Raw genomic sequence first — 1,153,433 nt, 5'->3', positions numbered from 1 at the left:
TTGCCATGCTAAAGCTGCGACGCTTATTGTTAAATTCTTTGGATGCTCTTACAGCACAATAAACACCGAGATATTTGCAACATGTGGGAAATATCCTTCTATATCTGCAAAGTAAGATATATACTCATAGCATCAAATAATTTTTCTGTACCATCTAAACCAAGTAATATTTATATAGTACTGATTTATATAAGAAAATTCCACTTACTTCTTTCATACTTTAAAGAGATGTAGTCTAGGTTTAAAGGATGCAATAATGTTTGATTTAGGCAGAGCATGTCCTGTTCCTTGGATATCCTGGCATTACAGATCAGTGTTATTGCTAATAAAGGTTAGTCTTAAAAAACTTGAAAGCAGCCATAAAAACTTTAACATAAGTTCAGGAAGTTCAGCTCAGGAATAACCTCCACTATTGCAACACTAAGAAATATAGAGGGAATGGCGAGCTCAGATCAGAAATTAGAGATTTCATCTGTTTTATAATTTGCTGCTGACATCAGTTGGCAGGGAGGTAATCATTAACATGATTAATGTGGTAAAGATTATACCATCTATGTGACTTTTTTTTTTATTCTTTCCCTAGCGTGACAACCTTTAACCAACTTTCCCTGATGAAGACCAATTTAGATAAAGAGCGGTATTGCAGGATGTATTCTGAGGCAAGGGTCTATTTCCTTCTCAATCCACTTTCTTCTTCCTGACCTCTGATTTTGCAGTCTAAGGGTTTGCACAAGCTGCACTCACCTCACTCATGGTATACAGCCACTTCCTTGTGGTAATGGCCTGGTGCAGCAGCAAGGCTTCTTATCATCAGTTGTGGGTTAATCTAAAAAGCTGGAATCCTGATCATAGTAATTTGAAAGGGTCAGAGAACAAACTACAGATAAGTATTCTCGTTGTGTTTTCAGGGACCTCAGTGAAAAACATTCTCCTTATCTTCAAAGGGGTTATTAGTGGCTACACAGCTTCCACATCTTTAGTAGGTATCTCAGACATAATGGACTCATAGTGGGATCTCATTGAAATAAGCTGCACTGTGACCTTACTAGGAAAGAACCAGGTCATCTAAACATTGAAGAGGAGCCAACAACTAATGACGTATTGTCACTGATTTTTTTCCCCAAGATTGCCAAAAATTCAGTGACAACAGTCACATTGACTTTAAGAGAAAGTCAAGAAACCCTTTTCAGAGAGGTCTGTATCACAACTACTAAAGCTACTTTGGGTGAGCCTTGTGTGTCTGAAACTTGCATGTTTCTCCTACAAAGAGGAATTTTAACACCTTTTAAAGACTTAGTTCTTTTCCTAATGTCACTAGTCTTAAATTCAGATGCAATGTCAGGCATTTTCTTCTTGTCATGTGTGTGGAAAGAGGTGCTGGGAAGCAAGATCTAATATTGCCTTAACATCTCCTCACAGGACTAGAACAAAGAAGGATCTGGATAACAAATGATGTTTTATCTTTAAGGCTCTGTAAAGTCTCCCCAAACTGGGATGAAAGGACTATTTAACCTCATCCCTCCTTTTTTTACCTTGTTTCTTCTTCTATGATTCCAATGAATTTTATCTTAGTGAGATCTTTTCCTTATTATATCTCTTAACCTCTGACCCATAAACTGGAAGATTATATTAAAGTCTAATGAGACTTTTAAAAGATTCAAAGGTTTGAATAATTATCAAAACATTCCATTCTTGCAACAAATTTTACAAAAGGCCTTTTCTAATACACTCCTAATCAGAAAACTTCAGTGGGCATTAGTCATAGGCCAGCTAACTTTGGTGTATTCCTAACGAGTTTTCTTAGCCTTCAGGCTGGGGGTAGGATCCATAATTCTTCTCATTCTTGCTAATAATGATGATCTGGTTCAGTTATTTGAGAAGAAAGGGGTTCATTGCTACCTCAGAGCACCATTTCAGGATAGTGGAGATGTCTCTGTTTGTGTGTTTGATGTCTTGCTGTGACATGGAGAATACTTTACTACTTGGAGACGGGCCTTCCTCAATACAGAAAATGTGACCAGTCCATAAGCTATTTTTTTATTGTTGAAATGCCAGGAATCCTTCATTCTGCCAAAAGTCCCTTGTCATGAGGGACTGAGCAGAGTTCTTGTGTATCCCCAGATATTGCCAGTTGAAGATGGTCTGACGTTGGGTTTCCCAACAGAGCAGAGGCAGAAGTGGTTAATGCTGTGCCCAATACTGATCTGCACCTGATGGTGACCGTCCAAAAGGTCTATTATTACAATAACAGAAATGTTACATTTCTAACACTCAGACTGTGTGGAGTTCATCACCCTCCATAGTGAACCAGTCTTTAGATAGGAAATTCCCTTGAAGACAGTAAGTGTTGTTAATCTGCAGCCACACAAATGACATGAGATTTTTCCCGAGAACTCTGAAAGGCCCAGAAAAAGCAAGATGCTTTTTCACAGATAATGTGTTTTCCTTCATATTATGACAGCAAGCATGTCCTCAAGCAACCCTGTATGGCATATAGTGGTGATGACATCATGACATATTCTGGCAGTCTACATGGCAGTACATACTTAGCTGTTGGAGCTCTTGTGGATGGACTACACAGCCATACTGCTGGAGGCAGATTAATAAGAATGATTTGTAATAATTATTGTGTCCACAATTATGAAGAATGGCACTGAATTTTCCTTTACTGTTCATGCAGAATAGAGCTGTCAGACATTTTATGGTCAGTACACTTTGAATCTTATGTATCTTGCTATAATAATTGTAACATAAATATTCCCACATTAATATTTAAGAAACTACTTTCCTGTGGTATTGTATGGCATTTGCATAATTATCACTGAAATTTGTGGCAAATTCAAACTGTCAAGTCTGTTTACATTGCAGTGGAAAAGTATTTACTGATCCGTACAAATGTTATATTTGCATCTGTAACAGAAAACGCATACTTCTTCAGTTTGCTAATGAGAAAAATTGTACATCTGGTTAAGGAAATTTTGTCAGAGGCAGAGCTGGCATTTCCTACATCCCATTAATGTATGGATACACTTCTTCCCCCCCTGGAATTTCAGTCAACTGTGAGAACATGTTGTTGAGGAAATTGAGTGGTGCCAGAATTTATATGAAGTATTAAACCCCAGGCTTCTGAGCTATTGACTTATAATAGTCACAGTCTCATTTGGCTGGCCAAGTAACAAGTACAGCATTAATATAGGATTTAAAACTAGAAGAACAAAATAAATGGGACATTTATTTCTTTAAAGGGCTGAACATTTGGGGCCTCAAAAACAGTGTCTGAGAGAGAAGGTGCTGAGTACCTGGCAGGATTTAGCACCAGGGCACTCAGCTCTCCATTGCAGCTGTTAAACCCCTGACTGATAAACTAAATGCAAACCTGCAATCAAACTATGCAAAGCAGCTCAGGTCCAGTTAGGTTTATTAGCTTAGCCTCAATAGAGATCAAATGAAGCAGCACTGGTCCAAAGCTGGCTTTGAGGGACCATAATCTCAAACCTGGGGGAACCTGATGGAGCTATACCCAAAGGGCTCTTCATAAATCAGAACAAGTCCAGATGGATTTGGTACATCTGGGTTGGAGCTGGCCATGCTAGCTCTCACTTGGTTTTATGCAGAGCGATTCAGCATCTTTGGCCTGTACTTTTGTGTTAACTGCACAGGAGAAGAAATCAGAGGGCTTGGTTCCCTGTCAGTCCAGAGTGGAACGCTGGCTTTGACTCAGTCTTCTTGTCCTGCGGGATGCAGAAAGAAAATGATGCACTCTGTAAGTCTTCTGCATTGCAAAAAGAAATTGAATTACAAGAATTAGCCTGAAGAGGCACTTTCAAATATCAGGGTTCAGGTTCCAACAAACACGGGTCTGGCTTAGAAGACACTAGTGTTTTGAGATTTGTTAGGTTCTCTTTGTCTTTGGAAACCTACAGGTATACTCGATAAAATTCCAGACCAGTCCCTTGAATTAGAAAGGCTACAGGTTTTCTTGTCAAACAACTGAACTTGACATTCCTGTTAGCAGGAGCTGGGGCGCTAAGTAATGTATCAGTATCTATGAGACCTGAAATAAAACCAGCACCACATCCTTCTGAACTGATGACCCTGTATAGTCCCAGACTTCTTGCTCTGCTGATTGCCATAAAGCATTTATATGAGATCTTTAACTGGATAGGTCAAAGATAGTTATCAAAATGCCTTGCTTTATTAATACAGGAGGTGTGATAGAATCAGAAATGCTTCTTTGGCATTAAGCTACTTAAGAAAAACTTTCTTGTTTAGATTTAGGGTTTTATTTTGTACCAATGTCTATGCTAAACTGAGATGCTTGATCATTTCACTTTAACTCTCCATCATTTAAAATTATACTTTTAAGTATTTTTCCCCATTCATAATAGTGTCCTTCAAAGTAACAGTTAACTTGAAATGTCCAACAAGTGAATAACTGAACTGTGAAAAATGTCTTTGTATTAAATACATAGAAAGATGAAGTTGCTTCTTGGCCCCAAACAAGTTCCTGCCTTCCATGATTCTTTCTTCTAATAAATGCAGCTACCTCATTCTAGCCATTAAAAGTCTAAGTGATTCATTAGTTCTTTTCTATACAAGAGTATGTTATGTTTATCTCATGCTATTCTTTCTGTTACCTGTGGAAAATCCCAAAATTTGTTTCTTCATCTCTTGGGTAACAGGGCTTTTAAGTGCTCCTGTCACTTGCACACTGCACCACTGTATTTTTATCTTTAAATGGTGCCCATGAAATTGTGTATCATTCATAAGAATTGCCTCTGAAACATTTTTCCAGGGTTAAGGCATTTCTCATTTGTGGACATATTCACACTAGGAGCCTGTTTTATTGATGTTTTTAAATCTTCCTTTGGAACTGAATTTGTTTTCTTAATACAGGTCCTGTTTGCATCTGTATTTGCTGGTGGCCTAGGTTTTATGTAATTTGGACATGTGTTTAAGCTGGAAAATTGACATAACCTTTAAAATCAGTAAGAGTTTAAGAAATTTTTGAATAGGGATATGGTATTTTGGTTTGTACCCTCTGTAGTTCAAACTGAAACTTCATGGTGTTAGGTCTCCTCTGCATGTCTTTTTTTTTTTTTTTAATTTCAACTTTTTACTCGTCTGTGTAATAAACTGGAATGTTGTCTCAGTCCTGTGCTGGGGCCAGAGACAATCCCCAGTGGAGAAGAAAAGATAATGATGGTAGAAATTGGACACCTGAAAGCATGGGGAGGGCCTCCAGCAACACGGTTAGTGCAATACAGTGGGAATTTTTTCTGTTCTTTCTGCAAAGTGTCCAACTTTCAACTTGAAATTCCTACTTTGCTGTAAGCCCTCTGACGCTTCTACAAAACCTTCTCCTCCTGAGATGTGATTGACAGCTCCAAGCTTTCCCTGCAATGGAGGAATCCAAAGTCCATGTTGTCATCTCTTTCACATTGCAGACAAGTATCTTGATCAGCTGGAGCTTTACATCAGTATTTCCATAACCCTCCAAAGGAGGCTATGTGACAGCTGAGACTTGGACATGGGTGAAAAAATATCAAAATTTATTTCTGGGGACTCAGCTTATTTTTACAGCAGTGTGTCTTACAGCTTCAGGAAAGACTTCTGCCAAAATCCGCCCAATAAATAAATTACTTTGTGCTGAGCACGTTTACTTCACATTCTCTAGACAGTAGCAGGCTCTTCACCCGAGGCACACAAATCCTGTGAAATTTAACCTCACAAAAAGAAACTCTGACTTCTCTGGCTCACAGGGTATTGGGCCACTGAGGCAGAATATATACATATATAATTTTATGTGCAGCATATGAAGCTAGAGATGAAGAATGAATGGCATGAAAGGAGAAGAAAGTGTGATGATGAGCTCTGCACAGCGGACCCTGACGTGTTCGTGAAGGTTAACAATCAACTCTTTGTTGGGATGGGGAGCTGAGAGTGTGAGCTGAGCACAGACGAAATGGGACAGGGCCCAGACTTAGATGCACACAGTACATTTTTCAAAAACACGTGGCAACTGCTGTCTGAAACCTTAGAATTAAGCCTTCTCTGATTTGGTTGTGTTTGATTTATACGAGCAACCTAAGGACCTGACAGAAGAATTCCAGGTGTTCAGGGCTTTCCTTATTATCCTGAAATTTCTTTAATAGCATTTCATTGTAGGGGTCAAAATCCTTGATTTTTTTTTTTTTTTAACTTGGAAAGTTTTTCTTTTGGTTCATTTGTAGGGTCAATAGTAATGTCATCTGATATATAGACCCCAAAACAGAAGATATGGGAAGGAGCTAAATTATAAGATGAGGAAAGTGGAAAGCAATTTCAGCAAATCTAGGTTCTAGAGAATTAAATTGCTCAGCCATGCTCCAGGAAGCAAATTTATGCTCAGATTACAGAGCAAGGTTTGGTTTAATTGACCATGTTGTAATTTTCCCACACCCTTTGGTCATGGAAATCGGATGCAGTTCTCTGATGCCTGAGGCATCAAACCAGACATGGTCTGAGGTATCTGAGAGCAAAGAAAGCTCACTAATGGAGCCTTGTGGTGTGCAGAACAAATGTGTTTACATTATAGAATCACAGAATGGTTTGGGTTGGAAGGGACCTTAAAGATCATCTAGTTCCAACCCCCCTGCCATGGGCAGGGACACCCTCCACTAGACCACGTTGCCCAAAGCCCCATCCAACCTGGCCTTGAACACTTCCAGGGATGGGGCCTCCACAACCTCTCTGGGCAACCTGTTCCAGTGCCTCACCACCCTCACAGTAACGAATTTCTTTCTAACATCTAATCTACATCGACCTTCCTTCAGCTTAAACCCATTACCCCTTGTCCTGTCACTACACTCCCTCATAAACAGCCCCTCTCCATCTTTCCTGTAGGCCCCTTCAGGTACTGATAAGCCACAATTAGATCTCCCTGGAGCCGCCTTTTCTCCAGGCTGAACAATCCCAACTCTCTCAGCCTGTCCTCACAGGAGAGGTGCTCCAGCCCTCTGATCAGCTTCGTGGCCCTCCTCTGGACTCTCTCCAACAGCTCCATGTCTCTCCTGTACTGGGGCCCCCAGAGCTGGACGCAGTACTCCAGGTGGGGTCTCACCAGAGCGGAGTAGAGGGGCAGGATCACCTCCCTCGACCTGCTGGTCATGCCTCTTTTGATGCAGCCCAGGACACGGTTGGCTTTCTGGGCTGCAAGCGCACACTGCCGGCTCATGTTGAGCTTCCCATCAGTCAATACCCCCAAGTCCTTCTCCTCGGGGCTGCTTTCAATCCATTCCTATTTCAATCCATTCCTATTCATATTGCTTGTGTCCCTCTTAACCTTCGTCTCTTCTCTTAACCAGTGAGTCACAAACAGCCAGGCTACATACAGCACTTCTTGGGAAAGACGGTGAGGGTGCTCTTGTCTCTCCATTAGTTGCTGCAGTGACAGGTGTCTATATCTTTGAGGAGTTGACTGACACAGAAATATAAGTAAGGTCTGGCTTGAAAATGTACAGACTTTTAAATTCAAATATCCTTTTCATCTGCTCTTGAAAGACTTTTTAAAAACCAATTTAATACATTTATTCCAAGAAGAGATCAAGTTTATATTTTTTCTAGAAAGGTTAAAAATAAAAAAGATGAAGAGCCCAAATTTAGAATATGACTACACTGTTATTTTGCCTAAGATGTTGTTGTAGTTGTGCTAATAAAGAGTTGCCAAAATACTTAGAAATATAAATACTATACTACAGTCATAATAAACAACAGCAACAAAAATATTGGAGATACACAATGCTTTGAGTTCCTAAGTTAAAGTTGTATGCACATACATGTAGCACATTTGCTTTTTAAAATAATTTAAGTTCAGTTCTTTTCAGCAGGATTCTAACCCATGGTACAAATTAGCAAATTTCTACAGAAATTTGTCAGGGAGAATCCTATACAAATGTAAACAATTTATAACTGTTCTAGGATGCTTAAGAGAAAATCCCTAATTACAAAAATTGCAAGAATGAAAGGATCTGAAAATAATGAGTAATGACTTTGAGTTTAAGTTCAATGATTATTATCTCTTTGTCAATGAGTGAAATGTGTATAATCTACTACTGAAATGGAGCAATTAAGTTTTGCATAAAGGAGCATGTTCAGTTACCATTACCAATTAATTCCACAGCATTTTTCTCACTTCTGCTTAATTCAGTGAACACCATTATCTAAGCTTTCTAGCTTGTCAGCTATTCAAAATACTTCATGGAAACAGTAGACAGAGCTATTCCTTCCCTGTAGTGCAATAAGCTGGCCTTGCACCCAAAAACCAAAGACAAGAAGGTTCAGTCACCCTTTCAACAGGATCAAAAATTATCTTTCCCACTTGTCTGAGTGGGTCAGAGTACAGCAGTGTATAAGTCAGAGCACAGATCCTGGGTTGTCTTCCCTTGCTGAAGGGGTACAGAGCATGGTCACCCCTACTGATTGGAAAGTAATTCATATTTGCATAATTTCACACTTACTACCACTTTTATTTTTCACATTACCCCAAATTATGGCTAGGATTTTATTGATGAAATCATGCATTTACGGTTTAATTCAGGCTCCGCTGAGTTATTAAGTTAAAATGTCAGCAGGAATGCATCCCTGCTGCAGGATGAGGGCTCCCTCTTACATAGTGTTAAACTCGGTTTTGTCTCTCCCTGACTCCTCCAAACACAGCAGAAAGTCTGTGAATTCCCTTCAAATATACATTGCGATGGAGGCCCAGAGGCCAACATTGCTGTAGTTTGTTTCTGAAGCCCAGGAGAGCACAGGAGCCCCGCGTGGCTGCTGAAATGCAGCCGGCAGCTTCAAAGTGCTGCCTGAGGCAAAACTCTGCTGGACCTCAGCCTGGGGAGCGCGCCAAATGGGACACGCTGAACTAGCGTCACCCTGGCTCTGCCACCTCCGGGCCCTTCTGCCTGATTCTGAGGCTCCAGGCATCGTGGCGGGCTGGTAATGGCAGTTCTACTGATCTCCTTCCCCTCCTGACCGCTGGTCCTCCCTTGCTTCCTCTGCATGCAGTGCCTGCAGGAAATTTCCACAGCCTGAACTGCTGCTTTTCCTCCAGACAAGGGGTAGCCTCACAGCCACCTCTTTTAAAGAAAAGTAGCTTAAACCTACAATGGCCAAATCTACGAGGGCTTCTCCATCAGCAGAGGGGAGGAATGAGGTACAAGCAGAGCACCCTCATCAAACACCCTCCTTCGGGGGGCAGCTTCCCACAGGAAACGTTGCTCTCAGCGCAGCGTAGACTTGTCCTGAGGCAGCATGGACTGGCACCAAGAGCCAGAGAGGCCCTGAGGAGAGATCGAGATGGCTTAAAAGCATGTGTGCCTCTGTCATCAGTTGTTTCTGTCATCTAAGAGCATTTTCTCAACATCCTGATGTTTCCGTGCACTCACGTCTGCGTTGTGAAAACTGGGGGTTCCTGCTGTGCCGCCAGTCACCTGAACACGCAACCCCAGTTACTCTAAGAGCTGTGCTTGCTGCTAAGCGCTTCCTCCTTGACAGCAAAGCTAGCTTTATTCAAACTTGCTCTTTCTAGAGGATGTCAAATAAATTCTTCCAGAGTGCATCTACCAAATCTCTCACTGAAGCCCTGCGTTACATGTCTATGGATTTGTCTGCTTCTATCCTTGCCTTATGCAGCTGACATGGACTTAGTTTGACCTGCGAGTGGCAGTATATGGCTTAAAATGCTTCCTTCTTCCATAGCTCTTTCTCATCCAGCTCGATGATACTCAGAGCGAAGGATAATTGGAGGGCTGACTGAATTCCCCTGACTAGGGGCTTACTTAAACAGTCTTCTTGTCTGAATGGTGTCGTGCAGCTCCCTATTATTCCTAATACTGCTCAAGCATAGGAAAGATTTTGGATTGCTTTCTTTTCTCAAGTTGTTTTAAAGCTGATTTTTATAGTACTCAAAAATTCCTTTCCCCTGCATATTTTGAAGGCTTTCATTTTCTTTGTGAATTTTGAAATAGCGCTGCGTAGCTAATTTCTACATAATGCTTGGGTGTCATCATAAATATACATAGAGAAATAAGTACATTCAGTCAGCAAAAGAAACTTAACTTGTGCACAAGATTTCCTTTGCAAAGCTGGTGTTAAAATTCTTTTTTTTTGGTAGCAAGAAAAACTTTTTGCATTGCTGCAACACTTTCCAAGCCTTTCTGCTGACCCAACATGACAGTGTTAAGGTTTAGTTAGATCTCATGGCAATGCACTGAGCATAAACAGATGACATTGGTCCCTGATTTTTAAATCTTATCAACCATGATCTGTGGACAATCTTCCATAAGGAATTACTGAAGTAGCTCCCAGGTGAGACTGACATCTTGTACCCCTGAGATGAGGCATGGAGAGAATTGGATCGATCCAAGCACCACATAGGTTTTGTCAGTTGGAGAAGGCAGGGACACCAAGACTGCTTATTCCCCACAGGGGCAGCCCCACCCTCAGGTAGGGCAGAAGTAGGCAATTGCCCAAATTACCAGCAGGGATTAATATTTGTGTGATAGATTCTGCTAAAGATTTCCTGGGTTTTATGGCAACAAAGTGGTTCAAGTTTACCTGTGAAAGGTCAAGAACAGAATAAGTGTTCTCTGCTTTCTTCTGAGAGACTTCAGACTAGTTTCTTTATTTGTTGGTTTGAAAAATAGCCTGAGTGACACACTACAAACCTCTGTTTTGTAAGAAGGCAGAGTTTATACAGACTGGATGTTGTTCTGCTGTCTCACCCATGAGTCAATCCTCCCTAGGACAATCATAAGCAATCCTCTTCTCTCTGCTTCCCATCCTCCCTCTGCTTTACATGTAAAGGTGCTATGCTGCAGCCTTGTCAGCCGCAACTCTGGTGCTTTTTCACTGGCTTTAAAAATAAATCTTAAAAGAAACTATTCTGTTCTGTTTGGCTATAAAGGACACTGAAAGTTTCATATATAGCATATCATGCATAAAAATAATCGCTGCAACTGCAATGTACAAGTACTTATTGTTCTGAGGTAAAATCAAGAAGTGTCACAAGTGAAAAATATTACTCTGAAAAAAAAAAACAAACCTCCTTGCTTTAAGAAGTAGAGAAAAACAGCTATATCAGTGGAAAACCAGAACACAGAGAGGGTTTTATTTGAAAGTCAGCCTTTTTATGGTACTCATCAGAATCCCTTTAGTACCTCATAAATATGAATTAATTTATTCTCATAACTCTTCTATGAAGTATGGAAATATTATTTTCTTCAGTTTAGAGAAGGGAAAAAGGACCAAGGAAAGATCAAATGAATTGCCCAACACCACAAAGATCACCTGTAGTACAGCAGAATAGAAATGCAGATTTCCAGAGTCCTGGGCCACACTTTTAACCACAAAGCAATCTTTCTCTCAAAGATAATTGTTGGTATCTATCACACAGGGGAAAAAAAAAAATCAACCCGACTTTCAGGAAAATAGAAACATGGTGACAAAGATGAAGTGCTTTCTGAAATTTGAAAGCATTTAGATGCTAGTAAAGTTTCCAAAGGTTAACTTCAGATCTAGCTATGTTCATAAGGTAGCAAGATTTTAAAAAAATAAATAAATTAAAATACTCCGTAAACAATAGGAATTACAGATGAAGAAGAAAATCATGAGCTTAGGGGCTTTTTAGGCTTTTCAAATGTACATCTGAACTCTTCAAAGCACCCATGAATATCCTATTTTTAACACCATGGGTCTCCATCTCCTGTCAGTTTTATGATCCTCAATTTCAGAGATGGTGTAAAACATATTCTTCAGTCAGTATGCTGATGGTTTCATTCCGTGCTAGGTCTGCCCTGAAGTCTGGAGATTTTTAGAATTATAAGTATTTCTGTTTCAATTTTCTCCAGGAATACCAGGAGACCTGAAGTAAGAGAAGGCCTACATTGTGCTAGATAGAAAGCAGCTGATGTGAGACAAAGTCCTGGATCATCCTTTTCCACAGTGCTCTCTGCCTGCAATTAGACAATCGTGGGGACAGGGAGGACGTTGCAAAGGGCGCAGTGACGTTTCAGGGGTAACACTGTGACAACTGCAAAGCCAGCAGAACAGACCAGAACCCTACCTCATTTAATCCATCATGACTGCATTGCATTAAAAATACCATCCATGTATTTTGTTTATCTTTAATGACAAGTAACCAGCTAGCAACAGGATACCAACACAGCCTGGAAGGAGTTAGGTGTGCATCCAGCTGCGTGACACTATATTAAGTAATGTATTTCAGTTTGCCTAAGATGGGAATGTCCTGTGCCCTGAGCTTTTTTTCCAATTTAATTTTTCCCGTCTATTTCCCATCACAATAATGTTGTTAAATCCTGGTCCTTTGCACAGTTTCCTACTAACCTGAAAGTTTGGTTCGATCTGCTACATAGGACTTTTGGACTGGTTACTTTTATCTCAGCCTCATCTCTTCAGTGTCCTAATCTCGGACACAACAATGTTTTAGCTTTAAGACTTCTTCTGAACCCTGAATATATGTCCCTATGAAAAGGAAGTCCCCAGGGTGATATTAGTGGGAAAATTAAGTAGAAGGCAAGGTGGGAGAGAATGTGTACGTCTATGTAAAGCAGCCAATGATGTCTGTGATCCAAGCAGATGGGGAGAATGTCATAACCAAAGAGTGTCATTGTTGCCATAACAAAATGCTTCTTGCTATACATTGCACTAGATGTGGTGCCTGTCCCTCAGTGAGAAGTGCCACAGGAGTTTGCCCGACTGGCCAGTCACAGGGATCACAAGCAATCTCTGTGCAGCTACATCCAATGGCTCTGCTGATCTCACTGCTCTGCCACTTCAACTGAAACAAGTCTCAATTGCAAAATGTTTCTTGCTCTGAACTCTTCTCTCAGGCATTGTATGTAGTGTCACGTTGCCTAACACACGCTGTTCAACAGTTGATGCATAAATGCATTTGCCTCGTGGTACTAGGAGTGATGTTAGCCTACAGGTATTTGTGATGTGTGTCCGTGTGTGGCAAGAGAGATTGATAGATTAGAAAGTCTAAAAGAGCCGTCTGTTGTTCCACAATAGTGCAGTACAGAGCTACTCAGCGTCTGCTTGTTTCTGCACCTACCTCTGCAAAACACTGTTACCTGAGAGTCTAGGAGGCAAAAGGTAGATTTTTAAAGTACTTTTATTCCACTAAAACCTGACAATTTGAACTCCTGCTTGAAGATGAGGTGGTTGTGCTCAGCACCCAAGTGGAAACTCTTTTGGAAAGCAACAGGCAAGGGGTCATGTGGCTGATTTCTTGCAGCACCAACTGCTCAAATCTTAAAATAATTAAATAAGAAGCAGTAGTTCTAATCCCACTGTGGTTTGTGGTTTTTTCTCTGACCATCTGTGAAGAGAAGTGTCTCCTCCCTCAGCACTGAAGTAAGGGAAGATTTACCGGGCAGTGGAGACCACAAGAGAAATGACAAAATGACTGAAGGACTTGGGACCTGCTGGGATGCTCATCACAGGGGGAGAAGCAGTGGTATCTGAAGAAACACAAGCAGTACCTGTTATCTCTCTCTCTCCATCTGTCTCAAAAAAAAAAAAAAAAGCCCTGTCTTGCTCCTTCTCTGAAGGGGAATAAGAAAAGACCCACTATGGTCTGTATCCATGGGGAAGTTGGGAGTATAGGAAAAGAAAACCCATCTTCTCCCAGAGAAGGATGATTGCAGGCACATTGAACTGTCAGGTCTACCATTTCAGGGTGTGAGCAGACTGGAAGAATAAAGCTTCAAGGAGTCTTATGAACATTTAAAAATGCAAGGACAAAGTGGAAATAAAAGAAGAAAAACTAGGTGAATAAAAAGGGGAAAGAAATAATATGGAGCAGACAATTAGATGACAGAGAGAGGAAATTACTGAGAGAAAGACATGCAAACAAACAAGAAAGTAAAGATTCATAATAAGCCTTTAAAGAAGAGTAGGAACAGAAAGTCAGTGTCTCCCGCAAATATTTTTGGAAGCTTTTTTTTTTCTTAATTCAGTTCCATATGTTTAGAGCTGATCCCATCTTCAGAGTTGATGACTTATGCCTTTCTATCAAGCATTTTTTCTCAGCTGTGCTAACAAGTTTTTTGGGCAGGAATGCAGTGCTGTATTTAACATGGAAAATAGAAAAGCCTGCTTTAAAGACTTTCAAGTTTCCTGAAACCCCTGCTTTTTGAAATGCCATTTGTTCCAAGATACACTCTATTAAAGAACAATAAACTAAGGCCAACTGCTTGCTGTTCATGGCTGTTTTTATAGCCAAGAGTGGTGTATGGGCCTATTTGCTGAGAAGTGGTAACTGTTGCTCAGGCTCTTTTTTGACAAAAATAGGATTCCTTACAGTTTGTGCCATAGCACTTCCATGCAAAAAGCATAAAGAAAACCTAGGCAGTAACAAATAAACTCTCAATGTTTTAAAGTAATAGTCTTAGATTCTGCTTTAAAGCACCTCTGAGAGCCCGTTATGGAAAGCAGATTTCTCCAAATTGGTACCTCTCCCACCATAGGTAATATTATTTAATAAGGTCTTCAGCGAGGTATTCACAGTGCACTTGCAACAGAGAATTTGCAGTTCACTTCAACTGCTGTTCAGAGACCTTTTAGGGCATGCGGTGCACAGGGATGATAAGCAGCATTAGCTGTCACCAGAAAACCGACTAAAAGAAACCCAAGACTTCTGCTTTATCACGGATATAGATATGAGTATTTTTGCAAGCGATGGGATGGATATTGCATCATTGCGACGAGCTCTGCTCCCAGTTAGCAGGTGCTGAAGCTGACAGCGTGTGCCTTGCTCGCTCGCATGCTCAGGGAGCAGGAGCTCTGCCAGCTGCAGTATCCTGCCAGCTCCCCAGATCACAGCCTGCAGGGGCTGGAGGGTTGGCACAACACAGAAACTCATTTACAAGTGCCTGAATTTCCACATTTCGGCTGCCCAGGTGAGGAATTGAGAATTTCTCATCTCAAGATATTTCAGGGTCTTTTCTGAACTGGAGACTTAGAGAACCTTTCCAAATACAAGGGGAGCATTTTAAATCAGCAGACTAAAGTGATCTGCAACTAGGAGTGACATCAGATTGCCAGGAAGTCAAGGAAGATATGAGTTTGCTGTCTGCTCATATCTGCTGTTAATTTTGCATGTGCTGACGTCATTTTTCTCTGACTTTTCCTTTCTTCTTACAAGCTCACAGCAATTTCTCCCCCACATTGCAAGTGACAAATTAAACAAACACTGCGCTCCTCAGCAAGCAAAGGCCTGTTTGTATTTCTGTATCATTGCTAAGTTCAGTGGGATATATTTCAGAAGAAGATAGCTCTCCAGCTGCAGCCTGCAATCTGACTCCATGAAAACCTTTTGCATCAAACTTGATCTCAGTGAACTATGAGCCACCTGAGTGCCTAACCTAGTAGCTTCAGCTGTCCAAGTGCAGGGTGGGATTATTGGCTGGTTGGATATAAGCATGTGAGTTTTCACAGAAGCAGATGGAAATGTGATGTAAAGGGGGAAAACAGTTTGAACACTCAGCTATTTTGCAGTGTTTAGGGTCAAATCCTCCTGTTCTTACCTCTACTAAATAGCACTAATTAGCTTCCCTGATGCACCCCCAGGAGTATTTAGGCAGAAGGAGAAAATGAGGATGTCAAAATCACTCTTCTGCCTTGTTTTGCACCAGGACTGCTGGTTCAGCATTGAAGGTGACAGCAAGTTACAAAATCTTGTGTCTGTTCTGACGCTGGGAGCCCCGAGATTGATGCAGCATCAGACTGACGTACGGTCAGGGCACAGCACACTGCGCAGACTTCCCATCATTGGCGAGGTTTGCTGGCATCGTGGTCGTCAAATTTTTATAGGACTTTCTTAGAAGTAAAATATGCTGCTTCCTTTCAAGATAAAGACAAAGAAATGCTGATGGTGTCATCACTGGTGCCAGGTGAGAGTGATCTCCTGGTTTTTCCATTACAATTAACCGGTTAAGTTTAGGTTTAAGGGATACGTACAGCACAGCACGGTCCTGAAGGCCAAGCAATACATGCAGCACACTACGGCACGGCACAGCACAGCGCGTGCCTGCGCCTGCTCAGGGCAACTGGTGCATGGATCACAAGCTCCTCGATGTGCAATAGCCTGGTTAGTACAACGATGTATGTTCTGCAGTCCTAAGTGGGTGCGAGACATCCCAGGAGGAAAACACATCCCATTCTGGACAAAACTTGTAAATGGCTTAGCTTTCATGGCTGACTTTTCACAGGGAATGTTCTGGGTAATACCAGCTTTTCCAGTGTTTTCTGCGTAGAAATGCTTGTATCACAGTGATTAAAAGAGCCGTAATCGCACAGGGAGGAGTATTTCCACATAATTTACACAAGCTGTGTGTTGGTGAGAAGTCACGAATAGGCATGAGACTCAGTCAGCTGTGTTGGTAATCCCCAGAAGAAAGCACACGGGATCCAGCTTCTCTGCATTGCTTAACCCTAGCACTGCAGAGATTGCTTTCAGGGAGGAGAGGACAGCTTCTTCTGCCTGTTCGCTTCAGTGATCTTAATCAGTACGGACACTGCCAAGGAACAACACTCAGTTGGTGCCAAATCTGGGCTGTGAGAAGTGGGCCTCGGTCAGCTTGGAAAGCACCACAGCCTGCCACCTCCTGGCCTGCAGATGCCCGGCGTGAAGGGTCCAGGCTGGCAATGGCTCCTTTCTCTCTCTTTTGGTAGCACACGCTGAGCTCTTCCTAGCCTGAAGGAGGCCTTGCAGCAGCTGCTCCCAGGAGGCCGATGTTTTTCCCGTGCCACTGGAGCTTCCCTTGGCTGCAGAGGATCTCCCTCCACAGCCACAGCCGCAGGATACCAAATTAGACCTCCTGACCAAATTTAAAAATTAGCAGTGTCTAAAAAGAGTCTCCCTCTCCAAACTCTGACCGTTGCAGCCAAGAGTATGAAACTAAAAAAACCCCTATTGATCTCTTTTTTGTCTCTTTCCCTCTGCTGTGCAAGCATACATCATAAGGCTAAAATCTGGGCCATGCTGAAGCAGGTGGTAAAACGCCTATCGACTTCAGCAGAGCCTGGGTTTTACTTCAGAAATAAACTGCAGAGCTGTGCAATAAATGAATTCAACATCCCAGATGCAAACTCATACATTTTACTGGTTTAAATTGCATTACTCTGGGTTTATAGTAGTGCTATGGGAGTGTAAATTATTCCAGTGTTTCCTATATATTATTGAAAATCAGATGCCAAACTTAATCTGCCTAAAGTCCAAAACTAGTGACACACAATTCAATTATAAATTGTGTGCAAAATGTGCAAGCTGCCAAAAGTAGCTTCAGTCGAATATATGCCCAGGGGCTCAGTAATGGATACAATGTTATGCTTGCTAGTTTATTGCTGTCTATACTTTCCTCACGCATACATCCTTGACTTATATTTTTACCTAACTGTAGGCTCATTTCTTTCTTCCTAAAATACTTAGAAGGGAACTGAAATGAAAAATTAAAATCATTGTCTAATTTTGTACGAGCAGAAGGTTCTTTGGCATGGATGTACAGTGAAACAGGCATTATTGACAGCTTTGTCAAGTTTCCCATATGGACAGTTTATGCTGATTTCCAGGCAGTTACAAATAATTGAAGCTAAAGATCTCTGTAGCTTGTCTGACAAGGCTGAAACAAGAAACAAGTATATGTCTGACTTTGGAGAGCTTATCGTTTATGGTGCTGCTGGTTTGCTTCTCCAAGGAACTGACAGGTTGTCTTCCAGCACAAAACAGCAGAGGCTAATTTGGGACTTCCAGAAATGATCACAAAGTGACTTTCATAAATGATCACATGACACAGCCTGAGGAAAGCTGGTAATGTCAGGAAAGATGGAGCAAACATTTATGTTTAGTAGGTGTTCCGCAAGAGCCCATTTCACCTGGTTTTGCTGTCCTACAATCTCACTTTCAATACGCAGTAAAAACAGTTCTAAGGAAGGGGAAGCTTGCCAGCCCAACTAGACATCTTTTTTATGGTGAAGATGGCTGTGGCAGTAAAAATGTGTTTATTAAAATCTCTGAGTATGTGTAATTATAGGGTACTGTGTGATGAATAAAGATGAAGTTGGGCATGAAATAAATGGTCTTTCAGACACTTTGGGATTGCAGTAACTGTTAAATACCTTGAAAGCTTCCTAGCTCATGTTGATAATGTATGAACAAAACAGACTTCCCTTGATGACAAAAATTTGCAAAACTACACATGATCAAATCCAACAAGCAGAATCACCACAGTAATGATTCCTAATTTTTTTTTTTTTTTTTTTGGTGTGACAGGGTTTGCATCGTGTATTTTATATGTTTGCACTTCTAAGAAAGTCAATAGGGGCAGGGCCAAGAATCTGCTGATAACTGATCTGTGTTGTAATTATGTTGGGTCTGGTTTATGTCTAATGATAAGATTCCTGTGTTTATGTAATTTAGACACCTGAAAAGAAAAATGGGAGTTTGGAGCCTCAAGAACTGAGATTTGTACAAGAAGGGAGTTTCTCTTTCTGCTGATTCATAGAAAATAATAGGGCTGAGGGCTGAGAGGTTATCTAGTCCATCCTCCTAAATCAGTGTAAGCTCAGTGTGTTTTGTGCAGCCGCTGTGGAATGGGAGCAGATGAAGTGCATTTACATACTTGGAGGCTACTATCATGCCCATTCTTCAGTGCTCTTTTTTTAGACTACTGCAGTAGTCTCTTCTACACCAGTGCTCCTAACATTTTCTTCTTCCTCCATAAGGTTTATTAGGGGAGAAAAAAAGTCCAGAAGCACCTACTGTTCTTGAACAAAAGAATCCGCAGATGATCTTTTCAGTGTAAATGCAAGCACCTTCCAGTCAATAGATTTACCCCTGCACGTTGGACTGGGCCATTTATGGAATGTCACAACTTATTGCCCTTGTTAGAGGCCTTTAATGTTAGCTGGTTTTCTGCAAGAAATAGGTATTTTTTATCTTCATTGACATATAAGCACTCAGTGAAGCTCAGGCTCATACCTCTCTGGTAAGTTTTAATGGGAGACCATACTAGAAAGTCCAGCTTCCAGTGATAACAATATGGTGCATTTGCTGATTGTTGGGAATGTTCTGTCTGAAAGAAAAGCTCTGAAGTATCCATGTTTGCTGCTTAACTTTAGAAAGATGTAACACAGTATGTAGGTCAGATATAGACAAACATGAGATATTCTCCTGCATTTCTGTCTGGGTAGGGACACTTTGCCTTTTGTTTGTTGTGATAGAAATGTTGAAAATCATGAAACTGAGAAAAATATTATCTCATTTACCGGGTCACTGTTTCCCTTCTAGAGCCGTTACAATTGTATTGACTGAATTGAGGTGATGTAATTAAGAATCTGAAATTACCTCTGACCTGTGATACTGCTCAGTTCTTTGCTTCATCTCGCAGATAGTCTCATGTTGGAGTTATACATCTTACAAATGTATGACACCTTTGGTAGAAATTGCTTCAACCAGCGCTCCATATGATTTATTTTGAACGGGAAATTCTGGGGGATTCTGTAAGATCTAAGACTAGGTATAGTAACTAATAGTAGTATTTCCTTTTATACTCATAGTCAGGGTCTCCTCTTCCTCCTTGCAAACCTTGTCCTGGAACATATCTTCCAGTAAATCTTGATCAAAACCTACTGAAACCTGTGAGAATTATTTTCATTGAAACACAAAGGAGGTGCTACAGTTCTCTTTGGACTACTCTGGTTTTATGTCTCTTCATTGTTGTGCTTAACTTAAGTGTCACCTCTTAAGGCTTAGCTGGAGTTTTCTGCTGGCAATAAAAGTGCTGGCTTCTGCTAGACTTCCCAGGGACGAATTTGGCCCATAACCTCGGAGTGCGCTCTGAAGCATATGACTTCTTTCTGAAGTCACTTTAATTGTCATAAAAATCTCATTCAAATATCTAAAAGCCTACTTGCCAGACTCTTAAAAGGCAAGCAGTGATGTAGATCTCCAGAGTTCATCCACTAGTTGCTGCCAGGGTTCAACACCCAAATATTCTGTATCTGTACCTAAACGATGTTTGTAGATAGAACTAGTGAACCTTTATAGCACCAGCACATAAAAAAGTCACACTGCATCTCTTCCTCACAAGTACAAATAGCTTAGAATTGTAAACCATATTTTAAAAGTAATTAAAGATACAGAGAATTAACCAACCTAGTTTTTAATTTAAAAAATAATGTTCTTTTTAAAAAAAATCCTCTTTGCAAATCTGTTGGAGAAAATCCATCAGTCTCATGCTTCTGCACTGCAACATTTCACCTTAGTGTCTTATCACTTTCCACATCAATAGCAACCACCAAGTGTGTAATCCTTAGTGGTTATGAGGAATTTCTCCCTTTCTGAGTCCAAACTTTATTTGCAAGGAACTGGAATGAAATTCTCATCCACTAAGTGTTCTGTCTTTTAGAATAACTAAGTTTTCATTTAGCCTAAGATTAACTTCTAAAGCATATCATCTTCAGGACAGATAAGGCTTTGATGTCAAAGCAGTAAATCATGAATCTCTCTTGCAAAGTCAGTGTGCATTTCCCAAACTCTTTGGGTTTTCCTTAATTGCTATCAATTAATGTGTGCATTCTACATTTAATGTGTGCTCTTTTTCTCTCTTCCCTAAAATTTTATATATCTTTGCTGATGGTAATTTCTTTCTTGTCTTTTCTTTACTTTTTGCTTCTTTGAGGAAATCAATTCTCAAGTTTCTAATTAATTCTCCTAGCACTGTCATTATAATTGGCATGACCTTTGAGATTTTACAGTTTTGGCTGATCTAATTGGCCAAGTGACACCCTCCTCATGTTTACTGAATTCCTCTCCTGACTGTAAAACCCCATTTGTTTTGTCTGGGTGACAGAGTTCTCTCAGCTGCAATCTTTGAAATTGTTTCAGAAGAGCTTTTTCTTTCTTATCACTCTCTTTCTTTCCTTCAAAATAAATTGTATTAATTAGTTTTTAAATCAGAAGTTTAAGGATCTCTGTGTAGTCTCATTCTTATCTTTCAGTTTTTTACACTGAGGCTGCCCTCAATTAGGTTGCGATGGCTATTTATATCACTCCTGAATGTTCGTCTCCAATTATAAATCTGTACAAAAGGCCAAGTCTGAATTTACATGAAACATACTTCAGCAGTTCTCATAATATAAATGACTGAAACGTGATTAAAGAAACTAAGAGATACTTGTGAAGGCAATCTAAGTTTGTGTTGAAGTCATTTAAGATACTTAAGTTCTATTAAAGTGGTGAAATCAGAATTTGATGCCAGAATGGGGATTTTATATTACGTTTGGAATCCTAACTGTTGGGCTGTGGATTTCTTTTCTATCATATGGAAAAGAAATAAGAACAGATCTCTTAACATCATTGCACTTAGTTTATGAAAATGTTTTTGTTCATACATGCAAATATAAATTTTAAGATTTGGCTTGGGAATTGATTTTCTGCAGCTACCTAAGCTGGAAGAAAACCCCACCTGTCTCTTTTCTCCCAGCTGAGTACCTATTAACCTCAGGTGACCTTCATATAGTCAGTGTTTTTGTCATAAAGCATTTTTTTATTTGAAAAGCTTGTTTCTAAGTACAGTATAAATGAATGGCATGATACATTTCATGTAATAAACCTCTAGATAGAAGGCATATGCAATCAGTAGATTGAACACAAGTGAAATCAAGGTAAATATGCAAATGTGAATGGAGGGCAGTAAATTGATCGTTGGATTTAATTCTTGTTTTGTATAAGTTATTTATATGGTATCCCTTATTTGGATTCTAGAAATAACACACATTTACGTGTTGGTGTGAATCCCAAAAATGGCTCTACACAGCAGTATTTTCTCTCCTCCATAAATAATCTGAAGATTGTCCATAGGTGTTCAAACCCTATCATTCATCCATATGATTAACCCACACTGACTTTTGCAAGACATCCTGAAATCAGCCTCCACAACAGAATCAGTTTTAATGGTATGAAATATATATGCATTCTTCAGTCAGATTCTGTTGTGGTGACTGATTTCAGGTTTTCTATAGCAATCTTCAAATATCTACTGCACTGAGGTCTGCAGAGCATTTTAACCAGAAAACTGCTTATTTCTGGGCCCTGATTTTACTTGGGCACTGTCTAGAGCTGTGTTGCTCAGCTATGTCAAGACTAGGGGAACAGTGAAATATCTACAGATAAAACGTACCTCTAGCATTAGTATCTAATTGCAAATTCAGGGCTTTAATTTTGGGTGTAGGCATCTAAATGGCACTTCACTCCTCACTCAACTTTATCTGAATTTTTCCCTCTTTGAGACCCGGGTCTGTGTGCTTCCTTGATTAGGCTCAGGGTGAGGAAATTAGTCTAGCTGAAGTTGTAGTAATTGGATAGCCCTAACCAATGGTTGCATTCCCATGCCTAATGTCATTGGGATTACACCAGTGATGAATTTAAGGCAAGTTTAACAAACATAGCCCAACTATAAAAATGTCTTGTATAAAGCCGAAAATCCCTTCACCCAGTTCATTAAACAACCTCCATATTGAAGAGTAGTTCAGTGACGCTTTTTTCCCCATTTGTAAACATTTGCTTCTTGCTTTAAAAATTCTTGTTTATAATGTATTCACTTGTAGATCTAATCTACGGTCTAGGGTGAACTATACAGTACCGCTCTTTAAACACTGCAGTGTCTTCCCTCTACACACTACTGCTCTGGATTGGTTCTCTTGTGCAAGCTTCTGCAAGGACTAAGACTCTTTAGTACTTTTCACTAGGTGACAGAATCTGTCTCCTGCTTTCCTGCTAAACAGGGCCATATCTGGGTCTACCATTTTTAGTGAAGATAATTGTTGTCTGCTAATAAGGTGCCACAAATTCTCATAGAATTCTTCAAAGAGCAGAACTGTCTGGGAGTTCGGGTTTGTTCATAGTTCTCCCAGAAATAGTGGACTTTCTGGAGGGTTATAGTTATGATTTAAATCTTCTTTATAGCTATCTCAAAACGATGGACTTCATGTGGACAATGTTGTTCTATGAATAGCAGAAAAAACCAGCAGCTGGCCAAATAACCCTCTTATTTCTTATTTCTACTCCCAGTCCCTGTGTCTCAGACAGTGTGTTTTGGTCACTGGGTATCAACAAGGAGGAGCCTGGGATCTTTACAATTGAGGCTAATATCCATCTTGGTGTGACTGATGTCCTGTCAGCAGTTAAAAGCGGCTTTTCTACTGGCTTGTGTAAACACTTAGAAAGGAAGACACTGCTAAAGGAGATGCATCTGCAAAAGGTTTAAGGAATACTGCTTTAGAGTTTGTATAGAAAATGACACTCAGTTTCCTGAAAACTGGGGAAGTGTACGCAGTCTAAACTTGAAGTCTCAGAATAGACTCATACAGATGAAGAATCTGATGTTAACTGTGAATTTATTGAAGGAGGCTAAAAAATAAATCCTTGGGGTCTATCTGAAATATCCTGATTTTAAATGTCTATTTTGAAGGCGCTACTTGTATATTTTCCCTTTCTCTGTGATGATCTATGCTTGTTTTGATTTCGTACGGTTGACTAGACCAACACACTCTGAATTCTCTTGCAAGCTTTTCATGACTTTTCATCCTTTTCCTAGTTTACAAATCAAGCAGGAAACTTTTGTTACTAGTTGCCAGCATTTTTCTTCTGATTCCCACATCAAAACTAATCAATCCCCTTTATCAATCTACTCTCCACCCTCTGTTTTCCTGCAGTCAGATATCACAACAGAGCTGAGGGAAAGAAATTCAGTGCAGGTGATTATTACGTCTTTCTTTCCATTATCCTTGTTTCTGTCTTTAGCATGAAAAAGAGAAAGGATTGTGAGACTGAGAGGAACTGAGAAGAAAAGCTGTCCCTTTTTGCTTTGTGAAGGAAAGAGAAGCAGGTGAGAAGCAATGTGCATCTAGTCCACTGTTAACAGTTCCCATTTAGCAGCACCCTTTAGCTTGGAAGCCACTGTTTTCATTTTGTACTTACATCTGCAATTGATACACAACTCCTATAGAGTACTGTCTTGAGAAAATAAATCCTCTTCTATTCCTCTAATGGTGCATTCGATTTCTTCTCCTTTCTTTGGGCTCAGTTTATTTAAAGCTTTCTGAGCATTGAATCTCTAGTATGTGAATAACCTCAGGCAGTCCAATCTATCAGGAAGAACACCTCCAGTTATTTATTGTGTTTCTAAAATGGCATATATGCAAAAGCAGGCTGTGAAAAATATCACTGCATAATAACATTATATAATTGTGTTTATCTTAAAGAGGGCAATGTGCTATCTACTCTTCATTGCCACTTCCACTATAGTATCTTGGGGCACAGATCTCTTTCTTTCAGCAGTATTACTTGTTTGCTAAAATGGTAACTCCCAGCCAGATAAATGGTGCTGTCACCATTATTACAACTTCATAGTAATTTTGTACATGCAGTATTGGGGCAGGATTTCAAACTACTTCATTTAGCCACGTGTGTTTCCCTTGTTGTGAATAGCTGTGTTTCTGGGAATGGTTAATGCATAATGATTGGCTGTATTTTGCTGCTTTTTTGCATTAACCTCTCCTCAGTTTTGTGGGGGTCTGCCTACGGGTGGCTGACTGCAAAGCAAAAGGTTAGACTTTGCCAAGTATGTTGCAGATAAAAGCTGTGTGTAGGTGTTAACTATTACTTATTCTGTGTTTTCTGTAGTATCTGCATAGTGTGATCACTCCTCTGGCTCTAGTCATCTGCCTGGAGCAGTCAAAAAAAAAAAAGGAATTCCAAGAAAAAGTAAGCTGAGAGCAAACCGTGCCACATGGGAGGCCATTTCAAACCATTTTCCTTTAAAAACAAATGCAGCAAAATTCCTGTCTTTGTATTTGCCTTTAACAGGAGGTTTCGCTGCACAGTGCTGAGCTTTCAGCTCTTTCACATCCAACTCCCTAGTGGCAAATGTAGTTTAAGTGCTCGGTGCAGTGGGCTAAGCTCTATCAATGCCTCTTAATAGAGCCAACTTCCACTGTCCCAAAGGCAACAACCTTCAAACACATCTAGAGCTTCAAGTAGTTCCAGGGAGTGCTGATCCTCTGTTGTCTTCCCTCCATAGACATTGCCTTTGCAGGGAAGTTTGGCTATCTTTACCTACTTATTGTAGGTAGGGCTACAAAGATGATTAGGGGACTGGAGCATCTCTCGTATGAGGAAAGGCTGAGGGTCGGGAGAAGAGAAGACTGAGAGGGGAATCTCATCAATGCTTATAAATATCTAAAGGGTGGATGTCAAAAGGATGGGGCCAGACTCTTTTCAATGGTGCCCAGTGACAGGACAAGGGGCAAGGGGTGCAAATTGGAACACAGGAAGTTCCATCTGAAGATGAGGAAAAACTTCTTCACTTTGAGGGTGACCGAGCACTGGAACAGGCTGTCCAGTGAGGTTGTGCAGTCTCCTTCTCTGGAGATATTCAAAACCTGGCTGCAAGCGATCCTGTGCAACCTGCTTTAGGTGATCCTGCTCTAGCAGGGGGGTTGGACTAGATGATCTCCAGAGGTCCCTTCCAACCCCTACCAGTCTGTGATTTTGTGATTCCCTGTGATTATTTCCTTTGGGGCACCTACTGCAATGTATTGGGAGGCCCAAACAAGACCCCAGAAACAAAACATTTCGTTAGCTGATCTTCCTAGGTCTGTTGAAGAGGTAAAGGTACTTTGAGTGAAGTTTTCATACATGAAACAGGTCAGAAGCAGAGACACATGGTCCCACCAAATTAGCGGGAGCTACCCCTGCCATGTCTTTGTGCTTAAGAGCAGTGACTTCCTTCCTCTCTCGGTTGTCCCCATGGCTAAGAACAGCTAAGACCTCAGGAATCCCTCAAAACCTCTCTAAATGGAATACAAGTCAGCCAAAACTAAGATGTCACTGTTCAGGACTATAGCTGCCCATTCTGCAGATCCTATCTGCATTGCTTTCTTTGGGACGTGTTGGTTGAGATAGTACCATGGGGTAGGCAAATCCTGCAGTGTCCTGGAGTCTGAACTTGGGACCTTATGAGACATGCTGTGACTCCCCCCTGCAAGGAACTTGGGTTTCTTCCAATAAGAAGGACTCTTTCAGCCTCATTGGTGGACCAGATCCTGCCCTTGCCTGGGAAGGGATCACTGAAGACAGGTGGCCTTTCTAAGTGAAGACGTTCCTGGTGGCTTTGAATCTGTAGCTGAATCAACATTGTCCTCTGTTGTAACTTCACAAATTAAGCTATTAAACCTTAAGGTTTACTTTATGAGTGATCAAAAATGTGGCTACATGACTGCTGCTGCAGCTATTGTGCTTATTCAGTTGACTCTCTTTCCTACAACTTCCTTGAGATTTATTCTCTTCTCGGCACAATTAAATGGGAAAGCCTGAGATACATTGTTGGTTTTTTAACTTGATAGCAGGTAGAAAAGGATTATATTAACACTTGGATATTTAAACCCATTTCTTAAATTTCTAACTTTCAAGAAAGGAAAAAAATTCCATTCCTCACACTCAGAATCATAGAATCATAGAATGGTTGGGTTGGAAGGGACCTTTAAAGGTCATCTAGTCCAAACCTCCTGCAATGAGCAGGGACGTCTTCAACTAGATCAGGTTGCTCAGAGCTCCGTCCAGCCTGACATTGAATGTTTCCAGGGATGGGGCATCTACTGCCTCTCTGGGCATCCTGTTCCAGGGTTTCACCACACTCATTGTAAAATATTTCTTCCTTATATCTAGTCTGAATCTACTTTCTTTTAGTTTAAAACCATTACTCCTTGTCCTATCACAACAGGCCCTGCTGAAAAGTCTGTCCACATCTTTCTTATAAGCCCACTTCAAGTACTGAAAGGTTGCTATAAGGTCTCCCTGGAGCCTTCTCTTCTCCAGGCTGAACAACCCCAACCCTCTCAGCCTGTATTCACAGGAGAGGTGCTCCAGCCTTCTGATCATCTTTGTGGCCCTCCTCTGGACTCACTCCAACAAGCCCATGTCCTTCTTATGTTGGGGGCCCCAGAGCTGGATGCAGTACTCCAGGTGGGGTCTCACAAGAGCGGAGTAGAGGGGCAGGATCACCTCTCTCGACCTGCTGGTCATGCCTCTTTTGATGCAGCCCAGGATACGGCTGGTTTTCTGGGCTGTGAGCACACACTGCCGGCTCATGTTGAGCTTTTCATCCACCAGTACCCTCAAGTCCTTCTCCTCAGGGGTGCTCCCAAACCCTTCATTCCCCAGCCTGTGTTGATACCGGGGGGTTGCCCTGCCCCATGTGCAGGACCTTGCACTCGGCCTTGTTGAACCTCATGAGGTTCACATGGACACACTTCTCGAGCTTGTTCAGGTCCCTCTGGATGGCATCCTGTCCCTCAGGCGTGTCAACCACACCACTCAGCTTGGTGTAGTGAATCTTAATTTAATTTTATCTCTTGAATCTTAATTTATTCAGCTGGGACTAGATCTCATTAAAGTACCCCAAAGATATTGACTGTGCTTTTGTCCATAAAGAACAGTTCTCTTTCTCTTAAAATATGCTAGTATAGTGCATATTTGCAAAAGGAACTGAAGCTGTATTCTAAACTGGATTCGTTTGGACAAACATAGAGATTTGGGATTTCTGCAAATGGAATAAAACTGTACCTGAAAATATAGTTTAGTGTGAGAACACAAGCTGAGTTAGAAAAATATTATTTTTTACAACTAGTGGGAATTAAATTTTAATTAAATAAAACAGAGAATGAATTGATAACTGTATCACACAACGTTAAATTAGCAACACATCTGACAAGGATTCGTAATATTCTGGCCTATCTTTGCCATTTACAACTATCTAAATTGTCATTTCATTATTAAGAGGGCTCAGCAAGGTAAAGACAAGTGACATAGGAGCAGAAAGCTGAAGGAAAAAAGAGTAAAGGTGAAAAGAGAGAGAAGAGAAAAGTGAGTTAGGAAACAGCAAAAGGAGGGAAGGAGGCCTCCACCAATTCAGCTGACTGCGTAGCAGATTGAAAAAAATATGTTCAAGCTGTGAAAGGCAGCATGCTATTGGCATCATCGCTGGCCTTTAAAGACACAAGGGAGAAAGCAGAAAAGCTGTCGTGCATCATCCCTTGCCGTACCGATTCCTACCTGCTGCCGGGGACAGCCCAGCTGGCAGCGGCAGCTGCCTCGGTGGCAGAGAGCTACTGCTGTGCTTTGTGCCTCTGCCCCTCGAGGCTGGCAAAAGGAGCCGTACAATGGCGAGCACCTGACCCTGGGTGCACCAGACCGAGGGGCTTCTCTTTCACTGAGTGCAAAGTTTCTTTCTCCTAAGTTTCACCAGGCTCATGCAGGTGTGGGGGTTTTTGTTGGTGTGGGGTTTTTTTTAAGCTTACAGTGAAAATAGGTCATTGCAGGAAACAGCTATTATGTCAACTCCTGAGACATTATTTTTGGATACCAAAACTCTCAGAGTTTTCAAAAAGCAGCTGAGAGAAGAGCTGGTGCTGCAGTATGTGATCAACTTTGTCATCGTCAGAGCTTTCTTCTTATCAACATCTTTGATAATGTTATTTACGAAGTAGTAGTAAAAGTTAATGTTCAGCATATGGTTTGAATTTCAGCACTGTCAAAACATTACTTTTTTTAGCAGACTTGCAGCTACTTTTCAAGTGTTAGCATCAAAGATTCATGGCAAGTGCCAGAAAGCAGATAATCAAAACACATATCGGGGTCTTTTGTAGGCTCCGCAAAGGCAGGCGTAGCAGTGTCAGACACTGGTGGATGTGGAGGTGACCAAAGCAGCTCCCACTGCCCCGCTCTGGTGCCTTCCTCCAGCAGGTCAGCCAGCTCCTCCTCCCACCCACCCTGTCCTGCCTGCTTTGGGGCAGCGGCTGTCCCTCATCATGTGCTTCTGGTGTCCCACACCGTGGGACTGCTAGGGACGTAACTGTGCTACGGATGTCTGGAGTTCTGGAGGGAGTCAGGGCAGGTAAGCAAACTTCAGCTACAGCGCTTTCATTTAGGTGCATTATCACCTCTTATCTCTAAGCTATATTAAATCTAAGGGCCTCTCTGCCTTATCTACTGCCAAATAAAGAGGGAGTCCAGATATTCTGGCAAGGTTTATAGGCAGGCTATAGGATAAAATCTAAAGAAATACAGGCAAAAAAGGCTAGAGACAGCATATTACTAGCCCCTTTTTGATTAAGTTGCTTTATTAGAGAAAATGGTTTATTTTAAGCCATTCTATCTTTTCTCTGTCTCTTGGATGGCAGAGTTGCAGGCAGGCAGTGGTAGTCGTAAATGCCATCCTCCTCCTTCCACTGAATTAACAGAAAGGTAGCATGTCTGTCAGGCGAGTACAATAGAAGAAATTGCTAAGATGGTTTTGAAATGTTCAGTGAGATTGCAGAGCCTGGAATGGCAATGCTTCCACAGGTCCCTTAGCGCTATCTTCCTGCTTCCCTCAAATAAATTCCTACATTTTAGTCTGCTCCTGCATATTGTGCCCGGTGATTGTACCAGAAGGTCTTTGCTACCTGTCTACATCCATTTTTAGCAGCTGAGCAGTACTCTTCTGTTTTGAGTTGGGTTTTCAAGGGGGATACAATCTCATGAGAAGCTTCAGCAATCTGAAAGAGCAGCAAGTTAGTTAGTAGTCAGAGGCTGCTGTGAAGAAATGTAATCCCCACAATTTAAATATTCAAAACACAGCCCTGCAGTTTTGATCAGGAAACACTCTTTCAATTTAGATTGTGCTTCCATCCAGGCAGTGGCACAATTTTGGTCACAAGGGAGGGCTGCAGAGATGCAAGCAAGGCAGAAAGAAACAAAGCCAAATATTTTACCATGCTCTTTCCCATCGCTTTTTTAATAGGTCTCCATAGATTTGATATAGTGCGGGTGCTGGAATCACCCATGCATTTAGCCAGTCCTATAAACCTGTTCAAGGAAACAGAGTAGACCAGATGTAACTCTTCATACCTTTCGCACTTAGTTGTCTGATAGTAAGTAGAATTTGCCACCTATTGTTATCTGATTATATAAAACAAGCTTGCTAGTACTGCTAGGCACTGATTTAAAGCTGAGATATTCAAGGTCACAAATCCACCATTTACTTATGCGGTCTGTCAAGTGTTGAGGCATATTTATGGGAAAGTGTGGGGGGAAGTTTGTGTGTTTCCAGTGACTCTCAGACTCTCGGTCAAGGAGCTCTGAACGCAAAATTAATTTGGTTTTATTTTTAATCCCATTCATTTCTGCCACTGCAGAAGTGTTTGTTTCTCAGATAAACTTTTGAAACAACCATTCATGCGGTGGGGGGGGGAAGACATGAGGAGCTTGTGTTTGTTTGAGGCCACTGACCTCCCAGGCTCCCTGTCATTCACACCGATGGAAGTGTGCAAGGAATTAGCCCTGGTACAAATTTCCATCATACTTTGCAGACATTTTTTCTTAATGAAACCTGGAAGTTGCTTAACCACAAATATATTTATGTCCTGGAAAAAGCAAACCACCTTGTTACTGATTATGGATAAAATGTTATGATAAGCATCTCTGGAGGTTTTTTTTAAAGAAGAAGAAGATTGATAGTCAACTTTTAAATGGAAAGAGCTTGCTGAGTCAGACCAGTTTTGATGCCAAGTTCTGTAATGGAAGTAGGAGATACTATCATTTCCAAAGTATCACTACTTTATTCCTTTACACTACCACATACATGGGTGAAATCCACCTTCCCTGCTGGCATTATATAATAAGAGTCAGGACATGATTTTGTCAGGACAGTGGAGTAGGACTTATGGCAGCAAAAGGGCTCTTTGCATACTTGAATCAAGATGTAAATATCCAACTGACCTAAAGCAAAGAAGGTACTCACTCGTACTGCATAGCATGTTCACTCTGGGAAAAGAAGAAATGCGTAATTGATTTAATTTCAACTAAAAATATTTAACTAGCCAATAGTTAATAGTTAATTGCATTCCACTTAAAACACTGTAGGAGACATTGGAATGAAACAGCATTTAGCTGTATCTAGTATACAGTGATCTAATATAGCATCCTTCAGCTGTATACAGTATCCAGCTGTATATTGGGCTTTTTTTAATTTCAGTGTGCAATTTGGGAGGAGAAAAGTGGGCGACAATTCCAGCAATGTAATTTCCCTTTCATTACTCAATCTTTTCATATATTTTTTCTTCAGTTAGTATTCTAATTCATCTTAAACATACAAGCATTTGGATCAGCTCCAAAATGCCTATCTGTAATTAGCAGCAATGTTGAGTTCCAGCCACCATTTATTTGGGATCACCCAGGGATAATCAGTATGAGCACAGGGACAGCTATGGGCTCTGTCCTGCAAAAGCAGCCCCAGTTCTGATTGTTAAATTCAGCTGTCTGCTTTAACTGTGAAAAAACCCTTATTTTCGAGTACAAGTTGGAGCAGAATATCTACCCTGTGATATTCATTTTACTTTTTTTCCTGGAAATGGGAATGGAGCTGTGCCAACAGCAGCAAAAATCAGCTTTTTGTTTAAGAAGCTGCTGGTGCGAAGTGCTGGGCATATACATTTCTAAATAGCTAATGAAGTGTGCTTGCTAGATACTACCTCAAGAACAGGTAAGAAAGGGCTGGGGTCTCTCTTGGCATGCTGCTCTTGGCAAGGCACAGACGGGGCTCCATGACAGCTTCCTTGCTCCACTGGAAAGATGGGACAAGTCCTTGGTAGATCCAAAGTGTTATTCTTCCTGTGCTTAGATGACAAATTCAGTTTGGTGGTACATGCAGGCTTCTGCCCAGACCATGGTCCTCTCTCCCTACTTACTTACACAGGAGATGGAGTAATGTCAGTATTATGTTGTATAACTGGCACCACGTTTTTCCCATACAGCTACTGCCAAGGCAAAATCACTACTTATTCATAGACTAAAACTGTAACTCAGGGGTCTTGTGGCCCTTAGACTGCTTAAACTGCTTGCTGAAAATGAAATATGTAGTCTATATGGACACAGGCTTTTATGACTGATTGGTGATACCAAGTCTTCAGAGAGAAACATTATGCAAGCAGATGGTAGCTGCTTTCAGTTGCCTTTAACCAGGAGATGAAGGGACCAGCTGGAGTCTTACTAGTGCTCAAAAAGCAAAGGCAGCCACTCATTGACATTTCCCTGAGCCACCCAGTTTCCAGCAAAATGCTTTGTAATGTCTGTTCTGGGGTGCACTGTTCCAGCCAGGAGCTACAACCCAGCGTGCAGAAAGGGAAGAAGAGGTTTTATCGGCAGGGACTGATACTGATGTTATGACTGGCCATGAGCAGAGAAGTTGATTGCCATATAGTTAGGCATATGAGGGAGAACTGTCTAGTTCAGGAATTAATTCTTAGCCAGGCATCTCACTGAAAACTGTAAAGTGCTGATGGGGCTTCTACACTGAAATGTGCAGTAGTTCAAAAGTAGCCAGCACGTGCCTCATGCAATCCAAATTCCCCTAGTGTAGGGTGGCTTGCTGTTTTTTTCAGACTGAAAACTGAGCAGTAGCCTGATTTTTTTATACATTACTCAGGAGTCTCAAAATTTCTGTGATAGTTCAGTGCTGCTTGCAAATTGTTATGCTACATATGAATGGCTGGTTGCAATAGGGAGAAAATTGCATGGAAACTGGGATTGCTTGGAATTCACGCACACAGGTTACTTCAATTATATTATATAAAAAAAGGAGGTTTTCTCCTTTTAATTTGGACAGCCCCCTCTCTTCACCAAGCATCATGTATGCCAGGGTTAGCCTAGGAGCAAATCTCAGTCCCTTCTCTTTCTGCTCCCAGTCATCCTAATGACTGCAGGCAGTATTTTGGCCTCCATTGACGTACAGATTTTTAAAGTAATAGACCGGATAATTTTGGAAAATGGCTGGCAGAAGTTCACATGTATGTGTGCAAGGGCACTAAGCGGATATTGCCGGTTTGGAAATACTGCCAGCATCCACTTGACTACTGTCTGGAGAGCAGACTTCTGCTCCACTCTTTTGGAAGCTGTGAAGCAGGGGCTGAAGGAGCTCTGCTGTAGTGCTGTGCTCTTCCGTGAAGCCTCTCTGTAGTGTGTGCGCATCATCACTTGCATAACCAATGCCCAATTGACCACCAGATGGCCTTTGCAGAAGCAAGAAGATAAGGTCAAGATTTTTATTTCCGATTTGTGGACAGACACTGTTTCCAGTCCTGCGTAATCAGATTCTCTGTGCACCAGATGATTTCCTAAGGCGTAATGTAATTGATGAGTAGAAAATTGCTTACGTTATTATCCACAAAGCACTACAAAGGTAAGCAACAATCCTGAGCATCCTCCTTGTACAGAGCCAGAATAGAGGCATGAATTCTTAATCACAGAGGTTCTCCATTCAATTCCAACAGGCACTGAAGGGTAGTGGTGTCTCCATCTGGCTCAGGAGGGCTCAGTTTGCAACAGAGCGGATAACATCTGTGTGTTGTACCCACAACATCATGGAGTGCAGAATGTGCTGCAAAACAGGATTGAGAAACTGAATGAGTAGCAGAGTGGTTACTTCAACGCTGAGGCTTACGCTGCAGTGGTAAAACTGCTGCAGCAGTAGCCAACCTAAGGAGTTTCTAACTTAGGTATGTCTGCACTATTCTGTTGTTGTGGCAGTGGTGCCTGCCCAAGTGGCAGGGGCAGGAATAAAACCCAGCTCATCCGAGTCACTGTCAGGAAACTGATCACTGAGTTGTGCAACTTTCAGCATTGGTAATGATACTGATGCTACACTTCAACATTTACCCTGTTGTACGTGGAAAATAGGAGTGTATACAGGACTGCTCTGGAAGGAGCTGTGTTTTGTTTCAGGGAACCGGATGCTGAAAAGCATTTCCAGGTAGTTCCAGCCCCAGTTAGAAGTTGCCCTTCCAGTGCCAGAGTGGCACAAGGCTTTCAGTCCTCCTCCCACTGATTCCCTCATGTCTAGAGAATCCCAAATCCTTCTCTGCTCCCATCTCACTTTTGCCTCTGCTGCAGCTGAGGGACATCAGTTTGTGTGTGCACATGTGTATGTGAGTGCGCAGTACTACCTCCCACAGCAGCGCCAGGTACCCCGGATGAATAGGTGTGCTATTTCATCATTCAGTTTGCTCAAGGGCTATTTCTTTGTTCCTCACTCCAGGTAAGGCAAAGGATGCTTGTGAGCCCATGTGTGTGTCACGTGGTGTGCTGCTGGGAGAGAGACATAGCATTTCTTGGTTGTGCGCATTCAGCAGATGTGCTGAAAGGAGGAGGATGCTTGAGGTACCCGGAGCTATCCTTGTCTGTCTTTTTCCTCAATGCTGACAGATTAGCAGTTACCTTAAAGCCTTCAGAGATTCACAGCAAAGGGCAGAGTTGAAAACACACTAAGAAATTTGATGGAATCGTTGGCTTCAAATTAGATGGCACGAATAGTCTTCAGCTTCTCTTCCAGGTTCAAGGAAAAGTCAGACCAAAATACTGATGGATTTTGCCTTTCACCATCAATAGAGACTTGTGAAATGCTCTTGTATGTCCTGTAACTGTGGGTCACATCTTTCATTGAAGTAAATCACCACCCGTTTTTTGCCATTGCCAGAAATATGCCACTTTACACAAAGCATGAATGAGTAGCACTAGTTCTGAACAGATACATATGCACATATTCACATCAATGCATGTCGATTACTGTGTTGTCATACACTCCTGTGCCTTTTCAGTCCTCCATTTTCAATCTCTACAGAATGTGATAATGCTATTTTCTAAGTTAAACACTGCTTTACTCAATTCCTTAATACATTTTAGAAAATGAATAACAAAAGCATTAAATGCTTCGTTCAGAATAGCTGGCATTTGTGATAGCTGTGGGAACTGCTCAAGATTCAGAAAAATAAAAGCATCAAGCCGTAGGGACCAAGCTGAAGCAGAGCTGTTTCTCACAGCATCCTGGCTGGGGGAGGTCTGCCATTCCATGGGAATGAGGAGTTTCTATTTCACAGGTGCAGGAGTAGGTTAAAGTATTGTACCTTTGTCACAGGACATCAGAGAGTTGTAGACCCAGTCAGCAATGACATTTACATGTATGCAGAAAGCTACAGGTCAGGCTTTAGCAAGGCAGTCATGGGTGGTGGTCTCATTGAACATATCCCCCAAAGAAATTGAGGCAGAGGGCTGTGGAAGAGCCGCCAGTGTTCTCCTGCAGAACCAGGAAGAGAGTAAGAGATCTGTGCATCCCACTGCCAGAATATCACCATCACAGCAAAGGAGAGGGACATGGTGCATCTCATTAGAAAAGGTGTTTTTACAGTGTTCCTCACCACACGGGTTGAGATGTCAAACCCAAATCATGACTATTAAATAAATAAAAGTGGGAGCCCTGAGCAGGAGCTATTGGAATGGCTGGATTTACAAGTCAAATCTGCTTAATTCTGTGCCATCATTAACTGTTGCCTCACAGGGTGCAATCAAGCTTTGGGTGAATAAAGCCAAGAACAGGATCTTTACTTGTATAAAACAATCATGTGCTTTTTGCGAGGTGACAGACCAAAACCATGGTAGGTATTTCTGGTTTTTTCCAGCTCAACTTAGAGCCCTGTTTTGGCACAAAATCAGGACATACCTCATTCAGATATTTGGAAATTTCCAGGAAATTTCACCTTTGGTTTCTGACCCAGGCACAGTTCTCCTAATTTCTTTTCCTTCCCCAAGCCAAGTTTCAGTTAGCGCATCATGGTCCGAGACTCGGGCGCCACATACGGCATTCAGCTCAGTGTGGAAACCGCGAGGGATTGCTGGGTGACCAGGACTGCTAAACACTCCTCGGGAACCAGTGCAGAAAGAAGAACTGAGGAGCAAATGCGGAGTTTGTGTGGCTCGTGTTCACGCAGGCATACACAAGCCTGTCCTCAGTTGCAGTAGCTGCAGTTATTCCTGCTGACAAGTCTCAGCTGAAACCGTCTGGTTTTACAGTTGACAAAGGCTGTTTGTGCAATGTCAAATAGTTGAAACGTAACATGTTTGGGTAATTTTTTTCCTCATTTTTAGTGTACTATACGTTTTGTGAAAGCAATCCCTTATAAATCTCCATTATGTAAGACTGTTTTAAAACACTCTTAAGCTCCACGAAAAAAAATCTCTTTTAATTACATGATCAATTTCTTCCTTTAGTGTGTTTTTGTTTTTGCACACTACATACCTTTCTTTCTACCACATTATCTTCATGGGAGGGTAAAGAATAGCACTATTTACTGTTCTAGGATTACAGTTCCATAAATAAAACATATAGTGAGAATTTCCACATCTAAATAGGATTAGTATTACTTTTCCACTTAGTTTTTTAGGTGGATTATTTATTCTCACCCACCCTTTCTGTAGGAGCAAAACATCTTTAAGCTCCTTACCTTCTTCGCCCCTTCCCCTGCCTGCTGAACATTTTCTTAACACAGAAGTCACTGAATAAAGTCAGAGGCCAGGCCATGTATGAAACAGGATCTGAACCTTTGATTATTTTTTTTAATCTGGAGCCATAAACTTAAAAGTCTATGTCTCTCTTTCATCCTTTGCTTGCGCTTCCCACCAGGAAACATGCATTAAATGGGGCAGTTCAGGTGAGGAAACATGCCCTCCCCTGGCTGAATTCCCAGAAGGGGTCCTAGGGGCTGTGCCTGGAGCACGCTGACGGCGGGGCTGCGTGCATCCTTGGCCGCACGGAGAGCTGGGCCGTAAGCAGCGGGAAGGGGGTCATTGCTAGGCCTTGGCCCCAGCTGTGGAGACGGATGCTTTAGGGAGTGCGCCTCAGAGAGTTCACCTCATTTTAAATCCAGGCTGGTGGGAATCCCTTTGGGACACTCCAAGCAGGAACATCCCGTGGAGATAAGGACCACAGCTAGCTCCCATCTCACCAAATCAAACTGAAAAGCCTTTGTCTTTCACACCACAGGTCACCTCCCTGGAAAGGGTGTATGGGGGGCTCAGACCCCCGCTGAAGTTCGTGCAAGGCCCAGACTAAAGGGACCATTGGGAGATGCCTGGTGTGTGCACTCAGAGGACACCTGCGAGAGCTGGTTTTGCAAGTACGAGACACGTGCAAAAGTACCAGTTTGATTGTTCAGAGGGGATTAGTCCCAGAAAGAGAAATACAGATACAATGGGGATACTACTGCTTCCAGGGGTAGGTGGCAGCCCAGATAAATCTTGAGGGCACCTATCTGAAACATGGAGCCATCAGGGATAATTTTGTTAGACAGTCTCACTGTGTTCCCAGACAAATCTGAAACACCTTAGACAAAAACTTTGTTAAAAATCGCCATTAAAATGAGAGAAAGAAACTATTTTGCTCTCTCGACACCCAGGAGTTTTAAATGAGCTGCTTGAGGACATCGGTATTTCTAGAATGAATTTAAAATAACTCTTTAGACAAAGAGGAATCTCCAGCAGTATGCCAATGTTTACAATCAGAAGTTGGCATGACCCAGTTGCTTTCAACAGCTTTTTCTCATTCTGACATTCATTCTGGGTGAAATATTTTAAATGGGATACAATATGAAAATAGAGGGGAGAATTAATGGGTTTATAATTATTACGATTTATTAAAGAGCTTAAATGAATACTTTCATATTTGAAATAGATTGTTAGATAAAGATAGGATAAATTTGGATAGCATTTGGGATATGATGTACTTAGACATCTGGTAAGAATTTGACTAGATCTTACATAATTTTTTTGATAATAAATAGGGATGCCATGAAATTACCATAGCAGGTCTTAAAAGCAAGATGGATGACAGATCTGCAGTCATGGCTACAAGCAGATAACCATCAGCAAGGACATGTTCTTCTAGAGTGGTCAGCTGATAACTGCTTCTTGGCCATTGACTAACTGCCAGAAACCAATAAGGTTTACAACGTCAGCAATGCTGGGCTTGAAAGCTGTACAGAACAATGTGATTCTCTGGATAAACTGAGAATAAGCTCAACAATGTAGGTCTTAACCTGAAGTTTATTACACAAATAGATGATCTGGGTGCAATTTAGAATAAAAATGAGGGGAGGAAAGCTTCCTGCATCCCAGAAAGCAGCATCTCTGTAAAGGATGGGAAGGTTAATTTGAGCTGCTTGAGTAATAAGCTTCCCCTTGACAGGGTAGTGTCTAATCCAGTCCTTGGATGTATAAACAGAGGCAGCTCAAATAGCAATGGAGTGATGATACTTGTGTTTGGCACTGGAGAGAGCACTAATGGAATACGGTGTCCAGTGCTGTCATCCACAATTCAAGAAAGATATTGGCAAACTGAAATGAGTTCAGAGAAGAGTTATGAGAACAATTAAGAAGCTGGAAAATATTTATTATGGGCAGAAAATCCTGGATCTAAGAGCTAGCATCTATTTTATAAAATGAAAGTTAAAAGGTGACTTATTTTCAGCCCATAAGAGCTTACAAGGGAGGAAAGTTTTGATGATGGCTCTCTGCAGTCTTGAAGCCAGCAAAATGGGATTAGAAATAAGACACAGGATTTAACAGTGAGGCTCTCATTAGAATTTATGGTAGCAATTTGTAAAACTATTTTTTTGTTGTTTATATTTTTTTTTTCTTACAGCTACACTTAAGTGAGAGTAAACATCAGGGAGTGCTGCTCGAGAGTCATCCCTGTTGGCCTCGGGAGCTATGAATCTGAGAAAACTACTGAGAGTATCTCAAACAATACGTGAGTTAACTGCATGATCGTTCTCACACTCATAAATACAAGCATGGGGTCAGGGTCTGACCTAAAATCAATTCTTTACACTGCTTTGAAAGTTGACAAAATTGTTCTAGACTGCTCACATGTACATAGAAAACAGGCACCTTGCAGCACACCGGCTGTCATCAGAGACAGAAGAAGGTTCCAGTGTTTGAAGCTAAAATGAAAAAGTAATCCAATATTGGAAGGGAAAAGGGTTGGTTTGGCAAGTAGCAAGGGTAAGGCGTAAGAGTAGCAGAGAAGCCAAGTAACTTTCTGCCATGCAAGGAGGTCTGGGAAGAGCGGGGTTTTGCACAAACCCATGAGGGTGAAATGAATCCTAAAAGGAAAATGGATGAGGTAGGGATTTGTGTTAGGCTCGCTTTTTATGCAGGTGTCCTCATTAATGTGAGAGTAAGGGAAACTGCAGATGATGTGAAAGTATAAGTAACTGCCCTGGAGGAAATAGAAAAGAAGAGACAAAAAAAAGCTGTAGAGGATAACAACATGGGCATAGAATAACAGTGTGAGATTTGGGGTGAAAAATATGTAAATTAACTCATTGAGGCAGAGAAAAAGATGGAAATAATCCAAAGGAAGGAAAAATCGTACAGAGCAGCTATGCTGAAAGATAAGAAACACACAAAGGTGGGAGCATAGTGGCAGTGCAATGAGTCTGCAGTGTGATATGGTGGCATAAAAGATGGCATTAGTTCTGGATTTCAGATGTAAAAACACAAACTTGGAGTCTAGGCTCTACCTGTAGGAAGGTCTGCTGCCAGTTCCCAGGCACAGCATCAGGTAAACTTGCCCTGCTAACGTTTTGCTTTCCTGGGAACAGAAATACCCCTCCGCAAGTTGAAATATCAGTAATACAAGGCAATTTTGGAGTCATTGAAATGAGTTTGAGCAGGACTTAGATGTGGGTGAAAGTACATTTGGATCAGAATTTAGCTGGGGTATTTTGATATTTGACTGGCTTTAGCCAAACTCCCCTTTGCACATTGAAAAGTGACACAGATTGGATTGAGGCACATTGCTGGAAGTTGTGGGCTGAAACTGGGGGAAAATGAGGCTGAAACTGATCTGGAAATCTGGGCCTTCCTTGGTTGTCAGATGGGGATTTCCCTAGAAAACTTCTAATGACGTTTTCGCCAGCTTATATACAGCACTAGCAAAATTGTGCAATAAAGAAAAACCTTTCAGAGGCAGGGAGATAGATTAGATGACCCACTAGACTTTTTCCATCTTTAACTTGCGATGACTTTATGAAAGCACTTTGTCAGCTCTTCACTAACTACTGTGTACTTAGCTCTGATCAGTCCTGTCAGACTATGGTTTGGGAAGTTAGATTTAGCTATAAATTCCTATCTGAGTCTCTCTGAAATCTAAAAATAGAATAGTTGAGAATGTATGGGCTGAATTATGGATCAAATGTGTCACTGCAGGAACCAAGGACAAAATGTGTGACATTAAACTGATGTCAAAGAAAAATTCTCTACTTGACTATTTCTCTACTCACAGAGGACATTTTTTATGCACAGAGCTCGCTCAAGACGTTAGCTAATTAATCCTCACAGGACGTCAGTGGATCATTACTTACACCTCCATTTTTCAGACAGAAAAGCAAGTTTAGAGAATCTTTCCATGTTACAACTGGAATCAGGAATACGAATATCATCCCCATTGCCCCATGCTGAAGTGTCCAGTCCATACTGCCACCTATTGCCTGTCTAACATATGTGAGAAAATGCAGCAAGTGCTTTGAAAAGCAAACGAAGTAGGTATTTTCAAACTGTCCATAATGATTAGTAGTTAAAAGAAGTATATGATACATAAATTGATTTCCGGGAGGGAAAAGCAGGAGAACGTGTGATCTGAGGTTGACGGTAATTGCACAGAGAAGCATTGTTTCCTCCTGCAAGAGGGTGCAGACAGCCTTCCTGTGCTGGTTTGGTATGAACGTGACCCCTAGCAGCACAGTGCACAGCCCAGGCTCTTCCTCGCCTTTTTAAACATCACTAATGTATCACCCCGATACCTCCTGGTTGGGGTGAGTAGTGACCGGGAGGAGTTTCCTCATCACTTGGGAGGCTTCAGGGTTGATATTCCCGACAGTTGCTGAGGCAAGCGTTGGTGTATGAGCTCCTCCTTTCTGGTAGAGGGGGAAACTAGGCCAGCCTGTGAATTGCAAGTCTTCTCGGAGACCTCAGGAGCTGAGGAACCCCAAGCCATCATTTGCGATTACAGCAACTGCTTTGCCCTACATACTGACGAGGCCACAAACTTGTCATGGGACCACAATGCCGAATTGCTGCTCCCTCCATAGCAGTAACTTCAATCGCATCATCAGTCACAATTTCATCAGTTTTCAGATCTGCCACAAACAGTTACGGTATCTATTATTCACAGATTCAGCCATTGCACGGTAATATTCACAGCTACACAGGTCTCTGCGCTGCCTCTCGATTGTTTGCAGCTGCTGCAGCAGACGGACGCATCCACACCGGCACTGGACAGTTTATGCAGCCATCGACTGGACACCTGCAAGATGCAAGTGTCCTTGAAATAAAAAGATGTGGCATACTTGTTGCACAGAGTTAACATTACAGTTCAGTCTCATTATGTACCTACTCTCTAGACTAGCTAAGGAAGCATCCTTATAACTACAGCGTGCAGTTAGCAATTGCCCAGAGGCTGTGTAAAACAATCGTATGTCTTTTTTCTCAAATTCTATAGCAACTAGAATATCCCATTAATGGTAATATTTACATGGTCTTACTATTAATTCAGCAATTTGCCTGTAACTATTAGGTTTTGTTAGTATTAGTTTAATAAATCCTGGTATTTATTTTCCAGGCAGTGCTAACAGCTTTGCCACTAGAAGAAAATAACAAGGGAAAATAAAATGATGTTGTCATCTTGTTGCCATTGTTATGGAAGTGAAATTTTGTTTTGCTATGGCTGATTAACCTTTAAATGGGGGAAAAAATCAGACCTATACAAGCACTCTATGTTTTTAAATACAAAATGCCGCATGCAGGGGTTTGCTGACAAGCAGGCGAGCCTTTCATTGTGAAAACCAAGCTTTTACCATTGGAGAATATTTCTAATTGCCTTTCTGACCATCATTCAGAAATTCCTTATTAATGTAATTAGCGACTTGTCCAAAACTAGAAATCTATGCAGAGAAATGTAATTCTATGCCTTTTGAGGATTTTGAGATTTTTGGTTTTGCCCTAATTCGGGTAGAAAACCAAAACATTTTGAGTCCCCCATGTCAGCACGGAAGGCATCCTTACCCTTGAGTAATGTCATCTGCATAGCAGACTCTGCTAGAGCCTTCAGTCCTGGAAGTCTCCAAAATTTTTGCCTGCCAGAGATCTGTATGCCAGGCAGACTAGCTTCCCTGGCTTCTTTTCCCCAGGGAAGAGAGCTGCCAAGTGACTGGGAAGTGGGACAGGCAAGAAACCTGACGAAGAGTCTTGCTTGCTTTCTTTCTAAATTTTGCTAGCATGGGCACACATTTGCAAAGTATTTCAGGTTCAGTTAATTCAGCAACTTGTAGCAAAAAGAGAGTTTTCTCTGTTCTGCCCTCCTCCCAGTGTTTCTAAGCTTACCAGAAGATGGCTAAAATTACTGATTATGAACTTTCATTAGAAAATGTCAAAGAGAAAAATTCATAGCCTAATTTTTAAAAGGTAATGACTGCAAACTTTCCTACTGGAATGCTCATACTCCAGGAAATTAGGTTATTTTCCTGTTTCAGTATCTTCCAAAATAGACCAAATTCAGCTCTGGAGGAAGTAACTGTATTTATTGCGGGAGAACTCAGGTTCATGGGAGGTCAATGTTTTTTTCCAGGACAGCCTTGTGTCATTATTATTATGATTATGATTATGATTATTATTATTATTTCTCTTAAGTCTATATGGCAGTTCCACTGTGCTAGATAATATAAGAGCACCTAAGAAAAAATACCCCCAACCTCAAAGAAGGTACATCCTGAGCAGAGAAAGGAGAGGAAGGGAAATTGAAGTTCTTGCATAGGATCATGTGCATAGGCCTTATCGGTTCTTACAGTCATCTTCCAGCTTTACGCCCACTGCCACTTGACTTTAAAAAACAAATGTTTTTGATGGCATCCATCCGTGCCCCAGAGCGCCACAGTGGAGGAGACAGCGTGTCAGTGCTCTGCTGTCAGGTTTCCAAGTGCATTCCCAAGCAGCCAATTAAAGCAGACAAGATAGGTACCAAAGGAAAAGAATAAATATTCGTCAGCCTCTGCCTCGTTACAGAATCCAAGCGCCTGTCTCCTGTCAGAACCACTGAAAGGTTTTTGCAAATGCATAAGTGCATAAATTGTGTCTGTGCAATTACAGCTACCATTGCTCCTGGAGAAGCACCGTACGTCTTGCTAGCTTGCTTTTTAAGTGTAATAATTAAAGGCGTTAAGTGAGGATTGTGCAAAATTCAGAGATACTGAAACTAGAATACAGACTTTTACGATCTTAATAGTGCTGCTGTCCTCCACATTTCTTGACGGAAATCCTCCTTTGCCAATCATTTCCATTCAGCTGTTTACTAGACCTGGGACTGACGGAATTCAGGAAGAAGCAAAATCCTGGTTTTGCCTAAGAGTGCAGACCCAATTTCTTGCTTGCACAGTCAGGTAGGTGCAGTAGTCCCTCTAATGTTGAGACTTAGGTATGTGAAAAAATACAAATTTCTCCTTCAGAAGAATAATATCCTATACCTATGAGGCAGGAGACTTCAACTTAGATTATTTATCAGGGATCAGCCATAGTCACCATAAAGGGTATTTGCTAGTCTTGATCATTTTATCGCCAAAGTTATGTGGATGCTGTATTTGTATAATAGGATTACTATGCTTTTTGTTTTGTTGCTGTTGCTAAAATCAGTATGTAATAGTGTGATTTGTACTGAAATAGCAACTGTGGTGTGTAGACCTCCGCTCTCCCCACTGAGCAGAAGGTGGGACAGAGTGTATTTCAGACTGTGCTTTCTACCAAGGCCTTTAATTGCTACTATTTTGTGCTTAGAGGTAGGTTAGAAAGAATATGTATTTCTGAGCCTGATAAAAGAAACTGAGATCAAATGGTTGATCTTTTTCTTCTCAGTGACATTGCTGAAACTAACTATATTACCTGGGAATGCAAAGATAACAGATAGAGAAAATGGATTGGAAGTGTTCCCAGAATACCTTAATGAAATTATAAACAAAATAAGCATTTTGGCAATGCACTGATCCCCCCCTACAAAGTCACGCACAACAGTTAGTGCACAGTGCAAAGTACAGGAGGAGGGAGGACCTAGGACAGTGACCAGCTTTCATTAAAGAATGAATAACTAATGATTGAAGGTTTTTGCCTCAACTTCACCATTGATGAACCTTGATAGTGTCAGTGAAGTTTCTCATGAAACTTCAGGTTTCTCAAGTCATTTTAGGGGACAGCAGAAGGGAAAATCTTTCCATTATAGGTCGTTGGTTTAAATATAATCCTAGTCACTAGTGACCAGAACACATCACTGATGACAGCTGCCTGCTGGCACACACGGCCAATGCTGGCAGACCAGCTCTGATGAGATGAACGTCCAGATCCTGCAGATCGCCGTGACTAGCTTTACTTGTGCTTGCAAGGAAGGGTTGTAGCTGGAAACTGATTTGCCTTTCCCCTTCTAGAGGCCAGTATGATCGTGCACACTGCTTTTGCTGTTTCTCTTCTGCAGACAGATGATTGGCCTTTGGTCCTGAAGTCCAAGGCTCTAAAGGACACCTTACTGCCTCGCTGAAGAGGAATTGCCGGTGGAATAGGAGTGAGAGGAAGGAGTCCACTTCATGTGCAAGGATGCCAGAAATCTGGCTATAAAAAATAATAACCACAGACCTTTAAAGAGTGAGTTAAAACACACTTCCTGTGCCAGAATTCAAATACCACTTAGCGTTTTGGCCTTAAAGTTGAAATTCAGGAAATACTGACCAATTCCAACAGGGTCCAACTATTATTAAATGAAATGGAAAATATGTTTGCTTCCTTCAGCACTTAAGAGGAATTTAGGTGCCCATTAAAGCTATTGCTTGCTTCAGCTCCTACATTCAGTGGAGAAAAACATGGTTTCCCCCATGACCTTTTAACTCTACGGCTCCTTATAACCATAACCCTTACAGACTGAGTACCCCATAATAATGCAGTAGGAATATAACAGTACCTCAACTCCGCCAGTTCCCAGGTGCTTTCATGTAGCTCTTAAAAGCCCGGCACGTTCGGCAGCAAACCCCCGCTTTGTAAAATCTGGGTTGCTGTTTTTCTGGCAGAGCTGAGAAAGTTGTCAGCAGCCAAGCTGTACCTTATTGTTCTGCTTGTCAAATACGATGCCGGGATCATTGCCTGCACGCTTCAGTGCACACCTCACAAATTATAGCTGTACCTGCACGCGGGTTTAATTAGGTACATTCGTGTACATGGGAACTCAAACATCTCAGTGCTGGCTCTGCCAGTACCTATTCCCAGCACTCTGACGTGGAAAGAAAGAGTAAAAGGACTCCTTTTTATAAAAAAGAACAGAAGAACGAGAAAGGAAACCTATGGTTAAAGCTGGTCGGTGCTTCCCATTATAATATCTACAGTGCAGGCTGAAAGATCCGGGGTAATAGCAGGGGCTGAGACGTGCACAGGAGATGGGGAAGGCAGGAGAGGGGTGCTGGTGGCACCACGGGGAGCTCAGGGCAGGCAAGCAGGACCTGAGAGAGGTTGGGAGCAGAAGCAATGAGCTTGAAGCTGGTCTACAATGGTCCTTCTTCTTTTTTTCTTTTTTTTTTTTTTCTCTCCAAAACAAAAGAATGGAACCACAAATGAATATTTCTCTGGTTTTCTGGTAACTGAAGCCTTTAATTTTACTCTCGAGCTGAAAAGCGAAAAGAAAAACCTTTTCAGAATGAAAATTTGAACCTTTAGGTTTCAAAGGTGCTGAGACAAAATTATGGATTATCCTAAAATATGTTATTGGAGGCAGAGAGGAGCACAGGATCCAACCTCATTCAGCTGAATTCATGTGTTATCACCCGAGACTGAATTCTCTATTACACTTAAATGCATTTGCTAACAAAATCTCATCCAGCCTTGCTCTTTTTTTGTTTGTTTAATAATTAAAGCTTATGGTACAGCTGTGCTCATGCTGTAGTCTAGATAGACCCCACATGTCTATGCCTGGCTCTAACATTACTCTCATAAATTTGCACTCCTTTTTATTTTTTATATCTTTCTATTTAAATGAAAATGATTTCTGATCTGAAATAGTTTTAGATGTTGAAGAAAAGGTGTTATAAAAATGACATATTGCATGTTTGGAGATTTGATTTTGGTAAAGACAGATGGGTTTCAAAAGAGTTAGCACTTGCTTTGGTCAAATTAGACAAATCTTACCAGAATATCTATGAAATACTTCTACCCAGGGGGTGAGGGATGCTTATAATCTATACAGCAGAGTTTGACCTTGAAGTGTCTTCTGCAGTTAAGGTCCTTATGCCACTTCTATTCATGAATTATTTGAATAAATGAGATATCAACCAACAGGTGATGCCTTCAGTTCCTTACTATCTGACTGAGGTCTCCATTTGTCAGCCAGGCTCTGAAAATGCGAAGAGAGTGAAGAAACAGATGCTGGAGCAAGGTGGTGATTGTTACGCCAGCAGGAGGACAGGGGCTACAGAGACGCTATAAAAGTCCGAAACCTGTGTTTCCGTCATCATACTGTACTTTGACTCAGTCTTCCCTGCAGTTTGAGCCACCGCACAGCTTTTTGTAGAGAGGGTTTGTCCTATTAGAAAAAGAGAGTGGTGACCATCCAAGCTGAAATTGCAGATGAATGCCTTTTGAAAGGCAGTATGAAAACTCTTCTTAGCTTCAGCTGTCAAAAATAAAAGGCGCGTCTCTGTCAGTCATGATATATGTGGGTATATACAGCACTCAATCCATCTCTGGTCCTACTTCATCTCAGTGTTACAAACAGGTTACGATATACGAAATACTATTATTGCGTGTTACATTGTATTTTACAAAATACCTAGGAGATATTTTATATTCAAAGTAAATGTTGTTCACCTTCAATAAGGTGTATGGTAAAGTAAGGGGCATGGTTGTTTAAAGCACAAGCATAGAAAAGAAAATAAATTTACTTCTTCATTAAGTATTTCTATACTCAAAATCAGTGGTCACAAAGTTGAATGAGTATGGTTGTTTAACACTCTCCCAAGAATAATTCCGCTTTTCCTTCGCTTTCTTTTCTCTCCTCTCTTCATGGATGCTCAGTAGTTTTTGTCTCTGGTCTTTGTCTTCTACTTCAGAGCATAGGCTCCCCTGTGGAGAAAACATGGATGAGAAGAATTTTGCCATTGATTTCAAAAGGGGCTTGATTTGACTCCAGATCATCTCCCTGATCATCACAACACAAAAGTAAGGGCTGAAAGACAAAGTCTAGGAGCTTTTATGGAAATTCAGGCCTTTATTCTGAATGCAGTCGGGTGCAGCATTTCACAGGAAATTTCCAAGGGTCCAGCCAGGCGATACAAATCAAAAGTACAGTCCCAGAGCCAGTCCGAGACTGAAAGCGATGAGGCTTTCCTTCGAGCAGTGCTGATCCCAACAAGTGCATCAGGCCTTTGAGGTTAAATGTAGCCCTTGTGAAAGCCCGTCATTAATGTCACTGGAGTTACAGCAGGGATGTATTTAGGCCAATGTGCTTAGAAAAATTTGTGGTGTAGAAGTACAAAATGCCAAGTGCGGTTGAAAGGTTCTGGGGCATGTGTGTGCAGATGGGTAGAAAGATGTGATTGCTTTCTGCTCTGTTTGGTATTTGGTTGGGGTTTTTTTATTATTTTATTAGATTTTTGAAGTAATAATTTATTCTATACAGTGTGTAGTGCTGTTTGTCATCTTTATTCCCTCAACTATTCCAAGATCAAGGCTTCCTAATTTTGGGCAAATTGAGAGGTGACACATTTCAGGCCACTAAATCAGGAAATGAAATGAATCAGGAAAGTCTGTAGAAGAAAACCACCAAGAAAAAAAAATCCTAAAAGACTGCTATTATCAGAGGACTGAAGAACAAATATGGAAAAAATATGTCTGTACTTCTTATTTACCTGAGTGAAACAGCGACTGTGACCTACATAAGCTGTGGGCCTGATAAGCTACAAGGTCTGTTTATCTAGGTATGGGCACATATAGCACCTCCTTCGGGGCTCCTGAGGGGACACTTTAGACTGTCCATGGCAAGTCAGTCTGGAGGCTTTCGTTTATAAATGCCAGAATGCTATTCATATGGGAGGATTTTCCAGTATCAGTCTGCAAGTGGATCAAAAGCTCTCCCATCACTATGCGTAGACCATAGTAATTGTGTGTGTGCATGAATATTAACTTTTATGGAACACAATTTCCCTACTGAGGGAAATTGAAAATACTTGAAAATACTAAACTATTCTAAGGTAAATTCAAGGTGATCCCACACCCTTTCTTGCAAGTGAGAGCAGAAACCATCCCCAAAATGCAGATCACATGCGTCAATAAAGGGATCTCTGAGAGAAGCAGCCAGTAACGCGTTTTATTATTCATTTTAGTCTCTAGGAGGTCTTTGCAAAACCATTTAACGAAAACATGATTTGGGATGTTTGCATGGGATGTGAAGGTGAAATAGAGTTCTTCCCTACATTGCTGGCAGCAGAGGAAAAAACGGTGATGGAGTTCGTAGCAGACCTGGACCAGCCGTCCACTAACTTCCACACAGCTAAAGTGGTTACCTCTCAGTAAAAATCTACCCCAGTAATTCTGACTCTTACCCAAATCTGTCTCTTATTAGCAAATGAGTTTCATGAAGTACCTTTATCCATCTTGCACCACCTCTTCCGACATAACATAGTAGGACATTCTTCAGTAGGATACATTTCACCGGGTTCATTCCCCTAAGGTTTATAAATAATCCCCATGGGCAGAGCACCATATTTTCTGTACCTACTTCTTTTAACTCGTATGAGCTGTGTTTCTCTGCACAGAAGGAAATAGCTTGCAAGTACCTAACAATACTCAGGATGGTACAAAAGATGGTACTGAGTAACGAACTCAGCATGGCTTAAACATCCAGTGAAGCCTTGACAAAAGCCTCCCACAGTCTGCATCTTACGGAGCCAAACTCCAAAATACCTCCCGGTGCAACAGTCTTGATTGTCCCTGCCAAATCAAGGAGGAAGCAACACTACGAGCTAGCTCAGCAGCAGGACCCACTTACTGGGGTTTCCCAGTCCCAAGACTGGTGCTTACCTTCCCTCTGTTCGGCGCACGAGAGAGATGGAGTGGGCACAGAGGAAGAAAGTGCGCTAGCAGGCTGGAAATTGCTGTGCAGACTGCAGGAATTAATTAAACCCTCAGTCGAGTGTTTCTGTACTCTGTGCCTAAAACTCACCTGGGAGCAGGGCATTGGAGCTCGGGTGCCTGCCCCAGGGTTTATCCAGTGACCATTCCACATCCAACAGAGACACCATTGCAACCGACGGGGACTTTAAAGCCCGCGTGGCAGAGCCGCCACCGGCCCCATCCCTGAAGCAGCAGCCTGGGGAAGCACAGCCTAGCCAGCCCTAAGGGGCAGACACTGGTGGGAGCAGGGCGGGGGGGAAGCTGTGGATGGCTGACTTGGACTTTAGCACTGACTGGCACCTTTGCCCAAGCCTGGTTTGGGGTCTGGTCCTTACCCTGAAATGTCCAAAACGCAGGTTCCACCAGAGGGCACAGCCACCCAGCAGAAGTGGGGAGCTGGGGCAGCAGCAGCAGGAGGATGCTCCTGGGAGCAGAGGACCCCCAGCAACTAGCAGGGCTGGCTCCTGCTGACCCCAGCTGCACCCTAAAAGGAGCTGGGGTTCTCCTTTAAAAACACACTGGTCCCTGCCACTTTCAAAAGAGGGGCAGCATCTGCTTTTGGCACCTGAGCCTGGTCTAGGCAGGTGAAAGGAAGCTAGCACAGCCAGAACGGTGCTTTTTGGCAGCGCTACATTTGACCTTATGTTGGATATGTGCGTCAAGCAGGTTTCCTTGAGGTAACAAGCGAGGCTTACCATTTCTTCCCACTTATATGATACCCTTGTTCTTTATTTATAAAACACTTCCACTAATTTGGGAGCTGCCTGGTGACCAGGCAGCTCTAACTTGTAAGACGATAATTTTTTGTAGTTGTTGTGCCTAGCCCACCTGTGAGCTGTGGGACTGAGAGGGAGGGCACAGAGATCTTTCCTCTCTAACCTGGGACTGCTCTGCCCCCTTCCCCTCCATTAGACTGTACAGCATTTCAAAGGAGTCAAAGCAGAGGAAGAGCATCGCCCCTTTTGAGCCAGCGTGTGCAGGGGAACTGATGTATGCTCTTCGGGGAGGTACAAATCAGTAGATGTGCCCTCCTTGTACGACAGAGAGCTCAGGGAGCCCTTCTTCCTACAAAACCTCCCATTGCTCATTTTAGCTCTGCATTTTCCCCAGTCAGGGCTCTCCCTCTGCGGCGTAATTAAAAGCACACTTGAGTTTTCTCTATTTGTCTCAGCAGATCATTACGGCAAGTGCAATCCTCCTATTATACAACATGACAGTGATCAACACCTAGCTTACAGCACTATGGCATCTAGATCTTTCTTCACTGATGACCACAAATCACAGACAGGTGTTTATATACTATTAACAGTATTAATATGACACATTTTAATTTTATGGACAACGTATGTAGCAGATAAGCAACGTAATAATTATGTTTTGTACGTAAAATAAAACTTTCCTTCTAAGGCTCTCCAAACTTTTAACAATAATGAATTTAGTCTCACTGTATCTGCTGTGATGGGAGAGTTGTTAGTTTTGCTCTTCAGAGAAAAACTGAAGCAAAGAAGTGACTTGTCAGAAGCATCTTGGAAATTCTGCCATGGACCCATTTAGGCTCAATGAATAAAAATCTTTTAAGTTCACAGTTTTGTGGTATAACCATAAATTGTGTTTGTGCGTGTCTGTGTCTGGAGCCTGACTGAAGTCCAACAAATATTCTGTTGATTTCTGTTGAGATTAGGCACTTGACCTTTGGAACTGAAGCCATGAGTTTCTGGTGACACAAATTATACACATATGAAGCAGGTGATGAAATTTCCTGTCTCCTGGGCATTGGTTTGAACAGATGAGGTGCTCAGATAAGAAATGCATTGATTCACCATCCTTCCTAAGGAAGCTAGCAAAGAGCCCTGGATGGAAATGCAAAGAATCTTCCTTTGGTCAGGTCCTCGTGGTGATCAGTGATCATATCTGACCTCTGCGTATTCAAACCTTCCTTCAATAATCATATGAGTGTGCCAGAAAACTCATCTCTCTTCTTTGGATTGTCCTGGAAGAGGGAGAGGGAAATGACAGGGAAAAGGAGTATGGGATCAAAGACAGTGGTATATTTCTCTATCTTCCTATGTGAAGGCAATTCTTAACCCTGGAAAGATCTTTCCCAATATCTGCACCTTTAAAAAATGCTGACAAAATAATACTTCCAGATTTTATCACCCTTTTTTTCATATTCAATAATACTCAAACAGATATGTTCACATCCTACCTTATGTCCATGTGACAACTTATGGCTTAACCCCTAGCACCAGAACTCTGAAACCCGTAATTTCCAAACTGAGATCACTTCAAACGGAGCCCTCTCCCACATCAAGTGCAAGTCAACCAGGCAAACCTGAACTTGCCTCTTTCTGATCAGAATAGCTGGCCTAGGGTTAACCTGTTTCAAGCACTCTGCTCCTATTAGTAAGAAGTTGCTTCTGCTGTAAGCTTGCACTGCTGCTGGCTTATCCTTGGACAGCACCTGGCTGTAGCAATATGCATTTCCCAATTTACAGATTGGTAGATAGATGACCACTGAAGCAGTAAAACAAGATCAAAACAAGCAGATAGCTGAAGCTGAGAAACAACCTGTCTGTGCAGGGATATCTAAACCCCAAAGAGAATCAACACTTCACGTTTTAGCACCCTTGCCGTACGTAGCAGGTGGTCTTTCTTCCCCTGCCCATCCCGCAGCCCCTGGGCCAAGCTCACTGTTGCAAGAGTTGGTCACTGCAGCCTGCTGACTCGGCCCTTTCAAGAGAATCTGCAAAGGGGCTTCCCAGCTCCAGCTCCGCCACCAGCCGCCCTACTCGCCCCCTCCATGAGCCTGACCTGACCCTCCAGGGAGCCAATGCAGTTCACTACATGAGCTATTGACCTTTTTTTTTTTTTTTTTAGGTGACTTACCCACCCACTGTAGTGAGCTGAGTCAGCTGACGGAGGGGTCAGGGGAGTGCCAGGGGTGGGGAAGCAGGGGCAGTGCAGGACCAACAGGAGAGCAGGCAGCAGAAACTCCCCTTCTGTGGCAACCAGGCTGGCTCAGCCCTTCCACCCAGGCAGTCGCTGCCTGCTAATGTGGCAATGAGTTGGAGCATGGAGAGCAGAATGTCCTGTTCTTTTGGAATACTCCCCAAATAGCATTCATCGTCCAAATGATCAGCAGCCTCCAGAAAAGTCATGCCTGTGGCTCCTCTTTTGGAATGCAGCTTGTGGCACACAGGCTTGGTCATGTACCCAACTTCAGGGGTCTTCTTCCATGGGTAGGTGGGCTAGGGTATCCAGCACATCCCTGGGGCTGGCAGACAGGACACACAGTTTAGGCTGCTGGCTTCTGGAGGCCAGGAGGGATACTGGAGGACATCTCAAGTGGCACTATCAGCCAGCCGTCTCTGAAAATGGGTTGAGACCAAAGTGACTAATGTCAGAGTCCTCAGCTCCAGCCACACTGATAAAACCACCTGGGAGATGGGGTACTACTAGGACTGGGTATCAGTGGCAGAACCTACCCACAGACTTCCCCGTACCTCTGAAACAGTAACAGCAGATTGAATCTACAGCTGGGTACAAAAGTTTCCCCTTGACCCTACTGACTTCCTACAAAAATCCTGATAGTTTTATTATCTTAATTTGTTCTTATTTCTTCATGTATTTGATCTAATGCTAACATAGAGCTTTTTTTTTATGCCAACAAAAAACACTTCTGAGGTCAAAACATACCTGTGTTGTCCAGAAGATGTTCAAAGATGTGTTTAAAAATTAAAGGCAGCCCTTTAAAAACAGATTCTTTGTGCAACTACTTTTCTGTACAACTTTTCTTTCTTGTACTCTGAAGCACATGCAACTCTAAATTGCAAACTAAAGTTCTTTTATAGACTATTTCTGCACAGATTCCAGATGGCATGGAGCAAGTGACTTTGCTATGAAAAGCTAAAGGTTTTAAAGCAGGTGACTGTAAAGATTTACTCAGCTTTTGTACCCCCTTCATCACTGACTGCAGGATTAGTCCAACTGATGAAGCAAAAGAACAAGAGAAAAGCTCAGCAATCATTTCCCATTTTCAGTTTTGCAGATGCAGCCTAGGCATCTTTTTTTTTTTTTTTTGGTAAATCCCTAAAATAGAATACAATCAATATTTTTATGGGTAAATGTTACATTGTTACAGGGAAGAGCAAGACCTTCTTTTTTCCCTTTCCAATCAGTGAGCCTTTGTGCGTACCTGTATGATCTCGTCAGCAGCAGGGAGATTGTGCAGCATAACTGATGACTGAGTCCTGTCCTTCATTTAAATAATCTATGCATGGGATTTGTGTAGCACATTCACATTTGATTTAATAACAGTGGTAAGTAATAGTAATCTTAACCGTAATAGTTAAGTGACAATTAACAGGAAACAATCTTGTTATTGCCTTCCTGCTGAAGGAGCCCAAGTGATGGCTTTCATCTTCGAATGGGCAGCAGGTGGACTGAGCACTATCTCCAAACGCCATCCCTGGCTCCATTGCCTCAGACTGCAAGTGTGCCATCACATCTCATCCCTGCTGAGGTCAGTAGGAATTTCCAGGGCCACTGCAAGATACAGCACAAAACCCTGCAGCAGAATCACGATCTGTATGTACTGCGAGCTGTGACAGCTGGGGTAGAGCCTATGAGCCATTTGGCAATACCACTGTTGCATATCAGTTCTTTTTAAGGAAGGGAGTGAACTGATTTCTTCAGGAGAGATAGCAGTATCAGTTATACTGGCTCTGGAAGCAGCTAAACCTGCACAGAGAAGAAGCAGGGGAAGAGTCCAAGCCTGCTTGATGACACTTTCCTAATTGCAGTTGGCAAGCAAGCTCCATGCTAGAGGCTGAAACCGTGAAGAGAAAAACCCAACCACAAGATTTTCAGGGTGCCCAGTATTTCGCTCTGCAGCCACTTAATCAAAGGGCCTGTCAGCTTTTTGCTTGCTTTCCGAGATCGTGAAATACATAGAAACAGGCTTTCAAGAAATTCAAAGTATTAAAAAACATGGGAAGTTAAGGTTGAAGTACACACACTTGTGGTTATCTTTGTATCTCTCCACTCATCACTCAAAATATGCGCATAACCACGCATAAATCAAAATCTGTAATAACAGCACTAATCACTTAAAGCAGTGGCTTTTTTGTACTGCAACGTAAAATTAAGTTGGCCTTTAGAACGTGATTGCACAGACACCATTGTTTCAACCACCTTTCCCATTTTAACCTAATTCAATTAAAAAGTAATATGTAGGAATGTGAGGGAAATACATGGATCACCATCAAACACCATAAAACCTGATTCTTATTCCAACTTCTACCATAGACTTTTAGTGTGACCTCAGCATGCAAACTTAGGTGGTTCAGTGTAGGCATCCAGCTCCAAACTCACGTGCCCATCTTTGAACTTTTTGCCTTTTGCTTCTCTGTCTCGCCTCCTTCCCTTAAAAAACAGATTATTTTTATTGACCTCTCAGCAATGAAAGTCAATGTATTTTCTCTCAGATTTACTGATATCGTCCAAGCCAATGTTGTAGGGAAGGAAGTACACTGTCAATGTCATGCTCTCCCCGGCTTTTAGTCATGAAGCACTCCACAGGTCTGCAGATGTACTGGCAGATAATGTAGGAAAATAATCCTGCCTTTTGCCTATGAATGAATACCATCTGGGATATGCTTAGAACTGCTACTAGTGTACTGAAAGATAGGAAATTCAAATTCTGTGATGTGTATGGAAATGGCTATCATGAGGGAGGTCTTGCTGTTGGATTGCATTTTATGCACAAGACTTCGTGAGCTTCAAAACCACAGAGATTTTCCACTTCTTGCCACAAACCATGGCTTAGAGCTTCAGCACGAATCGCAAAACGCTTCTGCTTCTTATGTCTGTGAAGAAAATACCGAGAGACGGTGAGGAGATGAACTGTGTGAAGACAAAGATACAGTTACCCCGCTTACAACCACAGCTTTTATCGAGCCAATCTAAGCCATAGTCCCGACAACGAGGAGAGGCAGATTTCCGTCTGAGCTACCCACAAAGGCTGCACCCTGGAGCTGCTCCCTGGCCCCTGCGGTGCACTCTGCAGCTTGCTACTGCCCATTGTCATTTCTGTTGAAACTGGCCTGAGCTGCATTAAAAATATCGCAGAAGAGCTTAGATCTAGGTGGTTTCAGAGCACACGGGTGACTTTTATGTGCGTGATCAAGCTGAAGCCCCTGGGTACTCTAGCACAACGGAATGAGAGTACGTTGAGACATAGTTTATTTTATAGACCTGAAAGGTGACACAATAATTCTGCTTTAAATTCCCTTATAGCATTTTAATTCTGATTAGTGCTTGCTGTTGATTTATTATGAACTGACACTTCCTGAGTACAACAATTTATTTGTAGGGTTTGCTCACCGCGGCATCTGTCCAAGCAGCTTCCCAGCTGTCTGTGGTTGAGTCCAGGCGTAACGCAGTGGCACACACTAACCTGATTTGCAGGCCTGACTCGCCAGGTAGACTTGGGCTGCCCATAAACATCCCTTGGTCATTTTTTTCTTTATTCTCTGGCACTTGATGAAACCTTTCTTTTTGTTAGGACCGGTCAGAATGAGCTAGTAGTCCTAGGGAGGTCCCTTATTCATTCTTCATTCCACCTCCCATTATCTTATCCAAGGGCACCACTTAATTGTTTCTAGATTATGGGGTATACAGGAGAACCCAGTTTTCCATGGCTTCCATTATTTGTATGTCGCTTTGCTTTCAAGAATGGCAAAATCACAGTCAGAGAGATTAAATCCTTTAATGCATTAATTGATACAGCTGGAAAAAAAAGCTTTCAAGCACACAGGCCTCCTTCAAGTTTTTGTTTTAGTAATTGATGTTATGTTTAAATCACAATGTCAACTCTCATTGCCACTTACTATACCTTATGTTGACTTGTCAGCAATATAGCATCTCATTTCCCAGCAGCTGCTAAGAGTTTAGTTGAGACTTAGTTACACATCAGTTCGACAAACTATTCAAAATTAGTCCTTACAGCAATAGAAGCCTAATGGTTTTTGCAATAAATTAACACTGTGACAGGGAGGAAAAAGTATTTGCTTAGTAACAGGAATTATAATGGTAAAGTGCTCGACTTTATTAGACAGTTCTTTGTAAATCCTGAATGAACCTGCTTGCATTATTCAACCAAAGGGTCTTGGGTAAAATGGAGATGGCCTTAATGTCTATCTGGTATAAAATGCAGCATTTAGCTGCTGTGCCTTCTATACAGCCTTAGGAGACATGCTATATAAGGGGAATAAAAAGTGACGCTCAATAACTACCCACTTACTGAACAAGATGGGCACCCCATAGAAAAAAAAAATAATAAAGGCATGCACATGAATGTGCGCAGAGGGACTAAGGTTGTGTTCTCTAACTCTTCAAACTTTATCATTCTCCCCATATCCTTCTTCCTGAAAGGTATTTACAACTTTCACTTCAAGTTCCTGCTTTTATGTGAGAATTAATTAAATTACTTCAAAAATGGTTACATAAAAGTTATTTCCCCTTAAAATAGACTATATGTTTTTGTTTACTGTTCTTGACTGCAATTGATATAAGCAACGAGAAGCAGGGCTTACAAAAGCCTCAAGGCCAAGAAGATTTTATACATTGTTCCATTGTCCACACAGATTTTGTAAGTGACCCCGAGCTTTGACATTAACTTGCAGATAGTCAGGTGCTAGGGGGGAATTTTCAGGTAGCCTCCATGAGACCGGGACAGGAAGGGAAGAAGGATTCATGGCAGATTGTGTAGCCTGTGTAGACGTCCTGTGAGCTATAGACAGCATGGAGAAATCCCTGGTGAGCTCTTGAGACTCCTATGAATCCTAGTAGGGTTTAGTGGTTCAAGGCTGTTACTGTATTTCCTGAAACTGTTACAGCTGATTTTTAAGCATTGCTGGGACCTAACTTCTGCCTCATGATGCCTTGCGCAGTCAGCACTCCTGAGCGAGCGCTGAACGCCACGCGGATGCTTTGCAAGTCCGGACAGCAGCAGGGCTCCCAGGGTAGATATTTCTAGACAGAAACCCTGGGGCCAATAGTCAACCTCATCTGAAGCCCCGTGGCTGTCCTAACCCTAGAGCAGACCTTGCCATAGCATATTATAACCTTCAGCTTCATCCTGTGCACCTCACCAGCTCTCGCACCGACTTTAGGAAGCCGCCAGTGTAAGGGAGCAGATCTCAGACCTTCTGGCTAATCTGCCGCTTCAAGGTTTCTAAAGTCCATCCATGCACTCTGGAAACTTTGCATTTGGGGGAGTTCTGTTCTGAACAACTGTTGTCTGGGGGAAAGAAACTCCCAGACCATAAATTTCAACCCACCAGATGATAGTCATGAAATAATTAGATGGGATAAGCCATTAAGCCACCCAAGTTTCTAATCCAAAATAGTTCAGAGATGCAAAAAAAGGGATATTGATATTTCCCCTCCCTGCCCCCCCCCCAAAAAAAAAATCAAATTCTGGTAACTGTCTCTCTGCAACAACTCCACAGACAGAAAAAATATTTTGCCACTCATAGGAGTAAATACTTTTTACACACAAATACTCTCTCAAGATTGGTGTCTAGATTTCCTTGTTTATTTCCTAGCCATTTTCAACCAAAGAGCGTTGACATACACCAGCATTTGTTGTATCACACATTAATTTGTCCCCATCTCTGTGTTAAAGATACTGTTCAGATGGATGAGCAATATCACCTGAAGCCTTTAAAGGAGCAAGTGCGGATGCATGATGAGGTGAGGGCACCACCAGGAGATATTTCAGCTGGGGGTGGCACATCTGTGTATAATCCGACAGGAAACGTGTCTGGCAGAGGAGCAGGGGACACAGGCAGATACCTGCTGTGGGGCAGTATTTATCCTCCGGCACGATGGCAAGGAGCAGTCCCGTGGCTCAGAGCCCAAGCACTGCAGCTGCAAGGAGCCCTTCACCCCGTGCATCATCCAGCCACACAATGTTGTCTGTGGCTGCGCTGGAGACTTCTCCATCCATTTTCCCCCATCTGCCTTTGGGTCCTCATCCACTGAAACTGCTCACCGGTGCAGATTTGGAAGACTAACACGCACCTTTAGGGCCAGATCTTTTGGAGCAGGAGTGCAAACAAAGTCAGCTTTGCCCAGACACCACTTCATCAGCCAGTTCAGTGGCCATAGAAAGCTGATGCGAAGCAGTTTTGAAAACCCCTGCAGCTCTCCGAGCTTCTCCATCTGGAAAGCTAGACTTGGACAGTTTCTCTTCCCCTTCGTCTTGTCTATACAGACAGTAACCTCTTGGAGAAAAGGACTACGGGACCTTGACCTGTTGAGGGCCTCTGGGTGCAATAGTAATAAATAATGATTTAGCACCGCCTTGCAGTGTGCACTGTGAGCAATGTGGTGTTTGGCGTTGTGCTTAAAACTGCCGGTCAGATGACAATGTGAGAAACTCAGCCCTCATTAGGAAAAAAAGTTCTAATTGTCAAGAAAAAGAAGAAAAAAGCTGAAAAACATGACTCTGAAGAGCACAATAGTCAAAATGCAAGCAGGAACATCAGACTGGTTAGCTGCTGATGTCCCACAACTTGAGGGCTCACTTTTTTTTTTTCCCCCATGTCAATGAGAACTGAAGTCCATGAGAGTCAAGAGCCCGCTGACCTGTGCCCGATCTGCTCATTTATGGCTGGCTTTCGTGACATGAAAGCTGTGCTCTTCCTGCCTTCAGACTGCAAGCTGGGACCGCTATTTTAGCCCAGCTCGTACTGTAAAGCACGTCCAGGGTGCTGCCGGAGTCGGAGGAACTCAGCAGGAGACATCAGCATGTGGCAGATGAGACGGGAAGGCAAAATTAAGCGCCGTGTGCCCTACTGCGAGAGGAGCTGCGCAGGTGACAGTTACACTCGGGGTCTCTGCCCCGTGCTGCACCAGCCCCATCCATAGGATAACATCCAGCAGCGTGTGTGTGCACAGCGGGGAGCCTGGGGCTGCCTGTCTGCAGGGCAGTGCTCCCCGCGTGGGGATGCCCAGCTGCAGCCCCGGGGCCTGGCCGGGCAGTGGGGACACAGCCTCCACGCACGATGGGGGTCGGCAGTCACAGCAGGTGCATATTGAATTTAAATGCAAAAAGGAAATGCGGGGGCGAGGGTGTGTGTGTGTTAGGTTTTTCGGGGGTCTGTATGCGTTTGCTTTTCTGGCTAAACCTCAGCTTGTGCTTTATTTCCCGAGTGGCCGGGGAGGGCGGCAAGGCGCTGCGGTAGCAATTCAACACAGGGGTGGGGGCTTCCTATTTTTGTAGTTATTTCTGACGGCCTGGGGAGGGTTTCCTCCGTGCCAGGCCGGAGCGCAGCTCCGGTGCGGAGCGGCCCCGTCCTCCTCCGGGGAGCGGCGCGGGATGTGCGAGGTGCGGCGGAGGGGGGGCGGCGGGGGGCGGGCGTCCCGGGCGGTGGCGGCGGGCGGGCACTAAGACCGCGCCGCCCCCGGGCGCTGCGCGGCGGCCGCAGAAGAGGAGGAGACCGGCGGGCCCGGGAGGAGAGGCGCGGAGGGGAGCGGAGCTATGCTAAACCCGGGGTACCGCTGAGGCGGGGCGGGCCAGGCCAGAGGCGGGGGCTCTCTGGCGGCGGGCGCGCAGGGGCCCGGCTCCCGAGGCGGCGGCAGGCAGCATTTCGGCGCGGGGAGCGGCTCCGCAGCCACCGGGCCAATGAACATGTCAGTGTTGACTTTGCAGGAATACGAATTCGAGAAGCAGTTCAACGAGCATGCGGCCATCCAGTGGATGCAGGAGAACTGGTGAGTGCCGCCCCCGGGCCCCGCCGCCCGCCCGCCCGGATCGGCGGGGAGGCGCTGAGCCCATCCGGGTGCGCGCTGTGGGCGCCCGGCCGGCGCGGTGCGGTGCGGTGCGGCGCGGCTCTGCGCCGCCGTGCGCGGGCACACGGGCGCTGCCGCCGGCGCTACCTGCGCGCCCTGGCGGGGGCCGCCCCGCCGGGTTACGCAAAGCCGGGGCACCCCGCCGGCTGCAAGGTGCGGTGCGGTGCGGGCCCCGAGCCCCGCCACCGCCCCCTCCCGCCGTGCCCCGGCCCTCCGCTGGCCCGGCGGCGCAGAGCCGCACACGTGCCCCCGTCTGCCCTCGGCCTGCCTCCATCCCGGCAAAACAAGTTGCGCGTGTGCCTGCGCTCCCCGCGGAGCCCCTTTTCCTTCCCTCTCCCCTCCCCCAGCTCCTAATTAAACTTCATTTGCAGCCGTGCGGCTATTAACTTTCCCGGCGTGTGCGTGCGGCCGGGGTGCCGGGGCGAGCCGAGCCGCGGCGGGACCCGTCGTGCCGGGGGGCTGCGCAGAGACCCGTGGGGGCTTCCCGGGCCGCGGCGAGACGGAGCCTCGCGGACACGCACACGGACACACGCACGCACCCTGCCTTGCCCGCCGAAGGGCAGCGCTGTGCCGGGAGCCTCTTCGCTGCCTCGCACTGCCCCGGGGGCATCCCCGGTCCCGGGCGCGTGGAAGCGGGGGTGGAAGGAGCACCCCAGCTGCCCCAGCCCCTTCCCACGGGTACCCTGAGCTGCCCTCGGGGCCGGGATCCCGCTCTCCATCACGCCTGCCCACACCTTCTGCCCAGTCCTCGCCCTGGCTTTGTCCGCCTGCACGGGCCTTGTGTTCGTGCCTTGCCCGCACTCACCTGTGCCTCTCTGCTGCACCGTCCCCGGCCACCCTTGCCCGATGCCCAGTCTTGCCCTTTCTGCTGCTCCCATGTTCTTTCTCCTTAGCTTACCCCTGACTTTCCCATTGCTTGCGTGCCCTCCTTCCCTCAGCACTGCCGTCTGCCCTCTCAGAGTCCCTCATCCCCGTACCTCCCGAGTGAGGACCTTCCCCATGCCACCCTCACATGATGATGGCAGGATAGGACTGTCTCTGTGTCCAAGCTTTGGTCCTTACATTTGCAAGGTAGAATGGTCCCAGATCGTAGGTGGATCTCAGACAGGGACTTGCTAGAATCCTCCAGTGACTCGTCTGGGGACTTTTAAGTGCAATATAATTCAAATGACCATTTAAATATGTGTATGTCTCCCTCTGTTCTCCTGCAGGTAAGCTCATTAGCTCTTGAGGGGTGCCTAGTGTCACTCATGTTTCAGGAGAAAGGAGACCACATAGATATTCGTGGGCTGGGAGTGTTGGATGCTTCCCATTTTGTCCATGTTCTGGAAGAAAATTGTCATCAGAATAGGACAAACTGGTAAAAGAGGATGGAGGTGGTGATACCTGAGTGTATACGATAGCCAAATAACGCAGGAGAGATGCAGTTTAGATTAAAGAACATGGCTAGGAATCAGGACTCCTGTGTCGTCTTCTCAGCTTTCCTGCTCTTCATGACATGACCTTGGGAACATTACATAACCTCTCCTAGGCCTCAGTTTCCCCAGTAGGGAAGGACCGGGGGGGTGGGGGATAGTAATGCTAAAATGCTCTCATGAGGCGCTTTGATGACTTAGGTAATGTTTGCCTTCCTCAAAGATGTCGGGTACTATATAAATGCTGAGCAGTGTTATTAAAATCTCCCTGGCAGTCTCATGTGCTGCAGAGGTCGCCAGCTGGGACTCCCGTAACGCCAGGCTCCCACTTCCCAGGCTCAAAGAAGGAGACTGTCAGTTTTACGCTGCTGCTGTACAGCTAAAGAGACACGATGATCCGTGTGCACACACTTTTCAGTCTAGTTTTGCCCTCTCTAAGGGAACTAATGAATTAATACCTTTGATTCACATGGAAGTAGAGGAGGAGAGTGATCTGCTTGTGGCCCAGGAACATTTCTGGAAACACAACGGAGCCGTGCCCACTGAGGTCTCTATTGTGGCAGGCTTTTCCTGAAAATGTTGCTGAAGACAGTTCTGAGTTTCAGGTTAAACTGTGTGTTTTTATCTTCAGGAAATTCACTCGCTTAACGAAACAGATCCTGTGCCAGCACTTGAATTTTGCGGGGGAGCGTAACTGGTAAAATGCAGCAGCTAAGGGCCATAAAAGAAGGCTTTTCTACTTTATATCAGGATGACATGATAGGTTTACTTACGCACACATCAGTCACAGTATGTGGTTTCTTGACTTTGTAGGCGTAGCCTTGATGTATACATCATTAACGCAAGAGCATCCTAAGATGAGGTTGTTAAGTAGTAGTTTGTAGGGATAAACACGGTTGTTCGTTCTTTGGGCAGGAAGGTGGACTAAGTGAACTTGCTTCAGGAAGGACCGTGGCAGGATTTTATACTGTAATTGCCATTTAAATTAGGTTGCAATACTATTACAATGCCTAACATGGAGGTAAACACATTCTGTAGGTGTGGCATTAGTTATTTTACTTCCATCTCAGAAATGCTTATTGATACCTTATAAGGCAAAAAAAAAAAAGGCTGTAGGGTTTTATGGGGGATTAAGTGGCTCTAAGGAGTTGACCCTGTCTTTTGGATTTTGAGAAGCATCTTTGGAGTCTGACCAGGTTGCATATGAAGACGTAGCCCAGTTTGAGGCAGGACATGAATCCCTTTACATATCCTCTGGGTTCTGAGCTGGTTAAAGCACTGACAAGCCCTTTTAATTATAACTGTGTAAGCCCAAAGCTGGAAAAGCTTGAACACAAAGCCTAGGGGTAGCGGCATACCCGTAGATCCCGGTGTGGTTGGTCTGGATGGATCATGGTGCAAGGAATGAAGTGGCTGGTTCTGTTCAGCCAAGGCTCGCCCCTCCTTTGCCTCTGTCCTCCCAGCCTGCTCCAAGCTCCATCGCTCCCTGCGGCAAGTGCGTGTCCTCTGCACTCACCGATCGCTGGCACCCAGGCTTTTCTTCAGCACACCCCCATCCTAGGGTTCGTTTCCTCAGTCCCATCTGCCCCTGGAAATCTTCCCTCTGAGTCTGGCATGAGTGGAGCCTGTCTGACAGTGAAGAGGTGTAACGGCAGTGAATGAGGTCCTCCTTGCTTTGTGCCAGATGTTCCTGCTTCACTTTAGAGAGGCCCCCATCCTGCAGTGTGCATCCTGCTGGGACCTCTTTAGAGCCTGGGCCTAGATTAGCAGCGCTGGAAAGAGGCTACTGTTTTGACATAGAGGAAAAACGAATAGTCTGTTCCCTGATACTTAGAAGCTGATGGGTTCCATGCCTCCCCGAATGCTTGGCTTTATGTGTATGCATGCCCTTATGGTATAGCCCCGGACTGCCTGGTCCTCTCGCAGGGAGGCACAAATGGCAGAGCGAGGTTGCAGGCTGCAGAGACAGACCTGCAGCTTGCTGGTCTCTGAGGGCGAGAGCTGCCGATTAGTTGTCTTCCCTAAACAAGCAATGACAGCTTTTGAGGAGGTTAAAGAACTAACTAGTCCATTCAGTCTCATGAAACTCCTTACGCTTTACGTTGCGGGAAAGCTGTTGTTGATGTGCGTTTATGTATAGTGCCATCAGGTAGGTAGCTTTTGATGCAAGATACAGTGTTGCTGTGATCTTACCATCCTCAGACCATGGGAGGTTTGATTTCAGTAAGATAAGGCTTAAGTCAAATGTTTTTGAAACAATTACTTAAATTTTTTTCTCAAATCAAATCCCAGCACCTCCTCCCAAACTTCTTCAGAGGGAACAGGGATTAAGTAAATAATCTGCAGAGGATTTTTTGTTTTCCTTAAACTGCTGCATGAGAATTAATGCAGCTCTAGTCCTTTATTTTTTGTGAATAAATACCTTACTATTTTTGCAGAAAATTCACAGGTCAGTCAGACATACCGCAAAAAAGGTTGCAGCGCTGAGATCCTGATTCCCAGCTGCAGCCAGTGAGGTAGCAAAAACCAGCCGGTGCTTATGAAAGCAAAAGTGACAGAAATGCACGGACGGAGCGGTGACCGCCGGAGTCCTTCTCCATCATGCTGCAGAGCACCAGGTTCGGGCATCAGCACGAAGTGACAGTTGTTCCTGTTATAATTGTCTGGCCAATAATAATTATCTTCAGATGTCTGCTGACGAGGGGCTCGCCAATGGGGAGGCAGGAGGCCTGTGCTGACTGCGCCGAGATTATCTGGGCGAGATGACGTCACGCGAGGGCTTGCCTAAAATCACAGAAACTTTTCCTCTGCTGCTCCGCTGGCTGCTGCAGAGCTCCGGCCATCCCTACCCCTAGCGCCGCTGCCCTCGGGCAGGCTCCCCTCGCTCCCCTCTCTTCTGCCTCTCCTTGCTTTTTCCTCTCCTGTTTTTCTCCCTGAAAAGCCAAGGTTTAACCCATGGCAGCTGGCAGCGCACTCGCAGGTAGTAGCGGGAGCCGAGTCGGAGCGGAGGAGGACGGGCAGGATGAAAGCAGAGCTGGTTATTCCCCAAAGGTGCTGAGGGGCTCTGCCGCAGAAAGCGGCCGTTTTCGTTAATAAGCTTTCAGTAGAGAGAGAAGTACTGCGTAAGGGCAGCTTGGCATTTTTTGGCTTTAAAGGGCATTGGCAACTCAAACTGGACTCTGAAATTAACTTTGTAAACCTCAGATAAGTATAAATTTTTGTGTATTTGAAAAAGCATCCTGCCGCAGGAAGTTATTTTTAACCTTTTGTTACCTGAAACTTTTATGTGGTGAGAGGCAGAAAGTGCAGCCACTGCTGGGAGAAATTTATTCTTTGCTGTGATTCTCTTTCTGATCAAAACTGGAAGTAGATGTGGAAGAGCAGAGGTCAGCTAATTTGGATTTGAAAATGCGCTTGCCTTTTAATAATTCACACAAGCACCATCGTCCTAGACAGGTTTGTTTCCTAAATGCAGAACAAGATTCCCTCATCCACTTAAGCTACTCTTACCTCATGCAGAAATCAAGAGTGAGAGGCTGTGCGTGTATCTCTCCAGGCATACGTGCGTGGCAGCCAAAAACTGATGTAAATTACTTCTTTCCTCTTCTTTTTTTTTTTTTTTTTTTCCCCCCCGAGCTCTTGCTAAATGCCAGTGAAGGATGTGGAAGGGATGCTGCAGTCACCCTGTCCTTCTCTCTGTGCTGCAGCAAGGACTCAAAGGGAAGATGTATGAGTTGCTTTTTACCACAGAGAGACTGTTTTACTTAAGCAAAATTCAGTCAGCCCAAGAATTTAGCCTACCTCCACATTTCATCCCCCAGAGGGGCTTTTTGCTGCTCTCTTGTGCAAACCGGCCATAAAGCTAACAGGGCCACCGGTGCGCGGCAGCTTTGGTGCTGCAGAGATTAGAGGATATCCGCTCCTTTGCCTTTTCTCCATCCTGCAGGCTTTTCTGAGCAAAAGGCCGATGGATTGGAGTGTCCTGGAGCTTTGGCTCCTTGAAAATACAAGGACAGAGTGTATGGTGAATAACAGAACATGTCCTTTCAGAGCTCGGGTATTTTCTGTCTGTGTGTGTGCTTGGGGGGGAAAAAAAAAGAAAAGAAAAAGGTAGTGTGACAGAAATGTCATCCTGAAGATAAATACATTGGTGTCTTCTGGATTCAGCCCACCACTGAAGCATAGACATTGGCCTTTTGCTCAACCTGTCCCTAGGGTATGAACACATCTCTCGTCATGTTGCTTCATTAATTTTTAAGCCTCTCAGAGTGAAGGCATCTTTTCTACTTTGTGAAACACCATGTGCTTGTGGGAGTAATAAACTTGTAAGAACGGAGCAAGAAGTCATTTAGGAATTTGCCATAATTTTCAAAAGTGAACATGGACATTTAGGAGCATTTTGGTTTGGGATGAGATGTAGGATCCTGAATTATTTTGGCACTTTTGAAAAAGTAGCTCATACCCTCAGCAAGGCATACATTTTGAAAGCAGAGGGGTGTTTGTACAGGCACGGGCTGACTAGCAAGTGGTGGCATGAACCCCCGGAGTCAGGGTGCTTTTTGTGGGTGCTCACTGGAGCGACGGGAAGAAGCTGATTTCCCCTGGGGTTGGGGTGCAGAGTGCCCAGCTATCTCCTTCCTCCTCTAAACTCCCTGGCCCTCTTGAATCGCAGGGAATTTTCTCCCTTGGAAGACAGTGTTTTCACCTCTGTGGCTATTTCTGCTAGCTTGCGGATACAGGCACCCATGCAGAGACAGACAGACAGACCTTTGTCCTTCTCTGGTTAAATCCATGCAGAGTCAGTGGGAGGAGGGGCCCCGTGCGCTGGTCCAGCTTTCCCATCTGCCAAGCCGTAGTGGCACAAGGATGTGGTGTTAGGGCTGTTGGGGCAGCACCAGGCGAATAGCACAAGGTGGATGGCCTTGCGGTTACATGGTAGCATCTCTACTCGATCAACCCTGGCAAAAGCGCAACCTGAGATCAACTTCCACGGGCTCTTTCGCACCCCTGGTGAAGGCAGTCTGAGCACAAAGCGCATCTTTGGCCGAGGTCATTGCCCCATGTCAAGAAGACAGCAGTTTGTATGACGGCACATGAGTTGCTGCTTGCTGTTTTGCTGTCAGGTTGCACATGCTCCTGGGCTCTTCCTAGGCACCGCAGTGGCATTCCTTTCCGGATTGCCAATTTTTAATCATACTTTTGTGACGAGCCACTGTTGTTTAGGTTGGTGGATTTTTTTTTTCCTTTTAGTTTTTCTGAGGCAGACACTACGTGTGTGTGTCCCTTGCAACCTAGAAATCTTTAAAAAAAGTCTTTAAAAGCAGTGAACAAAATTTATGTGGGGACAGCTTCCATATTCTCTTTCTCCCTCAACCAGGTGCAGTCTGGCTGTCCATAATCTGATAAGAGAAGCACTGTAGACAGGCTACAGATCTTTTAGTGAACTCCGTGCTGGTAGATGTTGCCTTTTAATGGGGCTCAGGGTAAGCAGGAGATCGCTGCATGTAACTCATTGCGTGATTAGAGGTCTCGATTACTCCATTTTCTGCAATGCCTAACATAACTGGCCTTTTCCCTGACCCCCCTGCTGAAAACACAGTGAGCGCTCATGTCCAGTATATCTACTGCTCCTTAAAAAGTCAAACGTGGTCACGTTCCCATTGGTCTCAGCAGAGAAAGGTCTGACTGAGTATTTAACTCTCAAATTTATGCGCTGTTTGCCATCGGTCTCTTCTCCACAGCCATCTATAGTGGTACTGGGAATAAAAGGATGTTTTGTACTTTTTTCTTCCTTTATGTCATTGCGCAATCTCTGCCCCTTGCTCAAGAGTCTATCCCAAGCCCTTTTCAGCTGCCTTTCATCTGCTCTTAGCAATAAATATAGAGATGAAAAGGGGGAAAAATTTGTAAGGGAAAGGGAGTAGTATTTCTGTCTTCATGACTGTGTTAGGACTGGCAGGCTGGTACCCCTGGTGTGTTGGGGGTCCTGGGAGGGGGCACAGACTGATGGGGAATGCAGAGACCCTTCTCTTCAAAGGTGTTGTCAGTACAGAGCTGGGGACCTTGGAGGGTACAGAGCTGGGGTTTCTTTTTTGGCTTTGAGGGTAAACTTTTATTAGTGTTTATGGAGCTTTCTGCAGCTTTGAGAATGATTTTGTAGTACAGGGCTCACAGGGACTGCACAAGGCAAGATGATGTAAAACACTTTTGGGAAAGTTTAATCAAGAGAGTTTAGATGCATTTTCTTTTAATGGAAATGGGCAGAGATTAAAACATATTATTATTTTTAAATGTAAATTAGCATTGGATAAAATATAAAATAAAGTTTTCACTGACTCAAACTATATCAACATGTGAGCTATTTATGTTACCAACCACGTTCCCTGTGTACTGCTACCCAATACTTCTTTTTCTTGCCAACCGTTTTGTCAGCCCATTTGAGCCTCGTCCCAAGTTGGAGTAGATAGGTTTTGTGTTTACTCTGTGTCTACACAGTGTGTAGCACAGTGGTGCCCCATCCCTGACCAAAGTGTCCCAGAACACCTACTACAAGCCATGCTGGTCCTGTTCATGTCACAGCGTTGCATCCCCTGGCGCTGGGTTTGCCTGTGATTGCACCCAGGCTAATTCAAGGAGAAAATTGCATCACTTCAATGTGCAGCGTTTGCCAATGTGGTTATTACTGCTTTCAGATCCAAAGTAGCAACAGTACCTGATACTGCCTTTCACCAGGTGCCTTGTATTATGTGCTCTATTGCAAACCTTCAATTGCAAGTCTTGTTGACTTTTGTGAGGACATCTTACCCTTTGATTGCCACGAGTCTTACTTATGGACCACAAGCAAGGTGGAAGGACTCCAAAACCAACACAACCTTGGTTTGCTAGAGAATGGATCCAGATCCTGCAGAACAGACATGCCATGAAATGATGAAATGATGGGCAGATCTTGCATCTGCTGAGCGGTCCTTGGCCTCCTGTGGGAAGAGCTGGTATTCAGAGTGGGGAAGAAGAAGGGGTGATGCAAGTCAATGGTTTACGTGATGCCAGGGGACTTTGGGCTTTGCAGAGTACCTGTGGTGGTTTATGCACTACATGGCATGCAAGGGAATGATGATCAATACATTTCTGAGGACGTGAGGAGCCTCACTTCAAACCGAATGCAGCCATAGCCACCTTGTACGAGTCAGGCATCAGTCAGGCGTAGCTCTTCGGAAAGTGCCTGAGTCCCACGATTTCAATGGAAATCAGGGACCTGTGTCATCTCTGAAAATTGCTCTATGTGCATCCGTTCCTCAGCTGTAAAATGGGGAACAATTCTTTTAGGGGATATTCAGAGTTGGTTTTTACCATGTCACAGAGATGATCCTGAGGTGGTAAGACCCATATAAGTACATTAAAACAGTATGGAAAACATAATGGTACTACAATATTACTATGCAGCTTTACACTTGTACTAGCACTGGAGAATACTTCATTCTTGCCAAGGATGTGGGGTAAAGTTTGTCTCTTTAATTGTGGTAACGGAGAAGTAAGAAGAGCTCCTGTAATATATCATGGGATTAAACTGCAGAAGTCCAGACCATTCTTAATTGCAAATTTATGGAAGGAGCTGCCCTTCAAATAGTCAAATAAAATGTCACACTATTCACCATCTTCTGATGATAACTTTTAAATAGAATTTTTAAAATTTGTTGGCAATTAGTTTCAGCATATGAAGTCTGCAAACAGTGAAAAATTAATTGGACATCATCCATGATTATGAGCTCCTCAAATTGAATGGCTTGGTTTTGATATCTGATGGTCTCAGTTACCCCTGTACATAAAACTTAATGTTGGTCAAGAGCATTATTAAGGACAAATATCTGCCCTGAATGTCTTGAGCCATCAATAGTATAAATACACTGGGAAAGAGCAATCCCAGGGGGTGCCAATTAATGTTTTAAGGGGAAGAAATAATGGGCCAAGTTCATCTCAGTAGAAACACTGGAATTGTATTATTGAGGAGTCTGATCTTCTGGCTAATAAAATTGTCTGGTTTTCTTTTTCTTGTTTTTTTTTTCTCCTTTTATTTTTTGTTTAGAACCATTAAGAGGTACTTAAGATGATAGTAAAATCCCCTAAGTATAAACAAAAGCAGGATGCCAAAGTTGTTGCACTGTCCCATTCAGATAGTGGGTTTATTAACAAACCTTTACAAAGTCTGGCTTTTTCCTTATGTAATTTTCCTTTTAGCTTTAAATGGGAATTTTCCCTCTTAAGTCTCCTGTTGCGCATCTGCTGAATGCAGGTCCTCTGTAAACGTTAATGTGAATTTTGTGGTTTCCAACATATGAAATCTCCAGGCAGGTAAAAGTCCTGGGTTTTTTTCCTGTTTGTTCTCCCTGGGGGGGCTGGTTATCCAGCTCCTTTCCCATGTCTTTGCAGGTCACAACCAAGAGAGGCGTTGGTTATTAGCAGGAAATTCTGTGGATACCTTGCATTTCAATTGACAGTCAAACAGAAAACTCCAAGCTATTTTGTACACCACGACGATGTCTAGATCCTCTTCATTAGCTACCTTCACTTTCACGAAGACTTTTGCTCCGCTGATGCTGTAGCTCTGGGGCTGATGGCTGCCCTGGCCTCAAGGTCTCTTCATCAGGCGCCTCGCTGTGTCCCCAGTCCCGGGTGTGGATGGGGACCCGGCCCTTGTGCGCGGGCATCTCCACGCTCATGGGCGACTGACCCAAACCCAGCAAAACCCGCTGGTTTCCTAGGCAAAAGCTGAAGCTGTGAGGATGTGCTAAGTGGAACTGCTGATGAGAGTGCACAGCATTGATTGCAGACCCCTGATGAAAGAGATTGTTTAACATGTATAAATATTTCTAAATGCGTAATGTTGTCTTTACATTGTTTTGTGAGGGCATTTCCCCATTACATTTTTTCATAAGATATTGCTGTTGGCCACTGTCTGAAACAAGATACTGACCTAGTTTAACCTTTGATCTGACCTGATCGCTCCTGTGTGCTTAAATACTGTTTTTTGATCACATGCCCGATAAAGAAAATATACTATTTTTGGTACCAGTCATGCCAGAACTGTCTGGGAGTGACGTTCCCTTTTGCAATGGCTCTGTGTACACAGACTGTCAGTTTATTTTGTTAAATCATTATTTGTTGTCTGAGAACTCTGTAAATACTGTGGAGTTAAATCCATTATTTTTAAATCTTACTTGGATTGGCAGTTCATGCTGAAAATGCCCAGCAATGCTACATACTGCGGCATTTCTGGGGATCTGATGCTAGGCGAGACTCCCCCTGTGCAAAGCACTGCCCGTGGACACTATGAAAAACTCTGTCTTGCCCCTAACAGCTTGTGGGTTTAGTTTAAGACTATTACTAACCCAGACAGACAAAACTCATTCTTATTTTTGGAAAGGTTTAGTTAAATTATTGCTTGGATGATGAGAGCCAGATCTGTGCAGCTACATTGCCACCATCTCTGTGACCCAGGGGAGAGTTTTGCATCTGTCCCAGCAGAGGGAGGATGGCTCCAGACAGCCCAACACCATGGGTAAAAATAATGTTATAGCACTGAAAGGAATCCTCAGTTAGTTAATGTGTCCTTGTTCACTGGGTTCTGATATCACAGGTGAAATGTATTGTTTTCATTTTTAACAATTTCCCATAAGCTTTCCAGCATTTTCCAATAGCTCCCCTCCTGCATCAGTGCTTACATCATGGACAAGTTTCAAAAGAGAGTTTGAAAGATGGGATCGATACCAGGTGTTCCTATTGCAACACTTGGAGCCAGACTGTCACAAGGCTGTTGTACCCAGGATGCTCACATTTGTTAGGAAATGAAAGAAGATGTTTTTCTGAAAGAAACCTTTTGAAATCCTGTTCCCAGATGTTCATGAGAGGCGGTCTCTGTGTAATGGTACCCCTGTATAAAGATGGTGGTTACAGTGCATGCCTTTCCCGGATTCCTCCACATATGTCTTTTGACGCTGGCTCGGGAGGTTTGCATGTCTGGGATCCTGGTATTTGGTGATTACAGATAGCTTATATTACTGTTCACTCATTCAGTCCTTTGAGCGACCTGCAGGCACTGGTGATGGTATTTGTCTGACCACACATAGATGCCTGCTACGTAAGGTGTCTGAGTCATCTCATCCTGAGATAGGGAGCTGAGAGAGAGAAGTTGCATCCTAAAACCACTCCCTTCTCTGCACCGAACGCAGAGGGACTCCAGGGAGCTAATTGGACCATAGTTATTTCCAACCATCTTTCTTCCTTTCTCCCCCCACCATGCATTTTCTTCTTTTTGCAGATACCTATTTGATTTTTCCTTTTTATCACCCTTTCCCCCTCTCTCTTTCATTGTCCATATATCTTTTTCCCATTTAGGAACTGTCAAGCTGGCAGCAGGGGTGGCTGGGGAAGCCCTGTGTACTTGCATAAAACAGCCTGCGCAGTGGGAAAGAGCTGGCGTGTGTTTCAGTGCTGGGCTGATGGAGCTGGGCAGCCTGGTCCTCAGCTGTCTCCAGAAGAAGAACTGCACTGGGGTAGTCCCGCTGCCGCCTTCTGATGGAGGCGCTCGGTCCTTGATTTCTGGAATAGGGCAATAACAAAAGGAGTGCTCGATTATAGCTTTCCTCAGCCCCATCACATCCTGGTATAAAAGGGGCCTCTCTTTTTAAACGTCACTTTCCAGTCATTAGCTGGAAAAATCCTAAATAAAATCTACAGGAAAACTTCTGTTGGCTTCAATGTAAGAGATTTAGTTCCTAAACTTGAATGTGTTGGCTAAATGTAATGTGGCATCTGGTATGTAAAATGATTATGACAATTCACATATTTTGAAATGGTCATTATTGTAAATGGAATAATTGGAAAAGATGCTAGAAGAATATGAAGAGAAAAGAGATTGTGTCTACATTTAGGAAAAAATACACACCAGGATGGTAATATGGGCAATCCAGAGATTAGGGACAAATAGTAATTGTAAGAGCTATCACAGCTTTTTACTGTGTGGTGAACAAGCAGAGCTCCTCCCTGTGCTTTCTATAGTAGCATGCCCTTGATCAAGAAGAAAAATGGACTAGGCTAACAAAGAAGGATCTGTTAGCGTCTGTTGTGTGTCGGCGTTAAGGCTGGGAATGCAGATTTTGACCTCAGGCTTTCCAAATGCTCTTCTTGTCTTAGCAGTCCCTGTGACTTCAGCTGTTGTGGTGTCATGGAGCATCTTCCCTCATGAAATGCTGGTGGCTTCTGGGTAGGCATGCAAAGTGTGTAAGATATGGAGAGTGGTCCTTTGGTTTATCTCGATGAACTCTTCCAAGTACAGTGAGCAGTTTTGAATTGCATCAATTAAAATGGCATATACAATTGAGGGAGGCTTTTGACAGACCAGAAGTATCTCACCCACACTTTACTTTTATGATTATGTTCCAGGATTTTGTCTTTATAGGCTGTGTCCTGATGACCTTAGTTATGATCCATATTTATTGCTGGCAGAGAGTAGGCCCCTTTTCATTAAACTAGATCATGTTGTATCTGTTTACAGGGGACGTGAGTTTGGCTTCAGACGCCTTTAACCTATTTGCCTGTTTGAATTTTCAAGAATGAGTCTTGACTTGGTGGAATTTCAAGTAGCTGATGGGTTGTTAAAATAGCTGTGTATCTCAAAAGAGGGACAGTTCTGTTCGCTGTATTACCATGGAAAGTCATGGTATTTCAGTATCTTTTTGCCCTTTGCTAAGGTCTATAATGAATACCATGGTCACATTCTTGGTGAGTTAGATGCTTCAATGACAGAAAGCTCTGTACTTTAACATTCCTAACAAAAGGAGGGATGCCTTGAAAGTGGTGGATCTGCACAGCTACCAGGGCTGCTCTGAGAGCTGCCCAAAGCCATTGCAACTGGAAGTCTTGCCAGATTAGAATGACCAATTCCACTGGCTTTCAGCTGAAGTCTCTCTTCTTAGCTCCCAAGTCCTATATGACATTAAAAGAAAGCAAGACTTTGATTCCCAGCACTTTTGAGAGCCTCCCATTGCTTAACAGTAAGCCAAAGCACCAAGGCATAAACTTGGTACCACCAATGTGTTTTCCCTGGCTGCTGGATGAAATTCTGCCCCTTGAACGTCAGCCAGCCTGTGAGGCAAGAGGGACAGCCTCCCTGTCAGCCAGGTTGCACAAGGGGGTGATGTCAACGTGGGTTAACCTTGGGTTTGCTGGTGCTGGAGTAGCTTCCCCGGGCTGAACTTTTGCCCCATGCCAGGCCGATGCAGCCACCCCTACAGTGAGGTGAAGCGGCCACCTGTGCCAGGGCTGCTTGTCATGACTTCTCCTGGGGCCATGACCTGCTGCGGCGTAGTGGAAGGGACTGATGGAGGCAGTGAATCGTCAGACTGCTCTAGCTGCCTTGCCCGGAGGTTGCCTGCGTGGCCTTCCTGAAAGCAGTCCCGGAGACGGCACGGTGCGGAGATGATGTGTCCTTTGGTATTTATACCCATGAGAGCATGTATGCTGAGGTGCTCATGGCTCGTGTGCCCAAAATTTTGCACCCATGCGGTCTGAGCAGTTGCCTCCTAGCTGCATGAGCAGGGACAAATACTCTTTAGGTTGTGAATCAGACAAACATACCTCTCTAACTGCGTCTCGCAGTCTGCTATGATAACGCCCCGTGGTCTGGTCCCTAGACTGTCCTGCTCAACCTGCTTCATTCAAAGAGTGGGGAAGGCACCCATCTGGAGAACTACAGACTTTCAAGGACCTTCACTATTAAAATTGGTGTCTGGGATTTGTCCCAAGTCAGTGGGAGACATGCCTGTGACTTGAATGGGAAGAGGATGTAAATTTTTGTGCATGAGTACATGAGGTGGCTCTAGCGTTAGCCATAGCTTTGATTCAGAGAGAGATGCATGCTGCTGAAGGCAGAATAAGCCGCCATCCCATGGGCTTCCTCCAGGAATACCGATGAAAAGGATGTAAATGCAGGATGTGGCTATGGAGTAAATGGTAACATGTGAGGGATCACTAGAAGGCATGAAGATTAAACTGAAAAGGATTCATTTCCCAGAGATTGGCTTACATGCAGTCCTCCCTGTGCAAGTGCTTCTCTTCCAGAGTAAAACTACCTGTCTCCAGCGTTGAACCAGTTAGTGTGGGCAGGGGTTAGGCTGCCTTCTGCTGTGCTCTGGGGTAGTGGCCATATGCGGGAGAAAGCCTTACAGAACAGAAAGAGGAAAGAAATGTCAGTTCGAGTCAGGCTGTGTTGACTCACAGGAGACATTTTGAAGGTTATGGATATATGTTAAGCAGGTATTAAATAGCTCTTGCTTTTTAAATATCATTTACAAAAGCAAGTATCCTCTTCAGGGTGCCAGAGTGTATAAGAATATGAGTTAATTAGAGCTGGCATTTTCACAGCGGCAGAAAAGCAGGATTTAGATGAGAAAAACTGCAAATGAGTTTGCTGGTGACTTGAAATCCAGTGAGTTCTGTACAAAACTTCCTGGCCTCGTATCTTGCTTTTTGTTCCTACTCACCGCTTTCTGCAGCTGAGTGCATTGACCTTGGTGCAGTCGTTTGTGGTTTGTGTGACCTGAGAGAGGAGTGGTTCGGAGCTGCTGACCGATGGCCGTTTGCAGAGGGGCAGGTCTGCCCGCCGACGGGGACACGTTGCGGTGGTACTTGGAGGCACCAAGTCACTCGTTTTGCAGAGGAACACAGGCTGGCAGGAGGATGAGCCAAACCACAGGCTCATTTGTAAAAACAGGCTCGGTGGAGCGTTTCACGGCCTGCAAAGTGACCGGGCTAATCCTGGAAACCTGCGGCCTTCATCACGACACCTGGCACGGCAGCACGGCTGGCCTCCTCTGCTTTACCGGATTTCCATGCTCATGTCTCTGTCTTTCTAAACATGGCACAGATTTTTTTGCTTTCCCGGACTTAAGGCAGGGGGCAATGGAAGAAATCTGCAGTAAAGCCTTCCCCAAAACAGTAGGAAAATGCAGAGGCCCCCTTGTAAGAGGGAGGGGGCCCTCACGGCGGGGTGGTGCGTCGGCCGGGTTGTTGGGGATGTGACTTTGTCTGCAGTGCGAACAACCTCGCAGTGCATTCAGAAAAGCTCGCCTGACTAACATATTGCTTACATTTGCTGACTCACTCTTGCACTGCCTTTTTCTTTCTTGTTTCCTGGCTGTGTTGATTTTTATCTCTGTTACTAGGACTGTGCCCCAGACACAGTATAATCAGCGTGTTTGTGTTTGGCTCTTGTGGGGGTGGGAGGTATCTACATTTGGATACAAACCTTAATATAATTCACCCGCAAGTGAATAATAGCAACGAAAGACAGGGGCCTGACCCCCCCCAACGTGGGGCAGAGCCATCCCCAGCATCACTGCCTGGGACTTACCGCCACCAGCTGCATTTGGTCTTACTGTCTCTTCGTGTCCTGCTCCCCAACGCTATTTTGACTGATTCAGCCTCGTGCTTTCACCTGTAGAAGACACCAACACAGGCAGGCTGTGTCTGAAAGCGCTTTGAGGGTGGGAGACGTGCAGGAGCACGGCCAAGAACCACGGCGGAGCTGCTGGGTCCCCGCCGTCCTGCTTTTCCAGGAGGTGTGGGGGTGATCAAAGGCCCTGCTCACCGCCCGCCCTGCTCGTAGGGTGCTCCTGGAAGGGCTTCATCCAGCTCCTCCTCTCCGGGTGAGCGGCAGCAGTCCTGCACCCTTGCAGCCCTGCCTGCTTTCCCACTTTGATCTGTCACCTGGAGCCAGTAAGTGTCCGTGTCTCTTGCCACTTCAAAGGGTGTCTGTTCTTGATGTGCGATGCTTGTGTACTTCTGGAGGTACGGGTCATCTCCTGTATGCCTTCCCAAATATCTGTTGGTACTCTGGTCTTAAGTGACGCTCCTAAAATCTTTGAGGATCCAGGTTAGTATGGAAGGACAATTATGTCTTCAGGTTTTTTCCCTTTACAGCCCAGGCTCCCAAATTTTGTCTATGAGTATCCCAGATAGCTGTGACTATCTTGTCTTCTCAAACTCTTCTGAACAGGTCACGATTTATTTTTCTTATCCAGCTTGCTTAGGGCTCATTTGAAGCCCATCTCATTAAGTTGCCATCACGTAACGCTCTGTTCTCTTTTTTTAATCAGATGATGTCCAATGTTTTCCCAGCAATCCTAATGCAAGGAATGACATTGCATGGCCAATTACCAGGGAACTAATTGGCAGACGACTTCTTCCCTCATGGTTCAGAGAACGTTACATACTCATTCCCAGGAGATCGTACCACACAGCATTGCCTTGCAGCAGCATTGCTGCAAAAGAAGCGTGCTTTTTGCCTCCACGCCTTCTCCTGCTCATCAATTTTGTGTCAGACTGGGAGCACTCCCCAGTGCACTCCCCAACGTCACCAAGCAGAATCCAGCACCGACAGTGCCTTCGAAACTCTGCCTGCGTTGAAACTACAGCCCCTGTGTGCCGGCAGCTGAACAGAGGCACCCTTCTGAGTGCCCGGGCATGGTAGCTTTGCTTTAAAGGAACTTCAGCCTGGAAAGGGCTGCCTTTTTGGTTCTTTATAGGCACGATCACTTTTTTCAAGCTAAGCAGTATCTATGGCATTTCTTACTGCAGGTTTCAGTATTCCAGGTTCAGTGAGATCAGTGATATTTAGCATTTGCAAACAGAAATTCTAGGTTTAAAAATCTTGGCATTTTTGATGGTGACACTTGTAAGTGCTGGAGGGGATTAAACATGCAGCTTCTCTGGTGTCTTCTCCTGTTAGCTGTTTCTTCATAGTGGAAATGACTGTCAGCATCTTGAACCAAGCTCTGAAAGCCCTCCATGCATTTCAGTAGCAATGCTGAGGACTTGTGACCAGCTTTACTCACTTTTGGATTTACATTTTTGCCATTGATTCTGAATACATATTGGACCAAATATATATGCAAACAATATCAGGTGGCTGTGAGCTCGTACTGTCCCCACTTATTTTTATTGATTCTCAGAAGCAGTGCCTGGCACCTTGGACCCATGCAGGGAGGACTAAATGATGAGCAGAGCTGTTGGTTTACATTAAATTAGTCCATCTTCTCTATCCCTGCTTCCTCTGAATTTGTGTTGTATTTACTGGCAAAGAGCATTTGGCATCACCTATTTGTAAATCATAAATTTAGATTTATTTTACCCAAGTAAACAGAAACCAGTCCCAGTGCAGACAATAATATGAGAGCTTTAAAAAAGATGCCTTATCTTTATCAGTAAGTGGTAGCGTGTACTCTGTTGAGATCTGCTCTACTAAAATATTTCTTCATTTCTGTCGCCTAAGGTGAGCAATAAGCTTTTTCTTCAGTGTGGCACTCAGTCGCAGGATGGGGTGAGCAGTGCTACCGGAGCAGATGAACTCTCCTCCACCTCCAGACTGCGGCACCCGCTCCCAGTAACATTTTCATGTCCCCTTGTGCAGCTGCATGATGAATTTCTGGTATGAATAGTGGCTTCAGTGCAGAGTTTAAGATGGAAAGCAGGACTTTGCCACCCAGCTTTCAAATCTGCTGTTTTAGAGAGTTGAGGAGGAGGCTTCGTTGCCTTACCAGAGTACCCTTGCAGGCTGGAAACCCTAAGCCGGCTCCCACCCTGGCTGGCCCTTGAACTGCTGGCCCTGCACCTTTGTGCCATATCCCCTCCCTGGCCCAAAGCTGGCCACTTGGCTTTTTGTTTAAGGTAAGGGAAGAGATTTGTACGTCTGGAAGATGCTTTGGGCTGTGGGCAGAGTCAAGGAAATATCCATGTATTAGTTATATGGATAGTTAAGCCAGATTTTCCAGCTGTTTATTTTACAAGCATGTTGAGACATCTTAATGCAGTTAGAGGTTATTAAGTCTAAGTTGTTAAGTTAATTTTAATGACTCTAATAGACCTTTAGCATTCATGTTTAATCCAGTGCTACTTATTGGCCTACATGGTGTGGTGATACTTTTTAAAGCTTCAGACTTGGCAGCTTTCTGAAAGAGTACTTATATTTCCTAGATACTTGGATGATTTTTTTTCTGCTGTTGTTAACCAACGTAGACTTCAGCTCCGCATTTGGACTAAAATTTAAAACCATCTGCGGAAGGGAGCCTGATGCTGTAGTTGTAAGCAGCATCACTGGCTGCCTGTGAAAAAGGTGCCTCTATGTGTCTGCCAGGCAGAGGCATTGGGTGGAAGGCTGATGGGGAGAGAGAGAAACCGACTTGGGTTGGTTCAAATGAGGCATAAAACATTGTACCAGCCAAGGAAGTCTGAGAAGCTGCCCAGCAGACCGTACGACCTCGTTCACTGAAATGAAACCTAGCTCAGGATGCTTCCATCCCTCTTCAGATTCCTGGGGAGAAACGTCCTGCTGGTTACAGCACAACAGAATGAGTATCAGTCGCCACTTTTTTCTGTGTTGTTTGAACATCTTTTGGCGTAAGAGTGCTTCTCCAGTAATTGAATTTTAAGTTTCAAAGTTTCTGGGCTACATTAACATTTAATCTGTCCTCCACTAGCTGGCAATTTCTATCCTGATTTACAGTGATTAATGATTAATCTAGCTAGGATTTGGTGGTACTCCAGGATTCAGGCATTTTGATCTTGTAAGTCAGGTTTTAAACTAAATGCACGTTACAAGTACATCTGCTTTATTTAAAAAATAGAGTCGGTGTTTCATCTTTAAAGATTATTCATGATTTCCTGGTTTATTCAGAATTGCAGGTGTATCACTGCAGCTAAACAATCAGAGAGCATCTCCCAGTTGGCTGTTCATCTCTTTGGAGGGATACCTTTTGTGGCTGGTATCAGAAACACATACAAAAGGAGCTTTGATGTCTCTACCCCTGGCTGCTGCGTTTTTGCTGTTGTGTTGCAGGAAGCACACCCAGCCCTGCCATGCTTTGCTGAGGCAAAGCTTCCACTAATGCCATCGGACAAGTTTTCTTCTTTACCATGAGCAGCCATAAAAGAATGCTAACTTAAAAAGAGAAGAGATTCAAAGCCATATAAAGACTTGATTCTCTTACCGAGGTAATCCTTATGCGATTTTCCTAAATATTTTGTCGGGTTTTTCTGTCTCTTGTTTTCTTTAGTGTACGTTGGCACTAAATGCCTGCTGACCTTCCTTGGATCAGCTTTCGTCATCTAATAACTTGAGGTAATGTGCAGAAATCCTGGGATTTACATATTTGACTGATTTATGAGTAAATACCTCTCAGTCTCTGTTTAAATCTGCTTGAGTCTAAAGAGATGCTGATGTGGGTACCTCTCAGATGTATTGCAGTCATGTTGCAGGTACTTGCACATGTTGGATTTTGTTCGTTAACTCTTCCCCAACTATGGCAAAATACTTTTGCACCAAGTGGAAGCACCAGTTCAGGTGTTTTCCATCCAATCTGTGCAGTTTTTGTGGAAGTTGTACTAGACCTGTTCTTCTGCAAATATTAACACAATTTCGGTTTTTTACAAGTATACCGTAATTAGTATGCCTCTAAATTTTTCCTGGCAGTTTATTACTTCATGAAGGGCTACAGCATTTTCACTGGTTAAATTCAGTGGTTAAGGCGTGTATCATGAAACCTGACTAATCAAAGCTGGAGTCTTTGGTTCCTGGTGTTGGTGCTCTCTCCATACGAATTTCTTGGCTTGCTCCTCGCCTTTTTCAGCTTATGGTCTATTTAGATTAAAACGTCTTTTCATCTTTGGCTTGTAAACAAAAGCAATAAACACTTCTGTAAGTGTCAAGGGCTTTGTGGACAGAGGTGTCCAGTGGCACCATTAGGTAACTGTTTTGTGAAATGGCTTATCCCAGTAGACACTGAAATGTCTTTAAATGGTAGTCCTATTTCTAACCCAAGTTAGGTAAATAACTCTGTATTTAGACTCCTCACCAAAGGTTACCGCATTACCCAGTAGGCTGCAGTCACACTAATGACAAATGTTGTTTTATCACCCTTGAGTAGAAAATAGTACCATCCTTGAGCTGGACCGTGCTGTGTCTCAATTTTATGCCCCAAAAGCAGATGTAACAAGCAGTGTAACAAGCATAGCTTTGTAGAGGCTTACTGCACCCACAGTCACTGACACATGGGGATAAACCCTCCTTTCCCCTTTGCTGTGCGTTGTGTTTACTCTGTGTTTTACAGTGTCACATTTTACTTGATACAAGCCTGCACTGTGGTCCTGCGTGAGGTCATACCCTTTCGCTGACTGCTGGGACCTGCTTCCAGTTCACCTCAGGAGGAAGATCCAGCAAATCTGCATGCACAAATTGAAAGATTCAGGCCCAGGTTTCAATTATATTAGAGTATTTGAATACTGAAAATCTTTGATTTTGATTCTTACTCATCTCCTACAGTGGATGTGAACTAGATCTAAAATCCCAACAGGCTGTGTATTTTAAAGTGCAGATAAGTTCATTTCACTGAATTCAGAGGTTTCAAACCTTTCAGGGTTACTTTTTCCAAGTGAAATGTAGAACAACCACTGTTACTGTTCTTTTCTATATAATTTTATTCTGTACCTTCTCCAGCAACACAGTACATTTTTGGTGTCACTTGGATAACCATCCTAAGTCTGATAAGACGTTAATTAAAACAATTCTTAAACCAGTGCCATTTTAGCAATGTGAGCTGGAATATAGTAGCAAATTTTTCAGCATTTCACTTTGATGCTTTTCTGCAGGTAGGTTCATAAGTCGGGACCAAGTTTTAAGTCAAATAAGTAGGAAGTGAAGCATAAAGTACAGACTTCCAGAAGCAAAAAGCACAAGACCGTTTCAGGTTTTAATGAGATGTGAAATGTTCTCACCTTGCAGAAAAAGCTCTCCAAAGAAAGATCACCATTGTCTTTGGGTTAATCTGTGGGCAGAGTCGTACTTTCTCTACTAACAGCTAATCTCTAATGCAATTACTGTTCAGTCATAAAATAATCACTTTATTTGAGACACCCCAAGGCTTTCTTCTCTTATTTAGTACTTCTTTTTGCTTTCCATGGATGGGACCGTAATAGCGGTCCTAACCCTACAACAGACATAGCAGACCAAATATTGGTGCAGTAGTCTTTTCCCAAAGCAAAGGTTTTCCTACAGATCAAATAAAGTGAAATCAGATAGCCAAGTCCCTGAGAGTGTTGAAACTTCAACACGTGACATGTGGGAATCTGGATACTCTGCGTGCGACTTTGCATGAGAATTAAGTGTAGAGATAGACTTAGCTCTGTATTTTAATGGCAACCTTTTAGAAAGTGATAAAATCATATCTTAGCTTTTACATAAGCTATTCCTCAGTAACAACAGGCAATGCAGTAACCTGCACAGGTTGGTGTGACCAGACTGGAGTACCCAGTACAGAATTACAGTAATGCTGTTCTTTACTATCTGTCGGTAGAAGAACGATAGACAACCCCAGCTGCAAACTGATGTAGACACTGGGTGCTCTTTCCCCAGTCCCATGCCTGCAGAACTGCGCATAGATCCATCTGTTCGTCTCTGCACTTCAGTGTCTATGTGGGGAGAGAAAAATCACAAGTTTGGGATGTTTTTAGGGTCAGTCACAGTTTTCACAAAAGGCAAATTTTGAAGTCATCTTCGAAGATTATAATGAATGAATTGGCTGGCTCTGTACTTTTTAATTGCTAGGATGATTACGTATTTCTATATTAGATTTAGTTCAATTCAGTATAGTTTAGGTAGTTAAAATAGCTGGGAAATAAGCAGGAAGACTGGAGAATGAGTCCAGGAAAAAAAAAAAACAAACACCAAAACCTCCTGGCCAACATCTCAAAGGCTTAGAAAATTAACTTCTTTGCAAGGGACTTCAAGCTGCCATTTCCTGCAAGGCCAGGAGGAACTTGTTATATTCTGTCTAATCTTTTTGGATCACTCCTCATGGCTCCCAGGTGTAAAGATGGCTAAATCTAAATGTGCTTAATGGTCAGTAGAAAAGGGCCTTGTATATTGAATCCTCTTCCTCTGACTCCAGGACAGAGAGAATTTGAAAGAAGAAGAGGACAATGTTTGAGGCATAGTCTGGACGTCTCTTTGCAGACCTGATTAACCTGGGCAGCACTTGGCAATTATGGTGTTTGCCTTTATAGGGTCCCTTCAATGCTGGGTTTCATGTAAACAGGAAACAATTAGAGAAGAAATGTGGTGCTCTATTTCCATTGCATTTCCTGTGCAAAACTGTGGGCTAACCCATTTGGGAATTTTCACCTTAATCGTACCTTTGGTTGTGTGAGGTGTGTTGATTGACTTTCTGTGATGCCCCCCCCCACACCTGCTTGGAACCGATTCACGCAACCCACCTCATGTAATGAAAGGTATTTCAGCTGAGTTTGCCCTCTAAAAATACTGAGGGCTGGATTCAGTCCTTAGTTGTGCAAGAGGAGTTGCAAAGAGATTGTGTCCATCTTGCTAGACACAGGAAGGAGGCGGGATGGTACGGGCTTGGCACAATCCTCCTTGCAGGCATTCCCAGAAGAGGATCGGTGTGATTACAGCTTGTGCTGGCTCCAGGTAGTCACACTGCGTGGTTGGGGAACCTGAGCTGCCCGCCCCAGCCCTTTGGTCACACAGGATGTTGTGTGTGTTGCACAAATAAACATTACCATGTATAATCCTCTGCGCTCTGTGGGATGAGCTGCTCTGCTTGCCTCAGGGCTCCCTGTTTGTGGCCGTGTCGCAGTAGCAATGATGTAGGTCCAAATCAGAAGAAGAAAAGACCACCTGAGGCAGGCAAGTCCTTTGAAAGTTTAATAAGAGCCAGCAAAATGAAACTAGGTCATCAAGATATCCGTAAACCCTTGAAAGTTCAAGGAACTTGTGCATAATTAATAGCAATAACCAAAGCAGAGCAGCAGGTAAACATTGATCTCGGCTTTCTTTTGGCAACTGCTTGGTATGTCCATTTTCTTGACTGAGAAGAAGCGAGACCAGAGGCAGGTTTAAATGCTATTAAACCCTACTCAAGATGCCACTGCTAAGTTTTATCACTGGTGAAGATCTCAAAATTGTATCGTACTTTCATTTGGCCTCAGAGATGCATTAGCTCAGAGGCATCCGATAGAAGAATTTGACTGCATATACATGAGCCAGAAAGCTTCTGGAATTGCCCAAGAGGATTAAAATCTTTCCAGAACTGTGTAGTGCTAATTCAGAGCAAGACACAGGAAGTGGTTCTCTAAGTCCCCTGTAAGTCTACAATTAAAAACTATAGGTTTTTGTAATACTTACTGGATTATTCATGTGGATTATTCGGCATACATAGCTGTGACATACATGTGGATGGATGTGTACGTGCAAACTGCTGAAAGGAAATTTTTATGGAGAAACAATGAAATAACACAGTAGGGAGATTACTGCCAAAAAATGCTTTGTAAGTCACAGAGGGGAAAGAACAAGTAAATACCATGTTCTAACTCAAAATCAATTTTTTTTCTTTTTGTTTGGCTGGTGATTTGGGCACCTTGGGCAAGGTGATTCTTCTCTGTATTATTGAGATATATGTGTGAAGGTATTGTGATTGGGCTTAGAAGTTTCTATGTGATGTGCCACTTTGCTGCTACCCCATAAATTTTCATTAAAAAGAGTTTTATGATCATCCAACATGAAACATGAGATTGGATTGGTAATATATCCAAAGTTACAGGAAAATATGTCTTTTGAATCTGTGTACGTGGTGCAGAATTCATCTTTTTACATAGTTGTATTGGAGGGATGGTATTTAAATTACAGCCTAGAATAATTACAGGAAAGCAATTACATTTATGCATCTAACATTTTAGAAGTTCAGTTTCTTACATAGATTTGCTGAATAAATGTTGCCTTGCTGGAACTTGCACAACCAGGTGATGTGTTCACTTGCACAATCAAGAGCAATTCAAACATGCAAGAGGGCAAAGATAAAATTGATTTTGTAATGATAAAGCCAAAGGCCTTTATTTTTGTGCAATTAAAATTTCACCTCAAAATTGCGTAGTGAGTTGTTTGCACAGCATTTCCTTTGATTCTTCACCCATCTCACCCTGAGAAGGATACGTAAAAGATGTGTTAAGCAGGTGCTGAGGTGCAGTTTGTTTGGAGCCCTTCTGGGCCTTGCTGCTTACTTCTGATGAGGCAGTGGTTAAGGTCTTAAATGTGCTTTTAGTTGTAGCCATCCTAAGTTTTTCTTCTTTGATATTTCTTCCCAAGGACTGAGAATGACCTCCAGTCAAACATTTGTGGGTAGCTTAACCATTTTTCAGTTTGTCTTGTGCCGCGCAGCCGGTGAGTGCTTTGGTATTTGTTTTTTATAGCCAAGAAGGAAGAAATGCCAGCTTTTCTTTATGTTTTTAATCTTTGGTAAAGTGCATTCTAGAGAAAACTAGCACACACAGCCAGTGTTTATGGGCTTGAATGGTATATACAGGCGTGCTTGGAGGTTCCATGATTTCAAACACCTTTTTTGGAGGCTGTGCCTGTTCATCAGCTGTTACTATTTTAGGTGGGTCAGGTTTTTCCTTCCACAGAACATGCTTGAGTCAATGTCCAGAGAGACAAACATGGAAGAAAAGCAAAAGATTGTTTTGGATATTGGAAAAAATATTATGCATATTTCCAGAATTAACAATGTTATTGGGAAGATTGGAGAAGTTGTGAAAGAGCTCGCAGATGATTCAATGGCCACTGAAGGTGGCCCTCTGAGGAAAAAATCAAGTCTTATCTAGTGATTTTATCCAAAATCAGCATGTTAGTACCCAAAAGGAAAGAAAATACTGAACACTAAAGAGTTCTTCCATCTTGAAAAGGGAGGCTGAACGAGAGTCCGAGTCTGAGAGGTGAAGTCCTATGCACAGCAATTGTGACTAGTTATGCCTGATTATGCATTGGAGCAAATTAGTAAGGGGATTGGGGCATTCGTATCACTGGATTTCTTCCTCTCAAGAGCAGATGTCTCCCTGAAAGATATGCCTTAGCCAAACCCAGCTTCTTGAGCTCAGTATAGGAGCTCCTAGATCTAATGTGAGGACTTGAGATACTCAGAATGTCGGATTAGATGATGGTCCCTTCTGGCCTTTAAGCTGTGAATAAATGACTGATTTTGAACCCGAAGTGTTGTCTTGATCACTGTAATATAAACACACACCAATCAGTTTAGTAAACACGTGCAAAGCTATGTAATGAGAGCACTGTAAAAAGGTTTGGCACCTTGGAAGATTTTGCCCTTCTCAGAAGTGTTTCCTGTCAGTTCTTCTTGAGATGGTCAGATCTTTAAAAAAAGCATGTATTGTCATAAGTCCCTACTTAGAAGCCTTTAATACTGAGTTTCTGGAATTTCTTGAGTGAAAGAAGGTAAAAAAATCTTATTCATCTAACTGCCGTATGCAATTTTTCATTTGTAGCATTCCATATGATATCAGCATTGATGGTGGCATCTCTGTGAGATAAGGCTTATTGACACATAAACAGCTGCTGGAGATAAGCTGCATCTCTTTCTTTGCTCTTGCTCACTGTCGTTCACGGGATCAGCTTAAGTGCACGCTTAATCTGTTACCTACATATTTTTATTACATGCTATGGATGTAGCAATACTTAAGGATACCATTGCCTTGCGTGTCCCACTGGATTGTCATGTTCATTTACTTACACCTTTGCCCAAATTAATCAGCCAGAAGGTGAAGCTATGAAAATGAGGAATCAAAAACTACTGTGGCCACTGAGCTTTGGCTACGGGTAGCAAACCGTTTTTTTTTCTGAAAGCAAAAAGTGTTGGCAGTGGATACAGGCAAAGGATGACGTGTTTTTGATCAAATACTGCTCCTCAGAGCTGCCGTTGGGGCTTCAGAAAGCAAATTTTCAGATATGATAGAACTAAATCTTTGAAAAGAAAATGATTAAACCCTTGTGAAGTAAGTTTGCATCAACATGCAATTTTCTGCCTGATAGCTTGAACTGAATTGAGTGCTGCCTAGCTTCTTTTCCATAAGGCACCAGTTCTGAAGTTTAATGATAGCAATTTAAAGGCAACTTTGCTGATTCCTTCGTGGGCAAACACAAAAGAAGTAGGCTGGGGGCATCACATCTCAATGCTGTCTGCCATCACAGGAGTGACGAGCTGAGGCTGAGAAGATAGTTTTGTTGTTTTTTCCGATTAAACACCCTCTCCTCCCAGTACTTCCCAACATCAGTATATATACAGTGTGTATATACAGTGTATGTATCCCTTTCGCACAGTGCAAGCGACATAGATGGTCCAGATAGTAAATTCCATGAGGTTATCTTTCCTAAATATGCCTGTTAATAAAAAGCCCATTATTGGCCTCTTCTGGAGCAAAGGCAGAGGACCCTGCCTCTTATGTAAAAGATGTTGCCACAGTCTGGCTCAGCTCCGGGCCATCCCCGCTGGTGCTCTGATCTAGCAGCAAGTGACCTCATGCTCTCTGCAGGGACGCAGTGACTCAGTAGCAGACAGATCCCATATAAACACCGTAGTGCTGATTGGCGAGCGGTCAAACGCAGCAGCCAGCAGGGATTTGAACGCAATGTCTGCTCTTGAGAAAATGAATCAAAGGCAAAGAAAAAAAAACCCAACCACCCACTAAATTGCTGGAAATTAAAAAAAAAACCCACCCCACACAACAACCTTAGCACAACATTGATTTGTGTATTGAGATGATGCCTGTGTCTGTCTTTTTAGTAATCTCATCCACTGCTATTTGTTATATCTAATTTTTGAAAGACTAGGATTTTCTTCTAATAAACTAACAAAATTGCTATGTTAATTAGTCAATTGTTGTGGAAGCAGGCTGCTTATTTTAGTTTATTGTAGGAGTAAAATATGCAGTTAGGTCAGCAGAGACTAGCTAAGCCTTGTAAAGCTGCTTACGTTGTATTAGAGAACCTGTAAAGTAAGGGGAGGCTCATTATTTCTTCTTCAAAGTTATTTCAGGAACATCACGGTGAAATGCAGAAGATCCCACTTTAGAAGAATCCCACATACTAAAAAAAAAAAAAATTATCACTGCAAACAGTAAGAAGATCTGTCAATAGGAAAACAGTGCCATAGCTTGCTGTTTGAGAAAACATATAAATACAGAATAAAATGCCCCATTTCTAGAGACTCAAAGCGTAGTATTCAAGCAGTGCTATGAACAGTGCACTTTTTTCCTCTCAAGTCTCTGAATTCAGACAGATTCAGCTTTGCTACATTGAGGTAATCCTTCTGTCACCTTTGCCTTGTACTACCAATATGTTTTGGAAGCTGACATCCAAATCCATTTGGATTAAGTATTAAAGTTGATAAACAAATAATTCAAATACGGTTGTACTTCAGATGACAACGCTGACTGGCAGCGTGGCTTCCCAGGTAAAAGTACTAACCACTCATCAAGATGCAGTAGTTACTCAAAGGTTTTTTGGTTTGAACCTCTTTTAGCATTGAGGGTTTTACCGGGAGCGGGTGTCCCAGCCTGGGTGCAATCACGGATTTGCTCAAGGACCGCAGGGGTGACTCCGTACCCCAGTTGGAGACGGTCAAGTGAGAGCATGGAACAGCTGGGTTGTTACTGAAGGGTGCACACATGACATGGGGAAAACCACATTTGTTTAGGTTGGTGTGGGGTTTGGAGGGTTCTTAACTCGTTAATGAATTGTTTGTTTGGATGTTATGTGCGACATTCGTTACTCTGCTGCGTGTATTTGTGTGAAAGCTGGAAACGGAGGAAAAAGACTGCTTTGGAGTGGGCAAATAACTGTGGTGTTAAGGCTACAGGATGTAATGTGAAAGTTTCCCTTTGAAACGTGCACGAAGCGAGATGCTGAACCTTGCGTACCTACTGCTGTCTCAAGGTTTCCAAAGTGACTAATGGTTATAATACCTCCCCAGTAGGTTCCTAGTCAGACACACCTTACGAGAGTCTGGTTTGCAGAAGGTACTGAGCAGCTCCACTCTAAAAACCAGACTCGCTGCAAAGATCTTGGCATCTGAAGAACGCGGGTACATACAGTCACCCTCCCCTCAGAAATCTAAGACAGTGATGCTCAATAAATTGTTCTTGGCTGTTTCATGTATTGTCAATTGCTGATGCAAGCCCAGTCATATATATATATGTATGTATATATGTATGTATATGTAAATATATGACAGCTGCCCAGTTAGATGAGTGACTGATTTTTATCCAAGCTGTGTCCCTTTTTTTAAAAAAAAGATTAAGCTAAAATTACTATCCTATATGATGTGACTTTCAAAAATATGAGTGCAAAACTGAAATCCATGTCTTGATCATTATTTTAAAAAAATCATGGAATACTAGCTCCCTACAAGCGTTTCATTTATCGTACATCTGTGCATCATTTTCCATGGCCAAGAAGAATGGTGAGGGTTTGTGAGATCTCTCACCGCTGATCTCTTGCAGAAGATAATCTAGTCCAAATAAAACTATATTATTAGGAGACTAAAGAAGGGGAAAGCTAAGGTAAGCTAGGGAATTGCATTTATTGCACATATTGCCTATATTTATTGCATTTATTGCATATATTGCCTGCTTGTCTCAAATCAGTTCTTCAGGAGGTGGCTTGTTCAGGATTGGTTATGTGGCTGTGTTGCGACTCAACGTAAAGGCAGGAGTTAGATGGCAATGCGAAGGAATATGGTGCTGGAAGTATCATCCTGTTAGTGAGACCTGTAACCTTGGTCGAGACGTGTACAGTCATAAGAGAAGGGTTGCCAGCTTGAGTGCAGTGTTTGAATTTCTGTTTGAGTAATAATGTTGTGCCTATCCTTCCTAAGGTTCCCCATGAAAACTTACTCGGTCCCAGTTCCTCTAAGTCCTTGAGCAAATAATTTTCTTGCACGTCTCATTTTACTGTCTGTGAAGAGGTAGCAATAAGGCTCACACTGGTGTGCTGTCAGGGGGAATTTATTAATTTTGGGATGTGCTTATGTATGGGCTGAATTATATCACTACCCAAAGAGATGAGCATCATTTTTTAAAAGAGTGGATGCGGTATGTGTTGGCTACTATTGAATGTCATGTTTAACCTTTTGGTTTGCTGGAGTGGCGATAGTGAACAATATACCAGGAATAACATGTTCATCTCTGAAATGCTTTTCTGAACCTGATGAGTGACTGGCTAAGACTTAGAAACACCAACTATGATCTTTTATGGGGTTTAGTATTTATTTATTTTTCCAGTTCTCTTTAGGAGTGTGCTAAAAGCAAACAATCTGTGGCAGTGAGTCAGAAGGGCTAATTGTATCTCGCACAAAAAAATCCGCAAGCTTTTTTCAACTCAATTTATTTCTCTTCTGCCTTCATTGAATTCATTGCTGGTGAAAGGTGCTGGGTGAACAGTCCTAACGACTGAAAGGTTCTGACCGCAGCTATGTAAAAGTAGCACGCTGCAGTGACCTTTCCCCGCTTTGCTTTTCTGCTGAGAGGAAATAGTAAGGCTGTTTCTTGCTAAGCATGGCGTTAATGCTACCAGCTCGTCTCACAGAGATTATCAAATAGTCTTCAGGTGGTAATGACCTTTGGTCATGGTGGACATGGGCCAGATCTGAACTAACAAACTGTAAAAGGATCTATATCCCATTACCAAACCACTATCCGGTCTTACTCATTAACATTTTAGTGGCAAAAGTTCAAATGAGTTATTTCATTAATAGTCATGAAACTAATTACACTGAAGTGCATCTCTCAGTAGTAAAGGCAACTGACTTCTGTGCTTCTGAATAAATTCAGTCTGTGTTAGGAAATGTTATGCTGCCTCTAAATGAGAGAAATACATTGCAAATCATGAAGAGGTATTAAAAAGGAGAATGGAGATGTGTCCTAAATGTGATGTGCTTGATGTTGCGGTTCCCTAATGCAATTAATGAAATGAATAATCAGAAGTGTGTTTGAGTAGAGAAAGGGTCTTGGGCAATACTTTGTGCCTTACTTCCTCCCTCAAACACTGAAAAGTCTGCAAGATAAGAAAGGTTGGGGGGCAGGAGAGTTGTCATTGACTTGGATAAAATCAAACTCGACCGAGTATCAAGATTAGTTTGGATATGTAGACATGAGTATACTGAGGAGAGCTGACCAGAATCAACAAGTGGTTTCCATGAGAATTTGGCACCTGATTATGACTAAGAACATGGTCAAATTTTCTTTGCTCAAGATCACAGGAAAATTTGTGATGGAGCAGCTCTAGTTTCCTGAGCACTGATCTGGCAGCCCAACAGTACAATGACTCCAGTTTGCTGAAAGTGTGTGAATTTGTTCACCACATCACTCCCATGCCCATTATAAGCATGTCAGGTCAGGTCTGGTCCCACTGCCGCCACGAGGACTGTTATTTGCCGTTGCTGTCATCCCTCTTTTCCCATGTCTTCCTGAACCTGCATGTGCTCCACAAGGTGCCGTGTTGTCATTTATCGTCCAACAGGTCTTTTTTAGGGCCAGTGAAACAGCCTGTCCCTCTACTTGTGTGCAGGTAGATGGGGGAGCAGCTCCATGCGAGACCCAGGAATAGGTGTAAGCTAAAAGTGGTTTGTAGACAAGTCTCAAGGGTTTCCAAACAATGAAGCTGTTACCCTACAGTCACAGACTGAGAGTTGGCTGGACTGACCGCAAGGAGAGACTTCTTTGCTAAGGATCATCCGAGAGCACTGTATTTATAATCCTAGACCCGATGAGAAATTGCTCTAGAGTCTAAGACACATTTCTCTCTTTCCTGGGGTGAATGAGTGGAGGAGGAGAGAGAAAGGGGAAGAAGTCATAAATCAGTTTGTGCTAATTCTTGCCATTGGACAGCATTCCCCCACAGCATGGACTCAAAAGCAGAGATGGGAATGTGGCCAAGTCTATTTTTTGTACCACGGCCTCCCATCTGTAAAATGGCACTGTCCTTTTTCTGGAGAGAAGTAAAAACATTAAAGAGTGTGAGCAGTAACAAGGTTACGCAGGTATTTAAGGTAGATGAACCAGTTTGCATAGTAATTATGGCCTGAAGTCAGCTGCATTTACAAACAGCCCACTGTTAGGAAAAGTACTGTATATGAGTATATAGTAAAAGTAACTGCTAGTTATGACTGAATCTGTCCACACTAACATGTCTTTATGTGTCTCAAAACTGTGGCATTCTGCACAGGTATGGGAAGTTAGGGAAGAAGATAGTTTTCCCTCCTGGCTTTGCTATTTAATATTTTTGTGTGATTAACAGGCTCTAGCAAACACAGTTGTGTTACAGACACATTGCAAGAGACGGTGCCTCCAAAGTTTAAGAAGACAAGGCGGACATTGAAAACATCATTATATATTTGTTTTACATCTGGACAACTAAACCGAGATACTTCAAGTGACCTACAATGAAGTTAATGAAGTGGTACTTACGTATGTAACATACGTGCTGTATCCAACAAGCTGCTGTTGTAAACCAAAGATGAAGTTAGTTACTTGTGCTCCTAGTAAGTTCTGGTTTTATTTCTGTTCTTCAGACGTACTGTAGAGTCTTGTCGCACGAAAAACCTGCACTAGGGTAACTATAATGAAGGAGTTACTCAATGCATGTTCACAGTGCAGCCAGCCTGGCACCAGTGCAAAGACGGTCTCGTACTACTGCCATGAATGCCAATGGAATGAACTGTAATGGGCTCAGATATGTTGGACAGGCCAAAAATTAATAGAAAGAGACAAATTGGTTTTTGTCTTTAGTAGAGACTGCCTTGCTTTTACTTCATGTGGAATGTTCCTCAGCAGCCCAGGGGCTTCTCAGCTTGTTTCGAGAGGAAGCTAAGCCGTAGCAGGACCAGGGGTGACACCACCCACGTGCAGCAAGTGGGACTCACGCGAGCCTGATCTGCAGGAAGCAGAAGGCAAGCCTGCAGCGATACCTGTCCCCTTCTCACTCCCTCCTAATGACTGCTGTCATACGAATGCAGGTTGTAAATGGCTTGAATTGACTTCTGCGGTTGACCAAAGCAGGAACATGGTCAGATGCGTAGTTCCCCTCTTCAGATACCTTTGTTTAACTCACTCTTGGAAGCAGGGCCCTGTGAGTTTTTTAAATGAGGAATAGCTTTTTCAAATGTTTCTTTTTCACTTAGTAAGCAATATAGATAGAGTGAACACACCCACAGAAGGAGTGGCAGTTGTGCCAACCAAGTCAGCCAAGAACAGTATTGAACGCTTTGGAGACACTTCAGGGAGCCCCAGGGGAGCGGAACAGACTTGTTCAAGCCACCTCTGCCTGTGAAGAGGTCACACAGAAGGAGAGATCGCTGAAAGCAGATCTGTCCCGTAAGAAAGGTTGCTTCATCAAGAAAAAATACTGGGAGAGGGACTTGGAGGAGTAAGAACTAAAAGAAGGTTGTTAAAGCTGTTGAGTTTTGCTGAGTTAGGGATAGCAAATGACAAAAGCAATATGCACCAACTAATATGCAACTTCTCCAAAGTGCTCTGAAATGACAGGGAATTTTCCATTAATACCCCTGAGCTCTGGGCCAGACCTAAGCACTTCTCTGGCAGTAAGAGAGGTGCAATATCTCCTAGCTTCTGTGCACTTTCACCACGTATTTTGGCAGTGTTTGGCCACCTCACTCTGTTATTTCCCACTGGGCCTGTGCAGATAAAGAGGACAAATACAAATATGTTTGTTATTTGACAGGCAGTAGAACAGCTTTGCCTGCAGCATTTATGTTTGGCTTGGAGTTGCTGAGCTGTATTTCCCAGCTGCAGAAATACATGCTTTCTGCCCGGTTTATGCCCTAAGCAAGGCTCGTTCCCTCCCCTCCCTGCCCAGTAAGTTGCAGTAACCTACGTTATTGCTATTTTTTCTTGATACGTGTACGGTCACAGATAGACTTATGTGGAAAAGCACAGAAGGTAGTACTCCTATGTGTGAATTTGCAACTGGGAGCAAACACCAGCTTGGCAGCCCTGTTGGCTTCCCTTGCATGCCCGGGTTGATCAGTGCAGGTCTCTGCACCACCTCAGGCATGACCTGGGCTGACCTGACCTGGAGTGAGAGAGTGACTCAGTTAATTCCCCTTCAGCCCTTTTGACGGCCACTGCAGCGATGGCTGAGGCTGCCAAGTGCCATCAGTGCAGTGCTCTCCTTTAGGAGGTACCTTGGGAAGGGGCTTGAGACTACCAAAGACTTGTGAGCATCAGCTGGTAAAAACTTTTAGTTACCAAGACTTCCAGCTCGGACAAATACTTGTTATCTCTAGGAGCCAGGATCCCTTCCTCTCTCCTTTCTGCATGCACAGCATAGGAGCAAACCCTGAAATCTTCACTTTCTTCTGTGGTGATGCATAATGAATGCCACTGATGCAAACCAAGCCGAACAAAAATGTGCTCTTATTACAAGTGACATATTTACTAGAAAAGGGCTAGCAAATGGTTTATTAGTTAATTCCCAGAAATACACTGTTGTCAGCCAAATCAATGCACTGATGCAGCAAAGCATTTCAGCAAAATAAATGAAAAGAAAGAAGAGGAATCCGTGCACGGGCACAGCTCGGTGAGGTTTTCCAAGTGAGCTGTTTCAACATTTTGCTCTGAGTTGCCTTCCAAAACGGACGCCTTTAAACTGTTTGTGTAGCTACAAGGATGCAGAGTGCTGAGCAAAGCCATGCTTGGCTTGGGGTGGTGCAGGAGCCTGGTCTCTGGTAAACTGCAGTGCTTCATCCTTCTGCCTGTGAGGGAGAGGAGCACATGGGGGAAGGGGAGCACAGGCCAGTAAGAAGGCTACGCTCCTGCTATGAGTCATCCCCAAAGGAATGTTAATTTTAATTTATTTGTTTTGGGTTGAGCTGGCAGTGTTTATTGGTGCAGCCAAAACCCCTGGGTCTATAGAGCGCTGTGCCAGAGACAGGCTCAGTACCTTGCCAGGGCCCACTTTGGGATCCCTGCTGCCCCCCCTGCCAGAGCAGCTGCAGCCGTTCCAGCCCATCAGGGTCCAGAATAATGATCCATGTCCCAGGCCTTCTCCCCGCTCCTGGGCACTTGGTTGGAGTGGTGTAGCCAGCCCTGGTCTTCAGGGACCCTGGGGACAGAGGACCCCCTTTGCCGCTGGGGCTACAGGGATGCAGAAGGGATGCAGAAGAGGATGTAGCGACTGGGCTGGTTTGACAGTGACTGTATGTCCGTGCAAGGGCAGATGTAATCTCTCTGTCCCTTAATGCTAGCAAACTTACTTTTCATTTCCTTCTTTACTTCTCTGAATTTCTCTTCCTTGCTGATAACTGTGCAGCTTTCCTCAGGATACGGTTTGTAGGAAGGTGCCTGCACAGAGGACAGGTGTATATTGTTTTTACGCTATCGTGCTGCGCAGGAGTCTCAGGTGGAGTTTCACTGTGTGCATCTTGCTCAACAAGTCCCTGCCTTGCAGCCTGCGGGGGGGTTGCATTGGCACTGCAAGTGCCAGAAAGCAAGGGAGAAGCTTTTCCAAATTAAAGGTGCTGGGTTTGCATGCTTGCTCTACTCTGTGGCAGGGTAGGGGTGAGACTTCTCTGCCACCTTTGTGCATCGCACCCAGCCGTACCAAGCACCATCAAGCCTTGCCTGTCCTGGGTCTGTGTTCCCAGTGACCGCTTTCAGTACAGTCATCCTGGAAGTGATGGGGTGCAGGCAGAAGTGCCCGAGCCCAGGTTTATTTTGTAAAAGGGACCTGCAGGGTCATGCAGCCCCTCACCTGGTCTTTTTTTTTTTTTTTTTTTTCCCAAACTTGCCAAGCTTCATCTTTGAAGCAGGCAAACCTTTTTGCACTTGGAAAGCAGAGTCGCCCAGAGTTTGGATGTCCTAATGGTTGGGAGCCATCTTCCTGCCTACGCGTAGCCGTGGCTGGCGTCTGTGGGTTTGTTCTGGTGCCAAGAAAAGTGAAGAGATTATATACCTTCCTCACCTTCCCCCTTGTGTGAGAGCGAACTCAACCTGCCAGGTTTTTTTAATAGATGTATAGCAGGGAAGAGTTGTGCGAGCCTATGTAAGGCATCCAGAGATTTTTTTTTTTTTTTTTTTTAAATTTAAAGCATATGTGGTTAGCACACGCTGCGGATCAAGATAGTCTTTCAGACCTTGCGAGATCAGCCACCCGCTGTGTTTGTTGGGATAGATTTGCCCCAGCCTGTGTGCCAGCGACTGTTTCTCACTGTTATTTTGTTAGTGTTTAGCATTTAATACAAATGCAGAAATCCTCAATCATTTAAGACTCTCACTTGTTCCCCCTCTACCTCCCAAATAAAACAAGGCTGAAAAGTAAGACTGTATTTAAGCAGAGGCGGCAAAGACTTTTCCCACTCTTAAAAATGGAAATGGCTTGCGTAAGGCAGCTGCGCTGTTTTTTTTTTTAAAATGCAGAGGAGCTTGTTTCCTTTTCATTCATTAATTATAAAAGAAAATTCACCAAGGAGAGTCTCGTTAAACAAGTCTGGCATTGAAGGAAAGAAGGAAAAGAAAAGGACCTGCCTTCACTCTGTAGCTGGTTGACCTGACTCACAGCCATGACCTGAATTTAGTTTCCTTCAGATTTTTGTTTCCATGTTTTTCTGCCATTTTTTTTAGTCCAGTCCTGACAGCTTCAGGAAGGACGGCAGAGCCCTGTGTTTTGTCCCCAGACACACGATGAAAATGACTATTTAGAAACTTAATCGTCAGGTATGGACTTATTTTGTGTGACACATGCTTGCAGCCCAGGGAGCCCCAGAAGCAGCGGTGGGTGCCCCTCGCTGGCAGGAGGCTGCGGGGACTTTGATTTCCCAGCCTTCTCGCTGCCTGTCTGCCACCCTCTTCCTTAGTAGGTCTGTCACAGCCAAGTATTTCCCCAGCCCAGTTTAGCTCTTTGTAAAAGGTTTAATTTGGGGGATGCAGAGATATTTGGTTTTTTCCAGGTGCACTGAGAGGCAATGGGGGTTGGAGCATTCAAGCAGTGCTGGATGAGCTGCCCTCGCAGGAGGCTGTCCTCCTGAAGTCGCTGAAATGTCTCATGCAGAGCTTTGACTTGCGTGAGGAACTAACTGTGGCTCCTGGCCGAAAATTGTGCCCTTAGAGAGGCTGCTCAGTGACTTCATGGGTTTTGCTGGGGAACCAACAAGACGGTGAAGGAGCCCTCTTCGCGTGAAGGAGCCCTGGTCCTCTTGGGCTGGGGGAGCCCTGGATGTGGAGAGTTTTGCAGGACTGTTCATGCTCTCCAAAATGGCCAGCACATAAAAATAAGCTGCGCCAGCATCTCTCAGCCTGTATTCTGTCACTTTTCAGTTACATGAGCTGCAGGATGATTAAGTTTCATACCAGGACTTTCACATGTTCATTCTGGCTGCAGGATGTATGCCAGAAGGCTGCTTAATATACCACCCCTGTGGTTTAAACCACCCTGTGGTTTAAAATGTTTCGGTATACCACGGTGGGAAAGACAAACAGCTACTTGAGAATGTTTCTCCATTGCTCTATTGGATAACTGCAGCCACTAAATTCAGACAGGCCCATCACTGGCAGCTTTTTTTATTATTAAAGTAGAAATTTCTTGGTCCCGAGGAGCTCCCAAACTCCCGTTCAATGACGCCTCAAGTCATCCATAGGTTTTAGGAGTTCTAATGGAACCAATTCATTTTCTTGAGCCTTCTGAGAAAAGTGTCAGCCTCGCACAGGCTGTGAGAACCAAATTTAGCCAAATGACTTGAATGTAGTTTTACTCAAAGTTTACAGTCTTTCTGTGAATGCAGTTGTAGCAGCTCTGCCAGGTTAAGGTTTGATTACATGAGGCCACATTCTCGCATGCTTACTTGTTTGGTGACTGAACCTATTTTCTTTAATTATTATTTAACAGGATCATTTAGTGTGTTACCAGAAGTGGTACTATCAGTATTAGTTGGTTTTTTTCGGTACTGTTGGCATTACTGAACAGGAGCGAGTGGGAAGTAGGAGTGGGATTTATTCTTCCTGCTCTCCAAGCAAACAAGAGCACTTCTCAGACACGAATAAAATGTGTTACAGTGCTGCAGGGAGTTTGGCGTATATCAGCACAATATTTAAATACACAAGAAAGAAACGCAAGCCGATTTAAGTTATAAGGACTGGTAGTGTTGTGACTGAGGTCTAGTTTGTAGCCATGTAACACCCTTGTTTTATTTAGGGCAAAAGCTGCCAGAGGTGGGGCAGGATGGGCGGAGTGGAGGCCACAGTATGGATCCAGCATTTTTCAGAAATGTAGTTGCGAAGCTCAAAGCTGTATTTATAAGAATTCAACACCCAAAAGCACAAAATTCTGTAACTGTAGGTCTGATACATCTTTGAACAATGTCATGCGAGATCACTAAATATCTAAGGCAGGGAGATGTTGATTCTTTTTGCTGATACGCTTGGTAGCTAGAGGGACTAGAACATAAACCATAGGCTGAAAACAAATAATTTGCAATGAATCACAAAACTGAATGTGTTTTTCCTTGCTAGCCTGTGCTCGGGTGAGGCATGCAGGAGCTTTGCTGGGATTGCAGGTCGGGGCGCTGGAGCGGCACGCTGGACGCTGCCCACTCGGGGGGGCTCTGCGCCGGCTGGACATTGTGTTGCCAGCGGGGCTGAAACTGCTGAATGGAAAGGCACTTTGAACACGGACTTTGCGCCTTCTCGGTAAAAGACAGGGGACTCGAATGTTTTTCATCAGAGACCTTTCCGTGCCACTCCTCCCTCTGCATGTGCAGTCACCTCAGTGACGCAAGCTAGTGAGAAGGAGCAAAATGAAGGGTCGTGCTGGAGATTTCCACGTGAGCTGGTGCACCCCTGCACCGTGCTGACCGTGTGCAGATAGCAGCAGGGAGCCCCAGAGCAGCAAAGCGGAGGTTGTGCCCAAGACCATTACCGCTGGCTCCGGCGCAGGTACGGGCTGGCCCAGCACAGCAGTACCGTGGCCAGGATGCAGGCGAGCGCAGGGACACGTGTCTGTGTTTGTAAGTCATTGCTGGTACAGGTCAAAGTCTCCAAAATATTTTTGTTTTCAGTGGGCCGGAGTCCCAGTGAGCCAAAGAAATTAAAATAAAGTAGAGAAACCCTTGGAATGGGGAGGGAGGGGAATCACTGGCATGGGTCCCTAAGCCATGAGTAAACTCTTTCTCCTTGGCGTTTTGAATTCAGGACTGGCTGCATTTTGGAAAACATGCTGGAGTGAAATCTTGGTCCAGACGCAGAGTAATTATGAAACTCGGATCGGCATTTATAGTGTGCTTACACTCATGAATCTCAAAGCAGGCTACAGCTAAAGGAAAAAAACAAAACCAACCGAAAGCAATAAACATTAGGAAACTGCCATTTGCTCTAGGGCATCATGAAAGTGGAAAAACTTGTTGAATACAGTGTTACAACTTTTTTTCTGAGCGCTTAGGTTAGCTGGGTAGCAAATATGCAGTTGTGTTGATCATTACCAACCTCAAAGAGATAGCATTTACCTTTCCCAAGGAGAGAGGCTTGTAAAAGCAAGCTATTGTTAATGTATACTTAATGCACAGAAACTGGAGTGCCAGCCCGTGGAGACTGCGGTAGGCGCTTGGATCCTGCTGGTTTGAGCAAGAGGGCGTCGAGATGCCCAGTCACAGCATGTGTGAGTTGTGTGATGGGGCTGCTGGGTGCTGGGGCAGCCAGGGTGACCGGTGCTCGGGTGGCTTTTTGGTTCAACTGCTGGCACAGGCTGCGGGGGGAGCGCTGCAAAGCGCTGGAGCACTGCAGGGCATCCTCTGGGGAAACAGTAGCTTTGGAAAGATCACTTTCTTCCCCTTCTCTGTTGCCCACTAGATCCTGTGTACAGGTGCCAAGGGTCTCTTACGTTCCCTTTGCAAATGAAAGAAGAAACAGACCACAGAGCACCCTTGAATGAGATACTGATGTAAAAGGGTTTGTGTGTAGTTACGACATCAGCTCATAACGTGACAGAGACAGCGGGCAGATGCAAGAGGCAGATTTATTGGTGCTTTTGCAAAGCCACATGAAAGAAAGTGGTAAGAATAGGTGATGAGTATAGAGAGTATTTTGCTATACTAGCTGTGTGATATGGAAATGAATTTAGGAGTAGCCTGGCTTTTTACTCGAGCAGACTTTTTTTACCTCTTCATAGACCAGCCCTAAGTTAGCAAACCTGCCATGGAGAGAAGTTTGAGGAAAATCCGCAAGTTATGGAGTTAATCAGCGGTGGACAGTCCAATTAAGAAAAACAATAGCAAAAGGAATATGTTTGGAGACAAAAAAATTTTTGGTTTTGTGACCTTTGCAAAAAAACAAAGGTCAGGTCTTTGATTTAATTTCTGTACCTTTATGGGAGGCTACCTTCTCTTTAAAAAAAACCCTGAAACACTGCCACTGACATATTAACAGGCTTTCCTGTTCATTTGTAGTAAGCTGGTTCTCCCTTCTGCCCCTTAACGACCACAGTCATTACATTCTGACTGTTGTATTTGAATTGCTTAAAAACATATTTATTTCCTTCCTTTGCTCCGTTTGTCTGCCTGGCCAGAAGAGCCGAATGTCAATTAGTGCTTGCTGCTGGTAATGCTCCTTTTCCCTCTCACAGTGTCATGTCTGCAGCCGCTTCCACCGTAGCCCAGATTCATCGCCTTGTTTGTCTGTGGTTTCTTTCCTTTTGGCATCTCATATCGTTTAACAGGTCCCCGTGACCAAGATTTAGCAGAGACTAGGACAGGCAACTCTCTGTGTATATATAACACTTTAATGTTATACTTGCTAATCCTTTAGTAACCTGGGCTCTTTATACTGCGATGGAAAGTGAAATACTGCTAAGCAGTTTAGTATCCCATCTAATTAGGTGAGGGGGTGCCTAAGGGCAGGATGCAATCAGTCAAGTCCTCGCGGCTGGAAGTGAAAAGAAAGACCCAGAGTCTTTAGTTCGGGAGAGCTCGTGGGTCCTGCCACCTCTCGTGGGAGACGAGGGTGCCCATGCCAAGCGTGAAGCTGTAGGCAGCGGTGGAAAGCCAGAACAAGCTGTCACAAACATATTGCTGATAGGATAGACATAAGCTACGTTAATGCCGTGTACTTTGTACTGCCTTGTGCCACTCCTGCTGGTTTATTCCTGTTGTTTTGGGCTGGTTCAGGATGTCTACAGAAAATACTCGAAAAACAGCCGGGCTGTGATATTTAATTGAGGAATTGGTGCTGGTGATTGTACAGTTCCTCTGTCCCATCTTCATTTCCATTGCAGGTTTAGGAATGTCATCCTAACTTAAATTTTGTCTGCATCAGATCCTTAAAACTCTGACCGTAATTAGAAAATCTGTTCTACTAGTTTATCGCTTGCAGTATTTCTCACGGTGTTTTACTTTCTCTCCTCAAATAATTTTAGTTGGATTCAGGCCAGTTTGCCTCTGTATTTTTGAAAGAGTCTGCTTTAAAGGTACTGCCTTGACTGACTTCAAATAGAGCAATTCTGGATTTAACGAAGAAGCTATAGGTCATGGTCAATGACATGGGAATTGTGAGGGATTGAAAGTACTGGGAAATTTATTATCAGATTAGTCTGGGGACTGAAGCCTCCGCTGGGAATGAAAAGCATAAAATTCTTACGTAAGTAGTGGCGAGGTTTAGTTCATGAAAATGCCATTTGATAGTGATAACGTAGCCAGCTACCACACAGGGCTATCTTCTCTGGTGGTGGGCGCGTTGGGCAAGCTGCAAAGCATCATGTTGTAAGGAAGCAGCACCATGTAAACCTGCCTCCTAGCTACTCCGAACTGCTCCCTATTGCAAGTTTCAAGCACTTCTGAAACACTTTTGTATTTGTCCTGACCTGCTGCCCAGGTGATGAAGAAGGAAAATGGCTGTTTGGCAGGGCCCTTTGTTTTAGGGAGGTGGTTGAAAAGATTATGGCAAGATTGTCCCATTTTTTTTCTGGATTTTGCTAGTTTCCTACCAGTCAAGAGTTAGGTCCAGGTTCGCTGCAGCATTTCCATTAGCATCCTTTGTTACTTGATCTCTCAGCACTAGACAAAGGTCAGATGTCCTTGAAGATTTTATTAGATATATCAAGCAGTCCTTGACATCATGTATCAAAAAGTACTGAGGGACCAGTCAGAGCAGGCAGTTGTTCTCCAGATGACCTGATTTTTCTTCACTAAGGGATGCTGGAAAATATTCTGCCGTTTGCTTCTCTACCAAAATGTCCTTTTTCATGAGCTCCACTCGCTCCCTTCTCTTCCACAGGGCATGTGAGCATTTACAGGGTTTGAAAGCAAGACGTTTTATTCCGCAGTTCCATTACTGGAATGTCCCTGTTACCAGTACCCCCTTTTAATCAGACCTAGTCCACAGAATGGCATTGCTGGCCTGCTCTGATCTGTCTGTATGGTTTTGTGTCTTTAGATGGGGAGGAGAAGGGTGGTAAGTGTATACTCTGATTTAGTACATTTTTCAGGCATCCCCTCAGTTTGGTTTCCTCCAGGATACTTTAACGTTTTCCGGCACTGAAGGAGTTGCGAAGAGATACTTTCCGTAAGGTGGTCACCAAGCCTTAGCTCTGAGGGCTTATTTGTACATGACTTTTGGCTGTCCTGTTTCTAAGGTTGCACTCTGCTTCCTGGGAGAATCTTGCATGTCTTTTTTGGCTGGGAACGCTCTCAGGAAAATCAGAACGGTTTTTGTTTGTTTGTGTTTTGCAATCCACTGGCAGTTGTAGTAACATCATTTTCTGAGGTCGTATTGCAGAAGGCTGGAAGGGAGCAATGTCTGCTGGAATGTCTTTTCGGGGTGGATAGACACAAAAACAACGCACTGCTTCCTTGCAATCCCTGAATTTTCCATGTTTCATTTTGAGTGACTGCTTTTTTTCTACTTAAATATTTTTTGAGATCGAACAGACATTATTTCCAAGACTGTTTACAAGTTGCATTTGCAGTGGTAGAGAGACCTGACCATGCCACTGTGGTGTATAAGCTTTCCTGCAGACGCAGGGACAAAGGTGACTTTAGTAAAGTATTCTTCTTGATGTGTTACTTGTGGTGTTGTGTTGTGTCCTCTTAAATGAATAAATATCTATCCCCAAAGCAGTGAAAAAAGCAGGACTTGTCTATATAAATAACATTTGTGAGTTGCTTCAGGGATCTTCCTGGATCTGATGGCCTTACATCGATTGATGTACTCCTTTAAGTGTAAACTTATTAAATGTCATAACCATTGATTGATTTGATCAGATAAAGCAGATCGAATGAGTAAGGCAGTATGGTGATCTATTTATTTTCACGCTATGTCTATATGACGTAGCTCCACTAGCACCTTCATTAACCCCCTTCAGGTGAGACGTGGGTACAAACAGAATGACTTCGACTGGGAGAGATGTAGGTTAGTAGTCCCCAAGTTCAGTTGCAGTTGTGTTTCCTAGCTCCAGGTTTTTACTGTGGAGGCCAGAGGTTTAAACTTACATTGATGAAATTAAAAGTGAAAGTACTGTAGCTTTTCACCAGAACTGCAGTGCCCGTGACCTACATTAGCTTCCCTGCTCTCTGCCATTGAAAGCTCCAGCAAAGCCTAGAGAAACCCATGGTGGGTCCAAGGGGACACCGGGACACCCTATTTTGTAACCTGTTGTAACCTCAAGGCTTTGTATTAAGAACTATGTATGTCATCAGAGTGATACAGATGGATTTAGCAGAGGCTCCCAGCAGAGAAGGAGTTTCTCTGACTACACGGACCCGCTATGAAGACTATTAACAGGGACAGGGATGGTCATCATTTTGCCGGTAGGCTCCTACGACTCTTCTGGGGCTAGATTCAATTCTTAGATCTGGTGACATAAACTTGGGGGGATTGTGCAAAAGTGGTTGTTACTTATGACCAGTGTCAGTAACAGTGAGGTCAGATGGTGGCCCATCCATGGGGAGGAGCAGAGGCATTGGAGTGACGCAGGCTTCGGCGCAGACTGGGTGGGAGGGTACGACAAGGCTCACCCCGGCAATCCGGCTGACCAGGCTGCAGCTTGCACCACTGTCCATGCAAGGTGGAAACTCAGGGATGACTGTCGTCACTGGGCGCACACCATCACCTGCCATCTCCACTGCGTGGGTCCCCATTCAAAGTATAATTTAAAAGTGGAGGAAATGTAGGGCAGAGCCAGAGATGAAGCTGATTTGCCTTCAGTGATAACAAAATTTTGGCAAGCTGGTTTCAAAACCCAAAGTTTTGGAGGTCGATTTTTTTTTTCTGAAGTGCTTTCCATTTGAGGGGTAATTTTCTCTTGTGATGTTGCTTATATTTGGGATTGTAGCTTATGGGTTTTTAATGGTTTATGGTTTGTTCCATTAAGCCTCTATGAGGCTTATAAAGAGCAAGGGACTTCATATACTTCAGAGCTGAGTTTGCCTCTTCTATCTGGAAAAAAAAAAAATCCCTAACTTTTGACTTAATTTTCTCACCCTTATGTTTCTCTTACATTTTCCCACTACAAACGGAAAGCAAGAAAAATTTGCTGCTGCTGTTTTCATCCCTGGCTGCACACATTTTTGTTTATGGCTAATACTCTGTAACACGTATATTCTACAAGCATGAGTGTGACAAACTGCTGGCAAACACATTTCAACAAAACAAATGCAACCATCAGGGAGGTGGAGGACACGAGCCACCTTCCCCCGTGCCTCCACACTGCCGTGCCCTTGTTTCTCCTCTGTGTAATTTTAGGGCTGTGTCCTGCCCTGCCAATGGCATGAATGACCTGGGAATGCTTTCCTGCTCCTGCGTCTGATGGAATGCGATGTGGGGGGAGACTCAGGTGGACACAGCCCCTTCCTCCCCAGGGAGGATGCCCGTGCATGTTGGCTGGTGGGGAACTGGGGCTATCTCCAGCTGGACCGCAGCGGGCACAAAAAAATAGCTATTATGTGCTTTACTCTTCAGAGGTAGCTGGCCCTGCAGCTCTCACTGTTTCCACCCTGACCTGGGCAATGGGGGACCCAGGCTTCAGGCTGTGCCGTGGCTCAGTTGTTACCACTCCAGGAGCAAGGAGTGCTCATGCAGGTCCCTCTCCTCCATCCTTTTTGGCCGAGTCGAGCTTGGGACAGTTCCCGCAGCCTCCCAGAGCTGTGTTTCCTTCCTTTCCATGGGTTAAGGAGTTGGGCCAATGATAGAGGTACTGCCTGTCAGTGGTGACATGAATTGGGTGATGGGGACAGGACCCCAGAGGCAGATGGGGGCAATAGCAGTCCCTGGCTGGGGTTTGTTCCTGGGGCACTGAATGCTCTTCCCTTGCTCCCAGCAGGGACAGAGGTCCCTGGGAGCTGCCCCGGGGCCGGGGGGGAGCACGGACCTGTGTATCCGACAGCACCTCTCACAAAGAGCCTGAAATGGTCTTTTGAGAGGCAGGCTTTAGAAATCAAGGGATCAGATGATCGGTATGAGATACATCCCTGTTTACTCTCTGATAGCCTGTTACGTCAAAGACCATCATCAGTGAGTCACCTACCCGTGTGTGTGACTGTTGTCGTTGCTGCTCTAAATATAAATGTCAAAGGCTATTGAGCTGTAGGAATAAATCAGACTCTGTTGGCATGTGTGTATCAGGCAGATCTTCCTCTTCTGCATGTCCTTCTCTTGCCGTTATTAAGGCTGGTACGGTCAACGGGAAACAGCTGCAGAAACCCAGATCAAAGCCAGGAGTACAGGTTATATTTTCATATGCAGATCTGGCGTATCCACACATTGGATCTTGTCTTGCTGTTTCTGTCAAGATTATATCTGAGAAGAGAGAGAGAAAGGTTTGCTTTGACAGTATTTCTGAGGTAGAAACACTGAGAGACTGAGAAGCGTTTTCACACCCTTTTTTAGGCATGCAGAATGTGTGAATTTTAAATAAGCACCAGAGAGAAAGTAACTTTGCTGAGGCTACCAGCCACTGCTTGTGAGCCATGGACACAGGTATGCGTGTCATTTGCACTGGTTCAGGTTAAAGCACTTTAATTAGACCCTCAAGTTAGGAGTTTCAATTATAAACACAAGTGGTTGTTGTTTTCTGTTGAATGCTGGGAGAAACCAGTAAGAAAAGTGCCTTATCTTTCATCTTACCGAGCATCCTAGTTTCCTTTTCTTTTTTCTTTTCTTTTCTTTTCTTTTCTTTTCTTTTCTTTTCTTTTCTTTTCTTTTCTTTTCTTTTCTTTTCTTTTCTTTTCTTTTCTTTTCTTTTCTTTTCTTTTCTTTTCTTTTCTTTTCTTTTCTTTTCTTTTCTTTTCTTTTCTTTTCTTTTCTCTTCTCTTCTCTTCTCTTCTCTTCTTTTTCTTTTTTCTTTTTTCTTTTTTCTTTTTTTTTCTTTTTTCTTTTTTTTCTTCTCTTCTCTTCTCTTCTCTTCTCTTCTCTTCTCTTCTCTTCTCTTCTCTTCTCTTCTCTTTTCTCTTCTCTTCTCTCTTCTCTCTTCTTTTCTCTTCTCTTTTCTCTTTTCTCTTTTCTCTTTTCTTTTCAATAAAGTCTGTTTTTTAAAGTCAATAAAATCGTGATGAAGGCAGCCAGAAGAAAAACACTGGGAGCCTGAAATTGCCTATTTACTTGCCAGAAGCACTCCATTCTGGCAACTGCAGCGTTTTGGGGGTTTTTTTTAACCTGTTGCGCTCCCTTTACAGCATGTGCAGAAGTAGTAATCAATTTAAGAATGAGCTCTGCCTGTGCAAAGTAAATACATTTTGATAAATAAAGTTTTTAAAACTCTACAGAATGTACATAGAGGGGGATAACCCTGCCTCACTTTGCTATTCCCCTGCTGAATACTGTTATGGGGAGAATCCTCTATTATACAATAGAGGATAGTTAAAAGATCTATGATAAGGTTGTCCTTCATGCCTTTCTATAAAGATTCTAAAGAAAATCCTATGGAAATATTAAATTTTGCAGCATATATCTGTATCTGTTTCAGTTTACTCATTAACATCAGAGAAGTCTACAATAATGACTCAGACTGCTATTTTCAGGGGAAAAAATGACAACAGTGCATCTGGGCTGAAACCACCTCCATCAGCAGCACTGCAATATTCAGGGCTATTTCACTTTGCATCACAGACGCCGGGATGTCTCGCGCTGCTGCACGTGAGGCTCACCCTCAGGCTTTGGCCCCTTATTTTAGATTGCTGTGGTAATTTCTATACTTTCAGTATTTTATAAATAATGTACTTCTGGGGGAGTCAGGATTTCTTACTCCTTAGCCATCTGTTTACCGTCGCTTTCCTCTTTGGTTTATTTGCCGCCCCTTTCGGCGCTGTGTTTTCCTGCCTGTGCTGGATGACTAATCTCTCCCTGCCGCCCCTTGGTGCCTGAGTGGGCTTTCCTGGGTGGGACTCCCTGGCTGTGAATGAGGAGCAGCTTCGTTCCCGGTGGGGTGGATTTCCTCTGTCTTCCTTTATCAGCCCCAGTTTCTGCCTCCCTCTTCTCAGTTATGCTTCTTGTCCTTTTCTTCTTTCCTGTCTCCATTCCTCTGCCCTAAGGCAGACCTAATAAAGGATTTCAGCTTCTAAAAAGCACATCAGTGCACAAACCTTCATCCATCCACAATAAAACACATCACCTCTCATGGGTTTACACAGTGCAGAGGGACGAGCAGAACCCGTGGGCTGTGGACCAGGGGATGACAACACGGCCTGTCCTTGCTGTAGGATTTTTGCAGGAGACTGACCAAAGCTGTGTGTTGAGCGTGGGTAGCCTGAGCCCGCTGGTGTGCCCGTGGGTGCAAGAAGCTTCCCTCCATGGGCTTAAGCAGAGAAAGGACTTCAGGCCTCCTTCCCTTCCATGCTGTCCCAGCTTCACGTCCATCTCTTGGCTGCCAGCTCCCCTCATTTGCTGCCATGCTTATCATTCATCCTTTCTCTTCCGCTTTTCTCTCTCTCCCATCGTGCCAGCTGCTTCTGCTGGTGCCCTTGCCTCGTGATACGGCCACCTCTGTGCTAGCGTCCTGGAAGATCTGCCTCACATCTTCAGCCTGTAGCCCCAAACTCTTCCCTCCATTTCTCGTAGTAACCCCCAGCCCGAGCAGAGCATTTATAGGTTCTCCAGAAAATTCCCCTGCCTCCCTTCTGGGGGAAAGAGCTGGCAACTTTCAACAGGGAAACATGGAGTTGTATTCAGTAGAGACAGTACTTAGTCCCTGAAGTCTGAAAATGTAGGAAGGTGGGAGACAACTGTGAGAAACAGAAATGCCAGAAAAATGTGGAGGATTTGGCAGCCCTGTCTTTATGTCTACTGTGTTACCCTGCAGAACAGAATTGAAGACAAACATATGAATGTGCTAACGTTGAAGTTATTGGATGCGAGTCTGCTACTGAATTACTTTGGGGGATTTTTTAATTTTTTTTCAGTTTCAAGGTTATTTTTTTTGTCACCATTCTGCTCTATTTAGATTCTCTTCAGATAATAGTAATGAAAAGTTATGGCGCTCCAGAACAACTCCAAAACCCTGTCTTTAAAAATGCTCATTTGATATTAGCCTCCTTTGGCTAAAACCATATCAGATATAATTGAATGCTGTCAGATTGCCATTGCTTTGTGTCACCAGCCCAGGAACCAGACTGCAGTCATGAACCTTTCAGGAAAATCCATCATAAAAACACTGGTAGGAAGCTGGTTAATACCAGTCTAATGCAGTTAAACAGATTATCTTAAGAGTACATACCTCTGCAACCCCTTTATAACTGTATCACCAGGACTACCCGGTCATTTTAACCATTATTATGCTGCAAAGAAGGGAAAATTCAAAGTCCTTTGGATGCAAAAAGCAAAAGTTATCAAAAATTGTCAGAAGGTGTCAAAACAGAGAGATGATTTCAAAACCAGCCTAATCGTTATTCAGTATGGTGCTTACCTCTGATAGGAGATAATACTACTGCGTTCCTCCTTGTCTGAAACTGCTTACAGCTGCTCTCTGCAGTTCACATCATGCGTGCAGTCAAATCTTCTCATGTCTGCCACCGCCAATACAAAGCTGCATACTGCGGGAACACTGGTTACCATCATTGCAAGTAATGCTGACCTCATTACAAAGCTGTTAAAAGTGACCTAAAATTTATCTGTTCTCATCAGTATAATGTAACTCTTGACCTCATTTGACTGGCTGAACTAACGAAAAAATAGTTGCAGTAATAAGAAGCAAAATGAAATGTTACTTGGTGTAAATACATAGAGTGTCTCGCCCAGGAGGAGAGGAGTCAAAGAGAGCACAGACCTGAGCTGCTAACTCATTCAGACAGGTCTTTATTTCTTGAACGGGACCTGGAGTCAAACCATTACTTTGAAGCCTCGGCTGTATTTGATCCAGAACTGAACTGCTTCCTGCCTGCCTGCCTTCCCACAAGCTATCTCTAGCTACTACTCTTAAATCCTGACCGTCTGCCATGCCAGCCCGCGTAGCCCATGTCCTGTTGGTGGCTGCGTGGCAGCACGGCGTTGCAGTCATTTCCCCTGCACTGAGATGTTGTCCTGCACTGCTGGAGATGTCATCCTGTGCCTCTCAGTTGCTTTGAGCTCCGTGCATGGAGCAGTGCAAGACAGACCTTCCCTGCCCGTGGTGTGAGGGGCTCCCGCTGCAGTGCCGTTTGCGGGAGGTGGGGGGCTTGCGCCTTCCTCACGTCGCGGGGCTGCAGGGTCCCTCCTGTGGGACCGCTGCACGTGACCTGGCTTGCGAGACTGTACGCGTGTCTGCACATCTCCGTACCTCGTTGTGCGCATTGCTGTCTGCGCCGAGCACTGTAAGCCCAGACTTTTGTGGGATTGAAGGGGCAGGAGCATGCAGAGCAGGCGTCTCTCCTGATGCCCTGGGGCAGTCAGGAGAGCACAGCTGACTGCGGTACAGCCCATCACAGTCCCCCTGCCTGCCCTCACCCACGCCCACGCTGGCGATGGGCTGCTCTGCGTGCCGCTGCTGAAGAGGCTGCAGCAGGTAGGAGATGGGAACTCAGTCCAACCTCACACTGAGAGTCCGCTCCTGTCCCATAACGCATAAATCTTCTCTTAACAGTTAGACGGTTTGGTATGAGCAAGTTTGAGGTGGTTCATCACTACCCAAACTGGTTAACAAATATTTACTGGCCTCCAGCCAAGCTGAACTGCAATCATGCTATCAAATATGGTAATTCTGCCCCTTCTCTGACTGCAAAATTCGAAGCCATAGAAGTGAAAAGGAATGCTTTTTGCTTTATTATGAGATGAATAAGGGCTGAGGCTTTGTGGTTTTCAAAATGCGGTTGTGATAAACATCGCCATGGCAATGAGACCATCTCAATGTGCATGGTGAGAGGGTGCTGGCTGCGTGGTCATCCTGGTCTTCCTGGGGCTTGTTGCCAAGCGTGGATGCTAAAGCTCACCCAGGGGACCGCCGGCACTGGGTCCTCCCTTCCTCATTGCAGAGCACCAGCTGGATATTCATGCAGTTACCCATGTTTTGCAACACAGAGCTATAAACATGTCACTAGAAACAGAGGAGTTTCTAAGTGGGAGGAAAATGGTGTGCTGCTGCACGCATACTGATACGCCTCTGTTTCTTTGGGCTCCGCTTTTACTTAGCTTTCAAACTCGTATAAAATTCATTTATCTCCAGTGAAGGCTGTATGTGCTTTCTTCATATTTCCTATCAGATGTGCTGCTACAGCTTTTCTTGGTTGTCGTGGACCTCACAGGAACATACATAGTTGTCCTAACCAGACTATTGTACATGGAGGAGCTCGAGATCCGCGTACCTGTTGCCTTGAGCAGGCGCAGGCACACGCTGTGCCTGCCGTACTGTGCTGCATGTATTGCGTGGCCTTCAGGACCGTGCTGTGCTGCCCACATTCCTTGCCGTGGGGTACCCTCAGCCAGCTAATTGTAACAGAAGAGCCTGGAGGTGGCACCTACTTGGCACCAGTAGTGACACCATGAGCACCGTCTTTATCTTGAGGTGAAGCAACATACTTTCGTATAAACATCCAATTGAAAATCCTATAAAAACTCTAAATACCACGGTGCCGGTGAACCTTGCCCCCGATGGGAAGTCTGGGCAGCGTGCCGTGCACTGATCGCAGGTCTGTCTGATGCTGCATCATCTTGGGGTCCCAGTGTCAGAAGGAATGTCAGATCTTGTAGCTTGCTGCCGCCTTTTCTGGGGTATTAATGAAGTAGTTACCTTTCTTGAGAGTGTTTGTCTTTCTGTTTTGGGGTCCATAAAGAGCCAGCATCTCTTGGTGCAAAGCCAAGTCCACTGATATTTGTGAATATAATGTTGGATTTTGTAGAGAAAAATCTGTTCCTAAATACACGCCCGTCCAGTTAGGCCATCATTAGTGCTGTACATCATTAAGTCTTAGTCAGTGTAATATTGTGCTGTGTGGGAAGGAATCCCAGGCTGAATCTATTTTTGACCTCTAATGGTTGATTTACAATGAATATAGTAGCAGAGTTCAAATGTTTGCTGATTATTGCTGAGCTGGACTACTATCAGGCAGTTTTAAAAATAAAACAATTCTAAGAGTATCACTGAAGTTCCTTAACAGAGACCTTTCAGCAAATTCACTGGATTTCCTGAACCGGTGCTCACAGGCAGGGCAATGCCACCCGGATTGGTCACTGCTTAATGGGGCTATTGACCTCTCCTTGCTGGTTCTCCACTTTTCATGAGGCTCTTCATGTTGTGTTGCAGTGCTCAAGATCTTTAAGTGTCTTCTTGGAGGAAACAATGGGAAACTAAATTGCCAGGTAGCAAGGAGCCTGCAGGAAACAAAAAAATGAGATGAAAAAGATAAATGAGCCACCAAACGTGATCAGCTGGTTCAAGTATCAACCGTGTTGTGCTTGCAGAAGTGTGTCTGGGCTCTGCAGTATCTATTCTCTTCCTCAGAGAAGTTCAGTCTTCAGGAACTGGGGAAGAATGGGAGCCAAATTTGGCTGTCCTTTTTCAGAAATTCCCCAGGGTCAGTTTTGCCTACACCTGGCCGTGGCCCTGTGCGCAGGTACGTAGGTTCATACACTAACGATAATCCCAGCAGGGGCACAGGAGTGTCTTCAGAAGAGTTTCCTTTCAAGGAAACGCACAAGCCCTCGGCAGTTGTGGCCAGATGTGACTCTGCTGTGTATCTAATACTGGTGAAATACTTGACAGGTGTTTTTTCGGTTTTGTTTTGCAGGAAGAAATCATTCCTGTTTTCAGCTCTGTATGCTGCCTTTATATTTGGTGGTCGGCACCTAATGAACAAACGAGCAAAATTTGAACTGAGGAAGCCACTAGTGCTCTGGTCCCTGAGCCTTGCCGTCTTCAGGTAGGCATTTCTTCACACCAACTGCCTTTGACAGTAGTCCATGAAGAGGGTTTGGGGTTTCTTCACATGCAACAGCACTGCTAACGCGACAACAAGCTCACCCAGAAATGGCATGTCTTTAGTTGTGCCATTCAGGGTTATGTCCTGATCCACTCCTCACCGTTGAAATGATCACCTTTGACTTGCCAGATCATACGGCGTTTGAAGAGGAGAGAAATCAATAACCTTCTTGGAGAACAAAGGTGAAAATAAAGTGAGGACACGAGAAAAAGCGCTTATCATTGCAATAAATTTACCATGCAAGCGACAAATGAAATAAACACATTAAGATGTTAAGTCTTGTTCTCACTTACTAGGTAGTATTGTGTTTATATGGGTGCATACATGGAATATTTAGTCAAGAATCTGATCTCCATTACAGTGAGGTAAACCTGAAGTCACTGCTTTGATGACAGGTAAAGTAGGCCACTGTAATTGAAATCAGAATCTGGCTTCCGGTTATTCCATTGCAAAGAGCTTGTGGATGTAGCAAAAGGGTGGCTCCACATGGACAGGCTGGTTTTTAGTGATGCACTTCTCTCTAGCTGTGTGTTGACTCCGTATCATCGAGCATGGGGAAAGTCAGGTTCAGATTCTTGATAGTTGCTGAAGTCAGGAGTAAAACTGACCAACCTGAATTCCACTTTATCTGCTTAATATGCAAATTTTTAATGAGGCTGAAGATAAATGAATGAATGAACAAATGCTTATAAAAATAGCCCTTACAAGCACACAAACTTTTGGTACAATTTACTAATAACAGTACAGTATCCTTCATTTCAGTACCTAAATTATAGTTCACTCAACAGCATAGAAACCATTTGCAAACCTTTATTAAACACTGATACCTCTACCTTTTTCTAATATCAATATAATAATTACTAATTATATTAATTCACAAGTACATAAAACAGGTTTGCTTACTAAGCAGCTGTGAATGGTGCCTGATTTTTCACAGGATGGGAATAGTTTGCGCTGAGAGTTTCTATAGAGTAAAATAAAGCAGAAACAGAGAAGTTTGCTTTCTTTTGTGGCTTTTTCCTTTTTTCCTCCAAAATTGGTCTATCACATTGACACTTTCTAAAACTCTAGCAGGGGAAAATAAATTGTATTTCTAAGTTGTCTCATCCAGCTAGGACATGCTAACAAAAGAACTTTATGTTGGCTTGGTTTTGATAGTTCATCGATACCTTTAAAAATATCCTAGTGCAGACAAAACTTTGAGCAGTCTGGATAACTTTGAGAGCAAGTTCTAACCCTGTGAAAGTTTATAATTTTCATCTGGTTGGATTTGGCGCTCTACTTCTGGCTGTGTGTCTAACATAGTTTTGCTGTTAGAGTCCTGTAAGCAAGTTGTCATCATTTGTTCCAGAAATGGCTGAATTTCAGCAGCTGTTGAATTGGTTCCTAGATGGCATGTCATTTGTAGATCAATTTGTAAAGTGATTTGTAACCAGCAGGATCCCAAAATGCATATTCCAATTATACTTTCTTATTGAATGTGGCCACTAGAAACTAGCTGACTTACGCAAAGCGTTTGTAGTTTAATTCCCAGTCCAAGGGGGGAACCATGATTTCAGAACCTTCCTTTGCAGCAGGTATCCAGGATGAATTTTAAAATCTCATTATTTTTAGATGGGTCTGTGGCTAACATTCACAGTGTGGGGATTTTAAGCAATTTCACTAATTAATTTTCCCCCAAAATCATAAGTAATCAATGAATAACAAGAATATGTGCTACACTGTGAAAGTGCTGTCTAGATGAACTTTGAAATCAGCATGCTCGTTACTTGCTAATTGGAGTTTCCCATCATAATCATATGAAATAGCTAACGCATGGCCAGCATGAGCTGCTGAGCGATGCTGGGTAAAATCTAAAGCATGGACTTCATGGTTTTGAAGCTACAAGTTGCCACAGCGGCCACCTCTCGCTGTGCCTCGTAGTGCTCTACTTGTGCAGATGAGGAGTAGCGGAGAAAGGTGCAGTTTGAGAAGGATTCACCGCTGCAGGGTTTGCTTTCTCCATCAGCTCAACCAGCACTGTTCAGGGACAAGCGGTCCCCAAGCACTGCACAACTCGCCCTTTCCTCTGCACGGCGGGAAATGGGACAGCAGGGTGGAGGGGAGGGATGAACAGGAGTGTGAGATGTTTGGATTACACAGAAGCAAGGAGCATTTAAGCTGCTGGATTTGCTAGTGGGGACCAGTTGATTATGAAAATTATATAGCTATGCTTAGGAAACTTTGCTCTACTGAGGCGCTGAGTAGTATGCGGAAGAGTGAAGTAGGGAAGGGGAAAAACAACCCAAAATGCTTGCAGTAAGACAGAGCATGAAACCTCTGTAGCTTCCATAGTAACACGCAATCTCATAAAAAAGCCCAACTGAAACCCTTTGACTTCTTGCCTGGAAAACAAGGAAGTGCAGAATATTCATTAAAACCTGAGATTAAAACTTCTTATAAAAAGTGTTAATTGGAACATCCATTTCGTGGTGTTTCACCACCACTGTCCTTTCTAGGGCCATCAGTCACTCCCAGCCTTATTGACTCTCTTAGCAATCTGCACTAGACTTTGAATGCTGTAAACTTTCTAAGTAACTTAGATCTTTTTTTTTTTTTTCTGGCTCCTTGCATAACTGGGTGTTTCATTTACATACGCTTAGCCTGAAAGACATTTCTTCTTCCTCTGAAGGTCAATTCAGATAGATTTAGATGCCAGTGTTCTGCCTGTAGACTTACTATGGATCCAGGAGAATGCTTCTTAACTTTAAAAAGACTTCCTCTTTGGCTTTCTGGGATGCTAAAATACTATGACTTTATGATACCTTGTAGAAATTCTAAGTAATGTATTTGTCTGCCATGAGTGGTAGTGCTGGGGAAGAAAAACATGGCTGGAAAGCCTTCAGTATTCTGCCTCAAGGTTAGTGTGAGGGTTTTTTCCAGAGTCCTTGTTTATCTCCCTTCTAGCATTCCTACCATTTTACCTGCTTCAAATATCCTCAGAAATAATGACTCTTAACAGAGGCTGGAAGGATGTGTTTCGGACTTACAAAAAAAAAAAAAAAAAAGGAAATTGCCTGCCTGCCAGGCAATGACATGGTCCTTCTTCAGAATGCATCCCGTACGCCTCGCTCTTGCCAAAATCATTTAAATGTGGTAGCAGCTACAGTAGGAAACTTGCCACGCTTATAAATAAATAAAACAACTACACCACCCTACTGAGCTTGCTGAGCATTCAGGAGCTCGGTCAAGAGGGAGTTTTGTGTCAACACTGGCAGCCAGCAGGATTTCTGAGGCAAAAAACCAGCTTTATTTCCCTTTGGAAGCATCGACTAGTTTAGAACATTTTGTCTCTGGAATAAGGTCACCACTTCTCAGTGAAAACTTCTGTAGTACCAATGGCAGTAGATCTTGCTTTGCACTTGGAATCCACTGTGAAAACAGGATCTTCTGAAATCTTTTGCTGAGAAATTAGTTTGGGATGTTTTTCTTGGGTTGTTGGGTTGTTGGTCTTTTTTCCTCCCTAGCAGGTTTGTTGACTTGTTTCAAGCATTGAAGATTTATTGTTTTCTGAAATGTTTTCAGTCTTTTGTTTTGTTTTCTACACTTTAATTGCTCTCGCCCAGCCTGGTTATGTACTGAAGTCCTGGGGGAGCAGCTCTGTGCTGCTCCGTGTCAACAGGAACCTGCTGTTAGGAAGCTGACACAAAAGTTCATTTTTCAGTCTTGTAAGACCCCAAGGAAACTTGCTGATTCACCCACACATCAAAGTGACAGTCAGCCCTGTGTTTCTGAATATTTCCTGGGGTTAAAGATCTGCAAAAACACATCGAATCTGAGTTGCCAGTTTTATATTCATGCCACTTTGAACATAAAGTTAGGGTGATTCATTGAATTTTTTACTTGGAGTCTATCAAAAGTGTCTTGCTGGCATCTCTAGGAATCAGCAAAGCTGAGACCGGGACTCTCACAGAAGGATACGTAGTCATTAATTCATGTTTTCTTTACATCTCAGCTGGATTTTTGTATTTCCTTTTATAGGCTGTAGAATCTATGTATGGGTAGGATTGCTATCGAGGAGCTTAAACATGTATTTGATCTCCTCGTCTTCACACAAGACAGCAGCGTGGCACCATGCTCACTTGCTCTCCACCCTTAAGGGGCTGCCAACAGAAGCCTCAGGGTCAAGGCACTAACTAATAATAGGAAAAGGTTGTCTTCCCTAGGGAATACTGTCACGTCAGTACGGGAGATGAAGAAGCTAAAACATCCAACGTGATGCAGTCATTTGTAGGCAGAGGCTAAGCCTGACCATGACTGGTACAGAGAGAGGAGGGATTTCTCTTTGTCTAGCCAAACCACACAACCATAATGCAATTATCATCACCTGAGATCACTTAGATTCCAATCCAAATTCAGCTATGCTTTGTGGCAGTGGTCGAAATCAGTTGATGTCAATACAGGGTTTCCAAATGTCCGAAACACGTCTTTATGTGAGGAACTCAGTCCTGAGCTGAGCTGAATGGAAAAGACTAAACATAAGTTTAAAGAAAGGATTTCAATTGCTTGGATTTGTGACTCTGAAATACGTGCTAGTTATCATGATTATACGTAGGAAAACTGATGAAAAATGGTTCAAATTTACGTCCTATCTCAAGACCTGCCATTCACAGATACTTGCCATGGAGATTAAAACACAACTTAATTTCATATGTTGCTGAGCAACCCATCAAAATCTTAAAATACTCTGAAATTTGATAAAGGTCCTGACAGTACATTCAAAGAGAAAATTAATTACTGAAAAGAGCAACATTTGCCAAATAACATTAAAATTAATAAGCAGCATTTAAAGTGAATTAATAATCTTCCTTGTTATAAACTTAAAAGCAATCAAATTCCATGTGAAACATTCTCTATATTTGTAAATCATTAATGTATATTCTCAGTAGAACATTTCTCAGAACCCAAATTAGTAAAATGCTTAATATCTACCTGCTTAACAATTTCTTTCTATAAGACCATGTTCATCTTTACATACTTACCTGATTTTCTTACATAACAGATATCGGAAACATCTTTTTAATTATCATTTTGGAGCAACAGTTGAAAGTTGGGTGAACAATAGGAATTCAAAATGATTGGAGAGAAAACAAAAATCCCTTGGATGAGACTTTGACAGTTTAAGAAGAAAAATTTCTTTTCTGTAAACTGAACTGTAATCCAATAGGAAAATACACACAGTGCTACGTAGGGTGAATTTATACATTGCAAAACAAATGCTAGCTGGCATTAAAAAGAAGTGTAAAAGTGATAAAAATATATAGACTAAGAGCAATAAAGTACTATCAAGACGATGTATCTCCAATATGTATCTTACTTATTCTAAGTAGGAAGAGCATCCCATGACAAGTATCTTTATTCCCAGAATTGTAATTGATGCCATGTGACAAAATGCTGTGCCCACCCTTTTCTGAAATCTCTCTCTTCTTCATTCACTCTGCTGTTACTCCTGTGGGCTCTGTTGTGTCCATCAAAGTAATTTTGAATGTAAACTGGCTTTGCTGTTTTTACCTAATCAGACCTGATTAAAAGTAAAACAAGGGTTCACTGTGAGACCAGGAGATATGGATAGGAGTGGCTAAAAATTCCTATGAAAATCTCCTTTTTTTCAGTGCTAAGCTGGCCCTCCTTTCTTTAAAAGCTTCTCCTTTTTTTCTCTGCTTGCTTGCTTGCTTGTCTTTATTGCTGGAAAACCGAACATCTTGAACATCTTAGCAAAGTGAATTGAATACATTATTTGGAAAGCAGCTGTGGCGCTGGTTTTGCCCCTGTTCCCTCCCCACTCTCAAAATCAGTGAGGGCGTTGACACTCAGTTTGTCACCTTGAATTACACTTTTCTCATGAGGTCACCCTGTCCCAGCCCATGGGAGCCCTCGCGGGGCAGCGCTCAGCATGAATGTCATATTTAAAGCAGAGTGCCCCGGGAGTGAGACTTTTCCTCTCCATTTTAAGTGGGGAGCAGACTGAAAAGTGTCTCTGAGGAATAAAGAACATCTGTCTGGTGGCTTAAGAAGGGAACTGTGCTAGAGAGAAAGTAGATAATTCATTCAAAAGAAATCAAACCTCCCATCTGTCCTCCTGTGGCGGCACTTCTGCATTTTGCTCAGCCTCGGTATTTGATTGGTGTGCCTGGTGAAACGTCCTCCCACCTGCAGAAATCCCTGGGGAAGAGAAATCTCCATGTGTTTTCTTCTGAGTAAGTCCTCAGCAGCTTGTGCTTATTGGAGGCAGTGGGACTCAAGCACTGAGAGGTGTTAACTTGCATGACCTCTCAAACCCAACGTTGCCTCTGTGGGGAGCGTGTTAATAAACACCGCCAACCCCAGCAGCGTTCGCACGCTGGGTCACGTACGGGTGTCGAGCTGTGGCTTAGCAAAGTCACAGCTGTGTGAGAGTTTAACGTCTTCTAAACAAATACGCATCCTCGTGCCTCTATCATTCAGCGTCTTTCTTAGGTTGCTGAATAAATAAAATGTATTTATTATTCGCCAACTGCAGGCGAATCCCTGAGACCTGAGCTTCTCTAGATGCTTGCAGGAGTACTGCCCTGGGGAGGACAGAGGGGAAAGGGAAGATCAATGGCTCCGAGCCTGTAACTGCCATTAAATTTATGGATCGGAGCAGCTCATTACAGCTGTATTAGAACTTTTAGCTTCTTTAAGCCTTCTTTATTCTGTCAAATGCTAGTCTTTTCCTGTAACTTAGATTTTGCTTACTTTGTTATCTGCCTGTTGTACAGCTTTAGTGATGGCTAGCTCCATTGGCTACCTTGATTCTCTGCTAATTCTTTTACTTTATTACTTTTTGGCTTTATTTGCCTAGGATAATTTCAAACTCCTGATACACATATTTCAATGCTATACGTGATAGTTACCCCATGAACTGGATACATTTGATCCTGTAAGTGTCTTTAACTTAGCCTGCAGAAATAGATATGCCACTTTTTTTTGGATTATCATTTAAATCACTGCAATATTACCGTTATTCTAAAATTTTCTTGAGGTAACGTTGGATGCTGAGAATAATTTCAGGAATGACACAGGAACAAATGCAAATTCTCCTGAAAGCATTCATTAAGGATTACTTAAGAATTACACTGTGCTTATGAATCCTCATGGGCTACTTTAGAAATCCTAAAATGGATTCCTTAATTCTTATGAGATTTTGCACCAAATACAGGGCTTAAGTTGCAAATTGTTTTGTGGGTTTGGGGTTTTTTTTTAGTAATTTAGCCACAGTCCAAACTTACTGAGATAAATATCTAAGAACTAGGAAATATTTCTTTACGGAAAAATATCTCACCAAGTATACAGCCTTCACAGGATGTCAGGGATCTTCACCTGTAAGAAAAGTCCAATTATTATTTAGTGATGGAAGAGTGAGTTATTGCTCAAAAAATAACAACTTTCATCAAGAAATATTGTTCCTGCAAGTTCCTACTCTCTATGTGCCAGATAATCAGGGAGCAGCATCAGGTAACAGCACATTGAGGAGGGCAAGACCAGATAATAGGTAATTACTATTGACTAGCTTGTAACTGACTCTTTGGAAGTCAGATGAAACTCAGGGACGTGTGGGTAGAGCTGAAAAATTATTTTTCGTTCGCTGAAAGGAAACCGTTACATGTTTTTCAGCAGCGTATGGTTGCACGGATGCCCCCATAAGCAACTTACGCTATTCTCTCACGTTCCCAGGGAAATGATTGAGTGCGACTGCCCTCCAGACTGACCACTGCTCCTTCTTTATCTCTACCAAAACCCAGTGGGCCTTGTATAGCCACCGCCTGCTCTGTGTAAGACTCTCCATGCGAGTACAACCCTTTTTCACCTCCACCAGTTACCGTCTCCTCTGTTGCAGAGGCTGCTTGCAGGAATCCAGCCCTGACATCTGTGTTCCTGCTATGCTTTATAAGTGGTGCAGGTTCTTCCACCGGCTCGCGGAGCTTCGCTTTATCGATTATTTTTGTACTCTGCTCCTCAGGATTGTCTGAATATAGCTAATCCCAATCATAAAGAAGGCAGGTCTGGGGGATCAAATTGCATTTCCTGGAGAGGGAATTCAGGCTCCGTGAGGGGGGACTGGAGGACGGTAGCTGCGATAGATTGATTTTTATCCACCCATATAAATAAGCCTTCCGAGTAGTAGTTGCAGCAATTGGCAGAAGTGTTGAGCTTGCCACTTCAGCAAGGGAGAATCAGATGGATTTTACTCTGCTGTGGTGTTAATGTGATTAAAATCTCCAGACGACAGTGTCCATTGATCTGGAGCCCTGCAGAGATGTCACTGTTTGGGTATGCTTAATGAGGTCCCTGGAGAGGGAGGGAAATAAGTTAAGCCTGGTTTTCTTTCCAGTTTTTGTCAATAAAAAGGACAAAGAAATGGTTTTGGGAGCCAGGTGAGTTGTGACTAGGAAATCTGCCGACGAGAGGGAAGGGCTGAAGGGAGCGGCCCCACGTCGAGGGATTTATTGCCGAGGAGAAAAAAAAGACTGATGCAAGAGGCACAGTATCTGCCCTCACTTGAAAACCACAGAGCGAGCTGTCACTTTAATACACCTCATTTCCCTCCCCAAAATTTATCACACGGGAAAGTAATAACCACCCAGGCATGTATGCATATGCTTATGGGTATATAAACCTGCACAAACGATATATTATTTCTTAGAGCCATATAAAATATTTGCACAATTTTTAAATCACTCTGAGCTGGCCTGAGTTCAGGTTTTGGTCCCAACTGAAAACTCAAATGATTTGCATTGAAAAGCTTGCTAGAGAGACATCTGGATTAGATACAGTAGAAAGGTCTGAAAAGCGGGGCTTGCGTGTTTGGTTCAGTGATGGGAGTTTTTTTAAGAGATGGAAGGGGAATTCTCTCAAATTTTTCTTTGGGATTTTGATAGGACTGAACCCAAACCTCAAAGTACGCGTGAACTTACGCAAAGAAAAGTCTTCTGCCAAAGAGAGTGATAAAAACTGCAAAGATCAGCACAACTTTTGCTCGCACAGATGGTACTGAGACCTAGAGCACCCCATTATAAAACACTTCCAGTACTGCTGACCACCAGGTTTTAGGGTAAGCGAGCACCACACTGAGCAAAACATATGTTACTCCTCATCTTTTCTTACCTTTTTCTTAACAATACCGGGGCTTGGACTCCACCCTGAATGGGACTCCATCACCTTCAGGGAGGGCAAGGGAGGACTCTGCATGTGAGCTGCAAGACCCATCTGTTCTCCTTCCCGGTCAGGAGGTGGGCAGGGAGAGAGGCTGAGGAGCAGCTGGACAGCAAGGCATTAGGAGGAAGGTTTTGCTGTTGGGGCTTGTTAAATCCCTGGTGTTCTCATGCCCTTGCAGAGATGGTGACTATTTGAGTAAGTGTGTTTTGGAGGCCTCCAATTCTCATATTCAGAGCAGCGGATTATATAGAGAGAATATGTAACGAGCATATATAATGGGAATGGTACTTAATACAGCATTGGTACGGCTCCTGCTCCATTCTCAACCATGTCCTAAGTGTATTTCCAAGCTTTGAGTCAGTCCTGGGATTTTCTGTTGCCCTCTATATTTGAAACAAGATCCAGCAGAGAGGTGCAAACCAGTGTATCAAATGCCTTTTCAGTGGTTTCCCAGAGCAGAGTAGCTGTTCAGAGCACGGTGCCACATTTTGAACTCTGTAGTGCCAAGGCTGGCTGGAAAGACTCCTGCCTTCCCTGGTCTTCATTTTCTGCGCTTTGACTGAAAGCAACAAAATCGTGGTGGGGAAAAAAAAAAAAAAAAGGTGGAGGAGAGACTATTTTAGCTGCATCCTTCACCGGTCCGGTTAATCAGCACGGCCGTGCAACCCGTCAAATCAGCACAAGTGGGCAGGCAGCAGGGAAGCGGAGGCAAGCAGCCTGCGGGGCGAGCGGTGGAGGAGCTCCAGCACGGGAGGACCAGCGGAGCTCACTGTGGGATGCGCAGATCCGGGAGCTCAAAGCAGAGGAGCCACGGAGAGTGCCCATCGCTAGTTATTGCATACACCTCCTCAAAGAAAACGTTTTCAAATAACGCATGCCCTCAGCTGGAGAGGTAGAATTGCAAGTGGGAACAAAAGCGTTAGGCATTTCAGGGAGTTTGGGAGGCTGAAAAAATTTCTTAGTCGAAAACATTTGTGAAAATTGTGCTCTTAATTACAATAGTTTAGTCATTATGAAGAATATAGATACCTTACGGCTTTTCAGACACACGGGCTGAAGCAGATGAGTTCCGTGTTCTTTTTAAAGAATGAGGTTAACATAAGTGCTCTTAAATGACTGTTTTGTTAATTTTTGAAAACATGCATTTAAAAGGTGTTCAGTTACCATAGGAAAAAGGTACATCATGGGACCAAGGCACTTTTTCCATCATTTTTTCTTGTTCTTACCCATTGCAGAATAAAAAAATGGTCCTAAATAATTTTATCCATAGGCTAGGCCTTGGAAGACACAGGTGCACAAGGGAGTTCCCGTGCTTTCAGTTATCTGCTAGCAACTGAATTGTGGTAACTGAGCACGTAGTTGTAGAAAGGGGTAAAATACCCTTCTCTGATATTACAGTTTTACACTAAAATATAGTTTTACACTAAAATTGCCATAGACAATAATCATATAAACAATTACCATAGTTCATTAGCACCAGGGAAGACTTGGTAACATGTTTTCCTATCTGTGCCCAAAGTTAGTTTTGTTAAAGGAAAATAAGGGGAAATGATAGCCAGTGTGTGATTGATTTTTTTTCCCCAGTGAAATGCAAATGATATAGAGCAGAAAGGAGTTCAACTCAGGTGCACAGTAACGTCATGATAGTCCTCCATCCCAAACATACAAAACCCAAGCTTTGCAGTCCTCTGCAAAACTGACTTTGAAATAATGAGATTTTTTCTTTTTACAGTGAGAGTTTAGGTTTCTGGTTTTGTCCGTGGTTGACTCACTGGTTATGTCTTCAGGCTTTTTCTTCATAGGCTTGGCTAGATAGAAGAAGCCTTTTAAAATGAACTTCCCACGGAATCAGTTGCTGCTGAATGGGATTAAATACCTGCATTTTTGTAGTTTTATCAACTGAGGACATTAGTAAAGGAAAATAGGAGATTTTTAGGAATATTGGCCCTGAATTTTCCACTTCACTAGTGTGGTTTTTTTGTACTTGCCCATGTTGCGAGGAGTTAGGCGTTTAAAGCCACCTCCACCCCCACCCTCCCCCGTGGATTCTGATCCATACCTGATTTTCTTCTGCAGTTGGCTTGTGTAAGGAAGGGGATCCGAAGGGAGCATTAATACGAACCAGCCACAATAGTTAGAACTGCAAAAATTCCACGAGGGAGAAGAATCCAAATATTTTCTCCTATGGCAGGCTCGGCTTCTGGGGTCTGGTCCCATGCAAATTCAGGGGGTGGGACAGTGAGCTAGAAGCAGGGATGCTCTTAAAACTCACTCTGTAGGTTCACATTCTCTATGGCTTCTGTCCATCTGTGTCAGGCCAAATCCACACTGGTATTTGCCTAATATGTCAGGGGAAAACGGAGGGAAAGCAAAAGTCCGACTGAGTCTGTGGAAGGCATGTCCTCTGCTCTCCTGGCTAGGTCAGGAAGTTTTCAGCTATTCATGTTTCTAGGACAGCACAGCTCTGTAAACTTGCGCTGTATCTCTCTGCGCATAACTCTATTTTTAGGTCTTGAAAGCGTGCTGCCAAAGTATCAGATGTGCAGACAATGAAAATGTGATGTTAAGAGGTGTAATAACAGCTTTTATGTCTATATACTATTTATCTTTAAAGATATAGGTGTACCTTGGGTAATTAAGATGGAGGGTTTGAGACTTGAAGGTTTAGAAAGTAACTTTAAAAAGTGAGAAGAAAATCTATAGTAGGTCAAAAGACTCTCTGAAGGGAATTCCTCCTACTGGAGTGTGTTTACTCTTAATTCAATAATACTGTTTTCACTGATACAAAGTGAGGCCAGACTTTCTGCTTAGATCAAATGGACCTCATGGTAGGGCACTAAACCACAACTCAGGATTTTGCACATCATTTCTCATCCTGGCTCAGACACAGATTTTTGACAGGACACTTAAATTTCAGTTTGCCTCACCTCTCTGTCTTTGAACTGGGTCTTATGCTTAGATTCCTTACAAGGCTGTCACAAGAGTAAAGGCCATTAAGAACTTAAATATTCACAAAGACAATGCTGAGGGCCTCGGAGATGCCAGCGCGGGCAGAAAAAGTCTGAAGGAAGTTAGGTCTGAACCTGAAGAGACCTCACCTTAGGAACAGCTTTGTACTTGGCAGTTCTTCGCGCAGGGACGTCTGACCTAAAGCAGCTGCTGGCCTGAATATTGTTGAGGTGTTCATAATTCTGGGACAGCCCAAGCTGGAGGTAGTAGGTTGCTTGGCTGTTGGAAAGCAGACAAGACCAAAATTTTGGTACGGCAACGGGAAGGTGTGCTCTGTGGAGAGAATGGAAATGTCCTTTTCGTCACAAGTAGATTCAATGAGGAGACAGGGTCTTTCAGGGAGGTACCTGGATCAGCTCTGGGAGGTAAAACAGAGAAGTGCTTTGCAAGTGTTTTATAAGAACAGTCTTTCTGCAGGATCTGGTCTCCCTCTCTCCATCACTAACCTTGGCGTTGCTTGAAAGCACTTCAGAAGTGTTGAATGATGATGAAGCAACAGCCTAATTACATTAATTTATTAATTTTCTGTGCCATTTCTTATAAAAATAACAGTTGGGCTAAGTTCATCAGCTGTAATTTGAACACGTGTCTCTTTAGGATTTCAAGGTAATTCACTATTAAGAAGTCCTCTCTTTTACATGCTTGTAAAATGCCTCATAAATGTTACATTTAGAGTTAAGAGAGACCAAATCCATAGTCAGTACTATTCTTTTTCAAACTTTTGTATCACTTAGATGAATACCATATCACTCTGTGTCCTTCACTGACCAAGAGACTGATTAATTTAATTTGGAAAATGTAACCCTCCGTTCCACAAACCTAGCAAAATATTTTTAATAACCAGGTGCAGACTTACAAAGCTGGTTCTTCTAGTCAGTTGTTAATACATACAAATATTTCATATAGGCTGTCCTTGTGTCACATTGACCATTTAGGATGTTGGGTGCCAGATCCTTTTCTAGGCTGCTTTTCTATGAGATTAGAGGACATGTCATATTGCACTGACTTAGTCACAGCTCTCATTAACTCCTTGAGATCAAAATAAGAGCCATTAATTCCATGTAGGTGACTGAACAACAGCCAAATGATAGCTTGCAGTCATTGCCCACATTTCATTTGTACTTAATGATCAGTTCCTTAGTGTATGGTTTTTCACTGTACAATAAAAATATCATGATTTTGCAATCAAAGGTAAGCCTAAGGCAACTTTATAGTTTCTACATCTTTTTAGATACAAGAAGATGCAGGATTTTACAGAACTGCGTTTGAATACTATCAAGGCAAACTGACAGGAGTCACATCTGAGATAACATTTAGGTAGTCTGACAACCTTTTAGTGAAACTATATATTACAGTTGTCATAGGCTTAATTAATTCCTCCTCTCTTTTGGAGAATTTATTCCATCTGGAAACTCAATTTTTTTTAAAAATATTGCACCATAACGTATTGCATATTGCCCAGTGAAGGTAGCACTGCTCCTCCCTTCCTCCTGCAAAGCTGGCCAGATGTGGATGCATGTGCACATCACTGGAAAAAAAGCACAAAAAGAGTTAAGATGTGATTCATTTTTTAAAAAAAAAGGAAGGGGAGGAACAGCTGCAACAAAATCTAGCCGGTCCACAAACACCCCAGAGCAGCTTGGGTGTCAGAAAGCAGAGCAAAGCAATTGCGAGTTCTGGTGGGTTGTGCTGCTCCTTTGCCACGTTGCTGCATGTGCCCACCCCCAGAAAGGGGGGCCCGCAGGACCCACGGTCGCTCTCTGTGATACCCTGTGAACATGTGCTCATGGACTCTAAGTTTAGGGAAACTTAATTAGCCAGGAAACATATTTCTCACTCGCCCTTTGCTTCCGTACGCTGGGAGGTTGGTGTGTGACGGCAGGTCTCACCAGTCCCCTCCCTGCCGTGGAATGAATGCCGTCTCTGTTAGGCTGGCTGCTCTCGTGGTTTTAATTCTTCTCCCACCCTCGAAACAGTCTGGCATGTCTACCCACAAAACGATTTTGGAACAATAGGCCATAAATAAGCACCCAGGCACCAGTAAAAGTCAGTAGGCTGTTGGTGCGTAGTTCTGGTCAGCACAAACCAGACCCTAATAATTCTTTCCTCATTTGACACCAGCACTCAGATAACTGCTTTAACCTCGACATTCCCGTTCACTTTTGGCTCAACTTTAAAAAGAAGTTACCCTCACTACAGTTGTATCTTGGGAGAACTGAAAAAAATGCAGTTTCAATTTCTTTTTACAGACTATGAGGGCAGACTCCCATAAACCTCCTGATTTAGCTACTAAAACTTTGTTTGATGGTCTGTTCTTTTTCACACAACCGTTAGCAATTTCCCAGAGTACTCTGCTCCTGCGGGACCTGAAGCCACCACAAAATGTAAGCGCAGATTTTAGGTTGGGAACAGGCCAATGGTTCGTGAAAGCTGCCATCTTTCCCGCTGGTTTGGTAGTGTAATCACTGCAGCAATAGCAAAGCAGCAAGCACACTGTGATCTGACCTTCCTCACCTGTCTACACAGATAATAATTTAGGTATAGTTTCTTATAATACAGCTGTATATATAGTGTGCGGTCGCCATACAGACGCATGTTCCCAGAACGCCTGCCCTGTTTGCTAGGCAGGACCTAGCCTCGTGTGCTTCCTCCCTGAACGGGCATTTCCCAACGCTGGTCTGCCAACTTTATCCGAAGTCACCTAGGAAAAAATAATTCAGTGGCAAGCTTGGAAAAACCCTTCCCTCTGTTGGTTTGCAAGGCAAGTGGCCCCTTCAACCCTTGCATCCTCCGGAGGTGCCTCTGTGTCTTCCGAGTCAGCCAAAACTACTCTTCCTTCTCACACGACCAAAGCAGGGTTTTGTGGGAGACAGATAGAAGGCTTCTACAAGGTTTCGTTTCCAGCAACAAAATCCCATCAGTTTCTTAAGAAAGTTGTCACCTAGCCCTGCCCCCGCTGTGTCACCCGCTTGGTGCGTATCGTTGATGGACTGGTGCTCTGGGACCACCTTCCATGAAACTGCAGAAGGTAAGAGTGATTTGAAAGCAGCTGGCCCTTACCTGGTGGAGAAGAAAAGCTCTGTACATACTTCCAAAGAACTACAAAACAAACCGAAGGGTCGTGTTGCAACATTGCTTTGTTACAAACTTAGTTTTAGGAATTAATCAAAGAGCATAGGGAGCAAATGGCAGACCTGTGGCAGAAGATAGTCCGACCCCTCGGAGACTGGGCGCCTGTGGTTTGAGCCAGGGTTGAGCAGCCTGTGGGCCTGGGTGAGGAGGGCTCTGCTTGCAGTCCCTTCCAGATGGTAGCTTTGCACAGCACAGCCGAGCCTTGCTGTCTGTGGGCTCCCTGCTGCTCTCTGCTGGTGCTGGGTAAGTAGGATGGCATGCTTTAGAAAATGAAGATACTCCACTTTTGACATGTAGCTTGTAGCTAACAAATTTTACATTCACCTCAGCCATAGTTAAGACCGTTATCCCCTTCAATGCCATCCTTACCTAGTTCTAGAGATGCAGTTTGCATGGTGTGTTTGGTTAGTTTGGGGGGTTTTTTAAGATGCAAACCAGAGCAGACAATTTCCTCTCTCTGATTATCACAGCACTAAAATCCTTTAGGAAATGCTGCTATATTTTGTGCTGAACTTTTGATTTTAATTGGTTTTTATGTGGAAGTCACACTCCCTGCTCAATTCTGCAGTGCTAGTCCTGGACCGGGATGTCCAGCGGTGTCAGTAGCCCAGTGCAGTGATGGGTCTGCCTGGAAAGCAGCCCTAGCAAACGTGGGCTCCTTGCTCCAAGGAGGAGCTGAGCCTGCTACAATGGCAGCTGGCCTTGAACTGAAGGCTTTTGAGAAACCAGTGCTTCACTCCCTCCTGATAATTAGGATGGAGGGAACAGAAGGAACAGAAGAACAGGCTGCTAATGCCTGCTTTGTCTTCCTCTGTACCATCAGCGGGCTCCCCAACCCTCAGTTTCCCTTCTTCTTAAGTGCTGCTCTTAACCCATGCACGGGATGCGTTTTGAGGTCTTCATCTGAAAACAAGTTTGTGAGGGAAAAGTATCAGTTTTTGTTTTACTCCTGGATACGTTTTGATCATATTATGGACAGTAAAATATCAATTGGGAGTTTGTTAATCTACCAGAGAAGTCACTGCCTGGAGGGAGGAGAATGTAGGACATTTTGTGTCTGCATAGCTGCGAAAGCTGCGTTAGCCGGTGCAGTTTGTTTCTGATCAGTCTCTCTGTACTGTAATTGTACAGTAATTCACTGGTACCTTATTTCTAAAATCCCTGCAGAGGATTCCCACCAAACAGACTGCTTTGGTAAGCAGTTTGTTTCAATACCTCACAAAAGCTACAGCAGAGAGCAGGGCGAGGACAAAATGAAGCAGCAGTGATTTACTGAGCAAGCAATGTCATCACTCTGCTGCGCATCATGTCTTTGCAAGATAGAAATTTGTTGGTTGAGCTTACCTTACAGAACAAACAAGATTAAGTGGCAGAGGCACAAAAAGCAGTCCTGGCTCTCTGGGTCCAAGGCACATTTGCAAGCATGCATTAGATCTTTTTGTGTCTCCGGCGGTGTGTGCTTGTTGGCAAGGTAGTGTTTTGGCGTGCAGCACATCTCATAAACAGCTACCCGCTCATGGTGTCTATTTAGGTAATTGAATTGGTTACTTCCAGTTTGCCATCCTCCTTATTTATAAAGCCTTCCCTTGTGAATTATGCAAAAATGTAAATTGGTTTTTACTGATTAAAAAAACAGGTTAGGCTGACTCACACCATGTAGAGCAGTAGCTGGAGTCACTTCTTCTAGAGTTGTGGAACTAGAGGAAGCCACCATGCTGCAAAGTTGTAGAAAAGTAAGTGTGAGTGTGAGTGTGTGCACTTGCGAATGCGTGTGTGCTCCAAGGAGAGCTCTGCAGTAGTTGCTAAATAGAAAGACAGGCAGAATTGCATCGTTACAGTCTCAAGGGCAGCACAATGAAACTGTGTAATCCCCACGGGGCAAAGACTCTTTGGCTCTGGTACCAGTCCGGTTGAAACACCTGGGTGTCCATACTCATCCCTTCCAGTTTAGTCAGCACTTGCCTGTTGCTCGAGCCAGTGCTCTTCTCATCTGAGTTTGTGTGCATGGCACAGAATTCTCTTTGGCTTTTAAACTTTAATAATACATGATATTTTAGAAAAGCAATACAGCTTCTGTACAAGGAAAGGCATATTGCTTGCAGCTATTTGATTTCATAATTTAAAATTTCCTTTCCCCCCCCATTTTAATGTCAGCACTGAGGTGTTTGCTAATGGGAGAACCAGCGTATCATTAGATATTCTGCCTGATCTTCCTCCACCCAGTTTTGCCACCACCCAAAACAGAGGAGCAAGCAGCAGCATGCCCTGGCCAGCTTGAGGAGTTCACTGCCTCAGGAAATAATCAGATCACATCTCTGTCAGGATCTCCTGTCTTCTCGGGAATGAGAAATGCAACTCCTGAGAAAAAAAAAAAAAAAGGCATGTGTTAAACACCAGAGAGAAGACACGGAACAAGTTGCACCTCATTTCAAAACTCCTCCTGCAGGCTTGGGCACTCTCTGCCGAGTTAAAAGGACCAACCCCCAAAAGACATGAGAAAAGCATGCTGTGAGAGCATTTCTGGGAGGGAACGACCCGAGACAGAGAGGATGCACTACGGGCTGCGTAGATGCTAAGAATACTGCACTTTCTCTTCTGCATGCAGGGGTGGATGAATGTGAGAGACTGCAGCTGCTGTCTTGCCTAAGCCTGGGAATGTGTGCATTGCTTCGGGCAGCGCTAATGGGAAACCCAGACTCAGCCCAATTCCTTCAGCAAACCTGTATTGCAGCAGGATGGTTTTCTGTTTGCATATACCACAAGAGGACTTATCTGGCAGTAGAGCCCATGAGCAAATACCACCATACAAATAGCAGATAATGATAGTAGCTTCTTAAGTGCTCACCGTTGTCTGAATTTCCTGATGGCACAGTGAAACCTGAGGCGTCAAAATGTAATGGTGCGGGAGCCAGGATGTAACACTTCTCCGCGGGCGTGACCTGGCTGTAGAGCCCCCTCTGTGATGCCACCGAGAGAGCCCAAAGAGCACCGGCAGCGTGGTGCAGAGTGCCTGCAGTGGGCGGGGGAGAGCAAGGTGCATTGCTCCTTAGCAGCAGGCAGGTTTGACTGAGCATATCAGTGCTGCAGATTTGGAAATCTAAGCACGTGCAAAAAATATAAAAACTTAGGTCAACAGATTTTAAGGGGTAAGGAGGGCTTACTTGAGCCATTTAGTGTGACCAAGTGCCATAAGAACTGCCATAGATCTAAACTTTTGAGGCTACCTTGATGATTTTAAAACACATTTTTTTTAAAGACAAGGACAAGTAAGAGAGAATCTATAGCTTCAGAGGAACTGTTCCTTACTTCAGGCACTTTGCATAAATGGTAGCTTGCATTGCCCACACGTGTCTACACATCAATTCTAGGTGGCTTGGTTTGCTTGCTGCCATGCGATGGTCATGAAAGTCATCAAGGCAGAGCAGGAACCAGAGGATTCATGAGTAGGACAGGGGCACAAAGAAGTTAGAGGAGTTAGAGAAGTTAGAAGCTCAGATTGAGCTGGGTAGAGGCACAGGGACATATGATGTAGGCATAAGGTAAGATATACTCAACCCCGAAGGAGGTTGGGTCCATTTTTCTGAAAGCTGCTTGTTTCACCCACTATTGATCACAGCTTTTGAAGGGCTACAATGATAGACAACGGGCAAGCATGTTCTTGTCATAAAAACAGTGAGACAATTCCTTCTGCAGAGCGCCTCACTGCTGAGACAGAAGCCTTTGTTCCTTACATCAGCTGGATGTCTTTTGTTATCTGAACCTATCCTCTCTGTAATTGCACTAATTAATACCATTGCAAATCTCTTGATGTTTCTCCTTTACAGAACACTGTTACCTTGCATCTCACTTTGATGAAGTGAGGGTGAATCTGCTGTTTACAACTCGATTCAACTAGGCGATTCCTCTGTTGGCAATGACCTGTTAAGAGATGAAGTCAGCAGGTGCACCAAAACACCAGCCCTGACTGAGACCCCCCACCAAAATGTGTGTGCCCTACCTGGGTTTCTCTCTGCTCAGAGCTCCTGTGGATGTAACAAGCACAGGGAGAGACAAGAGAAAACTGAGGAAATCAGAAGGGAGAATTGGTCCTGATTATGTTGATGACAACTCTTTATCAACTCATTTCTTGTAGTCTTCCAGCCATCAGCATCAAAACTCTGCATGTTGTTTCCAGCCTAAGTAGATGTCTCCCTCTGCTCCTGAAAACTGAAGGATCATTCCTGTAGTAATGAAATAAAACCCATTGACGCTACCATTCCAGACTTTTACCAGGGGATATGGCTGCAGTCCAGTTTAAAAATCTGATTTCAGAATGACTTCCTAGAAGCCAGCGGAGTTGTTCCAGCTTTTAGGCTGTCTCAAACTTACTATTTCAGCACATTTATGACCTTTTTCTCATGATGAAGTGATGACATGTAGATTTCAAGTGTCCACTCAACTTTCTTCATTTTCTCTTTTTGTTTTAAAGTATATTCGGTGCTGTTCGAACTGGTGCTTATATGCTGTACATTTTGATGACCAAAGGCCTGAAGCAGTCAGTGTGTGACCAGAGTTTTTACATTGGACCTGTCAGCAAATTCTGGGCATATGCATTTGTGCTAAGCAAAGCACCCGAACTAGGTGAGTACCCTCTCTCCCTTTCTCTCACTATGCATATTTAGAGCAGAAACGTCTGTGCAGGAAGCACAAGAAGGGTCCCAGTGCTGTCGAAACTTCGCTTTAGTCTTAGAAAAACTGAGTAAACAAAACCAATCCCAAACTCTGTGTGTTTTTTTAGTCTCTGGAGATTTAAGTCCAGCTTGGCTGAAGTTAGAGCAATGTGCAGTTGAATAAGACCATTCCCAGCTCAGGAATAAACTGCAGTGATTATACACAGCAGGGCAGTCAAGAGGTAAGAGCACTCTGGTCCATACCTCTTCCTTAGCTACTTGTAGGCAAATACGAGTAGCGTAATCAGCAGCCGCTCACCCCGTGGGTACGGGAGTGAAGGATGGGCTACAGCAGCTGTGTCAGCAAGAAGCTTTGAGTCAGGTTCTGCCTCCATTCTGCAGCATTCGTCCTTAAATACACATGTAGGCGTACAATTATGAACATTAACGTGTTTCCTCCCTAAACATTGAAAGCTGTGGCTGTCTGCTTCCTCCAAATAGAAACCAATTTCCCATAATATCTCTAGATTTCCAGTCCTGATTCTTATAAACTCCTGTCTCTCCAGCAATTTTTTTTGGCAAGTGTAACTATGATATACATGCCAAAGCCAACTTAATAGCCAGTCTGCATGTGTTCTCATCCCATGGCTTATTAGTGTAAGAAAGGCTTGTTTTAATGGGAAGGAGGAGGCAGCGATTTAGCAGCCCTCCAGCTTTCATTTCAGAGGATGCCCTTTCTAAACCTCAAAGGGCTGCAGCAAAAATAAGTCTTTACCTTTCAGCAGAGAATTTGATTCAGCAAATTACAGGACAACAATTCATCAGCATAAAACCTGGAAAGAGACATTAGTTGCCTTGCTGTCGGAATCCCTTGGTTTCCTGCTGCTTAAATTACTGCAAACCCATGGAAATTTAGTTGTTAAAACTGGAAAACATCAGCTAGAACTGCACAACAACAATAAATTGAACATATGATTACTTATTAAAATGTGAGTCAACATCTTGCAGCTAAGGAAGTAAACAGTAGCATTACGGCTTGTTACAGACCTTGTGCAGACAGTGCCATTTTGGTTCCACCCATCACTAATATTCATGATTTGGATTTCCTGGGATACACATATGTAGAAATAAGTCTCCAGATTCAAATCTCAGGGATCTTTTTGGAAACACTGTGTCTATAACAATAGAAAACAAGTAGCGTACAGATACACATAGATGCTCAGTGCAATCATGAGAAGCAGGAAAAAGAAAAAAGCAGGAAAGAGGAATAAAATTTACTTTTCTACAATAGCAACATGAATTTGCAGAAAAGGATGTGGATTTCAACATGAACCAAATTTCCTTCTGGAAGCATTTTCTTCTGGCAGTTACATACCTTTCAGTATTGTAGGTTGCATATGCAATAGCTTTTTGCATAGTAGCTCAGACGGCTCCACTGAGTTTAACTAGGTTCAATTTGCAGGTAGGCATTTGAATTGGAGGACACTGTGCTGCTTCCTCCTCAGGTTTTCTGCTCTCTGTCGAGCTGCATTTCTCTTCTAGTCCCAGTATATAATGGACAACCTCAGCTCAGACTTTCATGGATTATGTTTGCAGCAAGGGGCTACCAAGTAAACCTATGGGGTTTTCAAACGGGTTACCCACACAGGAAAACGTGGATACATGGTTTTCTGAAGATTGCGTAGAGATTAGGAACCAAGCTGGCTCTCAGATGAGACAGGCTCTCAGATCTAGAGCTGAGGTGGTTTTTTGTGCTCCAAAATAACGTATACTCCAGCAACAGCAAAGGGAAGAGAGCACTGCAGTAATTATGGAATTGTTCAATATGTTTCTCATTTCCTCCCCTCCTTTTTTTTTTTTTGTTGTTGTTGTTACAGGTGATACAATATTCATTATTCTTAGGAAACAGAAGCTCATCTTCTTACACTGGTACCATCACATTACTGTGTTACTTTATTCTTGGTATTCCTACAAGGACATGGTGGCTGGCGGTGGCTGGTTCATGACCATGAACTATGGAGTACACGCCGTTATGTACTCTTACTATGCCTTGCGGGCTGCTGGCTTCAGAGTCTCACGCAAGTTTGCCATGTTCATCACCTTGTCGCAGATCACTCAGATGTTGATCGGTTGCGTGATCAATTACCTGGTCTTCTCCTGGATGCAGCAGGGCCAGTGCCATTCCCACGTGCAGAACATCATCTGGTCCTCTCTCATGTACCTCAGCTACTTTGTGCTCTTCTGCCATTTTTTCTTTGAGGCCTATATCGGCAAAACCAGAAAAGAAAGGAAGGTCGACTAGTGGTAGAAACGAGACAGAAGCCATAGCTCAGGGTCATCAAGAAAAACAAAATTATAAGAAAAGAAAATGGCACAAGGAAATACATACATGTATGGCGCAGCTAAAACTTGGCAGCTTAGGGAAAGTTAGCTTGGTTTAACCCAGTAAGTTTATGATCCTATCATGGTGAGGACTCACTGAATTCTACTCTATCTCAAAGGACTGCTGATGAAAGACAACTTCCTTCTTGTACCTGTCTGCTCTAGAAAAAAAAAAAAAGGAGAAAAGAAAGAAGAGAAAAAAGAAAAGAAAAAAGGAAGGAAAAAAGGAAAGAAAAAAGAAGAAAAGAGAAAAGGAATAATGTTGAGGGGGAGAAAAGTACATTGAAGAAGCAGTGTGTTTCCCCAGGGTGGAGGAGAGACTTTTATTAAAAAGGAAGTTTCTAAATCCTTTCTGATAATTTATCAGCATTAAACTTGAACAAAACAAAGCAGAGAGGTGACAAAAAAAATAAATATCTGTCTGTCTATGATAACAGTAAGATTATAAAATTAAAATCTTTTCCATAGAAGGTTGATACCTTTAGCCAAAATGAAACCCAAAGGGATGTTTCCTGCATGGAAAGTGTCTGAAGTCCACACTGTGGTCATGAACGGAAGAGAGAAGAGATTGATTTCTCCGCTACGTACTCTGCCGGAGGAGCAGATCTGGGATGCAGAGTCACCTCCCTCAGACGGCGGAAAGGAGCAGTACTTTTACAAGAGTTTAATGTGAAAAGATGCACTGTTGCAATACATATCTCAGAGAGTGCATTTTCCAAGTGCATTTTTCAGTTAAAGGCAAGGAATTTCTGCAGCAGGATAAGTCATAGAGGGTTAAATCAATCAATATTTGCTAAATTACCAGGGGCTAATAGCAGAGGGATGTTCAGGAAGGAGAGGGAGACAACTCCCCTCAGGTGATTTTTAGGAATTAGCCGTTAATCTCAATTTAACCCGCAGCAACACTGAATTGAATGGGGGAAATCAGAAGAAATCCTAGTTAGCGAGAAGAGAGTGATATATCTGCCCACAGTTTTCAGAACAGAGCCCTGTGGTACAATACGGATTCTGTATTTTTGTGGACACAAGGCTACCTGCCTGGGCGGGGAGAGGTGGCAGGACCACGCGACATTGGGTAACACTGTGCTTCTGCATCTGCCTCCCGGGCAGTGCAAAGATGTTCAAAGTGCCCTCCTCTGGTCATGTGGAGATACTACTACAAAACATACTTGGAATAGGTTTTTCTTGAGATTTGTATAGAAAAAACTAGTCTAAACGGAGTAATTTTGCTGCAACAGCTTAACTCTAAAGTCCAGAGAGAATTCTGCTTCATTAAATACATATCTCTCTCTGCAGAATCTGTACTGTAACATCAGACTGGCCACTGAAGAAGACACTCTTTCTTCTCTGAAGTCAGCTACAGATAGAAGGAGAAATGTATTTCACTCTGAACCTTAGAGAGTTAGTTGAGAACAGCCATATTCTTTCAAAGACAAGTAGATTGCATTCTCTGTGATATTCCAGTCCTTACAAAGCCAAATAAAATGTGTAAAAGTTCCTAGTATTTCAAAGACGCAAGTATGTAAACTTGATGTTAAATGTGTTAATGTAGTATTCTAAATTGTATCAGTTAGGTAGTTTAACTAAACGATTAGAAGAACTAGATCAACAAAATAGGGACTGCTGTTCTGCATAGGATATACACACACCTATAACTACACCCATATACACATCCTGTGAATTGTCAACAAGAAAAAAAAGCCCAGTGGCAGAGAATCACGTTTCCTGGCTAATGCAAAAGATTGTCATTATCTTTCTTGCTTTAATTTGAGATTGTGCAGTACAAAGGGTTTGGTTTTTTTTAATTTATGATTTTTAGCTTTAATTGTGCTGTCGTTCATGAAACAGAGCTGCTTTAGTATCCTGTTAAGAGATGACAAGGGCTTTCGGTGTCTCATTATATACAAAAGAAAAACAAATAAAGTTACATTCCATGTTATGTGAATGGTCTTACAAATCAAAAAGCCTTTGCAGGCTAAAATCATAATTATAACAAGCAGAAAATGAGTTTACATTTGTGTTATTTAAGTTATTGATGTGCTGACGTTATTTTATGGTACACAACAAATAGCAAAATGTGATATGCAGTAATGAAGCTATGATATTCATTAATAGGACTACTGTATACGTGGAAATATTAGACAAAACCAATTAAATGTGTAAACCATTTTGTTCTACAGCTTGGGAGTAGATAATTATAATGCTGAATAAGCCTTCTTCCTCATGCTTAATTTTGCCCTGGCTAAGAAGCAGGTTGAGAAGACCGGTTAAGAGCGGAAGAGGCAAAAATTGAAGGCGACCGCAATTAGGTGAGAAGCGTTAATAGAAGCCCACCATCGTGCCATTTAGACCCTCAGGCCTGTGTGTCTTAGGTCTCTCAGATAAAGCAAGAGGGGGTGGAAGTGGTCCGGCATCTGGAGCCGAAGCTGGAGCAGAAATCTTGGACCCTGTGAAGTCAGTGGAGGCTTTGCTGTGCTTTGAACAGAGCTGGTGTGTCCTTTCATCTGAGCGGAGGGGAAGGAACCGCACACTTCTGCTAATTTGAGGCTTACGGTTAATGACTTAAAAGCCCAATAAAGTTTATAAATAAGAAGCGACACCACAGCAAGGCAAGGACTTGCATCCTAAATTTAACATAGGCAGAAAACAGGGTGGGTTTTAAGAAATGTACCTTGTTTCACACACTATTTTCCTTAATTGTGTAAGAGAAGAAAACCACCGCTGTGCATGCTGTATGGCAATGCTGGCAACGCCGACACTGACTTCAGCGGAGCAAGAATTTCACCCGCTCTTACCCCATCCTCCCAAAGCCCTCGCGGGAACCTCTGCGCCTGCTCCCGACGTGCCCACCGCCCCGCTATTCGGGGCTGGGCTGGCGAGGGCCACCTTCCGTCACTGCCGTGCAGAAACCAGCGCGAGCGACCTCCTCAGAATGCAGCACGGGTGTACCCCCGGCGCGCAGGGGAAACTCGGCGCTGAATATTCAGTGGGCGTCCTGGCGGGTGACTAGGCTGCAGGCAAGCGTATGCGTAGGGAGGGGGAAGCAAGGTCAGGCACGTAAGGGACAGCGGCCAATTAGGGTGCATTTATCGTCACACTGGAAATTGGCTGTCACGCTGCCATTTGCTTCAGGAGATGACGCATCACACATGCGTTTACACAGGTCCTGTAGCCCTCTCCTATGGTATTGTTGGGCCTTTCCTCTGAGGTTTTCTACAGGAGTCAAATGTGGTAATTGGCATTAAAGAAATTGAGGATAAGACCAAAACCAACATACACTGTTTTGCTTACTTTTTTTTTTCCTAAAAAGTGCACGCATGATACTTAGACATCGCATTTAACCCACTCACATGTATTTAAACACTGAGCCAGTCAACCCTAACGTAATGACACCTCAACAATACTCCAGCTGTTCCAACCTATGAGCCACAACGTATAAACACAGCTAATTGGGTCCTATTTATTTCCCCTGGTTTGAGCCTTGGGGTCACACTTTCAAATTTTTCTGTTCACTACCAGAACCCTTTTTTTTCCTAATTACTTTAAATAAAGCTGTAATTCCGTTGCATTCACACACACCATGGGGAACTCAAACTTTATATAAATTACCAGGCATTATGGGACCTGTGACACCCACCACGGATGCTGGAAATGCCGTTACGGGATTCACTATTAAAGTCAGGAAAGTTACACTGGTGATAAGGTCAGTCTGCCAGGGTCGAAGTTTTGTGTTTTGATATATTAATGGAATGTACTGAAATAAAACCAGAAAAGTTGGTGTGGATTTATGCTTAGGCAGCTGTGAGCAGAATTGGACTCTTCCTGAACACTACTTCTGTGTAGTGAACGCTTTTAAGGAAAATACTTTCAACTAGTTAGTGGAAGAACAAAAACGTGGGTAGTTCTGCAGCCTCTTTAAATTGTGCCTGTGATGAGACCGACACCCCTCGTGGTTACAGACCTTCTGTGACTCGGAGTCAGAAGTGATTTATGCCTGGGCTCACTGATAACAGCCAACTAAGGGCAGCCGGCTCCAAAAGAGACCTCTCACCAGAATCTCACAGTAAACAAATACAAGCTTTTGCTTACAAGATAAGGGCCAAAGCGTGCAAAAGGAATCACTTGGAAGAGCCAGGCTGGGTAGTAGGAATAAAGTATTGAGCACAAGTTGCATATCCCAGGAGAAAGTATTTCCAGGCTGAATGCTCGCTCCTTCCCAAGATGAGGAAAGGCAAAGCGGGAGGAGGGTGGGCTGCGTAGTGCCAGGCGCCCAGGACGGGGTGGCTGGTGGAATAAGGGGTCCCCCCTGCAGAAGTTAATTACGCAGCGGCTCCCTGAGTGCAAGCGTGGGACTGTGCATTTGTTTGGAGGAACATGCGTGGTCTAACAACTTGTCAAGTCCTGGGTGTATTTTGTTTTTCTCTCCCGAAAGTAAAAAACCTGGGACAGTGCTTTAGTTGGGAGCAATGGTACCTCAGGGATCAATATTCAGGTCATTTTCAGGCAACGAAGAGCATAAGACACCAATTATTGTGACCGTGAAACAGCAGCTTTTGTAAGCGGTGCCAGGTATAACATGCTAGTGCAGTGATATCTCTAGTAGTTCTACTCCATCCTGTACTTCAGAACCAGTAACAGAAGTATAAAGTGATTATATACAAACCATAAATACAGACATAATTTAAGTAATAAAAATGGCTTTGATCAAGGAAGAGATCAGAGCAAATTGCAGGCCATACTGCCTAAGTTTGGGATTTGGACCAATGCCTACTGAAAGTGAGATTCTTGGTGGGATGTCCAGCGCGTTCAGTGAGCTTTGCATCAGCCCGCTGCAGCCCAGTCACCGAGGGTGATGCCAGACCTAAATCGGCTTGTGTTTACTTAGTGGTGACATGAACCACTCGGGGCACCACTCAGGCCCTGTCTTTAGTCATGTTTTCCAGCCTAGCGTCAGTGAGCCCTCTAAAAGGGAAGAATTACAACTCAGAATTGTCGGTGGGTTCCTACTGTTTTATTTCAATACATTTTCCATTCCATTTATTTTATTAAAAGCAAGCTATAGGACAAGTCCCTGATCCTGCTGTCATAAACGCCCCGTTGCGGTCAGCACAGCTATACGTGGGCACAGGAGCCTTTTGCTTACAGGGGTAAAGGCAGGATCAGCGCCTTGTTACAGACTTAATTTCTAGCAGAGCAAACACCACAGGGCAGGATTTGATTTCTTAAATTAAACCAACTGCACCAACACAAGTAGGATTGGATGTGCACAAGAACTTGACAGCTAAGGGGAACCAGGGCCCTCCCCAGTGCATCATATAGCTCAATAAAATGCTGCATGAAGTGGGGTTAGAGTGTATTTCCCAATGGGTATAAAATAATACTCCCCTGAAACAGTGACCTTCCTGGGAAGTCTCACTTCTGTCCAGTCCTGGACAGCTTCAAACAGGCCTGTCTGCTGAAAAAACACAGCTCTGATTGACTTATCTGCTTTCTCAAAAGAGCCACTACATGCTTTAGGCTTTTTGGAGCCTTAAAGCTCAAGCTAGATTTATATTCAGAAAAAAACAACCTTAAATATGTGTACAATAACTAGGAGAGAATAGTATGAGAAATATCTTTATTTTATCATTTTCAAATGGCTATTTCACTACATAAAATGAAGTTTTTATTTTTATTTTTTGGGGTATATTGATATTCCAAATAAAATTTTAACTTTTGGTTCAAAATAAAATCTGTCTCTGTGTTTTATTAATCTGTAACGCCCATTTCATTTGCTATACTGCCACCAAGTCCAGCTATTGAAAAGGAGAAGCTGTTCTCCAGCTATGAGACTACAGTGTGGTTACTCTTTCACTTCCCAGCAAATCTCTTACCAAGTTTGTATTTTTCTGTTACACATAAAAGCACTACCTGTTTTTTCCTTTGTGTGTATGTGTGCACATGCATCTGTATGATGTGAGTGCATATCACACAGATAATCAGTGCTTGAATGTCCTGTTTCTACACACACTTTGGAAATCCTAATCTCTGCATATCTGGTAAGAAACAAAATCCAGGGGGACCGTGCAAACACAGCAGCCCTCGCCAGCGAGCCTGGCCAGCGCTGTCTTCCTGCTCCCGATGGCACTGTCTGCCCTGTAACGCTTCTGCACCAGCCTTTTCTTTGTGGACCATCGTGTGTCCTTTGTTCCCAGAACATCACTTTTACCCACGCCTCTGCCTGCGGCACAACTCGGGCAGATGGGCACCCGGGCTAAATGATGGGCACAGCCATCCCCGCTGTGCACAGCAAGAGCATTTCATGGCTTGTTTTGATTGTAATATTTTATATTTAAACCAAAGCAGTCTGTAAAGACAAATAAAAGCTTTTCTGTCCCATATACACAAATCAGTAAAGTGACAGGCATCTATTGCAGGACCAACCAAAGGCTAAGGCAGGACCTAAAGCGTAAATGTTTGGGCTGCAGCGTATCCCTACTGAAACCCCACCGCTCTCCTCCTGGAAAGGTTTTCAGCTCCACAACAAATTTGTGAGCGGAGACAGCATGAGCTGGAGGTGGAGGGAGGACAGTAAAGCAGAGGGGGAAGCCCACGCCAGGCGTGCATGGGGCTGAGAGACCCTGGTGAGCCAAGGAGCAGACTGGAAGTGGAGGCGGAGGAAGAGGGGATTGGATATACAGATCGGGAAGTGCTGCCCACCGTCTTCCATATTATCACAGGGAGAGTGGAAGAGCGAAGGCAGCAAAGCAAAGGAGGATTTCCAAGGTAGGTGCAGCTCTGCTGTTGGGAAGATCTCTAACAATAACTGGGGAGAAAAAAATGGGACATGAGCAGCGAAGGATTGTTTCAGGCTGATGGCAGAAACGACGTTTCCTTGGTTCCACTACCCACCTCTCTAGACTTCTGACAGCTACCCGTGACCCAGGCTGGATTACAGCTGTATTTGAGGTAGGAGCGGAGATGAAGCATGTAAATCTTCCTTTTATCAAGATTCTGTGGAAAGCAAAGGGGTACAGCTCTTGTGGACGTACTACACCTACACACTCTGCCAGTACCTTTGGCAAGTCAATGGGTAGGGAGGGTCAGCCTTCATATCCCACGCTGAAATGAGCTCTCCTTTCTGGCTTCCTCTGTCAAACTGCCATGACTTGCAATGGCTTTGTGCTTGAAAGTCCCCAGCAGAAGTGGTCATCCTGACATCCCACCAAATGCAGGTTGACCCAGGCTGGAGGCCAGGTGCCCCTGCAAAGCCGCTCTATCACTGCCCTCCTCAGCTGGACAGGGGAGAGAAAATATAACGAAAGGCTCCTGGGTGGAGATAAGGACAGGGCGAGATCCCTCACCAATTACTGTCACAGGCAAAACAGACTCAACTTGGGGAAATCAGACTAGGATAATGAGAAATAAAACAAAATTTTAAAACCACCTTCCTCCCACCCCTCCCTTCTTCCCAGGCTCAACTTCACTCCCGATTTCTCTCCCTCCTCCCCCCACAGCAGCACAGGGGGACGGGAATGGGGGTTGTGGTCAGTTCATCACACATTGTCTCTGCTGCTCCTTCCTCTTCAGGGGGAGGACTCCTCACACTCTTCCCCAGCTCCAGCTTGGTGTCCCTCCCACGGGAGACAGTCCTCCACCAACTTCTCCAACATGAGTCCTTCCCACGGGCTGCAGTTCTTCACGAACTGCTCCAGCATGGGTCCCTTCCACGGGGTGCAGTCCTTCAGGATCAGACTGCTCCAGCGTGGGGTCCCCCACGAGGTCACAAGTCCTGCCAGCAAACCTGCTCTGGTGTGGGCTCCTCTCTCTCCACGGGGCCACAGGTCGTGCCAGGAGCTTGCTCCAGTGCAGGCTTCCTGTGGGGTCACAGCCTCCTTCAGGTGCCTCCACCTGCTCCGGCGGGGGGTCCTCCATGGGCTACAGGTGGATGTCTGCTCCACCATCATCCTCCATGGGCTGCAGGGGGACAGCCTGCCTCACCATGGTCTCCTCCATGGGCTGCAGGGGAATCTCTGCTCTGGCACCTGGAGCACCTCCTCCCCGTCCTCCTTCACTGACCTGGGAGTCTGCAGAGTTTCTCACATCTTCTCACTCTTCTCTCTGGCTACAATTGCTGTTGCACAGGTGGGGTTTTTTTTTTCCCCCACCCTTAACTCTGCTATCCCAGAAGCACTACCACCATCGCTGATGGGCTCAGCCTTGGCCAGCGGCGGGCCCGTCTTGGAGCTGGCTGGCATTGGCTCTATCAGACACAGGGGAAGCTTCTAGAAGCTTCTCACAGAAGCCACCCCGGTAGCCCCCCCGCCACCAAAACCTGGCCATGCAAATCCAATATCCAGAAAGATGATATTAGTACAAGAGAAATTTTCCTTTAGCATGGCATGGCCAGGCAGGTGTCCATCACCATGCGGCTCTAGCAGCACTCTGTTTGTTGCCATCCTGGCACAAAGAAACGTTTTCTGGCCGGGAGCAGATGCCAGGCACAAGTGACTGAAGCTGAGCCTGTGCAGGAACCCAGCCACAGCGGAGGAGAGCCACAGGGCCGTAGCTGCTGCTCTCCTGCCTGCTTGTCCGGGAGCACGGCACAGCCTCTCACCTTCAGCTGCACTTTGTCCCTCGCGCGTAGCAACTGCCTCAAAGACAAAGCTGAACCATTTCACAAAGCTGCCAGTAAGTCCGTGCAAGCAAACAGATTTCACAGTGATGCTGGGCTTGGCCAAGGTGTTTCTTGAAGGCTTTGCCACACCATTTAATGTGAAAATGCAGCATAAACATTCTTCGTCTGCTCTCCTCCAAGCAGCTTGGTGCCCTCTGTGCTCCCTCAGAGTGATGTGCCCACAAAAACCTTTCTGGAAAAACCCACATAAATGCCTTCAGCTGCACCTGCTCTGCCACCTTCCAGCCCCTCCGAGGCCTGAGGGCTTGGCAGGGAGCAAACCCTTGCTGCTGCTCTGTCACAACCTCACCAGAGAAGGCTTGACAGGAGTTATAAATAACATCTTTCACAGTAAAGGAGTAGGCTGTGTTGCCTAAATTACTGATCTGGGGAAGACAGGTGAAGCCAGATGAACTCTGCTAGGGCACGGTGCTGTTTTGCCTCTCTTGTCTACACTGCTCTTCAGCTTTCCTCTCTGCTGTACGCGATGAGCCTAAAGACAGCCCTGGGCTCTGCTGCTTCCAGGATTTTGACGGTCTGCTTGTTCAGCCCGGGCAGAGCTCCACTGCTTTGCTCAACAGATTTGTTCTTGTTCCTGAGCTGCCCCAGGCTAGCCACAAAGGAGGACTTCTCCATCCACCTGTGAGAGCAGTCCCCATCCCGCTATCACCAGCTAGTCGCTTGAATTGTATTTGCAATTAATTGCTTGGATCCTTTCTGCCGCAGTGTTCACTCTAATTCTTCATACCCCACCAACGCACCTCAGCTGCTGCCACCCAGCGCCACCGGCACCTCCACCAACCCACAGGGCAGGTTATGAAGAAAATTGCACTAAGCCTCTCCGCAACCTATTTTGCACCTTCGATGATACGAATGAAATTGCAGACTGTGGCGTCACCTGTTCAGATCATGCTGGTTTAGGGATGTTAATGCAATTCACCATTAATAGAAATACTGTATTTCCTGGCCAAAATGTTCATGAATTACCAACACCAACTGCATCAGCCATCGTGTCAAATGAAACAGAAATTTAGTTTTACCTGTTAAAAATGAGCCATGTGGCTTCTTGTGTATTTTACACAACTCCTTTAACCACAGATATGGTAGTAGGTGAAGTTATAATAAAGGAAACTAATATAAAATATCAGTTTTGGAATGTGTTATATTGGATGATTTATTTTTGCCAGAAGAACCTTAAAGGTCACACATAAAGGATTGGTTTTGGTCAGTACTTTTTCCTTTTAAATTTCACTAAAAATACCAGGGATCCTAGGTTTGGTCAGTACAATGCTGGCACTTACACCCAAATGGCAGCACTGGAACTGCCAAGGGCGTTTCAGTCCTTTTTCCAAAGTATTCATTAGACAGATGGCTAAACATAGTTAACAAAGACTTTGCTGTTCACCTCTTCTGCTTTCTTGCTAAAGCTTTTCTTTCGACATGGCTTTATCTGTATAAGATAAACTGAGCACACGTAGGCTCATGACCATTCAGGGTACCTATCTGTACAATAGGTAAGGTCACAGCTTTTCGGGGGGGAGTGCTGTTTGCTTGGGAACATTTTTCCCATGGTGTAAGAGAGGCCAAGTCTAGGGAGATAAAAGCAGTTCAGGCCTGTTATCACTTAAGAGCATTATGCATTTCACAAATGCAACTCTGTGCTGTTTTGGAGTTTAATTCATGACTACTGATGCCCATAGAGTTTTTAGGCTGGAAAGATGTTACATCACTTCAAACATAGCTCATATAACTGTTGCTTCAGGTAGAGTTTTTGCAAGCCCCAAGGAAACATCGCCTCGCTTGCCCCACATCTGGCAACCAGCGTGATGTAAGCATGGGGCCTGGAGCTGCAAGCAAAAGCTAGAGAGATCTTGTCTGCAGGAGATGTGCTGGGCCCAGCATCCTGCAGGTGTGAGAAATACCTGTCCTGGGGGGTCCCTAACCCCATCTGTGGGCAGCGACTCCCCCACAGAGGGGGACGCGGGTGGTCCCAGGGGGCCTGGAGAAGACCTAGCCAGCCTCGGCCAGTGGGCCGGCCGTGAGGGGTGGTTTGGGGGCTGCTCTTGGTGGGACTTCGGTGCCCTTGGCACAGCTATTTCTTCAGGCTGGCAGAACAAGACCTTGTTGACTCACACATGCAGAGTGACTGAAGCTATAAGATGCAATGTGTGGGTTAAACGTTTTTAAGTATGACTACACCCAGGGAACAAACTTCCAGAATATCTGCTCCTATGCAATATATATGTCTCTTCAAGACAACACCTTTGAGCTGATATTTTCTCTGCTTGATCCTAGACTTGTTTGAATTAAATCAGGAAACACCTGTTTCTTCAAGCAAAAGAAGAATACATGAAACGAGATGTGGCAGCCGGCCAGGATCATAACGTTGGTGGCTTGTAAGGATGCGCATACAGAGGCTGGGAAAACCTGGCTTGCTCAGTGTGAGCGGATCAGATAGAAATCCCTGGTAGACAACTACTGAGGACTCACACAGCCTTGGCACTGGGTTGCTTTCTTCCCTGCAGCTGTAAGCAGCTGTGACCTTCCTTTGCTATATTGCTCATCCCTGCTGTTGTAGGAGGTGGTGGGCAACATGAGGTAGCACTCTGGCACCCAGGGGCTTCTCGCCTCTTCTGCTGCCTTGACAAAATATTACTTGTTCCCTGCTGTGCAACCTCAGGGTGTGGTGTCTCTCCGTGTATCGGTGTGTGAGGCGAAGGGCTTTGCTCTGAGCAGAAGAAATGATTGATTTGTAGCAATGGAGGAGGTGGCTGCTGCGTCAAAGCTGTGTACTGTCCCGGAGAGTAGCAGGAGTGCCAGTGGCAGGTCCTGTTTGACAGCCAGAGGCTTTAGGACACATACATGAAACAGCACAGCTCAGAGAAAGAAAGCGTGGCGACGAAATGCTGCAAAGGAGCCTCAGAAACAGACATCTCTGTCTCCTAGTGTCATACAACACCGTGGGGACGATCTAGTGAAGGAGCCATCAAAACTGGGCATGAAAAAGGCTCCTTTCCCTTCCACCCCCATCAGCAGAGCAATGTTAACGAGCTTGAGGGTCTCACTCTGGGAAATAAAAACACTAAATTACAGAAAAAATTAAACAACTTCAGGTGTAAAAAAGAAAAAAAAAAATTGCTGGTGTTTGAAAGAGGGCAAATAATTTGTTGTCATAACCAAGACAGTCTTTCCTAAGCCTGCCTTTTTATAACTGCACATACAGCAAATCTGACCAAAAGTCTCAGCTTGGCAATCCAGCACATGCCGCAGCATCTCCGGTACCGTACGTCGGTACAGCCAGAGCTGCCCGCCCGCCCGGGAGAGGCTGAGCAGTGCCTGTGCCGGGCTCTCCGGCGGCCCGGGGCTGCTGCCCGCCAGGGACTGCCGGCACGCATCGCTCCTCGACGGCGGGAGGTTTCCCGTCTTTTAAAAGAGTGAACTTCAAAGGGGCAGAGCTTCAGTAAGTCCAAGCTGTACAAGGGGGTCTCTAGGAGATGCTCTTATTTGCGCTGAATGCATTTTTTTTTCTAATTTTTCTTTTTTTGTTAACTTCTCGTCCTCCTCTGTGTAAGACAGTACGAGGCACCAGGAGCTAACTTTACTGCTCAAATTCTGTAGAAATCTAGAAAAAGTATGTGTTCATTCATGTATAAAAATACCTATATTTTAACTACAAAGGTCTCATGTGAATATTTGACGTATAGAAGTTTTTGGAGCTATTTTATTTAAAGGTAGCAACTGAGTTTGCGCTTAAAATCAGAAGATTTTTAAAGGAACATAAAACTCATTTTGAATGACCACTCGCTGCTTGAAAGTATCCTGTGCAAAATTTGAATCTGTAGTACTGCAAGCAGAGCTGTGAAATGGCAACCAAAGTATAAAGTAAGTTTACAGAGTAAGGTTTTGGTCTCGAGGCCTTCAAAAAGGGCTTGTATAACTCTGCATGGGGCATGCACTTGCCACCCCTCTGTGAATGCACTCTCCCAGTGGGAAAGGTCTCACTAGCTAAAAACCCATGGTGCTGGTCAGCTGCCTGCAGAGTGAAGCGTGTTCATCAGACATGAACAACTCGGGGGTTTTGCAGCTGTCACTTTTTCTTTTTTAAAATTAAATGGTAATGGCAGTCGAAAAGAAAAAGTCCTGACTATTGCTTCAAGTAAACTGTTCTTTGCTCCTACTGGTAAGCTTAATGCTGCAGTATGGCAGACGGTCCAGTTTTAAAGGATCTGCATTGTATTTATGTAGACCTTTCTTTGTAAACTCTTATTCAGTGTAATCCTAGACACGGCCTCCTGTTCCTGAGCCATCCTCTGCTGAAGATGAGTGAAGGACACAGGTTACATCTGGCTTTGTGTCTATCGCTTTGAGCAAATGCTTCTCCCAGTCTAGTTCTTCTATAACGTACTGGCAAGGTCTAAAAAAAGGGAGAAGAGTGGAGAGGAAATAAGCTGTTATTCAGAACTTATTGCTGCTTGATGGAATAGTAGAAGGGTCACCTGAAGTTGCTTCACGTGTCCAAGGAGATGTAGGTGCAGAGGCTGCTCATGGTCACTTCGTCATCTCCAGGGGTTCTGAAACAGGGCATCTGCATCTTCAAAGCAGGTGCTCGGGCTCCCGAAGGCCCGGGCTGGCAGGGCGCTTGTATCCTCTCTGCTCCAAGGAATTAGAAAAAGTGAGTCTGAGGCATGTCCCCAAACAAAACACAGAAATAAAAGTACTAAGGATAACAAGCAGAGGCTTTGCAGGTGCAGTAGCCTACAGAGCTGTGACAGTGGCACTGCAATGTACTGAACTAGTTCACTTCCCAAACTCTGGATGTGAGATTATTTATATCCATGGCTTTATGACTCCAACTGCTTGGTGAGACGCTTATAAGCACTGGTAGCTGGTCAGTTGGGAACCTGCTGTTAGCCACAATATGTTCGTTAACAGATTATTTTTTCTTTTTTTGTCCTCCTGATAATACTGGGCTCAAGTGCAGTTACTGATGAGCTCTCAACGCTGATGGCCACATTTATATCAGTGTACCAAACCCAGTTATCTTTACCCTCATAATCAGTGTTAATTAGGTTAAACTTTTCAGGCTTCCTAGTTTTTAATGAAATTGTCTAGATAAGATAGACACCATCTGGGTAAGGGAATGGCTGTAATTCTATGGGTCTTCAGAGGTTAAACTATTTATTTAACTTTTCCCTCAAAGTTCTGCTCAGGTATCTACAAGCTACCTCTTTATTTGCTACTCCTTTTGGTGGTATGCTCCATTTAGATGTCTTTTATTGGTTCCAAAAAGTAAGATAATATTATCCACTGACTTTTGTAATTCTTTACAAGAGCTGCAAGCGTGAAACTTCCAACCCTGCTTGCTGTTTGGTTGAGCCATTCCAAGTCATACTTGCCTGTACCTACTGACGCCCATGGCAGTAGTCATAAATTGTGCAAGAGTAGTGCAAATAGTCCTTTCTGAATTCAGAGACTGTTTATACTGTTAAGTAATACATGCCTTACAGGGATTATAACTCTGTAGAGGGAGGAGTAGTTAGAATAACAAAGTCAAGCTAAAGTATAAAACTTTAACTTCGGAAAGTAGCATTCATTAAAGAGTGGCTCATCGGTTCTTTCTTTAAACGTCTTCCTCAGTTGCAGCTTTAGCCAGGTACTGTTATAACTATAAACTGGAAAACCTCCAAAGCAAATATACAGAAAGACCCAGAAGAAAATATTTCAGTATTTCAACTAAAGCTAATCTCTTTATTGTCATGGAAATGGTAGAATGGGAGCCAATCTTTTCCTTAAAAAAAGGCATTTCACCAGCAGGACTTACTTACAGATCCTAAATTTTGTAGTAACTTTTGCATTCTTTAACTTGTTTTCAAAGACACAGAATGAAAATTTTGATGTCATAACTAGAGGGTGGTACATAATGACAGGATTTGTGTATCTACGCTAAGCATGAACCCTCTTCTAACAAAGTTCTTGCCACTCATTGCTTAATTCATGTTTCACTTGAACATGGCCATCCTCACTTAGCCTGACAGCTCTCCATTTGGAGGTCACGTAGAAGACATGCATGAGAAATGACTCGAAGAACATCTCCTGGTTTGTGACAGACCGTACTGGTATTACCAGTCTCTGCCTTGCCCTGCAAAATTACTGCAGATGCACAGTTCACGTGCAGGCTTTCTACTGACCTGCCTTTCTCTATCGCTTCCAGTCCTTCAAAAAATGGGATTTGAGAGGCAGAGGCACTGGATGTGTTGCAATCTGCACGGTCATGTGCTGAGCAAAAGGGAGAGTGGGCTCTGCAATGGCCTGCAAACCTACATCTGGATTGTACCTGGCTGACCGGTGACTGTTGCTCTTCCCAAGTTCCTTCTCTCCAGAGGTGGTATTTTGGGGAACAAGGGGGTATTTAACTTCCTTCTGCCAGCTGGACCTGGAAACTGTAAGAACATTTTTTTTTCCACTTAAAACATTCTGGGATCTGCCATTTTAGGAAAAAATACTTCACAGCTTTCCTTGCACGTTTGGATCTTAAGCTACTAGGTTTTCAACTTTTGGGGCTTGAACTTTAAGGGAAGCTTAGTTTTGTTCTTGTGCTAACACCTCTTCTCATTCTTCCAGCACCAGGATTTAAAGGAAACTTTGAAAAAATTATCTTTGTTTAAGATTGAAGGGAAAACAATTTCTATTCCTGCTGGGGACAAGCTTTATTCTCATGGAGAAAGTGATCAGGGAGCTGCTAGGATTTCCTTGCCAAAAGAGAGCATGACTGGGTGAGAAGCTAGCAAGCGGGGTGACAGACCTGTCGACAAAGGCGTTTACTTCAGACACAAAGTGCGTGGAAGAAGTTGGACTCCAAAATTCTTTTTCTGAGACGCTTTCCAACTGAGCGATACCATGGCCTTCCCAGCGCCAGCGTCCCTTTTACCACGCAGCGTGAAGGTGAAGCCTCAGTGCCAGCCTGCCACCTCCTGCCAGCAGCGCGGGTCAACACAAATCCCTGCCTGGGCGTTTGAAAAGCCTCGCTTTTTGCTGCCAAGGCAATGCGTGCTGGGGGACTGTCCGTCTCCCACAAGCAGCGCCTGTGTCGCTGAGTCCCTGAGCAAAGAGCAGCAGCAGCAGCCGCAGCAGCTCGGGGCAGCGAGGACTGCTGCGGGGTCGTAAAAGCAACTCTCGGTTTCGGCAGCCAGTACTTTTTTCTTCCTAGAAATACATTTCCTCATTAAACTCTTGGCTAAAAGCAGGGCGCTGATCCTAAAATCACAGTGTGCCCAGGGTTCTGCTGTCGCAGCTCAGGAGGAGAGGAAGCGCGCGCTCCAGCCAGGCTCCCGAGGCAGTTATTTTGGGGGAGCCGGCAGGCCCGGGGCTGCTACTGCAGGGGGAAATTAATAGCTTGGGCAGGCCAGCCTGCAAGAGGAGAACAACGAGCCAGCGCACAAGCCTCTGAAATAGGTATCGAAACGGCTTTAATTTGCCTGCCCTGATGTCATTTCACACTCTGTCTCGTGATACTCAGTTACAGCACAGAGGAAGAAATACTTCCTCGGGCTCTGGAAAGGGATTGTCGTATGTTTGCATTAGTATGAGCTTTCGAGTGTGTAAAGGGATATTCGTGCAGGGAGTTAGCACTGATGGAAGGAAACACACGGCTACCCAGTGGGGACATGGCAGAGAGGAAGGAGCGTTTTCTCATATATTCCTTTTCTTCCTTCACACGTCAGCCTATTTGAGGTTTTCTAGACAGAATTTGAAAGAAAAAAAGAAGCAAGTTCCTAACAGGAGCACTCTTACAATGAGCTTGTACAGTGGAGAGTGTGGATGAGATGAAGCTCTGAACATGTTTCCACCACGCAGCTTAGCACTCCGTGACCCATGAGCGAAGCCCACAGTTAGGTAATGTGCAAAAACTGGGAGAGCAAATGACTGGGAGAGTACCCGACTCCTAAAATCTGCATAGCTTCCAGAGGAAAAAATACCTGTTTGACAACCCTCTCAGGCAGTCTAATAAGGGGAAAAACCTCCCATTCCCAAAAAATTCCCCAAAAAAGAGAGCTGAAATCAGGTGGGAGCTAGGAAGTGGCTGCAAATGTGCAAATAAAAAATATACGTGCTGACACATGTGTCATTGGAAGAAAGTAAACGTCTCTGTGCCTTTCTTTAATCCTCCAGGTTATGTAGCCCATAAGAGGAAGACATCAGAGATTTTGAGAGGGGAGGAATCCTTATTTTATCTTGCTCTGGAAATTAAAAATGAAAACCAATGGATGCCGTGTGCTGCAGTTCTGCACTCCTCCCTTACGTTGCCTGCCGGGCAGCGCAGAGCAGGCAGCTGCGGGCTGCAAAGCACGGGGAGCGGGCATGGCTTAAAGTACGTACCTGTGTACTTGCGCGAGTAAAAGCCCATGGGCTTCCTCGCTTTCCTATTATCCCTGGAAATAAGGGTTAGGCAAGCGTTGATGGAGAGAATTGCTTTGGGGACCTGAAGGCTTCCCCCTTCAGAAGGCAGGCGGGAGGTTGCAGGGCACAGCGCCCACCTCCGTACCGACACAGGCTCTTGCAAGCGGCGCAGCCGCAGCCCTGCATCAGAACCGTGAGCTGCCATGGAGCCAGCCTGCGCAGCGTGCCCGGCACCCACCCAGCCGATTGCTGGATGAAACTGGGCTGTGGCCCTGCTCTTTCACAGCAGCGTGGTCGGTCATGCCGTGTAATACTGAGAAATGCAAAAGAAATCTCAACAGTAATTTGGATGCTCTGTGGGACGCCAACCTGAGTGCAGAGACCCTGCTAAAAGCAAGTGACAGCTGCCCTGTTTTTCTTTTGCATGAGTGAAGACAAGACTCCTGAATTTGCTAATCACCCTACTTCGCTAGCTAGTAAAATGTCAGTCCCTTGAATAAAAATTTTAAAAAGTCATGTTTTTCTTCCTGCCTGCAGACTTTTCTCAATGGAGTGCTCAGAAATTCTGCTGGAAAAAAGGTTAACTAAACTGATTTTCCTCTCTAAATCCTCATGCAGCAGGACAAGGTGACAGGCACTAAACGTGACAAATCCAGAGAAAGGGAACTGAGTAAGTGCTGGCTCAGTGCCGCTGGCCCCATGGCTTCCCTAAGCACTTTTCAGTTCCATTTTTTTACACGCATTAAGTAGCTGCTTCCTGCTGGATAGTTAAAATTTGTTACTTGGAAGACCAGAGAGAGTTTGCAATGCAGTGGTTAACTTGATGGCCTGGTGGATCTGGTTTTCGTGTGTAAATAGGATATTATAGTTCATATTCCTGCTCCCATAAATATATTTTGTATATGAAAGGGAAAGCCTGTGCATGCAGAAGCTGTGAAGAAAACCTGCTCTGCTCACTCTCTCTTCAATTAGTAGCCTGGAGATTTGTCGGAGTAACACCTTTTCTTACCAAGTCTGATATGAATCAAGCAGAGCGGGGTCTGGCAGCAGCATTTCCCACACCTCTGGGAAAGCCCCGCCTGACAGCCGTGCTGTCTTGCTCCTGCTCTCACCCTGCTCCTTCTCACCTAGCGTTGCCTTTGGCAGGCGGAGCAGACAGGCGGGAGTACCGGGAATTTCTCCCCGCCGGTGCCTCGGAGAGGCCGGATTACCCAGCAGGGCTATGGTGGTGGGAAGTGTTCCTGGTGCCCCCCACCAGCATCCTTCCCCATTAAGGAAAAGGGCAGTAGGATACGGCTGCTTGCACGTAAGGGCATGGACAAAAACCATTCTCCAGAGACAATCATGGCTCTGCAGTTTCTTTGGCAGCGTTCGGAGCACCACAGGGAAAACTGCAAGCCAGGGAAACTTGCATCAGCTTAGAGCTGGCAGCGTGGTGGAAACGTTCTCAGCTGATATGCTGGAGTGTGAGGGTCAGGTCGCTCTATGACTTCTACTAAGACCATGTGTTTCAGGTGCACATCCTCACTCCCTCCTGTCGTCCCTTTCATCCGAGCTCCCTTCTCACCTCTCCAGTCTGTTATCCCAGGCAAGCAGGTGAGGAGGAGATGTGGGTCAACTCTTCTCTCATTTCAGGTCCTAGAAATCAGTTATGCTTTTGGGTTGGTCCTCAATGCCTACGAAGTACGAACAAATATGAGCTAGCCCCAGGGCTTTCTCTACATTAAATGTGGTGTTTATGCAATTTGGGGGAGTCTATAACTGAGTAGGAGGTGCTCACCTAAGCTTGTAGTTTAGCAAGTCAGTGCAACTGGCTAACAGCATCCAAGCAAGAGACTCGATCCCCATAGCTGGGGCCAGCTGCTAAGCCAAAAGAGAGAAGGCAAGGCTGACAATTTTTTCCCTCATGCTGCATAAGTACAGGTCACCAGCAGGTCAGTGGGGAACTACACATCCAATGCAAATTGGCAAAGATGACAGCATCCCCTTGAGACGATTCAGAAAATTACATTGATGCAAAAAAAAGGTTCCTAGACCAGTTTCTTCTCATTCACTAGGGATTAAAAGTGCTCCAGTGTCACTTTTCATCTTAAAAGTTTTTTTCCAAGCAAAACTTCTGATATTTCATGGATTAATATTACATACAGCTATTCATAATGTCTTGTGAAACTTTGTCCTTGAAGGAGGTTCCCAGAAAGCCAGCAGCCCCAAGGGACAGCCCAGCCCTTAGGAAATGGTAGAGACAGAAGTGGGGCTAATCCTCTAAGAGTCTAACCCTGCTCACCCAGAGTCAAGAGAGATGCACTGAGACTGGAATAAATGTGGAAAAGGGTGGTTAAGAGTAAACACAGGCTCTAACTAGAACTTGGCCTTCAAGTGAGCGTGAGTTCATCTCACAGCATGGGACCAGCTACCACAAATTGATATCCAGCGCTTCACATCCCTTTCCATATCACCTCTCTGCTGTCTTCTTGCTTTTATCATTCTGCAGTGGTGGGAAATTGCTAGCAGGGCTTCCCAGGAGAGGAGGAAGGGGGGTTTGGGTTGGGGTTTTTTTATAGACATAGTGGGGAAAAAAAACCCCAACAACAATTGTAAATGTGTTTGAAAATGATGAGAATGAGAAACTCTTTGGAGAAATTAGTCTGCAGAGGTTTTTATGGGAACTTGACTCATATGCTGTGAAATTGTGCTATTTGCCAATCCTTTTGTTCAGAACTTGTCTATTGCAGGCTAATGGATTTGTAAGTTTTTTCATTCTGCCTAAGAGATAAAGCAAGCAGGTTGCTGTAATACCTGCACTGTCTGTAGATGCTATTTTTTTTTTTTTGAGTTACAGCGTAGGAGGACAAACTCCCGTCACAAGACTAGCAGTTAGAGTTTGATTCAGGAGTTAAAGTCACTGAGAAAATAAATTACTATGCTAACGTAAGATGTGGTAAGGAAGAACAAAAATTAATATATGATTGTAAGTGATTAATAAAAAAAAAAAAAGGAAGGAAAAGAGAAAATTGTTTCCTTCAATTTAGTAAGAGCCCATACAATGTGCTACTGGCAGAGGTGAGCAGTTATGCAATGATGTAAGGAATTTCAGTAGGATTAAGTAATTTTTTTCTGAATCAAGGGAGTAATCTTTGATCCTTCCCTCCCCAGAAAGGACCAGTACAAGTATGGTAAAGTGTCTGCAGAATAGCATGAATGGCATGCGTTGCTGTTAGGCAATGCGTCAGCCAAGAGACCAACCTCCTGAGAAGTTAAACACTTCGTTTCTGCAGGTCTATGCTTTGCCACTAGAAGAAATGTCATAATCAAATTTCTTTGCTTGAACTCACAGTGCCAGGAGACCTTCCAGCATTTTATTTCCTTCTCATTTTCCTTTTTCTCCTTTCTGAGGAGTCTTTGTTTGTATTGCACAGCTTGCAAAGTTGTTAGGGCCAGAACAAAGTAGAGCAAATCAATCATTTCTCCATCTTTAATGAAGTGATCAAAGAAAGAATGAACATACACACTCAAAGTGAAGTGGATGCACAAGAGGTTTCAACAAGACAGACTCTTGTTTGGGAATAGACACCGCTATTTTTCTTTCTTATGACGCAGTTATTTATTTTCCGGGAATCTGACATAAAGTGTACTGAAGCAAATATATCTTTCCTAATAGCTTGACTGCCACATGGAATTTCAACAGTTATATTTAGAAAAAATAAAGAAAAAATAGAAAAAAAAAGAAAAAGAAAAAAGAAAAAAGAAAAAAAGAGCTATATTATTGATCAGAAAATAGTTTAAAATGATAATGCTAAAAAATGGCAAAAGAATCTTATTCTAAGACATCACTCAGTTACTGTTAAGACTGTAAAGATCTTGCAAATGGATCAAGGTCATAGAATCATAGAATGGTTTGGGTTGGAAGGGACCTTAAAGATCATCTAGTTCCAACCCCCTGCCATGGGCAGGGACACCCTCCACTAGACCACGTTGCCCAAAGCCTCATCCAACCTGGCCTTGACTACTTCCAGGGATGGGGCATCCACAACCTCTCTGGGCAACCTGTTCCAGTGCCTCACCACCCTCACAGTAAAGAATTTCTTTCTAACATCTAATCTAAATCGACCCTCCTTCAGCTTAAACCCATTACCCCTTGTCCTGTCACTACACTCCCTGATAAACAGTCCCTCACCAGCTTTCCTGTAGGCCCCTTCAGGTACTGGTAAGCCACAATTAGATCTCCCTGGAGCCTTCTCTTCTCCAGGCTGAACAACCCCAACTCTCTCAGCCTGTCCTCACAGGAGAGGTGCTCCAGCCCTCTGATCAGCTTCGTGGCCCTCCTCTGGACTCGCTCCAACAGCTCCATGTCTCTCCTGTACTGGGGCCCCCAGAGCTGGACGCAGTACTCCAGGTGGGGTCTCACCAGAGCGGAGTAGAGGGGCAGGATCACCTCCCTCGACCTGCTGGTCACACCTCTTTTGATGCAGCCCAGGACACGGTTGGCTTTCTGGGCTGCAAGCGCACACTGCCGTCTCATGTTGAGCTTCTCATCAGTCAATACCCCCAAGTCCTTCTCCTCAGGGCTGCTTTCAATCCATTCCTCGCCCAGCCTATAGTCGTGCTTGGGATTGCACTGACCCACATGCACGACCTTGCACTTGGTCTTGTTGAACTTCATGAGGTTCGCACGGGCCCACCTCTCCAGCCTGTCAAGGTCCCTCTGGATGGCATCCCTTCCCTCCGGCGTGTCGACCACACCACACAGCTTGGTGTTGTCAGCAAACTTGCTGAGGGTGCACTCGATCCCACTGTCCATGTCGCCGACAAAGATGTTGAACAGTGCCGGTCCATCACTAGAACTAAGTTCATAGCATTAACTACGACATCTGGGTATAAACCACAGCAAATTAGATGTGGTTTGTTTCCCCATGCCCCAAAACCCTTCTTCAGGAATAAACAAGCATTCCTTATCATTCTATTTTTAATCCAGAGAAAAAGAGCGAGGAAGAGGAGGAGATCTGGCTCCCAGGCCTATTTACTAACCTGCTAATACTCCTAGCATGCGGGGTATTGCAGCATACTGGTGTAGGAGCTTAGTGGGTCATCTGGGACAGTGGTAGCAAGGGCTTCTCCTTGGTTTTAATCCAGCCAGGCAGTACAACTGCAGCAATGGTACACAGCAGGACTGCATCGGCTCAGCCAGGCTCCGAGCAAGTTTTTGGCAGCTGAAGTTCTTCCTCCTCCAGTTTCCTTGCTCTCAGTGTCAGGCTGGTGGGGTTTCAGTCAGTAGGGTCTTTCTGGCCCTCAGCACGCTCTGCCCAGGAAACCCTGAGGTGCTGAAGATGCTTCTCGCGTGCCTGCATAGTAAACCTCTGGGTTGAATTGGCATTTGCAGGGCCAGTTCAGCTTTGCCATGAGACAGACAGGTCTTTAGCTGCCCACTGCCCAAAGCAGGCTGTCTGGTTTTATGTCAAATTTTGATGGTAGTCATAGAGCAGGTATGCTTTGAACATTTTTTTCCCCCTTATCAGTGTACCAAGCCATAATGCAGGCTGAGCTCTTCTGTTAATTCACTGCAGTATAATTTTTCCCTTAGAGTATCAAACCACAAAAGCAGCTTATAGGAAATCTTGGCAAAGTTACTTCCATTTATGCAAACACAGAAACTATTCAGCGTGACAAAGAATAAACAAGGATCAGTGGTTTGCTGCTATTCCTAAGTTACAGGTAGCAACTCAATCATTACCTGTTTATCTATCAGATGAGATTCAATTTTTTTTTTCCTAGTGATCTCCTTCCTTTACCTTAATTCTTTCTAAACACATCCTGGGGATAGGTGAAACTTCTGCAGAGGCAGTGATAGTTTTTAATATATTAAAGTGGCTTTCAGCTGAAATGATTGAACACTGTGGGACATTTTGTTCTGGGCTGTTTAGTCATTTCAAAACTTTGTGAAATGTCACTCATGTAGTTTCTTCTGAATCGTGCAAACCACAGAGCATCTCCTTCTCTGGAGATGAATAGGAAACTAATCCTGTTTTCAAACACAGACATGCACATATATACGAGTTGCAATGTAATTTTTCATTTCCTGGGCTTTTCTTTTGGGGACATTTTTCACTACTCGCAGTCATGTCATCATTGGCTAAAAAGAAATCATATTTCTTGATCTTCATCCTGATTATTCATTAAACAGGAAGCCCCGACAATTTTGGTGATGCTGGTTTTGCAAAACTGCCGTTTTGAGGAAGGTCATTCAGAAAGTTTTGTTCTTAAACAGACAAGTGGTTTGACCTTTTCGGGCTCATCTATTATATTTCAAAGCATTCACGCAATGAGTGAAGGATTTATAGCACACGCTGTTTCAAGGTTAGGCATAGGGTAGTGGTAAGAGGAGAGAAGTACTGCAGTGTACTGCAAGGCAAGGCTGTGGTGTTTCCATCATTGGAAGTATTGAAGAACATATTAGGAAGATATAATATGATAATAGAATACAATATTATTACAAAGGTAATTGGCCTTATCCTAGAGTAGAAAGAACCAGGCAAACTATTGGATTGCCTTTTAGCCCGGCGCTGCTTCTATGATTTTTTTATTGCAACCCTCAGCGGGTTTTCCTGGCATTTTTTTCCAAGCTAGAGCTATAGAAAGCATTTGCTAAGAAACATAAAACTCAAGATTACCGAGTTGTATGCTTGGAAATAAAGCTGCAAAAGTTCACTTTATAAAAATGAACAGATGGGTTTTATTCCAGAGGATCAGATATGAACAAGAAAGTGTACTTAACTTGCAGAAAATGGCCAAGAGAAACCCTCAAGCAGCTACTAGGCAAAATGGTATTAACAGCATAATCAATCCATATGTCATATGTGAAATCAATAGCAAATTATAGTAGGAAAACAGTAACTCCCTAAAAAGCAACTGGTATTTCTCCAGTAGTCACCCTGGGCCAGTGATGGTGGCAGAATTTGTATGGATTTTTCAATAGCAAGTGTTAAAGTATTCTGTGCTAGGTATAAGATTAGGTGTCAATTTTTATTTGTATTTTTTAACGTAATGGGGTATCTTGTGTCTTCCTACTGAGATTCAGCGTGGAGACATAGGATTAAATCACTACCACAACTTAGACTGCGCAGGACTACACCTGAAAAATAAGCTCCAATATTAAATTACAATGTGTGGTCTTTGTGCACCACTGAAAACTTACTGTATTAAAATAGCATGTTTAATAAGTAAAGCTTGTTTACTTGCTTACTTGCACAGGAAGTTTTGGAGTTTTGCTACTTGCTGTTGGACGTGCCTGAGTAGGAAGAAAAAATTTGAGTCAGAAAAAAGCAGCTGAGACAAACACTGTCAGATTTGGCTTACTTGAACAAACTATGCTGTGCTAACTTGTTATTCTTTGTGGCTGTGCTATAATTCATACAAATACAGATTTCACTCTGTCACAGGGAGTTAAACACTTAAAAGGGAGAAAGGGGTGCCAAAAAATTCAAATTGCTCAAGCATTTTTTGCAAGCAAGCACATTGCATCTCGGTTCGGACATCCTTTTTCCACTGTGGAAGCAGCTCACAAACTTAACCTATTTCACCTGCATTCCCTCGTATAAATCCCCCTGCCTTGCAGAATCCTGAGTCCAAAGTCTCAGATAATCTGTTTCCTGGGTTCTTCCATCAGTATATGGACTTCCCAATTAAAATTTTTGCCAAACTGCTAATAAATACAATGCACAGAAATGTTCGGGAAAAAATTATCACTGTGAAAGTGAGTTGCAGTGAGAGGTTCTCCTGAAATGCAGATTTCACCCTCCTATCAACTCTGCCATTGCAACAGCCACAGCCTTCCTACAATGCTCTCAGTAAGGCTTTAAGGATGTCCCGCACCTTTTTCCTTCTTTCCCCCCCACTTTTTTGCTGAAATACCTTTTGCTTCACACTCATCTTTTAAATCATACTTTCTTCTTGTTGAATGTTATTTGACAATAACCTATCTGAGGAGGAAGTGCAAGAAATGTGCAGGTTGCAAACCAGTTCAAATGAAAAGGTTGCATATACAGCAAGAAAAAAACCCCCAACCCATGCAAACCAGCAAGTACAAAAAAATTCACACAATTAAGACATTAAGATGTCTGCCCAGAATGCTTACCACTGTATACGCACCAGTGTACAGAAATCTTAGAAGACGAATGGCTTGCAAGCAGCAGCAGATTAAAATACACGTTGCACGCGGACATACAAAGCCAGCGGGAGTCACGTCTGGATTTCAATAGCCAGAGTCGCTCCACAGTAGAAGCCACCTTAGCTGAACTGTCATTTCTCACTCTGCATCTAAAATGATCTATACCAAACCTTTGATCATGCTGGGAATATCTGAAAATATATTAATTTTTTTGTTCATAACTCAGATCTGCCCCTGCATGAAATAAAATAGCCAACTTTTTTTTCTTTTGATTTATTCATCAATGGGTGAATTTCTAAAGCCCAAGGAAGAACTTGCCCGTGGCTCTGCACAGAGACTGGCTGACTAGAGGGGGAGCCAGGAGCTGCTGTAAAGCTTGTGCATGGCTATTTGCAGGTCTGGCACATCATTTTGGGATGTATACATGAAATTGGAAGAAGGCGACGTACCCACAGTGGGGCTGGCTGCAAGGAACAGGGTTTAGCAGTCAAAAACAAGGTCATAAGCTTCTCTTATCCACCAAGGCCTTGCTTGCACAAATGACCAATTTTCATTTCAGGGAGTTTTAGTCTTCCATGTGCAGGTAACTAACTAAAAAAATCAAACAAGACATTTCAGAGCAATAAATAAAGCTTATTCTATGTTATAGAGGGTCAATTCTAGGTGTTGCATAAATTTAATTCTAAAACCTTTTGAATTTTTACTTCGTCCAAGATCCTATCACTGCTGCTACATTTCAGCATGAGCATATTTTATAGCAGCTATTGAAACATCCTACGATTGGGAAGGTAGAGTGACAACGGGGGAACATTTTGTTATCATCAGACACAACAACACTGTATCAGTCATCTTGAGATGACTGGTCCAGGCACAAATAAGAAATGCCAAATGTCTCCTGCGTCACAGATTTAATCTAATAAACCCATCGCTGTGTTTACATACTAAGTGCTGTGAGTGAATTCTGGTCAGACTGCTGTTTCCTGCCGCGGCGGCACTTGCACCTGGGTGTCAGGAACTGCACACGCACGCACACAACCATCACTCCTCTGTGTAAAAGCCCCTTCTGCTGGACCAGCCCAACGCGTAAGCAATACGTAAAACTACCGGATCGTCCACCTTCACCCCCAAAAATGGACAGAAGTCGGTGAAGCAATTCTCCACCAGCTGCCCCTTCTGTAGGGAGCCCTCTTCCTGACCGATGCAATACGAGTCACAGGAGTGGCTGAGTTTTCTAAAACACAGCATGTTTTGGACAACACATGCCTTATCTATCCCACACATGAGGCCTTTTCTCCAAATTTTGGAGGACTTCCAAGTTTCAGGCTCTTTCCTGATGTCCCGCTGCATGCCAAGGAGGTTCTGATCTAGTCAAGGGAGATGCCAATACAAGAAGACATCTTGTGTTACCAACCCTTTCGTCTTTGTGGAGATGATCCTCCAAATACTGAGGAATGTCTAAACTGGGCGAGATGTTAGGAAGTTGGAGAATAAACCCACTGTTTCCCAGTGAATTGAGTGCGCTGCTCTGCCACCTTGAAATCACTCAGCTTCAAAGACCTAGAGTAAAAGTAAAAATGATTACTTTCCTAAACATGAGATTAAAGAATCATTTACTCTGTTCAGAGAGAGATACTGAGAAATATATCTGTAGCACTACAGCCTCCTTGTTCTGGTTTTGCTCAGTGTTGTGTGTTTCCCCTTCACCCAAGAACCTCTGAAGCCAAACCACCTCCCCAGTTACGTTTGATAGGTCCCCATGGCTATCCATGGGCTTTAGACAAGCCCCGTCATTATGGGTCGCCTTCTTTCAGCTGGATCTTGACTCCAAGGAAAGTTTCCGAATTGCCCCTTCTCCTTGCTGGGGCCCCCACCCGGTATCCAAGCTGCATCCAGGGACAAGTCCTGTCCAGATGCTCAATAATGCATGAGGACATCAGTTAATACAGCTCTTTTCAATGAGCTGCTGTCTACAACAGGGGTAGCTTTTAACATGCAAGAAGTGGAAGACCTGTGGGTGCTTGCTGGACAAAACTGGACGCTGTTACCACCTGATTTCATAGTAGACCAAGTTATGCTCTACTGTCAGAGTGAGTTTTCCTGTCAGGCACTTCTGCTTAAGCAGTTAATGATGGTACAAATCTATGAATTCAGCATCTAGCCTGGCCATAACAAAGTCATTTATACAACGTATGTGAGGTTCTTCCAGATGGCTGGTGAGAGGAGTTTCATGTTTCACAACTAACAAAATGGATTATCTTCACCACGCAATGTTTTATAACACATGCTGAAAATGACATTTAGCACAAGCCTGTAAGAGTCAGTGATGCAGCCACTCAGTCTGACTTGATAGAGACTAAACATGACAGCAACTCACATAAACATGGGGACTATCATTAGTTTGCAATAAATCTCTCCTACATGTGGCTTGCTGGAATTGTGTGACAGCTTCTCACAAAGACAACAGAGGAAGCATACCCAGCGAGCAAAGGGAAGAATTGGAGAGGAAAGGTCCACAAACCATTGGAAGGTGAGAGTGAAAAGCAGCTGAAACATATGATTGAGGAGAGAGGAGCCCCGTAATTTTGTGAGGACTTGAGTGAAAAGAATATGAGCCAAGGTACTCAAGGAAAGTCTTACAACTATAGTTTTGCATGTGGAGTTATTAGTAGAGGAAGAAATTTAACCAATATTTTCAGCATAGGTAAAAATGGCAGAGGGGCACCAAGATGTGGGAGAAGAGAGACTGATCAGTGTAGAAGAGGTAGTACGGTTTCACAGACGAGCATTGCGGGGTTGGAGGAGGAGTGGTCCATACAGCTGTCCAAACTATTTGCTGTGAACCATCACACCTGGAAAGCAATGAAAATAAATAATGTCCTTTTCCTTTGGCAAACACGTTGTAAATCAGTATATTAATCTAAGCCCTCAAAAGACTTATTTTCTGGAACGTGTCTTCCACATGGGCAAACTCAATGACACTCAACTTTCCACCTCAAACAGGCTTCTGTCACAGTGGGGAAAAGTTACTTACTGCTTCTCTTCCTGACTTCACCACCTGTAAAATGAGAACAATAGTACTGTCGTGCTTTATCAGACCTTCGCAAGGATAAATACTCTGAGATTGCAAGGGCTCAGGTACAGTGGTATCCTGAAAGGGGTGAATACAGAGCACTCTTACCGGGCCTTCTGCTCAAAAAATTAACACCCTACCCCTCTGAGACAAAAGAAGATATGCTGTTTTCCACTTTGCTGTTGTAGTCGTTGTCTCTCCTTGCCAGCCTATCTCAGAACCCAGGTGGAAATCAAACAGATCAGTAAAACCCACTTCAAAGTGTACTTTTAAAGCTCACTGACGTTTGGACCAAAAAAACCCTCACAAGTCTTGGTCAGCAGCGTTAGCTAACACGACATTTCCCAAGTTCCTCCTTTAAATTTCTTGAAACGGGAGGCAAAAAAAAAGTCAGGCAGAAGAGGGTACGACCAAAGCTTTCACAACTCAGCTCCTTGACCTCCAAAGCATTCACTGAAGTCTGAAACAGTGCAGCTAACTTTACCCTTTTGTCTCCTCCTTCTCCCTGTGCACTCTACAAATTTGGCTCTTTCATTCCCCCTAAGCAATTTCATGCTCAGACCAAGACCATGTCAAAGGAATCTCATCCCAAGTCGTTATCTCAATTCAGCCATGTGGAAATAGCTCTTTTTCACTTCTGAGCTTTCACCTACATGAATTTTAAACCTCATAGTTATGGCTCTGTGTAATTTTTGATCGGTTTAAATTCTGTCTTTCATCCACAACTGGAGCTGAAACAACTCATTCTCAATAAATAACGCATCCCGTGACATAATAGTCTCTCTCCATGTGCAGAATTGTAATTTCCTCAAATGTGTTTCTTGATCTACCACTGCCGAAAGAATTATTTGGTCTGTGAAGTTTCAGTTTTAAACACCATCCTGCAAACATCTATGCAACTGTTTAATTTACCAATTATTTCAATAAGTACATGTATAATTATCTACTAAGTTAGCTTGTAAACAAATACTTAATATTCCAGACTGAGGCTTGCTCAGCTATTACTGGCCATGCTTGGGCCTGGTTCCAGCCCTTGGCTGAGAGAGCAAAAACAATTGTGTAGCTTATATACATTTCTGTTTCACCGAATACTTTTGTGTTAGAGTTTGAATTTAACTCTTCTCGGATATTTTCCCGATCAAGTTTTTTTACCAGAGAACAGACAAAACCAGACATAAAACTAGCTGCCAAAATTCACTCAAATGTTTGATTCATGGCAAACATATTTTTGCAGTACCCACTTTCGAGCATATGGCTATACACCCTCAGCCAGCAACAAGGCCTCTCATTGATAGTGCTAAGGTCAAAATCTTTATGATTAAATTACAGTGTTTATACCAGCCTCCTTCAGAGAGAATAGGAAGGCTTGTTAACAGGTTCATAAATCCAGGTGAAAAGATTAACCCAGTCGTCCAGGCATATATGTATTACCGAATAGATATGTTTTTAAAACATGTTAAATAACCAGGTCTGTGTTTAATGTTATGTGCCGAATGCAGGTTGGATCGCTGTTTCCCTACATATTAGGGGATATATATCAGATCCTGAATACCTATCAGCATTACGCTTCAATATAGCTTTTACTCTACTGGGTCAGGTTAAACAGCTCCTGGATTCCTGACTGGACCAAGTAGCGAGCAAAACTAACACATGAAGAAACCAGCTCTCCACATTAGCAAGCTACAGAACTTGCCTTCGCACTTATCCGAAGCGACAGCCCCTCTGGGTATACGCTCGTTGCTCTCTATTTAAATGCTACAGCGTCTCTTCTTTAAATGTACTTACTTTTGAATGGAAGACTAAACAACGGTTAGTTGTTTATATCCTAATTTAATCTGCGTAAAACCTCACATCTAAAGGGTTTAGTCAATAAAATGGAAGGAGATGTTAGCACTGAGTACAAATGCTCAAAACCAAACCCCAGCACACAATTCTCTCACGAGTAAAAACCACATGACATGCCTCCAACGGAGTTCAGAGCCCAATTTCCTGGCCTCTCTGCAAGATACTCACCCTGAAACCCTGAGAGGCACTGAACCCCTGGGCAAACTAAACAGCTAGTTTTATCGGAGTTACGGTTAACTCCTGGTTGTCCATGGACATGGATTATCCAGGTTGCAGCTCGGTGGGGTCCTGCTTTCCCAGAAAAGCCTTTGGCTTTTGCATCAGTTGCCATGCTGCCTCTTGCAGTTTATAGAGGTGCTTGATATCTCCCAAAAATCTCTTGACAAGCTTTTTAAAGGTGTATGTAACTTGTGGCTGGCTCAATTTGACATGGTATGTATTATCTGGTTTCACTCTACCCAATTTATTTCCTGTTAGCTCATAGGATTAAGAACTGGCTGTGGCCAATCACTTTTTAAATGTTTTGAACATGGATCTTCAAATTTTCGTGTAGGAAAAAGAACTTCTTTCTAAACCAAGCCTCCCAAATCCTCTCTTTTTTTTTTTTCCCCTCCCTCAAGTTACACATTTCCATATAGAAATTAAATCAGTTCTTTATCTCTTCACCTTCATACCTGCCACATTAAAACAATAACCCTAGGTTCTATTCTTCTTGCGCACATTTCATCAACTTTAATCCCAATTGATAGTTTGGGGAGAATGTAATGCAAAAAAATTGCTGTAGATACCTCTTTTCCTGAAAAGGAAAAAAAATCTGCATAAATTTTCAAATATATTCAAGGCTGTTGCTGTGTATTTTCTCAAATATATGTCAAATTGTCAAATTCTCCTGACACATACCCAAAAGATTTGATGTGAGTTTTGGGAGAAACACTGCATAGATTTTTTTAAGTTACAGGAATTAGTTCACATCTCTTTGTTTAATGGCAGTGTCTGGCAGTAGTACAGGCTGGGCTTTTAATAATGCCTTCTTTTACAGCTTCAAAAGAAAAGTAAGTTCCCTGGTTTTGTAACGTGAATTTGTGCATTTTGACATGCTAGCTGTCAATACCAGGAATACTTATTGCTTGGGAAAAATGAAAGAGAAAACAAGGGAGGAAACAGTGTGGAGTGTAAAGCCAACGGGAAACTCACCTGAGATGCCACTACCTTTACAGTGATCCAGCTGGCTGCTGCCTCAGAGCAATGTTTCTCATGCTCGAGCTGCGTTCCAGATGCAAAAATTAGAGCAGTAACCCAGGAACCAGAGACAGGATTTGGAAAAGAAATAGACACCTTCTCGATAACACCGGTTTACAAATCATTTCCCTTCTGGTTGACCGAGACGGTGGAGAACCACATGCTGGAAGAGAGCCTGTACAATTCCCTGGTTGAACAGTCACGTGCAGGCTGTGATCCTGCCATAACTTCCTTACCAGCTCCCTTGAGCTTCCTCAGATATGCTTCAAGGAGACGAAAAAAAGTTGGAGGCCTGGAGGACCGTGCTCAGATTCAGCAAGTTGCTGCTGAACCGCTCTCTGACTATGACCAAACTCTCTGGCACGTGTGCTGCTTGCACGGCCTGCGGTAGTATTCCCCTGATGATCCATGCAGGACCTGGTGGAGGCTGCCACAGCTCCTTTCTCTCCTGTGCACGTAGGTTTCCATCACTCAGAAACAAGGGTGCCAGCAGTACGGATGTGCGCAGATCTCATTGAGAGATGGCGACAGGTTTGGCTGAGGCAAGCAGGAGACCTAGTTGCTGGGAAGTGATCCCGGTTTAGACACAAATCCTGGTATCATGAGTGACTTTTTTTCTACTGTGTCTATTTGTGGAAGTTCCAGCCCAACCAGAAACCACTGAAAGCAATGTAAACGCACCATGAAATCTGCAGAAGCAGCAAGATCTTTGAAAGTGTTTGGCATTTTTACTTTGGGTGTGAGCACTGAGGACAAGGAGAGGACAGAGAAGGGTTAATGCTGATACGATCCATGAGGGTGCTGTTGAGCCACAGGCATGTTTTAGAAGCCACCCAGCTTTAATCAATGCAGCCACAAAGAACAGTATGTCGTGTGGGTGGATGTTAGTGCCTTTCTGCACTCACCAAAAATAACTCACTCTCTCCATGCCTCAGGTGCCCTATTCATAAATACAAATAATGTTTCTCTCCAGCCAGGATTCATTAACATCAGTAAAGCACTTAAGAGTTCGGATGGAAATGTTTTCTCTATAAATATAAATATAGGCCAATAATATTGCACACCATTCCTTTAAGAAACATAACTGAAATACATTTAGTGAAGCAGAAAGGTTTCTGCGGGATCTGTATGCTTCCAGAAATTTCAAAAGGGCTCAGAGAGCAAAGGCTATGAGCTGGCTCTGCTCCATTAATGTAAGCCTTGCTCCATTAATTTTGGTCTCACTTTAATCAGGCAAGTTATCAGATATAATTTTTCCAAGACTGCACTGGACATGTAACCTAAAATTTTCCTTTCTGAATGCTAACAATAACAGTCCCTTTTGCCAGAAACCCTTTATAAATGCTCACTAAAGAAAACAGCACCAGTAAATTAAAAAAGGTATATTAGACACCTCATAATATTAATTTGCATTTTATATCTCTTCATGTGTTTAAAGCAACATGCACAAATTACCCAATTAATCCCAGCTGCTCAGGATTCTCCTGCTCCCTTCCACTGGCCAACTCCATGCCCGCTCGCGTGGCCCAGGACCCCGTGCCAGAAGGAAGATGGATGGTACGCCCTTGCGTATGCTGGCCAGCAGCCTTGAGCACACCCAGCCACCCGTGACATTCCATCAAGCCAAAGACCACATTTTCTAGCAAGCTTTTCCATGCACAGCCACTTACCAGAAGCTGCCCCTTCCCCAGGCTGCAAAGGCCATTGCAAGCCCACGAGAGGTGGCCCCAGAGAAAGGGCAAACCCTTGTCTGAGCCTCAGTCTCAGCAAGTCAGGAAGGTTGGGGTTGTCTCCCCCCACCGGTACCCTATCCCCAGATTACAGGTGAGGATGCCCCTGAGAGCCAAAACTGCAAGGTGCCCCCATGTGCTCAAAGCACTGGAGGAGCCCCTGGTTCCCTCCAAGTTGCCCAGGGCATTGCTGCGGGATGGGAGACCCCTGAACCTGCAGCAAAGTGCAATTCGAAATTCAGACCCTCTGAGACCACACACAGCCTCCCCAAAGCTTTGCTGCTCTTACCTACCACTAGACATGAAGTTTCTTTTCCTAATGCAAAATACAATTATAAACAGGCTAAGCCAAACAAAGTTCAAGTGTCCTCTCCTCTCCTCTGGGGAGAAAGAGCAAGGGTTTCTCCCTGCTCTCAACAAACAGACATGTTTGGGCAGCCAAATGGGTTAATGCACATGGCTGAACCACAGGGACTGTCCACATGGGAAAAGTGAAGCAAAAGCTTTTAGCCTAAACCTCCGCAAAGGAGATTTGTCCTGTCAATGAAAACTTTGACAAATGTGTCCTACTGTCTCTCCACGGCCCCCCATTTCACTCCCAACGGGGCCTCATTTTGAATCATTACAGAAAATATCGGTACAATTTACTGGTCTCTGGCTGGGTCTCTGCATTGAATACACACATAGAACTATAGATAATTCTTTTTTAAAAAATAGAAATTATTTAAATAACCAAAATGATAGCCCATCAAGATCAAGGGCCAAATTGCCTTTAACAGGATCAGGCCTTCATGACGTCCTATGTATTAATCCATGATAAACACATGTGTATTAATGATGGAGAATAGCTAAAGTAGGAACAACTTATCTCAGCTCTCTAAAGATTCCTTAAATATGGGTCCCCAGATCCCTATTTTGTGGGTTCTCACATTAGAGCGTTGTGATATTTCACCTGCTTCTGCTTTAATCTTATGACAGTCGGCGGTAGTGCAGAACTGTGGGGTTGTGGGGTGGTGGGGGTTGTCAGTGTTTGGTTTTTTTAATTAAATCTAAACAAACTTTAACTGTAGTGCAATCTAGGAACGTCTAGCAAAGGCATTTAAATATCATTATTCATAAACAATTCAAGCTGCACCAAATTCAGACCTTCTGATTGAGCCCTGGAAGATTCCAGGGTCACTTTCACGTATGACTCCGGCTCCATGACGCAGGCTGCAGAGCAGGTTCCAAACTCAAAGGTACATTTCTGTGTACCAGCGCACACCACTTGCTAACAGCTCCCCAAATGCCCTGCATGCATGATTTCAGAAGCAAGCCCAAATCCTCATGCAGGTTTGGTGACACGGTACCCCAATCACAGAAGGATCAAATTGTGTCCCTTGGTCCATCTCCAGAAGTAACGACATTAGGTGAGTTGCACAAACCCCTCTTGAATGGGTAGACTGAAGAAGATAAATGTGCACATAACTGAAGTACTTTAGCTGTTTTTTATGCTTTTACTGGTTAAAAAAAATAATATCTGTGCTTATGCAAGCAGTTTAACATCCCCTACTGTTACCTTTTTTCCCAAACCAGCAGGACAGAATTTGATATAAAATTCAAGAAAGAAGTCTCATTTAGTCTTGCTTATGGCAGAGCTACATCTTTGCACTCTTGTTCCAATTCACTCTTTGTATTTTCTTTTCCTGACAGTGACTTTTTCTGAAGGTACAAACGCGTAGGCTAGCTGTTTAGAAAAGCAAAATTAAATACTCAGTTTTTTTTGTTTTCTCTCTCTTTTTCCTATTCTGTCTTTTCAATAAACCAACCAAAACCCCTCAGCTCAAGACTCTGATCCTGCCTGCAGCATTACCCAAGAAACTTCTGGCAGTGCACAGAGTAGTTCAAGACCTACATAAACCTCTCCAAGGCTGGGGACTGAGCCCTCTCCAGCTCCTGGTCTTCTACGGTTCAGCATGGCATTGGCGGTAGGAGGCGGGGCAGGTGACAGACAGGGGTTGACAGGAGCTCCACTCGGTCGCTCCGCTGGGGGCTGCGCGCTGGTTTCAGCCGTGCTGAGGGCCCTAGGAGAGCTGCTCCTGCCGGCAAGGAGTCTTCCTGCTGAGCCACGCTCGGTTCTTAATGGGGCCTCACATGTAATACTAGACAGTGCTTGACAGCCCTTGCCTTGCTCAAAGCGTTTCATGCCTCACGCTTTCCCCCACTCCTTACTCCTTGTCACTGGTGGGAGGTGCAGCCCCATCACTTCAGGAGGCTGTTTACCAGACACCATGGGGCAGTCTAGAGGAAAGTAATGAAAAATGGATTTTTGTAGCTCAAAAGCAGGTCTGTCCAACTAAAGCCTGACAGTAGATCTGCCTACTAGAGAGTGCAAGAGCTCTTAGTTGCAAATGTATATGCAATGTGACACCATGCTCACCTGTGTTTTTCCTCCAACACACTCTTTTCAGTTGCCACAGATCTTTACAAAGCAGAAAGGAGGCAGGGGTCAGACCTGCAGGTACCATCCTGGTGTAATGGGTCCAAATCTGGTCAACAGGACTTACCCATTTACAGCAGGTCTGAACCAACACAAGGAAACTCAGCCTGCCTCTGGCTGCACTTCATATGATCTATAGACACACATTATATGCAGTTAATCATGCTTACAAGAGCTTCATATTCATTATTCAGTGAAATATAAAATATTTTGTTATCTATAAAATCTTCACTATCTGCAATTATTCCCCAGGGCACAATAGATAGTGAGTCAGCAGGCACAGATTTAATTATCAGTTTTTACTGTAAGATGATGATGTTTATTGATATCACTATCAGACAGACACTGAAATGAAGCAGATGTTAATCTGAGGTTAAGCTCCAGGAGGCGCCTAGCAGTCTGACCAAAGGGACTGATGTTCATCAGATAATAAAAGAGGAGACCTCCCTCCCTTTCTCCCTCCCTCTGGAGGCCTGCACAGAGCTCACAGAAGTACCGCCTTGTTTTGCAAATTCCTCCTCACACCATTTCCAATCCGCCTGACAAGCGGCTTGCCCCTTAATGCAGAGCTTTCAGTCAGTTCTAGCAGACTGTTTAACCTAACATCCTATTTTGCTTACATAGCAACTTTAGGGTTGGGTTTGGTTTATTTTTCCCCAACACATCCTAAAGGGTGATGCCAGAGAAGTCAAAAACAGAAATGAAGTGGTCACAAAGTTGCTGTGGCCTCACAGTTGTGAGCAGAAAGCCTGACACTGATTGCCATCACACCAACGTCTGCCTTAAGCAAATTCACAGCAAGGCTAAACACTGCTCTCCAGTTCAAATGATACAACTTAAAGGAAAGGAACCTTCAGTGGCAAAGGAGAGGATGACGAAGTAACAGCAGCTTTCTATGTTTCTGACTCTGCCATCACTTTCTAGTGTTGAGAGCAATGATGTGACACCCTATATACTAATAAAAAATATGCTGGCAGCTGATACTTACTGAAATATATTAACGTTTAACATTAGAACTTGCAACAGGACTAGTGAGCTGGTGCAAATGATCATTCAGATGATGGGTAATTTTCATAGCTATTTCAGTGGAACACTTTTTTCCTAACAAGAACATATCTGCTAGTTTCAGTGGAAGATGAAAAAAAACCCCTTGTGTTCAATTTTCTAGATAAACACTAGTGCTGCATCCTACAGCAACGCTGTACATTTTATTTTTATTATTACCATTTGTGGCTCAGCTAGGGCATTTTTAAGCTGTACCAGACTCTTCTGGTCGGCTCCCAACCCAGCAATGGCGTGGCCCAGCCCCATGCCCAGCCTGTCGCACCAACAGCATGATCTTGCTCTGGCCCTGGCTCAGGCAAACCTGGGCAAGTCTCTGGGCACAGCACTGCAGAGCATGGCCTAAGTAGGCTTTGCACGGGATGGGAGCCTCGTGGCCCCAAAGAGCTGGCTGTCTCAAGAGGTACAGACAAAGCGGAGAAGAGAGGCACAGATAAAGCACTGCATCGTCCATCATCAAAGAGCAGTTAAGTGGCAAACGTGGGACCAGAACAGAAAGTTGCTGGATTACGTAGATTCGTGCAGTCCCTTCGGCCACATTTTCTCTGTTAAGGTCAAAGTCAGAAAGAGTTTGACAGAACATGAAGACCCCCTCCTTGAGGTCCTGCTCTTACCACCACACCTAGCTTGACACCTGGACACAGGACCCTCAACAAGCTGATGTTGGTATATGTTTAAAATGATGTAAAAGCATTGCTTTAAACTACTAGGAAGAGAATTTAATACCACTGGAGACTGACAGTGTTAATGAGGTGAGGGAACAATGATCCTTTTTTCAATTAAAAAGAGAAAAAAGAAGGAAAGAGACCAACCTTTGGAATTTCAACATGTGAGAGCAGATCATTTGCAAAAGAGCCACGCTCAATCTCTGTGCCTAGCTGAAGGGAATTTGTGGTTTCATTTTGGGCCCGTTTGCACTGTTTTTCATGTCAAAATTACATATTCGCTATAATTTGTCTCTCTTCCAAGATTTACTGAAACAAAGGAAACATTTGAATGAGATTTGAGACAACTTCTTTCTCACCCGTCAGTAAGGTAATCCCCAACCTTCAGATAAATGTGGGCATGTGGTTTCCAGTATTCTCACTCCATATGTCTTCACAAACACCAAATAGATCTAATGTAAGAGGACAGGGTTTTTTCCCCATAGATCAAAAGGTTACAGTGATGGACCTTGCCCAGGATGATCCAGACTTTCATCTATGTAATGCCTTCATTTTCACTCCTGACAGAAATACAGACTCCCTGGCACAGAAATCAAGAGACAGGTTGAAGGTACCAACCCATTCCAGCACATTCAGTCTCAGCCATATCAAATGTAAAGTGGAAGAAAAGCATAATTCCCAATTTAAGAATTGAACTTTACAGGTGAACAACTGCAACATTTTGACCGCTGTAATTCTGAAATGAGGAAGAGAGTTCATGGTGATATTTTGTTCTGACTCTCAGTCCTAAAGAAAAATGGTGTTTGATGCTTTGTGTCAGCCCTCTTCCTCCAATATTTTGGAGTAAACACTATAGAGTAAACACTATAGCTCTTAAATCTGCTGCTTACATGGTACCCTGCTTGTGGGTTTGAAATCTGCCTTCAGATGCTCATGTTCATACTGGGTTTAGGGAAACGTCAATGAAAGCAGAGGGAGCAGCCCCTGCAAAAGAGCAAAAAGGAAAGGCAGACCTAGAAAGCCAGGTTTACACTGCACCTCACCATCAGCCCCAATTAAGGGAAAGGTTAATCTGTGTGTACTCACCCATTCAGATGAGGAATTTTTGCCCGTATGGCTGTTTCAGTCACAACTGACCCCTGTTTGTAGAGTAGGTCCAGCCCTTGCCTTACCCCAGAGGCAACAGTTTCCTCTTCTATAAAATGCAATGTAGGGTGAAGACTTGAGGCACCAAGCTCAAGCAGCCTTGATGCAACTAAAGCCTCCTTATTTCATATATGAGCCACTGGGTCTGGCACTGGCAGGAACAGTTTCAGGCAGGGGAAACAGCAGCTGGGCTGACAGCTGCCCGGGCAGCCCCACCACTTCGTGGCTGGGAGCACATCTCAGTGCTTTTGTTTGTCTTCCTACATGGCTGGATGGCTTCCCAGAGCAGGGAGACAGGGGGGAAAAAAAGAATTTTTTTTTTTTTTAAAAAGTGCTTTACATGGGATTTTCCCATTGGAGAAGGATGTGGATGTGCAATTAATTCTTTCCAAGAAAGCAAATATTGAGATAGCCAAGATTTTCTTCGAAATCCCATTGACGCACCGATGTAACATTCAGCAAGTAATGTAGAAAAGTCTGTATGACAAACTGTGGTGTTTCTTTCTGCCATAAATGGACAGAATTTATACATAATGCAAAGCCATAAATGCTGACAGACTTTTGCAAGAATGTTTACATTTATTTTTCATAACCTTGAGGAATCGATCTGTAAAGACATCTCATAAGAGACTGCATTTGGGCCTGAAATATTGTCCTGGGAGACTCTGTTTCTCTCTTCCATCTGACACATTTTACAGAGTGTATCAGCATGTGGATTTGCACCTCAGCTGTGTCATGAGCAAAGAATTGCTATTGCTTTAATATGCTACGCTGGGACATTTAAACATTGATATTGTCAGGTACTACTTTACAATTCCCACTAGATTTGTTGTAAAGCACACATTTATGAAATAAAATATTGCTGTATTCATCCATAAAAATCTATGTTAAAACAGTACCGAGCATCTGGTTTTAATCTGAAGTCAGGAAATTCACAGTTCAAGCTGGAACTCCATTCTTTCCTAAATTCATTGTACTTAACTTCTGCAACTCAGATGTGAGCAGGTTCTACACAAGTCTCATTGCCCTTACTGAAAGCTAAGCACAACAGGCATATAGGTTTGGAGTTAGGTGATGTTAGCGAGGCAATTCCACTTTTTGAGGCTTCCTGATGGAGCAACTTGAACAGTGGTAGTAAAGCAGGACAAAGAGACAACACAGAACATCATTGCTAATAGTTTACACAATGGTGTTAGTGTTGGGAAGCAGACACATTTGAACTCAACTTTCAAATCCAAGCTCTATCCAAAAAATGGTTTTATACTTTCTGTGAATCTGTTTAAATGAATTTAACACTTCCTTTCTTTAAAGTCACTGTAGGGATTTTGCTGGTTAAATACAATCATGATTAAGCACCAAAATAATTTTTTGGTGTAAATCTATTCTAAATAATTTTGTTAATGAGTGAAACAAAAATCCATTGGAGCAAAGAAAATAAATGAACGTAACGCACATAAACAAAGTGGTTGAATTAATGTTGGACAGACAGTTTTGAACACAAAATCTTACATACATTTACCCGGCCTCTCAGGTTTCACAACACTGATTGTATATGGTGAGCGAGAGGGAGATGCTACCACAAACTTACTGTCACTTCTATATCCAGCAGCCAAGAAGACAAATCATACACTCACAACTTGTTTCCTCTGAACACTACATTTAGGTTCATGATATTTCTTGGATATATCCATTGTCCATTAGTATAATAACATAATCCGTCCTATCAAATCCTTAAACTAATTCACTATGTGCTAATGTAAGGACAGAAACACACAAACGTGCATACAAAAGAACCTCAAAACATTGCACCAGAAATGGTACTTTCACACACTGAAATAATGGAAGGAGAGATCTATAAAGAAGAGTTTACATTAATTTATGTCATGTGAGAGAATATCTAGATTTGTCTTCAGGAAGGCCTGTTCTGATGAACCATTGCCTTTAACGACTGTTTCTTCATTCCCTCTCCCTCTTCTAGACCATTTGCAGAAAAAATAAACTCCCTATTTCATTCTTATTTTTATGATGAGGAGATTTGAGACCTGCCAGACTTTGTCATTTAAGATGTTTCCTGTCCTTCTGGGCATTTGTTTGGCTTTTATGTTTTTGAAGAATGCTTGTTATCTATGCACAGCATGGAGGATAAATGCAAATGCTTAGTAGTGTACTAAATATGACCCTTTGATTTTGCAGATGGGAAACAGAGGGATACTATCTGGATTACAGGGCCATCTGAATGTAAGGCTGAATGACCTGTAATAGAACAATGGATGGTGAAAAAAAGTAGCAAAAAATCAAACCAGAAGAAAAAATACACATTAAACTGGAAAAAGGTGAAACGTGAAATCTACCCCTTTTCTATAAACACACGTGGAAAGAATAACACCTAGCCTTTTTATTCTTGGCTTCTTCCCCCCACCCCCCCACCCCCCTTTACATTCCAAGAGAAGATCTGCCAACTTTTGGCCATATCCGTTTCTCTTCTGTTGTTTGCCAGTATTAGTGCACTCTAGCACACATTCTTTCCTAAGACTTCAAAACGAGTCATTTGTTAGGTCTAACTGTTTAAAGAACCCAGCCACCCTTCCCTGCTTTGCTCATAGCAAGCTGGGTGGTATACAGCACATTCGCATACCCCAGCTTACACACTACGGGTTTGGCTGAAATCTTTAATTGAAAAGACTCTTGAACCAGACTTCACACTGCATGCCTTGTGTTATTGTAGATCAGAAGACCTCGCACCAATACATTTGAATGCTTCTAATGCTCCCTTCATCCTAAAATATACACTGAGGCAAACATACCTGTGTTTTGCTTATTGAAGTCTCCTGATGCAGAGCTTCAGTACTTCTGTTCTGTAAAGCATTTCTAAAATCTTAGATCTGCTTATCATTACACATATAAACAGAGGGGGAATTCACCTCTACACAAAAGGTTAGCACAGTTCAACTCTTTTAGGATTTAAGTTGTACTCTATGGTGAATAGACTCTAGGCAAAGGGCTGAGTTTACCAAGAAAGATTAGTTAACAGCATTCAGAAATAAAATATTGACCGAGTTAGAGTGTATAGTACCCACTCTTTGTGTATAATAATGTGAGAATGGGGTTAGATTCAGATCTGGTTTAAAATGAGCGTGCTAAAGATGCATCCACTTCAAGCAGGTCTTAGTCTGTCTCTGGAGCAGCAAGAAATGGAAATCCCAGTCAGCTTGATTCCAAGTCCACCAACTTTAATGTTAGCTTTTTTTATAAGAACAGCCCTTCCGTGGGAATTTCTTTCAAAGATCAAAAAACACACTACACTGAGAGCTATTAGAATATAGGTAAGAATTCTTGCGTCCTTCTCTTTCTCTCCTTCTTTCCATCTCTTTTTTTAATTTGAGTGAGGAGGAAGCTCGCAAGGACCTGCTAAGTTATTTGCCTGATGCCACCCCATGAGTGAGGAACAGAACCAAGAGCTCTTGATTGCTCACCACTGCTCTCTAAAGTAGCGGCATCCTCAGCCACAAAGCTCTGAATGTGCATTTTGAGGGAATGTTATACGGGATGCAGAAGAAGAGTAGGGAACCGCTGGCTGGATGAAGGCTTTAGGTTTGGTTTATTGTTACATCCAGCCACGAGGTAGATCAGATCCAGATCCAACTGCCTCAGCATTTGGTAGTGTTCAGCTCTGGGTCATGGTTCACTCGCTATTACAAAAATGGGCACATAGTGTGTTTTGATGTACTTCCTACAATTGATACAGATTATTAGGTATGAGAAAGGAGAAAAGAACTATTACAATTACAACATATAATAACCAGTAGGGGGTGCCTTTATATCAGTCTCCTGGAGGTGATGTTTTGCATATTTCTGCATTTAGGCAAACAAAACTCTCTTAGAGGTCAAAAATCATTTTATAGTGATTGCGGACGCTGACAAAGCCAAAAAATGGACAGTTAATACCATGCTTAGGCTCTCATTTAGGAGATTTTGCAGAGAAGAGTGTTACCTAAAACTAACTGCTGTTGATCATTGGAGAAATGAGGAAAGATACTATAATCTCATGCAATCCCAGTTTTGGTCTGTTCCCTTGACCTGGATTAACCTTTTTCCTTTTATCTATATTTTAATTCCAAACACCTCGCTTGAATGCGACTGTATCCAGGTCTCTGCTAAAACCTTTAATGTGCAACACTAAGGTCAGCGGAAATAAGTTTGAACCCTAGTATTATTTCATACAAATACCGTAGGCATCCTTGAATCTCCCATAATTACTAGTTTGGTCTCCAGTGAGATGTTCAGCATCTGGCTATATTTAGTTTATTGATTTCTTTTTCAAATGGTTACCTTTCAAGAGCCATTTAAAAATACATGTTTCTTCTTCTTAACTTACTATTTACAGGCACACACACTGCATTCAGGCTGCACAGAACTGGTCCCAACTTTCTTTTGCAAGCAAGAAGTAAACAGCAAAATGGCCATTAAAATCTTAGTCTAAATATTTCAGTTTCTTTCTTGAGTGAAAAAAGGATAAATTTATATATAGCACACTTTCTCTACTCTTACATTATGACTAACTACTGTTAACAGATTAATGAAATATCAACTGTGCATTCTCTCAATTTATTACATCACACTCAAATGTATTGTTTTGTGCAATCAATATTAACAAAGATCATGTCCATTAAAATGTGCACACTGTTCTGCAGACTGAATACAGCACATAATACTTGTTGGCTTTAATCAATGAAAAGCCCAGAGCTGCACAAAAATTGCTGGGTCATGAAACTACAAAGCTATTAAACTGTGGGGTTTTTTAATAAATCTCTTTTTATATGGGCATGAGTAGCTAATTCTTTTATAAATTATTAAGTATCCTTTTCTTTGTTTGCATCATATTAATACCTAAGGGACTTATTAATGGACCAGGACTCCAGCTGCAATGTTTCCAGTAGCTGCTCATATAAAAGTGAGAAGTTCCTTTACATAGTGCCTTTGACTTACTTTTAAAAACCATTCCAAATTGGTTTGCATAGAGGCTACGTGGGTAAGGCCAATATTGCTACGTGGGCTGAAAACTGGCTGGCAGACAGGACCCCATAACCCGTAACGAGCATACAGTGATGGTCAGACTAATGGGGCCAGAGTGGGGGTAACATGGACAAGTCTATCAGTGAACTGAAGATCCTGGAAGGCATGTGGAATTAAGCTGGATGCTTGGAAAGGTACCGGTGTCATGCAGCAGTGGGTGCAAGCAAAACCAATGGTCTAGGACTCAGATGTTCTTAAAATTAATCTTGGAGACATATCCTAACTTCTTACCCGGAAAAGAGGCAGCTGTCAGACTACGGGCTCTTGATCTACGATGTGTAGAAATTCCTTCTAGGCTTTGGTTTAGCTTCTGCTGCGTCTAATAGAACAGAAGAGTCAGAACTCATCCCTTCCAGAAAGAAAGTAGGCAGGGAGAAGACATTTTGGTTGTAAAATCTAGGCTTGAGGAGAAAGACATAATAGTGGCCAGGGTCCCAATAGAGAAAGTCTTCTGCATCTTTATAGATGATTATTGCTGCAGTTGCCTCAAAAGACAAGTTCCAAAGTCTTGAAATCGCAGGATATTGAGGGTCCCTAAGGCTGGTTAGAAGTGACTACAGCTTTTCACTAGTCTGAATCTAGTCCACCTCAGTACTGAGGAGTGCCTGAAAGTTAATCTCATGATGAATAGTCTTCACAAAGTTGGCTGTTCCTGGTCCACATCAAAACTGGCATTAAACAGCAGTCTCAATAAAAGATCAGAGGAACGTGAGCCAACTTAGGCTATCACCCTTGCAGATTGTGTTTGGGGTGCATTCCTGGGGCTCTGGAGGAGGCTTCTAATGCCACTAACATCTTTCCTTTTCACATGCACAGAGATAAAGATGGCAAGTTATCAGGGTGTGAAGCAATAACACCAAGTGTGTCCTGAAGACTAACTGAACAGCGTAGGCATCACCCTGAAATAACACAAGATAAAATGACTCCCAATAAGACAAAAAAATCAATATATGTTAACAAGGCAGAGGATTCCCCTAAGCCCATTCTGAACAATTTTTTACTTTTTCCCTAGATTTTTTTTTTTTTTAATATTTTCATCCTGAAAGAGATTACCAGGATGGAAAATTTTTGTCTGAACAGATAAACCTCTGCAAAGCTGCGAGTGACTACAAAAGGGACATAAAATGAGATGTGTCATGCATTTCTGTGACTAGGAACCATTGCATTGCCTATGTCTATTATGAATGAGCATGGATCATTCCTCACTTATTTACGATGAAAATATGGCTTTAGAGAATTGAAATGTCAATTTCAATAAAGTCAGGATTTACTGAACTAAACAAACACATTTTCTCCCTTGCTCTTTAGAATTACCAGTTTTCTCACTTTGGACTTGTCAAGATTTCCCCCTCTATGTTTCTAAATTCCTCTTTTGCAGCTTAATATAACACGTTGATTTCATTTTTAGAAGTCAGAGCATACCAATAGGATTTGAGGTCAACACTAAGTTAGCTACATACCCAGAAAGTCTAATAATTTTAAAAGTTTTGGGGGTTTTTTGCACACCAGAAAAACTAGCCAAAACACCTGAGGAAATCCAGGATTCAACCATTTGATTTCAACTGATCTGCACATAAAGCCTGATAATAACATCTTGGAGATCAGTTTGAAAACATATTGTGAAGCCGTGGATAATATTTCTAGACAAACAAGTAGCAACATTCATAACAGTCATTTAAATGTGCACAAAAAGGAGTATATAGCTACTACTGGTTTATAGGAATGTATAACTAAAATAATAAATAAAAACGTACTGTATTCAAGCTGGGATCTACCCGTGAGCTGCAGAAGATAATCCTCATTAGTATAGATTCTCTGAGCGGTGAACAAAAACCCCCTGATATCTGCACGTGCCGCACCAACACATTACACACTGCAGCTGTATGAAACCAATGTAACTATCAACAAATATGACATGGGTTAACAGAAACCAGAATTTTCCATTCTCTTCTTCTAAAACAAGAGGGACACCAGGTGGGTTTTTTTAATTTATTTTATAAATCAATAGCTTTATAAGCATACAAATAAACCAAATATATTATATTTGTATTGAAGTATCATTTCAAGGTTTTACACTAAAGATTATTTTAAGTTCAGAGCTGAGTTTAGGAAACATTTTAAACTCAAAACACCCAATTACAAAAACATATCAGCTTGATTTTCATATCTTATTCTGTAAAGAACACTGTCAAATTTAAAATTAGATCCTTAGACTGGAGGAAAGCAAAGTAAACAAAACATAGGATAGAATATGAAACTAATTTGTAAGGAGTCTGAAACACTTTTGTTTAGACAAGATTCAAAGTTACAAATCTTTATTTACTTTGATCGGGGAAATTTCCAACTAAATGTTGACTGTCATTCAACACAGCACTTTGATTTTAAGCACACAAACATATTTCACCAGAGATAACCAAAGTGCAGTGATCAAAGTCATTTTACTCTCTAGTTCTCGTGGAAATAAAATGCTTTAGTGAATTGGGGCCTTTATAGCTGGACTCTCCTCCCATCAAAATACACAAGATCAGTGATTAACTGTGAAAGACCAGGGAATCCAAACTAGATGCCTTTAACAATGTCAATGAAATTAAGCTATACTGAACTTAAAATCAAATCTACCAAATACTAATGGTTCAACCCAGTGGTTCTTCTCTCTTGAACACAGTTTAGTATGCCAACTCTCCTCAACCACTTCTTTTTCCATGGAAATACCCTTGTTGCCATTCACACAAGAGAATGCATCTTCATTGCTACTAGTTCCAACTAACCTCTGGAAATGCCTAATTTACAAATTTATTCTGAGTTCAGAACTGATGTGATTACGAAACAGACTCAATAATTCAAAACCACCATCAAAAATCACTTTAGAAGATAAACAACTAAGTGAAAACTCTCTACACAACAGAGCTTTATAATTTTTGTAATTCAGACACCTTGGGCTCAATGTTCTTACTGTTTACGCCAACATAAATCAGAACTGACTCCGCAAAGCTACTCAAGTGTGTAACTGTTTTGGACAAGAGGTAAGAGACATTCAATACTCTTTCCCATCATTGGCCTACGAAGCTGGTAACCAAATGATGTCCCATACCTTCCCGGCAGGATTCTAAAAAACCAAAAAGCAGGATGGTAAACACACATATTAATAACATTTGGCACTATTATCCAGCTAATTAATTACAAGAAACACTAGTGGTGGACACTGTAGTGGAGTTTAAAGTAGGCGTTTGATAGTTACAGTAGTAGGCTTCAAAGATAGAGGATTGAGAGACCCCCCCCACAATGAAAACATTATTAGTAATCTAGCTGATTTCCAGATATCTTCCAAAACGTTCTGAAAACAGCCTTAGGAAGTCAAGATCAGTGGTGAAAATCACTTGATATGATAAAAAACTAAGCTACAACTCTGTATACAACAGACCTTTATAAGCGAGTTAGTTCTTAGTAAATACTGGAAGGGAACTGTAGCTGTTAGAAAGTCAGTTACAACAAAAATTGGTGTTGTTTTCCAATTGTTCCCATGGCAGCACAAATCAGTTACATGGAAGTCAGTCTAAACTGAAGTAGGTTTTTTGTTTGTTTGTCCCACTCCTCCTGTTCTGTTGGAGCAGCAACCGGCTGGACATCTTTCCCCACACTAAGTCCTATAAAATGGACCAGGTTTTGCTGCCAGACACATTTCTGTGAGGCAAGGACAGAAAGCTTCCTCACAGGGCTGAAAGCAGACTCAGCCACCCTGCCTCAGTCCGGAAACAATCCTGCAATGCTCTGAAGTACCAGTGTAGACTGGAAAATTTAATGGAAGAATCACCTTTCATCTCAGGTGTTACTTCTGACTTCATAGATGTGACCATCATTAATACCATATGCTCATAAACAATACTCCAGCCCACCAAACCTGAGAAGTGCAAGATCCCATTTAGTGCTCGCTTACATGAGCAGATACGAGAATATCTCTGGTGAAGTCCAAGAAGTTACAGTGACCTGACAGCAGTGCTGGGGAGAGGCTTAAAGTGTCCATGAACAGTATTATAATAAAAAGATTCATTATTAGATCATTTTCCTTCTTCAACTTCCATTCCAGTTCCTCTGCAGTTGTCCTTGTGGCCCATTTTCTAGGCAGTTTCTGGACTCTGTGGAAGACCACTATTTGCAACAAACTCCATTAGAAAATACTTATCACTGACAAATCACCCGCTCGTCTGTTTTCCCTTCAGTATCCTTTTAGCAGGCAGTTAATGAAGTTAGCAGCAGTGGCCCTTAAAGTGATACTTATAGAGTACTCATTGCTAATACATTGCTCACGGTAATTCTTCCAAGCAGAGATGACAGGGAAGGAGTGGCAAGGATTTCTCTGTTCTGTTTTGATTTGTGGTTGGTTTTTATTTTCCTAGACCAGATTTTAATGAAAAAATGAGGGTTACATCAGTGTTTCATGAGTTCCCATTCTCTACAGACTTCATCCTTCTGCTTTTTCCCACTCAAACCCAGGCTGCTTCTAGTCTGGCTGCATCAGCTGGCTGGCTGGGGCAAGCTCGCAGGGCTCCCTTTCCACCAGGGGCTGAGAGTGGATGCTCCAAGGAGGGCCCTTCGCCATTCCCACGGGCTGACGCAATTTCTCACCAACAGGAATGTCTTGTCGACAGGCTTGTTCTTTTGCCAAAGTCTCTGCTCCTTTGTTGTATGTTACGGTCTGTTCTTCCACTGGAGAAAACGGATACGTATTACTGAAAGCCATTTGAAAAGCTTAACAACTAAGCTAAAAGAAAGCTAAGAGCAGCTTTGGGAGAGGAAAGCTATGAAAGGAAGCACAGAACAGGGTTCAGAAAATTACAAACCCAACCCATGTCAAAAGAACAAAACAAGGCAAAGTCAAGAACTTGCTACAGATTTTGCCGAGGACAAGTCATTTCTTAAATTTCATGGTTTTCTGCTTTAATACATAAGAACAGGATAAAGCATGTCCATGACAGGAAGACTACCTGCCTGGCAAAATTAAAGCCCCTGCTCCAAAGTCAAAAGATCCTAGAATTATTAACTCACATGGTAAAGAAGAACTTTCTTAAACATGTTAGAAAAGACATTGGATTATTTACTAGTCTTGTTGTCTAAAATGTTTGAACCTCTTTTGCTAAAATTTTCAACTAGGAAAAAAATCAGACACCTGTCATGGGAAATTTCTGTTCCAATAGCTGCATCTAATAAAACTATAAATGAAAACAGACCCTCCTAATGGGAAACATCAGGATTCCTTTCCTGGACAATAGAGTTCTACACATGTTCACAATATTAGTCCAACCAAGTAAATGTGAGGCATATTTTCTACTGATGAATAAAGTGACTTCCCATCATATGTCTAAGGACAGGATGGGCAATTTTGAAAATAATGCAAGGTGCCTGCCCATTCGAGTATCCTCAAACTTTTGTCTTTGCATATTTCTAAATGACTGATGCAAACCGGGTTCTCTAGTAACTTCTGTAATTAGAAGATATATATGGTAACTAAGACAAATGGTTAAGGATATCAGTCTTTCTCCTCCATCAGTTCTCACCACCTGAGCAATTACGAGCTTCAGTTGCCATCTATAAGGCAGCATATCCTAAAACTCAGAGTGGTCCAGCTGGTAACCTGAGGGCCATGGAAGCTTGTTGTGTGCTTCTGTGCTGCCTGCTGCCTTTGCACCAGGGATGGGAGGCACATCTTCATTCATTGCATCTGTGTTTAAGCACCAAACACTCCCCAAGCAAACACCTTGTTTAACACAAAAAGCAGAACTGCAGTTGCTGCTGCAGGGCAAAAGTTTTCTGGGGAGACCTGGACTCCTCACACCAGTTATGCTGCCTGAATGAATAAGGACCGTCAAAGTATATTGTTTCACAGATATACATTCCTCATTGGTATGAGGGGCATAACTTCACTCGTTATGAAGCAAACCTGTGAAGTTCTCTATAAATATAAAAATATGGTATTATTACGATCACGAGAAGCATCTGGCTTCTTACGAGTGTGAAGGCACGGTTGTAGTGTAATTTCTCATGAATAATCTGCAAAGTGAAGGACTGAATGGTCTCTTCACAGCAATAAAAACATGTTTCTGCTGTGCACAACAGCTTTAAACAGGCTGGAAATATAATTTTGATTTCCCTGTCTCCTCTATCAGCCACTGCTTCTGCTGGTACAAAGGTGAGGAGAGTTCTAATAAGGAAGGAAACCCTACTCACCATATTCTGAAGGACAGGCAGGATGAGGATCTGTTGTCTCACACTCAATTAGATCAACCGCTTTAGTCTCCAGAGAACTGTTACACTCCTTAACAACCGCAAGCTGCAAATACATGCAATATGCACAAAATATACAGAGCCCAAATTAATATAAAATGAACTGGTTTTCTGAAACCCAAGGGGAAAACTAGAAGGGCCACACACTCCAACCACAGCAGGGGGAAGAAGGTCATCCTGGCTTCTGGGATGACCCTTCCCCTGCAGATAATTAAACATTAGAGTTGATGACGGCCCTGGTCTTCCTTTGGAAAGTGTGCAGTCCCAGTCTAGTAAAGAACTACCCTGTTCTCCTGCCTTGCAAATCAACCTTTCCAGGTTCAAGAACAAAAGTTCATGAAAATCAACCGTCTCCATAGCACTGAGAGCCACTTTAAAAGTATTAAAGAGACCCGCAACCAGACAGCAGGAAATCCTGTCAGACAGGGAAAGAAGCGAGCCTCCCTTTCTGGGGAATGCAGTTCCATCATCCCACAGATAGACATCCACTTCCCAGTGGAAGCGACACCTTGGAAGCAGAAGATGGAACCCTCTGGGGGAACATGCTGAAAAGACCAGGGGGGAAATAGAAAAAACAGGGGTAGAGGAAAGCAATGTGAAGCACTGCACTGAAGTAGTATAGAGGGAAAGAGGGAAACCCAGTAAAGGGGGGAGATGTTTAAAGGGCAGATACAGGGAAGAAGAGAAAATGCCTGTAAATAAGATGTTCCAACAGCAGGACTGACAGATTCAGTGGTGCAGGTGGATAATTGGTGGATTTATGTGGATAGATCACAGATGGAGCAGGTGTGACTACTTAGGCATCAGTTCATTTACATAAAATCTGTAGGCTTACAGCTGCTAACCCACATGTGACAGACCCCTGAGGAGATTCAGCTACACACAATTCTGCAAAATATCTTTGAATGTGCAAAGCAGAACACTTGCTGGATGAAAAGTCTCAGAATAAACATCAAAATCCAGGCATGTGCAGAAGTTTACCAAGGCTTACATATCCCTAGGACAAACCTAGCCTGGCTTATGGTACTCTAATACAAATGTGAAAAAATACCTAAGCGTACCCTCAGCTAAATGTGGCCTCACCTGGCAGAATAGAAGTAAGAGGTAAAGTGAATGGCACTTGGGCAATTTATAGGTACAGTTTCAGTATCATGATACCTAGCATTTGATACGTGTGATAGCATAAAAAGCTTGTTATCCTCTACATTAACCTAGATGGGCAAGAACAAGAAAGTATTTGCACTCCCTCTCCCCAGCCTCGCAAATGAGCAGTAACACTGTGGGCTACAAAAGAAGTGAATTTCATGAGCTCTTTAGTTACTGCATACATATCATCCGGTCCCAATACAATTAGGATTATTAATGCTGTGTAAATCAGTAGCATCCAAAAAGCTATTCCAGTACCTTAAGAGGTGAGGAACTATAGAGTTTTCTGTCCCTGAGGTAGTATAATCTCTTTTTTTACATAAAGCTCCCAAATAATCCACTTTAAGTGAACAGTAGAAATGGATAACCTCCTGCTGCTTTTTGGGAATGCTACAGTTTCTCACCTGAGTGCATGCATGCATGAAGCCCCAGTGAACCTAACACTCAATGGCTACATCAGCACAGAGAGAATCACACGCATGAAACCACAGGAATCCATTACTGCGTAAGCAGCAATAATTAGCAAAGGGTCAGTGATTTCTTCTTCCAACCTGCAACAAGCCATTTGCAATAAATTATTAATGCATTTGATGTCTCCCAGTGCAAGAATGCATGGTGAAATTTAACATGAGTGTGCAATAGATGAGTAGGTTGGATTTGTTTTTGTTGATTCAGTCCATTGCTTAGCTGTCTAATTCTATATTCAGCAAAAATGTCATTGACCACTAGCATTAACTATGGGGACAATGGCAGGTGGGGACAGAGCTGATGAGCTGCAGGCCTCCTAGAGTACTGCTCGCAGGCAACGAGCTCTTCTCAGTCCCAGCTAATGTTTCTGATTTTCTCAGCCTCAGATATTTTGCAAACTGTGGTTTTTGTCCCTGCTGTGAACAAATGATGGCATCACCATGATTCAGCATATTTGCTGTCCAGTACCTGGAGGAACAAAGTGCTGGTAATGAAAGGTCCACAAGAGTATGCAGTTGACCAGCTAAGGAACAGTATGTTGTAACCAGGGTCAAGTCAATTCAGTACTGCCAACATATGTTTGACAGTGTGTTTCAATGGCTACCCGCTCACAAATCCTGCCAGACACTCAATCTAAACCATTTGTCGAGTCCTTCTTCGGGTTGATTTAAAATCCTTGGATTTCCACTGTAAATATTTAATGATATTTAACCCCTCCAAGAGAGTCCCAAGTAGAACAAACTCATCTCTTTCTGGACTCAAAGATTTGGAGCAGAGTCAAACTCCAGGCCATTTAATGTAAAATTCTTTTGTGACCATGAGTACTACACGCACGGTTCTTGTACCTTTCCAGTTATAGTTGGGTGTGGAAGGCTTTAAAACCTTGCAGTAATACCTATACTGGAAAAACATGTGTGCAGTTACCCCAGTCAAAAGGTATGTGATTCACTAGAGTTCATCGCCAATCCTGTACAAGTCTAAACTCTTCCAGTAGCCTTTTCCACTGCAATAACTCTGCTTGTTTTGAAGAGTGTATGCTGCTTAGCTAATGTGATGCTACCTGGACAAGTATTGTGATACCTGTATTACAGCGACTTATTCAGAGCTGAATGATATGTGTGTGCAGACAAGCTCTCAGGGTAAGTCATGCCATTCTGAGAAAGGAGTCTCAGACTGGGCACAGAAGTAGCCACAGATGTCAAATATGTCACTTTCACCAACTTCAGGTTTCAATAGCAATCACCCAGCAGTGTAATGTCCTTTTAACGGCAGTAAGAATCAGGTCCTTAGATCAGATCTTACGGGGTCAAATTCTCTGACGCAACTTCAAAAACAACAGAAACAGGCCAGTACAACCAGATCATGACAGCATTTCTACCTACACCAGTGCAAAATTGGTATTTTATATTCCCTCCCAAACTGCCCGATAACATCCTAGTTGTTTTTCTTTACAAGGCAGCAGCCTCTAATATAAAGACATGTAATTTCATCAACCCCCAAAACAAAGTTCAACAAGGCTTCCAAGAAGCCTTTTTTACAGAGGGCATACTTTCCTGTGAAAATAACTCCGTGATATGCCATGTCATCACATTGCCATTTCCTTAATTTAGAACACAGTTCCCCAACTGTTGTGTTCAAAGCTAACAATAACACTGGCTAATGGTTGCAATACATCCAGGCAGCTGTGAACTTTGAGGGATAACAATGAGGTAAGATGAACTAGGGTTCACAGCAAAGCACTTGATGACTGTAGCAGTTATTTAATATATTTAAGATGTGAATTATTTGATGGATAATCTCAAGTGGATCCCTAACACTCTTTGATCCTTCCTGCTTCCCTTTCCACTCCACATTAATATAATTACCTGAGACTTGTTGCTGGTAGGTGTCACGTTCTCATTGTCAGCGGGGCTGCTGGCATCTCCTATCGCTTCTGCATAGAGATTCTTCTTATACAAGTTTTGACTTCTGCAACAAAGCAAAAGTGGAAACAAATTATTTTGCTTTGGGAGGAACAGAAGCTGCTTTCTTTCACACATTATTCTGTTGGTATTTACAGAAGGGACATATATTTTGGTTTTTTTCATTGGTTTGAAAGGGTGGTTTACTGTCAATTACTGCACAATAGTTAAACAGCTCGTCAGAAACAGTCGTCAGTAAGAAGTGAACAAATGATTGTTCTACTGTGCCATCTGTAAAGGGTCATTCATTAGAAAAAACAATAGGCCTCATAATTTCAACTACCCCTTTCCATTTTCTTATATTATTCTATTTATAATACATTCCTCTAATAAAGATTTATCTTTCAGTCAATACAATGAACAGCATTTGTGAGTGAAGCTCAGAAATAAAAATCTGACTGTATTCTCTACACCAGTGATAGTTACAATTATGAAAGTCGCTTCTGCGTTCATCTGCATCATTTATGAAAAACAACAATTTCAGAAATTACTGTGAAATAAACAAATTGAAAGCCTCAAAAAGCTCGGAACTAAGACATTTCCAGGAAAAAGCATGACCAACGGAATTAGCTCAAGGGTAAAAAAGCCAAGAGTACAACCTGGAGTTGGAAAAGGAAACGAATAATCAGCTCTAAGTGGCTAGCTCCATAAATTCAAAAATCGTTATTTTTGTAGTTAAACAGCAATCACTTATAAGGCAGTATTAAAAGCCCGTATATGCTCCAACATAGAAAACATGGTCATAAGAAAAAGAGCTCATTTACACTGCTTGAGATCCAAACCAGTACATCTTTACTGACTTTACATACACATATTTTCTCCTCCCAGACATCAGCTAACAAAATTACTGTTACACTCTTCAAATTCCGGAAGTCTCAAATTATAACATCCTTTTACTTGATCTATTTTAAATGAAATTTAATAGACTTGTACCAAAGAAAATATGGATTTTCCTTTTATTTCTACATCACATTCATATACTAACTGGGAATGCGCATTTGTCGTAATTAATATATGTTGCTCCCTTCATGAAAATACAATGTAAATAAAATTTTCTTTTTGCTAGAAACAAAAAAGACCTGTCTCCACCATGGATTTTCTCCTCAGATTCTCTATAACATGTTCCTCTGTATTCAAACATTTTAAAAAAAAATTACTGTCTCCAGTAGAGGATAAGACTAGGTCTGCTAATATGAAATCAAACAGGTGTCGGATCTGAGGGTATATCCACAGAGCAGAATGATGAGAAATAAGGTAAATTAGTCCATTTTAACTTTTCCTGATTGTGTTGGGTTTGCGTGGCAAGGTTTTGGTAGCGGGGGGGCTACAGGGGTGGCTTCTGTGAGAAGCTGCTGGAAGCTCCTCCTGTGTCTGACAGAGCCAATGCCAGCCGGCTCCAAGACGGACCCACCGCTGGCCAAGGCCAAGCCAATCAGCGCCTCTGTGATAACATATTTAAGAAGAAGAAAAACACTTAGAGAGAGAGAGCTTTTGCAGCCGGAGAGAGGAGTGAGAAGATGTAAGAAACTCTGCAGACACCAAGGTCAGTGCAGATGGAGGGAGAGGAGGAGCTCCAGGCGCCGGAGCAGAGATCCCCCTGCAGCCTGTGGTGAAGACCATGGTGAAGCAGGCTGTCCCCCTGCAGCCCATGGAGGAAGGATGAGGGGGTGTAGAGATTCCACCTGCAGCCCGTGGAGGACCCCACGCCAGAGCAGGTGGAGGCACCTGAAGGAGGCTGCGGCCCGTGGGAAGCCCACGCTGGAGCAAGTTCCTGGCCGGACCGGTGGACCCGTGAAGAGGGGAGCCCACGCCAGGGCAGGTTTGCTGGCAGGACTTGTGGCCCCGTGGGGGACCCCACGCTGGAGCAGTTTGCTCCTGAAGGTCTGCACCCCGTGAGAGGGACTCCATGCTGGAGCAGGGGAACGATGAGAGGAGTCCTCCCCCTGAGGATGAAGAAGCGGCAGAAACACCGTGTGATGAACTGACCGTAACCCCCATTCCCCATCCCCCTGTGCCGCTGAGGGGGGGGAAGGTTGAAGCCGGGAGTGAAGTTGAGCCCGGGAAGATGGGAGGGGTGGGGGGAGGTGTTTTAAGAGTTGATTTTATTTTCTCATTCCTCTACTCTGTTTTGCTTGGTAATAAATCAGATGAATTCCCTCTCCAAGTTCGGTCTGTTTTGCTCGTGACAACAATTAGAGAGTGATCTCTCCCTGTCCTTATCTTGACCTACAAACGCTTCGTTATACCTTTTCTCCCCTGTCTAGTAAATGAGGGGAGTGAGAGAGCGGCTCTGGTGGGCACCTGGCCTCCAGCCACGGTCAACCCACCACACTGATGCTGTAGAAGGCTGTTGTTCATGTTTTGTCACCTGGATGTGCCCGTTCTGCATTACAGCTCATAGTGCTGACAAAACGCGAATCCATTACTCAAGAGTCACAAAATCCATTGCACAGAGCTCACACACAGGCACGGTCCTCAGCGGGATGCCCTGCTCACGAGGATCACTAATTCTACATCTTACTTTACAGCATGCAGAGTAACAGATGCCAGACAGACTTGGCGGGCATGGGAGTCTTCGTATGCGACTGAGCACAAGCAGACAAGGCAGTGAAATCTAGTGGACCGAGCAAGAAGCCAAGAATTTCTCAATCCTAATACCAGCCCTACTCAATCCTAATACCAGCCCTACTGTCAATTTTTGCACAGCCTTGGTCAATTGAGGTGGAGGGATTGTGGGTGTTAAATCTGTGATTCAGGTTTTTTTTTTTTTTTTTTTTTTTCTTGGAAAAGAGTTGTTTCCTTGCTTCCCAAGGAAGCTAGGAAACTTGGCATACTATACAGTCAGACTACATAAACCTAACATTAAGAATAACACAATGCTCTTCAGTAGGCTACAGTCATCGAACAAACCAACACAATAATTTGGTATCCTTGGCCTCCAGTTCACACATTTTTTCAAATTGGCAGGTGTAGATCTCCAACTTCATTTCCTCCAATTAAAAGGAGATAGGTATCTCTATTTTACAGGGGAGGGAACAGGACTATTACAGACTTAATTGATACATTTCAAAATACAGTAGATTACGTGAAAAAGCAATATATAGCAATTCCAACCCAAATACTGGTTTCCAGACTCCAGTTAAATAGATATTTTAGGTCAGTGGTTTCATTTTGATCTAGTTATGCTAGTAATACCTGCAGTACAAATTCAGTCAAGCATGTGATTGAAAATTTGTTGTCAAGGTAAATAGTTATATTGATCAAAAGCATTTGGCAAGAAAGAAAGGTAAATCAGGGAGAAATTACAAAAGAGGGAGGAAGGAAAGAGAATGAGTATCTTCACACCTTACAACCAGCCATATTCTGGCTTTTTTCATGACAGTTTATATGACATATATGGAAAATATAAGAATCTCCGAGTTTGTCTATTCTGCATGTATCATTCCACTGATTAGCTTCTGAATTCTAGGTCATGAGAATTCCAGGCTGTGCTTAGCTTTAATTCTGGACCTCCACCATTAGTTAGTTAATAGAAAATAAGAAACGTGACAGCTTCTCTACTATTATGGACTAAATATGCTAGGAATCACTAAATAAGAATGCAAAATATTAGCTTCCATAGTTAACTTCTTTTGCAGCTTAACTTTTCATGCCCAGGAGAGTCTAATTTTAAAATTAACCTAAACCACAAACAAACCCCCTGCACACAGAGGGTAGGTCAGCATGCAGCAGGAAACTCTTGATTTGGCTGCTGTCTGGCTTTTTGTTTGTTTATTTTTAAATATAAATTTGCATTTAAACAAGAGCCTCAGAGAACAGTTTTCTGCCAAGGTCATGGCCAAAACACTCTAACTTATTAAATGATGAGTACTTTCTAGTCCAAGGGACATCGATAACATTTAATTTCACATCAAACTGTGTTCTTAAATAGTGGCTGTAGGGATTCTTTTGCCATAAGAATCCCAAACCTGCACAATTCATTACAGCCACGGAAAATGCCAGGGAGTACTTTTACAACAGATGTGCCTTAGGCTCAAATCCCTGATTTTACTCTTTCTACTGCCAGGAAAACTGCTTTCACATTCATTGCTGGAGGCATCACTGTGGAAGTTTGCTATTGGAAGGTTAGTACATTGCTTTTCTCAATGGCAAGGAAACTTTCAAGTGCCACTCTACACTGAAAGGGAAGCAAACCCAAACTAATGGGATAGATAGCAGAGAAGAGCCAAGCCCTACCATGACAGTTTTGGACATGTAGAGCTCTTGAGGGAAACCAATGAGGAAGTAAATAGCATGCTCCTGAACTCTCTCATCAATACAAATTATGGCTCCTCTTCAAACCTAATAAAGTCGTCTTCTTCCCCCCAGACACACATCACTCGCTAACACCAATGCGAGTACTGCAAGCAAGGGACACGCCAGAACTTTCTGAACTATTCACAGATCCAATTACTGAAAAGTAACAAGGATTATATGGTGATTTCCACTAGATGAGGAACAGCTCATGTTCTTTGCCATGAGCCCTCTGTGAAAGTCAGCAGCACCTCGGTCCCTTTGCCACACGTTCTCGGCGCGTGTTTGGAAGCGCTACCTGTGGCAGTAGGCAGCCAGGGACCCCAGCAGTAGCAGGAGGACCAGCAGCGCTACGCACACTGTGATGGTGATATTCCGCATCTTCACCCGCTCGGCGTGCTGCTGCTCCCACCACTCCAGATCGCTGAACTGGCACCGCTCCCCGACGTAGCCCGTCACACAGCTGCCAAAAGGAAGTGAGCATACTTTGTAACTGACGGCGCAGGAAAAAACCTCAGATCATCACTTTAGTCACCTTGTGTATTGATTTACCATTGGCAACCACTACAGAAATATCTGGTTGAATTTAGCAGTGGTGAAGACAAAATAACTTTAAAGGAATGGCTGTCAAAACCTGTAGAATTCAATATTAAAAGACTTTTTTTACTGTAAAGTTATTGAATCACCTACAGAATTATACAGAGAGATTATAATTTCCAGATTCCAATGGATAAAGAATAGAAAAAATTAATTTTCTCTTAAATCCTGATGTTTGATTAGTATTTCCCTAAGATTTCCCATTTAACTGTGCCCAGCAGCAAGTTTTCCTTTCTTTGAAATAGGCAATATAGGACTTACTTATATTTTCAGAGTGATTTGGTTACGGGAATCAAATTTTAATCTGAATGCTAACTTTAAAATAAAAAACAAATGAAAGTGTTTAAAAAAATTGTATGGGTTAGAAATACCTTCATAATTTAGTTTTAATACAAGCTTCTTCTGTAGGCAGTTTTTGTTTATTTGTTTGTTTTTACCGCTCTAAAACCCAACATAGAAATATCTTATCAGTGCATAAAACCCTCAAATCAAAATTACTAGAAAGTGAAAAATACATCAAAAAGAATCTCAGCCTAGTTTTACTGTCCATGGTGTGAGACATAAAAAAGGAAATAATAAACATGAAAAATGAAAAGTCTACCCAATTCATAACAATTTCTCAGCAACGTAGGCTCAAATCCTTCTCACAATTCTTATCAGTCTAACTTTATTCAAGTCAAAACAGCTAGTCAAATGAGCAAAAGAAGAATGATTAAACCTGCAGCATCTCTTACCTAATGTCATGAAAAAATTATATCAGCATTCATTATTAAATCAGGCACAAGCACTCTCATTCTGTCACAAATTAGAATGCATATATGTTGGAAGACAGAAAAATACTATTTTTTTTAATGTGAGATCACGATAAATTCCGAACAAGCTAGAAGATCTACTTTCTAGTGTAAGAGCTTTTATTAATTAAAATACAAATCACATTTGGTATGTGATTTTTGCTAGATAACATTTTTACATGACTTCGTTTTGGTATTTAATATGTTACAGCCTACATGAATGAATGCTGCCATCTAGCGAGAATTCAGCAAGGTCCACACACAAACCCCGACTCCAAAGAACATGGCTAAGCACGGTTGCTCCTTAATTTTTTAAACGGCTTCCACTTCTAGAACTGAAGAATACATACATTTGGATTCTTATTATGCACTAATACCTAACAAATAAAAGAAAAAAAGATCCAATTTGAAAGTTCTGCAGTTGTCGACTCTTCAGTTTCAACAGGAGAAACTCAATGAGATGAAAAAAAAGATAGTTTTCAATGCCTCTAAAAATTTACACTAAAAATTCATAACAAATACTGGAGATGACCATGAGTCCATCTCCTGCAATGGTTTTGCTGAGCTTAGGAAATCCACGGCACAAAGCATCCATTTCGTTCCCATGTATATACACGAGAGAGATTCTTTTCATACTCCTGCAGGTACAGAGGTCTGCAGGCAGGGGAGACCACTCATATTTACAAATAGGAAAGCCTAGCATTTGACAGTGCTTGCAGGAATGGCCTAGTGCAGAGGTTCCTGCCATTCAGTACAGGGAAGATCTGGGGGAATGGTGCGTCAAAGAAACGCTTCAGCACAAAGCTCGCTCTCCTCACTCCAGGATCGTACCAGGGCCACCCGAGTTACTGAGACACAGAGGGAGATTTGCCCACTATGGCACAGCACCCATCCCCTGCGCTGGTCCTCATCTACCAGGCGAGACCCCAGGGGAGGAGGCAGGCATTGGATTTGTCCCACTCTAAACACTTTTATGCTTGATTTTGAAGAAAGATTCACAGATTCAAATATAATCAACTTACACAATTAAGCTTTAGCATTAATGGTTTTGAAGAAATTATTATCCCATGGGACTAGGCCGTCACATTGACCAGGCCAAGGCTGACTTTTGGTCAGAGATATGAGATTCTCTTTGCTTTTATCAGTAACTGCATTTGGGGAAGCAGGAATTAAGCTGCACAGAAATATTGACAGGAGGAAGGTGGTCTCGTTTTTGAGGTCTCATTGCTACTCTGTTTTTAAGAGGACCATCATGTTGTACCCTTTCTGCCAGGGACCAAGACTCTTCAAACTGTAAGGGGAGATGCTGACACCAGACTTCTCCTCCCTGGTCCCAGTCAGAGAAGACAAGGCAGAGGTGTTCTTTTCCATTCCAGTGAGTGCTACACATGAACAGCAAGGCCAACAAGGAGGCACAAGTCAGCACAATACCTACAGGAGAGACAGCAAGCACCTCTTTCATAAAGCCATGAGAACCAAGTCATTTAACAACTTGTCTCACATTTCCAAAGCAAAGCATCAAGTGCTTAGGGAACAAATCCAATCCTACTATTAATTGTAATGGGTGTGAATGGAGTGACCACTTACAGAAACTTACAGTGATCCCTTACAGAAAAGAACAGAGTCTAATGATACTTGCTAACATGAGTGATGAACAGATAATTTATGGACAAACACTTCGCAGTCTGCACTCAACTGAGCCCTAAGGATACCATTCATCAGCACAGACAATACAAATTTCTGTACTTACTTGCAGGCATAGTCTTGTAGATCAGAAACATAATTGCACACTCCACCATGAAGGCAGTATGACTCGTAGGAAGGAGGGCATCCTACAACATCACCTTGCGCAGAGTGTGTAGAGTATTCATTGCTGACAACAGGGGGGGACACAGTAGATTCTGCAATACAGGATTTCACAAGGACATCTCTAAACTTTTGGCTGCATTGGCAACATGATCTTACAAAACAGTTCCAGAATTTTAAGATAGGAAAGTAGGTAAAAATCTCAACTAATTAGTTGTGTTTTACCTATTTGCTTATGTTGCTTATCAAATTTAGGCACACAGAACTTTAGATCAAAATACTAAATATGCTTGATTCTAGATTTGCAAAGAAAGACCCACAGAGGTTGGCTGCATTCTGTGTATTTAGATGTGTGAGTACAGCTCTGAAGAGAAACTGCACTGGCAATCCAGTTGATCACATACGCATGTGACTGCAGATCACATTTTTTATTGTTTCCAGCTACCTCAGGTACAGATAACAGCATCAATGGGGAAGCAAGGAACTCTATTGACCCAGTTCTTCAAAGGGTTCTGTAGCCTGCTCTGAATTGCACACACTGTCACCTACACAGATATCCAAACCAGCTAGTTTTAAAGGTAGCTCTAATATCTCTGCACAGCGTGACCTACAATGCAGACATGCCCTTACAGAAAAGGAGCGCTTTCTTGCCCACTTTGATGCTACAGCAAATCCATAGGTCAGAACCAAACATCTACATGGCAAAGAATTTCTAGTAGTATGGCTTAGCAGAAATGTGCCTAATCGCTCTCATACGTTTATGGGATCAGTTTTATGACTCACACCAGTTTTATTGCAACATGACCTTCAATGACATTTGTTTTTTAAAATTTCATTTGCAGGAGAACTGCCATGGCAAAGAGCCTAAAGGGAAAGGGATGAGTGTTTTTAGTGAACCCCAGGTGTGACTGCATTCTGCAAAGAAAATTTCAGCTTGCTAAAAGAACTTATTAGGCAAAGAACTAAAACAGTATGTTAACACCCACGAAGACAAGAGATAAGAGTTACAGCTGAGGGACCTAGAAGGCATTACTTCCAAGTCATGCATCATTTAAAATCATCATTTCCTGAGTAACACCTGAAACTACTGAAAGCTTAAGTAACTGAAAGGGGGGTGGGGATCCTGATAGGTGTTCTACTCTAAAAAGCCATATTTTCCTTCTGTTTTTCTGCAGAAACAGATCTGTGACAATCACACAGTGTCCCTCCATCATCAGACAGTCACTTGATCTGGAGTAAAACTCACTCCGATGAAGAGGGCTGACATAGAGTAAGAAAATGAGTCACTCGGGTCCGCATTTTCAGAGAATACTGCTGTCACATTGAAGCACTGAAATAAGGATCAGATAGTCACTAGTGCTGAACCTTCATGAGCTCCCTTCATTAAATAGGTAACCAGATTTTCTAAACAGTTTCAGAGCCCTTTTGAAAAATTAGCCACTGGATCTGAAAGACTAGCTTATTCTGAAGAAATAAATGGGACTTAAATTATGTGCAGTGCTTGTGCTAGCCTTCTGCAGAGGGAAAGAAGGCACAGGGAGTTTGAAAAATGACACAGACTGAAATCACCTCCAAAAATGTTACCTCCAAGGAGTTGATTGCAAAGGCTATTAGATAGATGTGTCATTACAGTTGAATAGTAAAAATAAGCATTGAACCTTAATGTAGATTTTTCCAAACTAAACTCAAATCTGGTCGCCTTAGCGCACCTCAAAACAGCCTCCCTCAGGCAATGCTAAATGGATTCACAAGCTGCCCAGTATGTCACTATACAGGGTTTCCCTAATTTCCAGGTATAACAATTTATCCAAGAACACAGTTCTCAGTTAAGGGATACTTCATTTTAATTGCTCGCTCCATTTACTCACTGCAACCAATGCCAGTTCCAGAAGCATCATCAGCACATGAGCAAGTGAAGTTTCCTTCTGTATTTATGCAGGTTATGTTCTCTCCACAGGTGTGGGACCCCATCTTGCACTCATCAATATCTGTCACCCAAACAGTCTGCAGTTAGAAGAACGAAATTCCTCAGAGCATCGGTTAAAAGGGCAGCAGTTGCAGCATTTGCAGTCTCCTGGCAGTGGGGAAAAACACCGAAGACCTTCCCTCTGCAAATATGCCTTCATGGAAAACGTAACAGAAAGGCAACCAGTATACTTTCAATGCCAAGTAATCACGGCCTCCCCAGCCTCTCAGAGCATGCTATGCTGCTACAGAAGCTCTCCACAGAGAGAAGGAAGGAAAGGCTTCCCCATGAAACAAGACAAGTACAGTAGAGTTGAAGAGAAGACTTATTTGTAAGAATTGGGTCAAATTTAATGGGCTTTGAATTAGGCTATAAAGGAGAAAGGAAAAAGAAAAGGACAAAAAAGAAGACAAGACTCAAAGCTCTGAACAAACTGTGTGCCAGTCAAATACTGGGGGGGGAAAAAGCTTCCTGTTCCTTCATATTTGCTGGTAAAAAGGATTTAAAAAATTAAGAAATGTAAGGAATGAACTTAAGACCTGGCATTAGAGCTGGATGGGAAAATCTGTGGATCTGATTATTAACAAGACTCTAAATGTACTCAAGTTGTCAGTGTCAACACCTTGAACCTCATGCCTATTAAACCAACCTGGAATTATTTGACGAGTATTATGACACACTCAATACCTGCTTTCGTTTATATTCATGGCAACGATTTCCAATAAAGCTCTACTGGTTTCACCTCCGTTTCCCCCCTCCCCTTCACTCTTCCTCGCTCTCCTGCTGTAGCTACTAAAAAGAGTGCAAACACTGAGAGCAGGTATCCACTGACAACTACAGGCTTTGCATATTGATCAGTTGCTGAGGTTGCCACACTTCAAAAAGGAAGCAAAGGATCAAAAAGGAAGAAATTATAAATGTCAACTGTCTGGGGGAGCCACTGTTAGGATCCATATCCCTTCCAGATTTTTCAAAAAAGAAGCAGAATAGCTCATTTGACAGCTTCACAGCTTGGTGCAAGGCTAGCCCAAATCATAAGACACGTCTCTTGCTCATTTGTCCTGCCCCAGCCTTCCAGACACAGCACAGCCCTCACATGTGCCCGTACCGTAGCAATGGACTCCATCTCCAGTGTAGCCTTCCAGGCATTTACAGACGTAGCCCCCTTCCGTATTGATACAGCTCGAAACGTTTCGATTACAGTGATCCATATTTACAGCACACTCATCAACATCTGTGAGACAAAACAAGGAGACGGGACACACAGGTCATGAAACCATCAGGTAAATCAATAAAAAGAGATGTCTACATCATGGATCTCCCTCAGACGGTGCTGTCACCTGTCATCTGTACATCTGAAGCAAATGGCAAGAGAAGGGCTTTGTGGTCTTTTCTTGGCATGAAATTTGATGGGGATGTTCTAAAGAGCCTAAGATAGTCAACCAGCTACTTTCAACTGGAGATGTAGAAGTTCCACAAATACCACTTTCTTCAAAAAAATCCCATTTGAAGGGAATGATCCTATTAAAAACTAGCCTTATATTCTTAAGCCCTACTCAGAGAGAAACTTTATTTTGAGAAAGAACACATAAGCTTAAAAAAAAAAAAGTACTACAATTAAAAAAAAATTTACACCCATTTCACCTTCCATTTTTTTTGTTCCTTTCCATAGCAACACAGACTCCTGTGAGTCTTCATGCTTAGCCACCAAATGGTAAATTGTTCTGTTTCTAATGCCTTCCTGTCTTGGTCTTTATGAGACAACAAAGTGCTCCCGTTTATGTTGTATGCAAGTCCAAAAACTTAAAGATTACTCTGAGCGCTGTGTTATCTGATTTGTAGAATTCCTTTCTAGTGCTAGAAAGAAACAACAGCAGCATTTTTGTATAAACATTATACCAGGAATACTAATTTTTAACAGATTCCTTAATACCTACTTCTAAATTATACATCAACTATCATGCCTATGGACTGAGATTTTATAATTAGGCAATTTTTACAAATAAATACATTATGCTTTTATTCCTATTATCCCTGTTATTGCTTGTTAATATTAATAGGATTAACACTCATAACTCAGGGGAAAATAAGGCATGTGATAATTAGCCATTTCATCTCACATGCTCTCTGCTCATCGTCCCTTTCAAAACAAGGAATACCATTGACCTTTCTGTGATGGCTCACGCAGCAGATCTACCAATGTGAGAAAAGATAGATTTTCTTCCTCTCCCCCAATCTACAGTTTTCCACAAGGTTGTACTAATGTCTTTTATTACCATAGCATGATTTCCCCTTCCTGGTAAATCCTTTCAAACACTGGCACATAGCACCATCCTCCAGCAAAACACACTCTGCGTTGACATCGCATTCTAGTGCAGTACAGTCATCTTGATCTATAGCATAAACAAGACCAAAAAAGCCACTAGATGTGTTTGGACAGATCAAAGGAGGTACTATAAATAAAAAACCCCCACCAACCAACCAACCAAGAAGAAAACCAGAACATACAGTCAAAGTTTGAAACACAGCTCTCTATTACAGCCAATACAATCATCACAGCTGTTGTCTTTGTCTAGATAGACTCGAAGTCTCATTTAGTATCAGGATTTCTGAATATTGTATGCAAAACCTATTGTACAATTTAATGATCTAGTGTCATGGAAAATACGTAGAATTCAATGGGTTTTACTGCAATTTTGGTCAGAGGAACTTATTATACTTATAAAATCTAAGGGAGAGACTTTCACAAGTGTTCCAAATTAGAAATGTTTGTTCTCTAGGCCTGCATAGCATGATCAAGTTTTGTTGACATAGAGAAGGAACATGGAGACAAACAAACAAAAAAGCACTCCTCCCTGGCATAATTGCATAGACTTAACTTCTTGTTAGAGGGTTAAGAGCATGAATGTCACTAGTCTTGACATTGAGCCTTTCTTCCTTTAAGGCCTATGATTTCTTTCCATTCTATAAACCTGTTTAGAGCTTCACAGTAAATAGAAGGGAGACAATCATCAGACTCTACCTGATACCATGATTTCAGCCGTCAACAAAATGCTGGTTTTCTGCTTTTCCACACTGTCTGTATCCTTGAACATCCCACTGCTTTGTGTACTCCAGAGCAAGGTCTCTGGTGTTGGCATCGGCACTGCTGCCTTGCGCACAGAGACGCTTCCTGAAAAAGACAAGAAAGAAGTGACACAGACTATTTAAATCTACTGAACTAACTTTCTGACTTTCTATCATTTGTCTACTTTCCAATAATCATGGTGGTTTCCTTCTAAAAAAACCATCTGTATCCCCTCAGGCTAGCCTGTTTCTGGCCTCAAATTATTCCTAAAACCATTCACTGGTGGGTTTTCTCAAATACAAAAGACAAGAAACGCAACTCATTGCTCACAATACTTGTCAGCACTGCACACATCTCTCTCACTGCTAATATGCCAAGAGAAAAATTACAATGGTGAAACAACATGTTATTGTCCTAGGACAACACCCCAGTGGTTGCATTCTTCAGAGAAACCATAACTCATTATGTAGAGTGAATATTTTCCAATGCTGTCAGGATCCTCAAGGGTATGGGGATGGGCTTTTTTGGAACTGGAGGATCGTACCTGCTGTTGTGTTGGAAGCATCCAGAGCATGACAGGTTTTTCCATCCTGAGTTTTCCCAAATCCTGGGTGGCACATGCAATGGGCAACTCCAAAATTGTTTTCACAGATCTGATCACAGCCTCCATTCTCATAAAGGCAAGGATTTGCCCCTAATGCAGAAAAATAAGCAACTTAACAAGCTGCTTCTTCAGTCAACATCTCCTTTTAGCTGTGCAGAGTTGAAGCAGTTGGAAAAAGAATAAGAACTGACAAAAACTAGAACATCTTTTTTTTTTTTAATTAAAAACAGATGCATACAGTAAAGCATCGATCACCTAGCCTCTGGCAGGAAAGCAGATTTGCATACTCTCTATCTAATAAATGTATCACTTTTTTTTTTTAATTTCCTTTATTATTTCTCATTTAATATTTAGAGTCCTAACATTCCCTAAAAGAACATTACAAGGGCACAGGGAACCTGTGATTACCTTCTCTCAATCCCAGTCTATTGAATTACTTTTTCCTGTTTACAGGGAGACTGTTCCCAACAGAAAACAAATTATTTGATCCAAAATTAATAAATCTTACAAAATCTTTCTCCATGTCATTTGTTATTATTTGTATGCATGAAGGGTGATAATAAGCTAGGATAAATAGGAATTAGAAGACTATAGTGGCCTTGTGGCAACTGATCAGCATCTATTCTTGGGCATGATCATAAATACACAAAATCTATTAGCATTCCTGGGACACATGCCCAGATGATGCTTTCAGTAAATGCCAGTCTGACTATGCAAGGCCTTTTAAAGAGCCTATTTCTGAGAAGATAATCCTCTCCCCAAGGACATCTATTCTATTGATATCACTGAACAAGAGGAGGCTGGAAGGGAATGACTGCTTAATTTTTGCAGTATACCTGGTTTCGCCAAAGGATGAACTACAACCATTGATGAGGGTCTCAGCATGCTGCCTCGAAGACGTACCCTGTTTTGGCCGGTCTTCTTGTCCACCCTCATTAGTGATGGCCTAGCCCAGTCAGAAAACCAAAGGTGATCCTCAAACACCGCTACATCAAAAGGGTGACCTACAAAGAAATTAGATTTCTCATTTCCACCTCTGTAGAACATACACAAGAAACCACGTAAACAAAAGCAGTATCTGCATATAGGTCTGCTTCTAAGTGGCATAGCCATAGCCACTTCTCCACTTTGATGTCTCATGGGGAGGGATAAGTGTCCGTGGATGGTGGACCACAGGCACGTTACTTATGCTCTTAGCAGAGGAGGCTATAACACTTGCCTGGCTCAGTACAGTAACTATACTGCTGGTTATCTCCAACCAGATCAAGTCCACAAGATGCTTCTACATCAGACATCATCATTTATTAAAGTAGCATTGGGATCAGCCTTTCAGAAGAGGAGTCCCTCCCTCCTCTGCCAGTAAGTGGCCCAGCACAGAACTGCTGAGGTACACAGCTCCTTTTGCAGTCTTCACATAACAGGGAGGAGAGGAGCTCATGGCATGTGTCATCCTGCATAAGTGTACGAGCACTGGGAGCTACAGACACTGTAGCCACTGACTCCTGGTAGGACTCCAAAGCCAGTGTGTGGTCTCTGCAAGTGCCAAAAGTACACACAAGTGCAACACAGTGGCCCAGATGTACGTATAAACATGCACAGACATTCACTAGCCAATTCATCACAGTGCAAAATTGAAGAGAGGAATTCATTTTCCTCACTTCAGCCAACTAGCAGCATTAGGCTGTGACCAGTTAGTCACTGTCTGTTAGCCAGCTAACAGTAACAGCTAACACAAACCATAGGATGCAACAGATCATCCAGGCAGCTTCCTTACTTTTTGCTAATTACAACAGGAACCTAGACACCAGCTTAGACCAGGCGCCTCACACTTACATGGCTAACAGTAGGTGAGAGAAATCTCACCCCAAATTCAGAGTTCAGCAAGTTTTCCTTGGTACCACAACATTATCTGCACTAGAAAAACCTCAGATCGCTAGTTTGATTTCCAGAGAGAAGCTCAGCCATTCAGCATCCAAAGGACACTTTCATATATATAAGGGCAGACATACTTACAAAGATCTTTGCAAAATGATTCTCACTCTTTTTAATATGTCTGTCACGATAGAAAATTGTCATTAGTCCATATGGGACTATGCATTCTTTCTATAAATTTAGAAATCTCCTGCTTTCAAGATACCCTTTGGGTAACTGGTTTTAATGGAAGGTAAGAACACATATTCCATGGATATCCACCTGGTTTCAGAGTGGGTGCTTACTGGCTGAAGCAGGTTTTCTTTGTTCTGGTCTTTACTTAGAGTCTGAATATGCACCTCACCTTGTACCACTGCAGTCTGAGCCTCTCTGAGAAATACGTTTTGCAGGCACATGATTTTATGATCTGTGGTTTTGGTTTTTGATGTAGGCCTCAACTAGGTAATGAAATTGGGAACCCAAAAGTTATTAGTTTAAAAAATAAAAAAATTTTAAAAATAAAAATCAAAGCCAAGCGAACAACACAACAGATAAATTAGAACCTTGGAGAAGGAGTACGTGTTGGTATATCTTAAATACATGTCACAAATAAACTGAAAAAACAATCCACTCCTACATAAAAATTCTAAGACATTGTTTAAGTGTTCTTGAGGGTTAAGTTGAAGAGCATATTTTTATCCCGTTAGCACTTCACTACCTCCACTGAACCATGCTTAATTGCTGGGCATGTTTCTTAGTTTTTCTTTCCATGAAATTTGAGCAACTAGCCCAAGATCTAGATACTGTCCCCATCCAGACATTTATTCACAATTTTAGGGTCTATAGCTTCCACTATCAACAAAAAACACCCCACTTTGACCAGCAATTACTCAACCTCTTAACTTATAAATACATTAAGGATTAAAAAAATAAGTGTAGTGTCATCAATGAAGATAGGAAGAAGAGTTAATAATCACAGGAACTCCTTCCGCAACAGTGCAAACCCAACCCATTGCATAAACAAAAAGAAAGGTTGTGTTGTTCACTGCCTTGAGGCTGTTTTACTTACGGCTGAAAACGGGGTTAGCAGAAGAGCAGAAATAATTTACTTATTTTGCATGCAGCTATACTGAATGAATTCTCAGTACAGGGGCACTAGAGGGAGCTGCTGTAATAAAAATCCATGTTACAGCAGGACGTCTATCAACGAGAAGATGCCACCTTCCTGCCCTCCAGCATACAGCTGTCCTGGAACAGAAGCTGAATTCTGGTCTCACTAACAGCATTAGCAAAACATCAGGATATCAAGTCTCGTTGCCTCTCTAAATTCACACCCCTACAGGTCTGCACTTCATCTCTTTCACTTTTTTCCATCAGGGGTTGATGTCCTTTCCTCTCACCTCCAAACATCTGTATCACTGCTCTAAGCCTACCTCCTTTCCCACACCCTGTGTTTCTCCAGTGTTTCTAGCTCTCCTTCTCTGTTTTTTCCCTGTAAGACACTGTCTTGTTCCTTGTGGAGAAATAAAGTGAAACTTCCAACAGGCTTCAAGGTCCTCCTTTGCAGATCAGTTGCAAGGTGGAGTGTAAAGCAGAGTATGTGCAGGAGGGGAAAAGAGGAATGCTGGCAAGTCACTCTGCTCAGGGCTTTTGATGTCTTATGAACTGGGAACATCACTTCCTCCAAGACCTCATTCTGCTCACCTCCAAACAAGTGGGAGGGCATCTGGCTTAGGAGATGAACACAAGCCTTCCCAGAGCAGAGACTAGAACAGCAGCTGCCTAACAGAGTAACCGTAGTCTCTACCCATCGCAGTCGTGGTAGCCAAGAGACCTGCCCATGTTTTGTATGCACACCTGTGAAATGGTCCCCAGAGAGATATGCACAAAAGGAATTGTCCTCTCCAAAAACAAATTTGTCATGTACGAGATTCTTAAACACATGGTTTACTTTAGATGTGGTACAACATCAGTTCCTCATTGCTAATACTTCTCCTCTCTTGCTCCGGAACAACACAGTTATGTGTCAAACAATAGAAATCTCAGACATAGAAACTACCAGCATATCACATAAAAAATTTTTCCATCCAGTGTCTATTGTGTATTTAGAATCATCACAGTGTTTAACACTGTGCAGATGCAGGTTCTTGGCTCAAGGACCTTAGTGGCCAAGATTAACTCTCCTCCAGCTTATGTCAATATAACTCACTGGTGCAATATACATAGCAAAACCTGAATTACACTAAGCAGCCATGCATGGAACAAGCAAACCACATTTTCAACTTTTTCCTTCTTTTCACTTTTCTATGAAGGCAGAGGAGTTCTCTGTACAATGCAAAAGGGCTGATTAGTAAAAGCAGAGAATGTCAGAAAAGTGTTCTCTTCCTAAAACAAATAAATAAAAGTCATCTGGGTGACAGAATGAAGAACTAAATGATGCCATTAACCTCAACACAGAGTTGCATGGGATATACAGCACAGCCGCTGGCCAGTAATTTGCATGCACAGTCACATATGCAGATACACGTGCACACTGACAAGCAGTAGTAGGTAATTATCAAGCCCAAAGCCTCACCTACATCATTCTGTGCAAGAATTCGACGACCAGAACCATCCAGGTTTGCGCTCTCAACCACTGACTGCTTAGCATCGCACCAGTACAACTTGTCAGCTAAGTAGTCAAGAGCTATTCCGCTGGGCCACACCAGACCAGTGCTGGCTATAACCTGGCGATCGATGCCTTCTAACGAAGAGCTGTCAATCCGGGGATTGACCCCCATGTCAGTCCAGAATAATCTCCTTTAAAAAACAAAATGCATACAGGGATTCAGTAAGTAAATATTTGTCCTCCTCTCCATGGAGTTCTTTCAAAGCAGAAAGATCAGATCAGGGCAACAGAGGCCTGAGGCATGTGAGAAAAAGCGCACACTTCAAGCAAATATATTGGCTGCTGATCTTTTAACACTTGCCATAAGACTCCAGGTGATTACACTGGGACTTACACAGAATCCCCACTCTGTTCGTTGCCACAAAACCTTTGAAAAACAATTCCTCCCACCTATGCTAACTGCTAACCCTTCATATCTGCTTTCTGCGTTTTCCACGTGACTGGTGATAGCAGTTTAGCAAACCCAGACAACAGAAGACGATGCATTAGCCAGCCCCTTGTCTAAACAAAGATGTAACAATGTACAAATGGAACCAAAATTACCCACCACTTGTGGGAAGCAAGCAAGAGTCCTCAGGTTATTGTGTTTTCAAAAATAAACCCGTATCAGGCCCAGCCTCTTTTCCTCTTTTAATAAAATCACGATTCTCAGGGTCTCCCTCTTGATTCCTGAGTGTTACTCACTGAGTGCTTACTGTTTTTCGAAGAACAGGCAGTGTAAGATGGCCACTTAAAATGGAAATAGCCAAACCATTTACTTATTACCATTTACAGGAACCAATTACTTCTGAAGTGTGAACTCCAGTTGTCATAGGCATTAGCTGCCTTTGTCAGGTTTACTGAGATAACTCACAGATTCACCTAGTTTTATTTACATGAGCAGTTTTGCTAGAGCCAATGCAGGGATCAGTATTCTTAATAGTCTTAATTGTGTCTCAGATCTCTCTTTAATACTGACTTTACAATTATAGACATTGCTATAATGTTTGTTCCTCCTTTCACCATTAACTTTCTCACAAGAAAGGTTTTAGTTATCTTTCCTCCTCCCTTTCCCCTTGTAGTCCTTGCCTCTACCAAAATTCTGAAAAACAATCTCCCTGAACCTACCTGTTCTTAGAAGTTTACTTGCAAAATGTCTCTATCACGTTCAGTCTCTACTAAGAGTTTCTTTCAGGTCTTTTATGTACAGAGTGAAGCTAACAAAACACCCTCCCCAACTCAGCTTCATTCATCAGTTCTTAGTTACAGCAGGATACGAGCATTAAAAAATACTAAAAAAATCAACAGATTTAAAACCATCCTACTACAGGCATATTGACGGAAATCCACAGGGCTTTGCCATTGATTAAAATGGCCAGAATTTCATCAAGAGTTTAAACATTCAAAAACTCCTGTGATCATCTCAGCATTGGATGTATTAGATATTAGAAGATATAAGGTGCATTTAAATCAACACATCTCCACAACTGGATTTAGTTTATCTTCCTCAGAAACTGAAACATGGCCAAAAAAATCCTTTATAAGCACCACTGGTTAAAAGTGACTACCTTCTTCACACTAATAGATGTGGAACCATCGAAGTTTGTAGTGTGGTGCTTACAAATGTCAGGGTAAATTCAGCTGCTCATGCTTCTCTTTAGCTTAAACTGCATGCAATATACTTAATGCTGCTGGTATTTTTTTTAAATCTATATGAGAAATGAACCTGTCTCAACTCACAAAAGAAACCCAGCAATAAAACATTGCAGTTCACAGAGCTCTGCAAGGCAATGACTCTCCTAACATGAGACTAATGCACTTTTTGACTACCAGAAGGGCAAGGCTGGTGTGCTCATTTTTAAGAAGCCTCCCCAAGTATTACGCAATTAACCGGGTTTATCACTCCTTACTTAGCAAATGGGTGAACGGCAATCCCTCGCGGCTGGGAGATATCCTCCCAGATGATCATTTTTCTTTGCATTCCATTCAGGTTGCTCCTTTCGATGCATGCCTTCCTGCAACACACAGGGCACTGTTAGGTCCTCCCGGCTATCTTTTTAATTACCTTCTCAGGCAGAACATACTAAGTTTTTGCATTGCTTTAGTTTAGCACAAAGCTGTAATAAATAACTTTACAGTGACAGGAAATAATCCTGCTGATGTGGTATGTATAGTTGTTTTATCAAGTAATTCATGCTACATCCTCATTATCTAGTCCAGGGCATGCTGATAAAATACCTGCTGCTCTGCAGAAGACATGAAGTTCTCCTTTTTTGGGCAAATAATGAGGTGGAAGTTTGATCACTAATAGATGAATGTTAGTTTTCAAGGGAGTCAGGAGGAAAATAAGCTCCAACTGAATGACATTATCAAATGTATGAAGACTTTTTTGAAGTAGTACTTTTATATAGCATTTTTCATCCAGAAATCACCAAGCATTTTACACATTATATCTATTTTACGGGAAAGAATGAAGCTAAGGTCCTCACGATCACTCATAAAATCTATGGGAGAGTCAAGTATAGAATCTACATTGCCAGTCTCACAACCCAACATTTTTCCAGAAAACTGTACTTATTGCTACAAACTTCACCTTGCCAAATAAGTATCAGCCTCTACCTGAAAGCAAGTCTACAGCCTTCCATGCCCACCTAAACCTGCCTAGGAAGGCCACACAGAGATGGAAGGAGAAATATATTTGTGCAAATGTGCAATACAGGCAGGTAAATGCAGTGAGTGAGAAGGACGTGGCAGATACCAATTCATGGCTTCACCCTTGACTCTTGTCTTACAGAGACGAGCACCACAATTTCCCATTTCACAAGAAATGCTGGCATATTTATACAGGAGCACAATCATCTAGACAAGATTGTACTTAATAGCAAGGAAGTGGACTAGCAGCATATTTAAAAGGACGGAGGAGGGTGATCCGGATGTTCAAAACCACTTTTTACTGACTAATAAAACATGGGTCACACTGCAACATCATGACCGCTCTTCAAGGAGTCTTCATTATGTGTTCTGATCTGACACTGCCTTTTCACCAAAGGTGGATTTTGTTTCTCTCTGCATTTAAGATTGGGTATCATCTGAAATGTGAAGTCATAATGTGTGCCAGTGGCCATTCCTCTTTTCTCAGAGATAATTGACAAAGCCTGACATTAGCTTAAAGGGGCATGATTCTAGCTGTCAACAATGCTGACTTCTGTCCAAGATGTACTCAGTGCAGTGATAGTTGTTATTTATATCTATGTAAAGATTTATACACACATGCAGTGTATGTATATAAATATGAGTGTATACATATATATATTCACACGTGCATGTGGACATACATATATGTATACGTGCAGCACATGCTTTAGATTCCTTGCAACTGTGTCCAAACCCTCGCTTCTTGGAAAGACAAAGATAAAAATACAATAGCAGACTCAAAGTGAACCTCCAGCATTTCAGTTTTAAAGAACCTTCCAACTGTATATACTTGAGATTACAGCTACCCAATCAGAATGTGAAGCGTTACTGAATTTAGAGCGATATCTCAGCTATTTCTGTATCACCAGTCATTTATTCCAAATATTTTATGGCATGCTTCAACATAAATGCACTGTGGAGCATGTACCCTCTGTCTGTCCAATACAATTTACGGTTAATCCAGTCCACAGCAAGGCCTTCGGGTATATCTATAGCTTCATGAATAACTTTTTCCCGATTTGAGCCATCCAGATTAGCTCGTTCTATCCATTTCAAGGCAGTGTGGGCAAAGTAAATCTGTGAAGAAATAATAAATGAGGTGTTATTAGTTCCCATCTCACTTTCTGCTCCATTTCCCTTGTCTAATAGTTCCATTTCTAAAATAACTTTTTCATCTTGAAAGTTCCCTGAACTGCTTATTCACAAGAAGCTGCACAGGTAACCTGTGATCCCTGATCAAATAAAAAGGCACTTATCCTTCAACCAGGATGACTTCTACAGGCAGCTTGTGCTTAGCTGTAAATCCTGGTTGCCCTATATACAGCCCTCTGAATATCCTGTGAGTTTGTTTCAGCTACCTCACGTGAAGCACAGCTGAGGAAGCAAAAGTAGGAGCAGGCAAAAAGCAGCATGTTATTATTTCACTGGCTGCTCATTTTAAAATGGGGGGAGTGGGAAGAAGAGGTTGGTAGCACATGAGCGTCAAGGAGCTGGGAAGGGAAAAGGAGTTATATAATTTCCTCTCTCTTTTTTTTTTTTTTTTTCCCCTAAGGCTGTAAAATTTCCAGAAGAGGTTCTCTGCCGGTGGGGACACTAGGTTTGTGTTTTCCAAGGATGAGGAAAAAAATTTTGCCTTGTATTTGATACCCAGAGGGAGCCAAACACTGTGTGGCAGAACCATGTACAAAGCACTGCTGAGACTTTCTTTGCAAATGGTAACAACAAAACAAATAACTTTGGTTTGATGCTAACAATGAGGCCAAACAAAGCAGGAGAGAGGCCTCTAGCATTAAACCAGCTAACGCAATGACCATGGGAGTACAGAGTGATGCGGAGCTAATTTACCTTGCACTTACTCGGTTCTGTGCCACCAGCACCAGACTGCTGCAGCCTGGCCAGCCCATGGCGCATCACCTCCACGCCGCCAACCCCAGCGCCGTGAGGAGCTCCTTATGGAGCAGAACAAGAGCGCGCACCCAGCGTCACCGGTGCGGCTGATTTATATCTGGCACAGCACAGAACAACTGCTAGTTCCCCAGCAGGGCCCTATTTCAGGAGCAAGTGGCGATGTTCCAGCAGCGCCTGAAACGATTCTCCTGTAAGGCAGATCTGGCAACATTTTTGTTTGTTTAGTTGTGTCCGTCCAGGCCTTGAGATGTTTCCAGCAACTTAACTGAGCTCCTCATCAGCTTTCACTGTACCATCCAGTATCTTTTTGTAACACTTTTACAGTGTAAGTCTCACCATGGGAAAAAAAACAAACTCTCTGCCACAGAAGGTTTAGCAAAGCGCAGCTGAACTCCTTCCCACCTCTGCAGGCAAGGAGTAGGGCACTGGGATGCGGCCACACATACATACAGCTCTTTATTGCAGAGAAAACTCCCGTTTCCAACAGCAATATCTTGTAATATGAGGAATACATTTCATAAGAACAATAAACCCAGTGAGCGTTCAGCAGTTTTGTTCAATAATGTCAGGACATAGGAAGTCATTCTTGTTAAGATTACTCCTACATTTAGTAGGGATTGTGGGACATAGGTGTACAGAAGAAAGATACTGTTGTTTGATACAAAATCAATAAACAAACTACAATTTATTTCGAGAAAAGAGTACTGAAATCTTAAGGGAGAAAACTACCAATCACACAAAAGTTATTTGAAATTGAAATCATGCCTGAAGTGAATTTAAAAATCCAAATTCTCTGTAAATTAGCCATGTCAATGTACAAAGCCCATTAAATTGGTAAGTAAAGGATGAAACTCTTCAACTAATGTTTGGCATCCTGTACCCATTGTGCTCCTGGACAGGCAACAGCACAACGAGCAGCACAATGTGTTATCTGGATCACTGACAGCAGAAAGGTTAAGGCACATGAAAGCACAATCCATTTGTCCTTGCAACACTTGAAAATCCTCTCATTTTTAATGCCTTACCTTATTTTCCACTGGGTCAGAGTCCAGTGCTAAGACTATTCCCATCTGCCAGTCAAGTAAACTTGCATAATCTGTTCCATCAAAACTGATCTGGCGGATATCTTGGCCATTTGCAAATAACAAAAATGGCTTAGGACCTGTAGATGAGAATTTGCAGATCTGTTAATCCCAATAGGTTCAAAGTGATCTCTAGCCTGTATCACTACCCAGCACTTAGCGTAAGTAAGTAACGGCAGAAGACAAAATGAGGAACATACGCACAAAGAAATGAAGGCCCTTGTCCTACATTCCACTTGCCTCAGAAACCAAAGATAAACATGAATATAGGTTTTCAGCATCAGTGCCTTGACCAAGAACAGCCTCAAAATTTGTGATAAAGGCAGTCTCTAGCCCCACTGCACTTCACACTGAGTGACTTAGCATCAAGACAATCTTCCCTCTGCATTTCACAGCATCACCATAAATGCCAAAAGACTTGACTTTTGCACGTGAGAATCCTTTCACGGTAAAAGCAAGAAAAATGCTGTCCTCCAAAAAAAATTAAAGCTTTTCCCTTATTCCTGAAACGAATCACAAACTTCTCTTTCCTCCTCTCTCTCATGCAATTGCTTATACCTTGCTGCTCACCAGGGTCTGCCCTTTTCTCAGAAGAAATGGAAGGGTCTGGAATCCAAACATCACATCAAATACCTGGGTTTCCTGTGGCCAGTGGAGGAGAAATATCCTTGTAGGGAAAGTCCTTCAACAGACTATTCCCTACCCTGTTCTCCAAATGTAGACACCTCACCCCCCCAATTCTGTAACACTGGGCAGAAACTACACCCACGTTTACATGAAGGCACAAAACCCTGAATACTGCAGATAGACCTCCACAGTACAGAAGCCCAGAGTGAAATGCACACTGTTGGATAATAGACTGAATCTTCTCTGAAGGTGACTGAACCATATACTGGTGCTTGTTCTGGTATATTTCCATAATAGGTTACTTTTCCAAACAAATAATACTTCCCAAGTTTCACAATGTAACCCAGAACCAGTACAAAAACGGATCCCAGTCATGCAATCCACTTTAAAGTACTGTAAAATGGTTTTGCTCTTATTGGCAGAAATATGCAGGCATACCAAGATACCAACCTATAGCAGTGCAGTGCTTTCTGTCTCGCTGAAGCTTATATCCAGGAAAACAAGCACACTTCCAGGAGGATGGGCTTAAAGAAGAACATATGTGACTACAGCCGCCATTATCTGGAGATGTACAACCTTAAACAGAGCATTTGAAGAAATTAATTTTGACATTCTAAGAAAAAAATACAACAAAATCAGAAGTATAAGCAAGAGCAGGATTCACTCTGCTTAGGATTTCTACACTGCAAAGCATCTCAGTGACTGACAGATTTACTGAAAGGTCTTCTGCTAAAAGCAAAAGTCTAGTGAAATGAAATCAAATTAGTAGTAACTTCTTCCAGAGTTTTTCCTGAAAATTCACAACACAAGATGGGGGGGTGAGGGAGTGGGGTATATGAAGGGGGCTTCCATGTGTTCATTATTTCAGAGAACTCTTTCTCCCATGCAAACCTCATCCTATCTACAACAGAATAACAGATTTTATCAGACTTTACACTCCATGCGAAGAAACAGCAAATTAATGCTATTCTCTCCCCAGAAGTTAATTAGGCTAGGATGGTGAATTGATGAAATACACTGACTTTCTAATACAACAAACGAACATTTCATATAAAAAGAAAATATTCTTTCTTCTTGGGGCTGTACAATGGTTATATCCACAATGCCAATCTGAGTTTACTCCATGGAGTGTCCCTACCAAAACAGCAACACTACTGAATCCATGGATATAGTACAGTCCACAGTACGTAAGGGAAAAACGGGAAGGGGATTTTTCAAGGTGCAAGGCTGGCATTAATGCAGCTCTCTTGACCTCTAAGACTGAAAACATACAGTTGAAAAGCTACAGTCCCCTGAATTTGGAAAGCTTGCTGGAATCAGGAATGACAGATTAGCGGGTGTAGCCCCTTCAAATACTCTGACTGCAAAAATTCCATCTGTGGGTAATTAGATAAAATTGCTGTAAGTTAGAGTGACTCTGAAACTGGGTTGCACGATGTCAATAAAGGCATCTTGAGATTTCAAGCCCTAGTTTTGTACCTATATTTCCCCTCAGATATAAATTTTAGATGTCTCCTGCAACTAACATCTGGAAGGTGCATTGATCTGTGCTGACAACAAAAGAATTTCACCTGCAAATCTTGGATGTTGCTGCTAAGACACATCTATCAAAAAATGAAGATGAATATTGCTCATCTCAGTGCTCAAAGAGCCTGACATTCCATTGCCTCCTACCATGTACAATCATTTACAGCTGTCCAAAATGAGTGTAAAATGCCATCATTCACTTCTGGCTCTCAGTGCCAAGAACAGAGTTTGGCAGTCACTACAGGTAGAAAAATGTTACTTACCCGTGCATGCTTTGCCATCCACTTTGAGTACAGATCCTTCAGGACAAAAGCACACAGGCCCTTTAGATGTTTGAAGGCAACCATGGCTACATTCAGTGTCGTTACTTGTGCAGGAAATTAGCTCTACAGTAATTTAGAGAGGAAAAAAAAATCTTAAATTATGATAAAAATTTTTACTAATGCCCCCAAAAAATATGTTAACACTTTCTTAAATAGAGGGAAGGAAGGAAGGAAGAAAGGAAGGGAAGGAAGAGAAGGAAAAAATGAAATTATGATGTTGAGAGTACACCACTTCTGTGGTCTTTTGGGGGTTTGTTTCTGTTTGTTTTGTTTTTTTCCAAAATTTCCAAAATCCTTCTCCTAACTATAGCAAAGGAGAAAGCCAACATTGCTGGGTCCTAAAGCCATTATACTGATCAGCTTTAAATTTTTAACAATTGTATGAAGTGTTACTGAAATAAAAATAATTTAGAAAGCTGTCTTTTTTACATAGATCAGGTTTTGAAAATGACAAAGAAGTTATGCTGAAAGAATAAGTATAAAACACAAAGTGAATGAAGAAAAAGTACTATCCTATTACTCCAAGGGTAACAGAGCTAGAACCAATGAAAACAGCAGATGAACCTTCCAGAAATACAACTATGTTCCTCACCGGTAATTTTTGAAGTTGTAGGGGCAAAACCATCTGAGGACCTGGCAATAGCTTTCCTGTATTTTCCATTATAATTGTTGGAGTGCCAACATTTTTTTGAGTATTTCTTTAATGCAATTTCACCAGATATCCTCCTTCCACCCTCTGTATGGCAGGGCTGCATCTCTTTATGCCAATACTAGTGCCATATGGCAACACCCGCTGGGAGACTGGAACTAATGCAGGTTTCCCACAGCTGCATATTAAATGATGCATAGCTGTTGCAAATTTTGCTTCACCAGGGCAACTGTGCTTCAGACCGTATTGTTCTAACTCCTTAAGCACAGTGAAGGGGGGCAAGAAACTGATCTTGTTTCTTTCTCACTAGAGCTTGTGGCTTTAGATGAAGAGCTTTGCACAGGACTTGGAGGAGAAAGCATCAAAATGTCTGGTCAGCATGTGGACTTCTCACCTTGCGTCTCTCTCAGGTTGCATAGATGGTGACACATCTGCCTTGTGCTGCAGTAGTTAAGGAGTTATACTGTCCATGCTGCATCCCTAGCCCGTGTTAAAAAAACATTACTTTCTATTTAATTTGAGCCACCTAAAATGTAGGCATATAGTTCAAGCTAGTCATCCAGAGTAGGACTGAGTTGCACAGCGTCTAAGTGTTGTTTTGCATAGAAAAGGATATCCCGCGTCCCAACAGCCTCTGTCACATCTGGCTGCCTTCTGTAGCTGTCACACGCACCCTGGACCCCCACGTTTGGGTCACTGAATCCTACTCCTGGCTCCCTCTTAATAGAGAGGGGGAAGCGACTCTTGGAGGTCTAAAATAGATTGACTGCTGGAGTTTATTAGACTCTGTTACTCTCTAGTAGCAATATTTAATATCAGGACCTTAGGTCCTGATCCTGACATGATCCAGACTGAACTCATTGGTGCGCACTGGCACTTCTACTGGGGGCGTATAATGAGGTTTTATTTCCATGGAACCAAGGTAGAAGGATCCTTTGCTTATGCCTAAGTTCCACTTCATTATGAAATAGAAAAGTGACTGGGAATATCCCAAGACCTCAAAACTTGGATGTGTTTCACATTTTATGTTCTAGACTTACTTTAGAAAGGCTTAATTCATTTGTAGGCTGAATATACACAATGCTACATAAAGGAAGAACAAAAACTTTCCCTCTGACTTTTACTGTGACTAAAATATGGTCCTTGAAGTTTACTGACAGACAGATCTTTGTTTTTTTCCCCTCCACTTCTCTGTTCTCTGCATTTGGTTTATTCACATTTATCCAGCTTCAGAGAGCTTCCTCATTTACATACCTATATTACATGGATAAGTTCTCTCAGGCATACCTCTTATACACAATTTCATTGATGAAAGGAAAAAAAACCCACCAAAAATGCAGCAGTCCCCCAGAACAAACAACGTTATGAGTACTTCCATGTGTCTTATTCATTGTCAACAGATGCACATACATTTAATTTCATTAATTTCATGCAAATTAGCAATGCTATCAGCCCTGATCTGAAGAGAAAAAAGATGATGCTATAAGCTGCTCATTCAGAGACTGTGCAAATTGTTACGCAGGTTAGAGAGAGTGAGCCAAATTCAGAGACAGCATTTAAAAAGATATAACTGCCTATCCACCTGGAATGTGCCACAGAGCCTAATCTGAGCTAAGAGGTCTCTCTGGAGACCTGTCTTTTTTTTTTTTTTTTTCCCCCTCCTGAAGAGGCTCACACTTGATTACTCACGTGTAACTTACACTTCCTTAAACATGACATCTGAATTTGGTTCACTCAGTTTAAGCTGATCCTACTTACATAATAAGGGATTGGAAGCAAGCAACGCAACACACAAAACTTTCGGCGGTTGCAGTGTTACATGAGGACTCCCTCTGATATCATACGGCAGGCGTTCATGTATTACCGCTACTTACCATGACATGTTTTCCTATCAGGCAGCAGAACAAAACCTCTTGGGCAGGTGCAGTAATAGGAACCAGGGACGTTCACACAGCCCAAAGTACAGCCGTGATTCCAGAAGCCACATTCATTGATATCTGCCAAAAGAAACACTCGCTGTGTCAGAATGACATCGTCAGTCAGTGCCTGGTAACTAGATTAATGAAACACCTAAGAGTCTTCAAGAAATATCTCTTTTTCCCATTAAGTTTACAAAAATATGTTGGTCCTAATAAGTGATTAAAAAGCAAATTTGCAGACATTAATCAAATAGGTTTTAAAAACCTTCTAGCAAAACCTACACAGGTTGCATGTGTCTGGCACAGGTGCCTAGAGGACTTTCAAAAGTATGCCTTCCCATACACGTTCCAGTGCCAGTTAAATCCTCTGTGCACCCAAAAAATTTACATTAGACACTTTCTTCAGACAAAAATTCTTTTAAAAAATTTGGCTCCAACTTGACTTAAGTAAAATTCTCAAAAAATTGAAGTGGTTTAGAAGTTGAAATTCAGAAAGCAATTCTGATGAATTTCCTGAGAACTGGATGGCTGCTGCTCAGGCAGGTCTGTAAATCCTGTAAGCTAGGAACTTTGATGCAATTATCTCTTTTCAAATCTGGTCGTGTAGTGAAAAAGATGCTTCTAAAAGTGATATGTTAACTATTATTAATAGTAAGGTTAGATTTTTATTAAAACAATCCAGATTAAAACATTTAGAAGCATGTTAAGAACTTGTGTCTTTTTTGAAAGTGGGACTTAAGACAGCCATCTTGTTGCAGGATTTTTCAGTGTTTCACCTTTAGCAATATATCTGTTTTAATTTTTATTTAAAAAATAAATAAGTACCCATAAGCATGTCTACTTATCAGAAGCTCCTTTAACTACTTAGGCTAAGACCAAAGTTTCTCACAAGAAGAGCACTTATGACATGTTCATACATCTCCTTTTAGACTATTTCAGAACCTGGAAGAGCACGAAACTGAAATGGTCCACCTGGAAGTTTTAAGACCTCAGAGTGTTTTTTCATACTCAAGATATGAGTAAAGTAAAAGAATAGAAGAATTTTTTCATCTGACTGGAATAAAGCTTACAGGAGATTCATGTATTACCTTCACAAAACTGTTTATTTCGACTTAAAATAAAGCCACTAGAACATTTACACCGATGAGTCCTTGAGTCTGGCCTGCAGATTCTTCTTCTGCACTTTTCTTTGTTCAAATCACAAGTTCCTTTTTCTGGAAGAACAAATATAGTGTAAATGTAATAGAGTTCTTACCATATTAACCTTCAAGGAGAAACTATTTTGAGCAAAGATGCTCAGTGATGTGTCTTCTCAATAGCTACTTGCTCAAACCAAGGAACTTCTTATTAATAGAAAATAACTTCTATTATTTTCTATTGGTAAAATTAGGCCAAAAAGCCACTATAAAAATGAAAGTACTTGGAGGACTAAGAGTAGGTCTATGCAAACGATCATTTCTAGCTCCCATGTCAGCACAAGCAGATCTAGAGAGAACCTGAAGTAGGGAGTGGTAGGACTTGCAGAGCCTCATGTCTGTGCTCAGCTATCTTTTAGAGCTGGTGCTTTCACAGATATGCAACACTCATGGTTTTATTTTTGTCTCCCAAACTATTATTTTTGTTTTAATCTTCCTAATCTTCTGGGGTTGCTTGCCCCTTTCCCAAGCTAAGAATAGCTGAACTGCTGGTACTGAATGTGGGTGTGCAGCCACCCACACACAACATTGGCTTTGCCCTGGGCTATCTGTGCAACATACAAGAAATCATGAGCTCACACAGGCAAAGAAATTTGTATGTGAACAATTTTCTTGTGCTATTTCCAATTCACCCTCCAAATTCCAATAGACGGAAAGCAGCATAGTATTTAAGTTCGACATTTAGTCTTCTGCTAGCCACCACAGAGAAAATGCTCGCCATTTGGTGGAATGACAGATCAAATCTATAAAAGACTGAAATAATTTCCCAAACTGACACTTCAGCTCAGCCGAAATCCTCAACATTGCAATTATTTACATCAACCTGTTTAATTCTTCTCTAACAAAAGTTGTATCACTAAATGAAAAATGATGAATGGATGACTAGATGGATATTATCTATGTAATTAAGAATGCTAGTTTTTGAGAGACTTGAATTTTACTTATTTTTAGCTGAGCCTCTCTTTTCGTAGAACTAGTTTTGAATTGGACCCTTAATCTTTGTCCCTACTGCAACTAAATCAGGAACATACGGTAGCGGAGTGTCTCATCTTCAAATACAGAACTCATTAGAATGACAAAAGTGCAAGTACATGCAATCACAAAACGATACAAAACAGAAACAAGACTGCATTCAAGGCTGCATCTTATGCTTATCACTGGTGCTGGTTTTTTGCCCCTTGCTTGTACCATTATTGGTTTAATGAGACCTAAGACACCCAGGACTTACAGGAGAAATAACAGAAGCAATAATTTTGCCATCTGGGCAATCTCAAGAAGATATTCTTTTTTAACTGAATAATTATTATAACTTGATATTGCCAAATCAATATGTAAAAAAATAACCACATTTCAAAGCTTAAAGTGAACAGTGACTAAATTATGAATCGCAAAGTTTTTAAGGTAACCTTTTCTGGAAGGACAACCATTATGAACCATACTTTCTAGCTTGTTTGGGTTTTGTGGGTTTTTTCCCCTCCCATCACCTCTCTTATATGGAAATGGGCGTTCTCAAATAATAGCCTGATGCTGGTATCTCAGACTGGAAAGAAACACAACATTATTCCAAAAAAAAAAAAAAAAAAAAAAATCCTGATTGTACTGAATATCATTAATCTGTCAGAGAAGATGCTTGAAAAAAATTCCAGAGGCAGTCTTTGAAATTTTAAGGTAATTAAGATATTTTATAAACCATTAATAAAAATGCCAGCAGGCATTTATAAATATATATACTGTCATCAAATCTAAGGTTAGCTGTCAAAGAGAGTTGAGGTAAATTAGAGGATATCTTTCAGACACTGCCATAGCACAGTTGTTGTGTGGGGTTATGGCGAACCCGCAGCTGAATTAATGCTCCTCTGTACTTATCAGCCCTGACCAATCCAGGAAAGTCTTTTGAAAGAGAAAGGGAAGAGGGGACATGAGGAATTTAAGAAGTAAATAATCCAAATTCCAGTTCAAAAAAAAAAATTAAAAATCAAATCATGTCAGTTGAGCACTTGTTGCCAGTTCCCTTTTTTCTGAAGGAACTCACTTGCTATCTGCTTTAAAGAAGGTCTGATAATTCACAGCTGACACTACATTGCAACATACACTTTCTTAGCTTGTACAGAGTGTCTAATTAGTCTAGGTATGCTTTTATGTCCAGGTTTCTCTGTTGTAAGATCAGCTATAAATCTTATTTGCACTCCAGGCTCATTAGTCCTCCTTTCATCCCAGTTCTTGCACTGGATAAGCCAAGCAACGTACATACAAAGTCCAAAAGGTTCATCTGGATTCAGCCCGTTAAGCTTCTTTCTACTCCGTCACTTCCTAGACGTTTTTACAACAAGGTATTTGGAATAAAAAAAAGCCTACTGCTGACAACAATTACTACCATACAAAAATGTACTAAAAGTGTGAGAAATATAAGGGTATATACTGCAAGGCATTTAAAAACACTGGTAGTTTATTTATTAATAAAGGTAGGGAAACTCTCTTTCCAGTCAAAAGAGAAACACCAGAAAGCAGCATGTTCTGTTGGAAGGAGTGGAGTTAATCTTCCAAGAGAATAAAAGCTAAGTGCCAACAGTCAATGAAATTATGCTACACACTCTTGTGGAGAGGACATATGTAACACAACCAATAGCCCCCTGGTTCAAGAGACCACTGTCATGAACTACCCTTCTTGGTCATTGTTTCTTCCTCTCCATATTCATGCATATGTAGACATGGTGACAGACACCCAAAGAGGCCTCATGAGACTTTCCAAATCTCATTGTAACAATCCTGAGATGTGTGGACATGTCACTGCACCACAAATGTTTCCTTCCCTAGTTACTCTGTGCGTAAGCACCAAACATGACGGTTGAAAAAAGAGCTTCCATTTGCCAAGATGAATGTTTTCCTCGAAGGAAGCACAGAACAAGTATTGTCTCTGAATGGACGGTCCCTGTATTAAGTACAAGTTTGATTTCCATCTCAACAGCTCTTCTGCATCTCAACAGCTCTCTGCACTGCAAACAAAGCATTTGAAGGGGAAAGTTCCCTTGAAAATTGTGATTTTCCCACTCAGACCAGGCTTCAGGAAGGAGAGAGAGAATAGTACCATGTAATGCTGTTGGTTAGCATGAAGAAAGACAGAGCCTATTTTATAGTAGATATTTAGAAGTGGTTCAAGAGAGATATTTGCAGTTTCGTTTTTGCTCATATGAACAAACATTACTTTCTCCTCCTGACTTTATACCACCTATACCTCCAGGAATCCATGGCCATCTTCCCTTGGGAGTTCTGCAACCATTGCTCAACACACAAATGCCTCTCTGCTGTTTGCATAGTTGTTTATATCCAAGCAAAACTGATAACCAAAACTATTCCATTAAAGCAAGGATACTTTATGTCTGCTTTCCAGATATCAGAGGACAAGACCTTATTTCCCCTGGACACCGTCCACTTCCTACTGCCTCAGCAGGAATCCTCAAGGAGGATGAGCTATCCATAGTCAACTACCTTCATTTTCTGATCCACAGTGAAAGACAGTGACATGACCACCTCATACTGTAGGCTGCAACTGACATCAAAGAGACCCAAGGCTTTTATTCCACAGTTGTTATGGCAACTTCAAGTCTGTCTGAAACAGGCTGACTCTTAATCCAGTCATTTCACAGCAAAAGTTGAGACATCCACAGTATCACTTGTAGGACATACTATGCACTTAAAATCCTTCAGTGCCATAATAATCAGAGGTTTTTACATGTACATTAGAATAAGAAGGGAACAGACATTTGATGAAGATAATCTACATGGCAGATTAAAAAGCTGTATGCTTTGTGCATTTAGCAGGAAAATATAAAACCATCTTCGTGTAAGTAATGGGAAGAGAAGGAAAAAAACACATTTATCTGCATGTGTATTCAGATTAATGAAATGAGCAGTTCATGCTCAGCACACTACCAGCCTGATAGTCCACCCAGAGTTACACACACTAAGTGGAACCGTGGATCACTGAAGTGAAAGGAAACTTCATCCTTGACTTCACTGAGGCCAGGAATTTTGCCGAACGAAATTATTACTGTGAAAAATCAGATTGTATGAATTATGGGCTGCCTCAAAAGAAGTGTGACCAGCAGGTTGAGGGAGGGGATTCTCCCACTCTACTCTGCTCTCATGAGACCCCCATCTGGAGTACTGCGTCCAGCTCTGGGGGCCCCAACATAAGAAGGGCATGGACCTGTTGGAGCAGGTCCAGAGGAGAGCCATGAAGATGATCAGAGGGATGGAGCACCTCTCCTATGAAGGCAGGCTGAGAGAGTTGGGGTTGTTCAGCCTGGAGAAGAGAAGGCTCCAGGGAGACCTTATAGCAGCCTTCAAGTGCCTAAAAGGGGCCTACAGGAAAGCTGGAGAGGGACTGGTTACAAGGGCATGGAGAAATAGGACAAGGGGTAATGGCCTTAAGCTAAAGAAGGATAGATTTAGATTAGATGTAAGGAAAAAGTTCTTTACTATGAGGGTGGTGAGGCACCAGAACAGGTTGCCCAGAGAGGTTGTGGATGCCCCATCCCTGGAAGTGTTCAAGGCCAAGTTGGATGAGGCTTTAGGCAACCTGGTCTAGTGGAGGGTGTCCCTGCCCATGGCAGGGGGGTTGGAACTAGATGATCTTTGAGGTCCCTTCCAACCCAAACCATTCTATGATTCAATACAATTGTTCTCACACATCAACTGTATCATTACAGTTTACTTACCGAAATCCTGAGAATCTGTTCTTGCACCTGGCTGTTTAAATGGATGCACCACTTTTATCTCCACTGGTGGAAAAAATGATGGCTTCAGGCTAATTGTGACTAAAACTTTTCCAGTATACTTGTTGGCTCTCCAAATCATACCAGATTTCAACTCTGAATAGTACAGGTGCTCAGCAAAGAGAGACATACCAAGCAATTGATGTCTACAACAAAGAGAAGATAACACAAAGCGGCACATTACCCAATCGCTATACATTTACTCACTCATACATTTTCTGAGCATCTAGTTCAGTCAAGTTCACTGTAAATAACCTTTTTTGTATTCTTTTATATATATATGTATATATATCTATCTTATCTTATATATATGAGAATCAGATGTGGTGCCACAGACATTCCCAAATAATCCAGCACCCAGAATCCTGCAGATTTGCAAGAAATAGATGCAAAATAGATAACCTGCATTTCTCACAGGTTATATGAGTTGTTGTTCAGGACTGACTCAATTGACAGAGAAAGCCTAGGTATCACCCTGCTTCTGGTGAACTCAGCAACTGAAATGGATACTTACTTTGTTCAAGGCTGTAGGCCAGATAAATTCCCCCATTTCCCAATTTCCAGTGCCTGCTCTGACATTTTTGACTGTCCCAGGAAATAAGAGTGGAGATAGAGGGGTAGGAGTAGGGCGTTCTTAAAATCCATCTTGCTGCTTCTCCTATTGCTCTAGCAGAGGGGGTGGGACTAGATGATCTCTAGAGGTCCCTTCCAACCCCTACCAATCTGTGAATCTAGTTTTCATTTGCCGGTCTGTTACAGCAGCCAGCAAAACCCAAAAAAGGGCCCAGTTTTAAATAAGAGGGAAAGCAGAAAAAATACTGAAAGAGGGATTTTTGGCCTCCACCTTCCAGTACAGATTCCAGGTGGAAGAAGGAGAATCCATATCATCCAGGCTCAAAGGGAAAGTTTTGATGCCCTAGTGAACACCAGCCAACTGGAGGGAGAAAGGGGAAAAGGGTAAGGCAAAATCCAGTGTGACAGCTGGCAATGTACCTTGTGTTCATCATGTGCAAATGGTGTGCTGCATATTTAAATCAGCAGGCCAGCAAAACCATGTATTTTTTTCATTTTGCAGTTGGCAATCCGTATTACGCATATGCCGATCCAGCCATACTGACAGAAACTGCAGTAGTACAGGGTAACCTTTTCCTGAGTACCTCACCAAAAACATGCCCACCATGGAGCATCTGTACCACTGCAAAGCATGAAGGCCAAATATTAAAGGCACCCAGAAGCATATGGGTCTAACAGCCCCCTTAGCTGTGCTTAGCCCCAGCACCAGGGAGCAGAGGGGAACAAGTCCATTGTGTAGGACGGTTTTCACCACATCTGCTGATGCTTGCTGGAGATCTGAGCACAGGGGGTTATCCAAGTCTCCCCACCTGGCAGCTAAGGAGGACAACAGGCTTAGAGGAGGATAGGAAAGACCTGATCTAGCTCAGTCTCTTGAGCACAGCTCAGACACCTGAGTTCACCCACTGTGACCTTGGACAAATCATTTAATCTCTTGCTTTTAGCTTCTCTATCTGTAGAAAAAGGCCACTGATAAACACTCAGAGAGGATTTCTAAGGATTAAGTAGTTATCATTCGCTAAAAGCTTGGAAGATGGAGAGTACTGAGTGGCAGTGTTATCCTTACAACAGTGACTTTTTTTCCATTTTCCTATCAGTAGTTTTAGATTTACAGTTACAGGCCATTTTCGCTACACTTTATACTCCTTATTGTGTTATGAACTGACAAAATAAAAAGGAGAATGAGGAAGAGAGCTTAACTGCATCCCCAGGAAATGAGTGTTTTATTTCTGACAAGCTCAGGAAAACTCACCGAATAGAATTTTTGAGCAAACGAACAGCTCTGCCATCGTAGTCGCATGATCCAATATGGGAGATCTCTTTCCTGTGGTCATGTTGGATCCAGTAGAGCCTTGTGTCAACCAAATCTAGTGAGATGGCCTTTATTTTTTCTGTGGTTCTTAAAACATTTCTCACGTCGCTTCCACCAAGGGACATTCGGTGTATGCTGGAAACTGTACCATCTGAAGACCAAAATAATAGCCTGCAGGCAAGAGAGGCATGTTTTGGAAAAAAACCAAACAACAAACCCCAAAAAAACCCACAAACCCCACATTTGCAAGATCATATCACTGCTACACACTCCTTGTTTAGTTACTCCTGTATACAGAATTTTTCAGTCTTACCACAGTGCTTTGAGAGCCAAAATTGATAACAAAGCAAGGGACTTCCTTAATACGTACTCCCCTTTTTCAGGAAAGCCCCATAGACACCTCCTCTTAACATAGCTCTATTAAGACTGGAAATAATTTTCGACAACAAAGCACTGTCCGTTTAACAGAAGCAATGTTACCACTGAACTTTTGTTACAGTTGTTTTCTTTTTTTAATAAATATGTTTTTTCAGAGACTCTGTTTAGGAGGCAGTTAGATACTAGAAATTTCTCTCATGTAGGTCAAGCAGGAATCAGCCCAACTGAAGCACGAAGCACTATTGTCTGTCTCTGCTTTGTTCAGCCATGCAGTCAGAGAAGGAAACTGGAATAATCTCTCAAATCTATGGGGAACTCCTGCAAACTTGGGGAAAGGCACGTCTTTGAGGCAGATACACATTGCCCTCTGCCTCTGGGGAGGAATCTATCTCCAGAAACTCTAGTTGAACACATCAGTTAAGTGCTTAAATTAAAAATACCATTTCTATTATTGTTCTCATTTCTTTCTACCTTCCTGCTGGTTATAGTAGCCAGACTATGCTATTACTAAATTAAGACACAGTCAAAATATAGCTCCAATACTCAAAAGAGTTATGCACTAAAGCTTGTCAAGTTATTCATGGATCAGAACCCAGATTTATTGATGTGACTAAGGTTAACAACAGTTCTTCCAAAATAGCAAGTTACCCCTTGTTCCTGTATATATTTTATTTTTTAATGTTTGGGTTTAGATTCTTTGCTTGGGTTTCTTACGCACAAAAATTCCAAGAGGCATCATCATTTTGCCTTATTTTCACAAAATTGCAGAATTTATATGTACAAAACAATGTAGCATAAAGCCAACTTTACAATGTTTATGTTAATCACTTGTTAAAGGCCCCAAAATTGATTAGATCTCACTGGCAAGGGACTGTACTAAAGCTTGCATTTCTATAGCACCTGTTATTTAAGAAACTTCCACTACTCTGGAGGTTTGGACAAATGCTAGGATTCACTTTTTACACATAAGGAAACTAAGCGCTTATAGTCTTTATGCACAACTTTTGCAAATCAGTGTAGGGACAGGATATGATATGAACAAACAGAAAAACAGAAGAAGAATGAAGACTAGAAACTGGCTTGAGTAATTGCCAGCCTTTACTGTATTTGCCCTCTATTTTTCTTTAGCCTTAATCCTTATTTCTTGGCATTTCTAAACACCATAAAAAATTAAATCAATCTTACAGCAATAGTTATATTATTACTACTAAAATAATCTTATCACTACTAATATGCAGACACAGCTTTTGAGAAAAACTTTAATAATAGAGTATCACATTGACCTTCATTACTTAAGACTTGCACACATTTGAAGGAAGACATTGTTAATATCAGATTTAGTTCATGTTTATGCCTGTGCATGTAAACATACTGTGGGGTTTAATTCACTTCACAACCTTAAAAATAAAGCCCTCAGAGTTTTCATACAAGCAAATTACCATAGGGCATAAAAATGATGTTAGACTTCTTGGAGTCTACTTTCTTTACAGTTTGTTACTGGCTTGCTGGCCTCCCTGCAAGCACGTGAGTACAGCTTTTATGCGCAGTGAATCACACCTAGGTGAATATACGCACTTGAGTCTCCCTAAACTTTCGCATAAGTTCAGCAAATATATCCCTATAATGCCATTTGTAACATGTGTTTCGATGGCATGTGACAGTGGGTTTGAGAACTTGTGAATATTTCCAAGACTGGTAAATACCACATTTAAAAGAAAAAAAAAATATATATATATAGTCTGATGTTCAGATCTTTAAATCCTACCCAAATGACAAGACTCCAAAGAATACCAGTAATGCTACAAGCATCAGAAGATTGGTTTATGTATAAAGGTACTAGGAAAGGACACATAAGCCTTAATATTAAAATAGTTTCACACGCTGCTGAGCAACTTTACTGCAAATCAAAAGCGGCAACAAAAACATGGTTTGGTGTGCAAAACAGAAGCATCCCAAAGTCTCCTCAAGCTTTTAGTTTTGCAGCTTTGATGGAAGAGGTTTATGCATAAAGAGAAATTAGCATGGAGAGACCACTGTGACAATTCATATTGATGACTCTTGAGAGGACCAAATCTCTTACGTGAGCATGGTTCTCAGTGTAAATGGCATGAAGCTGAAAAAAGTGTCTTTATGAAGAGCAAATTACTACTGACACAAAGTAGCAACAGTAGAGTCAGAACCAATATTCAGAGCAACTGACAGAGACAAGAGAAACAGGAGAAAAACTAAGTTTAGACCTTTTATTCAGAAAACATACCAATTCATATTCTGAGTGTGCCAGATTTGGAGCACAAGGGACTCCCTGCATTTGCAGGCATCATTCCCTTTGCTGTTCCAATCCTGCTTTCTCCTGCCCTGAAACTTTGCTGTCTTTGAGAAAGGACCAGCAATGCCTCTTTTTCCCTCAGCTCTCCTTGCCAGCAAAATTTTCCCTAATGACCAAGAGGTATAGATTCTGCATTAGACTTTGGTGGGCTTTTCTCACTCACTTCTCTATCTCTTATATGCTTATAAATCTTTTATCCTCTTTTGTCAAAGTTCAAGTAGGTATTGGACTATAGATAATGCAGTGTGCACAGACTAGCCCAGCAGCCTATAAATCACAATCATAGCTCTTTGTGTATTTTGAGTCCATTTCAATGAAATTACTAACCTAGTTAAAATTACCTTTGCTCAGCATCAATGGTAATCTTTGTGGGACGACCAACATCTCTTAGAAGAACTCGGCGTTTCTTCCCATTCATGTCTGTCGCTTCTACAGTTGCTTTCTGTCTATTGGCCCAGAGAATGTCTTGATTTATCCAGTCAATAGCAAATCCTGAAATGCCTTTGTCTATGTAACATAGTCTCTGTAAACAAAACAAAAAAAGCTGACAAGAAGCATTCTAATCATTACCCTAAACTTGACTTTCAATACAGGGAATGGAGTGCCAGACTGAAGCTTTCCATTTCATTCTTTTGCCTGCTTCATTTTCTTTCAGACTTGTAGATATTTCTCTTTCTTATTCTTTAACCATCACTTTCATTTGGTCTTTGTACTTGCACATACCCCTTCTGAACTGAATAACCCCCTGCAAAAGGGGAAAATGTTCTCCACGAGAAATACACTGGACTAATCTTTTAGCTTAGCTACAACTTCTTGCATTTGGCACACTGTGAAGCACCCAGACCTGTACTGTTACAGATGGAAGACTTCCTAACACACTGTTGCTGGACACTGATCCTTAAAAATCAGCGTAAAATACATCAGTGAAGACTCCACATGGGTACAGGAACACCGGCAATCTCTCTCAAACAAAAGAAGGCACTTGCAGCATTAAAGTTCAGCCATAACAGCCTGCCTGCCCTTCTTAATGAGCCAGATGCAATGAACTGCACATCTTTTTCTGAACAAAGGATGAAGTGCTAAAAGGAGCATTTATGCAACCCTAGAAACCAATAAGAGGTTTGAGAAAAAATGAGCAGGAATTCAAGCACATTCTTCTCATACCATTTGTGCTACTTTGAGTTACAATAATCTGGAAGACAAATTTCCATAATGCCAGGGATTAATTTAAAACTGATAGAAACAGTATTGTCTTCAAAGCTTTAGTTCGGCTGAATTTCCTCTCCTTCATTTTTAACTCCCCTTCACTTGATCCACAAAAATACTAAATGTACCGTGAATGCCAGTAAAACAGACTAGACTCAGGAACATAACTATTACAACAGCAAAAAGTATTTAATAAGTCTGAAGTGCTAATCAATGAACAGGAACAGCAGAATTGTACCTAAAGATCATTCCGCAGAGAATGTTATGCCCATTAACTTGGAGAATTCTAGAGAACTGATTACTTTACCTCTCTTTTTGTGCCATTCAGGTGAATTCTTTGAAGTAGCTGCCTTTCAGAGTCTACCCAATACACTTTCTCTTCTGTATAATGAAAATCCATAAGCGTTGACTGACCAGTATCAGCCACCAATCTTTCATGATTGGTCCCTTCAGTGTCAATTCTAAAGATGGCATTTCCATGGCTAAAAAGTAGAAATGGCGCCGGGTCTGGTATGGAGAAAACAAAAAGAGACCAATTAATAGATAAGTATTGCACTTTTGCTGCATTAAGTTCTCATCAGTATTACACTAGCCAAAGAGATAGTTCAAGACCTAACCATCTCTCTCATATTTTAATGGTAACTTTCTAGGCATATCACGGAAAACCAATAAGACATAAATGTAATGGTTCTTTCACATTTAATGCTGAAAGTTAAGTCAAAAATCTGACTCATGAAACCAAGATTGCAGTGGTCGTTACCACTAGTCCCAAATCCTACAGCCTAGTCAGAGTTCAGAAGAACCATTGCATGTGTGCCAACAGAGGTTGGAAGAATTATGCCATGGATGCATTTCCAAGTTGAAGACTGCTCCCAAGTATTATGATAAATTCTTGATATAGCACAGAGAGGTGGTCTGGAGTCTCACTTTACCTATCCAAACACGGAAACTGAAGATCCCAAGTAAGGGCAAAGGAAGAAGCTAGAGACTGTGGAGACTTTCTTGTGATGCAGAGGGCTGAAGGAAACTAAAAAAGACCTGTACTTAAAACTTCTACAGCTCAACAACTACTTCCAGACCAAAACTGTATTCTTACTGAGTGAAGGGTAAGACTGTATCATTAATTTAACACAAAATATGTTGAAATGAAAGGCGTTTCAATTATGCCCCAAACTCTAGAAATCCTACTAAGGGTGAAGGTGATGAGCAACTAGGATGGTCCAAATTGCCTTAATGCAGCCTTAAAATCAGGTGATAAGTATGGAAATACAATTAGTAGGACATAATGTTTGGGACTGCAGATTACACTAACCTAGTTTTATCAAGTCCTCTCTGTTATTTTTAGGGTATCACCATAGGGCAGGGTTAAGATTGGAACCTTAACTGCATTTCCAAACCACAATGGTTTTTGTTTAGGCAATTTGAATATTGCGGATGTCTACCAAGTTTGTAGCAGAGCAAATGAGTTTTTATGTAACCAGTCACATTTTAGCCCTCATTTTAAAAGAAAGGTCGTTTTTTTATTAAAAAAAAAAAAAAAAGAAAGAAAAATTGGGGGTATACAGCCTAGTCTTTAATTTACCACTAAAACAACATTCAAAGAAGGAAGCCCACTGTGGTGGTAATGGTGGGGATTTATAACATGGTTGCCTGAAACAACAGATCATGGCATAGAAGTAATGCTCTAATCAAGTTACTTTGAAATGCAATTAGAGATATAGATCCAACAGAATGACAGCTTTCCAGCCTGTCTAATCACTCATTGAATTAATCTTCCTGCAATGCAGAAGCAACTATCCATTTATAAGGGATGGATGTCATCAAAGATGCCCTATCATCAGTTTTCTTGCACATATACTTTTGAAAATTAAACTGGTTTTATTGACCAGTTTAGCAACCTTTTAACTGAATATCTTAATATTAGCATGTAACCTGAGGCTTTAAACTCAACAGACATCACTTCTACGAATGCTCCACCTTCATCATGGTTGTGAGATTGTTTGATTCAATCCCTTTCACAGCAGAGGAATGAGACCAGTTTTGATTTCTCCAAGTGAAGAGCAAGTTAGGCAGAAGGTTCTGACAAGCACCCAAGATGTAATCTTCTTCTGTTCTGAAGGAAGATGATCAGCACTCTGTTTCTATAATAACAGACTGTTTTGTATCTTAAGTTTTCAAACTATCATGCAGTTATAACAGCTGCTTCTAGGATTTTAGTGACTCCCTTTTTCTGCTGCTATTTGCACTGAGCAACCCCACGTGAGAATATTTAAACTATGAAGACTTGCTTTACGCAAATGGTAAATGAACGGTGAAGTGTAGCAAGGTTGATTTATCTCAGGAATTTGACAGCTGTGCTGCCTGCATTTTTACCAATTAGTTGACCAAGAGCATTCATATACTTTGGTTTTGTCCTTTCCACTCACTGAATTTTCTGTCAGCCATCTGTGAATGGAACAGGGCTGTAAATGGAATAGGGACTGAACAAATCTAACTTTGATTGCAGAGGAAGAAGTCAGATTTGGGACTTAATTTTATCAGGGGTTTAATGAACAGGTAAAGAACATCTGCAAAGAGCTTCCTGTCTAAAGACATGAGGGTGTTTCACTTGGTGTACCCCCTACAGAATGGTTTATACCTAGCACAAGGGTTCCTTATACATTACAGTAGCTCCTGAACCATCACTCACTTTCTACTGGTGCTATAAATGTTAGTAATAATGTTAAAAAAAGTTGAAGTCCTCCAATACTAAGGTAGAATTGTTCTTTGAAAGATACCTGTGCACAAATAATGCTGTGAGATAATGTGCTTGTTTTCACTTCTCTTCAGTTCAGAAGTGAAAAGATTAAAAAATTTTTTATTAAAAATCTAAAAATTCTATTTAAGAGGCTAGAGATGTTTAGGCATGACTACAAAAAAATCCAGCTTGGGTCTTTGTGAGTCACGTGTTGCTGTCAGTAACGATGATTCTAGGAGGTGACTGAAGTAATTGTGTTGATACCAATTTGGGAGCTGCACAGAATATTTTTGGTTATGTTCATGGTCCCAAAGGCTACATACATAGGAACTCAAGTACATCTCCTACTTCTTGGGTCAGAAACATGCCCTGTCGCACCCCACCTCTGCATTAGAGTCCCAGGGAAACATTAGTCAGAAAAAGAAAACCTGAGCTCCTGGATCAGAAGGCAGCTGTAGCATATCCCAGACAGGAACCAACGCCAGACATTCAGGAAACCAAGGTGGATAGGTGAGAAGTGAACTTCAGAGCACTCACACCTCATACTCTAGATCCAATATCGGGTTAAACCAATCAATAAAATCCAACTAGATTTTTTTCCCTGAGCAGCATCAGTTGAGCACAAAATGAAAGTTATTCAAAGGCTGTAACTGTGAATATTTTCATCTTAGAAGGGCTAAAACCTTTTAAAGTTTAAATGGATCTTACACATTCAGAAATAAATTTATACACTCAGAACAGAGCAAGGGAGAGAAAGAACTCACAGTAGCACTCCTATTTATTCAGAAACCGCCAATGGACCAAACCAAAAATAAGGGCTTCCTGCTTATGATTTCACAGCACTGTCCCTAGAACCTAAACACACTGGAAAGACATCAATTCCAACAGACTGAAAGAGGCAAAGGTAGCAAAATCTCATGTACTGACATGTTTTCCTTATAGTAGTAAGGGCGGGATAAGAGAGTTTATGGTTCCGAGCACACAGAGAGAGTATATCTACTAAACAGGAAGCCATTGTTTAGTTTTATTTGTCTGTTTTCATATGTTCATTCATCTTCCCACCACCATACTTTCCATTCTTCACCATCACTCTCCTGTGGCACACACTTTTGGCCTTGCCACTTACCTACACAGCAGAAGAGGCAGTTTTTCCATCAGCAAACCAAAGCACCCCAGTCGCTGTCCAGTAGAGAACAGCTGGGCATGGTTCACTTTGAACAATAATGCTAACTAAATCTCTAAAGCTCTTTTTCAGTCATCAAAAAAAAAATGACCTTACCGTTCACATAGCAAGACCGTTTGTCAACATCCAAAGTGTAGCCAGGCAAACAGGAGCAGATGTAGGACCCCGGAACATTGATACAGGTTTGGCCACAGGTTCCCAAACCACCTTCAAGGCATTCATCAATATCTGAAACATGTTTTTGAACAGATCAGGAAAATTCAGCTAGCAAAAGCAGAAAAGAGCAAAGAAAGAATACCCTTGACATAGATACCTAATGATAAATTGGTCATAAAATTTAATATCCCATCATTAAAAAAGGAGAGGAGGATGGCTGTATTGCTTCATGCATTGGTTTCAGAATTACTGTTTTGTCCATTGTCACATGCATGGTGATTTTTTTTTTTTTTAATACTGTGCAGGGAAATTACCATTCCCCCTAGTGTCTGGACACTCTGGTCTCTGATTGTCCAAACACAGAGAACAGACTTGTCTTGTACTCCATTTCTGTGATTTGCATTATCATTTGCTACGCAAATGCTGCCTGCAGCTGCTTCCCTCTATCTTTATCCTTCTTTCCACAGTAATAATTCTGCCAACAAATTAATAAACTTTTCAAAACAGCAAAGCAACAGACTGCCACAGCACCGAGTTCCACATTGAGCTCATTTCGGTTTGAGTCAAATCTCAAAAACACATACAAAACACTAAACCTCCACTGTATTCTGATAGCAACAAGTCCATACCAAGGCAACAAGCAAACTAATTAGAAACTGGGCTTTTAACTGGTAGATTAGGCTGTAGCCTTTAGGAATTAAAAGATATTTGATGTATTTATGGTGTTTTATCAGGGCTTGAGGCAGTAACTATTAATAAAGTCCTAAATTAAGGACTTATTTTTCAAAACCAAGGTCACCACTGAGGAGCATATTTTACACTAAGTGGAAAAGAAATTCACCCCTTTGACAGTACCATGGGTGATTGTCCCAGAAAATTTAGATAAACTTCAGTCCCTACTGAAAACAAATGCATCTGATAGTAATTTCCTGAGGTGCTTCACATCTGGCAGCACCATGTCCTGGTATATTTCTTGTATAACCACTGTCAGGGTTGCTCTAAGGAGCAGCTTTTTCCCTGCCCAAGATCTATTTGATGTCAGTGGCTTTTGTTCTGTGACTTTGCACATGCAGGAGAAAAGGAATCAACACAAATTATTTTAACGCAACACATTTGATTAAGTCACTAAAAGACATCGATTTGTAACCAAAACTACATATATGAATTGAGTTATTCCAAGTATAGCTCACAACAATTTCAGTATTCCTGATCAAGAATTTAGGCAATGGAAGAAGAGTTTCTCCTTGGATAACTTACCTGAGATGATCATTTGAATCAAGTGCAAGATACCACAGTGCTTCACGAGGTCTGTGAGTGTTAGGTGAGGATTCCTCTAGTTCAAAGGCGCTCAGAAATGGCACCTCATGGTAACTACAAGGAACTGCAATTTAACCAACTCATACTAGCACATTGAAAAAAACTTTCTCAATAACCTAGGGAAAGCTAAACAACCAGATCTCTGATATCCCACGGGTCTGGGAACCTCTCTCCTTTAACTGCTTTAAAAAAAACCCCATAAAACTATGTGCAGCAGAAGTGTTTAGGGGTTTCTTTTGTGTCAGGTATCAAAGCTGTTGAAAAAGAATGTCAATGCTTTATAGCCACCTAACGTGCCTATACAGACCAGGGAATGTGTCCATATTGTTTTCAGAGTTTTCCCACAACGTCATGTTCCACATAGCAGATGAACTGATTTGACAATGTATGAAGAGTAATTGGAGCACATGCGACTGATTTTTGCTGAACAGATTATGAAAGTAAAGAAGCAGCATTTTCAGCATCTTAATTCCATAAAGCACTCTAACTCTAACCCACAATCTTCTTCAAACAATCAGCTTTCAGGAGCATATTTTCCCACACGTACTAAGGACGTACATGCCATTCTCCACAGCATTAAAGGAGTAACTCCTTCAAATCCCCTCCAGAAAGGTTTGACTGGCTTAGAAGTTTGTTAATGGGCTACAGAAACCGTGGGATCCAGGTTGCCAGTTTAAAACTAGCCACTCCTGGCTAACATTGCCTGGATGTCATTAAAACTAAAGGGCTCTTTGACAGTCCATACAGGAGGGCTTCAGTGACCTCAGCTCGTTGTCACAGCTGCTGTCAGTGTCAGCAGAGACATGAAGGGTCTGCAGGCATGAACAGTTTGTATTTCTCCCTGATGCACTGGTTTTCAAATGGAGTAACTGGCTGGCTGAGCTGGACAGTTGATCTGATCTAGTCACCAGTACAAAAGCAGGTGTAAGACTTTGTTGATAAAGCTGTAATCTAGTTCGTGTTAGTCAATATGCTTTTATGACAATAGCGGCTTGTTAAATAAACCTGATGTTATTTCTCTGAGGAAATCACAAGTATGGGTAATAAAGGCAACTGTGTAGATGTAAGATTGCTAAAGACAGAGGTCATTTGACTAAGCAATGTGAAACACTGATGAAAGAACTATTATTCAATCACAATAAAGAGCACATTAAATAAGAATAAAAAAGACAGGCCTCACCTACAGATTGTATCTGGAAAACTGCTTACTCTGAAAAGGATTTGTATTCATACTGGACAGAAAGCTGATCTCTTAGCATGTTACTGGGCAAGAAAATTCAAATCACAACACATATAAACACAGGGAAAATGAATGACAGAGGGGAAATAATTTTACTTCTGTATATGGCAGTGATCAGACTATATAGGCATGCTGTTTGTATTTCTCAGATATAAGTGGTTAAAGGATCCTGAAAAATTAGAAAGTGTATACAAGGATAAAAAGCCTGATTTGAGGGTAAGGAAAAGTGTCTTTCTGTGAGACACTTAAAGAGCTAAGTCTGGTTAGATTATCAGAAAGGAGCTTGGGAGAAGGATTGATCATGGTATATAAATACCTTCACATAGAAAAAGTACCAGATTTTTTCAGGAAAGATTTAACAAGGACTGATGGCTGAAAACTGAAGCCAGAGAGATCAAATTTAGACATTAAACTCACATTTTAACAGGAAGTGTGATTGACTAAGGGAACTAGCTACCAAGAAAAACTGTGAATGTGTGAAACACATCAGTGGATGTTCTTGAGTCAGACTGGGAAGACATGCTCAGCCAGGTTAACTGAGCTATGTACCAAGGTAACCGGACAATGATCTGTTATTTACAGGATGGATTTTCCAGCTTTATATGAGTGTACAAAACTGACTCTTCAAGAAAGAGCATGCTGGTTGATCAGGCTGCAAGAATTTACACTGCCTCCCCAGTAATTGCACTTGAAGAGAGGATTTCAGGGTTATCAATCTGCCCATTTTCATCATCATCAAGGTTCACATAATAAAGCAAATCCCACACACACTGAAAAGCGAGCAATCGCCCTGATGAAGAAAGGCTATAGTGGAAGAATAACCACCCAGTAAAAGACAAGGGGCACAGTGGCTTCAGGCGGCTCGGCCACCAGAGAATGCCCCTTCCACTGGTAAACAGGAAGCGCCAACAGACACCGCACTATTGTGAAACACGCCGTGAACATTCAGCTTTTATTGCACTAACAATGGAAGAGGGTCCTATGCCTAACATGCTCTCTTCTTTGCTTAAAGCACCAAAAAAACCCCAAAACCCCCCCCCAACAAAACCACCACCCCGCCCCAAAAAAAAAAAGAAAACAAAACCAACCAACCAACCAACGAAAAAAAAAGCTGTTTCTCAAGGTTTAGGAGAACTCGATCATAAAACCATCCATCAGATGTAACTAGCAGTGCCTTCACCTGCACTCTTAGTGCCAAAGCAAAGCGCAGAGTTGCATCCTGCTGTAGCTGTTTTACGTCTCCAGGCAACCACTTCCCCCAGTGGGAACTTTACCCTGTGAAAGAAATCGGCTTAGTGAACACAAAAGCTGTCTGCAGTGCCCTGACAGCCAGCCCTGAAAGGAAGAATGAGGTTCTGCTCAGTTCTCAAAGGCTTCTTTATGCAAAAAATGCCTTGAGAATCAGCAAAAACGATGAATCATGTCATCATGATGTTGGCAGCTCTCAATGACTTTGCATACAAATATGCTACTTTATTGAGAGTCCTGAGAAATGCTCTGATTGCAGAAGGTGAAGCATTAGTATTCCTGGCAGGGATACAGAGAAACCACAGTGAGTCAGAACTTGTGTTTCATTATGGTCCCAAGTACATACATTATATACATAAAATATACATGTGCAGATACACACACTCAAATAATCTCACTCAAATTTGGTTCCTGTGGAGTTGGACGGGGGATGAATTTAATCTGCTATATCTAGCCACCACCATAATCTTTTCAACAAGGCTGAACATGAAATTTCATCTGGGTTACAAAGCAAGCAGCCCATCCCTTTTAACTATTTTTTTAAAAGCATACAGAAGATAGCCAGAAAGGGAAAAAGATGCTCCATCTGGTCACAATAAAGTAGATTAGTATCTTCTCTCTCTCTAATTTTAAATGAGGTTTAAAGTACAAGTGGGTGATCACCCACAACTTTTCAGAGGATAGAGATTGCAAAGTGCTTAAATACTATCGTTAGAAATGCAATGTGAATACAATAAAGTGCTTATCAAATCCTGGACTCTTCCAGTCCAGAGCTACAGAGGTGATCACATCACAGATATGACAGCAAAAGCAATCATAGGATTTAATCAAATATAAAGTAGAATCAAATTTAGAATTGAAATAAAATTCAGAAACCACTTGTAGACATCTTGAAGAGAAATGGCAAAAAAGATCTCAAGGGACTACAATATCTTTAGTTTTCTACCTTTTTGGACTCAGATTTCAAGGGTTTGGGAATGGAAAAAAATATATTCTGATTTTCTCTTTGAAATAAATTTTATCTGTAAATTAGTAACTACAAAATAAACCTCTACTTCCCACATCACACAACTTTCAACATTGGCTTGCCTTTCAAAGATGAAGTTCATGAGGCTATCATCTGGCTCTCTTCGAAAGGCATCAGCAAATACTGTCATCCATCTCCCTTTAAAATCAGGTTTCAAATTAGATACTAGAAAGTAGTCAGTTTAGTTTAAAACAGAATGCAAAATTAATATCTGCTATTTTCCACCGAGCAAAACAATGATGAGTCTTGCTGTATTAGCCATTGGTCCTAGAGTCTGCCCCTTAGCCCTGTTCAGGATTAAGCCTCATGTGATGTGCGATGCCATTTCTGTCATTTCTTGTAACATATTCGTCTCCTTCCTATTTTGATCTAAGTTTTTACAGCTAAAGATAGTATTTGTCCACATTCAGCTGGATCCAATTTCCAGAGAATTCAATGTGAATCTTCTCATGAATTGGTCTGTGGGTTCAGACCCATGTTCAAGAATTCCTGACTACTATTTGGTAACAATATTTTCAAGCATCTTTCCCCAAGGCAGTATAATACGAAGCGAGGTAGCTGGAAGACAGCTACTTAAAATACACAAACAAGCATGCCTTGACTGTAGCTCTTCTGAAATAGAGAGGGATACAGTGGGGTCTCAACAGGCTTATCCCTATGGCATGACATGGGTAGACAACACAGTTCCCCATTTCATTGGCTCTTACTGCTCCTTATGCGATGTTTGCAAAGAAAGGATAGCTGTGAATTAGCAAGATTTTGGCATTTCGTGTTTCTCGGAATACAACATAAGAAGTTTTAATAGTGTGTCTTCAGAAGCCTGTACGGAGCAAACTGAAACCAGGATTTAGCTAATTAAGGTGAATTTAAAGATGTAATACAAAGAGGAATAACTTAATAGTCTGTATCACCAGTGCTCCATGACAGGAGAGTGGTAAACAGTAAGAAAGGAGGAAAGCTTAAGACACAGAAAGAAGCATCTGACCAAACGAGCTGACCTAGATAGCTGCAGTTGTCACCTTCTATTGCAGGCTGTAGCTCTGTAGGAATGCACAGCATGTTAGCTAGCCCTGAAGAAGTGACAAGGTCTGATCACTTAATGTCAGTAGAGATGTGCAGAATTTAAGAACCTATGATTAGGTAAAACTTCAATAATGTGAATTTGCCTTCTTCAAAAGCTTTTTTACAATATTGTTGAGTTTTTTTAAATAACTATCTTCCTTCACTTTTAAAACTTGCAAAGTGAGTATTCAAAGTCAGCCAAAGTACACTTCCAGTCTTGCAGTATCCAGAACATAATATATTTACCTAGAGTAGCCCAAGACTAATGGGCATTAGTATCTAGTTTAAAACTGCAAGGGGCTGCTATAGGGGCTTCTTTAGATAAACAGTGCCACATAGGACACTTTGTGGTCTGAAGTGGGGAAAGCATCTATACACCATGAGACCATAAAAAGCTGTGTTGTTAAAGTGGTACTTCAGGAGGGCACAGGCAACTTATTCCAACAGGCATAAGGCCCATCCCCTGGTGTACCATGTATGCTTACATGGTCAAATATGTTCGAAATCAAAGCTCTCCCAGGACCAACTATGCATATGTTTTTATCTTGTAGGAGTAATAACTCCTGTGTAGCCCAGACCATTTTCTTCAGAGACAGAAGGTTCTATGTTTTCACTGTGGTCTAAGAATGATGAGTTATTTAAAGGTAACTGAGTCCCCAGTCCTGACATCAGCTTAAAATGAATGATTAAATGAAGATGGCAATGTCAAAAATTGCAGAAATGCTTCCAATTCTACCATAATTTGCCGATAAACTGATACGTTCATTCACCAGACTAGTCTTGTTCTGACCTCATGATCTGTTCCCCTACACTTTCTCTCTTACAAACCTTGCTGTTGTGGGACACACGGCCCCTCTGAAAGGCCTCTCCTCTCTTGGCATACCAAGTCAGGATTCAAATAATCTCTCTTAAAATAACTGTATAAAATTATGTGAGATATTTAGGGTTAGATTTCATTATCCTTCCACAGGATGAGAAGGTCTTTGATCTTTGAATATCCCTAGAAATAAAAGGAACTAATTGAGAAGTGAGTTATTTAGCAGTGCAAGAAGAGCACGACCTAGGCCTTCATCTCTAGCAGCAGCATGGAAAACAAATCTAGAAAAGCCCACACACTTTCAAGTAAGTACCGCTTGTAACAGTTCACTAACAGAGAGCAGACACCTTCTCAATTCAGGGAAGTCCTTATGGCTGGCAGGATGCCACCACCGTCAGAGACGATAAAGGACATTTTACAGTTTGTATATTTATTACAGCTCACCAAGAATGGTCGCCAAGCCACAGTTCAGCTCGCTGTCATTGTTCACAGTTCAGTGGTATGAGTCACGTCTCCCACTCATCGCTTTTATCCCCACTATTACCTTCAAAGCCTGCCTCCAGCTTCCTACCACTTGCTTCCACTGTACCCTCTATCTCACGTAATTAATGAGCTAGAATATCATACATCTGGTCTTCTGGTCAGAACACAACTTATGTATCCAGCACGCAGAGGAAAGAACAGGGGAAATCCATTCCACCAAAGCATCCTTCAGTCTTACATTTCATGTCAAAATTTCATCTTTGCTTAATCCCCTGTAATCCAGTGGTCTCTAATTGAAAAGATTCCCTAGCACATCTCATTTTTAATGTATTCTATATTATACCAAATTGCTCAGAGTATTTATAGCAACGTTGGCTCTTACACAAAAGACTTCTTCTATTACTATTTCTTGCAGAGTTTGCTGAGCTACCAGCCATTCTGTTTTGGTGCTTTACCTAGCTTCATACAGCAGCAGAATGTATTTAATTTTCAACAGAAAAGACATAATGTAGGGTAGGTTATGTCGCTATTAATAGAAGCGTGATATACATCAATAAGCAAAATCTGTCAATTGAAATAAAAAAATACATCTTTGCAGCCTTTTGAATGTCTATATTTAGAGTGCATTTTGACTCATTGAACAATAGCCAAGCAATTAACTCCCTTCATGTCAGTAGGATTCTCCTGTTAGAAGTGAGCTCTTAACTGGGCAACCCAGTAATGTAGAAATCATAAATAATGTACATCCTAATTAGCTTGTGGAAGCTACATACATATTAGCAAATAGTGTGGACCTATAGGAGAGACTGTGTAAAGCACAACAGTTGCTGAGGATACGACATACACACTGCATGTGTTTCAGGCTGAGGTTACGGGGAACCAGGTCTAGTCTGGTCCCACAGACCAAATGGCCATCAACAGCAGAGAGGATAGATGCTCTGCTACGGGAACATCTTCTGGTTTAGGTTGGCCTAAAGGGAATCCAGTTTGTGCACTTTGAGAGCGCTTCGCAATGTGAAGACAAGCATGATAAGAGGTGGCAGTATGGAGATTCATTTCAGAAGTATGCTTCTCATTTGAATTCAGGCATCAGTGTGGAAGCACCCTAGGTGTGTTTGGCTCTTGGACAAATCTTTGGTCAGGTTTATCACTTGTACACAAAAAATGCCTAGTGCCTCCTTTCTCCATATGACAGCATTTAACATGCATACTTCTATTTTCTGCTTACAAGATGGTTTCTCTTGGCAGAACGCACAGAGGAGGCACCTGTTATTAAATCACTGGAATCATGTCAAGAACTGAGTCAGAGCCTCTGAAGCCCAGGCAATCTAATGCAAAAGCATTAATAATTCCAAGTATTAGGTCTGTTTGCTTGAATCTTTACAGAGTGTTTCCTCATCTCCTTACTGCAAAGCCCCTGACTTTCTAAAAAAAAAAAAAAAAAAAAAAAAAAAAAAAAGACAAGACTTCAACGTAGCAGGGTAGGGAGAAGGGTTCTGTCATTCTTTGTCTTACACTTTGTACAGAATAGGAAACGGCATTTTCCATGTTCCAAATCACTGGAGGTGATTATACTAATGTTAGTGTCATACATTTCACCCAGACTTTAGTACTACAGTATCAAACACACCTGCGATTCATGTATTGTATGAGACGTATTATTAAATATAAGCACATGTATCTACATGCACCAATAAACACAGAAAGAGTAGTTTTTAAAGTCATCTAGCCCAAATCTAGGTATATACTAATATATAATCATTAAAATACTTTTTCTATATGCATAGGGAAATACAAAAATACACCTATACACAAATTTTACATATATAAGAAGCAAGAACAGATGCGTTCACATGTATTGAAAATACAGAAACAGTAAGGCTATGGTAAGGAATAGTTCAGATCTCTTAATGACCATATAAAAGTTTATCCTGTTTACTGATAGTTAAACTGACAGACAAGTGACTGATTTCTGAAAAACAAACCAAATAAAATGATTCATCATGAGAAGTAAAAGATATCAAGAAGCTGACTTATCAATTCTGCCAGTACAACACACAAGCAATCTGTAAAAAACCTCTTTGAAAATTATAAAGCTCAATTAAGAGAATACAAATGCAGTTTTCTTAATCTGTGAATGGTTAGCAACTTACCTATACAGGCAGAGTTTTCAGTCTTTAATCTGTATCCATTAGGACAGTTCCAGTGCTGCAGAGCTGAGAGGCTGACAAAACCAATTTTAAAAACCACTGGCAAAAAAGCAACAAAGAAGAGAAACATAATCTTGAGGGTTTTTTGAACTGCCACTACAGAAAAACTAGCTTGTGTTCAGTCATATCCAGGACAAGATGAGCACGTGTAATCCCAAAAGGTTTCTGCAATCTCCCACTTTACACTCAGACATCTTATCACGATACCAAGTTTTATCTTTGCCTTGCTTTTCTTGTCACTTTAGCCCTTACTGTGTCTGACTACAACCTTGAAGAAATTCCTGGGAGATTTCTTCCCCACACACATCGGTTTTTCTCTCTCTCTCTTTTTTTTTTTTCTTTTTTGGAAGCCAAGTATGAAATGCCTGACACTCTTGCCACAGATTTAACACAGCTTAAAAGCAATGCTTGCAAGGATCACTGCAGATTTCCCTGCAACAAGCAAAGCTGCTGTTTAAATCTTAAAAGCCGCAAATTTGGAAAACTGTTCACCACAGCCCTCAGTGGAGTACAGGGAGTGAGATCTCCAGGTACTGTCCTTCCGCAAAACACAGCTGCTAACTGTGTTACATACTAACTTGGACGGACTCCTCTTTTCTTTTTAAAGCTCTGCTTGCCCCACCTCTTCTCTTTTTAGTACCACTTGAGTGAACCCTGTGTTTGCAAATAGTAATGTGGTCAGTTCCTTACTACAGGGAACTGAGCCAGAATGCAGATACCCAGCCACCCATAATAAATACAGTCTATTTAGAAAAGCAGAGCCTCCTGCTTGAGAAGTACCTGCGGCATGCCAGCTAAGTTTTATTTCTCAGAGATTGTGGGCAGGTTTATACCATGCCTGTTCAATCATGATTGGTTGCATTTATTTTAATATCATCATCCAATTTACCACCAGAAACAAACCTTATCATCAGAACATTCCATGCAAAAAGGGGCAAAAAATCCCTCTGGTTTCTCCGTTATTGGAAATAGAAATTGGCTTAAGGTCAAGTTCAGATCTAGGGTATGTGTAATTCTGATTTCAAAGAAGTTGCAACCATCTCTCTCAGGTCTGAATTTGGCCTTTCTGCACTTCCAGGAAAATACCCGCTGTCAGATCAAGGCAACATGTTCTGAGTTTGCATTTCTCACACCCATTGCAGTCATTTATATGCACACGTGCTATAAGAGGCTACTGTCACGATGCGGTGCTCTTTTACACCTGTTTTGCTGAGGCATATAAACTAGAGGAATTCCAGGTGCATCAAGCTCATAATTCTTCCAGTACTGAAAAAAATCTCCTTTTTCCCAGTCCTTTGGCCAGACGAGCAAAGGTATAGAGCACAAGCATAAGTGATTTGTTGAATTTTGAATGTGCCGAGATTTAAGCAGGTGTTTAAATGGTTGACTGCGCCAGGCTTTGTTGAGCTAACTACTGTAAGGCATTCTGATTCTGTCACTTTTTTCTTTCCCTTTTATTTTTTTAAATTTCTGCAGTGTTGTGCTAGAATAAATACTAATACAACAGCTGGATACAGCAGCAGCAGCAGACAGTAACCTACAGCTGTACAAGTTCCATCTCTGGGAATTCCACCTCCCCTCCCCATATTTGTCTGAATCGATAAGAGTCCAGGCTTGCACTGTCAGAACATAAGCATAAAACCTGATTATAAATTGGGCCACTCTCCGTTAAATGCAACTGTTTCTTAATGTTTCTGCCTGTGTGTAGGCACATTCTGCTTGCTCAATCTTCACTGCTACAGCTAATGCAACTAATTAAATCCGGATTGACAAATGGCAGCCACATTTCCATATACTCTGTTCAGAACCAAGTCTCTATTCTGCATGCTATAAAATACAATAAGAGCAATGTAAATTATGCAGGGCCGGACTCACACCAAACAGCATGTGCTTCTCCAAATAGTCCCCTGGAATACAAAAGGGCAACCAATGTGAAAGCACAGTATAATGCCATCCCATCTAGGATTACAGGATCCTGCCCAGGAACTGTGGTATGTTCCACGTGAACCTCTTTTACTAATTCTGCAGCCATCGGTTCCTCCTCACACAATTTCCTTCAGTGTTCAAGCTGGGAGCACACAACCTAAACAGCTCAAAAGGAATGTGTCACTTCTTTGTCAGCAACCACCAGCAGAGTGTTTGCTAGACCGTGAGGGTGGCCGTCCCAGCACAGCCCTGACCTCTTCCAGGGCAGACTCAAAGAAACTCACTGAAGGAGACAAAATGAATAAGTTCTGCCTTTCCTATTAAAACCCAGAAGCAATTTCTGTCTTACATTCTTTTAGTCTCTCATTTACACACATTGTTTTTTCTGAACATCTCCCTCCGTCTTGCTCTTTTTGCCTTTAGTCAAAACACAGTCAAAGGCATGCCCCGGAATTTCTCTTTTTTCTCTAAAGTAAAAGTGAAGACAGAACTGCCTGACACGCCAATACCACAATGATCTTTTCTGGAAGAGGAGATCTCTTCACTGCAGTCAGGTAAAGAGTGGTTAATAAAGTCATTAATTTTACCATCCTAGAAGTATAGGAATGTTTTAAAAACAGGAAGAAAAATCTCCTAATAGTGGGATTACCTTTTTTTTTTTTTAACCTTCAAAAACCAAATACGGCTCAGACCAGAACTAACCCCCAGACCAACAATATGATACGATATGATCTAGGTCTAAGGATGTAAATAAGTTACTTGAAAGTGGACAGAACCAATCATCTCATCTTAGACCAAACCAGAAAATTCTCAAAGTATTGTCATGATGCAGCTGAGCACCACGCAGCCACTCACCCACTGTCCCCCGCACCGTCCCAACCAGTGGGATGGTGGAAAGAATCAGAAGAGTAAAAGCGAGAAAACTCGTGGGTTGAGACAAAGACAGTTTAATAGGTAAAGCAAAAGTCGTGCACGCAAGCAAAGCAAAACAAGGAATTCATTCACCACTTCCCATGGGCAGGCAGGTGTTCAGCCATCTCCAGGAAAGCAGGGCTCCGTCACGTATAACAGTTACTTGGGAAGACAAACACCTCACTCCAAATGTCCTCTCCTACCTCCTTCTTCCCCCAGCTTTATATGCTGAGCATGACGTCATATGGTATGGGATATCCCTTTGGTCAGTTGGGGTCAGCTGTCCGGGCTGTGTCCCCTCCCAACTCCTTGTGCACCCCCAGCCTCTCGCTGGTGGGGTGGTGTGAGGAGCAGCAAAGGCCTTGGCTCTGTGTGAGCACTGCTCAGCAATAATGAAAACATCCCTGGGTTATCAATGCCGTTCTCAGCACAAATCCAAAACATAGCCCCACACTAGCTACTGTGAAGAAAATTAACTCTATGCCAGACAGAACCAACACAAGTACAAAACGCATCAGGCTGTACCACACAAACTTTTCAAACATACCATTTTTCACCAAGTGGTTCAGCATACAGCACACAGTAATTCCTTCACACCTAAAGTCATTTAGCATTTCAGAAGCTATTCAAACCTGTTTCTACAAAATAAACTATCGTGCTCACCTACAGGTATTAAGTACAGCAATTTAGTCTAGCACTCATACGATAAATTAGATAAATTAGATTAAAATAGCACAGTAGTCTCATTTGTAAAGCTCACTACAGAATCAGTCCAAACAATCTTAAAACTATCTGTCCCCGTATGTCAAATGCAAAGAATTGACTTAATTTAATTTGACCTGCTGACTTAAGAGACTGATGAACTAACAAGAAATAAACATTCTATTCCTTTCTTTTGGACTTCCCGCTAGTTTTGGAAGGCTTGCTTTGCCAGAGTTGGTAAAGACCACCTAGCAATTCAAATGGAGAGTCTTCTCCCTTACCTTAGCAAAGAGTTGCTGTTATCTAGTTCAAGGACAGTATGTTCTGGCTGGTTCTAAACCGCGAAGGTAATAGAGCCCTCCCTCAGTTTCCCAGGGCTTTCAGTATCTATATTGTATTAATTAGCACATTGTTTAAATCATATATTGGTTTTTATTCTTGCTTACTACACATTACACTAGCTAGTCAGCACTTCGACTTCTTTTCCTGTCAGCCTCTGGAAGTTTGATTCCGGCTTTAGGCATATTCTAATCTGGTGAAAATTATATTTTATAGTCATCACAATCCAAATTACCGCCAACATAGGTCAATGATTAAATGCAAGAGTTCACTGAAAGAGTGTAGGAAGGTATGGTAGCTATCTGTAGCACAAATAGCACAGAGCAGTGAAGAACACTTGGATCCCACAAAACAGCTTCCAGATCCTCCCCGATTGCCCCAGGGAATCTGCCAGCCCCTGGGTCAACATGCTCATGTACACGTTACTCTGTCAGAAAAGGTATTGTCACCAGAGCAGTAGCTAATTGACACAAGCAACTTTTATGATGATACGGAGGATTTCCGATAGCCTTCAGGGAAAGTACACAACATTTTGGTAAGCCGTGCCTTACGCCTACTTACTGAAGCCCGATCTCAGGGTCAGCGTGGGGACGGCTGACTCTGATCACCACGCTTTCTCTGACATATCAGCGCGTGATTCAGTACTGCTAACGTCATTTCAGCAGGTTGAGTCTGCATCGTGTATAATTCTGACAAAAGGGACATTATGCGATATTAAATTGCCTGTCAGACAGAGCAGGGGGAGGCACAGCGTGAGAGAGTGGCATATTCCAGTGATCTCTAAAAGCCAGGAATGCCTGAAATCTCCTCCCGAAGTACGATGGCCATTCTGGTTTTGTCCTCAAGCATGTCACTCATTGTTCTCTTCAACAATTTGAAGATGATACTTGGCTGGTAGGATATTGTAATTTAATTTAATTAGTAAAATTAATTAAAGAGCAGGGCTTTAAATCATGAAAGCTTTATGAAAACCAAGTGCTGTTGTAGGTAATCTCTTTCCAGTTGTCTCAATTTGTTGCACAGCAGCAATTACGACAAATACCCACTGGATTTTTTTTGGCAGTTTGACTCCCATGTCTTTTCTGCTAGGGTTACAATTTTTCCTACTGCAATTTGATCTTAAAGAAAAAGACAAAAAAAAAAAAAATCCATGTTAAAACCATACTGTTAATTATAACCAATATTATCTTTTTAAAGCAGTTTTACGTTTAGCGTTTTGACTGGCACCCTTCACCAGTTGCTGTACAGTGAATACTTATTTAATCAGCTAGACCACACTGGAATCCACAGAAGGATCCAGAAAGAAAGTTAAATATGCTCTCTCTTGTATCCAGTCAGAACAAGAGCGAAACATTCTGGGGAAGCCACATAGCACATTACTGACTTATGACATTTATCAATGTTAGATGACTACATTAGGCCTCTATGTTAGCAGACATAAAGGAGTCATTAAAATAGCATGTTGAAACAGTCATTTGGCTCTCTGAAGTGGAGATAAAACTGAAGATAAAGCAAGTAATTTGTTACCGTGAATAAGGTTTATGCAGCTTGCTACATGAGAACATTTAAGAAAGGATCTTAGTAACAGGTATGGCATTACTTCACTATCAAGGTCAAAAAAAAATGTATCCTCCCCATGGTTGTTTGCTGTGTTTCCATCCCAGGGATAACTCTGTTTCATCCACGGCAAAATGACTTCTAGTGCACAGCCACTCTAACAGATATCTCAGAACAAAGACACTGGCTGAAATCTGATTTCAGAGTTGCTGAGCACTCACCTTTTCCACTGATACCAGTAAGAGATCAGGATTTTAAATATTGCCCTGTCGGTTCTTATTTGGAGTCCACTTATCACAGGTATTGATACTTTTACTATTTTTATCCCATGAGTTCTGGTTTGGGAAGATGAAGAATTAAAATTACTTTTTTGGTCAACTTTTTTCTCTGCATTACAGATCTTTTCAGATGTTTCATTCTTCTTCTGACCATGATGCTCTTTAGAAGAGAAACACCAGGGAACATTTTATGGTTTTGTTTTACAGCTGCTTCATCGGCTATGTGGAACAGAATCACTGCATTTATCAATCTAATTTACTTTGTCAGATTAACCCCATTTCACCTGGTGCATCTATTACAGCAGTTTGGCATACCTACACAAACACACACCTGCATAATCTTACATCTGTGTATCACACCACAAAGGCAGAACCAAACAAGATGGACAATAAATAGCGGTAGAAGTAGAAACAGGCATTGTTATAGTCAGCTTTCCACAGCAAAAGCACCTGAGATAAACTCAAAAGACCGGAATTACTAGAGATGTTGTCAATGCCTGGCACTGAGCTCCTGCGAGCAGACTGCAGGATGCTCCCAGCGTTGCCAGACTCCAACGCTCTGAAGGAGGACCCTACCTGCAGTGGCCATAAGAGTCCTGCATGTGGATTTCTTATACCATATCAGGAAGCAGCTGGCACAGAAAGTGGCAAGTGATTAGCAGGGGGCTCTGCCATGGAGGAGGCAGCTTGACCTGACACCACCTCAGAGAGAGCCTCACAGCTGCAGGCAGCACGATGCCAGACCCTATCACAGACCTAAATGCCGCTGTGAGAATGATATCCCAGAACTTGGCATCCAAATCCTGCAGCTACCAAACACACCCTGCTTGAGGCCACAGCTGTCAATTCTCCATCTAGACAGGGACGAGAGAAGAGCAGAGGGGGAAAAGGCAGGCGTACTAAGCACAAGCAATAGCCCACGTTATATTTAAGCTTTAGATAGTGGTTCTGCTTACTCCAAATCTTCAGACAGATCCTGTATTGCTGGTAGGAGTGTGAATACGGAGGCTCCAGTTCAGACTCAAGTGATGGTGATTTCAGAAAGGGGAGAAACAGTTCTTCGCAGTAGTCCCTTTGCCTCTGGAGCCCTATAAAACACTACTGTGCTACAGGAATCCCCTGAGATCACCTGTAGTAGTCAGAAATAGTATTATTCCCATGGTGTTTTTGAAGAAAATGAAACAATCTGACAAAGGCATGGTCTCAGGGACTGACCAAGCAAGTACTACTGGGTTAAGCATTAAGGACCAGGGAAAATAATTTTGTAACAGAGCAGCATACAAGTGATTGCATAACCAACAAACAAACAGCAAGCCAAGTAGTCATTAACAGTCACATATGTTCTTACAAAATGTCTACTGGGCTGCACGGCAACAAGCAATGCCTGCCTAGCTGAAGAGTGAACAGATTCCCAAAAGATATGCAAACGCACATAGCATGGGGAATAAGCAAGAGGAGTTAGAGATGTGCACACACCTGCAGGGCTATGATCTCATTGGCATCACAGAGATGTGATAGGATGGCTCCTGTGACTGCAGTGTTGGGATGGAAGGATACAGGCTCTTTAGGAAGAGCAGGCAGGGGAGATGAGGCAGGGGTGTCACCCTCTATGTCAATGACCAGCTGGAGTGCACGGAGATCTGCCTGGGGATGGATGAGGAGCTGACTGAGAACTTATGGGTCAGGATTAAAGGGAGGGCAGGGACAGGGGACATTATAGTGGGGGTCTGCTACAGGCCACCTAACCAGGAAGGCCAAGCGGATGAGGTCCTCTATAGACAGATAGGAGCAGCCTCACGTTCATAAGCCCTGGTCCTCATGGGGGACTTCAACCACCCTGATATCTGTGGAGGGATAGCACAGCAGGGCATAAGCAATCCAGGAGGTTCCTGGAATGTGTTGATGATAACTTCTTTCTCCAAGAGAGAGAGGAGCCAATGAGAAGAGGTGCCATGCTGGACCTTGTTCTCACCAACAAGGAGGGGCCGGTGGGGAATGTGAATCTCAAGGGCAGCCTTGGCTGCAGCAACCATGATGAAATGGTGGAATTCAAGATCCTTAAGGCAGCGAGGAGGGCACACAGCAAGCTCACTACCCCGTGCTTCATGAGAGCAGACTTTGGCCTCTTCAGCGATCTGCTTGGTAGAGTGCCATGGGACAAAGCCCTGGAGGCAAGAGGGACCCAAGAAAGCTTGTTAGTATTCAAGGATCACCTCCTCCAAGCTCAGGAGTGATGCATCCCAACAAAGAGGAAGTCAGGCAAAAACACCAAGAGGCCTGCGTGGATGAACAAGGAGCTCTTGGACAAACTCAAACACAAAAAGGAAGCCTACAGAGGGGGGCAGCAATGTCAGGTAGCCTGGGAGGAAGACAGAGAAATTGTCTGAGCAGCCAGGGATAAGGTTAGGAAAGCTAAAGCCCTGATAGAATTAAATCTGGCCAGGGACGTCAAGGGGAACAAGAAAAGCTTCTATAGGCACGTCAATGATAAAAGGAAGATGAGGGAAAATGGGGCCCCTCTCCAGAAGGTAATGGGACATCTAGTCTTCAACAGCAAGAGCTCTAGCCACACCACCCAAGTTGCAGAAGGCAAAGGCAGGGACTGGGAGAATTAAGAACCACTCACTGTAGGAGAAGATCAGGTTCGAGACCATCTAAGGAATCTGAAGGTGCACAAGTCCATGGGACCTGACGAGATGCATCCGTGGGTCTTGAAGGAACTGGTGGATGAAGTTGCTAAGCCACTCTCCATCATATCTGAAAAGTCCTGGCAGTCCGGTGAAGTTCTCACTGACTGGAAAAGGGGAAACATAACCCCCATTTTTAAAAAGGGAAAAAAAGGAAGACCTGGGGAACTATAGGCTAGTCAGTCTCACCTCTGTGCCCAACAAGATCATGGAGCAGATCCTCCTGGAAACTATGCTAGGGCACATGGAAAATAAGGAGGTGATTGGCGTCACTAAGGGCAAATCATGTTTGGCAAACTTTGTGGTTTTCTATGACGGGGTTACAGCATTGGTGGATAAGAGAAGAACAACTGATGTCATTTACCTGGACTTTTGCAAAGCATTCGACACTGTCCCACACAACACCCTTGTCTCTAAATTGGAGAGACACAGATTTGATGGATGGACCACTCAATGGATAAGGAATCAGCTGGATGGTCACACTCAAAGAGTTGTGATCAATGGTTCGATGTCCAAGTGGAGACCAGTGACGAAAGGTGTTTCGCAGCGGTTGGTATTAGGACCAGTGCCATTTAACATCTTTGTTGGCAACACGGACAATGGGATCGAGTGCACCCTCAGCAACTCTGCCGATGACACCAAGCTGTGTGGTGCAGTCAACGCACTGGAGGGAAGGGACGCCATCCAGAGGGACCTTGACAGGCTGGAGAGGTGGGCCCATGTGAACCTCATGAAATTCAACAAAGCCAAGTGCAAGGTCCTGCATATAGGACAGGGCAATCCCAAGCACAGGCTGGGTGGAGAATGGATTCAGAGTAGCCCTGAGGAGAAGGACTTGGGGGTGTTGGTTGATGAGAAGCTCAACATGAGCCAGCAATGTGCACTTACAGCCCAGAAAGCCAACCGTATCCTGGGCTGCATCAAAAGAAGTGTGACCAGCAGGTTGAGGGAGGGGATTCTCCCACTCTACTCCGCTCTCATGAGACCCCCATCTGGAGTACTGCGTCCAGCTCTGGAGGCCCCAACATAAAAAGGGCATGGACCTGTTGGAGCAGGTCCAGAGGAGAGCCATGAAGATGATCAGAGGGATGGAGCACCTCTCCTATGAAGGCAGGCTGAGAGAGTTGGGGTTGTTCAGCCTGGAGAAGAGAAGGCTCCAGGGAGACCTTATAGCAGCCTTCAAGTGCCTAAAAGGGGCCTACAGGAAAGCTGGAGAGGGAATGGTTACAAGGGCATGGAGTAATAGGACAAGGGGTAATGGCCTTAAGCTGAAGACGGGTAGATTTAGATTAGATATAAAGAAGAAATTCTTTACTATGAGGGTGGTGAGGCACTGGAACAGGTTGCCCAGAGAAGCCGTGGATGCCCCATCCCTGGAAGTGTTCAAGGCCAGGCTGGATGGGGTTTTGGGCAACCTGGTCTAGTGGAGGGTGTCCCTGCCCATGGCAGGGGGGTTGGAACTAGATGATCTTTGAGGTCCCTTCCAACCCAAACCATTCTATGATTCTATGATAACATACCTACCTGCATTATAGTTGCCAGTATGTATTGGTTGGCATAGCCTTTGCCTGACACTAGGCTGTCAACTGACAAACCAGAAAAAGTAACAGTGAAATCAGGCACAGTTAGACTTTGTAAATTAAAATGTCTATGGATGCATAGACAAACTCTGTGGCTGCTATAACCATATGCACAGCATATTGAAAGATTCCTTCATTCCATCTACCTCCCTGCCACACGCTTCCTGAGTGATCTCGGCATACTGTGCAAGATCTCTGCACCTCACTATTCACCTTTTTGTAATAAAAAGGACCAAAACTTCACTTTTGCATGAAGGAAGGTTACTTAATCTAACAGCTGTTAAAAAGTGCACTAAGATCTTTGTATGTAAGGTAGTATTCAAAATCACAAAGTAATTGCTAATTTATTACTGCTAAGATCACATAGAACAAATTAGGCCACAAAACAGAAGGAAAAAGAGAAAAATAATTTGGGTTTGTACATTAGTTGCATCAGAAATAAAAAATAATCTTCTTTCCAAATGGTGCTGCAAAACACTGAAAACTCTTAAATATCATGTTACTCTCAGAATGCAGTATAAGTTTACTTCTATATAGAAAAGCACAGTAAAAGTACATTTCCTTCAAAGGAGATATGTTAATGTTTATACTTCATTTCTACCGAAAATCATTACACTATACTGTAGAAACTTTTATTTCTAGAAGTGCAAACTAAGTTTATTATAATAAAATTCCTATTAGTGCTATGAGATAAAATATACAGAAGCTTTCTGTGACTTTACTAGAACTAACACATCAGTAGGAATACACCAGCCAGCTTAAAGCAATGAGCATTTCTGAGCCTCGCTGCCTTGTACACTATATAAAGACGTGCTTCACGTTCTCAAGTCACTTCACAAGATACCAAATTAAAACTACAATAATAAGAAACACAGTAGCTAATCCAAAATCACCATCTATAAGATACATCCCAACCTATTATAACATCTTTATTAAAAACCAGAGCACTTCAGGGCCGTTCTGTGTAATATTACAATCCTATTGCAGTTAAGGTCAACTGGGCATTAGGATAAAATTGTAAAAGGGAGTACCCACCCAAATCCTTCTCAGCAATGCCCATGGGAGAGGGTTTGATGTACCTCTTGGGCACTGCTTTGAAAATTAGCCATAGGTGCCCAGTTTTCCAAAATGAAACAAGACTCTCGTAAGGGGAGAGGGGCACGGGAAATCTATTCTGAGAGTTTGCATGTGTTTCCCAACGCTAAAGAAACCTCTCCATTTGCGCGTTTGCATTTGACTGCCTTATTTAGAACTGGGCTGACAGGCAAGGCAGAACGTGTCATACGAAGAAACCTAAATACCTAAAATACCTGGACCAAACAGTAAAACTCTAATATCATCTATATATCTCTAGAAAGACTTACAGAAGGACCTACCTTATCTATGTTGGCACAGAAGTCAAAGACACTGATTCCTGCATACATTCTCAATGCTCATGGCCGCTTATTGCTGCAAAACATGCAGCCCAAGGGCGGGGACTCTCCTTGAATGTTGCTGGATCACAGGCTCATCTTCACGTTCCAGGATTAAATACCCAGAGTGACAGCTCTCTGCTTCCAGACATGAAGGAGAAACTGATCCTGAGCTCAATGAAGTCAGTATCAAACTCCCATTGACTGCATTAAAAACATTGGACTAGGCCTATCTAAGATTCTTGTCTTAAGCGTCAACAAAGCTCTAAGTAAGTACTTTTCTTTTTTCTCTCACAGAAATCACAAGAGATAAGGTCCTTGGGTAAGAGAATATATCTGTCATATGCTCTCCAGGGGCTACTTAAGTATTTTTTTTTAAAACTGTATGATTTAACTTGGGCCTGATGCTCAGAAATATTTAAAAATATTTCTAGTATTTTAGAAAATATTAGTAAAAGTAAAGGCAAAATAAGAGGACAATCTGATTAAGGCTTCAGGATATGGTTTTCATGCTTTGCACTTTTACACCTGTCCAAAACACAAGTTGCCATTGCGTGAGCATGTGAAATGCACATTTCTTTTCTCATTCTTAAGTCTATGAGAGGTTCCAGCAGCAAACGTTAAGTAGCAATTGACATCAACGTTCCTTTTCCTCTACCGCCAATAACAGGCCCCAGTTTACTACTAAGCAGCAAAGCAATTGTACCTTCAGAATTTATCAGCTATTAAAAATTCTTCAAGTTCTAGTGTTCTGTGGATCAAGTATTCAGCTACTACTAATGCTTTTGTCATAAAATGAAGCACAATCTTTTAAGTGCAGAACAATTCAAAAGAGGAAAGCATTATAAGTATTTAAGGCTGAATGGTTTGCCTGTACTGCTGCATGGCTGTTGAGAACTCTTGCTACAGCTCCATCCATGATATTCATATTTCACATCACTGTTTTTACCAGGACCCATCAGATTAAGCATATTGTTTAATTCAGACAAACATACAGACAGAAAAAGACTGCCATATCTTAGCCTCACGTGTTTAATATAGATTGATTTATGATGAAAATTTACCTCCAAAGCTGTCAGGATTTCTCCTGTCTAACCAACTGGACTATTCCTGGAAGTAATGTGGTCACTATTCAGTAGATTAGAAGAAAAAAAACACCAACCAAACAAGTCTATTTGATGCAGGCAAATTTCTCAGGCAAAGCGGTTAGGGCTTGAAGTAGTACTCTTGAGATTGGAGTGCTGAACCCAATGCAATTGCTTTTCTGTGACCACCTGAATCGCAGAGTTACTGAGAGGCAGCATTTCCAGAAAATAGAAAAAGTAGCCAGCCAACACCAAAGAAGGAAATGGTATGCTACATTCTGAATGGCAGTCGCTTTACCTTTCTGCAGCCTCATTACTTCGGCAGTGGTTATGTTAAGCTCTGTGAGTGGCAACTTTATGGGAGCTGGCAGGGCTGTTTCTCATAAACTGCTGACCTTTGAGGATGGTGGAACTGCTATGAAACTGCTGCACATAAGTGAAAAGCTCCCCCCTCTTGTACAAAAAGGCCAGGCAGAACACAGGTCCCCAATGGCTACTGAGGCCAACTCAAAAAAAAACATGGACAGTTTTTGTTTGTTGGTGGTCATCAGTGGTTACTTAGACACACCAGGTTTCTACAGCAATGAAAGGAGGCCATTCAGTTGCATCTCACAGGCTCCTTTGTCATGCTGAAAATTTCAGTCATCTGCGGTCTCCTTAATTGATGGTCAGCCATTCTTAGAGACTTTGCTGGTATAGTAATTTCTTGAGATAGGTTTGAAACACATTCGTAAGGGGCACTTTGTCTGACTATTGCTATTTTATCAATACCGCAAGTGGCTTACAATCTACCTGTCACTTTGCTGAAAACTATCAAGATGTGGAAACATCTTCTGAATCTCTCCCATGGCCCAACCTCTCGCCAGACACTCTCGCTATTTGTGCATACTTATTCTTGGCATCTGAAAACTGCCTGAAACGTGTGACAGGATTCGTCTCACTGTAACTGGAGTACCGCTCCACTAAGTCTTGAGCTACTGGCATCTGCTGAAATGGCTGTGGGCTTAGAAACATCATCAAATGCCAGTTCCCAGGATGTGGTCAATAAATTATTTAGAGCATCTTTTCAGAACCCATTCCTATGTCTTATCCCCAGCCCACGCAAGGTTGGCATCACACAGTTCATAAAGAGCACAGCCTTTTGTGGAATTTACTCCAAATATTCATCAAAGGAAGAAACTTCATCATTTCAGATTTATTTTTAGGTGGCGACATTTGACTTCAACTTCCTCCAGGCCTGTCCCCGTGCCCTTTTGATGAATCACAAGTTATTTGTTCTGTAATGAGCTTCCTATAGTTACAAGTTTTGTCAATTCACTCTGCCCAGAACTTCCTATAACAGTGAAGGATCAGAAAGATATGCAAGGTTATGTTTTGACTATAACGGATCCTATAAAAGCACATGATCTTGATAGTTTATTTCTCTCTTCTGTTTCAGTAGTATTCTCAGTAAGACTGAATATCGTTCAGGCAATGCTGTCCCAGTTCACTCCAGCAATCTTTCTAGCTAGCAGTTGCCATCAAATACTGTCCTAGCTTTTCCCTCAACATGTGGCTCATCTCATTTTTACAGGTTGGTTAGACTCGTTTGATGGTAAAGGTGTCAATCACATGCCTCCTTGCCTATGTTGCCTCATCAGACTCAGAAAGCCAATCTTATTCTTTCCTTCAGCCTAAGCCTAGGGTTTCCCTGTCTACAAGCCTTGTTACAAGCAGTTGCCTCAACTCCTGAATTGATATTAAAAATAATGAACAAAACACGTACAAGAATATGGTCTTTTGTTCCCTAGACCAGTCTTCTCTTAACTCTACTAAAGATCTTCCCAGGATCTATTTATTGGAAATGGTGAATTCTCACTATTCTTCCTCCTTCCAGTTCTTACCTGTGAATTTATAAGCTGAAAGATTGGTGAATGAGGTCTTTCCACACAGGGAACTGAGTACTCTTCAGCAGGGTGGTTTAACTGTCTACTACATCTTATTTCTGTGTTTCCTGTAGGAATTTCTTCTTTCCTACTCATGCGTTCCCCTTCACCACAGCCTTTTTGCTTGTTTAGAATCTATGTTTGATCAGGTTGCCAATTTAATGCTCTCTTCCAAGGCAGACTTGCACATAAATAGTTATACTAAAAATTCTTGTTTCATGTCCCAGCCACCAAACTATCATTTATGTGTTCTGCTTGTACTGAGCGCCTTTCCAAATGTCTTTCTGCTGATGCTGGGTCTTTCCAGTCATTTAAAAACAAACAAACAAACAAACAAACAAAAAAAACCCAAAACCAAAACACCCCCCCCCAAAAAAAAACACCCACAAAAAACCCAACAACACCAAACAAAAAAACCCTACAATTGTGTAACCATTATTCCTTTTTTTTGGCATCATTTTTGGCTGATCAATCCTTAAAAGAATTTTCATGAACATTTTTGTAATCTTTTTATGAAGGTCAATGAGCTTTAAAAATCAGCATTTTTTCTCTCATATCATTTGATCCAGACTTCATTTCTACGTGAATCTTCAGTAGTAAGAAACTGAAAACAGTCATCGTGTGACAGGCTGAACTTTTGTCTGTACCAATTCACATTCAGGCAATCTCTAGAGCCAAGTCATTGTTAAAGACACAAGAAAATGTCACTTTTTTTTCCTATCAATAGACAAGGAACCTCTCCTTATGAAGTCTGTTACAGTTTCAAAGAAATAGTTCATATAGCTATTGGACATAATGTCTATTCAATCACTGTGCCTGACCAGAACAAAGACCGTTATTTTTCTGGCTTGTGAAAAACGTGGCTTGCATTGTTTCTGCTGCTGATTACCCTATCCAAAGGGAATGTCTGCTCCTCTGTCAAAGAGTAAAGAATGCTCAGGCAAGCTAAGGAACAAATAAGCAGCACATTTGTGCATGAAAATGTGCCTCTGCCATTATAGAGAGATTCTCCCCTAATGTTGAGAAATAATTTGGGGCAATCTTCTACTAAAAAAAAAAATTATGCTCAGATTTTAGGCCAAACTCAGAATGATTGGCACAGAACTCCAGGAATGGAGTGTTTTGTGGATATTGATACAATGCAGATATAACAGCAAACACTACCATCACAAGGTGTAAGTGATCCTCAGCTGTGAAGTCTGGGTCCCAGAACAAGCAGGAGTGTTATGATTCCTTTTTCAGCAGGAAGGAAATGACTCCACCATGTCACTTCTATGCTAGAGAACAAGAAATATCAAGTATTTTTCTTTTTTAAACCAATCAGTGAGAAATCAGAACAGGTCGCTTAAGACCTGAGAGCACGCCCTGGAAAAATACCCATAGATAATGTCATTCATGTGTAATCTGAAGCTGGGAGCACACTGCAGGATTAGTCTAACATAGAACATGGCTCTATCCAAAGTCAAGTATGGATAAGGCTTTGGGCAACGTGGTCTAGTTGAGGGTGTCCCTGCCCATGGCAGGGGGGTTGGAACTAGATGATCTTTGAGGTCCCTTCCAACCCAAACCATTCTATGATTCTGTGATAAAATTTAAAAAACAAAGAAAAGAGAAAAGTAATATTAAAAGAGAAAGTAATATTATTCTGAATGCAATTTGCCATGGTCTATAGCTGGCTGCTTACCATACTCTCATATTGTCCTCTTTCTCCCTCTGTGGTTTAACTTCCACATGATCTCAAACACAAGGGACTAGGCTATGAAACAAACAAAAAAAAAATTGGTACGAGTTCTTTTTGGAGGCTCAAACGTTTGGCCAAATCTTAGCAGCATAAAATTCAAGACACGTGACTCAGAAGTCCATCCGATCAGCCCATGGCATTAGACTTCAGCGTCATTAGTTAAACCAGGTTCTTACAAAAAAGGTACTTATGGGTAATGGACTTAATTTCCTTTTTCTCTGACAAAGATGTAATTGTTTCAGAGGCTGGAAAATATTACAAAGCAGGCTATACATATTGTTTTGTTCCTGTTTTCCAAAACAATATTAAACTGGAAAGAATAAGTGAGAAAGAGTTAAGCAAGAACATGATCTGGAGATTTGTTTATTAATTTACTTTGTGAAGGATTAGAGAAACAGCTGTTTGAGGACTCTAAAGGTTTCCTTCAACAGTATGTCTAAATGAATGAAAAGACTAAAAATATATCAACAAAGCACTTGTTTAGTTGAATGAACAAGCAACTCAGTGAATTCAAATTACAGTTGCACTGAATCTACTAGTAATTGTCACTTTGGATTGTTCTTACTTTCCATCTAGTCCGGTAGCATTTCTCAAGTATCAGCAGCCCGGTACCAGAGCCCTCAGAAGAAACTACTTGAACTCTGTCCAATGCAACACTGGAATACTCTCTTCCTGCTCTCAATACACACATACATAAAGCTCCTTTCTCCTATACTAAGAGAGAAGAAGAAAACACATTCCATTTTAGCCTTCCCTGGACATGAAGTATTCCACCGAGTCCTCTCTTGGTCACCTTAGTTCCATTAAAAAAACAAAACAAAACCCCCACACTGCTACCAAATTCCTTTGACTCCTCCTTAAAAAGATGTGCCAAACATTTGATTACTCATTGCATTTTAGAATAAAGTATCTTCTTGTCAGAGTATCTTCTCGAAAATGTAGTAATTCACACATTGTCAGTGAAGTGGTATTCGACTATTATGAGAGGTTAAAGTTATAGTGGTTTGTAAAGTCAACTCCTTTCATAACACTCTTAAATCAAGTGTCTTTAAAAAATACCAGACCTTAAGTTAGAGCACATATATTTAAAATACATACCTGACAGCTGCTACTGAACTTGCTGCAATAATTTGAGCAATTTCACATTATTTTCTAAACTCAAGGTTAGGATGGTACTGCATAAAAAAACAGAAACTTGGAAAAAAAGTGCATCTTTTTTACTTAGGTCTTGGGAAAGACAATATCCTTCTGTTCATAGTTGCTTTCTACCTTATTGATTGAAAAGATTCCCATCCTGAACACTGATGACCAATGTACACAGCTTTGTAAAAATAATTCTCTCCTTGCTATATGCTGTTCCAGGCTGATATTTCAGCTTGGATTTGCCACTGTTTAGCAAGGGAGACTTTCAGATTTATAAAAAATAGTTTATAAGAATGACACATTAATCGTGCCTCCAGTCTGATGTGACTTTTGATCTTCAGCAATTCAGAAGAAATTTTTTTCAGTGATTTAAAAAGAAAAGAGAAAGCACCTATTCTATTGAAAACTTCTCATTTTCAACAAAGGGAAGTGACAGCGCTAGCCTGGAGCTTCTGTGGCTGACTATAACACCTAGAACAATGCAATGAATTCTGTGAGAGAAGGCATCCAGGTCAGTATGTTTCCAGCTGACACCCAGTTAGATAATTAAAAAAAGGTTCATTTTGAAATGTCATCTGTGCTCATGAAGTAAATTCGAATTGGTCTACCTCCCAGCCACAAATCTAACAGATTGGTTGTTTTTAAAAGACAATCATAGATCACAATAGACCATTGTAGTACGTTATATCTAGGGTTCACACCCTAGCCAGAATTGCTACTGATGCATACCCATCTTCCTTGCAATAAATGCATAAACTACTCACTCTCCCCTCTTCAGTTCATAAGCAATGTTCTTCAAAAAGCTCTCACAACTTTCACTGGGACACAGGCAGGCTTTAAGACCAACTTCAAGTACATTCTTCAAACTCCCCTAGCACCTTTGTTCCACACTCCAATTTTATAGCTGCCTCTACCTTGTCGAAACCGGGCACATATAGATCTCCACTCATTGCTATAAGCTGGCAGTGTCTTCATCCATCCTTTTTTAGTTACCTGTCTGCAGACAGCCCAGCACCCTTGCAATGTACATAGCAGAATTGGAAGCAAAAGACTTTATGGCATGCAGCATTGTCCAGGATATTACCCTTCCATTGTTTCTCAGCCTTCTTTATGTATTATCTCTCATTTCTTCTCAGATTTCCTCGTCCCCACAGCTACGCTCATCACATATTGTCTAAAGCTATAAACAAAGACGAAAGGGTCAGGCAAACACACTGTCACGTATAAAAACAATCTTTTATTTTAACATCAAAACAACTTCTATTTTAATTGCTTCTTTTGAAAAGGTAATGAGTTTAAAATGTTCTTTGTTTAGCCGCTTCGATATAGCCCAAGTCTGAATGTTTTTGCTATTACAGACATTTTCATAGTACACATGAAAGAGTTTTCTCTCTCAGTCCCCTGCCTGAGAAAAGCATGACAATCTGATGATAGTGCAAGGAATACAAAGTCCACTGTGAGCAGTGGCAAGGACTAAAATAGATGCATGGATGCCTAAAGTTTGGCGTAGTAAGTGCACACTGAAGCGAGGATTGTGGTTAACTATGACAAGTGCTGAGGGTCACTAAAGCTTTAAGTAAAAATGAGGTCTATTTGGAATTCAGCTCACATTACTCAGTTATTTCATTAACCATCCAATTCTGACACACCCATTGTAGGTAATATATAAAAAGAGGTCTAACCTTTTTGGTGAAATGCAGGATGAATTGAGCTTACAAAGTGCAAAATATATGAAAAGCGATGCATAAACATTGGTTAAATCCTCTCCAAATTCTCCTACCAGGCAAGAATAGATTAGTCATCACTGTTTATAGTGATGAATGAATCACTATTGCATTTCAGAAGATATTATACAAATTGATTATGAGATAATTATCTCATAATGATTCCATCATTAACAATTTACAGTATAAAAATTTGCATCTGTTACCAGAAGTATTTCTTCAGTTCTTTAATTAAGAACTAAGTGAATTAAGTGTCTTTAATGTGTGATTTTGTCTTTGTATCAAATTTCTATTAAAATTCCCCAGCAAATTTGCTGTTTTGACATGACGTACAGAAGTACGTCTGGGTTATATAACTCTGCTGTCTCAAGAACTGCAGGAAAAAGATAACGTATCTCATGTTTTCTTGAAAGATCATGCCCTTTATAATACATTCCATCTTTGATATACTGATAGCACACGTGGTCATAGAGATTAATTTCTAACTTTAGGACATGCTAATTCCACAAGGATTAGTCAAACCAAAAGGTTTCACATTTGCAAGTGAGCTCTCTCAAACGAGTTTTGCACCACCTCAGTCCAATATATTGATGTATCATCTACAAGTCAGGTGATAGCATTTTTGAACTCCAGAATTAAATTTAAGTTTCTCACAAAGCTTTGAAACCTGAAATCAAATGTTCTCCAGGAATTAAAAAATAAATGTTAAAATAATTGCTCTCATTAACGACAAACATGGTGTTTTTAATTGGAAACACCTTCAGCAACAACTACTGGCTACAATACCTATATGGAAAATAGAAGGCAAATATTACAACACTTTAGATCCTGTTAAAAATTTAGTTTGCCATAAATTGCTTGTCAGATGTACCTTGGTTTTGGTAGAAAAAGAATCTGCTTTCCCTAAAAATTCCCAAATTTCAAAAAAAACCTGCCAAAGTAAAAACTTTCCACTCAGAAAACTAAAACCATTTTTACTACAATCAAGATTATCCATGGAGAAAGAAGAAAGATCACTTTTTAACCACGCATACTAGTAATACAGAAAGGAATACCAAGGTTAATTCTAAAAGCACAGGCAGGAAAGCTAATTTTGCAGTTTTGAACATCTCACCTGCTTCCTTACTCCCATGGTCTCAAATACTCATTCTGTTATCCCTGACCATTGAGCATCATGCTGTAGATGCTATGGAGATTTTTCAATGTGTTCTTTTTCTGCCATGATTTTATGTTGGAGGTTTTTTGACAAAGTGTTTTCCTCTTGTCAGACTATGCCTTACAAGATAAGCTCTCCAGCATTCCAGCAGGCAAAATTTAGTCCTACACTAGTGACACCAAGAAATGTCACTATTTTAAAGTTAATTAACTAAGCTTTGGTTTGTAGCTTTGAGTAATATTTCTCCCTCTGGAAAGAGAGGATTCCTAATTTCCTAGCAAAACAAACAGTTCTCCTAGGCATAGAAAGGTCCAAGAAAACAATGCAGTTGTAATTTTTAGGAAAAATTGGTTCTCAATTCACACATACTCCTAACCATAATATCTGAACCTAAACTAATAAAAGCTTTGTTACTTACTTCAGACAATAAAAAAGCAGCCTCAGAACAGACAATTCATTATTATCATTAATAGGCAATTCTGCATTCATCATTACTATTAATATTAATACCTGATTTTTTAAAAACTGGGAAGCATGCTCACAATTAACTTTCACTATGCTCACTGAACTTCATTACACATCCAACATGACCTGAGAACAAGACCTCCTCTTACTGTATCTCAAAATGTATATTACTACAGTGTAATACATAATATTGTGCAATATCTATGTAATATGTAGGTATATAAGAGTGTGTGTTGCATTACACAGTACCACAACATTTTCTGTACAGAGACTTCTGAAATTGAGGTATATAGACATATGCATCCCAGTAAATTCTAAGGCTGAGATTTTGCAATAAGATCATTTGATGCATATCAACATTATTAATATCTAGTATCTCTCACAGAGTTATTCATAATGATATCCTACCTGAGCTTCAGAACACTAAAGAAGCTCCTTTGCTGTAGCATCTGCAAAATGACCATATGATGTGTATTGTACCTCTCCAGAGTCCATAAGCTGTGGCTACCTAGCTTCAATCTTGATTGGCCTGAGATCACTTCCAGTCCAAGATACTGTACAGAGCTGTACGACGTCTCAAAGCACAAGCTGGTGTCAGAAGAAAACTTGTATTTTCAAATAGAGTTTTGACCTCAATCAAGTAGTTTAAACTGTTTTCCTATTATGTTTAAGTACATATTTTTTATGAAGGTTGTGATTAATGTTTGATACATGCAACTAGCACATCATACAGTAAAACGAGAGAAGAGAAAACACAATGATGTTTTAATGAAAACGAAAAAATAGAAGATCTTTAACCAGGCAACCATTTCATGCTGTATTCATCTTTTGAAGAATATCATTCCTTCACATCCAAAGTCACAAACATAAAAAAAGAAAATAAACAGGCAACATTTTTCTTCTCTTTCCTACCCACCACCCTACCCATCCAGTACATTACATCAGTTAATATATTCTGACCACCACCTGGCACCAACCTGCTTCCAGATGCAGTATTATAATTTTGGATTCATTTTACCTAGTGTATATTCCATCTCCTCCACCCTCACCCATGTTCAACACAGATACTCAGATCTAGAGCCCTCACTTTTGAAGGTCATTTGAGAATCCATGCTTGACCTAGAACAAAGGAGAAGTCTTTCCGACTCATCTGTGTACCTTCGTGCCCAGAGCTGCTCTCCTGCATTCACTGTTCGAGGCTTCAGAGATAGCGTTTCAAATTTCACATAGGTCTCTTTCGCAAGGTCAGCTTCCTTTGCAGTTTTTGGTTTCACACGAAGTTTTAAAACTTTGTAGAGTAAGAAAAATATCAAAGGTAAAGCAACCACACATGCTGCACTGCTGGCCAATATCAGAATAGAAAACTGAGAGCTGCTTTCATCATTTAACCGATCAGTGGAGAAAATAACGCACTGCTCTTTTGTAGGTGGCACTCCTTTGGGTGAGACACATGCCATATATTGAGTACTAGGTTGCAAACCATCAATTGTGACTTTGTTTTTGCTAGAATCAGTGCTCAGGGGCAACATATCTTTCTCACCATACTTTGAGTATAACACAGTCACTGCAGAGTTGCTTGTGGCATTGACAGTTTTCCAAGTTAAGGTCACTCTTTCATCAGTTTCACTGATCACTCTTAGGTTCTTTACAGTAACATTTTCCTCAGTCAAACCTGCTGTATTCAATGAAGCCTCCTCACCTTGGTTGCTTATCTCCTCAGTCTGCTTTGTCTCCTCACCTTTCTTGTTTATCTCCCCAGTCTGCTTTTTGTTTCCATTTGCCACTCCCTTTGAATTTTTCTTTCCATTGAACATGGGCCTGGATTCCTTCTTGTCAGTAAACCTGATGCTTGTTGATCTTTCAGTGCTAACCAGTGCTCTGGTGGTTGGTGTGGTGGGAAGAGGTGTGGTTGTCCTCTCAGGTTCTGGTTTGGATTTCTGCTGAGTGGTATTCTGTCTCTCTGCCTCTTCCTTCCTTCCATACTTCTGTGGTGACACAGTTGTAGTAACTACACCAACTACTGTGACAGTAACAGCAGCTTCTGACATTCCGGCTAAGTTCTTGGCTTTACATCTGTATTCTCCTGCGTCCTTGTATGAAATCCCTGTCAAGCTTATTATGGACCATCTGACACCCTCTCCAGGTGTTTCTTGAATTACTACAGGAAAATGCAAAGAGTAAAACATTATAAAAGGGACGTGAAGAGAAAGTAAATATTATTAGACTACTTCTTCCCTTAAGTTATTTCTGCCAGAAGGAATCACAAGTATTAAACTTTTAAAAAAAAAAAAAAAAAAAAGCCAAACCCAACCAACCAACCAAAACCCCAAACACACAAACTATGAAACTTCCTGCCATATTCTATTATTGCAGAAAAGTGCTCAGCTTTGGGCAAAATGGAATTGAATGTCTGGAGGAATTACAATATAATTTGCAGTTTCCCTAAGTTAAACAAAACCACATAAAGAGAAATCAAATGTCTTAAAGCTGCTAAGTGACTAGGAAATAGAAGTCTCACTGATTTCAAGTGACACTGAACACACTAGCCATTTAAAACATTTCTGGAAATTACCTTTAAGATATTTAAGTACTTTGGACTATTACCTTCTTCAGACCTATGATTTAAGATAACTGCTAACTACTTGGCATTAGCAAGAAACACTTTTTATATTTGTGTTACAACCTAAGTATCTATCATAGTAGCTAGAATGGTATCAGATAATCACAGCCTCCTTAGCATTCAAGATGGGTGTTGCAAATAAACAATAAACATTTGCAAATAACACAGAAAACATGATTTTGGAATATCCTGTGTTTACAATGATGAGTTTTAAGGGGCTCAGTTACGGCCTCACTAACTTTTTTAACATGAACACTTTGAACCAAAATGGAGATTCCAGTAACAAATTCTCCTTTCTGCTTTTTCAGCTTCTGAGTTAGGGCCCAACTATCCCAACCTCCGTTTTCCTTTATCCTTCCCCCGCTTCATCCATTTCCCTCTTCCATGCGCATTGTTCTTATTACAGACCACATCCAGAATCAAAACAGTCTGTTGGACCTGTTCAGACCAAGACCTACACAAAGAATTTCATAAAAGCTGTTGCATAGATACAATTGCCAGCTTGGTGTGATCCCTGGTCCATTGTTACTGATAATGATCTCAAGGCACAAGCAACCCAACAATTTCAGGCTCTCCCATTTCCTATAAAAGAGTAATTATACCTGTATAGTTCACTGGTATATTGTCTGACCTAGTCCAAGTAAGCTGTGGTGTTGGGTACCCAGTCGCATCACAGCGTAGCAGAACGTTGCTTCCCAGTGGGGAAGTGATCTTTGTCGCCGACGTCATCACAGATGGTTTAAGACACTGCTCTAACTCAGCTCTCTGGAACAAGATTCCTGCCAGGCTCTCAGGTCCACTACATGAAACCAATGGATCAAGAAGTACAACTGAGTTGTCCACAATTTTGGAAAATTCAATTAGCTTTGAAATGCGACAGTCACAAAACCATGGGTTGTCCTGCAAACCTGAAGCAGAGAGGGAAGGGGGAGGGGAAAAATTGTCAGGCAGCATATGGATATTGTGATTACAGTATGATGCATGACTACCACCATGTACAATCAAGGAGAACTGTGGACCTATTCTGAGTTAAACTTTTCTCTTTCAGTTTGTCTTTTTTTTGTTTGGTTGACTGGTGGAAGGAGGTTTTGCAAAGGTGAGAAAGAACGGTATGAATGTTTATTAAGCTAAACTTTTTCTTCACAGAAGTTTACTGGAGCACAGTAATATACTGGCACTACCTTTGCTTAGCTTTGCTGTTTAACTAGGAAAAACACTTTGAAAAGATGTCTTAAGACTGATGATACATTTTCACCTGCCTATGCCTTCTGGAAAGATAGCTTCTCAGGGCTACTGCATTTTGTCACTCTCTGCTCTTAGTCCTTCTTTGGACACTTACAGTTTGATCCTGTCAGACCCTTTTTTCAATGTTTGCAGAGACCATGATGATTTAAGAGTTTAGAGCTTACACCCACATTTCTGCCCCTTGAAAAAAGGATAAAGGCTAAGGAGAAAAAGCTTTAGGCCAATAAAATTCTTATCTGGCTCTGAACTATACCAATATTCTTATAAATCTGGCTTGAATTTAGGACAGCCTCCGAAATACATTCATAAAGAATAACAGAAGAGTAGAAAATGGGAAGGACCCTGGAAAAAGCTGATGACTACAATATTTTTATGATGGCACACAAGAACATTATCCCTCATCTTCTGTTAGGGGCTATAACATTTGTTTCTTGATTCCAAAGTCTTTGAATGAGAGGCTTCTCCCTCTTGGTGAACTTATTATGGTGAAAGAGAGTAGCCATTTCTGAGGAATATAAGTCTAAATCCTCAGCTGGTATTGATTACTCCACTACGTTGACCTTCATAGAGCAACAGCGGCTTCACCAGGTAAAACACCACACAGCATGTCACTCATGAGTTCAAATATTTTTTCATTCAACTTATAATTTTGGGCATACCTTTTTCATTTTTTTCAAGTTTTAACAATAAACAGAACTTACAGTCTGAAACAAGGGATGGTATGCAAGAGCCCCTCACTATTGAATTTACCGATTAGTGCAACGGACAAGTTGAATTATTTAAAATAAAATTTAAAAAAATATATTGTTCAATGTGCATTTTTAGGAATTATCAAAAGAGCTAATGGAAGAATTCTGCTTTTTGTTCTGGAAGAAACCTGCAGATGAAAGAACACATGAATAATTAACTACTGCTTCCTTTTATCGCAGGACCAAGGTTAGGTTATTTTAAGCACAATGGCAGTGATTGGTTAAAACTGTGGTAAACCTCAATTAATCCCCGCTCTTTAAAACAAGACTTGACCTGAAGAGATTCCATGACTTTGACATCACAATCCAATTTCACTCCTTCCAGACATAAGAGATTTTACATTTATTCAGTACTTATTGCCTGTTAGAATGAAGAAGGAGAAATCAAGGAAAGTTTTATCAGCAACTGCTTTTCTTCAAAAAATAAAATGAAAAATAGTCTCCAAAATATAAAAATTTTTCCTGTGAACTTCACACATATATTCACAAGCAAAAGAGAAAAAGAGATACCATCCAAATGTTTTCCATGTGTCTAGGTACATCAACTGTTTGTGCTCATAAAAATTCTGCCCAATCAAGCACATGTACATAACTATTTGTGCTCATCTTTTAAATTAGGCAAGCTTTAGTTTGTAGTTAGAGACAATATGCCTGTAATTTTTTTTCTTTTTTCACTCTCACTTGTATATGAGGAGACAATTTTCCTCACTATGTTAAGAAGGGCATTTGAAAATTAAATTTGAAATTACATTCCCCTAAAGTATAAGAGGGAAGATGGAATCCCCTTGAGACAAGGCCTCAACTGCCAGAGACTCTCCATAACAAACACTGCTAAAATGCAGGTGAACTCCCAGCATGGCCTCTGTGCTATCGAGAGGACAGAAGCACGGGGCAGCTGTGCTACAAAAGCAGGCAGCAGGGCAGGAACTCGGGGTCCACAGCGTTAATCAGGACAGATTTGCAGCACCAATAGGGCTCCCATCCCACAGACCAGGCAGCAGATTCTCCTTTACTTTGAACACTACTGAAAATATTTCTTCTGTGACCTTCCTGCATCCTACAAGCTTTTCTGCAGTAAAGGATGGGGTTTATTATTGTTTCTAATACAACTACCAGCGCTCAAAGGCCTTTCAAACAGAATCATAGAATCATGTAAGTTGGAAAAGACCTTTAAGATCATCGACTCCAACCGTAAACCAAACATTACTACCAAGTCCACCGCCAGACCATGTCCCTAAGCACCACATCTACATATCTTTTAAATACCTCCAGGGATGGTGACTCAACCACTTCCCTGGGCAGCCTGTTCCAATGCTTGGCAGCCATTTTGGTGAAGAATTTTTTCCTAATATATATAAATACATGGCTTTCATATTCTCCCAGTGTCCTAAAGAAGACCCAAAGTTGTTACAATAGGTATCAGAAACTGACAAAATAGAAGGAATGAGGAAGGAAAGACGGATAGTCCTTAGATTGAAAGGTTGTTTAATCCAGTCTGGGACACAGGTTTGACTATGTCAAATCATTCTGAAGGCCTGGTTTCAGCTTCAGAAGAAAGCTCTAGTCCCAGAAGGCTCTGTACTTCTGGGCGTTAGTGCAAAGAGAGAGTTATTCCAGTTAGTCACCTCATCTCCCCCATTCATCATGCTTCACAGTGGAACTGGCTAAAGAAGCAGGACTTTATATACAAATACATATAATATATACAGCTGCAGGAGTTCCTTTCTTGCCCCCATGGCTCATTCCTTCTATTTATCTGTGTCTTGCCAATATCTGGCAGTATTCACATTATTTTTAGTAAACTTGCACAGCCATTGTATGTCATCAAGCCATGTGAATTCACAGAATAAAAAGATGAAAGTACTATTGAGTTGGAAGCAAGGATAAAACACTGACTTTGATTATACTTCAGTTAGCTATGGAAGAGAACAGAAACGGGAATGTAAACCTAGTTTCCAAACTACAAAGAGCATTCTGAAATTTAACAGCTTGTGTTTACAAGATGGTAAAAGTGAGAACACACACATTAAAGAACAAAGAAAAGGTTAAAAAAAAGGAAAAAATTAAGAAACTGGAAAAAAATGGAGAGCTTTAATAAAGGAATGAGATGGAATCCCCTCAGGAAAATAATTTCCTAAGAAGAGAAAATAGAAATAATGATAAGTCTCCAATGGCATGTGTATCTGATGGAACACCAAGTCTTTATAAACCCTGGATTCTTTTGTAGAAATACTAAGGCAGCTTGTTGACCTGAGAAAGAAATACTAATCAAGGCGAAACAAACATTGATAAATATTTATGCATTGTAATATACCAATGCAGTGTATTTTAACTTTAAATATGGATTATAAATTGCTCTAAAAACCTTTCTTTATTCTAGATTAACGTATTTTACTCTCACACATTGATATGTATGCTTGCATATACAATGGTAAATATATGTATATGTGTGTCTGTGCATGCACATTTTTGCAGCCTTCTCAGTAAGCAGGGTTTCCTCAGTGTGTGTCAATATGGACTTTAGCATTTGAAATAGCTATGAGCGAAATTTTCCTGGTAAATCAGTAACCAGTCTCAGACCAGAACTTGTATAATATACTGCTTTTCAGGTGCTGTAAAATGGCAGTATGTGACATACGGGCTGATGGAAATATTCACCACAGCTTGGGTCAACCTACCCAAGGCTCTCTTCCAACTGAAGCTACAAGACTTTTGATCCAGGGTTCTAAACAATAAAGCCCACTTCCCACACCGTGTCCCAGTGTTTCCTACACATAGTAATTGCTAGGGAGTAGTTTCAGCATCTACCCAACGGCCCAGCATAACAGCTGGGAGCCTGATGGACCTGCAGCATTTCAAATTTTTGGCACCTCTACATGCAACAGAGGCAAGATCTCATCTAACTGCCACTCTATCAAACCCTGGATTCCTCTGTTTCTCTCAGTGACTCACTAGGTGTAATTTTCCATACGGAAAATGCTTCTGCCATCGTTCATGCCAGAAATTTCAATCTCTGTACAGCAGCCAATGCCAAAACTTAGCTGTGATTTGGATCAAAGTATTAGGCTATAGCTCCAGACGTAATCAAGAGAGGGCCAGATGAACTCACACACTGGTCCCTTGATCATTTCCACTGCTCAATTGTCAGCTCACTCCACAGCTTTGTTTTGAACTGTTCCAAAGGGCACTCTCCAAGACAAAGTCAGATGTGGCTCCAGGGACAGTTCACACTTCAGGGACTGCTCCCTGAACAGCTTATGGATAAGACTACACCAAGGACAGCTCTTCCCATCCTGTTCTTTCCCCACAACATAAGCGCAACAGGCTTTGCACCTCCAAACTATCCTGCATGCCTATCAGCCCATCAGGCATACAATATACCCTTGCTATTTTATATTACAAAAGCACAATTCTATGGGTTGCAATGCAATTCTCACATTACTTCAGGCAGTTTGAACTGAAGAAAAAACATCCTCACCCACACAGTTACATTTCAGAGTCACTGCAGCATCCCATAGAGTCCACAGAAAACCAAGGGCTAAATCTTACAAAGCATGAAACAGCTAATCAGCTTTAAAGAGACCTGGCCCTAAACTGTGTGGATGAGAGCCAGAGTGAGCCACTCTTTCATCTGGCATAGTATCCACACAGAGGAACTTCATACAGTGTGAGGTAATAAAAAATCCCAAACCTCTAAGTACAGAGATTACAAATTGGAATAACAAGATGCTAAGCTGCCAGTCCCCTGGCAAAAGTAGCCTGTGGATGCTCCAAGAGTCCTTGAAGTAAACACGGGGAACCTGAACTTTCTCTTACATGCAACCCTCTTGATGCTCAGTCAAGACACTGAAGATAAAATTGCCCCCTGGTGTTAAAAAATACATACGCACAAACATTTGAGTTTGCGGCTTTGCTGTTGTTGATCTTGTTACTTAAATACAAGTGACATTCTTGTTTTGCCAGAACTAGGAGAGAAGCTAGCTCAAGCCATAACTGCTGACATTATGTAGAACCTGACTGCTGCTTTCCTGACTGGACAAAACAGCATTTATTTGCTCTGGGTTCCAGCTTCTAGCAGAGCTCTGGCTACAGCTACCATTCCATGTGGGCACATGGGGCTGAATGCTGCCACAGAGAACAGCTGGAAGCACACAGGACACTCCTGAGCATCAAAGCAAGCGTTGTGTGCAATTGTGGGCATCACATTTATTATTTTTTTTTCAAACCTAAACGAGTCCAAAGGGGAACCAGTAACTACGGCAGAAAATGGGGGGGAGGGGAAAAACCCCAAGACCCACAGTCTATAAGAAACTGGTGAAAGACACGGTGCAATTGGTTAAGGCAGCAAACAGTAAAGGAAAATGTATGAAAGGTTACTATAAGAGATGGTAATTAGTTTTTCTTTATGTCCACCTCATGTAGGACAAGAGGTAATCAGCTTAGTTTGCAGTAAGGGAGATTGAGGTTAGATATTAAGAGAAACTTTCTCACTATCCTGATAGATAAGCACTGGAAGAGGTTACCAGAGAAGGCTCTGGAACAGTCTGGCTGCAGGCTTTAAGAACAGCACTGACTTCACCAGAACCGTTCAGTTCATCTGGATCTGCATCCCAGTAGGCTAGAGGCCTTTTCAAAATCCTTTCTGATTACATACCTCTGTGATTATTATTTCCACCGAGGAGGAGGAGGAGAGTATCTATGGGATATGCTTCTCATTTCTCAGGCTCCAGCAATCCCGGTAGAGACAGGACGGGTGTCAGAGAGAAAGCAATGCCACAGAGCACACCTTGCTCCTGTCATTCTTAGCCGACATCCATGGTTGGAGCATTATAGAGCCATCTCTACTCCTAGGTCATCTTTCTAGCCTGATAGTTTCTCTCAATCATTCATTGCTGAAAAACAACTGCTTTGTAACAGTCCATCAACAGCAACCTAAGGATTAGCCTCTGGCAGCGAGTGTGAGTGCCATAACTACAGCTTTGCAAGCTCTAGTAATATAGATAATAAAACTAACACTTAGTGGAGACTAAGCTTGTCATAATAATCCGTGACGTAGAGAGGACTGCACTTTCTAATCTCCAGAGGAAGGGGATGTTTTCTTATTCACTATAGAGTTTCTTATATAGCAGGTACCATCTGCATTGGGATATACTCATCAGAAGGCTATGATGTCAGTGCAAGAAAATTCCGCTAATTATTCACAGCTTCCCTAAGGCAGATTTGCTCAACACAACACAATGAAAGTACTACCTGGCATTTTGCATTCTCAGATCCAAATCTCTAATGACTGCACAGAGCCTCCCTCAGCACATAACGTTAAAAAAAAAAAGAGAAGCAAGGTGCTGTTTGAACCCAGCGCGTGTTCCCCTCTGTAGATCTGTGTTCAAACTGAGTTGTAGTTCATAAATGAAAATGATCCAAAGGTCACATCCCAAGTCTCTAGAGAACTTAATGCTGGCACCAGAGGGTGTGCCAGGACTAGAGGAGGCTGGCGAAGTGCCTGTACCAACAAAGCCTGCAGATGGCTGCCAGAGGGAAAGGGAGGAGAGAAGAGGCTGTGGGTTTGGGTTTTTTGGGTGGGTTTTTGGGGGGTTGTTTTTTGTTTGTTTGTTTGTTCCCTTTGGTTTGTTTTCTTTAAGTGGTCAGGGCTATGTAAGACAAGGAAACCAAATAACCTCTGGGACTCCCACATGAGATCGTCAAGAGGATTAGATCTAGCACAGTCAGCTCCTACTTTACTGCCTCCTGCAGCCTTCAGTGCAGGGACAGGGAAAGAGGTACTGAGCTGGGCTTACTTTAACCTCTTTTTCTTTTTTTTTTTTAATCCTGAATAAACCAAGATCCAATTAATGCTGCAAACCTACAGTTATCACGCATGTGAGGAACTCGTTCAGCCTACTTGCTTCTATTATTTATATACAATCTTATCTGAATGAGAGTTTCAAATTGCAGCTTCTGCTGTGAAACAAAGCAGCTGAACAAATGAACACTGAATAGCAGGGGTTTAGATCAAGAAATTGGAAATACTGGGCAGTACAATGCAGGGCAGATCTATACCAACGAGTATAGAACAACTACAGCTAGTTTATGGAGAGTCAGGTGGTTTTCCTCCCTTCCACCTGCTACACTACAAAAACATGAAAACATGCACTTTTACGTAAACAGCAACAGAAAAGAACACGTTTGATAGAGCTGTTCCAGCCATGTTCAGAAACTGCAGAAGGGGTTACCTGCAAGACTAGGAAGTGGAGAGGAAGTCTAAGATAAAACACAAGAGTCACAAACAGAACTGATGTGATGGCGTACTAGAGAGATGGAATAAAATTATGAAAAAAAACCCAAGAGCCTGGCCAAACTACTCTTAAATACTTACCTTAAATACTATAAAAAGTACTGTGAAGCTGTAGGGATCAGATTCCTATGCTCGCTCTCATATTCAACATGTAAATTGGGAAAAACTTGAGGATAATCAGTCAGTTTTAGAGCAACGCCAGGTCAACAGAAGTCCCAGAGAGAGCAGAGTTGCCCTCTTTTGAGCCACCAACACTATCTGCAGCACTGTGTCTCAGGACAGGCTTCATACAAGCATCAGCTCCAGCTACTTTGGCTTGTGAGCCACTGGAAAAAAACATTGCAAATGGATACGCTTACAGTTGCAATCACATACAGTGATGAGGGAAATATCATCAGAAACACATTTTTTGGAAGCCCTGCATTTATATGGATACTGAATACTACATATGGCCTATATTCTTGTAGACAGGAATCCTGTAGATTTTACTTCAGTTTTATAACCTTGAGGTAACAACATACATGGAGGTCACTATCTTCATTTTATAGTTTTCTGTCACCAACAGAAAATAAATAAATAAACAAGCAAATAATCATAGACCAAACCAGAAGACTGACTTGGATAAAACCCACTCTCCTGAATCCCAGTCTGGTCCCCCACCTGCTCTGACTTGCAACTTAACATTTAGCTACATTTTAATAAGGAATGAGACATGCTGTTTAAACGTACCCAAAATAACTCTCTGGGTCACCAGAATGTCCATGTTCTTAGACAGGACAGCTTCTGAGAAGGGGGGCCAAATGTCCATCAAGTCTGATGGCAATGTGGTTAGCTTGTTGCTGGATATGTCCAGGTAGGTGAGGTTTCTCAGGTACCGGCCAGCATCGGTGGGAATGCTGGTCACTTTGTTGTTGTGTAAATCAAGAGTCCGTAGGTTGGGCATCTCTGCCAGCGATTCCCAAGGGAAAGTTGAGAGCAGATTACCATCCAGCCGTAGCTCATGCAGTTGTTTCAAGTTATAGAAACTGCTGATATCGATGTTGGCTACACAGTTGTAAGTTACCCACAGGTATTTGAGATCTACTAGGTAGTAAAAGGCTTCAGTTGGAATCCTTCGTATGACAGTTTTCTCTATACGAAGTTTTACAGTATCCACAGGAACATTCACAGGGATCTCGTACATGTCAGGATCATTACAGAGCACAGACCTAGCATCAAAAGAAAAAAAAGAAGGAAATTAAAAAAAAAAAAAAAAAAGAGATTGGCATTTCTTTATCATAAATTTGTATTTCAGATTTAAATGCAAATGCTATTACTTTCTGCAACACTACTAGCAGAACAAAGAATGTCAAATCAAGAACAGTCCTCTGCATTTAAAAACTGAAGAGACAAACATGGATTTTCTAATGAGCAAAAGCATACGAAGTAGCAATGACAATTTCACATGAAATCTAGATTTGCTTTATCCTAAAGCATGTGAAGACCATCATTCTACTGACAACTGAAAATCAGAAGCCATTGTACAAGGAATAACACATGCATGTATCTCAAGTGGGAACTGCATGCCACTTATTTTACTAAAATTCAGAATATTGGATTATTAATTTCTAATTTTTCTGCATGATGTGTCTATATTTACTTTTCAGAATAGACTGAAAATAGAAAATATTGACGTAATTCTCTATAGGAGAGCTTTGTAGCCCTATTTCTGGTGTGCACGTAGAAATTACCTGCTTCTTAGATGTGCTAAGAACTTTCTGCTCCTGTTGATTTTAGTGAAACAGGATTTCAGCATTTTCAAGAATCAGTATGTTTCCATTTCTTTCAGGTGCATTGTTTGCACATATTAGCTCGAAGATTCCCTTCTCCTCAATAAGCCTATCTTTCATTTTCTCCCTTTTCTCTATATTCTCCCTCCATTTTACTTTCTCCTCATGCAGCGTTATACTAGATATGTTGTAACAAAAAGTAGCAATGACAAACAGTATGTCCCAAAATTGACATGTCAATACCCAGATCATCAAATTTCAAATCAACCTCTTTATTACCAAAAGTTATATGATTTTCCTGCAGATTAAAAAAGAATAAACTACTGTATTTATTTAAACCAGAATCGCCTTACAGTAGACAACTAGTTTGTAGAAATAGAAAGGACATTACCATAGTAGGAAAATCATGGAGCAGAATGAAATCGCCTTCTGCAAAAACTGAAGATTTAGAGTAGCTATTTGCTAAGTACAAAGCCATAATCACCATCTGCTCCTGTTCAGGAATGCTGCTAGCCATATAACACCAGTGTAAGATACACCTTTATTTCAACTATGCTAGAACTAATTTGCAATGTATGAGAACGTTATTTCCAATTTCTTCAAACCTTTTCCTTATAAATTGCCTTGAAAAACAAATAATAAAATATTTACCTTGTTCCAGTGCCATCACTTCTGCCATGGTAAACGCAAGTGCATTGTGAAGGACAAAACCCATGTGCTTCTTCAAAAAAGCTCATTAGGAGGTAGAAGTAAATAAACAGATACATGGCTTCCTCCCAGCAGAACTGGTATGAAAAAATTTGAAAACTTTATTCCTAGGTACTCATGTGCAGTGTGCTACAAATGTGAATGTAGACATCCATTTAGTAACAGCAGATTACATCAGATTAGCCGAGATCTGTTGTTGCTTAACCTTCAAATGTATCCTAAAAGGGATCAGTTAAACCAGCTGATTCTTTATTCTGTCAGAAGAACACACTCTGTTTCAAACATATCCACAGCATGTTTCAAGGCTATTTTAATACATAGAGCTTGTCGGGTTAGTATGTAATAAAATATCTCTTTGCTCCTTCTAAGAGGCAATGCATTAGTTACTGTACAGCATGAGGATACTGCATGGCATTTTCTTTAATACTAAAAATTATAAATTAATAGGAAGCCAAGATTCCAGAGCTTTTAAAAAAATCCTGTAAAAGCAAGTTTTTACCAAAAAACCCATGTGTATTTTAAATAAGTTACACATTGCAAAGCCAAACTTCATTCATGCATACATAATAATAGAAGATATTTATTCTCAAAATCTGAGAACCAAGAGTGCATATACTATCATTCATAAATAGATCTACACATAGTCATCTCTTCCATCCTGAATAAATCCATTGCTCACATCGTCAAAGGTATTTTTTGAAAATTACACAACAGTCCTATATGACCATAAGATTGTCTTTGAAATTACCATTTTTACTCAGTTTTATGTGCCTCCCAAGCGTCAAGCTTTAGGGTGCATTTTGTCTCATTTTCAGGATTTGCTGTGCAGTCACAAGTACTAGAAACGTACTATTACTAAAACAAAAGCCATCTTTCCTACAAATTCATTTGGTTGTGTGAGCCAAAACTTTAAAAATACATTAAATATCCTGAAACTCCTTCAAATTCCTAACAGCTGATAACAGGTTCTATAGAGTTTGGCTAGATATTTTGATATCTTAATGCAGAAACAGAACTTTAGAAGGCACATCAACATGGACACTTGGTATAGAAATACACTCACACAGGGAGAATCCAGAGTATTTCAAGTCTGGAAAACTTTCAAGGGAAGTTGAGGGAAAGTAACTAATTAAAGGAATTAGAGGTGCAAAATCTATGTTACTGAACTTAAGCACTTCCTGCTTCAGCCTCTCCCTGCCCCTGTGTCACCTTGTTCAACCCTGTAAGAGTCACAGTGAACACTTCACTAGCCTTTTTTGTTTGGGACAGACATATTGGGCCAATAAACCTCACTCTCAAAAACTACAGTCTTAGTGGTTTTTGTCTTTTTTTTTTCTTTTTAACCTAACTAAAAAGATTATTGTGATTAATAGAAAATAGCTGGCTGGGGCAGATTATTATTCCAAAAGATTAATCTTCCAAAAGATTAATTAACTTTAACCCAGATTTCACTCCTTTCCATGTAACTTATGCAGGCAAATGACATGAGTTTTATGATGTCAGTGCACTTTGAGATACACTCATGGGCAAGGCATTGTTAATAGTTATCTCTTGTCTTGTCTGACATCGCACCATTGCCAGGATTGCCCTCCGAAACCTGTGAAGGACAAGAAAGGAAAAGCAGAAAGATTGTCAGCTGGAGAGCCAAATACAAAAGAAAAACTGAATAAGCTGGCCATAAGTATTACAACAGTTTTCAATTTTAGTAAAACTTGCTTAATAAAAAATGTGTACTTGGAATTCAGAAGGACCCGAGTCTTTTTCACTTCCATGTACAGGAATAACTCAGTTAAGCTCTGTATCTCTTCTACAACAGAGGTCGCAGCAGCTTTTGCTTATGCCAGGACAGTGTATAGCCACGACAAAGATGAACTTACAGAACAGGGTAAAAAGGAGATAGTTTTTCATTGACTCAGCAGGATCAGATAAGGTCGCCTAAGCTCTGCTTCCAGGTTGGTAGTAGAAAAAGGAAGGATGCCTCTTTGCAAAACCCAGTTCCCAGTCAGAGGCGCTGGCTTGGTTAGAGCATTTGATATGCTTGCTTAAAACAGAAGAACAGACTTCACTGATTCACTTTAATGAAAAGTGTCAATCCGTCCTAATCAGTCAGAATATGACACATCCCAAATCAAGCAAGGAAATCCACAGAAGTTATATGTCACTAAGCCGACAGACATTTTGGTCACAGTCATTAAAACCAGTCTACTGCTGATACAACCCAAATTCCATGAGTGCCTTTGAGAAACCACAAAGGGACTTTCAAAACTGTCTTACAAAAGCTTCACTAATGTCTTCTCAAAAATCTTTATCAATTCACTATGTTCTGATGATGATCAAAACAATTTCTTTCAGACTTTCCTGTTCAAAAGGTCATCTTTGGTAAATCAACAGTGGCTTACCCTTTGATCCCTTCACTAATCAGTTTGTCATATGCTACAGATGATCATTCCATAGTTATATGATATGCTAAAATCATGAAGTGGACTGGTACTAAATTAGGAGCACTTACTTTTTGTTTGCAATTACATAAATGCAGGGATTATAGAATGTGGAAGATTTTGCAAACAGAGGAGCTATGATGGCCATTGCAGGAGAAATTGTCTTTGGATCTCCAAAGGAAGACCATAAACACACAACAGAATACGGAGACCACGCCACCAAGAACATTACAATCATCACAACAGACATCTGTAAAACAAGAGGAACATAGCCCATATTACCTGAAGATTACGACCTCACAACCTAACCTCAAAAGCACATGCACCTGTGTGAAAATAGAGCTGTCCAGAACCAAATAACAACACATAAACAAGCACACCTGACAAATTCTGACAGGTTATACCAGAATTTCACTTAGGGGATTTAATAGCTCATCACACTGCCATTTATTTTGGCATGCTGTTATTTCATTATATACAATCTTCCCTCACAGTCAGCACTACTGATTATGTTAAATCTGGCCATCAAAAGTTTACATGGCCAGAGAGGACTCCAGAGAGGATTTCACACATGAATTATGACCACCACTTCAGAGCTGGAAATGCACTGCAAGCTATCAACAAATCCCCTCCTTCAAACTGCAGGTTACCTTAGCTGTATTATTGTTTTTATTATCATACATATCTGAAGAGCTGCAGTCTGATATCCACCAGAGGATGGCTATCCAGCCCTAAGAAAAGAAAATGCTACATTTAAAAATGATCAGGTAATCGACACCATGTGAGCCATAGGAGACATCAACTTTGAAACAAATCACCTTAGTTTAACTACTTCCTAGCTCCTTCCTCTGTTTTCTGTTCGGGTGTAAACAACCTGAAATCAATTTTCTGACCTTGCTAGTGAAAAGATGATAAACTGCTTCCTGAAGACAAAATGCTCTATCAGAATGACAGATTCTCTTTCAAAATAGACTTGACAAACACATCAACAAAAAGAAGTTCCAATGTAACCTCTTTTTGCCATTCTGAAGAGCCCAAGTAGAAGGAATCCAGCAAAACACAGGTCACTCTGGGATGTTATTACAAACAATACATATGAACAGAGAGAAAAATCTAAGCCAAACAACCAACCTAATAAAAATGTTTCATAAGGCTTAACTATGGTACAGTTAAATAACAGAAAGTAAATTTTCCAGGACACAAAGGTTCAGTTCCGTATACTTAAGGAACCCAGAAGTGTCTGCCTGGTTTAATGAAGCATGATAGCCACATTCAAGCATCATACTGAGGAGAGATCTGAGCAGTCATCTGTCATGTTTGACTGCCTGCCAGAGAGACTAATCTGGGCACATTGGGGCTGACACCCCAGAACACACCATGCCACAGCTAGAACTGAACAGCAACAAACTGGGGGTACTGGCAGAGCAGGAGAGGAATCAACCAGGACGGACTTTTCTGGCTTTTGTCAGGAACATGAATCAGTAATGGAAATCTCAAATTAATCAAGAGGACAAAACAAATCACTAGAAAACAAAACAAAACCGCAGGGCTCTCTGTATGTACAGGATTCCCTAGTGTAGTTTACCTATACCCTAATTCACTCTTTCCATGATGAACAAAATGAGAAACAAGAAGTAAACAGCTACTTTGTATGAGCTGTCCTAGAGCATAACCAATAAATGAGCAGTGACTCTCTCCACAGAAGATTCCTATTTAAATACAAATGCAATACCTACTGATAATAATATAAAGAAAGAACGCTTTTGTCCAAAAGTTTGGTGCATAGAAAGCTCAGAAGATGCTAATTTGTGAAAAAGCAAGCAGTCCAGTTCTAAAGAAGGATCCTGCTTAATTCCAAAGTGTCAATCTTTTTTTCTCTTTTTTTAAAAAGTTAAAGCTCTCTTCAACCACAAAAACAGGAAAAATGCATTTTCTTCACAAATGCGAGTCTGAATTTATAACTGAATCCTCTGAAGAACTTTCAGAATGCTTGAAACTGAGGAGCAAAATGCTCAAATTGTTATTTTTAGGTAAAAATACCATTTTTCAAAGTTTAGCAATGAGAAAGTTTTCCCAGGAATGTTACGTTTGCATTGATAAGTAATTCAAAAGCATAGGTACACACTCTTCTGTCCAATTCTCTCCTACTTTTTTTATCATGCCTAACCATAAATCATATCTTTACACAAAATCAAAGGAGCTCGTGAACTTCAAGGTTCCTCAAGGACTTTTATACATTAAAAGAATGTCAACCTTCCAAGGCAGGATGTATCATTTTATGCCATAACTCACACTTACTACTGTTTACGTAAGAAAGAGGTAAGTTCAACAGACTAAAAAGAACAAGGGGTCAGAATCACACAGCTCAGGAGCTTAGAAATGCACTTTAATTTCTAGGCCATTAGTTCAAGCCAGAGCTGACCAAACCATTTCAGACCAGAACACCCATGGATCTAGCAGAAAGCCTAAGGACTCCGCAGACACAGAGAGTAAAAGTCCTTCTAGGACATCTCTGAGGTACATTTCTATGTAATGATAGAGGGCAGAGCCAAGGAAAATTCATGTTGTTCTCAGACTTCAAAGTAACTATTCATCTGGAAAGACTATTATGCCAAAAGTAAAGATTCTAGTGCTATAAGTCAAGCCAAGAGTTCTCACCAAGGCTAAATTTCAGTTAATATTTAGTATGAAAGGAAAAAGGGGAATGTAGGAAACAGAAGTGCTTAAAAGGTTCCTTTGCCTCCAAGACTTTAACACAAAAGAACATGCTTAAAACAAAATATGCCCTCATTTACCATACCTTCGTCACATCTACTTGGTCAGACCAATCTACGTTGATGCTCTCCAGGCAGTTACTGCTGGCATATTGTTTCATTGTCCGGGAAACATTGTAATAACAGTAAAACATGACTGTTAAGGGTACAACAAAATTAACAGCAATTACACTCATTGTGTAGGAAACAAAGGACCTGATAAGACAGAAAAACAAAACACAGTAACTTACAAATAGCCATCCAGGAAAAGTTACTACAGAATTTGATATTTTGATTTGATTATGAAATTTTAAAACAAGCTTTTAAAGAATTAGGAAAATTTTCTTCATCCTTATTTTTTCTATTAGCAACTACAAGCCTTGCAGTTTTCAAGCATGGCTCAATTCCTATGTTTTTTCTAGACTCAGTCTATATTATTTCCATTGTTTTAAAATTATTTTTATAAATTAGGCTTCATACTTCAGAAAAAAGTAGTTATGCTCATATAGTGGTGAATTAAATGATCTTAACCTCCATTGAGACAGCAAACTTAAAAGAAAGGGTGAAGGGGAATCTTACACATCATTTTTCCTCCAATTTACTGTGCAAGTTGCTCCAGTCGGATCCGGAGTGTAGCTAGCCCAGCCTACAGTAGGCATGGAAGCCCAAAAGACTGCATTTATCCAAGCAGCAAGGATTAGAGTGGCATAGCTACGGGCAGTCATTCTTCTTCCTGTGGCCAAGCACATACAATCACAAACCATTGTCATCTTTTGCTGCTTTCCAGTGTTATATCTGAACAATAAGTGGCTTTCAGCAAGCACATACCAGGTTAATAATGATCCTTTCAAAGGCCTACACTCCCAAACACTGTAGCATACCTTTTTCGTGCTGATGAATGATATCTCAAGCTTTCCAGCCTTAAACACCATTTAAATACTATCACCCATTCCAACTCGCAGCATTGAGGCAATACCTGATCCTAACCTCATGCCAAGAAGTTTATTACGCAGCACTGCATTCATGTACATCTTTGCATACTTGCGGGGGAGGAATTAACTGTTACAATACAGCTGTAACAGAGAGGAGAGAAAAACATCCCATACAGTGTTAACACAAGACTAGAGGCACACACCAGCTTGACAGTGGTCAAAACCTCCCACAGCTAGAGGCTTTTCATGTGCTTCTCTAAATGGATGTGTTTAAAGACTGGAAACAGTGATGAAAATGCAACTTATAAACAGAGTAACAGCCTAATTGTGAAATTTTTCACTTTCACAAGCAGTACCATCCATGCCAACCAGATAACTTATTTAACTAAGTACTGTAGGATCATGCCCTAAATTCAAATTATGCCCAGCACTGTAATTCTGGAGTTATTAATGAGAAAACAATACAATTAGACACTTATTTCATAGAAGCCCAACAGTGAACCATTTTTGACCATAAGTACAGTACCTATATCAGGCCTGCAGATTGTCAGATAACGGTCAACTGCAACAACAGTGAGTAAACCAATACTTGCCATCCCAAAAAAGATATTTAAGGCAGCATAGATCTGAAATTAAAACAAACAAACAAAAAAATCCTTTCTGAGAAATCTTTCAAAGGTACAAGTACAAACTTGTGGACTGAATCGAAGGCGCTATGATACATGACATTCAGCCAGTGTTCTCTTCCATAAGCAAGGTACTGAATGAACTAATTCAAAATAGGCAATTTGGAGCTGGCTTATTTAAAATTAGACATTTCAAAAGCAACCTGCTTGTGTGCACATCAGAAATCCTAAAGACAGTAGTCTAAAAAGCAAACAAACACCATACTTCAATAAGTAAATTTTGAGATTCAGAGATAAAGAGTTTGGAGGTTGGGGGGAGGGGAGTTCAATTAATGTTTTCAACATATGTTAAAGAAACCTGAAGAGCATTTGACTCATTCAAAAAGTTATGGCTTTAGTAAATGTGAGGTTCTGAATTGCCACTCTCTCCTCTGTTGTATAACTACACTTAATTCACAGATATGGTACGTGGATTTTCCCCATTGGCCTCCATTTTTACATGTGTCAGATCTACTACACTGACATATGCTGCAATCCCAACGTGCTCTGAATGTGTCTGCCCAGTCATCCCATGGACAGCCTGACCACGAAGGATGACTGGGAAGGCTGTGGTACCACTGGCACCCCCAAAATAGAGCCCTGTGCCAGACCACATGCTACCAGACGTTATAATGGAACTACATGACATTTAGCCATCTCAGTTCACGTGATTCATTTGGTTTAGGTTGACAGGAGTTGTACTTCAAGGGATCTTTACTCCCAAAGCATTGGTAGTGAGATTTCACATCAACTTCAACCCACTACAAGTCAGTTTAGATCAAAAGATGTTAAAAGTGAGGCTTCCTGTCAAACAGTGACTGAATTTTGAGCTTGAAATAACTGTGTTTTCAGGCAAGTGATGTCAGATTGTTATAAACATCCATTATGTAAAGGTCCAAAATGTATAGTGTTGCAAATATTTTCCTTGAGTCACATTTTCAGCATACACCTTCACATTACTATTAATTTTCCTGGGCACTTAAGCCCAACAGTCTTAAAAAAAGTAGATTTAAATCACTGTACACAGTGAGCAAAGGGCACTATCTCTCTGCTATCAAAGTATGATTTTTCAGTCAGTCTATTTTTAAAAGCAAATAGCTATTAAAATTAGCCTAAATCTTAAATGGAGACCAATAGCTTTGCAGGCCTTCATATTGGATATCCGGATAGTCCCATCCAAAAGAACATGTATTTGCCAAGCAGAACTCTGTCAAGCTTATCATCAAAACGGTAGCCACATCCAAAGTCTTTTAACTACCAAGTCGTCAAATGTGTATGTGCTACTATAAACTTTTTCATTTGGGGATTCAGTTTCCTGAACTTGCTTACAGCTATTTCAAAATATTTAGTTGATAAATATAAGGTTACATTTTAATGTTTTCAGATTATAAATATAAGTTTGGAATCAAATTCACATCAAATCCTACACCCAGAAATTACTGACATTACAGAACATCAGCTTCAGGTCTAGAGTCAAATTTTGCATCTCTAGCTTATCTCTTAAAAGAACTAATAACAGGTAGAGCTACTACTTATTTCTCAGCTTGCTTTTAAGAGCTCAAAACTTTCTCTCTGACTGAATTGCAATACCTGGCATCCAGTATATCCAAATTTCCAGCTTCCGTGAAGGTCTGAGGCAGCAGACATGGGGTAACCAATGCCACTAACACCAATGTCAGTAAAAGCCAAGTTGATAATAATTGCGTTGGTTGCTGTCCGAAGCTCTTTGTACTTAACAAAGATGCCTAACACAACAATGTTACTGAAAATGCTTATCACTCCTGTAGAAACAGAAAAAGGGAACTTTACAAAAGATGCACACCAGCCAGTAATATACATGTAGAAGAAAATGCAGCCCATTGATATCTGAGTCCTAAACAAGTTTTATTTTCAATCAAGCACAATTTTGCAAAGAGGACAGACACCTGAAAAGGAGAGAAAAACCTCTTCCAATTAGATAACTTGCACTTGGATTTAGTAAGGGACAAAAGTGAGTATTTTTCTGAACCTGGGACTTCTGATGAAATGACAACAAGCATAGCAGAAATTCAAAAGCATCTAGGCTTACAATTCAAACACTTCAACCACCAAGTACAGTGCTGTGTTCCATAGCAAAAAAGAGTGCAGGTTGGTGACTGGCAAAAAAAAGTGGGCCTTATGATTCACCTGATCTAGCAAAAGGCCCCGCCACCACCTGAGATCTTCCTTTCTCAGTGGAGAACGCATTCAGACAATAATCCTGGGCAAAAGGAATATAGAAGCTTTGACTTTGCTACCATTATCCTAGCCAGACTAACTCCCCTCTCTGCTCATGAGGTCCCAGTTCTTTGCAAGCATCAGAGTTGACTCAGGTTGCTGCAAATGGTGTTTTCTAAGGCTTGTCAAACAGTCTGAAGATCTGCACAGCCTGCCACAGTGGCAGCTCTTCCCTCCACCTGACAAGCTCTGGGGCTGTGTCATGGCCACGGTACAAGTCCAGCTGTGCACTGAACTTGCTCCTGCCTCGCTAACCTGTGTATTTTTAAACCTCTTTGACCTGGCTTGACTCAAACTGTGCCTGAAGTCTATTATTAGGCAAGCCAAGAAAAGGCCAGTAGACAAAGAGTTGTAATAAAGAAACACAGTACTAAAGCTAAAATGTACATTCTCTGCTCTTCGTGTCCAGTCCCTCTGGAATTTACTTTGGACTTAACAATGCTCTCCAAGGCATCCAGGACACTCTTCATGACCCTGTGCATCAGCAAGCTTTTTCTGATCCTGGTGACCTGTTTTAAAACCTCCAGATCCTGCTTTTCTCCTGCTATTCCTCTTTCCTAGCCAAATCTTACTGCATGGCTCTTGCAGTGAGTTTACATGGCACTCCCACAGAATGGGAGGGTTTTGCTGCGGTTTTATTCTCTTCAGACTCTAGTCTGTTGCAGAGATATCCAGAGCAAACTCCCATCTTCTAGACTTTTACTAACCTACCATTAATAAACAGCTATTAAGGTTAAAAACTCCCCCTTGCACCTCAGCAGAGAAAGACACGCAGCCCTTACCAATAGAGAATTGCAACATGTTCTAGCAAACACAGCCATTAAAAAAAATAGCTTGCAAATAATAACAGGAATTTGCAAGAGTTATCCATAGATCCCTTAGTCTGGCACAGCTGTTACAGTATCACTGAACCAAATCCTAAACTTACAAACACTTGTATAGCCTGGGCACCTTAAATTACAAGTGCATAGTGGAATCTTATTTTGGTAAAAGCCTAACACCACATTATCCATGGAAATGCCCCTCAGAATTCTTTTTTTTTTTTTTTTTTTTTTACTTTAAAAGTTTGACCTATGAATCAAAACACTGTACTTTTCATCATCACAGATCTGAGGGATAGTTCTGCAAGGAGTTTGAGTGAATGGCTGTCATACTGAATGTGGACTTCTAAAAACAGACCCATCTTCTTTCACAGTCACTGCCCATCCTGCTGTAGTCCCCTGGCAGCCCATCGCCCTCACTGATGGGATTTCTGCTCCTCTATTGGCTCCACCAAACACCTGACACACACAGCTTACTTTTTGCTGACGCGCCTCTATGGAAAGGGCAATAAGGTTTTTAAGTATTATACGATGTTCTTCCACCTGTCACTGTCAATGCTGCAGCCCAGTTAAAAATCTCTAACATCAGTTTTAGTCTGACTACAAACACGCTGCAGTTCAAACAATAACCTCAAATCAGCAGGATTAGAAAACCTGAGGGCAATAATCAGTTTCAAGCACTTCTACTCTACAGTTGAATTTTGAAGACTTTAACTGGTATTAATATGCAAATTCCTTCAAATCATGGAAAGTCCTGTGGACTTCATCACTGGCAGTCCACAGGAACACAATCCATAGGTGTATAAATATCAGCACACACCCCGGTGCATCAAACTGAGGCAGATATTTCTAGGGTCAAATACACATCAGAAGTATGATCTGAACCACTACGCTCAGCAAGAGCTACTTTAATACCACGACAGATATGAAAAAGGGCAGAAGGAAAGCCAGTGCAATCATAACAACATCCATAAAAATATAACAAAGATGATACTTGGGATAATGGACACTAGGGACAACACCAATTCTTCAGCTCTTAAAGGGAGTTTCTCCATTTCAAATATGTAAATTGGTACCTTTTTATTATACCTATAACTCATAGAAGAAGTTGCACTGCAACATTTTACTAATCAGTACCAACCTCCTAGATAACAGAAGCTCTCTTAACAGATTCAGTAATTTTAAAATCAAATGATAATTAATCCTTGCCTATCTCTCTTTCCATTCTCTTTTTAAAACCACCAAGCATGTCTGTTCTCAGGTGCAAGTCTCTTGCTTAGTACATGAAAACCACCTTAAAGATTACGTTGGAGGTGCATAGCCACATAGATGCCACCAGCTATCATATTCATATATTCACACATTTCAAGAATGATACTGCAATGCCATGAGCCCCTGAAATGAACAAAAGGGGGGAGCTGGGGATCCAATCTGAAACCAAGACCATATTAAAAGCACTCTCAGCGCCGGTTCAGTCGGCTCTCCCGTTGACAGGTAGTATGTCATCTCTTGGGAAAAAGGAAGCAAAATAGAATTACATGTTTATAAAACAGTACAGCCTTCTTATGAGGCATGCTTAAACAGATATTACAGCTACCAAGAATGAAATCAGAAATACAACAGGACTGTAAACTCATATCCTCAGGGTGAAGGATGGATCCTGTCAGACACACCTAAATTTAGTGCTTCAGAGCCCAATCTTAAAATGAAGCTGGGGGGGGGGGACATGACACACCAAACCAGGGAAGAGAAAGTGGAAATTGCTAAACCTATATTCATTAAAAATTTCAGCACCACTAAAACAAATTAATAGAGCCAAAATTAAAAAAAATAATGCTCTGGGGAGCAAAATGTAAGAAAGAAGATGGATTCCATCCTGATCAAAGTGAGAAAAAACATGTCGATTCAAGACATGCTCTCTTCCCTGTTTCTGAGAATCAGGTCAAGTAGAAGAACAAAGTTTCTGCATTTCTTGGAGGGTAGGGAGTGCAGACCAAGCCAAGACTTTCAGCAACCTGAAACTGGCAGCTGGGACAAATTCACGTGATTCAGAAAAAAGCACACGGATGCTGCCAGTTGGCCTATGAAACACTGTAGGGTTAGACAGCTATTCCCATATTTCTTCAATTAAACCTTGTAGTTTTGTCAAGATGCAGATAAAAATGTCACAACCTGATCAAGAGCAGAAGAATTTCTTATTTTCCTCCTTCTCAAGGAAGCAACAAAAACTAAAGACAGATCAAATGCAAATTCAAGCCTTAACAGAGTTAAGCAATACACATAGTAGCATGAAAACAATGTATAACATGGAATTTACTTTTCCAGTTAGCATTTTAAAATGATACCAGAGCATTTCACCATTATAAACTGAAGGATATCCATGAGGCAGTACTACTTCCTGCAGCCTGAGTATCCCTGTTGTCATCACTAAAATTAATACAGACCACTGTAGACTGCAATACTTATCAATGACTTCCTTCTCAGAAAACAAAGCAATGACTTGTAAAAAGCATTCAAACCTTTTAAAAAGCAGCATAATGATGAACACTGTACCTGTACTTCATTCTTATTCTTAGACATCTGCTTACTAATACAGCTTAAATTTTCCAGATGTGAGATTTGCCATGGTAAAGCATTTGCAAAGCAATCAATCATACTTTCAAAGATGGTATAGACCCGACTCTCAAAAACATTCCTCATTAAAAAAGCAAAGTCCAAGCTACAGGTGAAAGATTTACTAGACTCCCCCAATTATAATAAGAAAAAAACCCAACCAACAACCAACAAATAAACCACAAAGTATTAAAAAAAAAAAAAAAAAAAAAACAAAAAACCAAACCCAAACATTTAATTTCCATGCAAGATTAAGAAAGAAGAGCTGGGCTGATTCTGCTTAATCCCATTGATCAGATGATAGCTTTGATCCCTAACACCAGGTGGTCAAACTATCTGAAAAGACCACCTTTTACATACAATGTAATCAATTTTAATTAAAAAATATAACAAGTATCATACATATTTGCAGCACCTAATAGATCCAGTTACCTGCAAATAATGTAGCAGTACTGCAGTACTGCATCTAGTCTTCCAATACTTGACCATCATCCATCTCTACAGCTTCTTAACAAGTCTACTGATCCGTGTAGCTGTTCTACCGATTTCTCTAAAAAGCTGAAATAAATTACTGCCTTTGCATTCAAAAATACCCTTTTTACCAGAACAGCAATTTGATACTTACTACTTCAGATGATAAGTACCAGATACGCTAAATAAAATGTGGCCATCAGCAATACTATTTCATATAACCTTAAAGTACATTAATATTTTAAAGTAGTTTAAAATCTAATGATAACATAGAAAATATATGGTACAGTCTATGAATAAAGTATTTATAAACGGATTTAATTTTCCATAATAAAGGTATAAAAGGCCTATTTTTCAACACAGTAGGTTTCAGTATTTGGTCAGTGCTATAGCACTCTGCTTCAGAAAAACATTACTGAAGCAGCTGTGGTTATAACAATGAGAAAGTTTTCAAGGAAGAAAAAAAAAAAAGAATTCCATAATCATTCAAGTTTAGCCAAAGGCCATTGCAGTCACAGGCAACAAACACGATGTCAAGCCTTCCAGCATGCTTTTTCTAACATGTGTCATCAGTGAAAAATACAGCTGCAACTGGAGTCTGCTCTGCTCTGATTAATGACCAGCTCCCTCCCTCCAAGTCACATTCCAACCCTTCCCCTTACATCCCCCTAACAGACACCCGCTCACATGCTCAGACTACACATATATTACTACAAACATGTGGCCCAAGAGAAATCTCAAGATAGCTTCGAGCACATCACAGAAAAATGCAAGATGTGACAGCTATGCCCTATTTTTATCTCTTCTGCAAGCTGGCAGAAATTAATTCTCACTCTCTTCTATAATTACATATCAACAAAATATATTTTTCGAGACACAATGCTGCCTTCAAATATAGAGCAGAAAACTTAGATGTTTCTGCACACTTCAGTCAGCCTGCTGATTGCTAACTTGTCAGTAAACTATGGAGAAAAAGCGATCAGACATTTGTGTAATACAAAATGAAATACCATCGGTGGTACTACACAAAAAGAGCATTCAGATCTACGGTTCTATTTTAAAAAGTTATGCAACAATTTGCCAATGCCCATACCTGCTGTTATTAAGTAAGCTGCAACTATGTTGTGCTCAGTCTGTGTAAAGGCTGAATGAGCTTCATTGTCACTTTCTGAGGAATTGGATGAATCATTCCAATGCATTTTGGACAAAAGAGACTGGTGCCTATCCTCTGCAATAATTCATCAAGACGATGAAACACTACAAAACCCTGCCAGGCAAATTCTTTCATTATTCAACAGACTTGCTGAACAATTGAAAAAAGGGGGGTAGAGGGGAGTTGCCCACACCATTGACAGCCTCCAAGCATGATTTAATTGGTCTAAAGTGCAAAGAAGTTTACGCTCCCAATCTATGCAGGAGATTGTTAATTAAAACAAAGAGCAGCACAGAGCTGCGTACATTTCCAACAGTATGCTTAAACTTCATTCTTACTGCTAAAGAGATTAACTGTCACATGCCCCCAAACTTTTTCCTTCAAACCTCTTGTGCAATGCTTTGGAAACCTTAACAAAAGTTGGCTCAGGTCAGCTGGTCATCAGCCTGGCTTGGAATTAATTCCCATCATCACAGCGAACACACAAAACTGCAGCACAACATAAAGACACAAATGTAAATTTCTTTAAAAAGCAGGATACACTTACACTAAAGTCCATCCAGTCAAATCCTTAAAGACCTACTTCTTCAAGATTCTTAGTTTGATTTAAACTCTTAAGCTGACGTAGACACAAGAACACAGTCCAGTATTTTTCTAAAGCGAAGCAGGACTTTCAGAAAACCCAATTGCTACATTTCTAAAATAGCCTGATCTGCAGAAAATGGTTTTGAATCTGCCTTACAAGTCTGAACACCCTCCCTCTCCTGAACACATACATGTAAGGTTACTTTTGGCAAATTTACCTAAGCATGTAACTGGGCAGAAAATTTTTAGGCATTTTCCAAAGCCTTGTGCAGCAGAAGCTCATGTTTTCTTCTCTGCAATGATGAAGCAGCAGCACACCAAAGTAAAGACCTTTTACAAAATCCTGCATAAATATTAGCTGCAGTAAACCCTTGCCCAAAGAGCTCATATGCAGTATCAGTGTAAGTAATCAAAGGTGTTTCCTACCAGTTCCCCCTCATACAGTTTTTGTCTCATTTTGTACTCAGACTGGGTATAAAAGTGACAAGGATGAGCAACCAGTGGTTCTTCAGTTGTCTGTGGCTGACCGGCAGCTCAAGCAGGCTCCCTGGCTAGGGCCGTGTCTTCTGAGCAGCAGTAAGGGTGTAGGGACACAGGCAGTACTGAGGCATAAAGCCATCCCATAGAAAGGAGGCATACCTGAAGAATGCTCTCTTCTCTAACCCATGAAACACTCACAGAGCATTCCCTCCCACTCCTCAGCTTTCTGGAACAGACATCCTGCATCTTTCACCCATTTGAATCTAAAGGTAAGAAAATTTTGATATAAAACTTGTGCAGTCACAACATTTAGTCATCATTACTACAGATGATCATGTGTTACAGTTCTACCAGCAACCATTTTCTTTAATGCCACAGATCTAGACTCACAGTTCTCAGAGTACTTGTTTTATTACGGTATTTTTCCTGTCAGAAGAGGATTAGGCAGGAAAAGGGAGGGAGGGTTCCGAAAGGAAAGATGATCTGTTTGGCAATGAAGCCACTTCCCAAGTGCCCCATAGTCCTGCCTCGAAAGATAAAAGCATAGTGATAATTTGATATCTTTGCTTTCCTCCCCTGAAACTTTGGCAACATTTTCAAAAGCATCTTGGATCTTGCAGCTTCCACAGAAGTCAGAGCTTGCAATGTCAATTGTCTCAGAGAAGCAAAGCATTACTATTTTTATTCAGATAGGATTCCAGACTTAGACTAGCAGTTAATGGGACCATACAGATTTTATACTTGTCGGTTCAAATGCAAGCTTCTAATATACACAGTCCATCCTATAAACTATCTCATTGTCTCCATCTCCTCTTCTCATAAATTTGGCTAATTTTACAGCAACAGGAATTGAGAGAAAAAAGTCAAAATTAAAGGCAGACCTTACTTATCATTAACCTAAAGTAATTTTTTCTAGAACACTGCAGTTCATAAAACAAGCCAAAAAGATAAAGCAAGGAATTAAATATTAAAGTATACAAGTAATCCAGGAAGTTGGAACAACAGTTCCTAAGCCACATAAAATATGGTTTACCACATTGCTTTTTGATGCTGGCATAAGAAAAAAAATAATATCCAAAACCTCAGGCTGTTTTTAATCCCCCAATAGCAGACAGAATTACTAGTGTCAGGGGGGCATTTATAACCTCAAATGATGCTTTTACTTCCTGCTTGTCACAGATCAGTAGCAACAAAATGCAATTTCTATTTAATTCCATTCTTCAATTTGTAGGTATCTCTATAGATATGGGGCAATGCAAGACTCATTACAGGGTTTAGCAAGTTGTTTTCAGTTATGTGGAAAGTATATGTCAATCCACAAGCGACAAGAGTAGAGTAACTTACCGTTTGCATTAAAAAAATTAAAAACCAAAACCAAACCAAAACCTTTCCTATTTTCAGTGGTAACTGCACTAGAACACCAGAACAAAACCCTCCCACGTTTATTAAGCACATCACCACAAGAGGGCTCTAGAAGGCAGAACTTCCCTTCAATCTTATTTTCACAAATGCAAATAGTTCAAACCCAATAGAAATCAAATTAACAAATTACTTTTCTTCACCACAGAGACTTTTACTAGATTTAAACTGTTGATTAGAGAAGTTTGACTCCAAAGAGATTTTTCAGCTGACTGAAGAAAACACCCTAAAAAATATAAGTGATTCCACAAAGCTTTTTACTTGCCATACTTCCTGCAGTAGCTATGCTTTTTTTTTTAAAGACAACACTGTTTCTTGCCAAGACAATACTTTGCACAACCGCAAATAACCTTGCACCAGTATGTATGTGACCATCCAGCATTGCTTCAGGCAAACATCCACAATTTCGTGTCAGTGCTAGAGAGAATCCTTTCTGTTCTGCAACTGCCAGTGCTGCAGACATAAATTAAAATATCCCAATTATTTTCTGCACTTCATCAGATTTCTCTCTCAAAGTAACATAGCAAATCTATGAACCGTACTGAACCATCCTTTCCTAGCAACTCCAGAAAACACAAGGAGAAAAAACATCCCTCCAAGAAGGAACACAGGGACGCTAAAGCCCTTCTCAATGGGTAACAATTTAAGCTTTGCAATACACCTCCATGTTTACAAGGATTTAGATTTTAGATAGAAAAAATAAAACCCCAGAATTTTAGTGTGGCAAGGAGAAAAGGCTCAAGGTCTTCTAAATACCTTTAAGCAACTTGATCCTACTGATTTACCAGCTGTCATTTTCAAAATCAGCTGAAAGTCAGACCCTGCGTCTGGGTGAAATATTGCGTTGGCTAACACATTCACCTGCAACCTTATTTTGGAAACGGGACTTGGTCATCGAATGCTCTGCCTCGGCCAGCAGTGAGCACACGCAAACACTGGTAAGTGGACAAGGAGACAGGTAGGTGACACCACTACTGCTGTGTCCTGGGTGGGAAGCCAAGCCCCATGGGGCGCACTGCAGCCTACCTTCTTCCTGAGCTTCAGAGGAGTACTGCAGGACAGCCACCCCTTTCTGCTGCTGGAGCGGGTAGCAGGTGAGTTCTTTAGGTGGCCAAGTCATTTGCCCGAAAAGCTGCCAGTGAGGAGAAATCCAGGGAAAACCAGACTGTCACTGAGAGCCTGCACTGCCACTAATACCTTCCCCCCATCCCCCTCGCTTCAAACTGCACTGTGACTTTTTTTTTCCCCAGACACTACAGTTACTTGAAACTTCCCATTTCTGCCAACGTACTTATTTCTGTCAGGGTGCTGGTGAGCCCACCTTTCCAATCTCTGCAGAAAAAGCCTAGGACATCTGTAAGCACATATATAAAAGTCAAGACTTCACTTACTAGGATCAGGAGCACAGGGACAGAATCACAGATAGGATTTGAATAAAAAGTTCAACACAGTGAGGAAGACATCATATAAAATTAGAAAACCTGTATTTTAGCTCATTGCAGCATTACACTGCAGACAAATGTTGTCTTAATTTTTTTAAGACATTGAATTTTCATCCATTACGGTTAGCAACTACTTGGATTCGGAGGGCAGGCTTATGCCATGGTGCAGAGAAGACAAGGCAGAACAGTGACTGGATGGACCTTGCCACAACCAAACACCATCCTTCCCCAAAACAGGGAAGGGGAGGGAAAAAAAAAAAAAAAAAAGGCATCACCACATCGCAGACATGTCCAGACACTGCTTCCTCATATCATCTCATTTCACACCAAATCACTGACGTTCTTCCATCAGCATCTGAACATCCTACAACCTCCACAAAGATCTAAGATTTTAAGTTTTCTCTGGCTATTTGTGTTAATCCCATCCAATACCATTTATATGCACGAGGCGTGCCATCATGCTCCTCATGAACTTCTCGGCTGGGACTGCAATCCAGTTCCTTATAATCAAGAGGCCAATCTTCCCTCTAAAGCTGCAACGGATATCTCTTTAACCCCTCCGCACACAGACGTAAAAGTCTTTGCTTTGGCCTTGCAACAGCTTCAGGCTGACTCACCGCTCCATCTGCTGTGAGATTCAAAGCATACACTTCGTGTCCTAGTCTGCAAGATGGTACTTCATGCAATTGAAACATCAGCTGTCACATCATGCAACTTAAAGGTGATGGCAGCACACTCTTCTGCTGTCCTGGGAAAAACTATGTCCCTAAAGCATGCAGTGAGAATAGCAAAGCAGAGTATGAATTTCGGTGTAAGAGCGAGGACTCTGTTGTTTTAGTCTTCCAAAGCCGGAAGAATAAAGAAAGATGTAAGTCAGCTACACACAACTAGCTACACTGAAGCATCAGTGAGAAAGTACAGCACAGCAGAGGATGCAATTACAAATGTGACAAAAGTAATGACAATTCCAGCTTCACTGCAGGTTGGTATTGTTCAACTGCAGCGTGGCATGCCAGAGATGCAACGACTTGCATAGGATCTTGTCCAGATACAGGGCAATTCCACAATGCCTCAAGTCAGAGCCCTAAGTCACTTAGGCCTAGCCATACACAGCAACTAAAGTCTAAACATTTTCAGAGGACTGGATTTAACTGACCTTGTTAAAGTTCAGTCTGTAGAAATACCAGGAAAATAATCAGTATCCCTCAATTCCTGATTGTGCTGTGGCTGAACAGCAGACTCAGGTTCTTCTCACAAAAGCAGAAATTCCAATGTTTTGTGGGGTTTTTTTTTTAAGCTGAAGAACATTTTTAATCTATTATCCTATACAGCATCTGTTCAGACTTAATTGAATTCTTGAACATTTGTTTTGCTACCTTGTTTCAAGTTTTGTTCCAGAGATTATTCAACCTAAGAGTCAGGTTTGTTAAAATGATGAGTAACTGTCCAATCCTGGTGTTGACAAAATTACCTCTTTCTTTTTGTTAAGCAGAAGGCTAATATTTTCCTGTTACTACAGTCATTAATTAAAAAGAGTAACAGTACGATCAGTTCTGAAATGTACTTCTTTCCACACTGAACAAGATGTTCAAAATACTTTCATGTAGATTCTACAGATCCTCAAAGTGCTTGGTATTAGAGTCTGTGAACGGACTCCTGTCTCCAGATGAAATCCAGGGAGATTCTTTTACATTCTATTTCCGAAGTTAAAGAGTTGAGAGGTACCCTGTTCTCCTCTATCCTTCAGAAGAGAGAGCTACTAGCTTTTCAACAATCCTCATAATGCATCCAATTAAAGAGAAAAAAAGACTCCTGCAGATTTTTTTCCTGCCTTTTTTAAGTAATACGTAACTGAAAGCACTGTGTGCAGAGGAACCCTATAATGGCCTACTTAATCTTAGCCCTAGGCAAGCTCAGAGCACCACAGAGCTGCGGTGCCAGGACATCAAAACCTCAAGAGAAACAGGCTAAAGGGGAGGTGCGGGCAGTTATAAAACCTGCGCAATTCTAATTAACCTTGTCTTATTCATTAGATAGCAGAAGAACGTATCTTAATGCCTTTGGCTTTCATTGTGATTTATACAGAAAAATTGACAAAACATCCTTTGCTATCTTCCTTTCCTTTATACACTATTATGTATAAAAAAATTCTATCAACACAAAATTTTGAAGTTTAGTTTCTAAAAAAAGGTTCACAAAGGTTGTTTAAACAGCATGTCCACTTTAGAGCAACCCAGAAGATTCAATATAAAAAGAGGATGAGAACTAGGGATCAGTCACACATGGGTAACAGGTTCATACTGACGAATGTGCATGCAGTGAACCCATAGGGTTTTTTGAAAACACATTTCAATTGATTGTTCACTCCAAACTCCAACATGAAGTCAACGATTGACTACGTCACTTGTCAGAAAAAAACGGTTTAAGAAAAACATTGAATGCTGGCTTAGTTAAAAAAGTTCAAGTATATTCAGAACAGTTTTCAGTTCTTCGCCTGGGGCTACGCTCTCCTGTGTTGATCAACAGTCATTAAGTATAAAAATAATTGTCATTTTACAGCTTCAAGTTCTTTTTATAAAGAACTTTTTCAGGGTCCTTTTCCTTGTTCTTCACTTCTGCAGGTGACACGGTAAGACAGCGGGGAGATACTCGTGGCTCCATTTTTAATATCCTCTTCCTATTTTAAGAGGGAAGAAAAATACACTTAACAATTCACATCTTAGATGCATTTAAAGCTAGTAAGTTATATACATAACACTAAATGAGTTGATAGAGTAAAATAATTTATCATCATTACGTGTTCCCACAGATGAAAGCAAAAAAAACTAGCATGGTCTTACACAAGCATCAAAAAATGCAGATACTCTGGCTTCAGTTTAAGCTAGCTACTGTGATGCACAGAAACTTTTTGCATAAAACTATAAACATCTATAAGAGATTAAAAAATACAACATTCTGTTTAATATTTAAAAGATTGAGAAATTGGGAACCATTCTTATTACTGAAATGTACAAACAGCACGTCACCTCGAAAGCCTCCTCCACCACCTCTTCCTCCTCTGAATCCTCCTCCTCCTCCTCCACCTCTTCCTCCTCTGAATCCTCCTCCTCTTCCTCCACCTCTTCCTCCTCCGAATCCTCCTAAACACAGGAAAGAAATTACACTTTGAGGAGCATATTAATTCTTTGTTATGCATAACAACTTACTTCACTGACAGCTTCTGAAAGGAAAAGAACAACAAAAAAACCAGAACCTGTCAATTCCTGGACAGTTACTAGGTCAATCACTAGTACCTTGTCTCTTCTAAGGACCATCTACAGCATTTTAGGTATTGTTTAATAGCTGATATACAATGCCCAAAACACTAAAGACACTAACAAAACTGCACAATAAACTTCTTTCATGGAGCAAAAAATTAATTACAACTATTAATTAATAATTATTACTTACAACTCAACAGAACATTAAAACATACCAACCAAAAAAAAAAAAAAATTGAAACATGTGCCTCACTGCAAAGGGGCAGGGTAGGGAGAAGAGGCAAGAAAGCATGATGTAAGAAAAAATTAAACTTCAGCTTTAATTGAGGAGTACATCATAGATATGTTCAAAAAAAGAAGGATGAGATCTACCAGGTCATTCACCCCTCTTTCAAACACTGCATTTCAAGTATTTTGTCCAAACTAGATTTTTAGAACATACTAAAAATACAGTTTTCACTGAGTTTTGAGTGTGTATTATCTACAACCTTTTACCATGAAGTTTCTTAGCAGTCACGCTTTCTGTCTTGGTTCTAAATCAGCGTACTCTCCTCCCTATGCTTTGGAGCTATTATTTAGCTAGCTACAGAAGCCCAGGTCCTGCCATTGTGAAGATATCACTGGCTCCTTCATTGAGTTATCGAACAGAAATATGTGTAACATTTTCCTTTGCAATACAACTGTTGATATTCAACTACTCAACCGCAGCTTTACCACAACCCCCCCACCCCCAAAAAAACAAAACGAAACAAAACAAAGCCACCCAAAAGCACATCCCACCCCAAAAACACTGCAACATTATGCAGCTTCCATTCTTGGGATCTTACCTCTACCACCACCTCTTCCTCCTCCACGTCCACCACCACGTCCTCCTCTACCACCTCCTCTGGGAGGACCTTTTTCTCCAGGTGGCCTTGGCAAAAATCTCTGAAGGGGTAGCAGCTTTGCTGGATCAATGTAAAACTGCAGGAAGAGAGTTCCATCAGGTTTTGAAAATACCAAGGCTAGAGAGCATGTTAATATCTCCCTTTACAAATACCCACAATTTGGTCTTAGCCCTTCACGTCAAATTGTCCTCTGCAAATAGCCAAATGAAGAAAGCATGCAAGAAATAAATCACAGTGTTATAAAGTTATTAAAATATAGATGATATTTGCATAAGTTTTTTACATCTTTTTTTGCAGGGCAGGGAGAAGGAAGAATGTGGCAGACACATGAGTGAAAAGAAAGAGGAAATGAATACCTATGTTTACAAAGGAAAATTAGCTTTTAAAGTTAATAAAAGCTTTATTAAGTTTTTATTATCTGACAACATAGAGTAGATTTACCTAACTAATGACATACAGTAGAATTCTGTTATTGAGATTGCCTAACCTTTTGCATTTTTTTAAATGAAGAGGCTTTCATGTTCTCAGACAGTTTCACTGAAAAATACTGTTAGTTTCTTTAAGGAACATAGCAGGAATAAAACATTAGAAATAGTGGATTTTATTATTATACGAAAAGCACATTCAGACATTTTCTACATTAGTATTTTATCAATGAAGCTAAACATCATCACTGCAAATGAAAAATTACAATTAAAAGATCAAAAAAACTATTTTCAATTTTTCTCAGGGTTTTTTCATAGTTACAAATATGGTATTTTGTGGTAAAATCATTTTTTCTTTCCATGTATTAGGGCATAAGGAAGAACATACCAGTGGCAAGAGTACATAAAACCATAACTGTAAAGAAACAAATTTGTATAGCAAGCGACTATCCCCTTAGCCCCGGAGTGACATCAAGGCATGTCTAGAACACTTTAGACACTGCAAAGGCTCTGCTAGCGCTGCTGCTGCCAGGTGGTAGAACTGCCTGGCTGTGGAATGGTAAGAGCCAACAGGGACAGCTGGGCCAACCACACGTCCAGCCTCACTCTACAGTGAGGTGACAGACACTCTCTGTAACCCCACAGGCCTCTCCAGTACACGACGACTTTGGTATGCGGTTCCTAAGATCCAAAAGAGCTGCTGACCAGCTCTGCTTAATTAAAACTCTAGTTTAAAAGGGGAAGCAAGGACTGGCCAAATCCCTACTTTCTTAATGTGTTACTGTAGGAAGAAAATAAGTTTCTGAAATTCAAATAATTCTGATACAAAAGGTAAATCTGCAAGTTAATACATTCAAAGCGCGAGAGTGATTTAAACCTGTGCATTTGACTTCACGTTTAAATGTGGGAGAGGAAAATGCATGCAGCTAGGTACTGATGCTCAAGCAACCAACAATGCAGGCTAAGTCTCACTGCAATGTTACAGGTTACTCCCCTAGTTGTCCGGCTTTTGTCATGGATTCTGCCAATCTGGCTATGACAACAAAATGGACCCAGTGCCTCTGTCTCAACAAGCTTGCTTTGCAGAAGCATGTCCTAGCACAACCCACTTTTACTGGCAGTTTAAGTAATAAGCTGGACAATGGGCAATACAAAATCCTAGCACAAACTCACCTTTATAATTAAGTAATAAGCTGGAGCATGAGCAAGGTCCCCCTAACGCACAAAAATACCCTGTTCCCTTGATCAACTCAATAGGTGAGTAACCTATAACAGAAAATATGGTCAAGTAGCTCGAAAAAGTAACATCTCAAACCACCATGAATCCCAAAGACATCTGCCAGTACTGGTACTGACTGAAAACCTCTGCCTGACATAAGGTACTGTCATATTGAAAGAGCTTTAAGATAAGGCACTTAATGTGAACGATGCACCTACTGACACCAACAGTTGTAGCTAGACTTGCGACTGTTCACATCTAACTGGTAGCCAAGCCTTAACTATTTTATAATCCTAGAGAAATTCCATTTAATAATCAATCAGCCCTTAAAAAAAAATTATATTGCACGTCACACATTTTTGAAGGATACAAAATCTCTCAGCTGTCCGAAGATTTCATCCACTTTGCCAATCTGTTCCTTATTATCCAAGTACACTGGGGCGTTAAAATAAGGCACCTTGTTTTCTTCTGTTTTACATTTACAAACAATGTCATCTTCACACGGATGCATGAACTCTCCCAATACTGAAATAAAGAACAAATAAGCTAAAGAGCTGGAGCAGTCATTCCAAATGAAATAAATATAATCCCTTCATGTAACTTACAAACTACCCTTTCTGGAGGGCCTTGGTCATATCCGCCTCTGTTGAAGCCTCCTCGTCCACCTCCCCGTCCAAAGCCACCTCGTCCACCACGATTAAAGCCACCTCGGTCACCGCCACCTCCTCCACGATTGAAGCCGCCTCCTCTTCCACGAAAAGACATCCTCTACTACCTCCTAAATTGTGGACAAAAATCAATTGTTTAAGATTAAAAACATATTTCATGTTTGATTTGCTGTACAAACTAAAGTCTCCTGACAGCCCTGTTTGTTAATATAATGGTTAGCTGTTTCAGTCCTCGCATGTAGGCACATCAAAAAACGCAGTTTACACCTGAGACGTCATCCATTGCAACGCCCACCTGTAAAACGTGATCAGCAGTGATGTCGGCGTGTTTTTCATTCATATGTATGAGGGTTGAACGCGACACTCCCGAGCCCCAGGAAAAGACCGTGCGACTCGCACAAAGCGAGCACATACCCGGCGCGCATCCGCAGCGCCTTTCCCAGGCACCTCAGAGGGCCCACGGGGCACGGCCTGCAGCCGGGCTGTGGGGATCCCCGCGAAGGGCGCCCTCCCCCGCGCCCCCGGACGCCCGCCCGCAGCGCAGCGCGGCCCTCCCTCAGGGCTGCCATCGGTCCTCAGGGCTGCGGGGCAGGAGGGCCGGCGGCAGCCCCGCCGCGGCCCGTACCCGGGCGCTGAGGAATCACCAACGGCCGCTAACGGCTCCGTCCCCCTTCCCGCCTGCCCCCACACGCGGCTCGAGACCGACCTCCTCGCACGTGGCGGACCTCCACGTGCGCGCCGTCCCGGCCGCCGCCGCTGCCGCCAAATGCGTGCGTCAGCAGCACGCACCGCCACCAGGAAACCGCCCACACCGCCGGAAACGAGGCTGCCTGCCGTAAATGAAACGGCACCTCCGCGCGGCACGGTCGCAAAAGGAGCTCAAAGCAAGTCTCACCTGAGCGGCGGCCGCCACCGGGGCAGGCGGCTGGCTCGGCCGGCCGGGCGCGACCCGCACCGCTCGCGAGTACGGCTTTCCCGTGTAAAACAGCGGGCTGCCGGAGGGAGCCGTGGCGCTCAGAGCTGCCCTCGGCACGGCGTGCGTCTGAGCCGGCGGCGCGCCCCGGTCCCGCCTGTGCGGCTGTAGGCCTCAGGGCGTGCGGCCTCTCGTAGCTGCGGGTGGCGGCGCGGTTCTGCCCTGCCGATGGACGGGCCTCCGCAGCCGTGGTGCGGGGAGCCTTGCGCTCGGTGTGACGGGCTGGGCCCCGGCTCGCCCCGCCACGGGGAAGGAGCCAGCGCCTCTCTCTGCCAGCCCCTGTCCGGGAGGGAGAGCAGTGCTGCTGGCGGGCATTTGGGGACGGGGTGGGTTGGCTCTGCTGCCTTTACGTGTTCCTGGAAGCCGACTTTCAGCAGAGCACTTAAAGCATTTGTCAAACACTTGAAAATTCTCTATACAGGTTGTGTAATATGAGCTGGCAGTCCAGCTGAGTATGTAATGGACATTACATGGATATGAGCGTTTCTCTCTCCCTCTCTCTCCATATATATGAAGACATATATATCTCTTACATAAAAACACATGTATCTTTTACAATAATCTGGGAATGATGAATGTGTACAATCAGGAGAACCAGCATGATGATTTGATCAGTCTCTGGCAAAAGAAAGGGAATGTGTATCCTTAATAAGTGCTTCCTTTTAATCATTTACTTTAAGGGCTTTACTTTCGTTATCTCGTCTTGCGCTTACAGTAAAACCAGTTAAATCGAGGCAGGATCCTTTTGGAGAGATCAGATTTATCAGCTAATAGTTGAGGCTCCTGTACTTTATTTCTAAAGACACTTTATTTTACCAATGGTTAAAAATTAAACACAAACCTAACAACTGACATTCAAAAGAATCCCAGCCAGCGGAATTTATCTACAAAGAGAGATAAAATTTCATCATGCGAGTAGTCCCAGTTTTCTTGTTTTTCTTGTCTCTCTTTTGGTTTTGTGGATCAAAGGTAAGAATTTATTTTATTGTGGTAGCAGTAATTTATTAAAAAAAAAGTAGTTTATTGTTATAAAAACAAAATCTGTTTATTATTTTAAGCTTCTTTTCATAGCATTTGTGTTTCATACATTTGTTTTAGCCCAGTATGAATGTTTGAAGCTTGCTATTTCTCTTTCATGTGTTGATTCTATCTGGGGTTTATGCTAACAGGCTTCTGGAAAAGATTTTAATCCTATCCTAAACCCAATTTGCAAGCATGGTTGACCACAGAAAGGTGCTGCAATTTTCCCTGCCCCCCTCCTTCCTTTTTTCACAAATGAGATTACAGTCTTCTAACATGTTTCGTACTGCCTGAAGGTTTGCTGCAGAACGACTTCTGGCAGAAGTGTCCCAGAAAGTCCACCTGGGCTCAGTGTTCAGCATGCCCCAAGAGTCTTTTAGAGAAAACCTTAGATAAAAATCAGCAGCTTCTGTTCCTATTCAAGAGGACCGCCTAGTACAATGTGGGAGTTATGCCAAGCCGGATCTGGCTCATGGTTTGGATTCTACTGACCTGAGAACAGCAGGGAGAATTTAGTAAGATTATACAACTGTTAAAAGGGGTTTTGTTGGATTAAATTCTGCCCCAACAACATCCCTACTGACTTTACTATGGCCAGGATTTCTTCACGAGAACTTTAAACTTCAGCTGTATTGATTCACTTGACACACTCAAAGCTGATAAATCACATTTGAGGACTAATTTTTCTTTCCCATTTTTATGCAAAGTCCATCCATACATATTTTTCATGTTTCAACATTCTTCCTACCCATAGATCTTAATAAGGAAAAGCACTCAGCCAGCAGCAAAGTCACCAGAGAGCTGCACAAACACAGGTGCAGAGTCACTCACCTAGAGGCAGTCAAACGGAGGGTCAGAATCTGTCCTTGCAGTCCAGCAATGACCAGGACCCACACTGCAAATCCACTGCTCTGCAAGATACAGGAAAAGAGCCGATAAGGAAGGGCACTTAATTTTTAAATTTCTTTAAGATACTTGCTACTTCAGCAGTCACATGCTGAAACAAAACATTAATTTTAGATTTCTTTATTTGCTTCTAAGACATTAATAAATACAGGTGATATTTAAACCCAAAGCCAACCAGGCCAATAAAACAAGTCTCAGAAAAAAACAAGTTGCTATTTTTTTTATTTTTCTGGTGTTTTAAGTCCCCTTATGTTTTGATTTGCTTGTAAGATAGGAAAAGGCTTAGGAATGAACACTTTGTGGAGGTCAGTAAAGGGATCTGCAGAACTCTTGGTGCAATTCCTAGTCTTACTCCCCCTTTTTTTATTATTTTGTGCCTTGCAGAATGCAGCATCTAATGCTGAAGAAAACCAGTTTCAGCAGGTTGAGCCTGCCCAGCCGGCTGAGCAAGACACATACCTCATAGGAGAATGCTTAAGCAACCAATACACACACAGGTCCTGCAAGAAAGTTTTTTGTCACCCATGGGAAAGATGTGTGGAGGGAAAATGCCTTTGTAAGCTTCCCTACCAGTGCCCAAAGAATGGCTCTTCAGTTTGTTCTACCAATGGAAAGTACTTCCATACTTACTGTCACCTAAAGAGCTACGAGTGTCAACGCCCCGAAGCAAAGTTTCTGCACAAGGGAAAATGCATGTCTGCAGGTATTGACACCTCCTTTTCCAAAATGTATCAGTCAGTCATTTGTGGGCAAGGAGATGCTTACTATTGACAGCTAAGAAAGTCTGGTCATTTCCTTGCGCTAGTAAGGACATGAAATGGAAAATGAGAAGTCATTGAAAGTGGGCAGTATCTGTTGATTTTCATAAAAATAAAGTGACTGACAGGCCCAGGTCACCCTGCTGCTGGTAAGTTGCTCAAATCAGCAGGTAGAAAGGGAAGAAACAGGCACAGGGAAGAGCTCTATGGTTTCTAGGCAGGGTGTTGACTGGTGGGAGGCACAGCAGGACAGGGCCTGCACATTACTCCCATTAGCAGTGAGAGTAGTATCTTTGGGAGAGGGACACATCTCACAGGAGCAAGAGTCCAAGGAACAGAGTCAAGCTGCTGAGGTGCGTGCGGGAGTGCGTGGGGAGAAGGTAAGCCATGTTCACCTCAATCATCTTCACACTGTGGATTTCATGAACGTGGAAAGCTGTTCCACTGAAAAGGGTTGGAGAGCCTCTGTGTGTTCCTGGTGCGCTCCCCATACTCCATCACTAAAATAAGCTGAGGACCTTGGCTCCACTGTAAACAGCGGAAGTTTTGCTACACAGGTAGTGGAAGCAGGATCTGGCCATCTCACTTGAAGTGTTACTGGTTGGCTATCAAAAGTCCTCTAATGGAAGTCATTATACTAACATGCAACCTTTCCTCGGTAGACCTCCAGGTACTCGTATGTACTCGTACCATTACCCTCATTTGTCCTGAAACTGGTATATTTTGAAAAAGTGGCAGGCTCAAAGCCACAAAGTCAATCCTCAGAAAAATCAGGAATAATACCTGAAGCTTCTGATTCCCAATCTACTGTTCTTTCCATATGAACTTTGGCTGTCAATACAAAATCAGTCCTGATTTGTTTCTGTGCTCTTTCCACTAGATACACCTATATGATTTTATTTGGGGATTTTTTTATTTCTCTTTTTTTTTTTAGAAACATTTTCAATCTCTGTGGGCCATGGAGATTCAAGTTTGCTTCGAGTAAAACCTGTGAGTCAAAAAACTGATGTTTTTGTATGTGATAGTGAGTGGACTATGAATGAAGCAAACGTGGCTTGCAAGCACCTTGGCTTTGAATTGTAAGTCTGGGGAATTTGTCTCTGGATAACTGCAAGGGATCTGAAAAAGTAGAGATGCTTATGTAAGTGTCAGTCACAGTCAGCCAACGCTTAAGACAGAAAGCTCATGAACATGTATTGGCTACAATATTCTGATAAAGCTTCTTAAACTGACACCTGAGAGTGAAAGCCAAAACAGAGACTTGTGTGTTCTATTACAGATTACAACTATACAAAGCGTAATTGTTTTACTTTTAAAATAAAGCTGAAGACCAAGCCAGAGGTTTTTCTCTCAGGTCTGTGTAAGGGAAAGTGCACAGATGGACCATCCCCAGGTAGCTCTGAGCAATGACCTGTGTGCAGAGAAAAGTTCCTTACGCTAGCTGACAACAGGGTACAGCTCTGTTTTGCCACTTGCACCAGCCAGGCTAACACGAACCAGAACATGGTTTTTTTGGTCACCCCTTCCCCCGCTGCCATTGCTTGCTTTGGCCACAGGGATGGCTGAAGCCACGCAGAGCTTGTTCTTTTTCCTGCCACCACACTGATGACCTGAGTTGCACATTCGGCTCCTCATAGAGAGTCAACTCTATATCTTGTTCATAATAATTTTACACATATACAACTAATTTAACTTAGGTAGGGCTGCCTCCCCAACCCTACCTGAAGACTAAAAATGCTATTGCAGTGCCCTAAATTGTCCCCTCTAGGTGGGAAGCAAGTATTTCCCAGTCCTGATCAGTATCTCTTTAGATAGCAGAGAAGGGTTTCTGCTGGGACAGAGCATCCAGCCCTGGAGTCCCATTGTAAGCCCCTCTAGTTACTTATTTACTTGTTCCATATGACTTTAAGGTAGGGGACACATACACTGTTAGGAGGACATGGCTCAGGTAAAACCAAGGGAGATAAAATGTATTAATCCCAGCCTTGCAGGGGCCTGATCTCCCTAAATATGCATTAATTTTGATGACATCAAGGATATTTGACCACATGCAGGATGGTTTCCAAATTATGGCTCACCTATGCCTACACAGGGATAGAGAGCTGGGCTTACAAGTTTTGCTACAGAAGGAGACTTTTCTATCCATCATGATACACAGTGACTATCATAGAGCTACATACGGATTTAGGGACAGTCCTATGCAGCAACCTGCAAAAATTAGCACTTTGTTTTACTTTTTCTTCAAAGTAAACATCTCCTACTTACTCCTAGACAATTCCATGGGAAGTCTGCTCTTTTTTAAGCCATGATCAAAATTTTTTAACGCTGAGGAAAATCATATACATTCTAAACAATAAAAGCAGTGGAGACTCCATTGTGAAACAATGTAATTTGTTATTATTATTTGTATCTTCACAGAGGTGCTGAATATCATCAAGCCAATTCCAGCATCACAGAATCTGCTTTAAATTCACTGCAGTGTCTGCAAATAACTTGCAGGGGCCTAGAGACAAGTCTTGCTGAATGTCACATAGAGATGAAATCAAGAGATAGTAATGAGGGATTTGTTAGCCTCCAGTGCCATGAAAATATCAGAGGTTAGTAGGTTTTTTACTTTTATATCTATTTGGGGTTCTTACATTTCAAGTTGATTTTAAATAATTAGGACCTAGTTTGTTGAAACCTTTTGCAGGCTTCAAGACAATTGAGGCAGTCTTAAGTCAAGAGAGTCTTGAGTTTTTGAGTTTGGAAAATCACTGCTGCTCCTAAAGTATTTTTACAGATATTTCCCAAAAGTAAATATATTTCACCCATGGTTCTGTTTGTTCCCCCATCCCTTCCAAGGGTACCCAGGTACATGGTATCCCACAAGTCTTGTCTCTCCCGGGTTAACTGGTGAGGAGACAGGTGAAAACCCCCTACTCACTGCTTTGTCTGTGAGGGAGATCAATTAGGACGCTAGTAGCACTGTAGCCAGACAAGCACGACTATAGCAGAACTGCTCATGTCTTCTGGGGGGTTTTGGGACTCCTGTTTTTCACTGATATAAGGGGAAATCAAGTTCTCATTTTGACTTCTGAACAGCTTTCTGTTCTCTGCAGTGGGCTTTCTTTGGCACTGATAAGCATCAGCCTGAGATGCTGCTGGTTAGGAGAGCTATGAATTGTCTCAGGTTTTTCTTACGCCACAGAAGTAGGAGTTCACAGACTCCTGATGACTTCTAGAGTGGAACATTCATCATCTTAATCACTTGGATCTCTTACAGTGGGTTTGAACCAACCATTTCTAGCCCTTCTCTAGAAGAAATGATGTTCCCTTTTGCCAGGCTACTGCAAGTTGGAGGAGGATAATAAGTGGTCACATTGAAAGCTTGATGAGAAGGTGATTAAAACAATAAAAAAGATTCCTATTCACATTACTGGGCCCCAGAATGCCTACTGTTGATAGGCCAAACTGCTGATAGAATAAAATATGCAAGCAGAATATATGAATATTTCCGTGGGCAGCTGTAAACCTATAGACATTTCCACACTAATTTCACTTTCATCGTGCTTCACAGCTTGTTCAGATGCTGAGTTTCATTGTGTCAACAAGAAGTGCATTTCTCTGGATAAAACCTGTGATGGAATCAATGACTGTGGAGACCTAAGTGATGAACTGTGCTGTAGAGGTAATAATTTCCTTTCTCAGCTATTTCAAAATCATTTCAGCAGAAAACCACCCCCAAAGAATTTTTACAGTGATGTTACAGCTACAGTGTCTTTCCCAGTAAGTCACTACATTAAAGCAATCAAACCATAGTTATTGTATACACAAGTGCAAGAAAAGTAGGCATAATATAATTCTTTGAAGCAGGCAAGTGATCTCTGAGAATGTGGATTTCCTCGGAGGATGAGGAAATACAATGAGATCATTTAGGAGGCTGTTAAACATTGATATAAAAAATGAGCTGTATTAGAATGAAAATGTATTTTTAGTTGGGAAAATCAATAGTAATTAAACAAAGACACTGTTTTTCCAATGAACTATCTTTGAACCAAACTAAGATCTCTCTTAAATTTATTACTAATACAAGATTATCCATAGAATATCTGTGAACAGTTCCTGTCACATTACTTCTTCATGAGCAGTCAGTCTTTCAGCATCTGCAATTCCAGCTGTAACAATTTTGATTAGAAACAAGGAATGGATCTAGCATGACCCGAATGCAGAATACTTTCACAAGTTGGGTTTCAGGTGCCAAATGGTAATGTGGGTTACAAATCCCATCACTATCCCTAAATAACCTTATTTTTGTAGTTTTACAGTTGTCAATAAGTTTAATCTGATAATCATGGAAACAGAGTCACGGGCCTTTTAGAAAAAAAAAAATCTGTGGCTTCATATATTTAGAGGACATTTCTTCAGATTCCACATGACCAAAACAGTGCTGTTTCAGCTGTATGGGCTGAAAACAATGCTTTCTGGAGTCAGAAGAAGTATTTCAACTGAGTTCAGTGGTCTTAGGATCATGTTGTGATATCTGGATACTTTTAGAGAACTATCTTATTTTCTATTAAAGACATATATCCTTAAATAGTGGAGTCACATAAAATTATAAAATAGCTCAAAAAAACCTGCCATAAATTCAAGCACTGCTTTGCTTTTGATAACATACAAAGTGATCACAAGAATTAAAAGGAAGGGGGTTCTCAGGTTTATAATAACATTTCATATAATCAAGAGTTTTAGAATAAATAACTTATTAAATCCAGTATCTTCAAAACAGGACTCTTGATTCCTAACCCTCCATTTAGGCATTTAGGTCATTCAACCAAAAGGCAGCTTGGACTCTGATTTCAGGGCGGAAATGTAATCCAAGCATCATAAATTCCTCATTTGAGGTGATCAGTAATGCTGGCAAAACTGGAAATCCTTTGGCTGAGGTTAAGTGTGAGCGTGTATTGTAGATGAGACTGGTAAGGAGTGATACCAAGTCTAGAAGTACAGTACTGAACTGGTAACAGAGATCCACATTTTTTTAAGTCCTAAAACTTCAAGATTGTAAATGAGGATAGTCAAGTATTCATTTTGTTTTACACTTACAAAGCCTGCTTTTGTCATCTGTTTATGAACAGCCAAGTCCCATAACATGGATACTATATTGTGTTTATATTTTTAAAAGCTCTCTAACTATGTGAGGTTGCTGAATCATATGATCCTGTGATTTACGTTTGTAATTCTGCTGTGTTACAGAGTGCAGAGACAACAGTTTCCACTGTCGGTCAAATATCTGCATTCCAAATAAGAACGTCTGCAACAAAGAAATTGACTGCCTCACAGGAGAGGATGAAGCTCAAGTTCTCTGTGCAGGTTTCCCTCTGAAAGATGTTTTTCTTTCTTTTCATTCTGCTCAATTATAACTACAGACTACACAATACATATTATTAAATTATTTAACAAATTAGCAAAACCAAAATGCATGCAAGAATTAGTCTTCCCAATACTATGTTATGCATAGTAGGAAGAAAAGTTTACGTAATTTTGCTCCCTTTCCTTCTAGAAAAGAATGGCAAGAAAACTAAAGGAAGGAAGAAACAGATGATGGTTTAGGAGGCTTAAGGCAGATTATGTCTTTTGCCTACGTGGCCATCTATCAAACTGATATCCCCTATTTGTGAACAAAGCATAGACAGGGTGGGCAGGAACTTTTTCCTCACAGATGAGGAATTCAACTAGTTTGTCAGTATAATAATTCTTCTGTGCTGTTCCCCTCACTGTTGAAAAGATTTTGGTTTGTTTTGAAATTAGAATGTTTTTCCTTACGCTGATAAGAGACAAAGTCTAAAGCCAAAAAGTAAATATTGTTGGTAAATGGTAAAAGATAATTGGTAAAGGTAAACTGAACTCTAAATGTAAACATTACTGTTAGTAACATGAGAACAGACCCAATCCTCAACCTCCTTTTAGGCACTGAATTCAATGGGCATTTTGTTTGAATAAAAGCTGACAAACCAGATTCAGGAAGCATTTAATTTACCTCTCATGTTGAATACCCTCTCTTACCCTGTTAAAGGAGGCACACAGTACACAACAGCACCATCTAAACTGGAAAAAAAATATCCTGTTACCTAATGCTCCTTTGGGCTTTGGAAAGCTCCAAAAGGTTGATGGGCAGGAGGAGGAATTTGTGTTGTTTCCTGATGGAGGAGAATGGGGTATCACTTTAGAGATCAAAAACCAGTAAAAAAGGCCACTTCTCAGGGTTCCTTTCCAGAAGGGCTCCCTAGGCATGGGAAGTAGAGTAGATGTCATGTATTTACAAATGAGTATCTGCTGGATGTAGGTCATTTGTAGGCTGAGGCAGCCAAAGAGTGTCTAGTAGAAAAGGAAACAGCAGGCACCAGGCTGAGAGTATTGCTGTCCATGTGAAAATGGTGCGCCCTTATGCATTTTAAATGTGTATCACTATTTTGGCACACAAACATAGATTCAAGTGATAGAACAAATGTAAATGTTTACCAATATTTTCAGTATTGTGTTATTCTACTACAGGCAAAGACAAAGGTGCTGAAAGTCACAGTATGGATGAAGGTAAGTGTAACTAACCCTCCCAAAAGAACAGCATACCCTCCTGTTAGCGGCTTTCTACCTACCAGCCAGCTGGTCAGATTCAGAATACTCAGATTTAGTAATATACACTCTGGAGTTTACCATTTGTCTTGCTTTCCACTGATTTCAAGAATGCCATAATAATTCATCCTGGCTGAGGACACATCTGCATGTTTTAGCAACTAGTGGAGGTAAACTCTCAGCAAATCTAGGGGAACTGCTTTAAAATTGTTTGCCTGCACATAAGCAGCAGTGGAAAATGAAAAGAAGTAATGTGAAGCTAACATACAAGCAATTTTCAAAGCAAAAACAGATGCTAAAATATTTGGTCTTTGTTTTCCTGCTAATTCAGCTCCTGGCATATTCACAGCACTCAAATTTTCAAGATAAAGAGAAACTTGTTTCCAAATAGAGAAAATAGATACCTGAATTCTGAGACACATTTTTCCTTTTTGTTAAAGAAAGAAAAATGATAAAGACACTTCTTCCCCAAATACACTGCGGTCGTACAAATCACACATTAACTCGACGGAAAAGAATCGTAGGTGGAGAGATTGCAAGAAAGGTAAAAAACCCCAGCCTTACCAGATATGAGTTCATTCAGCATCCATTTAAGTGGGCATTATTGTCCTTCTGTTACAATGTACAGAAATAACAAAATCAGCTACAACACTAATTTCATGTTTTGCAGCAGCAGTGGCATTGCACTGAAAGAAAGAGAAGCACAATTTATAAAGTAAAATATGAAGTTGCAAAATTGAGCATTACAGTACAAGTACATTGAAAATTATTCTGAAAAATACTTAATACTATAGCTAGAAATAACAATTCTGACAAAATGGAATGTAATACTCGAGCATAGCAGGTCAGATTCTACATCTGTTTCTCTGGCTGCAAGGGGTTTCATGACAGAAAGCTGGAGGGCATCACACAAAGTCAGAAGATGTAATAAAATTACTGCATTTTAGAATATATATCCTTTGTATCAGATGGAGCCCTAGTCACAATTTCTGGATAGCAGATTTTTTATTTACAATCAGATATAGTCAAGGAGATGAGGTGATACCAAGAAGTGTCTTTCCATTTATGTGCTAAAAATAGTACACATAGTATTCTGATTTCACATTATTTGGGTGTTTGTTGTTTGAATAGGGTGAATTCCCTTGGCAAGTGGCAATTAAAGAAACTGGCAGTGAAGGTGCAACAGTGTACTGTGGAGGGGTTTATATTGGTGGCTGTTGGGTTCTGACTGCTGCACACTGTGTCAGGTAAAAACAACAAACTGGAAAATTATTTTCTTCTTGGATATTATTGCCCTTCTTAGCTACCTGTTTGCTAATTCCTTTTTGCCTATTGAATGAAACAATTTAAAACACAGGCTCACCACATTAACGATTGGGAAGATTCAGAGAAAGTAGAATATTTTGGTAGTGAACAGGAAGATGAAAAAGTAATGATGAGTTTGAAGAGAGACACGGCATTCTTCAGTCAAATAGTAGGCAGGCAGGAAAGGTTCACTGTAACCACTTTGCCTGAAAGGTGGATAGACACAAGGGACCTCCTCTCTTCCTCATCTCTGCTTTGGGGATCTGTTCCCTGAGAATGTCCCTGGGGTCATATATTCCCCAGAACAAGCAAGAGCAGACAGGGAAGATTTGCCAGTCCCAGCATCCCATCCACATCTGCTCACTCTTCTTTCACTTGAAATCAGAGGGGCATAAATGCCTACTTTCTCTTTGTCACAGCACTAAACACAGAGGCTGGCCTTTAATATTTCCTTCTGTATTAGTTGCAGCACTCAGCAGTAAGTGTCATCTGCCTTGCATTTGCTACACTTCAGAAAAACCTGGACATCAAGTCCAGAAAGAACCTACATGTATATAATATGGATTTTTATTCTAGAGAAACTTTAGAATGGAATCATAGAATTGTTTTGGTTGGAAAAGACCTTTAAGATCATCAAGCCCAACCATTAACCTAGCACTAGCAAAGTCCAACCACTAAACCATGTCCCTAAGCACCACATCTACATGGCTTTTAAATACCTCCAGGGATGGTGACTCAACCACTTCCCTGGGCAGCCTGTTCCAATGACTGACAACCCTTTCGGTGAAGAAATTTCTCCTAATATCCAATCTAAACTTCCCCTGGAGCAACTTGAGGCCATTTCCTCTTGTCCTATCGCTTGTTACTTGGGAGAAGAGACCAACACCCACCTGGCTACAACCTCCTTTCAGGGAGTTGTAGAGAGCAGTAAGGTCCCCCCTCAGCCTCCTCTTCTCCAGACTAAACCACCCCAGTTCCCTCAGCCGCTCCTCATCAGACCTGTGCTCTAGACCCTTCACCAGCTTCATTGCCCTTCTCTGGACACGCTCCAGCACCTCCATGTCCTTCTTGTAATGAGGGGCCCAAAACTGAACACAGCACTCAAGGTGCGGCCTCACCAGAGCCGAGTACAGGGGGACAATCATATCCCTAGTCCTGCCGGCCACACCATTTCTGATACAAGCCAGGATGCTGTTGGCCTTCTTGGCCACCTGGGCACACTGCTGGCTCATATTCAGCTGGCTGTCGACCAGCACCCCCAGGTCCTTTTCCACCAGGCAGCTTTCCAGCCACTCTGCCCCAAGCCTGAAGCGTTGCCTGGGGTTGTTGTGACCCAAGTGCAGGACCCAGCACTGAGCCTTGTTGAACCTCATACAGTTGGCCTCGGCCCATTGATCCAGCTTGTCCACATCCCTTTGTAGAGCCTTCCTACCCTCCAGCAGATCAATACTCCCTCCCAACTTGGTGTCATCTGCAAACTTATTGAGGATGCACTCAATTTAATAAAATGCAAAAGTTTACAGCTAGTTGAAATGTACAGTGCTTAAGTACCAAAACATATTTTATTTCACTGTTTTTTTCCAGGGCAAATCGAGTTCATCTGTACCGTGTCTGGATTGGACTATTGGATATAATATTGTATGACAAAGAGACAGATACTTTCAGAGTAAACAAAGTGATAATCCATGAAAATTATAATGCGTCAACTTACGAAAATGACATTGCTTTGCTGGAGCTGAAAGGTTCTGGGAAAGGAGAATGCACCCTGACATACAGCACACCCGCCTGTATCCCCTGGTCAGAGTATATGTTCAAGGCTGGTGACAAATGCAAGGTTTCTGGATGGGGACTAGAGAAAGGTAATTGCTGTAGTGCTTACTACAAGAATGTATTATTTCTATCACTCATTTTCTAACTGTGGTGAGCTTTCATTTTGAAAAGGCTGAAGAGTAGTTGTGCACAAAAAAGTTGTGGATTCAGAAGAGGCTGCGTACAGAAAACGTAGGCTGTGGTTCGGCATTCGCCTATCACTGTTGGTTCTCTTTTCTGTACTGCTTATTCTGCTGTGTCAACCACATAGTAAATTCATCTGGAGGACACCCCTGGTTGAAAACTACCCTGACAATAAGAAATGTTCCTTTTGCCAATGTAAGTTATATCACCTGTGGAGACCTGGTAACGATATTTAGCAAGTGGTGGTCAGTAGCTCACAGTGCCCATAGTCACAGCCCAAGAGGATCTGAGCTGCAGCCAACTGTTATGAAACTCAGCACATCTCGTCTCAGCTGTGTTTAAGTTTAGCCCAGAGAAAGTTGCACAGGGCCAGATAAGCCAAATGTAATCACACTGTCAAAGATCTGGGAAGCATTTGTTCTGTATCACAGTGATTAACAGCCTGGCATTGGAGCTACCGCATACTGGTTGTGAGGCTTCTCCTGCCTATACTCAGTAGCGGTCCGTAAAGCAAATGCCAATTTGGGAATTACTAGCAAACGGACCAAGAACAAAACAGAGCATCTCCTTAACCTAGTTCACCTGTATCTTCAATATCTGGTCCACTCATCCCGAAAAGACAGAGTAGAATTGGAAAAAAAGGTAACAAGGATGATCAGAGCCACATCTCCATTTCAGAGAAAATATACCAGTTTCCCAGTGTCTGGAAACCTTGGTATGGAAAACACAGAAAAAACCCGAGGAAGACAAGGAAAGGGAAAGGGTGAAAATGCCACGAAATGAAAGTACTGTATTTAACACTGCAATTAAACCACTCTGTTTTATTTTGAAATATATGGCCAATGTACTGCAATTCATATGGGTAAGTGTTAGTGGCAGTTTAGGGTATCTGGTTATAATATTGAAGATTATATTCTATAGATAAGCAAGTATGTAACTTTCAAGTTATATTAAAAGTGTCTAATATGTACTTACCATTTTTAATTCAGAAAAGTTTATTCTTTTCTTTTATTTTCTAGGTTACACCAAACAATTTATCCTCAAGTGGGGCAATGTTAATTTATTTCAGAATTGTTCTAAACTATATCCAGGACGATTTTTTAAACAGATGGCATGTGCAGGCAAGCATCAATTTTCTTACTATAATTTCTCTACCATCAAACCCACTGTTTATAAGGTCAGACATACTGGCTGGGAATCTTTTAGACTTGGAAAAGACAATAAACTGACTGCCACAGTATCACCATTAGCAAAATGCTAGCCACAGGAGCCTAGCTGCATCCACAATCATGTATCTATTTATAAACAGAGTTAAGATGACAGTGTGCCAAGTTTCTATGATTATGTGGGCAAATTTCAACATGCAATTTGAGTTATGTTTTCTAAATAAACAAGCACTTTACAGCCCCCTGAACTTCCTACCTTTACTATATTTGATTCTGATTCAGCAACATACTTAAGCAAATACTTGTCTTAGAGCACATAAGTAGTCCCGTTGACTAGAATGTGACTATTCATCTGCTCAGACATTTGCTACTACCACACTGCACCCCAGGAAAAATACGATTAACTTTTCAAACTAAGGTTAGTCTGGCCATGAAACTTGTTGTCACTCCTAGGACTAAACTAAGGATTTTGAATACACATTTTTTGCTTCTCAAGTAACAAAAGGTATTGCCAAATACATGACTAAAAGAGCCATGAGTATTCAACTTATAGGGCAGATAGTTTCAACTGTTCTTTAAATCAAAAAGTAAAGACAATATTTAGACAAACTAGTTAACGAGAAAATTAAAAAACAGATATAAAAGCCAAATAATTTGTGATAAATTCAGCATAATATCTGTAAGATATTGGGTTTGTTTACTGTGCAAGTTCCGTAACTCACCTCCTTGATCTTCAAGGTATTTCAAGTGATCACACTTTACCAGGAGGGAACAAAGACAGTATCACATGGGACAACATCAGAAAAGGGGTATCTGGGGTTAGCTTCCCCTCCCTGATGCAAATACAAACTTTGGAATTAAGGGCTAGTATCCACGGGAGTTAGTTATACAAGAAAATATTAATTAAACTGAGTAAAGGCAGTAAAATCTTGTTTTATAGGATTAGTAATCCAACTCTGAAAAGTTCACAAAACTCTTTCTCAGTAATGTAGAGATTCCAGAAATAGGTTACATTTCTAAAAACTTGGAGACTCATGCTTAGTATGGGTTCCTTCAAACTAGGTCAATCAACCAGAAAAGTGTAGTAAGGGTGTAAAAATTAATAAACTTTTACTGAGTATATAGGACAAAGCATAAATCATATTCTAGCTCTGTAGTGGTGTTTCTGTTTATCTCACATCCTTCACTCCTAATTCATTTTTTCACAAGCACTATATTTGCTGAATTGCCAACAAGTAGTTCCGTGAGCACTGAAACTTATAAAGAGCACTGGATCCTACACACTTGTGCCTCAGGGCCGCTATCTGGTGTTGCAAAAGGTCCACCCTGTGACCGAGGCCTTGCAGCAAGGGCACTTCAAGAGAGTTGCTCCCCCTCCCACCCCAGCATTTACATGCTCTCCTTCTTGTACCTGCCCACTTGTTTTCATAAAGCTGGTAGAGAATATAATTTTGAGGCCTCTGCCTCTCCGCACAGCTCTATACAGGTGAAACTAGCCAATGAATTATTGGGTAGAGAGGACACCAAAGGCAGACACGTAGGCATACACATATTACAACAAACAGCTTCGTTTCCATAGGAAACAGCCTACAAATCTTTTTACCTTTTGATTCCCGCTTTTGTATACTTTTTATGAGCTACTTCTAATGATATAACAGGCAATATGGCTGAATCCTTCTCTATCGCAGAGTAAAACAAGACTCACATCAGTGATATCCAAGCAAATGAGGAGAATTTGGGCCAGCCACAAATGTAAAGAGAGGCTCCGCACTTAAAAAGAAATGAGAAGTAACAGACTGAAGAGGTTAGGAACCTCCTTTGCTGGTGACCAGGAGGCAAACATCTGTCAGGAAGCGACATGGGCCTGAAAAACTTCCTGAGCTCTGTTTTGTGTGTTAGCTTGTATGTGAACTTGTTTTTGCTTTTTATTTCTTCTTTCGCTTCAGGTACTTATGATGGCTCCATAGACAGCTGCAAAGGTGATTCAGGAGGACCCTTGGTCTGTTTTGATGCAGAAAATGTGGCGTATGTCTGGGGTATTGTGAGTTGGGGCGAGAACTGCGGGGAGGCTGGTCACCCTGGCGTGTATACAAAAGTTGCCAGCTATTATGACTGGATTAGCCATCATGTGACAAGGAATCTCATTTCACGGTATAATATCTGAAACCTGGAAAATTAAATACTTCCTTCTTATCACCACCCATGCAAAAATGAATGCTAGTCCTTTTTTACAATCAGCAACCATATAACTTAGCAACAATTAGTAGAAATCTTTAAAGAATATATTTTGAAAATTCTTAATGCTCTATGAATATCACAATTTTGCAGAAGCCTGTAGGAAGAGAATTTTAGTCACATGAGTCCGCAACAAAAGTCTCTAATAAAAGCAGGGAAAATAAAATATCTTTTTGTTGTTGTTATTTGGGTTTTTTCCACATTTCACCTAGCATTTCATTTGCGGTTGTTTGTTTATTTAAAATGGACAACCATACTGAAAGCAGTGGTTGGAAAATGACTGCACTGGCAATATGTGAACTTCACAGAAAGGACAGCAACCAGAGTACTTTAAAAAACTTCCATCACCCCAAGGTCACTAGAAACCCTCAGGATTGCTTGGCAGTTGATTCTTTAGGCTTACTGTGAAAGTAGACTTCAGACCACCTATTAATTGACAGATTGATTACGATCATGAGATTTGTTGTAATGCAACAATTACCCAAATAACAACTCTGCTTCATGGTAGATTTTTCAGCTATAAACTCAGACTCAGACAATTTTTATCTAGTTAATACGCCTCATCTGATCATCTAGATTGGGGTAATTTTTGTAGCTCTAAGATTTATTAATTTAACTGCAGCTGGTCACAAACAACAAAGGAATTTTAAAACTTGACTCTTCACCTTAAATAAAAAGCATCTTTACTATCTTAAGTTCTCTGTGTATGTGTGTATATATATATTTCTAGTATCCAACAAACTCCTAACATCAAGTAGGGGTTTACTGCATGTGTATATATATACATTATATTTATACACACACATATACACAAAATTTGTATAATATAAATATATTAAAAGTCTATATATTATACATATAGGCTTACTTCTACAAAACCAAGTTACAGATCTAAAGTTAAAAAATTAATACTCTCAGTCATAACACCACCTCACCAGATTCTCTAATGAGCACAAGCATCCCACCCAACATACAGAAGCGTGAAACAGTGACGCCAAGAAAGAACATCCAGGGCCTGATCCTGCAATGTGCAGTCAGGGGGGAGTTTTGCAACTGCCTTAACTGACCCAGAACTGGACCAAGACAAGGGGCCATCCACAAAACTGGAACGATTAGGCAGAAAATCCTTCTGCTTTCACTAATCCTTGTGAGGAAGTTCTGCACACATGATAATCAGGAAGCACAGCTCAAAGGACCGCTGCGTAAGCTACACATTTTTAGACACCAGTAATGGTGTCTGCTATAAGAAAATGTCAGTTTATACATAACAGTCTTGCACTCAGCAAGTTATGCACAGAAGGCATGCACAAAATTTTTTAGAAGTACTAGAATTTGGTTTGTGGATGGTACCCTCGACACAAAACTGTCAAATAGCTTCAGCACCATCTCGATCAGATTTATCAAACTGCTCAATAGTTTTAGAACATATTTCACTGTATTCTGATTTACAAAGGTTTTTAATATCTGTTTTACTTCATTCCTCTCAATTAATTATCTGTTTAATAAATGGCATATGTTCACACAACACTGTTCTTGTGGTGATGTTTTTTTCTATAATTCACCATAGTCTGCTTCAGACAACATTTTTACATTTGCACTGACTTTTCTTCATCTTCCAGTTTGTAAAAAACACACATCAGCATGAATTTGTCATGCAAAGACACTGTCAATCACCAGTAACTAAAGGGTATGAATTGCTTCTCTTAACACACACCCCCCTCAAGGCTTGCTATTTAGGAAAGCATTTAAGTATATTCCTACACAGAAATTATTTTGCTGAATCAGGGTCTTTGTAAAGTAATCATAGGGAAAAGCTGGCCAGGTGCAGGAAGAGCTCCCTCTTTTGTTTGACTTAATTAACTTCTGTAAAGAACTTTTTCCACCTATTTTTTCAGTTAACTACAAATAATACTAAATGCTGACGCTGAAAGGAAGAAAAAACCACAGTAGAATATGTACCTGTATTTTTTCCGCTCTGCCTGTTGATCTGGAATTCTCTCGGTTTTCTTTCCATTTCCTGTTCTTCTTTACAGTTAACTTTGTCCTGAAGTCCAATATTGCTGTTTTTAGGGATTCCACAGGTCTTAAAACAGAGCTTTCATTACAAAAACAATTTCCACATGGTTCCACTTTAGCTCATCTGTGAAGCATCTAGAATTTAAATATTAAATTAATAAGCATCTAATAATAATAATAATAATAAAAAAAAACCCAAACAGGATGTTTAGCAAGCTAGTCCATTTTGGTCTGATTTTTCTTTTCAGCAAATCAAGACCAGGCTTTTAATATTTAATATATTCTTTCATTTTGTCCTCTTTTACAACCCAGTCTTGCACATTCAATGATGTCACCTGAAACTGAATCACTCACATGTGTAAAGGTCACTGGATCAGTTTCCTTCACATTGAACATCATCATAAAAATAGGTTAAAATTTTAACACTTCAAGTACATATTCCCTACTGCTTTTTTTTTTTTTTGGCTTCTAAACAAGCGTGCTTTCTAAAAGGTCGTTTTTCTAGTTGTGTTAATACAGGTTCTCCCCGACTGCCCTGAAGAAGAGCAGTACGTGGTTTGGGCATGCCACCAGGCTAACCAAGCCCCGACACGGCTGGCACTAACCCTGCCCTTCCTTCCATTCAGCCCCACGGCCACCATATCTCGACAGCTGGCTAGAAAATCAGCCTTCGTCTTCCTCCAAAACGCTATTGCTGTCTCTTTCACATTAAGCAATGCCAAGTTTACCACTTCTAACAAAGTCATCAAATAAAGGTTTTCCAAATAAACAAGGCTTGGGGTTTCATATTGTCTGATAGCACTGGTTCCTCCCAGGGCCCTGCTCAGCCAGCACCACCCTGCCATACAAAGTGGCTGCCAGCTGCTCTCCTGGTTTGTATCCGGACAGGTTTGGAAAAGGTCCCCCCCATGGAACAAGGGGCACGGTGACCCACTGGAGACGGCGGCGCTTCTCCTGTCGAAACAGCCCGTGCTGTAACGGCGTGGGCGCTGGGCCGCGTTTTGCAACGCCTCCTTCTGCCATCGCTAGGCGGGGTGAAGGCCCTGCCCCACCTTCCCCCTCAGAGCCATCACCGATTTTCTCTGGCTAGCCCACCCCAGGCCCTCTCTCTGACAGGTGACTGTCGGCAGCAGCCCGTAAGTCACTCAAGGCCCACTCTACCCGTACTTTCACACAAGCCTATCCCCTCCTCTGGCGCAGGCACTGGAAGGCAGTCAGTCAGGACCCCTTTTCTCTCAGGGCCGTCGGAGAGGGACGCCCGGAGGCGCGGCGGCAGAAGGCCCCTCCCCGCCGGGCGGGCAGGGGCGGTGCCCGCGGGGACGATGGCGGCGGCGGGCTGGGCCGGGCCGGTGGGGCGCTGCGGGAGCGGGCAGGCGGTGGGGGCTTAGCGGTCGCCCGGTGGGGCGCCGCTCGGCATGGTCCGCGCCCTGCTGCTGCTGCTGGCCTGCGCCTGGCTGGGCCCGCGGCCGGCGCGGTGCCAGGAGGCGCCGCAGACCCCCGACTGGCGGATGACGCTGAAGACCATCCGCAACGGGGTGCACAAGATCGACGTGTACCTCAACGCGGCCCTCGACCTCCTGGGCGGCGAGGACGGCCTCTGCCAGTACAAGTGCAGCGACGGTGAGGCGGGCGGTGGGGAGGGGGGCTGGCGGCGCGGCCGAGACTCCGCCGGCCCGCGGCGACCCTTGCCCTCCCGGCGGCCGGCTCGCTTCAGGCGGCCCGGCCCGATCAGACCGGCCGGGGCTACGAGGGCGGGCGGCTGGCGGCAGCGCTCCCGCCGGTCCCGGGAGCCGCTCCCAGGGAAACGGGGCACAGCCGCAGAGGAAACCTCAGTACCTGACTGGAGTCGGCTGCCCTGTGTCGTCCCCGGCTGCCGCGGAGGGGTGCCAGGCGGGCGATGCTCCAGAAAAGGGGAGAAAAGGGGTTTCTTGCTCTGCTTTTCACCGGCGCTTCAGCAGCGCCTTGAACCGGGAGGTGCACGTAGATCCTCTTGGTCTGCCTCGGCTGAATCGCCTTTCCCCCAGGTTACCGGGCTGGGTTATCTGCTAAGGGAGGAAATGAGTTTGGTGGTGGCACCCTGACTGGCTCCACCAGAGTGACCAGGACACCGTGACATTTCCTCTCTGTACTAAAATATGCACTTTTCAAATCCTTTTTTTTCTTCTCCATTACTTTTAATTGTGGCCTCAATTTGTTTCCAATACTGAAACAAGGTAAAGGGTCAGTTTTCAAATTAACTCCACAGCCTTCCTTAACTTGGGATGCAGAATTCCCTGTCTTGCTGCAGTGGTCAGTGTTCAGGGAGATGTGACTTTAGCAGGCTCTGCTAATTTAAATTTTATTAATGTTACAACTGTAGAAATAAAAAGGATAGTTCATTCCAGTTAATTTTAGAGGTTAAGCTAAAAAATCAGAGCACTACTGTTGCTTGCATATAAAGCATAGCAGTATTAGTGAACTTAGTCTAAAGTACTCTGTTCTTTAATGTAATCCTACATACTGCACACTCAACTGACACATCAATTTTTTAGTAACTCAAGCTCTTTTTAATTCGGGAAGCTAACATTAACATTTCCTCAGGTGTCTTGTCCCCCTTTTTTAAAAAAATGCTTAGTACCCCTAAGTTGTAATTTGGTAATAATTGTTGATATTCAGGTGCCTGAATATATGTTTAAGTTAAAAATCTAAGTGATACTGTCTTAAGCCCAACAAATAAATACCTGTGGTGAGTTTTGACAGTACTAAAATTCTGTGCAAAAAATCTATTTGAGGCATGATAAATTACCTTTTTCAGGATCAAAGCCCTTTCCTCGCTATGGATATAAACCTTCACCACCAAATGGTTGTGGATCTCCTTTATTTGGAGTTCAGGTAAGTATTTCCATTTTGGGGCTTCTTTGTGTGTCTTTCATACCTCAGCTTTCCTCAATGTGGGTTGTTTTTTCCCTACCCCATTCTGAGACAGCATCCATGTACAGTGTCCCTGCTTTTATCAGCTCCAGCACATGCTTTGGTAAAAACACATGGAAAATGTTAGTATTATAAGTGAACATACCATAAACATTTTCATCATTGACATCAAATAGAATGATGATGGTGATTAATTTCTAATTTTTTAACTGTGTTTTGTTCTGACGATCTTGAAAACAGTGAATAACCCCAAGTGTAGCCCTGTGAGAGTGGAGGGTTTGACTCTGACTCTTGCCGTCCTTACTGATGCTAACCCATTTTCCTTAATGCTAGAAAGAAAATTTGGGTTAGCTTATGTACTGGCTCTGGCTAGGATGGAGTTAACTTTCTTCGTAGCAAGCTGCATGGCTCTATATTTGGGATTTTTGGCTAAAAGTGTTGATGGTTTTGGCTATTGCTGAACAGTGATCGCACAGCTTTGCGACTTTCTTTTTTTTTCCCCACTCTGCCTATCTGCCACCCCAGATCATAGGCTGGTGCTGGGCAAGAGGCTGGGAGGGGACACAGCTGGGGCAGCTGACCTGAACTGGCCAGAGGGATATTCCGTATTACACAGTCATGCTCAGCAATAATAACTGGAGTAGTGGAAGGGAAGCAGGTGGTAGCGGTGGGGTGTGCATTTGGCTTCTGAGGTGGCTGTTGTTCAGGAACTGGCTGGGCATCTGCTTTGTGGGACGTGGTGAATGATTGCTTTTGCACTGCTTATTTTGGGGCATTTTTTCCCTCTTTCATTCACCTATTAAACTGTCTTTATCTCAACACAAAAGTTTTCTTGCTGTGGCTCTTCCTAGTCTCCCCTCCATTCCCTGGAGGGGGGCAGGGGTGAGCAAGCAACTCTGTGGGTGCTTGGCTGCTGGCCAGGGTCAAACCACCACAGCTTACTAGAGGTGAACAGCAAAATGCAGAGATAAGTGAATGACAGCTGGGCTGACTGCATTAGGTGTTAATTTCTAACTGTTATAGTATATTCATAGGCTATATCTTTCTTAACCGGAATACCAATGGAGTATGTCGGGGGGGTTCTTCACAGTTTGACATCGGTATCCCTTCGATGACAAAGTGCTGCAATCACCATGACAGATGCTACGATACTTGTGGCAATAAAAAAAATGATTGTGATGAGCAGTTTCAGTCCTGCCTCTCCAAAATTTGCAGAGATGTGCAGAAAACACTTGGAATCTCAGAGAGTGTCCAGGGTAAGTCTGAAAAAGCCTTTCTTTTTTCAAGTTTAACCGAGCTTATTTTGCAAAGAATCTTTGTGCAGCACAGTAATGCCACATTTTCCTAAGCTGATGCTATGTTCTGTCCTTCTGTCATGCAGCCCAGACACTTGTACAGCAGAGCAATGACACAGCGTAGGAAAATGATCAAGGTTAAAACTAACCTTGAGGGGAAAAAATAATGCTTCCCATTTAGGAGTATGAATATGGAAATACAAGTTGATCAAAATGCATGTATAATTCTTGCATTTACTGTAGTATTGTTGAATATTCACCATTCTGCTGAGTGAGTTCTAAATGTCTACTACATGTGATTGCTAGTAAACTAGGAAAATACTGAATTGTTTCCTTTTATAAAGTAAGATATTAGAATAATACATTGTTACAGTGGAAGTAGTTAATGCTATCCCTTAGTGAATAAATTGTAGGTTTGTCAGTAACAGGACATATGATACTACTGGATGTTGGCCTGCGTCTGATCAGTACATGACATAACCACACTTTTTAACTTGGACAATGTCACTCTTACAGTATGTAGTCCCACTGAGAGCAGACAGTTTTTTGAACAAGCCTATGCTTGCTCAAATTCATTTAACTGCAAAGAAGTCATCATGTTAGTGTGTAGCAACGCTGGTCAATATTTGCTCAGTTCTGTTGAGCTGCTGTTAAAGATCACAACCTCTGCATAAATTGAGATGCAAAAAGTGAGGGGGTAAAACAGCTCTTTCATCTTTCCAAGACTAAGTGATATTTTTAACACTGATAACATTGCACAGGCAATGAATTTTCTTTTTTCATATGCTAACCAAAAGGAACGTCTTTACTCACAACTAAAATCATTCTGTATTGGTTTAGTCTTTCATTTGACAATCTATTTGTTATGCCCAGAGAAGATTGCTTCTTTCTTAAAATCATTCTCAGTTTGCCCGAGTAATTTCTGTTAGTTTCATGTTCCATTCAAAGAGTACTTTTAACTGAATTCCTCTTTGCTTGCAGCTTGTGAATCAACTGTTCAGCTGTTGTTTGATGCGGTTATACATTTAGGATGTAAACCATACCTGGATAGCCAGAGAGCTGCATGTATGTGTCGTTACGAGGATAAGACAGATCTCTGAAAGAAGATACTGAGATCACACGGTGTAAAATAAAGTCAAAGACTCAGCTGGAATAAAGCAACTGTTTGGTTACAAAGCTTTACGCTTTTCAGACAGTAATATATTAAACACTGACATGAGTATGCTGATTTGAAAGTCACCATGATATTCTTCCTGTAAAAAGGAAACAAGTCTTCCTTCTCTTCCCCCTTACGCCAGAAGCTTGGAAACTGAAATCAGTTTCCTTTGGTGTATGTCTGCTCAGGGTATGCTATTGTAAAACACTAGTGCCATTTTAAAGTTTTTTTAAGAAAACTCCACAATGGGGAAATCAGAGGCACAGAAGAGTTGTATTGAATTCTCAGATGATTTTTAATATAGGTCAAATTTTATGTTTACTAGCAGTCAATACATCTGATAGATTCAACAGGAAAGAGTGTTTTGTGTGTGTTAATATGGCATCTTACATAGCCTATACTTTCCTGCTTTTGGTACAATTGCCTTCAGTTCTCTCCAATGTATGCTCTCCCATGGGTTTCTTCAAAAAAACAAAAAACAAAACCAAACAAAAATCCCCAAACTCTTAGCAAGGGTATACATCTGCACTACATATTTCTACCTGATTCTATATCAACCTTACTTCTGCAGCACTTTTCAGATCAAATATGTTGATACTTTTAAGGCTTGACCACTAAAATGAACAGTTTGCAACCAAAGGAGACTTTTGATTTGACAAAAAGGTGTAATGTAGTTGCTATGTTATTTTAAAAACAAATCAAATGTTTATTTTTCAAATAAAACATTTTGTTTTGTGTATTATAGGCATAGAAAGGATATATTGTTCAAAGAATTTGATTTATATTTGTCTTGTGGCCCAACTTGGTTACTGTATTCATCTTTGCTTTCATTTAGTCCATTCTGATGAAAAGTAAAAGAAAGTTTCACAGATAGGGTCAGTATGTCCAACAAACCTTTATTTAAAATGCCCTCTCTGAGGCTGACAGATATTTGAACTTGTATTTCTGTCATCTGTTCCCATGACCTCTGTGAGGCTGAGAAACATCTGAGCCTGCACTTCTATCATCTGTTCTGTGACTTCTCTAGCTGTGATCACCTGATGTCCAATTATTTGGGGTTTGTTCTCTGTACTGATCTTTCATTGCTTATCTCCAGCTGTCAGACCTTAGTTAACTTTTGCATTAGGTCCTCTGTCAAAAATTTTGATTTGCTTTCCTGGTGACCTGATTCTGCCTTAGAAATCCACAGGAGAAGAGGACTGAACATTAAAATATTGCATCTGTGAACAGGGAGTGGAAACCATGCTAAAAGCCTAAAATTTACCAGACTTATGGACTATAATGTGATTTCTCCTCTGGAAGTACTTTTATATGTTTTTCTTTACCAGTTGTTTGTGGTATTTGTGTTTTGTTTTTCACCAGAGCTTACTGTACATGACACTGAATGTAAGTTCAATAAAGTTCCTGCTAAAGTTCTTTGGCCATGCTTCATAGTTTCTTTTCATATATGTGAACATGAAGTAGCACTGCAAGAGGGGTATTACCATAGAGTTTTACAAAACCGTGTTTGAAGAACTTGTGGTTCCTCTCAATTTGGTGAAATTTATTTTCTGTCCTAGAATTGAAAGGACTGTAAATTACCCTGGAATTCCATGGTTGGAACCCTAAAAGTCTTTTAGCACCAAAGCAGGGAATGGCCATGGCATTGCTAGTTTAAAATTAAAAAAGTACCACAAGTCCAAAACATTATAATTCAGTGAGATGGCTGTTGAATTGCATAGAAACAAGCTTAAAATAGATGCATAAATGAACACAGAAAACTTTCACTGTTAGAAAGAGTTGGGGTTTATTCCCTTCTCTATTGACCTGTAATTATACCGTGAAAGCCTTCAGGAGTTTCCTTTAAACCATTCATAACAGTACAAAGAGCTTTAACACAGCTAGATAGCAAAACTGAGGTGTTGATAGTTCTGCTTGCAAACCAGAGGAAGCATTTGACTTCTTCCAGGGAGTCTTTACTTTGTGTAAACTTTTCCTGTAGCAGGAGTCTTTGATTACAGTTACCTGCAAACTATACAAAATACATTTTACAAGTCACAGCCCCAAAATGAAGGCTAGCTATTGTCCCAGGATTAATCATACCATTTAACAACTTAGATATAAAAAAAAATCTATATATAGCAGCTCTTGGCATTTGACTTATGACTGCATGCTTTTATGTAGTCAGCAATACTCTTTAAATATTGCAGTGATTTTTTTTTTGTGTGTGTGTGTGTACAGGTTATAGTCTTTATACTCCCTCAGGCTATTTTGTTTTTCTGGATGATGTGAATAACAGCCATGTGTCCATAATCAAACTCCCTTCTTTGAACTGCAGTTCTCATATACCCATAATGCTTTTTCCAAAAATACCCTTTTAGGGTGGAGCTACTGCAACAATTTGAAACTGTTTCAGAACATGTACTTGCATGTATAACGAAAACTTTAATTTATTAAAATATGTAGAAATGCACACAAATGGTACATTAGGCTTCATACATGTGATCAAGTTACTGGTGGCTCATCTGAACACAGTGGTTGTCTGAGTAATGCCCTTAGCCTCCAATAAAACAAAGTGGAAAAGATGTTTGTTGTCTTACTAGGATCTACACTAACTGTTGGTCTGAGGGATGTAGGATACAAATTCAAACTCTGCTGAACAGAAAGCTGTTACAGAGTCCTAGATGTAGGTTCTACAGCTGCTACTTCACACAGGATTCTTGCAGCCAGTGGGTTTAGGTGCAGCTCTAGCTTGAGCTGAGAGATCTGGGGTTTGCCGTTTGCAAAAAATGAATCTGCTGGATAAAAGTCTAAATGTTTCACAGTGGAAGATGCTAAACTCTTATAATAGTATCATGTTCTAACTAAAAAATACGCAAAGACAATTTAAACAAGTTTTATCTTGAACTAGCTGCCTACTGGCAGTCTGAGGAAAACGAGTGCAAGTAAGGGGAGAACAAGCAAAAGAAAAATAGAAATACCAATAGCTCCTTTAACCAAAAAGGAGACATCCTGTCTAAAAGATTTAGTCATGCAAGAAGCCTGTGTAAAAACAGGACAAACAGACTGGGTAAAAATACCTAAAATCCCACTCTAAATCTGCCTCCTTTTGTGCTTGTAGCAGCAATCTCTAAGAGCATGTTTGCACTTGAGTTTATCCTAGAACCTACCTAGAAATAGGTCAGATAGGAAATTCAGATCCATCCATGGTACAAGTCTGCAAAGCTCTTATACAGAAGGAATTTTTTTTTGTCATTGGCTTTGGTTTAGAATCTGTTGTTTCTTATGCAATCAGTGAACAGTAAGTGCCATATAATGAAAAGGTTGGGAATATCAGCATTTGTGAAGACACCTCAGCACTCTCTTCAATACCTTGGTGCTCTCCTCACAGTTCTAAGATCATCACAGAGAATTGATGCTCTCAAGGGTTTATACGTGGCTGTCCGAATGAAAATACATTTTGAGTGACCGTTTACAGCAAAGGAAACAGTATGTGCCTTTAAGGGGACTTCTAATACAGTTTTGAAAAATCACTAGTAAACACAGTAGCTTCTCACCATATTTCAGTATGATGTCTTTGTATATGACAGTGCAGTTAATGAACCATGGCCACTAAAGCACCCATCACAGGAATACGTATAAACTTATAAAAGTAATAGGAGACACTTTAACACATCCCCCTTCAATTTTCCCGGCTGAGTTTCGACCTACGGCAGCCGGCTCTTGCAATCTCCCGAGGAGGGACTCGCCACACCACGCCACTGCCATTATAGATTTACCTTCCGAACGCGGCCGTCTGCCCGCAGCCGCGGGAGGGCCCGAAGCCCCCGCAGCGGGCCGACCCCCCGGCTAGAATCGGCCGCCTCTCCGCTGGGCGCTGCTGCTGCTGCCGCCTGCCTCCCGCCCCAGAGGCTTTCCTCCTCTCCCACTCAGTTTCTTAGGGAGGCGGCGGCCGCCGACGGATTAAAGGGCGATAAACGCCCTACCCCCGAAGGGGTGCCTGGGCCGGGCCCAGAAGGCGGGCCGGCCGGCTCCGGGAAGGCACGGCACAGCACGGCACAGCACGGCACAGCACAGTGCCGGGGTACCTCTGTTCGCAGTCATGTCGGGCTCGGAGCAGCGGCCGCCGGCAGGTAGGTGGGCGCGGGGGAGAACGGAGAGGGGAGGCGGGGAATGGCGGCCACCGGCTCTGTTGCGGGGGGGGGGGGGGCGTCGGTTGTTCGGCGCGTGCCGGAGCCAACAGCGCAGCCCCCGCCTCGCGCGCCTCCTGTTAACGTGCGGAGCCGTTAAACGGTCTCGGCGGTCTCCAGGCCGCCCCCGTGCTCTGGCGCCAGGGGTAGGCACGGGGCCGATCGCCCACCGCGGGGCAAGAGCGGGAGGGGGCTGTCTTTGCGAGGGTGGTGCGGGGAGAGGGGCCTCTCCCCTCGGCTGACCCGAAGCCACAGAGCGGGGGCTATGCCCGAGGAGCGCTGCCCGGAGGACGCTGCCGACGTCTGGGGGGAGCGTGGCCTTTGCTTCTCTTCAGAGAAGGAAGGGGAGCAGGGAAAGGTGGCAGGCGAGCAGGACGGCACGGCAGTGGAGGCAGCCAACAAGGAAGTAGATTTGCGCTGAGGGCAAAGTCCCACGTCCTCCCTCCGCCAAAGTTGCAGGAAATGAAAGGGGGGGAGGAATCATCTAGTTCCAACCCCCCTGCTGCAGGCAGGGACACCCTCCACTAGTCCACGTTGCCCAAAGCCTCATCCAACCTGGTCTAAAACACTTCCAGGGATGGGGCATCCACAACTGCTCTGGGCAGCCTGTTCCAGTGCCTCACCACTCTCACAGTAAAGAATTTCTTTCTAACATCTAATCTAAATTGACCCTCCTTCAGCTTAAACCCATTACCCCTTGTGCTGTCACTACACTCCCTGATAAACAGTCCCTCTCCAGCTTTCCTGTAGGCCCCTTCAGATACTGGAAAGCCACAATTAGATCTCCCTGGAGCCGCCTTTTCTCCAGGCTGAACAACCCCAACTCTCTCAGCCTGTCCTCATAGGAGAGGTGCTCCAGCCCTCTGATCAGCTTCATGGCCCTCCTCTGGACTCTCTCCAACAGCTCCATGTCTCTCCTGTACTGGGGCCCCCAGAGCTGGACGCAGTACTCCAGGTGGGGTCTCACCAGAGCGGAGTAGAGGGGCAGGATCACCTCCCTCGACCTGCTGGTCATGCCTCTCTTGATGCAGCCCAGGACACAGTTGGCTTTCTGGGCTGCAAGCGCACACTGCCAGCTCATGTTGAGCTTCTCATCAGTCAATACCCCCAAGTCCTCCTCCTCGGGGCTGCTTTCAATCCATTCCTCGCCCAGCCTATAGTTGTGCTTGGGATTGCGCTGACCCACGTGCAGGACCTTGCGCTTGGCCTTGTTGAACTTCATGCGGTTTGCACAGGCCCACCTCTCCAGCCTGTCAAGGTCCCTCTGGATGGCATCCCTTCCCTCCAGCGTGTCGACCACACCACACAGCTTGGTGTTGTCAGCAAATTTGCTGAGGGTGCACTCGATCCCATTGTCCATGTCGCCGACAAAGATGTTGAACAGTGCCGGTCCCAGTACCAACCCCTGAGGAAGGCCACTTGTCACCGTTCTCCACTTGGACATTGAGCCATTGACCACAACTCTTTGAGTGTGACTGTCCAGCCAATGAAAAGCTAAAGACTGGGAATTGACTAAACAAGATTACAAGAACAGAAAAACCGTCTTTACCTAGTTTTCTTTGGCCTGGGAGTCCTGTTCTTCCTGTGTCTACGTGACATCATTTTCTGTCAAAAAGTTTGATGACTGTAACATTTCTATGGTCAGTTCATTTTTCTGGGGGGTGGATTACCCCCTCCCCCCCCTTAAGTTGAGGCAAAAGCATCAGCCAGATCTCAGGTACACAAGCAAAAATACAGTGTAAATTTAAACATACAGATGGACTCTTGAAGATCTCTGACTTCATATTATCAACAGAGCCACAGGCATAGGTATTGTTGCTATGTTCTATCTACACTCATTTTTCAGCACTCATCATTAATCTGGCCCATATGTTATGTTTCAAGGAAATTGCAACAGCTTTTTTTGTGCAGTCAGGTTACTAGTGATAATTGTAAGATCCAACACCTGCAAGCAGGATCGGTATTGCCAGTGGGAAGTTTACATGTAAATAGTAACACTTAGTGACTTTCTTCGAGCCACCCCCCTCCTGTGCTATAGTGTTCAACATAAAAGCTTCCACAACCAATTCTAGATTTCTGTAAGTTTATTCTAATGTCTTTATGAACTTTTCTACTTTATCACTACATAGTTTTGTTAGTTTGTTTTGCAAAAGGCTTTAATCAGATGTGAAAAGGTAATATCACATATACAAAATAGTTTGTAAAATACATGAATATGTGACCCATCTCCTCTTCTCATTGCAGGCCATGTCCAGTTGGATAGCAGACCTACATTAACCACCACAGGTATAGTACAGAACATAGTTTTCATAATGTGGTAGCTAGTCTCCACCAGTAGTAGTAGTAGGAGGAGCTGTGATTTTACAGCCCATTGAGATGTTTAAGCAAAAGGAATAAATATTTTGGCCTAACCATCTGCAAGTCTTTGGTTCTGCATGCTCTCAAGATATGTATGTTCCCTGTTCCCGCAATGTTACCTTTATGTGTGTTCTGTTACTGGCGATACTTCTGACTATATAGTTTAGCAGAAGAAAAGGTATAAATCTTGCATTTCCCAGCTGTGATTAGCTACACATACTGTTACACTACCTGCTATGACTCATATACTGCATCCAACCTCAAAGAGAATGCTCAGCTTTGCATTAGCAGCATTACTGAAATAAAAGAAACACCAGTGTATTTTTAGATTATGTAAAATCGTAACTATTGAGTTAGAGACTCTGTTTAAATAAGTACAGTCAGCTAGTTATATAAAATCATGATCTCTGAATATGTCTATATAGATTCAGATACACAGACAGATATAAAATATGCATGTCTTGACCACCTAAGATTCAGACTATTTGAGTCAGGACTTTAAGAACAGCCTCAAAAAACTGTGGGTACAAATGCTAATGAAGCTGTTTAACTGCATGCCTACGTACCTGATGTGTGAATGAGCTTTTGGTTCACATTAAGAGCTAAACTTTAAGGCTGGGTGCACAAGTTCTAATTGTTTCTTTTTAATGAATGATTTAGTGGCTAAATCGCTTTTTGATCTCTCTAACAGATGGAAATCGAAACATCACAGAAGTAGATGCACTTGATATAAGGTAAAGTTCTGATGGCAGTGACAGAGAGATGGCCCGTGGCACTGAGGTCAGTGCAGGGTTTGATGATTTTTGTTAAGAGTGTGACTGGATTATTCAACTCAACTCCACCCACTTACAGAATACATTTCTAGTTTTAGCTACACCAGACATAGAACCACCCTTCTTATCATGAAGGCACGCAGAAGGGACTCTTGGGAGCGGACTCCTTTTATGTTAGGCAATGTGCAGAGACTGTGGCAAAAATACCTTCAGAATCTAAGGAACAATTGGGCAGGTGAAGTGATAGTGTGTTGCACAGGAATATATTCCTCTAGAAGGAGGGTAAAGGGACCACGGGATAGTGATTCCATGAATTTTTCCTACTCTACCTTACAACATCATCTAGCCCTGGGAAAGGTAAAGTACCTGCCTGATAACTTCCTTTGCCTCGCCCACTCAGTGAATACAGCTGAGCAGAGGAAGAACTATTTAGGGAACCATCCTTTGATGGTCATTCACAGGATCCAGGGACCTAACTGTCCAAAATACCTTCTAGCCCTACGTCTAGCCAAATCCTAAGGAAGGTAAATTGTCCAAATCTGAATAAACTCTCTTACAGAAATATTAATAATTACAGAGGAGTTTATCATCTGCATTTTATATTAAATACTTAAATTGGAGTGAGTGTGATAAAGCACCCCACTTAACTTTTCTCATTGGTTATCTGGCCAACACTGTAGGAACCCCCAGACTTTGAACAGTCATCCAGAATTCCTGTTCCCTGTTTGAATTCTTATGCAGACATTACAAAAAGATGTTTTACTAAGGGGCTGCTTATAATAAAGTGGAGAAGCAGCAATAGTTTATTGATAACGTTGGTCATTTTGTAGTGAAACAAAAGCATTTTGCTGATGAAACTGGGATCTTTAAGTAACATCTGCAGGCAAATATTCTAAGCAACTTCTTCCACCAATGGCATGAAAACTGAATATTCCATAGCAGGAAAAAAAAATACCATGCCAAAAATGACAGCTCTGACTAGAGCCAGTCCTAGGGCAGCATGACTTGGACTGTCATTCTGTACATCTATGGCACTGTCCTTGTCTATTGCCAGGGCTATTGCCAGAACTGTTTTAGCTTCTGTTCCCTGCACTGATACCTCTCTGTCTACAAAAGCAGTAAGCTTGTCTGGTTTGTCTCTCAAAAATACAGCCATGCCAAGACTTGGGAACAACCTTTTGGGTCCAAGTGTACAGTCCATAGCATGCCAGCACAGACTTCTGTGTTGCGTTTTGCTCATAAACCAATAAAATTGCTGAATACTACTCCAAACACACAGGTACTCCATACGTTTGTTGCCATAATAGTTTAAATTCCTCTACTTAGAAGCTGTGTTGGTCATTTGTTCTGTTCTTCAGAACACTGTCCTTCAGCTTTAGGATTTTTTTGGCTGGTTGCTAAAAACTTAGATGAACAGTTGTATTGTCATAGCTTTCATTTTGTTAGAGTAAGTAATACAAATTTGTTCTCCTTTTGCAAGATACACTATGCATACCAACTCATCACCAGTTTATAGTCTGTTGGTTACGATGCAGCACTCTGTTTAGTTAGTTGAACTTGAAGCAAATCTCAGACAGCTACAATTCAAAATAAGTATATATGCACTATCCAATTATGTTAACATAATATTTAGCTAAACACATAGAGAATTGGAGCCAAGTCTAAAGTCCAGTTATATGCCTTACTGCATTACCAATGAGACAGCTTCCTAACAAGAGAAAATAGAAATACATTGTAGAGAAACTGTTCAACCTACCTGACAGAGCCTGGTACGCCCCCAACACTTGTTTTTACTGAATTGCTTAACATGCCCAAGCTTTTCAAAAAGACCTAGTGATTCAGACTTTTCTTAAAATATTGCACCTTTTGAGGTCTTGTCTTCTGAAATTGGATCCTCAAAGTCTCTAGTCAACTACAAAAATCTCAGCTAGCAGGAATACAGGAAGGGAATTCAATTAGCCATTAACTTATTTATCAAGAATGCTTTCTGTCTCTGGCAACAGACAAACACTTGATCCTGCAGTGCAATACAAAATGAACCATCAAAGAAGAGGAGTTGCGTTAATCTTCAATCACGAGCACTTTTTTTGGCACTTGAAGCTGCCAGACAGACGTGGGACTATTGCAGACAGAAACAATCTGAAACACAGGTAAGAAACTTCGTTTCTCTGCTCAAGCTTAAAAAGCTAAACTTCAGAAATCATGGTTAAATAAGCAGTTACCTAAATCTTAAATTTAAGTATAGAACAAAAGATTTTGTAGACATCAGCACTTACGCAACCATAATAAAAAAGCTTCAAGGCACAGTCCTTTGAGTCACAGAAACTGCTGGCACAAGTCCCATGATTCCAGTGTGTCCAGACCTCTCTTAGGGCAAACTCTCTGAAGTAACTTTAGGTATTAGACCTGCACTTGACACCAGTTTGAGTACAAATTCAAGTTTAGTAGGTTTTTTTCATAAATAATGCATAAACAAAAATATTCATTCTCTCACAGGGAACACAATTGAGTTGGTAGCAACTTTGAGTAAGATTTTTACTGATACTGATGTGTTTTAACAATAGTTTGACAGACCTTGGATTTGAAGTCAGACAGTTTGATGATCTGAAAGCAGAAGATGTGCTGCAGAAACTTTGGGAAGGTAGGAAACTATATATTGGTTACATCTAACTATTTGTAGCAGGATTTCCAGGTGCCTTTTCTTCCATTCTCTGTTCATCTAACTTAAAGTAACTTTTGTGCACAAGGGAGTTGTTTAACATTAGAAGGACTTAAGGGTTAGACTTCAGATTATTTCTGTCTCTCTCGGTAGAGAGAAATAATGAAGTCGCTAAGAGCTGAAAGAAACTACCTGCAGCTGGGAGAAGTTAATAACATTCTTCTTTTTACTTGTAGTGGCTCTTACCTTCAGCCACGTTGAATCACTGCACCTTCAAATCTCTGCAGTGTTACACTATGTGAAAAGAGCGTTCATTTGAAAAAGGACTGATAGGAGATTAAGTTATGTGATACAACTGTACAATGTTTTTTAAACCTGAAGATTGCTGTTTAGTCATCTAAACACCGCTTGACTATTTCAGCTTCTAAGGATGACCACAGCAATGCTGACTGCTTTGTTTGTGTGTTTCTGAGTCACGGTGAGAACGATCATGTTTACGCATATGATGACCACATTAAAATTGAGACAATCACAGACATGTTCAGAGGAGACCAGTGCCAGAGTCTGGTAGGAAAACCAAAGATATTTATCATTCAGGTAAGATGTTTGTTTCTGAATTCAGTGGAGTCAACACTGACCTATGTCTTCTTGTAATACAGAAGTCAGTTTTCCCCATACAGTCTTTCCACAAGGGAAGGTTTTTGCATCTTTAGGAAAGAAGGTATGGAAAACTGTTCCTTAAAGGCAAGGATTCTTCTCTTTTTTTTAAAAAAACCTTTATATATACAGGTGTTGATATTATGATTCTAGCTGTATTTAATAAGCAATTTTATGAAGAGCAACCCAAATTAAGCCCATGTCGGATTGGCTGTCAGTGTATATTTAATGTATTTAATGGCAGAGAAGACAGTAACATTTTTTTGAGAAAGTTGTGTACAGCCTCAGTGCAGTTCCTACTGTTCATGCCTCTCAGCCCTAGGCTAGGCTGTAGAAGGCTATCAAAGCTCCTTACCTTCACTGTTTTCTTCCAGGCAAGTCCCTTTACCTGATCCTTACATAAGTTGTTTTTTGTGGGGGTTTTTGGTGGGTTGGTTTTGGTGGTGGTGGTGATGTTTCTTCTCGTTTTCTTTTTTTCCATTTTGTTTTGTTTCTTTTCTTTTCTGTCCATAAGCAATACCTAGCATCTCTGTAGAATTTAAAGAATCAATCTAAGGTTTTATTGTCTCAGAAATACTGCTTGTGCTAAGTTGTCATATAAAGCCCATATGTAACCTCCTGTTTCACTCCCTGGTTCACAGGATAATGTGAGTTGGAAGGGACCTCAGGAGGTCTCTGGTCCAGCCTCCTGTTCAAGGCAGAGTCAGTTATGGGGTCAAACCAGGTTGCACAGGGCTTTATCCCATCTTTATCCAGATTAGAATTAGCAAACTCAAATGAGAACCTGGCCTTCAGCAGACTGTAATTGTAGTAGTTTGTAGAGTAATTCTAAGAATTACCTTTTTTTTTTTTCAAATGAAAGCTTCCTTAAGCACAAGGCCGCTGCAAGAATCAGCACATTGTTAGTTCATCTTTCATTAAGACTCATTCATCTTTGATTTATTTCTTTTTAACCAGGTGCAAAAGATGGAAAAATATTTACATATTTCAATTTTAAGTTATAAGTAATACTTGGAAACATTTATAATACATACTTATCAAAAAGCTTAGGTCAGTTCATCAACTGAGTTCTTCTACAGCACAATTGGGATAACATTTACCTTTGGAAATCAGAGGAAGCAGCAAGGATGAAACTTCACTGTAAATGAAAGAAGATTTTCATGTTTCTGTCTTTAGTGATAGTTCTTAAGTAATGTTCCTCACCTACTTTAGACCTTCTGAATGTGTTCTTACCTTCTTATCCTCCATGTATAGCCTTTCTGACAATACTGGGCTCACTTACTGGTTTCTCACAAAAAAAACCCTCCCTCAACTAACACATTTGAGACTGAACTAAGAGCAGAAGTGTAACAGCATATAATGATGGCTGTGCTTCAGAGCAGTTATTCAACGCTGCCTTGCCAACAGGTCTGAGGGAGGTGATTCTTCCTCTCTACTCAGTGAGGCTGCATCTGAAGTACTGTGTCCAGTTCTGGGTTCCCTAGTACAAGAAAGATATGGACTTACTGGAGTGAGTCCTGCAAAGGGCCACAAAGATGATTAAGGGACTGGAGCATCTCTCGTATGAGGAGAGGCTGAGAGAACTGGGACTGTTCAGCTTGGAGGAGACGGCTCAGGGGAATCTTATCAATGTTACAAACACCTGGTGGGAGGGAATAAAGAAGAGGGAGCCAGGCTTTTTCAAGTGGTGCCCAGTGACCGGACAAGAGGCAACTGGCACAAATTAAAACACATGAAATTCCATCTCAACACAGGAAAACACATTTTTACTGTGAGAATGATTAAACACTGAAAAGAAGTCACCCAGAGAGGTTATGGAGTCTCCATCTATGAAGATACTCAAAAGCTGACTGGACACAGTCCTGGACAATCTGCTCTAGCTAACCCTGCCTGAGCCAGGGGCGTTGGACTAGGTGATCTCAAGAGGTCCCTTCCAGTCTCAGCAATTCTGTGATCATCTCAGAGCTTTCACAGGACTTCCGTCACCAATATTTTAATAGATAGAGAAGTGCATGGGTCTTTATGAATCCAGACTCATGCTAATGTGGAACACCTAACTGAACAGAAGTCCTCTCTGGTCAGTGTCAGAAGTATCATATTAACATAGGTGAGGTTGGCAGAGGTGAAAGCATAATACTACTTCTCACCAACAGGCATGTCGAGGCGATAAACACGATGATCCAGTTATTGCTCAGGATTCAATAGACAGTAGCGATGAATCTATCATCAATGAGACTGAAGTGGATGCAGCTGGTGTCTATACCCTGCCTGCTGGTGCAGACTTTCTCATGTGCTACTCTGTGGCGCAAGGTAAGTTCTAGTATTTTACGTCTGCTGTCTGATACCTCACTGTAACAAGCTTGAATGCTTCTTCATTTTGCAGTCAAAATAATGAGTACAGTTACAGGTCATCTGTTTTGCATGTCTGGTAAGTGACATATCATCTGGGAAAAAGCCTCACATGTTAAGGAAAAAGTGAAAATAAACCATCAAGATTGCAGTTAATTTCCAAGTAGAAACATTATCGTCATAATCTTGCTACTGAGCTGTCTGCTGACAGAAAGCATTGCCCTCTTTTCCAGGGTTCTAGGATTCTGGTGGCTTACAAATTTCCTTGCATTATGTGGCTGTCTTCCAGTCCTCCATCCATCTTGTCCTCAGTCCCATCTGCTCTCTTGTAACGTGCAGATACAGTCCTGTAAGCTACCAGTCCCTGAACCACGGTCCTCTTGGCTGAACACTATAAGTCATCTCAAAGCCACTTCCCATCTACAATTTCCAGTGAAATTACATAATTGGCGAAGTGAGATTTGCACCCATTAGCAATCTCTTACGGATACAGCTAGCAAGCAGTAACTCTCATGAATATTTTTCAAGTGGCGTCACTACTTACATTTGCATATAATTTTATGTTCCTGTTCTACAATAGGGTACTTTTCTCATCGTGACACTTTAAACGGTTCCTGGTACATTCAAGACTTGTGTGAGGCACTTAGGAAGCATGGCTCTTCCTTGGAGTTCACGGAACTGCTTACCATCGTTAACAGGAAAGTATCTCATCGCAGAGTGGATAGGTGCAGAGATAGTAATGCTATAGGAAAAAAACAGATTCCCTGTTTTGCCTCAATGTTAACTAAAAAATTGTATTTTCATCCAAAATCGAAGTAGATTGTTATGCTAATATTCACTGCTGTGAAAAACACACCACTTTCTTTCAGGGGACCAATCTTCTACAAGATTGTTTGTTTGGAAAAACACTGGAATCAAACATTATTGTTTGTATATATAATGGTTCTGAAATCTTAAAGCAATTTTAAAGCTTGTATTACAGCTCTCTCCATCTAGGGGAAAAGTTGGCTGGTGCAAAACTATTGAGAGGTGCTTAGATTTTATTGAAATTGGTGCTCTAGATTACTTTTTTCTTAAAAGATTTTTGCTTGATTGCTGCCTACCTATGGCACACTTTACTATTTCCAGAACATTTCGAATGTTGCATTAGATTAGCTTCTCCTGCTCCATGAGCACAGTTTCAGGGAATATGTTAGTAGGGCATATTTTTAAATCTGTAGACAGCATTCCAATTTTTATGGATTTATAGCTTTTTAGACATTTTTTAATTTTCTCCCAACGCTAAAAAGGAACTTAATTCCTTGAGTACAGTTGTAGCATTAACATAGGTAAAGCGCTTCTTTTTGCTTGTGCATCATTTACATTTGGGGCATAATTAAAGCTTGCTGGTGCTTTGCATCCTCAGGAGAAAAGCAGTAGTGAAATGAGACCATGTACAGCTTGTACACATCTCTAAAGCTAAAGCAAATAATTTCAAGGTTCCAGGCTCACTTACAACTGGTGGACATCTCTAGGCAGCTCTGCAGAATACAGCATCTGCAAACCTTCATGCTTCGAGGCCTTGCTGTTGGATCAGCCTCTTCCTCCCCTTGGCCTGGAGATCAGCCCTACGCTGTCATGGTGTATATAAAAGTGATGGTGCGTTCATCACCACAGGATGTATCACTGTAGGATTGCTACTACTGCAGCATCAGTACTTTCAATACTTACTAGAAGCAAATATTTCTTTTATTATTTTTTACATTATCGGTACATATGCTTAACTCTGGGGGACAGTGGAGAACTCAAGCTGAGAAAAGTGTCTTAATCCACTTTCCTAGGTCTAAAAGAATTGATTTACTGGCTCCGCTTTAGTTAAATCTTTCCATATACTGTGTTCTGAGTCACAGATGTTAAATCTTACTATGGCTACTTTTAAGCTTTGTATAAATCATGAATGTATAAAGGTCAATGTTTTGATAATTTTTTCAATAAAATGCAACAGTGAAACATGAATGATTTTATAGTAAATGAGTTTGATATATCTTACTTTCCCAGCAATATTTACTAAAAAAGCAGACTTGTAACACAAGTCTAACCTCCAGCAATGGTGTTATATCAAAGCACAGAGCTAAGGAAAAGAAAACAATAACTTCAGGGGGAAAAAAATCCATAATACTTAATGCAGAAAAAAATCCTTAATACTTAATGCAGAAAATTATTCTATGAGCTACTGCTGTGCTATAGTAAATAGTCCTAAAAGGACAGCCCTTGTTCCATAAAACATCCCTGTCATTTTACCAGCAAAGCAGAATGCCTCCATTTTACTGAGCTTCGACAAATATCTTGAAGAACTTTGCTTCAGCACCTTCCTTATAGTATTAAAAAAACCCCCGAAAAACAGCACAAAACCAAACCCAAACTGTCAAGTGATCAAAGTTTTATAGATATTTATTGCAACTTTCAAAACTATAGTGGTCAAAAATATCCAGTTTCTATACAGTAACTAAATGTTCGTATCAGCTTTGAAAGGGCAATTCTAATGTATACAAAACCAAAGTCAGTCCTTGTCATGGATTTCCTGGATCGGCAGCCTCAGGTGCAGAGGTTGGCGCAGTCGCCTCAGGGATTCTTCTGCCTGCCAGTGCAAGAAAGAGTGAGAGTTCATCCTTGGGCAGCCCTCCATCTTCTCCTCCTCTTCCACACACCCAGTATCTTTCCTTTCTCAGAAGCATTGGTCTTATGCAAGAAACCAAACTAATCAAATGGAGGACACTGAACATTTACAGACCTGCTCAGGTCATTCAGCCAGGCTCCAGAGTGAAGCACGTGCTCTGCCCGTCCACCCACTCCCCCACGCCCCAAAGTATTATTTTCCTGAAATTACAATTAGAAAATTCATACTCAAAGGCTACTGAAAAAGCATCAAACTCCAGCCTTATGCCAATTGTGGCTCATAAAATGATAACCCTGAACTAAAATTGGGGGTAGTTTCAATTTTCCTCTACGAGACATTGAACACAGGGCTGGGGAGATGGAATGGGGGAGTAAGAACTGAGGAGTGGGATCTGCTACATTCTGGCACAAAGATTACAGAGTTTCTCCCAGGCACAAGCACAACCACCTTTTACAGAATACAGTGACTGGATGGAAATCTAAGGCTTTTCCCTGAGGAATAGGATTAAGTGGTCAAATGTTGAACTCTGCAAGACAATTTCCTTCCAAGGAAGGGAGAAGATTGTGCTACCACAGCAGTGCAGCAAACACACCGTCTCTGAAAGTAATACAGCTATTCTATTAAAATGGCCAAAAATGCAACATATTCAAATATGCAAAAATGGATGTGATGGGCTGATAAAACTGACTTATTTGTTTTAAATTAAATTCATGAAGGTCTCCCTTTCTGATGACTTACTGAAATAACCAACCATTGTATGGTTATTTAAACAGCTCAAACTGGCTGATAAGCAATACACTGTTTGTTTTGAATGTAACAAACTTCGAGGTCAATTTTTCAATTTTAGCTGAGAGTTTACTGAAAAAGTCTTAACCCAGAGGCTACCTCATTATTTAAGGACTGCATTTAAATACCTCTGCTAGGTCTTCTTTGAGCTTATTGTATCGTTCCACATTAAAATGCTGTTTTTTGGATTTCCGATAGAAGTAGTGGAGGAACTGCCTGTCTTTAGCGTCAGGGTAAATGTAGTCCTGGTGAAGAAAGCAGGGCACATATGGGGGGTTAGCAAGAAAACTGGGTAGAGGTCAGAAGATTATCTGCACAAATGAGTTTTTCATAGAAATTCAGCCTGTTTCAGGAAGATTTATCTAGTTCAACACACACACATGTTCTGTTAAGAGGCTACATATGAAGACATGCCCTTATAGGTCATGAGGGACTTCTAGACACGTGGTAGGAATAATTTCTATCGTGTCTAAAGGAATTTTCAATCATAACAAAGCCCCATAGCGTGATCTTCATGACTCGAGCTGCCTGAGTCAACGGACACTACTTCCAAGAAGTCAGAGGAAGTTCAACTACTATTTCTCAAAGACTTTCCTGAAAGTCTCAAGCAATGGCGCCAGCAGCTGTTAAAAACGCCAAGTAGTAATCTCTTTATCTACTGATATACGAAAAGTAGGAATGCCTTAGCCCTTCTTAAAAATCAGTGAGAATGACTAAAACTCGCATTCAGAGCTTTTTCCGTAAAGGAACCTGGCATCTCACGAGGTCTATAGATCCATTGGTATTATGGAAGGAAGTGCTGGCTACTCTTCCACATACCTCCATAACAAAGAGTTTTGCATCACAGAAAGTTCGACATTGAGATGTCCACTTTGGGAGTAAAATACAGAGTTAAAACAGGAAAAAGAAATGTTCCTCAAAGTCTGACAGGATTTCAGGGCACGTCTGTATTGTACAGCTCAGTTAAGATCTGGGTTTTTGTTATTCATCAAAATTTTTTCTTCTAAACAAAGCCTGTTTCTTGCCTCATTTCAGCTGCCCTAGATTTATCTCTATTCATTCAAAGTCAAGAAAAAGCAGTCAGATTGGGAAGAACAAAGCAATAACATTTTTTCAGGCACTAAATTAGGTATATTTCAACAATGCAACTGCCAGATTTCCAAACTGTTTGGCACCCTGCACCATATATATGTAAACTCCAGCAAATAAAAGCTATTCTTCAGTGATTTGCTTCCTGACCTGCTGTAAGGCAGCGTTCCCAAACTGGCACAGCACTACTAGTTGCTTTCCCTTTACAGCAACAAGCAAGGTGCCATTTATTATTCAAAGTGATCTATAACAATTTAAAATAAAAGGAGAGACTGCTTTCATCACTTTTCATTCCCTAGGTTATGAAATCTTACAGATAGTAGTTCCGCTCAGCCCCTGGTCTGTAGTTCCGCTCAGCCCCTGGTCTGCAGTTTATGTGTAACAGTACCTGGCTTGACTTTGCATGATGTATCCAGCCCCATTAAGGATCAAACAAGTCCCTATCTGATGGCAAGGCTACTTACTGAATAATGTTTTCATCAGAGCCCAAACATTGTGATTCTCAGAGTCAGTCTTCCTCCTTTACAATACTCCAGGCATTTACAAATTGAGGACTTACCTGTTTAGTAAGAACAAAGTAGGCATAGAAAGCCATGGCACTCCCGTAAGTGATGAAGTATGTGACTGGCTCCATGATGTCCCACGAATAGACCCACCATGTGAGCCACGCCAACGCTCCCCCTTGTGTTGACATCAGAGCTAAGCCAACCCACAGAAGCCTGGAGGTCTTCGCATTGGCACTGTCCATGATTCTGGCTTTCATCTAAGGAAAAGAAATATAGAAACCTGTTCAAGCAAACGTGAGTGCAACTGATGAGCAGCTCCTCAACTATGTTTTCTTCTTGTTGGGCTAGATCCTTTTTCAGGATCTTTTACTGACTCCTCTTACCGACTTCCCCTGCTGAGAAAGAAAAGGACTGAAATCCAAGGGCAACCAGATCTCCTGGCTGTAGTGCACCAAGAAATACTGCTTTCATCTCCCCTTCCCACTACGGGGGATTTATGTCTACTGGATTTCCATTTACCATTCAAGGCAGCCCTGGTTAACGCTGAGGCTGGTTCTCACAAAGCAGGTCTGAAGTCAAGGAAAAGTTTGTCCACTTTGTCAGGCTCTTGCTGGCTTCCCCCCATCATGCTGGGTTAGCTTAGCGTGCCCTAGATCAACATTCATACCTTCCCTTCTTGGATTATCGCAACCATTAGTCCACACAATTTGCCTTGCTACCTTGGCAATATAGAAAACCCTAGCCTAAGCCACAAACAACTTCTACCTCACTATTGTTTTTTCTGTAATGGGTATTCAGAACTTGTAGAGCAACAGATGACTAAGAGGACTTTCAATCCCAATACTAGCCATGCTGAGGCTTGTTCATGACAGCTTTTTCCAGGTGTTATGGTTTCTACCCAGGGCACGTGCATAACAGCAGGGAAAATAACTGAATTGAAAATAAGTTGAATTATATTTTAATTGACTCTTGTTTGCATAACAAACAAATTAGACATACCCTAGCCATTCATGCGCATTTTTTTCTGTTGAAGGACTTACTCTTGATGAAAGGAAATGCTTTTGAGTTTTTTAAAATAGAAAGCAATCCCACTTTCCAACCTGTTCAAGAGGCAGCAGCTCTTCTTTCAGATGGTCCAGTTTCTGTAGCAATTCTCTCTCTTTCCTGATCTGGTGATCTTCTAAATGTAGAGCCACAAACAGTCTGTGGACCAAGGATTTGATATCTTCCATTTCAGTAGCATGCTCACTACTCAGCTTATCTGAGAAGAAAATGTTTGTCATATAAAACATTTCAAGAACCTACCTGTCTTCATTCTCTCCCCACCTCCAACCCTAAAAAGCAGGACCATCCAATGGTAAAAAAAAGAGAAATTCTTTTCTCCAGACAGATTCCAGTTTTCTGAGACTTCCTGTGTGTCGTGGTTTTACCCCAGCTGGCAGCTAAGCACCACGCAGCCGCTCACTCGCTCCCCCCCGCATCGGGATGGGGGAGAGAATTGGAAAAGTGAAAGTGAGAAAACTCGTGGGTTGAGATAAAGACATTTTAATAGGTAAAGCAAAAGCCGCGCGCACAAGCAAAGCAAAGCAAGGAATTCATTCACCACTTCCCATGGGCAGGCAGGTGTTCAGCCATCTCCAGGGAAGCAGGGCCCTGTCACGCATAACGGTTACTTGGGAAGACAAACGCCATCACTCCGAACGCTGCCGCCCCCCCTTCTTTTCCCCCCAAGCTCCTTATAAACTGAGCATGACGTCATATGGTATGGAATATCCCTTTGGTCAGTTTGGGTCACCTGTCCTGTCTGTCTCCTCCCAACTTCTTGTGCACTCCCAGCCATCCCGCTGGCAGGGCAGTGCAAGAAGCAGAAAAGGCCTTGGCCCTGTGTAAACACTGCTCAACAATAAGTCCATAGAACAAAAACATCTCTATATTATCAACACTGTCTCCAGCACAAATCCAAAACATATCCTCACACTAGCTACTATGAAGAAAATCAACCCTCTCAGCTAAAACCAGGACACTGTGCCTTTCACTAGATGAAGTGAGATAATCAGAGTTATTAAGCATCACTCTTACCTTTTACAGGAGGTGACACACTGTATGATGTATTGTTGATAACAAGTTTAAAGTCATTCATCAGTAAGACCTCCATCAAGGTTGCATCAGAGACCTTGCTACCATCTGTAGAAGAAAGATTTAAGTTCTACATCATTTGTCATAAGGAATCTTAAACATTAGCTGATATCCCTTTGGAAAAGTGCTGGAGTTCTTTATTAAGAATGTTTGGAAGGGAACTGTACTTCTAACAAATATGGTAGCTGATACTTAAAAAGAAAGGAGGAACACATCAACGCAGAGTGTGTGCCTGAATGCTTTCTCTAGCAGTGTCATTCGGACTTCGCATTCCTATGAGCAGACTTACATTTTCTTGTGTTACAAATAACTAGTATTGACCCATCGGGAAGGGGAGGGCAGAAGAAAAAGAAGCCTTACGTAAACCAGCAACAAATTGGAACATAAAGATCTGCATTTTTGTTTCTCCATACACACACGAGTTTGCATCTTCACTAGGACAAAGGGTCTTGGGAAATTAAAAGACCTTCAAAGACCTCATCTTCAGTTACAGATTTATGTCTTTCTTTAAACAAGCTCTTCTAGGCAAAAGGAGCAATTCCTGTCAGTAGTGGTGTTCCAATTTTTATTAAGGGTACTTGCAATCACTCTGTTTCACTATCAGTTGTGACTGGGAGTTAAGAAGTAGATAGCTAGACTGTCCAGTACAAGGCAGACCCAGAGCCAGAGAGGCATTAGTCTAAAAAGCTCTGGAGAACCCTTTTCGACTTTTCTTTTTTATGCAAAAATTTACATGAATGCTACCCCATCAGCAACACAGAGAACAGACTGAGGAAAAAAACCAGACAAACCATCATATCTGTTTTCCATGACTTAAAATCAGAGACAAGGGGACAACTGTGACATTCAATCAGGAAAGCTGGTTGTTGAAGGTTTTAACCTGCTTTTATATTTGTTCCTTCTTTTCATTCCCTCTCTACCATTTTTCTTTGCCAAAGGCTCTTTCACCCAAAAGGCAGTATCTGTGTCTGCCTAGGGCTTCGAAAAGATTTGCCACTGGTAGATGGACCACAACTTCAGTATATGAAACAGCTCTCATCCAACAGCTTGGACATGCTGCAGCCCTTCCCAGGGCATGCTCGACGCAGCAGATCTTGCAAGATTAGTACTCTGGCAACATTTCTGATTTCTTGAACAACAGGAAAAATAGCTACATCCCAATGAGAAATGGATCCCTTCCTATTTTACATTCAATACACAAAGGCAGATGTAATGCAAAACCTCTGCTGAAATATAAAAGATCTGTTTTGTCCCATCTCTGCTTTTTGTTTCCCTGTTTAAAGGGGCCTGAAGTTTGTAAATAACCTCTTTTCTTTAGTATACTACTACTCCTCCTGCCTGATGGCTTTCATATCTCCTCTTCATTTCACCATCCGCTGCACCTCACCGCAGCCAAGACGCAAAGGAACACATCACATCCCAAAGCTGAAGACACCAAAAAGGAGCTCCCGGAGTCATTAGCAACAACACGTAATGGTGGATCCCCAGAGCCCTCACTGGCCCAAGTCCAGCAGATCTCAGAGCTGCCCAGTAAAACCAGCCCCTGCAGGGGGTTCGGGTGGCCCAAGAATCCCTGGAGCTGCACACCATTGCTGCTGGACACACTGCTGCAGCATTGGGGGGGGTTCAAAAGCCATGCAGCAGCTGCTCCACGGTAGCTGTTTGACCTGGTTTTCATTTCTTGTACATAAAAACGGCATCTTCCCCTGCCCCTGCCGAGGGGTGGGCAGTGGCAGAAGACAGAGATGAAAAATGATCAGGCTACAAAATATGAAGATTTTTGTATGTAAATATTTGTCACAGAGCTACTGCCCCAGCTCCTCCATCTGTCCCCACCTGCCCACTATGAAAGGTACCATAGATAACCCCACACCTGCAATTATTTATTCCCTGGAACTCTGCTCTCAGGCCCCATCTGCTGAGGCCGAGACTACTGAACGCCCTGAGCTAACACACCAGCTGGCTCCCCGACCCACTCTGTGTGGGTAGCAAAGCAAACCTGGAAGGCTATCACTTTCAATCCACAATCTGAAATTTTAATGTGCCCATCCACTCATATCTTTTTTCTTTTTTTTTCACAGTGTAATAGAACATCAAGGCTCATTTGCATGTAAATTATTAAGGTGACATTTATAAAGTGACATTTAAGCAAAAAATGCTTTTCAAAAGAAGTGCCAGACAGGCTCTTTGTTCTGGATGTGATACAACACCGATTTATTAACCTGTCCAACCTTTCATTAACTGAAAAGCAGAAAAGTTTGGGGGGAAGGGAGGTGTTTTATTTTAGAAAATTCCTTACAGGCTTTCAGCAAAAGGCTACTTTCCTTCCTACACCTAAGCACAAGTGTTCAAATATGGACCAATGGCCATTTTTTGCCTACAGAAGTTTTGCAGGACCAAAATCGAATCCACAGAAAATGAAAATGAGTCATCATATGGAGCACTAATGCTTTCAATTAAGGTTGGGTTTCGTTTAATGGCTAAATGACACAGAAGAAGTGTCTGTGTCTGCACTAAATCAAGGCTTCATAATTTTTCTTTAATAATAAATGTTTAAATTCAACTCTCGGTACTTGACCAATAGTTTCTCTTTACAGTATCAGTTTCCTAATAAATTAAACATCTAAGCTGTTCTCTAACATTACAATTGCCCAGCACTTGAAAAATACAGAGCAGATAACTGTTTAACAGTCATCGTTTTAATCAAACTGGACAATGTCTCTAGTTCAAAGTTGGGGGGGGGGGGCGAGGAGGCGGCAGTGTTAAACAAGTGAAAACAGCCCAAATTCCTTTCCACTTTGGAACCTGCTGCCCCTCCATGCCAAAAATGCCAGACTTGTAGGCTGCTTACAGAAATTATGCTCCACAAGTGACGGATATTTGCAGTGAAGCAGAATAAGTAGTTAGATTTTGCTGACATATACCACAGAAGAATAGGATCCAGCAGTGAATCACAACTACCTCTGCCACAGATGTCTCTGCAGAGATAGCAGTACTCAGAGGCTAACTGTTTGCAGACACATGTTCTTGGCTAGCCCAGCCTCACCCCTGTAAGAAAACCTTTTTAGTGAAAACTTCCATGTTAAGGAGAAGGCAAGCTGCTGGCAATGACCATTTGTTACAGTTGCTTCTCAAGATACAAGAGTCTCTTACAAAATTATCTTTTTCAAGAGAATTTTCTACCTTTGCTGCCTAGCAGACATAGCATTAAAAAAACCTCCACAACCAACAATCCCAAAGTTCCTGTGTACGTGAAGCTCACGCACACACTGGGATCCACACAGATCACATCTCCATTGCTCTGCGGGGTATCTTCCTGTTTTACTAAACATGCTCTCAAAGGCAACTAAAGCAGCTTCTCCTAGATCTGTGGCTTCCTGATCTTCTAGGAGCATCAATCTAGTTTCAGTTCCTTTAAAAGTCCCTGCAGCCCTCTGCAATATCAACCCAGAAGAAAGGGAACATTACAAATGGGATATAGAGAAGGTTAATGTGTCCAATTTTGCATTTTTAATCATCCTGTCCAAGAGGACTCAGATATTTAATCTGAAACACCAATAAACCCCAGAAACATTCAAGAACTACCCCAAGAACAACAGTGCTAAACTGATAGAGGACTGAACTCGTGCTTCAGGAGAGACATACAGTCCATTGGAAAGGGAATGTATTCACTTTGAGGAATGACAGAAATGTAAGATACCTGTTGCAAAGACTTCCGCCCTCTCAATTCCTTTATCTTCTCTCTGCACATCCTGCAGGAATGCCCCTACGGTGGTCACCATTGGCTTCACAGTGAACCGACAGCGCTCGCTTCTTGTGGGCAGAGTAAGAGTTACCACAGGCAGACCATGTCTGTAATTAATCGTTACTTCTGGGGTGGGGGGGAAAAGAAAAGTAAGTGAAGAAGTCATGCTGGAACTTGTAGTTTAATTTAAAAGCTGTTTTTAAAACACAGGATGAATAAACAAAACCACACAAAACATTCCAGATTTCTTTAATGAATATAGTACTTCTATTGCTGGGAGATATATAGATATACAAAAAAATAACATTGTTGTTGCAGCGAGTCCAGAGGAGGGCCACAAAAATGATTCAAAGGCTGGAGCACCTCTCCTATGAAGACAGGCTGAGAGAGTTGGGGTTGTTCAGCCTGGAGAAGAGAAGGTTCCGGGGAGACCTTATAGCAGCCTTCCAGCACCTGAAGGGGCCTACAGGAAAGATGGTGAGGGACTGGTTATCAGGGAGTGTAGTGATAGGACAAGGGGCAATGGCTTTAAACTGAAGAGGGGTAGATTTAGACTAGATATAAGGAAGAAATTTTTCATGATGAGGGTGGTGAGGCACTGGAACAGGTTGCCCAGAGAGGTTGTGGAGGCCCCATCCCTGGAAGCGTTCAAGGCCAGGTTGGATGGGGCTTTGGGCAACGTGGTCTAGTGGAGGGTGTCCCTGCCCATAGCAGGGGGGTTGGAACTAGATGATCTTTAAGGTCCCTTCCAACCCAAACCATTCTATGATTCTATGATAACATGCAACTAACGTCATCTCACCCCACTCCCACAAAATAAATGAAAAGCTTACTGACATTGATGGGAAGGGGAAAACCTGCTGGGCAAGCTTACCGTCAGATGGCACCAGCGTGTTGTAAGGTGCTCCTTCCTGGCCCCTCCAAGCTCTGGTGTGCTTCCACAGCCACACCTGCAGCACGGACACAGGGAGCTTGCTTTAGAAATGTTAGCATGTAAGATTTATCTGGTCAAAGGCAGTACCCAGCCTGTCATGGTGATCTGCTTCTGTGTGATCTGACAGCAGAGGTTTCTGAAGAAAACCCCCTCTCTTACCTATTTCTATTTGAAAGACAGAGCCATCCTTACAGAAGCATAAATGTTGCCAAGGTATTGCCCATAGTTCAACTTAGCATGGTGTAAATAACTCAAGGAAAAAGGGGAAGGAAAGAAAGGGAAAAAAATTGCAGTGTTTTTGAAGTGCTTCATGCAACTCTTACAATAAGCCCTCTCCTCTACCCCAAAAATAGCCGCTTGAAAGATCTCTACATCATGGTGCCTGAAGGCAGAAGTGTTCTGCAGCCATTCAGAGTCGGCAGTGTAACTTAAAACAGCGTGCATGGTTTCAGTGAAGTCTTTTATTGCTGAATCATAAACAGAATGGCACTCTTCATAATCTCAAATATAATAAAGCCAATGCAGACTGAGGTCACTCCTCCTTGCTTTGTAATTATATATCATATACCAAAAGTTAACCATTGACATTCATGGTGTTAAAAGGCAGTAACAATGTAGCTTGCCAAAGTATGAAAAATATTTTATTTTTATTTTTTAAATGTGAATGGCTGTTTCAGCTGCAGCTGAGATGTTGCTGCAACTAACAGCACCACCAGCCTCTGGTACCACACTGAAGGAGGCACACCCAGATGTGGGAAGTATCCTGACAGCAGGATTTTGAACCTGTGTGGTGACGCTCCCAAGCCCATCTCTTCCGGGGACATTGGTGGGAAACATCAAGATGGGTCCTGGTTTTTGGCTGGGATAGAGTTAACATTCACAAGAAGCTGGGAGGGGACACAGCCAGGACAGCTGACTCAAACTAGCCAAAGGGATATTCCATACCAGATGATGTCATGCTCTGTATGTGAGGGGGGGCTGGCCAGAGAAGCGGAGTTGCTGCTTGGGGACAGGCTGGGCATCAGGTTCCAGGTGATGAGCAAATTGCTTTGGGTATCACCCCCTTTGTATATTCTTTTATTAGTACTGTTGTTGTTATCTTCCTCTTCCTTTGCTGTCCCAGTAAACTGCCCTTATCCCAGCCCAGGAGTTTTACCTTTTTCTCCCAATTCTCCTCCCCATCCCATCGTGGGCGAAGGAGTGGGTGAATGGCCGCGTGGTGCTCAGCTGCCAGCTGGGGCTAAACCACAAGACACTTCAACACGGCCATTTCAAAACAGAGAAGACAAACTGCTCTGATTAGACCCATGTAGTTAAAGCAGTCCAGCCACACTGTGGAAGATGCAACTACTCCAACACAAAAGTCCTCTGCTTCTACAGCTAGTCCCCCTGGACAAGGAGAGGAACAATTTTAATGCAGTAACTCCCAGAAAGCAGGCGTTACGGCTATCAACTAAGTGTCAGAGGCAGAAGTAGGAAAGGAAATCACATCCCTAAGCTGGTTACAAAAATTGTGCGTGGGCTGGACCAAGGCACGGGGATGGAAATATGATAGCTGAGGAAAGTGGAAAACATCGTGGGGAGAGATGACAAGGACTGATTCTCCCTCCGGTGAGCTTTGTAGCTCATCTTCCTGAAGACCAGAACATTTCATAGTCTGCAAGCTAACCTGCTTCAATGAGGCAGGAAAGGAAAGCGACAAATGCAAGAGGCCTCTGCCCATTCAGTATGCCAAGCACTGCTCACCACGTTAGTGTGATTTATTTGTTTTTAAAGAATGACAAGCTCAACTGTCTGGATAGGAATATCCAGTTAGGTTAAATAAAGAATTCAGGCATGGAACTGCTTCATGCTTGTATTGGAAAGTTCCTCGATTTATTTATTTTTTTAATCATAGAATCACAGAATGGTTTGGGTTGGAAGGGACCTCAAAGATCATCTAGTTCCAACCCCCCTGCTGCGGGCAGGGACACCCTCCACTAGACCAGGCTGCCCAAAGCCCCATTTTGGTGAATTTGGGTATATCTACTTCACTTATGGAGGAAACAATGCATTAAACAATTAATACATATTAATATATTAAAATATTTAGATATATTAAATATGTTAGGTTTAAAATATTTATTATATCAAATTCCATTTATTGAAATAAGATCTTTAAGCTATTTTATTCTATTATTCTTTTGACTTTGACATTTACCATTCATGATCTATTGAAAGAATCTCTATATACTGAAGCTTTTTTTTTCTTTTTTAGAATGTCCGTTAATGCAGCCTACCCATTAAAATCACCTGCAAAGAATACGTGAAGTATAAGAAAAGCAAAAGCAGAAGGAACATATCCTGAATTAACTGCATCATGACTTTAACTTTGAGATATTGTCAGGAGGACAGCATACTACTAACTCTTTTATATGCCAGTACACACACCCCTTGGCTAATTCACCTAACCACACAAAAGCTAAACAAAGCTATTCTACATCTTTCTGCAACTCGAACGCGCACATGGCAGGACATCTGGCTAAAACACCTCTAATGCAATCACAACCACATTCTGGAATCGGGCCAAAGGCTTTTGAACAGCATTTGGCTGTGAAACATCCTTTCTCCCCCAGCTGTATTTGCTTCCCAACACAAACCAGCTGGGAGCAGCACTCAGCCACCCTGACCTGCGTCTCTTGACTCAGTTCAAGGCATGGACTCCAGGAGTGAAAACTCATGAGAGTTTCAGGCACAGAATGATCATTATGGTAAAAATAATCCAACATATTCGGTTAAAAAGTAGCAGTTAGTGTAAAAAAGCAAATATACATCCAGTTTAAAGAAGTACTTCCTCTCTTTAGGGTACCTCCTGTCTCCAGTAGCAGAGAAGTTGCTGCTGTTAAAGTCAGAGTGGAAATGTCAATGATCTGGTTTGCAGCACAGCTTCAGGGACTAATGTAGCAGCGTAACTGAGCTGGAAAACTAAGCAGCCGGACATGGCGGGGGGAAAGACAGGAACAGCAATACTGCATTTTTCACTTTGAGAGTGGCAAACCACTGAACCTACCTACATTGCATTTTCTGGAGTTAGCTGTTCCAAATAAGCAATCTCTTAGGATGCTGAGTAACTGTTGCTGCAAACTTAAGCTCAAATTTATGTGTGACCAGTTATGTGTAAGAAATTGGTATCATCAGCATATGAGGTGGCATGAAAGCCTCTGATCTTCCTCAGCACTGCATATGCAAATAGAAACCTCATCAGGAACTGTAACTTCTGCTCTGTGGAAAATTGCAATGTGGGTGGGAAGGGAGAGAGTAAGAAGTAAAAATATTTTTCTCCTGAAAAAGCGACCTTGAAAAAGGAATTCTACAAAAAGATGTCATTAGGAGACTTCCTGAGAGCACAGAATTATCTTTGACACTTAGTTGATTTATTTCATTTTGACTTGCCATACCAAAATGTTGTAAAAAATCTGAATCAGAACTCAGCTAGTCAACAATCACATATTTGAAACTGTTTTGACTTCGCTTATATAAATCTCAGAAGATTCATTAGTTTTGGTTTGTTATTTCAACAGCAAAAATAATGTAATGCTCCTTCAACACTCAGGTCTCCATTAATTTGCATTTATTCGTGGAAAGCTGTTCATTCCAACCAAAATACATAGAGTCAGCTCAACTCCACCTGCACCCTTCCTGAAGTGCCAGGCAGTACTACAACTGAAGTATTATATGCCTCTAGCGTGAGATGCTGTTGATAATGCCTCAAGTCAAACTCATAAGCAGCCCTCGCAAAAAATTATGACCGCAGACTGTTACTATGAATGCTATGGTCTCTCATATTCTCATTTCCTTCTCTCTAAGGCAATGATAAGAATCTGAAATAGAGAAGCACAGTGATGAAACACACTACTCCACTGAGCGTAAGCTTTTTATCCCTTTTTTAATTACACTGCAGCAAAACATACTCTAATTAACATGGATCTTGCAGCCTGCTTTTCAACATTAACGTTACAGCGCAGGAGAGAAGAGCTCAGTTACCTCCTGGAATCCTCCTCCAAGACCTGGTACAGCTCCCTTCACTGGAGGAAGGGAACAGAAGGGAGAAAAAATCATGGGGGAAACTAGTAGTTGCAATGCCTAAAAATGAATTTTGAGGCCTCTCTTTGTAAGTGTCACTAGATGAGCCAACATCCCCGGTATGCATCATTCTCCCCACGCACTGATCTTGCCCAGCCTGTGAAGGAGAGGGCAAGACAAGTCACCTCTCTAGGTGCTGCTTGCTTGTCTCGAGCAGGAGGAAAATGAGGGCAGGAACATGTTAGCCACCGTTCATTGAGTGCATGTACTGTAAATAGCTATTTATAATTCCCATATTGACTTATATGTTTTTCTATCTCTAATAAACACATCTAGAAGTTCTCTGTGTATGAAGGAAACAAAGGGAAACAAACCAAGCAATTAATTATGGAGTAACAATCTGCAATTTCAGAATAAACTATCCACAGATGTGGCAGAAAGATTTAAATCAAGGGAAAGGAGGAAAAAAAGCAGGTGCTGTCACAGTCTACTGAGTTTGCAGATCTTGCGCAACCAAGATTACCAAAAAGGAATCAGTTTCAGACCAAGTTTATAATAACTACACATAAGGTATTTCCCTTTTTAAAATGAGTCATGAAGGTCATTTTGGAGATAATCTGCTGTTAAATTTCTGTGCTGTTTTTACAAGCAATCCCACATGAGAAGGAAAATAAGACACCAGGAGCCCTAACAACCATCTACAATCATCTTGCAAGTGCCCATCTGAGTTACAGAAACACTTTCTCTCTCATTTACTTTTCTGTAATTTGTCTTTGCTTACACTGAAAGGATTTTCGTTGTTTCTCCACTAGTCCTAGAACCTATTTAGATGATCATGCAACAACAGCCTCAATACAAACAGCAGCTTCAAGGCACACTGCTAAGATTTAGCAACATCCTTTGGAAGCCCAGCTTAAATTAAACAAATATAACCCCCACAACAGACACATCACTCATTCTGCCATAATACCCCTACACCTACTAACAGTTTCAGCCAGGGAAGATAATTCTGACACTTGGGAGCATTCAGGAAATATTTCTCTTCCCTAGAGAAAAAAAAAAAAAAAAAAGATGACAGATTTTCTTATTTTCCTGAGACATGGCTTTTCTGCCTCAATACAGACCATGGTGAATACCTTCTCCCAGCTGCTCCATAGGGCACTACAAGAACTGCACTGCAACATTTGCATTTCAACCCTGTAGCTTATTCAAAATCTACAGTATTTTTAACCCCTTCTTCGGTGCAAATCAAAGTTTAAAAAGGTAACCAAGAGGTGTCTTGCAGCAAAGCAGAAGTTTCAACATGACTATGCATGTTCCAGTGATCTTGAAGAAGCAAAAGCAATACAGCATTCATGTGGCTTTTCTTCGAAATTCACTTGTCTTACAGTACTGGGGGGAAAAAAAAAATAGTTCAGTTTCATGTGCCTGCTGTTCTTTGTGCCATTATCATCCCTGATGATCTTTCATTTCCTGCCTCTGCTCAGGTTGCAAGAACAGTTGACACTAGATTTAAGCAGCCAAACACAACCAATGACCAAAGTGATAGCTGATGAGAAGCGCATCGAGATGACCAGCCACCAAGACCCCTTTTATGAAGGTCCGGCTGGTCAAACCCACCACTGCAGCAGGGCTTTGCCGGGGAGACCTTCCACCCAGCCTCCGCTGAGCAAGTGCTCATCCTCCACTTGACTTCTGCTCACGATTCCTTTGTGCTCTCTCACCTGCTCCCTGCTCAAACTCTTCCTCCACTCACCCACGCTCCCCACTCCACTCAGCACGTGCAAGCAGGGGAGAGAAGCTGTTGTGCAGCCCCTGCAAGTCACGGGTGATCACAGGGGGCGAAGTCCCTCTTCTCACATTGTATGTCACCGAGGTCATCTGACTCTCCATGGGGCAGCTGAGGATGCAGAGCTCTGGGTATCAAGGGAAGCACCTGGATTTGCATCCGTATCGGTTTTACGAGCCATAAAAATTATTGCTGAAAATACTGAAAACAGGCTGAATTTAAGCCGCTCCCTCCTCTGTCCAAAAGCATGATTTCAGTAACAGTGACCCCTCACTGCAAAGAAGCAACACCAGAAAGTGCTGAGGAGATGAACACCAGTTGACATCTTCTGCCTGCAGTGTCTTCTGGGCACTACTCTGAAGATAATCCTCGCCTTTCAAAGCAAGCACACTTTCAAGCAGGCAAAAGGACAGGCCTAAAAAACAAGACCAAGGCCAAGTACATTGTTAGGAGGAACACCAAGAATTGTGTCGAATTATGTCATCAAACCTTCTTCCCTTCCTACAAAGAGAAGCAGATCTAAAATCTCCTCTGAGTCTAAGGTTTTACGGTACTGGAAATCTTGCATCTTCATCCGCTTTCAATAAACCTACTCATGTGAAAGTTGCTGTTCTTCCCAACCTACTTTATTTTCAGAATGGAAGATGGGATGCAACACTTAGAAGGAAGTTTGCAAATCAAAGAGGGGTAAGACTTTGAGAGGGAGGGATTATAGCGTGAAACTATGTTTGTGCTTTACCAAAAGCAAAAGCAAGCTGCATTTGAGAACTGTGCCATCTGTTCCCCACCAACAGTCTTGGTCAAAAGATTAATTTGTCAGCACAGACAGGATTTTTATTTGTCCCACAGAATGGATCTTTGCTCTTGTGCCGTGCCTTCTTGGACAGGCATCCTGACCTGGGAAATGTTGCAAAATTTTACTTTAAGGGTAACAAGAGTGACTTTGCTTTCAAAAATACGATTATAGTACATCTCATTAGATAAGAAAATGGGCTTGCTGCATCTTTTCCTACAAAGGTCTTAGAAGAGCATACCTTAATGCATGAAGCTGCTTTTGCATCTCTCTCAAAAAAACCCCTCTCAAATGCATCTCTAGGAATAACATTAATTCTCCAAATTGCCAGCCAAGAAAAGGCTTGTTTAAATTTCAGCTGACATGAGATAACGGAAGAGAGATAAGGATGCAAAGTCAAATTAATGCACTTGCAGGTTTACAAAAGTTACAGCCAACTCTCACTTTTCTCTTACAGAGCTTTTCAGATTGAAAGCACCGGGCACACAGGAAAAAGATGATATAACTCGGAAAACAGAACCACTTGTCAACGTTTTCATTTAGAATGGACACTTCTATTTATAATATAAATAACCCTACCCCCCAACACAAAAAAAAGCCCAGTTTTTTTATACACCTACAAGGATGCATTTTCGCTAATTTTTATGAGTATTGTTTTCCCAGGCTTTTCTTTACTCAACTATGCAGATTTACAGCTTGGCTAATAAAGAAGAGCATGCTCACGGTTTGGAATTAGTATCTGACAGATGCATGCAAAAAGGTCAGAGTTAGCAGCAGTGGAGAAATTCCCAGCGACAGCTCTCACCTGGCTTTTCAGCAAGCTTTTTAGCAGGCAACACGCTGCAGATGCGCTCCATCGAACGGACCTTGGCAAGGGACCCAGCTGCACAGCTGCTGAAACGCGCCGGGCAGGGAAAGCTGGCTCTCCTCCGCAGCATCCCCTCCCTTCCACACTTAGCCACCTCTCCAGCAAATCCCTTCCATCTCTTCCCCGCTGGGTGCATTTCCCACCTTGTCCCCTCTCAGCCCTCCCTAGGGTCTGACCACAAGCCATGAGGTACCTCAATACCCTGCAAAATCAAAGCAACTATCTCCACTACTCCATTGCATCACCTTCCCCCCCACCAAAAAAACCCCTTAACTGCACTAGTCTTATACAGTAGTAGTGAAATTTTGTTACCTCTTGAAGACCACTTCCCCACAGCTAGCAGTTTCTGCTACCCAAGCACCATCATCCCAAAAGCAGAACATTTCTTGGCAGTGCAGACTGTTAGCTGCAGATCCAGAGCCACCTGCGCCAGCGCAGCTTTCAGACGGGCAGAGCTGCGGGCAGAGCCCTTCTCTTCTCGGTCGCTCACAAACACTCCCCCAGTCACCTCAGCGCAGAGGATGCCGTCCCAGCAAGAAAACACAGACTAAGAAATCCTGCCCTTGACTTCAGCCGGCCATGGTGGATTCATTCCATTTGGCCACCCATACTGAGCAAACAGGCTTTTTTAATTAGATAATTAATTATTATTTGGAGGGGCAGGAAAATGTTAGGGATCAAATCTAAGGCAACAGAGGACAGTAATAGAGAATAGGTACTTAGTCTTATGTCCGTGTCTGGCTTAGTCCCAGCGTAACTTAGAGCAAATCTAGGTGCATGTATCTGAATGTTGCACTGTTAGAGAGGTTTCTCCTTTCTCCCCTGCCACAACATTTCTAGGAATGATTTGTCTATGTAATTATTTTAACATGGCAGACCATAAAAACATGTTTTTATAAGCATCTCCACATCACCATTCCTTCATTTTTTATTTTTGAAAGGTCTGCAGTTAGACAAACCCAAACAGCTAGGAACCAGCGTTTGCTTAAAAGGTAGGAACAGAAGAACTGACAGATTAGATAAAAATCAAAAGTCTTTCTCTGTTAGCGGTTGGTATTAGTATGTAGATACAATGATTTATATCCCTTATAACAGATAGTTATAGAGTAATTCCCAAAAGGAACTTAGTAGTTAGTTTATATTCCAGCTTTATATGCATCCCCTGGATGCTCAAATTACTTGTTAGCAAGTAACCAAAGAAAACAAAGGCATAAACAGACAAGTAAACAGAGAGGGCTAATCCTTTCCCCTTCCATAGTTTCTGCTGAATAACATTTAAAAAATTCTAGGGCAGATACTATAAGAACATCTGTAGCCATTAACCAACAGCGAACTTAAGATCACAGTTTAATAGAAACTTCAACAGGTTTTGTCAGCAACTGTACAGCTGCCATTTAATAGACCCTGGCAGCAGGAAAATATAAAGTAAATTAAAAACAAAATAATTAGAGAAAAGCAAAGAAAGTAAACAGTTCTAAGCAACAAGATCAAAGGGACCACTACAAACACATCAGTACCCATGTGTTTAAGATCTTCCAGCCTTCACGCACACTTGACAGAAAAGTTGGAATAAGCTGGGTTTAGCAACACTGTCGTAGCAACAGCAACATTTTACTTTAGAAGACAACTTTGTTCAAAGTCCCTTATCGGAGGTCTACATAAATATTTCTAAAACCACAAAACTCATCTAAGTAGGCAAAGCTTACAACCACCTATTTGTTTTCTTGGAAAAGAGCTTTGCTGGGAGAAGAGCTTCAACAGTGTTCCTGCTAAATGGGTAGCCACAGCAGAGATGCCTAGAAAATCCCACCGCTGTTCTGGCATGAAACAAAACACGGCTGTGCCGCTGAGCGCGCAGAGGTCTCGTTAACCCAAGAGTTCAGCAAAGGTCCTGAGGAGCGTGTCCTGGCACTTTAAGAGTTTTGTCCAAGGAAACTATCACACTCAAATACTTGTGGACAGGAGGCCTCAAACATTGCTATTGCCCAATGAGATACACCAAAGTGTTGCCAGATGTCAAGAAAAAAACATCTTTGCTTTAATTTCTATTTTTTCTTTTGGAAGTCTATCTTCTCCCATTGCTGTTCAAGAAGCTATTTTAATCTAAAAACATCAAATGGCTGTAGCTTTACTGATGCTGCCCACATCCGTGTTTCAGCTGTTGACACCAGTGTTTTAACAACATACCTTTGATTTTCACCTTCTTCCTACAGGAGTAAAAGTAGAAAACATACAGACAGCAGCGATATGTGGAAATCAACAACCAATACTGGCTGTGCTACACTGCGTTATCACTCTGCCCTTCAGTCTTTACTCTGTACAAGTCTGTACATTTATATCTTTCTACAGAGCAGGTAAAGCACACAGAGAAACTAAAGATTTCCTGTAGAGGTTTCCAATGGTTTTTTCTAAAGCTTACTATCATGAGAAAAACAATTAAAACCAGTACATACAAGAAGATGAAAGGCTCTGTATGCCCCGGATGGTCCAGCACCTGCGTTCTGATGCGCCCAGCGTGCCTCCCAGGGGGCTGGCAAATCTGCGTGTTAGCTGCTCACTTTTGACCCCAAAGCCTTTGAACTCCAGGCAATTAAGAGTCGTTCTATTTCCCCTTCCTCTATTAATTCACTTAGGACATGTATTTCAAAGACCGATGCAACAAGAACCTGCATTCTGTAAATGCAGGGTTTACCATGTGTTGTTAGGAACGCCTTTTAATGCTAAAGCAAACGAGAATTTAATGCCACGCAGAACAAGCAGACAATACTCAAAAGCTGCTGCTCTTCCCCCCAGGCCATCAATGTATATCAGATGTAGTCATCTGGTCCTCCAACACAAGCAGATTGCTATAATGCAATGATTATAAAGTAGAACCTTCTATCCAGCTCCGTACTTTGGGTCACATTTAAATGAAGCTGTCACCGATGAACCAGACCCCTGCGGACAGCAGAATCTCTAGCCTGCAATGCCAATGAAAGTCTGGTTAACGGCGGCAAGTTTTCTCTACGCTCTCTCCAACAAATCCTCTCACCGCGTTAATTAATCAAGTGAAGTTTGCAGTTAAAGCCCTGTTTTGTCCTCAGACTTGCTCCTAACTGAATGAAAGCGTATCATTTGGGGAAAGCATTACTGAAAGAAAACTCTAAAATAAGGTAAATAAATCCTGCAGAGTGCTCGATGTCAGGTTGCCGTGTTTATAGCCTGTACTCCAGAACAAGCCACCACACCACGCCGAAAATGAATGGTCTGTAGCCATTCTATTCACTCCACCCCCAACATGCACCCAAATGAGTACAAGAATTCTATGTAAAGGCAAATTTCAAATAACTTTGATAATTATTATGGGTTTGACATACTCGTTGTTAATGCTTTACTATCAGAGCAAGCAGTGGAACACAGAAACTTCTCACGTTCAAAGGATTTGAAAACTGTTTAGTTCTTAATCTTGGAATTTTAACACAGGATCACTGGAAAATTAAAGTTACTCCTTCTCTGTTATGTAAATGTGCATATGCATAGAGATTTCCTACCAGGAAAATATTCTGCCACTATGTTTTGATATTAAGAATCAAAGAACATCGAGTTTGTCTTATTTTGTAGAGCATTATGTATATGAAGTTCATGCAGAAAAAAACCCCAAAAAACAGGCCGGGGGTGGTGGGTGGGGTGGTGGGAGGGGGAAGCCAACAGGTATTCTAGCATGTTGCATTCAATTTCTCTTCAAAACAGCCAAGAAATTCATCCTGAAAACACTAACACAGAGGGACAGTCTCTATTTTTGATACACCAATTAAACCATGTACTGGAAAGCTATTAATTGTAAAGTGAAAAAATATAAATTTGATGTCAAAATTACACTTAGCCCTTAAAAATTATGGATCCTGTTTCTCCCTTTTATCAACTTTGATCTGAAGGAAGATGTAGACACAGGTTATATCAGCAGCTACAAAAACTCCGAATCTAAAGTGTCTTCACTGCACTTTTATCTTCGTAAACTGATTAGCCAGGCAGCTCCATATTATATATCTCATTAATTAGTACTTTTGACTTTCCAAGTGAGCTAGTATTTTCCAAGTGAAGTTTCTCGGTTTATCAGGGGCAATTCAAAACCTTACTAACTCTGCCAAGAGAAGAAGAGGGGAAACCCCCTATCATTAACATCTCACTTCAGGTTAGGACACTTGTGCAGAGTTATGGATGATCTGGATTTGTTCTTTGCTTCGGTAGTGTGATTTCCTATAGGAACAAGGCAAATAATCACACTGCATATCTGTTTGCCAGTTTCCACTAAGATTTAAGATTATTTAATTACACAGCTACCAGCCACTCACAGTCAGAAACAGTTAACAAGCGCTCAAAGATCCAACAGCCTACACTCCCTCTACTAGGATGCATAAAACATTAGTGATATTACTTTTAAATTAAATATAATTACAGAGAGGTTACTCAAAATTGATATCTAACATCTGCTTATTCCTAGCAGCAAGCTTGCCACTCCGTACCACCAAAACGACTATTAAGGAGCAAGGGTGAGCTGTTCCACCTCAGCGTGTTTACTCAGCACCCTTCTAACAACAATCAATTTGTATTTAGAATAGCTTTAACATGTCCTTCCGCGCGTACGGACAAAAGCATCCAAACCAACAAAAAACCCCACTTTCCACCTCTTTATCCCTAACAATGTGGAAAGACTGTCATCTTCCATAAAGGTCACCAGTAGCTTTACCTCCAGAACGAGCACTGGAGCGTTGCAAATATCGCTGTTCAGGGGCTGGGGTCCCCCACGAAGCCTGGATGGTGGCGAGGTAAGGGCACTGCGGGCACCATATTCAGACAGGTTATTTAGTGCCTGTCTCAGAACAATCAAGTTATAACAAAGGTGTTTAGAAGCATGGAAAAGATGTGCAATCTATGGTGAAAACCCACCGTTCTGTAGGAAACTGGCTTTATAAACTACTTAATGTATACGCAGGTACTTCATCTTTGATGCACTTTTCAGTCATTTTTCTTGCAGTCCTACTGCAAGCTCTTCCCAACCCAGTCTGCCTCAGCCAGGGACAGCACAGACTGTTCCCGGAATCTATTATAGGAGCATAGCTTTCTTATCTTAGTAAAAGCACCAATTTTAACATCCATAAAAGCAAAAGAAACACACTAATATATTCTCTGCTATTTTACAGTGCGGCAATTTTCTTCCTGCTGGCAATGCGAGCAGGTGACCTGGAAGTCAGACCAGGTGGTAATTCTGGTTCTGACTCACCGTGCAGACTTGGCCAAGTCACTCACATCCAGGTCTTCAGACAGGGCACTAACCTCAAGGTGTTTCACACTTGAGTATTTAAGCCTGGCATCGAGCACCCAAAAGTTGCCTCGGTTACAACCTGCCTTCCAACCAAGCACCCCAAATCCACGTACATGTCCTAAAACATAGGGTTATTCAGTCTCTAAACTTCAGCTTTGAAACGGAAATACACTCTTAGGACTTTCAGCAGACCATGGAGCCAACCATACCTCACCATAATCTAGACCCCTAGAGGTTAACACAGATCCACTTCCACATGAGGATGAGATTTAAGGAGACCTGGCTCATGGATCTCTCTATCTAGCAGAGAGCAAGCTGTAGTAATCAGAACTGGAGATTTCCATATGGACACTTACAGGGATTTGTAATACATTCATCACTTACAATGTTTATTGTAAGTGGGATGAAGAGATTCAGCTGAAAGCATACATTTGTGCATCATGTTTTTATATTCGTGAGACATAACAGTGTAATATCTTCCTAAGGTTGGAGTGATGTCCTCTTCTCCAAACTTTCCTTTAATCTCAAAATGCACATATATGGAAAAAATACCAACCTCAGTGTTACTCTAAGATATTTTAAGAATTTTCTCCAGAAAACAAAACCAATCTGATTTTGTGCTACAGGTCATTGCAGTTGTTCAGATTTACATCTCCATTAATGGATACCCTCACTGATAATATGCTATATATTCAGCTTTGCAGGACAGTATAACTGGTTTGTGTGTATGTGAGAAAGTGTATGGAAAACAGGCAAGACAACATTCCTGGGTTTTTTATAAGAAGTGTTCAGCCATCTTCACATTTTTGGTAATAATATTCTCCAAACTACAAATACTAATGTTGAAGAATTACTTTTTCAAAAGGATAAAGCAGATAATGTACTCAATACATGAACGGCTAGCTGAGGGGAACCGCAGGATACAAAACAATGAAAAGTCTAGTCATAAATTCCTATCAATCACAAACAAAATGGTGAATTTAGAGGAGAAACCAGAGCGCAGGGGAGAAACGGCATACAGATTCACTGGTATCCCTCAGGGTGGCTCAGAGTGATAGAACACTACTAACAGTATCTGAATTAATTCTTTTTTTTTCTCCCCATATTTAAAATGCCATGAATAAAACTTACTTTTTTAGTTAAGGTTGAAAGCTCAACAGCCAACAGGTACACAAATTAATTTGTTCAGGTAGTGCCCAAATATGATATCCTATATATAAGTAAATTAAATTCATGTAAACAACCACACAAAACCCAATCCACGTCTTTGCAGTAAAACAACCTGAATATAATCAAATATCTACTATGATCAGATAAACAACACATGAGGATAGCAAATAACCGGTTGTTGTTAGCTTTTGCCTTCCCACATTTTTATTAGAAAGAGAATTGCATAAGAAATGTCACAATATATTAGCGCTGTTTATATATTTCCAATATACACGCAGCCAGGAGCGCAACCTTATTTAAATTGCCTCAATGCTATTTCAGCTCAGGGACGTTACAAGCAATCAAACAGAGCACAGCAAGGCAGGGATTCTTATTTCCACAAAAACGTACCTGTTTGGGGGAGGCAGAACAGAGAAACGTGTAACGCCGCGCGTCAGAAAGGAGCTGAGCAGCGCCCGACCAGCAGAACTAGCGCTGGGTTCCCAGGTCTCTGCAGCACGCGCTGGGACGTCATGTTGCAGGGTCCACGTCTTCTGCACAGGTAAACAACCTGCTGGTCTCACCAGAAAATACACCTCTACCATCTAAACACAAGCCTACGTTCCAGGGAGAAGTTTTCTTAGTGCTGGCTGTCAAACGAGACAAACTCCCTAAATTCTTGCTCTGTTTAGCCCTTTATATATTTTGACACAGAGCATTTCCACACATCACTGTTTATCGGACCTTTACATTGGTACCTGCATCACATGGAAAGAAGAGTAAGAGCCTTAGGGGCTTTTTGTTTGGTTTGTTGTTGTTTGGGTTTGTTGGGGGTTTTTTTGCTCTCCAGTTCAGTTACTAAAAATAGCTAGGGAATCAGACCAGCACCATACAGATCAGAAAACACACCCAGAGATATTAAGAAGGGAATGGACCAGCGAGATCAATCCTATCTGACATGCTGTATAATACAGCACGGCAATTTCTGCACAAAGCTAAGCCTAAGCTGAAACAGATTTTTTCAGAAAACATCTTTGCCTTGATTTAAAAGATTTTAAATGGATTAAAAAAGGATGTTGTAGAATTTCCATAAATTAGAGATGACAATTACAAACTAGCATAGTAAAACAAAAAACCAACCAGGTACTATGTTTCACTGTAATGGATTGAGCAAGTTAATCTCTGTAGAGTTTAACCTGCTCATATTAACAGCTGATGAGCCTCAGAAATGTCTCTCCTTTGTAGGTACCCATAGTTATTTAGATTGAAAGTCTTCAGGTTTTTGTTCTAGAATATTTTTCCACTCTGAACACAATTCTTGTAACTTTCTTAAAGGAAACTCAAACTTTCCAGCTTTCCAGCATTCAGAATTCCAGACTCACGTATGTTATATGGGAGAATAATACTCCCACCTTACGGTTCCCTCCCCATATTCATCTGCCCAAAAATCTTTTGACTACAACCTCACAATGGGATTTCAATCCAACCATCACAACCTCTATGCCCCTTTCAGAACGGCTGCTTTACAGGACATAGTCTGCCATTTACATTCTTTCTTCCAGATGGAGGACCTCGTTTTTTACGTCCTATAATTTTGGGGTTTTTGTTAACATATTCAAATGACACCACTGGGTGAAAGCAAGATACACAAGATACTGGAAAAACCTTGGACCTGTTACTGTGCCTCAATTCCCCATATCTTGAAATAGGGATATCTTAAGATAGAAATAATGACACTTACCCTAACTTCTACCAGCCTTTACATGTTACAAGGGATGAAAAGGGATCAACCTCAGCAAGCGCCCAGAGTTAGCCACCACTGACCTCTCCATTAATCAGCCAAACAACCGGTAAACCACATTGTTTAGGTAATCTGTACATTTTACCAGTAATTGTATTTCGCTCTAGATGCTTAGGATACTCAAACAGCAGCAGGTAAGAGCTCTTACGCAGCCACCCCAAACATATGGCATCACTGCATTCACAGTTAATTTTGTGCTCTCGCTTTATTGACATCTTATTTATGAATCAAAGACAAGTATATTTTAGTAGGTATTACTAATCGGCATGTTCGTAGCTCAGTTAGGTCTTACTGGTTCCTACCTCTGGTTTGTCAAACTAAGATTTAAACTGGGTCACTGTACCTTTCACAGTGCCAGACTGACTCCTTGTACAAAAAGGAGAAAGACAAGTTTTCAGGTGAATTTTACAAGAACTGGCTTCAAGAATATAAATTAAAGATGAAATGCAATAGAGACAACAGCAAAAGGTTTCATACAGCACAAGCATAATCAGTGCTTAAGGATTCCCTGCAATCAGAAGACACTGCCTATTTTTTTCTCCTTATGGTCAAGCTAGCCTGCCTGCCATCTCGTACCTCTATTACATTACATGTGATTACCTATTTCCTTACCAAATTGTGTACCAGCCAGAGCCCAGCCTTTGTCAAATGGTGAGTAGCTGAATTCCTTTCCTTTCTGTTTTGAAATTCTAAGCTGTCAGCAGCAGGCAATTTTGAGGAATCAGTACGAAGTCTCTAGCATCATCATTTTAAAAAATTACTCACTTTTGTTTCATAATTAATGTCCTACAAGTAAGATCACAGCATTCGCGTGTAAGTGAAATGGAGTCAGAAGTTTCTAAGAAAACCATTTATGCTCTTTAAGGGGCTTAGAGACTCAATTTTTTTCCCAAGAAAAGGGAGGCAATGTCAAATGCTAAGTGTTGCCTCTCGAAGATTAAAGCAACAAATCAAGGAATACTTATTAGCTAGAGTTTCATGTTAACTGGCAAAGGTAAATGACAGGTCACTCCATAGAGACTCATACTCCTATTCTGCCTAGAGCAGACAAGTATCTCAAGCCCTGAGCTATGGGAAAATGACATCAGAGGCAGCATCATGAAATACAACTAGCTATTTGGTAGATATATCCTTCCTGTCCTTGGCCTAAATTAGAAAAGCCTGAAAACCAGGTGGATGTGGTCAGTGAACTGCCCAGTTCATTTAAAAATTCTCTTCTGGTAAGAAACAGCAATATTATTTTGGGTTGATCCAACTTGATTCTATTTCTGTTTTGCCACCTAACAGCGCTCATTTACTTGCGGAACCTTAAAATTTGCATTCCAGCCTCACTACCTGGAATCATCCTGCAGCCCGCAGCAAGGACAAAAACCCGTGTGTTGTTTCAGGTCCGCTGAGAGGGAGGGAACCAGGGCAGAGCCCCCCACACGGCCACACGGGGCTGCTGATCCTCGCCAGCCAAAAAGAGCAGCTGCCTCCCAAGAAAGTCTTCTGGAATTTCCAGTAGCTTTCCACAGGAGTTTGTTAGATGAGAATAAAATTGAGCAGTATCAAGAGAGGACTTGTAAACAAGATAAGAGTGTAGGAGTGTGGGGATTTGTTTTTAACCAGCTGAACACCTATTTTGGTAGTGATGGTAAGCAGTTCTCCCCAGGTTTCCAAGGTGGTCCTCCTGCGCCTGTCACGCCTGCAGAAGATCCTCACTTGCCTATCACTGTGTTATCTCCACAACGTACTGAACCATATAGCTTTTTCTTTGGTCTTGATAAATTGTATATTACACTGTATTTTCATTAAACTTTCTGTAACACATGGCACCCAGTTCTCAAAAACTAGGGCAGGATTTATTCATACCAAGCAGGAATACAAACGCAGGCACTGAGACCACGTTCGTGGAGCTCACAAAGCGCTTTTGTAGTCTAAAGAGAATTTTTCTTCTTTAAAAGGAATCTCTTAGACTCTTACCAGCATGCTCAACAGCTGCATATGGGCAGAGATTCATCACGTATCCCAGCACTCACCCAAATCCACCTGACCAAAGTGGTCAAAATAGTAACAAATAAGTTAACAAAAGGAAGAAAATAATCTAAACATAGAATTACAAAGATTTCCATTTGCCATCTGTTCTGTTTCTCCAGCATGCTCCTCCACTGAGCAAAACAGATCGTCCTCCTCGCTGCCTATGAGATTAAAAACAAACAAAAAAACCTCTGGCTAATGAACTTTTCTTCTAAAATCAACACCACAATTTTACCGCCGTGTAAAGAGACACTGGAAGATAGGCCTGAACCCATGGTTTTAAGGGCACAGAATTGCCTGTGCCTAGCCAGAAATGAGCATTTGAAGCACGCACACACGCTGAGACATCACTCTTCCTCCCCCCATCAGAGACCACCGAGTGTCAAATCCCCTCCAGTAGTATTTCTTAAGATAAATTATTCCATTTTTTCCACTCATTGCACTGTACCTGTGCACCATGATGACAGCACAGGTTTGTAAGGAAGCCATGCTTCTGTGAGACAGTTGCCTGTTCTCCTTATCCGAAGAGCTTCTGAACCTGCCAGCAAATTTCAGTTTTCATCTTGAGAGATGGTAGAGGTCTCAAGGTTATTACGTTCTTGCACGTTGCACGGAAGAAAACGGAGACTGAATGGAAGAGAGAGATGCAAATTAACACCCCCAGAGAGGGAGAGGCAATGGCTCACCCGCTCCCAGAGGCAGGCACGCAGACAGCCCTTGCGTTACCAGCCGGGGACCTGCCGACACTGCCCACTCCCTGCCCGACAACCCAAGTCCTGTGGGCGAGGACAAGGATGACCGGGGGAATATTTGGCACACGTGCAGAAAAACAGGCTCCTTAGGTCTACGAGCCATCTAACCATGACAGCTTTTCCTACACAACCTATTAATCACATCACTACAGGCTACCTGAATATAAACGTCAAGAAAAGCTGTTACGGGATCTTTAACTCTGCATCAATTTTGCACATACCTCAAATTTACACAGAACAGAGAGTTCCCACCAGGCAACACTCACGTTTCCTGCTGTTCCAGAGCAATTCAGCCCAAAACTAATATTTCAGAGAAAGCATGATAACCAACCACCTCTCCCATATTAATTTAAATAAGGAAGATCCCGTTTCCTCATATTCCAAAGAACGAATCCAAACCACTTGTAGGTTTGACAAAACATTCTGCAAAACCAAGTAGACAGAGGAGGGAAGGGGGTTGCTGCAACTATAAAAGCTTTCACAGTATGTTGCAGGCCTAAAGGTATAAAATTGAAGCACATTAGCTGTTTTCAGCAATGATGTTTGTATTTTCTGTACTGTTTAATTCTAGCAGAGAGGAGCTCAGCAGGGCAGGCGTGATCGGCATCACAACACCAAGCTATCAGAGACTCGCTGCTTTTCTATCTGCAACTCCTTACCCACCTCGATCTTGCACCCTGCGCCAGTGCCACTATTCCTACGTGACACCTCCCTCTGACTCTCAATTTGCATTTTAATCACCCCTAATATCTCACCTATATTGTGCTATTACCATCTCAATTTTACTGGTATTAGATACAGCCTGCGTTTTCTCTAAGAGAGCCTGAGACGTCAATAAAAACAAACTGCAAATTAAGGGTGTAGTTTCTTTGTATCTAGACCTGTTTGACTACTGAGAGCAATCCAGGGTGGACAGACCCCCCATAATAAGGACAGGGCAGGAAGGACAGACCCCCGGGAGAGGAAGAGAAAGGCTCCAAGGAACCTCTGCTGGGAGCACTGCTCTCAACCTCCAATACTCCTGGCAACTCCCTCAGCTAGCCTGAAGGTGCTTGCAAACATATTTCCTTGGCTGAGCGTTCAGAAACATCAGGAGAATTTTACGATCACCTTAAGGAGGTACGGAGTGCAGGTCACAGCAAAATGGCTTGTCCGAGCTTCATCACTACAACCAACTGATCAACCAGAACAGGAAACTGAGCCAAGTGAAAACTAGCCCAGAAAGAGATGAAAAACAATAAAAGGATAGAGGAGGGAGAGGAGAGGCAGGAGAGATTTCAAGTGGATTCACTCTGTAATCTGAGCACAAAAGGCAGGAAAAAAGGAACCAGGGAAGGAGCGTCTTAGCCTAAATTAATCTTGAAGGCGGCACCTACGGGAAACTGTTTAGCTTGAACTGGATCAGAAGACAAACCAACCAAAACAATCAAGTAGGATGTCAGTTGTCCTCTGAATGGAAAAAACAATCTGTGTCCTAAAAGGAAAGTCACAAGAACAGGTGAATTTTGCTGCACTGATAACTATGTTGTATTCTAAATATATTATACGGAAAGCATTAACCTTTACCTGAGGCACTGATGCACAGAGCAATTTAACGGTTACTAGCAATGTAAGAGCAAAGCTGAGGAACAGGAGCTCACCTAAGGAGGGACTGAGATGCCCACACAGCGCACGCAGACAGCACCAGAAGGCCGGGGACCGGCAAGGTGCGCAGCCTGTACTCCAAGCTCTGCTTCATCCTTCGCTGCCTAAAATCTTCCTCTGCCACTGCACAAGATGTCCCCAGTGACAATAACCCTGTCTGGTGACCGTGGGCAGGTCACCAGCTGACTAGATATCAGCTCCCCACACAGTCAGGCCAAATATCAGAGTGGCCCAAATGAAGATTTGCAGACATGGATTTAGAGGGCTGGGACACGCACAAACTGGAACTTGAGCAAAATCCCAGAGCAGCGGAGCCGACCGCAATCTGTGTGCTGCAGGGAACACAGACTGCGTGCTGCTTTCTCACCCGATGCATCTACTTCCTTAGAAGCTGGGCTTTCTCCCTAGTGTCTTTGCCCCTTGCTTCTCTCATCTTTATGGCTTTCATTTGAAGTTATAGAGAAAAAGAACAGCATGGAAGGGCAAAGGAAATTAAAACTACTGCAATGGGACAAAAAAAGCAGTCGGTCAGCAGCTATTTTTGAGGTGGACACTGCATGGTGGCAAAGACACAATATCGTCATCCCTCCTACAGAGAAGGGTGATGTTCTGTTTGCAGCTTTGCCATATTTCTCTAAGTTGCTCTCTTTTTCAGTCTGCACTTGCTTTCATAATATATCCTCGCTTGGATCCCAGATGAGACCATTTCCACATCCCATTCTTATTTCCCTTAGGTCGTGAAAGGAAGAGCTTCCACACAGAGCCAAACAACCCAGTACCATCGCACAGTTTCCTTTTGTTTCCTCCATCTGAAAAGTAGACCTGTGTTTAAGAAATCAGATGGCAAATAGCTGACCTCAGCTGCTGCGTTTCTAATTGTGGGTACTGAACCCACACTACTATGACATTAATATGACAGTCTCTTCTGAAAACTTTAAAACAATAAGCTTCAACCACTGGCCTGCAGACAATGTGGTCAGGCAGCTCAGCTGTATAAATTCATCCATCACTCTGTATTTTTTTTTACAACCTGTGTAGTAAGTAATTCATCTATTTCCCCTTTCTTTCTTCCTTTGCAAGGAAAAATAGTCAAAACTCACTAAAAACAATAGCCAGATGACAAGTTTGGACATTTCAAAATCCTTAAGAAAACCCCACAAACGAGAAAGAATTTTTATTTATGCATTTCTCAGAAATGATACAAAAAGCAAATCGTGCTGAAATTTCTGAAGCGGAACACTTCAGCCTGGAAGCTGCCTGCCACTTCTCTGATAGCTATTTCTTTATCACTATCAGGCAGGTTGTTTTGACAGCTTCACTTCCAATCTGACTATAAATTTGTGAATATTTCACTGACGATTGAACTGGAACAACTACTGACAATATCCATCGGCTCGGAGCGTGAAGATTTAGCCAGGCTCCAGTAGCCCAAACATACCTGTATGAGAGTCAAAGTGCTGAAAACCTGTATTTACTTTGCACTGCATAATTCATTGGGATTTTATAAAGTAATTGTTAACTATCTGACTAAATTAACAATATGCTTCCTGAGTTCAACCCTTCAAGGGACAACTGCTTTTAAACAGTAACAAAACAGCTCAAATTTAGGAAAGAACAAGTCCTTTCCAAAAATTGAACTGGCAACAACAGCAAAAATTTTTATAGGGCTGCAGGATTCCTAGGTCTCTGCCGGATGCTGCCTCTTTACACCACATCGTTAGCTTTAGTTCACGTTACTGTTTAGCCCCTGTTGTGGAAAGAAAGTCACGCTCCTGTCTCACTGCAATCAATGCCCAAGAAGAAGCTGCTCCGATATCTCCTTTCAGGCACTTCCAGCCTGTGACAGTCAGGAGCTGATGACACCCACCAAGAAAGGAGGAGTGGGTGCTCGTAGATGGCCCTTCGCAGCTCCTCGCTTCACCTTCTCTGAATGATGCCTCCACTTCAACAGCCCGACCCTACGTGGTTGGTATCCTAATCACAGCTGGCTTCCTAAACGTGAAACAGAATGAACACTTGGCATCTTAATCCTTTCCAGTGCTTTATTTTCAACCGTTAAGGCACAGAGAGTAAAGAGCACCTCGTCCCAGAACATAACAGCTGTCAGTATTCGCCACTCAACAACAAAGCGGTGAGCCTGCCAAAAGATTTTTTGGAAAAAATTGCTTTGGAAAAGAGTGAAAGGTTGGAGGCAGGAAACATGTTCTTATCTTTTAGAGCGCTTAGAGCTAATTTGATTGTAAGTCTCTTCTTCACACTATAATTGAGCATCTCTGTCTCTCATCCTCAGACAACTGCTGCAGACAGGGAAGTGCAATTACTTCTTTATCCAGATTGAAAAAACATGGCTTAAGTGACTTGCCAAAGGTAACACACAAAGCTTATGGTGGAGCAAAGAACAAAACCTGAGCATCAAAGTATCATCTCTGCATCACATGAAAGAGTGCCACGTGCTTCCCTGGTCTAGGACTCAGCAGGAAAAAACCCTACCAAGTTGAACATTACATTGTAAACTATCCACCTACAACTTTTTAATTTTAAATCTATGTCTAAATCCTACTTTTTTTATAAGTGCATATTTTTGTTGATTTAACTATTTTTTGATCAAAGGACCTTGGGTTTTTTTGGAGTGCTGTCCCAACTGCTGCATGTATTTTGGGGACATAGCAGACCAGGTGTCAAGAAGAACGAACCACGCTGAAACCCAGAACTGGTCTCAGACTCTATGAATGGCCATCATGGTCCAGACAAGAGTCCAGCTAGCTCAATATCCCCCTCACCCAACTGTGGGTGGGCAGATCCCTTAGGGATGCCCCGGGAGGAATGAGAACAGGGCAATAATGTTTTCATTCCCTTCCACAGCACACCTCCTCTTTGAAAAAGCAAAATACAAGTGCGTTTAGTGGGAGTTTCACAAAGTATGGCAGCTTGATGTCCTTGTCATGCTATAATTCTGCTTTGTCTCACAACTATCACTGCAAAGACAACATATATTAAAGACACTCAGCAACTCGGTTTTAGAAGACCCAATTTCATAGCCTTCAGCCTTTTTGCTAAATGTAGAAAATAGCTGCAACAAGTGGAAGCAACAAGTGCAGCACCGAGCAGGTGTACAGCAGCCAAGTCCACTTCAGACTCTGGCCCATTCAGGTAGACTTCTGTCATGCCTGCATACTTCAGTGACTGTAAGCAGCAGAAAATGCAACTGGGGAATCCCAAGGAAGAGCAGCAAAGGTCTAAGAACGAGTCCCTGGCAAAGGAGGAGGAGTTGTTACCACTTAGCTTCAGCCTGACCATCAGATGGAGAGGCAGGTCTGAGAAGGTCTCTCTGTGCCTGTTCACTCAGCTCCTGCTCAGGTTTTGGCTAACACGCAGCCCATCCCAAGGCCTGACGTATGCCGGGAGCAGCGCCATTAGGTCAAAGCGAGAGCAATGCACTGGCAGGACACAAAGGGCAGGAAGGGCTAAAGGTCATTAGTCAGCTGCTATCACCTGCAGCTTGCTGCCTCCTGCAGCCATCATCCTTGCATTTCAATTGCTTGGCATTTTTTTTTTCCAGAATCCACTGACCTACAGAAATTGTATAGACTCAACTTCCTCAGCTTACCCAAAAAGCTTCTGAAGCAGATCGAGCAGCAGCAGAACTGCTGAGGCTTCCGTGCTTCCTGGTGTGACACAGGGGATGCCCGCGCCGTGTGGGAGGAAGAAGGAGTACTCCCCACCCTCAGCGAGGTAACCGCTTTGCTCTTACGAATCCGTGAACTTGGGAGTCAGAACCCTCATGAATTAAGTGAAGAATCAGTGAATTCACGTGTTAGAGCAGTCTGTACAAAGGGGACTGAGCTCTTGTTTGACATGGTCCTTTGTTTTCTTTCCTAATGAGCTCATTAAATAAAATTTAATTTACAGAGTACCTTGTCCTGTAAATTTGAGAGATCCAAAAGGACTATGACACTCTCCTCCCCCCAACCTGGCATTCAAGGATGAGACGAGAGTGAGGAGTTTGTCAGGTTTATAAACCCACATTTGTCTGCAGGACGCAAGACAGCACGGTTAACTCTTGTTGCGTAGCGTGTCCTTCACACTAGATTCAAATAACGCTGACAGCTAACGTGACTAATGTCACAGGATGAAGACAGACTCAATACATACATCTAACCATCCTAAAAGGACAGGAATTTTCTTACTACATATTTATTAGATTTCTGTCTAGCTTAGCTCTGTGTATGTCAAGTAATGGATTCCTGTCCTCTCCCAAAGCAGGGTATTTAATAGCTCAGACCATTTCACTCTCAGAAAGTCACGTGTAGGACACTCAAAGTTTCTATTTCAGCCTATCCCCGACTATACACATAGTTCTTTTTTCTGTGCTTGCACCTCTCATGCTTGTTAGATTTATGAACCCCTGTAGTCACTGCTTAGGCAAGTTATACATATTTAATTCTTAATTTTTTCCTCATAAATGAATCTCTACAGCTTCTACCCATTTACACTGCTTTGAGTTCCCTTCAATGATCAATATCTTTATGGTAATAGGAACACTGAAGCCTAACAGAATATTTCAGGTACTGTCATACCAGCGCTCTTATTCTCTTGTCCCCTGAAACAATTCCTCCCACACATGCAACACAAAATTACACTGGTCTTTCCTACCACCCTAGCATATTCACACGGTTTCCTCATCATTAAAACCTTTTTTTTTCAGGAATGCCAAAATTCAGTGGGTTTCCTCCCAGGGAGACGGGGAGGAGCATGACAAAGGTAGTAAATTTGCTTTTTTCCTTTTGTCTAACAATTTTTTGTCTAGCACTGAGGTAGTGCCTAGTAAAATGCAGTATCAAGTGACTTCAAGTTTACTTTCTTACAACACAAATTACAAAATAACTACTATGTCAATCCCCCTAAAGCCTGTCACTTTCACGTTGCTCTTCAGATGCCTCTCGGACTCTCTCTCAACATCTGTGCCATTGGATTTCACTGGGACACAAGAGGGTTTTATAGTTATTCATCTCTTTTCAAATGGCTCTATATTTTCAGCACCAGTGAGACAGCAAGGTCCGGGAAAAAAAAATAACACCATCCACTTCAGAACTTCATCTTGTATTCTGCATGTGCGAAACATAAGGTACAGGTCAGCAGGGTCTCTCTATTCGGTAGCAGCAGCTGCAGGGTGATGTTGGGAGCTGCGTTAAGACACAGCAGGCGCTGCCGTACTGCTGCTGCTCTTCCCCTTCCAGGTAACCTCTGCAGGAGCATTAAGGATTTCAGTCCAGAGGGAGAAACCAGGGGGAGAAACCAGGGTGAGCATGTAAGGGGCTGTGGAGGAGGACAATGCCAAATCAAGCTGGTAAACTCATGATCATGCCTGCAAAAGTGATTTATGATAAGGAGAGAGGCCTTGCATAATCGCTGCACCCACTGACCCAACACTAACGCAAATTACCATCGGGACCGCAGGCTCAAAAACTCCTTTACAGACAGCAGGCTAAAGAGAGACAAGATTGGGTACTGAACTTGCAGCTGATAAACAGCAAAATCCAACCCCATCAAATCACTAAATTCACATCCACTTTAACAGCTACCCTATTACAGCCAGCACCCGTCCTGATACTCGCAGAAGTGAACTCAGAGGCAGAGTATTCCCTCACATTGGTGTTATACCAACTCTACAGCTCATGCAGAAACTTTTGTTTTCCAGTGACTCTTAACAAATATTCAATATATTCTAGTTTCTTTTTTTAAAGTAACTAGACATTAATTGTCCTTGCTCAAGAAGCAGGACCCTTTGCAGCCATTTCCCTGGAGAACTATGATCTATGCATGGTTTATTACCTTATACCAATGGTTGAAGAAAAATGAGACTCTAAGAACAGCCTGCTTCTGGTAAATATTTAACTACTAGAATCATGCCAACATACTTCTCAGCTTGATTCTCCTTAACTTTACTTCAGCATTATGCTTTCATCTTCCCCCATGGTCTGAAGCTGATAGCATATCATATTTAGCAATGTACGTGTTCTCCTCATCCAGGATGTGAATGGATCCTACTAATAGATTACAACAGCATTTAATCTGAGATGAACTTCAGTCACTCCTCTTACCTGTTCAGATAAGAAATCATCTGAATGTTTGTTCTAGACATTGCTTTATGAGCTCCAGCTTCACAGATTAGGAAAACTTGCCCTTTTCTCAAGTGGTAGCAGAGGGGGAGAATGATTCTTAGTCTTTAGAATTATTGGGAGGAGACAGAGGGGTGGCATTTCACAGCTATGGACCAACTGTTCTCCAGTTGGGTATAGACTGGGGTGGGGAAGGGCAGGCATGGAAGAAATCATCAGCCGATTCCAGGCCCCGGCAGCTACAGGGAAAGGTCAGTAGCAAGTGTAGAGCAGCCCCAATTTCTTGCAGCCTTCTGAGGGTGGAAGACGAGTCCTGGCCACTGTCTGTTCGAGGCATCTCCTTCCCTGCGGACTTTGAAGGAGGGAGTGGCTGGAGTTACAAACATCACTTCTCCCTCTTCTTTTCCTCTTTCCTTATGCCTTGAGCCTGTTAAAGTTATGCTGACAGTATCCAGAATGTTCAGTTCTCCCTAGGAAAAAGTCTCAACTGAATCCTCTAAAGCCGTGCTCCTGTCAGCATTCAAAACTGAAAGGATCACTGGAGCAGCTTGCAGAAAAGAATATGCACTACCTAAAACTCCAAGAACAGGAGTTACAGGCTCCTAATCTGTAAATCTATTTGCTAAGAAAATCAAGTACATTCATATTGATTAAAATGCTACAAAAGGCATCAAATCCAAAGGGCCAATCTGCGGTTCTGGACACATCTGTGGGTCTAAGCAACATCACAATTTCTTTTTACATCTTTTAGGTGCCACTGCAAAGATATGACAAAGCAGCTTTCATTCGTATCTCTGATTTGCAGCACAACCCTCTAGTTAGAGTATTTTCAACAGAAGAAATGTTTTTTTTTTAATGAGAATGTAGAACATCACTTATTTCTGTATCTCCAGCTCAACTGTCACCAGCACCATTAGAAAACTGATGCCAGGACTGCACTCCCAAACACACCTTTGGATCCATAGCAAGCCGCAGATCTCATTATTACACCAGCTGTTTCACTTCTGTATTCCACTAAAAACGCAGGAGACTCTCTGCAAGCATTTTATTAGCATGAGTTAAATTTACTTCAGCATTAGTAGCAACAAAACAGACGATTATTTTGTATTTGCCAGCGGGTGAGAAAAAACAGCTTCCAGTTTGGCCTCTGTCCTTTCTACAAAGGAGAGCTCAGCATCCCTTGGTGCTGGTGCCAAAAGATGCACTGTGGCTAATGCTGGAGACCACGCTGGCAGGCTGGCACAGGGCCGGCGTCCCAGTGCATTGAGAGTCACCAGCTCCCTGCTCTGGACTCCCACAGAGCTCTACACTGAACAGAATCTGAGAGTTGCTGCCTCACTTAGAGGCAAGATATTGCCAATTAACTGGCTGGCAGCATCTCGCTTCTTTGAGAGACAGCACCTCTGGCTTCCACTGAGTACCTATCAGCACGCTTAACCTCTGCTTTAGCAAAGAAAAAGACAATTTGACGTGTTATTCTTGAGAAGCTGCTCACCTTGATTCATGGCATCACTGGATAGATGTGATTAGTGTCCAGCTGGCTCAACACTGGATTTAGTTCTTGCCTCGCTGTAATTAAGATCTAAAAGATGGCGTTACATGTTTTTAAATTTTTTTTCACATTAGCTCTGCTAAGGCGTTATCAACATTAGAAAGAGCTTATCGATATAGCTATCATCAGGAAACATCTCAACTAAGACACAGGATATCTATCTATCTATCTATGCGAGTCCTTTAGCTACTACTACTGGCTCTGAAGCATCTAATAAAAAAAATAAATCCACCCCACTTTTCTTCCCCATTAACTATCAAAGCTATCAGCTACAATATAGAATATCATCAATCAATAGTAAAATCTAGAAGCAATTACACAGCTAGATATTGAGACTTCCCTGTACGTTTATCAGAGCATCACTCATATTCTTTCATGTTTCTTATTATTTTAAATATCCTATCCTAAATTAAATGTGTAAGTATATTAATATTAATGATAGCATGCTATTCTAAGTATTTTAAGCTTAGAACTTTCAAAGTAAACAGAAAACAGCTGACTAGTAAATGCTGTAAATTAAACTCGAAAACCATGCTTATAAATATTATGTCTCCTGTTTGTCAGTGTTCACAAAAAAGATTCGTAATATACCAACAAAGCCTGTCCATGTAGAAACATCTCACGTATGCAAAACAGGTAAATAATTACACCGATTCTTCTTCCTTCAAAGATCTTAAACTAGGATTAACACCAGTTCCTTGGCTTCCACCAACTCTAGGACTTTGGCTGGAAAAATCTCTGTTCATTACAGGTTTCAAAAGGCAGAATTCCTACTGCAGATGGAGCTGTACCAGCACAAGTAGTGCTTTGACTGGTACATCTTTCTTAATTTGAGCAGTTTGTAAATTCTACTAGCAAAACAATATCTGCTCAAGCTACTTTGTGTTAAATCACGCTAGAACAGATGAACTGACTCTTTCACTATGTAGGAGAGGCTGAACACTAAAATTGAAAGTGTTTTTAGTTTTTGAATGAGATCAAAAAATACTTCGAGGGAAAATAGCTGAAACATTATCAAGGCAATAATCAGACTTCCTTTGTTTGGAAAATCAATTTGATGCTGAAACCCATTCCCTTCTGAAACGACACCCTTCACATTCAATCAAGCTTTACCTTAGGTCAATACTGCTGACCAAGTTAAAAAAACAAATTAAAAAAGTCCAATCCCAGCCAGCAAAACATATCCATCAGCTACTCACAGATATGCACATGCTCCAAATCCTTGTGCTATTTTTTTTCAGATCTTTTATAATTGCTTGTCTACAGGATAAGAATCTCAGTTTTTATAAAAGAATGTATTAGTCTCTTAACTATGAAAGAGCTTGAAAAAAACCCGCTATTCAAATCTGTCTCAAAAGCTCAAATCCTAATGGAAGGCAAGTACACAGAACCATAATATTTTGTTTAGAAAATAAGTGCCTAATGTTTCTGAGAAGCTATGACATTAAAAAAAAAATACACACACACAAAATATTCAAGGACTGCTTGCTGTCAAGTGACTGAAGTGGACACAGAATATATTCACTGCTAGAAATACAGAGGGGAAAAAGTCTTTTGTACCCTATAATCTACTTTCGTTAAGGAATATTTTTGGTTTCTGTTTGTGAATTTGACACTTGACAAAAAGCTGCATCCTGAAGCAGCTCTGACACCACTGCTACCTCTTCTGTAGGTGCATGCTACATACACACCGTGCAATACAGAAGGGCTTTCTGGTCCAGGTGCACCAACACACTGAGCAGCTACGCGCTGCTTCCAGGATCCCAGCTAGTCTCTCCATATGGACAGTGTTTTCTGGATATAGCAGCCCACTCAGAACGAGCCACAGTGGAAAGCATAATCGTGCCCACAGAGCCCAGTCTGCATCCAATACCATCTGCAACATGAAATGCAGATACCCAGGACTATCAACTCACCATCGTCCCTACCGAAATGGAGAAAACGGGATCGGCCATGCTCACAGACTGTCTGTTGCTTTGTGGTGAGGAAGAAAGACAGTGGGAGTTGAGCTGAGCTCCCCACAAATACACAGCAAAAGGATTCTTGTACATCTTTCTCACATTGTAAAACTCGCATCTTCTTGAGAAAGCTGCAGTTTGGAGAAGCTGCAGTACCTTGTAACAAACACCTTTAGGACTCAATAAGAGTTTTCCTGGAGTGTAAAATAGTGTCTGAATTTTTTCAGTGATAGCTTATTAAAAGTCTAGCAAATTAGAAAAAATACCTGAATAACAACAAGTGAGCAACAGACTCATAACCACGCTTGCAACCTATCATCCTGGAAGAAAGTACGAGGGAAAATACAGTCACAATCTCTTTGACACCACCATATTTTGCTGCAATATGCTTTTTCAGTGCGCCAGTTCCAAGAGCGAGGATTTGTATGGATTAATAAACATACTGAAAAACCTCTTTCCTCACTTGTTTTATGGATACACAGAGTATAAAGAGACAGGGACAGAGCGTGAAAGCCGGGAACAAAACAAAACAAGTTCCTCCAACTACAGCTTCCCGCTGAAGCGGATCCCCCGAGAACAGGGAAAACCACGACCCAAGCGCGGCTGAGAAAGCAGCACTGCAGCTGCGCGACCCTCACTGCTCCGCAGGGCTCTGGGCTGCACCGTACAGCGAGCTCCCAAGCGAAAGAGCAGAGAGGCACCTGGAGCAGGAGATACACACAGACTGAGGGCCAACTGGATTGCGCTGGGCTACGTGGGGTGTCAGCAACACTACGAGAGAGAAACTGGTTTGCCTTTTTTTTTTTTTTTCCATTTTAAATGACACACGCCAGTGAATTTCTAACAGCACTAAGGGAGCCTTTCTGACACCAGCAACCACCTGATTTAAATGTAATGTGTGACCTGCCATCCCAGGTTTGAGTTTGGCTACAAATGAAATAAAAAAAACAGCAGAGAAGATGGTCCCTGTCAGCTCCAGACCTAGGAATAGCTGCTGCTGACTATTTTTTTATGATGGCCACTTCCAGAACTTTGTATTGCTCGTGCATACGGCGTATTTCAAATTTTGTGTCATGGAAATACATTATTTCTCTCTTGCACGCTTGCAGATAAGATCAGCCTGTACCACAAGAGCATGCACTGACCTGTGGACCAGCGCATTGCTGCTGGCTGCTTCTGGTGGACCTCGCTGGTCCGACTGCTGCCACGAGGTGCTGTGTATTTTTCTTAAAGCTCAAATCCTTGAGTCATTGAATTACACAACAGGCTGATCCACCGCTGCAGAGCCTCATCCAAAATCTGGAAAACTATTAGGAACGCCACAAAGGCCAACAGTAGTATCAAAGGGTTTGAATTCTAAATGTTATATGACATTCAAAATTATTAGCAACATACGGATAATCAACATCAGCATTTTTGTTTAAGCCTGTTAATAACTTCTGATAGCATCGACCTTATTATGTAACTTTATGCAGTTACTTCTTACATTAGTTATAAATCTTCATAACTTGCACAAAAGCTTTTACAATATGTCAAGAAAACCATTAACTACCGATAGTTAATGCCAAGTAAGACAAGATGTGCTATAATCGTTAGTGGTAAAGTGCACAGTTATAAGGTCTTACTTCCCAACAACCCAAAACTATATTTATATTTGAATGCCAACGAGAGTAGAGCTTTCATCTGCTGGCTCAGGGGAGTCCCCCAAGACAGTTACAGCCCTGTTCTCGAGAAAGGTAACACGGCCATTGCAGAAGGAACAGTAACCAATTCTCAAGAAAACAAGCAACAGCACGTGCAGCATTATGAAATGCTGAAGAGCAGCACCACTATGATGGTTTGCCCAGATTAAAGTCATATCAGGATCTGCTCTATAGCAAAATATACTCACTTAACACTTCCACTGCCATGAACGGCTTGGTGCCAGTACTCCAAGGACCACGCATGGTTTAACAGCTATAATTCAGTTTTAGGGCCTGGGCTATTTGATGCCTTCAGCACGGTCTCCCACAGCATTCTCCTAGAGAAGCTGGCAGCTCATGGCCTAGACAGGTGCACTCTTTGCTGCGTAAAAAACTGGCTGGAAGGCCAAGCCCAGAGAGTTGCGGTGAACAGAGTTAAATCCAGTTGGCAGCCGGTAACAAGCAGGGCTCCCCAGGGCTCAGTCTTGGGGCAGGTCTTGTTTAATATCTTTATCAATGATCTGGATGAGAGGATGGAGTGCACCCTCAGTAAGTTTGCAGATGACACCAAGTTGGGAGGGAGTATTGATCTGCTGGAGGGTAGGAAGGCTCTACAAAGGGATGTGGACAGGCTGGATCAATGGGCCGAGGCCAACTCTATGAGGTTCAACAAGGCTCAGTGCTGGGTCCTGCACTTGGGTCACAACAACCCCAGGCAACACTACAGGCTTGGGGCAGAGTGGCTGGAAAGCTGCCTGGAGGAAAAGGACCTAGGAGTGCTGGTCGACAGCTGGCTGAATATGAGCGAGCAGTGTGCCCAGGTGGCCAAGAAGGCCAACAGCATCCTGGCTTGTATCAGAAATGGTGTGGCCAGCAGGACTAGGGATATGATTGTCCCCCCGTACTCGGCTCTGGTGAGGCCGCACCTTGAGTGCTGTGTTCAGTTTTGGGCCCCGCACTACAGGAAGGACATGGAGGTGCTGGAGCCTGTCCAGAGAAGGGCAATGAAGCTGGTGAAGGGTCTAGAGCACAGGTCTGATGAGGATCAGCTGAGGGAACTGGGGTTGTTTAGTCTGGAGAAGAGGAGGCTGAGGGGAGACCTTACTGCTCTCTACAACTCCCTGAAAGGAGGTTGTAGCCAGGTGGGTGTTGGTCTCTTCTCCCAAGTAACAAGTGATAGGACAAGAGGAAACGGCCTCAAATTGCTCCAGGGGAGGTTTAGATTGGATATTAGGAGAAATTTCTTCACTGAAAGGGTGGTCAGACATTGGAACAGGCTCCCCAGAGAGGTGGTGGAGTCACTGTCCCTGGAGGTGTTCAAAAAGCGTGTAGACATGGCACTTTGGGACATGGTCTAGTAGACATGGTGGTGTTGGGTTCATGGTTGGACTTGATGATCTCAAAGGTCTTTTCCAACCTTAAAGATTCTATGATTCTATGTCTCTCTAAATTACTCCAGCTCAGTCACATTTCCAGCTTGCTTACAGTTACAGGGCACTGCAAGACCAAGCCTTCAAACTGCAGTCGTCTGAGCACGCCTGATTACACCAGAAAGGCTACAAACACTGAATGCACACCTTTGGTTTCTGACTAAAGCACACAGACCTAAATATGAACTACAGTTTCGTATCCTACAGCACATCAAACTTTATGGCTTCAGATAATGTTATTTAAAATTAGTACAATAAACAACCAACAAATTAAAATGAGAAAAAAGTGGTAGAAAACTTAGTGCAGAAATTTCAGTGTCTGCACATTGAATTGGGACTAGCTCGAGCTCTGCAAAAGATAGTGTTACGTGCCTTACAAGAAACTGGTTTTGACTGAAAGCCATTGCAGTTAGCTGAGAAACTGTACCAGTCAAAACTGACTGCAAGATAAAAGATACTGCTGTGGTGCTGATGACTGGGAATACAGTCTGGCAGGAATCTTGTCTCAAGATTTTTATTAGACTTTTCTTGGTTTAAATGTGTTGCAACTCATCCTGCAGCGGGTCATCGCCCAAGCCAACTAACTGAGGGCAAATCTCCCAGGGACCTCCCCATTCCAAACCTTCACAGTCTCCTTGTGTTACACCTTTAGCAAGGCTCACGTTTTGGGATACTACAAGGAACACACTATGGCTTCAAAAACCAACAAGCAAACTGCCACAAGATGTGCCACAAACACAAGTAACACGGTGCCTGAATAGTTAAGGGCTCATTGAAAAGCAGCCTTTGGGAAGGCGCTAATAAGAATCCAGGATACCACCAGCAGCACGTAAGATTAAAAGGGAACGTGTAAACTAAAAGCAAAGTCCCATCTAACACAGATAGAGTTGAATCATGGCATTTGGTTACTGAGCACAAAAGCTCCTCACAAAAGAGCCCCACGGACTTGATTCCATTTTCCTGTTTAAACATATTTTGGGGCTATGCAGCAGTCAAATCAAACCAGTGGAAGGCAGAAGAGACAGACTCACCCTCTTGCCTCTGGCAGCAGCAGCAAACATTGCTCAAGATCACTAATTGCTGTGTCGCCATTCCCTCCCTCCCCAAATTTAAGAGACTTCCTACCTTTAGTTAAAAATATTAGCATGAGTAGTGCTCTAAAAACCAGTTTTATTTACAGAGCTGAGGAATTCATCTGCCTAGGTTCTGAATTCATGAGCTCAGTGTAAACTTTAAAGAAGTTAAAGAAGCTGCTGAGTTGTTAACAACTTCCTGGTAGCTTTCTCCGGAATTCTAAAATTCTCAAAAGCTGCAAGGAGGGGGAGGGGGGAAGGAAGGGGCCAGTAAATTGAAGCTGATCCACGGAGAAGCAAAGATAAACTCCTAACCTTGCCATTTCACAGGTATCTGTTCTACTTAAAACATGTAAGATATGCAAATCAGATACACAGCTCTTATGATATAGCTGTGGAAGATGACTGCCTGTAAGTTTCAACTATTTTATATATGTTAACAGCATCAAGTATTTACCTGAGCCACTGATTAAGATCCTTGACTTCCAACACTCAGCTGATTCAGAATTGCTAGCCTTGGGTACAGCATTCAGGACAGCAGGACCATTAACTTAAAATAAAGACTATGTGAGAAGTTTATTACAGATTTATTTCTTCCACTGGGCTTATATTTTCGTAATCATTTTCATTTCACTGTTTGCAAACATTTTTTTCAGCTTCTTTCCTTCCCTAGGGCAAGGCAGAGATAGCATCTGCAGAAGAGGAAGCCAAACTACCTTATGGTTATGCAGTGGGTTTGCCATCTTCTCTAACACTTTTAGACAGTTTAATCCACCTTAATTTATTGCAATTAACTTAAAACTTGATTATTTGCCAACACACTTATTCAACCGCATATCCTGGGCTAGCCAAACTCTCTGCTCCACTCCCAGCTGAACCATCCCTCCAGCACCCAGCCTCTGCCTAGCTCAGCCTGGCCACGAGCCCACCGCTACACCAACCCTCCCTCCGCCCCTGTCACTGGGAACCCCCATTTGCGCTAGGTTTGCTCCTTGGACCAGGAACCCTGCCGTGACCACGTTTCACATGAGGGACTCCAGCCTAGAGGGGCCGGACAAGGAGCAGCCGGGGCCACAGAGGTCCCTAGGAGCATAGATGCTGCTGCATCTCAGGGGCCTGGCACCTTCATACTTCTATTTAGAACAAACACTTAAAGATGAGGGATATGTTTTATGAAAAAAAATAGGTCTTTCTTCCACAGATAGCACCATGGAATATGGTCACAGGTGGGCTGTCACAGGCAGAGAGAGGCTGGTTCAAAAAGCAAGTACAGAATATCAAATAATGAATAGTTTGCACGAGAAGGTACAGAGGAGGTCAGGTCAGGCCCTCAAAAAAAGAAACTTCAAACGAAACTGCAGGAACATTGTTCTGTGAACAGTACGGCAGAAGCGCTTCAGATAAAACAGGCGACTGCACTGTACGTGGACAGCACTCGTTTCCCCATCGCGGCACTCTGACCAAAGTGATGTCCTCATGATATATATTAAGCTTGATTTGCCAGGAAGAGCAGCAATGTAATTTTTCCTCCACTCTGGCAAACATACAAAGCATTTAAAGATGCTTTTGTGATCTCTAAATCAACTTCGTGGTCTCTTTCTGTATGTTTAAGTAGCAACGGGGAAATACTGGGAAGATGAAATTGCTGCCTACTTGGCAGATAAACAAAACATTTCTTAAAAGAAGGCAATTTTTTTCTCTCCATCTGACTAGACTGTAAAGACTGAAGTAACTTTGATCTAAAATGACCAGACAGTAAATGTGAAGATAATTACTTCAAAATTGTTTATTTGAAGTAAAAAAAAAAAAAGAGTAAATTATATCTTGCCTGTGTATAATGTATTCAGTTTTTCTCTCCTTTTGAAGATGCACTGCCTGTGCTCATCATGATAAATGCAGCTTTTAAAAGGTATAAATTTCCCATTTTTACAGTAAGCATCTTTTTTCCATTTCAGCCTGAGTACAGAACGTTTCCTCACCAGTAAGGGGAGGTTGTGCTTGCCAGTCACCATCAAACACAAAGCCTGTTTTATTTGTTCATCCATGCAACGACTGCTGACACCTGACTCCTCCACACAGAGTAGCAGGTCACTTACCCCAGCCAGCCCCCCCTTGGAGAATTAGTTCATGGGCCACAAAAGTTACCATCTTTAGTAGGCAGGCAGCCAAACAATGTTCATTTTTAACTTCTATTCCCTTCTTCAGCTGTTGTGTTACAGTAAATAGTCGTTCTAACACAAGGGATTTATTTTACTAGTGACGGACCTGACCTTCAGAGTCTAGATCCGTGCTCTCCCAGCACTTGGGGATCATGGACTTTGGGTCAAGCATTCCCCGTAAGCCCTTTATCCTCACCATGGTCACGTCGCAGATTCCTCATACGCTGTGTCAGTTACAAAGGAGTGTACAGCAACACTTTGATAGACCAAGCCACTCTCCACGTATCGCAGGAATTAAAGAGCAGCCTGCCTGGCAAACGCAAAGTGTAGTGGGGACAGCACGTAAGAATACCTGCACTGGATGCAATTTCAAGATGATCCAGGACTCATGGGTCAGCTGGGGATGGAAAAAGTCACAGCAAATAACTTGCGGGCCTGAAAACTGTCCTCCTAGCCTCCCTACGTGAGCTCACAGGACAAATAGCTTAATTGCATTGTTCATTGGGCTCCTCAGATGAGCTTGGGATACCAGAGACGACGCAGTGAGAAGTCACGAGTCGCAGAAGTGACCTTATAAAAAGCCACCTCTTCCCCACGTAAACCTAATCACCAAGTTATTACTCAATATCGTGACACCAAGACAGAGGACAAGGCAGCAACACAGAGAACCTGTCTCTCCCTTTCATCTTTCTGGAAAAGAGCACAAAAGAGAAACCAACCCAGAGCAAGAGCTTGTGTTACATGCCCTTAGCAGACACCTAATTAACATCACTATTAACAAGGCCCAGAAGTGACTGTGAAACACCTCCAGGCTCAGAAGAGCTTATTGCCTTCTCACCTGGCTGTAGGAAACCCCCGGCAATGAGCAACCCAAAGAGAAACTAACCTTTGCTGCTGACTTGCAAGTGTGCGTCAGGGTGAAGATGGTCCTAGAGAAAGCAAGCCCAGCTATTCCATTCCTTTTCCTTCAGCTCATTTCCCCTCAAGGGGAAGGGGGAAAAAATCAAGATTTTTCATGTTTTAACTAGATGTTGAGAACAAGCATACTGTTTGCTGCCTCTCCGATGTCAGAAATCTTTCTGTGTAAGAAGGATTTCAGAAGGTAAGGAAAACCCCAAAAACCAAAAAACCAATCAAACAAAAAAAATCTGTGTTTTCCTCTCTTTCCTCTTCCACTTCGTCAGAAATTAGGATATTATAAGCTCTGGAATAGGGTCTACATTTTTGCCCTGTAAGCTTTAAAACATGATTTTAAAACATAAAAATGTAAAAAGAAAAAAAAACCCAAACCACATAATCAGAAGAGACTTATATTCTTAAAACATGCACTAGGTTTGTAAACAGCATTAAGTACTCAGCACTTCAGTGATTTGTGGTAAATCTTCAGAGCACCCAAGGCATTTGCAAAGCAATTTTCTCAGACATCCTCTAGAGGTTTAGTATTAGCCTCTTTACAGGTACACAAAAACTGAGAGTAAGGGCCTTGCGCAGAGTGCTAGAAGGAACAGTGCCAGACTTAGATGTTCCTCATCCCATGAGCAACAAAAAAAAATTACTCACATTTACAGCAATGTTTGGATGACCACAGCATCCACTTCAAATGAAATCACAGCATCATTTTCTGTCATCTACTTTATGACCCATAGAGCACCCGATACAGTTAGCACTTCATGGTATGACTATTCCTATCCCCATTCTAAATTAAAAAAATTTATGAAATGAATAAACAATGTCACTACGGTTATCAACAGGAAGTTATGTAAATTTTTATTTTCCATTATCATGAGCCTGTTGCATATATTTGGAGTCATTTATTTTCTGACCTTTGGGAAGCACAGCCTATTACTCCCATATCACATAGGAGAAAGCTCTTCAGGAAGTTTGCTAAAATATTATACATAGTATAATAGTACATAGATAAGTCATGTTAGACCAGCATTTCAGTTTTAGGGTTTCATTACATTTTCTGCAGTACCACGCAGCCTCTACTTAGCACACGAAAGCTCCAACTTCTTTAAGCCTGTGATCCTGAAGAGCACGACTGCACCCTTTCCAACTTTGCAGGAGCCGGTTTTCATTTCCTTTCTTAGGAATTGCCATAGTCACACAAACACCAAAGACACGCATCTATTAATCAGAATATGCAAAAAACCATTCTAATATTCTATGCAGAGAGAGCTGATTTGATCTACACATCCCAATTTTTCTCTTTTCTGTCATTTGCCCTGTTGGAAAAAAACCACCAACAATTTTGGGAAGTCACACTGTTGATGCCAGTTTCAAACACTGAGTGAAGCTGGTTATTAGAAATTTCCTAAACCTCCAAAATAAATGGTGTTTTGCAGGTAATTATATATGCACATACAAGAATATCACACAACCCACTGAGTTATTGTACAGAAACTGTACTGGAAAGAAAAGACACAGAAAAGCAGTATAAGAGACTACCTGTAGAAGTACAAAGGATTGTGAATTTCTGTGCTATACATCACATCTCTCCCTAGAAGTGTATTTCTCGGAGCAAATGTAGCCACCTCCCAGCTGCCAGATGAGAAGAGACAACAGCAAATGGCTAGCAGCCATTGCCAATGCCGTCCTGTTATTCTGGCACAGACCCAGTATCAAAGGCAAATAAACGAACTTGCTGAGACAGGCACATTGCCTACAGCAAGTGCCGGAAATCTCCCAAATGGCCTTTTTAGGGCATTTATAAATTAGTATTTGTAAGAGTGAAGAGGACTTCCATAAACAAACAGTTTAGTGGGTTGTGTGTTTTTGTTGATATACACCAGTATAAAGGCAAGGTTTCTGTTTAGAAAACAAGACTTGGATCAACAAGCTCACTTTTGTTGTGCAAGGCTTTCAACGGGAAGGAAAGACAGGAAAACAGGCCCGGCCGCCGCAAATTACTCCCAGTTCTTGACCCCAGTTAGATCTCAATTTCCAAAGGACCTGAGTAGGCTGAAAATACAAAGCAGGAAATTTAACCACATTTATGTGAAATATTCAGCTGCACAAGACACTCAATGATAATTCACTTCTCTGTAGCTGCCTGGGACATCCTGGGGTTGCTGCTGTGACAGAGTAACTTAGAAATCCCAACAGCAGAGTATGTGCGAAAGAGAACAGGGCAAAATTAAAAATCCAAATCATAATAAAAAACCCCACCAAACCCACATTTCAAATTATTCTGTGGCTATCTGGAAACATTTAGATCTTCACTGATACAACTGGAGGACAAAGTGGATAGGTATAATGCTGGGAGTAAGAAGAATAACTATAAAAACTAACAGGAAGGACAGGAAAAAAGCCAGTCTGAGGAACTCGGTAGTCAACAACTTATCAGCTGAAAGCATTAAAAGAAACATTGACAGATATGGAAGACACTGGGAACTGACAAAAAACCCAAAACAAAACACCAAAAAACCAAAACAAAAATAAACCCCTCTCTGCTTTCTGCAGATAAACAAAACCTATGACTCTTCTACTGGCTGCAGTTTGCAACTAGGAAGAAAATTCCCCTCAGCAACAAGCATACGTGATATCCTAATCAAGGAAGAAACAAATCCGTAATGTTTTTCACAGAAGCCTTTGCAATTTGATCTTGCCAGCTTACACACAATCTTTCCCCTCACCAATGTATTCCAGAGGCACAATTTTGAGAGAGCTTTGCACACAAAAATGGAATGCATTCTGAATTAATGATGTTTATTTTTTTTTTAAATGTGAATTTATTTAAGTTTTTCCATTGTAGTTCCCTCACTCATACCTCTTCAAAGCAAACCTTGCAATGTCACCACTCCCGCATCTTCATACAGGACAGATAACAGTTTTAGCTAGAACGGGGCTGCACGACTGCAAAGAAACCTGGTTTTAAGCTAAGAGAAACTGCATAACCCAGGCTTCATTTTCCACAGTTGCCGCTCATCCCCAGTGATGCAGGCATGCTGGTGCAGATCTCCATAGTATGGACTGAACTGGGAATCTCACATATATGAATGGCCATAAAAAGCAACACAGTTGGAGATCAGTCGGATTCAGCACTACAGAGAAACTAAGATCATCTAAAAAAAGAAATTAAATCCAGCCCCTTCAACGTTTCCTGGCTTAGAAGGTTTATGAATATACCAAAACACCCCCCCAAAAAACCACCCAGCAATTTTAAGCTTTGACTCTGTGTTAACACATCTGTTCTCCACTGCGATGCAGGGAGGGAAGCTTTTCCTCCCGGAGCGCAGTGCAAGCAGAGTGTTTCTCTCAGTAAGAGCTGCGGGAGTTAAAATGTGCAAGAGAAGAGGAAGCGAAAGCGCTGGCAACCTTTAGGTTTTACCACATGCAAAATAACTGCAGCATTACTAATCCAGGACTCCAGCAAAATGAACTGCACCCTTTTGGGAACAAAATGATGGGTAATAAGCAAGTCTGTCCAAAGAACACAATAGAACATGCTTCACTTAGTTTGAAAATCTAAGTGTCTGCCTAAGCACCAGCCACTTAAAAAAGAAAAAAAGAAAAACCTTCACATAACAAAAAGCTGAACTTTACAAAACTAAGAGGAATTTGTGTAAGCATTGCTACAAAGGCAAAGCAGCTAATCAAAGCTATCAGAAGAGTTGTGATTTTGTCTAAAAGTGGAGCTAAGAAGCTAACAATTAAGGATAAAACTCTTAGGACAGCAATCCCTGCTTTTACAGGAAATTACAGTAAATTAACCATTGCAAAATAGTTTGTCTGCTCCCACGGCAGTGTATTTATTAGTCTAAAACACAGCACACAAATACTTACTTACACATCTGCTTGTCAATACTTGAGTATCTCACAGTACGTGATTAAGAACACGTACTACAACCCTGCGTGGCCACTGAAGCATCACCTCTGGTTTTCCAAATGGAAACCTACAGTCAATGCCCCAAAACGTATTTGGGCAAACCAACTCCCATCGCCAAACACAGCACGAAAGAAGCCGGACAACACGGCCTGCGATGGCACCCGACCACCCCAAGCACAAAGGCAACAAGCTACCAAGCCCTGTTTTCCTCAGCCCCGCGCAAGCACTCCAACCTTTCCTTCCAGAGCAAATATTTGGTCACCCAAATGGCAAGCAGCAGAGCTAGCAACACACAACAGCAACGATTGAAAAAAAAAATAAAAATCTAAACTGAAAAATACTGCTGAAAAAAAATCAAATAACCACAACAGTTTGCACTGGACAAGATGTGCACAGTCTGACGTTCTGCATTACATCGAAATCTCAAGAGCTAAGCAACTGCAATAACAATTGGGACATTTTTTATTTTCACTAGCTTGAAATTACAGCTGCAGACTATTCATTTAATATTTACGAGAACAAATATTTCAACTGCCTGAACTGTTCTGCAGACACATAGTCAAAAAATTGAAAGGTATCCAAAGATGGAAACAGACGGGGGAAATCAGTAAACGTGTTCCGTTATCTGGCATGCTAGAAACTCTGTAGAAAAACTGGAACTATGGAATGCATATATAAAAAGCATTTTATATTAATTTATTCCAAAAATTTCCACTCAAGAAATAAACAAAATTTTGCATTAAACACTTTTCCCAATTAGAATTTTCCTTCACCTATTTGATGCAAGATTTTAATTCCTGAGTCACGTCACCGTCGTGTTCCATCCCACGAAGTAACAGGGCTGATCATTTTTCCTACTCTTTCTTATAAACGGCAGCGCTGGCAAAGCAAGAGCTTTTCCTCCTCCTCCTCCTCCTCTCCTTTTTGGTGTCTCTTCCTGAAGCTTTATCAGCCTTTGGTCTCATTTTAGAGCCTTAGAAAAGCATGAAGCTTGTCTGCAAAGCAGTACCCTGGAGAAGTTAGAGGTGACAAACTGAATATGTAATATCACTGTGTGCTGAATGACAGTGTAAATGCTCTCAGTGAGGTGCAAGATGTTTTTAAGCACACTGTTTGAACCTTAGAAGATTAAGGAGGCTAAGTCAATATTTATCTTAAATTCCCTTCTTAATTGTCCTCATATATGCACGTGACAAAGCAATGAAGGGCCATTCACATTAACAGAAGTGGGGCAAATTAATACCAGGTCGTTGAATAGCTTGCACAAAAAATTCTTAGCAAGAAGTACAGAGTCCATTCTGCACAACTTCTCCGCTCCAACTGCCACGGTGGGGTTTGAGACCCCAGTTGTGGAAGCCGCTCAGTAACGCGCCCCAGAGCGCCCTGCGCTTCCTTCTCTGGATGGCACCACCCGCCCCAGAGACGCCCTTGCTGTGGACGGGCTCCGGACGCAGGGACCGGGTTTTGCTGTGTTCCATCTCAGCAGGCACATATATCATCTCTATTCTTAAAAAACAATAATCACGGATTACACTGTCTCCTCTCCCAGCAGGCTGTCGTCCAGGACTCTACAAACGCGTTGTCCTACGTCCCAGCAGATATTTACTTTTTAAAGTCACTGTGCCTTCTTGTTTTCCATCATCCTTCCTACTCACAGGATCTCTGAGACTTCTTAAAGCCAAGAGCTCAGAGGCAGATGGACTTCGTTACTTTTATACGTACGAGGCAGTTCCACGAGAGCACATAAGGAAAACTTCTTTTTTTGCGCTCCCATTTTATTTCTCGCACTTTACAACAGCAGCCCGTGATTCACCTATTACTCTCCAACCAACTCAGAGCGGGAAAAGCAACGCAACACCTGAAAACTCCCGAAGCCGCGAGGACGGAGGCCTGGCGAGGCCCCGGCCCCCCCGCCGCCCACCCCGGCTGTGCCCACACCGCCGCCGTTACAGCGGCTCACCCGGCCGTGACTCACCGCGCCTCTCGCCCCGGGGGCCCCTCCCGCAACCTCCTCCCTCCCCGGGCCGCAGGGAAGCGAGGCAGCAGCGGGCCGGGAGGGCCCCGCAGCGAGCCCCTGGAGCCCCTCCGGCTCCAGCCCAGCCGGGGCAACGCCGCGCCGACGCTGAACTTCCCCCAAGTTTTGTCCCTCCGCGCCTCAGGGCGGCCCCGGGGGCGGCCGGGGAGCTTCGCCGCCGGGGGGAAGGCAGGCGAGGCGCCAGCAGCCGCGAGGGGGAGTTCCGCCTCTCCCCGACGCCGTCCCGCGGTGAACCTCGCCCGCTGCCCGGCTTACCTGAGGCGCCGAGGGCGGCAGGCAGTCATCCCGACTGCCCCGCGCTGCCCGGCCGCCCAGCAGCGCCGGGGGCTGCCGCTTGCCCGGCGCCCAGCCGCTCCGCACCGCCCGCCCCAGCCCTGCTAGCATCGTCCTGGATCTCCTCCGGCGGCAGCGGAGACCGGGCCGCCTCCGGGCGCGCTCGGCTCGGGGCGGGCGGCGCTGGCTGCCACGCCGGGCGTGGGCGAGCCCGAGCGGAGGGCGTCTCCTCCGGCGGCCGGGTGGATATTCCTCTTGTCCTTCCCGCCAGCCGCCGAGGAGGGGCCGGACCGGGCCGGGCAGCTCCCTCCGTCCCGCTTGGCGGGGCGATCCCCAGGGCGGGCGGGGGCAGCAGCGGATGCGCGGGTGGGTGGGTGGGCGGGGGTGTCCGTCCACTCGGTGCCTCGGCTGGGCGCAACCCACCGCCCTTCACGTACAGGTGCTGTCCCCCGTCTTCTGCACCTTTCTTCTTCGTGCAATTGAAAACGGATTTCAGTAAGTGTATTTATAAATGAGATTAAGGGAAGCATAAATTTCTGTCTTACCTGAACACCTGCCTTTTATGTAGCTGGGTATTGGATAGTTACTTTCCAACGGGCCTGCTTTTGAGGAACAGGACTATTGCCACCCGCCATGTTTCAGTGGAATAAACACATCCTGGTAGCACAGAAATGAACGGCAAAGCACAGAAGGAAAGCACTCGGAGTTTGTTATTCTACAAGAAAGTTCAGCTTACAGCAGTAGAGCGATCAGCAAGGCTTCACCCTTTTCTAGTTGGTCATTTGTTTGGTATCACTTTATCCTACAGCATCTCCTTGCTCACAAATGTAGGTTTTTGTGTTCGGTACAAACCACTGAAGCACACCAGACCCATGGCAATACATCAGGGAAACGGAGGAAAGTGGCGTATTCCTCAGCTTTCGCTGCCCTTTATGGTGTTCCTCCAAAGCAACGCTGCACTAACCAAAACCAACTTCACCTGATGATGACAAAAGGATCTTAGAAACTGGGCTGTTCCAGATCTGAAAGACCGTCACAGAAAACCTCCACAACTGATTGCAGACTTGATGGCTCTGGAGGACTAAATAAGACCCCACTTGTGTCCATCCTCCGAGCGCTGGAAGGGAAAGCTTATGCAGCTGAGCTCATGGAGCCACTCATTCCCATCGCAGGGTCACTGCAATCTATTCAGGTGACAGCAGAAGAAGAGAAGTTGCACTGTTAACAGGCACTGACTCCCAAAGGCATTAAGGTGTGATACAATCCCAATTAATATTTATCATAGAAAAAATTCCCAAGTTTTATTGAAGTAATTTTCCTTTAGCTAAAGTAAGAGTTAATTTCTGGACTCATGTAACATTATTAAGCAAATTATATTAATATCCATGAAGTTGCTGAAGGTGAAATAAAGGATTAAAGGGTTAAGTATATTAATTCAAGATGGAATATTTATGTTGTCATCAAGCAGAGGTAACCAGGTCATGGTAACCAGCTTTTTTTTTTTTTTTTTACTCCTACCACATAGTAATGTTTTTATCAAAATTATCTTCTTTAGGGAGGAAAAAATCAGTATCAGGACTAGAAAAGAGATCATTTAGAATCATAGAAGTTTAGCTTGGAAAAGACCCTTAAGATCATCAAGTCCAGCTGTTAACCTACCACTGTCAACCCCACCACTAAACCACATCCCTAAGCACCCCATCTACGCAGCTTTTAAATACCTCCAGGGATGGTGACTCAACCACTTCCCTGGGCAGCCTGTTCCAATGATTGACAACCCTTTTGGAGCAGAATTTTTTCCTAATATCCAATCTAAACCTCCCCTGGCACAACATGAGGCCATTTCCTCTTGTCCTATCACTTGTTACTTGGGAGAAGAGACCAACACCCACCTGGCTACAACCTCCTTTCTGGTAGTTGTAAAGTCTTGATTAGTTTTGGTCATTGTACAGTGCTACACTTTCTGTACTCTGCTTTAAAAGTTCTTTGAGTGTTTGAAAAACCTACCCTACATTTACCTTTCACACCTTTCAAATTGCCTTATGAGGCAACTCCTGCTTTGTTCATTAAGCAACATGTTTTGTGTCTTACAATTTCCACTGTAAGTACTCACTGTTCACTGTAACTTCGGGTTTTTTCCAAGTCGTACCTCAAAATGTACCTATAATGTACTTCACTTCTAAACTAACATTATACATAATTAACACTTGACAGAAAAGTCTACATAAAACTATCATTGTGTTTATCTGTTCATACCCATCGAATACAGTAAATATAAAACCATCCTGTGAAACATCACTACGGTCACAGACACCATTAAAATAGCTATAAAACAGAGTGAACAGCAACATTTCTTGAGTGCAACCACTAAAATAAGGTCTGGACCTGAAGGCTGTTCAAGGGGACAGCTTTTAGGATGACTTGCTAGTTTCCAAACTTTTGCCTTTTTTCCCCGCCTTGTGCTTATAATGTAGTTGGTAACAAGGAGTTAGATTACGTTAACTTGAAACGAGCTTGGAATGAGCTTGCTTCTCTGAGATGCAAATTAATCTCTCCTGGTATCTGTGTGCTCTGCCAATAGGAAATGGCACTTCAAGGGGAGTGATTTGTGCATGCACAGCATCAGGGGTCTTGTCGTCGTATTATACATACATGACTGGCCTCAGTTCCAGTAAGAAAATGGATTAAGATTTAATGTTTCAAGTCATATTCTCAGGGACATTTTTTAAAGAGGAAACTATTTACTAAAATAAAACCAGATGGAGTTCTAGGGAAGCGCAAAGCTAAGGGGGAATAAGAGGGACCCTGGCCACATTGCTCCCAAGTGGCAAAGGGTCTGTCTCATAAATCTCACGGCATTGGTTTCAAATTTTTGTTGAGGTAAAAAAACCAAACAAACTTTAAGGTAGGACAGAAGGACAAAGATGATCTTCTGAATTAAGAACTTTTTCCCTGGGCAAAATATCAAGCCCCAGGAGAGCACCCCAACTCCAGACATGTCCCACCAACTCAATTGTCAGAGGCACAAAACTGCAAAAGCAGAGATCTCTCACCACAGGGAGGAACGCAACCAAAGGTGCCGTGCATCATATTCCAAATACGTTCAGAAGGGGAAGGCACACAGCCTAACTACAGGGTAATCATCTTCATTAGCCAGCTATAGGAGTCCGGTGACAAAATGAATCAGGATCCCAATTATAGGATGATGTTGCCATCACTCAAGGGAACAAATATGCTTACTGCAGTTATGATTACATGGAAACCAGAGCCCTTTTCCTCATCCTCTGTCTTGCTTGCTTCATCACAGTTCTTTTAATGCTTCCTTGTTTGTTCACAGGTACCTTTCCAGAGTTGGGGGGTAAGAGAGAGAGAGAGAGTAGGAAAAACCTGACGACAAAACTCACAGTCCCCATCTGTACCATACCAAACCCATGGCAGATAGCTTGAAGCTCTCCCCTCAAGGCAGTTCTATGCTGTCCTCCTGCAGTAAGGAGGATTTCCTCCTCCCACTTCCAGCATCCCCCTGGAACAAAACTTCCCAATGTATCTTACTTGAAAACCAACAGGTAGAGGTTTAACTATTGCATACTACAGCTCAAACCAGAAAATATAATGGAATGGAATAAAATTACGTGATACGTGTTCCAAAATCAATGTGTCTACTGAGAGATTTATTAATGAGAAGCTGCTGCAAAATCTCTCCTCTTCAGCAGCAAATACAAGCTAAGATCTCAAGCCTTGCTTGCAGAATTCCAAGTAAGGCCATTACAAGTCAAACAGCCTGAATCTTCCCAGAAGTCACAAGGATGAAACCCAAACTCATATGTTTTTGTGAAGCGAGGAGCATACAAAGTTGTCTCGCTCCTTCTGGAAATAGTAACAGCACTGTGGCTCTTCAATGTAAAGACAAACTTTTTCAGCAGGGAAAACTATGATCCCTCCCAGTGCACAGAGAGCAAAAAACTCTCTTCAAAATATAGAAGAAGAGCTCATTGCAAAATGTTAGCTCTGCCAGTACTAATATACCAATCCTTCTGCTTTTGTAAAGGAAGAGTCGGTTCAGACCTATCACCGAAGCGCACAGAACCTAAAGAAAAGCTCTGTATTTTCTATAGAGCTGTGGATCATGCCCATAAGATTTTCTAAATAAAGTGCTGGAAGGTGTAATGCCACATGGGAAAAGACCTGGACTCCAATTACAGAGATAAATTGTTACTCAAGGAATGAAGTGCTTAGACTAGGCGAGGATTGTAAATTACACTCTTATTACAGAGTTGCCAGGCTGTCTAAATTGCACTGGAGCATGAAGTCAGCAGAGCAGAGACCTGACTCGTGATTATAGGGAGGTTGCATCATCCACAGTTGTCTTTTCTTCCTCCCTCTTCTGAGACTTTTTACTGTGTTTCCTTGTTTGCTTCGACTTTCCTCTACGCTTTCTCTTGCTTGTAAATTTATCTTAGATGCATAGTAAGCAAAAATTTTTACAAAAATAATTATCACATTTAGGAACTTAACACAGGACTGACACACAGGATCACTTGATATGCACAAAAATCTCAAAAAGCTATCACAGCTAAGCAGTAAGCTATTATTCAGGTCAGGATTGCACACACAAAGATGGCTTGCACCAGGCAGGAAATCAGCACATGGAATATGGTCCAGAGCCCATCTCCCAAAAAAAGTTCAGGTTAAGAAAGAACTTGTCCAAGAGGGAAAGGCTGCAGTTGACATTTAAATTGATCCCAGTGTGATAACACAGGCCAGATCATTAGGAATTTGCCCAGAATAGCATCTACAACACAAATTGTTGTTTGAGTACGTTAATATTAAAAGTCACTGGTTCAATGTCAAGTTTGTTCTAGTTGTGGAAGGAGCATATCAGGTTTTAATTTCATGTTCCCAGTACAATTTTAGCAGCCCGTTAGGCCGTTGCGCAGCAGATCCCAACACCAGCGCACCTCTTCAGCAATGAGCCTTCCTTACAACCCCAAAGAGAAGAGCCCTGCACGTTTCCAGGTCCCTGTCACTAACATCTTTTCTGGTGGATAAAATTAAGTTTATATTCCCTGTCCCTCAAGGTGCTGAGCAGTCAAGACCTTGCAGGAACAGCCAGCTGAAACCGATAGGAATGGCTTGTATAGGGTGGCATGAATGCCGTAGGCATTCTTTGAATCTGTGCTGAGAGCTTACTTGGCTGCCCGGTTGTGAATGCCCCTGTCTCAGGACAAGTAGTCACCCAACTGTTGCCACTGACACAAAGGAGGTGGCGGGAGCACGTGGGGACAGGAAAGAGATTCCCCTTTTGGCACCATTGCACAGGGAAATCGGCCACAGCTCCAGGGAGAAATACACAACCAATGCACCCGAAAAATAAGGGCGGAGATCTCCCGTTTAGGGTTTCCTCATTCTGGAGCCATTCCAGGCCCAGCTCCTGCTGAAGGCCGGACAATCTGTCATCAGAGAGCAGTAGCACGATGGAAAAGTTCAGCTGTTCCCTCTTGCCTTGATACACCACCCGCATCGGGCAGAGCTTCGGCCGGTTTCAGGCTCTGGTTCCTTTTGCCCCAGTTTGCCACAGCGATAGAGCTCGAGTCTTGAGCTCGGCACCTGCAGCATCAGAGAGGTTAGAAACCCTGTGTTTATGTACATGGTTTTCCTCACTCAGGCAGTATTTATGACCTACACTACACCTTTGAGTGACTCATGGCTTAAAACGTGAGAACATATAAATTGAATGTCATCATTGTGGGACAGGAAGCAATGAGTGCTCAGAGCAGAGCACAGCGCAATCCTTGCGGTCAGGGGTCCTCAGCGAAACCTCTGCCCAAGTACTCAGTGCTGGTAACTGAGAGTCAGTAACAGCTACGCACACCTCGGCACACTATTCACCCAAATATGCGGAAGAGACCGTGGAATCAAGGTGAAAGAGTGGAACTGAAATAAATAAAGAAATACCTTACAGTCCAAAAACTGCCAACAGCAATAACAAAGGACTCCTCAAACAAGCATAAACACCCGTTATGCCACAGGAAGCCATGCACGCCTAGATACGCAGGTTCTGTTTGGTTTTGTTACATCATTTCACATCAGTCATTACAAACGAACACCAGAGCTGAGCCCGAACTCTGAGTCACAATCTTCTTCATTCTAAAAATTCTGACATCCCATTTTATGGAAATATTTAGGGCCCTGAGCATCCATTCCAACCCCACTCATTTCCCAAGAAAATATACTGCCACTGGTTTGTGGTAATATTCTTGGTCTGGGTAGTAGTTCTCCCTCCCTTTGAGGTGATATGTTGTCCACTCTGTTATTGTTTTAGGTTAAGGAAGAAAGACTGCGAGGGGCATGACAATTTGTTGGAGAAAAGGCTGGCTTCTAAGCCATTTTACATTTGATTGACGTAAAATTCACAAGTTAAAGCTGAAGGACATTTCTAGAGGTCCTAACTCTTGCTTCAGTAAACCCTGCAGTCCTGCCTAGATCTTTTCCATAATGTGCACAGTTTCTGTAAGACTTTGGTTGCTTCTAGTTATTTTAGAAGGCGAGTCCTAAACTCTGAAGTAAGGAGCTGAGTCTTCCTGCTACCTTACAAAACTGCCATTGAGGAGGGAAGGTAGTTCACAGGTTTGTTTTGCCTTTTTGCTTTTTAAACTTCTCCAGGAAGCCGTAACAGAACTTAATTTTTGTACCACACTTATTTAAAGAACCAGGTATTACTGTTAACAAAGTTCACTGTAACAAGAAATTAGGATGAAAAAGAGTAGAAAAGGGTGGTGATATCCCACCTTTATGTAAATCGGTTCATGCAACACCATTTGCGATACCTTGCATAGTACCAGGCACTCTATCTCAAGTATAGTCCTGGCAGGTGGTGCGAGAACAGATGGAACACTGTTAAAAATTTAAACACACCAAGAAACTGAAAGCCTTAGAAAGCAAATTAAGGAGAGGACATGGTAACAGTGTATCAAAGAAAGAAGGGTACAAAGCAGTTTGGTATTTCCTTTTCTCCCCAGCACAGGAAGCAACGATGTTCAGCAACTCTCAGAAATAAGAAAAAAGTTATACTTTTCTTCACAGGTGATTAGATTGCAAAGCTTTTCATTAGAAGAAATTATTCATTCTAAGGTCAACAATACTCAGTTATTCAGATTAGCAAAAACACCAACAGGGTTTCACATGTCAAGTTGATCCCTAAATACATCAGGCAGAGATGCAAGTCAGGGTAGGACAACCTGCGCGCTAGGGATTTCTCGCGTTTCACCCCAGACCATCGGACAGCAGTCACTCTCAAAGGAGGCAGGATGCGGGAGCAGGTGGATGGCACTGCCGCTCGACGATCTAGCTGCGGTTTGGCAGCGATGGAGCAGCTGACAGACCCCTCGTGCGCTGCTTTTCTCAACGGCTGCGATCCTCCTGCAGAACCAACGCACCCCATCCGCACTGCTAGAGGTGCCACAGTCACGGGTGCAGAGGCACTTGCCACTCTTAAATTTTCCAAATACGTGTTTGGAAGGCTGAAAGATTTCGTGCTTGGTTCCCAAGAATAAATTATGCTTTTGTGTAAACAAAGTACTTCTGGAAATTGGATGGGGGAAAGGGGAGAGCTTGGAAACTCAAATTGCCTTTTACTTTGAACAAAAATAGAAGGCACTTAGAAACAGTCACATCACAAGAAATTGCTAAACTCCAACATCTGGATAGACAGCCAAAGCACCAGTCTTTCAGAAGCTAGGCACGTTCTCAGCAAGCTGGCTGAAGACACCCAGCACACACACCAGTGGTTCCAGTTCTACTCTTACTCCTGGCTTTCCCTAAGCTCCACCCCAGACAACGAAGGCAGCGTATTCAGCCACCAAAGAAAAGCAGAAAAAATTCCTTAGCTACAGATGATTGCTACACATTTTGGGGTTTTTTTACTTTTCTTGGCTTTATCATTAGGGAAGCATCAGGGAATTTTTAGTAACATTTTGTATTCAGAAAAGCTGGGATTTACAGCCTGTAGAATTTGTTTGAAGCATCCTATCTACAGCAGTTATTAACAAAAGACAGTATTTTCCTTAATTATTTACTAACATTAAAATAAAATCTTCTGTTAATTTTTTAAACACTTTTTCCAAACAGTTTATGAGAATAACATTTCCTATGGCTATCAGATTACCAAGAGGGTTAATTATCACCAACTCTTCCTCATGGCTGAAGATTCTTATGCCAGTAAACGCTTCACTCAAGAATCCCACAAAGCCTCAGTGTCTCACAAGCAGAGACTTTCTACTTGTGTTGATAAACAGAAGGAAAGAAATATTATATTACTTGCTAGCCAAACAGTACTTCCTTCCAACACTCTTGACCTTTTTTAAAACTGTCATTTTTCTTTTAATGGTAACATGATTAAGGGTGTAATTGGAGATCGGTATTTGCTGATGCCTCTAGTGTGGTGGCTTTAAGAAAATACCAACCAGCAATTCATAAAGGTGGACAGGTGTAAGAAAAACAAGATTAAAAACTTCATTCTCCTTTTTTTTTCTAAAACAGGTTCTGAAATATTTCCAGGAGTTCTGTCATCTCTATTTATCTTCTGTAAAAGTGTGCATGATTGGTATTCTGAATTAGGCAGCCTCATCACTTTTGCTAAGGACTTTCAGAGGAAAGTAAGAAATTCTGTGAAGTATTCGACATTTTCTAGTTATCAAAATTGTAAAGGAAAAGACAAAGGCCCTGCAAGTGGAAATCAGTAAGAATTCAGGATTGAAGCACAAATTGACGAAGCACCTATAGTGTGGTTATTTGGTTTTTCATTGCTCTCGTAATAATCGCTTTTACATGGCACTAATCGTGTGAGAATTCTCTTGCTATGCTCAAACCATCAGGATGCCTTTGGATTTTTCACAAAAAGGCAAACCAAAGTGTTCTCAAGAGAGACTTCAAATCCCAGTTATTCGCAATAGTTGTAACCACCCTTTGCACATTCCTGCATCTGAACATAACGTCACGTCAGTTTAAGTAAAGGCATGCAAGGCTGCATTTTTAATTTAATTTGCTAGAATTTTTAATTCTAGGAACTGACAGGTAAAGAAAGATACATCAGTAAGTCAGCTCACCTTTACAGTTCCCAACACAACTGTACCAAAACCCCCTGTTACGCTAAGTCTCAGAATTACGTGGGTCCAACAGGCATTCCTATTACAGTCTTCTAGTTAGAACTTCACCTTTGTGATTCTGAAAGAATTATATTCTACATCATTTATGAAAAAACTGAGAAGCAACAGTGTATGTAGACACCCCTCCACCCTTTTTTAGAACAGAGGAAACTACCAGAAAGAATTACATAACAGATTTAATATTATTAAAATCTGACAAACTGCTTTTAAACAAAAAGTCACTAAAGTAATTTTTGACATAGTAACTGACATGTATTTGGGGTATTCCATAAATTCATCACCAGTTAGACCCTCAGACCTCCAAACTTGCTATTGCTGAAACTGGCTGCTAAGCTTTTGTGGGGTTACATCCTGCCCACCATCAGAATACAGCACTGAAACAAAATATACTTTAAAACTGAAATAAAAATGAGATCTTTCAGGACTCTTCTCCATGAGTTAATACTACTAACTACAGAAATCAGCAACTAAGGTTGTAATCATTCCCTCATAAACTCACTTCTGGCCCATACCTTGAAAATTTTGCATAAAATTCTTAAAATGTATTTGGCCTGAAAAAAATTAAGACTCCACATTTAAAATTATTGGAGAGCCCTTGATTCTCAGGATCACTAACAACTGATTGTGGCTTTTTAAAAACAACAATAATGGCAAAACCGTCTTTTCAGTATCTGACAAAATGTACAGAAAATCAAACAAAATCACCCACACCCAGGCATCTTTCCTCCATTGCCATGAAGCTCTACATCAAGATTAATGAATAGGCTTATTCTTAATGAGCTCAAGAACATAATACAGAATCAAGCTTAGTGAGAATTCTCTGGGAGCTGCATCATGTGTCCTACCATTGTAAGAGCTTCCTGGACTGTAATTTTTCCAACAGGAACTTCCATACTACTTGGCAGAAGAGATACAAGATGTTGCTTTTAGAACTAAGATGTGGAAAGGGATGCCCACTGTCAGTATTTAAAATGCATTTGAACTGATTCCCCAAAGACTTACTTAGCTGGGACTGGGAAATATTTTCCCCAGCAAATCTTGAATTTCTCATGAAATAGGCATGATTTATATTATGCAGTGTTGAAGGCATTTTGGGAAGAATTCAGTCCCTAAAATGACTAGGCATCCTCTTTGGACAATTCAGCACTTTAAATAAGTCCCTTATCTCTCCTCCAAAATATTTCTCAGGCAAAAAGCTTGTTGAGCTTCACAGCGCATCCCTTGGTAAGGGCTCATCTTTTGGCATGCATCTTCTGGTACAGTGGTGTGATCCAGTCATAAGTAAAACTGTCTTTTAGATACTTTTGCCATACTTACAGATACTCTATAGTTCAAAACACTAAAACCTAAGATGTTTCAAATTCAAGATACTTCTATGAGATTGTTGTCTTACGATTTAAACTAATGATCAGTCAGAATGGAGATGTGCTCTGTAATTAGTAAAAAATAACTAGATTCTCTGGGCTGTGTAATAATTTTACTGAACAAATAGCTCTCAAGATGTACTTTTCATAATTTTTATATACAAAACCCATAGAAGAATAAAGCTTTAAGTAATGGTTTATACAGAATACGTTGCAATTAATCATGGCATAGTATGTTCCCAGATATTCAATACCAAGCTCACAAGTCAGAAGCATCTGTCATGGGGCATTTTAAAAATTGTAACATGCCTTTCTCGTCTTTACAATTACAAATTATTTTTAAGATGCACCACTGTTCAGCGTCTTCACTTCGCTTTCACCCAATGCAAATTAATCTACAAACAAGTACTGAAATCCTGGAGGTCTGATTTAGGGACAACATTCAGCATCGCCTCAGACATTTATTACATGATAAATCGATTTACTAGATGGAAAGTTTCTCTTAAGTAATCTTTGGGTAACTTGAACACATTTAGTTAAGGACAACACACAAATTTAACTTATAAGGTGTCTTCTCCAAACAATGAGTTTGTGCTAACATGCAGAATAACACCACTTGCAGAAATTCATTAGTGCAGCTTTTAAAGCATTTGCAAACCATAACTAGTACTTTTTTCCTTGACTATTTGATTCAGGGGCTATGGCAGTTAAAATGCAACATTAGCATTTTCAAGGCTTCTTTAAAATAAAATGTAATCATACTAATCATCATTTACTTTTTTGTACTTAACTATTTCATTGTAGTCACATTTCATTAAACCAAAGTTCAAAATAATAAGTATGAGTGGTTGTGCTCTATGGATTATTTCTAATATGCCTCTAAAAAAAAAAAAACCAAAAACAACCAACCACCCAAAACCATCCCAACTTAACAACTAAATTTAAAAATCCGGGATAAGTCTACAAAAAAGCCCAAACCACTGAGTTACGAAAACACTAACAAGGACAAGGTTTGAGAAAGATGCAACAGTGTGATCACATTTTGAAGTTGGACATTTTAAAGCCTTTACTTTCACTGATACAAGGTAATTAATTTTTACCTCTCCTCATCCTTTTTTTTTTTCCACAGCAGAAATCAAATCATCAAGTGAGAGTGAGTGATTACCCATGCTTACTCTAAATGGCAGACAACACAAGTTACAGAAACCTGGACCAAGACTACAGTAGTTTACAAAATGTAAACCAAGGTTAACAGATATACCTTCTTTAGGATAATACATAGGAAGAGTTTTAGGAACTTTATATCAATAGCTCATTTCAGATTATGCATTATTTTCCCCTCCCTTCCAGAAGTCTGTGAAATAAGGTGGTAAACATGTTCTCACCAATATTCAGTTCAGTAAGAGTTTAGTTGCAAAAGGATTATACTTGCATCAATATAAAAACACATGATAAAGCAAAATATTTTTAATTAGTAACCCAATCATAAATAAATTCACCTAAAATTAACAGAAGAAGCAGCTGTGTTCTTTCTACATGGATACATTTTTTAGCATGTTTTAATAGTCAACTTCATTGTCTAGCCTGGGACAAAACAATTCATCATTGAGCACTCAACAATTCTGCACACTGAGCTAAGTCTTTTTTTTTAGTTACATTTTTTACATTTTCTTTACAAATGTAATACTTATGTACATTATATATCTTATTTCTACAGTTGATGTACTTTACTGAAACTCTACAACTTTCACAGGGAATTTGCTGAAGTCTTTAGCAATCATTCCTTTTAAAAAGAAATTCATATAAACAACCAACATACAGCACTGCCCTTTGACATCTCTGTTAAGAATTTGGATCTGGAAGGGCTACTATAATAAATGTAAGAAAAAAGGCTTTACCTAATTGTACATTTTGTTAAGAAATATCATCCCACATAGCTACATAAATTCACCAGCTTGCAATAAACAGAGCACCATACCGCTGCACAACTGGAAACACGTATAAATCAATTTAAAGTTTACTAGTGAAACAGCTTCATCATTCCTAGCACTTTTAGACTGAAGTAAATCTGCAAAATTCTTTTGGAAATGTATACTTCATTAACTGTAAAGCTTCCAAAACAGTGCTGGTCACTGTATATTGTGAAGAACAAGCATCCACTTTTGTAACTTCCCATATGCTTCTCTCGGCCCATGCTTCCACCTGAAGTCAGGATTTTTCTTCTATTTATTCCTTGTTCACTTACAAATCTGCTGTTGTATATTAAGTAAGAATTCATAATATGAGAAAGCTGCTTCTGTCCGATCCTCAATTAAATGCTGAAAAAAATCTGTTTTGGCAGGGTTCTCATCTCTGAAAGGAGAGAGGAAGGCATTTTAGTCCAAACATTGAGCAAAAAATCCACTGTAAATTCAAGTAGAAACATAAGTTGTAATGAATTGCTTATTGTCCTTTGGAGTCTAGATTCAGTCCATAGATACTACAATTGCAAATAATCCAAAGTTTAGAATAAAACCCCTGAAGTTTCTAATACACCATTAAATAGCAGCATCTTTTTAAGAAGTATAAAATAGTAGAAAAGTGAGTGAAATAGCATTTAAAATATTTTGTAGAAACACAAAAATGAAAACAAAGATTTTGTTTTAGAAGTTAACAAATATGCGGTGGCAATAAATTCAAGAGGGTTAAATTAAATCCTGATAAAGATTAAAAAAACCTGGAAAATCTACATCTCTGGTTACATGTAATCTCAATCCCCTCCCCAGTTTTTCTTATTTAGCAACAGAACAGAGAAGGTAAACATGTCAAAGACCTAGTATCCAAAATTATTGCCCCAATAAAAATTTGCTGGGACACAGCAAATATTTGCTGGAACACAGTCCTCTACTGGTATAGTACAGTGTGCAGTAAAGTTCTTGCTATTTACTCCAGTCTCTCAGCACTACTTGTAATTCAAGCAGCAGCCACAACGCCAACCATTGAAGAGCTTCAGTCCTATGTTTAAATATTATTTATCTGAGTAAGAAAGTCATCATACTCCCTAAAATGGGATCTCTCATCAGGCTCAGTAAACTGAGTACTCTAGAGAAGACAAACATAAACTCAGGTATAAACATTTTATAGAATTTAAACTTCTTTCAGCAGGCCATGGCTTGAAAAGGCTTCAGAACTTGCCTCATATGTCATAAATCAGCTGCTGTTCTATAGAGCTTAGTAATAAATATATATAATTATTAAACCATCTACAGATTATTAACCTTACTTGAATTTTTTTTATATATGTATGTATCGAAATTATAAAAGCTATACCAGAAGTTAACCTGGTTAACCCCACTGATCATAAGGATATCCAATGCTTTAGTATATTCTTAACAATATAAAAATATGCAACTAATTCCTACCAATAAAACTATTAGTAACTGAATTTGCACTAGATGACCTCTGTTGCTGAGGGATTTTAGATATACTAGTACTATATCAATGGGAAAGAAGATGCTACTCAGTTTCTTACAGGCCAGATATTCACACTTTTCATCAGTGTCAATTAGAAATTGTAAATACAAGTTGCCAATAATTATTCAGTATCTACAGAAATACTTACTTTATTACTTGAAGAACTGGACTTAAAGGTCTACTGTCTCTAAGCCAAGATATAAAAGATCGTGTCCTTTCTGAAGACAGTGCATCTACTTCAGGAAGCTGTGTCTGGTTGAAGGTAATTGAAAGAAGTCATCATCTTTTATTATCAAAACTATTCTAAAAAAAAAATAGATCCTGATAGTTGTAACATGACCCAAGCCACAACTTCTATTAAGAAATTACTGACCATGGATTACATATACACATTTTTCCTTCAGCTTAAAGTACAAAAATTCAGTAATTCTGTTCTGTAGGAAGCAGTATATCTTTAACTTAAACTGCCTGTTAAGTGCAAAAGATTTTTAGAAAGCAAGCTTATTTATAAAGTCATCTTTTCAAAATGCTGCTTTCACAGTTTTCTTGCCTTATCTTCCCCTGTCAATCAAGTTCCTACACATTGCATTTTGCATCACTGAAGAGTTCAACAAAACATGAAGAAGTGAAATCTAAATTGTAAGCAAATTTCAACGCAAAGATTATACTGGACTATTTAGTTCAGGAATGAGCTGAAAAAAAAGAATTCTAAAAATCTGAGCCATTCATCAAGCTAAGTATACCAACTCTTAGGTTAATGTAACCTTTTATGACAATTAAAATGACATAGAAGAATTGATTACAGATTTAAAAGTAGTTCCATTGCTACCTTTGTAGTAAATGAACTGAGGACATAATTTAAAAGCAAAGATAACAACTTTTGTTTATATTAGTTTTTTCAACTCATTTTCATTATAATAAATGTTATATAACCACTGAAAAAGTTATCATCCTTCCTTTATCCAAATTCTTCCTGAAAACTCTGTCAACTAATACTTACCACCAGCAGATCGGAGGGGACAGTTTTAAATTTCTAATACAAGCAAAATGCAACACCCTGAACAAGCAGTCCAATTTTACAGTAGCCTTAAAGCTCACCACTCTTAACCTGTTCTTAGAATTAGCACTTGTCACTTCCTTTTCCCCTTCATGCTACACAAGCTTTAGAAGCAGGAAATATCTTCGTATGTGTTTCTGCAATGACTGACACATTTTTGGTACTATCTGAATATAACCATTTGATTTTGAACTTTTCTAGAGTGTCTTAAAAGGGTCCATCCTTACCCGCCACTTGTTGACATTTTGGAATCACTACCCACAGAAGAGGGGTCTTCTCTTTAATTGCTGCTCTGTTTCACACACAAGACTATAGGTACAGGTTATAACAAAAACCCCTCCACCAAAACACACGTCCAAGGGTCTTTGATGTTCTAATAGCTAAAAGTGTTTCTTTTATTCACTGACTCCAGGCTTGGAAGCCGAGCGAAATTTAACTTACTTACATGCCTATCACCTCATACCATAGACTTGGTATCTATCATCAGGTTTGGAAAACACAAGGCTTCTGAAAACCATGATATCAATAAAATAACCCTAATCTTAACAATTAACATGTCTGAATAAATAAGCTTTGTATTCATTCTATGAAATTCCATCCTATTCTTGTGAGCCCATATGTATTTCCATAGAAATAATAAAAGCACTAATGTCACAGAACAAATTTTTGGCAGTCCATGAATGCCAAAATTTATACGTTTTTGTTCTTTCCTTGAAAGCATTTGACAACTTCTGTCTCCTATGAAGTTGGCAAGATGTTAGAAGGTACCTAATTAAAAAAAACCCTACTTCATGGTTACATAATTAAAAACTGAAAATGTAGGAAAAATCCCAGATTAAATATAGATTCCAAATGCAAGCAGTATACAGCTCAGCTCATTAAAACGCCTACCATTTTCTGTGGTACTGACGCATAGTTTGGGTATCCAAGGACATCTTTTATGAAGTTGTTATCACAGTTTTTTCCAATCCAAATGTAAAAAATCTGTAAGATGTCAGAATTAGTAAAGGCCTTGTATACATTTTAGAGAGACAAGTGGTGACACAATTAGAATAGTACCAGAATAATACCTTTCATGCAAATGAATCACTTGAGGGCTCCAGTTGCAATTCATACATACATCTCTATATTCATTATTTGTAGATTTACTTGTTAATACATTGGTAGAATTTGGAATAATATCATTAAAAGTAAAAAAATAGATAGAATGCAAATATTGAAAGAATGAGGACACAGGACCCATGTATATTGTATATTGTTAATGCACTAGCTTCCCATGTTACCTCCTAAAATGAAACACCAAAATTTTATAAAGTCACACAGTGGTGTCAGTTACTGCACACTGATTTTCCAATCTAAACAAGTCATAGTAAAGCATCAATTATTAAAACACAATATAGTAATTATGTCAAACATCTGGAGACAGAACCTAGTTTGACATTCAGACTCAGCCCCTCAACTCATAAAAGGTTTAAAGCACTTTCCAGAATGCCATGAGAACCGCATAACGTTTTATCACACTATTTGAGTAGCATAATGCTTTATCCCATTGTGTTTCAGTGTCATCTCTACGAATACCTTAAGCTGTACCTACAGATTTTGTTCACTCCCCACAATTCCCTCACTCTTGCAACTCTTACGTCACACAAGCCACAAATCATAAAACCACTTATAACCCTCTATGTCAATGACCAGCTGGAGTGCATGGAGCTCCACCTGGGGATGGATGAGGAGCTGACTGAGAGCCTGTGGGTCAGGATTAAAGGGAGCGCTGGGGCAGGGGGACATCATAGCAGGGGTCTGCTACAGGCCACCTGACCAGGGGGACCGAGCAGATGAAGCCCTCCATAGGCAGATAGGAGCAGCCTCATGCTCACAAGCCCTGGTCCTTATGGGGGACTTCAACCACCCTGATATCTGTTGGAGGGACAACACAGCTGAGTGTAAGTAATCCAGGAAGTTCCTGGAATGTGTCAATGACAACTTTCTCCTCCAAGTGACAGAGGAGCCCATGAGGACAGGTGCCATGCTGGACCTTATTCTCACCAATAAGGAGGGCCTGGTAGGGGATGTCAAGCTCAAGGGCAGCCTTGGCTGCAGTGACCACGAAATGGTGGAATTCAGGATCCTCAGGGCAGTGAGAAGGGCACACAGCAAGCTCACTACCCTGGGCTTCAGGAGAGCAGACTTTGGCCTCTTCAGAGATCTGCTTGGTAGAATACCATGGGACAAAGCCCTGGAAGGAAGAGGGGCTCAAGACAGCTGGCTAATCTTCAAGGGTCACCTCCTCCAAGCTCAGGAGCGATGCATCCCAACAAAGAGGAAGTCAAGCAAAAACACCAAGAGGCCCCCATGGATGAACAAGGAGCTCCTGGGCAAAGTCAAACAAAAAAAGGAAGCCTATAAAGGGTGGAAGCAAGGGCAGGTAGCCTGGGAGGAATACAGAGAAATTGTCTGAGCAGCCAGGGATCAGGTTAGGAATGCCAAAGCCCTGACAGAAATTAGTCTGGCCAGGGATGTCAAGGACAACAAGAAAAACTTCTATAGGTATGTTAGTGATAAAGGGAGGACGAGGGAAAATGTGGGTCCCCTCCAGAATGAAACCGGTGACCTGGTTACCCAGGATATGGAGAAGGCTGAGGTGCTCAATGACTTCTTTGCCTCAGTCTTCACTGGCAAATGCTTGATCCACACTGCCCAGGTCACAGAAGGCAGGGACTGGGAGAATGCAGAACTGCCCACTGCAGGAGAAGCTCAGGTTCGAGAATATCTAAGGAACCTGAAGGTGCACAAGTCCATGGGACCTGATGAGTTGCATCCACGGGTCTTGAGGGAACTGGTGGATGAAGTGGCCAGGCCACTTGCCATTGTATTTGAGAAGTCCTGGCAGGCGGCGAAGTTCCCGCCGACTGGAAGAGGGGGAACATAAGCCCCATTTTTAAGAAGGGTAAAAAGGAAGACCCAGGGGACTACAGGCCAGTCAGTCTCATCTCCGTGCCTGGCAAGATTATGGAGCAGGCCCTCCTGGAGACTATGCTCAGGCACATGGAAGATAAGGAGGTGACTGGTGACAGCCAACACAGCTTCACTAGGGGCAAATCATGCCTGACAAACTTGGTGGCCTTCTATGATGGGGTTACAGCGTTGGTGGATAAGGGAAGGGCAACTGATGTCATCTACCTGGACTCGTGCAAGCCATTTGACTCTGTCCCGCATGACATCCTTGTCTCTAAACTGGAGAGACATGGATTCGATGGATGGACCACGTGGTGGGTAAGGAATTGGCTGGATGGTTGCACTCAAAGAGTTGTGGTCAACGGTTCAATGTCCAAGTGGAGAACGGTGATGAGTGGCCTTCCTCAGGGGTTGGTACTGGGACCGGCACTGTTCAACATCTTTGTCGGCGACATGGACAGTGGGATCGAGTGCACCCTCAGCAAGTTTGCGGACGACACCAAGCTGTGTGGTGTGGTTGACACGCTGGAGGGAAGGGATGCCATCCAGAGGGACCCTGACAGGCTGGAGAGGTGGGCCCGTGCGAAACGCATGAAGTTCAACAAGGCCAAGTGCAAGGTCCTGCACGTGGGTCCACGCAATCCCAAGCACGACTATAGGCTGGGCGAGGAATGGATTGAAAGCGGCCCCGAGGAGAAGGACTTGGAGGTACTGATGGATGAGAAGCTCAACATGAGACGGCAGTGTGCGCTTGCAGCCCAGAAAGCCAACCGTGTCCTGGGCTGCATCAAAAGAGGCATGACCAGCAGGTCGAGGGAGGTGATCCCGCCCCTCTACTCCGCTCTGGTGAGACCCCACCTGGAGTACTGCGTCCAGCTCTGGGGGCCCCAGTACAGGAGAGACATGGAGCTGTTGGAGATTCCAGAGGAGGGCCATGAAGCTGATCAGAGGGCTGGAGCACCTCTCCTATGAGAACAGGCTGAGAGAGTTGGGGTTGTTCAGCCTGGAGAAGAGAAGGTTCCGGGGAGATCTAATTGCTGCTTACCAGTACCTGAAGGGGGCCTACAGGAAAGATGGTGAGGGACTGTTTATCAGGGAGTGTAGTGACAGGACAAGGGGTAATGGGTTTAAGCTGAAGGAGGGTCGATTTAGATTAGATGTTAGAAAGAAATTCTTTACTGTGAGGGTGGTGAAGCACTGGAACAGGTTGCCCAGAGAGGTTGTGGATGCCCCATCCCTGGAAGTGTTCAAGGCCAGGTTGGATGGGGCTTTGGGCAACGTGGTCTAGTGAAGGGTGTCCCTGCCTGCAGCAGGGGGGTTGGACCTAGATGATCTTTAAGGTCCCTTCCAACCCAAACCATTCTATGATTCTATATTCGTGTGTAATTGAGAAGGTTCCTGCATCAATGAGAAGTGCTTTGTTAGAGGGACTGTAGTACATATAATTTAATAACCATTAAGAGAAATTTTGGAAAATGGAAATCCATTATTTCCAGAAAACAACACAAACAAACTTGATGTGAACTCTTGGTATATTCTGATCAATCTAGCCTTAAAAAAAAATTAACCTCTGAAGCCTTAATATGCAACCTCAAAGATACTGCTCTGATCAAAATATGAAAGCCTTTCACTGGAACACAGATTACTGCCAGGTGACCTGATTCACTACACTGTTATTGTTGAGAGTTGACCACTTGTAATAATTCAGCATGCATTTTGTTTTGGGGTTTTTTTGTCTGTTTTTGTTTTAAAAGAAGAATGTTTAAAAACAGTAACTTACTGAACCACAATCCATCAGAAAAGCTCCTTCTCTTGTCAACTTCTCTGCAGACAGCTTCTGAAGAGGTGGCTGAGGAACAACTCTGTCATTTACATGTATTGTACTCTGTAACAAAAAAACCAATACTCAATAACACTAGAATATAAATAAATCCTATTTATCGTAACCAGGTAAAATAAAACAGGAAAAAACACTGTTAATCTCCAGCAAAATTAAGGATTCTCATGTAACAAAAATGCCCTGTTAAGCCTAAAATGATTATGTACATCAAACAATTCTAAAATGTTACTTAATCTAAAGGCTACTTTGTTACCTAAAAAAAAATAATGCAAGTTCATTTAAGTTGTGTGGGTAGTATTTCTCATGCTGCAGATGCCAAACTTTCAAAAGAATTCTGGTGTTTACACTTAAATCTTCTACAAACAATTTCCATAATTTTTTTCATTGCATTCGACTTCACTAGGAAAGTTGCAAGAGCAGAAAAACATAGAATTCTACTCCTTATAAGGGTTCACTATTTTACTGCATTCAAATAAAGTTCTTTAACATCCTGCCCAAAGCAATATATGGGTTTGTCCACAGAGCACTATGACTGATCTGATTAAACAATCTGGCTGTTAGCAATGACATTATTAAAAAATAACCTCTCCTTCTTCCCCAGCAATAAAACCAGACACAATAAAACCCCTCAACCCCCAGTATATCCAGATTAAAGCTGCTTCACCCTCCAATACAAAAATAGGCTGAATATCTATTAAAATCTGTGAAGCATTCTCAAATAATGTAGGGAAAAAATAGTCTAGAGGCTAAGTACATCTCCACACGGTAAAAGATTATTAAAAACCAGTCACTATATAAAGAATTCCACATTATAATGCAATAGATTAGAAGCTTTTTCAGATTTATGCACAATGATGAAAATCAAGCTACTAAATTCCACTTGGAAAAGTTCCAGGCTTCAGGTAATGCTCTCAAGAATTAAGTGTTAAGAGAAAAGAAAACGAGCAAAAACCATTTTTTTAAAAAAATGTGTAATATATATCATAGAATTTTCTAAAGAAACAAATTTAAAAACTACCTCTGTCACAAATACGTTAAACCGAAGTAGTACTAAATAGCAGATTAGCACTCTGTTATATGATTTAAAGTATGGTTTGTCAGTTTCAGTAGGTCAAATAAGCCCTATTTTCTGTTATTATTCTTCTAGAAATAACTGATCTGAAATCCTTTGCCAACAAAACTGGATCTCCCAAAACGAGTCCTGGTTCTTTACAGCACTCGCACACTGAATATACTGTTTCAACGTAAGTTCCACAAAAAACTTAACAAGATTAGTTGAAGAAGTTGGCTTCTCAAATAGTGGGGGGTGTGTGTATAATAAAAAATTAACTAATCGATTCCACTGAAGAACACTGAGTTTCATAGACTCACATATGTGAGTCTATGAAATACCTTAAAAGAAACATTGAGACTATAAATAGCTCAGAGTTTGTGCTGAACAATACCAACTGCCAGAGAAACTCAAGTTACCATATAATCTTGTATGACACAAACTCCTACATATGCTTTCCCAAAGCTAGTAACTAACAAGCTTATGAAAACTTAAACAACTTATTTTTGCAATTACAACTAACTTTGACCTTAAATAAAATCCCATCTTACTTCTTACTCTTAAAAAATGCATCCATTTCCTAGGCTACCTCTGTAAAAGGCAAACTAATAAAACCTGGTTTTGTACATCAAGTACTTCCTCAGTCTGATTGTGACCATCTAAAAGTAAAATTCTGTTTCATTCACATCAGTCTGAGAAACCACTGGAAGTTTGTTATTGCAGCAACTTCATCTGGTTTCAGTATACAAAACCTAGAATCCTCCACCAAATCTACTTCATCCACTTCCCCCAGATAGTTCTAACACACAAAACCACATGAGATGTTTCCAGTGCATACAATCTTCTCTGCTTTCTTTGTATAATAGAAAAACATAGAATTATTGCAGTCACTGAAACAAGGTGAAGTAAAACCACAGTTCTGCTTATAATACACTACTGTACTTGCAACCCAAAACTTGAAAATAAATGTTTTTCTTGATTTTTTAATAACTTGTGGAAAAAGCTCAGTTTACATTACAGTAACAACTTCAATTACATTATCGCAGCACAACATCAGGTCTAACAGATCATTAAAACCAGGAAATGTTCTAAAACAGGCTTCATACATTACCTCATCAATCAACTTGTCTATTCTGTACAAGTTGGGATGTATCATTTTCATCAAATGAACAAGAGGCTGGCTCTTCATCTGGCACATTGCATATACGCGATCATCCAAGCGTGTACTCATGCCTGTTCTAAATGCTTTCTGTAAGAGAACAGTGGTGTTACTCAAATAAATCCTGCATTTTGTGTCACATCTAAACAGTGTATTTCAGATTTTTTTAAAGTGTCAAGCAAAGACAGCAAAGATAGCAAAGCTCTTGTAAAGTAATGTATCTTCAAATACAACTTGGAATACAACACCTTTTAAAGCTTAATCTGTTCTCCCTCCTTATTGATGAAGGAGAATAAAAAAACGTCCCCCCACTTTGTGTAAAATTTCTATGTGATTGGGCTAGTGTTTTTCCTTTTTATTCTTGACAAATGTTACTGGCCTATGAAACTCATGATGCAAAATACCACAGGAAGATACGAGCCTAGCAGAGTTTGAAAAAGATCCTTCTTGTGGATAAGATTAACTCTGATTTTATATTAGTAAGAAATAACTGTTAAGGAAAAGCTTTGGAAGTGAAATATACTTTCATGTTTCAGTACAGAAATAGGGTGTCTGAGGATAAAATTTTGTAACTGTCTTTCCTACTGAATTTTTCAGATCTCCTTTAGAAGCCATCAGTAAACGATCACTGTTAGAAGCAACACAATGGAATAAGCACCATCCTCTGATTCAGTGGAGAATATTTCCATAACAAGAGTTCATATTCACTTCTACAACAAAGTTAAGTAAATCAAGCCCTCTTCTCCTCGGCTGCCACAAGCATTTTGGTTTCTCTGTATCCCAGGCTTTTTTATTATTGTTAACAAAGATGATACAAAATACCCTAAACAACTTATTTTCTCACCCACTCTTCTGTCTTTTACACAGATCCTCTTGATAATCCATGGTCTGTTTTTTCCCCACCATTAACTGCATTACTTATGCAAGTATCAATGAAGTCCTAATCAGTATATTAGAAACTGAAGTAATCACTAAGCCAAACAAAGTAAGTTATAATGATTGGATTTCTTACCAAACTTACATAAAGGTCTATTCATGATAAGAAAACAAAGAACTGTCAGACACAAAAATCTTTAAGCTATGAGATATATTCCTAACAAAACCCTCCAGTAAGTTCTCTTCTTATTTTTAAGTGTGATGATTGGTAATACAAAGATATTAAAAAAAACCCAAAACAAATAAAAAAGTAATTCTACGTGAACTTTAAACTATATCACTTTAGTTTCTGTAATCGATTTCATTGTATCTCCATGGAAACTCATTTTCCTTCTTGGTACTTTAAAGTAAGAAGTATATGCATTGAAAAAATATTTGACTACTATTTTTCTTCACAAAATAAAACTGAAGTAGTACTAATAAGCATCTTCCAACAATCGTTGTGTGCAGTACCAATTAGCTGCCAAAATCTGAGAAATGCTAAATGTTACAATATATATGTTTGTATTTTCATCATAAAATAAGACAAAATAGAAAAAATTCACAATCGAGTAAACCAATAAACTGTTCAGGCACTAATCATTTAAAATAAGCTAACAGTCATCTTTTATGTGAAAGTCCTGTAAGCTGGAAGAGAATAACCCAATTTTCATAATTTTAGAAGAGTGCAGACTTTGCTTGACCTAAAGCTGAAGAATTCCTCACATGGAACAACGAATTGAATATCAAACATTAATCCACTAGATTATACATACCTGTTTGAGAAGGGCCAAAATATACAGTGGAAACAGCTTGAGGGAATTTGGTGCCATCAGCATGGACTGCTGCAGATTTGAGGCAGTTGACATGTATGCCGCCAAGGAGTCCACCACGGCATTAACTAAGGCATCTCTTGCATCTGAAAGGCTAGATGAAACTGAGCGATCCACAGCTGTTGGGTTAGAAGGATACAAGAAGTTACTGCAGTTGGCCTCATGCATTCCCTTGAATTTTGAAAATATTAGTTGTGCTTTTGGGTGACATTTAAAACAAACAAAAACCCCACAACACACCTGTGGTCTTCACTTTTTTTAGGAGTAAACAAGACAACTGCCCATACAGATACTCACTTTCATGATGTTTAAAAAATACAGTGTGGCTGATCTCCACTCCCTAGTTCCCACTCTTGGAGAATTTAAAAAATTGTTTAAAGCTGTGGTAGATAGTCAAGACTAAATATAAATCCTGTTTTACACCTTATACAAATTACTTAGCTATTGATGAAACTCTCTGCTGTCCCACCTCCAAGATAAGGTTTGCAGCAATTATTCCCCCCCCCCCCCCCAAGAAATTTCTCCCATTATTTCAGTGGCATATTTATGATTAGTGTAAACGAAGCTTCATCTTTCTCTGCTGAGAAAGGGCTGCAAATCCTTTGGTCAGAGGAAGCCACCTGCTGGACTGAATGCACACGTAAAACGAGATCTAGAAGTACTATTTATTTCTTCTAATTTATTTGACTATTAATATACAACATAGCACATATATTAAAATGCTGCATAGAGCCATACATGTTCAATGGTGGAGATCAGTCTGAGACAGCTACTCATAAGCCCCATAAGTAAGGATAACTAAGGATTCTCAACCCAGCAATGACAGCATAGAAGCACAGAAAACTAATGCATCTCTCGGATATACTGTTGTCAGAAGTTTCCTTTTAGTCTCCAGCAACTCACTAAACTGAATCACTCTTTCTTAACTAATCCTAGAATGCTAAAGTTTGAGATGACAACCATGATGATGATACAAAAATGAGTTTTGATCCAAGGGTTCAATCCAAAGTGATTCTTTTTCCTTTAATAAACTGTAGAGAAAAAAGTAAGAAGGATCCTTCTAAAAGATTAAAGTCAACTAAATATTCAGACTGAGGAATATTTCAGTTATTAGTTTTGGTCTAACTTTGATTTTGTCATCTTTCGTATTCTCAGGTTTCAGTGCAATCCATTCCAATCTTTTTCTACAATATGCAAGCTTCATTCACTACTGCATTTAAATGGCTGGCAAAATTAAGAGCACACAAAAAGACACTTGAATCTTCCTGGTCTGTACTCACCCATGTTTGCTAAGAGGCATACAACTGCTTGTACATCCGCTCCTGCATATACATCAGCCAGTGAACTTACTACAGGCAAGCAAAGTGTGTGCACTCGAATTCGACGTTCACCTAATAAAAAATAAGTAGAAATCATTATGCAAGATCTCCTGATAGAGGTATACAAATTCAGTCATTACAGCATATCTTCTCTCATCTGAGGTGCATTTGTTTTGTAAAAACACACCAGTCAGGAAAGGGCTGTAACACTATATCCCGTTCCTGCCTCTCAACCTGTTCAAATTCTGCAACGCTCTAAAGCATGCAACTTGTGAATCAGCACAAGCTCATACACAAACTAGCTTATAACACCCAAAATAAGTGTCTTGAGTCTACAAATGAAGTATATTGATTTCCATCCGAAAATTTGGTGGCATGTTCCACAATAGAAAGTAGCTACTATTCTTTATGTCCACCCAATACACTAGCAACTCACTCCAATCCCTCATAGGTCTGTGATTTTGGACAAAGTGTGTGCCAAACGTGTTATTGCTTATAACAACAGCATGCCTTGTAAGTAAAGGAATCTTGCAGAATCAACTCTATGTAAGATGGGAGATAAATGACATTTTCCCATCAAAACAGAATTTATAAATATTTACATTATGTGATTAACTTCCAAGTAGGCTCACTAGCTTTGACAAGACTCTCTTAGGATAGAGAGAGCAAAAAAGGGCTGTGGAACTAACTATACAAACATTATATTAGAAAAAGAAACAAAAAGCCCAGTGGCCAAGTGATTTGAATTCATTTACCTTTGCTGGAAGTATACAAAAGAGCTGTTTGAAAACAAACCAAAGATGTGTCAGTCAGACTTTCCTCGATGGACATTTGTACTGCAAATCCAGCATCAGGATTGACATTGGCAAGGGACAATAAATCAGTAGATCGTACAAAAAAGTTCCCATGAAAAGTGTGTATTGAAAGACCTAGAAGCAGATTAATTCAGAGTGAGGTTAAAACAGCATGAAAAACTCCTATCAACAATTAAAACCCACAGCACTCCAGCTATGTTTCAGAAAACTGTAAAAATACTTATTCTAACTATCACATGGAATCTATTACATGAATCATTAGGCATTTCAGCGTGATCCTGTAGAGTTCATGTTCAATTCTGAACACTCCGAGCTCAATAATGCCTTTACACTACACGTGTCCATTTAGCTGAAGTGAGATGGTGTCATCTTAAGTAAAAAACAAAACACCCAGATACATTAGCTTTTGCCATTTTGGTAAGTTACTTGAAAGAAGGCGACTATCTTACTCTTCAGTGAAAGAGAAATAACCTGAAGTCTAATGTTGCTAAAGACTAAGCACATACAAAATGATAGTTAACATGTTTACATCAACTTTTCCATATGAATCAGTACTTAAAAACATACCTTTTGTACATCTTATGCGCATGACTGCTTCAAATCCAATCTTTCTTGTAAGGTATCTTTTAAGGTCTTTTTGAAACTTTTCGGCCTGAGCAGGATTATGGCTACAATGGAAAGATGGATAGTAATAGATGCATCCAGCAGAATACTTCGACATGCAAGCTGTGAAGGAGGAAAAGATACAGTTAAGAGGTAAAACTGTAACATGAAGTCAGGACATAAAAATTGTGCCTAACCTTTTGCAAGTCACATTTATGTTAATCTTTTTCCTGATATGACCCACATCTGTAAGTCAAGAACTGGCTCAGACTCAGGTCACTGAAAACAGTGATGAGTCACCCAAACACACAATTATCTAGTTATACACTTACTTCACAAAGCATGCTACCTTTAGCAGCTAAGGCAGGAATGCATGCAGAATTATTTAATGGTGTAGAGCAAAATTAAGTGTGTGGGCAGAGACAAATCTTGGTTTAATACTGAAAGATGAGAACTCTGTTCTACCCCTATGATTAAGCTTTATTCATTCCTTGCCATCTTACTGTTCCCTGTTCTTGAGTAGGATAGTACCTTCTCATTTAAAACACTGAAATTCCAGAATAGTCTGATACCACCAATCCAATACTACTGTTCTTTACTCCATTAACTTCAAAGTCAATTCTTTTGCAGCATCAGCTGCATTTACAGAAGTGCAAAAAAATTTACATGATTTAAGAATTCCTGAAGTAGCCCATGCTTTTGAAGACAGAAAGCAGTGTGGAAAGAATGAATGCATACATTAGGTACTCCTTACCAAGAGAAGCTAGATCAGAATACTGTGAACTTAAGAGAAATAAATCCACAGCAGTCTGCTGGCCTGAGCAGTCCAGTGCCAACTTCTTATAAAAATCTGTTGCTGGACCAAGATGCTGGACGACCTGTGGTGAATAAATTATACAGGAAAGAGTTAAGACAACGATTGTGCTCTCTTAAGACTTCATGGAACAGAAGACATAATATTCAGTAGCGAAGTATCATAAGGCAATTTCCTTTGAGCAATGATTTATAGGCATTTTCACCTGCAGAAATTATATTCTTTATGCTCCATATTCTTTTAGTTTGTATTTACGAGCAGTTATGATCCTACTTTCAAGGAATTTACATTCTCATACAAATAAACATTCATGTAACTATGTAACACTTGCTGGACGCTGTAAACTACAAGGCCATAAAAATAATAAGAAATCATGTTTTAGATCTACAATTTAATATATTCACGCTTTGGTTCAAAACCCAGGTTGATATTAACAGAGTCAGAGATATTTGCAGTTGCTTTTGCTTGCCAAGAAAAGCTATGGACCAAAGGCCCAAAAGACAGCTCACGCACTTTGAAACAAGTAATACCACATATATGTGTATAAACTTGTGATCTTAAATGCATAAACACAGACAATGAGTAAAGTTTAGTGAATTGCTATAAATAAAACCCAAGAGTTGATCTGCAGAACTATGCAAGTCAGAAAGACATGGCTAGTCCCTAGTCTCATGAGATGAATATGAAAGGAAGTGTTGGTACCTTTGTGCTTGACCTTTGATTGGGATCTTCTCTGGAATGCAAAAGACCTGCTCCCAAAGATGGTAACTGAGTCTGAAACACAGATATCCGACCACCCGTTGGAGACATCAGTTTAAATGCAGCCTGAAGAGCAGGGCCCAACGCGCTGTGCGTTTCTCTTGTATTGGTGAACATATTTGGTAACGCATTCAATAGATCTTTTATCAGCTGCAGAACAGATTGAGAAGTGTTCTATGAGATTTTGCAAGGTTGACATTTTCTGCTATTTCTAAAAAGCTGTATTGCCGTAACTGAAGTGGAACAATCAGCACCAAATATTTCTGCTTATTTTCAACACACTAAGGAAAACAATGTAATAATTTTAAAAACTCTGATGTATGAACCAACCAACATGTAATACTTCTATAATTAAAAAGTAACATTAGATTTACATATTATGAAGATAGAAGTTCCTTTTAAACTTTGAATTCAAGCCTATTTTTAATATTCAACTCTTTAAAGGTAATGATATATTTTGAGCAATCATACCTCTTTGCTTTCATGGAGATTTACAAGTAAACTATCTGGTGTAGGTAGGAAGATATCTGTAGGGAGAACAGAAAAAATCCATATTTTATTAAAGAAAAAAATATTAAAATAGAACAAAACATTTCACTGCCCACTGCTATATGTACTATGAAACAGTCTACTTTTCTGATATACATATTAGAGAGAATACTACAGTCTATACAAAGCTTGTTTTATTCAAAGCAAAATTAACATTCAAATTTCACTTTTTAAACACCACCTACTCTGTAGTTAGTGTAAGTTTATTTTTTAAAAATATATTTCCTATACCTTAAATAAAATTGGCCTAATACCAGAATATTTGAGAGACTCTAATCTTTCTTCTGGGAAAAAAGTAGCTTCTCAAAGATTTAGTTTCCATTTTCTTTTTACTTACCATCGATATCTGAGACAATCAGCATCTGAGGCTGAGATAAACCTTCTTGTAAGTTGTAAAACTGAACAGTGCTGTCAAACGTTATGAACCCTATTCTTGTTCTCGAGTCCCCAGGCAGCCTGAAGCATTAAAAAATAAACTATTAAGCCCTAAATTTCTCTCTCAAGACACATACATACACACAGCTCCTGCTGATGTTAGCAGAAACTCAGCTCACATACACAGGGGTGAAGGGAGAACAAAAGAAAGGAGATCTGAAACATAACAAGTAAAATTTCTTCAGCGTTCTCTGAAAAGCTGGGATAATGATACAGTTTACAAGACTAAGTGTTACAGGTTAGCACTCACTAATATATTAATGTTTTGTTCTGAGAGAGAACTTAGTTCATTTAAACATTACACTGATACATGAAAGAAAGTAGCCTTCTCAGTTCTTCAACAGAAGATTGCCTCATGTGGACCATATTCCTATGTATTTCATTAAAAATACAAAAAGAAAAACTAAATGGGATTTCTCAAATATAAAAAAAAAAATCAGCAAGTGCTGAAAACCATGATGGTCAACAAAAGCAAGAGAGGCAAATATTGTTTTTACCATCTGAGTATACAAATTAACTAGGTATATTGATTTTCCTATAGACTTTGCATGGTATTTTATGAATTTCCCTAAAATAATTTAGCATGTTTCTGGGAAGTTGTTGATAAAATATCTGTAAAGATCTGGATAAAGAAAGACTAAACCAATAAATGTATGTAGAGGAATTCTATTGTACTTGCTGGTGTCTTTATCAGAAATTAAAATCAAGTTTCCTAAGAAAAACTTGGAGAAAACAATTTTCAGAGTGAGGCCTCCACAGGATACAAATCATTCAAAAGACATGAACATAGTGAAGTTTATCAGCCCTCCCTCAGAAAGCACCACCACCAATCCCATACATCCTGTTCCAGTGCAAAAAATGAGAACAGATAGAAAATGGCACAGGTAGATCTAGGTAACTGTGATGTAAAAAACCCAAACTGACAACACAATTCACCTAGGCAGTCTCACATGTTACAACATTCCAGTATGCAGCACCTCAGCCACTTCAGCACAAGAACCAGCCAATTTAATGTCTGTAATTTAGTTATGCTTGTTTGTCTTGGCAGGGGGAAGAGCACACTTTATAGATGTTTGTTCGATCAACACGTTGTTAGAAGCTAAATACTCTTTGCACATAAATAAGTAAATTATTTGCAGATCCACCTTTAATCACATGCAGGGAACATAGCTCTCATGTAAATTGCTTCAACAGCTGGGGTTTTTTTGGGGGGGTGGGGGGTTGGTTTTTTTGCTTGGTCGATGGTTTGGTTTTTCTTGTTTTTTTTCAGACACATAAGCTGCATTTCAGAATCTCAAGCAACAGAACTTCTGTCCTTTTGGGACAGAACATTTAAACACTATATGCAAGTTTTCTGCAAAACTGTAGGTTAGCATTGTTCGTAACACATTAGCTAATTTGAAAAGGTTATTTATATTCTTACTTGTCTAGGTTTTCCAGCAATGACTGGCAGACTATTGTCAAATATCCAGCCTCCACTGCATTATGAGACACATCTAAAACAAATAAATATACCGCAGGCTGAGGAGGACGAAGCTACAAAGTAAAAAATAAAAATAAAAAAATGTTCAAAAATCATATTTAAAGAAATGTTAAAAATAATTACTCATTAGAAAGGGAAGTGGGAAAAGGGAATACTCAGAAAAACTCAATGTATACATCATGCAACAAAACTGATTTACTAAGATTCATGCAGATAGACTTAACCACAATTCCCAGTGGTTAATAATTCCCATTTGCAATAAGCTTACAATGTGATGCTTCAGAACAGAAATTCAGTATTTTAGTCTCTCCTTCCAACAATCAACTCAAACATTACTCTCAGATGTCAGATATAGAATTCACTCTTCAAAACTCCACTGTTCCTTCAGGATGTGGACAATGCAATCCATTAAATGGGTTTACAATATTCTACCTACACCCTTTTCCCAACCATACAGCAAGTTGTATTTATTCCTTGCCAAATGCCTTGGCCACAGTGTTTCAATTCAAAGACAAGAAAACAATTTATTTTTGCTGTTGTTAAAAAGGTCATTATGAACAGGGTCTTTTCCCAGGTCTTGTTTATCTTTCTTGCAGACAAGACTACTATCACAGCAACTGTAGGTTGACTCCTAGTTAGAATTGTTTCTGTCACAATTACTAATTAAAAATTTGAACCCAACTGAATTATCTCGTTATTCCATTACTCATCTTTCAAAACCTCTTCAAAATGAGGGAGAAACTCAGAAACCACATTGCATCAGACTATGCCACATTAAACTACACTGGATGATTACACACATTGCAATTGCCTTTGTTTGACAAGCCTCTGAATATCTACATTTGCCAAAATTCAAAATAAATAAGAATTTTAACTATTCTTTGGTGTTAAGAGGACCTTCACAAGAAAATTAACAGACACCACTGAAGCAATATGCAACAATTATTTCAAACACATTTACATAAACATGCAATTGTTGTTGAAGTTCCCATGAAAACTTTTTTTACCATATAGTCTGAAGAAGCAATGAATTCCACTGTAGAATTTTGGACCTCTGGCCGTTTGTGAGGCTCTCCGTAAGATCGCGTCAGAGGATTATACATAAATTCTTCAGGAACTATATAAAAAAAAAATTTCCCCACAAAAAAATGTTTATATATTTGTCAGCAAATAAAAACCATTATGGCAGCTACAAGAAAACTAATGCAGATATATTTTACTACTAACAACAGAAAAAAATTCACATTAAGGATACGTAAACCAGAGTCACATTTCAAGTATCCCAAGCAATATCAAAGTTAAATAACTGGAAACAAAACCTGGTTTATTTTAAACAACAATATTTCCCCAATTTTAAAACACCAGTGCAAACAGAGCATTTGACAACAAACAAGCTTCAATCTGTATTCTCATAACCTCTGGCCTGGACTGCTGACAGTATTAGCTGTCATCATGTTTCCATTTGTGTATTGCAATAGCAGTCAATGGAGTAAGCTCATTTCATTATACAAGTAATCAGGATAACATGATTACATTTTCTTAGTGTCCTAGAAAACTGTGAAACAACCTTTGGCTTCTGATAATGCGCAGCACATCTGTGATCCACAGATTTTAAAAAAAAATAAATCTTAAGAACATCGTCATTTTAATCTGCATTTTAATTGAAAGTATCCTGTGGACTGGTATGATGCAAATACATTAAAGAGATTCTATAAATGCCAGCATCTCCTGCTACAAAAAACTTACCATCATTAACTCTATAGCACAGATTGCATTTCCACCTCCTTTGATCAATGAAAGAAACAAAAGGGTTGATATATGTCCTGCAGGATCTGCACCTCACTATTGTGCTTGATGTTATTACTGGTAATTGCTAAAAAGAAACAATGGAAAGCTGTAACAAAGGTACATAATATGTTTTATGGAAAACAATACTCTGCAGTAATGTATAAGCTTCATAAGACTAGAGATTCTATCATCTTTCCTTTTATCTTTTTAGCTCATTTTCAGAGTAATAATGATGCCTACTAAAAATATCTTCCCCTTTAAAATCAGAAGAAATAATAATTATTGTCTTAATCCAATCTCACAAATCAAAGATGTAGTAATTTTTTTAATGAAATTACTTTAAATTACACAGTTACAATAACAGAGCTACTATGGCAAGAGGAATTATGACATACGGGACAAATCTGGATGACTAAATGTGATAAACAGCAAATCTTACACAAAGAACACATATTATATGAAAAAAGTCATACCAGACAGTTATTCACCTTTTTAAATAAATACAAATAAATTAGATGGAGAGGAATTGCTTAACAGTTATGAACACAGTTTCAATCTTACATTGTGCTTACTTTCTACTGACAGCATTTATCATGCCAGTAATACATTCAATGCGAGCACCTCTCTTCCCTTATGAATTTCAAAAAGTAGCAATTTCAAGGCTTTTTTCCCCTCTGAGGGGAAAAATTTTTGTGCTACTTCTGTTAAATTTAAGACTTATAGTTCAGTATATTTTATTGTTTGCATGAAAATAAGGCAAATGCACATATTAAATACATATACTAAAAAAAAGTAAGCTAGTTTACCGTTAAGTCCCTGAAGGGATGTAGCAACAAACCCAAAGGAAGCTTAGCTTTGTTTAATAAAGCCTGTGTCTGTGGAATATTTGTCAGTGTACATCGAAATGAGCTGAAAGGAAATAAACACATTAATGGAAAATGAAATTTTAAAAGATGTTAAAAACATTGTGTTAACACTTGATTTTAAAAAATTTTGAAATTTAAAAAATTCTGTTTTCCAAAGCTGATTTAATAAACAAAATTAAAGCAAAGAGATTAAAAAAAGCCTCCTAAAGAAACAAACTAACATAATACTCCCTCGCTCCCCAATTTAGTAGTTCAGCAACGCAAGTATACCAAAACAAACTTACAATAAAGAGACAGGTACAACCCTCTGTGATGTATTTTTTATTCATTATAAAGGTTTTTTGGGTGAAGGAACACAGTATTTAAATAGTTCTCAGAAAGCAATACTTATATAAGAAAACAGTAGAAAGATCTCAAATACTGAGTCAAAATCTTTTGTTTTGTGTAAAGTGGAGGATGGACTTAAAGCTAAATAAACGCCACTAAAAAAACCCCAATGCACGAACAGTGTTGTCCAAAGTGTTCCACACTTAAGAATGCTTTTGAGACCCCCTCAGTATTCTGATTTCGGGTTTCTGGTGGGACCATGCATTGCCACTAGGGCAGTAAGCAGAATTAATTTGCGGCAATGAATAAAATTTCTTTTGGAATTAGAATGAAGATCTTTGGTGGAGAGCAATTTCCATTGTACCTAGCTGCACTTGTCTTGGGTAGTAGATAATACTAATTAATGTTGATTAGAGGTAAAAGAATACATCACGGCTGCAAGATTATCACAGTAAAATATACTCACAGTTTATTCACTGTATTTAGGCATGTTCATCATAATTTTCTGGAAAAAATCCTATGTAATATTACAAAATATTCTATGAAATGTACTGCATAACATTAAGGTGTTTATTAATAAATTTTTTTTTTTAATATGGATAAAACAATGCAAAGATTAAAACATTAAGAAACCTGCTTAAGTGAGCTACACTCACACTGCATATAATGTATTCTGATGGCAGGACAGTTTCAATATGTGTGTAAGGATGCAGAGGATAAACTTATTTTCAAGCGAGTATTAGTTCGTCACAAAGATTTAAAGTCAGGAGTCAGTTTAGACTTTTTTTGACACTTGAAATAATGATTAGTCACTGAAAAATCTAAGATGCTGTTCTAGACACAGTACACTTACTCTGGACTGCAGTTTAACTTCCTAAGATCAGAATTCAAGTTAGGCACAGGTGCTGGAACTGAAGATACAGGCAAAATATTTCTATCTTGTGTAAGGTTTACTGGTCTCAAGCTTTCTGGCTGCTGAGAATGCTGTAGACTTAACCCTCCTAAGGAAGAGGACAGCTGGTTCACACCTGGATATTGCTGAAAAAAGTAAGAGCATTGCAAATAGGTAAACACAGTCACGTTTAAATAACAATCTTAAATCTTTTTGTAATCCCAATTCTTCCAGACATGTATTAAAAAAAGATACAAGTAGTTAGCAACAGACCCAAACAAACAAGGAAAGAGTTGTATGAAATTTAGAAAGGCTAAGACAAATGTAACATAACTTCCAAATATGTATCATTGGACAGAATTCAAGTTCATGACACAGATCAACATTGGAAGTGACACAGAATCCTTCAAACTTTCCAGGCATAAGAAAACAAGTTACTAGAAAGGCCAATTTCCTCTCCCCACACTGAAACTGGTTTTTATATTTTATTTTTAAATGAAAACAAAACACCAGAGAAGAGGAGAAAACGTTAGGTTGGAAGGCATCTCTGAGGTCTGGTAGTCCAAGCCCCTCCTCAAGCAAGGCTAACTTCAAAGTTAGACCAGGTTGCTCATAGCCTTGTCTGGCTGAGTTTTGAAAATATCTAAGAATAAACACCATGAACTTGGTGGCCTTCTATGATGGGGTTACAGCGTTGGTGGATAAGGGAAGGGCAACTGATGTCATCTACCTGGACTCGTGCAAGGCATTTGACTCTGTCCCGCATGACATCCTTGTCTCTAAACTGGAGAGACATGGATTCGATGGATGGACCACGTGGTGGGTAAGGAATTGGCTGGATGGTCGCACTCAAAGAGTTGTGGTCAACGGCTCAATGTCCAAGTGGAGAACGGTGACAAGTGGCCTTCCTCAGGGGTTGGTACTGGGACCGGCACTGTTCAACATCTTTGTCGGCGACATGGACAATGGGATCGAGTGCACCCTCAGCAAGTTTGCGGACGACACCAAGCTGTGTGGTATGGTTGACACGCTGGAGGGAAGGGATGCCATCCAGAGGGACCTTGACAGGCTGGAGAGGTGGGCCCGTGCGAAACGCATGAAGTTCAACAAGGCCAAGTGCAAGGTCCTGCACGTGGGTCCACGCAATCCCAAGCACGACTATAGGCTGGGCGAGGAATGGATTGAAAGCGGCCCCGAGGAGAAGGACTTGGAGGTACTGATGGATGAGAAGCTCAACATGAGACGGCAGTGTGCGCTTGCAGCCCAGAAAGCCAACCGTGTCCTGGGCTGCATCAAAAGAGGCATGACCAGTAGGTCAAGGGAGGTGATCCTGCCCCTCTACTCCGCTCTGGTGAGACCCCACCTGGAGTACTGCGTCCAGCTCTGGGGGCCCCAGTACAGGAGAGACATGGAGCTGTTGGAGCGAGTCCAGAGGAGGGCCACGAAGCTGATCAGAGGGCTGGAGCACCTCTCCTATGAGGACAGGCTGAGAGAGTTGGGGTTGTTCAGCCTGGAGAAGAGAAGGCTCCGGGGAGATCTAATTGTGGCTTACCAGTACCTGAAGGGGGCCTACAGGAAAGATGGTGAGGGACTGTTTATCAGGGAGTGTAGTGACAGGACAAGGGGTAATGGCCTTAAGCGGAAGGAGGGTCAATTTAGATTAGATGTTAGAAAGAAATTCTTTACTGTGAGGGTGGTGAGGCACTGGAACAGGTTGCCCAGAGAGGTTGTGGATGCCCCATCCCTGGAAGTGTTCAAGACCAGGTTGGATGGGGCTCTGGGCAACGTGGTCTAGTGGAGGGTGTCCCTGCCTGCAGCAGGGGGGTTGGAAGTAGATGATCTTTAAAGTCCCTTCCAATCCAAACCATTCTATGATTCTATGACTAATTGAAGATTGCACAGCACAATCTGTTCTAGTGCTTCCCCACCCTCATTCTGAAGAATTTTCTCCTTATACGTCCAATTGGAATTTCACTTGCTGCAACTTGTAATTGTTGGGTTTTGTCCTTTTACTGTGTACTACTGAAAAGAGCCTAACTGCATCTTGCATTACAGTGAAGATGAAGCTAAGTGTTTCAACTTCAAACAAACATGCATTTCCTCCAGGTCACATTTTACATTACGTCCATAACAACGAAAGCATTCCTGGATATTATATCTTATGTTACTACACTCAGATCAGCAACGAATTTTGATCACCTACAACAGCAGCTTTGATATATATATATATTTGCCAGCTGGGCCTTATTTCAGAGAGTGGGGTTTGTAAATCAGCAGGTTTCACTTTCTATACCCCTTCACACATACACAAATGCTGAAGCAGTGCAGAGAAGTATTTTGCCTTGAGGTCTACCTCTTCTTCAGATTTCACTGCTCCTGGGCGACTCACATGCACAACGGGAGCCAGGTGATTGTACGCAACTTCTTGGATGTTCTCTTTTCCAGGAAAAGAGCAGATGCAGGCAGCCTGCTCCACCACACACAGAGCACATGCTCTACAGAGCTCTTTCATCTGGACTCTAGGCCATGCCTTGCTCGTTAGGTGATTTAATGCTACAGACCATAGCCCATAGTAGTGCTCTGATCAAATGTATATGGGCTGATGAAGTACTTCATCATGCTTCTTTATGGTTTCCAATCAATAAAGTACAGCTATTTGAAACACCAAACCTTAAAACTGTGGATGCTGCTAATAACTGGCGAAGCAAAATTGTTAAATCCAGCTATTTGGAGATACACTTAAAATTTTAATTCAAAAGCCTTCTAATAAAAAGTTAAGATCCAGAGTCACAACATTAATATTATACTTAAAATGTATTGGCTCAGAAATTATAAAAATAAAATATGAAAATATGTAAAAAAAGAAATATATCATGCAGAAAGGACTTTTCCCATGAAGTTACTTCATTAAGTAACTTTTTAATTAAAAATACAAACCTGTGGATAGTGCTGAAACCCAGGATGGTGTCCTGGATTACTGGGCTGCACAGGAGTAGGTGGCGCTGCATTTTGGTAGCCAGGCTGCAGTGTTGGATATCCATAACCAAAGGGCTTAGAAGCTTTTGATGTCTGGGGGACTGATGGACTAGGAACTGGGCTGCTGGTCACAGAACGTGTCTCTAGAAGGACAAAAGAAATCCCACAGGCATTGAATATACTATTTCTTTCTTAATTTAAATGTAAACTTCTAAATGCTTAACAAACAACACTTTTCCCATTTCTAAGTTTTTGCATTATCCATCAAGTTGTTTATCTGCGTTGACCAAATAGGTTAGCAAGTAAGATTACTGCAAGCATGCTGATAAAGGGGGTATACACGGGAAGATGGCCATAGACTTGTTCAACTACTAACAAAATAGTATTTTACAAAAAAATGCAACTTAAAAAGTATTTCCACTGAACAAAAAAATAAATAAAACTCCCTTAGAACCACATTTTATTCCAAGATTTACACTTCATATAAATGGCAAAAGAGACCATTCATGCTTCCTCTCTCCTCTACCACTTATAACTACTTTCAAAACATAAGACTAAGGCAACATAACTATTCTCTAAATGCAGACACAGAGCTTTTCTTGAAGTAATGCAAGTCCCTCCTGTAGATCTGTGCAGCATAGTTTGGTCCCACTATTTTTAAAGGCCAAATTCAAAGTAACACATAGACCTGAATTCATAGAAAACAGCTGTAAAGAGATGAAACTACTCTTTAGAAATGTCTACAAATGTGAGCTAAGTTTCAGAAGAATTTAAGCTTGGTAAAAATCCACCAGAAAGAGTGTGGCATGCAGAGAAATCAACCACTCAAGAAAAACTGCCAAGAAACTATGTTTGGCATGAGGACTCCAGGAAGGGGGGTGGGGGGGGAAGGAAGAGGAAAAAAATAAAGGCAACCCATCACAGAAATTTAAATTCAATCCTGTTACTCTAAGCAAAACAAAAGGAACAAATTATTTTTAGACTATACCTTCTGCAGAACCAAAATGGTTATTAGCCGAGAAATCAGAATTTGTAATCTTGCAGCCATACCTCTTGCTACCCTTACTGCATGAACTAGACTCTGTAGAGTGATGTTGTCTTTTTACTTGACAAAGATTTCACCTTCCACAGGAACCCATCAAACTAAGTAAGCTACTGTGACATCCTCAGAGACCAGAGCAATGCAAAAGAACCAGAGGTGGAAACCCCCCAAATTAATCCAATTATCATTTGAAATACTGGCTAACATACTTACATTGAACAGCATCTTTTCCACCTGCTCTCAACATGAAAGCTCTACAGATTTCAAGACTAAGGTAGTCTCCTAGTAGGCTCATTTAGAACAAACCTGACACTCCTGATATTTTTAGAGATAAAAATAAGCAAAATACTAACCATTTTCAAATGAAGAAAAATAGAAGAAAATAACCTGATCCAAGCATCTCTGCAAACCGATACTATTGGTCTCTTAAAACTTCAGGGGCACATCAACTATTATCAGCTACTAATGTCAACACCATCAGGCATACAGTATAGAGAAAGATGCCTGCTTCATACAGAGCATATTTTCAGCACTACCCTCAATATTACAATAGAAAGTATGACTTATGATACAGGGAAGTTTTGTTAAATTGTTACTCCAACTTTAGTGCTAAAACTGTGAAAAGTTATTAAAAAAGCGAAGAATGTTCTCTCTGATGATTTCCCCCACTCCTTTCATAGGCATTTCCTTTCACCTGCTTGTTAACTAACAATAAACAACACCAGAAATAGAAAAAAAATCATAAACAGTAAACATTTAAATCTTTTAAACAGTTTAGAATTAACATATAATAAACTGCTTACCTGGATAGCCACCTCCTTCCAGGGCATCATAATTGTTCAGAACAGGAGAGGCACTGCTTGTAGTAGAGGAACTATCAATTGCTGGGGGAGGAAAATATTTTAAAGTTAGGTGTTTCAGAAATGGCAAATTTTTGAGAAATAAGAGATAGAGATTTTTTTCTAAAAATTAGGTAAGAAACTGTCAATAAAGATCCTGGGGAAAAAAGAACACTTCAGCCCTAGGACTTGAAAGCTATTAGTGCTGCAAAGAGGACAGGAAGGGATAAACAATCAACATGATATTAAAAACAAACAAGCACATGCCCAACAAACAGCAAGAGAGATCAATGGGAAAAGGACAAAAACAACAACAAAAGTTGTTTCTTGAAATAAATATTTTTCTATTAAACTAGAAGTTCTTTCTAGACCACATCAACTGATACAACGTACAACATTTTTAAAATAAGTCTCTATGGTGACTTCCTTCGCAACCACAAACAACATAAGATTCCCATCATCTTCAAAGTGATTATGTATCATTCCCACCTTCATGCAAAACTGACAAGTATTTCATTCTTTCCTCCTTTCTGTGCTATTGTAATTCAGAGCTTGTTTTGCTTCCAATATAAAGCTTATATTTTCCACTGAACCTTTGCAAGAGGTCTCAGCTTCAGTCAGAATAAACAGTTACTTTTGGCTTTACCACAAGTAACTACGTAAAACATTGCAAACAAAGATATATTTAAAAACATTTCTTCCAGTGCAATTTCACATACGTTTCCAAAGAAAAAGAGCCAAGGAGGTTAAACGTATCTGCTCCTTAGAACACCCCAAATCATAAAGTACAACAGAACAGTACATTTAAGAAATCAAGAGACAATTTTATATACAAATTCTGTGGCAGAACAGACGCAGAAGAGATTCCCTGATGCTGTTCTACTCAGGAGGATCAATCATGACCACACATAGTTGTGAAGCTGAAAGTATTTCAAAGGAAAACTTCAATGGTGGAATGTTTGAGATTCCATCCCCCATCAACTGAGATTTCCAAGTAAGGAGACTCCTGCACATGGGAGCATATCATCACTGAAATTTGGGACACATTAATACCATGGAAACATCATGACTATATAGATTATTTTTAAGCATTTTGCCTTTAAAGCATTCAGCTAAGAAATAGAAAAACTATTAAAAAACCCCCGTAACACTAACAACAGATTTTCTTTTAAATAATATATTAACACTGTGAAACTCCTACAACTTTAGTTTTCAGACTGTTTCTCACTGTAGATTTACCTTTGTTCTTCTGAAGTTTATAGAAGAACGTAACTGCAAGATTTCTTTTACTACCAAATTTTATCTGCCTTTCTACTCTAGAAACTGAAGGAAATAGGATTCATTATTTTGTTTCCTGAGCAGGAACACAGCTTTTAAAGATCTGTAAGTCCTACTACAGAAAAGCCAAAATATACTTTTACTAGGTCAACAAGATCAAGATTTAAGATTTTTCAAGAAGTTTTATTGCTTGACCAGAAGTTAGTTCTGCATTTCAAAAAAAAACACCAAGAGGATATAAGCACAGTTGTGAACATGTAAGACACCACTTCAAGCTTTCTGATTTAACCACTATGTCACTCTTTATAGAGTTTTTTTTCCCCACAGTAAATTGCATTCATAAAATTATATCAATCTATAATATAATACCATATAAAATGAGTTTGCTCTTTCCACTAGGAAAATATTAATGATACAGTGAGTTGCAAAGAAGAAATACTGTGTACTTCCCATGCTCTGCTGGAAAAGGTAAGAGAAACCAATTGGATAAATATATGAAAGAATATATTTTAAAAGCATGCTGTAAGTAAAAATAATGCAACTTAGTCGTATTTCTACTACTAGTACAAAAAAAAAGATATATGCATCAGTTCTGACATACAGAAAAGTTCTAGTCAGAAAGTATAATCTCAGATATTTTGAAACACAAACAAGGTCTGCCTAACTTAAAATAAGAAAGTGAATCCTATTACTGAGTATCCCGTATTCTTACCAAAGACATTTCACTTAAGGGCTTTGCTTCTAAAGAACTTTCAAATTTTGTAGCATATTTTTGAGAACTGTGAGAGTCCCAATGCCTACAAGAACTACAATGTGCCCTGTTCTACTCTTCATTGGAAAACAGTTGACTAAAAACCAGTAAGTTGTACAGTTTCCTGCAGACCAAAAGTAGCTTCAAGCTCTAAGCTGGTCACACGTATCATGGAAATCTCACAGATTGTCCATCAATAGAAAGCACAAGAACTTCCACAAAATTACACAACAGTTTTCCTATGTTTAAGTTAAGCTACAACAGCTGTCAAAGTTTACTTCAGCATAAGCACCAGAACAGAGAACCTATTAGGAAGACAAATAAATGTTTTATAAAGAAAAAAAAAAAAGAAAACACCGCTTCGACAGAAATATTACTTATAGCATGCTTTTACAGGTAAGTAATTATTTTACCAATATAACTTTTGCTTTCAGAGTTTTCAAGAACTCTTTTGCAACATAGTTAAAGATCTAACTGATAAGAGAACAAAAAAATTTGAGAAGCTACACAAACACAAGTAACCAGATGTCCCAACACCATTTTTTCATAAAACTGCTGGCATAGCCTAAGCTAGAAACTTGTCTACAGGATGTGTTTGGGATTTACATTAACCCCTGGTGACAGGGCATAAACCAGGATGCTTATTAATCAGGTAGCCTATGTGTTGAACCTGGGTGCCCTTTCGCTCTTTTGCATAAGATAAATTTAAATACAATGATAACTCAAAGGCTACAGGCTTTACCAAAGCACAGAACTCGAGAGAAAAGGGTGGTAGAGAGTATGAAAACTCTGGTAGGTTTAGGTAAGTAAGGACAGAAAGGTTGCAGTTGATAAAAACAAAATAGATATCTGATACACCCTTTGACAGAAAGCTTGGCATGGGATTAAGCAAAGAATTATCTGCAGAAAATTCAGTAGGTAGCCCTGCAATAAAAAAACCAAAGTGCTCTCCTGGCTCTTTTAGCCTACTCTTCAGAAAGCAGAGTTCAAAAAGCAGCTGCATCACAACAACCAAAGCAAACTTTATATCCCAAAGTGGAATTATTTTCTAGCTGGTAAAGTCTAATTAGACTCATAGCATTAGAAAAAACCCTGGTATCTAAAATTACCAAGTATCCTTAGATTTAAAAGGAGAGTCATTCAAGAGTTACTGTGCGTAACTTAATACTAATACTCAAGCCTGTTGAAAGATTGAACACGTTATCACAAAGGGTAAGAAAGTAAGGAAACTGAACCAATATTCTGAAATAGCAAGAATTACAGAGGATATGCAAAGTATCCTAATACTTGTGTGCCACTAGAGGTGGGGTTAATAATATTGCTTATATTGATACTATTGCACCCTCCAAATATTGTCCTTCTCAGGCTGGAACAATGACAAGTATCTTTGGCTGAAAATGCCTCCCTCCTTGCAAGAAGAACAACAGCAACTATTTTCTTCTAATATTTTACTAATAATTCAACATAACAGTTGAATCAATATTATTCAAATTGCTAACATGAACCCATCACACTGTTCTTAATTATGACCATTGTTTTGCTCCGTTATATGGCACCATTTTTTTTCTGCTGAATTACAATATTAATTATAAGCTTAAAAGAAAAAAGTTACAAAAGTTTGCTATTCCAAATTCATAGTCAAAGCCAGCTCACACAGAGGGGAGTAGTGTATCAGCACAAGGTATGTACTATTACTTCCTTCTATCAACAAGGGTAGAAGGAAGTCATGTTTCATGTCAAAGTTTTTTATACTGTTACCACTCACATATAGCTTGTAAGGACTTTAAGTTAGAAGAAAAATAGTTACCATCCAAGAAACTAAGGTGGTGAGAAATATCAAACAAAACCAGGCCATTCTGAGAAAATACAGGCAGAATCCTTGCAACCAAGAAGCTAACATTTCAATCAATCAGGACAAACTGCGTCTTGGGGGTGAAAAAAAAAGAGTAAATAAACTTTTCAGTTCCCTACAAAGCAAATAGATTAAAACTGAACATACATGCCTGACCATAGAGACATACCTTTGAAGGAGAAAAAGGAGCACACATTAATTTACTGTCTTAAAAAGCACACGTTACCATTCAATATTTACTTCACTACCTTAATTGTTGGAGTTCCCTGTACATAAAATGGGAAACAAGGTAAGTATTTAATACAATGATAAAAATGGCATCTAGTTACTTAACATATGCAATTATCAGTTTAAGTTCTAGAGCTAGTTATCTTCAGTTAAGAGTTTAAAACCTACAACAAATCAAAATATTAAAAATATTGGACTCTTCCAAGTTGTGAATATTGATTTTTAGATACATAAACCATCTGATATTAATATGACAAAAAAAGAAAAAAAAGACTGTTTGCTGACCACTACCATTTGCTGACCACTACTGAAATCCTTGTTGTTTACTATACTAATAACAGCTGGGAAATTTCTAGTTAACTTGATACATGATGAATCAGAGTGACTTTTTGTCTTAGAGGAAAAAGACTTTCAGGGGATGGAAATATGGAACAAAACTCGAGCAGGAAAAGAACAAGATACTGGTGTAAAGCTAAAGCCAACCTGCTTCCTCATCCTCCTCATCCTCTTCCTCATCATCTGAACTTGATGACAAGGGAGCTGGTGCAGAGCTAGCTTGATTATTAACATATCCACCATACTGCATGCCTGTGAAGTGGAAAGCACAAACATCAGAGTCAGACAGACAGGAAAGATGAGAAACAAAAGTCACAAATCGTTGCATTAAAAGTGAGAAAAATTAGCTGTCCTAGAAAAAAATCCCAGCATGCAAAAAGTTAAATCTACAACCCTAGACTATAGAACTATAGTTCATATATGACCTATATGAGCAGTACAGCAGAGGCAGTTTTTAGTGGGCTAGTTTAGCAAAGTATTAGTAGCACATGGAAGTTAGTGGGAAATCGTGTGTGTGCACGCATGTACATCAGGAAGTTAAACACACACACACAGACTTTCTATACATGTATTTACCATCAGTTTGTCCACTGGAATACTTTCATAAATTAATGTAGAGAAATAAATGAGTTCCTTCCCAGATAAATTCAAACTGTGTTACGAAAACATTAATATTAAACTTCAGCTTGGCACACCTGCCCCTTTTAAGACAAGAATAATTCATGCTGGAATTCTGAACACTGTCAGAAATTAATGAAATATAGTGCCGCTGCAACATGTGAGAGCACAATCATATACCTCATCAACACAGTCAGTAAAATTTAAGCTAGGTAAACCTGAAAACTTGGTTAGCCTTATTTTTAAATTAGTGCCTAAATTCAGGCTCATAGACGCATATCTAAGCACCTAAATATACTATCCACTTTTAAGATCTGGTGACAACTCAACAACTGTTACCACTGTCACCTCCAAACCATAATCTATAAGGTTTTTTAGTAGTGGGTTCTTTGGCAGTGTTTTTTTTTTTGTTGGTTGTTTTTTTACGATGTCTACTTGGAACACGCGAATAAAAGCAGCACATACATATAGCATTTTAAAGAGTAAAGCATGCAGCAACGGCTTATGATTAGTTTCCTACATTAGTCATTATTGATGCAATTTCAGCACCTCCAAGAAATCTTAAGCTTTTCTTGTCACAGGGCAGGGGTAGAAAGGATTTTAAATATGCTTGTAGTCAGGCAGAGACATTCTAAATAAATTCAAGTAACTACTATTTCTCTCTTAGCAATCCAGTGGATTGCTATAGCAAGAAAATACCGTAATTCTTCCAAACTCTTCAAAATTTTTCAGACTCTTGAGAGTTTGGGATTTTTTTTTCCCCTGTAGAAGCACTTTCTCATCATTAGTATTCTTTATTTTAACACTATAAAGCACTACAGAACTGTTGTACTTTATGCATAATCTCTAATCATCATGGTAATTAATAATCCTTCCATCCAGAACTTAAATCAACTGTATCACCTTTTATTTTATTTAAACTATGGGCCACAAATGCTGCTGGTTTCATAGCTTTTTTAAAAAAAGGTTAGCAAATGAACCCAAGAGGACCACTTCAATTTCACTTAAGAAAAACCAACAGAATCAAGGTGAAGATTATCTAATTCAAATATGTAAAAAGAAAACACAGCAAAACCATATCACAACATTCTTGAGTAGCTGAATTTTCATACAGAGGCTAGTGCAAGAAGAAACTGTCATTATTTCACTTTATCTAGTGTATTAATACTCCTACAATTCCAATCAAGTTTCTCCACAATGCAAGTAGTCACAATGATGAAGGCAAAAATCAATCCAAGTGTAACTGAGGAGGCACAATGCTTCAGTTTCTCTATACTGCTACAACACAGGACTAACTCAAGTGATTTGTAGTCCCATCTTTTATGAAGGCTACTGGATGCATTTCATGAAAACAATTCTCTGTGCAAAACCAGACTACAGCCAAGGAGACTATGTCTTTTCTCAGGCCTGGGAGAGCTACCGAGGAATAAGACAGAACAACTGCATTATTGTGAAGGAGAAACAACAACTTAAAATAATTAACGTGCAAGTAAAAGGGAAAAAAAAAAGTCAGGATGACAAGAAGAGATGAGCTGTAACAGACAGCCAAAGTAAAATAAGATGGGCACAGTGTGAGTGCAAAGACAGACCTCTAACAAATACAATGTACACATACGGGAGAAGAAAGAAAGAAAATTTACCTGGAAAGGGCATACCAATGCAAAAATTCCAAGCATGAGCAGATGAGAGAAAAAGACTGAATTAGTCATTCTACTAATGCTACTTGGGAGTCTTTTGAATGTTTTTTTGAAAACAAGTAAGACTTCTACTGCTAAAACTCCCCCTTTTCCAGTAACTGGTCACATACATAAAGAATGCATGTGTTCAGAAAGAATACAGAAAAAGAGATTAAAAAATATGCTGGTGACACAGAAGTTTAGGAATCATGAACTGTATCACTATGAATTCTCTGGAGGCAGGGCTGGTCTGACTCTTACCAGCCTTACAAGTTTGCATAGATTTTTTTTATTTTCATTGCCAGCAGTACTAAAAATTTCTGCCTTTAAAATACTCCTGTGCTGTGCTAGCACAACTGTCCAGCCACAAAAACAATCCAAGAACTGATCTGGCTGAAAAATAACGTAGTTTAAAAAGTCAGGTGGAGAAGCCCCCAGTTCTGGTTCACTGCCCAGCAATGCCACCAGTAGGGCAGAACAGGGGAGAAAGCAATGAGGGGCAGAAATGGGTGGCTGAAGACAGCGGTTCCAAGTGCCACCACGTGCCTAACCATGATTTCTCTTGCAACAACTCAGTTCTGCTCAGTATTTTTTACAGAGTTGCTAGTAACGTTAAAGTCTCCCACTCTTAAAACTGCAAAAGCTTATTTTGAAGTCATGAATATATTTTGATTGATATTACTTCATAGGTCTGGCTTAAAATGCAACCACATAATTTAAATTGTCACAAATTTCTTGGACAGGAAATTTCTAAACCCTGTTACCAGTGTTCCTGTAATATAATAACATCGCACTCTAAGGCTTTATCCCACTATATTTTACAGACACCTAGAAATGGAGGTGGGAGGACACAAAAGAATAAACTGGGCTAAGAATTCATTTGCCTATGAAATAAACCAACTATTTAGCTGTTTTAAGTACAATCACCCATACCATGAAAGACTTTAAAATGTAAAGCATAGATTTTATGTGGCTTAAGTTTCATAATGGAGACCTCGCCAAAAATGAAAATGAAATAACCACATGCAAAAATAAACTACAGACTGAAGTTCTTTAACTGGCTTTCTACCCACAACCGTCATATTTTCAACAAATTTACTACGGCACTAAGATCTTAATATTAAAAATAGTAGTTCTCACAAAATGAACCCCCCTCTTCTCCACTCAAACTCTTTGCTTTAAATTATTTTCATTTACTCATCAGCTCCTCTCATCAACATAAAACCTACGGAAGTCTACAAATACCACTCAGACAGGACACACATACTCAAAGTTCATCTCTAGAATGCCATTTTCAAGTAAATTACTTTATCTGCATTAAATTTGTACAGATATTTATGTAACATTAAATAGGTTTTATAAATTTTTTTTTGTCCTGTTACAACTTAGCCAAGTAAACAATTAGAATATTTTAAATCTCTATATGCATGCCCACACAGGACCTTAAAACAATGAAATCCACTTTAAAAATTAATTCAAACTGGTTTTCCAGAATGCTTTCATGTAGAAAACACGACTCTATAAGAAAAGTCAGTCCATCTAATCTCTGCATGAGAAGCACACTTGTAATTCTAACAACTCAGACAAATATTCAGTAGACATGTTGTATTTTTTCAGTAGGTTATTTTCTACAAATAAAGTTATCACACTTCATTGTTGATAAAAAGGTATTGCAAGAGTACATTATGTATTTCAGACTCCTCAAATGAAACTAAATGAAGAGTATGAAGTCTTCTAACATTCATAAAAATACCACCTAAACATAGAAACGTGTGTGATGACATGTACATGGATTTATTATTGATTATATTAATGTAAAGACAACTAGAACAATGCAAACTCCTGATGACTTATCTATATATTCCTGACATAGGTATATTGTTGGTTTCAAAGTGTGCTCATTCAGCTGCATATTGCATTAACCTTCACTTACATGGAACTATTTGAATTTAGTGAAAAGTTCAGCAGCAACTGCAGTGATTTGTATTTAATTTATCAAGTGTTCCCACATTATACAGGAATCACTGCAAGAACATATATTAACTGTGCTTGCCTTGATGTGTAAACAGCTAAAATCCTTTTTCTCATTAGAAACACGGTTATGTGCTTTCTTTGGAAGATGAAGCAAGATTTTTCTAGCAAGCACATCTACAGTACAAATTCTACCCAGTATCAAAATCAACCATAAAACTGCAAGAATCAAGCACAGTTCCAAAAACTAATTTATCATTTTCCTTAAAATGGTACACTGTATATAGGACTTCATAGCAATGATGAATTTATCTTTTTGCCTGTAAGATATATAGAGCTGATTCACAGATACGTTATTTCTTTACATTCTCCACTTCACCAAAAAGGTGAGGAAATGGAGGATAAGTGGAAATTTAGACATTTATGTCGACCTTGAAACTTAAGAATAAAAAACATGCTGTGACAGTCACACACCATGCTTTTGAGATTTTGAACACTAGACATATCGTATTGTTCTGAACAAAATTAATGCCTACTTCTACCTCATACGCCGAGTTCTTTTTCCATAATAATTTAAAATTCTGAAATTGCCAAGAAAAAACAACCAAAAAAAAATCAGCACAATAAATTAGATTTGTAATACTAGATAACAGAAACACATAATAGTCAAGAAGCAAGTCAAAACATCAGGGTAGAATGAGCATGGCTGAAGAAGGCTCAAGACCCAACTGATTCTTTGTCAAGAGGCTACCAAACATCAGAATAGGAAGGAGCTTATACAAGAACTCTTGCAGCAGCTTTCCATGGGAGCTTACAGCTAGGGAATAAGAAAATGATTCTATCAATTTGCATTTAATACTCAAGCTTGCCCTGTTTCCCCATGCTAGCAAATTGCTTGTTTACACTTGATTTTTCAATACAGACTGATTACAAAAGTTACTTTTAAGACCTTCTTCCCAGAAGTTAAAATAGTGAGCGGATTTTTAGAAGAATAAGGTAACTAAAAGAAGGGCTTTTTGAGGAAGAGACATCTAACACTGTCAACAAGACAAACAAGCCAAACATGACATATGGTCAAAGGAAATCAAACAGAAGAACTAAGAGAAGCTAGAACCAAGGTGGTACAAAACAAGAACACTAAGGGAGCCTGATGAGATGCAAGAGATGTACTCCAGTCAGACAAAGCAGAAGAGCAGCAATAAAGCTTCCAGCATTCACGTGAGCATGTGGAACAGGGCAGAAGTCTGTACTGTAACTTCCCATTCCCTTTTAGTACCTTCCTGAAGGTCTGACTCTGGTGAATGTGTAAGAGATGGTGAAGATCGCGGCGGTGAAGAAAGGCTTGGAGCAGGTGTCCTTATTGACGAGATCACATCAGAGGAAGCAGATGTTCCAGCCCCAGGCTTGGTAAACGGAACGCTCTGGCTCAGAGAGTGCATGGGCTGTGAAGAATCAACGCCACCTGAAAGCAACAGCAGAAAGCAGGAACACTTTGTTTGTATTTGCACAGACAATTACACAATGCAAGCAATCACATTTGATTTCACAATAACTACAAAAACAGTACTCCAAAGAGAGATGCCTTCAAAAAAAGTATACATGGAAAAGCTGTGTGTGGTTTTTTTATATAAATTAAATACCTATAATATTATAAACTCCATTGAAATGAAAAAATTGCTCTGACAGCTAACAGCAAAAAGGAAAGCTTGATGTATTAAGATCAAGATTAAGCAGATGCTAAATTAATTCATTTTTGATCCATCTCCACAAGTCCATGCTTTCACAGGTTCCTCTTCCCAGATAAAAAGAACGCAGTTCATGCGGGATAGCTCCCTCTCAATATTCCTCCCACAGGCAGGAAACGTGAAAAGTCAGCTGTGTAGTAGACTGGTATTCTGTCTCCCTTACAGGACTTGCACTTTGCAATTTTGGTACTCAATTATGAGACCCATATTCAAAGCAATCTGTTTCAATCAACCCCGAGTATTCCACAGAACTTCTGGTGTGTTTTAAACATCTGGACTAGATATAATCTGCTTAAAAAGTCAGATTAGTGCTTTGAGAGATTTAACACAGTCCAGTTGAAATTCCTATCAGATAAGGACAATATAACTTCAATTAAGTTAGCTTTTAAGAGGGTCACTGTTTATAAACTGAAAAAACCCACCATATTATGATTCTTTCTAAAACAAAAATGACAAACTGTTAAAAATAAGAATAGAAAGGACATGGTTTGACCAATACTAGTCAGTAAACAAATACAGAAATTAAGCAAGACCAAAAGTCACTGTTTGCATTTGTAGAGTAAGTTACAGAATTCACTAGAGGATGCACATGTAATATTAACTTTGCTTCCTCTGCATATATAGCAGTGTAGTTCATACAGTCCCTGACTTTTCCTTAAATAATGGAGTTGATATCTGATAGGACTTTATGGGAAAGTTGAGGCTTCCCTTAGAGGGGGAAGAAGGAGAGGCAGCTTAAAACAATCCTTCTGTTTTTCTAATCTATCATCAAAATTAGCAGCATACATTTTTGCCATGTTAACTGAACTTTTATTATGCAGTTTTAAAATATAATGTTGAGCATAAATGCTGCTTTTTTTGCAAGTATTATCAAAATCTGAATTAAAATATATATTTGTCCAAAGTACATACAGCGTTTTCTAGTGAAATGTACTTGCTATAACCCCTGCTTCTACAAATTATGTTTTGTAGACTCCCCATGGAAGCATCGGCACCTGTCAGCAGAAACATTCTTGTTAGGGTAGCTACAGCTTCCTCAAGCAAGGTATGCAAGATGACGAGGGAAGTTCCTTACAACATCAGTGTGCTTACCCAGGTTTTGTAGCAGAGAGACTTGTTTATGGGGTTATGGTGTTTTCCACACTTTGAGTCAATACAGCAATGCTTGCAGCATCAAGCACGGTTGTAGAGCATGCTAAATTCTATAATGTCACATGTTGAAAGCCAAAACCAATTTACACCTAAATTAGCTTGGCTTCCTGCCAAGTACAAGTATTTAATCTTAAGCAAAAGGTATCCAAAACATCCTCAAAATTATACAGATCCTTTACATGTAGTGTAAGAAAATGTTTTTAAATTCTGAGCAAAAAAAAAAATGTAATTTTTTCTTTGTACAAAAATCCAACCTGCAAGATTACATGTTAAACTTTATTTGGCGATTCTGGCACATTTTCGAAAGCTTTAAGTAACTAAAACCAAAGGAAATACTTGGACCAAGTTAATCTTTAAAAATGCATCGTTAGTAACTATCATCACATAGACATTCTATGGTTATGGTAATTATCTTTTTTTTTTCCTCCTCTGGCCAGTAAGAAGATTGCATTGTGATACAAGTACTGATCAATTTAGGATGGTGTATTTCAGCTCAAGACAAAGCTGGACTGAACATCAGTTTTAGAGTACAAGTTTTCCATCAGCTTATCCAGAACAAGCCCAGTCAGGCCATACAACATTCCCACCAATCAATGTCGTGAGAAGCCAAGAGCTTTGTCGGACTGCAATAAATATAAAATCTAATCTCAGTGACATAGTATTTTTTGTTTTTCACCTTCTGCTCCTCCTACATTTAACGTGCACTGAAGTCTTCCCTCGTGCCTTTCAACCATGAATGTCTCTTGCACTAAAAATGACCAAGCATACCACTTGGTTACAGAAGCCATGTACCTACAGCTAAAAGGTATGTTACAGAAAGAATCTGGAGAGCTGTTCAAATTAGCTGTGTAATTCCTCATTTTTCCTATATCACTTAAAGGTTTTATTTACTTTCCAACTTGAGACCTACAGGTTTATAAGTGGTTTATAAGTGCATCACCACAGTAGTATCTTCTCAAGTTTTCAGGAGAGAGACAAGAACAATCCCTTTTGAGTTGCTACAGCTGCAATTTGGATTCCTTCCCCCCCCAGCCCCGCCAACATAGCATGCTATTTCTACAGAGAGATTTACCACCTCCTTGCAGCTTGGTTTTCAACAGCATCCTATCTCACTGACTTTCTGTATCCTGGCTGCAGTCCTTCCCCTTTTCCAACCACACCTATATTAGCAGATTTACAGGATTATAGCCTACATTCCTATGGAACTGGGGCAGCAAGGACTTTAGATATAAGGCAAAGTATGTGCATGAGATAATGAAATTAAAGTGTCTCCTGCTCAAGCAGACTGCCTACGATTACAGGACAGCAGACAAGATCCAGGAAGCAAAGAAACCCATACCATATACCCGCAGAAGAACTTCTCTATCTCCCTCTCCTCAGGGAGGCAGGGGGGAGTCCAGTAAAATTTGGGCATCCTGGCTGATATCCATATTGACTGGAAAGCACCAAGAAAAATCAGAGTATACCAACTGCAGTTGAAATAAGCTGGAAAAATATTAAGGAAAGCTACTGACCTAGAAAGATAAAAAAGCCCAAATAATACAGAGTGTGTTATTTACACAGCACAACACTGTCTCAGGACAGATTTGTATCAACATTGTTCTGCTGAAATAGAGAATTTAAAACTGAAGAGGGCATTTTTGCTAGATGAAAATGAATTTAAACCAGCAAGCAGAAATATCTCAAATTGAATATCTGCATTCTGCTTCATTTATACTTCCTAAAGCAAAGAAAAATATTTTCTCTGGCTGCTATTCATCAAAACAGGTCAACTTCCAGCAAAAGATGCCTCTGAAAATAAATTTCTTCTTTTCTTCTAGTGAAATTTCAGCAGGCTTCACTGAAAATACTTCAGTGCTTCCAGACAGTGGCTGGCAAAGTTTTAGAAAAAGATTTTGTTGCAGTTTATGTCCTCAATACATGACCTACAGCAGCTTAAGGGTTTGATCTTAATAGATTCAGCATTTTGGGGGCTTTCCAAGGCCCTACACAAATTAGTTTATTTAAAAATACAGTACTAAGTCCAACACTTAGAATTCTTCTGATTCAAGTAGAAACCAATTCAGAAATCACCAAACTTTTCATAAGCTCATGCCAGCCTGTTTCATAAGCCCTGTTTAAACACACACATTTTATTAAAAACATGGCATTTTTCTATACTTTCTTATTCTATAAGAATGTTTCATTTTCATCACAGACAGCTCTGTGTTCACTGACTGCACAAAATTGCTATTGAAAAATACATTGAGACAGTACTATCCTGAGTGACAGTTTCTACGATTTGCTTATTTAGAATTTAAGGATTGCGAGGGGTCCTTCACAGCACAGCAGCAATGACAGCAAACTGTCTTATTGGCACTCTAATCGTAGGATAGTATATCAAAATTTCTTTATATGAACCGTCATAGAAAGCACACTTAGGAATTTCAGTATATCTTAAATTTTTTTCAAGCAAATTTGCTAAAAACTATGCACAGAACGGACTGCAACTGTTTTCCATCATCGTTTCCTTCCCAGAGAACAGAGGGGAGGATGAAATATTCAGAAACATTTATTCTTACAAATCATTCATCATTTCCTTAAATTCCTTGTGTGTTGTACTCAAACACTTTCCAAGGATGTACAAGAAATGGCAAATAATTTTAAAGATCCAACTCCTTTTTTTAAAGGCTGCAAACAATTAGAATACTATACACAAAATTACTCTAGGAACAGTAAGATTGCACTGGAAAACTTAGACAGCACATCAGTGTTCCAAAAAGTAGCTCAGTTGTGCCAGGACCAAACAATTGTTTGCCATCTTTTATTAGCCAGATGTTGTGGCAATTGAATTTTTGATATATTTTAGCCAAAGATGTTGAATGCTAGATTAAAAAAAAAAAGGCGGATACTTTAGGAAGCAGTCTGTTCAGTCCTGGACTTCAAAAATGGTGTAACTCTTTACAATTTAGTAATAAAACAGCCCCGCTCTTCCTTCAGCCTAGCTGCTGTTTGCTACCTTTATTTGCCCTCTCCCAGTCAGTAAATACAGAATCATTTGGGTGCTGAGGTTGAACCAGGAATCAGAGCGAAGAGAAAAACATTATTCTCCAGATAAATCAGTGCCACCATCCAGTCTACTGTGCAATGAAGCACACAGCATGCTTATCTCAGCAGCTTTAAAAGCTCAGAAAGAGTTTGAGTGTGGTTTAAGTAATTATGCCTACAGTCCAGCAAACAACCAAGTACTGCAATACTACAGTGTAACAGACAGTGGATCAGTATTTATTTTCGTAACTGCAAAGCGTGTACCTATTACACACCACTACTACAGCCAGTTCTATCATTAGCTCTTTGAAATTCAAGCGTAATACTACTACTTTTTCTTGAGGCCATGTATTAACTCAATCACTCCCTTACAAAGAGCACTGAATGGTTCAGAAATAAGACTATCCATTGCTCATATTGTTCTTCATGGTCTGGTCAGCTCCACTGTTTCACCTTTAAAACAGCTGTTCCTTACAGAAAATACTGTTATGAACAAATCAAAATCATAGATTTCAAGACATGTCCAAAGGAAATAAAATTGACAGGCATTTAAATTAAAAACGTCTGTAAATACAACACTAACAGTCTGAACAAACAATAAGTCATTTTCATATGACTACTGCAAATCTTACTATTCTGCAATGAGACCTGCATTCTGTCAAGTCCAGCTATAGATTCTGCACTCAACAGAATCAATTTTTTTTAGCCAGAGTTTTAAACCTTTAGTCCTTGAAAGAATTCATTTTTATGCTTGACCACGAAATGCCATTAAGTCCAGAAGCTATTTAAGGGGCTCCCTATTCTTCTTTTTCAAACAGTATTTTGTTCCATGTTTTTGAAATATTCCATAAAATCACACAGATCACCTCACAGAGACAGAGTTCAAATCTACTAATGCTCAAACTGCTGAAACTGAGCTGAAGGATGACACTCTACATCCTAGTCTTGGGGGGAAAAAAGCAATATTGAAACTAAATTCAACTTTGGTATGGATCAGATGAGCTTGATTTAAGCTTAGCTGGTTTTCCCAGGTGAAACATCAAAACTATGTTCTTTCATAAGTCCTTGGTCTTAGAAAACCTCAGTTACAAGCACTCCTAAAACAATTCCAATGTTAAACTATAATCTGAAATATATGGCATAAAAAGGAAACATTCTACAGTTCTCTAATATCTGTCTCAGCAGAAAAAGAAAACCATTAGTCTTGCACAGGTTACAAGTCGAAACTGCATGAAGTCAGAAAATTACGAGTATAGAAAGAAAACCACAGTTTTCCTGCACAGGCTATTGCTCTCTCAGAGAGAAACAGAGATGTTTCAATGTGGACGCATCTCCACATCTCTGAACTGTCATTCTTCCTACCAAGTACTGCTTACCCTATGAACTTGTGTTCAGTTTTCCCAAAAAGCGGAAGCTGCAGCCACTATTGAGAACTGAGCGTACTCGCCCTCAACTGACACCTTCACAATGTCATTCTGTATAGCCACATCCATACTAAAAACACCAAGCTGTTGCTTACAAAAACCAGCTAAAACCACCGAAATTGCTGCCTTGTTCAAATGCTCATCAAAAATACTAATTAAAAACAACCTCACAATTGCCTCCAAACCCACGTAGGCTTCCACTTTTTCTGAACTTTCTGAAGAAAAGAGTGCGTGCATGTTCACTTACATTAAATTTAAAGAATCCATTTAGATCATGACTTAAAAAAATTCTCTAGCCACAAAAAGAGAAAAGTATCTTTGTGATTAACAGACATTTCAGAAATTACACATTCCTTCAAAACTGGATGAAAAAATTCCCTTCCAAGGCCACTTACATGAAAAAACCCCAAACAATAAACTAAAAATAGTATCTTTTTCTGTATCTCTCAATAGAAACATGCCAGTGATATGATTAGCTGCTATTGTGAGGAGTGGGATAAGCAAATGAGAAAAGCGTCAAGAATGACTAAGGACAGAATTCAAAATTACGATACACAATTTCACATAGCAAACAAGTACAAACCAACAGAAGCACACGATTACTGATGTCTCCCAGACACATCTGGAAGTTCACTAACCTTCAAATAGTACCATACCTGTATTTATTTGGTTCTTTACTTTAGCAACCGATCCAGCAAGATTCCTGCTGAGGTTGTCTTGAACGGACTGAGCAGATGAAGCAGATGATAATGTTGAATTATATCCCACAGGAACATGCTGTTGAAGTGAATGAGGTACTGATGTACTCTGGCTAGAAAACGTATTTGTCTCTTTGAACTGTCCAACAGCAGGTAGGCTCTGAGAGGTAAATGCCTGCCCATACATGCTGCCAGCAGCCGCAGGATAGGAAACATTAGGATACATGGCACTAGAAGCCACGGGCATGGTGTAGTGATCAGAATTAAGGGGAAATCCCTGAGATGCAACTGAAGAGCTGAAAGAAGTGCTGTAGTGATTACCAAATGCTGAATATGACTGCTGAGCACTCGTATGCAAGTAGGATGCAGATGATATTGCTCCTTGAATAGGTCCTTCAGCTGACACCACTGCATGGGGAGGAGTTTTATTGTACAACTGCTGCAATTCCTGTGTATTCAACGCATTGGTACCCACGGAAGGTGTCATAACATTTTGTGCTGGTGCGGAATAGTAAGTTGGGTAGTAACTGGCTCTATACTGATTATCCAAATGTGAAGCAGCAGCTTTATTGGGCACTTGGGAATAGTGTCCTGAGGGCGCACTATAGTTTGGAGGATGCGAGCCATAGCCAGAAGGGAATTGCATCCGACTCTGCACAGGACCTGAAACAAAGAGAAAATGTCACATGTATTAAAGGTGCATCTGCTAGTAGTGCCAATGGACTCTGTGCTTTGTTAATAACAAACAATTGGTTTCTTCTTGTTTACTATCACTATTTGAGGTCAATTTCCATCAGCAGAAAGAGAACAAACCAAGTATAATGCATGCAAAATACAATATTTGAAGTAATTTGCAAAATACACACATAAGTAAGAGGAAAAATTGATTGTTTCCATTATTGAAAGAGGTTTCCAAGCTAAGATTGCAGGCCTCACATTTGTACTTTTAATATTTTTAAGTTTTTAAAAGGTTAATATTTAAACAAATAGTGAGCAGCAGTAAGCACCAACCTGATGTTTCTAAGTGTCTGAATACAACAGTATACCTTAAAGAAACTGACTGAATATGGAAAATGAAAAGTTGCAAATCAATATGTCAATATCTAAAAATGTAGGTACTCTTCTTCACAAATCCTCAATATGGTGACCAAGATAAACTGCAGCAGGACCATTATTTTTGCGTTCTATGTTCTTTCATATTATGCTTTTATGAAAACTCACATTTTCATGAAACTACAGAGTATCTGACAATGCACTTCATTACTTTTACTGCCTGATAGTTACATCAGGTATAGGAGACGTTGATATCAGAGAAAATGACCTCTGCTGCCACTGCAACTGGCTCTGCAACATCAGAAGTTAATTACATACTGGTCCAGCAAGGGTCAAACAAGTACTTGTTTGCTGGAGACCGAATGTTAACTACGTCCAAACTGTTTTTTCAATGCTAACTGATCAACGGTAAATCTGAAAATTCTTCCTCAAGTTCTTTTCCTGAACCCTATTTTTATTTTCTAGTGAACAACAAATACATTTCCCTGGATAACTTCCTTTCTTAAAATTACCACACCCTACTGCTTATGTCACACTGGATGACTACGGTTTTGTTTCCCAGCCCTCAGTGAGTAGAAACACAAACACAGCACTGGGCCACATGCAAATTTAAAAAGCCAGTTTGATGATAATAAATTGCTGATTTCCCCCTTATATTTACAATGATTACAAAATATAAGTATTATTTCTCACCTTGAAATTCTGAAAAGTCACGGTTCTTAAAGTAACAACCAGATGGTCTATGATTAACTTGCAAGGCAATTTTAATAATGAATTTGTTAACAGAATCCTGTAAGCAAGGAACATACTCTCCAAAATTGTTTTCTGACAAAACTAAAAGTAGCTTTTCATAAAATTGACAACCCAGAAAGTTGAGTAGAAAAGAAAGGAGCTAAAATATGAACAACTGTAACTTGGACTGCTGGGTCAAAAAGACAGAAAGGCACTTTGGGAGAAAGTATAAGGAGATTAAAAAAAATTACTCTCCTCAAAACTCTGTATGTATGTAACTGCTTCTGATTCATTATTTTCTTGAAAAAGTGGGAGCTGCTTTGTAAAGCTCTGTAGTTTATTCTCCTTTAAAGGAAAACAATTTTGAGTTAGCAAGTCATTAACATGCTACATGAACTTTGGCAGACTGTAGACTGCTTTTTTAAAGTCTGAAAGAGCAAATTCAAATACACACCAATAACTTATGTTTCTCAAGGCTTATTGCTTTAAGCAGTTATGTCACTTAAGATGGCAAGAAAATATGTTTTCTCTGAAGAGTCTGTGCATTTGTTCTGCTAAAACATGTGAAATAAACTAATTAAGTAGGTATAATTTAGAAGCTCATTTAGGAGCACCTGACTTTTAAATAAAAGGTTGCATATCAAATCATCACTGCAAAGTCCTGCAGTATCTAGGTCTGGTTTAAAAACACACACCATAAAAAGAGACAGATTAAATTACCAATACAAGATACCAATTTCTACATTACAGAATGCCTGAGTCATCTTTATTCACATTTTTAATTAGAAACATCTATAAGTTTAAAACTATACATGAGTACCCAAGAGTATAAATTCCATGAAGACCTCATTAAGACGGACACATCCAACATTTGAAAAATTATATTTCTGATTTCAAACTCATGGTCCTTTAAAAGCAAGTTTTACAATAACAGATGAAAGATTATTCCCATTATCTTAAGTGAGTTTTTTGTCCATTTGATTATAAAGAATGTGAGTCGAATGTAATTTTTGTACTGCAGTTGATAGTTGAAGCTACAAATGATGACTAGATAATTGGACAGTTTTCAACATGGAAATCTAGGTACACCAGTGTCATTTTGAAACCTGGTTAATTGCACAATCTGTCCTGATGTCTCAGGTACTCTACTTTCCTCCCAAAACATCTGACAAATCTCTTTCAAAAACCTCCACGAGAGGAGCTGAAAACCTTATTTGCACACAGAATGCGTACTGCTAAAATGCCATCTTTATAACAAAAGCAGTGAACCTCTCCTTCTACAGACAAGTTAATAATTTATAATGTTATAATGTATAACTACACAGACAGGTTAACAGGTGAACCCCAAAAGCCTTATCACTTTTTAAGGCGGGGGGGGGGGAGCACCACAAAAAAAAAAAGCAGTGCTGTGGCTATACCACTATGTGAATTAGTAAAGCTCTGCTTACTAATGTTATGTTTGGTTTTTTTTATGTCCTTGCATTCTCTCACCTGAATAATTTAGCTACCTGCCACGTACGCTACCTACATGTAGTCTACATACCCTACCATCCCCTTACCCACCACAGCTCCCTCAGGTATCCCTTACGAGCTGGACAGGGGACAACACTACTGTGCCTTGTTAAGCTCTGTGTCCCCTTAATTGCCGGCAAAAAAGACAGCTGAGCTCTTGCAACAGCTCAGTCATGGAATTAATGTCCAGCTCCTTCATTCACCCAGCTTCCCATTTCTGCAAAATATTCAGGGATTTCGTACCTTTCAGACCTCTATCCTCTTTACCAAATTTCATGTGACTATCCAAAAGATCTTAAGTCTGAGGATGGATGAAAAACAAGGCTAAATAACATCATAATGACAGTTATGGTCCCAAAATGCTAGTAGAGATACTAACGGTAATCTTACAAACCAGTTATAGACAACACTAGACAAAAATGTTCTGGAGAAACATGGGGATTCAATACAATTATCCTCCCAGTGTTACATTTCAACACATTAAATTGTTAGCACTCAAGTCCTCCATTGCTACTGGAAAAATACATCATCTTTTAGTACTGATTAAACAAGCAACATTATATTATGCTGAAATTAGGAAACAAGTCATCTTCCACTTAGATACAAAGCAACCTGTAAGACTACTACAATAAAAGCTTCTCGAACTTGCAACATTTTATTCAGAAGAATTGTATTTTCAATCCCCAGCTTGGCCCAAACAAGGGCTTTTTAAAAAACCACCCCACTTAAATTCAGTATAGGATCAAAATGAGAGCAATGTAAGAGAGAAGGAAAAAAAAAATCAAATACAAACAACTAGGGTTTTTTGTGGGGCTGTTTTTGTTTTTGGTTTGTTTTTTTTTTTTTTTAAAAACCCAACCCTAAGTTATACTACAATTGAAGTCTCCAAGGGTCTCAAAAGGCCTTGGTCATCGGAGTCGGCAAAACTTCTTAAAAAGCATGTTCAGCTTTGTTTTTAGTATCACTGTATGTGCAACAGGTTGCTTGCTTTCTGCAAAAAATAGCCCCTCTTTCATCAGATCTCAGTAACTAACAGAACAGAAATAGCTGTATTCACTTAAATATCTTACATTTAAACTCCATTTAATGACAGAAAATTAAATTTCAAAAGCAATGAAAATCTTCATTGTGAAATTTAGTTTCTATTGGACAGAATGGAAATTTCCAGTACAGTCTTTTTGTGTTACTATTCCCCTCTACTCACCTTCCTATTACAATCTAATTTTTAAAAAAAAAAGAAGCCTCAAATCCTGTTTTATATTAGTACTTATGTAAGACAGATACACTAAACTAAAAATTCTGGAATGCTACTGCTAAATCACACACACACAAAAAATATCAGAGTTCTTGCTGCAAATCATCAAATACACATAACTAAGATATCTCAGGGAACACAGAAGCCAAAGTTAAGTTGAGTAGTTAGCAAGTTATACAATAAGAAGTCAAGACTATTACTGAACAGTGTATACATTTCTCAGAATCAGAGAAAAAGTGTTTCATAGAAAATAGTCTGCTACAAGGTTTTAAAGAAGCTGGTTTTAAGAACATTAGTAGCAACATGGAGTTAATTAATTAAAGTAACAAACAGTAATGATGGCTCTTTAAAATTACCATTTCATTCAGTTAAAAACACCACTAAAGTGTATGATATCCGTTTCTGTTAGTTTCTGTGAAACACATGTCCAGGTTATTGATGCTGTAGTAGCTATGTCCTGATAATGACATGGTATTTATTAAAAGCCATCTAAGTTGGCATTTTGAGTAATTTTAACAACACTCAGCACTGTAATACTTAAGTTTGGAGAACACATCTCAGGCATTAGCATCTCCCTAAAATCTACCATTTAATTATCTTCCTCTTCATTCACCTTAGGGAGTTTTGCATTATCTGCAAACTGACTCAAAACCTACTTTATAGGCATGTAAGTGCTCATCCCCTAACTACTGCTTTGGACATGAGAAATATAAGTAAAAAAACCTGTAGGTCGTTACCTTGCTTACTGATCTGTGCAGAAAAAATGCCTGTGCACAAAATAGCCTGACTACAAAATAAAAGGTTTACCAATAGAAGCTAAACCTCTGTGGAAGCAAGAGGCCCAATTTAGATACCAAACCATCATTAGGTGGGGACAAAGATCATACAGACATTCTGAAAAGTTAACAAGGTGCAGAACTGATTTTATAGAACACTAATTATTTTAATTCACAGTACAGTTAGTCTCAATACCTCACAGTCTGAAAAGCAAGTCAGTATTTTGTGACTTTGAACTATTTCAACTTTGTTTTTCAGTGACCCACATTTGACTGGTGCAGTCTTATTTATTCAACTCAAAACCCAAGACCCAGTTCTGTGAACGCCTACCCACCTACTACTTTTAAGTTCACAAACAGTTATGAAGTACTCTCATCCACAGTACGTGGTTTTCGGCCCATACTCACGCCCGACTGCCAGAGCCAAGGCCTGGAGATGCCTTGGCCTCCGGAGCATTCCCGAGACGCCACAAAGCCAAGGCCACAACACCGAGCAGATCCAAACTCGGGAGGACAGCAAGAAGCGGATGCCCTCTCCCTCGCTCCTTTAGCGAGGCCGGGAGAGCCTGCGCCTTCTTAAAAGTTAACTCCGCACGTAGCGGCGGGGGCCCGGGGCGGGACGCGCGTTTCCCAGGCGGCTCCTGATGCCTTTTAGAGAAAGGGCTTCGTTACGTGCCGGATCCGCCGCGGCCCACCGGACCCTCCGCCGGACCCGCGCCGCCCCCCACAGCGGCCGCCTCGACGCCCCGCACGTCCCGCCACCCCCAGAAGAGGGACAAGCGAGCAGCCCCCTGGCATCTCCCGCCCCCAGCAGCCGCAGGGCCCCTAGTGAGGGAGCAGCGCAGTTCGCCCCGGGGACCCCGCGGGCGGCCTCTCCCCGCGGCCGCCAGGGCTAGGCGCCGCACAGGCCGCCGGCTCCTCACCGTTCTGGTAGCAAGGCGCGCCGCTCTGAGGGGCCGCGGCCTCCCGGGAGGCGCCGGGCCCGCCCGGGTAAACGGCAGCGGCGGGCCGCGGCGGTAGCCCGGCGGGCGCAGACATGGCTTCTCACAGCGCTTCCTCACTCCGCCCCACTACTCTTCCTCCTTCTCCTCCGCCCCGACCGCAGCCGGGCGCCGGGGGTCGCCCCACGGGAGCAGGGAGGGCAGGAGCGCGCAGGCGGGCCCGAGCGCCACTCCTGCCGCCGCGGCCCTGCGGCCGTTAACGCCGCCGCCGCCCACAGCGCCCCCTGGCGGCGCCTCCGCGGCACCGCCCTGCCCGGCGTGAGGGTGGCCGGGGCGCCCCGCCTCCCGCCGCCCTTCCAGGCATCGGTTCCCGCCGGGGACGGCTGCAGCAGCCTGGCTGGGCCCCGCGCAACCTGTGGAGGTGCTGTCCTGTCCCGCTCCCTGCGGGAACGGCCTGTATGGCGGGGAGAAGCGGCGTGGTGGGGCCCGGCCTGCTCCGTCGGTGGGTGACGGGGGCCGCATGCCCCATCTGTAACCCTGTGGGTGCGGGCGGACAGGCCGCGGCGGGAGGGAAGTTATACATACACCTCCCATCATTTGGCCTAGTTGTGGCTTTTCTGTCTGTATAGATAATATATGCTATCTGTGTCCTAGGAATATACGTACCGTGGAACATGTAGAGGTAATGTGTGTGCTCTGCATGGGAGGAAAAGGCCTCACAAGGTGAGGTGGGGTGAAGTGACAACTTTCCCTTGGTAGTTATTCTATATACAGACAGAAAAGCCTCAGTGAGGCAGGGTGAGCTGAGGCAAGGCTTTTCTTTCTGTATTAGGAGTGCACACTGTGTATTCTCTCTATGTATAGTGTGTATATACTATATAGACAGAAAGGCCTTGCTTGACAAGGAAGAGTAAGGTGAGATAAGGCAAGGCTTTTCAGTCTTTGTACAGAGTATATACCATATATTCTCTAAACAGAAAGGAAAATGTTGGTCAGCCTCTCCTCTTGACTACTGTTGGCAAAGGATCTCCATTCAATTTAGCACTTTCCCCAGGCAAACACACAAAACCATATTAATTTTGTCTGTTTGTGTGTCTGTCTCCATCACCTATCATCTGTCATTCACTCAGATGCTATTCAAGACTGAATTCATTGCTCAGGTTCTTTTACTAATTGTGTACAGAAGTCGAAAGCACGTTAATATATACTGGTGATTGTATTGTCAAGACCAAGTCCAAGGACACTGAGTCACCTTACTTGTTAGGTATATTTGACCAGTTCCTTCCCTGTTTCTTTGCTGTTTTTCCTACTGGTTATTATGCATGTCTGTCATTAAATACTTTAATACTTTTTTAATTAGTTTGTATGTTAAGCATATTGTCCAGCTCTGACTGTTATTTGTTCAAAGTATGTGAGACATCTTTAAATATTGGAGGAACTGACAGTATTTTAAAGTTTCTCAGCCTTCACACTCTATTAAACTATGTAGACATGTCTTGCACAGGCCTCCATTAGTCCTTTGATAGACTGCAGATCCACATCTGAAAGAAATAATTTCTTCTCCATGTCCTAATAAGCTAGGGAAGGAAATAATAGGCTCAAAATGCAGTGAAGTTCAGATGAACTATTAACAAAAAAAATTACCTTAGTATAGTAAAGGACTAGGTGACATGGGAATGGTGTGATGTTGCTGTAACAGAGGTTTCACAAACATTTTGAGAGTCAGATTGTCATCCAGCTTTGGTGCAAGTGATCTCCTAAATTCCCTCCCAGGGCTATATTGTTGTCATAGGGTTAAAAAATTCCACTGTTAAAGCTGTTCTTTCTTCTTTCTAATCCATCCTCCATCCCGCACAAAGTGCTTGTGTGAAATGAATGCATGACAGCAAAATAATTCAGAAATATGGACAACCAGTTGGTTTGTCTTTTCATTCTTAGTGCAGTTCTAGAAGGTGTGTAACTGCTTCCTTGTACTACGACTATCTTTTGTCAGAGCTTGCAACACATGTGAATCTGTGTTTTGGCAAAGGTTTCCCTTTCCAAAGCCTTGTTTCTTTAAATCCTTGTACTATGAGATCATAAATATATCCTATATCACAATCTGTGAAAATTACACATCAATTTAAGATCAAGCACAAGGGGATATATATCATTGTGCTAAAAGAAAGAAGAGGCAACTGGGAATTTTCCCATTGTTTTGAATGCTTTTACAAAACCTTTTATATGGCTTAATTAATTATTTTATACAAACAACAATTACACTGTGGTTAAACCCATTAATTCCTAGGAAATTCAGATGTGTTGGCAGCTAGAACACAAGCCTCTAATGGAAATCCACCATAAACTCAAATCCATTTTTTTTTCCCTCATTTATAATGAATCTGAAAGCATTAGCAAGAAATTAGTATTAATGTCTGCTGTTTATGCTATCATGCAACAATTAACATGTGAGCTGGCTCACTTAGGCCGTTGCTACCACTTAGTCTAGCAACAAGCTTACAGGAGCTTTCTTTGGCCAGTTGGTGAGGCTTAATTACTAACAATTAATTACTAATAATTCCTGACCTTTGGTGCAGGAAGTTTTGCAATGACACAAAAAGGTCTCTCTGTCATTTGGGTTTGGGGGAGCAAAACATGAAAGTGTATCTTGTTACCTGTAATATGATAAAAGGGACATTAAATGTCCAAACCTAGAGAGCAAAAGTTATTTTTGCAAATAGGAAAATCTGGGAACAAAAATCATAAACTGAGAAATAACTTTGACCTTTAGCATAACTAAGTCAAGTCTTTCCCACTTTGCTAGACATTTCAGAAAGAGAATGCCAAAATTAGGTGCTTTTATAATCTCCATCAACAAAATATACCTGTGGGTCACCCTAGCTCACTAATTTCTAATTATTCTCCTGCTTTTCTTACAGGAAGTGGGCCACTTCAGTGCAAAGTAATAAAGCTTCATGTTTTCACAATCACCAGTCCCAAACTGTGTCAACATCATTATATTTGGGTAAGTTGCCTGTAGTCACTGTAGTGTGATTGCCTTCCAGAATGAGAAAGGCAAATCAAGACTCTTGCCACTGTAAAGTGTGCCTTTGCTTGGGTGACCTCTGCATCTGACTGAAGGATAAATCCCTGCATCCGCTGGGCGAGATCTGTGCTATACTTCGTTTGTAGCCGGCTAATTAGTAGAAGAGGCCCCAGGGTAGTCATGCTCCATTTTAAATACAAATCTTTTAAAGATCTAAAGCCTAACAGAGAAAGAGAAATCAGTTGTAATGCAGCTCGGCTTTCTTACACATGTGCAGGTTTACTTTCTGTGGGAGTTTATTTTCTTTATTATCCAGGTAACTCCATAGGAGTTCTTTGTCTCAGCAATGAGCAGGGCTTCTGTTTGTCCACCTGGAGCACTTGGCACATTTTCCAGTTGGGTACACAAGACTAACTGTGCTTGATTTTTGTGTTTTGGGGTTTTTTTCCTCCTTTTTTTCTGGGATATTTATACCTGTAATGGAAAAGGCTCAGAAAGCAGCAGGATCTCCCTGGCTGTGGTTTCACCAGTTCTAAGGAAAACCTTCCACATGCACATTCTAGACAGCCATCATCTTTACCAGTCCTTATGCAGATTATAGGATACAGGAGACTGTCACTGCCATTGCCAGCCTAATGGTGGCATCAACAACAATCTAATTGTCATCATCCTAGGGTAGCTGTGAATGATGTAAGAGAATGATTTAGCTCTTCTCTGGACCAAGGCAATGAGCTCTGCTAACTGGTACAGCTGATAGTTGCTGGATGTAGCTAATCATTATGGCCTCTGTGTCTGAGACTGAAAGTCAGAGTAGTTGTTCCATCTTGTGACCCCTAATGAAGAGTCTCATCCCTGTTCATAGGCTAGTCTATAATTTCTGTGATACCTCTTAAAATCTGGAAATATGACATAAATTCTTACTTAAATTGATACTCCTCATTGGCAATTATGCCTGGTAAGTCCCTTGAGTACGCAGTCTAGATAAACATATATATCTATATCTAGACTTGTAATACTCTCGGGTGGTTTCATCAGGTGCAAACTTCAGTCTAGGGCATTAGTACTTAGAAATCACCAGGCAAGCTATGACTAAGGAAGAACCTCAGCAGTATCCAGAGATCTAAATATTTTCATGAAATTGTGTTCAAAGGGAAACTCTAGCCGCAAGCTTTCGTGTGACCTTGGAAGACAGCTAAACAAAAGCGAGAGTCTAGGGAATTTTTGCAGCTGGTGTGCCACATCCCAGCTGTAGAAGCATAGCGATGTTGTGATCCAAACAGGCCGAGCTTAAGCTCATGAAACCTTTTCAGTTTTCAGCTATTAAAATTTTATGTTTTTCCAGTAATTTTTGTAAGACTTGTTGTGGTGGGTTGACCCTGGTTGGAGGCCAGGTGCCCACCAGAGCCGTTCTATCACTCCCCCTCCTTAACTAGACAGGGAAGAAAAAGTATAATGAAAACTTTGTGAGTTGAGATAAGGACAGGGAAAGATCACTCACTTATTATCGTCACGAGCAAAACAGACTGAACTTAGAGAGGGAATTCATCTAATTTATTACCAAGCAAAACAGAGTAGAGTAATGAGAAACAAAATCAAATCTTAAAACACCTCCCCCCACCCCTCCCATTTTCCCAGGCTCAACTTCACTCCCAGCTTCAACCTCCACTGCCCCTCAGCAGCACAGGGGGACGGGGAATGGGGGTTACGTTGAGTTCATCACACATTGTTTCTGCCGCTTCTTCATCCTCAGGGGGAGGACTCCTCTCATCGTTCCCCTGCTCCAGCATGGAGTCCCTCTCACGGGGTGCAGATCTTCAGGAGCAAACTGCTCCAGTGTGGGGTCCCCCACGGGGTCACAAGTCCTGCCAGCAAACCTGCCCTGGCGTGGGCTCCTCTCTCCACAGGTCCACGGGTCCTGCCAGGAACTTGCTCCAGCGTGGGCTTCCCACGGGCCACAGCCTCCTTCAGGTGCCTCCACCTGCTCCGGCGTGGGGTCCTCCACGGGCTGCAGGTGGAATCTCTACACCCCCTCATCCTTCCTCCATGGGCTGCAGGGGGACAGCCTGCTTCACCATGGTCTTTGCCACGGGCTGCAGGAGGATCTCTGCTCCAGCACCTGGAGCACCTTCTCCCCCTCCTTCTTCACTGACCTTGGTGTCTGCAGAGTTTCTTTCTTACATCTTCTCACTCCTCTCTCCGGCTGCAAAAGCTCTCTCTAAGTGTTTTTCCCTTCTTAAATATGTTATCACAGAGGCGCTGATGGGCTTGGCCTTGGCCAGCGGTGGGTCCGTCTTGGAGCCGGCTGGCATTGGCTCTATCAGACACAGGGGGAGCTTCCAGCAGCTTCTCACAGAAGCCACCCCTGTAGCCCCCCCACTACCAAAACCTTGCCATGCAAACCCAACACACCTGTAAAACTAATAAACCCCTGAAAGATCTATTAGTCTCTGGTTTGAGATTTTATAGGTTTTCCATTAAGATGGAACAATGACTCATCTGAACCACTGGAGCTCCCATCTTCCTCCTGTGGCTCCAGATATGCCGTTGCCCCCCAAACAAAGCTTGCTGTTACTTCTGAAAGAGAAATGTGCTGCAAACATGGGAACCTGTGTCTAAAAATAGTTTCTCAATTTTTCTCAATGTGTACATCACTGGTCCCCACTGTATCTTCACATAGGCAGTAAGAAACCCACAGACTCAAACCAAAACACACTTCCTCCCCTACGTTGTATGACTGTGTAGGCTCCACTATTTATGTACACTGTAGGTCCTGAGGAGCTCAGTCACATGGTAATACCCTTGGCTTCAAAGGATTTCTCATGTGAACGATGGCAATGAGATAGGCTCACGTGGACTACAGATCAAACCACCCAAAACTAAAATAGAAGATAATTAAAACATTGAAGCACAATTAAAACTTAAAGGTGCCATGCTGTGGATTAGCAGCTGAATGCCATAAACCTCAAGGACTTTGCAGTAACACTTTGGAAACCCTGATTTTCTGTGTACATTTGAAACAACATAAGAAGCTTACGTTGCGTCTATCCTTATCTGAAGAGACCGCTGCCCTCTGAAACTAATTGAAAAATTCCTCTCACAAGATGTTTTGGCAATATTTGGGAAGCTTGTCATGCCAATTAAATATTATGGACTCAGGCTGACCAGGACCAGATTCTGTGATGACTGCCTTGTCCTCTTCAGTGAGACTAACTCTAGAGAAGGTACATGAAGCTCCGCGATGGTAGGAAAAACTTCACTCAAAAGCATCATATAAAGTGACACATTCTCCCTTTACAGCCATATAGTTGTAGTACCCCATCAAGTACTACTTATTTAAGGTCAGATTTTTTAATGAGTAGCAATGCATTGTTTTCAGCAGAGGGAACCTGGAGAGTACTTTTCACTGTGTGGAAGAATAAATAAATGTAATTAAAAAAAAAAAGCTTACAGATCGTGAGAGCAGAAGGTGATTCATATAACCTTATATGCATGAAAAAAATTAAACAGTAATGCTCAGTTTCATTTCCAAGCACAAGTTAAGTAGTAGCATTCATGGAGAATGACGTGTTTATTTTAAATATTTTCAGATGTGTAAACCGCCCATCTAAAAAATCCTTTTGTACTTATAGTTCTCCTGACAGCCTTACCAGTCTCAATCTTACTTTGAGCTTTTAAAACTATGTCTTTTTACCTATCTGTAGTCTCTTCCCAGCAGTTGCCTCCTAATTTAATTTCATTTTTCATAGTGGGTGAATTCACCTTTTGTTTTTACACCACTGACTTCTGTTGAAATAAGTGGTGGCACTATCATTTTAAATTCACCTAAACAGAAAGCACCTCTGTTTAGCACCTCTTTTGCTAAGACTGCAACATTTACTATCCCACAACATAACATTATAAAAATAACAATAAAAGTCAGTGACTTCCTTTCAGTAATAAAGTGCCTACATCTAAATATTTCTCTAACATAGAAAGTAAATTTTCATACGCAAAGATCAACTTAGTTTTGCTGTGATGCTTTTGGTTTAAAAAGAAGTGAAAATAGGTCTCTGCCATCTTATCTTTTAAGAGCAGCTTGTGCTTTGTGGTTTCACATGGTACTGGAAGTAGTGCAGATGCAGATCACACCTGCAAGGACAAAGGGGAAGCGTTTTGTTTACAAAAGAACAAGTAGCACAATCTGTGGCATTATTTTATGAGGTGAACTATTTTTCTGTAGATGGTTGCTATGACTTGGGACAAACAGACATCGCTGCTTCTTAGCCTATAGTGAGAGGCATCTCTGGGTTTTCCTCCTTCTTTGACCTCTACCTAATTGCTTTCATTGTAACTGAGATCCCAGTTTGGGGTTGGTTCTAGAAGTAGATGAACATTTGCTGACAAATTATTTACTACCTGCAAAGAAAGCAGCTCTGGCCTGACACAATTTGGAAATGTGATTGAATATTTTCAATTTCAACAGTACTTTCTTTAGCACTTTTGACTGCTATAGAATGCAAAATAAGGAAAGGAGATGAAAGGACTGGTAGCACCTGAAATGCAACTAAATAATTCATATTGGGTTCAGGTCCCATCACCCTTCTTTTTTTCCTTGATATCAAAAAGCCTTTTGTTTTCATATCAGGCTGACCCAAAATATCTGTTTACTTTCATTTTGGCCAGAAGATCAAAACAGCCATTTTCTTGTATTCCTTTTAGTATTTAAACAAGTCTTCTGCTTCAGAAATATGTGCCCAAAGTTAATTATGTGTTTAAGTGCCTTCTAGATTAAGGATGTTAAGCATATGTGTGAGTGTGTTCCTGTGTAGTTTCAGAGGGCAAAATACTGCCAGAAAAATGAACTGGACAGGCCCTATTCCCCCAGTTAGCTTGTTCCTAGGAGTGGGGATTATGTTTATAGGAGATAAATTAACCTGATGTGATCTGAGGTCTCTGAAACTGGGAGCACTCGCACGTTCACACCTGAGAGTCCAGAGCTGTTCAGGAAGCAGCAAACACCATCATGCAACAGTGTTTTTTCTTTCCAGCTGTTTTCTTTCCAGCTCTAGGCTAGATTTGAACAGGCCAATTGGGGTTAAACTTAGCCTTCCTGTTCAAAATTTCATGCTGTTAACTTCCTATAGCTGTGATAACTTCTGTTGCTCTTGTTGCACAGTGTTTGCTTTTTTATACACTGGGGTCGTGTCACAGGACCAAAACCTTTATGTACATGCGGGGTGGAGAAAGCAGAGAAACGAGGGACCTCTTTTCCCATCTCCTTGGAGACCTGTGAGCAGCTGAGGAGCCTGTGCTCAAAGATTTTATTTTACTATTCCCCAAGTAAACACATTCATGAAGAGAGTTGGTCAAGCCCAGGGGGGACCATAAATAAATTGTCCCTTGAGAATAGCTGCAGGCATTCGCATTTCTCAGCTGCAGGAGCCGTAACCAAGAAGCATTCTGCTAGCTTTGGACGTGAATCTGTCCCCCGGATTCGCATTTAATGTGCTGACATCATTTGTTCTTAAGGATTTCAATTAGAAAAAGCACTGATTTTCAACAAATGGCAGGGAATAATACAAATTTTTTAAAAAAATCATTAATTTTTTAATGTTGGTAATTTCAGAATTTAAAAAATAATGTGGGATTTACTGAATTTTTAATTTTTTTTCTTCCATTAGCATATAGCATGTCAGAAGCACTGTACAATATGGCAGCAATACTGGCAATCAACAGGAGAATCAGTAGGATGTCCCATTTTTTAAATAATATTTGAGCTGAAGCGACATCGCTGGTGATCCTGGTTACTAATAGTATATAGGGGCTTTTACTTGCCTAGTTTGACAGGTTGCACAATAGCTCAGAGAAAACTGATTGCTCTGCAACCTCTGCAGTAGCTTCCTCCCACTTCATAAAGCCCCCAGAGTTAATCCTGCTCCCTTTTGTGCTGCAGTACCTTCTTTGGGCTATGAGGAAAAAGAAGAGAATCAGTTTAGATTTAGATGGGATTTTCCTACCTGTGAAAATACAATACCGATTAACAGAGGAGTTTTGGTGGGGAGAGAGGAGGAGAGGATGAAGAGGAGGGTGCTGCGAGTCCTAGACTTCAAGATCACATCAACACATTTCTAATACTTACTTCAGACTGAAGAGATAGGAAGTGATTTTCAGGACTTTTTTTGAATTCTGCCCATTAAAGAGCACCAGCATCCAGTCCTCTTGAAGATTTGATCCCCTGGTTCTTCAAGTGTACTTAGTTTTTCTGGGTACAACGAAAATAGCACTTTCTCTGCCTTTTCTACTTTGCAGTGGAGACAGTCTACATTTTTTCCCCCAAATACTGTTCATCTGCTAAGCCTTTCTATATTAATCCAGCAAAAAAAGCAACATTTACATGTAAATGGTGAATTGTCTGAGGTTCACATATTTGGCTCTGATTGTCTGGCCAATGATTCTAAACCGTGTTGTTTTTCCAGGCTGCGAGACCCTTGAGACAGGACCTGTGTCTCCCTCTGGGTATTGTAAATGTCAGTCACACAGAGAGCCCAATAAATAAATAATGCTGGGTTTGTTACTGCCGTATGATGTTTCCCTTGCCAGAGAAATTAGAGTGGAGCAGAGATCAAAACCCATATGAAACAAAAAAAGAAGTACTCTGATTTATCTATGGAAATGGGAAAAAAACCAACAAACCATGGACAGGAAACCGTGTGAGAGTACACTCCTGTTCAGTGTTGCTCCATTACTTCTTTTTTTACCACTGGAGATTGAATCCTTGGTCTGTTCTAGCATTCTTCAGCAGTCTTTGGAGAAAACAATTCTGAAGCTCCAAATAGTTGTGGATTGGGGTAATGCAAGCATGGATATAATGACCAGGATTAGGAGTGAATTCAGTAGGCAAGTTCCCTTCCAAATAATGGACTTGACTTGATTCAGGAAAGTCCCAGAACATGTGCCTGACATTTAATCTCGACTTCAAGACAAGCTAGGCGGGTGCTTAAGCTGCCCTGAATAGCGACCTCCTGAATGCGGGCTTTTCGTGCTGTGTCCAGCAGTGGTAATGGCCAAAGGGAATGCAGTGGGTGTCCAGCGGCTCAGAGGATTACGCCAATCCTGTGAGTGTTGAAAACATTGCACTTGGTTCTGCTCACACTGATGAACCAAGCTCCAGCCTGCTAGCTACACTTTAGAGCTGAATTGTTATCAGTGTCTATAATATCTCTGCTGCATTTAGCATACTGAAATCCTGTGCATCTCTCTAACCTTTCTGCGGAAAGTACTGAATTCCCCCAATTCTTTGTAAATTGTTGCCTCTCTGGAAACTATCCACAGTACTTCTATAACTTCTTGCAAGCACTTTTCTTTTTCCAGATAATGCAGAGAATAAATTCTTCATTATGAGCTGCTTAGAAAGTAAGTAGACACCTTTTTCATTTAAGCTGATAAAAGTCAGGAATTCAGTAGTGTTAACACTGCTAGAAATTAGTGCAAAATTAGACCTGATATCTGATTCAAGCCTTGGAGAAACTCTTCCCACAAAGACCCTTGGACAGGGCCATTTGGCAAAGCCCACCCTGCCTCTTTCGACGGCTGGTGGGAAGGATTCTGACCCTCACGTTGCCAGATCCTTCTGTAACTCAGGGGCCAGCCCTCATTTCAACAGAGGTAAATACTGCTGTGCAGCATTAGTACCGATACCTGGTCCTACCTGATTCCTTTTATTGCGCAAGCATGTGGAAATGTAGTGAAACAGTGGGAAGCAGCAATTCCACTGTTCACTGCCTTTCCCACTAGGAGATGCTGCTGCACGCGGAATACATGGAGCGCCATGGAAGACAAAAAGGAAGGAAGAAATACTTCAAACCAGGCTGAGCCATGGCACATTTTTTTTTTGTAGGCATTTAGAGGAGAAATTTGAGACAGAAACATGTACAAGACTAGTGCTGAGTGAAACAGTAACTCACAGTTTGCAGTAATTTGGGAGGACTACTTTAGCACTTAAAGAAAGGCATTGCCTTTTAGTTTGATATAAATTACTAACCCAGGAATTTACTTCTCTAATCTATAATATTGACTGCTGGGATTTGGGTAACAAAAAGATTTGTGTTTCTATACTTGGAAGGGTTTAGCCTGCTCGATAATATGACTTAAACATATATTGAAAAAAAACTTCCAGGATAAATTGAATTTAAAATTCAGGGATATAATTAAACAGAGAAATTAGAAATACACCTGGGAATTCAAGTAAGGGGATTTTCTATGTCTGGACAGAAACCTGATAGGTTTAATGGTGATTCCAGTTTGAAACTAAGGTGTTGGAAAAGCTTTTGCTGGAGCTGTGTTGAAGGACTTCCAAAAATATGAAGATTAACTGTAAACTCCATTTATGTGTTTATATTTGCTTGTCGCTGTAGCAAAACTCCAGATGCTGTGTAGCTTTATCACCGTCCACAGTGGCTGGGGATGCCATGAGTGCTTGCGTTGTTCATTTGCCATTAGATAGTATTGTCTTCTGATGGCTTATGATGATTGCTGCCATAAAATGAAAAATGTGAAAATTAGTAAAACAATGTCAAATTTGTATTGTCCTTTGGCAACATAAATGCCTATTCATCCACAGGGAGCCCACTTATCACTAGCAATCTTTTCTCTGTGCCTTTCTTGACATGTTCACTCAACTCTTGGAATTTTTGTGAAGGTTTTTTGGTTTTGTTTTGTTCAGGGCTCTTTGAGGGCTGGGTGGGAGAAGGGATACTTTTAAGAAGTATTTTGGACATATAAGTTGCTGCAGTTGTCTTGCCCCCATTTTATAGAATAAGGCTAACATCTTCATACTTGTGTGTTTATTTTTAGATACCCTATTTCCATATTTAGTAAATGCAGTTCTCAGCCTTTCAGAAAAAGAGGCCATTTATTTGGGTATCTAAATACATAGAATTAAAAGTCCAGAATAGTGTACATATAAGTAGCTCGATTCCCAGTCAGACTGAACTATCTGTGCATTTATGGCCCCACCTTATGGTTATACTATATTGCGCACCTAAAGCAAATGTGTATTCTTTAAGGTGCCATTTTAGGGAAAATATACTCCTCAACTACTGCCTCCATGCAGCTTCCATCACTACTGCTGCCATTTTTGTGACCAGATCCCACTTGTTGCCACTGTTGAACGCTGGCAAGGCAGCCACCATCTGGCAAGGCATCGGCCCGTGGCAAAACCAGCAGCATGAGAGGTAGGAGTGGGATGTGGGGTCCTGAGGTCCCAAGGAAGATGGAAATCGATGTGGTGAAGGGGACACATATGCTTCATGGTACATTTGATATTTTTGTGGTGGTCCGTGGTAATCAGGTGTTACAGCACAATTCCAGGTCAGCCTTGCCAATAAGCCAACTGTAATTCTGTGGGGCTTTGCAGGGAGAAGACAGGGAGATAAATATACACTGAAAGGATAAAGTAACTGTTTAAATTTAATTGGGTAAGCTGAAAAACTTGTTCTTGATCAGAAAGCCTACTCTGATAAGCCCTAAGCTTCCAGGAAAAGTATGTCTTGTAGAACAGGGAGCATAATGAGAAATTGTTTAATTTTTGCTATTTCTATTCTACAAGGTTTGCAAATATTCCTTGTGTGAGAAGTGTACTTACGAGGCTTCCAAGTATTCCTAGTGCAATAGAATTATTTCCTTTTTTCCTTTCTCTAAGAAACTGGTTGGAAGATTGTGCTGTTTTCTTCAGCCATTCTACTGGCAGGACCCAGCCAGAGGGTCTGCCATCGAAACTTGATCCTGGGTTATATCAGTTTCTGGTTGCTTTTTGGGGGGAAGGAAGGGGATGATCTTAAGATACATATACACTTTGCAAACAGATGGAAGATTAGGCCCCGCTACAGGCAGCAGAAAGTCTACTTTCGGCACAAGTCACTGATATTATTTTACCATAAAGTGGGTGCAGATGTTATTGGTGAGCAGAGGAACATTGGAAGCCTTTCAAAGGAAATGTATTTAAGAAGGGATTTGAAGGAGGAAGTGGCGGGAGCTTTGCACGTGAGAGGTTATGATGAAATGTTTAGACTTGATCCATAAGTGACGTGACAACATTCAGAACAGTCTCACCAACCAAATCATAGGACATTTGATCTGCAAGTGTCAAGCCTGAAAAGTCCCTTGGCTGCTTGTGAGCATTTCACAGTGAATTCTTATAAAAGTTAATCTTAAATGTGTGCCCTCCTTTGGAAGGAGGATTAACAGTGCTCCTAGGAGTATCAAAATGAGAGACATACTCAGTTGGACAAGAATCTTGATTAACCAGTCTACAGTCACAGAGGGTGAGAAAGAAACTAAAGATAGTGGTTGATGCCAGTGCTGCTCTTCTTGCAGACATGCCCACTGTTATATGAAGCTTTTTGTATGAAATTATTTCAAAGCTAGCACTGGGGAAGTGGAAACCCCTTTATTGTGAAGATGCTGGTGTTTTCAGTGCTCATCAGAGCAATCGGGAGCTTCTTGGAGCTGAGTTTGGACACTTTTCCTTTGCCTGGTAGGAGAATGGCAGCACTGCTTTAACCTTTCTAAAAAATACATCCTTCCCTAGTGATTAATTTGCAGAAGAAAAATACACAGACTGATTGAAGGAATGAAATAAAAAGTAAGAGGAAGGAAGGAAGGAATTAGAACAGTTAACTGGAGGCTCTGGTCAAATCCATTCTTCCCGGCTCTCCCATTCTTCACTGTTTACTTTAACTGCAGGCCACCACAAAGTTCAGCTCAGTGTGTATGAATTTATAGGGGGTCTCTTTTCTATTTTTAATACACAGATGTATCTGAACACATTTTCACATGAAAATGGGGAATCTGGTCTTACAAATGTTTTTAACATTAATGGAAGCCCTGCTTCTCTGTCCTTTAATTACCTTGAGACTCTCCAGATGGGGGTCAGATCCTTGTCTCCTATCAGTTTTCTCCTTTCCACTCACCCAAGTGAGTTACTGCAGGCTTATGCAAACAGGAGAACTGCAGAATTGGACCTTTTGGTTTTCTGCATGTACCCTGCTGTGTTGACGATTAGTCTTTTTAAAATCAAGTGAGATGAGATAAGAGCAGTAAGCTCTGCTAACAAAGCCAAGCCGTGTATGGAGTTTGGGTGATCCACTGCTCTTAAATCACTGCCTGATTCCTTCAATTACTCAAAAGCCAAACCCAGAAACTAATCTATCTATGGCCAAAGTATTTCTGTTCCTAAAAAAGTCAGACAGTGAGCTCCATATGCAGATTTGGGGTGCTTTTTGCTGTTGTTATTTTAAGGTGATGTCTTCTGAGAAGCTGCCATTTCTCATTGCTGTCAGAGCAGACTAGTAGTTCAGACTGTTGCTGCTGGCACTGTGCCTTGTTGCAGAAATAGTTTATTTGTATAGGTTTCTGATTCTTCATATGCAAGAGACCTAAAGCATTTTATTCATTCTTCTTCTGCCTGAAGGTGGCTGGTTCTCATTCTCCTTTTATAGTCTGCATGTAGTTAACAGCTACCAACTGCTCTCGTGGAATGAGGATGAGGGTTTGTAGTAATTCTCTCCTCTATTACTGCAAACAGCTCGCTGGGTCTGCGCCAGCTTCTTCAGTGCTACCCCACTGTGATCCCACCACTTGAGTTTCAGATCCCTCGGTCTCTCCTTCGCTATCTAATTCCATGCACTTGCTTCCTGGCAAGGTCCCTCAACAACACGATACCGCAGAGCGAAGCTAACATCCTCCAGGCTAGGGTTTTTTAGGAAGGGTTGAAAGAGGCTCTCCTGTCTTGGCAGGCCGGCATCTAAAAAGTGGGAATGTTGGCAGCTTGCACTTGGATTGGCCATTCTGGGGAAACTCACTTCATCTTGCTCTTCATTTTTATGCCTTTTACAGTCTCGCATGTAAAGGGTTTTACTTCTTTTCTTGGTGGAATAGATGAAGAACTGTTGATTAGACAGAGACTGCATTGCAGTTGGTTGAAAATCAAAGGTCAAGATTTTCAAAATGTTTAGGAAGATGAATAATCAGCATGCTTATTTCATAATTAAACCAGCGGCTGAGCTGCTGGAGCACAGAATGTATGTAATTTGGGCCATTTATCCGCCTTCCCAAGTATGACCTTTTGAGCTAACTTTAGGTACTTCTGAAAAAAATCTTGGCCAACCATCAACAACATAATCAACAAGCAGGGAAGTTAGTTCTAAGTAGACCACCCTGAAATAGTTCTGCTTTTGCTGGCAATTTATACCATTCCCCCCTGGATCTCTCCCTCGAGTGGAATATCCTGTTGGATTTATTGTGGCTTCACCACAAATATGGTAGCAAAGTCCCCTCTAAATTTTCTCATGAGGAAGGATTCAGCTGCAAATGAGGAAATAAGGTGTTACAGATGGCATACAGCTTGTTTATAACCATTTTCTTGAAAGTAAATATCTTCTACCATCTTTGAGCCCTACTTCTTGGATTCTTTATCCTGCAGAATGGGCAAAGCTGTTCGTAATGAATCATTAACATATATTTTGGACCTGCACAGAGAAGTGGGAAGGCAGCGTATCTGAGTTGCAATGGAAAGGAAAATATGCTTTTAGAGAGTATGTAGAGTCCCATGTTACAGCTGGGAGCTGCTCACCTTCTTTTATGGAAGACAGAGGAGCGCTGAACTCACCTAGCAAACCCACAGGGTGGCTTTTCATATAGATGGGTACAGGGGTACTCAAGTGGGGCACTACAGCGTGGGTGAGGATTTTAAGCACAGTTTGCCCAGACCTCACCGTGGTCTCAGACTGACATGTGGGAAATCTGTATTTATTGCCAGACCCTACAGGTCTCCCGGGGGGAGCTGCAGTTCACTGCCTCAGTCCCCAGCTGTGGAGGTGACGTGTGCTACTTTTCCAGGAACCAAACCTCAGTAAAACTAACCAGCTGGCCTTGAGCTCCTCTGTTTTGGGACTCTTCTTGTGTGTCAGTGTTGGGAATGTACCAATATTAGTTTCCCAGAGGCCAGGAAGAGCTTTACCATTTTGTTAAATGGTGCTAGTTTTAGTAGATTATATCCTGAAATGCAAATATAAACTTGGCCTTCCACCAGGTTTAAACCAGTGGTGGACTATTTGCTTTTTGATGAGTATCATGCAGAGGCATCAGTATTAAGTGTTGGGGAGACTACGTGGCCTTTCCTTTATTGTTGGATGGGAAGTCTATATTAAAGGGATCCTGTGACGGAAAGGTTGAGAGTCAGAAAACTGGCATTTGGTGCTGACACTAAAGTCATAACTAATGAGAACAAGCAGGTATACAAAGAAACCTATAATAAGCCCCATAATAATGGAGTTTAGCACCATTATGGTGCATATTCATACCTTAGACCCCACGAGGCTCTAGTGCTGACATAACCACTCACAGCCAGAAAAAAATTCACTAGTAGGATGTGAGGAATTAGTTTCAGTACTGATAGAAATTGCACCTCAGGTGCAAAATGCTTAAAAAGTAGATGTATGTGGGAAAGCAATGTTATTTGCACTAAATATTTTTACAGTAATACATGTGAAAAAATAATAACATTGTGCTGTAAAGATATAGGTGAGTTTAACAAGAAAATCATATAAGATACTGCCTTCAAATAAATTAGTCTTCCAGACCCATGTACAACTTCTTTTGTTAGTTGCTTTTTTTCCTTTCTTCTAGCCTCTGATTAAGTAAGAATCCATGTTGGTGTCTTTTGCATCCACAAAGTATCAAATCTGAATTTACTTCACCATTTTCATCTTTGTTTTTCTACTGATTTACACCTTAGTTATAAGTAGCAAACCCATTTTTGTCACTGTTTATTTCAGTTCAGATATTGTGCTGCATGTTCCGGGTTCCCACCACTCTTGCCTCTCCACATGCAGAAAACAGACATTTCTGCTAATGTGACTTAGGTGCATACATCCGTAAGACAGCAGTGTAAGAGGAAGGCAAGGCATTCTGCTGGCTTTTTGCTGGCTTGGTAAGCCTGTGGTGGTCTCCCACTTTGTTGAATTGCTAGCTGGTGTTTGAGCAGAACGCAAACTCATCATTCCACAGGTTATGGGAGAACAAGAAGAAGTTGTATTAGCTCATAATGAAGAGCGCTGCAAGCAGCAGGGTGAACTATCAAGGCACAAACTCACGTCAAGACAGCAGTCACGTTGGGCTAAGGCAGCATTTTAAATTCACAGTTGGCTACAGCTTATTGGAGAGCCTTGCTCTAAAGACTGAAAATAGCAAAAGGCCCCTGAACAACATGCACCCAGAGAAGAAGTATTCAGAAGACTAGTCACTGCTGGGTTCAAGGACACATTAGCAGATTGTTGCTTCATTTTCTGGTATAGGCAGTTGGGTTTTTTGAGGTATTTCTATTCATATTCCCTCTAGGACCGCAATTTCCCCTTAAAGTAGGGTTACTGACTGCACAGTTTTAAATTTAAGCAAGAGCAAAATACATTGAAATTGTAGACCTGTTAGAAGGAGTTACCTATTTCTTATTTTCAGGGAGATGGGCTCTCTTAGGGCAGGTCTACATTTTTTTTTTGCAGCTAGGAAAGTGATGGGTTTAGAGATACTGTGTTTTGATTCATTTCTTTCTAAATGATGAATTTTACCATCTTTAGATGTGAATTTGGATGGAATAAATTTAATTCCTGCCAAAATTAATTTAGGTTTCAATTTGTTAGCTCATTCTTGCAGTGAGAGTAAATCAGAGAAATACATTAATCAGTATTAATTTTCTGTTTCCCAACACTGTAGGTAGCTGTAACACAATAGTGGGACAATGACTGGTTATTTCCCTGAAGTTTCTTGAAATCCCAGGGCTGCACTGTAATCTTCTCAAGGTTTAACATGCATTTACTAACAGCATAAGTTCTAGCCACAAAGCATATGATTAAAAAGTGCTGAAAGAAATGTTGATATTTAATTTCCTTTACATTAGCAGTGGCATTCCAAAAAGAAATAAAACTTAAGAGTTCAGAAACTGAACAAGTAAAAGGGAGACTTAGGGGAAGGCTTCAGTTTTCTACTGTGCACTGGAGTTTACTTAAGGAAATGTGATTTACTTATGCATGTGGAGCAGGGAGGCAGCAGTACTTCTCTCTGCAGGATCCTGGGCTAATTGTGCCCGGTTCCTGGGTATGTCATTGCCGGAACAGTTAGTGACAAACTCATTGCGTTGCTTTTCTCTGAATTTTCTCCAGTTGCAGTCTGAAGCAAGCTTGGCTAAGCAATAGGCAATATGATATCCACATATGTTAGCCCAAGCAGTAAAAACCAATAGGAATGAGTTAATACAGCATGAGTGAATAATGTAGGTGAAATTGAGGGCTCTGGTTTGTGATCCCTGTCAGATTTGGCAGTGGCTGCTAAATCCTAGCTGCCCTAGCTGGCTGTCCTGCCCATTTTTTAGAGTTACTGCTTCTGTAGTAGAAGTGACGGAGTGGGAGATGTACCTGCTCCTCAGCAGCAATGTCCTGCTCAGTATTTTAACATCAACTAGAAACGGTGGTGCTTTAAGTTGATATATTGGGTTGTGCACTGTGGCATCACTGTCTCTGCCACCAGGGCAGCAACTTTTGACAAAGGGACAGAGAAGATTTGACGGGCAGCAAACTTTTTGGATGGCATTGCGATACATGCTGGGAACTGTGGACCATATTACTAAACTGGAAAACTGCAGACTGGTGGGAAGAGGAGGAATATGATTGCACAAACTCCCTATTAGTGATGTATTAGAGTATTATAGCAGTCTTATGTTTTCAGTAGGTTTTCTACTGTCTTCATCAGCTTTGAAAGTATTGTAACAGGTCACAATCCAATAGTGGAATTCTACTTGAATTCCCTTGAATTTTGGTTTCCAAAGACAATTGGCAAGGCTATTAATTTATCACACTCTTTGCCGTTTGCCTAACTTCATCACAAATGTTCACGGCATTTTGCAAGGAAACGAAAAGTATGTCCTAGCTCTGAAGGGTTTGTAATCCAACAGTCAGATTGTAACACAGAATTAATTCAAGGGAGGGATGCAAGTCTTTTTCAATACTATGGTAGACAGCTTGCCACAACCACATTATCTGAAAGAGAAATTCTATGGCTGCAGAGAAGCTCAGGCATGCTCAGAAGAGAGTGAGTTGGCCCTTCCACACTTCAGACATTCAGTAATGGATTAAGCATTTTGAGATATCCATTTGAAGACACGTTGTCTGAGAGCTGCAGCAGAAAGAGAGGGCCCCAGAGCCAGAGCAGAGATAAAGGCATCCAAAAATATGGCTCGCATTTCTTGTACCCAGGTTTCACAAAGCTTTAGGGATCCTGGAAGCTGAAGACATTCTTCCACAAGAGAATGAGCACTGTTCTTCCTTCACCCTTGGTAATTAGGACAGAAAGTGCCTCCTCCTTGCAATCCTTCCCATGAGAGTAAGTAAGTCTCCACTTTTGCCCAGTGGAGACATAGATGAGCAAGCAAATATAGTTAGGTAGCAGAGGGAGGGTGAAACTCACAATTGTAAATAATCATAATGCTCTGAACTACCGTCTAAGCATGACATTTATTTTACATTTCTTGGAGGTGTACAGAGGTTTTAGCCAGGCTTTTTTCTGCCTTTGAAATTGAGCAAAACTAAACTAAATGAAGAATCTGCAAGATCAAGTCCAACATGCAGATTGAATGGGGTTAGTGTGGGAAAGCTAAATATAGACACCGTCTCTAATAAGAGTTGGAAGGCCAGGAATGGAGCAGCATGGCACACAAGATGCAGAAAGATATTCAATTAACCTTAATTCAAGTTCCATGTTTCAGTCTGTGCTGCTCTGTTTGCTGAGAGTGTGCGTCAAAGTACCCATGGTATTTTGGTGAGGGCATTGCGATCTGTTGAGATTTTCACAGCCCACATCTAAAAACTATTTTTAGACTTCAGCTCTTAAAGGGGGGAAAAAAAAAAGCAAGCTAAGCCAATTTTCTAACAAAGTCTTAGAATAATATTCGTTGCTGGGCTGACAACCTTAATGGCCAGTTACGGATGAGCTACAAACCCCGGAAAATGAAGCTTATAATGGAAACCGCAATTCAACCATGTAACGATAGGATTGTGGATGGGATATGGTAACACTGAGCCATTCCCTGCCTGAGTGAACTGGCTGCCTTGAAGTTCTGAGGAATTCACCCGCTCTGTACCCAGCTTCTCTGAGCTGGAAAGGAAACAGCAGACATCTCCTTAGATGCTAAGCATCAGAAATGTTAGCATATCGAGTAGTATCATGGCTAATTTCAGGCCTGGAAATAAGAGTCTATTTGAAATAGACTGTAAATAGTTGGCAAACTGTAGAATAGGCCAGTAGGAGAGAGGGGAGAGGAAAGCGTAAAGAATCAGCTATTCAGTGGCTTAAACCATGCCCGTAAATAAGGGACAGATGTTTTCTGTTGGAGCATCCCCTTATAAAACAGCTTCATCCCTGCAAAGCAGCCCACTGCAGCTTCTTTATATAATTGCAGTGTAACACAACATAGCTGAGTGTTTATGGAAGCTTGTTTATTTGTAAAACATTAAGGGTACAATCAGATAGAGTTAAGAGCAGGTGGGATGTCTGTTGTTAAGTACCCAATATCTCCACGTACAGCAGCACACTTTTTTGTCTGCCTTCACAGAAGATGCTGTTACATTCCTGTAGCCAGTGCTGGTTGTCAGTTCTGAATTCTACTTTTTGCATTTATGCAAGACATGAAAGCATCCAGAAGGTTGAGATTTAGGCCATCCAAGGCCAGATAATTCAGGGCTAACGTACTCTCTGTATCCTTAAGTCTGTTTCCACGTACAAGTGCATTATGGTGTTTCATTACCAGATCATATAACAGTGTGCTGTGACAATGTGACATACTATTCAGCAAAACAGGAAATGTTGAGAAACCTTTCTGTGTTATTCACATCAGCAGCTTTCAATAATAAAAGTGACGTGCCCTCCGTGAGGGAATGAGTACGGATGCATTAGTATTCTTCATAGAGCATCACTCTCATCATTATGGTAATGACAGACTTTGCGTGCTTAACCTATCACTTGTAAAAAGAGTATGTTTGTTTCTATAGAACCAGATTGTTCTCCCCCCACGTGTACTCAAGTAAGCGAGACAATTCCAGGATTAAGGGTCTCGGCAACATCACTGGGATTAAAGGGAACATTTTTTCAGAAGTGGCTGGGATTTGTTAAAAGCCTCTTTCTTTAAAGTGTTATTTTTGATGCATTCCAGCAAGCACGATTTTTACTAGGTTCATCATATACTGCAGTGCCTCATCTACAAAATCTGGATCCGGATCCATAACTGGGCCAAAGTCTTGGCTCTTTCTTCCCTTCACAGAGACAAAAAACTGTGGTTTATGACAGCCAGACTCCCTAAGAGCAGCGCTTAGTATCAGGAGATTAGGGGTCCCTTTCCAGATGTGATCTCAGGTACATAATTTCACATGTCTTTCAGTTTCACAATTTCCAACGAAGACAGAAATAAACTTTTGTAGCTGGTGAAAGGGAATCATATCTATAGGATACATAAAGCATATTAGCATGCATATATTCAAAGAGTAATTTAATAATATAAAATAGTTCTGGGACACTTCAGAAAAAACCCTTTTCCTCAGGGACACCCTCCCAACCTTATCAAAAAGTCCAAACCTATTTGTTTCACCTCAAACTTTGTTAACGATTTCTGTCCATGATGTTGCCCAGGCAGCCCTGCCCCAATATGACATCAGCATTTGGAAATGCTTTCCCTGACTGTACGTTGCTTGAAGTGCCCCTTGTTTGAAAAGCGCGCCTGTGTAATCAGCAGGGGCAGGCAGGATGGTGTTCGCCCAGGTGTGAATTTGCAGCGCATTAGCTGCTGCTGTACATTAACTCCTGTAGTAAATGTGTCATTGTGCTCACAAAAGCATTCTTAGTACAGATTAAGGCTATCCACACAGGAAGCTAGTGCAGAGTAGCTAGGGCTGTATAAATTCACACCTTAGCTTAGTCAGTACTGAATTTCCCCTGTAGACAAGCACACCATCTATCCATCTACTTAGCTCGTGTGTCTTGGAATGCTGCTTTTCCTCAAGTGCCTAATTTCTGAATATGTTCGCCGATGCATATTCATTTTTGCTTGTGAGAGTCATTCGTTACATACTACTCTCCGGGCAAAACCTCTTGCAGCTGCTCTCACGTGCAGTACCAATGGCCTCTGAGCTCTCAGCACTAGGTTTGGCTGCTGGAAATCGTGGATGCCGTAGGCCAATACCTCACGTTTCACCCACTGCCATATTTCCAGCTTCTGCTGGCATTCCGTCTATGACCATCCTCCTCCGTCCTCCACAACCAACTTTATCTTCCCCTGCCTCCTCTGCAGTTCTTTGTAGCTGGCTTGGATTAGAGTTGTGTGAGAAAAGTGAAGTCTTAATGCAACCTAAGCATGAACTCAGTGACTTACCCCATATTCAGAGATCAGCATGTGCATGAGACCACGTGGAACTGTGCCTGAGCAGAGCTCTTATCATGTAATTACTAATTTTACAATAAGCTCAACACTTCTAAATTGTTTGGACACCTTTGGCTGGGTATAAAGCCAGCTATTGTAACCCCAAAATGCTATAAACTTCCCTTTAGCGCCTCCTCCGCCTCACTGCTTGCTTTTATGTTGCTCAGGGTTGTTGCCTGTTGGTTGGATGGTAAGCTGTTCGGGACAGGATCGATGTCTTTTATACTTCATCGAGGTCTAGCAGAATGGGGGACCCCTATCCTATTACATGGGGGGTATAGCCGCAGCACAAGTGATGGTGATCATGGTTACACCTGACAACTGAAATAAATGGCACTCTGCAAACCTCTTCCAATTCAGCTGCATTAACATGAAGGGCAGAGAATACAACCATGATCCCAATGTTGAAAACTAGGACCAAGCTGGTAGTGTTACAGTTGTATTTTCCCTCCCCTTTTCACGACCGGATTACACACCTTATTAAGAATATTTTCCTGCATGCTTTGTGTTCCTCCTTTGCCCTCAACACTGAAGGAATGCAAGAGCAAGCCTAGCTTTTCTATGCTTTCTCTCTTTTTCCCTTGCTAAAGTATGTGGGATTTGATGTCTAATCCATACGGTTTCTAGGGCAGGCTACTCAAAGAGAATACACTATTATTAATAGAGGACATCACTGAGATGCTTGAACAATGCCCCATTGTGAGAATGGAGAGAGGTTGTTGATGGTTCAGCTCCAAGCCTTGAATTCCCTCTGCTAACCCCACAGCTGACCCACAGGAACCTTTTCTCCTTGCCTGCTACCCCTCTCTTTTCCTGAAGAGTCTTTGTTGCCTTTCTATTAATAAGGGTCCTCAGTGTACTCATTTGCATGGCAATTTGCACTTCCAGCTCACAGATAATCCATAGCCAAGATGCTGTTTGAGTTCTAGAAGTAAACAGAAAGGGTCCAGAGGCCTTAAATATTCTATGCAAGGATGTGCTTCACAGGGGAGAAAGATGACCGTTCCCCCTCCGCGCTCAGCTTCTGCACTGTACCTCTTTCAAACACAAGGCTATTAATGCAGTAAGTGGGAAATTCTTTCCAAAATCCTCTCTGAAAGCTTGATGAGGTGTATGCCCACTTGTCTGTAACTCAGACAGGATACTAACTTTTTATCACAAGGCCATAATAAATAACGGATTTTAGGGGAAGTTGGAACCATCGCTAGGAAGTCTTACTGCTCCATGACCACAGATGGAAAGCTCTTTAGGATGGACACCTTGTACTTATTTCCTTGCTGAAAATCTTTGCAAATGCAGATTTTGGCTTCCTACCCAGAGCTTTGAAGAAATTGCTCTAATAAAATCTCTTGTCCTCTCCCCAAGAGGTTTTTTTCTTCCCCTAGAGCTACCAGTGTCTCGATGGAAGTGAGTGTAGCCAGGGTATTTAGCAGAGCAGGTATTTGGAAGAGAGTGCACCTAATTCTCACTTTTGACCCCATAGGGCTGCACTCAGGCACTAAAAGTCCAAGCTGCCTTTGTCAAACACAGCTTTTAAACAGCCAAGTGCAAAGTGCGTGTGTGATGATGATTCCTAGTTTCTGGTTAGGTCCAAGTAGGTAAGATTTATGATGATCTTAACTTTTAATTTCCATGTTCCAAGTAAGCACTTGTTACTAGTTTTGTAAATTATGTGACAAATAAGTATGTTTCTGAGCTTCAGCAACATTAAGTTCTTCGATAATCTTGGCTTTTTTTGAAACAAGTATAAGCAGATTAACTACTGCCAATATGAATGTTTGGATTTATTGATTTGACAGATTAATATTGACCTCTTGTCTTAGTCAATAATTTCCTAGGGGGTTATTAAATCTTTGTGTCTGTTACAGAAGTCAGTACGTATATTGTAACTGGAACAGAAGAAAATTGTAATGCTAGAAGTTTTATTAACCAATAATGAAAGTTTAGTAGAACTAATTATTTTCAGGTTAAAATCAAATTAATCAAACCATTGGGCTGCTTTTTTCAAGAGTGGTCAAGCACCTTGACCTGCAAGTTGAAGATGCTTAGTTTCAATTTATCCAAGTTTAATAAAGGAAAGGGGGATGGGAGCAGCCATGATTTATAGTTAAATAAAGCATTTTGTTTAACCAGAGATTAATATAGAACAATATATTTGTTTTCATGTGGGAAAAAAGCCCACCAAAGGAACAAACAGAAAACCAGAATCCTTTTCCTCTCAGTTCAGCTAACAAATAGAAAAAGTGATGCTTTGAGAAGTGCTTGTTATTCCATTTGTTATACATGTTTTCACTGGAAGCATCAGGAAATTTCTCTGCATTATGGCAGTCTAATTTAGAATTTAAGGAAACAGGGGAAAAAAAAGACAGACAAACATTTATCTCCAGGGAGGAAACAACCGATTCAGCTGCAGCCAGCTGTTTCCATACATTTGCCAGAGTACATTCTTCCAGGGCTCCCACACTGCTGACCTATAAAAGGTGAGCGCTAGGAGCTTCCTGACACATTATCTTTCCAGGCTAGACGCAAGACTGTTAACAACATGAAAAAGGGAAATAGTTTCCCCTGTTCTCATTGCTGGAGGAGCCATTTTCCTCCTTCTAACGGGTTTCTCACAACTCTGCCACTTAATAAAAAAGAAGATGACACTGATCCACATCACACATTCTTCCCATTTCTCTGGGCATAGGTATTTAATAAAAAGGAATGTTCCTCTAAAGTTTTGCCTAACTCTTCTCTGAATTACAGTGGGATGGCTCATGCCATTCCACAGCTGTTGTCTTGTTTACATAGCATGGTTTAAATGGACATTCCCATCATGGGACATATGGAGCATGGATGTTACATATTGCATTCTAGAATAAGGCTAGTTAAATCCCACTTTTATGGCTTAAGTTTTTAAGTCCCTGCGAGACTTTGCTGCAGGAGACTGACAGGAGGGACAGGTGTATCAGGGCTTCAGCCTGGTGACAAGTTTTCGCATTCAGCTGCATTCTTCCAGCAGCAAAGGGCAGAGCAGCTGGCAGCCCCCGAGCCTCCCTGCCTCTGTGGGAATGCCTGCGGCAGGGAGAAGAATGTGCTGCATCCCTCGCCCCGCCACGCAGCCGCATTGCCACGCAGGCATGGCTGCCGCTCTCGCTCATCAGGTGAGGTCTCCCTCCGACGCAGCCTCAGCCACCCTTATTTACCCTGAATGTGGTCCCGAGGTCCTCACCCTGAGAGATGCTGAGTGCTTTTGGGCAGTGAGCAGATCTCATAGCCAAGAATATGCAAAGAATAGGGCTTGCTGAATTCAGGTCTCTTTTTGCGAACAGAAAAAATTTCCAATTTTGAAATTGTGTGGAAACTAGACATAGCTTATTATACTCCCTTGCTTGCTTAAACATAAATTTTAACAGGAATAAAAATTGCACCAGTTTTTGCAGGATACAGTTTCAAAAGGGTCCTTCTGAAGCTCATTCAGCCTGTGAGCAAGGTAACATTATTGAGTGCTCCTAGATGCAGACACTCTTTGTGTGCCTATTTTAGGAAGCTCTTTTGCAGAATCTAACATAACAGAAATCTGAAAAGCAAGTAAAGACTAGGCTTCTTTTGGCTGCATTGCAGCTAAGGGCAATGAGATATGAAACAAAGGGCTAAGGTATGATTTGTCCTATGTGGATGTATTAGGGAGTACATCCTCCCCACTCCCTCTCTTTCCCCTTGTGTCGCATCCTTCATGGGCTGCAGAAATGCTTCTTCAAAGCTCAAGGGGAGGAGTTGGTACTGCTGGCCAGGACTAGGCATTTCTGTAGAAGCGTAAAGTAGGGATCAGCAGGCTGGGTATACATACTGGCTATACACGCAGAGCGGGCGTAGCGAGGGCCCCCTGCACTGCACTTCCACCAGCTTTCACCTGGGCAGTCCCTCTTCTTTCTCTTGTGCATATTTGCAGTGCTGTAGCAGTGAGCAGGATGAAGTGCTGCACCAAATTCCTATCTTAACTATTCAGGCTACAAATCCAGCCGTAGGAAAAACAGCTAAGAAAAAGCAGAAACCAGTCACCTTCTTTGGTTGTAAAAGAGGAATGGTGTGAGAATCCAGGGTGAAGTCCCAGCCCCCACCCCCTCACATACGGCATAGCCAGCAGGCAAGCAATCTTCAGAGCATTTTCTTGCAAGATGTGTTACAGGTATTTCTGAATGAGCTATTTCCTCTTTTTTCTTTTTTTTTCCTTTGAAGGTCACTGTAAGGGTGAGCTGCATCATTACACAACTCAGCAAAGGCAGGTGCTACAATTACCTAGTCTAAAAAAATCATGCAAGAGCATTTGCTCTTTTGCAAGGAGAGCAAGCATCTGGGATCTTTCCTCTTTTACAGTAATCTCATTTGCTGTGAAATGAATGAATTCAAAACCCTGAATTTTCCTCAAAGACTAAGTGTGAGCCAGCTGATCTGCAGCAATCTAGAGGGTGGGGGGTATATAAATTTCCTTCATTTATGGCTACCTGCCTCCCACCCTCCCCCAAAATCATATTCTTTCCCTCCCAATAGCAGTAACTGTGAGTGATGCATCCATCCAGCGGCAGGGAGGACAACGTGGTCTGAAGCAGCATCGTTGCTGGGTAACCACCTGCCGAAAGCACCAAAGAGCAAGGTGATGGAGCCCGCAGCATTGCATCTCAGACAAATGGGTGCTTCACGGTCAGCCCGAGGATCAGCTCAACGTGGACCCCTCCTGTGCAGCAGCCGCAACATCACGCGCTCGGCCCTCTGGTTGTACCGTCTGAGAAGTTTGACTCTTTCTCATCATGGCAATTGATGTTGTGCTCTTCACACGTGGTTTTGGAGCACTCTGAGTCCATCAGCAAGATGCAAACCTATTCTGGCCAAGTGAACAAGGACCTGACCCTGTATCCTCAACACTGTGGCAGAAGAACTCAATGGCGCAAGAACTCATTTATTTATGAAAGCATTCCTATTTGGATATATTTATCATGTAACTTTTTATGATGTTCTGGGACTCTGTCATGTGGTATACTTAAAATACATCTTGGGATTCTGACATATTTGGAGCTGGGTCAGATGTGGAGCTTGGCTCCAGATCAGAATCTCACTTAAGTCTAGTTGTGGTATGAAACCCTAGACTAGGGTTTGTATTCAAATTAAACAATACTAGAATCCCGCAAGCTGTTCTTGTAAGAGCTCAGCTATATTTGGTGGCTACCTGAGCAGCTGAGGCTTTAAATAAAGTCAGTAACGCTTGCTCGACTTTTACCAGCATGACCAGAAGTCTTGTTAAAAAGAAAAAAAATCAGGCTTTTTTTTTAAACCTAACTGAAATACAGGCTTTTCCTTAAAAATAAAATTAAAAATTGGCCACAGGTTTGGGTTCATATCAGGGAATTAAATGAATTTTTCTTTCTAAGACTTCCCATTCTCTGTATTTTTCTTAGCAATGAATGAGCCAATAACTTAATGAAGGGAAAAAAAAGATGACCAAAGCAACACAACCATAAAGTATCATATATCTGATGGTGTTGAACACTGATATCAAATTTGTCATTGTGCACATTACTGGCTTAAAACGCAGAAGCAAAATCCAAACCAGAATCAGAATATAGCAGAACATTTATTTTGGCACATTAAACATGGAGGCACATACTTAGAACAGCTTGCGGAGGAAGAGTCACACCTTTAAAAACAAAATGAAGCCTGTGTTTGCACCTCACGTGTGAAAACCGGACCTAAAAATAACATAATGGTTTCACTATGTTAAGCATACGCTGGCACATGGAGCCATCAAGAACTTCCTTAGTTCCTGGGACCTCCGACCCATTTAATACCTGTTCCTTGCTGTGATCCCTGCCTTGTCATTTTCCCATTGCATCAATATACATTGTCCCATCTTAAGCTTACCAAGAAGTGCGCAGAGACCATGGCCGCCCGGCAAGCAGCGCAGACAAGAGGAGCAAAGCTGCAGAGCAGAACCACGGGTGCTCCTGACCCAGCACCGACGCCGCACAGGCTTCAGGGGCTTCGTCCCCAACCACATCATCCTGTTTTGTTCCAGCGGGGAGGCATCCAGCCTCATGCGCCCAGACTGCCAACCTGAACATGGTAATGGGGGGTAATCAGGCAATTCACTTGAAAAGCATGCTCCTGGTCTGAGCTAGAGCATTAATGTATGCCCAGCCTGATGCGGCAGCAGCTGCTAAGCACCTCTTATTGTTGCTGTAGGCAGCGGCGTTGCCCGAAGGTGCCCCTCTCCCTTTCTGCCTCTCTGTTGGTGATCTGGTAACACAGAAAAACCTTAATTTATTCACGCCTTCCCTCCGTATGCCGTGCTCTCAATGCCACCGTACATACTGACAGCGTGTTAGTGAAGCTCTGTGCGTGCTTATGAAGCACAGCGGGCAGTACAGAAATGCTCCGTGCTATTTTTGACAATTACGCCATTTTAATAGTGCACTGACTAAAGACTCTCCTGGATGCTGTAGATAATCCCCCCATATTGCAGCCTGGTAAATGAGGACGAGTCATCTTGTTTCCTTCCAGCACTGCTCCCCTGGGAGTGCCGCTGCCTGTGCAGATGCACAGAAGAAATGGTCTGCGTGTTCTCCCCTCAGTGCTGCTGCGAGGGGCCCTGTGCCTGCCGGGCCGGGCCGGGGAGTCTCTTCCCCGTGCTGAGCTCCTCACACCGGCTGACAGGTCAGCAATGACATGGGTCTGCATAACTTTTAGACAAACCCAACCCCTCTGCCTTCTGACGTGCAAGAGGAGTCTGCCTGCGTTAGTACATGTGTTAGAGGTAGCAGCAGCAATGAGAACACACCAAAAGGTAAATCACCCGTTCCACTAACGGGAAAGACTCAAAAAGCTTGAATCCTGCAGGTCTTCATAAAAAAGACATGAGACTAGCTGTGAATCTTCAAAGTACACAAAATCAATTTCTTTTCAAGTTCACTTAGGTCTGAACCTTTAGTATTTGCATTTTCAAACTCTTCTGAGATCTGGAAGGCAAAAACTTACCTCGCTCTCTTTCTTTTTTGTGTTTAAAAAGGTTCTCATGTAATCCTGAGGCTGCAAAGGAGCAGTCTCTCCCTGCCACACCGCTGCAGGAGCTGCCACCTGTGGAGCTGTCTTGCAGAGAAGGACGGGGGAACATTTTTCACTCTGAGACATCCCCAGATCGCTGGCTACACAGCTCTGCTCAACAGCTGAAGAAAACACTAGTGACCCAGAAAGAAAGTAAAAACACAAAGCCCAGAGAGGAAGACCGTGGCATTGATGTCTGGGGTATCTTTGACTTCCGGAGGAATTAGCAGAGGCCAGGGACAAGCCAACGTGTTGGTGTGCCGGTGATGGCTCAGAAAGCTATTTCCATCATCAGTTTTCTGTGGGCTGCCATGCTGCACATGTGAGCGGCTGAGGTGCACGGGTGCTGCTGAGCCCTGTTTGCTGCGGAGGAGCCGCCTGCGGCAGAGCAACCAGCCAGGGGCAGCCCTGCAGCAAACAGCTGTGGCGGTTTCAAAGCAAACGCAAGCCAAAGCTCTTACTTCATGGTGCTCACAAGGCCACTGTCAACAGGAGGAGGGCGAAAAAAAAAAAGAGTAAAAAGGAAACAGTAATGTGGCAACTTTTCCCTTAACACAGGAGCTATTACTGGAGTCCCTGTGTGTGGCTCACACAGCCCCTTTATTATGCACACCTTTTAAGAGCTACCTTGGATGATAGGGTCCTTGTTCTTTCTCACCCTCTCCTGATGTAAGTTTTCCAGATGGAATGATAACTTTCTTTAAGCGCTCCTTCATTACACTATCAGCTACCTCTCTCACCTGGGAAATAAAGGCTAATTGGCCCTGTGCAATTACACATTCATATCACAGGCACTTGACATAGGCAAGATTAACTAACAATCATTGCAAAAATGGTACTGACTAAGCTACAGACAGCTTGAGATCATCACCCAAAGCTAAAAATTGCGACCAGCGTACTACCCAGGTAAACTGTAAACTATGAAGGCATACAGACATCTTTGGAAGCTATTTACAGGCAATTAAAGTAGAAGTCATACATGATAAATTGCAACATCCTCAAAATCTCAAGTGTTAAGTGCCTTCGTTCTAAGATTTCTAAGCTATGGCTAATATATCCCCAGATAATTTTTTAAAAACTAAATTGCATGCAAGTGGCCCTTCTATCCTCCTCTGTCTTGATATTCTGTTTCACTTTGTTAGCAATTAGTACTACAGAAAAGACATCTTTAGCTCAGAACAGATTTTCAACTCATTTAACAGTTCATTGTCAGACGATGGAAAAACAGTTGAGATGGAGCTAAATGGTTCACCTGAGTACAGAAATGCTGTTTATTATTTCAGAGATGTGTAGAAATGGCATTTGCTATCTCAGACCATAATTTCAAGAAGGAAACGGGACATGAAGCTGGACATTAACTCCTTATTCTGTCTGCCGTAATGGTTGCCACAAGTCAGCATCACAGCCTATGGGACTGAGACTGAACTTCATGTGAACTTTGGGTGCATTAAGAAGAGCGTGGCCAGCAGGTCGAGGGAGGTTATCCTCCCCCTCTACTCTGCCCTGGTGAGGCCACATCTGGAGTTCTGGGCTCCCCAGTTCAAGAAAGACAGGGAACTAATGGAGAAAGTCCAGCGGAGGGCTACGAGGATGATTAGGGGACTGGAGCATCTCTCTTATGAGGAAAGGCTGAGGGAGCTGGGTCTGTTTGGTCAGGAGAAGAGAAGACTGAGAGGGGATCTCATCAACACTTACAAATATCTAAAGAGTGGGTGTCAAGAGGATGGGGCCAGACTCTTCTCAATGGTGCCCAGTGACAGGACAAGGAGCAACGGGTACAAAGTGGAACACACAAGTTCCACCTGAATATGAGGAAAAACTTCTTCACTTTGAGGGTGACCAAGCAGTGGAACAGGCTGCCCAGAGAGGTCGCGCAGTCTCCTTCTCTGGAGATATTCAAAACCCGCCTGGACACGATCCTGTGCAACATGCTCTAGGTGATCCTGCTTTAGCAGGGGGGGTTGGACTAGACGATCTCCAGAGGTCCCTTCCAACCCGTGTCATTCTATGATTCTGTGAAAGCACTTCCTTTCCAAAACAGACCCACATTAAGCCATCTACTACAGCCGGGCTGCCCAACCCTACAATCCACAGCACTTCTCGGTCAGCGCTAGTAATAACTTGTGAAGTAGTTAAGGATACTGTAAAAAAAAAAGTTTTGTATTTTTAGAGCTCAAAGAAGGCTAATAAATAAATGAGTCTTTATGTTAGTCTTAGAACATCGCATGGCTTCAGGCAAGTACACGCTCCTTTTCAGGGCAAAACAGAGGAGAAGTAGTTTTGGTCTCGGAATGGAAAAGGGTTTAGAGAGGAAGCAAACTGTGTCTCTTAAATGGAAGTGAAAAAGAAAATAGTGCAAAGAGCTGTGTGCCTGGCTTCATCGAGAGTCCTCAACAGTGAAGGGAGGGATTCTTGTTAGAAGGGCAAGATGTGGTCTATTCTTGTATAGACAAGGAAATAAGAAAATAGCTTCAAGAGGTGAGAAATGCCAAAGAAATAAAATAAGTATGGTAAAAGAGGTGTTTAAGAGGCTTATTCTCCATCAATGTATTCCCTGAAATCCTATTTAATATTAATGGGACTTGAATACACAGCTCATGGGGAAAGAACAGTGACCTTTGTGGGCTTAAAAGGGATCCTACAAAATTCAGAGCAGCACAAGAGGTAGCCAAAACAAGTTGTTTAAATTCTAAAAAAATGCAGAATACAGATGTACAGAATGAGTCACTGGGAAAACAAAATAACACCAGTAAAACAGAGGAAATAAAGAGATAGTTGATGTGAGAGCCATACCTCAAACTCAGGTAGCTTCCTCGCTTCTAGTAGATCTCATTGACCTGTAGTAATGGTATTAGATATGTAGCCCGTAATAAAGAGCTACTGCTCACTCCAGCCAGCAGGTAACTGCAAAGATATACACATTTTTGGCAGCACATTACTGTAAAGAGTGTTCCTTCCCCTTTTTGCTATGCCATGTGATAAACCGTATCATGAAATACACCTCCTTGCATGAATTTTCGTATAGCCACAAATAAAACTACTCAAGAGACAGCATTACAAACATTTGTACTGAGCTACAGTTCTGCTGGAAGCATTTAGGAAGATGTATCGGGTCAGTCTTCAGTGGGTGTTTGGCAGTAGAGCTCTGCAGAAACCTACAGAGCTCAGATGGGGTGACAGTGCAGCCGCAGTTGGAAAGGGGATAAACTCTGCCGGAAAGAAGGATGCTGTCTCTGAACTAAGGGGAAGATGAGACAGGCCTTTGACTGGGGGGGATCACAGAAGCCACAGGAAGAAACACGAAGGTGGGGCGTAAAGACAGAATGTGATTAATTTTGATGGGTCCCATCTCCTGACTGCAATAAATCAATACACGTCAGCCTCAAATCTGGAAGAAGTGACGTTCTGGCAGGAGCCTCCAAAAAGCTGATTGCTCCAGCACACCCTGCTTCACAAGGGTATGAGTGGCAGCAACGGGAGGGCTACAGCAGTAAACCTGCCTGCGGCTTATCTGCGTTTCTTTGTCAAGATATCTTTTCAAATCAGCATCTAGTGCAAAAAAACCCCAAAACCCAACCAAACCAGCCTCCAGATGAAATCGCTAAGGCAGCATGCAGCTCCCCTAAGAAACCGAGCAGGAGTTTGGTTATGGTGAGCGCTGAGGAGCGACTAGCCTGCAGCACAGTGACCTAACCGAGAGGCTGCAAAGACCCTCAGACTCTCACATCAGTCCAGGAAGCTTTACATCATGGTCATAGTTCATGAAGTTTTACAGTTGATTTATGGTATTGGTTTCAGAACTCTTCACTCTTTTATAAGTGTATGGGACTTTTCCTATAAACACGGATTGAGGAGAAGGCTTTGGAGTATTTTTTACACATTGTAATCATATACAGGCATGCTATCACTCGCAAAAAAAAAAAATATATATATATATATTCTCTCTTTCTACATATATGTATCTCCCCCATTTTATTTTAAGCATATGGGCTGGTATTCCTGTGGGTGAACCACCTAAAAATTAGTTCCAGAACAGACACGTTAATGGAGACTCAAATAACTAAAATGTAAAGTACAGCTGATGAAACCTTGGCAGCAAAATATTTGAGGGTTGCCAGAAAAGAGTAGATTCCCACCTAACAGCTAAATTTCATTACCTTTTTGATGACCAGTACTACTACTTTGCTTTGGTCTTGGTAAATTTTAAGTATTTCTTATGTTCTGGATATTAATGTATTGTTGCCTGCAGTCATAACACCTAGGACTGTGACGCTGTCACATTTCTTGGGTTAAGCCGGGTCAGCCGAGCTGGCGGCCGGGACGGGGCATTTCCCGGGCACCCGCGGGTGGCTGTGATGAGCCCCGTCCCGAGCAGCGCAGCCCGCCAGCCTGGCAGCACTGTTTCTGAGCGCGCTGCCGGTACCATCTTTTCCCATGTGGCAGAAAGCTGACAGGCGCTTGCTCACACCCATTAGGGATTCCAGGAGGCATTTTATAGATGAGTGAGTTATAGATGCCCATTTGCTGGCTTTCTGAGGGGAGCTGCTCCTACGCCGGATTTTATATTCATCACGAAGTTCATTGGAAAAGGTATCTTCACTTCCTTTCGGATCTGTTTTGCGAAGCATCTGCTATGTTTCATGCAGGCTAAGGCTGATTTCTGTGGAAGGGAGCGATTCCTATGTAGGATTTATACACGACAGCAGCAGGCAGAGCGTTGAGGGGCAGGCTTAATCCTCAGCTGTGCTCCAGCTGATATCAAAGAGCTTTTGTATTTAATAAGTCTCAAACACTTACAATCACAGAGGACAGAAAAGTACAGAAAAATACAGTGGAACCAAACTATCCTCCAGGGCAAGATGAAACAGAAAATTAAGAGCACAAGATTTCTTTAATGGGTAGAAGTCCACATTCAATAATAGTGAAGAATTAGACACAAATCATCCTGCTGTTTCAGGAGGATAGTTTATCTAAATATGCTGTCGGGCAAAACCCACTGGAGCGCTGATGTTGGGTGGGTATGTGTCAGAAAGCAGAATATGAGTATGTACCCTGGGAGAGGACTTCTCCCCAAACCTTTTCTCCTCTCTTTGTTTCATCCAGGAGAGCAAACTCCGCATCTCTGCTCACCCACCTGGCCTTCCACATCAAGCAGAAAATGCTTCAGCTGCAGTGATCAAACACATTCCCTTTCCTGCCCCACCGCGGGAATGCTGCTCCCAAAGCCCACTGGGGTCTGTTTCTGTCCCTCTAACACGGGGACTGTTTTAATTTTAGACCCGAGCTGTCCTTAACATTAGAAAGACACGTTTTTAGAGGTTTTAACTAACCCAGAACAAAACTCTCAGCTCAAAAACAGTCTTCCTTAAGTCCTTTGCACACTTTCTTGCTACGAGACGTTCCCAGCCTCTCCACCTGCAAGAGGCCACCTTCTTGATCTTGAGATTTGCCGAGGCCAGATAAGATGGCTTCATCCTGTCCCCCAGCTAGCTGGCAAAACAAGGGCTTGAAAGCTCCTGTATCTCCTCCCAGTCTCTGTGTAATAAATACAAAGTGTTTCGTGTCACTGTGATAGATCTTTTCTGCCCTGCTGCTTTTTCATCCATAGTGCTATTACCCGCCCCCCAACCAAAGCCTGCCCATTCTGTTCTCTCAGTCCTACTTCTGCTCCATCAAGAAAGAGCCTTTAGGAGCATCACCCTCAATTATAAAAGGTCATAATAAATTCCCTTTCCTTGTATTTCCCACCAAACGTTACTGATTTCGGCAATGTTAACACAGGGTCACCCTTCTGCCCCAGCTTCCTCGTCTGTCAGCGCCCCCATCACTGACGCTGTCGATGCTGTGTGACTGGTTGCCGATATATTCCTGCTCACCTATAAAGACACTGTCTCTCCCAACTCCCTGAGAGATGGAGACAGAGATAGCATTTAACACACGTGTAACTTTCAGTTGACTGTTTTTGACAGTGTAATTTTGGAAAGATAAAGGATCAGGAAAGCCTGTCTTGACTTCTAAGCAGCCATCTATAATGCAGCAGTGCAAGTTTCTGGGAAGCGTACATGCAGAGGGCTCTGGCAGAGGAAGAAGCATAGCAGGGCCATGGAAAATGGAAGCCCTGCAGAAGAGATCCAGGACTAAGAAGCATGACTGATAAGTGTAGTAAATTAAGAGGTAACTTAGTGGTCCCTTTCCCCTTAAGTTGCTACTCACTGGGTTAGACTTCCATAGCCAGCGTTATCATCAAAGATTTATATTTTCTTACAGGCATGGCAAATACAGAAAACAAACCAGCTTGACTTTACCTTTGGCATTAAAATAATACAAGTAGTGTAAAGAATATGACAGCTACAAGAAGTCTATGACAGTAATTTGAAGAATCCGTGCCCCTGAAAGATGCAGTAAAGTCTCTGGCAGCTGGAGGCCTGACGGAGTTGAGATGATGCAGACACAAGGCTGGGACCTGTAATCCCAAGCAGCCGGGCTATTTTATTATGCTTATTCACGTGAATACTTGTGAAATCTACAGGAGATCTATGGATTCTTTAGCTGATAAGATCTCCTGACTGGCCTCCTTTATCTCGCTTCTAGTGGCAAGGAAAAATGTCCTAAATGTTCGCGATCGGGTTTCAGACATTTTTCTGACTGCCAGCTTACTTTTTTAGCTCTACGACTCTCCAGGAGCTGTGGTCAGTGACACCTTAGTTCCGTAATTTTCAAGATAACATCTTAATTTTTGCCCAGATATCACGGGTATCTTACTCCATTCTCCTTCCTGAGAATTTCACACAGAAGAGGTTACAGTGCTGTTCATAGATGGAGAGACATGTGAAAGAGACCTTTAACATCGATTTTTGGAATCAGCCTCAGTGACTGACCTCCCCGTGCCCTATAAAACACCCTTTCAAAGCTTTTACAATTGTGCAGCCTTCAAGGAATTGGGCTTTTTTTCCTCCTTTCCCTCTGTAGGGCAAGAAAGAGAAGCCTAGAGAGTCACAAAGCCCGGAGCCCCGGGAAGCCTGCGGGCCCTCTTCACGTGCTCCCGCTCTGCAGCACGCACAGCAGCTCCAAGCCCGTTGCAAGGAGAAGGAAAGCGAGTGATGTGACAGCTGGAAGTTTGGTGAGGATAGAAGGTCTGAGAAAACCGGTGTGTCTTCTCAAAGTATGTGAGAAAGAAGTTAAATCCATAGTACGCACTTCTCTTGCACCTGATGGTAACCCCGTTGGGTAGGTTTTGTCATGTACATCCAGGCAGCTTAAAATTTACTTGGTTCTGATCCAGAGAAACTAACCATTTATTTTGCAGATGCAGGTAAGCCTTTTAGAGTAAAGTTTTCTGTTTGGTTTCATTTTTGGTTTGTTTGTTTGTTTGTTTGTTTGTTTGTTTTTTCCCCTGCCTGGGGTGTGATATAGTTGGACATTTTTATCTTCCCAGTAAAGGAATTGCTATGCATACCTGGTATGAACATGATCAGAAAGGAATGATTTTTCTGTGGAAAATTTGTATGAACAAGCAGCAATTTCCCTGAAACCTTTGTTCGTGACCTTCAATAGTGGCTTGAACTCTTCGGCTGCTAATGGCATGGCATTTTGAAACTGTGCTTGAATAACTGGGGAAGGGACCAACATTGATAGAGGTCGTCAAATTAGGGTTTAGTGCAGAAAAAAATACAAGTAATAAAATCAGGATTTCTGTTGAATCCAAGTTTGATTTGTTCAAAGTTTTGTATTTTATCCTGAATCTATCTTCAGCAGTGGCTGAATTCTGTCTTCAGAAGAGAAGGATAAATTTGCCTGAGATCAGTCATCCTTTATTTTAAAAAAAAAAGATAGATTTAATTTATATCAACATGTCATTGAATTCTATGACACAGGAAACTAAATCTGAAATTAAATTAGTTCTCAGATTTTCCTTTCAAGATGCAACAGCTTTGAGAGTTATGACAGAGCACTCATGCTGGGACTACTGACTTTTTCCCAATTTGCTGAACGATGCAACACTTTTTTCCTGTGATGTGACTGACTGGGGAAGGTGGTGGTGAGCACGTAGACATCTGCGCCCAGACCTCACTGAAGTAACGAGAGATTCAACAACTGATTGGAAAAGACAAATCTTCAGAGCCCACCACTGCCTTCCTCAGACCTAGCAACAAAAAATAGAAACCTCGAGAGGACCAAGGAATCAGCATCAAGAAGGGAAGCTGAAGAGAACTGAGGGTACTGGACGTCCTGCTAAGGATTTTTACATGATATCATCATAGTAATTCGGTTAAACAGCGAGAAGAACATGGCCCTGAGCAGAGTTGTGGAGGCCAGTTTAAGATGAAGCACTGATACTCAAATATACAGTGATTGTAAAGTGATATTTTATTCCAGATAAATGACTTGTAATATACTCATCCCAAACTGGGGAAAAAAAAAAAAAACCCACCAGATTTTATCTGTCTTTAAGTCACTTGGAGGACACCATCCACTGGACCAAGGGAAGAATTCCTGCTGCAACTAACTCACTCCCTCAGCCTCTTAAAATCCATACGGCTATTTTTCTTCTGCTTGCTTCCTGGATCCTTCCTTTTAATTTGGTAATCAAATAATCTTCCTTCCTTCTGCTGCCTTTTCTGATTCCTAATTGTTTGTCCCACGATAATCTTTTCCATCTTTTACCCACAACGTCTGTAGGTTTCAGAAGGTTCAGCCCGTTTTAAGGATGAAAATAATTGACAGTGCTTATAGAAATGTCAGTTTATCTGCATTATAACGATTCTATGATTCTACGATTGCCAATGTCCTCTGCTCTTCACCTTTACATTTCTGGTAACCTTAGTCTTTGTGTTGGAGCATAAAAATATCTTCAGAGTTACTGTTGCCTTTTTCAGAGGTGGTTTCCACTATGCTCTCTCAGGAGTATACTCTTTATTGTAATAATTTCTCTGACAAATAAAATCACTTCCTAAAAGTAACTGCTTCTGCATACAGAAATCATTTAGTAATGACCTCAAGTGAAAAAGATAGGAAAAAAAGCAACTGAAATTTGGAATTAACAAGATGTAGAAAATTTCCCTGCTGTATAATTAGCTTTTTGTGCTGGATCCTACATCTTGACCCTCATCTTGGCATGTTTATATCCTCCAAATACTCCAGCACACATGAAAGTTTACTTCCATGACTAATCCTATTGATTTGGATCAGACTACTCATGTGAGTAAAGTTATGTGTTAATATAGGACTTTGCAGGCTCTCAAACTCTTCGTCCAAACCTCGTCCTCCCAGCCTTTTGCCACGACCCACGAATTCCAGTGGTGTTCATTCATATACAAATAAACAAACCAGGGAACCAAGGGATATTAACTGGCCTGGAGCCAGGGCAAGGATGTCTTTTTTTTTTCTTTTTTCAGTCTGAGGTTCTCAGATCTGGTCTCCTCGTCCCATTATGGTTCTCCATTCAGTAAAATTCTTGCCAGGGCTTCCCAAGCGTCAGCTGCATTTTAAAGCAAGTATTTGAAGCTATGACAAATGTAAGATAGTTGGTTTATCTGTTATGAAGTGTTTCGTAATACATTCACATGAGAAATGCTCATGAATTTTAGTAAAGAATAACATACAGGGTCTGAATTTTGTCTTGAATCAGTCAGTTTGTAGGTCTAGGAGAGCTGGTTTCATCATGTTGAAAAAGGAAATCCTGTGAAATATATTAAAATCCAGATGCAAGGGGTTTTTTTATTTTTTTTTTTATTATCAGGTTTGCCAAAGTAGCAGTAAGGTTATGGAACTAATAAACTAAATCCTATGCTCATGTGACTCAATTGCCTCTAGTCTGAAGATAAGTCTGACTTAAAGATTCAAATATATGAAGTGTTTGTACAGTAGATGTGAAATGAGTATATCTAAGTATTAAATCACGAGCAAGTGTTACCCATCTGCTAAGTATATTAATGTACTGCATCATGTATACTGTGCTTTAATGTGCTTATATTAAATTTAAAGTGGCAGAAGGCAATCAATTTGGATATTTGAAAGTGAAAGGCTTTTCCAGCTTTTTTTCCCAAAACAGTGAAGTAAGTTGTTTTCTGGGGTTTTTTTGGTGATTCTGTGCTATCTTGGCAGATATTATGAGCAGCTCAGTGAGAAATACCATACTACCTGACCTGACAGAGAGCTGAGAAGTGAGGCTGAGGCAAGTCACGGAAGTGCCGGATTCTGGTTCTACCTTGCATTTTACCCATATAAGTATAAAAAAGTTGAGTAAAGTCTCATTTAGGGTGCAAGATGCACTCCAATTCAAAGGCTGAACGGAGCAGAAGTGAGAGGAATGGAGGAAGCGGTAGAATGCAGACACAATTCAAGTCCACATATAATGAATAATATATAAGCTGCATTTGAAAGCAGGAACATTTGGAATAGAAGGTTTTAACTCTATCTTGAAGCATGCATGACTATTATTAACCTTTTATCCTTGTGTGTGTCACCTCAGTTCCAACACAGAGTCCCAGACTCCAATTTCTACTTACATTATTCTTTGCCTTCTGCCCTTCTTGACAATGTATGTAAAATATTTTACAAACTGAACGCGGCTTGTTCTTTCAGCAGATTTCAGCTTATTTTTCACTGATCTGTTTTTGCGTAATTCTAATCACAAATTTATGATGTCGTATCTGGTAAAGAAATCCAGTAGTGGATTGTGGGTTGGTCAGCCAGAATACGGCATGCCGTAGACATAAAAATATGGAAAGAACTCCAGACACTGGTCTTGTCTGGTGGAAAATTGTTATCTGCAAACACCATCCACATCTTCAAACACAGACCCATGAAATGCAAACAGTAGCATCTTGTGTCAATACCTTTGGCCTGGTCATGCACAAGATCTGCTGAAACGTGGCGTTTAGAGATTTGAATCTTCAAAGTGAGAGCACTCCCCTCCTGGTGGGAAGCGTGGCCGCCTCGGCTCTGTGTGCACGAGCACTTCAGCAGACCGTATTGAAAATTCTCCTCCTGTTTTGCTACCGTTTGAGTTGGAGTGCTGCAGATCTGCCATTTCTTATACTCCACCTGCACGTGTTAATGACCAGCTCAATATATCCGGGGTACAGTTCTTATTTCAAGCTGCTTTATTCTAGCTACCAGATACAAAACAGGCTTTTTAAGCATTTTAGGTGTTTTGTAACCTGAACTTGCATGGTATATCACCTTAAGTGTGACCAGCAACGTCTGAGGTACAGTTCCTGCTTGCAAGCAGTTAAATTACTGTTTGCCCATGCGAACAGCCATCTGTTTTACTCCTGGAGTAGGAGTTTGACTCTTTAGACCAAGTTACTTGCTCTAATTCAAAACCTATAAATCTTCACCAATAAAAAATGTAAAAAATAGTGGCTTTTTTTAAGAGAGAGGAAAAAAAAAAGAAAAGCCGTTTTTTTCATTGCATGGATAGCATTCTCAAAAGTGCTACAGCAATCTGGTTTCAATTTTAGCTATGATCCTAAGTAGATGCCTTCTTGACTCTGGCATCATCATGGCTGCAAAATAAGAAGCAGGCTCACTGGCACTGAACATACGCATGTCCTGGATTCGCTCTGCCTCCTGCTTACGGAAAGCCAGCAAAAGCAGCAAGGCTGAGTCTGACATGTTTTTTCTCCACTTTATTGTGTTTAGATGGGGTAAGCGTACTGCAAAGCTGCCGGTCGTCCACTTGATGGTATCAAGTAACTGAACACAGAAGAGTACAGCTGCTTAACGCTCTCTATTCGGGCAGACATGACCAGATAATTTCGTAACAGGTAAACCAGCTCTGTTATATTCTTCACCTGCACTAACAATTTCTGGGCTAGACTTAATCAGACTGTGTTTAATTTAGCTTGCTGCTCAGATTCTGTAGTCCAGTCTAGTCTATTCTGGACCAGCCCTGCCGTGAGGTGGATAAATATGCCTTCATCAGGAAGATCACCATGGTTTTTCTGTAAGAAGAGCATGCTGCTAATTTGCATCTTCAAAGACTCTCTGGTATCTATTTCTATGTGAAAACACATTAGAAAAAAAAGCTATTGGAAGTCATTTATTCGTAAATTCTGTCCTTATCAAGTAATTTCTAAGCATTTTAACAAACTTTTAAATGACATCTTGCCAAGCTTTGGCAAAAAGAAAAATGTAACTTTAAGCTGGAGCAAGAAGGAAGACTTGGCACTGGTCTTTCACTCTTCTTCATCATGTTTCCCTTTGTCTGAGGATACGCGTGAGCAGCCACATGCACGAGGAATGAATGAGCCTTGTCTCTTTCCAGAGGTGAGACCAGGCAGGGCTAACATTTCTCCCAGGTGTGTAGAGGTATAGCTACCCCTTGCAAAAAAACCAAAAAAACATGAAAACAAGTTCTTGCATATTTTAAAGTTGTTCTCGTGTTTGTTTGGGCATTGATTCTAGTATGGCAGAGTTTTTTATTCGTCCCAGACAGAAAAATAAAGGATTCCCATCACACCTCTTCAGAATAAAAAACATTCAGCGTGAAATTTGCTATCCAGTAGGAAAGCAGCTTTGCATCGTGTCCCACAGAAACATGGTGATCTGGCTCATTTGGCGATTTTTACGATGGTAAGTACGTGTAAATCTAATGCAACAAGGGACTTTCTGTCTCAGGCTATTTCATTTCTGATGTGGAGTGTGCCTTGTCCAAAACAAACAGACAGCATGATGCTGGGACAGAAAGATGCTTGGACAGACAGACCGCATCTTTCGGCCAAGCAAAACATTGAGCCAGGTCACATTGATATATGGGTGCACGGTTGTATGGGGCACTGAAGCAGCCAGAGGACGCCCGTATCTGCACTGAAATAAAAAGAGCTGATCTCAGGAGGAAATTTCACCCTGGCCTAGACGAGGCAGCACCCACTTGGGTACGGCACCAGCAGCAGCGGGGTGCGGGCAGCCGTCCTGCCCCCAGCGGCGCCTCAGTAACCCCCTGCGTAAACCGGAGAGGAGGATGATCGTATCCTGAGGGTTTGCAGCTTTCCTTTGCTGGATGTCACCACGGGCAGGGCTGAGTAATGGCGCTGGCTACTAACAGCAGGGGGTAATGTTAAGCGCTGGAGCTGGCGCCGATGGCTCCCAGCGCCTCGCTGGCCCACCAGCCGCTCCGAGGCAGCCTGGGTCCTGCTCGTAGCACGCTCAGGGAGCCCGTGCTATGCACCAAATAAGAGCATGTGGGTATTATTTGTTTTCTTCTGTCAGATTATTCATTCCAAATACCATTTCGTCGTCTTATTGCCAAGAGATAGTCTGTGAGCAAGTCCTTGTTTTGAAAAGAGCAGTTGTTATTCACAAGTCCTGATCATAAGGTATGTGCCGCTTGGGGGAATTTGTTTGCAAACTCTCCATTGCAGCTATTAACTGTTTATCGTGAAGAAATTATCACCTTGGGCTACGTCGTCGTGATTTCTTTTCCCCGATTAGAGTCCGTGAAACTTTGTTTTAGAAAGGAGAAAGACAAATTACGAAGAATAAATGACTAGTTATGAACTTCTGGTACGCTTTATTCAAAGTCTAAGTAATTATACTGAAACCCACAAAGCTTTTTGGATCCATGTTTTCATGGCAGCTGTGATTGCTTGAATATTTGGGAAACAATAGGTAATAAAACTGCACAAATATGACTCCGTAAGGAAACTTGACTTGCAGTACACACCAGCACTCTCAGTCTTATCTGAGAAGCGCCATAGTTGGACAAGCCTCTTTTTCATCCCACGAGTCTTTATATCTTGTAAGAAGTCAGTATTCATGTGAGTAAATGCCACCCAGGGTGATCTACGTGTTCCTTCAGAGTCTGGTCCTGGTTCCTCTGGTTCGGGAAGTTTGCCGGACGCAAGAAATGCCACACCAAACGCTACGTAGGAGATGCTCTGTGGTAATGCCAAGATGAGAACCAAACTACACCAGGTGAATGCGGCATTTGGAGGGTCAGAGGCAGAGGGGAAGGGATCAGAAGCCGACAAGCTCTCTCCAGGCCATCAGCGCAGTTCTTTGCATGTTGATGCTTCTTTTCCTGTCGTACAAACCAGGGGCAATGAAAACGGGCTGGCGTGCACCACACAGCGAAGAAGCGACTGGTAAATAAACAAACAGAAAGAAAATCAGCTAAAATTAAACCGACTCCATGCAATAGGGAGTTAGTGCACGCTGCTCCATTGGACGCGAGCCCTCATGTCGCGTGCACGCGCTCGCCGGGCAGCCGGCTGCTGAGTTATACGCGTTTATCCTCCGCATTCTAAAAAAAAGCACGGGACGACAGAGCGCTCCCCCGTGTTTTATGCCCGCACCGTGGGCATGACAGCCCGCTCATAAACCGCCGTAAATTAGCGCGGTTTTCCAGAAGTTTCCCTGGCGGGGCAGGCCACCTCTCGCCGTCCCTTCCCCGGCACCCCCCGGCCGCGGGCGCTTCCCCCCTCCCCTCCGCACCCGCCTCATTTGCAAGTCTAATACCCCGCGCGCCGCGCGTACATTATGCAAAGCGGGCTCCCAGCCCGCTCCTCCGCCTAGGTGAATAAATTATGCTAACGAGGGCGGGGAGATGGGCCGGCGGGCGGGAGCGGCGGTAGCTCCGCGGCGCGGCTGACAGTGGGGCAGCGCGGGGGCTCCCTGCCGGCGGGGCGACGCGGCTCCCGGCCGCCTGCGGGCTTCCCCGCCTGGCGCGGCTGCTGGGCGCCGGCAGGCAGGCAGGCAGGTGCCGGGGGGAGCAACAAGTCCGCCGGCGGCTGGGAGGAGAGCGGGAGGCGGAGTGTGGGGGGGGGCGCTTCCCGCCCCGCGCCTGCAAACCTCTCTGACAAGTGGCAAACCGTTAGCAGAGCACGCTGCTCCCTCCGAAGGGCGGGTGGAAGCCGCGGGGGCTCGCCCCGCACCCAGCCCTGCTGCCGGATTTTGGCTCCTCACCCCCCCTCCCCACCTCCCGCCCCTGCTGCGGGGCTTAGTCGCGACCCGCTGCCGGGCGGCGTGCGGTGCGGTGCGGGCTGCGGTGCGCGCCGCCGCTCCGCCTTGAAAGTGTGAGCGCCGGTTGCGGGCTTTTCTTCTACTTATCGCGTTTTGGGGTTTGGTTTTTTTTCAATTATTTCGCCTTTTTGTTATTTATTTTCTGGTACTTTATTGTTATTATTTTTGTTGCCGCTGTTTGTAAACTAATTGCCTCCATGGGGGGCGGAGGAAAGGAAATCAAAGCTGCCGCAGCTGAAGGGTGTAAAAGCACGTTAGGGAAGAGCCGAGGAGCCGCAGGACGGGATGGCAGCGGGAAGCCCGGCTGCGGCGGGGACCGCTGCCCGCGGCGGGCCGGGCCGTGCGGCTCTGCGCTGGCGGCTCTCCTCTCGGCGCTGGCGGCGGCCTCCTGCGTCTACCTGGGGGTGCGGACCAGCGACCTCCAGGCCAGGGTCGCGGCCATCGAGGGCGCCCGAGGGGGCTTCTCTGCCGCCGCCCCGCTCCCGCCGCTGCCCGGCTATTCCCTGGAGCAGCTGAACGCGATGATGCAGGAGAAAGTGGAGCGACTTCTCGCCCAGGTGTGCGGGACGGGGGTGGCCGCTCTCAGCCTGCGTGTGTGCCGGGGGTGGGGGATGATGTGTGCGGGGCGACGGGAGGCCGGCTGAGGCGATGAGCGGGGCGACCGGAGCGGCTCCGCGGGCGGGAGGTGGGGGAGAAGCGGCGAGAGTGAGCCCGCATCCCCGGGTGGGGACGGGGGCGGGAAGCGGGCCTGAGGCGAGCGGCGGGCGGGACGGCACCGAGGCTTTCCTCATCCGTAAGGAAAGGGGAAGGAAAAAAAAAAAGAATAAAGCCAGGGGGGCACTTGCGGCAGAGGTGGGAGAGAGCCGGTGGCGTCGGGCTTGTGTTTGTTGTTGTGGGGGCGGAGAAGTCAGTGAGACACCTTGGGTCGAGTCCAAGTGAAGAAGCGACCGCTGGCTGCGCACCCTGTGGAACAGTGGTGAATCCCAGTTTGTGGCCATGCGTGTCGGGAACGCTGCCGTGGCAGAGTGAGCTCACCCAGTGCCCTCCCGTTGCTTCTCTCGCCCACAGAAATCGTACGAACACTTGGCAAAAATCCGAGTAGCGAGAGAAGTGCCTCCAGAGTGCAACTGCCCACCAGGTAACAGACACAACACGGAAATCTCTCTGGGGCTTGTAACTCCGGGGTTTTGCTATGCCGTGCTTTTCCCGTGCACGTAAGTCAGATCTAGGGGATGCCTCTTCAATCAACAGCTGTACCTCGGGGGGAAAAGGTGTAAAGCCCAGATTCATTTGTTTCCACTGTGGCACTGGATTGGAACTAACACTGGTTAAAAAACTCCCAGTTAGGCTGGGTAATGCCAAACAATTACACTTATGAGCAAGTTAATGATCTACTCTAGCAAGAAAAAAATATATTCTGTCTTAAATGGGGTAGTACTGAATCAAGGCATTCTTGGGAAGTAGACACAAAAGTTCTTAGCAAAAATCTTAAGCAACCTATAACATGGATTGAAATAGGTGGAGAGTCTGTTGCAAGTTACCAGTAATATATTCAAGAGCTTTTCAGTCTCTTTTTTTCTGTAGTTATGGATGAAAGCAGTTCCCCTAGGAAGGGGTTGCAGGTTTCATACTGGGGATTCAAAACTGTGTGTTTATGCAACCAGTGATGTTGCTTGACTTTGGAAATGGGGCCCCCTAATACTGGGATCAGTTGTTCATACACACACACTGCAATGTTTTCTGTGTTTTTCATGCTGCTTTTTGACAGTCTGATAGCTGTCAATATTGTCTTAGCTTTATACCCGAGTTCAAATCTTAAAAAGTTAAGAAAATAATGCCAGTGTTTCACAGGGTGATGTAGGAATTTCAAAATCCTGTGTGATGAAGTGCACTAGACAGTACGCTTTCCATATCCTGCCACTCTGTTTTTAAAAAAAACATCTTTACGTGTGGAATATTGACTGTAAACAAGACTTAAGCTGATGATGTTTGCCAGTAGGATGTGTGATAGTTCTGTGGATGTAACGAAGGAGCTCTTCTAGTTTAGGTTTTAATTCCTGCCAAGCTCATCAGCCTGAAGGGACTGCTGAACCTCGGTGTTTAAACTGACCTCAATGGTTGGTACGGTATTTTGCTGATGATACAAGAGCCGAGTATTTACTGGCTAGTATAGGAGTTACCATGGCTAGCATGAAAGGGACAATATATATGACTAGGACTTTGAAAGACTGCACAGAATTATACTCGATTCCCAGCTAGTTTTGGTAAGGAACGTTGGTTTCCTGCTGTACTATATATAACTTTTTCCTTTAAGGCTAACATGAGCATACAGTGTTGTTCTTATTTTTTTCTGTTGCTTAACTGCAATAAATTGTAAGATTCAAGTCTGTGCACTAAAAATGAGGGTTGCTCATCATATTGTATGCAAAGATGTACTCTATGAGCCTGAAACATGGTTGAATTTGATGCCAAGCTCTCTCCCTTTGCCTTCTCCTTGTTTAAATTAGTCTGTTACAATATTTTTGCTTACTGTCTTCATACTAAAGGTCAGTATCTACTGTTTCACAGTTGGTGTTACGCATTGCTTTACTTCCCCACTACCACTAGAGCTCCACATTATACCAATTTTTACCTGACCTTTTTTTCTTAAGAAGTATGCTTTATCAAATAGATAATGAGTAACAGAATATTCCTCACATGCATTGTAAAAATCCTTGCTAGATGAAAGCTAGAATAAAGTGATCTGGGAAACATTTTCAAGGGAGCGAGATCCATAAGATCGGAAAAACTTACATGAATTGTTATAAAATAAAAAAAATAATAAATTGCAGCGAGGACTAGCTGGTATGGGGATTAGAAACGTGATACGGAGCTTTTCACCTCTGGGTAGCTATTTCAGTTTGGAAGCAAGTTTTGTAGCGACTGAAAGATGTTGCCATGTGATAGCCTCATTTTGGACAGCTTAAAATGAATTGATGCTCTCATGCTTGTTGCCAGTGGACAGGTGTCTACCTCAAAATGGCATTGTCTTGGGAGCCTTGTCTGAGAGAACAAGGGCTGAGCAGCGCCGCCGCGCGAGTACCGTGCCTTCTAACAGCGGGCATTAGCCAGAGCAGGAGGGGGTAGAGCAAATAAATCGCTGTTTCTTCATTTCATTTGCTTTGTTAGGATTCCTTTTCGACTGGACAGGAGGGGCTTTTATTTTTATCCTTGATGCTGCTATTACAAATTTGGACTACTGTGTTCAGGAAGACGTTTGGTTTAATAGGAAAAGTATCACGGAAATGCAGTGGTTTTTCTGTTGCCCGCTATTAGTGAAGCCAAAGAGTAAATTGCCTTTTTGCTTCCCCATGTGATTCCATTTTGCTGCTTTATTCTGCTTGGCTTCTGCATTTCTTCCCTGCGTTTCTGTAATAATAAAGTACATGTCTGTTAGAGATGACTTTGGAATGCCTTCATGGTACAGAGGTGATTGTCTGAAACATCCCTATGCTGTGAGCAGAGCCTGCTGCCAAATGGCCACCAAGGCAGTTTCCATCATCCTGCTCTTTAAAGAGAGAAATAAAGATTATTTAAAAATAGGTTACATTGTTCTCTACAGAAAGAAGAGAGGGAAAGTCAATCTGCAGACAAGAGGGTGAGAAAGTTGCCTCTGATTTAGGATTAAAGTTATGCAACTGGTGTAGAGCTCATTAGCTTGAGATGTTCATCCCCTCGTGGCCCTCCATGGCAGGAACTTGCATGTTCAAAGGAAACTGGGTTTGAATAGCTTGGATACCAAAGGCAGCCAGGTTCACAACTGCTCGTAGCTTGCAGAGCTGTCCACGTGTAGCTCCTTTTAATTCAACAGTAGCCTTGAACTTTGTCTAGAGCGAAGAGTGGTCACATTTCTCTTGAAAAACTTTGTTTTCACTAAATGTGAGTTTTCTAATTATTATTTTCTTATGAAAGAAACACGATGTGAGGAGAGATTAGAGCTTTGATTTTAATTCTGCAGGACTAAAACCAGATACCAAAGATTTTGTAAATATTTTTAAAATTACAATAGCAGGCATTCTTTCTCCCCTTAAAGCAGAGTAATAAAGTTTGAGAAGTAAATGCATGATGACATTCCTCTTAAATTACCTCAGTTCTACCAAGAGTGCCAGCTTAAATCCCATGCTTGCAACTAGTGCTGCAGTCGTTGCTGGCAGTTAGCCTTCTGCACATAGGACTGGGGGGCAAATTGAGTGGCTAAAATTATTTTAAGCATAATAAATTAATTTTCCTTTGCCAGATTTATTATTTATTGTAAAGTTTATCTACTGTAAAAGATCAACAACAACAAAAAAGGTGTGTAGGTAGTTATTTCATGTTTGAATGTTCCTTTAAATGGCTGTTGGAGCATAATCAGCTTTATGAGGAACAGTCAGGCACAGTGCTGGATACATCTTACCAAGTGCCAAGAGTTACACTGCGGTGGAAAGAGTAACGCATGGAGAAAGCACAGGGATACTCCCAATTCAATAGTTTGAAGAATCTACAAAAACCTAAGAATTTCTTAAGACTTTCCTCTTCCAGAAAGCATTCACGTGTATACCTGGGACCCGTAGACTTAGCAGAAATGAACATATGCTTGCATGTTTTAGGGAATTGATCCTTTATATATTGTAAGGGTCAAGTTCTGACACTTGTAGTCATGTGCCATGATGTCCCCTTCTGTAAGTGGTCCTCAGAGCCCACTACTGGAGTCAGGTGCTGTTGGTAGGAGTAGGAGTCAAGTCTATTAGTACAGAAAGTTCAGACTTGGTCGGCAGGAAGGCTAGCAGGTGATTATGTATGGTTCTGTATGTCCTCTTTGGCCAGGTGTGGGGTTTTTTTCCTTCTCTTTTGAGGAAGACCTTTATAATGCATTTATTCCTTTAAAAAAAAATAAAGCAAAGAGTATTATATAAGCAGGAATGCCTATATGCCATACATTTCTTTAATTCTGCATTGACAAAGGATAGGTTGCATAACATAAGAATTTTTTTTTAATCTCTAACTTCTATGACATGCTCTGTATGTATGTTCACTATAGCCTTCATGCACAATGATAGGGTTTGCGAGTTTGGGTGGGGTGTTTTTTTTGGTTGGTTGTGGGTTTCTTGTTGTTTTTGTTGTCTGGTGTGGGTTTATTTTTTTTTTTCCCATTCTTTTTGTCCCCAGAACATTAGCTAAACTTCACTGATGGGTACCTGGCAAAGTTGACAAAATAATTTTACTTTTGTTTTTCTTTTGTGCCACAGACAGTGTTTCCTCCTTTGCTCTTTCTCTTGTATTTTTCTCATCAAGAAACCTGCATTTTTCTCCCTGTTGTGTTCAGATACCTGTGGCTTCAAACCGTTTCCAAGCACGGACATTGCCATCATTCTTCTTTCTTAGCCAACTATTTTATGCTCTTTTTGTAATCTGGTCATCTTGATTCTCTGTTCCAGTCTTAAAGAGTTTTATGGTTTGGCATTTGAAGTACCTCCTATTTTGCTATGCAATTTGTTGTGATCAGATTATAAAGCTTGTTTCAGTGTAGTTGTGTGTATATAAACCTGTTCATTCAGGAGATGAAATGCCATAAGGAAGGGGTTTGGGGGGGGGTGTGGGGTGGAGAATACCAGTCAGTCTTATTCTGGTAATTCTAGTGGGAAAACTGTGTTCTACAGCTACAGTTCTTCAGTAAGGCGATGAGTCTGCTGTAGGTATTTTGGTAGCAGCGTGGATGGGAAAAATCTATGTATTTTCTTAGCATCCCGGTACAGTTTTTGTCGTCTTAAGCACATAATGTTTGTTTTGACATGCAGTGGAAGTATGATTTAGGCGCTCTTTCTTATTTCCACGTGTTCCATCAGGACTGTTTCCTGGAGCATTTTGATTAGTGAGACTGACAGAATGAAGGATAAATCAACTTTGGGGATTTAAAGAATCCCCAAATACGTGTCAGCAGGGTATTACTTTTTTTTTTTAATTATGATTACAGTGAAGCAGCTCTGTAAAGACTGAAGAGGTAAAGAAAAGAGGAGCTGACTTAAGTGTTTACCAGTAGAGAGACCCAAAAGAAAATATGGATAGATACAGAAAACATCCAAAGTGTTTTTCCCTGTTACTTAAAATTCCAGAGTATGCTATCTGAACCTAGCTCCCAGCACTACTTATTTCTGCCATGTCTGTATCATCTATTTGCTGAATGCAGTGCTCAGCTCTAATTTTGTAATTTTTCTGACAGGGCTTTGAGTTCCCCTTTCATACCTTCACTGGTTTGATATTTTTCATTTCAGTTCCTAGATAAAGATGTTTATTGATGTGCAGCAGCATGCAACCTTCTGGGTAGTCTGTTGTCTTGTTTGGATGACTGATTAGAGATACTGTTTTCTCCCCACAGAATAGCTAAATATATTTTATTGGCTAAGATGTGACCTTTTAATTCCCTTCCCTCTGGGTAAGGAGGTAGGGTGTGCAGCATGATGAACGAAACATAATGTGGCTCAAAGGAGAATTGATTGACAGCAAACTGTACCAGATTTCTGTCTTTTGTAATATCGTTGATGTCGGTGGTGTAACAAAGGTTGATTTGACTGCAAAAGTGTTATTAACAAAAGGTTTTTCTATGACTTGAATTAAAATTTATTGAACTTGCAGAGTTTTGTCAAACAAGACATATTAAAAGGAAGGTTTGATTATCTGCATTAGCTGTTCTTATATTATGTGAGATTAATATTAAACATAAGAACATATCATATATGTTCTTAGATATCCTTCCATGTGGCAGCTGTCCATCTCAAACTGCTGAAGTGTCAAAGCAGTTCAAGTACAGTGAGTCTTGCAGCATGAGAAGTGGCTGTTAACCCTACTTCTGGAACAAAGCTTTTAGTGTCTGTGTAGGGTTTTTTTTTTTAATTTATTTTTCTTTCTTATATCTTTAAATATATGCATCTATTTCCTTAAAGAGTCCTTAAAGCTTAGAAAACTGAGTTCTGTTGGGCAATACTCACCTTCCCCATTCCTTTCCTTAAAGGTTAGTGGCTTCTTGGGAATGTGTTGCCAGAAGAACAGCACTGCTGCACCTGCATTACAGCACTCATCCTCCTTCTCACTCCCTTCTAAATTTACTGCCTGAGGCTTACCTGTCTATTTTTTGTATACTTAGTGCAGTAAAAATCAGCTAGCTTTGCAAACAGCATGACTGACAGAAGCTGTCTTTATAGGGCCTTCTAGGTTACCAGATAGAATCGTTTAATTAACATCTTCAAGCTACCAACCCTGTGAAACCATTCATCTTTCTTTAACGCACACAGAACTTGAGTCATGTTGCTAACTACAGGCTCTTCAGGAAGGCTTGTCTATGCAGAGCACTTTCCCCCTTCATTGTTTCAGTCGATTTCGTAAGTCAGCTGCAAAAAGGAAATCTGACTGCTTACTTAGAACTATTAAGAAGACATAAGAAGGCAAAGATTAATACACGCTGGAAGAAACACTTTTCACTCTATACGATTAAAGCTGCAGCTTGCAGTTAGATAATACACGCAATAGTGAACGTGATGCTGCAGGCTTGCTTTTTGGAAGCTTGCAGACTGTCATGTTTTTACTGGTTAGACTTACAGTAGAGCAGTGCCTGCTTAAATTCATCTGCTTGGGTATTTTCATGAGATTACATTAAGCAGAAGAAGCTGTTTGTGAGAGCTTAATAAAAATGTCAGGACAAATTTTCAGAACTGAGTGCCAAATTTGAAAGTGCAAGATTCGTATGTACAGCTCTTTTTTCCTCTACGTAGACTTGAACAACTTTAGAAATACAAGTTGGGTTGATACCCCAGGAGATCATCTTATTCATGCTTCTGGGCTCTGGCCATCGTTGTCAGGTATTTCCTTCCATGTGGTTCACAGCCGCAGTGTCTAGTCAGTCATGGCTCAACAAGTTGTTGGATCTGCCTTAATTCTGGGATTAAGTGCAGCAGCCTCCTGTAAATAGTCTCCTCAGTTAAAAATGTGCTGCTCTGTAAATAAGTAAACATTTAGTGCAAGAAATTGTTAATGCATAGAAGTGCCTAAGCTAAAATAATCTATTTAAATATTTCCATAGGTTTCCTAGTTCTTAGCAGGCAAGCTATGATTTCCTTATTTGTGAAGTAAACCACTTGTCCCATCCTTCATGTTCATGAAGAAAACCTGATCAGCATGCTCTCCTTAAAACAGCTTTTTCAATATGTTGGAAAACAGTCTTGTTTGTGATGCACACTGTAAAACTTATCCTTTCTGCTCCTCCTCTGCTCTTCTGTATCTTTTTTTTTGGCGGGGGGGAGCGGCAGCAGTGTGGGTGTTGTATTAAAATTGATTGCATTTATATGTGCAGAGGTATGTTTATATAGGAGCAGGTATTTACACACAGTTGTAAATATTGCATGCATGTTTAGGGAGAACTGTTTGTTCTTGTGCTTGGAAAGCTTTGAAACAGATGATGATTCCTGAGGAGCTTTTTGAAGAAATATGAAATTGTTATATATCCATGTAAATCTTTTTACTAGAAATATATGTTCTTATAACTATATCAAAGATATGATGACAGCCCTTTGTAGGGCAAAGAAACAATAAATGGAGTGAAGAAAATGTGTAATAACAGAATAACAGAGGTGATAAAACTGGGATGTTACTTTTTCTTTTAGAATGTTCTGAAAATTAATACAATGATTTCAGAGACTTCTGCTTAGATACACTCAACCAAGAAGCAATGTAGCTTTTAAGCAACAATAACTTGTCCTATGCTGTCTTAAAAATTGAGCAGGAAGTTGTCAAATATAAAGAAAATATACTTTTCTTTAGAATGTGTACAGGTGAATTACATGAGGAAATAGATGGAGGTCTATTAAAACCAGAATTTTTAGTTTATTCTGTGTTAAGCATTAGAATTATCACCTTAGTTTTGGCTGTGCATGAATCTCATCTTGCAATTATTGTGTGTTGGGCAAGTATAATAGTAAATTTCTTTAATGATGTGTGTGTGGGTGGTTTTTTTTTTTTTAAGTACTTAGGAATTTAAATTTGGGTTTTTAGGAATATGACTTACAGATTTTTTTTTATAGATGTTTATCTTTGCTAATATGTCTTGTTTGGGCTCACGATGGAGAGCGGATCACAGATTCTTGGGGAGGTTGAAAAGGAGGTTGTACAGGGAATAATGATGGATGTGAGTCCCTCTAGGTAGCTTCCCCTACCCGTCTGTGGCTCTTCTACCAGCTCAGCTGAAGAAGTGTTGAGGAGAAGGAGGGTATCAAATAATCTTTGATCTTTTAGGTCCTCTTTTTAACGCAGTACACTGTACAACATAGCAGTATGATGGTTTTGGTGGTATTTCACACTATGCTGTAACTTGGACACACAGTAGGCTGCCTGCCGAGTCATGGTGACATAATGTAGAATATAGCTCGCTGTATCAGGGAAAAACCTGCATAAAGGCAGGTGGCTGATCCACTGCTTTCCGCTGACTGAAATAGCTGGCTCGTGCCATTTCTTGTTACTACTTCAGTCTGTTGGTACCTGGGAGGTGCTTCCTCTGAGCAGCAAAGACTTGTGGGAAGGAAGTGTTTTATTTTCTCTTCTTTTTCTGAAAAAGAAGCAGAATCAATTAGCTCATGAACTTGGCTCTTCCTATCCTTTTGAAGATTTTAGTACTCTTAGGAGTAAGGGGCTGTGGAGTAAGAGCTGTAAATATCAGGGGAGGAAGACTGTAGAAATAAGTGGTTTTAAGGCCTTTGCTGTTCTGCCACTTGCAGTTTATGCTGTCTTAAGAAAAACTCATTTATTTTACCTTCCACTTGAGTATTTTCAATATCCCTTCTCTGTAATATAATAGCACAGAAAAAAATCATACTGCAAGTATATGTTAAAGGTTTAGCTTATGAAGGAGGTTCTTTTGATAAGTATAAACTCGTTCTTTGCACACTGTGCTTAAGATTATGGTGAGAAACTGCTATTTAAAAGATCTTTTCTAAAATTGGCGGGGGTGGGGGGGAGGAAGGAACATAAAAGATTTTGGTCTCCAATATTCAACACATTTTCCTGGTTTCAAAACTCCTTTATCAGAGGTGTGGCTACCACTGCAGTGACAGATTTGCGTATGCATATCTGAACGCAGAACAGCACCCTGTAACTTGAAGAACACTAAATAAACTCTCTAAAAAGATATTTCTGTGATTAAGATCATGTGCAGTTTGTAAGAGCAAGAGCATAGCTGGCTACAGACTAAGGCCTAGCTTCTGGTGGTAGTACTAGTTGTGTTGCTAGGAAGTGACGTAAGGTTTCTTAACATATTGGTGTTTCAGCTGGATGATAGTAGGGTTTTCATGGAGAACCACAGTGTTCAAAGTCAAAGTGTATATATCTTAACTCGAGGAGGTATTTCCTTTAGCTGGCATCTCTAATAATCTCTTAAGAATATGGGAACAGCTGCTTGAAGGCCTCTTCCTCCCCACCCTGAGCCCGTACCTTCTGAGTAAGCTCCTGTTCTGATTCCCTTAATGTTCTTAGGGGAAGCCTTGATACCTGAGCATAGGGGTATGGCTGCAGGGGATTAAAAGGATAAACTCCATATTCCTCTCCAGTCACAGAGTTTGCATCTAGATAATGGCATCACTATGAAATATACTGTTAAGTGTTGGCTGGAGAGTCCCTGTACTGCCAACTCTGCTGCTGCTTTTTTATCAAATGTTCCTTTAATGCTTGTACCTCCACTGCTGGTTATTGCCGGTTGAAGGATGACAAATGTTGAAAACTGTCACTTCAGCTTGACAGAGGTGCTTAATATACTACTGATTTTACACCTTTCATCTCTCAGACAGGGTAGCTGTCTTGAAACTTTAGTAAAAATACTTCCTGACTCTGTGTAGACCAAAAGTGGGTGTTAAGGTGGTCTTTATGGCAGTGCTGAGCTTGAACTCTGCTCTTCTTTATTCTCTGTCCTGATGGATGCTTGATAGTTGTTTGTGTCAGTTAATATTATGCGGCTTGGGGAATGGCTTTAGTTGGCACATACAAATGCGGTGGTATCACAGAAACGGATCGTGGTGTTTGCTGTAGCTATCTCTGTGTGTTTATGAAGAAGTCACAGTTCAGTAAGGATTATCTTGCATATGTTTCCCGAGTGGCTCCTGAGAGTAGGCATACAGAATACTGATGAACCAGAGAGGCTGAAAGACACAGTGGCATGGCATCCGTTTAAAATGAACCAGTGCTTAGACAGCCATTGTCAATACTTACTTAGAGTTGGTGTCTTTGTAATGATGACAGCCATGTTTGTAGAAGGCTGGAAATGTTTCTCTATGTGAGGATGAAGTGTTTTTCCAATGCAGCAAGCATGTAAGTGCACTGTATTTCTTTAGTGTAGGGAGACTAATCTTAGTGAAGAGAGATTAGTATTTAAGTCTGACAGTTGTGGATTTCACTTTAGGACAGCTTTGCATAATTCCTTAGTTTGAATTCCAGGCTGAGCCACATCCTGACATGCGGTAGGAGGACTTTCTTTTAGCACGTTCAATTAAGAGGCAGCACATAAGCCCTTAGACTGGCCGGTTAAAAAGAAGCATGAGCCTTAAACTGAACCACCAGTCAGCAAGACTGAAATCCTCGCTTTTTTCCCTCTCTCTTAAAATTGATTTGCTGCTACAAGGTGGTCTTCTGATGTATTCCAAACAATTTCAGTCCATTTTAGGATAATAAGGAGAACTGAATCTGTTTTCAGTGTGTATTATAACAACTGGAACACTCTGGGAAAAGCACTCTCATAGTAAGTTTAAAGGAATGCAGCTTAGAGGAAACATTGTGCTTAATGAATTACAGCAGGAACAACTAAGTAACAGCTCTGTATTGTGATTGTATTCATTTCAGGACTGTAAAGGTGAGGTAGAACATCCTCATATTTGAGTTCTCCTGTCTGTAAAATAGGACGGATGTAAAGACGTTAACCAAAGTGTGCCAAAGACTTACGAGTACAAAGTATTTACAATTTTGAATGAAGTTACTGTCTTGGGGAGCAGAAACTTCTTTCTCTCCAATGCATTAATCTCTTCTCCTTTTTAATTTTGGTAATCACCCCTCCATGCTCCAGTTTAATCAATAGTCCAGGATATAATCAGATGGAATCTGCCAAGTATCATTGCTGGCAGTTGCATGACCATTTTCTGAGGATACTAAGATGGGATCTTGTATAGTGCTCTTTCTTCTTTCCTTAGATTGCTGAATCATCATGTGTGAAAGTAGTTGCAAAACCATCAATTTGCAACTGAAGTAACCTTTTGGGAATGCTTTGGGATGTTTTTGTTTTAACAACAACCCAACCTTGAAGAATCTTCATAATTGAACAGGTGGGCAATGCCAGCTCAGATCACTTATTCAGGGTTAGAAGTAGCTGCTTCTGCTACCACAGTTTCTGATATCCAAACATTATCCTTCTTTTCACTGAAGGTAGGTGAAAGTAGCCTTTAACTGGAAGTCTGACTGGCAATAATCAGACCTGATATGTGCATATACATCAGGCACATTAATGATCCCACAGATTTTAAGTGAAATCAGTAGATATGCTGAAGGCTGAGTGTGGCCTTGAGGTTTTTTGTTTGCTTTTTATCCCCTTTGGATCCTTGTGCATACCTGTTTCTATGTGCAGCCATCATCATCAACTTTAGCTTTGATGTATAGTTTGTTTCCATCCTACAAATACTATTCTGTATTTACCATTCAGTTGATCATTTGTTCTTTCCAATCTCTGAGCAAGAACATTATGTCTGTATCTATTTCTACGAATACAGAATTAGTTTTGTAATATTGTAAGAGTTCTGGCTGCACTTGGAGACAGTCTGAACAGTAAAAATTATTATATGTATTTATCTTTATGGGAAAGTTATATTCTCACATCTTGATTCATAGTTGCAGACCCAGTGAGTATTGTTCTGAGGATTGTTGATTGTTTAGAAATCATTAGATAAAGCTACCAGAAATCTTACAGAAGTGTTAGAAACATCAGTTCTGAAGGACAGAAAAAATAGACCCGTATATATAGCTGGACCCTCATCTTAATTTCCTTACCAACATGACTGAATTCTGCATGTGCATATGTCTTTCTACTCAAATAGATTTTCATACTTGTGCAAGAGGTGATCCTTCTGTTCAACTTCGACTGTTCTTTTAACTCTGAAGTAGCTCTCCCATTCCACACTTTCCTGGTGCTACACTCGAAAAGTCACTATTTGCTTAATCCAAATGTTCCCTTCCTTTCTTTATGGAAGCATTAATTAACATTTTTCGTACCACCGCACTTTGTAAGTTTCTTTGCTTGCAATGGTATGAAAAAGTTGAAGATCCCTGTTTGGGCTGTCAAACCCCACTTGCTTGACTTCCAACACTTTGAAATTGTCTGCTCCTGCGCTCTTAAGAGATGGCTCTTTTAAAAAGTGACCAGCATTCATGGATCCCAGTGTATTCAAAAGCACATTGCCAGGGGACCTCACAGACTAGCTCCTTCAACAGCCTGAATTCTGGTCTCCCCGTACCTGGGGTTGAAGTTTTGCTGGCAGTTTTTCTATGATCGCCAAAGACTTTAAACTCAACTTCTTCATGGTCACTGTGTCCAAGATAGCCACCAAACAGCTCTTCGCCCACATGTCCCCCTCTGTTTACAAACAACATATTAGGAGGGCCCCCTTCCTAGTTGCTCCCTTTTCTACCTGCACCAAGAAGTTATCTTCAGTGTGCTTCAGGAGTGTGCTAGCCGAAAGGAGAATACCTGTCTATGTTGTTGAGACATCCGTACTCAGAAGACAATTCAGTTATCAAAGACTGAGATAAGTGAGGAGGAATACACCATAGCAGAGACAAGGTTCCTAGTTTGTTCATAGTCTCCCAAGATAGTCTCCCATGATAGCCTAATGAAGAAGAATTAAGGATTGACACAGTCTTAAGAGGAAAAATACTAAAATATTCTCTTTTAACATTTTTTCCATACAGCTTTTCTCTGCAGCATCTGGGAAAGGTTAGTTCAGGCTGGGTTTTGGTATTCTAGAGGTTATCTCAGCTCTTTCTGCTTATGCATTCTGAGCAGTGAGTGACAGTGGGATATGTTGACATGTAAACTGGTGAAAGGGCTTCTCAAAGCTTAGGAAATGCAGTGATGTCAAGAGGAAAAAAGGGTGACATATCTGTGGGATGTTGTCTTCTGAAGGACATTTTGTAGACATTGTGTACTCATCTAAGATGTCCAGATTTAATGGCTTAAGGGACAGATCGGCTGGCGACTGGAACAATGGCACAAGGTGGGATAAGTGCCCGTTATTTCTGGGCTGTCTCCTAGATGATGTGCATAGGCAAGTAGTTATTGCACATGCTCAGCTTCTCCTGAAAAATGGTGAGCAGGGAGAATGCATAGCCTGAATGTTGCCCTCCTGACAGAGGGTGTTACCCTGCTGTGTGAAGCTAACAAGGAAGGAATTTATAGGAAGATGGAGGCTAGTGTGAACTAGAAGTTATTGCCTAAGCAAGGGAGTGATCATAGCTCTTTCTAATTCTACATTGCTCTGTTCTGGTCTGGTAGTAACACTACACAAGCAGAAGCGTGAAAATAGTGCGTGTGCTGGCTTCCTCTGTGCTGCAGCACAGAGTAGTGTTCCTCAAAGCCCATAGGAGCTATCAGACTCTGCATGTTATTTATCTCTATTGAAATGTATTAAAGTGTCAAGACCAATGGTCTGTGGTAGAAGTTGAGGTTGAAGACCTAAAGGCACAGGGACAGACTTCATTTATTCCAAAAGCTGTTCTCATCCCTCCTTGCTTGATCGTGTTGCTGTTAGTCCTTTATCTGTCTTTGATTTCCTGCTTTGTGTGGAGTAGGAAGGACAACAGCTAAGGCCTGAACTCTGATCCCTCCTATGGACTGGTATTTTGCTGGAACTGGACTTCAATTATGGTCCTAGATTTCTTTTTTTTTTTTTTTTTCCCTGAGGCATGTTGTTTATATGTTTGGCTTAGTAGCCTAGTGACCACATATTCCCATCACGTGTGTGTTTGTCTTGTAAAGTGTGGGACTTTACAGAAAAAAGATTGGTGGGGCACAATATTATTATGTTGCTATTAATCACACTTTGAGATGAACTGTAATTGTTTAACTTAGTCAGTTACTAATAATAGCACTCAGAAAGGGACTAATGCAGCCAAAATTTTTCTGACTCTTTGGGAAAATTCCTGCTGGTTCTAAAGAACACTTGTTTTCAAATGAAGACAGATATCTCCTCAAATTGTCGTCTGTCTTTCAGATGCCCGAGCATTCTCTCTCTTTGACTGCCTTCAGTGTTCTTTAAACTGCGTTGCTGGAGATGGCAAAGAGGGTTACTCACATCTCTGTATTGCTTTGTGTTCAGACACACTAATCTTTTTGTTAGGCCGTGATTGGTCACCTCAGTCTAAACCCCATGAAGCTGCTGACTAAAAGTGGCTTGAAGAGGACTTTTTGTGACAGATAGCCATCAGTTTAAAGTCTGGGAGGAATCTATAGTAACCTGTGAGGAGAAGGTTCGTGGGGGTCCTTTTCACAGCAAATGGACAGATAGTTTTCTCCAGAATATACAACAGCACCAGCACTTGCATCCACACCAAGAGAGATTGTATGGCCGCTTCATGACGGGAGCGTATGCTTTTCATAGACACAGCAAGGGGACATTTACTTGTTGCTACTTTCCTTTCAGCTGCTTTGTTGAGAGCATAAGACTGGCCTTTCGTGAAGTGAAATAGGGTTCTTAGTAAAATGACAGCTTCACAGAGGATGTCATTGTATACATACGTACCTTCTATATAACTGGCCCCCATTTTCTTTCTGAAATGTGATCAAAAGGAAGGCTAGAACCAGTAGTTCCAAACACCTGTTGTTTGTGTTTCAGTTTTTTAACTGTGCTGTCAAATGATTGAGCTGAATAAAATGACAATTTTTTTCCATAAAGTTAATTACATGCACTTTGATTAGCAAAGAAGGTACATAACAAATTAATTTTCCTAAACATGCTACAAAATATAACTACTGATGTATTGACCAGCAGCAGACGGCTCATGTTCATTTGCATTCATTAAATATGATGCATTTTACCATTCAATTAATTTTCTTTTTCAGTTGTGTACAAAATATGATCTTATGACATTTCCCTTTGTAGAGTCTAAAAATGCCTCTTGGTTTAACTATGGGGAGAAAGAATTGATTTCTGATTTGTTCTCAGCTAAGAACAGTTATAAAATAATGAGATGTAAGTCAGGAGTCTTTTCATACCTAAAGTTAACATGTTGGGTTCCCCCCCACCCCGAGTGGAACAGCTCCTGTTGTGGTCAATGACAATATCTTTTAGTGATAATATGTTAATATCGCTTTTATTTGCCCATTCACTGTATGCATCAGGAGTAAGAGTAAATTCAAATCTTGCTGGTTTATTTGGTGGCCAACAGCTGAATAAACTTCCAGGAAGCAGTGGTTCAAAAATGTTTTCCCAAAAGCTGAACTGTAGGGTCAAAATGTACTTAGTAGCGTTGTTGGCAATAAGTTCCCTTTCTAACTTGTTCTCACGTGTAGTGTGTTTTTCAGTAATTACTGTTCAAAAACTTGGAATTTGAGCTAGGATATATGGTTATGTATTATAGATAAACCAAATTTTTTGCTCAAAAAAAAAATCACTTAACAGACTTAAAAGTGGAAATTTTCTTAAACAAAAGGAGAAATAGCAAAAAATCTTCTACCCTTGGAAGTTATAGTATTCTTATAAAAGCTTGGAACTTGAAAAATTTTGGAGCCTTATTTGCTAAGAAAGGTGATGGAAAACTGCAGAAAATTTGCCTGCAAACAAATACAGCTTTTGATTTTTCTGAGTTGAAACTTTAAAAGAAAAACCCAAACAAATGAAATCCAAAAAAGCCCCCATTTTTACAAGAAAGTTTTTCTTTGAAAGTTTGATAAATGACTGAGTGAAACAGGAGATTGTCTAATGAAAAAGCATCCCTCAGTACTCTATGACATCACTAGATGCTTGTGTTCTTACAGGATATCAAGGGAGTGGAGGAATAGAATGTGCAGAATTTTATTACTGCTTTCTTCTAGTCTTTTTATAGAAGTCATTGCCCATTTTGTCCAAGTGTGTCCCCTTAAGTAGAGAAGAAAAACAGCTCCTTGCAGCTATTGTTGTGAAATTTTATCTTATTTCCATTGATATGGAATCAAAAGTGATTTTTCTCTGGAGACTTGATCTCATATTACTTGATTTGGTAGAAATATTTTCATTTGACTTGAATGAGAACTAGATAAAGTTGTAGTACTTTATATGATGAAGTACTTCACAGGATTCTTGAAATACACCACAGGTTATTGAAAAATGTTGGCCTTTATTCATTGGTGTCATTTGCTTTTTGTTGTTGGATGGGCACGAACTAGATACACAGGAAGAATCTAGCTGATGAATCCAGCATTAAGGTTTTACATATTTAATGGTTGTTGGTAGAGTGCTACTCATACTGAAATACTTTATTTTCACGGGTTATGAATCTGTTTTGCACAGTATACAAGATCTGGGTTGTTACTAGGCTTGATTTCCAGTGCATTGCACTTATTCTAAACACCTTACACTACTACATCAAACAGCTTAAAATAGCTCAGTGTGTTCTTCCTGATGGACCTGGGGTACTCTACCACCACTACACTTGTTAGGCTAACCTTGATTCTAAACTAGAAACTGTTTCTGTTTAAGCCAATTATAGTTACAATATGTGGAAAAAAGTGACTTTTACAAAGTGAACTCTGTCTTCCATACATGTGTTTTGTTTGCAGATGAGAGAGGGTTTTCTCTTCCTATTTGGCAGCATTGCAACTCATGCTAACAAGTGAAAAACAAAGCTGTATTCAGTGTAAAGTTCCCTTCTCCCTGCCTCCCACCAGGAAAGGCTGTCAATAATAAAGCTTTTGAGGTAGTGCTTCTGGTGGATCAGGAGGCAGAACATGCCATTTGCACTACTGTTGTTTATTTGGTTTCTAGGGAGATTCTTTTTTGCATGTAGAGATGGCTGTTGAGATGTAAGGATATATAGGGCGGAAAGAAAGCCTTGGTTAATAAGGTGAGACATTTCTAAGTTACTTTCTTCTTGCCCATTAAAATAATGATTAGACTGCAGTTTCTAGAAAGAAGGTGCAAGTTCCCTAAACAGATGTATATTGCTGTTGGCTGGATGTGTTAATAGGGTAGGTATTACATATATATGAGGTGTTAGGCCCTTAGCTACTTATTTGCATGTGTGGCTATACAAATATATTGGTGCACTCCTATCCATGCATATATGCTTATAGCATTTCTTTTTTTCTGAATTTTTTGTCTTTAAGAATTTAGATTAGCACTTAAATCTCCAGTTGTCACATCCAAATTTACAGATTTTTTTCCTCCCTTCCATTAGCCTTGAAGCATGAAAAAAGTCTTATTCATGTAGCAAATGTAGCCTGGATCATATCTCATTTATTGCTGATGTCTATCAAAGTTTTTTTTTTCCTCTTTCCGCTTAAGTAAATCAAAATTTAGCGGGTCGTGTTTGCATGATCCCTCATTGTCCCCCTGGATTTCTTAACATTTTCCAAATACCTAGGCTTGTAACTTTATATGGTATCAAAATTTCTAATGTACTTTTTCTGGAGGTCTGATGGGTTCTCATAAGCAAATGATGACAAGTGAATAGCTTTTTATTTTATGGTAATATTTTAGATATTTACAGTTACTTAGAAGTTAATAAAAGAAGCTACTTTAGGATAAAATTTGTTCTCTTTAAAAGTCCACAGTACTCTTAAAACTGTGTTTTTCCTGCATGTTGCATGTTTTCATGAATGCTCGTTTGCCCTGATATAGTATCAACAATAAAAGAGCACAATCTGTTCTTTATAGAGAAAAAAAAGTCTTTTTTTCTTCCCTCTTTATGTACCATATTCTCACCAGAATAATTGATGCCATGATTTGCATATTTTAACTCAAATACACATTCTTTTTAGCTGTCTAGTACTGCTTTGATTGTTGCTTTAACAGGTGAGCTAGTGAGAAGTGTTTTAATTGCACAGTTAAGGACTGAAATTGAAAGGTGTTTTGTCTTTTAGTCTTCCTTCTGCTGTTGCTTTCTGGGTGTCTTAGTTTCTGGAACAACAGCCTGGGAGAATCTGCAAATATATTTGAGGACAGAACTAGAATTCAGGTGTCTCATAATGGAAAGGTTTACAAGAATCCTGGAGTGGAGAAATAATGTGGAAAAAAAAATAGGGTACAGCTGAGTAAGGCTGAGTACTAAATACTTGGATGTAAATAAGCTTGCTTTACAGATGTTGATAAAGTAGCTATTCTGAAGAAGTTTCTTGGTTTTATAGTCAATCACAAGCCGAGCATAAGTTAAGTATCATGCTCTCTTGAGAAGTGACAAACAGCATGCAGGCATATCGAAACAGGCTGTCGGTATGAAATACCTTACCAATTCAGAGTGGAAGAGTTATCACTTGCCGATTTTTGTCCAGTTCTGGGAAGCATTTGAACACAAGCATGGCTCAGATAAGGAGAGTCCAGAGCACAGCTACAACAGCCATCAGAACACAGCCTGAAAATACAAGGGAGTTTGAGAACTGGAGTGGTTTAGGTTAGAACAGATACAACTGAGGGGAGGGGTAAGTTTTTAAAGACCTAAAAGTCAGCTGGGGCGGGGGGGAGAAAAGAAGGAAAAGTAAGCAACGTAACCATGTTGCAGCAACGGAACCAGTGGAACCAATTTATTTGATGGTTATAGCATCTCCATCACAAGATGTTTTTAAGAACAGACTTGTAAATATCTGTCAGCAGTGATATCGATAACTTTTGCCCTTACTTTATGGAAGTAGTCTAGATGATCTTTGGAAATTACTTCAGTGTTTCTTCTCAGTTGCTCAAGTGTTAAACACCCTGCAAGTTAAATATCGATTAATTGCTTGTGGCAGATGTCATTACTTCATCAATTCCTTTCATAGATACTGCTTTTTAGAACCCTGGGATTTGTTTGCTGTCATCTTTACACTTGATTTCAATTTAAAAGATAGACTGCCTGTATGTATAGGTGTAACATTGATACCAGGAATGTATAATTTTATTCTCCAAAGATCCAAAAGGAGAAACGTAGCTTAAAAGTGAGGGCTAAGTATTACTGCTGGTGTGTGAGAGAAAGGTCTTAAGGAGGTAAGAGATTGACTGTACTCTCTTTTTTAGTTTTCTGTTGTTGCATAGAACAGTAGTACTGAAATACTGCAGTCAGATGATTTTATTTCAAGAAATTCATAGCTTTTAAACGTGAAAGGTAATTTTCTAAATTGCCAAGATATAACTTAAAAATTAAACTCTGCTGCTAATGCAATTTTCGGGAGAGGGGAGTACTTTTTGTATGTGTGTTTGTTTTAGCAGCACAGTGACTAAATTTTTGTAGACCTGCTTGCCAGTGTTTGGTTTCTTTCTATTTGGCATGTATGTGGGGGTTGTTTTGGTAAGAATTTTTGCTTTGGTTTCAGTGAGACTGTATGTTTGGTGGTATTTTTACATGCAAGTCAAGCAAGTATGGCTCTAGTAAGTACTTGGTTGGTAGACTGTTAAGTAAAAACAACTAACACGCCACAGGAGATGTGAGTGAATTAAGTTTCACAGTGCTTTTTTTTTTTTCTTGTGTGCTGTTGCTGACTTGATATATTATGGTAGTGTTTGGAGAAACCGTGTGAAGTTGGATGGTTTTTCTTTTTTGGCACAGTGTATACTGAAATTGATTGCTGATGCAGTAGATGCACTTTTGTTTCTAAAATAAACAGTAAGACATATTAATAAGAGTTAGGATAGACTATACCTCTCTAAATCCTCAGTACTTCTGAAATTGTTAGGAAATCTGTTAGGGGAACGCTTGGAAAAGCCGTCTTTTTATGTATGTATAGAACCTGGAATGGATCCACTTGCTGTATTTCTTTATTCCTCTTTCCCCACAAACCTGTTTGTTCTTCACAAATTAATTTACTTTAGTGGGAAGTCTCCTGCAATGTTTAACAGAATCTGAGTCTGATGTGTTTTTCCTCCTTTCTCCTCATGTCTTCCTCAAACCTTTGAGAAGCTGGCATGGCTAGCTAAATGCCGGCATGGTGGATGAATGCTCCTTAGGCTCAGAAAAACCGAGGGCCTCGCAGTAAGGGGAACCTCTATTTGGTTTGAGTCACAGTTTGATCAAGCTTGGCGCTTTCTTTGTGTTTCATGAAAAAAGGTTGCAGTCAAAAACCATAGTACTGTTGGCATCATTTCCGTATATATGAGGTGGCAGCAGTGATTAAACAAACATGACTTTAAAGTGTGGCTGAATTCTAAAAACTGAATTGTAAAATTAACACCTTCCCTGACTTTTCCGTATGTGTATGAAGAAGTGAAGTATAATTGACTTAAGTGACAAAAAATATGATTATTCCTAGTCCTGTCAACAGCAGGGTAGGCTGGCTACTACTTCTCCTTAGGCATCATCAGAATTCTTGCACGAGTTACGAGGCTAATCATTCTCACCCATGCTAACCTCATAAGCTCATGTTGCAGAGGTCTTTGCCAGTGAAATGACTGATATGTTTTGACTTACACAAGCTTTATGGCAATAGTGTGCATGAAAATAAGAATGATCTTGTTCGGTGGTGTGGATTTTCTTTTTAAATAGGTTACAGACTGATTTTTTTCTTTTTCTTTTTTTTCCCTTTCTTTAAGAACATCTGTACTCTTACTGCTATATCTTTTGGCCAGTAGCAGATCTGCAGAAAAACATAGACTGGATACAAATATATCTATGTGTAAATCAGAAACACAAAACTGAAAATATCACTGTCAGCTGTGAACACACAGTAATTTTTGACCAAAACACACTCGTAACCTCCAGTAATTTACTTCCTGGAGTGGTGTTCAGGTAGAGATGATATCTTTTGTGGTGGGCGCTTACAGCTTACCATCTAAACTGCTATCCAAAATTATGCTTTAAAATTACTTTCACCTGAAATAAGCTGTTGAGAGGCAGTTGCTGACTGCTAAAACTTGCTATTTGTCAATCAGCCAGCACATAGGACAATATTTTTGAGAAATTGTACTTATATTGCTGCTGCAAACTCTAGGAATCAGGATATCCCTATAAACCAAATAAGCGCCATTATGTGCACATATGAAATAAAGCACTCGAACCAGTGTCTTAGCGACAGTCATGTTTCAGACCTGGGAAATGTATTTAGGGATCTCACTGACAATCTGCAATTTGAAAGCTAGATGCCGATTTGTAGATTAGCCTTTCTATTTTGAGAGTCGTTATCAGAATGACAGCAAGTTCTTGATGAAGTTTGAGCTTTGTTGCTGCTAATGACCATGCCACTGAAATTTATGCCTGTAAATGAAAGGTTTAAACATGAAAAGAAGCGAAGCTTCAGAGGCAGCTTCTGGGACTCTGTCCTCAGAGGAGTAAATCCAAGATGGTGGGCGGGTCCTTGCAGGACCTTGCTGTTCTTCTCATGGGTTTGGTTTGCTTTTCAAAGGAAACAACTGTATATATTACACTAATTAATAAATTTTAATAAGAGGAACTGTATTCCCACTAGTTCCTCTCAATTAAAGGCCTTCATGATAACCTTGGACAAAAGAAATGCTTTAAGTGTTTTTACTACAAATGATTTTGTATACTTCCAGATTTTATGGGGTTCTCTTTTTTACCTCACAGTTTCTCTTAAGAGTAAGATTAACACTTCTGCAAGAGAAGGCCTCCGTTTGGCCTCATTAAGTTTGCTTTTTGGCCTTTGCACCCCTGTGGTGATGGGAAACTTGTCTGTAGTCTTTGGGGGATTTGTTAGTGTGAAGTGGGAAAAGAGGAAATGTCTTTGTAATCTAGATTGATTCAAATGGGGGGGGATGGCTATTTTTCTTTTATGAAAGTGCAAAGGCGCATAAAAATTGTGTGAATATGTCAGTTAGGGGGCTGTTTCTTGTAACCAGTGGATTATAGTCTATTCTTAAGATATAAGCAATTTAACTTTTTAAATGAGTGACATAAAGACATATCTTAGAACAGTATTTGCTATTTTATTTTAGACTCGCATTTCTAAGATCATATAACAAACGTCTTAATTATGTTGTAACAGTATTGAAAAGGTAAGTAATGATTTTCATGAAATTAGTTTGAGAGGGTTTTGTAACCGTCAGCAGTTTTGGTGTGTTTTGGGGGTTGGTTGGTTTGTTTGTTTCTTATTTTTCTTTTTATACAGAGCGGAATGTTGATGATATTTAGTGAATTTTAAAGATTGCAGCAGCTACTTGATCACTTAAAAATGAAGTGGTTTGCCACATAGTACTTGTGTACTGCCAAGGAAACTTTCACGTCATAAGTAACTTTTTGGGTTAGGAAATCTTGGTTAGTTTAACAGCGTGGAATTGTCCACATCTTGGGAAATTGTAAAGATGTTAAAGAACCCTAAAAATGTTGTAGTAATATTGTGGAGCAGTTGACAGTTGTTGACTGGAAAGTTTGCTCATTTTGCTGTATATTGTCAGAAAAACCCCACCAAACAACAAACCAACCCCAAAACCAAAACCCACACCAAAAAATCTGCCCCATGCAAAAAGCACCATTACAAAACTCAATTAATTTGTGAGTATATCATTATAACACTAAATAATTTTCTAATCCTGGCAAGTATAATTGGCAATAAGCTACTCGGAGGAGGAGTTTTGAAAGAGCAGTCCTAACTGCTTGCGAAGGTAGGAATATAGTCTTAGTAGAGAGATGGTGTATTTCCACGTACAGTCCTGAAGTGCGTTACCATTCCAAATTCAGTCTGCATTACTAGGCAGTTCTTAAGGTGATTATTTCCTATATAGGACAAATTACAATAGTGATTAACAAGTGATGATATGTGTGTGTGTGTGTGTGTATAGTCTTATGTATAATGTGTTTATTCCTTTCATTATCGCCCCAGTGCTTAGGAACTCTGCTGGGACCAAGATTTTGTTGCCACAAGTATTGTATAAACAAAATGGGGAGGGTGGAGGAAGGGAGGAGAGGCCATCTCTGCTGACAGTTTACAATTTAAGTGTGAGGCAACAGGAAAAGGTAAGTTAACACAGGCTAGTGGGGAGGATACGTAGACAGTGTGGCAGTATCGTTTAATATAGTAAGCAATCGTTTGATCAAATTAGCACCATAAGTGCTATGAAGTTGTTTTATTTGATTACCTTGTCTTGTAGCAGGAAAGTAGAGGGTTTGTCTTTTCAAGTGAGCCTTTAAGATAATAAGGAAGCTTTGAACGTCTTTGAAAATGTCCTACAAAATGGGAAGGGCAGCATGGGGAAAGCTATTTTGAAAGGTACTGCCTTGAAAACTAGAGAAAACAGAAGTGGGCAGACACTGCTGTTTGCTGTTTAGGCATTGAGATTGATGGTTTGCAGATGAGGTTGTTGGGAATGTGGAAGAACTTGAAGGTAAGCATTGATCCATTAGAGAAAGAAGTGTCAACAGAGGGATGGAGAGACAAGAGATTTAGGCATAAAATTCCGTGCAGGTCCTCACATCCGACTTGAATCCAAGATGATGTGCAAACTATGTTTCTGAGTGACCAGGAATTTATTCATTGCTCTTGAGTTGGGAGGCATGGAGAGAAGTCTTGTGATGGAAGGATCAGGATGTCTGTTTTCATGTTGAACATAACATTGAGTTATTAGAGTAACTTGGTGTTGAGTTGAGAAACAAGAGGTGGCTAGGCAGATGCTAAATGTTGTCACTGGACTCTGAAATGACTTCAGTATGGACTTCTCTGTCTTGGTAATACTATTGCACTGGGAAAGTTGGAGACTCCATACATTTTCTCTAGGTAGGTAGAAATAGTAAGAAAGAAAGAAAGCAGAGGCTCCCTCAGCCAGCCTGGCTTGATGCGATACAAATATTTCAGCATCCTTTGAATTGAACCTTGTTTTCTAGCATTGTCTGCCCGTAACGGGTAGGTGCTTTACTTTATCCAATTTCATGGCTTTGGTTTGTACAAGTTTTATATTTTCATAATACTCATTTATTTTAACTGAATAAGATAAAGTTACTACTTTCTGTATAGTTCCTAATTCTTCTGAAGTGTTATATGGCCAATAATTTTAATGCAAGTTGGAGACCTGGAATTTTAAATAGCAAGAGAGGGTGGGATTTCTGAAGCTGTTCTGGAACCTGCTCCTCTCTGACTTAATTGAAATGGGCAGTAGGTGCTGAAATCAATCTAAGTGTAAGCCCTTACTGTGATGCGTGTCATACGTCTTGCCTTATGAACACAAACACACTTAAATGCTTTGTTAAACTAGGGCCAACATGTAATACAGTAAGAGCCAAGTATCTGTTTTTTCATAAAATATATGAAGAATACGCTCACAGTTACCCTCGGCAGTCTCATGCATGATTGAAAATTGCTGTTTCATTGGCAATGATGCTGTGCCTGTAGTGCAGCCCAGTTGTATCAGACTTAATGACAGAAGCATCAAGCCAAGAGCATTTAGTCTAGACTCTGAGCACTTTGGACTCTTTCACTTCCAAAATATTAGAACTGGTCAATGGTCTGTGAAGATAAACAAAAAATAGCTGCACAGATAGAGCATGGTTAGGCCTTAAAAATTCTAGTTATTTAAAGTGGGTACTGGCATGTAACAGGGCTCTTCTGAAATGAGTAAATCTCAGACCTCTCCATCTTAGTGACATTGCTCAAATTGAAAATGTCAGAAATGTCACCATCTGAGCATGATGCATGAATGTGAAACTTTAATTATATTTCTTAAAAAATGATTTTTAGAAATGATCAGATTTGCTTGGAATTATGATGAAGTCCTGTTGCTGTTCAAGACCATAATGCATCATTAGTTTGTTTGCTGAATATTCACACATCCTTCATGGAACAGAGACAACATGATTTGCACTGAAACAATAAAAGACATTTATTATTTGAAGATAGAATGCGTTTCAGAGGCTGAGGCACAGTAATGCATGCGCATATGACTTCAAACTAGTATTTCAAGGCCTGATTCTATAACACAGTTGCAGAAGAAGAAAGATTTGAGTTTGGGGTTTGGTTTTGGGGTTTTGGGTTTTTTTTTTTTTGGGGGGGGGGTGTGCAAATATGGCTGAGCTTTGCAGTGGAACTGCAGTACACTTACTCATTAAACTTGGCCTGTAGAATTCTCAGAGTGGGTGGAATAAGAGGATTTGAGAAAACTATAAAGAGTTATCCACCCCCTGCAGACCTCGGATCCTGTGTTTATTGCAAGTGGTATTAAAAGCCTCTGAAAAGCACTTTTTGTAGGAAGATGAGGTTGCTGTAAGACCTTTTGTGAGGATGCACGTCAGCATGTTGGTTTTTTCCTGGCTAGGAAACAGTCTGACAGTTTAAACTACCCAATCTCAGTCTAAATCTGAGTTTAACAAACCTTCTTTGATGAAGAACGTGATTTCATTTCTGAGGTCAGTTTTGTAAGAATCTGTGCAAATGTATGTTTTCAGCACAACGTGCTAGTTGCAGCTGAGATTTTTTTGTTTGTTTGTTTTAAGCTGAAATTTGAATCCTAACTCTAGGATGGGACCCTGGCAAATTAACTCACCCCAATCTCAAACAAACTGGCACAATTTTAAGAAACTGACATGATTATTAAAGAAAAAGAAAAAACAACCCTAAGTGCACGCAGAATTTCTAGGAAGTGCTACTAGCATTTCATTACACCTAAAGTGTGTGGTAGCTTCTGATGTGATGTTGGGAGAATTTTTCTGAAGTTGCTTTACAAGAGTATTTCCATCTGCCAAAGTAAAATGTCTCGAAGTTATTTTCATCCAATGAAATGAGTTGATGTTGGCAGCAGGGATAGTAGGAAAGATGGTTGTGAAAACAGTCTAACAAATGAAGAGAAGCTAAAGGGGAAAGATTGTGACAAAGACTTCCTGTGATCTATGAATGTTCAACTTCATTCTGCTTCTTAGTGAAAGGCACTTAAAAATCAATCATGATAGTGAGAAAGCTTAAGATGCTGTTTGTTCTGAATTTTTACTTCCCCCCCCCCATGTGTAATGGCAATTCCAGTGCTAGGGTCATCCCAGATTTCTCATACCTCCTGAAATGTCTCAGCATAACCAGATGTGTTTGAGTATGTTCCTCCACAACTTTTGGGTTTGCTTTAAAGCAACTAAAGGTATTGCAGGAAAACTGTTTGCCTTTTTATTTCACTCTCAAGAAACTGATGAAAGGTACTGTAAAAGTACATGCCTGCAAAGAAACAAAACCTCCCTCGGCTAATAGACTTATCTTAAAACAGACGGATGCACTTGGAGTAGTGCTGCAGTGAACCAGTCATGTTCCGTGTAGGACTATTTCATTGATCCCAGTTCTGGAACCATATGATCTTTTTCAAAAGTTGGATGTGTTAATATAAGTCCCTGTGTGTGTTTGATATGGTTGCTAAATTTGAGATTGTTTATAGAGAAAAGTGCTACTTGTGAAGATAAAAAGAAAAACTTGTATTACTGGCTGCAATTCCACATAAATCTCACAGGTTGTAAAACATGTCAACATGCAGGTGTTCTGCACACTTAATCTGGTGTCATCACTACCTGATGCACTACTTTGTACCTCTTAGAATATTAATTACAATAATTACTCAGGTGCATGGAATTTACAAGCATATATTGCCTTTTCAAGTCTCGGTTGTTTTTCTGAGAGATGATAAAAAGCAGGTAAGCATGCCTCTGTTCAGCAAAGTTTATTCGTAGTAGTCTTTTGGCTGGAAAGGAAAAATAGTTGAAGTTGAACCTTGTATATAACTGTGGGTATGATCGGGTGTAAAATGGGGACCCTCAGAGTTAAGAGGGGAGGATACAATCACAATACCTGCTCAAAGGTAAAAAGAAAATAAAAAACCAAACTAAATAAAACTGTTTTTTCCCCTTCTGCATAACTCCTCCTGAGCATTGGCCACAGTACTGCTACTGACTGATGTGATTGCAGAAGGGGTCACTAAGTCATCTGATTTTACAGAAATGCCCAATATACAAGAGGTGTTATATTTTTTTGTCTGTGTATATATGTTTCTGTATTGCCTGTTGGTGAAGAATACTTCTGTTGTTCCTCAGAAGCTATGTGAACTTTGGAGGGGGGAAAAAAGTCTATTACTGGCAGTATTTTTTTTCGAACAGCATGTTTGTACTGTAAGTGGATTTGCTGTTATTCTTATTGCCCACACTAATACTATAGCTTTTCTACTGGTTCCAGATGTGTAAAATACAATATGGAGTGGGAGAAGGGAAAAGTATAATGAAAAACTTCTGGGTATCCATATCATAGACAATTGCTGTAATTTTGCAAAAAAAGTTTGCAGAAGTGCATATGATATTTAATGGAAATACAGTTATTTGATTAGATCCCTTCAAGGAATATAGAATAAAAAAAATCCTGGACCCTCTGTATGGACCATATGAGCACTACTAGACAGTTTGCCCATAAAATCAGCTTGCTTTGTATATAAAAAGGAAGAGATAGACTGTAGGTCAGAAATTGTTGTATTGTAGCGGGAAATGCACCTGAAAGGATTCCTGAACTATGAAAACACAGAGAAAGCTGATGACAGTTATTCTCCTTCCCTCCACCCCCAGTTCTCTTTGAAACTGGAGTTCTCTGGATGTGCTGTCTGTTTGTATCCAAAGGCTTTGATCTTGGATATTTGTTGGAGATGTCTTTAAGTTCAGCGGGGGCTGATAGAATCTGCTGAATCTTTTGGCCTGTCACTGATGAATTTAAACTTCCAAGCAATTTGAAAGATACCTTAACGTCCTTGTATCGGATGCTGAACACATCCACCTAATCTGTTTAAATGTGCAAGTTTTTTTTGAGAACATGATGTTTCAAGCTTATTACGTTGTATTCAAAGACCGTGAAAGGTAGGTTGTCAATCTAAAAAAATAAAAGCAACCCTCCACCCCCCAAAAAAAAATAAAAGCAGCCTACAACACCCAACAATCAATCACCGCCAAGAAAACCAAACAGCCCTCCTGTGAGCAGCCTCAAATTCAGAGGGGTACTTGCTGGATGGAGGTTATCTTCAGAGCAGCAGACTCAAAGCATGTCGGTCGTGCTGGCAGAGCAAACTGCTCAGGCACTGAGGGCGTGTTCGATATGTAGCACTCAGTTTATTTTCTTGCTTTTATGCTTATTTTTGAGAGAAAGATAGTTTCTTTATACTAGGGTAGATTGAGAATAACCTCCTGAAGTCAGAGTTCTATCTGATCTAACACAGAGATGATTAGCTTAATTCTTGTCTGATTGCAGGTAACTGCTAATTGTCCCCGATGCACAGAAAGGTGCAACCATTTCTGCTGTCGTTTCTACATCTGTAACTTTGGAATATTGCCACGTGTGTCGACAGCATTAGTCTGTTAATTTACCAGAGACGAGAAATGAGCCAAATATACACACTTCAGGAATGCTGCTGATCAGTAGTTTAAATATTTAGATTAACCTGGGCCTGCTTGTAAAACAAGACCAACCCATTAGTTTCCACACTAGTCAGGCTCAGCATTAAGCAAGTTCAAATGTACATTTCACTAAAGAAAAGCTAAAGTGAATTGTAGAAGCAGCTATAGCATCACATCAAATGTATGGAGAGTTGGGGAAAAAACAGGTTTGGTTTTTTTTTAATCTTATGATCCCTGAGAACTATGTACTTTCTTCTGTAGACTTTGAAGATAGATCCACTTAGGTTTTGGGTTAAGTTTTAATAATAGATGTAGATAGACTAAATATCTTGTATGAAGTCCTCAGCTTGTTTATTCATGTAAACCCATAACAGTATAATCCAGTTAGCCACCGCATGTGTGTTTTACATCATGGATTAATGTTTTGTAGTATTGACAGGGCAGGGGGAGAAGCTGTCTTTGCTTTGTATAACTGCAGAGTATGATAATGGCTTTAAAATGTTAAAATAGACCTTGAAAGTGTTCTTAATGGTTAGCTGATTTAGTTTTTAATTGCATTTCAGACAGGGGGCAAAAGTTTGTCTTTGAATTCAACTGAGACAGCTTTCAAGTTAAGCTAAAAAAAAAAAAAAGGTGTCACTTTTTGAAATGACAGACTACAGGACTCTTCAGGCAAATGACATTGGCTTAGGTTACACAACTCTATACTGGATTTAAAGGGGATAACACAAAATAGGTGATGCTGTGAAAAAAAGATAGTAAATGTATAAAACTGCAAAAGTTATTTGCTTAGAAAATGATTTGCTTGTAAATGGGATGCTTTTTTCTTGAAATATCTCTGTCCTGAGATGTTTCAATAGTCAAACAGACTTTCAAAATACTTTATCCTAGCAAATGAAGGAGCTGGATATAGGGTGCCTTTCAGATCAGTTTAGGTGAGATGTTTCCTACCTTTTACTTTGACAAAAAGAGGGGCCTGTAGGAGGTAATGCTTTTACCACTTCAAACACAGATTATTATTCTAAGCATCTCAGGTGGTCTGTGTGCTCTTAAAACTGAGTCTTTGGAAATAATACATAGGTTTAATACTTATTTAATGATGTAGCATACAGTAAAATAACCATAGTTTGTCTTCATTAGCATTCTGTGTGTTAAGCATGAATTTCACTGTATTGACTAATGTGACTCCAGGGAATTTCCTTTATACTTCTTGTTTTTACACTTCAAAAGTGATTGGAGTCCAAAAACACTTCAGAAAGCAAATTGGTTGTCAGCATTCTCCCTGGAGAGGAGAAATGGAGCTCCTTGTTGTAAGAGGTGGTGTGGGATGCAGAGGACGGGAGACAAAAATAAAAAATGTAAAAATCTCTTAATATCATGGGTTGAACGCTATGTTTGAATGCTTTGGGTACTGCCATGCAGTCACTTTAACACTTTTTTTGATGATGATATGCGTTATAATAGATTTTGAGATGTATGAATTTTCTCTCTGAGTGCGTGCAAAAATATCTCCTGTCTGAGTAGAGGGCACCTGAAATGCGGTGCTTGTGACTGGGGAGGCGGCTGTGGCTAACGCTCGCGTTGGCAAAGGAGCCAGCGGAGGAGGTAGGACCTTCCTGCCGCTGCTGCGTAACTCAGCCAGCAGTGATGAATTGTTGTTCTGGTGTTTGGCCCAGGTGGGAGGCAGAGTAACTGTTTATCGAGCTTCAAGCAGTTGTGACCTACCAAAGGCCAGTGAGAATGCTCTCGTGAAACTACTGGAATTGTGTTCATGTAAGGTTTTGTAGGACATAGCTTTAGGGATGCCGTAAAGGATACTGAGATATGTTGGTATGGTCAGTGACTTTGCAAATATAAAATTTTAACTCTGATAATGAAAAGAATATCTATCAAAAAAAAGACAATACAATAATTAACAAACACGTGCTTAGCTTTTAACACTTTTAGGTCCGCTTTCTTAATTGTCTCTTGTTTTCTTTCTATATGCTTTGTGGAAGTTTGGAAAGAAGGGTTACTTCTGTAGCTTGTTGCATAACCTTTTCATGAAAAAGAATTTTCCCAGCAAGTTCCTTGCCCTTATAGAAAAATCTGCTAGAGAGAAAAACAGAGGCTTCAGCTCTTGAAAGGAAATGGGCAGTCTGAACCATGAAGGAATGAAAGTGTTCAAGTCATCAAAGGGTACTTAAAGGCACTCTCTAAATCACCAGCAAAACAAAGTCATTCTTTGGATCTTGGGGTTGTGGGAGTCTGAATTTCAGGTGCCACTGTTCAGGGTCTTGAATGTGAAAGTTGTCTGCTTTTAAGGAAGGAGGAAAAAAAATTATATATTAAAGGTTATGCTGTAGTTAGGCATCAAAGATTGCACTGAATTACTTTCCTAAAAGATCATGATGTTGTTTCCAAGAAAAATCAGTGGCTAATTTGGTGATTGCAGAGGCTTAAATATCTTTTGTGTTTTATTATGAATAAATTCATTCGCATCAGTTAAAAGTGCAGTGATCAGAGAAATCTAGACACCAGTAAATCATATTTATTCTGACATCAGTTAAGAGCACTGAACTGTAATTTTTTTAATGGGAAGGAGGATTGAGGAGAAAATAATTAAGCAGGACAATCATTCTCCAGGCTATCATCTAAAAAATAATGCTGAATTATCAGGCATGTTAATATTTGAGATCATGTCTCCACTTTTACTTACTAAAAACATTCAAAAACCCAGTAAGTCAGTAGCGTAAATGAGGAGAAACTGTTCATCTTGGTTTTTTTACTTGGAAATTTTTAGTGGGGGTAATTGCTTACCAGAATATCAGAAAGAGCTTGAATACTGATTTAAGAAAAGATGGACTGAAAACTTAAGTAATAGTTTCCATGCAAATGCATGTGGGGAGGCAGTTTGTTGTTGAGCACTTCAGGAGTTTTATTGATGAAGATGAAGAGCCTGAAGAACTTTCAGGGTATTGGGTATGTTTGCAAGTTATATGTGTGCTTATTTCCATGCTCCAAAAGTGCCATAATTAGTGTGGTTGTGAGTAGTCCTTTCCTGGCTTCTGTAGCAGGAAGGAATTTGGGATTTTTCTTAACTCTACATGTCTTCTCATAGCAGTCTCTCACCTTGCTTTCCCTTCTCTTCAGGTTTTTCCCTTTCAACTTTTGCTTTCTAATCTGCTTGTACACCCATTTTTAAGTAATGGAGTTGCAGAAAAAATTGCTACAGAGGTGTATTACTTCATGTACTTTTTTTAGTGATGCTAAAATAAAATTCTGATAAAGCAGAGGTCAGCTTCTGACTGATGGACCTTTTTTGGCTAAGGTAGAATTACACAGCAGGGAAACAAGTTAGGAGAAAAGAGTTTGAGAGAGGGATAACACACTACAGATTTGTGTGTAAACATGGTATTTTCCATTCAAGTCCTTTTTGATGGAGGTTTTTCTCCTGTTCTTTCCAAGGATCCAGGCAAATCAGGGCCTGGATCCTGTCGTATTAGATGTTGTGTAAACCCAAAAGAAGACATAGTCCTTTTCTAAAGAACTATGTTCCAAATAAAGGGTATAAACAGAACATAGGATGGGAAACAGGACCACTGAAACATGTAAAAGAAGAGTGATCCTTGGGGGGCATCACGTTGCCTTGTTCTCATATAAAAATATCTCAAATAAAAAGGTATGAAGGGAAAGTTGCTGGGGACTGAGCAAACGTAGTAGGAGACACTGACAGGCACTTGGGAGTGGAAAGTGGAGGAAGTCTAGGAGTAGAAATGTGGGAGGGAGGGGGCAGGAAAATGGCAAAGAAGGTGACAATTAGAAGAGACTGGCTGAGAAGGAGGGAAGATAATAAACAGCAGAGAAGGGAAGAAAGATTAAGATACAAAAAAGCCACATGTTAGCGGTAGCTTTACGCATATATTTTTCATACGTAATCCTTAGTTCTGAGTAGCCATTGGGAACAGCTTGTGGTCACTCATTTTGACAAATCAGGTGCCTTACTGAGATGTTGAAATGAGGATGCGCACCATTGATTAAACTGCATTGGATTAAATTAACCCATGTGTACAGTTTTATCACTGAAACAGTGCACAGTTGAGGGGAGTTGACTTTTCTGAAACATACTTTTGCTTGATGTGATTCTCTCAAAGATCAATACTGACCTGGAGGTTGAGGTATGGCAGAACTGCCAGTGCTAGTCAATTTAACTTGAAAACTAAAATTTTTATTTCATCAAGTTTAAAAAGAAAGTAGGAGCAATATATGTTCTCTGCCAAGGATTTAGAATTAATTCTGTGAGGAGAAAAAAATAGGTTCTTAAAGAAAATTCTACATTCAAGAAAATACATATTGACCTCTTCCAAACTTTCCTGTATGGTAAACAACCAATTCTCCTTCTTACTGTACGATACTCATTGTGTATGTTTATGTAGCATGTTAATAACATTGTCACTCTGGTATTCTTCTAGGTAAGTATGTATATTTTGGTGTAAGGGGGAAATATCGCACATGCCATAAATGAAATCCAATTCCAATGATATTCTGTTTCCAATTAATGCATAATGTTATGAAACATCTCCTGTTGTTTTTTGGTTTGGTTGTAAGCTATTAATAAATTTCTGCCTCTGTGTGTGTAATAGTAAAGAACTACCTGTTGTAAAAACCTAGCTAGAAATGAGACCGAAAATCTGCATTCAGCCCTAGAGGGTTTATCAGCTGATTACGCTTTGAGTTACTGAGCTGTACACATGGCACTCCTCTTTGGCTGCTTACAAGAAAAGCAGGCTGATGGGATGCATGAGAAGTGTGTTGCAAAGATGTATGGTATCCCACTTAAGTGCTGTGGAGCAGTGAGGTTGCTTTTGCAAAATGCGATGTGCTTGAGAGAAAAAGCAAGACTGCTAGTAGTATTCCAGACAGAAAGGCTGTTGTCTATATGCATTAGTCTCTATTTGCAGAGCTGAAACAGCTCAAAGGAGGGGATGCAAGAATGGAAAGGAATAAATACTTCTTTATGTGATGATGCATATTTTATGTGAAACTTCTCATTTATTTTTGGGGGGTTAAGGTGCTATGGAAGCACAGTACAATTGTTACAGTAAAGAAGACTTATGAGCACAACAGGAACTTCAGTAGATAAATTAAAGATATTGATGTACCTGTCTGGGGGTAAGATCTGGGTCATTGGAGTTTCACTAACACTACTTCAACAACAGTTTCAAAATGTCTCCTGTGCTGTAAATTAGAAACTACTCTATTTTAATTAAGACCATCTGGGAGCTCAAAGGGGACTCAAGGTCAGGGAAAACGCCAAGGTGCAAGCAGTATTTGTAGCTGCTTGTCTTCAAGGAAAGAACCTTTCTCTTCAAAGCAGCGTGCTGAATAGAGTGAAATCATTAAATGTTATTTTGCAGTCACTGTTTTTTTACAGTGTATAGTATTGAAAAAGATGAATAGCCAATTTGACTTGGCTGTATTGGGAATGATGTTGCATATGTGTGCATATTCCCTTTAGATGGTAATTGAAATTTAGATTTCATCCTAAGCAGTACTAAATAAACTGTACAAGACAGTGCAAAAGGCTGTAGAGATTTTCAACACCTGCACTTCAAAAAGCATAAAATCACAAAATGAAGTTGATTCAGATTGAACCAAAGAGAGTGTTTCATTTTTGTGTGTTTCAAGATGACAAGGTAAAAGTGATGCTTCATTTGATGTGAAACAGTTTGACTAGAGACAGAATACTTCATTTTGGACATTCTGTGGAGAAGTGAATAAGAAGGGAGACTTACCCTGCTGAGAAGATGTCTCCTTTCATCTGATAGCTTGAGCTTTGCCCTGGATGTGCAAGGTGGAGCCCAGATTTCCCACGTGTCCACTGTGCTCTGACTGAGCTATTGGGTAAAGAGGGAACATCCAGCCTCCGAGGGAGGTTTTATGACACTAGCTCTTAGTTTGTTTTTCCCCCAGATGAAATTAGTCAGTGAGTTTGACCTGGATTCATTAATCCTTTCAAGTTGGCTGAAACCACACGTTTACTGAAGAAGACCCTGCCTGCTCAACCCAAATGCCCTTGATTGCAAATGGAGACTGCAAAGAGAGAGAATAACCCTATGAAATAGTCACAGTTGTGTAAGATCAGGTCCAGCACTACTGCCGCCCATGTAGGAGGGGGAATTGGATTGAACAACCTCTTATCTAAATTTCTCACGCAAATTCTCTAGTGTAGCTCAAAGTGTATCTAATGCTGAAAGCACTGTACTGTTGAGAGCTAATTTTGTTTATTTAGGTTCAGTAGTTTGCTTATCCTGCTGGAGCTGATAACTTCACACAGAAACTTGAGCCTTGATAAGTAGAACAGGAAGTATTTTAAATCCTCTGGCTATGAAGGATGATAGTGTTGCTCTGTTTCATGTTTAATAATGGAGAATTTATTTTGTTTTTAAAGTAAATACTTATAACACATTGAGTTTGCAGTTGTATTCCATGGGGTTGTGTCTGTATGTGCACATATGTCTGACTTAAAGATTCCCCCCCCCCTTTTTTATAGATTGTATGCTAGGATCAGATTCTCAGCTATGAGGAATTGAGATACATCCAACTTGAATGGCGCTATACTGATTTGAATCAGATGACCTTTTGCCTTTTAAAGGCTATTTAGCTTACATTCCCCTAATATGTAGTCTAAGCTTATTTGATTAATGTTGTCACAAAATTTGCAGGTGCACCTGGGTGTTTGCATGTGTGTCAGTTCAATGGGTAGGTACAAGGTTACGAGAACTGATGTGCGGATATATGGGTTTTTTATGAATGCATACAGCATGTATGTATGTGTCCCTGGAGCCATATAGAAAATGAGCCTTTCTGTGATAGGGGAAAAAAAAAGGTAGAGGCTGACCTCCTCATTACATCACGTAACCAGACGCATTCATGATGTAATGCCCTGTTCCTTCTAGCACTATGAAGATCACACATATTTCTATTCTTCTCCCTTCATCTGAAATTAATTTATGGATTTTTCAAAGCCTTTTATATGTAGTCTAGTGCATTTTTTCCTCTGCTAGATCAACGAGAGTCCAAGCTAACTCCACGGAAGTCTGTGGCACAATTAGGAGCAGAGAACGAATCTTTATGAACTGTTTTTCTCTGGAACTGCAGTATACCATCACCTGCCTTACAAATTGGAGCAGGTACAGATGTTGCAATTTTTGAGACAACCCTAGAGGAAGAGAAAGGTGGAGCCCCAGAAAAATCCCATAGCTGTCAGTAGACAGGAGACAGAATTCCCACTGCCTTTCAGTAGGAGCAGAATAGCTTTGTTCTTGTGGCAGTGCCTGGCTGCATTTCTAGGTGGAAAATCCTGCACTGTTTACACTTTGTCACAGAGCACTTATGCCAGTAGTGATGTGTGCAGGTTCTGTTACAATAGTAAGGATGTAGATAAACTTTTCACCTTGAGTAACTAACACGAGGCATACCACTCTGTATTTGGACACTTACGTAAGCAGTTGATTTCAAAGTGTTCCTACTGACTTGAAAGGGAAAATGTATCTTTTGATGTATGCTTAGATGCCTAACGTTTGGCATCCAAAGTTTTTTAAAGAACGACATTGTCATTGACATCTATAGCATATATTTATACATACGCAGGAACAAAGGTCCTACCTTCCGGAACCTGCTTAAATAGATGCAAGGTAGGAGTCAGAGTAGTTGAGTGTAGAAAGATAAAGCTCCAGATTCTTTTACCAGCAGCGTAATGTTTTATGAGGACATGAGTTTTTTAGAAAGGTCTTTTTCAGGGGAGGAGTCAAAAGAGAAAGCATGCATTCTTGATGTTGAAAGCCTGCTTGTGCTTTTTATGTTGACCTTCTTCAGGATCAGTCTATCCATACATAAAGGAATGCAATGCTGGCAAGTTTAGTAGAGTTTGGCTGAACTGCTCTGAAAGAGGTGGTTGGGGGGTTGTGTGGAAATTAAGATGTGGGGACTATTTTTTCCTCACAAATAATTTAGAAAATCTTTCTGATGTTTTGGTTTTTTATCTGCCGCTCAATGTAACTCAAGGTGATCTCCCCGCCCCCCCAATTTTATTTCATTTGACTATATAGCACTTGTGCAATACACTCTGCTGCAGTGAATTCCATTTGACCCAGCCCTGCAAATGCTTGTATGATGCATGCTCCGGAAGGTAGCCCGATGTAAATTAATAAATTGGTTCCTCTGCTGTAGCTAAGGTGTACGGAAACTAAGACATGTATGGAGAATGATGGCCAAAAGGTCCTTTTGTTTTTGCAGTCTGATTTGATATGGCAGTACGATGTTATTGAAGCTTTTCTCATCTGTTGTACTGGATGTATTTTTATCTGATATCTCTTGTCTGGCCAGAAAGCCAAATTACCATTGAATGGAAATGTAAGTTTTTAAGAAAAAAGTGCAATTGTCGCATAGAAGTCTACCACAAAATGCATGTTCCATAAAACTTAGGTGTAATCATGGAGATACAGCTGAATACTTTTGTTTCAACATTCTTGAACTGCTTTTAATGCTTAATTATGGTAAAGCATTCAGTACTACTAATAATTCAAGATTACTACTACACTTTGCAATTTGACATGAGCTGAAACTACTTTGGAAAAATATTCTGATACATTACATATGTATGTGCTTGTGCACTTGTCTTCATTCCTGATATGAAATGTGAAAATGGAGTTCAATTCACACATAATAAAACCATGATTAGGTATAGCAATATGTCTGTAAAATTTTGATATAGAATAGACTATTTCAGTTGGAAGGGACCTACAATGATCATCTAGTCCAACTGCCTGACCTACTCAGGGCTGACCAAACATTAAAGCATGTTATTAAGAGCATTGTCCAAATGTCTCTTAAACACTGACAGACATGGGGCATCGACCACCTCTCTAGAAAGCCTGTTCCAGTGTTTGACTGCCCTCTTGGTGAAGAAATGCTTCTTCATGTCCAGTCTGAACCTCCCCTGGTGCAGCTCTGAGCCATTCCCAGGTGTCCTATCCAGGGAGAAGAGCTCAGCACCTCCCTCTCCACATCCCTTCCTCAGGAAGCTGTAGAGAGCCATGAAGTTGCTCTCAGCCTCCTTTTCTCCAAACTAGACAAGCCCAAAGTCCTCAGCTGCTCCTCACAGGACATGCCTTCCAGCCCTTTCACCAGCTGTTTTGCCCTCCTCTGGACACATTCAAGGACCTTCACATCTTTAAACTGTGGGGCCCAGAACTGCGCACGGCACTCGAGGTGAGGCCGTACCAACGCTGAATGCAGTGGGATAATCCCCTTTTTTGACGGGCTGGCGATGCTGTGTTTGATGCCCCCCAGGAGGGGGTTTGCCCTCTTGGCTGCCGGGGCACACTGCTGGCTCATGCTGAGCCTGCTGCCGACCAGCACCCCCAGACCCCTTCCTGCAGGGCTGCTCTCCAGCCACTCCTCTCCCAATTTATATTTGTGCCCAGCGTCAATCCATCCTAGGTGCGGAATCTGGCATTTGGACTTGTTAAATTTCATCCCATTAATCATTCCCCAACGCTCCAAACTAGCTAAATGCCTCTGCAAGGCCTCTCATCCTTCAAGAGAGTCAGCAGCACCTCCCAGTTTGGTATCTTCAGCAAACTTGCTAATGATGCATTTAACTCCTACGTCCAGATCATTGATAAAAATATTGAAGAGAATTGGCCCTAGAATTGAGTCCTGAGGAACATTGCTGGTGACTGGTCACCATCCAGATACAGCTTCAAATATCAGTTATTGATGTAACCACATGTTTAATGAAAAATTTGGTGTCAAAATATTTTTGATCTATGCAGCTAAATACTTATGGTCATCTGTCCAGTCAGATAAACTCTGTATTGTTTGCTGGGAGAGTTTTATAATCTCTTTAGTGCATCTGTTCTAATTTGCACAACTTTACAAGGGCTAGCATTGGCCAGAAGCAGCACTGCACAAAGGTTGTCTGGCAAGTCCTTCTCCTGCTGCTCTTGCATTTTCTTTCCTGTGCTAGAAACAGTTAGATCGTGATGGAGGCTAGCTGTTACAATGGGGTGACCCTCCTGGGCTTGGTAGAAAGGGCACTTGCCTTATATTGTGGATGATGGAGCATAGGAGGAGCGTCAGGAAAGATGAGGGGGAGCAATTGGTTTGAGTCTGTTTTCAGAGAAGGGAGGGAAGTATTTTTCCTGATTTTTAACTAAAATTGAATTTATTCAGCATGTATAGCTATTGTGGTAGCAGTAATAGCAATGATAATGATAGTAGTAAATATCAGAAGTCTGAATCACAACATGTTCCAGAACGCTTTATAAAATATATGTTATTTCTTAACTTAATAAGCCAACTTTTTTCTGTGCTCTTACTGATGTGTACAGATAGCTAAGCTGACATGTCCCAGAACTAATTCAGGGCTTCTCAGGTGATGATCTTCTCATGGTGGTGCAGATTGGGCTGTGGGAGAAGTGCAGTGGCTGGCTGGAGGAGTTGGGCGGTAGGTGAGATGGCATGGGAAAGGCAGAGGGAGTTTTGAGTGGTACAGAGTATGGGAGCTGGACCGGGAGTTACGCGCTGGGCTTTATGGAGCGATGGGTATGGGCGTGGGGCTCATACCTATAAGAGCTCTGCCTCTTCATGCCGTTCCTACAGGCAGCTGTTTTGCTGTACTCGTGCCTTAAGTCAGCTCTGATACCTGCTGGGGGTGGTGGGAGAATGAAGAACTTAGCCTTGCAGCTTTATAAAAAGGTTTTCAAATCTATAGCTGTGCAGAGTTTAAATTGCACCTAAATTCCTACCTGACAAATGGCAACCTTACCACCTGCACAGTTTGCCTGCAGGCCATGCTGCAGAATGGCTTTAGTATGAACTGTGAATCATCAGGGTTAGCACTTGCAGCTCTCTGGATACTCTGAAGAAATAATAACCCAGAGGAACTGTTTGTGAGGTCTGAGGAAATCATAGCATCGCTATCTACAGCCTAGTTCTTTCATGTAAGGAAAGATTTTTTTATTTCCCCGCTGTTACACTGTTAAGATGATGCATCTTCTTTTCTAAGATAATTGACTATAGTAATCAAAGGATTACCTGAAACCTTGAAATAAAGAACTCAAGAAAATTTTTTCAACAGGTTGTTTTCATAAGCTAACATAAGAAGTGACTTGATCTACTGTTCATCCTTAATTCAGAAATGATTTACGATGTGTCCCTCCAGTTTTTATGCTGTAGTGATGTTCATCTGAATAGTCACCTCCTGCAAACCAGAGTTCTTATTCTCTCTAAGAAATATATCACATTTAAAATATTTTTATGTGCAACTATCTGGTTACCTATTCAAGAAACAGAGGTATTGTTATCATACTCCCAGGACTGTGATAAGGGTTGTGAGTAAAACAGAACACAGTGTAAGTTGTTCTCTTTTCATGACTGCTTTGGATCATACTGATCCAAGTTTAAGGCAGATGTGTTTTCCAGAATGACAAGAGTAGGTCATATGGTAGTGCTTTACATGGTTTCATTTATCTGGACCTCAATTTACAAGGATCTGAAATGATGTCAAGTTGCTCTTCTGTCTAGTGAAAATGCCTAACTGTAACGGCATGCAACGGTCTTAGCATTCATTCATTCACCTCACTGCTGTCTGATAGTTGAATTGGAAAGACAGAAATGAACTAAGTGTTTTTAATTCTTTCCTGAGGCTGAGGATATTAAACAGGAAGGATACTAAATGTCGTGAGTCAGCTTATCATTTAGCACAAATTGGAGTAATGTCACTGAAGTCAAAGTGCTGACTTACACCTGCTGAATGTGTTTCCACAGCCTCAGTACTGTGCATAAGGGCACCAATTCCTCCAATGCATCGCTTCTTGTTCTTATGGTTTTGATTTGCAGGTAACAGCAATGGGAATTTCTACTTGGCAATAAGCTAATTCTCATGAGCATCAACTTATTTTGAACAATCTTGCCATTGTCAGGAAAATTGTGATAGTTTAGGACTAACAACATCTAGAGGCTTTCCATAGTCCAGTTTTGAAGTAAACTGGTTCATTTGGTGAAGAGTTTCATCGAATATGTACAACTTGGTATCCTCTAACTTTCTGAATTTATGAAGTGTACAGGTCCAGCGGGCAGGGATGACTGTTGACAGAGGTTTTTAAAAACATCTGGGAAGTTACAGCTATACTGGGAGTTTTAAATCTCAGTTGAAAGTGCCCTGCCAGCCTCAGTTTTTTGGCAGTCAGGGGACTACAGATCCCTTTTTGAAAGAAAATCGGTTTTAGATGTCTCTTATGTAACTTATTCAAGCATTGCACTAAAGCGTTTTTTTTTTTGTCAACAACAAAAAATGTAGGTGGTTATATATAGGCATCAAGTAGCACTCTGACAAGATGAAAAGCGGGTGCCATGCCAAAAGTTTCATTTCTTTGAAAAGACTAATCCCATTTTGAGTGCACATTCAAAGCAGTTACAGGCAATTTTTAATGTATTATTCTACAATGACACCCTTTCTTTTGAAATGTAAACTGTTTGAGAACTTAAATGGAGAGTAGAGTAATAGTTTTTAGATGACTGAAAAATACCAACTTCTGTCAAATGGAATACCTTCACTTTTTATTTAGAATTTAAACTCTGGCTGTGGGCTCGAACGTGTTTTTTGCTGTGTGGCTGGGTTGAGGGGGCAGTGCGCAGGGGAAGCTCCAGAGACACAATGATGTCCCAGAGGCATAATCTGTCTTTGGTGCTACTGCTGCTCTGAGAAATGCCTTAAAAAGGTGCAGAGTACTTCTATAAGTTCAGCTTCAGAGAATCATTATAGAATGGTTTGGGTTGGAAGGGACCCTAAAGATCATCTAGTTCCAACCCCCCTGCCATGGGCAGGGACACCCCCCACTAGACCAGGTTGCCCAAAGCCTCATCCAACCTGTCCTTGAACACTTCCAGGGATGGGGCATCCACAGCTTCTCTGGGCAACCTGTTCCAGTGTCTTACCACCCTCATCATGAAGAATTTCTTCCTTACATCTAATCTAAATCTACCCTTCTCCAGTTTAAGGCCATTTTCCCTTGTCCTCTCACTACACTGCCTGATAAACAGTCCCGCACCATGTTTTCTGTAGGCCCCTTCAGGTACTGGAAGGCCGCAATTAGATCTCCCCGGAGCCTTCTCTTCTCCAGGCTGAACAATCCCAACTCTCTCAGCCTGTCCTCATAGGAGAGGTGCTCCGGCCCTCTTATCTTTGTGGCCCTCCTCTGGAATCCCTCCAACAGGTCCATGTCGGGTTTTTTTTTTTTTTTATTGGGGCCCCCAGAGCTGGACGCAGTACTCCAGATGGGATCTCACAAGAGCGGGGTAGAGGGGGAGAATCTCCTCCCTTGACCTGCTGGTTACACCTCTTTTGATACAGCCCAGGATGTGGTTAGCTTTCTGTGCTTGATATGGGTGCCTGTGCTGCAGTTATGCAAAGTAATAGGTTCTCTCTCCACATAGAGACACACACACTATTTTGCAGCAGCAAGATCTGGAGGGAGGCCCTGCTACAAAATCTTATGTTCAGGTACGTCAGGAAGGTTGACAAGGCACAAAAAGAAGGGGTGAAGCAATATTCTGCTTTCACAGAATAACCAAAAGACCAGGTTGGTTTCACAGCTGGAATACGACATACTTTCCAAGAGGTTACTAAACCCAAGGCTAATTCAGGTACTGGTATATATTGTCTAGGTTCTAGTATATGTTGTATATGAGATCCTATATCTCCTGAACGAGCTCAATGTTTTACTTTGTGCTTATGTAGTACGTAGGCTCAATCCTGCTCTCACACTGGTGTAGCAAAGGATGGATCTACAACGTACTTTGAAACAGTGATTGCAATTGCATAAAATACCCTGGCTATCTGGTCTATACTTGGAGGTACTCTTGAGTTGTTACTTGTCATATAACTACTGCAGAGTCAAATGAGTGTCCAGAGTTGTGAAGAATGTAAGATTCTACCTGAGAGGCATTTATTACCTAAACTGACAGATAATGTGTGCTGGAGAGTTTCTGTTAGTAACTCCTCTTTTTCTGTTTTATGGAAAGTCATAAACTTACCCATATTTTTAGTGAGTATAACCCTCCAAAAAAACTTGCTTTCTACATTGATGTTGAACAGTCTACTGTACGTACCTGATGCACGCACGTGTTCTGTTCAGACTTCACGCAATTCTGGGCATGGTGCATGTTAGATACCTTAAGCTCTCCCGTGGGGTAAGCAGTAAGCCCTGAGAAACCAGTTCCCAAAGGCAATTGCACGTTTGGAAAGAGCTGCAAATAAGTAAGGGTGTGTTGAGAGAGGAAAAAGCCCTCATTTGGAGAGACTGAAACAACTGATCCCTGCTTCAGCACATCATCTTAATTAGTTACCTGAAGCTAGAAGCCTAAACCCAAAGATTTGAACGTCTCCCTGTTGTGTATACTATTTCCACCCCTTTTATCTTTGTGCTGAGCTTTTAATTCCAAACAGGTATTCTGGATAGCCCCGAGGGAGCTGAGGGTAGGGAGTAGTGTCTCGGGGGCCGCAGGACTGAAGGCTAGCTCTGCACCTGGAGGCTCTAGTAAAGCCTGAGAAGAGCTGTGAGCCTTCGGGTTCCTTCTTTCTCTCGCTGGACCTCCATTAACTGTTAGCAAATCCATGACAGTGGCAGTGTCTGGGAAGCAGAAGGCATGGCTGTCTACATTTGGATGGCCCCACATCCTCTCTCATTCCAGCAGTCTACTACTTCCTCTTTCTCACTTAAGACTGCAATTAGCACTTTTTTATGACTTTGAAATATTAGAAGGGGGAACCATGATGGATCGTAATGTAGATGCTTGAACTTTTGGGGAACATTCTTGTCGCATAGTGGTGGTGCCAGCTGCTTCTTTGGCTCGGTCTGGTTAATACTTTTTCTCTTGATGGTTTTTAAAAATGGATGCACGCTGAAACCAAGACATCAAGGTTATTTTAAGCGTAACCAGCAGTAGAATACGTGTCTTTAATTGAAGTGCTTTGTTCTTCAGTAAGGGGCAGAAGTTTTAAGGCTTGCCTTTTGGTAGTCATTACCCAACAGGATAACTAAATACCCTATCAAATATAATATGTTACAATATTTCATATTTTGTGGCTATTGACTCTTGCATCTAAAATGATTCTAAATGTGAGCAATTAAGAGGATCTCCTGTATGTTTTTTTCATGAGAGATGTGATTCCCCCAGCTCTGACTTTTTCAGTTTGTCAACCTAGCATTTCTTGACGGTGTCTTTAATTGCGTGCCTGCCACCTTGGTTCACAATACATAATATACTATCTATACATGTTCTAATACCAACGTCAGACTCTGTAAAATTATATTTTTCTCCCAGGTAAAATTGCCAGTTTCATTCTAATATGTTTAATAAATGTGACCTTTCTGTAAGATAATTTCTTTTTTTAATAACTTGGATTTTAAAATCAGGTTCATGTGTAACAAATACTAGCTCAAGATACTGGCAATGTGATCAGCTGTAGATGTCAAACTTGAGAAGCTTAAGACTGTGATTACATAGTTTTTTTTAGAGCTGAAAATTGTACTGTCAGTGCTTGTACTGCAGAGGTGCTTTTGGCGTTTGAGGAACAAAACTTAGACAATGAGAAGCTGATGTAGAAATAATATGAAACTATTTTTCATGAGAAGCGGAACAGAGAGACATTACAGAGGCTCAGGGTGAGGGTGGCGATGAGAAAACTAGCTGGCAGTGTGGGTTATGGATGCTGATAATATTGAAAGGCACAAAAAGATATCAGATTAATTTTATTGTACATTAAAAATAAGCAAATATTATACATTCATCTTTTGTTAATTTCATTGTGAATTTCATGTCTAATTTTTGTAGTATTACCTCAAACCACTTTAAAGTGCATTACAATGTGAAATGTTGTTTTGGTGTGGGAGGTGTGAAAATAAGTGTGTGGGTTGGGATTTTTTTTTTTTTTTGGTGAAACAACACTCCGTAAGGTTACTGCAATATTGTGTCGAGTGCAATGACACTGTAGTGTAATAATGAATGGATGCCAGGTAAAGTTGGGCCAGGTTAATTCTACTGATCTGTGGAAATAACAGCCCTAGCTGCAGAAAAGTGCAGTCCTTCAGTCCAATTCCCATTAGCTATGTGGAAATATTCCTATAAAGTAATAATGCTTAGGTTAACAATGGGCTAGCTATGTAGAAAAAGGAGCTGCTATAAATTTTACTGGGCTTAGATATCAATGAGATCTGATTACTGTCCTTATAGTGATGCTTGTTGGTGTAATGGTTGAAGAAAGAGGATCCCAAGGTACCAAGACAGTAGATCTCCATAGCCTGATATTGATTACATCAGTTATTAAGATCCAGGATTGACAATGTCAGTTATTAAGATCCAAGTTCAGGATAAAACCAAACCCATGGCCCAGTCTTCTTGGTGGAATTGAATCATTTTACTCTCTAAGTCATCGCTCTTGGCAGATCCAAATATAAGCTACATTATTTGAAAAGTGCCTGATGGGTAAACAGCAATAATAATTACAAAAAGATAAATGCATTGTTTGAAGGGGATAAATGTGGTTTGTTTTTTTTTCCTTCAGCAAAAGCTGTGTTGATAAGGAATCAGTCTAATTATTGGGTTTTTTAAAGCTCAGTAAGAGTAACTGTTAGGCAAGGTAAATATTTTATTAATACGGCCTCTGCTGTGGCTTCTCTTATTAGCTCTTTCTAATTCTGGCTAATAACATGCAACACTTTTTTTTTTTTTTTTTTTTAAAGAAGAAAATGTCTAAACTATGTCTTAGCACAAAAAAAAAAAAAGTGTTCTTACATTCCAGGATGCTCAAGAAAAGATACCAAATTTTAATTCTTCAGGCCCACTCTGTCTGTCTCTTCCCCCCCATATGGGGACACAGTGTTTTGCCCACTGGCTCTGTGTCCACAGAGGGTATAAATGACCCTTTTACTAGCAGGCCATTAATTTCCACGCTACAACTCCCCCCCCCACCTCCATATTTATCAACTTCCATATTGATGTAATAACATTGAGGAATTGTGTGGAAAAACAGAGAAAAGAACCTCGTGGTATCATGGCATAATTCCTTAGTGCATATGCAGTGCTGGTCTCCTGTCTCAAAAAGGATGTGGTAGAACCAGAAGAGTCAGAGAGAGGGGCGAAAGGCTGACCGAAGCTGTAGAGCTTGTTCCATGTGAGGAATGACTAAGAGTCTCCATATTGAAAGAGGTACGTATATTTCTGTGCGTGAAATCTCAGTGAATCCAGAGAAGGTGAGTAGATAACGACAGTTCACTTTTCTCTTTAGTGCAAGGTCAAGCTACCATCACACCAACCCAGCTTGCCTACAGTAAGCAGTTAAATGACTTTTGTGCAACGTACAGTGAGTCTGTGGAAGTCCTTGCCGCAGAAGATGGATGCTGATGGTGTGCGTGGCTTCGGAAAGGATCTTTATGAATTTATGAAAGAAATATTTCTATGTCCGTTGCTTCACAAAATGCCTGAGCTGCAGTGTCGCTGGGACAGTTTTCTGAGAAAATATCATTATGTGCTACTGCCCCGTAATGACTATCCCCAAACATTCACCTTTAGTCTGATAAATTCTTGTAGTGGCTTGAAACTAGTTAAGTAACTTCAGAATTGGGACATGTTTAAATTTGCTCAAAAAACTTTAGAACAGGCGTCTATACCACTGAAAAAGCTTCAGAGTCAAATTTGAAAAGCTGTATTCTACAAATAAATTGATTATTTTACACTTTGTGGTGCTTTTTTTACTTAGTGTTTGAAGAGCATTACAGAAATGGGTGAGGAATGTTAACACAGGTTGCAGATGGAGCTCCTAAAGAGCAAAGGATCAAACTTTCAGTTTCTGCCCTCCCATGTATTGACACAAATTACATAAGGTTTACACTATAAACAGAGAGGTTAAAAAAGATACCCTAGTTTTAGCTGTGTAGGTGTCTTTCTCTGCTAGGGGCTGGTTTGGTCAGAAACAACACATTAGTGATATGAGTTGTTGAAGGGGAAAAAAAACCCCAAACAAACCATCATTCCTATTTATGCCTCTAATTTTGTATTTATAAAAGTGGTTGTCTCTGAGGAATGGGCCAGGAATCCTATTTCTCTCCCATGTGGAGAAACTACCTAGGTACCTGTTCTAGACTTTAAATGTAGTCAATCATCTGCATAAGAGTTGCATATCTGAATAATTTTGTATATTTAGAAATAAGTCTCTTGACAGGAGTCACACCCAGGAATCTGTGGTGAACTAGAGAAGTGTTGGATTTGCAAGCTTCACATTTAGACTTAATCTTGGAAACTGTGTGAATCAAAATCTTTTGAAAAATCTTGGTCTTTGAGATCTTAAAACACAATGGAAAGTGAGATAGGAGTTTTTTAATAAAATAAGAATTATCAATCATCAAAAGCCAGAAAGCAGTAAATCCACAAATGTTTCTCTTATTCCTGTACGGCAACATGTACTGTTAAGGAGTTGCATGACTCTCAAGTTATTAATTTTTAATTTGGATACCTGTTAGGTGTTAAATTTGAAAACTACATGGTGCATGACTGTTTCTGCTGGTTACTACCGTCAGAATGTCATTAAGCAAAATTATTTAGCTTTCTTCCCACCCTCTTCTAAAGCTTGATGGATTTTAAAATCTTGGTTATGCATTTTTGTTTTAAGAAGGAAAACCCAATTTGAGCTGTTCTATCACTTTGATTCTTTTCTTCCTTAGAAACAACACCATATGTTCAGAATTTTTGCTTGTCTGCATTTCCTAATGTTTTGTAAATCATTGGGTTTTCTCCTGCTGAATGAAAGTTTTAATAGAAAATAATAGTAATTAAACACTGGAACTTATCTTTTGATTCAGTGGATTTTCCAGCACTTGAAGCACTTCAATCAAGATCAAAAGACTTTCTAAAAGATATGTTTTATCTCCAGTAGAAATTATGGGGCTGTTGAAAGCATCAGTGGGTGAAATTCAAGAGGTCCAATGAGTTGGATAATCATAACACTTTTTTCCAGGTTTCAGTATCTGAATTTATTGAAATTACTGGGTTGTTTGTCAGTCAGTTTGGTCAGATTTCTTGAAAAAGTTCATAGAATAGACAAAAAGCCATCATAACAGCCATAGAAACATAGTCCTGGGACAGAACTCCCACTGATGCCCCGATTACAGCCTGAATAAGGGTTTGCTTTCTGGAATAAGACCTAACAAAGTGTGAATTGTGCTGCCCAAATGCATTTCCAGTGTGGGGTTAGGCAGCAGGTCAAAGGATGAGTGCCATTCACATAAATATGAGTGTGAAGTAAAAGAATTAATTTCGGTTAACTGTGCACAAAGGAATCAATGGAATTATTAATCCCAGTAAGCCATTCATTGCTATTTGCTCTTGTAATAGCTATAAACTTTTTTTTTTATCTGAAAGGAGAAATAATTCTAACTAGTGAAATTCTCAAAATTATCTTTTGAGTATTTTTTTCTGTACATTTTTGGATCATATTTTCAGAAGTGTTCAACTTTGATAACAAAGTAAGGTTTCTAGTGTCCCATGTTCAGAAAGTAAATGCGGGAGATCTTGAAAATAGAGTGGTTTTAGCTGAATAGGTGAAGAGGTGCTGTTAGGCATAGGGGAGCTCTGGGAACCTGCTTCACTCTCAGCACCCGCTGCAAAGTTGATGTACAATTTGAACTTGTACTGGTGATTCTTTTCATAACAGCCTAGTGTAAACTTAATGAGTCTTGAAGGGCAGCTATATGACATACCTATAGACAGACCTCTACTTTTCTGTCACATTTCAGTCGATAGTCAGATCTCCTATTACAACTGACCTATGTGCAGTTTTCTGAAGCACAAGTCTGCCCTTAAGCAGGCTGTTACGGTGAATTTAAAGTTTAGGGGGTTTGTCTTTTAGAATGGTGCCTGGACTTAAGAACAGATCACTTAATTTAACCCCAGTATGCTAGGGCGCCTGAACGAGAGTGCGTTAATGTTGTATATTGATGGGTACGCGCATGTCTTGTCTAGCAGTAACAGACAGCATAAACAGTTTGGCATTGCAGCTGACGTACAGCTGAAAATAATTGTTTGGAAATGTATAGCAACTTGCTGTGTTAGCTGGGGCAACTTGGTCCACAAGGAACTGAATTGTAGGTGCGTAATTTTACCTTGAAGATACTATTATTTCATTATGTGTAGCTTGCTGGACTTCACTGTTTTGCAGATCATGGCGATGCCTTGTACTGAAACCCAATGCAATCGGGCCAAGAAAGTGTTGAAGCAACTCAGGGTTAAAGAATGCTGTGTGCTTGCCCTACAAAAGGCAAAATTGGTTCCATCTGCTCAAATTAAATGTTGATTTAGACCTCATTTTCTGAAATGTAAACCATGCTTTTGAAAGAACTGCTTGGTAAATACTTTGGGTTTTGTTATATGGATTTAGAAATAAATTGGAGAACTTCAGGCCTATCTTGTCTTCCTTCCTTGGGAAAAGGTTTCATTCAATTGAGCACTGTATTTCAGTGTTAGTATATACAATACAGCCCCTTTTGCCACGCTCAGCACTTTGTATACCTGATTGAGGGCTATTAAACTCAAATTTGATGCACTGGCAGAGTTAGCTGAGTCTTGTTTAACATAATTAAAATTCTGTGGTCAACTTTTTTTTTTCCCCCTGCATTCCGCAGCCAAAAAAGCCAATGCGTGCTTCGTGAATGGCCTTTGTAGACAATCTGTTTGTCTCTACTGAACTGCTTTTGTTTTTAATAGATGTCTTCTGTATGGTCATTTCTGAATGTCTCTTCAGTGTGAGTTAAACTGCTAATACAAGTACCTAGAGTGATCTGGAGGTCTGTTCAATTTCAAGGAGCCTTAAGGTTCAAATAAGGGTCTACTGAAGAGCAAATCAGTTAATGGTTAAGACAAAATGTAATGAGCCAAATAAAGAAACCACAGTTCACATAGCTGACATCATCCTATAATATCTCCCAGACAACACTGTGCTTTATAATGTGTTTGATGCCTTTTTTTTTTTTCCTCCCCTTCTGTAGCCACAAAGATTTCAATTGACTTGAGTGCTCCAGAGGCCAAATTCTCAAAGGTATTTGGGTACTTAAAGGTACGCATAGAAATTTCTTGGGATTAGGAAAGAATGCCTAGGCACTTCATTCCTGTTTGTGATTTTAGGGACATCTATTTGCATTCCTAGGTACTGAAGTCCAATAAGCAAGAAGGTCTTTCATTTTCTGTGAGGTCTGTCAGGCACCCTTTTGCCTGCTACACAAAACATCAGCATGGAAAGAGGTGAGAAAAGAAGGTGAAGAGCTGATGGTACTGAGCTTGTTTACCACACTGAGCAATGCGTTTGACACGTTTGGTGCTTGTTTATGGTGAAATGACGTACGGGATGAAAAACTGCGATTGTCTGATGTTTAAAACGTGACTGAATGCTTGATCTCTGACACTCTTAGTGTTGATGTTGACAGCCAGTGTATAGAGAGGGGTCTCAGACATTCCCTTCTAGCACAGCCTCCTCTCAGATACCAGAATCACTTATGAGGCTTTTACCAGCTCTTTTCTTGGAAGGCAGAGATGACAATTGGCTGCCACTTTTGCAGAAGTACCCTGTTCCCTCAAATGGTGGGGAGGTAGCTTTCTATCAGTGTGCTTCCTGCTGTTTTTTTTTTTTTTTTTTTGTAGGCTAGATTGCACCCTTTGAAGACAAAATTTTCTGAAAAGGCTGTAGGAAGGAAAAAAAATGTGGGAAAGTTTCTTTCCCAGTAGCCTGAATATTAAAATAAATAAATATCAACATCTGTGTTAAGGTATAAAAAACCCACCTGTTTGTCTAGCTACATTCTCTGTGTTTCCCAGGCTGGGTGTTAGTGTTTGCACTTGCAATGGCTGGTTTTCAAACAGCTGCTGGAGAAGTTCTGCTGCACAGAATTGTACGTCAGCCTGGGAGAAACCCAGGGTTTGGGGACAATCCTGCCTGCGTGCCTGTGGAGTACTCGTGTGGCCGCAGATCACCTCAATTTGTATAAGACAAGAATCCTTATATAGGCAGTAGGTAGTAAAGACTCTGATCAGCTTTTACATTAGCTTTATTGTGATTTATCATGATGTAGCCTGTCATTTAACTCCCATCATTGTAAGTGGAATGTGATTTTTATGCTGGTTGCTTGGGCTAATACTGCACCATTGTGATGGTAATGATTAACTCCATGTCTAGGGAGTGCAAAATAAAGTCTTACAGCAGTGATGAGTTATACTGCATAGAGCTATCTGGAAAATAGTTTAGCTATTTGCCCTAAATGTTGTAATGGTATTAATATATTTAGAACTGAATTTATACTGATAGCTATTGTTTAGCAATCCATTTTGTTACAACCTCTTTATGACATGGGTCAGATTTTGTATCTTTAATGTATTTTTAGAGCCCTATAAACTTTTTTCCTTACTTAAGTAATTAATAGCCATGATAATAACTAACATGTAAGATTTCTGGGTATAACAGAACCCCTGTCAGAAAGTACAGAGTCTTAAGGAGACAGGAAAAAACATCCACTGGGAACCTGTCTTCAGAATTGTCTTGCCTCTCCAGAAATGAGGATTTTAATGCTGGTTTGAAATTGTGCTTGGTGTTGAAAAGAAAGTGCATTTAGGGAAATATGGCTTTTATTACAAAGGGCTTTGCATATGGGAAACTGGAAAATGTTGTTTTCAGTGATTTCTCATAGTAAATCTAAATGCGGGGAGGGGGGGAGGGAAACAGCTGACCTATCAGTTTGGTATTCCTGTAGGAAGTCTGAAGGGAAAGCTCAAGTCGCCAACGCAACTGTGGAGCTTACCAAAGCCCAAAGGGTGATTAAAGCATTTCAGCAGTATTTTGCTCTTAGTCCCACCATGCTTAGGTATGTCTTCCAGCTAGCTATGCTGATCACACTCAGCGGGGGCGGGGGAGAGAATCTAGGGAGAAGCAGAAGGATATATCAAGATATTTAATCAACTTACATGACTCATTTAGGACTTCTTTAATAACAATAATTATAACAAAGTTAATAAATTCAGTCTTTTTATCCTAATGAGTAATATAATAATAAATTTCAGGGACTAGCTCTTACTTTGGGCAATGCAGAGAATATAGGGTTTTGCCTAAATCAGGACTGAGATTCTGTGGTAACCACTAAGTCCTGTCCAGCAAGAGACAAGTTGCTCCTTCTTTGAAAATGTGACTCTTGCTGTGACTATATATGCTGTACATTGCTGCTTTTCTGTTGCCTTGCTGGCCGTGCCCAAATTGCTAAACTCAGTCTGTTTCTTACCTTGCAATTGTTACAGACAGCCAAGTCTCTCTTCATCTGTGGGTGAAGATAAAAAGTACAAGGTGTAGATGTACATAGAAACTGTCTTCTCGAGATTAGCTCATGTCCACAGCCATTACTAACTTGGATAAAGCGCTGTTGTAGAAGCAGCATAGCAGCATTATGGAGCTCGGTCATTGGGATGTGTATATTACATTCTTAAAATGGAAATTCTGGCAAGTACAGCTTAGACTCACCAGTAGATGTGATGGTGTGTGAACATCAGCACACGTATGGAGAGTTCCCACCCAGTGAATGTGTTGATGTATTGAATCCGTTGGAGGAAAATGTTCATGGATGTAGTTTTAAATACTTATAAGTAGTATTCTGTTTACTTAAGCGGCACAGCATGGACAATTCCAAATTTAGGATAGAGCCAGATAGCGAGAACCTCGAGCTTTGCGAAGCCTAGCTTTTACCTATTCCCTGTATTGCTGCAGAGTATTGCAGGGGAAACTATGGAAATGTCTGCTCTTTCCTTCATTAACTGTTTTCAAATTATAGCAGCTGTGAAATGAGAAGGGTAGGTAGGATTCTGGTTGAACAGCCCTGGATTATTTCCCTTAATACTACTGAAAGCTGTAAGGTCCAGCTCTGAGATTAGGGAAATGCAAAGATAGTATTTGATGATCAGGTCCCTGTTTTTTGGCATCAGCCTCATCTGGAAGATAGTAACATCAAACCTGCAGGCCTCCTCCTGAGGATATCATACTAAATATACAAATTTACCCCATGATAATGGGGCCTTTCTAAGGCCTTCACTAGCTAGAAAACTCCAGCATGTCCTAAATATGACAAGCAGAAACATGAAACTACTCTACAGCCTGTGCATACAGAACTGAACTTAGGCGAATTCCTGCATAAATGGTTCTGTATATACCTTCACCTAAATTACGCCAGCATGCTGCTTTTCCAATTTTGTTCCCCTTTGAAACTGTTCCTTATATTTTCCTAACTATTCAGCAGTCAGAAACAATAATAATAACAATGGTGACTAACTGTGGAAAAGGACACAAGAATAATGGTGCTACAAGGCCAATTAGAATACCCTGAAGGTTAAAGTTTGGCTTGTAATTATAGTGATGTCCTCATTGTAGAAGGCTGCCTTTTTTTGCTTATGGGAAGGACATAAATTTGAGCTTGTTTCTTATTTGAGCTCATTTCTCTTTCACATTTTCTTTCCCTGTGAAGGGAGGCAGAATCAGAATTCAGAAATTATTTTTTAAAAATGTATTAATTGGTAACATCTCAGCCTTTGAGAGGAGGCATATGGTAATTTTATGTTAAATTGGGAAGGAATGGAAGGATATACGGTCCAATTGGGCAACTGAGAGGGAGACGCAGTACTTGAGTTGACAGAGCCTTAGAAGCTTTTTACAGATGCTGTAGTAGAGCTCAAACATGAACATGTGTAAGAAAGGGAGTAGTGACTGTTTAATAGTAAGACCTTGAATGTCGCTTTTGCTATTCATGCAGGCACTGATATTATTTACATCTCTATATCCATACTTTAGGGCTGTGCCAAGATTTTTAAGTCTTCTCCCTCCAGCTAATTGATTATCTGATGTGGGCTGCTTTGACTTGGCAGTATCATATATACACAGAATGAGGTACAGGGGCAGCTGGCATGCTCATTTCTAATTTCAATGTTTGGCAGCTTCCGAAATCAGCACGGGGCATACTGAAACACTTGGCACTTAACCCAAAAGTAATGAAGTCTTTCACTTAACCCAGTGTGAGGGTAAACAGGATGTTAGCCAGAGTTGCTTTGGTGTCAGATATCAGATTAAGGATAAAATGCACAATAATTTATGGACTGAACGAAAAGTTCCTCTTTTGGAAAAGTTCCTCTACAATTCCATTTTTTGTTTATTAATAATCCATTTATATGTTTTCTTTGTAATTAGGTTGTAAATTGTTATCTGTATAGGATATAAAACAATAATTGAAGTATTTCTTTAATATAAAGCTAATTTCTTCTTCCACTTGACAGATCGAGGAGATGATAAATAATTTCCCTGGTAGTACATATGCTGTGGCTCCAGCATTTTTGCCTAACCTTGTGCTTCTCAACCTTTGCTTCTGTAGACCCTTGCAAAATTTATTCTACATGAAACACCAATATGAGACTAAATTCTCAGAGAAAAAATTTTGAAATACATGGATGCATGTAATGGCATAGAACAGAATATGGGTTTATCAACTAATGCAGTATTTACCAATACTAATAAAGTGATTAATAGAGTACCGGGAGAGATGATACTGAATATTGCTCTGTAATGTAATTGCCTTGTTGAAGACAGAAGGTATAATTGGTCTAATGTGGACTTCTAAACATTGGGTAAGGACTTGAGATGATCCTAATTTAGCTATAGAAGATGGGGTTAGTTCTGGAAGTGTATGTAACTAAGTGCCCAGGGAGACAACAAAATTTTACAAGGATGTGTAATGTAAACAAAATTTTACAATTCTGTCCTCAACATAATTTTATTTGATATTTTCATGAAAAAACTTAGCATGGAAATGCAGAATTCTACCTATGAGGAAAAAAAATTAAAAAAAAGTCATCAAACCAAAGATAATCAGAAAAAATGTGTATAGAAGAATGACCTTGAGGACTAGAAAAATAAAATAGAGATTAAACAGTCTAATTCAAAGTGAAAAGTCATGCGTTTGGGGAGTAACAGTAGTCATAATTTCCACTGTAGGACTGGGAGCCAGCAGGTAGAATCTCTGGAAAAGCAGAAAGACTTGAGTTTTATTCAGTCGGTGAAGGACTGAGCCTTCAATGTGGCATATCTGCATTTAAAAAAAACCCATACAAACAACACTGTCCCCTCCCAAAGAAATAATAACAAATATCAGAAGAGAATACTAATGCCACTGTGCAGGGTATTGCTAAAGTCTTACCTGGAGTACTGCATCACCATGTTCAAAAAGGTGAGTTCATGCTGGAGCAGGGGCACACAAATCACTGTAGGGAAGAGAGCTTGTCTTATGAGACTCTAAAGTAGCTGGCTTCTTTCGCCTTGCAGAGTGAAGATGAAGAAAAATGCTTCCTGTCTATAAATTAATTGAACAGGGTTAATCATCAGGGAAGAAGATATTTAAGCTCAGGGATGATGTTGGCATGGGAACAAAGGGGTGTAAGCTGTCTATGAATGAAATAAAACAAGGAACCAGGAATCTATCTGTTGAAAGTATGAGTTTCTGCATGTTCCTTCAGCAGAAGTAGGAAATATAGACTAGCTGGACTAGATAGGTAGATCGGCTCATGACAAGGTTCCTTGGAGCCCTGAGAAATTGTATTTGTTTGTCAAGAAGGCACACTGAGCCACCAGAGTTCTTCTGAGTCCCATATTTTTACTGTGAAAATTCAAGTGTCTGTAATCAAGCAGAGTTTGATTCCTGTGATAAATCTAAATGGATGAATCCCAGTCCTTCTGTGTCTAGGATAATCTCTGATAAACAAAGCAAACAAACAAAGACCTCTTAGGTTTCCATCTGTTTCCAATGTCAAATGCTTTCTTCAGCTCTGGCCTCTGTACAGTGTCTACTTTTATGTGGCCTGCAGCCAGATCTCCTTAATCTGTGATTTTGTGATCTTGCAAAGTTAGCCTGGTTGTCATGCTGGCACGTTTCCAGGAAAAAAATAGTTTTCAGTAGGGTATATTGGCACTTCAGTAGGTGGCACTCTTCACTTTAGGTCTTGCCCTAAAACCTATTTTTTCCTCAGGAATGAGGAGGCTGCAATTTTTCCTCCGGCCTTAACTAACTTCTCTTTTGGCAAATGTTTTTCGATCTCCCTGAATTCCTCTCACTGTGTTGTTCCCATGGTGTGAATTTTACTTCACTGAAATATTTGGAGTAAAATCACCCTAACACTAGAGTTAGATCAGAAAAGGACCCAATAAGTGGGACATAATCTGCTTCCTCTTCCATAAATGTTAATCTTGTAATAACTCAATGGTTTCCATTAAATTGTTCCAGATGGATTTGGGTAGAGCTGAACCGTAATTGTCGTTACTCCTTTCAATATTTTGTATGCTGTCCGGGCTACCATGGTTGGTGCCACATTATTCAGCCTGTGGTACACCTAAATCTTCCTGTTGGTGGTCTGTAAAGGAGCCAGCCCCATTTGTCTGACATTCCCCTTAGGCACAGGGTCTTGGTCAAATGCACCTTCACAGGAAGGAGAGTTTGCAGTTAAGCTGCCTTTAGAGCTCCCTCAACGCACTGGCTCAGCTACACCACTTCCTAAAGCTCTAATGTGCTGGACCATGGTTTTTCAGTTCACCTTTTCAGGAAATGTAGTAACTGAAAAATATGACTTTCAGAACAACCCAGAGAAATCCAACAGACTTTTGCTTAAATCTGTACAAATCTTGTCCTACCAAAAGAAAATTGACATGTACCTCAGTTTCCTCACTCTGTATTTCTTGGGGTTTGGTCTTAGAGGAAGTTCATGATCCCTTTGCTTGATTCTCACCCAAATAATTATGTTTATCTTAATCATTGGTGATCTCCCTCTGTAGTTGGTCCTCTATTAAAAGTGCTTTCCTCGAAAAAAAGGAGAGGAGAGGAAGATTAAAAAAAAAAAGCTGCTTCTTTTGACTCTTTTTGCCTGTGACTTTAAAAAAAAAAAAAAAAACCAAACCAAAACAACCATTAATGTCTTAACTGTGTTACCTTCTCTTATGTTTTGATGATATTCTAAATCTCTCTGCCTGCCAATATATATAATAAGATTTTAGTTTGGGGGCACTTAGTCCCTTTTCTGCCTGTTTTCAGTACAGTCAAGAAGGTAAATGGTTTCTTTTGTTTGTCTAATCTCTGCTCTTCTGTTTACAGACACTGGTATAGGATCTCCTCAAGCCTTGCAATGCATATTCAACCCCAAGGCATACAGTAACTAATGTAATAAGTTGGTGTTGATGAAATAGCTGTATTTATTCTCCAAAATGCTCAATCTTTATTTTCTCTTCTACACTGCTGTTTGGTGGGTTTTTGTGCGTTGCCAAGCAGTTTTCGTACAGGTGATAGCATGAACTGAGCTGCGTTCTGTGAAAGAGAAGGCACTGTACTGATGACAGCTGCTCTTACAGTAATATTTCCATTGCTCTGTAATCTCTCAAAAGCAGTGTTTAGCTTGTTTGGAAGTTCTTACTTCTGTCCACTACAAGAGGCGAGTTGAAGGAGAATATATGACTCAAAATAGTTGTACTTGCTGACATGGTTCTAACTAAAGATTTTTGGAGGTGTGTGCCTTGAAAAACGTCTGTCGTTGTGTGAGACTTTGTTTGTAAAGCCTTCGTGTTCATTCTTATTGGCTTTGCCCGCATCCAACCAGCTATACTGTTGCTTTTTTCATCTCTGTATCGTTCATGGTATGACAGTGAGGATTAGGCTGATGACATGAGAGATCGAGATTCTCTAATCTTCCTCCCTTCCCCCCCAAGCTTTGACTTTATTTTTAGAAAAGTTTCTCTGATATCTCAACACTGTCACTATTGATAAAAGCAACACACAACATGTTGCTCTGCTATGGCGATGTGAGTACAAATTTTGCTGTGCGATGGAAGTTTCTCCTTGGTGTATCTTTTGCCGTAACACGGTGACAGCGGAGTTTGGACTGTATCCTTGTAGCTATCAACTTCTGTATGGAGATTTTTGCAGCTCTCTTGTGACTGATAGCTTTTGTGGCGTACGCTGAAAACATGCTGACCTTTAGCAATTCCCCCTCTATCAGAACAAAGATGTCTGTTAATTCCAGCCTGCATAAATTCTGCATTTGCTTTTAAACTGTTTCTGTATAGACGTGTAGATTTAAAACCTTTAGAACACATTTTTAAAAAACTGACCAAAAAAATTGAGTTTCCAGGACAAGACTATCTGCAGAACAGTACCAAAACAACCAAGTCATCTTTCATCTGCATTTTTTAACCCTTCTGTGGTAGCATTCATGTAATAGTATTGTTACAGGAGCAACTCCTTCTTTACTGCTGTCAAAATATTTTGACTCTAGTCACTCTGACCTGTGGATTGAAAAGATATGCTTGCTGGAAAAGTGTACTTACGCGGTGCCCCTTGCAAATGTTTGGCCAGATCCTTTTGCAGTAAGCAGACAACTCCCCACAAGTACAATGTCAGCTCTGTGGCCATCTTAATTTCATCTACAGATGAGAATTGTATAATCCTTGCATTTCAAAATCCCTCTTAGACCTTATAGAAGATGCTTCTGTCTTTACTGGAAGTTTTGATCAAGCAGGTCTGAATAGAACACTAGTCTGGTTTGCTTTAAAATGACAAATAAGTGAAGATTGAATGAAGTAAATCCTTTTTGAAAGGAGTGGTTTTAGTTTTGAGCGTTTCTTATGCTGATTAAAATGGTTAGGCCTGCTGGCAGGGGAAAAAAAGCCAGTGATTTTGTGTCTTCTCTCTGTGGTGTAACCTTCTGGAACACTGTATTATAGCTTGCATTTCCTTTAAACCCTGCAGAATCTCACAGGAAACTCTTTTGCTGGAATGTACTTTTCAGTAGATAGACGTGTAACCAGGTAGGTCTGAGGTTTTTAAAACCTATTTTCTTGCAGAGCTAAATGTCTCTCCATAATTGCAGTTCACTTGGAAGAGAAGTTAAAAATAAGTCATTTTTTCCTCACTTGTCTTTTAGATTTATCTGGTTACAATCTCAGTTTTCAGATGGAATTGTGCTTTCATTTAGGGTTATAGATATCTGAGATAGCTTGGGTTGCTTCAAAATCGGCTTTAACTGGACATGAATAAGTTCTGGCTGCAAATTAGAAAAAAACCCTCCCTCATCATTAAACCAAAGGTCTGCACCAGTCTTCTAATTAGTAGGTGTTTCAGTCAAAAATCCCAAACTAATTTGAAATGGAGTTTGTTAGGTTCTGTATGATAACGGTACGGCACCGAACTTGATGACCCGAGAGGGCTCTCGTGTTCTTGCGTTCCTAAAGGTATCCTGTTGTAGCTGAAAGCACAACTTGACCTAGTTATTAAAGTAAACTGTTAACTGGAAAGGATGGAGTAATTCTGTTTCCCAAGATCTAATTGTGTTTCTGAGGCGTGGGGAGCTATGCTGGCTTGTTTACTTAAGACCCCTGCTGGGTGGTTTGTAAGTGACAGGGAGATTGTACATACCTTCACAGCTGGAATAAAATAACGGCAAGCGAACCTAGAAAGGAAGTAGAACTCAACATATGAAAATATGGAAAATTCTTTTGAGAAGCCTGGATACTTCCAAGTAGCAGAATGTTCTTGCATTAATCTCACGTGGAAACAAAATGTAATTGGAGTTAATAACTAAATATTGCTGAATATAGCTACATGTATAGCAGTAATAAATATGCTGTTCCCTGGAGGATTTTCAACGTTCGGGGAAGAAGTCTGACAGTAGTGCTTTACAGTTTCTCAGATCCAGAGATGGGAAACAGTAGAAGTTTCCTTTGCCAAGGGCTATATATCTGCATTGTAGCCTTACAGGCATGTTAGTTCCCTGGAGGCAAAGTGGCTCTTTGAGCACCTTCTGTATCATGGGTTTTGGGTAGAAATAGTGCTTTCTAAAAATTTCATCCCAAGACTGGTTGGGTCTCCTTAGCTGATTTAGCTGTCTTGAAATTATGTCCTGGAATATTGGCAAGAAACAGGTTTTCAGTAGGTACCAAGTTGCGTGCATCTATTGCAGATCTATTTTCAAACATGGGTCTGTTCCTGCACAACTGAAGATTTTTTTTTTAAGCTGCATTAGAAACAGTTTCTACACGTAACTTGCGTGTGCAGATGTGTACACAGTTGTGTTGACATACTCATTTAGTCTACTTTTAGATTCATAAGAACTTCGCAGTTAATACACTTAATCTTTAAATTGTATGTGAATAATGAATATAAACGTGCTAGGCAATAATTGCATGTCAGCGGTGGTCAGCTATTAGATTTGTAGCACAAAGCATGATTGTTTACTAAATAGGAGTGTGAATAATCAGGTGGTATTTAATGAAGGAATTAGATGAGCGATTTATTGTGCTAACAACACAGAAATAGCCTGGCAATTTTTATGTTAGTAACTTGTTGACATTTTGAGTAGCAGCTCGTATACTGGAGAAAGAAATCAAATCTAGTATCAAAATCTGTCTTCAAACTTCAGCAATGAAGTGTAGGCTTTGAAAATTGATTTGGATTAATAAGATTTGTGCCTAAAGTGTCCTTGGCTTAGTACTAAAAATAAAAACCTCACAATTTTATTAATCTCTAGTGTTTATACTATTATTCTGAGCATGCTTAGATATACGGTTCAGTGGAAGGAATGTACTGTACAGAATAGATCATTTCACCTGTAGGTTCCCCTCTTTGTCCTTCAACCTGTTCCTGTGCTTTGTATGGGAGAGCTGTCTCATGGTTCTGTTTTATACAGGCGCTTCATAGAATAAGGTATATGCAGCGACTTCCACTTTTGTGCAAGTGGAGTGCTCTGGTGCAATAAATAACAGTTGTATAAAGGGGTCCCCCGTAACTCACTGAAGGAACAGCTTAACTTGCTGGAGTTATCTGTTGTGTTTTCCTAGATGGCACTTCAGCCAGTGGCATATAATATGTAAATGTGGGTGTGTATATATCCTTCCAGATGATATGTACTTACTGTACATATGGTATCCATCCAGCACATAATTTTGGGTAAATCAAATTTCTTTTTTCAGAGTAAACTTTTGGGTGACAGCCAAGCTGTACAGTCATCTTTATGTTGCCATTTTAACCTCATTAAGGGCAAAGGGAAAGCTGCCTGGCTCTGCTTGCTGTCAGTTTTCCTCTACTACCGTGTGTGCATACCAGGTCTCTAAGTCCAGCTTCCTGTCTTGTTGATCCAGCTTAGTATTTCTACAATATATGTACAACATGTGTTCCATTTACAGGACGCGTGAACTTATCTCCCTGTGTGTACGTCACTGCCGGAGCAGTACCCTCATGGAGATTTGAATAGGTGACTACCGTGTGCTGTCCGCTGTGAGTGGGAGCGAGTACACACCAAGAACGAAGAAAAATCAGGGTTGCAAAGATGGGCACTAGCCCTCCTGCCCCCCAAGCTTAATAATAACAAGAATATGGACAGAAGCCAAGTATATTATGTACCAAATTCACTTCCTCTGCAGAATACAGTTAAATGAAAAACACATGGAGTAGCTTGTTGAGTTGATTTTGTTCTGTGCTCTGTCCTGGTAATGGATTTGTTTTCAGGATTGAGCGTTCTGCATGTTTCTTGGTGGATGCTAGTAGGCTTGGAAATATCGCAGCATGTGGGACCCAGTAAAACATGAATTTCATTTGTTTTCCTTGGCTTCTGTGTGTCATGATGTGTTCAAGATGATAGGGTCTGGAAAACTGTAAATTTTAGTTAGGTCTCAAGTATGAATCCTGAGCCTTGTCTTCATGTTGCAGAGGAAGTCTGGTAGCAGGAGGAAGGCTGTTGTTCAGCAGTGTTCCTGAGGGTGTACTGTGCAGCCTATGTTTTGTTTACATTAAAGGTATGCTGACAAAGCTGCTGGCTCTAATATTGGCCTTAATCGTTTTGTTTGGGTTTGCAGCTGTGTCTCACTGTCCTTTCACTCTGCCTGCCTGCAGTTCTTCACAGAATTATATACTGCAGCAGCAAATCCCACTCCAGTAACACTGCTGAGGCCAGGATTCTGGTATGTTTCTGTATTGTCCTCAGAGTTTGCCAGGCAGGTTGGAAAGATGGAGATAAGTGGATGGGCATCTGTGTGCTCTCGTTCTTTTGTGACCATTTAAGGAGCTGTGAGCTGAAATGAGCCATATGACTATTTGTTTTTCCTTCAGCCTTGTTCTTCAAAAAAGTAGGGTTGGGGAGGGTTCCCCTACCTTATCCAGCAAAGATACGTGGTTCAGAAAAGCAAAAATAAATAATAATTAAAAAAAATCAAAATTAAATTTTAAGAGCTTGGAAGGTGAGCTTTTCATAAGGAATTTAAACTCCCCGCTGAAATACTGTGACTTCTTAAAAAATACATTAAAGATTCAAACACTAGTTGCTTAATATGCATATTTTAAGAACCGCTGCAATTGTTAGGGACTGTGGTCCTGTTGTACTAGCTACCGTGGAACCAAAACTATGCCCTGCCCAGCGCAGAGTGCTGCTCTTTAGGACCTTGATTGTGCAAGGCATGGCATCTGTGGGGAATTCTTTGTAAGGCAAGGTCTTGAAATGATAGACTATGGTTGGAGAGATGACAAAAATTGCTAGAGAGAAGGGAGCTCTGGCTTTCTAGTTACTGAAATACATATTGACTTCCCCCAAATTTTATTTGGACAAAGGATGGTTCATGGGGGAATTCTGTCACTTTTCTATTTAGTGGCATTTTATTTAGCAAAGTACTTTTAAGTAGGATGTAAATGTTGGTCCATCAGCCTCTTATGTGACACATTTGATCCTAAACAAATATGAATATTTTATGGTCTAGTCAGCAGGTGCGATTAAAGCACAAATTTTCTCATCCATCTACATGGACCTCAGTGCAAAGCTGACTAAGGTCACAAGTGAAAGCCAGTTTGCAAGTCCGCGTCCTTAACTGATGGCTGCAAGTCACTACTTCCCTTGAAATATGGTTCCCTGTTCTGGAGTGTATAGGATTTCCCAACATCTCAAATAGACAGGAATTTGATATTATAGGGAAAGGCAGTGGTGTTGCCAGAGAAATTACACTATGAGTAGCTTTCATTTGATCAGCTCTTAGCTTCTATCTATCACTATAATTCCTGGAACTTTGAGTAAGGTATTTTGTCAAGCTCATCCTGACAGATTGGCTGTTTTGTGTCTGGGATAGTGTTTTTATGTTGGTTATAAAGTAAAAAACAGATTCAGTCTGGGCACTGGAGGACCATCAGAGTCTGCTTGCTAGATTGTGAGTACTTGGCCTCTTCAGAACAGCTGCTTAAGTTCATTTCACTTCTCTCTGTTTCTGGTGGGTGATGAGTAAAATCTCTCTGGGGGAGAGAGGCAGAGGGAGAATGAAGAGACATGGGGGTTCATGGCCTCAGCTGTTGAAGTTCATCACCCAAATCAGATAACTAGGATTCTCTACTGAGTTTCCCACAGGGTGTTCTTCCTGCCAGCCTACAAGGTCATATGTATAATTGGGTATTGCAGTGAACTTCGGTTTAAATCTGCTCTGGTCATGTGAATAGTAATCTGAAAAGTGACTTCTGTTCAGCCTGGTAAGTCTGCCGACCTACAGTGAGACTGAGCTCTTCAACACTTCTCCATTTTTCATTGCCAGGAGTTGTTACACCACTACAAAATACATGCAAGGTAGTTGACAATTGGATTTCCTCTGTGATGGCTGCTGTCTCTGCAGATAGTTAAATAAGCCCAATACCACAGATCTGCAGCTGTATGTTGCAGACAAAATGGTTTGACTGGCTGATTATAACAGTAGATGGTAGGACAATGACACTAGTCCTCCTTCTTCGGCACAAGTGACAGTGGTTCGGGCCTTGTGTACCACAAGGACTCTACCTGCCCTCAACATTGTCACCTTCTCCTACGCACCTGTATGGGCACAACCTGCATTCTTCATTGCCTAGCTTCACAGGTTTTACTGAAGAGTACTGAAGATGGGCTGTACAAACACAGGGTCTGCAGTCCCATAATGCCTTCTAGATTTAATTTTCTATCCTGCTATAATAGCTTATCTGCAGTTATCACTTATAGATTATTGTGATGCAAAGATGTCACTATGTTTTAATGGCTCCTCAGCTGGCATTACTTGGAAAAAAACCCCAGTGGTGAAGTGGGATGACACCGATTTGTATCAAGTGTGTCTTTGACCACTATGCTCATCGTTCTGGCTTTGAGCTGGAAGCTGTATGAAGTATGATCTTTCCAGATTGCAAAGTGTGGCATTTCTCCGTATCATTAAGTGTAGTAGGTCTACTGGGTAGAGCTCTGTTTACAATAGCTGGAAATTTGTGGAGAGCATAGGTTCAAAAGCTCTGGAATATCAGAGCAGAACTGGACTAATGGCCCCTTGTGGTTTTCCTGTGCAATGGCACCATGTTTTTACAGGCGTTTAAACTATGGGGAAAAAACAGAAATCAGGCTTGTGTTTAGATAACTTTTAAAAATTTCTTTCAAGCAATAAGTTTGAGTTTGTTCAGCAAAAATCAGTTATCTTTCAGAAGCTTAGGTTTTGGAGAAGACACGAGTAAGATACGCTGTAGAAATCTAGAAAAAGTAGTTTCAAAATTCAGTAATAATAAAGTATACCTTATTTCTTAAACGTACATAAGTGTTTATCTAATCTTTCTTGAGTTTTCTACTAGCTTTTTGTTCCACAAGGAGCCTCTTTTAAAGTGACTGTGGTATCAAACTTTGGAAGTTACCTGCTTTGACACCTAATTCAGCAGCTCGCTCCAGTTTAGATGGGTGCTTAATCACACTTATAAATGTAAGCCCATAGTAAATCCCACTGCTATTACTGGGGATTTTACCACCTGAGAGCATTACTTTGGATTATTTTGAGTTATGAAGTTCTCGTACTTCTGGATATGTTTTTCAGAGATCAATTATTGCCTCTTCAGACGGCAATATTACTGTTTGGGCTTGGGGAGTTTTGTAAAGGCACGAGATAATGAGGACGAGATCAATATTCTGAAGGAGGAAGATTTTTGCTTCCCTTATAGTACAGTAATGTTTACCATAATGAATCTTCTTACCTGGCTGCTAAACAAATGAAATGTGCTACGACTTATGTTTGGCACAGGCACAGCATGGTTAGGGGCACTAGGCACACTCTGACACGTGAGTTGGCATTCTGGCACCTTTTGGCTGTTTTTGCAGCTGCAGCGAGACCCACACTTTATCCCAGAAGGGGCAGTTATACCCACTGGATTTGCACAGGAGTCCTGTTGTCTGTTCACAGGTAGATTGCAGGTTCCCTCCTCCATGTTCCTTCAAAGCAGGAGCAACAGACAGGAGCGCAAGCCTTTACAGCCGTAGCACGTGTTGTGCCTGCTTAAGGTTCAGTAACGCTGTCCGATGCTAACTCTGGCTTTAGTATCATGGGGGAGCTGACGGAACAACGGCCCTTCCAAAAGCTCAGAGCCCTAAATGGCTGTGGCACTCCCCCTATGGCTATCTAGATAAGGTAGTCAACCTTAAGCTCTCAAAGTACTTGCTCCCAAGAGTATACAGATTTCAGTATCACAGGAGGGCAGAATTTTGCCCTCTAGCTTGAGGGTTAGGGGTGACTAACATCTCATTCTGGTTAAAAGGCGGGGGCGGGGGGGAAGCCCATGTCCAGCACTGACTTTGTGCAGTTCAGTTACTATATAGTTCAATGTCTTTAACAGATTCTTGCTTGCAAAATGTAGAAATCTGTCTCTCGTACTTGGAGGATAACATTGTAAGCATGTGCCTAGTTGGAGCCTGTGGTGAAAGGGTCTCTTTACCCAGAAATCATACCCAGAAGTAGACCTGTTCTCTTTTCTTATTGCTTTGGGAAGTCACCTTTTACTAAATGTGGAATCTGCATTTGACATGGTCAAGTACGACCCTGAAATTGCTATATCCTCATCCTACTGAGCTTTCCAAGTAACTGTAGTTTTTTCCCAAAACTATGACATCGAAGCCTGTTCAGTCTGTGCTTTAAGTAGTCATGACTGGTTCTAGTTATAAAAATACCAGTATTACACTTGTATACTAGACACTAAGGGCCTGTGCAGAAGAATTATTTTCTGTTCAGTCCTGTAACGCCTCATTAGAACGGGGATGTGGTCCTCAGACTACGTGCCAGTACACCTATTCTATTCTGGTGCCAAAAAAGAAGAGGGGGGGAAAAAACCCCCCCAAAACCGAGGCTGTCTTATTGAGAAACTTCCGGAAGCACCACCTGACTTGCACAAAAGAAATATGTCAACAGGCATTCTGGATCTGTTAGTGCAATTTCCAAATAAAACCAGACATTCCTAAACTAATAAAATGCATTATCTGCTTAATATTTAGTTCACTGTGATCCTACAAGCAATATTCCTTGAAGTCTTAAATCTGGAACTGAGCCGATTGCTTGGTCACAGGACCCCAAAAGCCAAGAAAACCACAACGTGCCCTTTCTGAGGTGTGTTTGAAAAGGCTGGGACAGGGCAAACGTTGTACCCTGGCTGCTGCAGGGATGACTTGCTTAATCCTTCCAGTTTTGCTATGGTTTGGGTATGTTCCCTCTGGAAGAGGTCATTGCAGGTCACCTTTAGAACAGTTTGATTATTTTGCCACTTTTAGTCTTAGAAAGCTAATTTCCTATACACATAAAGAGCTGGAGAACCGGTTTCAGCAGCGTCTTTCCTTGGTGCAAAAAACACGTGGAGCAACTGTCTCGTATGTAGTCTCTACCCTGCATCATTTTAAAGGAAGGTATCATCGCTGGAGCACAATCCAGGCAGCAAACTCAGCATGGTATACTGATGTTGATGCAGAGTTTGTTAGGGTCAGACCGTCCATTTCTCTCTCTCTTGTTCCTCCGATGACATAATGGTGAGGGCACAGCAAGGTTGGCAGCTGAGAAAATAGAGGTCTCGTACAGGGCCTCCCACGTGTCTACTAGACGTGAGGTCGCTGGGCAGGTGAACTCTGAAGTGGGAATAGGACGCAAGGAAGCAAATGGAGTGATAGGAAAACCTGGTGAGTTGGGAACTGAGAACTCAGACCTCGGGGGAAGAGCCCACAAATTCCTTCCCAATGTTTTACAGGAATGTAGGAACGCTGGTGATGCTGGGCTTTCTTGGCATCTTGTTATCAGCAGTCGGCATCTGTTGTCCCTTAGTACAACAGAAAACTGGCTTGGTATTTAGCCTAAAATGCTTAATTTGTGAGCACCCACTAATTAGCCAGAAAGTCTGTCAGCTTTTTTATTTGCTCTTAAATAGCCCATGCATTTCCTAATCTCTGCAATAGAACTGTCATGCCGAAATAGCCAGATGCACAAATTGAGTCAGAAAATGAAGTGGAGCCTACTTTTGCAATTTTTTTCTTTTTTTCATAAAAAGGATGTGCTTTTAGTATAGAACATAGCCAACCCCGTGTAAGTATAGAAAGGGCAAGGAGAGGTACAGCCTTTGTAATTAGCTCAGAACTGCTGGTAGACTTCCCAAGGGTGGTGGATGGAGCAGAGGCTAGCACCTAACATGCAAGATAAGATTCTGAATTCTTGAAGTACCAGTAACAGCAACAACCCCTCAGCCATTACTTGCACCTTACATAAGGAGATGCAAGAGATGGAAGGAGAAATAAATCTAATCTTTAGGATTTATCCTTTAAGTTATTGTTAGGTTTTCAGCAGATGTGACACCTAAATATATTGCAGCTCAAGTCTTACATAATAGAGTATCAGTGATATTAAAAGGGGAAAAAAGTTCTAGTATGAAGGTGTTGTGTGGAAGTTTGAATCAGGATTTAGTTTCTGAAGTCCAAAGGAGATGTAGCAAATGTTTGGGATCGCGACAACATATCAGAGGTCTCGGATGACCATGGTATAACCAGGATGAGACCAGCATGCATAGTTTAACCGTACAGGGCTTTGAAATCAGCAGCTCTGGCTGGAGCTGCCCAAACAGTTGTTGTGTCAGGTGCAGCTGGGGCCCGTCACGGCAGGTTGCGTGGAAAGCAGCCTGTGACGTGGTGGAGGATGTGTTTTTGCCAGTTTGGAGGAATTCCAAAATCAGCTGCCCAGCCCATGAAGCTGCTAGGGTACAGATGGTGACTGTCGCCTTTGGTGGTCATAGCGTAGCGCATGCTAACTTGCAATGAACGGAAAGTGCTAACAAGGTATGAGGAAATGACAAGAACATGCTTGTATGAGGGTGGCAGAACGTGCTCTTGGGTTGTCAGACACAAAATTTTCTCTTGTAGATGAAGTAAATCTGTAAAGGAAGCAATAAGTTAATCATGCTGCAACATACTTAAAAAAAAAAAAAAAAAGGCCAAAGGCTTGTCAAAATGAAGACAGAAAGATTCCTGGAAAAAAGGCCAGTTCATCATTTGTGGAGCTATGAACATGCAGCCAGTTGTCAAAGCATAACATATAGGAGAAGAGAAAAACAAACACCCCCACCCCCACCTTTATGGGGGGTGTGTTTCTTCTTTTAATAGAGTGTCAATTCAACGACCATTCTTGCTACTACAACTGAGCTTTTATTACACTACCTATTCTAGCACTGTGCCAATCTTCTAAGGCATGTGGAAAGGTTGGAGTGGTTACAAAAATTCTCACAGTCGCCTGTCTGTGTCTATTAAAGTATCTAACAAAATTGCAAAGCTTGCTGTGCCTGAGTAATTCATGGAAATATGTCAGACTGATTCTATTCCAACAAGTAGTATTGAGATGCTCAGTGTGCCTATGTCCCCGACTTAATGTTGAACCAAGGATTTGCATTGACACCAAAGCATCTAAATAACAGTGGGCTGCTCTTCAGAGTTGCTGAGTATTTACGCTGGTTTTGAATTTAGCAATTCTTCTGTTGGTGCTAACTGGTTTGAAGAATCAGGCTGGCAAGGTTTACTTAATTAAAAATTGCTGCAAGTTCAGTATATTAAATATTCAAAACCAAAACCAAAAATCCCCCAAACTTGCCCTTGGGTTAAAAACTCATTTTTAAGCTGAAAAAAATGCGATTTCATGACTGGATTTTCAACAGTATTTGGGATCACCAGACTTCAACTCCTGCAGTTAAGGATGGATTTGTCAAAATACTCCTGTGTAGGAAGGCAGTTAATGGCAGGATTTTCCAAGTTAGACTACCTTAACTAGTTTGAGGGGCTTGCAGTAATGGCATAGTGTGGCATTATGTGACCTATGACAAAAGCCAGTGTCCTAGATATCTCTTTTTCTTTGCTTGTTTTGAAGCACCTCTTTGATTTACTTCTGCCTTCCCAAATGGATGATGTTGGTGATACTTATCCTTTTTTTTTCCTTTTAGCTTCCTTGTGGAAGTGTATTTCCTTTGAAAAATTTCAGGACACAAAACTTTTGTTTTCATCTGCATCAGCAAGACTGATGGCACTAGCTATAATGCGTTAAGTACATTTCATAAATTCTTGATTTTGAGGCTTAATGTATTTCTGTGAATGCTTAGCTTTCTTTCAAAGATAAAGGGCATTGCTGACTAAGTTTAAGTTGGCTTTGTGGAATCTTGCTTCTTTTTCCTTTTGCATTATTTATAAAGTTAGGTCTGATGACGATTTTGCAGTCAACACTGTTTGTAGTAGATGCATGTAGATTCTGCTGGCACCATAATTAAACAATGAATTGTATTACCAGGCAGACCAAGCTCTGAAGTTTTAAATTATTCAAAAATGTTTTTGTTGTGAGGTGGCGTGTTCTCATTAGCATGGATCTGGTCAGCCAGGCTGAATCAGTCATGCAGGGAAAATTTGCGAACTGCCAGGCTTGTCACCTCCTGTTAACTCGGAAGAGAAACTTGGCCTGAAACAAGTCTCGACTGGGGAGCGCGTGGACAATATTGATAGCAGATGGTACCCACTCTGTGAGCCCTGAAGGAACTTGGCTATGCATTGATGGGTTAGGCTGAAGAGTGAGGACATGGTTAGAAGAAGGTTTTGTTACTCATATATGAAGAGATAAAAAGGAGAACTTGCTGCCTTATATTGCTGAAGAATAACAGGCCAGACTTTAAAGATATTAGGCACCTGTTGCTGATTGACTGCATACGGTGCTATAGTGGAAAAAGTCATGAGCTCAACTGTGCTCCATGTGCCTAATTCTTCCTTAAAATAATTTTCTAGAATGGAAGAGAACATTTAACCTTTTTTAGAAGGGGACTGCTTAGTGGTTTTTTTGCTTTAAATTTGAAAGACCCTTTTATTCTCGTAACTTCTATCTAAAGCGAACATTTTCTTGTTTATTTTTGGCAAGGAAACGAGCTCAGTAGCCAAGTCTAACTTTCATTTGCATGAAAATTAGAGGCATTGCAACTAGGAAACAAACAGCAAGGCTCCTTTGCTTTGGTGATGCATAGGGATATTGATACATTTGGTATATAGCATGACATTTTGGTCATCTTGAAGTCAAGAGGGTTTTGACAATGATTTAAGGATAAGGGGGGAAAAAAAATCATGATTTCATCCCAGAGATTGAATGAGTCATAAGGATGACTAGAGAATGGTGTATGTGTAAGATGTGTAATACTATAGGGTAGAATTATGCTTTTCCATGGTATTTTGGTCTGCTTTGAAGGAAATGGTGAAGACCAGAATTTTTTTAATACCCCATCCTCTTTTTTTCGGCTTCAGATTTCATTTGGTAAAGCTACACCTGCAAATAGCCCTGAGACTTAATGTAAGTTTGATGGCTGACTCTGACAGAGCTTGATGTTTTATCAGCAAATTCAAGCATGAAATTTAATCTTTGTTTTCCTTCAACAAATAATATTTCTGTGTTGCAGAGTTATGGTAGTTGCCCACAAATGAATCTTTGGTCTATCATCTAGACTTTGCTTAAGCCTTTTTCAAGTTACACAGGGAGTAATTAAATGCTTTTTTTTCTACCAGTAGTATCAGAAGCTATAGAAATATTTTTCAGGTCCTTCATCAGGATCACAGGAGAGAGTGGAAGATATGTCAAATAGGCCAAGGAGTTTTTTAGGAGTGGTCTAAATAAGTAGGAGCCAGGTCATGGGTTCAAAGGTGATAGAAAGCCCACGGAAGGCAAAACAAAAGGACTAAAGTAAGGCAACAGCTTGGCTGTGTATCCATGAAAGGGTTTGGCTTTTAAATTTGCAAAGGATGGAAACTAGGCTTGAATTTCACACCCATAAAACTTTTTTCTGTTGCTTACATTTCATTGGTTTATAATACTGTAAATAAACAGAACAGTACCAAAGAAACAGCCAACTTAGTAGTCGTATACTTCTCTTTACATCTGGTATAGCCCAACAATATCCTAGACTTTGACTAGTTTCTTGTGCCAATGAGCAACGGTATACATATTACTATTTCAAAAAAAGAAAAAGTTAGTATTCAGATTATTTTGCTGATCAGTAATACCTCAGATGCTTCTTTTGCTGCACCCAGAATAGAGAATAGTCGTCACTTCTCAGACACTGCAAGTGGTTGCTAGAGAGTATTTCAAATGGCAATCTTCCTGAGTTGAAAAAAAGAATAAAATTCCATAATGGTGATTTGGCAGTCTGAGGTAACCTCAAATCTGAGCTGCCAAACCAAAGTGGGATTTTAATAGGAAAAGCAAAATTCAAAGCAAAAAATCAGCAGAAAGCTTGTATCAGGTGTCCACACCAGAAAATGTGGTATTGCTGATCATAACTGAATTTGAAAGTAGTAAACTATCGCTATCCTGAAAGACAATACTCATAAATAGGATAGCATCAATATTGATTCAGTCAGTCCAGCTTAATGTGATGGCTCATGCGTTTATAGCCATAGATTTGTGTTACATGCACTGTTAAATATCTGACTGACGTGGTCGGTCTGTCTCATAGTGATTCTTATACAGAACCCCTGAGCAACTGATCACCTATTACAGCTTCATTGCCATGAAATTAAATTAACGCTGCCAGATGAACAAGCAAACAACTTCAGGGAAAAAATCTCATATGGCCTTGGGTTTTTTATCATCCCACTTTTTGTCCTACTTCTAAGGTCTAGGAGGAGAATCACTAGGTCAAGGCAGCGAACAACTGTTGAGCCAGTGGGTGGAGTGAGTAGTGTTCTTGATGTGATTCAGGGGAGCATTTTTAAAATGTTTTTCTGGAACATCTCAGTAACTTCATGTGCAGTAAACACTGATAGCTGTTCTGCAACTCTGTAAAATGCTTCCGTAGTAGAAGAGCATAACTCTGCTGAACAGGACATGAATTGTATGCTCTTTGGAAGACTTTTTTCTTTTGTTTTTGTTTTTGCACATATGGATTTTGAAGAGACCTGATAGCACGCACTTATCTATAATGATGAGTGACCAGTTTCCGAGGTCTAAAAAGCCACGTTCAGGATTGATTCCAAGGGGTTTTAAATCAAATCCTGTAAGACATTAGAGTTCAATGGGTGCATTTGTCTTACTGTACATATGGTTATTGGTAATGTCTGGTGATGTTTCTTTCAGAGAAACATGAAGTTTATGAAATAGGTTTGTGAGTATTCATACAGGAGGATTAGGCTCAAAATCAATATTGTGGTTGAACTACAAGTACTTAGCAAAGGAGGTATGTTATCGTTATGAAAATGTCATGGATGGCTAAATCTTTATTGGATATGTAACTACATAATTCAGAATGCTCCTCTGACCCTTAGTTTGGTGGTAGACCCTTTTGTTATATTAAGCATAAATATATTGGAGATATGGAGAGAATAAAGAAGAGAGAACACTTTTTGCTACATAAAACAACATGACTTTTTCATTTAAGCATCAATCATTCTCAGTGCATTAACTACATTTTATCAGATTGTTTGACCTTTGCTGTCAAGGGAGTAAACGTAATTTTACTTCTCCATAATGAAAATAACATCAGGAAATATATGCAAGAATGCTTGTTTAATTTCCTCCTCCCTGCATTCTTTCTCTGGAAAATTATGAACTGTTGTCTCAGTCGTATGAAACATATTTTGCTTGGTCTTGACTTTAAAATATGAACACATTTGGTTTTACTTCAGAATAAAACAAATTAAGTTGGTATTAAATGAGGCAATCAAATTTGTATCTTTCACTATTCAGTGAGTGGAGTTAAACTACTGCTTAATCTTACATGTTTAGTATTTATAAATTTAGATGAATGTGTGTGCCTGTATCTGCATTTTGTCTTGAACACATTAATATGAACAAGATAAACTAATATTAAGCAACGGTAAGTTAAATGAAGTGATGATTCTGTGTTCTAGCACTAAGTTTCTGTTCCTGCACAGTAAATATGTCTGAATGATTCAGAGAGCAATCTGAGAGAATATGAGCTCATCCATCTTGACTTGGGGCAATTGAGAGAATCCTAAAATAAAGATATAATTAAAATGAAAGGGGAGAATCCTAAAACATATGAGTTTCAGGCTGTTGGGACAGGTGAAGGCAGAAAATCTGGAAGAGGAGATACTTTTTGGAAGACACACACAGAAATACTAAAAATAGCTTGTGATAATGAGAGGCAAACGTGTTATGAAGTCCTGATATTGTATGGTTCATCAAGAGTGGAAACAATTAAAATGAGCCTCCCCACCCCTCATCCCAAAGGAACTTCTTGGACACTGGCTCTTGCAGTACCAGGCAATTACCACGGAAGGCAAAATGTTTATTCACTAAACATGTAATAGATGTATACTGGGCAACTTCTGGTGCTAGCCCATAAATGAGAAGTGCAAGAAGAACAATTTAGATGTTGAGAGAAAGTTTTGCTCTGAAGTAAAAAGAACATGTTGTAAATACGACATGTTCGACGTGGTGATTTAGTGTTAGTTGGCAAAATATATGATCTAGAGAAGACTAACAGCTGCCTAATGGACAAATGTAAGATATCCAACAGAGCATACAACTAAGAACAACATAAGAAAATGGAAAATGTAGGATGAACAATTAATATTCTGTCAAATGCATCAAGCGATTGAATAATCTCAAGGAAAATCATAGAAGATGTATTCCTAATTGTGGTGGGTTAGCCTTAGCTAGCAGCGAAATGCCCACCTAGCCACTCCTTCCTACACCCCTCAGTGGGACAGGGGAAAAATAGAAAAAAAAAACACCAGATATGAGAACTTGTGGGTCAAGAAAAAGGCAAGGAGATTGCTTATAAATTACTGTTGCAGGCAAAACAGGACTTGACTTAGGGGAAACTAACTGGCTGCCTGTTAAAGCTGATTTGAGTAATAAGAAACAAGTAAGAATTAACTTTCCCCTCCTGTCCCACTCCACACTCCTCTACCTGCCCCAGGTGGCACAGGTGGGATTTGGGAGGGGATATAGTCAGTAGTTCCTCTCTCCTGCTCCCTCCCTCATGCTCCAGCACAGGACCTCTCCATGGGCCACCATTCTTTCAGGAAGTACCCACCTGCTCTGGCATGGGGTCCTCCAGGGGCTGCAGTGTGGATATCTGCTCCGATGCCTGGAGCACCTCCTCCTCTTACTTTGCACTTGGTGTTGCCCCTGCTGTTTTTCACTTTTGTTTTTTTTCTCATTTTCTGCCCTTTCTCAGAGGTGCCACCAGCTTGGCCGGGGGGCTCAGATGTGCCCTGTGGTGGGTCCATTGGTGTTCACGAGCCCCAGCTGTGTCTGGCATGGGGCAGCCCCTGGCCTTTTCTCATAGAGGCCACCCCTGCAGCCTCCCACTGCCCACTCCATGGGCACCTGCACTCGATTCTACAAAATTCACTTAGAAATTATCTTCTGAAAACCTGGAAGGAAATATGCAGTAGGCAATAAAGCTCTTTGTCTTTTGCACTTTTTTTGTTAGTGTACACTTATTTTGTGGATAAGTCATAGAGGGGGAAAGAAGTGTGTTTTGTGTCAGTGTGGAGAGAGTTTTTGTTGTTGTAGATATACAGTAAATGGATTTGGCATTGTGTTACTCTTAGCTTTACTGTTTTACAACTGAGAGAAGAACTCACAACTCAAGAGGAGTGTTTCACCTTAAGCAAGTTACGTGATCTTATAGTCCCTCTTGAATGAACTGACAAGACTGAAAACATTGACTTGCAGGCACTCACCATTTTATTCTGCTTGTTTATTTTGTGGTACTTCTTCAAGATAATTTTTAACACTCGAGATGCTCTGTGCAAGGTTTAAGAAATATTAATGCCATTTTGAGGATCTCTCAGCTTCTGTTTAAGCTGCACTTTGTAGACAAGTCTTCAGTGTACAACGATTGCTCAGGTGGCAGCAGGTTTCTGAAAAAGCTCTGTTTTATGGACTTCATTTTTACCTTTCTGTATATACCAAGCAAGAGGCAATGTGTAGCTGGTCTGCTTTTGGAAGATACAGGAAGTGGTTATTTTTGTCCTGGTCTCCTCTTACTCTAGTAGTGTAAATAACCTTTATGGACCGGGAACCTGCCAGGTAGGAACGTCCCCAGGCAGGGTGGTGAACTTCCTACTACTCATTCTTGCTTCTTTTGTGTCAAGAAACTAAAAGGTCACAACATAATATGATCTCAGGCATCTTTCCTGAGCCACATCACACTATAGCCCTGCATGTCCTCTGTCTACATCTGTACAGTTGTATATCTCCATGGAAAAAGAGAATGAGAAGAATTATGTGGTGGTAGAGCTATAAAAAGCTTTATTTACAAGAGCATCAGAGATTATTTAATTGTTTATAACTTGTTGTGGTTTAATTCACAATGGGTGAATCATGTTTGTAGTTCTAGATGAGTCTCTGTTAAACCTTTATATGATATCATGGCATTAAATGTAGGTCATAGATGTTACAAAAGCTCCCGGCATTTCATGGATGTTTTGTGGAGACTGTAAACACTGTAATAGGACTTTCTTGTGTCTGGCTACAATTTCTAAATGAATTCAAGAAGAGGGCAAAGAAGTCTAGGCTTACTTCTCTGAGCTAAGGATTCCTCAGGTCTCGGGAGTCTTGGTCTTTCTATACAGATTCAAATTCTGAACAGTTTATGGTCTGTGAGCTGTGGTCCACATCCCAAGAAGCTACAGTTTGTAACCATCCCCCTCTTCTGCTGTGGGGGCAGATGTGTCAGGCAGAGAAAACATTGCTTTTCTTGTAATCCCGTGGAAGCAGTTACTGTAGACTCTATCTGTGAAACGTGGATGTAGCTGAGGGCAGCATTCTACCAGGAGAGTATCTGTGCGCGGCTGGGGTGGGGCTTTATGCTCCCTGTTTTCAGGATTCATTGAGATCTAAAGGTTTTTCCCACAGACGTAGAACGGGTTCAGTAAATTGAGTCTTTGATGTTTGTCTCTGCCTAGATGAGCTTCCTAGTAGATGGTACATGGTATGTACTCCTTAGTCAACGTAGGGTTGGTAGCTCCAAGGGCCAAGTGGTGAGCTAATAATAAATCTGTGCAGTCTGTTGTCAGATGTACTTTGAGAAGGGATTACTGGATGGGAAAGATGACCATACCATTTTCCCCTCCCCCTTCCCTTGCATTTTCCTCTCTGATTAGAGCGCTGCTTCTGTCCCTGCTGTGGTACACACAACCCAAATAAATTCAAGAGGACAAACATATTGGTAAAATAGAGCTTAATAATTTGAGAGCCAGAAACAGAAAGGGTAACAGAGTTACCTTGACCCTACTTCTGACACTCTAATTTTAGCGGTTTTAGAGTGAAAACCAAGGCATGAAAATGGTGCTACTATTCAGTGAGAAAAGGGTGTGTGTGTGTGTGGGAGGAACTGAAGTAGTGCATTGCAATTAGATTGGCAAAAAGAAGATAATGAGTTACAGCTGTATTTAAAAGAAAATCTTTCAGGTTTTGAAAGTTAGCTAGTGATGGATGGATGGAGGCTGTGGCAATTGATATAGCAGTGGTGCCAAGTGAAACACATTTGTTACCAACAGGGAATAAAATATATGCTACTGAAACCCTTTAGCACAGCTTGGAACTTAATATAAATAAAGTATATTTTAAAATTATGCCAACAGTCGTTCCCAAGAAACAATTTTACTCTCTTTGATTCTTTTTTTTTCCCCCCTCCCTTCTGCATCAGTTTATGCATACACACATGTTTCTGTATTATGTTTTAATAAAGAATTATGGTCAAATTTAATAACGCTTACAACAAAGCTGAGGAGGCACTGCATTCAGGGATATGCATTAGATATTCATTGAGCGTTCAGACACACAAGCTCTCTCAAAGTGTTGAAGAGTTACCATCCACTTGGTTGTGGATTATCAATAATAGTCCTAATATTTTTAATTTTTTTTGTGTGTGTACTGTAGAAGTACCTAGAAACTCTAGTCGTAGGCTGCTAGGAGCACTCTTGTCAGGCAGGGTGTGGACATGGCCCCAAGAAGATGGTAGTTGTCCCAGAGAGTTCACAATATAAGCTTCAACCTTGTTGTGTTCTTTTCTTAGACTTTGCTTTATTAAAAAAGGGACTTCTTTTGCTGCATTGTGCAGAAGTCTTCTCCCCACCCTCCACCCCCCCATTCAGGACAGGATTAAAAGAGACTAAATAATCTAGTGCTGTCAGATCTTGTATTTCATCACTGTTGCACCTAAATTTGAATTTAACTCCTGTGATTTGAAAAGATGGATATAGCAGGCTGAAACCAATTAAGGAACATGCTCAATCTCCAGGGTTTTGGAGAGGGAGGAATAGGAGACAGGAAGAAAGAGAAAGTCTTTTTTGTCCTATACTACTTGCTTGTTCTTTTCATAGACAAAATATATACCTAATGGAAGCAGTAAAATAACTTAAGTCTGACTTCAGCTCTTTAATAATAGATTGAATTTTTAAAGTGCTAGGACACATGCAGTTTATGTCCAGTATTTCTAGTGAGAATGGAAAAATCCAGACCAAAACAATAGCAATGATTACGGCAGTTTCAGAAGCTTTTAAAATCTTAGTCCACAGTTGGATTCTGTGTGCCCAGCAGCTGTGGATTCTGTCTGCTGGTAAACTTATGTTGAATTTGAATGGATCGATAAAGCCTATGATTAAGTGCTGCACATCTCTATCATCCAGCAAGTAAAGTTTCATGTGGAATGCTGTCAATATCTGTCTACCGAAGGCTATTAAAATGGTACCAAGGTATTTTCTCAAACAAATCCCTCAGCAATATGAATGGGTCTTATGCCCAGCAGATATTTAAAACAAATCACTAATAGATAGATTGAAACCTTTCAAGAGGTATGACTGAGCCTAGTCTGCAATAAAGCTTTATATTACTTAGGCTTTATTTTTACTTTGAATTGGCTTATTTTTTGATTAGGGCTTTGGATTGCTCATTTATGTCTGTGAAAGGAATAAATATGGTATGGATTGCTATAATAATAAAAATGATCTCATTTTTTCTGGAATTTACTTAGCAAGAAAATATAAGGTAATACCTTTTTTTTTTGAACAAAAGGAACATGTCAAATTACCATGTGAACGTAGAACTGGATATTGTGTTGGCTCCAGATCATGGGAAGGCTGCAGGCCTGACACATTGAGCATTATTCGAGCTGTCTAATGGAAGTGAGTTTGAAACAATTACATACAAAATTAAAAACAAGGTCTCAGTTATTGGAGGGGGATACAGAGAACTGTATCACTAGTGTGATTAAACGAATGTCTCTTTCTTAGGGTTCATATGAACTTACGGAGCTGTAAGAATCTAGATGGACGTGACTGAGAACACTCTTGGGAGGACAGAAGTATCTAAGAACTTGGAGAAGTCCCATTTGAGATGTTATTTCTATTAGTCTAACAGTAAAAAAAAAAAAAAAGGGTGGGAGGGTGCTTTCAGCCAGATATGAGTTTAGAAGGTTGCAAGCTCTTAATAGTGTCCGCATGTCAGCAGTTCTTTGAACACTTTATACCTTAATCTTGGTGGGGGGTGTGATACCGGGAAGTACAGATGTATAGCCGTGTTCTGCCAGCGTTCATCCTTCATGGTAATAGTTAAATGTGTCTGCTCCCATATTGATAGAACTGAGCCAATTCACCAAATGAACAATAGATGCTTCACTTGGAAAAGTTAGAGGGGAAAGAGGAATAAACCATCATATAATTCAATGTTTTAAGAAAAACGGAGACTATTTATGGTGCTAGGGAAAGCAGAATAAGATGTGTTTTCTACTGCCTCCTAGTCCTGCTGTGGCCTTTTTGTGGAGGAGAGAATTTTAGAAGCTTTCAGTACTTTGGAACAGGGAGTAGGAACTCAATCCACCAAAGATAAGAAACCAGGTAATTGAAAGAATACTACTGAGTAATGACTCATAGCACCAGAAACCAATTCTGACATTCTTTTTTACTCTGAAGCCACTTTTTATAGAGCAGTTCTAATCCAGTATATGAACCAATTCATACAGACAGGTTTGGAACTAGAGATGCAGAAAAGCAGCAGAAAATGTCAGGAGTTTAAACTTTTATAAAGGTTGACAAGACAGAGAAGAGAGAGCAGTTGATAAGGGCAGCAATCTTGAAAGGGAACCTTTTAAGCAAAGATTTCCTGAAGACAGTCCAGAGATGAAAAAGCTGACTTTTAGGAGGAAAAAAACACCCAAACAATCATATAACAAATAAATCTTTCTAAAAAGAAAGAAACTTCTGTTTTTACCTGCATGTAAGAGCAAGTAAACATTTGCACTTTAATATTTTCATGTTCAGTTTGAGTGATTATGCATAAAGACACTACAATTGCATTAGCATTTCAAGGGTTCAGATTTCTAAATGTCATTTTCCTTTCCAAGGCAAGGAAGTACGTACAAGGACTTCTTTTGTTATTTGCTGTTTTCAGTTAGAAGACTCTAAGATATATCTATCTCCTTATGTTACCTGTAAGTACCATTCAAGATTAAATACAACTAAAAAAAAAAAAGAATGGATAAACTACTTTATATAGTACATATCACTGTCCACTTTTGTCCCAACCAGGTCTGAGTGGTCAGTTAACCTTTACTTTTGTAGACTGCTTAGCATTTTTCTGTGAGAACTTAATCACTGACCTCATAGGAAATGAAATACTGAACTCTGAATGCAGTATTTCATGATTCTGTGTTCTCACTTTTGCAGTGTATGGATTCTCCATTAAACTCTCCAGGTAACCTTGTTTTAATCGTAAGTTGTGGAATTCCAAACTCAGAGCTGTTATCTGCATGGATGTAGGCAGAAGGGTATTACTGGTGGCCTCTCTTACTTTATTGGGGGGGAAAAAAAAAAGGTAGAATATAAATATTTGTGAGTGTTAGGTAAGCGAATAGCAGGTGCCCAATCATAGTAATTTCTCCCACAGTTGCAGAGATTTTCTGCCCAGTACTTCTGGAATTCTAACAGATTTTTACTTTTTTTGTGTATTTTGTTTTCCAGGGATATATTCCTTTTGATGAACTGCTAATAATGGAAAGCTATTTTTGAGACACTTGCATATGGTCATTAGGTTGGCTTTGGGACCCTTGTGATAGGATATTCTTTCTGACAACAGTTACAGTGTTTTGTAAATGGCAGAGACCCTGACCCTGTCCTGGGCCATGAATCCTTGTAGTGTCCAATCATCCTGAGACCTAGAGCTCCCTTAAGGCTAACAGCTGCTCTGCTCACCCTCTACACTGAAAAAGATGCTTAATAAGTAATTGTGAACAAAAATTTATCAGGCCTGATCCTGAAGTCCGTTGCACTGAAATACAGTGGAGGTGAAGTACAGCCCCCCCATGCGAATTTAGTGCCCGGTGATGTCAGATCTCAGAACTGAGTGTCCTCCTGTTCACCAACACATGACATGAATTCTACGGTTAATTGCACAGTTATCTGTCAATTATATGTTAACTTTTGGTGGCTAGGAAAAGTCAGCGCTTTACGAGGATATTCAGGGCTTTATCTCTGAAGTTTGCTGTTCCTTTGCAGATTAGAGAGGTTATGAAAGCGAATAGGGGTGATCTTGCAAGCAATGTTTCACTTAATGATAAACATTAGCAATGCCCTGTCAAGAAGTTACTGACAGCTGTCTCATCTTGTGAACTTCTGAGCAACAACATATATAACTTTGCCTGTGTTGTGTTAGAATAGAGGTTGGTAATGCATAATGCTGAATTGTTCAATTTTTGGCATGGCAAATGTTTTTGGGCTGACAGAGCAGATTGCTAAGGCGCTCAAAACAATAAGAGACAATTGTCTCACTCAGGAAGAACTTGAAAAAGCATGCTTAATTTTCTAACAATTTCGTCTTGTTAATTGTCTCTTCTTCTGAAACATCTTCCTTGGAAATCAAGATTTTGCAAGTGATACTGGGATGCTACAAGCAAAGCTGACTAGCTGGGACCCAAAGTTCAGTGTAACAGGGAGTTATGAAAGATATCTTTGCTTTGCAGGTGGAATGTGTTTTAGTTACGCATACTTTTATTCCGAGAAGCTTAATTTTAGTTCCTATAGTACAAATAAAAAAAAGTTCCATGTAATTCCCAGTTACAGCAAAGAGGATTAGAAGTTGAAAAGATATCAGATATCTGAAGGTAATAAAGCTAACTATTTGGGGCCTGAGGGTTTTTTTGTTTGAGCAATTACTCATTTGTCCTAGCCTGGGAAAACCATTAATCATAATGACCATTTTAAAGTGCTCCTTTTCCTTTACAGGCTGGACCACAGAGGTCATCACCTAGTCCTTCAGGTCAACAGAAAGGTCGCATGTCGCCTCTTGCTTGACTACTGGCCCAGTCTCTAAATTGACATTGGGTTAACAAATGGCCACTTTTCTCCTAATTATAGGAAACGTGGCAAGCTTGTACCCATGGGCACAGTTCAGGCTTAAAGGAGCATAGAGGTGGTGGCTGGGCCTGCAGTTAAAAGCTGAAACAACAGTGTAAGCCAAATGAGTTTCGCTCTCACCTGAATGGACCTAGAGTTTTCTAAATGACGTGTTGCTTGGCAGTTGCTTCGTCTTTGGAATAACCGTGGTACAGAGAGAAAATTCCCATAGCAATTTAGATTGCATAGTTTTGTGTTCTAGTTTGTTTTGAGACTCTGGCCCCTTGAAAATTTAATTATAATAATTTAAAAACTTTGCTGAATCGTGCCATTAACAATACTTGGCTTTACACATACATCATACTATCTATACGATCAAGTGTGTTGTACTCATCTTAATATCTTTATAGCAGTGTTTGATTTCAGTAATAGACCTTAAAAGAGGATATTAGTCATACAGTATTGATGAATATGCAAAGAGTAAATAATATAAGTGCGATTTTAAAGAAAAAGATCTCAATACCATTTGTTTATGAACTCGTATTTGACATGCATAACTTCAGGTTCGTTTGTTTAAGCTCCTGACTGATAGAAACATATGGTTGGAGGAAAAAGAAGCTCAAGCTTTTGAGTCATCTTCCCAAGGTTGATTAGATGATCTCTAATTCCCTGTATCATGTCCATGTTTATCATCATATTCTAGGAATGTAGCTTTCCAACAAATATTCACAGTTTGTAGGGTCAAATCCTGAGCAAAGCCATGTGGGAGCGTGAAACAGCAGCGCAGGGAATGTGTTCTAAACCGTCTCTTACCGCCTTGCGCAAAGCATGCTGCGGTGGCCGCGTAGAGGAGGTTTAACGTGTAAGTAGAAGTGCTGTCTGTGTGGGTGCACAGCACAAATTCTGGCACCGGTTGCCTGTCTCCAGTCACATGGTCAGTCTCAGACTTGACTCGCTTAGAACGCGAAGCGAGAGCTGGCTGCGTGCTCTCAGCGCTAGGGCACCATATGCTGCTGACTCTCATCCCACAACTCCGCTGTTGCGCGCGGTTTCATTTTTTGCTTGGCTTGTCCTTTTATTCTCTTTACGGTAGCTGGCCGATAGTTAAGACTGAATTGTGCTTTAACTTATTATACTCATTGGGGAGCTAATACAGTATCTTGTCACCTGTAAATTGCCTCAGCATGATACAAGTTGTCATTTCAAATGTGACTTTTCCTATCAGAAAGGAGCTGTGTGGATTAAGCTTTCTTTCATTACCTTGAGAAACTTAAAGCCTTTTTTTCTATAGTCTGCTTTGTCAGCCTCTGCAAGGCCAAAATAGATTTTGCAGGAAAACAGGCTGCAGACAATGTGTGGTATTGGGTGCTTTGAAGCATAAAAATATATTTGCCAAGATGTATGTATGCATATGTATATTTGCGTGTCAATACACATTTGTGCTTTTCAACCAGTTGGCGTATTCTCATCTTTTAATAACCTTGCAAGCTTGCTTTTGAATTATAATCTACCTCTTCTTTCTGATATAACCATTTAAAGATATTCATGTAATTCAGTGAGTTTACTAGCTAGCCTGATTGGCTTTCACTTCACATCTGTTGGTGGCTCTGATGAGAACAAATTAGTACTATTTTTACTCCAGTGAAACCTGCGCAAGTCAGAAGGACAGTGTAATGAGTGTGCGAAAGTGATTTCTGCATAGTCTTGTGATGCGAGTTTTATGCAAATAAGTTAGACCCAGGCTCCTATCCAATACCTAGCAATTTTTAATCTGTGTTTTACAGAAAAGCTAATGATTTTGCGCAATGAATAGGAGTTTCTCCCACCACAGAAGAATAAACTCTGGAAAGGTTGGAGATTATCTGAAAGAGGCAATAATCTGACTCAAGATATAGAACAGGCTTTGGAGCTATGTTCAGATAGGACAGAATACACATCGATAACGGGATTTTTTTTTCGATCCGAGTATAAATCTTGTGATTTAGGGCAGTCATTAGCATTCACGGGTTGCTGTAAATATAACGGGTGTTTAAAGAATCGAGGCAGATGAGCCTTCAATTTTTTCACAGACTAATTCATTGCTTCGTGGTTAATAGCTAGCTGAAGGCTTTCCCTCTGAGCATTCCCATACCTTACTTTCGCAGGTATGTAACTCAGTTAAAATTCCAAATCTACTTAGATCTGAGTTGCTGCTATTTTTGTGTTTTCCATAAGAAGTCTTGAAGTAGTTCTGGTAGTACTTTTCCATCCCCAAAATATCCAAATTCAATGACTACTACTTCTTCCTGTTTATAAGACATTGTGCATTATGTAGCATATATAAAAAAATTTTATAACAAGTGAATTTGGCTTATTCCTTGAGCACTGGGGTGCATGAGCTGCTCTCTGCATGCAGAAGGTCTGCGTTTTTGTTTTTTGCTTTGGGCTTTATTTTGTGATCTTTAGTTGTACAGCTTTCTCTCCTAATGGTCTGCTGCTTGTAGAATCTCTTCTGCTGCTGTTTTTCTTGCAGACTGTTCTCGGGCCTACCTGACCACATTCGCTTCAGTTGGCTCCTGTAGTACTTTAATGTCTGTTCTGAAGTTTCCCACTTGCAAAGACCCTAAATTCATTAAAGCTGTAATTCTACAGCCTAAGATTCTGTGTGTAGTTTTCTTACTCCTGAATAGTTCTGTGTTTACAAAAGTGTGTTCACTTCTCCATTCTTACGGACTCAAAATCAGACTTGAAGTCTCCTGTCTTTACTTTTTTTTTTTTTTCCTGGCAGTGGAACTGCCTAAGTCAGAGTGCTATCAGAACATTTTGCATAAGGCTTAGATTATAGCTAGGCTGCACGAAAGGTGTCCAAGCTAGTTTAAAGTCTAGGAAGCTGAGTACGGCGATCTGTGCTGGGCCTCTGTGCCACTTCAGTCATAAATAAATAAATATACCCTCGCTATTTAGTTCTTCACCACGAGTGCAAAGCTGTTTGTATTTCCTTCTCGTCTCTCTATTATCTTCTCATTTTCCTCCTCTCCCTCCTCCTCCAGCAGAGAGGGGCATCCTGCGCGCTGCAGCTGCCGTGCTGCTTTTACTGCAGAAACAGTGGGAATGGGACCGCCGCTCCAGGACTTGTTAGATGTTACCATCTCTTCCCATCTCTCAAGGTGTTTCTCTGCTCTCCAAGTCAACTTGTTCCTAGCTCTTAAGAGTAGTAGTCTTTTTTTTTTTTTTTGTTTCTGCATATTTAATGTAACTATCTGCTAATACTTACTGTCAGATCCCCTGCCCTCCAGCTGCTCAGAACTGCTGAACGTACCTCAGTTGTACTTAAATACCTTCTTCTGTAGCATAACTCATATGCTGCAAAGAAATTGTAAACCCCATTCTGTTTTAGGCACAGAGTTTTTAAGACTTGTACATTCTTATTACATGTACGGTGAGAGACAGCTAGGAAGTCAAGATAATAGCTAGTTACCCATACACTCTTATAATATAATGCAATCAAGTGTGCGTGCAATTAAATCCACAATTTAAAAAGAACAAAGTTCCTAGATATGCCTGCATTTCATTGAAATGAGGGGCATTTGTTAAAATGGAGATCTTTGAGATCAGAATGCAATTAAAAAGTGCAAGTTAAGTTTTTTAAATGTGGATTCGTAATTGGATATACAGTCTTCCACTCCTGGGTCACCAGTTCAAATCTATCCCAGGTCAGTAGTCACTGAATCCTGGTACCATCTAACAGCTGGTGGTTTATGTGAAATGAGTAGCCTGTCTTACTTCAGTTTGTAGCGAACAGGTGTCCACACTGCAAAAAAGCTACTACTACAATTGTTAGCTGGCAGTCTTTGTATGGGAGCAAAAATCTGGGTTGCTGTAGAATTAAACTGCCCTGCAGAACTTAAAAAGGTTTTTTTTCCAAACTGGCACTGAAGTTTATTTGTGGGCAAAATGGTAAGGTTTGTAATTCTTATATTCTCTTCTTAAACTGCAAATAAGGGGAGCTAGAACGCTTAGTATGGAGGCCAAGATGGCTGTGTCAGAAACTTTGTAAATTATCTTTGTAAAAAGGAAACAGTAAGAAGATGGCCTTATCTAAGTATCTAAAGATCAGAAGGAACCCATTATCAACATATGGATTTTCTTATGCTCTAGAACATTACTATTAAAACTTTAAAAAACCAATGAAGTAAAAAAAAAAAAGACAAACAACCAAGGAAGCTCCTTGAAATTGTCTCCTGTTCTGCGCTGTAGTTCTCATCTGATCTCCCAGATCACTTTTCACAATCCTAGTCTTCCATGAGAGCAATGCCACAGTGGTATTTGAATATACCGAAAGCAAGTACAGAACTTTTAAAAACTGACACTTTCGACAGATATACACCCTGCCTGAAAAATTAAAAATGAAAATCCTTAGTCATAGAGATGGATTGTGAAATAGTTTGGTCTCAGCCACCCCCCACCCTCCCCACCTCTGCCCCCCAACTCAGTAATGTGATGTATGGTCTATGACTTTTTGAGAAGCTTCTTTTCCCATGGAGCTCCAATTAAAGTAAGGAACCACTTCTCCTTCTGCCCCCATCGTTTCGTCCCGTCGCAACAAAAGCGAGGTTTGGCGCTCGTGGGAGAGTGCACGGCGCAGCTCGAAGGGGTGGCAGGAGGGGCGTGTTCCCAGGGAGCGTGGCCCGGCTGAGCGAGGCAACGTGCCCCTCGAGCCAGGGCCGCCGCAGGGCTCCAGCAGGCATCGCCCGACTCTGCCCTGGCCAGGGCGACTCACGCAGCCGGGCTGGTGCGCTGGGGAAAAGGAAAAATGTCATGAGGACATGCAGTAAAAGGTGGCCTCACAAGGGCACAATGTTACACGGTTTTTCTTCAGCCTAACAGGTGGCTTGTCAACAAAACTGTAATTTTATATAGAGGTATTCAGAAGCTTTAGAGACATAGACTATGGCATTTCAATTATGTCCATGCCTTTGATACTGGCGCTACAGTGTTGGGAATGGTATGGCACTATTTAAACTCGGTGTATGTCAGTGTTGGCCACACGGTTGTGTGCCTGGTGCCAGCTCAAGACTTTCTTGTATCAATGACTCCTCGTGCTGTGCATGTAAAAGGCAGCTGGAGTAGTAAAGCTTGGGTTTCGCAGATTTGTTGATAATATGGATGAACAACCGTGTTACAAACATCACAGTAAAAAAGCCTCTTGCTAATGCATGACGTTCTCTCGGCTGAACATATGAGTTCAGTAAGTGGAGAGATAATCGCATGTGGTTTAAAGCGTCACCTTTGTTAATGGTTCTGGTCCACGCAGGCTATATGCGTGTGTGTTCTATTTTTCTTGTCTCTCAAGAGGAGCTATGTTACATTCTCTGTAGCCTTTACAAAGAAACAAGGACACTTTTTTGATGTGAAGACTGGCTTAAGGAGTATTTTAAGCCCCTGTATTAAAATAAACCTACAAATCTGAAATCCTTAAGACTTCTTCAAATTTGTAAAGCATATTCACTTGTTTGTTTGTTTTGTATTCTGACAGATGGTTTCTTTCTCATCTCATTTAGACTGAGTAGCTCTACTGACTTTCTTGATTTGTATTAGTATACGTGAAGGAAGAGCACGATCACAGATGTGTACTTTTAATTCTGTCACGTTTTTCATTCCTGTGATAACACCATTGATGCATTTAAAGTCTGCTTATGTCTCTGTAAAAGGAATTTATTAGCCTGATGTTGCTTCCTTTAAGCTGAATAGAGGTTTTGCTGTATCAAGAGACACTTGATACAGGCTGCGATGCTGTCCCTTTTTTAAGAAGAAGAAACTGAAATTTATATTCATGATGCTCTCTACCCATCAACCTGAAATATAATCATGTTCATTCCTGATTTCTGCCAGTAGGTCAAAATGGAAGAGAAACAAGCTCTGACAACTGATCATAGAGATTTCTATGGCAAAAATAGTTACTTGTCTCTTTTAGGCTGATAATTTTCCTTTTAATTTTAACTGTGAATTGTCTTGTTTGGGTGAAGCTCCCCCAATGACATTAATTTCCCTTAAATTTTTGTCCGCTCTCTAAGAGGTCTTGTATGGATCTTGTACCCTTAAAATCACATTGCAGAGGAGATAACCTTCTATAGTAACATCTAACTGTAATAGATTGTTAGTCACACTGAAATAATAAGTAATCAATTCTAATGCTTCGTCTTTATTTCATTTGCTCTCAAATTTTGCTTAGTGGGTTGCTGATGGTCTGTTGCGTACTGTGTAGTTGCTTATTCCCTTTTCACTTGCAGCTGCTTCTTTTGGTGCCTTGGCAGCTGTAAGAAAAAGAAAGAGGAGTGGTTGCTTAGGTCTTCTCTAGTGTTGCTTCCAGCCCTAAGAGCAGAAACACCACCACTTTGAAATGGAATAAACCCCAAACACCTACTTGTTATCAAGTCTGGAGTTTCAGAGAGGAGGAAGAGACTGGGCTTTCTTTGGATATACTAAAAGCAGAACAGATGCAGGGAAAAGAACCGTGTGAGGGTGTATGAATATAGGCAGAAAAGTGAATCATCCCCGCTGATTAGGACACCAGGAACAACACGATGTTTCTTCCTGCCTGTTTAAAGCACCCTATTAAGGAGCAAGAAGATAAGTGAGCACTTTAAGCCTGTGCAGTGGAGCAGTGCTCAGTGCTGTCGTCTTCCCCTCGTTGTTATGCAGCTGCTCAGCAGGGCAAAGAGGAGGATGCTGACGTCGCACCCCTGACAGCAGATATTTTCTTCCCACAGTGCGGAGTGGCCTCAGTGCCCAAAGACAAGAACCAGAACTGCTGAGCAGGAGAACTTGTCACCAAAATTCGGGAATGAAAGAAAACTCCTTAACACCAATTTAGCATTAAGAAGCAGGCATTTCCTTTATTGCAGCGCTGGGTGTCAGGAGGATAGTTCCTCTGATCAGGCACACCTAATGTTAGTTCTCTTGTCATATTTACACACAAATGTTACAAAGATTACAAAGTGGTACACTCCCCGTTACAATAATTGGTTCATATTTCTTTGCCTAGCATGCAAACTAGAACGCATGCTCAGTTCCTTTCTCCGCCTCTATCTTTTGAGTAGGTGGGATAACTTGGGTAGGGGGCTTATGAGTCGGTGGTCGTGGGGACCCTGGCCCAAATTACCTTTCCCCTAGTTTCTCAATATTTCGATGTTGGTAATTGTTTGCTATACACCTCAGCAAGATAAGGATGCTACAGGAGGCAATTAATGTCCTCCCTTTCTGAAAAGTATGTACATAAGGACCCTGAAGTGTCTTGTAGCTCCTCCTTTTTCTCATGATGTGTAGCAGGTGCTCATTCTAGGAATCGTTAGCCTTCTACCTAAAGTAATAATGAAGAGTTTCTTATCACCTATAATACAAGTAGGCCTTCATTACAGGCCTTTCTTCTTGGCTACGTTTTCTTATTATGTATAATATAAGCAGGCCTTCATTACAGGCCTTTCTTTTTGGCTACAAACTGAGACATAAAGGCTAGAAGACAGATACTCATGTTGACCCTTATGATGCATGCCAGGGTGGTGATAAGTTCTAGGTAACCCATTTACCTTTCACATGGGGGGATGTTGGAGACCTTGTCTAGTGTTTGCAGTGTGTTGTGGTTTAGCCCCAGCAGCGAAGCCCCATGCAGCCACTTTCTCACTCCATGCCCCCCCCCAGCAGGATGGGGGAGAGAATTGGAAGGGTAAAAGTGAGAAAACTTGTGGGTTGAGATAAAGACAGTTTAATAAGTAAAGCAAAAGCTGTGCACACAAGCAAAGCAAGACAAGGAATTCATTCACCACTTCCCATGGGCAGGCAGGTGTTCAGCCATCTCCAGGAAAGCAGGGCTCTGCCATGTGTAACAGGTACTTCAGAAGACAAATGCCATCACTCCAAACATCCCCTCCTTCCATCTTCTTCCCCACCTTTATATGCTGAGCATGATGTCCAGCATGTCCCGGCTGTGTCCCCTCCCAGCCTCTTGTGCACCCCCAGCCTCTCGCTGGTGGGGTGGTGTGAGGAGCAGCAAAGGCCTTGGCTCTGTGTGAGCACTGCTCAGCAATAATGAAAACATCCCTGGGTTATCAATGCCGTTCTCAGCACAAATCGAAAACATAGTCCTGTACTAGTTACTGTGAAGAAAATTGACTCTATCCCAGCAAAAACCAGCACACAGTACAATGAGCAGGATTGGTCATTGCTATGCCGATTGGACTTTTTTTCATCAGTGGTCTCGGGCTGTCCTTTCCCACCACAGCCACTAGATTCTATATCTTTTCAGTCAGCAGAAATCAGTGACAATATAAGAGGTTAAACAATATATCTGTTGACTAATTTGGATATCACAGGAGCAGAATCATAATTTCATAACTTGGTGCATATAATAGCAGCCCTTTAAGTGGAGTAGATTATGATTGTGATAGATGGTCACATCTGGAATTAGTGATGATGTTCAAGAATAAAAAGCTAGAGAAATACCAGTCTTTCAGGTAAGAGTGTAGAATGTATGATCTATTGTAGTTTGTTTGCTGACTAATCAAACTGATACTTTCTTCCATAAAAGAGAAAATTGGCTAGCACAATATGAACATCCAGACACAGAGGTATATTTGAAGGCTGCTTCAGCTTTAGTGAAAGCAAAAATCTGCCATAGTAAAGAGCCGTGAATTTTGGAATAAAATCCCCTGAATTGTTGACATTCCAGTACAGCAGCTTCTGGAGAAAAAGGCGCTGGTCAACACTTAAGAACAGATGGATTACAGGATAGGAGGATTACAGATTCCTGATTTATCTGGGAATTGATAGAAGTTTTAATTCTTTGAATATTACTGCAGTGTGTGCCACTCCTATAGGAAATTATTTACTATTGTTAGAGCAATCAGGAAAAGTTGAAAAAGGAAAAAATGCAATCCATAAGATTCGTCAGAGTTCATCAGAATCTCAGTGGTTGCCTGACACTGTGATACAATAGGACCCTTGTTTTCAGACTTAACCTTTTCACTGCACTATTTAAGAACACTTAAATAATATATTCACCTCACAAGGTAAACATGTCTTAAAGGAGGTATTTTATATATTTTGTTGACAGTTTATATGTTTCTGTTGTAAAGCCAAGAAAAGATATGGGTAGGGCTTTATTGTTTGCTGAAAGTGTTCCTAAATAATGGCTGATGATGCAGAAGGTTACCTACCTTATTTCAGACCCTTTAGAAAAACCTGTAGGGGCTGTTTGTCTCATGACAGATTTCTGAAGACACCTTCCGAAATAATGGCTTAGTGTGCTTACAGTCATTAGCGATGCCTTTTGTTCAATCAAAAGCGTCTCCCTTTATGCATCAAATTTAACGTACCAAGGATTATCACAAAAGAGCTTGATTCCTATGTTACCATAGCAGAATAATAAACAGCAAGCTAAGTAGTAACTCTGTATTTCCACTGGTTCTCTGCTCAGCAGATATTGAGGAGGACCTGTGTAACACTTCCATAATGGTTAAACAGATAGTAACATCAAATATGTATGTATGCCATTCAACCACCACCCCCCAAAAAATAGTTCTTTAATCTTATGCATCTTCTTAATGAAGGTAGGAGAGGGAGTTTACTCTTATTTGTCTATTTTGTGTGTTGAGTTCATTATCCATGCCTCAAAAATTAAAACTGGAAAAAAAACCCCAAACAGTATTGGGCAAATCCTCACCTTTTCTGTGAAAATTACGTATTTGGCATTCCATATAGACTGTCTTACTTAATACCGTACCTCAAACTATATTAATCACATAGGCTGTTCTTAGTTGGGGTCATTATTGGATTACATTGCCATAAAACTGCTATAGAAAGTGTTTCATGTATAATCACTGGAAGCAAGTATATCCTGTACAACCATTGAAGAAAAAGCCGTGTCTTATTGCCATAATCAATTTAGCAGAAAAGGATACTATTAAGATTTTTTAATTGTAGTATTTTTGACATAGTCTTTAAAATGTGGATTTTGTATTTTTCAATGTAAACTTTTGTCTTCTATAAGATCACTGTGCTAATTGGTTAGAAGCTATTTCATATTCTTAGAAGATTCCTTGTTGAACTGTATCATTTCATCTCATTTTAAAGGTGAAGAAAACACTAGGGAAATGACAGCTTTTTTTTCTTTACCTGAGTGAAAACAGTGACTCACAATTGCGTGTGTAATTGGTTAATAAACACTACCGTGTATTGAATATTATATGGGTGAAAAATCACAGTGTGGAGGGTCAGAACAGAGGACGGTTGTCATCACCACTCCTAGTGTCTGGTGGATTTGGCTTTTAATGCATTGTCTCCAGATCCATGTGCTTAAGGATTCATTGAGAACGGGGAGAACCTGAGTGGGTCACTAACTCCCACTCCATCCCAGGAGGCCATTGAAATTTAATTTATTTTCTGATATTGGTGGCCTAGCTACTAAAATTTTGGAGCTGCGTGACTACATAATTTTCACAGACTTCTTGGTCTTGCTCGTATCTGAAATACTAGGAAGTTTTGATGTTAGATTTATCAGTGTTAGCCTTTAACAAAGAGGATTTTGTAAACAAAGCTGTGCTTAAATCCCTGTGGCAAACATGAATGAATGCTTGAAGTGAGGATTTGACTGGAAGGTCATGAAGATGTTTTTTGACTGCTGAACTGCATCAAGTAATCCTTGTAGGTTTTTGAAAGGTGTCATCTGTGCAGTGCTTTCATCTGATAGCCATGTTAATGGTAGTAAGATTATTGTTGGAAATAATTCAAAAAGGTGAACTGAAAATACTTCGGAAAAAAGAAATTAGGGCTAGGAATGATTATTCTAACTTCTTAAACATGTGTGTCTGCAATGTAATGTAATGTGTATTATCTCTTGCTTGAAGAGCTGTGCCCATTTTCTGGTAATGTCATACCAAATTTCTCTCACTGCAACAGTATTTCCTGGTCTGTCAGGATGCAGATAAAAGGGTGTATAACTGAAATTTTATACAATTGGGGTTTTTTTGTTTTTTACTTGTTTACAATGTAGACTCTACAGTTATATGGATACTATGCAAAATTCTGTCTTGTCTTTTGTAAGCCAACTTCACGCGTCTGTACGGTTTGGTTATTGGTGTGACATTGCTGGCAAAGATGCTGTTTCAGAAAATTGAGTTGAACCGATGCACGTGTCTAAAGCTATCTGTGAAGCTGTGATACTTCATGTTAGAATGTGAATGTGATAAAGTGCAACTTCAAGGTGCTTTGGAGGTGGATCACAGATGCATGAAGATGCCTTACTGTGGTGTTCCTCAGTTGATTGCTCTTTAAATACTTACAGGTCATGTTTCTATTTTCTAGAGGTTTTGGTGTTCCCTTGGAGGAAAGGGGGTGGAAGGAGTGGGGTGGGAGGTGAAATGTCAGTGGAAATGAAGATATGTTTTACTCTTGTCCATGTTTTAGTCCTGGGAAGCCCACTTCAAAAGCTTGGTCTTTAGAGGTCGTTGCTTTTATCTGGAACACACAACCCCCTTCAGAAAGTTTCTTTATCTCTTTGTTTTACTTGACACCTACACACTAGGTTAGTGAGTATGCCGAACAGCAATGTCTAAATGCTTCCTTTTATGCTTTTCTGATTGCTTTTTTTTTTCCAGAAGGGTCAAATTAGAGCTTGCACGCTCTGAGCTGTGGCAATGACAGCTGACAGGGACCAGCTCAGTTCTGCATCTTCAGGCAGACACTTGGAAATGTAAAATTTGTTACTCTGCAAGTGCATCTGCTAGACGTGTTTGTGTTTGCTTTCCCATGGGCTGTTTTCTTACCTTAAATATAAAGGATTTTTTGTCCATTTGGTGAGACCATAGAAAATATGTTTGGTTTTTTTAATAAAATTTTGGGAGGTGAGTATGGGGTGTGTGTGAGAGAGAAATAAACAGAGAATGGAAGAGGTGGCAAGTGGATAGTTCCCTGAAACTTGTAAATGCTTTCATTTGGTCTCATATGGAAGAATACTACTTGCACTTTTTTTCTTGTATTACTATTATGCTACCTTTCTAAGCAGAATTTCTTCAGGATATTATGAATGCATTTTGTGAACAAAACTAATAGTATGCTGTAAAACATTAAACCAATGTGTCTTAGTTGAATAGATCCAGAATTAGCACTCTAATCATTATGCAGTTCCAAGATCACAATAGAAAACCAGTAGAGTTACTCTGGCTATGGAAAGGGAGAGCTAAGAGTATAATTTAAATATGGAATTTATATATACAGTCTTTTTGTACCTCGGCATATGTTTGAAAATATGTTAAGAATATGCAAGAATAACAGCATGAAATCACTGGGTCCAGAAGAGCAGGCAGGGTCAATGGAACGCTTTGTTTAGCTGTGTTCTGTTAGTCCTTACGACATTGTTCACGGAGGATCAAACTTTGCTACCAAATGCTGCTTTGCTTTTCTCTGCAGCAAGGGCACCGCACTTATGAATTACAGCTGTTGAAACCAGCTCTTACGATAAGCAAATTTGGTGGGGTGGTAGGGTGTTTAAAATTGATACCTAAGCCTGAATAAACTTTCTGGAGTTCTAATATTTTACTGGATTGTAACCCGTTGTTTTATAGCACTGAAAGTAATTTATGACAGTTAAAATAAGTGATAAATGGGGGTTTGGAATGTGCTGCTTTTTCCCAGTAGGCTAAGGGTTAGTTGTGGAGGTCAAACATGCTGTACAGGCAACCTCGCCTGTTCTTTAGAATGCCTCTGTGCTTCTAGTTTGAAACAAAACAAAAATAGCAAACAGGCCAGTTGTCTCAGAACAACTTAAGAAATTGCTTCAAGGGTCTCTTATATTTTTCTAGTGAAAATTTTGATTAGGTTTTTTGGGGTTTTTTTAGTGTTTGGTGTTTGTTTTTTTTTTTTCCTTTCAGTGAAAATTTTTGTTGTCATCAAAACTGCAAACTGTGGTCTTAGGTTTTTATTAAATGTTATCATAGTATATTAGTTTCTCTTTAGGGATTGTAGGAATGAAAGCCAGAAAAGTCTCAGAAGTTTATCCTGTGTGCTGTCTTTCTCAGGCAGGATGGTTCTCTAAATACATGTTGTCCAATCTTGTTTAAATTATTGTAGTGCTAGGGTTTGGGGGTTTTTTTTTCCCATTTTCATTGGTAATGAAAATCTGTTCTGTGTCTCTTTCCTTGTTTAGCTGTATCCAGTAATCTTTGCAGATTCAGTCCTGAATGACAGGTGTTAGATAAGAGGCACAGATGAGACAAGCGACTAGAGCGGCTCCTCATTTTGATGGAGGAGAAGTGCGTCAGCCTGCAGCGGAGGGTGGGTAGCCAGCCTGGCATCCTGCCCTTCCGCAATGGAACGAGCTATCAGGCAGCGGGGGCAGGCTACACGCTCTTGGAAGCGAAGGTCTGTGCCTTGCAGGGTATCGCATCCAGTGGTACCATCGCCAAACTGCTGAAGGATTGCTTCAAGCCTTGCTCTAGCAGCAGTGGCAGAGTCAATTTTCAGATCCTGATGAGGTGTGTTGAATAGTCCTTCAAATGCAAACATTTCTGCTTCAAAAAATAATTCTTGATGGAAGCTGCATTTTTCTGAGTGACCTTTCATTTTTCGTAGGCCCAGTGGGCATAAATACATCATTCTCAGTGCATAGATTCTGCAGAGAGAAGCCATTGATAAATACCTAGATACATACATGTTTTACGGCATTAAAACCAGTATTTCAGGTGAAGTTGCAGTTGCAAATGACTCAGTTTTATTTATGTTGAGTTTTGAGGCAATCATGTAATTTAGTTTCTTTATTGTGACTAAATGTTTCCAATTCTAACAACTGCGTTACTTAAAATACTGGTACTGGGAAGTACAGCAGGAGGTGGAAATACTTAATCTGAGAATTAAATTATTTACTAAATTACAGAGTTTAAAACTGGTTGCTTCAGCATTTTAATAGTAACATTGGTGGGATGTCAATTATTTCAAAATGGTATTTGATTTCCTCTCCTATGTATTTGGTACAATTATTAATTCATGTATTACTGAAGCTAGTGGGATTCTTTGTTCTGCTTTTAAGTGTATAACGTGAAGTCTGAAGTTCAAGGAGTCCCAACTAATTTAACTTTTATCCCAGTGGAACATCATCTCTAGGTTATTAACAAAAATAAATAACTGTGAGGCTAAATATTTTCCTCTAAGTTCATTATTAAAATTATTTCTTAATTACAAGTCATTATTATGCAGCCAGTTTTACATATAAGGTAATTATGCTTTATTATAAAATCTATATTATAAAATAAACATGCTTCAAAGCATGGACCATTATCTTGAAATGCTAAATGGAGAGAAGCATTATATATGGAAGAAAATAGCTTACTGTATAAAATATTTCCTAATTAAATGCTGAATAACCAAATGATTTAAAAATGGGGGCTGAATATGACTTAGTACTAAGTTAAGATTATTCTTCAAATAAAGACGACTGCAGACTGTGGTCTTGAGTTATAGATGCTCCAATATTGTACTTGGCTGTGGTGCCGGGTGCCCCCCAAAGCCGCTCTATCACTGCCCTCCTCAGCTGCACAGGGGAGAGAAAATATAATGAAAGGCTCCTGGGTGGAGATAAGGACAGGGCGAGATCCCTCACCAGTTACTGTCACAGGCAAAACAGACTCAACTTAGAAAAAATTCATCTAATTTATTACCAAGCAAAACAGAGTAGAGTAATGAGAAATACAACCAAATTTTAAAACCACCTTCCTCCCACCCCTCCCTTCTTCCCAGGCTCAACTTCACTCCTGAATTCTCTCCCTCCTCCCCCTGCAGCAGCACGGGGGGGGGACAGGGAATGGGGGTTGTGGTCAGTTCATCACACATTGTCTCTGCTGCTCCTTCCTCTTCAGGGGGAGGACTCCTCACACTCTTCCCCAGCTCCAGCGTGGGGTCCCTCCCATGGGAGACAGTCCTCCACCAACTTCTCCAACATGAGTCCTTCCCACGGGCTGCAGTTCTTCACGAACTGCTCCAGCATGGGTCCCTTCCACGGGGTGCAGTCCTTCAGGATCAGACTGCTCCAGCGTGGGGTCCCCCACGGGGTCACAAGTCCTGCCAGCAAACCTGCTCTGGCGTGGGCTCCTCTCTCTCCATGGGGCCACAGGTCCTGCCAGGAGCTTGCTCCAGCACGGGCTTCCCACAGGGTCACAGCCTTCTTTGGGCATCCACCTGCTCCGGCGGGGGGTCCTCCATGGGCTACAGGTGGATGTCTGCTCCACCATCATCCTCCATGGGCTGCAGGGGGACAGCCTGCCTCACCATGGTCTTCTCCATGGGCTGCAGGGGAATCTCTGCCCTGGCACCTGGAGCACCTCCTCCCCGTCCTCCTTCACTGACCTGGGTGTCTGCAGAGAGCTGTTCCTCTCACATCTTCTCACTCCTCTCTCTGGCTGCAAATGCTGCTCCTAGGTTTTTTCTTCCTTCTTAACTATCCCAGAAGTGCTGCCACTGTTGCTGATGGCAGCAGGTCTGTCTTGGAGCCGGCTGGCATTGGCTCTATTGGACATGGGGGAAGCTTCTAGCAGCTTCTCGCAGAAGCCACCCCGGTAGCCCCCCCGCTACCAAAACCTTGCCATGCAAACTAAATACACTGGCAATATTTATATTGGAATGGTTGCAGTAACAGCAAAACATCTTCTGCTTTCCATGGCTCCTAAAATAAATATCCTGAAGATCCCATCTCATTGGCTTGTCATGTCTTTGTACCAAACAAAGTGAATTGATGAAGATGTGGGAGCTGCGTGCAGCGTCAGGAGCCAGTGACAGTTCTAGTTTTGCTGTGCAAAATGGCAGAGACAGTAGGACTGAACAGGTTGTGGTTTCTCTGAGCAGATGTGAATATCACAGGTGGGTGCCCTCTGAGAACATCTGTTCACAGCGTATGTCTTTGACTTTACTGAATTTGAAAGAAAGAGATTATTATAGGACCTGGACACATGTGCTGAAGTCAGCAGCCATTTACCGTGTGCTTGTGTGATTCCATATTTGCTTAATCGCTTTTACTGAATAGGAATGGTTATTGGCAGCACAGGTTTAACGCGGGCAGCTCCTGCTGATCCACCTCAGCCACGTTGCAGAACGACCCTCTCCAGGCCTCTGAGGGCAATTCATTCCTCACGCCAGTCGTTGGCCACCCTGCTCGGGCTGCCAGTAAACTGCCGGTTACGCTGGTGGGTTTTGCGAGACTAACAGGTGTTCTTCAGGAACGGGACCACCAAATGGTTTGACGCAGTAAGGGACAGCAAAGACTGAGTATCACTGTATGTGTAAATGTATTGCTATATAGTTTTAGTGTTTATACATCGTATTATGAGTTTTCCAGAGAATGTTTTTAATTGATACAATAAAATGTTACAGTTGGCTATATATTCTGTGTAAAAACTAAAAGGCTGAACTAACGTGACGGAGCCTTCCTGTTTGTGAGCAATTTTCCCCGTGCAGCACACTGCAGACGTAGCTTTGATACCAGGAGTGCACAACAGTCACGAAAGGCCATTTTCCCGTTTCCTCTCATGTGTTTTCCTGGTGCACACCGACCCCAGAAACGAAGACATACAGGCCACCCAAACAGAGGTTTCTATGAGGTTTCAGCAAAGGGAGGCAGTGCATTGGTGGCCATGTTCTTCCTCGGAGTCCTCCGTTTTGCCCAAGTGTGGGGTGAGGGACAGCCTGGCTCGTGGTTTAGGACAGAATTTGAAATACATGGCCTTGCCCCTTGGCGCTGTAAACCAGTTTACATCTGATAGCATGGTGCTCTAGTGCGTGTTTAACGTATAACTTCATTGCCGTGGTTTTTTGAATGTGCTCTTAATTGGTCTCCCAGCCCTACTGTGGACCCAGATTATCACTATGTATTTACACCAGCCAAATGGACTGCAAGCATAAGTCAGAAAAATAGTGCTTTGAGCATTCTCGTCACGCTTGCGGTAGGGTTGGGAGAGATGGAGGAGTCCTGATTTGGGTTGCAGATACCTGTACGTTTTGTGTCTAAGTCATGGTTGACCATATGAAGTATGTTGTACAAGTGGAAGACTAAAAGGTGTTTGCTTTTTCAAAAACTTCCCTGTGTTTACGTAGGTAAGAAAGATTTCACGGCCTGACAGAATTCTATTCAAAAACTGAATTAGTTGATGACTACATTGCTATGAACAGCTTTGGGTTCTATCTCATTAATCCTTAGTTGTCTGACAGGAAAATGACAAAGTATTTTGAATGATGCTGGATTATGTGACAGTGAAGTCATTTAAAAGTGAGACTAATGATACCTGCTAAGAAGCTGAACAGTGTATAGCTTAGAAAACAGCCGTTACTGAGTTTGTTCTTTGGTGTTTCCAGAACTAGTAATCTGGTTCGAGGGACTTTGCCCACCGCTGTCCTACATATGCCACTCAGCAAACACTTGTTTTCGGAACATGAGGCCATAGTGAATTACTTTTCTTTAGAAAGGAAACAGAAAAACCGGGTGGTTCTTCATTTTACCTACCCTGAAAATTAGTGTAGGAACAAAATGCCTATGTCACATGGAACTGGGCTATCACCGTGGTTGATAATGTGCTTTGAGATCTCTGGGTGTAATATATACACTGTATTAATGGTATATTGTTTCTAGTGAATATTAATATAAGCATTTATATATGTGTTCATGACTTCTGCATACTGTGAAGGTCGCTCCTTGGAGTTTTAGTGTAGACTTACAAAAGTTATTTCTTTTTTCAGCTTTTAATTCAATTTCTCCTGCTTATTGTCTTTTTGAACTAAATTACTTCTGATGCATGCTGTTAAAATAAATTGGAAAGTTGCAAAGATGTTTCTTCAAGTACATATATTTATATTTTTGTCAAACAAAGCACTGTTTCATAGATTGACTCCTGGGTCTTACCCCACGCATAAAGACTGGGTCATAATTCCTTGAGTACTATGAAAATGGGATTTTTAGTTGTCTCAGAAGAACCCTTAGGAGGTATAACTTGATTAACTGAGTTGAGGAGAACTGCCAAAGTCTTTTGAAATTCAAGAAGCCTATCAATTTTTTTATTTTTTATTTTTAGAACTGTACTGGGGTAAGCCAATTTTCAGAGTATCCACAGCAAGATTGATCTTGAAGTATATAGTTATGTTTTCTTGATGGTCTATGAATGAACCTTTGTTTTTCACAGCTTTTCATATCGGGCTCTAGTTTGAGGTGACCAGAGGCTATATTTCATCTTTCCCACCAGAATTCATCTATAAATGAGATTGCAACTTATATTCTGATATATATGGATGTGATTTAATGATATTTTATCATCTTGTAGACCAGTTAAATACTTTGCCTTTTTTTACTTTGTCTTCCTTTTCTGGTTTTGCCTCTTGCCATTAGACTGAATGTACACTTTGACTGACAGAGATGCGATTTTTTTTAAAGTGTTGTAGTGCTTTATTACAAAGCTTTTATCTAGTGGTTCACAGTATCTTTATTTCAGACTTCATTATATATAGCAAAGACATATACATTAGGTGTGATTGTTAGGCAGTATTTTGTTATCCACATACCTGCTATACTCTGTGAGGGTTAATGAGGGAAGGAATGCTTTGACTCGACTATGCAGCAAAAAACATTGACCTTTATGGTCAGTGTTAAAAACCAGAAAATCTGTTCAGTCAGACAAGCTGCATGTACCTAGAAAACAGCAGGGTTCCATACTGGAGAAGACTTTAATGGTGAAATGATCAAGGCGTAGGGCTATTAAGGCACCTTCTTGGACTTTAAGTCCACCCTGGGTTAGTGATGTTAAGTGTAACACTATATGGAGGTGTTTATTATCTCTCACGTCTTCCCCTTGTCTTTTGCAATTTGGGTGGACTAGGAAAGCTTCTCAAATAGCAGTCTGCTGGTACTTCAGCATGAGAAGGATGTATTCTGCTTACCTGAGTCAAATATAAAGTCTTTTTACTCCAAGATAGTCAGGTGCAAATTTTCCATGAAGATCTTTTGCCCAGGATGAGCAATCAGTACCTCAGTGCTGTCTGATTTAAATCCGCCTTAGATAAATCAATATAAGTTGCAATCACTGCTGTGTACTCAGGTTTGCATGGGTCCCTTAGGTTTGCATTTTTCTTATTATTTCTTGTAGACATTTTTAACCGGTAAACATACCACCTACGTGTATGTCCTATTGTATTTTTTTCTGCATCACTTATAACAAGAAATACTATCTGTTACTGTCTCTTTCAAACCCAGTTCAGCTACTCAGGGTGTATGGCAAACCCAGTTCAGCTACTCAGGGTGCATGGCATAAGTTAGATGAGGTTTGACTGATTTCTGTGTGTTGCAGCCTTCCTCAAATCTTGGCTTCCACTTATGCCACAAAATAGCTGCACAGACAGCATCAGAAAGACCCAAAAGAGACTTGTTCTGAACAAGCTGTCCCATGTTTCTCACACAGTAGGTATGAGGTAAGCCTATCCTTGTGGTTTTAGATTTTGAAAATTTTCCCCTTAAAAAGGGGGAGTTTATCCAGAAACAGTTGAACAAGAGAAAAAATGTTTAAATAGTCATTGTAATGGATATGGCAATTGCAGAAGAGCGTTAAGAGCTTACAGTTCTGTTTAAACCCCACAAATTTACAAAGTTCAAAATTTTTTATTGCTTTCAAAATAACACACTTTGTTTCCCCGTCCCCCCACCCCCAGGATCTGTTGTGGCAATGTGATGTTCTGACCGCAGAGTCCTGCTTCCTCAAAAGACACTTTAATCTGTATACTATTAAATCATTCTTTTCGTTCTTCTCCTATAGAAGACTGTTGCAGGAAATATTGGACTCTCTTTAAATCAAGCTGCTGATCTGAAAGGTCAATGGAAAACCTTCTGTAAATAAATAAAAGGAAAACGCTAAATACCTTTCTTAAAGCAAATAATCACACTGATTTTTTTATTAAGAGGGCATATATATAGCGACAAAAGTATTCTAAAAATGTTTTTGGTTTGTTTTTGTTTGTTTTTTTTGGTTTTGGTTTTTTTTTTTTTTTTAGAATCTGGCATTTATGTTACCATAAGCATATAAAAAACTGCAGAGACATCCTTGCTCTAGATTGACTGTTCTCTTATAATACTTCTATAGCATCTTAAAATGTATCTGTGCAAATATATGGCAGACTTTCATAGCAATACAGTATTTTCAGTTACCTAAGAAAACGTGGTTTTTCGATTGCCTCAAATTCCTTTTCAAACAGTCCATCAATTTATGCTCACTTTAATTTGAATGCAATTTCAGTAAACTGAAAAGCATAGATTCAATTTATAGTGGTTCATTACGATCTGCTAGTATGAACTGGTGTATAAACAGGTCTGTGGAATTCACCAAACTAGTTCTTCCTTTAAGAAAACACTCAGCTGGATTTTACATGTCATCAGTGATACCCCATCATGACCCTGGGTAAATTTGAGTTGTTAATGTCATTTTACGTATGTTTTTTTTAATCATAACTCTGAATTTTGGCCAGCTTTTGATTTCCTGCTATGGACTGGAAGTTGAAATGGTGCTAGACATGGATTAAAATGGAACTTTCCTAATTTCTCAATCGTGAAGCAGTTCCAGCCTATTATACTTACTGACCTCAAAAATAATTGTGGCTGTTAAATGTTTCCCAAGGTTTAGAGTTTTGCTGCATGGCACAATGCAGTATGGCACAGACGTGGCAGCGTACTATCACAGAGCTTGCTTACCTACTGAAAGGACTGTAGTTATGTTAACAGGGTGCTTAACCAATGAGTTCCTCCCGCTACCTGCCATCATGACAAGACAGCTGTGATACCTGAGCTAGCACTGTGTGTGATAGAGTTTCCAGCTTAAGTTTGTTAAACCATTTTTCATTTCCATCCATTTCCTCTTGCCTCCTTTAAAATTAAGGCATGAGCTCACTGACCATTTCAGTCAGGAAAAAGCCAACCAAACAAAAAATCCCAATTTGAAAGGCTTGCAGGAATGCCAAAGCCCTGTGTGACAGGACACTAACGTACTCAAAGTCCTAGTCGCAGATCTGAGCATCACTGCTATACCATACCGTGTACATACACCTGCACTTGGCCTTGCACGTACGCACGTCAAATGAGCTTCTGCAAACTAAACCGATTTCATTATTTTTGGTCAGGATTTGAATTCTCAGGATGGTGTATATAGTAGAATTCATACGTGGTCTTGGTTTTGAAGCTGTAAATCTCTCTGGAATGATCTGGGCTCTGTGGCTTTCACCGGCTGAATGGAACCTTGTTTCTTCTGAGCACTCTTTTGTGTTGGTTTTATCATGAAGTGCCTCTTACTTTCTAAAAGCTTCTCAAACACAAAAGACAAATTTTGTCAGTGGGATGTTTCCATATGTCAGAAATCCTGGATGAGAAGTCTTTAAGTTTGGAAAAATGTGTGTGTATATTGTAAGGGAAGAAAAATGAAGGAAATGAGAAGAAGAAACCCTAGGCAGAGCAAGTACATGGAGAACTCGCTGTGTATTTAAGGGCAACCGTTGTGTCAGGACATGGTATGCATCACTGCTGCCTCTTGACAGGCTCACTGTGGAGAGACACAAATTAAATTCTTTCAGTTGCAGTTTTGAAGCTAAAAGTGTTTGACTGGTTCAGCCCCTGAATGGTGTTTAAGGAATAAAGGGAAAAAGAGCAGGAAGTTCTAATTGGCAAATTACTTCTTGTTATTTAGTTTGGCTTCCAAATTGGAAATTACGATAATGAGGAGCTTTGTGGGACTTGCCCTTGAAGAGGGCCAGGCAGCTTTTTGTTCAATTACCATTTAATGTGAAGATATTCAAGGAACATATTGTAGCATTTAAGCCATCACTTTCTATTAAACAAGGATTCTAAGGTAATGATTTTTAAATCTCTCTCTGTGGATGGCTTTTGTGATTTTAAGATGTCTAAGTGAAGTGTAGATTGCAAACAAGGGCTAAAAGGATTTTCTTGTTATGTAATATTTAGCAAAGCGACTTGAAATCTATTTCTCAGGATGTAATAAAGAACGCTGTTGTATGCAATGATATGAGGACTTCACATTAACATTAATCTCAGTAACTGTCAGGGTGAAGTATATACATTTTATACGTAACTTTCATTAATTCTATTGTGTTATTGCTTTTACGATTTCTTAACAACAAGTGTCATTGTTGACTGAAAGCAAGATACTGGGAAGGATCTGATCCTGGAAATACATTTGTAAAAAGTGCCCTTAACTCGTGAATTTTATCTGGCAGATCAAGGCCTGAAACTTGAAATGTATGGTGTTATATATATTCATAAATACATGGATTTTTTTTTTAAACATGCTACTAGTAATAGGCTTGTGGATATTTAGAGTGCAGAGAAAATCAATTTATGGTTTCACAGACAACGGACTGAGATCGTATTCTGTGACCTGTTTTCATTCTCCCTCTTTTGCGCTTTCTTAGCGCAAGTGACTCATTCCCTTTCTTTGTCTTTGAAAGATCTATCTTAGCAATCTTGTCTACTTTTTATTCTGTAGAGCAGCCTGCACACAAGCTTGGTAAGAATCTAGAGGTTTTTACCTCCTGAGCAAGGAAATAGCGTAGACAAATCAGTTACCAAGTTTCTTTCAAAATTTAAAGGCATAAAGTATTCAGCGATGATGCTTTGAATGGACCACTTCAAAACAGTAGTTTAAAGCTATTAAGAACCATTTCACACATGCACATATTTTCTTGCTTATGGTTCTGTAATTGACCCTTCCCGTTAAGTTGCAAGCTCAGAATAAACAATCTTAACTAGCTGACTTTTCACTTATCAATGTTCACATTAATTAAAACGGTTAAGTAGAATACTGGAAGAGAGTTAATTTGTTCAGTATGTTTCCTTCTGAATTGGTTCCTTTCAACCCCAAATTTGGCCTAAAGCAAGTGCACTTAATGCCATTTTTTTTAAACCTCTTAAAACAGAGGCATGTAATAGGAACACGGTTCCTGAACTCCAGGAATGATGCTGGACGCTGTTCTCAGACTGTCTATTATTCTTTCGGTATGAGTGGATGACCAGTGGATGATTCATAGTCTCACCCTCCTGTCCAGCACAGAGAGCTGTTTGAGAGCAAACCCACAGGCAATTTACTTCATGTTTTTCCTTTGGGTTAAGCTGGTCCAGGAACAAGAAAACCAATTCATTAAAAAAACCCCCAAACAAACAGTTTGTTGTGTATGCTGTTTAGTTACATTTACATGTTAATACATGTGAGCATTCAACTGTATATCAATGTATATACAGATCCATGTGTACGTACATAGATATGTGCACATACATGGTACTAATAAAGGAAGCATCAGCAGATTATAATAGTGAAGTACTTCATTTTCTGCAATGGTAGCCAAAAATATTCTTTGGAATCAACACCTTAAAATATGATAGTTCATACGAAAGTCTCATAGTAAGGCCAGGAAGGGATCTCCAGACAACCTACGCTGACCTCCTCCTGTATACCACAGGCTATACATTTTACCCAGACACCATAATGAAAATATTTTATTCCTCAGAGGACTGCATGCCATAAGCAGTAAGCAAGAGAGACAAATGTGTTGGTCAATATCTGAGCCTTCAGTATTGTCCAGGTTGTATAAAATATACCCCAGTGGCCCCAGGGAAAGCCTGTGTTCTGTGCTGGAGGAGGGAATAAGGAAACCAACCAAAGGCCCTTGCTCATCTCACACAGGGGAAGTCTTTTCATATTTGAATGGTCTGGTGATCGAGATAATGCCTTGAGCATGTGAACCGGTCACATATCAGTCAGGTATCTCAAAGGCGGATTCCTATTTTGCAGTTTTTGAACAGTGGGTCACTTCATCTCGTGCCTGCTTTGAACCTGTGGCTCGTCTCTGATGGTCCATGGGAAGGCCTGCCCTGGTACAGTGAACTGCAGAGCAGTGTTTGCTCCTGACCTCTCCAACATCTGGCTGGAGCCCTGAAGCATGAGATTCAGTCACGCCGAGCGTTGCAAAGTGTTATGAGCATTTGGAGGTCAATACAGGCAATCTTATTCTCCCCTTTTGGCCTTTGCTAGACAAAGATAAGCAGGGGGTGTCATAGATCATCAAGTATCAAAGCTCAGAAGGACAGCAGCATCCCTGCAGTAGGGCCCTTCACAAATAGGCAATTGTTTGTTTATTATTTTTTTTTCTTCCAGGAAGTAGAGGATAAAAATGCCTTAGATACTGTCTCTTTCTTAGAAGATTCTTGGTAAGATCTTAAAAAGTTTAAAATGTATGCAGATAAAAGTAAAGGTGAGTTTAAGTAGACCTTGCTTTAACATTCATAAGGTACCTAGATGACAGCACGTGGGTAGTTGACAACTTATCCTGGCAGTTCCCTCCACCAAATCTTAGTTCAGAGTTGAGGATGAATATGCTCTGCTAGTGGAGCACAGTCATGGTTAACCTGAATGACTCTAAGGACAGAGCGTGAAAGTACTACTCAGTTCTTCCATCGGAGATGGTATTGAATCAATAGGGAAAAGATTTAGCTTATCAAAAAAGAAAAGTTTATAACTTAATTATTATCTTTTTTGAAGAAAATATGTTGTGTACTGGATGCTTTTTTTTTTTGTAGACCTGAAAGGAAGAACAAGAGCCAATGATGGTTAAAATCACAGAAAGCTAAAAATAAAGCATAAAAAAAGATGATTAAACATCGGATCTTAACACTTTTAAGAAAAATGGTACATCTCCATTTCAAGTGTCATCTTTTTATGACTGGATGCCTGTCAGGAAAATGTGTTATGGTGGAACATGGTGCCCAGTGCCGAGGTAGATCATGCAAAGGGAATTATCCGAAGATGAATAATATGAAATAACTCTCTAGCTTTAGCACTCCATAAACACAGTATACATGATTATTTTTATCACTAATTGTGCTGTTTTCCATTGTAACTTCCTTTCAACCCAAGACACAATTGTAACATGTCTTCACAGTAAAATAGAAAGGACAGGAAATTGAGATTTTTAATCTTCTATTTAATAGTCACTTATATCACATGTAACTTTGGTTCTCAGTTTCTGTTCAGAACTAATGCATGAGGAGGATGGAATATTTCATATATCGGCTGAAACAAAGGTGAAGCAGTTAGATCATTGTCATCCCGATGGAAGATTTCATGTCTCTCTTGCATAAATCTGAGATCTGATTGCAAAATGCAGTAAGCAAATCATCACCTGTCATCATGATGCTATCTTCGAGAAGCGCATAAAAAAGTTAGTACACTTTATTCATTTATATATCTTTCTTCTGCGACTGTTATAAATGAAGATGGTTAATCATACTATCGGTAATCCTATGGCAACTCCAAAAGCAGCAGCAACGCGAACATTATAAACTTAAACTCAATTTCACAGGAGCAGCAAAGCTACAGCACACTGTCTCACGCAACAGGCCTGTTAGTACAGTGAAAGACCTGTCACCTGTAATTTACTGAATGAGGCACACCACAATTTTGGAGCCAAGAGAGTATTTTTTTAATACACCTTTAATGATGCTGTGTCATCCTCCATAAAATCCTACTGTCTGAACTGCAATGTGCTACATCACCTTCTGGCAGGTGCGAAGGGAAGAACGTAAGAGACCCATGCGCATTTTGTGGCTCCTGAGTAGCGCACGTGCAGGCACAAGCTGCTAAACAGCTAGACGAGAACAGCAGGGGAACTGAAATCATATAATAAAGGGAATTCAGTGAAACAATTCCTTCTTTAGGGTGAATGAGGTCAGAGGGGCAAACATATACTATGAACTTCATTGCTGTAGCAAGAATTGTCTTTCAGACAGCTTCGGAAGTACTTACTGTCCACTCAAATCTCAATCCTTCTTCCATTTTTTTTTTTTTGTCTTGCACAGCTGAAAGTGAAATAACAGGCATTGAGGGATTTTTAGACCCACTTGCAATTATTGTTCTGAAGTTAATGCTAACTCTTACTTAAAATCATGATGAAAGTTCTGTCTCACTTGTGCTTTCATAGGGATGATGCTCCCTTGGATGATAACAAGGGATGTCTCTGGCATATATGGAGACATGCATTAAAACAACCATTTTGACCTGCCTAATTTCTCCCTTCTCTGGAGGCTACTGTTCCCACCATAGGATCAGCAGGAGGGGACTGTATGAGTCTACTTCTGCTACTTAACTGTCTGCCTTAAACTGTTGTTTGTGCAAAGATCTTGTCCACATCATTACTTCATGTTGAGTTGTTGGTTTTTTCTTCTTTTAGTATTTATTATTTTGTTATGCATCTTATATTGTCATATAATTATATTCTATTATCTTATTTATTTGTTTTTATTAATTTTGTTTTATTTTATTATTATTATATTTTATTGTCTCTTTTGATTTGCTGTGTCACTGAGAGTAAATTCCCCTTTCTTTTTGTCACACCTCTTCATCGAGTTTATACATCTAGCAATAACACCTGTGTACAGCCACACATTATGGAAAATGTTTTTCTTGGTAATGAAGTGGCTAAAGTTTAGTCTGCCTTCCTACCTATGGTGGTTACACTCTGAGTAGATATATTACATGGAAAGATATACTAACCACATTCCAGCTACTCAATATCAGGAAGAAAGTTTTAAAAATACCCAAGTTTTCTATCATAAGTCCTAAAAAGGCGTTGTGGCTTGGTGAGATAGTATGGTAGATGGAAGGAGGAAAAAGGTATAATTTCACCTTCAAAACAGGAAAATCCCTTTGAGCCACCTCCTCTATACCTTTTTGGGATATTATTATATGTCTATGTAAAAGAAGAGGAGAACAGCAGAGAGAACTTCTGCAAGAACCAGAAATCGGATTGGGAACGTACTGTCACTGGCTTGTCCATATTTCCCGTAGGCACGTGGCAACCGAGACAGTGATGAAGCTGAGGCAGAGCTATACTTTCGGGAGATGCAGGAGCCAAGAACAAAACAAAACCCCAAACCAACGCGGTATAGCCTGTGGAAGGGTTTAATTACAGGCACATTCCACCTGTGTAGACAAAAAGATGTCATAGATGTAGAATGCCTCCCTGTGTTTTCACCGTGTAAGTTCTCATCAGCTTCTGCTGACCTCTGTGTCACTGACATTGCCTAGTGCTTCATGAACACCACATTCCTCCTGCTCATTGTATTTTTCTCATGAACCGTGATTAGCGAAGGAGTAAATACCATACAATATGATAGTCCTTTGATTCTTCTCGCTCCTGAAGGTCCCAGCTCAGTTCTGTATTGTGTGTATCTATGAGCATAAAGACACAATAAAACATTAGTTCTCTTACGCTTTCCTACTATCTTTTAAAATTTCTTACTCTTGAAGAGATGTAAATTGTGCCATACTTATTCCCTGGATTGAATTCTTGTATCCTTGAAGAACCGAGCATTTTATTCCATCATTTTCTTGCCAGCAGATTCTCTTCCTCCCTTTCAACTTCCTAACAAAACTCAATTTTTTTCAGTTGCAATCTAATGCTCTCTTGAATTTATATTGTTTTGCAAATGAAAAAAAGTAAAGGAAATACTGATTGCTGTACGGTGATACAAAAATATTTTACCAAACATGATTAAGAATATTAGTTCTATGCAGTAAAATCTCATCATCATTTTTATAGTGTCCTGTGTAAATAACAAAAAAGCATGTATTCTAAGGAGCCAAAGAGGGCCGAGCAGGATCTCACGTTGCAGAACACGTTTACAGCATTTCCTCAGACTCCTCAGTGTATTTTTATCATAAGAATCAGATCAAAAGCAATTACACTAGCTTTATTCTTTTAATGCATTATGCTATTTATTGCTGTCTGATCTCCTCTTTAGCAGTTGTTCTGAGTAGGGAATGGGAGTTCAATGGAAGATAGAGCTATTTTGTCAAAGCAGATCTTAGTGATGCAGAAGAGCTCAAGAGCGAAAAAGGTTTTTTTGCTGCTGCTCTAACAGAGGCATACAGAGAAGCTGTAACGTGCAGCATCCTGAAATGTCACACTGCTTTGTGTTACCTTATGATTATTGTGCCAAATTGATATTGCTGAGAAAAAGGAAAGAAAAGGTGCCAGGGCCTTTAAGTGTTAGGGATCTTGCTGTTCACATTTTACATCTCTGTTCTTTAGGCCAGGGAGTTTCATTGCAAGCAAAGTTTATTGTAAAAATATTTCAAGACTGGAAAAAAAAATTTTTTTTTGAGGTTGTGTGTGTGTGTCCCCCTCTGTGTGTGTGTATGTACAGGCAGGTTTGCATATCCACATCTGTGTGTCAGTGCTTCAAAGTGGAATTGATTTTAGACAGAATATAGATGAGATAATGTAGTTGCCTTCTTTCTTTGACAGCTCCTTACTGCTGTGTAATTGCCCAGTAGCTTGTGTTGATCGATTTGCAACCTGAAGTGAAAATGCCACCTTAATGTGAAGGCTGTGTATGTCCTTAGGTGGTAAGAACAGTTTTTTTCTTCTGAAAACAGGCCGTATAATTTCATCTCATAAATACCTATTGAGACAACGCTTTATGACTAAATGTACCAGACACACCAAAAAAATCCATTTGTCTTACCCTTTCTTAGGTCATCATAATGGTTAATTCATCTCACTTAAAAATTTATACCTTCACCTTGTTCCCAGCTCTTGGATCTAGCCATGTATTTCTCTTCTAGAGTAAATGGCTGTCTAATCTGAGGAGTCTGTTCATGTGTAGCTACTTATAAACCATAATCAGGTCACATCTTAACCTTCTCTTTGATAAAATAAATAGATTAAGTGCTTAAGCTTTTCACTCTAAGGCAGATTTCCAAGCCCTGAATAATACTATTAAGCTGTTCTCTGAACTGTTTCCAAATTGTCAGATTCACATTTTAAAATTGATACTAGTACTGACCGCTTAATTTCAGTAATGATCTCGCTAATGTTATATGAAGTACAAGCATTATGTCACTATATATATAAGCTCGAGCTGCTTCAACTGCAGCATCTGCAGGTGCTCCTCTTTGCTTGGTTAGTAACCACAGCCATGGAGGCCTCTTCGAACTCGTAGCTATCTGTGACAAGGTTCCCACATCATAACGCTGGCCCTCGCGCTTTGTTCTCGAAGACGTGACTTTGCATTTGGCAGTAGTCCAGATTTTTCTCAGGAAAATTTTGTCTGTATGCAGTTGTTGATCCAACCCGTTTTCACTCAGTAACTGAGAGCTAAAACCATGTCATAACAGTTGTACTCTCCCCACCGAGTAACACCAACAAAGTGATTCCATTAACTCCAGAGGGCTGGAAAGAAGGTGAGTCCTGTATGTGATCTAAGCAAGTAGGGTCCAAGAGGAACCCTGCTAATGATCAGGCTTGGGACGTAGCTGAAGCCTTTGCTATATTTGAAGCAAACTGAAACATAAGGCTACTCCCCACAACGATGAGTTCTCGTTCCTAATTGAAAGGGCTTTGTAGTTGTTAAGCAGCAATTCTGCATGAAGTTCAGCAACAGCAAAAGAAGTTTCCAGGTGCCTGATACCAGCTATTCAGAAGCTTTAGCATTGATCTGATTCTGTTTGCTCTGAGTTTGTGCTCAGCTTTAGAGAAGCTCGTTGTAGTCAAAGGCAAAGGCAGTTCCGCAGCTTCAATACGGAGCTCCACGCGTGATTATTTACTCTGCTGAGAGGCGCAGAGCTCCATGCCAACAGGGCTATATTGAGTCCTACACCTGCTATGGGTTCACTTAGAGCTAGCTCCCGTATCTATACCACGTACATTAGATCGTTAGGCTCTTTTGAAGATCCAACCTGTGCTGTAATTTGAGAATAAGAAGTTTCTCCTGGCATTTTTGCAATGTTAAGTCCTTTAAAATCTATTTAAAAATGTTCAGTGATTATTAAAATTAATCTCTTTGAAGACTTAATATTGATGCAGGGTGGGCAAATACACATCTGTGCAGATGTACACGTGCAAACACAGGCATGAGCACAGAGCACACTTCTGCAAAACCCACTACTTTATGTAGCCAGTAGCGTGCGAGGTTTCATGGAGCCATTATAATACTTAGTAGGTCCCACAGGCAGCCTTCTGTGGAACTGTTATTGTCATAGCACTGTGATTATACAGTATTTGATATTCTCAGTGTGGGCAGAGGTGGTAATGACACTGAAGCAAACACTTATGGTGTTTAGTCAGCTGTGTATTAAATGTTATGTATCAGCATACCTTATTGTTTGAAGATTTACATTCTTGCTGGTGCTAACATGCAGGGGCCTGGCTTTAAACCGAGATACGTGTACGCAAAGCATATACATAGACAAAAAGTAAAATATGTGTGTGAAATATTTCTGTGCTTTTTTGTTGGAATAGGAGAAAGTCTAACAATTACAGTAGATTCACATTATTAGGTCATAGCAGCGTCCAACAGGAAGCTGTTGGAAGGTGAAACTGAAATACATAAAGCTGAATTTATTGGTTTGTTCAAATTTGATCATTATGCAGGATTGAGGTACGGGACTCTGTCTCCCTGTTTATTGGGCCAAAACCAGAGCCAGCAGAGTCTGTCTGCTTTTCCCCTGGTTCATTTTCTCATCATCTTTATTGAAGGATTTGTTTATGTTGTAATGGAATTTCCCTAGTTTTCCCTGAACAACTGGAGTGAAAGATACGTTTTTGGCTACGTAGCTAGGGAAATACCGGCATCAAGAGTATCAACAAATTTTGGATATAGATGCAGTGATATATGCATCACCTTAATTTGGATGGGGTTTTTTTGTGTGTGTGTGGGGGGTTTATTTGTGAGTGTATTAAATCTCTTGCGTATAAAACTGAGTCTCTGAACTATGACTACCTTTTACGGTATCTCTTTATTGAAAACTAATACTCTCTTAGGGAATCAAGTGAGATGTGGCTATGTGGAAAAATTGTTTTGATGAAGCAGAACTGTTTTCTGTGTTGATTAGCTGAAAGCATGAAATTTTTTCAATTTACACCATTCAACCCTAAAAAGATTTGAAGCGGTTGTGCATCGAGTTCTGTACTTTCCTTCCCGCGGAGTGAGCTGGGGAAACAGGGGTGTCAGAGGCCCTTTGAATGGCCTGCTGTGATGAAGAGGTTGAGGTGCCCAGGTGCTGCTGGGGGTGTGAGAGGACCAGCTGTAAGCAGTATGGTGAGGAGCTGGGGGTGCATCCCTACACCTGGGACGGGGCCGTGACCTTCCTCCTGGCTTTAGAAAATGGGGGATGGCTGCTTTTAGAAGCACGTTTTGGACCAGACCAAACTGCATGTCGATAGAGAAGGGCTAGATGAATCTGAAAGTGGTATTTCCTACAGTCTTTTGGAAGAGCATGTGGATGTGTTTTGTATGTGTTTTTGGAGCTATAATAACTTGGGTTTAATTTTGCTAGACCAGAAATAATTTGGATTTAAAAAATATGTGTGTCTTGCATCTGGAGGAGTTGATCTGTTTCAGCAGAAGAGCGTGACTTGTTCCCCTTTGTTACAACGCCAGCTTCTATCATTTGGGGCTCGTTCCCTCAAAGTGATACCAGTGAGGGGAGAACTGCTGCGGAGTTCAGAGATGTAAGTAGTGGCTGAAGCTGTTGACTTGGCTTTATTGCACTTGGAGTTTTGGTTGATGAACCGAGTCTTTCCTCAAGAAGATTTGGTATCTTGCACTTCTGAGATGTGCAGGCTTTGTCCTTTTGGAGCAAAAGGTTAAGATGGCCAAAGACTGTCTGTGCCCATCCTGCACCCACCCCACATTAGGTTGTACATGAGTGAGAGAGGCAATACTACCTTTTGCACACAGCTAAATTTGCACAACCAGGAAAATAAAAAAAATAAAATGCTTCTAATTGGCAAACTAAGCTAGTTATAATGAAATTGAATATAGTTAGTGAACAGCTTCTGAATAATGTGTCTGAGTAAAATATGTTTCAAAATAATTTTAAAAGTCCTGCAAACCACCTTTTCCCTAAAAACATTTAGTTTTATGTGGCAGCATAGATGTATGTTCAGTAAAACATGTCCTGGGAATAAACACTTTTTTCTGATCCTTGGCTATGTACCACACTTCTTCTGACAGAGGTTTCCACTATAGTGTTACGTCCTGAAGGACTGTGCTCCTTTCCACTGAGGATAACGTATGTGTTAAATAGATTATAAAGTTTACAGAAATAGATTTATATCAGCATGTTCATTAGTCATGCAGATGCATCAAAGTCTTTCCTCTAATGGATAGCTGTCTGCTTTCTTTTCCTTCTCACTGCCTAGGAGTAAGCAAGAAAAACTTGTTTACAAACCCCTTGGATATACCTTATGGAAAATAAAAACTATTTCCATCAACAACTGTACTTAAGCTCTTCTCAGAAAGCATGGCCATCTCTTTTTTTTTTTTTTCCCATTCCTTCTTGTTCTCTTTTCCTTATTTTATCCTAAATATAGTCTGAACTGTAATCATTGAACTATTTGCTTTCAGCAGCAGTAGTGGAGAGAATAATACGGCTGATTTGCACAAGGATTTCTTACTCTTTTGTATAGTTCTGATGATTTGCTACATGAACTGTATGAAATGTAAGCTTTTATAGGGGTCCTTTATGAACCACCTGAACCTCTGGGTTTGCACTAAATCTTCAAAACTACTGCTATTCCATGGAAAATTATTTTCTTCCTCTGCTCAATGGTAAACAAGTATATATGAAACACTTGAAATACTCTATTGTACCAATGCAAATGGTATACAATAATCCCTTACATAAATATTTTTTCTGGAAGAAAAGGGGCATTTTGAAGTGGAGAATGAGGGAAGTATAGGAGTAATTCACTAACTCTGCTAGCTTTTGGTAAGGGTGGCTTGGTTGATGAAGGTATTTCTGCTAAGAACCTTTCCCTTTTGGCAGTCGTGCCCATCATATTGATAGCTTTTTACTCTATATATAAAAGGGATGGGACTATTCTTTTTTTTTTAATGTGGAATCCAAGGCTGATGTCCGTGGACTGCTGCATGCCAAAATAGTAGTAGTAGTAGTAGTTTAAGTGATAATGCTTACTCTAAAGGTTTGGCACTTCAATATGGAGAAGAAATAGCCAACCATCTCTTTTCCTTTGTGCTTTGTTATGTTACTGTCAACTTTTACCACACTGTTCCTAAATATTGTTTTCATTGTTATCTTTAAAATGCAAGATCTATAGAGCCAAATAAGTGTAGTAACGCTGAGTAAGAATATTTGGAAAATTTTATTCAGATTTTAATTGGCAATTGGCACAAGGCAAAGTCTTCATGCTTCAGTATGAAAGTTGTTCTCGTGTTCTTATTGAACATAAAATACTTTGCATCACTCAAGGGACATCAGAGCACATAGTGTACAATGATATGGGTCTTACTCCCTTACTTCTCTATAGAATTATTTAGGGCTTTTTTCCGCACGCTCTCTCTAATAAATCACATAGGTAGTGTACTGCCATGGGATTAATCCCTTATCCAAACCACAGATGCTGCTGTTCTCCTATCACCAAAGGGAGACAAGGCACTGGACCTGTTGTAGAGAGCTGCAGTTGAGGCTTCCTGTCATGTCTACTTAATGGTGTTGGTTATTCATGTAGAGAAATGGAGCCACAGTGCTGCCATGGTCTGTCTGGCTGTACATACTGGCATGCAGGGCAGGTAGGACCACATCATGCTCACCTACTTGCTTCTCATGCTGCAAATAGCCAAGTCAGAACTGTTACGTTGCACCTTGAGTTACAGCTGTGGTCTTGTCTTGTCCCTTCAACCTTCTCTTCTCCCCTATCTTTTCTTCTGAGGTAATTTTGATTATTCTTAGGTAAGTCTAACACTGAAGCTGAAGAGTGAAGTACCACTAATTTTATTTGGTGTTATACCAGCATATCTTCGTTAGCATTGAGAGTTAGGTTTTCATACTCTTTGCTGTCCGTAGACGTATGGTGGGAAAGATGAAGAACAACATCTTCCCAGGTACGCAATAGTGTTTGTGAGAGAGAGGTGCTTTTAAGATGTGGTGAAAGTTGAGAAATGCTGAGAAAACATTGCTTCCTGAAAGAAAAAGTGTCACTTCAACATTTGACAGCAGTGGGTTGATAATCATCCATTTCTTTATTAATCAGAAGATCAGCAGTTAGATCAACCCTCTAAGAGCAGGCATAGAAGAGTATAAGTTTGAATTTGAATTTATCAATATCTGGAGCTCCACAGTGAGGGTTAATATAAATTACATTTTCATTACAATTTGCTAGAGTCAAATACTACTGAAATATGAAAGCAACTATCACAATCTGTTTTACTGTAGTGCTTCAATGAAACATGGAAATCCACGCAACCTGTGAGTATCCTTCCAAGGACAGAATATGGTCCTAAGACTATGTATGCATCTTGGGTTTAGATATCACAAACTATTTGAGTTTCTAATTACACTGGGTGTAATCAGACCCTCTTGATGTGTGTGCATGTGGACATACAGCTTATATATGGTTATGCTCTCCTTGCTGCAGGCATTTGGTTGTTGGTATGTTAATGGAAGCCTTTGTATAAATCGAGTGGAAAATGTGAGTCATAGTTTCCTTTCTTTCTGTCTATATACCCTGTTCAATACTAAGGAAAGGATATTAATATTTAATATAGTGTGCTTTTTAGAATGGAGATTCCTTAGCATATAGCTTCTTCCTGTCCTTGCTGTAGTGTTAAAATATTTTATCAGATTATCAGAGGGAGGATGGAGGAAGTAAATTAGAAATGAAACAATTAAGTGATGATTTCTGAAGTTATTCTCTTACTGTATTTGTAAAATGCAGGAAGTTATATTCCCTATTCCATAGCGTCATATCCAATAACATTTTGTTGGAGCTCTAATTTTGCCTACAAAAGCGTGAAGAAAAGCTCTCTGCCCTTCAGGCTTGTGCATTGCTTTATTATTTTGTCTCAGCTGACTTTTATTCCACAGATGGTGATCTTGTAGGTGTCAAGGCATGTTTCAGGCACATATAGATATTAGCACTTGTACTGGTGACCTAGAGACTCTTCCTTCTTTATCAGTGATGACCACTTTCTACCCCACCCCCACCCCCCCGCATCATGTGGATTTTTATCCTACTTGACCACCTCCTCAAAAATCATCTCAGTTAGTCTTGTCTTTCCCGTGAAAGAGCATCAGATTCACACACTGTATTTTTCTTAAGCTCTCTCATCTGTCATAATTTTGTGCCACACTTCTTCATTTTTGGACCTGTAAGAAGAGGTAATTATCCTTCACATTTCAGAATCAACTGCGAGGCGTTACTACAACACATACAAGTCACCATAATGAATATACCATGGTGCCCGCTGATATATGCAAGAGCAAAGAACAAAAAGTATCCCTGTAAAAACAATAACACACACGCCCCAAAACCCCAACAACTCCACCACCAAAACAAAACACCTCAAATTACCCCCATCAGGACTAAAGCAGGTTCTTCTTCCAGCTCTGTGCGTCAGGATGAATTGCGATCTATGTGGAAAACCATATGCAGCAGTTGAGAGGAGCCTGAAGAGAGCTGTCGCTCAGACTCATTGTGTTTGATGCACAACTTCTGGCAAAACAAATCAGTGAAAAATACTACTTTGTATGCTGATAAAAATATTTTACAATACATCTGAAGATAGATCCATCAGAGGCTTTTTAAGCTATCCTCAGCTTGTTACTTAAAGATGAAATCACCATTAACATTGTAATAAACGTATGTTATTTTTACCGAGGAAAAAAATAAAGGTACTGCAAATCATAGAATGGTTTGGGTTGGAAGGGACCTTAAAGATCATCTAGTTCCAACCCCCCTGCTGCGGGCAGGGACACCCTCCACTAGACCACGTTGCCCAAAGCCTCATCCAACCTGGTCTTAAACACTTCCAGGGATGGGGCCTCCACAACCTCTCTGGGCAGCCTGTTCCAGTGCCTCACCACCCTCGCAGTAAAGAATTTCTTTCTAACATCTAATCTAAATCGACCCTCCTTCAGCTTAAACCCATTACCCCTTGTCCTGTCACTACACTCCCTGATAAACAGTCCCTCACCAGCTTTCCTGTAGGCCCCTTCAGGTACTGGAAAGCCGCAATTAGATCTCCCTGGAGCCGCCTTTTCTCCAGGCTGAACAATCGCAACTCTCTCAGCCTGTCCTCATAGGAGAGGTGCTCCAGCCCTCTGATCAGCTTCATGGCCCTCCTCTGGACTCTCTCCAACAGCTCCATGTCTCTCCTGTACTGGGGCCCCCAGAGCTGGACGCAGTACTCCAGGTGGGGTCTCACCAGAGTGGAGTAGAGGGGCAAGATCACCTCCCTCGACCTGCTGGTCATGCCTCTTTTGATGCAGCCCAGGACACGGTTGGCTTTCTGGGCTGCAAGCGCACACTGCCGTCTCATGTTGAGCTTCTCATCAGTCAATACCCCCAAGTCCTTCTCCTGAGGGCTGCTTTCAATCCATTCCTCTCCCAGCCTGTAGTCGTGCTTGGGATTGTGACGACCCACGTGCAGGACCTTGCACTTGGCCTTGTTGAACTTCATGCGGTTTGCACGGGCCCACCTCTCCAGCCTGTCAAGGTCCCTCTGGATGGCATCCCTTCCCTCCAGCGTGTCGACCACACCACACATCTTGGTGTCGTCAGCAAACTTGCTGAGGGTGCACTCGATCCCACTGTCCATGTCGCCGACAAAGATGTTGAACAGTGCCGGTCCCAGTACCCACCCCTGAGGAAGGCCACTCGTCACCGTTCTCCACTTGGACATTGAGCCATTGACCACAACTCTTTGAGTGCAACCATCCAGCCAATTCCTTACCCACCACGTGGTCCATCCATCGAATCCATGTCTCTCCAGTTCAGAGACAAGGATGTCATGCGGGACAGTGTCAAATACGGATACTTAGTCTTATCTATCCAGGTGGGTTTTCACATGCAAGAAAGTTAAAGATGGGGCCAAAGTAATAATTTCCACTACAAACTTTCCATGAAGGAAGAGATTTCCTGTTTCCATGTTTTCATTCCAAGTTTTCATTCCATATTTTCATTTAGAACACTAACATGTATCAAATCACAAGAGAATGTGACTGATAGCTTGATACTTTCATATTTCTGTGTGAATCAATGAGCTGGTTTAAGGCCAGTATCTACTGGACAAAGATTTCTGTGATGGAGTTTGCTGTCATAAACAGTAATTTTTTTTTTTGTTATGTTAAGAGAAAGGCCGTAGCCGGAGCAAAAAACATGATGGACTTGTTATCTTTCCACTTTCTGTGCTTTGCTGGTCACTTGGATAAGTGCAGCTTTCAGGTGTAATTGGTATTCTTGTGAATACTAAAGTTGTTCTAATTCTCCCTCTCACTTCCATCTTGAAACATGCTTACTGAAGCAGAAATAAGAACCCAAACGAGAAAAACCTATATGGATTTATGCAGAACACAAACATAATAAATACATAATGTAAGGAAACATGTGATTTGGGGTTTTTTTTTTGATGATAAAGCTTATGTATGTATAATTGTAAAAGCCTAATTGTAGCTGTAACTGCTACAACTGGAAATGCTTTTTAGACTTCAATAATTTTAAGCCAGATTATAGGCTCTTTATTCCTAGTTTTGTGTAGGAAATCATTCGACTGATTTCAGTGAATGTGCTTTTGAGAAGTTTAGATTTGGAAACGGACTTGAGAAAATAGTAACAGACATAAGTAATAATCTTAATTGTGTACTATCGATGGCTTCCAACGGAGTTTGTTTAACATCAGAACACATTGTTTTAAAAAAAGCGGGGTTTGGTTTTGGTTTTTTGTTTGGTTAAAGAATTAAAATGAAAACCAGACAGATAATATTTAGAGGTTGGGTGGGTTTTTTGCCAACAGAAGAAGGACAGTTCAATAATTAGATATTTTTTATAAGGTAAAAAACCTTCATATCACCAAGGAGCATGCCAAGGAGAATGAAAATTGTGATCCCTGAAACTGCAGTGCTGTAGCTCTGTACAATATCAAAGGGGAGAGATCTGTTTTGCACATTCGTGGCAAATCTCTCCCCATAGCTACAAAACGATTTGCTTCTGTCATCAGGGGGTTAAAGAAGCAGTTGTCTTCCTGTTCTGTTAAGGGAACTTTTATCCACCCTTAGTTGTTCAGGGAAATACATCATAAGAAAGAGATTATTCACAGTTGTCCAATACTGCTATTACATTTCTTTTAAAAAAATTGTCTCTTTCTTTACTCTGTTCATCCAGTGTTAAGAAAATATGGAACCTCAGATGTCATCTTGTCAACTCATTTATTTCTCCTGTCTTGCTGAGTAGTTTTTTATTCATAGGTAAACGTATGAAATCATTTGACTGAAAGAAATGGGGCATTTTGTAGATTAATGTAATCATCAACCTAGAGACAAAGCTCTTGTATGTCTTGACTAAATGCTGCAGCCTTCAGAATTTTGACTCATTTTAGATGTGTGGTTGCCTTAATGCAGAGCCTGACTAAAGGATATTTGTGGAGAGTGCTGTCTGGCATTTTGGATTTGCCTTCAGCCCCGGTAGTTGAGATGTAATGATTCACCATAGAGAAGACTGTTCTCGGCAACTGTGTTTGACAGTTGGTACCACTGCAGAACTTTAGGAGAAGAAATGTTTAGTAATTTACAGATGTCTTTTGCTACATTGGTTGCCATTTCCATTAAAAAAAATAGGACTAAAAAGATTAATTTTTTCATCTATAGGGCTCCAGACTCTTAGGACTAATTTCTTATAGGAAGGAGGAGTAATTTCTTACTGGAAGATAAGATTCAAGGTCAATTATACCTACCTAGTAAGTTAAAGAACGTGATTACAGTGTTGTAATGAGCTGATAATTGAGATAAATAGCTTCAAGTATTTATTTTTTTTTTAAAGTGCTGTTATTACTTTGGTACTAGAACTAACTGAGGCAAGGGATGTGGGAGAGGTGTGAGAGTGGATACTGATAGCTGAATGGGGCCATCAACTATTGGACTTGCTGAACTAGAGCTATGAAGGACATTTTTTTGCCACCAATCTTTTATTTTAGAAAAATGTTTCTGGCCTAGCTGTTGGCATGAGGGCTGTACAGCTTTCTGTACACATAGCCTTTGATGGAATAGAGAAAATGGGCACTCATACCTTAGAAGAGACTTTCAGAATCATCATGAAAAACTCTGATTTAAAAGGTTCTCTATTATAAGAATTTTTATTATTGTCTGTTTCTTCTCATAAGACCTGAAGCGAACTTAAGTATATTTTACGCTAATATACTTACTTTATGAATTTTAATAGATAAGATTGGATTTTACCACCCTTTTATTTTTAGTTAGAAATATTAAACATGCAGCTATATAGCTACCAGAAAAATAACTGCCTTAAAAGCTTGACGCGAAGGCTGATTTGAGAGCATATGTAATTCTTCATTCCCTTTTGTTTTGTTTCTTGCACTGACTGAACTGGCCTGCTATGTGGATTCAAGTTAACTTTTCTTGTTGTGATAGCTCGAATATGGTTTTAGTGACGCAAGGCAAATAGTGATGCTGCTCCCCACAAAAAAAACCCCAAAACAAACCACAAACAAACCAAACCAATAACCACTGGAGGGGGGGGGGGGGGAAGGTTCCTGGGGTATCCCTAGGCATTAAGCTGAGCTTTCCTCTGTGGGACAGGCCTGCTGGGAGTGAGCAGGATGCCCGCCTTTCCGCTGGCGGCCAGTGGCAGCGGAGCCCTCCTTCCTGGCTGGTAGGAGGGTTTGTCTTTGCAGTCCCTATCCCGTGCTGGTAGTTTTTGATGTCCACAAGAGGAAGAGGAGGCCGTACAATCCATGTTTTTCTGAAGATGAGTCTCATTTTTCTTGCTTCTCTCTTTTTGCCAATCCAGAGTTTAATGAGCTGTAATGGGAAGGAGCTGCTTAGTCTGGGTTTTTCCTTTCCCCAGCCCTTTGAAATGTTTACTTGGGAAACGATCTCCTCTGACAAAGTCCTTCAGAGCAGCAAGTGTCAACAGACAACTGTTGAGGCCAGCCTGTCCTGGAGCCTCGTGGGGATCCTCTCTGGCTGCCTTGCTTCTCTTTATCCCGACCATAGAAAACTTCTGAGAAATTAACACCTTGTTTAAAGAAAAACATTGTCAGCACATTACTGCTCAGTGGCAATCGTGTCCGAAGGCCTGTGCTTTGCTGCAATCATCCAGACTTGCACAGCGTCAGATAATTTCTCTAATGTAACTTCTAGCTTTTGAGGCAACAGGTTGATTATTTCCAGAACCCAGGTGACAGATGATCTCAGCCATAGGCTCTTTTTCACTACATTCACTTTGCGGTGGATAAACAGTACAAAAAGAAATTACAATAATCACGAAACCTTCTCTGAAGAGAAGGCTTGGAGGAATTCTATTTGGGAAAAGTACAGGGAAGTTAAAGGCGATGGGAGATTAAAACCAAGAAATGTGGAACAAAGTTCTGTTAATGCACGCCTGTCAGGGCTTTTAGGGTGGGCGGAAGGCAATGAGTGTAAAGTTACTTTCCTGCAATTTAATTTGTGACAAAGCTAGCGGAAAATAATTGGAAACCTGCGGCTTGTTCCTTATATTAGTTTTGAAGGTATAGTTAACAGTCATACCCAGTGCTGTGACAACGTCAGATACTGAAGTAGCACATCTGGCAAAAGAGTGGAGTTGGATGGCAGTCTGCAGGTATGAATGTAAGGAAGGACTGGAATAAAAGATATCTGCGGTTTGAGAGATCTCTTCTTGCCGGAGAAATATTCTATGCCTCTTTTAAAATTGCATTCATAGCATATTCACTGCATTTGCTTACTCAATGTCAATTTAGCCTCCTTAAAATCTTATTTTTAAATTAATCTCTTTCAACCTATAATCTTAGTCTTTTACTGGATACGTGAACCTTTCAGTGCCCAGTCACTGTAGTATACAAGAAAATGTAAAAATAAATGGAAATCTTAAAGATAGCACCCATCTGGAAAACAGCAGAAAACTGTCATGTACTGCATCTGGGACGACCTGTTCCTTCAAATTTTTTCATGTGAAATGGAGTATAAATCAAAGCTATTCAGAATTTTCCACCACAACCAAACCAAACAACCCATAACAGCCAAGCTATCTGAATTCATTATGAGGTGTTAAAATGAAAGGAAGGGTTTATGGAACAATACTGTGGGATAACAAATCAAGAATTATGTATCAAAAAGTTGCAAAACCTTGAATGTTTGCTTCAGCCTACTTTTGCTTGCGGTTTCAGTGACTGACCTATCATGTCTTGGTTAATGAAATGATATAAGAAAGGAAGAGAATTATGAATACAAGTCAAAAATCTCTTTTCATTAAAGATATTGCCTTGTGAAGCAGTAACAGTGTATTTATTATGCTTTCTCCTTAGAAATACTATGTGGGTGCTGAAAGGTGCTGACTTAAAATTTTGCAGAAAGAGACTTGACTAGCATTCCAATTAGAAAGGCTGAGTTGTGGCTGTTTTTGTGAATAGGGAAAATTGCTAACAACACATTTCCGACTGGCAGTTTGTTTTTTGAAACGTATCAGTATTTCTTAGATGGTTGTTTTTAGTTTGTAGAGAAACAACTTGTTGATATAACATTTGCCATTTCTTTTTGTTGACTTGTCAGCAATTGTACCATGTGAATGTGGCATGGTATTTGTGGTTATTCTTTATTTATGTTCTTCAAAAAACAGGCAAGGAAAGACACGCAGATGGGTTTTGCTTTTTTTGCTCTGTGTCACGGGAGCAAATTTTCATTGGCTAATGGAATAATTTTGAGCATTTTCTTTTTTTAATGGTAGTCTAGTAAACATTTAGTGTTCTCATCTCATTAGAAAGTGAAAGACAATAATGAAATGTAATGTGACAGCTTAATGAGGCAGTATCTACTTAACTTCACCTGCTAATCATTCCTTTCCCCATAAAAACATCTGTAAGTCTCAGACTTAATTTGTATTTTGACAGCAAGCTTTATCCATGTGTTCATTCAGCTGATAACAATTGCTTCAAAATATCGGAGAAAGGAAACAATTAAGTATTATTTATGCTATGTGCTAACAAAGGTTTTTAGGAAAACTGCTTGGCAGAAGGCTTTGTTTATTTTTTAAGCTCTTCACTAACAGAGTTTGAGCATCAGAAAGAGAAGCTTTTTTGTGTGCTTCATGCCAAGACTGTAACAGGAATTAATTCCTGACTTTTATTACCTTTGAGGGGGACTTCTGTTGATATTGATCATGCATTCAGATTATTAATTTTTTAAGTGGGTGATGTAGTCAAAAGTCTGTAAAATAGAATTTGTGGTTTCTGAATTGGTTTCTGAATTACATAATTAATTTATTCACTCTGCAAAAGAAAAATAATTAATTCTCAAGTATGTTCAGTAATATTATCAATCTTGGGACTCTAGCTATCGATAAAGCATGAGGTTTGTGTTTGGTTCCCAAACAGATACTTAATTCTTACTTGGAATGTAACACACACTATAGGCAGCAAACAAAGCATATGTTACTATATACCTTTCTTACACAATATGACTTCTACAATGTCTGGAGGTGATTAAGAATATGGAAAACAAGCTTTCATGAATATGACCACATCTGTCTTTCTAACCAAATTCTCCTATGGGGTTTGAAATTCCAGTGCTCTGAGCTCCTTAGAAACCCTTTCAGTAACTGAAGGATTTTTCAGAACAGTACTTAATGGGATGTGTTTAAAGAAAATGTCATGTATTGTGGCAAAATAGAAGGGAAATTGTTTCTCAGTCATCAGCTACAGGAACATTTCTTGCCTTCTCCCTCAATAAAATCACTGGCGATGCAGTTTTCCGATGCAGATATATCCGATTGATCTTTTTTTCTTTTTCTTTTCCTTTTCTTTTTTTAAAGGGCTAATTTCTTAAGTCCAAGTTCTCTTCATTTGTCCAGTGTAATTTAATTTGTGACATTTAGGTCAAGTGGAAGGTTAACTTCTGCCGTGGAGTTGACTACACTATGAGACAGTGTTACAGTGATTAAATAGTACCGTGGGTTCCTTCCATTTCTGCTCTGAAGTATGTGTGCAAAATAAAGAAGTCAAGTTCTGATTTAATTTAGGATTTTTATTTCCTTGTAGTCATAAGAGCTCCTATATGGATGGATGTGCTGCAAATACAAGGAATTTGTATTTCATCTATTCGGCGTGGTCAGATACTCTTTTGGTGTAATAGCTGTTCATAGAGAGCAGCCCTTGCTCTTCACGAGTCTACGCGCACTGATGGCTCTGCCATCTGCAGTGTTCTGCAGCATCACAAAATTGGCAGCCGAGTTCCAACATGGGATTCTACTGTTCTCCATCAGTTTTCTGCTATTGATATTATCTAGATTTCTTTTGAGGTTTCAGTGAAAATAAATGAGCTTACATCAGAAAGTGCGATGAAAGAATGGCCCTTTGAGGTACTGTGGATTTTCTCTGTGGATGCAGCTCTAGCGTTTCTCCGAGTGGAAAAGCAGGTGTCATAGAACACCTTGCAGGTGGAGTGGGCAAGAGATGAATGTACAACTTCTATGATTCTTCTGAATGCCAAGGTACTGGGGTAAATTCAAGACTGAACTCATTTTGGGGGGGCGGAGTTTTATGCTATTAACATTAAATGAATTATTTTGAATTAATTTTGTTGTACTGGCATATAAAGAAGAGTCATGTGGAGCTACGTGTCTGGCAAACTTTATTACAAGGGGCAGGGTGTGCCCTGTTTACACTCTTCTTCAATGTAAGTGAGACTTGAGCTTCTGAGACTGTGTTATTGGTCTTGGACAACAGTGCTTCTAAAGTGTTTAATTATTGAAGGAAATAATACATATTTTAATAGTATAAAAGGGATAGGTTTCATGTCATCTATTAAAAAAAATTCTTGCAACTTGAGCACAGTTTTGTTTAATAAGGTGAGGCACAGAGGGCTGCTGGTTGTGAATTTCTCACTGGGGAGAAAAAAGAAAACTCCATCAGTAGCTCGGCTGGCTTACTGCCTATGCAGGGAAGGCCCAGGAGGAGCAGAAAGAGACAGCCGGATGTCAGCTTGATGGGGAAACTTTTGCCCATTTCTGTTTGGGCTATGGGGTGTTTCATGAGAGGATGATGAACATGTGGAGTAAATTATGGGAAAGGTTTTTTTTGAAGCTAAAAGCATAAATGAATTCAAGAGACACCTAGATTTCTTTCTAGAGAAAGGCAGTATTGAGGAATATTGTGAGAAAACAGGATGGCTGCGTTAACGTCATTCTAAAGTAAGGAGGAGATATTCAGGGCCAGGTGATCTTTTATTCCTAATGTTTCTGTGTGTTTTAACTTTTTTTTAATATTTGTGTTCTGAAATGTCCATCTCCAGCCTGGTGCTAGGCAAATGAAGTTACACTATATTGTAAAAATATTGTAGTGTTGTTGGTTTGGTAACAACTGTATTGCTATGGACAATAGAGTAGAGAACATTTCACTGCTAGTTGGCATTTTTGAGGTCTGTTGGAACGTCATGAGCTGTGATATTGGGCTGATTCCCAGTTGAAATATGAGTTTCAAAACTGGCAAGTTAATTGAGGCTGAGGTTATTGTCCTTAGGTGACTGAAAGGAATTGCCCTTCACAAACAGAGTTATCATTCCACATTACTCTGAGTGGTATGGGGAAGATTGTCCTGTATGGATGGATAACAGGAATGCTAAATATGGTGATTAATGTTTTACTCAAGGAGACAGTAGGGGAACATTTTAAAAAGCTGTACTTCTGGACTCTGTGTTATTTTGGTCCATTTCTAAGGCTACCCATTTACATATTCCCTATCTATCTTTGACATCTTTGTGTCACAAAGCTATTTTGGTCTATCCCTACTCTGTTGAATGTAATTAAAAATAAATTGTTCCATAAAAGTAATTTACTCCTGTGTCTAAGATCTTCCAAGACTTATGCCCTAATTGCACATTCTTATAAATGTGATGTGGTACAAGTGGGACAAAACAAAATATTCTCCTTTCCTGCTTACAGCACCATGGAAGGATGGTCCCTATGTTTCCTGCCTTAACTTTAAATAAAATTGTAGGCTACTTAGTTTGGAATCAGGCCCTCACAGTTCTGTGCTCGTTGTAGAAACAAAGAATTGATTTAGTAGCAGCTTAGAGAAAAAGCTTCTTCGTGTTGAGTGTTTTAAATATACAGCAGATGAAATTTAAACATTTTATACTGTGGTTCTCAGATAAAAATTTTAGAAAACCAATACTCATTTGAACTAGCACAAGGGTAATTAAAATCTGAACAGTTCATTATTGTTCAGATGTCTCCAGCTCTATTTTGTTTTCTACCAGAAGCTCTGCTTGACTTGCAGTATTTGTAGTCAGAGCCTTTGCTCAGAAATGAAATTGCTCCATGGTAGGTGATCATATACTTGTCTGATTGTGCTTTCACAATGAAAAGTGTGAAATAAAAGCCTTAGTACAAATACATACACTTAGTATGCATTGTAAAATCAGGAAATTTATCTTTGTGCTTAAGTATAAGCAGGTACTAATACATGTCACTGTATAATTGTTTTGAAACAGTGAAGAAAACTTTATGTTCACGTGGACTACTGTACCTGGCCTCTTCTCTTGTCTGTTTCTTTCTTCTATCTCGTGCCCTCCAAGGGCTTCCCACAGTTGCTTTCCTTGCATTTAATCTGGCCCTTGAGCTTTATTATTTTAAATTATTCTTCCCTTACACAAGTCAAAATCTGGAATTCCACTTCCATCTGTTTTAGATCAAGAATAAGAGATAGAAATAACTTCCTACAATTCAATGGTGATTGTGTGAGATCTGAAAATAGAGCTTGGTGGTAGTGGAAAAAAGCCAGCATCTTACTGCTTTGTGAGCTCAAGCATCTAATTGTAACTAGAGGGAGAAAATAAGTTAGGTATCAGAATGTGTTTAATATTTCTTTTGTTGGTGCTAAGGCAGCAATAAAATATATAGTCTCACACAATGATAGGAGAATCAGGAATAGTCTTTGGTGTTTTCTAAGAGAAGTAAAGAAGATTTGGGCCATAAAATGTCCCTAGGAGGAGGCACTAATTATGTGGCTGCTCGGAAAAGGAGTTCAGAAAAGCTTTGTTAATTGTTTGGGTGCTGTTCATGCTGGATCTGAATGTATCGGAATTTTAAGCTATTATTACCTTTCCGCTGATAAAGCACTCCAGATCTCCCAATGAAATAACTCATTCACCACAGGTGCTTATAGACTGCCTGTAGCCTGCTGAGATCATTTATCCAGCCTATGGTGGCATTGTCTTTGGGGATGCTGAAATGCACGTGATCTGTTAATGGGCAGTAGGACAGCCAGATTCCCTCTTTTCCCTCCTCCCTGGAGGAGGTGGCGGCTGGGAGAAGGTTGCCGCAGGTTGATTCAATTCTCACCCAACTGCAGTGTTAGCCTGAGGTGCCTGTGGGAAGGTGAGTCTGTAGGAGAGAGCAGGTGGAGAGCAAGAGCAGCCCATTGCTACCATGCCCGCTCAGCGAGTGGGGCTGGGGTCTGCTGCTCCGACACAGTGTGGTTTTGGAGTGTGCACACACGAGGCAGCAGCAGAGGGGAGCACAGACATGGCAGCCCCTGAAAGATGGCAGTGCTGCATGGCTCTGCCCAGTAGAAAGACTGGGCACCGGTCAACTGTAGTGTCTCCAAAGTGTGAAGACCTTGTGGTAGGCCACTCAATGGCAGTGCTCTACAGATTCACAAACTTCCATGGATTAATAAACACCAGACTATTATTGCAGACTTTTATCCTGTGGCATGGTAAATGAGATCAAAGTAGGCAAATTCTAGAAACTTTTGTTCTAGAACTCTGTTTGAATGAGATTTCTAGAAGCAATTACGATTTTTCAGTATCCAATTTGTTCACGGGTGGTTTGAAACAAGCAGGTTTTTTATTTAGGTTGTTTGATTTTTCACATTGATGGATCAGAATCCATGGAATGGGTCAGATTTTACCATAGCACACATCTACATGGCTTTTAAATACCTCCAGGGATGGTGACTCAACCACTTCCCTGGGCAGCCTGTTCCAATGATTGACAACCCTTTCAGTGAAGAAATTTCTCCTAATATCCAATCTAAACTTCCCCTGGCACAACTTGAGGCCGTTTCCTCTTGTCCTATCACTTGTTACTTGGGAGAAGAGACCAACACCCACCTGGCTACAACCTCCTTTCAGGGAGTTGTAGAGAGCAGTAAGGTCTCCCCTCAGCCTCCTCTTCTCCAGGCTAAACCACCCCAGTTCCCTCAGCCGCTCCTCATTGCACTTGTGCTCTAGACCCTTTACCAGCTTCATTGCCCTTCTCTGGACAGGCTCCAGCACCTCCATGTCCTTCTTGTAGTGAGGGGCCCAAAACTGAACACAGTACTCGAGGTGCAGCCTCACCAGTGCTGAGTACAGGGGGACAATCTCTCCCCTAGTCCTGCTGGCCACACCATTTCTGATACAAGCCAGGATGCTGTTGGCCACCTGGGCACACTGCTGGCTCATATTCAGCCAGCTGTCGACCAGCACCCCCAGGTCCTTTTCTGCTGGGCAGCTTTCCAGCCCCTCTCCCCCAAGCCTGTAGCATTGCATGGGGTTGTTGTGACCCAAGTGCAGGACCTGGCACTTGGCTTTTTTGAACCCATTGATCCAGCCTGTCCAGTTCCCTCTGTAGAGCCTTCCTACCCTCCAGCAGATCAACACTCCCACACAAGTTGGTTTCATTTGCAAACTTACCGAGGGTGCACTCCATCCCCTTGTCCAGATCACTGATAGAGATATTAAACAGAACTGGCCCCAGTACTGAGCCCTGGGGAACACCACTTGTGACCAGCTGCCAACTGGATTTAACTCTATCGACCATCTTTATCAAAACCTACTCTATCTGCTGCTTATTTGTAGTCACAATTTGCACATGCGAGGAATTTACAGCATTTTATGAAGGCTGAAAATGCAAAATAGAGGACTTGAGGAGGCAAAGGTCTAGATGTGTGTGCGCTGTGGTGCTGCGCGCAGAGGAGAGCATCACACCTAATAGCAGTCAGGCAGGTGCCACTCCAAAGGAAGATGTAGGTCTCCGTTAGCATTTCTGCTTCGCTCAGAGCTAGAGGCAAGTTAGCCACCCTCCAGGGGAACTTGTTTCCTCATCTTCCCTCTTACCTTTGTAATGGTTTAAGTACAAAATATCAGCAATAGACATGCTTGGCCTTGGGAGAAGGCAGAAGTTGAGATTGTGCCCAGTTATTAGTGTCGCTGCAGAAGTGCAAAGCCCTTGTGAGCTCCTATTCTGTTAAGCACCTGAGCAAGTAACGGTCCCAACCTATCCTTAATCAATTAATCCATTTTATAATATTTTTTTTTCTGTAAAATAAGCCAGGTGGCTCAATTCCCAGTCCCTTGGCTTTGATCATTAAACAATATGCTTTTTCTGACATATGAGTCTGAATACGCAGTGGTAGATAAGCCAGGTGGATCAATGGAGATGTGTGTTTTCTTAAAGCCTCTGTTGAGTTGTGGAATAAAACACAGCTTATTTTGAATTGAGGGAGGAAATATATTTCTCCTTCACAGAGATGAATGGAGTTGGTTGAGCACTGATTTCGCTTCTGAAACCACTTCTGCTATACTTCATACATTTGCCAGTTTTGCATGGAACTTCCTCTCACTATACGTAAAATGTAATATATATGCGCGGTATTGAAATGTGGCTAGAGTGTTATCTTTACTGAAGACTAGCATGACTGCCTTCGTGAAATGATTGTGATGCACTAGCTTTGCTTGTTCTTGTTCCATTATTTAATGGGTATATATACAGCACTAAAATATTGCATTCCTCTGTCTAGACATCAAAATATTGGATTTGGACAACTTATGCTAACACTGAGGTTTTAGAATGAGCTCAACGTTGTCCATCCAATAAGTTGGTAATCTCTTTTTCTGTTAGATTTACCTTTCCCAACCAGGGAATAAGATTCTTTGAGCTAAAAGTGAAACCGCTTTCTACTGCCTACCTATCTTCCCCCAGAAAGGGAAAGTATTGTCAGTAGAGCAGCTGTTACATAATACCCTGCAGACAAAATACTGGGGGCAGCACATTGCTCAGTAATCTGACTTGTTCATTTGCCAAATAGTGATTTCCATGAAAAACCTTGTTGGCATAAGGAGCTTGATGCATCATGTCACTTTATCTCCGTCTCTCCCTCCCCGTACGTATTAAATTTCTTATAAACAGGTGAAGCGATCTGAGTGAGATTAGCCTGTGTTCCAAGTTTGTTAAACAAAGAACTGGAAACGACAGGAGTGCTTTCAAGTGGTGGTGATGATGGCTGGTGTAAATTTGGGATCAAAGCTAGTCTCATACTAAAAAATGCTTAATTATTATTCTGAGAGAAAGAGAAATGGAAAAGGATACCTCTTCTGGCATACCCAAGATAATTAAATTAGATTGAAGCATACTTTCTTGTGCATTAGAAAACATGTCACTAGCTTAGAGCACAGCAGGTGGTTACCCATGTATTCTAAGTTACTACCTTTGGATATGCGGGCTTTGACAATAGATTTTGAGAGACCAGCACTGGCAAAAGCTAATACATTTCAGCAGCTAGGTCTCTCAAAATTGTGGACAACCAAATGCCCCTTTTATTTCCTGTGTTAAACAGTCTCATTTTTCTTCAACTACCGTGTACCCCTTTCCCTGCGAACAGAGACATTCTTGATTGCTTGTGTCTTGCAAAGCAAGCGTCAGCTTTAAGCAATGTAGCAGCAGTGCATCTGCTTAAATAAAAGCAGCACGCTGTAAATCCAGGAAGTTTTTCAGGAAGCATGTGATTTTGATGAAGGGCTATAAATTACTGTCCGAAGCAATGAAGGCCTTTGCATACGCTCTGCCACAGAGTGATGTAGTAGGACTGCAGAGAGGAGATCTTTGGAAAATCGATAGACCGTCTGTCCCTCTGCAGATGTTGTTTCCTCATTGTTTCAAATGAACTACATTTACTGCTTTAAGAATGGCATTTCTTATTTACTTAGGATAACTTAATATCGATTTAGGAAGTTCACATGTCAGCAGCCATCCTGTGATCTGAAATAGCTCCGTGCTGTGAAATATTGTTGCTGTTGTGGTGAATTCCTGTGCAGAACTGTGAATAATATTAATAGTAATGAATATCTTATATAAAGCCTAAGAACACCTAGAAAGGAAGTGACAACATAACTCATCAATGTTATTTTTGCTACGTATTTTTTAATGTAAAATGAGAGAATTTCTGATTGAAGTCACTAGATCTGGAGAACAAGCAATGTCTCCAGGAAACAAACCAGCTGAGGGACTTCTGAAGCGAAACGTAAACCTTGTTTGTACCTTGGCCTCTTCCCTTATCGCGCAACCACCTATGTCCATCATATTTACCCATCAGCTACTCTAACCTTTTTGTCATCAAAATCTGACACATTTTTTTATATTTTCCTTCGCGGTGTTGAGCCCTTATCGGGCATGAGTTGATTTCTCCTTCTTAGGCAATACTTTGGCTTCCTCCAGCGGAGAGTCATCCACCATTAGGGTGCTGGATGCCCTTTCTCAGGCTTTAGCTGTGAGAACAGTGCCGAGTCCCACATTTCCACCTTGGTCTGCTCAGTGCTTTGTCATGCTCAAAAACCTCTGCTTGATGTAGGTATTTACCTTGCGCCCAGACTCTTCTTAACCAGGTCAAAGGATTTTAGTAGTGTTAACCTTAAAGAAAGTAATACTTACAATATTTTTCTTTCTAGAGATTGTTTTGTGGGAGTGGCTTTGTTATTTTTCCATGCTTGATGCAACCTGGGTTTTCTCATGGGACTTCAAAAGAAAATTGCTTCAGAAGTTCTCTCCAAGTCATGAATAGGCAAAATCTGCAGAGCCTATACTTAAAATATTATCAGAAGTTTTACCATTTTACCTGGTTCTCTACATATGGCCAATATAAACCAAGCTGAGAAGGATTTATTTTTTATTTCTTTCCTCAAAAGGCTTGAACTGTAAAAGGTCTCTTGACAGTTTCAAGTAAATTCTTGGTTTTGTCTAGTTTGTTCACCTGACCCTGTAGATGATCTGCCAAATTATTTTTGTTTATTTTTTGTGAAGTGAATTAATAGTTCAAAGCTTACTTTCCCTTGTGGCTTACTGGCAAATGAAGTATCACAATATGCAAACCGAGTCAGAATGAATATTTCTGTTTGACTAATCTCTGAGCTCTCAAAACTTTTCAAACAGATGGCATGAGATGTATTGCCAAAGCCCATGTATTAATGCTGTGTGATGTAAATTATTTAAATGAACTCTGACAACCTGCTAACCAAACTGTGAACCTTACATCATGCACTAGGTACATATATGGTTTAAGATAAACTCTCCTGTAAGTAGTAAGAAATGAAAAGGGATGCCCATACATGTAGAAGGAAAATTGTAAAAACATACTGCTAAAATAGTTTAGAAACCAGGCAATCAATGGCTATTAGCGTACCATGTAAACATCATGGAAATGCAGCTTATTGAATGTAAGTGGTCTAATCTCAGGTGACCTACTTAGTGGATGAGGGAAAGGTTGTGGATGTTGTCTACCTGGACTTTAGTAAAGCCCTTGACACAGTTTCCCACAGCATTCTCCTGGAGAAAGTGGCTGCTCATGGCTTGGATGGGCGTACTCTGCTGGGTAAGAAACTGGCTGGACGGCCGGGCCCAAAGAGTTGTGGTGAACAGAGTTAAATCCAGTTGGTGGCTGGTCACAAGTGGTGTTCCCCAGGGCTCAGTACTGGGGCCAGTTCTCTTTAATATCTTTATCAATTATCTGAATGAGGGGATCGAGTTTGCAGATGACACCAACTTGAGCAGGAGTGTTGATCTGCTTGAAGGTAGAAAAGCTCTAAGGAGGGATCTGGACAGGCTGATGGGCTGAGCCAACAAGGCTCAGGGCCGGGTCCTGCACTTTGGTCACACCAACCCCATGCGATGCTACAGGCTTGGGGGAGAGTGGCTGGAAAGCTGCCCAACAGAAAAGGAGCTGGGGGTGTTGGCCACCTGGGCATGCTGCTGGCTCAACCAAGGCGGCCAACAACATCCTGACTTGTATCAGAAATGGTGTGGCCAGCAGGACTAGGGACGTGATTGTCCCCCCACCCCCCCCGGTGAGGCCGCACCTTGAGTGCTGTGTTCAGTTTTGAGCCCCTCACTACAACAAAGACATTGAGGTGCTGGAGCGTGTCCAGAGAAGGGCAACGAAGCTGGTGAAGGGTCTAGAGCACAAGTGTGATGAGGATCAGCTGAGGGAACTGAGGTTGTTTAACCTGGAGAAGAGGAGGCTGAGGGGAGACCTTATGGCTCTCTACAACTCCCTGGAAGGAGGTTGTAGCCAGGTGGGTGTTGGTCTCTTCTCCCAAGTAACAAGCGATAGGACAAGAGGAAATGGCCTCAAGTTGTGCCAGGGGAGGTTTAGATTGGATATTAGGAGAAATTTCTTCACTGAAAGGGTTGTCAATCATTGGAACAGGCTGCCCAGGGAAGTGGTTGAGTCACCATCCCTGGAGGTATTTAAAAGCCATGTAGATGTGGTGCTTAGGGACATGCTTTATTGGTGGACTTGGCAGTGCTAGATTAACAGTTGGACTTGATCCTACAGTCCTTTTCCAGCCTAAATGATTCTATGATTCTAAGTTGACACGATCTCAATAAGGACCTCTTTTTTTCTAATGGTCTTTAAATGAGGTATGGTATTGTCTGTCACTTATGTAGTCTCATTGGTTTATGCTTATGTATTAAACAGTCATTGGTACAATAAGATTATATTCCCGTAAAGCGGGGGAGGGGGGTGGGATAGCTGTGTTAGCTTGTTACATAACTGAAGCTGCAGTAACTACAATGAACTACAGAAGAAGTCGTGAATATAACTTATGGGGTGCCTCTGTGCACGGCAAGCTACAGTTTTCATGCATTGAGCGAACAGTTGCTGGACATACAGACTCGAACTTGTTAACTGAACAGTTTGGTTAAAATACCTGTTTCTTCTTAACAGGTAAGATAATAAAATCTGAGAACACGATACATGAATCCCACTATGAATTATAAATAAAAGGAGAATTGGAGGTGAACTTTTTCTAACCTTTCGATAATTGCTTGCAAAACCAGTAAAGCTTTTAATTCATATTACTCGGTGAACTCTAACGTAGCAAACATCTATCCTTTATTGGGGTACAGCATTGAATGCTGCAAACTGTCTTTACACAGAGCTGTAATTTGTTCTGAAAATTTTTGTCTTTCTGTAGCTACAGTGCTTTGACTCTAGACGTGCTGTCGTGCCTTCTTTTCTTCCAGCAATGCAACCTAATAATGTTTTCAGCTCAATACCTGATTTCAGCTATGCTAGCAGTTAACTTGAAGCCAGCAGTTGATAAAGGAGAAAAGTAATAGCAATCAGAGTGTCGACACAAAATAAATGAAGGGCACAGTCTTCTAGAAAATGGAGTCAAGTAATAGCAAGAGGATTAGAAAGCAGTGGGACATCCAGCCTGCAGAGCTACCCTGAGAGGGTTTTTTTCGTGAAACTACTTGGAGAGATGAGTACTTGCTTCCAGCCACATTCATGAGGTTTGGGTTTTTTTGAATGCCTAAAATGACATTATGGAAGAAATTAAGCTGCAAACATAAGTAATCTGTGTAATAAAAATAAAAGAACAAAATGCAGATTCAAAAAGGAACTCGCTAGAATCACTCAGACACAAGTCAAGCTATATCCAAAGCTATATGAAATTTTCTTTAAGGTGAGAAATAACATCTTTTCTTCTGTAGTCCTTGACTGAAGGATATTGATATCTCACAAAGTATTTAAAAGACAAACAGATGATGAACAAATGCAAGAATTTTTTTTTTTTTTTAAATTCATCTGTAACGGATTCCTGTGCTATGGGATGAAAGAGGATAAAATGTAGGTTCCACCAGACTTTTTGACCATGCAGCTTTGTGTTAGACCAGCAGAAGAGTGTTAGGTACAGCTATTTCAAAGCATAAGATATGGTCCTTAGCCTTTTTATTCAAACTCCTCTTTAGCTAGTGGGCCAACAAGCCTGTTACAGAGATTCTAAGAATTTAGTATTAAAATACAAATATTTAATTTTTTAAAAAATTATTTTTAATTACTCAGTGTTTCTCTGTAATATTGCTTCCAGGAAATGGTGAATCCATTTCCAGCATCATATTTGACGCCTTGGAGAATCTGATGTATTTTTATACAGCGCAGAAGTTAAACTGAGTTTCATGGAGAAATGAGTCTGATGCCTTAGTAAGTCTCCAAGTTCAGAACATATGCACGGCTACAAGTGGATGCTGTCACAAAACAGCTACAAAGGTCTGTTGTCCTTGGACCAGAAAGCGACCTGAAATAGAGTCCACTTTGTTGCTTAGCATGAATTGCCTTCTTCCCAAGTTTTCATTTTGGTTTTTTTCTTTAATTTAGTCTCTCCTACTGTATCACTGTAAGTAAATAGTTCCTTACAGAGGAAGAGGAGAGAGAAAGGATGTTGCCTGAGGCCAGAATCAGTTCCTGTTAAATGCAAAATAAAGCAGTGTCTCTGGAGAAATTTCATACGCTATTGTGAAGCTTCTAGAACTCATCGTCGTTCTCAAAATAGCCCTACTGTGAGACTGCAAGGTATCTGTTTTGTGGGCTAGGTGCCAGGCTATTTCCACATAGAAACACATTTGAAGAACAGCTTCTCAGGCTTTCTTAGCCCTCACAGGACATTCTGTGTAAGAGTGCAGTCTGCTCTCTCTCCATGTTCATTAAAAATGCTTTTGATTGACAGTGAATTTGTTTGCAGAATTCAGTGGAAATAATTTCCTTTTCATAAAAAGAAATGATCATACACTCTTCAAAAAGGACAAGCCTATCTAAGTACAGACTGAGCTGCCACTTCCCACAACTTGGATTGCCATCTTTTTCCCAGTAATGACAGTTGAGGACTTCTGCCCACGCCATGGTGGGGAGACTTGCTAATATGCTGTTGTACAGGTGCTCCATTGCACCTCATCAAAGCTTTGGTTTGGCTCTTTAGCTGGGAGGTTGTAGGTAGCCTGTCTGCTGAGTCGTTTTCAAGTTGTGTAAGAAAAATAAGTTCAGATTTGCTAGTTGGGTTGATTGGCAGTTGTCTGTGGGACTGTCTGAGCATCAAGATGGATGGATGTCACTCACCAGCAAAGAGTTGGGTGGCACTTAGGTTTTACTTGGCGGGGGAGCCTAATCTGGCTTTGGTCTGGCTTTTAGTTTTGAGGAGAGACTGCTGAGTAACAAATGGAAAGTTGTGTATTATGCAGTTTTTGAATTAGACTGTAATGTAATGCTGATTTCAATTACTTTGCATTTTTCAGTACTAGTCATTTCTCACACATCTTTAGAGATTTTAATACAAATTTTTTAATACAAATTATATCTGTAATGACTACAGTGCACTCTGGAAAGAGTAAAATTGCCTATTCTAAGCACCTTTTGTCTGAATTGATGGTTCCCTGTTCTGGTAGCAGTGCACTTTGTCAGCTGTTTGTTTTTGTTTTTTTTTAATCAGATGGAGAAATCGTGTTAGTACTAAAGAAATGTTTATAATAAATAGAAAAATCTGAAAAGAGTGTGGAAACTTGTTTCTCAGGAGGGCATAGCATTTCTCACCAAGGAACTGCTGTTTGGTGGATCCCTTGCTGACTGTGGAATCATTTCTGAAAGCTTCTCTCCTTCTGGGAACTGTCAGCAAAGCGTTGTAAGGGAAACCTTTCGAAGCAAGGCGGCCGCAAAAGGTGGTGGAATAAGTTCTGTTTAGTTGCCCCAGGGCAAGTAAGGAGAAGATTAAGCCCTTTATGAGGTCCCTATGCATTCGTGTTTGCAATAGAAGTACCTTTTGTGCAGTGGCCTCTGTCCATGCTGTACTTATAATAGTGACCTGCAATGGGTGTAGATGTAGAAAGATTCATACAGTCATGGTTGTCAAAGCTCAAAAAGTTCCACCTGGGGTTTGTAGACCCTGCTTCAGCTGTAAAACAGCCAGTGAATAACATGGCAGGAGTTGTCAAAGATATATCTGCCATGTGAATGGGGAGGTTTTTATCACAAATCCACCATGTGCTATTTTCTTGTGCTTCATGTGGAGTCGAAGAACCTCAGTATCTTGTGGCTTTGCTTGTGTTCATTGAGCAGGCTGCTGCTTTTTGCACATTTCATAACATTAGTTTCTAGGAGATGTCTCAGCTGTGTCTGTAAAAGGTTTCCTGTAATGATGTAATGAAAGAAGAAATCAGTCAAGTGATGAGATGACATCAAAATAGGTTTTTTTTTAAGTAGTGAAAGAAACAGTGAGCTCCGATACAACAAACGGAATGCAGTGACAGTTTACCACCTACACTGGGAAGGTCCAATCTTGGTTTTAAAAATTTAGCTAGTTCTCCTAGATAACGAAGTTCATCTTTCCATAGGTGTTTGTGTTGAGCTATAATTATGTGTAATTGATGACTGCATGGAATAAGGTCAAATTCTTTCATTCCAGCAAATTCTGTGAATCCCCTGCCCTCAGAGGAAAATGAGAATATATAGATACCATTAGTATTACGAGCTTTTAATCACCACATTTGCTTCTTGTCTGGAATGGGAAAAAAATTGACGTCCAGACTATGGGGCTCGGCAATGAAAATTTCCTAATGGAATGTTATTCATAACATGAAAATCTCTGAAAACAACTTGGATAGCTGGATTGTCTTATCACTAAAAAAATAAAAAGAAGTCTTTAGAACTCAGTATATAGTAATAGGTAAGAGGAGATTTTCATCATAAAATGAAAAAATCTGCTTTCATAAAATGTAGTATTTTGTTCTATGTTTTTTAAAAAATTTCTATGTATAGCAGTTTTGGGTTTTGTGTTTTTATCCTAGAATAAGTCACCTTCTTATCACCTAGTTTCCCAACTATGTTTCTATAACATTCCAAATGCGTGCCTAATCTCCTCTTCACATTTGACTCCTGATTTTTACAGAGACTGACAAACAAGAGGTGTTTTTGAAGTACAGGAATGTAACTGATATCCAAATTTCCTCTTTATATGCTGTTAATGTCCAGGTGAAGGGTATATTTCAGTAAGTAATAATCCAAGACATTACGTTCTTTAGTCTTTTTTTGGTCACCAAGAAAAATACCGTGGCTTTCAGTACCACTGGGGGTTCATTAGCTTTCAGTGATTCTGTTAGCAAGTGTTCAGGTTTGGGGCTCATTTTTGATCTAAGATATTCAACAGCAGACCGTTGCCCTTGGAAAATCTTTTAGTCCACTTGCACATGCACGCCCAGCAGCAGACTATTCAAGATAAGTGTTGAAATTTGTCAGCCTGTTTCAGATTGGAATGAATTCAACTGCATCAATTTCTAAAGAAAGAAATTGTTTAAATGACTGTTTTAGCGAAAGAATTGCCATTTTTTACAAAAGGTGAATGGGGAGTACTCTGCTACACATTATACTGAGGCTGTGAAAAGTTGGTATAGTGGACCTTAAAATAATTTCTTGACCTCAGAAGAGATGGTAGCTGCTTTTGAAAACTCTTCATGTCCTTCTAAGTCTTTTATAAACAACCACTGCAATTGACTGATTTTTTTTTTCCTTTTTCACAATATTGAAAAATTAGGAAATGAGTCTACATGCTGGTCAGTGCATTTATAGAGGGTATTTATAGTCCTTTTTTTTTTTTTTGGCTAATGTGTTTGTTTATCTTTATAAACAATTCTTCAAGAAACACTGGCGCAAGCATTGTCTTTCATGAGCTCGAGAAGTCCTGTTCTCTGTCCGTCTGTGGTGTTCTGCCTTCATCACTCAGTACCTCATACCTCAAAATAAGTACTTCACTCAGTAGAGTGCTCGTATTTTTTATAAGCTCAGATGATGTTGGTTGAGAAAATAAACTTTTAAGTGTAATTTCAATCTAGTATATTCTTCTGGACGTTCAAACTGAAGTGTTAGTATTTGAAATGAAAGTGACAAGGAAAGGATTTTTTTCATAACACTTATGAATAAATTACCATTGCAGTAACACTTGGAGCAAACTAGAGATGAAGGAAAGTGTTCATTTACATTTCAGTACTTGAAAGGACCGATATTTTAGTGGTGGCCTCATATGCCAGAAATGTACCTTTTAATTTACTCTAAGTAAACAACGTGAGCGGGGGTTGTTTTTTTTACCACTAGTTTTCACTAATTCATGATAAGCATAGTTAAATTTGGATGATGGACATGTTCCTTGCTGGGCTAATCGATACAGAAAATCACTTGCAAAACTAAAAACTAATTATGTGAGGGCAAAATATGGAAGGGAAATAAAGCAAATCTGTTAGTTAGGAAGCTGTTTGAAGATTAAAGCCCCAGATTAAACATTCATGAATAAATTATCAAAGGGTTTATCAAATGGCTAAACCTTGGAAAAATCTTGACAACACTCCTATGTCTCTTTCCTTGTCTGTCTAGAATGCTTGCTTTATATAAATGAAAAAAAAACTTCCTTGTTCAAGAGAAACCATTTAGTTTAAAAACGTTTTGACTTTCTCCACAAGTGATTTCCGTCATTTAAATGTAATTTTTGTTTGTAAGAGCAAACGCCTGGCATATTTTCAGATATGAGGCACAGGGCTTGGGATTTTCTTTTAAGATGTTTTGTTATTAACCTTTCCAAAAGAGAGTGTGACATTTGTGCGTTACATTGCAAACTTCATCTGCTTCATTTTTTTATCAGGTCATTGAAATACTATTTTTATTTTCTTCCTTTTTTTTTTTTCCTCCCAGTATCTTAATTCTTCTAAGAATTTTCCTGAAGGAGTTACGAGTCTTTGTATTACTATAGTTAGCAGCAACTCAGTGCATTACTAGCAGTCAGAAGTAGTCGTGGGAGATGGGGTGAGGTTGCCACTGGAAGAGAACCGCACCCCGTGTTGCCATATATTTATTTGGCAAGACAGGCACCGTGAGTCAATAGCGATTCCTGTTCTACAAACGCGCACATACCACGCACAAATCAGAGCTTCAGTCCTACAGTCCAGACCGGTCCGGTGCTGGGGGAATGGGATACTCACTCAACCAGGCAACATGCAAGGCGCGTGGATGACAACTTGGCTGCTACGCATAGCAGTTATTCTCATCAGGCTGCAGCTTCTACGAGGTACCCGACATCCATGTATCGCACTTCTCCCCCCTCCCCGCCTGCCCTGGGACTGTTGTCTTCACTATTCATTGCTCTCTACGTTAGATCGTTGGCATAGCCGCATGACCCCAGGCCAGTCTCTCTCACTTCCTCCTTCCCTGAGGCTAATTAGTGGTTGCTGCTGTGGTTTCTATCACCCTCTGGCCTCCCACCTGTATGCCTTATGAGAAACGTTACCTTTGGTATCTGGCTGGATTAATCTAAACATGCTGGATTAATCTGGGCAGTTTGAGCTGGACAGATTTAGTGAAGTCTCATTTATGTAGGCAGTGCCTTGTGTAGGTTACATCTGGTGTTGTGTATCGTGAAAATGAGAATTCTAAGCAGAATATTAACTGGACAGGTTAACGGCAGCCCCATAGTAAGGTGTGGTTTGCGGCCACGTATTTGTGATACAGGAACCCTGTAGTTATGTATATGGTAGTAAACAGAGTACTCTGCCCATCTGTGGTTCGGATCTCCCCTTCTCCTCCACACCAAACTTTCTGTCCTCGTGTGGAAGGGAGCCACAGAGCTCAAGTAATTGAATAATTAGAAATTGGATTTTCAGAGGCATTTCATAGAAGCTTTTTTCTTCTCAAATATCTTTCCCTGAAATACAGTACTTCCCCAGTGACTGCGTTCTGACAAGGTGAAAGGGTGCCTAAAAAGATATTCTTATACTTTGAGGCTAACACTGAAAGCTGTTTTTGTGTTTTCCAGTGACTTGGATAAATTCAGAGGGTTTTTTAATGATTTTAAGTTTGTTCTGTGTAGGTATGCAGCAACTCCAAATTGACTGAAGAACCTACAGAACATCAGAGAAGAGCAGTAGCTATTGATTCAGTGCCACGCTTCTGAAATCCTTTCTAGAAAGCAAAATATTGTCTTTCAGAGCTGACTACCACTGTGCTACCAGCTTATAAAGTCGGTTTCTTAGGGAACTTCTTGCTCATAGGCAGAGACTTCTTTAGTTCTAAGTGTATAATAATGATTTGAACACCACAGCATACATATCCTAAGTGTATAATAATGATTTGAACACCACAGCATACATATCCTTTTCCTAACCCAATATAAACAGTATAAATATGGAATATATTCTATGATAAATAAGCATTTTTGCATATTTCTACTGATTCTCAGGTTTTTGAGACCTATGATGATTTAGGAAACAGTTATAGAGTTATTTGACCTTTTTGCAGCATGTACTGCTGCAATAGGTACCAAAAATCCTGCAAGAAAACATGTCTTTAAAATTGGCGGAAGCTTTCCTAGAGTAAAAATGACTTTAGAAAGAGCCAGAACTGCTGATTCAGACTGAGGGAAACTCTCAGAGTCACGACTATAAATTCTTTTTCTTCTGCACAGTGATGTAGTAAGGGAAGACAGAAAATTCAACCCTGTTGATTTCAGTGGGCTCAGGATCCAGCTCCTGTAATCCTTGTCTGTAGGCGTGTATAGATGTTTCCCTTTACTTCCTTTGAGATGCTGAGGAGGCAAAGTACAGAGGAAGACCTCTAGGTCTTAACCGCACACCCTGAGCACGACAAATGAGCAGCACCTATGTTGTTTCTGTTTATTCTGGAGTCCTGTCCCGCACCCGTGCGAGCGATAGCTCGGGCGGTGGATCCAGAGCAGTGCACTGGGTTAGCGCGTGGCAGTGGGTCACACCGGCATCAGTGACAGCATGTCTGGATGCTTCGCGGCACTTTTGCCTGCCCTCATCCTTCAATTTAGAGATAGCAGTTCAAATTCTTTTCGATGCTGAAAAGCTTTAGAAGCGAGGAAGGTTTTGAGTAGTCCTGAGGGGCCACGTTGACTCCATGTATGTGACTCTCACGTACAATGAAAGGTTTCATAGAATTTAAGAATAATACCCACAGCGTGACTCACTAATGCCATTGCTGAGTGACTGGGATCCAGCCATGATTCCTGCATTTCTTGAATGTTGCTACTACATCAGCTTCTCAGGACATTTTGTCCAAACGCCGGGAGGTTGACAGACAGGCCCGTGTTTGGCCTGCAGCATTACTCACGCTCTGATGCTGTCAGTGATGAAACCGTATAGCGTGGATTCAGAGCAGACTATAGGTGACAGCAGGTGTTCCATTACTCACTGTCTGATAACCCTTTTCTTGCCTCGACGCCTGCTGCCCACCACAATGCAACATACTGTGCCGCTGGACCTGTTATTGAACCTGTTTGTGGCACTCAGATAATGCTCTGTAGGCGCCCGAGAAATTCTGATGGGACTTTTAACAAGCTCCTTAAAAGGTTCACGAAGCTGATGTGATTTTTCTGTACAATCTGGCTATGCTAAAACTGGATTCCCAAGCATGGAGCAGCAGATGATGAAGAACTAGCCATAGTTTGCTCTTTTGCAGTATGTTGGTCAACGATCTCAGGCTGCTTTGCACACATCCCATTTATCAGCGTCATCCAGAGTTTGGGGTGGTTGTACCCGTTTCATTCAGAGAAACCCTGAGGCCCGGAGACGTTCTATGACCTGCCCAGAATCACATAGCACAAATGAATTAGGAATCTGGAAATGTCTCCGTCCAGGATATTCTGGCCTCGCTGTGTCCTGACAGCGCATTTCACTGGTGGTGAAGGCAGCCCACTTACCGTTTTTAGGGCTTGTTGGTGCTATGCTCTGCAGGCCTTTGGAAAGGTGGAGGAAGCAGCCTGTTGTCTCATTGTGAACCTCTTTCGGGTGATTTTAATGCCTGACAGTGTATCCCTGTGAGCAGAGTCTGTAGTGGGAAGTTATCCCTTTATGGCTTTTCAAAATATTGGCATTTCCTGTCTGCTTACCTTTGGAATCACTGTTTCAAAGATGTTTGTAGTTAATCATATTTGTGGAAACCCATATATTTATTTCTAAAACTTATTTATATAAAGTAGTTTCAGTTGATTTTTTTTTTTTTAATATGACTGCACCTGTTGTTTTTTTTTTTTTTTACAAGAATTGGTGTTTCTGTCTTCATGAGGGCAAATTTGCATGTACGGTAGCCAGTGTATTACGTACATCTGGTATGGTTCTCAATATTTATGAAGTGTCCCATAGTGAATCATATTTAAGCAGTAACTTTTTAGTTGTGGTGGGTGGGAGTGAGACGCAAGAGTAGATCCTTTTTTGCTCGTTATCCAGCACTGATTTCTAGACAGCTCTGTAGTGGTTTTCCTGTTTTGTGAACCAGGCAAGATGCTGTACATTTCAGCCAAATACTTAATATTCACAGTCTTTTTTTCTGTTGTACGGAATATTACAAACCTTTATTCAAAGACTGTAAGTTCAAATATGTAAATGGGCAGTTATATTTTATTCACGGTACCGAAGGTATTGTATTTTATTAGCATTGAATTAACAAGAGTAAGCCTTGGGAAAACATCTTGGATCACACTGCGTTCTGCGGTGGCTGAGTAACAAGAAGATATTCGGAAGCCAAAAGGCTTGTGAATACAACTGGAAACTATTGCTGAGGATGAGTTTTTGTTGTTTCAAAGTTTAAAGCTCTTTTGCCCATGACAATGTGACACGTGATCCTCGAGCTTATAAATGGGGTGGGATCCTATTGAGGGGCCTGTTAAACTTAATGTGCCAGTCTACTTGCATGCTACCGTTGCTGTTTTGTCAAGAGGATTGGCTGTTCGTATCTTGATTTTCTCAAATACATTGCACTGTAATAGTCTGGAAGTTTGCTGAGCACCTGTTCGGGATAAAGTGCTGGCAGGGTACACAATAGAAACTGCTATATAATGTTACCTATGAAAAAGGCTGTAGAAACACATTACAGTACTTTAAATTTGGCACAGTCCTATGCTGTTCCAGCTTGCTTCCAAGAAAAAAATACCATTGACTCCAGCAAGATAACGTGCCCAGATATGAAATACATCACCTCAAACAATGAGAAGCTGACATAGCATTGTAATTGTACCAGTGTGGGCGTTGTGCCCAGCTGCAGATGTCTTTAGAGTTCATTGCTTTAGGCAGGAATAAAATCCCAGTCTGCAAGTTTGCACGTGGCCGTTGCAGAATTGGCATGAACTCCTGAAGAAGATAGCTTACTATTAAGAAAACATTTAGGCCTCCTGTAGTGATAATGTTAAGTCACTGATGTGAAAACGTGCCATAGCTATCTGGGCTGATACAAACTACTGCGCTGGAGTACGTGATGTTTATATGTGGCCTTTTAAAGATCTTGCAGTGCTTGGGAACTGTTTCCTCTTATTAGCAGTAGTGAGTTTTGAAAAGTAAGTCTTGACCTTGAAATAATTGAAAAATGTCTTTAAAGAGATTGTAATTTTGAAAAAAAGAAAACCAATGATCCTGCACAGACTGCTTTTTGGTTTTGTTAGCTTTGAGGTTTTTTTGTTTAGATCTATTAAATACAGGTTCTTACGAGTATATTTCTTAATTCCATCATTGCAAGGTTGGACTTAAAACACTGAGTAGAGACTCTGCTGTATTGGCTGCTGGGATAGAATAGAAATCATACGTTTTAATTTGCGGAAGTACTCTCAATAGATGCATACGTATTGACCTTGCACTGCCAGCAACAGTAATAAACATAATAATGTAATATTCTTCTGATACATAATAATCCTATTAAATAAACGGTTCAGAGTCAGCTTATGATCTGTGAATACAGAATATTTCTTCTCTTGCCTAATGTAATAGCTTGGATATTAGAGGAAGTAGAGTCAGTCCGCATTGGAAAATAGAAAGGAGATTAGATCCTTTTAATGTTACTTGACCAAGATTTTACAGTAGAGGGCTACTCTAAGAACTGATAATAAATAAACTATCTTCCTGTGCAAAGTATAACAACTGTAAATACTGATTCCAGTTTTAGTTTTTAGTTTCTGGTTTTCTATAGTTCAGATGGTGATGATGTGATCCTGAGAGCCTAAGTTAAGAGAAACCAAACCGAGCCACTCCTGATAGGAGGAAAATAGCAAATTAGTGCAAAGATATTAGAGTTACTGAAAAGTCTCAGAATATTTACACATACAGCAGGATTCTGAATTAAGTACCATTTTTATTCATGTTCTTTTTTGGGTTTGAAACTTTGTGTGTTGTCTGAGAAGGAAGTTTAAACTCAGAGCTCTAAGAGTTTTGGTGTAGTCCTGAGAATTGTTTCTCATGTTGATGCAAAGGCGACAAAAGAATAGTTGTGTGCTTGTCAGATTTTTTTTGGCACAGTCCTATGCTGTTCCAGCTTGCTTCCATTTTAAAAACTACTTTAGTAGTTTTTATTATTTTTTTTAATAATTCCCAACACTACACATTATGTCCTTTCATCAAAAATTCTCATTCTTTGAGCAGGTATTAACTGAAGGAAGTTTTCAACATATGGTTTGGCAATTAAGAAGGTAAATTGATGCTTACTTGTGATGTCCTACAGAATGTGAACACAGGTTAAGACGACTGCAAGTCTCAATCTGATTTTTTTTGTTACTTTTTGTGTGTGACAGCATCCTGAGCTTGAAAAGTTAATTATGAAAAAAGGAGTGATGCCTGTGCACTTTACTGCTATGGAAGGTGTTGAGAATCTCATAATGAGGGGAAAAAAATTGAGATGCTTTAGAAGATCAGCTAGCATTTTCGTTCTTTGTGAAAGTGCACTCTGAAAACTACTCGTGTTGTATGTCTAGATATATACAAATACCTTTAGGTCTTCTGGAAAGCAAAGAAATATCTGGAAGATGCTTCTATACTAGATAGCAAACAAGAATGAGGTAGTTCAAAAAAATGAGAGTGATCCTGAGTATCAGGAGTTTGTGCTGGATGTAGGAGGCTGTGAGGATTATTTAGACTCCAGGAGGAGGGAGTAACAGAAAAATACTTCCACCTTTACTGTAATGAATGAGCACTTTGGACTAGTATTTTCTAGCCTGTTCTGTCCATACGGCGCAACATTTTTTTAGTGGGGCAAAGAGTCTTTCATAGTCATGACTGAAGTTTTCAGCTAAGATGTACAAAAAACTCGCTGAACAAAATTTTAGATTGTATGCTGGGCAGATGACTTGGGTACCATTGATAATTCAGTACTTCTTTATTTTCCGTATGATTCACTGTTTAGGACAACTGCAAGACAGCATTGAACAAAATCTTAGAACTGTTTATGCAATTTAGAAGACTTTGGAAGGTAATTTCGTTAATCCCCTGCTGGTCCTGCGGTGAAAAATCTGTATTAACCACAGATTATAAATATATGAAGATTTCTAAAAGCTCCATGGTAGCAAACACCTGCAATTTTACTCCTGCTAGCAAATTGTTTTCCATATTCAATCTGTTTCCTCAAGCAGAAGTAATAACCTGATTTCACATAGCCTCACCACCGTGCGCTGTTCTTCCTCAAGTATTACAAACATTACACACACTTGCATACTTTAACATAAAAACTTTTTGATGCACACTTCTTGATTAATTTTATGAAGAAATAAATGAATAAATAACCATAATATCTATAGCCAGAGTCTTCAGAGGAATTCAGAAGCTTTTACTATGCATGACAATCTGACAAATGAGGCAGCACTTATTATGAATTTATTGTGACAGTATGTCTTGTTTATATCCAAGGTATGTATTTTTACCTCCCATGACTTTGTTATGTGTTGAATGGTGAAAGTAACGTTGTACTGTGGAATATTAACTCAGTGTTATTTAAGATGGACGGTGTACCAGTGGCACTCATAGTAATGATGCTACTAACAATAGCTGGCTCTTACTTCAGCATTTTCTTCCATAGATCCCAAGTGCTTTACAGAGGAAATTATAATAACCTGGGTACTAAATGCATCATATTTGTAACATGGTGCTAGAAAGTTTGTGGCTTGGGAAGAGAGACTAAAACTTTGTGAATCTCACTGAAGAAAAAAAAAAAAAAGCCTTTATTGAATAGACTGGAAGGGAGTAGATGTTACATGGCAGGTCCTAACCAACCCCGTGTATTCATTACCTTATCCATGTTTTAAAACCAGGGGAGCTGAGGCTCGGTGGAGAGCGTGCCTTGTCTGTAGGTCATTTTAGACAGGCTTTAGGCAAGGCCAAGGAGTGTACCAGGCTTATGAATCGGGAAGAGATTTGGTTCAGGAGCCTTCTGAACCAACCAGCAACACCTTTTGTTTTCTGGATTTTGTCTTTGTTGGTTTTTATTTCTAGAGGAAAGATTACTTATACCTTAGAGGAGGGAAAACAGTAGCATTTTTGTGAACGTATGAATAATCAAGCTCAGGGTTCGATCATAGAGTGCTGGTTGCATTTATTGATTGTTCCATAAGCGAAGGAACAATCTTTTTCTTTGACTATTGTGATAACGAGAAGAGGGAAATCTGCTGAACATGTTAACACTAATGACATTAAGGACCACGAAGAGGAAGCAGCTGAAATCTGGACTTTTTCTGGCAGTGATGACATTACTGCAGGCAATTGAGACCCAAAAGGCAGAAAGCTTCTCTCCCTCCTCCATTTTCCTACCAAATGGTTCTTTTAACAGGCAGTAGCTACATGACTCAGTATCTGGCTGTCAAAGTACTCTTTTCATGGTGAATTGAGCAAGAGTTTTAAGAGCGTAAAAGTGAACGGTCTGCCCCTGTTGAACGCTAGTGAGCCTCTAGGTGTGACCCTGTTGCAGATTTCTGTCTTCCCATCTATCCTTGTCCAAAAGTGCCTAATCCTAGTAGTGCTTTCAACACCGTTATTTTTGACATAACCTTAAATTCTTACGGTGTTCTTCCTTTGTGTCCCATTCCTCTATAATGTGATTTCAATGGTACATGTCTGATGTCATACCAGTATCTGAGTGGATGTTCTTTTGCACAGGAATTAATATAATCTTTCAAAAAGATAGATGGATAGTTAAAAGTCTGTCTTATTTAATATGTGAATGTTGGCCTAATTTTAAATTGTTCATACATTTGTTATCTTTCAGTTTTCTCATGACACGATCTGAATCTGTCTGTCATCTAATTTAATTAAACTCGTTCAGGCCCACTTGTCTCTGGTAGAGGCTAGAGACTCATACTCACTATTAATGGCATTTATGGGTGTTTTTCCTGATTACTTTTAAGTGTTTACTTGGGCGGCTTGAATGGTTTGCTCTCGCCAACAGTTTGTGTAAGTATATAAATGAGGAGTTACAAATAGCAACAATAAAAATCTTTTTCTTCTCTGAAATTCTTACTGTGTTCTAGTGAAATCACTGAACTTTGTAATGACACGGTTAGTATTTGCTCTGCGGTCCGTTCTTTGGGTGTGACGTATCTGAGGAGCTAGTAGACTTTCGGATTTGGCATTGTGTGGCCCACAGAAAGGAGCAGCCCCTCCTAGGTCTGCTGGAGCTTGTTTTTCCTTCTCTGCGTGTGCTTGCCTGCGCTCAGGCGTGTGCGCTCTAGCACTTTCTGGCTTACGACTCCATTCGAAAGGCCACGGTAAACAGGTGGGCTTGCAGCGTCTGTTCAGTTTGGATAGGCTTTCGCTGATTGCATTTACTATCCCGTTAATTAGGGTTGATGTTGTAGTCTTAGTTCAGAAGTGCTGTTTGGGCTTTGATGTTCAGCAGGTGATCATGACGCTGTATTAACGTCTGAGAAATCTTGCCAGACCCTAGCGTGCTTGTTCATGTCTGACACCGAGGAGTTAGTCTATGCCTTTATCCAAGAGAAATTATTCCAATACCCTGCCGTCTGGCTTGCCAAGGAGGTTTATCAGCAAACTATAACTTGCTCCAAACATTGTTGCCAAGTTAGTATTTTGTTCAGGAACGTATGAGTTCATATCACTGATTTTGGGATCTAAGAAAAGCTGTAGACCTTTTTTCTGCCCAGGAGCTCTGCACACACGTTGTTGTTTTCACGAGAACGCTGGACGCTTTCAGCAGGTCTGTGGCCATTGCTGGGACACTGACGTAACTCTAAGTGGGTAGGAGGATGATCAGAGTTCTTAGCCTTAATTTAATCTTCTCACTTCAGACTCAGACCATCCTTGAAGTTTAGATTAAACTTTAAAAGAAGATTCTTTTATTAATGCTTAACTTTGATGGGGATTATGAATATAACTTCCTGTTATATTATGAATATAACTTTCCCCTGCTTCTAGTAAAATGCAACACTTAGTCATAGCAAAGTGCTAATGTTTAACTTCCTGTAAATTCTGCTTTCAGGATATTTAAGTACAGCACCATATAAATTTCTTAACTCTGGACAGCATTTTAGGTGTAATACAGAGCCTAGTGCTTTTCAACATCCCATTCTTTTGAGGCAGTGTTAAGTCATGCTGTCCGGTTTCACTAAGAAAGATGTTTGTAAAAAGTGGCTTATTCCATTTGGGACACCTTGAATATGTCACATCTGGGCAGGTTAAGAATGTAACTCCCGCTCAAACATCTGTGCAAGTGTGGTGGGTTGACCCTGGCTGGGGGCCAGGTGCCCACCAGAGCCACTCTCTCACTCCCCTCATTCACCAAACAGGGGAGAAAAAGCATCACGAAATGCTTGCAGGTTGAGATAAGGACAGGGAGAGATCACTCTCTAATTGTTGTCACGAGCAAAACAGACCAAACTTAGAGAGGGAATTCATCTAATTTATTACTAGGCAAAACAGAGTAGAGGAATGAGAAAATAAAATCAACTCTTAAAACACTTGCCCCCACCCCTCCCATCTTCCCGGGCTCAACTTCACTCCCGGCTTCAACCTTCCCCCCCTCAGCGGCACAGGGGGACGGGGAGTGGGGGTTACGGTCAGTTCATCTCACGGTGTTTCTGCCACTTCTTCATCCTCAGGGGGAGGACTCCTCTCATCGTTCCCCTGCTCCAGCATGGAGTCCCTCTCACGGGGTGCAGACCTTCAGGAGCAAACTGCTCCAGCATGGGGTCCCCCACGGGGCCACAAGTCCTGCCAGCAAACCTGCCCTGGCGTGGGCTCCCCTCTTCACGGGTCCACCGGTCCGGCCTGGAACTTGCTCCAGCGTGGGCTTCCCACGGGCCGCAGCCTCCTTCAGGTGCCTCCACCTGCTCCGGCGTGGGGTCCTCCACGGGCTGCAGGTGGAATCGCTACACCCCCTCATCCTTCCTCCATGGGCTGCAGGGGGACAGCCTGCTTCACCATGGCCTTCACCAGGGGCTGCAGGGGGATCTCTGCTCCGGCGCCTGGAGCTCCTCCTCCCCCTCCATCTGCACTGACCTTGGTGTCTGCAGAGTTTCTTACATCTTCTCACTCCTCTCTCCGGCTGCAAAAGCTCTCTCTCCCAGTGTTTTTCTACTTCTTAAATATGTTATCACAGAGGCGCTGATTGGCTTGGCCTTGGCCAGCGGCGGGCCCGTCTTAGAGCCGGCTGGCATTGGCTCTATCAGACACAGGGGGAGCTTCTAGCAGCTTCTCACAGAAGCCACCCCTGTAGCCCCCCCGCTGCCAAAACCCTGCCACGCAAACCCAACACATTCCACCCCTCGCCTCTGTGAATCACATATTTAAGAATTATTAAAACATACATTCAACACAAAAACTACACACACACTAATCACATCAACAAGGAAAAAGAAAAAGAATTCCCCCCACCAGAATCAAAGCAACACTATCACAACACTAAACAAGAGTAGACAATACACACAGAATCCACCTCTCGTCCCTTCACCGCTATTTCACTCTCAATCTACGTTCAGTCAATGTTTTGCCCGTTACCTCCTCCAATTACTATCCTTATCTCGATTTTCTCACGCCCCACGTTGGGCACCAAAAAGACTGTGGTGGGTTGACCCTGGCTGGGGGCCAGGTGCCCACCAGAGCCACTCTCTCACTCCCCTCATTCACCAAACAGGGGAGAAAAAGCATCACGAAATGCTTGCAGGTCGAGATAAGGACAGGGAGAGATCACTCACTAATTGTTGTCACGAGCAAAACAGACCAAACTTAGAGAGGGAATTCATCTAATTTATTACTAGGCAAAACAGAGTAGAGGAATGAGAAAATAAAATCAACTCTTAAAACACTTGCCCCCACCCCTCCCATCTTCCCGGGCTCAACTTCACTCCCGGCTTCAACCTTCCCCCCCTCAGCGGCACAGGGGGACGGGGAATGGGGGTTATGGTCAGTTCATCTCACGGTGTTTCTGCCGCCTCTTCATCCTCAGGGGGAGGACTCCTCTCATCGTTCCCCTGCTCCAGCATGGAGTCCCTCTCACGGGGTGCAGACCTTCAGGAGCAAACTGCTCCAGCATGGGGTCCCCCACGGGGCCACAAGTCCTGCCAGCAAACCTGCCCTGGCGTGGGCTCCCCTCTTCACGGGTCCACCGGTCCGGCCTGGAACTTGCTCCAGCGTGGGCTTCCCACGGGCCGCAGCCTCCTTCAGGTGCCTCCACCTGCTCCGGCATGGGGTCCTCCACGGGCTGCAGGTGGAATCTCTACACCCCCTCATCCTTCCTCCATGGGCTGCAGGGGGACAGCCTGCTTCACCATGGTCTTCACCACGGGCTGCAGGGGGATCTCTGCTCCGGCGCCTGGAGCTCCTCCTCCCCCTCCATCTGCACTGACCTTGGTGTCGGCAGAGTTTCTTACATCTTCTCACTCCTCTCTCCGGCTGCAAAAGCTCTCTCTCTCTAAGTGTTTTTCTACTTCTTAAATATGTTATCACAGAGGCGCTGATTGGCTTGGCCTTGGCCAGTGGCGGGCCCGTCTTAGAGCCGGCTGGCATTGGCTCTATCAGACACAGGGGGAGCTTCTAGCAGCTTCTCACAGAAGCCACCCCTGTAGCCCCCCCGCTGCCAAAACCCTGCCACACAAACCCAACACAGCAAGGAATAGCCCTCTGTTACGGGCAGCTCCCTGAAGGTTATATCGTGATGCTCAGAGCCAGATTTTCGATAGCTCTTCACGTGGAACACGCCAAGCTCCTTGCAGCTTGACTTGCAGGGTAAAAAGCCAAGAGCTCAGTGTTCTCCACTATTGTCATTCCACTCCAAATGTTACTGCCACTTACTGACTGTGGAAAGCTACGGCTGCGTTTTGCAGATGGAAGGCTAAAGCAGGTTGCCCTGTTAGTAGTGAGGTCTGTTTCCTTTGTAACTGGCTTACACACATACACACTCATGCAGGGACACAAGTAGAAAAGTATGCTGCTATGTAGGAATTTGATTGATTGACTTAAATACCAGTCTAATTAGCTTTGATTCTTTGCTTTTGTAGTAGGTATATAAAAAAATTGTTAATGTCTCTCACTATCTGAAAATACCGTAAGTAAAGTTTGCAGCTAATCTTCAAGAATAAACAGTAGCAGGTTATAAGTAACCCACGTGTAATTTTGGTGTATAAGGATCTTTAACTCTTATTTACACATTAGCATGTGCAAACTATCGTATGTTAGAGGGCAGCTACCTTTGCAATAGATTGTGAAGAATATCCATTGCTTTGTTTTTTTCTTTGAGACTGAGCCAAATCTCAAGATGCTTTTTTTTTTTTTTTAATTCAGCACTTACCCACGTAGAAGCCCCATAGCTTCAGGGGAAGATTTGCCTCAGTCAAAGCTGATAAGGCCCCTCTGGAGTTGCCTTAAAGTAGAAAGCTCTTTTGTGTGTGTACTTGACTCTGCATGTATGTTTGTGTGTCTGGCAGTCTAAAATGATAGATCGACTCCATGTGCTTTGCTAGAGATGGAATTTTTTTACTTATTTTTACTGCTAGTCCATTGTCTTTGTATGGGTAAAGGATGATCTATACAAATTAATATGAACAGTCATTAGATTTTTGGAGTCTCTATTATGTCACGAGAAAGACCTTGATAAAAGAAAAGGGCACAGGTTCCACCTGTGAAAAGGCAATAATAGAGTGGATTAAGTTCTTTAGGTTCAACATGGGGTTACAGTTGGCTGACAAAGTTACAGCATTGGATGGTTTCCAAGCTACTGGAGATACAGCTGGCCGCAGAGGAGCAGCTGAGAGCATCCATTCTCCTGTGCTGCTTTCTGCAAGCTCTCTATACGTGGGATGTGTACTGAGCTTTACGTTTGTATTGGACAATTTTTGACACTTTTAAAATAATTGGAAACATAGAGTGAAATAAGTCGCTATAGTGGTATAATAAACTTTCATCCATTAATTCTTTAATCTTAACTCCGAGCCTGACCTAGTACAACTTCTTTTGGTTGTGCACTTAAAGTCTGAAGGAGATTTGTATAGTAAGAACAATCCAAGTCCTGGTTACTTTGGCATCTGCCAAAGTCTTGTTTCGTTGTGATTATCCAGTGCACTCACATCTCAACCTACCGTAATGTCCAGTGGATCAAAGATACGCCGCTGTGTTTCATGAGCGTCATCTCACAAGAGTGTTTAAAGCATGGGAGATGTTGAATGCAGATTGTACTTTCTTTGAAGACTTTTTTTTCAGGCAAGTATGCTGTTTGAAATAATCGAGACCAAGGAGCAGAATGTAGCCCAGGATAATAAAAATATTTTACTGCTGCCTGTCAGGTTGCATATGCATCTCCTTAGGAACCAGAGCCGGTATCACTGCAAAAGTTCACAGGCAGCTGTAAGATGTAAACCAAAGCAAACAAGTGACTTCCTTTTCATTATTTTTGGTCTTTTGCAGTTGCTTACCTCCTGTGTTAATTCAGACAAAATATTGTGAAGCATTTGTGTTCAGTGTGGGGTTTTTTCCCTTTCTGTAGGTGAACGGTGCATCAACAGAGGGGATGCTTTTATAGATTATCCAGAAGAAACTGACATTTGGGGTTTGGGAGCAAGGCAGTCCTGGCACTCTTTATTTATTTACTTTTGCTTGTAAGCAATAAGTGTGCTGCTTTGGTGCTGTTATGCAATAGAGACTTATTGAACCTTTTAAAGCCACTTATTATTTTTTGTAATTAGAACTAACTTGTGCAGCTGTCACTAAGCTCCTCGTCAGATGATATATTTATTATGTCAGAAATGAGAGGAGGCACGTGAGTGAGACTTTGAAAGGAATATTCTCTGCTCAGGGTAGGGTTTTATGTTTAAATGGGTGATCAGCATGTGTGGGTTAGACCAAGATGATTGCGGTACCAGTGCCTGACTAGTTATGTGCTGCCTTTAATCCTGTGGTATTGTATTTCATTGTCTCCCAGTACACTACTGTCACAACTGAAATAAAAACCCTCTAAATTCAATGAACACTTTAATCTGTCATCATAATCACGAAAGTCTTGTCAATCATGGCTTTAAAAGTTAAGCATGCGGATCAAATCTGTAGTAAGAGGAGACACCTGGACTCCACAATGTAAGTGGAGCTAGTCCAGGATATTAAACATTTGTTTCATTTGTGTTGTACAGTTTTAACTGAATATGGTGTTGATGTTGTTGTTCCACACCTTTAAAAATCTAGAAAGGCTATTCAGTGGCTTTGCAGGAGAAAATTTTTAGAATAAAATGAAACTGATGTGACAAATGATATGATGGAAATTCTACTTGTTTGTGACAGTACTTTGGATTCTAGGCTTGCTCTTGAGCTGAGAAGAAAAACCAGAAAATGTGGAAAAGTTGAGTAGCTTATGGATAGGTTAAGGTAGATCACTGCAGGTTTATAGCAGACACTAAAACTGAAAGAGCCTGTAGCCACTTAAACGCGTATTTGGTTCAGCTACAGCTTTGTATACAGATATATAGGGTAAGCCATTTGCTTTTACAGGTTCATTTCAACTGCAGATTAAAAAATGTCTTGCTCTTTGGTAATATAGCAGCTACCTCAATATCATACCTGAAGTACGTAAAATGATAAATTTTACACCCACTCAGTAAAGTCTAAGGCAATATTGCTAGTATTGTCAGATTAAAATAGTTGGCTACCAACTATTTTAAAAGTTGGTACTCTTTTCAATATATGACTAGTTCTGTAGGTGCTGTAACAGAACAGTGTAAAAATTGAAATCGAAGTGTCATGCTTTGTCTTCAGAGTGCTTTGTGGTATTTACAGTGAAAAATCTCTTTGAGAGCACTTTAAGTGAGATTTTCAAAAGCACTTGTATTAATCTCAATCAATACGCATTGAAAATTGTAGCAAAACTCCCAACCTGTGATGAGCAGTCAGAGTAATCTGAATCATTGATCCTTAGGTACTTTGACTTTCATTACTGCCAGTGAAAATGACATGAGTGACCGTGATAGGGATTGTGAGTAGGTGACGTATTGTTATTAGCATTGTGAGACTCGGTTTTCAGTGGCCTATGTTTTTGCCAAAAATTAACCGCAGTCTGTTGGTGTTGGGCCAGCTGTTTAAGAATGAAAGTTAAAGGAAATATATTCTGGCTTTGCATGTTCTTTGTTAATAAAACCTCATGTAGCTGTAATTTGGAGTGAAAGATTGAGATTTAACCTTGGCTGGCATTTTTATCAGGTTTATATGACCTTCTGCTATTGCCATGTGGGGGGAAAAGATGACACTCTAATTTCACAAAGTGATAAGCCTTGGAAAAACCATCACTTGCATATGCTTAACCCAGCCCATGTTTGCATTGAGGTGAGCTATCCCAACTGCTCCAAAGCAAAACCCGCAGCCTGTGTTATTACATCTCCCAAGTGTACTGAGGGGGGTGTCTAATCAGCACGTGGGTGCTTGCATAGGACTTTTCTCCAGCTATTGCACCTAGTTGCCGTTGTACTGGGCTTGGCAGCTGAGGGCCAGCCATATGGCCAGCAAGGAAAAAAAAAAAAGATGCATTTTAAAAAGAAAACCACAAAAAAATCAGATTGATGAAACACAAAGGGAGAAGAACATGAGGAACTTGGCAGGAAGTTATAGCAGAAGGAATAAATGGATGTAGGACTTGGGAGGAAATATAAAAGGTCGTTTTGATTCTAACATGCTGCGGAGGTTTCAGCCCTGGTGTGGCCCATGCATCTAAGCCTGTGTTCATCCCACTGCAACATGGGACAACAGTCCTCTTTTCCTCAGGAGAGAAGAGTTGGACACCTTTTGTTGCTTGAGGAAGCTTTGAGGTCATGGGTTTCCCTCAGGGCAGAGTGAACCTTCAGAGAAAGTAATGACCAAAGTCTCCCACGGGCATGCAAGACCATGTGCTTATTGCAAAAATTCTCAAACTGGGCGTAACTCAACACAAGTGACGTGATAGCCACAGCCAGGATGGATGTCTGCACGCTGCTTGCTGCATGGAAGGGTACCTGCCATTTACTGGGGTGGGGAAGGGCATTGACTGACACGGAAATGTCCCTATTTCTTAACAGCACTACCTGAAATGCTGCAGTTCTGCTCCGTCCTGACCTATAGGTTGTGTCATTGTGTAGATACTAAAGAAAGGTTGACTTGTGATAGACTCTCTACTTGAGAGTTAGCCTGTCCAAAGCACTGCATTTGAGAAAGATGATGTGCTTTCCACTGTTGCTCTGTTGTTCTTGTTTGCCATTTGCCGGATGGCAGACCTTTGACACTGAGATATAACATGACTTCCTAAAGGTGGATGCAGGACTACGTTTTAAGGACTTTTAATTCTGAAGCTTTTGCTTTTATACAACTACAGTTGTACTGTGTACTTGTTTAACTCGTATGGTTGCATGTCCTCAAAAAGTGTCTAAATCTGTTTCTAAAAGTAATTTAAATTCTATTGAGGACAAAGAAGAATTAAATTCTGTTACGTTATTTCTTATTTCATCTACGTTAGTATCTGAAAAAGTTAAATAAAGCTTAAATAGTATTTCTCAATATGACATATGCTTTTTGCATCATAAGGCCAACTATTGATATGGCATGATAATAATACAATGGAATGGCAAGTTGAAATGATGAGAAGACTTTCATGCCTTGCTAGTATAGAATAGCTATCCCTACATACTTCAGCTGTCCCTCAGCAATATTTGTCAGCCAGGTGATAGCAGCTATTTCTGTGTTTGCAAAGATGACCATGTGCGCTTGGAGTCTTATATGTTCATTAAAATAGTTTAGTGGCCTCATCACTAAAATGTAGTCTGTAAGAATCAGTGAACTGTTCCAGCCCAGGCTACTGGGATCTATTTCAGACTGCTTTAGCAAGATAGATCGTAATTCTAGCTTGTAGCTGGACACAAAAGCTGTGATCTGAGGTGAATCATTTCGTTGGTTGCCTTACAAATGTGAACCTTCACCTCTGACAGCATTTTAAATATCATCAGTTACACATGTTTTGCCACAGCACTTTGGTGATGCAGCAACCTGTGAAAAAGGCAAAGTTCAAGAACCTATTTGTTCTGCATTGCTAAGTGTTCCTAAAATGAGGTCACATACGCAGCAGTGTTTCCTATCCCAGTCCTCATCCTACTGAACAGAAAAGAAAGAGAGCAAATGTCAGTATGATTAAACTTTGGGACTGCAGTGCATCACAAGACTCCTGTCATTTGGTAAAGATTAACATAAAACTCATATATGTATCAATTGATCGGTGAAGGCACTCTTAGAACTACGGCTGTGGCAAAGGACATGGCCAAAAGGGTTAGCATACATAAGGATGAAGAATAACGCAAAATAAGCTGTGGGTCTGTTAGGTAAATCAGTGGTGCCATTTTTGCTACAACACTGGTCACTCATATAGAACATGAAAACAACAATAAAGAAACAAACAGAAAAAAATGGAAACTAGTGGGAGGGAGGATCTGTAGACAGAACAGCTTGCTCTCACACCTATTACCTCTGTTAATGAAGTCATGTGTCGTATTTGTAGAAAGTAGATAACCCATGTTATATCGTGGCATTAAGAGAAGATATGTGTAACCTATGTTTCATGTAATGTTTCATGAGCCCAGTGCTCAGTTTGGGCCGGGAGCTGGGAGCCAGCAGAGCCATTAAAAGACGGGAATATCCCTTAAGCACTCAAGCATCCAGCCCTAGGGAGCAGCACCAGCAGCATTCCCAAAGCTTTCAGGCAGCTTCAACCCACCGAACTATCTCTGGGCTGGGCAAGGAAAGTCCAACTTCAAACACTACCAGTGCCTGCATCTGAATTAGGACCAAATGGGTAAAGTATATTTGTGCCAGAAAACAAAATCTGTGAGGAGTGCAGGTGGGAAGGAGAGAAGTGGAAGTTATATGGTGTTTAGGGAGTGCTGAAACCCCAGGGCTGCTGTGAACCCTGTACTGTAGCTGTTACAGAAGGGAAGTATCTTTGGACTTGCAGGTTAGATGGAAAACAAGAAAGGGTGTCCAGTGGTCACCCATAGCCAAGAATTGAATTTGAAGTAAATCTTGCTTGTTGAGGCTTATCTTCTACTTTACAGTTGAAGACGTTGTCTTGCTTAAGAAATTTTTGCCTTTGATTTCATTTTGAGCCTGTGTATTGTTAGGGGGAAAGATGAAAGTAAGTTTTTAGTACAGACAGTTCTTGGAAAGAGGACCTGCTCTTGGGAAGGTGCTTGAAAACCCAAGGGCGGAGAGATGCTTCTGGCCAGGCTCTGCCAGAAAGGCTGTGTGAGGCTGTTCCTGGCCAGCCGCTGGCGCCTGGTGTAGATAGAGCCGCTCTGCTGGACGTGCCTTAGTGCTCCTACTGCAGGAGTCATGCGGGGGTAAAGAGCGCGGGACTGTGGACAAAGCATGAGATGTTTCGGCCTTATAATGCAAAAAGACTCACTGCAGAATCAGAGAAAGCTTAGGAAAAGGCAAGAATTATTATGATTTATGATATGGAGAAAATTCAGATGGAAAGATTGAAAAAACAGGGTATGTTCACCTTACAAAGGAGACAGGCAAGAGAAGATCTTAAAAATGCGTGTGCTATTTAGCACAACGGTATCGAGAAGGTGCGTAAGGAATGTAAGTTTCTCGGTCTCACAACAATGTAGTAGGAGACATCTGGGGTTTTATGAGACAGTAAACTTACCACTGACAAGAAGAAACAAATACTTCTTGAAGTATGTGTTACAACAGCGAGGCTTATTGTCGCACATGGTTTCTTAGGCCAACAATTTTACAAGGTCGAGGGGAAAAAAGGAGTAGACACTGATACAGTTATAGAATTAGTTCAGAAAGATAATACTGAATGATGTTAGAATTTTTGGAAGGGATGTTACCTTTCATGCTTCAAGCATGTTTGCCACAGAAGAAAAAGAGAAAGTATATATGTGTATGCACAGTTCTGGCCATCTTACAAGTGATGATCACGGGATTCTTTGAGCACCCCCACTAGTGTCTGGAACTAGTGAAATGATGCTAGGCTAGATGCCTCTAATCAGATGGCATTTAGCATGCACAGAAGTGATACAAATCATCTGACTTAGGGAGGTCAGATTTCTTTGCTGTGGATCAGTTAGACCGATTTTGATATTTCCTCAGCCAAGTTGCATAATAGCCTCTGATGTATCCAAGCCCTGCAACGCAATGATATTTCATGGTGAGCCAAAAAGATGAGGTACTGTGTGTGAAACAATGAATGTTATTTATCCAGTTGAGGCTTGAAATGAGGTAGATAATTTTATGAGGTAGGAAGTTCAGGCAGGCTGTCCCAGACAGACTGAGCTACAAAGCAGAAGACTGACACGCCAGGTGGGATGATTATTCAGTGTGGGAGGAAAGAAGAGTCTGAGTGTTATGTGAGCTAAAAAAGCTGAGAAAAGAGGGGAGAGCAAAAAGGCTGAAGAAGTAGGCTGGAAGAGATCCATGCAGTGTTTGTAAGAACGTGCTCAGCTTCGGAGATAGCAATGTTCCCATTCTTCCCTGCTTGGGACGCATTTGATGGCAGTGCTATGAGAAAGGACCGTGGATGCGTCTGTCGAATCTCGCATTGCCCGGACATCCATCGGGTGAAAGCCCAGCCTGTTGGGATGTTTCAGTACTGCTTGCTGAGGTCGGTGACCGTTGCGGCAGGAGGAGGCTAGCAGGATGGGGCAGTGAATCACGCAGCATGAGCTGGAGTCGCCATGCTGCTCGCGGCATGCGTATTCCGCAGGAAGAGGTGTTAGGCTCAGCGGCTGCTGCTCTGCTCCGCTGCTGCCCGCGTCGCTGGCCTGCACCGTCGCTTGGCGCTCCTACTACGGCTGCAAAACACCGAGGTGCCCGTTTGCTGGGGAAGAGGTCCTCTCCCTGTGAGCAGCGAGCGGTTGGCTCTGTTCAGCACGGTTCTGCGAGCCCTTTCTGAGTTTGGCAGGGAGAATATGGAATGGGATTAACTGATGGCAGCTGGGTTGCACTCCAGAAGCAGAAAGGAGAGAGTTGCATCCATTGACAAATGAGGGCGATGGAGCTTGAGATGCAGCCCACAGCAGTTATTTTGCCAGTGTAACAGTCGAATCAGAAAGGATAGTTTGGGTGGCTTGGTTCGTTTGGTTCAGCTGTCTTCTAGGTATTTTAATCCCATGGTTTCAGCAAGCTTAGCAGTTTTATGCCTGATGATATTTAAGTAATTCTACTAACTTCAGCAAAATTGCTCAGGATGTAAATGGGCCAATTCATTTTTCTGACTTGATGGGCAAAATCTTATGTTGCTGTAAACTACAGGTGAAATTATGTCCTTCGAAATGGCCAGGAAAATATTCTTCTTTTCACGTATACATGGAATACTCATTACCTTTAGCAGTAGCTACGTGTGTGTGTGTGTGTCAGGTGACATGTGAGGAAGGTCCTGTGCATCAGTAAAACAGGGAACAGGATTCTGAACTCTTCTGTTATCCTTAGGTTGGTGCACCGGTTTGGTGTTGGAGCTTTTACAGGGACAGTGAGTACCTGTCAGAGTTCGGTATAACCCAAGACGGGTAAATCCTTTCCCTTTTACTTGATAATGCCACTGTACTTCCCAAAATCAGGACAAACTTCACTTTCTAGATCAGTTGATGACCAAATGGCAAAGCATGGTGGAGGAGCTCTAGGTCTCATTCATCCCCCCAATGTTTTTTTCTTTCATCTTTTTTTCTTTTTTTTCTTTTTTTTCTTTTTTTTCTTTTTTCTTTTTTCTTTTTTCTTTTTTCTTTTTTCTTTTTTCTTTTTTCTTTTTTCTTTTTTCTTTTTTCTTTTTTCTTTTTTCTTTTTTCTTTTTTCTTTTTTCTTTTTTTTCTGCTGCTTTGAAAATTAGAAATTGTTTGCTGTAAATATATCAATAAATGAAAAAAATACAGGTGGTGCCCATGTAACAGTGTGCTAGTACCAACCTTAGTTCTGAAGATGACTATGTGGATTTTTTTTTGAAAGTCCTGACTCTTATGGCATAGCTTCCTCTCCCAGTTTGGGCCACTTAATTATTGAATCTAGCTCCTTAACACCATAGGATTAGTCTTTAGAAGATTAAGAGGAAGTTACAGAGCCAAAGCTTGATGTAGGCAAACTGCACGTTGTCTGTCCCTCTGTTTTCAAAGTTCTTAGCTGGTGTGAAGCAATGTAACTTAGTCATCATCGCTGGTTCATATCAATTACAAACCTGAGCCCAGTTTTTCCAGTGCCTCATAAATATCCATTATTACAGTGTAAATTATTTCTTCTATAGCTAAAAATGCATCTTGGGGAAGGAAAACGCTATTCTTGTTTTTTCTTTGATTTTTTTTTTCTCCATAGGCCAGTTCCTTTTTCCCTTTGAGTAAAGACAATTTGTTGATGCTTTTGGAATATTCCTTTTTAGAAAGTAGATGGAGAACCAAACTGAAGAAAATCCTGCTTTTGCTGTCTAATGTGTGAACAAATATACACCATCTTTACATTTTTGTGTCTTTAGTAAATTCATGATGCCATCGTTTAACTCACAATTCAAGCCCAAGCACTGGAAAAATGCAATAAGTAAATTTTAAGAGTGTATATTTTCTATCCGTTTTATCTGATTTAAAAAATATACAGAGATCTAAAATTAAGATTTATAGTGTTCTTGACTATCGGATTAAGATAGATTCTCTTGTCTGTTAGAGCTTAAGTGCCTAGCTGAGTCCTTCTGCAGTGTGAAGATGGCATGTTGGCTCCCACCCCTTAAGGTGTGCGGCTGATTTCTGTGACCCTTTTTGATATATGGCAAGGCACATAGGGGAGTACATGCAACTGTAATCTGCTTTCCCCTAGTAAAAACTGTCTCCCATATAGCAGGCTAAAAGTAGTAGATCCGCCGCAGACCTCTAGCACTGCACATAGAGGACAAGTTATTAAATTATTAAAAAGAAATAAGACACATTGAGGTAACCTCTTCAGGACCGCAGCAATGATCTGACCATTGTCTGTCGGTGTGAATTATTTCTGGTTTGCGTCACTATAATCTGAGATTTCTGCCTGCAAAGATTAGAATACCCATTGCTAGGAGGTGAACGTCACCAAAGTTGTGCTCAATATTTTTGGAAATATCTTGGAAAACCTAAGTTACATTCTTGTTCCTACATGGTCTCTACAACGGTACTACATTGAGAAGAATTTTGGAGTTTAATTGGAAGAATTTGAGGGAGGGGGAGGAATTCTTTGTTACAGCCTTATTATTGACTTGTTACTTTTTATTGCTTATATTTCCATTAAAATATCAAGTGTTAAAGTCTAAAGCTGTTATCTGGCTGAAGTTGGTTATGTGTGGGATGTGAGGATTTTTTCTGTATGTTTGTGGGGTTTTTGTTTGTTTGCCAGTTATTTACGATACATAAGAAGGGCAAAACTTTTTGATATGTAGTCCTTGAGAAGATAAATTGACTCTGTTTTTTTGAACTATAACACTCCCCCCCCCCCCCATTTCTTTAATTTTCAAAATTCCCTCAGTACATGTGGAATAGCAGTGGCATTAGGGTTTTTTTGACATTTGAATGAAAAAAAAAAATTTCTTTCTAAACTTTCTGTTCATAAAAATTAGATTCATGAATGTTTTTAGAAGAATAAAATAATTTCAAATATTTTGAAGCTAAACTAAGTTAAAAATTAAAACCAGCTGATCTTCTGGCATTTTACTCTGACTCCCTACCTGTGAGTGAACTTAGGAAAACAATGTATTGGCAAACTTGGCTACTATAAAAACTAGCTTTTGCTTATTGCTCAGTATCGCTAATCTTTATTAAGCCAGCTCACTCCACTTAGATTCAAACTTTGGTTTTTCTTTCTAAGTTTTATATTTTTAATATAAAAAGATGTTCAAAACAAACTACTTTTTAAATACTCTGGATTAAATTTGATTCGGCATGGACATTTCGGATACTATTCTAGAGAGATTTTTACCCCGGGGCAAGAAAGTTCGGAATAGTTGTGTCATATATTGTGTATCTTGTGCAAGCTGTAAAAATCCGTGGAGTACTTCTAAGCTGGCATTGTGCTTAGGATAACTTTACTCACTGCTTCTTCTGCTGCAATGAGTCTCCACCAAATCCGCCAATTAGTGCAAAGTTCCAAAGCTATAGACAGATGGAAAATTAATATTTATAGCAAAATGCCCAGGGTTTTGATAACTGGAAACTCTTGGAGCAACAGATGATGTTAGTGGTTAAGATTTAGAGAAAGCAGCCCGGTCAGGAAAACATGAAAGCTTGTGTACTTTCTGAAGTAGGGGGTCATCTAGTGATGACCTTAAATGTCAGTGTCAGCGTTTCTGTGACCTGGAACCGTCTGTGATTAGCTGCTTAAAATGAATTGTTTAGCGCTGGTAAAAAAATCAATGAATAGATAAATATATAGAAAACATTTCCTCAAATGGTCCCCAAAACCCAGTAGAAGTTTGCGAGATCCACCTGTCATCTCACGATTTCTAAGAGCTTTGCAAATGGCACCGCTTTGACAGAGGCCTGAGTGGTGCAGAAATCAAAATAAAGCTTTTAATGAGAGGGAGAAGTGATTCGCATCACTCCGTGGCCCTTAAACACTGCTGGCCTGATGAGCCAAAGGTCAGGGACGGTGGTATGGCTTCATTAACTCTGGAGTAAGTCCAGAGTAATTTTCCTACCTTCAGTGGTGTGCTTACTTTGGAAACAGAATAATCATAATAAGCATTTTTCCGGTGATTGACACTTACATCTGAACCTGGTAATCTCAGAATAACGGCTTAGAAGCGATCAGTGCTTGCTGTCAGAGGAAAGACCTGAACTGGGGACTCTTCTTCACCGTCACTGGACACAGCTACTAAACTGGCAATTTAATGCTCTATGGAAATACGGTTTGCTGGGCAAAATTCATTTCTTCCTAAAAATTCATAGCTTGAAGTTACCTTCAGGGTTTTCTGTTAGTGGCTTTAATGCCTTTTGCTGGTCTGCAGCCAGAGTTTTTTAGTTTCAAAGTTCTGTTGTTTTCTCAAAAGGAAGCTTGGTTGTAGATTTGTTTTTGTGTGTGTGCATGTGCGCACCTACAGTGCAGTTAAAGTTTAATAAAATAATCTGCAAACAGGATGAGAATATTTTGTTGTTATATGCTGAAAGACAGGTCGTTACCTGCTGAAGACCCTTACAAATTTCCCCTGCACGTCCGTGTTTGGGATCAGCCCAAATTGCTGCACGGCTGTGTTGTGAGCTTGGGGATAGCCCAGGAAATCTCCACCGAGGGCTCCTGAACAGCTATATACATGCACAAGGACACTAATAATAATAGTAGGGGAAAAGAAAAAAAAAAAAAAAAAGTAGTATGTGTGTTTAGAAGCTTATTATGTGTTGCAACATTCCTATGTAAGACTTTTCCGAGGATATCTCTTGCAGAGGCTGGAGTGTTTCAGGAGGAAGTTGCAAGATCCTCGACAATGAAGTGACACTCGCTATTTTTCAGCATATAATAACAGAATATTCTTGTCTTTTAAGTATGCTGTTGATAATGAATAGCCTATACCATTCTTGCTTTGTATGATATTGGTGTCTTAAACTTGTGTTGCATTATGCCACTGCTGTAATTATTAAAACAGAACAAGAAAGAAGGATTTTAGTGAGATTTATAATGTTCTGATAGGAATAAACCTCTCTACCTTCTGAGCAAGAGCTGCTGCTCTTTTTTTTTTTTTTTTTAATTTAATAATCAATATTCCTTTATTTCCCTGGCAAACAAATGCTATTGCACATATATATTGAAATTGTATCACTAATGTTTCTTTTCAGCATCTTATTCTTTGAAGCCAGATTGCCACAAATATATAATGCAAAGTAAGATTTGGCATTTAAAAGCTATAGGATGTTAGTTCGGATGACTTGTAAAATCTTGTAGCTGTTTAACGTAGCAGACAGTTGCTTAACTATTTGCACAAAACCACCTGTGCACCTAATATCTGTTACGAACGGTGAGATACCACCACAGTAGAGGTACTTGTGCTCCTGCACGCTTTGCTGCTTTTGGAAATCCCACCCGTGCGCTTGCCTTTCTTCAGCAGCTTTGAGAGTCCCACCTGTGGTTCTCCCTTCAGCGCAGCTGCTGCTTCTCCTCCTAGCTGCACTAGGAGAAGTCCAAGTGTACTTTCCTTGCATCCTCGGGAACAATATGTGAAGGTTACCAAGAAAAGGAGAAGAATGTTGGACTGATGTCTGCAGTCTAGAAAGGATGTTGAAGGTTGGAGTGCAGAAATGAGGGACGAAAACAGATTTTATTTTTTCTTTAGAGGTGTCAGCAGACACTGACTACAGTATGTAGGTATTTGTGGAGAATGGACAATGAGTAGTGAAGGATTCCTTAGCAAAAAGCATGCAGAGACTAAGCTGTTGTGATATGGCTAGCAGATAGGAACTGGAAGCAAAGTGTCTGACAACACATATACCGTTGTTAGCGTTTGGGGGATGGCCAGCCACGTGGTGGTTTCTTCATCTCTTGCATGTTTCCGGATAGAGGCTGGATGCGTTTTCTAGAGGATTTGCTCTTATAAATAAATATTAATCTTTGGGCTTAATACAGGAATAACCCAATGAAATTGAATGTCCTGTGATAAGTTTGGTTTAAGGAGATTGAAGGAATGGTGCAGTAATTCTGAGGAATAAAAAAGACTTTTTTTGAGAGAAGAAAAGGAACAATTTCTTCCTGGGGCTTATGGTGGAAAGCACAAGAAATGATGAACTCCAGTACAGCAAGTTGGACATAAAGAAAAATGTTCTTCTTGTCAGAACAGTGAAATACTGTGGAAAAAATGCCTGTGGAACTTGCAGTAATAATTAAATGTGGTTAACTTTTTCCTTGAGAAAACCAGATGAACTGGATGACCTTTAACATTTCTCCCAGCCTTTTTTCTGAGAGCCTATAGTGCGTAATGTAGCTGTCAATTTTATCTTCAAATTCCTAAATCTTATTCTGGTTATCTTTTACCCCTGCTCAGCCAAAGTCTCTGGACCTCATGTAATCTATCTGTTTAATGCCCTTACATCCAAACACAAATGATATTCTACATATAATTTCAAGAAAAAAAGTTACAACCCACCATCTTCTTTTTAGGTCCTCCAGGGAAAAGAGGTAAGCGGGGCAGAAGAGGAGAGACTGGTAAGTTTTTGATTTCATAAGATCTATTGTTATTTGATGTCCGTGTTTTTGTGAAGAAGCGTACTCAGCATGCCTTCATTTTTATTTTTATTGCTTGTGTGCTCTGAAAGAGAGCTCTGAAACTTCTCTGGAAAAAATTTGTGAACCTTGGCATACACCTGGTGGCCTTCCAGATAGTTTTCTAGTCTTGGGTATCATTAATTTGTAGGCACACTTCGTAACGCTTGACATGGTGCCATTGGTATCACACCAAACCCTTTTGGTGTCTTGTCATACTTGTGCAAGTTAGAATAACTCCACGTAAGTCAGTAGCTGGAGTACTAGGAGTCAGTGTTGCATCAGGCCCCCTTGGTTTGAGACAAACAATTTTATAAAGAAATAAAGAAGGAAATAAAATTCCTCATGTTAAGGATGTTGGTACTGAGGGAAATAACGTGATGAGTAGACTACTCTATGAAAGAAATTGTCGTTTACTAGAAACGAATAACAATTAAGTTCTTACGGAAATAAGGAAAACATTTGGCGGTTCGTTACCCTGTACCAGTGAGGTTGCTGTTGAGAGAATCCCACTGTTGGTGTGGAGCTCGAGATTTCCATTTGAGACCGTGTTGTGAGACGCTGAGCACCTCTTCCTGCTGACATTGGCGGGATTCAGTCTTTCATAAAGGTGAACTTTCTGGAGGCGACGCAGAAGACGAGCGTTTCTAATCTCCTTGGCTGTCTTGTCTAATCTGCCAGTTAGGAGAATCTTCCAATCAACTTGATCTCTGTAAATCTCATGTAGCCTTTCTTATCTCTGTAAATGATCATTTATCTGGCTCTGAAAAACTATTTCTGTGTTTTCCTGCATCGCAAAACTGAAGCCAAGCCCTGCCACAGGTTAATATAAATGTCCTTGGCGTTTCCATTCGGTGTTGGATTAGCATTTACTTCAGAGAAAAATGCTGTGGTACAGAAGGAAATTCTATGGTTGAAGATTGTCTTACAAATGGTCCTGGCAATTACTTTGCAGGATGCCTGTCGATTCATTTTACATCTCAAATAAACACATATTAAACTATTAATAAAGGAAATTGATCTCTCTCATTTAAAAACAGACCTGCACCTTAAATGCTGTTTTAGAATGTTTACCAGGATAAAGAAATTACCTTAGTTACTGGACAATAAAATTGCATTGTTAAAACCAAAGGGCTGTCAATATTGAAAGCAATCTCAAAATACAGCTGCTGCTGGTTTATACTCCTTTTGCACTTCACTTTATTCAGAAATTAGAGAGAGGCATAAAAGCTTAATGAAATGCCATTGATTTGGGAGCTGCAGCTGCTCAACTTAATAAGACTGAAATAGTAGATTTGATTTGTGGCCCTTTGATAATGTTTCCAAGAACTGCTGTACAAAAGTCTTTGAGTCTCAATAATTGAAAAAATGTGCAAATATCACTTCACGAAGTGCGACATTTTAATAGGGAGCATTTTATACGTGTGCCTTGAGAAAGGAAGGTGATGAAAAGAAAGTTCAGCACTGTCAGGTGGCCACTGAAACCTCCCCTCACAGGCAAAGCTGGAAGGCTGGAAGATGCCGGTGCATGTATGTCTTGAGGAGATGCCAAGGTTAAATGCCAAGGGTATTTTGTGCAATTTTGCAGCCAAGCTGTGATCAAATGCCAACTGCGTGGCTAACTGAAACTGCTGATGTGGCTATATTGTGGAGTGCTTTATGTGGAGTGTGACAAAATGAATTCTAGTCCATGGCTGGTATTTTTTTGGACTGGCATGAGATTGCATGGAAATGGATGGAGAAACAACTTGCATAAGATTGCATGGCTGTAATTGAAGAATCGGTAAGGTAAGCGCATGCATTTAGGCGTTAGTCATATTTACAAGTTGCAAACCACAACCAAAGCTAAAAAGTACCTGAACGAGAAAACGTGTACAGTGTTTTAGCAGTGGTGCTCACTTACAGACCCGAGGCCTTGCGCTTGGCTTCATACGTATGTATCTTTCTTCAATAACTTCATAAGCTTACGTATTCTTTTTTTCTCTTTTTTTACCCTCTTTCCCTCTCCCCCGCCCCACAGGACCTCCTGTAAGTACAGTGATACATTGTTGGTTCTTCCAGAATCAGGGAGAAATCTGTTAGATCCTGTTATCACCGTGATAAAATGATCGTGTGTCATCAAGAGGGAATTTTGATATTTATACTTATACAGTGTAAACACTCACTGATTATCTTGGAGCTGAATAATTTAATCAGAAGGTTCCTTAAGAAAAAAGTCTCTAAAACAATAAAGCTTTATATTCAGCGCTCCAGATAGCAGTTTGGACCACAATTCCATGTAAGTATGTTACGTTCATTTTGCTTATGACTTGATAAGAGATATTTTACTGCGGTGTAAAAATGTGTGAGTATGCTGCGTTAAGTCAAAGCTCGGTCACTCTGCCTTTTGCTGGGTAGTAACTTCTTCTGCAGTTATCACAGACTGTTGGGGTACGGGCTCCTTGCTCTTTGGAATTATGCAGCCTGTCCAGCTCGTTGCAGTGTAATTGTTACTGAAGACACTAAGTGCTTGTGTAAAATGAATGTTAAATAATACTATTCGGTTTAGTAAAGTGATTGAATCTTGCGCTAATCCCGTTTGTAAGAAAACAGTTTCTCTGTTCTGGGTTTTTTGGGGTTGTTTTCAGTTTTGATTTGTTGGGTTTTTGTTTGCTTTGTAGTATATTCCCAGGGTAGATCAGAAGTCTGCCTTGAAGAACGGGACTAAACACATACATCTCAAACATTTGTATTTGTCATGCCATTCATGTGCACCATATGGTGTAAAAGTGTGACCATTAAAACAGTATTTCTTTTACAGTGTTTGCAGACTTCTAAATATTTATTTTTTTCTTTGATAGACCATAGTATTTCCACAATGTTTTCAGGACCAGATAATCTGTCTATTCTATGCTACATGCATATTTGAGAATAGTGAAATAATATGTTGAATTTCTGCTGTGACATAATGATTTTACTGTCAACTGTATATACTGAGCAGTGATACTACATACTACCTATTCCATACTTGAAAGATTTGGACCGTGTGCTCGGCCGTTCATAGTGGCAAATTCATTTAACAAGCCATCAGTGAAAAGCCAGGCTTAATGCATAATGGTGATGTTTATTTGAAAGAAACACCGGCTTCCCCAATTTCTTTTGCAGTCTTCCCATGAAGCACAAAGAACAACCGTAAATCATGATACAAGTGATTTTCCTGTAGCAAGACAACGTGGCGAAAGTTCACTGTGTGCCTCGTTATGAATGTCTTTGACTTCAGCTCCCTACTGTTTTCAGATAGGTCCATTTAAAAAAAAAAAAAAAAACAAAAACCCAAACAACAAAAAAACCCAGTCTAGATCATGGCAATATTAACACCAACCTGAAGTTGCTCCCAAGACTGAATAATTTTAAGAAATATCTGACTTATACAAAATTTACAAGACTTCATCTTGCTGACAGGCAGTGTGGGTTTAAGTTGCTACAAGGCATTTAAAAATGTAATTTCTGTTCCTAATTCACTTTTTATTTTCATAGACACTTACAGTCTGGCTAGGGGCAACTGTTGTGAACTCAGTTATTGTTTTCACCTGGGAGACTGTGGTAATTGTTTTCATTTAAAATAGCAAATATTTGTATATCCCCCATAGCGCTGCATGGAAGTAGGTGTATGTTATATTTTCCAAGGCTACTGCAGTGCTCTGTTTTCCTTCTACATGACTACTGAGTGTCATATGTGATAACAGTCAAAGACTGGGGCTTTCCTTTTTTTTTTTTTTTTTTTTTTTTTCCTTATGATCTGTTATACCATTCTCAAATTTCTTGTTTGGCACCTATGTTCTAGTGGTAGCTTATGTATCTAATACTTTAGTGCCTAGGCACTAAACCTTTTTTTCTTTTAATCACATATTGCCCTTTGGTTTACATGGATAATTCTCTTCCTAACAAAAGGAATTTCACTGAGAATCCAAAGTAGCCAGTAGCCTTTTAATTAGAATGTTTAAGTTAAAACATATAATTTCCATTGCCAAAGCTTCATTTCTACATTGTGTAGTATGTATTTCGTATATGTTGGTTTGTAATATCATCACGTATCAACAATTAATATGCAAATTATAATTTGCTAGTAATGTACTCTGCATGTTTGTTATGTCATATGTCATGACTGTGTTGTTAATGTGTGTCATACCATTTCATCTCATTCAACCAGGGTCTACCAGGGCGAAATGGCTATCCGGTAACTCATCATATGTTTATGATAGCTTATATTACTCTAAAATCATGTTGCTGTATTTTGGTTTTGCTCTATTACTGTCAAAAAGACCTTTTTTTTTTCTGTTTCTCAGATGCCTACAATATGTACGACTTTCCTTTAAAAAAAAAAAAGCCAGCCAAAAAAACCCCAAACAAAACTTTGATAAGTTTTTAAAAAGAACCTGGGTGTTTATAATGCATAAATACAATGCACTGATTGTTTGACATTATCCATATTTTGTGTTGAGCTTCTGCATTCTTGTATACAAAAGTATTTTTTACTCTAATTTTAAAAAACCTCTTTATCAGGATACTGCATCTCAATTTTCCACATTAGAAAGCTGTATAGTTGCCATATGGGACCTCTAAGTCCTTTCTTTTAACTGTGTCGTGTTTCTCTTGACTGCTTTGTTCAATGCATTTTGAGCAAAGTAAAACGCTATTACAGAAGTCCTAGCAGTTGGCTGCGTTGTCGGTCACGGAGTAATTTTCTGATAATGTATGTAATTTGTTTTTCTATCAGTTTCATTCATATCTTTAGGACTTACTACCTGAAAAAAATTAATATATGAAATAATGCATCATTCTAAAGTCTGTTAATAATGTATTTCTTTCACGTAGTCAGGCAAGCTGATTGCAGTGTCCCATTCAAGGAAAGATGTATATACCTACTGTCACGTGTATTAGAAACCAAGTGACAAAATGTGTTAGTGGACGCATTTCAGAGACAATGCATATGCACACCATAGTGACTGTTAAAGTATAATAAGCACTTGATAGTATAGCGTGGAGGGCCCTCCTGTACTGATTTGCCTGTGTATTTCAGATAAAAGATACCTCATTTTTCAGTGAATTTTATAAATATTTCTGTTGGTAGATATAAATTGCATACCTTGAACACCTCCAGGTAGAGGACAATTTCATAGAGTCATGGAAAATCAGAATGGTTTGTGTTGGAAAGGACCTTTACAGATCATCTAGTCACCCCCCTCGCATGGGAAGAGACATCTTTCACTAGATCAGGGAGCTCAAAGCCCCATCCAGCCTGGCCTTGAACACTTCCAGGGATGGAGCATCTACAACTTCTCTTGGTAACCTGCTCCAGTGTTTCACCAACCTCATCGTAAAAAAATTCTTTCTTGTATCAAATCTAAACCTATCCTCTTTTAGTTTAAAATCATTGCGCCTTGTCCTGTCACTATAGGCCTTGGTGAAAAAAAAAAAATCTCCATCTTTCTTCTAATCCTCCTTTATATATTGAAAGGCTGCAATTAGATCTCCCCGGAGCCTTCTCTTCTCCAGGCTGAACAACCCCAACTCTCTCAGCCTGTCCTCATAGGAGAGGTGCTCCAGCCCTCTGATCAGCTTTGTGGCCCTCCTCTGGACTCACTCCAGCAGCTCCATGTCTCTCCTGCACTGGGGCCCCCAGAGCTGGACGCAGTACTCCAGGTGGGGTCTCACCAGAGCGGAGTAGAGGGGCAGGATCACCTCCCTCGACCTGCTGGTCACACCTCTCTTGATGCAGCCCGTTTCAATGCTTTTCTCTGGGTGTCTTCTGTAGTTGCAGAGTTTACTGAGAAATGTTACCAATGAAACATCACCCAATGCCTGTCTTTACTATTACGACTATTTGAAAGTCAGCTGGTGAGGAACCGATCATCAGAATCAAGACACCTGCTTGGATGTACTGTGAAACCATTATCAGGTTTCAGAGCACACGTTCCCATTTCACTTACAATGCTTAATCTGCGTAGGTGAGTGCACAAGTGTGTGGAGGAATAGATGGACTGAAAAGCTTGCTAAAAACCTTTTTTTGGTCATCATCCAGCTATGAGCTCTATATACAAAGATCGGGATTTAGCAGACAAAAGACCCACAGTAACAACAAACCAGCCCTTAGGCTCTTAGGTCACGACTTCCGTGGAAATTAAATATCTCTGGTGTTCCTCATTCCAGTTAATGACCTTAACGCACAAGGTAAAGTTTATGTTGTGCAAAGCACAAAAGCCTCATAGATTTAACTTCTTGACCTAACCTGTAAGTCGAGAAAATGAGTGAATGTATTAGTGATGGACTCATGCATGTTTTGAAGGCTCCATGGGGACAGTTTGAGAATATAATTTTCTTTAGAGCCTGAAGGCCCAGTCCTTTGTCCTGGTCCAGCTGTTTTCTTGAAGACGTTTGTTGTGGGATCTGAAGACAATAAAGGTTCTTGGAAGCCATGTTATTGAAATTGCTGAGCCTAATAGTGGCGTTATTATGGGCAAACTTTAGTCTGAATGCATTTCTGTGTGTATGTGCAGCCATCCGTGCGTGCACAGGCAAATGTGTGCCTTCAGTAGTGCTTAGCACTGATTGAACACTTCTTCCTGCTTGAAAATGGCTGGGAGTAAAATTTGGCTTTGGTTCTTGAAAGTCGTCACTTGGCTGGCTGTTTCAACCTTTTCAGTTACAGCCATATCCTCCTGCTTTGAATGGGAAATATGTAACAGCAAGTGCAACGCACTTTAAAAGTACTTATACAGTCCTGTGGAGCTCTATGAAAAGGCTATTAGTGTTTCCAGTTATTTCTCTAGAGTCCTATTTAACTCCTGTAGAAATCTTATTGCTTTAATCTTTATAGGATTTTATAGGATATTCTGTGAGGATAGTGAGGTATATCTGCCACGTATAACCTAAAAAAGGTCCCTGCTCGACAGGCCAAAACATAACATTGCAATCTCACAAAAGCTTGTGGCTGTTTTCTCCAAGACATAAGTTTTCATTGTCTGTGTTCATGCTAATTTTAAACATACCTTAAGAAATAACAACAACAACAACAGTAAAAGGAATTACCATGAGAAATCTAAGTTCCTGGGAAGATAGGGTATCAAAAGTCAAGAAAATAAGCCGAACTTTCTGCTAATGAGTAACACAGTTATTAAGAGGTTTATAAGACCATGATTAATTGGCTATTATGCAAGGCACCATGAATACCATAAAAAGCGTACACTGGTACAGTTCCTTTTTTTTCCTCATTAAGAGCTTTGTATAACAGTGTGACGAAATTCAGAGTTGTATCTCTTCCGACTTCAGTTTAAAATTAAAATAGGTTATCACATCTTCTTAAATAAAAGAGAACAAAAGAGTGCACAAACATTAGAGAATGAGAACACAGGCATTTGTTGCAGGGTTTTTGTATGACAGTCACTTCAGAAATAACGTTAGAACTTGGAAAAAAACCAGTGACAACACAAGAAAAAAAAACCCCAACACAACAGCCCAGCAGCTTGTGAATGCAGTGAAAAAGCCACATACACAATCCCTATAGTGCACTGCAAGGGAAAAATAATCTTATAAGCTGGTTGAATGGGTAGAAGTTATTTACTGTTTTCCATTGAAAAACTGAAGCAAACTGAGAAAATTTTTCCTATTCTTTCTCCCAAGCTGGGGTACAGATCAAGCTCAACATCCAAGTAAATCATCCTGGAAGTTGTTGCATGTGTGGCCGTAAAGCTGCACTGTCTTCAGAGTACAGTGTCAGAATATGAAGATGTCTATATAGTATTGCTCCATAAAAGAGGGGATGGGGGAAATTTCCTCAACATCTTTCCATGATGTCATTCTGCAGAGCACCTGATGCATTTACAAGACTTTTAGGAGCTGTGGGGGGTTGCGGCTGCTCCAGGTAACCATGTGTCTTGTATTAAATCCCATTTTGCCTAACATCCTTGTTTCACCCTCCAGATATGTAGACAGATTCTTCTCTTGCAGAAAAGGATGTGTCTAAATTGGAGATTGCTCTCCTGTAACTGTAAAATATCATCGCTGGCTCAAAACTGAAATGTAGATCTTTGAAATTTCACCTGTCATTTCATTTAAAATTTTCCTAGCTCTTGAAGGTTTTACTTACCTCTGAATGATGAAGACAAAAAACTGGCAAAGCTTAGGACTACAGGTAGAGATTTTCAATTATTTTTTAGCCTGTTAGAATTCCTTCTAGCTTAGAAAATGTCTTTATCACCACGCGTCTGATTTTTGCACCCATAAAAATGCGTCCCAATATACCATAAGACAAGCTGTTATCCTGTTATGCAAAGAATTTCAGATTGCTGTTAGAAAGCTCTGATTCCCCCTCACCCCCCTTTCTGTCCCTGTATTACTAAAGGCAAAGAGAATTCCAGGTAGAACAGAGAAATGCTGTGAAGGGTTTGAGTTTGGAGAAATAGGCCTGGTATGGAAGAACATGAAAAATACTGTTGTGAGAAGTTGGAAAAAGGTATTTTATTGTCCTGCTGTGTTGCTTTGTCTTTGACAGTGCTTTATGTTTCATTTTCTGCTGGGTCTCCAGTTAGAGACTGGGGCTGTGTAGGTAAATGTGCAGTAAGGAGCAGTGTAGCGCAGATTTCCCTCTTCCTTCCTCCGTTCTTCCTTCCCTATCATGAAACTCAAGTGTAATTGCATGGGGTGAATTTCCTGTGCAGTTTGGAAAGAGCACCTTTGTGTAGGGCAAAGCATTGAGCTTTCATTCTTTGTTCCGCGCAGCAACCAGGCAAGGCTATGCTTGAGGGCTCCTTTGTATTCGTTGCATTAAGCAGCCATGACATCTGGCTCTTCTTCCACCTGTTCATTTTTGAGAAGCATTAAGCAGTTGCAAAACCAAACAGAAACACTGATGTGGGTACTTAGGGCAAGTATTCAGTATCAGCAATAACTTTTCAAAAGGTACTGTATATTTTCAGGTATATTATGTATGTGTTGTCTGTTTAAAAAATGAGAAAACCCCATGGCTTTGTGCGTCGGCAGCAGGAGGCTTACCTGCGCGGGAAGGTTACCCTGGAGGTTTTCGTCCTCTTGTCTCTGCCTCCAATTCCGTGCACATCATTGGAGGGCGCGAGTCTCAGAGAATAATTCTCATCTGTGCGTGAGGTATCAGGACCAATATCTTACAGGAGCTGCCAGTGATTGGAAGTGCAAGCTGTGAGCGTGACATTTCAGTGATTTGGCTGTGACCAAGGTTTGGAACAGACCTTGTTTCTGGGAGAGATTCCAAGCCATCTACAGAGCTAGGGGAGCACCAGTTTGATTTTGGAGGTATTTTATATAGTCTTTAAAACTAAGTGACATAAATCAATTTCTAGCAGAAGAAATGAAATACAATTGATGCATAAAGTTTTCTCATTAGGATGTCCTGTGGGATGTCTGCTTTTCCAGTTTATTTCTTCTCTGTTAGCGTTGCTAAAAAAATCATACAAGAATTGCTTGCTTGTTTTCTCCCATTTAACTGATTTGATGTGCAAGTCTACCAAAAGAAGGGGTGGGTGTTGGCTGGACTTTTTGTGTCAGTTCAGATGTATCTAGTAGTCTTTATTCTGTTGTTATTTTTTAGTGTAAATACAGCATACGATATGTAAAATTAATCCCATCCAAATGCAAGTTTTTCAGCCTCAGATACTAAGGCAGCTCAGTTGCTGTTGAACAAACATAACTGGAATAATTAGAAGAAACGAGCAAAGACTGAGAGTTTTTCATCTGTGATTAAGCACAGCCTATGGCAGTATTAAGCGTTTCTGCAACAGCTGTGGTATTTCCAGTAGCTGGTGAGGTCTCCTCTTTTTCACAGTTGTAGCAAAGTATAAATGTCTAAGCTCAAGGAGCGGCTATGTTGGTTCCTGACCTTACCCTGAGGATTTGGCTTGGTGATCCTATCGAAGTTTCCCACTCTACAGCATTTCTTTTTTCTCAACATATGTCTTCCCAGACCACCTTTTATTTTTGGCATTTGACCAAAGTAATGTCTTAAACACATACTGGCAAAACTTTTGCAATAAATTTCAGGTTTCGTGGTGAAGCATTGAAACTATTTCAGGTTTGTTTTTTTTCTTTTTAAATATACAGAAAATTCAAAACAACTGGAATTTCAAAAGCCTCTTTGTACTGTGATTTTAATACACCTTTTCTCAGTTCTATATACTTTATCCTTATTTTTAGTCCTGGCAGAGGTGATTGGCTTGGGAGACATCAGTTTTCAGTTGATCCATCTGCCTCAAACTTCTTGCTTATTCTCAGGGAGTGGGGAGAATCCTCTGCGCTCTTCAAAGAGATACGGTCGGTCAGCTGTCCATCTCAAAAGGTTGCTGGGTTTATAGATTTCTTTATTCGTAACAATGTACTCCTTCCACATTGTTCCAAAAAGTTGCCAGCTGATGACTGTGCTTTCGATTCTGCAGAAAACGAGTGACTACTCGGGATGAGTACAAATTAGGTCGTTAGACTCTTCTTTCTTATTTCACCTAACCACTGTCCATTGATATGTTCACCGCAACAAATCAGAACTCCAAATAGCCTTGCCATGGTTCACCAAAACTCTGCACACGAGCCATTTGTCAGGGAGTCTTCCAAGAACCTAATTCCGTTCACACGGAGTGTAATACGATTTCTTTGTATGCTGCGCGCAAGTTCTACCGTCCTGTCACAGCAGCTGATGAGGAGAGCTGGACTTCTCTGTTGCGGTCAGGCCAGCAGCTGCAGGAGTAAGAGTTGTGGAGATACAGCATTGAGTTCCACTCTCACGCGTGAAGTTAAGCCACCTTTCTGCAGCTGTAGGCAGAGGATGCTTGCAATCTTTTCTGTGGATACATCTGTCAAGTCCAGCACTCAATGGTAGATGTAGCTACTGGAACTGATGGCTTTAAGTGATGGATACCAGGATGACCTTTCTCCAGCTGTACCTGTGTTATATGATGTGAGCCTTGAAAAAAGGTGAACCAGCGGCCAGTCTCTTGCTTAAGTACGAATTTTGCCTTGATATCAAATGGCCCTAACTGCAGTTTTTAACTGCAGCGTCAAAAATTGCATTCTGGCCGTTAATATTCTGATAGGTAAGAGATAAAGTCCACTCTAAAAAAAGTGTTACACCTTTCTTGCTTGCAGTGGTTACCGCCATGTAGCATTGGTTAATAGGCCTATAGTGGCAAGCTGTGTCAAATGGTTTGTCCCTAGAAAATTTCAGTGGCATCACAAAAATCTCCCTAGCAGTCACGACACAGTGAATCGGAATTTCTCAATAATACAGTACCAGAATCCTCAACAGTTATGCGGTTCCCAAATACAAGTTTCAATTTAAACAGACACAGCACACACTTGCTGCTAAGCAAGTTAACTACGTAGTATTTCTGTGCCATGAGAACCGGAGGAAGGCTATAAGAATGTGGTAATTTTTTTTTTATTTTTTTTTTTTTTTGAAAAATACTGTAGCCGAGGACATACTAATAGTCCTCGGCAAATAAGCTTCCAATTTTTCTTACAAATTGTGGAATAGTCTCTAAATTCACGTGGCTGGCTGAGTAATAACTGTGGCCTTTGTAATGATGTCAGTCACATTAATACCCTAATGTTTTTTATGACCTTTGGATCTATAAATAATATGTAATACAATTTAGCTATTTAATTTCTTTGTATGTCGATATCTTTACAGTGATTGAAGATAATCATAAAAGTTGACTTGAACAGAAAAGCTTGAAACATCTTAAGCTTGCAGTTGCTATTAGTTTTGCATCACAGATGACAATTGAAGCTGCACATCAGAACATTTTTATTAGCTGCTTCAGTTACCATTTTGAATGAACCATGGGTGAATTCTTTCATCTGTTACACTCACATAATGCTGAGTTCATAAATAAGAGAAGGCAGTGTTTATTTCTGCAACTCCCTGGAGGATGCTCAGAGTGCCCCAGGCTATTGCATATCTGTGACTGTGATAGTGAAGTAACAACTGCCTCATCTGCAAAAGCCAGCAATATATAAAATATATTTCTACCCTTTTCCTTACTTGCAATTATAAAAAGAAATTGCCATAGATAAGCTAAAGTAGAAACTTCACATGGTGACTTACGAAAACTACTTGTGCTGCAATAAATGCCTGCCTACGTAGTATGTTCTGGTTTAAACTCATTAAAATTTCTAAATTATTTTAGTCCATTTTCTATATAGAATTACAAATAAGAATGTAAAAAATCAGTAGAACAATAAAACAACATTATAATAGATAACCTTGATGTATCATTAGTAAGACAGACAATTGTTACCATATGCTGGATCTGCCAAGACCCTCTTTAAATTAGCAGTTTCCACCTGGGATGCATGGATAGAGAACTCCTGCATTGTAAGATCCCACGTCTCTGCGTGGCCGTTTCTAGATGTCAGCGTGTGATGAGAACTGAGCACGTAATGCTAGGATACTGTGGGCTGGGGTGAATCAGTGTAGTTTAGATTCACAGCTGACATGGGTTCAAAATGATACAACCCCATATATCTATCAGATATACACAGAATTAGAGCTGATGGCAGATAGATAGGATAGATATAATTTAACAATTAAATGTCTGTTTTTCAGTATTTTCCTCTAGAGCTTTAAAAATTACCCTCTTTCATAATAAAACGTGTATAGATAGAGAAAGGAATTAAGCTGGTTTGTCATTTGTTTGATGGTATACATAAATTTCTGGTCTGTCTGGGCTACTCCACTGAGTTCAGCGTGGCAGCTAAGCAGGTGCCACGCAGAAGGCTGTAGTTATGATTTTCACATTTATGCTTTGGCAGACGTAATTAAATGCTTAAACTGTACTTGCCTTGCTTTGGGCATGCCACTTGAAATTTCTGAGTCATTTCCTCACCATGTGTGATGTAACTCTCCTGTGTAACAGAAACAGCTTTATTTATGAAACAAACTACCTTGGAGCAAAATGTTGTGTTCCAAATGTTTTCCCAATATATGCATAGATAGGAATTATAATTCTAGGTCTCATTTCTCAAATCGTGTTTGACAATTGCACATGGATGTAGAGCGAGTAGCCACTGATAGTTAAAAATGCCTCTTACAATTTACCTGAGCTGTCACTTTCTGACAAGACATTTTGAGATTCAAAGAAAACGTTAAATCACTTACAGTAGAAATCCCGTATTTTGTTAGTATTTTTATCTGTCACAAATGGGAAGGGAAATCCTAAAGCACACTATAAGAATTCTTAAGTCATCGATTCCTTCATCTTGAAGGAGGGTTGCAAACATGATGGGTCATTTTCTTTCATGCTGGATTTTTCATTCAGACTTACGACATAGCTGAAAGATACGTAAAACTTTACTACCCATACAGCTCCCAGATGAATAGCCCTATGTGGGAGTTTAAGTGCGTTGTTAATCCTAGCTGACGTCGAGGGGTGTAAAATATCATTGAAGAAATTTGTTCCTAAATCGCTAGACGAGGTGGTTGGGTTCTGCGATTTCCAGGAAGTGCAGGGTGGAAGTGTATTCTCCTACATCTGGAGCAGGTGGGCACCTGGGCTGGTGGTTCTTACAAAGCTGAATGAGGAGCTTTTTCCCTACTGGGAATCAAAAAGTTCTTTCATGCGCTGGTGGCGGGCTCCACGCTGCTTAGCATCATGTGGTAATTACACCAGAAATGATTTGGCTAGCGTTTGTCAAGGTAATAAGGTTCTCAGCTCTGTGTTTCTGGGTTTCTTTTTTAATGCCAGAAGTTAGCTGGTAGAACAAAGCCTTAAAGTACTTTTTCTCCATTCCTGGGGATCTTGGGGTCGGGCGCACTTAGTGTGCAGCTTGCCTTTTGCATCACCAGGAAAATACTGGGGTGTTGTTTGCACTGCCCTTGTTTTCGTTTTCTCAGCTACGAGTGTGCATATCAAAATCGAAATTACTTAAAGCGGTTTCTGAAAGCGAACATACTTGTCTGGTAGGAAAGATTTATACAAGCAGTGTGGAATGTCAATTGGAAGTTTTTTCTGTGACTGTGTAGGATACAGATCATAAATCACCCTCACAAAGTGGTTCTCTCCCCTACCCCTCCCCGCCTTTGGCTTAAGGTAAAACAATTAACATTTATTATTTTTGCTAATATAGAGATCTGCACCATACTGATAATCTAACAGAGGACCATTGAGTTAAGAATTCTTTTTGGATTATTTCATACATGTTCACGGTAGCTATTCCCAGTATAAATGAGAGGAATTTAACCCTTTGCTGCTTTGCCTCACAAAAGGAGCATGATGAAAAACAATCATGCACACGAGGACTCATCAGTTGAAAAGAATATTAAGTTTTTAATGTTGAAGTCAGTTTCTTGCTGCTACATGACGTTATTACCAAAATAAACTGCTGTTTGCTCCTGCTTGGAAGGCTGGAATTCTTAGAAAGTGAAGTAGAACCAGGAAGAAGTCGGAAATTGTAAAAAGTTGCACGGTTCTTTCTGTAACAGTTCCTCATTTTACCAGATCAATTGCAACTGAGATAAGGAAAGGTAAGGGTAAGAGTCTTCTACTTTTGTTCATGCTGAACAGCACTCGCTCAGAGAAGCAGTCCCCAAAATAAGTACCACTTACTCTGAGAGGGCAAAGTGGAATTGGGACCTATGCAGAGAAAAAAATAGGAGACAAATTGTGGGTGCTAAGGAAGGTCTTTATTCCTCAGTACACAGATTTTTGTGAAACAGAAGTTGTAGCACTATACTAAGAGTAACATACAGCAGTTCAGTAACTTTTGTCATGCATGACGTAGTATTTGCTTTCCTAGTCATTGTGAAAGTGCAAATGCAGGTTCCTTTTTTTTAATAGAAATACTTCTCTTGAGTGAGGCTTGTGGTTTTCGTTCAGGTAGTCTGACTGATTAGCCGGTCTCCGGAGAGCAAATGACCTCAACGTTTCCACTTCCAGCTGTGTGGATCAATTATCATGATTTTTTTTTAATCCACTCTGAATACGATAGGAGATCTCTCATTTTAGGTCTCTGCCCTCAGGGTAATCTGGTATTGCCATCACATACAAATTGTTTCTCCCTAGATGGGAATGCAAAGAAACACATTTTTGTTCTTCATGCTGTCACCAGCTTCAGCAAAGAACCCTTTTATAATCTTGAAAACCAGTTATGTCAGAAGAAAGTAATGAAAATGCTTTATTTGGGTGTATTTGTGTGTCGATCCGCAAAACTTAAAAGAGTGGACATATTGAGATTAAATGGACTAATAAGATTGGTAAATGCTTTAGGATTCTAAAAGCTCTTTTGTTGGACTGTATTCTGACTTTGGATTAACCTCTTCAGCTCTGGTGAACTTCAATTTAATTTGCATAATTTGACTGAAATTAGAAAACAGGTGAGAGGAGTGTATGATTTGCTGGAGTATGGCTCAGAAAGGCACAGGTATGAAATACTTGGATTTGTAGGTTTTCTTGGCTGGGGTAGCCCATGTTCTATATTGTAGGTCGATTTGGTTTCACTAACCAAATGTTTTATTGGTTGAGTTTGCTTGTTTCTGTTGGAGCAGCAGTTGTCAAGGAAGGAGGAATATTTCTTTCGGACTGCGCAATGAGACACTGGCTTTACTTGGAGTTAAAAGGGGATTTCAAAATCAAAGCAGAAAAATCTCTGAATTTGTTTCTAGATAGGCAAGCTTCAAAAAGCTGATGTATGAGTATGGAGAAGCTTAGTAGGTTTTCCTAAATAGCTTGAGGGGGAAAACAGGCACTGACTGCATAGGAAGATGTTGTAGAGATGAGCTTTTGTTCTCCAATGTAAAACAAAAAAATAAAAACCACAAAAAACCCCCTGCTTCTTTTCACATAAATTTCAAAAATACATAAATGGAATTTGCCATAAAAGAAAAGGAATTGTCAGGAGAAATTCTTTGGAAGTTGGGCCTGTATATGCTTTCACCTACAAAAAAGAACGAACTGCAGAAGTAGTTGGAAGCAGCATTGCTGCTGAGGCTCTGAATTAAAATGACAAGATTCTTCCAGCATCCTCTCAATAGCCTCTGTCAAGCCAGTTACGAGCAAATCAAAATTCCCTTCAGACTCTCCATTTAGCTGGTGAACACATGGCTCCAGGCTTTCTCCTTCATGGCTGCTTTATTGCATTGACTCGTTCTTGACAGAGTTTCTTTTTTTCCTCCTCTGCCTTTTGCTCCATTTCCTTACCCAGCAGTCCGGTTTCTAGGTCCCTCAAATCTTTTGGCAGCCAATATGGTGTTGCCTCTACACACTTTCAAGCATCTGCTTACTTCTGATAACTTTATTTTTTAATGTAAGGCTCAGCATTTTGCCCTTCTTTAATCCCTTTGCTATTTGCTCTTGAGTGAAATATTGAAAAGCAGAAAGTTCTTAAGTTTTCCCAATAATGTCTTATAAAAATACTGACACTAATAGAAAGGTTATCCCATCTCAGACATTATTTCCTACCCAGACACTATTCATTGTCATCTTTCAGGCATGAGTTACACCTGGGCTTACAATAAAGAACACCCAACTTCTCCTCTTGCCCTTCTTCCTCATCCTCCACGCTCTTGTGATGGGTCAGCCTGCTACTTTCAACCTTGTGGTGAACTTCCAAATGTTACACTTGGGGTTTAAATTGCAGCGTCCAGTGTTTTGAAAGGCCATTAGGACTGAGGTGTGAGGTTGGTGGGACAGGACATTAAGGCAGTAAATGAGGTAGCATTCAGCTCCCCCGTTAAAATAATAGAACTAGTAAAAGCACAGACTTGCAAAGAAAGATCCTGTATGCCTAAGCGCTTCATGCAATTTATAATCTTTGTCATTACATCCTTAATGATTTTGATTTTGTAGTCACTGTAATAGACGTTCCTTCTGGAAACCAAGTTTTGGTACTGTTCATGGTAAGATTTATGTGAAAAGTTTCTTCAAGGACTAGAAATAATCCTTTCTTAAAATACAAATTCTTTCATTGCTACATCCCTCTTCATGTTAAATTGGGGAAATGGAACAGGTGGCGCATCATTGAAAACTGTATGGAGAAACAAGTCAGGAAGAAAGAATGGAAAAGGTTGTAGTGCATCCCTGAATTCTACTTTATTTTCTGGAATGAAATAATCTTTTAAAGTATGCTTCATATAGTTTTTCCATAATGATTTATGCTGTTTGAGAATTTACTTGTTCCAAGTGATTTTGGAGGGGACAGAGTTGTATGCAGCACCATCAACATTTAACAAATTATTTAGGCTATAGCGTGTTTAAGATGGTAGCGTCTTTAACGTAGATGCATGTATATTTGTGCCTTTGAAATCTGGTAGATACGTGTCAGAAGTATCTGAATGGGCTTGCATGTGCACAATTTTATATTCCAGTATTTGAGCGCGTTTGGCAGCTCATAGCTGAAAGCACCTGCTTTGGAGTTTAAGTTTTAAGGCAGTACATCTGCACAAGTTTTTTTTCTTATGTTGTATCCCAGATGGAAATACTGCATTTATGGACTAGGACTAGGTATGAACATTGGCATTTTGTTTATCATGGAATTCTTCAGACAAAGCTTTCTTTCACCTCCTGATAGTTGAAAGAGGTTGAGGTTTTTATCTATGTGTTTATAAACACTTCAGTACCTTGGCTTTTAGTTTTGTTCTCTTTTAAACCCTTTGTAACTGTTCTCCTTTTTTATGGAGATGTAACCACTCTGATTGATCTCATTTGCTGTAAGTCAAAAGGGAAGTATCTCTATGGCAGCTGTATCTTCTTCTTAATTCCCTGGGAGCCCCATTCAAAATATGCACCTCTGTAGGCAGATAAAAGGAGCGTGATGGTCAGATCCTTCTATCCTAATGGAGCAAAAATCGATTTATGTACCTGCTCTTGAGTTTTGCTGCTTTTCCAAAGCTGATGGTTCCACCAAGGGGAGGTCAAAAATTGGCCTCTGAAGGTTAGTTCTCTATGATACTGTGGTATTTACTAAAAGACTGTTTTTATTCTTCCTTAAATGGACCTCATTCCCTCTGAAAAGAGAAGATTTGTAGAAACCAAAAGAGAGATTGACTGAAAGGACTGAAAAGCATTTTTTTCATATTCTGTAAAGCCATCAAAACACAGACGACAAGAAAGATTATTCTTTAGTAGGGCAACAGTGAGCAAATGGATTCACTTCCATGGTGGTGTGAGGAGACAGATTCTTCAGAATTATTCCAGGAGAACAAAAATCTAATTCATCAAAGTCATCGTGCCACAGCTGTTACAACAATCTATCTCTGGCTGAATGCTAGCCAGCTAATTTTTGAGAAGTGACATTTTTCACAGTTTATTGTTTTCTCATCAACATGGCACCAACCACATCAAATATATTCACACAGTGATGTTGGCGTTGATGAATTAGCCATGTGCTTTCTATTTATGGACACAGGAGTTTCAATTTCTTCAGGAGAAACGAGAACATTTCGGTAGAATATAGGAGATTTCTCTTTGGTCTGTGTGTATGTTCCCTGTGTTCAAGTACCTGTTAAGCTATGCTGGAGTTCAGTAGCATAATGATATATTTTTTATGGAAACATGTAGTTCTGCAACCCTTCACAAGACAGTTTTTATGGATGGATGAAGCATATGGGGGTAAGCATTTTAAGATCACAATTTTAAAATAGTTCGTTTTTTAACAGCAGTCAGTACAACGTGCTGTTTCTCAACTCACTGTTCCATTTACGACTTGCCAAGATTAGGCAGGTTCATTTTACAATTTTCTTTTTTTATTTTTTTTTTCCTCCTGAAGAAGCATCTGAGTATCACTTAGGTATTTCGTACTTGGAATTTTGGTCTACAATAAACACTGTCAGTCAGTTTAAAATGAACCAAACAAAATAATATATGTAATGTTAGTCAGTTTAAAATCAGTTTTAAATGAACCAAAACAAATCAGAGCCCACACGACTCCATTCTTTACTGTAACTTGCATGGGGAATTACTGTGTTGCTCTTACTCTTTCTGGAGTCAGTAGTAGTTTCACTTTGCAGTAATTTGTCACACAGATATGTCCATATGAATGTTGCCGATGCTGATGAGACGCATAGGCTGCAAGGTGAAAAACAGTGTCTGTCTGCGAATAATCTTCTTGCTAGCCTGATGTATGGAGACAACAAAGGTGCTTCACAGTTTGGGGTTCACAGTCATACTTGGCCCTTTTTTCCTATATATTTGCGATGTGTGCAATGTTGGCCATGATAACTAGAAAGATGTCTGCTGCAGTCTTTTAGAAGATCTGCCCAGTTCTTTCTCACGGGTTTTTACATATATATTTGAGCAGGAAGAGCAATCATAGTGCTCAGATACTCAAAAATGCCTCTGCACCACAAGAAACTGCCTGTCAGATTTCCTGCATAAACTATAAAAATAAAAAGTATCTCGGCAATTATTTTTCAGCTGTGAAATATGCTTTTGAAAAGCTGTGACTATAATTTTTCTTGCACAGAACTCTTTGTACTCCCTTATTGTTACCATATGCAGCACTTTTCTTGTAGTTCAGCCACTCTCTGAATAGCCAAACTCTGAACAATTTTTCTTTCTCCAAATTGCTTACTCCTAGACATAACCAGTCCATCTTATAATTGCAAAGGAGCTATTAGAGTATTCGGACTCCATGGAGGGCTCCCGGCTAGGAGTCTTGTAATCCAGAGTCATGTTGCTCCAAGGAAAAGTTTTGGAGACTGTACCTGGCATTTCTGGTTTATCTGGGAAATCTTTAAAACTGTCCCTCGTCTTCCATCTTGTTCTGTTATTGATAATTTCCATCATCTAATTTAGGCTAATATGGATACTAGAGCCACTTTGTGGAATTCATAGCTTCAGCTCTCATGTCCTTTTGTTTCTTGAAATTCAAGGGAGCTAACAAGAATGAAAAATGCAAATATTTTCTTTTCTGTAACAGGAACAGCAAAATATGTGTAAGATTCCTGCCAGTTCTGCTTGGCAGCCTACTGTTAGCATTGGCTTATTGCTTTACATGTGCATGCTGCATATTTGTCTGTACTGAAGGCACTACACTTGACAGGTGGCGTAAAATATAAATTGGAATAACTTCTGATTACCTTTCTGCTTGTGAACTGAAGTCTCGATGCTGAGAGCCTAGTCTAGGCGTGGTGTAGCTTTTCTGGTTGCTGGAGGAGTAGTCTGGAGCCTTAATCATGATACTTCATTCTCCAGGTTTTATGAAGACCTTGCTTCTGAGTCTCGTCTATGCTGCCAGGGTATGCTTTGAGATCCTTGTTCGCTTGATAAAGGCAATTTTGTAGGAGTTTCTGATGGGAGAGTTAATACGTGGCTTGCAACCAAACGAGAGATTCCTGGAATTACAGAATGAGGCTGTTAAGGACTTAAGAATACAATTTTTTTCTTTCTTTTCTTTTTCTTTCTTTTTTTTTTTTTTTAACTGAATGTGGTTTTCCCAATGAAATACAAGCAGTGTGGTGTATGGGGGATGGATTGTAGTTCAAATCTTGAATGATTAATTTTGCATCAATGTTTTAAATGAGTCTAGGAGAAGCAAGATGTTGTTTCTGAAGGCTGAATGAGATAAAGACTCTAGCAGTTCAGACAGGACCCGTAAATTGCTGGTCAAGAAGATCAAGCTGCCTTACAGTGTTGTGAATTTTGTTGGTTTCTTTTTTAAAAACCCCTTAATTTAAAACTTTAAATTCCTACTTTGGAATACATTTATACTTACTTGGCAATCTCCAGGTGATGATCCATCTAGCTGAGTTTTGTGTCTCGGGTAGTAGCTAATATGAACTGCTTGAGGGAAGAATTCAGGAAATTCTGAAATGGACTTCTTTGGAAGAGCCTTGTGGTGCTTCATTTGTCTTTGTCAGTAATTTTGCACTTTCTGGGAAAGGGGTTTTAGATAGCAGGCTCATCTTTCTTGTACTCTTGTAGTTCATTCTTTTCACAGTAAAGTTTTCTCCAGCCCAAATGATCTGAATTAGTTGGGTTTTTTTCAGTAATGTCCTGATTGCTGGCCAGAGAGACTTGTTGCAGATTGATTTCGTGCCTTTTTTCTCGCCCAAGCTTGGAGCAAGTGACTTCTGTACCTGGGCTGTTAGCTCATATTGCTCTTAACGGCAATCACTTCCAGTCATTGAAAAAGAACTAATCATGTTTCATCAGAAGGAGGAATTTAGCTAGCTGACGTGCTTATCATACTCACTGCCCACACAGGCTCTGAACCAAAACTTCACTAAAAAGAAATCTCATCAGACTTGCTAGGAATTATATATCCTTGCTAGGAATACCATATTACATCTAATTAGCCAGCCTTGATAAACTTGTAATTAACTGGAGAGGAAAAGAAAGACATGGAGATCCATCATTTTAATGGTATCGTGATGAGGAAACCTGACAGCTGGGGGTTTTTTAACTTCTCTCAATCTTGAACTAAAACAGGTGACTTGAATAGGCACTGTGTCATCTTTCCCCGTACCTGAAATTAGTGGGGATGATCTGCAAACCTGCTGTTTGAAACACATTTTCTTTTTTCTTTCTTCTTTTTTTTTTTTTTAAATACAGGTATTTTTAAACTCAGTCTGACATAGTAACTGGCATGCAGCTCGTACAGCTGCTGTAAAGCTCGATTCCTGCTTTCTTCTGAATCTCCTTTTGTAATGTATTGTCATAAGAGATTTTCAGGCAGCTGCAAGTAACAATTTAACAATCAGCTTCCTGTAGATTGTTTAGAAATGTGGGATAATTTAGTCACATAATTTTATCAGGATAAGTGTTTCTGAATTCTGAAATGCTGATGTGATAGTCTAAATTAGTATACCTTAAAACTGCCAAATGTGTGATCTAAAAGATTTTTGAAAATTACTGGGGGATACCTTAAAATGTGATTTTTTAAATTTTTTTTTTTTTGACAACTGAGTGCCAAATCACACTCTTATTATAGTCAATGTGAAAACTCATTTTTAATTAATTGCACTACAAACTGAGTCCAGAAAATACTTGTATGCTGACCAACTTTGGCTATGGCATTGTTATATCTCACTAACTTTATTTGTTGGGCCAACACTGCCCATCAGAGATGTTGAAATAACCTCGGCCACTTATTTGTGCCAGGAAGTTCCAGTAAATTGGAACATAATGTAGCATGGTGTCACTGGGGCTCCGTTCAGTTTTCTGCGTTCATGTCTCTCTCTGAGATGCAGGTGTTTCTGTACTAGTTTTGTATATAAAGAGCATTTCAGACACCTATGGTCTGCACTGGGAGAGAGAGTTTTTGCCAAAATACTTGATTTCACACTGAATAGTCAGGAAAAACAATGAGACATCAAAGTCTGAGGAATCATTACACATTTGGAGATGATAATTAGCCTGCTTGTAATTTATTTATACACAAAACTAGAATTCGCGTAATTTGCAATGTCAAAAGAATGTATTTGCAATAAATACATTTCTCTGCATGCTTCCAACCTACCAAAATTCTGCACTGTTAAAATATGCCAATCCACTTTACCTGAAGACAAAAAAAACCCTAAAAACTTCCTTTAGCTAGAGGGCGGTCTACATTTTATAAAGAAGAAATTATGTCTGTTTTCTGTTTATGATGTATCTCCTGGTTCACAAGTCAGTCTTCTGAAGAAGAAATTTTCCTAAATGAAAAGGATTACTGAAGGATGAGTGGAGAAGTTAAGAGTAAGAAGATAAACTGAATCTTCCTCTTTTCCTTCCCTTGGAAGATTCTTTTATCACATAGTAGATTTCAACATGCGATATCTTTATTTATCTTCACTTTTCACTCAGAATTTTCCGAAAAAATGAATATTTCGGTAAAGCTGCCTAGAGTAATAATACTGGCTATCCTTTTGATAGAAACACTAAAGTTTTTTGATGCATTTGCTAATGTATTCAATTTCTAACAATAGCCCCTAAAACTCTTAAGATACTTACCTCTAGAGTAACCCATATGTAAAAAGATACTGCTTAAACAGAAAGCAACCGTTTTGTGTAGCATGCAAAATTTGACTTAAAATATATTTCTTTGAGAAACATTACATTTATGGTATTCTTGAGGAGTGGAAGCTACTTTTCACAAAACCAGACCAAAATGGCGCTCGTATTCCACTCTCTCCCACGTGTAGTCTCTGTCCATATTAGGGTTATTAGATAGGTAGTGAGTGGTAAGTAAATAGTTGGGTATTGTTTGGAAAAAAAAAATATACTGAACAAACATCTTTGCTTTTGAAGATCTTGGAAAAGAGTCTACGTAATACTGTACGTAAATATCCAATAGCATACATTAAAAATGGCAGTGGAAACCTAGAAAGGAAATGCATAGTCCCGAGGAAACATTTTCAATACCATCTGTAGGATTCGCAGTAAGCGAACAAATAGCGTACGTGTCTGTTGTATAAACCTACTCGTTCCCTCCTCTTTCAGGATGCATTGTCGTGTTTTCTAAAGTGTTTAATGGGGATTGTGTTACAGAAGACCGTGTCTTTGGCACTTGTCAAAAAATTCCTGCTAATCTGTAGTAGCAGTTATTTAGAGAGCAAAGCAGAAAGTAGTTTGAATTATATAGTACGCGACAATCGAGTTTAAGTCAAAGACAGACTATAGTTTGAAGTCTTCCTTTCGAAATGAGTGAAAATGTCTTTGAGTATTCCGTGAGACTTCCGGTGGAATCACGTACTGAATTTCAATAAACACTGTCATGTATGGGATTTTTCTCAGTGCAGTATGAAGTAGCCTCATGTACTCTTTCAGCTCATCTTTCTCACCCAGCCTGTATCAGTTGTGGAATTCTGATTGCTTCCATTTTTGAAAAGTGTCTTCTCTCTCTTTCCAGCACTAGAAAGAAGTAATTGAGGAAAGAAGGAAATGACCATATTTTGCTGTTAAATATTTAGTATTTTTATAACAGAAGAATATTATTCATTTTCACAGTAACGACTTCTTATCTTCAGAGATAGTTCTGTTTTTTTTTCTCCTGTAGGGCAGTATGTCTCAAGTTTCTCTTTCTTCTCCTATTCTATAAAGCAAATCCCAGAAGATTTTCCCAGACTTCAAACCAAATGATCGTGATACAAATGGAATCATGGGGGAAATTCCTATCATTTTCTGTTGTGAGCAGGTGCTTCTCTTTATCCTACTGGGAATTTCCGATTCTTCTTTACCAAGACTTTTCAAGATGCTACGTGTAGTCCTTTAATTCAAGTGAAGGAGCTACGTAGCATGGATAAAGAGCAGGCAAAAATTTAACAGTAGTTAAAATACCTGTCTTTGTAAGGGAGCACAAATAGTATTGTTTTTCTATGCTAGGAAGAGATGCACTGAAAACAGTGCTTATATGCAAAATACAAGCACTGCTACAGCTGCAAGAGCTGTTGGCTGGTCCCTCTAAGCCAACAGTTTGACCCTGTAATGAATTTTCCTTCCACAAATACTTGTATAATTCTTTTCTGTATTCATTCATCATAAGAATAATTAAATCTTTTGGGCTAAGCTTGCAGTAGACCAAACAGTTAAATTTAGCTGCTGGCCCACAGAGCCCTCTGGGGAACTTTATATACTTACCATGACCTTATGGTTGAGTGTTTTAACTGGTGATAACTGTAGTTTGCTTTCTAGAAGTAAATGTAATCATAGCCAGGGTTCAGCTCAGACTTCGTTTTTGCACCTGCAACAGACTCTGTGTGTAAATATTACTTAGATAAATATCCCGTGGTACAGTGCTAGAAAAATCTGGGAAAGCTAATAATTTGCAGGCTTGCCTTGATTTTTGGGGTGTACAGTGCCATATTTAGAAATTTGCTAAATAACTATGAGAAAATTAGTAAGTCCTGTATGTGTGCTGCACTTGCGGGATCAAGAGGCACTGAGGAAGCATAATAATAAGAGCTGTCCTGTTAATGCGCTGGAAAGCATCGCTTTCTTTATTGGATACCAGGGAAGAAGTGTCACAACATTTGAAAGCTATGGTAGGCCGTCTCAAGAGTCACAAACTTTCCCAGGACATCAGCACATAAAAAAGGTGATGGTCATGCAGATAACCAGGATGCTGGTGACCTGCTTTACTCTCTCAGCACGTCATCTGCTCATGATGTGACAGGAAACGACGGCAAGAGCTGGAGGGAAGGAGAGATAAAGGGTTTTATTCCCGAAGGCCTGCCCAGACACAGTAACTTGTTATGGGATCTGACAAGTAGGCTAGTGCCCAGGCTTCTTAGCCAATGAAGTACCAAAAATCATGAATTTCACAATATGTAGATCTAACTGATGTCCTCTTTCTTACTAAGAATGTCTGGAGTTTTTAGCAGAGTCCATGGTCTAGGCTGGAAGAGGATGGATAGCTAGGGAACTCACTAGATTGATATGGCGTCACTTTTGCATGGTGTTTATTGCTTTCTTGATAGTTGGTTCAACTGACTCATTCGTGTGACCTGCTAGCGATAGTGCAGAAGGTAGAGTACACAGTAATGGGTGAAGGGGTCAGCAGAACCACTGCAGACCTGATTTGGACTAAACTATTACACTTTGAGTTCTGCTCACAAGCCGAACTAGTGCTCAGAAAGGGGGAAGAAGGCAGCAAGGATAAAATGGGTCAACATAAAACCAGCAAATACGTTATGTGCTGTCTTCTCATCAACAGCGACCCAAATCAAGCTGTGGGAGCGATCAGCCCTAGCAGGCCGTGTGCCTGGGGAAGGCAATCTTGAGAGAGTGCCTGGGAAGCCCCAGGAGGAAAGCTGTCAGCGTTTACGAGAAAACTTCTTTCCAGCAGCTGTAAACTAGTGCCCCTTTCGCATGGGGCCAAGACTCGAAAGCTCACAGTTTCAGCCTAACAGAGGAATTTAATGGCAGAAACAACTTCTCTGCCTGCTCTTATTCCATTCTCAGTGAAAGGTAACTTGACTGTTTGTTTGTCAGAAGACGTAGCAATTAAACATTAAATTTAAAATTAATCAGACTTTTTCTAGCCCTCTTCTCTCTCATCTGATCACCTAAACATGCAGTTGATCTGGAAACTGAGGTACAACAGTGTACATCCACGTTAAATCCTTTCTAGAATTTGCATCCGTATAACTGGAATCAACCTCTGGACTCTGAAGGAAATAAGTAACTCGTAAAGTATCAGCATGGATAATTCCATGTTTCCCAATGGAAAAAAAAGCAGGATAAGACACAGAACTTCTTGGCCGAAGCATAGGCGGAGATCTTTAGTACCTCAGTCAACTGCATGAGCTGAAATTTCTTCTTGACCATCATTACTATGATGTTAATTTAAATACAGATTAGTAATGAGATTTTAAGTATTTACTCTTTTCATCTTGCAACCATGTGATAAGAACATTCAGTACGTAGGCTACCTATTCCATTTTCTCAGTTATTTAAAGAAAAATACACAAGTTAGATGCATTATTTCATATGTTTGGTTATGTTGTGCCACTGGGATTTGCCAAACTAACAATTTTTTTATTGCATGTTGAACTTGTTAAACACCGGCTATTGCCTGGCTGCTTCTCACCATGCTGTTTTTATTAATTCTGTCTTAGATCTGCTTCTTTTGTTGTTTCTTTTCTGTGTCTTCATTCTCAAAATATCTTTAACTGCCGACATAGAGTTATTAATCTTTTAAAGCCCACAGTATTCCCCAAGTCTGTATATTTTTCCTTATCTTCAGTGTTCCTCTGATTTAACTGTTCCATTTTGTTTTGACTTTTGATTATCCCAGGGTCCGATTGGTATGGATGGAAAGCTGGTAGGTGATTTGTTCAAAACCAGTGTAATTTAGGTCTTGCACATATTCCCTCTTTGCTTTTTTAATTGCTCATGCTGAAATGTATATTAATCACATATTGGCTTCCTCAGCATAACTTATTTCAACCTCAGTAGCGTAGTTTTTAACGGAGTGCCAAAGCCACTTCAGTCTTTCGTGTCTGCCCAAGGAAATGGAGGTCAGCCACGCTACTCCTGTTTCCTTATCATTTTCTATTTGGATTAGAGTGGAAGGCAGGTGCTCCTGCTTGGGTCCTCTGTCCAGAGAATGCTCCACAAGGGTAGTTTGGTGGTGCCTTTCAAACAGCAGGATATTTTTTCTGACCACATGTCCGTGGCTCTTGCTAGTTTCCTTTTCCCACGGGTTCTTCATTTTTGTTTTAATTTCTCTGCCTGGATTTTGTTGGCTGATTAGATCTGAACAGCCCCGTGTCTCATTTTAAACACATTTGTATGCTATCCCAGATATTCTTTAGGAACGTGCTACTTGAATTAAGTTAGAAATAACCTTTAATTTTATACAATGCATTTGTAAATATGTTTGTATTTGTGTATCCATATATTTGAATGTATGAGCCTGGAAGTTTATGTTTCCAGCTCTTTAAAGATTGAAATAATGAAAAAGATGTGAAAATCCAGTTTCTGCACTTTCTCATGTTACTGTTTTTGCTCCCTGTCTCTTTCTCTTTTCCAGGACGGCCCTTTTCTTCAATACCTTGAACACTTCTTTTCTTTTCTGTCCTTTTATTTACTACAAACCTCGTTTCCTCTGCAAGCTCAACTTGCTAACTTGTAGTGTCATCTTCCATTTTCTTCTCTTAAGACTTTTTCCTGTGCTCCTTGAGATCTCTTTCTACTGTTAAGTACCGGTTCTGCAAAGTTCGCAGCCTCCAGTCAATAGGCTTTTTCTTTATTCTTCTCTTGTAGCGGATTGATAGCTTACCTGTTGACTTCAGCTAGACCTGGCTATACTATATATCTTTTCTTTTTCTTTTAGTATCATTTACATAGCAGCAGCTAATATTAAGTTCAATTGCTAGGAAGGGATTAACTATCAACCTAGAAGACCTGCCATCATGGTAGTTAGAATAGGCTGCCAAACCTAACCCCTTTCTTTCCTGCAAGATAGCATATTAAGTCAGTAAATAGGAATATAGAAGAAAAAATTGTTCTGAAGTTTTTGCTGAAACTATGACTTATTTTGCAGCTATACCCAGTGTACTCAGATTTTTTTAATAAATAAATAAATAAAAAGCAGCAATAGTAATGGATAATCAAGTACATGAGCAATGAGTTTCAAAGCAACAGCCACTAAAATACGCCCGATCACTTACGGGTGTTGGGACTGGCCTGTAAATGCGTGCAAAGAACAGCAGTCAGTTGGTAGCCACAGTCGATGAATCAATTTTACAGTACGTAACGCATTTGAACAGAGAGATGTTTATTAGGAAAAAAATTGGAGCAATGCTGACTTTTCAGTCTTGATGAGTATTTTCACCCTGGTTTTTTATCTAAAATTTAGATAAATACTTCCAGCTAAAACATTGTAATCCGCTAGTAACATGCATTGGGAACAATTTATGCAGCAGTGAGACAGAGCGATTTCAGAAATCCTGGAGCCCTTTCGGGGAACGCAAACGTATTAGTTGAGATTGAGCTTGCTCAAGTGAGTTACAATAACAGATTGTACTCGTGTTAGAGGATTTTTTAATGAACACAAAAGTAACTCGTAGAACTTTATTCCTGACCCTTTCACAACATACAAAATGAGAGAAGGCAAAATGAACAGGCTCTCCTTTGCCTCCCACCCTCTGAGTAGTTGTTGTGTGCCAGTGACCCTTTACAATGAAAAAAGTCAGTACTGCGATGCCTCTTTCTACCTGCACGTTTGTAAGCAAAGCTGACGAGTTCCATAAGATAGCGCTTGCTGCTTCCTCTGGTTACTGTCACTTACTGGATCGTTAGTGAGAAGGGAAAGTTATACCGTAACTGCAGCAGCTAGTAGGGCAAGGAGTATCTAAGAGTATACAAAAATATCGATGGATTTGGAGCAACGGAAAAAAATTGAAAATAATTACTTTCACCAGTGCAAAGTTCCTTCCATGTTGAAGGAGCTTATAGTCAACAGGATAAAAAATTCCTACTACGAGTACTTTTGTATTCAGCATCTCCATTTACAGTTAAATGCAGGATTATTGCAATATTGACAGCATATATAAGCGAAGAGTAATGCAACTATTACATTGCCCGTTACCTTATCGAGTTCTGTGTCACCGTGAAGAACAATTGTCCTATAAAAATTCAGTTTCCAGCTTTCCCCTCTCTGTGCTGCAGACATGATAAAAGAGTAATTATAAATGCACAGTAAGAAGAAGGCAAACTGGTAATGTTGTTGAGATTGAGAGTAGAAAACTTTCATGGGAGCATGATTCTATCCCTGACGTTCAATTCAGGGTACGTTTGTTTTATTTGTGTATGTCCCTTACACATACAGCATGTACCATGTGGACACTTAGTAGCCTATATGTCTAAGTTAGATTGAAGAAAAAAGTGTCAGTTTTCACATTTTTTGTTTAAACATATATATCTATATTCCGTTTATTTGCTTTCTACTGCTTTAAATCAACATTAGTTGAAACATTTTGGTAATTTCAGACTTTCACTTAAGTTTATACATATATGCCTTGGAGACAGTCTTTAATGATTTGGTGAAAATGTATTGCAACTTTAGATCTGCTTGTGAGAAGAAGCGTATTGTGAGTTTGTATAGAAAAGTTTGCATGCGCAGGTCTCAGTTTAGTTAGTTTATACAAATTTATTGTACAGGCTGTCCAGTATTGCATCAGTAAGCAATTTCTGATGATTTTAGGATTAGGTATAGCATATAATATCTTAAAACCTGCTGTGATGGGAAGATTGAGGTAAAGGCAGAGTGCTGAGGAGTCCCAACTGTATTCATTAACCCAGTGTGATGTGTACCTTCATAGAACTGACTAATTCAGAAAATTTTACTTCATATTGGAACTGGTAAACCTCAGCCAGTATTTTTTTTATTTGAAAAACTCTATAGTGCAGTGTTGTTGTAAGGCACTAATACAAAACTGCAGCATCTACAACAAGGAATGCTTTAGGCTGCCTTCAGTGTAAGGATTAGATAGCCACAATAATTCTGTATTTTGCCATGATTCCTCTGTAACATTATTTCTAATGTTTCTTATTTAAAAAAAAAAATCTTTAAAAACTTGTATGTGAATTAAAATATGTTTTTCTGGTTTTTAATTTAGCACAAAAAATATTATTAATTACTTAAAAAAAAAAGCATTTCTTTTCAGCTGCTTTTCTTGTAGGCGATAGTTCCCAGTTGAAATGCTTTTCCCTCCACCCCCCCACCCCCCCTCCTCCTTTAAAATCACACAGAATCACAGAATGGTTGAAGTTGGAAGGGACCACTGGACTTCATCTGGTGTTACCTCTCTGATCAAGCAGAGCCATCTAAAGCAGGTTGCCCAGGATGGTGTCCAGACAGCTTGTGAATATCTCCAGTCTCCCTGGGCAACCTCTGCCAGTGCTTCGTTATCCTCACAGTAAAAAAGCATCTCCCGATGTTCAGACGGAAGAGTTTCAACTCTGTGTAGCAGTACCTCCTAGCTAAAGTGAAGAGGTTTTATAGGACTTGTAAGAAGTCTCCATGCTCAGTTTCTTTCAGCAAAAGGAAATTGTAGTTTGAATTCAACTGAAATATCAATGAAGTGTCATGAAACACTAGCAGCTAAGCTACCCCTAGGAGTTTAAGAAATTCTCTCTTTATAGGGAGAAATTTGTAAATATTTGTCTCTGTCTGACAGTGTGAGCTGATTGTCTTGGTGGCTGTAGTTTGTTGTCACAACTACTGTACTGTTTTGTAATACAATTCAGCTTCACGCAAATAATTTGTAATGAGTGGGCTAGAATAACCAATGGCTTTCACTGGCTTTCCTAGGCTAGGGACCTTAGTGAAAGGAAGTCTGCTCTGTAAGGGCTTGCAGCAACAAGCAATACGTACAACTCCTCACCGTGCAGAGGGTGCCTCTCCATTTGGCCAGGCTCGGTCCAAAGGTGATGTTGATAAATAAGGGAGAGGAAATGTATCAGCTGCCCCTTGGGCTGACTGACAAGGGTTCGCCTAATGATGACTTGCTGGTTTAAATATTGGTTTATACTTGCTTAAAACTGTGGTGCTTGCAGCAATGGCAAAAAGACTATTGTTTGCCCAGCAATGTGTTCCTCCAGTTTTCAGACTTTGTTCATTCAACAGGCAGTAATTAGCACCTCCTTGAAACATGGGGGTGATCAATAACAGAGAAAAAGCACCCAATATCTACCTCTAAATCAGCTAAGCATCTGTGGATTCTTTCTCACTTGAGAATGATTAAATTAGGTCTTTTAAAATTTCTAAATTGTATTGTTCTATCTAAAGTATGAAGTTTCTCAAATGCAGGTTCAATGATGTGTTACTGTAATTTATTTCTGGAATGAGTTCATCAATTTGAATTAAAATATTCAAAATTCATTATAGACTTAAGAGTGCAGAATCTGATTTCAATACAGTTACTGGATTTGTTGTTATCATCTTATTAGAGAGCACTGTAACTATTTGCTGCTATTTAAGGAGTAAATCCTTGTCATAACTTTCAATAACCTTATCTTTTTCTTGTTTTTCAGGGTCAGCCTGGTCCTCAAGTAAGTGCCATTTTATTTTCCTACATGAGTTCAGGCTAAGTATAGGGCCCACCAAACTCGGGTTATCCACAAAGTATTTTGATGGGGTTTTTAATCCTACTGTAATAAGGTGGAAACTGGTAACCATTGCATAATTCAGCAAGGCAAATATTTCCCAAGAAAGAAACATGGGCCCCCCCATATGGTTGTCTGAGATCCCTCAGCTGTTTGACCAGATGGTGGGGTTAACAATGTAATACTGAATAAAGCAAATCTCCTAACTATGGCTTGAAACTTTGCCACCTAACTTTAAAGCAAGATAAAATAACTTAGCAAATGTGTAGCAAATGTAATACTTCAACTGCTTATTAATCACATGCTAATAATGTTGCTATAATCCAGGCAGCCCTCAGTTATTTTAAATATTGCACTGCTAGCTATTTTGATTAATTATATACACTTCTTTGAATTAGTTCTGCTTTATTTAAGAATAGTAGAACTTTGTCTTGTGAGCTGTAATTGAAGATGTGGAAATCTAGGGATCTAACTTCACTTCTAAGGTAGAAATAGACCAGCAAAAAGGAAACATTAAGTATAGAAAAAATTAAATTATTTGACTTAACAAGCAGTATAGAAATGTGAAAGAGCAAGGAAATTGGGGGGGGGGGAGGAAGGCAATGCCAAAGCCAAACTTGGTGAAATCAGTCGAAAAACTCTACCTTTTTGCATATTCAAGATGCATTATGGGAAGTAAACTCTGGTCTCTGGGACCATTTTAGCACAAGTGAGTTGCCTGAATCAGGATTTCTGTGAGGGCCTTTTATATTTCAGAATCATAGCTGAAAGTCAAAGCTTTACAGCCTTATTGACTGATAATTTTTTTAATGTAAGATTTTTTTTTTTATGGGAAGCAAGCATTTTCCTCCGGTTTTTCTTTTTTGTTTCTAATCATCGTTTCCTGTTGAAAGACAGTTTGTGTTGCAAGCCCTCATCCCACTCAGTCTGAACGCCTAGTATCCTTGCAGTGCCAGGCTCCATTTAGTAGTCTTACATGAGTAGTCCGTATGATGCTGAAAATGATGAGCCCCCTCCATACCACTTATATTTCACAGTAGGCTCTGGATGTGTGGCCTACACAGAGAGGTATCTTCAGCCTCTGTGCTGCCGGGGGTCAATGAAGAGAGAGATTGTAATTCTGTGTGGCACTCTTGCTCCGAACAAGCTCTGTTGAGGACCTGAGGCTCTTACTTGAGCCTGTGGGCTGCCCTCTAGTTGACGTTGACTTGTGCTGCCACCCGTGTCTTCTCCCTCTGGGTTTGGATCTCCACCTCCCACATTTCAGTTGCTTGGAGAGTGTCTCTTGGTTAACGCTTGTAAACAGCTTCTCAGTCTTTGGAGCTCGTATCTCTACATGAAATGCTCTGATGTAGCTGTGGGCAAAGAACCACAATGGAGATGGCAGCATTTGGTGCTAGTTCAAGGGCAGAAAGGCAGAGAAATCTTGTCGTGGTTCTAAGAGAAATGCGGTACAAACCATAGTAAAAACCCTCTAAAAATCCCTGCCCCTCCCCCAAATTGCATTAGCTTCTCTATGCCCTCCGAAAACACGTACAAGGTACCAGGACCCACAAGACTTAAGATGTAAGAATTCTCATCTTAAGTAGTTCTTCCCAGTGGAGGAACTTCCTCCCTTCCTCATCTCTGGGCCATTGCCGTTCTGAGCAACACTAACCATTATTCTTAATACTGCCTTTTCCTCCTTTTCAGCTCAGGATGCCCTTATTGTGGCAGGAGGATATATATGTACTCTGTCATTTTGACTGGCTGATTGAGTCCAGGAATAATCCTTGCAAGGGCACTGGTAAGGAAGTCACAACAGCAGGAGACAGAGGAGGATTCAGCTTTAGATCAAGATGCCTAAACCTAGAATCTTGGGTGTAGGTGTTGACACGTGAGGTGTCTAAGCACTCCTTGTACTCAGTGAAGGTTGAGTCAATACTCAGTGCACCTAGAGACCTCTTCAGCTCGTTGTAAATTCCTAGGGCTCAATTACATTGCCTGCATACAGGTGTTTGTTGCTGCATGAGATGATCCAGGGTCTCCAGCCTAGCCTCCGGCTGTCGTGTGTACAAGGGCTGGAGTCTGTGTTGGACCATTGTTGTATCTGTCAGTCATGGGCAGCTGTCTTGGATACCTAGGGAACCTCTGACATGACACTAGTTGCACACATTCGTGCCTCTTAATTACAGGTTCTGATTATAGGCAGCCACTGAATCAAATAACCATTCTGCTGAATTGCTTTCTAGCCCATGTTGACATCTATGTGTCTTAGGCAGCCACATGTAGGCTGTACATTTAGATGTCGTTCCTCAAACTGAAACCCAGATCCACATAACTTCATGAGACAACATTTTAAAAATGTTGAAAGCTGTGGTTGAAAATCTCACGTCTTTTGTTAATGATTATAAAGTATCAATGGAAAACAGAATCTATTCACATACAGATAAAATAAGTCAAAGTCCGCCCCCCCCTGCCAAGTTTCTCATTTACAAACTGCAGAAATCTCACCCACCCATGCTTGTCAGTAATTTCCCCAGTCTTAACTGTGTCCATGAGAAATCCAAAATGAAAAATACTGGTCAGTTTGGTTAGTAAGTAAAGGCTTCCTGCTTCAAAGATCAGAATTGCTATGCTGACAAAAGCAGCACTTAGAAAGTTTTTGATGTCATAGCCATATAAGTCCACACTAAGATCAAAGATAAATTCTAATCCTCTTTACATTCAGTGTTTTATTAACACCTATTCTTTTTTGCTGTGATTTTCAAAAAGTACACACTAAATTCACCCAACACATACATAATTACTGGGTACAAATATAAATTCATAACAGATCAGTAACACCTCCTGTCTTTTTAACTTCAAATTTTTACTGCTTCTTTTCTTCAAAAATACACCACACAAAAGATAACTTTGTTTCAAGTTTTCCTGTTTTAAGTAAAAAGAAGCTTTATTACAACCCTGCTTTTTTTTTTTTTCCTCCCAGAAAAAAATCATGGTTCTGTTGTATCTCTGAAACGTAAAGACCATAATCAATAGCTAAAGAATTTCTAGCATAACCTTTAAAAAAAAAAAAAAAAAAAAAAGACCTCCTTATGATTGTGGGTTTCTGTTAAAAAGAAAGCTGTTTCAAATACCATGTAAACTGAGTTTCTTTGTAGAAGAGCAAGTAATAAATTTTTTAATATTTTTGCTGAAACTTAAATTGTGGCTTTTGAGTGACCCCAAAGAATACCTGCTTTTTCTTGTTTAGAATGTAAATATGTATTTAGATTAGCTTGTACCAGAAGGGTTTATTTTCCCAATAAATCTATACAACCATACTGCCCATACATCTCCCATTTAAAATAATGGAAGTATTCATGTTTGTCAAAGAACAGACTTTAGCTATTAGTCTCAAGTTAATTCCGTAAAGAGTGTACTATCTGGGTAGAGAGAGATGGCTTGTTATTTTTAACTTTTTTTGTTGTTTAGAAGTAAAGTTCATGTAAATATTAGAAAACAGTGCAGTTAGTATTATGGTAAAGGAAGACAAAATGGTCCTTTACGAAATCCTGCTGAACTAAAACTATTAACAGCTCTGAATGTGGGGCAGGGTGGTGTTTCGGTGTGACACTGTCTCGGCCAGCCAACTGTTTTCTTCTTTGGGGCAGTACCCTCTCCCTGGCCTATCTCTGGTGCGAGAGACTTTCTCTCCCATGTCAGCATACATGGTCGCTGTCTGTGTGGGACTTTGAGATACAGCAGCCCCACAGATGCTTCTCCCTTCTCTTTGGCAGCCATTCAAATCTGCATTAGAAATGGACAAAATACTAATGATTGATACTTGTTTTCATGAGATTCTTGTTTTCCTGTATGTGAAATGTCTGTGGAAGTGATGTTATTTCAGTCTGAAATTTTCCAGTGTTGTGTGCATGATAAAGGGTTACCATAGCAATTCTGGTGACAAACGTATGCGTGCATCTCTTTCACCATCAAGCTTCAGGGTGTGTGACTGGGGTATTTTTAATTTCTGATGGCGGAGATTCTGATTCATGGTTAGACAGGCTATTACTGGCTGGTGCTGTCAACAGAGCTGGTGGGAACCATTTTAACTTTTAGTTTTCTGGTTTTTGTCAAGGACTGAGAAAAACAGCCAGCGGGACATAGGCCATAGTTTTGAGCTGTTTTGGATGGCAGCAGTGTCCGTGAGAGATTTGTTTGTTACTTCCTAGAGAACATTGTGGCGGTAGTGAGAATCCTAGACCTTAGGAAAAAGTTGAGTATCTGACAGCAGGAAGGATGGAAAGGGGGTTGTGTAAAGAAAATATGGTTTAAGTCTTGCTGAGTTTCCCTTTCAGTTTTGGTAGTCTGGATAGCCGTCGGCATTCCAAGACCTGTTAAATATTCCTCTCAGTTAGCACATTCCGTTCAGTACTGGGATGATCGATAAGGTCAAGTGATCGTGCATGCATTTTGATGGCTTTTTAAGCTATGGGCAAGGCACATAACAGGTCCCATTGACTGATGCTGCAAAGTGGTCTCTACCTGTCAGCCCCTTAGAGCTGGACATACTTCTGTTGCTCTGATCACCGTAAGTTGAGGTGTAAGCTCCATGTTCCTTGTTCCCAGCGGTTTGCCTTTAGGAATGCCTTGAATCTCTCAGCTTCTGTGGAGAGTGGGAGAAGAAGGCAAGAGGTACGCTTATGAAGGACAGAGTCAGCATAAGGCCAGAGAAATAGTTCCTCGCCTGGAGACACGCAGTGCGGTAAAGCTGCCGCTCCTGAGAGAAGCCCCGTGGTTGTATCCAGGCCATCAGCTGTTCAATCTCTCGAGAACGATCTCGTGGGGTGTTTCTCCTTCTAGCAGCTGATACCTTAAGCTCCTTGGTAAACTTCTGATCCTGCTGAAGGATTGCATGACTCAGTTTGAATATGCAAATGCTAGTCTGCGTTTGAGTTACAAGTTGCAGGTCAGATTTTGCTATCAAACTTTAACAATTAGCTTATTAACAAAGAACAGGCACGGTCACTCAAATTTTTGTTTTCTAGGCAAATATGGAGCGATGTTATCTTTGTTTTATATATTTGTGTGTGTGTGTGCACGGTGTCAGATGCCATCAGGCCATTATTTCAGTGTAGGTTATGAAATTCCTTCAATAAATTTTATGCATCTGTTTCTTCTTAATTCCTTATGTAAGACTGTGATTACTTATTTAGAAATCAGAATAGGAGTTAGAAGCTGGTGCAAATTCACAGAGGGGGATGCACCCTATTACTGTGACCTTGCATTTAAAGGGAGCCAAATACCATTTTGCATCTAAAGGTCTGGATTCAGTTTTTTGTTTCTTCTGAAGTGGCTTCACTAGCATGTAAACAGTGCAAAGAGCTACTGCACTGCCCATGTCCTGCCCTAGGTATTCCTGATGGCAGTGGGTGTCGAATACAGTAAAATAGAACCTCCACATCATGCCAAGGCAAGTACTGTAAGTTAAGGAGGAAATGTATTTTCTTGAAAGGGCAACAAACAGTTTGTTGGGCTTTGGTAGAGGAGAACAAGTATTGAAAAGGAATAAATAACAAGTTTATTTGTGTTTCAAAGAAGTTCTTCCTAAGTGAGTTCAGAACATTTGTAATTTTTAAGTTTTCATATACATGCCACACAATTCCTCCCAGCTACTGTCATCAAGTCCAAACTAATAAGTTATACCTGTGTAAATGAAAATAAGATTAGGCTTAGCCTGAGAGTTTGGGCTCATATACAGCAATTGAAATAGATTAATGTAGTGTCTTTTAAAAAATAATTACTCTCATCTAATGGCCAGATAGACATAGAAAGACAGCCAAACACAGTAGGTAAAAGCCTGTTTCTTACTTATATCTGTACCAATAACAAGCCAAATATGTGATCTCATTGCTGCTAATAGCATTTTACTATCGATTTCGAGATCAGAATTAATTTTAACTGAGGGTATCACATAAATAAACAAGCTTGTACTAAGTCTTACATGTATTTAGTAATAGAATTCCTGAACATTATTGAAATGGTGTGATCTCTTTAGGAAACAGCTCATATTGACTTGTGAACGTGAAGTAACAAAAGCCATCATAATGGCTTTTCATTTTACGTTTGTTGCCAAATAAGAAGCAAGGATCTAGCTCTTGTCTCCCATCAGTTTTATAACCATATAGCTCAGTCAGTTTGAATGGCATTGGAGAATGTAGGAGGAGAAATCATGCTCAAAACATCTTGTCTGATGTGTACATAAATGTTTATGACACAGAAGTTGCAAGAAATGTATCTTCCCAGAAGGCGTTAATGTATTTGTTTTAAAGTCTGTTGCTTTCTCAGCTTTGTGTGTAATAAAGCAGAAGTTAATTTTGTTAAAAGGAACTGATAACAACAGTAAGTGCTTTTAAAATACAAACCACTTCAGTTTTCCCTGGTAGACTTACGTACGTGTGTAAACCAGGATAGCTGTGAATGTTGAATGCCTTTTCAGCTAAGCAGATGGCATTAGTGCAAATAAGAGGATTCTTTGCTTTGTGAAGAAGAGAGCATGGAACTGGAGATCCAGGGGCAAATTATGCCACGCTATCAATTGTACCAAGGCTAAGGAAGCACCGCATACGATTTAAAAAGGCCAGGGGGAGTAAGTTCCAGGCATCAACAAGGAAAATTCTTGTAGCATCGGATATTGTGCTCTGCTTCCAGCGTGGTTTTCTACTTGTCTTTTTCTACCCTTTTGCCAGGATTTGTGAAGAGCCTCTAATGGCAGATTAATGGCTTTGCTACAGTACCCTCCTAAGTGAACTTACCTAGGGATAATCAGACTTGTTAGAGCTCTGTTCATCCAATGTCAGATGGCCACAGCGGAGGTCAGGCTCCTACCCCAACTGTGATGCCGTGTTCTTTTACCTACTCTGATAGGCGCGCTTTTGAGTTACAATTTCAGCAACTATCTCTGGAAACCTTGTGCTGAAATAGCAAGGTGTTCAAATGTTCCACGGCATTTCCTGGAACTGAAAAGTTATTTCAGATTTGTTTACCTGTTTCAGAAAAGTGTTAGATTTGAAATCTGTTAATTTAACAATTACCCATTCAAACTAGGTTTTCATTTTCTACAAACATGAAAATAAGAATATACATTGTACAGAATTCTGTGGAAAGGGCTCTTCATGCAAGGTAATGTCAGCTCTGGATGTCCTCACAAAATAGGTTCTGTTGTTAGGAAGGCGGCTTCTTTTACTAAACCTGATCTCCCTCCAGAGTAGCTGTATGCAATAGATGAAGAAAGCTTGGAAAATGGACTCTTGGTTTAAGTTGTTTGGCCCAAAACTTTTAGAAGTTGATCCCCTCATTTCGTAGTTCACATAGTGACCATTTATGGTACTGTTACTCTGAAAAGCCAAATCCTAGAATTAAAAAAAAATATCTAAAACTAATATATAAAACTCTAAAAGAAAACATGGATAGCTTTCTATTTGTAGGGTGTTGCCAACTTTTCTTTATGGTGGCATCATTAATTTCTGAAAAGAATTGGTTTTGTTTTAATAAAATAAACATGAAGGTCTGATTCACTCGTTACATATGCTAGCATAAAAGTTAGGGGGGAATCACGCATTAGCATTCCACCTATTCATCTAGATGTTGCAGCTGTCACCAGGGCATACTAGATCTTCTAGCAGCAAGTGAAGAATTGTGAAGCAAAAATTACTTTAATCCTTAATCTGGTATAACATTGCTTAGCTCAGCGCAGTACATATGAGTACAAAAAAAGCAACGGCAAGCTTAGTACTGTGGTTCCATTATGAGATGTACAAAGAGTTGTCAAAATATAATTAAGAACTCTGAAATATTTCTTGTATTCCTAAATCATTTCTTTATCAAATGACCTTTGTATTTCCTTCGTCCTATTCTACAGATGGCAGAAATACACTAGTGTGTTCTGTCTTTTATTAGGAATTATGTCAAAGCAAAGTATTGCACTGTGTTCAAGAATATTATATAGTATTTTACTATTCTGCTGCACATGTTTTTAATTTGATATTAAACTCCTACTGGCTTATTGTTTTTACTGATCCTCATGCTGTATTTCAGCTTTGAATTCCAGTTGAATTTGTTGCAGATCCCAGTAGTTTCATTAGCTTTAAAAAAAATAAAAATGAAATGAAGAGTTATAAAAACGTGCATTTCATCAAGGTTATGGTGACTTAAAGATAACACTGTGATATCTAAGACCTTAGTCTTTCACAAGGTTTTCAAAATATGAGTTTCCTTGATCACCCATTATCAGTCCCGAGTCCTGGTGACTTTCTCTGCTGGAAGCTTGCAAGTCTGCGAACCAGGGCAAACCTGGGAGCTCTGGATCTCAGACTGCCCGATGGAAGCTTCAAAAAAGTGTATTTTCCATTATAAAGTGATACTTCTGCCCATTGAAATTTGACTTCAAGCAACCTTAGATGTTAGCAGAAATGCTTCAGTTTCTTTATATTGAATTCATGCTGGTGTGAAGAGCTGTGATGATGTGCTATTCTTTCCTGTAAGTATGAGTCAACTTTGGAGGAGAGAAAGAAGAAAAAAAGTAGAAAACACAGCAATTCCTTTCATTGTGGAGTGTTTTGTGTACAGCCAGTGATGTTATTAATAAGCATGGCATGGAAGTTGCCATTCTGTTTGTGAGCTTTAATCCAGAATTCTATGGTAGAAAAATGCTTTGGCTGTCCCTGCAATAGCGTAGAGGTTCCTAATAATATTTTTTGCTGAGATCCATGAGTAACATTCAAGAGTTGTGAGCAGTTGAGAAGCATGTAAGGCAATCATGTATTTTCAGAAATACAATTCAGTTATATTGCACGGTTATATATGTCTGTTAGTGATCATTTGCCAAAAAGTATGAATATCCATTTAAGTATACATGTACATATGTGTGTAATTTCCCCTGAAGATGTTCTGAATTTTGTAGACCAAACTATTAGACTTGAGGAGAAAACTGTTTTGTTTTTAATAAACTTTATGTTGTCTTAAATTGCTTCCTGTATAAAGAAAGATGTTGCCAGCCTTAAAGATTACAAAAATATCTTCAGTCATCTCACTTTATATATATATATGCCTATGTATAAAAGTATGCGTATGTTTGTAGTTGATATACACATTCCTTTGCATTTATTCAGTGTTTCAGCACAAACTTTACAAATCTGAACAATTCTCACAATAGCTCTATGAAGTATGTCATTGTGGTTTTCCTCTGTTGTAGATAAGGAAATTGCAGAAGATGAAAGAAAGGCTTAATTCTTCTGCTCACACTTGTTTGTCTTATTTTAATACATATTTTATATGCTATTTTTATGCACTTTTATTTCTATATACCCATTGACTCAGAATAAATTAGTCTGTGATTAAGGGTTGACACATCCCCATTAAGACTAGGTTTATGATTTAGAGCATCGAGTCTTTGCCTCTTTTAGCAATGAGTTGTAGCTGGGATAGTTTGGAGATGTCTGCAGTAACCTAGTGCTTACAGGTGGCCTCAGATGCATTCGTGTAGCTTTTAGCGTTACATCTGTCAGGCAGTTCTTGTAAAAAGGCTTGTTTGGGTGCAGGTGGAGCCTGGCACGCACAGGAACTATTTAAGGGACTACAGGACGTGCAAGGAGGGGATAGAAAAGAGAGGATAAGATCCTCAGAGAAATCTATACTGGTATTTCGCTAAAACACATTTTTCTCAAGCATTAGCATATCCTCAGGTTAAAAATGTTACTTAGGTTGTGAAATAATTTCATTGCTCTTAAGCTGTGGAGGTTATACTGCAGTCTCAGAAGCCTTTCTATCCCTTGGGCTATATTTTACATGGCTATGGCTTTATACTAGTATTTTACTGCTGTTTTCTTTTAACCACTCATTATTTAAGTAATCTAGCACAGCACTTCTTTTACAATAACATTTTATTGTAGAGTTTGTAGACAACACTAAAAGAATATCTAAATCTTTCTTTGTCATTCTGTTACCTTAAATGAGCAAATGTATCCTGTACTGAGTAGTAAAGTTTGGAAAAGAAAAAACTCTGTGTACACAGTGACGTGCCTTTGAAATACTGGATGAAACTCAAGGCATCGCTACTGGAACAGGTATGGACTCACTGCAGTAAATGGAAGAACAGAATTGACCTCCCCTATTTAAAAGTCTATGTTAAAATCCATTTGCTGAAATTAAGTTTAGTGTTAAAATACAGCAAATGTATGTTGGCCGCAAAACCTTGTTTGTATATGAGTATCCAGTTTTGCTCATTTACACAAGTTCAGCCTTTATTATTTTAATTGATATGATAGCAGGTACGAGCCAAAATTATTCAAAAAGGGTACTGGGCTTTTAGTAGCGGATTCTTTGAAATTAATCTTAGTGCTGTCAATAATGAATTTTGTTGGGGTTTCTTTTTAAATGTCTTCCGAAGAGAGAAATGGGGAAGCGGGAGAATCTATGAAAACAGAATGAAATGGATATGGGTCACAACAATCAAGTTGTTTGGGTTTGTTTTGATTTTTTTCCTTGAATTGGTTTACTTTTATTTCACTAGCTGCCGTGTTCTAAACCTAGTCCTTATTTCAAGTACATGAACACAGAGTTTTTCAGGTATTTCAGTCATTTTTTTCTGTGTGGTTATGATTATTTTGTAGAGCTGTACCCTATGCAGCATCTGTTAAGGAAGTACATAAATCTTGATCCAGTTGCCGGTCAAAGGAGGATCTGCCTGGCAGATATTTGCATGCTGTTTCCCTACACACCAGTAATGGAAACAGTAAAGTTTGGAAGATCCAGAAGGCTAGGGGGCTTGGAAGACATATTTCAATGACCACAGGTACTCCTCTTGTAGGTAGTGACTGGCAGTGGCTGATCTCCATTGCTCTGAAACTCACCCCTTCCCTCGCTTTCTTCCTTCGTCTGTTTTCTTCAAAACGCTTGAAGTCCAGCCTGTCATCCTCATCAAAAAGGTTCTTTTAAGTCAAACGAAAACCATCAAATGGCCAAAGGACACTGTAATTTCAGCTGAATTATCTATCTGGCCACTAAGCAATCAAGGAAGCACCAGAGGTCTTTGAATTACAGAAGCTACTGTTCACGTTGTAGGTAAAACTGACTGAAACATTAGAATGTGAACTACTGTTTCTGAAAATAACAGGAAGTTGTTAGCTCCCAGTGAGGAGCTGTTTTCTTACTAAGCTTCTAGGAATAAATGAAAGAGCTGGCCTATGGATAAAAATCTACCAAAGGAAGTATAAAAAATATTTAATGGTGTATTTTTTATCTGAAAAATCTGGAAAAAGGATTTAATGAGTTTGATTGGCAGGAGGTGTAATTTTTTTCTGTTCAATTTCTATTGTGTCGGGAAAGAAAGCCAGAATGTACTTCCATGATCCCTGCAGTTTTATAAGCCCTAAATTCCACTGGACTATATTGGTCATCCTTTTAAGTATTTTTCTTTTTCTTTTTTTTTTTTTTAATTATTGTTTTCTTACGTTTTCCTTTGGTTTTGGAGTATATTAATTGCTTCCATAAAGTAGAATGTTTTGATCAGATTAAAGGCATCAATACCTAATGCATTTGCTTAGACCAGGGGCCCCGAAGGATATCAGGCTTTTTGAGCAAAATAGCTCTCTATTTGTACAGTCTGCTGGTTGGTCGCTCACTGGTACAGTCCTCACTGCCGAGTGCAGAAAACTCCTCTGAAGTGGTCCTATGACATTGTTATTCTAATAAACGGGGATAAGCGGGAGGTTAGGCAGTGCTAGTTATTTTTTCTCCTTTGTTTCATATCTCTCTTAATATTCAGTGCAAAATAAAAGATGTGAAGTCTGGGGCAATAAAAACTATTTAGAGCTATAACTTCTTTCCCGCTTCAGTAGTTTGACACAACAATAAATGCAGCTCTTCTGAGGGAAAGGTGAAGCAATCTACCTTGAAAACTCTTTGCACTCTAATTCTTTTTATTGTAAATTATGAAAACAGCCTTTCATTCTTCTTTGTCTTCTGTCCCCTAAACATGCTTTTTTATAGTTGTTTAATTCCTTGGTCCTTGAATTTCCGTGGCATCATTTCTGTTGACTGCAGTGAATATTTATTAATGAGAGTACAAGACTCTAGTCTGCTGCACTTTATCTTCCTATTGAATCTTAAAAACTATTGAATCTTATCAAGAAGCCCATGACTTATAATATTTTCATGTATTGATAGCAGACTCCTTTTTGCCTCTTCCATAGCTACCATGATACATATTAATTTTTCTGTCACTTCTGACATAAGCACTCAACTACTGAGTGAATGCTGATATAGAAATGCAGTCCTGTTTTTAAATTCCACCACCAGCATGCTTACATATGTCAAGACAAACACATGCACACAGGTATATTCCTATTGGAGAGGATATAACAGGGATACAAAAATAATCTGCTGCATAGTAGTCTAGTATAGGATGGCGTGGGGCTCCAAGTGTCTATTCTCAATGCAGCGAAAGGAAGAGGAGGAGGAAGCAGGGAGCCTCTGTGAAGGTAAAGGAGTCCAGAAAAGCCTACCTGAGATACTGGATGATGAGGGGTTAATCTCGGTCATACTATAAGAAGATAGCAGGTGATGCTTTTTCAAGTCCCCTGTGGATGTGTAATGAGACAGGGATCTGCTACAGGATTGGTGGAAGAGTAGGAAGCCTGAACCAGTCTGTATCACAAACATGTCTCATTTTTGAATGTTTTATATTGAACACTGAAGCTGGTATTTTTGTTGTTCTGTCATTAAAAAATATTTTTAAAAACACGGATTCAACTCCAAAAACCTCAGTCCTGTGACTGGTTTGGAAATAACAAATGTAACAGTAATAGTAGAAAAACTCACTGTTCAATCTGGTTTAGGAATTTTGATTCTGTAGGTCTCGCATCGGTTGTGTTTTCAAATGACTTCCTGCAGTTCTGACCACCAGCCAAAAATGTTGTCTTTTTGATGTAAACCAAGATTATGCGTTTGTATCTTCCTGGCACCTATGCTGTTATTGAAAACAGAAACTCTGGATGTTTTTTTATAAAATGAGAGACTTAGCAATATTAGATTTTCTCATCTGTTTTTATGTGCTGTTCTACAAGTGTAGTAGAGTGAAATTTCCTTTGTGGTGTTTTTTTTTAAGGTATTGCATCAAAATTGTAATATCATCAGTAAACTTCTGCTTACCTAGCAAGTAGGAGAATAGGAAGGTGCACTGTGGACAAGGCAATGTGGGCTTATACTCAGGAAATGTGTGTATTACAGTGCATTGAGCAGTAAGTGGTAGTCAGGAGGCTCTTGACTTTACCAGAAGCCATTTTCTTCCCTTTAATAATGTGACAGGTTATGCTGTCTCCGTATCTTTGGTCTTACTGGCATGTACGGCAGCTACTCAATTCACGAGAAACTTAACAGTTGATTCAGATTGTAATGTTTGCATAAATTAATTTATGGGAACAGTTAAGCCGATCCTTGATTTTTCATGCTCAGGCAATGGGTACATCGTCATATACTCTCTGTACTGCGCAATCTTTATAGGACTATTTGTATTGAGATTTGTAGGTTTTCAAAGAAAAGCATCATGTCTGTCTGTAGAAGGGTAGAAAAAGGGGGGTGGGGGCGAAGAGGACAGCTTTATCGATTAATCAAAGAAAGCAACTATGTCAGAGAAAGGAAGAGACGACGTCTAGCAAGTCATTGCTCGGGACACCGAGCCTTATGCTTCTTCCTGGGGACTCAGCGAGTCAGTCAGCAGTGACCCCTGTGCAGCTTGTGAAGAAATGAAGATACGTGTGTAAACTGTAGTCTAAATCTTTCTTGACGCATTTTGGGTAGATCGTGTTCTCCTGCCTGCAGTTTATGAACTTGTCTGATTTATGTATTGGCATAAATCACTGACTGCTGAATGCGGTTGTATGAATTTACAGCAGGATTCACTTACAATTGACTTGTTGATATGAATGTTAACTGAGCTGTTTATCTAGTTTGTTTTATATATATCAATTTTACATTTCTCAGGTTGCACCCATTTACATAATGTTTATTAAGTCAGACACAGTTATTGTGTCAAATATTCAGGTTTCCTTTTCTCTGCCTTGGAATACTGTAACAAAAACTTAAGAATGTAAGGGGAGCAAAGGAAAGATTGGTAAGAGTCTGTTGGTGGTGGGTTGCTTTTCTTCTTTAAAGTTTTCACCATAAGTCAGCATATTCCAGGGGAAGAATAAAATATGTAAAAGAGAAAGGTATATAATTTCAGTGGTAGAAGCTGTTGAGATTCACTGGAAATTCTTGTGAGCACTTGTAAAATTGATGCAAGGCGAGATGTTGGCATTGCAAACTAATGTATGTAAACACTGGCTGCAAACGTAGCCAAGTTTAGCAAATACCAAACCCACATTGCTCAGTATTCAGGGCTTGCATAGTGGACACAAGACTAAAATGAGTATAGGAACTTTCAAATAGTATTGTATTTCATAATACTCTGTGTAACTTCTTCTCTTACGATTCAGCGTCTCTGATCCCAATATTTTGCAGCAACTGTAGGTTAGACTGGGGAGTGTTGCTCCAGTCAGGAGCTTGTAATTTGTGAAGGTCATGAGCCAAATTTCAAAGAAAGAAAAAGTTTTACTGAATATTTTGTTGTTATGTGCTGAAACCACCTTTTACCCTCAAAATAAACTGCAGGAATTGAATTAATTTAGGCAATGTCGCTTAGTTGTGAAAGCATGATTAAATGAAGTTGGCGAATGGCTTTCCTTTTTGAATTTGTCTAGATGACATTGGACTGTCTGGTTCGCTTTTCTTCTCGTCTCCGCAAGGCCACTATTCCCTTACGCTGCCAGTTACACTCTTCTTGTGGGTGCTGTAGCTGCGAGTAGGGATGAATGCATTGTGTGCCGTTTCATCCCAAACGGAAATGAAGGCTGAATCTTGCAAGCTACATTCAGTCCTCTAGCTGCCAGGTTGCCTCAGCCTATGGCTGTTGTGGTTGAAATGTAGGAAAGCACTGACTGTGTCTGAAAAGTTACTACTACCTGTGTCTTCTGCGGTAGCTCTGTCTGATGGGAGCTGCTGAGTTTAACATCTCAGGTTCCTTAGGACCCTTGAAGGCAGATGACCCCACCAGGACTGTCATAGCACAACTGATTCTGCTTGGTTGGTTGTTGCCAGCTTGCGCTTTTTGCAGTGGCCTCATACGGGTTATATCTAGCAGTCACTAAAAGTCTGGATTCTTCCGCCCTGACTTTGGAGCTTTCTATAGAACCTAGAAACATTGCTGTTTCTCTGAACCCCTTCCTGAGAACCCCGTACTATTTTCAGTTCTACTTTCCCCTCAATGCTTGGAGCCTTTCTGGTGAAGTCATGGTAGAACTGCCTGCATTATGGTTAAAGGCAGATCTATAGCAATAGGAATATGGAGAGAATACGTCTGTAAGAGAATTCAGATAATTTTGACTGTTTGTGAAACCAATATAAATCAAATACTGGCTTTTTAAGAGGTCCTCTGAATGTAACTGTTGCAAAACTATGAAGGTGGCAATGGCCGCAATGGTGGAATACAAAATTAACATCTTTCGGGGAATGAATTTTAAAATTCCAGCTGTGTGAAAAATCATGCTGATCACACTCAGTTAACCGTAAGGGGAATGTTGTCTGAATGAAGACCACAAGGATTGGTCTCATGTTCTCTAGCACTGTGTTCTCTTGCCCTTCTCTTCCTTGTACACATATTTATAATAATGTAAAGATTTCATCAGAGAATGGAAATGGTATTTTCATAGCCAGAAAAAAAAAAGGTCACCTGCCAGTAATCCTGAACGTGGCTGTTGAATGGATTTGACCCTGATTTCAGCTTTGCTCTTGGCTGGCAGGTGCCTGGAGGCCTTTCAGTCTGCTTTAGAAGACTTTGTTTTAAAAACAGTAGTATTTGTCGCCTAATTATGAATGCAGATTTTGCATGTGTTTGTGATTTACAAGGCCTTGCTTATGTGAAACATGCTATAAACTCTCCTTGGAAATGTATAGTAGTCTGGAGTAGATAATTACACTTTGAGAAAAGAGCCTCTGTTTCCAGTGAAAACACTGTAAAGTTATTTCAGAAATGCTCTGACCTCAGACGTTTCATATAACTTACACAAAATGCTTTCACATTTGTGCAGCAGCTAGTGGCTCGATCTCTGCCGTCTCATAAATGAAAGCACAGAAGTCTCCCTGGGAAAAAAGCAGGATGTCTATGCTGTGGCCTACAAAGCTAGTGTTATTTTACTCACTCTGTTCTTTGTGTCTATACCCTTAAACAGAAGAAACCTTGCCCTCCTTTAAACAAATCTGTCTGCTAATCACACCCCACCCCCGCAAACCCAACTTTCCCTCAGATTTTTCTTCCTCCCTGCCTCCACTCAGTGTATGCACACTAATAAATTCTGCAGTAAAAACCTTGGGAGAATTTCTCGGCACAAATGGAAAGAAGATGTCAAAGGCTGAGGATAGGAATTTTCTTTTTTTAAGTTGCAAAACCAGTAGAGAACAATTGAAACAATGGGGGAAGAGGCAGAGATGGGTGAACAAGCCATGAAAGAATTGCATTAATTTTCTTTTGATGAAACCCCACTAGTTCGCTAGCATCCAAAAGAGCTATTTTTGTTTGCAATTGTTTGTTTGTTTTTCAAGATGCTTGGTGGAAAGCAAAAGCGTTGCAAATACAAGTGCAGAGACTTGTGAGAATGTTCACACCAGAAATGCTCTTGTGGCCTTTTGAAAAGCTGTTTTTAACTTCTGGTACAATAAAGTTGTCGGATATTGATGAATACTTTGTATGAAAAATGTGTGTGCTGGAAGGATGACTTAATAGAAACAATGGTGCGTGGCACTCAGGGAGAGCAAACGCCAAGCAGTCATAGTTGCTGGTTTTGCCCAATAGAGAGCGATGAAAAAAAAATACAACAGCTGGATTTCTGAATGTGATGTGGACAGGTAATTTGCAGAAAACCCTGCACAGAAAAAGGAGAACAAAATTCAGTTGAGTTATGTGATGCAGGCTTATTAAGAATCATGTTTGTGTGTGAATCGTGCTTTCAGAGAACTCTTAACAGGAAAATCTGCAGGGGACAGTCAGGTGGAGACAGCTGAGCATATTGCCAGCAGTTGTACCAGCTCTGGTAACCCCGCAGATCTGCTGGCTGAACCTCTCGTGCGAGCACGCTCTAGCTTGTTTCTGTTCCCATGAGCCAGCTTAGTTCAGGGAGCTGATGCAGTCTCTGATGTCGTAGTTTGTACCAACTGGCAGAGCTGCAGTGGGCACGCCTCAGAAAAGTTGTGAGCCAAACCCCATCAGAAGCAGGGCTGCCCTTGGGCGTAAGAATGGCATTGAGCATCTGGATGAAGGCAGTAACAACCCCCACAATCGCGGCATGATCCGAAAGCCAACATCTGTCTGCAGTCTTGGTCACGTCATGTTATCTATAATTTCACGCCTACAGCCCAAGAAATAGGATTCTGACTGTAGCAGATAGGGGTCATGTTATTTGCAGTTTGCGGCCAGTAGGATATTCGGAGCCAGCAATGGTTTGATAATTCAAGGAGATAGAACACGTGAGCCCAGCCCTTCGCTTGTGCTCAGCGTTCACTGTAAAAAAGGCAGTTAACAGCCAGCATTGAATGATTTTAGTTATTCCCATTCTGCAATTACTGTGTTACTGCTGGTTTGAGTTTGCGAATTTGCAAGCTCGATGGCATGTATGTGTATGTTTTAAAGTGGGCTCTGCTGTAATGTCACCCTCAAGTAAGTATACGTGGAGTCTGTAGCTAACAGTAGACAAGGCTGCATGTAGTTTCCCGTGTACGTACATACGAACATATGCACTGGAAAGGGGCAGTAAGGGATAAAGTGTGAAAAAAAAATAGATGGAGAGACCTTAAAGGTGCAGCAAGGTTGTATCCATTCATTAAGTCATTTTGTTTAATTTGTTTTTAAAGAGGACAAGTTCTTGCAGGGCAACACAAAGTAGACAGGGGTCGTAGTTAATTGAGCAGACTGTTTCCGCTCAGCTTGCAGTGAGCTCTGTCCTTCCTAAAGGAGACATGGGGAGGTCAGGTAGCAGACTTGTTTCTATGTGCTCTGCAGCAGACAGAAGAAACGGCAGGCTGTGGAAGGAGAGACATATGCTTTAAACTCCTTGAAAGATTTAGCAGCAGATGCTCTTCTCTGGCATGCATCTGAAGCCCTTAAAAATAAGCAGAAAATTGGCTACAACAGGGATTCTCAAAGACTTGCATGTGGTTGATCACATCTTTAATACAGAGCAGACTGACCTTCCTTCCGTGTGCATTTATGTGAGCCACGTGAATTTTTTTTTTTTTTACGTGTAAATTCTGAAACGGTCCAAACGTGCTCAGCTCAGGAAGGTTGCACTTGGTTATTTCTAGTTATGTTGCTGGTGGCAACCTTTTCTTGTGCTACGTGCCCGTGTGCACGCATGTACGCACTCTCTCATAACAGCGGACCCTGATAGCTTGGATGTCTCCTTCTCTGTTTCCAGCTGCTTTGATATGTACCTCGGATCCTTCTTTGTAATGAAACACCTGGGCATCTTTCAGAAAGCTGGAGGTAAAGTCTGCACTGTTTAAGCAGCCAGTTCTCCGCAGACTGCTAGTAATTTTATTCACAAGACACTAACCTGAAAACTAGTGTTTTAGAAACCTGCTGGTAGCTTTTGGGAAGGTGCTCAATAAAAATGGAATAGGAAAGGACCTCACTGTTTTGTGATTCTGTCACCTTACTGTTTGTCTGGTGGTAAGTAACAATAAATATTACTTCTGCAAAATCATGTTATACGAAGAGCTCATTTTAGGTAAAAAAGCACGCTTGAGACTAAACATCAACTTCAGCATTGCCAAAGATAGGAATGAAAACACTTCTTTTACATTCCCTCCTCCATTTTTCTTTAGCAATCTAAGCCAAGGAGGATGCCAAAATATGTGGCAGATTTACACACCTCTGAATTTATTAGCTGCACTTGCAGAGAAGTTTTACAGTCTTAGAAAACATTTAGTATCTGATAGGAGATAAACTATCATCCCTAACTGAAATCAACGGACTTTTTGTCATTTCAGGCATAGTTTTGCTTGTCTAAGTAGTCTGATTCAAGACATGGGGTGAGCAAAGTATTCAAGAAATAACCGCACAGCGCCTATTATAAATACGGTGAAGAAGCCGTCTCTGTAATAGCCCTGGCACTTGGAGTGAAAAATTATAAGGAAATACATTGTTAGGAAGAAATCGCAGGTTGGCGCAGACATCTTTCTTGCCGTGTCCCAGGACTTCATCAGTAATTCATCTTTGCTTCTGTTTCTTTCAGGGCCCTCCCGGTCCAAAAGGCGAGAAGGTGAGTCGATGTACGGGTGACACTTATGAGGTGAACGGAAAGCCCTCCCAGCATGAACTAAAGAGACCGTTTGTATTGACGCAGTGTAATGTTAGATGATGTAAGAGAGCTGGGTAGCACACAGATGCTGTGTTAAACCTATCATCTCATCTTTCCACTTTGCAGGGAGATCAAGGTGATCAGGGCCCTCGGGTAAGCATCTTAAAAAAAATGTTACACTTCCCCTTGGCTGAGTAGGCAATTAGTCTTTAGTGCAAAACTAAATTAAATACACTGTCTGAGCTAATTATGCTTATTAGCTGCATTTACCCTGCATGTTGAAGTAAGTGTCTGCAGGACAGTAATACTGAACATGACCAGATAGTGTCTGGGAAGATTTGAGTAACAACAGTAAGTAATGCATTAAAATTATACAATTGCCATTATGGGTGGAAGCAGGTTTCACAGTGATTTTGCTCTGCTGTATAAAAGCTGGCTTTCCTAACCAAACCTTTCAGTTTCCCCAGCAATGTTTTCACGCCTTGCATGGGTTCCCACAGTGCAGAGGGCCGGTGGGTTTCTAATAAACGTACTTCTAGATTTCTTGTAAAATGTATCTAGTATTTAATGAATTATAAACAAATATCATGTATGCATGTATTAGCTCTTTTTCCTGACACGTATGTATTTCATATTTTTAATAATAATATTATCACCTCATAAATACATCCAGACAGTTAGACAGAACATGGTTTAGTTGTGGAAACATAAAGGTTCTTTTAATTTTTAAGTATCCTATGTATTTTAACAGAGAAATAGAGGAATACAGGGGTGAAAGTTCAGATGGATTAGCTGTGCCAGTTCATTCTTCTTTACATCTGTGGTTCATTAGAAAACATTTGGTTACATTGTTCTGATGATATAGTGACTCTCTTCGGTTACACATTTATAAATTTTTCCGTAACAGCATGTTCCATGGATTTATTTTTTTTCTGTCAACTACGTTCAATATTTTGAATTTGCAATCTTATTTTATCCTACTATTTTGTTTCATATTATTTAATTCAATTTTACTTTTTGCTGTCAGTTAGATTGTCTAAAGTCACAACATGCTTTTATAGCGGAATTTGGTGGTGTTGCTACCAGTGTTAATTACCTACAGGGTGTCCCGTTATGCCTGGCGATATGACTACACATTATAAAGACAGAGGCCTATTAATGAACAGCTTTAAATATTATTTCAGTTGAAACTCAAAAAGAAGAATTGGAAAACTATTTAACGAAATAAAAAGGAAGTAGAGAGTAACAATGCAAGGAACGTGTTTTTTCTAGGCTAATACACAGACCGAAGGTTCTGAACAATGTAAAAATTTCCTTTTAACTTCTAAGCAAATTTAGTATGTCTCGGAAGCCATGCGGGGCTGTGTATTTTGGCTGGTTGTGTGCTACAGAACCTCCTGGGGAATGTGAGGAGAGAGAGGGCAGAGGAGGAGGAGAGTGGAGCAGTGCCTGTGGCTGAGGAGAGGTTGCTCCGTTCAGAAAGCGTAAGCCAGAGGTCTGTGCATAGGTGCTTCCACTAAGTCACCTTACGTTCGGAAGAACAGTTCAGAACAGGAGAGCAAATTTGACAGAGGTATCAGAGAGGGATACAGTAATAAATAAATATGGAAGAGCAATGTTGTAAGGAGTATTAAATAGCTGAGGATAAGAATCTGGAATTATGAGGGTTGGAGAAGCTTCCAGGGAGAGGTCTGAACACAGAAAAACGAAGTGGTATCTACACAAGAGAATGACGGTGCTGTTTTTTCTCATGGTGGCATAAAATGGGAGAGCAGAGGACAGTTTTGGAGAGCAAGCAAAGGTGCCAGAGCCTCCAGTGGTCTGGAAATCTTGGCAAAATGTTGGAGAGATGTAAGGACTAGAAAGTGGTTAAATGTCTGTGGCTTTCAGTCCGTGAGCTAGAAGTGTTGGCAGTGCCCAATAAGAAGATGCAAGTTTGTTCAGTGTTACCTTGTAGGCAGGACACCTGGAAAGACTGCAGTGGAGTATCTGCTAGACAGAGGCTGTTGTTCCCACCTTGCCAAGACATATCCCCCATGCTGCAGGGCAGTAGAGTCCTCGCTGGACCACACGCATCGCGGTTATCCCTACTTTGTAGTTTTGGTAAATCAGGTGCAGCTAAAAAGCAAAAAGTATCCAACCGAAGGAATTCACGTTTCAGGACATCACAAAGTTGTATCTGCAGCAGCAGCTGGCAAGTGACACTGAATTGCATATCTGAATGTAGAAAAGGAATTGAATAAGGTCAGCAGTAGAGAGGAAGAGGTGGACGATAGCACCTTATGGTGCTGAACCTTCACTGATTGTCTAGTCAATGCATGTTGTAGTAACGTACCTGTTTTTAAGTATATGGGTATAAGGTAATTTGCCCAATCTTGTTGGTTTTCCCTTTATCTTTTTTGTAGTGGGTTTGAATGCGTTTGACAGCAGCTTCTCCTTTTTTGCCTTGTGTATTTCACAAGTAATAACTACTATGAAGCCTCTGACCACGTTATGTTTCATGGTACAGCAGTTATCTCTTCTGATGACTGTCTGCAGGGTGAATCCGCTCAACTTGCTGTGCCAGGGGATTTACAAGATAATTAATGGAAATTATACGTGTAAGCCAGTCATGCACCAAATGACACTAAAGCCATTTAAACCTGGTTGGTTACCTTTGCAGTTTTCCATCACTGCCTATGTAAAATAAATGGGTTTGGAGATAATACTGTACCATGTTATTATAGAGAAATACTGTACCTGAACATGACTGTGGGATGGCATCAACATTTGGATTTGACAGGCAGACAGTTTGCAGACAGATTGGATATAATACCTAAAAGTGATGGACATTTTAAAGCTAATTCATCTTTTACAGATCAGGAGCCTGAAGTTTCTTTGGTTTTATATTTGTACATATTGGTTCGAAAGTAGCATTTAGCTTAGCAAAGATTTTTATTGTTCCAAGTCATTTTTATGACTGAAATTTCAAAATGACCCTTATTCTTTATAAAAGCTGATTTCTTTCCTCCAGGCATTTTCATTAGTAAAAGAAGCCAAAATAAAATGTAAACATTGTCCAGGTCAAGATGAGACCTTAAACTTTTAAAATCCTGCTGAAAAGAAAAATATTTATGAAACAAGAAATTGTTGCTTTCTGTCCCCACCCAAGTTTTCACCTTGGGCTTGAGCCTTTTGAGAGATCCTTCTTTCTGAAATCATTTGAAACAGTAATCAGTTATCTCTTCTTATTCAGAGTCACTGGACATGCTGAGTATATACGGAATTGCTTTGAAGTTCACTTTTTTTATCTTTAGTGAATTAATACACTAGTAGGAACCAGACCCTGCAAATACCGCCCAGATATCAGGCACCTGTATTTTTAGAATAATGAGTCTGATATTTTTTGTCTTTTTTTTTTAAAGAATCTGAGGAGTTTTCTTAGGTATTCAGAAATAATCTGTTGATGAGTCTTCATCATACAGAGATGGCATAAGGGGCTCTAGTTCATAATGCCATGTGGCTTAATCTACTTATGTCCATACTGCCTGTAGAAAATGTGAGCCATGTAGAAATGTGTGACAAAATTCATGCCTGGAGTGTGAGTTTGAGCAGCAGGTTAATATAGCTTTTGGTCACATGAGACCACAGATAAGGTAGTGGTGGATTTATTTAAAAGTCCTGATCTTATTTGAAAAAATGCTTTTTTGATCTCTTTCTCTATTTTTTTAATCAGATCTCTACTCATTACTCTAAAGTTCTGGTACACTAAACATTTAGGTCAAATGCAGAACTAGCTTTCCTCAATACCAGTGTAAGAAACAGTCACGTTAATAAATCTTTTGGATGCTTTTCTTTTTGGAGAGGATATGGCTTCGTGACATGTCCACGGAGATTTGCATTACTGTACTGAGCCATGACAAAATTAAAAATGATGGGCTTTAGCCTGTGGACTATTAGAATAAATTCTGATGTCAGTCCACTGCTCAGTTCCAGTTGCTCAGCTCTACTCCAATTTAAAAAAAGCCTTTGAAGATTTCATAATGGTAGGATTGCAAAGGATATATTGTCCAAGTAAAGATTGTGCCCTGATTACTGGAAATAGATTGTCAGAGGTGAATGTCTGGGAATGGAACAGCTAGTACTGAGTGTCTTAATCAGTCTGTTCTCATCCTTCTGTAAATGACATAATAAATATCTTCTGTCCTTTAGTTCAGATGCATGAGAGGTTCCTTGCTTATCAGGTCTAGAAATCACCAGCAAGCAGCTGCCTTTAAATTGGTTTATGTTTAGGTACAATGAGAAACCACCCAGAAGCCATACTTAAGTATTTCCACAAAATTATTTTCTCCTTTTGGTATGTTTAAGTAAATTTTTGTAGCAGCTGGGTCTGCACAGAACTGATAACATCTCTGAAATATCTTCAGCAGAAGAGATTAAGTTCTAGAAAAGAAAGGTACTCAGAAGTTTATTGACTTGACAATTCAAAAGATTTCTTGTGTACTGTTAAAACAGTTAGGTTCAGGTAGTGATATAATGTTCTTTCCTATTTAACCCTTTCCTCTTTCCTGCTGACTTTTAATATGTTTGCTACTTATTTGCTGCCCACTACACAGAAATCATTGTTTTATGACAGAAATTTTGCAGGCTCCACTCTTCTGTGCTGGCAAGCTATCTAAAAATTATCTATTATTTCTGTATTATTATAAGTTAATATGTTTCTAAGGAACGTATAATAAATATTTTGAGCCTTTTCCTCTTCCTACTGACAATAAATGGAAAACCTATATTCATGTCCTTAGAATCAGTACCTCGTTCGTAAATAAGAAAATACTAGTTACTGAGTGATGATTAAACCATGATCAATAACTTATCACCCTCTTTTAAAGCCATCTTATTTTGTATTATGTTTCATTCAAAGGTTGGCACATTTCTTTTTAGGAAGGAACAGGGTTGCTTCAGAAAATAGATAGTAGTGTATAAATTAATCTGATTTCTTGCCTTCACCAAAAGCAAAACTCCATTTTTTGGAGGCATTGCTAACTGTAGAAAGTGTAGGTAAATCAATGATGTAATAGGAAGCTTTGTTCCCAAATGGTGCATGCTGCTAATTTTTATCCTCATTCAACATCTTGTAAAAGCAAAAAAGTATAGTATTATATAGTCTATTATGTTAATTAAATATAATTTTACATAACTTAAACATATTCTGTGAATTTCTTCCAGGACTGGCCTTGATGATGTTTGATTATATCCTACTAAAGTTCCTCTTAATTTCTTCTATAAATACTGCTCATGAATTTTATCTGCGTTAATAGAAGGACTGTGTAGCTTTCATTAGCATAAATTAGCTTTGTCCCCAGCTTTTTCTTTTCTGATTAAATACCCTTTGGTTTCATTTATATGAGTATACAGTCAAAAGCTGCAGCAGAGGTGGTGATATAGTGATGGTACTCCCTTAAATGATATTCTTATGTGTATATAAAAGCATATTTTCTGGTTTACTATGTGTTACTTCAAACATACAGTACAAACAAAGTACTACTTTAAATTAATACTTTACCAGTGTGACTACCCACATAGTTGTTTCTTCTGTTATTAATTGTCCTGTGTAAAGTAAATTATAGTTCAAGTTGTAAACTGTATCTAACCACTGCTTCAAACTATACTCTTAGCGTGCCACAATAAGGCGGCTAAAAGAAGTTCATGGTTCCTTCTGTTAACATAGCTTTCACTGAAGCAGCATCATCGAGAAGACTGCCGGACATCTGGTTTAATGCCAATTTGTCTGTAAGCAGTTAATTTAACTTCTGAGACTTTGTTTCCTTATCTGCCAGAAGGCAACAGGGGTATTTACCTGCTCCACTCCTGGGACTAATTATCTGTTCTACTCCACTAGTATTAGGCTGTTGTGGCTCCCCTGGTTTCCATTAAGCTGAAACTAGGGTAACAAATTGGAGCACGGTAACTTGGAGCTCTGTAACTAGAAGAGTTTAGGAAAGAGCTCAGATTGTGCTGGCTGCCAACTTTGTCTGAAGCATTGGGACGTTCAGACTTGAGATGTGCCTCCTTTCAGAGTTCACAGGAGCGTCCTTTTGGCCGTGGATGACTCTCCAGGGCCAAGCTATGCCTTTGATGTTCGGCTCCTGAGGTTCCCCTGGGGAATGCAGAACAGCTGTGACACTCCAGAGAGAGTGCCACATACCTATTCCCAAGATGAGGATGTTGTCATTCCTGTCTTAAGAGCTAGGCGGTGCGTGTCTTCACTCACCACCAGTTGGTTTGCATCTTGCCCCTTTTTAGTAATGCCAGAGGAATGGTGAGGAAGGAAGTCTCTGTACATCCTGTTCCTTTTTCCACAGCCCTGTCCTGTGACTGAGAAAACGTCATGTTGTTGTTTTATCTCAAACTGCAGCTGTCACGCAAAAGTGGTGCAATACTGAACACTTGCATTAGACCAATTTGATCAAAAACAACTCTTCAAAAATATTTCATCCAGTCCTAATAAATATCATAGAACTGGCTTGAACCACTTACCTGCGTCGCATAATTGCAATGGGTATAAAATTTGAAGAGCAACATAAGCCAGGAGACAAGATTTTTGCTGTGAGAACCAACTTGGTTTTGGGGAGGACCAACCCAGCTTGAAGTTAACTGGATGCCTACCACCACTTTCAGTGAGAGTAGTAGGTTTGCCTCCAGGAAGGATATTTTGTGTAGCTCAGATGGTGATCACTCATCAGAACTCGTAACTGGGTTGTGTGGAAAAGATATTTGCCTCACTGAAAATTCATCTAATACTAGGACCAAAATAGAGAAGTACTGGCTTTTTCCAGTTTTGTTCATTTTGAGTGCAGTGTCAGGTAGAGTTCACTATGAAAACACAGAGGTCATTATAGAAAATAACACTTTTATAGTGATCCGTTTGTGCTAGCTCTTAAACATTACATTTTTATTGTTTTAATACAAAGTCTGAATCGTTACATAATGTATTCAAATTAAAACTCTTTGCTGAACGATTGCCTAAGTGTAAAGAAATTCCTGGATCCTTGTCTTGTTGTGGTGCACTGTTTTAGTTAGCAGATTTGCTGATGGAGAAAGCAGCAGTTATGATAAAAGGGATTATATAAAAGAGCTCCCGCTGAGAGTCCGTGGCACTGTACAGGGTGATACCGAACACTGTATTCCCCAGGGCAGGTATAATAATTAGCTGCAGGACTGGCACTCTGTCTGAGGGATTAATTAGAACTGGAGGTGGTGTTGGGGGGAGGTAAAGCAGCCATAAAGAGTGTCAGGATCACTCTGGCCTGAAGCCTGTGTGATTTGATGTGAAATAGCAGCAGCTGGCTGTAACCTTAGGAAGTGCAAGTGAACAGCAGGTGGTAATTCCTGTCTCATTTACCATGTCTTCACAGGAACATGTAACCTTGTGCAGCTTGGGTTTATTGGCAGGTCAGAAGGAAAATCCTAAGGAGGACTGTGACATTTACTATACCAAGCAAATGCAATAGTCAAAATGGAGCGTACGCAGCATAGTGTAAAACCAGTAATGCTGTTGCTTAATGTTATTATACTTGCCATACAGCAAGGTTATGATGACCTTATAATATTGACCTCATGTAGACCAATGCACAAAGCTGAATGTACTGTGAAAATTCTAGGACTGATAGTGGGAATTACATCTTTGAAGGCTGTGATGGATGTAACAGGAGAACTATTTCATCTAAGTAAAAAATCAGACAAAGGGAATGACAGGATGTTCTGGCATCCTTCGTTTTTCTCAGTAGCCATTGTATGGGTCTGAGTAGGCTTTATCTACATTTCCAGGCAGGTAAGCAGGACACTGTGTTATATGGTCACGTGCCTGTTAGCCTCCACCGAGCATCATGTTTTGCTTGGCATTTGGGCAAAAATTGCAGTGAGGCATGCAACAAATGTGCTAATTTAGAAATTGTAACCAGCTAGCATTTCAGGGTGAGCTTGAGTTGCTGTCAGCAGAGGAATTTAGTGGGCCAGTGGTCGCTGTTGATCACTGTAGTGTTTTGTATTCTGTGAAGGCCTCCCAGGGTGTAGAACAAGAGCCCTTCCTATGTGCAGTTCAAGAATCAAACCAAATAAAGAGAAAATTGAGTAACTTTTGAATCCATCGTTGAGAACAGTTTTAGATAGAGAAAAAATAAAACAGATCTAGGGGAATTTGTGGCTATATTTATAGCAGAGTGACAGGAAAGGAAGAGAACTCATTTTGTGGGAAGGATAGCTCTTTTTATGCCTTTTTAGAAGCTCATTGTGTGCCAACATTATCTTTCATGGATGCCAGAAGATGCAATGCCTTCTAAAGCCTCCCACGCATGCAAAAACTATGCACCCATTATAGTTTCTTTGCTGGGTCCCATTTAATATTCCCGTGTTCCTGGCTCTCTCCAAATATGCGTGTTACATGCAGGGAGATGATCCAGGTCCAAGCTGGCATCTCTGTCCATTAGGTCTGAGAATATGTCTGCTTTGGGCAAAGGCAAGAAAGCTTTGTCCTACTTGGGAACAAGCTGAAAGAAGTTACTAAGCTGCCAATGGAAGAATGGGGTTGTCCCCTTTTCTTATGTGTTGTTTATACTGGCAGGAACCTGCAGTACTGATAGCTACTCTTGAACTTGTCTGTGTGGTGTTGGGAAGCAGTGAGAACACTGGGGCTGGACTGTGAAGTGCTCTGTGTAAATGTTTTTGTGTGGAGTTATGCAAAACTTTCAAAATTCTTTCATTTCTTCTGAAGAAAAAAAGAATATTTCATGGCAAACCAGTATATGTTCTGATTAAACTTCTTTCTTAATTAATTCTCAGCTCTGCTTCGTGTTCAAGATGAAATAAATCAAACCTAATATGAATTTTGAGTATCCACTTTTTAAAATGTCACATTACAAATATGCTACTTTTAGAGGTAACTGAAAATTACTGTGCTGTAATCCTAAAGGCTGATGAGTAAAAAATGAAGTTGTTAAAAGATTTTCTGTTCATCCCTTTTTTTAATAAATGAGATTTAAAGTTTATTGCTTGCTACTCAGATTTTAGTTCTTTTGTAGGTTTCTTGTTTGTACTCATTTCCATTACACGGGTATTGTAGTTTTATCTAGAAGAGGAATGGACCATGTGCACAGCAGGGCTAATGAGTCACAGATGTAAAGATTCTGGCACGTTACCATCTAATAACTTCTTTAACTTATATTCCATAATAAGATAAACGCAAATTTGATACATCTGCTTTCTAAATGATGTATCATTCCAGTCTTAGCGGTGTCTCAGGAGGGAGTTTCTTTAAATGTTTGGAGTTCTAGCCTTTTTTGGTTTTGTTTTCTTGTTATTTGTTTCTAAAGAGGAGATTTCAGGTCAGCAAGCAATGCAGTTAGCCACGCCACAGTTCCTCAGAGCAAAGTAGGAAGGCTGATAAAACTGCCGCTGGTTTTATGGCATCCACTCACAGGGTCTCAGCTTCCTCCTCTCGTGGGTGTGTATCAGGAATAAAGCTGCTGAACGCAACTCCAAGGTGCTAGTGAAGGACATGTGCGCATCAAAAAGTTACGTTGCCTTTTTTTTCTTTTTTTTTTTTGTAAAGACCAATGCGGTCTCTGTGATCCAGAGGATCTCTGGTGAGACTGCATGTGGAAACGAATAGAGCAAATATTTGCCATGTTAAAAGAATCTGCTGCAGCTCAGAGACTTGCCAGGCTGCCCTTGCCTGATGGTGCCTCCCACCAGGCCAGCTGAGCTTGCAAAGGGTTCACGCACTGTGGCAATGTGGGTTGCCCCAGCAGACCCTTCATACAGGACTTCTTGGAAGCCACCTCGTCTGGCAGCCAGAGCCAGGCACAGCCTTCCCTTTCGGAGGTGCCAAGCTGCAACGTTGCAGCCATATGCTCCAGGCCTTGCAGAGGGGCTGTGCCACCAGCTCTGCCTCACAGAGGTGGCATGTGTGCGTGCATGCGTGTAGGGAGCTTAGAGCTACCAGACTAGATTTTATTCCGTGTTCCTCAGCCTGATGTCTGTCAGCCATTGAACAAGCCTCTGATTCAGTGTGCTATGCTAAAGGCAAGGAGAGGACTTGGGGATTTCTTTCTTTAGGAGTTCACCGCTCAACTGTATAAGGTTTCAGCTTTATCAGAAAGTCTAATTTGCACACTACAAGGCAGCACAAGAAAGGTGTTGAACTGACAGCAAAATTCACCCCTTGTATTGTCACAGCAGGCCATGACTACCACACTCTTCTTTTTTATACCAGTACAGTACAAGTTCTGCACAAGTTGGTAGAGTAGGATATGAGAAACTGTATGCAGCATACAGCGCTTGAGGGGAAAAATTTTGCCCTGGATATGAAAATGTCTTGAAAATGTTGACCTTGGCCATTTCGGACTACCCAAGATCTAGCAGTAGATTGTTGTTCAGTGTTTATAATTGTGTATGTACTATCAGTGTATGTGCTGAATGTCATATGTTAAACAGAACATGAGGATCAGGATGCTAAATAAGCAAAGCGCTTCAAAATCCATGGTCGCTGCTGTCAAGTTCTGCAGCAATCCGGAGTCCAAGCTTTCTGCGTAGCTCTCTTGAAGTGCTATAGCACATTTTAATTGAAAATGGCTCAGTCATCCACTGGCTGATAATCTAACAACTGCCAAAAGATCATCACAATTTATTGTAATTTTAAGGAAAGGCACCTCTGTGGGAGTGCTCCTTCTAAAATCTCTTGATATTCTTGTTGTAAAGTAACAACTTGCATCTACAGTGTACTGCAAACCTAACTCTGTTTCCCATATGACAGAGAGGCTGTTTCCTCTCAGTAGGCAATGTGGGGTATACTAAACACAGTGTTCGTTCTGTTTGTCTGTCAGTAAATTGTCTCTGTGACGTTTGTGTTGTGCTGTTTTGGTACCATGTTATGCTGTGTCCCTAGGGTCTGCCAGGCTTCCCCACAGTCGCTGCTCTGCACAGTAATCAGATCCTCACCGTCAAGGTTTGTGGCTGACACGTACCTGTTCAGTCAGGTCTCTCTGTATCAGCATAAAAGTGCACATGAAAAATTGTTTTTCCCATGGAATGCCAATGAATCCTCATGGTGGACCTAAGTCAACCCTCACTGCCTTTGCATTGATAGAAGTATTCCTGATGCAGAGCATAGAATCAAATCTATAACTGTGTATAATATTGGCCCTGGAAACACCCACATTCCCCATGATCTTGGTCAGTATTTTGTGTTCAGATGAGATTTTTTTGTAGTTCTGCTTCCCTGAGGCATACAGGAGTGTGGAAAGTGTCAATGAACTCTATACTGGTTACATGTAGAGTCAGCTATTTGTGTTAGGTATCAGAGGTTTAATCTGTATGTACAGATTTTTTCAAAGTGCATTTGCAAATTAAGCAGGAAGGATTGAAGCAATCTGGTCAAGCTGGAACTCCAGTCCTTATTAGTATGACACCATTCTTCATGGCACAATATGCTGGTTAGAAAATCTGACTGAAAGTTGAACTGGTGCTTTGTCTCTAGAAGCTTTGCTGGAAGAACAAGATATAAAAATACTGAATTTTAGAGCCTCAGTAATGAAAAAATTAATACATGTGAAGAATTCTCACAGGAAATCTGGGGAGAAAAAAGTTACGCAGTTAACTCATTGTATATGATTAATTCATGAAGCAGTATGTCCTTGTACATTAGAGGTAAATTTCTTCAAATGAAAATGCACAGTTTCTGTCAGGCAGAAGCACCGGTTTATATTATTTTAGCTATTACAAATCTAATGAATATGTCTTTATTTCTTTCTCGGGCCTTCTGATGTCTATTCTTCAATTCTCTCATCTCTGATCTTCAACCTTTGACCTCACCTGCCTGATCAGATGGTGTTTCCTAAAATCAATCATGGGTTTCTCTCTGCTGATCAGCAGCTCATTAAACGCCGCCTCATTAAGGTAGTGCTTCATCTCACTGGAGTCTGGTTCTTCTTTACATTCAATTTACTCTTTGCTGTACCTTTTTGTCAGATGCCTTCTTAAATAGCAGGTTGTTCATTTGAAAATATTTTGAAGTGAAGCAACTGTTAATGATATTAACAATTAAAAGGCTATGGGTAGCTTTGCTAAATGACCCACATTTTAGATAAAGTCAGCTTTTTTTAGCTGTTTTGTAGTGGTGTGCTGGGAATTAAATAACTTGAGCACCATTTTTTGGTGTCCTTTTTTTAAAGGGGAAGGTAATATGTTTTGGCAACTCTTGAAAATTGGCTTTTAGAAATTAATAGGTAAAAATCATTAAGAGAATTAGCTGTCACTCTAAAACAGCTTCCTAAAATAGATGAAAAATTACGTACAACTTTGTGGGAAAGCAGTTGTTTTCCGTGCTGATTTTTTAGATCTATCTATGCATCATTGATGGGCTTGAAAAATTGCCGTGCAAACTGTGTATTCTCACATTTCTTTTTTACCTTAGTTTTGTTATGTCTATGCCAATATTGAAGCAAACAGCTGCTTATTGAAAACAGTTATTTGCTCTGGAGACCTAGATAAGTAAAATATTGCAAGGCTACCCCAAATTTTGGCATGTGTCCTGTAGTAGGACAAGCAGTTTAGAATTTGAAGCTTCTGCTCTGTGGCTGATTGCGCTGGACATATACAACCCTCAGTCTTCAAGGCAAAGTGCAGTCTCTGCCATAAGCAGTGAAGAAGCCACTGTCCAGCTCATGGCAGCTTCTTCCAGCCTGTCTTGCGCTTCTTCTGGGTAAATCAATGTCTTTTTGTGTGGTTGATGCCTCTAAAGCAAACTTGTGATGAGTTTTCTGTTGGTTTAGGGGGACCAAGGACAAGCTGGACCCCCTGGGCCTCCAGGGCCACCAGGACCCAGAGGTCCCCCAGGAGATACCGGCAAAGATGGTCCTCGCGGGATGCCTGGCATACCGGTGAGTTAGTCTGTTGCTGTCGTGGTGTCCAAATTCCTCTCAAGTGTATGCCAGCTCAGTTTCAAAGATGTTTTCTGAGGTAAGATTGGCAAGTAAGACATGTGGAAGCTGAACCATGGCCAGATTTCATGGTGTACCTGAAGTCCCAGACACACAGAACAAGTTCATAGCAGGGCCAAGAGTAACACCTAGGTTCCTTGCCTCCCACCCCTGACGGTTTCCCCACACATTCTAAGGTTTCTCAGTTGCTCATTGATGTTTAATAGCTGTGTGAGGAGGGTCTGCCCTTCTCCACAAGTAGTAAATGTTTCTCTTCAGACTTCAAGATAAAGCCAAATTTGAGACGTTATAGCATGGATGGGCTTGACTTCTCACTTCCTAGTTATTTAGCCTCAAAAATCATGGAACTAATGTAATAAACTGCTAAATGTTGCCCTAAGCATGACAAAGTTTGAGGTCAGATTCTGCCATCTTTACACAAGTGGAACTGTAGCAGAATCCAGGATATTGTTTATTTTAGGCACAGGACCAGACCCACTGCCTTTGGCACTTCATGACCTGATGCATTGTGTTATCAGTGTGGAAACACAATCACAGACATGAAGAAGCCGTGACAACTGAAATGCCACGTGTACAGATGCATGCGCACGCACACCCCGCCCCCCCCCATGATAAATAAAGATCACGGCCGAGAGGACATATATGGAACCATATAGCAAAGTGAGGACCAGCACTGGAAACAGAAACAGGTTTTCTGAAGAAAAAGCATAGCTTGTTACATGGGGCCAGGACAGGAAGGCATAAAATATCCCTGCAGGGCCTTTTTAGGTAAAACCAAGAAAGAAAATATCTACATTCCTGTTCTGGCCCTTTTAAGGTTGCCTCATCTGAAATTCTATTAACTGTACAAATATAACATAACATGGTGATAATAGTAAGACTCTGCTAAAATCTCCTGTGAAAATCCAACAAGGCTTACCTAGACCTGTAGTACTCTAGGGTTGCTCCTGCTGCTGCTGTTTTGTTTTGTTCTTTACCACCATTGCCCTGGTAAGTTCTAGCTCGAAGTTATGAAATGGCATTAAAAATCTGTTGCTTCCATTGCAATGCTTTACTTTGACCACTTCCTCATTTCCTGTTAGTCCTGCAGCACATCAGGCCTCGGGCCTCATCTAGGCCTCACTTGTCTTCTTTTAATGTCGTAAAATTGACTGCGGTCAGCAGAGTTGCTTCTAGTTTGATGTAGTGAGGGTGAGACTGGAACCAGAACCCACTTCTGACTGCAGTGATAGATTTTTATAATTGACATAGAAGAGGCTAGCAGAATCAGCTGGTGTTGCTGATCACAACATGACTGTGTGTTGCTTGGCATTTTGTGCTTTTTAGCAAAGGGAACATTAGTGTTTCTCATAACAGGAAAGTAATGCATTTTATGCAATGAGGTCATTCGATTTTATAATAGTTCTGTAGTGATTTTGACTTTAGATGGCAAGGGAGAGTTTCTTTTTATAGTTTTTTAAGCTGTGGCTATCTTAAGCCCTATAGCATTATGGAAAATCAGTTCATAATACTGCTTTAGAATCAGATACAAACAAGCACTCGGATAGAAACCATCCAGATTGCTGACTGTTGTTACCATCCTGCTCCTTGCTACTGTCCTGTACCCTCAGGTTAGTGTTGCTGATCCTCAAAAGGCTTGTTCCTCCATGGCTATGTGATACATGGTCAAGTAGGAGAGCTGTAAAGGGAAAACTTAGCCAAGAGGTAGTGACAACTTTATATTTTTAAAAGGTTTGCATGGGCCTTTGGGCTAAAGAGCTGGAGAACAAAACAATAGCCGCACTGTGTTATGAGTAGGGATGTCGCAGCCTCACACAGCTATAGGAGGATGTCCTTAGAGTGGCCAACCACCATTAGAAGGCAGATATTTCCTCTCTTGCAGTGCTAGGCAAAGCAGGGGCTTCTCGTCCAGCCTGTCCTTCTCAAGCGAGGAGCTTTACAATCACCAGAGCTATAAGATGATGTTTTGGCCCTTGCTTTACCTGTTGCCCATGCACTTGCTGTGTATCCTGAGAAAGTCAGGCAGCCAAGGTAGCAAGGCACAGGGAGCAACTCCAGCAGCCACCATTACTTCTCTTCCACAGTGTAGCAGGGTTGAGGAGCAGCCTGTGTGCCCACACGTCTCCATCTGTGCCTGCACGTCTCCATCTGTGTCATCACCACCTTGCATCCCAGAAGTCTGCATTCTGTTGCAGATACTTAAACCTTCTAGAGATGATAATGTGTTGTTTTCTCAGGCAGGAAATCTTTAGAGCTGAGGAGGTAGAAATGTTAGGGAAATGCTGTTGGGCCTGTTTCCAGCAGAGAGAGCACCAAGGAAGAGTAGGGGTGTAAGAAAGGGTTGTGCAGCCTTCTGTTAAGCTTTTCTTTGGATGTCAACAGAAGAACCTGTTGGAATCGGAACATACTTGCTTTCCTACAGAGTGATGCCTAGAATAGGTGCCTTCCCTTTGCATCACACAGACACCAGCACAAAGATTTTGAAACTTTAACACCTCCAAAAAGAAGTAAAAGGAGAACGAGGTTGGTAATAAGACAATAGAATATGATATAAACTCTTGAAATTATTTCACCATTATTTCCCAACATTTATAGGGATATCTTGATGCTTACTTCCAGATGTATGATTGCTGTATATGTAAATTAGCAAGATTTCAGCATGAGGTGAAAACTCTAAGCTTGGGTAATTAGCTGTCAGAAACCGGTGCCTGTGTGGTTTCTCTCTCCTGTGTATCTCAGTGTGTTTGCAGATGCTACATGTTTGCTTCTGAATGCAATGCATATACCCAGAGAAGCAGTTCTGATTCTTTTTGGTTGCCAAGAACAACAACGTCAGAACAGTTCTCATCAGTTTTTTGACAGGTTTTCTTTTATGACAAAGCTGCTAAAGAAGATCCTGCAGCTGTGCTGATGCAAGAGCACATGGGCTGCCCTATGCTCTGTTGGGTTTACAAGGGAGTGATCTGTAAACTAGATCACTGAAATGATAGGATGGGTATTTTTAGCCCTTATTGTATGACTGATATGTTTTACTGTCTCTACAGACAGTTGTTTGTGTTCATATGGGAAGAAAGGGGAGAAGATAGATTCTGGCTTTATGTAAAGCTGTGCCCACAGAAAGAATACATTGGAAAAATGAAGGGTTACCATTTTGCATGGCTTCAAAATACCAATATTCATGGGTTTATGGAACATGATAATTTGCAATGGTAAGTTATGCCTTCTGATGTAAACAGTGGGATTCAGCATATATGTGAAAATAACATTTCTCTGTGTCCTTTAGCACCGCTGACTGGAATGGAATATTATGTTTGGAACCAAGGTACAGAGTCAGGACACCAATACTTAACTGTGGCCTCAAGAAATATAGCATTACATGATTCTGAAATAGTACTTTGGCTCTTAAAATCTCTGAGATTTGGTCTACTAGTTTAAAAAACAAAAAAGTAATATATTTAATGTGCAGTCAGCTGTCATACCTGTTTAAGAATGGAATTTTTAAGATACGTTATTATTAGGTAGAAAAGTGAATTCAAGACATGTTACTGAAATTCTTAACTCTTTTTTATTTATTTATTTTAAGGGTGAGCCAGGTAAACCAGGAGAACAAGGATTGACAGTAAGTACTCTTCCTGTTTGCTAAGAAACTGTAACAGATACCTGACATATACACTTTTTAAAATGTGAAATTCCAAAAAGCTTTATAGCTGTGTATTTCCTGACCTTCCTTTGTCACAGCCTATTTGAAGCCTCATTTCTGAAGAAGACATGAGAAAAACAACATCCTCTTTTTACATACAGTTGCCTGTCATATAAGGCCAACTTCATCTTTAAGCTTGCAGAAGTACAGGGAAATAAAACAGCTAAGGGCACAGCAAAGCGAAAAAAGAGCCAAGTCAGGCGTTCTCAGTTCCTGGCCCCAGCTTATCACTTTCTCTGAAGTTGAGCTGTTTCCACCTTGAGACCATTGAGCAGCACAAGAACCATCTACTTGTTTTAAGGGCCAAAGTCTTAGCTGTCTCTGTGACAATAGCTCTGGCCCTTTGCCTGGTGGAACAGTGAAGACACAGCACAGCATGCTCCTCTCCTGAGATTTTGTTTTTTCCCTGTGTGTGAGAGAATGTAACAGCCAAATGAATGCTTTTTTTACAAATATTCAGATATGGGAGTAGGTGATTTCTGTTGCATCAGGAACTAATTAACCCTATTCATTTGGAAGCAAATTGAAGCTCCACTGGTTGTAAATCAGCTTCAGCCACAGGGTAAGGCATCAGAAGTTTCTGCCTGTCACGTATTCCCAGAACTGTGAAACATGCGGTGTTTTTTTCCCTTAAGATCTCCCTAAGCACTCATGGTCTTTCTTATTTTTATGAGAGATGACAGAATTGTAGCCCATGGCATGTGGTTTTGATTCCTGAATGCTTCTGAGGAAGAAGATTATACGCTCAGCAATCAGTGCAGATATGATTGCTATCTGTTTGAATTTATGAAGTTTTAAACAGGTGTGATGATATTTTACCTTGACAAATTGGAAAACATTTTGAATTGACAAAATCCAATATCTTTTGGAAGAAAAAAATAAGATTCTGAGACTCAGAAATTCCTGCTGTGATCAGGCAGTTAAAGTCCTGTACTTTTTCATTTCGAGATAATGGTTTAACAAAACCAAAATCAAAGCCTCCCAAAGGTACCACCTAGTGTTTTAGCATGCTTCCGGGCTATTTTCTGTTCTGCCATCTTGGTTTCTGAGGGCCTGTTAATAATGGGTGCAATAGCTGGGAAGGGAGGGGTTTTGTTTGTTTTATTTGGAATATTCTTCTATTTGAGCTCTGGATAAAACTCACTCAGATTCTGCAAGAGTGTCTTCCTTCTATTCAAGACTAGATCTTCGGGGTCACAGAATCCCTGAGGGCTTTTAAAGCAAAACAGTCCATCACCTTTTAGTCTCCACGTTCAGAAGATTCCCACTGCTCTAATGTAATCATCTGTGTGCAGGAACTGAGAACTGCAACTGATCTGTTTCTCTGTATGCAGGTGTGTTTAAATAGGGAGAAAATCAAGTCAGCAAGCTTGAATTAGAGAAAGATCCCAGATTACATAAATTTCCAGGTCCAAATGCCTGCTCTGAAAGTCAGTCTGATGGCTTAAATGTTAGGTTGTGTATAGATCAAGAGCATCAGAGTATCAGGGAGGTAATTAATTTCTTTTTATTCTCCTTGGTGCTTCTGACATACTCCTCATGCCAGTACAGATTTCCAGACTCTCTTCCCTGTGGAAAGTGCTACAATTATTCAGGTGTTGTCTAGCTGCTTCTGACATCTTCCATCATGCATTTTAATATTGGAAATTGAGGCATTACTACATAAATGGCTGATTTCCCAACAAGTACACCATAAAATTGTGTTGCCAGAGAAAATAGGTATAGTATAGTTTGCTGTGGAGAACACAGGCCTTTGCCTACCTGAGATTCTTCTTCTGCATTATCTACGTATTATTTTTTCAAGGTAAATGAAAACGGAGATCTCTGCCCAGAGGAACCTCTAGGTTAATTCTGCAGGAATTCTTTTGTAAGGAATTGCCTTTGTTTCACACCAAGAGTCTGAAGTCTAGGTTAGCTTCCTGGTTTTTTTCTTCCTGATGAAATTGAAACTGTGAAGTTGATGGGTCCCATACAGTACTACCAGTCCTGGTCTCCCAGAGGTCCACTTGTTGGGGTGTACTGTGGTTTCCTACTTGCCCATGTGTTCAAGGCTCTTTTCAGTAAGAAGCAAGTACTGTGGCATGTACTCTGGTTCTTCATCCAGGATGAAGGCAGGATACAGCCACGGAGAGCAGCAGATGCTGTGAAACAGTCCTTACAGTTTGGATGTACTTGCTGAAGTTTGTGGAAGCTGAAGGCTATTTGTAGCCCATAGGATCATGCTCTCAGCAGCTTTAAATCCCATGGTGCTGTTCAAGTGAAGAAGAGCTGCAAGGCTGGCCTATAGATTAGAAAAATGGGGATAGAAGCTTTTGTCTTTCAAAAGTGTTTTTAACACCTCTATTCGGTAACATGCCTTGGTATTTCTAGATGAATGTACAGATTATTGATAGAGCTGGTAAACTCAGTTTTAACCTGTGAACCAACAATAGCACAGCTTGAAATTACTTAGTTTTCTATTTTTTCTTCTTACAAGAAGTGGAATAAATTTCTTGAAGAGCACAAGATAGTAGATAAAGAGATAACAGTGTTTTCCAGCTTGTGTCTCAGAATGTACCACAAACCTATTACACACATTGAGTAACTTGTGACCTACTCAAACAATGTGTGCCTTGATTCACAAAAAGTTGAAACAATTTTAATGTATTTGGAGTTCTGGGAATGTTCATGTTCTCCTTTCAGTGAAAAAGGAAATCATAGAATCATAGAATGGTTTGGGTTGGAAGGGACCTTAAAGATCATCTAGTTCCAACCCCCCTGCTGCAGGCAGGGACACCCTCCACTGGACCACGTTGCCCAAAGCCTCATCCAACCTGGTCTTAAACACTTCCAGGGATGGGGCATCCACAACCTCTCTGGGCAACCTGTTCCAGTGCCTCACCACCCTCGCAGTAAAGAATTTCTTTCTAACATCTAATCTAAATCGACCCTCCTTCAGCTTAAACCCATTACCCCTTGTCCTGTCACTACACTCCCTGATAAACAGTCCCTCACCATCTTTCCTGTAGGCCCCCTTCAGATACTGGAAAGCCGCAATTAGATCTCCCCGGAGCCACCTTTTCTCCAGGCTGCACAATCGCAACTCTCTCAGCCTGTCCCTCAGATGGGTGCTCCAGCCCTCTGATCAGCTTTGTGGCCCTCCTCTGGACTCTCTCCAACAGCTCCATGTCTCTCCTGTACTGGGGCCCCCAGAGCTGGACGCAGTACTCCAGGTGGGGTCTCACCAGAGCGGAGCAGAGGGGCAGGATCACCTCCCTCAACCTGCTGGTCATGCCTCTCTTGATGCAGCCCAGGACATGGTTGGCTTTCTGGGCTGCAAGCGCACACTGCCGTCTCATGTTGAGCTTCTCATCAGTCAATACTCCCAAGTCCTCCTCCTCGGGGCTGCTTTCAATCCATTCCTCGCCCAGCCTATAGTCGTGCTTGGGATTGTGCCGACCCACGTGCAGGACCTTGCACTTGGCCTTGTTGAACTTCATGCGGTTTGCACGGGCCCACCTCTCCAGCCTGTCAAGGTCCCTCTGGATGGCATCTAGTAGCTCTAGTGAAGACATGGCAATTTACTCCAACTGAGAATCTGCTGCCATCTTCTCCTTCGTTTTTAATGAAGTTCTGTGTCAATAAAGAAAAAGAAAATCATGTTTCAGATGATATTGTGAGAGAGGGCAGTAATAACCTTTCTCCCTCTCAGGCAGGGGAGGTTTGCTTGGACCATATACAGAGAGTGACAGAGTTCTCTGTCATGAGTTCTGCTCTGGCACAAGAGAGCTCAACCTGTCTTAGGTGTACAAGGGAAATTTGCCTTGAAGCCAGGGAATGGCTTCTCTTTTTCCCCATTTCCAATGTAAGTATGTGTGGGTTGGGGCAGGGTGGTGGGAGGAAATGTTAAGGAAAGCTAGTCGTTGCTTACAGGGGTGTCCCATTCCCTGTTGAAAATCTTTCCAGATTGTCAGAGTGCCAGTGTGCTTCTATTGCTCTTCCTTCCTTGCGGTTGAGATGTTTGGGAGAGCTGTTTGCAAGGGGTTTTTTTCTCTATATAATGCTGCGTCAGGAAGACTCTCTTTTCTCTTTGAGCCAAGAGAGTTCAATTTCTTTTTAGGTGAGATGGAGACTTAGGTTTAAGTTAGAAAGGTGTGACTGTATGCATCTTTAATGTTAGAAAGGAATGTAAGAATGACTAGTTAGTTGCAATTTGTGTCTGGTTTCCATGGCACTTGAAAGCTCTGCAGATCTACTTTCTGTAAGAGTTGAAGGTATCATTGCTCTGTGCAGAAAGTATTAAGAAAATTCATAGGGAGGCCAAGCAGTGGGGCAACCAAAGGGATTAAGTTTTGAAATGTTATGTGGAACTAGCAAAATGTATGCTATGCAAGAGGGAAGGCCGGTAGTTTCTTTAGCTTTTCAACGTTTTCAGTTAGAGTTGTGTCCTGCCTCTCATAATTCAGCCTTCTTCCCGTGCCATTTGTCTGCTCTTCCTAATGACAAGGACTCTTAAATACCATACAAGAGTTTTTCTGGTTTACCTTCTCATTTTTGGTATGAATCATAAATGAATTTGTGATTCTTTTCTACCTAAGAGCTAGGATTTCTGGTTGCAGACTATTCATGAGAACTTAAAGTGAGTCAGTGATGGGAAATCTCAAAGGCTGACACTGATAGATCAACATTTTCAGATTCATAAACTGCAATAGGATAGAAGGTGTGCATGGGCTGTTTTCGTTTCTGATTTCCATGTGGGAGATTTTTCAGTGCTTTTATGTTTAAAGTATTTTAAACTAGTGCATAGTAATAAAAATTTGGAAGATCAAAATTTGCAATGTTTTCAGCTCCTTGGAAAAGAAGTACATTAAACATGTTCAGTATATGAATCAACCACTTCTTGTCACTGAACCCCCCCTCCCGAATATTATTTTATCCCCCAAAATTGGCTTTAAGGACAGATAAATAATTTTGCAGATGTTTTGCATGAACAGAACACTCCAGAATAACCAGAGAATTCAGGTAAAGGTGTCTCTTTGCAAAAGAAATCTATGCTATAATGATTAACCCAAATGCAAAATCCCTCTGCTTTAAGATATATTGTTTTCCAAACTAGTAGTTTTGTGCTTATACAGTCTTGCTGGGCAACCGTTCAAGAAAATAAGACCTAATGTTACTGCTTTTACTAGTTATTCAGGATAAAGAGGATGTTCTTCCAAAGGATATTGCCACTTCTGTGAAAGACAGTGGAAAAGTGTAGCCTTGCAGTTAAGTCTGCAAAATGTCACATCTTTAAAATGAATTAATATTAATTTTTCATCTTGGGTTAAAATGAACAAAATGAACTCACAGGGACCAGGCAGAACTTACTAGGAAATGCTGCTGGCTTCAATTCAGCCTTTCAGGCCAATGGTCAAAGCCAGATCCTCAGGTGGTGTGAATCTTCATAGCTCCTCTGGGAAACTACTAATTGTGATTTTGTTTTCAGTGGCCAGAGTTCTGCAGCAGCCTTCTTTGTTTCATTCTGGTAGCATGTTCATAGTAAATTTTATAAGGTGTTGTTCTTAAGCTGTTCAGCTATAAAAGTTTACTAAGAACTAGCAGATGAAATGGAAATTCTCAGCCTCTCGCAGCAACTATTCTTTTTTGCCCCCCAATACAATTGTATTGGCCTTAACTTGCAGGAAATCTCAGAAAAAGTCTTTGGCATTTTATAACCTCTGTACTTCAGTAATGACTGCCACAACAGTGACTAAGAGAATGATGATAAGAAGCTCTACCTGAGCACTAATTAATAGTTATTGCTGCTCTTTTCATCATTTAAGGTAGATAGCATGGGAGGTGGGCACTGCTTAATCAGAAGTTACATGAGGTTTCCCATCATAGATGATCTGTTTTCTTAGCTGGTCGTTCTTTTATCTAGGTGATTCATCAATAGTAAAGCATTGCACATTTCGATACTAGTACTCTAGAAATTGCAGTCTTTATGAAACACTCCTCAGCCATGCAAGAACACATTTTCAGAATTACATCACGTGCCTGTTACACACAGAAAATGGGATCAGTGGATAGAAAACAGGCTCCACTAAAATACAGATAAATATTTTGTATGAAACCTGTGCTTTCCTCTTCATGTACATCTGCTAGTTCAGGTTTCCTTCTAAAGTTCTTTGTGTTGTTAGACTGGTAAGAAATTGGTTTCCAGGAGTAAGGAATTGATTGTCTCCCTGTACTCGGCACTGGTGAGGCCACACCTCGAGTACTGTGTTCAGTTTTGGGCCCCTCACTACAAGAAGGACATGGAGGTGCTGGAGTGTGTCCAGAGAAGGGCAATGAAGCTGGTGAAGGGTCTGGAGCTCAAGTCTGACGAGGAGCGGCTGAGGGAACTGGGGTTGTTTAACCTGGAGAAAAGGAGGTTGAGGGGAGACCTTATGGCCTTCTACAACTCCCTGAAAGGAGGTTGTAGCCAGGTGGGTGTTGGTCTCTTCTCCCAAGTAACAAGCAATAGGACAAGAGGAAATGGCCTCAAGTTGCACCAGGGGAGGTTTAGATTGGATATTAGGAAAAATTTCTTCACTGAAAGGTTTGTCAAGTACTGGAACAGGCTACCCAGGGAAGTGGTTGAGTCACCATCCCTGGAGGTATTTAAAAGACGTGTAGATGGGGTGCTTAGGGACATGGTTTAGTGGTGGACTTGGCTAGTGCTAGGTTAATGGTTGGACTTGATGATCTTACAGGTTTTTTCCAACCTAAATGATTCTATGATTCTATTCTAAGTGTTTAATGAGGCACCAAAAGAAAAATATCTGTTCTCAGGGACAGTCTTAGAACTTCTTTTGTCCCATAGAAATGTAGATGCAGTACCTCCTAGAGGCCTTCTAGTTACAAAGAGCTTTTACTTTGCATAGGAAGTATGGAACTTCAGAAAAACAGAACTCTTTTATATATTTTTTTCCAAAGATTTGGAATAAGAGAGCTTTTGTATGACAGTGTATTGCACCATTGTGATGTATTTCACTGTATAACTTTTTCAGTATACAAAAACCTTCACTTTTCCATTATATTTTTGTTAGGCATTTTCATTTGGTGTTTGTGCTCACTGTCGATGAATTCTGATGCCTTGTAAAACAAATCATTACTGGTGCCCCAGACTTGCAAATTGAAAATGCCCAAGCTTTCTATTTCATACATTTATTTAAATGTTAAACAACTGATCAGTAGAAGTCAAATGCAAAAACACCTTGAGAGACTGTTGCTAATGTATCACACCCTGAATTATTGTGCTTTGAAAATGCAACTTTAACCTTTACAGAGCAGAGTTATTTCTTGTTTTGTAGCTTGCTAAAGCACAAGGAACAGAGTAAGCTTAAAAGGAAAATATAACCGTAACATTAGAAGGGAGGTCTAGGAAAAATTCTGGACTTAGAAGATTTGTTCTAACTACATTTAGGGCAGTCTTTTCAGTTTTGGTTTGGTTTGGTGTTTTTTTAATTTATTCCAGATAGTTATTTGTCAAGGGTCAACTGAAATGTCCAACTTCATTCGATGATTTCTATGATGCCAAAGTTTGGTATGATACAAGCTCTGGAGGTCTGTTGATTTCAGAAAACAGTGATTGAAGAATTGCATGTGTAGTGGAAATATTTTACTTTTAAAAAACACAGTTACATAGAAGACTTTTATAAACATTTGTTTATTCTTGGTTACCCACTTTTCCAAGTGCTTAAGTAACTATCAAATAATTCTCCACCTCCAGAGAAACACAGATGGCAGTTGAATTTCTTCAGAGCAATGCACAATTGCACATGATGGCAAAGGGTTCTTCTGAAGTGTTCATGATATCTGAAACTATGAGAACTATTTTTAATTTTTATTATATTTAGTTATCTTCCTATTCTGGACAACTCTCACAACCAAAATTTTCAGCCCTCTCAGTTAAGTTTCTCAGAGAATGTGTGTCAATTTAAAGAAAAGCCACACAATTTTCAAAAATGCTAAGCAGTCACTTCATCCAAACAGTTTTCATGAAATTTCACTGGAATTTTTTAAGCCTAAATGCTCTTTATATGATGAGCTTTTTAACATTAGTCACGAATGGTTTAGGAGTTGATTCTGAGCATCCCTACATGGAAATTCTGGCAGCTTCCAATGATGCAGGCAAAAGACAAATAGTTACTATCAAAATCATCTGCATAGACTACTATAGAGTAATTTGTTGATCAGTTATAGATATCTTATATGTGTGTACATATAGGCAGGAGGTGAAAGAATTCTATGACTTTTGTCTTAAAGGGTTTTGTTTTACCTCCTTCATATTCCCACGGATGATAGTGACAGAGGCTGAGTGACAATATATTAGCTGTGGTAGTAGATTGAGGATTGAGCCTCCAACTAGTGAAGACTACTGCATGTTTCATACGTGCCTGATCACTGCAGAGCAGAAGCTTTGGGCTTCAGGGGAATGAGGTGGGGAGCAGTGGTAGCAGTTGTCTGCACTGGGCTGCCTGGACCCGGTGGCAGAAGAGCTATCCAAAGTGAGGTTTATCTGAGTCTGCATTTGCAAAACATCCCTTTGGTTTTACTGGAGCAACCAGCATGGCCAATATACCACTGCAACTGTTATGGAACACAGAACAGCTGAAGAAAAAGAAAGGAAAACCAAACAATCTAAGAAGTTGGTTGGGAACCTTCGTGTATTTCTTGCTTTCTTGATTTTGATTGCTGGTCTTGCTGTCTGTTAATCAAGTGGGCCACACAGCATTCTCCCCAGTTCAGTAGAATAATCAGGGAAAAAAATCCACATAGTCATATTGAATTTCCTATATGGATTCTTCTAGAAGCTATCAATTATACCTCAAAAAATGAACTTAAGTCTTGGGTTTGTTTGTTGTTTTGGGGTTTTTTGTTTTATCCCTTCATGTTCCTCTTTCTCCCAGATTGTATTTACTTGCTTATTTCTATCTCTCCAGTGTGATTCTGTGCCTTGCTCAGAGAATGTAGGTAACACATAGAAAATAGGCACTTTACAGTAATTATGGAATGTTGTACAGTGGTTTTTTTGAAGTATTTTTAGTAATTTAATTTCAGGTTTTCTGTTTAAGTGGCTGCTGGCAGGCTTATGTGGAGGAGGGATGGGAGCTGTCAATGGAGGAGCTGCTAAGTTTCCAGTGGCTTTGAGCTTCTTTCCCGATGCTAGGGAGCAGTGCTTTAAAGAAAAAATGATCCTATTCAGCTACATTTTACAGTCTAAACATTCAAAGGATGAGAAACACTTGTCGTCATGTGCAAATTGTGGTACTAGCATTTTAGTTAAACTTTTACTTGCAATTAGTTTTCTTAGCATAGTGCTGAAGGTAGCTGTCTTGTTGAGGGCTGTTGTTGTCATCAAGTGTCATGGTAGCTCAATGGGCATAAGACACCAGAGCCGTTCCCAGTTTGAGTAGATGCTTAAGTACCAGAAATGGAAAATTGCTAATTGTATAAAATATTTATTGATAAGTATCTGCAGTTTCTTTTCTCGGAATGATTCATTTTAAAGGCACTATAAGAGCAGGACTATGCTACTATGTAAATATTTTCTTATTCAATAATTCCTCTAGAGGATCTGGAATGATGGCAACAGTGAGGGGGAAATTCTGAGAAAAGATCATTTTCTGGAGACATCTGCAATGTCTTGAATTGTATCCATCCCACAGGCTGACAGCTGCAAGCACCAGGCACAAAGTGCTCAACAGAGCAGCACATTTAACGGGTTACTTTGGGGGACAGTATTAATAAGTGAATGATCATTTTACCTTCAAATAGTAACTTTGTATTGAGGACTCCCAAATGGTAATTTAATACAGCTGAATGTCTTTAGAAGGTTTTGTTAGCTTCTTAAGTAGTTAGAAACTGAAGAAGGGAATATCCATTCCTTGGACATAAAAGCAGCAGGTATGAGCTATGAAGGTAGTCTTCAGTTGTTCTGTATTCAGTCTGGCCTGCTGATGGAGATATTTTTCTTAAGACCTGAAATATCCCCAAAATGCAATTGGTTAATATGCAAAAGGCCAACAGATAGCTGGTGCCCAGACTGTAGACATTTGGAGCCTATTTTGGTAATGGTGATGTGGGAAAGCTCTAGTTCGAGCATTAATTTCTTGGAGTTTTTAAGATGTTAGCCAAACTTGCATCTTTCTTACAGAAGAGGAGGATTCCTGGTTCATCACCTGCCATGGTATCAGGCACTGGAAGAAACTTACTTCCTTCTCTGGAAGAAAGGGAAAAAACCTGTTTGTGGAGAATGTTGTTATATCTGTGGTTCCTTACCCAGCAGACCACTCTCACCTACCAACATCCTCTTGATTTATCTAGGTTTTTTCCCTGTCTTCAGTTTTCTTGAAGACTGTTTGCAAGCAATGCTTAAGAAATAGACTGTTCTTCATTTTCCACATTCAGTATTACTGGTGTCCTCAGCCTCTAGCAAGTCTTAGGGTTAGAATTCAGGCATTTACTGAAAAGAAGTCCTGATTTAAACAGCAGGTTTTTTGAAATGCAGTGGGCTGGGGGCATTTTTCTCCAGTCTGAAAAAGCAGATGATCACTCTACTTGCTGCTCTGACCATCACCAGTGCTGAATGCTTGGGAACTTGTGCTTCCTTTTGAAGACAAGGGAGTAAACTTGTCACCCTGCACCTCACAGGTGGCTTTCCATTAACAAAATCTGTCCCTACAGTCAAAAGGAGGTGCTTACAAGACCCTAGTTCTGCTGAGGCAATCAGACACAAGTTTCAAGAAGTAACACCAACATATGTTTTTGCAAGGTTTGATGCCCAACCTTTGATATATGAATCCACATCTAAAATGGCAAGTTTTTCACTGATGTGGATCCAGGACCCAGAATTACCACTAGTGGAGCTTTGCCATGTTAGAAGTTTAAAGTTGCGTCGGAGCAGTGTTCCAAGAAGCCCTGCATCTACCCACAGTGGAGGGTTCTGCCTAACTTCACACTACCTTAAGAATAAAATTGACCGTACATTTTGAAGCAACAATCCTTTTCTTTTCTGAATAATTGCAGTTCTGATATCAATCAATTCTTCTTTTATTCTTTCACACATCAGAAGGATTTGGATTTTCCATTTTGGATTTTTGTTTTTCACCCTCATGGACTCAGAATTCACTCTACTTGATATAGCACCAGCAGCCATAGTAGGAATATAGGGAAAAAGGTGTGAACATGGTCTGGTTCTTACCAAAACAGACTGCCAAAATGTCAAAGACATGGCTGATCTATTTCCCTGCTGCCTCCCGTCTCCATTGTGGCCACAAACCACCTGGGTACTTCAGAGACACCAGATGAGAAAGGGGTCCTATTAATATTAATGAGACTTTAACTCCTGTATGACATTAAGCACTTAAGCTTTCCTGAATTGATATGTCTCTTCCTGCCTTCTCAGGTCATGGGGACAAAATGGTGATTCTTTACTTCCCAAGACCATTCTTAATGAATTCTAAAATTAATTCTTAATGATTTTTCTCTAACTGGCAAATGATGGCACAGATCACTTGTTGGGTAAAACATACTCATGCTGATACCTAGCAGGTGAGGAGATTTAGAGGCTTATGCTTCTCTCTGTCTTAAAAATATTTGTTTGCATAAACCTTGTTTTTATGCTGCTGAGCAGATATATGAGTGTGGACACACAACTTGCTGTTAGCTGGTATCAGAAAGAGAAAAACCACAGTCATCTTAATGCTGACAGATTTGTCAGTATTAGAAGAAACAGATGGGTTGGAAGCGAAAAGATTAGAAGGGGGGAAAATTTGAGTCTTCCAGTTAGTAGTTAGATCAGTTCCAAAAGAGAAGAGAAAAGATCCATTGTGCATTTTGAGCATAAAGTTTTACTTTTCCTTGATGTATAAAACATCAGCTGGTTTCAGTCCAGTATCAGAAAGCTTTCACAATAAGACAGTTTTAATTGGTCATTTCAGTTTAAATTGGCTAGAGTTATGATGTTAATTGAATTGTTTTCCCTTTGCAGGGACCTCAGGGGCCTCCAGGACAAAAGGTATAGTATAAACAACAATACTGTGAAAGTGATTATTCCTCCTGGTGCCAAATTGCAAGCAGAAAAGGTGAATGGAATTAGCTACTGTACACCGCATTGAATCACTTAGTTTAGGCTCTGAATTTTGTTTTTGCAAAATGCAGTCGCATAACGTGAGACATCAGATTTCTCATTTCCCCCATCGTAGGAAGTCCAAGCAATGCAGAGCAGACTGTTTTCAATCTGTCTGCTTAACTCTCAGGTGAGAAGGTCACTATAATTTTCTTATTCATGCCCTGGTACAACTAGGAAACCAAAGTTAAAACATTGTGAAAGGTGGGGAGATAGAGTTTCTGATTAAATGCATGTCCCTACTCAAGTAGATCAGTGCCATATGACTAAAAAATTGACCAGCAGAAACAAAGGACATAGGTGTTGCTGATAAATGGTGCTTGGTTGGCGGTGTTCAGGTGGTCTGCCGGTGTCTTCCTGTTCCTTTGGTAACCTGAGACCTGACTTCCTGGGAATGCTTTCAGCATTATTTACGCTCATTAAAGCTTACTGCCTCAGTTTGATGGAGTGAGCTTAGGATTTATGGAATTACACCATTAAAACAGTCCTAGATATATCGGCAATAACAGCTGGTGGCACTTTTCCAGCATCTCACCCACGCACCACCCAGGCAAGTAATTTTCTAGTTGATTTCAAATGATTAAAAATTGTATGGAAGATATTTAATAAAACAGGCTTATTTTGTTTAAAGAAAAAAAAGAGGAAAGGAATAAGTAGTATTAACATATGTGAGAAGGATACTATCTCTGGTCTTCTGAGATAATATTCTTTAAGGTGAAGGTTTTCTTGCATCTGTTCAAATGGAACTTTTTGAGTAAAAGAAAGAAAAATTTACTGATATGTAAAAATGTAATCCCAAAGCATATAAATTGGTGGAATTTTGTCAGCTGTGAACTGTACAGAGTTTGCAGGCTGGAGGAGAGGGCTACCCTTCATGTTTGGCAATGCAGGAATGTGGCATTGTAAAGCTGTACTGATGTCTCAGTGGCCATTATAAAATTATACCCTAAGACTTGAGGAGGAGGGTATTTTACATCAGCAAAACCCATGTGCTGATGAGCTTTTGAATATCTGATAAACTTTTACTTGGCATGTTAGAATCAGCTTTATTTACACTTTCTAACATGCTGTGTCTCGTAAGAAAAATCAACAGCTATACAAGACTTACTGAGCGGAGAATCTTTTATAACTAGAATAGTTTATTGAGGCTGATGATTTAATGCCCTCCTGAGCTTTGTCTTCTAGTTTTCTGGAAAAATTATACAAAGATGCGAAAATGTTCACTAGGGCCCCTTTGCAGTGGCTAGCCATCATGACCCTGCATCCAGCAAAAAGAGGCAACAGGAATGCCAAAGTGGAAGCTTTGGGAGTAAGGGGAAAGCATTCTGGATCATGGAGATATGCTGGGATGTCAGTGTGTTATTTCTTGCTGACTTGCAGCTCTGTTATGAGCTGGAGCATCCTGGACCTTCAAATGTTGGAGGTTTTTTGAGACCCTCATGAGTTGCTTCCTTTTCCTGTTTCACAGGACTTCTCAACTCTATTCATTGACAAACATGTGCATCCGTTTTGGATGCATTCCCCTCGGGTGTTGGTGCCTTTTGACTAAACCATTTCTAGAGAAACCTCTAACCAACATGAATAGAGGGGGAAATGTCATGCACTGATTCTTGGGATGGAGAGAAAGCAGGGCATGAAGGGATTCACAGGGTGCCTATTTGTTTTAAGGGTTCTGGGAAACTGCACATTTCACTGTTGACAAAGCCTCTGCCTTTCCCAGTCCCCTGGCCTCTTTTTAGGGTGCCAGCCTTTCAAATAGCTATCATGTTTTTATATCCTGTTAAGGTGTTTAAAAATGAAAAATAAAAATTATGCTTTCACTTTCCTTGCTGAGCAACACCATTTTTACATAAAAAGAGGAGAATGCTGTGTAAGCACATGCAGTTTTCCTGCTTTCCTCATGCCTCAGGTTTTGACTGAACATTGTACCAGCAGTCGCACAAGTTCCTTCAAAAAAACTGTCCATCCTATGGAAACTTAAAGTGTGAGAGATTTGTAAAATGATCCCTCCGATGTTACAGGTCAACACTAATATTTTACTTTCCTTTGTCTGCTCCTTGTGTTTGGCCTGTGTTGGCTTTTAAATTTTGATTGCAGTAATGCCGATGCAATTTAAAAGGGTATCTGTAATTTGCACTGTCAGGCCAAATTGTTGCAGATTATCTGTTAAAAGCTCTAAGATAGATTGGCACTACCAGTTATTAAGCTTGAAGCATCCTTCTTGAAGCATTAATAGTTTTGTTCAGGAGCTGTGTTTGATTGTGTAGGATCAGCCTCAAAATTTGAGAACATCAAATGGAATTGCATTTTAATTCTTACATTTCTTGTGAAGCATCCACAACATTGCAAAGCAACCATCAGCTTGAAGCTTGTTTCTGGAAGAGGCCATACAGTGGGACAGTCATTAAAATGTACAGCATGAGCACATGTTTAATTAGTATAAAATCTCAACTGAAAAGAGAACTGAGCTTGGATAAAAATTAGTTTTTGAAAAATTTATTGCAGTTACAATAAGCAAGCATTCACCATCATTTCTAAGTACTGTATTAAGAGATGAAAGGTTTCATGGCCTGTTTAATTTGGTTAACACTGGCATCTGTTTCCTACCAGGGTTCTGTCGGAGTGCCTGGTGTTCCAGGGAGAGATGGACAAGTGGTGAGTTCACTGCCATTATTTATGTAGTTGATTAAAGCTACTTAGGACTTGTTCACATGAGCAACATGCAACCTTATGTCCAGACCTGTGGTTTCAAATTGGCTTCATGGAAAAGACTGTACAATCTGGTTTGTGCTCTGAAGTAATTTTTTCTACTTTTACTTGAACAGGCAGCAAATGTAATTAATTAAGCCCAAAGTCTGATGTTCAGATTTGATGATGACCAATAGGTTCCAGAGAGCAATACATATTAGTGGCGTGCAACTTTAGACAGTATAATTACAAACTAAGGTTTTCTGCAGATTTGTTTTTTTACTTTTTGTTAACTCAGTCCCATGACGCGAACACTTACGTTGATATTGGGTATTTATACAGTGCCAATACATTGTTAATGCAAACTGTAAAAAGAGAGTGGAAACATAGGCAGAGAATAATGTGAAACTGAAGTTGGGGACAAAACTTCGCAATAAATCAAACAGAAAACCATGAGGAAATGCTAACTCAGGCAAGTCAGTGTCATCTTGCAGTGCCACCATCAAGTTAACTCATAGTTCAGAACAGCTCTCCATAAGGAGGGGTTGCAGTAAAGCAGCAGGGCTGTTTCACAGCATTGCTAAGGTTTGTTGGCAAATCTGGGTGTTGAAGTTTAAATAATATCCCTCCCTGACTGTAAACTGTCTTATCCATCTGTCATTCTCACTACCGCTAACATTCCAACATTCCTAGTGAACTTCAAAAGCACTTGCAGGGAATACCAAAAGCAAAATGCATGATATAGGTTGTTCACCATGTTTAAGCAGCAATAGCTGGTAGTGTATAAGGGTCATATTATGCAATCCCTTCTTCTGCCTTCCTCCCCAAGAGCCCTAGGAATAAAAGCACTAAGATGTTTCAAATAATTTAATTTTAATTCCTCTTTCCTAACAAAAAGGAGGTGTTGTTTCTAATAGCATAATATACAGTATTAGACCTATGTTTTGACAGTGGTTATAAGAAATGATGTAATAATCAGTTATTTCACTTTAGTGATAATGCTAAGAATCTATTTTTTAAATATTCAGAGTATTATGACTACTGTGGAGCAACTGAAGAAAAAATATTTAGAATTAGCTATATTTAGCATACATGAAACTATAAGAAAATATTATGAAACAAATTTCCATTAAGACCTGAGATTTTTTCATTCATATTTATAGCTGCATTCAATTGCAGCATGACTGGTTGATGGTACTTGCCAACACAGATGTTGTTGCTGTGCATAAGTCATTTTTGTGACCAAAGTATGAGTGAAAAGCCAGTGAAGACACACTTTGTAGCATGATTTTCTTTGGATGTGCAGGATAATATAAGAAGACTGGACAGGGTGAAGTTGCAAAGCACATTGAATAGAATAGAACTGATGATCCACATTTTATCCAAGAGCTTTACTTTTAATAGCATCAGTCACACAAACTCTAGCCAGAAATCTTCACTCAGATGAGCACAAAAAATGGATATTGATGAAATAAGTCAAATGTGTCAAATGTGCAAAACTTATCTGATTATTAAAGTGTTGTTTTGGGAGATGTGGAATATTTTTTTTAAGCTGTTTTGGCAAGGTTGTTGTATGTCTGTTTTTAGGAGACCACATTGACTTACCTGCAATCATGTTTCATGAGGAAGAAAAGAAATATACAGTTGCCTTTGATTAAGGGAAAATGCAAACACATCTCTAAATGCTGTTTATCAACTTTAAACTGTGCTTTAAAAACAGTTCCTAATGTTTTCAATTTATGGCTTTGTTTATTTGATTTATTTCAATATTTATGGCATCTAAAACTTTGAAGATACTCTTAAGTTATTACCACTTTAATAAAGATGTCAGTATGTTTTTAGTGTTGCTGGATTTTACTTTTGACCTTAAAAAAAAAAAATAAATTAATTACTAAACTAAAATCTAGATACCAGGACAAAAAACATACAGATAAAAATGAGATGTGGTCACATTCTTTTGTGTTTTGGGTTGTTGGTTTTTTTTTCACAATTGTTGGTTGACATTTCCTTATGTGCAGAAAATCTATTATTTTCATATAATACTAAGCAGATAAAAGTTGGATGTTGATCTCCCTTTTAATAAATACATAAAAAATTGTGCTAGCTTGGAAATAGTGGTAGAAATAAACTGAAGTAGTATTTATCTAAAAGTAGAAAGTATAGTGCAGCATAGGACTCCCACGCTAATATTTTGCTGCCAAAAGGTCCATTTGTCCAATTTCTATGAAAAAAACAGATTGTCAGTGCAAGGTGACACAGAAGATATTGTTGAATGAAGACCAGAGCAGTAATGTTAAGAGTTGGGCTGTACTATGAGTTGGCTGCTGGCACTCCTGGCTTTACTCATACAGATTCATGTTGATTTGCAGAATAGTTGAACTCAACTTGAATGTGTGATGCAAGTCATGCCCTTTTTAGAATTTATGTAGTTAAAAGGCTTTACAAAAGCCTTACTGTCTTGGTAGCCTTTTAATCAGTGAGCTCACTCTGTCAAATGGCAGCATGTGCAGTGCACTAAGTTCCAAGTTAATATTTTTTCTTAGTTTAAAAGGCAGTGAGTGTTAAGCACATGCTTAAAAATAAGTGTGTGTGTGAATGCTTTCCTCATCTGGACAATGAAATATTTTTCAGCCAATGAATGTCAGCAGTGAATTTAGCTTTGCTCTCTCCTTAAGCAGTTGAATAATACAGAGTTAGGTCATCTCCATCTTATAGGTGTCTGTAATTTTCCTTTTCCTTTCCCTTCACCTCTTCTTTAATTGAAGTAGTGGATTATGGGAGACGATTGACAAGCCTGACCAATAGGTCTGGGAATGAGATCATAAATTCTCAGTGCACTCAGAACAATTTTCTAATCCCTTAACACATGAACCACTTCTCTTAGACAATCTCTAGGTATTAGAGTAAGTGTAATTTTACACGACCCACATGTTTTTGCAGGACTGTTAACTAGTAGATTTTTCCTGTATTAAGAGTAGTAGCAAAATCATTGCCATAAAAACTTCACACGTTTTTTTCTTTTAGGCTAAATCCAATGAAACATTACAGGTAGTCTTGCAAGGGGATTTACATTCTTTGTTTGTTCCTACATTTAGGAAACGATAGCCACACTCGGCTTATCTTGTTGAGAACAGTAACTGGGAAGGAGCTGCCTAATAACACCTGCAGCTAGAGAGGGTATTGTCCATGGGATGGACAGAAACCTTCTGAGATAGCAAGAAGAGTCCTTCTGAGCACTCTGTTTCCTTTGCAGACTGTTGTGCAATCCACCTGTAGCAGGTTGCTTCCTAGCAAGATGATACAGGAGATAATCTTCCCTTTCTCAGTCACTGGCAAGAGGTCCTCAGGAACTCGAATAGTACAAAAAAGAATTATACCTGCATGGAGATATGAGGTTGCAGTGATCTAGGGATATCAGATCCCTATATTAATCACGTTGAAATGGCCACAAAGGCATTCTTGGAAAGTTCAACTGTGCAAGTATAGAATATATATGCTAATATTTGTTAGGTGGTGTTGATTTTATAAGGGCTCCTAGTGACTGCAGCAACCACACAAGGAGAAAAGAGAAGGCTCCCTAAGTAAGGATTGCATTTGGCCTGAAGGAACCCAATTTCGAGAGTCTGTGTGACTAACTCTCTTTGTTTTAAATAGGAGTTTGTGTGGAGTACATAAACCCCTGACTCTATACTTCCATGGAATGCTTTTTCTTACATAGTACTCGGTATTTTGGGGTTTTTTTATAAAGGTGTATTGAGAACAGAATGTGTGGTCAGGATTGATCCCTTCATTTCAAATTGTTTCAGTAATTTGACTTTAGCAATTTGATAAACCTCGGCAGAATTTCCCTTCTTATCATTAGACTTAGAGTCTGGCTATGCACATTTCTTACTGCTTTCTTCATTCTTCTTATTACTCTAATTTACATGTATTTCCCCATCAGCGTGTACTGTTCTATGTAGGGGACACATTTTGAAAGTAATATTATCACATTTCTTTAGAGAAATGAGGAAGGATATACATGTACTAACATTTTTTCAAGTAAAGTATAAAGGAAGGAAACATCATTAAATGTAGTTCACAAATTCTCAGAGACAGGTTTGCAGGCCAGCTGAGTCTTGTTGAAGAGTCTTTCCACTTAATTTCAGCTGGTGAGTGGGCCAGGAGAGATTTCCAGTCCTTAAACAAATAATTTTAAGTTACTTTTGGGGGTGGGGGAAGGCAAGTTGAAAGGAGGTAATTCAACCCTGGTCTGAAATGGAAATCACAGTAACATGTCTGAGAAACCACTTTTTTCCCTTCTGTCCTTGTTTATGTTTTTTAGAGTAAAATTAGACTGGATTAGGTTTGGGGGCCTCTTGTATTTCCTTATCCTTAAAATTGATTACATTCTAGTGACTGAAAAATACTGACAGCCTTTCTTCTCAGGGCGAGGTGGATATCAACCAGCTGGTGTAGACAGAGTTATGCATCTCACCAAAACCAAACCTATTTCAGAACAGCAGCCTCCAGGCTATTTTTCTGTTACAAACAAGAAAAGCTGGGGCCTCCAGCTACGTTATTTTTAGCTGATTAGTTCTGGATATGAAGGTATATGCCTCCAGGGCATAGAGCACTCAAGTAAGCACAAGCATGCCTTCAACTGCCTTGACTCCTTTGGTATGGACTCTAGTGGGTGGTACATTTTCAGACCTGTTCTGCAGTAGGTTTTATGAGTTCGTATTGACAGATTTTTCTCATATTAGCAGCAGAGCCCAAGCAGTGCTCTACATATTTGAGTGCTCATCAAATTCAGATTCACTTCAGTGTAAGCATTAAGGCTGGCCCTACCATGAGAGTATCTGAGGAAATTACTACACCTATTTATTGAGTGGGGTGCTGAAGGATGTTCTTTGCCCAAATACAGGAAAGACACAGTCAGTCCGTCAATGGTAATACAGTTATGCAGTTTGTATAGGCTCAGGAGTGCCAGGAATTGAACCGAGGTGTTCTGGTGTGCTGTCCAAAGGAACATTCTTCTGGTTATTATTTGAATTATCTGAATTTCCTGAATTGAATGGCTGGGTTGGGTGTATTCTTGGCATGTTAGCATTTTGTTTGCCCTGGTAATTGATATTAACTGGAAGAAAAATCCAAACATTTCTGAGTCTCAGAGCATTTTGTTGAAGCCAGTTCTGGAAATTATCAGAAGTTTTTGTATAGCTAATGGTGATCTTCTATGTAACTCATTCAAGTCATGCCTTGACATTGCAGTTTCCTGATGGAACAGTCATCTTGCTAAACCATTGCAGTAGTGACAGTAACTTTGTTAGAATGCTGCTGGTTTTGAGGAACCAAAGTGCCTGTCCTCCCATCAGGACATTTGGGGTTAACATGTGGAACTTAATTGGTGTTAATGGCAGTTCCCCATCCTGTAACATGTTAAAGACTTTCCTATTATTGATAGCAAACACAACATTGCAACGTATCTGAAAATGCACCATCATTATTCCACTGATGGGGACCCTGCAATTTCTCTATAGCTTATAAACAACAGCAAAAAAAACCCACTGTGTCTGCAGCATTCTTCTGGGTAAGTAAATTGCTGGAACATTTACACTCCTGCTGAGTCAAGCTGCTTGATTTTGGGTAAGTGAACGAACAATAGCACATTTGCTGGAAATTTTGATTTCCACCATTGTGAGACCGTTTGTGATTTCAGCAAACTGGATCTGAATAAATTTGGATGCTAGTGGTAAATAACTGGGGACTTAAGTGCTTACAAAGCTTCTAGTGACAGTGTCCTTTTCTGCCATAGACAAGAGGCTAGAGAATTACCTTCTAGTACTCCATAGTTTTTTCATGAAATTTGGGAAAAGGCAGCTTTTCTAGCATTTTCTAATATTTTATAGTCTATTTGTGTAGTGGGTCATGTCATGAAAAGAGACTCCTCCTTTTGAGGTTGGTCCAGTTACTCAAAGGCAATAGAAAACAGCTTTATATGAAACAGAAGTTAAAGGCTACCTAAAGAGTATTTCTGATGCAATATTTGCAGCTTTACCATTTTGGGGCATGACATTTTTGCGTCTGGTAATTTTGTTAACTGCTTTTACAAGTACAACAAAACCTTGGTAGACAGTATATTCAGATAAGATGGTGCTGGTACCACAGCATCCCACTAGACTATTTGTCAGTCACGGTGTCAATTAAGCCCCACGTTGCTGAGGCAGTGTGTGGAAATCATAGCCCATCTCAATGCCAGCAGGGAGAATTTATTTTTCTTGTGGTATATCATGGTTGTCCCACGTGATGTTCATTGCACAGCACAGCTTCTGTGGTGTGGTCTAGCTGAGAATAAGAATGCAGGAGAAGGGCAGAAAGGGCTAGTGACAATTCCTTTAAACTGAGCACACCTCCCCACAGCAACTTCCCCACAGTCCATCCCTTTCAGGGAAAAGTTCCAAGGGGATGCTCTGAGGGCCGCTTCACACAATTTCTCTGGGCCTTGCATCTTTTTCTTGTGTGAGGGTGCAGTGTGGCCCTCATTATAATTTTACTTGGGATCATGGGTTGTGTTTTACATAGGCATTAGAAGGTTTTAGAACATGTTGTGTTTTAGTGATTCCAGTCCCTCTGTTCCTGAGTGATGATTTTTTAGGAGTTCATGACTGCGGAAAGGCAAGCTATGACCTAAAATCAGATGTACTATAGAAAAAGTTACTCTTTAAATGGAAAAAAGCCACTGGTGAGGCCCCTCTTGGAGTACTGTGTTCAGCTTGTGGGCTCCTCAGTACAAGAGAGACATGGACATACTGGAAAGAGTCCAATGAAGGGCCTCGAAGATGAGTATGGGACTGGAGCATCTCTCCTATGAGGAAAGGCTGGGAGACCTGAGGCTGTTCAGCCTGAGGAAGAAAAGACTTGGGTGGAATCTCATCAATGTGGTCAAACATCTGAAGGAAAGGTGCAAAGAGGATAGGCCAAGAACCCATTGGTGCCCAGTGACGGGATCAGAGAAAATGGGCACAAACTTGAACACAGGAGGTTCCCTCTGAACAGTGGGAAACACCTTTTTTTTTTCTTTTCACTGTGAGGGGGCTGAGCACTGGGCACAGGTTGCCCAGGGAGGCTGTAGAGTCTCCATCCTTATAGATATTTAAAAGCTGTCTGGACGTGGTCCTGGGCATGCAGCTTTAGGTGACCCTGCTTGAGCAGGGAGAGTTCAACCAGATGATCTCCAGAGGTGCCTTCCAACCTCAACCATTCTGTGATTCTGTGGGGCAGAAAAAAAAAATGCTGTCTCAATTTGAAAGCTAGATGCTGTGCAGAAGACAATTGTTTCTGCAGCGAACAACTTTGCTGTCAGTGCTATTAAAGGCAGACTGCAATATGAGTCAGGAAAGACATTAGCCGTGGCCTGGTGAATTTAAAAAATATGTGAGATTAAGGATCTAGCTCTATAGCGTCTTTCATTTTACCAAGTTGAAAAGCAGGCTGATTGAAATTATTGCATCAGATGACGTTGTTGAATGTCTAGTTTTGCCTTGCATACATCACTCCTTGAATAGCAGTGTAATGGTCTTCAGCCTTTTAAAGGGCATCTATAGTTTTTGTTCATCTCCAAAACACTAACATGTGGGGCTGAAGCACACTTACACAGCATTTTGCACTCCGGCTTTAATATATGCTTAAATAAATACATAAATAAATAAAAGTAACTAAATGGAAGGAAAGTAATTAACTATACTTCATAACAGAAGTATTTAAAATTATTTTCATACCAAGAATCAAAATCATCTTTTGGGACCAATATTCCTAAAATAACACAGTATTTTATTGTATAGCAAGGGAAGACCTATCAATCTACTCACTTTCAAAATGTTAGCTGCTGTTTTGCTTCATAACTACTTTTGGAATTTCCTAACCAATGGGAGGTCTGTCAAGGCTTTGATCTGTTTTGGGTTTCGTTTGAGGCTTTTTGTGGTTTGGTTTTTTTGTTTGGTTGTTTTTTTATGTTAGACTTCAATGGAATTGTTAAAATATCTACACATAAAGCCAGACTGCCATGTCTACAAGACACGCAGTGTGAAAAAGGGAGGCTCCCCGGCACAAAACTTGTTTTGACGTGCATTGGGAACGTTCACCAGGGGTAGGATATAGAGTAGCTTATGTGCCATACGTTTTTATTTCATCTTGTTACTCCCTGGTTCCTTGTATGGACAAGAAAATAGGGTTCTAAAATAGGGAAAGGAATATTGTACGTATGACAGAAAATTATTTTAGCCCCTGTTCTTCTGGCCATATTAGAAAGATAATCACTTCAAAAGCATCAAGCCACAAGGTCGTTTCTGTGCTGTACTTCTAGGTTTGCCTCCAATCTTTCCCATTCCCAGAGCTAATTTCTGCTGTGCTAATGCCTCTGACTAGTACTTTCAGTGCCAGAAGTGTAGTGTTGGCCATAGGAAAGTCGCGTATAGGTCAGAAATGAGACTGTATGAATAGGGATTTACTATGACTAGGTGACAGCCTGAGGTTTTCACTTTTATTCCAAAGAAAATAAGAGAATTCTTTTGTCCCATTTTTGCAATCTCCTTTTTGTCACGGTAGCTCTCTGCATTCATAGAACAGATATGTAAACCTGGGAGTAAAGTGCGAGCTTGGGACTTCAACCCTTTGATTAGAGATTTAAGCCCCTGAAAGTGTCAGCCGACAGCAGCTGTTTTAAAATGAAGGGGACAGAAACAAACTTGTTTGGGGTGTGGGGATGAGGAGAAACAAGTGCATATTCATTGGTCCCTTCTGCTTCATTTTGTCAACTGGCAGTTTTCTTCAAGTGCCTTTTTGGTCAATCCTTTAGGACACTTATGCCTAATCTCCAACAGCTTCAGATCCTGACTGCTCATATATCAAATGCCCGTGCTGCTATACCAGCCTTAGAGGTACTGTAGCACAAAGGAGCCTTGAAAAAGGGCTGACTCAAATGGCTATTTAATTCCCTGTGAGTTTAATGGTACCTAACACTTTTTCTCTGGCTTGGAAAATACCTCATTAGAGTTTCACTAGAACCTTATTGGGTTTGGTTTATATTTTGAACTAGTCCAACTCTTGATGAAATTAAAATGTAATTGATGATCCTGTTACCTAATTTAGAAATAGAATGGAACCTGCTTTCATGGAGAATCAGAGTTTATATATCTATGACTAAAATATAACTGTGGAAGTAGGAAAGAAAAATCCTTTCTTTATGGAAGGCTTTTATGGAGGATTGGAAGATACATGTTCTTGCATTTGGAACAAGCCTTTATCTTAACTCCTCCGTAACTTTTGAGTAGAGGGTTGGTTCATCATGTCTGCTAAGTTTGAATACTGTATGAAAATTGTCCACTGAGCTTCTGATTACTGTTTCTAATTTGATTACTATGTTAGTTATTCTATTTACCTTTTACACATTTTTATACATTTACATAGCAAAGGGCTTATAGAAGAACCTAGTTGCAGGCTTTTTCAAATCTTTTTTGTGCATGTCATTTTAACATGTTTTACTACCCCGCAAGTGCAACGCAGTTGCATACATGAGGGTTACCAAAGAAGATAGGTATTTCTTGTGAAACTGAGACATACTTCTGCAGAAGGTTTTATATAATTAGACATCACCCCTAGTTGTTTTACAATAAAGTCTAACCATTTCATTATAATTTTACTTAAAGTAAATACTATCTGTGGTTTTTTTTCCCATAAATCTGCGAAATAAATACTAGGAAATGTCCTTAAGGGATTGGTTTGGGGTTCTTTTTTGTCTGATTGATTTTTTGTTTGTTTTTAAATTTGAGGAGGGGAAAAGAAGTTTGTAAATAATTATTTGTTAATTGATTTATGAAAATTATTTATGACTCCTTGAACTGTGGAAGAATATAGATACTATCCATTAAACATACCCAAAATTTGGAACATTGATGTAATGCTGAAAGTTTTTTCAATCTTTTAAATCTGCTTTTCAGCCAGTGCTATAAGAGTATAAAAAAATGGACAAGTAAGGTATATTTAAAAAATTAAAAAGCTGTCTGTTCTTCCAAACTTTTCCATTTCTGGAATAGGCCTTTCTCATTTTTCTTCATTATCTGCCTTCTGTATGAGATCAGAAGCACAAATGTCAAAATCATTTAAGATATGCCTTTCTTGCAGTATTTCTAAGTTGTAGAGATGAGGAAAGCATTGGCAGTCTTGCGGGGAAGACTATGCTGTTAAGGTTAATTGGCCAGCTTTTCAGAATCAGAAGTCACAGTTCTGTTTTCTGTTTAGTTTGACATCTGTGTGTTTCCACCGCCTTCAGCAGAATTATTTCTTACCTATACAGGAGTTAATTAGAGTTAATCCACCCTAACTGATGAAATAAGGCATTTTGGTGACCAACTGTGGAGTACATATTCACAGAGTCTTTTAAAATTTTGTTTATCATTACTTACCCAATATGAGACAGTAGGGGAAATGCTGTTAATATACTTCATCGTGTCTGTCTTAACCTCATCTTTTGCTTTCTTTGCCTTTAGGGTGAACCTGGTTTGCCTGGCATAGCAGGAGAGAAGGGAGCAGCAGGGCTTAAGGTTGGTATTGAATATGGATTAAAAGCAGAAGCACACAGTACGTGAGTGCACGTATACATGACAGTCATGCTTTCCAGCTTGGGTTTATATTCTGACTGGCTTTTAATGATCTGCTCCCTCCAGTGATCAGTGCTGTAAGAGGCTTTACGCATTTCACCATAAAGAAGCATATTCTTCTGCTGTGCATGGATAATTCCAGTCAGTGGCACCGACATGTATGTGTCCGCTGCCAAGTGAATGCAACATGCCTGCAAGTGTTTGGGAATTTGGGGACCTTTTTAGAAAGGCTTTGTTTATATTCCTTACAATGTGTTTCAGGCTTCTTTTCAAGAACTACTGTGGTCAGTTCTTTGATGAATGTCAGGGTTAAGTCTTGAGGGCTGATCCTGCTATTATGGAAGTTAGCAACAAGCCTCATTAGGAGCGTGTCTCAGCCTGTATTTGTTACATCAGAATGTCTCTTTGCACTTAACTTATTGTTAAATAATTTATTCTGCTGTTTTAATATTGAACAAGTGAAATCGAACATAAAGCTTATGATAACTTCATTTAAAAGAAAGCTTGACATGTCCGCAATGATGGGATCTGTGGGCCTCTTGGAACGGGTAATGCTAAATTCTAATCCCATCAGCTGCGAGCGTGCCTCTCTGGTGCACATGTGCTCCTCAGCTGATTCTGTGCATCACGCTGCTGCTGACAGACACGCAGGGCAGGCTTTTTACATTTACTGACTGGCTGCTTGTCCATCAGGAATGAAAACAAACCATTTGGGACCATGACCTTTTCTTACTTTGTATACAGAAGCTGCCAAATTATGGCAGTTGATGCTTAATTTCTATTCACAGCCATAGTCTTTGAGTTGCCTAGCGACCGCCAGCCATCAGATGGGGCAAAGATGAGCCAGAAATGCAGAGATGAGTTGTCAGGGTTAGGCTGGTGTGCAAAAGTGCCTTTGCCATTGAGCCAGTTTCTCAAGCAAGTCATAATTTTGAAAAATAATGGCTATAAGCCATCTTTTTGTTACAGAGAATGTAAGGAGCACCGAAGGCTCTTTGCTCTGAATCAATTACAAATTAGTTCAAGACACTTAGGGCATTTTGTCTCTCCCAAGGAACCTTCTAAGCCATTAATACAATCATAAGATTTTCCCCTCATATTCCGCCTTTGGATTTTTCCTTTGTTCATTCCCAAACTAAGGAGAACTAAATGCAGGAGTCACCTAGGTCCTGGCAGGTCACCTCACAAAGACATATGCCTGTTTGTCAGGGTTTAATCTAGGACAAAATGGGGGAAAAAGTCTTTACAGGCAAATCATTAAGCTTTTAAAATTATGTTGAAGATATATTGTCTGTTTAGTTCTATTAAATTTACATATTTATTGTTTATTGAAGATTTGCTTGTTCAATTTTATCATCTGAGACAATGTCATTAGTCGTGACATGTTAGTAATTGGCATACTAATAATACTAACTCTTTGATTTTTGCTTGTGTTAGTAACTTACGACTTTTTTGCTCCAATTATTTTCATCAGGGTGACCCTGGAGAAAGAGGAGAAAAGGTGAGACATATTCACTTCCTTTGTGGTGGTTCTTTTTTGGAGAACTGCTCGGAGAATTGCCAGTGCACTGATTCCGAGGTTAAAAAGAAATAAATACAGCTGCTACCTAGAACTTGAGTGGCATTGTGCAGCCTTTAGGAGTGTCAAATAATACCTACTAATGGAAGTTACTGATCTGTGACTACTGCAGCTGGCTTAGTCACAGAGAACAGTGGTCGTGCGTTAAAGGCTGCACAGTTGAGCAACTGTGCAACTAATTCTAACTATGATTAGTCTCAGAAAAAGATGAGCCTGTCTGAATAACGGAGACATCCACACATTTCTCATAACTTGGTTTCGATGTCACCTGTGCAGAGTAAAATGATTAGGTAACAGAGTAATAACTACATAGATTCCAAATGATATATGGGTAACCAGTTCTCCGCGTAATAAAAGTGGAGTCCTTCATTCTTGCTTGGATCACTTTAAGAGCAAGGGAATATGCCCCGATGATCCTAGGGTACAGACTGTCTGGAGAGGTACCAGCAGCACAAATGATACACTAACGGTGCCCTGACTTGCAGTGAGTTAGTGAGGAGTGACTTCTCTGACATCCACAGTCACACCAACACAAGACGAGGTGGTGGAACAAGCTCCACACTGCAAAACGTGGGTGTAATTCTGCTCTTCCAGGGGGAGTGGAAGAGTAGGAGCACCCGTGTGAGAGTGCACACTGAGTGAGAGTCAAGCTTCTGCATCTGTACAAGGGCAGTTTGAGAAAGGCATAAGCCTTATTTTGAGTAGGAATCTGTACACAGCCTCATCCTCTGCTAGTACACTGAGACATGCTTTTAAAAAATAAGTTGCTTGTATTCAGGTGCAATTTGCTCTTGAGAAATGTTTACCCATGTCTTTGCAGCTGCAGTTGAATTTCACTTCCAGATCTGTGTAAATCCATGTAACAGCAGCTGGAAGCATGCTTTGCAAAGGCAATTCATTTCACATTTTGAAAAGCACATCATAAAAATAATCCAGGGGAATCTTGAAAGTGTATACCCCACATGTAGAAGTATGTAACTGGGAATCTCTTTTCATGAAATTATTACTTTGGTTAAAATTATATTTGCTGACAAACTTCAGTAATCCTTTGTTTTCAAACATAAAAGGAACAACAATAAATTTTAACATATATTGAATTTCTGTTACTTAAAATCATGATACTTTTCCATAATCATCCTTTGTCTTTTCCTAAAAAGTATAATTATAAATGCCCTCAATATGCTTTATCATGTCAAATGAACTTGGGATGACATTCCTTACAGTTACTGTTTCGTGTTTCCATGTTTAATCAAGCCCTTAATTAAAGTGCTGCTAGACTGTTAGTTAATTCCCATTGTGTCAGCAACTGTGATATACAAAATGGTCTCTAAGTCCTCTGAATGAAAGTTTACATTAAGGTTTTCAGAGCAATATGACAGATACCGAATAAATATTGTTATTTGAATACTATTACTGATTATCTGACCAAGACCAACTAGAATGTTTTTTTAGCCTAATTAGACTCAACATTTATCAATACTTTTGGCATTTAAAATATTTCTTGCACTTTACATGAACCTGAAGCCCCATAGAAATTTTTTGCCTATAGTCTCATATATAACAGAGACTTTTTGCTGTAGTATGGACTTTTTTTATGGCTATATGACTATAAATGGAAATTTGGTCTTTTTGTAGATAAATATTTTGAAATGTTTCTTTAAAAAGTTGTTTTTGAGGTAGAAAATGTCTACCCAGCCGTGAAAAAGTGTTTTCTGAACATCACTTTTTTTAACAATAAGCAATGCATGGAATTTATGTAGAGGTAACAGTCATTTTGGTGGCTCCTTGGAGGAGTGGCGTTCAGTGAAATTTTTCTAGTTTGTGAATCATTCATGAAGGACTTCAGATTCAGAGACTACATGCCATAAATTAGTTGAGAATCCTAATAAAAACTATTGGAATTGTGTAACTGTCACCTGAATTTGATTATATGTGTTTAGGTGAATGTTGGAAAAAACCATATGTACTGGTAATTTAAAATGCTGAATCATTATGAAATCATTCCTTCATTGCTAAACCACAGTGAACTGGGTAGACTATACTGACAGGTAGTTATTTGATAGTTTGTGCGTTTTTTTGAGGACCTGTGAAAGGGATTACAGTTATAGTGAAGACTGTATAAGATCTAGCAGCTATATAAACCATGCTTCCTGACCATGTCATAGAGAGATTGATTACCTGATTAACAAAATTAGCTTGCTAATCATATTGGAATGCTGACTCTTCTCTGCATGCTGTGTGCTTAAAGAAAATCATTAAAATGTAATATGTGTTTTAATTATAGGGTGATGCTGGAGAAAATGGACCAAAGGGTGACACAGGAGAAAAGGTACACTACTTATTATTAGAGAAGAAAATGTGTGCTTTAGGCATGCTTGCAGTCTAACCAGCTAATGAAAATAATAATTTGATCAAAAGAAAAATGCATTTTAAAGTGTTGTTGGTTTTTTTTAAGATACTGAGTGATTTGACTGAGGTCATTTTTATGAACAGCAGAAAAAATGTCACTGTTCTGTCCAATTAAGCATAAAATTCCTGACTTTATACAGCAGCAGCTTTAGTACGATACATCAGCATGTCTCTAATTATTACTGAATTATTAGCTGAAATTTGCATCATACTTAAACTTTGGTCACAACCTGCCAAACTGTTGGAAGTAGGTCTGCTGAGTTATAGCCATTTCTGATATATCCTTTTATGTTTCTCCTTTTGTGTTCCCCTCAAAGAGAGGGACCAAACCAATACAGGACAAAAAATATGGTATCACGATTGCCATCTAGGCAATTGAGAGTTGAACATGAAAACTACATTTAAAATCTTTTTGCCAGATGGCATCAGCAATAACCTCACTTAATACCTCATTAGTTCATTGTTGCAAAGTACCAATGCATCATAGAAGTCACTAAAGAGTAGACAATGTCAAAATTTTATTTTACTTTTTATTTATTTTATGTGAGACTCATGCTGTATCACTGAAAAAAAAAATTGAACTTGAGTTTTTAAATGTGCTTTACTTACACAAGTCATAGTCTTTAGCGGTCAAGAGCAAAGCCTGTGTTGCACAGGAAGAATGTCATAATGAGCTCTTCTGGTCATCACTTTGGAACTCATATGCTTCTAAAAACATTCATTTTAGTGACTACACTTGGACAGAAGCATAAAAATTTCTTCTTGTACCCCTGTATGTGTAATTGCTTAACCAATTCACATCAGTTTAGTGCAAGGAGAAATTTATGATGGATTTATCAAGCTAGTAAGGAATGCATGCAAATCTCTCAGGTCCTATCATTTAGGTACAGTAAAGCTATACTTTCAAGAACACAAGGATTTTATGTGGCATATTCTTAAATCAGCAATTAAAACTAGACATTAGATTTAAGAATAGTCAAGTTAATTGATTCCCAGAGTTCATTCAAATACTTGATCTGCAGTCATGCTTATTAACCTAGATGAAAGTCTTAAGAACCTTATTTAGTTACTTACACAATGTATGCTGGTATCATCATCCTGATCCACTTTTAAGTGATTCAAGAATATAATCTCTTAGCAAGTATGAGATTGCTTTTCAGAGAGATAGTCCTGCAACAAGTAAATGGGAAGTTTATAATCTCTCTGGGAAGCCTAGTGCAGCTTCACTTGTTGCTTTTCTACTTTATCAACTGTGAGAGTGAGCTTACATCCACTAGAATGCCGATACTGCGCAGTGGTCCGCAGTGCACATGTGTCCCTGCTTGGGATCTGGTTCAAGGAAAGAAAAAGTTCTCTCCTTCTTTCAGTAGGAAATCCTTTCTCCCCAAGTGTAATGTTTTTATGCTTATACATAGCTTCTCTTACAGTTTTTGCCTACTACACAACCTGTGCCTTGTGTTTGGGTAGCTCTGAAAAGTGTGGGGCATGTATTACATTATGGAACTTCACTACCAGATGAGTACTGAAGGTTTTTGCTAGCTGAACACTCGTGGGCAGGAGTGTAAGACTTATTAAGGCTTAGTTTTTAAAGACAGATTTTAAGAGAGCTGCTGGATGTGTTAAGAGATGAGATAAAGCTAGTATCCATTCGGTTCTCAGGTGTTCAGCCACATACATGTATAAACCCTTCCTGCTCAGTAAACAAGATGTTAATTTTATGTAAATAAATGCAGAGACCATTGCACTAGATCATAATGCTACATACCCTTAAGAGATTTAATTTATAGTTCACCAAACTTAAAAACATTTCTTTAAAAGCTTAAATAATGTTTCTGTGAGATAAATACTAAATTTTCATTTAGAGAGATCAGGTGACAACAGTGTCAGACTTGTTTAGGAATGGATTCCTGTTTGTGCAATCAATGTAGCTTTATTTTCTGAACTGTTATACTTCGGTAGCTCTCAGAAATACAGACTTGGGTGCCTACTTCTTGACCTGTGACTTATGAAAGAAACTCTCTTGGTTGAATTGTCCTACTTTGAAGACGATGTCAATGCCAGACTTGAGTTCTTGCTTCTACTCTTCTACTGTAGTCTTAGTTCCTAGAAACTACCAAGTATCTTCCTTCTGCGTGCATGTTCCCCTGCTAAAGTTTCTTCATTTCCAAACTGTCTGACTCATCAGAGAACTGAGAACATGCCGTACCATAATTTTTTCTTTAATCCCATATTAATTTTCATTCTTGCATGAAGGTGGATTATAAATACTTTGTGTCTTATCTTCCCCATATCCATCATTATCCTTATAAATGTTTAACTGGTGAATGTCTCTTACCAGTTGCTTTGCCACTATATAGCTATAAAAAGTCCTTGAGGCTTTGCAGTTGTACATGCTCGTAAGGGGATATCAGCAGTATCACTCATGCGTGTCTATCAAAAAGCAGCAGCTCAGATTTCCAGACATGAATCAGCCCTTCATAATACTGATTTTTGTGTTTTCTTTACACAAGAGCAAGCTGCAGTAAACTGTGTAGAGTAAATCTATTCCTATTCTTCAAAGAGCAGTGAGCATGTTACCTGGTACCATTTAATTTTATGAGACTTTTACCAAAAAGACCCCATACCCAAACAAACTTTAAAACTATGGCATTCACAGCATGCTTCCTGCAGCTTCGGTTGAACCGTCAGGAATGAGTATCCCCTATTTGTATTTTAATACAAAGAATATTAAGCATTTATCCTCTGCTTATATATCTTCAAAGTGGATGACAGTATTGGCTCCTATGCTGCCTATGTAAATCACAACCTGTTACTTTCAATGAACATTCCAGATTTATTTTGAATAACGAAAAATGAGACAGTTCTTCAAATATAAGTGCTCTAGCCATCTTCAACAGCATGTAGTTTGACTAGCAAACTCTTCATTAATTTAGTTTTTTTCATTTTTGTTTGGCATGTCATTTAAGGAAAAAAAATGCAGTGAAGTGAATATACAAGAATTCTAAAGATCCTGTGATAATTGTACAAAACTGGGAGCTAAAATCTTCCTTGGCCAGGTCACTCACTGATCCTCTGCCCTTGTGCATATCACTGCCTATCAAATCCAGACAACCCAGCAAAACACAGGTGAATCTTTTTGAATGCTAGATGCCTCCTCAGAACAGAGGCCTTTCCTGAATACATAAATTACTATAGGTCTCTCATCCTGTAAAGTATAGCACTTCACTGCATTAAACTATCAGTTTAAATATACCGAAAAGCTGTGGAAACAGAGCTATGACCTGTCCTGATGAGGATGAACACATAGGTCACTGGGGTGCTTTTTCAAGGCAAACCTTCATTAGCTCAAAAAGCTTCATCAGTGAAGACCTGACACTTGCCATCTGTAGAATTAGGTCAAAAAGATCGCTCATATTCTTTGTAAATGGCAGTAAATTATTTTTAATGTATATCGGCAATTTAGAGATGTCAAAGTATGTCCCATCTTCTGGCTTGATGAAGTACATTTATACAAAATCTGCAATTATTACATCTACATTATTAGTTGTGAAATTTGAGGTTAACTGTTATGCTGTTTGGATGAGTGAAACTAAATCTCTCTGCGTGTTCTTGAAAGCAACACTGTTCCTTTTCTGAATCACACTGATTTAATTCATCGGGTAAATTCCTGTGTAGCAGCAGAGAGAACAGGTAATCTTGCTATATAGTTATTTTGCTGTATAATCTTGCTATACTCTTGCACGTTTTGTTGTATCTGTTTCCTGTATATGTAAAACTGTATATGTAATAAGTGTGATTATTTCTTGTGGATTTTGTGTCAGGGTGACCCTGGTTCTTCTGCTGCAGGAATTAAGGTAATTTTGTCTTAAAGCAGTTCTACAGGGAGAAGGGGAGTGGCTGGTCTGTGTTACTTTGTGGTGTCAGAGACATTTCGTGTACCATTAATGTTATGGTTTTCCCCAGCTCTATTTTTAATTCATTTTGTCAGATCTCATGTTTTTCATCTCTCTTCTTTTAGGGTGAACCTGGTGAATCTGGACGGCCTGGACAAAAGGTATTAGTTGGAAATGTTCAGTTTTCCTTTTCTTCTCTGTTGGATTTGTGGTAAATGATGTTGCACAGATGTTACCAGTGGCACTTACCCATACTAGGATGAGCCCAAGGCAGTGCAATTTAACAGCCTGAGGCCTGTACACATTTAGTGTATGATCATTTTGTATTTTAAAAAAGCACAGGAATGATGATACTAATTAACATGAAAAGCAATATTAGACTAACCCACCTTTCCCTGTAGTCACAGCATGCTTCTTGCATCGAAAGCTTACCCAATTGCAGCTAGTGAGACCAACAAAGAATGGCTCTGCTCCTTGAGTGATCACAAGTTAACCCTGCATGTCTGACTGACTATTAACCTTCATAACTGTGGTATGTTATTATATCTCATTAGGAAGAAAATAAATATTGACTAGAATCCCTTTCACATATACCTCTAAGGGGAATCAAACTGTCAGAGGCAGGTGGTATGTTTGGAAGGACATAGACCAGGTAATGCCGCTCCGTTCTTCCTTCCAGGGGAAGAAATTCCCCTGGGTGCTGCGTAGCTGAGGCTGCTTTTGCAAGTAAAGATCTGGCAAGAGCTGTAATGACTCTGTGCTGCATGAGGCCCTCTGAAACTGGGGAATTTCCTCTTTGAATCCATAGTACATCAAACACAGGGAATGCTGTGCCTTCAGCTGCCTTCCATGAGAGTAGGAGGCAGGTCCTGCTGGGAGAGCTGGTGAAAGGGCAAAGAGAAGAGACAATGAGGGAACCAGATTTTTGCTTTGCAGTACTTCGTTTCCCTCAGGAGCCTTTGGCACCATTCTTGCCTCTTATAGCATTGAAAATTACCCACTGCTGCCAGAGCAGAGCAGAGTCCAGCTGCCAGTTTAGCTAGCAGGTATTCCAGACAGGCAGCCAAGAGCTAAAATTCTATATAGTGAATGGCAGTACAACCATTTTCTAGTACTCAAGGTCTTTTGGTGACTAAGTGAAACCCCAAAGCACATATAAAATAAAATAAGAAGTTGGGTCTTTTTGTTTGAGAAATTATAACTGTCATAGATTATAACAGACTAAACAAAGACTATTATGGTTGCAAATGCAGTTCTTTAGTAAAATTCAGTTTTAATTAGGAAAGGTAATCAAAGTAGTTTAAAGCTATCTAATCCACAGAATCATTCAGTGTGTGCATTCTGCAGTGTATGCTTTGCTTGGGTAATAAACTAGAAAATGCACTTAAGAGCCTGTTGAGGTTCATACTCTCATTAGCTGGCTGCCATGGAGGCAAAACTAGCAGTGATTTATCAGCAGGCTCCTGGATCTCAGTCCCCAGTCATTCAGGTTTGATCTCATTTAGGTAACATAGATAAGTGAGTTCAGACTTTCTATAGTTTCAGCTTGTTGTTCACACCAAAGGGGGCTTAATGCGTTCTTTCCACTTCACCTCACAAGCTTCCAGTCTGCCACGTTCATGTCCCCAGCCTGAACCGGCAGCTCCCGTAATGCATTCATTCAGAGTGCCTCCTCCAGCCCAGTGCCCCGTGTCTGCTGTTCTGCCCCCTGCTTAGCAGGGACTCATTCACTGCACCAGAGATTGGGGGGACCCTTTTTCAACTGGAGGCATGTCTCTGCCCTTCTACGTCATCTCAATACTTGTTCCCCCCACTGCATCCCATTCCTATTTCCTTCCTGTATCTTCCCTTCTTCCTTATATTTTACTTCCTCCTCCTCCTCCAGTTATTCCTTATCCATCTTCTAAGGACAGATTAGTATTGAGCTGCCCACCTGAATATTATTTATATGAAATGAAATGTGATGGTATTTCATTGGCCTGACGACTGTTGTGTGCCATATGTATTGCAGAGGTGATAGAATGACCTGCCCTCCAACCTGAGCATTATGAGATGGAGTTAGTATACAGCCTTGGTTTCTTTGAAAATCATTCTTCTTATAAATCATACTCAGATCTTTTGTATCAGGAAAGGTCCAGAAAAGAAAATAGTTTGCATTCAACTACAATACTAATTCTAATGTAGCATTAGTGATTTCATTGTGTTTCACATTGTTTAACGTATCTTTGAGGGGGCATTTTGATTGTTTTAGGTTACTGTGATTCTGAACTGCCTTTGCTGGATCCTTTCTACTTGTTATGTGTGGGTCTATGGGGTTTAGCTCTGTGCCAAAACTAAACAGTGACCCACTGCAGTAATACTAATAGATTATCACTTATAATTATTCAAATGCTGTGCTTAGAAGTGAAATTTAGTGCTTCCACAATTACATGAGAAAAGGTCACTGTTTTAGTGTGGTATGTATGGCTACTCAAGGAAGAAATCAAAAGACAGAGGAATAGGGTTTTGGAGCTAGCATTTTGTCAGGAATGAGTGCAATGGAGGCCTTTTAAAGGATTATTCTTTTGCAAGAGTGACAACCCACTTTCTGCTTTAGACGGTGTTAGGCAACATACCAAGAAATAATAGTGTTTATTGAAAATGATATCCTAGCCTCTATTCTTTCATCTGATTTTATAGTTAATATTTTGAGACTGGAATCTTTCCTGTGCTTTTAGGCAATGTGAACAGTTAAAATTTTGGAGTAACTGAAATGGACAAAGAAGCTGTTATCAGATCCTTCTATAACATTTAAAACCCACTCCATTTGGTAAAGTGATTTGCAGACCCTCTATTGTGTTTTTCAGTTTCTGGCAGAATGTAATTTTGTTATTAGCACTTCAAGTCTCTTTAATATTACTGCCTCAAAGAAGTGTCTTTGGGTAGTCTGATGAACATCGGTATTATGTATACATGTGTTTGTGTTTGTGTATGTGTACATGTGTGTGTATGTGTACATGTGTATGTATGAGTGTATGAATGTATGTAAGGGTATGCATATACACACACATGTAAAATATTTTAAGAGCACAATCTGTATGAATCAGCCCAAACCACAGAGTTGAAATCTGGATTTCTATAAAGCTCAGGAGTGTACAAAATCTGGAATATAGTTCAACTCATTATAAAGGTAAAAGTTGGCTTCAGAGTTCAGACCTGAGCTTCCAGAAAGTTCAGGGAATAGTCAGATCCAAGGTGCTGGTTAGAATCCATCTCCGTATTAAAATAAAATCTCCAGCCTTTAAAATAATGTTTTCTTCACATGTTATTGCTCTATTTTTTTTTCCTGTTCATCATCTTTATTTCCCTAGACAACATCTTTCCATTTAGCTGATACCTCAAAATGACCATTTGTGCGAATGTTGTCGTTCTTGTCTTAGACTAATATCAACTTCATTTCAAAATTAATACGTTCAGTTTTCAATTCCTGTTACAAAATTACCCTTGCAAATGCAGTGCTATAGGTCTTTTCACTGCAATTTTAAATAAGCAAAGGATTTCTGGGTAAAGCAATAGAAGGTTATATTCCCACTATTCTTCATGACACCATGTATATTCACAGATAAATAGCAAGCACTGAAATGATGCTATGGATCGCTCTATAAAAATGATGGCCCAGTTATAATTAGGCAGTCCTACTTGAATTGTGCAATTTAAACCAAGCTCTTCTGAATTGCTTTGTAGCTAAATCAGACAGTTACACAGCACAATATCTAGCTCAGAGTTGAAAATGGAACAGAATTAAACATCTGTCATAACTGTGGAACTGAAATGGCAGCATGTAAAATGAACGAGTGCTGCTTGTTTTCTTTTCTTTTGGTGAAGGCTAATGTGAATTCAGTTTTGGCTTTCCTGACATGCATTTCCAACCTGGGTGTCATCTTCACATCCAAGGTTCCCAGAAGATATTTAAGTTCTTAACATGACTCTTACTAATTATACATTTAAGTCACTCATTTTGAAAATATCAGTCCTGATTGAACTGACTAGCAGTCATCTATGCTCTTTTATCTTGCTGCAGAATATACAGAGGTGTTCACTGGATAGTGACCATAACTGAATAATGTCTGTAATATTATGTAATTTTCCTGTATAGGGTGAACCAGGTCTTCCTGGGCTTCCTGGACTCCCTGGGATAAAGGTAAATAAACTGTAGTCTCTGTTGTACTGAGGGGACACCACAAAGAGGGGGGGGATTGCAAGAATGTGGCTATAATGGACTTATTGTACTTGTGCTATATCTTCTGAGTCTCTGGTATTGAACTGAGGATTGTCACAGAAGGGTTTCACATGGAAAATCGGTTAAGTGTCTATGAGTAAGCAAACTACATTAAAATGTGAAGTAGAACATTGCATTCTAGTGCTTTAAAAATAATCTAATATAGTAGGGGTTTATGTTTTTATTTAATGGAAGAGGCTTGTCATCAAAGTTTTGCTTGGTTTCCACTTTGATGGGTGCTTTCCAGTAGCAATAGTCTACTGAATTTACCAAGCCTCCAGCCAGAGAACTGCATTAATTATACACAGGCTGTGGAGAACTGGCTCTGTCGACAAAAATACTCTGTGCTCCATTACACAGCAGTGATTTCCACTGACAAGTCAAAATGTTTTAATAAGATTCTATTCAGTATTAGCTACAGTCCCTGACCTAATACCTGGTTTAGTCCCTGGCTTCCGGTTTGTCTGGGATCTTTAGGTAAGTTGATACAAAAGACATGTGGTTGGTTTAGTTCTAGCATAAGTGGTTGCATTGGGAGTTGCAGACGCTCGCACGGTTTGAGTTGTAACTGTATAATGCTGCACAAAGTGAGTGGATTCACATATCCTGAGTGAGTGCAGATTACAGTGGTTGCTTCTCCTTCGTGGCAAAGACTGTTCTTTCAAAAAGCAAAATATCTTTGAAACATTTTCTTTGCATTCCAGCATGGGCCTATGTATATCTCAGGAGATAGTTTATATCATTTCTCCAGTAAAAAACGGGATAAGCCAGAGGCCAAACTCTCATCCATTTTGGTAGGATTCAGGATTTATCTCATGGAATGTAGCATTTGCAGTGGTTTTCTCAAGGGACCTGTGAATTGCCACAGCATTGAAGCATAATGTCCCTTTTGTGTTAGGGTGAATGATGGGAAGACTTGAACGTGCATATTAAAGTTTGTATGTTGTAATACCGGAAAATATAGTTCCCAGGGAGGTTGTTCATTTTCTGCAAGAATGAACCCTATATTGACTAGTGAAGATCACGCAGGAGCAGAGTCCTTTGTGTGATGGGACTGTATTTCTATTAGGACCTTTGACAGCAATCTCTATTCTGTTTACTTTAACAGTGAGTAAAGAGGTAGCTCAGTTGGAGGTCCGTGCCAGCGTCTTGGGGGCACTTGCAAAAACCAGCTGGCGTTATGGCTGGTCTTTAGGGATTCCGTGCTCATGCAGACCATGCATGTCCATGCATATCATCAGCAAGTAAATAAAAGAGTCTAAATATGATCCTCTGCTCTGGGAAAATTATTGTTGTTAAGTTTTATTTGTTGGTGGTAAGAATGACTCAGAAGGGCAGCTTTCAGATTCACCTAAAAGTCAAGATGAGAAGTAAAAAATGGATGAAGTGTGGGAGTTTTGCCCAGTGAAAATTTGTTTCAGAATTCAGTGGATACAATGGAAAAACGATACAATTGCCTGCAGAATAAAATGAAATAATTTGGTCAAATACTAATCCTTTAGGAGAAATCTAGCTTCTATTAAAAATCTAGGCCAGAGGGAGACTAGTGGTGGTTCAATGAAGAAATTCTGCACTGAGGTGGCTAGATGCACCCTAGATGGTGACAAGCAAGCTAGCAGAACGTGCGTAGGAGAGAGTAAAGCAGAGCTGGTCACATCAGACTTGCAGGATAGGTGCTGTTTGATTCCAAGGCATTTGTAAACTCTGATTAAGGAGTCTATAGAAAAAAGCCTAGATTCTTCTGTCACAGAGACTATGTCTGTGGCATGAGAAGTGGTAGCAGAAACCAGAGAATGGCTGGAGTTAGGAATATGGGCACTCGTCAGCAAAGAAAAAGCAGTAGTCTAGCCCCTTTTCTCACCCTCTGTTTTAGCAAAGCTTTATGTATCACCGTGGTAAAATCATTTCATCAGTTTCCAAGAACAACCTCAGTGATATCTTATGGAGAAAGAAATTTCCAGTGAACTGATGTTGATTGAAAGCTACCTTGACTAGATGAGAAACTTGAACACGGAGGAAATCCGGTTGTCTTGCAATCTATTGGTGCTATCATGGTGTTACTGCACAAAATTGAAATGAATCTTATTTGGAGCAATGACTTCCACCCCCCCCCCCCCCCCCCCCCCGCCCCTGATTGTTCCTTGTTGTTTGTTACGTTTTTTCTTCAGGGCTTCTGGGGTCTATTCCCAATCAAGACTTTATAAAACTCTCTAAGATATGTCTTTGCTGTTTTATCTTAATAGCGATATGCAGTGGTGGCATAATACAACAGACGTAGTACAAACCTCACACAATGTAATTACAACATCTAGGAACTTCTTACAACACGTAAGAAGTTTCCATAAGAGAAGCTTTTCCCAACACTTAAACGGATTACAGAGTTCTCATGCATTTGCGTGCCAGCACAGTAGCTGCCAGCAGGGATTTTGCAGGCTATTCCCAAACTTTGTGTGTTGGACATCTGGCAACTCAAGCAAAGTACTAGCAGGGGCATGTAGGAAAAAATGACGGGGTTCAATACAAGGCAGTGGCCATGTAGTCTCTTTCCCAGTAGGAAAAAACTAAATATTTTTGTATTGCTGGTATTATTTTGATAATATTATTTTTTTCTGCAGTATTGTTCTCTTTAGTTTCCATTACATTACACAGGCATGCACATGCACACTCAAAAGTCCTCTACAAAATTTTCTGTTGAGGTCCCTTGCAGCTAAAAAGCTTTAGGGTTCTCACCACACTTTTTTATCCTGCTTCAGTCTTACATAGTTGGAATTACAGAATGTTCTCCAAATTTGTGTATGTTCTAGAAATTAACATATTCTGTTTTTTTTCTGGCTTTTTCCTTGAGTTTTTGGTAAAATACATTCCCAAGCAGGTTTGAAAGGTTAGCCCTAGGTGGCAAGTGCAGCTGAAATGCATTAATTCCTGTAGATCAATGGATATAGCTTAAACCTGTGTTCAACTGGCCAAGTAGTCAAGGAATGGGGACAATATATTTTCTGGAAGTTAAATAAGTAAATACCAAAAGTTCATATCCATTTGATATACAGTAATTCAAATCACACAGGTGATTTCAAATGAACAAACTAGTTGTCTGAGGCTCATGTTTACAGAGCTTTGGAGTTGTTGGATGTTGATGGACTCACACATACAGGCATCCTCAAGACAGATGAGAAGAGAGAGGCAGGAGAAGACTGCATGTTGCCTAATTTTGAAAGAATTTCCTTTAGTAGCTTCTACTTCCATGTAAAGAAAAGAAGGTCCAGATACAGGGATATTCCACTGATAGGAAGCTCTTGGATGTAGTTCTTCTGATCTTAAATATTTACCCTTTGACTATTGTGTAAGGAATGGAAGTCTCTTTTTCTTTAAATCTGTTAGTTGCATTACAAATTTGCTTTCTTGTGAATGAATCTCTCCACAGTGGCAGGCTATATTATGAAATGTTTTAGGTAACTGCACATACATAGCACTCTTTACAAATGGTAAATCAGCCTGTGAAAACGTAAATGCCATGCCAGGCAGTAGACCATATCTTTCCAGCTCCATCTCATCTTTCTTCTCATGGTTGAAGGAGCTTCCCAAGGCATCCGGTCCAGTATGCTTGAACATGTAGCCAAACTACTTAAAGGATTAATAAATACTAATCACTGAGAAAGTTTCAGCTTCTTATAATGCCACTTCAAATAATTAATCAATGTTCCCAGGAACCTGTTAGAGCTTGGTTGCATGTGATACTGGAGTCCGAATGAACAGCAAAATTGGTCAGACATGCAAGTATCATATCTGAATTCAGAGTATGCAGCAGCGTCTTTTATTACTTACTTTTCTAGACCCATTCACTATGCACATGCGGATGTTTTGGGAGTTCTTCCTGTTCTTTTTCATTCTCTCCTCATTGTCAGTTGATGCCATGGAGGAAACACAAGCGCAGTCAGTTATTTCCAAGACAGTGATGAAGCTGTCTGTGACATGCTGGAGAAACGTTTCTCAAGCACCTGTTGCTGTTTAGGAATGGCTGGAAACTTAATGAGCCCCTGAATGTGTCCCACCGTGTCACTCGGGAAGCGAGTAAGGCACCTAAACACAGAATATTAACTCATCGCTCTGATATCCCCCAACTGACGCCAAGCAGACGCAGATTACTTTCTATGAAACACAAACTTCATATATCTGTTTTATCTCATAACTTTCACAGGATGATACGCGCAAAGCAGCGCTCACTGTAATGTAAATCATGCATAGCCTTATTCAGTGTAATGTCAGACATCTCCCAAATCCATTGTGTTGCATTTTCTGGCTTTTGGGCAGTACAATCCTCAGCTTCATCACTGCAGTGGGAAGCCTTCACAGAACACAAGCCTCTTTTCAGTCGCAGCACTTTATGCAGGATCTGGCTTTTCTTTAGCATTTCTGACATTTCTCCCTCTGTTTTTAAAACAAATACTGGAACAAAGCTTGTGAGTGTAACTAAGTTTTTATTTTATCATGTTCAAGAAAACCACTGTTGAATGATTTGGCATGAGAAAAGAAAGGCTGCTCAGCCCTTCTGCTTTTGAGAGGTAGGGAAATTTTTCTGTGTTTTCAAATCCAGTGGAACTGGCTGATTCAGTAGACATGCCAGTATTCAGCATCTTGTGTCTTTTTATGCAATTATTTTGGGTTGACTTCCCTGGGACTGTGCCTGAGCAAGATTTCAGAAGAATCTGGATACAGATATGGGAATTTGAATTTTTTTTTTTATTTTTATTTTTATGAAAGCAAAAGCAGTTCTAATTTTCATCTGTTCTGTACTTAAATTTCTTTTTTTCTGTTCATAATCAAAGATCTTAGCCTGTGATTTTCCTAATTCCATGTAAAGACTGAAAAACTCACTGCTCCACAGAACTTATATTTTTAGCTCTAGAATAGTGAATACTCCTTTCATACAGTGACTTCTGTTACAAAAGAAAACTTTCAGAGAAAATGAGGCAGAATTTTCAAGCTGGGTGCATAGGAGTTAGTCTCCTATTTAAAATCTTTTAGAAAAGAGAGCAACTGTTGTTGAAGCTCACGTGCTTAGATGTTGTTCTTGTCATCTGGTAGCAAAAGAAAAGGAAATCTGAAGTAAATAGTAGTTCCAAGCGTTTCTTTTTGGAGTTAACACCATTCACCACCTATAGGAAAGTTCTTCAAACTCCCTTTTTAGCCCAGGAGTTCTTAGGAAGGCTGAGCACATTTTCCAAATGCATTTTTCCTTTTCCGTATTTCCATTCTTCTTCCTATTTCTATTTCTCTTCCTTGTTAGTGACTATTACCAGGAAACCTGCAGGGCCTATATCTCTCTCTTTGCATTTTCTCCAGGACTCAGATATTCTTGCCCAGGCTTCAGTTCATCTTTATCCTATATGTCACCATACTCTTTCTAGCCTGATCTCAGGAGCTGGAAGGGAGCAGCTGACCCTGTGACAGGCATCTCTTAATCCTGGATAGAGAGGTGTGCTCAACATGTTAATTGCAGCAATTGAAAATTGTGGAAATTCAGCTTCAAACCCTGCTTCATAGAAACTTAGGTTTCTTCCTGATATGCACTTGCCTTAGCTGATATATATTTTGAAATATTCAAGTGTGAACTAATTTCCAACCTTTTGTAACTCACATACAGTGTTTTAAGAGTGGGTCATTCACTTGAGCAGAGGAAAGCGTGCAGTGTAGTATAGGTCAAATACTGAAGAATAGACTGTAAGGATGCATGTTCTGGGTGAAAATGGGAACTGCTCTGAAAAAAATAGGACTTAGTAGCTGTGTTTGGAGGGCTAGTTTTCAGAAGTAGCTCTATGCAAGGGTAGATAAAATATAAAAAAAAAAAAAATTACACAACTGTGCAATTAATTTTCAGTATTCAGTTTCCAGAGTGGAAGTATATATACAAATATATATCTATATGTAAGTAGTTACATATCCAGCTTTGTTCATTCCTAGCTGTCTGGTTTCCATATGTTATAGCAGTAATCACTTGCATGGGGTAGACATGTAATTTCCCAGAACTAATTTTGAGAATCAAGGCCACAAAATGAAATCATCACTAACATTGGATGGTATGCATGTGTCAGGAGTGTTTACTGGGGCATTCTTCAGGATATATGCAGTTCTTATTAATCTGTCAGAAACTATATCCTCCAAATCATGAAAGCTCTCATTTTCTTTCCTGGAAAAGGCTAAAGCATAAGTAACTGAAACACAGGATGTTGTTTCCTCTCAAGCTATTACTAGTTGGAAGACTGAGCTTATAAGGATCTATTTCACAGCATCTGTTTTATAGTATAGTTTAATTTTTCTTTGTAAAAGCAATTAAAATCAATCCAAATCTGAAATTTTGAAAACAGCTGGATAATCTGTGTCCAATATTCTGCTGAATTCAGAAATCAAGTATTTTGTCATCCACAAAGAAGACTTGACATCAGTAATCTCAAAGTATTTCTGTGCCTCAAATACACAGTTTTAGATGGTCAGAAATCAGTGCATGCAATAAAGTTCTTTGCAACAAAAATTCCTTAGATTTGTCATCTAACTGTTTTCTGAAGGAAACAGTTTGGGGCCAGAGTCTTCATAATTTAGCAGTTCAGTCATTGCAAAGAATTAAAACAAGGTGCTCATTACAACAAGTGTCTTTATTCTAATCCTCAAAAGTAAGTACCATGCTGACTTGAATTATAATTAGCCTTTAAGTAAGAAGTCCTTGATATGACTAATGCATGCAGAATTAATCACAATTATTACTGGTTCTGTTAGCACACTTCCAAAGCAGCATACCTTCTAAGCAGGCAGAACTTAAAAGCAATGAGAAAATTAGGCTCACTAATAAGCAATAAATGTCAAACAAAGAAGGGCTCGATGTGAAGCTTCAGGGTTTTAGCCAGGTTGTAAGGTTTTACTTCTCTAAATGAATCGTAAAGGCTAAACATGCATCTGGCAATTCTAAACCAGAATTGTTTTTCTAAGTTTAGAGACTGATTAGGGAGTAAAGATATTGTTTCAAATGCGATGAGTGAGCCAGACAACCTGTTTTAACTGGCCATTCTGGAGCCAGTTCTGAACCAGTATGAAAAGCCTTAACAAAGACCTTATAAAACAGGGTTAGGGTTTTTTTTTATCAGATTTCCTTTTACCTTGCCCATTTCCTTCTTATGAGCTGAATACTGGAGTCCTCCCGACAGCAAAATTCCCATGGATATCAGGCTATATATAAAGTCCCTTTAATGCCCATCACAGTGAGAAAGTATAAGGTGCCGTTCCCTCTGATTTGTATAGTCTAAGGCCAGCTGAGTTTCTGAGAAATTGCTTCACTGGAACCGAGTGCCACAGATGCAGGCAGGGCATGAGCAAGCATGGCTTCATCAATTGCCAGGGATTGCTCTGTTCCAGACTCCTGAGAACTTGGCTCTCATCCTCTCCAGAGTGGGAAAGTTGCAGTATTTTGGTCAGATAGCAATCTCAGAAACAAAGTCAGAGGGCAGCAGATGGCAATTTCTGAAAAACCAACACAAGCACCAGTGAACCAAATCCAGTTTATTATAACTTCATAGCTATTCTCCAAATTGCCTTGCATCTGGGTTTTGTTGGGTTTTTTTTCCTAGCTCCTCTTCTATATATCTCCACCTTTGCAGGACTCTTTCAGTAGAGTTAGGCAAGGAAAGGGCATCATACTGTTTTTGTTCTAAATATGCCTATGAGTGAGCCAGGGTAACATTTAAGACAAGCATACCTTGGTGTCTTGATGTGATTACGAGGACCCTTCCGTGTCAGTGCCTGTCAGAAAGGACACTTCAGGCTCTCCCAAGTTTTGTGACTCTTGAGGAGCTTGCAGACTGTCCCATGCCAGTTGCAGCAATGTCTGGAGAACCGCTAGACCTACAGGCAGGAGTTCGCAAGCTCCAAGCCTGCCCCCAAATCGGTGCTGGCGCACATCAGGGTTCTCCTCCAGCCCATGCAGCTACGTTTTCTGTGTATAGAAACTGTGGGGTGGACCCACGTTACCAGAATCCTCCACAGAAAAGCTGGACACTTTGGCGTGGTTTGCTTCCCCAGAGGTGTGCACGTGAGAATCCTGGCCTTGGCACGTTCAGACTTGCAAGTGAGCTCTGGGGAAAGGTGCGCGTGTCCTGGCTCCGTGGCAGACCTGCCAGTCATCCCTGAAGGCACAGAACTGCCATGATCCCAGCACTGGGGCAGACACTGAATAAAATATTTCAGGACCAATGAACTACATAATAAAGGTGAGAGTTTGACATTTGAACTTCTCTGGCTAGTTCTAGTGGATAGCACTAGATAAGGACAAGGATTGAAATGATATTGTTCCTTGCAAATTCATGGTCTGCAGGTTAGTTTAGTCTCATTTCTATAGCATAGAAAAAATAATGTACTAATCTGATGTAGAATGAAAATAGTAAGGCGGCCATGAGACTTAAAAAAAAAAAAAATTAAGAGCTCTTGCACAGTTTATGTCCATAAAGGGAATAACTGGCTCATGTGTGTTATGGCTTTACCAACAATAAAATATTTTATCAGTGACTTCAAATATTTTTATTTACCAAAGTAGGATAGCTTCTGTAATTTCAGAAATGGAAGTGAATTTATTTCATTGTTATCGAGAAGTTGATGGTTTGGGCACTTTTCTGCAGCACAGGTTTTCTTTTTGAGCAAACATTGATCTGGATGGGAAAATGTGTGTTATAGTCATTAGAAGAATAATTATAGAAGGAAGAACCTTCTATAGGAAAACAGTGTATCCAACAACTGCTGTTCTCTACCGATTGCTTGTGTCAGCTTAGAGCTGTGTATTTCAGGCACTGGAAGGGGACTAGGCCTGTCTGTGAGAACAAGGTTTCAAATAATTGTGGTGTTATGTGTCTCAGCTGTGCGATGAAGGCTAATTCTAACTAAATACAGTATGAGAACTACATTGTTAATAAGCATTTGCCAAGTTAGTGGTGTTTAAAACGGCAATTAGCATTGCAAATGGGATTTGAACTGTTGCACCTTTTTGAAGTGAAAGTCCAAGTTTTAACCAATTGCAGGTTCTATAAAACTTAAAAAAGGACAGTGACAGTGAACAGTGTGTCTCAGGGTTAACCTCTAATATCAAAGCTAGCCTCTGCCTCAGCCCATAAAAGCTCTGATCATCACGAAACCCAGTTATGAATATGTCTAGATAATAATCCTCATAAAAATTTGACTATCCTCTGAAGTAAATTACAAGGTGGCTTTTTTACTATTAAATTCATATGGAGCTCACATTACATTAGGTGTGCAGCATGCCATTATACGGCCCTTTTCTGTTTCAGACATTTTATGATAAGAATTGAAAATAAACATTAACAAGGTTTGTGAATAGTAGTATATCATTTGCTGTCTGACCCACTAGGATTTTTACAGTGGACAAACATTTGAGGGTGAAAATGAGCATGCATAGAGGTAGTCTCTTAGTTTCTTAAAATATTAACATATCAAGGCATTAAAAATTATTCTTAAAAAGGTAACAAATCACTCTTGTGAACTGGAAGCAATTCACAAGGTTGTTGATTATTTTTTTTAATATCAAGTTGCCTGTGTTGTATGATTGATACAAATCGCTCCAAGCCCTAACAGTAGATGAAGTTTGAGTGCTGAAATTCATCTTGTTGATTTCCTGTGCAATGCGGTGGTTTCTAAGCAGTGATTTCATAACTGGGTTAAACTAAAATGCACAAAGAGTCATCACTTGCTGATGGCTTTCTATACAGCTGCCAAACAGTATTTAAAATGGGGGGAGTTCCTTACTCTTCTTTCAAAACCTACCTGTTCAACTTCTCTTTCCAGATTGTGTGGTCCCTGCCCCTGCTTTAGCAAAGAAATTTGTGGTGGATTCTTACTAGATAAAACTTTGGTTTTATTGTAAGAAATTGTAGTGAGGTGTTTAGAAAAGTATTATAAATCTTGGTTACTCTGATTCCTTGCATTCCTCTTGGCATTTCATGGTGGTTTGGAACAAATTCTGAGTTCATTTAAGCAAGAGACTTAAGATCAGGAGATGCTTCAGTGAATCACAGAGAGACAATGTTGTCAGATCCAAGTGCAGTCCCAAGCGAGCCTTTGCTCTTGCTTTCCTGCAGCTATGTGCTAGCTAAATCATAGATATTTATAACAAAAACTAAAACCCTTTGTCCTCGATTGCCTAACCACATTCCTCTATGGCTCTGGCATCATGTTTGTGTGATGGACTAATCAGAATGATCTCTCCCTTGCCGTGGCATAACAGGGACATCAGCATGCCTTACTGATAGGAAACTGTTTACTTTATGTGCCACACATCATTGGCAGTGCTAATTTTGATAGATTCTCATTTCTTTTTTTGCTATTTGAGTGGCATAAAGGCTAACACGAAGCAGGACGCCAGCAATATTTGCAGAATATAATTCCAGGATACAGCAGGAACGAGGAATGAGCATTGCTTCTCATGTAAATGTTTCTCTTCTGAGTAACTGAGACAGAAACGCCAGAGTCAAACCTGACACAGCTGTTACCTCCATGACTTTGAATGGTGCAGAAGTATACCCAATGAGCATTTTAGTTATGCCTTATGCTGTGGTTACACTCAAGAGATTTGAAATATTAGAGAGGACACGGCTTAGTTTCAAATCATCCAAACATGTTGTCTTTTTACTTAGAAACTTAGTTCAGATGGCAAATCAGATCTGTCTTTTAATCTACTTAGCCTCACTAGTACTAGGTAGAGGGAGAGTTGCATGTTTTTCTTAATGTAGCGAGGTCTTAACTACTGCAGTTTGTTTTGTGTGTAATAAGAATACGCTGTTGGATCATGTTCAACTTGGCATCCACCGTAACCACCACGTCTTTCTCAGCAGAGCTGCCGCTCAGCCAGTCAGTCCCTAGTATCTACTGACACACCACTTCTTCCACTCCACGCTTGATAATGTCTTAAAGCTCGGTGTCATATAAGATCTGTATTCTACTTATACTAATTAAGCCACCGGCTTCTTCCCTTATCAATTCCACTAGCTATTGCAAAGCACCATTTTCTTATCTCTTTAGAGGTTTGGGGGGAAGGTGGGACTTCTTTTTGGACTTTGGCCAGAAGCTTTCTTGTGGCATGCAACTGGTATGGTCCTGAGCAAAGTGCGAGAATTTGACTCAAAAGGTGTGCATCAACCTCTGAATGACACTTCTAAGCCTTACCACTGAAAAGATTGAATCATGTAGTCACTGCATGTTTCTTCTGCCTGAAGTCATAATTAGCTGGCCAAGAAATTACCCTTGCTAAAGTCAGTATTAAAACAATCTGGAGCTATCACGTACCTTCTCATTCTAAAATAAGTGATTGAAGCTACATTGTTCTTCATTTACTGACATTAAAGTGCTTCCGTCTGCAATGGCAACCTTATGTTAATCTTGCTGGTGTGCACTAATACAAAGACTTATATAAACTGTAGGGTTATTTTCCTATGCCAGCGAAAACCCCATGCTTCTCTGCGACATGTTTGTCTTCATTTATTCCTTTGGTATCATATTTTGAACCATGGCCAGCTGGAACTTCATGTGAGAAAACTCATTATTTAGTTGTATTTTTTGATAATCTAAATTGAGGTCACTGAGAGCTTGCGATGGCCCTCGACATAGCCACAGGAAAGATTTCTCTGGTTATAGATTTGCTAGAGACCTTCTTTGAACTGTTAATGATGGGCTGCTGTTGAGACCACAGATGAATGTGCAAGAATACTTCCTAATTTGCTCGTCCCATGCAGCATACCTGTATTTCTGTGGAGGCAAAGAGGTGAAGAGCAGTATTATCCAACTGCTTATATTCACTGTCTCTATATGTTGTCAGTAATTATATCAATACAGAATTGTGACACATCTGTCTTTTAGCTATTTGAAGAAGCATTTGATGGGTAAGTTTTAGTCATTAAGTTCAGGGATATTGTTAAAAGGCTAATAAATAAATCTTTATTAATTGGAATTGCTGAATTAAAAAATTGCAATAGCTTGTAGGTATGTATATCTTCTTGTTTCAAATTTATGTGAAAAAAATGCAAGATTAAATAGCAGGAAACCTTGTTCACGAGAATTTGTGAAGGAAAACATGTGGCTTATTAATCTTCCATTATCCCCCTTCAGGCATGGAGATAGGTAATAAAATATGTCCTTACTCCTCTGCTTAATACTGCTTCTGCTGCAACTCAGCTTGATTCCTGCTATTTGTCTGCTATGTCTGTACAAACGAATGGGCAGGAAGGGCCAGAGCAGAGAGGGAATGAGGAGACCTGTGGCTCTTTCCCAGCTGTTCACAGCCGGGGAAGTTGTCCGGGTGCAGAGAGATGAAGTATTTTACTGTCAGAATCAGGAGGGAGAGTACCACGGTGCTGGAAGTCTCTGACTTGAAAGGAGATGGCTTTTGATCTCCTTTTTGGGGATGATGCAGCTAAGTACCTCCCTTGAAAACACATTGCAACAGTACCATCTGGCCTCTCCATTTGTCATTGCTTTGTCATGTCCTTACCCTGTCTGCCCATCTATTCACGTGCTGCAATAGAATACTACCTCATAACACATGACTGAACTGAACTGTCCCTTTTTAAATTTAGGAATCACTCAGAAGTCCCCTTCTGCCTTCAGACTTGTTTTGATATCAGTTTGGTATATTATGTTATAGTCCAGGTTGCATATTAACAGTCCTTAACCTCATAAAAACTATGTTTGAAACCTTCTGCTTCATTTGCATTTCATGCGCTGTGTGATGGCTTGCTACAAGAATTTACGCTGATGAAAGTTACCCATGATGAAAAGTCTCTGTAACTGTTGCATCACAGCTGGAGAGCTGTAAGCAATACAGGGAAAATACTATCCAATAGAAACTTGTGTTACTGTAATTACATACTGCTAAATAAATAATCTAACATTCCTCTCATATTGTATTTTTAAAGGGTGAACCAGGTTTCATTGGTCCGCAAGGAGAACCTGGGTTGCCAGGGCTACCAGGAACGAAGGTAAGGGTAGTTGGCCAACACTCTGGTGCGAAGCCCTTAGAGCCAATGTCAAATTCAACTTCCTCAGCACGTAGCAGAGACTGAGACTGTACTCATGGAGGAAAATGTGGAAATTCATAGCTCATGGACTAGTGCTATGATATATGCGCCTTTCTACTGATGCCCTCAAACAATGTGAAGGCAGATGTTATATCCATTCATAACTTAAGTTCATCCACTGCCTTTGTTTATGTTAGCATCACCAAAATTATTAGTTCAAGAGACAGAATAAGCATGACTGAAGAAACTGTGTTTTCATAATTTATTTTTTTTTTTTTTTTTTTTTTTTTTTTTAGAAAAAAGCTTGAAAGTGTGTGCAGGTATTAGAACTTTGATACTACACATCAGACTCTGAAAATACAGATCCATTAAACCTGTATTTTTTTCTTTCTTCCTATGAGGTTTTTTTTAGCCACTGTATGGCAAAGTTAGAATATTATGAATCCTACGAACAGTGTCACAGTTTGGGAATCTTTATTCCAGTCCTTTCAGAATAGGGGAAAAAACTACCTTACAAATCCCATTTCCATTTTGAAGCCCTCTTCTTTTGCTTTCAAGAAGACTGTATTTACTCAGGGGAGACTTCCCCAACCCATTACAAGTCACAGATGAACTTGAAAATGTTTTCTTCTGATGGTTTGGTTTCTGTGGTCGTGCTGAGCTGGTAGTGTGCTGAAGACTGCCCAGTGTTTTGTGATATATGTGCATCTGTTGCAACAGGGTGACAGAGGAGAGGCAGGCCCTGTTGGGAAGGGTGAGCGAGGTGAACCTGGAGTTCCTGGACCAAAGGTCAGTCTGATTTGGAAATATTGTGTTACTTTTACACCTATGAACACATCTTTTCCGGCTGAAAAATAGAACAGAAACCTGGTAAGTGAGCTTTTAAATGGAAATGCTGTCATATACTCCAGTTCAGTCCAGAAGACGACACAGTTTTGTGTTCACAGCTGTGGAGCTGAATCCTGAATGGACTCTTATTTGGTCTACAAAGTAAAGACACTACCTACATACTGTCATGGAGTTGGCTTAATTCATTCCAGCTAAAGTCCTGACCTCCATGTCCCTAACTTTCAGTATTGAAGTTTGAATTCTTTGACCTGTGTAGCTATTGAATGCAGAGAAAATCCATTTTGCATGCTGTTTTCTAACTCTGTAAGAAAGAGATCATTCTAACTACATTTTAACATTGTCTTAATACGTGTCAATACCATCAAGTTTTCCTTTCCTAATACGTCTTGAAAACAATAAGGCAGATTCTGTGCTCCTTGGCCATTTAGTTTGTATTCACCCAAACCATTGGGAAAAGAAGGTGTGGTATCACTTTATTTGAATCTCCTTATTTTAGGATATTTGACTGTCTTCTCTGTCTCTCAGCTATCATTTTTCAGGAGCTATGGAATGACATAGGGCATTCCTGTAAATCAGTGTTAATGATTTCTGTCATATCTGCTCTTTACTAATGTCAATACTACTTTTCCTATGGAAGGATGGAATCTGTGGCCTTTGCATGCTGGTGTTAAAGAATATATTACTCTGGGTGCTATTCAATTCAGTGCCTTTACAGATTCATTGTCTTGGTCATATCAAATAAGTATTTCTGCTGTTCCATACTGTAGTTAGTCATTACTAATTTCTTTTTCTCTGCACTCCGTTTTCTCTATCATTTTTCTCCTATCTATCTTCCTTCAAACAGGGGAAAACAGGTGAACCTGGATCTAGAGGCCCAAAAGGGTCAAAGGTTAGTAGTAAAGAAACTGTCTTTAGTAGAGTAATTAACACAATGATTTTTAGGATAAATTATCTGTAACATTTCACAGAAACTTCACTTATCTCTTTGAGAGAACCTGTAACAGTCTGCAGTGTTCTTCATAAGTGAAACCTTTTGACTTTCGGCTTTAGCTACTGAAGTCGAATCCTGTGTCTTTTAAACACTGTGATTCTAGTTCTTTTTCTGTTATAACATCTATTCCACTCTGCTCTGGTTTTCCCTGTGCAACTTGGTTTCTCTCTGTGTAACTGATGTGGGTTAGTCCTCCCACGTGCCAGGAACCAACACCTGACTATGCCTGTGGAGATTTAATTGGTTTTCACAATAACTTTGTGGATCCACACTTTGGTGAGTTAGGAATCAGCGGTATTCCATGTACTGCAGGCTGAGATATGATGTCCAGAAGTCCTACAAAGGCAAGACTTGTAGGTTACATTACTGTTTTACCTACTTTAAAAAACTGCTTTGATTCTATCTATCCATCCATCTCTATATAGATGTAGTTGGTTCACGTATATGTAGAGAGAGATAAAATATATGCTTTTCTATTACTTCATCTGCTGTGCAAATACTGTGCTTACTGGACTCCGTGTTATACTATGGAGTCAAAGCAAAATGAAAATAGATTTGTTTAGGCAGTTATTGAGTCTACTGTCAGAATAAAGATGACAAGTCAATGTAGGCTGATAGGATGCTGTTCACAGTGCTTGTAAGATCCTTGAAGAGCGGCCCATTCACAGTGCCTAAGGATATGATTTAAATAAGTGCCACTTAACCTCATTCATTCTCACTAGAAAGCAATATTGGAAAGTGAGGGAGCTGATGAGAGGATTAAAGCATCAGAGTGAGGGTAGAAGAGTGAATCAGCCTCTCATTTGCCTACAGTACCTGGGCACCTCCCAAATGCACCAAAAAAGATAAAGTTATCCTCTTTAATTCTCTTTTTGTCAAAAAAGGAGATAACGATTTTCATTTCACCTACATACCTGTCTTGAAAATCTGGCCCACAGAAGTCAATCTAGTGGTTGGGAACTTCATTTTTTTAACAATCCCAGTGACATGTTCACTAGCTGCTGCCATGGCAACACTGAAAGGAAAGGCAGATGGCACAACCTCGATTATGTCTTGCCACCAGCCTGCTCTCCATATTCCTTCATTAGCCCCATGAAAGTTTTCTATTTTCTGTGTTTTCTATTACCACTGGTGTATTAATCATTCTTCCCTGGCTTATACCAAAGATTTATAGATTTCAACAGGAGCAAAGCTGCAGTTCTTACCCAAATTCATTTTGAGTAATATAAAAATATAAGATCTTGCTATGAAAGTGACTGTGAAATGAAATGAATCATAGTCACTGGATGTTAGGTTATGAATGCATGCATGTTTGAAATTCCCTCCATTGCTTGAAACATGTTACTAATAGCCGGGAAGAAAAAGCTATGTGCAAGATGGTAAAGGTCTTAAGCCTTTCGCAGTAAGGGAGTAAAGGAATTCTAACACTGACCGCAATGTTGTGTTTGTAGGGGAGGCAATGACTCAGAGCAGGGAAGTTCAGAAAGTTAGTGGAGTTAGGATTGCAGAAAGAAAAGTTTATACACTTTGAAACACACATTTGAAGAAGTTGTTGAGTGTTTTCAGACTGAGCGATTTCATTTCTCTAGCTTTCTCTTAAAGCTTTTGATAAGAGCGCCATTAAGAATAGGGAAGTTATACAAATTACTTAATTGGTAACCTGTCTTTTATTGATTCTTTGGGATTTCTTATTTCAAACCAATACAGCACTCTGTAACAATTCACACAGAACCAAATGCATCATTGCCAACCCTGCCACTACACAGATTTTGAAGGAATTTTTCCTTTAATTAATTAAGATCCACATTCTCTTTATGATGAGAGGCCTTTTAAACCAGTTTATTTAAGGTAAACATATTTAAAAGGGAAGAACTACATTATATACTACCAAATGGCATATCTGTTTTCAAATATCATTTTTACATAGGGTGATACAGGTGACAGAGGTGACACAGGATCTGCAGGTCCACGGGTAAGTCTACTTCTCATTTCAGCCATTTTGTACTCTTAGATTCAGCCCACGCTATGAATTGAAATTGTAGCAGCAACTCCAGTTAAACCAGTGAAATTGGGCACTTTAGTCTGGTGGGACGCATGTTGCTAACTGGTCTTTAATATGAATAACAGCCCTTGCTACTATTTGAAGCAGTCTGCTGTTCACAGTTCATGGGCAGGATGTTAGATGCCAGATGTTCTGACATTGTTCACAGCCAATACAGAACTAGAGTATAGGAACTGCTTAAATATTTGACCTCAGAGGTTTCATATATTTGCTTTCCCACTGCAGCACAAGTCACTGTGTACTAACTGGCTTGTATATAGTTACCTTTTTTAAAAAAAAATTGTTTTCCTTTAAAAACTATCTTTAGTTTAATGCTAACTTTTGTGGGTTTTAGTAATATATTGTAAGTACAACAAGATTCCAGCGCTGCACAACCAAGTTAAAGCATGTGTCAGTAGTTAAGTGTCTAGAATAGTCTTTGGTGGGTGTCTCAAAATTTTTATGGAAAATATTTTACAGGGACCACCTGGACAGAAGGGTGATCAAGGTGCAACAGAGATAATTAATTATAATGGCAATATCCATGAAGCTCTGCAGGTATGCAAACATAACAAGGCTGGAGTGGCTTAGTCTGGTCTGGGAAAAAGCATTTTGACAGCATTGTATTTCTCTTTTGTATTGACCTTGAAAACATTTTGTGCGCAAAGATTTGCTGAGCTTGTTAATCAGGAATCTCTTTCTATATTTGGAAACCAAGTTTTTTGTTTGGTGTTAGACAAACTGTTTCCTTGATACAATTTAGCTGAGTGAATTAGTTTCATTTTCCCTGGAGAGTATTGACATCATCTAATGAGGATAAAGCTGATTCATTGCTGGCTCTGGTGCTTAGTGCTGAATTCATGTAATAAACCACATACATACGTTCAACAGAAGTGTCTGCTTTTCAGTTCATGTAGTATAATATTGACGTTTCTTTTTTTCCTCCTCCCGTTCCTATAAAATGCAAAGAACAGAATATTTGAGATTTGGAAACCATGTAACGTGGTTCTATTAGCAAGCTGTGGATTCAATCAGCAACTTGAGTATGTTCAATAGACCAAGCACCAGTCTTCCCACTTATTCGTTTCCAGAAAACTTATTTTGACTGGTGTGCAGAAAAGTGTGGAGGATTAAAGTGGGGTTACAAAAAGAATGAATGAGTGTTTGCATAAAAGCAAAGTACCAAGGTGACATATGTCATTGCAGTCAAAGTGATTTACACTGCAGTATACTCAGATGCAAATTCTGTGCAGTGTAACTCCACCAAAGTGAATGGTTTGCTTATGTGCAACTGAAGACTGAATTTGGCTCATTGTGCATCCGATCATTTTCTCACTGAAGCTGCTGAACTTTTTTTCTTGCTTTTGCTCAGTGGGAGTGGATAGAGGTCTGGCCAGTCATTTGGTTTTTCAAGACTCTTTTGAAAAATAAAAAAAATCTCACTGCCTTTACTAAAATCTAAAAGCCTGTATGTCGTTAAGGCTAAGCCCACTCTTTTATTGTGAGTGGTGTCTATGGGGAAGTCTACGTGGGCATGTTGTGAAGCTCAGCATTCTATCTGTCTCATTTGGTTTACTGTTAAGGGAATTCGAACACACAACTTTCAGTCTTTTAAAGCACTCTCTGAGTTAGAAGCCTGAAGTAGCCTGAAATTGATGTTGCATTTTACCAGACACAGATTTACCAGGTGCTTTTGCCTCTGTATCTCCTGTATTCTGTCTTTGTGTCTTAACTCTGGCATCGATGTTACTTTCAAACTTCCTCAGAAAAGCTGCAGCACAGAAAGAAGTCTTAAAAAAGGACTAAAGCCTATTGCAGGGGTTGAAACAGATTAGGAGGCCCTTATCCCATTATAAATCATTTCATAGAATCATAGAATCGTTTAGGTTGGAAAAGACCTTTAAGAACATCAAGTCCAACCATTAACCTAGCACTGCCAAGCCCACCACTAAACCATGTCCCTAAGCACCCCATCTACATGGCTTTTAAATACCTCCAGGGATGGTGACTCAACCACTTCCCTGGGCAGCCTGTTCCAGGGCTTGACAACCCTTTCGGTGAAGAAATTTTTCTTAATATCCAATCTAAACCTCCCCTGGCGCAACTTTAAAATGTTATTACCTTCTGATCCAGGGCAACAAATAATTGATATTAACAGGAATGGCTGTGCAAGGGTAGTGTAAGTAAGATTATATAAGATCAGTCAAAAATATCCTTGCCCTGTCCTTCCAGATGACAAGCACCCATTCCTAAGTCTCCTGGTGCCAAATTCTTAGGGGCTCTGAGATTTGCAGCTCTCCCCACAGCACCAAATGAGAGCTTTCAGTGCTCAGCACTGAGCTGTGAACTTGCACAGAATTTGACCTGCTGATTTAAGAAGTTGACAAGAGTTTGCCGGATCTGGGCTGCCTATCTGTTTTTTTAGAATTTAGTAATAAATCACCAAGCAGCCTAGAGGCTTCAGAATGCTTTAGTTATTTTGCCGTGTGTCTCCTACTCAATCTCATGTGTCATTGGATATTAAGATGTCTTAGTCCATTGGCACTGAAAATTGTGATCTTAAAATTATCATCATAATTCGAGCAAGACCTCTACGGAGTGCATGTGGCTTTCACTTGGACAGCCAGATATAAAATTTGTGTCTCTATTAAAATTGCTCTTCAAACCTATTCTGCAGAATTTCCTAAGGCAAAAGGCAGTAGCTGCAAAAGTTTAATCTTTGTAGGAACTACAGGATCAGGTATGAAAATCTGAATATGCTGCTGAAAAGGAACCCATTAGCGTGAAAGTGCAAACATTAATTTGCAATTGTTATTTTAGTTTTTTTAGGTTTTCATATCTAGATAAACTGAATTTTTCAGTATTTTTAAAGTTCTTGATATATTCCTATTAATATGTTAAAATGCAAAGGACATCAATGTATTAAAGACATCTGCTAGAGAACTTTTTTTCCCAGTACTTTGTTTTGAGCAGGTTCCAGATTCTTGACAACAGTATGTATTACTGCACTAGCAAATGAAAATTCTTTTAAAGCTTAAACCAGAAGATTTGCAAATCTTTGTTTGCACACAGGAAAACCATTAAAAAATCTAAATATTCCTTGTTCCACGTAGGCAACGGGAAAGCATTTGCAAGCAGCAGTATTTGGGGCTTTCATTCTGTTTAAAAATACAGACAAAGATTTTAATCACTTTTAAACACTTTTCATTGCTTTCAGATTCTTCTTTGGCAAAAAAATAGTGGCAGGTGAAGATACTTTGCCTCTTTCCATGATGAAAACTTCTTTTGTCTTTAAAAATATTTAAAGCAGAATTGTAGTATATATAGCTGGGTTTGTGGAGCAGCAGTTTTGTATTTAGAGCAATGTTTTTGTACATCTGCATTTCTATATGAAAATCAATGTTATATCTCTGCTCTAGGAATTGTATTGTTAATTAAACATTGGTGCAAAACCTGCAGAGATTGCAAAATATAGGGCAAGTTCTTTATTCAACTTAAGACATCAACTTATCATGCCTTCTTAAAATGTTTAAAAAAACACTTTTGGAAGACTTTTGCTATGATTTTGCTATTTAGTCATCATATATTTGATCTCTTAAATTGTACAAGAACCTGCAGTGTTCACCTATGTAAAATCCTGATTCCCATAGAAACCAAGCAGCTAGTACAACACTGGGAGTTAAAAATAACATGTTTTTATACTCTTATTTTTTGGAGGCCTGGTGTCTCCCAAATGCAGCATAGGTTTTGTGGAGATGATAATTGTAGCAAGCAGAATAATTTATAGCCTTGTTCAATTCTGGTAATGGTGTCTCTTGTTAATACATTTTCCCAACAGAGGATTGCCACCCTGACTGTCACGGTAAATTCCTGTTGCATGATTTACTGTGTGTTGTAGAAATTCTGCTTTGTTTTGTAGCATGTTCATAATTCTGCTAGTTCAGGACATGCCTTCATTGGATGTCGACCTGGTTCATCATCACATGTATATATTTATTTGCTTGGCGTTCCCACAACAGAGAACCCATTGTTGAAAGCCATTCAGCAATGGAACCAGTTCTGCTCCTGCTGAATTAATGGCAAAGCTTCAGTCCACTTAAGTAAGAGACCAGAAAAATATAGAACTCATTATTTCTGTAGCTACACATCTAGGCAGATAGCTGCTTTAGAATTTTTGGTCTGTGTTGCCACCTGTGTGTGTCTACATGGGAGTCAGGCAAAAACATGAAGCAGGATTTGAGTACCAAAAAATTGCCTATTATCAATGTTATTTTCAGGGCAGAAATTCAGTTCTTTCAAATTGCCTTGTGAAGAAACTTCATTTGGGAGCTTTCAGACCAGATGCAAATTAATTATTTTCTGAAAAAAAGGCCTGTCTCAGTTAAACTATAAATAAATAAAGCTAAGTAGAAAGTCCAGGTATGAGGAATTCTCTTGTCCCATCTTATCAGATCTCAGAAATCAAGATAATTTTTCCAGCACCTGTCCCCAGAACGTGCGGACAACTGAACACTCCAGTGCTTTTACTCCAGCCAATTTCTGTGGGAGGTTTAGCCACAGTTTCTGAGGATACTGACAGCAGCTAGGAGATGCTTATAGTATTGCGGGTTCAGCCTTCCCTTAAAGCAGCAGATGTGGTATAAACAAATTATTTTATTCTTCTTTTTGTTTCAAGTTCTTCTCTGTAAGATTGCCATTAGTCCTACTTTCCCATCTGTACAAATGCTCTCTTTGTATTAATGGAGGGGATTTTTAAATGTGGGGTTTTTTTAAAGCATCCCCACTGTGCACCAAACCAATATTTGATACGTAACACTGTCCGCAGCCTGAGGTAGAAATGAAAGAAATAGTTACAACTTATTCCATGGCAATTTCACAAAGCACTGACTATCCCCAAATGCACTTAGCATCTTTTAGCAGGATCCTCTTCGCAGTCAGTTGGAGATTTCTCCAGACCTTGGATTGTTTAGGATAAGGATGTGAGGGCTGGCAAATGTGGCTGAGGTGAGTTTGGGTCTCCCTGCCATTAAAAGGAGCTTTGCCATTTCATCAATTGGAGCAGCAGGACTTTATTATAAAACATGAGCTGTACTGTTATTTTAACATTGTTTTTCGTGGTACTCTTCTGGTTGTTAAGAGTTATCATAGATTAACAACTTGTCCATAACTGGTCTTGGTTCCCCTTGTGTTAAAAATCTAACCCATTTTGTTACTGTAGCTATAGTAACATTCAGCCTGTGTTTACATGGCAAGTCCTGCCGGAATTGATTTAAAAGCTGATAGGTTTGTATGTTTCTGCTTAGGGGCCACCAGGACCACCGGGACCCCAAGGGCTGCAAGGGCCAAAGGTGATCTTTATTTTACCTGTTGTATCTTAAGGGTGGAGGTATTCTCTGGTTTTTTAACTGATGTGTGCACACAGGTACCTGGAGCTCTCCTGTACAGCATATTTAACTGTAATTTTACCGAATATGGCATGTTTCAAACTTTGTATCCTAGCCTTTTGAAATGTAGCTTTCCAGAATAGATGCTTTGCCTAGTTGCCAGCTGAGAACTGGCAAAATTAATTAGTACTGAAACAGGACAGAAGCTTCTCCCCCATGGATCTGCTCTGAGGCTGTTCCCTAGGACTTCTGCAAAGTAGCTGCACAACCAGACAGTGGCTCCTGTGCATCACTTCTGGCTGGGTGGGAATGAGGTAGAGAAAATGTAAGCAAGGCACCACTGGCCACAGTGTGAGTGCATGTGGATGCAGCTTTATATTACAGTGGTGCCCACCCAAATAAACACAGTATTTTCTAATCTCAGTAGAAATTAAAACATGCATATGCGGGGAGGAGCCTGGCTGCAAACCCAAGGCGGCTAATCCCACCTGGCTGGTGCTATGTGTAGTACCAGAGCTGTTAGTGAGCAGCCCACACAGAGACAGTGAATACCATATGCTGCACTGTTCTATAAAATTTAAATGACAAATTTGCCTGTACTTAAAAAAAAAAAAAAAAAGTTTTGCAGTTAGTGGACCCTCATTAAATTGGTTTTAAATTAATTGAGCTAATTCTTCTATTTCTTAAATACTGGACATATTGTATGTTCTATCAGTGACACTAAGCATTTCCAAGAGTAAATACATGTTTCTTCAATAACAATACCAGACATTTCGATTTTAGGCTTCATCTAAGGTATCATATGGAAATACATTGCTTTATACCTGTTAATTGTTCTGAGAAATTGTGAGAAAGCACGTTCATTCTTCTACGTGAAAATTGATAATGGAATACACAGTGAAGGGTGCAGAACTGGCTTTCTGCATTAGGATCTACCCAGCATTTCTGGAGCCTGGAGTATGTTGTAAAACACAGAGGAGTTGGAGAATGGAAGAGGTTGGGTTCTTTCATATGGATGAGCATTCCCATTCAACATTAATGACGTAAAGCAGAATTCAACCTTATGAGAGTTTGTTTCCAATATCATAATCTCTACCCATCAATGCAACTTGCTCCCTTGGAGAATGCTGTTCAGGAACCAGTCACAGGGCAACGTTGTGAATGTGAACCCTTCACTGGGTGATTTATATTAGCCGGGGAAAGAAATCTCTGTCTACTCTACCTATATCGAGAGCCGTGATTCCATATTTATTACAGTAACTGACAAAGTTTCTGTTCAGTTGTGGACTTTTCACCAGGCTTCTGGGTTTTCTTCTTTTTTTCTTTCTTCTTATGCCCTTGTCTGGCCTTTATACAACACAAACTCTGTGTACTGGCCTAATCAGCAGGGCTATTTATTCAACGCATTGCATAAAGGTATTGTGTATATGCTGTTCTTTTTGACGGAACATTCTCTGGTTTTGTTGTTGTTAATTATGGCAATTTACTAACCTCAGACATTATTAATCAGTTTAGTTCAGTTAGCACTGCCTCTTTCTTCTAACATCAGGGACAACTGGGATAATCCAATTCCATCTTATCTTTTGCAGGGTGAAGCAGGATCCCCAGGAACTCCAGGAGTTGATGGGGAGCAGGTACATTATGTGTAAATCGTGTAGTGCAGATCATGTGAGCAACCATAGGTTATTTCAGGAGATTAGTTCTGTGATCCCAAGTTGTAGCTTAGATTTCATAATCTAAATAATAATATAATGGTAGTAATTAATAAAGATCATTATTGTATTGCTGCATACTCAGTGGTCTAATAATGACTGCATTTCTACATATCAACAACAAAGGTCAATCCATAGAACGACTTATTCTGCTTATTAGGATCAAAGCTAGAATTCTGTTGATGTCTCTGGTTTTTTACACATAACTTGCTGATAAGTACATATTTTAGGGTCCTAAAGGCTCAAAAGGAGATACAGGTGATCCTGGAATGCCTGGAGAAAAGGGAGGAATTGGACTGCCTGGCCTGCCGGTGAGTATGAAAAATGAATTAATTTTAGCTAAAATGCATGTATTTTTTTTGTCTCTTCCACTATCAGGAATTTTCAACAGTGCTGATAAATTGCAAGTGTGACAGAAAGCACTGGAGAGGAAAATTCTGAGATTGTTCTGCAGCTAATCTAGGAGGAGGTGTAAGACTGTCAGAACTTTTCATTCCACTTACAGTCAAACACAATATTGCTTTGGGAAGAAAGAGATTAGTTGGCATGCTGATCAGATTTGTACCTCTCTTGTAATGTATAGCACAACTTGGGCAAGTGTAGGTTGTAGGTGAAAGAAACTATGTTTTGAACACTTGTCAGGAATTTCAGATGACTTAGATTGAGGAGGGAGAGAAAAGGCATGAATATTTATGGGATGCATTCTTTCTAATCCAATATACATATATATATGTACAGATGAAATTTCTCAGTAAAAATAGAAACAATTCCAAAAATGTATCCATAGTACAATATATCATGAATGGAGTGCCAACTTAAGGACTTGTCATAAACATCAGGCTACAATTGATAGCTAACAATATAAAAGCATACCTTTACATTTGTTATCAGTTATTAATGAAGTTACACTAAAACTAAAAAAAAAAAAAGCAATTCCATTATATATATGCTGCATTATTTTCAAAAAATGATAATTATTTGTAAATAAATATTATCATTTCTATATTGATTGCTAATAAGATTCAAGCCATTTATAAATGCTGTTTTGTACTGATTTTGTAGGGAGCCAATGGTATGAAAGGCGAAAAAGGAGATGTTGGTTTGCCAGGTGCCCAAGGTCCTTCAGTAAGTCTCAGTGTCGTGTTGCAGTGAATGTAGTAGTCCAGCAACGGTTCTCCAGCTTTTGCTTCTGAACAATATTTCATATTCATGATGGATCTTTCCTGACATCCTTGATGGTTCCTTGTGGTGGGTTGACCCTGGCTGGGGGCCAGGTGCCCACCAGAGCTGCTCTCTCACTCCCCTCATTCACTAAACAGGGGAGAAAAGGCATAACGAAATGCTTGTAGGTCGAGATAAGGACTAATTGTTGTCACGAGCAAAACAGACCAAACTCAGAGAGGGAATTCATCTAATTTATTACTAGGCAAAACAGAGTAGAGGAATGAGAAAATACAATCAACTCTTAAAACACTTCCCCCCACCTCTCCCATCTTCCCGGGCTCAACTTCACTCCCGGCTTCAACCTTCCCCCCCCTCAGCGGCACAGGGGGACGGGGAATGGGGGTTACGGTCAGTTCATCTCACGGTGTTTCTGCCGCTTCTTCATCCTCAGGGGGAGGACTCCTCTCATCGTTCCCCTGCTCCAGCATGGAGTCCCTCTCACGGGGTGCAGACCTTCAGGAGCAAACTGCTCCAGCGTGGGGTCCCCCACGGGGTCACAAGTCCTGCCAGCAAACCTGCCCTGGCGTGGGCTCCCCTCTTCACGGGTCCACTGGTCCGGCCAGGAACTTGCTCCAGCATGGGCTTCCCACGGGCCGCAGCCTCCTTCAGGTGCCTCCACCTGCTCCGGCGTGGGGTCCTCCACGGGCTGCAGGTGGAATCTCTACACCCCCTCATCCTTCCTCCATGGGCTGCAGGGGGACAGCCTGCTTCACCATGGCCTTCACCAGGGGCTGCAGGGGGATCTCTGCTCCGGCGCCTGGAGCTCCTCCTCCCCCTCCATCTGCACTGACCTTGGTGTCTGCAGAGTTTCTTACATCTTCTCACTCCTCTCTCCGGCTGCAAAAGCTCTCTCTCTCTAAGTGTTTTTCTACTTCTTAAATATGTTATCACAGAGGCGCTGATTGTCTCGGCCTTGGCCAGTGGCGGGCCCGTCTTAGAGCCGGCTGGCATTGGCTCTATCAGACACAGGGGGAGCTTCCAGCAGCTTCTCACAGAAGCCACCCCTGTAGCCCCCCCGCTACCAAAACCCTGCCACGCAAACCCAACACATTCCTACACTTGAACTTTCAAAATATTTTTCTTCTTTGAGTAATTATTTGCCCTTTTGAGAATGAACGGACTTCTGCTCATAGCGCTAAATACAGCTTAAGAAATTCTAAAGGTATAATCCTATTCTGTTCTATTCTCTTTCTATGAATGACAGCCCTGCTTACTTCAGTGAAAGCCTTCTGGCTCTCTAAAGAATCAAAAGATAAATGTTTTGCAAGATAAAATAGAGGGATAAAACTGATGGAAAAAAAAAACAACTCCAAATCTCTCTCAACACCTTGTATTCTGGACATCTCAGCAAGTTCAGTGAGAACCAGACTAGATTGCTCAGCAATGTCAGGAATAGCAAGTGACACATGACTCATGATAGAGACTAAGTTTTTGGGACCAGACATTCTCCTGATTTTTCAAAGCATTGTAAAGGCATTTAAAAAAAAAAACAAAAACCAAACACAAAACAAACCAGCAAAAAACCAACCAACCTAACAAAAAAAACAAAACAAAACATCCCCACACAATACCTTTATGATATGGGTGATTGACATTAGCAGAGCACAGTAAGTTAGGGAACCTCTGAGTAGAAGTTAACTACCACTACTTTTGTCAGTGGTGACATGCCTTGGGTATTTGGAGCCATAGCTCTGACAAGTCCTTCTGCCATCGCAGGACACACTAGGCACCCTGTATCTCCGAGTCTCTTTCTCTGAAATGAAAATTAATTTGTTACAAATTAATTCACTAATTCATCTTGTTCTGCTTGTTTTCAATTGTAATGAGACTTTCAGGTTTTAGGAGGTTTCACAGATGGTGGAACCTTTGTCTTGCATTTCAAAGCTCATTTTGTTGCCACTATTGCCATCACCAACAGCTAGCGTAGCGTAAGTCTGGAGACCTGATTTAGCATCCCTGCTGCCACCTTGCAGCTTATGATAACAGCCATTTGGGATTAAACCCAGGAAAAGAGGTGATATTAAACTGTAAATATCATCATGAAATTCTCTTCCATTGATTTGTTAGGAACACAGAAACCCAACACGGAATATGCACGCACTAAATGCTGAGCAACCTGATTACCTATTTTAATGACTTTAGGGAATTCTTTGTACTAAATGAAAGGAGAGACAAAGGGCAGTTTTGAAAATATGCCAAACCCTAGCTCGAATTGAGTACATTTTCCATTCATCAGTATTGGGGAGGAATAAAATCACACATCATCTTCTTCTGTTTCTCTAGATTATGTAGTACAGAGACAACTAAGGAGCACATACCATAACATATTAAAAGCTCAAGTATCCCCGCTCAGTACTGTTTGTTTTAGAGAGATTTTTTTTCCCCCCCCCATAGCATCTTAAAGTGTATCTTAGAACCTAGGAGTAAGAACCAGGAGACAGGCACACTGCCATATGGCACAGGCAAGTCGACACTTTAGGTACCCTGTCTTTCGAATCAAAATAATTCCCATTCCTAAAACCCTTTCTAGATATGCTGTCAATGTGCACCGTTGCATTGCTATGTTTGTAAGTGCTTGCCAACAGAAGAGGAGTCAGTCTGACTTTTGGTATTTGTGAGGGAGTTCTTTACTCTGCGTGATTTACAGGCGTTGTTTTTTATCTGTAGGTGATAGGACCACCTGGACCACCAGGGCCACATGGTCCTCCAGGCCCTATGGTAAGCTTGGGAGGAAGAGCGGGGCTAGAAAGTGCTTAAGCCCTCTTGTCATTTTAATGCCTGTTTAACAGAAGCACTATGAGAGTATGTGACCATTAAAGAGGGAGCTAATTTAGGACCTTTGCTGCACGTCTTTAAAATTCATAGGGAGTAGAGAAACAAATTGCACCTGTCTATGCTAGTGTTAACATGCTAGTGGTCTGGTTCATTCTCTGAATCAGACATTTACAGTTGCTTTATTGGTAGTTGCATTTCATTTGTGAGGACAAAAATGCAGGTGCAACTTGCATCCCTATAGAGCAATAAACTCTTAAAATTTAGTGGCATATTGTTGTAATGAAAAATGGTATCTTTATTTTCAGGGACCTCATGGACTGCCTGGCCCAAAGGTAAATTAATGGCTGTCCTGAATAGTCATGTTCTTGATGTCTGCAAAGTGTCATGCTTTGTTCTTTAATGCATGCAGCTATGTTTTGTCTTATGTCTCATGTAATAAATGTATCTGATATTCTTAAACCTTAAAGCAGATTTTAATATTAACAGATAGCTTAAAATCTTTTTGAATTTTCTGTGATTGTTTCTGATTACTATTTCTCCTAAGCATTGGCTGAATCCAATTTTTGTATGGATATTTGTGATTTGACACTAAATTATTTAGTCTCCTGTTTATGGGCAAGTTACCATTCCACTTGCAATTGGAATTACTTTTGAAAATAAGATGCGTGTTATACACTCAGGAAATGGAGTCAGGTAAACTCTTCTTCATTTATGCTCTCTTGGCATATCCTACTTCTTCCAGTATGAATTGCCTTTCACCTTCTTAGGTGCCATGTACTTTACCGGCCAGTTCCTTCACATATTATGCAAGTTCCCCAACACAAGTTCATGTGTGTATTTTCATGGTTTCCAACCTTGGAATCCCTGATCAGGCAGGTCTGCAATACTATCTGAACATTTTCCACAGCATAGTACATGAAGATACACTGCATCTTCAGCCCATGAAATCAGCTCAGGAGGAAAGAAGGGGATTTTGGCAGAGTTGGAATATTTTAATTTGTGCTTTAATTCAGTAATCACCAGCAAACTAAAATTCAGTGTGACACTATAGCATAGCATTCATTAGAGCTAGTGGTGTTGTCAGGCACGATCATTTTAATTACTATGACTCCCTAATTGCATGCACCTTTCTCAAAAAATAAGTAAGAGGAGGAGGGTTTTTTTGGTTTAGTTTTTGGGTTTTGTTTTGTGCTTTTAAGGTGTGAGACAGAAAATCAGAGGTTTGACTCGTTATGAGACTGTTTGTGTTACTTTGGCGCAAGAAGCTAGAGTCATAAATCATTTTTTGAAGTCAAGTCTGTTCCATCTTAGCACCAGTCCTGCCTTACCTCAGGCTTTTGGCCTGAGACTCAGGCTTCTGTGAGATTTCTCAGGTCTGTTTCCAAAACTTCAGCATTTTCAGTGCTACTGCTCTGAAAGTCACATCGAGTCAAATAGAAGAATGAAGAAATGGCTACCTAGGCAGGGTGCAAAGGAAGCAGATGATGTCTGGAGTTACTTAAAGCAGTAGACTAGATTCTACTCAGATTTTTTTTTTTTTAAATATGAATATGATATAAGGTAACATAATACATCAAAGAGAAACCTAGGAACAAGGCCATGGGGAGCAGCCTGGATGAAATACCTGCGTATTTCTGTTTCCCAAAAGAGGCAGGTGTGGTCAGTACTCTTTTTGACTGGGCAGCCCTCATGCTGAGGTAGTTTTTCATGATGCGAGAATGATTTATTAGCAACTCCAAGCCCACCATTATCCTCTCAGTGATGTAATAGCCTGTGCATAATTTAACAATCACAACAAGTAGCATTTCTTACATTGTTTAAACTTCTCTGTATGAACACAGAAACTATGGAGGTCCCAAATAGCTTGGCTGTATAACCTACACTGCTTCTTTTAATTTGTTACTGTTTAATTATGTATGCTTAAAGGTTTAAAATATCTTTATGTAAGATTTTGCTGCAAATTCCAGTTTGCTGTAAGAAAAAATATTGCATCCTTACAAAATGTACTTTACAGGAGAGCCCACTGTAGAAACCTGCAGTTTTGAGGCTTATTTTTCTGAAAGTTCTTTCCATTTGAATTATCTGGATGGAGTGGTTTATGGGATTTGAGGAAATTCCCAAAACCCCTGAAACTCACACTTAATTCAAACCATCTAACTATAGTGATAATTACTAGGAAAAGATTCAAAAGAATCTGTTACTCATAAGTTTGCTGCAGTTTTTTTCACACAGATTTTAAATCTCCAGCAGACGCTTCCCAAGTGCTTTTGCCCAGTACTCTCTCAGTATGTAAAGTGTCAGTAAACTGAGAAGGTTGAACTTGTGTCTTTGTTTCAAACTGGAATTTGCAGCCGTTTCTGAGACTGGCTTCTTCTATCCCAGCTTAAACACCCGTTATAGCACGAAAAAATTGGCATTTATACTTTTACGTTTAGGGTGAACCAGGGTTAAATGGTCTTAAAGGATTGAAGGGTGAACCGGGTCAAAAGGGTGACAGAGGGCCCCTTGGTCTTCCAGTAAGTAAAAAACCCCAACTGTTCAATCTCAGTGCAAATCAGAAACTTCTCTTTCTACTCCTGATGAGCAACTCTGGTTTACTCAACAGCACACATAGAACGTACCACATTAGAGCAGAGCATCAGTCTTGTTTTGTTTTACCCCAAATCTGTGCTATCGTCCAAAGTAACATCCTGTAACACCCAGTGCTGTCAGGTTTTTTTGTTATGTGTCAGTTGAAAGTGTTCAGTGTCACAAGGATGCCATCACCCCCATTACATTAGTCATATTGTATTTAAGTGTTGTATGGTCTTCACGTTAAAAAAGGCATCTTCCCTTTCCCCTCCACCCCCATCTCTTCAGTTACTCTTCCTCTGTTTGCACTTCTGCAGTTAAAATGGAGAGGTCTAACTGAGGAAAGTTAAAAATTGGTTTGGGGAACTTTATTGTTTTTCTCATTCATTAGGGATGGTGGATTGTTACTTTTCCTTCTCCTGTAGAAAATTTCCATTCTGAGTGTTTGGCATAAATTTCGTCTTAGAAATAAATGAAGGATGTTAAAAATAAATTTTCATGTGGAGACATTATGGTTCTTAAAATTTAGGTTGACAAGAGAGAAAACACTTTGTGTGCTTACTTTTTGTGTTTGAAAGCACTCTGAAAATTTAATTTTATTTTTTCCTCACAAAAAATAGTTCATTTTTCCTTTTTTTTTTAATGTGAGGATTACTCCATGTGAGTATATGGTTACTAGTAAAATGGAGGAAAAAGACTTAGTTAACCAAAAGGAAGCCAAACCCCTCTGATTAATATTTTCAAGAATTATGCGCAGGGCCTCTGGACATGGTCAGCTTCACTGAGAATTTTAATTTATTTTGAAAAAAAAGAGATCATTTTCAAGTTGACAGTTACAGCTATGTAAAGAGGGAGCTTTGGAGGTCTGAACCAACCCCCTGAAAATGCCTAAAGGGAAGAAGAGAGTTTTGGCTCTGCCAGAAATATTTGTTCTAACCCAGAGCAAAATATGCCATCAGTTTTTTAAATTTATATAGATCTTGTCTTGCTCCTCCTTACTACTTTTTTCTAAATATCATTTTAAGGAGCAAAGTCCCAGTGTTTGACTTTCTAAAAATGTCTCGTTTTCACCGTTAATAAGACTTTGGGCGGGGGGGGGCGGGGGGGGTTGGGCCAGATTATTCCCTATGTCCCAAAGAGTTTTGGTCCCCCAGCCCCAGCGTTCCTGCCAGCGGTGCTGGGAGAGTCGAGCACATCTTTCGCTGCTGCTCTGTTATTCGCCTAAAATCCACCAGAGGTCATCCCCTCCCCAAGGATGCTGAAGCAAAGAGCCCGAGGTGCCGGGTGCTACCCACTTCCAGCCCTTGACTCTGCTCTGAACTGGGACTTTATTGGGAAAACAGGAAATGTGATTGTCTCCCGGGCTCTTGGAAATGAATGAGGGCATTGTAGTCAGGATCTAGATTTTTTGGCTGCATAATGCAGTATTCTTGCACTTAAATACTTCCTATCACAGTTAACATACATTTTTCTTTCTTTGTGTAGTATTCAGTATTGTCGTTATTTACCAATTAGATAGCATGCAAGTATATTACAAAGTAAATATTTGCGTGTTAAAGCTCAAAAACACCCTAACATCTGGTGTTTGTAGCACTCCTATAGCTTGACGTTATTCTGGTCTAATATACCATGACGTGAAGGCAGGGGTGAGTCAGTGACGTTCCGCTAATGTGAGAACAGAATCAGGCTCTTGATGTTTTATGTGAATTTTTAACTAACATGCTGTAGTAATGTGATACCCATTCCAGAACTCTGTCACAACTTGTACTGTACGTTTGAATTATGTTTATTCATCAGCACCACTTACTAATCTCACGTTCTTGTCATTCGTGTTGTACCCATCATCCATGCTTCCACCTAACCACACAGGGAGCATCTGGCTTAGACGGAAAGCCAGGACCCCGGGTGAGTCCCTCATCTTTCTGTGCCGCTCTTCGTTACCAAGTCCGCGTGCCGGCTGCACTCACACACCGCACGGCGGAAGGAAGGCCGAACGCCACAGGCATTTTCCATGCTGTAAAGAGGGGGCTTTGAGCAAACTCTTAGGGCAATGTGTGTGGGAAGGAGAATGCAATTCTCTGTAGAAGGAGCTCTGAATCTGAAAAAGGCAGTTGTGGTTTTGATTTTTGGTTGGGCAACTGCCTTGGTTGGGGTGCTTATTTTCCTAAGTACGGTTAGGGATTTAGCTTATACAGGAAAACATACTTCTTCAGTGCTAATATGGAATCAGTGAAATGGATGCAGACATGCTGGGGTTCTGCCGTAGGCATTCTCATATTAAACATAAATGTTAAATCATTTGCTTTTTATAATGATAAAGAAATGGATAAAGTCAAAGAGGAGTGGAGTTATGTATTTCAAGGCTTCTGTAAGATTCCCATTGATCACTGCAACAGATAAGTCCCACCTTACAGGTGGACGTTTCAATTTAAAAAATAATCAATGTTTTAAAAAAATAATAAATCTTTGTTTGACCCTGTCATTTTTCCTGGCAAAATTTATTTCAATAAATTTAAAATCTTTGTAAATCTAATGACTTCCATGCAATAAAGTAAAAGCCAATGAGAAGAAAGGTGGGTTACCGCATAACAGGAGAGTTTATACATGGAGTTTTGAAAGCCAAATGGATTTGTTTGACCAGGTCCCATCACAATTAAATCTGAATTTTGAACCAGTGAAGACTGATTCCATGTTAGTTCTTGGCTAGAAGACTAAAACTAAAGACTTATAAGAACAAGACCTCTCTCTTACCCCCGTTGTTTCCTTTCGCAGGGTGTAGATGGTCCAGTTGGTCCCCATGGCCCTGCAGGTCCTAAAGGAGACAGAGTAAGTACATGTTCCGTGTGCTTCTCTTTACAAAGCGACTGCCGCAATGGCAAAATGTCATATGGCTGCTTATAGTATGCCTAGATGTTCCTAAATGTAACAGTATCTCATCTGTTTAAGGATCAGCCCAGAACTGTATATGCCTTCTAGTTACACACACATTTATCTGTTTAAGGGTTGATTTTGTAACTCATTAACTTCCGAGGAGCTGGTATTTTGTGATGACTAATCAGTAAGAAACTTGCAGGACTTTCAAGTTCACAGTGCTACACAGAACATAATTTTGGTTGGTTTCATTATTTTGCATAAATGGATTGAGAGAACAAACTGGGACAAAAGAAGATGGTGTGATCTGATTATACATATATGTATGCAGTGGCAAAAAAATGAGTATTTCTCACCTCTTTAAATGTTTTTATCTTGAAAAAAAATCTCTAAGCTCTACAAAATTTAAACTTTTCTTCCTTTTTTTTAAGCCTCAAAGATAGGAGCCCTCCTATTTAATTTGAAATATTCACAGTAAATTTTCTCCAATGGCAATAGGATAGGGACCTTAATCTTTAACTGTGAGCCTGTCATCTCTAACAATATAACCATCAACTTGTACAACAAAACAAAAGATGATACTTTCTACTAACTAAAACCTCCAAAGAGTTGCCAGCCCAGCATTTTGTCTCTTTGAATTTCTCACTTTAACAAAACAGCTCTGCTAAAACAACTTCAGACTTGCTGTATTAAGGACGCAGCCGTATGGCACAGGTCCAGTTAGCTTTAACAGCCGTACATCTGAGAAAGGTATGCATGACTTGATGGTTCATTCTTACAGAGATGTCTGTTGAGAAATAAATACAAGACATGCAGCATAGTCCAAAATAAGAACAGTACACTGTAGTTACCACTCAGGCTAGTTAACTGTCTGAAGAACTTGGGTATTTTTCTTTTTTTCCTAGGGGATTACAGATTCAAGTCTTTTTTTCAACTAGGACATAACTTTTTTTTTCTATAAACTCTGTGAAAAGATAGTTGAATATCATCTTCTGAACTTCAGGAAATAATGTAGATGAGATATACATGTAGAAGCACATATGAATACTGTACATTTTATTCTCTCATTAAGAGCTTTTATCTTGAACGATATGCATATGTACTACCAGTTGAAATTTCTTTCAAAAACAATGCACTATAATATAAAGTATTCTTCTAATGCATGGAGGATAACTATAGTTGTTTTTTCTTATGAAAGTATCTAAGGTCACACAGCTGGATCTAGAGTCAGCCCTACCATGGCTTTTGACAAGTAGTAGTTACAAAGGGGATAGGAACTGCGGCGATGCAAATCAGTTCAATAATTGCATGAGCACAGAGGGACAGATTGACAAAAATATATGAAAGTAAGGTGTGCAAGAAATTCCTGCATGCCCACCATTTTCTGTGTAGCTAAATGAATGGGAGGAAGTTCACAAGCAAGATGGAAGTTTTTTTCTCCAAGCAATCAACTAGCAAGATTATTGCTGTAATTGTTCATTTAATTATTCAGTACTGTTTGGGAGGAGGAGTTGTTTGTAGCACAGTTATCTAGCAGGTGCCTGGCATTGATATATGTCTTGTTATCTAAATAGCAAATCATGTGTTTTTAATGCAGTTTCACAACTTGAATTTGCAACTGTTGAACTTGTTTATGTGAAAGCAGGAGGAAAACATTTTTGTCTGCAGATTTCAGACTTTGCCTTTTAGTTAAAAATGGTGCATAATGCCACTGCTCACTATCACTGGACAGGATCACATTTGGTCCATACTGATAAGAAAAACCTTGGGCCAATATTAACATACAAGGGCACTAGGGATTCCTAATGTGAAACATAACCGTATTCTTAAATCCATGTTATTTAAAATTTGGAAAGACAATCTCCTTTAAGAGAATACATGTAAAATGCTGGTCATTATATATTTATGTCTCCTTAAAAGTAAAGGAAAACAAGTATGATCAAACTGAAACCTAGTGATTTCTTCTATAGAAATCATAGATTCATTGTTGCATAGGCTGCATTTGAGGCAACGCTGAATTACTCTTCTTAGGTAGACCGGACTGTTGTGCAAATTAAGGTTGGTTGGTTTCCAATTTAGCTATTTAATTAAAATAGAAAACAGTCTTTATACAAAACTTATTTAGATGGTGAGGAAGTAGACTAGGAAAATAGTGCATGTCACTAGAAAATAGGAAAACATGAATTTTAGAACAAATGAGCTATTAACTCACTGTGTGAGCTTAAGTATGTCATTTTCCCTCTAAACTTTAAATTGTTCATTGATTATTAAAAGCTAACACAGGATTTAACACTTCCTGAAGTGTGATGCTGGTAAACATTCCAATACTGTGGTTTCGTGCATTTCTTTTGGTAGAAACAGAAATGGTAATTAATAGTGTGAATTAAAATCATTTATTAGGCTGGTGTCTTAATCCTTAATAAATTTGTCAGCTATTGAAAATACCATTTTGCTAGGTGCTTAGCTTTTACTGAGACCGTCTTCATTAAATGGAGGAGTTGATTATAATGCGCCTCTGAATCTGGCTGTGTACCTATTAATCTCACTCATATATTGTCTTGAGAGAAAATAGAAAACATTGGTAAACAGATAAACATCTTAAACTACTACTAGCGAAAGGGGACACGTAAACCTGAAGGGTAATGACAGGCATAATGTGTATCCAACTTCTTGTCTGTCTAAAAGAAGCTGAAAGACAAAATTAATGAAACGCTCATTTCCTGCAACTCTTGCCTTGAAGGCAAAGACCTGGTTTTGAGGTTTGGTTTTGGCTCTCCAATGTGTAGCCTGTGCAACACTGTCATCACTACACGCATTCTGTACTGGGAGAGAAAGTGCATCCTCTTTAATTTGGTTAAAATATTTGTCACCATGACAGTGTTAGGAAATCTTCCTCTCAATCTTAATGGAGACACCAATTATGCAGCTTTCTTCATGCAAATGATAGTTCATATTCACCCGTGATTCAGGAGACTGAAGTGAAATAGGAGGCAAAACCAAAGGCTATGGTTTCTGTCCTTTGGGCACTGATGAATTGTCTTACGAAAAGATATTAAAAACCTTCCTGAAGTTTGCGAATGTCTGTTTCCCTGAAGGAAATGCTTTATCGTGATGGCTGAGGGCAGTATGCCCATGACGGTCCATCAATCTTATATAATCCATAAACATTCTGGACTTCATCGGATATTCCAAACACATTGCAGCATGTGCTTTGTATTGGAGGCAAAAAATTGTGAGATACATTTCTCTAAATATATACTTACATAACAGATGAGATTATTTCCTAGACTGATACATTCGGTATCTTTATGTCTACCATATGTTTAGCAACGTTATAGGCCTATCTTGAGAGGACTTTGTACAGTCGTCTTTGCTGTTGAAGATTTTTAAAAAAGATACTTAACTATTCTTGACATATTTCAAGCATCGACGAAACACTTTTGTAGCTGTTATATACATAGGTCAGCACACGAGTTTCTTCTCAGCAGAAAGTTTTAAAGCTGCGAGGGATTTACTGTTTTGCAAATCAGCTGTTACTTCCCAACACCTCCTATTGTTCTGCAAGGGCATCCAGCCCAAGCGCTGCTCAGAAATAACTGGAGATTAACCGAAGCCAGAAAGATCAGACATTGCACACCTAATCACCACTACAATAAAGTGAGTATAGACAGTGTCCACCTATGTAAAAATATGAGCTATCTAAAATAGATCAAATGTCAGTTACTCTGACAGACTTCTTACTGCTGTGATTATTGAACAACAGGTTCAGACTCAGTTTATTCTGGTGCCTGCTTTTTTGTATTGTCCACTCAATAAAACTTAGCACCCCATTTTCAGAGCTCTGCTAAGGGACATGGCTGTGCCGATGATCACCACTATTAATTAGGCACACATCCACATCTCTGTCTTGTACTTTTAATAGAGTAATGTATTAATAATGAGTGGTAAATAACTCATATTTTTAGAGGATCTGGTACACATCATTATCTCAAGAGCTTAAGTGCAGCAATTGCCAGGATGAAACACAGCGCTTCTGTATGCCAGGAGCCTTGCACGAAGCCTTGCATTAGGTTATGGTAAGGAAAGGAGGTGAAGAAGGGATCCAAATAACCCTACATAACAAATCCAGAGTAGGAGCTTTGAAAACTGGAGGTGGTCAGGACCTTTTTTTTTTTATCTCCTCAACACTTTGAGCAGTTTAGTTCTCTCAAGAGAGTATGGCTTTTCTGCTGGCTTCTATTCAGAAGAGCGAGCATCATGGTCTGAAACAACACTGCTGCCCACGCCTGCTTACCAGCCCTGCCTCCCTAACAAGCTCGCAGAGGGCTGTGCTTGCAGTTGCATGGGCTAATGCTGGCTGACTCAGGCAGTTTAACTCCATATCAATCTTGACTAAGAACAATTGGAGAGCAAAGATGATTACTACTGTCAGCCTGAAATTTGTCGCCTTGAAATTTCATTTCATTTGGAAAAGTTTGCTCTATGTTAAGCTTGCAAAATGATTTTGGTAGCATCCCTCTGGAAACTGGTAATTTTCCTGTGGATTTTAGTGCAGAATGAGATTACTTCTGGAGTAATCTCTGTACTTGTTTGTCTTGCACATTAGTACAGTTTTGATTTAATAAACCAGGGTATTGACATCACTAATCTAGAATCCCATACAGCAGTTAGCAACACAGTACAGTGCATGCGATAGTCTTCACAATGTCACTGTTAATAGCATTGCCTGCTTAAATACAAGCTTTGATTGACACATTATGTTTGTTTGTCACTGTGTCGCATCTCAGCTTGATGCTGTATATCCTCAGTTTTCATTACAACATTGGATTTTTACTGAGTGTGATGTTGCAGCTGTTACAAGCTTAAAATTGAAATCAGTGCAAGTACAGTTTGAAAAATATTTTCAATTACTAATGGACTTAAGAATAAGTGTAATATCATATGCCCCAAAAGTCATTTTGCCTAGAAAGTAATATACACCTTCTCTTTGCCCCCTTAATCATTAAAAAAAAAAAAAAAAATGAGCTTGGATATTTTTGGCTCAAAAGATTTTGGAATGTGTAAACTTTAACCTAAAGCACTTGGTAGAGATCCTTTCTATCTAAGATAGACAATGTTTTTGTTTGCTTGTTCTGTGTTCTTTTCTTAGGGTGAAAAGGGAACCGTAGGTGACCCCGGACCCAGAGGACCATACGGCTTGCCTGTAAGTTCCACATAGTTTGTACACATTGTGCTTTTCATCACTCCTTGATTAAACTTTGTTTGCTTTATGACTGCTTTTCACCTAGCAATACTATTAGTTGGAAAAGCCAAAGGTAGATGATAATCCCTGACATTGCAAGGTCGCTGGTCTGTGTCGCAGACTTAGACTCCTACCCATGCACGTGGTCACGCAAAAGTAATGAAAGAGACCTGACATGAACCAGCAAGGGAGAGGAAATCCAGAATGCAAGTGCTCCTGTTCCTGCAGCCTGTGGCCATCAGCTGTGTGGGGACCATGTGAGAGTGTCAGGAGTTCAGGATGAACTGTGGAAAGCTGTGGTTTTCTTAATGTCAGTAAGCTGCTTGGATTTCCATGTCTTGTGGTTTAACCCGGCAGGCAGCTAAAACAACCACACAGCTGCTCGCTCACTCTCACCCACAGTGGGATGTGGGGGAGAACTGGGGGAAAAAAAAGGTAAAACTCATGGGTTGAGATAAAGATAGTTTAATATGACAGAAAGGGAAGATGATGATGATAAAATAATATATATATAAAACAAGTGATGCACAGCACAATGGCTCACCACCCACAGACCACCGATGCCCAGCTAGTTCCTGAGCCAGGGTCCAAAGCCCCTGCCAACTTCCCGCAAGCTATATACTGAGCGTGATGTCATATGGTATAGAATATCGCTTTGGCCAGTTTGGGTCAGCTGTCCTGGCCATGCCCCCTCCCAGCTTCTTGTGCACCCCCAGCCTCCTCGCTGGCGGGGCAGTCTGAGAAGCTGAAAAGTCCTTGACTCTGTGTAAGCACTGCTTAGCAACAACCAAAACATCAGTGTGTTATCAACATTAATCTCATACTAAATCCAAAAGACAGCACTATACCCGCTACTAGGAAGAAAATTAACTCTATCCCAGCCAAAACCAGGACACCGTACTGCAAGACTACTTCACCATTATATTTTTGTTTTGTTGGACACTTCAGAGACCAGTTTTGGACCAGTTTTGTTTTCATTTCTGTGCTGTGTGCTCAGGAGCAATTTAAAAAGTTCATTGTTGATCATTCATAGGTGGAGATGGTATGCTTTAAATCAATCATTTAAATGATATTATCCATTTATAAAATATGAGTGAGAACTTCCTTTGGCCTAACAAGGATAGCCCCAATAATATCAGTTGACTTACTGTATTTGCTTTGCTGATGACTGGGTCAGGTGTGTACATATACACATGTCTCTTCTGTACTTTGACACAAGAAAAGCCATGTAAATGTGTTTGGCCAGGCATAACTAGCCTCTACAAGAGATTTGCAATGTTTCCATACCCTCTCCAGTCTAACCTGTTTGATTAATTAATTTAAGCTGGAATACAGACTCTTGGTTTAATTGGATCCATTTAATTGGATCAGGAGTCAATGACTAGAGACAGGCTCCATGGAGTGTTAAATTAGCTTGCAGCGCATGTTTATCTGAGGGTCACTTTTGTGAGTTAAAAAAAATCCAATTTCCTCCTTTCTGTGAACTAAAAATGAAAAATGATAGGCTTTTCTGTATTTTTAGCTTGCGCCTGGTGTCTTGCGTACAAACAAAATTTTACAGTCAAGCAAAATTTTACAGTCAAGTTATCAGTTCCTGGAAATGTGCAACACTGACAGAAATGTCCTTCACTAAGGGCAATGCTGTGCGTACAGCCTCGCTAACATGGGGTACCACTGTACAGAGGGAGCACAGAAATCGGGCATCAAGGCGGCCGTTGGTATCACAGCTTAGGGACGCTAATGCAGTTTATATGGTTCTTTGGCAGGGCAAAGATGGCGAGCCTGGCCTTGATGTAAGTAATATGTATGACCAATACACTCTTAATGGTAGGTAAGCATCTTTCAAGAAATAGCTTACTGAGTGTAACACCTTTGTTTCCATTTAGTGTGCATGTAGTACATACAGAGAGTGTGCTAAATGCTGCATTTGCTCTTTCTCTATGATAAAGAGGACAGAGATTATGCAATATACAGACTTTTTCAACAGACCCCACCAGAATCAGTGCTTAGTAATACAAGTAGTGTGTCTTTTCGAAGTCAATAGGCTGAAAAACTGTGCTTGGTAAGAAACTATTCAGACTTGTGACTCAGTCGTAGAAGAACAAGGAGTCACTAACATTTGGTTAAGTAAATTTATCCTAATTAAAGAGAATAAATCCATTACCTGTAAGGAATACATTTCAAAATATAGGCTTTTTCTTTGGCATGCTAAGACAACTTACTGAAAGCTTTTTCCTCTAGTCCTACACTGAAATCCCTAGCTTGGAGGCGTCTTTTCCAGAACGTACATATGCTACATAGCATGGACTATTGCCATTTTGAGTGATATGATTTGGTGGCAAAATGACTCTACCAAACACTATGACTTACTTGTCTCACATGCTCTTGTGTGCATGCATGTGTGCACACATAACACACATATACATACAAAGCATGTAGTGAAATCATCTTTTTTTTATGTTTTCCAAGAGTATTTGAAAGCTTAACCTGCATGTGAATAGAAGTCGACCTATCTTTGTCCATTTTGTTTTTATAGGGATTCCCTGGTCCTCGAGGAGAAAAGGGTGATATAGGAGAAAAGGGAGAAAAGGTGACCGCAGTGTTATTAACCATTGCTTGATTCCTCAGCCTAGTCAGTTCTGCTGTCTTTATGCTATAAATTGTCCCATTAAAACTTATCTTTGGTTTTACTGTGTGCCAAAAGGCAGGTCACAGATACATGCTAAGCAAAATCATGAAAAACCATGAAAATATATGCACAGAACTAGTAATATCAACATGTCCCAAAGCACAGCTTGTTTTTAGGCTTATTTTCTCCAATCCATCCTACGCATTGAAAATCCTTGTCAGCCTGAAATTTTTAATGAAGACATCACTGAAATGTGTCATTGTAGTAGTAATTTCATACTGAAGACCCCAGCTCTGTCCCTTGGCAGTATTTGCAGTATAACTGTTGATCCTAGTATACCGTGCCTGTACACGCTACTTGTCCCACACCAAATGCTGGATGACAGGAACTGTTTTAATTTTTATTTTTACACTGTCTTATTTACAATTAAGTACTTTGTGATAGTTCTGGATTGAAATTAAATTATATACTCTATTATTCCAGTAAACCAACTAGACAGTGAAGTTAACAGAAACAGCCTAACTTCATTTTCACTGCCTGACACAGCGACTTGGACATATGTTTAGTAAAAAGCAATTTAGGACTAAATGCGTGCAGAGAAAGCTCATGAGCAAATCCTCCTAGCTCTAACCAACACAGAGCCCAGTTGCTAAAACTGCTGAATTAGCACTCCTGCCAAGCCACTTAATATAAAAGTCCATACACACAGCAGGTGATTTTTCTAGTTCAGACTACTATTTTTCCTAGCTGACATCTGCAGGGTTATACTATCCCATCACAGTATCTTAAACAAGAAGCAAGGTTAAAAATTCACCGTGGCTGTTTGAGGTCATCTCCTTTTCTTAATATACTGTCAGGCAAAACACTTCCCAAGAATGCATTGATATGGGTACCACGAAATGTATCCTTCCCTCCTGTCCCTTGTTATATTGCTTATTTTGAGCTCAGAGATCACCAGTAAGGTACTGATTTTGCAGAACAGCTGTTGCTTAAGCAGATGCTCTATGAATATTATAAAGGCAGTGTCTGACCTGGCAGAGCAATCACAATGAACGGTGAGCTCTTGCTTGCTGTCAAAGACTACAGGTCTGTCTGTCACAAGCAAACAGCTTTTCTTTTTGAGAGCAGTTATCAGTAGAAAGGTGTAACTGATAACTGCCAGCTCTGATCGATGACTGGCAAAATGGCCAGCCTGTGCTAAATGGGAGTTACAGTAGGTGCCAAATCGAATGACCTTAACAGTGTGTTCTCATACTGGGATACATTAGAAGGGTTGTGCACAGGACATTAAAATAAGTTATTACCCCTCTCTAATCAATCCTGATGAGGTTGCTTGAATACTGCAGACGGTATTTTGAGCCTCCCAGTTCAACAAAAACTTGAGAAATCGGAGAGGAAGAAGGTGACCAAGCTGGCAGGGGCCTGGGGCACATGCAACCGATAGAAGAGGTTGAAGGAGGTGGACTGGCTTAGTCTGACAAAGAGGAGGCCAAACTACTTGAAGCGGAGATACAAAGATGATGGAGCAAAACTCTTCTGGGTAATGGCAAATGGGAAAACACAGGACCTGCTCCTGGGAGTTCAGAGTGGCTATTAGGAAAACTTTGTTCGCTGTGAGGGCAGCACAGCACTGGGACAGTTTACTCAGAGAGGTGGCTGAACCACTGCCCATGGAGGACTGCAGGACCTGGTCTGGTCTGACCTGATCTAGGGTCAGGAATTGTCCTGCTCAGGATGGGAAGTTTAGACTAGGCGACCTCCAGAGCTCCCTTCTAACCAGACCTTCTGAGGCTGTGCTTTCATGTACAGCTAGAGATAGGCAGACATCCTCAAAAAAACTTCCCCCTAAAAGCATCCCCCTAAAACTTCAGGAAAAGGCGAAACCTGTTTCTTGAGGAGAATGAATGGGATAAAGTACTTAGCAAGTCTGACAGATATTTGAGAAACCATGTTATCTTATGGGTTTCAGATTAAGAGGATTGCCAGGAAGTCTGTAGAGTGAAAATGGAGATGGAATCTCTGCCTTAAAAATTCTCAGAATATTCAAAGAAAATTAGAAGGCAAAGTAAGGTCTTTCTCAGCGAAACATCAGGGAAGACGTAGCTGATACCTCTATGAAAGAGACTTCTGTTGCAGTTTTGACACATTTTTTCCAGAAATGAGGGAATACTTGTATCTTGCAGGTAAACTGGTTTCACCAAAACCACCTTCCCTCCATCAGTTGTTCCTTTTCCAAATGGAAGGCTGACTCTCAAAAGACACAAAGGAATGCAATTAATAGAAGCTTTCATTATAACAAATTTTTTCAGTTCTGATGTTTTTCCTTATGCAAATTACTAATTATCTGTGACCAAATTGGTGCACCCATTTCAACAGAGATAAACCAGTTTACAAGTTGAGGGTCCAGCTCATGGTTTCTTGGGTTTTAAATATTCCTTATGGTATTGGTTGTTAGACTGACATTGCACAAGTTGAGATTAGCAAGTTTCTAGTTAAGAAACTTAATTCAAATTGCATTGCAAAAATATATATCTTTACTAACATTCTATTGAGAACCAGTGACACTTATTTTTTTCATAGATGTGCTTTGATAGGTAATAAATCTTTATTTCCTCAGCCTGAGTCCTAGACCGATGATTTTTATTTTAGCCTGTCAGTAGTTCTGCTACAGTGAAAGCAGGTCAGTGTTTGCATTATAATGTCTGCTTAACTTGGCTGTAAAAATAATTTTTAGAAGTGTTCTAGCTGTAATTACTTATATAAAATTATAGTCAGGTTTGTACAATAGATTTTGTATTTTCAAATTGTATGAATAGGGAAAAAAAATCCTTTTAAAAAAGAATAACCTTTAACAAAAGGTAGAGCTTGTGTTGTGGGTAGAGGGAGGGAAGGGGGCCCTGATCCCAAATGTGCAGTTGTGTCTTTTGTTATAAATATTGACAGAGGAGTATAATGTATCCCAACAGTGGCTGGAAAGGCATCATCCTTTTGCCCCTGTACTCTGCCTTGAAAATCCGTACATGCAAGATAGTTCAAACCACAGTGATGTTACAGAAGTCCCACAAATTTGCATTTCTCTAGGCACTGAGGAAGGTCAGGAAGGAATTTTTTTTTATCTTCATTATATGTAGATTCTCTGTATCTCCTGTGGATCTCTATAGTTCAGGGTAAGGAGGTGAAGATTAAGAGACCAGAACTCAGTTTGTGGAAAAAGTAGTAAAGTACCCAGGAAATCCAGACTATTCTCTATACCAATGACTGCTGTATTGGTTTGAATAAGATCATAGGTTTGCCCTGCAAAACTGGAAGTTTAAATAGTTATCTGCTGACTTGTAACACAGGCTAAGGAAATACAAGTCCTAAAGAAATAAAAAAGTCAGAAACCAAACTGTACTGTCCATTTTCAGAATAATTTTTGGAGAATGTCCATGCTCTATGCTTGCACACGCTCACAGCAAATGTATTGGTGTTCCATCGAGCACGAACATCAAGAGATTTGACCCTAAAACTGCTGGGCTTCTGTGCTACGCTATCATGTTTACAGTTTAAGATGAAAACTTAGCCAACTTTACAGTTCCTGACTCATGGGGATTTTTTTACATCACAATCTTTTAATTTGATAAAGAAGGGTAATGTTTGGGTTGCTGTTTTCCTAAATATTATCCTGCGACTCTTTGGCACACAGAAAAGATAGACAAGAAACTTTGCTCCTATTGTGTGATGAATGCAGTATGTTTTGTTTATGGAAAAGATTTTTTCATATGAATGTGTCAAGTATGCTATGATATTAAATGAATAATGTGCTTTCCTTCCTTTTTTAGATATGATATAGCTAATTATTTTTAATTGTGTAAAAATGGTTTTTCTCTCTTGTTTAATAGACTAAGTCTTTCTTACTGGTGTGGAACTAGTTCCATGTTTATATGCTGTGCTTCACCAAAGTCCGTCTGTCTTTCCAAAGGGGCATTCCTTCCTTCTCCTTCTACCTTCATTCCTTACAATTCCTCTGTCTTTTTTACCCTTTTCCTCACAGATTAAATCCTCCCAATAGCCACAACCTCGCTTGCTGGTTCTCCAATGTCATACTAATTTTCCTATGACTATTTTTCCCATTTCTTTGTGGTACTCCTGATTTACTCATCCTTCCTATCCCATTTTTTACAATCCTAGTCCAATTTGTTTGATTATTTTTTAACAGAACCTTTTTTGATTTTTTGTGAAATTGAGAGCAAACCTGAAACTCATTTACCATTGTGATCAACTGGTGTGAAATCAATTATAAAATGAACTCTCTAAACACCTTATACTGCTTGAAGGTGAGGTCATTTTTGCAGGTAGCTTTGCTGAGGGGCGTCAACTCATTTCCATGAGTAATTAAAGCATTAGAAGTTTTACATTTAAAAAGAAAACTCAGTGTGAAATCAAAGGACTAAATTTTGGTAAAATAAGTAGATGAAACATTGCCTGCAGCAGAGAGAACATTTAAATGCTGGAATATTTAAATAAAGAATCTAATTACCACTTCTGATTATGATACCAAGACATTATGACATCATTGAAAATGTCATAGCACCTCTCCATCAAGCAGTTCGAATGTTTTGATTCCTGTAACAGGGTTTGAAATGCTCGTGTTGTATTTGGAGTGACAGGAGTGCACCCTCAGTGATGTCTGTGGGTTTCTGTGGACACCACTGAGAACAGGATTTGTCCCAAATTCTTACCAGAGTGCAAAGGGTCAGTTCAGCAACAGATGCTCCAGGCCAAATTCACCCTTGACGTGACTCCATGGAAGCTGACAGAATTTAGCCAGAGACCAGCCGTCCCTGCGAAGCATCCATGCCACAGGTCTTTGTTAGATTATGCTCATGTACTCCGCTCTCACAAAGTTACTTTTGGCTAGTGACGAATCTTCTAGGGAAGCTGACAAATTCAGCTTAGTGTGCCTGTGCACTTCAGTACTATCACTTAGAACAAATAGGAGACCCCTTATTTTGGACTGTAGACTTGGGGGATTTGCAGATTTGCCTCTGTCTCAAGCAATCAATGATTTCAAATCCTGTTCTAGGATTCAAAACATTCATAATACTGATATGAAATACCAACACAAACTAATACTGACTGATTGCAGTTCTTTCTTGTGATCATATAATTTATTTTTCCACATAATGCACCATCCAAACCAGAACACAGTGGTAAGTGTCCTTTCAGCTCTCCATTGGCTTAAAAAGAAAAACCCAAACTTTTAAACCAACCTTTCTTTAATTTTTTTTCCAAAAGAATGAAACTTGTTTTATCCAAACCATTGTATCCACAGGGGGAAAAGGGAAAGAAAGGCAAAAAGGGGCCTAAAGGGGAGAAAGGAGAACAGGGTGCTCCTGGATTAGATGCACCTTGCCCATTGGTACGTCTCACTTGTGTATTGGAAAATCGATCATCCTGCTGTAGACTGATGGAATAAGAAATGAGGGGAGAGGAACAAGCACCAGCTACTGAGTCACCTGTTGTCCTTTGTTAATGCAGCATTATCTCACGTTCTGGCAAATTTTGGAGCAGACTTTGTCAACCTCCTAATTTGGTTTAAAGGACTTATGAACTTCAGGCTAAATTTGTGGGGTTAGTTGGTGGGTTTTTTCCCTTATTTTCTGCCAAACATATTGAAAGGAACCAAATTTGAGATGTGCCAGAGTCAGTGCCCCACAGGTTGAAATCACAGCACAGCAGTCAGCTTGCTCCTCTTGCCTCTCTACTGTTATTTGTTCGCTCCAGCTAAGTCAAAACTGAAGGCATTTTCTTGACAGTAACATTGCAAGTTAATCTTTACAAACAGGGATTCCGTGGAATTAAGGGGGAAAAAGGGGAGCCAGGCCAGCCTGGCCTGGATGGGCTGGATGCCCCTTGCCAATTGGTACAGTATTTCTCTTTCCTACCAACCCTGCATGCGGTTCCTTTGTTTGTAGTCAGCCATTCTCAATGTAAAGTAATGTTTTTCTGAGCTGACTTTACATTATTCACGTAACACATGCATGTGCATGAACAAACCAGCTGCTTCAGTGATCATAACCACAGTGAGAGAACACACATTTTGTTGACACCTCAAACCTAACTCTCAGCAGTTTGCTCCCACATCACATGGCAATTTATAAGTTTGTGTCCTTCCTACATTTTCCCTGAAAATCGTTGGTTTGGTTTTTTCCTCACAAAATGCCTACTGCCTTACTCACCCTGACCGCAAGTCTTTGCAGAAATCCACAACAATGTCCACTTCTAATCAAGTCTGATGACTTCTGTCTGCACTGGCTCAGTTCTTCACCCTAGCCTGTCCCAGAGCTACTCTACACCCTGGACTTCCTTTCAAATCCATGCAGTCTTAGGTGCATGTTTTCAGGATTTGGCCGAAATGAGAGTCCTGTGCAGAATGACATAAATATTATTCCTAAAAATCAAGTCATAGGCTTCCAGTAAGCCAAGCTGGAGCCTGATCTCCCAGACCTTACACAGTAATATTTTTGGTGTCTGGCCTGTTCATCAAATAGTTTTCGAACAGATCTGGAAATGAAAAGCTTACCTGAGGCTTGTAAGAAGATAACGGTCTGCAGCCCAAACCCTCACTGTCTTTGTTATTTAATGTCTTCAATTTAATGGTCTTACCCTTGGAACTTACCTTCCTGGAATACACACGACACTCCCCACCCTATGTTAGCATGAATTCAAGTTCCCACCTATACTAAAATGCTACTTGTTGACCCTCTCCCTTGTACCAATCTTGGCAACAGTGATTTTTATTTAATGGCAAAGTAAGTTTAAATTCTTTTCCATTTAAAAAACAAAACCAAAAACAAACAGTACATACACATTTCCTAAAGATACAGGGAAGATTTTCTTTTTAATTGTTCGCAGTAAAATTTGATCTGCATGTTCTGATATTTGGTGGTTAAGCACGGTTCTCTAAGATGAATGTTAAATTAAGTAGATTTTATTTCAACTATAGGACTTCTAATTTGAAGTCAATGGATTTTAATCTTAAATACATAGTCCATTAAGATTATTCCATATTCCATTTTGTTTGCTTCCAATTAATGGTAACCATATCTCATATTTTTGGGGGGATAATCAAGCATGCTTTTGTAATTTAAAAATGTTTCTCTGTCTCTGTATTATCATTTATATCTGGAGATTCACTAACAATATTGATGGATGAAAAATATTCTGTTCATAGGTAATTACTAGAATAAGCTGCTAAGCAAACAGCACTGTTTCGTGCTTTAGGCAGCAAGACATTCCCATCAGACTACATGCAAGCACATTCAAAAATTCTCATTAACCACTATCTTCACACGTAAATTCATATAATAAGTGTTATTATTCTTTATGCTAAAAACCATCAAGGCCTGATCTTTTTTTCTGCTCATGTATAGTCTAGTAACATGACATGTGCTCCTAATTCTGAGCATCTGACTCTCTGGATAAGCCCTGCATAGCCATGTAAGTTGGAATTAGTTCCATGAAAACCAGCATGACTGTGGTCAAAAGTTGGCTCTGATCTTACTGGACACGTGGAGATATGTGAAAGTAGGGTGGTGACAGAAAAGAAATGGAGTGACTCTCTCTAACATAAGAAAAAATTAGATGACCACATTGTCCAAGCGATGAAATAATCACTGCGGCCGTACTGCCCTGCTCCCACCACTGATGTTTTCTTCCACTGTGTCACTTGACGTAAGTTTAAGCATTAAGATTTTGCTGCTTCATTCAAAAGCTAAGAAAGAAACTGAACAGAAAAGATCCTACTCAAATTTGAGTCTTGCTCTTTTATCATTGGGTTAACTTTGTACTTGGGGCCCATAAAACACAATAGCCTCCAGATAAAAGTGATAATATTTTTTTTGCTCATTGATCTTGTACATTCTTGTACAGATTGTTGTGAATAACAGATTATATTTAAAACAATATGCAGCCTGAGTTCTAACAGCAATAAGAAACTGATGAAGATGTTCTAATGATTTAGGGAAAAACAAATCTTTACAGCAGAGAGGTGCACGTATGTATTTACAGTGTAAACCACCTCTCCTTTGGCTTCGCCTTGAGAACAAGAGAGGAAATAAGTTAGGAACTGGTAGCTACTTATTAGATAAAAATTCAGAACTGCTTCAGCTGTTCTAACAGATATTGATGGAATATTTATCTTATCAAACTTAACTATTTTGTTTGTTTGTTTGTTTATTTGTTTGTTTTTTGTCCTCCCTCCCCTTGAAACAGGGTCCTGATGGATTACCAATGCCTGGCTGTTGGCAAAAGGTAGGATGGGCAGAGCTTTTTCTCCTTTTCAGGGGCAGTACGTCCTTGGCACCCAGAAAAGCCTGTCACAGTCATACTGAACTGGATATACTTCAGAGCCTCTTAGACAGATGTATGCAGCAATGCAAAATAAGACCTCTCCATGACAGTAGTTGGTGTGATGAGGTTGTAATATATGTAGAAGTAGTAACTCATTGAGGCAGTATTGTAGAAAAAGTCCAAGACTTTTCTCTTTCATCTGAAGACTCACACATCCTTCAATTTCTGCACATGATCACTGCTTCCCATTCTTTATAAAAGCTCATGGATATGGCATTTTTATAAAACATTTATATTCATCTATTATGATATTATTTTTCTGGGATACCTAGAAGATCAGTGCATCCTGCCCCTCTCTCTGCCTTACCTTTCTATTCTTCAATACATTCTCCTGGTTGTGATGTTATATGCTAATGTTAACTGGCAACTTTATTTTAGTAAAGATTTAACCTAGACAGTGCTAGATTTAAATGTAGGTGGAAGGATACTGGTGTATAATACATTATAAAACATAATGCATAAGCGAAATCCTGGGTGCATTTATCTCTGAAGAATAGCTGGTGCTGAGGAAATAACTATCCGCATTTGCAACTCTGCCATATCTATGTATTTGGAATAGAAATCTGAAATATCAATTTACTAATTTGATTAATCTGTATCTCTTTTTGTCTCTGCAGTGATGAATCTAACATTACAAGCATGAAGTTGTGTATATAGTGCTCCACTTTTTGTATTTATAGTTGAAAACTGAAAATTTGATTTTACAAGTCTGAGATATGTTTACATGTAGCTGCTTCTACTTGTTTGCAATAGTCCATGTGTACATCTTTTTTTCACTTACATCTGCAGTTAGATGACATACAACTGCAGGGTAAACCTGCAAGGATTCTCTCTTTAATGAGAGAGAGGTCTTGATACAACAATCAATAATAGAAATCTGATTATTTCTGTAAATTCTTATACTTTGGCTTGTGGACCTGCATGGACAATGAGTGCCATGAACTAGTTTACAAGAAATTGTGACCAAATAAGAGCAAAATGCTATGAAATGTACTGTACCATCTGCCATTGGAGTTTACTGACTTGGCTTCCATGTCCATCTTAAACACTTCACTGATTCATGCCACCATATCTGCTTGTATGGACTAAAAGCATGAGTTTGTGTGCCAAACCTGCTTGTTGTGTGATCACGTCACGTGCTAAATGGCTGCTCACGGTGACCTTTGATTAAAGCTTCTGAATCGTTTCCTTTTGTCACCTCAAGGGAGTCACACCATGGCTTATTGCTAAAAAGAGATAAACCAGAGGAGGATAGAAAGAGGCCTTGAATTTTTGGGGAGTAGAGTTCCAGCTGCAGGTGGATGGCTTCCAGTCTTGCGGGTCACCTGGCCCCTTTGATCAAAGAGGGTCCCGCCTGTTAATCAGCATCGGTTTGCCTTGCACTGCTCACGGTCGTGAAGACATTCACGATAGGCCCTGTCGAGTCCTTAATCAAGAAGGAAAGAAGTTTGAAGAAGAAACCAGACTTCTCTGTGGGTTGTTTGAAAAGGTTACAGAGGTGCTGCAGCAATCATTTAATGGCAGACACCGCCTGAGACCAGAAGCTTCTCAACCTTACTCAAGGATGGACAGAGTATGTGCTCTGCGTATTGTATTTTGGGACTGCCGGAGGAAAAAGCATTCTTGAGGCAGGGATGAATCGGAACATCCTCTGGAGGAGGAGGATAATGGAACTGACCAGAGACGTATGTACCATGGTGTGGTTTTCAGGTGATTCAGTTTAAATTACACAAAACTAGCTGAACTTCTCTGCAGAATTTTGGAAGCTATGGTTAATTTTGTTTCCTTTTCCCATAACTGTTGCCATAAAGGACGCATTTCAATAATCTGTTCAACATTTGTGATGATGGCATTGAAGAAAATACTTCAAGCCATTGAAGAAAATACTTCAAGCCACATGCTCATCTTCTTTCAGTATTAACAGTTTTTATTTCAGAGTCTTTGAAGCCTTTAAGTCTAAAAAAGAAAAGAGCTTATTTTTGTTTCGCAGACTGATTTATTCATCTTGTTCTTTTTCTGCTGTTACAGTGACCTTAGTGGACATTATTACTCAAAAAACATTGGAGAGAAACAAGTCTGTGTGATTACCACTGCACACTTGTCATCGCGCTACACTGTTAAAGGTGTCGATATTTCTCCATTTCTGTTCAGGTGACTAGCTTTCTAGAGAAGCATTGGAAAAGTTTTGCTTCTCCACTTTTTTTCTTTATTGCTAGAAATACTTAATTGGTGCACATTTGTAGTTTTTGCCACGAGGTATTTTTTCCAGTTTTGAGTCTTCATATGGTGCCCTGTAGTTAGTTTGAGAGACTAGTTTATGAGAAATGGTGCCATATTTGGCAGATGGAAATTCTTTTTATATCACTTCCGTTCCTAGTGTATAGCAGGATGATCACAAACTTTTTTAGTTACTTTTCTGAGAGTTGTCTTTCATATATAGACCAAAACTAAAGCTGAGGAAGACAGCCTGTCTCCATCCATGTGTGGGCACCTTGCCCTTCTTGGAATGCACATTTCTTCCTTGCTCCATCATTTCTAAATCATGCGAAGATGGGGACTTGCTGTGGTTGCTTCACAATCTCAGATCAATGGAAATGCCACTATAATGCGGTCTTTCACTTTGCTAAATCTTTACTGTCATTTTGATATAGCAGAGATAAAAACAGCTTTTCATGGGGGAAAATCTTCCACAGACTTTTAAATTCAAAATTAATTTAATGGCCTCCATCTAGCAGAACCTTACTAATAAAAACAAAATTACAACACTATATAGATATATATACTGAATATATATTTTCACTGCTCAATTCCATCTTTCCAATACTAAGAAATAAACAAGTGTACACAGATACGAGCAAAAATGTTTTTCTTTGCTTAAATTTTCAGAGATGCAAGTGTCAACCTGTTTAAATAGTCATGATTACAACAGTAAAAGCCTTCACGTGGCATAGACTGAATATAGTGTTAATAATCAGAGTGCTACAGCAGTAATGTGAATGAGGGACTTTCCAGAAAGGGGACAAGAGGAGCACCACCTAAACCCTCCAACTTGCCAGCTTTAGTCGTCTTGTTTAAGAAGCACCAGCTCAAAAACCAACAAGCTGAGGAGCAAGCTGCCCCACTAACAGAAGAGAGTCCCCTATGCCTATGTCCTGACTTGGCACATTTGGCTAGGTATATTATAGATGTGAAGACTAGAAGTTGAACATTTTTATAAAATATCAAATACTGGCAATCATACAGTCAGATGAAATATTTTTTTAAACGCCCCTCAGAGTATTCAAATGCAAAATCAAGTAGGATGTTCATTATCTGGCTAGATGTTTTAGCAATTCCATATCAAGAGTGTGCACAAACACAACTCGTTTAAGAAATAGCAACAAAATAGAGAGCTGTTAAATGCATGCGGTCGTTAGCACTTTCATATTTTTAAAATTTGTATATCTATATTTTTAAACTCATAGCATCCATTTCTATATACATCAATAAAGCTAGCAGAACCTTGGGTCATGATTTCTTCATTCAGGAAGTAATTATAGCCACTATTGTTAGGTGTTAGTCCAAACTCCCTGACACCCTGCTGAAGAAACACTTAAGCACCTTTATTCACTTCCTTTTCTATCCTGTGATTTCTTTATTTAACTCCCACCAGGTGGGAATACTTTTTTTTTTCCCCCACCAAATAATCTAACTTAACTTTTTTAAGCTTCTGTATTGCTCAATATCATGAAATGTTCATTCCATTTAAATGACCGTGGGTGAACAGCAGATAAACAATTTAATTTGACTGGCTAAACTACATTCATAGATTGGACATTAATATTTGCAACTCGAAGATTGACTTGAAATGAAACCTAACAGTATCTAGAAAACTTGCATGTTCAGTACGAGGAAGAAAAAGAATGGGGTTTAATATTTCATCAAGAAAAGCACCCTGTGAAGACTTGGAACATGTTTATTTTGTTTATAAAAGCAACTATTTTGGTGCTAGTATATCTTTTTTCTTTTGATGGCAAAGCTACAGTTTGAACCACCTGTGTGTTGTTGTATCTTTTAGTAGCATTCCTCCAAATAGATATGATTTGTTTTGTTTAGTTTGTGACAGGAACGGTAGTTCCTCTACCAGTCTTTTCAGTTGTAGAAACGGGTAGTGGTATTAGTCTACACAGTTTCTATATCCCTGACTTTTTCAGGTATGATTAATTCTTGTTTCTTTGAGAGTTTTCAGTATTTATTTCATACCAAGTTTTGTAATCATCTGTTACTGCAGTGTGTTATAACCGCATTGTGCAGAAGTCCTGCTACAGGAGCAGCAAGTCTTTTGAGCACTGTGTGGAATATGTCTGACATACATGGTCCTTGTCTTCAGATTCATAGATTAGCTATGGGGAATCTTTCTTTCAGGATGCTTTGGACACGTTTTATTTTTTCCTGAGGTAAAGCATGAAACTTTAATTCATGGAACAATGATACAATGTATTTTTTTGATTTATATTTTTATTTATTGCTGATTTTGATGTCATGTTCTGATAGTGTAGCAAGGCAGAATGACACTCTTCATCCAGCTGATTATATATTTTAGTCTACCATGTAAGTAGTAAGAATGACTTTTGGAACGATCAAACCAATATACCCGCATATGTGTAAAGTATAGAGTCTAAAAACGGGCAATTCTTCAGATGGATGTACAGTGTGGAACGTGAGCATTGGCTCCACTGAGCGCTGCACTCGTGGAGGAGTGCACGTGAGCAGCAGCTACGACGCAACCCCCAAAAGAGGCGAGCAGACCTTCGGTCCGTGTGGGGAGGTGGTGCTGCATAAGGCCGGGGGCCGCGTCAGGAGACGTGGTTTGCATCCTGGATCCCATCGGGGTTTAGGGAGAGTCGTCCCACCGACCGCCGCAGAACAGGGATTGCAAACCTGGGCTGGGCCATGCAAGGCTCTTCGCTTTCCCCAGCAATGAAACGGGGAGCGCGATGCGTCCTTCCCTTGCAAAGCGCTTTGAGACGTGCAGGGGGAAGGGCCCCGGTCTTGTGCTTATACCAAGGGGAACGTTACCAACTTCAACAGTGGGGTTTTGCCTAAATCGGGACCGCTTCAGTGAGGAAAAACTGCATAGATGCCCCCAGCCTACTGAATGCGATGGAGATGTTCAAGGCATGCAGAAGTTGACCTTTCCTTTCAAATTTCCTGATCTCTGCTGCTTGACCATCCTAAACTACTTTTTTAAATCTCTGTATTTTACCAAATGAGAGACCTAACTTTTCACATTAGAGAGTCACACAATCGCTAACAATCTGCCAAAACAGTGATCAAAAGAAAGTTTAATTTTTAGTCATTGCAAAGAAATGATTCAATTTCAGTGACCAGAATTAAAACTAACACCTGATTTTTACTTTTTTTTTTTTTTTTTTCCTTTCTGCAACTTGCTTTTATGGATCTGAATGTTGCTGTAATGTACAAATGAAGGTTTTCTTGCACCCTCTATAACTGAAGTACTTTACATGGTGGTTGGATTCATTAAATGCTGTTAGAGACAAGTGCCTGCCACCATCATTTCTGACAGAATTTGAAAAAAGATACTCCACAAAACAAGTGGAGTTGGTATTTAAAAAAAAAGATTTGGAGTGTTGTTTTTGTTTCGTTTTGTTTTAAAATGCATCCAATTATCAATGCTGCTTGGAAATGGAATTTTCTTTGGAAAACAGGGGGCCTTAACTTAACCTGGGACCGTTAGTGTTTTATTTGTTTCTATTTAAAAAAGAAATTGTATGAATTTCCCAGATACCATTGGTACTTGCACACTTCTCGGAAGTATTATGAAGAGTTGGGTTGGTCGAAGAATGTTTTACATATTGTTAACATATATGTGGATATTCTTATATTATTGTACATGTTTGGGAAAATATCACACAACTTTAAAAATGTTACTAAGATGTATGTATTGGACTTTTTCCTTTGGAAAATATTATATATTTTTATTTGTATTTTTTACTTTTTTAAGTTCATCTATATGTGCCGTTATTTTTGTATTGCAAATGGTCTCGTAAATGCGGTAGAAGAGATAAAAATACAAAGGAAAGTAATTTGGCAAGGATTACAATGCTTGGGGGGGAAAACACGTGGGTCAGTATCGTATTATCAATACTAGAAATATTTTGAGTGTCTTAGCACTGTAAATATGTCACGAGACCTCTTTTGACAAGTGAAGAATTGCAAGGTTTTAATCACCCATTTTAATTTGTTATTAATTACCACTTTCTTGTGGCCTCTGGTCCTGACTTAATTGAACCCGATCAAACAGCATGCTTTTGTTTTTATTATTAAAATTTCTCCTTGTTTTTCAGTTGAATACTCTTTTGTTTTCTTTCAGTTTTGTACTTCGGGTTTTGTTTCTTGCTTGTGAGAAGTTGATCTTCAGAATTATTTTTACACTATTTATGATTTATTTTCATAATGTAAAAAGCGTGTAATTATTAAAATATTAATCCAACCATTGGTGCTGATTTTGCATAGTTATAAAGTTCTTAGTGTTGGCGAAAAAAAAATTGTTCTGGTCTGTCTGGATTGGAAAAAAGCGTGTGCTGCGTTGTTGTGCCAGTCCGTAGTTTGAAATCTAGCGCGGGTCGCATCAGCCGGTCTTCACATTCGCACAAAAATCGGGGCCTTTGCGACGTGTTCCGTCTTCCTACAGCGTGCAATAAAAAACCCCCGCCTCGCTCTCCCTATTTTTAATATGTCTTTTCAAAGTCAAGTCCGTTCAGTCATCTTTTCTAAACAGGCGGCACGGGCTATGGGCTACTTTGTAAAAAAGGAAGGAAGGAACCAGCTTTGCTGCAAACCTTGGAGCCGTTTCCTCGCTCTGGAAAAGCTGCGAGGATCCGCATGTTAACCAGAAGTCGAGGCTATTGCTTAGGCAAGTCTACAGGCATCCTACAAAGAAATAAAGCTGAAAATCACCAATCTTCCCTTTCTATAATACTGAGGGTGAAAAATAAACCTGAACTGCTGAGAAATAAAGATGTACGCGGGCAGTGTCGCAAGTAACAGCGCAAGCTAGAAAACATGAAGGTCTGTTTTACCACAAATCCAGTTTGTTCAGAAAAGATGGAGCATAATCATTATTGCAAAACGGTATATTTTCAAGTGCTCTGGTCTAAGAAGAAACATTTTTGCAGGAGCCTCCTTGAACAAAGGGCTTTTTAAAAAAGCATAAATAAAACATTGGGCAGCAGCTGTAATCTCTTCAAAGCATTATTTAAATGTTTGGGTTCTCTAAATCCCAAAATATTTCAGACAAACAAAACACTCCCTATTGTTTTGCCTTCCTTCACCTCAAAAATGCAGTCACTCTGGGCTGAGACACAGAATGAGTTCTGGGGGGGTTTGACCTCTACTCTTAACTCTTGGTAATCTCTATAAAGGTCCATTAATCTTATCTAGCTCTTGGGGGAGACTAAAAATAGCTTTTCTCCCTTTCCCAGAGGAGGTACTTACAGCTTAACATGCCCGGCGATGCCGAGAGCCGCCGCTGCTCTGCCGTGCCGCACGTGCGGCCCCGCGGGCTGCGAGCCCGGCTGCCGGCCCAGGCAAAGCCCTCGCTTCTGCTGCGGCTGCTCTGGGACTTTTCTTCCTTCCAGCTTTCTCCTTTCTTCTCCTGTCGTAGAGGAGGGACAGCGGTTCCAGGTGCTGTGGCTGCTGCTGTCTTGCCAAGAGACAAACACAAAGCGTGTCCTGGACGATTCCTGCTTTTTTTCCTCTCAGTGCCGTGGCTGCTCTGATGTCAGCCAAGTCACCATAAGCGCTCTGCCTGCAGCCGACGTATTTTGGGTAGTGTCGTTACCGGGATGGTAACAACCGATGCGCCCTGGCTGCTGCTAGAGCTGTCTGTGGGTTTCCCATTCAGTCCTTTTGCTGCCTCCCCGTTATTTTTCAGTATCACGCTCCCCCTACAGTCACCCCTCGGCTAACCTGTCGCCTACAGCCTTTGCGCCCTACGGCACCCGTGGGACACGACTTTGCTCTGGCGTTTCCTCCTATCCAGATACCTCCTTCATAATTTTGTGACGTGCCAAAGCACACACGGGGCTGCGTGTGAAATGCCCGCTGCTTCGCCCTCTCATTTTTTTATTTGAATAGAGCTTTTAATTAAATACTTAAAGGCCATTACTCACATCCAACTCTGCTTTGTGGACCTACTAACCCTGCTAATCCCTACCCATTTGTAACAAGGATTCTACAGAAGTAAAAAAAAATGCAACAAAAAAAATGGCTTTTTATATCCTCATCTCACACAGCTTCAGCTAGTGGTTCAATTATAAATAACCACACAAAAATGTTTAAAAAGAACAAAACAAAACAAGGAGCTGACAAAGCATTCATGTTCCAGCAAGTAGTAACAACTGCACCCAAATAAATATTAAAAGAAAACAAACAAGGGAATGCCAAAACATTTAAGTCATGTTCCTGCACGCGGAGTCTTTCTGTCTTCCCAGCGTTACTAATTTGTCTTCTCTTCTGTTGGCTTCTGCTAATTTCCAGACAGAGTACTCCCAGGGCACTCTCCTTTCCGTCTCCCGCCTGCAGTAGAAAAATACAGTGGGTTTGGATTCGTGCTCAAAACTTGGAGCTTGAACACTCCATATATGTATATCTGTGTCTATGCAAATATATATAAATAGATGCATATTTTATATATATGTATATGCATAGAAATATATATACATGACCAGTACCATTCAGGAAAATAGTGTACACAAACCCCAGAGAGATCGCAGTCTGCTGGTATAGTTGTACTCATAGAATCACAGAATCACAGAACGGTTTGGGTTGGAAGGGACCTCAAAGACCATCTAGTTCCAACCCCCCTGCCATGGGCAGGGACACCCTCCACTAGACCACGTTGCCCAAAGCCCCATCCAGCCTGGCCTTGAACGCTTTACTCAAGCTGCTTTAGTTTGTCTCTGAGATCAAAGGTGGCCACAGCTCCTGTCACATCAACCAAGATGCAGGTTTTTCATGTGCTTACACCAGGACAGAATGGTCAATGACAAATAAATGTCCCGATTATTATTGTATGTGCAGTTTACAGCTTGACTGAGTTTTCCAAGTGCCCGCACCTAAACGGAGCCGTCACAAGCTCTCACTGGCATCGCCTTTGTCTGGCTGCTCCCTCCTGGAGCTAACAAGTACCTAGCAACTTTCTGCAAACTTTTAGGAGCTCTCTTCTCTTTGGTGTATTAAGATTGTTGTCAGGTAATTGATTCTGGTTGAGATAAAACTGATAAAAACAAACACAGCAAAAATAAATAAATCTAAAATATCAACTTTCACTATTATATCAATTAGCTTGTGTCAGAAAGATGCGTCCAGAATAAATTTGCCATTTAAAAATCTGGAACTGCAAACACTACTGGTACATTCAGCACTGAAACGATTCTCAACAAAAATTACTCAGGACCCAGCAAGCACACAAACGGCTCTGGAAAGCGATGCTGCCACGAAGCTCGGTAAGTAACACAAGCTGGCGCTTTTCTGCCTTCCCCGCGGCCTATTTGTACCCAGTTAGCACACCCTGCGCTCGACTGACTCAGGGGCTTGCCGGACTGATCACCCGCCGCATCAACTCACAGGCAAGTCCGTGCCCCTTTCAGAGTAAATGCCAAGCAGCTGGCCATCCCTGAGAAGGTGCAGACGGGTACGGTTTGTCCCCCTTTACCTTTCTGCACTGAAACAGATCTTCAGTGGTGATCATTTTCCACCGACCATCTGTAATGGGTTTGCTTCTCGAGATGCACTAGCATTTCAGAGGTACAGTAACTCCTTAAGCAGTTAAATAGGAAGGTGAAGGCACCTTACTTGGAGATTTTGAATAACTCCTAGAAATACTTACTTCTTTTCATCATTAATACAGGGAGCCAGGCTGCTGGTTGCTGGTACCCTGTTTGCCAGGACAAAGCGCTTAAACAAGTGTGGAAAAAAATCAGTTGAAAAAATCAGAAGTGTTCAGAAAGCAAACAGCAGGATAGAGAAAACACTATGGTTGTTTTTTAAAAAACAACAACAAAAAAAAAACCTCCCACGCAAGTATTTTTTTTTAAAAAAAACTATTTTAATAATTCTTTATATCATGGAGAAATAGCTGCTAGTACTTGCTCCACGAGTTACAAGGGCAAGTGGAAAGAGCAGGAGAGATGTAAGAAAGCCAGGTGGAAAGCCCTGTGTCTCAGGCAGGGTCTCCCTCCACTAACCGGGGGGGGAGAGATCTCCTCTGCTCTACCCATGCAACTTGGCAGGCTTGTTCCTGCTGATAATATCAGAATAGCGTGCAAGGACTATGAGCCAAGAGGGAGGGATATTTTCTTGATTGTTAAGCCTCTTTCCATGGCTGTGAAGGAACAGAGAAGCAAACCCCCTTCTAACAAGCTGCTTTACCTACCACTCGGAGCTTTCATGAAGTTCTGTATTGCTTCAAGCAATTACTAATCTAGCTGTGAGCAAACTTACTTTCGCTAAACCTGGAACAAAAACGCCCTGATACAAGCAGGGCTGGCTGCCGACGCATGCTTGTAAAGGAATAGAAGCACAGTAGCTTGCACACCCCTTAAATCTGTTTGTGGTCCAGGGTTTCTGTGTGAGCAGGACCAGGCAGGTCAGCATAAACAGCTGAAATTTGTCCGTGTCGGTGTTCCCAGCAGCTGCGGAGGGCCAGGGCTGTGCTCGGCACCGACAGAGGGCAGGCACCAGCCGGGTGCAGGACAATCATCGCTCCTGAAATGCCTTCGGACCCACAGACTCGCGTGCTGCCATTCACCGCCTGGGCTCTAGCTTTTCTTTACGTTACTGTTACCAATGGATTGCAATTAGGTCCGCTCTATAATGTGTACAGCTTGAACTACATCCACCCTATGCGAAATATCATTCCCCAGCTTTCAGAGACGTGGGCGAAGCAGAAAAACACTGCAGGCAGCACTCCTGACAGGAGCCTGGCCTGGGCTCCTTTGGGACGTTAGCAGCTCTGAATGCCTGTTCTCTTCTTGAGACCCACGAATGAATCTCATCGCTGCCTGCACAATACTGCCCTAGCTGACAGCTTTGGCAACTCCCTCGTTTCGTTTAAGTCCATGCCACCTTCTGCGTGGACAAGGCACTGAAGACAGGCAGCTGCTCTCTCTGCTGGGATATAGCGGTGTAGCTGCTGGTGCTTCCTACCACTTCTGCTACATGGCTGGTTGGTTGGTTGGTTGGTTGGTGAGGCACGGTTTCCGATGGAGCAGGAATGCAGGAATGTGAAAGCTGTGGAGCTTCAAAATTAACACTGTCTGAAGAAGCTCAGGAAAATGTCTGTAGGAAAAGAAATGCTTGACTAGAGAAGCAGAAAGGTGGCTTACTGGCAGAGATATTAAAAAAATGTAAAAATCAGGAAGTGTGTTTCTTCTATCTGCAAAATTTGGGATGTTACTGGATACTGATCTAGAAAAGACAAGTGTCATCAGCGCAGGAAACTGTGGCTTTACATATGCTCTCTGAAAACCCTTCCAAGCATAGTGCTGCAAGTGTCACAGGCGAACTACAGATGGGGTAGCAGGGACGTGGGTGCAGGGTTTGCTGCTGTCTGCCCACGCAGCTCAAGCAGCAGCCTCCAGACGAGGAGAGGGAGCATCCGTGGCAGGGAGAAGGTAAAAGCTGAGGTGTTCCACCAGCAGCTTTGCTGTTTTGAAATGCAACACCTCTTGACATTAATTCTGCCCTTCTTCCCCATGAAATGGTCCCCTCTTTTTCTTACAGGTTTTGATGGGGTTTATCTTTTATCTTAGGGGTTTTATCAAGGGTAACCATGAAGAAATGCCACATTCAAGCAAATCACTTCTCTATTGGTGCCGTGGTTAGAAAGAGGTCACAGGACCAGTCATACTTAGGTCTTGCCTAGACTGAAAAAGGGTATACCAATGCATCAGAGCACAAGGGCGAGAGCCCTTTTCTACTTATGTGTACAAAAACATAGAAACCCATAGCTCTTACTAATTTGCCCTGCTTTACAAGAAATACGGACACTGGCTTTGATGGATGTATACAAGCATATTTCTCAGCCTACACTTACGAACAGGTTCTGGGAGATAAGGAGCTGTGAATTATGACTCTGATTTTGACTAAATCAACCGCTGGGTGCCCCCACTCGAGGGTATCTGTAGCAGAAGTGCTTTGACCACCAGAATGACCGCGGAGCACCGCAGGCAGGGCACTCGCCGGCCGGAGCAGGGTGGCCGCCCGGCTCTCCCGCCGTCCCTCCGCAGCAAGCCGCTGGTTGTGCAAGGTTGTGCCGGTTTTGCATCGCTAGAAAAACTCGAAGGCGCGGGGGCAACCCGCGGCTGAGCCTTAGCTAAATAGTAAACACGAGCCGCCCAAAAGGAAAACCCGGGGAGGGGGGGCACAGCCGGGCCGCCCCGCCGGGGCAGGCGGGAGGGAGGCAGGCAGGGAGGAGGGGTTTGGCGGCGGCCGGCGCCGGCATAAGAGGGGGAGCCCCGAGCCGTGCCGTGCCGTGCCGTGCCGTGCCGTGCCGTGCCGTGCCGTCGGGATGGAGGAGCGCTACAGCAAGGCGGAGACCCTCGCCCTGCGCAGGAAGCACATCGGGTAGGGGCGGCGGCGGGAGCGGGACCGGGAGCGGGGCAGGGAGCAGGGCAGGAGGGGAGAAGGAGGAGGAGGAGGAGGAAGGTCTCCGACCGGCGGCACACACACCCCCCCCACCCCCCCCCCGGCGGTGACAGCGCCCGGCCGGACCCGCTGGGCGCTGCCCGGGGGCTCCCAGCGCTGGGCAGCCCCCCCGGCCCCCCGGCCTTCGGCCCCTGCGGGGCACCGGGCAGAGCCCCGGCCGGCAGAAGGTCCCCGCGGCGGGGACTGCGGGGGAAGGACAAGACCCGTCAGCCCTTCAGCTGGCCAAAGCTTTGGGCCGCTTCCGATTCCCTCGGCGGCGGGGGGATGCAGCCGGTAACACTCAGCACATCAAACGGCACTGCGCTTTTTTTAACAGATCGAAGCAAGCAACCAGAATGTGGTACCCAGGTGTATGTCTCAAATGCGGCTGTGCGGGGCGGGTTTTTGCGAATAAACTGACTGCTCCTGAAAAACAGATGTCTCCATTAAATGAAGCTGAGGCGATTTCTTAAGTTGAGCCTAACTGAGGGAAATGCCGGAAGGCTGCCGGGAGCTGTGACCTGAGCAATAGTCCTGGCCGTGCACCTATCTGATCCCGCTGTATGGCAATAGTAGCTCCTCCAGAACACGCAGCTTTAATTCTTTCTTCAGTAGGTGTTGCCAAGTGAAAAATAAGTCCAGATCGTTAAAACCAGTGCTGGCTATTTGCTGATTGCATCCTGAACGTGTGGCGTATATAGAAAGCTCACTAAAGATTCATAGAAGTCATGGCCTCGTAAAGCGTGCACATCAGCCTCTCTTTAGGGGCCGGCTCAATGTTAAGGGGCTCTTGCCTGTGCAAGGATTATAGGATTGGGCTGTGCTGGGCAAGCAAACAAACAAAAAAACTTTCACAGAATGGACTGACATGTTACAGAAGAAAAACTTGTAGTCAAGAAATGACCAATGATGATGTGCACTGCTTCTGAAGTGTACCAGATGAATAGCCGAAGATGTCAGAAAAGATCTATGCAACAGCACGAGAAACTAAGAAAGAAAGTAAATGGCTTCACTTTCTAGGAGACATATTTAGGCTTTACAAGTTGATAATCTCAACATACCCGACAATAACTCTCTGAGTTACCTGGAAACAACTGTGTTTATCCAAGTCCATATAAACATTACTAAAAGTTCAGAAGACTTTCCTTCTGCTCAGTAATATCATTCAACATAATTACATAGCTGGCATGTTCTCCAAGAGGGGTGGGGGGGAAAGAGCATTTAAAGAATACCTCGGATAATTTTACAAGGAGCCTGAGTTTTGCTGGAAGCCATTGCAATTTAGGTGCTTATAAAAAGCTGCTTTTAAAGATTTTATCCAAAGCAATTGAGATGAGATAGTGAGATTTTTAGGACTTGCTCAGCACCTCCAAAAATAAAGCATGCAAGGCATTAGTGTTTTGTTCTTGAATGTGACCTCTATATGGTACAGTCATCCATTGCGTAATGAATTTTTGGCTATAGTATAAAAAAATGCTTAACAACTTAGTTTTATTCCCAGCGAGTTAATTGGCCATACATGTTCGTAAGGCATGTAAACAAACAGAGCTACAGCCTGGAGACGCAGCAGGACATATAAGGACCTGGAACGACTTGCAGTCACTGTGCTCCTGTGGAACTACTTGCAGACAGAGTCATACTTTGAAAACGTCCTTATTTAAGACCTATTTCTGTTGCTGCTCTGCCTGGGGAGGTGCATGGGGGCTGTTTTTAATTTCAGCAAGAGCCCTGCTTGACCACTCACAAGCTCTCTGCAGGGGGAGGCAGTTGTCTCCAGAGCTGCAAAAGATCAACGCCCTCAAAATGAAAATGATGTTAATTTTTTTTTTTTTTTTTAGGCCTTCCTGCAAAGTTTTCTTTGCCAAGGATCCTCTGAAGATAGTGCGTGCTCAGGGCCAATATATGTTTGATGAGAAAGGAGAAAAATACTTGGACTGTATCAACAACGTTGCACACGGTAAGCAGCTTACCTTGTAAGACTTGCTTCCGTTCCTTCCTTTCTGCTAGGCATCAGAGCGCACTTCTTCCAAGTGATGATGTTCACAGTGCTTCTCTGAATCTCCTTGTCTGTTTCAATAACTGACTGCTTGCTAGTAATAACTAATTATTTACTTCTTTAGTTGGCCACAGTCATCCGTATGTGATAAAGGCTGCAACAAAACAGATGGAACTGCTCAATACAAATTCCCGGTTCCTGCATGACAACCTTGTTCAGTATGCGCAGCGTCTTACAGCCACCCTGCCCGAGAAACTCTCTGTTTGCTATTTTGTTAACTCTGGGTATGTCTGAATATTCATTTATTTTTTTCCATTATGACTGTTTTGCTCCTATTTGAGACTTAGAACAACATGGTCTAAATCTTACTAGGTAGGACTAAGTAGGACTAGGTGATAGGCAACAAAAATATTTCCAGTACCGATCAAAGGATCCTTCCTGTTTGCAGCTGTCATATTTAGTGTGATGGCTCAATGCAAGAGAGCCAAAATATGAAATGGTCTGCTGAATGCTATGCAAAAAAGGAGAGGAAAAGCAAGAAAAGCAAATTATACTGCAAACTAGTGAACATTATGTACACATTGGTGAATGCTATGTGTAAATTGACATGTGACCTTGGAAACGAGTAGTCTTCTTTAGGAGGTCCGTTTAGTGTGCGGTCACTTCCGTTGCCAGAGGAGACACCCTGCAGGGACTTGTGAGCAGAGGGGCTGCCATGGGTCAGGCTGGAAGTTTGAGTCTGTGTCCGGGGGGGCAGGTTTGTGTCCTCTGCTGCCTGATGGTACAAGCGCTGGGGAGGACGGAGCCGTCGTGGAGGGTGGGAGACGGGGCTGGTGTGCTGTTGCTTTTCGAGGGTTTGCGGCTGCATTGCGCTCTCAGCTGCAAAGTGTTCTCATTTGTACCAAGAGGAGGTAAATGTCTACGAGCAAACTGGGAGGGAAAGAAAGCTTCGCTTTGTTTGCTGTTTATACAAAGAGCTGTCTTTTCTTTGCCCTCTTACATGGCATTTACATTCTCAACCTTAGCATCGTAATATGTATAGTAACAGAGCCTGCTGTGTTGATTTATTATATTCATTAGTCTCGTGCCTCCTCTTCCATGTCAGAATACCATTTTAATTGGAAGTGCTTCCTCACTATTTTGCGGCTGTATCTGTTATCGTGCAGGTCCGAAGCCAATGATCTTGCTTTACGACTGGCTCGACAGTACCATGGGCACCAAGATGTGATCACCCTTGAAAAGTAAGTACGTAGAGCAGCTTATGTGAGCGCAGCCAGCAACTCCTGCCGTTACTTCAGAAGCAGCTTTGCAGCAACCCCCTGCTGTTTGTACTCCACTGCCTGCTGAAAGAAAAGCTTTGTTGCTTTCATACTAGAACAGGTCAGGAAATCCCTTTTCCGCATTTGGATAAAGACAAGTTTTGAAGATCTCTGAAAAATAAGCTTGCCAGTCACCCCAGAAGGTCAATCACCTGTTACAGGGCATTTCCCACAGAGACTCCCAAAGCAGTTCAGGCTAGAAACTTGAATGTTGGTTTTCAACATCAATGAGCGGTCTGGCCACTGGGCTGCTCTGGAAAAGGGCTTTCTGTTTGTCACGCTCTGCTGGACACGTGTCTTTTTGTACAAATAAATATTCAGTGGTCAGTAAGAAAGATCTTGTAGCTCTGCAACGGTGCTGCACCAATGCTCAGCTGTCCTCCAGTGAACACAAATATGCGCACAAAACCAAGCAGCTCCAAAATCAGGAGGCACTGAGGCCGTCAGCTACGGTGAAGATGGCCGACCACATCTCTGGGTTTGCCTAGCCTCAATGCAGCTGTAGGGTTGGTTACGCCGCTGTAGGGTGGTGTCTTCTTGGGTTATGATTAGAAAGTCCATCCAAAGCAACTGAAGAGCACGTGTGTCTATTTGAATGGCACAAAGCTTGTTTGACTCAGCCATGCTCAGGTCCCTGTTGACCCTCCTTGGCTCGCACGCCCAAGATTTGGAGCCACTGAGAGTAGCTTCTGTCAGGAGAGGCTGAGGATGGAGCTGGCTCTGTCACCGTTTCACTGCAATGTCTTGTCTACCTGAACACCACAGGGTATTTCTTTGCCCAGGTCCCAAGGCTCTGTAGGCTTTTGCCATAGCTACCACCCCAGTCAGGGTGGGCTTTCTGTCCTTTCTTTGTGTCCCTTGGCAGATTTTGTTGACTGGCTAGTAGAAGGGTGTAAAGAAGGCAGAGGAGTTCAAAACCATCATCTCTACCCTACGTGTGTGGTATTATGAAATTGTGACATGTCTTTGATTTGGTTTGAGGTTCCCTTCACATCGAGTTTATGGCTGAATGAAAGTCTTTATTCCCTGAATGAAGCTGCCACATGTTTTAGGCTCAAAAGGCTCTGTTTCCTAATTTCTAAATCAAACTGGCCTCAGTAGTAAGCAGTTTTAGCATACACTGCAATATAAAGATTTTATATTCAAACAATATTCATCCTTATCCTGAAAGTGGCTTCTGCCAAACAGTCTGTCCTGTAGGGACTTCAGGGCAGGTAGCGGTGTGCTGCTGCTGCAGAAGACCCCACCTTCTGATGCAATGCATGCTCTTGAGACTCTTTGCAACGGTGTTGGGGGTCTAGCTTGCAAAGCTTGGGTTGGCCAGAGTAGGTCCCAGATGTTGGAAATGAAGGAGGTGGACCCAGCCTTCAACTGCCAGGTAAGGCTGCTAGGGCAGCCACCTTAGAGGCGATGCGGTCCAGGGGACATCATCTTGGTCTGTCCCCATGCTAGCACTTGATTTTATCCAAGAAAAAACCCCTCCTGGTTCCAGTCTTGCTAGTGAATTAAAGTCAACAGCGATTTTGTATTGCCTTTGAGAGAAAGACTGAGTAAATTAAATCAAGACCCTTTCACAAACGGTGCTACTGTGTTGCAGATACAGTCGCTTATTATGGCTTATTTATGGGCACAGTTGTAAATTTAGCTTTTTTATACATTTGGTGAAAAGTGACTTCGATATTTAACACTCATGCAGTGCTTACCATGGCCATGTTACATCTCTGATTGACATCAGTCCCTATAAATTTAATCAGCTGGGAAAGGACAGCAAGAAGGAGTTTGTGCATGTGGTAAGTGTGGTTTTTTTGCTTTTTGTCATTTTTACGCCTGTTAGGCAGCATATTGAATTACACTTCTGGTGTAAATATACTTTCATTCTGTTTTGCTGGTGCTGGACTACATACACTTGGCTGTTTGTCAGTGGATTAAATACAGCAAAATTGTTCACTTTTGAATTTCTAAGAGGGTATTCAGCGGTGAGGCTGATTTCCTAGTGCTACAAGTTCCCTGAGTCACTGCACTGTATTGTTACACAGTTTGAAAAAAATAGCCAATACCTGTTGTGTTGTTTTGGCTAATGATATGCAGGATTTTTGAGTCTGCTTCCAAAAACTGGGAAAGGCAGACGCCACGAGTTCACACAGATCTGGGTATAGACCTCATGGGTGTCCAACTGAGCAGGATACTGTTTGATTTTCAGCCTGAACTTGTGTATCTTACAAAGACAAAAGTCATTCTCAGCCCAGAGAGCACATCAAGCAGGTCTTTCCACTCCAGACCTCCTTGTGTTAACCAAAGTAGTATCCACCTTTTTATACCACTCCCTTTCTTTTATTTACTGAACCTCTCCCAACACTGTTTGTTGAGGCTTGAAGGTCGTAGAGATTTGTACTGTGACCAAGATGCTGGAAGGGAAGTGACAGACTGGAAAATCCCATTGTCCAGTTGCTGAAATGGATCTTTCTACAAGAATCTGAAATAAGATGGTGGATGAGGACTCAGTATTGTGTCTTGGGGGAGAAGAGGGATGGTCTTGAAAGGTGGATGAGGTAGATGATGGCTCTTTCAACAGTTGTGTCCAGTAATGTTGAAGACATCACAGGGCTGGATTGAGTTTAAGCTCCTGTAAGCATTTTTGCAATTCAGGCTGTACTAATTCCTGTTATCTGTTTGTGTGGAAAGACAAAAATGCAGAGCAATAGAAAAGAAAGTAAGTGTTTCATAGAAGAATGGGCTTTAAAAAAAATAATAAATTGGTCTTTTCAGGCTCCTTCTCCAGATATCTACAGAGGGAAATATAGGGAAGACCACCCAGATCCAGCAAGTGCTTATGCTGAAGAGGTGAAAAAGATTATTGAAGAAACACAGAAGAATGGACGCAAGGTGTGTGTTTTGTGCTCTGGAAATCCTGAGGCTTCATCTATTAAGTGTGGCACGGAGGCATGAAACAGACAACTAAGGACATGTTTCTTTACTCAGTTTCCCTTGCTTCCCCCTGCCCTTCATTTTTCTATGGTGGATTCTGTGTCCAAAATGGGCCATTTTTCTACCTGATGCTCTTACCATAATTTTTCTAGACATCAATGAAAGGATCAATAATACAGTTGTAAATAAGCAGATACAACCAAAGCAGTTTAATTTCCTATTTTATGCATTGAATCAGTAGGTGGTAAATATCTTAGGGCAAGCTTTGAGGTCAGCTGAGAAACTACATCACAAATTCTAGCAAGGATATATAAAAGTCTCCAGAACATGGAGAAAATATGCTAGATAAAATCTTGATACTACATTTCTGAGTCTAGTAGCTTATGATAACTTTGGAGTCATCTAAAAAAAGGTGAACCTTTCAATCACATATAGTATGACCTTGATAAAAACAGACAATTTCTGAACAGGTTTCCCTAAAATGTGCATTAATGTTTTGTATGATGGCATTAGCGTTTTGAGACATGTAGGGCTTGATCCAAAGCCCACTGAAGTCACAGAAGACTTCAGCGGAGACTGGAACAACATGTTCCCTTCTAGTCCAATGGACTTACATCGCTCTTCTTTTAGTTTCTTCATCAGCTTTTTTTTATTCTCTACTAACGGATAGTTTTGTTTTTTTCTTCCCTTGTTTCCTTTCTTTTGCATATTTCTTAGGTTTTGGTGACATAGACCTGTGGCAGGACAAGTTGTGCTAAAGGCTAAGCCTCACATGCTATGGGAAGCTTCGTACTCTTTGGCCGTAGCGTGCCTCTTCAAATATAGTGTACGGTTCTTTACACGTTACTGCTCGGCCTTGTTTCCAGGAAGACTGCGCCAGCCCAGAGAGACCTCTTGATGCTCAGGGAGGGGTTCACAAGTGGTGTGGGGATGCAATCCCTTAAATAGCAGACTTATGCTGAGACTTTGGGGTAATATTGTATCTCTGCTGCATAGACCTCTGCTGTTGACAAGAAACCAATTTTGATGTTCCAGTGTATCTGATCCGCTGCTCTTACCCTTCCTGACTTAAAATAACTTTCTTTTTCATTCCTAGCAACTGGAATTATTTCACCTGTAGAATTTTTCTCCTCTTTTGTCAAGTGCCTCATGCTGACATTTTACTTGTGTAGTTATTTGCATTAGGCAGGGGTGCCCAAGCGTAGCCTCAGGTCATCTTACAGTTCAGCTTCTACCCACCTCTACCTGGTGTACAGGACTGAACAAAAAAACATGTACCCATGACTGGAGAGCCTTGGCATTGAGCAAGTTTCATTAACCTCTTGGGGAAAACGGCAAACCTGTAAATTGAAATTTCTAAATAAATTTGCAGAGCTCCCAGGAGCCTGATCCAATGTCCACCGACACCGGTAAGTGTCTTCCACTTCAGCAGCTGTAGGGCTAGGGCTTAATGGAGGTCCTTGTATTCCCATCAGGTTGCAAAGGTGGCCCTGGCTACTGCAAATTTGGGCACCCCAGATTACAAAATGAATAAATTCTTTAGCCATAGCTGTTCTCAAGAGCCCTCAGTTGTCCAACCCATTGCGTGATTAAATTAAGGCACACATTTAAACCTTTATTTCTAGACTGTTAGATGTTTGTGCAAAGGCCAAGCAGATGAACACAGCTCTCACCTGAGTTTGTTTTTTTGTAGATTGCTGCCTTCATAGCCGAATCTATGCAGAGCTGTGGAGGCCAAGTAATTCCACCTGTGGGCTATTTCCAGAAAGTGGCAGAGTACGTACATCACTTCAAAAGGGCATAACTGGAAAATTAACCAAAGAATCAGGTTTTTCACTATAGGCTTATCCAATCAATTCAGCTGTCACCCTCTCTTGTTCTTGGCTATCTGTGGTTCCTTTCTATTTTTTGAAGACTAATTTTTATGGAACATCAGCCGACTAATTGTTTTTAGCTGGGTAATTGTCTTTCCTTTTCTATCTTTAATCCTCAGGCCATAAGACTGATGGAAGATGAAATTGATCCATCATAGATATAACCCTGCAGTGCCATTACAGTACCCCTATTTTGCATCAAAATATCAGATTTTTTTTTTTCTTAACATTTAGCAAACTAAAAATTTTATCAGTTGAAATAGCTGTAGCTGTGTTTCAGCAGCCACGTTCTTTCTTTTTTTCCTAACCTGGTCTCACAGTGGAGAATTTCTGTGATACAGACTCCCTTGTCTTAGATTGCCTACCCAAGAGGTGTGCTGCAGCACCGGTCGTTCAAGCTATTCTATTTGTTTTCAGGTATGTGCGTGCGGCGGGTGGAGTGTTCATAGCTGATGAGGTCCAGGTTGGCTTTGGCAGAGTTGGGAAGCATTTTTGGGCATTCCAGCTGCAAGGAGAAGACTTTGTGCCTGACATTGTCACCATGGGAAAGCCCATTGGCAATGGCCACCCTATGTCTTGTGTGGTCACAACAAGGGAAATTGCTGAAAGTTTTGGTGCCTCTGGACTGGAGTATTTCAATACAGTAAGTTAGTAGGTGAAGGTTTGTCTTTGTTTCTTTTGGTCTGCATTTAGCAGTTAGAAGTTGGTGACGTTGTTCAGGTGATTCAGCTAACATCTGCATCCATCACTGCATCACGTTACTAAGAGCTCGAGTCAACCACAGTCGAGTATCTAAAAGCAAGTGGAGAAGCTTTGGAATATGCTCTGTACCAAGTGGTTTATCTTAATATGGACCAGCACTAGCTCTCTGGCAAGTCATGCATGTCAGCTCATATCTGTACAGATAAATTCTTCCTTACTTCTCTCTCTCTGTCTTCTCCCCCTCTGAAATGTTGACCATGTAAAATTTCATTTTCTAGGATAGGCTCTGTGCTGGTGGGGCTCATGCCCTGGCAGACCTTGCTCTGAAGTTGTCACCTAACAAAACAGTGACCCTTTACCAGGAAACATTTGACCTGCATGCATGCCACAGAGGAGCAGCTTTCTGCTCCTGTGACTGAGCCTTCTTCCCAGCTACCATGAATCCCCCTGCTTTCAATGGACTTTGTACCCTCCGGTTCAAGAAATACCAGATCTGTCACCCACTGCTCTTCACAGGAGCATTTTGCCTGCACACGCAATCAGCAAACCACGAGAGCAGCTTGACCGCTTCAGCTGTGAAATCTTCAAATTACTGAAACCTGAAGCGGAGGAAGCGGGAGCCTCTCCCTTGGGCCCCTTACAGTGCCCAAAGTGTGGGGGACGGTGCTCCGCAGTCTGCGGCACAAACCCCACCCCACCCCCCATCTCTTCAAGCTTTCCTCACGACATGCCAAGCAGGAGAGGGCAAGTGAAAACTACGTGGATAGACACAGATGAATGTTTCTGACAGGTTTTGTTTTCCTGTTTGTCTTCACCATCAGTTTGGAGGGAATCCAGTGTCTTGTGCTATTGGTTTGGCTGTGCTGGAGGTAATAGAAAAAGAAGATCTCCAAGGAAATGCTACACGTGTAGGAAATTATCTCCTGGAGTTGCTGACTGAGCAAAAGGAGAAACATCCCTTAGTGGGAGATATCAGGTGGGTGCCTTACAGCAACGTACAGAGAAGAAAAGTAACTATACTGGAAAAATCTACAAGTTTGGGCTGAGGGGAACACAGAAACATTATGTCATGATTATGCTACACCTCTTTTTTAAAATGGGCTATCCAAAACTGATATTGTAAGGCAATATTTTTTTTTTTTTAAAAGTTGTCCATCCATCTGCTTAATTAAGTATAAGTGTAGCCACGAGAAAAGCTCTTGGAGAGAGCAGGAGGAGGAGCCCTCTGTGTGCAATAGCCCAGTCGTCAGCACGCTGTTGGGCTGATGGAGACCTCGTTCAAATCTCTGGTCCATTTCATTTGGAGATGTTAGTGTGGGTTTTCCTCATCTCATGTCACTACCACGATAACTGCCTTCAGTTTTTTTGGGGGATTGGGTTGTGGGGTTTTTTTAGTTCTTGTTTTTTGTTATTTGTCTTCCACAGCTCCCTGGCTTGGGGTTTGCAGGATAAGAGACGAAGAAAATTATTCTATCATTCTGAACTGGCTGTGTAGCCTTAATGAGCCAGCTAAATTTATTTATCCAGAAATATCTGCTATCCTGCTTGATCGTCTGAAGTAGCCAGTGGCAAGAGACGACCAAAGAGAAAGTCTCCTCTCTTTCCTGCTCCTTCCCTGCTGCGTCCCAGGGAAGGGAATTGCAGTTGTTAGAAACAGGTTTTGCATTTGCAGCAGAAGGCTTGGGTTACTGGCACTGGATTTCACTTGTCTGTATTTTTTTTTCTCTATTGCAGGGGTGTTGGATTGTTTGTTGGAGTGGATCTGGTAAAAGATCAACAAAAGCGAACACCAGCCACAGCTGAAGCCCTTCATCTTATTTACAAGTAAATAAGTTTTTTAAAGACTATGTGCAGTGAACAAACCCTCCTAATATTCCCCAGCTGTTAGTCATTAATTACAGTTTAATTTTTGTGTAGCTTTTGATAACGTAGTCCTAGAAAAAGAAAAGTTTCAAGATCTAACTCAGCCTGAAGGGGCTGACAGGACACAATATAGTTTTATACCTGTGTCTAACACAGATGTTCCTCTTTGTGCAGGCTGAAAGAGCATCAAATCCTTCTTAGTGCAGATGGACCCCACAGAAATATACTAAAATTCAAACCACCAATGTGTTTCACAATGGAAGATGCAAAACATGTAGTGGAGACAATTGATGCACTTCTCACAGGTACGTATGCTTTAGTGCTCAAAGGAATACGCTGCTTTGTTCGTTTCCAGATGACCCATTAGAAACACCAGCCACCATAATCTAGGCCATTGCACACAAGGGAAAGTAATCAATTGTATTTCTTACCGCTTGTCCAAATGGCTGTTATTAGAAGTAAGCAAAAAGCCCAGTATGTGCTTCATCCAAACTTTCAGGCAAAATCCTGCACTTGATCCTTTCTCTCACAGAGTCAGTGTTACTACTCATTTCTGGTCACACATGTTATATGTTAAGGAGTGAACATACTAATTCAGCACAGGCCTGAAAGACACTGCTGAAACATTGGTGAAACTTTTCATAATGTGCTCTACCTTTTTTTTTTTTTTTTTTTTTTAACTGGCGTACTGGAACATGATTGTCTCACTCAAATTTAGCCTGAAGGTTTTCAGGCTCTATTTATCTTCTACCTGGGGACCAATCCAGGGGAAAACAACGTCAGGTATACTATTAGCGTAAGGACTCTCCAAACCCATTCTACATTGAACACTCCCATCTCCCGAGAGTACGACAACTGGAGTTAGACTAGCACGAACCTGCTGGACAAAGGCAGAATTCAGCTCTGAAAGGTCTGTCTGAAGCCCCATGCTACAGTCAAGATGTTAATTTCGTTCTTTTCTCTGAACGCCACCAAGCTACACATTCCTGATACATTAATCACCTTGCCTCAGAAAAATGTTTTAGGAAGTAGCCATCATTCTTCAGTTATTCTTCTGTGTGAGAAATGCCCAGAGGAATAGCTGATTAGGTATTTTTTACTTCAGCCAGCTGTTAAATTGACTGTATGATTATTACCCCATTTCTTTTTAATTTAATTATTTTATTATGTTTTTTTAGAAATGGAAGAGGCAACTGGAATGAAGATAGAAAATACTGCATCTACAAATGCACAGTGTAAAAGAAAAGTATGTTTTGAATTTTTTTTCAACTCTTGTTCACATAGGTGTTTGGCGAAGCAGGTGTAAATTACTTTGATAGAGCGTGTCTTCATTTTTGGTGGTGTGAGTGGTTCTGTGCCTTGAAACTGAGCTCAGAACGTAACCCGCTACTAGCAACCTGAGAAGATTGTGTTACTGGGGCAAATCTAAAAAGAGCTGAGTAATACAGACCTACAAGAAGAAACACTTCATAGACAATTCCCTCGCCTTGTCTGCCTTGTGTGCAAACAAGACCAACCAGACTTTGGGCCGCACAAAATTGTGAGCTGAGCAGTCAACAGTTTTACTAGTTCTAGGTATTGCATGCTACCGATGGGTATTTGGCTTTCTAAGCAAGCCCTCAGTCCAAGTTTTCAAGGAGTTCCAAGGATTTCATTTCCACCGTAGCTCTTTGAGTATGAACGGCTGACCTGCATCCAGATTAGGACTTCTCAGGTTGCAGCCCCAGCTTTGGATAAATCATATATCATTTCTCACAGCCTTAAAAACAGATCACCCACTGTGTTATAGGAAAGCTTGGTGAGTTTTCCAGTGATGCTGCAAATGGTGGGAAGGCAATAGCTCAGCTGTCTAGGGATGTAGTAATTAAGGCAGGGACCCAATGGATAGATACTATCTAGGTTTGGTACTAGATTTGGGGTGCAAGGCTCCTCTTACAGACATCTGTACCCATTCCATTCAATTTCTTTCACAGCTAAGAAGTTGTGCCACTAAAAGAGGAGAGTTGGGCAGAGCTGCCTAAAACGGGAGCCAAGTCCAATGGCTGCCTGTTGGGAGACATGCACGTGCCGTCGTTGACATTTCATTTCTGTTTCAGACAGCTGAAGGGAGTTCTCAACCAGAAGGTGCAAATGAAAGCATCGGCCATGTGAATGGAGCTGCCTGCAGACAAGAAAATGGGCTTTATTCTAAAAAACGCTCAGTGCCAAGTAAAAGAATAAGAACATGAAGAGGGAAAGTTTCCTCATTCAATTTGAGTTTATGTCTGGCTTGCTTTTTGAGATGAAGAGTGCAATAGTCTGAATCCTAGGATCTGTGTGAAGCCTAGTCCTACCTTCCATAAACTGGCTGAATTCCTATTAGCTTCAGTAGGAGTTTAAAATACCTTTTCAGATACATGAGAACTGCACCATGTGGCTTGAAATCTAGATGTGACAGAACAGACAAGTGATACACAAATACCTTGGTGCTGATGGCAGGCTTGACATAGGTACACAAACTCAGTGAAATCTCTGGATTTACCCTTATTACACAGAACGTGAATTGCTTAACGACCATATAAGCAAATGCCAATCCTATTAAGTTTAAAATTATACGCTTAACATGCTGTTTTTACAATATTTTAAATTTCAATATGTAATATTGAGATGTTAATTGCTTCCCATGTTTTAATGGCTGAATTCACAAAACAATGCTTGAGAGAGAAATCATTATTATCTTCTAGTGTAACTTAGGTCCTATGGACCGTATTCCCAGCTGATATAAATTGGTGTAGCTTTGTTAATGTCAACAACACTCTACCAAGAGTCTACCACTGTGTGTGTAGAGACACAAAGTTCATGCAGGGCATTCTCACTTTATGTTCAAAGAAAATGAAGAATCTGGATCCTAATTTTGTATGGATAAAGCAACTTTTATAGATAACTATTTATATAAAGTAAGATTTTATGATTTTTTTTTTCAAAAGTTTATATTTTGAACCCTCTGAGTCCAAAAAATATGCAAGTAGAGTATATATCATTTCAGACACACTGATTGATTGACTTTAACCTGAGGGTCTCTCAAAATGAGGTTCCCAGGCATAGCTCAGCTTGCATTCCCGTGGATTTTAGTTGTTTTGACAGTCGTGGTTGTTATTGCCTGATCCTGTTGTAGCAGTGCTGTTTTACTTTTTGTCAGTGGTGATGAAGAGTCGCATACCAGTTGTATGGGATCCTGGCACATAAATGGCTACACTAACGTTTGATAGATTACTAAAAGGAGAGGACCACTGCATAAAACATGCACGCAACCACTTTGCAGCCACTGCCTAGCTGTACTGTAGCTACTTTAGACTGACTTGCCTCCTTGTCACTGTTGAATTTCAACAAGAGCACACAAGCCCTGCTTCTGTTTTCTAAGACACGCACAACTCCATGCTATGGAAGACACTGAGGGCTTTACAAATGGTTTGTACTTCAGAAAAAAAAAAAAAAAGACAAAATGTATTTCCTCTTCAATTTTAATACCCTAAGTTCTGCTGTTTTGTAATTGCTGCTAATGGCCCTACTGATATGACTTAAAATTGAGCACCTTATCTAATTTCATGTTTTCCACAATTTGCTATATTAATATTGATGTTTCTGGTGTAACGTCTTCCAACATCCTCAAGCTGGCTTCTTTCTGTTTCATGATCCTTGAATAAATTCTTCCGTGAAAATAAATCTCTTATTTGTAATTATGATGTCCTCCACAAAGAGGTCTTTTGGTTTGGGTTTTTTTTGTTGTTGTTGTTGTTTAATTTTATTCTTCCATAACATCTATTTGATGAGCGAAGTAACTTCAGTTTTTGGCTGCGGGTTGTCTCCACGCCGAAGCAGAAATGACTAGGCTGCATTTCCCCGAGCCTCTACATAGAATCATAGAATGGCTTGGATTGGAAGGGCCCTTAAAGATCATCTCGTTCCAACCTCCCCCGCCATGGGCAGGGACACCCTCCACTAGGCCACGTTGCCAAAAGCCCCATCCAACCTGGCCTTGAAGGTCCTCAGCTGTTGTCAGCTCTTACCCTCCAAGCCAGATGTTACCTCAGCGGGTGCTAACCCTGCGCCAGGAAGGACGCCACAGGCCTTTTCCAACGTGAAACTTCACAAAGACCTAAGTCAACCTAATCTGGTATGTGTCCAAAGGCACGGTTTAGGTCACTCCCCGTGTGGACTGGGGCTACTCACATTACGTGTTGTCCACCACGTGCAGCACCAGCAGCAGGCGCTTCCCAGCAAGCAAATGCTTGTACGCTTTATTAGAAAGGTTAAGCTCAAAGGCATACAGCCCACCAGTCTATACTATGGCATTACCTGTTACAGCAGGTCATTAATATTTATTTTTCAAAAGCATGTCAAAGAACTAGGAAAAATAAAATAATCCAATCAGCCTAAATCTGGGGGGAGGTGAAGATTACAACTTCACAAAAACAAGACGTCTGTGCCTCTACCTCTACCCTACCTGCGTCTTGTTTCTGCACGTGCTTGAAATACATGGAACAACCATTGCTCCAGTTTAGTGTTGTTTTTTCACCCAGTTTCTGCTTCACGAGTCAGCAAGCTCTCTACCTATTGGTTCTCCTCATTATGCAAGGTGTGAGTTACTGACAACAACTGTGTCTTCTGTTTTCTTTAACCAAGAGAGGTATCACTTCTGTGATACACACTGAAGAAAACCACTATCATTTAAATGGAGGAACCAATCCAACAGTTACAAGGAGATGAGCTGGACCTACTAGAATTACTGTATCATTGCTAATGTTCCCGCAGTATCTCAGAGTTCACCCGCAAGATTATGCACAATCCCTACTGTGAGGGGCTTACTAATTAGAAGAGACTGATTAAAGGATGAGAGAGTGGAAGCAGAAAAGATTAAGGCCAAACACAGAGACAGTGGTTCCAGTCAGCTGAACTGATCAGATATATTCCCTCCACTGAACAGGCAAGGCTTTCTTCCCCCTTTCCAACTCTGTTTCCCTTTTTCTTCTTTCTACCTCTCCTGTCCTGGCTGTGCAATTCCTGGTTTTAGCCGTAGGATTCAACCTCCACCTTGGCCTTTACATTCATCAGACACCTCTGCAAGCCAGTTCAACTCACTAACCTTGCAGAAAACAATAAGACCACACTTTTTTCCCCCATCAGTTTTCTGCAAGGCTAATGAAGAGGCTCAAGGAGGAGGTCTGAGCCTGCACGGGACGTGCAGCAGGAGGAAGAGACAGTGGGGTGGGGGAAAGGCAGGACTCCATCCCAAGTGGGCATCACATGCTGGAGTTTTAGTTACTTTTATCTTCACTCTAGCTCATCATCCTACTGGAAGCTGAATCAAGGTAATTTTATTGCATTCTCATAGTTTACCACTGTTTCAGTCACTTTTATATTGCACTTTTAAGACTGGTTAGAACAAGGGAAAAAGGAAAGGACGGTGCTGGCTGCAAATACAGATGAAATTGTGACACTGGGAGAGTCTGAACCCACTGCCAGTTAATTGCCCTACCTAAAAGCAGGCAGCACTGAACCCGTGTGGAGTTGGAAAGCTGTGCCTTAGGCAGCACTGTTCTGGGGACAAGAATCAGGATCACAAGTTTCCATGTCGCCGCACCACCGCTGAACTGCCAGGGAACCAGAGCATGCTGCATGTCCACATCTGGGGGATGAAAAAACCACCTCAGCCTTAGCACCATTAAACATTGCAATGGGAATACACTGAGTGGAAGAATTATGCAAGAGTGTTATATTTTGTTTGTTGTTTTTTAGATGTATGGTTTCTTAGACATACAACACAGTCATATCAGATAATACATTTATAATATTCACAGCTGTTAAACTTGGTGGCTGCGAATGAACAGATGGCCCCAACACACCAGAAGGGAAAATTACACACACACACACACACACACACACACACACAAAAGAAGCAAGCTCTGATGATATCTGGTAGAAAAAAAGGGAGATGAAGGGGACCAAGGGACAATCCTGAAACACTTATTTTACATGTGTCATTGCAATGTACAAGGCATCTCTGTTAAAAAAAAAAAAAAAAGCAACATCATAAAGCAAACACAAAATTTCATTTTCAGTGTAGTAAAAGTCTGGGTCAAATGCTGACTGGGCCTGGGACACCTTCATCTAAAACCACAGCTTTCAGCACTGACATGCAAAAAATAGAGCCCAGAAAAAGAAGTCAAAAACACCCATCAGAAACATATTTCTAAATGAAGAAGGCTGTTTAAATGTCTCTTGCAAAATGGGACACAAGAATTTGTACAGGCATCTCTTGGACAGTAAGTTCCCGGTGCTGCAGACACTCTAAGAGCTGAATACACAGAAAGTGTTAAAGAAGCTGCATTCAGTAATACACTAGAGAAGGCAACGTAAGGACCTGGGATGTCAATGAAAGAGCAGTCATTACATTCTATGGTTACATACTGTGTATACACATATAAGCATATTGTATATAATCTACCTTGTTGTATTTCTTCTCCGTTTAATATAATAATCTAGAAAAAACAAGTAACTAACGCTTGCAAGCAGAGCAAATTAGCTCATAGCAGCAGCAAAGTTTAATTTTCCAGGTTTCTCAGCGATGACTTGAGCGGGTGTTCTAGTAGTGTCCCTTTTCAACCTGGAGCTGGCCTGTGCTGCCGCCGGCCGAGCTCTGGCAGAAGGGTTATGCAAGGGAAGACAAAGCCAAATGACTGTGACAGGATTTCCCTATCTCTGCTGCCCATAGGCATCTGTATTTTCCCACCTGGAACATTTGATTTTGTTGGTGCCTGTGGTTCAGCAGAAAAGCTGAATTAGAAAAGACAAGCTATGTTTTTGCGTTTCCCACTGACTCGTGGTGTGACTGGACTGTGTCACATCGTCTGTGTAGGCTTCACCTTCCAGAGATGCAGAGTATCTTACGAAGGCCATGAGAGAGAAGTCTACACAGGACGACTCTTCACGTTGATATTTCATAAGAAAACACATTTGGGCCTAAATGAAGACCCTAGATATAAAGCACCAAAAGTTTAAAGCCTTCACTGAGCTTCACAACTCAAGATCAATCTGCACCAGGCAAAACAACCCCCAGTCTCTCCCACCTCTGCTCACAGCCATTCATGTGTGCTAGGATAAACATTGCTCCAATATCACAATAACATACATTTACAACAATATGGAATTAAAAAAAAAAAATTAAAGGAAGCGGAAGGGGAAGAACATGAAGAAATGTGTTTTGGTGCAGCTCACTGAAGGTTGCTAAAAGTCTTTAATAATTGACAAGGCAGAAAGTCTTGTGGTCGTGTGAAAGCCTGGAAAAGGATTCCTGGCTTCAGCTTAGCTATTGACTCATTACACGGCTCAGCAAGTGACTTAACATCTTTATGTCTCTATTTACTTCCACATATAAAAGCAGCTGCAATAACCTTTGTTATGGTTTGTAAAGGTTAATCACCTTATCAGGCACAATCCCGATTATATAGGACTACAAGTCACAAAGTACAGTTAGCTTAATTTACCTACTTGCAGTTACCTCATTTAATTCCCTACTTGCCTGTGGTTTTGTCAGGAAATAAAGCCCTATGATGTCCACTACAAAGTCAGAGACTGATTGTGCCAAATATCGTGAAGCGATGAAGAGATGCAACCACAGGGCAACAGGGAAGCAAGCAGTCTGCCTAGCATCTCCCAGGAAGCTTTAAAGATATGTAAATATATTTTCAGCTGGCACAGGGCACTTCTTTCAAGCAAAAAGAAAGCTTTTGATCTCCATTCCTTAGCTTCTTCATTCTAGTCACAAAATAAGGCAGGAAAGGAGTTCATCTGGAAAATGTGCTGCTAACACGCTCCAGTGGCTTGCTCTTGAGAACAAAGATTTTTGTTCCCAGCACTTATAATCAGCTCTCAGTTAAGTTAGCTTTATTCTACTCTCTATTAGGCAAGACACAGATCATCATACAAATCATAAATAAATTAGACTATAAGAACAGACTATATTTTGCACATTTGTCTTTGAAGAACAGCATTATAGTACAGATGACTCCTACAAGTCTCTGTGAGACAGGACCAGATTCCTTTCCAACTTACGCATTGATGCAGAAATAATTATGGCATTTAATGCTGCTTTCTTAACTCACAGCTACATGAGGACACTGTTACAGGTAGTGAAACTCCAGTGAAAAAGGGAATTCCAGTGTAAGCTAGATTTGATGTAAGAAAGTTTTTTTTCTGATATAGATGTTTAAATATAACAAATATCTGCAAGTAAGGACTGCATCGTCACTCTTTTGTCTAAAGTGAGGTTGGAGAGTTACCTGCAAGCACTGTATGAAAAATATGTCCCCACAAATGCACATGGCTTCATGTGAAGTTCAGACTTTTCCTTCATGCCCCTATTTCCTTATTCTCTGCATCCCCATGAGACCCCCCTCTTCTCTTTTTACTACACCTCACCTACACTATAAATCTTTCCCCAGTTTGAATTTGAAAGCAGGGGGATGGGGCACGCTGGAAAGCATGCTAAGAGAGCACTTCATATTGCAAGCATTCCCTCCTCCCACAGTATAGCCAAAGCAGCATAAACATTCAGGTGCTGCTGGGTACCCACCTCCAAATATATTTTCTGTTCGCTTTATTCTGTCTTCCAGCATTCATAAAGTTACCAAACCTCTTCTTCCTCCTCGTGCCTCAAAGGTTTGCCAGTTACTGACAATTCTGCCTTCTGTATAAACTTCCTATTTCACATTCCAGAACAACGGTCTAGAAGACCAAATAGCAGCTGTTTATACAGGCATTTCTTCTATAAATAATAAGTGTGCATGTACATTATGCATATAGGGGGATGTGTGTATATATCTCTCTGTATATCTTTTTATATATACGCAAACACATACGGAAACATGTACGCAGATGCATTCGAAAGCAATTTATCTGTGAGTCAATCTCCATGTTCAATAAATGTAATATGAAACAGAGGCAATCACCATTTGACATAATTCTGAGATTAACAGGATACATTTTATGAAGGGAGGGGGTCTTAGGTAGAGACTAGTAATTGCAGGTGAACCCCTTGACAATACCTTTGCATACTGCTGTCACAAGCAGTGACATTTCCACAGGCAGCAAGGAAAAGGCAGTAAGATATCAGTAGGCCACTGCTGGAAAAGAAAGGAAATACCATCTAAGTACAAATCCCGATAAATACAGACCTTTAAAAGTCTGGGTGACAAATTAGACTACGTTAACAAAAAAAACCCCAAAAAACCCCCCAAAAAACCCCAAAACCAAACTCATGAGTCCAGATCTTCTTCGCGTGCTATTCTTCAAATTGAGCAAATCTTCACACCAAAACACATTATATGGATTTACCTGGTTTACCTATAGGTTTAATACTGTCAGAAATGAGTTCTTGTGGAAAACCTTGCAACCAAAAATGCCTTAGAGACCCTCGAAATATTAAATGCCTAACAGAATGCCTGTAAACAAAAATTGCCAGGCCTCTTTAACTGTAGACACAAGAAACTTTTGTCAAAAGTTGCCACCGCTTTGTGATCTGGCGTGCCGTGCCCACAGCCCTGCTGAAACGTGGCAGCGCAGTGTCCCAGGCGTCAGACTTCGTGGCCTTGAGCTTTCCGGCGGTGGAGCTCTGGGGCTGAGCATGGGGACCTAAGTCTCTCCACCGGCACCTAAGTCTCTCCACCGGCACGGACGTTATGGGTTGCACAGAGTTCAGGCACCCGCAGTGCTGCTGCTCAGATGCCTGAGACCAGTGGTAGACGTGGATTACCTAGCTTTCGGAAGACAAAACATCTCTTTTTCAGCATTTAGAAGCAAAGCTACAGCACCTACGGGAATATTGACCAACAGACCTAGCACCTTCAAAATTCACTAGATGAAAATCATCTCTCTGCTCGCTTTCCCTTTCACACACCCCCCAAAAAAAAACCACCTGGAGAGAAACAGGCACGGCTAGCTTCCCCCAGCCCCTGTCTCTCACCATTCGCAGACCGCCCTCTTGCCTTGTTTCAGGGCAGGCTCCTATGTGGATTGCTGGGGGGTTGAGAGTTGGAGGTGGCAGCTCTGGCATGTCCGGTAACAGTACCCCTGTGCTTGCTGAATGGTGAATTACCTCAAGACAGACTATTCTTTCTTTCCTGTTTTTCCAGACTGGTTTCTATTGAATTAAGTGCCTTATACTTACACAATAAACAACCCAATGGCTTGCCCAAATACAGCATTCATTTTTGCAGTGGTCCACCAGTCACACCTGCATTTTCTATTGCTGTATTTTTTGCCTTCTCTAAACAAATACCGCTTCATTTGCAATGTCTCTTTGCAAAACAAACATTGCTTTTGGCTCCTGGTGAACACGACTTGCAGCAGGCTGCTCAAGCAGGAAGGTTTGTGGCAACCGAACCATAGACACGAAGAGTAGATCGCGCGGGGAGAAAGTGATGACACATTCCAGCCCGTGGGCGCCAGGTTGTCTTAATCAAGAGGCAAACGGGAAATAAAAACAAGGAAGCAGAAGAATCACACGACTTTAAGCACATTCTAAGCGCACAGCACAAGGATCGGCGGGAGAAATCTCTGCCAGCCAACAGAGCACGTAGCAGTGCCAGTGTATTTCCTTATGTCTCTCCTGCTAATGCTTGTCTAGAGGGCATCACAATCCAGGCCCTAGTATGTACTTGCTGAGGGCCTTCGAGCAGCAGCATTGCCTCGTCTCAGACCCAGGGGTCTCTCCCAGGGGGTATGCAATGACAGCTTGCTTCAACTGGTTGAAGTTTTTTGGCAGTAAGAAGTGTTTTGTCTTGGTTAGGCTCCATAAAAGCCTATGCAGCTTCTAATGATGCATCGCTTCTGCCTCGCCCTTCCTATTACTGAACCAAACAACGTGCATCAATCCTGCAGTACCTCGGTTTTCCGAAAGATGATCTATTTCACATGGAAAGAGACACACTAGTGACTTAAGGACATCTAATTCCACTGGTTTGAAAAAAGTTCTTGTTTCTCACAGCAGCGGCAAATTTAATTTTGCACTGCCTAGCTTTCAAAAAAGTTTTAAAGTCTCATCATTTGTACAATACCAGTGGAAAAAAAAGAGTCTCGTGACTCTGTTATCAGTCCTTTTTATGTAACATGTTTGCAGTGAATGATTAAACAAAAAGATTATTGCTTAGTAAGTTTTGAGTAGTTGCCCAGAAATCATGCATGCAGAGCCAAATACTACTATTGATGTTTAAGCATTTTTAAAAGGATTAACTAAAGGAGATGCTGCCAAAATGCATCCTTTGAATAGGGGGGTGTGCTTGCCATTGAAATGTCAGTGGCAAACTCAACATTGATTTGAAACGACGCAAAATGCACAGGGAACTTCATTCTGTTTTAGATATCGGTGCTAATGTACACTGAAGGACAAATCTGTGGTAACGAAGCTAGTGATGGCCACGGTCTGGGCAAATGGGGATGTGTAGGCTTACGCCTTTGACAGGTCTCTTTGTGCTGCCTTTATGAAAGTCGTAAACGTTTGTGTGACCCAGTAGGCTGCTGAGCAATAATTTACATCTGTAATGCTATGAGTACTGTTCACAGAGATTTCATTATTTAAGTTTCAAGTGCTCCCTGAGTTGTTGATTCCTTAACAATTTTCAGATCAGGCACATCAAAAGTTCTGGTATAAATACTTGGGCAAACACTGGCACGGAAGAACTGGCAAGGTTCACTCTTGCTTGGAAAATATCAGGGGTTTAGTGCCAGCTCACAAAATGTTTGTGAAAAGCAAAACCAAAATGAACTACAAATGCCACTGCAGGTTTTATTAACTAATCACCTTCATTAAATGTTTTCACAATTTGCTCAAGTCTAATGGAAGGGCTTCTCTGTACCTGAAAGTTAATTCTGACCAGGACAGAGAACACGTACATTGCAATAACGATTGCAGAATAACTCATGTTTGAAAACCTGTTCTGGAGTCAGATTAACCCTGTTCCACTTCAGATTAACCCACTCCCAGGCCCCCTGTGCAGCTTGCATTGCAGGCTCTGTCCCAACAACTCTGCGCGGGGTAGGGACACATCAGCTTGGATGCTGCAGCTGCACAACGAATCGCCACGGCAGCATTAGAGAGAGCTTGGAGCCGCGCTCCTGAAGGTCTGAACTCAAAGGTACGAGCAGAGGCCTCACATACTCGGAGATCATTAGTTGCAACATTTGCTGTAGAATTCAGAGATGTTGGCAGGAATTAATCAATAAAAGGGTTTTCCAAAAGGACTCCCTTCTTTTTTACTATCCCCTTTGTCCTCACTGCTGAATTAAATGTACGCCAAAAGAGAGAACAGTGAAAGACAATATTAAATTAAAGTACTTCCAAAAAAAGAGTTCTCAACTCTGGTATGTGTCAGCTCCCAAACTCTTTCTGCAGAGAGATCCATAGTCTTGCACAAGATTTTGGTCGCCATACTCTTTCAGAGTCTCCGAACGGAGCAATGATGACACGTGCAATCAGTAGCTCTTTAGACAGCTTTTTACGCCTTTTCCCTGCAAGAGGGACAACCAGCACGGTCATTTCCAGTACCACACAGCAGGCCAGAACTGCTTACACGATGACTTTTAATCTTCATAGAATAGGACGGTCAATGGCCTCCAGGGGGGCTCAAAAAGTCAAAAAGGAAATACTCACTCCTCTGCGTATGCAGCCATTCTTGCTGTTGGGAATGCCTGGCACAACTGTTGAACAAAAAACATATATAAAAAAATAAAAATAATAAAAAACCAAAGCAGTGGCAATAGATGACTCCAGATCATTCAAGGCACTCTGTATTTCTTTTCCCTGGCTGTGGTTCTGGCTGTCCTGAAAGCTGGTGCTCTGAACAGAACTGGTGTTTGTGTCCTAGCCTTCAGCTCGCTCGGCAGGAAGCCCAGTTTTCAGTGCTGTGCTCTTGACCGCAAAGCATACACCTGGGGCCGGGATTTGATGTGACAGTTTTAGGCTGGCTACTACCAGATGAAAACCACTGTGGCCACAAGCTACACAGAGCTGTTTCAGTGCAGATTCAGCTTATTAAATTTTGGGGGCAGAGAGAAAGGAAGTTTATTTTGACAGATGTTATGCCAGATGAGGCATAAACTGTCCTGCTGCAGATATAGCATAGAGTCTATAAATTCTGTATGATGTGCTTTGGCGAATCTGATAGAAATTCAATCATCAAGTGTATTCATCTCATCTGTGTCAAATCATGGCTCTAAGGATGCTCCAGAGGTGAACAGAGCCAGTATCTGGTACTGGATGGTGTACCCAGAGGCTGGGGAGTTAGAGACCAGTCTCATACAGATATTCACCAGAGGCACTTGTTACTCTGGCAAAACTGCAACTATAAATCACCACACCAGGACTTAGGCGATCCTCAGATTCTGCTGCTGGAGACGATACCCAAAGAGCCACTGGACACACCAATGACGATGATTTTCAGTTTCAGAAAACAAAATGAGAAAAAGAAGAGACGCAGTGTCTCTAGCCCGAGTGTCTGTAGGCTTCAGTAGCAATATGAACTGCACATAAAATGGATGGAAGCAAATGATGCATTTTAAGATATGTAAAATCTCAGTGTGAGGCAACAGTTACAATACTTAACTAGGCACATTAACACTGGAGACCCTCTGTGGCTTGGGTAGGGAGCCTCTGGAATAAATTCCAAGTAACCTCTATGTGCTATCTTCCATTTCACATGAAGGTATCCAGCCAGAGCGTGATACAGACTGGGCTCAGGAACATGGAATAACAGAAGGAAGTCTTCCACTGGTCTTTCACTAATTTGTAAAGTATAGCAGGATCAAACTAACAGAGAGGAGGTGTTTCTAGATTAGGAGGGACTATCTACATTGCTTATGACTGCTGCTGGGAAACGTCTTGATACCTACCCTACATTAATTCCTTGCCTCCATCAACTGTTCTTTTCTAAAATGCCTTGGAAGCGCATTTTGTCAGGAATTTGAGCATTTCAAAGGTCTGGAGCTACCTCACAGAGTAAGGGAGACAGACAAGAGTGTGCACGTCCATCCTGAAACATGTATCTAAATATTTGAGCCACACAGAAGCTTTCCACATGAAAGGATGTATCAAGCTTCTGCTTGCTCATCAGATTTATTAAGCAAGACAGCTCTTAAATTTGTTAGAATGGACCATATTCCCAGCTAGTATAAATTGCTGTAGCACTTTTGGCTTCAGTGAACTTATGCAAGTCACAACACCCTTGGATCAATATTTTTATTCATGCGCCTGCAGCCCCAGTCTCATGCATTCAAACTACTGTATGACACACAAAGCGTGAATTTACAGAGTGCTTTTAATCCCAAAGTGCATAGATAGCCTGAAGTACAAACCTACACTCCACCAGTTTCCACCAGCTCACATATTCTCAGGTTATGGCATCTTGCACTAATATACCATTAAAAGGAAGTACCAACACAAATGAAACAAGCTGGTTGAAAGAGTTAGCAGGTTGGCTTGTAAACAAGCATCATGCAGGCTCCACTTCATTCCTAGCATTAATTTCTAGTTAAATAAGCAATTGTAAGTGTCTGAGAAATTACGTTTACTGTTTGTCTGGAAAAAGGAATCCTCCTTTGCACCCCACATCCTATCAGAGACTTCCACTGCATTCACATTGCCCTAGTCATCCAACACAACTCCTCCTCTCTCGGCAGCAGTGACTGAAGGATATATATGGTGGCTTCTTCACTGGATAAATCAAGTGTAACTTTCTTTAAACAGAGACGGAAAGGGAGGGAAAAGCCTCACTGCTGCTACCTCTCGTCCTTTTTGCTGCCCGCCACCCCCCCCCCATCTCTTCTGAGCCCCTACTACTTATACTTCACCTCTGCCTACCGCGTGGGCTCTCTCCTCCTCCCCACCCTCTGTTTCCCACCACTAGTTCCAGCACTTGCAAGCCCGGAGGATTATGCTTTGCTATACTTCATGCTTCAGTTTTGTGTTGGTATGCTCAAGAGTGAAAGAGCCAACTGATAGGCAGCGGCCGAGACACTTTGCTGACCTGCGGTGAAGAAGCCATCCACAGAGCTTTTGGGCAGTGAACTCCATCGATTGATCTCCGGAGTCCTCCTCCTGCCCACAGCAGAATCTCGTTTCCTCTCCACTGTGGCTGGTCACATTGCCAAAGGGAAGCAGTCAGGGCAGAATTCACAATGGCACTGAAGGAGATACCTCGTTTGTGTGTTGATTTTTAGGGTCTTTTAATTTACTTCAAAAAAAAGGCAACTACCAACTGTACTATCCTGTGAAAAATCACGCTATTTTTACTAGTCACTTTGAAACACTTCTCTATTCAGGTAGCTCACAGTAGATACTTCATTCCCCTACAAAACTGGCTTTAGCACAGATTAATGTAACAGCAAAATAGCTACACTTCTTCTAGGGTTGGTGCTCAAAACCTTGCATGCACTCATTTTTTCCCTTGGTTTTGTAGTGCTTACTGTAATATACAGCAAGCAACTTCTACTTTTTCCAGAAATTTATGGTTTTGGTATCAAAACTTAAGAACCTCTACTTCCCTTTTCACCTTCAAACCCCTATATGCTGATTTTGAGCATGCTTAAATACCTGGGTACAAGGCAGTTAACCTGAACTGAAAATCGAGTTTCAGCAGATTGTTTAAACTACATGAAAATCTGTGTTAGACACTGTACAAACATCGAGCTCGAGTGTAGTGCAAAATAATCCCCCCTCGAAATTCCTCATGAGTAAAGTAAGGAAAAGTAAGATTATAGCTAAGCCTCAAAAGGTACAATGTCCTTTGGCTGGGCAAGGCTTCACTGTAAAGTTAGTTGGTTTGTGTTATTTGTATCATGCATGGCCATTCTGTAAAATCTACTTGGGTCATTCTGTGCCAACCACAAAAATTATGAGTTCAGACCTCAAATAATCAGCAGCTTCTCTCAAAAAATTAATAACACATTGGAATATTTATTTGTCAGGGTATGTTCAGTGGCCTTCAGTGAAGCCACTTCAGAAAACATGTTTCAGAAAAAAATCATCCTGCTTCATGGACACGGTCAAAGTAACAATTTCTGGTGAAACACACTTTCGAAGAACACATCTAAAACCATAAGGTTTAAAACAAACTTCTGAGTGAAGAACTTCTCCGATACGCATTGCTTCATCTGTTAAACTTAGAACCGCTATTGCACAGACCTGCTACAAGCTTGGCAGAGGAAAAACACCCTCAGTGGGCCATAGCACTAGGCTAAGCCTCACTTCCTAAACCCATCACACCTCCTGCCAAATCCACGTAGAGGCTGCTGTAGAGTTGGGTGTCTTCTGCATCACACGGCATTACCACCTCCCAGCCCTGTTCAACACGATCAGATATTACCCAGCCCTCGCAGGCACCGCGCTCACCTTGCATCACCCGCTGACAGACGCTCACAGCACCCCACGTGCTTGTCAGGCAAGCTGGTACCTGCTCACCGCTGAAAGCTCTTCACAGATGTACTCACGGAGCCAGAAAAGCTGACAGGACAGACTCTTAGCTACCTATGAAGCCCTCAGGCCAGGGAGGCTGTCGGAGGGATGGAGGCTACTTGTAAAAACACAATTGGCTCTGCTCTACAAAAATCAGAAGCTTGTACACCAAAGCAACAGTTCCCTCCAAAACACCACAGCCTTGCAGGTAGCCATGGGGCCACCAGGCCTGGCAGCGCCCAGGGCACCCATCCTTCCCCTCCCCTGGTCCCAGGGCATGGCATGCTGTTATAGGAGCCTTTGATCTTTGCTCTGGTGTTCCCCAAACACATCGCTCCTGGAAGGTTGTTTCATTTTTGGGAGGCTGCTAGGGAGAAGAAACTTTTTCAATATGAACAACCACATTCTCTATCACAAACAGTGCAGAAATAACCCGGCTTTTTTTCAACTGAAAACAAAGGTCAGGTAACTTTAGGCTCCATCTATGGCTAGCCATGCCTGCGCACATTTCTGGGTATAGCAGCTCAGTTGCTATTAAATTGTTCTCACAGTGTGTTGCATGATGTTGGCCTACAGCTTTTTTCCAAACTTTTCTGGACGTGGTTAGGGAGTTAGACCATTCCCAATAGTTAAGTTGGATGCAGGCACCCTGCTCTGGAGGCCAACACCAATGTGAGCCATTCTGAGTGACAAATGGTTAAAACTTTTTATATTTTAGTACAAAAGGACTAGGTTCTTTGCCCCCTTACATCTTTTACCACTTTTATTTCTACTTCTAAGATTGAAAATACAAGCCTTAAGTCCTTCTGCAATTGTCAGTCTAACTTTACATGGGGATTTACAAGTTAGTCCAGGAACAATATTTTTTAAATTACTTAAGTGAATCTGAGTCACAGAAAAATGTGCATCTCGATGCAAACTTTGTTGGTTGAGTCCATATCTAATTCTACTATAAAGCAAATTATGCAATGGGATAACCTGCTTACTGTGTTAGTCGAGTCACCTTCATCAAAGGCTTTCACAGGAGGTGATATAACATCCTAGTAGGCTTACAGAATTAGTGACTGTGTGTTGACTGCATAATAGGAACAACGTCAAACTGGAAGATAGAAAGGATATTTTCTAAGCTCTGGGTAAGTATGTGACTTTTATGTTTTTGTACTGCAAAGGCCCCAGGCATAGGGAAAACAAACATAAAAGGATGTGCAAGAAACACTACGTGCCATTTGAATTCCCAAAAGTAATGCAGGAATCAGTTTTTTCGAGCACATATTACACAGCTACTAACACCTGAAACAAGCAGTCTAAAATAACTGACGTTGCTCTTTGCTTTTCCCCTCCCCGATTCAGATTTTCTTGAACCATCTCGGAACTGCAAGGGTTCAGTGACTTCCCTGTGCCCTTTGGGAGCATCAAGCTTTTGGCTCTGCTCATCCGTTTGCATGAATTTCGCGGACTCTGTAATCACAAAAAGCTGGCTCTTTTCCCAGGTTATGTATGATTCAGGCTAACCGGAGGGCGGAGGGAGCAGTGGCCTGCAATACCCTTTAGAGGTGGTGAGAGCAGGACTTCGTCTCTGTGAGCAACAGCATCCCCATAAACTATCATTTAGTTGGTTTGCTGCATTTAGCTATTGCAGGGGGGGGGTTTGTTTGATGTTTAATTTCTTACTGAACCTTGAGCGACCTGGTAGGACATATGACATCAACCATGAGTAATCATTTGTTTGTAGTTAGTTACTATTAACACTACCAGGTAGCTTAGTCAATAATAATAAAAAAGGCGAAAGCGCTCAATAAATACTCTTTATCTGTATTTAAAGGGTCTCCCTTTTTGTGTCTCTGATGACTGAGGAAATTAATAAGCAGTGTGGAACAGATGGCCATAATTGTGAAGCAGAGCTATAAATGCAGAAATAAATTACTGTATATGGATTTCTGTCAGGACATGTTTTGTACTGACTACTCGTCTTGCTACTAAAACACCCCCGTTTTGTCAGCCTTACTCCAGAACTGCCCTGCTGCAATTTTTCCACTGTGATCTCTCCCTCTTTTCTCCTTCCTTTTTTTTTTAAACAAACATCTGAATGCAGCCTTTGGTATGGTGGGTCCTGAGGTACAGAATAACCTCGTGCTGACATTCAGCTCATCTTTCCAATCCCAGTTTCCAAACTACACCAGCATCACCTATCTATCTACTCAAAGCTGTATTTACTGTGAGCAATGTTAACTCCAATTCCTTTCTCAGTTGTGTCTCCAGCCTAACTCCCTTTGTTTTCCAGCTCTTTCAAATCAATACTCCAGTTTAGCTGCAGGTTACAGGCATGATGTAGGCCTGAAAGTATTTATAAATCAAACCAGGTAATCCTAACTGTCTTTTCTGGTCCTTTGCTCTTGTGAATTTCCTTAGGGTTTGTCAGTGTAATATTAAGAGGCGGCATGTCACTATTCAATTGCTTTATTTATATTCATTGAAAGTTTTGGGGGAACTGTCATTTTGGTGTTTAGTTGTGTAGCACCCAGAACACTGAAAGCCTGGTCCAGGCTTATGGCTCCTATGACAATTGACTGTTAATAAAATATGAAGAGTAATCACTGGTAAATGGCAATCTCTGTATTGCACTGATGAAGCACTATCAGTGCTTTGGTCATGGATACCACAATAAAAAGAAGGGATAATTGTGGTTTTAGAGGCTGGCATGGCATACACATACAAATATCATGGTTTACTAGATTATATCACTTGCATAGCGTGTCTGCATGTCCCCTGGAAGCCCAGTTCAGGACTGTTTGCACTGCGTTGGGGCAGATGTACGTTACAAGGAGATAATCAAACTTTAAAGTACTTAAAGGAGAATTACTGTAATTTGGTCCAGGTTATCTAAAATGGTTAGACAGCCTGCTTTTAAGACAGGCAAACTTCATTCACTCTTTATTCAGAATCATAGCAGGTCTCCTACAAAATACCCAGGAATTTTCCCAGATACATGGGACATATTGGTAGCAGCAGGACACTACACTATTTCCAGGTACTAGGAACGTACTTATCAGGAGAGTAAAAGTCCATGGCTTGCCTGAAAAGAGTCAAATAAATAGTTACATACAGTACAGGGCAGAGGTACATCAACAGCCCTTATGTGGGAACAAAATGCCAATAAAGGTTCGGATCAAAACAGTTCCAAAACCATGCAACCGGTCCCGGGGCCATGGAGGCACATGAGATGGAGACGTGGTGAGAGAAGGAGTGACTACAAAAAACCTATTCTGTGCGGGAATCTTTGAGTGAGAGACCCATCCCTGTACCTGCCTTATTCTGAATTACTAGGCTGGAACTACACTGGGTCTGTTTAATAAATAGATTTTGCTTCAGAAATTGTTTTGTCAAGCTAAACACATTTGTTTGAACCATCAGTTTCAACGTTTTTCACTAGATTTTGCAAGCCCAGTGTACATAAGAGAGAAAAACTTAAATGCAGAGACTGACCTTTTCACTCTGCAAGCAGAGGTTTCAACAAAGTCATGTCTGATTAGAGATTTCAGAAGATTTCAAAAGTTTTGAAGGCCTTGGAGGTATTTGTGAAACAGAACCTGTTGTTTTATGGCTTGTTCCAATGTTGACACGCTCTGAGAGGCAGAGCAGGACCTGGCACTCCAGCTAATCCAGCGCGCTGTGCTGACTCAGAAGCATAGCTGGAGACTAGCAGGACTCTGGCTTACACAGACCAACTGTTGGTAGAGTCGTTTGGGCAACCTCCTCACTTTGGCATCTTCTATTTTCTTGTCAAACGTAAAGTGAGACTTTCCAGCTAACCTTATTACTGCTGTGTTACTATCTATGCCTGCATTATTTGTTTCCAATGTGTAAATCTCACAGCTAGAACCTTTCCCCTATGCTTGTATCAGACAACAGTCCATAAGCTGTTGTCTTATATAGAATTTTGCAGATGATGCAGTAGAGGAGATATCCATGAATCAAAGATGGCACCGAGGGGGTTTCACTTGCGATGAGCTGTGTTCCACTTAGAGGTTTCCTAAGAAGCAAAGAATATAGACTGAAGATAGCCCCTCAAAGACCTGCTTTCTGGCATACAGCAAATTAAAAGGAAAGTAGTTTATCCAAAAGGATGTTCAAATGCTTTAAGACTGTATCACAAAAGAGAGCTTTATCATTTCTATATGCAGTTTTACCTGAGTGTAAACTGCTGGAACAACATTGATTCAACCTGAGACCACGAAATACTGTTATTCAAAGTGAAGCATTTCCAAAATGTTCACAGAGGTTCCAGTCTCTCCTGCTGCCAAAGTAATTCAAATTTAATGCAATAACTTTATTTAAAAATATCTCTCTGCTTTGGAGAGGAGTTTGGAGCCAGCTGCCCTCCCTCTCAACATATGTAAGTGATAATGGCAGGTGAATATGCACTATACAGTAGCTTCATATTTCTCCCCTTAGGTTCCATGTCACTTTCTATTTTTGAGAGCTGACTGAGTGTTTACTAAGCTATGCTTCATCCCTCTCCTTCCCCTGTACTGTAACCTTGTAACCCAAGATGCTGGTGGCAGTATTGGGTTTGCAGCGCTCTGACCTTTTGTCCCTCCGCTTGAAATTAACTGGTTTTATCCCGCCGTGGCTGCCGGTTGGGTTACACTGATAACCTCTCGTGGCATGCCTGGTGAACTTCCCAGCAGACACAGGAAAGGACCATGGCTTACCTCAATTCTAACAGCAGCAACTCGAAGTTGGGTGCCCGTTAGGCAGGGAGAGTGTTAAATTCTTCTGAAATCACCCTGGATGCACATGAAGCCATGAAGGGACTTAAGATTTAAGCCTTTGGGTGACTGATCCACAGGGCACCCAGGGACTGAATCCACATTCTGGGACCCTTTCTCCAGTCCTTATTCAGCCAAAATACTTAGTGAACTTCTTAGGTATTTTGCCTAGTAAAGACAGAAGAATCGATCCACTTGTGGAAGTCATCACATACAGTTAACAACAAAAAGCAATTCCTTACCCACTGTGCCACCGTACATCACCACACACACTCACACACTTCACCCCAAAAAGACATCCAGAAAAGGAATCACATGACAAATGGGAAGGCATTTGAAGTCACAAAATCATTGTGACTCCTGTCTGGAGGGCCTCCAACTAAACCCCCTGGGAGTTTTACCTGTGTGCCGGCTGCGAGATCAAACTGGAAGCAAAGCGCTGACTGCCACTGTTTGGTGGGCTGGTTCAGGGAATAAAAAGACTTGGTGAAAGGTGGACAATTGCTGCCACTTGTTAGTAAGGCTCCGAGCTTTTTTATTTATTTGAAATCTTTCAGCCTATCTAAAAGTAAAACAATAGATTTGCACACTTTCTCCCGATTTCTGATGTGTGACTGAATTCATGTTTTACATCCCCCTCATTTCACTCCCAAAAGGTTTTATTTTCTACTTAAATTTTCTGTGACTACCCCACTCTGGAATATTAAACTTTATGTTCCTTTTTAAGTGTGAAAACTCATGGGGGTGAACACAGTTCTCAGAAGAAGATCAAGAAAGTTCCTATGATCTAGCTAAAAAAAGCATTATTTTGAATCTCTTCTTTGCATAGTGTCTGAGTTAATTTTGGCTTCGACATACTGTAAATCTGTGCCATACTGAATAGCTAGTTGCTGCTCAGAAGGACTCTGGCTGCATCTTCCCACCCTTCCCCTTGGCCAGCACGGGCACTTACCTGATGCTATGGAGAACCAGGTCAAGAAACTTAGCCAGCAGAAAATTAATTCTCTTTTTTCACGGTTTAGGTTTTTGCTGTTTTGGTTTGAACAAACTCACTGAGGAAGGTTCAGAAAAATGCAGAGTTAAACTAAAAAGCAGCACACTGTTATATTGGCTCAAACATTTTCTGAAACTTTACTTTTACCATTTGCCAAAAGTAGAGTTTTATCCAGTATGACCAGAAATCCTTCTACCTTGCCACTTTTTCAGACTGTGGTGCCTCACATTACACCCAAGTGTTGACAGTTCTGGAAAGCTCAGTGGACAAGACTCGGATTCCTTCTAGCACACATCTCTACACCTTGCTTTCCCTCCACCTCCAAAACACATTCTATTATGCTCAAGGCAACACAAATTTTGAAAGCTTTTACACATAATTTTCTAAGAAGAAAAACAGACTTATTTTGCTTTTCAGGTATTTTAATGCATTGCTAATACTTTTCCTAAACAACATTCTTTACTTTTAACCATTAACCTTCTTTTTTATTCAGCCCTTCTTTGAGGAATTAAGATCCTTTTTCATAAAGCCATAGCCTGTCAGTGGACACTTGAAATACAATCAACTGCTATTTTCCCTACATTTCATAATCAGATTTCATAGCACTTAATTTTTTTAATGTGGATGCACAGACAGGGAGTGTATACTTATTCATAAAGAAAACTATTTTGCTTTGATTAAGTATTCATGAGAGTAACTGCTGACCATTCTGGTATCTCCAGAGACCAAAATATGCTCTTTCCCAGATCACTAGAAAATAGACAGCAGCAGGGGAAGCACGCTGATGAGATCTTGCACATTTATGCTAGCTTCCCAGTTGAGCAGTCATACCTGAGGTTGCTGTAAGAGGTAATAGACCTTCACACTGAATCCTCGGTTTGCCTGCCTGACCTGCCAGTTAACAGTTAATGCATTTCCCAACAGTGTCCTCTGATAAAGGAACATGCTCATGGTTTCATAATGCATATTTCATTGCAGGTGGTGTCTCCATCAGTTAAAAGTCTGTCTTTTCCTATTTACAACAGGGTTGTAAAGCTCCACTGATTTTCATGCTTTGGAAAACAGTAGCTAATATATCGTACAAATCTTAAGACTTTTACCCATGTATGTGACTTCTTTAGAGCTCAAAGTATCATCCTTGATAACGATGAGAAATGCTGGCCTGGCTCTTACATGTCTGATAAGTGTGCACAAAACAGCTGAGTGAATTAACAAACCAAGGGCAAAAGGCAAAGATTGTGCATGGGATTAAGGTAGACCGTGATCCTCCCTGAAACATACTATCTGATCACTTCATTTTGAAAAGGCAATATGACTTTGAAGCCCTAACGGTATTTTCCATAAAGCTGAAAAGTAAGGATGACAGATGTCCCACTAGCTTGCTATCTACTGTCGCTGAAAATACGGTTTTCTTGTCACCACCTACAAATCCCAGGATATGACTGCCTTTCCTCCCTCCCATTTATCCGTCCACATTTCTTCACCCCACCTGCTCTGCCAGAGCTCTCATCAGCTTCCCTCACAATCACTGCCGCCGAGTCCCTTATGAGCAGCAAGAGTTTCCTGAGCTCATCTGCAAAGTCCCTGTCCTTCTTGTAATGGCTTATTACTGTCATGCTACTAACTGCAAGCAACTGAACGTACCTCATCTTTTTATAAAATAAAAGAAGGAAAGAATGAGTTTGTCAGGTAAATCCTGAGCTGAATGATGTTGCAGGGAAAACTCACATTTGGTCAGGATCTCGCTACACGCACTGCTGATTTTTATTGGTATCAATGGGAATCTGCATAAGGATCTAACTTCTCTTGCAAAGCTTAAAGCAGGGCAAGGAGATAACTACAACAAAGTGAAGCTCATAAAAAAACTAGAAGAAAATTATTACAATACTGACAGAGGTCATTCTGTGAACAGTCACCATATTTTGGTATTGGACCTCAATTTTGCCTCCTACTGCTCTGGCCAGGAGAACTTTTCATACATCTGGCCTGAAAATGTTCTCCAGACGCCAGCAATGATGTTCTTTCTTTCCCCCTGCCAGGGTCCTCAAGACCTTCAGGCACAACTTTCCAAGACTTCCCCACAGTCTATACACACTCTTGCCAGAACTCCACCTTCCTACTTCCTTACACGCAATTTGTCAAAAGCAAATTCTCAGCCTCAGTCACTTTACACACAAATGAAATGAAAGATACAGGCTATGTCTACACAGCACAGTGAAGATCTAGGTATTACCAAATGAGTTATTGTCAGGCCTTGAAGCAGCACAGTATGATGGACATTAGCACCTAAACTATTACCAAACAAATTTTTATCTCTCTACGGCCCCAAGCTAATGCAACTGTGCTGCTTCCAGCACTCCAGCTAGCATCTCTGCATGGCCCTGTCTTGTGACGTGGGGATAACCTAATTCATGTCAGCATCCACCTGGTAGCTCTGCACCATGTGAGACATACCTATCATTGCTGCTCCACACATCTGAAACACAAGCGCAGGACTCCATCTCAGTTGCCTAACCCCTCCTGAGAGTCTTTTGCATCTTCCACAGCAATACAGGGTGCACTTCTCTTCAAGCATCGCCTCGAGTTATTGACTCTCCTTGCTGAAAAGAGCTTTCTTTTTAAGGAGCAGAAGGTAAATATCTTTGTCTCTTCCTGCCCTTCCCCTGTGGTTTTATCATTCTCCTGTCTTCTCTTAGTTACAGCAGATAAGACTGATTCAGCCAGTCAGCAGACTTTTTTGCTCATGAAGCTATAGTTCTGCTTCTGTCCTGTACGGGATGTCCTGTTTTGGACTCAGGAGAAAAATATGTTTTAGCGCCTGAACTGACTGACTAAATATTTCAGTAATTAGGTTAAGTATCGTCAGCCTTCCTGCAGATGTATAATCCTTTTAGGACTAGATTAACCCTTTGCACCTCCAATATCAACAGTCACATAGACAAATGGTATATACAGAAGCTATTCAAAATAACCCACATCCTCTGCTACCTGGTGGTTACTCGTGGGTTTTACTAAGGGTGAATTGTAATCATATGAAAGATCTTGGACCACGATAGTACACGTCCCACGTCTTTCATCAGCAAAAAATGTACTGCATTAATAAGAAAAGTCAAAACCATGTATGCTTATAGTCATCAAGTAAGTGTTGTGCAATTATACTTCTCAGACTGTCTGGCTTTAAAAGAAGTCTGTGTTCACAGGGTACAAAACATCCAAATTTCAGACATAAATACCAACAGTCCACCCGGAAGCAACTCCCACCAGGGAATTTGTCCACAGGTCCCTAGAGGGCAATGTATCTAAGTAAGATGTGGAGCAATGAGGCTCCAAGATAAAATCAGCAAAGGGGAGATCCTCCCAAACTGCAAAACCAATGACAATTAAACTTGGCAGATATTCCTCAAGGTGATAAGAAAAAATGTCAAATGTACGGTGCAAGCAACTTCCTGAAATGTGTCAAAAATGACCCTCTGGCAGCAGCCAAGAAGTTTCAATTCCCCTCTGTATGTAACTCCACCTGAGGCTTCAGGTCGGAGGGACGGAGGGGGCAGTACCTGGGGAGGAAGAGCTCTCTCATCACCAGACTCCTCCTCCTCCCTACTGTGATCTCAGCAATGTCATTTGTGGGTGTGCATAGCCAATGCAATGAAACCCAATGTCAGTTTGCTCCTCTAAGCATTACCACAGAACAAGCAGTGACCATTTATTTTTAATAATAGTAACTTCAAAAAGTACACTCTGTAATCAACAAGAAAATCCAAATCTGAAATGGGAATCATCAAAGGCCACTAGTGTCGGAGGTTATGTGGAGGGCAATTAGTGTGGGGCTGCCTTAATGCTCGTATGTGAACCCACAGTGTGCTCCTTAGGTCCAAAGGATGTTTCCTTCAGTGCAGACATAGCACAAAGCTGTCTATAATAAATCTCTTCCAAGCCCCCACTGAGACAGATAAACATGTACAGGGCATAGGAGTCTTAGTTACGAAAAGCCTTTAATAAAATGTTTTACAACCATGTTACATTATGGCTAAGCAGGCATGAGTTACAGCAACCTCTTTCCGTCCACTAATACTTAATCTATGTGCAATTTCATTTCATAAATGAGCACAAGAGAATACAGGAGACTTTTCAGGCAGATATAATTTTTTCTGAATTTACTAGGACAACACAGCAACTCATAGATCACCACCTGAACGTCAGAGCACAAATATGGTTCCACTGTGTGCACCAGGGAGTCTATAAACAGCTCCCCATACAACAGGAAAACCTTAAACAACATCTCTAAACCTTGGGAAAATGTCCTATATCTCTGAATGCCGGTCATAGCTGAGCCGTGGTTGTCTGTACAGTGGGCCAAACCAAAACCCTGGAATCATGGATCTTCACACCACAAAGAAGCATGTAGCTCAGTGAGAAACAAAGCTTTGCAGCTTTAACCTGACTGTATTCCAAATTAATCCTTAATGAACGACTGGTCTTTCTAATCCTGTGGGACATTTTTTTCTTTGGGAATATTTTCCTCAGCCTGGGAAGTGAAAAAATCATCAACAATAACTGAACATCCTGCCTCCCCTGCAGTTCAGTACTAAATCACTACATTCCTGCAATTTTTCAGAAAGGATGAGAGTACGCGCCTGACTGCGCTGGAGCTGCTGTAACTTCACTGCCGTGTGGCCGTTTGCCTTGCTCAGTGCAGAACTTGCCTCTGCGTGTGGTGTCAGCACAAAGTACGATAAAAAGTAACGTGCTTTGCCTTCGAGATTATCTACCCGTGGTCTGTGTGTTATTACAGTAGTCTTCCCAACCAAGACCATCCAGCTGAGGAGAAAACTCCCTCTCTCCCTAAGTGGCAGGATGTGACCGCGCGGGGACAGCGAGCGAGGTTATCTTGGGACAGGCAGCAGACCAAAAAACAGATTGCGTCAGCATGGGAAAGGATTGGGCAGGAGTGGAGGGTGTGTTGGGGCACGCTCCCAGGCAGAGAAAAGCTCAGAATAAACAGGGAGAAAGTCGCCAGCCAGGGGTTTGAATAATGGCCTCAGAAATGCAAAGAACTGGGCCACGCTAATGAGGGCACCGGCACTTCCCTGCGAGCAGAGAGCTGGGGAGGAGGGTGCCGGGAAAGGAAAGGCGGACGTGGGAAACTGTGGGAGAGTTGCAAGGAGAGCTTTAGAAAGAAAGTAATCTGAAACCTCAGTCTGATGGAGATAAACAGTACAGTTGGTCAGGAATTTGGTGGTAGGGTTTCTTGTGATAAAATTTAATTAATGCAAAATCTACTATGGGTGTAACTGAAGCGCCCAGGAGTCCCTTACGTGGACGAGGTGTGGTAGAGGCTGCCCTTGCCCCAAGGAGCTTACAAATTACACCTGGGTGAGACGCAGCAGATGGGCAGCAGGAGGAGATGGAGAGGCACCGTCGGGCTGCTCTCAGCGTTGGAGCTGAGCTCTGGTCCTCTAATTTTGGAGGCACCACAGGATCGGAGGCAGTTTTAAAGGAGAGTGCGCTTGGAAAAGAATAATGTGATATTTCAGCAGAAGTTATGGGGCACAAGCAAAAGGGCTAACAGAAGTGGAAATATGACAGGGCTCCTTCGAAAATTTATCGAGGGAGAAAGTTTAGCACAATGGACTGACTAATTGGAGAGAGCTGGTAGTAACCGTTTCAATAATATATGAGATGTAAAGGAGGGTGAAGGAGACACCAGGAATGATCTTGCAGTGAAACAGTCTACATCTCAGGAAACAGAAGAGATAGAGCTTGCCAACAAACTAGTAAGCAGGAGGGGAAGTACTGTGCTTAAAGTTTCAATAAAATGCTGCTGCAACATAATTTTTTCCTAGAGAAAGTGCCTTTTGACAAAAGCATTTAAAAAGTCATTGTTACCCTGAAAATGTCTAGAATAAAAAAAAAAAAAAAAAAACCTATTGTAAAAACTCTAGTGAATGCTTGCTGCTGAACTGACAGTGCCTAATGCTGCTGGTAGGATGTAGAGCTGACAATTAGATCTACATTTTAGTCCTAGCTCTGCTATTAAGCTGCTACACAACTTTAAGCTAGTCACTTTACTGTCTCAACATCCCATCTGTAAAAGGGGCATAAAACCAGCCCTCTGTGTGCCAGACTTTAATGCTTTGAAATGCTCAGATGCAGGCATCTGTAAAGGGCGTTGAAAGGGGTCTTTTCTACAGGCACTGATGTACACATTCTTCCTCCTATTTTCATTTACCTCCCTTCCGCTGTTGAAGAGACATCTACAGGACTGATTTGTAATAAGCTGTCATTTAAATTTCTATCCAAGCAAAACAAGAGACTCTCATTGCCTTAAAATACACTAGGGTGAAATCCTTACTAACTTAGGTAAATGCATCTTATAGATCGCAGTATTTTCTCGGGGATGTATCAACACTTTTTCACATTATGCTTCAAGAGAGGTGCCAGCAGGGAGAGCTCCTGGTTCTGGCAGGAACTTTTCTAAAACCTCGTGGTAGTAAACTCACCCTACTTTACAACCATATGCACAGAAATCCTGGTGCAGTCCACATGCCTTTCTCTACCTCTGCAATCTATGTTCTGACTTTTAATTCCAATTTATGGACATCAGTCATAATTTCAGTACTAAGTAGTTCTTACTGTATTTTAGCCATTTAAATAGTCAGTTCCTTTTAGACATTTCATTCCTTCCCCACCATCAGACATACAGTGGACATTCAATCAAAAGACTGAGGCTTTATTTTTTTTACCTCTCTACATAAACATTGTAATTTTGAGTAATCCATACAACTTTATATACTCCAAATTTTTTTCCCTTTTATGAGCTATGTATAAAGCTAGCATATATACTATATATACTATACACACTCACACACACACACACACACTCTGACTTCTTAATTGACATAGTCTGTATAAAGCGCTTTGAAATTTTTGGCTGGATGGTGCCATAGAAGTGCAAGTTGTTACCCTCTTGTATGCTTTTAAGCCCCGAAGTTTCAGTTGGAAAATGAATTTAAGTGAAAGAAATCTGCAGAAAAGTCTTTCACATACTTATACTTTAGCAACAAGAAAAGTGGATCCAAATATACTCACCACTGTAATATTTCATGTAGATATTCATGTACAAAGCAGTATGTGATTTCAGTACGCTACTTTTAAACCCAGACTTTCCTTCGCAGAGTGAATAGCATTGCAGGGACTGCCATCCAGTGGTGAACCAAGGGCTTAGCAGATGACTGAAAGTGCAGACAGGTAAAAATGAAAGGTGTTAAGGATGAAAAAGATTAAGAGTAGGAGCTAATAACGATGCTGAAACTCCTAATAGTAGACAGAATTGCTTTAGTCAGCTTCAGATATTATTTACAGTCTTAAAATAAAAGACATTTATTTTCCAAGTGTAGCTGCACAAAGGTAGAATACTTTGTACTGACCACCCAAAGTAGGTAAAATGAGGCTTGTTCAGTCACAGTCTAGTAAACAAGCTGCGGTTAAACACAACTCTTAGACACATCCAAAATATTACAAGCCTAATTTCTCTTTTTGCACCTGTCTGTCTCCATTGATTTCAGCAAAGTATAGCCTGGGTTTACCCAGGTGTTAAATGAGACAAGAAAATATTTAAGGTCACTATGTGTTTCTACTGCCTTCTAAAACATTAGAGGGGAAAAAACTTCCTCATACATCTAAAAATATTCCTGCTCAGGCTATGAAACCAAATGATGATTTAAATCTGTTAATCACTTTGTTAAGTAGCAGTAGTTTTAGGCATTGTGTGCCTTGTGCACCTTTAAAAAAGGTCTGATGGAACATTCCATTTCCCTGGTTTTATGAGCTTTCATATTTATTGCCTTGTCTACTGTGTATATGAATCTTGGTATTTGTGACAGATTTTTCTTAGTTTGTTCCATTGTGTACAGACCATATGTTGTCTATGCTCATAAAACACTCAGTAATTGTATGTGCAGAAAAAAACATAGAGTTACTCACTAAGAAACTTAAGAACTTTCAGGTTATCCCTGCAGAGGTGTTTTTAAATCCAGCCCCAGGAAACAATTGCCTCCTTTTCTCAGAGTTGTGATGAAACTTTGGCAGGATTCTCAGATGTATTTGGCAGTTAACTTCTATTGATTTAAACAAAAATTATGTACCTGAATTCCATGAGGATCTTGGCTTGACTGCTGTTGATGTAGCTTTTGGATACAGGAGTGCCTTCGTTGGCTCCCTAGCGTAATGCTTGGGGATGCAGTAGGATTTTTATTGTTTTCAGGATGAGTCATGCAGGCAGCAGCACAACAGATGGTGCAGAGTGTAGAACAATAAAGACAAAGATATGAGACAGCTAAGAGAAAACTGGAATGGTCAAAGGAACAACCAGAGGAGGAGAGAGGCTGAAAGGATGAGGGAAGCCAGGAGGTTGAGCTTTGCCACGGATAGCAGGAGCTAATGAAGTGTGGAGTCAGTGCAGGGTGAAGTAGCTCAGACAGTGGTCAGCAGAGAAAATTAAAGGACCTGTAGTCAGAGTAGAAGGAACAGAGGTAGGAAAACTAAGGGAAGCAAGGCTGATGGATCGCCAAGTGGCTGGTGGGGCTAAGTGATGGATTTCGGTGTGATAAAAGAGAAAGTACTAGCGGAGGCAGAATAAGGAAGTGGAAGAGCTGAGGAGACTGATAAATAATATCCTTTGAAGGCAGAAATAAAAGAGAACAATCAAAACCAGCAGCAGTGTCTGAAACTTGGAAGTCTAGAATGACAGCAAAGAAACAATGGATGGCAGCTGCTGAAAGACAATAGTATAAATCCCCCGAAAAGAGCTCCGGCTAGCAGCAGGCCAGCAAAAGGAGATAAAACACAGTAGTTCAAAGCTGGTATAACAACCAAGCGTAGCAGGGAGGCAGACGCGCTTGGGTAAAACACAAAAGAAGTTAAATTCCACGGGTCAGTGAAAGGGGAGATCTGGAGAAGCCCAGGTAATTGAAAAGTGTATTAGTGTCTTACTGCTGCTCCGGCTCAGAGAAGGCAGAAACACAGAGAAAGCTCCCTCAGTAAAGTACTGCCTAGAACTATCACAGGCTCCCTCCACCCACTCATCGTCCTGTTCTAATACGGCAGCTGTTCTGATAGCCGCCTAATCGTAACACATTTTACGTAAAAGACTACCATGGAAATTAGGAAAGGAAAAAGCCTTAAACGTTCATCCAAACATTTCTATTTTCCTTACCCCCACAGCTAATTCATTTTCTCTTCTGGCACTAGGCAGTTAATGGAGCTACTTTCTGCTGACATGTCTAGGTCATGTAACTACTTAATTTTTCTCAGACTGTACCGAGGCCAGCAGGAGTCTGTCCTACAACTGCACCGCAGGGATATTTTTAAAGGACAGATTTAGTTATTTACAAAGACCTTGCCATAACTGTTTTTAAAGCCAGAGAGCGTTGGTGTTTGGAAGGTCAAAAGTTTTGTTCTCATCCATGGAATAATAAAGATGGGCAGCTGCTGGAAGACACCTCAAAAAGCCAATCACTCACCCCAAAACAAGGCCAGATACATCTGCAGATTTTAACAGGCATTTTCCTAGCCTGTTCTTAAAGCTGCACACAGCAGAAATTCCATCACCACTATAGACCATCTAGTCCAGTAGTCAACAATTTTACCCTCAAAAATATTTTTTCTAGTATTATCCCAACTCTTCCTTGTTGCTATTTAAGCTCTATCTACTACTAACACAGAAACAAAATTACTCCTTTCCTTTTCACACTTACTTTTCTGTGTCATACACTTTGTAGTTAAAAGTTTTGCAAATATGTCAGTGTGATCTTGTATTGCTGCGCAAAAGGCAAACACTCTTCCTCAGCTCAGAACCCAAGGACTCACTCGGAGGAATCCTGCACTTTGGCAGTTATTTTGCTTGCATAGCATTGGTATTAGGCACTTGTTCCTAGAAAGAATAAACCAGTCTACTTATTTTAGGGCATTCTTTTTGATTTGTTAAGATCACTATGCATCCTAATTCTGCCCTCCCAACAGTCTCTGAGTTTTATGATTTCTACTAATTTAGTAATTGCTCCCTACTCAATCCAGGTCACTGGGTGTTGAGTAAAACTAGCCACAGGACAGACCTCAAAAAAAAAATCTTTCCACTTTGATAAAAGGACATCAGCTAATCAGTAAACACTCTCTGAATATGGTTTTTGAAGTACTTTTGCATCAAGCTTATAGTTGTTTCGGCTAAGCCAAGTTTCCATAACATGCAAGACAGTATCAAAAGGTACAGCCTAAACATCTGCTTTTCTTCTTTCCTCAGGGCCCATAACTCTCATGTGTGGCTTTTTCTTCATATGACTTACTCTGTAAAAATCCGAGTTGGCTACTCATCCTTTTACCATTTTCTTCCAGGTGCCTAAAATGCTTCCTCCAACCCCCAAAACTTTTTCTTCAGACTGTATTTAAGGGGGGTTTTTTTATTTATTTATTTCCCATCCCTCACACTCTCCATCCACATTTAAAGACGGATGAGGTACTGGAAGGCTGAATATAGTGAACATATTACCTATCATCCAGGAGCTGTCAAGAATAGCTAAAAGTTATGAAATGGTTTCACCCTGTCTATTAAATAACACAGAAAAAGTTTATCTTTCACTGTTTACTCTAGAATAACCCAAACAGTCTGAATCCTTTCAATTTTTTTCTTTCCCTGTTTCCAGCTAAGAGCATACAATTACCACAGACAACAAAGGGATACCAGTCCCCACCTCAACATTGATCTTTGTAGTGAAAACTGATACCAAAAAAAGAAGGAAATTACCAACGTCAGTCTTTCACATGCATAAGGCAGCGGATGATACCATATTGATCTGATTTACTCAAAGCTAAATACTATTTCTTGCAGCCTGCAGGTACAACACTCTAAGAGCTTTGACATTTATAGAACCCATATGGGATAGTTACGTGATGAAGTGAAACTCCATCTTATACCCAAAGAACATTAGTAACTAAACTGATATCATTAAACAGGAGCTCGGCAAGTTGCCTTATAGATTCAAGATACGAGATATCAGAATGCAGTGCCTCGCATCTGTATCACCAATTAAAACGTGGCGCAAGTCAGACGTGCTTGACTCCCATTATAGTGCCTCAGCTGTTGCTCTAAAACGAGCTCATGGTCTCAGTCCAGTTCTTAGCTGACGGGTATCCATGTCAAACAAAAAGGGACACCAGCATAATTAGTTCTCACCAAAGAAACCAAATCACCTAGAAACTCTCATATTTCTAGTTGCTGCTTCCCATGAAACACTACCCTTTAAGAAGAGTTTGATGCATTAGTTGTATTTTTTGCTGTTACTGAAATCCAAGTTTATCCATATTTCTCCAATCATCAGTATAGCTGAAAGGCCTCAATGCGACTGCAGAGCATTACAAAATGTGCTCCTTCTAAGATTCTTACAATTGTTCCAATTCCTTTCTTGTAACGGTTTCAACCCTCTTTAACCAAGTTCTGGAAGAAAAATATTCTAAAGTAACTGCAAAGTTGAGACGTGGCAATTAGAAATTCTAAAAACAGGCCAGAGCTATTGCTGCAACCCTTTTTTGTGAAGAAAATTGTAATGCTGAAGGAAGAATACAATTACCACATTCACAAACGTGCAACACAAATTACGTTGTCACAGACTTTGCTATGCTGTAGAAAAACAGTTTCCATTGTATGCAGCATTTCCATGCATGCCACGAAAATAAATGAGAATTGCTGTCTTCCTCATATCCATGTTCGCTCCCTGTTTTGGGAGCAGCAGAGAAATTCAGGGTTGTCTCCATTTCTAAGGCTGTAACTCTTAAGAAGTGTAGTATCTAGTGCTTCATAATTCATATATTAAGAACATATATTTATGCATATATAAAATACACAACTGGAACTGGAAATAGGTAGATTACAGTAACCATATCAAGCAGTATTCTGTGAACACATATCCAGCTTTGCAAGCAGCAAAGCAAAATTCCATTAAGTACAATATATTTAGAATTAGAATGCTGTAAATTAGTAAGAAAGTCTAATGGCGGTGGCTTAAAAATATTCTGCATCGGTCTAAGGTGGCAGTTTTATTTCAGGCATCAGTGTGGACTACTTCATACCAGTAAATAAACTTACCTGTAAAAAATATTATAGGTTTTAGTTAACAATTACACATCTTTAAAAAGGTGATATTTGGGCTTACAAAAAAATGCCATGCTTATCTTTATCAGCAAGAGTATTTATCAGTATCTCCTCAAAATGGCTGAAATGTCCCCCTCCCTCCAGAAATTGTTTCAGTGGCACATATGTTCCAAACGTGTCTCGATTTTTGGAGAAGCAAGGAGGGGGGTCAGCAGAACTGCTACCTTGGTCTTCCGGAGGGCAGACTCTGGCCTGTTTAGGGGCACGGTTGACAGAGTCCCTTGGGAGGCAGTCCTGAAGGGCAAAGGAGTCCATGAAAGCTGGGCATTCTTCAAGAAGGAAATCTTAAAGGCACAGGAGCAGGCTGTCCCCATGTGCCGAAAGACGAGCTGGCGGGAAAGAAGACCGGCCTGGCTGAACAGAGAGCTTTGGCTGGAACTCTGGGAAAAAAAGAAAGTTTACGACCTTTGGAAGAAGGAGCAGGCAACTCAGGGGGACTATAAAGATGTCATGAGGTTATGCAGGGAGAAAATCAGAAGGGCCAAAGCCCAACTAGAACTTAATCTGGCTACTGCTGTAAAAGAACATTAAAAAATATTCCTATAAATACATTAACAACAAAAGGAGAGCTAAGGAGAATCTCCATCCTTCATTGGATGCTAGGGGAAAGATAGTGACAAAGGATGAGGAAAAGGCTGAGGCACTTAATACCTTCTTTGCCTCAGTCTTTAATAGTAAGACCGGTTGTTCTTGGGGTATCCAGCCCCCTGAGCTGGAAGACAGAGACAGGGAGCAGAATGAAGCCCCCATAATCCAAGGGGAAATGGTTAGTGACCTGCTACACCACTCAGACACACACAAGTCTATGGGACAGGACAGAATCCACCCAAGGGTACTGAGAGACCTGGCAGAAGTGCTCACCAAGCCACTTTCCATCATTTATCAGCAGTCCTGGCTAAACGAGGAGGTCCCACTTGACTGGAGGTTAGCAAATGTGATGCCCATCCACAAGAAGAGCAAGAAGGAAGATCTGGGGAACTACAGGCCTGTCAGTCTGACCTCAGTGCTGGGGAAGGTTATGGAGAGGTTATCATCTGAGTGCCATCACACGGCAGCTACAAGACAGCCAGGTGATCAGTATGGGTTCATGAAAGGCTGGTCCTGCTTGACTAACCTGATCTCCTTCTATGACAAGGTGACCCACTTAGTGGATGAGGGAAAGGCTGTGGATGTTGTCTACCTGGACTTTAGTAAAGCATTTGACACTGTCTCCCACAGCATTCTCCTGGACAATCTGGCTGCTCATGGCTTGGATGGGCGTACTCTTCGCTGGGTAAAAAAACCAGCTGGATGGCCAGGCCCAAAGAGTTGTGGTGAACAGAGTTAAATCCAGTTGGTGGCTGGTCACAAGTGGTGCTCTCCAGGGTGCAGTATTGGGCCTAGTTCTGTTTAACACCTTTATCAGTGATCTGGACGAGGGGATAGAGTGCACCCTCAGTAAGTTTGCAGATGACACAAAATTGAGCAGGAGTGTTGATCTGCTGGAGGGTAGGAAGGCTCTACAGAGGGATCTGGACAAGCTGGATCGATGGGTTGAGGCCATCTCTATGAGGTTCAACAAAGCCAAGTGCCAGGTCCTGCACTTGGGTCACAACAACCCCAGGCAATGCTACAGGGTTGGGGAAGAGTGGCTGGAAGGCTGCCCAGCAGAAAAGGACCTGGGGGTGTTGGTCGACAGCTGGCTGAATATGAGCCCAGGTGGCCAAGAAAGCCAACAGCATCCTGGCTTGTATCAGAAACAGTGTGGCCAGCAGGACTAGGGAAGTGATTGTCCCCCTGTACTCGGCACTGGTGGGGCCGCACCTTGAGTACTGTGTTCAGTTTTGGGCCCCTCACTACAGGAAGGACATGGAGGTGCTGGAACCTGTCCAGAGAAGGGCAACAAAGCTGGTGAAGAGTCTAGAGCACAAGTGTGATGAGGAGCGGCTGAGGGAACTGGGGTGGTTTAGCCTGGAGAAAAGGAGGCTGAGGGGAGACCTTATGGCCTTCTACAACTCCCTGAAAGGAGGTTGTAGCCAGGTGGGTGTTGGTCTCTTCTCCCAAGTAACAAGCGATAGGACAAGAGGAAATGGCCTCAAGTTGCGCCAGGGGAGGTTTAGATTGGATATTAGGGAAAAAATTCTTCACTGAAAGGTTTGTCAAGTACTGGAACAGGCTGCCCAGGGAAGTGGTTGAGTCACCATCCCTGGAGGTATTTAAAAGCCATGTAGATGGGGTGCTTAGGGACACGGTTTAGTGGTTGGACTTGGCAGTGCTAGGTTAAGGGTTGGACTTGATGATCTTAAAGGTCTTTTCCAACCAAAATGATTCTATGTTATTGTTCCACAATTTACAGAAGTCTGGAAAAAATATGGGGGGGGGGGGGGCGGGGAAGAAAGGAAACCAAAATGTCTGGGCTTTTTTATCTAGAGGTATTTTTCAGCTTAAGTCAATTAAGTATAAGATCACTCGGATTGTTAAGGGTTCATATACACGTATACTAACTTTCAAAAGCTACACAGGTTACATATCTATTCCTGACTAGGCATCATCACTCAGAGATTATACTGAAGCCTATGGAGGAGCCATAGTATTTTCTCCAGCAACAGAGCCAGAAAATCAAGACCTCTATGCTTCAGCCTCTTTTTGTTGCATTTGGAAGAAGGCCAAACTTCTGTTTTTAATCATCGAAAGATGTGTTCTTATAAGTTCTGCTTTACCTTTATCACAGTGTTTCAATTTTGTTTTTAATTCCCCCCCAATCTAGTTCAGTTCACCCTAGAAGATATGAGCACCAAACACAGATGGGTATTGTCACTAGTTACAGGAAGTTTTCTTTCAGTCACTGAAATATTCCTGTCCTAAACCTCTACACAGTAGAGGCCAACTACTGTTACCTGTAAAGAACAACAGATATTTACAGAAAATACCAGCCTTTCTTTAACTGAAAATGCATAAATTGCTATAATGCATAGCAATACCTCTTCTTTGCAGTTTATTCAACAGTGCTCTGTAGAAGTCTTTCCTTGGGGGACCAAGAAGCCTCCAACCCACGTCCAAAATGAACCAATCTCCAGTTGTGCATTCTGACATCTTCCTACCTAGCACGCTTCGAATTTCTGGGTGGTCTGTCTTCTGCTCTGCGTTTGTTTTCCAGTTTCACTCTGTGCCTCATGCTTTGGCAGAGGATCATACCAGATCTAGTTCGTAGCCTGTGACTAAGGAAACATAAGGGATCATTTAACCTTGTTTGTTGCAGACAGTCATGATCTTAGTTTTAGTCTCCAAAAACTGTCTTCTACCTTGCAATTATAAGTCCGCTTTATTTGTTCCAAGTTATGTCACCTAGCGTGCAATTATGATCAAATGCATTTCATAGACCACAGGTATTCAACCATGCCATTAAATTCACTGTTTAAGAGCACGGTCATTTAGAATCAGCTGCAAACTTGGGAGTCTGAGGCTGAACTGCAGCGGGACAAGCCCTGAGCTGCAGGGATCTCGATTATACTCACTGAAGTGACTTTCTGGTTTGACTTCCCTCTCAGATGTATTAAAAAGTTGACACATATTCAGTTATTTAGTTACAGAATATCAATATTACCCCTTGAGGGTAAGCATATGTCTCACAAAAACCAGAGTGACCAAAAGATAACCGCTTTGAAAAGACGAAACTGTGCAGTTATGAGCCTCATAAAACAGCTTAAGCTACCTTAAATCTTAAAGACAAACATGTATGATGAGCAAATGCTGAAGTCACATTGCACATACGAATGAGGGAGTGGAAGTAACATATCCTGAGGACAGATGATTAACAGCTAGCTCACAAATTTGATTAAGTATGTGAACAGCAATACTAACTTTGCAATTACAGGAATTAACAACATTTCTCACTGACAATTATACAAATGAAAATAGTGCTTCAAACATATATGGCTTGCAGAAAAGATATTTATGGAGATTTAGAGGACTCTTTCCTTCCCCAGAATACAATACATTACTTCAATGAAACGTGATAGTAACATTCAATCTTTTAAAATGAAAACAAAGTAAGTTGGAGCTGAGCATCTCACACAAAAAAGCAGCACCTTCAGAAGTAAGTTTTCTTGGCTACTGACAGCAGTATGTCATTTGATATAATGTTCATGGAAAGTACAAGCTCATGGAAAATATGAGGTTTCCTGTCCCTGATATTAAAAAAAAAAATCATTATTCAATAGTGAAAAATAAAGCTGAATTATGTGGTCATGGTAAGGTATAGCATCTCAAGCCTGGATGTAGAATAGGTCATGCACACAAGAAAAAGCTTCAGAAACTGCATAGAATTCAAATAATTTTGTAGAAAATAAGTTTTATTTGGCTCCTTTCGTACACTTTTTCAAAAAGAAATGCACATTCATACAGTTTGCCTTTCCCAGTGCATGTCTGGATTTGCTCACATAGAGCCATTAACATGAAGGCAAAAGGTGCCTTTGAAATAATTTCAGACATGTATCTTGACTGTAAAGCATCCAAAGTTACTAATTTTCTAATTATAACTTGGAAAGAAACATTTCAGATGTTTCTTCTCCAATTCACACATATAATTGTCCCACACAGGGAAGAGGAGACAGACCTGCAACAAAGAACTGTCAAGCCAATGGCTAATACTCATTTCAGGTAGAGCTAAAGATAGGTTTTCTATTTCATACTGAGTTGGGGTATAAAAGAAAAACCCAGCTAGGTAACTTGCTCTTTTCAAAAGCTCCGAAACAGAAGTGATAAAACATTGCTTCAAAACTACAGATCAGCCATTGAAAGTGAGAGTTTGTTGGCAAAGAAAGCACTCTTTCCCCAGTTGTTTCTCATGGTCAGGTCTCTTTCCTGTTGATGGTGACTACGGAATTTGTTTCTTGCTGCTTCTTCTTAAGCACTTCATGAAGAGAAGTAAATACAGCTCAGGCTTTCATACATCACAAGAGGTACTAACCCATCAAGTAGCCCCTACAGAAAAAAATTAAGTTAGCAAACATGAGCAGCACTCCTCAAAAAAAAAAAAGAAATCAAGAGGCATATGGTCTTAAAACAAAAACTTCAGACTGCCAAAAACTCTGCTGATCAAGGCTATTTAAAAGAATAAATCCTGTCCAAGGTACAAACTGGCCAGCTTAACTACATGCTTCTTCCTCAGTTGATCTTCTTCAATGAACACTGAAAATGGATTAGCCTGTTCTCAATCCAGTCTTGGTAACTGTTTGGAATTTTTGAATCCCAGATTACACTCTGTGAAAGGTTCTTTATTTGTACCCTTTACACAAACTACCAGTGTTAAGATAGCCAACATAACCTGACATTTTCTGGCACTTGGCACAACTCTGGTCTCTTTTTCTCTTCCACTTCTCTGAAACCCTGTTTCTTTAATGAGTTTGAGAAAGAGAACTGTTAAGACACATGTGTACTCAATAAAACAAGAGAATATATACCATCAATGAAGCAAGAAAATACAGAGGAGGTCCCTATCCAGCTACCTGCTGCCAGGGAACCCAGCACTTCTGTGCTATGAAACAAGTTTTTAACTACACTGCAGAGGTAAAAAAAAAAAAAAATAAGAAAGGATGAATGACTGTCATTGTTAAGTCAACATCTCATGGAGCTATTCCAGAAATTAACTACCAGTACCTCTAATCATCAGGTTTCAGCTATTCTAAATGAAATAGATGGACTGAGAAATAAAGGGCGGGGGGGGGGGATTGAAAAGCCTGCATTTGGATTTTGCGTAGCCTGAAATCTCCAGATCTTTCCTATTTTTTGATCTGCAAATATAGATGCATTAAAATGTCACAGATAGTGTATGCTTCAAAATTATGTTCAGTTTTCCAGCAACAGAAAAAAAAAAAAACCCTGAGACATCATCTTTATTTTCAGACTGCTTTGGATGTTTCTAAACACTTGTTACTGCTGCCATCAGTTCTTCTAGTTATGATCTCTCATGTACACTGTCACTATAAAGAACTCATTTGCCTTTCTTCAAGTTCTTTGACACTTCCTTCTCCTCAAAGCCCTACCATGTAATTACTTTTACCTGACCAGTAGATACTCAGTCTACCTTAAAATTCGTTGTAAGTCAGACTCACTAATCATATCTTCTGACATACCAGGAACTGTCACCTTTTTTTAACGACAGCACAATTTTACAGTAGCTGGCCCCAAAACCATCCCACCTCATTCAAGGTAGCTTGTTCCAAAGAAAAACAACTTATAGCCAAGCTACAGATCTTTAACATATCTCATTGTATTGTCTGCTGCTCTTTAAACTTAACATAGGTGCACGAGCCAGAAAAACAGAAGAAAAGCTGAAAGAGTATTAAATCACTTACGGTAATTTCATCCTCATGAAAACTCTGGCCATGAAGAAGCTCAAAAGCACGCTGACAAATCCAATAAAGAGCAAAAGAAACCTATTCAGCTTGGGGATGTTTGGTGCATTGGATCGATCCAGAATTATGAATCCTAGGCCACCCATTGTGAAGAGGAAGCTGGATGCGAGCCCTTCCATAATATATTGTCCGTTTACTCTAAAGAAAAAGAAGGGGGGGAGGGAAGAAGAGAGAGTCAGGAAAAGATTAGTTTTAAAGAAACTAGTTACATTTCAAACCCCATCTACTCAACCTGCCTTAGCTGTACAAATATACAGGATGATTAAATTTGATAGCTGACTTTCTAACAAAAAGTAGGTATGGAAACTGACATTATATGATTACATTAAGGCTTTAATATGTAATTTATGTCTGGGACTGATAGTGTGCAAGGTGATCAGTCAAGCATAGTCGTTGTTTTATACAAAATAGTGTATACTAAAGGCTACCACACAAGCTCATCAGTTTTCAGAAATACCTAGTCCAAAGTAGCATCTGGTTTCAGAGATGACTCGAGGCGTGGAACTGTGACCCCAGAGCCACTGGGCTTCTCAAGTCTTATTTCCATCCCGATGTTTAGTCAACAGTGCCTGAATCCTCATCCCAGTACAAATCCCACTCAAAGCACTACGTCAGCGCATGAAGCACATCTACAGGTTCCAGCACACTGCAAAAGCGGTTCTTGCCTGCACTCCGTTTTGCTACCAGCTCACTGAGCCCACACATGGATTGTGGAGACCCAGTCTGAAAGTGCCCCGGCTCTGTCACTCCACACTGCCGAATTTCCTGTTTACAGAGCTCAGATGGAGAGAGGGGAAGCAGAGATATAGAAAGAAATATTACACCCAGATCACAAGTCTCCTGCTTCCCACAGTCACCGATCCTTTTTCCTATCCTTGTAATTAGCAATACTAGCAACCTCATAAAATTAGCATAGATTAAACTACTGCAGATGCTAATCAGAAATGAAGATTATAATTATTTTCTCATATCCTGAAAACAATTTCATCATCTTTCATGTTGTTTTCACTGAGTTGTACTAAAGTGCTACCAACTCCCTGCAGTAACCTGATTCATCTATATTGCAACAATCCAAGCCAGTCTGAGACATATACTACATCTAGTCCAAGTCAAAATCTGTGCACAAGGCATGTCACAGACCTCACAGATTCAAAGAACTTTTTAGGTATTTAACAAAATCCATTATTTGTTTCTACACACATAAAAAAATACAGTTACAAATGTAGATTTAACCCTCTTAAGACCAATTGTTACTAAGCAGTCTCTAGTTTATTTTCAATAATAGAAACAAAAGACTCAAAGATGACACTGTTCTTATGCATTTATAACTGTTCCTCACTCTCAGATGCAAGAGTCCCAATTACACTGGAGTTCAAAAGGCCAGAACCCCAAGTTTCACAAACATTATGTATGCTACTATAAAATATGACCAAATATGTCTGCATCCGCTACAAAATTCAACTTTAACAGCAAGGGTTTGGAATAAAGAGAAGTACTGGCAGCTCAAGACATTGTTCTTATCAGTCTTTTCATTTTTAAAAGTTTTAGAAGGACTTAGTTTTTCCATTTCCATTGATTTCAATGCTGTTGTTTGTTTTTTTTTTAATATTTGCAAAACAAAGACTGATATAGAACAGATCCTGCTTTGCACAGAGAGCTCAAAAAAAAAGTCAATGCACAGCTCTGTAAGACAGGTTCAGTCACTTGTGCTCAGGCACTGGATTGAGAGCAACCCTGAGGAGAAGGACTTGGGGGTGGTGGTTGATGAGAAGCTCAACATGAGCTGGCAACGTGCGCTTGCAGCCCAGAAAGCCAACCATACCCTGGGCTGCATCAAAAGAAGCGTGACCAGCAGGTCGAGGGAGGGGATTCTCTGCTCTCGTGAGATCCCACCTGGAGTACTGCGTTCAGCTCTGGGGTGCCCAACATAAGGACATGGAGCTGTTGGAGCAGGTCCAGAAGAGGTCCATGAAGATGATCAGAGGGCTGAAGCACCTCTCCTATGAAGGCAGGCTGAGAGAGTTGCGATTGTTCAGCCTGGAGAAGAGAAGGCTCCAGGGAGACCTTATAGCAGCCTTCCTAAAGGGGGCCTACAAGATAGCTGGAGAGGGACTGGTTACAATGGCATGTAGTGACAGGACAAGGGGTAATGGGTTTAAGCTGAAGGAGGGTCGATTTAGATTAGATGTTAGGAAGAAATTCTTTACTGTGAGGGCGGTGAGGCACTGGAACAGGTTGCCCAGAGAAGCTGTGGATGCCCCATCCCTGGAAGTGTTCAAGGCCAGGCTGGATGGGGCTTTGGGCAACGTGGTCTAGTGGAGGGTGTCCCTGCCCACAGCAGGGGGGTTGGAACTAGATGATCTTTAAGGTCCCTTCCAACCCAAACCACTCTATGATGCTATGATTTGCAGCACCTCGCTTGCGGGTGCGGAGCCCTGCTCCTACCTGTATGCCAAGAAGGCCACCGGCCTCTGATGCCCATGTTCATCTGTCATCGACCCCACGCTGGGAGGTTCCACGATCACATCATAGATAATCCCTGCGGGAGAAAAGCAAACATCACCTTTGACTCAGAGCAGGAAACAGCGAGAACTGCTCTAACACCGCAGGGGCGCTCGGAGGTGGCCGAAGTTCGCGTTTAACGACCGATCTGGAGCCGGACAAGGAGTCAGCAGCGGCGGCGGCTCTGCTACCCGGTGCAGGGGCCTGCAGCCCACCCCACAGAGGAAGACCTGCTCCGTAAACGGGGTCTCCCGCTCACACCGCCCGCCCCACCGGCCCCGGCCTCACCTCCGGTGATGAGGAAGTAGGACACCACCACCAGCGCGTAAACGGTCATGGCCGAGGGCATGTGCACCCAGCTCGGCCGCTTCAGCTTGATGTTGGGGCACTCGAGCACGGCGAAGGGCAGGCGGTACAGCGTCTCCATGGCGGCGGCGCGGCCCAACGGACAGCCGCTGCTCCCTGCCCGGCCCGGCTCGCCCCGCCGCGGCCGCCCTCCACGACCGGACACGAAGGCGGAAACGGAAATTGGCTGCCGCGTCCTGACAGGGTAAATTAACAAATTTTTAAAAAGCCAACCCAAATGAAACCACCCAAAAGTGACGCCCAGGCGAAAATGAGCGACATAAAGTAAACGCTTTTTTTTTTTTTGCACAAAAACATCTGGAAACGCAGACCGCCTCCGCCGGGGGAATCTATCCATCTTACTCACCTGCCAGGATCCAACAGTCCTGACGTGTCGGTGCTGGGTAACGGCGAGGAGCTTGGGGCGGGGCCGAGGGCGGGGCGAGGGGCGCAGACCCCGCCCCCGGGCTGGGCAGCCACGTGGCCGCCCCTTCCCGGGTGCCGTGGGGCCGGCGGCCGCGGGCCCGCGTTAACACGTACGGATGCGTACGCCACCAGCCTCGCGTACGGAATGCTGCCTGCGGGGACGTGCGACACCTGCCCCGCAGCCGCCGCCAAGGGGCGGGAGCGCTCTTTGGGCGAAGCGACCCCCGAGCGCTGCGGCAGCTTCCTGGCAGGGGGAAGGAAAATCCCGCGTCCCGGAGCCGCGGAGGTACAGGCCCGAGGGAAAGGAAAAGATCCAGAGTAGGCTCCACCCGCGTCCCTGGGTTTGCGGGGGGGGGAAGGAGCAGGGCGGGGACGCCCCTTGCCTGCAGCACGGGATGTGGTGTCCGTCCTGGCCCGCAGCCGGAGGAGACCCCAACGCTGCACACAGAGCGGGGAGGGGAAAAGGGGCGTCAAACCAGCAGCAGCTGACGGCAAGCGCGGTACCTGCGTGCACACAAAACCTCTCACACGCTCCTGTAAGCAAACACCTTGCTGGCCCAGGCCGGCAGCAGGGCCAAGCGGCTAGTCAGCTCCGCTGAGGCTTGGTACGGAGACAAGCACCCAGGCAGCACCGAAGGGAGAAAAATTCCCCGTTTTGAGCATAAGTTTGTCTAGTTCCTCCTGCTTCATCAACAGGGGCAAGAAATAGCAGGTCCTGTCTTCTCTATACCTTTACCTGAGGTCGTCTCCTGACAGCACGGGAAGTGTTTCCTTCAGAAAAGGCACCCGACAGTGCTAGCTGAGGAGAAGTAACAGGTCCATAAAAAAAAAAAAAACAACCCAAACCACTTAAGCACCCAAACATAGGAAGACCGATGCCTTTCAGCAGGCATCATTTAACACCAGAGAGAGGCAACAAAAACCATCTCAACACCAACCCCTCACTCCAGGTCACACGGTGAGCATGCCCTGCCTCGCCAAGCCATCCAGCCTGCCACCCGCTGCGCAGAGGGCACCGGCAGCCCCGAGGGGTATCGTGCCCCCAGTGACAGCCCCCAGACCTGCACTGCAGCTGTCTGCTCAGGGAATTACTTTTCAAAACTATTAAAAAAAAAAAAAAAGGGCTTTTTTAACCATTTCACTGACACTTTGCCTAATCACTGCTTTTATTTCTGCCCACAGTGGTGATACCACTTGTCCGAACTCATACTTCAGTTGCCTCTCAGTGCAATCATGCCATTATAATTAGCTGTTTTCAGTTTCAGCCCTCCTGTTTGGAAAAATCCCCCTCTCAGTGCAATTTGCCTGTCAACAGACATTTATGACATTTCTCATAATTATTCCAAAAGTATTCTCTCCCTCCACCTTTCCTCCTTTCCAAAAGCCCCAAGGAAAACTTTAATCTCGCAGCTTTTAACGTAAAACAGGAGCACTTTTGGGGCAGGTTAGACACACTTGCCCTACTTGCTGCTGCTTCTTTAAAAAAACCTTTTTTCGAGCATGCCAAAGTACTGAAGTTTGTACTAGCACAGTAAGGCAACAACTAATAAAATTTTAACTTTGTAAACTAACTATAGTAACAGCACCTAAAAATGTCAGAGTAGCAATGCTAGTCTTAGAACCTCCTTTAATTAGCTACAGCCTTTGGAATAAGTTTTAGCATAACCTCAGTTGAGGAGAAATAAACTCTTCATACTTAAGATTGTATGAGTTATCTGCAACATCTATCCATTTTGAGAATATTGACAGATTTCAATGACTTGGTACACTGTGGAGCAATTCTTGGCAGGGTACAGCTCCTTTCACCCTGTGCAGTGTTAAGTCAGTTATCCTGGACCACAGCCTTCTCCTGTTGTCAAACCCAGCAGGCACCAACACCACCCTCAAGTTTGCAGGCGGTTGACCCAAAGTACCAGCTCGCTGCCACTGAAAGTGCAGGTCTTTTCATCAACTCCACTTTCTGTGCTCTGTTTCTCGGCTGACTGTGCAGCCTGACAAGCTTCAGAGCCAGGCACGGTGTGAACAGACAGCATACAGTCAGGAGGAGGAATCTTCACACATCTCAGAGCCAGACCGTGTGCAGACTCCACAAGTCATCTAAGAAACCTTTTCGAATGGCATCCTCACTGCTCCCTGTAAGTCTGTGCGCTCAGTAATTATGTATCCTCCTTCCTTATTCTGGTGGTGGAACTCACTACTTTTTGAAAAAATAGTTCTTGGTAAAAACAGATACCCACTTCTTGTCAGATACTAAGAACAGTTGCAAAATTCAGAGCTGGGGGTGAGGAATACTGCTGCACCCACAGGTAATGCAAGAATTACCCCGAGTGCGTTAAAGCACTCCTGGATAGCGTTAGAGGCACATAGTTCTCTCTACAAAACACAATAGCAAAGCAGCAAAAAGAGCCCATTTCCACTTTGTACATTACCATTACAATCCCAGTGATAAACCAACAGAACTTTGGTTCAAGTTTCAATACCAGAGGCCTAAATTGCTACTCTAAAACCCAGTTTTGGAAGCCATTAAAGGTCTGTCCTAACTGTGCCCTGGAGCGCTGCTTGTGTCATACCTCTAACTGCTGACCCAGGAAGCACCTAATAAACATCTGCAGCTTTCTTCCAGGAGATCCAGATGTAGCAGTACACAACTGTCTGGTGGTTACAGCACTGGCTTCGAGATGTCAGAGTATTCTCCCCACCCTCACACTCGAGTAACAGTAAATACACATACTATTAAAAAAAAAATTACCTTAGGCCTGTACTAACTCTCCTCCTCATCTAACAATCTCTCTTCCAGTCTTTAGTCTGTCTTCTTTTGTTTGCTTTTCTTTTTCAGATTCCTAACTTTCTTCTGAGCCAAGTCCTCTGATGACTTCACACACAGCTGCTGCCGTGAACAAAACACCTGCATTGCTCAAAGTTACTCCAATCCCTCTACAGGATTGTCAGGCAGAGCTGGGAGCCCCATTTAACCAGACCTCCTTCCACCTGCATGACTTCCCTGTCTGCAGGCAGCACAGAATACAGCATCCTGACTTACAGGTTTTGTTGCACCAAGCCCCAATTCTGCGTTACAGAAGCTGTGAGAAGCAGCTCCTACCAGCTGAGGATAGCACGTGGAATGACAGGACACAAGAAAAGCGGTGCTTTCATTTATTGGGCTGAAACTAAAAATAGATTCACTTTGACTTCTGGCTCTGTGCTTGTGCCTTCAACACTTTCACAACGATCTTCTGCTCCTCAATGAGAAAAGCTCGTTTGATTCTGGAAAGGAAAAACAACAACTGTAGGACATCTATCTACTTAAGCGGAAACACAAAAATAAGACAAACTTACAGTTAGTTTTGCCATCTCCAACATTCATTGTACATGTGGTGTTAGTTCCACAACTACTTAAAAAGAAGCCACCATCAAAAGACAGGGACGGTGGCACTGTATGACAATAGCGGTTCAGGGAAGAAAGAAGGCCTAGTGTGGCTACAAATTTAGGGCGAGCGGCGTGTAGGTAGGTGAGATAATACCTGATGGCTGAACACTCGAAAAATTACCACCTTCATGAACTTCAAAGGCAAAAAGCAAAACACCTCACTGGCAAACTAATTTAGCAGTTCTTAAGGTCAGAATTGGTGTGACCAGCTGTGGTCAGCTCTCTTCCTTAGAACTACAGGAAACTTTATGTGAACCGTGTTACCAAAACAAGAACAGTTCCCCTCTCAGGATTAAAGCTTCTTTGCACATAAACAGAGAAAACCCTGGCAGGCCAAGTCATGCCTAAATACGATTATTTCTGGAAGACATGCAGGGCCACGGTGCAGATGGACCTATGTGATAGTACTGACACACGAACAGCCTATTTGGTGGCTTCGAGTTAAAAGCACAAATCTCTTCTACCTTTAAAATGTACATTCCATGTACATTTGGTATATATGGCTACATTCAAAGCACAATAAAGCTACCAAAGATGCCTAAACAGACACAGGAGAAACACCTGCCAATTACAGGGAAGGAGGTTATTTTGGTTTTAGGCAGAATAAGGTACACTCCTGTATTCAAAACTATGTACCAAGCTCAATAAAGTGTTTGGGAAAACAACTCAAAAAAATCTGGTTTTTAACAGAGAAAAATTACACTATAGATCTGTAGCTATAACAACCTGTCTTCAGTGGCACCTAATGTGATTTAACTTCGAATTCATACAAGCAGAAAAAAATTGCTGGCAAGCTTTGCACTACAGATGAAAAAAATGGTATTAGACTGCTAACTCCAGAGATGTGCTTTGATTACCACTCACAGAGATGGCATATTCTTTGTAATACACATTCTTCCTCAAACTTGCCAAGGAAGTATAGGATGTACAGCTGTTACCCAAAAACCCTGAATTCAGTAAGGGCCATCAAAGGCCATTTAAAGCTTAACCACATAAAGATGCTTAATATGCAACAAATTAATACCTTTTAGTCCCAAAATACCACAAAGAGGCCAAAGCTATCTTTGCATTAGACAAAAGAATAGAAGAGAAAAAAAATCTTCACTATGGAGGGTCAATATAAAACCCCGTAACGAGCAGACTGTTTAGCACCAAAGCAACAGCGCAGTAGGAAATCACAAAGAACACAAACTCTCTACAAAAGGAGCTCCACGTACAGTCCAATCCAAGGGATCACACATGTCACTGCCAATATGCCCCATGCTTAATCGCTCCATTTTACTACACCAAAGTCAGACAACAGCCTTCAAAGTTTTGGCCCACATTATGAAAGTAGTGAGATGCAAAAAATTCGTACAAAGTAAACTCAAGAATAAAATTAGCTTTCTGTGAGCTTACCTGTCGCGGACACACTTAGCACACATGGAACCACCGTAGGCTCTGCTAACGTGCTTCTTCGTTTTTGACAGCCTCATCAGAACTTTAGGACGCACAGCACGAACCTACAGGAAGCAAAATGAGAAGTGTATAATAAGATAGTAATTTTGGATAACAGCCATATTAAGAAAATTCACTTTGATAATTTAAAAAAGCAGCAGCACCTGAAGTTGACTATTCAAAATGCAAAAAAGTGACTGAAGTTGCAGCTTGTTATACATACCATCTTCGGCATTCCTAAGCTGATCTTTTCATTCTACCATACAGGTTCACCAACAGTTTCATCATTAAAAAAATTTTTATAAAAAAGATTGTTTTCCCAAGTGTAGGAACTGCTCAAAGACAGACATTACTCAAGCATTCCCATCACTGTTAAGAGCAATGGCATTTCACCAACAGCGCATTTTGGAGAAAACTGTCATGTTAAAAACATTCATTCCCTTCTTCTAAAACTGAAAGTCAAACTTAGCTAATGGGTTTTTTTGAAAGCCGACCTAATAGGTCCAATTTAGACTTTTAAACTGGCCACATAATCACCTCTGTCTAAATCTAAAAATTTCAGCCAGTAACAACTTCTGGAACAAGAAGGTTCAGATGTAACAGCAATGAGAACCACAACCATTGAAAAAGCACTTATTTTTTTAAACTTTCAAAGCCTGTTTTACCAGTTAAATTTTACAGCATTCAGATAAGAATATTTTAAAGAAGAAAGCTGTTCATATGAGAATCCATCAATAGGCAGGCATATATGACTTGAAAAGGCTCTTTGTACTGAAAAAACATTTCTGCAAAAAACCCTAAAAATCTTATGCCAGTAAGCCTAATACTTACACCACGAAGTCTTCCTGGGCATATACCACATGCTGACTTTGGTGCCTTCCCTACTTTCTTGGTGTAAAGGTAAACAATCCTGTTCCCAGGTGTTCGGGACCTAAATATGACAGAAAAATACTTTGTTAATGTAATAATCAAACCCTAAACTTAGCTTTCTTAAAAATTAAGGTTGTTTTTTTTTTTTTTTTAGAAACTATGTCATACTTACAGTCTAGTCTTGTTGGAAGCTGTATTGTAGGACAGCCTACGGCGGTAGGTCAGGCGCTGAACCATTTTTTACACCTAAATTAATTAAAAACAGAGCAGCACTTGTTTAAGGGGTCAACATCCACATGGAAGTTCGCACACCACAGCATCACCTGCACCGAAGCACCAAGCTAGATCTGAATCAGCAGCTGCTGATTATGTATTAACAAAATTAAAGCATTTCCTCACCAATGGCAGCCAACACAATTACATTAAAAAACAACAAAACATGTGACAGTGGGTAGAATGTGATTTGCAATGAAGATTCACCCAAACTAACTTGAATGCAGTTCAACATCCTGGTCCTGCTGTGTGATGTCATGCTTCCTTAGAAAACTGTTTAAAGCTTTACCAGCTGTGTATTTTTTAATCAGTGCAAGCCTCGTTGGCCAGGCTGAAAACTGAGCTGAAGCAAACGCTATCTTTTCTTCTCTCATCTGACACCAAACTATTAATCACGCTCTGGGCCCAGACCAGAGCCTTCTCCGGGCCTCGCACAACGTGACGAGGACAACGAAGCCCGCGGTACCCCGCTTCTGCAGCGGCGCAAGTGAGTAACGCCCCAACGCGGCACCGGCCGCCCTCAGAGCCCCTCAGGCCAAACCCCGCCGCCAGGGCTAGCACCCTCCCCGGCCCAGCGCCGCAGCCCCGGCTCGCCGCGGCCCGGGAGACGCAGGCCGCTCTGGGCAGCCCCGCCGCGGAGGCCTGAGGAGGCCCGGCCACTCCACCGCGCAGCTCCGACCCGCCGCCGGCCCCAGCGCGGGCAGCGGCGCCGCCGGTCCCTCACCACACCCCCCCGGGGCCCCTGGCCGACCCCACCGCCCGCCGGGCCGCGGATGAGGGCGGATAGACGCCGACAGCGTTCAGCCTCCCTCCGCCATACCTGGCGCCGCCGGACCCGGAAGAGGAAGCGGAAGCGCGCGGGTCAACATTGAAATAGTGGCGCTTTGGATCCGGAAAGATTAGCGGCGCCTGCGCGCTGTAGCTCGTCTCCCGGCTATGGGGGGTAGGCGCCGCCATGTTGAACAGAAGCGGAGGTGCAAGGGCGGCGCCATGTTGTACGGCTGAAGCGGGGCGGCGCGCCGCTCAGCGGCGGGAGCGGGGTCAGAGCAGCCGGGCCGGCGGAGGGGCTGACGGAGGGGGCGGCTGGGGCCGGGGTCTCGGTAAAGCGCCACAAAATCCTCTCTGCTGCACATCCTTCGCTTTTCCCTCTGCACATGCTCTGCCCCCCGCCCCCTTTTTGTTTTTAATTTTTTGTATGTTTTACTGAAAAACTATTTTTCTAAACCATCAGCTGCTTTCCCCAGAAAAAACATTTTGTTCTTCGTGATGGTAGTTACGTAGTTGTAGGCCCATAAGCCGTTTCTCAGTCTGCTGTCCTAAGCTCTAAATTACCGGTCACTCATACGCGCTTTCCCATGCCAAACTGGCAGATAACACACCTGGAAACGATGTGCTCTTGCGCAAAACTTACATGGGGAAAAAGCTGGTCCCCCTTGAAGACTGCACCCCTTCTGCCAGCGTCGGGGGGAGGGGGTTGCACCTCCCCTCTTTTTGCAGCATTCAAGTTGTTCAAGAATACCTGGCCCTGAGCACCACCGTGCTCTCCCCCCCTCACCCCCAGAGACGTCCTCGCTGCCGCCCCACGGCCGCCTTCCCAGGCACCGCACCAACCTGCACCCGATCCCAAAACTGGGCCTTGCGGAGAGGGGCACAACACCAAACAAAACAATAGGCGTTGGCCTGACACCTCCTCGCCGCGCCGGCAGCCGCGCCGGGAGTCTTGGACGGAAAATGCTCTTGCCTGTTCAGCAGGGCACGTGCTCGCTGTCTCCGTGCTCTGGGGCAGGCGCTCAGGCAGGAATATAAAGATGTAAAACTTTTTCTGCTGGTCAGGTCAAAGGTTCACCTGACCCAAAATCCCATTTCCAAGCCATAGGAAAAGCACAGGGGAAATGGGACACGGCTAGTTGGTCTTTCCCTTAACAGACCCTCCCCACGCTCCACCGTCGGCATCTTAGGAGCTTCCTGAGCTGGGTCGTGTTTTCTTAATTTTGTATTTAATAGCCTCTGGTGGCTCCCTGAGAAAAGAAAAGAAAGGAAACAGCGAGAGCTAAGGGAGCATAAGATGGCTTGTCATCAGCCGGAAACAGCATTCCAGTGGTGCCAGATGTGCCAAATCTGTGGTTATTAAAAAATAAACGCACAAAAGCTACCCCTATCGGCCCCTTGCAATTACATTAAGCACCACTTTCGTAGGAAGGAAAGGAGGAATGCTCGCCAGAAGGAGCCCCACTGGATTACCCTTCTCCCAGACGTTTGTTCCAGCTCCCATCCCACGCGTGCATGCCCCTGACGCGCCAAAGACCAACAGATTTCAAAGCACGCGTTTCGATCCCTTCGCTGCAGGCAGTGGTCCCGCACGGCCGCACAAAGTCCACCCCCTCCGTCACGCCGCGCGTGCCAGCACGTTGTGGCCACTCTCCCAGTGGATGCCGCCTTACGCAGGCACGGTCTCGGTGCAGCGGCAAGGGGAAATCTCCATCAGCAAGGAGCGCAGGATTGGGCCCAGCGGCTGTAAGCCGTGACATACCCTTTTGCTCTGCTGGCCCAAGCAATGTTCTATAGCGATAACCAGGGACCCGCAAATTAAACATGTAGGATGCCGCTGCCATCGTTAGCGGCTTCAGCTTCGCTTTTGGAGAGTGGCGGGTGCTCAGAAAGCTTTGATGTGTGCTCCTGGCCTTATTTACGGGTTTGCAACTCACTGTTCATTGGGCTGCATCCTCCCCGTTTTCGATCTATAATTATTATTTTGGTTAATTATTGACTCTTTTTAAGTGCAAATTATGGACACCAGAATTTTTCTAATTCATGAAAGAAGAGAAAATATGTATGAACTAGATTTTAGGGTATATTTAAAATAGGAGTGTGTTGCAGACAAGTAAATTTCAGAGCAATTAGAGTATTTAATATGAACTTTCTAGGCCCAGAACCCTGAGGGGAATAAGCAAGCCAATTAAATTAGATTAAATAATCATGCCTAAATATAAAAGTGTAACAGATTCCAATTGTTAAAGAACAACACTATTAAATTATGATGGAATAGTTTAGTTTAGATGTTGCCAGTGCAACAGGTAACTATTTTATTATTGAATAACTGTATTGATTTTTTTGGAACTTACCCGATTTGGGCTCTAAACTCAACTGGTGTAAGTTTTAGGAGCTGTCAATTAAATTCCAGCAGTTCGCTTATACTGATGCCCTGGCCTAGTTTTTCAAACATTTTCAGTTTATTTGGTAAAAGGAACAGGGCTGTCAGGCAAACGGCTCGCCAGAGCATCCAGAAATGTTAGTTTTATGACAACTGGTTTAATGCTATCTAATGTGGGGATAACATTTGAAGCAGGAGCTCACTAAGCCTGTTTTGTACAGATTAGTGCTCGTCAAGTGATTCTCTCATGTTCTCTGCTACTCCTACCTCTTCACAGGACCGAACCGTCTCTTTTGGGAGCGGCTATTTCTCATGTCTGACATATCTCATTAACTCTTTCTCCACTTTCTTCTTTCCTTGAGTACAACAAAGCGGACGGATTAGCAAATGCACAACCAGCCAAATTGGAAAAGTAATGGTGGTGTCCTACAAAACCCATCATTTTTTTCCCCTGCTAGGATGTCGGTGGAAGCAAAGGACCTGAGGATGTGGGCTTTTTTCCTTAAGAAGACTGGAGGTTGGCTCCCAGGGTGTATTTGCTTACTGTCAGTGTAAAACTGGAAACCTCTTTTCTACCAGACATGATTAGAAAGATAATCATCTCTGATGGCAGATTAGTAACGTGGTGCATTTTGCATGGGCCAGCAAGTTGTCACCATATTTTATTTACTGCACCAGAAGAAGGCTTTCTTCACAGTGTAAGACCAGTTTGTGATATATTGACCATCCTTTCTTTCTTTTCCACGTGCTCCTCTCCTTACCTTTCTTTCTTATGAAAATCCCTATCTATGTGTGCAACCATTCCCTTGGTCGCATGGGAAGTTCCACCAGAGTGACAGCAAAAGTGCCCAAATGAGCAGGGCTGGATGAGCCCAGCTGGACCCCTGGGAAGCATCCCCCTTTACTTTCCTCACCCTCCTCTCCCACTTCCCAGGATCTCCCAGGCCCCATCAACTGGAGGACTCTGCGGCTCCATCAACCTCTCCGCATGGATCCGTACACTGCAGCAGTTTTCTAGGGCTCTCCTGCACCATAAGCTTCAATGAAAACATGAGATATTGTTTTCGCTCATATGTGTGACTCAGTGATAGCTGAGGGTTATACTGTTCCCATTAAGCTGCAGCCACAATACCATTTCTATGAACAGCAGAGGATATGTGTTTCAGAAACGTCTCGTTTAAATTAGAATCCCACCTCAGGTGCTGCTTGGGTACAACCAGCAGGATTAGGTCTGTAAATGAGGGAAGAGAGCGAGAAACCTTGGAAAAGTACTAGCAACTGCCAAAAAGGGCAGAAAGAAGAAGAGGTCCTATGGTCCATTGTCTCTCCAGAGCTTTTTTTTTCTTAAAAATCCCCTTCTCTTTCCTCGTTAACTATGTGGCGTGTGTCACGATCTGATTATATTCATTTATATCAACATAACCTTCCACAACACAGACCTGTGCAAATTACGTTACAAGAAACTGTAGTTCATTTCCATTTCAGTGGAGCTTGTTAAACAAGCAAAATTATTTTGTAGCAAAGGGAAAAACAATTTAGTGGAATGCACTCCTAGTATAGGAAGTACATAACATCATATTTGGGTTGAAACTTTTTCTGTCAGAAATGTCATAACCCCGTAAGAAAGAGAATTAAAATCCCGTTATTTTAATTTACATCTAGCCACGAGATAAGTAAAGTTATCATTGAAATTCTAATTAAATAGGATGATTGACTAAGGTAGGACATCAAAGAAGAGAAGTGAATATGATAAGTCAAAGTCTTATTAATTAGTCCGCGTGGAAGAAATTCCAGGGACGTCAAGCTGAGGCTGCTGCAAGGAGAAAAAAAGCAGACAAGAAAATGTGTGTTTCTTTGAAGTTAGGAACTGAGATAGTGATGGAGGTAATTGTGTCTGACTGGATCCAGTAATGAAGAGCCGTAAATCAGACCTAGGAATCGGAGGAAAGATTCTAGTAACGAATGTGGCTGCCCCCCTGCTGCGAAGAAACAGAATGCAGAGCTGACTAATTGACCCAGTCTATCTCCCAGTAGCTCTCTGTTATTATTTATTAATTTTTAATTTCTGAATTATTTACGTTCTGGGAAATTATTTTTGACAGCCTGTTAGGCGTGCCAAAGTTAATGGAGGATGAAAGGACCGGTACTAGAATTAGCAGGGATGTAGTCACAGGCTACTGAATTTAATGATTTTGGAAGGGAAAATTGATTTCACACAGCGTGTCACTTTATACTACTTTAGGGATACACCAGCTATTTGATTAATTGAGGAATAACCAACTCAAAGTATATTTGAAGTGTAAATGAATCACAGTGCTCAGCTGTTTATTTTTCCCCTTTTCTGATGAGAACACTGAGTTTGCTTAAAGTTGCTGATTAAAACCAATACAGGTAGGCCCCATACTCACACCTGCTTACTTTCTTCCGACTTAGAAAAAAAACCCAAAACCCTCACCATCTGGAGGAGACATGCAATCCTCCATCTCACTTGGGATGGAGATCGTCCTTCCTACACGACGCCTAATTAAACAGGCTTTGTGCGCACTCCCCCCCCCCCTGCGGAAAGTGTTTAAGACGGAGCAAGGTACCGAGCCCGTGCAGCCGAGAGGTGAATTCTGCACGGTGGCGGCTCAGGGCTGATTTTCATCCAGTCCCCGAGATGAAGTAGGGGTCCCTGGCCTACGACATCTCCTGTGTGAGTCCTCCTGGTACAGCGGTGCTATATTGGTCCACCCATCTACGGTAACAAGCAATGGAAAAATAACGGGGCTCTGCGCAGCTCTCCCAGGCTGTGAAAAGTGTATTTCATCCTCGGTGCCCAACGCAAGGTACATCCTGTCGGCTGCTCACGTCTAAGCCTTCTGGCCATCCAGGCATCAAGGGCACGGAGGCAATCTTTTCCCAGCAATGTGTATAATGCTGTAGGCAGCTCACATTTCTGGAAAGACCCATGCTGGAAACGTCTCCAGAGCTGCTCGGGATCAGCACCTTGCTGCTCCTTCCCCCCCACCACGGCAGCCGCCTGAGGCGAGGGGTATGGACGCGTTTTTCCTGTGCAGGATGGGAGGGTGTGCAGGACACCGGGACCAAAGGGCAAAGCACCCTCGCTGACGCGGGTTCCTACAGCAGGCTTGGGGAAATCACTTCATTCAGGGCAGCGTGATCAGCGTGTGGGTGCTGATGATGGTTACCATGATTTTGGGTGTCGGTAATGTAGTGTCTTCAGGTGGTGACCTCCCAAACACCTTGACAATCTAGTTACCTAAGTGCTAGTCCTAACTGGTTTAAGTCCAACTTTCCCAGTTTTAAGAGTAATTAATGTTACTATTTAATAAAATCTCAGGGATTCTGTGAAGACAGTGTGCAATTATTTATTTGCAGAGTTTTGGGAAAGCAGTAAACACCAAATACTAGGAGTTGTTCCTTTCCACAGAGCTGCTTACCACACAAAATGACTCAAAACCATCTGCCATAAATCGACCATGGATCCCATGAATAGGTGAGAAAGGTATAGGCTGGACTCCATTTTGAGTCCAATAAAAAATAAAACTCCTTTGAACTGACTGGGACCAAACTAGCAATTCCTTAAGTGTTGAAAGGATCTGGTGTTTTGGACATTTTGCTGTTGCTTTGTTCTTTAAAATAGGAAGGGCTACCTACCATGGCAAATGTTGACCATACCAGGGTGAGGTAAAGAATAATGAAAGGTCAATCATGCATCAGTTTACCTTTAAAAAAATATATTTGTGTTCGTGATTTAAAGATACGTGAAGAGGTACAGGAAGGTTTTGCTGCTTAGGATCTGTAAGGGGCTTATAATTCATTTAAACATCTCCCTAGGTTACTTTTCTAAGTACTTCAGCAGCAGTATGAACATTTCTTTGTGATGTTTTACTGGCGGGAACATGCAAGGCTAGCCTGGGTTTTTCTGTTACCTTTTAGATTATACCAGTGGCAATTAGCTATGCAAGGAGGATCAGCTACAACAGGGTGTTAAAGGAGACGTGTGACCTGTGGCCTCTGCTCCAGGGATTGCTACTTTATCACTTTTTTCAGCATGTGCAGGCTGGACTGGCTCCTAGAACAAGAGCCTGAAGCAAAACCTATTTTTTCTGGGTCTCCCGAATCTGTGAGAGATCTTTGGTTTTATTTTGTGATTGTTATTAAAAGTTTCTAAAGAAGAAATACTGTGCATGATGTTGATAAAACAACACAAAATATGGCTTTCAAGATTGCACTTTTTGTTTGTAATAAAGTGGTTTTACTGAAACTACACTCGCTGCCCTGCAATTCTGAAGAGTTTGATTCACCGGTGGCAGAATCGAGCGCCCCAAATTTCATAGAAGATGTTTTATATATTTAGATGATGGCTTAAGAAACAGCAAGCCCTATCTTCAGATATTACAGAACGGTCAGGCAAGTTATGCTATTTGAAGATCTGCCTTCCAGTTTTAAAAAGGTCAACGGAAAACCAAATACCTTCTACAGTACATGTAGAAATTAACCCTAAAATATTTGCATTCAACAAATGCAGCTAACTATTTGGACGAAGATGATTTAGCATGCTCTGCTGTTCTGTACTGGAATTAATCCATCACAGAGCTGGCTTCTCCCTATTTCAATATTAAAACAAAAGGGGTATGCTTGCAGTGCAGCACCCTGGGAATTCAGCTCAGAAGTCCAATTAACAACAACTAATTCCCCATACTGCCTATTTACCCCTAAGAGTTGGCTAGATATAACAAGTCATGCATTTTGCATTTAAGCTTTTAATGCCCAGAGGATAACAAAAATCTATCTCGATCACTTTTTATTTTCATCATATGAAGACAGAAGAAAGCATCACCCCTTCCCCCTCCAGTTACATGTATCCATATCTCGGCGCTAAGCCCACGAAAGGAGCCGTCTCCTGCCTTCTCCCCGTGACTCCCGACCCTACTTCTCCATCAATGCCTTCCTTCTTCAAGAAGACAGGAAGGTAACAATCCCTTTGGATGTGTTTTCTGTATAGATAACTACGTCTTAAAATGATGTAGAATTACACACCTTCAAACAATGATCTACCGCTCATTCACTGGAACAAGTCTACTGCCCTTTAGACTGCCACGCTGTCTTGTATGCAGCGTATGCTCCCCTCGCGCTGGTTTGTACTACGGGAGCTATCGAGGTAGTGCTCTGCTGTGAACGTATTTTAAAAGCTATAACTGTAACATACTGTCAATGGTAATGACCACGCTATAACGTACTAAAGATTAGGCAAATACTTTCAATAATTAGAATGATCTTCTGCAACTCAATTTTGCTTACAATATAAGTCAGATTTGAACCGAATTGTCCAAAGGTAAAAGTCTGGCACGTTACTACACACTTTAAATGCAAAAGGGAGAGAAGCAGAAACAGAGAGAGAAAGCATATGTGTACATGAGGGTTTGGCTATTCCTCGCTGGGTACAACCTAAACTGTACATTAAAAATTAGTGACCCATTAAATTATCTAGCTATCTGTCCAGATACACTTTTACCGGTGTTTAACAGAAAAAATGAAGGTCTACAGGTATCCATATACATCTGTATTTATGAAGTTTTGCAACAAAGAAATAATGCCATATAACACAAGATTGCCGTGGTTGAAGGGAATTTAGTAGAAAAAGGAGGTGGTTTGAGAAGAAAACAACGGAGCACATTAAAACCTAAAGCATATCGCACTGCTTGACAGCAACACAAAATGTGACGCTGTGCTGAAAAAAAATGCCTGGACCAATGATAGGTAGCTGTGCTTGCAGAGCAGCAGGTTATTGTACAGAAAGCTGCCTACAAAATATTTCTGCAACACTGTACTTTGCTGTGCATGGCAAAAACCCCAGAAGGTGTTATTTTTTCATGAAGCTGTGATGAACTTGGCTTATGCTTGGGATCAGACTGGCTGCTCCTTATTCCTTACGGCGGTTTCTGAGCTGCATATTTGCAGATCCAAGGCCAAGTGTTCAGAGGGGCTCACCGCCAGCTTTCCAAGCACTCAGCTGCCACGCTGCAAGCCAGGCTTCTCACAGGTCCGGGAATCGGGACGACTGAACCGAGCGCTTCTGAGCATCCCAGATTAATTGGCTGATTCCTCTCTTAGCAGATATGCCTGTCACAGAAGTCGAGACAGCTGAATGCAGTATTTCTGACATACTCAGATGTGAATTTTAGTATCTGCCTGTACAGAGCTGGCGGGTGCAAGCAGGGGCCTCCTCTGAATTTCTGAAGAAAAGCGTTGGCTGCATCTTGTTCTCGAGCAGATTGTTAGATTGCTCTGTGCCCTCCTCCCTGCGTGCAGCAGAAAGAGCAAAAGTCTGACAGGCTGATCCCGAAACAGGGCTCTGTGGAAAGCAACACAAATCCCAAAACAGGGCTCTGCACAGAGCAACACAAACCCCATGTTTGCCTGACACCCCCACGGTCAAACGTCCCGCTCACTGGGAAGCAGAGCAGGATGGCGGCACTAACGATTTTCTTCTTTCTAAAGCCTCTAGATTTTAAGTGCTGTGAGGAGACCGAAGATAAGCATTAAATTTTGATTAAAGGGACACTGCCAACTTAACTTACATTAAGCTTAGAATTTAGGGGGTTGTAACAGGCAGGCGTAGGTGGATGGGAGCTTGTATTTTGGGTGTAAATATTTCTTTGCAACAGGGCGAAGACAAGTATCTTATCTTTGAGCTTAGAACAGAAGGCATCAAAAATTAACTTGATTAGAAACAAAAGTAACATGTTCCAGACTAGTTTTGCTGCTGAGGGAGAAAGAAATACAGATGGGAGATACCACGTAGTTTCCCAAATGTATTACAGCTCACCAGTTAAGTTTGGTGTATAAGAAGCTTGTTTGCTTGTTTGTTGTTTAATGTGGTTTTAACAGTGATGAAAAAGCCGCGTTAAAGTCCTATTTTAAAGAACTGACTAGGCACTAGAATGAAAGGAAAGGTTACCGCAGGTAAGCTGGCACGGGGACAAAGCTGCACCTAGTAAACACCTTTGCCTCTGCTCTTACTTTATAGTGAATACGTAGAGAAGGTCAAGCTATCTTGTGTTCAACGTACGGTCCACTGCAGCTGATTGGGGAGTAGCTAATTACTTTCAACAATCAATCAGAGAGATTTCCTGCAACTCATTTTGCCTATGATGGGAGCCAGATCTGAACCAAATTTTCCAAGGGGAGAGGCTAAAAGACAGCACCTCGCTGTAGCTTTAATGCACATTAACCCTGTATAGGAAAAGCATTACCCAGAAATGCTCATTCTCAGAGAAATGCTGGGAATTTGAATCCAGATCTTCATCTGATAAAATCCAGCTCCTTCAACAGAGCTATACTAATTTGTAACAGCCAACGGTCTGACCCCACATCCCAACAAGAATTAGGTGCAGCCACAGAAATCTTCTGCAGCAAAGACGTAGCTCAGTTTGGTCTCGGCTAAACCAAAAGCTGGGTTTCTGCTGCAGGTTTCTCTGCTGTCTTTGCAATATTAATTTGAACAAGCCTTTCCAGGGAGCAGGCCAGAGAAATCACAGTGAAAGGCAACAATGGCTGTCATTTTCTTTTTGTTCTTCCTAGAGCACAAAAGAGTGAAAGCAGCCCTCAGATAACCAGCCCTGTGGCTTCAGGTACATTTTGAGTGCAACGACAGTGCCTCCTCCCAGGGTCCGCGCGGGAGGTGAGAGGTGCTTCCCAAAGCTGCGGCATTAGGCATATGGGATGTGTAACAGGAAGGATGAAATAAGGCCGTGCTACTGCACTGGAGGGGATAGAGCGTGGAAGAGCGCTGGAACACAAATTGAAAACTACTTGTTAAACAAGGTTAATTTGTTCTTCTTCCACAGTGTAAAATGGCTTCAAACACTTCTAAACTAGGTCATTTGACTGCTCAAGAAATACATGGTGCTAGGCAGCTGTCTTTAGCAACAAGTTTATTGGAGAGTTTGATTGCATCCCAAAAGCATGCTAGATATTTCTGACCATATCAAAGAAAACTCAACTATATTATCAAGGCACACTAATGAGGCGGTTTGTTTAATTGAAATACTTTAAGTTTCCATGTAGTACAGCATGAAAAAATCATTATTTTCATTAGATGAGCTACTCGTTAGCTGAAAATCTAAGTTACAAAATATCACAGTGTGAGATAATAAATACATTGTAAAATGCATTAAATCCAGGTTATTAAAAGGGATTTCTATTTAAAATATATAGCCATGTAATTTGAGCATACTTCCTGGTATTAGGAATTAGGTTTGGTTCTTTGAAAAATATAGCCCAGCTCAAATGACCTCATCGTGCTCTCATTGCAATTACTGTCAAAGCTCTGACCCGTTATAGCTTGGATAAATGACTCGATTATTCGTGTCATAATTCTGTAGTAATGATTTTTGTGTCTAGGAGCTAGAAGTTCTGAGATTTACCTAAAGGGCCTGATTTTGGCCTTGAATTCATCACTGCTCTATTTGATACAATCATTAACAGCAAATCAGGAAGCACTTTATAGCTTGTACTCTTGGGGACAAATGTTTAGCTAAAAGTGCAAGACTTGGAGAATTTGTGAATTTTATGTAAGAGCATGCATCTTCATGGGACATCTCCCGTGTCTTTGGTGAGAAGTAGTTTAAGAACTGTGCTGATGTCCTCAAGGGGTTGCAGTTTGAGTCCATGGTGAGTTTGGGTGAAAAGGAAAAAATGGCTGGAAGAGACCTCTGGAGCTCACTCAGTCTAACCTCTCTGCTCAAAGCAGGGTCAGCTGAAGCAGTTTGCCCAGAACCGTGTTGAGTTTGCTTTTGAATATCTCCAATGATAGTGAATCCACAACCTCTCTGAGCAACCTGTTCCAGTGTCTGATCACCCTCATAGTAAATAAGTTTTATCTTATGTTATGAATTGCCTGTATTTCAGTATTTCTTGTATTTCTGGCTCTGTGTTCTTTACTCCCCCTTGCTCAGTATTTATACAGATTGATAAGATTCCCCTTCAACCTTCTCTTCCTGAGGCTAAACAACCTCAGGGCCCTAATGTGCATACCGAGAGCTCTTCCTGATCACTGGCATTTAAACATTGATCTGAGATGAGGAGGAAATTGTATTTTGGTTACTGATTCATAGATGGGCTTGGTCCATGTGAAAAAAGAGTAATCTGAGACTCTGGTGCAACTGTTGCTTTGTGTAGTTTTACAACGGGGCCAAGTTTTACCCTTCTTCCCTGCTCCCCCCGCCCCCCTTCTTTTGTATGTCTTAGACTAATAAGGGTATTTTGTCCTCAATTCTCGTATCAGTGGTTCCTTCCTAACTCATTAATATACATACACCAAGGGATCTTCTGCTTCGTCTCACTTGTACTGTTTCTCCCTCTCCTCCCTTGCTGAGGGATTATTCCACCAGCCCTGTGAAGGTGTCCTTACAGCATTACTCTGACACTAATCTAGCCAGCACAGGTCACCATGGTTGTACAGAAACAGCCCCAAGGTTTAGCAGCCACATCTTAATTCCTCAGGAGTCCTGGGCATGCTTTCAGGTTGCCTCCACTCGTTGGCATCCAGTGACGTTTACACTTATCCACAGCCACAGATGCTTCAAGGTGTACTTTCTCCAGCACGGACTTACCCTTGGTCTGCAATCCCTTCAGAGGTATACCTGCTGTGGCACAGACATAACCAAGGCCACAGACGCTTGTGAGATGGACTTACTCACGGCCACAGATGCTTTGGGGTGTCCTGCTCCCAGGTGGACTCATGCCCAGGTCACAGTCCCTTCAACTCGAGTTCCCACTGGAGTTCCAGCCTGTCCAGTATGGCAGCACAGAAACAGCAGGGATGCCCTGGCCACCGGCCAGCCCAGGCGCATCGCCATTGCTGTTATCAAAATGTTCCCAGGCACAGCAGAGTACGATGATAAGCGGTACAGCACTACAGCGAGCAGCGAAAGCAAAAAGCAGCTGCTAACGAGCACTAGACCCTACCGTACAGTAAGGCGAGCAAGCCCCATGGCAAGCACAGGAGCCTGCCAATTAATAGCTAGACAGCAATAACAGCTATAAATTCGATCTAGCACATTCCAATCAAATTTGCCGTTATCTTGAACCCTTTGAGCCCCATCGTGGGTGCCAAAAAGGACTGTCATGGTTTTGCCCGAACCAGCAGCTGAGCACTACGCGGCTGCTCATTCACTCACCCTGGTGGGATGGGGGGGAGAATCGGAAGAGTGAAAGTGAGAAAAATTGTGGGTTGAGATAAAGACAGTTTAATAAGTAAAGCAAAAACCGTGCAAGCAAGCAAAGCAAACCAAGGTATTCATTTACTGCTTCCCATGGGCAGGCAGATGTTCAGCCATCTCCAGGAAAGCAGGGCTCCGTCACGTGTAACGGTGACTTGGGAAGACAAACACCATTACTCTGAACCCCCCCTTCCTTCTTCTTCCCCCAGCTTTATGTGCTGAGCATGACATCATATGGTATGGAATATCTCTTTGATCATTTGGGGTCAGCTGTCCTAGCTGTGTCGCCTCCCAACTCCTTGTGCACCCCCAGCCTGCTCGCTGGTGGGGTGGTGTGAGGAGCAGAAAAGGCCTTGGCTCTGTGTAAGCACTGCTCAACAAAAATGTCTCTATACTATCAACACTGTTTTCATCACAAATTCGAAACATAGCCCCATACTAGCTAATATGAAGAAAATTAACTCTATCCCAGCCAAAACCAGCACACACATCTTCACAGCTATTGCTCTTCCTGCCAGCTCGAGTCAGGTCAGCAACGCTGAACGGTGCCACCAAGAGCGCACGGACATGGGAGGAGATACAGCAGGACTGCTGAAAGATCCCCTTCGCCAGCAAGCCAGCCAGCGATTCAGGAGAGCATACGGATTACAGATGGTGCAATAATCTCACAACTGGCCAAATTTGGAGCCTAAGCAATACTTATATGGAGATGAGCATACATTAAAGGCTGCCAGTGTGACAGCAGAGAGGGCCAATATTGCGGCTTGCCCAGGAATGGGCACGCTGCCCCCACGTAGCCACCTGCTGAGATCATTCGTGCCAGAAATGCAAGTAATCCTGGTAAGGCAGGTGCCTGGGGGGATCAAGTCCTTAGTCAAAACCAAAAAAGAAATGCAAACCCCCAAGCCGAGGCCACCTCCATACACCTGGCAAGAGCCCCTCTGCAGAGAGCTCGCAGACTGTAAACTCCGGAGGTTGGAGCGCAAGGGATAAGAGCGGCACCCCACGCCTCTTCCCTCAGTTATGAAAACAGACTTTTCTTCCTTTGCAGAGAGACAAAGTTGCACATCTTTCAGTTATCTCTTGCTCCTCTCATTTTGTGTGGGTTTTGTTAAACATTTTTAGAAGCCTGCCTTTTTTTTTTTTTTCCCTACTGGGGCCAACAGGGATGCTGCTTCCAGATTAGTACTACTGTTAGCTCTCTTTAATAGGGCTTTTCTTATCCCATTTAAGTAGAATAAAGAAGCTTCATTTGTTAGCTTAAAAATAATCAAGACTTTAATTCTTGATCATTGCTCCCAAGAGAGCCCAGTTGGAGTTCTCTCATCATCACTGATCAAGTCTGAACTTTTTTGTTTGCTATTCAATTTCATTTGCTTTCATCATTTCAGAGCACTAACAGGCTTTCAGCCCCGCCGAAACAGAGGATGGGGCTTTGACTATATTGCAGTGAAGTCCCCGTAGCAATGGAAAAATGCTACATAGCATTTAGCTATGTACACTCCCTTCCATAAAACCTGCGTTTACATTGAATTAAAATTAACCTGCTGATTATTTTAATCATAATAATAAATATTCCATATGGCTCGCTCTTCTTTTACGTTATTTATTTGTTATGGAGAGACTGTCAGTCAATTTCCCTGATTTCAGACCAGAGAAATGTTTTATCTCAGACCAGTGTAAAAATCTTTCTGATTACTAAATTTCTGTAGGTCACCATCTGGATCCACTGCTAAAATGATATCCATGGAATGAAGCTTGCTTATGCTACAGACAAATTTGCTCTGATGTTTTATAAATGGTACTTTTTTCTTAAGGTCCCAAGGATGAGTTTGCAAGGGAGATCAGCATAGAGAGCAAGCCTGCAAAGGAGTTTTCCAGCTAGCGTACAATCCATCCAGGCCCTTTCTCTGGTCCCTACATCTCCTAAGCATGGTGAGGAGATGCCAGAGTGGACTTTTTATGAGTCAAATATTTCCTGGGTTTGCTCTGTGAGCATTTCTGGAGGGTGAATGTTAGCCAAGCTGTTAGCCCTTGCACGGGGAGAAAGCTGTTGTGATAATGATCACGTATAAGCCACCATTGCACCATTCCCAGTAAAAGCAAGGCAAAGCCTGTCTACCAGCTATCAATTTTGTTCTTCAGGGTCCTTATAATTTTCTGTATGGGGAAAACCCCCAGTTTCCAGAGAGGGTCTGAGTAAGACCGCAAGGCCCTGAAGTAGTCTATCTATCTGCTCAGCCTCTGCTGATTTTCAGCTTAGTTTCTGTGCTCAGGGTGCTCATCTGTGTTCCTAGGCTTCTCCTGGGTGTTTCATGGCTCATGTGCCTGAAGGAAGTCATCAGCATCAGTTTTGGGGGGATTAAAGACATTTACCTGGCAGAAACAATACAAAATGCACGTTCCTTGAAGCACAGCCAGCAGAGAGAAGGCGACTCTCTGCTGAAGACACGAAGGCAGGAGCACACCCAGCAGGTCCTCCTTTGCCACAGGAAAACAGGGACACTGCTCCTTCGAGCGAGGAGCGGTATATGGCTCCACATCGGTCCAGCTGATACTACCCAAATGCCCCAGATTTTCCTTGCTCGAGGTCTGCAGCCAGCTTGTGGGTTCTCCTCGGAAGGCTGGGCTGTGGGAAGAGAGCGCTCTGCACCTTGCCAGTGCATGGGAACAGCTGCAATTTGAAACATCTAAATACTTTTTTTACCCCAAGCAGTTTCCAATTAATGTGCAGATGGAAACCACATCGATGGTCTGTGGGAGAGAATACTTGCTTGGCAAAGGACAGATTATTGCTTTTATGAAATGCCATAAGAGCTCTAGTAGCGGCGCGCGTTGTTTTTTAAGATCCCAGCTCCCTGTTCAGGGAGCTCAGATTTCTACCGAAGGACCAATGTTGCTGGAATGTAAATCGGTCATTTCACAGAACTGAGATGCAGAAGAGAGTCAGGAAAATCCAACTGGTGTAAAAATTGCACCATTTTGTATACAAGGGAGGGAAAAATAAGTTTGGGGGGGGAGGGGAGGAGCCTGTCACAGTTTAGCTGTCAAGGGCAGGAGAGAACTTAGAAACATCAGCAGGCACCTAACAAAATAGTGTGGATGTGAGGAAAGCCCGGAAAAGTGCACCTTCCCTTACTCTCATTTGGAATCAGCATCCAGAATAGGTGGCATTTTCTTGCAAATTCATTTTCAAATCCTCACAGCTTTATCTAGAACATGTAATTTTTCAGCCTTAAACTCCACAATGAAGAAGATGTTATGGTAGGATACCTTCATTGAAAAAAAAAAATGTTAGGTCATGCAGTTTACCAGTGTGAATCCCCTGCTGTCCCTTATGTAGCTGAAAGTGCTACAAAACTCTGAATATCAAAGTTTTTATTTTGAAAGGACAAGAGGAGACTGGAGAATCCTAGTTTTAGGCACCTCAGATTTAAACATTTTAGACTTTAATTTTTCCTCAAATTTCCCCATCTGTAAAACAAAACCAAATTCAACCTTTGCTTCTTCATTGTGATTTTTAAGATAACTATCCACACATAATTACTTCGCAAATAATTACTTTGTAAACAAGTACTTGTAAAGCCTTTAGAGATCTTCAGATGCTAAGTGGTAGAAAAATACAGGACATGATAATATTTTCTTTTTTCTCTTAGCATCACTATAACTCATTCTCTTCCTCCACATTTTTCCACAAATATTGCCAAAGAAGGAATGACAGCGCCAAGGAATCACATTGCCAGAGAGTTTTTTTAAAGTCAAGAGGCAGATTTTCTTCTGAGTTCTTTTTTTATTAGACAAATGCATTGTCATTCCAGTTTCCAAGCATGACTGGTATAGATAATTGCTCTTTCATCCACTGAAATATGAGCTGATTAGGTCAGGGTGAAAGTAAAGGGCCTGTGCCATATTGTATGTGGAATATATTGTATGTGGAACCCACAGGGCAGGCTCCACCTGGCATCATCGTGTCCCAGATGGGTTATTTTGGATAATCATAATAGGTCGGTCATTAATTGGGTTATCAATATAACAGGTTCTCCCTAAGTGTGTCCAGGGGATTGGATGGTTAATCTAACACTATTTTGTCTTCGTGTATGGAACCCACAAATAATGGATACAATAAATATGTCAAAAAGCACACTGATAAGCTTTGCAAATGAAAATGCATTCTGAACTGCACATATGGGCTAAAAAAAGTTATGATTTTCGTGGGGATAAATCTCTAAGCCAAATTGCATTGTGTTGTGAATAACTGCAGTTTAGATTTTCTTCTGCAGATGGCTCCATCCTCAATAGAGGGCAGTAGAGGATGAAAATGCAACTGGAGGTCTATTCACTTTGCTGTGTTCAGATCAATTCTCTAATATTCTTTAAACTGGCTTTAAAATGGACCCTTTTATCTTGAAAAAGGAGGAAGTAAGAGTGTTGGCCATCTGGGAGACATGCTGCCAACACCCAGATGTTAGCATCCTTCTGTACCATTTACTCGATCAACGTAACCTCAAGTTGTGCTGGGTGGGAGAGTGAAAGCATGGGAAGAAGAGACGTTAGGGTTTTCCTGGAAGGGGAAGGTCGCTAGTCCTGTGCCTTCACAAGGGAAAAATCCTGGCATTGCTTCATGACTGCAGTCTATTAGCTCTTAGCAGCCCTGAGAAACAGCACTAAATTCTCTCAGTGAAAACAAACGAAAAAGTAGATGCTTCCCCGTGCATGCATCAGTATCATTGTTCTGTCAGAAACAGGAGCAGACTTCAACTACCTAGAGGTTTTCCCTAAAGCGAGTAAACTCTGCTGGCTTCAGCCCCATGTGTGAAAGCCAAGTACCCGGCTGGGCGCTGGGAGGGGACGGTGCTGCGCCTCGCTAGCAGGCGGGAGCTTTGGCAGTAGTAGCCTTTGCCGGCCGCTCAGGCCAGGCAGGGTGGCTGCTGTGCTCAGGGCAGGGACAGCAAGGCATTGGGATGAGGCCGGGAGAGGAAGCCAAAGCCCGAATGTGGGAAGAGCTGGGACGTCAAGGAGCTGGGGCACAGCGAGGGTGGGAAAGGCCAAGGTGGAGCAAAAGCACGGCAAAGCTTTGAGCAGCTGTCCAAATGCACTGAAGTCTAGACCTAAATACCGTGCTGGAGACCCCGCCTTTTCTTGGATCTTCTGTGGGCTGGCCTTGGCACAAGTTAGGCTCTGTTGGGTACAAGGCTAGGCCTGTATAGATGCTTGGTTGCTTTATGATGCGCATCACAAAAGCATAATTTGGTTCCAAGTGTTACAAATAGCATGGTCCTTTCCACAGCGATCACTGGGCAAAGCAATGATGGGATGTAAACACACTTGTAACGTATGACACAAGTCTACCTTTTTCCACTTTCCAAGCATGGATGTGTTTGGCATCTCAGTGTCCTCTCCTTCATCTCCCAGCTTGCTCCCACAGCTTCATTCCCCACCCCGCGGGGGCTCTTCCCATCACCGCTGTCTCTGATCTGCTGCTTCTCTTGGCTCTGCCACATGCAGCCCCAGTGCTGATGGCCACATTACCCAATCTGTACTATCACCATGTCATTCCTGCTGTATCATCCCTGAGCATGCCATCTTCAGTTAGATCCCCACCAGTCATATTTAAACACCTTCGAAGATCCAGGTCTTTAGGCTTTTTAATCAGGTACAGTAATTAAAGGCTGCTAGAAATCAGCTGGAGTTCTTACAATTCAACAGCACATAGAAGAAAACACCAATACTTTACTTATCCCTATGAAGTAAAACTTCTATCTGTTTCGTATCTTGCTCAAACCTGATTTCTGTTCAATTTTTGTCTCTCTCTGAATGTTGGTCATGGTGAAGCCTTATTTTTCAGAATTATGTATGTACTTTCTTATGAGCAAAATGTATGAGAATTTGAATTAAAACTACTAAAATGCTTCTGCTGCCTTAGACGATGTCAGCCATATGAATGAGGTACATATTGTAGCTTTCTGCATCGTCTTGTTCTCATACAGAAGAGCAGACAGCACCTGAGGTAGCCCACAGTGCTACCTCAGTATAGGCTATGCACTCAAGTTTATCTTTCTCGGTATTGACTGAGAAATGCAGCAAGTCTACTCAAGTTGACAACTAAAAGCGAGAGATGGCTCAAAGAAAAGGATGAGGAGGAAGAGTCTGTTGTGAATTTGGATGAGGGAGTTCAAAGAATTTGAGGTTTCAAGGGGAAGGTCTTTTTGGTCCAGAACATGTTATGCAGAAGTCACAAATGTTGGATCTGAACTCAGTTTGGAGGCAGATTATGAAAGGCCCTTGGAAGACAGATAGATAGATAGATAGACAGACAGACAGACAGATAGATAGATAAGGAGAGGGAAAAAGTTGCCTCAAAGGGATGAGGAACAGGATGTCCATATAGAAGAGTTTCCAGTGGGATCCGACAGCGAGATAAGGTGGGGTCTGAATTCCCCAAATCTCTTACAGCAGTCACCACAGCTGGACACCTTTCCCTAAAAAGGAAAGACACAAATAAACAGAAAGGCAGAGCCACCACTCAGGGAAGATTTTTGGGACGGGTATCTGCCTGCATCAGCCAGAATTCTTCCGGTTCTTCTTTTCCATAATATCCTATGTACCAAGCTTACATGGGCTGCACTTAAAAAATAAAATCACAATCTTTCCCTAAATAGCTCACTCTTCTATAAATGCCAATATCAAGATGGCCAGAAGGTGCACTAGGGAGAGAAGCAAGACATTGCTGTCTTCCCCCTCCCCGGTGGCTGAGCTCCTCTGCCTTATAGCTAACCTGCCGCAGCAGCTCTGTTCAAAGCTGAAAAACTCCCACTGGTGATGCGAGTACGCTTGGGTCCCAGCAAGGAGAGCTGCCTTCTGCAGATGTATCAGCGCAGCCAGCTCAGTAGCAGATTTTCCCGGGAGGTGATAAGACTGGTTGGGACAGTAAATAATTAGCTTTTCTGCCTTCGGCTACAGAAATGGTTATGAATTTTTAAGCAATGAGAGTGATTGAAGCCTTTTCTGTTTGCTTTCTTTTAGTCGTGTTGCAAAGTTTAGCTTCAAGAAGGAAAATACCCTCAGAGGAGGTTGACAGACAGGTGGGAAAATACAAAGATGCCAAGAGATCAGAGGTAAGTCTGTGAGCATTAAAAGCTGGGGGAGAAGGTCGTGATAAAAGGGGGTGGCTTTCATAACAAAGGAATTATCTTTCTTGTTCGGTCCTTCCTTTATCTGATAACAGGCTATTCCCCGAGAAAGTTGGCTCCTGGGAAGTTAGTTTCACGCAGAAATTGAACATGAAAGTTCATTTTTTGGCAGAAGTTACTTTCTCTTTAATTTATTTATTTTTGTAAATTTATCCTAATCCTTTTTTTTTTTTTTAATTAACAGGATGCTGAAAGATACTGTGGAGAGGAGTCATGTCTATTAAGACACAGATAGGATTTAATCTCAGAAGTATACTACCTCCCCCACGGCCTGCTCAGGGCTGCCTGGTTTTGCCTCCTCTGCTGCCGGCAGGAAGGGGCTCCCCGATGCCACGTGTTGTGATGTTGGCTCTTCATCAACCCACTTGGCACAGCAATGAACCTGGAGGTACTTCAGGTTTTGCACACAATGCCTCACACTTATTAACTTTATGTCTTGCCTGGTCCACTGAAATCAATATTGATAAAAATAAATACATTAGCGATTAATTATAAATTAATTATCATTCCCTGGAAAAATGCTTCTAAGGTAAAAACACAGAAGGACATTTTCTGAAGGTTCCCTGTTTACCTCCTCTATTGCCTAAACATATTAGCCTTGCAATTTTCTAGCAGTTTTAAAATCTTTACTAAAACATTCAGTTTTTTTCAGCTGCTCCTCCAGCTTATCCTTGACCCCCCACCTGTGTGGGCCAGAAGGCCCCTTTCTCCAGCTTGAACGTTATCTCGCTGTTGTATGGGCGCAGCAAATACCACACTCCTGCCGCTGTTGCAAACGGGACTGCAAATCGGACTGTGCAACGGCGGTTGGCATGCACCGAGGAGCCCGGTAACATCACATCAGATGAACGTGCATTGAAAACTTCCTCAAGGTGGCAGTGAGGGCCCAGATCAATTGGCCTAAGGTGTGATGGCTCCTAAAATACGCGACATGTGCCACCATGGCACCATGAGCCGTTTTCCCTGCTGGAAAGACTGGAATTGGTTGTGATTGCAGACTGGGGATTTCTTTCAAATCAGTGTGAGAAGGTGAACGAGGCTCCTCCAAGTCCTGCAAGAGGGAGACCAAGAAATATTTCCCAAAAGAGGGATTTTCTGCCTCGTGGAGGAAAGTTAAAAGGCTGAACAAAGAGGAAGGAATGGGAGCTTCTGCTAAACAGAGTAGCTGTATGACTTTAAAATGCTGTTCCCAAAACGATCACATCACTGTACAGCTGCCACACAGACATGATTTCTTACTGTTGAAGTGGCATCAGGGTGACTGCAGTGACCAGTTAGAAAATGCAGCTACATGTTTACGCAGCCATTTCCCTTCAAAGTCCTCCTTCATAAATTTATAAAGATGTAAGGCTTGGAAAGAGTCTCCTGCAATCACCTTGTCCCACACCTTCCCGTGGGCCAGGATCAGGCTTAGCCACCTCCTCCCAGTAAGGTGTTGGTCTAACCTGTTCTCAAATCTGCCAGTGAAAGGGCTCAACATCCAGAGAAAACCTAAATCCCAAAGTGTAGCTTCAAATCTCTTTGCTGCAAATTACGTTGATTTATTTTTGTCCTTCTCACAGTGGCCATGGAGAACAAATGATGGCTGTCCTCTTTAAAGCAATTGTTTACATACTGAAAAACTCATACGTTTTCCCCCATAGACTTTTTCCTCTAGACTAAACAAACTCAGTTTCTTCAACGTTTCCTCATCAGTCATGTTTTATAAACCTTTTATCATTCGTGTTGCTTTCTTCTGGACAATCTCCAATTCATCTACATCCTCAATTCTGCTGGGCCCTGCTTGGCCACAGCTGACAATCTGTCCCTCAGAAAAATGCCACACTTCTGACTGAGACGTTAGAGATCTGTTTCCAGATTCAGCATTTTTCCATGGTAGGCATATGCATTTTTGCTTCTGTTAGTAGCAATAAATATGTATATATAAAATAAAACAAACAAAACAAAACAAAGTTCTCACATTCTTGAAGTTGATATGTCAGTTTTGCACTTCAGTGGCTGCTGTCTTTATGAAACGCTTACATGTGTTCCTTCACACCTTCTCCACCTAGCAGCTTGGCTACTGAGGCAGTCAGGGGCCTTGCAGTTAGCAACCCTTGTAGAAGAGCCTCTTACAAGGCAGTGTAATTAAAGTTAGCATTCAAAGCATTTCAAATAATCAAAAGACTAACCAGCCCCCGAATACAGGCAGAATCAAAGAGCCTGCTGTGGAAAGAAACCCAGTGACCCTGAAGGCATGAGCAACCAACCCAAAGAGATTAAATGCCAACTGAGGGAAACGGGGGAGGAACCAATGGCATCAACAGTGGAATAACAAACAAATTCAGGAGACTTCAAAAAGCTGGGCTACCAAATTACATGTTTTGTAAGTATTTGGGATAAGGAGAAGTCTGTGTGGTTAGAGTGCCCAGGCTTGGTTAATTCCCCGCCATGGAAGTCAATGGGTGTTTCCTCCTCGGTATCAGTCATGGCTATCAGCAAGCACTTCTATAGTTTCGAATGGTCCCACGCTCACAGCCAGATCAGAAACACTCTCCTGTCTTCTCACTAAGCTTGAAAAAGGGTTTGTGCACTCAAAAGCTCATCTGTTTTATTCATCTGTATCTGCTACAAACCTCATCACATCAATATCCTTAAGCCGTGATAACCGCTATCATGAAGCTTGCAACTTTCACTCGTAGGTTGTTTACTCAAGAGGCACACTCAACTCAAGAGCTGTCTCATTTCCAAAGATTTCTTTTCCTTCTGTGGGCTGACTGCGGTTGCACAAAATAGTCAGCAAAGTATAAAGTCAGCAGCTCATCTCTGATTAGAGCTCTTTATCGAGGAAAATATCTTGACTTCAATTTCCAGACAAATTTGTAGATCCCTCCTGTCTGTTCAGTAATCTAAGCAGCAGCTTTATCACCAGTACATTGACTCTTTCTGTGTTTCTAATAACTTTAGAAGAGAAGCAGAAACTCCACGTTGTCTGCATCACAGAGTTCTTTTAAATGGTAGAACTGGGACCAACTCATCCTAAGGGTGAGATGAGCAAAAAAAGAATTTGGTGCAATTCATTTAGCAAGCTTTCAGCCTGATGTTTGTTTAACCAATGCGGATGAGAGCAAAATTCCCCCACAGCCCCGTTTAGACACCTCAACTAAGAAAATAAGCTTTAGTGTGGTAAAGAGCATGTTGTTATCCCAAGGGACCAGAGAAAGTGCAACAACAGAGCACCTTATACAGAAGGGGGAGTGTTAAGCATATTTAAACAAAACATTTCTTTCCCTTTCCTTTGGGATAAAACTATTTCCCATAGAAACTAAGGCTGTGCCCCTACATGTGTAGCCCGGGGAGAGATGCTTTGATGTGAAAGAGAATTCTGGTAAAGTACCGGATGCAGAAGCCAATGTGGAAATAGGAGGGACTTCCAGAAGCAGGAAAAAGCATTGTCCCAGAGGGGCTTCCATAACCCCCCCCAGGTCGTCACTCAGACTGTCTGGCCAGTTTCCTCCTGCCGGTCACTTTGCCGTAAGGAAAGTCTTGTCTTAGACATGGGGCAAAAGTTTATAACTTTTCCCTTACTTTAGACTTCTGACAAAGTGAAAACGTGAGATTTTATGGCATAATCTAGATAGAAAACCTAAAGCGAAAATTTTACGAATTATAAACCAAACTCTGCTTTCAAGTGTACCACAGAAAACTTGGAGAAACCATAAGTGTTTCAGAAAATCAGGAGTGCCATAAATCTGATTTAATCTAGGGAAAAGGGGAGAGTGATTTAGCTCTGTAAGTTTTTTGGAGGAATACAAAGAAATGAATGTGAGTATTAGCATGCAATTCTTATGAGTGTGTGCACTCGTGCTGTTGGAGCTACATGGTAGGATGAATGGAACCTCCACACAAAGTGCGTGAACACTTGCCTGGTATTGCAGGACTGAGATTCGTGCTGGTCATGGCCCTAAACTCCAACAGTGAGCTTACACAGAGAGCACTGCTAGTGCCATCACATGGCATACAAAGAGCAGAAGGCCTCCTGCATGCTCACGAGCAGATTCTGGTCACATGCAGATCAGTTCAGCAGCAGCAAAAGAGAGTATGAACCATGATAATTTGCTATTGTACCATAAGTCCCTCCCCACCCTCCAAGTTTTCGCCATTATCAAGGTTCTTGTGAGTGCTGGTTCTGAAACAGCTGATAGGCAACTGAAGTATCATTTGATCAGAAGACCTTATCTAGGCAAATGGCCCTATGATGATAACGGGGTGAGTTTTGTTTCTGTAAGTATTTCAGCGCGAGGCTCACGGATAATAAACTACGTCATCGTTTCTTTGTATGCTCTGGCTTGCGATGACACATCAAGTAGGGCAATGTGCAACAAAGAGTTTGCCAGCACTCCCACTAGAAAGCTGAGAAGGTTTAACACTGCATCCCAGAGTAAAATCTGGCACCTCATTTTGCAACCAGAACAATGTATTTTTTAATTACTTGTTGAATTATTTCCTTGGTGACTAGAGAGGTCTTCCTGTTGGTGATCTCCAAGGTTAATGATTCAGGTATATTTATTACTAAGTCAGCACTTAGTGCCTACCTCACATAGATGAAGTACACTCCCTATCTTCAACATCTCCTTGCACTGTCTACTAAATTGATTACTGCTCTACCTCATGTTTTTGAAGCTAAACAGAATATTGGCATATGGATCTCTAAGCACTGACATCTCTGCCTGAAGATACGGGGAGCTGGAGGAGGTCAGCACTCCTGGTAACTGAGCCACAGGACCAAATCACAGCTGAATCTTCAATGTCACAGCTAAATCTAACCAACATTTTCCTGGATGTCCAGTTGGCAACTCCAAGTCCTTTGAAATAGGACCCAGAGCCGGAGGAAGCTCCAAGCCCTCCTATACAAGGACTCGTTTCCTCTCTCTCTTTAATAGGAGTAAGAGTATTTTGCACTTGCATAGGGAGCCCTGAGGTGTATTTAATTAACGCTCATTATGAACTCTGAGAGGAGCTTGAGACATAAACATTATTATAGCTTCAAAGCCTAAGGGATCACTCAGGTTTTACTCGGCTCTCTCATGCTAGCAGAGTTCTTACTGATCTCTGGAAAATCCAAGTAGATGGAACAAAGTCTTCAGAATTTGGTCCATAATGTACCTGTCTCTCACTCCTAGGCTGGACTTTGCTCTAATCTGTGCTACATTCTTTGGGCCTCATCTATTCATTGACTCGAGCAGCCATTCAGAGGTGTTGAGCCACCAGTAATGGTCCTCATACAAACGCTTGCTCACTATCAAACAGTCTGGCCCTATTAATAATAATTTTAAAGAGAACAGAGAAAGAGGAGACGAGAAGTAGATTCAGCTTAATAAGATTTTTCTTTCACACAAGTTTTATGTTCTTTTCTTTTATCTTTTTATCAAGGCAACTGTATTCTGAAAAGCCTCAGGGTACAATAAACAACAGAAGGTGATGCAATGGCTGCTCGTTATTGCTTGATGGGTGAATCATCCTACTAGCTGTTATCTGAGTTATTGGAACAGATCACTCGAGGGCTGCATTGAACATGGGCCACAAAATGTAACACTGTACTAATGTCATGATGTGACACGTCAGTCTATTTCTAGATGAGTTTCCTTTCAGTTGCGCATAGATAAAATAATGAGAAAGGGTGCCCATGGGATATATTAAAAATTATACCTGGGCCCTATTTTTATCAAAGCTCAGTTGGTGCCGACTGACCAAATCCTGCAGCCCGTGCTCACACCAGATAGCAGCTGTTCATGCAAAAAATTCCACTGATTCAGCAGAGCATCTCAAGCGAGGGAGGGCTCCCTTTTCAGAACTGGTACTGAGGCTTTTCCTACCCCACCCTGCTGTTTTACACAAAATGCCACATCCTACATAGTCCTTATGGTACACCAGGGTACTCTTTTTTACCCTGGGTTTTATGAGCATTGTATTACTGGGACCAAACTGAGAATGCAATGTTTCCACAAGCAGTATCTGATCATTAGAAGATGCCAATGTAAACATGCTCTACCAAAAGCAAAATGACCTCTTTCATCTTTCTCACACACGATGCCGAGTCTACATAAGGACTTCAATAATTAAGATCCTAAAACCTGACCTGCCTGGCAGAGGAGGCTGTTCTGTGTGTATGTACCCAAGGTCCTCTAACCAAGTGACACTTTTGACGTACGAAGCCTAACTCTTGGTGTTAACTATGCAATTTAGCAGCTATGATATGCTTTTGCTTTGGGTATTTAATTATAGTGACCTATTGTCTTACATCTGGACTCCATGAAAACACTTCAGTCCTTCAGGAAGCAGGCACAGAGGCAGCAAAAAGAAAATTTGTGACTTTAGGAAGTGCTTCTGCCGAGCTGTCTCTAGTCAGCCTCTGCAAACCAGATCTTGTTTACTCCACAGTACTTTGCGGCATTTTCTCCCTTTGTTTATTGCAAGACCGTGTGCGCCATTTCCAAAACCAAAGCTTTCAGGGTCTGAACTAACAACTGTACTACCGTCAGCTGTCCCCTGGGAGCGGGATGTGGTACTGCATGGCTATAATCAGACCACATTGTGCCTAGAGCAGAAAGAGAGGCTTACACTTTATGCTGAGCTATCTGTGCAGAAGGAGAAATCAGGGCAGCATGGGCTGCCTGGTTTTAGAAGCAATTACACTATTGCTTATAAAAACACCCCACTGCACTGTCCAGTATTCACATAAGGGCATCTTCCCCCTTTGCACTGGGGAAGACATACGTAACAGCAAAGAGGTCTAAAAGCCTTCATGAGGCATGTCACCGATTCAGGAATGTACAGCTGCCTGGCCAGAACCAGCCGTGCGGTGGTAGAGCAAGGCAGGGTCACGGTGCTAAGGCTGGAGCAAGCCAAGGCAGTACAGCAGCCCCCAGGTAAAGGGATGGCTGTCCCAGCACGGGCAGATCTCCCCATGCAGCCGTCCAAACCAGGCTAGCAGCTGCGGAAAAGCCCAGGATGGGGGCAGGAGTGGTTGCTTGAAGCTCCGTTGGCCACCCTTTCCCTTCCTGTGAATCACACATCTCTAAAGGAGCAGCACAAAGTCCTAGCAGGAGCCTCAGTACCTACTTAAATATCAACATCCTTTACGAGTCTCACAGGCAAATGAAGTTTGTCAAACCCCCACCCCAAGCAGAAACACAGTGGAGTAGTAAATAGAGAGGAATATGGTGATCATCTTCACCTGTATGGTGCATCATAAACTGTATTTTGAGGCCAGAATCTGGCTGTGAGTGTATGCCTACTACTAAGCTCCTTTCACCTGCATGTTTTTGTCTCTTACATTTTGATTTGATGTGCAGTGGTTAAAGAAACTTATCAGAGATAAGCCCTTTCTCCCTTTTGCCATTAACATTTCTCATTCTCTTTTGATTTAAAAGATGTACAATGATGAAAACGAATGCTCATGTATTAGAAACAAGTGATGCCACTAAATTTTTACAAAAGAGACCAGTAAGAGACATCGTTGTGATTTCTATTTAACTAGGCTTTCTTTATGAAGGTGCGTTTCCGAGATGAAAGTAGTAACTGTTATTGTAAAGCACTCTCCATTTTGAATCCAGAAACTACAGGAAGCCGAGCAGTCTCTTTGTTCATCCAGCTACTACTGCTGCTGGAGACAAAGCAAGTCATGCTCCTGCATAGTCTTATGTTGATTTTGCTTTTTGTAGACAAAAGCTTTTCTAAGGGGTGGAGTCGGTCAACAAGAATGGAGGAAAAGGGATTTGCAGTTACAGCTGTACTGCCTTCTCCATGCCCTTGGTCAGCTTTCATCTATTTCATCGCTGTGTACATTAGGCTATGGTAGAAAACAGTCCAGGGAGGGAGGGAAGGAAATGTCAGGATAATGCCGGCATCCTGGGAGAAACCTTGCCCATGTTGATACGGAGCAGCAAAGACCCCCCGTCCCGAGACACCATCCAGCTCTCCAACTGCAGCGTGTTGGGTGCCAGTTCAACACAAAACAGAGATTGATGGTTGTTCACTCCTTCCCCCTTTTCACTGAAATTTCATATGGAAAATTGGAGAGCTGTTGGCCTGCTCTATGGTTGGGGAAAATATTTCTGAAAATGTGGCCAAAGGTTTTTTCCACGTTAATTTTTAAGAGTTCAAAGGTTAATCAAGACTTCAACCTATGATAAATTTCTATCAGTTCTAAGGAAGCATAGGTTTGAAATCTTCTGGAAGAAAATTTGAGAAAGATGAGTAGATTTGGTGGCAATTTGAGAAAGAAAGTGAGTAGATCTCACTTACTCAGAACAGTCACATGCTAGAGAGGTATTTATTTTTCCTAAATTTCAGCATTTTTCACATCTACTTGAAAAAATAAAATAAAATAGAATGAGTTGTACAAATTACATTGTATTTACATTAAATTTAACTTTAGAGTCTTCAAAGAGAAAAGGAGTTTGCCCTTCTGTATTTTGCTTTGTTACACTTCAATTCAGGGTAGTAATATCAAGCTAAGGAGACTAATTATCAGGAGCTGAATCTCCAGCAGCTGGAAATCAGCATGGTTTAGCAGAATTCAGTACTATAGATGAGGCCTCAACACCACGTACTATTTCTCTTTTTGATGTCTACTTGAGCTAAAAGGTGAAGTGGCTATATATGTTGTGTGGGAGGCAAAATAAAAAAAATAAAAAAAATAAAAAAGAAAGCTAAAAGAGGAAAGAGGCAAGTTAATTGCATGACAAGAAAAGACAGGAAAGTCCCATGAAAGCGGAAGCAATGCAATGCTGTCCCTGTGCTCACTGACCTGAGTCCGGAGACATGTGTTAACAGCACACACCACAGCCTGAGGCAGAAAAATGTGATGTGGTTGACAAAACTGTGGCATGACTAAAGACAGAGCATGTGAATTGTATTTATGTACTAGTCTCTGAAGTGGAGAGCATATTGTCAAGCAGCCCGAGGGAGCTGTATCATATGCAGCTCTGTGTGCAGCATAGTATAGCTGTGTCCCATTAAGATGCTAGTAACGGAATATATTAAATATCCTCTTGGAGGCTAAGGGTCCAATCCTCCTGCACTGAAATCAATACAATTTTTGCAATTTATTTTTAATGGGAAGAGAACCAAACCCTTTCAGCTGTTACTCATCCAAAGGGTTCACATGCATACACAGCAATCAGTAAGACCAGCGGAGGAGAGCTACGTGGCTTGCACTCCCAAAAATGCCCTTCCATAGTCACATCAGAATGACCAGGCGTAGGCTTGCATGCTATATGAGGACAGACCTACGACTGCTCTGCCTGTACCCTGCCCAAAAGCCAAGCAATTCATTCACTGAGCCAAAGCTATCGAACGCTGTCTTTCAAAGTGTCTATCCTTGCCAGAACCAGGACACAAAGCAACTAGACCATCCTAGAGCAGGGAAATTTGTTTTCCGATTGTAATATACACCTAGATGTATCCTAAAATATAGTAGCATTTTATAGTCTGCTGTTACAAAAGCCATCACCTATCTTCTTTCCTTGCCTCCACAACTCTTTTTCTTTCTCTTTACTCTTTTTTCTTTTTTCTTTTTCTTTTCTTTTTTCTTTTTTCTTTTCTTTTTTCTTTTTTCTCTCTTCTCTTCTCTTCTCTTCTCTTCTCTTCTCTTCTCTTCTCTTCTCTTCTTTCTAACTTCATATTCATAGCTCACCTCCACCTAAATAACTTGTATGTATGACTTTGTTTCAAGCTCTCTCAGGGAAATAATCAGAGCTTTAGTACGCCAGGTCCCTGTTGTGCTTCTTGGGGACAACAGGCTGGATCCTGTTCTGCCTTCCCCTGGGCAAACAGAGGTCTCTGCTGATGTTGGTGGAGCTAAATGAAGGTAAAAAATCAAAACCCAAGAAAGAGTCATCCACAGAGGGGATCCTGGGCTAAAAATATGGGGCAGTTTCTTAAAAAGCCAGCTGTTGGATTACAAGGGAGTTTCCTTTAAGTGCAATAAACATTTAAATTTTCCATTTGAAGTGAACTTGAAAATACAACTCAGTGCATCCTGAAGGCCCAGAAGCCCTGTTGACACATTAAAACAATGCCATTTAAAAAAAAAAATCATAATCCCACAATGCGTGTATGTGTGGTGGCTCACAATCAAGTGCTGGAAATGGGCAATAGTGTTCCTCTTCACAGGTGGTGATGTTCTGTACCATAGCTCTGCTCCAAAAGACAGGCTAGAGAAGGAGCCAGCTCCGGGTCCTGCAGGACTTGGACCTCAGTGTGCCCCTCAGGAGACTGCTGCAGCAGAGCACACTGTTTCTGGCCACAGCACAGCAGGCAGGGACTGCGCTGTTTAATAAATTATCTTACCACATTGCTACATGAACATCTCCAGCTCTATATAGGTAAACCAGGATAAATTTCACACGCAGGTCATGAGAGCAGATTTTAGGTGACTGCTTGTTGATCTCATTCTCTTCACCATCCATCATTCTGTGCATCCCCATAACTGAGGGCACTGTGAGATTTTCATTGCACATGCAGACATCTTCATCCACTTAGAAAGGGGCAATCTGAATTTTACGTGAAGTGCTGCACAGCAGAAGCGGGTTCAGCTCCTTACCAAGAAATCAGTTACTTCACAGTGGCTCTGGTATCTCTGGCTGCAGCCAGTCGTCTGAAGCAGAGAACTCAACCAAAATACCATACCTCAGATTGGTTTTTCTCTCATCTGTGTTGTAAAGACCTTATGGCAGTTTCCTTAACAGCTAAAGATGCTAGACTCTCAAGAGCTTTACAAACAGGGGCAGGAAAATACGGACAGTTTGTACAGCCTCTTCAAATGGAGGCAGCTTATTCTTGTTCCTGCTGAGTCAAGGGACAATTTGTACAACCCCACTGACAAACTTCCCCTTTCTAATTTGCTGATGGCATAAATCAAGCACAGACCCTGTGTGCAACAGGGCATGACTGAATAAAGAAAAACTGGGTAGTATGTGGGCCAGTTACCACATTTATACAGCGTAGTGATGCTTGCTTTGCTCTGCTGTGCCAGGGTTCACAGGGAGGGCTTTGTCTCAGCCAGGCTTGGGGAAAGGTAGCAGATTGCACACAAGGCTTTCTCCTTGTTGCAGTGGTGGAAGGTGGAAGACGCATCTATGCAATAAGGGTGCGTGGAAAGCGCATCTACCTGCAGCTGCCTGCCATAACAGCCTTCATGCACGATTGTATAGGACTAGGATGTACAAACAGCTCATCTGAAGTGTAGGTGCACTTATCTTCTCACCATTTGCACCTCTGCTGCTGGGAAGAGCAGTGAGGACTGGTAGAGCTTAGGACCTGGCTCAGGAGACCTGGCTCAGAGCGGACCCTGGCTGTGCGTGGTGCGAGTGGACTGCAGCTCCTCACAGTCCACCTCCCGACCTGCCTGGAGCTGTTGCTGTTGCTGGCTAGAGGCATTTCCTTACAGCTTGTGGTCTGGCTCCTCAGCCTTTGTGAAGAACAACAGACTGCTCCATTTCTGCTACCTGGTGACAGTGAGCACGCCTCGTTCTCCCACAGCCAGCTCCGTAGCCTTGGAGCTCCACTGCAAGGTCTCGGACAGGATCGTACCACTGTGACCTGGATGTCTTGGTCTTAGTGACATCCGTACTTCTGGAATACTTTCTGAAAGGTGGATACATATGCCCTGTAATTCAAAGAGATACAAAATCTGTAGCATGATATGGAAATCACAGGAAGAAATGCAGTATAGAGGGGTCTCAAGGTTTTGAGCTTTCATTTATGAAGCAGCAAAGGGCAAAACCCAGAACTTGGAAACAGAAATGGCATCGATTTGTCAAGACAGCTAAAAAACAAGAAACCGCTGAAGTAAAGAGAATGGTTGACCTGAAAGCCTGCAGTATTGTGGGAAGTCCTCCAAGAGACCAAATGACAAGAGGAGGGGATCACATATAAAAAAATGCTGACCCACAGCGTTAGAAAGCATGGAGAGATGCCCTGGATTCACCAACCCAGCAGGGTGACAGGACCTGCAGACTGAAAATGTCCACATTCAGAATCCCTACTTAACACTAAATTCTTCTGAGCTACTGTTGGAGTGAAAAGCGTTTCATCCACAGCTGGTGACATCATCTGGATCTTCCCAACACTGAAGCAAAATATTGGCTGGATACTCCCAACATGAAAGTGAAATATTTTCTAAGAATTCTCATCTTTTCTCTGTTATTAGCAAGATATATAATGTATTCACACTAATTTGATTCCAGAGACACAAAATAACTCCTGAGTTATCCCTACCAGATGTTTATTCTAGGAAGAATCCCTTTTCCCCTGTACTTCTTAAATTTCTAGCTTCCAAGTTATACAGATTGCTATGAACTTTCTTGGGTTTTTTTTTACTCATCTCTCATATCTTTTTTTAGACTTTTTTGTTTGTTTGAATAATCAGTGGTTTTATTTGCAGGTATTTTCTTTAAAACCAGTAGAATCCTCTTTTCCAAATATGCAGTTCTGACTTTTGGCCACATCAGAAATTGTTTCTACCCAGCTGTTAATTACAATTTTTAGTTCCTTTTAAAAATTCTTTCCTCCAGCTTATTTGGCCCATAACCATTCGAGAGGGGCATCCTCTATCCTCTCTCAGTGCTACCGATGGGGCTGAAAATACCCATGGGAAGCTTTGCTTTGTCTAGCCGCACTAAAATAAGCAGCGGTGTCCAGGCCACCAGGGACAGCTGGGCCTCCAGCCAGCTGGGGTTTCAACGCGTGTTTGAATGATGATGGAGAGACCACCATCTGAAGAATGTTGCTTGTGGCCTCCTATACATCTTACCTTTCCTCAGTGTAGTAAGAGAGCAGGCAAATGTATTGGGCCACAAATATGTAATAAACAGCATTTTTGTCCACTAGAGTTGTGGTATTTAAAAAAAAAAAAAGGATGCATTGCTCATATTTTGCCTCAAAACACTGATTGTGATCTTGATGCTTGACTTTGTGGGAAGCTGTTTCAACTAGGACCGAGCGCAGAGGGCAGGTTTCAATTTGTTAGGCTCACACATAAGAAAACTGCTCCTACCGCATCAGATCTCTGGCAGTACAGACTGTACCATACATCTAAGTGAGGAAACAGAGGATGGGTCGGACTTCGCTTCTACAAATGGAGCCGTGCAGATGGCACAGTGCTTACAGAGAGGCAGGAATATTGTCTTTTGATCTCAGTAGGAGGGTGGGGACAGAGGAGGGGGAAATGTGATATTACCCACAAGCTGGGGAAAGTTTCGAATCTCTGGCTCATACAGGCTGCTGCTGGGTTTCTGCTTTTATCCTGCTCATCACTGATATTAGCTCCTGATGCCCCTTTCTAATTCTCAAGAAGTTTGTAGTAATTTATAAAGGAAAGTTTAAGATACGTTGGAAGATGTGCAAACTCAGTTCTTAAATTATAAACTCTATTAAAAAAACCCTTCCAAAAGCACTAGTCAGTAAGACATATTTTACTAATGTTAAGCGTTCCTTTTAATGAATAATAATCTTAAAATCCTAGAGCAGAGCAAAATTTCTGATAGGATAAGTGGGAGATTTGTTTGGATTTGGCCAAAAATTTATGAATCAGTGATGCTGATTTAACTTGGCGAAAAGCAATAGAATTAAGATGTGAATTTGATAAAACATCTGTTGGAAGAAGGATATGCTGTCTCCACCCTGTTTAACCATATTATCAAATAGCCGTGCTGAAGTCAGTAATATTACAGAGAAAATTACGACAAGAATGGCAGGGCTCATTCTATGCAGTTTTGTAATCTGTTGAAATGAACATCCTGAAGCAAAGTCAGACTGATAAGTAAAGAAAATAAACAAACAAAAAAAATATTTCCGGATAGGGCCAGGCCCTTTTTTTGAAAAATATGGCTTTATATATTTTTTATTTTAATTGGAAACCTGAAAACAATTTCAAGAGCAAAACAACCTTATTTTTACTAGTTTTAAAAACCTTGAATTTTTCCAAAGAAATTTTGAGACTTTTTGTTTCCATTCCCTGTCAAATTCTGTAGTGAAAATTTCTTTTAATATCAAAATAAATCCTAGCAGTTTAAAAGACCACTTTGTTCATGTGTGTGCGTATCTCAGAGAAAGAAGGAAGAGCCTTCTGAGAGCAATGCCGATTACTCAGCAGATGAGTAATTCCCACGCCCCACTAACATAAGAGCAAACTGAGAAGACTTGTGCTTGGCCCCAGAGCAAGGTAGACAGGTGTTACACTTTTTCATGACATATTTCCAGTCCTACCAGCTGTATCTACATTGTCATGGAAGATAATATGATTTATTTATTTTTTTCCTAACTCACACTGCAAAAGGTAGATGACAACTTAAAAGCGACCTTGCTTGATTTATAGGGTCTCAAACCTTTTGGTCACATTCGTCACTTAAGAAAAAAAGTCATTTAACTTCTGTGTGAAGTAACATGTTATAAAGAGAGAGGGAAAGCAGGCTTTCATGTGGCACAAAGCCTTTTACATTTAAAGCAGAAGAAAATCTCATCAATATTCAAAATTTCTTCTGTGCGTACTGTAAACAGGCTGATATTTATATGCCAAATCAGCAGAAGAGGTGGAAAAAGCTAAAGAACGGTGTGTGAAACCGTTACCAGAAATCCCATTCATATAGATAAAATAGCATGGATGAGCCGACTTTGTGGGGGTTTTGCATTAATTGGCTGTGACACTAGATATAAGGCTCAGTTTCAGAGACCAGTTTTGACTCTTCTAAAAGTCTGAATAATTAATCCAAATTCTCAAAAGAGGAAGCTTTATACATGACCTGAACTTAGAACACGTGAAAAATCCTGCATGCAAGTTCCTCTGGTTCCTGAATATTTTTGTAAATATTTTTCTGAATGAGTGAGAAACTAAGTAAGTGAAAGATGCATAAAAGCAGTAGCAAATTGCAAAAACCCCCAATGTCTATTTATGGTGCAGGATGTCTAATTCTTTATGGAAAATAATAAGCCAATTTTGATCTCTTGGGCTGGAACTCCTATCTTTCTCTTCACTGACTACAGAGGGAGCCAAGTTTCCTCAGTTAGAGGAAAGGTAGGTGCCTGAACTTTTGTAGCTTAAATACTTCTAAAGGTTCTAATGTGAAGAGCATAAGCAAGCTAAAAAGCTGATTCCCTTCAATTTTACAATAATTTTGGTGACACAACCTTTCTGGGTGGATGTGAGGTCTTCAGTTAGTCTGTTTCTCCTCTAAGTGTGTTTCAGTGTTTTCAGCTCAGAAGTTTGTGTACTTTTCCTATGCCCAATAAAGAACAATAGAACAGATAATGTCCTACGGTAGCTAGCAGCAGCAGCAAGCAAAAGGCATTACACAGGGTGAATACTGTAAATTAAAAGCAACGTAAGTATCAGTTCATTTTTGACCACGAATCTATAAAAGTGGTAAATCTGTGTTTATCTGGGGAGGCAGTTACTAAATTTTCTGTGCTTGCTCTTCTCCAAGCTTACAGCTTCCAGAAGAATATGGAGGACACTCTGCATGCAGGGAGCCATTTCTGAAGGACATCAGCAGAAAGACCATCGTGATGGCAAAGACCTCAGGCTGTGGCGTTCCACATCTTCATGGAAAGCTCTGCTAGAGGAGACCTGCACTGTGTAATAATTGCCAAGACCTGTAAGAGCCATCAGTCAGTCACATCCTAGTGAGGAAGGACAAATGGGCCAGCCCCATTCCAAACAACCAGAGGATCCCAACCCCCAAGACCACATAGGCTGCAAGTGTTACAAGACCAAATGCTCCAGACCTCTTGGGATATGGTGAAAGATGAATACCTCATCTGCCTCTCTCCTTATTAACACTTTGAACTCATACACTAGGGTGAGATCACGTTTGAGGAAACTGCAAAAGGTGGCACGGTGAGTGCTTTGCTCCCAAGGAAGGAAGACATTTGGTGGACTATTAACTATTTGCTGGACAATTAACTATTTAGTTGACTTTGCTGCAAATGGGAATAATCACAGACCAATAATGTTGATGTGGCATCTTCCTAGATTTCCTGAGAGTGACAACTTTGTCACTCAATTCCTTTAAATTTGACGTATTTTTTTTTGGTGATACAAAACTTTTTGATAGAAGTGAGACTTTGTGAGGGCAAAGAACGTTCTTAGATGTGAAACACCTTTTCAACAAAAAACACAATGAAAAATTAGCACACATCCACAGATATTTCAGTTCTTGTGGCTCTGCATATTAATGACATAACAGTTTGTCACTAATTTCTGAGCCGCACTGTGCTAGTACAGCTTACTCTGCACGAACAGTAAGATTCCCTCCTCGAGTACAGATCGATGTGACCAAAAAAAAGAGGTAAGAACCTGGTTTATACTGATTTTGACATAATGATTATGTCGGAAAAGAAAAACGTGTCACTGACAACGCAAACTGCAGGAGGTAGACAAGATGCGTGTGCCTAGGACAGTCTCTGAAGAAAGCTTGGTAGACACATTCCAATCAAACCTTACCCCATCAGTTTGCTAAGAATTAAATTTAAAAGTTCATTTAGCCTTCCATTTTGCAGAAGTTAACTTGAAGAAACATTATGTCAAAATCTATGCTCATGAAATAGAGTTGAGCATCCAGCCCATACAATCAGGTACCATTCTTGCTGCTCATACTGTCTTGCCTGCAATTTGAAACACTGTGTATTTGGGGAAAAATGTTAATTTAACAAAGCCTTAATGAAAAACTTTGGGAGTAGTGACATCAGCTGAGCATCTGCCCTTCCGTGCCTTCAGTACCACAGAGTTCACCTTGCTGTACCTGCAGACTAATACTCTTAATGATTTTGCTTTCCTCTAGACTTTCTCATAAAGGTAAAGCAAGGTTGCTTACAGCCAAAGGCAAGCAATTCCAGGTCATGCTGTTCCATATGGCTCATCAGACCTACTTCTATTTGAGTAGCGCTTCTGGCATTGTAAAAAGTAACATGGGAAATCCCTGTTTTGAGGTAATGCAGAATTAGAGATAAGTGGCTCTGCAAAATCCCGAGGCTGGTGAAGTGAATTTGGATTAAGACCACAAACAAAATATTTTTGAAGCTGTTTTTTCTGTACAGATTAAGACATGCACACATGTATATCATAATTATGCTTGACATCTGTTTACTATTTTGGTCTTCATACCTGTATGAGCATCTTTACAGACATTAGCAATTATACTACATGCTACAGAGATGAACCAATGTGGGTGTGCATAAAGGGGCAACTGATAGTATCTTTTCTGAAAGCGTAAGAGTTCAGAGGATGTGGAAAAAATAAAAAGAAACTAGGTAATAATTGTGCACCTCGATGCTCAGGGAGATGTAATGTTCCTGTAGACTGAGGAAAGCCCACCTAAGACAAAAGAGAGCTGTTGCAATTGCAAGCCCACAACAGCATGGGGCTCTGTTGATGTCCGGTCTGAGCACTTATTTCTGCTTCCAGCAAGCTACTGAAGAATTTCAAATGCGTTCCAGCTCACAGCCCTTGGGAAGAAGAACGAGGCTTCCCAGCACATACAATCACTCTTCTATTAATATTACTTTCTTCCACTCAGACCTGTGATTTATTGGGCATATTTTTAAGGTAACCATGGATGCAACACCCAGCGAAGGGAATCTTTCCCTACATCGCTCTTTCAATGTATTGTTTCTGTTTCCTTATATAAGGAGAGCCCAGTTCTGACGAACAAGGTCCTAGAGAAACTGGGCAGGCCAAAAGCACAGGAAGAGAAGGGACATCCCAGTCATTCCACATTTACTGGGGATTCAGAAGGGAGAAACCCTGAAACTACTTCTAAGTCCCTTGAAGGGTGGCAGGCAGGGCGTGGGTAATAAAACACCTAGCGAAGCCAACGGAAGAAAAGATTTCCACTGATTTCGAAGGTTTGAACCAGGTCTTTGGTGGAAAGGCTCATTGCCTTCAATTCCAGCCAGAGGAAGCCGAAAAGACATCCCTGCAAAGGCATCAGAGCCGGAGAGGACCTGAAAGGGGAAAAGTGCTTTGAGAACAAAGTGGCAGCAAGTCGGCAGGAAGGGAGCTGCAGGGGCAGGGGCTGTTCAGAGATGAAGGCTTGCACACCTTTCATAATTTGGAATAAAACCTTCTGATCCAGACAGACATATTTAAATAATTCTGAGTCATCTGGCAGCAAATACACCTCCATGGCAACTCCCTAAACCTAGATAGTGTAGAGAAACACCCAAGGAATATGTTTGGAAATGTTGCTAACTTAGCGGCATCCAGCTCAGTTCTCAATACACTGGAGCCCACTTAAACAAGGAAAGAGCTCTTGAAAGAAGCAACTTCTTCAGAGAATTGATTTCTTTTTGCTCTAGAAGATACATAGAAAATACAGTGGAACCGTGTTAAAAATAAAATCCGTTTTGAAGAAATAAACCAGTTAATAGAAAGAGAAGACCTAAGTGATTCTGCTAGTATGATTTGATCAAGCAAGAGTTTTTAGAAAAATAATGAGGGCCAGTCGTTCACTGCTTTATGTGAATCTATCACAAACGACCACTGAGGACAAAAAAGTCATATAACAGCAAGACAGCACGCTTCTCGCCCTTCATCCAGAGGACCCCGGTGAAACTCCTGCACTCTGGGAAGTCACTCAAGGAGCAGCAGCATCTACCACCTCCCAGAGCTCAACAGGCTAGGATGATCTCAAAGTGGGAGGGAAGGAGGCTCCCCTAAAAATCCTTCTACCACCAGCCCCTTTTAAACACTTTCAAAACGAAGTAGATCCAGCCTAAGTCTACTGCTGACCAGCCCCGTGGCCATGCAACACACGGCTGGTCTTAGTGTTCCCGCTGGGGTGGGATCTCCCCATCTCACTCACGTTTGGCTGGACATGGACACGGATCCCGTGGAGCGACCTGGCGATGTGTTTTCATCTCACATCCCCTGGTTTTTTTGTTATGCCTTTGCCCTGCTTAGTGCCTTGCCTATTCAGGCTTCAGAGGTGAAGGGTCCCTCTACGCTCCCCGCCAGGGCAGAGCCTCACCCAAGCCTGCCATCCCCACCGACTGCAGGCACGAGCACAGCGTGCACGATTAAGGTGCATTAACCTCCTCCGTCTGCTGGGTCAGCTCCTGCTGCAGCCGCCACAGAACAGACACGCAAACAAATGGGCACAACGGGTTGGAGAGACGCCTCTGTGTCGTGGTGCTGCGCTGACCAAAACCAGCTGAGTTTCAGAAAGATTTTAAGCAAATAAATCCTCCCGTTCAGACAGACGTGGCTAGGATATGACACAACATGGTGGGTTTTCTCATCACCCTCTGGTCTGTACGCTAACAGCCCAGAAAAAAACAGCCCTGTAAAACCAAAGCAGCTTCACTAAGAGTCAGCGGGTTTGGTTTGGGTTTTTTAGTGCAGTTTAAGTTTGTCTAGGTATTCGATATGTCTTCACTCTCTAAACACTCCCTGTATCTCCTTGCATATCACATATAAATAGTGTCTTTCCCAAAAAGGCATGAAAAAAGCAAAGAAGTTCCTATCTCTTCTACTTTTTTCCTGCAAAGCTAAATTGATAATGAGAATGAATTATGAATGCCTTTCAGTTCAGCTTCAAACATACAAGGACCAAATTCCCCTTCGATGAGTGTCAATTAATACAGACATGCATGTGTTCATTAGAAAACATAGTATGTCAAGATAGAGAGATAATATTGTGATTTATGCATTTAAGTAATAAAATGTCTTTTCCTTTGAAAACAGAATGGGCCTCTACCAGGGTAGCTAACATGGAAGAGAATATGAAATACTGTGCCAAAGAAGAGAGTCACAGATACTGCACAACCCTTCTACTTGTTTTTTGGACATGGTGATGGGTTGATGGGGTTTTTTTGTGGATTACACAGCTCATTGAATTTTTACATTGTCTGGAGCATGCTAAACATAGTAACACAATTTTTAATACCAGTACCTTTGCCTATAAAGCTAATAAAACAGGGCCAGGGACCTTTTATGGCCTAACCACATGGTATAGCACTTGCCAGAGTTTTTCGTAGGCTCCACAGATGCCCTGCAGTCTAATACGTAATTACTATTTTTCATGTGTTTATTTCAGTTCAAAGTGTGTGCAATAATGTGTTGCAGCTTACTAGATTTCATAGCAAGATGCTGAGGTTATACGTTTCGTGCCCTGGGGTAGGTGAGCATGAGGGGGCCTCCTGGGGGTGCAGCGCCTGGGAGGACGGTGCCACGGATGGAGGTAAGCAAACCACAGAAGCTGGAAGGAGCCAAACGGCACGGTGTTCCCCATACTTGCAAGCGGGGAATAGCCCTCGTGTACGCTTTTCCTTGGCTCCTGTCAGGAGTGTGCTAATAATTAGGCAGCAAAGGCAATCTGTGGTCCAGCTTGGTCCCTGGCCGTGTTTTATTTAGCCGCCTAGATGTACATATGATTTCATTGATACAGCACTCACAGAGACAAGAATCAGACCCTGCCTGGGAAGATCCTGCTGATAAAGACTGGAGACACATTCCCTCCTGGATCAAGATTAAAGAGACCCTTAGGGAGCTGGTTATAAATTCCTGACTCTCAGGTTGCTGCTATTTCCTGAACTAAGCTAGAGGACTATACTCTAGCTGGCTGTGGGATATTTAGCATCACATATGGATTTGTGAAACTGGTGATGAGCCTACCTTCTCACCACTCTGACGCATCCCCTAATCCCCTTATTTTGGTGCTGGGTGAAATGGAGCTGGAATAGTCATAGTGGCCAAGGAGCTCCACTTTCCTCCAGAGTGCAAATATCAACTAAGCAGGTGTTGTTCCAGTTTCCATCGGTTGTATTACAAAGGGGTGCAGAGCTGGGGCAAGGAAATACGATGTTTCTCTAGCTATGGCATATTTGATTCTTAATACAGTTTTAAGAATAGTCATAATCACGCAGTGTTCTGTGATTTTAGTGCTTTTGGGTATTAACATTTCTGAGGTCTCAGTGTGAGTCTCAATTATTGAAATGGCCAAGATTCTGGCAAGAAACCACAGGGAGGAAATCAGTTCTGTGTGGAAGATGCCAGGAGGCACATATTATTTACATAGAGTGCAGAACTACAGAAATATAACAGTATGTAAATTTCTTGACAGATGCCCTGTTTGGCAGCTGCTCAGATTCAAATTTCAACCTCAGCCAGATCTGCAAAAACACAGATCAGTAATCCAGGGTAGATGTGATTTGGTAGAAATTCTGGATGACAATTTACAACTCCCCAAACTACTACTGAATTTACAAAGAAATAACAGATCAGGGAACTGATAATGCCTGTGGGCCTGAATCAGGCAAAGTCCCTAAACATATGAGAAACCTCAGTGCAGTCAGAGACATTGCTGCCTCCGTAAACTATAACAAGATTATTTGCCTGACTCTCTAATCTAACACAAGACTACGCTGAGGAAGGTATTGCCTGATGAGGTTCCCTGTTAAACCAGGGCACAAATCTGAGAATTATTTGAGACCTAACCCAGTAGTGAAACTAAGATCAAACAACATTAATTTCTCACATCTGCTTGGTGCCCTCCAAAACATGAATTTGGATAGGTGTGCATCTCACGTGGCAGCTGATGCTACCAGGCATGGTCACTGCCAACGCGGCAGAGACCCAGCGCGGAGTGTGCCTTAGATAGTAGGTAAGAGCTAAGGCATGTCTGTGGGGAAGTTTGACTTGTTCACAACTGTATCTGTTCAGTGGTTAAATTTAAGCCCTCATTTCTAATAATACACACTGAAAACTGAAATTTGGTGAGACTTGGGAGAAAAGTCTGAATTGTTGTTCCTTTCTTAGGACATGCAGGACAGAAAAGTGGCAGAATTACAGTTTAAAGTGGTGGTTTTTTACAAGTTTTTAATCACATCCTGAGGGCCTTTGAGTATATTTAACTGAGGACCCAGTTATGACCAGTCTATTAGAAGACATCTTCATGTTATTAACAGACTGACATGGTTCACTGGGAAGGTCTCTTTGAGCTACGACTAAAAATTCAACACACTAGTTGATCAGCAAGCGCTGCTTGTATTTAGGGGAAAGACATTTCTACTTTTGCTCGCCAGAAGGTCTCTGAGCTCTGCCTTATGCAAATACACAGTGAATCTGATTTTTCTTTGAAACCAGCAGCTTCCTGGAGTGGAACATCAGCGTGACAATTTTGTGCACTCCCATCACAGGATGCTGGGCACATGGCCCGTATCAAACGTCCCCACGGAGGCTACAGGGCAGCCTTGCCTCCTGCCCAGAACAAGAAAAGCTAAAGCAACTCCAGCATAAATCTGTCAGCTAGGTTTTATTCTACGAAGAATTTCAGGCATTATTGCCCTTCAGTCAATGTAGGGGGAAATCCTGCTTCAGTTTTGAGATAGTTTCTGCTTTGAAGCACCTCTACTGCTGGAGCCATAGCCCTGGGCGTGTTCCTAGCACCTATGTCCTATCTTGTCACAAGCCAGGCGAGCTGCTCCCTCGCATCTTTAAGCAACCTATCTACTCTGCTCCAGAACCATCCTGCCCCAATCTCTTTCCCTCATCTCTCCTTCCCACCCACCAAACGTTACTTTTAAACTCTAAACAAAGGCTCTGTGCTCTGGCCAGGGCACATGTTGCGCAGCTCCCGTGGGACGCAGGCACAGCCCTCGGCTTGCTGTGCGGTGAGCGGGACGGTAAAGCCGAGAGCAATTCAGACGTTCAGCAGCCAAACTTTATCAGAAGATCTGAGTTCGGGATTTCTTGGTCATTTGCCTTTATTTAGGGATTATTTATGTCTCCTATTAACCTTACTCAACCATGGCACGTGTTACACAGATGGGAAAGCCAAAGCAAAAATAAGCTCAGCGGTTTTCCCAGCTCGTGCGGAACAGTAGTAAAAGCCGAGAGGAAGCCGTCGTGAGCCCTGCTATCTAGTGATGCCCACCATCAAGCAGAGCAGATACCAACGCAGACTGCAAAAATTACAGTGGACGAGTGGGAACATATCCATGCTTTTTGGTAAAACCACTGGTGCGAATCCCTAAATCTGAAGCCCCCCTCCGGCACCGCCGGGGGTCTCGCTAGGTGGTGCTGGAGAGACGGAGACAGCCCGGCGGCGGGGAGCCAGCACCCCCCTGCTCCCCTCCCTTGGCTGCGGCTCCCAAAGTGTTTCCTCCGGAATGCCTGCCTGATGATAACAGAATCCCTTTCATATATATTAGGCAAACACGGGCCCAAGGTGGGTAAACATCACGAGCAGACTCATCTTTCTGCTCGATGCCGAGACGGTAAAAGCCTGGTTGCGCGAAATACGAGCTGCTGAGGGGTTGGGTTTTTTTCCGGCCATGTCCTCAACAACAAAGCAGCTTTTGAAACGCATGGATTTGCGTTTAGAAAAAAAATAAGATATTACGAACCAGGCATCTGACTTGCCCTTCTGCAACAAATGTACGACTTGGTATCACCCATAAAATCAATGTCCTGCGTGCGCTAACCTGAATATTTATAGATGCAAGAAAGCATGTCACTTATGTAAGGCTAAGAAATCATGCACACACATGAATAGTCCCATGTAAAAATAAATAATAAAAAAGGCTGTGTCGAGGTATCAAATCAATTTTCCTTTTCAGTTAAGATCCTTATATTTAGTTCTGTAAAAGTCCTCTTGGCTGCCTGAAATATATCCTGTTTAAACAGGAGCTTGTACTCAATCACACTTCTTTTTTTCGGAATACTATTCCCACTTAATCCCTGGACAAAAATATCAAGAGAGCAGAAAACAAGAATAAAGTCATCTTTGTTTCAACTTTTACTCTCCTTTTTCACTAGAAGGGGGGAAAAAAAAGTATAATGAATGAGCAATCCTTATGTGTCAGGGGAGGAGAGCTAAGGGACCTATGGACTCGGGGACTATCGCCTGCTTTAGCACTCTTCTAAAGGCTGGGTGATGAAGTGATATAAAGTTACTGAAGGAACTTTGTCAAAAAGGAAAATATTTTATATGCTTTCAGTAAAATATCATTATTTTGTTAAACTACTAATTTACGCAGAGGTTCACAACACTAAGCTCAAGTCCATTGGAAAAGTGTTTCTGAAAGTCCAAAACGAGTCCAAACCAAGAGCAGGGATGCTTTTCTTACCGCTCCAGCCAGGAGAAAAACCCCGACAGGGAGAAGTGCATGCTGTGCTCTTTTTCCCATGGTGGTAGACCCAGTGTCAGGACCTCAGTGTCAGGACCCCAGTGCTGGAGGCATTAGGGAGAGGAGGGGTAAGAAGAGAGAATACACGGCGCAATTGCAAAGAAAAAGGAGCAAGCTGGAGATGGAGAAGGTAGGTGGACATGCGGTGGGGGTTGTACGGCACCTCTCTGCGTGGAAGTCTTGGAACTGAATTTATTTATGGGGGGCAAGAAAAGTGGACACGTATGTGTAGCACATGGGAGAGTGGTGGGGTGAAAAGAGTGTAGAAGGGAGCATGCTGAGCTGTGTCTGGACTGTGAGCATTTCATCCAAACTGCTATATTGTTGAGACTCTTGAGCAATAAAGCAAATTTTCATTCTAATTAAAGATTCAAGGGTTTTAGAACAATCACCAGAAGAAAGAGAGAAAAAAAAGCAAATCCTCAGAGGACTCGGTAATGAATAACAAAAATCGTTCTTGTGCATTGTCCAAAATGAATGGCATTCAGTATAATTGCAGAGAGAGGATTTAATGCTACAGTCCACTGTGGTGTTCTCTCTGAGTAGATGTGGGATGGCCCATGACCGACAGCAATACTTGGCCCAGGACAACATCTTCTGGCCAATGTGTACCATAGATCATGCTTGGTATGCCTTATTGTACTCACTGGGGTGCCAGACATTGGAAGGGGCAGAGCCTGAGGGCAATTACCAATTGCTTAAAGCTGTTGGAGTGGGTTCACTTGCGCAACGTGAATCGTATCGGCCATTTGCAAGATGCTTCTCTGCAGGCGTTTGTAGCAGCGTATCAGCCAAGCCCGCAAAGCCACTGCAACGGTGCAAGGGAACTAAACCCTGGGGAGCAAAAGAGGATCAGATTGGAAGCTCAAAGATGAAGCACATGTTGGTGGAGGAGAAGAAGGTATGTACACTTTGTAGTTTCACTGTAGTCCTAGATGGGGTAAATCTGCCCAACATTCATGTGTAAGCTAAGTACAGTTCAGAGCAATTCAGCAAAACTTAATGTTTACTATCTGCATATTAAACTCTTTTAGTGGCAGAGCTACAAGACACAAAGACTGTACGTAAACTCACCCCCAGCTCCTTTCTGGCCCACGGTCCTACGTCTCCTTTCTGTGGGTATCACACTTACCTTTCGCCGTGACATAAGGGAGAACGCAGCTGGGGCTCTAACCATGTCCTGAGTCCCTGGTTGAGACGATGCCCTTCAACAGGGCAGCAGATGGGAAACCCTGGGCAAACTCTAAAAGCCAAATACGACAACTCTGCACTTTCCACCACTTCACTACCGGGGGTGACAAAGAGGGCCACCCCGGCACTAGCTCACCTTATCCCGCAGCTGGGAGCCAGCCCGTGCCAGCAGCGTGCTGCTGCCTTCGCGTGCCAGCCCTGCCGAAAGCGCTCCCACACCACATACAGTTCAAGAGGTCAGATTAGTTATCTTTGCTCTAGTAGAAAGGGCTCCGGATTAGGACTCAGGAGGCTTAAATTCATTTGTCAGGATAAGTACAGACTCTGTGTGCAACCTTGAGCAAGGTCTTTAATCTGCCTGAGTGTCGGTATCCTTTGGAAAGGGGCAGTAATTCTTCCCTAATCCCTCAGGGTTTGGGGAATAAAGTTGGTAAATAACAGAGCAGCGCTCCGCTTCTGACAGGGCGGCTGGCACAGCTCTCCTGGCTGTACCGAGTTCCCTTTCTAACTACCCGGCATACGTGTCACAGATCTGGGGCGCTCGCAGTTAGTGTTTTCATGAAACAGAATATGAAATCAGAAGGAAGCAGCAGCTACAGGAGAATTTTATGTCCCCTGGCTAGCACACCTTTAAGCACCCTTCACTGTTTTGAAGCATTCACTGGGGAACCATGCTCCCAAATTATATTTAACGTCTAAACTCAGTCGAATAGCTCAGGCGCTGCCGGCACTTGGGTACTATCGTTCACTCCACAAGCACACGTGGAAACCCTGATAACGATGCAGAAAATGCCAATACCACAGCAAGGCTGCTTTAGTGGCACTTCCCGGAAACAAAGTAAAAACTGAAGACGACAGTGGGTCCCTCTTACGCCTAACCGTGTTCAGGTTGCCTGTTCCTTCTCTTTAACCTTTGCCTGCCCCCTCTTTAATATTTCCCTTTCACACGTTTTCTGCACGCAGGTCTGCAGTTTTCCTTCCTGCTGAGCTACAAACCCACTGCTGCTTTATTCCGCCGCTCGGCGCTTCCCTGCCCCAGCTCGGAGCACGTAGGCTTCATCCCCTTGATGATCAGCTGAGGAGCAGATGGAGGATCAGAGGAGTGGGATGGCTGCTTTACGAGACGCACCCGCAGCAGCACTGATGGAGACAACCAAAGAGTGACCACAAGCTGGGATTTCAAATGCTGCAATATTCGAATCTGGGATACAGGGGAAGGTCAAAGCCATAGGTCCCAGGGATCATGTAATTTTGGATTATTCTCAGCTTTCGTTTAAAGCAGTTTCTAGTGTTCATAGTCTCAGACAAAAGCTTGGAAATGGGAACCACCAAGGGCTTGAACATCAAAGGGAAAATAAAAGAATCCAGAACTGATTTTTTTTTTTTAAATCTCATGATCTTGCCATCAACCTCACATTATGTTGGAGGGTAGCTCAGGATTTTTGAGCATGAAAGTCTGGCAGGACTACAGATGCCTCAAAATCATAACGAATTGAGGCCACAGTCAGCTTTTGAGAAGGCTGCTCCCTTGCAGCTAAGACAATACCAGAGTTTTGCAGAACGGTTTGGTCCTCCCCACGCAACTTCTCACTGGTGAGCATTGCTAGCACTGGCAATCGCAGGCACAGATATTTTCTCTTTTTATCCCAATTAAAGAGGAAAGGTATATTTTAAGGTCCAAAGTGGCTGCCGCATCGCCACTCAAGGTGGTGAAGACTGTAGGCTCATGAAGATGCCCAGAGGAGGTCTACCAGGCTTGCCTTCAGGGCCAGCACAGCTTCTTAAAGGGACAGGAGTCCCACACAGTTGCAACCATATGTTGAATGTAGTGAAGGCATATGGAGCTAATTATGTAAATAAACAACTCAGCCCATGATGATTCTAAATAATGCAAAACATAAAGAGACAAAACACTAATGTTCTAACTAATGAAAATAGATTCTTAGAGTGATTAATTTACAATAAAGAGAAGCTGCATATGTCAAAAATGGTACGTCATCATATGATTTAATATAATCAGGCGCAGCTGCATTGCTCTTGATGTTCGTGAACAATGATCTTGTTCACCTCCTTGTGCATCTGTACCAAAATATTAAAAGAGAAGAAAACTGCACAGCAGAGCCAGCAAACACTTGCGAGAAAAATATTTTTAAAGCATCTTGATAAATATTTACCAACCTTTGGGATTTTTCAATGCTTGAGGTTTTGTCAGGAAAGAAGCATATGCTGATATCCTCAAAAACAACACAAGTGGTCAACAGTCTCCATACAAAAGGGAATAGCTCAATACAATAGGCCACTGTTGCTGTGACTCTCAGCATTGTTTACCTCTCACAGAGCTTCCAAGTACAAACCACTTCAAACAAACTACACTAAGACTTTAAACTGAATCCACCCAACAGGTTAATAAAACAAACATTGATTGGGTTTGAGAGTCATTACAGTAAACAAACCCTTTTGGATTAAAAGAGTTCCTTTGTTCAAGCAATATTGTCCAGAGCCTTCAAGCAACATATTACAACCTCGGCTTAAATCCTCAGGCAATATTTCACAGTGTTTGCCCTCAAATCTGCTTTTATTTGTAGCATATGTATAAATACGGATACATGAAGAGAAATGGGCATGTATGTCACGCGTGCAATGGAAAGAAATCATGCCAAACTCAAAAATATGCTGGAAATTCTAACAATTAAGAGCAAAAGTAAATTTTTTCAGGTGTATATAATGATTTATACATCTAGATCTTATTCCAATCCCTGCAACTTGTACATACTTTTAGCTTCGCTCCTTTAGAATCGCAGCCTCTGCAATGCAGACAAAAATCACACCAGCATGCCAATGCCCTTTCACAAGGTCTCCCACAACAGATCCGATGGACTAGGAAAGCATCTTGATGTGGTCCAGCACGGAGATGCAACACAGATGCTTGAGAGCAAGGGCAGAAACAGCGAGGACGCAGTAACACGGGAAAGGTTTGCAGAGAATTATTGCCCCAGGTGCAGACTGATCTGGACCGCTCAGCCCTTCTTGCCTGGTTACTTGACAGTCAGGGATGGAAGATATCTAAATGGCTTTAGATCCTCACCCCACTTTCAAAAGCAGCTTGGGTGCCTAGAAACCTTTGTCAAGAGATGGCATAGAATCCAAGGAGTGACCAGGAGCTCCAGCTTTGCCACCTTTTGCAAATGCTTCAAGATGCAGATTGAGAACATTGAGCCAGTCACACAGATTTAGGCACGTATCTTCCAAGAGTAATATATCCACCACATGGTTTTGAAACTTGCATCCACATTCATACCAGATTTATTCCCGCAAGTAAGAGAGCAGGCTACAAATTCAAACATAACCAGACGTGCATTTTCTTTCTCCCCTGCAAATTTTACTTCCCTCTCTAAACAAAAAACCCACACATTAGAAATATAAGCACACAAAGAGTGACCAGTCAACAGGTTTCAGTAACAGTATCCTAGCCTAGTAATGCCAAGTGAGGGAATGGTTCACGCTTGTCACAGAAGTGTGAAAATCCAGGGAACAGTAAAGAGTGACAATACTGTCAGAAGTTAACAAAGATATTCAATATTCCCATACAAATGGATAAGCTTAATAGCGCTTAATTCCTGCAAACCCAAGTCAACCAGTGGACCAGGCTCACGGTACGTTTGGGTTAAGAAGATACTGCAGAGAGAAATGGCAAAAAAGCAGGTAAATATCAGGAGAGGGCGATTCTCCAGACATTTGAGCAAACCACGGTGCAGGAGCTTTAAGTGGCATTCACTGCTTCTCACTATCTCCATACACACATGACTGAAATAATCATTTATCCTCTGTTCCTGGCCACATAAAGCAAGCTGTGGTAACTACATCAGCCCAGAGCAGACAGCTGGCCACTGCATGACTGCAAGGTGCGTACAAAGATTTTGGCACCCTAGATTTCTTCTTGGGCATTCAAACAGACCCTGTCTGGCTTTTTCTCACTAATTCACAACACTCAGGTAATTCTTGATGGAGAATTCTCAACAGAGGCCAGTGAGCAATGGAGACTGGTGTGGCACTACAGTGAGACCCTCTGACACAAGGCACAGTTTCTGAGCGACAAAGTAAGGGATTAAGAAATTACACCATCACTGAACGGAGGCGCAGCGCGTACCCAGTGCTCAGCATCTGCCTTAGCTTAAGGGCACAGCATTCTGCAAATCTTGTAAAATCAGGTGGTTGATCTGATAAGGCACTCCGCATCGCTGGGGCTCTCCCTATCTGAGGACAGAATCAAACCCTGTGAGCTGAGCTCAGAGTCTCTCACTCGCAGCTAGACTTCTTTGCTGGAAGAATTACGCAATCTTCGCTTACATCTTATCACCAGCAAGTGCAACAGTCAGACTTCAGGGTTCGTTTTCTCGCAGGCACCCACTTTATTCTCATTGCTGGGTAGCAGCGTTAGACACGCAGCCTCGGAGTGAGAGAACAACAGGGAGGCAATGAGTGATAAGGAGCAGAAAGAGCTTGCAGAGTTAGCACCTGCACAGCAGACTTATGCTGAAGCTCACTTCACTGATGTGGGGCATTTCTTGCATCTGGAGCATAATGATTAAGAGAATAAAATACATGTTCTACCACACTGAATGCCAGAAGTAACTGTCATGTTCACTCACGGTGCACTACCGAGAAGATAATATAGGCTATTAATTAGGCTTGGGTAGAAAAAACTTATTTGAAGAGATGACTCAAAGGACCAACGAAAGGCAGAGAGCAAACTTCTAAAATGGAGAATGATGTTATATATCCTTAAGGAGGATATATATCCTTAATGAGTGAGAGGATCAATTAAGTGCTCCATCTTTTCACAATCAAGACAGGAGCTTTTTTTTAACAAGTCTCTGCCTATGTCCAAACACTAACTCATACACTGAGGCTTTTGCAGACTTCGGCACTCAAACTCCCTTAAGTTGTGGTTCTTCTGTTTTTAACGTTCTCTATCCTTCATCACCGTGCTGAATAAACTACTTGGAGCTTCTGAACCATTCACTGCACTCCCTGATGACCAGCAATAGCTGAAATGCCCTCAGGTGAGGAGAGGCACCCTGCACCGCTCCCACGTACCATTCCCAGACACGTGATCTGTCGAAGGTGGATCCTCAGCAATGCAGTGTTCTCCCCTGCCCTTACGCTAAATACTGCAAGTCCTTCATGCTGTCTCTGATGCTGCAGGTGCAGCTGTACCACAATTCATCTCCAAATTTTTAGAAAACGCTATAGTATTTTGAAAACAGAAATATATTTGCATAGCCAGAAAATACGAAGGGATCAGTTCTTTCTGCTGCCGTGCATACGCTTCTCCTTTGAGTTTTCAGGCACTGTATCAGTGGGGATTGCCAAGGGGCAATCTAAAGCAGAGGCTTTCTAATAGAATTGAACTTTATGGTCCCAATTTTTCCAAACCATGTCAAACCATCAAAAAACAATGCTGAACAAACACAAATGTAGATCCATGCATAGCCATGAGAAACTGATAGCCAGAGGAACTGAAAAGCTTCAGAATAAAATACAAGGTTGCATGTCAATAACAGAAAACAATGCATTGCACATAAATTTAGGATTTTTTGTTTCCTTAGACATAGGAAAAAAAAATCTTTATTTTGATCAGATATGGAAATAAAGGGATTAAAAGAACCAGACGAGTGATTTGTAATTGGTCTCCAGACTGTACCTCTTCCTTCAGTAAAGTGCATGCAAGTGAATAAAACTGCATGGATGGGCTTTATTAGCTGCAGCTTTCCTTCCTGACTCCGGGATTAGAGGAATACTTTAACCTTGACACATTCATCTTATACTCACAAAGCTCCACTTTTAACAGTCCCTTTTCCTTTCCTCTTCACTTGTCTGGTTCTGGCACTTAATTTTCTAAATTAGAAGAGGCTACTGTTCTGTCTTAAAAAGCAAAGGAATTCTCACTTATCTTTGTTAGCAAAAGCATGGAGAAATTCAAGATGGGTTATTATTAATGCATCCTAAATGTCTATTGCAGATGCCAGAAATATAACAAAAGCCGAGGTCTGTAGAAATTAGGCTCCTGAAAGGATGGATTAGGCTGTCCATTAAATATATTTAAGGAAAAATAGGATATTTGTCAGATAGCAATGTAAAGCCAAGTATACAAATACATGTTACTTATATATTTGTGAAAAATTGCATTTCTCTGAAGCTTCCTTTATACTGGAGAAGTTTGTGATGAGATTTTCAAAAGCACTCAGCAGCGCTCCCGCTCTGCGCCAAGCGGCATGTACAAATACGGCTCCCGCTGCCGTTCCTGAAGGCAGAACTGGGCCGTCACCAGGTATCTCTGAGAAGTCCACAGATGGGGGGAAACTGCCATGCGCAGCTGCCGGCATACCTATCATCCACAGACAGGAGGAAGAGCGTCTATGGAAATAAATACTTATTCAGAGAGCTGGGGAAAATGAGACTGCAAGGAAGTTTTTGTATGTGTGCGTGGAAGGGGGTGGTATTTAGCAAAACACTTGAAAGTTAATTGCAGAATAAAAGAATATACCTCAAAGGTACACACTTCCTCAGTATACCAATTTATTATAATTACAGAGCTTACCCTTACCTTTTTTCTTTTTCCAGCCACATATTTGAGTTGCTTTAGATTAAAGTGTACGTCTTGTTAATTATGGCATTTAGTTCTCAAATCGTAATTGGTGTCTGGTGCTAAGCTCCTATAACTCTTCTTGTCACTGTTTCAAGGGGGCCTGTTTAATTTGCCTGAGGTAAACTAAAATGGAAAGTACCGTCTTATTTGAGTAATGTGAGATATTTCTTGTGGCTTTAATGATTAAATATTGTACTGCTTATGGGGGGTACGGTTGGGGGTGGGGGTGACAACGGGCAGTGCTGCCTGCCAACAGCTAGTCAAGGTAGATGCTCCTATAATATTTTTAAGGGGTTTTGTTACATCCTTTACGCAGATGAAAGTAATACTGCTTAGAATAAACAAACACCACTAGACATTGGATAAAAATCATTACAGTGAGTTCCTGGGAACTTTCCTGCCATGTCTTCCTTTAAAATAAAAATCTCACAGGAGTGTGGGCACAGAAACTTTTACTCCACCTAAGCACAATTTTCCCCTGCCACTTGGGAAATGCGTCAGGGAGAAAAGCTGAAGAAACGACTTTGTGGGTATTTAGGAGGAGAACACCTGACGGCTGTCAGGTGCAGACCAGAACTGGCTGTCGCATCCTGTTGTAAAAAGAAATAAAACCGCACTACCCAAAACTAATGCACACGAGCTTCCCTAAGGCTTCTCTTCAGGCACTTTAGGTATTGTCTGGTAACTCTTCTTTCAGGTCAAGATAAACGGGTATCTTCAAATTAGACTCCAAAGCTGTATTTCAGCATCAGCCAGATTTGCAAGGCACTTAAGTAAAAAAAATTCTAAATTTGTTCTCCCAGTGGCAATTTACCTCAATAAGCATTTTCTCCCACAATTTCCCATTAAATTAAACAATTAGCCTGTTTTGTAGCTTTGAGGGCCTACTCTTTCTGCATAAATAAAGCGTGTGCTTTTTCTGCTCTTTTTTCCTCCGTCAGCATCATTCCCCACACTTTTTCTGTGCATCAACTTATCAGTATGGAGAGGTGGTTAGGCAGTCTAGATAGTCAGTAAGTAAAGTCACTCCTGTGTTTTCCCTAAGAAATACATACCCAGAAGTGGTTGTTGCACATCACCTGTGTTTTCACTGTAGCCTTTTCTTCTGTCTAATGGCTCTTCTCTCACTGTTTGAAGATAATTAGATTGGCGGCCATATGTTTGCTGGACTGTTGTACTGTGCTGGGCAGGAACCAAACCACTTCACCTCACGCTTACGTGCAGAGGTTTTCCTGCTTTTGCTGCATCCCGGTTTTGTGGCTAAAAGAAGGTGACAGAAGCCCATGGTAGGTACCTCATTCATTCATGGAAATGATGGCAGTTCCCTCCTTGCCTTTGGGCATCCCTTTGGAAGGTGAGAGGTTAAAATCTCTCTCTAGCCTTTGGCTCTTGATGGCAAAGATCAGTGTGACAGATTATCTCTAAATGTTTCTAATCAGAAAGAGGTTTCCAACAGGCATTTCAAGCAGGCTCACACTTGAATTGCTCCAGTTTCAAAGAAGCAATAATCAATTCTTTGGTGCAGAGTCTTTGCACTTTGCCCTCAGGTGAACATATAAACTTTGTATGCATTATAAGAGACCTCAGTTTTGTGTGGCATTAATGCCTATCTATCTGAGATGCTCTGTTTCTTGTTTATACCAAAGGGAAAAAAAATTACATTATACCCTTTTCCTTCCCCTCTTTCTTCATCCAACAACAGCCAGGGGAATGCAGGACAGCCATTCATTCACTGCTGTAACTCATAGTACTGACAATGAAAAAGTTACGTTTGCTTGCTGCTTCAAGTCTGTGCAATCTTTTCCATAAATATGCCATCAAATTCCTGATCATCAGGACTGGATCCTGCTGAGGGATAGGGACAAGCAGCAAGACTTCTGGAGCCACTGAGAGGTGAACAGAATCTTCAACCAGCAAGCACTTGCAATAAACGGTCTGTCACCGCGGGATGCAAATGAACGTGCCCTCCTGCAATTTGAGATGACAACTCTGGGACAGATTGAGGCATTCAAGCCGTATCATGGGATTCTTATGCATGACTTTTATATCATCTTGAAGCCAACTAGATAGACAGTTCCAATCAGAAACAGACTCTTCCCTTTGTAGTTCTGTCGGACTAAGACATTTGTCATCATAATGTTGCTCATAGTTCCCACTTTGCCTCACATGCAGAAATACAGTGAAATTGTAGTCTTGCTGAAGGCACATTTCTTGCCTACCACATCATTAGTCACTGGCCACAGATTTCAGTTTCACAAGCAAAATCAGCAAGCTAACAAGGCCTTTGTCACCTGTGTTGCCTATCAGACTGCATCGTATACCTGAACAATGAAACTTCAGCAGCTTGTTGAGAAATTGCCTCCTTTGGAGATGGCAAGATGAGAGGGAGATGGAAGGAGATTTTTCTGTCTCCTTCCTAAGTGCAATTTACTTCACAGTCACCCAGGAAAAGGCCTTTTGCACTGAATGAATGCAAATAGGTATAAAGGAAATTCGTATTTTGGAAACCCCTACAAGCACACTTTGTCATCACAGTTGTCATTGAGAAACTCACTGGAACTTTGGGAATTCTGCCACATCAGTATCATCAGCCAAGACCAACCACCCAAGTCTCTGCTCAGACTGGGCAGGACATCTGTGATAGTCTTTATTTAACAAGACACTCATTCCAAGGCAGTGAGAATCATTTCTGGAAAGAAAAAGAACCATGTGAAACACAGAACTCTGCTGATCCAAAGGCAACGCTCATTCTTATTTTCTTCAACAAGAAGATGAGGAGACTTTTACTACATGTCCATAGCAGTGACATGTACTGGCTAAAGAAAAGGGCTGCAAAATAGAAGACAGATCCAGCTGAGGGATAACAATTGCCAATGGAGTCACCTTAAATCCTTCCTTTTTACATCATCCTGTACAGTGGGGTCAATACCACCCTGTCCTATCTCTGAGACTACAGGGGTCATGACAGCAATACATTTGGAAGTTGCAAGGTGAAGTCTTCACTATGGCTCTGTTCAAAGAGGAATTCCTCCAGCAAGAACCTCCTTGCAGTCAAGAGTTCCTAAGATAGAACTTTAATTCCCTCAAGTACTTTCTGAAAATGGTGATTTTTCACAGAGGACTAGCACTGTTCCACTACAGTATCTTGCCTGTGCTGGTCCATACAGAACATTTCTTCCCCTTCAGCCAAAGACTGACAAAGAACTCGAGCATCTTGTTGGCAATGAAGCCCCAGAGCAAGCCTCTCAAACAATCATGCTACATCAGTTGTACCAAGTTACAAGCCAAATGGTGTCATGCAATGTATGGTAATCACAAGTGCACTAATACCAATCTTAAGTGTACTTCATATCAGCACGTGCTGTAAATCAGCCATGCAGTGTTATTGTTGAGGGAAAACTTGTCATGAAATTAGACCTAACTCAAGCATACAAACAGCTGACCCTTGGCAAGGACACCACAGGACATCAAGTGATGCTATTTAGGGAGAGCAGGTAATGCTAACCACTTTCTGTGGTCCCTTTCCCTCTTAACCCTTCAGGAAATGCAGTGGCGTTAGTGCTAGAGGATATACCCCTGTCTGTTCCTTTTAATATCTGTTTATAGACTTCTTGTTTGTGAATCTGTCTAACCACTTTTTGAACTTGCTGACACTGTGCCTCCAAAACATCCTGGGTAGGAAAGTCCAAAAGTTCATTACCTGCCTTATCAAGGATTACTTCATGTCTTTTAAATGATCTCCTACTAGTTTCACAAAGTGCTTCCTAGTTCTAGTATTACAGGATTTGCTGAGTAACAGTTCATCATTTAGTTTATACATCACCTTCATATGATACAGACCTCTATCATATCCCCCTTCAGCCTTTTTTCTTTCAAACTGAAGAGTCTCAGCATTTTTAATCTCTCTTTGTAAGATAATTGCTCTCTTGCCTCAATCATTTTAATTATCTTTTTTCTGGGCATTGTCTAACTTCACTATACACTTCTTCAGAAGCAGAGACCAGAACTGTGCCCAGCACTTAAGATGTGGACACACCAGTTTTACGCAGGAGCAAAATGCATCTTCAGTCTTGTTCACAGCATCATTCCTGCTCATGCCCATGATTTTGTTGGCTTTCTATCTGCTTCAGCACATTAAGCCAAGAATTTCTGGGAACCACTGGTAATGACTTCAAGATTTCCTTTATGAGTGATTACTTACAGTTCAGAGTTCAGCACAGTGCACGCCTGGTTAAGATCACTTTTTCCTAGATGAATTACCTCACATTTACCTAAAGTGAAGTGTATCCACCACCTTTTTGTTCACTCAGTTTTGTGTGGTTCTTTGGATATTCTTCACCATTGGTGTAGCATTTGATTTCCCAAAACTGCTTATCCAAAAATCAGAGATTTCACTTTTCATTCCCTGTTCTGTCAGTGATGAAGACTGGGAATCAAACTAGTCCCAGTAGTGATCCCAAAAGGATGCTACTGCTGACTTTTCTCCATCACAAAAAATGCCCACTAAGTGACTCTGCTTCCTAACCCTTCATCGGCTTTCAGTTCGTAAATGAACCTTTCCTCTAACCCCACAGTGATTTTATGTCTTTGAAAAGTTCTGGTGTGGAACGTCATTGAGGACCTTCTGAAAATCCTAGTGTAACATGTCCACTGGATGCCCTTTATCCACAGGCTTATTGACACTCTCACAGAATGCCACCAGACTTCCCTTTACAGAAGCCACACTGATTCTTTTTCAGTGGATTATATTTATCCATAGACTCTTATTAATGTGACCTTATTCTTGCAGACTGACCCTACCATTTTGGTGGAGAGTTAGGCATCTCCAATTGGAATTTCTGCCGCATCGTTAATTTTGCAATGAATTCTGAAAATTCTACTTTCCAGATATTCTTCAGCAATGTTTCTGCCAGGGAGGGTTCTGTTGCATATTTTCTGAACAACTTCAGGAAATTTGGAGACTATTAAGAAACCGAGTATCTAAATTATAAAGGAAAAATGAAAAATTGGTGGGACTAGTGCCATCCTTCTTGGATTCCTGCATCATTGCAGCTGGAGTCAATCTCACAGATACTGATAGGGACAATTCATTAAGCCCCTGTGCCAAAACCCAGATAGGAATTTTAAGCATTCCTTGGATTGCTCAGTTCCTACCACAGCTTTCTACCACAGAAAAAGGAAACAAGTGCTGAACTTCACCACTTTTTCATCATGGGAATTTCATGGCAATAGACCTGCCAGAACATAGAGGCCTCCAAAAATATTTGACAAGTTGCAGTTCACTCTGTGCTCGCTCACAGCAACAGAGACCGCTTCTTGTTATTTCTGAAAAGTTGTCTTACTGCCTTGATGTAATTCTATCATGAGATTTAATAGCAACAGATAAAATTTGCATGAATTACAGAGAAGAGTTTCCTGCTGTTGCAGGAATCAAAAATTCTCCATAGTTAACATATACAGTTGTCCATTTGAGATTTGCGTAGGCCACAAGTCACTCCCACGATTCTCTTAAAACACTTCTGAACACAGAGGTGAAATATCTTGCTAAATCTTGTAATTTTTGCAAGTCATTAAGGACTCTTAACACAAGTGTACTGAGCAAACTGCTGCTGCATATGTGGTCCCAGACTGTGCTATTTCATTGCCATTGCAAGCTTTGCTGCTGGAATATTTCCTTGGTTTGTCAGTTCATGCTGACCAAGTAGCAATATTGACTGCCAAGGAGTCAACGCCGCCCTGTGTTTCCAACTGACATTAGAGGACAGTCAGCCAAGAAATTGTCCAAAAAGTTCAACTCATTTTTATCATGGCAAATGAACTGCCTGCTCATAACGCAGGGGGACGTGATCCTGTTATTCTCAAGCAGAATGGCTAACACTTTTGCTATCTTAATACATCATGCCCAAGAAAACACGAGCCTGAAAGTGCTGGCCTGATGCTATATCTGACGGCCCAAAACTGACATCAGCTGAGAAAGTCCTAAAGGAGGTAACCACTTGCCAAGATCCTTGACATAACCGAAAACTCCAATTTTTTTTTTTTTTTTAAATGCCCAAGAAACCCTGATCCAAATCCCATACTGATTGATATCTTGGAAATCACTTTTAAACTTTATCTAGACAAGGCTTGAGGTGATTTTGCTCTCCTCACAAACAGCTAGTGCAACTGTCTCTGCTCTTTCTCAACTATGAAACTTAACAGACTTTTGGATACTGTCACATCTGACCCTAGGATCTCCTTTTAACTCTGGTGATTTTAAGAGCTTCACCAAAAGCACACTAATTTGAGCTGTCACTATCATGCTGTGCTGTCTCCAAGCACATGGTTTGGTTGAATGTAAGGTGCAACCAGCCAAAGATTTAATCCTTTCAAGCTGTTATTAAGGGAGACTGGCTGATGAGGCTTGCGGGGTTCCTCATTGTTCTGCATGTCACTCCTCATCTGACTATTGCACGCAGCCCCCTGAAGCTGTCCCACTGGACAAGTTATCAAATCATGCCTCACTCGTCGCAACCCCAATCTATCTGAAGGATTGCAGTACAAGCAGGAACAGGTTTTGGATTCATCTCTGACATCATCTACCTGGCATTCCTTTGCACTATGAGAGTGCATTTGCTCAAAGCTACAGACCTGTGCCAAAGGCAGCCCCTTCTGTTATCAAGACCACTGCACTTGACTCACTGGAAGTGAGGATTGCCAAAGGACAAGTTGGAACTGCTGTGTCAACCGGTTGACAAGACACCTGTGTTTTAGTTCTTCAGGGGCCTCTCTCCAGAGCCTGGGACTATTACTGCATTCAGAACCTGATAGTTCAAGCTCAGCAAAGTCTTTACTCAAGTGTGTAATACTTCTTTCTTGCTCAGGATTCATAATGAGTCACAGACCTCACCACTCCTGAGAGCAAAGAGTGGAGACCACAGAGGAGTTAAATTTCTTTCCTTCAGATGGACAATTATATCACCTAAAACACGCACAGAGGGCTTCATGGTTTCGTGCAGTCTGAACACCTACTAGAGGTTGTTGTGTTACATGTGGGGGGCGCTGTTCCTCGTTTGTGCAAACAGAATTCATGCCATGACCTGTTTCTCTACTTCTCCATTCAAGCAGAATCCAGAAAGATGCAGGGGGGGCTTTTTGTGGTGGTGTTTTGCTCGTGTTGCTCAGAAGTTACATTCACATACCCCAGGCTGCTCCTAGCCTGTGTGTTCTGCTCCAAAAACACAACAGTGTACATGCAGGAATCCACTGGTTCAAACAATATGCAGAAAGCTGTTTTAGGGACAGCTTCTCTTTGCTTTACCCATGAATGACTTCTTAGTAGGATTATTCCACATGAATAAGGAAGGGTTATCTGGTCTGTAAGACCTGCTTTCTTTTGAGTCTTGCAAGGGAAACAGTGGAAACTCTATTGTTGAGTCACATAAAACTAGAACAGACAAGTTGCTACAGACGAGGCTATGCCACTTAGACACAACCTTCTGGTGGGAGTCATGTAGAAGGCCCTCTTGCTAGGGGCATTTTCCCTTCCAAGGCCTCACAGTTACTAATCCTGGTAAAGGATTGTCTCTGTCTCCCCGTGCAGCTGGCCAACCTGGGAGAAGACAGCCTGCTAGCTGCTTCTCATCCCCCTTGGACTGCTGAGCTCCCTGCGAGGAGCAGGCAGGGAATAGCCCCCCCACGTAAAGAACAAGTAGCATTGCAAGGGTAAGAAGCTTTTGTTCATCTCTGTCCCTTCCAGAAAATCCTATATAGAAGAGGGAGAAGTGAGCCCTAAGAGGAACAGGGGAAAAAGCTAATGCCCTAGGCTCCTGCAGAAGGGATGGAGGCTAGGTGACATACAGGGCAATCGTTTTCCCAACTCTAATTCAAACCACACCAGCTTCAGTCAGCTGTCTAGCACTCTAACCCTCCCGACTTTAGTTCTGCCTCCTTGCTCCTATCTCAGGCCTTTGCGGTGTCAAAGAACAGCTTATCAGGCAGTATCTATTTTCTTTCTGAATGTGTCACAATCTCCTGCAATTAACCACCTCAGTTTCAAGCATCAGTCATACGTTCACCATACATACAGACTTTGCTTTTATGATGACTAATTGCAGGCAGCATGCCCCCCTAAATGCTGACACCGACATAATTTGTGTAATAGACATAGACAGAATTGTGTGCTACACTTGTCCATACACCAGTGCAAACACTTTTCCTTGGGCTTATGGTAATTTGGACTATGATGGTTTCAACACCACGGAACAGGTCTCAGCAGCTTGGTAGACCTGACAGCCAGCCTGCTGGGAACGGTTTAAAGCAGCAGCTACAGCAAGGAGTTAAAAATCATTAAGCTCATTCTAAAACCCTAGCTGAAGGGCTGGTGCACTGTTTGGGTTTGAATTAGTCACTTGACCTCTGTTTGTTTTATTCATCCCAGCTGGAGAACTGGGCATAAAAACAGACCCTTGCTGCAAATCTGTAGCAGATTAAAGGAGGGAAAACAGAGCACAGTAAGAGGAAGAACAAAATCCAGCCCACAATATTTTCATCAGTATAACAGCTGTGGGCTTCAGGTAGAGTTTTAAAATTGTCTCTCTAGGATGCGGTTTCTCAAGCAATAGGGGTTACTGCAGATACCTGACCAGCATACACAAGGCAATGACATGCAGAGGTACTAAATATTTCACCCTAGTCTCCTGGCTTATACTGCATTCAAACCTGAATCCCAACCATGTTAATGCCAGTCCAGATGCACCATAGCCCAAGAAGCTAGGATGAAATGTGTAGCTCTGCTGGATACATCTACTTTTTGATCCTGGAAATCTTGTCAAGGTAGAATTTGAGAACTTTGGAGATTTGTCTGGGATTTCTAGATCTCCTACATCCCCCTCAGAGCAACACACGTCCTTGAGCACCTTTCGGATACAGATATTGTTGCCACAGAGCCATTGTTGGAGCATACCAGCTGTTTCTGGACCTAACTGCCACCTCTCATGAATAAACCAGACCCATGGCTTGCTTAGTAAATTCAGCTAAATCTGACTGACTGTGTGTGTACTCCTACATGTACTTCAGCTGTGATATATGTGAGCCAGAGACTCTTCTCTCATGAGATCTTGAGGCTCATTAGCTCAGGCTCAGTAGACATAACTATGGTAAAATACAACCAAGAGAGGCAGATGTGGTCTCACTCTACTGTGCACTGACCTGCTTCCCGTTAGCTTATATCTGGTCAGCTGGAGTATTTCTGCACCTAAGATGCACGTGTAACCCTAAGGACAAAAGGGCATTTGTGAAAGTTACTTCAAAGCTCTAGAAATTTCTCTCCTCTGCCTGATGACACTTGGATAACTAAAATAAGATCCCAAATCATTTCTAGACATTCAGCATCCTCTGCAGTAAGGTTTTAAGAGGTTTGCTTTGAAATCTGGAAAGCTTTATCACTTGATGACCACAAACGGTATAAGGTCACAAATGATACACAAATGTACTGAAGGATAGCTGGAAAAATTCCATTCAGAAGAAAAAAAAAAAAAAGAAAAAGATATAATGGAAGGTTAATTTGTGCAATGTAGTTTATATCCACTTTTCACCTTTTCAAGGAGGTGAGTTTACCCTTGGTAATTTGGTTTAATTGCCATCTTCCAGTTTGGCCAGCACATGTGCTCACCCGTCTCTCAATATACAGCATTGCTATAGTACGGGCAGAGATTGAAAACTCCAGAAGCCCTATAGCCTTTTCAAGGTTTGCAAGTCCAGTCCTTCCAGACCAAGGACATGCACGTCCCAACAGTCTGTGCTGGGGTTTTACTTTTGTTCAAAGAGGTGCGATGAATTCAAATAAATAAATAAATAAAATTATTAAGCAAATATTCTGTGCAACTGTTATTGGGACATGTCGTTATGCTTACCTCTAAATAAACTTAATTCCAGCTGACCTCAGGATCTCTTTGAAGTCAGTGACACACTGCTTACAACTGAACACTTGCTAATGCTCAAGAAGTAAAATCTGTCTCCGTGCAGTGGATCAGTACGTGGACCAAGTGTCATTCGGAGTCCTCCTGAAGCCTACCCAGGAGGCTGACGTGGAATTCAGCCAAAGCTGATCCCCTGCACAAGGGACTACTCATAGTCAACAACACTACCCGTAACAAGGACAGATAAAAACAAGGCAGACATCAAGTAAGGCTGAGAATGGATTTTTCTGTTTCTTTTGCACCAACATACAATGCCCTCATCGTGGCAAGCATCACATGGTGCTATGGCACTGTGATACATATTACTAACAACATCAAAATCCTTTGTCTAAGAAAAAACAAGTGTGGAATTCTTACTCATATGCACGCAATAACGTTTTAAAGTTATAGCATAATAAAGTTATAGCAAGTCCTAACTGTTGAAAACCACCTTTTATATTTAATACAAAATAATTTTCTTATTACGTATGATGAAATTCAGGTAATCTGAGAAACCCAGAAAAAGATTCTTGTACTTCTTTCCCTCAGGCTACTCATAAACAAAATGATGTACAACTTTGGAAACTTTATTTCAGAATCATTATAGACCTTCATTTTTAAAAAGCTCTTTGGAGGCAAATTCCAGCTGAAAACTTAGAAGCCTTCTTTTTGGCAAACTTTGTTTCAGAAGCTCTTTTCACTTCTACCACAGCTTTACCTACCAGATATATAACAATCTGCCAGGAATTGCCTTTACTTGGTTTATTCGCACCTTTTAACAATTTCACCTATGAGAGGACAGACATGGAGCAAGACTACTATGGGTAGTATAAGAAGGACACATCTTTCAAGGAGTCTGCAGTTCTTGCAGACAGGTGGCGATGACCACAGAGCAGCACACCAGTGCATGTGGTTTGGGTGATTCTGCATGTAAAGATGTGCACTCTGTTACTTGGTTTACACATGCAGAAGGAAGACATTTTCATAGATACATCTACTGAACCCATACCAGAAAATTTAGCCTCAAAATGCCTAGGGAGGAAAACAAAAATCGACATTTTTCCAACTCCTGTTTTGTTCAGAATGTTCGGAATAATGGATGACAATGCAACTCAAACATGGAAGCAACCTATTCCATGAAGCTTAACTGCACGTGATTTCTGTCAAGTTACAATAGAATCATTAATCAGAGGTTAAAAATGGCTACTTATTCAGAGCCCCTGTTGCTTTGCCTTTGGAGACCCCATACTCAGCAAAAAAATACTTCAGCATGTATGCAAGTCTAGTCTTGAATGCCTCTGGCTGAGTCAACCATGAAGGACCAATAAATGCTCATTAGGAGGCTGAATCCAGACCACTATGGCTGAGTTACAACTCAAAACAATAATTCTTTCTTCTCTTGTCTCACTGACAAGTTAGCCTGGAGTGCCCATCCAGGTTACCACCCCCAGATGCTGGGCCCATCCTGTGCACACAGGTAACTCAGCAGTGCAGGAATCCGTTTCCAAAATCCTGCAGTTTTCATCACAAACGAACCAACATGATCTGAACGTGGCGGTCACCAGAAATCCCTCATCAGCACTGTTAATTTCAACAGTTCTTGGGGTGGTTCAGGAGCAGCCCAAGACCGAGAAGGACAGATAGCTGGGGCCAGTGGCAACACCTGCTCCCCAGTCTGAATTGTCCCTATCAGTCTATCACTCCCCTGGGATTTGTAAGCCATCCATCTTTCCCTCAAACCTACACACATGTAAGGTGATCCTGCTCTCACATCAGCTAAACTTTAGGCAAGATCCGTTGAGGCCACATAAAACCAAGACCTGATGATTAAGGGAACTAAACCTTTTGTGTCTGTGTTGGTGTAAATGACAGAAACCTCTTCCACCTCTTCTTCCTTGGTAGCTTTACCAAAGTGCAACTCCTAAAAGCCAAGGCACAGAGTCTAATGCATCTATTTCCAAAGCTGTGGCATTTTAAACATAATGATTTCCCTAAACTTCAACCAATCATGAAAAATTACAAGCAAATATAAACAAGATAAATATGGCCCTGGATTGCCTCCAGAGGCCTGTGGTACACTGCAGGCAGAGGATAATGTAATTAAATATGGGCAGCCTGCCGGCTACTCACTGTCGGTTTTGTCCGGATGTGAGCTGAAGAAGTTTGCCCTATTGCAAACATTTGTTTTACAGTGGTACAACTTAATTGAGCTTGGAAAGCTTCCGCAGACATTAACAATGGCTTACCTCGCTAATGAGTAGGAATAATATGACCATTTGGGGCAAAATCCACCCTCATATCCATTTTGTACCCTTACAAGTGAAGTAGGCACTTACAGATATGTGTGCTCAGGGGAAAAAAAAGAGTGATAAAATAGGCTGAAAATGGTTCCTTGTGCTGAAAATGTACCGCTGTGAAGAACAACTCATCTCCATGTGAATTACTACATGATACATGGAATATACTGGCATAATTTGCCCAAACATCAATGGGGAGCTTCCTCTGCACTGCTGACGCTCTCTCCCTTTCTGAAGTTGCTTAGTCAACTGTGTCAGAGGAGATTTAGCCCAGGGAATCACAAAAGGGGTGCTGAAGTATCCTTTTGCAATAGGCCAGTTCACACTCAGTGAAAGAAGCCGCCTCTCGTTTCCCATCTTTCTGGTTGCCATATTGACTTAGGCAAGCCAAGCGCTCTGGCACCAACATACTCAATCGACTTCTGAAAGCAGAGCAGGAATGTTTTCAGCAAACGTTATTTACTGGGTGGTGCTGTTTCTTTCTTTGATTGGGTTATGAGGCAACATTTTGATTTGAATGGGAAAACAAATTAGTACATTGCCCAAGCCCCTCCTCTCCCTGGGAATGGGAATACAGACACTCTGCCCACAAGGTTTCTCCCAGACTAAGTCTGGAAGCCTCTTTTGAGGAAGCCCCTTGTTAACAGCAGTGGCAGTTACTGCAAAAATGAAATGACAGTACTCTGTCTTCCTGCATTTTATATTGCGAGATCTAGTTTAAAATACGCTGCCTAGAATGGTTGCAAACTACAGGGCAAATATGAGCGGTCTGTGTGGCGCTGTAAGCCAAATAAGATTGAATAGTTGCTTATCTGCTCTACAAAATGGGATCAAAATGCCTTCCTTAAAAAATCCCATAGAGGATGGCAATTCAGGATAGTGGCCCAAGCTCTCTTAAGTAAGACATTTTGTAAGACTATGGCTGGGTTTTGGGGGAAAAAAAAAAGTTTGTGTCTCAGAAGGTCTTTTAACAATGCTCAGTCTTATACTTGAGCACAGACAATGAAGGCGGGCACAGGAAGGAGACTTGGCTTGAGCTCAAGATTCCCTGGTGGTTGGGACTTCAGGGTTATTTTCATTCTGTCTGACTTGTACACTGTAATTGCACTGGGGCTGCAGATGACAAATTAACTTCTTTTTTGCCACTGTTTACAGGTATTTGTTTGGATTCAGGGAGTGATTTATTTTTTTTTTGCACACAGGGATGTGTCAAGCATGTGTGAACATTGCATTTCATAAGATTAGCATTAAGCAATGCACCTGGGAGATGACATAGCCTGCAGCCTATTGCCTGTAAGAAGAGGCTGCTGGAAAGCCATGTCTGTGTTATGTATAGAATATGGCATAAGGTTCACACATAAAATGCATCCTTAACAATACTGCCAAGACATATTTGGGATGAATAGTCATGTTTTCTCCCAAATGGGCAGACAGTTCAAAGCTAATTTGCTCGCCAGCATCACTCAAGGAGAACCTCCTTCTGTTTATATTTGTACATAAGAGATATCAAGAACAGATAATGCTAGCACCTGGTTTGCTCCTGACTCTCCCAAGTGACTTCCCACATGACTGGTTTCGGTGGAGGATGGCAAGCAAACCATCAGTAAGATCCCTATAGGTAGGTGCAAAAACAAACAGCAGCCTTTTTATTCTCCTGCATAAAAGGCGACCCACGTACAACTTTTACCTTGAATAACTGAAACAGGAAGATGTCTGACTTTGTTTAGCCTCTCACAGGCAAGGAAGATTTGCCCCCAGCTAAGGCCAGGGCTGGGGCCCTCTTGAGACCTCCTTGAGGCAGTAGGCTCATGGGCAAGTAGAGTACCAACGCAAACCTATACATTGGGTTCCAGAGTGAAAACCGTACCTGGCAGAGGGCCCTGGAGCATTTGGAGCAGACAGCTTCAGATCAGAAGCCAGCCGCCATTCCTCCTTCTGTATCGAGTTTTAGAAAGAGCCTTTAGCAAGCTACCCTACCTGCATCTGCTACTTGTGCACATATATACACATAAGAACAGCCATACCACATCTGACTAGTGGCCTGACTTTGGCAGTAGCCAATATCATCAGGTATTTTAAAAGGACTATAGCTACCCTGCATGGGCAGCTGACACTTTTCTGGAGTACTCACCTAACCTCTGACATCTAGGATACACCTATGTTGCTGTCTAAACGCTGACTTCAGGAGACTGTCATACATTTCATTTGACAGATTTCTTGGTCGCTCTCCCAGCCTAGGACATGTGATGCAGAAGACCAAAAAGTTGCAGGAACCAGGAACACACAGAGTACAAGCAAAAGGCATCCTTGGGGTTGGTGCAGCTGGGCACAAAGTAGCTTTGAGATTGGAAAGGGAACAGAAGATGTGGCATAAAGCTTACTGCTTCCCATTGCCTTCCCAAACACACACATGTCCTGCATTAAGCGTAACTGACTGAAATGAGCACTGATCTTTATTAAGTACTTCTTTCCCTATACTTCAAATAGAAATTTAATTCAGTAGCTTAGATACTTTTAGTAAATGAATGCTGCTGAACTCCAGGACACCTGTAACTATCTAAGCAACCAAGAGTAGAGATGGGAAAGAGAGATGGAAGGAAAAGAATAATGTTTTCCAAATTGTCAAGAAACATTCTGTTCAAATTTTGACAAAGGCTCAGTTCGGCTTTGTTGTCTGAACACACTGGTGATAATGGATGCTTCCTGCAACAGTAGGAACAACATTTCTTGTGGATTTAGACATGTATTTTTCCTAGCAAAGATGACTACTTTCAAGCCGCACAAAACCAGGGACTGCCATGTTTACTGTCTTAGCAGGTGATGACAGTTTTGTATTACATACTCAAGCTACAGCATATATTCTGGCCTCAGCTGGACCCTTTGAGCTCAACACCATAGACAAAAGAGTAAATGATAGTTCCCGTCTGCCACAAACATCTTCGTAAGATCCAGTCTCTCCAGTCATGCTTACTCCAGAGACAAGGAAAGGGCACATATCATGGCACCTCCTCCACACATGCTTCTCACAAGTTGTTGAAGGTGCAATTTTCGCAGATAAGTTGCAGTAACTCTTCCTGCAGGAAAGAGAGACCGGGGTGGGTTGCTAGAACGAGAACAGCTCATGCAGTTTGTCCCTGGTGCTCCATTTCATAGGAATCCCAGTATATGGCTGTGGCTGAATGAGTTTTCATGGTCCATTTCTCATGGCCCAAAGACTGTAATTTGGGCACCCTAGTCTAAGGCATCAGGAGTGACAAGAACAAAAAGATCTGTGCCATGCAGAGGGGTGAAAGAACAATAAGCCACTTCAGTATAAACTGGCAGTATGCTTAGTCTACATGTATGAGTATAAATCCAGCTAACAGTAGCAGGGACCTTAACTCATCACCAAACTGTTATGAAAGGGCAATCTCATTTCCTCTCACCATCTTGTCTAATATTTCATTATTTGCTCAATTCAGGGCCACTCACATGGCTTTCCAGGTTAGTAGACTAGAAGGAAAAAAAAAAAAAAAAAGCTTCCCAAATAATATTGTTGTTGTTGATAAATGAAGAAAGAGAAAAAAACTAAGCACAAAGTTATGAGTCACCTGAATGCACTTAAGCCAGATGTAGAATTAAGGAACAGGCACTGACAGGCACTCATGAGAAAATACAAAGTTGCTTTAGCCTCTCTCAAAAAGCAATGCTGCAGGGCAGTAGGACTAAGGGGAGTTTAAAAAATAAAAAGAGAATGGGGGATGGGGGGAGGCTTCTTAACATATAAATCACAGTGTCAAAATCCTTTTATCTTTTGGCGCCCAAATCTCTCATCTGCCTCAGCGAATGCTAAACAAGTCACTAGCAATTCTTTGTGAATTTTTAATTGGTGTTTTCACAACCTTATTCTTGATATTTCTAAGAGAAATTAGCAGATGTTCACAAGAAGAGTTTTACAGAGAAAAATCTCTCGGATGGGCTGGGGGCGAGTCTGAGAAAGAGCTGGATGTCCTCTACCTTAGCACTGGCTGCAACATAAACTCCTAGCTTTTGTCAGCTTCACCATATACTCTCCAGGACTGGAAAAGGTAGGCTGAAATTACCTGCGTTTGTGTGAGCGTTAGGTTTTACGTACAAAGTCTGCAAGACTGGGTTAGCAGCATCTGGTCTCTAGTTCGCACATGGCGAGGTCACAGCAAGACAGAAGTTTAATCCTTTTCCCTGGTGACAACACAAAACTCTGTTTTATATTGCTACAGTATGAAGGAAGAAGTGAAACCTTTAAGATGTGTAGTAAGTTGTCTGTAACAGGGATCCCAAAACTACATTTTCTGATCTCGTGTACTGATCCACCAGAAAGCTCCTTGAAGAGGGAGTTGCTTTGGTCTGGTGTTGGAAATGGTTTATCAAACGGCTTATGAATAGATAGGCAACACTTCTTTCAGTAAATCCTTCAAAAATTGGGTTTTGTTCAAAAGCCGGGGAACAAAACTTGACAAGTTTCACACTTCCATTTCAAAGATGCCAAAAGTGGTTTTTTCAACATTTTTAAAATAAAATTTTCAATTGTCATTGCGCAATGTCATTCTCATTTAAAGTTTGATCTATGCAAGACTAGGAAAGAAAGCTAAGTAGTCCAAAACGTAATTAATTCCTTTTGTTTGCAGCTGACTGAAATTGTTCAGGTTGACTCTAACATGAATTTTCTCATTTTGCTGTTTCACCAAAAGAAGGAAAATACATAGTTTTGTTTGACCTAGCCCAATTTTAAGTCAACCACTGAAACAAAATATCCATTATTGACTCAACTCACCTAATGACTAAACCTCCTGCTGCTAGAATATGTTGGGTGCAAGACAAAATGTTTTAAGAAAAAAGGAGGGTCTGCAGTCAGTACATTTTTGAGGTTGATGCTTTTTCCAAATACTGTATGGCTGAGCAGAAGTGTGAAAGGAGCCATTAAGCAGTTTGCTGTGCTTCAGCCAGGGCTGGATCATGGCAGCTAGAAACTCGGCTCATCATTTTACTGTTTCATCTTCCCCGTTTCCCACTTTTACATCACAGACTCAAACAGTAAATTCCTCAGCACGGGAAGCAACCAACCCTTCCATGAAAGTCCACGACAGGAACGTTCAAAGTCGACTACAGGTTGTCAGAAAAATAAGCTGTAGGATGGAACATGTATAAATCAGCTGTACAATTGGACCTATCTCATTTGGATTTCTTAGTCTTAGCTGGAATCTCTGAAAATATCGATACTTGCAGAGATGTTTTGGGCATGGTCAACGAAAATCTAACCAGATAGGCTGTGATTTTCAACAGGTACCTATCACAGCTGCACCATCAAACCTAACTGAGAAAAATCTGACTCCAAACAGTTTGTAATCCCTAAGTCAGTCGGCTTTCCTTCTCCTCAACCCCTACTCTTACCCCACCTGTGCCTTAAATGGGCTGAAGAGAACCAGTAATAAATGCATTTATAAAGTTTTTCTTATTTTTCTTCATGCCAGGTTGACAGGAGGGGAAAAAGCATCCTGAAATGTGAAAGAGCCTTTCTGTTTCTTACACATCTGTACCTTATTAAGAAGACTATCATAACTGAAGACACTCTGACCAAACAACTCCAGGTTTCCTCTGGTAGGGCATGAGTAGCCTGTGGTATCAGAGGCTGACAGGATGCCAGGAATCACCAGCAAACCGGCAGCAAGGGGAGTAGCCAGCGTGGTGTGCTCTTCAGTGCAAACGCTCCTGGAGGACTGAGAAATTGCCTAAGAAGTCTAAGTCATTTGAAGAGATTGTGGCATGTTAGAACCCACAGAAAAATGTTTCTCCAATGCATTATTTATTGCTTTTCTGTATTTATATAATATCCAGCTTCCTGAGAGTAATTTGTTTTGGATTGTGTAACACTGGGCAGAACATCAAACGTATGTTAATCAGTGGTAATAAAACACTAAGTTTTATGGTCACTGAGGTATTAAATATTGCTAATAAATTATAGGGCTAGGATTTTAAATGAGCTATAGTTTGGAGAAGAGCAGTAACACCATGTCTGAAAGCATTAATTGCCATTGCCCGACTTCCTAATTATCAAGAGTTTCAAATACGTTTTTAAACCAATATATCACTCTGTTATGCACGCAGTGAAATACAGCTGCATTTGAAAAGCTTCAATAGCACTAAGTACTTTACCCTTCAAAGCACTCTACGGACATGAAAACACAGTACCTCTGTGAAACAGTTAATTATTACTATCCCCATTTTATACATAGGGGAAGCAGAAGTGCAGAGAGGTTAAAAGTCTCCACTGAGACCACCCAGCTTGTTGGAGGCAGAGTTTGCATCAACAGGGGACACACACTCTCCAGTCTTACAGCGCAAGGAACAGGCAGTGTTCCCTTTCCACAGACACAGCCCGACTGTGCAGTGACAGCAATCCAGTCATAGCAATGGCATCCCATCCCCACATTGTGTTTCTTCTTCTTGTGGACTGGCAGGGACTGGAAGAAGCAAGAGGCACTAATCTTCTCCTGAGAGAGAGAGAAACTGACATATATGACAGGCTCTCCTGCTTTCCATGCACTAGGACACATTTTAAAAGCAGCATTTTTGTGAACTGCTGCCCTATCCATTCACCATGGGATTGCATCATCCCAACGTCCAGGGCAAGTCATGCCCATCACTTGAAACTATGTCGCTGGTGCAGCACACGACGCACACGGTGCACATGAACACCGCAGCTTTTTCCGGCATGCTGGTATAAGTATAAAGCCCAGCTGGATCTGGCAACTGTTCTGCTGCGGGCTTTTCCTCACTGAGGAGTGACCACGCGCCACGAGTCGTGCTGGCAGGTGCGCTGTTAGCGACGTGATCCAGGTGCTCTGGAACGGGACTTTTACAGGGGCCATGAGACATCAACCCTAAACCAGGTAACAGTCTCATGAGTGGGATGGTCCTCACTGAAAATTGCACGAGGGTCAGGTTTCAAAGCAAGGGGCTTTAGGAAAGCAAGAGCTGGGGAAGCCGGCCACATCCTTTCAAAAAGCGGGGCTTACCCTCATCTGCAGAGGACTGCTAGCCGCAAGGGCCACAGACAGGCCACACACAGTAGGTTTGAGGAGCCTGGCAGCACTCAAGGATGAACACTGTTTGGCCTCTGCCTTCTGTTCACGTTGTTTTAGCCCAGCTCCCACACAGTATGAAAAATATGAGCCATCTTTCTTCTATTACTGTCCATTAAATTCTGCCCAAGCACAATCCCAACAAACAAGCCTCTTGCTGAAGTGCCTTCATCTGCACCCGTGCCTCAAGCCTGCGGGGCACTTTCAGACCACTCCAGGCACTTTGTTGCGGCTCACCAGACCGTATGTTTTGGGGCAAGATGGAACAAGAACGGCTAGCCCTGGCTCACCTGTAAGACACAGGGGCTACAACCAAACTTGCAACATGACAGCAAGTCTGCGGGTGGGGAACGACCCCCAGGAGCCAGCATGGCCACCGCTGGGTGAGGGTGGGAGGCCAGCTCGTGCTTGCCAATGCAGCCCCCCGGGAGCCGCAGGATGGGTTTGCCCTGCGGAGCTGCTGGCTGCACCCCTTCTGGCTGCTCTGTCAGCTGTGCTGCTCCCACAGCTCTGCTACCTCCCTCCGAAACGTGGCTGTACACCCAGGTAGCTCCCTGCTCACCGCAGCGGGGGAGAGCAAGCCCTCGCATCTTCCTGGGGCTGGGCGTTGGGCCCCGGTGTGGTGTAGGGAAACCTCCTGCTGATGTGGCAGGGCAATGAAAAGGCTGAATGCCGAGCCTGTGCTGCAGGGTTTCCACCGAGGCACGCAGAGCATAAGGACATGATACTTGGCAGCGGGAGCCTGCTCCTCTGCTTTGTGGGCTCTTTGCTGGCTGCCTTGTGCCTCCTGACGCAGGCGCTCTGCGTGTGGCGTGGCCCAGGCCGCCTCGGGGGCGACGAGGGGGCCCGCTGGCCCCAGCATCCCCTCCCTGGCACCGCAATTAATAACAGCGCTCCCGAGCAGGCTCCGGTACCATCACAGGGTGACCTGTCAGGGAGGGTGGCCTGGGGGATGCAGCAAGAGGACACAGCTGAAAAAGACATCTTTACTCCGACCAGGCAGTTGCTTTGCTGCCAAAAAAGAAAACTATTTAATTTCTCAGGACAAAAGGGAGCTGAAAATTGGGATGGGAAGAAAGACAGAAAAGAAATAATGCAAATCAAAGCACATTCAGACATTTCACAATCGTATAGTAAGAAAGCATAAAGAGCGTTCACAAACACGCAGGCACAGCCATCAGACGTGTCCCAGCCTCAAAATCAGAGATGACACAAAAATTGCATTTAAGGAAGAAACATTTATCAAACAAAGAGTTATGTGGAAACTTCCGTGAGGTAAGTTCCCTAAGCTTTCTTCAGAAGATATGTGTGAGCTCCTAAGATATTTCCAATATTTTTTCCTGTCCCTCTTATCTCCTGCTACTTGCACAGACTTATAAAAGAAAATACAGCCTAGTACCTTGGCTTGTAGTACTCTGAGCACTCCTGACGCTAATGATCAATGGGGTCATGTGTTGAAGTATACATATTATATATGTGTTGATATTTTTGCTTTTAAAACCCATTTAAAGTTACAAAGAGGTTGTAGTCCATCCTGCACCGTATCTTGCCAATCTTTTAACTGCTGATGACCATTGCATACTGTGTTAAAACACTGGCACCCACTTGGAAAAGCCATGCAGGTATTTCTTGCAAAGTCCTGCTTGGATTTCTTGTGCAGTCAGGGCAGTGAACAGGATACGGCCTCAGGTCATAGTAACTGGGCTTGGATTTATAATAACAATGAATTTGAATGCTTTCCCACAAGGCTGCAGCCACACGCACTAGAGCACATCTGGTTGCAAACAACTTCAAGCAGTGCATGAGCAATGCTTTAGTATCTATATATCCTGCCAGCATGGGCAAGACCTAAAATATTTGGGTAGCTTCTTCTGTCTGGTGGTCTGCTGCTTGCTCACTTGTGGCTGGGTCTGCTGCTACTGAACTCAGAGAGACTTCAGAGGAACAGGATCGGAGTGTGGTAGGGTAGCAAGATAAAGCCCATGAACGCTCTGCTTGGGTTTCTGCCTGCTGCCGTATTAACAGTGAGCCTAGTCACAGGCACAGAAACTGCCCTAGCAACCCAGGTTCATTTGAAGAGTCCTCACAGGCATGTCTCTCCTTGAATATTAAAATCCTGAAGGTATTTTTCTCTGCAGGCCACCCCAAAACATATATTTATTAAAGCTGATTTTGGAAACTACAAAACACGTCCGTTCCACTACAGACCAGAACCACTTCCACATCAAAGTAACCCGATTCTTTCACCAGATTTATAAAGTCTCAATTTGTATCCCTCCTGAAAACCAAAACACCACAAATATTTACTTTTCTGTCCAACACACACCTCATTTCCTGCTTGAGTATTGCAGGCAACACCACTTCAGTCATGCAGCAAACAGACTTGACTTCCTTTTTGCTCCCTCCCTCTTGCTCTCCCTTTGGTCCCTCTGGCTCCAGATTCAAGCACATCCAGCCATTCCACTTGCTCTCCCGCTGCCAAAAACTGCACATAAAATTCCTCTCTCATTCAGTCCAACCTCTTTCTCCTGAGTGGAATAAAAAGTGCTGAAGGGCCACCGAGGCCAGGACTTTAGTAGCACTGCCATTGGTCACCATTGGTCACCTTGCTGTCATGAACAGAAGACAAGACACATAAGAAGTAAAATCATTTTATCATGCTACTATGCAAGTCCCCTACCAAAAATTGACACTGCTGTTTTATAGCAAGCTCCATCGCCACCCTACATCCCTCCCCAGCAGTTGGGAACTGACATTGGGATCAAAATTCAAACTGTTCCATAATTCAAAATGTACTTCAAAATGTTCAAATCCAGCTCCATACTCTCCTGATCTCACAAGAAGAGATGGATTTGGGCTTCGCTTCTCATAGCATTTTCTCTTGGCTTTGCACAGATTCCTTCATTCATTTCTTGAATATTTACCTGGTCCCATTCTGGAAATACTTAAGACAGACTTTCTGTCCATGCATTTTGTCCTCTTCACTAGATCTCCTCACTAGATAACTGAGTGTCCTCTGCTGGTTCAAACCCTCCTGAAGAACCACACATGGAACTGCTTGAACTTTTCACTGTATAATCCAAGGAGACACATACACCTGTATATTTCTGTAATACCCCTGTAGTTCTTGCAGCCTAAGATGAGACTTGCAACTAGCAAGGATTTAACCAACAATGCTTAAAAGAGTACATGCATACCTGCAAATGGTGGCTATTAGAGATTTAATTGGAAGTAATTTAGGAAGGGGAATCCCACATTTGGATTATTTATCTCAAGTTGGGAGTTGGACTCGACGATCCTTATGGGTCCCTTCCAACTCAAGATATTCTATGAAGTCATAAGAAAAGCAGACTGTCAAATGTAAGAAGAGAAAGTTCTGGGAGTTTTCCAATGATTATTGTTGCAAGGAAACCTTTCTGGTATCCACATGTTCAGCTTTTTCTGTCCCATTTTATTCACGATTATCAGACAGTGCTACTCCATGCTATGCCCTAAAGGAGAGAAGTGCCAAAACCAGCACTGTAAAGCATGTAAAAATGCTATAAGGATGAGAAAGCTATATTGGATTAATTTTAGTCTAATCTGAAATGTAGAGAGGTGCAAGGAGGAAAGAGAAACAGCTTTATCTAAAGTGTTTATATGATCCCCATTACTTAATTCTTTACACCTTAATTCTTTACAATCTCTAATGTATTTATGCTAACAGCACACTTGTGAGGGAGGGAAGTATTATCTTCTGCATTTTACAGATGAGGAACAGGGATCCAGATTCTTGAAAAGTATTTAGGAGTCAAACTCTCACTGATTTCAGCTGAAGTTGGGTTCCTAAGAACTTCTGAGAATACAGCCCAAAGCAGCCACAATATGCACGAGTAACCATGGTGTTAGGGACCTAACACCCTCTGAACACAACCACCCCGGTGCCATGTAGGGCATGAAGTACGAGTCTGTGGGCACATTGCTTCCTACCCAGTTCTGCACTCCCTGTTCCTGCAGCCGATTACTCCTGGCGCTGTGCTCTTCTTCTTCTTCCTTGCCCCTGCTGAAAAGCTTCCTGCTCCCTTCAGACCATGTCACCAATTCTTCAAGGTCATTTAGACTCCAAAGCTCATCTCTGAAGTGCTTCCTCCCCTGCTCTGGCTTGCTGTGGTTATGGTAGGGACTCTCTCTACTCCATCGCCTAACTACCTGCTGTTAGTAATGAAAGTCATCAAGCAGAATGAGACTCATCTCAAGTCTCAGCTATGCTTTACATATTTTTCCATCTGACAGGGAAATGATCATCATTCCCTAAGAATGGTTTTGCCTCATTTGCTCATAACATTGTCTTATGTATGCCCCCAAGAACATCAAACACCTCACTAAAGTCAAATAAAGTCAAATGGTTGTTGCTTTTACAAGGCATGTTATCTGGTCTTAAGAGGAAATCAGATCAATTTGACGTGATTATGAGAGAGGGTGCGAGTAAACCTATGCTGTGGAGCCACTTACAGACCAGAAGAAGATAACAGAAGAAGTCTACAGTAATAACAATGGGAGTCAATGTCTGTGGACTCTAGATAGTCCCTGTTCTCTCCTAGAAATAAAAAAAAGTTTCTGAAGAACATTCACGTTGCTGCTTTCTCCCATGATTTGTTGAGCAATGGCCAAATATATATAGTTTCTCTTGTAATTCAGCCACAGACAAATAATTTCTTTTTCCCAGGCCTTAATTCCTTTGTACTCTACAATCAAGCTACTACCTGCCTTTCAGGATTGCTAAGTAAGGTTTTGCTATTCTCCATTCAGTGTTTACAATAACCTCATGAAAGAGGTCCTGTGAAACTACTCTTATTTTAATATCTGGGAACAAAGTTACTGAAGTGTTGATGCAATGATGTCACTACAATTACTCTTAAGGGAAGACTGATAATCTGCCTACTAAGTTCCTCTATTTTCCTTCAGTATGTGCCATTCTGTTCAGTCTCTGGCATGCTCAATGCACATCGTGCAGATGTGCTTGTGGAAATAAATTTTTTCCATTTTCGGTTCATTAGACCTAGGCAAACTGTTTTCTACTTTGGTCTTAGTTTTTTGCTTTCCTCCACTGTTTCTGATGGCTCTCACACAGACTGCAGTGACAAAACTGTCAGCAGTTCATAAGGGGGCCAAACCATTTCAGATGTTGCGTACAAGTTTCAGAGCTGTTTTCATATTTACTTCCTTTCTTGTTTCCTCGCAGATAATCCTTTGATGCCACTGAGTAGATTTGGACATCAGATATACGATCAGCATGTGGGACAATTTCCCTACAAACTGGCCACATTCACAGTCATGACTAGTCTGTTGGATCTCCAGAGATCAAAATGAAATGCACCCAAAGTCTGTATTGTTTTTCTACGCCCTAGACTGTTACAGCAAAGTAGTCTTGGAGCCAAACTTCCTTAAAGTTGACAGGGCACCAGACTTAAGTCATCTGGGTACCAGACTGCATCCAGCTCCAGTAGCTGGAGATGAAGAAGACAAATCTTTTTAATTTATCATAGGAGAGATTAAAAGGTGCTGATCAAAGTGTAAGTACTATTGTCATTGTCTGGACTACTATGAATATTTCAGCTAAGCTGCCACTCACTGGCACCTGAATATAACTCCTTTTTTCCCCCTCTCTCCGAATATGCCTGCTCTATGCAATACGCAAAAAGCAGAATTTGTACCAGGCCACAGAGTCTTTTGGTTTATTTTTTGTTTCAATTCTTTTGTAGGAATACTAATTCAGAGAGTGGACAGTTATGGCCTGTGTTTCTTACAGTCAATGTACAGGGGCTTCCTTTTTGTTTCAGTGCACCTTTTGGTCCGTGCTCCTGCTTGGCAGGTGGGAGGGATGGGGAGGTGCTCTGCTTTCAGGACAGTGAGGAGGCTTGGCTCACTCAAAGAGAAACCACCACGGTCTGGACCAGGACACATCGTACAAGAGGCCCTCACTGCCCTCCTGGCTGGAGGCAGTGGTGGCAGAGAGAAGGTCTACAAGGAGGAAAGGGAGGGGAAAACCTTTAATCACCAAGCAAGAAGTAGCAAGGGCTACCAGGAATAGGATATCACATCTTTACTGACTGTAGGTGTATTCCTTTAGTGATGTAAACGTATGTGTGGTGAACACCACAAAGTATAGAGCAGAGACCGGAACAGCAAAATGCTGTCTGAGGTACAGATAGGTGCAGTTCATGTAGGAGACAGGAGGCTCGAGCCTGCAGTCTCTGGTAGGACTCCAACAGGACCACACAGTGGCTGTTCAGGAAGATTTCTCTATACCAGGCATAAAATGGAGAAGCAGATATAGCCTGGGTAGGAAGATATTTGGGTAGGAAGGCTTGACCTTTCCATGATCTTCTGTACTCTCCTAGTTAATTTCAGCTCTTCAAGTTATTGCGCATCAAGAAGAAAAGCAGGTGCAACGATAAAACAGCCAGAGCCACAACTAGAATGAAGCCTCAAAGAGGGAAGAGCTGGACCAGCATCTTCATGAGAAGTGGCTTTGAAAGGGGAAATATTTAAGCCTCCTCATTTTGGAACTACTTTCTCTTGGTTTGGTTGAAACATTTTACTAGTTTGAGAGATTCCTCAATTCCTGGGTTGAGAGGTTAGCAAGATTTGCTCCAGCTTTCTTTTTTTTTTTTTTAATAATACAGGAGTGTGATATGAGAAACTGAGCACAAATTCTCTATAATTAAGACAGGGAACCTCCTGAAACTAGTCAGGTTTCAAAAGCAAATATATGTTTAAGCACAATCACAGTATTTCAGGAAAATTTTAAGAGCTTTAATCAGAAGGAAAGGGTAAAGGCACTTTTATTTCAGGCGTAGTTCAAGCACCATCCATCTTCCTTCCCTTCCATAAAGGCAAACATTCTCAAGTTACAAGTTTTGAAAGATTTTTCCAAGTCTCCATTTTCCTTGGAGCTTAACGCTGTCTTTAATCAAGACTTCCTCCCAGAGCTCTACAGCTTATTCTACAGTCCTTGTAATCAGCATTATTTCTAGCTGTTCACTTTTCCAGTCTCAGTAGTAGAAAGTAAGAATTATTTTCAAATTTATGATTGCATCAAAAATATCATTTAATTTAAAATTATTTATTATTTCATGCCTCAGATAAATGTTCCTAGCAAATACTGTAACCGAAGTTCAGCTACTAAGACTCCTTCTAGGAGCAATGCTCTTCCAGTCCCTTTGCTGTAAGGAGTTGTGGACAGGTTTTTTTAGAAGGGAAAAAAGAATTAACTCCTGAACCGGCTCCAGGCTGAAACTTAATGACGGATTTCTGGGAAATAACAGTCAAAAAACTTAAGGTTCTGAATAAATCTAAAAATGCATATAAATCCTACACACATTTGTTCAAGGGTAAACAAAATGGAATTGGTATAAACACCAGAAAAGGGAGCAAGAAATAGATACTTTGAGTGCCTGGTAGAAGTATTTGAGATACTATGAAACTCATCCTAAATTAATAAATCAGAAGTTTCTACAGTAAAGAGCTGGGGTAGTTTAATCATGACAAGTACAGTAGAATAAAAATAAACTATAAGCAACACTGAATACGAAAAATTAACGGCGACAGTGTTTGAAGCTAGCTATGGTGAGGCGAAGAGGTGGCCCACGCCGCAGCCCCCGCGCCTGCCCCGAGCAGGTTGTCCTCTTGCAGAACTGCATCTCAGAGGGACCAGAGTGAAACACCCTCCTGCCTTGTACCTGTTGCCCCATCCTGCCTGGGCTGCAGCCACAGTTTTTGGAGGTAGACAAGTCCTCGTTAACCCTTTCCAGGCTGCTGCTGAGCTTCTGAATAAACCTATTACAAGCAGAGAAAATTGCATTTGTTTCCTGGACTCACTGTTAAGTACTGTTAGCAAATTTGGTAATGTCTCGAGGATATTAAAACAATAACCAATTGGAGACGTGATAGCGATTCCCTACTGCGCCTTCCCTCTTCAGGACTCATCAGCTGCTGGCAGTATTAATTTACTTGCTAATGTGGAAAAGACAATGTAGAGCCTTTTAAACAGATTTGTGAGCAAAACTGTGCAGAGCACAGAAGGTATTTATGGAAATTACAGTTTGGGGTGAATTTAGAGGCAAACCAGTGTGCAGTCCCCACCACCAGCAGCTGTACATGGTCAGGCTGATAGACAAATTAGCAAACTGGGGAGACTGCGTTTCCTAGAAGGAGAGAAAAGTATAGCGCCTTCCTCCTGTTCAGTCAGCAAGAAAAGCTGAAGAGTTCAGCTCGCTCATCTGGATGTAGCCATGCACTGTTACTTTTTTGTGTAACGACAAGAATGTGTTACTCAAATATGAAGGAACGTGCCAAAATAATTGACAGATAACAAAGGGCAAGGAAGAATAAAACAGACAAAGATGTTTAGAAGAACAGTGTGTGTTTTCTATCCTAAATGTTGCTTGTATCAAAAGAGAAGGAGATTTCAGAAAAGAATCTGAAGGAGAGATGGGTGTCAGCACAGTTCAAGGAAAGCGTTTCCTGAATTTAAGTGATGGCCAGGGTACGTATGGGGAGGAAGAAGCAAAACAAATAGGGAAGATGACAAGCACAATGTGGTGAGAGCTGTTGTCGTGAAGCTGGGCTGAGTGGGTTCACGGGGCAGATTTTCTGAGGAGACAGTGAAGAAAGAGCTGAGGCTCAAGGAAAGACTGAAGTGGAGGGAAGCAATAGCTGAGGTCACTTAAGAGAGCAGACAGCAGGGAGAGGATGCTGAGAGCGACAAAAAAGTGATAGACATTAATGGATTGGAGGTCTCAAGAGGGCAGGGTGAGGCAAGGGGCAGAGGGTAAATACGCTTTGTTGAAAGAAATGGAGAGGTGAGAGAGAAAGCGGTGCTCAAACGGATCAGAGGAGGACCAGTGTTTTGGGGAAACAGGAGCAAGGCTCTTTCAGCGAGTGGGAGTGCTGCTCAGGGCTTGTAAGTCAAGTGAGGGGGCGAGGGAAAGGAGACAAGAGGCTAAGAGGTCAGGCAGGATGTTGATGAAGAAGGCGAAGTCAGCTTCAGATGAGATTATGGGGAAAAGCAGGTATCATTATAATCAGAGGGGCAGTGGGAGAGCAGCCGCAAGCCAGGGAGGAGGCCTCGCTGGTAGCTCCCTGCCATAGAAGAGGCTGGCCTGGGCTGTTAGACACACACTGCAGGAATAGTGCAGGGCCTTTACAAAATCTGGCAGGTCTTTTAGATCCCGGCCTCTCCCCACCCACACCCCACAGAAATGAATAGCTCCATTCATCGGGGCCAGGGTATTGATTTCAGAGTCTTCTCTAACATGGAAATACATGGAGGCCTCTTTGCCTTCGCTAAGCCGTTTCCTGAGTGTTGCTCCGAGATCAGAGCGTGCCTCCTCCTGACCCCAGGAAGAGGGAGAACCCAGCCCAGAGTGCTGGCGAGGCTGGTAAAAATGTCACTAATCAGCAAATCAGCCCCCGACCACGCAGGCCAGTGCCGCAGAGTCCTCCTCTTCCTCATCAGCACAGCCAACGCGTGAAGGAGCCGCTATTAATCCCTCCGCTCCAATGAGCTCGCAATTGGTTTAGACAGGCCGAGCATCTTCAAGCATAGGCTGTATTTTTAGGGTACAAACATTCACGTTTAAAACTCCTAGAGAAAACTGCAGCACTTTAACATCAGTTTTTGATCTAACAACGCGTCTCTTTGTGGAAGGAGCTGGTACAACTGCCTTGAGATTATTATCACGGCACTGTAAGCAAAGTGGTAACGGTTTGACAGCTACCGTACTAAGACCTCTGCCTGTCAGTTTTATTGCTTGTTTGCTCTCCCAACTATTTCTTTTTCTCAGCCTATTGTTTTTTGCTCTTTACTTATACTCTAAGTGCTTTTTGAGCACGGACTATGTTTTTGGTCTCATTTGGAGCACAGCTAGCACAATGCAGTCTGTCCGGCATGGAGAAGGACAACAATAACATAACATAAATAACAGCCATTCTGCTGAGATGCTAACTGCTCTTTATAGCCTGCATACAAAAAATACGCTTTGAATGTGTAATGTTTTTAACTTAAGACACCACAGGATTAAACGCACTAAAATAGAGACTTCATACTACAGACAGCTGTTGCCAGCTGTGCCCTCTGAATAGAATTTCTAACAAAACTGGCCTCGTGACAACAAAAGAGGGCTATTAGTATCATCCCAGAGAGCAAATAAAAAATCATTTTCCATTCTGTTGTCCTTCTACCTCCTCTTATTTGTTAGAGTAATTGCGTACAGTTTCCAGTGGTTCTAATAACCCCCTAAATCTTATACAATCTACATCATCCTCCAACAGGTTGATGGTTCACTGGATGTTATTTCCGTGGGCATTTTTGAGTCCGAGTGTTTGGCAGTTCAATAACAGCCTCAGCTCTAGAACCGAAAGCAAAGGGTCAAGTGACCCTGGCAAAGCAATCAGCTTAATGAATTAATGTTTGTACAAAGCTTCTGAAGAAATAATGTGTTATGGAAGTGCCAAGAATGCTATATGTAGATTTTCTTCTTCCTAGACCTTTCGCTTGCAGGGAAGTACAGATGATACATTCTGAACTTTTGAATGAAATAGGTGTTACTCCTTTTTGGAAGGAGCAGGAAGCAGCTTTGTCCTCCAAAATCCAACAAAGTTCACGTACAGAACTGACTCTCCGCATTCTTTGTACTCTGAGTATCTCTCTACTACCCATACATTTACTCTTTACTGTACCTAAAAATTCTATACTTTTTTGCCATACATCAAACTACTTTTTATCAATTTTAAGCAAAGTAAAATGCCAAATGACAGACACAAAAAAAGAACAGCCCAGGTGCCTAAGCATGAATGCAGAATGATGTAATAAAAATTCCTGCTATTTTTTGGGGGGCATGTTGATCAGACTTTCAACTTATCTCAAAGAAGTTTTAAGTCTTGTCTTAATGAGGCTCACAAGAGGCCTCTTGGTAGTTTTCAGTGTATGCGTTACCAGCTTTACACAGTTACAAGCAATGAAAAAAAGAGAAGAAAAAGGCACCACAGGAAGGTAGATTGTAAGAGCTCAAGGATCTTCCATTCAAGCAGTCAGTACGAAGGTTCCTGTAGACCGCAGTCGTATTTGTACTGGGCGCTAATCCTATCCAGGCTTTAATGTGTCCAACGAGGCCAACAATTAGGAGAATCAGACGCCAACCCATCTTAAACTGAGCTACAGCGAGAACACAAACACATGAGTCACAGTGTCTTTGGGGGATTGCACAGAGCTGACCTGATTAGTGCTGAGGATAAAAGAGCAACCCGCAATAACAGGCTCCATGTTGCAGACGATGCAGAAAACCACCAACACAGTGTACATGCATTCTTTGACCAAAGCTGGCACGTTTCCTCTTTGAAAAGACAAACTTGCCCTGGTATCAAACATACGGAATGAGGGCTACAACAGAGACCTCAGTGCATATCACCCAGCTTTGTTACATTTCATTACTCATTACCCAGCACAGAAGTGAGGTATACGTGACTTTGCAAGGGCCTCGTGCCCTTCTCTTCACATCATGGTGATAAGACTTGCAACCTGCTCCGCTGGCTTCTTGTTCAGATCAGCAGTGAGCAGATTCACGCTGTATATGGATAACTCCCGAAACTCTGGTCTCTGTCATGCAAACAAACACAGTGTGTGCTCTTTAGATTTCTAGCTTGCTCACATTTCTGATAATTATTACCAGGTAGAAACATATTTTATAATTGAAGGTAGGATTAACTTTTACAGATATTTGATCAGCAGAGTTTAAGACAGAATGATATTCCCTATCTCAAACCACAGTATAATTCCACAAACATGAGGTTATATTTAAAGAACCCACTTCAAATGAGTCCTTTCCCAAGAGTGGAGGACCTTTCAGTAAGTTTTTACTGGAATAACAATAGACTTGGACAATAGGATCCCTAGGTGTTACTATATAATCCAGATTAGCACTATACAACAAGGCAGACCAAATGTTCAGAAGACCTGACTGGCCAGATCATTAGCTCACACCTTTCACAGCCCTTCTTTCTAAGTTATATTATGAAAATAAAATTACTGAAATAAGTAGAAATGAGATGAGAAAAAACATAAGCAGAGCTGGCAATGACCAATCATTAGTTAAAGTGAAATAAACCTTATTTTAAGAAACTTCTACATCAATAGGACCTCTAAAGGAACACAATTTTCTGTCTTCCAATTTTATTCTCCAAGAGACCAAGAGCTAAACACCATTTTCCAAAGAGACTAGAGAGCCGTGTGGCTCACAAGAATCGCAACAGCAAGAGTTAAAAATGAAATATCATTATTATAATAAACAAACCATTGGAGGGAGTACAATCATTCCAAGTTTTAGGGCATAAGCCAACATTTAAATTGTGGAGTTAGGAAAAAACCCCACCCCTCTGCTGTCTACTTATCCTATAAATGTATCTGCAAAGGTGTTTGCCAAAGCTTTCTGGAGGCAGTTCAGTACAGTTGAGTGGATCTGGCTGTTAAAATCACAGGTGGTTCCCAAAGTAGTTGTTAAAACCCCTATTATTCAGAGGAGTGCTCCTCTAGTTGTGTCCATTCTCCTTCTCCTTTCCTCTTTCTCCCATCAGGCTCAGACCAAGATGACCTTAGCTCTACCTTCATCCTATACTCCTCATCCCACTTCTGGGACTAGCTGATGGTGTGGCAGAAACACCTTCAGAATTTGAAACATCTTCTGAATCTCACACCCCAGTCGATGTCAGAGAGAGGGTACAGGAACAGGGGGTGGCTGAGCACCACAGCTCTTGCTCTGCAGGGACATGGTCAGGCTACGAAGGCTGCAGACAAGCACATAATTTACAGCTGGTGTGAAGGCTACCAGAGTGGGGCAAACCAAAGCCGTCTCATTAACTCCTCCCGCCCTCTAATCCAAAGCATCACACTTCAGGTAAGAGCACAAATTAAATAATTAAAAAAAACCCCCAAAACCCAAACAAACAAAAAACCCCAACAAACCAGCAACTGAAAACCCCATAAAACTCTTTACCACATAAAAGCTGGGAATAGAGAGAAAGTTAGGCAGAATGCCAGCTTCCTGCCATTTTGCAGACAAAGCATGTCACACCTTTGGTTTGGACCAAATCTATTCATAAATAGATTCAAACTGTTGATACTTCAGAGGACGGTGAGCAGGAACAAGGAAATTTCTTTTTAAACTCTAATGACTGTATTCAACAGCAAGACTGCCATGTTGGCAGCAGGCGAATAGCAGACTTTGGGGGACCACTTCTGGCCTCCCACCCAATATTAGTGTCTGCTGTAAGCAGCAGCATATACTGGAAGAGCCATCTCTTTTTATATCTGCATGGATATTGAGGCAAGCTATTAACTCAATTCTTTCTTAAATTAGCTAACAAATTAGCTAAACCCTTATTTCACAATTACCATGGAAATATACCTTACCACCTAAGCATGAGGGACACTGGCATCCAAGTCTGGGGATATGAAGGGTTAGTGGAAAATATTTAACAGTCTTCTCCAGTGACTGTGTCTTGAACAAAAACAAGCACAACCTTTACCGAGGACAGAAGATTAGAAAAACCACACTCATCAAAAGATGCTTCCCAGCTCTTAGTGGCTTTATATTCATGTTTCTTCCTCTTCAGTCGGCATTCTCTGTGACCAAGGAGAATCAGAAGAAAAGTGAGCATTGACATTTTTTCAAGTGATCCCCAAAAGATGGTATATGAGAATGGAACATTTCATTAAACATGATCACAATTCCTAGTTAGTTTGACTATTCGTCCTGCCTGCCACCTCCAGTGTTGGTAAGCATATCATTTAGCACAGACACATCCAGCTGGCTTGGCTCGCAAGCGGTCTGCATCACCGCGCATTGGCAGGCTGGTCTGACGCAGCCCAAGCTCTGCACAAGCCAGAACGGCTGCTGCCTAAAGGAGAGAGGAGGGTCTAGTACTTGAGATACAGGTTCAGTTCCCTCTCCCTAACAGGTTACTTCATTATTCTGTCCTGCCGTTCTCCATCTGAGAAATAATCCTCTTCCACTACACAGAAGTGTTGCAAGTATAAATAGAGATTGGTAGGCACTCAGAAGAGCAGGAAGCATGTAAATCTCTAAGATGTAGTTGGAGGAGCAGAAGCAAATCTATAATGACTCTGCAAAGCGCTCTTGGGTCCCACAGCTTAGGCTTAACTGCAGCAATTGCCCTTTGTGTATCTTCCAGAACACGGTTTTCTGAATTCACTGAAGACTTCAGGGAAGAATTTGGGTTTAATTCAAAGAACATGCCTGCTTAAACCTTGCTTCTGGGTGGAGTAATCAGAGGGGGGTTCAGTTATTTTATTTCTCCCATAACATAAATTATGTGAGGCTAATGTGTCAGTCTTAGAAGTTCTTCCATCTGGAGATGGGACTTCTGCCAATTATGTCATAATTTTTCTTGCCTGAAGTCCTCATATTCATTGTATAGGAATCAAAATCCTAAGTAGTTCAGGTGGTGAGTAGATTTCCCTGTGACAATGAAGCATATTTTATTTTAGACTTCTAGGCCAGCTTCCTGCCACTTCATAACAAAAATATGATTAATGATACGTAAAATCCATATTTGAGAATAGAAATAAATTGGGCCATTGCAGCATTTCTGTCTATATGGGGAAATTTTATTCTGTCATTGCTTGACAACATAATTTTACAGAATAAAACAACGCTTTGTACTTAGGGAATTTCACTTCTGCTTTAAAATATATTTCTACTGCAAAATGGTGTAGGAAAGGCTTGAATTTAGGAAAAGATTAATAGATTAGATAAGCTCTTTCTAAAAGGATATGCCACTTTTTACAGATGGAATTGTAATAGGCATAATCTTATTTCAAATTAAAAAAAAAAAAATAAATGGATGAATAGAGTTTATTTTTACACAGGACTATGAAGAGCAGATTTTTTTGGTGAATAGGAAAATACAGAGCTTTAGCAATTACAATGAATTCACAGAAATCTGCAGTAAAGGAAATCATTAAAACATTATATTGTCCAAACATGTTTGGCGAGTGTGCATATACTTAATAAAAAATACTTAAGGCTTGATGTAGAGATTTTTACCCAGACATCTCAAAGAGCTTTCTGACGATCGGAAATATCATTTTTTCAGGGGAGCAAGGGAGACAGAAACCAGTGAAGTGACCTTTCAAGGAATCTACTTGGTCAAAGAGCAGAGAAGATGGAAAAGAGTTGTCCTCACTTACAGTCTGGTCTTACACATTGGACTTACCATGCAGCTTATACTGTATTCAGTGTGTGGAATTTTTTTGGCCGTGAAACACTGATAGATCGCAATATAGCAACTCTCACCCTGGTTTCCAACTAATACTGCCTTTTCTGGGATTTGAAGATGCTTCATTTTGCTAGAGGAAGACTTCACGTTCACAGGGAAAAAGGAGTGACTTATGAACGGTGATGAAAGGACAGCAAATGAGCTTGCTTTGGGGACCTTACTTTCGCCAACCTTTGGACAGCCCTTCCAACGCTATTTCACATGATTTGATGGGATCACAGCAAGACTGACAGTGCCTCTGGCTGAAAATGCCACTGGAAGATTCAAGAAAGGAACTTGACTATCACATTTACGTTATTTCAAACCTTGTGTTTAATAAACCTTTTGTACCTGCTGGGGCTTAGCTTTTTTAGATGCCTATACTGCAAAGCATTTCAATCCATATGTGCATTAGAAGTACACAAATAACTCTATAAAAACAAAACAAAAGAATCCTTGGCTATTTCAGGTTGAGAGTGTCCTTAAATTCTTTTACTGGATTGGGAACTGAACAGGATACTGTTAGAGATACCTGCAGTCCTGCCATCTCTTGAGTCTGCTCATACACTGCTATACAGGGTCCTGACAACCCTGCAGCACTTCCACAGGGAGGAGTGAACTTTGTAAACCTTATTGCTGCATTTTAATTCTCATGCTCTAGTAAAACAGTTACATGAGATCAAGAGTTTTCTAATGCAGGCGATGCGAGCTGCTCCCTTATGAAGGTACGGTAAGCCTCGCGGTGAGCTGGGCTGGGCAAAATATCAGGAGTAAAACATGGCCTCAGGTGTCATTACACGTTTTGGAGTCAGCACTAACAAAAGGGACTACCGATCCTATTTCAAATCCAAATTCAACCTTCTGGTGGGAAACAGGATGGCATTCTGTTGCCTGAGTTATGCTTTAATCAGTTTTGGGTGAATTTGGCAATGCCATGCAAACTGAAACCGAGCTGAACACGAGGATGCTTTGCTGCCAACTCAGGCTTCTCACATAGCTCCGAATGGTCTGGTACACAAGCGTAAATCACAGGTTTTATTATAAATAGGAGAAAACCAGAATGTAATAGGACAGTCTTTCTGAATGAGCATGCATGGGTAATAGCCTTGTAAAACTGAAAGGCAGCAGAATAAGATTTCCATTTAAAACTATTAAACTAGTTTTCACTGACTCCAATTGGTCAGTCACGTTGTGGAGTAGAACAGATGCCTGCCGAGCTCCTGGTCCCTGGCATTTCTGGGTTGCCAAGCAAAACCAAGAAAAAGCAGTTGGAAGAGAGCACAAGTTAGTCAGTAACATTTCTGCAGGGATTTCCACCTGGCAGTGGAACAGGGGAACCCGAGCTTATGTGGAGGGTTCAAGTTCGGAAACAGCTCCAAAACCACAAAGTGATTATTTACTGAGTTTGGCTGCAAAAAAAAGCCAGATGAAAACTGATGGCCTAGCTACACTTACAAAATTCTTTTCCAGGTACAAAAACAGTTATGTGAGCAGTTGGTGTTGGAAGACTTGTATCCTTCACACCAGCCGACCATCTTCTATCGTCTTCTGACTGTATCCAAGAGCCTGGCTCTAGCCGATGGGCATAAGAACAATTAAACATTTCGCTTCCATTGTACCTAAATTCAAGTCCTAACTTGGCCTTGAATCTTAGCATAGGCTAATGTATATCCCAACCTCATAATTATCACCTGCCATGTTCTATACTACTCTCTTTTTTCTGAGTAGGGGAGGGAGACGAAGTCAGGAGGAGGGTTGTTTATAAAGGAACAGGAAAAAAATATTTTTTATAACCTAGGATGTGGATGGAACCCAGCAACTTTAATAAATTATACTCCTTACGTGCCAGGCTTAATGAGCAAATGAGAAGGCAGAACGGCATTTTGTGTTTATCTGTCTATTTCCTCTTATTTTTGGATTGTACGATAAAGCCCTATGTCAGGCAAAAGCTATTGCACCCATCACAACATGTCAGCAACTGTGACTCAGTCAGAACACATTACATGCAGGAAGAGAAAGATACAAAGATAAGATATTAGGACTGAAATCAATACCGGATTCTCTTTTACATATCCCAACAGTCTCATTAACTTCAAAGTAGCTGATATGAATGTAATTAAAGAGCAGAACAAACAGCAAAACGGGGAAAAAAACCACAGGGCCCTGTTTCAAGATCCTCGCTAAAATGGCATAGCACAGGGCTGTACCATAAATCACAGGATACACCCTGTCAAACCTAGCAGAAATTTTTTAAAACAAATAATAGCGACATTTTAAACAATGTAAATTGTATAAATGCCGGCATCTGCAGTTTAAACACAAATAAGCGCCGCCACCAGGGAATAACTTTAAACAACAAAAAACAAGTTCTCGGTGCTCTAACGTGCTAAACCCAAACCATAGCCGGCTGGTAGAACTAAACCTGTATGCTACTCACACGAGATAATCCTGTATAAAAGGAGAACCAAGAACACCATGACGGAGCTGGATACTGGAGACTTCGCAAGTCGTCTTTGCGTTGTAACGACGACCAGAAAACGTACCGCAGCGCAGCGCTGACACGCATGCCCTTGCTAACTAATAACGCTGCCTATTAACTGGTTGGGCTGTCGTCGGCTTCGCAGGCTAATGTGTAAAATGCAATGAGAATGCTTCGGTGTGCTAGGGGTTGTCCCGCTCATGCTTAGAGAAAACAGGTGCCCATGGGACAAAATCTAACGTCAAGGGCAGTAAATGGCGGCAAGTGCAAAGGGGGTGCCGGACCGGTTGCAGGTGCTTTCCGCTTGCCGCGGATAAGGGGCTCGGCTGGGCAGCACGGGGGAGCCGGTGCTGCCGCTGGCCCCGATGCCCCAGCCTGTGCTGAAACAGGACAGCTCGAAGGTGACAGTGACACCTTGATAACAGGCAAAGCACAGCTACAGAAAAAGACTTTCGAGGGGGGTGAAAAAAAAATCTTCAGGCATTTTTCATGAGCTCTAAATTCCTAAATCTTCCCCCTCCTATTCACCCCACAAACATGAATCAAGGGATCAATGGGATAATTGTATGGAATGTCTTTAATGGAGCATCAGCCCCTATTTCTTACATACATTGCTGAATGCTCCTACCAAGTGCTAAATTAAAATTTACGGTAGTGCTAATTGAAGTCACATTTGTGTGTGTGCTGCGTGCTGTTAGGCAGGAGGAGATTTCTTTCGCTGGAGATTAAAACTTCAGGAAATAATTTTTGTGCTTATACCAGTTTAATGCAAAAGCAAAACATAATTATAGGAGGCTGTTAATGGATTAGATGGCCAGTGTTGCTGTCTAGCTGTGTTCCAGTTTTTCCTCTGTTGGCTTTGTGCTGTCTGTTGTCATCTCCTAATTATCTGTTCTTTTTTCAGTTGGCAGCTTTAATAGTTTGGGGGTATTATTCAAACCCAAATTAATTTGTGTTTTTCAGGAATTGCTTAAAGAGTAGGAGTTTTATTTGGAGCTTGATATGGCAATAAAATTTTTATCAGATGCAAAAGAGAAATATTTTTCTTGGCTGACTTTCACCGCCATGAAACTATTCACATTGATCAGCAAGAGCAGCGAAAGCTCTGGTGCTGCAGAATAAAACAAGAACTTAGGAAAGTGCTCGGCAGCTCATTTGTTTCCGCGTGGCACTTTCCAAAAAATTGGAGAGGGCATCTGCTCAGGTCTTAACTGACATTTGAACTGTTGATAATGGTAAGTAAGTTCAAGAATATAAGGAAAGAATCTGGCATTAAAATCTCAGGATCTTCATTCATACAGCCAATGAATTAATAAATAAGAATACTGCAGAGCATTTATACAGTGACAAATCCTGCTAGGTGCTGCAAACCTGCAAGTCCCTTTAAAGCACTGGAGCATTAAATGCCTCGCAGCCATCCTTCCTAATTTGCGCGCTGTGTTGTCACCATCCACAACAAAAATACAACGAAATATAATTAGTCATACAAATCCACTGCAAGCATTCTAAGGAGAAAATAATCAATGAATGCATTTCCTAACAGATACTGAGGAAACATGGTGTTTCCAGAATCTAATGTTCCAGATACGCTAGCTTCCAGCGTGCTCTGGGTTTACAGGGAAGCAGGCTGCACTGAAGAGTTTATTGCAAAAGGCCGGTACCACCTTTTAAAGATGAAAACATCCCCTGTATTCGTTCTTGAAAAGCATCTCTTGGAGAAAAGGAGGTGAGAAAGAGGAAAAGAGAGGGAGAAGAAGACAAAACAAACACAAAACAGAGTTAATTTGAAACTAATCAAACCCTATTTTCTTCCCCTGCATCAGAAATCTCTTTTACTTCAGCGCTGAATTCATTTTCAAAGGCATGCCGATCCTTTTGAGGGGAATTCCGCGCCTTACAGCTGTGCAATCTGCCCTGCAGTGTACGCCTTGCTCACGCACCTGCTTTCTGCAAAGCACCCCCAACCTCCCAGCGCTGAGGCTGTGCCAGGAGAGCCGTGCTTCAGCCTTGGCGCTGGGCTCCGGCAAAGATGGTGCCTCGCCCGTTATGTTTTAAAGTAAAAGTGGTAAAGTTCGAAACCACGTAAGAATGAGCTGGCAGAACTATTGTTACCTTGCAGAGCGTTCTATTGTATTATGTATGGTTGTCTGTTAATAATGCATGGTTTTATACAGCAGTTAAAAAGCAGTTTCATTAAACAGTTTCATTTCAAGAATAATTTGTTAAGAATGCAGCTTCTGAAAAAGGCTAAATTCTTGTTCCATATTCAAAGTCTAACCCACATGCTGAGAATAAAGGAACAGCCATATTTTAAACACATATTACAGTTCATGCTTTGAAACATCATATAAGTCTAGCCCTAAGTACTTCCCATTTGATAGTTATTTTATTTTTGCCTGCTTTTGTTTTCATCTTCGTTCATATTGATTCAACAGTATATATTAAAATTTTAATTTCACCTCTTGCTGTGCATTCAGGTGCTAGCAATGAGTTGTACTCTACTCATTTAAAAGCTCATTTACTGGGGCAAAATTATGTCCCTTTGTTCTCATCAGCGCAAACGTAGTTTTATCATCATGGAAGATTAAAAGACCTGACCTTTGGCACCAAGAAATATTGCGGTAACTCCTACAACTCCTGACTTCAATACTCTAAAGTATGGTCCCTTGGTAGCTGGCAGAGCACTAAAACGTATCTGGCAAAGGTGTTTCTTTTCAGCTTTCATCTTATGCGTGCATTAGCTACTGAATTGAATACATTGTTGGTAGAACAATGGGTCAAGTCCAGACCTGGTGGATTCTATCTGATGGGCAGGTATATCAATGGGAAAGCACACATTCATTTTAACAAAAACACTGAGCTGAAGTCAGAGGCACGCCATTCCCTCTCCCTTGTTGGTGGAATTAAGTCATTCCCTCCTTCATGATGACGGCTAATGCACAACCAGCTCCGGGAGCACTTGCAGTGTCACTGGGGAGCAAGCCACGCTCAGCAACCTGCCAAAATGGGGGAAGCAAGAATGTCCATATACAACGCAATCACCCATATACACAGGCAAAAGATGGCAAGTGGAAAAAAAATATTATTTTTACCTCAGCCTTTGAAAAGCCAAGCTGCCTTTTTTTTTCCTTTTTTTTTTTTTTTTAACAGAAATCACAGTCCTTCCCAGCTTCAGCCAATTGCTACGGTGCGAGCAAACAGCATGGTCAACCTGCACGATTTTGTTGTGAGTGTTGTGATATTTGATGTCTTCTTTCAGCCCCTCCTCCTCAGAGTCCCTTAGTTATGAGATGCTCTCTTCTTCACTCTAGAACAACGGCAGCAACTTTCTAACCCTCGTGGTTGCAGAAGTGACCTCAAGAACAGCTCCCAGGGAGACAGTAAGGTTCCCCTACTGTGGATGCTCACCCCACAGCCCTCCAGACCAGAGAGTCTCCCAATGCATATCCCCTTTACAGTGCTGGGAAATAATACAGCCCGAGAAAATGGAAGATGAAAGCAGACTGTCAATAGCAACAGTTCACCGGGCAAAAAATACTGATAATTGCCAGCTGCACCAGCAGGGGATGCCAGCATCTAATATCAGCCATTATTGCCAGCCAGTTTTGGCTAATCCATGCCAGGGATCACAGGATCTAAAGTCAGTCCAACCTTTCTACTGCAAATGTATGGAAAAATGCATCTGTTCTTTTCTGTATGATAATTTTACTTAGAAGAACTTTTTAGTATGTTAAAAGAAATTTTTAAAAAATCAAACCTATTTACCTCTTTGTCCCCCATTTAGACAAAAGACCAACAGGAGAATCAGGCAGGGCCAAAAGAGAAAAGACTGATTTTCTGATCCAGACCGAATTTTCAAGGCCTGAATACTAGGAAAAGCATTTGTTCAATTATAAACTCTGAAAGTGCAATAGATTAAAGTACAGAAAACATGGTTCTTCCTTATGTTCACAGACTCTTTCCAGTGCCTTTTTATAGTCACCTAGAAGACAATGTACAATTTCTGTTCCTATATGCAGATCACTGAAGAAGTAGTCATGACTGAGCATTAGGAAAAGCTATGGTTTAAAATGCACATTTCAATTCAATATACAGGTGATAACTTTTAAAGAGAGAGATTTTTGAGAAGTTTCTTCATGAAATGAAATTTTAACCTTCTATCAGATTATTCTAAATTCTCTATTTCTTTATTTTGGCATCTCTATCATGAAAGCCATGTTGACTGCACTCAAATAAAACCTATTTCTTCTAAATTTTGCCTCCCACATGTCTAGATTACCCCTTCTTGACCTCCCAAAACAAAATTATGAATGTCCCCTTACTAAACATCTCCCATAAATACAGCTACTTTGGAATACAAAGAATTACTTCCAGTATAATGCAGGGTAGGATTTTTAAGTTCGCTTTTTTTCTTTTCTAAACATCAGAATCTCATAATGGCCTTCCAACAAAAGACACCAGCAATAATCTCTCCTCCTGGCTGAAGATCCAGTGGACAATATTGGCCACAAAGAAACAGGACACAAGTGAACCAAACTTCATGGTAGGGTTCTCATTGAAACCTTATTGTAGTTCAATACTTCATGGTGGTAAGGCACAAAAAAAGTCACAGATACCAAACAACATGAGTTCATTAAATAGTTACAGGAATTTTTTAAGATAGTAGAAGACTTAGAGAAATTGCTACCATGAAATCCTCTTATTTTATATATTTTTGATAAAACTAAAGTAGCTCAGCTACTTTAGCATTCTTGTAAAATTGGAATGGGTCCCATTTGTCATACAACAATAGTCCCCTTAGTTTTGCTTCCAAGGGAATAGTCCCAGCTTTAAAAAAAAAAAAAAAAAAAAAAGGAAAAGAAAAGAAATTGCATACACACATTTTCCCTAGTTAAAATGTGATTTGCTTCAATTTCTGGCAATTAAATCCTTTCCCAAACAGAAGAGTCTATTCTCAAACTTCATACTACATTAGGTCCTGGCAGACTCTGACCAGGATTATTCTTATTATTTACCTTTAGGTAAACTAGGGAAAATGTGTTTTCTTACATACTCTACAGGACTTTTTATCCTTGAGCAATCACATCTCTTCCCTGAGTTGACTCCAACTTATCATTAGTTTCTTTGAATTGTCGATGGCAGAATGTGACGCTCAGTCCTTACCGCAGAGAATTATCACTTATACTTGATATAACATTGTCTATATTTTAAGTTTCCTTGCTCATATGTGCAACAATGGTTAACATCTTAAAAGAATGTCATTAAGTCAAAAGGATGGTGTTACACTGGGAATTTGTTTTCTGCTATCTAAAACATTTCCACCACATTCTGTACTCACTGCTTCTCAGGCACAGTCTCTTATTCTGTCATCATAGCCTTAATATTTGTCCCCTCACGTTCCATCCTAATTCTAATAATTAAATGTCCCTTACTTTATCAATTCACACAGAAAGGTCTATATCACCAGCCTCTTCATAATCCTTAGTTCCTCCAGTCCTGTGTCACCTGCAAAGGTAATCAGTGAGGATCTCATGTGCTCCTTTGGGTCATCGCTAAATATCTTAACTCACGTAGAGCAGAAAGAAAATGGACAGCTACCATAGGCCTCAAAATGCAAAGCTGCAGAACTTCACTAAGCAGATAGGTAACTACAAAAAAGCTTCAAATCATCCTTTGTAAATCGGACACAGATATAATGCCATACCCTAAACATCTGATCTAAAAACTTCTCCTAGGAAAAGCAGCCTTGGAAAAAGCCCATAGACTTGCCTCTGGTGTTTGGGTATGATAAATTTTCTCAGTATGTTCAACCTGATATAAAGGAGTGGGCACAAGGCTTCATAAGATGAAGTTTAAATGTCCAAAAGTACAAGGAATGCTATGGTATCAAGGAAGCAGCTGAATTTGAAACACAGAAAATTTAAAAATGTCACAGAACATATCATGTAAATACAAGTACACACACTTGCTGAATATTTATTATTGCATGTTGGTAAAATAATAGCATTGATAGAAGAAATGTGAAAATGAAGATCTGCAAGACGCGCAAAGAAGTTCTAATTTAGTTGCCTTTGTTAATAACTTGTACTTTTCTTTCCTGGTCCTCTGCACAGGAAGACATTTTACATGCACACTACATTAATTAGACGTGTAAAAGACATTTCAGGCCTGCCAACTCAACTGCTTTGGGCAGTATTCCACCAGATTTCCAGACAATTAGCAGCTGGAACATCTGGAAATCTCAGACAAACGGCCACCAACCATGCAAAAATTGACTCCGTATCACACAAGCGTCTGATGCATCCCGGGAGTTCAGAGGGACAGACATTACAGGAGGCACTCGAGTCTCCTGGAGTACGTGCACAGTGACTCTGGACACGCTGGAGAAGCTGCACAGGCATCGATCACGTACACGTGATCACAGAGAGATGTCAGATTTGCTGTTCTGGGGCTTGAGGAGGCTGGAAGGCACGATATGGCAACTGTTTGTTTCATTGTTGAGTTTTACGATGTTATTCAGACTATATCTTCCCATCCTCTAGGACCTCCAGCAACACCCACCACAGTGGAAGGAGGAGAGCTGAACTTTTGTGCATGCTCTTATTTATCTTGTGGTGTCAAAGATCAAATCTAAGGGATTCAAACCCAAAATCTGAATCTGTTTCTTTCCTTTCTTCCACTGGCCTAGAGGTCTTGTATCCTCCAAGACATCAGGAAGCAAGTAAACACAACTTGTATCCGACTGCCTTAACCGTTGAAAAGGTAAGTTTGAGTGATGACACAAAATCTCGCTATTTTCCCAGACGGTTTCAGTATCCTGGCTGAGGTTTTCAAGTCCTGATGCCCAGACTCAGGTCCCTAAAATTCCTGTGCACGCTGCCTGGTCTAAGCGCTGAACTCCCAGACGTTGTTGCATGATGACGCCTTTCCCAACCAAACAGCCTGCTGTGTCAATAAGAAGAGTCTCCGCGGTACGGAGCTCGCAGCGCTGGCTACTGGCTCTCGCACTATAGCATTGCCTGACCCCGTGCTTTTGTCTCCGCCTTGTTCCTGGTACTGTATTATGGCACAAGAACTACGCACGAGCCCTCAGCAACTTGCTGTCTTAAAAGGAACAGCGTTCCTACAACCGATTAATCTGCCCAAAGAAGCCAACAGAGTCACATCTCCGACTAAAAGGGATTTCCACTTCAAGGCTTGTTCCACAGTTCAGTTCTGCTGCCAAGTGCAGAGACAAGGGTTTCTCAGTTTCCAGGAAGGGTGACCCACCCCTGTTGTTAGGAGAACTGGGAAAAGAGAAGCAGTCCCCCGAAAAGGACATGACTCAGAGGCCACCATCGGGACACAGCTCTGCGGAAAAGCAACCGCTTGCCTACAAGAAGAGAGCCAGCATCGCACAGGAGCAGCTGCCCATAGTCAGCGTGCAGGGGCCGAGCACGACGTGAAATGCTGGTGACACAGAGAAACGGCACGGTCCCTCTGCCCTTACAGCCCCACAGGAACATTTTCTTGCCCCTCACCTGAAATGGCAGCTAATGAAATGGGGAGAAAGGAGAGTCTGTGGTGCCAAAGTCGTGGCGCATTTACAGCACGGGATGCAACGCAGTTGAGCGGTGTCAGAGAGGACACGAAGACTGCATGAGATGCTATAAAGAGAAAGACATCCAGGCACGTGCCGAGTTCTGTCCATATCCAAACCCAAACATTTACCACACTGTTTATCCAGTTACCATCCCATTTAGCTGAGCAGTGCTTAACTGAAATTCTTCAAGGTTAGGGCCCCAGGAAGAGTCTCTTTCCCGGTCAATTCTTTGATTGCCTTTACCTCCATCTCTCCAAATACCCTGGATGCCCCCAAACCATTTGGGATAAGCAGACTTGTGCTGAATTTTCTGTCTAGTTCATTCACTACTTAAGCAGGGGGGAAAAAAAACCCCAACCTTTGCTTGTTCAGCTAGCTTAATATTGAGGGTAGGCAGTGATGTCCTTCTTCCATGAATATGCTAAAATTAATCCAATTTGCATGGGAACATTTAAGCAGCAAATATTTATTCATGATTGGGAGGGAACTGATCCAAGTATGTAAACTAAAGGTAGACATTAAAAAAAAAAAACCAGCATAAACATTGATCACCATAACTCTCCTACATTATTCCAGGTATAATTAATTTGTGCTTCCAGTCATATTAAACCACTAACAAGCATAACATGTTTGAAATAAAGAAATAATTCAAATAAAATGCAATTAGGGAGATCCAGTTATTTCAGTCTGGGCAAAGTGACCCTCGCTCTAATAGCCCAATAGTTAATGAAGCTGACTTTAAAAGAATTCCTTTTTCTCCGCATGAACATTATCTTTATTTTTTCCTAAACTTCATACTGAAGTTTCAAAATTTAATTAAATATGCCACACAGTCTGGAGGAGGAAAAAGCAAGAGATATGTCAGCAATAAAAATGGCAGACTTCTTGTAAGCAGTCTGCCAACTAGGGGAGTCATACACTGGGTTATTGTTAAACTGAAGCAGAAAGAGATAAAAACCACCTAGGCATGTATTTTTACATGCTTTTAGTTGAGTATTGTAAACGGTTGTGTTCCTTTAGCTGAAACCATTCCTGCTCTGACTAAGGATAAGGTTTCAAGGGAGAGGTAAGATTGCCAGAATATATATATTTTTTTTCCTAGAAGACAGATCCTAGCTTGGTACAGAGGATCTTTACTTCTAAAGAGAGATCTCTGTTTTTTGAAAAAGACTCCTGGCTGTGGGCTTAAGATTGTGTTTGATCAAAAACAGCTCAGAAGGATGAGTCAAAGTCAGCAGCTCACTGTCTTGGTGCTTTTCTGCTCAAGACTCCTAGGAAGAGGATTGCCGTGAACAGGGAGCAGAGGAACGCTGCTGTGAAAGCCCGCGTTACTTCCACAGCAACTCTGAGCGTTTGCGCGTAGATGAACCATAAACGTTTTGGCAGCAACCAGGGGCATGGACAAATGTGTGCATCATCCATTAGCTCCTCTTTAGTTTGTTAGTGTTACTCTGCTGCAGATTTATTGCCTCTCCATCAGAGCCAGGAGAGTGGACTGTATGAATATTCCTCATTTACGTCCCAAGCAAAGCCAGTTCTTTGATGGACAGTAAAGTTGGTTTGAGCTAAGCTCAGAAATTTGTCACCAAAGCAGACGAGAAGTATTCATCTGATCTGACAGGGCTCATTTCCATTGATCACCACATCGGGTTTAGGCAGCCTACAGGCACACAAATCTTTGTGCATGAGTAGGAACAAAGATAAAAAATGAGAGCTTAAGAAAAAAAGAGACAAAATAATCTCACTATCTTTTATGCTCATCTGGTGCCCTGTTACCAAAATATTTAAGCACCGAGTAATTTGCTTATTTATCATCTTGTGGAGGAAACACACACTGTTATTCATTCTGTCTGCGCAGAGGTAAGAAGGGGACAGGATTTCAGCATGGCTGCACTCCTGAATCAGCAACTAAGATATTCGTAATTTAGTTCTGAGAAAGAAGAAAAAGAAGAAGAAGAAAAAAGAAAAGAACTCCTGGAACAGGTGCAGTAAAAGACCACAGCAACTCTTTTCTTACTACTTTCACCCTGTTTTAACAGAGGAGAACCTTGCATATTGTTTGTGAATAAACAAGAGTCATGCAGCAAAGAGGGGATGCCTTTTGCAATCTCAGAAAAAAACCAGCTTCAGAACCAACCAAGGCAGAGACAGCTGTATAAATACACCTGGAAGGCCGGCAAAACCAGATTCTACTCAAACACCTCTGCTCCCCACTATCCCCCAGTCTTGAAATGAGCAGTTCAGCTCCATCTTTCAAACCCTCTCCCCCCCATAAGTGCTTCTGAACATAAGCTGGGGAAACAAGCACAAAAAGAAACTCCTTCAGCCTGTAGAAGCAATGGTGTAAGTAGCCAAGGCACGGGATATTCAGAAGATTTTTCTCGAGCTGTGACAGGACTTTCTCTGTTAGCTGCTGACCTCGAATCCTTACATGAGCTTCACTCTTCCCATTTGTCTGCATCAGCCCCATTGCTATCTGCTTCACCACTATGTTTTTGCTCGTCCTCTTAACGGTTCCTTCCGTGCGCACAACCTCTTCCTAGCCAAATCCACCTACAAAAATACTTTTATTAAATCACATTAATTCAATACAGATCTAAGCAAAATGACGTGTCAAAAAATTATTTATTAAAGAACAGGCATTCATTCGCTCCATTAGGTTGCAATGGGTTATGCTCTATCCTATGCCCATGCTGGGTCCAGCTTTTTTCTGCTTGGGTTGCAAATACTGTGGACTGCCTTTCCTAAACATCAGTTCAGCGCTCAGGAACAGTAAAAAAAACACCCAAAACCCAACCAAACAAACAGAATATTAGAAATTGCCACAGTTCCTAGCAAAGAACACCATTATGTGATTACGTATACAGTCTACAAATCCATGGTTCGCTCACACTTTATTTGTCCTGTGCTGTGCTATCCCCTCATTGCAAAAACAACAGGTTCAAATGCTCAGACAAGGGTAACAAGGATGAGCCCAAGTGAGGAATCAGAGTGGCTTCTACCTTGGGATCAGTGGGAAAGAAACCGGATCTTCAGAGCCCCTAACTTTTGTCTGAGTTTTGCTTGCCTTTGACACCGAGCATGAACATGCAGGTACTAGCACCAGGTCCAGCATCACGAGTTTACTGTGTCCTGCGCAGAAGCCATCCGTGGGCATTTCCCCGGAGTCATAGAGATGGACATGATGCACTCGGGCTGGGTGCACAAGCAGCATGCAGGAGAAAGTCAGAAGGTCCTGACACCCCACCTGACCTGTGATTTCGTGAGGTGAGCCTGTGAGAAGTTATTGCGCAGCAGTAAGATTCAGCCTTCCTTTTCCTCAACAAGATTGAACAAAGTAGATTGTCTGTGTTAAAAGATAAGTTCGATAAATGCATTACAGAGCTCTAGGGCATCTCTTCGGTTGTGCAGTCTCCCTCAGTGGGCATTTTGCTGGAGCTCCAGCTTCCACAGCAATGAGCATATAGCCATTCAGGTAAAAAAGGGAACCCGCAGGAGAAAGTTACAAGGTGTTTTACAAGGTAATGGTTACTTTTTTCCCTGTTTTCCAATAACAATTAAATAGTCTCATCTTGTTAATATTAGCTTCAGAATAAATATCCGACACTATTCTTGTTTTCTATAGTACTGCTCTCTTAAACCTTCATTGTATTTTATGTTTTAAAATATAAACATATGTATCTGCACATGCATAAAGACACAAGTTTGCTGCAAAATCTTCTGTCAAGATCCCCACTAGTGAAAAAGCATTAGAGCCACCACCGAGTGCAATTGAAGGGTCAACTGAGCAGGCTGAGACTTGTCAGCCTGGAAAAAATACAACCTGGACAGGTCATACATGACAGAGGTCAGCAAATTAAAGACTGTCTTTGAAAAGACGGATAAAATTTGACTGTATGCTGTGTCTTCCAGCGTGAGAGCTAAGGGACACCAAATAAAACTTGCAAGAGCAAGGCTCAGCAAAAATAAAAGATAGTTCTGCGTGCTACAGAACTCTCTGCAAAACAATATTGTGGATGGAAAACGTTTGCGTGGGCTGACAAGGAACCTGTACAAGAACCTTGAAGAGACAGACATTTGGGGTTATTAAACAGAAAAACCCCACACATCAGGTTTATGAAATGTCAGGAACTGGGAGAGTACTTGGAGGAAGTATATTTCTTTCCCTACTTTTAGTCTTCCCTGTGCATCTGCTTATGACCACCTTGGATAGTGGGCTCAATGAACCCTTAGCCCGAGCCAGGACAGATGTTCTTAAACTCTTGAATGTTGTGTCTACCACAAGAGGACCTATTTGGGGTTTGTGTTTATGTAGTGCCCTAACAACTAGTCACACTGCAGTCAGTAGGTGAGCATAAATTTTAACTCAGACCTCTCAAGCCTAGAACTAATGTTTTAGCCACACCAGACCTTTTCTCTCTGATACAGAGCAACACTGCTGTATCAAGTCTTTTTCTGGAGGACAAAGTATCCCGAGATGTGGCTCACAGATCCAATAGTTCACAGATTTACAGTACATTAACTATGGTCATGGGAAAATGTTGTTTTTTTCTTCTATAAAGAGGGTCTTGTGTAATATGTAAATGCCACAAGGGATTAGCACAAGAAATTATTTTTGCAGCGTGTGAAAGTGTGCTGTGCCAATTCTCAGAAGGTCCAGCTCCAGCCAAGCCTCATGACAGACCCAGAGGCAAGCGCAGAGCTCTCAATGCCATTGCCCGTTAGAGATGGGCAGGACCAGCCGAGAAGTCAGAGAGAAACACATGCAAACATAGTAATTTACAACAGGTAGTTTCATTGCCCAGTCTATCTGTACTAGCTCTGACAGAAAACAGTTCAAGCAGAAAATCCTGTTTTTTGGTAACATAATATTTTATGGACATTCTGTCCTTATAGAAAAGTCCTACAAAATTCAAATGAGATGAAAGCTCATACACTTCTGTAAAAATCGCTTTCATCACCTATCAAGCAGGGAGACTTTTTGAGGGGGGAGGGGATTTATTATTCTGGTGCAGAGGCCTATGGAAAGAAAATAACATTTTAATTCAAGTGGTTCAAAAAACCAGAACTCTCCATATTTTACTGATCATGTTACATGAGATTCTATATGAAGACAGTAGCATTTTTCTGACTGTGAAATAATTAAAGTAAGAGTAAGCAAGCTGCTTATGAATAGCTTTTAAAAATATATGCAACACTATCACAGAATACATGAAATTGTGTAGGCTCTCTGAAGCTGGGCGTAATGGGATAATGATTTTACCGTGTTTGTCAAAATACATGAGCTAATACTTTTTTCTAAAAGTACAAGCTTACCCGTTGCACCCATTGTGCAAATAACTTTCTCTTGGTACCTTCTGATGACTTCATTCTTATTGACAGTTGTGAGAAGAGCTATCTAATACACAGTCACATAAAGACCACGAGGCCTTTACAAATGTATTTTTGAGCCTGGTATATGTTCTGCATGTTATATAGCAAAGTAATATAAAGGGACTAGAAGATGCGGCCAGATTAGGAATGAGCTTTTTATTATCTATGCAGAAATATTGCAGGTTAAGCTAAGTATACTTGAAAAGTTAGGGCTCTTTTTGGTCAAAATATGGAAAGGAATGGCTGAGAGTAGACTGAGAAGTTACTTAAAGCAGGATCACCCTTTTTTATTTGCTAGAAAAAAGGCTTTTAAGGACTGGTTTAAATGAGTCCCAGGCTGCCTATTAATTGCCAAAACAATGATGCAGCAGTTCTCCAAATTTAATCACCTGTTATCTGTTAATATTTATAAGTCAGGTTTTGGGGCTATAAAATGGTGTACTATGGATCAGACATCTCCCAGATGAAAAAATCCAAACCAGAAGTGTGACCCCTTTCGCACATTCCAAGTTACCAATGCATGCTAAAGGCTCCGAATAATTACGAAAGAGATGGCAAAGTCCAACAGACCACAAATGGCACAAAGGAAACTTGCAGGATTAGACACGGTTTAAATAATATCGTTGAAAAGATACAGTAGAGTTTAAGTACAAAGCAAAATGCAGTGTGCATAAGGACTTGAACAGGAAGCAGATTGAAAAACAACTACAAGCAAAGAGGGAAATGAACAAGTCTATTTGATCTTTCCAGCTGACTTAAATGCAAACACTAAAAAAAAAAAAAAAAATAAAAATAGTGACAACTAATTTGTGATGTAAAATTATTCCTGTTTTAATTAAAATAAATGAATGCAATTAATTATCTAGGCTGGGAAACGTGTCTACCCAGACAGAATTCCTCGCTCAGACCCATTGAGGGGAAGCAGGTGGATCAGGCTGACCTAAATTTGGTTCAGTGTTGGAAACGAAGGGGAAGATTTTCAAAGCAGTCCAAGAGATTTCAACTACATCCCACATTACTGGCTTCTTGGCTACAACCTCAGGAGCAAGGCAATGAATTTTCTTCTACCTGTACTATTTTTTCCTGCCATGATACAGCAGGTAAAATCCATGTGATATGATTTTATTTGGGTTGTCTACTTTTCTTGTAAAAACTAATGACTTTTTACAGAGTAAGGTGTGGGTCAGAAGTTACTCTTATGCTACTGCCCACCATATTTTTCTGATTGTACTCTCAGTGTCCTTTTGAAAGTTCATGAAATGGAAGCAGGACAGCTTTTGTTTCTCCTGGGTATATTCCCTACCCCGCATTAAAAATTCTAATACAGAACTGCTGCTCTGGTTATGGAAGAATAGCATTTCTGATATATTAAACAAAGACAGCAGACTTTCCAAGATTTTTTTTTTACGTAATCTCCTGGCCTGCCAAGTGGCCCAGCACATGGTGTATACAGATGCACCAGAAGACAGACAACTTTCATACCATAAATTCCTTTGCTGCTCTTCTGCTGTGAATGACAACAACATTTTCCACTCATTTCAGTGGCAATGATTCCAGTCTTATCAAAGATTGCCAGACTAGTTACTCAGGCTTAACAGCAGTTTGCATTTTAGAAAAACTTTTTCTGACCCTCTTTTCCTTTTTGCTTCTTCACTCTGTTGTCTCCCCCCCCGCCTTTTTTTTTTTTTTTTTAAGAAGCAATTTGCTTTCTGCCATTTGCTTTCTCAGCAGGGCTGTTATCAGCACTAGTCACTAAGGGAGGACAGCTGGTAAGGGAGAGAAAAAGTCAGATCCTTAAGAACATAACCATGGATTTAAACATGTGAGCCTGCACTGTAAATTGTTTTGTTGTGCAATTTGTATCAAACTCACTCCATAAGTCAGGGGCATACCCTGCAGCATGTAAAGATCATAGAAACAGTCAAATAAGACCAAGAAACGCAAACTTGTACAGATAAAGCAAACGAAGAGACCATTTGTTGCAGAGCAACATTTGTAATTCTGAGAACTGGCCCCGCATTCTGAAGCGGATAAAGTGGTTTGTAGAAAAAAGATGAGACTCACAGCTGGAGGAAACACAGGTGTCAAAGTCTGTTGTTACTGCTTTTGTTGTGGCTCAAAACAGGCAGGCATACTCAATATGCAAGAAAGACAAAAAGGAGATACTGGAACAAATTCACCCCAGGACTAAATGGGTGCAGCAGCCAGGTGGGTTATATTTTGCTCTTACTTATGTTTTGCATGATGTAGTCTTTCCTGGTGAAGACAACCAATATAGCACAATGCAAGACGAAGATCTGGACTGCTGGTTTCAACCTGTCTTCAGCAGCAGTTTCAGAACTGGCTTTAGGAGGAATTGCACTTACACCAGAGCTGAACTTGGCTCACTGCAAGGAAACATTTTTAAAACTCTTCTGCTGGTTTAGCTGCCTGGGTATTATCTTGTTGGCTTCCTCTAACATATTTGGCAGCAAAGTTGCAAACTGAAGGCGGCAGTCTAAAGGGGAGCTGGACCTTACTGAAATCACTATCTAAAAATCAGCTTGTCCCACTTACGAACCATTTGACACCATTACTGGTTTTCCCCTTTGGTTCAAACCCGTACTAATTAGCAGATCTCAGCAGCTGCCCCTGTTTTTTTCCTATTAAAAAGCCCAGACACGACACTGGTTTTAGAGGCGAAAGTGGCAGGGAATCAGACTCTGCACTGGCATTCCAATGGTTTAATTGAAGATGAACACTTTGTTCAACTCTTGCCCCCTTTCCCCAGGGTGGCCAGCATTGCTTCAGATGCCTGCTGACTTAAATGGTGACAGCTGCAGGACACAGACTCACGTATCACAAGCTGCGTGCAACAGGAGATAGCTGAAGGGCAGAACTTCAAAGCCACCGGTTGTAACCACCCGGACGGCACAGGGCTGCAGCCACTGCCAGCTGGTAGCTCCAAGCTCCAACGTGGGGACGTGGCCTCACAAGCAACTGGACGCTTGCCATATCTTGGAGGTGCTGTATATCCATCCCAGAGAAGGGCCGGAAGACAGAGGTGAGGAGAGCGCTGACTGCTTTAACATTTCTATCGGGCTTGTTTGGCTCCTCCAAAAACTGACAGCAGTACGTCGACGTGTGGGTTTTTCCCCTCTTTCAAGGAAGGGACTGCAATTAAGGTGAGGAAGAATCGAGCTGATTTTAGCTTGCTTTCTCCAGCACGCCAGCTTCAAACGATGTTTTAAAACTTTTGTGGAATAAGAACAACCACAGTTTAAATGTTATTTCTTGGTACTTGAAGAGTATCTTGCAATTCTTCCACCTTCACAGGAAATTATCCACGTCCTGATCAGTGCCAAAAGCCTCCAGGCAGTATTGGCTGGGAAAGACACAGTGGCCTCTAACGCTAATTTGGATGCATAATTTATTTTCAGGCTCATGCAGGAGAATCTAGTCTAGAAAACAATTCAGTGAATTCAAATGAGAACGGTCTTTTCACCAAGGGATGTGTGAGCATAAAGGCCTTACACCTTATTTCTGCTGCCAATATCTGACACGGCATTGGCTGGGCCACTCAGTCTCGCTGCAGTCTGGGCTCAATGGGTCAATTTTAGACATGCCAAAACTTTGAGCCATGCACTAACCACTTCAGAAAGCAATAGAGCCAGCGCCACCAATTCACCACTCCAACAAAGCTCTGCCAAGCTCTGTCAAATGCAGGAATAGAGGAAAAGAGGAAAAGATTAAGCAAACTTTGTGCCCTTTTCTCACCCCTTTCACATTAGAACAGCCTCACTACCTTAAATTAGATACAAAGAGGGACTCTGGCAACCAGAAAGAAATAGTGCAAGGCATCACAGATTATTGGTTATATGGTGGCAGAGGTGAAAGGGCACATTGCACTGGCTGACCGTGCTCAGAAAATGCCTTCATGGGGCTTGTCAGATCGCTTTCCATGTTTCAGTTGTTGCACGTGAGATTTAGATCTCCTAACCCACATGCATTTTATGTTTTTACAAGCTGGCACCAAGCCTCTCTCTTGCTCTGTGACCTCTCGTGCCAACTTCACCTGGCAAAAAGGGCCTCAGGAAAGGAGGCGATAATGCTCTGCAGCTAGAAATAGTAGGGCTCGGTTGGAGGGCATACATTCCCTGACTCCAGCCTCATGCTCAAGTCCTTCCACCCCAAGACCAAACCCATGAAGACAAATGTTAAGCAGCCTTCATCCTCACTGCTGGAGCACAAAGGGATTACAGCTGGATGGAGAACTAACATCATGAACACATTTTAACTGGAGAGCCACAATCCCATGTTCTTATTTCCTTCCCAACTTCTGTTTCTGGGCACATGTCATTAACAATCATCCAGTGTTCCAAATTAAAAGCAAAGGAAAGGTATAACCACCAGAACTGATAGCCTAGTGTTGTTGGACAACCTGCTTAATTTACTAACCCCCTTTGTTTCTTCTCCCGCTGAAAACAATAGTCTAATTCACTCAACCGCATTGACTCTGTAGTGTTGTGGTCCAGATAGAAGAGGTTCTCAGGGGTCTTCCACAGATCCTTCACCTTGCAAACTATTTAGGCCCAATTTCTTCAGGAAAACACACAGTTTTATATCAGAGATACCATATAACAACGGACCTGCTCTGGTGCCATGCTTTTCTGTGATCTAAATAGGGATGCTCTGGATATGCACCCCTATATTGGAAGTTCTGTCAGACTACACTTCAACCACTTCTCGTCCATGCAACGTACTGGGCAACTCTGTTTACTTATGATGTTTAAACTCAGTAAAATACTCTTCAGCAGGAACAGCTGTCATAACTCATTAATGGATGGTTTATAGCAGATCTGTCAATAGCAAATTAAATCCTTTCACTATTTCTGTCCAGTTAGGAAGACTTCTTTATACAGGTAGTAAAGAACTATGATTGGAGCACAGGTGCCAAGAGTCCTCATTACAAAATCAACATAAGTGATTTGGGTGAATGACACATTACTAGCGGAGCTTGAAGAACACGGGTCTGCTGCACAGTACAAGGCACATTGGACTAAGTTTATCTCTTGCAGGGTGAAATTTTGCCTCCAATTACATCCATACAAGGCTCTTAATTTAGACAGCAGCTGGCCCACTAGCCTCGTGTTAACTGTTCAGGAGCCTATAGTGTGAAAAACCTCATAATGCATTGAGAGCACCACACACCTCAAGCCACAGAAGAGCACTACACTGCAATAGGAGAGACAGAGAAAGCCATGCAAAGATTTCTTACGGCAAGGCAAGATATCAGGGAAGAAAACATCCCTGTGCTGCTGCTTTTTTGTTTTTCCAAAGAAATTTCCAACTGTCAGCTGTCTGCCAAATTCCACAAGACTAGAAGCAAGCTGGTAACTATACCACTACCACAACGCTTGAGGGAAGACCTTATTTAAAACCTTACTATGATGAAGAAAATCAATCTACCGGTATTGATCACCAGTACACTAGCAGGTTCTGATTCTCAGTATAAGCAGCAGAAATTTGAAGGCATACCGGAAATTTTAAAGAGTGCTTACTCACTTCCAGAACACTGACAATGCAATGAGGAGTAGTAAAAGAATGACTGCTGTACTTGCAAATGTTTTTGTCTTTCAAGTATCCCTTTCATTCAATTGATGAGGTAGTCACAGAATCCTTTTGGCCCCATGAATGCAGGACTATGACACTGGAAAATTTCTTTTTTTAAATTTAGCATTAGACACCCAAATTTCAGAGAGCAAATTGTGAGAAAAATGTATCTCTCAACCTTGATTTTAAGGCAACTTGTGATTGGGAGCAATTGGAGCTGGTCATACTGCAAGCTGCAGTAAGTACGTACCATTCTGTATTCTGTCCTCAGGCAGCTGTATCAGTAGGGAGGCATGGTACAGCTTTTTATTTATTCTAACCTGCTTTGTTGTTTTCCGTAGCACAGAGATCATTAAGGAAGAAGTTTTTCAGATACAGAGAAACATAACCCAAATTTTTAATGACCTATCTCAGTTCCCCGCTGCATACACAGCTAATTATTTTTCACTTGCACATTTTCTGGGCCTTTCTTCATTCTGGTCAGTCAAGAAAACCTGAGAGCTACTAATAAAAGGTGACCACTCCTCTAAATATTCTGGCACATGGGGAGATGATGTACTATGCATCCGACCTTCTTCTGTTCTTAACCTTTGAAAGTTTTGAACGCAATGGAACAGAGGTGGCATCTCCCCTAAAATGAGACTTTCCTGTTTGGATTTGGATTCCAAACCAAGGCAGGAAGAGCAGAAGCAACTACTCCTGGGATTTCCAAGCTGCACCTGGCCATGCCTCCTTCGGCATTCATTCCATACACACAAATGAAGAGGACAGAACGTGAGACAAAGGAGGCTCTTTCAGAGCAGAGGGGAATTTTGCAAACGTTTGGGGGAATAAATGTAAGTCAGAAGCATTATAACTCTGTCACTAATGCATTATACTTGAAAGGACCTGGGTACATCTATCACTTAGCAAGTTACAGTCTCCCTTTTAGGGGAGTTTCTGAATATAAAACCCTTACCTGATTTGATGGACCAATGCTTTCAAGCTAGTTAGCACCTGCTCTCAAACTTGATATACTCTCAAACTGTTTTAAGTGAAGCCAAAGCATCAAGACTTAATTAGCAGTGAAATACTTCTTATACTGATCGGTTTGCTCCAGATCTCCTGAGGGACATAGATTTGTCTCTATCTGGAATCCCCACCCTACCCTCAGCTGCTCGTTAGGAGGTTTACATTTTGTCATTTGGCAGATGCTTACCTGCCGCGCGTGCGGCGATGGAAGAATGCTTTTGGCAGCGGAGGCTGCACGGCTCTGGGAGCAGGGGAGGCAAGTTATAGCAGCTTCATCTCTTATGAGCGCTCCAGCTCTGCCAAACCAAACAAGACAAGGTGACATGCTTTTCTTGCTGCTCCTCAGTAGATAGACTCATTAGTTATTTGTTGGTCCCATGAGAGTGTTTTTTTTTTCTTTTTATTTCCTGCAGGGATAACAGTCATTCAGGTGTAACACTTCAATTAAAAGGCTTTCCTTCTCTGGCAGCCACAGCAGTGAGAGTCACACCTCTGCTTAGAAAAAGAGCTTTGCTTCCAGCAGAAGCGCAGAGGTGAAGGTGTAGCCATAACGAGCGGGATTTTCAGAGGTGGTATCAGATGCCCAGGTCAGTCTCTCACAAGGCCTGAGCGAATGCTTTAGCATCTCAGGCAATACAAACGTGCAACGTATTGTGATAAAGGAATGACAACAGCAAGCGTTCAGGCCATAAGGGTCTTAACACCTCTGCTGAAGGGAGTCTGTCACTAACAGCAAGAACAAAACAAACCCCATCACACAGCCTAGAACAGCTGGACCCTGATGTCTTGCTCACTTTGTTGTGGCAATGACTGTTGGGTTTTTTTGGTCCCTTAGATAACACAATGCTAACCTTGTCATTCCCTTAATTTTTGCAAATCTCTAAACACATCTGTCTAAATATCCATGACCTAGAGGGGAAAAATAATATATTTAAAATACAAAATGGGTGCCAAATCTAACTCATCAGTCTCTGCTGGGATTCCTGAGACTCTTGGGAGGTGGGACCTCAAGCAGTTTATTTTGGCATCATTCTCATCTAGGGAATCTTTTGAGGGCAGTGACTCTGGAAGGGACCTATGCTTTGAGAAGAAAGCAGGGTAAGCATTAATGTGAGAGCAGAAGAAAGTCTTATAGCACAAAAGCAGAGAAAAAGTGACAAAATTAATCTGACTTTCAGTGGTTTTCATTCAAGGAGAGTAAGAAGCCAAGAAAAGGAAAAAAACACAGTTTAAAGTTGTGAGAAAGTCCTTCTCATCTAGGTAATCCTTGTGTGTGACTATGTGACTACACAGGATTGCCCTTACCACAATTTAGGTGTTTTGTCCCTCCTTCCCTTCAGTCTCCAAATGGAAATAAACTGTCCCAATCTTTCAGATATTCTTATCTGATTCAAAATGTTTCCATTGATAATATCATGCTACTTGCACTGCCTGTTGTAGCTCTGCCCCAAGATTCAGCCTCTGAAACACAAAACAAGGGAAATAAAGAAAAAAGTGCTCCTGTAACTGGAAAGCTCATTTACCTTTTGTCTTCTATATTCATTTTACGGTCCCAATGTTTTTTAGTATATTGTCTGATCTGACAAGAGGACCTAAGGTCTTACTAAAGTTCAGTTTTCCTTTCTCAATACAACCAACTAAGTAATACAACCAAGTAAGTATCTATCAGTTATTATCTTTTTCAAGTTGTAGTTGCGACTAGGACGTCAAGAAAAGAACTGGGCAAAAAGGTTTTTGGCTAACTGTGATTTCTTATCTTCCCAAAGCTATTTTAAACATTGGGCCAATAGTTTTATCTTTGTCTGGGGGTATTAAAAAAAAAACAAAAAAAAAAAAGAGAGAGAGAGAGAAGAAAGTTGTTACTAGATTTATAAGTCTTCCCAAGTAGCTGGAGAGCTGTCACTCAGGCACTAGGCTGGGCTGCGGCAGAGCTGGGTCCCATCTCTGCCTTTGCCCGGTGTCTGCCAGGTATTAACCTACCTGCCAGGCTGTCTGCCTGAGGCCAGGCTCAGTCTCTCCTGCTCAACTGGTTATATTTTACATAGAATAAATCACTCATTACGGCTCAGCGTGCAAAATAACTTCATCGCTAAACGGTTAGAGGAGTCATGGGGGAAGCAGAAAGGGATTGCAGTCCCTGCTCCAGGAGACATTTACACTCTTAAATTAAGTAGTCGGTATAATGCAGCCTGGAGCATGGATCTCATTTCTCCTAGGTGAGTGCACTAAGCCACAAAATTATTCTCTCCATGGCCTCCAAAATATTTCAAGTATTTTCCCAATAAAAGTAGAACAAGAGGAGTTAAGAACTTCTCTCTCCTCCACCTAAATAAAGCCTTAATATCTGAATGATATTGATTCAAATGTCCTCAAGGTGAGGAAGGAATGTAATCCTAGCCTCCCACATACAGAATAAGTGCTCTAATCACTGAGTTCTTGGATGAAAAGGATTGCATCTACTTTGTCATTTCCTCTCCTTAAAAGTGCCATAAAACAAAATATTACATTTGACACTGAGTATTTTTTTCCTGAATGAGAAAAATCTATTCACATCCCAGTGAAAAAAAAAATTTTTTACTCAGCTGAAGTCAAACTCTTGTTAAAATTTGTAGTTAAACTGAGCTGAATTTCTTCTCTAGTTTTTCCCATTTAGTTGCCAACCCAACCTGTAATATCAATGATTCACACAGGCATAGCCCAAATCTTTGTTAATCTATGAGATGATTTAACTAAAACCTTCTGTAAACAACCTGTTCGAAAAGCCAACACTCTTCTGTGTGGAATATTCCAGCCCTCCTTTCTTAGGGACTTCTATTTGAACATGGGAATTGAAAAATAGCAGTTCTTGATTGAATCTTGTCTTGTGCAGTCTCAGCTTGTAAGGAATTTTAATTAAATTTGCTATAAATATATATAAATATGTATGTACATGTGCATGTATGCAGTTTGCTTTAAAAGAGAGAGATCTGCTAGGAGACCACCTGTTTTCCCTGCTTCCCACTGCTGGAACCAGGTTCTCACTATTGTACAGTCCTCAGATGGACTGCTTGCACGTGGTTCACCAGGGAACTGGGTTAAACCCCTGTCCCACCAGCCAGCTGTACTGTGTCCAGGATTTCAACTGTCATGTTGGAAAAAAATGAAAGTTTCTTTTTTAGAGAGATATGGGTTACCTCTTCACATTTTGTCTCTTATTTTTAGCATCTTCATCATGGCTTCTCATCTGCTCCTGCTGTTCAGAAACCCTACTAAGGATCTATCTTAATTATTGTCTGCTACTGACCAATCCAACAAGACACTGAAATCCTCAGCCCCCACTTCTAGATTCACCCACTGGAATAGCATCTCCAAAAGATCATTATTTATTCATAACCAGGCCAAAGACTCTTGACATAGGTATTGACAATGTCCATCTCATGACAAATTTTGGACTTGGATACTGCAAGCTGCTGAAAACGTTCTCAGTTATTAATCCAGGCAGGAATAGGGACTGGGACAATCAGTACAGGGGACAAACAGTACAGTACCAGAACAAACACATGGGAAAATTTGCCTTTTTATGGCCTGTTTTATAGTTCTCCAGCTCTTCTAGGAGCAGAGAGAATCTGGAAAGTCTTGAAAAATTGGTGTCCTTTCCCAAAAACAAAGAAGAGTTTCTGAAAGACAACTGGTATTTTTCTTGCTGTCCTTGGGTAGCCAAAACTAAGAGGAGTTTCTCAGCACTTAAACAAAACAATTGGCCACAGCTTACAACTACTATAACCAACAAACTTAAGCTTGCTGAAAATGGAACTTTCATTCAAAACTCTTTTGTATTTTAAATGACGAAAAGAGGAGAGAAACAAAAAAGTTTCCTGTCCCGCCAGAAAGGTTGGAGCTCCAGGCAGTGACCTGACTCTTCCAGGGGCAGGCTGGTGGGAAGCTGGATGCCAGACTGGCAAGAGCACCGGCAACTCTTCCTCCCTGTCTGTCAATGAACTCAATGGGTTCCTGAAAAACTGTTTGATTTCACCCAGCCAACGCCTCCTCACAGCAAAGTGTTAAGATTGAACATTTGGGCTGAATTCTTGAACCACCCTTGCTTTCCAAGTACCCAGTTTCATATTCCTTCCATACCCTAGCTTCTCATGGGCCATACGGGACCTTACGTGGGGGTGGTAGATGCAATTCTGTGTGTTACCAGTACCTTTCAATACCACAGAACAGTACAGATGGGGTTCAAGAGGATGCAAGATAGTGTATCCACAGCGTATTTTGGTAGCAGAAAAAATTAGAAATGTTCTCGCGTACCTAGTCAATGAAATACATCTTTCCTGGAAGGAATTATCTTGTATTTACCTGGAGACCTCAGTCAATATCTGTTTCAGGCTGTGCTTACCATGCTGGGTACATGTGTGCGGTGTGCAGATACAGACTTCTTTGTGTGTAAACAGAGCTGCAGCCTCTGCCCTGAAGAGCCTCCATTCTTTTAAAGCTTTTAACATCCTTCATCACACCTATCGCATAACTCTCCCTCTTAGCATCCTGCTGACCTCTGCAAACTCATGAGAGCTAACCTGCTTGCTGTGATGATCTGTCCCTTTAGGACTGCTGTATCAGGCACAGATGAAGTTGGCATGCTACGGACCTCAGCAGACACTGGTGAGCTCATGGTGTTACCAGAGAGATCTTTGAAACCTGCAGACGGGTCTGCCGAGCCACTTTTCTCCAACCATAGCTCCCTGCGGCCTATGGTTATTCACCATTTAGGCCCATGCAGAAGCAGAACTAAAACACAGAGGCAGTAAATCCCACCGCAACCCTCTCCATATACAACACACTTTATTATAACAGAATAAGGGGTTCAGCTCTGCTGGACCAAATCAAGTTGGCCAGTGTTAAGTATCACATTTTAGATTCAAATCCCTGCTAAACCCTCTGCTTATGCTCGTGGTTAACATTATTTTTATATCTGTCTTCAGAAATGAAAGACAGCAGCAGCTCACACATAGCAGCAACAGCATCAGCAGCGTTTAAAGGCCAGCTCCATAGATTAAAGGGTGATACGCTGAGCACCGAAATCCCACCACCCCAGTGTCTACTGATTAGGTTGGGAGAAAAGCTGAGTGACAAACATGTTTCCAATCTGCCTAGCCCATGCAGCGAAATGGAGCAATCTGGGCTGAAAAGGGATTTAGACTTTTGTTGTGCACAAGGGGAGAAAAAGCTGATTTAAATCCATCAACAATGCTCTCCCTCTTGGTGATCTCGGAGATAAGGAACAGAGTCTGGACACAGTTCATATCCTACCTCTCGCCAGGCCCCACACTTCCACTCAAAGACAAAAGCTGGCAGATGAGGGCAAACGATGCTGCCTTGCTATTGAGCCGCCTGCTCACATAAAAACTTGTCGTACAATGCGTGGAGCCTGCCTGGGGCATTTGATCTAGCAATTTTTTAAAGGGAGAGTGAATCCTCAGCCCATAGAAAGAGAAATATATGGCCTTTTAGTTTATCAAGACCATTGCTATTAATTAATATGTGTACAGCACTACACGTGTAAAAAGGATCTTTACAGACAGAAAGGTCTTGCTCCAACCTGTTTACAGCCTAAACCAGACAGGCATTTACACCAGAGAACAACAGCCTACAGCTGGTACAAGTGGGGAAGGCAAAGAGGAGACATGGGAAAAAAAAAAACAAAACCAAAAACCAACCAAAAAACCCCCCAAAAACACCAAAGGAAAAGGAAATAAGGTTTCTAAGAGAGAGCTATTAGATCCCCTTACAAGGAAAGCAGATCACATGGTTTCCTTTATCCTGGTTATTTAATATATGCCATCCCCGCACATTTCACTGTGACTGCCATAAGGAGTGAACCATTCTCTCTTTATTTCTTGTCATAAGGACTGAGAATGAGGTGATAACCCGTTTTTCTGAAACCTCTCTGAGACCCTCAGGGAAAAAAAAAAAAGAGATTTTGCTTTGTTTTATCTGAAAGAGATGAAAAGGTTAGAAAAAATACAATTCTGGTTGCCTACAAGCTGATCTGCTCTTTGCTCATCTTTAATTGTACTCATTTTTAAAATAAAAGTAAAATGAAACAGCCATGCAGGGATGCATGTAGGGAAAGTCAATCCATGCAAAAAGCAGAGGCTTGTTTTCTTGTGGCAGAAATGCAGATGGTGCCCTACAACAGTTGTGAAGAACACCAGCAAAATGGTTGCTGGAAAATAGCAGCAGCAACAGCAGCAGCCATCACCTCCGTTACTCTACGGATGCCCCTCGCGATAGGCGTTGGTGCAGAGCTTTCTCCTTCACGATGAATAAAACAGACTTCGGCAAGCCCTCATTGCTACCATCTTTGGAAAGCAGTATTCAGATGCAGATTGCCTTAAATCCCATCAACCCATTCAGGCGTTTGTACGCAAGTGTGTCTGCCTCTGCGTGTGTGTATGCGTGCGTGTGTTTAGATGCATTTATACACGTACGCAGTTCTCACTATGTGCACACCTCCTCTCCACCCTCTCGTTCAGAGAGAAAGAGCTAAAATTGTCAAAGATGAGAATGTGTGTTTTCCAGGCTACTTTGTCAGATGTTCGTGTGCGCATCTTATAAATATTTCATACCAAATATTTAACATTATTCCTTCCCCAATCGGATCAGCTTTGAAATGCTCCTCAAAGTGAATTCTCCCCTAACAATGGCTTGACGCAAAAGCCTTTTTTCCTCTCTTAAGAAGAGGAGGCTGCACATGGTCTGCTACCATAGCAGCATGAATAGTTCTTATTTAATAGAAAATAAAAGATACTTTACATCTATTCAGTGGGGGATGGAAAGCTAAGCACATGCGTACCTTGTGCTTCAAACATGGAGGAGCATCATACCTTGACCTCCCCTCTCCTGGTCCCATGATTATTACCCAGCTTGCATTAGAACCGTAATGGGAAGTGACAAGTTTATGTAAATGATCCACACAAGGATTTTGCTCTTGTAAAACAGAGCAGTTACTCTGGGCTTTCTAATTATTTCATGCCTTGTGGTTCTGTGATGGAGCAGAGATGACTATTACTTGAAAAGTGTATTGTGATTGACAAGGCACTGTCCCCCTGGAACTCATTAAGGCCTGCGCTTTGCAAGAGGGGGTAGAAAACCCTACCAGGCACACCACACGCGCGCGCACACCCGCACACGCACACATCCTCACCCCAGTGCTGGTTGTTCTTTCAGATCATTTGTTGGGATTTTTGCACTGGTAGAGAAAAGCATAATCTGCATGTATCTCAAACAAGTACCACCTCCCAGCTACAAATTGACCAATTATCCTCTGCTTTCCCATTTTTATTTTAAAATCTGCAAGATTAGCAGCAACACACCTGTCAAACATGCAGCGGTCTTTGGATTTTAGCGCACTGGATGGAGAAGTCCGTTGTTTCACAGTACGCTATTCAGCGGAACAGGGAGCAGAGAGGGGCTGGCTCAGGGGACGAGGGGCTGGCTCAGGGGACGAGGGCCACCATAAAAGCTGCCACCGGTGCATTTCTCCTGCTATGCGATTTGTGCCGAGTGCCTTCAGTATGTACAGAGGGCCATTCTGCTGCCACTGCATGACCTGTTTTCCTTCCTTTCTTCGCTGATTTTTCTGGCCTTCAATCTTGCAAACAAAATGACAATTTGTTTGGCGAACGTAGAGCCCCTGCCTTTTGAAATGTACACCGCACTCCAACCACGGAGAGGGGAAAAATCCTCTTCAGGCAGCTGCATTAATGTTTCCCATTGCAGAATTGGTTTTGAATTCTGCTGCTGGTTTGGGATGTAACACAGTTTAGCATAAAATCAATTCATTGTTAACTCCATTGTGGTTGGATCTTATGGGCATGCAGCATTTCTTACTTTTAGTTACTTTTTTTTTGTGATTGAAGTAAATCCTCTGGAGATACTTAAGAAAGGCACGTGGCCCACTTCAGTTCTTCCATTAGAAAACATTGGCACCTTGGTTACTTCAAGCTGTCTCAATCTTTGCAAACAATTAAAAAACCCAAAATACTAATCGACATTTTGGTTTTTCAGTTTAACCAGGAGTTGGGTACTTAATTCACAACCTTTCTATCAACCCGCTTGACTATGTCTGCAAGAATTCAACAGAGGAAATTCAGGATTTTACTATTACCTTCCATAATAGCATTGCATTGAAATAACAGAAACCCATCATCTCTGATACTTTAGTTGTGTCTAATTTATCAGTAGATTTCCCCCAAAAGCATCTGGGTTGTGGATATCAATAAACAAACCAAATCCTCAAGATCCAACTCAATCAAGCTTAGGCCAAAATCTGTTTATCATTGATAACCAATCAGCATAAGGACAGAAATATAGGAAGAGAGAAGAATAATAAAAACAGCAAAAAAAGGGAAGACGACACAGAAATGTCTCTGCGTCAGCTACATTTTGGAGCAGTGAAAAGTGAATACACCAGGGACTAAGGAAGATTTTCAAGCACGCTGAGCATCGGCTTAATTTGTCTTTGTTGAGGTGGCTCCTACATTATGAGTCTCAAACACAGACATAGGTTAGCGCAAGGATTACCAAGCTCTGCCTTTTGAGTATGTGCAGTTTGCAAGAAGCTCAAGCGCACTCTCAGGCTGAGGATGAATCATATGGCCAGGAACAAAGCTCAGCAATCATGTAACTCCTGTGCCAGGCCAAAATTGTGGCTGCAGAAGGAAGTGAGTTAACAGGGAGGGCAGAGGTCAGTATTGCTAAGTTTCTCCGGCATGTCGTTTTATGCCCTCCGTTCCTGCTTTTGTAGTGAGAGGCCACAATCATATCCGGCTGGTGAGCTGCACCCACTGCTTCCCCTTCCTCGGCTCTCCAAGATACAAGTCTGATGGCTCTCAGCCACTTGAGAAATTTGGCATGTGGCTCATTGGGAGAGGAAAGTTGCTTACTCTTGTTCAGCGTGCTCACCTGGTGCGTATCTCCATTGAGTCAGACCTCTTGAGAGTGACAGGAGGAACCTCATTTGACAGCTCATCTGATTTGGAGGCCAGCAGCTAGAAAATACAGAGTTTTAGTTTGTACTTGCTCAGCCGACATGCGAGTGACTCGTTTTATGTAAAGCAAAACTGTCCGCTAATCATTCAGCACCAGCACAGTACTGTTCTACTGAGCAAATTCTATCTTATCTCTGCTCAACCCATTCAAGTTAACACTCCATCAATCGCTCACTCTCTCCTTGAGTGTCCTTCACAGGCAGCAGTGGACAGCTACTGGTTTTTTACTGGAACATTTGTATAGCAGCTGAGAATCTATTGCTTATGCATCTTCAATAGCAGAAGATACACGGGCTGCAGGTAAGCCTTCTGCTATGATTCCCATCCACAATTGGATTATAGGGTGGTTCTTAAATACCTATTCTGAGACAAAAAACCTGAAAACAGAGGACTCCTTGAAACTGAATCTTTTGGGAGTTGGGACCCTGCTGGCTCCAGGGGATAAGCAGACACTTTTTCAGTTTTATCAAGAAGCTTTTGTCACTGCTGTAACCACTAGCCTCTGACCACAGAGATGCAGAGCGATAAGTACTTACAACAAAAAATATTTTAATAGACAAGAACACTGTAGTCACTTCTACAGAGACTGTCAAAAACTTAACAGATAGAAAAAGAGCTTAAGAACAATTTGAAGAAAGCGAGCTCAACTAAATTCACCAAGCAACTCAGAAGAACAGGTCATTTACACTGGAATGGCATTGAAAGGGACTGGCCAAAATCTATCAGTTATGGTCATACTCAGTGTGTCTTTATTTTAATAGCCCAATTGACCTAATGAGGTTTCATTATCATTTGGAAGAGTACAAGTTGTGATCACACAAAGACTGAGCTCTAGGAACTCTTGATCATGGACACATAGCATCAGCTGCAGCTACTAACTCTGTGGAAAACAGAACAGAGAAGAAACTAACAGTTTATTCAGAAAACATCTTGGAGAATTTGGTCGTAAAGAGAGATTCAAAGAGGCTGAAGCATTTGCTTCAGTGCTGGTGGTAATTTGGTCTATTATGTTACACAGGAGAACTGCTGTCAGTGAAAGGCATGGCCATAAGTGCCTACAGCCTTTGCTTCACCCAGTCTACACGATTATCTATGGAAAAAGTTAAGATGGCTCAGTTCATATAAGTACACTAGTTCAAGTATTTATGTAAACTGCCTTTAAAATCATCTCAGTTAAAATTCAAGCTAGCATACTTCCAACATGTTTACCTAGTCTCAGAGGAAGTGTCTGACCTTGTCTTGGTTTTGGCTGGGATAGAGTTAATTGTGTTCCCAGTAGCTGGTACAGTGCTGTGCTTTGGATTTAGGATGAGAAAAATGTTGATAACACACTGATGTTTTGGTTGTTGCTAAGCAGTGTTTGCACTAAGTCAAGGACTTTTCAGCTTCTCAGACTGCCCCGCCAGTGAGGAGGCTGGGGCTGCACAAGAATCTGGAAAGGGACACGGTCAGGACAGCTGACCCAAAGTGGCCAAAGGGATATTCCATACCATACAACATCATGCTCAGAATATAACTTGGGGGAATCTGGCAGGGGATTTGGATTCTAGCTCGGGAACTAGCTGGGCATCAGTGGGTGGTGAGCCATTGTGCTGTGCATCACTTGTTTTGTGTATTCTATTATTATTCTCTTCCTTTCCTGTCATATTAAACTGTCTTTATCTCAACCCATAAGTTTGGGTTGTTGGGGGTTTTTTTGTTGGTGGTGGTTGTTTTTTTTATTCTCTCCCTCACCCACAGAGGGGGAAAGCAAGCAAATGGCTGTGTGATTGTTTTAGCTGCCAGACAGGTTAAACCACAACAGGCCTTTACATTGTTTTATGTGGATAATGCAAACTGCTGTTGATGACATATTTTAAGTTAAAATCTGCTCATTTTGGAATCACAGAATGACAGGGGTTGGAAGACAGCTCTGGAGATCATCCAGTCCACCCCCACTGCTACAGCAGGATGACCTACAGCAGGTCACACAGGATTGCATCCAGGCGGGTTTTGAATATCTACAGAGAAGGAGACGCCACAACTTCTCTGGGCAGCCTGTTCCAGTATCTCAAAGTAAAGAAGTTTTTCCTCATATTCAGATGGAACTTCCTGTGTTCCAGTTCATGCTCATTGCCCTCTGTTCTGTTGCTGGGCACCACTGAAGTCTGGCACCATCATCTTGACGCCCATCCTTTAGATATTTGTAAGTGTTGATGAGATCCCCTTTCAGTGTTCTCTTCTCCAGGCTAAACAGACCCAGCTCTCTCAGCCTTTCCTCGTATGAGAGAGGCTCCAGTCCCCTAATCATCCTTGTAGCCCTCCACTGGACTCTCCTGTAGTTCCTTGTCTTTCTTGAACTGGGGAGCCCAGAACTGGACACAATATTCCAGATGTGGCCTCACCAGGGCAGAGTAGAGGTGGAGGAGAACCTCCCTCGACCCACTGGCCACGCTCTTCTTACTGCACCCCAGGATACCATTGGCCTTCTTGGCCACAAGGGCACACTGCTGGCTCATGGAGAGCTTCTTGTTGACCAGGACTTCCAGGTCCTTCTCCACAGAGCTGCTTCCCAGCAGGTCAGCTCCTAACCTGTACTGGTGCTAGGCGTTATTCCTCCCTAGGTGCAGGACCCTACACCTGCCATTGTTGAATTTCATTAGGTTCCTCTCCTCCCAACTCTCCAGCCTGTCCAGGTCTCGCTGAATGGCAGCGCAGCCTTCTGGTGTATCAGCCACTCCTCCCAGTTTTGTATCGTCAGAAAACATGCTGAGGGTGCACTCTGTCCCCTCATCCAGGTCATTGATGGAAATGTTGAACAAGACCAGACCCAGTACTGACACCTGGGGCACACCACTAGCTACAGGCCTCCAACTAGACTCTGCACCACTTACCACAACCCTCTGAGCTCTGCCATTCAGCCAGTTCTCAACCCACATCACTGTCCACTCATTAACCCACACTTCCTAAGCTTACCTGTGAGGATGTTATGGGAAACAATGTCAAAAGCCTTGCTGAAGTTGAGGTAGACAACATCCACTGCTCTCAGTAATATTGTAGAAGTCACATATTAAATCTTCAGACTTGTTAAGCTCAAACCCCTGCTTTTTACTAGAAAAAAGTGCACTATTTTACTAAGTGCATTTGTATATGCATATGCATAATACATGTATAGATTTATATTATATAATTATTTTTATATATTAAACTATATAGTATACAGATGTTTAAGGTCTTTAGACCTGGCTATTTCAAGTTATGCAAGTTTGATGATCTTCCACAGGTTGTGGAGCTTGGGGGGGGTTGACTTCCTTTTTTGATATTTAAGCAAACTGAAGGACTCACCACACAGGAAAAACCTCTTTCTCTCCATTTCATAAATCTGGGTTGAAAGCCTCCCCAAGCCATTCTTACTTGCATTTTTTCTCATGTATTTTTTCTGGTTTCTGAATTCAAGAAAATGTGCAAAAACACCTGAAGGGAGCAGAGCAAAATTTTATTTCAACTATGGAGGGCTGCCCCCTCCAAAAACCACAGAGAGCATGGCAGGGCTGCGAGGTTGAGGTGGTCAAAGCCTCTGCCTCTTGGAGGGAAAAACTAAACTACTTCAGAGAGCTCAAACCATCCACACAGCACCACCAGAGGACACAGCCAGAGGAAGAGTGTTGAACTTGAACTATCCATTTGGTTTAAACACATTATTAACAACAGAAGCCACAGCTAAATGCATCAATAATCTAAACCCTACCTAGACATAACAAGACAAATTCTGTCAGCTTCATTTGCTGAAGCTTAGACAAGTTCAGTGTGAAATACAACTGCATCCTGAAGGTCTCAGTAAAGAACATTCACAAAATACCAGTCTTAAGCACTTGGGAGCACAATAACTGTCCCATTTCATCACAGAACAAAAATGATGCAAAGTTCCAAACCTGGCTGCAACTAAATCATTCGCATCTAAAATCTGTATCTGGCCTTTCTGTATACTTCTCTGTTCTTTACCTTGCCCCCATCCTGCTGTGAAATGTACAATAATTGCACAGCAGATGACTTTTGTTTTCTAAGAACATGACATGGCCATTATTAATGTGGCCTGGTAATAGTCTGTTTTCCTTTTCATCTTTATCAGACATCTATATCTCTCTCAGAGGTCTTGTTTACATAAAACAGTGCACTTGGATGCATGGTGCTTAATGAGTTTCTGTATAACCAGAACAGAGTGAGTGAAGTACACTACTCTTTCTAATTACGAATCATTTGGCTGTGTTAAGAGAAAGAGAACTTCAGCAAATGGTGCCAGAAAGCTTCTTTCCAATTTTTTTTATTGCTATAAAGAACAGCCATAAATTATGAGTTAGGACAATGTTGCTTTGGCTCCAAGCAGAAGCAGTAGGAAGAGAAAAACCCCCGGCTGTGCTCATATTTCATGCTCCAGGATCAGTGAATGGTTCCTTCCTACAACTACAAGTCTCTGCCGGGAATGGTGCAATGAAGTTGGTCAAACTGGTCTCAGTGGGTCTGACTACACTGGGGATCCTGAGAGCACTTCCCAGCTTCAGAGTCACATTTCCCCTTGGACGCTGATGAGCCTCGGGTGCACACCGTCCATCCCACACCTCCTGCTTTCTATCAAAAGAAAACCCAGGTGAGGGGCAGCGATGGAGCTGTGGTGTGCCAGTGCTCTGGCCTGCAGCCCACCACAGAGCTCGCCAGCCTTGCAGAGGGACACGGGCAATCCATGACATTTGGATGGCCCTTGGCATTTACTGCACACTTAAAAATCTGAGGGTTTGGTATGAGAGTGAGACATGCTCACTCCATCATCCACACACCTACCAGTGTAGGGAGAGATGCATCATGGCTAACCAGCTCTACACCCTTAGCAAACAACAGTTTCCACAAAAACCTGCATCAGAGGACGTGATTTAGCCCCTTTCTCTAAATTTTGCCTATCTAGTTATAAATGACTAAGTTCTTCCCATAAGTAAGGGAAACAGTCACAACGCCTGTTACTGCTGATCCCGCATAGTACAACCATGGGCTGTCTTGTGCAAGCTCCCATGAAGCCCCAGCACAAAAACATACCAGAGTTTGGAGGGGCAGAAACAAGGTCCCATAGCACACCCTCTTCAAGGCTGCTCTGGGCCATCTCACCAGTACACAAAGCATCACATTTCTCCTGAGAGCTGCAGGAAGCAGCAAGAAAACAGAGGGCGTGAAGCTGCTTCGAGGCTACCTTGTCTCCCTCCACCCTCCTTTACCCTCCCTTACCCTGGGCTGCATCCCCCAGGAGAGCCAGCCTGGCTCTTCGGGATCTCGGATGGAGTCCAGCACTACTAGGGTGGCCAGGGGCACACTCTTTTTGTATATTTTGCAATACAGCAAAATGAATGTGTCAGATTAGCCAAAATTGGCACCCTCAGCCCAGAAGCTCAAATTGGATTTAACAGTGAATAAGAATAGCGATGTCATCCAGTAAATAATGGAAAGCCAACTTGCCTGAACCAGAAAATTATTTCAGAGTATTATGCTGATACTTACTTTGGGGTGACAGAAAACTCCCCTTGCAAGTCAGCAATAAACTCTGCTTTTGTCATCAAAATAAAATAGGAACATTCTCACATTTTGAATTTTTACATGACTGTTAGGTAAGATATTCCAGCAGAATTTCCTATTAAAATCAAAGTCTTGGCTAGGTATGAGAACAAGATAGATAAACTATCCTGACTTCCCATTTAACTTGTGGAGCATTATGCCCTTGTTAGAGGGTCAGACTGTTGGGAATATCATAGGCCGTGCTGCGTGTAAGCACTCTGGAGTAAGACACACATTATAAGATGTCAGAACAAATAAGGGTCAATAGCAGAGACAGAGTTAGCCTAGTCATCTGTTAGAGAAATAAAACATTCAGTGCCTTAGGGAACAGCTTTGGATCTGCTTATAGGTGTAATTTGGCCAGGACATTGCGGATCCCGGTCTGGAGAGACATCTTTTAATGCTAATTCTTTTGGTTTATTTCTACATGCATCATCTTTTTCAGATTAAAAAGGTCATTTTTTAAATTAAACTATATCCAAGTTATTTCCCTGGCTGACGAACGATACTTTGCAAGCATTCAGGAATACAAGTCACAAAACATGCTTGATAAAATAGAAAAATATGTACATAAAAAACTCAAGATAGTCACAAAACAACATTAAAACTGAACTCTATGTGTGCATTTAAAAGATTGATCTTGCCTTGTAACTAAGAGTGTCAGCACAATACAGATAATTCTTGGTATTCTAACTAAGGAACGTAAAACTGGCAGTTTCCTCAAGAAATACCGTTTAGAGGGCTTGGAGCTCTCAAGGACATCAGTCCAAAAGCATAGGAGAACAAAAGCCTGTAATTGCTACAGAAAGTCTGAGCTGATGTAGGGGATATGGTTAAAAAAAAGCAAAGCAACAAAGGATTAAGAAAAAAAAAAAGTCAGAAGATTTCCAGAAACCCAAAGTAGAAAAGGAAACATAATAAATAACAGTAAACAATAAAAATGGTCATTTTTTTAACCTACAGAAAAACTTGGTTTGAGTATGAGCTGACACGTATGGAGCAGGAAGAGGCAAGATCCTTTTTGATTTAGCTCATGGTTGAATTCAAAAGCAACTTGAAGAGAAAACCCAAGTGCGTTGGGTGCTTCATATGTTCATCTTAGATTCAAATGCTCCTGAGCAGCGCACTGCTCCATTTCAGTGCAGCAAAAAAAAAATTACCAGGCTTTCTAGTCAAACAGGATATTTATTTCTGCAGTACACAGTCTGATTATTATGGATCTGTTCCCACAGGCTTCATGCAACTCCTTCCTTAAGACTATTTCCTATAGCTCCATAATCCACAATGCTGTTCCACATAACAACAGGCTAATCACTGCCCTACTTTTAAAAATGCAAAAAATTTTTGACATGCTGCATAATGGTACTTCCCAAACAGCCCATAAACCTGCCCAGCAGATTCCTCCTCCATTTCCTTGCTTGGTGTTATCTCCCTCAGCATCTTGTCTTGTAGAGTTCAATTTAGATTGCAATGTCTTTGGGCCAGAGGCCATGTAAATCACCTATGGCTCCACACAAATATTGAGTAACAGCAGAACCTGACTTTGGAGCCATAAAATGCTTTCCAGACTTTAAGTCCTAGAAGAAGTCTCAAACTTTTAGGCATTCCTGGATTGATAACTGGAAGGCAGTACTCCACGGGCTATCAAATAAGTGAGAATAAAAGGTGAGGGAAAAGGGAAGATTTTCAGAGCCTTTCTGAGCATTTTTGCTACATTGCATGATTAAGTCTTCAAGCTATATTTAGGTTCCTGATCACATGGGTATATATCAGTAACTCAGTTCCCAACTTCTTTTTCAAACTAAAACTTTAAATCCTGGCTCCGTTTAAGGCAAAGCTAATTTTGTACTCTCAGACTGGGAAGGTTTTTTGTCTAAGTGACATAGGACTCCCACAAAGTGTTGACACCATGAACTCTGCCATCAAAAATACTAATGTTCATGCACTGAACTTGGCACCGCTTTCACTGTTGCCTTCCTTTGCATCATTAGGCTCTATAGGTCCACATCTATCTGATAAAATTATATAATATATTACAAGAAGTACTAAAAGTCCAGATTTTACCAGTGTCTTCAAAAAGCTGTGGCAGGGAAAAAGCAGCCTGAAGCAAGGAATGTGTAATCCAAGTATACAATAAAAGTGTTGAGATCCTAAGAAGGACGAAGGAAATTACGCTCCCACATCACCATGTGATACTCCAGTGCCCAATCACATGAAATAAGGTATAGGTAAACAGGAAGAGAAAAAGGAGGTCATTTTGTCTTGAATGAAACATTTGACTGCAGAAAAAAAAATACATTCTGGGGCATTCAGGCACCTCTTCTATCCATAGGGCAAGAAAAACTTGCACCAGGAACTCCAGAGGGCATAACAGCAATAAAAGAAATTACAAAAGTTGGTTTTCACAGACTCGTGGAGTATGTGCAATAGATTTTCCTTTTGATCGGCTTTATCAAAAAAATTTCCCTGGCATGAAACAAAGGTGGCATTCAGAGATGTGCCTCAGTGGTCCAGGACAGTATGCAATGGTTGCATTTTCACTGTTCAGTTTCACTGAACTGCTGATCAGGATTTTGCTATCTGTCAATGAAATGTAAGGATGAGGTTAGGAGTTCTGCCCCTAGTATTTTGGGGTGGTGTGTTTGGTTTTTTTTTTTTTTGCTCTTCAGTCACAGTAAAAAAGTCAGCAACCCACACCCCTAGTATGAGTCACAGTACATGTACAACTATTGTTTTAAGCTGTCCTAGGGCCTTGAACTGCAAAGTCCATATTCAGCTCTGAATTTTTTTTCCCCCCAAATCAGAGCTGTTCAGATGTGGAGTTCAATTTGGTTTGAAGCCTGTGGAAGAGAGGTCGGTCCTGGTACACCACAAAGGCCTTGCGTCTCCCTGGGGAGAATCCCACTCTTCAGACCATAATACATAGGAAATGAGGGGAAGAGAACGGAGACAAGCAAGGCCAAATCCCCCTTATTTTGCCTTGGGGGGTTGTACATGTGCAAACCGTTCAGCCCTCACTGTATGCTGCACCACATCAGGATGGGGGCCCAGTTCCCAAGACTTTTTACTGGCATGCCGGACACAAACACTGAAGGCTGATGTAACGAAATGAGAACATGGATTGGGTCATTTACATCCTTCTATTAGAGCCAAAGCAACATTTATTAATAAAGTGTCTTCTAGGCTCAGCCCTTTGTCTAGGGCAGTTCTGCTTTACACAGTCTGATCCCACATAAACTTAACTGTATTTTGATTAAAAGTGTTTTATCAGCACATGCTGTATAAATAAAATCAAATAGTCTTTGTATAATATGGTGCCCAACTCCTAAATTCCTTGCTGTGAGATGGAAGTTACCTATTCACCCCAAACATACTCAAGTATTTCAATATAAAAAGTTCCCTTATTCTTAACGAAATATGCAATAGTAATGTGTTATAGTAGTAATAGTGGCCTCTCCAGTTTGAGATAACTGACAAATACAGATGCACGTGTTATTTTTCTTCCTAGCATTTTGAAGATGCCACGGATATCTGGTTCATATAATAATGCCCCTTAAAGACAACCAGTGGCCACAGAATATCTCCCTGATACCAGGCACCTAGAAAGGGGTGCATATGAATGGCACTGAAATAGGTGAGCTCTGATATTCAGCTCCACAACTCCTGCAAGTAACTGCAATTTTGATCTCCTCTGAAGAGCTGATACGGTGCCTGGCTGTCTCTTTGTTGTAAGAGTCTGGGAATTTCCTGCAAAGCATGTAATATGCTTGAGGCATCAAGTTTTTTTACATTTATTTGCCAAAAAAAAAAAGGGTGTATTATTTGGCATTTTTCCATGGTGACTTAATTCAAGGGCTATGAATAAAATGGAAATGGAAAACACCTTTCAGTTACAAAACGCCACTCACATGCACTCTGAATCTTGATAGTTTAAACGACAATAAGCACCATAAGAACCAAGATAAAACCCTGAGGAGATTCATAGCAGTTAACTCTAAGCATCACTAAGCTAAGCACAGTAGAGCCCTTTAGTTCAGCAGCCAATGCAATGAGGTCAGAGTGAGGAATAGTGGGGTTTGTCCTCATACTGTGATCCTGGGAGGAACAGCAAACACTGCATCTTGTCCCAGCTTCCCCATCACAGGCCGATGAAACGTACCTACCCTGTGGTCAAAGATGAGGCAGAATATAATACATGGTACTGCAAACTTATTTTATCTCAAGCCCTGTGTTTAAAGTTTCTTATTGCTTTTTCTGGAATTACAGGATTCTGTGAAAGTCCTGCTTTGCTTTAAAAAGTTTTCAGTCTTCATTATAAAGTGCGATGTCGTGAGCCTTGAGTTTTCAAGAAGGCAATAGAGAGGTGGCCACATTATCTATGAACTAATCTGGTTTAAGAGCTTGCCTTGCTTTGAACACAGAGATTGTAATACCCCATACAGGAAAAGTAGTTTTGAGATCCCTAAATGAAACACTCTAGAACCAGGTCTTTAGTTATTTATTTTGTCTGTTTGTGATTTCTTCATGCTGAACTTGAGATATCCAAAAGAGGGGCAGCAACTGAGTGCTGAGCTTTTTTTCCCTTCATCATATTCCTTTAAACAGACTCCACAGATATAGAGGCATTGTTATTACTAGCAATTTCAAGAAAACATGAACTGACATTGTGACCAAGACTTTTAACAGGCCTAAACATTGCTAATCCAAATCTTCTGCTACCAGGATAAGCTCAAGACTGCCTCCAGTTTGGTACAGTCACCTGTCCAGAGTCAGGCCAAATACAAAAGACTAAGGGCTTTGAAAGGCTTCAAGGACAGTTTTCTTTACCTTTTTAATTTTATAAGCATGGGAAGTTCATTTCTTTCCTTTAGAAGGGCTACTTTTCCTAGACCACCCAGAACAAATTGCTTTTGGTTTTTGTAGCATTCTTGAGGCTGAAATTGGGATATTTCACAGAAGGGTCTATGAATATGAACAAGATAAAGCTGAACTGGTGGTGTCCATCTGCAGTGATGAGACCATATAGCAATTGGTGAAGTAAACCCAAAAGGCAGGGAAATGCTAAGTGTGATGTATCTTCACACTTCTGGGACCAGTCTGCCTGCTTTCAACTTCAGCCTTGTTCCTATGCTGCTGGTCACTTCGTGGTCAGAACCGCTTACTGGATTTACATGAAGTAACATTAATTTAACTAGGCATTTCTATCCAGAAGAAGTTTTGGCTTAGGTTGGTTTTTTTTTAAGACTGTGCAGTGTAGGGACTATGGTGGTCTCATAACACTCCTTCCCCATGGAAACCCTGAAGCCTGTTGTCTCTTCCTGCCTTGTTTCTCAGATTGGGATTTTCCACAAAGGATGGTGAAGCCTGCTAGCTGCTCGAATCAGCTACGTGGTCTGGTGAAACTTTCACAGACAGATTTTCATATCTGAAACATCAAGCTATGGTCAACAGTTTTAAGTGTCATGAAATAGATACAATGCTTGTGGGGCAAAAGCAGATAGTAATCAACTTTTTGGAAAGCCAGGATTTATCACATGGTTATTGCCAGAATTTGTTTAAGAGTGATCCTTTAATGCAAATGTTGAGTGCAGATTTTTTTGAGGTAATGTATTTGTAAGATAAAGAGTTCACATGTGGTGACAGCTAGACCGATCATTAGATAGCAAACAAGGAAAGAGCATCCTCAGACTTTCTACAAAGTAATGCTCTTCCAGTTGCCATTTGTGTTTAGTTCCAAGTCTTGATATAAGACAAGCTGTAGTGTCCCATCATAGACACAAGCATTTTCAAAGCCTAGATCACTACACAGTTCTGTAGCAAAATGCTACAGATTTTTAAATAAACTATTAAATTGCTGTTGTCATTGTCTTGACTTTCATTGTCTTGTATTTCATACAGCCAGCTGATGTTCAAATGTGTTTTGTGATATTAATCTTCTCCCTTAGGCTTACCCACAAAACTCTACCACATACTTATTCAGCAAATTAACTAAATTATTTCCTTCCCGAAGAAAAGCTTAGATCTTCTTGGGGAAGGCTGATGGGTTTTGGCAGAAAAGTCTGCAATTATGGAGTCACTAAGTCAGCTACAACCATGGATCAAGGAAGCATGGATTGAAAGAAGGCCATAGGGAGACAAATCTTGATTTTGTTTATCAGTGAAGTTACAGATTATAGAGTCCTTCGAATTCTCATGTCCACAGTACACTGAGTTACACATATGCAACACAAAGTTTATCTTCACCACAGCCAACCCAGCTGGCCAACTTCTTCCCTTTTATGCCTATTAAAGGTACAGATTATAAGCAATATATATTTTAAAGAAGATACATAACTTGTAATTTATTTTTAAGAAGCATTATGAAGTTCATTACATACAAAAATCAGAACAGGGCAAACACTCAACATGTCAGTTTTGAGGTGCTGTATTTAAGCAATAAGTAATTCTACCTACAGCCATGAGGTACAGCATGCGAGTCAGCCTCGGAGGAGAGACATTTTGATGGTCCGACATGGACATGCCAGTTGGGTGCCTGCCTTCCAGGCAGGAAAGCTTTACGTCCCTTATTTCCTAGGCACGACCTCACTGCCAGTCCCTCTTACACAACCTCAGCAGGATAACCTATTCTTAGTCCTCTAGAAATAACATTGACCCATACTGCCCCCAAGTCAAAGGTGCAGAGCCTCTCAAGCTAAGCAGCCCCTTCCCTGTAATCCCCCTTTTCCTTGGGCTGCTGACAGCTCTGGGTAGGCCCTGCGGGACTTGAAGATGCCCAGCTTAAGTGGGGCTGACCCTTCTTGTAGCAGTAGCAGGAGAGCTATCTCGCTGCCTTCCATCCATCCCACACAGGCGAGGGAAGAAGAGGGATGGGGGTGCTGGGGATCACAAAGCCTACGCGACCCCACACAGTGCTCATCTCAGTGCTGTTTCAGGGGCTCCTGGCTACAGACTTGTGCCTTGCCCATAACTTTCAGTGCCTATCGCTCTCCAAACCTACACAACTCCTGGGTGGCCTTTTAGGCGGATGCTGGAGACCGTCCCCCACCACATACCCCAGTGGAGAGATTGCCTCCCAGGGCAGGCTGTCTGCACCAGTGCTGGGGATGATGATGGAGGATCTATGTTTCCTTCATTTGTAATGGAGAGATTTGAGTGGGAGCTGAATCCTGTCAAGTGCTTCCTGTCCTGCACACACCCTTGTCAAAGAGCTCTTTGGAGAATACAGAAAGAGGATTAACGCTAATAGCTATCTGCCTGTCATTTGAAAATCTCAAGCAGCACTTGCTGGATTTTCCTCATGAATCGCTAATGCACAACACTGCAAGGGCACCTGAAAGGAAACTTTGCAGGGAATACGCACAGCAAGCAACAAGGTAGATGAATGACCCTGCAGGGTACGAGTGCAGATCATAGCCTACACACCAGATGCAGTGAAGCCTTTTGGAGTAGAAAAAGACATGCACTTGAAGCCATTTTGCCATCAAAGTAGGTTTATCCAATTCATTCCTTTCAATCATGTGCTATAATTCATTCCGTTATGCATTTTAGAAATAGTCACCCTGGGACTACGTTCACTTCGCATAGTTAGTAACATAACACTATCCAGACAGTCTTCCTTATCCAGCACCAGCACTTAGACTTGCAACTATGTAACAGACATTAAATTTCTTGGACCAGGCTAACAGCTTCATTGGTCAGGCCCTAACGAAGGGTCCAATCTTAATCCCATTGGAACCTTCAATAGGAGCAATTCTGACCCTCAGGAGTTCTGTCTTACTTGAATAAAAATCACCAGAGCAATGGAACAGCCTTTGGAGATGCTGCATGTAATTCTTGGAAGAAGGCAGAAGAAAACACAAGGTGTGAAGAATTGATAAGATGACCAAGAACTCACCAGTTGATCATGCACATTAGCACTCAGCTCTCAGAATGAGACTGCCATCCAAAAGCCCTGTGGATTACAGACTTTACAGCAGGGAAGGACATCCTTCTGCAATGCCTTGGATTAGTTTCCTTTACTTTGGCAAAGGGAGGACCATAAGAACAATCACACCGACCTCTTTGAAAAACACCCTAATGAGTCAGAAAGACAAGCTCCTTTGGCTCCACAATCCCTCTAGAAACTGTACTCAGCAGTCTCTTACCCACAACTATCTTCCTTTCCCCATGCTCCTGTCTCACTTTCTGCGTGTTCTCCAGCTACACTAAAGAAGCACCCTTGCAAAACACTATGCAAGGTGTGAAATTTTGCTTTAGTCTCAGACCACGTGCCTTCTACGGACGATTCACATTAGTCAGGCTGCCAACTACCCAACACCTACTCTTCCCTTGACGTGCTTCCACCCTGTTGTGCATTAGTCCCACACAGCCACTCGCTCACCCTCACACCCCCCAAACTGGGTGGAGAGAATCAGAAGGGTAAGCATGAAAACCATGGGTTAAGTTAAAGTAACGCTAGAATTTGCATTACAATTTCCCTTCATTTCATTAGGCGATAATTTCTAGGGTTTTTTTTAAACCTACAAAAATGTAAAAAACTGGATTTTTCTTTTTTTCCTTCTTCCATTGGTCATGCTCTTTGAAAGCAACAAAAAGGTCTGCAAGATACATGCTGAACAGTGTTAAGCAGAATGTTTTAAAATAGAGAAGTCACCAGCCACTGAGGTTCGGTGCTATTCCTATGCAATTAAAAACTTCTATGACTTTTGCAGATTGTGTTTTATTTATTTGCATGAATTTTGACAAAGAAATGCAAGAATTTTTACAAAATGAGCAGTTCTACAAAGCTCAACACCAGCCAGACTAGGCGTCAGAAGCAGGTGCTTCTATTTCTAAGACACTGCTGAAAGTGGACATTGTATAAAGTATTTCAATTGGGTATGGGGAAAACCAGAAAAGAGTGAGTCTTAACTGTGAAAAAATGGACAATTCCAACTGTGTCTCTAAAAACAAATAAAACGGCAGAGAGCAGAGAAACTGGCTGGGCTTGTAGCTGTGAAGGCCAGTGTTCCCGCCAGCCCCAGGCCAGCAGGCTTTTACTCTTTAATGGCTTCATGCCCTCTAATTAAGGCTTCCAAGTACAATCCCTTTGAACAAATGTTTACATTTGTCTTGTTAATTCCCATTACTTAATAATCAGAGGCCCCTGCAGTTACCTCAATAGGGGGAAGATCAACCAAAGACATGATCATATCAGGGGTTTTGACATTTAAATACCCAATTTGCACAAACATAAAAGTGAACACCTGCAGATGTAAAAAAATGGATGAGCAAAACTGACAACGCACATTTAAACTCCAAGTAAAAGTCTGAAAACACAACTCGTGGGATTATAAACTGAGGTGTGACACGACAGTCTCATATAACATCTTTAGTGCTTTTTAAAAATATCTTGCCCAAGTTTTTCTTTAAAAACAATGAGTTACCCAGAAAAGAAGGAAAGTTGCCTATCAGATTCAGTGATTTGCTGTCCATGCTGCTCTCCTTCGGGCAAGTCATTAAATCTCATTTGGGCTATATTTAGTCAAATAAATGGGGGCAATAGCACTTCCCCATGGCACCAGATTGCTGTAAGTGAGCAGGCCCTTTAACAGATGTGAGCCAAAGCTGAGCTGAGGGAACTACAGAAGCACCTGGACAGCTGAGAGGCAGGAAAGTCAAGCAGATTAGAAAAGCCAACCAGGCAAAGACCTTCTTGCTTGGAATGATTTTTCTCTCTTGAGAGGGCATTGAAAGCTGTGCTTCTAAGAAAGAGAGCATAGAGCTACAGAGAAATGTATAGGTGTGTGGGAATCTAACACTGGTTTACCAAATTTTTCGTTTGTGGGTTCTTGTGATGCTGGGAGACATCATAAAAAAAATCGTTGTTTTGCCTACTTTAAAAAAAAAAAGAAAACCAAACCCAAAACCAAAAGATAAAAGCAGAGGGGAAAGACAAAAGAAGCTAAAGGGGATGGAAAATGTGTCATGACATTTCATGCAAGAATTGAGGGTATGGAAGTTTAGTGGAGACATGAAATGACTTGGTCAGAGGGCTGTATCACAGCAGATGTGGTAACCACCAGTTCAACTGAGGGCTAGCAGACCAAAGCACGCAGTGCTACAGCCAGCTGCTGTCCTGTCCAGGACCTCTCATGCAAGCGTCGCACAACCCCACCAGGCAGTCATCAGCAAGGTGACAGACTCTCAGCTTTCCTCTCATTCAGCAGAACAAGGGTCCCAGCTCTTCTCCACAGCAGGCGTACCTTTACTGCAAGTCTACTAGATAGGGCCAGGCTACAATATTTTCTTCAAAATCATGATGCCTACGTATAACTTAACTTGTAATGGGTATTTACAATTTTCCTCCCTCCTATCTTATATATGACATACCTGCCTAGAGCAATGTTTTATGGACAGATATAAAATTTAGATAATGAAGGTTTATTGTAAAAATGCTGGCACAACTGTAATGAACATGGGACAAACTGGCGCCACTATAAGTAGACTTAAATGGACAGTTGCTTGTTCAGTAGGATGACCATTTGAGCATACATCATCTAAGCCATTTCTCCACACCTCATGCTACCACCTTATCCAGCCAGCTTTTACAAATAATTAAGTGCAGCAATTGCTTTTTGCAGTAGCAAAAAAGAAATCCTGGAATTCTCATGTTTTCTTCACATATTTCATGCCAGGAGCCACATGCTCATCTTTACCAGAAGCAGCCCAAGAGAATGGCTGGCTGTCCTCGGCACTTGAATCACAAAATTTAATGAGTCCTTCCTCTAATGGAAACCTGTGTTATAACTGTGGGAAGCTCCTCCACCTATTTGCCACCCTTTCTCCAAGCGGTCTGCTCATATCTTCTCAGGGCAGTATTTCTTGATTTTGCTGATTTCAGCAATGTCTACACTGGCTCAGCTGTGCCCGCTTTGCCAGCAGTAACGCCAAACCACTCCAGATCCAAACACATGAAGATCAAGGTGGGCTGTACAGGTCTGCCAAGAAATCCAGTTCTTATGTCCACAGCAGGAGCAGCAGCTCCTGGGACGTCAGGTAGCCAAGCGGCTTGTAGCCCAGTGCCGCCCGTATGGGGAACATGCATTATTCTGATGCACTTGCTGTACTGGGTGGAAATACTTGATAAAGCCTATGCTCTCATTTACCAGGTCCAGGTCCCAGTTCTTCCAAAGTCAGACTTGACTTCCAATAAAGTCAGCGATCAGTTAGTCTTCTTAAAACAAAATCTGTGAGGTTTTTTATTGGTAGCTTTTTGAGGAGGGAGGTTTTAAAGTACTGAACCAACTATAAAAAGCTGTATGGACTGATTTTCTTATCATTTGCTGGAAGATTCAAAAAAAAAGAAAAAAAAAGACCTTTCTCTGCATAAGTCACCTTATGTGTGAAAAGCTGAGGCAGAAAAAAATAATTTACTGGTCTGAAACAATGTCTTGCTTGACTTATAATTTCTTAAGCCTTTTGATACCAAAATTGAAGAACAATGTTTTAAAATGGTCTTGGAAGAAAACACAAATCCTTTTACATTTTTTTTCAAAACAACCAAAAGAGACAAAAATAAACTCCTACAATATTAACTGGCATCACCGAATTCCCATTTTAACACACACTGTGCACTTCAGCCAGCTCTGCAGGTGAGAGCTGATATGTTTGCTATACGCTTGCTTCCTCCAGATGCTAACATAGGTAAGCTCAGTTTCCTCAGACACCCATATTCAGCCTTTTACCAGATTGACCACCTAGAGCACCTAACAGCCAACCATCCTCTCTGCGCTAAGACACTTTATTTTTTTCCAAATACCACTTCTGCATTTGCTCGCTTGTTTGTTCTTGACGAGCTCTGCCTCTTTCTTGTTTTGGCATTGCCCATTATTACTCAAACTTTTTGAGAAGTAGCTTATCTTGCATCTTTTTTCTCTTACCTATTTCTCTCCATCCTCCTGTATTAAATTAAACAGTATCATTATGCAGTAAACAGCCCAATAACCCAAGTCAGCATATAGTATTCATAAGTTCTTACTGTGCAGCTCTAAATCTGTCACAGCCTCCATTTAAATATCCTGAACTTTGCAAAGGTCTGAACCATGTGGTAAAGATACAACTTCAACAGCAAGAGAAAAAAACATCCCATCAGAGCTGAACAGTCATCCAACAGCCAAAAAACAGAGACTTCATGTATGGACAAGCTGTGAAGGGCATGCAGGAGAAGGGATGTCCAACTTTACCAGAAAGCACTGGGCCCACTCTGTGCACATAAATCAAATCATACTGTGCACACACATTAAATCCACGCACACCACGTAGAAGGCAGCCACAAAAGCACAACCTGCTCCTGCTAGTAGGTCTGAGCTCTCCAGTCCCCCTGGCCAGAACACCTGGGCACAACTGCTGTAAAGCACAAGATGGATAGGACAGCAAGCGTCCCCCATAACACAGCCTGCCCACCAGGTAACTCGATCAGGGGAGGAATCCTTCCTTTTCTCTCCTTTGCTCATCAGCAATGGAGGACGAATATCAACAGTCCCCACCATAAGAAGAATGCATAACACTTGTTATTGATCATTAGATGAAGGAATCCTGTCTTTAATGTGGCCATTGAGTCTGACAGCTAATTTAGTGGTATACGCACAGAAAGCGGCAAATACAGCAAGAAAAACAGAAAGGCACAATCCACTCCTATGTTGTGTTTGGTGGTGCTACACAGGTTACAGTGGGAGCTGCATTAGCATACGACCTACATTTTAAAATTAATTTTGTTCTCAAGTTAGGTGTTCAGGGTTTTTTTTACTCCTGCAGGCAATTGGTGCTATTGTATGTGTATTAATATATCAGCTCCACCATGTGTTTCCCCTCCCCTCCAGTGTTTGGAAGGGAGGTTTTAAGTAGCAGGGGGAGGGTCTTCTCATAATCAAGGTCCAAGCATTGCTGACTCTCCTGTTCTGCACGCTGCAACACTCGTGTCGGCAAAGCAGCAGTAGCAACTGATGAGTGTTCACACGGGACCGCTCAAAGCTCCAAGGACAAAGAATAATCTGTATTGGAAATGGAGGAGGAGGAAGAAACTAAATGAGAAGGCAGAGCCAGTTAAGGTTTGCAAGGGGAAAAAAAAGGCTATGAAAAAAATCAAAAAGAGAAAGAGAACAAGAAGTTGATCTGAGCTGGAGGAAGGTTAGAAGAATGAAAGGCTTCTGCCAGTATTTGAAAGAGGTGAAACACAAATTTTGAGGGAAATTTGATATGAATAGCATTTTTGAAATTGTCTAACAAGAAGCAGAAACTTTGAATGAAGTAGTATTTGATTTCTGTTCATTTGTTTTTACAGGCAAGGTTACATATGGAAATGCTACAGGCTGGGATGACATTTATTTTAATGGGTTTGGGGAATTACGACATGTAGACAGAGAACCTCTGAAACACTTTAAAAGAGCACTTGGGAAGTGGGAAAGTATCAGGAGGAAAACACAGATATACTGAGTTTGAAGCAAAGAAAAATGAGTTATCATAGCAATTGTCACCCAGCAGAGCATTTAAAATTTACTTAGTAATTTCAGACACTGAAAAAATTACAGGAATTAATACCAGGGACCAGATCTGAGACACATCATTATACCCACTGGATCAGTACTTCACAGGGCACTACAGCAGCTAATACAAACTGAAATACAACACTTCTACAGGCTGAAAGAGACTTCATTCTTAAAAAGAAACTCCCCCTTACTTATCTGGGAACTTTTGCTCCATCTACTATGTTTCATGGCACCTTGTAGCATTTGCATTACCTATAACCACCTTCCTCATATTGCTGGAATTACTAAATCAATGTTAAAATCTTCTTGTTTTCCTTTATATTTGGTAGTCATTTTGAACAGAAGTTGTCTAGTTACTGTGCCTAATCCAGTTAGCCCTAACCAGTACAAGTAACCTCTGGTTTCTGCCTGAACTAGCCCTTCAGCCCCTGGCGAGGCATTTTCAGGCGTGTGAGAGACTGCTTCGGAGCTGGTGGTTTTAGGTGCTGTTTGCCTGGAGGACAGTGTTCTCACCTGGGACTTGTGCAGTACTTGCTTGTATTCCTGGCTGTCCTGCTGGGACAATTAGAGGTATCCAGTGGGTCCCACCTAAATCATTCCCTAGCCTGAGACAGGAAGGACCATCGTGCAACTCGGATCAGGCAACCTAAAACAGATGCGCACGCTCCATCATACGGCACCGCACGTGCTCCTCGTGCGAGCGAAGCTGTCTTTGATCAAAGAGCAGGAGCAGGTCCCCTTGCTCATGTGCTGGGACAGGAGAGGATTTGCACAGTTCTAAGGTTGAGAAACAGGGAGTAGATAAGCAGGACCAGGGGACTGCTCACCAGGGAGCTCTGGCACATCATACCCACCCCACTGGCACCAGGATGCTGTCTTCAGTCTAAATATCCTCTGCAAGTTGGGATGCCCTCTTGACCTACATGGTAGAATTGTTTATCTTTGTTCCTTTCTTGCCCTTTTTTTCCTCCCAATAAAGCTTGAATAATCTCTGTGTTTTCCACACCTCTCATGGGAACTGTGGGTATTCTTTAATTTTCTTTTCTCAGTTTGGATAACTCCAAGATAAATTTAACAAGAAACTCCTTCTGTAATGCCCTCAGGATAAAAAGAAGAAAAGTGAGGTTTAAAAGTAGATGAAAGATGACAGCTATATCTTCAAAATCATAGAAACACTAATCTGTTAACTACAGTATCTCCAAATCACAAGAGTTCACTGATCAGAGCACACTATTTGTCCTTCTAGGTAGAGACAGATGCATTTTGAAAAGCTCCAGTGTGAGCCAGTGGTATTGTACTTAGTGGAAATAATTAAAATGATAACTGTAATCACTACCAAGAAATACTTACAATTTAATTAAAGGCGAGGATTCTTTGTCAGTGTCTAACTAGAGCTCTCTATGGATGAGATTTTCAGAAGCACTGAAATTTCAGAGGGAATAAAGTAATTTCAGTCTTTTTCTTTGCTAAGTTTCCAATTCATGTGAAAGGCTGACAATACACAAGCACATCTAGTGCTCAGAGGGATTTTTAGGTCATCAAATCCAGTCCCTTGTTCCAGAAATCAAATATACCACATAACCTTTTATGGAGATGCCTACCCAAACCAGTGCCGGTTAGGGAGGTGTCCTTCAGCCGTACTAGAGAAGACATCTGCTAGCAGGCGGTGATGCCGGGTCGCAGTTGGTCAGCTGCTGTGAGCACCTAGTCGTCCCACAGAAATGGGAAGGGGAAGCTCAACTCTGAAAAAATGCTCCTTGAAAGATTTGAAACAAATGCCTTTCGCTGCTTTTAAATGTCATGCTCAGCGATGCAAACCAAAAGAAGTAACACTCCTGGTCTCACCCATTATCATCAGCAGTGCTTGTCAAAAAATGATCAGTATCATTCATATAGGGGAAGCCAAATGAGCATTAAACAAATTCAAGCTTTAGGGCTCTTTTTTGCAAGATAACATCAGATATTAGCCACCATTTCTTGCCTCATCACATGCTGATCCCCTCAGTAATCAAGGTTTTAATTACACAAATCTGTCCCTGGGTATTTTCTTGCATAACTACTAAAAGGCATGAGTGTGCTGAACTTGTGGCTATAGTAGAGATGTGCATTATAGACAAGATCCAAATCAGGATAAGGTTTTCAAACTCTCCAAAGTTTGGGTGTGCTGAGATCTATGGGTTTATATCAGGGTGTTTAAAGATACGGGTTTGTAGCTTGCTTTTTACCCTGACCCTGGAAGGAGTTTTGGTAATTAGACACATATGCATATATCTGCATACGGAGACATTTGCCAGCGTTATATAAAAGGAAGTGTTTATGTTGGCAGTTTGCAAAGTGCTGGCTCTCACTTTTTGTGGGGAAACCTGAGGAAGGAGCTGACCTGTGACCTTCAGCTCCTGACAGGATAACTTCAAGCAGTCCAGAAGGCTGGTTACTTCTGATAAACACTGATTTGATGGCTTAACAACCCCCATCTGGTGAGCCTTCAGCCTGAACCAGGCAACCCCTTGGGTTCAAGCCCTCTCACAGGTTTCCACATTTTACCATTCTCTCCCCCAAACAGAGCCTGACACTATAAAGACAATAATTACAGATAAACTCAGCTCTGTTGCAGGGAGCACAGAGGCAGGGGTTTAATACTTGTCCAAGCATAAGGATTTTGCAAGTCTCTCTACAGGGTCTATGTTCCTCCTATTTCTTCAAGGTAGACTTTTTTTTTTTTTACAGTGATACATGTACAGCAGCTACTTTGTTTTTAGCAGAGTAACCAAAATCAAAACTTGACTTTGGGTATTGAGAGATGAAATTCTTCACCTGCTATTTACCTGCCCACCCTATGGCAAAACACACCACCTGTCTCATATTGCCTGCGTGACAGCGTGACTGCTCCCATCCTTCAGCACCAGTTAAAATGATGCAGCACCTGCTTACTTCTTTTATTTGTGTGCCATAGTCAGATGCTGTACTGACTCATTTCCTTCCACATTAAGTATCCTGTTAACTTACATTAATTTTTGCACAGATTTAAGTTGCTACAGAAAAAAGTTAAATAATGCTTGCTAAGGCTAGAGCCAAAATGGTTTTAGTCCTTGAGACACAGGAGGCTCACTAGCATCCCACATGAGCAGCTGACAGCACCCTGTGCTAGGAAAAGCGTGGAACAGAGCTGGACTCTGAATGACCTAGTCCAGGAAAACATGTGATGGGACACAAGCCTCAAGCCCTTCCCACCACAGAAAAATTAGCTCACAGTTTGACTTTTCTTATTAGCCAGCTTTTACTACCACTTCAAGACAATATATGGATTAAATTAAGATCTTTAACAAGATAAACATTACTGAAACCCTAGAACTGAATTAAGATTAAAAAATAGGTTCAAGGCATGCGGTGAGGAAGAGGCAGACAGTGATTCTTAGTGGAGGTAAATATCCATGGCGGCAACTGCAGACCTGAGCTGGCCAGCTTCCTTTTTTGTGAAATAGCTTGGTGAGTTTGGAAGACAGCGTATTGTGGCACAGGGAAAACAGAAGTTCCAAGCTACCTTTTCTCTGCTATTTGCAATTTTTTTAACGCTTTACTAGCTTCCATTATTTCTCTCTTCCTCTCCTCAAATTGTTAGGCCCCGTCTCTTTCAGCAGTTTCACAAACAAGAGTTTTTCAGGTCTTAATATCTTTAGGAGGGATGTTACAGACGCTGTAATTCCAAAACTCAGAGAAAAAAATTTTGAAAGAGGTAGTCTTCTAGTCTAGGTACTCTGAGTCTCTCCTCTGAAGAGCCTGTCTCTGCATTCACTACAGGGAAATTAAACTCCTAATCAAAGCACTTCCGATGCCTGAAGCCAGATGATGCAAAGCCTCCTCACTCCAACACCGCTCCTGTTCCACTTAGCACATCCCATGCGCTCCGCACGCCAGCTTGGAAGGTCACAAGGAAGACCTTCAGTTCACATCCAAAGACACGACTTAGAGCAACGCTGAGCACTTGCCAACTTAAATCTCTGAGGGCAAGGCAGAAGGACTGTTGGAGATCAAAGACAAAATTATAGGAGAAGTCTTTCAGAGTGCTGATGTAACTGCATCTTTCAAAACTAAGTGAATGACACCTCCACTTCCATATTGCTAGAGTCAAGCAGTGAGCAACACAAAAAAACACAACTCCCATCAAAGCCAACTCTTCTGCAGCAGAGCAGAGCTCATACAAAAAAGACGACAGCCTTGGGTTGCTTTTAATTTGTATAATATACAGCTTGCCCTAGTTTACACACACTGCAGCATTAGACAATTAGACATGCTGAAGTATCATTATTCGCCTGATTCACAACTGAGCATCCTCTGCCTCCGCTCCCCTTCTCTCCCCTGAGTGTGGACCATTATCCTCATTTTTGCAACTCTCACGGAATAGCTGCCCCACAACTATAATTAGTCCACTGCTTGTTTGTTTTAATAGCTGTATTTTCTAAATCAAAAGTGGCATTCTTTTCTCAACAATCTTGATTATTTGCAAGTTTTTGCCTAGGATATTTCTTTCAAATGTTTTCCCTCTATTTTCACATCTGTGTGGGGAAAGAAAAGGCTTAATTGAAGTTAAGATTGCCAAACAACTTCTGAGCTTAGGTATGTTATAGGATTATGATGTTTTCATTTTCAAAAGTTACTAATCTTTTGCAGAAAGTGTCAAAACGCAGCAGAAAAAAAGGGGGTTGGAGAAAAAGTATTTGCAGCTGTTGTTTCATAAAGCAATTCTATTATAAGGTTTACAACTGTTTCCCCAAGGCATAGAAACAATGTTCCCCTGCGACCCTGAGTAAAATTAATATTATGGAAGGATCACCAACAGTAATATATATACAACCAGATACTTGTAAAACATCTAACTGTTGATAAACTTTGTGAGACAGCACATGTAAAATGCACAATATATAGCAAAATATTGTAAAATGCAGTATATATGGAATACTTGAGGATAGGCACTGGAAAATTTTTTTTACATTATTTTAAATTATATGCTACTTTAAGGTAAAGATAGTATCCCATACTCATGCCAACAAATCAGGTCATGTGATCATGTATTCCTATTTATTTACAATATCAGATAATGTTGGAGAGACTTAAAATTGCTTGCTGGGTCTACTTTTTGTCTAAACCTACACTGCATTAGTTACCATTAATCCTGCTAGGTAGCTCCCAAATGGCAAGAAATAGCCACTTATTTTGAAAAATGCCTAAAAATGACACTATTTTAGCATCCATCATCTTGCTTCTTTCTAGCCCTAAGGAGTTCTTGTGTAGTTCTTTGGGAGGCTTAGAATATCTATCACTAATAGTAGAAATACCCTATTTTTAGATCTACATGCTTGTGACATATAGCTTCCTAAATCTAGTTTCAGTTTATCCCTAAATATTTTCTGTTTTATACATCAGGCAGTTGTAGTATTTAGAGCAGAGGTAGGAGAAAAGAAAATACTCGGGCTACAATTTCTTAGCCAGCTACCTAAGTTCTTTTCTGAAGATTTTAAAGTAAGTTCTGGGGACTTTATCAATGGGATGGCAAAAAGCGAAGCAAGTAAAAATAAACTACAAATGTAATTTATCACATGAAGTTTACTATGCCAAACACTGGAATTGGTGGAGCATTAAAACAGTGAAATAACTTAGCCTACAGACTTCATATCTTCTCCTGTTTAATAGTTAACTAGCTGCTCCCTCATGCTGGGATAAACATAATCTTTGTGTGTCTTTTCTGACGTGACCTATGTATTAAGGTTCTGTCACTTCTGAGGATCAGCATTCCTCAAGCTGGAAAGAGGTAAGTTTCCAAGTTGCCAAAAGTACAAAGAGCAAAGAGCAGTTCAGCACATCCAGTCCAGGCAACTTCAAGTTCTGCTCAGGATCCTCTGAAAGACCACAGGACTGCATTAAACTGGATTTATTTGGAGAGTTCAGAGCTTTCCTGTCTCAAGGGAGACGGAACAGCTCATGCTCTCTGTATAGCTCAATTAGTAGTATCTTCTCAGGCAAAAGCTCGTGAGTTTGCTACAGCTGAACTTAACAGTTCAGAGCCTCCTTATTTCTTTACTCTGTCCACCCAGGCAAGGCACAGGAGTACTAGGAGTTCAAATCTGTAGGGATTTCTTCTCAAGCTGAAGAATTGGGTTGCTCTGAAGATCTATTCCATTTTTCACTAACGCTCAGTAGAAGAGTCACATTTGAGCAGAGATACGGTCACCAGGGGTATATTTTTCTCCAAATAAAGCCATAAAAAAATTTCAAACCATAGACTAAAATGGCCAACCTCAAAAAAACTGCAGCACTTAGTAAAAAGAAACAAAACCAACAACAAAAAACCCCCCAAAAAGTCAATCAGGTACCTCACCATTGCAAGTACCCAAGGGACATTAGTAGTTACATGGCAGGCTCTTGTGCCATTCTCAGCTTCTGGGAGCTCAGCACAGTGCTGCCACTTGCAGCTTCTCAAGGATGGGGAGGCAGACAGCCCCGGTGGGGAGCCCAGCAGGTTCCTGGGGCATCTGTGCTCTTATTTCTCCTATGTGGACTTCCTGCAGCAGAAGGGAACAGGATGTTCATCATTAGTCAGTCACCATCTGTAGCTAAAACATCAGATGGCAATGAAATAGGAAAGGGGAGTTGCTATTCTCTTCCAACCCTATTTTTTCCAAAAAGATGGAGGTGACATTCAAGACATGAAATGAAAAGAAAGAAAATGACCATGGAAGAGTAGAATTTTGGTCTACAGATTCAGGTGGCCAAATGTAGGCAAAGCTTATAGATGGGACAGTCTCAGGGATGCTCTAGAGCCTATTCTTAAACACTCCTTGAGAACCAAATATCAGAATAGCTATATTTGTCTGCAACAGTGGTCATTGATTGAGGCAAAATATATTTTTATATTAGTCCTACCCCAGAATAAAAATATGCAGGCAAGAAAGGAATATTATGCAGCAGAGAAAGAAACTGAAATAGTGTTTCAGTTTGGGCTATTAAAGTCCCACATCACTGAGGATCATGATAAATAAAATACAAAAAATACCCCTGCTTTGGCCCAGCAAGCACAGATTTTTTCCTTAAGGACCTCAGTAGCCAGTTCATGAAACTGTTTAATTGCCATAGGGGGTTAGTAACAGAGTTTAGCCTTGGGACTATTTCACATGGAAACTTTTTCAGAAGACCCAGAGAGCAGAACAAACCTGGAGAAGAGAAAATCTGAGCTTGTGTATTTCACCCACAGCCTTTTCAGCAGAAGCAATATGATCTGTGATTGCAACATGACTCCATGACTCATGTGACCATGCACCAATGTTAATGGAAATCTTCAGCCCCAAAATAAACCAGTGGGAAGATAACCAAGTATCCAGCAGCTTGAGCCCTGTATTCTTCCAACACAACGCCAGTGCTCAAGGAAGTTAATGTGATTTGGATGGGCGCTTTTCAAGTCTGAGTGTCTACCTGTTGGACAATAGGCCAGCCTTTCTTTTTTCAGATTCACAGACTTCTGAATATTCATGCACACTCACTGGCCACCAGTTGAGCCAAGCACCAGTGATGGTCTGTTTACCTGGCACAATAGCCTGCTTCACAACAATGGACTGGCCCTAATTAGTACAGAGACAATAAAAAAGTAACTTTGGAGGAATTGTGTCAACTCCAGGCTTACACTGGACTGGGCAACTGAAAGGAGTGCATCAACATAGAGACAAGAGAGAGAGAATCTTCTGACCATCTAATTCATTCCTTCACACCCTCCCTATAAATTTTGTTATTAGACCAGTTTTAAATATCCCAGACTGTCTCCAGTGCTTCTGGAATTTAATCCATCTTATTTAGAGCTATCTCTAGCATATCGGTCCCACACTGCAATGTAAACAAACCTGGGGACAATGAGGCTTTTGCATATTCTTAGAAAGGTAGAAGCAACTTAGGATGCTTTTAGGAAAGCCATCCCACAAACACACAGATTAGACTACAGGAAATCACTGGTATTGCTCTCAGTGGTGCTATTTGGCTCATCTTCAATTTTTTTCCCCCCCCATATTCTTTAGTGAGTACTAGCTGTTTATCAAGCATAAAAGGAATAATCATTAGAATGCCAGTATATTAGAATTATACATATATGCAAAACTACATATTACTGAAGAGAAATTAGCACTGAGCAGATACCATACACAACATCTAAAAATATTTCACTGCTGAATTGCAGTGGAGATTAATTGCATTATTTATCTATAGCTAAATACTGTATAAAGCTCTGTCTTTATTAATCATGTGCATTTGAAAAAGGGAGAAAGAATATTATCCCTTCATGTTCTGTAACACTGGCAGACTTAGGTTAAACTTCATTTCAAAGTGTTTCTTGGCAGAACCTAGTATTCCACTCTTGAGGAAAGTTCTTGGATCCCACTTAAAAGACTGATAATCCTGCAACGAGGAAGACCACATTACCACAAACGACTAAGAAACCCTCTGACTATCAATTATTAGACAACATTCACCAACAGGCCTGGCATGCTCTAAAATAAGTTAATATTATCTTATAGTAATTGCAGGATATATTACTGTTTAAATCACACAATAAGCCAGAGTTCAATTCCCAGGAAGAAAAGTCTCTTGGGTAGAAGCTCCAAAGCCCTCACTCACCACAGTAAGACATTTCATGATGCGTCTGTTACATCTTGACATTATGCCTGGAGTTGGACTACGGGAATAACAGATTTTTCAGGCTGGCAACAAAACAGGGAGGACAGGAAAGGGTCCTGACTGCAACCCTTCCGAAATTTTCATTTCTTTTCTCACAACAGTGAAAGCAAGCCGTTTTAGTGGGCATAAAACATGTTTTCATTATGAAACATTTGTGGGTGCTTGCAAAGGGCCAGATGCACAAGACTGCAGAAGGCTACTGCATGTCCCAATTTTATTTAAAAGTGGATAAAGCACTTGCCCAGTCTCAAATCCCTTCTCTGCCTGAGAGGGCATGAATCCTCATCTTGTAAATAGGAGTATGATGGCTAGAGGCCGTCTTACTTAATGGTACCCTGGCAATACAGGGGATGGGAACCCAGCAAGGTGGTGCTGGTGGGTAGCACATGGTCCAATATAAATCAGAAACCAATTCACAGAGGCAGAGACCAAAAACCTCTCTACTGTGTCCTAACAGTTTCGCAGCAGTGGGAATGACTGCTTCTGAAATGCTTGTTACAAGTCCCATATATAAAATACTTTGATATCAGTTGAGAAGTTAGTGGGATCAGATATTTTTCCTCAGCCAGGGACCAGAACATCTCTGCTCTAGACATCACTACGCCCTCTTAGCATCAGGAAGGAGAACCGAGGTGTGCCCTTGCTTGTCTTCTTGCCTCCTCTTGCCAGCATCTATCAGGTTGCCGGAAGGCTGCAGCTGTAGGGTCACACTTCCATCAGCAGGAACCCATGGGCTTCCACAGCCCCATCTCCTGCACCAAACAAGATGACTGAGACCAATGCTTTCTGAGGGCAACGCTCCCCTTACTACCTACCCCCACTGCTGCCCCCAACACCACTCCCTCCCTCCATACACCCTATCTACCCAAAACGTCCATTGTAAGCTGGATAACAAAACCTTACCCAAGATATCAAAAGCCTGTAACTTGGGGCAAATACTATCTTTCCTCTACGTTTCCTCCAGCCTGTTTGTGTTGCTCCCTTCTGTGAAGGGGCAACTAATTCGGAGGCTGACTCAGGCCAGGGGACCTGCAGGTCTGCCCTCAGAGAAGATGATGCCCACGCTTTGGTGAGCAAATTGGCTGGAGACTTGCCTGCTTCCGTGGTCATCCCAACCTCCTGAGGTCTTCTGCTTGTGTTCTCATGGGAGAGGAGGGATCAGCCCCTACTTTCTACACTTTGGAGGTTAAGCATTAATGACAGACTGTCACGCTGTATTATTGAAAATACCATCTTTCTGACTGCGTTGCTCATCACACTAACATGTTCCTGCTTTGGCATTCCAGAAAGAATTCTGTGACCCTGCCTCAGCTGCCTCTGCAGCCACTGGATAGCATCGATGTCCCCTAAGGGAAACAAGCCCTTCCTTTTCCTGGCTGCAGGGCCAGCACTGTGACTCAGCAGAAGCTGCTGTATGAATAAACATAGTAGGCCAGATCCTCCTTGATACAAGCAGTCCTTCGGCACCCTTCTGGTGATGCCAGAGAGCCCTGATGTAATTGCATATGTGCTTTATACCCACTTTAAGGTAGTTTTTGCAGTGCCAGGGGCATGTAAAGTAGCCTCAGAATAAATGAAATCAGGCCTGGCAACACAGAAATGCTACAATGGCATTTCTGTGGGAACTTTCCCAAAAGTCATCTCCCACTGAAACTCTACGCTAGGCTGATGCTCATTCTGCTGGTCACATGTGGCTCCCAGATCTTTTCAGCTCATCAGCCTCTGAACATATGCGATGGCGTCTCTGTGCGGTGGAAAAAAAAAGAAAAAAAAAAAAGGTGGCTCTGCTTCCAACTCCACAAAGGATATGAGCAAGCTGTGTATGCTTCTACAGTCCATGTCAGTCAGTAAAATTAGATCCTTACAGACCTCTGCCTTGAAGACATGTAACTAGCTACACATCAGGCTGTACAGGGCTGTGTTAGAGGCATGAGTGCAGCAGGAGAACAGTAAGAAGAATGCTGGCTTGGTTCTGCCATTGCCAGGGTTTTCCTGATAGCTGGTCACCTCAGAGCGCTGCAGTGAACAGGCTGCAAGGGCTATGTGGAAATATAATGGGCACTTCTCAGATTGCTACAGTTTTTATATGTATATAGTGTTTTCTTTTTATTATGACTTTTGGATGAGCTTTAAGTACAATAGGAATAAAATATATGCACATTTGTAATTATTTTAAATTATAGATTCATGGGTTTGTTTTTCTTGCTTGCTTTTGTTTGAGTTGAGATGAAAACAAACAGTGCAAGGTTATGCTGAAGAGAATCTAGGTAAGCAAAGCTCTTAATTCTGCCTATAGAGAAAAATAGGCTGCTTCTCTTCAAATCTTAAAAACAACATTTCATACCATCATCAGTGCAACAGAATTAACTGATTGATGGTTTGAGAAGGGCAAGAGGGGCTAATGTTCCAAAGACATAGCCAGTACTGTCTATGGTGCAGTGTGGTACTTTCTAAATGCCACAGATTATATTCACAAGCTTTTTACAGCACTGCTGCCATTTGATGCAAATTCCTTTGCTAACTGTATATTGGAAACATTCTGTGATCTTTTTAACCTCTGTCTATGTGTCCCCAATAGGAGGGAAGTCAACTCAAAGTGCAGAGACCAATGACCACCTCTATGAATAAATTTAAACTCAGAGGACGCCCCAAAGATGTATGTGTCACTTTGGACATTTGCTGGCTTTTCCCCCCCCTTTTATTTAAAAAAAAAAAAATATAAAATAAGTTAGGGAAAAGCCTCCCAAAAGGGTTAAATTTTTCCCCTACAGCTTCTCTAAGCGGAACTGATATTCTTAGTCTGACTTAAGGATACGGAATAGAAAGGCTGCCAACATCTGTTGTGGTCAGAGACAGATAAAAGAGACTAATTCAGAGCTGGAAGAACCCATGTACAGCATTCTGTGTTGCATTACCCTTTTCATAAAAGCATGCAAAATAGTATTTGATAGTATGGAAGATAGATGCTCACCTAAACTTCTTCACTGTAGGGACCTAGGAGTTTCACATGTATATAGATACCCTCATCATCACCACACTCAGAACCAGAAAGAGAGCGCACAACATAAACCATTTAACTTCTACCTGGGGAATTCCAGGCTGAGAATATTTGCAGAAACACTGAGCATATAATCACACTGCTATGTAATGGGAATGAAAGAGAAAAGACAGATTATTTGGGAGCTCACAGGTATTGGTATCAATATTGATGTAGACTGCTGATCATGAAAAAGTTAGCACAGAACAAATTAGGATGCTAATTAACTTTGGATGTGGATTAGCCCAAACTCCATGAAGGCACTCACAGTAAAAGTATCCACACAGAGACTCAAAGAGCTAATGTGATTTACATTCACACCCTAATTCAGTTATTAAACATACTTCATGTAGACAAGCCTTCAAATTACTGTAATCAGCAATTATTTCCAAGGAAGCCAATTGCATCCTGACAGTATAAATCAGCATACGGTCAAAACCGGGTCAGGATCTACAGACCACAAACCAATATCATTTACATTTACTTTTGCCAGGACTGATCTCACTATGGGAAGGGAATTTCAATATCTGAACTGGATTTCGAATAACAGTTATTTTACTACAGGAAGGGAACATTTTACAGGCAGGCAGCTTAATTACATTACAAGTGAGACTGAAGTGACACTAAATGTTTAGTGTCTAACTGTTCTTCCGGTGCACGCTCTGCTGTCCTTATTCCAAGAAAGCACCCGGTGAAGTCAGCAGAAACTCTGCCCAAGGAGAGGCAGCCAGCCTGCCTCTTCTGTTGTAAAGCAAGAATTATACCTCACCTTTTATTTGCATCAGTAGATAAGATTCAGGCATGGAACTACAACTCCCTGGCAATGGTACCATGGCGTGCACTGCTGCCGGGGTAGAGAACAGAAGCAGTCACAGGGACCGGGACCAGCTGCCCAGCTTCTGGGAAGGGTAGAGCTAGAGAAGTCCTGCCTTCATTGCTTCTCCTAGGTGTCCCAGCCCTTACTCCAATGGATGACTGAGCTTCACAGTGTTTCTCTCTACCTCTTACACCCTGACATGCCCCTAAAAAAAAAAAATCACATCCCTTAGCTTTTTGCAGAGGTGCAGAACAGTCAAAACCTCATCAGTTTAGAGATATTCTCGTTTAGCTACCTCCATCCATTTTAAAATTCACTTTGCACTTGTTGGTCTTAATAGCCTGGAGAGCCTCACCAAACATTTCTCACAACGTAGAGTATTTCAGTTGGAAGTGATGTACAATGATCATTTAGTCCAGCTGCCTGACCACTTCAGGGCTGACCAAAAGTTAAAGCACATTAAGAGCATTGTCCAAATGCCTCAAACACTGACAGGCTTGGGGCACTGACCACTTCCCTGGGAAGCCTGTTCTGGTGTCTGACCACCCTCTCAGTAAAAAAATGCTTCCTCATGTCAAGTCTGAACCTCCCCTGACATAGCTTTATCAGATTATGAAGCACTAGTTTGCACCTGCACTGGATCAATAGTCAGAATTCTTAAAGAACAGTTTCTTCTCATATAATTGCACATGTCTTTCACAAAACAGGTGTAAACGTAGAAACTGGCTTTGTGAACTCATTTCCCCATTGCTAAACTTTTAATTAAATCTGATTTTTTCAACTCAATAGCATGCTTATGTATTAAATATACAAAGAATTATTAAATCATATTTATTGATGTTTTACCACTGTTAGATACACATATTTTGCAACATTAAAAGCCTCCAAATATGTTTTAAATTATTTATAAGTATTTATTTTGTCGTACTGGGGTTTTTTTGCAAATATAAGTATGTTTTGAATAACTGATCTTTACTTTAGATGCATGGAAATCAATTATTTAAAACATATTTTGAGGTTTAAACAACTACACTATGTCTACCTCTTTCATAATCTCAGGCTGTGTATATCAAAATCAAGATGTATGCTGCCACTTAAAGACTTCTTGCTACAGCTAAAGGAAGTATCTGATACAGCTCTTAGATCCCACTGCATGTCTCCCAGTTGTTAAATAATATGCCCAAGAGGCTAATAGCAGTCTTTGTGCAAAATCTGATTTTGCCCTCCAAAACCTGCCAACCTCTAGATCCATATTTCTATGACAGCAGCTCCCTGTAAAGAGACAGTTTGGGCAAGAAATAGGAGGTTTTGGTACACCACACAAGTTCTTCATGTTCCACAGTCCAAAATAGACTTATCTGGAGCCAATTTACTGAGTGTAATTTATACCAGACCCTTGCTGGAATGACTTGCACTCTTGCGGCTCTTCAGATGTATATCCAATAGGGAGCTGTCACTCTACGAGTTTTAATACAGAGGTCCAAGTACAAAATCCCGTGCCCAGAGACACCATGTGGCTTTGTAGCTCTCCTTGAGAGAAGCTGAGCCAACAGCTCAGCAGCTGGGCTACACACATCCATAGAGTTCTGTTTGTGACAGGTATAATATAGGTTATTTTCTTCTTTTCAAGATTTGACAATGTTCTTCAATAAATAAAGAGGTCAAATAGTCATAATCAGGTTTTCAGCCTAAGAAGTTTGGGTTTTTTTTTTTAAACTTAACAATTGTTTCAAAAAGGCAAACCTAGTCCTTAGAGACGCAGAACATTGTATATTCCTTATGTGTTTCTTCCAATAAGCACAGCCAATTTTCTTATGAATCTGTAAGGCCCTGGTAGCCTTTCACAGTGTTTATGAGCACAAAACTCAAGAGGGACCATATAAGTCTTCTATATTTCTCATGCCCAGTCTATATATTACATAGAGAACCTGAACCACAGTTCATGAAGCAATAGTAGTCACCAAAGAATCTGCTGGACATGAAGGAGCAGTGGTTTGGAAGCCATACACTGAAGGTACACCTTCACCACACCCTGCAATGTGGTGCAGATGCTCGCCTTTCAGCAAACCAGTTCCCATAGCAGAAGCAGAACAGGCTAGGCTGCATAAAACTCAGCAGGGGATCACTCTATAGACACTGAAAGAGACCCAGAATAAGCATAATTTAGTTAGTTTTGTTGCAATTAGAGTCTGGAAGTCCTTAATTTCAAAACCAAATTACATTCTTTTTACATTTTTCTTCAGAATGGTAGGAGCCGCTTTCATGCAAGCCACTGCCAAGCTTTCTGGATATTAACACAAAGAAACTAGATTATATTCACCTGCACGTATACCTCAGACCATACCACCACCGTACTATCAAAATGCAATTTTTAGCAGTCTCACACCACCATGTCCTCACTATGTGTCTATTTTTGACCAGGGAGATGAAGTACAGGGGGGCTAAGCCTAATATCACACAGGCAGTCAGTAAGGAAGCAGATAGCTGAACTTAAACCTACCACATCCTACATCACCCTAATTTCTAGAGCATCCTTTTAGCTTGAAGGGAAGGAAGGAGCTCCCTTGCACTCCATACCCAGTAGTTCCTGAACTGCAAAGCAAGACATTGAGGTCACGGGGCAGCAGGAACTTCACTGAAATTAAACTGAGTAGATTTTCATTAGCTAAGTATGCAAATATCTTCTACCAGCAAGATGGCAAGTTCTTAGTCATTCATTTTAATAGGCCCACCCGCCTCTGGGAAAGGGCTAGAGATCTCCTGAATATTTTCTGCTAGAGTAGGTGAAATTGTTAACAGCATCAGGTACAGCATCAGCATTGAAGGCTCTCGTGTTGCAAACCCTCAGCTACACACAGCAGTCTCACCTTTGAGGCTTACTTTGATTTTATCGATGACAGAAGGTTTACTTTATCAATGACAGAAGGTTCTTTTAAATCCTCACAGCAGGCAAAACAGTGCTGTGACCCCACACAGCAGCCCCACAAGCAAAGAAGGGCAACAGCGATGCCAGTGCAGGTGACCCCAACCTCCCGCACCACCCATCACCTTGCTGGGTAAGCTCAAGCACAACCCACAACTACAATACAGGAAGCTGAGATGAGGAGAGTTGAGGAACAGCATTTATGTAGGTGCTCATCTAATTAGGTACTGAGGAAGAGACACAAGCAAACTCCCTGGCTAATGATACACCTCTGCCTCAGGATTGACAGCCAAAACCCACCAGAACGGCCTGCTAGACAGCAGCAGCCATCACTAAGCAAACCATTAGACTCTCACTTAAGTGCTTATCTATGAGCAAAAGGCACAAGAGCAGGCTTACTGCCTCCTTCCTTCAACATCTCACTAGGCAAGAGAAAACACATAATTGTCCATGTGCTGGGTCTTCCTGCTGGTAGAAGGGTCTGGGACAGCTATATGCTGAGTTTTAAGCACATGTTGAAATCCTGTTCTGAACCTAGACAGATTTAAGCTTGTGTTAAGATTAAAATTTGCCTGGTGCTTTGCTGAAACAGACAAGAAAAGACACCAAAAACCCCACCAGAGAAAGCCTGGAGGATACCAAGGAGAGAAGACAGGAGACAGGGCTGGATTCATTATTATTTTAACAGCAGCCCACTCTTTCAAATTAGTTGATACTTCTGAAGGCTGTTCAAGTGGTTGAACTGTTTCCAGGCTATTAAGTTGGTGTAAGTATTTACTTTGAATAATATTTTGTGATTCAGCTGCCAGATCTCTTTTATCTGTAGCAATTTCCAGTTAGTAGGTGTCATTTGCACATTGCTTTACATATATTTGAGATTTTATGGATTAGCCACGTGCTTCCCAGCTTTGAAACAATGTCATGGTTTAACCAGGCAGGCAGCTAAAACAACCACACAACCATTTGCTCGCTCCTCCCCTAAGTGGATGGGGGAGAGAATCAGAAAAAAGTTAAAACTCATGGATTGAGATAAAGACAGATTAATATGACAGAAAAAGAAGAGAATAATAACAATTAAAGAATATACAACACAAGTGAGGCACAGCTCACCAACCACAGACCACCAATGCCCAGCTAGTTCCTGAGTCATGGTCCAAAGCCCCTGCCAGCTTCCCCCAGGTTATGTGCTGAGCATGACATTGTATGTTATGGAATATCCCTTTGGCCAGTTGGGGTCAGCTGTCCCAGCTGTGTCCCTTCCCACTTTCTTGTGCACCCCCAGCCTACTCACTGGTGGGGCAGTGTGAGAAGCTGAAAAGTCCTTGACTTGGTGTAAACACTGCTTAGCAACAACCAAAACATCAGTGTGTTATCAAAATTATTCTTATCTTAAATCCAAAACACAGCACTATACCCGCTACTGGGAAGAAAATTAACTTTATCCCAGCCAAAACCAGGACAAACAGCTTTCCTTTTATGCCTACCAACCTGCTTGCAAGAACTGATTCAGCAGCAGGACACCATAGACTACAATATCAAATGCATCTTGGGCAACATATATTTTGGCTTTGCCCCTCACACTGTATCACAGGAGTGTAAACTATTAAAAATACCAGCTTTAGGAAAATGGCAGATATTGTTTCTCTTGTAAGACCACACATTAAAATATGAGTTAGTAATGGAGAACATGCTTACAGCCTGCTGTGGACTGTCAATATTTTAAACAACTAAAATAAAGGAATGCCTTTTAATTCTTTAGCCCTCAGTGATTTTAAAGCACTTTTTACAGCCTGCCTCTAACAGCACCTCTGCTTGGCACCAAGCAATCACCAAAGACAAGAACCTTGTCTCAAAAGGCTTACAGTTAAAAACAAAAGAAAAATTTATCTCAAAAAACCCCATGAGATCACTAAATACTATTCTCCCATTCCATAGATAGCTAGACCTTTCTGTACTGTATTTAATAGACTTACACAAGGCCTGCAAAGTAAAACAGCACAGGCTCTAGCAAGGCTGAGGATTAGCACAAGTCAGAGAACAGAGAGTTAGCCTTTATTCTTGAATCAATCATTTCAGGAAAAGAAAAAAAAAAAAAGTAACTTCTAGTCATAACAGACTTATACCAGCTTAGATATCTCTTACCCACTCCTTCTTTAAAGCCTCAACTTTCTCTGTGGTGCCATAAGGAGGGCAGCCATCACACACACAGGCAGCAGCCATCACACACACGGGCGGCAGCCATCACACACACGGGCGGCAGCCATCACACACACGGGCGGCAGCCATCACACAGTAGGGAAGCCAGCAGTCCATATGCCCACAGCCTCAGCCCCACAGCCCTTTATAGTTTGTTTTGCCACCTGGTGTGAGACACAGCTGGGATGAATCTTCCAGAACTGCTCCACGCAAAATACTAAGCTCTGTAATTCGTGCAGGTCTCGTGGCCATCAGAGTGGGACCAATCCATCTCCCAATACAGCAGCAATTTTCTCTACTAACCAGAGCAGTATCTAGTCCTGCAGAAGACCCAGAAGAAAAGCATGGCTAGCTCCTTGCAAAGGTCCTGGAAAAAAAAAAAAAAAAAAGCTACTCCCTTTCCCCCACTAGAAGCCCTTTCCCAATGATGTGCTGCTCACGGTCAAAATGATACTGGTACATTGTTGACAAAGACCTTTCACAAACAAACAAAGACCACAAAAATAGTCGAGAGTTGTGAGGTGATAGGGAAGCGCCAACATTTCCCCATGGCAAGAGGAAAAGCTCTAAGCAGCAGCCTAAAAAGAAAAGGGTTGCTTTTTGTTTACGATACTTGAGTGAGAGCAAACTGGGCCACCCATTTAGAGCTGGATCCTGCTCCCTGACTGCACAGCTATTTTTAACTTCTGTGTTTTTATAACAAGTCTGGCTACGAACTTTGCTACAGCTCCTCATACAAAGGGAATTCATAGACTTTCAGCAAGACTGCCGTATTTTAGATTAGATGGCAATTTTATTTGAAAAGTGACAAGGAAAAAAGTTGCTTCTCTTACTTGGCAGATCTGTGCCCTGTGTGCATTCACCTATAATTTATTCATGCTGGTGATGAAATACATTCCCCTCATTTTCAATCACTTAGCCCTGCAGAGCTGGTGGAGCTCAGAGAGAAAAGAGCACCCACATCTCAGGGCTTTCCAGAGCACGTCTGTGGGAAACTTGCAGGGTTTGTGTTTTTGGAGTTTGGGCGTTTTTTGTGTAGGATTTTTGGTTGGTTGGTTGGGTTTTTTTAATTGGGCTGGAATTTCCGTAGGTAGCAAGCACAGGTGGATCTCCCCTACAGCTGCCCAACTGAGCTACTGTGTGTCCAGATGCTTGTGCCATCCAGGACCCACAACATCTATTCAGCTAGCAGTAGGTAAAACATCATGAGATTCACCATGAAGTGAAATCTGTGGGATTCTCACATAATTCCTTGCCTCCAACAACTAGGGCTTCAAACAAAAGGTTAAGCAAAAGCTTTACAAGAGCTGAGTCTGCAAAGGTAAGCAAGGGTGTATTTCAGCCATAGTACCACCTCTGTCTTTCGGGCACATTGCCACAACAGCCAGCTTCACCTCTTCCTCCCAGTAAAGCCCAGTGCAAGCAAACATACCACCTGCAAAAAGGTGCCTAGAGCGGACAGAAGGAGGAGCGGTCCTCCCTGTCCAGGGAGGTGTGGGACAGCCTGGTTTTGAAGAGCAGCAACACTCCCGCAGCATTTGCTACATGCGTTTGTTTGGTGGCATGTCCAAGGAGCATTCCTCAAAGATGGCCACCAGGTAAACAACAAGGATAACACGGATGCAGCTGAAAAATTTATTCCTTCCCAGTGGCTCCCTCCAGAGTCTAGCTTTTAGCTTCCTGAACTTTAGGGGAAAGTTGTATTCAGGGCAGAGCAGGGGGTGTTGGTGATTTGGTTTTTTTTAATTTCTACATAATGTCAGTAGATTCCCTAAGATAGAATACTTTAGAAATCAAGCAGCCAAATATATATAAATAAAAGGAGAGAAAAAAAAAATTATGTCACCCTCAAGCAGTTCCATCAAGGGATGACATTTTAAATCACATCATGTCTCACACCCATTTCTTAGTGCAAAATAAATCACTTGAACAGAGTGCAAGCCAATTTTTACTTTAAAAAATGTTGTGTCCTAAGGCTCTCTTCTTGAACTTCAAAAGCATACTTCATAATTACTCTACCTATCAAAGGAAACTCAATATTTCACCTCCAACCTCCCTCCGCTTGTGTTATAATTTTTAATTGTTAATAAATTATATTAATTTTAATCTGGTTATTCTCTCTTGAAATTACATCTTTCAAATGAGTATGCAAACTTATTTTAAATTAACATATTTACCTTAAAATTATATTTCAGTAATTTGTTTATGACTTTTCTTCCCTGTTAATTCTTGTATTAGGATTTCAGTCTTGGGTTACCTCATTTAATTTTGAGTACTATTGTCTCAATTTAAGAGTCAAAATCTATTTCACAGAGCTTGAAATTTCTGGAAAAAAATAACTTTTCTTTTTTTAGGACATTTATATATTTTTGTTCGGAGGCATCACTATGCACTGCATGGGCTTTTGTCATTGCAAGCTTAAGACACAGGGAAAATTTGGAGGTCTTGTTTACAATCTAAAATCTGCTCTTACAAGTGCATGCAGGCACTCTTAAAGAATATATCACATCAGTATTTCTGGCAGGGCTACTTTATTTTCTTTAGCTAGCAGGTGTTTTACTTAATGCTCAGTCCTTGCAAATACATTCAAGAAGGCCATTCACGGGAGCCATTGGTAAGGTATTTTCTGTAGAGGCGAGGGTGCTTCTGAACAAGGAAGCAAGGTTCCTGTGAGTATTCAGGTCTCATAACGAAGGCATCATTCTTCATAGAGTCCAGCAGTCAGCGTTTAAGAGTTCTCACTGGTTTTTCAAGGCTGGTCACATGCTTAAATGGATGAATGACTATTGTAAAATGGTAGAAAAATGTCGGTTCGCCAATGCCAGTATGACATAAATCAGCGCTCTTAAAAACTCCAACATGCAGGAATTATCCTTATGGCAGGACCAGCCGAAAAAGGTTGCAAAGCCTTGTGCCTGAGAAAGACCTGAGCTGGGAAACAGGCAGAGAAGTTCACACCCAAGCAATGCTCAGCTGGCTTCTGAGGCTCTCAGAGCGGATCAAGGCATACAGGAGCACACTGCAAAGGAAAAAGCACATCCAGTTGGTGAACTCAACTACGCGGCTGAACAAACAATTCCCCTGTTTAAAGAAAAACCTTCCCAGAGATGCCTTTGGGATTCCTGGGCAGCACACAGGAAAGAAAAACAAAGCGGAGACTGTCCCCAGAGAGTACGTTGTGAATGTTACGTTAAGACCAGTGTGTACAGGACACTATTCAGTGCCAGGTGGGTACTCTTGCAGTCTGCAGGGTGGGGGGGGGTTGTAAAAAAAAAAAAACGGCGACTGACACTGTCTCACCATCCCAGTAAATTACACAGCCACACACAAAATTATTTTTTTCCAAAGTATCAGTAGACAACTGCAAATTGCCCACATTAGAAGAACTCCCACTATCAAAGGTGTGACGCAAATCCTGTATCTCAGAGACTGCTACTCCTCAAACCTGCCACATTTTGTCATCTCGCCCTCATTATTCTTTATGTGCAACAGTCTTCTCATAGGAAAGAAAGCTAGGTTTTGCTCTTCCTTTGGCCATGCTCTCTGATCACAATGAAATCCACAGAGTCAACAACATTTTGTGACTCCTGACGACACCCATCGCTGGTAGATCACAGGACAGCTAAATCACAGGAAGACGGAAGAAGTACAAGCACACCAAAGAAGAATAGTTTCAGACCCAACTCACAGTCTTGCATAAATGTCAATATATGCTCCCAAGTCCCAGCTCTCCAAGATGAAAATGTAGCTCCTAATTCTTCCCATATATTTAAAACGAAATGTTATGAATGAAAGATGGATCTTCTTCCCTGTTGTTCCCTTCCAGCGCAACCCCACCAGCTCCAGACTAACCCGCTTCTTTCTAGTTCAGTCTCCTCTGCGTGGCCAGAAGCAAAGCGGGGAGCCGCACCAACAGGGACACTGGACTTCTCCTCACCAAAGGAGCAGGCGCGTGAGGTAGAAGGCGGCACGTGCTGGAAAACTCAGATGTAGAAACACGCGTTTTTCTCCAGCAGAAGGAGAGAGGGAGGGGTCATGTGGAGCGAGGCAGCGCGGTTCCTCTCTTTTATGTTGTGAGGGCTTCCAAGAGAGAAGTGTCTTTCAAACAAAAGTGAGGCACCGTAGCTTTCCAAATGTTCTCATTTATTTCTGATAGTTGTCTTTATTTAAGGAGCAGCATGTTTTCTCTTGAGTCTGGCATAGCCACTGGCTGAAGCAACTGATGCACCACACTGATGATCCTGAGGAAGACAAACACATCTGTCTGCAGTAGCTTTTTTGGACTGTGGGGACCAAGTCCGTAAGCCTGTGGGAACTTCACAGACACTTGAAGTCCTAATTTATTCATTGTTGATTTATTTATATACCTTTGTGCAAGAGCTTTGGTGAAACACAGTAATGTATATAGAAAAGTTTTAGCATATAAATTACATTTGTTCCTCATTTTAAGATATCAAGCAAAAAAAAAAAAAGGAACAGACTTCAGGTATCTGTGAAATGACATGTCGTTAGATACTTGCGTACTGAGGAGGGCATTGGATGTTTTATAGTGTACACAATTGGCACACCTGGGAAAATGCATACCCTGCCAGCTAAAATGCCTAATCTCTTCTTTAGCAGTTTTGTGGTTTAATTACAAAACCTAGTGAACAATTAAAATTCAGGTCAGCACACAGCAGCAATACCAGCCTTTGATGTGGGGTCAGTCTTGGTCACAGTCGTGTACTCATTACATAGGTTAATCAACTTAGTGGAGTAAATATGACAGGACTGACCAAAAATCTATGTAATTACCATGACTCTGAGAGCACTGGCAAGCAGGGCTGGTTTATTTGTTTGATACACAAGCATTATTTCTTCTAAATAAAACACTGATCCGGAGCTGTTACTGTAAAGCAGGTTTGTTTCCTCAATGAGCAGTCCCTCTCGTTGCTGCCGTCCATCTGCACACGCGTGTGGACATGACAGGGTGTGCACCCCCATGTACACTCATGCAAGCAACACAATAGCCGTAGTCTCATCATTAGATTTGTACAAGTGACTACTTCTTCCCCTGCAGCATCCCACTGACTGCAGCTGGTTATGTTCTGTGTTGGAAAGACACTGCGCAGACCTAGGCGCAGTAATTTTGTATGACATAATGCACACGTTACTTTTCGTCTCAGAAAAAGAAAGGCATCTTTGTGACAGTGGCACTGAAATGGGCTGGGAATTGTGACTGCCCTGGCCATCTTCACCCCCCAGTCCAGCTCACGAGACCTACTTTTTGTCAGTGCAAATTTTTGAGCACCTTTCAAACAGTAGCTACCTAATAGAAATGGATCGTAACAGCCAGATCAAATATTGCTTTCTCTTGCCCAGACGTAGATTCTCCTTGATCCCCGAATCAAGGAAACCCATCACAAGCCTCAGACAGGTCACACTCCGTCCAGCTCGAGGGATGTAGCTAAGGCCAAAATGTCAAAACTCTCTGCAGTGGAAAAGAGAGATTCCTGCTGGCTTTCGGGGAAGATGCACAGTGCTTGCTTCCCGCCCTGAAAGTCGGGAGTTATCAGGCTGTTCAGCCTGGGATTTTCGCAATAGGCACCCAATTCCCCCTGAAAGGAGAGTGACAGCTAGGAGGTTTGAGCTGGGATTTTTGCAACACTCACCAAACTCCCAGGGAAATTCAGTGAGAGCTGAAGAGTTTTGATCCCTCACATGAAAGTTGATAGCAAATTAATATGCATTTCAATGGGGTAGGAGTAGGTCCGGGTGCCACACTCCCATAAGCTCTTTTGAAAATCACAGCCTTAAATGGTAATATTCTGATATTCCAAATATGTGGGGTTAGGTAATTTTTTCTAATTCTTAAAAATGTATTAGTCATAATTTTTTCTGCCTTTCAGTCCCTATGAGATAAAAGGAGCCTGGCTTTACAAGCAGCAAGATTTACCAAAATAGCCCCAGAGAAGTTTTAAACCATTTTCTACAATATTTCCAAATTCTTTTCTAGTTTTCCTTTCTGTAAAATATGTGCCATACAGGGTGCAGGACTGTGGCCTGAGCATTTGTCTGGGCTGCTGCCTGTGCGTTCGCGATGGGTGTCACCTTGAACCCTATCGATTACCTTCGTGGCATCCTCCCTAGGAGCAGCCAGTCAGCCATAGGTGACAATTAACCGAGGGAGGAGGCAGCAGAAACACGCCGGAGGGTACGCACAGCCATAAAATACATGGCAACAGAGTACAGCATGGCATTGTACTGGCATGCTGTGTTTTCATTAGGGTGTGTCGAAATATTAAAATAGGACAATAAAGATGAAAATGGTTTTTGTAATAAACCGTGGGTCATCCCTCTGTAAAACAAAAGCTTAATTGCTGAGAGACAAGGTCTGTGTCTTCTTGTGCTTGTTCTCTGGTGTCTATCTCAATGGCCTCTTTATACGCTATTGGAATAACAATAAATAACAGGAGCCTTTAAGTGCTGCTACAGCGTTAAGGCTTACTACTAGTAATAGGCATTGATGAACAGATCTTTACTGCTCATTTTCTGTTTGAGTCCTACTCCCTACAACACTCTCTCATTCTCCCCACCCACTGCATTTAAATGAACAAACCACGTTTTCTTTATGTCATCTCCATCCATCCCAAGAGCTTTGATCACCAAAGGGAACAAGTCAGAGCTGGCAGTGTTCTCATTCTGGGGGGAATGTTGATATTTCGAACTTATTTTTGCTGTGCATCTGAATGACAGCAAGGATATTCAATTGTATTAGTTTTTCAAGGAGAAAAACTGCTCTGGTCAGGTTAGCTTATTTAGCTTACATTTAACATATCTTTGTAGTTTGACTTATTTTATTTTTAAAAATGACTTTTTAACTGCTTCCTTAAAAAAATTAAAAACAAACCTTCAAGAAAAAATTGCCTGGAAACAAAATACTGAAGCTGCTTGTTGTGGCAGTAGTCAAAAAAAGACGTATTAATATCTTGCTTTTATATTTTCAAATAAAATTCACTGAAATGGTCGCAAACCCACTAGACATTCACTTTTTTAAATTAAAATGGCAATTTTGGTGAAAAAAACCATTTCAAATTATTTTTCATGGTCTGGTTGAAGCTACCAGAGACAAGCACAATGTCATCTTGCTAGTTCTCACCTCTCTATACCTGAGTTTTACTGCCAGCTATTCTGTGGACTTCAGCTGGGTCGCCGTGGAAATGTGGGAACAGAATGTGTGTTACCACCCTCTTGAACTGAGTTAGTGGAGGACCAGTACTCCATTAGGGACCATATAAATATGTATCTGTACCAGGTTGTGGAGTGTCAGTCACCAGAGCCATCCCTATCACCGTTCACAGTGGCAGAGCTGGTCCCACGCTGATCACTTTATCTCAAGAAACCTTGGCTTCCTTCTTTATTCCTGAGTCTGGAAAACACGAGCAGTCCAAGGGCAGTGCAGCGCGGAGCCAGCAGGAGGTGCTCCTATAGCAAGAAAATACTTCCAACGGACTAAATCACAGATATGTGGCACCAAATTTCCCTTCTGATATAATATAATAAGCGCTTGGCATTATCAAAAAAGGAGTTTCGGCATAGCAGGGAAACCAGTTTGAGCTCTCCTACTGCCGAAACCTAGACAGATGCAATATTTCTCTTGTTTTTAAGTTACTGTAATCAAGCACGTTGCAAAAGAGGAAAAAAATAAACGAAAATATGTTATTAGGTCCTAGTAGACTTGCAATTTTTGAATTTCTTTTACAAATGCCCATAGAGTATTCCGTCTTTATCCTCCCAAGTCACTGAGAATAACACATCAAAGAGCATGTTTGCATTTCTATAATAGATAACAGCATTGACATAAGCTTCAGGGTTCATACAAACTATAAACTGAATTACCAATCTCCTATCTCACATATTTATAAACTGTAAGTCGAGCCTGGAGAAAAAATTCCAACTCCAGGTGAAATAATTATTCTGGAGCTTTTAAAGAGTCACTTCTGAGCTGCAGTCTGAATTCCAGTGGATGCGAATTATTGGTTTGGTTTGTACCAGCCTCTGCTTGCGTAGCAAGAGTCAAATGGTAATCTGGACTCTGCTGGTCAATGCGAGGTTGGCATTGTCATTTGAACAAGAGATTTTGTACAAGCCGCGGTCTCTCAGCCTCCCCTGGCCAAGGAAGGAAACAATTTGCTGCTGCCATGCTCTTACATTGCCTCCAAAGCCCATGGCCCCGTGGGAGCCAGTTCTCCCGCAATCCTCCAAGATGCCAGAGCCTCACCAGAGCAAGCCCTGTTAGCTCTGAGCTTCTGCTTACAAACCTGAAAGCTTTATAAACTATGACACTTTTCTCCTTGCACATTAAGAAGGAAGAGTATAATTGCCCTTATTTCTATAAACCAGAAAGCTCACACAGAAAGGGCCCGTTTTGCGGGAAACTGGGCATCTTCCAAGCTTATTTGATGCCAAAGCACCAAAAAGCCAGGGGACCCTGCCTAAGAGGCAACGGTCAGCGCAACAGATAGAGTGCTTCCATGGGACCACGGGTAACCCAGCAGTACGTATGCCCTGACAAGGGCGAAACTGGGAAAAGTCAACGAAAGCTGCCTTTCTCCTATTGCCAGGTGCTGGGTTGAGCGTGACTCACCTAAACCACAGGGCTGAGACCATAGTTCTCAGATTAGGTCAGATTAGACCAGATTAGGATGCACAAGGGTGAAATACAATGTCTAGAGACAGTGTGAGTCATTCATGCAGCAGCTCTCTACACAACCACACTGAATTTTTGTGTGCTGTATTATCAGAAAGAAAAACAAGGCAAAAAGGAAAACATCGCTAAAAAAAGGCTATCGTGCTGTCTCACACAAATAAGTTAAAAGAGAAACCGAAACCCTTAAGCCAATACCACTGTTGGAACTCCAATACTGGTCTGAGCCATCAGCTCCTTGCCATAACTCCCCAAAGCATCTCTTCTCCTGCTGCTGCTGTTCAGCATGGCCAAAAGGAGAAGAGACCATAGGTGTCAGAGGAAAGAATGGTGCGGGATTTGAGGCAGGATGTTCTTTTACTGGCTGGTTTGGCAAAGACCGACTGGAGTCTGAGGCGGACACGTTTGTTTCTAGACCTCACAGGAAAAACAGTAGACCCAATTTTTTTACATGAACTTCTCAGTAGGACACAAGAGTATTTGGTTCTGGAACATATAGCAGTGCATAGGCATTTAAGATATGCAAAATTAGAGGACTTTAATTATTATGGGTTTGTTTTGAGAATTCAGACCTCTCCTCTTAAGGTCTAAAGAAACTATCTTGTCAGAAATGGCTCTAATTTTTCATCTTAGAGACTTTACACTGTGGTTCCTCACCACAACACAGATAGGAACATTCCATTTCCTTGCATCATCCCCTATTGCATTATGCAAACACTAGAAATCTATTAAATCCAATGTTATTAAATACCTTGCAACTGAAATAATCAATTATTTTTATTTCAGCGATAGGACAAAAAGCTTTTCTCTAAAGTGTTGCTAATTTACTAAGCATTTGCTAATTTAAAAACCTTTCCTGACAGACAGGACCAATTCCAAACCAGACCAGGTATAAGACACCCAAAGTTTTGCCACATGGTGACAAAACCAGCCTATAAAGTGACTTTTTGGAGATTCTCTTAGCCTCGTCAGCATGATCGATTCTTGTTCGCTTACTACTGTGCCAGTAAGCGTAGAGTTGGCATTAGGATTTGGGGTCGGATCAGCGCAAGGATTCTGGTGACAATAGCAGCATTCACAAGCTCTGTCAACGCGGCATGGTTTATTTAATTCAGCAAACACTTAGCTTTGGCGGCAGAGAAAGGCAAAGCAATGTAGACAGAAATATTAAGGTAGAAGTGCAGAGAAAAAAATTTCTCCTGGCTAGACCATGTCTAGATTCAAAGGAAAATTGAGGGGGGGAGCAAGGGAGTGGGATTTTTTTGTTGTTGTTCCTGGGTTGTTTTTTTCTGAAACAGAGTCCTGTTCTTGTGCTGTGAGTGGCAGAAACATGACGTGAGGATCATTAAGTGATGAAGGATCTGCAGCTGACATTACAGGACAGATTCAGTTCAGTGTCTTTATTCGTCTGGAAATTGAAACACTCTCTTATTTTTCTCACTGGAGAAATTATCTAAGAGGATCAATACATGGGAGAAAAGCAAGTTCAGCTTTCTGAGAAACAGGGACCAGCACTGAAAAGACACTCAAAAAGGAACTAAAAAGTACTTGACTCTTGAATAGGTTAGTATTTAAAAAATTGGACTGTGTAAGTGAAAGATGAAAAACTGTTCCAGTAGAATATGCAACAACACTTTAAAATGGAAGTTTACAAACAAGAGCCCCTTTGTTCAGTGGCGCCGTTTCGTTTGGGGTTTGGAGGCTTTTCTGTTCCTTTCTGGCTCCAAATTGCCTTAAAAGAAACTAAAAATAAATCTTGCTCCAAAATCTTGCTGAAAAAATATTTTTAGGTTAAAACACACAAGAAAGAACATGAACATGATGGGGTGATATGTTTGACCAACTCTCAGGTCAAATGATTTCCGAATTTGCTAGCAATATAGAAGTGGGTCAGATCCTACTGTATATCAGGGAAATGGCCAGCATCACCCCAAAACTGAGGTTGCTCAATAACACAGGGGTGCAATTATTGAGTGTCCCTGATACCCCCACGTGATATCTCACTGTCAGGTCTCTTACTTTTTTTTTCTCCGAATGGTTTGCAGCTTTTCTGCTTGCGCTACTCCAAAACCATCACAGCTGGCAGAGGCGCTTGAGCCAGATACTACGAAGTTTGAAGGAAGAAGGGCTCCAGGGTACAGCATTTGCCGTGAGGCTCCTTCAGCTTTATGGAGAGTTCTCCCCACCTTTCCCAGGACAGCATCAGTAAAGGCTCTTCACGCACTGCAAAGAGTATCTATCTAGGCTGCAGTCAGCAGAGATGGGTTTCTGAGAGAGGAGCTGGGCTTGCAGAGTTGAGTGAGCAGTTCTGTGTTCTTCTAATAGTTTGACTCAAGCATTTAAAGCCTTACAAACTTAGAGAGCTGTCCTTATAGTTTTTGTGTAAATGAAATAAATAGGTGTTCCTGCAAAATTTCTGCTGATAAAGCCTTCCCATTACACCAGTGTGTCGGAATGGACAGACCTACTCACCATTAGTAAACAGATGGTGGCCTCGTTACAGAAACCCTCCTAGGTTAAGTAAGTATGGTTACTGGTATAGCCCAGCCGCTCAGAGCAATAGGTTGTTTTCATATACAGTAACTTGCACAGAAGAAAACCTTTCACTGGAAAGGAAAAGTGTAGCCAACAAACTAGCCTGGTTAGGCATACGTGCACTGCCCCACGGCTATGTGAACTAAACTCAGACAGGACAAGGAGGCAATAACAAATAAAATGCCCTGGTTCGGTAGCCTCCTGCCTTTCCAGGGAGAGGGCTAAAGACTTCCCCTCAGGAAAATCCCTCACAGCTTCCCAGCTTGGCCATCTAGTTGAAATAAAGACATTTTCAGTCATCAAAACCGAAGTGGTACTGCACACTGTGCTGTGCTTATGGCCAAAATGAGTGCTGTTGCTCTGAGAGGCCCCCACTGGGCCGCATGAGCTAATTGAAGAGTGTAAGCAGCACTTACAAATCAAAATAACACCTGTATTTAGTATTTGCAACTATCACGGACCTGCAGTGTTACAATTGCCAAGAAAGATGTGTGCCAAGTACACTTCACCTGAGCAAAGAAAGCAGGAGAGCAAGGTTTCTCCTGTGGCAAGGCAGGGAGCTGTGCTGTTGGCCCAGGAAAAGGAGGGCTAGCCTGGACCCTTCTGGGCCTGCTTGCCTGGGCCACTGCCTTGGCCACAGAGGCAGTGGCCCAGGCCTTCACACCCAGTCACAGGCAGTGGCCACTGGCCTTTACACCAAGCTGCTCAGCCTGGTTATGTATGCTATACTTATACAGACACGTATACGCACATGCACATATAGGTGTACGTTCAGACTCTCAGTTGGGATTGGAGTTCCGTTGTGCTCCTCACGGTACAAATACAGAGGATACCATGGGCTTGCTCCAAGAGGCAAGTCTGTGAAACCACAAGTAAGGATTAATTTTAAGCAACTGCTGCCAAGACCTCTGAAAGTATGTGCCTGAAAACTCTTTCATTGTCCCTTGTGCTGGAGGCCAAGAGATTAGGAATGAGCAGCCAGCCTCCTTCAAATGACTTCTTACAGGACCCTAAGCCCAGCAGCACCACGGCAGCTCTGGCAATCAGCTCCTTGACTTCTTCCATGAATAGTTCATGTTTCCTCCCCTTTACCAAGGAACAATTGACATTAAATACTTCTAGGTCTTGGTCAATGCTGTTTTCTTTTTCTTTGTTGGCCTCATGTCTGAGTCTCATAAAACTGAGACCAAGAGACAGTAAGTGACCTTGGGGCAATTTTTCAGACCATCCATCTGTTGCACATAACTTCACAGTCAAAAGAGCCTGCGCCCCTGATACATCCAGCACGGAGGGAGAGACTCCCTGGAGGGCAATTGCAAAGGCTATGTCACGTCTTGTGGTCAGACCTAGGGCTGCTCTAAGCCTCTAACAAGCTATACTTTCAGAGCTGAACACCTAGCGAGCCATTTTCAAGGATTTTTCGCCCATCTTTCATCCATCTTCCACACTGCTCGGTTTAGCCACCAGTTGTGCCTGAGCATTCCCGCCTGCGGGAAAGCTGCTGCCTCCTTGCCTCTCCCCTGCCCAGCTGGCGGCATGGCTCCCCCATTGCCTGCCCACCCGCCAGGCCCCTCTCCTGCACCTCTGCCAAGCACACCGCCACTCCGTGCGGTCTCTGCTCAACCAGCCTGGCCCATCTTCCCTCGAAACCGCTTCCAACAATCCTATCGGGGCACAGGCATTTTCTTCCTGGGCCTGATGGTAGCCACGTCTCTCTCTGGGATCCTCCAGCCATGCAGCAGTCTTGAAGGAAGCTGAGCACCTGGGTCCATCTCAAGCCATGCTTTTTCCACATCACCCAAACGATGGCTGACATTTAGGCTCCTGGCAGAACAAAAGGGGCAGAGAAGTTAAATGTTAACTATTGCATGCTGTGGTGGGTTGACCCTGGCTGGGGGCCAGGTGCCCACCAGAGCCGCTCTATCACTCCCCTCATTCACTAGGGGAGAAAAAGTACAATGAAAAGCGTATGGGTCGAGACAAGGACAGGGAGAGATCACTCACTAATTATCGTCACGAGCAAAACAGACTGAACTTAGAGAGAAAATTCATCTAATTTATTACTAAGCAAAACAGAGTAGAGGAATGAGAAATAAAATCAAATCTTAAAACACCTCCCCCCACCCCTCCCATCTTCCCGGGCTCAACTTCGCTCCCGGCTTCAACCTTCCCCCCCCTCAGCAGCACAGGGGGACGGGGAATGGGGGTTACGGTCAGTTCATCACACGGTGTTTCTGCTGCTTCTTCGTCCTCAGGGGGAGGACTCCTCTCATTGTTCCCCTGCTCCAGCATGGAGTCCCTCTCACGGGCTACAGTCCTTCACGAACTGCTCCAATGTGAGTCTCTTCCATGGGGTGCAGACCTTCAGGAGCAGACTGCTCCAGTGTGGGTCCCCCACGGGGTCACAAGTCCTGCCAGCAAACCTGCTCTGGTGTGGGCTCCTCTCTCCACAGGTCCACAGGTCCTGCCAGGAGCTTGCTCCAGCATGGGCTTCCCATGGGCCACAGCCTCCTTCAGGTGCCTCCACCTGCTCCAGCATGGGGTCCTCCACGGGCTGCAGGTGGAATCTCTACACCCCCTCATCCTTCCTCCATGGGCTGCAGGGGCACAGCCTGCTTCACCATGGTCTTCACCAGGGGCTGCAGGGGGATCTCTGCTCCGGTGCCTGGAGCACCTCCTCCCCCTCCTTCTGCACTGACCTTGGTGTCTGCAGAGTTTCTTACATTGTCTCACTCCTCTCTCCGGCTGCAAAAGCTCTCTCTAACTGTTTTTTTTTTCCTTCTTAAATATGTTATCACAGAGGCACTGATTGGCTTGGCCTTGGCCAGCAGTGGGTCCGCCTTGGAGCCAGCTGGTGTTGGCTCTATCAGACACAGGGGAAGCTTCTAGGAGCTTCTCACAGAAGCCACCCCTGTAGCCCCCAAACCCAACACACATGCTTACTAAATTATGTTATATTAATCTCTCCATTACCATAGGCATGGATTTCAGAATCAGTGTGAGAGCTGTTGCTGTTGCCGTTTCCTCCTCTACCGTATGGCAAATGGGTGTTTGTGCTTTTGACAGGAGTAAGGCACAAAGGGTCCCCTGTTTACGTGACAGACGACAGCCAGGCAGAGGCCATTAGCCCAGGCTGAGGTTGCCCCATGGCAACTGAACCGACATGCAGATGTTGGCCCAAGTACAACAGTTACAGGCATTGCTCCACACAAAGTTATATTTAATACAGGACCGGGGCCTAAATTACACAGCAGTTCAGGAGAACTCCCTTTGAAAAGGCTTACGAGGTGCCACCTGTTTCCCAGGTCAGAGCCAGGACTTTTGAAAGCACATATGTTTTACAAGATCCAGATCAACTGAATCAAGTAACATTAATAGGACCCCCTCCCCAGCTCGGGCAGTGGGCAGGAGGCAGCCGCGCTGGTGCCTGGCTTGAAATTAGCAGCAGGTCCCGAGGGACGTAGCAGGCATCCCCGGCTGCAGGTAGAGTGCGTAGTGCAGCAATAACAAGGTAGACAGAAGTGTGGCTGAGGGGACAGGGAGCTTTTGAGGTGAGAAGGAGCTGAAGGATAATTCAATTCCCGGATAAGGATGATTCAAATAAATTCAACGATATGAACTCCTTCCAAAGCAGAAGCTCCCCTGGGGCAGAGACCTGCTAATTTGGAGAGCATCCTGTGCACAACAGAGGCTGCACGGGCACCTCCATAAACTGCGGGGGAGGAGCAGGCACGGAGACCTTCCTGTCTGAATCAGACCTTTGTTCGGACCCACATCAAATCCACCAGCACAGGTCGGGGTGCAGATGAGATAAAACCAGCTCACTGCAACCCTGCGCAAGAGCTTGCATAAAGCAACCGACCTGAACACCCCCAAAAGCTGCTCTGCACCCTTCCTCTGGATCTGCCTCTGCAGTGTGCCTCAGCTGGTTTTCAAAACACCATAGTAGTTCCTAAAGCACCACCATTTTAATATCTACATACAAAACCTCCTGATGTGTTGGGTTTAGTGAACCACAAACTACCTTAAAAATGCAACATAAAATTAAAGAATTCACTGCTCATAGCTCCAAGTAGGGAACCAAGTAATTAATATATAGCTTAATCTACAGCTTCTGCTATCCTTATACAGCTCTAGCGCTTTGGCCTGCAGCCCCTTTGCTTTAATTGCTCTCGCTAAAGATAGCACTCTTCTAATGCAAAATAATCTGGTGAATCCTACGCCCGTATCAGGGCTAATGCACGGTGCGTAAGAGGAAAAGACGAGAGCTTAACATAACAAGGTGTTTGCTTGCATTCAAGAGAAAACAGAAAGGTTTACCAAAAGTCAAAATAATAAATCACAAATGAAATTAATTCCCATTAAAAGCTAATTTTTTTAGTTATCTAATATTATTTTTGTTATGGTGAATGTTTCATGGATGATCTTTTGTTAACATACAATGTCAAGCCACAGCCTGTCTGCATGCCAATGATACCTTCTTTAAAGAAATATAAATACTGTGCAACACTTCTGATCTTTGTTGTATAAAGATTTTGTTTTATGAAACACTATTTAGATGCTTCATGGCTAGCAAACATAAATAAATGTTATAAAAAGTAGTCTTGGCTGCGAGAGAGGTCTGAAAGACTGAATTCCTCGAGGGACAGACAAATAAACCAGGGAAAGTTTTATTTCATTATCAACATAGTAGCGGCATACACACATCAGCTGGTATTAATCTTGGTTATAGCTTGAGGCCAGTGACTGATGGCATGCTGCAAATTCAAATTCTGAAGAAAAAAAAAAGGTGATCCTCTTGATTGATATATTAAATCTCATTTTAAGTTAGATCGGATTGCAGACATCTGACTTTCCCATCACAGCACGCGCTTGGGTCAGTTTCTGCAGTTTTTGGTTTCCTACTACGCACTCTTCTGCTGTATTACCTTCCCTTTGCCAAGAAGGACTGTCTGCAATTGAAGGTTCCGGGACTTTTTTAAGCTGGAGGTTGTATCCGACCAGTCACGTTTCATACCCCAAATGAATTTGCCTAATCCTTTTCTGAATCCATTCATCATTTCAGCCTCCATAACATCTTATGGCAAGGAGCTTCATAATTTAATTACGCATTGTGTAAAAAGGTACTGAAATTAGTAAAAGTTATTAATATCTTTTGGCCCAGAAGAGTATTGCTAACTAGAGTCCCTTGTTTTGTAGAAGAGCCTTGCTGGGTGAGCAAGGCTGCTGGAGGTTCACCCAGATACGCAGGCTTTGCAGCTACTCCTTCCTTCTGGCCAGCACAAAGCAGGAGAGGAGGTCAGGTAAACACCGGAGAGAAAGCGCGGCTTTCTGCCGAGATGTGCAAGCCAGAACATGGCTGATCAATCACGGCGTAACGGCCTGACCTGGCAGGTGAGCAACAGCAGCCACAATCTGGACCCTGTCTGACTTCTACCCTCTGCAAGTCGCCTGGCCAGTCTCAACAGGTCCCTCCCTCACTACCCTTCTCCAGCAGGGCAGAAACCATCCTCCTCATTAGGCTGGGCTGACTCCCAGGGGGGTTGAGCACCCACAGCTCTGGCTGAACTCAGCAGGAACCACGAGTGGTCCGAGAGACTCAGGCCAGCACTGCACGGGGAATTTTGTGACAGTAAGTGCAACCATTCACTTACGGTTTTCTCCTCTACCCCACGCTGTCCTTACTGTCATCCCCCTGTTCTTCAGCTCAGGGTCTCATCTGTAGGTCTCTGCTCCAGCACAATTATGAGTCAAGGTCTGACCCAAACTTCCTCGTACGTGATGTTCGCCCTCCTTTGACAACCCAGCCACGCCTGCAGGACTTTTGTTCACAGCCCTTTAGTTCCCTCAGCCTTAGACAGCCTTTCTGAAATTCTGAATTGCAAGCCGAAACCGCCCATTTTCCCAGGATGCACACACAGTAGCCCATGAGACCCACGCAAAGGAGGACGGAGCTAAAGGTGAAGTGGCCAGCTGCAACTCAGACTGATCTCACTCGTTGTCGAAAGGTGAGCCCTAACTGCTGTCTCCATACACCGTGCCTCTCTGCCTTCCAGTCACCATGAAGACACACATTTTTGGATCATTACCAGACCCAAAATCATGAAGCTGCGATGCTGAGATGACAAGGCTCTGAACAATACCCCAGACTCCTGCAAACTCCTAATTGTCTTCTTCTGACGCTTCCCTAGCAAACACCACTGCCTTTGACTGGCATTCAGCTGTTACTGTTCAATACCTCTGTTGGGCAAATTAATGGCAGTTACCTCCCTGGGAAGCAAGAGATGGTACTTTAAAATAAGACCCACCTCCAAATAACTTCCTCAGCAAGAAGGAAAATTCGCCACCTCGTTACTTGCTTCAAATGTTTCCCCCGGGGGAGTGCTGTGCACTTCTAGGAGCGCAGCGAGATCCCTGGTACAGCCCGGCTGCTGTTCCCCCTCCGCATCCAGCTGCGTATGGGCAACGGACTTGGTCAGACAGAGGTCAGAGAATTAAAAAAAAAGTAAATAGGAGTCATGCACTGGGAGCACACATTCACCGCATTGCTGAACTGTCTTACTAACCCGGGAGAAGCCTCCCACACTCCCATGCCGTTAGTGCACAGCTGCCGCTGGAAAGTTGCCCGCGGAGCCTCCCTCCCCTCCCACCTCTTTCAAAGGACCTTGTCTGGAGCTACCAGGCTTCTGCCAGCAATATTTGTCGGGGCACAGAGGACTACTGTCACTTAAAAACAAGTGAGGGATTACAAGATGCTTTGATTTCGTTGGGAGCACAGAAAGGGAATGGTCACCATTTCAAAAGCTAGGAGGAAATGCTGGTGCCCAGTCAGCTCTGCATGCTCGTTATACATTTGGCAGAATATATCAATTGGTTTATGCTGAATTCCAAAACCGGCCTACCTATAGCCATGCCAAGGGCTTTTGTAGATGGATGACTTCTGCACAAAGCACCTCACATACTTCTGGGACTACAGATACTAATTTTGCACTGTACAAGCAAGTACCAATAGAAATAAACATTTTCAGCGTAAGGCTTCCAATGACACATGCACAAAACCCCTGTCAAAAGCCCCTCGGTGCCTTTCCCTGGTGCATCCAAGAAGCCGCAGTGTGAGACGCACGCTGGCCCTTCTGAGTGCAGAGCTGGAGGAGCAGAAGCAGGACTCGGTTGGAGGGGCCTTTGAAAACCTGCCCACAGACACTGCCCCCGGGTGCGGCATCCTGGCTCTCGGGGATGGAGAAAATCTCATCCGTTCTGGGTCACGTATAACATTTATTTGTTCAGGAGCAGAACTTCCCCCTCTAAGAAAGTAGGAAATGTTGACGTAAATGGGCAAAACTGCTACTCTGCAATTAAAACACACTTCTTCAGCCAGAATCTCTCATAAATGTAGTGTCCAACAAAACTACTAAAGTTTGGATTTTCAAAGGCTCCCTCAGGGATGTAGTACTCTACTGCCTTTGAACATCTCTTTGGTCCTTTCAAAAATCCCAGCCTAAAAATCCCTGCTGGGGGGCAGCACGTTGCTGTGGTCTTTTCAGGTCTTACCTTTAATACAGCATTAACCTCACATTTTGCATTCTCCCGTGCGTGGCTTTCTGGGTTTGGTTGTGACTCTAGGTCCTGCCTCCCCTTTTATCTACACACTGCAGATTATCTGATCTGATGAGTCATCAGAAATAATCCTGCAATGGCACTACTCGATGTAAGGGTTAGTTCGCAAGCTACTTCGTGTCACCATTTATTTGAATAAACTATGCCACTTTCCCTGTATTTTATCTTGTGCTTAAAGAACAAAGAAGCAAGCAGCCCCTGAACTGCTAACTATTTAAATCTCAAAATAAGATAACAACATATTCGTGAGATCTGAGCCACCAATGCCTTCCTCTAAACAAAAGCTCTTACAGGAAAAATGCGCTGGTGAGATTTGCCCACTCAAATCTCATAAAGCCCATATTGTCGCAAGGACTAAGAAAACCTAGCTCTTTAAATAGAGTAATTCTGGGCTAAGAACATTAATGGCATCCCAGAACTGGAAAGCTGGATGTGTAAATTAAAAAGCAAAAAGCACATATACACTCTTAATATCCTAATACCTATTACATGTGATCTCTTTCAAAGTAGCTTTAAATGAGTAGTGCAGTTACTCTTTGATATAGCTGCTAGAAACATAGCCAAAATGCCCTTTGTTATAATTTTAAAAAATGAGTCCACATTTCGTAAAGACTCATAATAACTGAGTTTTCAAAACCAGCACACATTATTCCCTATTTGTTTTTTTCCTCCATTCAAAGCACAAATCTGCAGCAAATACGGAGCTTTTCCCTTTACTCGGCAGCTTCCTCTTGACTTTGTCCAACCACGGACTGTTGGAAAAAAGCCCTTTGAGCCACCATGAGGGAAATTATGATGTGTGTGGTGAGAAATCCTCCCCACCCCTGCCTAAATCCCCCTGGGGCTGCCGGGGACCGGCATCACTGCTTCAACATCTGGGACCCCACAGCCCCAGCAGCATCTGGAGACCACAGCAGGGCGACCCACGCCGATGAGCAGCTGGATGTGGGTCATGGGGCTGTAGGTCAGTGTCTGCAACCCAAACCTGGACCCAAGTCCAAAGCCACACCAGCTATCTGGAGCCCACATTAGTAATAGCACTGAAAAGGGACTGCACTGCCAAAGGGACTGTCTGCCTGGTACAACACAAGAGTGAGGGCGCTTTGGGTTTTGCACAAAAACCCATCCAGATCTGTTATTTACAGCTTTTCCTATGGCATTTGTCAGAGGAGCACGCGAGCCCTTACACACAACAACGCATTTATTCTCACAGGGTGAAAAAGAGGCTTAGAAGTATTATCCTTGTTTTAGAGGCAAGGAACAGGGCTGTATTTCTAAATACCTTCATGCATCCTGAGGCAGCCCGGGGCTGGCTCCCCGGTGGTGCTGCACAGCAGCAAAGCGTGCGGGAGACCGCAGCAACAACGCTGCAGAGCCCAGGGCTAATTGTCGCATCCCTGCTCAGGCCCCGCTCACCCCACGTCCTGATGGAGGAGGATTTATTTGCTTCAGAAGGAACTTGGGAATTCAGCCTGTATATTCAACTTGCACATAAATTATGGATGTTATCTAAATAGGGTGGCAAACACAGACCCAGGGAACACTCATAATTTGGTCACATTGACTTGAAAAGGCACTGTAAAAGTTTGATTTGAGCGATTTTGAAATCTGACATCCTTTTTGTGCTTTGCAGTCCTGGGGGAGCAGCGGGAGCCCAGAGGTCGGTGGCCATCCCTGCAGGCCTGGGACAGGCAGGGCATGCAGGGTGGTCATGGGGTCCCCCGGGGCTCCCCTCCCGCACCCCAGCTCTGCCACCCATGCACCTCACAGCTCATAAAATGTCATGGTGCACCTCAGCAGCGGGGCGCATGCCTGTGCCTGTCGGGGAGCCGCAGGGCACAGCGTAGGGGTCCCGCAAAGGGCTCCCGCCCCCAGTGCACCCATTCCTCGGGGGGCCACCCTCGACATTTCCCGCGGGGGAGAAAAACCCGCGGAGGGTTTGCCTAGAAAGACTCCCTCCAAACTGGCACTGGGCTCTCGGGCGAGCGGGAGGGGGGCTTTTTGTCGCCGTTTGCTCGTTTGTCGGTCAATATAAAGGAGTTTTCCCCCCGGGGCCGCGCAGCCCCGGCCCGGCCGGGCGCAGGGACGCGCCGTCGGGCAGCGCTTCCAGGAGGAGCCCGCTTGGCTCCACAGCCCGGTGGTTTTAAACAAAAGAGTTGGGGTTTTGGTTTGTTTTGTTGTGTTTGTTGTTTGGGGTTTTTTTTCTCAGAAAATAACTGCAACCCCCTTTGCAAAAATATATTTTTTTTTCCCTCCCGGAGAAAACCAGCTCCTTCCCGCTGGTCCCTCCCCACCATGCGTGCAGCCCCCCTTCTCCCCCGTGCCTCCTGGCTGGCATACATCCAAGCCAGAGGATTCCCCCCCCCTTTCTTTTTGTATTATTATTTTTTTATTTATTTTATTTTATTTCCACTGCACATTTCGGCTCCAGCTCCCCAAACTCTTTGATCTCCCCCGCTGTCTCCTTACCCGGAAGAAAACCCTTGCCCGCTCAGCTGGGAGCTCGGCGCACACGTGGGCGCCCTGGCGCGCCTCCATGCTCCTGCCAAATTTAGTCACACAAAGGGCCCGGGGGGTGGGGGGGGGATGAAAGGGGCCGCCGGCGGGACATCAAAGGCGCCGCCGCCCCGCCCCGCTCCCGCCCTCCCCTATATAGGGGGCGCCGGCGGCGGACGGCGCTTTGCACGCGAGGGTGTTCGGTGTTGTATCCCCACTACCCGCGTATTGCGCCCGGGGGTGTGTGTGTCTGTGTGTGTTCGTTCCTGGGCAGCCCGGTTCCCCACTCTCCTCGGTCAGCCCCCCCCCGAAACTGCGGGGTGTCGTCCCGTTGCCCCGACCGCCGGTGCTCGGTCCGCCCCGGGGCTGACGGCGGGTTTTCCTCTCCCTGTTCGCCTCTCCCTCCCCGGGGACGGGCGAGCCGGGCTGGCTGTCGGGGGGTGCTCGAAGTGCGGTACCCCTCAACGCTGAAATAAAAAAGAAAAAAGAAAGAAAAAAACCCATTCTAAAACGCCAAAACCCGCTCAAACGACCAAAAAAAAAAAAAGCTAAAATGTAAAACCGCCCAAAATGGAAAAAAAAAACCCAAAACAACAAAAAACCCACGCGAAAATACCAAAACACGCTAAAAATGAAAAGAAAAAACCCCAGCACCTAAACCGCAAAAATAGACCCTGTTAAAGTAGTAAGCCGCGCGGCAGCCGGTGCGGAGCCGGGTGCGGACGGGCAGCGGGCACGGCGGTGGGCGCGCTCCCGGCGGTGCGGAGAGGGCGGCGGGGTCCTGCCGGGCGCGGACGAGGGCACCGGGGGGCACCCCCTACCTCGGGCCTTGTGTGGACACCCCCCCCACCGGGCTGTGCCCCCCTCCCCAGCCCCACGAACTGCGAGTAAAGCGACAGCTTTGTGTTGTCTCCAGTGAAATCTGGCGTTGGAGTTGAGGTTTCCTGAGTTTATCCTCTTGTCATAAATCACGACGGTCTCCACCTCCCCCCGCCCCGCCGCCCCCACCCCCGGCCCTTTTCTGCCTTCAAAATCCTTCCACCAAAAAACTTATCCGGGAAAAACTCCAGCCCACATGAAGGGGGAGACCCCGGGACGGCGGAGGGGCGGGGGGGGCTGCTTTTCCAGAGGGACCCGGTAATGAAACAGACGGGTGGGCGCGCTGCCGGCTCCCGGGCCGGGCCGCCCCGTCGGGGGCAGCGGGCTGCAACGCTCGGGCGCTCGCCGCAGGGCTTTTTTTCCGAAAGGGACCGGCTCGGGGCACCTTCCGCTGGCCCGGGAACTCGGTGCCCGCCGAGCGCCGGGGAAGGGAAGAGGGGCGGGAGAGATGCGGCGGCATCTCCGCGCACAAACCATCCCCGAATTGCCGTTTTTCCAAACAACCGCTTCACGATCGCCTCTCTCCAGCCGCCTTCGGGAGAGGGGGGGTTCCCTCCATCCGGGGATCGTTGCACAATTAAGCCCCTTCCCAGGGTTTACATTTGTAATTTCTTTCTTTCTCGATTATTTATTTTACGCACTTGTTCGACTTGACAAGTCCATCCCCCGTTTCCCACTACCTGCTCCCTTTCTCGGGGTTTGGCGGGTCTCATTTCTCAGCTGGATTTTAATAACTCGTTCGTGGGCAATGATGCAGAGACACGAGCGGCGGTGCGGGCAGCCGGGCTGAGCCCACCCGTGTCCCAGCCAGCAGTGCCGCCGCGCCGGCCGCTCCTCACGCCGCGCCGAGACCAGCATCTGCTGAAAACGGATTGAGCATCCACATATTCCCGTTTCTCCGTCTCCCGACGCTGGAAGGTTTAGCAACCTCGCGGGGCATGTGCAAAACACGAAGCGCACTTTTCCGATGCCAAAATCATGGGAAGTTGTTTCCTGCAAAATGCGCGCCCATCGCGTTCGCAAAATAAAAGAAGTTGCGGATCCTGGCGTTTCCCAAACGCAGCGTCTGCTTTTGTTTGGATTTTTTTTTTTTTAATGTATGTGTACCATGCACCGGGGCGATGCCGTGTCGCCCGGGAGCTAGCGGGGCAGCGCGACTGCTGAAGGAACGGGACGGGGCGAGGGGTGAATCTCTGTTACTGCTCCCGCTCCCTTTACTGGTCTGAAACCGGGGCGAGCTCCCCTCGGCTGGTTTTCTCCCTGGCGCTCGGGGGCTACCACCCGTTTCTGCCGGGCGTTTGTAAGATTTAATGGCGATGGGTTAATTCTGCCCTTCGTCCGAAGCGGGCACGGGCAGCGCCCGGGCGAATCCTCGCACACTCCTCCCGCTCCCCTTACCCGAGCAGCGCCATGTGGCCGCAGCACCCCCGCCTCCCCCCCAAGAGAAGGGGAAGTCTCAACAAAGCAGCCCTGAAAAAAGCAGGTCTGACTGCCTGGGGATGCGGAGAGTGCCTGTGCCCTCCTCGGCGGGATCCTGGCTGGGGAGGGAGACGAGCGGCAGTGCCCCGGAGCAGCCCCCCCCCCCCCCCCCGGTGCGGCACATGCACGCACACATGTACATGTACACACACGCACGCACACACGCACGCACGCGTGTATACGTACACACACACACAGAGGGGCTGCTCGGCGCAGCCTGAGCAAAGTTTGCCCGGGGGCAGCCCCGCACTCGCTCCCCCCTGAGCCGCCGGCCCCGGCCCCCTCCGCGCCCCCGCGGACCGGCCCCCCCGCCCCGGGCGCGGTGTCAGTCACGGCGGCGGCTCCTTTCATCTCCACCGCCCCCGCCCCGCCCCGACGGCGGAGGGAGGGAGGGCGGGAGGGGAGGGCGGGTGCGATGCTGAAGTTGCGCCGCCGCCGCCCCGCGCCCCACTGCCGCCCCCCGTGGGGCGCCGCGCCCGCCGGCTGCGGCAGGCGGCCCCGGGGCCGGGCGCTGAGCGCGGAGGCGGCCGGGGGCGCGGAGGCGCCGCGGCAGCAACTTTTTTCCCTGCCCGCGGGCGCGGAGGGAAGCGGGGAGGGGAGGGGGGGCGCCTCTCCCCGCCTGCTCCATCCCTCCCTCCCGGGGCTGTTTCTTCCTCGCCCCCCCCGCCCCCCGTGGTGCCGCCGAGCCGAGCCCAGCCGTGCCCGGAGCCGCGGCCGAAGCGGCGGACAAAGGCCCGGTGGGTGCGCGCCGCGGGCAGCGCCGTCCCCGTCCCCCGGGGCGCCCCCTCCCCCTGCCCGGCCCCCCCCCCCCCCCCCAGCCATTTTAACTCGGGCCCGCCCGGGTGGCGGCAACTTCACTCGGAGGCGAAACTCGGGCGGGCTCCGTTCCCCTCCGCGTCCCCTCACCCCCAGGGTGAGCCCGGGCCCTGGGGGGGTGTGTGGGTGGGTGGGTGGATCGGGGGGGGGGGGGCTCCTGGGGGCGGTCCCCGGCGCGGTCCCTGGGGGCGGGCAGGACACAAGCGGGTGTATTTCGACTTATTCCGGCCGTGCGGCGCGGCGGGGCGAGGCTCCCCGCGGGGCCGGTGCCGTGCGGGAGCGGGGGTACCTCGGCCCCGAGGGAGCGGGCGGGCGGGCAGGGGTCTCCAGCTGCCGAGAGCAACCCCGAGGACTTCACGGGATTTTTTCTTCTTCTCTCCTCTTTCTCCTCCTCTCTCCTCCTCCTCCCTCCTCCTCCTCCCCCCGCTGCTCCTCCCGCTCCCGCTCCCCTTCCCGCGGCGGGCCGGCGGCCGCAGCAGACGCCGCGCTGCCGTGAGGATGCCGCAGCTGCCGGGGGCCGGGGGCGGTGGGGGGGACCCGGAGCTCTGCGCCACCGACGAGATGATCCCCTTCAAGGACGAGGGGGACCCCCAGAAGGAGAAGATCTTCGCCGAGATTAGCCACCCCGAGGAGGAGGGCGACCTGGCCGACATCAAGTCCTCCCTCGTCAACGAGTCCGAGATCGCCCCCGGCGCCAACGGGCACGAGGTGCGCGGCCGCGGGGGCTCCGCGGGGCAGCGCGGAGCGGAGGGGGCACGGGATGCCGGCGGGCTCCGGGCGCCGCCGGGAAGGAGGGAGGGAGGGAGGGAGGGAAGCGAGCTTCGGCGGGGCACCGGGGAAACCCCTGTTTTCCGAATTTCCCCTAAAAAAAAAAAAGAAAAATTCCATCCCAGCTCCCGTTTCGAGAGGGTCGGCGGGCAGAGCCGGGCGAGCTCCGCGCCCCTCCGCGCCCGGGGTGGGCTGGAGGGGGGGTGTGGGGGGATGCAGCCCCCTCCGCGTTTCGGCCCGGAACGAGAAAGTTCCTGCGAGTGCCCCGACGGTGCGGTGGTGTTAGACCTCAAGCAGCCATGAAATTTCTTCGGTAAAATCAGCGGGGTCGGAGCATTAGCCGTAAACTCTTTAAAGGATTTGCATAAAACTGTTTGGGAAGAAATTCCCGACGCTAAAACAACTTCAGGGCGAGCGGGGAACCTGCTTTTTTTTGTTGTATTTTTTTCCTTGTCTTTCCTTTTTTTGCTGTTGTTTTTTTCCCCCCTAAAGATCTAGTAATAAGGGCAAGTCGATTTTCATTATTATTTTTGGTATCTTTTTACCAAGAGTGTTTTGACCACGGAAGCTCCAAATATTTTCAAGAAATAAGCTCCCTTCGTTAACTGTAGGGCGCTTCTGCTAGAAACGCTTTGCAAAGCCTCATAGTTATTAACGTTGTCATAAAACGATCGTTCACACAAACGTTTCTGGTACAGTTGCCTTCCAAGCGACTAAAGAGGGAAAAGAAAGATGCTTATCTCTTGCCCTAACTTTTTTCTTTCTACAAGAAGCTGTACCGCTGTGATCGATAAATGAGCATCCATACAATGACTTTTCTTTTTCTTCTTCTTTTCTGATGGTGGATTCCCTGCGATCAGGTTTCCAGGCAGACTCAAGCGCAGGATTCCTACCATGATAAAGGCAGAGAGCACCCCGAGGAAGGTGAGAAGCGCACGGTCCTGTCTTGCCATATTGTCCCTCTTAGTCCCCCTGTGAGCCTCCGCACGGTCCTCAAGCTGGAGCGTGGTTTCTTTTGAGAAATATAAATTTAGTACTCTTTGGAGAAGGGGGATGCGAGGGTGCTTTCAAAGTGCATTTGAAAAGGAGATGAATGTGCAGCACGTTTATCTTGAGTGACCAAATGGTATTTCAGTTGTTTAGAAACTGATAAGTAGGCCAAATGGATCTTCACTGAAGAAATAACTATTTTTAGGATATCAGTTTAAACACATCTATCTCTTCACTCATACAGTGCAGCTGAGTTGTGTGTGTTCAGAAACTCTGTGCTTTTTTCCCCATAGCCAAAGTCTGTCACTTAAATCTCCTCTTCCAAATCTAAGCATGAACAGACCTCTTGCTTTTTTTAATGTACCAGCTGGTTAATTTTGATGGAGGAGGACAGAGGAAAATACAGAGTTCGTTGAATATGACTTAGGAAGCTGGACACGCGTACAAAGAATGTGTGCTGTGAAGGGTGGGAAGTTATGTTTAAAATGAAATGCTTATCATCACGAACTAAACCAGATCATAAATTCTGTATAAAGACAGACACAGTTCAGTCCTGGTGCTTTCTGGGACTCTGTGGCAATCTTTCTCCAAATTGGTCATTAAACAGCCTAAAAGCAATAGTGTCTATGCTTGTAGCATTTGGGCAGTGAGGGGGAGGAGGTCAGCTCTGTTTTCTTCTCAGCTTTGCATCCCTTTAAAACCTCACCTTTGAGTAGTATCATTGTCAATGGTCATATAGGTAGGAGACCTGGTCACTCTGCTTTGCAGGACCTGGACCCAAATTCTTTATTTTCCTACAAAATAGCCTACCTCGCTTACCTTCCCTCTTGACTGTAGTGCCACGTGTGTTCATGTATTCCCCCCACCCCCCGCAAATTGTTAGGGTCTCCTTCCAAGCCAGCCCCTGCCCTCTAATTGTTCACGGTGAGCGTGGCCAGAATGAATTGTTTGCTGCACACAGTGGCTCAGCGAGAGAAGGAAATGATTATATCTAGTTATCGCTGCCCTGTTCCTCCCTTTCCTAACAATGATGTTGGAAACCCATACTGGCAATACTTCTGAATCCACAAATCCTAGAGGGATGTATAAAATGGGGGAAAACTGCTACTTGAGAAATGTGATGTCGTTGCTGATGTTTCTGCCTTGATTTGAACAGGGACTAGCAAAATAAATTGGTTACTCTGGGGCTATTCCATATATGAAGCATGAACTCCTCATGGAGAGTACTTGCTCCTTTAAGAATTAACTCTTCTTAAAAAAATGTTATTGCAAATTGCTGCGGACCACTTTCTGTCAGAGGTAATTTCCATGAGTAAGGAAACGTTTGCATGCAGAACATTTTTATGAATGCACAGTACCTGTTTAAGTGCTCTAACTTACAAGAAATGCGTATGTGGGGAATAATGTAATCATTGTTTCCTCTTCCATAGGAAAGCATCCAGACAGTGGCTTATACAGCAAGGGACCATCATACTCTGGTTATTCTGGGTATATCATGATGCCAAATATGAATAACGACCCGTACATGCCTAATGGATCTCTGTCGCCACCCATCCCCAGAACAGTGAGTTATCTCTTCCAAGGACCGTTTTTGGCGAGCTGGGTTTCCTCCTGTTCGGTCTGCAGTGTGTGTTCACGCCAGGGTTTTTTTGGGTAGCTTCAGTTACGGTGAAGGTTGTGCTTCTGTTGTTCAGAGCCTCCGTCCAGTGGAGTTTGAGAGTTCTTAGAGGTGTTGGTCGCAGTTGTGGTGGAAAAGCTGTGATTAACGTCTGCAGTGTCTGACGTCCTTTGAACAGGGCTGGGGGCTTTGGGAGGGGGGGAACCCTGCTTTACGACTGTAGGATAATGTATGGCGGAATGATGTAAATGCCGCCTTTGTAGTGACTGGGACAGATGTGAATTTTCTGGCTTTAACTCTTTGTTTGTTGAGCAAAATCGAGGGCTGGAAGCAGAACTGCTGAAGTTGCTTGTCAGTAAGATGAAAAGATTGGATTCTTTTTTTTTTTTTTTCTTCAGATATGGCATTGCTCTTTGCTGACTGATACTTATTTCTGCCATCAGTTGCTCTGCATGAAGGCTTTATGTATCTGGGAGTATTGCTTTGAAACATACTCTGTGTCTTCAGCCACAAATTGTGAAATGGTTGTTTAGGAATGAATGTCAACCGTGACGCAGTAGTTACAGCTTTCCTTTATGTTGCGGTGGGCACTGATTCTTCCAGGTTGGTCCCTCTGTTTCCATTGGTGTAGATGCACGTTTGATGGATTTTAATGTACTTTTAATTTTGGATAGTCAAGTCCCATCTGTTTTTGTAAACCTCTTGGTCTATGTATAGAGCAATGGGGAGGCAATGAGCTGTGGAAATTATATTAGTAGAACCAGAGTGGAGTGGGAAACAAATTTGCTTATAGGCATCCTGCTGAAAAAATGCTGCTGCAGTTGTGTGTGCTGTGATATGAGAAGTTGGATGCTGTTATTTCCCTGTTATAAAGCAGTTTTCTGTCTTACTGGCTCTTAGATTTTTACTTGGCGGTCTCTGTCAAACAATTGGCATTATTTTGCTCTCCAGTGTTCTTGATTTTTCTTCTGGGTTGTAGCTTTTGACTTCAAAAACAAAAAAAGGGGGCCTAGTCCGTATTGGTAATATGACAAGTAGCAAAGCGTGTTAAATTAGTGGATGTTTGGAATCAGAATAACAGGGCGGTTTGGCACTGGGAAACACACGGATCTGCCCTTTTTCTGTGTCACCATTCGTGTTTGAAAGATGCAAAAACTCGTGCAATATATTCCTTTCTATAGCTCTGTTTTTAAAAAGGACCTTGTTTGTGGAGAAATTACAGTTCAGAGGCTTGCAGCCATTTAGGGTGAAGCACGATGACCATGGTCTGTTGGTATTTGTTGTTGTAAACGCTGCTGTACAGAAAACTTCAGTTCGGATGTATCGTGGAGAAAAGGATGCAGCTTCTCCAGAGGGCACTGAGACTCTGCCCCTTTGAGCACCAGGAAACTTCAGACCTTTTTTTACCCCCTCTTTCCCACGTTACCTTCCCAAGAAAGTCCCTAGTGCTGGTGCAAGACTTTGAGCAACAAAATCCAGTTTAATTTTTCACTGAGGATTTTGTCCACCTATGCATGCTGTGGGGCTGCAGCTCTTTACTGATGGGCATTAATGCCCCCAGAATATCGGCTTCTTGCAGAGGCTGTCTGCTCAGGTACTTGAGGAACCGTCCTATGTGGGTATGTTGGAGGGGAGGGGAGGGAAAACGCATCTGCTTTCTAATTGTAAAGCTGCCCGCCGAACATCTGAGGGGCTAATTTAGTTCTGTGTTGCTCTTGCATGTTAGAGCAGCACCACTATTTCGGTAAAATAGTGCTGTTGCAGGGCTGCAATGTTGACATAAGCCTGAAGTTCTTTCAGTTTAACCGCAAGGCTACACGCTTGAGTTATTAAATAATTTTTTTGTTTAATTGAACTATAATCTTTGTTAGTCTCCTAGCTGACAGCTGGGTTTTAATGCGCGCGAGATCAAAACGCCGCATCCAGGAGATGACACGCTCGCTCGCTTCACAGCTAACCACAGCTCCAGCGTCGCGCGCTGCTGCCTGTTCACCTTTGCTGGGTCCCAACCGCCGCCCCGCGGGTCTGCTTTTGCTCCCCTTTTTGGGGGGACGTGCCTGGGCTGGGGGGGGGACGTGGGGGGCAAGGATCAGCAAGCTCTGGAGGTGAAGGTCTCCCTGGGGTGTCAGTCCCAGGCCATTTGTGCGTGGAGCAGCCCTGCAGTGTGTACCTGGTCCCTGCCATTTGCATGACAAAGCCGCTTCTTGTTGATGCATCTGTTGCCTGGAGGTGTTAGGCAGGATTAAAAAGCCGCCCTGGGGCGCTGAATCTTTTTTTCCGGCCTTTGCAGACCCTTGGAAGGACCCGGCTGCCTGCAAACTGCCCCGGGGGATGCACCCCTGGGGAAAGGCGGCCAGACCTAGGGGACCATCTCTGATGGAGGCGGCCTCGGCTCGCTACAACAGAGCAGAGAGAGCAAAGGTTTCTTGGAATGGGAAAAAAGTTACTTTCACCAACCTATGTAGGAAAAAGCCCGCCTTTTTTTTAAAAAAAAAAAGGCATACGCTTTACATTCTTGCTCTGTAAAATTAAAAATACATATCTGTAGTCAGACATAACATGTCTTAAAAGAAGAAAACTGTAGTGTAATTTCAGTGCAGCTTTTGGAGGGGACAGGGCGTATGAGGAGGATTTAAAATTTTCCTAAATCTGCTATTGTTAGAGTTGTCTCATCTTCCCTTCTCCTCCTCTTTTTTTTAAAAATTTTTATTTTTTTTTTATTTTACTGGCAACTGATTTGCCTTTCACAAGTTAGATTTGTAGGAGCAGAAGAGTGTTAATTACAAGTTCAGGTACAAGCCTTGCGCCGCAGTACAAATTCTTATCAGATAGCTGGGTAAGTGAAAAAGCAAAGCAGTTGGTTTGGGTGGCTACAGGAGAAGTGGCATGATGGTATTAAAACCACAGTAACACCTGGTGAATGTGCATCCTGTGTGCTCGAGATATCTTTTGGTGGTTTCTCAGTGTCGTGGGGCTACTGAAGATGGGAGATGGAGACAGCTGTTTGTTTTCTAACATGTATGGGTTTTTTCTTGCTTTTTCATTTACAAGGCTAGCTTTGGTGTAGCAAACCTTTCTCGTCTGTGTGATGGGAACGTGGGGACAAAGGAGGTGACTGAAGAAGAATCATTTCTTTGTGTCTTAAATTCATCCAGAAAATCATTTTGTCTTTGTTCCTCCCTCTTTCCCAATGAATTAAACTTTCTGTGGGAAGATAGAGGATTTCTGCAACCTCCCTTTTGCCTGTTCTTATCTGTTCTTGGAGTCTGGGGTTATTTCATCGTGGCTAAACTGTCTCTTTGTAGCAGCTGGAGGTGTGAAATAGATTGGAGGATGGAATCTGTAAACACCTTACAGCTACTTGCAAAACACAGCATATCCATTTGAAAATGATGAGAAATTCTGCTAAGAGAGTTTGAACACAAGGAACAAGGTTTATACGCAGGACCCCCCTACTCCGCCCAAGTTTTGGATATTCCTTGTGCGCTTCTGCATGGCAAGGGGTATGGATATAGCTCCTCTCTTGAAGAGCTAACGTCCCAGGAAAAATTGGGTGAATAATACGGTCAGGAGGAGGGATGAGGGTAGAAATAGCAAGAGTGAGTGGCTACAAAGCCTCAGTAAGAGGGATTTATTTCCCTAGCTGCATCTTGCTGTTCGCTTGCTTGTGGGGAATTTTTGGGACCCTGAGAGGAATGTACTGGAGTGTTAGAGCTAGCGTATCCAGCTGCAGAAGGACACGAACCTGGTTTTTCATAATATTGTCTTTTCCTGAGAGTCAGCTTCTGCTGAATGTGCAATTTTAGGTACTTGCTGGGAGCCGTGGTCAGCTGAAAGCTCCCTGGCCTGATACGAAATGGGTTTTGTAGCACAGATGTTGGGGCTCAGCTCCTGCTCCTGTATCACCCGTCAGAAAGCTTTGCACTGATTCCTGGGTTGGCATCGGAGCAGGATGCTCTGAGGGCCATGGGCAGCTGTGGTCCTGTCGCACGTCTCTTTCTTCCCCCTGCAGCCCCAGACCCGTGCCTGAGGAAAGGGGGTTGCACGGGCAGCCGAGGGGCTCGGTGAGCCAAAGCTGCTCACGCAGCACCGAGGGTCTGCCGCTGTACCCTGCGTGGCGCACGTCTTCTCAATGAAGTCAAACGGTGCCGATTAGCTCCTTAAATAACTTCAAAATCAGGTGCAGAGGAGCACAAAGCTTCCCGACTCTATGGAAGCAGAACTTGCCGGGGTTTATTCGAGTTTGCACAGGGAGGAATTTTGTTGCTATTTGCTGAGGGGCTCAGTGAGTCGCACCAAATGCCAGAACCGGGGGAGAAGAGGAATCTGCTCGGCGCTAATAGAGGGACCTCGCTGCTGCAAACGCGTCTGTCAGCTGCTCTGACTCAAGCGTCACAGCTGATCAGGCTAAGATACAAGCCAGGTCTCCTTGAAACACAAATTCAAGCCATGAAAGGTTGTGGGCAGAGTTTGGGTGGTGCTTGCTTTCTTCCCCTTAGTGAAATGAATTCTCTGTTTGGAAAAGGGGGCAGAAGGAGTTAGCGCGGTGCCTCTAGGTTGGCTTTGTCCAAAGCTTGATCTGGCTGCTCGTGATAAGATGGCACCATCCAGGCAGAGTCTTATGCCCATCATCAGCATGGTCTTTCGGCACATACTGCTGAAGAAAACAGCCTTTCTGCTTTTGCTGCCTTGTCAGGGTGATGCAATTAGTAAATCTGTCTAATTGTGAATGAGCAAGGGGGAAATAAAATGTTCTCTTCCTGTCTCAGTCCAGAGGCAGCAATTGCATGTGCGTGGCTTCAATGGAAGTGTAGTCAAAAACCCCACCCTCTGCGGATCGTGGAGCTTTTGTATATCAAGATGTGCGTATGCTTATGTCCTAAATCTCCTTTTTCCTACATATCTAGGAGCTAGTTTGATATAAACTGTAAAAGGTGGAGCTGCCGCTTCCATTTTAAGGTGGTTTAAAAGCAAAATGTCATTCCTGTTGTTCTGGTGCTGTGCCACCTCTTCTCTAACTTAATGCCAGTCCAGAAAAACTGTTAATAAGAATAGCTTGTTGTGGGCTGCGAGTGCCAGGGAGGATATGGCTGAAGAAGAAAGCCTGAAGCTCCACAGGTTCAGGCATCAAAAGAGGAAAAGACTTTTTCCAGATACTTGCAACGCTGCATGGCTGCAGGCATCGAAAAACCTGGGTACCGCAGGCCTGGGTCCTCCCGAGTACTTCTGTTTGTAGTTAGGGAAAACTCCTGATACGGGAAGGAAATAACCCACACAAAAGCATTTTACTGCTGCTGTAATATTTCTGAAGTCCCATTAGAGGCATGTGCTTTTTTTTTGCTAGCAGTAAAACACTGTCTGCGTCTCTCAGAAGAAGACACGTGTGCAAGAGTCCGCTCTAATACGGACACTGAACGTTTTGCAGCCCGAGCTCTGTGCGTCGTGTGGCCCGCTGTGATCTCCCACGTTGCTCTCGCACGGATGAAGGCCGATCCAGCGCCTGGCCGGTCCGAGGGAAATGCTGCCACGAACCGGGTGGTCTGTGGGTCAGGTTGTCCTCAGTGTGTGTCCTCCCCGCTGCTGCCGGGGAGCCACGTGCCATGATGCTCCAGTTGTGCGTAAAAGACTCCCATTTACCCCAAACTGCCCACGTCCCCGCTAGCAGGCAGCTATCGCTAAGCTGCTTTTGGCCATAAGGCATGTTTGGCGTGAAGACCGTTCTCATCTGGCCGTCGGGTTTGGTCCCTTCTTGCAGGACGCTGGGGAGAAGGTGGCGCAGCTGCGGGGCGTGCTGCTCCTGCCTGGGCAGTTGGGGATTAGTGTCTCTGTCACTCCGGCCCTTCATAAGCATTAGGTTCACTTAAGAAAATTGCATTCGGAATAACTTAATCTAGCCAAGCCAATGGCTTCTATTTTGAGGCTTGGATCTTGTGGATATGTTTATTTAGTTTGGGTTTCCCACTTCAAAGGAATCTGTCCTCTCAGCAAGAAAGTGATTGAGCACTTAAATAAAAATGTATTCATTGAATCTTTGGGATTGAGCTAAAAGTGCAGTAGGGAGTTAACACGTGCGCCAACTGTGCTAATCGGCCAGGGATTGCCTGTTCTCCTAAAGGGGAAGAAAAGTGGTCCGAACTGCCTGAGGAGAAGTGGCATGCTTTCCCCGGCTTCTGGCGGTGCTTGCTCATGCTTCAGGTGGAGATAAAGGACCTGGAATATCTTTGCCTGGTATCTTCAAAGATACCATATTCCTTGTGTAGAAGAGCGTTTTCATGAAGCTGAAAGGTCGACTTGGTGTTTGTTTATTTTCTTTAAGTGGCTGTGGGTGTAGGTAAGGTTGAGGCATAAAATCAATAGGGTGAGCTTAGTCAGCAAAACTTACAAGTGTAATGTTAGCAGGCTTTGATTCAATATTTATAAAATGGGCAGTTTAACTTAAAAAATAAATGTATTGTTGTCACCAGCTGTAACATGTAAACCAGAGAATCACTTTGGTTAGGAGTTCTTAGGCAAGCCGGAGAGCAGTTAATTCCCAAAGGCGTCTGTCTATCCAGGCATTTTCAGTACCCTAGCCCTGTGCTTCAAACGGTGCCGCACGAGTCAGCGGGCAGGTCTGCTTCACCCCGGCCGGCGCACAGGGGGGAGAAGTCCCTTGGGAGCCTCTGATCTCGTGCACGTATTTGCCACAAAGTACTGTCTGAAAATGCTGGTGCTTCGAACGAAGCTGATGGCAGCTCCAGCTTCCCCCTTGGCTGACCTGAACAGAGCTCTGGACGGGGATGCAGGGGTTATCCAAAGAAAACCAGTCTGGAAACGATGTGATTCATCATGTATATCCAGAAAAACAGGGAACGGGAACGTGGGGCTTTTGTTGGGCAGTTTTGTTGGCTCAGAGGTGTAGAGAGGTGAGCTCTAAAAAGCTATCCCTGTAGGCCCTGTATTTCTTAGTTGGGGTCCTAGAGACAGTGGCTGCTCGGAGCCAATGCTCTGTCTCAGTTACTGGTCACTTAGCTATGCTACAAGGCTCTATTTCTTCAATTTTCTGCCTCTTTCTGTATTTCAGAACTGCCTCAGAGATTTATCTTTGTAAACGTCTGTTGTCTCTCCCCAGTTTTGGCATATCTTCTTGCCTTGATCATTCTTCAACCCCCCAAATCTTGCATTGGCAATCTTTGTATAGCATTAAAAAAAAAGTGCAATATGGAGGTGACGACTATAGGTGTCAACGCTTGTCAAATGCAGGCAGTGCTTGGGGAGAAGGCCTTTTCCCTGGCGATGTGCTAAAATGCAGATAAACTGTGTCCGGTGGCGCAAATGTGTTTACTTTGTTAAAATGCTACGATCCAGCGATTCGTTTAGGGTCTCTAGTTTGTGAAGTTTGATGGCGCCGCATCAGGTTTAGGAAGCTGCAGTTACAAGTGGTAATTGCGTTTTTGGTTGCGCTCCATCCCACCTGCCACCAGTCCTGTACTGCCTTTCCTATAGCTGCAGTTTCATATAACAGGTCCTCCTCTCTCAAATATAAACATATGCGCAGGTTCAGCTTCTTGAGGAGCTTTTGGGAGCGGGTTGGGAGCGAGCAGGTTGGATGAAGGTCAGGTGTAGGAGCCCAGGGTGGTGGGGCGACCCACAGCGTGCCCGGGTCCCCTCCAGGCTGCCGGGGATCGGCACCAAGGGGAAAAGTGAGCTCACCCAGCCGGCGATGGGAGGGCTTTTGAGGATGTTGAGGAAATCGGCCATATGTATCGAACGCACTGAAATACATTTTGAAAAACATAAGCAATTAAAATAATTTATCCTGAAGAATGCCCCTAAAGCTTTTTGTTTCGCTGCCCCTCTGACACTAGCGTGGCTGCATTGTTTTTGTGTCTGTTCTTTACTGCCCGATTTCCTCCTGCGCACAGCTGCCATTCAGCTTAAAAAATAAGTTGGAACTGAGGATGTTGGATTTGAGAAATTTATTACTTAAAAACCTCTCTCTTTCACACATTATTTCATATCTTAAATACCCCTGGTACAGGGAGAATGGGAAGCTGTGCTGGATTTAAAGGGAAAAAAGAAATAATTTTTAAAAAGCCTAGCTCTTAAGCATGTGGATTTTTATGGTTTTGTTGTGACTTATTTTCCCCTCTCTCAGCTACTTTGAGGATATTTCTAAGGTAATAGTGCAGAGATTCTGTTTCAGATGTAAATCTCCAGAAGGAAAACTCGGAATAGGAGAACCGCAAAAAAAGCTAATTTATTAGGCAACTCCCCAGACAGTTTGACAGCAAACAATTTTTTTTTTTTTTAAACTGGCAATTACTAAGCTTCTCGTCAGAATGACCTGTAAAAGATGACTTCATACTTTGTAATAAGGAAGTATTAAGAGACTCTAGGAGAGCTGGTCAAAATGCTGTTTTGCTCGAAACTTTTTAAATTCAAGGTCCCTCCCAAAACAATATGTATAGAAAGCTTCCCCTCTTTCTTTGAAACTTTAAATTCTTCTTTTTTTTTTTTTCCTAGAGATGTGTGTGTAAATGAGATTATTACAGGCTAATGCGGTAGAACAACAAATATTCAATCGGCAAATGTGGTTTAATCAAAGCTGATTCAGAAACCGCTGTGTTTGGGGGCACAGGCAGACTTCTTAGGAGAAGGAGATTTCAGAGGGGGGTTTGTGAGCTTGTCTTCCAGCTCTGGCTCCAGAACTGCAAGTAGGTACAGTCAGTTAGTTAAACAGTTGTGCTCACCGCACAAAAAATGCCCTCCTCAGTTAAATGAATCTGGCCAAAGCTTTTTTTCAGCAGAAGAGCCTGCGGGTGGGTCTTGAATTTCTCTTCTGGAGGTGTCATTTCCCAGCCCAGGAGCCCGTAGCTCACAAGTCGGCCGTGGGCTGACGTTGTCCTTTCGTGCATTACCTGCATCTCCTCTGCTGGGCTCCGTGGGTTCTCCCAGGAGGGGATGGCTGGTTAAGACAGTGGCTGAGATTTGAGCCTAGGGAGTTAAGCCAGGACTGGGAGAGCTGCCTGTAGTAACACAAGTTCTGCTGCTAGGTTATAGCTGTTTCGGGAGCGGAGCAAAAGTTTGTGCCTGTGCAACTAAGCATGAAATAGGTAAATTCTATGTGTAATTACCCAACGCAGAGTCTAGCATGAGGACGTGACCTGTGGAAATCACAGCGCGTTGGTGGCTGCCAGCAAATTCCCAGGAGGTATCCTTGGCGCCCACGCCAGCACGGGGCAGGGGGCGGTCACATCCCCTGCCTCCCCCACCCTGCTCCCAAAATCAGTCTCAGTCTGGGAGGAGGCTTCTGCAAACGAGGAACCGCAAAAGCAAAATTTGTTCAGAGATTAGAGGAAGGTGATGGCAGAGGCAGGAACAAAATCCACGTTTCCCGAGTTCACTTCAGGAACCCACCTGAAAATAAGCTTGCTTATCAAGATACGTTTCTTGGGTTGTTTTGGTTTTTTTCATGAAAGCAAACCAGAAGTCTGAGAAAGTAAAAACTGGGGTATGCGTGGAGGGGGTATAAGAGGATTAAAACCGGTGCAGATAAGAAGAAAGTTGGTGGCAGCGCTGGCTATGGCTGTATTTCATACCCAGCCTTTCAATTAAGGACCAAACAATCCTACTGAAGTTTCTAAGTAAAAGCAAGGAGGAGTTTAAAAAAAATAGCCTAAAACCTTTTTGTCCAAAAGCAGACTTTGTTTTTTCCCATTTTCCCTCCCTGCCATCGCAGCAGCACCTGTATCTTCCCACTCTATTTTCTGTTTGCTGTCCCTCTGCAGGGGGGGCAGGCTGCTTGCCCTCAGCATCATTATTTGCACCCACACACACTTTTGTCTCTGTGCCTCTCTCAGAAATTCAGCCCAAACACAGATAGATAACCACGACGGTGTACTCCCTCTCCCAGGAAGCTGCCATCGTTTTGTGGCTCTTGCACATGATGGACTGGGGACAGCCGACCAGGGTTTCTCAGCCATCTCCCCTGGGCTTTTGTCATTTAACATGGGGCTGGGAGGACCTTGTCTGCTGCTTCTTAAAGCAGCTATTTGGGATGGCGTCTTGACAGCGATGGCATCTGTCTTCCTCTTCCAGCCGTGCTGGGCACCTGCCGTGGCCTCAGCAATGTCTGTGCCCTACACCTCAGCAGCCTCCAGTGGGAAGAGTCATTTGCAAAGGAGGTGCTGGCTGGCTTGAAGCTGGAGCATTTAAAGTTCTGGGCATCCTGAAATACTTGCTACTTTGATGTGCGCCCAGGCTGTGCTTGCTGGCATGCAGCTCTCGGCTTCCTACCTGTGTTTCTTGAGCGGCATGCCCCGGTGGCATCGCCTCCCCGGGGTTACCCCTGTCATCAGTGTTGTTTTCTTTTTCCTTCACGGCTCTGTAGCTGCAGCATGTATACAGTGGCCACAAGCTGGCGGCTGCGCATCCCCCAGCACCGCAGCCAAACCTAACACTCAAGTTTGTTGCAGTCATGCAGGTTGTCGCTTTGCAGGGATCGGGATTTAAGGAACTGGTGAGGTTTGTTGTCAGGTGCCCCGGCCCTCTCTGGCGTGGTCACTGAAAAAGCCTGTGTGAGGAGAAGCTGTGCCTCTGCTCGGGCACGGAGAGCTGCCTGTGGGGGTTATGCGGTGGGCTGCGCCCGATGAAAAGCTGGCCAACAGCCTTTGCGTGCCTCTTTGGGGCTAAATGGTGTCTCTTAAATTTCAGTGAGTGGTGCAAAAAAGCAGCAAGCTTTCAAGCAAAAGTATCAAGTAGCAAGTGAATCCTCTGCAAATGAACAAAAAAGTCCCTGGAAGGGAAAATAAGCAGCAATTACGGTAAAACATACTTTTTCATCACAATAATGGTTTGACGCTGAAAGGCAGGGTTGCAGCTCTATATAACAGTGACTTCTCTGCTGCTGTTTCTTCACAGCCGTGAGTGTTTTGGAGACCTTTGCAATGCTACGCACATGGCTTGCTCGGTTTCTGGAGGTGGGCATTCGTTTCCAGATACTTGGGGCTCCTTGTGGGATAGGCAGAAGTTGAATTATCTGCCCTGACAACATGGCAGCAGATACCTCTGTCTACAGTGACTGCTCCAGCTCCCTGTATCTTGCCGCTCTTTCCTCAGCGTTGCTTTATGAACATCCTTCTGGTTATCAGAGTGGACACCAGCGCCACAAAGATTTAGTCCTGATTTAAGAAAGCGGACTGTGCAGAGGAAGCAGTAAATTTGCTGGGGATGGCAGGAGAATGGGGGGGGAACCCCAAAACCTTGGATTAACACAGGAAAGACTTCTGTCTTAATACTACTAAAAAAAAATACATGCTTTTACATCTTGGTAAGGAGCTTGCTATGTTTGGCTCTAGTTTCAGCCTCAGTATGATCAGTGTGTGTTAAGAAACAGTCAAAGTAAAAACGAGACAGTTTCCCAGCGTTGAAATGACAGGGACATTAGCTCTGTGTCCACAGGGAGGGAGGGCAGATCCCTTTGCCATTGTCTTTGAGTCGGGGTTTTAATGACTACAGGGAAAAAAGGAGTGTTAGAACAGCAGAAGAAAAACTATATGGCTAAGAGGAAATTATTTTTATTGCTAATACACGGGTGCTCATGATGTTTAATTCTTTGCAGCTTATAATGTTTAAGTCTTTACAGCTTATGCTTTATTTGCACATTCTTCCTTCCTCACCACTCTGCATGCTGTAGTGGCAGCTACCATATTTCAAAATTGCTGCTCTTAAAAGCTCCTATTCAGTGGTTTTACAATGAATAAAAATATTTGTCAGAGTAACAGTGGTGCTCAGACTGGTCAGCGTATTGGACACAGAGTGGTTCAGCTGCTGTGCTCTCCCGGGCTCTCGCTTTTTACGTGCTCCTTATCCCCCCTCCTTTCCATTCATAAGTTTTGAAAGTTCCCTGGAAATATTTTTTTCAGGACAGTGTAGATGTACATTTAATCAAAGTTCAGGACAGTCTTTTTGGATAGAGATTTACTTTTGTTTTCACCAGTGAAGCCAGATGAGGAGAGAGGAGGAGCATGGGAACGTTAGATGCCCCTGAAAACAATTTTGTGTCAAGAGTAGTTTTAAGGCAGCCTGAGAGTTGTCTGCATGGCTGGAGGAGAGGGAATCTTAGAGGGACCTTTGCAGTATTTTACACTTTAAGATAATTTTTTATCTTTTTAGATAACTATTGGGGATTTAGTGTTCGTTTGCCATGTGCCGTGTGTCTGGTTTAGGGTAAGTGAGCCACTGTCAGGAGCTGCAGAGGGGAGGCGACAGCCTGGGCATCTGCATTATTTTGCCTTGCATCAGGTGCTAAAAGTCAGTAAACGTACTGTGAGTCACAATATTTTTTCCCAATTTGACTCGCTTGCCCAATCGTATTTTTACTTCAGCCTTTAGGCTTGAAAAAGCATGTGCATAATCAGTTCATTTTGTGTGGTCTAGGCTATAAAAATGCCCCCTCTGTTCTTTCCATATGAAAAACGTGTTTTTAATTTCGGGGAACTTATATAATTTTCTGTGCTTTCTTTTGTATCTCAGATTAAAAACAAATGCTCCCTTCCCCTAACTTTGCATGTTCCAATTACGGAGTTGTGAAAATAAGTCATCCTTCGGCTTTTGTTACTTTAAAACAGCTATCGGTGATGTCAGAGTCAATACTAAAAGCATTAAGAATGCTGGCAGAATGTAATGCAGCTGCAATCCAACATGATGTTGGAAATGGGGTTGAGAGCATAAAGGCTTTCCATATTCCCAGGGCGCACAACTGCTCGCGGCCTTGGCTTTGATCTCTTCAAAGGCTGCTGCCTCCTCCTAGATGGAGAGACTTGGCTGCCACTCGCTCGCATTGAAAAAAGGCAGAGGTCTCTATTCAGGCAGAAATCAATCACTGTGCAGAAACAATTATGTGTAATTCAACCATCATGAAAACAGGGCGAGATTATGGGTTTGTTACCTGAGTGACTGCGTGGAGATGGGGAGCAGCGGACGCGGGAGTCCTGCTGACATGCCACATCTTGATGACAATTATAGACACATGAATGATGTGGCGGGCGGGGGCGGCGAGATGACAAATGCTGGTCACGCTGTCCAGCAGAGCAGAAAATGAGGTTACAATTGGGAGATAATGTTTGCATATGTAACCATATTTCAGCAAGCTGGGCAACTTCAGGGAATAGCGGAGACGGGCGATCGTAAACAAAGTCGGTGTGTGCCGTGACTGTCGGCTTTCTACGATACAGAATTGCGTACGTGCGGTGAGAAACCTGGGTGCCGCATCCTCAAAAACTGCCTCTTTAAAACAGCCTAGCGGCATTTTTTGGGGGAGGGGAGAGGGAAGAATTGCCCGGAAAAAGGAGAAATCTCTCGAGTTCGGCCCTCAGAAGGCAGAGGAAGCAAAGAAAAATCCTTCTCCGTCCCTCCGTATCTTGGGACAGGGTGGTATTAACATGGCAATGAGGGATCGCTGTTTACGAGCAGCACTGACGAGCATGTCTCGCGTCTCCTGCCTTCCCCTCCCAGCGGGGATTTAGGCTAGCCTCGTGGTAGCGCATCTCTGAGCAAAAGAGTGTTTAGATTTGCATGGTAACACTTTGGCTGCAGTAGGCGGTCGGTAGTGTGACGTGATGCTCAAAATATCTTCTGATGTGTGATGGCCTCCTTTAATTAGGAACTTTTTTTTTCTCCCCTTCCCCTGAGTGGCGAGCAATAGCTGACCGTCTTTAAAAAGAGAAGTGGGGTGTGTAGTATCTGCCATGAGAATATTTATTTAAAGTATTATTGCCTATAAAGTCTTAAAATAGTTTTCCTCCCAAAAAGGCAAAATAAAACACAGATGACTGATTATAAAATGGTATCCCTGCTCAGTTTGGTACACAGGACGAGCTTTACCTTTTATACTGCTCAGGCTTAGACATCAGAGGCGCAAGAAGCTGCTTTGAGTTACAGATCTTCAAACAATAAGTCAAAACAAAAAATCAATCCCTCCAGTCCCTGGGTGCAGTTAGCTAAAGATAAAAGAGAAAAATAAAGTTATGCTAAAGCAGATAGAGGAAAGGAACAGATATGCCAAGGAAACACAGAGGACAAGTGTAGAGTTGAAGTGGGCCTAGTGTGAGCCAACATCAATGAATTTTTATCTTATCAAAAAGTTTTAAGGTTGCCAATTCTTTTCAAACTGGATCCACTCTGTTCCAGGGCTGCCTGAAGCGTTGTCTTCAGTAAGAGTTGCTTCTCCCCACCTTCCGCACACCTCCCTCTCACTCCTAAATGCAATCACACACAGGGATTAGGCTGCACCTCACTCGAGGTACGAGCTTCACTCCAGACTTCAAGAGTAAATTAAGTACTCTGATAATCCCTTGTTATTACAAATATGAACCAAGATTTCTTTTTAAGTATTGGGTGAAAGATGCATAATCTCGAAAAAGGTAAACCCATTACCTTCTGGTGATATTTTCCCGCCTCCCTCTGCCTCCCGATAAATGTAAATTGCAAAGGAATTTTTAAAATGGATTTTTTACCAAAAAAAAAAAAAGGAATTTTGTAACCCTTTTTGATAGCTGATTGGTGAAGTTTTTAATGCCAGTTAACTGTCTTGATTGAATCAAGCACGTGGCTTAAGCTTTAACCTGCAAAGAAGGGCATCGTGCCTCAAAGCTGCAATACACGAGCCAAACCCCTGTGTGCCTCTGCAGGATCAACGTCTCGGAGCGCAGTCAAACCAAAAAAAGCCTTCTTTGGAAAGAGGTCTGTTGGCTTCGAGGTTCTTCTGTTTCTGTTGCATCTTTGAAGGTGTTTATAATAGGGGCCAGCGCGCATGTTTGAGTCCCGTCGGGAAGAGCTGAAGGTGGCTGTGGGCACCCCTGGCTCAGGAGGGCTGGTGCTGGTACCTGCCCACGGGCATGCGAGAGGCAGACAGGAGAGGTTATCGCTTCACGTAATAGCTACTTCAACAACAGAAAACAATTTATCCAACTGAAAGTGATTAATAGACATGGATCGTACATTGTGTGCAAAAATACCTGGAACGCACCAATATTCAAAGGATTCGGGAGAGTCTAGTTGATGGACTTTAGCCCAGTAGCTGATGTCTCAGGGCTTGTTTCCTATCTGCAGTGCAGCATAATACCCGTTTCGTAGATGGGACAACAGAGCAGAAGAGGAAGAATAAAGGATTCAGGATATGCAGATGCAAGTAAGCTGAGGCAAGGGTATTGATGTTAGGTCTTGCTCTTCACCCAGAATTTGAGGAGGCGATTTCAGGCAGCTGCCTCGTAACCTGGGGCTGGCTCTTCTCACTTGAGGCTGCCCAACTGCTGCCTTCGCTGCTTTGAGAAAAACATAAATCACGCTTTTCTATGTAAACAATTGCATGAGCGTCTACAGAGTTGTTTATGGGATTACAAACTGAACAGGAAAAGGGTTAGTGAGTATAGATGTTACTACGAGATACAGTATGGAAGATGTGGCCCACAACGTGAAAAAATGGTATCTCCAGTCTCTCATTTTGATAAGGTAGAAGTTACTGTAGGTAACTCTACTCATAAGAAGCGTTCAGGCAGTTATTGCATGAAAAAAACCCATAAAAATCTGCAGCTTGATAGTTATTCCCATTCATCTCTGGGTAGATTGCATCTTAAAGATAATTTTTTTTAATTGCTTTAATAGTTCTCCTTACGGTTGTCTTCTTTGAAGTGAGGAGCAGCATGGCATGATACCTCTCATCAGAGCGTCTGCACGAGGGGCTGAGCTGAAGCTGGAGGCTGCCCAGCTACAGCTGGGTGGTGTGGAGCTGCTTTCATCCTTTACCAGTTTTGGTTTCCTCCAGTCCCAGCTTTAGGTGAAGTCTTGTCAGCAGTAATTGACAGTGTCTCAAAAGAAACATTTTATGTTTTGCAGAGGCAAAAAATGGGTCCAGGGCTTGGTACTCAAAATGCTGGGTATGGGACATGCTGCTTATTGATCGGTCTGATTTTGCAAGGGTCAGTGGGAAGAAGACCAGTAGTCCTTGGGAAAGCTGATGCAGAGCAAAGATTACTGCTAAATACTAAATCCTGCCCAGAGAAAGGGGGGCATGCGAGGCAAGTGGTGCGCTGTGATTTTTTCTGTGTCCTTCCTGAAGGATGCTAAGCACAAACTCCAAAATGTGCTGTTTTGAATCAGGATGAACTAGGAGACTTACAGGGCTTAAGCAACCCACTCTGAAAATGGAAAGTGCCTTAACTGAACTTACAGAGTATTTTGATTTTTTTGTGTTTGTTTGAAGTGTGTGTTGAATGGAAACAAAGGATGGAGCAGAGGTGAATGGGAGCTGCAGCGCTCTGCCTGTCCTCTGCCCCTCCTGCCCTAGGAGACCAAGCCCACACCTAGCTGTTTTAGGAAGCACCAGCCATCTCCCTTTCCCATTTCAAATACGTTGATTAAAGTATGGGAGATAAATATGTTGACTGGGCCTGGTTCCTCTCGGCATGGGGCTTTTCTTTCTTTGTCTTTTTTGATCTGGCCTCACTGAGCATCCCAGCAGCTAATTGATTTAGCCTGTGTCAACTCACCGCAGTACAGAGACTCGGTTATTTCAGCTCTCCCAGTACAGCGTGCGGGGAATAAAACCAGCAGCCAAGCGTTCAGGCTGGGATGGAGCAGGGGCTGGGCGCAGAGCAAGGGCACGGTGCCGAGGTGCGAGGTGCGTGGCGAGGAGCCGGTGCTCTGTCCTGTGGCCTCCGGGGAGCCCCTGGGAAGACGGAGCTTGCGGGATGGCGGGGCGGGCGCAATTTCTCAAAGCTGGCCTACTTAGCCTCTAAAGTAAACACCAATTTGCGGTCTCTTAGTAGGGAGGGAGCAGTCCAATAACGCCAGGATAACTTTCTTGCCAGCAACGTTTGTCTTTCAGGGCGGCATTTAACGTCGTCTAATTGGGACGCTTAGGTTTCGACAGTCAGCTTGCAAAAAACCAGCAGGCAACCTGAAGGTGCCAAATGATTTATTTGTAAGATGCCCGAGATACGTAGCCCGTATCTCTCTGGGAAAGATAAACCCCGGCTGGGTCCTCCTACGTGTGGTGCGGGCTCTGGGGGCTGCTCATTGGTGTGAGCAGGTACTTCTGGTGGAGAGGGGGGCAGAGCTCTCCTGTGATGGGAGTGGGAACATCGGCGGCGCGTGGGGAAAACTGCAGAAACGTGAAGTCGGTTGTGGCCAGGGGAGCGAGGAGTGTCCACCCTGACCACCGCTCCGGCAGCAAGGAGTCCTCTGCGGACGCGCCGGCTCAAAGGTCTGCCCTGTTCAACTTCTGTCCCAGTGGAGCCGAGCCTTAAATAACAGGCAGATGTTTGCAGAGTGTGTATTATGGAAATCAGACCAGTCATAACTTGACTGCTCTAAAATAATGTGCGTCTCTTCAGAAGAGTGGCGGCTTAGTTTTTTTTGGCTGGAGGCAGAGACAAATTTGTGTGTGCAAGGCAGTGGCCTGTGTGGGGCGGCCGGGGGCCAAGCCGTGCCATTCCCACCCCTCAGGGTGCTCGGGCCGTCCCGGGGCAGCCCCGGCCTCATCCCCTGCTCCGGGAGGGTTTCGCTCCTTCCCGCACCTCCTGGCTCCCCCCCAGCCCCCGCCCCGAGAGAGCAGTGGGCATCGTGGCAAGGAGGAGGTTGCTGGTGTGGCCGCACAGCTGCTGATTTGCATGTCTGCCTACGTCGGGCAACTTTCATGTCGCTTTGCTTTCCTCCCCGGGGCCGCCAGCGTGCAGCTATGTCCTGCGAGCCCCTTCCCACGCCCAGGCAGGCGCTACCCGGCACAGGCGCCATGCCACTCCGGTGCCCTGAATCGGTGGGTCCGGCTCGGTGGGGTGGCTCAGCAGCGCTCGGCGGGCTGGAAACCTGCAGCTGCCTTGCAGGGTTTTGCTTTTCCTCGTGCCAGCAGGTAGTCATGGGGAGCGCTGCTTCGTCATTAGCACTTCCACAGGGTCACCTGCAAGAGTAATTCAATTTTAAAAATAAGCCTTAGTCTTGTTGTTGGAAACTTACTTTACTTTTTACATTTCCTGCCTTTCTAACCAACCCAACCCCCCAGCCGTTCGTGTCACCCTCTCTTCCAGAGGAGGTGTCGGTGTGGTGGGAGCAAGGCTGTGTCCTGCTCTCCTGTGGCAGCCTCATCGGCCGGACCTGGAGAAGCATTGAATTAGCTTTATTATGCCGCTGATTTGAAGTCATTACTGGTGTAAGCCGATGCAGTTCCATTATTGTTGATGGGATTGGGGCTCTTCATGTCACAGGTGAATTGGACTCAATTAACTGAAGCTGTGGTCTTAATTAGAAGCTCGGCTTTCAGTGGCTCCTCCCACGCACCGGAGGTGGGACCCCCCCCCCCCCCCCCCCCGCCTTGCTTCGCCGCCCTGCGGGGCTCTGCAAGTCAACGGGGAAGGTGCCACTTCATCCCGTGTGGCATCCACGGGGACAGCACGGCATCCTCTCCTCCTCGCACTGAGCATCCCCTCGGCTTTTGCTCTGGGGGAGAGGAAACCCAGCATGAAATGTGGAAAATGCAAACCCCCACCCCTTTGGGCTCGCTGGTGCGGAGCCCAGCGGCTGTGTCACGTCAGCTCCAGATCTGCCCCTGTAGTCTGAATGGTCTGGCCAGTGGATGGGTGTTTTGCTTTTTACTTGGGAGATGGTTAGTCAAGGATTTTGACAGATGCTTGGCTTGACAAGCTAAGCGGGAGGTTTTGTGTTTGCACTAGTGGACCAATTTTCAGTGGCCCTTATTAAACACTACTTCCTACAGCTGTGCCTGGCTCTCCTGAGCACCTGGATGAAGCAGCGTGTCCCTAAGTGCTTTATGAAGAACGCAACGCTCGTTATCCCACTTACACAGGTAGAAGAACCCAGGCACAGGGAAGGAAGCATCTGCTCATGGGACAGTCGAACGGCACAGCTCCCAAGGCGGGCCGGGCTCCTGCCTCCCGCTCGGCTGCTCTGGAGCAAGGACCGCTTCCCAGCAAGCTTGCAAACGGCCTCCTGCAGCCTGCTTTTGCCTTTCCGTAAGAAAACACGGCTCTCCTGAGGCACGCTCGTGCTGGGTGCGGGTATGTGAGACCATCCTGGGGGCATGCCCGTCTACCTCACCCCTGCTGCTGGAGGGGACAACGGCCCTTCCGAATGCGTGCACCCTCCTGCTAAATACAGCTTCAGTGCGGGCTCTATTTTTAGCATGCATTCTAAGTGCGCTTTTCAGCGGGAGCCCTGCAGGATTTCGGCAGCAGACCCCGCAGCTGGGCTTCCCGGGGGTTTGTGTCCTTTCCTGGCGAGGAAGGATGTGCTGGGGACGGAGAGCTCACGTGGCGCTTGCCGGCGGCCCCGCGCACCACATGCTCGCCCGGCCGGCTGCTGCAAAACAGGCGGCATAGCAGCTGATGGCTGCCTCCTGCTAATTAAGAAGCTTCTTCCTCAGCCTGGCTGCTGCGGGTTTTGTCCTTTCTCTCCCCTCCGAAAGCTGGTAGGAGTGTAGCTGCTTGGACACCTCTACCCCCTGCTCAGGTGTGGCCAGCGTGCTGCAGAGTTAAGAGGGACTAAGCCGTAAGCATGGGCAAAGATTGGTTTAACCTGCAACCTCAAGTAAATCCCTTTCAGATCCCTTCCCCCAGTCACCTTAGGATTTGGTACCATTGCTGTTGTACCCTGTCGTGTGTCTAGTTGCGGACTGGCACTCCCTCTAGGCGGCAAGGAGGGGGTGAGAAGATGAAGACTTGGGCAGCAGGAGAAGGCTCAGAGTGCTGTGGTTTAGGCTTGTTGCATGTAAGATGTGGCAGCTTTCCTTGGGCCAAGCTGGAGTTTGCACCCGCCAGCAGCCTGGGGGTCCTTCCCCACTCCACGGCTGTTGGGGAAGGGCTGATCCTTCTGGTAGCCATCAGTAAGGACCCGTGGGAGACCTATGCTTGGCACCTCTGAGGTTATGATCTGCAAAATAGACTTGCAGCTGCAGAAAAGGGCCATGCTGGCAGTATCATCCTGCATGTGGCCCGTACCTGGGGGAGGCAGGGAAGAGAAAGGTGCTGCTATTTTTGTTCCAGCGGTAGTTTGTGATGGTAGTTTGTGATGGTTGTTTCGTTGCCTAGATAGCTTACGGTGGGTGGCATTCACATCAGACACTACCCCACACCCGAAAAACAGAAAACAAACAAAAGCTGAGATAAGCAGTACTTTAAGGAGGATCAAAAACTCGTCTGTGTGTTTCTTCTTCTTGGGGGAACCTACAGTCCTACTGACAGATCAAATGCAGGTTTATGTATGTATGCCCAGGGCTCTCAGTGGGCCCTGTTGTTCCTCTCTAAAAGTAGCAAGTGAGCAGTATTACTGAGAGGATGTGACAGGTTTGGTATGAATCACCCCATCAACACACAGAAAAGTATGCTCTGAAAAGGTTATTTTTGTCCCTGTGTAGATGGTCAAACATTGCCTCATAGCACTGTTGGAGCAGCGCGGTATACTGTGTAGGACGGTAAAACGTCTGCTTTTCAGGTGGTAATTGCACAAAACACACTTCTTGTTACTTTGTTTCCCTAACAAACTTGCAGCCGCATCCGTCATTACTTTCTCAGCCTGCTTTATTCTCCTTTCAGCTCGGCTTTACTGGAGCTTACCCTTTACCCTTGCTTGCGCTCAGCGTGCCATGTACCTATCTGTGTATTTCCAGCCCGGTTACCTCGGATGGGTCGAAACCTGATGGCCGAATAAAAAGCTTAACGTGGTTGAGCTGCATTTTCTTGCCAAAGGTTTATGCGCATCTTCATTTCACTTGCATAACTTGCATACGTAGGGGCTAGTCTCTGCTGCTATTGCTATGCAAGGAGTCAGCCTCTAAACTTAGCCCTGATCCAAGCCACCTTCCCCCGAAGATGCATAGCACTTCTTCTCACCGTCATTGCCGACAAGCAGGTTTTATTTAATTCACATCAAAGATCTTCTTTCAGCGCTCTTCGGTGCACGTGTTTCTTTGGGTTTTACCCTCCGCATCCCTCGCGCGCTGGCCCTTCTGCCGCAGCGGGGGCCGGTGGGTGCCTGGCACGCGTGGCTGCGGGAGCTGCCACTGGTGTTTCGGAGGGCACGGGGAGCTGACTCTTCTCTGATCTAAGCAAAATCCTGTGCCAGCTGGGTAATGGGGAGAGATTAATGACTGCCTTGGAAGCCAGTTTTCCAGCATACTGGCTGGAGGGCAAGCATCATGATAGTTGTAGCAGCTGGTTTGGAGAGGAGGGAAATGAGGGGAAGATAAAATTGCACGCCCAGAATGCCAGGGTAGCCTGTGTCCATGCTTTGATGTCTTCTCCCTCCACACCCTCCTGTGGGTTAAAAATGAAACTAGACTGCATTTATAATGGGTGTGTGAATATCTGTATTTAGCTCCAGCCAGTGAGCTCCTGGACTGGATCCTCGTATGTGAAGAGACACAGTGCAGCCGAATGCAGGAACGGGTGTTTTCTGTGCCCTAATTGTGGGGACGGACGGACGCACACAGACACACACCTACACACGTCATCTCATCAATTCAGGCATCGCAGCCTAACACGTTCTGACACACACATGCATGCTGGGTTACGAGAAGGGATGAAGGGAGATTAAACGTCCTTTCATTCCTCCTTAATGGTCCTGAAGGGTGTAGGTCAGGGCGTGGGTTGCCCCAGCCCCCCCCCCCCCTTCACCACCAGTTGGGGTTAGGGCTGCGGGGAGATGGCACTGTTCAGGTCTGCAGCGAGGACACGGGCACCATGCAATAATCCAACATAGCTACGGACCAGCCTCAAAATCTCTAAAATCCATTTGTGCAAACGGAGAAGGGTGGGTGAGCATCCTCCCCGTGATGCCATCGGAGGGGGCAGGAGCCGTCCTCGCACACTCAGGAAGGCCAGGGCGGAAGATGGGGTTCCTCCTCGGTGGCAGGCAGGGCGCGCACGCAAAGGCAGGTAGCTCGGAGGAATTCGGTCTCCCTCCTGTTACTGTGCAACACTTCTGCATCCACTTCTGCACGGCGTGCTTTAATCAGCAGCCCTCCCCCCTTGGCCCCCAGGCCTCAAAATTCCACAAAACCCAATTAACAGAGATGAGAGAGCTCTAGCATGTATACATATGAAATTTCAGAAGGCTGAAAAAGAGACTCTTAATACCATAAAGCCTGCCCTAAAGTAAAATTTGCATCTGAAATCTACATAGTTAACCCCCGTGAGGAAGACAGCATAGCTGAGCACAACTTTCCCCCCCCCACCCCTGAGGGGTAACTTATCCAGGTCTGCTGGGTTTGGCATCAGCCCGCTTGCAGCTGAGGAGCGCTGCAGAGCAAGCCCTGCGCCTCGTGTACAACCTGCAGAGGAATCGTAGCTCCAACTTGAGAGTCCATACTGCAGTGGCCAGAACAAAACAAAACAACCCCAGCCTGAGAAGATCATGCGAATTGCTCTAGGTTGTCAACCACAAGCAGGCTGGGTAGACGTGGTGCTTGCGTAGACTCATTAAAGGAAGTATTCAAGACTGATGTAATTATCACTTATGGGTTCAGCATATTCAACCCAGGGTTCCAGGTGTTTCACACTTTACTAACCTGGTACTACACTGGCTTGTTTAAATTACCCATCGTGAACTGTCCTGAGAAAGACAGCCTTCCTTTAAAATAATTACAAACAAAAACACCTCAGCAAATCCAGCCCTTTCTGTATGGGTTCAGTGTTCAGAGGAGAACTAGGACTAAAGCCTTATTCCCCTTCTGTGCTTTTATCTATCTCTTTTGCTGTCTTGTTTGTGTAAGATACAAAATTTCTCCTCTTATTGTCCTACTTACAGCTTAATCACGTACTAATTGGAGACCATACTTCTGTTGCTCTGCTCTTTTTTGACTCTCTATACATGCATCTTCCATAAAAGCAATGCACAAGTACCCTCTTCAGTTAAGAGAAATTAAACAAGAGCTAAAACCTCTCACCTGAATGCTTTACATGGTTCCCCAGCACAGCGGGTTTCGCTTTAAGGTGACTGGTGTCTGGGAAGGGTGGCAGTGGGGACTGGGCAGTGTGCTGGGAACACAGGTAAGTATTTCCCTGCAAAAACACGAGGCCTCAAAGCTGCTTTTTTTATTACCTCCGGATTCTGCAAAGGGCTGGTTATCTCACGCTGTGAGCCAGCATGATCAAAGCCCCGGGAAAGGTCAGGCATTCCTCCAGGAGTGACACTCGGCTGCCGGCAGCACTCCTCCAGCCCACAGCTCCCACAGCCCAGACTGCAGCACCGCACTGAAATCCTTTATCTCGTTAACGAGTGAACCTACAGATCAGCCAGCCTGGCCTTAGCTTGATGTCGAGAGCATGTAACACCTGGCCTGGGTTTTCTGAAGAGGAAAGGTGGTTTGGTTTTTTTTTTTTTTTTAAAAAAATATTTTCGTGGGGGAGGTAGCATTTCCTTCCTCTGACTTAGTGTGAGAGAGCTTGATGCTGAGAAAAGCTGTGTTCCGTCTCTGTGCTACACCGAAGGAGCTGCTTTCCTAATGTTCTCAGCTCCTAGTTTTGTGCAAGTGATACAAACGGTGAGTTCCAAAATATTGGGCATATGAGAAATTATCCACAGTATCTTCCGGTGAGAGGATAGTGTTTTCTCACTGTTTTGATAGACTGGTATTTAATTTCTCATTTCGAGCTGGTTATCCCCCATGAGCAGCTTGTGTGTGGACAGGGAGGTTTGGGGAGGGCGAGCGGAAGGAAGAGATGTTTGAGATGAGTAAATCCTGTCTCTGCTTCTGCACGTCAGATGCCATATTATTGCATCTGTGCTAGTTCGGTGGCATGAGGGGCTGCACGCCTCGAGTTGGGGTGATGTGGGTTCACCCCATGGCTCACGGTCCCGTCTCTGGCTGCGGCTGGGGTCTGACTGTTCTCAGCCCGGTTGGTTGGCGTGGTGTTCCTGCCAGCTTTGTCATCAGGCACGGGCGCTGAAACTACGTGAAAGGCAGAGGGGACTTCTCCCGTGTTTCACAGTGTGACAGCATCTTGGCTGTGACCCAGCACCTGTGAGATGGTGGAAGCACGTCAACAGCCTGATACTTGGTGTAACTTTTATTTTTAATCGAGGTTAAGGTATCCTTATCCTAGGTATAGGATAGGAGTAAGAGAGACCTAGACATGCTTTCTCTCTCGCAGCATGCATTATTACACAGCAAGGGCACTTACTATCATGAAAGGGGAAAATGAGGGGGTTTTTTTGGTTTGGGTGTTTTGTTTTTTCTTTTTTTTTAAAAACAGAGCACGTGATTCCTTGTTTAAAGGTCTGAAATAGATGCCCCTGAATCTATCACCCAGCTTGTTTCTTGAATAAAGGGGGGGTAAAAATTTACCTTATCTGCAAATAAATGTGGCAAACTGTGCAACTGGCTGTTGGACCAGCAGCTGCCTCTCAAGCAAGCTGAAAATGTGTCTGTGTGTAGCACCTACGGGGCCTGCAGCCGGAGGGCCTGTCTCTGCCGCTCAACCTCCAGATGATCCTCAAATCCCAGAGCATCAAGCTAAAAAGTGTGCTCCGTTTGCAGGGGAGAGGGGAGGGTCTGGTCGTGACCTCCGAAATACCGTGCTGGGAATGGGGAGGGAGCCTGCCAGTTCTGCTGGGAGCAGGGGAAAGAGAGAGAGAAGGGGGCGGAGGCGGGAATTTAAAATTTTAAAATTTTCTCAGGTACGTGGTTGCAGACCTCAGTCAGGTTCCTGGCTGGTGGCGGCAGCTGGAGGGGTTGCTGGGTGGGAATGTCACTGGCTGAGTTTGCCCAGCCCATGCCAGGTGCCGCAGCAGTTTTTGGGGTGTACTGCCCCACGGCAGCGCGCGTGCAGGTCTCATGTAGGTGCCTCCTGCATCCACCCCAAAAAAGAAAGGGGTGAGCATTGCGTTTGGGCATCTCTGGCTCCCTCAACCATCCGCCTTGTTAGTGGTGGAAGGGGGAGAGGGGCTGAATGCTTCCCCGAGCTCTCCTGGCATAAGCTAGTTTTTTGCCTGATCAATTGTTCTGCGGTGGTTTGCGGAGTCTGACGCGGCTGTATTTCTCCCAAGCGTGGCCATTACTGCCATGAAAAGTACTGAGGAGGGATGTGGTTATGATAAGAAATTGTCCACCTCTTCCCCCGCTACATTTCGGGGTGGGTGGGGGGGGTGGAGTTAATTGCACAGGGGAGTGCTAATTGCATGAAAAATCAAACCGTTGGTAATGATGGGACGATGGTAAACTTTGGAAGTGCCTCTTCAATGAAATGGAGCATAACTCTCATATAATGTTTGTTGAGTTTAGTAGGATTGAAATATAATTGCGGGGCGACCCGGTGCTACTAGCAGGGCTCTGTGTGCAGCCATAAGCCCATCTGGAAGGGTGATTTACTGGAGGCTTGGGCAATCTGGCAATTTAGGCTCTTTTTTACGATGTTTAGACTTCTACCCATGTTATAAAGTGCAGCCCAGGGTTTTTATGAGGATGTAGGTGCCTGCTGCACAAAACTTAGGTTGTGGGCTGGGTGTGTTTTTTTCCTTTTAGGAGCGATTTTTAAATTTTAAAGGGCAGCTCTTGAATTAAAAAAAAAAAAAAGAAAAAAGTGTAGCAGCAGGCAGAGATATCCTATGCAGGATTTAAAAGGCATCATGTGTGTTGTGCATACCAGCAACCTTTTTTTAAGCTGTGTGGCCAACTGGGGGAAGAGGCTTAGTAGTAACAGATGAAATCAAGTGGGGTGGGAAGGGGGAGCAGGTGAGCCCCCCATTTCTCCCCATTTCTCCCCATCTCCTCAGCCACTGGAGAGCCTTCAGGTCAATACCCAGGATGGCTGTGTGCCTGTGTGGGAAAGGCCTGAAAACTGAAGGAAATGGCTGGTTTTGGGGAGCTCAGGGGTGTAGTGCAGTAAAATGAGCCGAGCGGGGCCAGGGGGGTCCAGGCAGCTTCCCAGGGCTGAACGCAGGGTGGTGGGGCACAGGCGAGGATGGGTGGTGAACGGGGCTGCAGCAAAACCGAAGGAGAGCCAATGCCACCGACACAGGGAAGGATGCATTTTGGGTCCTGAGGACCCCTGGGTCACGAGGGTGTGTATCGGCAGGGATGGGCGGCTCTTGGAGGCCAATCTAGCCCCAAAGCTAACGTAAGGGCATCCTTCTGGGGCTCCTCTCTGAAGCTGGGGGCAAGGCTTGCCATGAGATTGCTTTTTGGGGAGGGGAAAAACCCCTTCTCTAAGCAGCCTGGGGAGACAGCAGACACGAAGGTGGGGTGCTCCATCTTTTCCGGGTACCCCTTTCCCTTCCTTTTTCCGCTTCTCCTGCAAACAGGCTGGCAGCCTGCACGGGGCCATTATAATTGCAGTATTCCCCTGACCCGAGTAATCTCCCACTGGCAGCCCATGGCTGGGATGCGTCGGTCCCTTTTTTATATCTTCTGAGATGCCGTTTGGCAAATGGGACTACAAACACCGAGCATTTAGATTATGCATCGGTAGCTCAGCGTCCAGTGGTGTTTTGTGTTAGGTTTATTGGTCCTGTTCATGCCAAAAGTTCAGATGAAACAGTCAGCATCGATGGTTTGGGCCAAAAAAAGTGTTTGCAGCCCTGCTCCTTTCAGCCCGTGCCTTGTTCGAGTCATTCTTTGCTTGTGCTTAGCTGCGTGCTGTGATTTTTATATTTTTAGCTACACGTAAATGTAATTTTAGGGCATGTTTTTGTGTATGTTTTTGTGTCTTATGACATGATGAACCCTCGTGGGACTTATACATAAAATGAAGTTAGTAGCTTTTCAACACTTTTGTTTGTACTGAAATCATCTTCCACAATGTGGTAGAGAAATAATTCCTGTTGTGACTTTCTACTGATGGTTCAAATAACCTGTCTAAGAGACATCCTGTTTCTGGAGGGCCCTATTGCTTTAATTCCTGTTAAAATTGGTTTTGCCTTCTGTGGAACAGTGCTGCAGAAATTAAGTACTTGCAAATGCATTTTACCTCCAGATAAATGTTGCGGTTTGCATTTTCAATCCTAGTGAAGCTTTAGCAGACTGCTACTTTTGGCCTAATCATTTGTACGTTTTTAGGGATTTTTTTTTTTTAATTTTTTTTTTTTAGTTTAAAAATGAATATTTTATTTTAAGCTTTTGGGCCATCTTGCCCACATCCAATGATGGATGTCTAATGAGATGACTTTTTACCTCCACTAAATGGTTATATTGTTTGCACTGATGTATGCTAAGACTTGATGCATTAAATCTTTGGTCATTAGCAGATGCCATTAGCAGAAAAGTCCAAATCACTTAGAGCTGAGACTTAAGACTTTTCATTAAAACCTGAATTTGCATGTTATTGGATAAATCTGTTAATACGGTTTAACTGGACTCAGGGAAGTTACTTGAAAACTTTTTCCAGTGTGTATGCAGGGTCAGCGGCGCCTGGGAGCCTCGACTGTGGAGAAACTGGCCCCACTGGTGCTTCCTTCATACCCCCTCATGCGAACAGAGGTTTTGGACCTGTAAAGGTGTGCCAGGTGGTTGCACAGGCATCTGAGCCCTTGTCCGTACCTTCTGTGAGACAGAGCTCAGATGTCTTCCCAATGCGTGTCATGCTCTTGCATTTTCTCAATCAATCAAGAATGTTTCTATTCAGTGCATCTTAAAAATTGCTGCTCGAAGAGAAGTTGACCCATTTCTCAGTCTTCTGGGCCTCTACGGCATGCGGTGTTGAATAGGCTGTAACATAGACTTAATGTAAGTACATTTAGCGGAGGTTTTATTTCAAGCACTTTTGATGCATCGCCGGTGCGATGCTGAAAGGCATCTTCCTGTCACCAGGGTGCAGGACGGGGTTTTTTTCTTGGTTTCCCCCAGGAGCCTTGGCCCGTATCCTGTGGGACATGAGAAGGCTGATGAGGAAAAGTCATCCCATCCTGTGACGCACATTGTCTGCCAGAACAGGAACACCAGGCTTCAGAGGCTGCCGTCGGACTGCCTGCTTTCGTGCAAAACTTGTACGCTTACGTAGTAGTTGGCATCTCACTTGCCTGAGCGGTTTGCGGGCTCGATTTAAGTGAGCACTTGAGGGTGCAGAGGAGTCCCTGGTTTGAGCATTGGACCGAAGTGCATCCCTTTGCCCAGGAGAAGCCCATTAGCTCACAGGTCTGAGTACCCCGGAGAAGATACCGAAGCTGTTGTGAGCAGGGGATGCTGATAACCTCGAGGCAAGCAAGCAAGCTTGTCTCTTTGTCTTAACTCAGCAGACGGCTCTGGTGACAGAAACCAGAGCAGTGTTGTCCCCAGGGAAGAGCTGAAGATGGCACAAGAGGTGACACCAGGATGGGGTCCCACCACCCAAAACCCCCGGGGCTTCCCAGCACATAAAACCCCTGCTGATCACCCCCTGTCCCCCGGCAAGCAGCCGGGCTGCGGGCACCGGTTCCTCTGATGTCCCGTGGGCTTCCTCTGCTGGTTTGGGGCAGCGGTTCTTATCGGCAAAGCAATTAATAAGCCAGGCCCCTGCAAATCAGAGCCTCAAGCTTGGGCTTGTTAAAACATTGCGGTGCCTGTGTTCCCCTTGGCCAGTCGAGAACAGAAAGAGCTCTGGGCAGGTCAGGAAACAACTGACGGGGGGGGGGGGGGGGGGGGGGGGGACGGGGGGACGCCTCTTCAGCTGAAGGGACCAGCTTGTGTGTGACAAGGATGCCTGAGGCAGGAGCAGGGATGCTGCATGGGATAAGGCTGGGGGAGCTGCGGCCCATGGCACATACTGCCATCCGGAGAGTTAAGTATTTCCATTGCTGGCAGCCCCATTTACCAGGTTTTGGGGCTGCTAGTGACCCCCTGGGGTCGACTTGTGGTTTGATGCTGCACGTTGCTGCTTGTTGGGTGCGGGCTTCTTGGTGCATGTATTTACATCAGGGAGAAGGTGAACTGTTCAGGATGGGCAAAATTAAAAGGCCCATCGTACGGGCACCAGAGCTTAAAATGAGCATGAGCTGGCAAATTGCAGAACGTTTACTGGCAATTAACGGCCATCGGAGAGGACCCAGTGCCGAGTTTGAAGAACAAAATAAACCGCTGCAAAATATTTTAACAGGAGAAACCCTTCCCTGCGAGCATGTGGCTTTGCTGGCAATCTAATGCCATATCAGTTGTTAGCACATATTTCTAAAACTAATGGGCTGTGCAACACTAAGTATAATCTGTGTATACGTGAACTTGCAGCGTGTAAATAGAAATGGGCTTGTCCTCTCCCGATTGGAGCCCTGCAAGACCTACCTGGCTCCCCGCGTGGTTCACCAGCACTCCAGGTTTCCCGACAGCCTTCCTGAGCAGGCGAGAACAAACAAATTAAGAACTCACGGGAGAGAAGAAAATGGAGATAGCAGGGGATTTCTAATCAAGCTATTTTAATACTGGGTGTGCTTTAATCACTTAAGGGCAGTGCTTAATGAACACTTGAAATAAAGCATGTTTCTGTCAGAGATTCAACACCCATGTTTTTAACGTTGTCTTGAGGGAACTCAAATGTTTATTACAACTTTTCAGCAAAAACCCGTCACAGTTGTGCTGTATTAATTTCCAAGATTGAAGGAGAGGGGGTGGAAAATTTGGAAAAAGACAAGAATGTAGGCAAGCCATTAGCGTGGTGCTTTCTCACTAACATTGCAATTAACCTGAATCCAGTTACTGATTGTAATCCATCTAGATACATGCTTATCCCAGGCGTTATCGAATCGTATTTACTCTTTTCTTTGCAATGCTCCCCTGACTGTTGTGCTGAAGGGCTTCAGGCAGAGCGGTTTGCTCTGACTCCTCTTGCCTTTCCTCGTATGCTGCCTGCATTTCCAGCTGTGACACCCCCTTTGCTTCGGGTGCTGATCTTTGCACAGTGTCGTCAGCCGTGGAGCTGCCTTTCCCATGCATTGCCCTCACAGCTGGTTGCTGCTGGGCTTCCCAAAAAGGAAGGCAGTCTGGGCAGCTGTAAGAGGAGCACAAACTTTTCCTGCTCCTGAATAACCACGGGAAGCTCTCGCAAGGATCCTGGGTGTCTCCTTTGCCCGCATATGCGCTGGTTGCTGCTTCTCTCCATCTCCCAGGGATCTCCTGAGCTGCCGCAGCTCTGCGGTCGCCTGATGCAAGGTGTCCTGGGGAGAGGGGCAAGCTTTCAATGACTGACTTAAAGTAACTTTCCTGTTCTCCCCTTCCCTGGCTCCCAGCACTCAATACAACTTAATTATGTGGCAAAGCATTGAAGTACAGGACGTGAGGAAAAGGGGGACCAGGAGGATTTTTTCTGACCTCTGCAAGCCATCAGTTTACCCCCTGAAATGTGCGATTTTGATTCTAGTTTTGTTCTGAAAAACTGTTAGTGGTTGCAAAGCTGTAAAGCTTCGCATCAGAGTGGATGCAGCGTTTCATTTTGTCTCCTTACCGTGGCGAGTCCCTGGGGTGTCACCCCCGCTGTTTGTAAGCACGAAAGGTCAGTGAGATAAATGGCCCCCCATTGCCGACTTGTGAAGCAGGATAAAAAGACTGCGCTTTTTTTCTTTGGCTTTCATAAATCACAATATTCTTAAGCCCCTGTTCCCCATGAGCGGGGTGTTCCTGTGGGCGTGCTTTCCCATCCCTGCTCATTTTAGCTTCAGGTGAGGCTAAAAGGAAGGTTACAAATCCACCGCCCCCGTACCTGCTAGGTCATTTTCCCAATTGTACTGTCTAAGGATTGCAGAAGGTTTTGAAAATTAAGCATAAAACGATCTCTGCTGTCAAGAATGTAGAAGGAGGTTGACTTTGGACATAAAACTATTTGCTCTAAATAAATGGTTTGGGGACGGGTGGGAGGACTCTATCTATTGAGCTTGCTGCATCTCTGCAAAGTTACCTATGGAAAGGTATCGTACGATAGCTCCCAGGGAGGTGGCAAATTATAATTGCAGTTATTGCTGGTGTTGATGAGCTTGTTTCATCTGTTAGTAACTAGTTCTGGCCAAAACCACCTTACTGTTACCTCCTCTTCTTCAGCCTTTGGTCCCCCTGTGCTAAAACTTGTCCATGATGAACCTGGACATGGGCCTGGTTTTGACATTGCTCCAAAACTACATTCTTCTTGGTCTTGCATTTTTATTGCAACAGCTGGTCAGCAATGACTGAACTAAGTCTGCATTTATGCCTTTAAAATGCTATCGCCATTTTGAGAGGACAACTGAAACTGCCATCTTCTGGGTTTGCTAAGACCTTCTGCCTAAGGATGATTTCAGGGCTCTAGAAATTAGAAATTAAATAGGCTAAAAAAGGGATGGATTTTTCTTGCCTCTTCAGGTCAAGGTATCCTCAAATCCTCCAGCAAAGTCATTGGTCATTTTATTTTGAGGTACTGCTGTAGCAATAGTGGAAGGGTTTGGGGTTGGTTGTTTTGGTTGTTTTGGGGGTTTTTTGAGGAGCTATGTGTTTTTTTATTTTCTTCCTGAATTTATCATTTGCTGTCAAAAACTTGAAGCCATGTTTTTTTGAAATGACCCTCTCTTTCAGAAACAAAAGGGAACGTACACATTTCTCCATCCTTAAGTTTTGGTTGTGGGTTTGCTTTTTTTTGCTTTTTTTTTTTCCCCTTGTAATTGGCTTATTTTAGTCTGAATTGAGAAGACCATCTGCTAGTGCCTGTACCCAACGTGCAACTTGTTGACAGGAGAGGAAAAGTAGACAGGCTAGGGCCTTTTTTGGCTTTTTTACAAGCAGCTTTATGTTTAAAGAAAAGAGGAAAAACAAAACAAAAACCAATGCAGCACCTTTTTAGGTGTTGACCTGGGGACACTTGGGTCTTGCATGCACAGGCTCGCTTGCTCGCAGTTCTTTGCGCACCTCCCTGCCCGTCTGCGACCTCCTTTGTAGATGTGCGTCCTTTGAAGGGTCGTTAATTTAATATCTTTCCCTGCACAGCAGCTGGAACAAATGGTCCCCCCAGCTCCAGCGGGAGCTCCCAGCCGCCCGTCTCGCCCGGCGCTGACCTACAGGCATTTTTGCCATGGCTGTCTCAAGCTTTTTATAGTTTTTGCACACTTGTTGCATATAGGATACCTTACAGGTGCGGGCCTTTGCTGAAGCATTAACTAGCTGTTCAGGGAGGGCTTGGTTGTTTGTTTTGTTGTTGTTTTTTTTTTTTCCTGGCAGTCTTGCTTTTCAAAAGTCAGGAGAACCTTCCCGGATTCAGACTGAATCCGAGATGCAGCATTTCAACATTGACTCACCAGAGATTAATTTGAACTGTCTCAAAGTGCACTCCCTGGATGAGGGGACACTGCTCGTTTAAAATGGTGAGTAACACCACCGCATTCGTGTGCTGGTAGAGGAGCTCCTCCGCCGGCACTGGGTGCTGTGCGTGGCACAGGAGCCGTGTCCCGCAGGGAGGCAGCAGCTGTGCCAATGGTTTCTTTCCCCCATCCTTGTCCTGCCCAAAATGCCCGCGTCCGGTTCAAGCCTGATGCTTGCGGACTCTGATTGCTGTTTGCAAGAGAAACACTTACTCTTGTGCTGACTTGGGTGGTTGTGCCTGTGTTACTTTCACGCAGCAATAGTTTAAAACTGGCGTCTGGTGCACAGCGAAGCTCCTGCCAGCATAATGCCTACTGCTGGGTCAGGGTCCTTGTCCCTGCGAGCTCTTACCCTTTGCCCACTAACATTTCTTTGGGGATTTTGGTTTTGTTTTTTTTTTTTCCAAATCGATCATAAAACTGAATAGCAGTTTCATCCATGCACTAACTGGTCAAATAATTCAGCTCCTGCTGTTTCCAATAGATGTATTTTCCTCCAGCCCTGCCCCTTTGCCCTGTTGGTGTCCCTTCAGGGGACCGTCCCCTGCCTGCACTGCCTCGCCTCAGCCTGAGCACGTACACGCTCGGGAGAAATAAAAGATACCAGCTCTGAAGGCCAAGCTGATGAGCAAATGTCTGAGCAGCAGAAGTGCCCCGGGGAGGGCTGGGGAGAGTTCCTTCGGGTGCAAGGATCCCAAAGGATGCTGCCGCAGGGTCTGCTGCGTGGGTGATTCCTTCGCCGTTACCCTTTAGCCTTAATAATGGGCTATGACACCTGTGTGACAAGGTGCCTTAAAGCCTTACACCTTTGTAAGCCACAGGTCTTCACTTTTAGCTATTTATTTATTTTTCCAAATCGCAGATCTTGAGCTGGGCTGTACATTAAATTTCCTTTACTTTCCAGGGTGTGTGAAGAAGCTTAGGCCCAGATTTTAATGAAGGTGACGAAACTGATGCAGTGCGGCAGTACACCACGTACGCTGCGTCAGAGCTGTTTCAATGAACGTCCAACTTCTTCAGATTGTCTTGGCAATGAGAATTGCATTCTCATCTGCTTTATTGTGTTTCTAGAAGCTGCTTAGGTGCCAGCTTGCCCCAAGATACTACATTTTGGTGGGCGGATGAGGCATAATTTCTGTACTGAAATATTAAAGAGCCTCATGTAGGGCAATGGGTAATGATGTAATTGTCTCATCAAAGGTATGTGGACTGATCAGGTTTCGCAGGGGAAGATTTTTGAGGTTGTATTGAGGAGAAAAGGTCCTCTGCAAACTGTGCCTGTATTAGATGTAAATGTCACCCGTGTGCTGGGGAGAGCTGTGGTGGTTGCTAGCTTGGTTAGCAGGGCCTGAGCGAAGCACGGGGGACCGAGTTCCCCCTGCATGGAGATCACGTTGACCCAGATTGGTGCTCCCTGGGTTCAGGTCTCTGTCAATCCTCAAGTGTTTCTGCAGCTGTATGCACCATCTTTGGAGGATTTGGGGAGATGAATGTAGAAGGGGTGGCACATTTGTGGGAGGAGGAGGAAGCCTATGGGCAAAGAAATTGGGCTGCAGTAGGAGGAATCTAATTAGGGCCATCTTGTATCTCAGCATAAAGTAGGATTTTTGGCCATGTTGCTCAGCCCTGAAAAGCCTTTGGGGCAGTAATGTCCGCTGCAAGCAGTGGGCTGTGGAAGGGGCTTCAGCATCATCCCCAGTCCAGATGTCCCTAAGAGCGAAGGGTGCAGGCCAGCTTCTGCAGGGCCAGCTGGAGCACGTGGGAGGGTTGAGAGGGCGGCAAGAAGGGCATCCAGGCCTGCATATGAGATTTTGGTCTCATGCCCTGAACCCTCTCAGGGAGGAGGTCCCAGATGAACCATCTGGGTGGAACTTGTAGTGTAGGTGCCATAGCAGAACCAATTTAGTCTGTAGGGCTTTTGGAAAACATGTCATTAGGCCTTTCTCATCCTGGTTTCGTTTCACACGTGTCGCTCTGTGTTTTCTCCCCCGTCAATCACTGTGGTCATCGTGGTGGGACCACAGGGAAGGGGGAAGCTCAGCCTGTGCCCACCAAGCCCCCGTCCGGTGGCACGTCTGGGTGCCCAGCAGGATTTAGCTGCCAGAGCTCCTTAGGTCCTCCCAAAGTGGTGTGGGGCAGGCACACCAGAGAGATTTTTATTATTGTTGTTATTTATTGCTAATTCCCCCCCCCCCGCCCTGGTTTCTGGCTCTGCAGACCCCCAAATGCTCTTTAATGGAGATACGGCCCGTTTATATGTTAATTTTAAGCCTGCTGACAAGCAGTTTGCTTTTTCTTCTGAGTTCTCACATTTCCTTCGCCCGTTGAAAGCCGCTGCCGTGGGCTTAGGGGATAAGGTGCCGAGAATTAGAAAATAAAATAAAATCTGCAGGATGCTGGAGAGTGAGGGGGTACGGGGATTGGCTTGCTCAAAGTACAAATGGGTGATTTCTGAAAGCAAGTAACCCTGATACCAGGGGCGTGCATGACAATTACATCCAGTATAATACAAAATGTTAATTACTAAATTTTGAGAAATTAATGCTGATTAGCAGCTGCGTGTGTGTGACCTAAATACATCTATTGCCTGATCTTTATTCATAATATACAGTTTATTGTTGATAAAGTAATTGCTGAATGGTGGGCTGGCCCGCAAGTCTCGTAGCTAAAGACTGAGGCCTGATTTGTAAATTGTCTGAAATTTGTTGGCATCTGGTTTTTGTTGAATTTATACAGATGAATAGCGGTCTGAGCTATCTCCTTTACAACTCAACTCATATATTATTGAGAATTCATATTGCTTTTATTATTTGGTCACAAAAATGGTCCTAATGCTTGTTGGCTTTAAAACACCTACTAGCGCTGCTTTCTCTCTCCATCTTGCAAAATATAAGACAAGGCCGAAGCTTAAATTAAAATCCTCAGGTTCTTATCTCTTTCCCACAGGAAAGCAAATCTGTGTTGAAAACCGTAAAATTAAGAGGAGAGCAAGGATAGCATAATTTAGCAAAAATTCATGGCACCAGATTCTGAGCTATATGACTGGAGGGATAGGTCAGACATTAAGAAGATACTGCCTGCTAATGCAAGTTCCTTAAGGTGGTGCTCTGGAAACAAGGCAAGCAGAAAATGCTGCACTGGTTCCCATTTGCTCCCTTTCCTCTACTCCTACCAGCCTTAACAATAAATTGAGTTGTCCGTTTAATAACCCTTCTGCTTCCAGAAGTCCAGAGAAATCCTGGGTTTGTGCTTGGAGTATTGTCCTAACATCTGTTTGTGCTGGGATTTCAATAGTGAACTCAAAATTAATTTCATTGGGCTCTTATAAGGAATTAAGGCAAAAAAATAATTTATTTGACAGGCTGTCCTTGCTGAGTTTTATCAGCGTTTCTGTCTGAAGGACAGCTTTTTTTTTTTTTTTAATTTATTAAAACCTTGTTTGTGACATAATTATTTTTGCTAAGGGGCGGGGTAGAGCGGCAGGGCACAAATAAATAGCGCCTGTTACACACTGGCGTCATCGCTACGTCTCATTCCGCCGTGGGAAGAGCAACTTGTGTTTCAAGCAGTGTTAATACGGCAGCATTTTACTGGGACGGACGAGTCCCATTGTCTTGCAGCCTTGATCCAAGAGCGTGATTTTGGGCAGTGTCCCTCCATCTTGCCGAGTGCCCCCTCCCCTGCGCCTCTGTGGGAAGAGCCGATGGGAAGCGTGTGTCTTGGCCTGCATGGACGTTGTTTTGCGGCACCCATTTCGGGACCCTTTCGGGCGTTTGTAGCAGTTCTGATTTCTCCTTGGCGTGACACGGTGAGAGGTCTCCCAGCCATCAGCGGGTCTCCTCCCTAACTGACCCCTCCGAGAGGCCACTGCCAACCACTTATATGTGAAAGTAGGCTTTTAAGGGTGGCTTTTCAGTTGTCTGCTATCCAGACCAGGAGATTCAAATGGTGTTTGTAAAATGCAAGGCTGGGGGCTTGTCCTCACTGTGCCGTGCTGCAGTTGCGCAGGAAATCGATGGAGAGGAGGAGTGGTGTCGATGATGCTTGTGTTGCTTTTAAGGCTGGAGATCTGGCAAACCTGCACGTTAAATCTCTCTTATTTTTTTAATGCTGATCCCATAACCGAACGGTTTCTTCAGCGCTGCTGCTGGCTCTGCCGCCCTTTGGTCGCAGCCCTTGGTGCGCGGCGCCTGCCTGCCCGGCGTGGTGCTCCATGCTCCTCCTGCCCTGCGGCTCTCCGGCCGCCGCTTCCCCAGCCCCACCTCCGTGTCTCCCAAATGCCTTTCCTCCTGCTCCTGGACCCACCTCAACGCCCACATCCCTTCTCAGGCGCCGGTGCTTCGAGGATGCCAATTCCGGCAGGAAACCTGGTTGCTGTCTGCCAGCCCCAATGTTGTCTCCCCTACCTTCAGTAATACAAATACGTAAAAATTGCTTTTTGGAAGTGCGCTTTTTTTTTTTTTTTTAAATGCAGAAGCCCCACCTCTCTAACACTATTTAATTTAATTTATTTTCTTTTCTTGCAGTCAAACAAGGTGCCAGTGGTACAGCCTTCTCATGCGGTTCACCCCCTCACCCCTCTTATCACCTACAGCGATGAGCACTTTTCCCCAGGGTCACACCCGTCTCACATCCCCTCTGACGTCAGCTCCAAACAAGGTGAGCCCATCCCGTTCTGGCAGGGATGCAGAGTAGTCCCAGTGCCCCCCGTGCTACTGATACGTCTTTATTGTTAATATTTTAGAGGGAGGGTTCCAGGCGTGCATGTCTGCTTTCAGAGATGGTAATTCTGCCGTGATGCTGATATTTAACTTGGACATTTAAATCTTCGTGCTCTTTCTAATGTGATAATTTGGGCTTGCTTTACTCATCAAAATCTTTTAAAATCTCAATAAGCAGCAGCCAGGCCTCACCACCCCCTGTTGTGCCTGAGGCTTGCAGTGTGCAGATGTGGAAACGGCAATCATCCCTCACCTTCCTGAAAATGGGGGAAGAGTACTTCAGTAGTGGTGTTATTGAAACCTTTTCTGTCTCCCTTTCACTCAAAATTGTATTTTATGTCCTTGTATTCTGGCTGTCTGAATTCTTCCATACGTCAGTAGCCATAACTGAAGCATAGCCCATAAAATACAGTTTTGAGCCTGCGCAGCTTAAGGCTTTGCAAACATGACATTTTTTAACCTTCTGACGCCCGCTGCCTTCTGCAGAAATCATCGTTTTAGATGCTGGGGTTGCATGTGTCAGTTTTCTCTGTGCCCCTAGGACTCCTTAAAACAAACAAAACCCCCCCCAGATCTTCATGTGGGGTGTCAGGCCAGCCCCGTTCCAGGTCAGTCTGCAGGTCCCCAGGGAAGTGCCGACAATCTCCACGGTGCCAAGCCCAGCCTGTGCCAAGAGCTCCCACCCGGTGCCCCAGCAAACCCTCCCCAGGAAACCCCTGGGTGTGTTTGCTTGCACTGGGATGCAGGAGCTGGGGGGGATGTGATGGTTGTTGGGGGGGGTGCAAGGGGAGGATTGACCCCGGACGGTGCAGGGTAAGCCAGGGTTTGGGTAAGCAGCCTGAGGAGGAGAAGCCTGTGCAGGAGAACTGGTGGCGAGGAGGGAAGGAGAGGAAGCAGAGGGTGTATGAAGGCGTTTGCTGTAGTTGGGACGTCTGTGCGTGGGCATGATGTCTGTTGGTGCCTCTCTGCCTCTTTATGCACTCACGTGTCCCACCACATGGTGTGACACCTAGCTGACAAGATCATGAAGCTCTGCTTTACCTGGGCACGCATCCACATGCACAGTTGTCTCATTTATCTGGAGAGGTGTCTAGCCACCATTGTTCAGGGAGAGAGACTTTTTTTTAGTTCTGACTTTCCCTGAATGCCTTGTTTTCATTTTGGCCTTACTACGCAGATAATATGGGCTACATCAAGAAAATACCATGGCCTTGTGGCTCTGTGTGCTTTTTTGCTGTTTGTTAGTTGTGGGGTTTTTTAGGTAGGAGGAGTACAAAAAGCACTCTGCCTGGAAAGCCTGGCCTCTAAATACATGTATAATACCTTTTTTAGAATTGGAAGAAGCAAATGGAGACGTTCTGTCCTCATTTGCCTTCTTCCTTTGCATCAGTACCCAGGAGAAGGATATTCGTGCTTATTCCATGAAATCCCAGGGATGCCATGTGTTAGAGAACGGGATTTCCACCTCTTGCCCAAGCTGGCTGAGACGGTTGGGGCACACCCCGCTGCTGCAGTTCGTGAGCTCAAGAGGTTTTCATTTGCTGGATGATGGTTTGCCCTCCTGCGCCCCAGTTCTTTGCCTTTACTCCTGGTTAATTTTTGTACTCCTCTCGTGCAGACCCAAACGGAACAATGTCTGACTTCTTGTTTCTGCTGCCTGTCCTCCCTTCTGCCTCTTCTTGCCTTCTCCCCTGTCCAGCCCCAGTGCATCCCACCACTCATGTCCCCATCCCCGAGCACAAGCCCAGAGCCTGGCTCTGCGGGGGGGTGGCCAGGGGCATCTCTGGCACAGAGCTTGTGCCCCTCCGGCGTTCCTGAATGAGCTCTCGATCCCTTTGCACAGTGTCTGGCAAAGATGGGGATGGATAACGCGGGCTAGAGACTTCTGGTTTCGGCTGTGATGGTCTCCTTGATGTGTGTGGTCTTTCCATGCTCCATTTCAGCGCCGCTGGCGTGTGGGAGCAGCCCCAGTGAAGTGGCCCATGCAGTTGCTGCAAAGAGAGGATTTTTTTTCTTTTTCCCTCAGGTTCTCTGCCAAATGCCTCTGACTATTGTTTTTGTCCTTGCCTCCCGCTGTGGGTCTGGAGCGAGGCGCTGCCCTGGCGCCCCAGCCCTGATGCCAGGGTGCCCTCCTCCTGCCAAAATCCCCCGATGAGGGGGTCCACAGCAGCTTGCCCACAGCGCTGCCTCTTGCACCCCAGGCAGTTTGGGATGGACACGCAGCCACCTCCTTTCTAAAGGTGGTCTATTTTATTTTTTTATTATTTTTTTAATTTATTTTATTTTTTATTATGTTATTTTTTTCTTAAGCCTCCCATGAGCAAGAGCTTGCTTTGGAGGGTGCTGGCTGTGCGGTCGCTGTGTATGTTCCTGCTGGGCGATAGGTAGCTGACAGCCCCCCATAAGGGTCCGCAAGTTTTGGGCTAGCAATAACCACTGTGGGTGAGCACAGAAGGAGCAGCATTGCCTCCATTGGTCAGAAATGCGGATTTTGGGGAAGGAGCGGCCCAGCTCCTTTCACAGAACTTGGTCTGGAAGGGCCAAGGTTGTGTTGTCACTCCCTGGACCATCAACCATCACCAGAAATGGGAGAGATGAGAGGCTGGGCTTGTTTTTTGTCTTTTTTTTTTTTTTTTTTTTAACTGCCCTAAAAGAGCATTCCCTCTCTTCCCTCTCACATAAAAACCCTGGGATATATAAAGTGTTCCCTCTCCTGTGAGCCACCAACTCTTTTACACCTTTGAAAAGACAACTAGTCAAAAATATGCTCCTCAGGTTGTGGTCCCAAGTCTGAGAATTTAGCTTTTTTGACACAGTAACACCATCAGTATTGTTTTCCATTCTTTACTGTGCACAATCCTGAAAGATATTCTTCAAATCTTATAATTAAATTCAGAAGATTTAAATACAAACTCGTGAGGGAGGGAAATAAATCAGTAACATCAATCTATAAACCAAGTCTCAAGGTAGCACACACTCAGTCTTGGACCTTTGGAGTGTCATGACATAAATATTTAATACCCTTTTAAAGCAGCTGATTTAACATGTGAAGTAGACTTAACAATTCCTTCTGCTTCAGCTGCCTCTTCCCCAAACACATTTAAATAAACCGATGTCTTTGTGGCCTCTGCAACCATAATTCCATGTCTCCTGGGGGCACGAGGTTTAGGTGAAGAATGGAGACCGTGGACCCTTTAGGGACGAGGATTAGCTTTAATCTTGAGGTGATTCTTGCAGTTGTAGGACTCTGTGTTCTGGGGAATGCGAGCTGATGGATCATTTCTGATGGGACTCTTATTTTTCCATGAAATACTACCAATGCAAAACAGATTGACCTTGGAGCCCACAGGAGTCAACTTGATGAAGAGCTTAGTTGGAGCTGGAGTGACAATTGGAAGCCAAATGAATCATATCAAGTGTGACCATTACAGGCCTGAAAATGATTCTTAATTAACCACTGATCCTCTGTGGTAGCAAGTTTCCAAAATCTGTGAATCCATAAGGGAACCCACAAAAACGTACAAGTAGCAATTTACCTAATCTAATAGCTCTGCTGTGCAGCCTCTTTGACAATGCTTTATTTTCCTCTTGTTTCACGCTGGGTTAGAATAGGTCCTCAGGATCCGATTGGGTCTGGTGAGACCATTGAGAGGACAGTATTGCCTAACACACCTTACAGGAGATCTAAACTTGCGCAGGTCCTTACCCATACATTTATTCCCTCCTTCCACTTTGTTTTTTTCCAGTATTTCCCTTTGAATTGCAGTATTGTGTGCAAGTTATTTATTATTTTAAAAGTGCATGGGTAGCCTTTTGCTTTTAACACTAATGAAGGTGGTTATTTCTCATCCAGAGCACTAATTCCATTGTAGCGTTGGCCGTGTTAGCTGTGATCTGTAGCTCACATGTAGTATTTTAAGGGGAAAGTAATTCATTCTTCTGTGCTCTTTAACAGGCATGTCCAGGCATCCTCCAGCTCCTGATCTCCCTACCTTCTATCCCTTGTCTCCAGGGGGGGTTGGACAGATAACACCACCTCTTGGCTGGTAAGATCTTTTAGATTCTTTTCAGACAAAGATGCATGTTCACACCATTTGCTGTTGTTGAATCAATTGCAGCATTTACAAAATACGAATGTCGCTGCAGTAAGAAATTACTATGTTATTTTAGTTGAAAAGATCAAAAAATGTCGATCTTTTAAATGAATTGAATCTGGTTTTTGAACACGTACAGAAATTGAAGTGCAGCTTTCACTTTGAAGTCTGTGTATTTCGTATGGCTCAGATTTGTGGCTCTTGGCATTTGGAAAGATAGCAGAAAACAGTTCTCAAGGAATTAAATGTAAATTTTTAATAAACAAAATTGCAATTACTGAGGGGAGGGGAGGTAAGAAGGAACTTTGAAGTGTGTGTGTGTAGAGGGGGAAATCTTGAAACTGCACCAAAATGGCCAACAAACTTTTGTAGTCTGCTGCTTTTCACAGTTTCTGTATGGAGAGGAGCCTCCATCACTGGGAGATTTTGCTGCTCTTGCTGATACTAGCCCTCTCAGGGTCTCTCTCTGCCATTCAGGGTGTCATTTTCCTTTTGGAGGAAACACGTGGTATTTTCAGAATAGTCAATTTGGCAGGATGCTTCATGTCTGCTTGGGGTAGATAGGTACTTGCCCTCAGATCTGTCGGAGCAAGGAATAAGGAAACTCAGCAACAATTTCAGTATTTTAGAACCTGTATCTTTGCTAATCTGTGCCCATGCAAGGAGCAATGCAGATTTTTTTTTTTTTAATTGTTTATGGGAGGGAAACATGACCCAGATGACAACAGGCATAGAAAACAGGGAGCAGAAGATGGTGAAATGCTATATTGCTGGCAAACCTTTCCGGAAGTGCCACATGCCTTTTTGGAACAAATTATTACCGGATACCAAACTAAAATATGGAAGTATCTGACTTTCCCCGCCCCCCCCCACTGCTGCTCGGCTGACTCCCCACCTCCACCACCACCAGGCAGTTCCTGGCATTCGTTTTCCAGATGTGGTCAATCATTTCTTTTGAATGGTCTCTCAATGCGGAGGCTGGGGGGGAGGGAAGAGGGAAAGGAGAGAGAAGAAGAGAGACAAGGTCCAATCTTACAAGGCTTGGGGATGTGTTCCTCAGCAGCGCTCTCTGACAGCAGTACGCACCCAGCCATCCCTTACGCTATACGGCTTCCAGCCGCCTTCTGTGCAGTAGCGCTACTGAGACTTCCTCCACCTTTTTTTTTCCCCTTCCCTTTGAGCATTCACTGTTCATTTCCAGTAATGCACTCCAAGTGTGAAACCTGTATCCTGAACCATACAAAGGCCAATATCCTTTTTTTTTTTTTTTTCCCCCTTTGAAAGCTGATCTGCCCGTCAATAAGTTAACTGAATAGGATTGGTGTGTGGTGGTCTTTCTGGGCTGGTTCAGGTATTTGGGCCGAACTGGTATTTGTTTGCATTAGCTTAGCATGCTACTTCAGGGTGTAGTAGTCACAACCTGAACCATTGCTAACTGAAAGTAACCAGAACACAGTTGTGATGATGACACTAGAGTCCAAGTGACAGGCTGGTGACAAAATACTCTGTATATGTGGGAGTATAAAGGAGGTAAGAATTTCACACAAGCTTCTTCTACTTTGCAAGGTTTGAACTTTAAGTAGATAAGATGAACTTGTGTTGCTTGTGGCTTTTAGGTGGTTGTGGGGGTTTTTTTATCAAATATACTTCTACTTTCTCAGAAGAGCTGGCCACTTCTACCTCACTATAGAAGATGCAAATGGAAAGAGTCCTAGGTTTTCAAAGACTTAATAAAACTGTTCAAAAGGTTTTCTAGCTTCACAGTTCAGTCCTGTGTTCTTGCACTGATCTACAGTAGAACTATTTGGCATAAAATGCCTCTTCCCTAAGAGCTAGTTAACCAAATCAGATTCCAGTTTTTTTAAAACTAGGTGAGAGAGGGAGAAAGATAGGGTGCATGCATGCGCGCACATGTGTGTGTGCGTGCACGTGTGCTTTGGGGAGGAAGGCTGGTTGTTCTATTTTCTTCCCCAGTGGAAACCAGATTGGGAATCTTTCAATAGCGAGGGAGGAAGTCCAAAGTGTTCAAGTATTCATTAGGTTTGAATACAGCAGAACTCTTGAAAGTGTTACCCATTACTATTTTTATTTTTTTTTTTGTGACTAGTACTAAGTTCCCATCAAGTGCTTGTAACTCTAGAGTAACTACTGAATACCGTATTGTATGATTGATGGGTTCCTTTCTTCTGTGACCTCAGGCAAGGTCAGCCTGTATATCCCATCTCGAGTGGATTCAGGCAGCCCTATCCATCCTCACTCTCAGTCGACCCTTCCATGTCCAGGTAGGTGTAGGAGGTGAATGACTGACTGGGGAGTAACTGCTGGCATTAGAGGGCAAGTTGCTCTTCTGCTTGCATCTTGGTCTGCCTTTGCTTGCTTTTCAGTCAGCTAAAACCTTATGCGTACATTTTTATTTAACATATTTGTGTATATACAGTTTGCCTGGATCCCACACTGGTCTCATTCAGCATTTTCTTGGAGCACCGGTGAATTGTCAACAATTAATTGAGCTGTTTCATCTGAAATGAGTCGTTAGTTCATTTCTAGATGCAACATATAGTGTGCATCCTTGGGTTTTGCTCATGCAAATATGCAACCAGGTGGATTGTCACTCTAGTCTGCGTTCTCTAGTTCTAATTTCAAAGTTGTTGGTAATTAGTCTTGAATCGTTTAGTTATCACTCTGTGTGGAAACTTGCTCGCAAGTAGGTATTTCATAGCCCAAAGCCACTAATGGCAAGGGATGCCAGCACAGTGTGTTTGTACTGGTGTGTGAATCAGGCACTGTGTCCTAATGTCTAAGTGCAAGCAAGCAATGCTAACTGAGACTTGGCCGTGACACACTCCAGTCCTCCTCTCCTCTGCTTTTGCACTCTAAAGACAGCTTCTGCATCCTGTGCTTGGTGTACACAAGGTTGCAATATACCGTTCTGGGCGGTTTTTTGTGTGACTTGTAGTAGGAGACACATCCTCTTGCACAGGGACTTAAGACAGGCCACTTGATAAGTGGTGGGTCCTCTTGCCTCTATTTGTGTGGGCTCGTTTGGATTATCACTGTCCCTTCACTACTTTACAGGGGAATGATAAGCATGTGCCTGTCAGGGTGTTTGGGAAGAAAACCCATCCTTTCTCCCCTAATAAAATGAGCTGATTTGGTTGCAGGGCTTTGTGTTTGCATTATTTCGATGGCATGAAGGAAAAAAGCAAGGTGACTAGGGAATGGAGAAAGGAGAGGCTGGATGTGATTCCTTAACCAGCACTCATTCAGCAAACCTTTGGAGCATGAGCTTGCTTTTGATGTTAATGGTACTTTCCACCAGTTCAAAATAAAGCGTGCAGGTTTTCTGCTGCACCTGAGCTTGCAATGCTCAGCACCTTCAAGATCCATCTCAGCTTTCCTTGAGGATGACCTGGGTTAGTAGGGTGGGATGATCGAGTTAGTGGTGCTTTGGTTTTCTTTTCCGTTTTCCTTCTTGTACAAATGAAGGGAAGGTTTATTTATGAGAAAAGTCTGTCTCTCTGCTCCCCTCCCCCCCTTCTTCGAGGATGCAGGATTTTTTTGGTTTATTTTTATTTTAAGTATTTGAGAGAAGGATAGTGAGTTTAGATGAAGTGATGTTAAAAATCTTTTAGCTCAAGTACCTTGAAAAGTAAGATATTCCTTAGAGAGGCATCTTCTTGAAAAGACTCTTCTTCTTTTATTTTATTTGTTTCTGCATGGCAGTTCCCTCCTTTGCATTGGCTGGTGGTGGATATTTTAAAAATGTTTATATCTTGGTGTGGAAATAGTTTTTGGTTAAGAAATGTGTATTTTTATTGCTAGTCAGTGCAACAGTACATTAAATGTTTCTTGTGTGCATTGCTAAAACTTTTTGCCTGAAAGGTAATTAAATAACTTCTTTACAACAAAAATGTTGACTGATTTGTCTGTTTGGGGTTTTTTTCCTTGAATAAATGGGCTACAATGCACAAATCTTAGCCAAATATTTTTCATGCACTCTTAAAGAATTGTCTTCCATTGCAAGCTCCATAGCGTTTGTATTCTTGGGACATCCCGCTGCTGTCATACATGTTTGATGCCTGTCTTCAGTAGGGTTACAGACCTTTCTTTGCTTTTTCTTTTAGGTTTTCACATCACATGATTCCTGGTCCTCCAGGCCCTCACACAACTGGAATCCCTCACCCAGCTATTGTAACACCTCAAGTAAAACAAGAACATCCGCACAACGACAGTGAGCTAATGCATGTGTGAGTCTGCCTTTCCACGCTAGCCGTTAATCTTTAAATGTTTGAGAACTAACTCTATCTGAAGAAGAGTCAAGGAGGTTTTTTTTAAAAAAAAAAAAGTGCCTTTCATGTCCTCTTTGAACTCTTCTCCTGTAACTAAAACAGGAGATGTGGACTACTGTTTGGGAAGAGTAGTGAGACATGAAGCCATTTCTCATTCTAGTCTGGCACTTTTTAGCTATCAGCAACAGTCATCTTGATTCAGACATAATCATGAACCTGTCTACCTGTGGATGTTGCTTGAGTGTGAACTCACAAACTTCTGCTGGAAAAGGTCTTATCTGCAAAATCTACTAGTAAAAAGTGGCCCTTTTGCTTAGTACTTGAAGGCCAAAGGGCTAAGACAGAAGTGGATGAGGAGCTATCCTCCTGCCTGTAGCAGTGGTCTTCTAGGGTACTATGGATAGCCATTCAGAAAGAGAATTGAGACAAGTGATGAATTTGGAGTGGATTCACAGATCAAATGTTATTTGCTAAAGAATGTCAACCTGACATCCTCCCTGACTATTAAATTAAGTCAGTTCTCTGAAAAGATATGAAAGTGGATGAGACATGACCACTGAAATTCTCATTCTTACTTCTTAAATGCTACTGTAACCACAGTTTGGTAATTTTCCATTGGGTTTTTTTTAGGCTGAAGGTAAATGGATGCTTTTTTTCCCCTCCTTTCCCTTTCCCCCACCACGTTTTAGGAAGCCTCAGCATGAACAGAGAAAAGAACAAGAGCCAAAAAGACCTCATATTAAGAAACCTCTGAATGCTTTCATGTTGTACATGAAAGAAATGAGAGCGAATGTTGTAGCAGAGTGTACTCTGAAAGAAAGTGCAGCTATCAACCAGATTCTTGGCAGAAGGGTATGTATAGGAGGGGGTGTGTGTACTCACGTGTGCTGCTAATTTGTGTGTTTCCCTTTAGTTGGGTGTGATGGCTCACTTTCTGCTTGAGGTGCTAACTAATGTGCAACTATCAAATTAGCTATAGAAGATAAAACATGCAACTAAAAATAAAAGCAGTATCTTGATTTTTCTTTTTTCAGCATTAGCAACATCATCAAATCGGTGTCTATTCTATTCATGACATGGTGTCAGCACCTCAGGCATGAAATATCCTCATGCACATACAGCAGGAGCATTCAAATCACCTTCTGGGATCTCCCTTAGGCTGGTGTCCATCAGAGCGGGAGGGGATCATTCAAAGATCAACACTGGACACCACTGGAGATGGAACTCAAAAGTGAATATAACGTGGTCCAATTGTAAAGTCATGTAGGTTGGGAGGGACCTGTGGAGGTTGTTTAGTCCAACACCTGCTCAAAGCCGGTCCAGTTACATCAGGTTGCTCAGAGACTTGTCCAGTCAAGTTTTGAACGTCTCTAAAGTCAACAGGCGAGTACTGATGATCCCGGTATACGTTGTCCCAGAGCCTTGCTGAGAGCCATTTGCTTCTGTGGCATTGTAGGCATGTTTTGGTCTTTCCGTGCTCTGAAAAAAAACCATGCAGTTCAACGCACAATTACAAAATTCACATTCACTGCCAGTGTTGTTCTTCCAAGGGAAAGCAGCAGAGGTAAATGCCTATTTTGCCCTTGACTGTACGGGAAATTAGAAAAGGGATGACTTTTGTATCAATCTGACTTTGAGTAGGGATTATTCAAATCCCCTTGTTCAGTGACCACTGACTTCTTGACCACTGACGAAGGCAGTATTGAGAGGCACTGCAACTCTCTGAAAACCCTGTGCTTTTTAAGTGGGAAGTCAGAACATGACCTTAACTACTACTTCTCTGTTACGATATGAAGACTTCTCTCTGCCCTGCCCAGCAGAGCAGTAATCTATAGGTACCTGTCCCGGTTCCTGCAGCCTTCTGCCTTCTTTCTGATGTTCTTGTTAGCTCTTCTTAAAGGACACCTTGGCGCTTGCCTTTTCATGCAAGTCTTTCATTCTCACTCCCTCAGTAATCGATCGTAGTTGCTTAGTGTGACAGCCTTGTTTTCTTGGCCTGAATGAGGGCAGTGGCTTGCTTATCTCCATTTTGGTAATGAATCAGGCCTCAGTGCTCCATTGCCTGCTTTTTCCACAGCTTGGACTACTTCTTTCAAGTTACTGTTCTCTGTGAAAGTACCTCAAATTCCACTTTTACTGTGGTACAAACAACGCATGAGTTATCCAGTATAATTGCTTGGAGATTAATTATTACCAAATGTTTTGTGTTCAGTCATCCTGGTCACTATTTAGTATACTCTGTGCCACTCCAGAACAGGAACCACCTCTGTTCTCAGGAGCTGACGCTTTGCATGCTGCTGGGCTCTCTGACGCCTTGGCATAATGTTCACTGCCTTCCACTTTTGGAATGCACATCTGGAGCTTGAGAGTTGCAAAGAGGCTGAACTGCTGTGCTCTCAGTAACACATCGAACTTGCCAAGCCAAGACAGACAAGTGCAACTTCTGATGTGTAACAAAATGACATATTAAATCATACAAATGTGATCTGATCTGAAATCCTAGTTCTGTAAATTATTCTTGCATGAGTGTCTTAATAATTTCATGTCCATCTTTTTTCTTTCTTTGTTTTTGGTTTTTTTGTTTGGGTTTTTTTTTGTTAATATCTTCTTCTCCCCTGCCTGTTCCTCCATGCGTGTTGTCAAAGTCAAACAAGAAGACGTGTCTAATGCTGCAGCAGTGGAACTTGATTCTAAATAAAAGGTCTTTACTCTTTAGGCTCAGGCCTATGATAGGTGTTTCAACAAGAAAATTATTAGATACTGATACAGCTGATGCCTTTTCAAATGTACAGGTTGTGAGGGGGTTTTGGTTTTGTTTGGGTTTTTTTAAAGTACATAAAAGCAGGAAGTTTATCCCTACTTGGCTACAGAGGTCAACTCATAATTTGGAAGACTGCAGTTCTGTGGTTTCTGTATTTTAGACACTTTTTGCAGTTGCCATTTTCTTTTCTTCTATTACAAGAAGAAATCAGAAAGCAGGTACCTTGAAGCTCAACCATTAGAGGTTGATCTTGGAACAGGAGCCTGCTGGTGCCCAGAAAGCCCTCTGCCTTGGCATTGAAAACCCGTGTGTAGCTGCTGCTTAAAAACAAGATGGTGAACCCTTCTGTGGTGCGGAGCTCGCTGCCCTTTAAAAGCAGCACAAAGCCTTTCTGTTTTGTCAGGAGCTGATGGGTGTTTTTTGGTTGTTTGGGGTTTTTTTGTTTTGGTTGTGTTTTTTCTAAAGTGGTGTTGGGAGAGTATGGTTCTGTGAGCAGATTATTTGGTGAGCCCTGTTTCCATAAATGATTTTTGTCTTGCTCAAGGCACTTGGCAGTTACAGAGCTGACAAATGCCTGAAAGTTGGTTAATAAACATGGGTGCTTGTAATTGCTAATGAATTTCATTTTTGCAGTGGGGAAGGACTGAATCAAAGTCATAAATAGAATTGCTGATGTCATCTGTTGCCTAGGTATGAGTTATTTCCTAGTCTAATGCTATGTTTATTTTGTTTGCAGTGGCATGCTCTCTCCCGTGAAGAACAAGCGAAATATTATGAACTAGCTCGTAAAGAAAGGCAGCTACACATGCAGCTTTATCCAGGCTGGTCTGCAAGAGACAACTATGTAAGTCACTCACTTGAAAGCTTTTTTTTTTTAAAATTAACTTCCTTTACCTAACTTTTTTTTCTTTCTTCTCTTTCTCTTTAACTTGTGGAAGGTTCTGGATGGAGGGATGGTGAACAAACATATAACCTAAGCCTTATATTTGTTTGCACTTTACACATCAAGAAGACTTGAGATTTTGTTGTTGCTGAGATGCTTCTTATGAAGGTCACAGTTTTTGAGGGGAAAAATTAACATGGAAAGCTTTTTTTTCTAAGATAATGGCCAGTACTGTCTGAAAGCTTATGTTCTACCATACAGCTGTGAATTTTCCATAATTTTCTATTCGACCACTTGCTATCCAGAGTTCTTTTTTAGACCTGAGCAAAAAAGGGGTGTCTCTCTTTCAAGACAACCGAAGCCCAGAGGTGTTAATGCAGACTGAACTTTAGCTGAAAGTAATTCAGAATGGTCCGTCTCTAAAATAAAGCCTGCAAAATTTGTGTAAGTAAACTTCATGATAGATCCTGCTTTTATGCCGTTTGGTGAAGCTAAGAAGTTTTATTACAATTACTCTTATTTTATAATCAAGTATCAACTGTTAATAGCATGTTGCACAGCTTGCGCTGCACAATTATACTCGTGCTTACAATGAGCTGTCAGTGTAGTCATATGTTATAAAACTCGCAAGCTGCAATCCTGATCCTAGCCTGACATCTGGGCTCCTTTGCATTCCCCCCATCAGCTGTGGCACTATTTACTGTGATACGAAGTGTACGTGCTGTATCTGGCTCAGTTTTCCATCTATATTGGGTGGACAGTAGTATTTCTTGACTTCAGTCAACAGAGCTGTCTTGAAATATATCTGGGAACAAATAGGGCCTTAGTGATACACTCCCTGAAAACAAGGGGATTTCAATTGTCTTGAACTTACTTGCTGGAAAATCAAACCAGTTTGGAGCCTTGTCAGCTCCTGTTTACTGGACATCAGCCTTCAAGATTGTCCTGTGATGCTCAGTCATGTTGACTTCGAGAACCCGATGTGTTCTGCCCCAGCCTACTGCCATACAGCGCAAGCAGTGGACCTGCGGTTTCTTAAATGCCTTGACAGACATTCAGAGCGTGTAAGGTGGCACATATCAATTCTATCTTTGATGTGCTTCCAACCTCCATCCTGTGTGGAAGCACAGCTCTGACATACTCCAGTCCTATATGTTACAATGGAGAACTCTGCTAGCTTCCTCTTGCAGTCCTTCTCTCTGCCTCTCCAGGAATGCACGCGTTTGTTGCAGTGGTGGTGAGAAGGTGATCATAATAGATCACAGTTTATCACTGAAACATTTTCAGGTATATGTCAACTTTTGTTGTTGTTGTTGTTTTCTCTTAATTTTTTCTAACTTGAGCAGTCAAAAAATGAAATTGTAGTCATTTAGCACAGATATTACTGCAGTATTTTGAGAGTTGGAAGTGACTTAGGGGTGACTCTTCTGTTTCACATGGATGAATTTCACAAAACAGTACAATTAAAAAATATGTACTACGTGGTTTTAATTCTTCTATTTTGGTTTGCCTCATTATTCAGGATTTCGGAAATGTCAAAAAAAATGTTAAGCATGGCTATTCAAACGTTGGCAATATCTGTGTGCTCTTTGTTACGTTTTTATTCCTGACACCCCAAGTAGTCCTGCAAAGTTGTGTGATAGTCAGGAGAAGCACAGTGTTTTCATAATGTGCTGGTGTTTGTGTGTGCTGGAGTTGTCAGAAACTACCTCGTTTGGGAATGTTGACAACTAGTTTTCAGCCCGGCCTCTTCCTTCTGCTCCTCTGCTTCTGGTATCTCATAGATGGATCTCAGATCAGCTGTCAGTATGTTCTAGCTCTTGAAGTCAGCCTGCCATAGAGAGTAAAACGTAATTTTCCTCCCGTGATTTTTCCATGTTAATATCTGCACTAATGCACTTTCCTCCATAAAGGAGTATTGCCTTGGTGCCCAAGTGATAAAGCGTATCGCTGTGAGTTTCCCAGAGCCCTTGAAATCTGCTTTCCAACTTCTCGTCTTGGTCCCGTCTTTGGGAGCTTGCTTACAAAGCATTGCCCAGCCCCGTTGCCAGCCTCAGGATAAAATAGGGGCAGGGGCTTAAGAGCCCAGGCTGTCAGAGCAGGCTGGGGACTAAGATTCATCTGCCGTAGCTTCGCCGTGGCCCTGCAGAGCTAGCTAACGGAAAGACAACACAGGACAATAAAGAGAAGTCATATGGAGGAATATCGAAGTGGTAATTAGGGTGATGCAAGATGATCGAGGTCTAAAATTGTGAGTCTAAACTGACCTTTTGTTTCCTGAAAGACTGTGGGAAGCGGGAGCTCTGGCCTTTTCCATAGATGGGGTGCGGGAGAAGGCTGAGCGTGTGGGTCGGCAGGACGAGCCTGCACCGGCATGCTGGTGCTGGTGCGGTGTCCAAGAAAGACAGCTGCCGGGGCGTCCGTTTCTGTCCTGCACCTCGGTCACGTTCAGGGTGCTCTGCTGTACAGCAGTTCGCTGTTTGCTTGTTGCACGGCGTGTTCTCCAGGCACAGCCGTGAGAGACTTGGCTTTGGTAAAGGTACGAGCATTATCAGAACAGTTGTAGTTGGCTGGTTTGCACCCCGGGGACAAGTCACGGTCGGCCTAGGTACTTTCAACACCCTGTCTGCTGTTGCCATGTATTGACAGCGTAAGTATCTGAATGTGTGAAGAGTTCTTGTAAGAGCCATAAATTATGATATCAACATACGTGTCATCAGATTATTAAGCGTGAGAAGTCTTTTAGATGCTTGTGGCTGCCAGCGTTAGTTGAAAAACTGCCAGAAATTATAATTCTGTGTGGATATAAAAATGTGTATTGCTCATATGTGTGTGTTTTTCCATAGATACTGAAAGCAAACCTTGTTACCATTGAAACAGTTGGAAGTGGGTTAGAAAAGGTTTTAGCTACCCCCAAAAACAATTGTGTTTTTCCTAACTGCTTTCTCAGTCTCCAGATGGCTTCCTTTTCTATGCTGTGAGGTAGGGGAACGACAACAAAAAGTTCTGTGCATGTAATGATATGGTAAAATTTCTTATTTTTCAGGGGAAGAAAAAGAAGAGGAAGAGAGAAAAGTTGCAGGAATCAGCATCAGGTAGGCCATGACCAACTCTTACCATTCACCTCGGGTGTATTTGAGAAACCAGGGCTTGCGCTATTTAATTTTTACATGCTTTTCTCTAACACTTGCTTCTGATGGATGTTTTAAGATACCTGACTTTGAATGCAAGCTTGTGAAAATGTACACGATACGTCTCCTTTCCCTTACGCCTTTCCGCATAGGAGTCCTGACGGCATCAACATCTTTGGCTGACCTTATGCATTGCTGCAATGTCCTGCTTTACCTTTGCTTTTCTCCTCAATCAACGTTGTATCATCCTTAGACTTAACTATGTCTCAAATACTGTGTGGGATTATTGGACACTGGAAACTTTACTCTGACCTTTTTGTAGCCGCTGTATTTTTTTTTATCACTGTATTTTACATTTCTGTGTACACTAACAGCTGCCTAGTAGGTTGGCTAAAAGCATCAGTGAGGTCTTCCCTTTGCCTGTAAAATCTATGCAAAGAAATACCCTGTTTTCCCCAACAAAAATGGCTGGTATAAGAACCATAAAAAAACCAAATAACAAAATCAAAAACACACCAAAAAAAATCCATGTAATACTGTAGCAAACAAACTTATTTGGAATGTGCAAAAACTCTGTAACAGAAATTTGTTAAAGGAAAACAATCTTCTACAGGTACAGGCCCCAGAATGACAGCTGCCTACATCTGAAGCATGGTAAGAACATCTCTAAAGCTTTCCTGATGATAAAACTGAATTGTGAAATAAGCTTTCTTATAAATTTTATGCAATAATATGAATTTAGCAAAAATTGCAGAAGTATCATATCCCAAAGCTAATGTTACTTTGACTACTGATGGTTTTTATACCGGCTATCTATTAGGTGTTCACCATTTCACTTCTTAACCATAATATTTTCAAATTGACCATACCTCACTGACTCGCTGCAAGTCTGCCTGTGAAGCACAGGGAGGGGTTTACTGAGCAGTGCAAACCCTCCCAGCCAGCGGACTGTTACAGTTCATAAGAGCAGGTTAGACGCTGGCTTCGGAGTACGTTTTATGTGCTGACATCTACAAGATGCTGGCTGGCTGGGTACACTTTTTAAAAATTTATTCACCTGTATACTAACAAAACATCTGCTAAGAAAAGGGGACTGTATTTCAGTTGTACCAAGAATTTCTCCCTCAACTGTACAGTGGTATTTCACATGTGGTGCGGGTTGGGGTTTTTTTGTTGTTGTATTTCCAGTGTGTTTTCTCTCTTCATATCATACTGTCTGCAGTGAAGGTGGAATGACTAGTGATTACACATATCCCATAAAACACCATCTAATCTGCTTGTGAGTGCACACAGTACCACAGTGAGATCCTCATATTGCTCAGTGTTTGTGTTGGAAGGCTGGTCCTTCTCTTCCCCTCGGTGTGATACGTTTTCTAGGAGGAATGGAATTCGTTTGACATAATAGTTGCTTCTACACTGTCTAATTAACCCAGACTGCTCTCAAGAGATCCCTGAGAATTCCAGGAACCATGCAAAAAAATAACACTTTCTAAAGTCACCTATGCATTATAACAGAAATGGGCTTTTTATCCCCTCTCCTTCAGCCTTGTTTGGCCCCAAACAAGTGCCCTTGGCAGTCGGAGTGGTCAGCAAAGTGGCTGCCTGTTGGCCCTCTGCTCTGCTTAGGCTTTCTGCCAGAGAAAGCCAAGTTCCCTTTGCTCTGTGCAGTGTGTCAGTCGTCAGTCAGTCAGCATGATTCAAGCCTCCTCTGTAGGTACACCATAATGCTGGTTAGTCTAAACTTGGGTGGGTTTAAGACTGGGTGTTGTTTTGGTTTTTTTAAAGCTGAAGTAAAATGAAAAGGCAAAACGCATGCTCTTTTTTTTGGTTCCTGCTAAGCAAAAGTTTTTCAAGCAAGCAGACAGTCGTACACTTTGCAGTGTGCCTGAGTCATGCTGATTTTAGATGTGGACTGCAGCATTTGGGTTCTGTAGCCTACACAACAAATGTAGCTGTAACGTATCGTTAGTTATGGTGACTGCCATAAGTATTATACCTATTAAAAAAAACCAAAACCAACAAGTCTTTTAACCTTCAGTTTTATAATTGATATTTTGGTTTTGTTGCCAAGGTCCATGATTATTGTGAATATTTTTCCCTTCGATGTTAACACAGTACCAATAAGCAAAACACACATAATTTTACCTGAATGGATACAGAGCACCCGTTTGGGATCGGAACACAACTGAGGTTCAAGTGACCGGGGAATGTTTGGTTTTTTGGATGCCTTACAATCTAAGGAGGACTGCCTTGCCTACACTGAACTACTTTTGTTGGAGTTTCTCTGTTTGCATTTTCCATGGTAGAGGATGAGCTGAAATAGAAGAGGATGAATGTTCTGAGTATGTGGGTTTTCTCTTTTGCCTTTTTACTTCTATGCCCCTTTCTTCCTTCCCCTCAAGCTCTGTAGCAGTGTAGAAACTGTTGGTAATACCCGGCTCTCTGTCCTCGTGCAATTTGTAAGATGGAGCATGAGAACAGTAGGTATCCTCTTCCACTGAAGGGGGAGCGTTCTGTTGGCTCCATATATGCGCATGTAGGCAGCCTCACTAAACGTTGTGCGCTGAGTGAATGCTCTCCACTGGAGACGTACAGATGTGCTCTAGCTGGAAGTAAATGCACAGAATGATTTAGGGAACCTGAATCAGCTAGACTTCAAAGTAAACTTCTGAAGGTTAAGACTCTTGCCCTTTGCAAGCCTAATCCAAAGAATGTTTTGCCTACAAGCGTAATATCTTACCAGGCCCACAGCAGAGCTGTTGTAGTCTTTACTGGATGGAGATAATAAGTTTGGGAATGCCTTTCAGTGAGTGCCGCAAAGAGCTCTTGAAGACAGGAAAACACTAGCTTTCTTACTTGTATGGGTGGTGCAAGGAAGAGGGGGAAGGAGGGTGGGAGGTCTGGGAAGGAGACAAGCATTCTGTTATCTGAGAAGAATCAGAAATGAGTAGGTGGCAAGACCAAAGAAAGAATCTCGAGATCAGCATAAAGGAGATCAGCCAGGGCTGTAATTACGGTGATGTAAGTGAGAAGGATGAAATAGTGGGAGGGTTGTGTGGTGGGATGTTCAGAGGAAAGTAACGGAAGGGACGTGCAAACAGAAATGATTTAAGATACTGTGAAAGTTTTGGGTGTGGGGTTTTTTTTTTTGTCCATGAACACTTCAGCACATAGCTGATTTTTAAGGTGGACCTCTAGCCTGCTTTTTGGCTTGGATATCATTTGAGTGGTGAAGTCAAGGTGGTAGCAGCATTAAGTTGCTCCTCATCCCAGGGTTGTACACAGCAGCAAGCTTCTTATGGCTTCACTGCTTAGGATTTAGCTGAGATTCATGATCTCCTCCAGCCTGCTGAATGGCCAATTTGTAAAGCACTTTAATATTATAGCGCTTTAGGAATACTGTGACCTGGTGCTCCAGTCTTTGCTGGGGTACTCTGAAGCACGTCGCCATTCTTTTAAGAGTTGTGGAACTGTCCCCAAGCAGCATTTCGGTTTTGAGTTGACATGGCCCTACACAATGTTTGAAATAACTTTCATTTGTTGAAGAAATAACTTGTATTTATTCTCTCCTTTTGAAATCAACTGATAGTGGCATAAGACCTGATAATGCTAAAAATGAATTTGGGAGAGGCCAGGAGGGAAGGGGAAATGAGGAAAGCTAAGATTAAGGACAATGTAGAGATCATCTGCTGAGCACCTTTCAGAAAGGTGGGTGTTTTCTTGTTACTTTAAGCACAACCTTCTAGAAGACATGTAAATGGAAACAATTCTGTGTTGAAAGTGGGGATTTCTGATTTGACTTTTGGAAGGAAGGAAAAGCTGGTTTTGGTTTTTTTTTTTTTTTTTAGCATCTCATGAGTATTTTTAAATCAGCAAGGAAATAGAAGGGTATTAACAAAAAGTCCTCCTGATTGTTCCACAACATGGAAATAGTTAACTTCTTATGACTTGCTATGTATGGTAATTGTAAAAGGCACATCATTTGACATATGGCAGGATGCAATTGGGAAGTCCTCACAAGCTACATAATTTAACATTGTGTTTTGGCATATCTTCAAGGGCTAAAAAGAGTGATAGAGAAGCTTAATAGAAGTTTGAAGACCTGTGAGAAGTGCATTTGTGGCTTGCAAAATTCCATGACAACTAATAGTTAGATTAGCAAAGCTTTCAAAAATGAGGAAACTTGACTAATACTGATTTACAATCAGAAGCACTTAAAAGGATCAGATTAAGACTGCTTAACTTTAAACAATGAATTATCTATAAAGTTTCAAACTTCCTACATGGAAATTAGAGCCAAATTTCAGTGCAGAAGTGATTTTTGGACAGTGTTGTAACAAACAGTTTATGACTGGATTATCTCTTCCTTATTACTTAGAAATAAAATGGAGTGAGGTTGTGAAAGCAGACTATAAAGTGGACCAATCTACAGCCAGAATACTGTGGAAAAGAACCATCTGATGACTGTGGGCATGGCTGACCATGGGTTTCTGGCCAGCAGTCCTAGAAAGGAGATGCAAAGAGGATGTGGTACCTTGCTTTCCGAGGCACGTGTTTTTCTAACCTGGCTTGTCCGGTGCCCTTGAAATAGCTGCTGGAGTTGAAAATGTAACAAATGCTCCACCCCTTTCCGTCTCCCCTGACTGCTCAGAAGCTTTAAACAGAGCCTGAAGGACTTGCGCAGAAGTTAGTGTGTGTGAGGATTTGGTGGTGATGGTGGTGCAGAGATGTGTCCTGATTTGCTTTAAAAATGATGTTTCCCTGTTCCCTGTTTTGCCTGTGAACAGTGGCCTTCAGCATAGGCAAGAGGGACAGAATAAACAGAAGAGAATTTTCTGGCATGAAAAATTTATAGTTTTGAATACTTCGGTTAACTTCAGCCTTTTTTCATAGGCATAGAAATTCCCAAAGACGAGAGGTATAGCCCTCTGACAGATCCCCCTCCTGCAACATAATTCTGACCTGGCATTGATCTTGCCAGGGTGAAAGATGGAAAAGCTCCTCTCTTTCAGGCTCTCTGACATCAAGAAAAATGCCAAAAGAGCAAACCTGGCAAGGAGCCACCTCCGATTCAGGTGGCAGGTAGAGAAGGGCACTGACACCTGCTGGGAGAGACGTGGCAGAGCAGACCCAGTTGTCCTTCTCCAGCCTGGCGGAGGAGCCTTGTGAAGTGCTGCAAGGAAGGAAGGAAGGAAGGGTATAAAAACTATTTTGGGTGCAATCAGAGACTATGGGAGGGATAAGGGTAAGTCAGGGTAGGGGCCAAGCATAGGTTTTCTAAATAAATAAAAGCAGAACACTTTCAACTAGACAATCAGCATAGACACGGGATTAGAGAAACAAGAAAATTTTTTAAATATTTACAAAACCATTTTTGCAATCAAAGGGTGCAGCATGATCAGCTATGATGCTGACCTTCAGCATTTCACATTTTAAACTGACCCTGGCAAAGGGCAAAAGTAGATAATTCAGCAGGTGAACGTCTAGAGCCTCTTTATTTGTTAGAGAGTTGCAGATGCTGCTGTGAAGTTAGAAGTGCCTAATGAAATTTGAATTCAACCACATTTACAAGTGATTAAAAACCCTATCATTTCACTTCTGAGGTATTAGCCATAGGCGGCTTGGGCTAGAATGGAGAACAGTGGGACGACTATTGTTCTAACTCTTCCTGTGGGACAGGGTGGGGACAGGGAGTTGACGGCTGGTACACCATTCTTCTCTGGATGCAAACAGTGTACATTAGTGGATTTAGTAAACTCACCACCAGATTGAGAATTCTAAGGTCATGAGAAAAACTCTGCAGAAACAAATTGTTTCATAAAGAAAATGTCAGATTTTGAAATGTGGTTTCATTCCCAATTGAAAGAAAACCTCAGCATTTTAATATTAATCTCAGGTTCAGGTCTGTATTGCACTTTCTTTTTTTTAGTGTATTTACATGAAAAATTTCAAAATGAGAAATTGATACTGTATTCCTGAACAGCTAGAAAACAAGTTGTTATGACACTGTCAAAGTCTTTCCCATTTGTTTCTGGAGACTAAGCTTGGGTGAAATCTGTCCTCCAATTTCAACAGAACTATTCAAATGCAATTCTGTCAAAGCTTAGCAAACTGTAGCACTGAGTTTTGTTTCTGTCTGCCTCTCACTTTTTGTTGTATATATTATGATTGGATTGAAGAGGTCTTCTGATACACATGCATGCAAAACCAGCCATCCTGAAGACAAAACCAACCAAAACCAAAAAACCTAAATTTGATGTTGCAAAAGACGCTGCTAATAGCTCCACCTTCTGATACCAGTCAGTTCCTTAATCCTCTCGTTTAAGACTTTTTATGCAAGTTATCTTTTAAATCTCTTGATACTTTACTCGCTTGTTATAAACAATTTTGAATGCGTGCAGCTTGGAAAGCTGTACAAAGAAGGAAGCTCACAGCAGGGCCAGCTGAAGTGCCGCTGCCTCGCCAGTTAAACGGGAGACTGGCAGCCAGTTAGCGTGGGTTTTAGTTTTTCAGGACACCAGTTTTCCACTGTTGGTTCCAGCGGTAGGAGCAAACATTGGAAACATTTGTGTAGCGAAGGTGTCACTGGCACTGGGGTGTAGTGTGCGAGCAGGGTTAGATGCAACTGAGGGAAATGGTACCAGTGACCACCTCTCTGAATTAGTGTTCTTGCCACAGGCATCAGTAGAGCGGGGTCAGGGGTAAGAGAACTAAGGAGGCTTAACTGAGCAGAGAGACAATTTCTGAAGTTGCTTCCTCCTTGCAAAAAAATTTTTTTCCTCATTAATATTAAGTTGCATCAGAATTAAACTCGGGAGTTTTGAGAACCCTCTATCCTTCACCTCAGGGATACCTGAAATTGCACAGTGTAAAATATTATTGCTTAAATAACTACATATAGTTAGTTTTATGTTGTGTATGCATTTACCATGACGCTAGGTGAGACTACGTTTTGATGACTGGTTGGGTTTCTTCCCATATGTGTGTCTTTTGAGATACATGACAGGAGGCTTGTGTATTTTGGACCAGTAGAGACTTTCTGCATAACTTAATTGCATCAAAGTGAAGTTGGTGTGTCTGAATTCTGTAGTGGTTTCTGTGTACTGCTGTCTTATGCTGCTAGTGTTGCTCAGCGGATGCCTGTGTGTAGAAGAGTTGATGAAGCTCAAGAAGAAGTTACATCTGACTTACCTTTTGGTTGCATGAAAGTAACTATTTAAATTATGCCATCTATTAGAAGATTTAAATGTTGAGATTGTCTTTCAAAGTAGAGTGTCAGTTCTAACCTATGTTTCATTGTGGCAGAAAGGATGATCTATAAAGGAAACTTTGCCTATGTTAGTTCTTTCTTTTAAAGACTTTTCATTTACTTTACCAGTACCTCACCTCTTTTCTGTTACAGCAGGTGAAAACTGAAGTAGCAATTTCAGTGTCCCTAGAACTGACACACCTTTCTTCACAGCTCTCAGTCTATAAAATAAATAATTTAAAAGATAATCTTCTGAATATTTATTATCTGCCATAAAGATAGAAAAAGGGGACAAGCCTGTTTCTTCCTCCCTCGCAGATCACTTTTAGCCTATTATTCCTCTTTAAAAAGCTGCTAGAGAGGGCTGTCTAGAGGTAATGTTTTTTTAATTACAAACATGGAACCTCTCTCCCCTCGCACCCTCAACAGGAAAAACCACATCCTGGGTCTTCCAGTAGGATCATTTTAAAGATTGTAGCTCAGCGATAGAGCTTCTAGTCTCATGCTGCCTGCACAAGGGGCCTTCGATAAGAACCACACCTGCTTTGGCATCACTGACTTCAGCCGCACAAAGTGGCAGCCCTAAAATACCTGGGCATTTCCCGTGCTGACACTGACACTAACCTGCTCTGGAAGAGGTCTCTGACTCATGGAGGAGGGGTGTTCCTGCTCTTCATTTAATGCATCTAGCTTAGGCCAGACTAAGAGGACAGAAGTTGGAACTCCAGGCTCTACCTGTAGTCAATGGAGAGGTATTTTCAGGAGTAATTACTTCAGGGCATCTAAAACACTAAGGGATAATTTACTACTGGAGTCTCCATTCAGTTACCAGCAATGGGCTGAGGCTAACAGTATCAAGGGCGGGGGGGGGGGGGAACCCACCAAGAAAAACTTACTTACTGACATAGCTTCAACATGGCAAAATCTGTTACAGTTTTAGGGTACAATTTTATGTAATTTCTTTGGCAACAAAGACAACTTAAAAGGTTTCCTCTGCTGCCTGATGGTATCCAGCTATTGCAGAGAGGGCTTTTTCCTGTCTCCCGTAGGTCTCTCCATCCACGTGCTGTAACAGCTTGTGGGACTCTGCAGCAAATCGGATTACTAAAATGACTGGGGTTTTGTTGGGAGGTGGTTTGTTTTTTGGGGTTTTTTTTGTTTTGTTTTTTTTTGTTTAGAAACAACAAAGGTTGTGGAGTGTTTGTTTTTGTTTGCCCAGAACATTTCAAGGATCTGGTTTAGCCTAACCTTGCAAACCATGGCACAGCTGGGCAGGAAGAGGAGCAGACTGCAGCGCCGGCATCTATCTGCTTGCGCCTGAAACTCTCTCCAGCTCTGCTGCTAAAGAAAATAAAAAAAAAGGGTTTCACAAACAGCGTGAACCTTCCTGATAAATACTGACCTGGTTTTGCATACCCACGTTTCTGGAGCATTGCATAAACCCTGGCAGTAAGTCGAACATGTTCGTTTTGGACTTCAAAAGAAAATGACAATTTCAGCTGCCGGGTCCTTCAGTTTGCCATGTTGTTTGAAGTACTGGGTTAAAAACCAGGTTTGGAGACTGACTTTTTTTTTTCTTTTAAATACATGTAAAAGAGACAAGACTGCCATTATATGTAGTCTTGTCTCTTCTTACAACTGTATGAAAACAACCTACGGTGGGTAAAGGTAAAAAGCACCTGGTTTAAACTCTTTACTTTCTCTTGCTTTCTGTGAAGGGTTAGCTATCTGTTTTACTCTGTACTTACTCCTGTACTGACCCAGACACCCTTGACTTTCTTCCATAACCTCTTCCAATTAGTATGACCTGGATGAAGCTGCATAATCCTCTCCCTTGTTCTAGATAAAGGGAGAGGAGTTAAAGACAAGAGGAAGAGCACAAGGCCCTTGCAGACCCACCCTTCACTCCATCTCGTTCCCAAGCGTGGAGAGAACTTTTGATACCCCTCTGACGCTCTTGCCCTCAGCTACATAGCCCAGGCTTGTTAGGAGGCTTTAGTTTTACTGTAGTGATACCTGAAATACAGTTTTATCACTTCAGTAGTAAGGCTTTTCTTTTTACACTGAATTATTGTTGAATTTTAGTTCTGGGTTTGTTCCCCTCCCCTTTTCTCCTCCAGTCAGATGTACACTGCAAATGGCACAGACAGTGCCTCCTATTGTGGCTCAGGCTCAAGACTTCACATATGTAAAATGTGACTTGCAGCACTTTCTTTGAAGCCTAACCACAGCCAGGGAGCTGTAATTGCAGCCTTTGATTGCGCCGACTTCACTTGTGGATTGGGCTTTGCTAGGGCATGCCTCGCTTGGCGAGACTTCAGCTACAGCCCCCCAGTGAAGCCTTAGATGTGGGAAGTCTTCAGTCTCCTTAGCACATGCCTGTGGTTTCTTGAAAAGAATCCTGATTTGACCTGTTTTATATCTGTAAGGCAACACCATCGTCACTCATATTTTTTAGGTAGTATTTGGTTTATCAGCAGTAGAAGCAATTTCCAGCGTGTAGCCTTAATGTGCAGCTAGGGAAAGGCTGGGTTCTAGATGCTGTTTTCGGGACAGCTACTGTGTAATTTGCTGTACTGCAGTATTCGCTTAGAAACAAAAATATTTGGGGCTTCACTGTGCTTGTCCCCTTGCAGAATTACAGTCATATCTGCAGCCTCCCTCTTGGAGCGGGGGATAATTAGGCGCCAAGAAAGGCTACGGCAAGGAGGCAGGCGCTGCAAAGCTGCTTTGGATTGGGAAAGCAGCGATGGCCGCTGTTTGAAAAAGCTGAGGGCCAGAGCAAGGCCGTGGTCGTTATTTTAACCTCCTGACTTCAAAGACAGCTTGCTGGTAAGGGAAGGGGGGAGGAGGCAGGGAACCATCTCAACAGAAGAGCATTTCATTTCCTTCAGTGAAGTAGACATTCCTGGCTGCTAATGGGGAGTAGCTCTGAATCACTGCGCTTGTATCAGACTGCTGTGAACTACTGGCCTGGCGCCTCAAGGCCATTCCTCAACAGGAAGCTGAATGTTTTCATGTAAGACTGAGAGGAAAACCTTCCCAGGAAGAGCAACCTGGACCAAACCTTTGAAAATACGGGATGAAAAGGCACAAAATAAATATAAAGCTGCAGGGTGCTCTCCCCAGTGTTCCTCTGCTGTTTGCTTGGCCTCTCGTTCGTGCTCCTTGGAAAGGTAGAGCCCTTCATAGCTCTTTGATCCACATGTGTTATGGAGCACTGCGCTACTTTATAAAAAAAGGGGGGGGCAGGAAGCTCAGAAGGCTTTTTTTAGTTGGGACTCAGGCTGGTTTTATGAGGAAATAGGAACTGAATTAGTCAATACAGACCACCTCTGTTGAAACCACTGGTTTGACAGTGGACTTTCAGCTGTGCTGTTTAAGAGACCACAGTGGCTTTAGATGTCCTTTTGTGGCTACCAGCAGCAGGTGAAAAGTATTCATTATCTATCAGGGATGGTGGTAGCTGGGGGAGGAGAGAGCATCCTTCAAATTAAACCTACATAGGAAGAGTTTGATAGAAATTTGCGCTTGTTCTTTCTACCTTACCTAGTCTGCAGCTGAATTTCTTCAGTGTCCTCACCTTTCCATTAAAGCAATGGCCATGTGGGTGACTTCTGATGAGGAGTCAACTTGTTTAGTAAGATTGTGGAGCCTCAGCTTGCGCTCACTAAAATCAGATGGTCCAAAATCGATTTTGGAGGCTTTCTACCCTGGAGTACATTAGCCTGTGTAACTCCTTATTCAGGAGCTGTACTCAGCCAGTGTGGGCAAAATGTGCTGGCTTACACGGAAGCTGCAGCAGATGGGAGGTGGGTGCCCAGTTGTAAATGGCCCTGGTTTAAGTTCTGCTGCTGTAATAATTGCTGATTAATTCTGCTTGTGGCTCTTACAGGCTCAAGCAGCCTATCTGTTAGGCATAGTCTAACAGAAGTTTGACTTGTGGTTTCAACAATGCCATTTCTTCATAAACTTGTTCTGTCTTGCCTTGCATGACTCAGGGTGCTGGCAGTGTATATTCTTTGTGTGACTAAGCATTCTGTGTTTCTTCTGGTGAAAAATCATTCACCTTCTCCACTGAACTACATTCCAGTGCTAGTTTTGGTCATTCTCAAAAGCTCTGCTCATTGAACCCTCTACTTGTTTGGCAGCTGAGTAGTACCTAGAGGCCCAGAGGTTAATGTAGATTTTTTTGAGATACCAATAATCCTGAGACCATTACTGGAGAGCATGTGTCCGTCTGTGGAAAAATGCCTGACTCATTAGTCAGGCTTTGGGTGGAGTCCCTGTTACAACCCAGTTGTCTGGGTTAGAAGGGCAGGGGTGATGGGTGAGTTAGGGATTGTGTAAGTCAGCTGATGTAACCCAGAGACCTAATGTTGAAGAACTGTTCTTCTCTGGATGAGCAATACCTGCACTGTTGGCCTTTTCACATGCTATAAGAACATAAATCCTTCCAAGATCCTCGTGAACTTTACTGCTAGCTAAGAGGCCCATGGCTCTTATGCAGCTGGAAGATGTACCCTACCCCACTGAAGAGCAGAACAAATCCTCCCCAGTCGTGTGGATGCACGATGTAGGGTCAGTGTTCGCACAAGCCTCACCCACCACAGTCCTCTACCTAGCTACTTGGAGAAGCATTTCTTCGTTTCTGCAGGGAATAGAGCTTGAGGCTCTGAAGTAGAGGGTTAATTGACCTCAACTACTGTAGTACCAAAGCCTGAGGATGTCTAGTTTTGTAACAGATATCTGGGTCAAATGTTGTAGATAAATGAAACCCATTACAAAAGGGAATTACTTCTGTAATATGTGGAATGTCTAAACAGCTTAAACCGCCACCTTTCTAGTTGGTGTGGACATCGATTTACAATCCGAAGTACTCTCCGTAAACATTCTTGCAAACTTCAAGAGCAAATAGCAATACTCTGCACATAGCTTTGACATTGCAAGTGCACATTCCACTAATACAGTTGTGTCATAGCGTTACAGCGACCCATCACCAGTTTCTCTGAAGGATTTTTAAAACAAACAAAAAACCCCAAACCAGGCTTCATATAGTCTTTATCACTCTCTCTCTCTCTCTCTCTTTCCCTTCCCTGTAGGTGGGAAAAGAAATGCTTTCTCAACTTGCAAAGCAAAGGCGGCGACACCAGGACCCCTTCTGGAGATGGAAGCTTGTTAAACCCTAGGTGTGTCCTTCATCCACACAGACCACCCCTGAGGAGTCTGTCTAGGATGTCATTCACCCTGATGTCACTGCTAGAGACACTGAATCATAAAGACAATCACTGCCAAAATCCTTCATTATCACGAGGTCCAGCCCCAATATAAATAGAGCAAATGAGCTCCTGGGTCAGCAGAGCAGCTTTTGTCTTCACTCCACCTCTGCCTTGCACTCTTAAGCCCCCGTCTCATCTGTGTCCATATCGAGTCAGCAGACAAAGTAGCGTGGCTGTGCCTGCCTGCTTCAGCCAACAGAATAACGTCAACCACAGCTGCCCCATACAGCAAGCACATCAAGGAATGAAATTTGCCTGGACCAGGATGACACACTCAACCTTCTTTTTATTTAATGGTGCGACAGGATCAATTTTGGTTTTAGCTTTCTTAAGAAACTTGAATGCTTTTATATTTTAACTTTTAGTTTGTAATTTCTTTGGTGTATATTTTACTAGGTATGAGCTTTTAAACAAGTGTCAGAAATCTGAAATAATTTTAAAATAAAAGGTTTTTTCTCTTTTTTTTTTTTTTCTGCCAGAGGAAAAACCTGTATGGAAAAAAGGTGGCTTTTTTGTTAAACTATTTGTAACAAATAGTGGCCTCTCAGTCTATATAATACAGTGTCCTATAGAACTAAATAAATGTAACAACAGTCAGCTGGTCAGTAGACATGTCAGTCTTGCATCATCTACTCTGTAACCATAAGCAATACATCCAGCAAATCTGACTGCAGTGAGTTCTTCTTCTCACCCCATTCCCCTTCTCCTTGTAAAAAGCCCAGCACTTGAATTATTACTTCAATTGTTCTGTATTTGTATCTGTTTTTGTTAGCCTGTTAGTGGGATTTTATGCCAGTTGTTGAAATGAGCATTGATGTACCCGTTTTTTAAAATAGTAAGGCACAGCCTTTGCCAAAAATACTGTCAACCGATTTTTTTTTTTTTTGTCATTCCAGTTTGAGTTAATGTGCTGAGCATTTGTTTTTTAATAAAAGCTTTGTAATAAAACTAAAGTCAATTGTCTGGCTTGAAAAAATATGACAATGGCTCACACTTGATGGAGTAGAATCCCTCGAAGGTTGAAGCAAGCCCAGGAAGGCAGTCACTTCTAAGGCTGAAGAATTTTGGCTCGGTCTTCCCTTGCAGGAAATGCAATGTATCTGTCGGGATCTTTGCTCACCTTAAGTAAAGTCATTTTGGAAGACAACTTTCTTTTTCTTCCTAAACAGAGCAGAAGTCTCATTTTCATACCAGGAGTAAGGAATGGGCAGGCTTGGTGCTCCTTTATGCTTCTCAGTTCAATTTGGCCCAAGTGGAAGTAGCAGCGTCTGTGATCCCTCCCTTTATCTTCAGTTTACTACTAAAGTCTTACTGAATGCAGCAGTGGTTTTAATGCTGATGATCAGGAATATGGATTGCCTTCTTTCTGGATGCAGTCCGTGCCCACGCAAGAGTTAAGAGCCAACAGTTAAACTTCTTATAGCTGCATAAAAGATCCCACAGCCAGGGACTGGAGCTGGCTGCAGAATCAGCCATGGAGAGCCTGGTTTCATGGTGTCAGATCCAGAGAGTCGGCATGGCCCGCCTACTGCCAGTGGTGCTCGTGGGACCTTCCTGCAGTAGCAAGCAGCTCCTCTGCACACCTCAAAACCGAAAACGCAGGTGTTTGAGTCTTTCAAGCCCCCAACGCCACCAGCAGCTTTTCTGACACCTTTCCCTTTTAGCTCAGGGACTGGTATTCCACAGCTCTGAAAAAGAGACACAGCTGCCCAACTGCTACTAAAGGATTTCAAAAGAAAAAAAAAACAAACCAACCACTGTAGCCATAGATAAACTATTCCAATGGTTTGTGAGCATGACTGCAAAAGAAATATGAACTGTACACTGAATCAGCATACCTTGTATTCTAGCTCCTGAATCTTGTTTGGTGTGAGACTGGACTGAGTCAAGCTTGAGCTACAAGAAATTACATAGGTGAGTTACTGCCTAAGGAAGCTTTGTGATTAGATTGTTTATAACTGATCCTTAAACTCTGTTGCGCAAGAAATTTCATAATTTAAAATGTTATGAAACAGCTTCCGCTGAAACCAGCATGCACTGCACACAACCCAATTGTAAGAACGTAACCAACATATTAGTTCTGGCAGTATTTATTTCTAGCAACTAGTGATTACGTTTAAAAAAAAAAAAAAAAAAAAAAAGGCTCAAAACAAGTGACCAGGCAAAGGAATGCTTTCAGATGGCAGGAGAAAAGACCTCTGAGAGAACAGCAACTGTATACTGGAGTTTTGCAAGACTTGGCTAAGTTTCCAATCCAGTCAATTATCCCAGCCTTTGCTGGAAACCTGTCTGGTTTTTGGTTTGGGGTTTGGTTTTGTTTTTTGTTTTTAAAGTAAAAAAAAAAGCAAGTACTTTAGTGCAGTAATTGTTCTAAATCAAGGATTCCTGCAGTGAGTTCTGTAAATTACATGTTCCAAAGATAACAGTTCTTTTTAAAACATGACTACTTTATTTAGATTTTTTAATGGCTACTTAAAAAGCCACTTACCCATTTTGCAAAAAAATCGCCCCCAGTAGAGGTGTTAACCTTACATAGCACCTTGTCCCAAATACACTATATAGTGAACAGTTGCCTGTCTTAAGGACGAAAGGTCTTTCAGCTCTGATAGTGAAGGAGAAAAAGAATTCAGGAGCTAAAAATAACATCTCTGCTGTTAACATACAGTGAGCAAGCACCATGTGTTGGGCTCATTCATAGATCAAAGCCCTTTCACATAGAGCAACTATGGGAAAGGTTAACTAATATGCAAGGCTTAGGATGATCCCATGAGAGTACCTGAAACAGAGTAATTGTGCTACCCTGGAATACCCCCTGTGACTTGGATCAGTGTCCACTCCTGCCCCCCCACTGCTGATCAGCATTTGTTCCTGTGGGACTGAAAGAGAAAATTGACCTGGGCCCTCATGGTACCACGCCAGCTTCAGTGGAGACAGATAAGCTAGTAAAAATGGTCTACTGATGGTGGTGGTACCCTGGCAGTAAGATAAGGTTTAAATCCTTGTGATGCCAAATAAATTATTTCAGGTGAGACTCAGAATCGACACGTAAATTCCTGATGTGCAATTAAGGCAGAAGTCAGCATCTAAGCACATCTTCTTGGGTACCTGAGGAGATGATTACGCCGTACCTCCCACAGAAAATGTCTTTAAGGATCTAAATGCTCCTACCTAATGGCTGAGTTAATTATCCAGATGCTTCTGTACAAGCATTCATAGAATCATAGAATGGTTTGGGTTGGAAGGGACCTCAAAGATCATCTAGTTCCAACCCCCCTGCCATGGGCAGGGATACCCTCCACTAGACCACGTTGCCCAAAGCCTCATCCAACCTGGCCTTGAACACTTCCAGGGATGGGGCATCCACAACCTCTTTGGGCAACCTGTTCCAGTGCCTCACCACTCTCACAGTAAAGAATTTCTTCCTAAATCACAAACTCGCTCTCTCCCGTCATACTTCATTCCATGCTTGTGCACAGATCACGGTACAGGTAGTCCCACTCATAAACACACAAGATACCCCAGCAGCTAGGAAACACACGTCCTTCCCCCTCCTCTCACTAAAAAAACAGCAAAGAGCAAAGACACAGAACAGGGCAGTTGAGCCAGGATTATTTACAGCTAATCAGGCCAACATCACAGGATGGTCTGGCTTCTCAGGCTTCTGGATCACCTGGACCAGAGCCACTTCCCCTCTGTTACATAAAAGAACAATGCCCCAGGCTAACTTTGGCTTCTTACACAGCGAGTGATGACAGATTCACTGGTTGTGCTTATAGGGACTCACCAGCTCTAGAGAATTCTCTTCTGTTGTAGTTTCCGCTTTGGGTTAGCTAACAGAAGAGGCAGTAAGTTAGCTGTAGAGGTGACAGCTCAATGGTTAGGTCAATTTGCAGCAAATGTGGGACCTTAAGGACCCAATCCTTGCTCCAGGCTGTAGGACAGCAGAATCTGGAGCGTCAGTCATCTGCACTCCTTTGAAACCACAACAGTGCACAAAGCTTTGAAGCAACCATTCCTTGTTTCCTGATGGCCTCCTGCTCTGATCTACATGGCGGCTAATTAGACTAAAGCAAGACGGGCAGAAAATGAAGGACACTGCAGAGACTAAGAAATGCCCAGTAACCTCTCCAACAACGTCACTGCAGTTTGTTCCCTTGCATTCACAAGAGGGCTAACGTGCCACGCAGCCTCCTCTCCAGCATGAGGACCTAAAACCAAGTAGAACATTACAGGGGAAAGAAGCGACTCCACAAATAGCCAGAAGCCAGTCAGTTATGAACACATTTCTCCTGTGTCAGGTCAGTGACAAAACTACTGGGCTAAGAAGGAAGTTAGCCAAAAGGAGAGCAGCTGTAACAAGAAAATGGCCTGCTGTAAACACAGACATTCTGAGATGAAGCCAAAAACCTAGAAAGTGTGCCCAAACACATTCATTTTTCCACATGACAGGCCAGGAAGAGAACCTTTGGATTAATGTATGAGCTTACCCCGTGCATCTCCTCATGGATATAAAGATCAGCTTTAGGAAGCAAGCAAACGAGCATCTGCAGCCCCAGGAAAAAGGACATGTCTGATAGAAATATGGGAAATGAACCTCTTAACCACCCGCTTTCAGCCAGGTCAAAGCAAGAACTAAAATTCTGCTCCCTGTCCTCCCAGGTAAATACTCATATCATCAGGCCATGGGCTTTAGATGACCTTTTCTCTCTGGCTGGCACACTCCTCCTGCAACAACCACAACTTCACTGAGACACAGAAGCAGAGTCTGCTTGGCTGAGACAATAGTCGCTACTTACCTGGTCTGGGATACTAAGGGTTCCTTCCTGTGAACGATGTTCTACAAAACACATTTCGATAAACTCACCCATCTCACCTCCCAGAAACCCAACACATACAAATAAGTGACAGGTTTGTTCATCCCTCTCAGCTAAGGAAAACCAATGTGAACCAGCAGAGCTAGGAGAAAAATTTCCATCTGCCTCATACAAGAAGAGCAACTCACCCAGAAGTGGTCTGTCCTGTTCACTGTGCTGAGAAAAGGTAACTACAACAAAATAGAATCTTCAGCAGAATAAGAAAGATAACATACTCTGCAACTTAATGATGGTCAAGGCACTTATTTGGAGAGGCAACTCTTTGAATTGGGACTGATTTCCTACAGCTAAGAAAACTGGCTAAAAAATCCCGCAGGATATTGATTTGACTGATGCAGGACCGACTCTGTGTCACCACAGAAACAAGGACTCAGATCTTGACAAAGCAGAATGCTATATAAGGGTTAGGTTTTCTCAGCACCTGCCTGTGCAAGTGAAGTGCTGGGTAATAAAAAGGGGCCAGTACACAACAGAACACGGCAGCGGCTACATCCCTTGACTGAGACGAAGTTTCAAAGCTGGAGATGGACAAGATTCTTAAAATCTAGTTGTTGCTTTTGCTATCCTGAAATATGTTTCCTTCTTACAATTTTCCTGTGAAATGTGTTTTGTCATGGCTAACATAATCAGCAACAATTTCTTCCTCTCCACTCAATCCTAAATTAGATAGGCAGTAATCATATTTGCAAACAAACCATGCCTGAGGAAGCACGGAATGGCTACTGCTTTTTTCCTGTAAAAACCTGCTAGATCAAACTCTAGCCAACTTTTTAGTACAATGTCCTGAAAGAATTCACAATCAAAACACCTTAATCTAAGGTGCCTCAACAAAGTCAACAATAAGTGATTTTAGTCACTGTTTGAAAATTCCGATTTTATAAGGAAGATTTTGATATATGGTCTAAAAGTTTCCCTTTGTGTGGGACTGGTATAACTGCATGACTCAGAAATAAAACCCCTCACAGCACTCAGTTAACCACTGAGCAGGCTAGTTCTGCCTATACTGGTATTCTAAAGCAGTCACTCCCCACATTTTTTTTTTTTTTCAGTGTGAATTTACTGAAATTACTTACTGAAACAGAATAGCAAACAATTTCTCAATATCCAAGCAGTTTATTCCTTTTTTCCTCTGGTCCATTTGATTTCATTCCTGCCCTAGGTTTTCTCCATCCTCCCACTTCTCTCTCAAGTTTGACTGACGCCTCTGCTCCTGCCCTGTCCTCACGGGCAGCTGGGGCTCCCTTGCTGATGGACCAGCACTGCTAAGTGCTCTCCTCTGCTAGGAAGCAGTCTCCTCTTTCCAGTGAACCTGATGCTGGGTTTCCTATGAACATAAAAAGATGGGCTTAAATCTAGCACAGGTCTAACACCTATACTGTATCTTCATTCAGTTCAGTTTGGAAATAAATACTATGTGAAGAAAGAATGGGTGAAAAGACTATTTTCAATTCAATTTAAGGAAGAATTTCCCTGTACACCTGTTCCCCAAATGCATTCCAAGGATGGTACTTCCTTAGCTCACAGATATGTTGTGAGGATCAGATAAGATTATATATAACTAGTGTAAACCACAGACATAAATATTAAGGGATATCTTAAATGAGATGCATACAACTACACTATGGGTATAGTTATTATAACTGCTACCACACAATTATATAAACATGGAATATATTGTATTTATCAACCAACATCTGAAGAATTCTTCAGATCATCTTACTCCAACAGCTGTCTCACCAGCTTAACCCCTTGTCATTTTTGTTTGGGAGTTATCTCACTTCCAGAGGCAATGGTAACAACTCGGAGAACAGTAAGAGAACAGAGTAAGTTGATGGGCATGGATTTAAGTGTTTCACCTGAATTATTTTCTGTTGTGCACTATTGTAGCATTACCCTTCCATGATCCCAGGGAAGCAGAACTAGGAGCTCACAGAAAAGACGAAATGGAAAAGCTAACACCAGTCCCAACTACCCACCACCACTATGACTGCTGAACACTGAAGACTAGGCAGCACTCTCTCACCTGTCCCTTTACCAAATTTCATCCAATTTTTTTTCAGACATTACAGACAATACTTAGTTAAAGTGGGCAATTCATAGACATGACAACTAAATAGGACAGGAAAGCCTGCAAAGTTCTTTGGAGCATACACTGGTTGGGGTTGAAGGATGTCCTTGCTAATTCACATCTTGCAATCAGTTCTATTCAAAGGTATCTGAAATCCGTTAACACATACTGGATTTCCAGCTGCCATGTCAAATATCAAATTCTGATACTGCTCTCTCTATTCCTCAGCAGATCCAGCTAGTTCTCCAAAAGACCTTCCCTTCCACACAGAAGGCAGAGAAAGTGGCTCTCCTTACCTGCCAGTAGCCAAAAATTCACATGGAATATTAGTTAAAAGAAAGCAAGCTTTGTGGGCAAGCAAGCCTTACCAAACGGCTATACTTAAATCAGGATAGCCTGCTGAATGGGCACCGACATTACTTAGACTGGTTTAATTATTTAGACTGACTTTTAGATTTTAATTCCCAATTTCAATATAAATCAGTTGTAAGTTGAGCTGGGCACCTGTAGGTTTGCACTACTCTCATAACGTGACTTAAAATGAAATTCTAAGTCAAACTGGTACCAGCCTTTGCTAAGGCCAGTCTTATCTGTCAATGAAACAGTTCATTCCCTAAAAACACAATAAGAGTGATTTTTCAAAATCACAGTCTTCACTGGAAACTCCTCCTTGCAATGTTAGCTGCCACTGTAGAAAAGCTCTGCCCTTTGCCAAAAAGCAATGAGCCTGCGGGTGAAGATCATGTCTATTGTGTGAACATTTGACACATTCATCATTTGCCATTATTCTTCCTTTCCACGACCATGCTACTTTAAATGTCACGTGTCAATAAGCAAAGCAACGTTTTCAGCTGTAAACCTGTGCAAATAATCTTTTGAGTATAATTCTGCCCTTGAGGTAAACTATATGCTCAACTTTTATTCTAAGACAACCAAATGTCCTTACAAATTTAGATCCAAGTAACAATACTGGCTTCAGTTCATAGATTTGCCAGTTTAGTGTCAACTTAGGCAACAATAGCTTTCAGTCTTAGCCAAAAATGAAATGCCAAGTGTCTAAGAAAGAGAAAGACTTCTTCCTCAGTTCCAATTAATGCTTTTGTTTAAAGAAATAAAAAAGATGGTATCAGGAAAAGCACTTATGTGAAATTAACAGCATCTCCCCCCCATATTCTCCCTCTGTTTTAAAAGAAAAATTTACCACTTTAAAAACCTCATCTCTCTAGTACTGAATAAATTAAATTCCCAAGTATCTTCTGGCTCCTATAGTAAGTTATTTAAATATTTATCATAGATCTCACTCTTCAGACACTGCCATTTTCTTAAAAGCACCGACTGGGTTTTAGAATCCGCAGCCTCTTTCAAACCAGCTTGCTCTCAATGAAGTATTTCCCTGTAGCCTATTTCACCCATGCCCCTTCCTCAAAGGACTCACACAAGTTTTCTTAGGCACTTAAAATATTATTTGGGTGCTCAACTTTTGCTGTTCGCCTTCTGACACTAATACCATGATAGCACCCAGAAATCCATCTGTCAGCAGTTGTGATAACCCTTTGGCGCAAAAGAAAGTGAAGTGGGAAGATGAAGAAATCAGGAGGCAGTATTTTTTCCTGACTGTTAGAAGGATAGTCTGATTGCTACTGCCTGAAATCAGTAATTAGCAGCATGAGCAGAGTTTTGTTCCTGCAACTGATTCTATGAAGAAAGTATATAAACAGCAAACAGAGAAGGGAAAGCCTGAAAATTGCTGTTTTCTTTCACACTCTCTCAAGAACTGGAGCGGAGTGGTGGAACTTGTCATTAAAATCCACACCAGTTCTCTTCTGATATTCCCCATTCTTTTGAAAATTTAGTTCAAGATTTAAATAAAACTAGGACCTCCAAAATCAGGCTCTTCCATAAATACCTCTTCTTTAAGTTCTGAGAGGCATTTCAGTGCTGAAAAGAAATCACTGGAAGCTAGATGCCTCACCTGCTTAGACATTCTGGAAAACATCACTAGGCTTCCATCTGAAACAAAAGACTTTTAGAAATGTCACCCTGAATTGCAAATAAGAAAGCATTGCAACATCAGCTGGAAAGAACCCATTAGCCCTCTTGTCCTCTTCAGAGAAATAAGGACTTCAAGTAGTTGTCAGAAACATTTTACCTTTTACAGCCTCTCAGGAGAAAACCAACAACTAAAAAGCCTGTGAAATAGAAATGAAGTATATCTTACACCTGCTCATGCCTGCAGCTTTGTAGGATTCAAAACAGCAGGTCTCAAACAAAGTTCACGTAAAGGAGTTGAACCAAAACGTCTTCCAACGGCTGGAGTGCCTCAAGCCAGCTCAAGGCATCACTGTATGCTGAGGATGAGTCAGGGAACAGAGCTGTCCCTTCATCAGATCGTAGACCGTTATGGCACCTACACAGGCCCTGCACCAGCAGAGCAGACAAATCGCAGTCTGCGCACAATCAAAACCCACTTATTGTAAAAGTGTGGGTTTACCATTTTCTATTGCGCAAATATTTAATAGAGCCATTTGAATATGCAAGGATAATTAAGCAAAAAAAAGGGGGATTTTATTTGGTGCTAATTCACCACATGCAAATTCCAGCTGTTTACTGTGGACCTACCGCCAAGCGTACACTTCTTCCCACAGCTCATCAGAAAGCCTCTTGCTGGTGAAAGTGGTTAATCCACAAGATTTTTGTTGCTGGAGCCAAGACTCCAAATGGGGGGTTTAGGTTACTAATGACAAAAATTTTGCATTCTTTAACTGGTGAATACTGTAAGGGTTTGTCCATTTACAGAAAACCACCCTAGAAGTGGTTGCTGGCAGAAAAGTGGGACCAGAATAGAAGAAGCTGTTACCAGGCAGGACAGAGATGCACCAAGCAAAGCAGCAGCGAACAACAGGCTAGGAAAAAATCCTGTGATCTGGCAGCATGAAACAGCCAAAGTAAGCAACAAGTTCCTCAGTGCCCGCCAAGCAAAAGCCTTGTGCTAAAATATCCTCCTGTGCCCTGGCCGGCTTACAGCATCTGACCCAACGCTGGAAACAAAGCTTGGCCTTATGCCATGCTGCGATGCTTCATGCCACCACATGACAAAAGAAACGGCTCCTTAAACAACTAGGTTTGGTGTTTTGTATTATTCCTGCCCCAGAAGCAACCAAAACATCCAGCCAGCATTAGAGCTTTATGGTGCTAGTTTTCCCTGCAAAGAATGCATTGCTGTGAGTTATTTGCAATTGACAGAAAACCAAATAGAAAACCTCTAAAGGAGTAAGAGAGAAGAGTGAATTGAAGTGCAAAGCTGCTCCGTGGGCGTACAAACCTAAATCTAATATATTACCAATAACAACCCCAGACCTCATTACATACTGTTCTGTGATCATATACATTTAATTTAAGACTCTGCATAACACTGCATTTATAAATGGAAAAGTATACTGGATAGAAAATGGTACATAAAAAGGGATTTCAGTTTCAACCTGAACTTTTGAGAAGATCATA

The 1,153,433-nt window shown here is 41.7% G+C and overlaps 15 protein-coding genes and 4 long non-coding RNA genes across 37 annotated transcripts; 11 read left to right on the top strand and 8 right to left on the bottom strand.

The window, feature by feature from the left end:
• The first annotated feature begins 59,674 nt into the window (after positions 1–59,674).
• Positions 59,675–136,296, top strand: ELOVL6 (ELOVL fatty acid elongase 6). Of its 2 annotated transcripts, XM_054823834.1 has the most exons (4): positions 59,675–59,959; positions 111,540–111,671; positions 131,557–131,708; positions 133,615–136,296. In XM_054823834.1, exons 1-4 carry the CDS (start codon positions 59,871–59,873, stop codon positions 134,037–134,039), a joined length of 798 nt encoding a protein of 265 aa, XP_054679809.1. In that variant the 5' UTR covers positions 59,675–59,870; the 3' UTR covers positions 134,040–136,296. The 2 variants fall into 2 exon arrangements, with proteins under 2 accessions (XP_054679809.1, XP_054679810.1); XM_054823835.1 differs by lacking the exon at positions 111,540–111,671 and having other exon boundaries at positions 59,684–59,959.
• Positions 76,491–85,216, top strand: LOC129205740 (uncharacterized). The gene is made up of 2 exons (XR_008576843.1): positions 76,491–78,171; positions 79,178–85,216. It is a non-coding gene; the product is annotated as an uncharacterized LOC129205740 (long non-coding RNA).
• Positions 136,297–179,697: 43,401 nt separating the features above from the next.
• Positions 179,698–241,704, bottom strand: EGF (epidermal growth factor). 5 transcript variants are annotated; one of them, XR_008577126.1, is made up of 26 exons: positions 241,097–241,698; positions 231,690–231,821; positions 227,981–228,180; positions 226,809–226,990; positions 223,704–223,934; positions 221,822–222,024; positions 216,996–217,121; positions 215,863–215,985; positions 213,280–213,402; positions 211,940–212,065; positions 210,806–210,942; positions 208,801–208,949; positions 207,089–207,193; positions 205,107–205,330; positions 201,457–201,624; positions 200,561–200,710; positions 199,972–200,121; positions 199,226–199,342; positions 198,058–198,183; positions 196,852–196,971; positions 194,928–195,078; positions 192,088–192,252; positions 187,401–187,503; positions 183,865–183,967; positions 181,627–182,346; positions 179,704–180,748 (listed from the first exon to the last, which is right to left on the bottom strand). XR_008577126.1 is itself a non-coding variant. In XM_054825501.1 (25 exons), exons 1-25 carry the CDS (start codon positions 241,221–241,223, stop codon positions 182,141–182,143), a joined length of 3,747 nt encoding a protein of 1,248 aa, XP_054681476.1. In that variant the 5' UTR covers positions 241,224–241,704; the 3' UTR covers positions 179,698–182,140. The 5 variants fall into 5 exon arrangements, 4 of the variants coding, with proteins under 4 accessions (XP_054681476.1, XP_054681477.1, XP_054681480.1 ...); XM_054825501.1 differs by having other exon boundaries at positions 179,698–182,346; positions 241,097–241,704; XM_054825502.1 differs by having other exon boundaries at positions 179,704–182,346; positions 192,148–192,252.
• A 19,898-nt stretch (positions 241,705–261,602) lies between these two features.
• LRIT3 (leucine rich repeat, Ig-like and transmembrane domains 3) lies at positions 261,603–294,422 on the bottom strand. Of its 2 annotated transcripts, none has more exons than XM_054824565.1 (4): positions 294,353–294,422; positions 273,421–273,899; positions 265,008–265,313; positions 261,603–263,943 (listed from the first exon to the last, which is right to left on the bottom strand). In XM_054824565.1, the coding sequence occupies exons 2-4, from the start codon at positions 273,872–273,874 to the stop codon at positions 262,841–262,843; spliced, it is 1,863 nt and encodes a 620-aa protein (XP_054680540.1). In that variant the 5' UTR covers positions 273,875–273,899; positions 294,353–294,422; the 3' UTR covers positions 261,603–262,840. The 2 variants fall into 2 exon arrangements, with proteins under 2 accessions (XP_054680540.1, XP_054680539.1); XM_054824564.1 differs by lacking the exon at positions 294,353–294,422 and adding an exon at positions 275,112–275,246.
• RRH (retinal pigment epithelium-derived rhodopsin homolog) lies at positions 276,627–289,316 on the bottom strand. The gene is made up of 7 exons (XM_054824569.1): positions 289,211–289,316; positions 283,547–283,737; positions 281,818–281,917; positions 280,939–281,092; positions 280,407–280,575; positions 277,678–277,856; positions 276,627–276,765 (listed from the first exon to the last, which is right to left on the bottom strand). The coding sequence occupies exons 1-7, from the start codon at positions 289,314–289,316 to the stop codon at positions 276,660–276,662; spliced, it is 1,005 nt and encodes a 334-aa protein (XP_054680544.1). The 3' UTR covers positions 276,627–276,659.
• A 1,220-nt stretch (positions 294,423–295,642) lies between the features above and the next one.
• GAR1 (GAR1 ribonucleoprotein) lies at positions 295,643–318,734 on the bottom strand. 4 transcript variants are annotated; one of them, XM_054824572.1, is made up of 8 exons: positions 318,543–318,734; positions 302,480–302,559; positions 299,593–299,765; positions 299,358–299,512; positions 297,831–297,890; positions 297,284–297,419; positions 296,223–296,336; positions 295,643–295,873 (listed from the first exon to the last, which is right to left on the bottom strand). In XM_054824572.1, exons 3-8 carry the CDS (start codon positions 299,750–299,752, stop codon positions 295,860–295,862), a joined length of 639 nt encoding a protein of 212 aa, XP_054680547.1. In that variant the 5' UTR covers positions 299,753–299,765; positions 302,480–302,559; positions 318,543–318,734; the 3' UTR covers positions 295,643–295,859. The 4 variants fall into 4 exon arrangements, with proteins under 4 accessions (XP_054680547.1, XP_054680549.1, XP_054680546.1 ...); XM_054824574.1 differs by lacking the exon at positions 318,543–318,734 and having other exon boundaries at positions 302,480–302,825; XM_054824571.1 differs by lacking the exons at positions 302,480–302,559; positions 318,543–318,734 and adding an exon at positions 300,362–300,461.
• CFI (complement factor I) lies at positions 300,534–318,110 on the top strand. The gene is made up of 12 exons (XM_054824566.1): positions 300,534–301,597; positions 302,939–303,257; positions 304,247–304,391; positions 305,731–305,909; positions 306,872–306,982; positions 308,548–308,664; positions 309,847–309,885; positions 310,365–310,468; positions 311,056–311,171; positions 312,814–313,088; positions 314,202–314,303; positions 316,295–318,110. The coding sequence occupies exons 1-12, from the start codon at positions 301,538–301,540 to the stop codon at positions 316,510–316,512; spliced, it is 1,785 nt and encodes a 594-aa protein (XP_054680541.1). The 5' UTR covers positions 300,534–301,537; the 3' UTR covers positions 316,513–318,110.
• Positions 318,735–319,885: 1,151 nt separating the features above from the next.
• Positions 319,886–325,380, top strand: PLA2G12A (phospholipase A2 group XIIA). The gene is made up of 4 exons (XM_054824575.1): positions 319,886–320,219; positions 321,394–321,470; positions 322,600–322,765; positions 323,786–325,380. Exons 1-4 carry the CDS (start codon positions 320,015–320,017, stop codon positions 323,902–323,904), a joined length of 567 nt encoding a protein of 188 aa, XP_054680550.1. The 5' UTR covers positions 319,886–320,014; the 3' UTR covers positions 323,905–325,380.
• Positions 325,381–327,731: 2,351 nt separating this feature from the next.
• On the top strand, positions 327,732–338,920 carry CASP6 (caspase 6). The gene is made up of 8 exons (XM_054824570.1): positions 327,732–328,072; positions 330,374–330,415; positions 331,179–331,221; positions 333,264–333,410; positions 333,825–333,901; positions 334,341–334,516; positions 336,730–336,886; positions 337,506–338,920. Exons 1-8 carry the CDS (start codon positions 328,042–328,044, stop codon positions 337,742–337,744), a joined length of 912 nt encoding a protein of 303 aa, XP_054680545.1. The 5' UTR covers positions 327,732–328,041; the 3' UTR covers positions 337,745–338,920.
• A 414-nt stretch (positions 338,921–339,334) lies between these two features.
• On the bottom strand, positions 339,335–392,370 carry MCUB (mitochondrial calcium uniporter dominant negative subunit beta). The gene is made up of 8 exons (XM_054824567.1): positions 392,048–392,370; positions 348,718–348,793; positions 347,799–347,969; positions 344,042–344,146; positions 343,063–343,223; positions 342,016–342,219; positions 340,496–340,612; positions 339,335–339,542 (listed from the first exon to the last, which is right to left on the bottom strand). Exons 1-8 carry the CDS (start codon positions 392,174–392,176, stop codon positions 339,465–339,467), a joined length of 1,041 nt encoding a protein of 346 aa, XP_054680542.1. The 5' UTR covers positions 392,177–392,370; the 3' UTR covers positions 339,335–339,464.
• Positions 392,371–403,633: 11,263 nt separating this feature from the next.
• Positions 403,634–454,649, bottom strand: SEC24B (SEC24 homolog B, COPII coat complex component). 3 transcript variants are annotated; one of them, XM_054824561.1, is made up of 24 exons: positions 454,371–454,649; positions 448,078–448,782; positions 441,350–441,535; positions 435,956–436,060; positions 431,328–431,408; positions 429,444–429,625; positions 426,468–426,652; positions 425,228–425,330; positions 424,380–424,506; positions 423,641–423,750; positions 422,574–422,686; positions 421,053–421,171; positions 420,638–420,693; positions 420,110–420,316; positions 419,348–419,471; positions 418,558–418,716; positions 417,931–418,104; positions 417,137–417,247; positions 415,800–415,975; positions 414,061–414,198; positions 411,839–411,943; positions 407,995–408,087; positions 406,195–406,298; positions 403,634–404,945 (listed from the first exon to the last, which is right to left on the bottom strand). In XM_054824561.1, exons 1-24 carry the CDS (start codon positions 454,483–454,485, stop codon positions 404,831–404,833), a joined length of 3,693 nt encoding a protein of 1,230 aa, XP_054680536.1. In that variant the 5' UTR covers positions 454,486–454,649; the 3' UTR covers positions 403,634–404,830. The 3 variants fall into 3 exon arrangements, with proteins under 3 accessions (XP_054680536.1, XP_054680537.1, XP_054680538.1); XM_054824562.1 differs by lacking the exon at positions 454,371–454,649 and adding an exon at positions 453,856–454,109; XM_054824563.1 differs by lacking the exon at positions 435,956–436,060.
• Positions 454,650–454,754: 105 nt separating this feature from the next.
• LOC129206043 (uncharacterized) lies at positions 454,755–482,160 on the top strand. Its single transcript, XR_008576959.1, has 3 exons — positions 454,755–454,890; positions 457,307–457,392; positions 481,442–482,160. It is a non-coding gene; the product is annotated as an uncharacterized LOC129206043 (long non-coding RNA).
• A 16,629-nt stretch (positions 482,161–498,789) lies between these two features.
• Positions 498,790–813,716, top strand: COL25A1 (collagen type XXV alpha 1 chain). Its single transcript, XM_054824657.1, has 35 exons — positions 498,790–499,509; positions 500,021–500,090; positions 666,791–666,835; positions 668,913–668,920; positions 698,350–698,367; positions 717,768–717,794; positions 717,960–717,986; positions 728,755–728,814; positions 730,640–730,747; positions 734,391–734,426; positions 746,506–746,532; positions 749,254–749,298; positions 759,858–759,911; positions 761,443–761,469; positions 763,832–763,876; positions 767,778–767,810; positions 767,975–768,010; positions 771,985–772,029; positions 785,064–785,126; positions 785,886–785,954; positions 786,859–786,903; positions 788,933–788,977; positions 789,527–789,604; positions 794,350–794,394; positions 796,020–796,064; positions 796,373–796,453; positions 797,205–797,267; positions 800,034–800,084; positions 800,447–800,473; positions 802,577–802,657; positions 804,582–804,617; positions 805,485–805,538; positions 810,733–810,786; positions 812,592–812,618; positions 813,362–813,716. Exons 1-35 carry the CDS (start codon positions 499,150–499,152, stop codon positions 813,443–813,445), a joined length of 2,019 nt encoding a protein of 672 aa, XP_054680632.1. The 5' UTR covers positions 498,790–499,149; the 3' UTR covers positions 813,446–813,716.
• A 5,063-nt stretch (positions 813,717–818,779) lies between these two features.
• Positions 818,780–822,563, top strand: LOC129206044 (uncharacterized). The gene is made up of 3 exons (XR_008576960.1): positions 818,780–818,855; positions 821,711–821,749; positions 822,466–822,563. It is a non-coding gene; the product is annotated as an uncharacterized LOC129206044 (long non-coding RNA).
• An 11,797-nt stretch (positions 822,564–834,360) lies between these two features.
• ETNPPL (ethanolamine-phosphate phospho-lyase) lies at positions 834,361–848,936 on the top strand. Its single transcript, XM_054824656.1, has 13 exons — positions 834,361–834,478; positions 836,377–836,495; positions 836,659–836,818; positions 837,701–837,775; positions 839,550–839,643; positions 840,620–840,736; positions 842,472–842,554; positions 843,070–843,295; positions 844,176–844,330; positions 845,089–845,178; positions 845,392–845,522; positions 846,396–846,463; positions 847,314–848,936. The coding sequence occupies exons 1-13, from the start codon at positions 834,423–834,425 to the stop codon at positions 847,443–847,445; spliced, it is 1,506 nt and encodes a 501-aa protein (XP_054680631.1). The 5' UTR covers positions 834,361–834,422; the 3' UTR covers positions 847,446–848,936.
• Positions 848,937–883,969: 35,033 nt separating this feature from the next.
• OSTC (oligosaccharyltransferase complex non-catalytic subunit) lies at positions 883,970–889,088 on the bottom strand. Its single transcript, XM_054824653.1, has 4 exons — positions 888,851–889,088; positions 888,506–888,599; positions 886,001–886,198; positions 883,970–884,627 (listed from the first exon to the last, which is right to left on the bottom strand). The coding sequence occupies exons 1-4, from the start codon at positions 888,987–888,989 to the stop codon at positions 884,609–884,611; spliced, it is 450 nt and encodes a 149-aa protein (XP_054680628.1). The 5' UTR covers positions 888,990–889,088; the 3' UTR covers positions 883,970–884,608.
• Positions 889,089–889,490: 402 nt separating this feature from the next.
• Positions 889,491–892,475, top strand: LOC129206040 (uncharacterized). Its single transcript, XR_008576958.1, has 3 exons — positions 889,491–889,619; positions 891,324–891,468; positions 892,170–892,475. It is a non-coding gene; the product is annotated as an uncharacterized LOC129206040 (long non-coding RNA).
• Positions 892,473–896,056, bottom strand: RPL34 (ribosomal protein L34). The gene is made up of 5 exons (XM_054824654.1): positions 896,046–896,056; positions 895,240–895,315; positions 895,029–895,128; positions 894,159–894,262; positions 892,473–892,597 (listed from the first exon to the last, which is right to left on the bottom strand). Exons 2-5 carry the CDS (start codon positions 895,302–895,304, stop codon positions 892,513–892,515), a joined length of 354 nt encoding a protein of 117 aa, XP_054680629.1. The 5' UTR covers positions 895,305–895,315; positions 896,046–896,056; the 3' UTR covers positions 892,473–892,512.
• A 178,595-nt stretch (positions 896,057–1,074,651) lies between these two features.
• LEF1 (lymphoid enhancer binding factor 1) lies at positions 1,074,652–1,143,943 on the top strand. Of its 8 annotated transcripts, XM_054824648.1 has the most exons (13): positions 1,074,654–1,074,857; positions 1,075,416–1,075,644; positions 1,076,565–1,076,628; positions 1,078,125–1,078,258; positions 1,115,110–1,115,242; positions 1,119,260–1,119,350; positions 1,121,597–1,121,680; positions 1,123,523–1,123,645; positions 1,124,377–1,124,539; positions 1,127,185–1,127,292; positions 1,130,378–1,130,426; positions 1,131,076–1,131,116; positions 1,142,814–1,143,943. In XM_054824648.1, the coding sequence occupies exons 2-12, from the start codon at positions 1,075,435–1,075,437 to the stop codon at positions 1,131,108–1,131,110; spliced, it is 1,194 nt and encodes a 397-aa protein (XP_054680623.1). In that variant the 5' UTR covers positions 1,074,654–1,074,857; positions 1,075,416–1,075,434; the 3' UTR covers positions 1,131,111–1,131,116; positions 1,142,814–1,143,943. The 8 variants fall into 8 exon arrangements, with proteins under 8 accessions (XP_054680618.1, XP_054680624.1, XP_054680623.1 ...); XM_054824643.1 differs by lacking the exon at positions 1,131,076–1,131,116 and having other exon boundaries at positions 1,074,652–1,074,857; XM_054824650.1 differs by lacking the exon at positions 1,121,597–1,121,680.
• The last annotated feature ends 9,490 nt before the right edge of the window (positions 1,143,944–1,153,433 follow it).

The sequence above is a fragment of the Grus americana genome, chromosome 4 (genome assembly GCF_028858705.1).
Source record: "Grus americana isolate bGruAme1 chromosome 4, bGruAme1.mat, whole genome shotgun sequence".
In the NCBI taxonomy this organism is placed as follows: Eukaryota; Metazoa; Chordata; class Aves; order Gruiformes; family Gruidae; genus Grus; species Grus americana.
This window is presented reverse-complemented; position numbering and strand designations above follow the sequence as displayed.

Bases quoted from the DNA above. Each gene is read 5' to 3' on its own strand.
- ELOVL6 (XM_054823834.1), top strand. From the start codon at position 59,871: ATGAACATGTCAGTGTTGACTTTGCAGGAATACGAATTCGAGAAGCAG. The intron at 111,672-131,556 runs GTAGGCATTTCT...TTTGTTTTAAAG, and splicing joins CTGAGCCTTGCCGTCTTCAG to TATATTCGGTGCTGTTCGAA. The intron at 131,709-133,614 runs GTGAGTACCCTC...TTGTTGTTACAG, and splicing joins AAGCAAAGCACCCGAACTAG to GTGATACAATATTCATTATT.
- EGF (XM_054825501.1), bottom strand. From the start codon at position 241,223: ATGTTTCTCTTCTTTGTTGCTTTTTTGCCAGTGGTTTTTAAAATTGGT. The intron at 231,822-241,096 runs GTAAGTTGCTAA...AACATGTTTCAG, and splicing joins TGAAAACTCTGCCTGTATAG to ATATTGATGAATGCCTTGAA. The intron at 199,343-199,971 runs GTAGAGTCTGAT...TTTATGCTATAG, and splicing joins GGCTGAAATCATGGTATCAG to ATCAAGATGACTGTACTGCA.
- LRIT3 (XM_054824564.1), bottom strand. From the start codon at position 275,227: ATGTATCTGTTTATTTACTTCTACCTCCTAATGAGCTTTTTTGAAGAA. The intron at 273,900-275,111 runs GTAAATATTTTA...TTTTGATGCTAG, and splicing joins AGTGATGGCACTGGAACAAG to GTCTGTGCTCTGTAATGATC. The intron at 263,944-265,007 runs GTATAATTACTC...ATTTTCCTGTAG, and splicing joins TATACCAGTGAACTATACAG to TAATTCAAGAAACACCTGGA.
- RRH (XM_054824569.1), bottom strand. From the start codon at position 289,316: ATGCATTGGAATGATTCATCCAATTCCTCAGAAAGTGACAATGAAGCT. The intron at 283,738-289,210 runs GTATGGGCATTG...CTGTTTCTACAG, and splicing joins AGCTTACTTAATAACAGCAG to GAGTGATAAGCATTTTCAGT. The intron at 280,576-280,938 runs GTAAGATTCCCC...CTGTCTTATCAG, and splicing joins AATTGGAGGAAAAATGATGT to GTCCTTTGTTTCCTACACAA.
- GAR1 (XM_054824572.1), bottom strand. From the start codon at position 299,752: ATGTCTTTTCGTGGAAGAGGAGGCGGCTTCAATCGTGGAGGAGGTGGC. The intron at 297,891-299,357 runs GTATCCTTCAAA...AGAAACTAACAG, and splicing joins TCGGACAGCTGAGAGATTTT to TATTTTTCAGTGAAACTGTC. The intron at 296,337-297,283 runs GTAAGATCCCAA...TCCTGTGTTTAG, and splicing joins AGGAAGAGGTGGTGGTAGAG to GAGGATTCGGAGGAGGAAGA.
- CFI (XM_054824566.1), top strand. From the start codon at position 301,538: ATGCGAGTAGTCCCAGTTTTCTTGTTTTTCTTGTCTCTCTTTTGGTTT. The intron at 304,392-305,730 runs GTAAGTCTGGGG...GTATCTTCACAG, and splicing joins AAGCACCTTGGCTTTGAATT to AGGTGCTGAATATCATCAAG. The intron at 308,665-309,846 runs GTTTCCCTCTGA...ATTCTACTACAG, and splicing joins AGCTCAAGTTCTCTGTGCAG to GCAAAGACAAAGGTGCTGAA.
- PLA2G12A (XM_054824575.1), top strand. From the start codon at position 320,015: ATGGTCCGCGCCCTGCTGCTGCTGCTGGCCTGCGCCTGGCTGGGCCCG. The intron at 320,220-321,393 runs GTGAGGCGGGCG...TACCTTTTTCAG, and splicing joins CCAGTACAAGTGCAGCGACG to GATCAAAGCCCTTTCCTCGC. The intron at 322,766-323,785 runs GTAAGTCTGAAA...CTTTGCTTGCAG, and splicing joins AATCTCAGAGAGTGTCCAGG to CTTGTGAATCAACTGTTCAG.
- CASP6 (XM_054824570.1), top strand. From the start codon at position 328,042: ATGTCGGGCTCGGAGCAGCGGCCGCCGGCAG. The intron at 333,411-333,824 runs GTAAGAAACTTC...TTTTAACAATAG, and splicing joins AGAAACAATCTGAAACACAG to TTTGACAGACCTTGGATTTG. The intron at 333,902-334,340 runs GTAGGAAACTAT...TGACTATTTCAG, and splicing joins GCTGCAGAAACTTTGGGAAG to CTTCTAAGGATGACCACAGC.
- MCUB (XM_054824567.1), bottom strand. From the start codon at position 392,176: ATGCTAGCAGGGCTGGGGCGGGCGGTGCGGAGCGGCTGGGCGCCGGGC. The intron at 340,613-342,015 runs GTAAGTCCTCAA...TTTCTTCACCAG, and splicing joins ACTTTGTTCTTACTAAACAG to GACTACATTTACCCTGACGC. The intron at 339,543-340,495 runs GTATTTAAATGC...TTGCACTGGCAG, and splicing joins TCAAAGAAGACCTAGCAGAG to GCAGAAGAATCCCTGAGGCG.
- SEC24B (XM_054824561.1), bottom strand. From the start codon at position 454,485: ATGTCTGCGCCCGCCGGGCTACCGCCGCGGCCCGCCGCTGCCGTTTAC. The intron at 415,976-417,136 runs GTGAGTACAGAC...CTAACCCAACAG, and splicing joins ATGCCTCTTAGCAAACATGG to CTGTGGATCGCTCAGTTTCA. The intron at 411,944-414,060 runs GTAATGTATGAA...TTTTTGTTACAG, and splicing joins TAGACAAGTTGATTGATGAG to AGTACAATACATGTAAATGA.
- COL25A1 (XM_054824657.1), top strand. From the start codon at position 499,150: ATGGGGGGCGGAGGAAAGGAAATCAAAGCTGCCGCAGCTGAAGGGTGT. The intron at 759,912-761,442 runs GTTGGTATTGAA...TATTTTCATCAG, and splicing joins AGGGAGCAGCAGGGCTTAAG to GGTGACCCTGGAGAAAGAGG. The intron at 802,658-804,581 runs GTAAGTAAAAAA...CTAACCACACAG, and splicing joins GAGGGCCCCTTGGTCTTCCA to GGAGCATCTGGCTTAGACGG.
- ETNPPL (XM_054824656.1), top strand. From the start codon at position 834,423: ATGGAGGAGCGCTACAGCAAGGCGGAGACCCTCGCCCTGCGCAGGAAG. The intron at 837,776-839,549 runs GTAAGTACGTAG...ACACTCATGCAG, and splicing joins GATGTGATCACCCTTGAAAA to TGCTTACCATGGCCATGTTA. The intron at 845,179-845,391 runs GTAAATAAGTTT...CTCTTTGTGCAG, and splicing joins GCCCTTCATCTTATTTACAA to GCTGAAAGAGCATCAAATCC.
- OSTC (XM_054824653.1), bottom strand. From the start codon at position 888,989: ATGGAGACGCTGTACCGCCTGCCCTTCGCCGTGCTCGAGTGCCCCAAC. The intron at 888,600-888,850 runs GTGAGGCCGGGG...TTTCTCCCGCAG, and splicing joins CTACTTCCTCATCACCGGAG to GGATTATCTATGATGTGATC. The intron at 886,199-888,505 runs GTAGGAGCAGGG...CTTTTTCTTTAG, and splicing joins GTGGCCTTCTTGGCATACAG to AGTAAACGGACAATATATTA.
- RPL34 (XM_054824654.1), bottom strand. From the start codon at position 895,304: ATGGTTCAGCGCCTGACCTACCGCCGTAGGCTGTCCTACAATACAGCT. The intron at 895,129-895,239 runs GTAAGTATGACA...TGTCATATTTAG, and splicing joins GCTTCCAACAAGACTAGACT to GTCCCGAACACCTGGGAACA. The intron at 894,263-895,028 runs GTAAGTATTAGG...TGCTTCCTGTAG, and splicing joins GCCCAGGAAGACTTCGTGGT to GTTCGTGCTGTGCGTCCTAA.
- LEF1 (XM_054824643.1), top strand. From the start codon at position 1,075,435: ATGCCGCAGCTGCCGGGGGCCGGGGGCGGTGGGGGGGACCCGGAGCTC. The intron at 1,078,259-1,115,109 runs GTGAGTTATCTC...CTTTTCTTGCAG, and splicing joins CGCCACCCATCCCCAGAACA to TCAAACAAGGTGCCAGTGGT. The intron at 1,119,351-1,121,596 runs GTAAGATCTTTT...CTGTGACCTCAG, and splicing joins ATAACACCACCTCTTGGCTG to GCAAGGTCAGCCTGTATATC.